Here is a 1,153,433-nt window from a genome sequence, read left to right as displayed (position 1 = left end):
GCTCAGTCGTGTCTGACTCTTTGTGACCCCATGGACTGCAGCCCACCAGGCTCCTCTGTCCATGGAATTCTCCAGGCAAGAACACTGGAGTGGGTTTCCATGCCCTCCTCCAGGGGATCTTTCCAACACAGGGATTGAACTCAGGTCTCCTGCTTTGGCAAGTAGATTCCTTACCACTGAGCCACCTTGGTTATAGATAAGACTTGCATTGCAGTTGGGGTAGAAAAAGACTACCTGTTGAGTATCACAACAGGTAACCATGGACTTGGCATTTAGACTGGAATGCCTGGAAGAGCCTGGGAGGTAGGAAGATCAATCTCATCAGCCTGGACCAAGACCTCAGCTTGTCCTGGTTCAGTCTACAAACAGCCACGTTTACCTCTTTGTCTTTATTTTTCTTAAGAAGGTGTTTAGCAACCAGCAATATATTAGCCTAGGATAGACAAAGCAGATGAAGTGGTTTCCATGCCACATTATGTGCAGGAGATCTAAGACTTTTCTGTAGTTTCAGAGGACTGAGCTTAGAGTCAGTGGGCAAAAATTATTGAGGGGTAGCACTTGATTTAATGTGAAGAAGTCATTATTAATATTGGGTAATATTTTAAAAGTGAAAAGGGTCGCTTTGTGAGATCGCAGTCTCCTTGTCAGCATTGGAGCAGAAGCTAATTACAGATACTGTTTCTGCAGTTTGTGCTCCCTTAAGCTAAATTACATGTGATTTGATTGATTAATTCAGGAACACAATCTGTATTGTGTGGACCATTATTAGCTAAAACATGATAGCGTAGGGGAAAAAATGTTACAGGAAGCATGGTATTAATAATACCCAGATGTTCCAGTGCTGCGTGCTTACTTTGCATCCATTCCTTTGTTCAGCATCAGCAATCATGGACTGTGTTGCAATTTTGTGCATTTTTTCGATCTGATTTATGTTCATTTCCAAAATAATATACAATATAGATGATATGGAGGTATATGTGAAACTGCTCAGTTAATCACTTCTCTGACACAATTTTTTAATAAAGTGAGATTTCCTTTGATCACAGCCCAAACAACTGTAGGGTCACAGCCCCTATGGAAGGGCTGTCATAGACTGGGCAATATAAGACTAGAACTTCTAAGGCAATTATCAGTTCTTCAGTTGTCTGATTTTAATGATCTTAGAAAGGTTACCTGATTCATTTTTGCCCAGATTCCTCCTTCTTATTATTCAGGTCTAACTTCAAGTCTCTGGTAGTAAATTTTGGAGGGAAAGGGTCAATATTTTGGTTTAATCCCTCTTTCAGTTTTTAATGCTTCTTTGACACCCTAAGAAAGATGTGAGTTGGAGATTGTGTACATGAGTTTGGAGTGTAGGGAAGAGAGAGGATTGGCTGGGCGGCACCCATCTCTATGATACTAGCCAAGACAACTCAGAGATGGTGTGGAGAGGGGAGGGCAGAGGGAACATTCTGGTTTTTCTGCCATTTAGGGATCTAATAGAGAAGAAGGGTGGAGCAGCAGCTGAAGTGGGAGCAAATTCAGGTGAGCATTATGTCACAGAAGCCTGGGGAATAACATATTTCCAAAGGGAGGAAAAGCTCCAACATCATTTCTGTGCCCTTTGTACCAAAGATGGTTGATGGAACCAAATCATGGAGAAACATCAGGCAAAGTCAAACTAAGGCACAGTTTAAAAACTAATAAATGGCCCAGAGTCTTCAACTGTATTAAGTGTGTGATACAAAAGAATGAGAAACTGTTCCAGATTTTTAAAAGACTAAAGAAGCACAATAATGAAATGCATTGATATGGAAATACTACTTTTTTCTCTTGCTGTTAAAAACATTATTGGGCTTTGCTGGTGGACCAGTGGTTAAGAATAGCCTGCCAGTGCAGGTGACATGGGTTCAATCCCTGGTCTGGGAAGATCCCACAACTACAGGGCAGCTAAGCCTGTGTCCACAACTACTGAGGCCTGAACTCCAGAGCCTGTGCTCCGCAACAAGAGTCGGTGTATCACAGCAAGAGAGTAGGCCCCGCTCACCACAGCTAGAGAAAGATCTCATGCAGCAACAAGGACCCACTCACAAATGATGTCCTTTTCATTATAGGGGACTGGAATGCAAAAGTAGCAAGTCAAGAAACACCTGGAGTAATAGGCAAATTTGACCTCAGAGTACAGAATGAAGCAGGGCAAAGGCTAATAGAGTTTTGCTAACAGAAAGCACTGGTCATAGCAAACACCCTATTCCAATAACACAAGACAAGACTCTACACATGTATACACCAGATGGTCAACACCAAAATCAGATTGATTATATTCTTTGCAGCCAAAGATGGAGAAGCTCTATACCGTCAGCAAAAACAAGACCGGGAGCTGACTGTGGTTCAGATCATGAACTCCTTATTGCCAAGTTCAGACTTAAATTGAAGAAAATAGGGAAAACCACTAGACCATTCAGGTATGATCTAAATCAAATCCCTTATGATTATACAGTGGGAGTGAGAAATAGATTTAAGAGACTAGATCTGATAGATAGAGTGTGTAAAGAACTATGGACGGAAGTTCATGACATTGTACAGGAGACAGGGATCAAGACCATCCCCAAGAAGAAGAAATGCAAAAAAGCAAAATGGCTGTCTGAGGAGGCCTTACAAATAGCTGTGAAAAGAAGAGATGTGAAAAGCAAAAGAGAAAGGGAAAGATATACCCATTTGAATGCAGAGTTCCAAAGAATAGCAAGGAGAGATAAGAAAGCCTTCCTCAGTGATCAGTGCAAAGATAGAGGAAAACAATAGAATGGGAAAGACTAGAGATCTCTTCAAGAAAATTAGAGATACCAAGGGAACATTTCATGCAAAGATGTGCTCAATAAAGGACAGAAATGATATGGAACTAACAGAAGCAGAAGATATTAAGAAGAAGTGGCAAGAATATACAGAAGAACTATACAAAAAAGACCTTCATGATCCAGATAATCACAATGGTGTGATCACTCCCTTAGAGCCAGACATCCTGGAATGTGAAGTCAAGTGGGCCTTAGGAAGCATCACTACAAACAAAGCTAGTGGAGGTGATGGAATTCCAGTTGAGCTATTTCAAATCCTAAAAGATGATGCTGTGAAAGTGTTGCACTCAATATGCCAGCAAATTCGGAAAACTCAGCAGTGGCCACAGCACTGGAAAAGGTCAGTTTTCATTCCAATCCCAAAGAAAGGCAATGCCAAAGAATGCTCAAACTACTACACGATTGCACTCATCTCACACGTTAGCAAAGTAATGCTCAAAATTCTCCAAGCCAGGCTTCAGCAATATGTGAACCGTGAACTTCCAGATGTTCAAGCTGGTTTTAGAAAAGGCACAGGAATCAGAGATCAAATTGCCAACATCCAATGGATCATTGAAAAAGCAAGAGAGTTTCAGAAAAACATCTATTTCTGCTTTATTGACCATGCCAAAGCCTTTGACTGTGTGGATCACCACAAAGTGTGGAAAATTCTGAAAGAGATGGAATATCAGACCACCTGACCTGCCTCTTGAGCAATCTGTATGCAGGTTAGGAAGCAACAGTTAGAACTAGACATGGAATAATAGACTGGTTCCAAATAGGAAAAGGAGTCCATCAAGGATGTATATTGTCACCCTGCTTATTTAACTTATATGTAGAGTACATCAGGAGAAAAGCTGGGCTGGATGAAGCACAAGCTGGAATCAAGATTGCTGGGAGAAATATAAATAACCTCAGATATGCAGATGACACCAGCCTTATGGCAGAAAGTGAAGAGGAACTAAAAAGCCTATTGATGAAAGTGAAAGAGGAGAATGAAAAAGTTGGCTTAAATCTCAACATTCAGAAAACTAAGATCATGGCATCTGGTCCCATCACTTCATGGCAAATAGATGGGAAAACAGTCAAAGCAGTGACAGACCATTTTTTGGGGCTCCAAAATCACCGCAGATGGTGACTGCAACCATGAAAGTAAAAGATGCTTACTCCTTGGAAGGGAAGTTATGACCAACCTAGACAGCATATTGGAGAAGGAAATGGCAACCCACTCCAGTATTCTTGCCTGGAGAATCCCATGGATGGAGGAGTCTGGTGGGCTACAGTCCACGGGGTCGCAAAGAGTTGGACATGACTGAGTGACTTTCAGACAGCATATTAAAAAGCAGAGACATTATTTTGCCAACAAAGTTCTGTCTAGTCAAAGCTATGGTTTTTCCAGTAGTCATGTATCGACGTGAGAGTTGGACTACAAAGAAAGCTGAGCACTGAAGAGTTGATGCTTTTAAACTGTGATGTTGGAGAAGACTCTTGAGAGTCCCTTGGACTGCAAGGAGATCAAACCAGTCCATCCTAAAGGAAAGCAGTCCTGAATATTCACTGAAAAGACTGATGCTGAAGCTGAAACTCCAATCCTTTGGCCACCTGATGCAAAGAACTGACTCACTGGAAAAGACCTTGTTGCTGGGTAAGATTGAGGGAAGGAGGAGGGGATGACAGAGGATGAGATGGTTGGATGCCATTACCGACTGAATAGATGTGAGTTTGAGTAGACTCCAGGAATTGGTGATGGACAGGGAGGCCTGGCGTGCTGCAGTCCATGGTGTTGCCAAGAGTCAGACATGACTGAGTGACTGAACTGATTAGAACAGTTGGTGAAATTTGGGTAAAGTCTGTAGGTTTGTTAATATTATATCAGTGTAAATTTCATGATTTGAATACCTGTACTGCAGTTGTATAAGATAATGTCTTGTGTTGTAAAGAAATTCACAAGGGCATATTTAAAGATAAAAGGATCATATGTCTGCAATGTGTTCCTGAATAGTTCAGAAAAAATTATCTATCAATCTATCACATGTTTATCTCTAGCTATCATCTATCATTTCTGTTATCTATTTACCTATCTAATTGTCTACCTGTCATGTATCTGTATCTATCTCTAGAGAAAGACAAAGCTAATATAAAATTTGTGGGGAACTATGAATGAATGACTGAGCGACTGATCTGATCTGATGAATGAAGGGCTGACTCATTGGAAAAGACCCTGATGATGGGAAGAATTGAAGGCAGAAGGAGAAGATGGTGACAGAGGATGAGAGATGGTTGGATGGCATCACTGACTTGTTGGACATGATCTTGGGCAAACTCTGAGAGCTGGTGAGAGACAGGGAAGCCTGGTATGTGGCAGTCCATGGGGTCATGAAGAGTTGGACACAACTTGGCAACTGAACAACAGCAAAAATGAAAGACACATGAGAACTATTTGCACTATTTTTACAACTTTCAAATTATCCCCCCACCCCAAATTCTTAAAACTTTGGAGAACTGGAGGAGAAAATAAAAATACAGGCACATGTTTCTGTCAATCATTACTTTCTAGATTGAAAAATGTGGCCCTTCTTGGCCCCTAAAACACACCATGTGTTATATGGATCTTCTCACCACACATCTGACTTTTAATATTCTTTCTGGCTCAGATGTTTAGAACAAGTTCTCCAGATTAAAGGTGTCTTTGGCTATTTTTTTTTTTTTTTTTTGACCCATGGACGAATTTCTGATGATCCTGGATAGAATCAAGCCCTGATGAAAGAGAACTTCAGTGCAGTTTATGGGCCTGTTCTGGTCAACATATAAGTCTGTTGAAATGGCTTTTCTCATGAAGGGATGCTTTGATCCATTAGAACAATAATGATATTATTGTCACTCAACCATCTTTATTCCAAGAGTTCAAGCTATATATAAGTCATAAGAATGCATTCATAAGAGTTGGAAAACACAGCTTTGTGAGATTGACAAGAAGACATTTTAGTATCAGAACAAGCACGCTTTCTCAAGAGCATTTCTTTGGGGTCAGGAGAATGGTAACTGGGTCTGCAGGACATTCACACCAGCACTTTTCCTCTTTAACATTTGCAACTCCACAGAGGCCGACATCTCTATTTTCGTTTCCCTTGGATCTGCTTGGTCTCTCAGGCATCTGAGTGATTCCTTAATAGTTACTCACCAACAAAGACTTAGCATTCACCAGAGGACTTGAGAGCAAATTCCTCAGACCTGCAAACCACGGATGATTAGAACAGCCAGCCTTTAGTAATTAAGCCATGAAATGAATGTGAACCTTGGAAAATTTGGAAAGTTATCACAGAATGTGCCCAGCGGCTGTCAAGCATGAAGGACATCTCTTCCAGGAGAAGCCCATCCAGGAGAAGCCCATCTGTCTTCAGGATGTCCAGGGAACCCCTCTAGCTCTGGTGCAATTTTTCCCTAGCTGGGGATTTTCTAATATTTCTTAATAGCTAATATAAATCACAAAATTTCATAACGGTAGACAAGCCTTCTAGGGTTGATTTAATATGTAGCATCGACCAATTTGCAGTACAACCTACTGGGTAAATCTACATACATTATTTTGATCCGTTTATGCAGCACAATGATAATGGCTTTTGCAAATTACTTGTTTTTCCTTTTTTTGTGATAGATTTACTGCTCAGGATTGGGAGGGGGAACCCAAGGACCCATAACTCTGGAGAAATATCAAAGCTTCACTCTTCAAGATAAAACATGAAATTTCTCATGAGTCAAGAAAATGTTCTTTCACTCATTTACTCATTCATTTATTCATTTTTTGGCCAAGCCACACAGCTTGTAGGGTCTCAGTTCTCCAACAAGGTATCGAACCCAGGCCACAGCAGTGAAAGCTCAGAATCCTAACCACTCGGCCACCAGGGAACTCCCAAGAGCTTGCATGATCCCAGGACACCCATCAAAATATCTGTCTGTTGACCACGCTGACTGGCATTTGCTTTCTCAGCAACATTTCCTAACAGAGTCCCCATGTCAAATGATGATCATCGTTTCCTTTGTGAAGAATATTTTTTTTTCAGTCAAATTAATGATCAGATTTTTCTAGATGGGTCCTCTTCTATCAACTTAGAAAACATGTACCAAAACTAAAGGAAAAATAAATGAAAATAACAGTATGGTAGGCCTTTGTCTAAGTTATGACCAACCTAGACAGCATATTCAAAAGCAGAGACATTACTTTGTCAATAAGGGTCCATCTAGTCAAAGCTATGGTTTTTCCAGTAGTCACATATGGATGTGAGAGCTGGATAAAGAAAGCTGAGCGCCGAAGAATTGATGCTTTTGAGCTTTTGGAGAAGACTCTTGAGAGTCCCTTGAACTGCAAGGAGATCCTAAAGGAGATCTTTTTATCAAGATCATATCTTGATAAATATGAACTGATCCTAAAGGAGATCAGTCCTGAATATTCATTGGAAGGACTGATGTTGAAGCTGAAACTCCAATCCTTTGGCCACCTGATGCGAAGAATTGACTCATTTGAAAAGACCCTGATGCTGGGAAAGATTGAAGGTGGGAGGAGAAGGGGACAACAGAGAATGAGATGGTTGGATGGCATCACCGACTCAGTGGGCATGAGTTTGAGTAAACTCTGGGAGTTGGTGATGGACAGGGAGGCCTGGAGTGCTGCAGTCCATGGGGTCGCAAAGAGACGGACATGACTGAGCGACTGAACTGAACTGAACTGAGGCCTTTGTTTAACCTTGCCCAGGGACAGTGAATGAAAAGTAACCCACTTTTACTCTGCTTTCCTCAAAAGTATCCATAAATACTCAGAAAATAGTCCCTACAGAGAGGAAAGCTGACATCCGAGAAGCTTTATTCTATCACCCAAAGGGAGGATTCCATGAATGGCAAAGCAAGAATTGGGCTCTGGTGTTTCTGCTCCAAAGAAGGTCTGGCTCTGTTTGGGGGCTGATTTAATCAGTGTTGAATTTTAGAAAGTCAATGAGAGAGATGATGAAGGGGGCCAAGGCTGCTTCCTGTCAACTGGAAATCACCCCCTGTGCTCTTGTAAGGACGGAGTGAGATGGTTTAGGGGCCGAGTGCCTAACACAGAGAGGTGCTTAGGAGACAGTGTGTTATCCTTCATCGTTGAGCCCTCAGGTCTTCATTCCCTGCCTCTCTCTGGCCTGCGCTTCTGTAACCAGTGTCTCTGTGGTCTCTTTTCCCTTTAATGCCCAATGTCAGCCATGTGCGTTGTCCTCCTGACTGACTGTGAAAAGTCTGGTCTGTTATTTCATCCCCTCTCCAAGCGTATCTGAGAATGCCAGGGGACTGTTCACAGGTTTGACGATTTCCACATGGTCTTTACTTGTCGGTTTCACCAGCCATCTGTTTCATATCTCCCTCCTCAGGGCTGCCACGCCTTCACAGTGGGGACCGGCATCTCTATTAATTTCCCAAAAGGACAGTTAAGGTCAGGGTTTGGGAACCAGAGCAGGATAGTACAATGCAGAAAATGTCATTGGATCCTGAGCAACTTTTTGGCGCAGATCTTCTCTTTCCCTGGTTTTGTGTGCCTCAGTATATCTGGGGCCAACTTCAGTGCTTTTTACAAAGGTATTTTGAAGACAGGCTCCCAGCTTTCCACTGGGCTCAGTAGAAGGGAAAGAGTTTTTACCTCCCTCAATTTAAGATATCAACATTTGTGGGTGTTTTTCTTCCCCGGGATTTGTGAAGCTGAGAATGTTCACTTCCTTTTGAGGAAATATCCATCTCCATCCTAAGGGTGTAAATTGGCCTCTATGTCTAAAGCAGGCAATTCCAGCCCTCCACATTTCATTCCCCTTTTGGCTGATTCAAGCTAAAATAACACCGTGAGGAGATACCAAACTATGATGATACTTTTCCCTAACCTTCCAGAATTTCATTCCTCCTGATGGACCTTCGTCTCCCAATTATTAAAAAAGATGCCTTTCAAAACACATACATATTAAGAACAATCAGTTTTCTTGCAAAAGGAAATAGAATGTCTAAACAACATTTAGTAGCTTGGTCTGCATTGTCCTTCCCAAGGACAATGAGTAGATATTTGAATGACCTCTGCCTCACTCAGTGGTCTTGGTAAGCCCATCCTGTCCTTTCCAGTAGGACTGGCATGTGTTTATGAGTGGGGTGGGTGTGTGTGTGTGTGTGTGTGTGTGTGTGTAAAGAAGGAACCACAAGGTTATAGAAAAAAGTAAATCCATCCAACTACTGCATTCTTTGACATCATGTTGATGCAATCTATCACAGAAACTGGCAGAATCTAAACACTGATTCATAGCTCTTGCTGGATTTAAAGGTCATTTAATTAGAGGCACTCTATATTAAGGCTTAGGGGAGTGGTCTCCAAAGAGGGTGCACATACCCTAAAGACAAACCTCACATCTACCTCAAAAGCAAAACCTTTCAGCAACCCATCAAATGGCATTACAAGCATCAACAGTTTCTGTTTCTCCCCCATGGGCTACCCTACTCCTCATGCCCTGTTATTTGCCTTAAAGATAAAAGGGAAGACTTTGCATTTATGCCTCTGAAAATTATTCAGGTCACAGTTTTGCTACAGAAGAAGCTTTGCTGCCTCCACTGGATGGGATCTCTGTTTTAAGTTTGGAGATTAAAGAAGGAGGGATAAAGAAGAACATGCTACTTCCCTGAGTGTGATGCTTTTGTAGACACATGCTCTTATGTACCTTGAATCTCTGGGTCTTAGCCCCAAGGACTGCACACACAGAGAACACTGAGAACAGAATTTAAAAGGTCTGGTGTATTCTGTCAAAGCTTTCAGGGACCCCCTCCATGAAAAGTCCCTTGGTTTAAGATTATTTTAGAGCAATGGGCATGGGCAATATCGTGGTATCTTTTAGTGGAGGAAAACGTTAATAAAGAGAAACAGGAGGCTTTTATACCTATAAAGAGTAATGTAGGCATCCTTCTTGCTTCATCCTGAAGTTCCCACGATGGTTTTCCTGAGGCCAACCAAGTCATTGACCAGATTAATCCCTGAAGTAGTGAATGCTGGATGCCTGTGGCTTGGATGGCTTTGGAAAGTGGGTAGGAGCTATAAATCAATGGTTGAATATTGCTAGTTTCTGTGGTTTATTCTTCAGAATGGAGCCAGATAGTAGCAATTTGGAGGATTTCATTCCTGTATTTCCTTTCTCACACCTGCACTTACAGGCTGCACAGTGGTGTATGACAGTCACTCCCACGCTTTGAACACTTGCAAAGTGTGACCAGTGGAGGTTCCTTAATGGAACTTTCTCACGGCAGATCTCTTTTCCTGGCAAAGGGGTCTTTCAAAAACCAAAACCAGAAAGAGAAAGGGAAGGCGGGAAAACATCACAGACAGGAGTCAAACTCAGATTTGTGGCTTGTAGGAAATTCTGTGTTTCTCAAAGTGAGGAAAGGCAGGCAGGACCAGTTAGTTACATTTTCAATATATAAGTGAAAACGATGCCGGTGGTGGTGGTTTAGTCACTAAGCTGTGTCCGACTTGCGACCCCATGGACTCTAGCCTTCCAGGATCCTCTATCCATAGGATTCTCCAGGCCAGAACACTGGAGTGGGTTGCTATTTCATTCTCCAGAAAACGATGCTAGCTCTTAATGGTTAAGAAGCATAGATTTCTCTTTCTGACTCACTTTACTCTGTATGACGGTCTTTAGATCCATCCGCATCTCTACAAGTGATCTAATTTCATTCCTTTTCACGACTGAGTAACAGTCCAGTGTCAATATGTACCACATCTTCTGTATCCATTCCTCTGTTAATGGACACTTTGGTTGCTTCCGTGTCCTGGCTAGTGTGAATAGTGCCGCAATGAACATTGGGGTGCGGGTGTCTTTCTGAAATAAATATCATATATTAATGCATATATGTGGAATCTAGAAAAATGGTAGAGATGATCTTATTTGCAAAACAGAAATAGAGACACAGATGTAGAGAACAAATATATAGACACCAAGGGGGGAAAGTAGGGTGGGATCAATTGGGAATTACATATATGCACTGCTATGTAGAAAATAGATGCCTTATGAGAAGAACCTACAGTATGGCACAGGGAACTCAGTGCCTGCGGTGGCTTAAAGGGGAAGGAAATCCAAAAAAGAGTGGATACATGTATACGTATAGCTGGTTCACCTTGCTGTTCAGCAGAAACTAACACAATATTGTAAAGCAACTATACTCCAATAAAAATTAATTTTTACAAAGATGAAGCTTAGATTCCAAAAGGTGTCTCTCCAACGTATAGGTTTTTTGGAAGTAAAATTTTAAGGATCTTGAGGGGCATTTAACTCTTGAGTACATACCACCTCATTTCAAACTTTGAAGACTCCAGTATCGATTTATCTCTGCTGTAGAAATACCACTCTATAAATTATTCAAGTGCAGACTCCAGTGTTAAATGTTTAATACAAAATAATGGCTTTAGTTCACTGAAAATTTGAACACTTGGCTCTCTGGTCCCACTCCCCGACATGTCTAACCAGGACTCTCTCATCCTCCTCCCAGCTAGTCTTCCTTTTTCTTCTCCTGCCCTTCTCTAGCCCATTGCACAGAGCAGTCAAGACAGCTTTAAAAAATGAGATTCTCATTAGGCTTAAATGTTTCCAGGAAGTTGCATTACACTTGGAACAAACTCCAGTCTCCCTCCTGGGGCCCGAGTGACCCTTCCCGATGGAGCTGGTCCTTCCTGTGGATCTCATTCGGTACCATGTTCTCCCCAGCTCACAATGTCCCTGCCCCGCAGGCTGCTAGCCCCCACCCCCACTCTTCATCTCATCTTCCTGCCTTATGCTATTTATAGCACTGATCCACACTTTAACACAGAATAGATTTGTTTATATGTTCATGTTTTACTCCCTCAACCAGAACTAAGCTCCCCATGGGCGCAGACTTTGCCTTATGCAGAGTCTAGGATCTTTAACAGCACCTGTCACAAAGTCAGTCCTCCAAGAAAGCCATGTGAAGTAAAGATTGAATGAAAGAACTGATTTTCAGTGAGATTTCACAAGCCCACTCTCACTAAGGGATAAGGGATGTTGATGAGGGGAAGAAATGTGCTTTGTCCTGCATCACTAGCCCTCCTCTAGGCACAATCTCAATTCTTGCTCTTTGGCGAGCAGATGAAGGCATAGTCTGTGACATTTGGGAGCTCCCATAGCCACTGAGCCACTGAAGTGAGGGCAGGAATAAGCCTGCACTCCAGCGGTACATGAGGTTAGTCCTGCACAGGGAAGGGCTTTGGGCTCAGAGTCACATATGGAATCAAGCTGGGTTCTTGCAACACAAAGGCCCCTGCGTAGACTGGGCCTGTTTTCTCATCTGTGATCTAATAGAAAGAACTAACATTTTTATTGCATCCTTACTGCATTGCAAACCCTATGTATATGTTGGTTCTCATCACAAAGTCGTGTCTGACTCTTGTGACCCCATGGACTGAGGCTGCCAGGCTCCTCTGTCCATAGGATCTCCAAGGCAAGAATACTGGAATGGGTTGCCATTTCCTCCTCCAGGGAATCTCCGCGCCACCCCTAACCACCCCACCAGGGATTGAACCTGGGTCTCCTGCATTGCAGGCAGATTCTTTACCCACTGAGTCACCAGGGAAGTCCCTATGTAAACACTGGCAGGTATTATTTTACTAGTTCTAATGAGCACTTCTATGATGTAGGTGTTATTGCTACTCCTTTCCCCACTCCCACATCACAGAAGGGGATGCTGAAGATCAAGAGGGGTCTGGTTATTAAGGAAGAGCTTGCATGGGGTCATTGGCACAGCCTTGATGAAGACCTCATGAACTTGGAACTCAGGATCTTAACAGATAGACTCTGTGGTTCCACTTCAACTGGGAGAACAGAGTGAAATCACTATGTAGTTCTAACTGACTTGATCACACTCTTGTAATCATCATGAACACATGTTGCCTCCACCGTTAGACTGAGCCGGGACGGGAGGGTATCTGAAGGTTACACTCATGCCTTTTATCCATCTTTGTGTTTCTTGAATCTGACATGGATCCTGGCTCATGAAAGATATATATATTTTTAATAGCTCTTGCCTTCCTTACTCCCTTCCTCTCTTTCTCTCTCCTCAGAAGACAGAAATGACATTTGACCCACAGGCTTATAACAAAGGCATGCAGGTGGAAGGAGTGAGAGGCAGGGATGTCCTGGACACACTCCCACTCTCTCTTTCAACCTGCTGATAATCCACACACGCCAGCTCTGCCAAGGATGCCAGGCAATTCCTGGGCAGGTTGGGGTTAGTGCTATGTTCAGAACACAACTCTAAGTAGACAGGAGTTTTAAAATCCTAAGAAGTATCATTAACTTTGTCTGAAGCGTAGAGCTTGGCCTTATTAACTAACCATACAGGCGAGACCCCTGGCCGCTGGTTATATGTAGTCAATGGTGTTAATTTCACAGAAGAGGGCAACAGCTCTGTGATTCAGGACGGAGATGTGGGGATGCATCAGATCCTATAGAATACACAGGGTTTAGGAAACATAGATTTTTTAGTGCCACCTACTGTTGAAGTTATGGGGAAATCATCAAGTTCTTATTTATTTGCTGGGTTCAATGTCAGGGCCCCAAAGGAAACTGCAAACAGCTGCTCTCAGCTGTGTGGTTTTTGTTTATTAATGCTGTAAGTTTGTGATTTGTGCAATATGTAATTTCTCTTTGGATCCTTTTATTTATGTAGATGGTAAATAATAATGCAAGAGTCCACACACCAGGATGTGTTCGTTCTTCTTGGGAGACAGAAAATTGCCACTCGTTTTGCAGATAGGAGGGACTAACATCTCCAGAACAGTAAATGGCATGTTCTGAACCATAGGATCAGACAGTCCTGAGCAAGACTGATGAACAACAGCCAAACCTCAAAATTCCCTCATTAATTTAGTACTCAGAATCATATTATGTGGAATCACATTGGAAAGAAAACAAGAGAGCAGGCTGATACTTCAAACTAAAAATAAGCTTAGGGAGTTCTGAATTGTTTACCTTGGCTGGTCTCTGCCCTTTCAATGACCTTGACTGGATAGTCAGTTGGGATCCTAACGGCTGATCTATTCCCTAAGCAAATAATACTTTCACTGCCATTACCGGAAGTTGAACATTAGGAAAAGAGAAAATGTGCCAAACCATCTGCTTTTTTGCTCATGTAACTTCTTGATCTATAAATGGCCATTTCTTGGGAAATGAAAAGAGAGACACTGTATTGTGGACAGGTGCACACGATAGGAAGAAACAAATGGATTTGCTTTTTATGTTGAGATTTGCTTCAGTTCAGTCGTTCAGTCGTTTCCAACTCTTTGGGACCCCATGAACCACAGCACGCCAGGCCTCCCTGTCCATCACCAACTCCCAGAGTTTACCCAAACCTATGTCCATTGAGTCGGTGATTGCATCCAACCATCTCCTCCTCTGTTGTCCCCTCTCCTCCTGCCCTCAATCTTTCCCAGCATCAGGGTCTTTTCAAATGAGTCGGCTCTTCACATCAGGTGGCCAAAGTACTGGAGTTTCAACTTCAACATCAGTCCTTCCAATGAACACCCAGGACTGATCTCCTTTAGGATGGACTGGTTGGATCTCCTATTGCTTCAGTGATTTTAAATGCTACAAATCAGTATTGATCGAGCCTCCGCATTCACACACTCTGCACAGAATCCTAGGGCCAGATGGAGTGCTAGATTGCCCAGAACTGTGCTCTAATTGAAAGGGCGAGGAAACAGGTCTCTTGAAAGATTTTTGCAACCACAATTTATCTCTTAGGAGGCAGGGGGTACCAAAGAATGTTCTGGAAATGGTGTATATTTTAATTGCCTGTGCTGAGTTGAGCTGGTGGTATGAGGGTGTGATAAATTGAATCTGTTGGTGGCTTATGTTCTTTCTATTATCAAAACCGACGCATGCGTTTGTCCAGGCTTTAGCTAACATTCACAACCAGTAGCACGACTGTGACGTTAACCCACTTCCCTTGGTTCTCGGTATTCTTGTCCAGTCCTTTCCTCTGCTTCAGCACCAGCACCATCGATGTACAATCCCGCACTTAAAGTTCTTCAACCAGCATATTTTGAAACAGATTTCCAGACTCTTAACCCACTCGTTTTCCACCTTCCACCATGATACTTTGTGTTGGACATTTTTTGTTTTCTCAAAACAGTGCATAGGAAATGTGTGAAGCAAAGTTGTGCCATTACATCTTCTTGCCTCTAGAACCTATTCTATAAAATGACATCCGGTTTCTCGCCTTAGAGTGGAGCTATTTCATGGAAACAGTGGATTCCACTGATGGAATTTATTTTTCAAGATTGTTATTATTATTTTTTTTTTCTGAAAGGAAACAAGTGGGCAGCCGTCCCATTGGAAATGAGGCCATGTTAACTATTCATCATAAGCTACAACCACAGACACAAAGAAACAGCAGAAGTGGGTTTGGACATGTCTATGAATTGCCAAAGCTATTTTTTAGTACGTGCCTTATTATCTTACAGTCACTGTAGGAAATCCGAGAAAAACTACTTCCCATCAAGATACACTGAGAAAGTGTTGTTTTAAAATACCTGCCAATTTGGAAAGATAACAATTGTTTGCTATTTTAAAATTGCATCTAGATCTCTGGCATTTTTTTCTTAATTGTTCTTTAGTCATAACAACTAAAATATTAAAGAAAAGAAGCATAGAGAGATTCCTGGGGGGAAAAGAAGCAGGCAGTCATTTCTCAAAAAGAGCTTCCTTTTTATTGCAAGAGAGGACATTGTAGGTGGTGTGAAACTTTTTCATATTGTTTTGCTGAATTCACTGTGGTTCAGAGAGTGATCAGCACTCTGCAAGGACCATGGGGTCTTTATCAAGTAGGAAAGAGCTGGTCAGACGGCTGTGAGGTCAAGAGATGCCTGTGCTGAGTTGAGCTGGTGATATTAGGGTGTGATAAATTGAATCTGTCGGTGGCTTATGTTCTTTCTATTACCAAAAGGAATGTGAGATGACTTATACCAAAAGATACAGACACATTAGGAGAATCACCCAAGAAACAGAAAGTTAAGCCTCATGTGGAGGGTTTTTGCGAATAGGCTCCCTGGCTGGCCGTGCCTGAGGCTGCCTCTCCCACCCAGTCCGTCCGATGACTCTGAGGAAAGTTCCTGATTCTGTATTTCAGTAAATGACACCTGTTGTTCATGCCAGAACTGGAGTCATTTTCCCTTTCCTCCTCCCAACTCCTTTTAAATTCAAAGTACAATTTATATACAGTGAAATGTACAGGTCGTAAGTGTAGAATTTGATGAGCTTGGACAAATGCGTGTATCTGTTTGACTCATGCCCCAATTAAAATACAGACTATTTCCAGAACATTCTGTTGTACTGCCTGCCTCCTAAGAGATAAACTGTGGTTGTAAAAACAATTTATTTGCTTTCCTTCATTATCTGACAGCACTTTTGTAACTTCCTTTGACAGATACCAGAGTCAAGAGTACGGAAACCATAGCGGTCTCTGTGACCTTGACTGATGGGGTGTTTAATGAATTTCTAGGTGGTAATTATCACTGATGATTTTATATAATCTCTGAAGATAAGACAACGCAGTCAGAATGCCTTGGTTCTCAATATAAAACCTTTGTTTTGCTTGCTGTAGGAGCAATGTGTTGCTGTACATTAAACAGAGTAAGTTCTAATGCCAAGGGTGTTCCCCGGGCTGTAGGGCAGGAAATATCGGGAGGTGCCTTTTTATGATTCTCCGGCTGGTAAAGCAAATTCCCATCTCTTTCAATGGAGGGAACTTAATTTCAGCAAGAAAAAGCACTGGGGAAATAAAGTTTCACATGGGTAACTGGGCAGAATTCTGAGTGTTTTTATAGCTGGCCCTTGAAAAGTCTTTGAGCTGCACATATCACTCACACCCTGGGGTAGCCTGGTCACGTGACAGCCAGGCTGAAAGTCGCTCAACTAATGTTTTGTTGAAAGGCTTCCAGATACTCACCATGGACTATGGACTTAATGGCAAACAGTTACTGAATACACTTTGACTTTGGGGACCAAAGCCACAGGCAGACACTGCCTTACAGAATTCCACTCCCGCCACCAGGGATGTGGAAGCACTTATTAGGGAAAGGGCGAGAAAGAGATTCATCCTGCTGTTTAAAATTAAAGATGCCTTTCCCATCCTAGGGCCTCCTGAGAGAAGCATGAACTCCCTTTAATTGGACTTAGTGCCAGCAGCAGAAGCAGCACCACGGGAGTTGTCTAGCTGAAACTGGGCTGACGCGCTCCAGTTTATTTCAGACTAATGGGCTTCTCTGGTTTCAGTCCCAAAGTCCTCACCAGGAGATGTGGACATTTCTCCAGTCCTAGGACCATTCTACCTGCCCTGGGTTGTAAGCATGATTCTGCCTACAGACGTCAGCATGTATTTATCTGGACATAGGGGTTGTTTTTAATTCAGGAATAGATGCCAAAGGATGAAAGAAAGATCATTTCCTACTGGGAGACTGGTCTGACTAATATTTGTCTGTGTTTTTGTAGAAACTCCTTGTAGAACTTCGAGAATATGTTTATTCCCAAGTCAGTGCAACTTAACCCTGCTGAAGGAATTTTGGAAGGACGTAGTTGTGGAGATGCAGTTATTGAGAATGCACTGGCATTACTCATGAGGCACCATGGCCTAGGAGCCCATACTGGACTAAGCCTGGGGACCAGGGTTCTATCCCCAACTTCATCACTAAATTGATGGGTCACTTACAAAACAGGGAAATTATAAAGAGATATGTTCTTATGTCTTTTCCAGTTATAAATGTCCATGTAGATAGATAGCAACAAGTCAGATTCAATTTTATGGGGGTCAAGTTAAAATTTTAGGATTGGTACTAATGATGACCTGAAACCCCCATAACATTTTCCATCAGCAAATCTTTTAATGGAATATTACTTCTGATTTTTGCAATGGTCAGGTAGCTTATATAGGTCAATTAGACTGCTTAGAAATCTCTAAAAGCTGAGTAAACTACAAACAAAACAAAACAATCTCCCCTTCTCCTAGCTGTTTGAAGACCTTGGAAAGCAACCGTGATTTTGAAGAAAAATATATCATGGTGAGTCTAGGACTCCTGACTACTTTTCTTCTTGATGTATTTACTAATTTATAAGAAGTGGAGGGCTAAGAACAAAGCAGAAAAATGATAGCTCAAGCCTACTGTAGTCTCCCTAGCTTGAGGAGACGACTTTGGTGCTCATGGTTATTATTAAATAGCTGGAACTTGAGGGTTTATTGTCTCAGAGAAAAGGGAAACTCCAGAGAAGTGGTTCTAAAATTTTATTCAGGTTTTACCCTCAAAACACTTGCAAATTCATAAACTACGTGTTTAGTTCATTTCAGTGCAGTCACTCAGTAGTGTTCAACTCTTGGCAACTCCGTGAACCGCAGCATGCCAGGCCTCCCTATCCATCACCAATTGCTGGAGTCTACCCAAACCCATGTCCATTGAGGCAGTGATGCCATCCAACCATCTCATCCTCTGTCCTCCCCTTCTCCTCCTGCCTTCAATCTTGCCTAGCATCAGGGTCTTTTCCAATGAGTCAGCTCTCTGCATCAGGTGGCCAAAGTATTAGAGTTTCAGCTTCAGCATCAGTCCCTCCAATGAACACCCAGGACTGATTTCCTTTAGGATGGACTGGTTGAATCTCCTTGCAGTCCAAGGGACTCTCAAGAGTCTTCTCCAACACCACAGTTCAAAAGCATCAATTCTTGGGTGCTCAGCTTTCTTCATAGTCCAACTCTCACATCCATACATGACTACGGGAAGAACCATAGCTTTGATTAGACGGACCTTTGTTGACAAAGTAATGTCTCTGCTTTTTAATATGCTGTCCAGGTTGGTAACTACATGTAGTAGAAGTATATACAAGAGAAGCAGAGAACAGCAGCTAAAAGCTAAAATGTTAATTAAGCACAGCTTTGTAACAAACCTATGATGCTGGTGAGAGAGAATTTGAATTTCAGGGCCCTTTGAAGGGAGATCCTGGTGTATATGCTGGGATCACATTTGAGAAGACTGGGAGTAAATGAAAAATTAGAACTAGACTAGCCCTCACAAGGACAAACTCTCAAGCTGAAAACATCTCAATTCTTGATCAGATAAGGTGATTTGCCCCCAGTCTATCTATCTGCCTGTCAGAAGAAAATGAAATTTTCTCTGAAAAAAAGTAACTTCACACAGAGCCTCTGTAGTACTTCATTCACAATGTCCAGCATTCATTCAAAACTACCATATATGTCAGGAGACAGAGCAAAATAAATGTAACTAGGAAAGAAAAGAAACAGTCAAGAGAAATAGGCCCATAGGTGATCCATGTATCAAAATTTAAATAGGAATGAAATTTAAAATAGGAATTCCCTGGAGATCCAGTGGCTAAGACTCCATGCTCCCAATGCAGGGGGCCTGGGTTCAATCCCTGGTCAGGGAACTAGATCCCACACGCTGCAACGAAAAGTTGTCATGATTGAAGATCCCAGGAGATTCCCTTGTGCCCCAACTAAGACCTGGCAAAGCCTAAATAAATAAATATTTTGAAAATATTTTTAAATAAATCCAGTTTATTCTTAGAGTGATAAAAATGTTCAAAAAGTGATGTAGCTAACATTGTGTAATGTGAATATGCTTAAATCTGTTGTATTTTATATTTTAAATGAGTGAATTGTACTATCTGTGAATCATATCCTAAATGAAATTGGCAGAAAAGCCCCAGACTTAAAAAACTAATACACCAGAACAACATGTAATGATATTAAATTTGCATACAGTGAGTTCTCTACATGCAAATGAGTTCCATACCAAGAGGATGTCCGTAAGTCCAATTCGTTCATAAATCCAACAAAGTTAGTCTAGGTACCCGACTAACACAATCAGCTATATAGTGCTGTGCTGTGATAGGTTTATAATACTTTTCACACATATAATACATTAAAAACAAACAATAAAATGAAGAAAACATTTTTAATCTTATAGTAGAGGACCTTGAAAAGCACATGGCATTGAGTGAACAGATAAGGAGAGTTACTGCCTGGAGGAGAGGAGGCAGGAGATGGTGGAGCCGAAGTCATCAGTAATAGGAGACGGAGGGCGAGCTGTGATTTCACTCATGCCTGACTGTGATGGAACACACGTTTGCATCTTTGAAAGTTCACAACTTGAAGGTTTGTATGGGGGCGGGGGAACTTACTGCATTCTACTTGGATTGGCAGCTCCAGGGTGCTAAAAAGGAGGCCAATAGAGTGTTTATTTAATTAGAGGTAAATGGCTCTGTAGATAATCCATGCTGGATCTAGAGGACAGGAATGAGTAGTATGTTCTTTTCTGTACAAAAAAATTACATCAGGAAACACTTTGATATCCCCACCATTCACTCCAGAACACTGGCTTTCTTTCCTCCAAAGATGTGGAAACTCAAGCATGAAATTCTGCAATTAAAAACCTCATTGTTCCTCTTCATACAGCACATAAGACCTGGAAATACCATTTAATTATTGAAAGGGCCTGTGTAATAAGTAAATGATTGAATGGTACATCCCCTGGTTAGAACGTGAAACCCTGTGGGTGCATTTAATTCTCGGGGTAGTGAGCAGTGGCTTCATTTTGATTAATGGTTTCACATGAAGCACTTTTAATTTTGGTCTCTGAAACAATAAAGATTAGGTACAATTAGAATAACCTTAACATTTTAACTTGAAGAATGCTCTTGGCCTGCTTGTTGCTTCATTATTTAACTGGAAAAAAAATGCATCAAAAGCATGAACAACTTTTTTTAAAAAGCATCTAATTGATTTTTGCAGAAGTTTTCTTAGTAGACTTAGACTGTTGAAAGAACACTTGATTCTGGCAAGTCATAAAGTCACACTTGCCTGAGTCCCTGGTGACACGCCAGGGTCCTTTCGATTTGGGGTCCTGAGCTTTGCCTGTGAGCTCAAGTTTATCTGAGGGTGATGGGCTTTCCTGCTGCCATCTGACAAAGTGACACTTTGAACATATCCAGATCTGCAAAGGCAATTTTTAAAGAAGGCAGAATATATGTTTGCTCTTTTAGAGGTGGTCTTCAACTTCTCCCGCCACAGACCTTTTGTCTAAATAGCTGGTTTTCTATGGGAAGGTGGGAATTTCTTAACTAACAGGGGAGTCAGGCTGTCCAGGAAGCAAAAGGAATCCAGGAGATGTCACTTGAATTCCCATATCAGTAGCATTCTCTCCGTTCCTTCAATTCCCAGATCACGTGAGCTGAGTCTCTCTTACCTCCAGGTGAGTTATGACTCAAAACCTAATTTTCCAACTGTTTTCAGGATACCCTACTCATTAATGGACTTCCCAGGTGGCACTAGTGGTAAAGAACCTGCCTGCCAATGCAGAGGTAAGAGACCCAGCTTCAATCCCTGGGTCAGGAAGATCCCCTGGAGGAGGGCATGGTGACCCACTCCAGTATTCCTACCTGGAGAATCCTGTGGACAGAGGTGCCTGGAGGGCTCACAGAGAGTTGGACACGACTTAGCAGCACTCATCAACACTGGGGAGTCTACAGAAGACTTGAGACACTTTCTGCTCACTTGCCTGCCTTCTCCCTCCCAGAAGCAGGACAGATCCCTTTTCTTGTCCATCATGCCTTCAGCATCCCATCATGAACAAAGAATCTTACCAGGAACAGGGTGGAGGGATGGGTGTATCAAAGAATTTCTCCCACGTGAACAGTGTTCTCTCTTTCTAAGAATACTTCTGGTGCATAGAATTTTGGCTGATATTAACCTAAATATTTATTTCCTCTGAGTCATCTCAAACTTTAGGATAGTGGAAAAATCATGAGCTTTAGAACAACACTTAACTGCGTTCCAGTTCTAGGGTACTAGCTGATAACAGTTATCCCCTGTAACTCAGCTTAACAGACAGTAAATGGTCACCAACAAAGCAAGGTCTGGAGCTCCCAGCAAGAGTCTGGCAGCTTCCCCTTCCCCTTTCCCTTGTTTATACTACGTGCCGCACTCAGCGTAGCTCCTGGCGCCTGAGATGTGTTTATGTTGAAACCAGTTTGCAGTGGGCTTCGGAAGAGTGACTGCTTTATCCTGGAAGGTCTTTACAGAAAGACCAGTCTGGTATGGAAAGAGAGCTTACTTGAGTTTTAAGTGGCCATTTCAGTGCTGTTTTTCAGAGATAAGGCTCTGCAGTGCTGTGTGCAGTTAGGATTATGTAACATTTGCTGCTTCTGGACATTCAGCAGTAAGCTTCACATCATCAGGCTGCAGAACGAGGTATTTTGAAAAGCCAGCTCTTTAGAGCAGAGCTATGAAACTGAGGGCGAATCTGGCAGGGGATGGAATCTGTTGGTGGTAGGGAAAGAGGATAGGGTGATGGTAAGGTTATTATTGGGGGGTGGGTGGTTGAAGAAAATAAAATATCTGCCTAATCTCAGTCTTCTGCTATAAACATGCTTATCTCTCTATAGACTCAGAGTCTCCCCCAAATCCAATCATACCAGATAATTTCTATACTTAGCTCCTTCTCACCTTAATGTCTAAACTTGGAGTGCTCCCTATTGTAAAATCCAATAGAAACAAAGGGCTTGTTTTCCATGTAGGTTGTTTTCCTAACGGAATCTCTCCCAATGAGCTTAATGAGTGTTGATTAAATTTATAGACAGTGTGATTTCTTCAACAGCCCCCAAGTCTATAAAAACCACGAGAGGAAAATAGTCTTTCTCCAGGTGGTAAACATAAATGCAGCTCCCTATCCACCTGTTTTCATTTAATCGTGGATTGTTTGCCTCATTTTGTTCTTCCCATGTGGAATGGAAATGCCTGGTGTTGGCGGAGAGAAGCCAGCCACACTGAAACATTTCTACTCTGAAATCCTGAGTCGGTTAGACAATAAATCTAAACTTATTTTTCTCTTGTTTGGAATTAGACTCATTCCCGCCCCACTCCACCCTGGTCTAAGCCAAATATAGTTTGCAGGTCGAATTTTGCAGTTTTTGACCTGTTCTTTGGCTAGGAAAAAACAATGTAGAATATGATTGGTTGATCATTTTTCCTTCTCTAGGATTTCCCAGCTCTAATCCAAAGACTGCCATTTTCTCCTCTCTAGTGTCAAGAGTTTCAAAGCCTGAAAGGAAGCAGTGACAGAAATGGAAAGGACGATGGGGATTTAAAGCAGAACCCAAAGCATCTAAAGAATCTTACTCTTGGTCTCTCTGGCCCCGCCCATACTAGTCCATTTTTCAGCGAGCAGATGAGCCTTTTCAAATAAATGAAGAGGCCTGTGATATGATTCCAGAACTGATGGAATGCAGATCAAATAGGAAAGGGAGGCACTATAAGTAAAAGCTCAATGAGGAGCGAGATGGAAGGGGAGGTAGTAGCTCCCCTCTCCTCTCGGGTTTTCTGACAGCAGGTGGGCTCAGAGTGAAGGGGGGTAGTCTGCACCATCTCCTGTGAGATACTGTCCATTATTCCCCTGTAACATGATTCTATTATATGATGAAGTGGAAGTTCAGAAAAGCTGAGGCGTACCTTGTCCCAAATCACGTGTTCTTTAGGAAGTAGATGGATTTCAGTCTGAGTCTGTTTCCATGGCAACATCCCCTTTCTTGGGTTAGGATTAAGAAAGGATTAAAAGATAAAGGAAAACAGACTAAAAAATAGAAAATTCTACCAGATAATTGCTATGTTTAATACTTTAAAAAATGTGTCTGTATGTATAGGATCAAGAAATTGGAGAATCCAGTAAGGTATAAAAGAGGAAATAGAAACGATCTCAGTACCCCCAAAATAGTCACTGTTAGTTTCTAGTACATTTCCTTCCAGGACTTAAAAATTTCAGTATTCAGCTATATGTTGAAGTCATCTATCTATAATCTGCACTTCCCTGGTGGCTCAGTGGTAAAGAATCCACTTGCCAATGCTGTATACATGGGTTTGATCCCTGGGTTGGGAAGATACCCTGAAGAAGAAAGTGGCCACCCACTCCAGTATTCTTGTCTGGGAAATCCCATGGACAGAGGGAGCCTGGCAGGATATAGACTATGGGGTCTCAAAGAGTCGGACATGACTTAACAACTAAACAACAAGAGCAATCTGTAATCTGCTTTCTTCCACTTAATATATCATGAACATTTCCATTCTACACCTACTCTCCTTTAATATGATTTTATTTTAAAATATTTTTTATGTGACTCATTTTTAAAATCTTTATAGAATTTGTTACAATGTTGCTTCTGTTTTTTGTTTTGGTTTTTTGGCCATGAGGCATGTGAGATCTTAGTTCCCCAGCCAGGGATCAAACCTGCACCCCCTGCGTTGGAAGGCAAAGTCTTCCCTGCTGGACCACCATGGAAGTCCCTTTAATGTGATTTTAAATAATTGAGTAATTCATTTAATCAAAAAAGTTTTATCTTATGAACCAGGCACCATTCTAAGAAATTGGGATTCACAAAAAAAAAGCTAAAGACGTCCTGCTGCTGCTGCTGCTGCTGCTAAGTCGCTTCAGTCGTGTCCGACTCTGTGCGACCCCACAGACGGCAGCCCACCAGGCTTCCCCGTCCCTGGGATTCTCCAGGCAAGAACACTGGAGTGGGTTGCCATTTCCTTCTCCAGTGCATGAAAGTGAAAAGTGAAAGTGAAGTCGCTCAGTCATGTCCGACTTTTAGCGACCCCATGGACTGCAGCCCACCAGGCTCCTTCCATGGGATTTTCCAGGCAAGAGTACTGGAGTGGGGTGCCATTGCCTTCTCCAGAAGACGTCCTAGCACCAGGCAGTTCTCACTCAATGAGAGGAGACACATAATACATAATAAACAAATAAACATGATAAATACAGAATCTGATTTACAAAGTATTATGAAGTACATTAGGGATATAATGGAAAAGAGCTCTATCTTCATTAGGGAAGTCAGAGAGACCATTTCTGAGGATGGGACAGTGGAATGGAGAATTCAAGACTAAAAAGGAAGGTAAAAGAAAACTGTGTTCCAAGCAATGGAGCAGCAGTCCAGACAAAGGGCCCAGGAGGTCGAAAGACTTCAGACAGGAGAGGTCTTCCTCTGTTCAGGGTGGGCACAGGGCTGTGCTGCTGGAGTGTCTGAAAGGAAGGGAGGGAGCTGGGGAGATGAACCAGCAGGGGGACACAGGGTGGAGCTCATCAGGGTTTGGGAGCCACAACCTTGATTCTTACCCTAAGCACAGCTGAGAAGCTATAGAGGCTTGGCGAGCCAGGGGAGACCAACTTGATGAAGGTATAACAGGCACGGGTGTCTGAGCCACAGGCATGGAAAAATGGAATTTATTCCATAACCCAGTTTAATTTCTGACTTTTAGCCTCGGGCTGCCCAGTGGCAGTCAGTCAGATCTCTCCAATTGCAGGTTTCTCTCGGTTCAATCCAGTGACTTTTTAGTAAATCCAGAAGTATAATTCAATCACCCCTTCCTTTTCCGGGGAGGAGGGGCTTGTGTGCGTCCTGCCGAGATGTGCATGGTATGTGGGTGATGTCCTCTGTGATGGTGGTGGGATGGTTGGACCGTTGCTCCTTCTCTAGTCATCGCTGCCAGCACTCAGGCGCTGTCCTCATCCCCATGGACCCCCTGGGAATGGTCCAGTTGTCTCATGTTGGAGGCTGGTCATCAGTTCTGTCCCACCGACATGACTGGCCCCACCAACCCTCCAGTCACCAGGCCAGGGCAGGCTGCCCCTCTCAGCAGTGGGCAAAGGCCACTGAGCTGCCCTCCCTCAGACCTTCCATGGCCTCCTCCTGAGATAGGATGGGGTCAGGGAGTCTCCTCTGCCTTTGTGAGGCTGCAGGGGATCAGGGGATGGTGGGGGAGGCGGGGAGGAGCGGAGCTGCTTTCAGACCCTCACAAGAGTGCTAATCCTCAGTTTCTTTTCCAGGCTTCTAGGGTCCAGTGTTCTTGCTTGGAGAATCCCAGGGACAGTGGAGCCTGCTGGGATGCAGTCCATGGGGTCGCGAAGCGTCAGACACAACTGAATGACTTCACTTTCACTTCTCACTTTCATGCATTGGAGAAGGAAATGGCAACCCACTCCAGTGCTCTTGCCTGGAGAATCCCAGGGTCGGAGGAGCCTGGTGGGCTGCCAGCAGCAGCAGCAGGGACCTATAGTTCTGACAAGCAGGAGTGCAAGTTCACTCTGTCCTAGGATTCCCAAAGGTAAAGAAAGTTTCCTCTGGACACAGGCCCCAGGGCAGAGGTGATCAGACATTAGGGGACTCTCTCACCACCCATCCCAAGGACTTCCAGGTTGGTTGCCCTTTTTTTTGGTTCTTTCTTTAATTAGGATTATAGTTGCTTTACAATGTTGTTAGTTTCTGCTGTACCAGGAACTGAATCAGCTATTTGTGCATATATATCCCCTGCCTCTTGGACCTCCCTCCTACCACCCCCCACCCTCCATGCCACCCATCTGGGTCATCATAGAGTGCCAGTGCTCACTGGCTTCCCACTGGCAATCTATTTAACACGTGGTAGTGTATATGTGTGTGTGTGTATCAGTCCTAATCTCCCCTTCCCCCTCTGTGTCCACGCATCCTTTCTCCACCTCTGCCTCTCTATTCCTGCCCTGCAAATAGGTTCAGTTGCACCATTTTTCTACATTTCACATGCATATGCATTAATATGCAGATTTGCTTTTCTCTTTCTGACTGACTTTACTCCATATGACAGTTTCTGGGTCCATCCACATCTCTACAAATGGCCCAATTTCATTCCTTTTTATGGCCGAGTAATGTGGTATGTCTGTACCACAGATTCTCTATCCATTCTGCCTCTTTTGTCTCTGGAGACTGTGGGAAGGCAGCAGTGTGATGCTCAGAGCTTTCAGCTTCACTGTGGACCTGGATGAGCATTGAGGGCACTTCCAGGGCCAGGGCAGTGGGGTCCACCATGGACTTTTCTCGGGGCTGCCCCTGTTGGCCCTGCTACCCAGCCCCGAGCTCAAGAAAGTCCCTGCATTTTCTCAGGTGTGTCCCCTGGTTACTCTTTAAGTGACTTGCCTTGCTTACTGGGAAATCAGAATTTTGTTGCCTTTCTGTAATCTATTCTCCTGTTAACACTTAAAGTTTGGGGTGTATGGTTACACATTCTCCTTTTTTCCAACATTGGTCTATTTCTGTTTTTTTAACAGTTTATTTTCTTTTTATATACTTTGACCACTTCAGTTAGAATTTGTAAGAGAAAGCTTTAATATCCAACCTTTCATCACCCACTCATCCATAGGTTTTGTTTGAAGATGTTACCTGTTTAATAATCTGGAATCCATTTTGATGTTTTGTGTAAGGTGATGTTGTTGTTCAGTCCCTCAGTCACGTCCAACTCTTTGCAACCCCATGGACCGCAGCACGCCACGCTTCCCTGTCCTTCACCATCTCCCGGAGCTTGCTCAAATCCATGTCCATTGAGTCAGTGATGCCATCCAACCATCGTGTCCGCTGTCGTCCCCTTCTCCTCCTGCCCTCAGACTTTCCCAGCATTACGGTCTTTTCACATGAATCAGTTCTTCACATCAGGTGGCCAAAGAATTGGGGTTTCAGCTTCAACATCAGTCCTTCCAATGAATATTCAGAACTGGTCTCCTTTAGGATGGACTGGTTGGATCTCCTTGCAGTCCAAGGGACTCTCAAGAGTCTTCCCCAACACCGCAGTTCAAAAGCATCAATTCTTTGGCTCTCAGCCTTCTTTATGATCCAACTCTAACATCCATACATGACTACTGGAAAAACCATAGCTTTAACTAGACGGACCTTTGTTGGCAAAGTAATGTTTCTACTTTTTAATATGCTGTCTAGGTTGGTCATAGCTTTTCTTTCAGGAGCAAGAGTCTTTTAATTTCATGGCTTCAATCACCATCTGAGGTGATTTTGGGGCCCAAGAAAATAAAGTCTGCTACTGTTTTCATTGTTTCTCCATCTATTTGCCATGAAGTGATAGGACCAGATGCCATGATCTTTGTTTTTTTAATATCGAGTTTTAAGCCAGCTTTTTCACTCTCCTCTTTCACCTTCATCAAGAGATTCTTTAGTTCGTCTTCACTTTCTGCCATAAGGGTGGTGTCATCTGCATATCTGAGGTTATTGATATTTTTCCCTGCAGTCTTGGTTCCAGCTTGTGCTTCATCCAGCCCAGTGTTTCTCATGATGCACTATGCATATAAGTTAAATAAGCAGAGTGACAGTATACAGCCTTGACATACTTCTTTGCCAATTTGGAACCAGTCTGTTGTTCCATGTCAGGTTTTAACTGTGGCTTCTTGACCTGTATACAGATTTCTCAGGAAGCAGGTCAGTTGGTCTGGTATTCCACAATTTACTGTGATCCACACAGTCAAAAGTTTTAGCATAGTCAATGAAGCAGAGTAGATGTTTTCTTGGAACTCTTGCTTTTACTATGATCCAGCAGATGTTAGCAATTTGATCCCTGGTTCCTCTGCCTTTTCTAAATCCAGCTTGAGCATCTGAAAGTTCTCAGTTCACGTACTGTTGAAGCCTGGCTTGGAGAATTTTGAGCATTACTTTGTTAGTGTGTGAAATGAATGCAATTGTGTGGTAGTTTGAGCATTCTTTGGCATTGCCCTTCTTTGGGATTGGAATGAAAACTGACATTTTCCAGTCCTGTGGCCACTGCTGAGTTTTCCAAATTTGCTGGCATATTGAGTGCAGCACTTTCACAGCATCATCTTTTAGGATTTGAAATAACTCAGCTGGAATCCATCATCTCCACTAGCTTTGTTCATAGTGATGTTTCCTAAGGTTCACTGGACTTCGCACTCCAGGATGTCTGGCTCTAGGGAAGTGATCACACTATCGTGGTTATCTGGGTCATTAAGATCTTTTTCTATAGTTCTGCTGTGTATTCTTGCCACTTCTTCTTAATCTCTTCTGCTTCTGTTATTTCCTTGCTGTTTCTAACATTTATCATGCCCACCCTTGCATGAGATATTCCCTTGATATCTCTAATTTTCTTAAAAAGATCTCTAGTCTTTCCCTATTATTTTCCTCCATTTCTTTTCATTGTTGACTTAAGAAGACTTTCTTAATCCTCCCTCCCCCCCAAAAAAATAGTTAACCAATGGTCATAGTAATATTTATTGGTGCAAAATGTTACCTTTGAAAGTCTTCTTTTAGTATATAAAACCATTTTTTCTCTAGTTTAAGTTACTTTCACTTAATTATTGTCTCTTTATGTGTATTTTCATACTTAGTTGAGTAGTTTCTTTTTAATACTCCTTGTTTATTCAAAATATTCTTGGCAAGTATCATCCCTATATTTTCCAAAATGAACTTTTTTCATCAGTTTGCCAGATTAAAACAAACAAACACTTTGAGCTGTTTTAAAGGACATGCTGTATTAAATTTATTTGGTAAGGATTTATTTTCACTCCAGAATATTGCACATACCAACACATTTTATTTCTCTTATAGAATTGTCTTACGCTTTTTTCTGTTGGGCGTATTCCTAGGTATTAAATATTTTATTGTCTATTGTGGAAGTAATAATTTTCCCACTGCAGCTGTTGGTTTTTACATATATACTTAGTCTCTGGGCATTTTATTAGTTGTGCCAAATTTTCTATTGAATTATCTGCATTTTTCAAGTCGAATGATAGCAACTACAAATAGTAATTGTATCTCCTCTTTGCAGTTGTTAAATATCTTAGTTATATTTATGTTATTGATTGAATCTTTCAAAATAAGGTTTAAGAAAAGGCAATGGCAATAGTTCAAATCTTTGTCTCTTGTTTCTGGTATTTTTGTAAGCTAGGCTAACCTTAGATTTTTTTTTTAACCATGTTAAATGTTCTTTGTATTTCTAGTTCAATATTTTGTGTATATTTATATTCACCAAATGACTTTTTACTACATGGTTTTTATTTGCTGTGATAAATTAATATATATTTTACTAAGAAATCTTAATTCAAGGATAAAAATTTTAGACAGTGTCCTGCTTGCTCCTGAGGTGGTCCTTTTTAATAAACTACTGAATCCAGCTATTATTTAAGAGCTTACTATTTATATCAACAGTGAGATTTATATTTTTCTATTTTGATTTTTTACTGAAGTATCACATTTATATAGAAAAGTTTAAATCATAACTCTGAAACAATCACATAAAATTTGTTTTATTGTATATTTTACTTCAACTTTCAATTTTATATTTTTGTCTTTTCTATTAGGTTTCAGCCTCAGCCTTAGACTCATTACATAAATGAGCTGTGAAGCTTCCCATCATTTTCAGTGATAGAAATAGTTATGAGAATTTTCTGTCCCTTTATACTTTGAAATAACTAATCTACAAAGCCATATCTGAGTGAACCTTACTTTGGTAACATTTTCCATTTCTTTTGCAGCTATTTATTACCTATTTTATCTGTGTACAATTTTGTACTATTTTGTGTAAGAATTGGTAATATATATTACTTTTTAAAACTTTGAAAACAATATCCCTTTCTCTGGTTATATCATATTTTTCAACTTAATTTTTTGAATTTATTTCCTCTAATTTCTTTCTGAGATAACATTTGACAGAAAAATTCATTGCTGTCCTCAAGAATATGTTCTTTTATTTATGCAGTCTATTTCTCTTAATTATTTATGTTTGTTCTGCTTTTAACTTTATTAATTCCCTATATTTCATTAGGTTTGTTTTATGGCTCTTCATATAACTTCTTGAGTTGAATGCTTTCTCATCTTTGCTATTTTTCTTGTTTAATAATTATAGCATTTATAACAATGAAATACCTCTTATAACAGGCCACAAATTCACATATGAGTTTTCTACAGTTGCATTTGATATGCTTTCTGAATCAAGAGTGTAGAAATCTTTAAAGTGTCTAAGTTGGATTTTAGCTGTCTTTAAATGTTTAAAAAAAAAAAAAGGTAGAAGTTTATTTCCATTCCACATAATACTAGTTCTAAGATGATCCATAAATGGTTCCTCCCATGGTTGTCCAAAGATTCATCTCAGGTCTTGCACCTCCATCCCTTGGACTTGACCTTTGTCCACCTAATTACTACAAAGGTGAGGATAAGTCCATGATGTCCACCTGACATTAATTGTGACCACCCGCTCCAGGGCTTTCCCAATTACTCTACTGTATATTTAGGATATTTGTTTCTTCTTTCAACTAAGAGATCCTCTAAGGGGAGATACTGTAAGATCATGCAAATATTTTGCTGTCCATTAAAAATGCCCCTCTAGATTTAGTGTCCGTTGAAGAGTCTTGCCTGGGATTTGCTCTCCATTAAAAATGCCCCTCTAGATTTAGTGTCCGTTGAAGAGTCTTGCCTGGGAACAAATCTTTGGTGTAGTCATCACAAGTTGATTGACCTTGAATAGTACATATTATTTTAAAATACAGACATTTTCTTAAGTGAGAAAAGCAAATGAATTACTTTGATGAAAAGAACTAGCAACATCCCTTGGTTTCCTGATGAAAGGTCTTTTTTTTCTTGGCATGCTGTGAGACATGTGAGATCCTAGTTCCCTTACCAGGGATTGAACTGGCGCCGCAGACAGTGAAAGTGCAGTGTTAACCACTGGACCACCAGGGAAGTCCCTAAAAATTCTTTTACCAGACTCATTAAACGGGACCCCGATGATCCATGCTGTATCATCCTCAAGGAAGATGCTCAACTAGAGCACATTCCCCTTACCTTTGGCTCAGGTTTTTTTGATGGAGGGAAGACCAGCTGTATTTTAAATATTTGCTCTGCTTAGCAGAGATAGACAAGCACTTTCAAAAATGTGGGCCAATCGTTTATATTACAATGCTGCAATGGTTTATAGTAAGACACTTGGCCCAGTAAATTTGTTCTAGCTCATTCTTGTGCCCCCAAATGTGCAAACCTATCAACTGGGTAATTCAAGAATTACATGAATGGCATTAAAACATAAATTTTTATAACTCTATCAGGGGAGAGCACCGCCAAACTAGTTACTTAAAACATTTGTGGAATTCAAGGATGAACCAGAGGCTTCAGTGCTCCATATTATGACATCTGAAGCCTGTCAAGATTCCTGCCCAGGAGATAAAAGCTCTTCCAGGGGGATCCCTGAAACAATGTTTCCCTAACATCCATCCTTGGAACAGAGTGAGACCCATGTGGAGCTTTCCCCAGTCTAATCTAGACTTCAGCCTGGAGGAAAACTAAGACCGTATTATCCGTTCTCATAAGCAACATACAGTCAGTTGAAAGGGGAGAGTCAGATGTCCTTCCTTTTGAAAATAGTGGCACTAATAACTGGTATCTTTTGTAGGTTGGTTTTTCTTAATCTGTTCAGTCAGTAAAATTAAAAGGTTGCCAGGCTTTGCCTCATCACCCAGTTTTTCGCGATTAACCCCACTTCCCTTAGATTCCTAGTCGGACAGCCTCAGTGTAAGGGCTGTGTGTCTCCAACCCACAAATGCCTCTTGCATGTCACTCTATTGATTTTTCCCCTCTGAGGACATCTCCTCAAAGAAATGATAACTGGCATCATCAAAAGGCACATCCAGATGGAAGTTCAGGTCCCGCCCGCCCTGCCCATGCCGCCCAGCGTGTCCTGCCCAGAGGGGCCCGAGTCACTGTACTGCTCCCTTTCAGGGGAGTACCGTGTCTGGAAACTGACAGCGAATCAGCCATCCATGGCAACAGGTGGCCAGAGAGAAGAGCGGACCCCGAGAACACAAAGAAGCAAAAATATATGATGACTCAAACATGGCGCAAAAAGCTGAGAACTTTTTTCCCTTTGAACACAAATGTGTGTCTCTTTTCCCTGGAACAGAAGCTCATTCCCTCTCCCATCTGTGTAACAGCTGCAGACTGTGTGCCGGATGTCAGCTAGAACAGGGCTTCTGCTCTTCCTGTCCCAGTCCGCACGGTTCCATCCTTATGTAAGGTTTGGTTTAATGACTTTTACAGTAATAAGCAGCATCGATCCTCTTAAATTAAAAGGCTTTAAAATATTTTATAACCAAGTTCTGATTTCTGGACTGGAGTTTTAAAAATAATTTTATTAGCTTGTGAATGTTTACTTTTGGCTGTGCTGGGTCTTTGTCGCTGCTCGAGCTTTTCTCTAGTTGCAGTGAGTGGGCTTCTCATTGTGGGGCTTCTTTTGTTGTGGAGCACAGCTCTAGGGCACACGGGCTTTAGAAGTTGCGGCAGGTGGGCTCAGAAGTTGCAGCTCCCGGGTTCCTGAGTACTGGCTCAGGAGTTTTGATGCACAGTCTTGGTTGCTCCATGGCACATGGGATCCTCCCAGACCAGGGACTGAACCTATGTCTTCTGTATTGGCAGGTGGATTATTTACCACTGAGTCACTAGGGGAGCCCTGCACTATTGAATATGGATTTTTCTACTCCTGTTTTGGTTTTCCTTTTAAAATGTCTTTATATTTACTTTCTTCCTAAAGGGACAAAAACACTTTGCTCCTGCGGACGTATGTAGTTCTAGTTTACACTGTCCTGTACAACACATGCTACTGAATTGTGGGCTCTTACACTTCCTAGTGTCAAAGTATTTCCAGTGGTAGAACGATGAGAAAGATGAGTATCAAACTGACTCTGTGTGTGGGTGTGTGTGAGAGAGAGACAGAGAGCGCCAATTTAGAAAGATCTTTTTTAGTCTTTTTCTGTTGTTGTTTTTTAATTCTTTATTCAAAATAAGAAAACTAAGTTGTCTTATTTCTGCTTTAGTTTGTAGGCATGCCTGTGTGCGGGCTTCCCAGGTGAAGCTAGTGGTAAAGAACCCACCTGCCAATGCAGGAGATGTAAGAGAGCAGGTTCGATCCCTGGGGTGGGAAGATCCCCTGGAGGAGGGCACGACAAGCCACTCCAGTATTCTGAAGCGACTTGGCACATAGCACACGCCTATGGAGAGCGTGCTTTGTCTACACCTGAGGCTTGTTGGATGCCACTGCCAGGCGATTTCTGTGGATGAGAAATGCTTTGTGAATTGGCGGGTGGGGGTCGGGGGGTCTGGGAAGCAGGGAAGGAGAGACACAGAGAAGGACTGGGACACACGTGCTCTCAGCCTCTCCACTTGCCACAGCAGCAGCAGTGCGGAGCAGGGAGCCTACGTGCCTATAAAGGGAATTCCTGTGTAAATGCCTCGAGGCCCTGTGACAGGCAGTGAAATTTGTTTAGAGTAAACAACCAGTCTTGCTTCCTGTAATCCAAAAATGGAAAAGTAAAAAAAAATTGAGTACAGGAGTCCTTATCACTTCTGGGAAACAATGTTTATGGTCTGACTAAGAGATGAGCAGATTTGAGGACATGGAGAAGGGTGGGTCCGTTCTCCAGATGGAATTTCTGGCCTTGAAGGCTAACTACTGCCCAAAGCCATTCTTCTCTTCCGGGCAGATTGTATCATTGCTCTAAATATTTTATGTCCTTCTGCCTTAGTCTGGATTCCCAGAAGGCGACCCCAGAACAAAGATTCAAGGGCAAGTAGTTTGTATGGGAAGTGATCACAGGAAAAACAAACTTGGGAATGAAAAGCAAGAAACAGGACAGAAGCCAGCGGAGGGGATGTTATAAAGCAGGTTACCACAGAGGGCAGCTGAGGGATGAGGGAGCTGGAATGTTCATCGGTGGAAGACTTCCTGGGCCTGGGGGGCAGTGGGAGGAGGCATGGATTTCCTGGCATTATGGCCCTGTTCTAAACATGGACAGGAACGCTCCGTGCTGGCAGCTGCATGCGAGGCCGGTTTGTACCAAAATAGTCAGGCCAAGGGGATACTCGTGGGGGCTCGCTCATCTGCCTTGCCCTCCATGGGAAAGGCATGCATATCCTGCCCTGACTTCAAGCTTGAACATGTAATGCATCATCTTCTCTACAGGAGGATTGTGTTGCTCTGTGCCACTGCCATGAAAATTTGGCCAACGAAATTTGAGCAGAGATAATGTGTTCAACTTTGTAACAGAAGCTTTAAGAGCCATCGCCTTCTCTTTTTTCTGTGACCTTGTACCCAGCAACATCCGGGAGAAGTGCTCACTTAATCTCAGTCTTGAGATGTAGAAAATATGTCACTGAATCTCAGCAAGGTGAGAATGAAAAAGAAATAAAATTTGTGGTTGTAAGCCTCAGAATCTTTGAGGTTGTTTATTACAGAAACAAAGCCAGACCATCCCAACAAGTACCTGTGTCTAAAAGTAAGTGTTGAGGGACAAACAAAAAAAAATATATGTACATCAACTCTGGGTCTGGCCAGAGAATGGCAAGGAAAGTTATGAGACCACTAAGACACCATCTCGCTTATGCTGTCGTGAAACATTTGATCTAATTCTCACCACTAACTTGGAAGAAAGATAATGCGCTCAATGAGCTTGTGGTCTTAGGAGTTGTAAACAGGATACTGGTAGCATGACTTGGTACTATTGGCTGAATTTCACATTAAAGAGGTGAACTCAGAAAAATCATTGGCCTGTCTTCCAGGAGGAATAGAAGGGAAAAGAGGAAGTCCAGAAATGCAGGTACTTGCATGCTGAAAAACCTTGGTTTATAATGACAGAAAGGTGGGACCTGGTTCCTCAATGGTATCCTGAAGCCACTGAAGCCATTAGAATTACTGGTCTATTACCAGTATCTGAATTCAATTTTAAGCTGATGTGGTATAGTCAAAGGACTCAGAGCAGTGTTTGTCCCAGGAAACTTGAAGACTCGGGGGATCACGGTCTGGGTTTGGTCGCTGTGCAGTCGCCCCACAGGACCTGGCTTTGGGTACCGCACTGGGGCGAGCAGGGAGGAGCTTGTGCCCAAGGATCGTGCGTGGAGGAGCATGTGTACAAGGATTGTGGATGCAGAAGCATGCACATAACTGTTGTGGACGAAGGCACTTGGGCACAACGGTTATGGATGGAGGCGCTGGAGCATAAAGTTGTGGGCTTAGCAGCTCAGGTCCTGACGCGTCCGCCCTTCATTGCCTGAGAGTCACGGTCAGGCTCTGGCAGAGGAGGTGTGAATTGTCTGCCAGTCACCATGCGACCTCCTTGAGGGCTAAGGGGTCATGCCCCTCATTATTTATACAGAAGTCTCCCTCCTAAGTATTTGTAGCAAAACATGTGTCAGGAGCTCCTTTTTGTCATTTTCAGCCTTTCCTCCTGGTCTCCCCCTGTGGATGGAGTCATCTTGAATATGTTCTACAGAATTTTGGTTGACTGCCTGGAACCCGGGGTGTGGAGAACTTGGGGACAATTAGCTTCATGTTCTTGACAAACAAAGGGATGCTTGTTTAGCAAACAGATGGGCTGATCCAGGGCAGGTATTTTTTTTTTAATTGATCCTGGTCTTCACCTTTTGTGAGCATAGCCTGCAGCCGCTGGGCTGCCAGGACTGTAAAAGCCTTAACACGATTGCCCAAACGTAAAGTAGACCTCCTTTCCCAGGGCCCATTAATCATTTGCCAAAAATGACCATGTTTGGGTGGTAAAGACAATCTCAGTAATTTCCAGAAGGCAGATATTATAAAATCAATCTTGCCTGGCTATTCAGTAGACACACTTTAAAATGTTTGAATTCAATTTTTGCAACAAGTAAATGTCATAAAAAAAAAAAAGCAGGCTACTTCTCTAGATGAAAAAGACTTGAGTCACTTAAAATATAAAATGTTGCTTTTGTTTAGATTCTGATTCAAACAAACCAACTCTAAAAAATATTCTTGTAACAGTTGGATCAGGGACTTCCCTGGTGGTGCAGTGGTTAAGACTCTGTTCGCAATACAGGGGTATGGGTTTAATCCCTGGTCAGGGAACTAAGATGCCACATGCCACAGGGTTGGCCAAAAGGGGGGAAAAAAAAACAACAGTTGGGTTCAATAAATGATGGACTATTATGACACCAGGGAATTACCGATTTTGTTAGGGTGATCACGGCACTCTTTCTTCTGTAACTGAAATGTTCCTAATGAAAGAAACCTCACTGAGTGACAATAATCAGCCGCTGTAGACAAACTTCTGGCCCTGTCGTGACTCCGGTGCCACCTGTAACCATCAGGACAGTGTAGGCTCCAACCCGGGTGCTATACTTGAAATTCCTCAAACACACACCTCTTGTAAAGCATTCAATGTCCCGCAACCCTTGAACAATTCTGCTAGCAACGCTGTCCTGAAAGACTCAGCTCATAATCGCCTTCCTGTATTCCTTCCCCAGCCGATGTGGCACGCAGAGCCCCGTGTTATCACTTTATGACACTTACTTCATTAGATTGTATTTATTCTTGGAACATCTGTTTTGTCCCACTGCGCCCAGCATACCACCCCCCACCTCAAGCTGTCACCCCAATCTGCCCATTTCCTTCGAAATAGAGTCATCTCCATTTTCTTACCTTCGTCTACTGCATAGTCTACTTTATTTTTTTCAAAGAATGAAGCACAGTTGATTTACAATGTTGTGTTTGTTTCAAGTGTATAGCAAAGGGATTCAGTTATGCATATGTATTTATATACATATTCTTTTTCATATTCTTTTCCACTATGGTTCATGGTGGGATATTGAATCTAGGTCCCTGTGTTATACAGTAGGACCTTGTTGTTTATCTTCTTTATATATAGTAGTGTATATCTGCTAATCCCAAACTCCTAATTATCCCTCCTCACCCGTTTCCCCCTTTGGTAACCAGAAGTTTGCTCTCTATGCCTGTGAGTCTGTTTCTATTTCATAAACAAGTTCATTTGTGTCGTATCTTAGATTCCACATATAAGTCTTAGCATACAGTATTTGACTTTCTCCTTCTGACTTTATTCACTTGGTATGATAATCTCTGGGTCCATCCATGCTGTTGCAGATGGCGTTGCTTCATTGTTTTTAGGGCTGAGTAATGTTCCATCTTATGTATGTACCGCATGTTCTTTATTCATTCATCTGTCAGTAGGCATCAGGTTGCTTCAGGTTGCTTCCAGGCCTTGGCTATTGTTAACAGTGCTTCTGTGACCATTGGAGTGCTTTTCAAATTAGAGTTTTTGAATTAGAGTTTCTTTATGAATTAGAGTTTTCTCTGGATGTACACCCAGGAGTGGGATTGCTGGGTCATATTGTAGCTCTATTTTTAGTTTTTTTAAGGAACTTCCATATGGTTCTCCATAGTGGCCACACCAATTTACAGTCCCAGCAACAGTGTAGGAGGCTTCCCTTATCTCCACACCCTCTCCAGCATTTTTTACTTGTAAACTTTTTGATGATGGCCATTCTGACTGGTGTGAGTTGATACCTCATTGTAGTTTTTTGATACTGCTTCCCCACCTACCTCTCTGGTACACTCAGTGTGGTCTCCAGATTTCCTAATCTCACTTGACTCTGCATGGCATTTGAAAGTATTTTCATTCATGCTTTTTTGATTATCTATGGGCTCATTTTTTTAATAACTCTCACTTTGACATGTCTCAACATAGCTTTCTCTGCAGATGATGAAACAAAGGCTTGTAAGCCAGGGATTAATTTTTGAAAGTGATTTCTGTCTAAACATGAGTTCAGAGGGAGTTGGAACGGTAAAGCAGAGAAGGAAAACAAGCTGATTTTCTGGTATTACCCTGGGCTGAGAATATCACCACTATGGCCACCAGATTCTATCTTGCTAGGGACTGTATAGGGAGCTACGCAGTTGTACTTGGGAATGTTTCTCCTGAGGTTCAGTAGAGGGGAGGCTTCACCCATCAGTTTCCATCCCCCATTGGTCAAGGCTGTTAAAAGCATTTCACTCCCCCATTTGTGTGAGTGGGGGAAGAGTCCAGGGGGTCCCTGAAGGTGCCCTTCCTGCTGATGGCAGAAAATCCTTATAGCAAAACCCCCGCTCATTTGGTACAGCTGTGATGAGATACTTTCAGATTGTGTGTGAACTCAGCTGGATGCACCTCCCAAAATGGCAAGATTAAGAAAGGAGGAGACTTCCCTGGTGGTCCAGTGGTTAAGACTCCGCTTTCCAATGCAGGGGGCGCAGGTTTGGTCCCTAGTCAGGGAAGGTCACACATTGCTGAAGGATGTGGACAAAAATTAAATTAGTAAAACTGAGAAAATTATGACTTTAAAAAAAGAGAGGAAAGGGGGCCAGTAGGATATGAACTATGGCACAGAAGATGCTCAGTGCTCCATTTTCTTCCTGGGTCCTTTTCCTCTACCAGTCACTTAAATATGGTGTTTCCCAAGGCTGGTCCTCAGCCATCTTCATTTATTCAGTTAGAAAATTTTTCTTGAACACCTATTCTTTTCCAGGCACTTGGGATTCAACCATAAACCACAGAAAAAGACTTTTTTGCCCTTATGGGTTTAACATTATATGTTATGAATAAGAAAGTAATTTAACTAGTATATTAGAACTGCTATTGAAAAACAAAAGAATATAAAAGAAATCAGGGGCTCTGGGGATTGGGTGATTTTACCAGGGTAGACTGCAAGAAGGACATGATGTTTGAGCAAAGCCTTAAAGGAAGTTAGTGCTTCGAACTCGTGTCTCTTGTGTCTCCTGCATTGGCAGGCAGGTTTTTTACCCGCTGAGCCATCAGGGAAGCCCAATGCTCAACAATACAGAAACCTGGAGGAAGAACTTTCCTGAGGAGGGAAGAGCCAATTCAGAGGCCCTGGGCAGCAGCATGACCAGCATGTTTGAAGAACAGAGAGGAGGTCAGTGTGGCTGGAGCCGACTGGGCAGCCCAGCAGATACCTAGAGACCATGACAGGTTCTAAAGCAGAGGAGCCTGCTAAGCCACACATGCCACTCCTGATCCCCACGAGTTTTGAGAACATGGATGTTGCTGTTTCAGGCCAGGAAGAGTGGGGGACATGTGATATATAGCAATAGATAACTGACAGGTAACAATAGATAACTAATACAGGGGATATTGTTAATCCAGAGAAGATCATGGCTTCAATCAGGGAGTATCACTGGAGGTGATGGAAAGTGGTCAGCTACAGCCTTGAGAAAAGAGTCAGGAGGATGTGACATACAAGAAAAGGAAAGGCCAAGGCGAGTGTGCACAGAGTTCTGGTGACATCAGTGACAGATGGCATCAGGCACGCAGTTCCCTGCCATCTTAAAGGAATGTGCTTGGAGCCAGAAGCAGCTAGATGAACTCTAAGAGAAGGACGTTCTCCCTTCTTACTCTCCCTTCTACAGGGCAGGAGTGGGCACAGCCTTGCTAGTGAGGATAAACAGCTCTTAGACGCATCGGGCAGTCTGAGCCTAGGACAGTGATGCCTGCTAAAACTCGCCAGCTGCCAATTCCTGACAACGTGAAGGGGAGCTTTGTTTGGGTGCAATCCCTGTTGCTCTAAAAAAGCAGAACAGGAGAAGTTATTTTTAAGATGAAAGAAATGACAACAGAGTCTTATGTCAATGAGAATGATCCTGGAGAAAGGGAAAATCTGATGAGAAAGGGGAGAACTGTTGGAATGAAGTCTGTGGTGACTCGGGCCTGGGGATGGGACATGGCTCCCAACATTGGTTTAACCGAGGTGCACACCATGTTCCCTCATCCTTGGTCTTCATGATCTCCTGATAAGGCAGGAGTCATAAAACTGAAACAAGAATATCTGTCAGACCATGGCATGGAGGAGAGCACCCACTTTGACCAAAAAGGGTCACTGTTTAGAAGGCTCATGCTCTGGGCAGTTTTCAAAAGGTCAGGAATATGTCCCCAGCATTGCCAGGTCACCTAAGTTTCAAAAGAAGCCTGTAACTCTAAGTGTATATGAGAGCTCCCAATTGTTCGATGCCCACAACTAATTCAGAATGAACTTTTTAAAAGCAGTCCACAGGGCAGAGCACATTAGCATGTTGAATGGAATGGTGGTCCATGCCAGGCTCCCTATTTTAATTAATCTCTCCTCCACACAGTGCCTGGAGTGAGGTTTTAAAATATAGGTGTGATTATCTCAGTTCAGTTCAGTTCAGTTCAGTCACACAGTCATGTCTGACTCTTTGTAACCCCATGGACTGCAGCACGCCACGCTTCCCTGTCCATCACCAACTCCCAGAGCTTGCTCAAATTCATATCCATTGAGTCGGTGATGCCATCCAACCATCTCGTCCTCTGTCATCCCCTTCTCCTGCCTTCAATCTTTCCCAGCAGCAGGGTCTTTTCCAATGAGTCAGTTCTTTGCAAAAGGTGGCCAAAATATTGGAGTTTCAACTTCAACATCAGTCCTTCCAATGACCACCCAGGACTGATCTCCTTTAGGATGGACTGGTTGGATCTCCTTGCAGTCCAAGGGACTCTCAAGAGTCTTCTCCAACACCACAGATCAAAGCATCAATTCTTTGGCACTCAGCTTTCTTTATGGTCCAACTCTCACATCCATACATGACTACTGGAAAAACCATAGCTTTGACTAAATGTACCTTTGTTGGCAGAGGAATATCTCTGCTTTTTAATATGCTATCTAGGTTGGTCATAACTTTTCTTCCAAGGAGCAAGTGTTTTTTTAATTTCATGGCTGCAGTCACCACCTGCAGTGATTTTGGAACCCCCAAAATAAAGTCTGTCACTGTTTTTGTTGTTTCCCCATCTATTTGCCATGAAGTGATGGGACTGGATGCCATGATCTTTGTTTTCTGAATGGTGAGCTTTAAGCCAACTTTTTCACTCTCTTCTATCACTTTCATCGAGAGGCTCTTTAGTTCTTCTTCACTTTCTGCCATAAGGGTGGTGTCATCTGCATATCTGAGGTTATTGATATTTCTCCCAGCAATCTTGATTCCAGCTTGTGTTTCTTCTAGTCTAGCATTTCTCATGATGTACTCTGCATATAAGATAAATAAGCAGGGTGACAATATCCAGCCTTGACATACTCCTTTTCCTATTTGGAACCAGTCTGTTGTTCCATGTCCAATTCTAACTGTTGCTTCCTGGCCTGCATACAGATTTCTCAAGAGGCAGGTCAGGTGGTCTGGTGTTCCCACCTCTTTAAGAATTTTCCAGTTTGTTGTGATCTACACAGTCAAAGGCTTTGGCGTAGTCAATAAAGCAGAAGTAGATGTTCCTCTGGAACTCTCTTGCTTTTTCGATGATCCAGTGAATGTTAACAATTTGATCTCTGGTTTCTCTGCTTTTTCTAAATCTACCTTGAACATCTGGAAGTTCACGGTTCATGTACTGTTGAAACCTGGCTTGGAGAATTGCTTTGCTAGTGTGTGAGATGAGTACAATTGTGCAGTAGTTTGAACGTTCTTTGGCATTGCCCTTCTTTGGGATTGGTATGAAAACTGACCTTTTCCAATCTATGGCCACTGCTGAGTTTTCCAAACTTGATGGCATATTGAGTGCAACACTTTCACAGCATCATCTTTTAGGATTTGAAATAGCTCAACTGGAATTCCATCACTTCCACTAGCTTTGTTCATAGCAATGCTTTGTAAGGCCCACTTGACTTCACATTCCAGGATGTCTGGCTCTAGGTGAGTGATCACACCATTGTGGTTATCTGGGTAATGAAGATCTTTTTTTGTATACGTCTTCTGTGTATCCTTGCCACCTTTTCTTAATATCTTCTGCTTCTGTAAGGTCCATACAATTTCTGTCCTTTATTGTACCTATCTTTGCATGAGATGTTCCCTTGTTATCTCTAATTTTCTTGAAGAGATCTCTACTCTTTCCCATTCTATTGTTTTCCTCTATTTCTTTGCATTGATCCCTGAGGAAGGCTTTCTTATCTCTCCATTCTATTCTTTGGAACTCTGCGTTCAAATGGGTATATCTTTCCTTTTTTCCTTTGCTTTTCGCTTCTCTTCTTTTCACAGGTATTTGGAAGGCCTCCTCAGGCAACCATTTTGCCTCTTTGCATTTCTTTTTCTTGGGGATGGTCTTGATCACTACCTCCTGTAAAATGTCACAAACCTCTGTCCATAGTTCTTCAGGCACTCTGTCTATGAAATCTAATCCCTTGAATCTATTTGTTACTTCCACTCTATAGTCGTAAGGAATTTGATTTAGATCATACCTGAATGCTCTAGTGGTTTTCCCTACTTTTTTCAATTTAAGTCTAAATTTGGCAATAAGGAGTTCATGATCAGAGCCACAGTCAGCTCCCAGTCTTGTTTTCTCACTGTACAGAGTGTCTCCATCTTCGGCTGCAAAGTATATAATCAATCTGATTTTGGTACTGACCACCTGGTGATGTCCATGTGTAGAGTCTTCTCTTGTGTTGTTGGAAGAGGGTGTTTGCCATAACCAGTGTGTTCTCTTGGCAAAACTCTATTAGCCTTTGCCCTGCTTCATTTTGTATTCGAAGGGCCAAATTTGCCTGTTACTCCAGGTATCTCTTGATTTCCTACTTTTGCATTCCAGTCCCCTATAATGAAAACTAACATCTTTTTTCAGTGTTAGTTCTAGAAGGTCTTGTAGGTCTTCATAGAACCATTCAACTTCGGTTCCTTCAGCATTGCTTGTTGGGGCATAGACTTGGATTACCATGATATTGAATGGTTTGCCTTGGAAACGAACTGAGATCATTCTGTTGTTTTTGAGATTGCACCCAGGTATTGCATTTTGGACTCTTTGGTTGACTCTGATGGCTACTCCATTTCTTCTAAGGGATTCTTGCCCACTGCTGCTGCTGCTAAGTGGCTTCAGTCGTGTCCGACTCTGTGCAACCCCATAGATGGCAGCCCACCAGGCTCCCCCGTCCCTGGGGTTCTCCAGGCAAGAACACTGGAGTGGGTTGCCATTTCCTTCTCCAGTGCATGAAAGTAAAAAGTGAAAGTGAAGTCGCTCAGTCGTATCTGACTCTTAGCGACCCCATGGACTGTAGCCCACCAGGCTCCTCCATCCATGGGATTTTTCCAGGCAAGAGTACTGGAGTGGGGTGCCATTGCCTTCTCTTCTTCCCACAGTAGTAGATATAATGGTCAGCTGAGTTAAATTCACCCATTCCATTTTAGCTCACAGATTCTAAGATGTCAAAATTCACTCTTGTCATCTCTTGTTTGACCGCTTCCAATTTACCTTGATTCATGGAACTAAGATTCCAGGTTCCTATACAGTATTGTTCTTTGCAGCATTGGATTTTACTTCCATAACCAGTCACATCCACACCTGGGTGGTGCTTTTGCTTTGGCTCTGTCTCTTCATTCTTTCTGGAGTTATTTCTCCACTGATCTCCAGTAGCATATTGGGCACCTACCGACCTGGGGTGTCCTATCTTTTTGCTCTTTCATACTGTTCATGGGGTTCTCTGGAGAAGGCAATGGCACCCCACTCCAGTACTCTTGCCTGGAAAATCTCATGGATGGAGGAACCTGGTGGGCTGCAGTCCATGGAGTTGCTAAGAGTCGGAGATGACTGAGCGACTTCACTTTCACTTTTCACTATCATGCATTGGAGAAGGAAATGGCATCCCTCTCCAGTGTTCTTGCCTGGAGAACCCCAGGGATGGGGGAGCCTGGTGGGCTGCCACCTATGGGGTCGCACAGAGTCGGATACGACTGAAGTGACTTAGCAGCAGCAGCAGCAGCATGGGGTTCTCAAGGCAAGAATACTGAAGTGGTTTGCCATTCCCTTCTCCAGTGGACCACATGTTGTCAGAACTCTCCACCATGACCCATCTGTCTTGGGTGGCCCTCCATGGCTTATAGTTTCATTTAGTTAGACAAGGCTGTGGTCCATGTGATCAGTGACTATGGTTTTCATTCTATCTGCCCTCTGATGGATAAGGATAAGAGGCTTATGACTGTCTCAGTCCCCTGCTAAAAATCCTCGAGTGGCTTTCTCTTACAAGGTTGGTGAAGTTTCAGCTCTGCAGAGCGCTCTCTGCTGCCCCTTGCCTGGGCTCACTTTCACATCCTTGCCTCTGACCCTTCTCCTCCAATACTGGCCACTTCCAGCCCATGGGGCTTCTCCCTGTCCCCGGGAGGCCACCCTCATGCTTGCTTGTGGTCGTTGGGCCTGCAGCCTCCACTGCTTGGCAAGTTCTTTGCTTCCTCTTTTTCACTAACTCCATGATTTGTACTAACTCTTTAGTTTTCTTCTTCATTTTCATATTTTCCAGGCTGCCTGACCCATGCCCCACAGCCCCACGCCACCTCCAGGCCAGGTCTTTGCTGTGAAGCCTCTGCGTGTGTTGTCAGCAGCCCTTGCCTTTCCTCTAACAGCACTGAAACCCTCTGCCACACTGTCCTCTTTGTAAACCCCCAGAGGCCACTCCATTTGGGGCTGGGGCCATTTCCACATGTGCCCTGAGTCTAGCTTGGTGACTCCTGTGTGACAGGCGTCAGGTACATGAGTGATAGTGGGTGGTGCCCTCCAGAGCTGGACACCAGCAGTCTCTGGAGCCCTTCCCCATCATCTCCTGGGGTCTGGATTGACCTCTGGCCCCTCAGATTCATTCAACATGCTCCTTTCTCATTTTGCTTGACACAAAAGCCCACTCAATCCAGTGGGCCTGAGGACTGCGGTCACTCTTACCCCTCACGTCCGGCATCAGATTCTGTCGAGAGTCGTGACCATCCCCCTGATAAGACATCGTTTCCCTTCCCAGTGCTGCCGTCCTTGATGAAGCCGTCTTGACTTCCCCCCGTGCTGTTTCTGTGTGCTCAGGAGCAGCTCCTGGCAGCTGCCATTCAGCACCTTCTCATTTGCTTCCAGCCCTGCTGGCAAACTCGGCCACGGTTTCCACTGCTTCAGGTGCTTCACCAATGCCTCATGGGCATGTAGCTCTTGCTGAAATGCTCTAACGGGTTCCTGCCCTTGAAGTCACAGTCTCCCTGAGCTTATGTTTCTTCTGGCCTCCCTGCACACTGCCCCATCTTACACCTGGTACTCTAAAAATATCAAGCCTCTTAGAGTATCTCAGAGTCTTACACTATCTTCTAAATGACTGTGGGGTTTCCCTGGTGGCTCAGAGGGTAAAGAATCCTCTGCCTTCTGTTTCCCTCAGTGCCGTCCACTATCACCAGAGGAAGTGCTCTTTGTCCTTTGAAGCCAACTCAGATCTCCACTTCTGCAGGAGTCACTTCTTTAATATTTCCCCGTAGGAGTCACTCACCTGCTCTGAGCTACCTCTGATGTGTGCTTATATTTCTGTTGTGCTTACTGATGCATCTGCTTCTTCCTCTGGACTCTGAGGTCTTTGAGGACAGAGACAGGGCTTCGCTCATCCCTGTTCTCCCACTGATGGGCACCGCACCTGAGGCGCTGCTGCTGTCTGTAGACATTGTTCCAGTGAATGAATCGTGTCTGTTCTCTGTCACTTGCAGCTCAGTTCTGATTCTGAGAGCACTCCACACCCCCATTCGTATTTAAAGCATGTTCCAAAATGTTTAGTTTCTAACTTACAAGAAAACAATCACACAGAAGGGACCTGTTGCCCTGATCTTGAAGTCAACATGCTCATGTCTGCGGCAGGGTCGCCAGGAAAGTCTGAGCAAATCTGTGAAGAAGTTGAAGTCACTTCGGTCCATTCCCAGCTTCGCTTTCTGAGCCCACTTCTTCCCTTCTGAAACGTGGCGCCTTCCAGCCTCCTCCCTTGCTCACTCTATTTCCTTCTCCCAAGGTGTTTTATATTTTGTTCTCTAACAGAATCATAGAAACTTTGATCAGCTATAATCTTGAAAGTAAATTGAGATGCTTTTTTGAACTCTGGGTCTAAAAGGAATGAATCTACTGATGAGAACAACGGGGACAGATCTTTGCAATGGAGTCTGTTTCAGAAAACATACGATATATGTTCCATGTAACCACAGCTGACTCAACTTCACACTTCTTTTTATCAACGAGAAAGGCAAAGCCCTCAGATATGGCCCAAAGCCCCAGTGCCGAGGAATTCCCAAACAATCTTCCAGGCTGTCACTCACAAATCCACCTAAAACTTGAGGCAGGGAAGAGCAAATAGTTTCTCCATGACATTTCCAGGGTGAACTCCTTACACTGAAAGATCATACAGGATTTAGTAGGATACATCTCTAAGGGTGAAGTTGTGAACACAAGAAAGGGGGACACCGCATGCTGTATAATTACAGGCACATGGCCGAATCGTGTAGGTCATGCGGCAGGTAGCAGAAAACGAAGTCAGGAGGGCTACCCATACATTTGTCTTTTCAGGATCTCAGGAGGACTAAGTGAGCACACAAAACCAGTTCTCGCATCCACGTGGGCTAGTTCATTGTAGAGCACTGACGGAACTCCCTGTCGTCACAGTGCAGACCTGGAAGGCTGTCTGCTTCCCTCCGGATGAGCAGGTATCATGGGTGTCCTCTGGGCCCCGTCTTGCACAGCTGATGCCCAAGGTGCTGTAAGCGGAGATGAAAAAGGCTGATAAGAACTTGGAGTCCCGGCTAACCAGCAGGCCTGGCTCACTAACTAGAGTGAGCCCCCAATTGCAAATTTTGCCAATCGAGGTCCCTGTCCGGGAGCTACACACCCAGCCTCATAATGAGCAGTAACAGCATTAGTGTTCTTCTGGCTGATACCTTCCCCCAGCTCTTTGTTTTTTTTAAATCCCTGTAGCCACTTTCTCCATGTTTTATCTCTGGAGTTAGACTTAGGAAATGCAAAGATAAACGCTGAATACTAATTAGACCCTCTGTGCTGGGAAACATGCAGTACTTCATTTCGTTATTAAACAAGTTGCAATAAAGCCCCCACCATAGATGGGGAGACTGAGGCAGTGAGAGGATGAATCATTTACCAGAGGTCATGACCCCTGGTTGTTATGTTCCAGCAGACCACGTACCACATCTTTGACAATACTCTTTTCAGTTGGGAGGTACAAAGTGCATGGTGGGTAGAAAGTTCATTTCACAAACTCAGTGTGCAAGAAACATCACTTCAGGTTTCCACAGAGAACACCATTTCTACTATAACTCCTTCATTTGGCCAGTGGATGAAAACTTTTGGGCAGTCAGTTCTGATTTCCTCCCCCTTGCCTGTTTCCTGGAGTGGCATCTAAGTTCTGGTGGGCTTTATGGTCATGTCAGATCCCTGGGGGGAAGCAGGCAGCCTGGGCCAGCAACCCTGCATGCTGGACCACCCAAGGTGTCCTTGTTCCTGGGTCTTTAGGGGCTAATCTGAGCTGTTCCTTCCGAGGTTACTCCCGGTAACCAGACTCCAAACCCACAGCCAGGTTCTTTGGGATCCAGCACTCTCTCACTTAATTCTCAGGCAGCTCCTGAGATCTGAAGTCATTCTGAAATCTGGGCCACACCATGATTGGAAAAGTTGGCTTGTATTGAAAAAATTCACATGGATATCTCATCTGCTGCATAAACAGCCTAAACTTCAATACCTGTTTATAGGAGAAACTCTTGGAAAATGATGATCAAAAAGGAAATATCTTTCAATCATTAAAACTGTATATTCAAAACTTGGACAAACATTAAACATAATAGAAAACGTTTAGATGTATTTTCTTTTAGACCAGAAAAAGACAAGAAACCCTTCATCACTGCTACTCTTCAACATGTTTGGAGGTTTTGTCCAGTTATAAGCATAGAAGACAGAAAAACAAAAATATTATTTGCAGATGTGTTAATTATCTACAAAGAGTCATACAAAATCAAGACATTATTAGAATTAATAAAAGAGCATGGTTGAAGATGAGATAAATATAAATTTATAGTGTTCTTTTCACAGTAATTAAGAAATTATAAACAAAAATAAGATATTCTTGAAACTAACAAAAGTGCTACACTTTTCAGGAACTAACTTAACAAAGACAATAAAAGAACTGTAGAAAGGATATTTGTAAGGTCTGTTGTAGGATACTGATGAGGAATTGAATGAATAGAGAGCTATATATTGTTTATATTTGCAACGAGCTAATCCTTTAAAGATGTCAGTGCTACTCAAATTGGTAATACCGGGAAAGATTGAGGGCAGGAGGAGAAGGGGACAATAGAGGATGAGATGGGTGGATGGCATCATTGACTCAATGGACATGAGTTTAAGCAAGCTCTAGGAGATAGTGAAGGACAGGGAAGCCTGGCATGCTGCAGTCCATGGGGTCACAAAGAGTCAGACACAACTGAGTGACTGAACAACAACTCTAATCGGTCTATAAATTCAATAAAATTCCAGCAAGATTGTTTTGAAGAAAATGACAAGCTTATTTTGAATATATACAGAAGAATTGAGGCCCAGTTGATTTGAAAAATAAAGAGTAAATAGTAAGGGTTCTTCAGAGGAAGGTCTTTGTGACACTCTAGTGGGAAAGAATTTTATATATAAGCTCTTCTCCCTCTATCACAAACCAAAATGGAAACATCAGTGAATTTGACTTTCAAAACTGAAAGCTGTCTTCAATGACGGACACCATAAACAACGTTGACAGATGACACACTGGGTGATGTTTGCAAAAATAAAGACAGTTAATGGCCAGAATATATAAAGAACAGCTCTAATCAGTAAGAGGAAGAAACACTAGCAGAGGTGTGAGCAGAAAACTTAGAATCGTCAAGTGCCCAGAGAGGGTCAATAAGGACACAGTAATGGAAGAGAGCTTTGCATTTGGGGCAAAAGCCAAGAACAGTAGAACCTAGAGGCTTCAATGTAATTTGTCTTGAAACGCTGACATGTAGTTGGTGTGTGGATATTTTCATGATTGATGTTTGCAGCTGTTTCCCCACGGCATGTGCTGCTGAGACAGGATTTGAGAGCAACTCCACCACGGCAGGGGGTCTAAACTGGATTGCCAAGACCAGCGCTTGGCTCTCCTCACCACCAGGCGTCCACTTAGATTTTACAAATTTCCTGTCATCCATTTGGATGAGGGATTTCGTTAAGGTGGGGACTACCATTTACAGTTTTAATTCTCCCGGGAGCCTGGCTTAGTGTTTGGCTTTGTGTGTAACAATCATTTGAAAAACAACAAAATTCAGTATTGGCTAAAGATAAAGACAGAAGCTCTTTAAAATGGCCTTCGATTCTGTGGTTATTCTATACCACTTTTATCAACGAAAGAATTTTTTTTGCAATTTGCCCTTAAGTAGAAACATTCCCTCGAAGAAGGCAATGGCACCCCACTCCAGTACTCTTGCCTGGAAAATCCCATGGACGGAGGGGCCTGGTGGGCTGCAGTCCATGGGGTCGCTAGGAGTCGGACACGACTGATCGACTTCACTTTCACTTTTTACTTTCATGCACTGGAGAAGGAAATGGCAACCCACTCCAGTGTTCTTGCCTGGAGAATCCCAGGGACGGGGGAGCCTGGTGGGCTGCCGTCTATGGGGTCTCACAGCGTCAGACACGACTGAAGCGACTTAGCAGCAGCAGCAGCAGAAACATTCCCTAGTCCACTGTTCATTTGTGTTTTTTTGAAGAATTGATGCTTTTGAACTGTGGTGTTGGAGAAGACTCTTGAGAGGCCCTTGGACTGCAAGGAGATCCAACCAGTCCATTCTAAAGGAGATCAGCCCTGGGATTTCTTTGGAGGGAATGATGCTAAAGCTGAAACTCCAGTACTTTGGCCACCTCATACGAAGTGTTGACTCATTGGAAAAGACTCTGATGCTGGGAGGGATTGGGGGCAGGAGGAGAAGGGGACGACAGAGGATGAGATGGCTGGATGGCATCACCAACTTGATGGACGTGAGTTTGAGTGAGCTCCGGGAGTTGGTGATGGACAGGGAGGCCTGGCATGCTGCGATTCATGGGGTCGCAAAGAGTCGGACACGACTGAGTGACTGAACTGAACTGAAATGAACTGAATACAAGGTTAAAAACTACATGAAATAGACATGTAACAATAATCTGAAGTACCACCTGCTTTATATTTATTTAGTGTCCAAAGCTGTGTAAGGCTGTGTTAATATTATCGTGGGCTATCTTAAATAAAAACACAAGGAAGATATATTTGCATTTGAAATAGTCTTATACTTTTTTAATTTCAACTGTTTAATAGATTGTAAGCCATCTCAAGATAGAATATTACATTAATATGTATATATACATGTATGTTAATATATATAATATAAATCACTAAATTATAAGAATTGCTATATATAATAATACACATTACTAAATATTAAACTATATGTAAATAACATATACATTTCTTTCTTTTTTCTCCTTCAGCTCCCAAGGTAGTGATGATCTTAGAATTGGTGAGTAAATTGGCTGATTTCCTTCAGGGAAAAACACTAACCAAGTAGAAGCTCCTTTTAGGGCCTTAGTATTTTATTTGTTAAGATTAAGTACCTGATATTCTCTGCCCATGAAACTGTAGTGTCTAGAGTAAAAGGTGAAGCCATACTTACAGTGAATATTTTTGTGTTCAAGTCTAAGCCAGTTCATGTGATCAACAGTATGAGGGGAACAAAATTACCATTCTTGGTTTAGTGTCAAGGTCTGAGTCACTGTCCTGGGAAGGAAGATGGTGTATGTGGGAAGATCTTTATGCAAATGCCTATGAACAGTTGAAAAGACTAAGCAGTGAAAGCAAAAGGAGGAAACAGCAGCATTTCAGTGGTTTTAGCAGGTTGAAATGAATTTGCATTCAGCACATTCCCATATAGCTTGCTGAACAGTGAACATATGCAGGATGATGTTAGCATACATCCCCTTTCCCATATATATTAACCAAAGAGCCTAACAGATGCAAATTTATAACTAAAATAGCTAATGCCATACCGAGGTGTGAAGCAAACAAGCAACTCATTTCAAAGGAATCTTGTGATTTTTAGAGATGATCAAGCCCTGGTCCCAGCCCTGCAATCTGAAAGGGTTGGAACCCCTTAGATGTGACTTACACCCTTATATGTTAGAGAAAACAAAAACTAAAAAGATAATTTAAAATAAACTTTAAAGTAATTTAAAATAAAGTCCAGATGTGGCTTGCACCCTTCTGTATTAGAAATCAAAACTGAATAAATAAATAGGCCATCTTTTCTCCTCACATGTAATTCATCAATCACATTTCATACTCTTTACAAATGGTTTCACTTTTCTTCAAAGACAAGATGTATTTAATGTCCGTTTGTGATATTACAAACAAAGCAAGAGGGATTTCCTAGCAATTCTGTACTATTGGTTCTCCAAATAATTTTTAAAAAATATTTCTTCATTTGTCAAATAGGAAAGGTTTTCAGGTAAAATGGGTATACACTTGGATGACTGATTGAGATCATTTTAAGACTTCTCTCTAGAAAACCACACTCAGGATAAGCAGGTGGAAAGCTTGTGGGTGTGTGTGTGTGTTTGCTTATTTGCTCAGTCCTGTCCAACTGTTTGCAACCCCATGGACTGTAGCCCACCAGGCTTCTCTGTCCACGGGATTCTCCAGGCAAGAATACTGGAGTGGGTTGCCGTTTCCTTCTCCAGGGGATCCGACCCATGGATCAAACCTGTGTCTCCCACATTGCAGGCAGATTCTTTACTGTCAGAGCCACCAGGAAGCCTTTTATTGGGGAATGGAGACTAATTTGGATAACTAGAATTGAGCATTGTCCTGGCTTGGCCTTTCTGTAGCTGTGTGAACTTGACCCAGTTGACCCCTGTGAGCCTTGTCTGCAGGATGCCCCCCTTGCAGGGCATTTTTGCAGAGTGAATAAATCACCATGCGGAAGCCCACACTAGCCATGCCGAGCTGAATCCCAACCCACAGATACAGTTTGCTTGTTGAGTGTTGTTGTTTAGTTGCTAAGATGTGTCTCACTCTGTGACCCTGTGGACTGCAGCATGCCAGGCTGTCCTTCACTAACTCCCAGAGTTTGCTTATATTAATGTCCATTGAGTCAATGATGCCATCCAACCCTTTCATCCTCTTTTACCCCTTCTCCTCCTGCCCTCAATCTTTCCCAGCATCAGGGTCTTTTCCAATGAGTCAGCTCTTCACATTAGGTGGCCAAAGTATTGGAGCTTCAGCTTCAGTTTGCTTGGCTTGTACCAAATGAAATTTTCAAGACTCGTTGACAAAATTTAAAAATTAAACAATTCATATTTTTGAATTTCTGTTTTTATGTGTAAACGCTGCAAAAACTTACAACTGCCTGTAACAGTATCAGCTTAGACACATCGTAAACCATCCCCATTATCTTCATCCATCCTGCCCTGTTGATTTTGTGCTTAAAATCCCCATTATTTTAAAGCAAAGCAAACAAACTGTTGACTTGATTACCTTGGTAACATCTTGTTAAAGCAAATTTTCTTGGACAAAGTGATTTTGAGCACAAATCAAAATTCAATGCTCATCAGCAGGGAACTAGTGAATATTCAAAAAAGAGAGGAAATGGGTCTAGATGATATTGTGTGTATCTAGATGACAGAACGGAGAAGGCTATGGCACCGGACTCCAGTACTCTTGCCTGGAAAATCCCATGGATGGAGGAGACTGGTGGGCTGCAGTCCATGGGGCCGCTAAGAGTTGGACACAACTGAGCGACTTCACTTTCACTTTTTACTTTCATGCATTGGAGAAGGAAATGGCAACCCACTCCAGTGTTCTTGGCTGGAGAATCCCAGGGACAGCGGAGCCTGGTGGGCTGCTGTCTATGGGGTTGCACAGAGTCGGACATGACTGAAGCGACTTAGCAGCAGCAGCAGCAGATGACAGAAAGTTTATCTGAGCCACTGGATGGTTGAACACACAACCTGGCTAATTTCACAGAGCTGAGAAACTGCCATCTCTTTTGCCATCGACATGGATGCATATTTAGGACGTGGATGATTTGGAACCATCTACTGATGTGAATGAACTAGTCGTCAGAAGACAAATGTAATCAGTGTGAGAGGTAAGGTAAGTCAATTGAACTGTGGCTAGTAATTGTTAATAGAGAGCACCGAGGATTTATCCCAGATACAGTGAGTGGCCATGGGCAGGCCAAGGGGCATTAAATACACTCCAGCTGATAACTGTGTGGGGTCCTGATTCTTCTCAAGTAGCTATCGGATTTTTCCCCAGCAGCCAATTACAGACGCTGAGCCCAGTTTAATTCTGGGTTTGGATTTAAATATAATTTTTAACACTTCCCGTCACCCAGAGTTCCATCTATATTTCTACCTTTTTCCTATTTTTATTAACATTATTATTATTCAGAAAAGTGCACACATAAGTGTGGAATTCTTGAACACACCCATGTAACCACTGCCCTGATTTAAAGACAGGTTATTTGTACTTCAGAAGCCATGCTCCCTCTGTGTTCCCCTCCAGACCCTACTCACCCACCCACCCACCCCTTCCAGGGTAACAGCTGCCATGACTTTGAACACTTTTGATTGTTTGAGCTTGTTTTTGAACTTCATATGTGGGATCATAAAGTATGTACATTTTATGTCTTGTTTCCCTCATGTATCATTATGTTTATAAGATTCAACCATATTTTCAAGTGTAGTTGGAAGTCTTCTCTTAACTTTGGTGAATAGTATTTCATTGTGTGAAAGTGCTATAATTTATTTATAGATCCTGATGTTAATAGGCATTTGGGTAGTTTCCAGGGTAGAGCTGTTATAAATAGTTTCTATAAATATTCTCGGACATGACTTTTGGTGCACAGTTGAATGCTGCGTATCTGTTGAGTTTCCTGTATTCCCAGGGTCCGCTCTAAGGGATTTCCGAGATGCTAGAGTTATTGGCCCCTGGGTCAATCCTGGGGGCTGTTTTGATAATCCTGTTTGAGGCAAAGGTTGGCCTGGGCTTCAAGCGTCCTTCCCCACAATTGTGCTCCTGCTCTTCTGAGCTCCCCACCTCCCCTGCCACCCAGACTCTCTGCACTGTCTTGATCTCTGCCATCTGACTCATCTGACCTCTCTCACCGGACTGCCTGCTGCCTCTGATGGATTGATGGCATTCCTTGGGTCCACTCCTGCTCTTGCCTCGCCCTTCTTGTCTCTCCTGCCCATGCTTACCACCCTTGGCTAAAGCATTCCCATGCCATCAGTGGTCCCCCACAAAGTTCTTTAGTCTGTGACATGTAGGAAGAACTTGCTCATCCAATTACAGATCATGTCACAGGCACACAGGAGGCAGTAGAGCAGAGAGGCTGGGAGCACGGGCTCTGAAGTCGGGCTTCCTGGTGCAAATTCTGGTTGGCAGTTACCAGTCGTGTAACAGCAGCCACATTTTCTCTATACCTCAGCTTAATGTATTGGGACAGTCTGAGAACTTCTAACCAATAATGCTTATAATAAACGTTTTTCTAACCTACATTTTGTCCTTCTTGGCTCTTTCTTGTCTTTTTGGTGGTTGCATGTTAATAACTCTTCCTCTGTTTGCCTTCCTAGTGCCGTGTTTACCTCCTCTCTCTCTACAAGCACACCTCAGTTAACATCACCTGCAGAACAGTGCTTCTTTCTAAGACTCCTTAATCAAAGCAGCATCTGTCTTAGAGCAATGACATATCACACCGAGTGTTTCTCCGTTGAAGCTGCATTGGCTGTATTAATTTCCTGTTCCTGCTGTAACAAATTTCCACCAACATAATGGCTTAAAACTATGTCATTTATTATCTGATAGTTCAGGAGGTAAGGAGTTCAAAATAGGTCCTCTGGCCCTAAAATCAAGGTGTTGGCAGGGGTGCATTCCTATTGGATCTCCTGGGAAGACTCTGTTTCCTTGCTTTTTCTAGCTTCTAGAGGCATCCTCTATTCCTTGGCTTGTGGTCCTTTATCTTCAACAGCTCATCATTCTAAGCCCTACCTCAGGCATGACATGTCTTTTCTATGACCTTGATCCTCTTATTAGGAACCCACATGGTTACATTAGCCCCACCTGAATCATGCAGGATAATCTCAGATGTTTTGTTTTTAACTTAATCACATAGACAAAGTCCTATTCACAGTTTTGGAGACTAGAACATGACATCTTTGGGAGGCCAGTCTTCTGTCCACCACGCTGGTCAAACCATTTGCTTTACTTTCCTAAGGTGGTCCCTATGTTACATCCTGTCCCTTAAGACAGTCAGATTCACAGCAGATGATTTGCTTTCTAAAGGACAAAAGAACAAAAATCATGAGCGCATTCCAATGACTAAGGTGCTTGCAAGGTATTAAAATTTAACTCCTGCTACAGCTCTGATAGGTAAATATCCGGAGAATGTGGCTTAGCTCTAGGCCTGGCTGTGCTGACCACTCGAATAATACCAAGGACACTCAGATGATGAGACATCAACCAGCAAGCACCTAATTCCATCTGTAATCGAGTCAACATGTAGGAATGTACCTATATATGGATTGCATCACAGTGGCTCCTATAATCTTCCTTCAGTCAGCTCTGAACAAGCCCTCAGGCTAATGAGATGGCCTGTGTCTTTGTTTCAACCTGTTTGCTATATGAGGTCATGGCTCTTTGGAACATGACTCAGGGGGCCTGAGTGCCCCAGGAGATCCCGGATGAGGTCATCTCCCCACATTCTCCCATATGCGCTCTGCCCCTTTTCAGGTTTTAAAGTGTTTTTTTTAACTGAGACACCAAAGAAGAAAAATATGATTAATTTCTTCCTAAATTCATCTCTGCTTCATCTCAGACTAAGCTTCTGCTTGGTTCCTGCGTTTCAGTAAAGCTCCAGACAACCCCAGAGGTCACTGACCTGGCCCAGGTATTGGAAGTGTATCTGGTAGCCTCCAGAGAATGTATTATCATAAAGTGTCTAACAAATGAATTAACTAGTGAAAGATGGGCTCTAGACTCAGAGTAACGACTTACTCATTTTTTCTCCTTGAATTTGTTTGCTGCCCAAGCATAAACATTTTCTCAGAATTTGTGGAGACTGTGTTTTTCAGGTTCTTACACAGAGAAGACAATGGATGGAAAATGGTGCTGGGTTATGGATGATAACCTAGTTCTGGGTTTGGAGTTTGAGGCCTGCAGTTGGGATGTAGGAGAACACCAAAAAATGACGGCTATGGTTTGTGACAGAGACTGCGCTTCTGCCCTATGAACTAGATACGAAACAAGTGCACGGAGGTCAGAGCAACACATTTGTTTGTCGTTTAACCAGACTGACTTAGTTTAACTAAGGAAACGGGAAAACAACATAAAACCTCTTTCTGCTACAGGCCAGCCCTTTAGCTTCTTTACATGGGCAAGAGCAAAATGGCAAGACTTAAGCAATTAATACGATAACTCAGCTGCAAAACTTAACGAACAAAACTCTTTAAAAACTGCTTATGTACAGAGAAGAGATTGATGGTTGCCAGAGGGGAACATGGGGAGTGAGCAAAATGGATGAAGGGGTTAAAGATGCAAGCTTCCAGTTGTAAAATAAATAAGTCATTGGAGGTAATGCACAGCATGGTGACTCCTGTTAATGAAACTGTAGCATGTATTTGAAAGCTGCTGAGAGAGTACATCTTAAATATTCTCAGCACAGGAAAACATTTCATAACCATGGATGATGATGGATGTTAATCAGACTGGTGGTGATCATTTCATGATATATATTTATATAAAACTATGGAATCATTGTGTTCCATACCTGAAACTAATATAATGTTATATGTCAATTAGGGCTTCCCAAGCAGTGCTAGCAGTAAAGAACCGCCTGCCAATGCAGAAGATGGAAAAGATGTGGGCTCAATCCCTGGGTCAGGAGGAGAGCATGGCAAACCACTCCAGTATTCTTACCAGGAGAATCCCATGGACAGAGCATCCTGGCGGACTACAGTCCACAGGGCCACGAAGAGTCGGACGTGACTGAAGCCACTTAGCATGTATACATATATGTCAATTATATCTCAATTTTTTAAAAACTGATTTTTTAAGATTTTTTTTTCTTATCTTTTCTATTCAGAATAATTGTGAAGTTTGAGGTTCAGACAGCTCTACAGTAGCAACGACATGGGAGTACTTGTTAAAAATGCAGACTCTTGACTCATGACACATTTATAGGGGGCAGGTTCTGGCACCGTCAGGTTATCCTGATGTGAACTGAAGCTTGAGACTCATTGGTTTAGGGGAAGGTTTATACTTATGAAGATGGACAACTGAATTTTAATTTTTTACTAAACAATGATTCCCTCATTTGTCATTTCAATGAAATAGTTGTGAAATGCCTACATAAAAGACAGCTGTTAAATAATGATATAATTTCCACTTAAGGTAAAATCTTTGATGGCAACAATTTGTATCAGCATCACAGATTGTTTTCTCAGTTTGAAATGCCCTCAACTAACTCTCTGTGAACATATCAAGTCAAGCTACTTGTTTTGACTGTACACCCTGTAGATAGTATGTAATAATAACCACTATGGGAGTTTTAAAGAAACATAAGATAATTTAAAAAGCACTTTATTATAATAAATTATAGTTTATACAGTACTACCAATAATGATAATCAGTTCGGTTCAGTTCAGTTCTCACTCAGTCATGTCCGACTCTTTGCAACACCATAGACTGCAGCAGGCCAGGCCTCCCTGTCCATCACCAACTCTTGGAATGTACTCAGACTCATGTTCATTGAGTCGGTAATGCCATTCAGCCATCTTGTCCTCTGTTGTCCCCTTCTCCTCCTGCCTTCAGTCTTTCTGAGCATGAGGGTCTTTTCAAATGAGTCAGCTCTTCACATCAGGTGGCCAAAGTATTGGAGTTTCACTTCAACATCAGTCCTTCCAGTGAACACCCAGGACTGATCTCCTTTAGCACGGACTGGTTACATCTCCTTGCAGTCCAAGGGACTCTCTAGAGGCTTCTCCAACACCACAGATCAAAAGCATCAATTCTTGGGTGCTCAGCTTTCTTTATAGTCCAACTCTCACATCCATACAAGACCCCTGGAAAAACCATAACCTTGACTAGACAGACCTTTGTTGGCAAAGTAATGTCTCTGCTTTTTAATATGCTATCTAGGTTGGTCATAACTTTTCTTCCAAGGAGTAAGTGTCTTTTAATTTCATGGCTGCAATCACCATCTGCAGTGATTTTGGAGCCAAAAAAACCCCCAAAATCTGCCATTTTTTCCACTGTTTCTCCATCTATTTGCCATAGAGTAATGGGACCAGATACCATGATCTTTGTTTTTTGATGTAGAGCTTTAAACCAACTGTTTCACTCTCCTCTTTCACTTTCATCAAGAGGCTTTTTAGTTCTTCACTTTCTGCCACAAGGGTGGTGTCATCTATATATCTGAGGCTATTGATATTTCTCCCAGCAATCTTGATTCCAGCTTGTGCTTCTTCCAGCCCAGCATTTCTCATGATGTACTCTGCATAGAAGTTAAATAAGCAGGGTGACAATATACAGCCTTAACGGACTGGAACCAGTCTGTTGTTCCATGTCCAGTTCTAACTGTTGCTTCCTGATCTGCATATAGGTTTCTCAAGAGGCAGTCAGGTGGTCTGGTATTCCTATCTCTTGAAGAATTTTCCACAGTTTATTGTGATCCACACAGTCAAAGACTTTGGCATAGTCAATAAAGCAGAAATAGATGTTTTTCTGAAACTCTCTTGCTTTTTCAATGATCCAGCAGATGTTGCCAATTTGATCTCTGGTTCCACTGCCTTTTCTAAAACCAGCTTGAACATCTGGAAGTTCATGGTTCATGTATTGTAGAAGCCTGGCTTGGAGAATTTTGAGCATTACTTTACTAGCGTGTGAGATGAGTGCAATCATGTGGTAGTTTCAGCATTCTTTGGCATTGCCCTTTTTTGGGATTGGAATGAAAACTGACCTTTTCCAGTCTTGTGGCCACTGCTGAGTTTTCCGAATTTGCTGGCATATTGAGCATAGCACCTTCACAGCATCATCTTTTAGGATTTGAAATAGCTCAACTGGAATTCCTTCACCTCCACTAGCTTTGTTTGTAGTGATGCTTCCTAAGGTCCACTTGACTTCACATTCCAGGATGTCTGGCTCTAGGTGAGTGATCATACCATCGTCATTATCTGGGTTGTGAAGATCTTTTTTGTACGGTTCTTCTGTGTATTCTTGTTATCTCTTCTTAATATTTGCTTCTGTTAGGTCCATACCATTTCTGTCCTTTATTGAGCCCATCTTTGCATGAAATGTTCCCTTGGTATCTCTAATTTTCTTGAAGAGATCTCTAGTCTTTCCCATTCTATTGTTTCCCTCTATTTCTTTGCACTGATCACTGAAGAAGGCTTTCTTGTCTCTCCTTGCTATTCTTTGGAACTCTTCATTCAAATGGGTATATCTTTTCTCCTTTGCTTTTCTCTTCTCTTCTTTTCACAGCTATTTGTAATGCCTTCTCAGACAGCCATTTTGCTTTTTTGCATTTCTTGTTCTTGGGAATGGTCTTGATCCCTGTCTCCTGTACAGTGTCATGAACCTCCATCCATAGTTCATCAGGCACTGTGTCTATCATATCTAGTCCCTTAAATCTATTTCTCACTTCTACTGTATAATTGTAAGGAATTTGATTTAGGTCATACCTGAATGGTCTAATGGTTTCCTTACTTTCTTCAATTTAAGTCTGAATTTGGCAATAAGGAGTTCATGATCTGAGCCACAGTCAGCTCCTGGTCTTTTTTTTTTTTTTTTGCTGGCTGTATATAGCAACTCCATATTTGGCTGCAAAGAATATAATCAATTTGATTTCAGTGTAGACGGTCTGGTGATGTCCATGTGTAGAATCTTCTCTTGTGTTGTTGGAAGAGGGTGTTTGCTATGACCAGTCCATTCTCTTGGCAGAAGTCTATTAGCCTTTGCCTTGCTTCATTCTGTACTCCAAGGCCAAATTTGCCTGTTACTCCAGGTGTTTCTTGACTTCCTACTTTTGCATTCCAGTCCCCTATAATGAAAAAGATATCTTTTTGGGGTGTTAGTTCTAGAAGGTCTTGTAGGTCTTCATGATGCTGCTGCTGCTGCTAAGTCACTTCAGTCGTGTCCGACTCTGTGCGACCCCAGAGACAGCAGCCCACCAGGCTCCCCCATCCCTGGGATTCTCCAGGCAAGAACACTGGAGTGGGTTGCCATTTCCTTCTCCAATGCATGAAAGTGAAAAGTAAAAGTGAAGTCTCTCAGTCATGTCCAACTCCTAGTGACCCCATGGACTGCAGCCTACCAGGCTCCTCCATCCATGGGATTTTCCAGGCAAGAGTACTGGAGTGGGGTGCCACTGCCTTCTCATAGAACTGTTTAACTTCAGATTCTTCAGCATTACTGGTTGGGGCATAGACTTGGATTACCGTGATACTGAATGGTTTGCCTTGGAGATGAACAGAGATCATTCTGTCGTTTTGAGACTGTAGCCAAGTACTGCATTTCAGACTGTTTTGCTGACTATGATGGCTACTCCATTTCTTCTGAGGGATTCTTGCCCACAGTAGTAGGTATAATGGTCATCTGAGTTAAATTCACCCATTCCAGTCCATTTTGGTTCACTGATTCCTAAAACGTCAACCTTCACTCTTGCCATCTCCTGTTTGATCACTTCCAGTAATGGTAATAGTACCACTAATAATGATTTCTGTTTTCCTATAGACCCATCCTCTGTCGCCCCCTCCTCCTCCTGCCCTCAATCTTTTCACAGCATCAGGCTGTTTTCCAATGAGTCAGCTCTTCACATTAGGTAGCCAGAGTATTGGAGCTTCGGCTTCAGCATCAGTCCTTCCAGTGAATATTCATTGTTGATTTCCTTTAGGATTGATTGGTTTGATGTTGCAGAGGATGAGATGGTTGGATAGCATCACTGACTCAATGGACACGAATTTGAGCAAACTTAGAGATAGTGAAGCACAGGGAAGCTTGGTGCGCTGCAGTCCATGGGGTCGCAAAAAGTCGGACATGACTTAATGACTGCACAACAATAACCCTATAGACTAATCATCTTCTCTGTTTATCTTTAATTCTGATAAACCCAGGAGGTATATACTGCCAGTATCAACATTTTATGAGGAAATTAAATGTAAAGGATTTTAACTAAATTTGTAAATGTCACTTAACTGGTAATTCAGGCAGCTGATATTTAAATCCAGAGTGTCTGACTCTAGAGTCTGCAGTCTTAACCAGTGCCTTATATTGTTTCCAGATAAATTCCCACTTTGGGGACTCCATGACACATATTAGGTCTCTAACCTTGACAGGGGGCAGTTTTAGGAATGGGAGTCCTGGGGGGCCAATAATGAGGACCTGAAGTAGTCTGAGAACACATGCTTTGGAATCGAGAGTGATATATTTGATAGTGATTAAGTCAAACCTATAGTTGTGATGTTGTTATAATATATCAAGTTGAAAGCCTGAGGTAAGGACAGAAAGAGGAGCAAAGACAAGATCAGAAGTCAGGAGAATAAAAATAACCATGAGGATGGAAGTAAGATGTGAAGGATGGGTGAGAGCTAGGACTCAGATCAGGGGCTGTTATGGAGAGAAAGTGTGAAAGGGAGTGGTAGGGAATAGCCCAGGGCTGGACCAGTGCGCCCACATAACTGGTGAAAAGCCTTGAGGTGTTACAGAAAGAGCATGGTTCTACCTGGGCATTTACTAGTTCTCACTGTACTTACTCGGGTTATTAAAAAAGAAGGCTCTTTTCTGGAAACCTAGATTTTTGTCAAACTGTATCTTTCCTTCTCACTTTAAGCCTTCCTTCTTTTATCATGATCCCTAGAGCATGAATGTCCTGCAGTTTGGAGGGCTGTCTCCATATAACTGGAATTAGAAACAAACCAGTCTGGAGGATTTTGTTAAGTGAGGCAAACAGCAAGTCCATTATTCTGCACAGAAGTGACTGAAACAAAGCGCTCTTAACAAAGGCAGCCTTTGAAAAGTGAAGACAGCTAAGATGCCATTGTTCACATTGCCAACAAATGTGTTATTCAGTAGATTAACCAGAGAGGAACAACAGAACAGCTCCGTGGCTACTTTGCTGAATACGCAAATGAAGTGGTTAGAAGTGATGGATAACTCAGAGAGCTCACAGCCTGGGATCTGCCTCAGGAGGTGTGGCCAAAGGCACATCTTAGATCATTGGTGAGTGTCAGGCTGATTGCCGATCAAAAACATCACTGAAAACAAAGAGGGATGAAATGAATTTTTCCTGGATTATAGAAATAGTGCAGAACAAGTGAAAAGGATATAAGATGGAAATAACACATATCTCTGGTGGCTCAGATGGTAAAGAATTTGCCTGCAGTGCAGGAGACCTGGGTTCAATCCTGGTTTGGGATGATCCCCTGGAGAAGGAAATGGCAACCTGCTCCAGTATTCTTGCTTGGAAAATCCCCATGGACAGAGGAGCCTGGCGGGCTACAGTTCATGGGGTTGTAAAAAGTAGGATACTTTTTACAAGTAAGCACAGCACAGCACATGCAGAAAAATAGAGATTTATAGAGCAAAGACCCTGATGCTGAGGGCAGGAGGAGAAGGGGGCGACAGAGGCTGAGATGGTTGGATGGTGTCATCTACTCAATGGGCATGAGTTTGAGCAAACTCTGGGAGATAGTGAATGACAGGGAAGCCTGGCGTGCTGCAGTCCATGGGGTCACAGAGTCGGACACAACTTAGCGACTGAACGACATCATAGAGCTAATACCCAGCAGCTCATTCCAAATTATTTGCTATTTTTGTGCAACTATTTAAGAATTTGTCTCTACATCTTAAACCTGTACACAAGCAGGCAGAGAATCCAGTAACAAACAGAAAGAACAAGAATAACATTGAGCCTGAAAAAGGGGCTCCATCCACTCTGCTTTCTTGGCTTGGAAAGCCCTCCTCCTTGCTTGACTCCAAACGTGTTTATTGGGCGCTCGCTTTCCATTTCAATGTCTCTTCCTCCAGGAAGGCTTCCAGACTCAACATGTTGATGGTTGTTCTATTGTTTATAACCCATGTCATTATATACTTATGGATATGTATAACGGGTATGAATATGTAATAAAAACATCAGTTGGCCTTGTCTCCCACTAGGCCCCGTGGAGCCCGTGACCCCAGGGGCTTCTACAGTGCGTGCAGGTCTCTCTGTCGCTACTGCCCTCTTTAACATGCAGTGCAGAAGCTGGAATATCAGAGCTGCTCCAGAAACATCTGATGAGTGTGGGAGTGAAACCAGATCCTTACCCTCTTATCAACTGAATAAGAGGCGATAAGAACGCAAGTGCTGAGGACAATAGGAAAGACATGGAGCAGATAAAGGAACATTTAAAAGAAAAATTTAAAGAAAAGAATAAACGGAAACTGGGAAAAAAGAGAACATGCAGGAGCAATTAGCGCTTTCCCCGTATAAACCCCCAGCTCTCTCGTTGACACTGCCGCCTCCAGTGGCTGCTGCCACGCACGTCACCCTGGGCCAGGGGACCATCTGGACACTCTGCCCTCGCTGCAGCTGCTCGTCAGTGTGGAGGGACTGCACAAACCGTCCACAGCACCTGGGCCTGCTGAGGCCCGGCTGGCAGAGCCTCCTTTGGGCACAGAGCATCCCCTTCTGTCTCCCAGGGGTGCTGTTTTCCTCCCTGGAGCTTCCGGATGTAGATTTCAGGCAGGTCGATTTAAAAATTGTTTAAATATAAGCACTGCTGCTGCTGCTGCTAAGTCACTTTAGTCGTGTCTGACAGACAGCAGCCCACCAGGCTCCCTGGTCCCTGGGATTCTGCAGGCAAGAACACTGGAGTGGGCTGCCATATCCTTCTCCAATGCATGAAAGTGAAAAGTGAAAGGGAAGTTGCTCAGTCGTGTCCGACTCTTAGCAGCCCCATGGACTGCAGCCTACCAGGCTCCCTTGTCCATGGGGTTTTCCAGGCAAGAGTACTGGAGTGGGGTGCCATTGCCTTCTCCGAACCACAGTAACATCTAAAAATAATACATCTAAAGCTGGACACCATGAGAAACGCTGGGCTGGAATCAAGGAATGCACAAGCTGGAATCAAGATTGCCGGGAGAAATATCAATAACCTCAGATGTGCAGATGACACCACCCTTATGGCAGAAAGTGAAGAGGAACTAAAGAGCCTCTTGAAGAAAGCGAAAGAGGAGAGCGAAAAAGTTGGCTTAAAGCTCAACATTTAGAAAACGAAGATCATGGCATCCGGTCCCATCACTTCATGGCAAATAGATGGGGAAACAGTTGAAACAGTGGCTGACTTTATTATTCTGGGCTCCAAAATAACTGCAGATGGTGATTGCAGCCATGAAATTAAAAGACGCTTACTCCTTGGAAGGAAAGTTGTGACCAACCTAGATAGTATATTAAAAAGCAGAGATATTACTTTGCCAACAAAGGTCTGTCTAATCAAGGCTATGGTTTTTCTAATGGTCATGTATGGATGTGAGAATTGGACTGTGAAGAAAGCTGAGCGCTGAAGAATTGATGCTTTTTAACTGTGGTGTTGGAGAAGACTCTTGAGAGGCCCTTGGACTGCAAGGAGATCCAACCAGTCCATTCTAAAGGAGATCAGCCCTGGGATTTCTTTGGAAGGAATGATGCTGAAGCTGAAACTCAAGTACTTTGGCCACCTCATGGGAAGAGTTGACTCATTGGAAAAGACTCTGATGCTGGAAGGGATTGGGGGCAGGAGGAGAAGGGGACGACAGAGGATGAGATGGCTGGATGGCATCACCGACTAAGTGGACATGAGTTTGAGTGAACTCTGGGAGTTGGTGATGGACAGGGAGGCCTGGTGTGCTGCAATTCACGGGGTCGCAAAGAGTCAGACACGACTGAGCGACTGAACTGAACTGAACTGGACTGACTGAAAGCTGGACGACATTGGAATACCTGAAATGAAGTACAGTCATGAGAATTAAGAGCACAGCATGGCTTGGGGACATCACGTTGTCCACCTGATATTCGGGCCTGGCTGTCCTGCTTGACCGTGTGACTGGATCCAGGGATTTGCATTTATGTTTAACATGGCTTTGAAACTGTTACAGCTTTTATTTTCTCTAATTTACTGCCTGTGAATTGAATTACCAGGAGATTTGGTGTTTGATTTACAAAAAAAATGTAAATTAACAACTTTGTGGTAGTTTTTGATAAACTGTCTACAATATTTTTTTTTTTCACTCTTTTCTCATCAAGGATCAGGATCCATGTTCCCTTTCTTAAATCTGTCAGCTATGGCTGGGTCTTTTTTGTTTAATTATTTTTTATTGGAGTATGGTTGCTTTACAATGTTAGTTTCTGCTATACAACAAAGTGAATCAGCTGTATGTGTACACATATCCCCTCTGTTTTGGATTTCCTTCTCCTTTAGGTTGCCACAGAGCCCCGAGGTGGGGTTCCCTGTTTTATACAGTAGGTTCTCATTAGTTATCTATCTTATACATAGTATCAATAGTGTATATATGTCAGTCCCCATCTCCCAATTCATCCCACCCACCTTTGTATCCATGTCTGTGTCTCTATTTCTGCTTTACAAATAAGTTCATCTGTACCGTTGTCTGGGTCTCTTAACCTCAACATCGTTGATGTTTTGGACCAAGGAGTCTTTCTGCTGTGGGGTGGAGGACTGTGCTTTGCACTGCCCAATATTTAGCAGCATTCCTGGGCAGGAGGCCCTAGTGCCAGCAGCCTCCCAGTCGTGCAAGCCAAAAGCATATTCAGACACTGCCCAGTGTTCCCTGGGGGCAAACGTGGCCCTGGTTTGAGAACCACTGCACTGGCAGAAATGAGCTTTTGAGACTACTGAAGTCAGGCCATCATAAAAGGTTGCTCAGTATTCTCCTGGTTCTTTTGGGACACTCTTTCTGGGAGAAGGCCACCACGATGGAAATCCAGCTTCCCTGAAGCTGGCCCTCTGGAGAGACTCCACGTACACATCATACATGACAATCCTGGCTGATCCCAGGTGACTCCCCTGGCTAAACCTTACCCAAAATCTTGGCCCCCAAATCTGTGAAATAATATTGTTGCTGTTTACCTAAGTCTGGCGTGGAGTGTTAATACAGCAGTGGTAATTGAATTGGAATCACTGAATGGTGGGAAAAATATAATTAACTAAAGCAACATGTGTGTGCATGCTAAGTTGCTTCAGGCTTGTCTGACTCTGCGGCCCTATGGACTGTAGCCTGCCAGGATCCCTGTGCATGGGGACTCTCCAGGCAAGAATACTGGAGTGGGTTGCCGTGACTTTCTCTAGGGGATCTTCCCGACCCAGGGATTGAACCCACATCTCTTAATGTCTCCTGCGCTGGCAGGCGGGTTCTTTCCCACTAGCACCACTGGGAAGCCCACTGAAGCAACACGCTTTCCTTCACTTCTCTGTGTCCTTTATCAGAGGCATAGCGCACACTGGAGCGCCTGCAGCCTGAATTCTCTGCCCGTTCTTCCGGGCGTGTGCTTGTGGTATGCTGAGAAAATAAGAATTGGCATCCCAAGCTTGTTCTAATCCTTTTTTTTTCCCCCTCTCTTTTCTCAAGAGAAAATATTTTAAAGATGTAAGAGTTAAAGAAAACATCTGGTTTATGGGAAAAGTATAAGAACATGTTTCTCCACTCCCACAGGGGAGCATCAGCAAATTCTAGGACCTTAGCAACAGAATCAATAACAACAGCCAAACGATTACTCCCTGGAGAGTGCAAGCGGGGTCAGCTCTGACTTTATTAAGCACGAAAAACACACATGTGAAAGGCCGGCATCCCTCAAGGACGCAGGAATTGGGAGAATGCAGGACAGAGGGCAAGGCAGCTCACAAATATGCTGAATTGAAGGAATTAGGATCACACCCAGAAATGGCAGGAAAATGAATGTTTGCTTTTTCTGGCTTATTATTTGCTTAGTGATACTTCAGCATTTCTAAAAGATAAATGCTTTGGCCAGGCTTCTATCCATCTCCCTGCTCTATTTAATGTTACCAAGAGGAATGCTCAGATGTTTATAGACTTGTTCTTTTTTCACTTACGATTGACTTCATTTTCTACTCAAAATGGAATGACCCACCAAGGTAAGGTCTGAAGCCCAGAAATTACTTCACATTCACCTGGCAAGGATTCTGAGATAAGTTCTTGGCAGCTTTGCATCCTGTTATGAAACACCCTGGGGGTGGTATTTTGAAACCAAAGGATCCCTCCCCATTTACCTTGATCAGGAAGGTCAGGATATTGCCATGTCCAAGCTCGGTCTGCTTGCCACGACAGGCCAATTAACCGAGAGATGAGGTGTTGAGGCAGGGAGTATGACTTTATTCAGAAAGCTGGCTGACCTAGAGGATGGCAGACTAATATCTCAAAATAACCATTTTGTTGGGGGCTAGATGCCAGGTTCTTTTTATAGGATAGAGTTGGGGAGGAGTTGAGGAAGTAAAGATCATTATCTTGCATTATCTTGCAAATATCTCCTGGAATGCCCAGCCTCAAGGAGGGGATATGTTAATCTCTTCAAGCTGGGGTGGGGGGGGGGCGGCCCTAGGCAGGTCATTATGTATGACTATAATTACAAAAGCAATGAAAAACAAAGGTTAAAATCAAAGAAACAGATCCATCATGGAGTCAGAATTGGCTCTTCCCTGTAACAAGGGATAAAATTTAGAACCTCACACCTTCCACAGCAGCCCATCTCCCCTTCAGTTTCTCACAACCAAAGGCAAAGAAGCACGTCCCACTGGGAGCGGGCTGGTCACTTGCCTGTGTGCCCTGAGGTCTACCTCCTGGCCTTCCCCGGCCTCCCCACAGGGCTGATCCTGCCCAGCTGCCTTTCCAGGCTTCTGGCTTCCGGCTGTGATCAACTCACAGGAGGCACAGAGGTTGCAGCTGAACAATGTTGCCCAGCTCTGGGCTGTCACATCATCTCCTGCCTGGTCCTGACCCTCTCCTGCAGCTCCAGACCTGGATCCAGTTTCAATCCAGCGTGGCTATGGCCTCACCTCTGCTGTCCTTCCCACCCCAGGGCTAGTAGCAGCTAATACTTCCAATGTTCAGTTTCATCTGATGAACATGACAGAGAACATTTTTCTTCCTGGACCTTGACTCATCCAGGGAGAATCTAGCTCCACATGAAGCCCAGGTGGAGACCTAGAAATTACATGTGATGATTTCATATGTTCGTGGTTTTTTCTTTAGAGTGTGTTGGTTGACTTCACAGTGTCGGTCAGAAAGCTTTTAGAATAATATGATAAAAAATCCTAGGAAAAGCAGCACTAATTTACAGTGAAAGAAAGCAAATGGTGATGTCTTGGGCCATGGATGGGAGAGGTTAACTACAGAGTGGTAGGTGGAAGCTTTTTCATGTGATGGAAATATTCCAATCACGATTTTCATGATGGCTAAATATGAATATATATTTGTCAAAAGCCACTGAATTGTTTACATGCAAATAGGGCATTTTACTTTGCTATTTATTATTTTTTTAAGACAGTTTATTTTTTTGGCCACTCTGCGTAGCATGCAGGATCTTAGATTCCCCAACCAGGGATGGAATCCATGCCCCCTGCAGTGGAAGGGCGAAGTCTTCACCACTGGACCACCAGGGAAGTCCCAGGGCATTTTATTGTATGCAAACTACACTGGGACTTGTAGCTGCTAATATTTACAAGATCTTTCTACATCCTTTATTTCTGTGGTATTTCCCTAATGATGATTCTTCTCTTCTACATTTATTAACTTAAATATTGCTGTGCAGAAGAACTATCTCTTTGCCTCTACATATATATTTACTCCACTATTGATCTACATCAGTTTGGACTCATGGGGGTTTATTCCGGAATCAAAGTCCAGTCCTGTTGCTTCAGTTCTGGTGCTAGCACCTTTCCAGCTGGGCCATGAAGTGCTCCACTGGGTGGACTGGTGTGTTCTGTTGCCAAGACTTTTTGAGCATCCCCTTTCCTTCTGGAACCACGCGATGTTTGTGGCTCCTTTTATATTTGTGATGGCCCAGCTGTGAAACGAATCACTTTTCTGAGGAGCCCTGCTTCCTTTCGTTTTAATACAGTGCTTAGAGACAGTATCTGAGTGTTAGCTGTGCTCACTGTTACTGGGGCACTGTTGCTCTGCTCTCCACTCGGGCAGAGCTGGTTACTTCATGCGTGTGTACTAATCCATATGTGTGCATGCGTGCATGCTCAGTTGTGTCTGACTCTTTGCAACCCCCTGGACTGTGACCCACCAGGCTCCTCTCTCCATGGAATTCTCCAGGCAAGAACACTGGAGTGGGCTGCCATTTCCTTCTCCAAGGGATCTTCCCAACCCAGGGATCAAACCTGTGTCTCTTTGTCTCCTGCCCTGACAGGCGGATTCTTTACCACTAGCACCACCTGGGAAGCCTGTACTAATCCACACTTACACACATGTCTACATAGATAAGATGAAAACTCTTGAATTCATTCCTGCCCTCTCTGGTTCTAATATGATACCATGGTGTTTATTTAAGTCTTTCCTTTTTCCTAATTTATAAATTCTTTTTCTAACACTGAGAAACCCTACCTCCCATTGTCTACAGTCTATTCACTTTTTTGTTCAAGTCTAATATTAACAGAAAGTAGTTTCAGAATTTCTAGACTTTAAAGAAAGAAAGATTTTACCCCCATGTAAAGACAAAACCAAAAACTTTCACTAACTGGGTGAAATTTTCACAATTTTTACAGTTCTTTTTGTCCTTAGTCTTCCAATATCCAGTCAAGGAAGGTACAGTTTTCCAAGGCTCCTTGGATGGCTCTTCTCCCTCCATACCTTTTAGTGTGGTCATTATTTATTTGCCATCCTGTTAGGTTCCTTGGCCAGTGTTTGTATTACAGTTTGAGTTACCCTCATGTTCTGTGTGCTTTAAATAAAGAATTTAAACTTGAGGGTTTGGGAAGGATATATGGATAGTAGTGTGGTTCTAAGAGTCAGTTACATGGAAAGTTACATTCAAGGAAGTGCATGCCCACCCCACCCCCCACCCCAACTTTTCATGCCTGCTGCCTTATTCCCTCATCCCGTTTTTCCCAGTCCTTTCCCCAAGACCCCTGGAGGTAACCAACCTCTTTAGTTTCTAGTTTCTCTCTCCTGAACGCCTGCTTTAGGAACAAAGGAAAATGGAGAATCATTATTAGACAAATGATCAGATACCACTATATTGCCTTCTATTCCTTTCTCATATAAAATGTTAACACACTAGAGACAATTTTTTCAGGCTTTGCATTTTTCACTTGAGTATATCCTGGAAATCATCCCACACTATCTCAATGAGATCTTCCTCACCTTACATCTTTGTCACAGCCATATACTAGTCCATTACAGCCTGTCTGGTAATTTTTTTTTAACTTTCAAGTGCTGTGAAATTTACATGGATATTTTTGCATCTCTCTAAATATTCTTAAACTCTGTGAGAGGCAGTTAAATGACTTGGAAACAGTTTGATCCATTGGAATCTTGACTTCAAGTTTGTTGGGCAGGGAGACTAAAGGCGTAGCTGGGTCCAACATCCAGGGCATCTACCCAAAGCCCAGGGAATCATGAGGTTTTCCACTCTGCTGGGCGGGGACTGGCACCTCCTGGGCCTGGGTGAGGCTGGGAAACTGCTACCTCTAATCCTTCCTGTGGTTCTTTCCTGGGTTCTGGTGGTTTCCTCACATGCATGCACTGCCCAGGAGTCTACTGCGTGTCCAGGGAAGCCCTCTGCAGAAATCCCATGCTCGCTCTCTGCAATCTCCTCCTCTCCAGTACACAGCCCTGCAGAGTCTGGCTGCCTTGATTTTCCCAGATGCTTATCTCGAGCCTCTTAACTCCGGGAGTCACCAGGCTCTGCCTCTATCTCTGTATCCTCCCTCTTCCTCCCCACAGTCTGCAGACTCTCTCAGCAGTAGGACGGAGCCACTGCTCTGTCATCCCCTTTGTTCCATCTCTCAGGAATCCTCGTACTTCTTTATCTGATGTCTAACATCTTGAAAACTTCAGTTTCATATCTTGTCCTTTAAAAAATTTTTTTCAGGCAGAAGGTCAAATCTGGTTCCTGTTATTCCATCTTGGCTGAAAGTGAATGCCTCTGCTACTAGAAATGTGTTTCTTTTGTACTTCAATGTCAATTCCCAGTGTTTTTTTTCTTCTAATATATACAAGTACATAAATATATAAAATATATTAATTTGTGAATTAACATTTTATTTTGAAAAATTGCTGAACTCATTGATTGTAGTAGCTTTTTTTTTGTAGATTTTTAGGGGCTTTCTCTACAGACCATATGTTGACTCTGAATAAAGACAAGGTGCCTTCTTCCTTTTGTTTACTTTTCTTGTCTTATCTATGGTCTCTAGTACAATGATGAATAGATATGATGAGAGTAGATACTCTTGCCTTGTTCTTGCTCTTAGAAAAAAAGCGTTAAGCATTTACCATCAAGTACAATGTTACCTGTAGTTTCTTTTTGTAGATTTTTTTTATCAAGTTGAACTTCTAATTGTAGTTTTCTGAGATTTTTTTCATGAGATTGCATTTACTGAATAATAATTTTTATTCATCTTTTATGATAATCACATGAATTTTCTTTCCCTTTTCAGTTAATTTGGTGATTTACACTAATTGAACTTTTTATAGTAGCATTATTGAGAAATAATTTACATACCATTAAAGTTCATCATTTTCAGGTATACTATTCAGTAGTTTTTAGTCTATTCATTTCATGGTGCAAAATCTAATTCCAGAACACTTTCTATTAATTGATATTGAAATGTTAGTTCAACTTTGCATACCTGAGAAAAATTCCATTTGTTATGATGTATTATTCTATTTATAACCTGATTCAATATATTAATATTTTCTTAATAATATTTTAATTTCCATTCATGAGGGATATTAGTCTATGGCTTACTTTTCTTTTACTGTCTTTCCTGGTTATGGTATCTGAGTTATACTGACCTTGTCAAGTGAGTCTGGAAGTGTTTTTTCCTCTTCTTTTTCTGTAAGAGTGTGTGTGGAATGGGTATAATTTGTAAAACTTTGAGAGACTTCATCAGTGTAAAGTCATCAGAGCCTGAAGTTTCTTTGTGGGAACATTTTAATACACATTTAATGTCTTTAATAAATTGAAGGTTGTTAGGTATCCAAACTTTCTTGCATCAGATGCGGTTGTTTGTATTGTTTAAGGAATTTCTATTTTTAGATTTAGGTTGTCAAATTCATTGTCATAAAATAATTCCTAATTGTATTAGTTATTGAATAGGGCTTCCCCAGTGGCTTAGATGGTAAAGAATTTGCCTGCAGTGCAGGTGACCTGGGTTCGATGCCTGGGTTGAAAAGATCCCCTGAAGAAGGGCATGACAACCCACTCCAGTATTCTTGCCTGGAGAATCCCACCTTCAGAGGAGCCTGGTGGACTGTAGTCCATGGGGTCCCAAAGAGTTGGACACAACTGAGTGACTAACAACACTGTTTTCAAATATTACCACAAAACAGTGGCTTAAAAACAGCAATAATGTACCATTTACACCTCTCCTGGATTCTGCGGTCCAGGAATTCTCAGAAGTGGTGTGGCTGGTTCTGGCTCAGGGCTTTTCCAGATTGTGGTTTATGTGTCTGGTGCTGCAGTCACGTGGCAGCATGGCTGGGCTTAGAGGCTTTGTTTCCAAGAAGCTCGCCCTCAGGGCTCGCTGGCTGGGCTTGGTGTCCGGTGGGAGGCCTCAATTACTTCCCAGCTCAGCCTCTTTTCAGGGCGGCTTGAGAGTTTCCCCAGCCTTGCATTTGGCCTCTCGTAGAGAAGTTTGGGGCTTTCCTGGTAACTCAGTGGTAAAGAATCCACCTGTAATGCAGGAGACCCGAGTTTGATTCCTGGGTTAGGAAAGATCCCCTGGAGGAGGGCATGGCAACCCACTCTAGTATTCTTGCCTAGAGAATCCCATGGACAGAGGAGCCTGGGGTCACAAAGAGTCGGACACTACTGAAGTGACTGAGCACGCCTGCAGAGAAGTTTGAGGGCCTAAGGTGGCAGCTCCAGCGCCTTTTTGGTCCAGTCATACAGGTCAGACACTGTCACGGGCACAGTCTGCTGTCAGTCATACAGGGAAACTTCAATTTCATACTTTGTTGTCTTTCTTTAATGAGTGTGTATGCTTAGTCACTTCATCATGTCTAACTCATTGCAACCCCACGATCTGTAGCCCACCAGGCTCCTCTGTCCAGGGGATTATCCAGGAAAGAATACTGGAGTGGGTTGCTATTTCCTACTCCAGGGTAGGAGTAATACTCCTACTTCCTGACCCAAGGGTCGGACCTGAGTCTCCTGGATCTTCTGCATTGGCAGGCAGATTATTTACCACTGCGCCACCTGGGAAGCCCTCTTTAAGGGGTATTAGACTTTTAATTCTCAAAGGTAGAGTTGAGTAACTTTAAAATCAGCTTGAGCCTTTTGAAGTTTGTTTTCAAGTTTTATAAAGTATAAGAAGCTGAATTTGAATGGTTCTATGAAAGCTCAACATTCAGAAAATGAAGATCATGGCATCTTGTCCCATCACTACATGGGAAATAGATGGGGAAACAGTGGAAACAGTGTCAGACTTTATTTTTTTGGGCTCCAAAATCACTGCAGATAGTGACTGCAGCCATGAAATTAAAAGACGCTCACTCCTTGGAAGAAAAGCTATGACCAACCTAGATAGCATATTGAAAAGCAGAGACATTACTTTGCCAACAAAGGTCCATCTAGTCAAGGCTATGGTTTTTCCAGTGGTCATGTATGGATGCAAGAGTTGTATTGTGAAGAAAGCTGAGCACCGAAGAATTGATGCTTTTGAACTGTGGTGTTGGAGAAGACTCTTGAGAGTCCCTTGGACTGTAAGGAGAGCCAACCAGTCCATTCTAAAGGAGATCAGCCCTGGGTGTTCTTTGGAAGGAATGATTTTAAAGCTGAAACTCCAGTACTTTGGCCACCTCATGCGAAGAGTTGACTCATTGGAAAAGACTCTGATGCTAGCAAGGATTGGGGGCAGGAGGAGAAGGGGATGACAGAGGATGAGATGGCTGGATGGCATCACCGAGGTGCTGGACGTCAGTTTGAGTGAACTCCGGGAGTTGGTGATGGACAGGGAGGCCTGGCATGCTGTGATTCATGGGGTCGCAAAGAGTCAGACACGACTGAGCGACTGAACTGAAATGAACTGATGAAGACTTATAAGACCTTCTAGAACTAACACCCCAAAAAGATGTCCTTTTCTTTATAGGTGACTGGAATGCAAAAGTAGGAAGTCAAGAAACACCTGGAGTAACTGGCAAATTTGGGCTTCAGTACAGAATGTAGCAGGGCAAAGGCTAATAGAGTTTTGCCAAGAGAACACACTGGTCATAGCAAACACCCTCTTCCAACAACACAAGAGAAGACTCTACACATGGACATCACAAGATGGTCAACACCGAAATCAGATTGATTATATTCTTTGAAGCCAAAGATGGAGAAGCTCTATACAGTCAGCAAAAACAAGACTGGGAGCTGACTGTGGCTCAGATCATGAACCCCTTATTGAAAAATTCAGACTTAACTTGAAGAAAGTGGGGAAAACCATTAGACCATTCAGGTACGACCTAAATCAAATCCCTTACGATTATACAGTAGAAGTGAGAAATAGATTTAAGGCACTAGATCTGATAGACAGCGTGCCTGAGGAACTATGGATAGAGGTTTGTGACATTGTACAGGAGACAAGAATCAAGACCATCCTCAAGAAGAAGAAATGCAAAAAAGCAAAATGGCTGTCTGAGGAGGCTTTACAAATAGCTGTGAAAAGAAGAGAAGTGAAAAGCAAAGGAGAAAAGGAAAGATATACCCATTTGAATGCAGAGTTCTAAAGAATAACAAGGAGAGATAAGAAAGCCTTCCTCAGTGATCAGTGCAAAGAAATAGAGGAAAACAATAGAATGGGAAAGACTAGAGATCTCTTCAAGAAAAATGGAAAGATGGGCACAATAAAGGACAGAAATGGTAGGGATGTAACAGAAACAGAAGATATTAAGAAAAGGTGGAAAGAATACACAGAAGAACTGACAAAAAAGATCTTTATGACCCAGATAATGATGATGGTATGATCACTCACCTAGAGCCAGACATCCTGGAATATGAAGTCAAGTGGGCCTTAGGAAGCATCACTACGAACCAAGCCAGTGGGGGTGAAGGAATTCCAGTTGAGCTATTTCAAATCCTAAAAGATGATGCTGTGAAAGTGCTGCACTCAATATGCCAGCAAATTTGGAAAACTCAGCAGGGGCCACAGGAATGGAAAAGGTCAGTTTTCATTCCAATCCCAAAGAAAGGCAATGCCAAAGAATGCTCAAACTACCGCACAATTGCATTCATCTCACACGCTAGTAAAGTAATGCTCAAAATTTTCCAACCCAGGCTTCAGCAATACATGAACCATGAACTTCCAGATGTTCTAGCTGGTTTTAGGAAAGGCAGAGGAACCAGAGATCAAATTGGCAACATCCACTGGATCATCGAAAAAGCAAGGGAGTTCCAGAGAAACATCTATTTCTGCTTTATTGACTATGAAAAAGTCTTTGACTGTGTAGATCACAATAAACTGTGGAAAATTCTGAAAGAGATGGGAATACCAGACCATCAGACCTGCCTCTTGAGAAATCTGTATGCAGGTCAGGAAGCAACAGTTAGAACTGGATATGAACAACAGACTGGTTCCAAATAGGAAAAGGAGTATGTCAAGGCTGTATACTGTCACCCTGCTTATTTAACTTCTATGCAGAGTACATCAGGAGAAGCGCTGGACTGGATGAAGCACAAGCTGGAATCAAGATTGCCGGGAGAGATATCAATAACCTCAGATATCCATATGACACCACTCTTATGGCAGATAGTGAAGAAGAACTAAAGAGCCTCCTGATGAAAGTGAAAGAGGAGAATGAAAAAGTTGGCTTAAAGCTCAACATTCAGAAAACTAAGATCATGTCATCCAATCCCATGAGTTCATGGCAAATAGATGGGGAAACAGTGGAAACACTGGCTGACTTTATTTTGGGGGGCTCCAAAATCACTGCAGATGGTGACTGCAGCCATGAAATTAAAAAACACTTGTTCTTTGGAAAGAAAGTTATGACCAAATTAAACAGCATATTAAAAAGCAGAGACATTAGTTTGCCAACAAAGGTCCGTCTATTCAAAGCTATGGTTTTTCCAGTGGTCATGTATGGATGTGAGAGTTGGACTATAAAGAAATCTGAGCTCCGAAAAATTGATGCTTTTGACCTGTGGTGTTAGAGAAGACTCTTGAGAGTCCCCTGGATGGCAAGGAGACCCAACCACTCCATCCTAAAGGAGATCAGTCCTGGGTGTTCATTGGAAGGACTGATGTTGAAGCTGAAACTCCAATACTTTGGCCACCTGATGCAAAGAGTTGACTCATTGGAAAAGACCCTGATGCTGGGAAAGATTGAAGGCAGGAGGAGAAGGGGATGACAGAGGATGAGGTGGATGGTATCACCGACTCAATGGACGTGAGTTTGAGTAAACTCCAGGAGTTGGTGATGGACTGGGAGGTCTGGCGTGCTGAGATTCATGGGGTTGCGAAGATTCGGACAGGACTGAATGACTGAACTGAACTGAACTGAAAGTATTTATTTATTTTTGGCTGTGCTGTGTTTGTTGTTATGCAGCCTTTCTCTAGTTGCAGGGAGCAGGGGCTACTTCCTAGTTGTGATGCACGGGCTTTTCATTGTCTTGGCTTCTCTTGTCACAGAGCCCAGGCTCTAGGGCCAGTGGGCTCAGTAGCTGAGGTGCACTGGTTTACTTGCCCCATGGCACGTGGGATCTTCCCAGACCAGGGATTGAATCTGTGTCCCCTGCATTGGCAGGCAGGTTCTTAACCACAGGACCACCAGGAAATCCCTGTTTTCAGGTTTTTTAAAGCTTCTCTGATGAGTCTGAAGCTAACATGTGGCCATATCAATTTAAGTTAGTTAACATTAAATACAATGAACACTAACTTCCTCTGGCACAATGGCCATACTCCGAGTACTCACAAGCCCTATGTTGCTTGTGGCTACTCCTTTGCACAATGTACATGACAGGCATTTCTATAACACAACAAGTTCTGCTGGACAGAGCTGACCTCTAGTAGCCTCTCCTCTAGGACTAGTTTAGGACCCTTACTACACCCTTGTGAATCTACTGGATGCCCTGCACTCACTTAGGACTCTCCCCCAGAACTGACACCTATCCAGCTCTGTGAAATCTTTGGAAATGGGTCAGCTGGTAGACCTCCAACCATTTCTGCCTGGCGTCATGGATTTCAGGCTATGTATATATGGCTTAGAATTTAGCAACAGACTCCTGACCGTGATATCACTCTGGAGCAATTTCTCTGTTTAGCCTCCTCCTTTCTAGAATTGTGCTCCCAAAGCTCAGCTTCCTCGGCTCCGTGAACTCTGAGCTCTGATTCCTTAGCTCAGCCTCAATGCCGTGATATGCTTGTATTTCCCTCTCTGCACTGCAGTCTGGAGTGTGCTTTTAGGCAGAGAGTGGGGTGATTTTGGGGCTTCCTTCATTAGTTCCCTTATCTCAAAAAACATGACCTGTTCTTTTTCCTTGTCCAGGGTTTGAAAGATATTCATGTATATTTTTCAGTTTCCTAGTGTTTACAGTGAGCAGACAAGTCTAACCCCACTTACTCCATCATGGTCAACAGCAAAATTTTGTCCCCTTCATTTTGAAGATCGTAGTAAAATAATTTATTAGATTTTTTTTTAACTAATCTACTTAACATATTATTAAAAGTAATCTATTTTTAGAGTTTTGGCATGTTGACATAATGGTACCTGGTTTATTTCTCAACTCTCATTAGAGTGACTATCTAAAAATTCACTGTTTTATGGTAATTGTTTTTGCTTTATTGGGGTAAAGGTTCTTTCATTCTGAGGATTTTGTTTTTTTGGCCCTTCCACATGGCAATGTGGGATCTTAGTTCCCGGACCAGGAATTGAACCTGTGCCTCCTGCAGTGGAAGTTTGACATCTTAACCACTGGACTGCCAGGGAAGTCCCTTGAGGACTATTTTATATGTGATTGTTTTATTTGTTTATTTAAGTTTTGGAATTTGTGACATGTTGTGAAAGTGAAAGTCACTTAGTTGTGGCCCACTCTTTGCGACCCCGTGGACTATACAGTCCATGGAATTTTCTAGACCAGAATACTGCAGTGGGTAGCTGTTCCCTTCTCCATGGGATCTTCCCAACTCAGGGATCGAACCCAGGTCTCCCGCATTGCAAGCAGATTCTTTACTACTTGAGCCACAAGGGAAGCCCTGTGACATGTTAATCTGTGTCAAAATCCAATACATTTTAAAAGGAATTCAGTGAAATCTTTCCCTTATGTGTTGGCTATTTATCCCCATTTACCAACCTCCAATGAAGTAATCACTATTGCTTGTATATCTTTCTAGAGATCCTTTATGTTTATTCAAGGCAGCTAATATATATGATCCTAGTTTTTTTCTTTTTAAATAGAGTGTCTTAGAGATCTTTCTGTATCAGACAATAATATGGAATGATAGGCAGAAGCATTGAAATGTTTCTAGGGAAAATGATTCTCAGTCATCTCTCTCTTAAGTTATTCAAGTCATTTCCCCAAAAGGGAAAATTTGAATTTAAAAACTTGAAAGACTGTGATAAATTTAGGAAATAATGAACATCTTTTAAACTCAGAAGACCCTGATAAGTTTGACTTAGCATTCAGCTTCTCCCTTCCTGTCTTGTACTGTCGTTTCACGATGGTGCCCGCTACAGTCATCAGCCACTCAACATGGGCAGAGAGTGAATGCAATTTGCAAACCACAAAGGAGACACCTTTTCCGGTGGAAGCCTATTTCAGATCAACCTGAACTATTCCCTGTGGCATAGGAAGAGGCTATTGAGAAGTGTGGGGTGAGGTGGTGAAAGGAGTTTACTTTTTTAGGGAAAATGAATTGGTAAAGTGTCTCATATGGGATAGTTAAAACACAGACACCCAGGAACTTCCCAGGCGGTCCAGTGGTGAAGACTTCACCTTCCAACGTCGGGTGTGTGGGTGCAGGCCTGGTCGGGAAGCTAAGACCCCACATGCCTCTCTGTCAAAAATCCAAAACATAAAACAGAAGTAATATTGTAACAAATTCAATAAAGATTTTAAAAACAGTTCACATTAAAAAAAAAAAAAACAAACTTAAAAAAGCAAACCACAGACACACAAACAGACCATCCTTTCATGAATTCAGACTAAGCACAGAGATGTAATTGACATACTGTAGGGTCCAGAGGCTCACTCTTTGATTGATGTAATCAGGAGACCAGAATATGAGGAAAATAACGAAACCTTGTCTTCAAGTAGACAGTGAGTTCGGAGGAATTAATTCTGTGTGATCAGTGCTGGGGTGAAGATGAAGACTTCACTAAGTGTAAAACAGGCAAGTCAGTTGCAGTATATTCAGACTGTACAGCCATGTATGAATATCTCAAACACCAAGTTTGGTGAAAGAAAGCCAGATATGAAAGAATACAGATTTTAAAGAATATAGATTTTAAAATTCCATTTATACAAAGTTCAAAAAGTAAGTAAAGCTGAAAGAGGGTACTAGAAGTTAAGATCATGGCTATCTGTGGGGACAAGGGCAGGCGTGTTGACTGATGAACGCATAAGCAGTATGTTGGGGGTGTATGTTATAGTGTCTTTCTAAATCTGGGTGGTGTTAATGTTACTGAAAACTCGGCTTCTCTGCACCGGTGCCGGATCAAATCTCAGAAACAGAATTTTGGGTGAAATAGAAAAGAATAGCTTTACTGTTTTGCCAGGCAAGCAGCTCCCACCTCCAACAACTGTGTATCCCAACCCAGGTGGACTTGCTGAGGAGATTTATAGCAACCTTTCAGTGGTGAGGTAGCTGACGAGATGAGGGTGTGTGCCATGTCTCAGGCAGTCTCTCCTAATCTTTATTAGCTTCTCTGTCCCTTTAATCTTGCCTCCTTGGAAGAAAAGCTATCACCAACCTAGACAGCATATTAAAAATCAGAGACATTACTTTGCCAACAAAGGTCCATTTAGTCAAAGCTATGGTTTTTCCAGTAGCCATGTATGGATGTGAGAGTTGGACTATAAAGAAAGCTGAGCACCAAAGAATTGATGCTTTTGACCTGTGGTGTTGGAGAAGACTCTTGAGAGTCCCTTGGACTGCAAGGAGATCCAACCATTTCCTAATGGAAATCAGTCCTGAACATTCATTGGAAGGACTGATGCTGAATCTGAAACTCCAATACTTTGGCCACCTGATGTGAAGAACGGACTCATTGGAAAAGACCCTGATGCTGGGAAAGATTGAAGACAGGAGCAGAGGGGGACGACAGAGGATGAGATGGACATGTCCACCGATTCAATGGACATGAATTTGAGCAAAGCCCCGGGAGTTGATGTTGGACAGGGAGGCCTGACGTGCTGCAGTCCACGGGGTCGCAAAGAGTCTTGCCTCAGGTGGTTTCTTGGCTGCTCCTCCCTTGATGAGCAATTGTTCGAATCTGCCCTTTGGAGCTCAAGGAAGGTCACAGAGGCTGGAATCTTCCCTTCAAGAAACAGGAAAAAAATAAAAGGCTTCCGTTCCCAGGAACCCACAGGGCACTGCCTCCGCCCAAGGGCTCCCAGCCCTGGGATTTCAGGAACACAGATGTTTGCTTTGAGGAGTTCACTGTGTCATTCACTGAACTCTACAGCTATGTTTTGTGTGCTTTTCTCTGTGTGTGTGCTTTGTTGAAAGACTAACAAGAAAACGTTTAAAAAATTGTGTGGTCAACAATATACCAAAACTCAGTTTTTAAAATTAAAAATAGCAAGCTCCAGGAGTTGGTAATGGACAGGGAAGCCTGGCATGCTGTAGTCCATGAGGTTGCAGAGTCAGACATGACTGGTGACTGAATTGAACTGAACTGATCCTCGAGACAAAGGGAAACTAAGTTACCCCTTCCACTAGAACTGTGAGAAATGTCCTACAAACTGTTCTCTAAAAAAAGACAAAAAAAGACATAAACAGAATGCCAACTGTTAATGGTTTCTACCTATGAGTTGAGAGATTTCAGGTTAATTGTGCAATTGTGTAATTTCATGTATTTTTCGTGTTATGATGGAAAACCCAATTCATTTATCAGAATGAATCAGTAAATGTGTTTAAGATCCTTCATATGAAAGAGTTTTAGTTTTGGTTATTGCCCTGTCTCTAGGGCTTAGAACAATGCCTGCTACCCAACAGATGCTATGTAGATATCTGCTGATGACAGGCAGAAATGCTTGGTTCTCTGAGGAGATGATCTCATTAGAATGTGGCCAGCATTCTTACATCATGTTTATTAAACTCAGCATTACATTGTAAATAAGTTTTAGGCTATTTGGTATTTTTGTTACTCTTAGTTTCCTTGGGAACTGAGATGAGGCAGGAAAAATAATATGGGCCAAGGCGAGGAGGTGGGACAGCCTGGGAATATGTGGAGAAGAGTGAGTAAGGTGCTCCCTGCAGTAAGGTGCTGAAGGGTGGGGGATTGGGAGTTAATGATGTATGAGGGGGGAGAGAGATGGGCGGCATGGAACATCAACCATGACTACGGCTTCCATCTCCGCTCCCCAGGCCGGCCTTTCATAGCTCCACCCCTGAGACCACAGTGAAGGCCCATGAAATGATCAAGCCCCATGGCAATGTCTACAGTTTTCCCCAAACCTGCAAAATTTTCTCTAGAATGTTTCTGAGTATCTAGAGAACATCAAGGTATCCGGGGGGAAAAAATATCTGATTGCTGTTGTGTGCTTGACAGTATGATTCTGTCTTTCATTCATTTTAAATGGATCTCTTTTCACTGGGGTTATGGTCACCTCTGCGATTCAGCGTTAACCTGGTTATTATTCCAAATGCCAAGGCTTTACAGTTAGCCTGGCCGCGTTCTGGCTGGCTTGGCACAGTCGTCTCCGTGAGTCTTAACGATGATCCAAAATAACACATAATCACACAGTGCCTCCTGAAATGCCTTGATTGTATGCATCAGAATGAAATGAATTCTATATACTTAAGCAAAGGATTTTAAAAATGTAAAGCAAGCACTACAAGCCCACATGGTCCCGTTGCCATTGAGCAGGGCTGAATATGCAATTACATTTTGAACAATAGGTATTCATAAATCAGGCAGCCTGCTCGTGAGACAACAGTCCTCTAATTAAATAAAAGGAGAATCAGTGTTTCTCTTTGCAGGGATTGTTGGTGGGATTAAAGGATTGTTGTGGAGCCCAGCACAAGTAATGAGAGCCCTGGCTGCCTGCCTCCAAGTTCTGCAGACCCCACCTGCTGAGTCGGCCCCAGCCCCCGGGGCCAACTCAGTTTCACAGAGCGGGAGGATTAAGGCAGACCTTGGCCGTCACTCTCCCTCCAGTGCAGCTCTCATCCTCGGGGTCACTGTGTGAGCTTACAATTTGAGTCCTATACAAAGGTGCCGGGCTGGCAGAGCAGGCAGGGCAGAAATCCAATCCACCAGCTGGTGCCAAGTCGCGGCCCCTGATGGAGGGCTGTCTGCCAAGGGGGTGCCTGGTGCTAATTCACTTAAAAATTCTCTCCAGACCCACAGCAGCCTGCCCATCTGTCCTGTGGGGTCAGGAACCCTCCTATTTTACCCCCGTCTTGGTGTCACTGCTTCTAGTGTGCAGTTCCAGGCCCTCTGGAGGGTACCTTGCGCTGTCTTGAAGCCTGAGCCTAGCTCCCATCACTGACTGGCTCCTGCCTGAGACCTCCTCTCTCCTGCTTTTGGTACAGTGAAGGTTCTGCCCCCTCTCGGGGTCCCTGCCCTGTCACACCCCCTCTTGGAGCTGAACAGTCTGTGTTCTGAACAAATGTAGATGACATCTCTACCATGGTGGTATGCAGATTTCTTCCCTGCACTAAAACGCCTCTGTGCTCTACCTCTTCATCCTTCCCGCCTCCCTAACCCCTGGCAACCACTGATCTTTTTATTGTCTCCATAGCATTCTAAAATGTTATGACCATATCCTTTTCTAAATTCTTAAAAGGAGATAAGAATTCAGAATTTTGAATGATATTCAAGTGACAGACTTCTTACCCCAGATCACCCGGGAATACAGCTTTCCTGTACCTTTAGAGCAGAGCTATAACAATACGGATTCAGATTTAATGGCCAAAAGGTGGGAAGTAATCTAAGAACACTTATATGAGTTCTACTACACCATGCTGCCTCATAGAGAACCACTCAAAAAATATTTTTAAATTAAAAAAAAAAAAAGCACTATCGGTAAAGAATCTGCCAGCAATGCAGGAGACCTGGGTTTGAACTCTAGGTTGGGAAGATCCTCTGGAGAAGGGAATGGCTACCTACTCCAATATTCTTGCTTGGAGAATCTCACGGACAGAGGAGCCTGGCAGGCTACAGTCCATGGACTTGCAAAGAACTGGACACGACTGAGCAGCTAATACACAGTTCTTAGGAGGCACTGTTGAAAGCATTTATCATATACACAGAGTGTTATCACTTGGATGTTTCAGAGACCCCTCCCCATGCCTGAGTCGTATCAGACAGGACTCAAATTCTAGCTTCGGATCCTGAGGTCTTGTAAGACAACAAAGGAAGATCTGCTTTGAGACAGATCAGGGGAGTGCTTGCTTCTCACAGAGTAGGTCAGCAGCTGAGAAGCAGAGAGGTGCCACCGTTGCTGTGCAGAGTGGGGCGGGTCCTGCTGTCCTGGCCCCGAGCTGGGTCCTCTCCTGGAAAAGCAGGCACTGCCCACGCTTGTCTCAGAGGCACACATGCCTGGAGAGGCTGGCATGCTCTCCAGCTGCCGTGAAAAGCCAGGCTGGCCCTGGGAAGTGGAGCCAAGAACAGTTGGATGCTGTTCCCCTGGGAGCCCAGGTCCCCAGAGAAGGCTATTCTGGGAGGGAATGCAGAGTGGACAGCAGCCAGGCCACAGGGGCCGGGGTGTCAGCTGATGGGATCCCAAGGGTCAGGGCAGGACCTGTGTCCTGCGTATCTCACCTCCCACGTAGTACTGTTAGACTCTCAGAGAATGCCTTCTGAGCGAGTGAATAAACAGAACTTCATGTCCAAATAAAAGATCTCCTTGAAATGCTCAGAATCTTTCTTTGTACAGAGTTCTTAATATAGGTAGTCCCACAGATTGCTTCTCAGCTCCTGCTGTCAGCAAAATCAGGCCTATCGTTAGTGTGAGCGTGTAGGGTCTCACCTGGCCCACTGCGAGCCTTTATGCTAGAGAGCTATGTCGCTTCAGCCATGTCCAACGCTTTGCAACCCTATGGACCATAGCCTGCCAGGCTCCTCTGTCCATGGGATTCACCAGGTAAGAATACTAGAACGGGTTGCCATGCCCTCCTCCAGGGGATCTTTCTAATCCAGGGATAGAAGCCACGTCTCTTACTTCTCCTGCATTGGCAGGCAGGTTCTTTACCACTAGCGCCACCTCGGAAGCCCGTTTTGAGAGCCTTCAACTCTGGTCAAATGATACCCACGGTAAACATACCACTGGGGCATGCAGAAGGTTGCTCAGGGCTGGGGTTTCTCTGTGCGTACACGTTTTTAAAATTTTTTTCCATGTAGCATTTTAAAATTCAAAAACGATGTGGCTTGAATTAGAAACATAATAGACAGGTAATATTAGTTCTCTTTCTGGCCCTGTTGCATGTATAAGGATAATGCTCTGGGATTATTTTCATCTGAGAGACAAATTACTATATTGCTATTGGGGTTAAAGCCATAAAAGTTATTTTGTCATTTTGTAGGTAATTTCATAAGTAGAGCACAGGGCATTAAGCATGAAGCCTCTTCCAATTGCTCGCAGAGCACAATTATATTTACAATTATGAAGGCAGAAGTGGGCTGTGTCAGCTGTAGTCAGATTTACCATCAGTTTTGAGTCATTATAGTCCGAGTGGATTTTGGTGAGAATGTTTAATTCTGCTTCTTGACTCAAAGACACCTCTAAGACCAGAGGTTGACCAGCATTCTCTCTGAAGGGCCTGATGGTAGGTATTTTATGCTTTTCAGACCATGTGGTGTCTGCCGTTTACATGTCTGCGATACGTGGATGAAGGAGCATGGCTGTGTCCCCATAAAACTTTATTTATGGACCTGATGTGGGAATTTCATATAATTTGTATGCATCATGAAGTGTGTCTTCCTTTGATTTTTTTCAACCATTTAAAAATGTAAAGTCATTTATAGCTTATAGGTCTACAAAAAACAGGTGATATGAGACCCCTCTCAACCTCATGCTAATAACATTCACTTGCTTTTAATATTTTAATTAATTAATTTATTTGGCTGCATAGGGCCTTAGTCGCAGCACACAGGATCTTTGTTGCATCATGTAAGATCTTTCCTTGAGGCTCATGGACTTTAATTGTGGTGTGTAGGCCCTCTTGCCCAGTGGCATGTGGGATACAGTTCCTGACCAGGGATTAAACCCGTGTTCCCTGCATTTCATGGCAGATTCTTAACCACAGGACCACCAGGGAAGTCCCCATTCACTTGCATTTTGTCAATGGCTGGAATTCCATTCAGAACACCTGGGCCCCAGCACCTCTTCCACCGCCCTTGGCTGCTACCACACAGCCTGCCCCAGCAGTCACACACCTGAAGTTTCTGTCTCCTCCTCTAGTTTTTAGAATTGGATAGAACTATAGCTCAGCTGGTAAAGAATCTGTCTTCAATGCAGGAGACCTAGGTTCTAATCCCTGGGTTGTGAAGATCCCCTGGAGAAGGGAATGGCTACCCACTCCAGTGTTCTGGCCTGGAGAACTCCATGGACAGAGGAGTCTGGCAGGCTACAGTCTATGGGGTCACAAAGAGTTGGATACGACTGAGTGATTTTTCAGTTCAGTTCAATTCAGTTGCTCAGTCGTATCCGACTCTTTGCGACCCCATGAATCGCAGCACGCCAGGCCTCCCTGTCCATCACCAACTCCCGGAGTTCACTCAGACTCACGTCCATCGACTCAGTGATGCCATCCAGCCATCTCATCCCTTGTCGTCCCCTTCTCCTCCTGCCCCCAATCCCTCCCAGCATCAGAGTCTTTTTCCAATGAGTCAACTCTTTGCATGAGGTGGCCAAAGTACTGGAGTTTCAGCTTTAGCATCATTCCTTCCAAAGAAATCCCAGGGCTGATCTCCTTCAGAATGGACTGGTTGGATCTCCTTGCAGTCCAAGGGACTCTCAAGAGTCTTCTCCAGCACCACATCATATCTTCGGGCATGAGTCTGGTATCATAAAGGCTGCCAAAGGAAAAGGTCATACAGTCCAGAAGCATAGAAAACTCAATTTCCAATGATGCAAACTTGGACCAATGGGGAAAGGTAGAAGGGAGGTAACACAGTTACCATGGTAACAGTTTCAGGTACAGACTCATCTGCTGCATCCCACCTGGCTGAGTGTTTGCACCTGTTAAGTGGTTTGCAATGCCCAGAAATGTTATCCAGCTCCCAAAAGTTGCTTCCTATAATTTCCTGTCTCACTTTCCTTTTTCTCTACTCTTCTTGAGCTAGGTTTGGACTTGCCAAACAAAGCACTTAATCCTTGCCTTGGGCTTTGTTCTCTGTGAACCCTGCTAAGACATTCTTAAGAAGATACACAAACACTAAAAATTTACTAGTCCAACAAAATAAAAGTAAAAAAGTTGACCATTCGGTGTGCTCAAAATACATGGCAGCGATTCCGTATTCAACAGGGGGCCAGTCAGGCCATGTAAATGCAAGAACCAAAGAGGAAAGGTGCCAGCTGGGGCCAGGTTGCATCTAAAGAAGGGAGATTGAATCCAGCTTCAGGACCGACAGTGCCAAGCAGGAAAGTGGGCTCAGGAGTCCCAGATCTTTCTATTCTTTAAAAAAAAACAATTTTTTTTAGTTTTATATTGAAGTATAGCCGATTAACAATGTTGAGATAGTTTCAGATGGACAGCAAAGGGACTCAGCCATGCATATACATGTATCCATTCTCTCCTAAACTCCCCTCCCATCCAGGCTGCCACATAACATCAGCAGAGTTCTCTGTGCTATTCAGTAGGTCCTTGGTGGTTATCCATTTAAAATGTAGCAGTGTGTACATGTCCATCCAAAACTCCCTAACTCTCCCTTCCCCCTCGTCTTCACCCCACCCCCTGGCAACCATAAGTTATTTCTCAAAGTCTGTGAGTCTGTACATAAGTTTATTTGTATCATTTCTTTTTAGATTCTGAATATAAGGGATATGACATGATATTTTTCTTTCTCTGTCTGACTTACTTCCCTCAGTATGAAAATCTTTAGGTCCATCCATGTTGCTGCAAATGGCATTATTCCATTCTTTTTAATGGCTGAATAATATTTCACTGTATACACGTACCTCATCTTCTTTATCCATTCCTCTGTTGATGGACATTTGAGTTGCTTCCATGTCTTGTCTGTTGTAAACAGTGCTACAGTGAATCCTGGGCACACCTAAATACTTGAAGCAGTATTGTAACAACAATGCTTCGCGACAGATTCGCCCTGTTGGTAAATTACAGCAATGTTCTAGGACGTTTCTAGACTCCTGAATGCCAATCTCGGATTCCGTATGAATTTGCCTTCGTTTTAAATGTTGGGAGCTAATTTTAAAAACTTTGCATGCCATATAGGGGTAAGCCTGTGGGCTGGCACCACGGGCCATCCAACCTCTGGCCTGTCGTCTACCATAGGGAGCACGCATTGGAAGCATTCTACAGTGTGAGAAATGACCAAGGAGAACTGGGGAGGGTGTCACTAACAGGTATGTCTCGCGTGTGGCCATTTTTCTCTTGCCAGTTCCCCAGGAAAAGAGCAAAGCTCTCAGCTGTTCACAATTAGGGTTCTTTTTTTTTTAGCTTGAGAAGGCCACTCAAACTATGGCCAATGCTTTTTAAAAAAAATGTTTACTTTTACTTATGTATGTGTTTGGCTGAGCTGGGTGTTAGTTGTGGCAGGCGGGGTCTTCCTTGCAGCATACACGCTCTTAGCTGTGGCATGAGGGGTTGCATTCCCTGACCAGGAATTGAACCCAGTCCCCCTGCAGTGGGAGCTCAGAGTCTTAGCCCCTGAACCAGCAGGGAAGCCCACCAGGGCTTTGTTCTGTCTCTTAAACTGCAAGCACTCGGCCTATGGCTTTTGGGAAAAGCGTGTACCCCAGTGCTGGAGTGGCATTTACAGTGTGGATCAAGACAGGAAGCGACAGCTGATGTCTTTTTTCAGGCTTGCACTTGGGGTCTGCCTCTCCTCTGACATCCCAGCAAGGAGGAATCTTACTTGCTTAAAGACTTTGATTTCATGTTTACGTTTGTGTAAATGTGAATCCTGCATTCAGCTTACATTTATCTTCTTTGTCCTTACTCTGACCTTATGTTTATCCCCAGATAATACATTCAGTTTTGCCCTATTCCACTGAGGAGTCCTCTACACTGAGCACAATTATTCTGTCTCATAAAATCTTCCTTCTTTTAGGCTAAAACCATTCAGCTCCTTTAACCGTTCTTCCCAAGGCATTATTTCCAAGATTCCCCCCACCCCGCTATTTCTTAGTCTTAACTGAACCTGTTCTCTAAATCTTTTAGGACCTGGAACCATAAATTAAATAAACCTTGTAGGAAAGACCTGATTAGTATAGAGCAAAATTAAATTGTCAGTTTCCATACACAGGATATTAAATCTTGATTCATTTAGTCCAATACTGCCTTAGCTTTTCAGGACTCTGGGCCACACTGTGGATACATCTTTACTCAGCTGCACAGGAGTTAGTTGTATGCATTCTTTTGAATTTGTATACGTTTCTGAATTCATTTCAAACCTGCTCTGTTTTATATTTATAGTCTTCCTTTGCTCCATTTTCATCATCAACTTATTTTTTTGGTGTACATATATCACAAGCTGCCTCAAATACTTTTGGAAATGAGATAGAGTATGAAGTAATATAGAAGACTCTATAACCAATCATTTTTATTTCTCAGACTTACAAAGCAATGTTATTTTCTTCAAACCAGCCTGAATTAAGGATTCACATTTCAGTATTCCTTTGGCAGCTTATCGATTCATATTTGCTTACAGAAATGAGTCTCATGGAGATGTCTGCTGGGTAATATGTTGTCTTAACTCTCTCTCTGTATATATATATTTATACTTTTATAATATTTATATATATGTATATGCACACTTACATATGTATATATATTTATATATGGCTCAACACATATAAAATGAGCATATATTCCTTGAAATGGCCTCTAATTCAGAATTCTTAAAGTGTACAGCTGTCATTTTCATTGTTTTAGAATGGGTATTGTTCATTGCCATCTGTTCCTGTCTCACTTTTCAATTCTACAGTTATATTTTCATGACTTACTTTTATCAGAAATCTCAAGAGCCCTGACTTGCCTATATCAAATCATCTGGTTAATAACCAGGTAAACCCAGCATCAAAGACATGGACAGACTGTCTTCTGGAATTCAAATGGGATCAGGCGAGGTTTGACCAATGAAACAGAACCAGTAGGAGTGGTATTTATTGTTTTTTAGTTGCTAAGTCGAGTTCGACTCTTTAGCAACCCTGTGGACTATAGTAACACGTCAGATTCCTCTGTCCAAGGGATTCTCCAGGCAAGAATACTAGAGTGGGTTGCCATTCCCTTCTCCAGGGGATCTTCCCAACCCAGGGACCCACATCTCCTGCATTCCAGGCACATTCTTTACTGCTGAGCCACCAGGAAAGTCCAAGAGTGGTATAGAATAAATTTGTTTTTTTTTCACCGAAATTTGACTACTCACAACGAAGGGAGGCGGTTAAGAAGTTTATATATGACTGTTGTTTCTAACTCTGGTACTGCGTCTGAAGTCAGCTCCAGGGCAGGCAATCAAAGAAAGAAAGATAGATGTGAGGTGGGAGAGAAAAGAGACAAGCAGATCCAGGGCTGGAAGCTTTCAGCTTCAGCCATGTGAGTGGCCTGCAGGAGAAAGCGCTGCTTCATGGGGTCACGGAGCCTGCACCTGGCCTGGGAGCTGGGACCTGAAGGGAGGCACCTGGGCGAGAGGAGGAGCGGAGTGCCTGGCTCCGCCCACATCTGTCTAGTGAGGCCAGAACAGCCCTCACACAGCTGAGCTACGATGGGGTGTGGTGCCTGCCCGGGTGCCCACACTGACCTTCAGTGTTTGAGAAGAATATGATTTATGCCTGACTTCCAAATCCCACCGTTTATGTTTCTTGTGACCCAGGCTAAGCTGGAATTATTCAATGGAGGGAATTCTGATAAATACAGTTCTGCTCAGCAAAATTGACATGGCTCCAACCTGCCTGCCACACAGGTGATCAAATCAACCTCATTTTCCCTAGACACAGTCTGACACTCCCCTGGACTGCAAGGAGATCAAACCAGTCAATCCTAAAGGACATCAACCCTAAATAGTCACTGGAAGGACTGGTGCTGAAGCTCCAATCCTTTGGCCACCTGATGTGAAGAGCTGACTCATTGGAAAAGACTCTGACGCTGGGAAAGATTGAAGGCAGGTGGCGAAGGAAGCAACAGGGGATGAGATGGTTGGCTGGCATCACCAATTCAATGGACATGGGTTTGAGCAAGCTCTGGGAGATGGTGAAGAACAGGGAAGCCTGGTGTGGGGGAGTCCATGGGGTCACAAAGAGTCGGACACAACTTAGGCACTGAACAGTAGCAACCATCTGAACTAAGGGTTTTGTGATTTTCCTTCCATCCTAGATCCTTGTCAGGTACCTCTGGCCCACATCCCCATTGTGTCTTGGCCAGGACAGACGTGATGGCTGATACCTTGGCATTGCAGGCTCAGACTCAGGAGCAGGCCATGCTTTAGAAGATGGAGAAGCACGCCGCGCTGGAATCCCAGATGCCAGATGAGGTCGTTTCTCCCCCGCCCCCTCGGGTTAGGGCTGCAGCGCGGTGGTTCTCATGGTGGTTCCCAAGTAAACAGCCTGCTTCCTGGCTTTCTCTAATCGGGGTGGCAGGGGGATGTGGCCACCTCTGCAGCAGCCCTTCCCGTGCTGGCAGCGGTGTTTGTCCTTCCCATCCCTCTGGGGAGAAGTCGTCTTATCTTTTCTGTGCAACGCATTTGGGGAAAACACATTTCTCTCTTTTATAGAAATGGATTATTGTGTTTCTTGAGACTAAAAAGGGAAGCCTTTCTGGACCCAAACCCTGACTTTAAAAACCGTCTAAATTCCTCTTACATAGCAGGAAAAAGGGCTATTTTCATTCAAAATGGATGGTACATTTTGAATCATTCTGTGCACTCAAAATAGTGTGTATATGTGTGTATGCTTGTGTGTGTGTGTGTGTGTGTATGTGAGTGAAAGAGAGACAGAATTTGAACAATTTTCCAAGAACTTCCCCTATGTTGGGGGCTTCCCAGGTGGCTCAAATGGTAAAGAATCTGCCTGCAATGCTGGAGACAAATTGTTTTAAATAGCCTGGGAATGTGTTGGTATTGGTTGAGGTGTGCAGGGTTTTGATGATAAACTTTAATGGGCAGTTAAATGCAGTTTAATTAAAAATTATCTCTGCACAGGAATTACTTGTATGAAGGCATCCTAGGCTCAAGTCTACTTGTTTGTAGCAATGACATTTATGAGAAAGAAGTTATATATATATATATATAGTAAGGAAATTTGTCTTGAACTCTATTTCAGCTGTCTTTTTCGGGCTTTTAGGTGGCTTCCAATTTTCCCTTTCATTATAACAAAGAGCTGTAGGCATTTCCTCTCAACAGTACAGCTGTATATGCAGGACTATGGGTCTCTCTTCCTTCCTTGATCTTTTCTGTGAGGCTCATGAAGGCTGCCAAATGATGGAGAGGGTGGAGGTGGCTCTGGGTCTTTCACTGATTAAAATCATGTATTGTTTCTTTCCAAAAATTCCACTGTATAGTGAGGCTATGCGTACATTTTTTTTAAGGATTTCTTTTTATGTGGGCCATTTTTAAAGTCTTCATTGAATTTGTTACAATATTCCTTCTGTTTTATGTTTTGGTTTTCTGGCTGCGAGGCATGTGGGATCTTAGCTCTCTGACCGGGAATCAAACCTGCGCCCCCTGCATTAGAAGGCAAAATCTTAACCACTGGACTGCCAGGGAAGTCCCTCTGTGTACATTTTCACTTTTGAGACAAAGTTGGTGAACCACAATTAGTGTGCTCAGTGTCTTATAGTCCATGAAAATATTTTCTGCTCTCAATGTTAATTAAATAGGCAATAATACAGTTGTTTGCTAAGCTGAAAGCAAGAAGCTCTATTTGGAATCAGCAATGAGTCCTCAAGAATTTGCTAAGTTAGCTAGTGAGAGGGTCATGCAATTAACCAGGGTACCAAACAGAAAGAACTAACAGCAGCAAGTGAGTCATACAATGAATTTTGGGAGTTTAAAACAAGGAGGAATTAATTCTCTGATTTGGGGAATTGGAGCTTTATTGAGGTCAAGTGGAGTTGAGATGAGTCTTGAGGATAAGTAGAAAGAAGATAAGAGATGAATAAACTTGTTTAGAGTAACACATACTGGCGTTGCCTGGGCTTAGAGCTCTCGTTTCCCTTTTTATAGGTGTTTCATCATCTTTTTCTTGTATTGGAACAGGTTAGAACACTGCTTTGGGGATGTATTTATAAGCCAGGTTATACAGATCAGAGCATGGATGATAGTGATGCCTAAGATCTAATATGCAGAGCTAACTAAGTGAGCACCTATCTTCCAGCTGCTTTGCATAGATTTTCCCATTTAACCTTCATAACCAACCTGCAAAGGAAATACCTTTAAAATGTCCATTTGAAGCTTCAAGGGATCAGATAATTTGCAAAAGTCATGGTCAGCAGGTAATGCAATAAGGATTAAAAAGCTGGCTAATTCTGGAGACTGAACTCTTTTCTAAAAAAATATTTTTATACAATTCTTAAAGGTTGCTTTCCATATGCAGTTATGACAAAATATTGGCTACATTCCCCATGTTGTAAAATACATCCTTAAGTCTGTCTTACAGCCAAGCGTTTGTACCTCCCAGAGCCCACTCCTATGTTGCTCCTCACCCACTTCCTTCTCCCCACTAGTAACCACTGGTTTCTTCCCTGCATTTGTGAGTCTGCTTCTTTTCTGTTATATGCACTAGTTCCTTGTAGTTTTTAGATTCTACGTAGAAGTGATATCATACAGTATTTGTCTTTCTCTGACTTGTCTCACTTAGCATAACGCCCTCCAATTCCACCCATGGTCCTGCAAAGATAAGATCTCATCCTTTTCATGGCTGAGTAATATTTCACTGCATATGTGGACCACATCTTCTTTACTCATTCATCTGTTTAGTAGGTGGCTTCCATGACTTGGCTACTGTAAATAGCATCAAGGTGAAGAGATTGAACTCTTAAATATGCTCCTCTCCTGCCTTAACAAAGCATGTGATGCCTCCTATTCTACTGTAGGTATATCTGAAATTTGCTCTGGCCAATCTGTAGGCTTCTCATTTGTCTTCCAGGACACTCGTGTCTCTTGGGTGAGGACTCAAGTGACTCCCTTTATTGTCTGTCCTCCTTTGGGGTACCTCATTATCACCCCTTCCTCCCCTCTGGCTATGATGCTATAAGCTCTTATAGCTCAAAGCCACCGGATTTTTTATTTATCTGATTCACATTAGGAATCATCTGAGATTAATCTTTCAATGGTTTTCAGTCCAGTTTTGATTTTCCAACTGTGTCTTGTGAAAGCATGAACTTTCACAAGTCACAAGGCTCTAAATAGCTGAGGATAATGTGGCACCTGAGAATGAAGTCTCAGGGTACATCCTAATCCCAGAAAGGTCTCCTAAGATGTGAGTTCAAAATAACATAACCTGCCTTTTTAAACCTGTATTTTCTAAAAGGTTAATTGCAATTGTCAAGGCCTCAGTTATTAGTTTCCTAGGATATGATGTTCACTCATCTCACTGTGGGTCCTGGATCCTGAGTTAACATTCAAATAGAAAGCATGGGGACTTCCCTGGCAGGTCAGTGGCTAGAACCCACCTTCCAAGGCAGGGGGACTCGGTTCAAACCCTGGTCAGGGAACTAAGATCATCCACACCATGGGGGCAGCTAAGCTCACGTACCATAGCTAGAAAAGCCTGTGCACCACAGTGAAGACCCAGCACAGCCAAAAATATTAAAGAAGACAAGGTGGGTGGACTGCAAAGATCCAAAATATGCCTCACAGAAATTCTGGAACAAGAAACTTGAAAGAACGGAGGAAAGACAATAAGGATGTGTGTGTGTGTGTGTGTGTATATATATATATATATTTTTTTTTTTAAAGAAAGAATGGATGGGACTAGCTTCAAGCAATCCAGTTTGAAATCCTGACTTGCTACTCATTGGTGGGATAACACCTTCAAGCTATGATGAGAGTGCAGGTCTCTTACTCTGAAGCCCATGTTCCTTCCACTAAACTGCAAACACATTTCTTTGGCAGGACCACACAAGGAGGAAAAGGGTTTTTTCTGGCTGTTGAGAAAAAGCTTTGTTAACAGGCCCAGGATGATCCACCTCCATCAAAACATCGTGGACTGAGACATGAATTCTTCTCTGCACAAAATAGCATCAGCTGCGTGGCCTAGGCACCTGGCCATACATCTCACTTCTTTTGGCACAAGCTTTCCACTTTTTTGCAGGGGGAAAATTACTAGTATTAATACCATCTTGGACCAGCTCATGTGGTACACTTGATCCTTCCCAGGGAGAGCAGGGCCTGATTGCATTTACAAGCAGCCACCTGCAGGAATAAATTGTCCGTTCAGCACAGCACGCAAAGGGGGCTGGCAGAGCTTCTTATACTGCTCAGCTGTCCCTGTGGACATGCAGTTCAGTTCATATGTATAGGGGATGTGTGAACACTTGATTTGTATGTACACGACAGGGACTGGGGAGGCAGAGAAAGGCAGAGAAGGATACTCATCCTTACTGCAGCCTTGCCAGAACATTCAGAACCTTTGAAAATGCCTCTCTAAAGCCATGACAAATGTGTACACCACTGTAATATCCTAGCTGGGCTTCCCAGACGGCTCAGTGGTAAAGAATCCACCTGCCAATGCTGGAGACATGGGTTTGATTCCTGGGTCAGGAAGATCCCTTGGACGAGAGCATGGCAACCCACTCCAGTATTCTTGCCTGGGAAATCCCATGGACAGAGGAGACTGGTGGGTTACATTCCATGCTGTAACAAATAGTTGGACATGACTGAGAGACTGAGCATGCATACACAGTATCCTAGTTATAATTTCTTTCTGGAGTAGTTTGGGACCAAGTTATATAGCTAATATTGCCACAGGCTTACACAGGACTGAACACGCCAAGCCTGGTCTAAACAGTGTTTAGTTTCTTGTGTCCTTCAAAATGAAGCCAGTTTAGTAAATATGAAATGAAACTTTAAAAATGGTGAGATTCTTCCTTTATTTGGATATCTTCCTGTGTTCTATCTTTAAAAAATTGTCCCACTTTGTGGGAAAAAAAAGTGAATGTCCCTTGATTTTATTTTTATGAACTGAATTATAAGACTAACTAGGGATTTTAGATTTTTTTGTTGTTATTAAAACATCTTGGGAAAGAGTAAAACTGGAATTTTAAATGAGCAAAGTGAAATAATGGTGACCCAATTAGCTGAAGACATTACAAGTGACCTACAACCTTAAGAATAGAAACTCATCTCCTATCAGAATTGACTTCCTTGTAAATAATAATTTTAAAAAATGCTCTAGCAATCTGAAATTGGCATGAGAAGTTATTAGAATGCAAGAAAAAAAAAGGGTCTGTTTCATAATTTTAGCTTGGTTTGACAGCAATTAAATTCTTGCTCTTTGTGGAGGAGAAAGCATTTTATAAGGCTCCAGCTCAGGAAATCAATACCATTCTTTTCTGTCTTTACCCTTTTTTTTCCTTCTCTTGGTTGACTTTTTAATAACCTTCCCTCAGCTAACTTTCTCTCCCCTTCCTTTTGCTTTTGGTAAGATAGTTGTCATGCAGAACTCTGATAATGGCCCAAAGGTCTAAGAAATTGCAGCCGGGCTGACATAGGGCAGAATGTACACACTTTTGCCACCAGTCTCACCACCGATAAAATGGGAATGATGACCATTCCAGCTGCAAGAAGTTGTTGAGAGAATTACTGAATTATTACATAAAGCAAATCCCTAGTGTAGTGCCTGGCACTTTGGAACTGCTTATTAACGGAGAGGAATTACTGTATTACTTTCAAGATACCAAATGTACATTTTCTTCCTTAATAAAATGGTAACTTCTAAACTCTCCAGAGGCTTTACTAGATATGTTGTTTGTAATTTTTTATCCAGATATAATTATATATAGTTAAAAACATTCAAGTATTCATTCTGATCATATGATATGTTGTATGTGTGTGTGTTAGTCACTCAGTCATGTCTGACTCTTTGCGACCTCATGGACTGTAGCCCACCAGGCTCCTCTGTCCATGGGATTCTCCAGGCAAGAATACTGGAGCAGGTTGCCATGCCCTTCTCTAGGGGATCCTCCCAACCCAGGGATTGAATCCACGTCTCCTGCATTACGGGTGGATTCCTTACCTTCTGAGCCACAGGGAAAGCCCATTATATGTGTGTGTATGTATGTATTTGCTATGATCTGAATATTTGTGTTCCCACAAAATTCCTGCCTCCCAAAGGTGATGGTATTAGTAGGTGAGACCTTTGGGAGATGATTAAGTCATGAGGATGAAGCCCTTATGAATGGGATTAATGCTCACGAGACCTCACAGGGTACCCTAACCTCTCCCACCATCGAGGATTCAGACAGTCTGTGACCTGGATAAAGGGCCCTCGCTTGACCAAGCTGGCTCTCAGACTCCTGGCCTCCAGGACTGTGAACAATAAATTTCTGTTGTTTACATGCTGCCTAGTCTGCAGTATTTTGTTACAGTGACCTAAACCTAACTTTGGGGGTTCTGAGTTTTGTGGGGACACAAATATTCAGATAATAGCAAATATATATATATACACACACACATAAGTATCTATCATCTATCTATATTTATAAATATAGACAGGTGTTATATAGGTAAGGGTAAATAGAAAGCAAACAGACCGGAAATACAATGGTCCCTGTACAGGTAGATTCCTAGGGCTCTTTGCAGTCTCCTTACTGCCAGTACAACCTTGTTGACTTTGTCCTGTGGGGACCTCTCCTGGAGTTACTGTCAGAGCATTGAGAGCCGGCCCTTCTTGAGTTGACTGGCTGGTTTACAAACAGCTGTCATACCTGCTTGGTAATAAATGTTTGTTTGTGCCCAAACACTTGGTTGTAGACTGGTTTTCATTGCAACCCAGTCATGGCAGTAGGGAAGAGAAGCCAGAAACCCTCACATACCACCAACAAATGGAAGTTACTCTACTTACCAAATGGGTAGGATGGTCATAAATGCCACAACTGACTTAGCACAAAAAATAGTCTACTTCAGGAAATTTAACTGTGAAGAAGAATGATAAAGCAGTGCCATTTTTCCATTGACCTGAGCATCTTCAAATGGCGTGAGGTGAGAGTTTTTATTTTTAGCAGGTGTTTGTGGTTTATGCTACGGGATGTACACTAAAATTCAGCTTCCCCTTTCCAATTCCAAGGAATCCCATTCGAGTCACAGTGTATATCCACTGAGGATCACATCTCACTGATGCTCTTACAGATCTGATCTTGTAGGTCTCAGACCTGTACCTGCTCTGTGGACTTGTGTCTTCATTTCCTTCCTGAAAACAGTCTTGAAGGCTGTTTGATCCTGCTGTGTTACAGGGTTTTGTTTTGTGTTTGTTTGTTTGGTGGATATGGACTTCCCTGTATCTCATAGAATCTGCCTGCTATGCAGGAGACACAAGTTCGATCCCTGGGTCGGGAAGATCCTATGGAGAAGGAAATGGCAACCCACTCCAGTATTCTTGCATGGAGAATCCCATGAGCCTGGTGGGCTACAGCCCGTGGGGTTGCAGAGTTGGACAAGGCTGAGCGACTAACACTGCCACCTTGGTGGGTATTTTGCTTTCCTATTTTTACTATGTCATTTTTTTGAACCTTTAAGATCCAGGGGGGTTTGGGTTGAATTACACAGGGCTGCCCTGGCTCATCCCATCCCCACCTCCCCTTCATGAAGGTTTGCTGTTCATAGATTCTTACTGCCCATTGAGCTCATTCAGGCCAAAATTGGAACTTGGAATCCAAGGCCTGGATTTTTCTCTGACTCAGTTTCCTGTGTTCTGAAAAAAACTCCTTTTCCCTATATTAATTGTCATTCTTCTTTTGTTAAGACTTAAGTGGTGTGAAGGTAAACTCTCATGTTCTCTTCGAGGGCCGACTTGAGCCTTTTAAAATCCTGGAAGCATCCCAACCAGTGAGTTGTGTTCCAGCCCTTTCCGAGCATCATTCACTGCTCTCATTTCACAGATGCAAACACAAAAACACATCCTTTTGTACACACACTCATAAATATTTTCCCAAGGTCAGGAATAATAGTGTCAGGAAGGCCTTATTTTACCAAAGAACAGGATGTTCTGATAAACTCAATATTCTGAGAATTATCATCTGTACCTATCAAGGTTCCGGCCATAGCCTCCTACTCTCTCTCCACTGAGAAAGCGGAAAGCCTTTCATCTGCCCTCACTACCTTCTAAACTGTTCTCATCCAAGGAATCCAAATATTGGCTCGATGTTTCGCAAATTGTGAGAGATGGAGATTTATATTACAAAGGAAAAGAAGGAAGCTTTTACAAATGAGAATTTTTCAAGTTGCTCCAGTGTGTTCATCACAGGACTATTTCTGCATTGACCTTAGTATTGTTTTGTTTTTGCCTTTGACTTTCGTCTTGATGTCCAGCAGCTCTAGAATGTCTGGTTTTCATTACTGGCTGGACTCCTGCGTTAGCCAGGTTTTGCCATTATTATATTTTTGGTGGTGAGTGGGGTGTACTGCTTTGTCTCAGTCAAAAGCTGCTCCTAACCCAAAGAATTCATCTCAGGGGAGCCTGAGTCTAGGTCACTTTATTTGCATATCTCATGTGTTTAAATAAAAATGCTCTTACTCTGTGAGATGTTACTAGATATTCTTTGAACAAGAAACAATGCCCTTTTCCTACTACAGTAATCTAAATATATATACTTATATATATATATATGAGAAAAATATTAAGCACACATGTAGTGTTATTATTACCCAATAATCTGACTTTCAAATCATAAGAAAAACAGGTAGTTGCAAACAGCTGATGCAGATGTGAACATTATTCCATCATGCCCAGGAAAGATTGCCTGGAAAAGTGTGGATTTTCCATAATTTAGAACCTGGTTCAGATACCTGGTCTTGTCACTTCCAAAGACTGACATGACTCTTTGACACAGAAAATGCTAGCACATAGGGGTTGAGCACCACAGATTTTGGAGTCAAAGATACTCCGGTTTTTGTCCAGCTGAGGTCTCCTGAGCTGAGCATATTCCTTGTATATTTGGGATCTGGTTATTTCCTCTGTGGGCTTCCCTGGTGGCTCAGATGGTAAAGGGTCTGCCTGCAGTGCAGGAAACCCAGGTTCGATCTCTGGTTTGGGAAGGTCCCTTGGAGAAGGGAATGGCTACCCACTCTAGTATTCTTGCCTAGAGAATTCCATGGACAGAGGAGCCTGGCAGGCTACAGCCCATGGGATCTCAAAGAGTCAGACATGACTGAGAGACTAACACTTTCACTAATTCCTCTATAAATGAGAATCCAAGTATCTTGCTCATAATATCATTGTACAGACCTAAGGGTATGATGCATACGTACAAACACACATAGCAGGCAAGAGGGGTGAGAATGATAACTATGATTATCCTAAGAATGATTATAAAGCAGAATTTATAGAAAGAGATGTTAAGAGACTGAGATACTCGTAACTCACAGAAGTCAAATTATCAGTTCAGTTGCTCGGTTGTGTCTGACTCTTTGTGACCCCATGGACTGCAGCACCAGGCTTCCCTTCCATCACCAATTCCTGGAGCTTGCTCAAACTCATGTCCATTGAGTCGGTGATGCCATCCAACCATCTCATCCTCTGTTGTCCCCTTCTCCTCCTGCCTTCACTCTTTCAGCATTCAACCCTCCAGCATCAGGGTCTTTTCCACTGAGTCAGTTCTTCACATCAGGTGGCCAAATGACTGGAGCTTCAGCTTCAGCATCAGTCCTTCCAATGAATATTCAGAACTTATTTCCTTTAGGACTGACTGGTTTGATCTCCTTGCAGTCCAAGGGACTCTCAAGAGTCTTCTCTAACACCACAGTTCAAAAGCATCAATTCTTCAGTGCTCAGCTTTTCTTTGTGGTCCAACTCTCACATCCATACATGATTACTGGAAAAACCTTAGCTTTGACTAGATGGACCTTTAGTTGGCAAAGTAATGTCTCTGCTTTTTAATATGCTGTCTAGGTTTGTCATAGCCTTTCTTCCAAGGAGCAAGTGTCTTTTAATTTCATTGCTGCAGGCACCATCTGCAGTGATTTTGGAGCCCAAGAAAATGAAGTCTGTCACTGTTTGCATTGTTTCCCCATCCATTTGCTATGATGTGATGGGACCAGATGCCATGATCTTAGTTTTTTGAATGCTGAGTTTTAAGCCAGCTTTTTCACTCTCCTTTTTCCCTTTCATCAAGAGGCTCTTCAGTTCCTCTTCACTTTCTTCCAAAAGGGTGGTGTCATCTGTATGTCTGAGGTTATTGATATTTCTCTTAGCAATCTTGATTCCAGCTTGTGCTTCAACCAGCCTGGCATTTCACATGATGTACTGTGCATATAAGTTAAATAAGCAGGGGGAAAATATACAGCCTTGATGTATCTCCTTTCCCAATTTGTAACCAGTCCATTGTTCCATGTCAGATTATATTTAGAAACTATGTTGTGCAAACAAGACAACAAGGAGAAATGGTCAAATCTAGGATGGAAATTTTAAATGAGTCAGGTTATGGCAATCTAAGGTTCCCATCTCATGAGATGAGTGTAGCTGACTCCAGGACCACACAGGTGGATCAGGGGAGAAAGGCACCCACGGTCTCAGGAGAGCATCATAATTCCTTTCAGCTCACTCAGCAATCTTCGTCCCTGATACAGTCTTTAATTACTCTAAGACCTTCAGTCTGTGTCTAGGCATGTCTTCCCAGTCTTTGCATCACGCCCTCTCATTAAGATGGTGGTATATTTCTTTTACAATTTAGTTTTGGGGGAGGACAGCTGTGTTCACTCATATGTGATAATAGAGTTGGGAGGCTCAGATTGGCAATTAGATTTCCTGTTATTCACACACCAAAAAGTGCACTGACCTCAGAATGTCTCAGCCGGTTCTATTCACATGCACTTAAGCAGGGAGGAGCAAAATACTTGAGAAGTGGGGGGTAGGTGAGGAGGGGCGCAGGGCTTGGGCACAAACATTTGTTGACGCTGCTTTAGCGCCTGCACAATAGCCAGGGCTCGTAAAGTAAAAGATTGTATATAATTTTTGATCATTGTTTTTCTAAACTTTTTTCTTATAAAAGTAAAAACCATAATACACAGCCTCTCCAGTTTTTTGCACCTCCCTCTTAACTCAACCATCATCAACTTTCTTTGGATATCTCCAAGCAGGCCACCTCTTAGAAGCTGACTGATTAATTAATTGATTTTTTAGATTAGTTCTTTAAAAATGTTTTTAATGACATTTATAGTTTTTATGACATTATATAGTTGATTTGCAATATTGTGTAAGTTTCAGTTCTATAGCACAACAATTCAGTTGTATAGATATATAACTTCTAGAATAAATATATTCTAGAAGCTGATTTACTGAATGACCATTTTGCCAAAGGCAAGTGAGTATAAGTAATTGAGTATAAGAATGTATTATTACCTTAAAAAGGAACAAAATTGTGCCATTTGCAGACACGTGGATGAAGCTGGAGATGCATACAGAGTGAAGTAAGTCAGAAAGAGGAAAACAAATATCGTATATTAACACACACACACATATATATATATATATGGAATCTAGAAAAATGGTACAGATGAACCTATTTGCAGGGCAGGAATAGAGACACAGATGTAGAGAACAAATGTATTGACACTGAGAGGGAAAGAAGGGTGGGGTGAATTGGGAGATTGGAATTGACATCTGTACACTATGGATACTATTGGGTCCTGGGGTCAAGAAGATCCCCTGGAGAAGGAATGACTACCCACTCCAGTATTCTTGCCTGGAGAATTCCAAGGACAGAAGAGCCTGGCGGTCTACAGTCCATGGGGTTGCAAAGAGTTGGACACAACTGAGTGACTAACACTTTCACCTCATAAAATAGCTATCTAAAGAGAGCCTAGTGAGCAGCACAGGGAACTCCACTCAGTGCTCTGTGGTGACCTAAATGGGAAGGCAATCCAGAAAAGAGGGGATGCATGTGTACATATAGCAGAAACCAACACAACATTGAAAACCAGCTATACCTTTTAAAAAAAGGATCATTATTATGCATTAGAGATTTTACTGTTAAGGATTCTTTACATAGTCAATAAATGTACATTCTGGAGTACCTTCTTGAATGAGCGTGTGAGTGCTGTCTCTTCAGTCATGTCCGACTCTTTGTGAGCCTATGGACTGCAGCCCGCCAGGCTCCTCTGTCCTTGGGATTCTCCAGGTAAGAATACTGGAGTGGGTTGCCATGCCCTCCTCCAGGGGATCTTCCCAATCCAGGAATCAAACCTGCATCTCTTATGTCTCTTGCATTGGCAGGCAGGTTCTGTACCACTAGAACCACCTGGGAAGCCCACTTTCTTGAATATCAGGAACTATTGCCATTGATATTTGTGTGAGTGATAATTATCTTGAAAAATACATTGATAAGACTGCTCACTATCTGAGATTATGCAATAGTTTAGTCACTACATGCTTCTCACCCTCTGTGGAGTCTCTCTCCTCCACCAGCGCTGCCCCCCTCCCCAGCTTCCCCCTTTCAAGTTTCCTTTCTCTGCTCTTCCTTCAGCCTCTTCGTCTCTTGTCTTGGCTTCAGTTGGAACAGTGGAGACTGTGGCAGGAACAAATTAAATGTTCCTTAAAACACTGTAAGGAGGACATGATCAAAACCATGAACCCCAATGAAATAGTTGAATGGTATAAGCAAATGTGATGAATTGGGTTTTTGGTGAATTGGCCTTTTCACTAATTGGCTTTAGGCAAATTGCCCACTCAGTTACTGGACTTCTGGGAACTTACCTGACCTGGCATGTTCTGGGAAGAGGCAGACCAGTGAAAGCATGGAGCTCAGGAGAGATTTTTTTTTTGTATATAAATTGGGGACCTGCAGTAAAATGTAGTTCTGTGCAAGCAGAGCTGACATGAATCAGCCGACCTGGAAGTGGAGGTTCAGTAACTCTATCCAACACCAATGACTGAACGTGACTTCCTGTGTGTGGGGTCACTGGGAACTTCGTTTTATTGAATTTAGAAAATTATGAGAAGGACCTGGTTTATGTGATGCATAAGACCAACATCCCTTTTAAATCAGTAGGCAACAAAACTATTAAAGTGCCTGATGAGTATGCCTGGCATATTTTTAAAATATGAGGCATCAAATCGTTTTTGTCTAGTGGTCCTTGTTGAAATCCCAAAACCATAGCTCGGCTTCAAAGAGTTACCATGTGTTAAGTGCTTCATTTTGTTTCTCTTATTTAATCATCACAGCAACCCTAGGAAGTGAACACTTTTATTACCCTCACTTTACAAGGGAAAACTGAACTTCAGTTCAGTTCAGTTCAGTCCCTCAGTCGTGTCCGACTCTTTGTGACCCCATGAATCGCAGCACGCCAGGCCTCCCTGTCCATCACCAACTCCCGGAGTTCACTCAGACTCATGCCCATCGAGTCAGTGATGCCATCCAGCCATCTCATCCTCTGTCGTCCCCTTCTCCTCCTGCCCCCAATCCCTCCCAGCGTCAGGGTCTTTTCCAGTGAGTCAACTCTTCCATGAGGTGGCCAAAGTACTGGAGTTTCAGCTTTAGCATCATTCCTTCCAAAGATATCCCAGGGCTGATCTCCTTCAGAATGGACTGGTTGGATCTCCTTGCAGTCCAAGGGACTCTCAAGAGTCTTCTCCAACACCACAGTTCAAAAGCATCAATTCTTTGGCACTCAGCCTTCTTCACAGTCCAACTCTCACATCCATACATGACCACAGGAAAAACCATAGCCTTGACTAGATGGACCTTTGTAGGCAAAGTAATGTCTCTGCTTTTGAATATGCTATCTAGGTTGGTCATAACTTTCCTTCCAAGGAGTAAGCGTCTTTTAATTTCATGGCTGCAGTCACCATCTGCAGTGATTTTGGAGCCCCAAAAAATAAAGTCTGACACTGTTTCCACTGTTTCCCCATCTATTTCCCATGAAGTGATCAGACTTATTCAAGTTAATTTACCTATAGTCTTTCTTCTACTAAGTGAGGATTCAGGGCTTGAACTAGGGCTTCCCAGGAGGGAAATCTATATAAAATATGAATGAAATATTTTTTTATTTTTCTTCTTATTAAATCTTTGGCGCTAGTGGTAAAGAACCCACCTGCCAGTGCAGCTAGATTTAAGAGAAACAGGTTCGATCCCTGTGTCAGGAAGATACCTTGGAGGAGGCCACAGCAAGTGGCCACTCCAGTATTCTTACCTGGAGAATCCCATGGACAGAAGAGCCTGGCGGGCTACAGTCCATAGGGTTGCAAAGAGTCAGACAGGACTGAAGCAACTTAGCAGGAGCACGAAGCATCTAGACCACCATTGTCCACTAAGAATATAAAGTGAGCCATATATGCGATCTTGCATTTTCTATTTTAAAATTAGAAAGAAAGAGGTGAAATTAATTTAATTTACCATAGTATATCTTACTTAATCCAGGATAACCAAAACACACTGTAATTTCAACATGAAATCTATATAAAATATGAATGAGATATTTTTTATTTTTCTTCTTATTAAATCTTTGAAATCCACTCTGTGTTTTATACTTCCTGCATACCACGTCTCCATTCAGGAAAGCTGCATTTAAAGTACTCAATAGCCACACATGTGAAGTGGCTATTTTACTGGAGTGGTCTGTGGACCAGTGGCATAGCTGTTCCCTGCAAGTTTATTAGAAACTTAGGTTCTCAGATCCACCCCATTTCTACTGAGTTAGAATCTTCACTTTAACTAGATGCACAGAGGAGTCACGAACATGTGAAGATTGGAGAAGCACGTTCTTCACCATTTTATTGCTGCTGCTCCAGGGTGCCCGTTCACTGCCTCCTTGCAGGATCCTGGATTGATGCCTGTTACATGGCAGCCATCTGCGAGGTAACGCTGATGCCAGAGTTACATCATGAAGAGTCCATGCTTTGGGATGAGGTAGGTCACAAGCTATAGTATTTTCTGATTGCACACAATTATTTGACCACAGTGAGCCTTAATGTCTGCTTCTGTAACATGGAGATGACAGCTGAATCAGTTGTATATTAAGTGTTCTTTAAGGAAAGAACAGACTCCCAATTTTTAGGTGAGGACACTGTCTCCATAAATATTTGTGATTCTCAGTCTTCTTGTGACTAAGTTCTCAGCAATGAGAGGTTAGCCTAAGTGTTCTCTCTAACTTCTGGAAAGCATCATTAAAGTTTCAGACCCAGTCTAGAGTTACATCCCTTTCTTTTCTTCCATTCAACTTCAGCCTCAAGTATAAACATGGTAACAGCCCCAGTAACCATCCTAAAACATGAGGTGATCTTATGGAAGTCATACCCTGGGATGGTAAAGAAGAACGATAGCAGGTTCCCAGATTCCTGGCTGCTGTAAACCTTTCATTCAAGCCTAATCGCCTTCTTTGTGTTTCTTCTTTGTGTTGTACAGATAAACTACGTTACTCTATATATAGATCCTTCAGTTCAGTTCAGTTCAGTCGCTCAGTCGTGTGCGACTCTTTGCGACCCCATGAATCGCAGCACGCCAGGCCTCCCTGTCCATCACCAACTCCCAGAGTTCACGCAGACTCATGTCCATCAAGTCAGTGATGCCATCCAGCCATCTCATCCTCTGTCGTCCCCTTCTCCTCCTGCCCCTAATCTCTCCCAGCATCAGAGTCTTTTCCAATGAGTCAGCTGTTCGCATGAGGTGGCCAAAGTACTGGAGTTTCAGCTTTAGAATCATTCCTTCCAAAGAAATCCCAGGGCTGATCTCCTTCAGAATGGACTGGTTGGATCTCCTTGCAGTCCAAGGGACTCGCAAGAGTCTTCTCCAACACCACAGTTCAAAAGCATCAATTCTTTGGCACTCAGCCTTCTTCACAGTCCAACTCTCACATCCATACATGACCACAGGAAAAACCATAGCCTTGACTAGACGGACCTTTGTTGGCAAAGTAATGTCTCTGCTTTTGAATATGCTATCTAGGTTGGTCATAACTTTCCTTCCAAGGAGTAAGCGTCTTTTAATTTCATGGCTGCAGTCACCACCTGCAGTGATTTTGGAGCCCAAAAAAATAAAGTCTGACACTGTTTCCCCTGTTTGCCCATCTATTTCCCATGAAGTGATGGGACCAGATGCCATGATCTTCGTTTTCTGAATGTTGAGCTTTAAGCCAACTTTTTCACTCTCCACTTTCATTTTCATCAAGAGGCTTTTGAGTTCCTCTTCACTTTCTGCCATAAGGGTGGTGTCATCTGCATATTTGAGGTTATTGATATTTCTCCCGGCAATCTTGATTCCAGCTTGTGTTTCTTCTAGTCCAGCGTTTCTCATGATGTACTCTGCATATAAGTTAAATAAGCAGGGTGATAATATACAGCCTTGATGTACTCCTTTTCCTATTTGGAACCAGTCTGTTGTTCCATGTCCAGTTCTAACTGTTGCTTCCCGACCTGCATACAGATTTCTCAAGAGGCAGGTCAGGTGGTCTGATATTCCCATCTCTTACAGAATTTTCCACAGTTTATTGTGATCCACACAGTCAAAGGCTTTGGCATAGTCAATAAAGCAGAAATAGATGGTTTTCTAGAACTCTATTGCTTTTTCGATGATCCAGCGGATGTTGCCAATTTGATCTCTGGTTCCTCTGCCTTTTGTAAAACCAGCTTGAACATCAGGAAGTTCACGATTCACGTATTGCTGAAGCCTGGCTTGGAGAATTTTGAGCATTACTTTACTAGCGTGTGAGATGAGTGCAATTGTGCGGTAGTTTGAGCATTCTTTGGCATTGCCTTTCTTTGGGATTGGAATGAAATCTGACCTTTTCCAGTCCTGTGGCCACTGCTGAGTTTTCCAAATTTGCTGGCATATTGAGTGCAGCACTTTCACAGCATCATCTTTCAGGATTTGGAATAGCTCAACTGGAATTCCATCACCTCCACTAGCTTTGTTCGTAGTGATGCTTCCTAAGGCCCACTTGACTTCACATTCCAGGATGTCTGGCTCCAGGTCAGTGATCACACTGTCATGATTATCTGGGTCGTGAAGATCTTTTTTGTACAGTTCTTCTGTGTATTCTTGCCACCTCTTGTTAATATCTTCTGCTTCTGTTAGGTCCATACCATTTCTGTCCTTTATTGTGCCCATTTTTGCATGAAAAGTTCCCTTGGTATCTCTAATTTTCTTGAAGAGATCTCTAGTCTTTCCCATTCTGTTGTTTTCCTCTATTTCTTTGCATTGATCGCTGAGGAAGGCTTTCTTATCTCTTTTTGCTCTTCTTTGGAACTCTGCATTCAGATTCTTATATCTTTCCTTTTCTCCTTTGCTTTTCGCTTCTCTTCTTTTCACAGCTATTTGTAAGGCCTCCCCAGAGAGCCATTTTGCTTTTTTGCATTTCTTTTGTAGGGGGATGGTCTTGATCCCTGTCTCCTGTACAATGTCACGGACCTCATTCCATAGTTCATCAGGCACTCTATCTATCAGATCTAGGCCCTTAAATCTATTTCTCACTTCCACTGTATAATCATAAGGGATTTGATTTAGGTCATACCTGAATGGTCTAGTGGTTTTCCCTACTTTCTTCAATTTAAGTCTGAATTTGGCAATAAGGAGTTCATGATCTGAGCCACAGTCAGCCCCCAGTCTTGTTTTTGTTGACTGTATAGAGCTTCTCCATCTTTGGCTGCAAAGAATATAATCAATCTGATTTCGGTGTTGACCATCTAGTGATGTCCATGAGTCTTCTCTTGTGTTGTTGGAAGAGGGTGTTTGCTATGACCAGTGCATTTTCTTGGCAAAACTCTATTAGTTTTTGCCCTGCTTCATTCCGTATTCCAAGGCCAAATTTGCCTGTTACTCCAGGTGTGTCTTGACTTCCTACTTTTGCATTCTAGTCTCCTATAATGAAAAGGACATCTTTTTTGGGTGTTAGTTCTAAAAGGTCTTGTAGGTCTTCATAGAACCGTTCAACTTCAGCTTCTATCCTTAGCAGGCAGTAGATAAATGTTGGTCTTTTAAATAGATATGACAGACACGGCACTGGCCCTCAAGGAACTTGAAATAGAGCATAAACAATAAAGGAAATAAAAATGTGTAAAAAGCATTTGTCTAGAATTTCATGCATTGTTTCTTGCCTTGGGCATGCACATATAAGTGCATATCTTCTGACCTAAACTTTGTAATAGTATACTGCTACAGCTAATGCTAAATATGTTTATGTCTAGGTGAGAGCCTTCCTTGAATTGGTAATCAGATCTCTCCAGTGACAATGGTGCTTCTTAGTTAAATTTGTCTCTACTGAGTTGCTTTAAAGTTTTTATATAGTGTCTACTACCTTAGCAACATTGCTAAGACCTTAAGACTTTGGAGTAACTCACTCTGGATTGTTTCTGGTCATTTATATATATATATTTAATGGTATTAGACCATAGAACCAGGATGCAGAGATTTTCCTCAGGTGTACATGTTATTGTTTATTTTGAGATGAAGGGTAGAGCAAGTAAGAAATCAACACTTGAATTTCTAAAAACCTTTAGAAAAAGTTCTTAGGCCATGAAGGAACTATATATTAGGCTTATCCAAATGTATTGTATCACAGATGAGGAAATTGTGATCCACAGGTGGAAAAGGACTTGTGCCCACTGCATGTTGCTTACGAGGGGGGAGCAGGCAGCAGGGCACAGCAGGGTGGTATCCAGAGCCACGTGTCTTCCAGGGCACAGGATTCTGCATGTGCACACACATACATCCACACACGCACATATACGTGTAGTACTGGTGATTATTTTACATGAGGGCACGACAGTGGGTGTTCACCATCATGATCACATGAGCTCTTTCAAGAACCCTGAGAAGTAGACATTACTTCCTCTTTCTACAGATAAGGAAACTGAGATAAAGGTCATTTGAATCCAAATGTATATTTATTATTTCAAGCATATACTGCAATAATTAATAATGATTTTTGAAACTGTTAATACGGCATAACAAATATTGTTCAGAACCTTTAAATAATGAAATGAAGGGAAAGTGATTGATGGAAAATACTATGAGAGAATATTTTCATGAAATAACATAGAATATTATATTCTTGTGTTGACATATATTTTCCAAAGTTAAATCATAATACAAGGCATAAAAATAGAGTTTAACTTACATCACACTTCTAATCCTTATAGGTTTATTTGACGTAGTAGTATTCTTAGCATAAAACAAGATGGCTTTTATGTTTAATTTTCACTTATTTAATTGCACTGAAGCCATGAATCTGTCAAGAAAAAGCCCCATTAAGGAATTCTTCCCTTTTTGTGAATGTGAGTCAAAAGAAGAATGTCAGCTTTCCCAACTTAGTATAGAATGCAAAATTAGAATAAATGTAGCCAATTGTCATTGTCAACGGAAAACCAGGGCGGCCCTGAGTGATTTGGGCATCACAAGTTTTCAATTTTTTCACACTCTCAGCTGTGTTGTTTGGAAAGTAATTATAGCAATGGGAAATATAGCAGATTTGTTGGCTGTGAGCAGAAAGATAGTCACTATTTTTCCTCATTTTCTTTAGAAAACCTCATTTTCATAGAAAAGCTCCATGACGCACTAGAAATGTTGAAACTTCTTGTCTGCATTTTTATAAACTTCTCAAACAAGATGGAATAGCAATTCTGGCACGATTAAAGTAAAAACTGCTTGAAATGAAGAAAGCCCCAATACTGAACTTGGCAAATAAAAAAACAAAAAACAAATTAACAACAGATGACTGCTTGACAAGAGCATGGTTTATTGATCAGAATCTGCTGAAGAATAAAAGCAACTCATTTATTGAGCATGGAAGCATTTCTTATATGTATCACATAAGAATAAAGAAAAAGCACTCTCTCTTTCTGTTCCAGGAAAGGACTACTACATGGAGAAAGAGGGAGGTTGTCACCAAGCAAGATGCTGGGCCTGACGCCATCACCTCCCTGAAATGATGGCAGCTTCCAGCCAGCCTTCATCCTTCCATCCTTACAAAGCTACACCTGATGACCATGTATGCACTGACCTGTTCAGTTAGTTATTCTATATGGGAATGGACATATTTTAGCTCATTGGGAAGGGACTCTGGGAAATTTTTATAGCAGGCAATGGCATCATTTGCATAAACAAGTCATTACCATAAAAACATGTTTCCACAGCGGGTGGGCTGCAGACTTTGGAATGAAGGGGCGGTTGAGGAAACATGATGGAGTCCTGATCTTTTAGAGGTTGCTCTGAGCTCTGATGGGAGAAGGCGATGGCACCCCACTCCAGTGCTCTTGCCTGGAAAATCCCATGGATGGAGGGGCCTGGTGGGCTGCAGGCCATGGGGTCGCTACAAGTGGGACACGACTGAGCAACTTCACTTTCTCTTTTCACTTTCATGCATTGGAGGAGGAAATGGCCACCCACTCTGGTGTTCTTGTCTGGAGAATCCCAGGGACAGGGGAGCCTAGTGGGCTGCTGTCTATGGGGTCGCACAGAGTCGGACAGGACTGAAGTGACTTAGCAGCAGCAGCAGCAGCAGCAGCTGAGCTCTGATGGGGTACTGGATACTAGCCCTCCCTGTGTGTCTAACTGATCAAGGTCACCGAAGAGATTGTATCATTCTGTTCAACTACAGGGCACTGTTCAAATACTAAGAAATCCTCAAATTCTCGCTCTGTAGCTGAAAAGAGAATGACTATCCCCATATTCCCTGAGAAGCCTTTTTTGTCGCAGTGGCAAAGTGATTCATCCACACAAGGTCACTGGTAAATTGAAATGTGAGCCAGGACTTTAAGGGAGTTACTAAGTGTTTTGACAAGGTGGGATGAGCCAGGTTAATAGAAAAAGCCACTTAGAAAGGGGATATTTTTTATCCACACACTTTGGTTGGAAACCTTACATGAAGATTGATAGCAAGTTGGAAAAATTGCAGAGAAAAAGAGAGCAGCATTACTGCATGTAAGGAGAGTAATTTGGTTTTAAACACCTCATAAGCTACCAGTGGGAGCTACTGAAAAGGCCAGAGGGCGCTGGAGTGGAATTGAAAAAATGGAAGTTATTTCAGGAAACGGGAAACAGGGACCAAAATATGGGCTAGGAAAATTCATTACAAACATGTCAGTCCTTATAAATGAAGAGAAATACTGCAACCCTCCACCAGCCAGGACCAAAGCACGCTTATCTCTAACCTCTTGTCACACACACGGAAGGGACATGCCCAGGTTTTTCTTGTAATGCCAAACAGTCCCTTCCTCTCTCCATCATATCTCTTGAAGACTTATTTTATAGACCTTTATTTTCTTGCCCACAATTGTATTGTAGGACTTTTTTTTTTTTAAATGTTGACCATTTTTAAAGTCTTTATTGAATTTGTTACAATATTGCTTCTGTTGTTTATGTTCTGGTTCTTTGGCCATGAAGCATGTAGGGTCTTAGTTGCCTGCTGCTGCTGCTGCTAAGTTGCTTCAGTCGTGTCTGACTCTGTGCGACCCCATAGACGGCAGCCCACCAGGTTCCCCCGTTCAGGGGTCAAATCAGCACCCCATGCATTGGAAGGCAAAGTCTTAACCACTGGACCACCAGGGAAGTCCCCTAGGTTGTATATAACAAGGCAGAGAAGGGTCCCTTTTCAAGGGCAGGTCAAAGACTTGGGACTGGAAACTCAAGCACAGGTGATGGAAATGGCAAACAGATCTCAGTGGCCATCTATGATGTTTAGGATGTTCTGAAAGTTTAGGTTAAAATTGGTGGCCACATCTAGAAACAGAATGCTGGGAGGAGTGTGATTCTGGGTGGAGCTGGCTCCATCCAGAGAAGGGGACAGCTCCTAGGTCCTGCCCATCCAGGGGCAGCACATCTGAACCTTTCAGCATGTTAGGAGCAGAAAAGGGGCCTGGCTGTGGGAAGGGACAGGATTTAGTGGCTTGCAGGTGAGTCCCAGTCTCTGGAGACCCTTAGTAGAAAGGCTGCTGTAACCAAGAGTCTATCTACATGACTTAACCCCTCCATCTGCCATGCCAGGTTGACTGGTTACACAGAAGTAGCAAAGATGGTGTTACAACTCTGATTATTAGGACAAAGATTTGATTTGGTAGTCTCATGAACATTTCTCCTAATTGTTACTTTACAGGATGGGAAGCAACACTTTGATATGAAAACAGAGCTTACTCAGTGAAGGGTTTACCACGGCTGGGTCCTATGGTCAAGTGTCAACTGCATGGCCCCTGGATGAAGGGAAGCCATGTGGATGAACACAGTTGATGCTTCAGCTCTGATTCCAATGATTCACTCAGCGTGGGAAACATCCAGCTCTCTGTTCAAATATTCATTCCAGTTCCTGGCTGCTTTAAGGCCTTTAATAGATCTGACAAAAATCCGTTAAGTACTGAAAATTTGTCAGCAAAAAAGTCAACTTGTAGAGAGAGTTTGTCCATTTTGCTTTATTTTGGCTCAGGCAAAATCTTGTAATCTCTTTCTAGCATCAGCAGTTGAAACAAGTTTGCTTCTCAATTTAATTAATCAAGGATCCCTCTTTAATTTCATGATAAAATCTGTTGCTAAGATGGCCCTTCTGTTGAGTCAGCAAAATACTAGAGATAGTTGTTTCATCCTTTCTTCTGAATTCTTCAGGTGTGTTTTGTATATTTAATTGCTTAGGATGGTAATTTAAAATTAAGATTATAGACAGGATACTTAGACATTTGAATCTTCTTACACCCTGCAATGAACATGAAATGAACCCTGCAAACAAGCAACATACGTAATACAATCCTAAACTGCCACTTGTTCCTTGGAAGGAAAGCTATGACAAACCTAGACAGCATATTCAAAAGCAGAGATATCATTTTGCTGACAAAGGTCCGTCTAGTCAAAACTATGGTTTTTCCAGTAGTCATGTACAAATGTGAGAGTTGGACCATGAAGAAGACTGAGCACTGAAGAATTGATGCTTTTGAACTGTGGTGCTGGAGAAGACTCTTGAGAGTCCCTTGGACTGCAAGGAGATCAAACCAGTCAATTCTAAAGGAAATCAACCCTGAATGTTCATTGGAAGGGCTGATACTGAAGCTGAAGCTCTAATCCTTTGGCCACCTGATGCGAAGAGCAGACTCATTGGAAAAGACCCTGATGCTGGCAAAGATTGAGGGCAGGAGGAGAAGGGGACGACAGAGGATGAGGTGGCTGGATGGCATCAGACTCTGGAAGATGGTGAAGGACAGGGAAGCCTGGTGTGCTGCAGCCTATGGGGTTGCAAAGAGTCGGTCACCACTGAGAGACTGAACAACAGCTCTGCTTCCAGCAGGGATGTGTTCCTTCCCTGAGTGCATCCTGGATTCATGGCTCTAGGGCTGGAATTCTACCTCTCCTTATCAATGGACACCCTTCCCAGCACCCTCCACCTGATGGTCCTATTTCCCTTCTAGAGGAGCTGAAGCTTAGCATTGCGTTAGCCAGGGCTGATTTCCTGACCACTTTTTCTCCCCATGTGAGCTGAGTTAGCACTCTCTAAGGTCCGCCAGCACCTGAGACCCATTTCCATCTCAGCATTTCCCGAGCTGTGTCATTTCCAAATATTTAGCCATCTGTTTCCTGACGCACTCCCTGAGGATGGAAATAAATCCACCTTGTATATAAAGCCCTACCACAGAGTGAGCCCTGGATAAGTGTTCTCATTGAGAGAAAAAAATCATGACTAGATCTCCTGGGATGACCACTCCCTCCCTGGTCAAGCTCTTCACCCACAGGACACAAACTCAGACTCCCTTTTCTTCGTCATGAAACAATGAATGCACATCTCTCATGCCTTCTTCTCCCCAAGCCACATTTTAATTCAAAAAAATGTTTTATATGATATTTCAGACTTTATAAATGTCTAGAAATAATTGTAAAGGCTATCAGCTTATTAAAAAATAAAAGGTTTATGGTACTGCTTCAATTTTCAACATTTCTATGGGGAAATATATTGTATCCATGCTCACCCTATTTGCCTCACCTGGTCACTTTATACCATTTCCTCTCTTAACAAGTTTGCCTTTTGGGCCCTACCATAGCAGGTAGTTAAAAGTTCTTTGAATTCTAATGTAAACTTAAGGTTTTAAATATGTGGGATTTCCATTTTTTATTGTCATGTTTACAGTTTACAGAAATATAAGGTAGCTTCAGTCTTCAGTACAATCTCTCTTTCTTTTTTTTGGCCACAGGGCATGTGAGAATCTTAGTTTCCAGACCAAGTATCAAACTCTCGCACCCTATATTGGGAGCTCAGAATCTTAACTACTGGACCATGAGAGAAGTCCTACAATCTCTCTCTCTCTCTTTTTTTTTCTCTTTCAGGTGTCATAAAGCCTGGAATGTCCAGGAAAAGAGAACTCACCAAACTTGAGATCTGCCTTCCTCTTGATATGCAAGGGACAAGATTTGTCAGTTGGAGATGACCAGACATCACTTACGGTAGTTTGTTCATGATCTGAAATCCTTGTGTAAACAGAGAGTGATAAATCAGGGCAAATAAATCCAGCTGAAACCAACACTTACTCTCGGCAAGTGCGTCAGCCAGCGTGAGGGTGTGGTGTGTCTCAGAGTGTCCCAGGCACAGCTGGAGCCCCACCTTCGTGCTTTCTGAAGCCCAGCGCAGTCCAGGGATGTTCAGGACATACAGTTCAGATGTTTCTACACTGAAATAACAAACATGTTGCTGGAGAACATGTTCTCCAAAACTAGACTTGTTCATGAGGAAATTCTGAGGTGGTTTTCCATGGCATTTGTTTAAAATAGGAAATAGTGATTTCCTCAGAGAGTAAGAGGAAAGGGACTTGCCTGGTGGTCCAGCAACTTGGCCTCTGTGCTCCCAAAGCAGGGGGCCTGGGTGTGATCCTTGGTCAGGGAACTGGATCCCACATGCACAGCTCAGGATCCCACATGCTGCAACTGAGACTTGGCAAAGCCAAATAAATAAATACTTTCTGAAAAGAGTAAGAGGAAAGGAACTTCCCTGGTGGTCCAGCGGTTAAGACGCCATGCTTCCATTGCAGGGCATGCAGGTTTATTAATTCCTGGTCCAGGAACTAAGATCCTACACACCACATCATGGTGTGGCCAAAAAAAAAAAAAAAAAAAAAAGAATAAAGGAAAAGAGAAACTTGAGGCAGAGTATTGGGGTGAAGCTTAGAACCTGTGTAGTTGCCATAAGGTAGGAATTTGAAATGTGGAAACATCTTTTGCTGTTGTCAAGACAGCTGAAGGAGAAGTCCACGTTTTCTGTACTGCTGTGCCCTCAAAACATGCAATCCTAGTGCTCAGTCTTCTGAGAGTTCTCCAGTAGAATTTGTCCGGTACTCCTGTTGTCTCATGGAGCATTGATAGCAAGAATAAGCCTTGCTCAATGCAGATGTTCTTCTAAGCACCTTACCTGTATGACCTCATTTAATCATCAAAGCTGTCCTTTGAGGTAGATGTCATATTATCATCACCCTCATTATTCAGATGAGGCAATTGAGGCCCAGAGAGGGTAAGTCACTTGCCCGAGGTCACACAGCTGGTGAGTGGTAGAGCAGGACCAAACCCGGGCAGTGTGGCTGCAGAACACACTGCTCATAACCCTCATGTCATGCCACTTCCCATTCCGCACCTGCCTCCACCAGAGTGCTGGCCCTGCTAGAATGCAGAGCTGGTTTGTGACTATCTCCTTTGCTACCTGCAAAGCCAGTATCCTGCTAACTCCTATCTTCTAAATGCCACCAAAATACTGTTCGTTATTGGATACATGAAGACTTGTTGAATAATAAATACCCTTTCTGTTGATTCAAGTATTTGAGTTATTGGTAAGACTTAAATACAGGTACAAGGAAAGAAGTAAGGGGGAAAAATGAATAAAGCATTATTGTGTGCAACAGAGAACAGCATATGCAAAGGTCCTGTGGCATAAAGGGGAGCCAGAAGAAAGCAAGAAGAAGGAGCAAGAAGAAAGAAGGCCGTAAAAGGAGGAATCAGATTAACCTTAGAATCTCATTGGTTGGGTCCTCTCTCTCCCTGATGTTCATGAATCATTTGGAATTGACTGCAATCGATAGGCTTTTGGGTAAATGCATTCTTAGGAATAAACTGCATTCTATTATTTTCATGACACCAACATTGTATTCCAAATGATTCCCACTTTGCCTCTTCAAAAGGTATCCCTTCTATACAATCAGACAAATGAGAGAGTTTTAAAGGTCATATACCTTGTCTTTTTTATTTTCAGAACTTTCAGAAAAATAAGGAATCTTGGACATATAGTGATTCTACCAGTAGTATTCCAGTCCAGGGTATGACAGGTGCTGCCAGTACTAAGCTAACTGAAGAGAATATTTTTTGAGAGGTAAAGAACAACTTTAATCTTTTCTTTTGGAAATTTAAAGAGCCGAACTTCCCTTCCAGGAATAGAAAGAGCTGCTCTGTGCTCAGCATTATCATTGCACCAAGAGAATTCCCATGGAGTTACTTAGGAGGAGAAACAGAATTTGTTCTTTCCTGCGCTCTTAAAAATAGGTTCAGGATATCAGAACTGAAGTACATGTTTATCTCGGCCTCCCAATTTATCCTCTGCTGTTTTACAGTCTTCCTGTCTGTGTGCATCTCTCTCAGGGAACCACATGGAAAACAAATGTCTGGTGAGTAGAGTCTCCTGAGAAATAAAAATGTAGAGGTAAAATGTATTCCTCAGTAAACATATTGCTGGGGGATGTGGGGGAGGAAGGCAACTGGCAAACAGACTTTTCCAGAAACCTAGATACACTGTGAGACTAACTGGAATCTTCTCTCAAGGGAAGTCATAAAATGCCACAATGTGGAAATGAGTAAAGGACCAAGAGACGTGGTAGGGGGAACACGCATTTCCCCCACTGTCCCCGTGTGGTACTGTGTCTTCACATAGCTTGTGGGATCTTAGTTCCCACACCAGAAATTGAACCTGGGCCCTCAGCAGTGAGAGCAGGGCGTCCTAACCCACTGGACCACCAGGGAATTTCTGATGTTGTGTTCACAGTTGCAAAGGGCCCTGGTGACCAGGGAGAGTTGTGAGTGGACAGTTGTCCTGCGGGCGGGTGGTTGGTACCTGATAGGTTCCCTAGAGACAACTAAGCTGATGAAAATGCTCAATATATAGGAAAAAAGCATTGATCACAAGTCATGATGGATGAGACTGCCAATGTGTGGCTTGTGTATTGGGTTGCTTTTCTTTGATATGGTCTTTGGTAATGGTAAGCAAAGACACTTGCTACTGTATGGAATTGTGTTCAAAGCAAAATTCACATGCAAGTCCTCCTATTTTATTTTCTTTTACCAGTGGTGACTTGGAAGATGGGTATTGGATTTTGGAGTTGTTTGGATCTTAAGCAGGATCACTCTGCAGAGATGAATGCATTTTAAAGATGGCGGAATTTTGGTCTGAGGTGTTGTCTAGTGGGGGGGGTCGCATTAATTGAGGGTCTCATTAATCACCCTGTTCCTCAAAAAACCACATAGTCACCATCTTAAATGGCCTGGGATCATTGTCATTTAAACTCTTACCTGGTTTTCTAAATTTTAAAATCATTTCAGACTAACAACAACCAAACTTCAATAATCATACAAAGAACTACTGTTTACTCAGGATTCCCCAAGTGTTAGTCTTTTTCACATTTGTTACTTATTTTCTCTGTTTCCTTGAATTATACACTCACTGATTTATTAGGGCACATTAATATTTTCTTTTTAAGCTGCTTCTAAAAATCTTAGTTGGTATTTAATTTTCACGGCCTAACATGACAAGAATGATGTAATTTATCCATGTTCAGAGAACTAAATATAATGCAATCATCATTTGCTTCTATAGTTAAGATCAGTTAAAAACTAGGGTAGAGCCCAGAATTCCAGGAGCAGGTCTAATGAGAAACAGGGACAGGAAAGATGCCCCCGAGCCCTGGTGTTTTGTGTTTCAGCCTCACAGACCTCTCGTTTCAAAGCAGAGCCCTGAGCATGTGCTCAGGTGCGTGCTCTTTGCCCAGCGAAGTGAGAGGCAGGCAAGAGGCGGAACATAAATTTGATAAATGTGGGTGAAATCAGTACCGATGTAGGAGAATAAATAGAGTTTTGATTAATGTAATTATTTGTTTGAAATCCACTTGCAAAATAACATCTTGAGAAACTAGGGCTGAACTATCAAATCCCAGCCCCACACACCCCGCCAGCTTTGTATTTTGTGTGTTCTGATACCTTCACCCAAGCAGTGTGTGTGTGTATATTTGTATATGTGTGTGTGTGAAGCCAACTTCTTCATTGCATGAAAAACATGAATATATGATGAAATATATTTTTAAATAGAAGCTGTTGTAATAATGTGTGGAAGCGTAAAAAGTTAGGTGGACGTTTCTATGTGCATGGTCTATATTGCCTTCTAGATAGAGTGTATTTTGCACTGTTTATGACCAGCTGGTGTCCAGGTCATTTCATGAATAGGGACAGTTTGTTGTATCTTTTGGTATCGTCCAAGGTCAGCAAATAGCTGCCATTCATTGCATTGTCACAATTATTTGTTCATAATTAAGTATTCAAGAAAGTGTTTTAACCTAATTATTTGAAAAGTTGATATATTGCCACCACATTAGAGTTGTGTGGGGCATGGCTTGATCTGTGGCATTTTAAGTCAGATCAAGGTAGTCATCCTTCCTTTTAAAAAGCCTCCTTGTTAACCCTCCTACACTGTTGGTGGGAATGTAAATCGGTGCAGCCACTACAGAGAACAGTATGCTGCTGCTGCTGCTAAGTCGCCTCAGTCGTGTCCGACTCTGTGCAACCCCGCAGACGGCAGCCCACCCGGCTCCCCCGTCCCTGGGATTCTCCAGGCAAGAACACTGGAGTGGGTTGCCATTTCCTTCTCCAATGCATGAAAGTGAAAAGTGAAAGTGAAGTCGCTCAGTCGTGTCCGACTCTGTGCGACCCCATAGATGGCAGCCCACCAGGCTCCTCCGTCCATGGGATTTTCCAGGCAAGAGTACTGGAGTGGGGTGCCATTGTCTTCTCCAAGAGAGAACAGTATAGAGGTTCCCTAAAAAAACTAAAAATAGAACTACCATCTGATCCCAAATCCCACTCCTGGGCTTATATCCGTTCAAAACCATAACTCAAAAAGATACATGCACCCCAATGTTCATTGCAGAGCTGTTTACAATCGCCAAGACATGGAAGCAACCTAGATGTCCCTCGACAGAAGAACAGATCAAGAAAATGTGGTACACGTATACAGTGTAATAATACTCAGCCATAAAAGGAATGAAATAGTGCCATTGGCAGCAACATGGATGTACCTAGAGATGATCATACCGAGTGAAGTAAACCAGACAGACAAATATCGTATGATATCACTTGCACGTGGAATCTAAAAAAAGGAAACAAATCAATTTGTTTACACAACAGAAACAGACTTACAGACAAACTTATGGTTACCAAGGCAGAAAGCGGGGGAGGGATAAATTAGGAGTTTGGGATTAACATATACACACTACCTTATATAAATAGATAACTAACAGAAACCTACCGTATAGCACAGGTAACATTATTCAATATTTTGTAATAACCTATAAAAGAAAAAAAATCTGAAAAGGAATATACATATATATATATACACACACACATTTATACAAAACAAAATCAAACCTCATGAAATATACGGACTACTGGGAGAAAATGACCTTGAACGAATAATTAGAAAACTAAATAACCAATGATGGTGATGCTGCGAGTAAGGAAAGTACCAGATGCGTGATGGGCAGGAAACTGTCTAGGCTGAGGTCAGTCTTCCACACAGGTGTGACTTCCTCACAGGTGTCTGGAGTGTTGCCAATTAGAGTTCAGAAACCGTGAAAATGTCATTTGTGAGTATGGAGTGTTGTGCATGAAAATTAGAAAGTTGAGGTATGTTTGTAGTCGTGAGAAGACACACACATGCACACACACTCATCACTTCTGTAAACTAAAGTAACAACAGGAGGACATTGGCTCACAATGCTGAGCATAAGCACCCAGGGGTCACTGCTCCCAGAAGGAGCCCTGGGCCCCAGCCAAGCAGCAAGACCTTGAGCGCAGCTGAGGCTGGCAATGCCTGGATGCAGGAGGACCACTTCCCTGCTGCGGTTCATGAAGAGCACCTCACTCATCTTAGTCCCAAGACCAGCTCAGGAACATCGTTTGATCTGCCGGCTAGTCTATGACTGACTCCATCCTTGGAGGCTTTGTCACTTTCAGTTCTCTTTTCTCCAGCTTCACTCTCTGGGGACCCAGAATTGGGAAAAGGACACAAAAGTCACCTAAATCCAGATGTTCCTGCTCTTCTGCTCTTTATTCTTAGTTCCTGTGAGCTTGGGCCCAGAACTGCCCATGGCTCAGGGAACAATCATAAACCTTAACTAGACTTTCAGATTGAAACCTATGTAGTATGTGGTCCTTTGAAAATATGCATGTGGTCTGGGAGGCCAGGATGAAATGTTACTTCAGCAGAAACTTACGAGCTGGTGGGTGTCAGCCAGGGGAAGGAGGAGAGGAGAAAGCATCCCAGACAGGAGGGATAGTGACCGGAACATACGGTGTGCTGAGCAGTAGGGAGCAGGGGGCTTTCTTTAGAGATACTGGACAGCATGGCTGCAGCATGGCAGGGGTGGGGGCGAGGGGTGCAGGTGTGTCCCTGGAGTTAGGCAGGGGCTAGGACCTGCAGATCCTGGACGGCAACCTGAAGCAGTTTGAACTGTATTCTAGAGTAACCAGAAGCCCTACAAAAGCTTTACTGAAAGTAATCGGGAGAAAAGAGACTCCAACTAATTGGAGCCTGACTCACAATGCATGACGAGAGATTCATACCTCCCATTTCACACGAAAGAAATGCTGACATCCCAAGGAATGTTTGAGCAAAATCAACCCTTGATCTTCTGGGTATCCTTAAATCACCTACTTGTCCTCAGTACTCAGCCACAATTCATGGCATTCCTGGAAGATAGTTCTCAAGCCACCAACAAAAGGGCAAGAAATACTTACTCATGAATTAAGCCATGAGTTGTCGGGTGAGACACCCAGTAATTTCAGCCAGAATAATGATGTGCTTATTTTTTGTGGGACAAAATATAAAATTTAATTAGAATTTCAAAATCAGACTCTATTTAGGGAAAAGTCTCCAACAGTCATTACAAATCTACTTTAGAAAGAGAAATGGAAGCTGGCATTTAGATTGAAGTGCTTTTCCATCAAAATATATAATGAGCTCAACTGAGGTTATTTCAGACAACACTGTGAACATAATTAATACATGGAAATGTATGAGAAATGATCATGAGAAGAATAGAATTAAATAATGGGAACTCATCATGCAGGGCAAGTTGCAAGGGCTTAACATTCATTATATTCCTCATTCTCAAGGCAACAATATCATTAAATATGAAAATGATTTAATATAACCTTGCAACTTTAGACTAAAAAACTGAGAAAATGTCACCATTTGCACATTTGAAATAAAAGTGAATATTAGCATTCTGAATACCTATTCTCAGAAATACATATTTGCCCAGGACTTAGAACACTTGCACAAGCAGTAATTCTGAATATGGACTCCAAATGTGATGAGTCTGTAAATCTTTCAATGATATATGTTAACAAGTACTTTTTATGTATTTTTCTTTAACAAATACTTTTTAAATAAGTACCGTTGACACAGGGCAATGCCCAGCCCTTTGCTAGGTGCCCTGAGACCTTCTTGGGGTCTTTCATAGACACAGAAAATACCGTTTTTCCTTTCCAGGAGCTTATAATCCACTGTTTTCAAACAGTGCCTGGGGAAAGTGGCCACTCTGTGTGTGTGTGTGTGTGTGTGTGTGTGTGTGTGTATTGGGGGTGGGGGTGTGAGTTCTAAAATCATAAGCCTTAATAAGGAAAATGGTACAGATCAAAGTTATATTAAGGAGGATGGGGACTTCCCTTGTGGTCCAGTGGATAAGAAGCCTCCTTCTAATGCAGGGTACATGGGTATGATCCATGACTGGGGAGATAAGCTCCTTCATGCCTCAGAGCAACTGAGCCCATGCACTACCACTAAAGAGCTCTTGTGCTGTAACTAAAAACAGACACAGCCAAATAAATAAATAAATAAAGTATTAGGAGCATGGAGGTAAAACAGAAGTGTGGTCAACCCATTTATGTGTGTGTGTGTGTGTGTGTTCGTGTCTCCTTGGAACTAGTTGTTTCCGGGACTAGGTCTTCCTACTCTCTCCTATGATTTGCTAATGGGAATTAATATAGTCCCTTGGCTTCCCAGGTGGCGCTAGTGGTAAATAATTTGCCTGCCAATGCAGGAAACCCAAGACTGATCCCTGAGTTGGGCAGATCCCCTGGAGGAGGGCATGGCAACCCACTCCATTATTCTCGCCTGGGAAATCCCACGGATGGAGGAGACTGGCGGGCTGCAGCCAATGGGGCTGCAGAGAGTCGGACACGATTGAGCACAGCACATTTTTGCTTAAACTAATTTGAATTATACATCCTGGCTCACATATCATTGGGAATCAGCAGGTAACATAGAGAGCTTTTGGAGCCCCTAGACGGGGTTAGAATTCTGACCTAAGTGCTTATCACCGGACTGAACTTAGGGACATTAACTTAGCCTCTGAGAATGTTTTCTCATCTGCAAATGGGGTTAAAAAGTCTCTATACTACGTTTTTACTAAGATCACACAACGTAATGCATGTTGGTAAAATGCCTGCCAATAAAAAGAATCGTTAAATCAATGATGTTTTTTTCCTTCTTTATAATACTGCGCCTTTTTTTTTTTTTTTTCTGTATCCCTCAGGGCCTTCTATAATCATCACCAGCTGGTCCTCTGGAGCAATGTCTGTTCAGCCAGACCTTGCCGAGCGACTTTACAAGTTTCTGTCCAGTGGCGATTGGGTGACTTTCCTTCATTCAGACCACAAGCAGCAGTGCAAGCTGTACACATGAAACCATGCCATGAAATTTCCTCCATGCCATTTTTCCTGTTTGCCTCTACTCTCTGATTACCAGTTAAAATTTTACAGGAAAGCCAACTGAGTACAAAAAAATATTTCTTACAAAGGTAATCAACTTCCATAGAACTATAAAGTTGGAAGAAATATTAGAGAAAATATTGCCAACCAAAGAAGGAAATCAGGAACGAAGAGGGAAAATATTAAGCTGAAGTTTTATATATGCTTCCTTATTTAACTCCTTGCCACCTTTACAAGTAAATATGACCTGACTTGATAGGTGTGGAAACTGAGGGTCAGAGGTGAGGGATCTATCAGAGAACATAATACTGTGTCTTACCCCAGAGACCACACCTTCTAGTAGACTACGTGACTTCCAATAACAAGACAGCTGATGAGTGGGAATAAATAAGCATCAGTGATGAGTTTTAGGAAAAAAATTTTTGCTTACAGAAAGGGCTTCTTGGGAAGTTTTCAGGATAAGAATAAGCTCTGAGCTTTCACTCGGAATAAATTTCTTAGCTATGGAATTGGATTCTATTTTGCCGTTTATTTACAGGGCAATTTGGAGGAGGGCATGGCAATCCACTCCAGTATCCTTGCCTGGAGAATCCCCATGGACAGAGGAGTCTGGCAGGCTACCATCCATGGGGTCGCAAAGAGTTGGACACAACTGAGCGACTAAGCACAGCACATAGGGCAATACAATTCTCCTCCATTTTAAGGCTATAATTTAAAAAAAATCCATTTAAGTTTAAAGAATACTACTCGGTATTCTTTAAAGACTATGAAATGTGGCTGGATTTTTCAAGAGTGCCAAGTGAAATGTCGCTACATGGGGAACATCATGTTTCCTAGAAACAGAAAAGGTCTGTGCTGAGTTCATCCTTTCTGACCCATGGGCTCACTTTCCACATTGACGGGTTTCTTTTCTTCTTCTTCTGCTTTAGTTGCTGCTACCCTATTGTAATGCCAGCTTTCTATGAAAAGAATTCCTTCATGCTGTCAATTGCTAACAATGCAGGACTAGATAATTTTCTCTTTCAATCTTCCCAGTTTTTCCTTTTCTCCTTTCACCATCCCCCCTCCTCTCCACACACACTCACATTTCTCTATCAACAATAACTTGTAACAAGTGTGAGTCTGCAGATTCTCCAGTGCATCGCAATATTTTCCTAGGAATCTATTTTTCAACTTCTTACTATTTGGGGACAGTCCATTTTTCATATACAGATAGCTGGATTGCTATGTGTGTATCCCAAAGGGAAATTTCATCTTGATCTGCAGATTTAAACACCCTGTCTATTTATTTAAACTTGTTAACAGCAATCATGATCATCATTTAGATGTTTTTAGAATGCAGTATTTTATTTATGCACTTAAAAAAAGCCTTCATTGAATTTGTTACAATATTATTTCTGTTTTATGTTTTGGTTTCTTTTTTTTTTGGCCACCAGGTGTGTGGGATCTTAGGTCATGGACCAGGGATTGAACCCAATCCCCCTGCACTGGAAGGCGAAGTGTTAACCACTGGACCACTAGGGAAGCTCCTATTTATGTGCTTTTGAAACAGCTTAAAAAAAAAACCACAAAAAACTGGCATAGTGCTTTGAAAGCTTCAGCTCTGGAGTCAGATTTTCCTGGGTTTGAATTCTGGCTTTCCCACTTCTAGCCATGAATCCTTGAGCTAACTGCTTCACTGCTTTAATCCTCAGTGTCCTCATCTGTAAAGCAGGAAGACAGTAACACTCGTCTTCTTGGACTATTGGAAGAGTTCAATGGATGGAAAACGCTGGGCAAAACAGATGGAACATAGTCAGTCTGTGGAATCCATGGGGTTGCAAAGCGTCAGACATGACTCAGCGACTTAACAACAATATGCTCGATAAAGTATTCCCTGTCATTATCTTCTCTTTCTTTATAAGGTGGGATATTAATACACGAGTTAGATAAATAGAAGAATGACAGGTACAAGTCATTTTTTAAAATGTATGTATTTTTAATTGAAGGGTAATTGCTTCACAGTATTGTGTTGGCTTCTGCCAAACATCAACGTGAATCAGTCACAGGTATGTTATGTCCCCTCCTCTTGAACTTCCCTCCCACCTCCCTACCCATCACCCCCCATCCAGGTTGTTACAGAGCCCTGGTTTGAGTTACTTGAGTCATACAGCGAATTCTCATTGGTATCTGTTTTACATATGTATGTTTCCATGTTACTCTCTCCATACATCCTACCCTCTCCTTCATAGAAGTATGACAGGTACAAGTCATTTTTAAGGACAGCTTTTCAATATTGACTTTTCAAGTAATGTGAAGTGATCCCAGGGATCTGTGCCACTACGAAAAGCTGTAAACACGTTGCAAATTGTCACCCAGTACTTCTGATTCAGCTTATGTCACAGTGCACATGCCCTCCTTGATGGAGACATGGTTACCAGGGGCTTGCCATGGCGTTTGGAAGCAGAGCATGTCAAACAACAGCTGAGTCAGAGTACCCCTTAGACGTTGGAACAGCACACAGCTGCACTGTTAAGTTCATTCTGGAATCATCTCTTCGTTATTTTTTCAAGATTACAAGAAATTTTTATTTCCATTAAAAACAATAATCTGTTTTTGGCTATTTTGGTAGAAATGAGTGATTTTAGAGAGGAAAATTGTTTCAATAGAAACTATAATACACACTTGTGCATATTAGATTGGAGTCATCTCTTCTTTGGTTGTTGTAAATGGAGTCAAAATTTACAAAACACCATCTCATCAAATATAGATGCTGAAAGACTGTGGGAAGGAATCAAAGCTTCTTTGTAGAGCACGGCTGGTATAAAACTTGTGAGCAGGGCTGAGAAGCCGTGATTGCCTCAGGGCTGTTGAACAAACATCTCCTTAGTGTCCACTGTCCACTGTGTTGAGGTACTGGGCCTGGGCCTGAGGGGGCGATGGAGAGCAAGACAGTTGTCCCAGGTCTTATGAGTCTTACAGCCACAACTCGGGTCAGGGAAGGCAGGCTATTTACAAAAGGGGATGACAGCTTTTAATGCAAAAATGCTGGGCAGCAGACTCTCCTAAATCAGTGATTTGAAACAAGCTAAATACTATGCACAGTGAGAGTCAAAGAAGCATGTAACCCAGGGTTTCTCAAAATTATTTTCACTAATACCCACTTAAGGAGTCTTTTTAGATGTTTTCTTCTAACCGCTGCCCCTGAGATGAAAATTTCATAGTATAGGCACATGCATGCTGGTTATGCGTGTTAGGTAGCTTCAGTCACGTCTGACTCTGTGACTCTATGGGCTATAGCCCTCAAGGTTCCTCTGTCCATAGGCTTCTCCAGGCAAGAGAACTGGAGCAGGTTGCTATTTCCTTCTCTGGGGGATCTTCCCAACCCAGGGACTGAACTCACATCTCTTGCACCTCTTGCATTTGCAGGTGCGTTCTTTACCACTACTGCCACTAGGGAAGCCCCATCATGTATGTATGAGTTTTATACATAAACAGAGTAAGAATTTTTTTGCCTTCCAAGAGCCAATTTTCATCCCCTCTGTTCATTATCCCCCCACTAAGAATGCAGGATCTAATCCACCTGGGAGGGTTTATGAGAAGCTTCTAGAGACAGTTGGGTTGCACCAGGGAGGGAATGGGAGGTTCTCAAAGAAGAGGAAGGAGCATTCCAGCTATTGGGAATAGCGGTGAGACCAAGGGGTAAAAACAACTTTGCTATTTGGAAACTGGTGGGGTGGTTGGAACATGGGGTTCATGTCTGGGTGTGGTGGGACAGAAAACCAGCAGCGGGGCGCCTTTGGTGACTCAGCACCATGGAGGCGCCTGACCCGAAAAATCAACATTTCAGTTTCTTCTGGGTCTTTCTTTCCTGCTTACACTCTAGATGTGGAAACGACTTTGCTGCCCAGGAAGACCGACCCTCACTGTAACCTTTAAAATGCTCCTACAGTGGAAGGGGAGGCAGGGTCCTTGCAACCATGAGGCTGGTAACCAGGGCTTGAAACCTGCTGTTCTCCCTGATGGGTCAGCTGGGAAATCAAGGGAAATGAATCACTGCAAGCAGCTGTGTGGGTTGACCCTGCATTTTGGCATTTGGCCACCATTTGCCAGTAAAAGCAGAAGCAGAAACTGACCTATACTGATTGTTACTCACATGTGAGTCAACTTGCGGTGAATTTCTTAAAAGCTGATTTAAATATTCTTCCTGAATTTCACTATTAACAAGAATGCCTTTGGTACATACTTGGAATTCTGTTTTTTAGTTATTACTAATAAAAGTATGCATTCCCTGATAGGAATGATGAGTGGAATAAGGCATACGTTACCATGATCTATGTGATTCTTACCGCCTTGAAACTTACGGTGTGGCAAGAAAATCAGACAATCAACAAAACTAAAAAAGGTTTAAATATTGTGGTAGATGAAGTATAGATTACCTTGAAAATTTAACAGAAGCAAGTTATCCAACCTAATGGCTGCTTTTCTTTTGGTACTGAAGCTCTTGTGTGCATATAGTTCAAGTGCCCACCTGACCCTCCCCAACTCAGAAGGTACAGAATCCATCTGCAATGCAGGAGATCTGGGTTTGATCCCTGGGTTGGGAAGATCCCCTGGAGGAGGGCACGTTAACCCCCTCCAGTATTCTTGCCTGGAGAATCCCCATGGACAGAGGAGCCTGGCAGGCTACAGCCCATGGGGTCGCAAATAGTGGGACATGACTGAGCGACTAAGCACAGCACAGCACACATATATACACATACACATATATACACATGCATACATACATACACACACACACGTGTGTGTGTATATATATATATACTAATTTTATGTTATATATATATATATAATATATATATAATATATATATATACTAATTATATATATATATACTATATATATATGCTAATTTTAACCTCAGTGAAAAGAAAAGAAAAGAAAAGAAAAAAACTCTCCACTGAATATTTGCAGAATTGAATTCCAAAGCCTGTTACGTTTGGTTCCTTTAATCTAACATGGATGAGACTTCTGTTTCTTTTTCTATAACGTAGAGTACAGAGAAACAGGAAGCCCAGAACTGCTAAATGCAGGCCATTGTGCAGATACAATGTAATTGTGCTCAGATGTGATATTTATATATATATATATAGCTTCCCTGCTGGCTCAGTGGCAAAGAATCTGCCTGCAATGCAGGAGACACAAGAAATTCGGGTTTAATACCTGGGTCAAGAAGATCCCCAGAGAAGGCAATGGCAACCCACTCCAGTGTTCTTGCCTGGAGAATCCCAGGGATGGGGGAGCCTGGTGGGCTGCCATCTATGGGGTTGCACAGAGTCGGACACGACTGAAGAGACTTAGCAGCAGCAGCAGCAAGAAGATCCCCTGGAGCACGCAATGGTAACCCATTCCAGTACACTTGCCTTAAAAGTCCCATGGATAGAGGAGCCTGGTGGGCTACAGGCCCCGGGGCCACAAAGGGTCCGATGCCAACTGAGCAACTGAGCACAAGAAGCATATGTGTGTGTGTGTGTATTTTTTCATATACATACATGAACAAAACAAGGAAGTCCTCCCCTTATACCAGAGAGAGAGACTAGGATGCCTATAAACTTGCAGCCCCAATGTCAGCTTTACTGTCTTTCACCTTTGCAGCTTTAGCAATTAAGAAAATGACGCCAAAAAGCTAAGCAAAATTCTCTTTTGCCCAATATTTTCTACACCAAAACTGTGGTCACCCTAAAGTGAGAAACATGAGCCTCTCTAGTGGCGGAATAACACAGGAAATTTGAAACCAGGACTGGTGAAAAAAACTTATGAACGTGAAAGTCAACACATTTTTGGCGAATCTGGGACTTAGTAAAAAAAATCATGCTACAAAATATTGAAATAATTCCCTGACCTACACCTACTTCATCGATTTCTGCTGAGCTAATTTTAACCTCAGTGAAAAGAAAAGAAAAGAAAAGAAAAAAACTCTCCACTGAATATTTGCAGAATTGAATTCCAAAGCCTGTTACGTTTGGTTCCTTTAATCTAACATGGATGAGACTTCTGTTTCTTTTTCTATAACGTAGAGTACAGAGAAACAGGAAGCCCAGAACTGCTAAATGCAGGCCATTGTGCAGATACAATGTAATTGTGCTCAGATGTGATATTTGTTCTTCTGGGTCTTATTAGGGGCACTCTAATTAATTAAAGCATGACAGATGCCATTGCTGAATCCTCTGTCCATTATAGTTAAGGCTTCATTTGGGGAGCATGGTACCATCTGAGTGAAAATGATCCATTCACACCATGTTAAGCAGAGATAAATAATCCAAATTAAATTAAGCAGGAAGCGCTGAGCCCAGCTATGATTCACAGCTGAAACTAAGTCTGATCTAGTTTATAATGCAGAAGTTTCCTGGTGTGGGAGGCTGCCTCTGGGTGAGGGGCCCTAGCTCTCACCTCCCAGATTACCCCCTTCCCAGCCCCTACCACTAGCTCTGCCTTGTTATCAGTACTGGAGGCAACTTCCTCCAACAGTGATCTTTTAGAAGTGAGAACCTTCCTCTAGTTTCAGCTCAAGTAGGCACTTGGAGTCTCCACTAGCCTTTCTGAGACATCGAATGTACCAAAGATACTTCCAAAGAGAGTCACAGAGTCATGAGAACTGGTGAGGGGTACTGAAGGAACAGGCTGATCCAGATCCTAGTTCTTTCTCTTTGGACAAATGAGGCCCCACAGGGATGATGTTTTTAATCGAGTAACTTCAGTATCTGCTGAAATCTGAAAATGGAAAGATCTGCTCTGTATAGAACTACACTTCATGTGGGCTTACCCCCAACACAACCACTGCTTGCTTTTATCAGTAAATGAGGTGGATTTATGACGAAACCAAGGAAGGCTGTTTTAAAGACTTTTTCAAAACAATGGGAAAGGCTTTGGGTAAGCCATGCATTCTTTATAGTCACATTTGAAAGTGCCTCATTTTCCCTAAAGGAGATCTGGGTCTCTTTCCACTCCGAGGTCCCCTCCATCATGCTGGTCTCTTGCATTAAGTGCCCACAGACATTCTGGGGTTCTAGCAAAGAGGAAGTTTAGTTAAGCATATTTACATAATTTGCTGACAGCGCTGTGTGTTTACTGACGGTTCTCGCCTTGTAAGAATAGCTTCTAGTTCAACTCCTAGTTCAACTGTGCCAACTTCCCCCAGAGCTGAGACACACAGATGCCCGGGATCCAGAAGCTGTGTTACAAAATAAAGGTATCTCACAGCACCTGGCGCAAGAAGTATGTAAGTAGTGGAGGAGAAACAAGGCTCAAAGTGTCTAGAGACAGAAATTCATCCATATAAAGAAGTCTTCCAAATCTTATGCAAGAAAGAAACTTCAAGGATATTTTCTCAAATTTGATATCCTAAAATCTTATGATTCCCAATAAAAGTTTGTAAAACAGGAAAAAAAAACTTTTCTAAACTATCAAAAAATTATGAATACATACAATATTATGAATTACATATGCCTCTATTTGATCATTCACTTAAATATGGCTAGCCCATCAACACAGCGGGCTTCCCTGGTAGCTCAATGTGAAAGAGCCCACGTGCGATGCAGGAGACCAGGTTTGATCCCTGGGTCAGGAATATCCCCTGGAGAAGGGAATGGCTACCTACTCCAGTATGCTTGCCTGGGAAATCGCGTGGACAGAGGAGCCTGGTGGGGTCCATGGAGTCATATAAGAGTTGGACACAGCGACTAAACAACGACAGATCAATGCAACACCCAGAAACACACTATAATAATTAGATCAGTAATGGTTGGCACTTTCTGTCACCTGAAAGCTGCAGAGAGACGTTGAAGCTTTGTTTTCAGAAGCGGCTTCCAGGCCTCTAGGGATACTGACCAGTCCTGATAGGACTGTTCAGAGTAGGAACAGAGGCTGTACCAGACGCTTACCCTGATGACAACCTTAACCACATTCTATGAGCTGAGGGTGAGGGAGCTGGCTGTTTGGACTCACCAGGGTAAAGGCTCTCAGTGCTGCAGCCAAATCCCTCAGACTGTTCAGTCTGTTCCCGCCGTCAGTAATCGGCCTGTCTCTGCACCTTGTGTCTCCAAACCACAGCAGACTGCTGGCTCTGCCCAGAGGTCTAAGGGCCAAGCCTGAAATGCCAGGAAATTAACAAGGCCTGGGAGCAGGACTCAACCAGGACTAAGTAAATGGACAAGTACACAGGCTCCCTCACCCTCACCCGTTGGATGGGCTTATTCCAAGAAATGTGTTCTTTGCTCCCCATTGTCTCCCCATGGACGTGAGCATCCCTGCCCACGGGATAGGTATCTCAACACCCACCCCCTCTCACTGCCCCCTTGCCCGCTGGTGTTCCCTGCAACTCCCAGGTAACTGCATGCCCTGATGCGTTGTCTCAGGTCCACTTCTGGGGAACCAAACTAGGGCACCTGCCCCCAGACATGGCAGATTTTCATCTCTGTGTATACAATGTTTCTTCTTCTTCTTTTTTTTTTAAACAGATGAACATATTGATGTTATTAAGATTGTTTGTTGACAGTCTTGGCTGCTGAAAGTGATTTGCCACTAGTCTTTGAAATAGCAGTATGCAACACCCAATAGCCACACTATGAAGAAGTGAGGTGGAAATTAGCTGATCAGGTCACTTTTTGGTTGTTGTGATATTATTTGTACTTGGCACTTGGGTTGGTCTGTAACATATCTGAGAAACTTCAGTGTTTAAAACATCCTCATTTTTTGGTTTTTTGGCTTTTTATTTCAGTATCTGTGAATTTACAACTTTGGCAAGGGGTTTGTGTTTACTTTTAATGGAAGATGTCCATATTAGTGTTAAATTTTTAAAACATTGACACACCCATATTGTGTAGAGTATGATCAGTAATGGGTAACCAAGGTATGATCTCACATTGTTGCTTCTCCCTTTTATTGAAAAGGATTACCTGAGTTTTTATTATTTCCCTTCTTGAATAAGTCATAAATTTGGTTAAGCTAAAAAATAATGGTATCTTAATAATAAGATGATAGTGGATTTTTAAACTGAAAAGCTGTTGATTCTATGTACTTTTGTAATCCATTGTCTTAAAATTGAAGGAAAGCATGCATAGATTATACTAGCAACATAGGTTTATTGTGAAAACTGGCTCTTTGCCATAGCTTGGGGAGAGTTTGTGGAGAACACAGTGGCACAAGCGGTAAGGAACCTGCTGCCAATGCAGGAGACACCATAGACACAGGTCCCATCCCTGGGTCAGGAAGATCCCCTGGAGGAGGGCACGGCAACCCATACCAGTATTCTTACCTGGAAGATCCCAGGGACAGAGGAGCCAGGTGGGCTGCAGTCCTTGGAGTTGCAAAGAGTCAGATGCAGCTGAGCACACGCAACAGCAACAAAGGACACGATGAGGGAGATGTAGCACTTGACTGGGGGTGGAACCCAGGCCCCCGTACTGGGAGTACAGCGTCTTCGCCGCAGGACCGCTGGGGAGGTCCCTCTGTCTGGAGTCATTTCTGAAAGTCTTTCAGCCGAAAGAGATTTAGGGTCTCCAAGTGCAACAGTGGTTCATGAAGGCCAGCTGCAGGGGCTGGACCCTGGGCAGGAAGCTTCTGGTTCCAGCCTGTTGTGGAAGCAGAGATCCAGCACCGTGGGCTCGGGCCCTGAGGCTGACAACACACTTGGGAACTGGCCGTGACGAGAGTCTGCCTGGCCTTCCGGCCACCACCTGAACCTCCTGGATTTTGGTGTGAACATAAGTGACTGCATTTCCATTTCCTACCAACCTAATTCAGTAAAGTTTGGTGTCAGATATCAATTAAAATGTAAAAACCACAAAAATACAGAAATGTGGTATTTCCTGCACACCTGAATTATTCAATGGAGACCATGCTAACTGCAAAGCAGACCCCTTGCTCTTTTCTGTCTGTGGCTTTGTCAACTCCACATGGCCTGGCACACTTTCCCACACAAAGCAGGCGTCCGTGCAGTGGGGGGTTCTTGTTGAGGAAATGAGAAGAGCTCTGCTATAGAGCTGACAGTCAGTCAGTTCAGTCGCTCAGTCGTGTCCAACTCTTTGCAACCCCATGGACTGCAGCACGCCAGGCCTTCCTGTCCATCACCAACTCCTGGAATCCACCCAAACCCATGTCTATCGAGTTGGTGATGCCTTCCAACCATCTCATCTCCCTGTCAGTCTCTCCCATCAGGAAGCTTCCATAAGCCTCTTACCCCAATTCATCAGAGGGCAGACAGAATGAAAACCACAATCGCAGAAAACTAACCAATCTGATCACATGGACCACAGCCTTGTCTGACTCAATGAAACTATGAGCCATGCCGTGTAGGGCCACCCAAGACGGACGGGTCACAGTGGAGAGTTCTGACAAAACGTGGTCCACCGGAGAAGGGAATGGCAAACCCCGTCAGTGTTCTTGCCTTGAGAGCCCCAGGAGCAGTATGAAGAGGTGACACCGGTGGTAAAGAACCTGCCTACCAATTCAGACACGAGTTCGATCCCCGGGTCGGGAAGATCCCCTGAAGTAGGAAATGGCACCTCACACCAGTATTCTCGCCTGGAAAATTCCATGGACAGAGGAGCCTGGTGGGCTACACTCCAAGAGGTCACAAAGAGTTGGATGCGACTGAGCACACAGGAGCTGACCATTAAGAGTGTAGGGGCCACCAGGGGGTCAAAGCCAGTGTTTCTGCTTGGTGGGGAAACAGAATGGGATGCTGAGTCTGTTTCTTAACGCATTTGTAGGACTCAGCTCAGGCAAGGGTAGCGGAAGAAGACACTGCATAAATGACCCCATGATCTGGGGGATGGAGAGCAGCCTTGTAACCAAGTGTGAATGGAGCTTGGAAAGTATTGATGGGAAGTGGGTCAGTTTTGAAGAGTCTTAGAAGTTGGGCTATAATTATGAACATTTTTTCAACAGATAAGATTCCTCAGGAGGAGGTTGAATGAATAATAATCATTTTAAACTAATTAAACCATTGATAACATATTATAATACATTATATTATATTATATGTAATATAATTTATTGTAATATTATATTACATTATCTGATAATATTATACAGGATAAAGGTTCTTTTTCTTTCCCCTGTATTTTTAATTTACATATAGTTGGTTTATAATGTGTTAGCTTCAGGTGTACAGCAAAGTGATTCATATATGTATATGTATGTATAATGTATGTATACCTATGTGTACATATACTTTTTCAGATTCTTTTCCATTAGAGGTTATTAAAAGATGCTGAACATAGTTCCCTGTGCTATACAGTGGGCCCTTGTTGGTTATCTACTTTATATATAGTGTAATCTTTCTTAAAGAGGGATCATCCCAGACCAGCTGCATTGGCATCACCTGGGAACAAGTGTGAAATGTAGATTCCGGGGCCCCACGCAGGCTGACCAAATGGGAAATGCGGCATCCGTGTAACCAGACCTCCAGGTGGTTAGGATGACCACTCATGAACCACTGGGAGTAGAGACAAGGGGGTCATGGTTTTCCTGTGAGTCACCTGATGAAGCCTGGATTCACTGCCTTCAGATGTTTTAAGCCAAAGGTCTTGCAGCCCACACTTTAACAGGTTGCCCACCTCCTAAACAGAGAAAGCAAAATGTGTTCCTTTGTGTAAGGAACATATTAAAACACTGCCTTATTTTCTTCTTTGCTGAATTTCACATGAATGAGACAAAATACACCCCAGCCTCAACTATTTTCCAGAGAAATGAGCTAAGGTAAGTGGTAGGGTGCTAAAATTAAGCCACAGGCTCCTCCTATCCCCCAGACTCTCCTGATGGTGAACAGCAAAAGGCTTTCATTCCATTAACCCCGGAGCTGGAGGCAGAGACCTTCAGGAGAGGGTTTTTTCAGGTGACTATCATGCTTAGAGACACATCGACTTGATTTTGGAATTCTTCGGGGCTGGTTTAAAAGCTATTTTGGAAACATTCTTGGTTGAACACCCACGTGATGTTGGCCAGGTGTGAGGGTAGCAAGTACAGGAGTGTTGGGGCCTTGGGAAGGTGGGCAGGCAGGGTTAGCAGACAACCCTCCTTTGAGTCCTGCCAGGCCTTACACATGCTCCCTGGGGCCCAGTGCTGCAGCGTTAGACCCAAGAGCTCAGAAGTCCTCCTATACTAGGGGACCCGAGGAGAGTGGCCCACGTGGTGAAGGCAGGTCTGGGTGAGTGGGAGACTCTGTGACCCCAGAAAGACCACCCAGCACTCCTATCTCATTAAAAATATGGCCGGCAACCACGGGTTTCCCAGCTCATGGGCTGACTCACATTTTGTTTCAGCGACCTCTTGGGAATGCAATCAGATACCCCTGAGCTTGGAGGGAACTGTCTAGGCAGCGAAGACCTCCCCTTACTTTCTTCCCTGACAGATGCTCCTGGGGTTTGTTGACTATTTCCAGAGACACAGACCACACATCACTTTGAAGCCTTTAAAGCATCAGAGTCTGAACCCATCAGGCGCTCTCATGTTTCAGGCATGGAGTTAAGACACCAAAGCAGAACTGCAACCAGGTTACCTCTGATCCAGGCCTGAGACTGTCACCCTATTAAAGGGATCAGACTTGGCAAGAATGAAGTTAGCATGAAGAGGGACATCTCTTTAGAGAGGACTGGCATGGCTGTGCTGTGAGTCCCACCTCCTCTATGAAATAACATAAAACCCTGGTGTCATCTGTGGACTCAATTCTATGATGTAGCTAAACCAGGGTTTCTGAACCTCAACACTAATGACATTTTGGTGCCAAATAATTGCTTTCTGATTGGGCCTGTGGGGGATTGTGGGATGTCTAGTGGCGTCCCTTTCCTCTACTGTTGAGGCCACCTAGCACTTGCCCTCTCTTGTGATGGGGCAAAATATCTCTGGGGATTGCCTTATTACAAGTGAAATTGTGTGTGTGTGTGTGTGTGCGCGTGCGCACTGGTATAAAATGCCTTCTTTAAACGTGGGTCTGGAAGGAAAGAAAACAGCTGGAAAAGGGAGGCTGGCATTTGGGATTCATGTAAAACCATGAGACGTCTGTGGTTTTTAATGCTAAGAAGATTGATCTGGGCCAGTGTCTATATAATCATTTGGTCTTAAGGGGTCCTCGTTCATAAAGTGTTGCCAGTCTGAGATCCTAGGGTTCCCCAAAACCTGAGAAGTGAGGGGCCCAGGAAGGTGTGAGGACCTCAGGGTCAGGGGGTAATCCCCTGGACCCTGCCTGACCTCACTTGTGGGAGCTGCTGGTGTTACTGTTCACTCCTATTCTTGCTCTGTATTGGAGAGCTCTACATCATGTCCTCATCTCTCCCCACTCACAAACATGAGTGGAGGGTTGGAATCTTGCCTCACTTGAAGGAAAATCATACCAGCTTTTCAACTTAGAAACATGTCATTGAAATGTATTAGGCCTTTTGTTAATTATTATCAAACTTCACTCAATGCCATGTTTGCTAGACTTTGGAATTCATTTTTCTGTTTCTAAAACTCCCTGTCCCCACTACCCACACGTGCACACACACCCCTTTATTACAACCCCAGGTGACAGGGGTCTGAGGTTAGGATGCTGCTGTCCCCTCAGATACCAGGACCAGCCAGACAGCACTCCCCCTCATCCCAAGGATCTGGGTCTCATCTGAAATATCTGCTCACAGACTGGCCATGTTTGCACAGGAAACTGAGAGGGAAATCCCTGATAAAGAATGAAAGGGCCCAGGGACTTTCCTGATGGTCCAATGGTTAAGATTCCACCTTTCAATGCAGGGGGTGTGGGTTCAATTCCTGGCCGGGGAGCTACTATCCTTCATGCTGCTGCTGCTGCTACTGCTAAGTCGCTTCAGTCGTGTCCGACTCTGTGCGACCCCATAGATGGCAGCCCACCAGGCTCCCCCGTCCCTGGGATTCTCCAGGCAAGAACACTGGAGTGGGTTGCCATTTCCTTCTCCAATGCATGAAACCGCTTGGCCAAAAAAAACAAACAAAAAACAGAAACAATATTGTAACAGATTCAATAAAGGCTTTAAAAAAATGGTCCACATTAAAAAAAAGTCTTTAAAAAACAAAAGAATAAAAAGACCTGCTGCTGCTGCTGCTGCTAAGTCGCTTCAGTTGTGTCCAACTCTGTGCGACCCCATGGACTGCAGCCCACCAGGCTCCTCCGTCCATGGGATTTTCCAGGCAAGAGTACTGGAGTGGGGTGCCATCGCCTTCTCCGATAAAAAGACCTAGACCATTCTAAACATCGAGAATGGGCCATTCTTCAGGAGATTATATTAAAAGCATACTCCTAGTACCAAAAGGAACCTACTTTTCAGGATTCAGGTTTCTGCTGTTGTGTAATTTTTCACCAAAAATACCCTCCCCTGGGCCACCTACCACAGCTTCCCAGCATCTGGCACTGTGATTGTAGTTCGAATTCCTTGGAGTGCTTCAGCAACTCCTAGACATTCAATCACAAAGATTTCATTTGAGGTCTGAACTATACATTGCTGAGATTTTAGAAGCTCTCTCCCGCTAGGGATAAGAAAGGAAATGGTTGCCTTAAGTGTAGTGAATGAAGGATCCAGAAGATTCCATTCACAAAAGAATGCAGGAGGGGAAAGATATTATTTGGATTATTTGGCTGTGAATTCATTTCGTTCTTCCAGATGCTATAAATCTTCGGTACCACTTAAAATTCCAATTCTGTGCTTGGATGAGATGCATAGAGATTACCTGATCTAATGCTGCAGGCAAGAAAAATAAGCACCAAGGAATTTAAATGATTTATCTGAGCTCCTTTAACTGGTTATCAGCAAAACTATTGGACATGGCATTGATTTCCGATAGATAATTTGTCTTGAGAACATCAAATATAATCCATTATGAAGCAGCACAACTTATGGGAGGAGGACTACAATTTCACAAGCATTTACTTGGTATTGAACTTTTAATTTAAAAGTGTGCATCTACTCAAAAGCTGCTGATGGAGTATCTGGCTCAAGCGTCACATGGCTTACCCCCCGAGTGCACCGGGCTCATGCCAAGGTGTGTTACATGAGCAGGGAGAGAGACACAGCCTCATGACCTGGCTTAGGTGAGCGTACAGGCAACCGTGGGTGCAGTTGCATTTGTACCCAAAATGGGATTTTCTAGAAGTGAAGATACAATTACAGACCTCAAGCTAGTACAATATCTTAAGAAATGGCATGATCTCAGCTTCTCTGTTGGTATTCAATACACATGATTCCAAACGCCATCGCATGGTAATGTATTCTTCAGTTGGAGGCAGGGTGATGCTGCCCTTGTGAGTCCCTAGCAGGATACTTCTCAGATATTAACGTCAACTGCATATCCTGTTAAAATTGCAGGTTCAGATTCAGTAGGTCTGGACGGGGCCTGGGGTTTTGCCTTTCTAGCAAGCTCCCAGGTGCTGGGGCTGCTGCTGCTCCACAGACCACACATTGCTACCACCAATGTCAAAGGTCTTGTGGGCTTTGTACATGGAGTGGGGCGCAGAAAGGCAGAGGCAGGACCACAGGCAGCCTAATTCTCCCACTCACTACATAAAAAATCTTAGCAAGGACTTCCTTAGTAGTGCAGTGGATATGAATCCACCTACCAATGTAGGGAACACGGGTTCAGCCCCTGGTCCTGGAAGATCCCACATGCAGCAGAGCAACTAAGCCCGTGCTTAGAGCCCTGCTCTGCAACAAGAGAAGAATGAAGTGAAAGTGTTAGTCACTCAGTCATGTCCAACTCTTTGAGATCCCATGGACTGTAGCCCAACAGGTTCCTCTCTCCATGCAATTCTCCAGGCAAGAATAGTGGAGAGGGTAGCCATTACCTTCTCTAGGGGATTTTCCCTGTCCAGGGTTCGAACCCAAGTCTCCTGCATTGCAGGCAGATTCCTTACTGTCTGAGCCATGAACAGAACAGTAGCCACTGCTCACCACAATTAGAGAGAAAGCAGTGATGACCCAGCACAGGCAAAAAAAAAAAAAAATTACCAAAATCCTTGAATCCTGTTGAGCAGTGGTTTTCTGATAAATAAACTGAAATAATAATAATAATGAGACTTGTTCCAAGAAAATGGAAAAAATACTTGGAGAAATAATTTTGAAAAGTCAGGCCATGTACATAATTGCTAGCTATGGATATAAGATATGTGTGTATATATATATATATATATATATATATATATATATAATATCCATGCATGCATGTGTGTATGTATCCTGTATATATAGCCTATGTATATTCTATGTATCCTAAGTATGTATACATATATGTATATATGTGAGTGTATATATTTATATACACACATATATATATATATATCCTGCATATATTCACATACATAGGATTACTATGTACCCTAATCTGAACTCAAGGGAAAATATGGTTCCTAAGTTAGGGAAAAGTTCCTCACTAAAGCTCAGAGAATGAATTTCTCCCTATCTGCACTTTACAATCACATTTCCAATAGTTTGGTGGTGAAGAACTATTTTACGGGAAATAGCTAAGGTCCCCACAGGTACAAGAACATATTTACCCATCATACGTGGTATTTGGTCTTGCTGAGGTTTAGCTCAGCCAGTGACATTCACGGGCTGTGCTATAAAACCAGAGCCTGGCTATGCAGGCTGTTTACTTTATTACAGACTCAGGACTTTGGAAGGCTCTCCAGACCACAGTGGGTCTTGAGAAGATGCCACCCTGGGCTGAGCAAACACGCAGTGTGCCCAGGCAGACTTCTGGTGGTTAATGGAAATCTAGCAGCTGAGCAAACCCTAGGGCTCTGTTTGTAAGGCCCTCCTCTTCCACGGCCAACCAAGCAGGAAAGTCAGTTCCTCTGAAATGACCACAAGATGCTTCTATTAGGTAAACAGCAGGTTTGTGAAAAGCCTTCTGTTACAGTCTGTCTTATTTAAATGGAAGGGGGATGATTTCATAATAACAGCTTTCAACAATCCATATAACTAATGGAAATAGGACCATACTTCATTCTGACTGTCCAGGTAACATTTTTATACTCACATGATAATATCTCATTGATATGAGATAATACTCAGTTTATTTTATAAAACTACAGTAAGACTGAAAGCAATAGTAAGTCTTTTAATTAATAGAGTGATTTCCTCTAGCAAATGCTTTAAAAATGTTTGTTCTTATACCTCATTGGTGAAGAGGGCAGCCACAGAGTTAGACATTTGTTCAAATCTGAGCTCCTCTTCTTTCTAGTCTCAGGCAATTAACTTCTTATACCTCAGTCTGTTACTTATAAAGCAGGGGTAGCATTAGCACTCCTGAAGTCACCAGGGGGCTTCAGTGAGATACTGCATGTGTGCAGCCACTATGGAGAACAGTATGTTGGTTCCTTAGAAAATTAAAAATAGAGTTATCATATGATCCAGTGATCCAACTCCTGGGTTATATCCAGAGAAAATCATAAGTAGAAAAGATACATGCAACCCAATGTTCATTGCAACACTATTTACAATAGCCAAGACACAGAAACCACCCAAGAGTCCATCAAAGGATGATTGGCTTAAGAATATATGACATATATGTATCTATCTATTTATCTACCTATATGTTGTAGTTTAGTTGCTAAGTCATGACTGACTCTTTTGGGATCCCATGGACTGTAGCTCACCAGGCTCCTCTGTTCATGGGATTTCCCAGGCAAGTATACTGGAGTGGGTTTCCATTCCCTTCTCCAGGGATTTTCTTGACTCAGGGATTGTACTTGCATCTCTGGGTCTCCTGATGCAGGCAGATTCTTTACCAGGAGCCGCCTGGGAAGCCCAATATGTGTGTGTGTTTGTGTACATATGTATTTAATTTGATATACAATGGAATATTACCCAACCATAAAGGACCTAGAGGAGCAGTCTCCAACCTTTTTGGCACCAGGGACCAATTTCATGAGAGACAATTTCTAGACTGGAGGTGGGGGGATGCTTTGAGGATAATTCAAGTGCATCACATTTATTGGGCACTTTATTATTACTTCATCCGCTCCACCCTAGGTCATTAGGCATTAGATCCTGGAGGTTGGGGACCCCTGACCTAGGGAATACCATAATAAGTGAAGTAAGTCAGATAAACAGAGATATACATTAGATGATATAATGTATGTGGAACCTAAAAAATAATACAAGTGAATTTATACAAAACAGAAACAAACTCACAGATATAGAAAACAAATTTATGGATACCAAAGGGGAATGTGGGAGGAGGAATAATTTAGGGATATGGGATTAACAGATACAAACCTCTATGTAGAAAATAGATTAGCCACAAGAATTTTACTGTATAGCACAGGGAACTAAATTCAATATCCTGCAATAACCTATGCTGGAAAAGTATCTGAAAAAAAAATATAACTGAATCCCTTTGCTATACATGTGAAACTAACACAATATTGTCAATCAACTATACATCAATAAAAAAGGTATTGCACATGTGTAGTGTTTATCATGTGACTTGGTCTAAAAAGACCCTAATAATTCTTACTATTATTGTCTCCATACTAGCCTGCTGACACCACAGGCCATGACCTGCCATTTAGTAGGACACATTTTCTGGTCTAGGAGTTTATAGAAGTGATGTCTCAGATCTTGTGGATGCCTGGGTTCAGTAGATATTGACATTCGTAATCTTAACAGCTACCATTAATTGGATGTAAAGTGAAGTCACTCAGTCATGTCCAACTCTTTGCGACCCCATGGACTGTAGCCTACCAGGCTCCTCCATCCATGGGATCTTCCAGGCAAGAGTACTGAAGTGGGTTGCCATTTCCTACTCCAGGGGATCTTCCCGACCCAGGGATCAAACCCAGTTCTCCCACATTGTAGGCAGACGCTTTACCGTCTGAGCCACCAGGGAAGTCCATTAATTGGATAAGACAGAAGCAAGTGTTTTACATGTGTGAATTCTCAGGGTCACCCTCAACCACATTATCGACATATAAATGAGGCAACCACATAAATGGTAGGATGTACAGCTGGGATTTGAACCTACAGATGGCTCATCCTGTGCCCCGTGTTCTGACATGCTAATTAGCACACAAGCTAAAAGCCCAGGTGGGGCCTTCTCTGGTGGCTCGGTGGTTAAGAATCTGCCTGCCAATGCAGGAGACACGGGTTTGAGCCCCGGTCCGGGGAGATCCCACGTGCCCTGGAGCAACTAGGCCTGTGCACCACAGCTGTTGAGCCTGTGCTCTAGAGCCTGGGAACCACAGCTACTGAAGCCCCTGTGCCTCAGAGCCTGTGCTCTCAAACAAGAGAAGCCACCGCAAGGAGAGGCCTGAACACTGCATCTAGAGAGTAGTCCCCGATCGCCGCAGCTGGAGAGCAGCCTGTGCGGCAACAAAGATCCAGCACGGCCAAAAATTAATAAATACAATTTTAAAAAATAAGCTAAACAAATTCAGTTTTTAAGAAAGTCCAGGTGGTTCCAGCTGTGGACTGCTGGGCACTTTGGGCTCTTTCTGGGGAGGTACACATTTTTTTTTTTTTTTTTCCTAGAAAACAATAGAATTGTGGGAGATTACAAAACTTAGTTTTATGCAAACAATTCCTTCTTTCTAAAAGGGAGGCCCCTATAATCATTGGCCCCCATGTCCTCAGCTAGCTTTTTGGGGAAAAACTTTAGCCTAAGAATAAGTTTAATCAGAGAAGTGAGAAAATGCAGAAACAAAGTGGTCAATCAGGACAAAACAATTATATAGTCTGTGGAAATGGCAACCCACTCCAGTATTCTTGCCTGGAAAATCACATGGATGGAGGAGCCTGGCGGGCTACACCCCATGGGGTCACAAAGAGTCGGACACGCCTGAGCGAGTAACACACAGCAAAGTCAAGAACCTTTCATTCCTCCTCAAGGGCTTGGAGAAGGAAATGGCAACCCACTCCAGTGTTCTTACCTGGAGAATCCCAGGGACGGGGGAGTCTGGTGGGCTGCCGTCTATGGGGTCGCACAGAGTCGGACACGACTGAAGTGACTTAGCAAGGGCTATAGATAATACTCAGAAACGTTCTGTGAGCTGACTTGTAGATACTGAAACCTCCACCACATGGAAGAAGTTAATCACATAAAGAGCAAACTGTAGCTGTAACATAAGGTGCCACAGTTCCAAGGATTGGAAATTCAAAGAAATGGGAACACACTAACCTGGACCTGAAGATTAACTATACTTAAAACAATGAAGATGACACTTGCCAGACCACTGATGACCAATTCCAAGATGACTCTGCTGTTTCTGCATGGAGCCCTTTCCCTGCCTCTGTCTAAAAGAGCTCTTGCCCGCTGGTTGTCAGTGCGGGAAGTCAGGCTTTGGACAGGAGTCTGCCCTCCCTCTTTGGTTACCAGCCTTCGAAATAGAGCAAACTTTCTTTTCCACCAACCTTGCCTCTTTATTGGATTTTGAGCTGGGAGCACCAGGATCCACTTTCACTAACAGGTTTTGGCGCCCACCTGAGGCCGCGCTCTCGCGATAGCTGGCTCCCAGGGTGGGGTTTCCCCCACGCCGAGCTGCCGCCGTGATGCCCCGCTGGGAAGGCTGTGAGGAGCTGCTGCTCATGGCTCTCGGGCCCTGGGAGGGCGTTTGGGGCATGTTCCCAGTAGTTGCTGAAACCATTTGTGTCCAGGATCCTCCCAGCTTCTCCCCTGCTCAGCACAGGCTGCCAATGTACGCTTTTCCTTGTTGGAACGGAAAGATGCTTCTGGATTAGCTGAAGAGCTCCAAGACTTAAGTCCTCCGGCGTGTACCCGGCTAACTTCTCTTTTGAACACGAAGTGCTATTTGGGCATTTTTGCCAATTGGTTCTGATATGTATCTGCCATCGAGGCCTGTATGTGTTGGGAAGTGTTTGTTTGGGACTCCATATCCTCTGGAGGGCTTAGGACAGTTCTGTCTTTGGTGTGTGTGGGCTTATGACTGTTCTGTCTTTGGGGCGGGGGTGTGTGTGTGTGTACGTGTAAGTGTGTGAGGGCTTATGACAGTTCTGTCTTTGGTGTGTGTGTGTGTGTATTCCATTTGAGTGATTGGTATTCTTGTTGCCTTTTGTAAAGTGGCGAATTCAGGTGCAATTCATTAAGAAGGATTTTAGCTATAAAAATATGACTAAAGAGAAAGATGATTGTTTTTTAAACATTGTGTGGCCACCATAATATTCTTCAGACTCCAGAGAAAACTGATTAGGGTGAAACTTTTGAAACTCCATGCCGACTTTAAAAAAATGCACATGAAAGTTATGAGTTAAGTTTTATTGGGTGCAGAGTGATGACTAAAACTGGGGAGACCCTATTTCAGATAGCTCTGAGAAACTGCTCCCAAGAGGCAGGGGGGGAAGGTCAGTATTATAGATGTGATTTTGGTGAAGGGCGGTACGTTCAATCAAGCACATATTTTTTGCAGAAGGTTTCTGCTTGTCACCAGGAGCAGTTATCACCATCAAGGAACTTAATGCTTTTCTAGATATGAGGAGATACAAGAATTGGGTTTATGAAATTGGCTTCTGAAATAACTATCTGAAGACCTGTTCTGTCAGTTTTTCCCAGACCACAGGGTGCCTCATTTCTGCTGTCCACCTTAAACTCCTTTCAGGGGGTGTTTAAAGTCAGCAGCTGAAGCAGTATATTATTTAGTCCTTGTAGGGGTAGATGGCAAGCACCAATCTGTAGTTGACATCCAAAATTAGCTCTTTTTACGTGCACAGAGAAAGTTCGATAAAATACTGGTTTTAGGATTCTCAGAATTTTGAAAGAACAAAAAACTTTGTAGAAGAAAGCTTGAAATTAACTCTTATCATCTCCTTTGTGTATGCCTCTCAACAAAATCCCAAGTATAGTGATCTTTCCCCCCTGCTCTTGGGTGCAATTTCTCCACTATCTGAAATACTGTCTTCTGGGCTCTAGTCCTAATTTTTCCCCCAATAAAACTTAACTCAAAACTCATGGGCATTTTTCTTGGTCAGTCCATGTCTCCGCAAGTGACCCAGTCTTGTTCCTTTTTTATGGTTAAGTAATATTCCATTAGGAGAAGGCAATGGCACCCCACTCCAGTACTCTTGCCTGGAAAATCCCATGGGCAGAGGAGCCTGGTAGGCTGCAGTCCATGGGGTCGCTAAGAGTCAGACATGACTGAGCGACTTCACTTTCACTTTTCACTTTCATGCATTGGGGAAGGAAATGGCAACCCACTCCAGTGTTCTTGCCCGGAGAATCCCAGGGACAGGGGAGCCTGGTGGGCTGCTGTCTATGGGGTCGCACAAAGTCGGACACGACTGAAGTGACTTAGTAGCAGCAATATTCCATTGTATACATGTACCACCACTTCTTTATCCATTCCTCTTGTCGATGGACATCTATGTTACTTCCTTGTCCTGGCTACTGTAAATGAACAGTAGCTGCAGTGTGTTGCAGTGAATACTGGGGTACATGTATCCTTTTGAGTTATGGTTTTCTCAGGGTATATAAACCAGTAGTAGGATTGCTGTCATATGGTAGTCTTCTTTTTAGTTTTCTAAGGAACTTTTATACTGTTCTCCATAGTGGTTGTACCAATTTACATTCCCAAAAACAGTGCAAGAGGGTTCCCTTTTCTCCACACCCTCTCCAGATTTTTGATGATGGCCATTTAGATCAGTGTGAGGTGATACCTCATTGTAGTTTTGATCTCTTCAGTTCAGTTCAGCTGCTCAGTCGTGTCTGACTCTTTGTAATACCACGGACCACAGCACACCAGGCCTCTCTGTCCATTGCCAACTCCCAGAGTTTACTGAAACTCATCTCCATTGAGTTGGTGATGCCATCCAACCATCTCACTCATCCTCTGTCATCCTCTTCTCCTCCTGCCCTCAATCTTTCCCAGCATCAGGGTCTTTTCCAATGAGTCAGTTCTTTGCATCAGATGGCCAAAGTATTGGAGTTTCAGCTTCAATGTCAGTTCTTCCAGTGAACACTCAGAACTGATCTTTAGGATGGACTGGTTGGATCTCCTTGTAGTCCTCTCAAGAGTCTTCTACAAAATCCATAGTTCAAAAGCATCAATTCTTCGGTGCTGAGCTTTCTTTATAGTGTAGCTCTCACCTCCATATATGACCACTGGAAAAACCATAGCCTTGACTAGACAGACCTTTGTTGGCAAAGGAATGTCTCTGCTTTTTAATATTCTGCCTAAGTTGGTCGTAACTTTCCTTCCAGGGAGTAAGCATGTTTTAATTTCATGGCTGCAGTCACCATCTGCAGTGATTTTGAGCCCCCCAAAATAAAGTCTCTTAATGTTTCCACTGTTTCCCCATCTATTTGCCATGAAGTGATGGGACCAGATGCCATGATCTTAGTTTTCTGAATGTTGAGTTTTAAGCAAATTTTTTCATCTCCTCTTTCACATTCATCAAGAAACTCTTTAGTTCTTCTTCACATTCTGCCTTAAGGGTGGTGTCATCTGCATATCTGAGGTTATTGATATTTCTCCTAGCAATATTGATTCCAGCTTGTGCTTCATCCAGCCCAGCGTTTCTCATGATGTACTCTGCATATAAGTTAAATAAGCAGAATAACAATATACAGCCTTGACATACTCCTTTTCCTATTTGGAACCAGTCTGTTGTTCATGTCCAGTTCTAACTATTGCTTCCTGACTTGCATATAGATTTCTCAAGAGGCAGGTCAGGTGGTCTGGTATTCCCATCTCTTGAAAAATTTTCCACAGTTTATTGAGAACCACACAGTCAAAGGCGTTGGCATAGTCAATAAAGCAGAAATAGATGTTTTTCTGGAACTCTCTTGCTTTTTCAATGATCTAGCGGATGTTAGCAATTTGATCTCTGGTTCCTCTGCCTTTTCTAAAACCAACTTGAACATCTGGAAGTTCATGGTTCACGTACTATTGAAGCCTGGCTTGGAGAATTTTGAACAGTACTTTACTAGCGTGTGAGATGAGTGCAAATGTGCGGTAGTTTGAGCATTCTTTGGCATTGCCTTTCTTTGGGATTGGAATGAAAACTGACCTTTTCCATTCCTGTGGCCATTGCTGAGTTTTCCAAATTTGCTGGCATATTGAGTGCATGACTTTCACAGCATCATCATTCAGGATTTGAAATAGCTCCACTGGAATTCCATCACCTCCACTAGCTTTGTTTGTAGTGGTGCTTCCTAAGGCCCACTTGACTTTGCATTCCAGAATGTCTGGCTATAGGTGAGTGATCACACCATCGTGATTATCTGGGTCATGAAGATCTTTTTTGTATAGTTCTTCTGTGTATTCTTGCCACCTCTTCTTAATATCTTCTGCTTCTGTTAGGTCCATACCATTTCTGTCCTTGATTGAGCCCATCTTTGCATGAAATGTTCCCTTGGTAACTCTGATTTTCTTGAAGAGATCTGTAGTCTTTCCCATTCTATTGTTTTCCTCTATTCCTTTGCACTGATCACTGAGGAAGGCTTTCTTATCTCTTTTTGCTATTCTTTGGAACTCTGCATTCAGATGCTTATATCTTTCCTTTTCTCCTTTGCTTTTCGCTTCTTGTCTTTTCACAGCTATTTGTAAGGCCTCCTCAGACAGCCATTTTGGTTTTTTGCATCTTTTCCATGGGGATGGTCTTGATCCCTGTCTCCTGTACAATGTCATGAACCTCTGTCCATAGTTATTCAGGCACTCTATCAGATCTAGGCCCTTAAATTTATTTCTCACTTCCACTGTATAATCATAAGGGATTTGATTTAGGTTATACATGAATGGTCTAGTGGTTTCAGCTACTTTCTTCAATTTAAGTCTGACTCTGGCAATAAGTAGTTCATGATCTGAGCCACAGTCAGCTCCCAGTCTTGTTTTTGCTAACTATATAGAGCTTCTCCATCTTTGGCTTCAAAGAATATAATCAATCTGATTTCAGTGTTGAGTACCTGGTGATGTCCATGTGTAGAGTCTTCTCTTGTATTGTTGGAAGAGGGTGTTTGCTATGACCAGTGCATTCTCTTGGCAAAACTCTATTATCCTTTGCCCTGCTTCATTCTGTACTCCAAGACCAAATTTGCATGTTACTCCAGGTGTTTCTTGACTTCCTACTTTTGCATTCCAGTCCCCTATAAAGAAAAGGATATCTTTTTTGGGTGTTAGTTCTAAAAGGTCTTGTAGGTATTCATAGAACTGTTCAACTTCAGCATCTTCAGCATTACTGGTCAGGGCATAGACTTGGATTACTATGATATTGAGTGGTTTGCCTTGGAAGTGAACAGAGATCATTCTGTCGTTTTTGAGATTGCATCCAAGTACTGCACTTTGGACTCTTCTGTTGACTATGATGGCTACTCCATTTCTTCTAAGGGATTCTTGCCCACAGTAGTAGATATAATGGTCATATGAGTTAAATTCACCCATTCCAATCCATTTTAGTTTGCTGATTCCTAAAATATCAACATTCACTCTTGCCATCTCCTGTTTGACCACATCCAATTGCCTTGATTCATGGACCTAACATTCCAGGTTCCTATGCAATATTGCTTTTTACAGCATCAGACCTTATTTCTATCACCAGTCACATTCACAACTGGGTGTTGTTTTTGCTTTGGCTCCATCTCTTCATTCTTTCAGAGTCGTTTCTCCACTGTTCTCCAGTAGCATATTGGGCACCTACTGACCTGGGGAGTTCATCTTTCAGTGTCCTATCATTTTGCCTTTTCATACAGTTCATGGGGTTCTCAAGGCAAGAATACTGAAGTGGTTTGCCATTCCCTTCTCCAGTGTGCCACATTTCGTCAGAACTCTGCACCAAGACACATCCATCTTAGGTGGCCATACACAGCATGGCTTAATTTCATTGAGTTCGACAAGGCTGTGGTCCATGTGGTTAAGTTTGTTTAGTTTTCTGTGATTGTGGTTTCAGTCTGTCTGCCCTCTGATGCCCTCTCTCAGCACCTACCATCTTACTGGGGTTTCTCTTACATTGGACGTGGGGCATCTCCTCACAGCCGTCGCTACTGACCTTGGATGCTACTTGACCTTTGATCTGTATTTCTCTAATAATTAGTGCTGTTGAGCCTCTTTTCATGTGCCTCTTGGCTATCTGTATGTCTTCTTTGGAGAAATGTCTGTTTTGGTCTTCTGCCCAGTTTTTTGATTGGGTTATTTGTTTTTTGATATTGATCTGCATGAGATGTTTGTATATTTATATTTTGGAGATTAATCCCTTGTCAGTTGCTTCATTTGCAAATATTTTCTCCGATTTGGAGGGCTGTCTTTTTGTCTTGTTTATGGTTTTCTTTACAAAAATTTTAAGCTTAATTAGGTCCCATTTGTTTATTTTTATTTTCATTACTCTAGGAGGTGGGTTAAAAAAAAAAAAGCTTGCTGTGATTTATGTCAGTGTTCTTCCTACACTTTCTTCTAAGAGTTTTATAGTGTTTTTGTCAATAATTATTAAAACTGTTAGTCCACATGTCATTTCTAAAGTGTTATGATTGCAATTTATGCTTTCACACGGGCTTCTGATTTGTGCCCTGTGCAGTGGATAGGTTATTATGATTCCTACTTTTTTGTCCCTACTTTTTAAAGGAAGAATCTGGGCATGCAGTAGCTTTCCCAGGTCACAGTGGGTGTCACTGATGAAGGATTGCTGATGTTAATTCTATATTGATCATTCATCAACTGTATTTATTAATAAACTGACACTTATTGGATACTTATTATAATTACTACTCTATTTAATTCATTGGGAAGAAGAGGCATAGAGATGCCAGGTAGAATCCCTGACCTCAGACACTGATGCTGCTAAGTCGCTTCAGTCGTGTCTGACTCTGTGCAACCCCATAGACGGCAGCCCTCCAGGCTCCCCCGTCCTGGGATTCTCCAGGCAAGAACACTGGAGTGGGTTGCCATTTCCTTCTCCAATGCATGAAAGTGAAAAGTGAAAGTGAAGTCGCTCAGTCGTGTCCAACCCTGTGCGACCCCATGGACTGTAGCCTACCAGACTCCTGTGTCCATGGGATTTTCCAGGCAAGAGTACTGGAGTGGGGTGCCATTGCCTTCTCTGTCAGACACTGCATGGTCTCAACACACAAAGGAGATTTAACTTTTAAAGGAACATTAATTACATATAGCAAAGTCTTGTGAGAATACCCCATAAAAATCAAAACTTGGATACAGCATAATTGATAGTCTTCTTTTCTCTAAGTAGCCCCTACTCTCCCACCTGGGGATGGGCAAAAGTGGACATAGGGAGACAGGAAGTCTAGGCAAGGAAGTGGTCTGGTAGGTATGGAAATGTAGGTGACCCCTGCATCCCAGTTGCTCTTCCAGTTGATAATTGGAAGCTGTGAAATTGGAAATTTGTAATATTGCTGTCAGCTATCCTGGATGCACCATCCAGCTGTATGACCCCAAACTGTCCCCAGCGGAGAGTTTAGCCAGAATCTACAGGCACCCAGCATGACCTTGCACTAGGACTCCTAGCTCTGCCCACACCTAGCAAATTCTTTTTTTTCCCCTACCTAAAGCAAAATCATTCTGTAGTCCCAATAAGATAAAGAGAGATGAAAGAAAATGCGATTAAAATGCAAACAAATGCTGTTAGATGATTGAATGCCCTTTATTAACATGGTTTTAAAATTGTTTTCCAGTTAATTAATTTTTGAGTTAAAATAATTCAAAATATACTATCCTTGAATTAGTCATCTTGAAATTTCATTTCAAGCCAAGTTTCTTATATCTGTGTACGAGAGACAGATGCTTCTCAGAGATGGTGAAACTTGATTGCTTCTTCTCTCCTGGGATTTGGATCTATCCATAGATGACCAGAAGCCAGAGTAGATCACATCAGTGAGACACATTTGGGGCCAGTTCTCCCTGGTGGCTCAGACGGTAAAGCGTCTGCCTGCAATGTGGGCAACCTGGGTTTGATCCCTGGGTTGGGAAGTTCCCCTGGAGAAGGAAATGGCAATCCACTCCAGTACTATTGCCTGGAAAATCCCACGGACAGAGGAGCTTGGTAGGCTACAATCCATGGGGTCACAAAGAGTCGAACTGAACGACTTCACTTTCACTTTCTTCTATTTTATTCACTTTAAAGTTAGCATTGTTATCCTGTTTTTCTTTTGACACGCTGAACCTGTGTTACTTATTACTCTTTCTTTCTACTCTATAGTAATTATTATTTATAAGCAAGTCATATACAAAAATCTTTTGAGGGTTCAGAAAAGGAAAAAAAATTGAGAGATGAACCAGGGTAAAAAGTATGGAGAACAGTGGCTTTTGCTTAATTGAAGATCAAATGTCTTTCTCAAAGCACTCAAATCTAAAATATTAAAAAACAGTGTGTATGCATAAAACAAAAACATAAGCAAAGATGAGAAAATGCTGATTTAGTAGCCAGCTTGTAACCCCTGCACTTATCTGGTTCCTAGATGACACCAAATGCCCCTAGATATGCACCAATTATGTGTTATTTGTAGTGGAATAGCCAGAAATGAGTCTTGAACCTGACAAGAATAAATGTTCAATAAATATCCAAGAAACAAGTGAGTGAATAATAAATGAATGGTTAAACTTTTAGAGCAGAAAAAGTGTTTGAGGAACTCTAAGGGAAAGTAAAATAAATTGTACTATGTTCTTATTATGTAAAAACTGAAAAATTTAATATATTTGTCTTAGTTCTTACAATTCTTATGTGAATGTGCATAAGTATTTCCATTTATTGGAAATGACTGAGAAAACATCCTCACAGATGAGAAGTGATACAACCAAGTTCATAACATTATCAATGAATGAAACAGATTTCTTTTGGGGGTCCAAAGACTTCCTGTGCTCGTTTAATGATATCCATAGTTTTTCTTGACTAAACTAAAATGCCAAATATAGCCTGACAGTTTTAAAAAAAAGAAAATTTTTATTCTTTTGACTGCCAATATTTTATTTCATGACCAGAGTGTTCATGGCACCACAGACTAAAGGGAAGCCTTCTTCTCCTGGGTATTGGGCTGTGTCAGAAGGCTTAGCCCTGGGATGACGGTGATATTGGGAAAGTCATGGTGTGGGCACAGCACCCTTTGTTAAATGCAGAATGGAGCTTGGAATATGCCTCATGCTCTGTGACACACACCCTATCACTAGTGCCATATTTCCCATCTCTTTTTCTTTCGGTTCTTAGACGTGTCTTGGCAAATTATCAGTGTTCAAAAGGAGTATTTGAAAACCAAAGGGGATGATTCAAGTACAATGATGAAGATTTAAGGAATCTGAAATGGCAACCACAAAGAACATTCTTCTGATAGTTTTTGAAGCTCTGTAGTTTTTTAGCAAAATGTCCTTGTAGCCTTTGAGAGACTTAAAGATGTATTAATATCAAAGAGGCTTCCTTGATTTTGATAGGGACTTATGTAGGGTGCGTTTTTAGAATGGCAATGATGAACTTTTTCATTGATTCAAAGGAAAAGAGATATTTCCATGTCACATGGGAAGCTGGGAAGAGAAATTAGATCAGCTGGCAACCTCACTGTCTGCCTCCTCCAGAAGCCCGGCTAGATGGGCAGAAAGTCATGAGAGAGACTCCAGAAAGCACCTGTCATACCTTTCCTTCCCACCTATTGTCATTAAGTAGGACACATTTTACCAATTCAGACTAAGAACATCATTTTCTGCAGACTTCAGATTAGTGTTTTTATTTTTTTATCACATGGTCTCTCCAAATGGTCATAAATTCTAAAGACACACTTGTTCATCACTCTTCATCCAGTGGTCCTGAAATGACCAGGGAGGTGGCCTAAGTCCCTCCATTGCAGCACAAGTGAGATTCTTCTCCCCTGATTTTTTATGAAAACAGGGACTAGCTGGCCCACCAGGCAGCTCTAACTCAGCATCCCTGGGTCCTTGCACCTCTCTGGTCCCCACACCTCTCTGAGCCAGCATCCTCCCTGGTCCCCACACCTCTCTAAACTTGTTGTCTAGTCGCTCAGTTGTGTCTGACTCTTTGGGACCCCATGGACAGTAGCCTACAAGGCTCCTCTGTCCATGGGATTTTCCAGGCAAGAATACTGGAGTGAGGTGCCATTTCCTTCGCTAGGGGATCTTTCCAACCCAGGGACTGAACCTGCATCTCTTGCATTGGCAGATGGATTCTTTACCAATGAGCCACCAGAGAAACCCCTCTCTAACCTCAAAATCTTTAGGGCATTTGCAAAATCACCTCCAGAGAAAACTCCTAGAAACAACTGGCTTTATAGCATGTTTCTCTTCTGCTGTATGGGTGGCTGTCTGTTCCTGCCACATAGTAATTTGACTGTGACAGTTAAGTGACATACTTTACAGGTTTGGTTTGTGAAATAAATGAATAGATGCAAGCAGAGAAGGAAAAAAAATAGAAACATGAAAAGATCCCAGAATATGGTATTTGTGGAGGTGGGTTTGGTGTTGGTTCAAGTAATCACATGATATCAAATAACCCAGATGTCTGCAGATCAATCAATAAGATGGAGAACTCATATCAAAACTCATGCTTATAAAATTTCTGAGTTTTCTAACTCAGATGAAAATACAATAGGAAGATGGAGATTCAAGAGTGAAGGGATATATACATATATATACACACACATTACTGATTCATTTCATTGTACAGCAGAAACTAACAGAACATTGTACTACAATTAAAAAGAAATAAGATGAAATGATCTAAGAACAAAGATATCTGGAAAGTATGTATATTTATTTTAAAGCAACTTGGTTAAAAGATCTTTAACTTACTATACAGCTTGCTGACTCAATATTTACTACACTAAGAAGTCAGAGACTTTTTTTCATGATCTCTTGTTTTTTCCCCTTAGAAAGGGAGAGCGTCTCTTTCCTGGTTGAGCTTCAGTGAATCAGAATATTGGCCAAGTATTTATTGCATTCTCATGATTTGGCCCGTGCTGGCCCACCATCCAGACCTTGCTCTGACCGTGGCTCTGTTCCTTTCTCCTGTGTATAAAGTGGTTTCTGCTGCTTTTCAGCAAGCTAAAAAACATACTTTTCCCATGGGAAAAAAATACAAGAGGAAGGTATACCCCTTAATTAATTTCATTTTCTTCTTTCTGTGAACTCTGGTTTAACAAGATTGAAGACATTGAAAATGAAGAAATTAAAGATAAAATGAACAGTAACCTTTCAGAATTGTCAGGGGCTTCAACTATGGAATTTCCATGAACTGTCCCCATTAGAATATAAATTGGTGACAAATTCCAAACACTATCAACCTAAAATGGGTACTTTAGTTTCTTTGTATCAAGTCCATTCCTCATCTATGAAACCCTTATCTGTGACTACAAAGGAAAATAATAAACAAAACCATCCAAGTAATAGTTATCTGATCATATTTCAGTCTCCAAAATTCTCCATGCCTCTCTGCACATGGAGCCCAACCAACTTTGGGGAAAGTAAATCATGTCTGATGGTCGAGTGCAATTTTTTTTACCTACTATTGTCAGACAGAGAAGGAACAATCACTGCCCAGTGTCCTTGTGCAGACAAATATTTGTACACTTTTTCATTATGTTAACAATGATACAGATCTTTATTTCATGTAGCTCTGGGCAAGCCAACATTGTCACATCCTATTCTAAGCTGTCTTTTTCAGTTAGTTAAAAAAGAGAGAAAATAAATTAAAATATCAATCAAACACTTAAGAGATGTTGGGAGGTGTCTCCTATGTTCCATGCACTGTTAGAATCTGGAAAGGAGCCATCAAAGTTACAAAGGAAATTCAATGGAGAAGAATGGCAGTATTTTTCATAAATGGTACTGAAATCACTGGATGTCTATATATTAAAAAACCAACCAAAAATCCTTTGATAACTTAAAAAAATTGTATTGGACTATAGCCGATTTACAGTGTTATGTTAGCTTCAGGTGTACAGCAAAGTGAATTTCTTATACATATATCTATTCTTTTTAGATAGATATTCTATCTATTAGATATTAGATATCTAATAATCTAATTAGATAGAATATCTATTTAGATATCTAATAATATCTATTAGATATTCTATCTAATTCTTCTCTCTCCTTCCTCTTTTGTTCTCTTCTCCTGTGGTTTGACAGCTATCTTTAACATTGCGTTTGGGTTGCTTTTTCTTTTTTGTGTGTGTATATCTATGTGGAAAAGAATGGCAACCGATAGGACTCACACTCTTGTTGCTGGTTAGTCACTAAGTTGTGTCCAGTTCTTTTGTAACCCCATGGACTGTAGCCCATCTGGCTCCTCTGTCCATGGGATTTCTCAGGCAAGACCACTGAAGTGGGTTGCCATTTCCTACTCTAGGGATCTTTGCGACCCAGGGATTGAAACTGTCTCCTGCATTGCAGGCGGATTCTTTAACACTGAGCCACTAAGGAAACCCAGGATGTACATACATAGTTTTATTTCTGGATTCATATACAGTGTCATTAATTTGTTTGGCCATGTGGACACTAATATGTATTGTATATAGTACATTGTATTATATATTGTACGTATATACAATACTATATATACACATACATGCATATGTACAATAGTATATATACAATACTATGTAGGTTGGAAAGTCAAGTAGTATGATTTCACATTTATTTTTCAGGAAATTCTTATTAATGCATTTTGCTGTTCTTGATTCTTTACATTTTCATATGATTTTTAAATCCACTTTTCTACAAAAAATGCTTATTTTGACTATGAATGTGTTGAATATACAGGTCAGTTTGGAGGATTTGGATCTGAATGCCTTGTGATCTGTCTGCACAGCAAATACCCCATATGGCTGACCTTAGCCTCCAGCATCTGAACCAGTACCACAAAACCAAAAGCTTCTACTCTGAGCACATTGTCCGACATGATCTGAGGCCACCAGGTAATAAAGAGAGATACTTTCATCAGACAGAACATTCCATGAGGAGTTAACTCCAAGGAGTCAAGGCTATAGGCTAGACCTCCCTTTGCTCGGGGCAATTCTTTCCTACAGTCATATATATTACAGTTTTCATATTGCTCAATTTGATTTACTAAATTGTTGACAGTTTTTGTGTTTATGGTAACAAGTGTTATTTGTGTATATTTTTCTTTTCCTATAATATCTTTGCCTAGTTGGGATATCAAAGTGATATTGCTATTCTCAATGAGTTGGGAAGGATACTCAATTCCCCAATTTTCTGGGAGGAATTTGTTCACAATTAATATTGTTTCTTCCTTAAATATTTGAGAGAATTCTCCAGGGAAGCCATCTGCACCGGAGGTTTTCTTTGTGGGGCGTTTTCAAGGTGCAAGCTGGATTCTTCTTAGGTCTAGTACATTCCTGTCAGCTGCTTGTTTGTATTAAGTGTGCTTGGTGGTTTGTGCCTTCTATGGAATTCATTCCTTTCATCTAAGATGTTGAGGCTGATGGCATAATGTTGCTCACAATATTTCTTTAGTATCCTTTTTAATGCTTGTAGAATCCATCTAGTAGTTTTACCTCTCTTATTCCTGATGCTTAAGAGCTGCATTTGCTGTCTTACTTCCTATTCAATTTGGCTCAAATTTTTTTTGATCAGTTTTATCGATGCTTTCACAGAAACTGCTGTTGGTTTCATTGATTTTCTCTACTATTTTTCTGTTTTCTATTTCAGTTATTTTTTTATTATTATTTTATTTCTTTTCCTTACTCTGAATGTAATTTGATTTTCTTATTTCATTCTCTTAAGAAAGAAAATAAATAATTGATTTGAGGCTTTCTTATTATCAAATATAGGAATTGGGTGCTATCAGTTTTTATTACTGCCTTCACCACAGCCCACATATTTTGAAATGCCTTGTTTTATTTGCATTCAATTAATTGATCTTCTTATTTCTTTTTTACTTCTTGTTTGACCTGTTGGTTATATAGTACTTTTTTTTTTCCAAAATATTTGAAGATTTTTTTCAGAGTTCTATTATTAATTTCTAATTTAATTCTATTACAGTAAAGGGTATACTTTGTATGATTCAGTTCAGTTCAGTCGCTCAGTCGTGTCTGACTCTTTGTGACCCCATGAACCTCAGCACGCCAGGCCTCCCTGTCCATCACCAACACCCAGAGTCCACCCAAACCCATGTCCATTGAGTCAATGATGCCATCCAACCATCTCATCCTCTGTTGTCCCCTTCTTCCCCTGCCCTCAATCTTTCCCAGCATCAGGGTCTTTCCAATGACTCAGCTCTTCGCATCAGATGGCCAAAGTACTGGAGTTTCAGCTTCAACATCAGTCCTTCCAAAGAACACCCAGGACTGATCTCCTTTAGGATGGACTGGTTGGATCTCCTTGCAGTCCAAGAGACTCTCAAGAGTCTTCTCCAACACCACAGTTCAAAAGCATCAATTCTTCAGCGCTCAGCTTTCTTTATAGTCCAACTCTCACATCCATACATGACCACTGGAAAAACCATAGCCTTGACTTGTATGATTAGAATATTTTATATTTATTGAGACTGTTTTTAATGACCCAGAATAGTCTGTCATGGTAAAGAGTGGCTCTGCACTTGCAGAAAATGTCTATACTATGGTTTGGGCGTGGTGTGATCTATAACATCAAATAGGTCATAATGGTTAATAGTTTTGTTAACATCTATACTAGTCAAACAAAGGTCTGTATAGTCAAAACAATGGCTTTTCCAGTAGTCATGTATGGATGTGAGAGTTGGACCATAAAGAAAGCTGAGCACCAAAAAACTGATGTTTTTGAACCATGGTGCTGGAGAAGACTCTTGAGAGTCCCTTGAACTGCAAGATCAAACCTAAAGGAAATCAATCCTGAATATTCATTGGAAGGACTGATGCTGAAGTTCCAATACTTTGGCCACCTGATGTGAAGAGACAACTCATTACAAAAGATCCTGATGCTGGTAAAGATTGAAGGCAGCAGGAGAAGGAGATGATGGGGAATGTGGTGGTTGGATGGCATCACCGACTCGATAGACATGAGCTTGAGCAAGCTCCAGGAGATGGTGAAGGACAGGGAAGCCTAGTGTGTTCAGTCCATGGGGTCTCAAGAAGCTGGACATGACTGAGTGGCTGAATAACAAATACTAGTCAAAAAAGTGTTTTTGAAATTGCCAACTACAGTTGTGGATTTACCTATTTATGTGCTGCTGCTGCTGCTGCTAAGTTGCTTCAGTTGTGTCCGACTCTGTGTGACCCCATAGACGGCAGCCCACCAGGCTCCCCCGTCCCTGGGATTCTCCAGGCAAGAACACTGGAGTGGGTTGCCATTTCCTTCTCCAATGCAGCAAAGTGAAAAGTGAAAGTGAAGTCGTTCAGTCGTGTCCGACACTCAGCGACCCCATGGACTGCAGCCTTCCAGGCTCCTCCGTCCATGGGATTTTCCAGGCAGGAGTACTGGAGTCGGGTGCCATTGCCTTCTCCATATTTATGTGCAGTTTTATCAATTTCTCTTTCATGTGTACAGAAATAGCTCTGATATTAATTGCATAAGCATCTAAATTTTGTATGTTTTATTGATGAATTGAGTTATCCTTAAAATGTGCTTCCCTGATGACTCAGATGGCAAAGAATCCACCTGCAATGCGGGAGACCTGGGTTCTGTCGTTGGGTTGGGAAGAGCCCCTGCAGAAGGAAACAGTTACCCACTTCAGTATTCTTACCTGGAGAATTCCAGGGACAAAGGAGCCTGGCACGGCAAAGAGGTCACAAAGAGTCAGACATGACTGAGCGACTTTCACATACATATATACGTACATCCTGATAATATCTTTTTCTCTTAAATCTTCATTGGTATTAATATATAGAAGCTACTCCTGGTTTCTTTTAAAAGTGTGGTTTATCTTTTTTCCATCATTTTATTGGATAACTGCTGTGTTTTTATTTAACGTAAGATTAGTATGGCAGCCTAGAGTTGTGTTGCTTTATATCCAATCTGACAGTTTTCACCTTTACTTGAGATACTTAGATCATTTGTATTCAGTGTTATTATTGGTATGAATGCATTAAAATATATCAACTTGTTACTCATTTTCTTTTGGTCTGACCTATTCTTTGTTAATTTTTTAAAATATGTTTTTTGATCCGGACCATTATTAAAGTGTGTATTGAATTTGTTGCAATATTGCTTCTGTTTTATGTGTTGTTGTTTTGGCCATAAGGCATGTGAGATCTTAACTCCTTGACCAGGGATCAAACCTGTACCCGCTGCATTGGAAGGCGAAGTCCTAACCACTGCACTGCCAGGGAAGTCAGTCTTCGTTAATTTTTAAAAATGTTCTGACTTTTTTTTGATTAATGATGTTTTTGTTTCATCTCTGGCTTATTGATGTCAGCTTCTGTTGTTATACTTTGCTTTAGAGTTTATAGAATCCATTCTCATCAGGATATATCTTTACATAATATTACAATACTTCGTTTTTATCAATACAAGAACCTTTTATACCTATTTCTCCTCTCCTGGACTTTGTGCTATTGTTGTCAGATATTCTATTTTTATAAATAATATAAACCTTACAATAGATTAGTATTTTGCTCTGAACGGTTGATTATCTTTTACAGAGAATTAAATAACAACAAAAAATTATTTGCATTTACGCACTTAGTTGACATTTATGGTGCTGCTGTCTTTTCTACAGATCTTGATTTCTGTCTGATACCATTTTTCTTCTGCTTGAAGGACTTCCTTAACATTTTTAGGTCTGAGAGAAACAAAGTCTTTCAGCTTTGATGTATTTGAAAAAGATTTTATTTCACTTTCATTTTTGAAATGTATTTTTGGTGGGTAAAGATTTCAAAGTTGACATTTTTTCCTCTCAGTACTTTAAAAATGTTACTAAAACAAAGTGTCTTCTATCTTGCATTGTCTTCAACAAGAAATTTTCTGTCATCTTTATCTTTTATTTCTTTCCTCTGTATATAGTGTTTCTTTATTCTACATCAACTTTCAAGAGTTTTCTCTTTAGCACTGGTTGTAAGCAAATAAATCATGATATGCCTTGCTGAAGTTTTGTTCAGATTTCTTGTCCTTCCAGATCATTGAGCTTCTTGGGTCTGTGGATTTGTAATTTTTATCAAATTTAGAAAGTTTTCAACCTCTGTGTCTTCAACTATTTTTTCTGTCCTTCCTCCCATTGTGAATACCAATTACATGTATGTTAAACCACTAAGGTTTTCCTACAGCTCATGAATACTCTATTCATTCTTTTCTTTTTTTTCCAGTATTTTTTCCTTAGAGTTTCATTGTGGATAGTTTCTAATTCTAGATTCTTGTGTTCTCTAATATTTTCTAATTTCTAATCTGCCATTAATGTATTTTCATCCTTTGAAGTTTGATTTAGGTCTTTTAAAAATATGTATTCTTATATCTCTACTTAACATGTTAAATCTTTCCTCTAGTTCTTGAACATATGGAATATAGTTAGAATGATTACTTTAATGTTCTTGTTGATTAATCCTCATCTGACTCATTTCTAATTGATTTATTTTTCTCATTATGGTTGTAGTATTCTGTTTCATTACATATGCAGTATGTTTATACTGGACACAGACACTGTGGATTTTAACTTTTTAGATGTTGGATATTTTTGTATCCCTATAAATACTCTGGAACTTATTCTTGGATTGTAGTTCAGTTACTTAAAAACAGTTTGATCAATTTAGGTCTTGCATTCAAGTTTTGGTAGGTGAAATAAGAGTTAAAACTCTTTTCAGTATTTTACCCAATATCTCATGAATTATGAATTTTGTTCTCAGGTTGAGGGGAACTGGCAGGGAATTTAGAAGTTTGGGAATTTCAACAAAGCCACCACCATGCAGTCAGTTGCCTGTGGCACCAGGGGTTATTTCTTGTAAGATGATCTGAGAACCACAAGGAAAACCCCATGTTGGCCATAGGTCAGTGCTCACTTAGCTATAGCACCCACACATAATGGAGAATAAGGGCTTTTTATCCCCTTCTGCTTTGTTGGCCATAAGGCATGTGAGATCTGAGCTCCCCAACCAGGGATGCAACCCAAGTCTCATGCATTGGATGGTGAACTTAACCTCTGGACCAGCAGGGAAGTCCCTGTAGTTTATGCCTACACACAGCAGGGGACAGCCCAGAAAAACAGAGCTCGTTCTAAGTGTCAGCAAACAGTATCCACCTTAAAGTCAACAGGTGTTTGTTTTGTTTTTAATTGAAATATAGTTGATTTACCCTGTTGTGTTCATTTCTTCTGTACAACAAAGTGACTCAGTTACACACATAGATACTCCACTCCATCCTTCTCCCAAGCCCTCTCCACTGGGCAACCACAAGAAAGGCCACAGTGTTAATTCTCAACTGCAGTGGACACTCATCGACGAAGATCAGGAGCTCGAATTTATCCATATGCACATCAACCAGCAGCTTATCCATTAACTCATCCACTCACACATCCTTCCAACCAATGTTTACATGTACCACAAATATGTCATGTCATATCCTGGGATATAGTACCCAGGTTACAAATGCCTAGGGCAGTACACGTCACAATCAAGATGGTGATGTAGATGGTGTCATCTACATCATCTACATCATCGTCATCACAACAGATGATGACATCATCGTCTGTTTTGTCCAGATACCAGAGCACTGCTGCTGCTGCTGCTAAGTCGCTTCAGTCGTGTCCAACTCTGTGCGACCCCTTAGACAGCAGCCCACCAGGCTCCCCCATCCCTGGGATTCTCCAGGCAAGAACACTGGAGTGGGTTGCCATTTCCTTCTCCAGTGCATGAAAGTGAAAAGTGAAGTTGCTCAGTCGTGTCCAACTCTTAGCAACCCCATGGACTGCAGCCCACCAGGCTCCTCCGTCCATGGGATTTTCCAGGCAAGAGTACTGGAGTGGGGTGCCATCGCCTTCTCTAACCAGAGCACTGGGAAGAGCTAAAATTACACACATTACATGCACTATGTCTCACCACTGATTCTGGTATACCAGAGAATCGCCACGTCGCAGTGGAGGTCAGCCAGTGTAGAGCACACACAATTCTCTGCTCTCCAACTCTTTGTATACTTAGGACGCAAAGGAGACAGACCTTGGGTGAAATTACAACAGATGCCATTTATGTCTAATCTTTGCCTCTCTGGTGCTTAGTGCAGTGAAAGATTCATGATTAACCTTCAGTGAACATTTGTGGAACTGTACCTGAGAAGAATTTGAACTGCTAAAAAGACCTGTCAGGATCTTTCTATGAGGAAACTCGTGGTCTTATGTGAGACATGCTAGTGGGCTTTAGGCTTTCATATCGCTCCACGTAAGTAATAAGGAGACAGACTACAGGGACACGAGGCAGAGAAGCATCTGCCTGAACCACTGCAGAGAAGGCTCCTCCCTGACAGTGATCACAGACGGTGGGCCTTGAAGGATGAATGAGAGTTTGCCCAGTGATGGTAGCAAAGGACGTGACAGGCTGGACGACCGACAGGCCGTAGTCAGACAAGTGTGTGGATAAAGGGAGGTGAAATTTAGGGGAAATTGAAAGTGTTGAGCAGGGAAGTAAGGTTGAATAGGAATTCTGAGCCAAATTGGGAAGTCTTATATACGGCACGAAGAAGCTTGAAATTTGTCCCTGCCCAATGGCTTCAAGCAAGGACAGGACAAGATTGATTGCATTTCAAAAGGATTAGGTGGTGGCAGCGTGGAAAATGGGAGTTGAAAGAGAGGGGGTTAGTTTGGAGACAGTTGCAGGGCAGTAGGTCAAACATGCCCCAGAGCAGTGCGAATGGAGGGGAAGGAGATTCATGTAGTTTGGAAGTGATGCAAATGATAAAGGCTGAAAGGGAGGGAAGATAATGGACAGCCCTCAGCCTTCTGATTTGGGCAGTGGACTGAATTTGGGGAATTAGCTTGAGGATCCATACACATCTCCAATATACCAAGTCCTTAAGGCCACATTGCAGGCCCTAAGGCAGCCTTCATCCGATCTGATTTGATGTGATCTGCTTTCCTCTCCTCCCTAAAGCTTCCCTCCTTGTCAAACTGTACCCTCAAAACTGACCAGGAAGCAAGACCTCACCTCCCAAGGTCTCTTCCCTGCTGGTGCTCTCAGGAAGGGAGCCTAAGTATTATTTCTCTTAATGTTAGTCACTCGGTTGTGTCTGACTCTTTGCAACCCCGTGGACTGTAGTCTGCATGGCTCCCCTGTCCATGGAGCTCTCTAGCTAAGCATATTGCAGTGAGTAGCAATTCCCTTCTCCAGGGGGTCCTCCCAACCCTGGTATCAAACCTGGGATTCCTGAATTGCTGGCAGGCTCTTTATCATCTGAACCACCAGGGAAGCCCAAATTAATGAATTGCTAATTATTTACTGAATAAAAAAAATAGAGATAAGTTTCTTTACATTTGGAACACTGCATAGTTCTAAAAACTATGGATCTTCGTAGGTATTTCTTGAATTGTGTCCCGAATGGTACTTATGAGACCTTACTGGTCTTCAATCACCAAGAGTGGCATTCACTAACATTTCTCTCTGACATACCCTGTCTATGCTTTGATGACCCATTTCTCAATTGAGTTTCCATTCCTTTTGGATGAGCCTGGAGATGTAGTTGCCATAGGAGTGCTGTTGTTCATTGGACTTGGCTGTCTCCAGTGAGCCGTTAGCGTCGTAGGGAACCACAACCTGCAAGTCATGTATGTTTCAAGGGAGTTATATCCCCTTATTGGATACCATAAACTCAGTGGGGGAAAAAATGAATGAATTGCTGAGGTGAAGGATGAGAAGGAAAGTTGTCCTTTGGCAAGTTTTGATTCTTTAAGCATTATAACACATAGTGAATGTTTTTGACTGGCAGCTAGAAATAGGTTATTGTGGAGATTGCTTCCTGCTGCTGCTAAGTTGCGTCAGTCGTGTCCGACTCTGTGCGACCCCAGATACGGCAACCCAGCAGGCTCCCCTATCCTTGGGATTCTCCAGGCAAGAACACTGGAGTGGGTTGCCATTTCCTTCTCCAATGCATGAAAGTGAAAAGTGAAATTGAAGTCGCTCAGTCGTGTCTGACTCCTAGCGACCCCATGGACTGCAGCCTACCAGGCTCCTCCGTCCATGGGATTTTCCAGGCAAGAGTACTGGAGTGGGGTGCCATTGCCTTCTCCAGATTGCTTCCTGAATGGTGTGAATTTAAGTAATATTGTGAGATGCCTCTGGTTCTCAATAGAATACTATTAAAAATAGAGACTATAAAGATTTCTGAAAATGAATTTTCTTTTTTTAAAGATAAGTTCAGTTCAGTTCAGTCGCTCAGTCATGTCTAACTCTTTGTGACCTTATGGACTGCAGCACGCCAGGCCTCCCTGTGCATCACCAGCTCCTGGAGTTTACTCAAACTCATGTCCATTGAGTCGGTGATGCCAGCCAACTATTCATCCTGTGTTGTCCCCTTCTCCTCCTGCCCTCAATCTTTCCCAGCATCAGGGTCTTTCCAAATGGCTCACTCTTTGCATCAGGTGGCCAAAGTATTGGAGTTTCAGCTTCAACATCAGTCCTTCCAATGAACACCCAGGACTGATCTCCTTTAGGATGGACTGGTTGGATCTCCTTGCAGCCCAAGGGACTCTCAAGAGTCTTCTCCAGCACCACAGTTCAAAAGCATCAATTCTTCAGTACTCAGCTTTCTTTATAGTCCAACTCTCACAATCCATACATGACCACTGGAAAATCCATAGCTTCGACTAGACGGACCTTTGTTAGCAAAGTAATGTCTCTGCTTTTTAATATGCTATCTAGGTTGGTCATAACTTTCCTTCCAAGGAGTGAGCATCTTTTAATTTCATGGCTGCAGTCACCATCTGCAGTGATTTTGGAGCACAAAAAAATAAAGTCTCTCACTGTTTCCACAGTTTCCCCATCTATCTACTGTGAAGTGATGGGACCAGATGCCATGACCTTAGTTTTCTGAATGTTGAGCTTTAAGCCAACTTTTTCACTCTCCTCTTTCACTTTCATCAACAGGCTCTTTAGTTCTTCACTTTATGCTATAAGTATGGTGTCATCTGCATATCTGATATTGATATTTCTATTCCAGCTTATGCTTCCTCCAGCCCAGCGTTTCTCATGTTGTACTCTGTGTATAAGTTAAATAAGCAGGGTGACAATATATAGCCATGACGTATTCCTTTCCCTATTTGGAACCAGTCTAATGTTCTATGTCCAGTTCTAACTGTTGCTTCCTGAGCTGCATACAGATTTCTTGGGAGGCAGGTCAGGTGGTCTGGTATTCCCATCTGTTTCAGAATTTTCCACAGTTTATTGTGATCCACACAGTCAAAGGCTTTGGCATAGTCAATAAAGCAGGAGTAGATGTTTTTCTGGAACTCTCTTGCTTTTTCAATGATCCAATGGATGTTGACAATTTGATCTCTGGTTCCTCTGCCTTTTCTAAAACCACCTTGAACATCTGGAAGTTCTTGGTTCATATACTGTTGAAGCCCCACTTGGATAATTTTGAGCATTACTTTATTAGCCTGTGAGATGAATGCAATTGTGTGGTAGTTTCTTTGGCATTGCCTTTCTTTGGAATTGGAATGAAAACCAACCTTTTCCAGTCCTGTGGCCACTGCTGAGTTTTCCAAATTTGCTGGCATATTGAGTGCAGCCCTTTCACAGCATCATCTTTCAGGATTTGAAATAGCTCCACTGGAATTCCATCACCTCCACTAGCTTTGTTCATAGTGATGCTTCCTAAGGCCCACTTGACTTCACATTCCAGAATGTCTGGCTCTAGGTGAGTGATCATTCCATCGTGATTATCTGGGTTGTGAAGATCTTTTTTGTACAGTTCTTCTGTGTATTCTTGCCACCTCTTCTTAATATCTTCTGCTTCTGTTAGGTCCATATCATTTCTGTCCTTTATTGAGCCCATCTTTGCATGAAATATTCCCTTGGTATCTCTGATTTTCTTGAAGAGATCTCTAGTCTTTCCCATTCTGTTGTTTTCCTCTATTTCTTTGCGCTGATCACTGAGGAAGGCTTTCTTATCTCTCCTTGCTATTCTTTGGAACTCTGCATTCAAATGGGTATGTCTTTCCTTTTCTCCTTTGCTTTTTGCTTCTCTTCTTTTCACAGCTATTTGTAAGGCCTCCCCAGACAGCCATTTTGCTTTTTTGCGTTTCTTCTTCTTGGGAATGGTCTTGATCCCTGTTTCCTGTACAATGTCATGAACCTCCATCCATAGTTCATCAGGCACTCTGTCTATCAGATATAATCCCTTAAATCTATTTCTCACTTCCTCTGTGTAGTCATAAGGGATTTGATTTAGGTCATACCTGAATGGTCTAGTGGTTTTCCCTACTTTCTTCAATTTCAGTCTGAATTTGGCAATAAGGAGTTCATGATCTGAGCCACAGTTAGCTCCTGGTCTTGTTTTTGCTGACTGTATAGAGCTTCTCCATCTTTGGCTGCAAAGAATATAGTCAATCTGATTTTGGTGTTGACCATCTGGTGATGTCTGTGTGTAGAGTCTTCTCTTGTGTTGTTGTAAAAGGTAATTTTACCTTTACCTTTAAAGGTAAAATTAAAGCTTTTTGCTTTTTTTCAGTTGATCTAAAATGGCATCCGGTCCCACCACTCCATGGGAAATAGATGGGGAAACAGTGGAAACAGTGTCAGACTTTATTTTTCTGGGCTCCAAAATCACTACAGATGGTGACTGCAGCCATGAAATTAAAAGACACTTACTCCTTGGAAGAAAAGTTATAACCAACCTAGATAGCATATTCAAAAGCAGAGACATTACTTTGCCAACAAAGTTTCATCTAGTCAAGGCTATGGTTTTTCCTGTGGTCATGTATGGATGTGAGAGTTGGACTGTGAAGAAGGCTGAGTGCCGAAGAATTGATGCTTTTGAACTGTGGTGTTGGAAAAGACTCTTGAGAGTCCCTTGGACTGCAAGGAGATCCAACCAGTCCATTCTGAAGGAGATTGGCCCTGGGATTTCTTTGGAGGGAATGATGCTAAAGCTGAAACTCCAGTACTTTGGCCACCTCATGCGAAGAGTTGACTCATTGGAAAAGACTCTGATGCTGGGAGGGATTGGGGGCAGGAGGAGAAGGGGACAACGGAGGATGAGATGGCTGGATGGCATCACTGACTCGATGGACTTGAGTCTGAGTGAACTCCGGGAGTTGGTGAGGGACAGGGAGGCCTGGTGTGCTGCGATTCATGGGGTCGCAAAGAGTCGGACACGACTGAGCAACTGAACTGAACTGAAAATAATTTGTCCACACTGTATGTATGTTTATGTATACGTGATATAAATGACAGCAATGATGAGACTGGAGAAAGAAATTAGGATTATTTTGTTATTACAAAGTAATAACATAGCGTTAAATGAAGTAACATAGTATTAAATAAAAATGGACTTGGGTTATGAAAATGAAATTTCTTAAAGTCATCAAGAAAGAACTAAACATCTGAAGAAGTGTGTTCTGGTCCTGGTACCCACACTGCTGAGCTCTGAAGCTCTGAAATATATAGTGTCCTAGAACCTTGGTTTTCTCATATCCATAACAAATAGATTATGCTATTATTTAAAGACTTATCCAATTCTGAAACCTTATCATTCCGTGTCTTCATTTTTCTCCTTAGTGCTTCATCAAAAATAGTGAATGAAAATCAGTTGTTACCACATGGCCATCTAGAATTAACATGCACCACTCGTTATCCAAGGACATGCATCTTCTTTGAAACTAAGAGTTTAACTTGCATTTGACCTTCACTTAACCTGCCCCCTTGTTTTGCACAGTATTTTGGAGATCAGTTCTGTTTTGGGGGCTTCCCTGGTGGCTCAGATGGTAAAGAATCCACCTGCAGTGCAGGAGATGCAGGTTCGATTCCTGGGTCAGAAAGAGCCCCTAGAGAAGGGAATGGTACCCTCTCCACTATTCTTGCTTCGACAATTCCATGGTCAGAGGAGCTTGGTGGGCTACAGTCCATGGGGTCATACAGAATCGGACACGACTGAAGTGACTTAGCAGCAGCAGCAGCAGTGATTAACAGAGCAGCCAACAGGTGGCGCTGCATGCCTGTGCAATTTAACTGTGCAGTCACTTTTCTGCTCTTTGTACGGTACTAGAATATCTATACCTCTGTATTTTTTCAACTTGAGATAAAAGGGTCTAGTGAAATAGCCTAATAGGCTCCAATTTTTATAAACTCCAAGGATCAATAATATATGTTAGCTGCTTGCAAATGAATCTGTGATGAAGACGTTTCTCACTCCTCCATATCCAGAAGAGCGTTTTAGGCAAGTTTGACTTTTATCCCGTCATGTGTGTACTGAAAGAGAAGTCTGTGTAATACTGAAACGGCAGTATTCCAGCCCCAGAACACAGAGCTTGATTCCATACATGGCATGATGGGGATCAGGAAGTATTACAACTATTTAATTATCACCATCCATGCAACTTTGCAAAACTACCATTAAATTTTTTTTTAATTGCAATATAGGCTATTTACAATGTTATGTTAATTTCTGCTGTACAGCAAAGAATTCAGTTATACACACACACAGACACATACATACATACATATATATATGTATATATGTATACACACACACACGTACATTGTGGGTTTTTTTGCCACACTGCGGCATGTGGGATCTTAGTTCCCTGACCAGGGATTGAACTCGTGCTCCCTGCAGTGGAAGTGCAGAGTCTTAATCTTTGGCGTGTCAGGGAAGTCCTATCCATTCTTTTTAAAATATTCTTTTCTATTATGATTTATCATCGAATATTGAATATAATAGCTCCCTGTGCTATACAGTCAGACCTTGTTTATCCATTTTATACATAATAATTTGCATCTGGCAAAGCTACAGCTTTTAATCAAAGGCTTACAATGTTTAGATCTGGTAGCATCTAAATTGGTGATATCTGAATCCAAATAAACTAATATGACAGATGGGGTAGCAAAGACTTAGAAATGCAGTGTGACCTCCAGGGTACCATGACATTTAATAGCAGATCCTAAGTTATAATTGAGGTCTGACCCAAGTCACATGATCTCAGGAGAACCTTAGCTCATTCAGGGTAAGTTCTGGACTGAGGCAAATCCCCAAGCCTCAGTTTTCCCAGTCACTGAAATCTATCATCTGTCTTTGTAATTTACCTGACTCTTGCATTTCATATTCACTAGGTTAGGTTTCAAGCTTTGGAAACTCTTATTCTGTGGTTGTCAGAATAAGAAATCAGCTTGGTTTAAAAATCAGTGAAACAATCTGGCAGACACCCTTTTATGACATACTGCATACCTCTTGGACAAGTTGTACCAAATAAAGAACTTGTCTAGAATTCCTTTATTCAAGATCAGTAAACTATCAGAGAGGGAGCCTGTGTAAATCTTTAATCTACAGAGGAGCAGGAGACCTAGCAGTGCAGGGAGAGGATGAAACCACATCTGGTTTTCCTCTCTGTGTCACTGCAAAAAGGGCTCTTCAGGGAAGGCTTGGACTCCTACTCCAGTGGATCTGCGACTCTGACTTCCAAACGGGAATAGTTCCGACCTCCGGTCCACCTCTGACTTTCAGCCTTGCCAACCACAAGAGCCCTGGAGAGAGGGCAACACAGATCATCTTCACTCAGATGAATCTGTCTGTTTATTAAATTGAACTCGGTCCAAATGGCTTGAGCAGTTGCTCAGGAATGTTGCAGGGCGTGAACCGAACATCTCAGCGGGTCAGGTTATCAGAGGGACTCCGTGGGAAGTTCCTGCAGAGGCTCGGGCAGGGAGGGAGGCTGCTGATCTGTCACGTGCTGGCTGGTAATTGTAAGAGCGGATACGGTAGATCAGTGGTATTTCTTCATTTCTTCCCACAACCTGGATGACAGGTATTAATCATTTCCCTTCCAGCGGAGAACACTGAGATTCAGATAGACTAAATGACTTGTCCAAAGTTATAATCTGAATAAGTAATCAGTGACCTAGCTGCAGGTACCCCTACCACAACAGATGGTGGAACCAGGATTCAATTTCAAGTCCGTTCTACTCCAGTGCTAAGTGTTCTTTGCTTGTAAGCTGACTTTTTATATATAATGACAAATATATAATCACAGTTTGGAATCATAATAATGTAGAAGAATATGAACATTTTTAATGCTTAGCCCGGCTGCCGTATGCTAAGCCACAACTCCTTAAGATGTATTCTTTCATTATTATATTTCTTTTTTGGTAAATTCTTGTGTTCTAAATGAAGACACATAAAACCATTAGACACATTAACGTACTATCACACATAGTTCCACTCTTCCAACACAGAGCAGCTTTTCAAAATCGGACATCTGGGCTTATGAAACCTGAGTGGGGAGTCCAGCTTCAGGGCTTGGGGCCCTGGGCACAGAGAAAAGTCGGCCCTGGAAATTTGAATCCTGGCTTTTTCTTCTCTATGGAGAATCATTTTTCTATATTTGTTCCCAAACACAAGTGAAAAACCAGAGCAACCTGACTTTCCAGTTTCCTCGCCTCCTTGCCTGCACCTGGGGAAAGTATCACACAGATGCAGATAGTAAATGTTTATATTGCAAAAGAGAAAAATGGTGATTATTTTTCAACTCAGTGGTGAAAAGTTGCATTTAGGTGATTTCATTTTAAGATGTTTCTCTGCTTTCTTACCAGACACACTGTATCACAGTCAAGGATGTTCCTAGTCCATGTGATTGAAAACTTTTATTAACTTAAGCTACAAGGGGTCTCTCTCTCTCGCATGGCAGACAGGTTAGATGCCGGCAGCTGCCTGCGCAGGTTCAGTGACTTGAAAGTTCCAGTGCTGATGGTTGTCACTCACTCAGCCTCGCCTTCAGATTTCAGCATTAGGTGGCTGCCCACGTGTTAGACAGATGTCTGCATTCAAGGCTGGAAGAAGTGGAGTGACTTATGTTTGTCCTTTTTATTAGTAGAGTAAAGGCTGCCTTCTCCTTACCCCTCTCTTTGTAATGGTGTTCGGAGAAGAAACAGAATTTTGGTTAATTTCTCATTAACCAACTGAAGAGTAGATTCAAAGAAATCTAGATTGTGCCCACCTTCTCTAAAAATACCTTCTCTTGGAGTAAAACAGAATATGCGTTCATGCTAAGTCGTATCTGACTCTTTGTGGCCCCGTGGACTGTAGTCCACCAGGCTCCTCTGTCCATGGGATTTTCCAGTCAAGAATACTAGAGTGAGTTGCCATTTCTTCCTCCAGGGGATCTTCCTGACCCAGGGGTCAAACCTGTGTCTCCTGCATTGTAGGCGGATTCTTTACCGTTGAGCCACCGGGGAAGCCCCAAAGTGGAATATGAACATGATGTAAAGGAATCAGAGCATACCTTAATAATCACCTTAGAGAGAAATGGACAAAGTAAGTCTTTGACCTTTAGGGAACTTTGAATTGCAGTTCAGTAGATCTTATATACAGAGTCCTGGCAAAAGGAGAAAGTTACCTTTCTTTAGGGCAGGCTTTCTCAACATTAGGACTATGGGTAGTTTGGGCTAGAAAAGTCTTCATTGTAGGAGGCCGTCCTGTGCATTGGAGCCTGCATAGCGTCTTTGTCCTCTACCTCTAGGTGCTGTTAGTACCTCCTGCCCCTCTGTGACAACCAGAGATATCCTCAGACGTTGCTACAAGTCTGCAGCCAAATCACCTCTGGTGGCAAACCAGCGCTTTACAATGCCATGCTGGGGTTTTGCAGATTGACTCTGCTTCTTCATCTCAGTAGATAGCCCAGTATTTGAAAAGACATTGAGACTGGGGCACTATGACTATTTATAACTGTAGAACAGTGGTTTTCTGTAGCCGTGGTCTCAGTCTCCAAGATTCTGACTAAACTGATCCAGGGTGTCTCCTAGTTAGGGTTTTATTGTTTTTATTGCTGCTGATGTTTGATGTCTTATTTTTAACTGCCAAGGTGATTCAAATACTCTACTGGGATAAGAAACGTTTCTTCAAAAAAAAAAGGGAGCGTCTCATTCTGAGCTCACCGAGATGGTAGGGGCAGTGGGTGGGGAACACAACAGCCACCAAGGTCCTGAGCAAGAACGAGATTTGACAGACTTCCAGTCTTTTTATTAATTTGTCTTTGTTCAGTTACTCAGTCATATCTGACTCTTTGCAACCCTATGGACTGCAGCGTACCAGTTTTCCCTGTTGATCACTATCTCCTGGAGTTTGCTCAAACTCATGTCCATTGAGTGGATGATACCATCCAACCATCTCAACAAAGCTAGGAGAGGTGATGCCCCTTCTCTTCCTGCCCTCAATCTTTCACAGCATCAGGGTCTTTTTCCAATGAGTTGGCTCTTTGCATCATGTGGCCAAATTAACTGGAGCTTCAGCTTCAGCATCAGTCCTTCCAATGAATATTCAGGGTTAATTTCCTTTAAGATTGATTGGTTTGATCTCCTTGCAGTCCAAGGGACTTTGAAGAGTCTTCTCCAGCACCACAGTTTGAAAGCATCAGTTCTTCAGCACTCAGCCTTTATGGTCCAACTCTCATATCGGTATGTGACTACTGGGAAAACCATAGTTTTGACTATGGACCTTTGTTGGAAAAGTGATGTCTCTGCTTTTTAGTATGCTCTCTAAGTTTGTCATAAAGCAAGTGTCTTTTAATTTCATGGCTGTATTTGCTGTCCTCAGTGATTTTTGGAGCCTAAGAAAATGAACTCTGTCACTGTTTCCATTGTTTCCCCATTTATTTACCATGAAGAGATGGGACTGGATGATTATGGTCTTCATTTTTTGAACATTGAGTTTTAAGCCAGCTTTTTCACACTTCTCTTTCACCTCCATTAAGAGGCTCTTTAGTTCCTCTTCACTTTTTGCCATTAGGGTGATGTTACCTGAATATTTGAGGTTATTGATATTTCTCCTGGCAATCTTGGTTCCAACTTGAGCTTCATCCAGCCAGGCATTTCACATGATGTACTCTGCACATAAGTTAAATAAGCAGGGTGACAATATCCAGCCTCAACGGACTCCTCTCCCAGTTTGGAACCAGTCTGCTATTTCATGTGCAGTTCTAACTGTTGCTTCTTGACCTGCATACAGGTTTCTCAGGAGGCAAATAAGGTGGTCTGGCATTCCACCTCTTGAAGAATTTTCCAGGTTGTTGTGATCCATACAGTCAAAGGCTTTAGCCTGGTCAATGAAGCAAAAGTAGATTTTTTTCTGGAATTCCCTTCCTTTTTCTATGATCCAGCAGATGTTGGCAATTTGATCTCTGGTTCCTCTGCCTTTTCTAAAACCAGCTTGAACATCTGGAAGTTCTTGGTTCACATACTGTTGAAGCCTACCTTGAAGGATTTTGAGCATTACTTTGCTAGCATCTGAGATGACTGCAGTTGTGTGGTAGTTTGAGCATTCTTTGGCATTGCCCTTCTTTGGGATTGGAATGAAAACTGAACTTTTCCAGTCCTGTGGCCACTGCTGAGTTTTCCACATTTGTTGGCATATTGAGTGCAGCACTTTCACAGCATCGTCTTTTAGGATTTGAAATAGCTCAGCTGGAATTCCATCACCTCCCCTAGCTTTGTGGTAATGCTTCTTAGGCCCACTGGACTTTACATTCTAGGATGTCTGGCTCTAGGTGAGTGATCACACCATCATGGTTATCAGGGTCATTAAGACCTTTTTCGTACAGTTCTTCTAATTAATTGACTTATTTTGACTGCACTGGATCTTCGTTGTCGCCGCGGGCTTTCTCTAGTTCTTATGAGCAGAGGCTGCTCTCGAGCTGCGGGGCATGGGCTTCTCATTGCGGTGGCTTCTCTGGTTGCAGAGCACGGGCTCTGGAGTGCAGGCTTCAGTGGTTGCGGCACGTGGACTTAGTTGCCCTGCGGCATGTGGGATCTTCCCAGACCAGGGATCGCATCCATGACCCCTGCGTTGGCAGGCAGATTCCCAACTACTGTACCACCCGGGAAGTCCTTGCAGTCTTTTCGTGCCAGCAGTAGTCAGTCCCAGCCAGTGTTAGGAGTCATCTGACCAGTGTCCCCAGTAGGGAAGGGTACAATTAGAAACACAGAATCTGGGGATGCAGAGATCACAAGCCCTAGATCTGGGGCAAAAATGAGAAGAGATCTTTACTCTGACGGAAGGAACTGATGGAGGGATTGAAATGCATAACAAGTAAATGAGGAAGATAAATGCTTACGATGGTTGTTCTTTGTGTGAGGAAATGCTGTCACTGACAGCGATGCTCTTATCTATTGTTACGAGCTAAGTGAGGAAGGCAGATGCAGTGTGGACTTAGTAGCAGGGGTTGCTTTCAGTGGTGCTATTAATACCCTGTGCATCTGTGTGCCCATTATCAGCAAGTAAGACTAAGATGGATTTGATAAGAACTGGCCTGGGAAAAACCTCATAGCTTTCCTAGTTTTTAACTTTCAGAACAAGCATTGTATTGGTTGTAGATACTGGTATGAATTTTTCAAGTGCAAATCAACAAAAGCATGTGTTCTTTCAGCATGAAATATGTTGACTATGCCAGCTTTCCAACCAGGTGGCAATCTCTAAGAACTGGGTGGATTTCAGCTCCCAGGAGCTAGGAGGAAGGGGACATTTTTGATGTTTAGAATTCCAGAAAACCTTGGGTTGAGAAGTCAAGTGTTTAACATTGGTTTTGGAGGGAAATGGATCACAGTGACAGGAACAGCAGCGTTTCAAAAGAGAAAGAGCCAGGGCTTTCTTAAAATATTACATAAATTGGTTCATATTGGGTTCAGGTTGTGTGAAATTCAAGGGGATGGGTCATTCCTAAGCCACTATCCCAAATTCTCCTCTGCACGCTCCCTAGCCTCTCACTGCATCCATTTACACACAGGAACAGCAGTACCACCTACATTTTTTCAGAAAAGCCCCCAATTTTTCCTTTCCTCAAAGAAACTATTCAGCATGGCAATGAAGCAAACAGAAACATTTTACCTCTGCCACACTTCCCTAAAGCAGCACGCAGCTCAGACCCCAGCCTGACCAGGACACATAAGTACCTTGGCGTATGTGTCATGGGGAAGACCAATAAATTAGAAGATGGCTCTCTTTGAAGTGAGAATTCTAAAAATCCCACTAGTTATTGTAAATGGTAGGCATCGAAATTAAGTGGCACAAAAAACTGGAGACAGAAGTTGTATCGAGTTGGTTTTTCCTCCAGGAATGTCGGAGTCACAAATCAAAACAAATCCTTCTGGTTGTCAGCATGCCATCACCTAATTAGCTTGATCTCAACGCCCTTCAGTTACTAAACTACGGGTAAGCCCCTCAGCAATTGCTGCTAAAGAGGGAATTGAGTTTCTAGGGCTGGAAGGAGTATTTTCAAATTCAAAGGAACTTAAATCTAGGTTATCATCAGAATTGAAAATCATGATGGTAGTAAATATGTCCCAAGGACTTTTTGCTGCAGTAGGTATGATTCCACTATTCTAACCAGATTGTAGTGTTAAACAATGCTTTAGATGGCAACTTCTACCATTTCCAGTTGGACATTTTAGTAAAAATTGCTAATACTCAAGTGGTCATTTCTGTGCACAAAGTGTTTTTAGAGATACCTGATCTTTGCAGTCACACATAAGAGGGCAAGAATAGACTTTTTTTTTTTTAAGAAAAAAAAATATTTTATATTGGAATATGGCTGATTAACAATGTTGTGATACTTCCCAGTGGACAGCAAAGGGACTCAGCCATACATATATACATGTATCCATTCGCCCCCAAACTGGCCCCCTCTTCCAAGCTGTCACGTCATAACATTGAGCAGAGTTCCCTGTGCTGTACAGTAGGTTAGTTGTTGGTTATCCATTTTAAATATAGCAGTGCGTACTGGCCGTCTCAACCCCGCTAAGTGCCCCTTCCCCACACCACTCGCCGCTGCTAACCGTAAGCTCAGAAAACGCGGCCTGAAAGGGTCATGCGCCCACTGGTCACTGCAGCACTGTTTACAATGGCCAAGGCACGGAAGCCACCTAGATGTCCGTCGAGAGAAGGATGGATAAAGAGGATGCGGTACACATACACAACACAGTATTACTCAGCCACTAAGAAGTAATACCATTTGCAGCATCATGGGTGGACCTAGAGACTGTTAAAGTGTCAGACAGAAAAAGAGAAATATTGTATGATATCCCTTATACGCAGGGTCTAAAAAGAAATGATTCAAAAGAACAGACTTTATGGTAAATAACATCTGTGGCATTGGCCATTTGCGGACCCCCTGAGGATAAGACATAACAGGGGAACATGAAAACCACAAATGAGGAGATTTAATATCATTTGTTTACCCAAATCCATGAGCGCTGAAGAATTGATGCTTTTGAACTGTGGTGCTGGAGAAGACTCTTGAGAGTCCCTTGGACTGCAAGGAGATCCAACCAGTCCATTCTGAAGGAGATCAGCCCTGGGATTTCTTTGGAAGGAATGATGCTAAAGCTGAAACTCCAGTACTTTAGCCACCTCATGCGAAGAGTTGACTCATTGGAAAAGACTCTGATGCTGGGAGGGATTGGGGGCAGGAGGAGAAGGGGACGGAAGAGGATGAGATGGCTGGATGGCATCACTGACTGAGTCGATGGACGTGAGTCTGAGTGAACTCCGGGAGTTGGTGATGGACAGGGAGGCCTGGCGTGCTGCGATTCATGGGGTCGCAAAGAGTCAGACACAACTGAGCGACTGAACTGAACTGAACTGAACTGACCCAAATCCAACTGTATGTGGACGCATACTTACTTTGTTGCTCTTTAAATTAGATAAGACTAAAAAGTCCCTTTCTGCCTAATCCAGAATAAATCAGATTTCTATGCCTTGCAAGCCAAAGTATTGTGACCAATTCAATAGGTCAGAAGTGTGAAATAATTTAACAGACCACAGAGACAGAGGAAGAGACAAGACTGAATCTACTGACGTGTGTTCCTTTCACACATGCCTACCTGAGTTAATAACATCGGAGAGTTCTTCCATTCCTCTGCTATTCTAACAAATTAATACAAAAGGAGTTACTTGAAGCACCACTATTTTATCATCTCACAGCTCGGGAGGTCAGGATTCTAACTGTGTTGGCTGGGCTGCGTTCTCTCTGGAGGCTTGAGGGGACATTTCTTGGTCTTTGCTGGCGTCTAGAGGCCGCCTGCGTCCCTCGGCTCATGGCCCCTTCCTCTTCTCGAAGCTGTCAGTGCAGCTCCTTAAATCTCCCCTGTGACCTCTGCTTCTCACATTTCCTTCTATGACTCTCATCCTCCTGGTCCCCTTTCCCTTGTAGGGACCCTTGTGTACACTGGACCCACATGGATCATCTCGGATCATCTCCCCATCTCCAGATCCTTAATTTAATACCATCTGGCAAAGTTCTTTTTGCCATATAGGTAAAACAGCTGCCAGTTCTGAAGACTAGGATATGAACATCTTCGGAGAGGACGTTATTCTTTCTACTACACCATTCTTTTTTTTCAGATTTAATTTTATTTATAAAGAGCATATAACACTTCCATAGGAATAATTTCTTTTATCGTTTAGAACATTTGTTTACTTTAGCTTATTATTTATTTGACTGCACTGGGTCTTAGTTGCAGCACGCAGGGTCTTTTTATTAGTTGTGACATGTGGAGTCTTGTTGAGGCATGTCAATGCTTAGTTAAGGCATGTGGTACCTATTTCCCTGACCAAGGGATGGAACCTAGGCCTCCTGGACTGTGAATGTGGAGTCTGAGCCATTCACTGGACCACCAGGGAAGTTCCTCATTCATTTTTTAAAAGTGCCTTTTTTACTTATCCCAGTGAAGGGACCTAAAGTCTCATTAATAAAAAACAAAAAGATTCATGTGATTAAAGAAAGTTTGCTGTGATAAGGGGGATTCTCACAAAGCTGCTGCTAGCATTCTCATAAACTGCTGATTTGGGGTCAGGACTCCAAGGAGAGAGTGGACTAGAGGAATACCTAGAGACATTGGTTCTTGGGGTTTCCTAGCTCAGAATGAAGAGGGAAGAGACTCCTTTTTCTTATTGTCTCCCTACCACCTTAGAGGACCCGATATCCTCCCTTGCCCTTTTCCATCCCTGAGCAGCAAAGCTGAATTTTTAAAGTGATTCCTTTGGGTAGATTCAATCAGCTCTTACAATTCACTACAGCAGGAAGCAGTTGGGTTTCTGCTTTTATGACTGAAAGTGTGTGCTGAATTTTTTAAGAGACGCAAACTTGGCAGCTTCTAAGCCGGTATAATTCCACAGTGAAAGAAGGAAATGTATTAACCAACATGAGTAGGGGAAAATGCCCACAACTCTGTGCATCCATGGGAGACTGATTACTCTTGGAAGTTCAGAGCCTGTGTCAGCCACGGGCTTCTGCATGCCTCAGGTTCAGAACCATCAGGAAGTCAGTGGGGTGACTGTTGTTTAATATTTCTCACCTAAGGCACATTTAAAAGACACAGTCACAGTGCTAACAGGCGCTCCGACACCTCCTCTATAGCTGTTTGACCTTGAGCAAGATACTGCGGTTGTGCGTCTGATTTCCTGTCTGTAGAAAAGGGCAGCGCTCGCTGCCAGTGCTCTGGAGCCCTCTGAAGCTCTTACACTGAAATCACCAGCATTTCTGTTACTCTCACAATAAACACAATCCTCTTAGAGTGCCAGAGTCCTGTGCCAGGTGTTACAACAACAAATAATTGGCTTTTATAGTTAGTTTTCACCCGCATACATAGATGGATAATTTAAAAACAAGTCTCATTATTAGCTGAGGAAGCTGAGTACCTCTGGTGGTGTGATGAAGACAACAAAGCCCTGGAGGAATCAAAACCTAATGGATGAGGGCTTATAGATAATTGTGGCAGATTGAGATAAAATCCAAGAATCCCCTTACCCAAAACTATGTAATGAAATTAAAAATAAATTTTTAAAGAAGAAAGAAAGGAAGGTAAAAATTCAACCGTGGTCACAGGTTTGATATTTTGTAAATATCAGAGAGTCTTGGCAAGGAAAGACAGACATTCTGAAATGATTCAGTATCATTTGTAAAACTCCACTAGAAATGGTTTTAAGGGCCAGACAAACCCTGACAGTATCACTGATGTCCCAAGATTGGAAGTCAAGGGAGAAGATGAGGCAGTACCCATCATTCTCTCTTAGTATGACATGCAGCATGCAAAGGAAGTGGCAAAGTCCACTGGATAAACGTGGGACGAAATTACAAAACAGATAAGCATGGAGAACTCTGATGGACATCCTCTGGAAGAACATGCTCAGTTTGCAGAATAATCTGAATCCTCAGATAACTATTAACCATGGCAAGGAGATCTTTTACCTCCATTATTATTAGGTAGAAAACTAGTAATTTTTCATTAAAGGAGACTAGGTCTAGCTGATCTTCTTTTATTCCTCTATCTTCAGAATATGAACCCAAACTAAAACTCAGCATTCAAGCTGTAGATCAGAGGAGAAGATAAACATGTCTTAATAAAGGATAAATGAGGTCCAAGAAAATTCAAACACACTTCCTAAAATATAAAATACATGGAGAACAGAGCCTGCATTAAAATGGGAAGATGAAAAATAGCCTAATAGCATCATTACAAGTATTTAGCAGAAATATGGAAGAAAGAAAGAAAAAAGAGAAAAAGGAATAAATGGATAAGAAATTATTTTAGAAGAAAAAAAATCCAAAGAAGTAAATTTTCCATGAAGGTTTTATGGTTTAGAAAAATAACATGAATTCAACAGAGGCTAGATGACAAAACCATGGAAAGAAATAAAAATGAAGGTTGCAGAATTGAGGCAATTCATTGAGAAGAAAAATGGTTCTACTATAGACAATAAATTAATTGAATGTAAGAGAAAACACAAGAGACATAATCAACATTAGAATTGCTGACATAGGAAAAGTCTTGAGATAATTAAACAAAAAATGACAGAATGATTAAACCAATTCTAGAAAGAAAATAATGTATAAGGTGGAGAAACTATCTCAACACAGTGAAAATTGCTACCCCTGAATGTTCCTGATAAGGTTAGGAACATAATAATTGAAAAAGAAAGGCCTTCAAACAAATCCCTTGAAAAGTGAGGACAACTTGATTTGTAAGTTGAGAAAAACCAATTTGTTTTAGAAGAAAAACTAGATTCAGAATGATTGACACTTGGACTCATGTAAGCTTTGAAAATTTATGGAAAAAAATTCTTCAGGCATTCAGACAGCAAGCGAGGAGATGTTATTCTGGCTGTAAACTTTTCAACATCAACATTCAAAACTAGAATACAGAAGCAAAGTCTGAGAAGAAAAAAATGCAAGTCATGAATACTATGTATAATTATGTCATTATGCAACAAAGGTCAGATACGTTCTTAAAACATGCAAGAGCGAAGCCACACAGTACTCATGATTCATTATGGAATAAAAGTACTTTGTGAGTTTCCAGTCATTAAGAAAAAAAGTTTAATGAACTTGGAAATTCAGAAGATGAAGGAAAAAGACTGTTGGTGAATATTAAATTCACAGAGAAATGGAACTAAGAAACAGTGGGAATTATGGCCACAGAATGAAATACATATGTAATTCTCACTGCAAGAGCTCACGAGTCTGTGCAGACATATGCCCATAACAAAAATTAAGTGCTGTGAAGAGGAATTATAATAGCCTAAATCTCATCATCATTTATAGCAAGGAATCTAAAAAGAGAAGCATATGTTGTAAAAATACAATAATGGCACCAAAATCTTAATTGTTTTTATAATCTTTTTATAAAGTTTAAGAAGTATTTTAGGAAATAATATATATTGAGTTTAAGAAGTATCGATTCCAAGTTTTAAATGAGTTTTACTGCATTTAAGACTTTTTTCTGCTACATTAAGTACAGTATAATTGCATCATTTAATTTATGGATGACTATACAACACATCTTTTTAAAATCCCATTCCATTAGACCAATGCCTTGGGATATAAGAGAGACAGTTATTTGATAGAACTCCAATGCAATATGCCAAATTGGGAAGACAGGTGGCCATTTTTCTCTGTAATCTTTCACAAAACCAGTATACTTGTGGCTCTGATTAAGTTAAATTTGGATTTACTTCGACAAATTATTATTGTTTAGTCATTACTTTGTATCCAGCTCTTTGTGACCTCTAGACTGTAGCCCGCCAGGAAATCCCTCTGTCCATGGGATTTCCCAGGTAAGAATACTGGGGCGGATTGTCATAAGATGGGTGAAAAAACCTGAAGGAAATTTTTGGTCAACCAAATATTTAGTATCTACTCTGAATAGGTATTATGGTTCTCTACTAGGTGCTGTCAGATATATTGTTTGGTTTAATAACAAAACAATAAACCAACTTATAAACTTGCAGTGTGTGTTCAGTCACTCAGTCATGTCCGACTCTTTGCAACCCCATAGACCATAGCCTGCCAGGCTCCTCTGTCCATGGAATTTTCCCAGCAAGGGTACTGGAGTGGGTTGCCGTGCACTCCTCCAGGGTATCTTCCTGACCTAGGGACTGAACCTACATCTCCTGTGCCTTCTGCACTGCATGCAGATTCTTTACCGCTGAGACACTGGGGAAGCCCTGGCTATATGTTGATGTGGTTGACTCTTTGAGACCCCATGAACTCAGTACACCAGGCTCCTCTGTCCATGAGGATTCTCCAGGCAAGAATACTAGAGTGGGTTGCCAGGCCCTCCTCCAGGGGATCTTCCCAACCCGGGGATCAAACCCAGGTCTCCTGCACTGCAGATGGATTCTTTACCAGCTGAGCTACTAGGAAAGCCCTGTTATAAACTTGCAGAGACCATATTAAAGCAGACAGAAAGACCCTTGTAAACAACTAGGACTGCTTCATAATTTTTCACTCTTTCTTTTACATCTATTGAATGGCTTAAATGATTAGGCATAGACAATAAGCTTTCCTCCTCCCAACCCCTGCTTTCTTTTAGTCTAGCTTAGAGCTCAATTATTCCTAGAAATTAGTGAACAGCATTTATACATGAAAAGTATACTGTATAGTTATTTAAATATCTATAGGATAAGTAGTAACCGATGTACTCATTTTAGGATCAACTGCAAGGTAAAATATCACACCACTCAAAATTTGAATTATTTAATTAAAAACAAATTTATAAACTATGAATCCTTGGATATAGCTTTGAATCTATTCACTTCATTTTCAGTCTCAAGCTAGTGATTCATCCACATGGTTGAAGAGATGTGTTGAATAACATTTACCTAAAGCTAATGTTATTTGAGTGATTTTAAAAAATTCACTCTTTTTCATACTTTAATATTTGTTGGGGTGCCCTATTATAAGCCTTGTTATGGACTAAATTTTGTCTTCCCAAGATTTGTATGTTGAAGTCCTAACCCCGAAGATGACTGTATTTGAAGAGATGTTAAAGAAGGATTTAGGGTTAAATAAACTCATAAAATAGGCCTAATCCTATGAGGACAGGAAGAGACACCTCCAGTGCAGGAGCACAGGGCAAAGACCACGTGAAGACACAGCAGAAAGGCAGCCCTCTCCAGGCCAAGCGCCGTGGGCATGGACTTCCAGGCTCCATCCAGACTGTGGGCAATAAACTCCTGTTGTTTAAACCACACAGACTGTGGCATTTTATCATGGTGGCCTTGTGGACTAATGCGTGTATTACATTTACAAAAGCTCATTTTCTCTCTCTCTTTCTCTCTGTCCTGATTGATAAAATGTGGGAAGACCTTTAAAAAGGCTCTATAGGGATTTCTCCTGTAATCTAGTGGTTAAGGCTTCGCCTTCCAATGCAGGGGGTGTGGGTTCAGTCCCACATGGTGGGGGACCTAAGATCCCTCATGCCTCAAAGCAAAAAACCAAACATAAAACAGAAGCAAAGTTGTAACAAATTCAATAAAGACTTAAAAAAAATGGTCCACATCAAAAAAATCTTTTAAAAAATGCTCTATAAATGTATTGACATAATCCTGAGAAAGCCCTAAAGAATCTGAAAGGACTTGAGTTTATCCACACTGAGGAAGACTGCACAATTCATCTAGAAGTTTCTTCAACAACAGGCTCTCTACTGAGAACCAGCCGCATCAGAGAATCACCACAAGAGCTCTTCTTTCTACAGGATGTGGGCGCCTGGCTTTTGTCCCCTAAGAACCCAGACTGTGAAGTATTTTCCTACATTTCAGCCTTAAAAATGTTTTGGGCTGTGTGAAGGTGGTGGTTTAGCTTTGTATGGAACTGGCTTTCTCCCAGAACCTTGAGAAAACAGCTCCCCCAGGCTAGGCTGCTTCTCCACTTAGCTTTCTTGTTTTTCTCTCCACATGGGGGAAAGACCAATAACAGAATTGAACTCTTCCATAAATCCTAGACTTTACAAAATATATTTCTAATGGATTTGCTCCACAAATACAAGGTTTTAAAGTCAAATGCATTTTGGGACTTCCCATGTGTTCCAGTGCTTAGGATTCTGTGCTTTCACTGCTGAGGGTGCCGGTTCAATCCCTGGTCAGGGAATTAACATCCCACAAGCCATGTGGTACAGTTAAAAATAAAGTCAAATGCATATGAAAAATATTTAGCCTATTGACTCTTTTCAGATGGATTCCTCAGCATCTTTGAACATAATCCCAGAGCTCTAGGAGTTCTAAGACTTTTAAAGTTTTCTGTTTCTATATTTTTATTTGAATAAACATCAAAACATCATTCATATTCCCTGGATCGCATAGGTGACCTCCTTATAATGAAATTTTGTCACAATATTTTAGTGTTGAAGTTTCCATTTCCATTTATTAATTCAGACCTCTGCTAAAATTGCATGATAGTCTTGGGTCAAAACAAATGATGTTTTCTGCAGAGTTTCCAAAACAGAAAAATGATCAGAGAATTCAGGCATGATGAGACACAGGGCAGATGTGGCAACCTCGGAAGTAGGTGATGCTAACCTCAGAAGAACTTGCTTTGCAGCAGGGAGGAGACTTGGTTGGGGCGTCTCATTTTAGTGTACCACCCTTGAACAGTTTAGTACCAATATGGTTTTGTTCATGTTAAATATGCTGCTTAGTAATGATATTAAATATGCCATGAAGAATCCTCTGTTTCTGATTCCAGCAATAATTGGGTTGGATACCCAGAACAGAAATAAGTAATTAAGGCCTCGCATTTTGAGAATTACCTCATCAGTTTCCCCCTATAATATCATTTATCTTTTTAAGACATCTGCTTTGTAGTTCACACATGCCCTCATTTGCTCTTGTAGCCTTCTTTTATTTTATTTTTTTTGTCTGGGCATTATAAACTTAAAAAAAAAACTTCAGAAATATGGTGACTTGCAGCTATCTTTGAAACCTAGGGCTTTTGTGCTTCAGAAGAGAAAGGTGAATTTTTGGACAGGACACTCTATGGTGATTGCTTCATGCTTCTGCTTCTGGTTGTTGCTCAGTTCATTCATGCTATGAAACTCAGATGCTTACATGATGAACTTATAAGCAGAGAGACCATTGGTACCCATTCAGGGTTGGCTTGGCTCCTCTTCAGATTCTCTATCCATTGGACTTTTTGGAAAAGACCCTGATGCTGGGAAAGATTGAGGAGAAGGGGGAGACAGAGGATGAGATGGTTGGATGGCATCATTGACTCAATGGACATGAGTTTGAGCAAACTCCAAGAGATAGTAGAGGACAGGGAAGCCTGGCGTGATGCAGTCCATGGGGTCGCAAAAATGTCGGACACAACTGAGTGACTGAACAACAACAACAATTCATTGGAACTTTCATTTTAATAAGCATATAGGGAAAATGCAATGCCAATCTTCTTCTGGTACAGTAGTCTGCCTCATTCCTTGAAATTCCAGGAATTCTTACTTAGATCAACCCAAGGTGTTTTATCTGCTTTTGTTGTTGTTCTGAAGGTGTCTTAAGATCTGTTTTCTCAAAACAGCTTCTCATCTTTGTGAAAGTCCTGATTCTTCCTCTGAAATTATAGGGCCCAGTCTCATTTATTTAGGCCAAGTGTTGGCAAACTTTTTCTCTAAATAGGCAGATAGTAAATATTTTCAAGTTTGTGGGCCATAGGGCCTCAGTCACAACTTTTAGCTGTGATGTAGCATAAAAGTAGATAATCTATAAACATTATAAATGTGCTCAATCATATCTAACCCTCTGTGACCCCATGGACAGTAGCCTGCCAGAATCCTCTGTCCATGGGATTTTTCAGGCAAGAATACTTGGATAGGTTGCCATTTCCTCCTCCACTGAGCCACCTGGGAAGCCCATAGATATTAATGCATATAAGTAATATAGACATTGAGAATACTTAAGTAAATGGGCATGGATGTGTTCTTTTATTTTTTAATTTGAATTATAGTTTTAATTGGAGGAGAATTACTTTACAATATTGTGATGGTTTCTAGCATACATCACCATAAATCAGCCCCAGGCATACACGTGTTCCCTCTCTTTTAAACCTCCCTCCCACCTTTCTCCCCATCCCAGCCCTCTAGGTTGCCACAGCACATTGGCTTTAGCTTCCCTGCATCATTAAGTAATTCCAACTGGCTGTCTATTTCATATACAGGAATGTGTTTCAATTCTACTCTCTCAACTCATCCCACCCTCTCCCTCCCCCACTGTGGCCACAAGTCTGTTCTCTCTGCCTGCATCTCCTTTGCTGTCCTGCGAGTAGGACCATTAGTTCCATCTCTATAGATTCCATATATGCATTAATATATGATATTGTATCTTTCTCTTTCTGACTTACTTCACTTTCTATAGTAGGCTCTAGGTTCATCCACCTCATTAGAACAGAACTCAACTGAATTCTGTTTACAGCTGAGTAATATTCCATTGTGTATATGCACAACCTTATCCATTCATCTGTCGATAGACATCTAGGTTGCTTCTGTGTCCTGGCTATTGTAAATAGTGCTGCCATGAACACTGGGGTACATGTGTCTTTTTCACTTATGGTTTCTTGAGGGAATATGCCCAGTAGTGGGATTGCTGGGTCATATGTTGGTTTTATTCCTAGTTTTTTTAGGAATCTCCATACTGTTCTCCATAGTGGCTGTATCAATTTGCATTCCCACTAACAGTGCAAGAAGGTTCCCTTTTCTCCACACCCTCTCAAGCATTAATTGTTTGTAGGCTTTTTGATGATGGCCATTCGGACCAGTGTGACATAATACCTTATTGTAGTTTAATTTGTATTTCTCTGATAATGAGTGATGTTGAGCATCTTTCCCTGTGTTTATTATCCATCTGTATGCCTTCTTTGAAGAAATGTCTGTTTAGGTCTTAGGCACACTTTTTGATTGGGTTGTTTGTTTTTCTGCATGAGCTGCTTGTATATTTTGGAGATTAATCCTTTGTCAGTTGTTTCATTTGCCATTATTTTCTCCCATTATGAGAACTGTCTTTTCACCGTGCTTATAGTCTTCTTCATTGTGCAAAAGCTTTAAAGTTGTATTAGGTCCTGCTTGTTTATTTTTGTTTTTATTTCCATCACTGTAAAATGTGGGTCAGAGAGGATGTTGCTCTATCATTGTAATTTATGTCAAACAGTGCTCTGCCTATGTTTTCCTCTAAGAGTTTTATAATTTCTGGTCTTGTATTAAGGTTTTTAATCCATTTTGAGTTTATTTTTGTGTATGGTATTAGGAACTATTCTAATTTCATTCTTTATGCATAGCTGCCCAGTTTTCCCAGCACTACTTATTGAAGAGATTGCCTCTCCATTGTATATATATATATATTTGCCTCCTTTGTCAAAAATAAGGTGCCCATAGGTATGTCAGTTTATCTCTGGGCTTTCTATGTTGTTTCTGTCTTGCCAGTACTATGCTGTCTTGATGACTGTAGCTTTGTAGTATAGTGTAAGCTTAGGAAGGTTGATTCCTCCAGCTCCATTCTTCTTTCTCAGGATTGCTTTGACTATTTGGGGTCTTATGTATTTCCATACAAATTGTGAAATTATTTATTCTAGTTCTGTGAAAAATATTGGTAGTTTGATAAGGATTGCACTGAATCTGTAGATTGCTTTGGGTAATATAGTCATTTTCACAATATTGATCATTCCAATCCAAGAACATGGTACATCTCTCCAACTGTTTGTGTTTTCTTTCTTTCATCAGTGACTTATAGTTTTCTGCATATAGGTATTTTGTCTCTTCAGTTCAGTTCAGTTCAGTCACTCAGTCATGTCTGACTCTTTGCAACCCGATAAATCGCAGCATGCCAGGCCTCCCTGTCCATCACTAATTCCTGGAGTTCACTCATCCTCACATCCATCGAGTCAGTGATGCCATCCAGCCATCTCATCCTCTGTCGTCCCCTTCTCCTCCTGCCCCCAATCCCTCCCAGTATCAGAGTCTTTTCCAATGAGTCAACTCTTCACATGAGGTGGCCAAAGTACTGGAGTTTCAGCTATAGCATCATTCCTTCCAAAGACATCCCAGGGCTGATCTCCTTCAGAATGGACTGGTTGGCTCTCCTTGCAGTCCAAGGGACTCTCAAGAGTCTTCTCCAACACCACAGTTCAAAAGCATCAATTCTTCAGCGCTCAGCCTTCTTCACAGTCCAACTCTCACATCCATACATGACCACAGGAAAAACCATAGCCTTGACTAGACGAACCTTTGTTGGCAAAGTAATGTCTCTGCTTTTGAATATGCTATCTAGGTTGGTCATAACTTTTCTTCCAAGGAGTAAGCGTCTTTTAATTTCATGGCTGCAGTCACCATCTGTAGTGATTTTGGAGTCCCGAAAAATAAATTCTGACACTGTTTCCACTATTTCCCCATCTATTTCCCATGAAGTGATGGGACCAGATGCCATGATCTTCGTTTTCTGAATGTTGAGCTTCAAGTCAACTTTTTCACTCTCCTCTTTCATTTTCATCAAGAGGCTCTTTAGTTCCTCTTCACTTTCTGCCATAAGGGTGGTGTCATCTGCATATCTGAGGTTATTGATATTTCTCCCGGCAATCTTGATTCCAGCTTGTGTTTCTTCCAGCCCAGCGTTTCTCATGATGTACTCTGCATATAAGTTAAATAAGCAGGGTGACAATGTACAGCCTTGACAAACTCCTTTTCCTATTTGGAACCAGTCTGTTGTTCCATGTCCAGTTCTAACTGTTGCTTCCTGACCTGCATACTAATTTCTCAAGAGGCAGATCAGGTGTTCTGGTATTCCCATCTCTTGAAGAATTTTCCACAGTTGATTGTGATCCACACAGTCAAAGGCTTTGGCATAGTCAATAAAGCAGAAATAGATGTTTTTCTGGAACTCTTGCTTTTTCTATGACCCAGTAGATGTTGGCAATTTGATCTCTGGTTCCTCTGCCTTTCCTAAAACCAGCTTGAACATCAGGAAGTTCACGGTTCACATATTGCTGAAGCCTGGCTTGGGGAATTTTGAGCATTACTTTACTAGCGTGTGAGATGAGTGCAATTGTGCGGTAGTTTGAGCATTCTTTGGCATTGCCTTTCTTTGGGATTGGAATGAAAACTGACCTTTTCCATTCCTGTGGCTACTGCTGAGTTTTCAAAATTTGCTGGCATATTGAGTGCAGCACTTTCACAGCATCATCTTTCAGGATTTGAAATAGCTCAACTGGAATTCCATCACCTCCATTAGCTTTGTTTCGTAGTGATGCTTTCTAAGGCCCACTTGACTTCACATTCCAGGATGTCTGGCTCTAGGTCAGTGATCACACCATCGTGATTATCTGGGTCATGAAGATCTTTTTTGTACAGTTCTTCTGTGTATTCTTGCTACCTCTTGTTAATATCTTCTGTTTCTGTTAGGTCCATAGCATTTCTGTCCTTTATCGGGCCCATCTTTGCATGAAATGTTCCCTTGGTATCTCTAATTGTCTTGAAGAGATTTCTAGTCTTTCCCATTCTGTTGTTTTCGTCTATTTCTTTGCATTGATCACTGAAGAAGGCTTTCTTATCTCTTGTTGCTATCCTTTGGAACTCTGCATTCAGATGCTTATATCTTTCCTTTTCTCCTTTGCTTTTCGCTTCTCGTCTTTTCACAGCTATTTGTAAGACCTCCCCAGACAGCCATTTTGCTTTTTTGCATTTCTTTTCCATGGGGATGGTCTTGATCCCTGTCTCCTATACAATGTCATTGTCTCTTTAGGTAAATTTATTCCTAAGTATTTTATTCTTTTTGTTGCAATGGTGAATGGGATTGTTTTCTTAATTTCTCTTTCTGATTTTTCATTGTTAGTTTATAGGAATAAAAGGAATTTCTGTGTATTAGTTTTGTATCCTGTTACTTTACTATATTATAATCAGTGAAAAGTGAAAGTGAAGTTGCCCAGTCGTGTCCGACTCTTAGTGACCCCATGGACTGCAGCCTACCAGGCTCCTCCATCCATGGGATTTTCCAGGCAAGAGTACTGGAGTGGGTTGCCATTGCCTTCTCCATATTATAATCAGTAGCACTATACTAATTAGTGCTAGAAATTTTCTGGTGGCATCTTTAGGGTTTTCTAGGTAAAGAATCATGACATCTGCAAACAATGGGAGTTTTACTTCTTCTTTTCCAATCTGGATTCCTTTTATTTCTTTTTCTTCTCTGATTTCTGTGGCCAGGACTTCTAAAACTATGCTAAATAATAGTGATGAAAATAGGCATCCTTGTCTTGTTCCTGATTTTAGAGGAAATGCTTTTAGTTTTTCATCATTGAGTATAATATTTGCTGTGGGTTTTTCATATATGGCCTTTATTGTGTTGAGGTATGTTCCTCCTGTGTCTACTTCATTGAAGTTTTTGTCATAAATGGGTGTTGAACTTTGTCTAAAGCTTTCTCTGCATCTATTGAGATTATTATATGGTTTTCATCTTTTAATTTGTTAATATGGTGTATCACATTGATTGATTTGATTATATTGAAGAATCCTTACATCCTTTGGGATAAAGCCCACTGGATCATGATGTATGATCTCTTTAATTTGTTGTTGGATTGTTTGCTAGAATTTTGTTGAGGATTTTTGCATCTATTTTCATCAGTGATAATGGCCTGTAATTTTCTTCTTTTGTGGCATCTTTGTCTGGTTTGGTATCGGGGTGGCCTCATAGAATGGGTTTGGGAATTTTCTTTCCTCTGCAATTTTCTGGAAGAGTTTAAGCACAATAGGTGTTAAGTTTTCTCTAAGCTTTGGGTAGAATTCACCCGTGAAGCCTTCTGGACCTGAACTTTTGTTTGTAGAAAGAATTTTTATTATAGTTTCAGTTTCTGTGTTTATGATTGTTCTGTTCATGTTTTCTATTTCTGATTCAGTTTGGGCAGATTGTACTTTTCTAAGAATTTGTCCATTTCTTCCAGATTGTCTGTTTTATTAGCATATAGTTGCTTGTAGTAGTCTCTTCTGGTCCTTTGTATTTCTGTGTTGTCTGTTTTAACTTCTCCTTTTTCATTTCTATTTTTTTTTGATTTAAATCTCCCTTTTTTCTTTTTAAAAAATATTTTGATGTATTTTATTTCTTTTTTAAAACTAATTTGTTTTTAATTGAAGGATTATCGCTTCACAGTATTGTGTTTGTTTCTACCAAACATCAACATGACTCAGTCACAGGTTTATCCGTGTCCCCTCCCACTTGAACATCCCCCCCATCTCAAACAGTTTTTGAATCTGCTTGATCCGAACCTCTAGTCTATTTATCCATGTCTCCACTTTATTTTCAAGATTTTGGATAGTCTTTACTATCATTACTGTGCCATTCTTTTTCAGGTAGACTGCCTATTTCCTCTTCATTTGTTTGGTCTTATGGACCTTATGGAACATTTACTATGTCCCTTCATTTGCTGCATATTTCTCTGTCTTTTCATTTCTCTTAATTTACTGGGTTTAGGATCTCTTTTATACAGGCTGGAAGGTCATAGTTCCTCTTAATTGTGGAGTCTTTCCCTCATGGGTAAGGTTGAACCAGTACCTTGTGAAGGTTTCCTGGTTGGGGGAAACCTATGTTCTGGTAGAAAGAGCTGGATCTTCTCTTTCTAGAGAGTACTGCCATGTCTAGTAGTGGGTTTTGTGTTGTCTGAGGGTTTGTTATGGTCTGGGGCAGCCTGTCTGCTAATGTGCAGTGTTGTGCTCCTGTTTTGCTGAAGGTTTGATGTGTGGCATTTGGCACAGAAGCTTGCTGGCTTTTGCATGGGGCTTGGTCTCAGTGTTGCGTGGAGGCCGTTGGGAGGGTTCTTGCCTGTTAATGTGTTTCATGGGATCAGGAGTTCTCTGGTGGTCCCGAGTCCTGGAGTAGAGTCTCCTGCCTCTGGGATTCAGGCCTGACCCCTTACAGTAGTAAGACTTCATAGGCCACACTCCACAGAAGACAAAACCCGTGCACTAATGGCGAAACAACTCTCAACAGCCAAGGACACCCAAAGAGATTCACACACTTATACAGAGAAAAGAAGAGGGAAGAAGGAGAAAAAGAGCAGTCAGAAGAGAAGATAGTAATCCAGCCAATAATCAAACCCCCTAGTGAAAATGGATACTAAATATATTAAGACTCTCAAAGATACAGAACCAAAAACAAAAGATCAAAAACAAATTAAAAATTAAAACCATGGAAAAAATTAGACCCTCAGAAATACAAAAGCAGAAACAAAAATCTAAAACATGAAATATATTTAAAAATAAGTTTTTTTTAAAGGAAAAAGTAGGTTATAAAAATTCAAGGAGTAATAAAGAATCATGTTAGGACAATATGAGAAAAAAGGGGGAAGGAGGAGTATTTAGAGAATGGTAGTGAAATGAATGTTCAAGTATTTCCTCCGTTTTCCTGCTCCAATTGATTTGCCCAATCAGAAAGCCCTTCAATATATCAAGGAAGATCTTTGGACCTGTTGTGTTCAGTATACGCTCAGCTCAGACTCTGACCTTCCATTGCTCCAGCTTATTCTCAAAATCTATAGTTGCCCCTAATGCGCACAGTCTCAGGCTAATTATGGGAATTTACACTGCTGGAGGAGTCTTCCCTGGTAGCTAAGTTGGTAAAGAATCTGCCTGCAGTGCAGAAGAGCCAGTTTCAATTCCTGGGTTGGGAAGATTCCCTGGAGAAGGAAATGAGTATCCACTCCAGTATCCTTGCCTGGAAAATCCCATGGACAGAGTAGCCTGGCAGGCTGCAGTTCATGGGGGTCACAAAGAGTAGGGCATGACTGAGCGAGTAACACTTTCACTTTTACTTCAGACCACTGGACGTGCCACCTCTGTGGTGGTTTCCTCTTTCCTTTGCTCACACAGCCCCTGGTGTTCCCCTTTGGTTTGGGGCCCACTTCTGTTTGTCTCTCTGCAGGGTCTGTTCTCTGCCCCACTCGCAAGGGGGCGGCGAAGGTAGCCACTTATTAGGGTTCACTTGCTAAGCTGTGCTGAGAAGAGGGAGGGTTACTGCAGATGCTGCTGGGGTATGTGGGGACTGCTCGCTGTGCCTGGGCCCTGCAGGAGTTCGCCACAGTCTGAGGCAGGCTGTGTGCTTCTCCAGGGGAGTTGATCCTGGATTGTGACACCCTTGGCAGAGCTGAGCCGCTCAGGCTTCCAGGAAGTCCCTGGGCCGCTCACAGCTTGGCGGCACTTGAGATATCTGCGGTGGAGACCATCGCGGCTCCTACCTTCTGCATCTGGCCCTCTTGCCTGCTTCTCTGTCTCTGGGGCTCTAGGCTGAAGAAGGCTTGCCCTGCCTCAGCACTCTCTAGGGCGGGGTCCTTGTTTTTGTTTCATATTAGCCACCTTAGAGTATCTTCCCGGCAGCAAACCCTGGTCCTCTCCCTGAAGATGGACCCCTGAGGTCTGTGCTTCCCCGACCCAGCCCCCATTCGCTGTGGGTGGACGTGAGTGTGCGAGCCACGTCTTGGCTGGGAAGTGCCCTTCGCACGATCACTGTGGTAAATGTTCGCCATTTTCCTTCAGAGCATCTGTCTGGCTGCACTTCCCTCTGCGGTTCTGAAGCTCCCCCTGACCCGGCCTGTGAGCTGGTTTCCTAGTGTGGGGGAACTTTTCCACCTTCAGGACTCCCTCCCTGGGGCACAGGTCCCCGCCCCGCAGTCCTTTGTCTCCCTGTTGTCTTTATCTTTTGCCCCACCTCATTCCAAGGAGATTGGTTTGACTTTCTGGAGGTTTGGGGTCCTCTGCCAGTGTTCAGAAGTTGTTCTATGGGAATTGTTTCACATGCAGATGATTTTTTTCTGTATTTGTTGGGGAGAATGTAGTCTGCCCATCCTATTCCTCCACCATCTGGAAGGTCCCCCCATAGTTGTGTTCTTAAAAAGCTATCTTTACAAAAATCGGTAGAGAGAGATTTTGATAAAGGGTCATAGTTTTCAAATCTTGTTCTAAACTTCAAGAAAATGTTAGTAATGCAGACTATACTTAAAAGTATGCAGTTTATATAGCTATTACATTATCAATAACACAAAAGCTGAGTAAATATTTTTCCGATGTTTGAAAACTATTATCCAGTTTGGCAAAGAATAGATGAATAAATGAAGATTCCATCACCTTTGTGGTTTCCCTACCTCTCAGTGGTTAGCAAAAATGAAAATATCAACTTGCATTCATGTCACTACTCTGGTTTGTCAGTTACAACTCTAGTCTGGCTATGGATACAAGTGGTTGGCAAAAATCGAAGAAAGCAATCTATGGGAATCCATTGGCTGTGTAGAGTTTACAATAAAGACTACTGTATATTTATTATTCGACAATTGCATGCCACTCTTCCTTTTATTAGTAAGATTTATCATAAATGTGTATATATCAGTAGATACAGTTGTGCATATATTCTCTTTTTTGAGGAACCGTATTAGTGACATGCTATCCAACCATGGTGGATAGAAAGTCATGAAGGAGGAAAAGTTTCCACAGCCCCTCACAGGCAGGGGCATGGGGAGCTTTGGAACCTCAGAGAGGAAGTTCTGTGTTTAAATAGCATCCCTGATTCAACTGACATGAACTTGGGCAAACTCCAGGAGATAGTCTAGGACAGGGAAGCCTGGCCTTGTTGCAGTCCATGGGGTTAGAGTTGGACATGACTTAGCAACTGAACAACATTTAGTGACATGAAATCTACCTTTTCTAGAAATCTATAGCAATCCAGTGGTTGAACTCATGTCAACATTATGCTCAAGATGTTGGTCTGTGGGCTGGCAAAATCTTGGTAAAAATTATGCCTTATAGAATGCTTTGTGGGGGTGGGGGAGAGTGATATTACAGGACAATTAAGTTCACGGTTCTAACCTGGGTTTAAATCCTAGCTCCATTTCATAACTCTGTGATGTAGTAATGCTAATTTTATCTATTTTTGCCTACATTTCCCCATATAGCAAATACAGAATAATGGTAATGTCTAACTGACATATTTTTGGAAGGATTAAATGAGAAAATGTGCAAGAAGGATTTGGCACAGTGTCTGATAACCAAAGGCAACTAAACAGTACTAGCTATGGATTTATAACAATTATATTGATAATTATCTAAATGTTTCAGACAGTGCTAGTTGTCTCCCAATATTTATTCCTTATTTCTTCATTAGTAATAGGGCTCCCTATGTTTAGCTGGGCGCCTGACTTCCAGGAATAAAACTGTGTTTTCCAGCCTCTCCTGTGTGGTATGGCCACATACCAGCAGAAGTGAGGTTTGCAACTTTGAAGAAGAATCATTATGGGGACACAGGTGTGCCCCTTTCACCTTTCCTTCTTCTCTGTTGACTGTAATGTAGCTGTGATGGCTGGAGCTCAAGCAGCCACTTTGGTCCAGAAAGAGCTAGCAACATTTTGAGGATGGTAATACAATTGAGTAGAAGGAGTCTAGGAACCTGAAGTTCAAAGCCTGTTAAACAAGTCCTGAACTATTTGCCTCCCATCTTCTTTTGTCTTTCTCTGTTTTCTGTCTCTTACAGCTGAACTTAACCCTAACTGATAGACTGAGCATGTTATATATTTCATTAGCCAGACTCACCCTGTGAACTTTGACCCTGATAGTTCTTTAAACATACCTACTTGATTTCATCTCCAAATGGGTCTTTATGTTTTTCTTCTCTGGTTTCTGAGTTGTTTTCTCATGACTTTACTCTGGTAATTAGGGTGATCAACTGTTCATTTGCATAGGACTGAAAGGTTTCCTGGAATGTGGGATATTCAGTGCTGAAGCCAAAAAGAAAAAAAGAAAACAATAATAAAATTAAATAAAAAATAATACAAAAACTCTGGGTAAACTAGGATGATTGGGTTATGCTCACTCATACTGAGTAGACCAGCAAAACCTCCTTTCTTCCTCTGTTCTTTCACAAGTCAGGGATCTAGATTTTTCTCACTAATTGTGCTAGCCCACCTAAAACAACTAAGACTGTTTTCTTCTAGAACAGGTTGGCAGAATTTTCTATAAAGGGTTAGATAGTAAATATTTTAGACTTGTGGACCATATGGTCTCTGCAGGAAGTACTCGACTCTGCATTTAGGAAGATTCATCTTTCTAAAGTACAACTGGGATTAGGTCAGTATTCTATTTTAAAAAATCTTTGAATCACCCTCTATCTATAAAATAGAGCATATGGCTGTCAGATAAATCATACCTATCTCTCCATATAATCTCCCTCATCATTCTCATGGTCTCATGTTGCACCAAGTTGAACTTCTTAAGTTTCTCAAACCTACTGTGGGTTTCCACACCTCTGTGCATGGGGACGTGAGCCCATGCTGTGGGGACATTGACTCAGAAGAATGATGCAAGTGGATAGAACTTGAGAAGTTTGCTTAACCTCTCTTGTGTCTGTTTCCTTATCTGTTTACTAGTGATAACATCTTGCAGTGCTGTGGTGAGGATGAGATGGTGCCACTGACTGATTCATGCATTTATTCATGCACCTATTTATTAGTTAATTCAACAAATAGGGGATGGGCATCCCCCGTGCTACACAGTGTGAAGCTCAAGGCTACAGCATCCAAATAGCCAAGTTTCCTGGGGCCAAGTTCGAGACATGGATAGTTTTTGTGAAAATAGTTTAGCATGGAAAGAATGATGATCTCTGAATGTTAGTTGGATAAATCTACAGTGCATGTAGAGACTGCATTCTACTCAAGAATGCTTTCTCTAGGGTTGGCTAACTAGCAGGCTAAACTGAGAGCCTGTTGGGTCTCCACTTCTTTTTAAGGGTTTAAAAACATTATTTTTTGCTGCACCATGGCATGTGGAACTTTCCTGACCAGGGATGGAATCTATGCCCTCTGCCGGGGAAATGCAGAGTCTTAACCACTGGGCCACCAGGGAAGTCCATCAAAGTTTTTTAAAACAGCATGTAACTATGAGAAGTTAGCTTTTATTTGTGAAATTACCTTGCTTCCACAATAAGTGCTGGGCATGGGTTTGCATTGGTGAAATAAAAGATAAGGATCTAGGGAATGGCTGCTGAGAGCTGTTCCTTCCCCAGCCTTGTGTGAAAAGGATACAGGAGTACAGTGAGGTGTGCAGCCCTTACAGGAGGAATGGTGCCAAGAGTTAGCCTCTGAATGGTCCTGTGAAATCAGGGGACTCAAGTTACCAGATGTCCTCGAGAAGGATAACAGATCCTTGTGTTATACATGGGAGACATGTGTACAGACACGTAGGTGGGGCTGCTTCATTTGAATCTGACCTTATCTTCTTTATCCATTCATCTGTTGACAAACATAAAAGTTCTTTAAAATTTGTTAATTTGATATTGGAGCATAGTTGATTGAGTCTTGTATTAGTTTCAGGTGTGCAGCAAAGTGATTCAGTTATACATACACACACATCCACTCTCTTAGATTCTTTTCCCATTCAAGTTTTCACAGAATATTGAGCAGTGTTTTCTGTGCTATACAGTAAGTAGGTCCTTGTTGTTATCTATTTTAAATATAGGTGTGCTTAAGGATACCAGGTTAAATACTTTAAAAATGAAGAGAGTTGGGGTGGCACAAAATTATTTATTTTGTGATTTTGTGCACCTGCGAAGCAAGAACCTAGGTTTGTGAAACATGACTTAGCATGGCCCCTGCTGAAATATCCTGATTCTCATGGTATCATCTTTTAACGTCAACTGAGGCATCTGTTTAAAGTTTCAGGCAGGATCCCACCTTTGACATTCTAATTCAGAATATCTGAAGGGGGCCCCTTCAGTTCAGTTCAGTTCTGTCGCTCAATTGTGTCTGACTCTTTGTCAGCACTTAAAATACACAATTTAGGTGATGCTGCTATAGGTTTATGTTTTTACATGTGTCTTTCTGTAAGAGAAGACTTCTGGTCAATTAACGTTCCAATTATCAGGCATAGATTGATGATTTTCTTCATAGATGTTGCACTCTTTGAGAAATAGACCCCACAGTGTAATTTTGCTCTTAGCTTTAAGTAATTTTGCACTGACTCAAGTCTTCTTGGAAACACATGTGACTTAAAACTTGGATGAAATCAAACATGTACTCTGAGCTCAGGTAGATTACAAGTGTTATGGCTCAGATTTCTCTACAAATTCTAAATAATTGTCCATATAAGTCACTTTCCTCTTGCTTTTTATGATGAAAAAATGACTCCAAGAAGTTGTGACATTTGCCCAATGTAATATTGGTGCATCAAGAGGAGAGAATGAATAGGTCAGAGAACTAATTATACTCCTTCCAGGAGTCCCCTCACTGCCTTTTCACCAAAGGACTGTCATCTATACCATTTCAATGATTCACTGACCTAGAAGCTGCCCCTTTGTGGCCAGTCAGGCTCCTTTATCCCTGCACTTTATTCAACCTTGGTTTTGACACAGTAAATCCCATAGGATCTTACTGAGACTGTGGCAGGCTTTTTACTTAAAATCACCTTGAGACCACCAGTTCATTTCAGCAATTGAAGAACTCTCATCCCTCTGTACAGGTTTGAAACCTCCAGTGAACTGAATTTGTGCCGTCTGCTTTTTACAACTCTCCTAAACCATTCAGCTGGCAAAGCCACTGCAAGAAATCAAGGAGAGGCTTTTTGTTCCATTTATAGAACAATATGGGCTTTCTCTCAGGCCAAAATCACACCTGTGTATTCGCTGGATGAAAATGGCTAATAACCAGTCAATGGCGCCTAAAAATGCATCGTGACTTCACATGTTCTCTCCATTATGTTGAAAAGTAAGCAGAAACATAATTAGCCTCATAAGATGATTAAAAAAATCAAGGCCTGGGGAGATCAAGAGATTTGCGAAGCTCACGTAGTAAGTTCCAAGGAAATGATTAGAGTATAAATATCCTATCTCCCCATCCATTGTTCTTTGCATTATTTATGACCTTTCTCCTTCTGTTTATTTTCAAAAGATATTTATGAATCTTACAATAAAAAGCACAAGGAGAATAAGGTGGATATGTATAAAGATTTTAAAAGAGCTTGTAATCCTGCAGAGAGAGGAGAAGCACAGAAAGAACCTGGAAAGGCTTAGTTGTCTCCACTGAGCAGTCAGTTGGCACTGAGCTTCCTGGTTACCAACGTGAAAAGACATCAAGGTCAATCAGATTTCTGATGGCCTGATAAAATTGACTATACTTCTTTTTTTTCCCCCCCTTTGAGAAAGCAGAGTGTGAATGTGTGGTATAATTCTAAGGATTTACAGTGAGGATCCTTGTAATTGAAACACTAAATTAAAAAACAAATCTTCAACATGAATAATGCAGAAAAAGCAAAAATGATGTGTCTTCATATGACTGCTGCTTTTTACCACCCATAAAGAAACGTAGGGGCCTACTGTTCAATTGTAATTCAGTAAAGAGCCTTCTGTAAGGTTGGGTTACTGTTCCAGCACTACATTTCTGCATTTTCTAGATAGTTCTTCCCAATAGAGGTTGTTTTTTCTTCACAGTCCCTTGAATCTGGGCTGTCTTATGACTTTCTTTTGCTAAAGGCATTTTAGCAGATGGAACCCAGGCCAAAACTTGAAATATTCTTCTGTAATTGGACTTGCTCAGTTGTGCCCCTGTTATCAGCATGAGAAGAACACGTCCCAGCCATCCTGCAGGCTCCAGGAGAATGAGGAACTGGTAGGTCTGACCCAGACCTGGTGCCCTGCATCAAGCAGAGCTGCCAGAGCCGTGTCCAGCCAGTACAGCCGTCAGCCTTCACAGCCAACCCACGGCGCCTTGACAATGATATATTTAAGCCACTGAGTTTTAGGGTGTTTTGTTGGATAGCACTATAAAATGGACATTTATTGGTCCAGTGGTTATGAATCTGCCTTGTGATGCAGGAGATATGGGTTTGATCCCTGATTAGGGAACTAAGATCCCACATGCTATGGAGCACCGAAGCCCACATACTGCAACCATTGAGCCTGTACACCACGACAAAAGGTCCCACATGATGCAACAAAGATTGCACGTATCTCAACTAAGACCCGAGGCAGTCAAATAATATATAAATACTTTCAAAGATGGATGCTTATTACTGTATAATTTCCATGCAACACTGGTCTACCAGTCACGGCCTACCACTCTCTGAACTCTGAAAAATGTACATGGCATGAAACCATAACCATGCCATTTTGACCTCCCCTAAAGTTCCTTCATTCCTACTGGCAGTCCCCTCTAACACATTCTGCCCTTGTTAGTCACTGGTCTGTTCTGTCTCTCTGTTTTCACCTTTTCCAGACTGTCATATGAATAGTCACAGAGTATGTAGTATTTTCTGGCTCTACTTAGCACAGAGCATTTGAGATCCATCCATGGTGTTGCCTGGATCAGTAATTTGTCCTCAGACCTCCATGACCCAAGGCATGAAACCTGAAGTGGGGAGGAGAGGCATCTTGTCTGTTTCAGTTTTTGTTGTTGTTTTTGGCTGTGCTGGTCTTCATTATGGCCTGCTGCCTTCTCTAGTTGTGGTCACGGGCTCTCGAGGGCATGAGCTCAGTAGCTGTGGCATATGCAGGCTTACTTGCCCCACAGCATTTGAGATACTAGTTCCCTCACTAGGGATCGAACCTCGTCCCCTGCATTGGAAGGCAGATTCTCAACCACTGGACCACCAGGGAAGTCCCCTCTATCCACTTTTAATTTCTTCTTCACCATTCCAGGGAAATAAGGCTTCAGAAATATGTTCTTTTCAAGTAAAGCTGTTACACAGGTAAGGTAGGTGGTGGTTTAGTAACCTCTCGGCTGCAAGTAGTGTTTTAAATGAAAACTCTTAAGTGCCGACCACAGGTTACCATAGAATCACAACCGTGCAGCAACCCAGTCTTCCTGCTGAAAGACTGTCCCAGACCTGTGATCATTTTTTTTTGTTGACATAATAGACTCCAATCAGCCTTGCCACTTTTCAACATGGTATCAGTTTGATTTTAAGCAAACATTCTTTCTACCAACCCTGTTGACTCTCAAGTATCCTAAAGTTTCTCTCTTGGTACTATTTAATGGAATGTTTCTGGTAGACATGTCTATCCCCAAAAAGAAAAGACTTATGGGGAAATTAAAACTGTTCAGATATCTTAATCCTCTCATGTGAGTAGGATGGAAATGAATAGTTTTCCTGAGGAAAGGACTAGAATCGGGGATACTTTGCTGAGCCAGATTTGCTTAAACATGAGCAATATCTATATTCATCAGCAGAGCTGTTACTGTTCAGCTCAGAAGAAATGGCTTCCCTGTGTTCAGTAGGCAAAGTCTGAGCTCATCGCATCTGAGTAAAATCTGGGAGGCAGTTCTCAGCTCTGGGACTCTGTAAGTCTGTTATTTGCATGCCTAGGCTGTGGAAATACAATAACCCTAGGATTTCTTCTCCTCAGGTGTTTTGTTAAAACAATTTATTGACCAGAAATGTATTAATATATCTTTTGCTACCCAAACGTTAATTGACTGGAATGTTTCAGTATTCACTTATATAACAAATTGCTGGCCATAGGCATTGGTTTCTACAAAATCATCTGGTCAATCATGTGTTAAAATGACTCTTTTGTGTTTCCATACTGATTGTAAAAAGTTTTTGTTTGAATTCTGTGGAAAAATGCCATTGGTAATTTGATAAGCATTGCATCAAATCTGCAGTCTTTTGGGTAGTATAATCATTTTGACAATATTGGTTCTTCTAATACAGTAACATGGTATATTTCTCCATCTGTTTGTGTCATCTTTGATTTCTTTCATCTTATAGTTTTCTGAGTACAGGTCTTTTGTCTCCTTAGGCAGGTTTATTCCTAAGTATTTTGTTATTTTTGATGTGATGGTAAATGGTATTGTTTCCTTAATTTCTCTTTCTGATCTCTTGTTCTTAGTATATAGAGAAGCAAGACATTTCTGGGTATTCGTTTTGTATCCTGCAACTTTACCAAATTCATTGATGAACTCTAGTAGTTTTCTGGTGGCATCTTAAGGATTTTCTATATATAGTATCATTAGTAGACAGTGACAATTTTACTTCTTTTCTAGTGTGGATCCCTTTTCTTTCTTTTTCTTCTTTGCCTGCCACAGTTAGGACTTCCAAAACTATGTTGCGTAATAGTGGTGAGAGCGGCCATCCTTGCGTTATTCCTGGTCTTTTTTATATGCAGGTTTACTCATTGCCTGCACTGGGTCTTCACTGCTGTGTGAAGTTTTCTCTAGGTGCACAGAGCGGGGACTGCTCTCTAGTTGCAGGGCATGGGTTTCTCAGTGCGGTGACTTCTGCTGCTGCAGAGCACAGGCTCTAGAACACAGGTTCAGTAGTTGTGGTGTGTGGGCTTAGTCGCTCTGTGGCATGTGGGATCTTCCTGGACCAGGGACTGAACCCGTGTCTCCTACATTGGCAACAGATTCTTTACCAGTGAGCCACCAGGGAGGCCCCTTACCTGATCTTAAAGAAAATGCTTTCAGTTTTTCACCATTGAGAATGATGTTTGCTGTGGGCTTGTCCTATATGGGCTTTATTATGTTGAGGTATGTTCCCTCTATGCCTGCCTTCTGGAGAGCTTTTATCATAAATGGGTGTTGAATTTTGTCAATAGTTTTGCTGTATGCCTGAAACTAGCACAGCATTATAAATCAACTATACCCCAATAAAAATTTAACAAGAAAAAAAAATGACTTTATCATCCCCCTACCTCATGGCCTTCCTCTTCTCCCCTCTCCCCACCACCCCACACCAGGCACTCCTTGGGGAGGGGAAGAGTTAAAGCATAGAGAATTATATTTTCCAGTAGATGTTGGTCTTTATCCACTAAGTTTTGGTTTGTTGTGGCTGGGACAGAAACCCAATTTGAAGTGATTATCCCCTTCCTCCTCTCCCAGGAAAGGGAATGTCTTGATTCCTATACGCAAACTGTAGGAAGAACATGGGTATAGCTAGCTTAGAAATGAATGAACCAGGGACTGGAGTACGCCTTAGGACCCTCCATCTCTTGTCTCTTCTTCCCTCTGGGCTAGATTCATCTCTCTTACTCCTAATCAGCTTGTGACAGAGTAGGTCACAAGGCCTCTGTCAAGATTTATAACTCAGAACCTTACCCTTAGGAGAGGAACCAACCATCATTCCTTTGAATCCATTTGAAAAATCCTCAGGAAGAACCTGGATTGGATCTGTATCCATTCCAGCGGCCTGAGTGGGGAAGAAAGTTCCCAGAATTAGCAACTCCGCTGAACCACCTGGGAAGACAAATCAATTCGTGTTCGCTGCTGGGTTGAGTTTCTCTATATAAGAAAGTCACAGCACATCATGTATGGTCGGCACTATCACAGCTCTGCAAATATCAATTCATTTAATACTCAGTTTAACCCTAGGCCATCCTCTTATTATTTTCATTTGTGAGATGAGGAAGCTCAGGTAGAGAGCATTTCAGGAATTGCCCAGGCAGGAGCTGGACAGAATAGAAGTATGTTCACATGGCATAGTACCCCTGAATCCGAGCCCATTGCACTCGGTGCTTCTCTTCATCCTTTCTCCTCCCCGACCCTTTTTCTGTGTGTTGCCCCTATAACATCTAGCCTGGCAGTCTCTTGGCCTGTTTCCCTGTCCTCCCCAGTTGACCGAGGAATACTGTCCACCTGGCTGAGATGTCAGGCACTGAAATGTATTGGCATTTCTTAAAGAAGCAATTTGTTTTCTCTTCTCAAACATATCATGTGTGGTTAAGTGGCACTGACATGTGCCCCTTCGGCCCAGATCTCACAGAAATGGCCTGTCACAGGCGAGAGGACCTTTTGAGGAATGGGTGTCTTCTCTATGGAAATATCGCCATTACCATTTCTTGCAGGAGACACAGCCTCACCCCCAGAAATCCTCAGCCTTCTGGAAAAGTCATGAGGCTAGAGTGACATTCATCTCCGTTCCCAGCGGGGACACCACCATCTTCTCTAACTTACTTATCTTGGGTGGGAGAAAACTCTAACTAAATAAATGAGAAAGGATGGCGGAAAGTACTCTGTGGTGACTTATGCATCTTTCTCCATCCATAAATAACTTTATACTTCACTTCTGGCAGCAGAGCTGAGCCAGGAGGTAATGAGCCATTGTGAGAAACCCATCTGTTGCTCATAAGGGGAAAGGCCGGATTTATTGAGGAAGAATCTGGAGCCTAAGTCCTGTTATTGTTCATGGGAGTTGCACATCTAATTGGTCATGCTGAAAATATGCCCTATTATATCCTTTCCCCGGCCAGATGGGTGTGCTCAGCTTCAATGCTGAGAAGAAAAATGTTCCTAAAGCATCCGAGAGCAGCGGTGGACAGCAGAGCCAGGAGGAAGCGGGCGGTTCTAATGAGGATAGATGGTTTGCTAGTCTGCGGGCCTGATTTAAAGATGTTTCCAAAAGAACCCAAAAGGCTCAGTACAGGTATTTCTAAATGGGGTCACGCAGTCCAGGCCCCTGGAGTGGATGGTGTGGAATCAGTTCAACTTGGCCCCACCAGCCCCATCATTTGAAACACCTCTGCCTCGCATTCCTTTTTCACTAGGCCCATTGGTACTAAATCATTGCTTTGAGAATTCCTAACCATGGTGCTGGATGACGGCAATTGAAAGCCGTTCCTCCCTGGGTCCTCTTTACCACTGTCGTGTGAAGAAAGAGAAATTAAATGTAGATTATGGTTTGCACACCAGACTCCCCACAGTTGTGTTCAAATTGGATTTGGGGCTGAGGTTCCTGACAGACGAGGAACTACAGCAGAACACGATTTCTAGTACCTCAGAGGTGCTTAATAAATGCTGAGTAAAGAATGATATAAACTGAGAAGGATCAGGAAAATCTTAGCACATTGTGGCTGAGAGGGGTCTGGGAGAGGGCAGGTAACTGCGATAACTGACAACCCTGAATTCTCAGTCACATGATAAATGCCCAGTGTTATGTTGTAATGGTCCAGGTAGGGGATGTGAGAGGGGCTTGTGGTGGTTGTGGGACGTAATGCTCTGTATTCTCCATCTTGTAAGTGCATTGACACCCTTGGGGGCTCAAGGTATTAATACTTCAAAGTGGAAGAAGAGTGAGGAGGTGGGTTCTGATGAAGGTTTGGAGCCAGACACTCCACTTCTGTTGGCCATCTCAGTCCTCTGTCCAAAATGATGGAACAGAGGCCGGGAAATGTAGTGTTCCCATACGCCCTGAAGGAAAACAAGCTGGATTTGGTGAACACTTGGGATCATCACTGAGACCCTTTAATTCAATCCTTCATCTCACAGATGCTGAGAAAACAAACAAACTTAACACTTGGGCCTGCGTGATTTTCAGCAAGTCACACAGTCGTTTAGTGACAGTCAGGATGAGAACTCTGATTTCCTGTTTACTGATGCCATTTCATGGGATGGGGAGGAAGCAGTGTGGCAGCCTATGAAGAGCCCAGGAGAGGGGATGCGGTGCCCGGACATGTGCTCCTGGCTCTGTCACCGGCTCATCTAGTCCTTCACATGCCTCAGTTTCTCTGTAAAGTGAGAGATTTGAGGAGACGGTTGCTCAAGTCCTTTAAAGCCCTGACAATAGCTACTTATACTGAGACATTAGGAAGAAAAGTAAAAATTTCAAGAAAAGAAAGGTTATCCAAGACCGGGAAGCCAGTATGGGATGAGGAGTGATGACGGAGTGGACGAAAGACAGGGAGATGCAGCCTCCCGGGTCTCAGCTCGTAGGACTGCAGACAGTAGCATCCTGTGCAGTGACCAGAGGTCGGGAGCATCTTCCTGGAGTGACCAGGGGTCGGGAGCATCTTCCTGGAGTCCATTCTCCCTCCTATTGCATGTCCCTGTCCCCACTTGAGCTAAAGCAGTCTCCATCTCACCTGAGCCCACTGTGTGGGCACTCACTGCCTGGTTATCTCAGGCTGGAAAGCAGCCTGACCCAAGTGGGGGTAGACGAGCTGACAGTGGGCGGCTGGGCAGGTGCCCCCTTTTCCTCCTGCTCAGGAGCTCTTCTCTTACCCACCTTCAAGGGTGCACGCTGCAGCAGCAAAGAGACTGAGGTTACTCTCTGGGGCCTTCATTAACTCCTGGAGTCCAGCCAAGCCCCTGAGACTGTCCCCACGCCAGGCTGATAGCAGCCTCCACAATAAAGCCTCCAGCAGCAGCCTGAAATCTCTTTTCAATGCTGCCCACTTCAGCTCGTTCAAGGGGTAAAGGGATCAATTTCTGAAATCAGCCTTTCCCTTCAACATGACCAAGTGGCAGCCAAAGCATAAACAGAGGTAATCCTTCAAGGAGAGGCACTTTAGTCTCACGGAGCACTTTCATCTCAGGATGCTAAAGTCCTTTTCAATCATGAAGCGCTTTCTTTAAGCCCCCTGCTCCCAGCACCAGGCAGAAGCAACGTGAGAGCTGTGCATGAAGGGCGGGGGCCGGGTTCTTAAAGGCACCCGGAGGGCACCCTTGCATTTCCATCTTCTGCCCAGTTTCCATAAATATCACAAGCAGAAATAAAAGCTTGCTTGAAATAATGGCTATCATATCGAGACAGCATTTCTCAAACCTGAAGAGGGAGCAATTAGGAGCTGGGAAATCTAAAACTACAAATTTCACTCCTGTAGATGCATCTGGATCAATCACTTAATACTCTCAGGGTCCCTCAGTCCTCACCTTTGACTGGGTTAACAAGGCAGCACTTTGTAATCAAAATGAGAGACCTGGATGCTATGACCTTAGATTGAAAACTCTCAAATGGGTTTATATTTTGGAAGGTTAAACTCACTACTACAAAATCAGATGTGGCAGAAATAACCATAATTCCTTTTCTAAGAATCAACCTAAATCAGACTCCAGACTCACTAGGCTGAAGGAGGATTTGCTCTCAGCCCTAGTGGCTGCTGCTCCCCATCAGGGTTCGGGAATTTCCAGGATGTAGGCATGGGTGGAGGAGGCTGCTGTTGTCACGGTCCTGACTCCCTGATTCACGAGAGATGCTCACTGCCCAGTTCCTCTAGGCCTGCTGACTGCTGCCCACTCTCATGGTGATGGTGGCTGATTTTGGGAAACTTGGTTCTCTGCATCCACCAGGAAGTACCCTCTGAAGCCTCCCTGTCTCCCTGGGGCTGCTCCCAGCAGAGGGCCTTGTATGTCCTCCCTGCTCACAGGATGGAAGCCTTCTAACCCCCTTCTAGATGGAAACACATCTTCTCCCCTTTTTGCCTTCAACTGGGTCCCTGCCTCTTTCAGGTTACCTCGGCTTAGCAAAAGTCTAAGGAGAGAAAAGGCAAAGTCCCTGGCTCCTGGTTTGAAAAGGAGAAAGGACAATTATAGAATGAGCAGAAGGTCTTAAAAATCATTTTAATAAGGCATTATCCTTGATGCTGTCACGAAGAAAATTAACACAAATCACCACCACCCCGAACTGCAGAGGAAACAAAGCTTTGCCAGAAGCAGAGTCCCTTGGACTGCAAGGAGATCAAACCAGTCAATGTTAAAGGAAATCAATCCTGAATATTCATTAGAAGGACTGATGCTTAAACACTCTGGCCACCTGATGCAAAGAGCCAACTCATTAGAAAAGACCCTAATGGTGGAAAAGATTGAAGACAGGAGGAGAAGGGGACAGAAGAGGAACAGATGGTTGGATGGCATCACTGACTCAGTGGACATGAGTTTGAGCAAGCTCCAGGAGATGGTGAAGAACGGGGAAGCCTGGCGTGCTGCAGTCCATGGGGTCACAAAGAGTCAGACAGGACCGAGCAACTGCGCAATAGCAACGAAGAAGCAGACCAGTGAGCAGGACCCGTGAGGCTCTGATGGTCTTCCCATCACCGCTGTCGGCTGTAAGCAAGGTTAATGGATCCTGAGGTTAACTAAGAGCTGTCTGTGGTGTCCTCATGGGAACTTTCTGAAAAGCCGTGTGAATATTTTCTTGGTGCCATGATATTCGAAGGACTAAGGGTGAAATATTGTTCATGAGCCCATCCCCCTTCTGAATACTGAGCAACTTCCACTGCACGCCAGCACTTTCTCTTGAGGAAGTTCATTCAGACAATGATTTTTGGACAGCATCTAAACTTCCTCTGGTTGATCACAATTCCATCCTCCAGTCCTGAGTCGCAGAGGTTGTTGAGAAGAAAATTAACCTCTGCAAGTTTCTATTATGTGCCAGACATTTTTAGGGCACTTTTTACATGTCCTTCATAAGAATTCTGAAAGGTAGCAATTATTGTCTCCATCACAGAGATGCAGAAAGAGATTCAAGGTGGTTAAGTGATTTGCCAAAAGTCAGTTATAAAAAGAACCAGCAGAGCCCTAGATCTAAAGCAGTGAACGGCCTTCCCACAATGCCGTGCTGTCTGCCATCTATGCATCACCACCCACAGGAAGTTCCTTCTAAGACTACCGCCATGTTCCCACTAAATTCTCCAGGCTAATCATTCTCTTACTACTGTTCCGTTCATACTAAGAGCCGTGTTGTTACTCGCTCAGTCGTATCTGACTCTTCGCGGCCCTGTGGATTGTAGCCCGCCAGTCTCCTCTGTCCTTGGGATTTCCCAGGCAAGGATACTGGAGTGGGTTGCCATTCCCTTCTCCAGAGAATCTTCCTGACCCAGGGATCGAACCCATGACTCCTTCGTCTCCTGCATTGACAGGCAGATTGTTTACCATCTGAGCCACCAGGGAAGACCCACTAAATCCTCCAGGTCGATCGTTCTCTCACTACTGTTCTGTTCACAGTAATAGTGCCCAGAGTTTACTGTGGACTTCATTTACTTGTTTACTTTTAGAATTAAAAAAAAAAACAAAAAACTATACGGCTGCTCCAGGTCTTAATTGCAGCATGTAGGATCTTTGGTGTTTGTTGTGCCACACAAGAGCTTTCATTACTGCATGCACACTCTTAGTTGCAGCATGTGGGATCTAGTTCCCTAACCAGGGATCGAACCTGGGCCCCCTGCACCGGGAGCATGAGGTCTTAGCCACTGGACCACCAGGGACGTCCCTACTGTGGCCTTTGTTATGGTTGAGCCCTCAGGTGAGCACTGTGCGTGGCCATCTCGTTTATATGGCTCAAGGATCCTGGAAGGCTGGGGCACTGTGTGCTACAGAGTTCTTCAGTGGTGAGGCATGTGGTGTGCTGCTCTGAGCTCTGACCCTGGAGTCAGACCCCCTTAAAATTCAAAGCCAGCTCTACCAGTTCTGTGACTTGGGGAAATCTCCCTAAGTCTCACTATCTTATTTGTGAAAATGCAGACATAGTAATGTGACCACCTGGGGAGTTATTGAGATGTTCAGATGCCGTCATCCATGGAGAAGGCCCAACATGCTATGGGGCATCACAAATGCTAGTGACCAGTATTGGGCATCTTGAGGTCACTCACTGTTGTGGTTGGTTACTCATAAAGCTACTCAGTCTTGTTAATAACTCTCCTGTAAAGGATAACAACAGTGAATCCCAGTGTACTAGGGGCAGTTCAGTCCCCTCCTTGCCTTCTAGCTCCTGCTGTTAAACTAGACCCAGCACCTTCTACCTTTTCAGAACATCATAGTAGACTCTAGATACATATAGAGACTACTCAACTGGGGTGTCCTTGCCAAGAGGAATTTAGGAATGTAAGGCGACAAGAAACATGGCCTGAGCTGTTTACCTGTGCTCTTATCCATTTGTGATTAAACTAAGGTCTTGTTTACACTGCTTGGCTGATGGTCACCCACTTCCTGGAGGAATTGCTTTTGCAATTTCAATTGTATGTGCATTTTATGATAGTTTTTTTCCTCTTTGGAGGCAGGCTCATCCCAGCATGCTGCTGCTTTCTGAGCAAGGAAGATGAAGGTTCTGCACTTTTACTGCAGTGTCATAGAACTTAGTAATAATATCACTAGGTTAAGATTATCTTTTTTTTTTTTTTTAGGCCCTGATATGTTTCTACTAGAAAGAAAATTTACCATATGTTTGGCCCCAAATTCCCAGCCTTAACAGGGACAATGAGCCCAAACTACGATAATGCAAGCAAATAACATCACTGATGGCACTTGGAACTTAAAATCTAACTTTTACATTTGCAATACAGAGTCTTACACAGAGAGCCTGTGACAGCATTAATCTCAACTTACAATGGGAATTGTCCAACCTCCGGGTCAGGACATCTGAGGACAAAATACTCAGAATGACTAATATATCCCATACCCTGGCCAAACTTCCGGAGGAAACACTAACTCATGCAGTGTGTTTCAGAAAGTTCTTTTTCTTTTTATTTCTTACTAAAAAAGGCTTTCCTCAGTTGGAAGCAGAATGTCAGGATATCAGATGATAACCATGAACCTCCTGTTGTTTTTTTTTTTTTCCAGCAACATAAAAATTTAATAAATAGCAGTTAAGGTCAAATGGTTAAAATGAACAACTATACACAAGATAGATGAATCTCCCTAAAGTCATTCTGAAAGGAAGAAGGCAGCCCAGCCTGGTACACACAGTGTGATCCCATCCATAAGGCATTTATAGCAGGGAATGCTAGTCTGTGTCAGAAATTGGGGGAGTGATCACCTCTGGGGTCATTGTCTCTGGAGGTGGATCAGAATTTCTGGGGTGCCAGATTATGTTCTGTTTATTCTTACTCACCTGGGTGTTGGTTACATGAGTATACGTATTTGTAAACGTCATTGAGCTAAAATGATTTGTGTACTTCTCTGTATGTTATACTCAGATGAAAAGCTCATTTAAGAGTCAGGAAATAAACACTAAGAAATGTATTCATGCAAAGATGCACATGGAGAAGAGTTTGTTCAGCACATGGAAATTGTCAGAAAAATTGGGTGCATAGGGGCTCAGAATTTGTCGAAAAGAGCAGTGTTTAATAAAGCCTTCATATTCAGATAGATAACCAAAACTACATTTTTCCAGTTTCTTCTCTATCTTCATTTTGAAAAATAACTTCTTTAAAAATATATATATTTATTTGGTTAGCTGCACTGAGGTTTAGTTGTAGCACTTGTAATCTTTGATCTTTGTTGTGGCTGGTGGGAATTTTAGTTGCTGTTTCCCTGGCCAGGGATTGAAACCGAGTCCCTGAATTGGGAGTGAAGAGTCTTAACCACTGGACCACCAAGGAAGTCCCCTAGAAAAGATACCTTCTTGAATTAAGCAAGCATTTGTAGAATATCAATATGAAAGAGCATGTCTTCTTCACTTCCCAAAACAGCAAAGATGTCCTTCTGCATCTTAAGGCTAGCTGGGTCATGAAATCAGTTTTGTCCATTCTGAGACCTCATTCTACTAGAAAGGAGAACTAGTAGTGATTGTATATTTAATTGTTACCTACGAGGGTTTCATTTTTAGGCCAACATAATGGCAATGGCACCCCACTCCAGTGCTCTTGCCTGGAAAATCCCATGGACGGAGGAGCCTGGTGGGCTGCAGTCCATGGGGTTGCTAGGAGTCAGACACAACTGAGCGACTTCACTTTCACTTTTCACTTTTCACTTTCATGCACTGGAGAAGGAAATGGCAACCCACTCCAGTGTTCTTGACTGGAGAATCCCAGGGACGGGGGAGCCTGGTGGGCTGCCTTCTCTGGGGTCACACAGAGTCGGACACGACTGAAGTGACTTAGCAGCAGCAGCAGCAACGCTATCCTAAAAAACAGATGTCTTTGTAAATGTTTTCTCCAGAGGGGTTTGGCGTATTGGAGAAAGCTCTCCCGGTTTTAACCTTGGGGGCTAAACTGCTCACTTAATTCTTTTTCTGGGGAACCGTCCTGGTCCTCAGCGGCCAGGGGTGGCAGGTCTCCTTGGAGCCGCAGAGTGCCCTCCGCTAACTCTGACATCAGGTCTCTCCATTTACCTGCTTGCCTTTCACACACCACGTGAGCCATTTGAGCAGAGGTGGTGGTGCTCTGCTCTCGAGCCCCGTGTCCACTCAGTGCTCAGCTGTAACTGTCAGCTCCCACTGTGAGTGTCACTCTCTGCCTGAGGTCTTTGCACAAAGCTGCAGGCGCATCCTTGGCCACACAGGCAGCCTGGGTGTGCTGGGAACCTGGTGCATCGTAACGGACACAGGGTGTGATGGATGAGTGCCCCAGTGCCTGGTTACCTACTGCCACGTAGCACATCCCCCAGACTCAGAGCTGAAAGACAGCATCGATCCTAATTGGGACCCCACCAGTTCTGGGAGTCAGGGGTTGGAAACAGCATAGAGCATCTAGTCTATGATATTTGGGCCTCACTGGGGAAGATGCAAAGGCTCAGAGTGACTTGATGACCCAAAGTGGAAGGAAACCATCAGAAGAACTGCCCAGTCCCAATTCTGGGTCAATGCTGGCTGTAGCTGGGTCCTCAGGTGGGTCTGATGGCTGGAACACCATATAATTTCTCTGTGAGGGCTCCTTCAGGCTTCCTACAAGCATGAGCATCCCAAGAGAAACAGGAAGAAGCTGTATCGCCCTTGACGTCCAAGCTTCTAATGTCATACAGCACCACCTCCACCAAAGTGGCACATCTATCCAAGTCCTTGAATAAAGGAACCTCAAGGTCACATCACAAGAAGAGGATATGGCCTGAGGGACATTGTTGTGGACATATCTGGAGGGAAATATGACACGCTCAACTTCCTCGACCCTCACTTGGACAGGTCTGAAGTATGCTCTGCGTTATCCTTCCAAGTGTCCCCAGCAGGACTGAGTCCCAGCTGCCCACAGCAAGGATTCACTCATAAACAGATGACACGTACAAATTTCTTATTTCACTTCCTCCACCCCTCTGCTTGTCCTTGTTGAGATCACCTTCAAAGTAGTGCCGGCATCCAAGTCCTAGCCTTATGGACTGCTTCTGAGAAAATTCAAATAAAAGGCATTCGGGGTTTTTACTCTGCATAGCTAGAGTCTAACGCTGACTTTGAGGACAGTGTTGGTGCCTAATCAGAGCAGATCCAATGAATGGATATTCTCTGTTCATGGACTGAGATAGCGATGCAGGGAAAACACTGGAAAAGGGAAGCTCCCATGAACTAGAGTCAGCTGTGGACCAAGTGGGTGCCTGCAAGGGTCAAGCACAATGCAGATGGTTGGAAGGGAGGACAGAGGCAATCTTCTAAACGTGTTTTCTTTGCACTGTAAATGAACATTCTTGAGCATCTTGAATACAAAGGCCGAAAAGAAAATCATTTGGCCTGGGACCTGGTGTTTGAATTTCTCCTAAATGCCATGTTCAGACACACGAAAGTAATAAATTTAAACATTGTTTGAAAGAAATGTCTACTTACCAAATCCTCAGGTAATTCTCAAGTTAAATGTTACTATTAATATCTTTCCAAGAGCCTTTGACTGATTTTTCTTTTCTCTGTTAATGTGAGTCACCTATATAGCCTGAAATATGTGGCAAAGAGGACAGGAAAAAAGAGAAAGAGAAGGATAGATATTTAGGAAGCAAGAAAGAAACAAGAGGGCATTCCCTGGCGGTCCAGTGGTTAAGACTTTGCCTACCAATACAAGGGGTGCGGTCAATCCCTGGTCAGGGAGCTAAGATTCCCACGTGCCTCACAGCCAAAATACCCCAAAAATATAAAACAGAAGCAGTATTGTAGTAAATTCAATAAAGACTCTATAAAAAATGGTCCGCATCAAAAGAATCTTAAAAACCAGGAAATTGACCTGGGCCTAGGTGGCTGACTCAAAGCAATCACTAGTTACTCAGGAGGATACATTTCAGAAATGGGCCAGACCTAGCATGAGCTTCCCTGTTCCAAGGGTATGCAACCCTTATGACCCTTGTATTTACATTTCATTATTTTCTCAATTGACGTATAGTTGATTTACAATGTTGTGCCCATCTCTGTTGTACAGCGAAGTGACTCAATTATGCACATAGTAGGCATTCTTTTTCATATTCCTTTTCATTGTCATTTATCACCGGGTACTGAATGTAGTTTCCTTGTGCTCTACAGTAGGACTTTGCTGTATATCCATCCTATGTATCCTAGTTTTGATCTACTAACCCCAAATTCCCAGTCCTTCCCTCCACTCTTCTCACCCTTGGCAACCACATATCTGTTCTCTGGCATTTCATTGTCTATCCCGTGCAATGAAAGGACTTTAAAATGGATAGCTATGTCTCCCTTGATCAGTCTGAGAAAGGATTGTGCAGATTCTGAATTTGCTTTGTTCTTTATTATTTGATAATTTCCTAAGCATCGATTTGTGGATTCAACTTGCTTTTGTGTTCTGGGATCAGGTATTACAGGAAAAGAAAAAAAACACTTGAGGATGAGTTAGATTAAGAAGTTTCCTGGAGAGCTATACGAGCATTTTAATTCATAGATACAGTAATTAGTCATCCTGACCTTGGGATAACAGACAACAAACTACTGTTGAAGGTGACTCCAGACAGTTAGAATATTCCACGCTTTGTTCTTTCCTCTTTTATTTCTATCTTCAAGGACTTAGATGATACACTTGCAACCTTTCAAAGCAGTGGTCTCCAAAAATTTATGTTCCTATATTTATATTTTAAAAAGTCTATAAACATAACCCCAATAATAATAGATGTGCACTAACTATAGTGATATACATTATAAAATATATACATATTATTGAAATTGGTATGAGATAAATAATAATAAATAAAAGTTCTATTGTTTTAATTTTGCACTTCACTTTGGAGGTCATGTCTTACACTTTAATGTGTATACAAATCACCTGGGGATATTGTTAAAATGAGGTTTTGATCCAGTAGGCCAGAGATATGGCCTAAGAACAGACATTTTAACAAGCAAGCAGGAGATATTGAGACGTTGATCCATAGACCACAGTTTTTAGAAGCCAGGCTGAAAATCAAGTATCACATTTTATAAATTATTTCCTCCTATTGAACACAATTCAGAAAATTAAAGACCACATTCTTGGCCTATGAAAACCTACCAGATGACTGAGACATGCTGCTGTGGTCCATGGGCTTTGTTTGAAAGATGATGTCCCAAAATAGGCCTGTAGTTCTTCCAACACTCTGCAAATGTGTCTGGCTCCCCTGAGATCTGGGATTCTAGGCTGGTCACCTAATGCAGAAGCTCTTTTGTTTCTCAGTTCCCACCCCCGCCCCCCGCTGCCCCCATAGTCTCCCTCCTGAATGCAGTACCCTGAGCTTGTATTTGGTAACAAATTCCTGTTGGCTTAGAGCCAGCTAAATGGGACTCAACTGAAGCACTATCCTTGAGGAAAAAATTAAGGGGATGCCAAAAAACTCAGGAATCTAGATAGAGAATGTTACAATGTTATAGTTCAACATGAAAAAAATAAATTGGCAAACTCTGCCCATCTGTTTTTGGGTCCCAGTGTTTTCTTCCTTACCTACACTGTGGGCACTCCAGCGCCTATGGGCTCTACCAGCATATCCTCTACCAGATAATTGTCCTCTACCAGGTAAATGCAGCCTTCAATAAACTAACATATAAAAAATCTTTCAATCATAGTTCAAAGATTCTTCCCAACCCAGGGATCAAACCTGTATCTCTTGTGTCTCCTGCATTGCCAGGCAGGTTCTTTATCACTAGCACCACCTGGGAAGCCCATATTTTAAGAAAAGTCAAGCAATTATAACATCAATACTGTGAATTATTAAAAGCTGAAAAGTAATATTTGAACTTTGAGGTCTTTTAATAGAATTAGTGTGAACGATTAACTAAATGGCCTTGTTGATAAAAGCATTACTCTAATTTCAGTCTTGAGCATTGCCTAAAATCTGTTCACAATTTCTCTGCTATGAGCAGAATATAAGAGGTAGTAATACTAGATTTGTTCGTATTTCTACCTAGGGGATAGAAAAATTACTTTACCATATCTACAAAGAAAGAATGCACTCAAACTCTGTACTTTGAGCTGTCTCAACATAAATATCAATGAAAGACCTTAAAATCCACTTAATCATCCAAACTGGAAACATCTGTTCTGTCTTTCATTTTTCCTTTTTCTTCTTTTGTTCACATTCACTTGGTCACTAAGTTATTCCAGTTGCATTCCTCAGAGGCCTGTGCGATCTGCTTTTCATCCTTTCTAATCTTTCTACCACTACTCCCCTCACCTTCTGCCACACGCACTCCTTTTCTAAATCTAGTTTTCTCCAATACTATTTCACTTCTCACATTGTTGACAGAGTATTCCTTCTAAAACAAAGATTCGGGCTTTTATTTTAAAACTTTAGCAAACTAACTGTTGTAGGCTAAGTGCAAGACATTCAGTCTGGCTCCAATCAGATTGCCTAGCCACAATTTCCTCCACTTTATATCACTTTGTTCTAGGTTTTCTAAAATCCCTGGGAAAGAGAGTCTCTTCTCCACTGGGAAATCATGGATCCCGAGGCATGTATAGGTCTGGAGCCACTTGGGCTTTGTTTTTATAGAAAGAAAAACATAACTGAGAATAACACCAAGGGGAAAAGTATAATCAAGAGATACAGATGGAGAGGGACATAGAGGTTGGGACAAAGAGAGAAAACACAAGAGAGCATTAATTGAGACTTGGATACTGCCATTTCTGAACCAATGCACTAATAGATAGATGGGTAGGCAGATGGATAGACAGATGGATGGACAGATTGATTGATAGATGAATGGATGGAAGGATAGATGAATGGTTGGATGGATAGATAGATGGATAGATGAATGGATGGATTGATATATGAATGAATGGATGAGTGGATGGATGGATGGATAAGATAAATGGATAGATGGATGGGTAGATGACTAGATGAAGGGTAGATGGATGGATAGATAGATGAATAGATAAATTTATATAAGACACTTCATGGCAAATAGATGGGGAAACAATGGAAACAGTAGCAGACTTTATTTTCTTGGGCTCCAAAATCACTGCAGATGGTGACTGCAGCCATGAAATTAAAGGACTCTTGCTCCTTGGAAGAAAAGCTATGACCAACCTAGACAGCATATTAAAAAGCAGAGATATTACTTTGCTGACAAAGGTCTGTCTAGTCAAAGTTATGGTTTTTCCTGTGGTCATGTATAGGTGTGAGAGTTGGACTATAAAGAAAGCTGAGTGCCGAAGAATTGATGCTTTTGAACTGTAGTGTTGGAGAAGACTCTTGAGAGTCCCTTGGACTACAAAGAGATCAAACCAGTCAATCCTAAAGGAAATCAGTCCTGAATATTCATTGGAAGAACTGATGATGAAGCCCCAATACTTTGGCCACCTGATGTGAAGAACTGACTCATTTGAAAAGACCCTGATGCTGGGAAAGATTGAAGGCAGGAGGAGAAGGGGATGACAGAGGATGAGATGGTTGGATGGCAGCACCAACTTGATGGATATGAGTTTGAGCAAGCTCCAGGAGCTGGTGATGGACAGGGAAGCCAGGCATGCTGCAGTCCATGGGATCACAAAGAGTCAGACATGACTGAATGACTGAACTGACTGACTGACATAAGACAATAAATTTCTTCTCTTTACATACACTAGTTTGAGTTGGGTTTCTGAGGTTTGCAACTGAAAGATCTCTGACCAATTGAATAAACCTGATAAAACAGAATTCTAGTGCTGCTCATTATCATTACATTGGTATGTGGTTTCCTGGTTTCTTGTTGAGTTTGGCTAAAAAGAATAATAGAAAATAAACATTCTTGGGGGTTAGGAGATGAGGGAAAGGGAGTCATTAAAAACAGGCAAATAGTATTTATTCCTACAAAGGTTTTTTCATTTTTTGGTTCGCCTACACTTTAGAATTGTCAAAAACCAACCAGACTCCTATACTTGCAAATATTTGGTTCTGTGTATATGCAGTATATGGACACAGTACAATTGGGAATGTAATGAAAGAATAATCATTTTCCAGAACTGGTGGCTTTTCTTGCTCTGATGATCTTAATGTTATTCCGAGGGGGAAGAAAAGGACAAGAAAGAATTTATCTTCATTATCATCTTTATACTTGGCGTCTTTGCTGAGTGGCTCAGTGACTGTCCTCCTGCAGATGCTCACAGGCTGCCAGCCTCCCAGCATCTGCTACCGTAGCCACTTGAAAGCTCAGAAGCTCAGTGTACAGCTGGACTCTACATTTACTATGGTCATAAGCAGAATCTCCAAAGCCAGTGGGATTTATCATCTCAAATGATTCGACTGGAAGAAGTATTAAATGCCCTTTAGCCATTTGCTCCAGCCTGAGCTCTTAGGGAATCTGGGATCATCTTTGACTTTTGACTCCCTCCAACTTACCGGCCACAGCAAAGGCACTTATAGAAATCAGTGGTCGCCATTTAAACAATATGTTTGTCTTTACCCTAATTACTCTTTTATATGCATCATAACCACTGCTTTGAAAGGATACCTTGTCCTCTGAGAAACGCTTTCCAAATATAGCCATGCAGATTAACCACAGTTTACTAAGTCAGAGATCATAGTGTACTCTCTAATTCTCCAAACACTAAGCCTCTGAGGCTGTTTGATTATATGCTCTTGTTTAAGATTTCCTTAGTGTTTATAAACTTTCTATCACTATTAACATTTCATCGGGAAAGGAAATAAAGTATTCCATTTTGGACATCCCCAACTCACAACAGCACCAATACTTTGGTCTCCTGAGACCAAGAGCTGACTCACTGGAAAAGACCCTGATGCTGGGAAAGATTGAGGGCAGGAGGAGAAGGGGGCGACAGAGGATGAGATGGTTGGATGGCATCACCGACTCAATGGACATGAGTTTGAGCAAGATCCAGGAGATAGTGAAGGACAGGGAAGACTGGGGTGCTACAGTCCATTGGGGTCACAAAGAGTTGGACATGAATGAGCAACTGAGCATAACAACTCACAGCAGAGATCTTTGAAGAGCAGTACATGGTTCCCTTCATGAACAGAACCTCCTTCCTTCATCAGCAAATGTGTGAAGGCAACAGGTTGGCTGTCCTGGTTCTGCTGAGATGTGGACTTTGGTGGAGGTTGTCAGCAAGTGAGCCTGAGGACATGCTGGGGGCAGGTCTTCTCTTAATTTCGCTCCCGTGTCTCTCACAAGATGAGAAATCTTGCCTCCCCTATGCGTGGCTTTCTCAGCAGCTTGCTGGCCTATTCACTAGTTGGGTTGATTTATGATTTAATTTTATGGATGATATCACACAATTATCTCCAGATGGAATAATCAGGATGAAGAGCTGCCAACCAACATTAGGAATGAAGCGGGTTCATCCAGCACCAGCCATTTCTGCACTGTAATTATTTTTTGTTTTGACTTCATAAATTTGTCCAGAGACCCTGGGTGTTCCTTTCCAGCAGGGCCTCATTTGTCTAATTCAAATGAGATTCTCTCACCCTGGTCCCCATATTTCTCCATATTTCTCTTATCACTCTGTGTCCAACAGTGGGACTCATAAATGATGATTTGTGGAGCTAAAGATATATAAAATCTAATCTGCCCAATTTATCATGTACTCACTGAGTCAGCTTAATGAATTGTGAATCTTAAAGTTTTGATTTACTTTGATGAGGGAAAGAAGCAGGGGACAAGCAGAGCTGGTGGTCTGCGGGGTCTCTCATGACTGAAATCACCTAAATAACCATTATCACATCAAAGCCAGACATAACAATACCAGCTGGAGCCATTGTGTCAACTGAGTTCACCGAGCCTTCCATTGTTAGGTGATTCTGTGATCCTATAGGACTTTTCTTATTTTTTAATTTAAAACCTTTTATTATATCACACAAAGTAGGATCTATTATTGCATGTAGGTTGCTATGTGTTTTATTATCATTTATAGAAAATGTGAGATAATTTAAAATATCACCAGAAAAAGAAAGATGTAAGAAAAAATAAAAATGATAAAGTCTACAAAGATTTAACAGTTAAACTTAAAAGTTTTTCCTTTAAACTTTTTTATTTTATGTTGGAGTATAACTGATTAATAATGTAATCGTTTCAGGTGTACAGCAGAGTGCTCAGTTATACATATGCATGTATCCATTTCCCCCCAAACTCCCTTCCCATCCAGGCTGCCATGTAACATTGAGAAGAGTTCCCTGTGCTATACGGTAGGTCTTGGTTGGATATCAATTTTAAATCCAAAGGACTTAAAAACAAATCCTACATGCAGAACTCTGAGAGGTCAGTCAAGCCAGGCACCCTCCATAATCCCTATTTGTCCCCAAGCAAAGAACATTATGTGCTTATTCTATCCAAAGAGCATCAAATAGCCCATAAAAGCAAGAGGTCCACCTTCATCGAGGGAGGAACAGAGCATCCTTGCATTAATCCACCTTCTCAGGTTTTAACATCACTGCCTTTCTTGCTCTTCCTTGGGGACTAGTTATAGATGAGGGTAAAAGGAAAAGAGAAAAGGAGAACGATGTCAGAGGATATAAATGACAGGAGTTAAGCTTCAAGTGACTCATTGTCTTTAAAAAAAAACTGTCCTAAGTCAGTTTTAATATTCCTTGTCACTAAATAAGGCTTTTAAAAATTCACTTCAGTGATTAATTGGTTTAATAATTCATGTCCAGTACATTGTGGGTAAAAAGAATGGGCTTATTTGTCCTTCATCTCTAAAGGAAGATACATTTGACATATGGAATTAGTTTCTGCCTTCTGTGTTTTGTGAGAATGGAATAGCGGAAATGTTTCCAGTCTACTAATCGTGGAGTGGAAAGTTCTCTGGTTCAATATGTTCCTCACAGGTAGGGCCAACTGGCCTGATGGAGATCATTAGTGAAACCTCCTCTAGCTAACTGTTCAAAGTGGCTGGCACAAGATAATTAGCTGTTGCAGAAATGACTCTGTAGGCCCAAGCAGCAAAAAATTTAAAAAAGTTAAATCTCCTCATCCTCAAATCACAAATCTGCCATGCAAATTCATGCCATTATAGTACAATTTCTCATCTTTAGTGCTTGGGCTAGATCATTCTTTGTTATGAAGTAGGGGGACTGTTCTATGCATTGTAGGGTATCTCAGAGATGCTTTTCACTGTCAGTAGACCCTAACCCCACCCCGCAATGAGACAGTCAAGCAGCCTCTAGACATTGCTTGATGTCTCCTAGGCGGAGCAGAATTTCCTGTTTGAGAACAACTTCTTTTTTTTTTTAATACTTCTTTATTTATTTGGCTGCCCTAGGTCTTCGCCGCAGCATGTGGGATCTTCAGCTGTGGCATGCAAGCTTAGTTGAAGCCTGTGGGATCTAGTTCCCTGACCAGGGATAAAACCCCGGCCTTCTGCATCGGGAGCTCGGAATCTTAGCCCCCGGACCACCAGCGAAGTTCTGAGAACAACTTTTTATACCAAGAGGGGCATCAGACTTATTTGTTTAAATTCTACATTTCATTTTTCTCTCCCTGTATTAGTTTACTAGGGCTGCCATAACAAAATACCACAGAGCAGTTGGCTTAAACAACGCGTATATTTATTTCTAATACTTCTGGAGGCCAAGTCTCAGATCTCAGTGTTGGCATGCTTGGGTTTTTCCTGAAAGCTCTGTCCCTGGTTTGCAGAGGGTGTCATACCCACTGTGTTCTCACTCGGCCTTACACATGTCCCTGGAGGCTGACACTGCTTCCTCATCTCCTACAAGACGAGTCAGATTGGATTAGGGTCCAGCCTAACCACCTCGCTGCAATCTAATTACCTCTTTAAAGGCCTGACCTTCCAAATATACTCACATTTTGAAGTCCCGGAGTTAAGAGTTTCAACATACAAATTTGGAAGGGGTGGGGGTATAAGATTCAGTCCCTAACACTCCCTGAGTAATCAAACATTTCGGGGGATTCTGGTGACGAGCAATTCAGTTCCTAAAGAAGAACAGGAGATAGTTTGCGATAGACGGTATCACAGGCTTGACTTTTTAAGTCCCGCATCCCCACCCCTGGGGTACAGCCAGCTAATAAATGTTTCATTGTTTTAACTCATTTTATTTGTAGATCGTATTTTTCACATTGATTATGGCAGAATCAGTGTCAGATTTGATCATTTGGAGGTATTACCTCATGCTAAGGTTCTTTACAAATATACATAGTGATGAAACAGGAATATTTATTTGTTTTACAAATATTTGCATCAAATCTGCAATATCAATCAAAAGCTTATGAAATCGGGTTGGTTATAGGGAAATTCTTGAATTTTACTTTTTACAATTTATTTTAATCATTTTTCCTTTAGTCAACAGACTTCCTTACATTAGTTTTTCAGTATGTTGCACTCAATTCATTATATGTGCTAATTAAAATATTGGGTTGGCCAAAATGTTCGTAAGGTGTTATGGAAAAACCTGAATGAGCTTTTTGGCCAACACAGTATATAATACTATACACACCATTTAATATTTTTCTGTATTTTGTAGCACTTTGCACAGCAAAGTTAAAGAAAAATGCTAGATTATGAATCTAATCTGTTGTGGAAATAAAAACAGTTGATTTTTTTTTTTTTAAACAATATTTGGGTATTGTTGCTCTGACTTACAACAGAGACTCCAGATGAATTGAAAATTGAAGTTTTTTCTAAGTGATACTTTGAAATACAATATAGAATGATTGGAAACAGGCACTAAAATCATTTCCCCTGCGACCCCAACATAAATCCCCAAAAAGCAGAGGACTTAAAAAAACAACAAATAAATGTAAGAGTCTTTAATGACAAATTTGTAGAAAAATTCTACATAGACAAATATATATTAACATGTTCTCAGTATAAATAGAGACTATTTTCTTCTTTACACATTTCTCAGCCTATCATTTTTTAATAAGAACATTTTACTTTTGCAATCAGGAAAAAAAAAATCCTCCATAAATGCTTGTGCTGGCTGTGGTGGATTAGCTTTCTACAAGAATCTCGTTCTCCTTCCAGAATGCCCCATCGTACTACAGAGCCTGACTAGCCAATAATTACATTTCTCTGCTCTTTTGTAGCTACAATTCCAAGTCTTTAGTTTCAACCAATCAGACTGACTTCTATGAGATTTGGAACAGGAAAGTGGGGCTCAGACATAGCTGGAATGAGGTATTTTTTCCCTGTAACAGCATTGAATTCAGAATGATTATGCATGTCAAGAGGCCAGGGAAGGAGCATCCAGTATTTTCACAGTAGATGTCTGGTAGGCATGGCATGGCTCTATGGGCACGGCAAGCGGATTTGCTTTCGGAGCTCACATTCTGAAGGCACTCTGGCCAGTGCCTTCCTGGATAGCTGCCCTCATGAACTAATTCCATAGTGTTTTTCCGAGAGATATTCATGGCACAGCCTAAGATCCAAGTCCTTCTTCTATTTTTTTTTTTTTTTTGGCTACACTGGGTCAGGATTGCGGCACACAGGCTTCTCTAGCTGTGGGGCGGGGGCTTTCTTCTTGTGGCTCAGTACTTGCCTTATGCAGGCTTCTTTAGTTGCATAGCATGGACGTAGTCGCCCTGCAGCATGTGGGATCTTAGTTCATGAACCACACAGGCGTTGAACCTGTGTACCCTGCATTGGAAGGCGGATTCTTAACTACTGGGCTGCCAAGGAAGTCCCCCTTATACTAATTTTTGATTCAATGTAGTTCTCTATATTAAATTTCTTTCTGCTTGGCTTATCTAGAGAGGTTTGTGCTTTATGTAATTGAAGTCTGACATACCCAAAGTCATAGGATACCATGTAAACTTAGCAGTTTATAACTTCTTATTAGATTTCTGATTCACAAGTAAACCACGCTGAAGAGAGAAAAAAATACATTATAAGCCCCTGTTTTTTTTTTTTTTTTTTTTTTGACGACACAGAGCTAATAATCTGACTGCCTTCTAAGAAGTTAAAATGCAAGGAGTGATGTATGTTTGCAGTTAGAAATCAGATTATGACCACAGTTATCAAGAAGGCTGCTCTGGTCTCAGGGAATACAAGGTCAACACTTAGCAATTTTCATAGTTGGAAGTGGGAATAGGGCATTAGAAGTTAGAAAGAAAAAATAACAGTTTTACATACCACTTACTGTCAGAGAACATTCTCAATTGAGAGACTTTTTTTCCTTTCACTATTCAAGATTTACTCTCAGAATTTACTGCCCAGCATGCAGTTCAGTGGGAAGGGTAGTGGTTTTGATGCAGTTTGCCCTGGCCTTGAATAAAATCAGTGTCACTTCTTACTGTTGCTGTTGTTTTCCAATTGGATTAAAGCCATGCTAATGAACATACATCCATAGACTATTAGAGCTAAAATTGCTCGATAGTATCCCCATTGGGGGATTCGGAAACAGGCAACGCAAAGGGATTTTGCCAAAGTTACTTAGTGTGAACACACACAAGAGTATCATCTTAATTAAAATAGTCCTCATAACAACCCACTGTGCGAATCCTATTATTCTGTTCTTTTCTGGATACACACAGAGAGGTTAAGTGACTTAACCAAGACACGCAAGGAGTAAGTGCTTCCGGTGGCATTCAAGCCTTGGCTAAAGTTTCTAGACTAAACCATTTTGTGGTTCCTGCGGGGTGGGTTCCAGAAAGGTTTCTTTTCACTATTGCCCCTGAATTTTCTGAACACTGAAGTCAAAATGATAGTCTCTACTCAGTAGAAGCAGCACTTTGGCTTAAGTTCTGCTCAAGGCTGGGGCAGTGTGCTGGGACGCACTGCAACTGGTGTGGCCCCTCTGAGTACAGTTACCATGAGTGGCAGCTTCCAGGGGGAGGGGAATGGGGATGGGGGCAGAAAATCTGCTCAAGAGAGAGGGCTGAGAATACAGTGTAGGGCTTCCATGTACAGTGAGTTTGCAAAAGTGATGAACAGTGGAAGTTAAAGCTGACATTCTGTTCAGTTCAGTTGCTCAGTCGTGTCCGACTCTTTGCGACCCCAGGGACTGCAGCACGCCAGGTCTCCCTGACATTATCATGAGTAAATCTATGAAACACTGGAAATTGGCTTTAGGAGCTGATGCTTAAAGTTGAACTGGATGTTTGTGTTGAAGTTTGACCTTAAATGGAGGAACCATGGCATTTTTTCCCTTCTACATGAATTATGATTTAGTCTTGACACTCTCTGGGTTTTTTGAATGTCACTCTCAGCAATTTAGAGCTATCTGGAGATGGTCAACTTTGAACAGGCATCACTGGGGGCCAGGGACATCCTTGTGGGCAGTGCAATCTTGGAAGTGATGGAGTGATCTTAAGAGAAGAGCAACATGGCAGGCGCCATGCAACAGTACTATTTTTTAATGAATTCAGTTGGGATACTTGAGGAGGACTTGTGGCTATATTTGGGATACTATTTTCAAGGTTTTGAAAGTCTTTGTATCAGTTAGGGTTCAGTTAAGAAAAGAGAATGACTCTTGTATTCCGGGCATTACAGATTTAATACAGAATTATGGATTTATGTGGCAGCTAGAAGAATGACAGCAAAACTGCTGTAGAAGAACAGTGGGACTACTAACAGAAGTCAGAGGAACTGATGCTCAAGATTTCAGCATGAAACACCAAGTTTGGTGATTTTTCAGCATTTTCCTAGAGGCTGTTACAACTCTTGAGAATCACTGAGAAGCTCCCACTGTTTGCTTTAGCTGAAAAGTGGGTCATATTCTGGAGGCCACCGGGAAGTTGCTGTAAACTCTTGTCTTGCTGCGGGCTTCCCTGGTGGCTCATCTGCCTGCAAGGCGGGCGACCTGGGTTTGATCCCTGGCTTGGGAAGATCCCCTGGAGAAGGAAATGGCAACCCACTCCAGTACTCTTGCCTGGAAAATTCCATGGACAGAGGAGCCTTGTAGGCTACAAGTCGCAAAGAGTTGGACCCGACTGAGCGACTTCACTTCTCTTCACTTGTCTTGCTGCTCATATGGCTGTACCTGCCTGCAGGTAATAATGTCTTCCTCTTTGCTTCCACCTCTCAAATCAGACATGAGTTTCTTTCATTGGCAAATCCCAGCCTGGAACCATACGTTGAAGAGGATTCCAGGAAATACAGTTCCTACCCTTAGAGTTTAGTGGTGATGGTATCAAACTGACAACAGATAATGGAATTCTAATTGTTGTTAATATGATACCAGTTCTAAAATGTGTTCTTAGTTGGCAATGATAACAGTAGAGTTGAGTAGAGTAAAAGGTTTATAAGTTGGGAAAATTCACAGATAATTTTGAAGTTGATCAGCATTTCAGAAAAAGAAATATCATGCTAAAATCAAAGAGACCATCAAGGATTAGGCATGAAGTTGATTATGCAAAATACAAATAGAAATTTACCTTAAACTTTCATAATATGCATGCAATCAAGTCATACATTTTTACTGGGTAGATGCCAAAGGAAATATAAAATCCCTAAAATGCATTGACCGAACCATGTTTTGAGAATAAATCACATTTTCTTGTAGATTTTGGTGGATACTGAAAATAACAACTTATTTCTGGGAAACAAATCCTTAATTTAAAAGCAAAACTTCTCAGAGGCAGGAGGGAAATATTTAATTTGGGAGCTACATGTCTTGCTACATTATAAACTTCAGGAATTAATTCCAATGTAAGTGGGAAAATCCATATTTTGAGGCACAATTGTTGTTGGTATTGTTCTCTTCCTAGTACATAATTACATTATCTATATTTAATCTTTACTGCCTTTATAGCTCCACTCTGATTTCTGTTGTTAACCAGTTCCACTCTTTTATCAAGTTGAGACCTCAGATGGGTGTCTGTTGTGTTCTTCTAATAAGCCAAATATGCTATTTCCTGGGCAAAAAGGATTGGAAACAAGCTTCCCTTGGGAAAAAAGTACAAAAAGCGTCCATCACTTCCCTGTGTAAGCAAGTGATCAAAATGCAGGGTTTTAATTTCTTTTAATTAATAGGCCTTCAACATATGGATTTGGGAAGCATTTTCCTAGTGATAATTGTAAGAAAATATTCAGAATTAAATATTAGAAAACTTCTAATACTTTTAGAGTTTTTATCAGGGATTGGGAGCTACTCCTCATGTCCCTGTATTTTGCATTGTTTTTAATTTATAGAAGTTTCTGTATTTCATATAGTTAAAACTAACACTTCAATTCATCTCCAATTTCACCTTTTAAAAAATAAACTGGTATCTTTTATTTATTTTTTTTGTTCCGCCTTTTGTTGAAATTTTTTTGTTTGTTTGTATAATTGAAGTATCGTTGCTTTACAATGTTGCGTTAGTTTCTGCTGCACAGCAAACTGAATCAGCTGTGTATGTACTTAATGCTTCTGACTTCCTTCAAGATGGGGCCTATTGTTACCATTCTCACTCAAACTCTGTCCTGCTTCTCAAAAGAAATGAAGGCAAATAAACTGTTCAAGAGACAGGGAAGTGACCTATGTTAGTTACACTGCATAAAATAGAGGAAGGATTTTGCTTTTCCCAAGAACTTACATGTTTACATTTTGCTTTTAATTTCATGATCCTTTTTTTTTTTTTTTTTTAAGCCTATGGATGTCTGGCTATTCCTGTTATCATTTGTTGAAAAGGCTGTTCTCTCCACTTTATCTCTCACTTTTGTAGAAAGTCAACTGGACACTTGCTCACGTCTGTTTCTGGGCTCTCCGTTTGGTTCTGTTGGTCTGTGTACCTGTTCTACCACTAATACCACATATGCTCAGTTACTACAGCTGGGCGGTAAGCCTTAACATCAGCGAGAGGTATGCCTTCCACTGCACTCTTCTTTGTCAAGACTGTTTTAGCTGTTACCTGTGCCTTTCCATATAAATCATATAATAATCTTGCCTGTCTCGAGAAAAAAAACTCACTAGGATTTTGAGAGGAATTGTACTTAATATATATATGAACTTGGTGAACTGACATCTTTAATATGTTGGATTTTTCAGTCCATGAACATTTGTATTCTATTCTTTGACTTAACAGCATTTTGTAATTTTCAGCATACAAAACCTGGACCTTTTTTAAGTACACACTTTTAGAGTGTGTATCTAAGTATTGAAATAATTGTAATGATAATTGTGTTTTAATTTCAACTCCTGCATATCATTAGTACATAGAATGGTTAATTTTTGTGATATTAGCAATTATGTATCATAAGATGCACTGGGATGTGTTTTCCCTCTTCTGTTTTCTGGAAAACATCACATAAAATTGTTTTTAGTTCTTCTTTAAATGTTTTGTAGAAATTCTCCAATGAAAACATCCCGCATGTGTTTTCTGGAAGTCCTTTGCTTTCTCTATGATCCAATGAACATTTCTTTGGGGGGGGGGTTATGTGTTATTAATTTTTCCAGCTTTATTGACATATAATTGGCTATCTAATTTTAGTTTGACGTGGTTGTTGTTCTGACAGTAAGCTGTGTCTGACTCTTTGCGACCCTAGGGACTACAGCATGCTAGGTTCCCCTGTCCTTCACTTTCTTTCTTCTTGACCCACATGCAGGAGTTTGCTCAGACTCAGGTCCATTGAGTCGGTGATGCTGTCCAACCATCTTACCCTCTGCCCCACCCTTCTCCTCCTGCCCTCAATCTTTCCCAGCATCAGGGTCTTTTCCAATGAGTTGGCTCTTTGCATCAGGTGGCCAAAGTATTGGAGCTTCAGCTTCAGCATTAGTCCTTCCAATGAATATTCAGGGTTGATTTCCTTTAGGATGGACTAGTTTGATCTTCTTGCAGTCCAAGGGACTCTCGAGTCTTTTCTAGCACCACAGTTTGAAAGCATCAGTTCTTTGATATTCAGCTTTCTTTATGGTCCAGCTCTGACATATGTACATTAATACTGTAAAAACAATAGCTTTGACTATACATGCTTTTGTCAGCAAAGTGAAGTCTCTGCTTTTTAATGCACTGTCTAGGTCCATCATAGCTTTCCTTCCAAGGAGCAAGTGTCTTTTAATTTTTTGGCTGCAGTCACCATTTGTAGTGATTTTGGAGCCCACCAAAATAAAGTCAGTCACTTCTTCCAATTTTTCCCCTTCTATTTCCCTTGAAATGATTGGTCCAGATGCCATAATCTTAGTGTTTTTAATGTTGAGTTTCAAGTCAGCTTTTTCACTCTCCTCTTTCACCCTCAAGAAGCTCTTTAGTTCCTCTTCACTTTCTACCATTAGAATGGTATCATTTGCATATCAGATTGTTGACATTTCTCCCGGCAGTCTTGATTTCAGCTTGTGATTCATCCAGCTTAACATTTCGCATGATGTACATTACATATAAGTTAAATAAGCAGGGTGACAATATGCAGCCTTGTCTTACTCCTTTCCCAGTTTTGAACCAGTCAGAGGTTCCATGTCCAGCTCTGTTTCTTCTTGACCCACATCAGGCTTCTCAGAAGACAATTAAGCTGGTTTGGTATTTCTATCTCTTCAAGAATTTTCCACACTTTGCTGTGATTCACACAGTCAAAAAAGCTTTAGTGTAGTCAATGAAGCAGATGTTTTTCTGGAATTCCTTTGCTTTCTCTCTGATCCAGTGAACAATGGGAATTTGGTTTCTAGCTCCCTTGCCTTTTCTAAATCCAGCTTGTATGTCTGGAACTTCTCAGTTCACATATTGCTGAAGCCTAGCTTGAAGAATTTTGAGCATATCCTTAACTAGCATGCAAAATGAGCACAGTTGTACAGTTGTTTGAACATTCTTTGGCATTGATCTTCTATGGGATTGGAATAAAAACTGGTTTTTCCAGTCTTGTGGCCACTGCTGAGTTTTCCAAATTTGCTGACATTTTAATGTATCACTCACTCCTGTGAGCGTCCAGGAGTCTCCGGTGGAGGCCTGGGTTGGCGGTGGCCTGCTGCAGGGTTGGGGGCACTGAGTTCAGCAGTGCCTGCACGGGACCTTTTGAAGGAGGTCACCGTTATCTTCACTATCTCCACCATAGTTTGGTCTCAGGTCAAACAGCTGGGAGGGAACACAACTCTACCCATCAACAGGAAATTGGATGAATGATTTACTGAACATGGCTCCGCCCATCAGAACAATACCCAGTTTCTCCCACAGTCAGTCTCTCCCATCAGGAAGCTTCCAAAAGCCTCTTATCCTTATCCCTCAGAGGGCAGACAGATGAAAACCACAATCACAGAAAACTAAGCAATCTGATCACATGGACCACAGCCTTGTCTAACTCTATGAAACTATGAGGCATGCCATGTAGAGCCACCCAAGATGGACGGGTCATGGTGGGAGAGTTCTGACAAAACATGGTCCACTGGAGAAGGCAATGGTAAACTTCTTCAGCATTCTTGCTTTGAGAACCCCATGAACAGTATGAAAAGACAAAAAGATATGATACTGAAAGATGAACTCCCCAGGTTGGTAGGTGCCCAATATGCTACTGGAGATCAGTGGAGAAATAACTCTAGAAAGAATTAAGAGACAGAGTCAAAGCAAAAACAAATCCCAGGTGTGGATGTGACTGGTGATGGAAGTGGTGTGGTCCAGTGTGGTAGAGTACAGTATTACATAGGAACCTGGAATGTTAGGTCCATGAATCAAGGTAAATTGGAAGTGGTCGAACCGGAGATGGCAAGAGTGAACATTGACATTTTAGGAATCAGTGAACTAAAATGGACTGGAATGGGTGAATTTAACTAAGATGGCCATTATATCTACTACTGTGGGCAAGAATCCCATAGAAGAAATGAATTAGCCCTCAGAGTCAACAAAAGAGTCTAAAATGTAGACTTGGATGCAATCTCAAATATGACAGAATGATCTGTTTGTTTCCAAGGCAAACCATTCAATATCACAGTAATCCAAGTCTGTGCCCCAACCAGTAATGCTGAAGAAGTTAGAGTTGAATGGTTCTATGAAGACCTACAAGACCTTCTAAAACTAACACCCCCCCCAAAAGATGTCCTTTTCATTATCAGGGACTGGAATGGAAAAGTAAGAAGTTAAGAGATACCTGGAGTAGCAGGGAAATTTGGCCTTGGAGTACAAAATGAAGCAGGACAAAGGCTAACAGAGTTGTGCCAAGAGAACCCACTGGTCATAGTAAACACCCTTTTCCAACAACACAAGAGATGACTCTACACATGGACTCACCAGATGGTCAATAATGAAATCAGATTGATTATATTCTTTGCAGTCAAAAATGGAGAAGCTCTATACAGTCAGAAAAAACAAGACCATGAGCTGACTGTGGCTCAGATCATGAACTCCTTATTGCCAAATTCAGACTTAAATTGAAGAAAGTAGGGAAAACCACTAGACCATTCAGATATGACCTAAATCAAATCCCTTATGACTATACAGCAGAAGTGACAAATAGATTGAAGGGACTAGATCTGATAGACAGAGTGCCTGATGAACTATGGATGGAGGTTCATGACATTGTACAGAGGCAGTGATCAAGACAATCTCCAAGAAAAAGAAATACAAAAAGGCAAAACGGTTGTCTGAGGAAGCCTTACTAATAGCTGAGAAAAGAGAAGTGAAAGGCAAAGGAGAAAAGGAAAGATACACCCATCTGAATGCAGAGTTCCAAAGAATAGCAAGGAGAGATAAGAAAGCCTTCCTTAGTGATCATTGCAAAGGAATAGAGGAAAACAGCAGAATGGGAAAGACTAGAGATCTCTTCAAGAAAATTAGAGATACCAAGGGAATATTTCATGCAAAGAGGGCACATTAAAGGACAGAAATGGTATGGACCTAACAGAAGAGGTGTCAAGAATACACAGAAGAACTATACGAAAAAGATCTTCATGACCCAGAACCATGATGGTGTGATCACTCATCTAGAGCCAGACATCCTGGAATGCGAAGTCAAGTGGACCTTAGGAAGCATCACTATGAACAAAGCTAGTGGGGGTGATGGAGTTCCAGTTGAGTTATTTCAAATCCTAAAAGATGATGCTGTGAAAGTGCTGCACTTAATATGCCAGCAATTTGGAAAACTCAGCAGTGGCCACAGGGCTGGAAAAGGCCAGTTTTCATTCCAATCCTGAAGAAGGGCAATGCCAAAGAATGTTCAAACTACTGCCTGATTGCACTCATCTCACACCCTAGCAAAATCATGATCAAAATTCTCCAAGCACGCTTCAACAGTATGTGAACAGAGAACTTCCAGATGTTCAAGCTGGATTTAGAAAATGCAGAGGAACCAGAGATCAAATTGCCATCATTGAGAAAGCAAGAGAGTTCCAGAAAAACATCTACTTCTGCTTTATTGACTGCGCCAAAGCCTTTGACTGTGTGGATCACAAGAAACTGAATTCTTAAAGAGATGGGGATACCAGACCACCTTACCTGCCTCCTGAGAAATCTGTATGCAGGTCAGGAAGCAACAGTTAGAATTGGACATGGAACATGCTGGTTCCAAATGAGGAAAGGAGTACATCAAGGCTGTATATTGTCATCCTGGTTATTTAAGGTATATGCAGAGTACATCATGAGAAATGTTGGGCTGGATGATGCACAAGCTGGAATCAAGATTGACAGGAGAAATATCAGTAACCTCAGATATGCAGATGCCACCACCTTTATGGCAGAAAGCAAAGAACTAAAGAGCCTCTTGATGAACATGAAAGAGGAAAGTGAAAAAGTTGGCTTAAAGCTCAACATTCAGAAAACTATAGTCATGTCATCTAGTCCCATCACCTCATGGCAAATAGATGGGAAAACAGTGGAAACAGTGACAGACTTTATTTTTTTGGATTCCAAAATCTCTGTAGATGGTGACTGCAACCATGACATTGAAAGACCCTTGCTCCTTGGGAGAAAAACTGTGATCAACCTAGACAGCATATTAAAAAGCAGAGACATTACTCTGCCAGCAAAGATCCATCTAGTCAAAGCTATGGTTTTTCCAGTAATCGTGTATGGATGAGAGTTGGACCATAAAGAAAGCTGAGTGCCATAGAATTAATGCTTTTGGACTGTGGTGTTAGAGAAGACTCTTGAGAGTCCCTTGGACTGCAAGGAGATCCAATCAGTCAATCCTAAAGGAGATCAGTGTTGAATATTCATTGGAAGCACTGATGCTGAAGCTGAAACTCCAATACTTTGGCCACCTGATGTGAAGAACTGACTGATTAGAAAAGACTCTGATGCTGGGAAAGATTGAAGGCAGGAGGAGAAGGGGACAACAGAGAATGAGATGGTTGGATGGCATTAGTGACTCAATGGACATGAGTTTGAGCAAGCTCTAGGAGTTGGTGATGGACAGGGAGGCCTGGTGTTCTGCAGTCCATCGTGTTGCAAAGAGTTGGAAATGACTGAGTGACTAAACTGAACTGAACTGAGTAGTACCATTTTTAGGATTTTAAATACCTCAGTTAGAATTCCATTACCTTATTAGCTTTGCTTGTAGTAATACTTCACACTTGACTTCACACTCCAGGATGTCTGACTTTAGGTTAGTGCCCAGACCATCATGGGTATCCAGGTCATTTAAGACCTTTTTTGTATAGTTTTCTGTGTATTCTTGCCACCTCTTTTTTATTCATTTTAAATTAGTTTTATCGTTATTTTAAGTAATATATGTACATAATAAAAGCAAATCTGAAAATTATAAAGGATAGAAATTGAACAGTAATATTTGCCCAGAGTCCTTGATCTGGTTGCCTTCCACAAATGTAACCAATAGAGAATGGTTGGTCAGATTTCCGGTAGAGTTGGAGTTATTCAAGTCTGCCACCTCCTCTTAATCTCTTCTGCCTCTATCAGATCTCCACTGTTTGTCTTTTATCGTGACCATCCTTGCATGAAATGTCCCCTTGATAGAGATCCCTAGTCTTTCTCATTCTATTATTTTCCTTTATTTCTTTCCATTGCTTGTTTAAGGCATTCTTATCTCTCCTTGCTATTCTCTGGAAGTCTGCATTCAGTTGGGTATCTCTTTTCCTTTCTCCCTTGCCTTTTGCTTCTATTCTTTCCTCAGCTATGTGTAAAGCCTCCTCAGACAACCACTTTGCCTTTTTGCATTTCTTATTCATGGGGAGGGTTTTGGTCACTGCCTCCTATACAATGTTATGAACCTCCATCCATAATTCTTCAGGCACTCTGTTTAACAGATCTAATCCCTTGAATCTGTTCATCACTTTCACTGTATAGTCATAAGGGATTTGATTTAGGTCATACCAGAATGACCTAGTGGTTTTCCCTACTTTCTTCAATTTAAACCTGAATTTACAATATGTACTTCCAGGCCAAACTAGCCTGCTGCTCCAGGTATCTCCTGATTTCCTAATTTTGCATTCCAATCCCCAGTAATGAAAAGGACATCTTTTTTGGTGTTAGTTCTAGAAGGTGTTTGATAGCTCAATTGGTAAAGAATCTGCCTGCAATGCAGGAGACCACGGTTCGATCCCTGGCTTGGGAAGATCCCCTGGAGAAGGGAAAGGCTACCCACTCCAGTATTCTGGCCTGGAGAATTCCATGGACTGTATAATCCATGGAGTCGCAGAGAGTGACTTTCACTCTGACTGAGTGACTTTCACTTTCTAGAAGGTGTTTAGGTCTTTACAGAACCATTCAACTTCAGCTCCTTTGGCATCAGTGATGAAATTACTGTGGATTACTGTGGCGGAGTAATGGATTACTGGGGGGCAGTAATTACTGTGGGGCATCTCCAACAAAGATGCAAGTGCTGGCCTTCGGAAGACAGGCTGTCAAACACAGAAATGAAAGATTCAAAATGAAAAAGGTAGATGATTGATCTGTTATGCCAAATTATTAGCAAAAAGAATGCTACTCATTTATCACAATTCATGTTCATGCCTGCATTTATATCAAATCCCCAAACTAAGGGCTTCCCGGATGGCTCAGCAGGTAGAAAATCTGCCTGCGATGCCGGAGACCTGGTTTCAATCCCTGGGTTGGGAAGATTACTGTGAAACTGGATTTCTGTGAAACTGAATGGATTGCCTTAGAAACAAACCAAGATCATTTTGTTGTTTTTGAGACTGCATCCAAGTGCTGCATTTCAGACTCTTTTGTTGACTGTGAGGGCTACTCCATTTCTTCTAAAGGATTCATGCCCATAGTAGTAGACATAATGGTCGTCTGAATTAAAGTTGTCCATTCTAGTCCATTTTAATTCACTGATTCTAAGATGTCAATGTTCACTCTTGCCATCTCCTGCTTGTCTATATCCAATTTATCTTGATTCATAGATGTAACATTTCAGGTCCCTACACAATATTGTTCTTTACAACATCAAACTTTACTTTGACCACCAGACACATCCACAACTGAGCATTGTTTTTGCTTTAGCCCAACTGCTTAATTCTTTCTGGAGCTATTGGTAATTGCCCTCTGCTCTTCCCCAGTAGCATATAGGACACCTGCAAACCTGGGGGGCTCATCTTCCAGTGTCATATATTTTTGCCTTTCATACGTGTACTCATGTCAATGGGTTCTCCAGGCAAGAATACTGGAGTGGGTTGCCGTTTCCTCCTCCAGTGGACCACGTTTTGTCAGAACTCTTCACTGTGACCCATCTGTCTTGGTTGGCCCTGCAAGGCATGGCTCATGGCTTCATTGAGTTATGTAAGCCCTATCACCACGACAAGGCTGTGATCCATGAAGCAGAGTGGGTTGCCATTTTCTCCTCCAGGGGATCTTTCCAACCTAGGGTTTGGATCTTCCTGACCCGAACCCTCATCTCCTTTGTCTCCTGCATTGCAGGCAGATTTTTTACCTTCTGAGCCATTAGGGAAGCCCTTAGTTGGGGATTTGATATAAATGTAGGCATGAACATGAATTGTGATAAATGAGTAGCATTCTTTTTGCTAATAATTTGGCATAACAGATCAATCCTTTACCCTTTTCATTTTGCTTCTTTCATTTCTGTGTTTGACAGCCTGTCTTCCAAAGGCCAGCACTTGCATCTTTGTTGGAGGACTTCACATTCAAGGCCTATGGAAAGGGCTAAGAATTAAGATCATGCCTCCTCCACAAGTCAGTAACCAAGGCCTGACAGGTATAGGGATATAAATACCCCATTTTCCTCATTCTTTACCTGTTAATACTAAGGACTGTGTTTTACATCACTTTCAGAGTTTCTGCCCAGTATTAAGCTCTGGTTATCTATACGGCAGCCCACTCTATTGTGTTTTTCTTCTCTGTATTTCTGTGTCGCTCACCTACCCACGTTATGTGTACTTCCTGATAATCTGCTTGTTTTCAAAGCTATGTCTCAGTCTATTTGGTGGGAAGCTCCTTATAACATATGTAGTATCATATATGAATAATCTTATGCTTATGGGACACAGTGATTGCAAACTGACATATAAACTGATAATCAGAAAATTTTGTAAGGAAGAAGCATGGAATTTACATTTGTATCCTATATTTAGGCTCATGGAGCTTGTGTGTGTGTATATGTGTATTATGCAAAGTGATCTTTCTATGAGATGCATTAAAAGTAAATTTAGTGGAAATAAGTGTGCTATTTCAGACCACATTTAAATGGAATAGCATTCCAGGGCTCCTGCCATGCTCTTGGCTGCTTGAAGGAAACTCAGATCCTAGAGTGGAAATTTACTGAAAGTAAACTCAAATTTTTTCCCTGGGTTTTTCCTTCCTCAAATAACACAGGAAACCAAAACAACAACAAAAGTGCCTGTAAAGAGCACTAGTGGAAAGGCAAATGGGAGATGAATATTTTTGCAATATAATTACATGAATTACAGGCTAAACATTTGGCATGCAGCTTGGTTATTTTCCATCATGGAAAGAAGAAAATTTGTAACTGAAAGTATGGATGAAAGGGAAAATTTTTTGAATGTTTCTTGCCAGAACATATTTTTGTACAGAGATCATGAGGCACTTGTTGAAACAGCACAAATTATTGAATGTCGGGTTAAGGATATAGGTGTAGCTGCAATGTTTTGGAGCCAATTGGGATAATTCTCAGGGAGATGCCAATGAATAGAATGGGTTAATATTGCAAATAGTTGTTCATTCGGAGGATCAGTGCTGGGAGGGTAAAAATGGGTATGGCAGCAAATGAAGAGACTTTGGGAACAGGTGAGATGGAGAGATGAGGAATATAAGGCAAGAAAGTGTGGAACATTACCTGAGCTTACGTGCAGAGGGTCCCAGGGGCTTTACCTAGAAGGAGAGCCACATCCCCTTGCAAGCTGATTCTTTCTCAAGAATGTTTTGGACTCTCAACTTTTTAAAAGCAGAAATTTATTTCTTCAACATTAATGTTTTACTTGTATTTGTAAAGTTCACGTATGATTGCACAGGTATTAGCTAAATGACCCTTGCAACAGTTATGTGAAGTAGGTCCAATGGTTTCCCATTACTACTCTTATCAGACTAAAGAAACATAACTTATCAAGAGAGTTCATGTCAAAATGCAAAGGTCCCTGGGAGTCAGTAGCTATATAATACTCTGGAGGGAAAAATGTACTGAGCAAGTCCCTGTTTGAAATGCAGGTGAGAAGAGATTAGGGCATAAGCAACATGGATGGACCTAGAGATTGTCATACTGAGTGAAATAGGTCAGAGAATGACAAATATCATTATGATATCACTTACGTGCAGAATCTAAGCAGAAATGGTACAAATGAACTTATTTATTATACAAAACAGAAACAGGCTCATAGACATAGAGAATGAATTATGATTACAGTGTAGAGGGGAAGAGTGGTAGGGAAGGGATAGTTAGAGAGTTTGACATGTACACACTGCTGTATTTAAAATACATAACCAAGAAGGACTTATAGGGTACTCTGCTCAGTATTATGTAACAATGTAAATGGGAAAAGAACTTGAAAAAGAATAGATACACATATATGTATAACTGAATTGCTTTGCTGTACACCTGAAACTATCACAACGTTAATCAACTATATTTCAACCTAAAATAAAATGTTTAAAAAAGGAGATTAGGGCACAGAGGATGAGAATGTCCTGGAAAGCTGAATTGTGGACTTCTTCCTGGGTAAAATCTAGTGCCTCGAGGCAGAACCACGCTCAAAACTCAAACATTTCATTGTGAACTGCTCAAAAATTCCCCAGACATGTCTCCAGATCCCCTGTTAATGCTTTGTGAAGTTCTAAAGAAGAGGAAGGAAAAAAAAATCATCTCTACCTTAAATGTAGTATTTAGGTCAGGATGATTTGGCCTCCTGTTTAATTCAAATACTGTAGAAGGCTTGCTTTCTCCACCTAGTGGCCAAGAAAAGATTTTCATCTCTATGGAGATAGAAAATGGCAGGAGAGAAAGAAAACCGAACACGCAGAAAAAATGAGAACCACTATGAATCGTTGAGTATTTGTGCAGATGCTGTGCTCAGTGCTCACATGCATTGCCGACCCCCACAGCTGGGAGGCACAGATCATCATTCCCTTCATCCCCATCTTACTGAAGCAAAGAGGATTTAAGTCACGTGGCTCAACTACGTGCCTTGACCAAGCTCATGTCGTTTGAATGTGGCACAGCCAGAATTTTAACCCAAGTGTGTGACTCTAAAGCTAGTGTGCTTTGTGGATACATTTGCTTCTAGAACACAAGGATGCTAGACATTCTGGGATCTCTCTTGAAATCAAGCCACCAAGCTTAATAATAAGACTAAAAAGAGTGGAAAGAGGGACAGAGGACCTCAGAGTGAGCAATGAGGAACTTTGGGGGGGGGGTGTGTGTGTGTAAGAGGAGTCTAGCTCTTTATTTCAAAAAACACTTTGTCAATTTTCATTATCAAGCAGATATAGTATTTGTTCCTCTTTTGTCTTCCAAAATACTACACATTAATAGAGAGTGTATTTCAATCCAGTAAACCACATGACACAGGCTTAACAGATTCCACAGAAGTCTGTGGAATAAAGGGGTTGGATGTGCAGGGAGGAATTGTAAAATCTGCAGCCTGTAGCCTGCAGAGAATGAGAGAGAGACAGAGAGGGATAGAGGGAGCACTCATAGCCAGATGCGGTGGCCAGTGTCCCCCACCTCCTCTAAGGGAGCAAATTCCAAAAGTATACATAATTAAAAACAATTTTGTTCCTGGACTATTTACGGTTTCTCCAGCTCTTTAATATACAAAGCAAAATGAGATGGTACATTTGGTGGTGGTTGTTTCAGACTGGGGTAAGGGTAATGAGATGGATTTCATTTATTCAAAGCACTGGGAAAACCTATATTTTTTTCTTAATGGGTTGGGGCATGTGCTCCATCCTGTGAGTAGGGAGATAGAGAAAGAGCAAACAAGGCTTTTCTCTCTACCCAAGTCACATTTTAATTTTTTGTTTGAAGTTTCTGATACTGATATATAGCAAATGAATGAATGACTTCGGGCCTATTAAAGCTACAGTCCTGAAATGCACTTACCCTTCTCTCTGAAATCCTTGTGGAATCACCTTCCACATTTGCTTGGTGTTTGGTACAGAGCAGTGGGGTTTCTTGTGGGAAGCCTTTTCCTAAGATAAGTTAGGCTCTCAGTGATGTAGGCAGATCTGACTTTTTCATCTTACTACTGGTGAGCATCATCGTGTGGTCCAGAAACAGCAGCAGCAGCATCCTCTGGAAGCTTATTAGAAAAGCAGATCCTCAGATCATGCAGATCTGTTGACTCAGATTCTGGGGATGGGGTCCAGGGATCTGTGCTTAACAAGCTTCCAGGTGATTCTTGTGCCGACTAAAGTTTAACCATCACTGCATTTTAGGCAACAAGGTCACCTTCCAAAAGTGAGAGACAAGGCCTATCAACCACAGATGACATAGAGACACATTAAACCTGCCACGCTATATTGTTACTCCTTTTTATAAATCACTAAGACTGCTCTGTAAATTGTTGTTAAATTGTTGCAAATCCCTCCTTGATACTTCAAAAAACAAACAAAAAGTAAAAACAATGCATGAATGTAATGGCAAGTGATCTGATCATTAGGAATGCATATCATAGTGACATAAATGCTGATATTCCATGAAAAACAAATCCAATCTTCAATCACAAGTCTTTGCTGGGCTCTCAGAACAGATGTAATTATATACCCCTATCTTTCCATTGCTGGCTTCCCCGGTGGCACAGTGGTAAGGAATCTGCCTACCAATGCAGGAGACTCAAGAGATGCAGGTTCGATCCCTGGGTTGGAAAGATCCCCTGGAATAAGAAATGGCAACTTACTCCAGTATTCTTGTCTGGAGAATCCCATGGACAGAGTAACCTGGAATCCTCTGCAACCTCCATGGGGTTGTAGAGTTGGACAACACTGAGCAACTGAGATCACGTGCGCGCACACACACACACACACACACACACACACACACCTTTCCATTCCTACACGTTATTGACATTTTCCTTGGTACATGCCAATTGCATTTATTTAGAAAAAACATTTATATACAATAAAACATTAAGATATTAATTTGGTTATATGGACAGATATAAACCGCCCTTCCCCCAAACCTCAATTATCCAATAGAGATCAGTTCAGTTCAGTTCAGTTGCTCAGTTGTATCCAACTCTTTGCAATCCCATAGACTGCAGCACGCCAGGCTTTCCTGTCATCACCAACTCCTGGAACTTGCTCAAACTCACATCCATTGAGTCAGTGATGCCATCCAACCATCTCATCCTCTGTTGTCCCATTCTCCTCCTGCCTTTAATCTTTCCTAGCCTCAGAGTCTTTTCCAGTCAGTTCTTCACATAAAGTGGCCAAAAGTATTGGAGTTTCAGCTTTAGCATCTGACCTTCCAATGAATATTCAGGACTTATTTCCTTTAGGATTGACTGGTTGGATCTCCTTGCAGTCCAAGGGACTCTCAACAGTCTTCTCCAACACCACAGTTCAAAAGCATCAATTTTTCAGTGCTCAGCTTTCTTTATAGTCCAACTCCCACATCCATACATAACTACTGGAAAAACCATAGCTTTGACTAGATGCACCTTTCTTGGCAGAGTAATGTCTCTGCTTTTTAACATGCTGTCTAGGTTGGTCATAACTTTTCTTCCAAGGAGCAAGCGTCTTTTAATTCCATGGCTGTAGTCGCCATCTACAGTGATTTTGGAGCCTAAGAAACTGTTTCCATTTTTTCCCCATCTATTTGCCATGAAGAGATGGGACAAGATGCCATGATCTTAGTTTTGTGAATGTTGAGTTTTAAGCCAGCTTTTTCACTCTCCTCTTTCACTTTCATCAAGAGGTTCTTTAGTTCCTCTTCACTTTCTAGCATAAGGGTAGTGTCATCTGCATATTTAGGTTATTGATATTTCTCCTGGTAATGTTGATTCCAGTTTGTGCTTCATCAGCCCAGCATTTTGCATAATGTACTCTGCATATAAATTAAATGTCAGAAATATCAAGTTAAAAAATACAAGTTAAATGTCAGAAATATCAGGCTCTACTCCAGGGGAGGAAAAGTGGCACTGCCTCTCATTAGGATGAACATTAAAAAATTTACAGACAAAACCACCTTAGCATGGAATTCTCTGAAGGAAAGGACAAGTATAAAGAGATCTCTTTTCATGAAAGAAATTAATGATGGATTTTGAGAGTGCATCTATTTCGATCCAGGCCTAAAATAAAAACATACTCCAAATTTCTATATGTCTTTTTGAGCTAATCTCTGATTATTTTCTATATTTTTCTATACATATCAGAAATTCCTCTTACTCTCACCTCCCTCATATGAAAATGATAAAATCTTGGCCAAGATTTTCTTAAAATAGTGAATATGGGGAAAATAACATCTATAGCATTTTCCACAAGCTAGTTGAATGCAGAAATCAAAATTGAACCAAATCATTAACGAAGACTTTATATAAATCATTTATAAACTTGGGCCCCTTTCTCCCCCTAATAAGCCAGGTTAGCTTTCTTCCCCCAAAAGAGACCCCAAAATTGTTCTCTGGAGCTGATGCCCTGAAGTTGAGCCATATGGAAAAATGGAAGATGGACATGGAATGTGAGATGCAAAGCGTGAGGATTAAGTCTCCTGGGCCTGTTACTGGCTGCTAGGCATCTGCCCCCTCGCATCATGAGTCAGGCAGGAGTTTGGTGTATTTTCTGAAAAAACAGAAATGCCTCTGAGCAAAGACCTTCAGACTAACCTTTGAGTGTCTCTCGGCCAAAAGCTGGTCCAAAGCCATCACTTTGTTTTGAAGCCCATCTCTGCACAAAGGGCTTCCACGTGGCTTTTTGGTGTCTGGGTCTGAAGTAGAAACCATGACCAGTCATTTGAAGGCAGGCTTTGATAGAGAAGAAAGAATCCAAAGCAAACAGAGGGGACAGCTATAAACAATCCAAAGCTCAGATCTGCTATGCACTAGGCAGTTTTCAAAGGGCTATCAAAAGCTATATATATCTTGAGTCCCTTCACTGTTCACCCGAAACTGTCACACCATTGTTAATTGGCTATACCCCAATACAAAGTAAGACGTTAAAAAAAAAAAGAAAAAAGCTATGTATATCTTATTTTAGCTATAAACCTGAACGTGGTCATTATATCATTCCCATCTAGAAATAAGGAGACCGAGCCACAGGATTTTGTTTTCTTTCTTTTTTAGAGTATACTTGCTTTACAATGTTACGTTTTTACTGTACAGCAAAATGAATCAGCTATATGTATACATATATCCCCTCCCTCTTGAACCTTCCCCCATCCCGCCTCTCTGGGTCATTGCAGAGCGCTCAGCTGAGCTCCCTGTGCTGTAAGCAGCTTCCCGCTAGCCAGCTGTTCACACGTGGCAGCGTATATACGTCAGTGCTGCTCTTCCCATTCGTCCCACCCCCCTCTTACCCTCTGTGTGCACATGTCTGTTCTCCACGTCTTCATTTTTGTTTGCTTGTTTTTCTTTTCTCTTCTTTTTAGCCACAGGATTTAAAATGAGTTGCCCACAGTCCCCCAGCCAGGAAGGGACAAGTCTTTTCTGACAAAGTTCCCTCTCCCAATGCTCAGTGAATTCTAGCTTTATGACTCTACCCCTTGCCCACCCCTCCTTCACAAGTTTCCTTGTAATGATTCTGTTTTTGAAAGAATTAACGCCTTTTGGCGTTTCCTGTTTCCTAATTGCCTGTGCCTAACTGTTTAGTACTTTGTCTGCAAACAGTGTTGGGGTGTAAATAGTGAGTTTCCAGCTTAATTAGCCCTTCTGTTGTAGTAGAGTCCATCACTTACTTCTTAAGATGAACCAGGTTGCAAAGGATACACCATTTTCTCAGTTTTCCAGGCAAATCTGGCCATGGAGTTTTATTTAATTAACCTCAGTCATTATGTACAGATGAAACCTCTCACTTTTCTAAGATTATATCAAGAAAAGTTCTCTTGGGGATTTTTGAAGATAGGTAAGGGGCTTTTATTGTTTCAGAGGCAAAGCAAGTGCTTTGAAAGAAAACAGACCTCATTCTTCAGTGGATGGAGGGGAAAAAATAAAGTGAGAGAGAAAAAAATCTTTGTGGCTGGAAGTTCATTTCGGTTTAGTATGGAGCAGATGTGTCTCTTCTGAAAAATCTCAGGGACTGAGAGGAGAAGGACCCCCTGCAGGAAGTAATTAAAACTTGGCAGTAGGGACATCAGCAGACTTTTAAAACCCCAGACCAGAATTACAAGCCAAATCTCTTGGATATAATTTGAGACAGAGTTTAAGATTCACTACAAGTTGAAGACAGTCAATAATGCACTTGATTCTCTATGGAATTACTGAGAAAAGATATCTGTGTGTCTGAGAAATTTTAATTATTTTATTAGCTCTGAGAAAAAATCATTTAAGTTATGATTATTTTAAATCACATATATATGCTCAATTCTATTTACCTTCTAATTGTAAGGAAAAGGGAATGCCTTCCAGTTTAGAATTATGGATCATGGTACATGATTGTCTTATAATGGCACCAAGATTGAGATAAAAAACTTAAGCATCTAGCCCAGAGAAAATAATAATTTCTTATGTTTCTGTATCACTTTAAAATTCACTGAATGCTCTGCCACTATTATCTTGATTGAACATCCAAGGAATCTCATAAGCTTGATCTAGAATGATGCCAAGTTAGGTTGGAAACAATGAAGAGAGCTTTGAGCTGGTTTAGCATTGACAATGAAGTACGGGAAGAAAAATAAAACAAATGCAGTAACCAAGAGAGTGGAGTAGGAAGACTCTGAGCCCACCTCCACCCATGGGCACATCAACGTTACAACTGTCTACAGAGCATTTATCAATGAGAACTGTCTGAAGACCAGCAAAAAAGAGTCTCCAAAATTAAATACATAAAGAAGGAGCCAAATGATACGGGTGGAGTCTAGTCTAGTCAAGACCAACACCCCTGGAAGGTCACCCACAAATGAGAGGGTGATCACAATGGCAGAGGTTCTTCCCAGGGAGCAAGTGGTCCAAGCTGCATCTCAGGCTCCCCAGCCTGGGGATCCAGTATTGGGAAGAGACCCCCAGAGCATCTGGCTTTAAAGGCCAGCAGAGCTTATGAAAGGAAGAGCTGGAAGACACAGAGTCTCCATACCTAAAGGGCGCACACAAAATCTCAGACATTTCAAGTCCTAGCGAGAGAACACTGGTGCACATGAGCGTTACTTTGCATCCCCTTCTCCAGGCTATTAGCAACAGGGGCTTACCTGTCCATTGGTGGGTCAGCACAGACTCAAGATCCCCTGGACTTACTGCCAATTGTACTAGGACCTGGCTCTGCCCACCAGCTAGCTGGCAGCCCAACAGGCCAGGGGCAGCCCTCTCACCAGAAAACCCACGGGAGCGGCCTCATTGCAACCCAGGGACTGCATCGACCACAGGGAGGACTCCCCTGAAGCACCTAACTGGTGACCAGAGAACAGCATGTCGCTAAACTCCACAGAACATCTGCATGAGGCCCCTTATCTGAGACTGAAAAATGTAACTCCTCTACCCAATACACAGAAGTAAACAAGAGAATTAGGCACAAAGAAGAGACCGAAGGGTATTTTCCAGACGAAGGAAAAAAGAAAGCCCTGGAGGAACTAAGGGAAGCAGAGATAAACCATCTACCCAACAAAGAGTTCCAACAAAGAGTTCAAAGTCATAACGATGCTCAGTGGACTCAGGGAAAGGATGGATGAACACAGTCAGAAGTTTAATGAAGAGTTAGAAAATATAAAAAATTGCTAAACCAAGCTGAAGACTATAGCAATTTTTTTTTAATAGAAAATGAAAAATATACTAGAGAGAATCAATAGTAGATTAGATCATTCAAAGGACCAGATCAGCAAACTGGAGTAAAAATTAGTAGAAATTACCTAATATGAATAAAAAAATTTTTTTCCAAAAGAATTTAAATAATGAGAATAGCTTACAAGCCTCTAGAACAATATTAAACACATTAACATTCAAACTATAGGGGGCCCAGAAGGAGAAGAGATAAAAGGGTCGAGAATATATTTCAACAAAAGAGCTGAAAACATTTCTTTAACCTTGAAAAAGAAACAGACACCCAGCTCCAGGAAGCACCTATTTGCACAGTACTCGTATTTGTTTGAACTTTTTGATAAATTAGGGGAGAATATGTCAATAGAGAAAAGGAAGTTGTAATTATTCTGCTTCACTGCAGCTTCTATAATTTCTGCTGGGAACGGGTTGTCCCTTTGCTGGAATGAATGACTCTAAGAGGTTCCGAGGCGGGTATGGGCACAGTCTGATGATTTCTGCTCCTGATCACGGAGTGGGAAGTGCTGACCCTGGACTTGAGGACGCACAGAGAGTTGAAGCGGCCTCCTGGAAGCCAAGTGCTGCAGGCAGAACAACTAATACATGGATATTGCTTCTCACTGCATTTAGTAGGAAATAAAAGCCACGGGAAGGACTCCTCTCTGCTCTTTGTTTTCCCACAATTTCCATCTTATCGTGATAAAAGGAAACAAAACACAGTCTGAAAGCATCCTATTTGGCAACTGCTGACTGCTAAATCTCTTTTGAGAGCGTGGCTAATACTCAGTGTAGAAGAAGCCATACCCTGTCTCTGTGGTTTATAGATCTCATTAGGATGTCAGCACTTAAAGTCCCTGCGTACAGAGTTGACTCATTCACTTGAGCTCTGGTGGAGAAACACCTGCCCGCCTTGTGTAGACAATAGGAATTATCCACAGCCCATTAGGGTCGCTGAAGTTATCACCATTAGCCCTTGGAAATCTCCTGGGTTGTTTTTGACTTTTCTTCTGCCCTCTTACTCTAGACCTGGCATTTTCAACTTCTCCTCACTTTGTGTTGAACTTCCGTATTCTCTTCTCTCAAAGGGACTGTTAAGAGACTGAGAACTACTCATAGAAAGTGGGTTGGGAAAAACAAGACTTGTGCCGAGAGGGGCAGACACATCACATCAGAGCATACACCATCTCTAAAACAAGAGCATTTCCTGAAGATGAAGACTGTGAACACATCCTAAGCTGCTCATCTCTGAGGACCTAATTTAAGATTTGTAGTTAGCATTTCCTCATCAAGTATACATAAACACGGCTGCATAGAAATCAACATTAGGTCACATACACAAGCTCCATCTGACTTCTTGTAAAGTCTGGCTTATAGATTTACTCAGTGCAAAGTCTCGCATCTTGATGAAATTTATAATTGACAGATTACAACTCAGAAAAATATTTTAATGCAAAAACCTCTAGCCAGTTAACTTCAGACTTGTCAAGTGTGAGCTTGTCTAGAATTTCCCTGATTCCTGTCTGTTTTTATTAATTCTTGATATCGTATTGCCTGGGCCAGGATTTTAGAGACAAAGAGTATGGATGAAGGTATAAAATGATCTTTTCTGAAGCTCTCGACTGTTCAATCTTCTCTGAGATAAAGATTTCAGGAGTCTAGATCAAGATCAATTTTGTAAATTCACAGAGTAGGCCAAAACCTATGTGATATGATTTATAGGAGACCAAAGACTTCGCTCTTCCCAGGACCTAAGCTGTCTCTCTGACAATATTACCATACTACTCCATTGCATGTATCTTGCAGTTCAAGTGTTCCATCCAGGGGGTTCTTTTTATATGCAAATTGTCACTTGGTATCTGTGAGGGATTGTGGAAAAATTCTTCAAAAATTTTTGGAAGGAGACATAGAAATATAAACTTTGTCAGGAAGTAGTGTGAGGTCAAAATGAGACTTGGTCAGCATTTAGGCAAAAGTGAAATGCAAAAATGAAAACATACTTTATTCCAAATTTTGCTTAAAGTTCCTTCTTACCTGGGTTGTTAATGAGCACCAGCAAGGGAAGGATCTCACTGTGTCTCCTAGGTCTAAATTAACATGAAGGCAGTTCTAGTGCTCTGCCTAAGGTTGTACAAAACTTGGAAATTCCCTATGGAATTGATTCTTCAGCTCTTTCTGGGCAGGACTGAGCTGGAATTCAGATGACACCACACCATATAACAGGCTTACATTGTCCCATTTAATGGTATCTTGATTTTTATGTTTTAAGACTCTTTTTTTTTTTTTTTTTTCTGATGTGGACCATTTCTAAAGTCTTTATTGAATTTGTTACAATATTGCTTTTGCTGTATGTTTCTGTTTTTGGCCTCAAGTCATATGGGATCTTGGCTTTCCAGGTGGCACTAGAGGTAAAGAATCCTCCTGCCAATGCAGGAGATGCAAGAGACGTGGGTTCGATCCCTGGACTGGGAGGATCCCCTGGAGTTGGAAGTGGCAACCTGCTCCGATATTCTTGCCTGGGAGATTCCATGGACAGAGGATCCTGGTAGGCTACAGGCCATGGGGTCACAAAAAGTCAGACACGACTGATCGACTAGGCACACGCGCACGTACTTGGGATCCTCGCTCCCCAGCAGGGACGGGAGCCACCCTCCCCGCATTGGAAGGTGGAGTCGGCCACTGAACTGCCAGGGGAGGCCCCGTGATGTCTAGTTTACAGAGACACCTGGTTTGGCCACCTGGTGATAAAGGCTCCCCTTGATCGGACTTCAGTCAGGTTCCTCTGAGCCCTCTTTTTCAACTTGGTCCAACATTCCCCTGTCCAGCACAATCTTTGCCAAGAGTCTTCCCCGCCCTCATCATCAGATCTTCTATCAGATCACCTATATTTTATGTCTATGTCCATGATCTGTCCTTCACACAAATCCTGTGAGGTCAGTTTCGAAGGGACTCTCCCCAAACCCTTGATGTCTCTTCTTAGTAATTTTCCATCCACTGACCCCCTTCACCCTTCTTCCTGACTGTAACCCCCCAGCTGTCTTTGTTGTGTTCAGAATTGAACTTGATTTCTCTCCTCTATTGCAATGCCCTTATGACTATAGTTTTGGACAGAGTGTTCCTTGCCATTTTAACAAGTGTCAGTGATTTTCCTTCGAGTAACCCAGTGAGCAGACAGACACCAGCATGGAAGATAAATAACAGAGTGAATGTTAGGGCCATGATCCAGGACAGACAGACTGTCCTCCCTTCTCTATCAAACCCTGTGTCCTCTGCTGTCCCCTGAAAAAAAGACCATTTCCTTGGGATCCATCCTTTAGAGGTTGCTCATCTGTGCTGTGGTTTTATAGTGCACTATTTTATCTTAATAGTCTGTCTAAATTGACTATTAAAACACAGTAGTACATTAAGATTATTGCTGCACTGCTACAGAAAAATCAAAGAAAAAGGAAACAGAAAAACATGTCTGCAAAGTGGGTCAACCCAGTCACCGAAGGCAGGGCCAAGCACAAAGGAAACAATCTCGGCCTGAATGATAACAGGTTAAAAGAGTGGCCTTCCAAAGCGCACACATGAAGAAACAGTCCCATCAGAAACAGCTCCAGTCCCATCAGAAACATATCAAGTAAATACTCACACTTAGAACTGAAATACCGAGAGCTGTTTGGGGGAAGAAATACACGAGAGAATGATAAAAATAAAACAAACAAAGGGATAACAGAATTCTCCCTTGCTAAGCTATTATTAGATCTGATTTCAGGAAAACCCCTCAGTAGTCTGCTTTGGTTCCTGCGGTCCTTCATTCCAATCTGAAAACATGCTCTGAAAGTGGAGCCTTCTGTTAGGGAAAAAACCACTCATCTGCACAGAAATGCCAACCTTTTTTACAAAGTTTTAGGTTTTGATACCTGAGGATAACTAGGCCTTCTCTAGTCCACCCCACAACCCCCGCTGGGATCTGCACTTACAAAGAACAGAATCAGGGTGGGAGAGAACAGGTCTGTTCATTGGATTAAACAGGCAGGAGCCCAGAGAGTCAGCAAGTCCCAGGGACAGGACAGCAGCCTGCTTCCTCCTGCACCTGTTTCCCTGAATCCTTACAGGCCTCACACACACACGTGTACGTATACAGTTATTCATTTATTTATTTGTTTTTGGCTGCTCTGGATCTTTGTGGCTGCACGCAGGCTTTCTCTAGCTGTGGTGAGCAGAAGCTACTCTCCAGTCGCAGTGCTAGGACTTCCCATTTTGGTTCCTTCTCTCTTGTGGAGCGTGGGCTCTAGGAGTGTGGGCTTCTGCAGTTGTCGTGCATGGGCTTCATTGCTCTGTGCCATGCGGGATCTTCCTGGACCGGGGATCAAACCTGTGTCCCCAGCACTGGCAGGCAGATTCTTAACCACTTGACCCCAGGAAGGTCTGCTTACAGCCCTCTTTAGCCACAGTATGGCTTGAGGTATTCCTCTTAATATGCTGGGAAGTTATTACAGATTTTAAGTAGTGAAAGTAGCTTGATTCCATATGGCTTTAAAAGTCTGGAGTACAGGAAAATACTTCAGGAGAAGTGGAGAGAGGTGTTTGGGAGTTTTGTTGTTGCTATTTAGTCACTAAGTGGTGCCCAGCTCTTTTGCAGCCCCGTGGAGTTAGCCCCCCAGGCTCCTCTGTCCATGGGATTTCCTAGGCAAGAATACTGGAGCAGGTTACTGTTAGGAGTTTAGGAAAACAATAATAGGGACTGCCTTGTACTTAGTGATGTTTCTGACATTTTGCTGAGAGCTTTTCACCTATTGTTTTCTTCAGTCGTTGTCAAGCTGTGTGGTAAGAACTATTAACCTGTGTACTGATGTAGGGCAACTGAGAGGTACTGAGTGCAATTTAATATTTCAGGTCTCGTTAAGAGTGAGGACAGGTAGTAGCAACAAAGATGATTAAGCCTCACTGAGCCTTCTGCTGGGTGGACCTTCTCATCTCATGTGATTGGACCTCAGTTCTCTGAGCCAATCATCGTCACCACCGTGACACAGATGAGAACCTAAATGACTCCTGGATCACTCACCTCATAACTGGCAGAGCCAAAATGTGTGTCTGTTCTCTGAAATCAGGGCACATGTTTTGGGAGCAGTCTTTTATTTTTATCATCATAAAAACGTATGACCAGCTCAGACGGTAAAGAATCTGCCCTCAATGCAAGAGACCCAGGAAGGTTCAATTCCTGGGTCAAGAATATCTGCTGGAGTAGGAAATGGCAAACCATTCCAGTACTCTTGCCTGGGAAATCCCATGGATAGAGGAGCCTGGCAGGCCACAGTCCATGGGGTCACAAAGTGTCGAACACAACTGAGTGACTAATACACGTCACATAAATAAAGGAAGCTATTGACTCATATAACTGAACAGTCTAGGGATTTTCCTGTTTCTAGCTCTGACTGTAGGGGTACTATTCTTCCTCTTGTTCAGTGCTGATTTCATTGTCAGATCCTTTGATCTCTCTATATTTTCTGCAAATTTAATCCACAAAATTTCCTCTTGTATCTTAAACTGTGTTGTAACTAGTAGTTTTTTTTTCTCCAGAAGCATAAAGATCCCATGCAAACATATTTTATTATGAATAACAACAAATATTAAATAATAGATAATCTTACAATTCCACGCCATCTGCTAGCTTCTACCTCTATCAAAACAAAACTGCCATGTTCAGCTTTGAACTTACCTGTGATTTCCCATGCTTTGAAAAATGTTTTATCTCTTCTATTTCTAAATTCATTTTATGTTCGTTACCTAACAATCACCCAACTTGAAAGACATCAGTGGCTTTTTCTTCTATCCAACCTACATCTTTCATTCATGACATCCTACAGATTTTTTCCATCCAAATATATCTTTAACACATTTCCTACTCTCTTGTTCAATTTCCACAACTCCATTTCAAGCTTTAGTCATCTCCCTCTAAGGCTATGGGAATATCTTCTGGGTAAAACCTTGTTGTGTGGCTAATTAAACAGCCTTTTCCAACCTTTTCCCCTTTGCCCAAGGCTCATGACCTGTGTTGAAAGCCAGACAATCACTTTCCCACTTCTACTTGGAATTATAGGGTGATCTCAGCATACGAGCTGAGCAATGGTCTGCAGGGGGGTGGTTCTGAGAAATATGTCCCTCTGAAGTCTTCATTTTCTTCTTGAGGAATTGGGAGAACTAATTTGGCACAACTGGATCTTTCAAAACACAACTTTATTCAGGTACATTTTACATACAATAGAATGTGCCCATTTAAAGTACCCATTCTAGAATTTCAGATATATGGAATCAAGGATATGTATTCTTTTGAGTCAGCCTTCACTACCTTAGTGTAGTCATATATATTTTGTTGCATTTTCAGTGGTTTGTTTATTGCTGAGTAGTGCTCAATGTATGGATACATTATCATTTGTTTATCCATTTACATGTTGATGAGTATTTGAGTTGTTTTCAATTTCTCAAGCTACTATGAATAAACCTGCTATGAACATTTGGGCACAAGCCTTTGTATGGGCATATGTTTTCATTTCTTTTGGATAAATAACAAGGTGAGGAATTTCAGGATCATAGGGTAATTCTATGTTTAAGTTTCAAAGAAATGGCAAATTCTCCAAACAGTGGCATGAGTAGCTTCCGATTTCCCCAATTTACACAGTCTTATAAGTTACTTTATAATGTGGGGTTGCTTAGCTCCTCTGACTCTTATTTGGGGCCCTTAGCTGATACTCTGAAATAACAGGGACATTCACATTTAACTAACATATAAGATACTCAGTTTAAATTCTTTCTATAACTACCATACAGAAATATTTGAGAGGGCAGGAACTGTGACTCATTTATTCTTCTTTCCTTTCAGTTCAATTCAGTTCAGTTGCTCAGTCATGTTCGACTCTTTGCGACCCCATGAACTGCAGCACGCCAGGCCTCCCTGTCCATCACCAACTTCCGGAGTTTACTCAAACTCATGTCAATTGAGTTGGTGATGCCATCCAACAATCTCATCCTCTGTCATCCACTTCTCCTCCTGCCTTCAATCTTTCCTAGCAACAGCCTCTTTTCAAATGAGTCAGTTCTTCTCATCAGGTGGCCAAAGTATTGGAGTTTCAGCTTTAGCATCAGTCCTTCCAATGAATATTCCGGACTGATTTCCTATATGATAGACTGGTTGGATCTCCTTGCAGTCCAAGGGACTCTCAAGTCTTCTCCAACACCACAGTTCAGAAGTATCAATTCTTTGGCGCTCAGCTTTCTTTATAGTCCAACTCTCACATCCATACACAACTACTAGAAAAACCATAGCCTTGACTAGACGAACCTTTGTTGACAAAGTAATGTCTCTGCTTTTTAATATGCTGTCTCGTTTGGTCACAGCTTTTCTTCCAAGGAGCAAACATTTTTTAATTCCATGGCTGCAGTCACCATCTGCAGTGATTTTGGAGCCCAGAAGAATAAAATCTCTCACTGTTTCCACTGTTTCCCTGTCTGTTTGCCATGAAGTGATGGGACCGGATGCCATGATCTTAGTTTTCTGAATGTTGAATTTTAGGCCAACTTTTTCACTCTCCACTTTCCCTTTCATCAAGAGGCTGTTTAGCTCTTCTTCACTTTCTGCGTAAGGGTGGTGTCATCTGCATATCTGAGGTTGTTGATATTTCTCCTGGCAGTGTTGATTCCAGCTTGTGCTTCATCCAGCCCAACATTTCTCATGATGTACTCTGCATATAAGTTAAATAAGCTTTTCTTTAGGTATAGTGCTTGGCCAAATGGCAGTACTCAAAAAAATACCAATTGAACTGAATTTTAGTACCTTTAAAAGCACTGTCTGTATACTACAAATGTAATTATTTTAGTTATTTCTTTGATTGTCTAAAACTTAATCACTGAAACTTGAAGTTAGCAAAATCCATAAATCCCAATAAAAATGCTAATGTTATATATTTCACCATTTCCTCTTTGGTTACTTGTAAGAAACCTTTTTATTTCCTAAATAGAATAAAATAATAAGACAAAAGGGCAAAAGAAGAACAGCCATCAAAGGTACACTTTTTTTTTTTCCTTTCTATCATCTGGACATCTGAGGCTGCACCTTGAGTCTGAACATGTATTAGAATTGGCAAGATGCCATTTTCCTCCCGGACTATAATTCCAGAAAGCCTTGTGTAGGAAGGAATGATCTTTCAGCCCCTGCAAAAGCACCTCCTCCCTCACACCCCGTGATGCCAGGGCTTCCTGGGACCATGGCAGTGCTCTCAGTTAGGAAGATGACTTCCGAATCGTGTGTCATCCTGTCACCTCAGGCTTATGTGGGTGACCTCTGTGGCCAGGGGGAGAATTATGTTTACACAGGAATCAAGCATCATGAGGCTGGACATGAACAGGAAAATGCAAACGGAATTCCACCACTTTTTAGAGACCATCTTCTGAATTACAAGGAGACACAACCCTGAATGTACCTGGAGTGTCCACCTGGCCCCACACCAGTGGCGGCTGGTTTGTCTGGACTCTGCATCTGCAGGCTTGCCCTGCAGCATTCTGATCCAGAGGGCACTTCAGCTTCTCAAACATCAAAGGCATCCTTGGGAATATGTCTTAATTCCTCCCCCAAACCCCCCAGCCTGCCATCCCTTGATATTTCCTCCTTGATTATTTTCTATCTGCCAATCAGATGTATCCCTTGGGCTTTAAAGTGGAGTAAAGTAAAGTAGCTACTGGGGAGAGAGGAAATCTTGCCACAATTTGATCTGTCCAAATAAGCCATCCATTATCTTGTTTTGACAGTTGAGTCACATCCAGCTAGTGTTCTATTTCATGTAACCTTGACAGATGAAAAAGCAAGGGATGTTTTTCTCTTACAGCTGTGGGATGGAGGATCCTGGCCAGTGATAGACCTGCCTAAAGTTGTTTAGGAGAAACACTGGAAGGTTTTACTATTCTGCTCAGATTTCTGATTTCCAGGTACATGGCCAATTTAACATCTGCCCATACAAGGATCAGAGAAGGCGATGGCACCCCACTCCAGTACTCTTGCCTGGAAAATCCCATGGGCAGACTAGCCTGGTAGGCTGCAGTCCATGGGGTTGCTAAGAGTCGGATATGACTGAGAGACTTCACTTGCACTTTTCACTTTCATGCATTGGAGAAGGAAATGGCAACCCACTCCAGTATTCTTGCCTGGAGAATCCCAGGGACGGAGGAGCCTCGTGGGCTGCCGTCTATGGGGTCACACAGAGTCAGACACAACTGAAGCGACTTAGCAGCAGCAGCAACATACAAGGATGTGTACAAAAAAAATTTCATTCATAAAGTTGAATAAGGAAAGTTGGCTGATAAATTAACTTTAAAAATCTTAATTTTTACCTCGCCCCATACTATACATCCTAGAAGTATTGAAAGGATTGAAGGACAAAAAATGAAACTTAAAAAAATTCTTTGTCTGTTGATGTTTGGCTTTGCTGGGTCTTCGCTGCTGCGTGGGCTTTGTCTAGTTGCGGTGCATGGAACGACTCTTCTCCTGGCACGTGGTCTCTAGAGCTTGGGCTCAGTGGTTTCGGTGCAGGTGCTTAGTTGTCCTGTAGCACGTGGGATCTTCCCAGACCAGGGACTGAACCCATATCCCCTGCATTAACAGGCAGAGTCTTAACTGCTGGACCACCAAGGAAGTCCCAAAATTGTTTTTAAAGGAATACAATTCAGTTATATGTATATCTAACCTCGGGATGGGGAGAAGGAAGAAAAATTAAAAGCAAGAGAAACAAGCACAAAAAACAGACAGCTGAGCTTAACAACTGTAAAACTTCTCTTTATGAAAACTGTGGGGAATGCTAGGAAACAATATTAAAAAGAATGTGGTAAATGTAAATATACTAAATGATGGAGCATCCTGTATTTAATTTTAAAAAATAATTTACATATAGTATGATTGTGCTCCGAAAATTATGCATATGCATAAATGTGTGTTATATATGACATTTATAGCCTGGACTTTTGCATATTAATTCAAACACTGTAGCCACAACTTTTTCTAATTTAATTCTTTATATATATAATTGTAAAATTTAAACTGATAAAATGACTCTGATTCATTTAACAAACTTTGATTTGGGGCAAATTTATGTCAAGATTTTGGCTTCCCTGGTGGCTTAGATGGTAAAGTGTCTGCCTGCAATGTGAGAGACCTGAGTTTGATCCCTAGATCGGGGAACATCCCCTGGAGAAGGGATGGCAACCCACTCCAGTACCCTTGCCTGGAAAATTCCATGGACAAAGGAGCCTGGTAGGCTATAGTCTATGGGGTTGCAAAGAGTCGGAGACGACTGAGCAACTTCACTTTCATTATTGTTAATAAAGACCTTCAGAACATTCTGTTACACCTATGCTGAGTGCATCCATAGGATAAATTTATAAAAACGGAATTGCTTGTCAGAAACATGCATAATATAAAAAGCTTCTGCGTACTCCCCAAAACAATTTTCACCAACATTAAACCACATTTTACTCCCAACACCGTTACAGCTGTTATTCTGGAGGACACACCCCCACTATCAGAACAGGATTCTCTCATTTTATTATAGATTTGAATTTGTCTTTATAAAGGCAAATGTGCCTACTGATAGACTTCACCCACTTTAGCTTAGCATGTTAAATTTCTCTTTTTGATGTGTGTATCTGCTAAGAATTATATTTGACTTCTTTTATATGTTAGCATTACGAATACACACTTGATGTTTTATTTAACTTGTGGTAAAATTAAACTTACAACATCTACAAGAATTCTTTCAAAAGTAGACATTATAGATACTCAGAAAGACTGGTTGAAAACGAATAACACATCATTCTGGAATAAGAATGAGAAATAATTACTCGAAAATTTTAGTAAGCATAACTACAGGGAATTACTTATAAAGCATTAATAGTGGGGTCCTCGGATAAACTTCTAGAATAAGCTTTCTTTAGGACTGGAGGAACCCCTTTGACAGGTATAACTTGGCTTCTTTTAAAAGCCTGTTTATCCTACAGTGCCTTTAGTAATTTGAGCTTTTATTTTAATCATTAAAAATAAATCCATATCCAAGCAGCTCCTTCTGTCTTTCCACTCATTCCTCCTTAGCTCACAGCTTTTAGTCTCCTGCTTATTTCCTTATTGTCACAAATGGGTGTGCCACCTCCAGCATCATAGATGTGCTCCAGGTAAGAGGACGGGCAAGGACAAAAGGCAAAGACTTGTCTCTTTGGAGTTCACACCATTCTCCTGGGGCCCCACTCACGGTGACTTCCAGTTATTAATACTTCCTGTTGGTCAGAATGATGTTACCTGGCAGCTTTGGTCTGAAAAAGGGGCTGGGAAAAAAAACTAGAGGTACAAAGTTCCCAGCACCCCCAAAATAGAGAAATAAAACCAAGTTTCTCATAATGACAGGAAGGGATAATTTAATGGCCATATATTGAAAATGCTTTTGTATATTGAAGATAATTAGCTTTTACCTTTTGTTTCTAAGTGTTCTTATTTTATTGAACATATTTACCAATACCTAGACTTTTACATTTCTCTAACTTTTGTTGTCAGACTTTTAAACCTTTTTATTTAGAGATTTTTTCTTCCCTGCTGCATCCTTTCATCTCTGTGTAATCATGTTAGTAGTGTTCACTTTGTTACTGGTTCTCCCCTTTTCAGAGGCAGAGTAGGGTTATACCTGTTGTTGTTACTCCTGAGTGGGACCTGTGACTAGGTCTGGTCAATAAATTGTGGGTGGGAGTGTGTTTGTAATGTTAATTACATGTATCTGTTTCCCAACTGTATCATTACTCTTGTATTTTGTTGTTGTTGTTCAGTCACTCAGTTGTGTCCAACTCTTTGTGACCCCATGGACTGCAGTATGCCAGGCTTCCCCGTCCTTCATCTCCTGGAGCTTGCTCAAACTCATGTCCACCGAGTTGGTGCTATCATCCAACCATCTCATCCTCTGTCATCCCCTTCTCCACCTGCCTTCAATCTTTCCCAGCATCAGGGTCTTTTCCAATGAGTCGGCTTTTATGTATTTACTCATAATCTGTCTAGTATTTTAGACTAGATTGTGCTGCAGTAAGAAAGAATCCCCAGATTTCAGTGGTTTAAACACAAAGGTTTATTCCCCCTCACACTAACTGTCTTGGGTGTGTTGATTGGGGTTTCTACCGACAGGTCGTTCACTGGCTCGTAGCACTTCCCCACTGGAAGCGACTCAGATCCTCACCACTGTCATGTCCGTGGCCAGAGCAGGTGCCATGGTCACACCTAGCTTCTTCAGGAGGCGGGGAAACATATCCTATCAAACCCCGAGGACAGAGTAGGGTTGCTGGAAATTAACAAATGAAACTATAGAATTCCCATTTAAATATTAATTTCATTAATATTTAATTTAATTTCAAATATTAATTTCACTTCATTTAAGTTAGTGAATTTTAATATAAATATGCCCCATGCAATATTTTAGACATATTTATACATATATTTTTGGAGAAGGCAATGGCACCCCACTCTAGTACTCTTGCCTGGAAAATCCCATGGATGGAGGAGCCTGGTAGGCTGCAGTCCATGAGGTTGCTAAGAGTCGGACACGGCTAAGCGACTTCACTTTCACTTTTCACTTCATCCATTGGAGAAGGAAATGGCAACCCACTCCAGTGTTCTTGCCTGGAGAATTCCAGGGACTGGGGAGCCTGGTGGGCTGCCGTCTATGGGGTCGCACAGAGTCGGACACGACTGAAGCAACTTAGCAGCAGCAGCAGCATACATATATATTTTTAAAAATTCATCATTCAACTGATATTCAAGTTTAACTGGGTGTTTTTGGTTTTATCTTGGAACCTGAGCAGAGAATTAAAAATATTTAGAAAAGAGCACTGGTGATCACTCCCTTTCTCCCTATAACTTAGACAAGAGGTCTTGTGCTTTTTTCTTCTTCATTGATTTAAATTTCTAAACATTCTACTATGTTTTCCATTGCTTCATCATATTTTTAAATTTGTCAGTCATATTCATATAGCAGTTATAGCCATGAACATTTTTAGCTCCATCTTTTCCTTTTTGTATTGAAATTTCATAGATATAATATCTGTTGTATTTGAGAATACTTATTAGAGATTTTTCTCATTTTTCTTATAGTAGTTTAAATTTTATTTTATTGAGCTATAGGTGATTTAGAAAAGACCCTGATCCTGGGAAAGAGTGAAGGTAGGGGAGAATGGGACAACAGAGGACGAGATGGTTGGATGGCTTCACTAACTCAATGGACATGAGTTTGAGCAACCTCCAGGAGATGGTGAAGGACAGGGAAGCTGGTGTGCTGCAGTCCATGGGGTCACAGAGTCAGACAGGACTGAGTGACTGAACAAAGATAGTTGATTTACAATGTTGTGAGTAAGTTTGACTGTACAGCAAAGTGACTCAGTTATACATATCCTTTTTCATGATGGCTTATCACAGGATATTGAATATCGCTCCCCATACTATACAGGAGGACCTTGGTGCCTATCCATCCTGTATGTGACTGCGGCTGCTAATCCCAACCTCCCCACCCATCCCCCCACCCCGGCCCCCTTGGCAACCCCCAGTCTGCTCTCTATATCTTCTTATAGTACTTCTTAGTGATAGTGATAAATTTGCTTTGATTCATTATCTTAATTAGGTTATCACTAAATTATTTATTAATTTAAATGTAGTTTTTAAGTGTCTCACCTTTTCTTCTGTTAGTTTTTATTGAGAGAGATTTTTTTTTTCCCCAGCACTGGGATGAGAGATAGATTTTAGAAAAGGTGATCAGTGTGGAGAAAGAAGGGAAAGTTTATTTTTATTGAACTTTGATTTGGTGTAGCAGCCAGAAGTTAGTGGTAGAAGAATGGATAAGAGCAGTATTTCGGTTTTGTTTGTTTGGCTTGTTTTGGTTTGGCTGTAGGGCACTTGGTGTGTCTGCAGAGACTTTTCCATTGCGTTGGCAGCCAGGTGATAGGCAGGCAGGGCAGCCCCTTTTCCTGGCACCCTGTCCTTTCCTGGAAGCTGCCCTGACACCTTCTAAGGCGCCATATGCAAATACAGAGTGTGTGACACGCCAGGTCCCAACTCCCTCCAGCCCTGCATTTCTTGCAGAATGTCCTCAAGACTTGGTGAAATTAAAATGTGCCTCACTGTCCTCCCCCTCACACTTCCCGCTCACTTCCAGTGCATATTTGCTTCAAATTAGAAAAGACAATCGCCTTTAGCTTAATATTTTTTCCAATTGCTTGCTGTCTGCAAGCAGTGAGGTGGGGATACAGATTGTATTTTCTTTCAAATTAGTGTCATTTGGATCAGAGGAGGCTTGAAGGGTCACCAAGCTCAAAGGCTGGGAGGTGCATCAATGTGCAACAAAATATTACTGGTAACATGCAAAAGAAGACAACTGTATTTATCAATAAATACAGTTTATTTATTTCTCCTGGAGGAGAAAGTAGTGCTCACCAGAAATGTAGGAAACAGTCCTAATCTGTAAACACTAAGACAGAAGGACGCAGCAGGAAAGACCAGCACTACATGGTTAGAAGGAATACCTGGCTTAAATCCATGAGAAACCTGCTTATGTAACAAGAGATTATCATTGAACAGCTTTGGGAAGGGGAAGGCTTTACGGGGAGGCTCCTATTAATTGCTACCTGGGAAGCACATGTTGGAACTTGGGGCAGACTAAAACCTCTAACCCTAACCCCCACCCCCAGCTTGGGCAATCCTTCATGTCATTTACAAATAAATTCTTACCAGATACTAGAGAACGTGGATTTGAAGGGGCACTAAATTACCAACCTGTCGAATGTTATCATGTCTGCTCCTGATCTGTGTTCTGTGTTGTAGAAATTCCTTGAAGTTTCTATTCCCTGGCTGGAATCATTTTTCTAGATTCTGGGGCTGATAAAATACCTCTCCTCTTCCATGTTTATATTCACTTGGACTTAAATCTTAAGATTTAATCATATGAGTTTTCAAGTTGCCACACTATTTGGATTGATCTGTTCACAAGCTTTAAAAGTCTTAGCTTTCAAAAAAAAAAAGAAACTCCTGGCTTTCATATATAAACCTTGACCCCAAGATTTGTTTCCCAAGTTGATTAAGCTGTATTGTTAAGTACATGATGTTGTATCTGAAAACTTTTGTGTGAGTTGTCAGCATCCCAGGAAGAAGTTCTAAGCATGGCTTGACTTTGATGTTCCCAGGATCTTTATGCTCCACTACAAAGGTTTAAAATCACCCGGACTTGTTTTTTAGAAATTTAAGAAGCTGGAAGACAAATCAAAGAAAAACTGTTGTAGCCAGACTGTAAGTCCCAGGCCCAGTGTTTTATTGTATAAGTAGTAATAGAATACTTGGAAAAACTCCCTCCTCCTCTAGGAGCTCAATCTTCTAATTTTAAAAATCATTGTAAATGCACCTAAGTTACAATGTTATTAGAATTGATCAGTATCTGACACATAGTAACTCCCTGAAGCGGAAACTAGCATTCATGTCAGAATTTTCATGTGGTGCTGAATTTGCAAGTTGGTTTTTAGAACATCAGATACACCCAAAGTCACCCAGAAAGAATAAATGCTATAAATAGCAACAACAACACAAAACTCCATTGGAATGGATCTGTGACAATTACATGATTGATACAAATGCTGGAGGTTTTCCTTCATGAAACCCCTTACGGCATTTAGCCAATTTTCAAATCAAACAAACCAAACCATGTTCAGATTTTCCCAGATGTTGCAGAAATCTAAGAGCTGCACTGTTTGAATTGTCAGAGCTAGTCATTCTCAGAACTGCTCTCAGAAGAGCTTCCTCTGTGGCGTCATCCCATCACCCCTATTTAAATTGCTGTCACTCTTCTGTCGTGGCGACCCCATCACCTTTCTCCCTGACATCCTCTCTTCCAGTGGGGAGCGGCGCTCTGCCTTGGGTACCAGGGGCCCAGCAGGCGCAGCCTCACCACTGCTTCCCGGGAAGTCTGTTCCCTGGGATGCTGGGTGGTGGCTTCACCCAGCCTGCGCCCCTGCTTGAAAGAGGATGCTGATCCTTTCACATCGGAGACTTCACATAATGGGGGGCACTGATTCAATCTGGTGGGAGGACGCAAAGAACAGCCTTGAAGGGAGGTCAATGAGCTAGAACACAGAAGCCTTCCGGCTTCACTTAAACTTCTCTCAAAAGCCGGGGCAGGTGACTTCTACTAGGAGCAGGGTGATCGAGGTGATGCTTTTATATCTGATAAGTCTGTCTTTTGAAGGATAACACATCAGATGGTTATGGTTGAAGGCTTCCTAAAACAGGAAGATGTGTGTATGTGTGTGTGTATATGCGTATGAGATAGGGATAATGAAAGAAACTCATACTCTACCCAAGTTAAAAGACAAATATAACTAATAGAGTGCTTAAGAAGTTATTTAACTGCTCTCATCAACACTTCTAGCATTAAAGACCTGAATGTATCAGATTATTAGCACCTCATGGGAATGAGTTATGCCTCAGGAAATTCAATTAATAAGCAAACCCTCTGGATATATTTAGAATTTAATAAAAACATACATACATATATTAGATGTCAAGCACAAAATAGAACAGGCTCTCAGATCTAATATATTAGGGAAAATGTACACTGCTTTTGGAGAAAAGGAATTAAAACACACACACACACACACACACACAGCTCTGAGAGCTTTCGTGTGATACTAAGCCCTTGATGAATGTGCTTGTTTTCTTTACTCTCCTAACCTGCTTCTTTTCCAGCATTCCTCATCTGGGGGAGAAACCATCCTGGAATGTAACCATTTTTTCCCAGTCATGCAACCCAGGCAGGAATGTCAGACTTGTCCTAGATTCCAAGCTCTCACTTCCTTCTCTTTCCAGGAGAAATGTTACGCCTGTCATTTTAGCCCCCGAACTCCTCTCAGGTCTTCCATCCTGCCCTCTTCCTTCTCTCTGACTCTTTCTGGTTGTATCAGCTTTGCCTGAGTGATCAACAGAACCCTAAGTGACCACCTTGCTTTCAGTTTTCACCCAAGCTTAGCATCATTTACACATGACATCTAGTCACTTCTAAAAATACAGTCGAGTCTTTCTCCTGCTTTAAGCCTTTAAACACTGTATTAATGGCATATAGACATAGCAGACTGCTTAGAATAGTACCATAAGGTTTGGCACATAAGAGAACATGTATATTTTCTGTTAAGGGTTATTTGTGTTCATGGAGAACTGGAAGCAGTCTGAGTCTCAACCCAATGGTGGGTGCAAACCCCTAAACACTATATATTAAAAGCAATGATAAGAAATCGATGATACATATGCATGGTGACATGAATGAATGTAACTAGAGAATTGCTGAGTGCAAAATAAGAAATAAAATGAGGTCTATAATACAATATTACTTACATAATTAAAAAATACAATAGCACAAAACTATCAACGCACATTTTGAAAGAACAGATACAAACAGGAACCAGGGGTTATACATCCATGGATTCAACCACCCAGGAATCAAAAATATTTCAGAAAAATTCCAGAAAGTTTCAAAAAGCAAAACTTGAATTTACCATTCATTGGGAACTATTTACATAGCATTTATATTGTTTAGGTATTATAATAAATCTAGAGATGATTTAAAGTGTGCAGGATGATGTGCATAGGTTGTCTACAAATACTGTGGTCATTTTATATACAGGACTTGAGCATCCTCAGAATTTGGTATCTACAGGGACTCCTGGAACCAATCCCCTGCAGATTCCAAGGGACAACTGCACATTTAAGATTCAGAATCATTGCCAAAGGTAGAGAAGGGAACAGAAGGAGACAGAGTTAAGAGAATTAAGGAGAAAAAAATTTTTAATACAAAACAAAGGACCTACAAGAAGTAATGATAAAAATGTGGCCTAAACTGAGGATAATCATTAAGTCAACTCTAAATCTAAGATTCGTGGAAGGGAAACGATGGGCCAAATCACTTTCAAATAGTCTTAATCTGCCCCGGTAAGTGGAAAAATTATAATGAATATAATGAAGACACAGTAAAAGCAGATGATCACTTGGTATAACGGCTAATTTTAGGTGTCAACTTGAGTGGGCTAAGGGATGCATTTGTGGGTATGTCTCTGAGTGTGTTTTTGGAAGATACTAGCATTTAATTTCATAGACTAAGAGAATCAGCCTCACGAATGCAGGTGGGCATTACTCAGTCCACTGAGGGCCTGTGTAGATAGATAAATAGAACAATAAGGCAGAGGAAGGGCAAATTTGCTCTCTACTTGAGCTGGGACATCATCTTCTCCTGTCCTTGGACACTGGAGCTCTTGGTTCTTGGGCCTTTGGACTCTGACCAAGCAATCTACCACTGCCTTTCCCGGTCCTCAGGCCTTTGAGTTTGGACTGGACCTATACCACTGGCTTTCCTGGAGCTGATTTGTTACACAGCAATAGCTAGCTGATACAGAAACTGACATTCACTGGCCTTTAATGAATGTATTTCCTAGGAAATGAATTCAAGTTTCTCACACTTCAAAGTATGAGTCCTAAAGTCAGATGACTCCCAGAAAGAAAATCAAGAGCGTTTAGGAACTGACTCAGAATTAACCAACTTCTGACTTAACGTAAGTAACCTTAGAATCATCCACAAGGAAAACTTCCATAAGTACACATCCCCAGTCATTAAACACACACACACACACACAACAAGCACAACTTATATGATTCTACATACTCTCATGGCATCAGGTAGTTTTCCTTTTTGCACACTTAATACTTCATAATTATTTAATTAGTCATACCATTTCTTTTTCTCCTTTCTGTAATTCAGAGCCCTAGCACAGCCTACATCTTAGAGAAGAAATGACTCACTGGCATTCCTCACAGAATCCTTGAGGCAAATCCCCAACCTGAGACCACAGAGAACCTCCATGTGTCCTCCCTCAAACCTTACAGATTCACAGTGTCATCTGACACTCATTACAGTCTCATCTGACAAACACTAACACACCTACACTGCTAGGCTGTAGATTTTGTTGTTCAGTCGCTAAGTCGTGTCCAGCTCTTTGCAACCCCATGGACTACAGCATGCCAGGCCTCCCTGTGCTCCACTATCTCCCAGAGTTTGCCCAAGTTCATGTCCATTGAATCAGTGATGCTGTCTAACCATCTCATCCTTTGTTGCCCTCTTCTCCATCAATCTTTGCCAGCCTTAGAGTCTTTTTCAGTAAGTTGGCTCTTTGCATCATGTGGCGAAAAGACTGGAGTTTAGTCCTTGCAATGAATATTCAGGGTAGATTTCTTTTAGATTTGGCTGGTTTGCTGTCCAAGGGACTCTCAAGAGTCTTCTCCAGCACTACAGTTTGAAAGCATCAGTTCTTTGGCACTCAGCCTTTTTGTGGTCCAACTCTCAGATCCGTACATGACTACTGGAAAAGCCATAGCTTTGACTGTGTGGAGCTTTGTCAGCAAAGTGATGTCTTTGCTTTTAAAAACACTGTCTTGATTTGTCATATCTTTCCTTCCAAGAAGCAAGTGTCTTCTAATTTCATGGCTGCAGTCACCATCTGTAGTGATTTTGGATCCCAAGAAGCCAGTAGATTACATAATATAGAGAAAAGAAGGAGCTGAGAGAAAAAGTCCAGATTCCAGTCACAGTTCCCTCACTGTGGAATTGCATGACCCTGAACAAATCACTGCCCTTCTCGAAATCTCTTTTATCATCTACACATTGCAAATGTTAAAGGATTCAGTGAGATTTCACCATGGACAGCTCTTGCTTTGTCAGCTTCAAACCCCATTTCTTCTGAGAATGACATTCATTTTATTCTCTGTGTGGTTACTGTCTAATTCTCCTTGAAGTGCTAGATTTTCTTACTTTTCTCATCTTCCCTTTCACTCTTAAGCATATCAAAGCCCTTCCTCTGGGGCTTTTAGGTATTTTTTTTTTTTTAATTAGAAATTAGACATAAATCAGCATTGTAGCAGTGTGGCCTAAAAGGAGAGTTTCTGAGCTCAGTTGCATCCTTTCCCTGCCTGCTGCTCCACTTTTAACCCAAATATATCCCTTCCTTTGCACTTAAGCCATATAAAATTGACTTTTATTCCTTTGGAGTCAAAACTATTCCGGTCTCAAAAAAGACTTTTTTGAGTTTTCTAGATTCTCCACTCCTAAATGTTAAAAAAAAAAAAAAAAAAGAAGAAGAACCTAAGACTTGGAGAGCCTGAGATGGTTCTTAGCATACATAAGTCACTTGGAAAAAATCAAGTAAATATACATCTGTCTGGAAAAACTGCTATAAAAATGGGTCTTTGGTTCCTGATTCCTGACTTAGAATTCTATGATTCCTGACTTGGAATCAACAGACTATGAGAACACCTTCTAAGTATGGAGGATAATCATTCTCTGGTTTACCTAGCAGCTATAGATAATCAATGAAATGCATTCTTTTTTCTAGTGCGATGAAGTTGCTTCCTATAATTGGTAAAAGTGTCTGTTTTTAACCCACTTAGACTTAAGGAAGGGAAAAATGTCTCTAAAACAAAGTTCACAATGCCTGGGGGTGGTTGGGTACTGGCATGATCAGGCTGAGAACTCAGTCATCTTGCCACGGAAGCTGCCTGGAGGGGGAGCACCAAGGACTGCAGCTTCGGTGCCCTGGCACCGTCTACAGACTTTAGGAAATAGTTCTAAAACTACTGGGAAGTGATGCTTTGAAGTGCTGGGTGCAATGTTTTATTTTTTCCAAGTCCTTAAGCATTCTTTTCCTAAGCAAAGAGCAGATTTTATATGTCTTCCTGAGTCAGTAGAATATTTCTAGGGCAGACTGACTATGGTTCTGGAAATTGACTTTTCTGGATACAAATTAGCTAATACAGAAACTTATCATTTCCTCCTAAATCACAACTCACATGACATCCTGAAGATCCATCCTGAAAATTCAGATGTATCAATGTTTCTTTATGTTGGTTGTACTTTTCATTTTAGATACCTTTTTCCAGTCCCACCAGGGAAATAGCTAAAAATATGCTACAGAAATATCTTGAGAGTTTTATCATTCTGTTCATCATGTGTATTGTTCACTGCCAATAGTGATTATGCCTCACAATTCCTTCCCTAGAACTTCAAAACTCAAGAAAAAACATTCATCATCTAGCACTTAATAAGTAGACAACACCTAATTAGTGTCAGAATCTAGAATGCTTTAGAAGAAAGGCAACTTACTAGTAGACATTTCTAAACATCTAGTGAGCCTTACTCTACCTTTGTGACTGCTGTAAATCTTTCAGCAGTTTAGTATGTAAAGCTGAGAGATTAGGAATTACTTTCCGCAGCGCAAGACAGTAAGTTAATAAAATTTGGAGTGAATTCAAAACCTCTCATTTTGGTGTATTGCTTTCACTGAAGAACAGCATAGAACCCCTTTTAACGTAGGCCAGAGTAACACACAGGACCCTCTAGCATTGTGATGGGATCTGGAGCTTAACATAATCCCTTTAACCATTTTTATTAAAAAAAAAATATATATATATATATATAGTTCTTCAGTTGCATCGTGTCTCAGTTGCGACATGCAGAATCTTCAGTCTTCGTTGCGACATGTGGGATTGTTCAGTTGCAGCATACGAGGTCTTTCAGTTGCAGCGTGTGAGACCTAGTTCCCTGACCAGGGGTCAAACCTGGGCCCCCTGCACTGGGAGCATAGAGTCTGAGCCACTGGACCACCAGGGAAGTCCTCCCTAATCCCTTTAGTCTTCCATGCCTGTTGCCCTTCTTCAGTCATCACAGTGGGAACCACTGACAATCCAAGGCAGAGATGGGTTCAATCCAAAATGAAATACATGCAGAAAAATCAGGACTGAGTTAGAAGTTTTGTTCATAAACGTCACTGGCAGAGAACCTTTGCTGAATTAGCAACTCATACTCTTACCACACTTAAGCTGGTGCAAATCTGGAAAAACTGTCAACATTTCCATAGAGGTCCGCAAGCTTTGCTGTTAAAAAAGGCTGAAATGTTCTGTAGTTATTTCCCAGTTATAATGATGGAATGACATAGTCAAAGTTCGTTTCTCTAGTCAAGTATTTAATGGCTGTTTCATGTACTTTTAGGCATAAAGTTCCCTTGAGTCAAAATGAAATTGCCCATTAGCCCCAAATCAAGCCAAGAGACTCAGTCCCAAAATACCATCCAAACACAGCATCTCTAGTCTCTAAGAGAAATTTAGAGAGAAAGAAAAAAAAAAAAAAATGAAGCCCTTTCCTTTCTGTTCTGTTAAATAACATTTTTGTAATCCTGTTTCTGGAGAATCATTCAGTGGGGACCTTACAACCAGTTTCTACCTACTCAAGCATCTAGTTTCTACCTAATCAAAAATCATCACAAATATGCTCTCCTACTACTACTAAGTCGCTTCAGTCATGTCCGACTCAGTGTGACCCCATTGATGGCAGCCCACCAGGCTCCTCCGTCCCTGGGATTCTCCAGGCAAGAACACTGGAGTGGGTTGCCATTTCCTTCTCCAGTGCATGAAAGTGGAAAGTGAAAGTGAAGTCGCTCAGTCGTGTCCGACTCTTAGCGACCCCATGGACTGCAGCCTACCGGGCTTCTCCATCCATGGGATTTTCTGGGCAACAGTACTGGAGTGGGGTGCCATTGCCCTGGCATTAATATTACTCCAGGTTTTTTATGTATTAGGAAACATTTCAGATAAAGAGAAATAAATCATATAATGTAGTCACCATGATAATTCAGAAGAATATGCTAATATGGTTATGCTGCTGCTGCTGCTGCTAAATCGCTTCAGTCGTGTCCGACTCTGTGCGACCCCATAGATGGCAGCCCACCAGGCTCCCCAGTCCCTGGGATTCTCAAGGTAAGAACACTGGAGTGGGTTGCCATTTCCTTCTCCAATGCATAAAAGTGAAAGTGAAGTCGCTCAGTCGTGTCTGACTGTGAGTGACCCCATGAACGTCCTCCTCATATTCCTACCCCATCATTTTGCAAGTACTTTCTCCTGGGAATAATTAGGATGTTAAAATTGGCATTTCATCATTTTCTGGCATTTGTTATATGAGATTCATTCATACAGATAAGCACTTTGTTAATCTCACTGCAGCACTGCAGTCCACTGCATGAATGTACATACAATCACTCATGTATCTGTCATCCTATTGATGGGCATCAGAACTGTTGCCCTCAGCAGCTATAAGAACAATGCAGCAGAATGCATAAGTGTACACACCACTCATGTACGAGAGCAAAAGTCACTTTAGAGTATGTCATCTTTAGTGAATTGCTGTGGTGTAGATCATGCATGTCTGCAACTTCATTAGATTATGTCACACTTTCCCGAAAGGTACCACTTTAACTTTGCAATAAACTTAGAATCATCAAGCATTTTAATTTTGCCAATACCCATGAAATGGAACCACTTTTCACATGCTTAATGGCCATTGATTTTTGCATCTGTGAAGAGCCTTTTCACACCTTTTTTCTCTATTTTTTATTTACTTTTAAGCATTACTTGTGTATTTTGGTTGGGCTTCCCGGGTGGCACTAGTGGTAAAGAATGTGCCTGCTGATGCAGGAGACGCAAGTGAAACAGGCTTGATCCCTGAGATAGGAAGATCCGCTTGAGGAGGAAATGGCAACCTGCTCCAGTATTCCTGCCTGGAAAATCCCATGGACAGAAAATCCCGTAGCTTAATGGGCTACAGTTCATGGGTTAGACATGACAGAGCACAACAACGTTTATTTTGGATACTAAAATATAGTCCAGATTGGAACATGAATATGGAGGACTTTTCAAAATGTTTTTAATTGAATGTCTAATGTGTTTTTAGATGAGGTGATTGGATGGCATCACTGACTCAATCGACATGAGTTTGAGTAAGCTCTGGGAGTTGGTGATGGACAGAGAAGCCTGGCGTGCTGCAGTCCATGGGGTTGCAAAGAGCTGGACACGACTGAGCAACTGAACTGAACTGAATGTGTTTTATGTAGTAAAAAGCATACTTAATTCTTTTGAGGATATAGAGATACGTTTGTGATAGAGAATAGTAAGAAGAAAGTAAGTAGAAACAATCATTAAACTCCAGAAAAAAACTTGAGCAAGAAATATGAAGTTTAATTTTAAATAACATTTGCAGAGTAATAATAATGTAAATGCCATTATTGATTTAACCAAAAAATGTGGCATAATTTTATTAGGTAGGTTTGTGTGGATGCAACAGAACTTGATCCTCATTTTCCTAATACTAAAGTCAGTTGATAACATATGTAATTAAAAAATCAAGGAATAGCAGTACAAGCATGTCATTTAAAAATATGGAGAAAAACCCCTGAATCTTCTGAGGGGTGGAGTTGGAAATTGAAAGGGCTGAGATAGGGAGCTGTTGTTTTTCACTGTGTGTGTGTGTGTGTGTGTGTGTGTGTGTAGGAAGGATATATGTAGGATATATGTAGAAGGAAGAAATTTTTCTCTTTACTTTTCTAGACTCTTGATTGAGCCCACCCTATAATAATTTCCCTTACATTGATAAGGGGATTATCTCTTACACAAGGGCACCTTCTCCTCAGTTCTCAGAGCTTCTCCTATTATGCTATTGCTTAAAAATAATCAGCCTAAAATTATTTGTATGCCAAAGATGTGTATTTTGGGTATATATTCTGTTCCCCTTCATGTAGTATTAGTAAGAAACCTATAAAATGTATACATATAAACATGGCATAGGAAGTCTGTGAACCGAATGTTTTATTGTTGTTGTTTGGTTGCTAAGTCAGGTTGTTTGGTTGCTAAGTCGGATCTGACTCTTTGTGACCCTGTGGACTGCAGGCTTCTCTGTCCTACACTATCTCCTGGAGTTTGCTCAAATTCATGTTCATTGAGTTGTGATGCTATTAGGATCTTCATGATCTCATCCTTTGTAGCCACCTTTTCCTTTTGTCTTCAATCTTTCCCAGCACCAGAGTCTTTTCCAATGAGCCAGCTCTTCGCATCAGGGGGTCAAAGGATTGGAGCTTCAGCTTCAGCATGAATCCTTCCAATGAATATTCAGGACTGATTTCCTTTAGGATGGACTGGTTTGGTCTCCTTTGCCGTCCAAGGGACTCTCAAGACTCTTCTACAGCACCACAATTTGAAAGCATCAATTCTTTTTTTTTTTTTTTTTTTCAGGATTGTTGATTCTTATTTTAATGCTCTGAACATCAGTCCACCATGGAGCTTGCCTGCAGTTATAACCTTGGGGTTCTTGCCAGGACTGACTGCCTTCCTGAAACTCTCCGATTCTTCTAGTATTTTTGGTGCCGAGTGCCGCTGTCAGATGAGTCTTGTCGATAACAGCTTCTAACACTTGCAATATTGGTTCTATTCAAAATACTAGAAATGAAAGCATCAATTCTTCCATGCTTAGCTTTCTTATGGTCCAACTCTCACATCCATACATGACTACTGGAAAAACCATAGCTTTGACTATGTGGAAATTTGTTGGCAAAGTGATGCCTCTGCTTTTTATTATGCTGTCTAGGTTTTTCATTGCTTTTCTTCCAAGGAGCAAGCATCTTTTAATCTCATGGCTGCAGTCACTGTCCTCAGTGATTCTGGAGCCCAAGGAAATAAAATCTGTCACTGCTTTCACTTTTACCCCTTCTATTTGCCATGAAGTAATGGGATCAGTCCCTTGGACAGCAAAGAGACCAAACCAGTCAATCCTAAAGGAAATTAAAAGATGATTACTCCTTGGAAGGAAAGTTATCACCAACCTAGACAGCATATTAAAAAGCAGAGACATTACTTTGTCAACAAAGGTGCATCTAGTCAAGGCTATGGTTTTTCCAGTGGTCACGTATGGATGTGAGAGTTGGACTATAAAGAAAGCTGAGTGCCAAAGAATTGATGCTTTTGAACTGTGGTGCTGGAGAAGACTCTTAAGAGTCCCTTGGACTGCAAGAAGATCCAACCAGTCCATCCTAAAGGAGATCAGTCCTGGGTGTTCATTGGAAGGACTGATGTTGAAGCTGAAACTCCAATACTTTGGCCACCTGATGCGCAGAGCTGACTCATTTGAAAAGACCCTGATGCTGGGAAAGACCGAGGGCAGGAGGAGAAGGGGACGACAGGGGATGAGATGATTGGATGGCATCACTGACTCAATGGACATGGGTTTGGGTGAACTCCAGGAGTTGGTGATGGACAGGGAGGCCTGGCGTGCTGTGGTTCATTGGGTCACAAGGAGTTGGAGATGACTGGGCGACTGAACTGAACTGAATGGAGTCAGGTGCCATGATCTTAGTTTTTTGAATGTTAAGTTTCAAGCCAGTTTTTCACTCTCCTCTTTCAGCCTCATCAAGAGGCTCTTAGTTCTTCGCTTTCTGCCATTAGAGGAGTATCACGTGCCTGAGAGGTTGTTCTCCCAGCAGTCTTGATTCCAGCTTATGAGTTATCCAGCCTGGCATTTGCATGATGTACTCTGCATGGAAGTTAAATAAGCAGGGTGACAATACACAGCCTTGATGTACTCCTTTCCCAATTTGGAACCAGACATTTGTTCCATGTCCGGTTCTAACTGTTGCTTCTTGACCCACATACAGGTTTCTCAGGAGGCAGGTAAGGTAGTCTGATACTTCCATCCCTTTAAGAATTTTCTACAGTTTTTCGTGATCTTACAGTCAAAGGTTTGTGTATAGTCAATGAAGGAGAAGTACATGTTTTTGTGGAATTCCCTTGCCTTTTCTATGATTCCATGAATGTTGGCAATTTGATTTCTGGTTCCTCTGCCTTTTCTAAACCCAGGTTCTACATCTGAAAGTTCTCAATTGATATACTGCTGAAGCCTAGCTTGAAGGATTTTGAGCATTACTTTGCTAGCGTGTGAAATGAGCACAATTGTATGATAGTTTAAACATTCTCTGGCGTTGCCCTTCTTCAGAATTGGAATGAAAACTGACTTTTTCTAGTACTGTGGCCACTGCTGAGTTTCCAAATTTGCTGAATTATTGAGTGAAGCACTTTAACAGCATCATATTTTAAGATTTTTAAATAACTCAGCTAGAATTCCATCATCTCCATTGGCTTGTTTGCAACAATGCTTTCTCCTTCAGTGGACCACCTTTTGTCAGAACTCTTCATTTTGACCCATCTGTCTTAGCCATCCCTGCATGGCATGGCTTATAGCTTCATTGAGTTAACAAGCCCCTTTGCTACAACAAGGCTGTAATCCATAAAGGGGGAACCAAATGTTTAACAGTGCTTATATAGAGGTATTAATAATAAAATTGCTATTGACATTTATTTTCTATTTAATATTTTTCTGAGTTTTCCAAAATTTCTAAAGCAGCATATACATTTATTTATTAGCAGAAACTTGGTGTCATTTATTTTTAAGATGAAAAACAGGTGATGGTGAAGAATCCGATTATCCTTCAAAGATGGGAGGGGTGGAAGAGAGAACAGTTAGGAGGCAGCTGTCACAGTGCACACTGGGAGCCCTGAGGGCTGACGCAGAGCGTCTAGTCCATGGAAACATCAACGTGGTCAAGCGACTGTGGCCTGGGGAGAGGATAGATGTGAGATACGCTTGTAAGATAAGTTCTGGGGGACTTTAAAGCTCCTGGTTTGGGCGAGTTGGAGTCCCATTTCCTGAGATGGGGAATTTGTTTTGTGGGAGAACCTGAGATTCATTTTGGACGTGCCGTAATAACCAGGACAGCCTAACTGCTGTAACTGACAACCCCAGTTCTCAGGGGTCTAAGACAACAGTATTCTTCATTCTAATAAATGTGGACCGAATGTTGCTGGCTGGTGGATCTCATGGTTTACCATCCTCCAATATTGTCAGGGGAGAGGAAAACGTTAGAGGACCGTGCAGAGCACCACGGGGACCAGAAATGAAAGTAATCTGATCTGGTCAAGCTCACCCATATTCCATTGGCCGTAAGCCTATCACATGGCCCCGTATCACTGCAGAGAAGGCTGGCAACTGTTTGCCGGGTAACATACAAAAGGAGAAACAGCAGTTGGTCACGTAGTACTAGCTCCATGCCAGACACCCAGGCAGGGAAACTCAGGAGACACAAATGAGAGGCTAGATCAAGAAGTCTGAACCAGAGAAAAGACTAAAAAATTATCATCATATAAATGATAGTTGAATTCAAGGAGAGGAGACTTAGGGAAAGTACAGATTCAGAAAGAAGGAAAGTGAGTGAAAGCTGAGTGTGTGTATAAGTGTAGACAGAGGAAATGGCCTGAGATGGAGTTGAACCAGGTGGGAGAACCATTTGAGTAAAGAAGAAAGTTAGGAAGGGGAATTACTTAAGGACAGGATAGCTGTTGACCTTGGAAAATAGAAATCCATTGATCAGTTTAACAAAAGCAGTTTCAATAAAGGTTTGAGGGCAGGAAACAATGATCGAGGGTTGTGGAGGAAATGGGAAGAATGGATAATCAGTATCTCTTTGGATTCCCTGAGGGCTTTGACGAGAGGAGAGAGGAGGCACCAATTTGAGCAGGGATCCTAGGTGAAAGAGAACTCTGTGTCTTTATTCAGAAACCATTTTATTTCCTATTTGTATAGTCAGAAATGCTTAATTGCCAGAAAACTTCTGATTGATGTAACCAGACTGAGTTGGTATAATTGCAGTGCAAAAAATATACTGCTTTACTTAGACTGCACATCCCCAGTAAGAGTTTTAAACTGATTAGAATTTGTCCATCCTCCTTGCTGTTTACATTAAACTGGGGCCCCTAGTTTGAAAGTCCATGTTTCCCAGAAAACTGTTCAAACTTGTGGCTGTCATGCATTCTCCTTATTAAATTCTGTAGGGGGATGATTTAAGGTTTATAGGTGACATGAAATAGAACTGAGAAAGATTAGAAAAAGGAAAACAATATTATAGGGGAGGGGAAGGAAGCCACAAGAAAAGTTTTATTTGCTAACAAAATAATTAATACTATGCGGAATGTCTATCTTTTTATTTTGAAAATGGTTTAGTAGTGCCTTAATTCCTGCATGAAAAGAGAAACAGTCACAGTCATTATCCAGAGTCCTGGGAAGACAGGCACGTCCTGCAGGCCTCAGAGGTCCACTCAGCTGTCAAAGCTGTGTCTGCATCAGACACACTTCTCGGATACAAAGTGACTGTGGAAAATCCCGTATTAAAACCAGGAAGTGGCATAAACTGTTCCAAAGCACTGCTTTTTCCACATTTAGGAGTCATGATTCCATTAGCTTGAAAGCCATCCCCTGGTCAGTCTAAGATTCTGGAAACCTGGTGCCTTCCTTACCGTGGGTTGCGTTCCCCCACAGTCCCCTGGCAGAAAGCCCTTGTCACGGGCTAGGAGACGCACTTAATGCTTCTCAGGGGGAGGGAAATCACATCTTCAAGTGAAAATTATGCTGGGCTGTGATCTCGGCCAGCCCATGCATTTCCAGTGGCGCTCCATTTCCACATGCGCTGTTTCAGTCCTCACCAGCCAGCAGAACACAGCCCTGGGGGTGAGGCTTCACAAGCACTTTGCCTTGTTGAGTATACACAGGAGACTGCCGGTCAGCTCTCAGCTCAGAAAATGTGCCCCTCAGAGCACAAAAGGAGTACAAGTATAAATGTGTCTTTACAGATCCAGCGTTTGAGGCAAACGAAAGGGCTTGCCAGCATCTGAGTGTCAGAGGCTCGGGGGCAAAGCCTGGGTTTCAGTACGTTGTAAGTGGGAGCTGGGGCAGCGTCTATGTGGAGCAGAGTGGGGATTGCACCACTGGGTTGGAAGTGAGTGACTGCACACGACTGCCAGAACGAGGGAAACGCCTGGAGGGCAGGGCCTTTCTTTTGGGCAGCTGTCTTGGAAACCAGAACCTAGGACAACGCCACAGGTTCCACAGATTCCAGATATTGTGCTAGACGAATCCCAACAGACAGCATTGTAGGTGAACGATATCCTAAAGCTCCAGGAGCACAAAGGTTTCCATCACCCGATTTCTAGATAAACGATCCCGCAGAAGTACCTAGATAGGTACTGTAATTGTGGGTTTTGTTTCTTGTTTTCCATCTAGAGGGTAAAAATGTCAGAGGGCATAGGGTCAAGTCAGAGTTTTAATCATAAATCCTACCTTATTGAAAACTAATAGAGCTCATTAGATTTAAAAAAAAAAAAACCTTTCTTTGAAACAAAAATCTAAAAGGAGCTACTTTTTTCTTCCTCCAATTAAAAAAAAAAATTATTGGACCATAGTTGACTTACAATGCTGTGTTAGTTTCAGGTGAACAAAGTGAATCAGGTATATATATATATATATATATATATATGTATATATGCTCTGCTATGCTAAGTCACTTCAGTCGTGCCTGACTCTGTGCGACCCCATAGATGGCAGCCCACCAGGCTCCCCCATCCCTGGGATTCTCCAGGCAAGAACACTGGAGTGGGGATATATATATATATATATGTTTATAAACATATTCACAAACATGAATAAGTTTATATTCATAGATATGTGGCTGGCTAAAAAGTTTGTTATCTATATAATATATATGCTTGGCTGAAGATATTTCTATAAGATGTTACAGAAAAACCCAAACGAATCTCTTGGCCAAGCCATACATATTCTTTTCCAGAGTCTCTTTCCATACAGGTTGCTTCAGAATATTGAGTGGACTTCTCTGTGTTATACAGTAGGTTCTTATTAGTTATCTATTCTATATATAGTAGTGTATATATATTAATCAGAATCTCTTAATTTATCACTCCCCCCACCCCGTTTCTGCTTTGGTAACTGTAAGTTTGATTTCAAGATCGGTGAGTTGGTTTCTGTTTTGTAAATAAGTTCATTTGATTATTCTTGTTGCATTGCACTTGTAAGTAATATCACATGATATTTTTTTCTCTGTCTAATGTACTGACTTAGTATGATAACCTTGAGGTCCATACATGTTGCTACAAATGGCATTAGTTCATTTTTATGGCTGAGTAGTATTCCACTGTATATATTTCTGTACCACATCTCCTTTATCCATTCATCTGTCCAGGGACATTTAGGTTCCTTCTGTGTCTTGGCTATTGTACATAGTGATGCAATGAACATTGGGATACATGCATACTTTCAAATTATGGTTTTCTTTGGATATATGCTGAAAAGGGGGACTGCTGGGTCTTATGTAATTCTATATTTAGTTTTTTAAAGGAACCTCCGTGCTGTCCTCTATGATGGTTGTACCAACTTAAATTTCCACCAACAGTGAAGGAGGGCTCCCTTTCCTCCACACCATCTTCAGCATTTATTTTTTATAGATTTTTTGATAATGGCCATTTTGACCAGTGTGGGGTGATATCTCATTGTAATTTTAATTTGGATTTCTCTGATAGTGATGTTGAGCATCTTTTCATGTGCTTTTGGCCATCTGTATGTTTTCTTTGGAGAAACAGCTCTTTAGATCTTCTGCCCATTTTTTGTTGGGTTGTTTGTGGTTTTGGTTTTTGCATAGTTTGTAAATATTTTTTCCCATTCATTTTGTTTATGATTTCTTTTGCTATTCAAAAGCTTTTGAGTTTAATTACATCCTATTCTTTATTTTTGCTTTTATTTTCATTACTCTAGGAGGTGGACCAAAAAGATACTGCTGAGATTTACATCAGACAGTGTTCTGCCCTTATAGTTAGGTCTTTTAACTGTTTTGGCTTTATTCTTGTGCATGGTGTTAAGAAGAGTTCTAATTTCATTATTTGACATGTAGCTGTTTGGTTTTCCGAACACCGCTTATTGAAGAGACTGTCTTTTTTCCTTGTATATTCTTGCCTCCTTTGCCATAGACGGTGACCACAGGTGCATGCGTCTATCTCTGGACTTCCTATCCTGTTCCATTGATCTACATCTCAGCTTTTATGCCAGTACTACACTATTTGAATGACTTTAGTTTTGCAATATAGTCTGAAATCAGGGGGTCTGATTCCTTCAGTTCCAGTTTTCTTTCTTAAGATAACTTTGGTTATTCAGAGTCTTTTGTGTTTCCATACAAATCGTAAAACTTTGTGTTCTAGTTCTGTGAAAAATGCCATTGGAAATTTTATAGATTGCCTTGGATGGTACAGACATTTTGACAATATTGATTCTTCCAATCTGGTAGCATCTTTGGCATTTTCTATGTATAGCATCATGTCATCTGCAAACAGTTGACAGTTTTACTTCTTTTCAAATTTTGACTTATTTTATTTTTCTTCTCTCATTGCCATGGCTAAAACTTCTAAAACTATAAAATAAAAATAAGGGTGGTGAGAGTGGATAGCCTTGTATTCCTCCTGATCTTAGAGGAAGTACTTTCAGTTTTTCATCATTAAGAATGATGTTACCTGTGGGTTTGTCATATATGACCTTCATTGTATTGGGGTAGTTTCCCTCTATGCCCACTTTCTGGAGAGTTGTTATCATAAATGGATGTTGAATTTTGTCAAAAGGTTTTCTGTAATTATTGAGATGATCATAGGGTTTTTTATTCTTCGGTTTGTTAATGTGGTATATCATAGTGTTTGATTTGTGTATATTGAAGATTCCTTTCATCCTTGGGATAAATCCCACTTGATCACGTGTATGATCCTTTAACATGTCATTGGATTTAGTTTGCTAGTATTTCGTTGAGAATTTTTGCACCTGTGTTCATCAGTGATATTGGCCTGTTATTTTCTTTTTTGTGGTACTTTGGTTTTGTTATCAGGTGGCCTTGTAGGAAGAGCTTGGGAGTGTTCCTTCCTCTGCAGTTTTTAGGAAGAGTTACAGAAGGATAGATGTCAACTATTCTCTGAATGTTTGATAGCATTCTCCTGTGAAACCAGTCCAGTCTGGTCTTGGACTTTCGTTTGATGTAAGTTTTTTAATCACAATTTTAGTACTTGTGATTGATTTGTTCATATTTCCTATTTTTTCCTGGTTCAGGCTTGGGAGAGTGTATCCTTTTAAGAATTTGTCTGTTTCTTCTAAGTGGTCAATTTTATTGGTATATAGTTGCTTATAGTAGTCTCTTATGATCCTTTGTATTTCTGTGATTTTTTTTAAACTTCTCTTTTTTCATTTCTAATTGTATTGATTTGAACCCTCTCCTTTTCTTTTCTTGATGAATCTGGCTAGAGTTTCATCAATATAGTTTATCTTTTCAGAAAAACAGCTTTTAGTTTATTTGATCTTTGTTATTCTTTTGTTCATCTCTATTTCATTTATTTCTGCTCTGAGCCTTATGATTTCTCACCTTCTACTAACTTGGGATTTTGTTTGTTATTCTTTCTCTAGTTGATTTAGGTATAAGGTTAGGTAGTTTATTTGAGACTTTCGTTCATTTATTTCCTCAGATAATATTGTAGTGTTATAAACTTCCCTCCCAGAACTGCTTTTGCTGCATCCCATAGGCTTTGGATCATTGTGTTTTAATTCTAATTTGTCTCTAGGTATTTTTTCATTTTATCTTTGATTTTCTCTGGTGATCCATTTTTTGTTTAGTGACATATTGTTTAGTGTCCACATGTTTATGTTTTTACATTTTTTTCCTGTAATTTGTTTATAATCTCATAGTGTTGTGGGCTTCTCTGGTGGCTCAGATGGTAAAGAATCTGCCTGCAATACAGGAGACCTGTGTTCAATTCCTGAGTTGGGAAGATCCCCTCGAGAAGGGAACAGCTATACACTCTGGTATTCTGGCCTGGAGAATTTCATAGACAGAGGAGCCTGACAGGCTACAGTCCATGGGGTCACAAAGAGTCGGGCACAACTGAGCGACTTTCAATTTCACTTTCATAGTGTTGTGGTCAGAAAAGATGCTTGATGAGATTTCAATTTTCTTAAATTTACCAAGGTTTGATATGTGGCCCAATGCATGATCTATCCTGGAGAGTGTTCCATGCACACCCAACTCAGGAATTGAACTCAGGTCTCCCGCATTGTAGGTGGATTCTTTACCATCTGAGCCACCAAAGAAGCCCACAACACTATGAAATCCCCTATAAATATCAATTAATTCCACCTGGTCTAAAGTGTCATTTAGGACCTGGGTTTCCTTATTGATTTTCTGCTTGGATGATTTTTCCATTGATGTAAATGGTGTGTTAAATTCCCTTACTATTATTGTGTTTTAGTGTTAATTTCCATTTTTTATGGCTGTTAGCATTTGTCTTATATATTGAGGTGCTCCTTGTTGGGTGAATATATTATATTTACAAGTTTTATATCTTATTACTGGATTTATCCTTTGATCATTATGTAGTATCCTTCCTTGTCTCTTACAGCAGTCTTTAAAGTCTATTTTGTCTGATGTGAGTATTGGTACACCAGCATTCTTTCAATTTTTATTTGCATGGAATACCTTCTTTTATCCCTCACTTTCAGTCTGTATTTGTTCCTAGTCTGACATGATTCTTTTTTAGACAGCATATCTATAGGTCTTGCTTTTAATATTCATTCAATCAGTCTGTGTCTTTTGATTGGAACATTTAATCCATTTACATGTAAGGTAATCATTGACATGTATGTTCCTATGGCACCTTTCTCAATTGTTTTCAGTTTGTTTTTGTCTGTCTTCTTTCTCCCCTTGTTTTGTTCTCATCTCTGTGTTTTGATGTCTATCTTTAGTGGCGTGTTGTGCTGCTTTTTCTTTTGTGTGTGTATATCATATTTTCTTGATTTGAGGTTCCCACGAGGTTATGATATAGCAGTCTATATATATATGGATTTCCTAGGTGGCGTTAGCGGGTTTCCCTTCTGGCTCAGCTGGTAAAGAATCCGCCTGCAATGCGGGAGACCTGGGTTCGATCCCTAGGTGGGAAGATCCCCTGGAGAAGGGAAAGGCTACCCACTCCAGTATTCTGGCCTGGAGAATTCCATGGACAGTCCATGGGGTCACAAAGAGTTGGACACAACTGAGCGGCTTTCACTTTTCACTTTCTGGTGGCATTAGTAGTAAAGAACCGCAGGTGACTAAGAGACCTGGGTTTGGTCCCTGGGTTGGAAAGATCTGGAGAAGGGCATGGCAACCCTCTCCAGTATTCTTTCCTGGAGAATCCCATGGACAGAGGAGCCTGGTGGGCTACAGTCCATGGGGTCGCAAAGAGTCAGACATGACTAAAGGAACCTTAGCTTCAGTGTATATACACACTGTGATCTGTTGTTGCTGATCTCTTAATTCCAAATGCAATTCCCATTTCCTGCATTTGTACTCTCCTGTTCTCACAATTTCTGGTTTTTATATCATATTTGTGTATAGATGATTTCCTACATTTACTATATGTTTGCCCTCCCATTTATGATTTTCTGATTTCTAATTGTGGCCTCTTTTATCCCACCTAGAGAAGTTCCTTTAGCATTTTTTGAAAGACTGATTTGCTGGTGCTGAATTCTCTTAGCTTTTGCTTATCTGTAAAGCTTTTGATTTTTGCCATCAAATTTGAATTAGAGCCTTGCTGGGTAGAGTTTTGGTTGTAGGTTTCCCCTTTCATTGTGTTAAATATATCATGCCACTCCATTCTGCCTACAGAGTTTCTCCTGAAAAATCAGCTGATAGCCTTATGGGGATTCTCTTGTATGATATTGCTGTTTTTTTAATAATTTTTCTCTGCATTTAATTTTTGTTAGTTTGATTACTATGTTTGCCTGTGTGTTCTTCCTTGGGTTTATTTTGTATGGAATTCTCTGCACTTCCTGGACATGGGTGACTATTTCCTTTCTTATGTTAGGGAAGTTCTTGGCTATAATTTTTTCAGGCCCTTTCCCTTTCTTTTTATCTTCTGGGACCTGGATAATGCAAATGTTGATGTTTTTAATATTGCTCCAGAGGTCTCTTAGGCTGTCCTTCTTGCTTTTTTTTTTTTTCCATTTTTTTCTTTATTCTTGTCTGTGACAGTGATTTCTGTCACTCTGTCTTCCAGGTCACTTATTCATTCTTTTGTCTCAGTTATTCCGCTATTGATTCTTTCTAGTGTATTTTCATTTCAGTTATTGTGCTATTCATCTCTTAAGTTCTTAAAATCTATCTCTTTATTACAAATTTATTGTATCTTCTTGGTCTGTGCCTCCATTCTTTTTCTGAGATTTTGGCTCCTCCTTACTATCATTCCTCTGAATCCTCTTCAGATGGAGGTTTTATCTTGCTCCTTCATTCCTCTGCCATCCCTCTTTGTCTTTCTGTGATTGCAGCTTCCGTTTTGCAGGCTGCTGGACTGTAGTCCATGCTTCTGCTGTCTGTGCCCTGGTGAACAGGCTATCCAGTGGCTTTTGCCAGCTCTATGGTGGGAGAACTGGTGCTGCCCTCTGGTGGCTGGAGCTGGGGTCTTGTTCCTCTGATGAACAGGGTCATGTCAAGGGGTATGTTGTGAGGTGGCTGTGAGCTCAGTCCAACTTTAGGCAGCCTGTCTTTTCATGGGTGGGGCTGTGTTCGTAACTTATTGGTTGTTTGGTCTGAGGCTTTCTAGCCCTGGAGTCTTTGGGCTGTTGGGCCAGTCCAGGTCTTGAGCTGATATGGGGGCTCGGGAAGAGTTCATGCTGATCAATATTCCCTGTGACATCTGCTACCAGTATCCTTGCCCTCACAGTGAGCTATAGCAAACCCTCACCTTCCTAGAAAACCCTCCAAAAACCTAGGTAGGTCTAACCCAGGTTGGTAAAGAAGGGAATTCATTATGCTGATTTCCAATGCATGTGAGACCTTGTGTGTGTGCCCCTCAAGAGTGGAGACTCTCCGCCCTGCCCCCCAGCCTTGAGACCTCCTGAACCCAATCCCCTTTCATAGCTAAATGCTCTGAGGTTCTTCTTCCTGATACCAGAGCCGCAGACTCTCTTGGAGGGCTCTTTTTATGTTGGATCGGCCCTGTGTAGCCTGCGTGGGTTTGATATTTTTTGGTGTGAGGGCTCTTTATAGTATAGATGACCACCGCCTCTCTCCTCTATATGATGCTGTAATCCCCTCTGATAAGAGGGTGACCGGTGCTGTGGTGACCAGAGCCTGTATTGGATGTTGAATAGAACCTCCCTCCCTTTGCTCTGTGGTTGTCATTACCCTGTCGGGGATGGAGCTGCTCCCTAAGTGTTGGAGTGGAAGCCCCCAGATCTGTTTCTTAGCTGTTTCTGACCCGTGGTACGCGGTAAGCATGCTTGGAGCACTGCCACTTGGAAAGAGGCCGCCGAGTGTCCCTTCCCTGGTTGTCCGCCTCTGAGTGTGCTCTGTTGGGTCACTTTCCAGCCGATGCGCCGGCTCACGGAGTACAGTGCTGTCGGCACTTCCTCTGAGCCCACCTTAGCTGCAGGTATGCCGGCCGTTGGCCCTGGTGCCTCTGAGGTGGTGTTTTCAGCAGGCTGGCAGCATAGATCCACTAAGGTCAGGTCCTAGGACCACGGTGATTGTGTACCTGAACCTGCTCGGGGCCCTGTGGAGGCAGCTCTGAGTCCAGCCTGGCCCAATCTCCGTTTATGTGCTCATAAAGCCCACAGCGGACAAAGCCAGACCCCTCTCAGCTGCAGGGGTAATTTTTCCCTGTTTAGATGCTCCATGGGTGCTGTGTCTACAAAGCTGGGAGTAAGGGTGTAAATCCACAGTTCACACAGCCATGAGGAGAGACTTCAGCTCTTCCTCCTTTGTTGCACAGCCCCCAGGGTCACCCACAAGTGTTTGCTCTTGAGGCTGCCCTGGAGCACACAAGCCTAGCCAGGGTGGTGGGGGTGGAGGCTGTGGTGGACGGGGGGTGGGGTGGAGATGGCAGAGGCAGGCAGCGTGTACAAGCCCATGCAGGTAGGAGCCCCTCCTAGCCTACAGAGACAGTACCAGCAAGTGAGCGGGGAGGCTGCTCTGACTTACTCCATGAGCATTCCCCGTTGTGGAACTCCTCACTCCTGCCCACTCACGCTCGGAGCCAACAGCAGTCCGCTCCTGTAGCCTACTCTCCATACCCCACTTTCCAGCACCCGTCCCAACCTGCCCCAGGAGACACGTGTCCCAGGTCTGGGCACACGTGACTGTACATGGGCCATCCGTGTGCACCTCACTCCGACCTGCCTGTTACAGACTGGCTGATGGGCTCTCCTCCAAGCCCCTGAAGCTGCCCTCTGTCCCAGCTGATCTCCCCACTTACAAGGGCGCTTCCCCAGATGTGGGAACATTTCTTCTTCCGCTCCCACCACGGGTGTTGGGCCAGTCTCGTTTCCTCTATTCTTTTTCTTTCTGTCATCCCATCTGGTTGTGCAGGGGTTTTTCTTGTCCTTTCAAGTATCCCATGTCCTTGCTGCTGTTCAGCTTCAGCAGGAACTCTGTGAGAATTTTTCCATTGGTAGATGTGTTGTCGACGTGTTTGTGAGTTGAGCCGTGCTCCATGTCCTGTTCTTCCATCTTGACTTAAAGGACCCATTTGAGATGACTGTTGATGTGCCCAGGGCAGGCACCGTTGCTGGAGCGTAGTCTATGGCGCCCTCTGCTGGAAAGAAATCAATATCGTCATCCCTAGTTCTTAAAATCAAGTGTTTTCAAAAAAAGTTGGATTCAGTTCATGCAGTTGCCCTGTGATTTGCAAGACTGCTGGAAGTTAGAAAGCAACCATTTTTTTGTTGCTTTCTTCCTCCAGTGTCCAGAAGGTCCCTTACTTTGGAATACTCGTTTCTTTTTCTATGTTGGTTTGTCTAGAATTCGAGACTTTCATAGAAAGTTTGCTGAGATACTCTCCCCTTTTTAAAATTTCATTGAAAATAATTCCCGTAATCTCAAATAACATAGTTTGAAATTTTAGCCTTATGATTTGTTTTGGTACGTTAACCAACTATATAAAATCACTACCAATAAAAGAAATGCTTAATTAAATGGAATCTTAGAAAATGATGTTCAAGGAAACAAATAGAACAATGACAACAAAAGCATGTGCATTACTGTTTGCAGCCTCGATTTGCATCGTGTTTCCCCATGTTCTCAATAATTGTCGGTTCGGGGTCTATCAATTAACAGTGCTTTCTTTTTTGAAAAAAAATTTTTTAATTAATTTATTTTAATTGGAGGCTAATTACTTTACAATATTGTAGTGGTTTAGGCCAAACATCGATGTGAATCAGCCACGGGCGCACCTGTGTTCCCCATCCTGAAGCCGCCTCCCACCTCCCTTCCCATCTCATCCTTCAGGGTCATCCCAGTGCACCAGCCCTGAGCACCCTGTCTCATGCATCGAGCCTGGACCAGTGATCTGCTTCACATATGATAATATACACGTTTCAGCGCTACCCTCTCAAATCATCCCACCCTCGCCTTCTCCCACAAAGTCCAAAAGACTGTTCTTTACATCTGTGTCTCTTTTGCTGTCTTGCATATAGGGTCATCGTTACCATCTTTCTAAATTCCATATATATGCATTAGTATACTGTATTGGTGTTTTTCTTTCTGACTTACTTCACTCTGTATAACAGGCTCCAGTTTCATCCACCTCATTAGAACTGATTCAAATGCATTCTTTTTAATGGCTGAGTAATATTCCATTTTGTACATGTACCACAGCTTTCTTGTCTATTTTTCTGCCAATGGACATCTAGGTTGCTTCCATGTCCTGGCTATTGTAAACAGTGCTGCGATGAACATTGGGGTGCATGTGTCTTTTTCAATTCTGGTTTCCTCAGTGGGATTGCTGGGTTGTATGGCAGTTCTATTTCCAGTTTTTTAAGGAATCTCCACACCAATTAACAGTCCTTTCTTTCTTTCCTTTTTAAACTTTTATTTTCAGGAGCAAAGACATGCTTTAGAAAAACACAATATTCATTTCTTCATTCAAAACCAGACATTTTTCTTTACAGAATGACACCTCTGAAACACAGTTAAAGAAAACATACCCCATTATACTGCCTAGCTTAAGAGAAAATTATCTGCTTTCTAAAATCTTTGAAGTTGATCAGAAACAATTCAGCAGAATATGACATCCCAAATAACCTTAGAAATGCAAAGGATGTCTTTGAAATTTTATGGTAATAAGGAAGTTTGACCAAACACACTTGGAAATATTTAAAGTCAATACTACAAAAAAAAAAAAAAAAAAAAAAAGGTTGCTTCCTAAACAAAAGTATTACTAAGAAAATATAGATAAAAAAATTCAAAATTGTCTTAAGGGTCTAGAAAAACGACTTGAGATTGAGAGCAGTGAAGATCTTGAGGAAGGTGTCTCCCTGTGGGATACGGCACCCAGGGCTGACACTGCTGTGTGAGCACTGCTCAGTCCGCCAGGATTCCTTTCAATAAGACACCAGGCTGAGCGCATTTGAATAGGCAGACGCATAAGCCTCCCTCTACAAGGGTGACTATGTATGCTGGCACACATGGGCTCCATCTCCATTGTTTATATCCCGGTGTGTGCATATTCCCAACCAATGTGAGTGTGTTTGAGACTGTATAACACAGTGCAGAGAAGTCAACCTACAGGCTACATTTTCACTCAACAGGCTATAGTTTTAGCTTGCTCATGAGCCCACCCTGCCAGGCTGCCATCATGCTAACCACAGGTCACACAAGGAAGTCTCATGCCACTAAATGTTCCAGTTTTACAGCTGATTCCACTCTTACACATTCTGTTAATCACCCGAGAACTCTTTGTTCGTAATGTTGGCTGGCCCCTTTGGTTATAACACCGGTTTTCTCTTGGAACAAGATAGTCTGATTATACGGTCATGGAAATCCTGTCTCCATGGTGGATGATCAGAGTCATTTTATTCAGTGAATCAGTCTTTTGGTTTTGTACCAATTTGTTCATTGTCACATTAAAGATTATTTTGGGGGGAACTTCCTGTTTCCTTTAAGTTATGCTGCCTGAATAAGAATTATTCTACTTTACCTCCAAAAATCCATATAGATCATCTAGAAAAGAAAAAACAAAATTATAACCGATCATTACAACATCCTAAGGAGATTTAAAGAACTTACAACTTTCAATTTACATATAAGTACTTCAGGGGCAGTACTTCCTCTTACAAAGGAAAGAGAAGGGTACAGAGGAAAAGCAATAGTTTTAGAGCAAGGTAACATCCTCTTCTCTACCTCTCTCTTTCTCTCCCAGATCACTATGGGGAGGCCACCTGCCATGCTGGGAGGACACTCAGGTAGCCCTGTAAAGAAGTGAGGCCTCCAGCCAATACCGGGAGAGGAGAAGACTCCTGCCAAAGGCACATTGATGAGCTGCAATCAAGGCTTCAGGAAACCTCGGGTCTCTCTGACACCACTCCCGCTTCGTGAAAGACCCTGCACCAGAATAACCCGGGTAAGCCACTCTTGTATCCTTGACCCACTGGAATGGTAATTGTGATACATGTTTGTTGTTTTAAGTCATTACGTTTTGAATAAGTTGTTACATAGAAATACACACCAAATACATGGCAGGTCAATTGGAAAGGACTCGAGAGTGCATATAGTCAAAGGTATCAGTCTTGGGAGGTACTGCTTCTGGAAGGCAAAGCTGTGAGGGAGAGGCCTCCCCTCCGGGCTTGAAGATAAAAGGAAGCATGTTTATAAATGGAGGTTCTTATAGAAACACAGGAGAATTGTAGAATCTGCTCTTTGGTTTACAAAATTTAAATGTGCTTTGTCTCCCATATGTTACTCATTAGCAATCAAGACATTTATTCAAATTTCCCCTTTTTCTTTTTTTTTCCTATGTTATCGTGACAAATAACATTTATGCAGTATTCATAAATCCTTGTCCCCAACCCTTTCTTTCTTCAGAAATATTTTTAAAGAGGGAATGAGGAAGAAACAAGATAGAAGTCGGGGATTAAGAAGTATAAACTACTGCGTACAAACTAAATGAGCTGTAAGAATACAGCACAGGGTATATAGCCAATAATTATAATAACTATACATGGATATAATCTTTGCAAACTGTAAACCGCCCTTCTTACACTCTTTAGAAGCATGCTTGGGGGAATTCCCTGGCAGCTAGTGGTTAGGACTCAGTGCTTTCACTGCTAGGCCTGGGTTTGATCCCTAGTCAAGGAGATAAGATCCCACAAGCTGGATGGCCCAGCCAAAAATAAATGAAAAAAATTTTAAGAGGGAAGGGGTGGGGCAAGATAGAGAGGTAGAAGGTTAAGAGATAACTACTTATCTCTTAGAAGGTTAAGGTTAACTACTGTGTATAAAATAAATAAGCTACAAGGATACATTGTACAGTGCAGAGAATATAGCCAATAATTATTATAAAAACTACAAATGGAGTATAAGCTTTAAAAATTGTGAATTACTGTGTTGTAAACCTCTATATCTCAATTAAAATCACTGTCATAAAATACATATAAGATTTACCCTCTAAACTATTTTAAGTATATAGTTCAGTGCTATTGAATACATTTCGTAGCATCATGCCCCCATCACATCTCCATAACGTTTTCATCAGATAAAGCTAAACCCTCAGCCTCACCATCTCACTGTCTCTGTCTGTGATTTTGGCTGATCTATGTGCCTCATACAAGTCAAATCATACAGCATGAGATCTCTAGTCTTTCCCACTCTGTTGTTCTCCTGTTTCTTTGCATTGTTCATTTAGGAAGGCCTTCTCATCTCTCCTTGCTATTCTCTGAAACTCTGCATTCAGTTTGGTATGTCTTTCCCTTTCTTCATTGCCCTTCACTTCTCTTCTTTCCTCAGCTATGTGTAAAGCCTCCACAGACCACCACTTTGCCTTCTTGCATTTCTTTTTCTTTGGGATGGTTTTGATCACTGCCTCCTATATACAAAGTTATGACTCTCCGTCCATAAGTTCTTCAGGCACTCTGTCTACCGGATCTAAACCCTTGAATGTATTTGTTGCCACCGCTGAATAATCATAAGGAATTGGATTTAGCTCATACATGAAAGGCCTGGTGGTTTTCTCTACTTTCTTCAATTTAAACCTGTATTTTTGAGTAAGGAGCTGATGATCTGAGCCACAGTCAGATCCAAGTTTTGTTTGTGCTGAGTTAATAGAGCTCCTCCATCTTTGGCTGAAAACAACATAATCAGTCTGATCGCGATATTGACCATCTGGTGACGTCCATGTGCAGTCATGTCTTTGGTTGTTGAAAAAGGGTGTTTGATATGTCCCGTGTGTTCTCTTGACAACACTCTGTTAAACCTTGTTTCATTTTGTACTCCAAGGCCAAACTTGCCTATTATTCTGGGTATCTCTTGACTTTCTTATAGCTCAGTTGGTAAAGAATCCGCCTGCAATGCAGGAGACCCCGGTTCAATTCCTGGGTCGGGAAGATCCCCTGGAGAAGGGATAGGCTACCCACTCCAGTATTCTTGGACTTCCCTTGTAGCTCAGCTGGTAAAGAATCCACCCGCAATGCGGGAGACCTGGGTTAGATCCCTGGGTCAGGAAGATCCTCTGGAGAAGGGAAAGGCTACCCACTCTAGTATTCTGGCCTGGAGAATTCCATGGACTGTATAGTACATGGGGTCACAAAGAGTCGGACGTGGCTGAGTGACTTTCACTCTCTTGACTTCCTACTTCTGCATTCCAACCCCTTATAATGAAAAGGACATGGTTTTTTGGTGTTAGTTCTAGAAAGTCTTTAAGTCTTCACAGAACTGGTCAGCTTCAGCTTCTTCAGCATGACTGGTTGGGGCATAGACTTGGAATACTGTGATTTGAATGGTTTGCCTTGGAAACAAACTGAGATCATTCTGTCATTCTTGAGGCTGCATCCAAGTAATAGCATTTCAGACTCCTTTGTTGACTGTTACGGCTGTTACATTCCTTCTAAGGGATTCTTGTCCACAGTAGTAGATATAATGGTCTTCTAAATTAAATACACCCATTCCCATCCATTTTATTTCACTGTTTCCTAAAATGTTGACGTTTACTCTTGCCATCTCCTGCTTGACCACGTCCAGTGTATCTTGATTCATAGCACTAACATTCCAGTTTCCTATGCAATATTGTTCTTTGTATCATCTGACTTTACTTTCACCACCAGACACATCCACAACTGAGCATCATTTTCACTTTGGCCTGACCGCTTCATTCTTTCTGTTGATATTAGTGATCGCCCTCTGCTCTTTCCCAGTAGCATATAGGACCCCTTCCAACATGGGGGACTCATCTTCCAGTGTCATATCTTTTTGCCTGTTCACACTGTCCATGGAGTTCTCCAGGCAAGAATGCTGGAGTGGGTTGCCATTTCCTTTTCCAGTGGACTGCATTTTTTCAGTACTCTTCACTATGACCCATTTATCTTGGGTGGCTCTGCATGGCATGGCTCATAGCTACATTGAGTTACACAAGCCCCTTTGCCATGGCAAGGCTGTGATCCATGAAGGGGTTTCATGTACCTATTCTCTTTCAAATTCTTGTCTCATTTAGCTTAGTATAGAGTACTGAGCAGAGTTCCCTGTGCTATACAGTAGGTCCCTGTTGCTTTTCTGTTTTAAATATAGCAGTGTGTACTTGTCAGTTCTGAACTCCCAGTCTGTCCCTCCCCCCGCCCTTCTACCCTGGCAACCATAAGTTGATTCTGTAAGTCTGTGAGTTTGTTTCTGTTTTGTAAATAAGTACATGTGTATCATTTTTAAAATATTCTCTATATTAGTGATATCATATGCTGTTCGTCTTTGGATTACTTCACTTTACTAGGATACTCTCCAGGTCCATCCTCATTGCTGTAAATGGCATTACATCATTCTATTTAATGGCTGAGTAGTATTTCATCATATATATGTACCGTACCTTTTTTATCCATTCATCTACAGATGGACATTTAGGTTGCTTCCATGTCTTGGCTATTGTGAACAGTGCTTCAGTGAACACTGGGTCCTTTCAAACCATGATTTTCTCTGGATATATACCCAGGAGTGATTGCTGGATCATAGGGTAGCTCTGGTTTTCATTTCTTATGAAACGTTCAGTCTGTTCACCAAAGTGACTGTACCACTTTACACTCCCACCAATGGTGTAGCAGGGATCCCGTTACTTCACATCCTCTCTACCATTTACTATTTGTGGACTTTTTGATGATGGGTGTATTGACTGGTATGAGGTGATATCTCATTTCAGTTTTGATTTACATTTCTTTAATAATTAGAACTGTTTAGTGTCTTTTCATGTGCTTTTTGGCCATCTGTATGTCTCTTTTGGAGAAATGTCTATTTACATCTTCTGCCTATTTTTTGGTTTTTTGTTTGTTTTTTTGATATTGAATCACATGAGTTCTTTGTAAATTTTGAAGATTAATCCCTTGTTGGTCACATTGTTCCCAAGTATTTTCTCCCATTCTGTGGGTTGTCTTTTCAACTTGTTTATGGTTTCTTTTGGTATGCAAAAGCTTTTAAGTTTAATTAGGCCATTTGTTTATTTTCATTGTCATTACTCTATGAGACAGATCAAAAAAGATATAGCTGTGATTTATGTCAGGGAGTGTTCTGCCTATATTTCCCTCTTGAGTTTTATAGTATATGTTCTTACATTTAGGTCTTTAATCTATTTTATTTTTAAGTATGGTATTAAAGGATGTTTAAATTTCATTTGTTTACATGTAGTTGTCCAGTTTTCCAAGCCTCATTTAGTTAAGAAATTGCCTTTATTCCATTGTATAATCTTGCATCCTTTGTTGTAGATTAGTTGACCATTGTGGGCTTATTTCCAGACTTTCTATACTGTTCCATTGATCTATGTTTCTGTTTTTATGCCAGTACCATGCTGTTTTGATGACTGTATCTTTGTAGTATAGTCTGAAGTGAGGGAGCCTGCTTCCTCCAGCTCTATTTTTCTTTCTTAAGATTGGAAAAATTGGATTTAACTTGCTAGTATTTTGTTGAGGGTCTTTTCATCTATATTCATCAATGATATTGGCTTGTAATTTTCTTTTTTTGTGATATCTTTTACTGGTTTTGTTATCAGGGTGATGGGGACCTCATAGAATAAGTTTGAGATTGTTCCTTTCTCTGTGATTTTTGTGAGTTGTTTCAGAAGGATCAGTGTTAGTTTTTCTCTAAACATTTCATAGTGTTTGCCTGTAAAGCTATCTGGTCCTGAAATTTTATTTGTTCGAAGTTTTAAAATCACAGTTTCATTTTCAGTACTTGTGATTGGTCTATTCATATTTCCTATTTCTTCCTGGTGTAGTCTTAAGATATTGTAACTTTCTAAGAATTTGTTCATTTATTCCAGATTGTCCATTTGATTGGCATATAAGTTGCTTGTAATAGTCTCATTATTCTTTGTGTTTCTATGGTGTATGCTGTAACTTCTTCCTTTTCATTTGTAATTTTGTTGATTGGAACTCTTTTATGTATTTTGTTGATGAGTTTGGCTAAAGGTTTATTAATTTTGTTTATCTTTACAAAGAACCAAGTTTTCATTTCATTAATCTTTTCTATTGTCTTCTGCATCTCTATTTCATTTATTTCTACTCTGATCTTTATGATTTCTTCTACTACCTTTGGGTTTTGTTTGTTCTTTCTTTAGATGTAAGTTTAGGTAGTTTATTTGAGATTTTTCTTGTTTTCTGAGGTTAGCTTGTATCACTATAAAGTTCCCTTTCAACTGCTTCTGCTGTGTGCTGTAGGTTTTGGGTTCTCATTATAAATTTGTTTTCATTGTCATTTGTCTGTAGGTATTTTTTGATTTCCCCTTTGATTTTTTCAGTGATCCATTGGTTGTTTAATTGCATATTGTTTAGCCTTCATGTGTTTGTGGCTTTTACTATTTTTAGTTTTTTCTTGTAGTTGATTTCTAATCTCACAGGCTTGCGGTCAGAAAAGATGCTTAATATGAGTTCAATTTTCTTAAATTTACAAGGCTTGCTTTGTGACCCAGAATATGGTTGATCCTGGAGAATGTTCCATGTGCACTTGAGAAGAATGTGTATTCTGCTGCTTTTGGATGAAATGCTTTATAAATATCAATTAAGTCTATCTGGTCTAGTGTGTCATTTAAGGACTGTACTTCCTGGTTGATTATCTGATCTGTCCATTGGTATAAGTGGGGTATGGTCAGACTTTATTTTTGGGGGCTCCAAAATCACTGCAGATGGTGACTGCAGCCATTAAATTAAAAGATGCTTACTCCTTAGAAGGAAAGTTATGACCAACCTAGATAGCATATTCAAAAGCAGAGACATTACTTTGCCAACAAAGGTCCATCTAGTCAAGGCTATGGTTTTTCCAGTGGTCATGTATGGATGTGAGAGTTGGACTGTGAAGAAGGCTGAGCGCCGAAGAATTGATGCTTTTGAACTGTGGTGTTGGAGAAGACTCTTGAGAGTCCCTTGGACTGCAAGAAGATCCAACCAGTCTATTCTGAAGGAGATCAGCCCTGGATTTTCTTTGGAAGGAATGATGCTAAAGCTGAAACTCCAGTAATTTGGCCACCTCATGTGAAGAGTTGACTCATTGGAAAAGACTCTGATGCTGGGAGGGATTGCGGGCAGGAGGAGAAGGGGATGACAGAGGATGAGATGTGTGGATGGCATCACTGACTTGATGGACGTGAGTCTGGGTGAACTCCGGGAGTTGGTGATGGACAGGGAGGCCTGGCGTGCTGTGATTCATGGGGTCGCAAAGAGTTGGACATGACTGAGTGACTGAACTGAACTGAACTGAAAGTCTCTCACTATTATTGTGTTTTGGTATTTATTTCTCTTTTTACAGTTAGTAGTATTTGCCTTTTATATTGTGATGCTCCTATGTTGGGGGCATAAATGTTTACAAATGTGATATCTTTTCCTGGGATTGATCCTTGACATTATGTAGTGTCCTTCCTTGTCTCTTGTAAGAGTCTTTATTTCAAAGTCCATTATGTCTGTATGATTATTGCTACTCCTACTTTCTTTTAATTTCTATTTGAATGGAATATATTTTTCCATCCCCCCACTTTCATTTAGTATGTGTCCTTTGGTCTGAAATGGGTTTCTTATACATGGCATATGTATGTGTCTTGTTTTTGTATCCATTCATCCAATCTAGGTCTTTGGTTGGAGCATTTACTCCATTTACATTTAAGGTAATTATCAATATGTATGTTCTTATTGCTATTGGTCAATTGTTTTAGATTTGGTTTTGTAGACGTTTCTTTTTCCCTTCCTCTTTTATTCTCTTCTTTTTTGGTTTGATGACTAACTTTAGTGTTCTGTTTGGATTCATTTTTCTTTTTTGTGTTTGTATCTATTGTAGATTTTCAATTTGTGGTTCCCATGAGGTTTTGCTATAGCATTATATATACAGAGAAGATTGTTTTCAGTTGTTGGTCTTTTAATTTCAAATGCATTTCTGATATCCTGCATTTGTACTTGCCTCTTCTCACAATTTCTGGTTTTGATATCATAATTGTGTGCAGATGATTTCCTACTTTTACTGTGTATTTACCTTTACTGGTAAATTTTCCCATCCGTAATTTGCTTGTTTGTAGTTACAAAGCTTTTTCTATTTCACTTAGAGAAGTTCCTTTAACATTTGTTTCAAAGTGGTGCTGAATTCTCTTGGCTTTTGCTTGTCTGTAAAGCTTTTGATTTCTCCATCAAATCTGAACAAGAGCCTTGATGGGCAGAGTATTATTGGTTGTAAGTTCGTCCCTTTCTTCATTTTAAATATATTATGCCAGTCCCTTCTGACCTGCAAAGATTCTGCTGAGAAATTAGATGATAACTGCCGGGGTCCAGCCCCGGCAGGATCCAGGGAATTCGAAGCGGGGATGGCGTCAGCAAACTGGATACAATAGCTTTAATTAAATATTAATTAGAGATATAAAGAGTAATAGAATAAGGATGGCTCAGTAGGAAAATTCAGCGGAGAAAAGAGGCTGAATAACTTGGTTTATGTGGAAAGCTAATAAAATTCCAAGACAAGGAATTTACGTCACCTACGTAGGCCGCAGGCGTCTCCCGTTCTCCTGAAGGAGAGGAGACACTAAGGCCTCCCCGGTCAGATCTTAGAAGCCCAGGCATAATTAGTAGGCTTGACGAGCCTCCACGCTCCAGATGGGAATTCAGCCAGAAGGTGAGAGAAAGAACGACATGGGGAGACCAAGCTTTGGTGAACAAGGCCCGCACTTTATTTTCCAAAGTAGTTTTTATACCTTAAGTTATGCATAGAGGATAATGGGTGAAGGGGTAGAGTCATGCAGTAAGCCAGGCTTTCAGACTTATCATATACAAAAGTTTAGGTGATTAACATCATCTTCTGGCCAGGAGGCCTGTTAACATTTTATGACCCTTTCTTCAGAAAACTTATTTTTCTCTAAAAGTGATTATTCTAAAGTCAGGCGCCACCCTCTGAAAGCGTTAGATAAAGTTGCATTCCTATAGGGCAAAGGTGTGGTGGGCTATAACAAGAAAAGAATTAACTCAAGGGTCCAAGGTTACAAACATTAAAGCTACTACTTACATTCCTATACACCAATTATATTAATCAATACACTCCCAGGGACACAGTAGGTAAAGGATATGGAAACTTAGCAGCAAACATTGGCCCAACAAGTGAAAAACCCTTCACCAATAAAATTTCTAATCAATCTTTTAACTGCTCAAAGGAATCTGTATTTAGACAGTTTAGAATATCTCCTGCCTCTCACTGCTGGGAGGCTGCGAACAATCACATGTGGCCGGAAGAACCTATTCACGCAGGCTAGAGGACTTCCAAAGGAGTTTGTAGGTTGAAACACTCTTGTCACGCCCAGGAACTTTATCAACTGGAGCTGTAAGTTAACTCTTTTTCAGAGAGAGGTGGTGGGGGACAGCCCCCCCCCCCATAAAGTCAGAGGTGTAGGTGAGAGCACAAAGCAGTAAAGTAGGCAGACTCTTGTTTTGGGGGTAGGTGCTCGAGAATTTCCAGGGGGACTCCTGAGGCTCGATCCCACCTTTGCGTATGCCGAGCCTCCTTCCACATGACCTTTGCCATGGGCAGAGTTCCTCACGCTGGCTCCCGGCAGATAACCTTATGGGAATTCCCTTGTACATTATTTGTTGCTTTTCTCTTGTTACTTTTAATATTTTTCTTTACTTTTAATTTTTGTCAGTGTGTTTATTATGTGTTTTGGCATATTCTTCCTTGCATTTAGCCTGCCTGTGACTCTCTGTGCTTTCTGGACTTGGGTGACTGTTTAATTTATCATGTTAAGGAAGTTTTCAGCTATTATCTCTTCAAATAGTTTTTCAAGTCCTTTCTTCTTCTTTTTTCCTTCTGATACTCCTATAATGCAAATGTTGTCACATTTAAAGTTGTTCCAGTGGTCTCTTAAACTCCCTTTATTTCACTTCATTTTTTTTTCTTTATTGTGTTTTAGGGTAGTAATTTCCACCATTTTGTCTTGTAGCTCACTTTTTCATTCTTCTGCTTCATTTATTCTTCTATTGATGCCTTCTAGTGATTTTTATTTTTAAATTTTAGGTATTGTTCATCTCTGTTTGTTCTTTAGTTCTTCTAGGTCTTTGTTAAACATTTCTTATATATTCTTGATCTGTCCCTCCATTCTTTTTCGAATATCATAGATCATCTTTACTATCATTACTCTAATTCTTTTCAAGTAGAGTATCTATCTCCACTTTAGTTATTCTTCTGGGGTTTTATCTTGTTCCTTCATCTAGGACATGTTTCTCTGCTACCTCATTGTGTGTAACTTTCTGTGGTTGCAGTTTCTGCTCCCCTGGCTGCAGGGTTGTAGCTCTTCTGGCTTCTGCTGTCTGCCCCCTGGTGGATGAGGCTTCCTGGTAGAAGGGACTGTCATTTTCCCGCTAGTGTGTGGAGCTGGATCTTGTCCCTCCAGTGGGCAGAGCCATGGCAAGCAGTGTATTTAGAGATGGCTATGAACTGAGAAAGACTTTAAGCAACCTGTCTCTGGTGAGCAGGGCTGTGTTCCTGCTCTATTGGTTGTTTGGCCTGAGGTGTCCCAGTGCTGGAATCTACAGGCTTTTGTGTGGGGCCAGGTCTTGGTAGGAAAATGGCAGCCTCCTATAGAGTCTACGCCAGTGTACGCTCACCAGAACCACCCCTGCCAGTGTCTTTGTCCCTGTAGTAAGCCACAGTTGCCCTCCACCTCCATAGGAGACCCTCTAACACTAACAGTAAGTTCAGCTGTTTCTTATGAGGCCACTGCTTTTACCTCCGGGCCCTGTTGTGCACAAGACCTTGTGTGCACCCTCCAAGATTTGAGTTTCTGTTTCCCCAAGGCCTGTGGAATTCCTGCAATCAAACCTCGCTGGCCTTCAAAGCCAGTCTCTATGGAGGGCCTCCTCCCATTGCCAGACCTTTAGCCTGGGGAGCTCAGTGTGGGGCTTAGAACTCTCACTCCTGTGGGAGAACTTGGGTGGTTCATTTGCTCTCCAGTGTGTTGGTTGCTCACGTGGCATGCATGGGATTTGATTTAATAATGGCACCCCACTCCAGTACTCTTGCCTGGAAAGTCCCATGGGTGGAGGAGCCTGGTGGGCTGCAGTCCATGGGGTCACGAAGAGTCAGACACGACTGAGTGACTTCACTTTCACTTTTCACTTTTCTGCATTGGAGAAGGAAATGGCAACCCACTCCAGTGTTCTTGCCTGGAGAATCCCAGGGACGGCGGAACCTGGTGGGCTGCCGTCTGTGGGGTCGCAGAGTCGGACACGACTGAAGCGACTTAGCAGCAGCAGCAGGAGCAGCAGCAGCCCTACTAGTGTCTCCTTGTGCCTTCTTCTTTGTCTTGAATGTAGGCATCATTTTTGGTAGGTTTCAATGTTCTGGTGGTGGTGATGATTATTCAGCAGTTAGTTCTGATTTTGGTGTTTCTATAAGAAGGGGTGAGCTATGTTCTTCTACCCTACCATCTTGCCTCTTCCTTGCTTAATTCTTGATTATCTGTTGATAACAAGATATCTTCTGTTGCTGGTCCTCAACACATAGCATTATCCCTTTCAAGCATGGTTAATGGAATTGTTTGTGAAGATTTATTAAAAAGTATTGTCCCTTACCCCAACCCTAAAACATGGTGTTAGAATCTCCTGTAGTTGTAGTTATTCTGATGCTCAGCCCATGATTTGTAATATTGTCCTTAAGAATTCAGTTTTCTCTCTGTCCTTGCCCTCTGCCTTCATTTATCCATTTATTCTCCAACTTATTAACTTTGAACTACATACCAAGCATATGCTACAAACTGGGGGTGAGACAATGAATAAGACTAGGCCCTTTTGGAGATACTAAACTTATCAGGACTGCCCCTGCCTCTAGGCAGCCCTTCTTGAATGCTTCTGTCACCATTAGCTTTTACACTGCATTTCCTTGCTCAGAATCAAGAATATTACCCTTGATTCTCCTCCAGTAGCTTGGACTCACCTTGACACAGAACTCAGTGCACTGCCCTGAAATGTACAGTTCTGTTTCTTCTTCTCTACTGTGAGCTCTTCAAGCCCAGGCATGTTATTCCTCATTATTGTTGCTCAATAATTTTGCAACTAAGGGGTAAAGAGAGTGGAAGAGGAGAAGCTAGGAAAGTACATGGACCACCTGAATGTCACAGACATTGTCCATTACCTTCTGCAGGATTATATATTTATGATGTGGGCATTCTCATATTTAATTCTCCCAACAGCCTTGAGTTATATAGAGACACTAACATTTCCATTTTAAAGACCAATAACCAGTGTTCAAGGGGGAGCAGCATCTTGCCCAGGATCATCCTTCCTTTTCCTAAGTAGAGCATTTGGAATCTAAACTCAAGAGAACTCAATGAGAAAAGGACTTTTGTATACATGACTGCTGGAGTGTGTGTTCAAGTGTGTCTAGACTTTCCACTTCATGGAAACTTCTTGAAGGCAGAAATAATATTTGTTTCATCATTTCTAGTGAAAAGTGCTTAACAAAGTTATCATCAGGAAAGAAATACATTCTTCAAGGGACTGTTCAAATCTCTTTCTTTTGATTTGGGGCATTAAAGGTCTCTGTAGTACTGCTAGAGATCTTCCATCAAGGTTATTCTCTGAGTTCTTGTGAATGACTTTGAAATTTAAATTTTCCTGTCATCTTCTGGAATGAACGCTGAGGTTAAAAAGCCATATTTCATTCCCGTTTCGCCCCCCCCCCGCCCCCACCGCCTTTTCCCCATGGCCCCCAAAGTCTCCTTTTTCTCACCATTGTCCTTTCTCTTGCCTGTGATATATCTGATAAATGTTTTCCTTGTATCTTCAGCTGGCCCTCTTCCTCTCATTTCTCAGTTCTTTATATTTCTAAAGCTGCATTTTCCCTATGGAACTCATGCCAAATATAATTGCCCAGCACCATTTGGGAGAGGATTAGATTTGTTTCATAGGTTGTTTCTTTAGCCTTAATAAGTACTGACACTTATTAACTGGCCACAATTTTCTTCTCCCCTCTGTGGGTTGCATTGCCTTGCTTGTTAATGTGTAAATCATAGGGTTCTTTAATTACATACTGTTGGCTTTTCCTTTCCCCTCAGAGTTAGCTGGAAAATTAGCCCAGGGCTGGGACTCTGATAGAAATATCTAACTGGTTTCTTTGCACACTTTTGGGGATGCTGCTGGCTCAAAGTAGATTGACTTCAGTGTGTGCCTGTGTGTCTGTGTGTGGTTGGCTGCTCTGAACATTTGTGGTGTTCTGAGGTTAAGAACATTTTGGCCTGTGTGTAAGGATAAAACATAGATCAGGGACATTAGCCTTCCAAACTTGAAACTATGCATTCAGATGAATGAATCAAATATTGGTAAACATTATAGTTATCTTGCCACTTCTCATTAACGTTGCCCTACATCTCCTCACAATCTCTCTTGATATTGCCAATCTTGTGTTTCTAGGAAAAGACTGGAAAGTTTCCACTTGATCATAAATTGACTTTATTTGAATTGACTGATAGTAGTTATTTGAACCAGTCTGTGTGTGGAAAAACACTATGTAAAGCCAATTGTAATTCGGGGTTTTTACAAAGTTCTTCTCATGAATGAGAAGCCCACATACATTGTGCCTGTGTACTGGCGCCTCACAGTGTAGCCCTGGGGCCAGCGGCATTGACGTGAGAGTCTCTGGCTATCCTGGACCCACTCCCCAGTGTAGACCCACTCAACAATGTACAGATGTGTGTTCTATCAACAGTGCCTGGTGGTCGTTTCCAGTCTTCAAATCCTCTTGGCTCAGGTGCTTGGAATCTTCCCAACGGGGGTTCCAGACAATGGGCGGGCAAGAAAGCCATCCCTGCTGGCTTGCTGCTTTCCTAACCCACATGACTGTGACAGGTACATAGTGCAGAGGTTGCTCTAGGCTGCTTTGTGGTTTGTTTTACAACAATAGTAACCAAAACCGAGTTCTCTCTTTTGTGTTTACACTCATTTTCCCACTGCCCAGCATTCATCTATGGTATACATTATGCTCCAAAACAGTTGAAAATACACAGAATCTTTTTTTTTTTTTTTTTACTGAAGTATAGTCAATTTACAGTGTTCTGTTAATTACTCCCATGCAACAAAGTGATTTGGTTATACACGTATAAGTTCCTTTAAAAAATATTCTTTTCCATTATGGTTTATCATAAGATATTGAGTATGGTTCTCTGTACCATACAGTAGGGCCTGTTGCTTATCCCTCCTGTATATAAAAGCTACATCTGCTACTCCCAACCTCCTACTCCACCCCTGCCCCTGGACAATCACCAGTCTGTTCTCTATGTCTGTGATTCTGTTTCTGTTTCACAGATAGGTTCATTTGCATATATTTTAGATTCTATGTATAAGTGATTTCATATGGTACTTGTCTTTCTCTTTCTGATTTACATCACTTAGTAGGATAATCTCTAATTGCATACGTGATCCTGAAAACGACATTATTTTACTATAATTAGTAGTATTCCATTGTAGGTACCACATCTTCTTTATCCATTCACCTGTGCATGTACATTTAGGTTGTTTCCACGTCTTGGCTGTGGTGAATACTGATACTATGAATATAGAGGTGCATGTGTCTTTATGAATTATAGTTTTGTCTGGATGTATGCCCTGGAATGGGATTGCTAGATCATATGGTAATTCTATTTTTTGTTCAGAATAGGAGCTTAAATTACATTGAATTCAGAGTTCCCCTAAATGTAATATTTTCCATAGAACTGTATTTGCATGACATCTGTACTGTTACTATTTTCTTTTAACTCTCTTCACTACATGGCCTTAAGTGATGCTAACTATGATTTCAGAATTTTGATGTTTAGTTTGATTTTTCGCATATCATGAATAATGATACCTGTGAAAATGAAACATACTTATCTATGTACCACAAAATAATATGCTGCTTTCTACCCATGTTACATGTGTCCCAGTGTGGAAAACAATGGTATGGTGGGACTTTTTATGGGAGAGAGAACTCCCCCTGGTCATAGACTAATTGTGCTTTTGGTTCTTCTCATTTCTAAGTTTGAAGAATGGAAACCATTCCACTGTTTGCCAGCTTGTTCTGGTTGTCTCTCCAGAAACAGTCATTTACTTTGACACTTTGTCAAAATTTCTGCAGTTTACTCATCTTATTTCTACTAACTACATTTTATACCTTGCACATCTCCAACATGGTAGAGTTCATCTCTGATGATAACTGCTCCCTCAAAGTCTTGTGTTTACAAAATTCGTCCCTACCTAGGTCTAATAAGAAGGAAATACAGCAAATGTGACCAGTGGACCGAATTTTGGTATATATGAACAATGGCATAGGGTACATAAAATGTCCTAAATGATATTGTAATATCAGGCTACTCAGAGTGTGGTCTGGGGACGTGTACCATTTGATAAGTTGTTTATTATTGACCTATCATAAGTACAAAATGTGAGCATCAGGATTTTAAAACTTTCATAGTAATTTGAGGGTAATTTAATATCAGTTGAATTAAAACTTTAACATTGGAATTTTCATTTTGTCTGTTCTTTTATTTCTTCTAGTAAGAAGCCTTTCTTGTGTTTTTAAAAGTACTGGTTTGCAAAAGACTAAAATTTTTTTAAAAATGAAAAATTTGATTCTTTACCACAGATAATTTGAGGAGCACTTGTATAAAAAACTAGATAGAGTACAAAATGTTGCTTTAAATGTACCTCGGAAAAATAGTATTACATTTTAAAAGTTATATATGAGTATTTTTTTAAAAAGTAGAAGGGACATACACCAATATATACCAGTATTTTAGCATTCACTGTCATAGTGGATCATGACCAGAGAAAGCATATCATAACCAGAAAGACAGTAGAGAAAGAGGTGGAAATATTCCTTTTCCTACTCTGGACTTTCCTTCTTTTTGCTCTCCAAACTCTGCAGAATTTCTGCATTTAAAAGTGCAAACACCATAGTCTCTCAACAACTTTTAAAAATTGTTTTTGACTGGATTCATTTTATTAGAGGGTTTTTGAGTGAATTCAATGTTGCCAGAACATCATATTTTTAAACATTGAGACAAAGCATTAGAAGGCTTAACACAGAGTGGGAAACTCATTTTGCCATGCCTTCATACTAAATTACCTAAATTTCAGCTTAACAGATGCAATAAAAGAGAGTTACTGCCAAAAGTCTCTTGCCTGCCTTCAGTAACATCCAGAGTGATTCTCAGAGATCAAATAGACTTATTGGCTACTCAGGCATAGAAACACAGTCACACATAGTTGATATTCTGCTTGGTAGCTATTACCAATGTGATGTAACATAGCTAAAGGAATGATGGGATTTGATGCCAAATTTGAAGTTTGAGCTTGAATGCCAATTCATCTGCTGCTTCTACATTCATGACTGTTTTAAGAATGAGATATTAGTAAGGATCTGAAGACAGTCTTTATTTCATATATAGGGTATTAAAGTAATCCATAAGATTTTGTTTAAAGAAAATTATAAACAGACTCTAATAGAGGAAACTAATCTCCATTATATATGCTACTCCATTAATTAGGAAACTAATCCTCATTAAATATGCATTAAGGCCTGAATATTGTATTAAGGTCTACTTGTGGTTGAGATCCATGAATGTCATTATTAGCTTAAGGATAAATTTCCAACAAAAGTAAGACTTTCCTCTCAAAGTCACCACTCACCTTGCAGTATTCAATAGTATCATTCTGACTCTTTTTCTTTTTTAATTTAATGAATTTGGTTTTTGTTGAACTTTTTGTTTTTTTGGCTGCCATCATGGAGCATCCAGGATACTATTTCCCTGAGCAGGGAACTAACCTGAGCCTCCTGCGATGGCAATCCAGAGTCCCAACCCTGGGGGGAAGTCTGTGTTATGTCTTCTTGAAACTCATTTCTCTCTTATTGTCTTACTACCTGTTTTCCCATCTAGCTACACAAAATTTCTTCTCCACTTCCTTTACTGGAATTCTTCTAGTCTGCCCTGACTTTGAGTGTGTGGCCACTGTTCTTTCTTTGCCCACCTTTATGTTCATTAGTCATCCTCTCCTGAGCCATCTCATCCACTGCCATGCTCTTAACTGTCAACTTTCTCCTCTTGACTTACCCCTGTACTACCTTCAGCTGTGATATCTTCTCAGGTTTTGAGCTGTGGACATATATTAATGTGCTTCACATATATTGAGTTTTGGGGTTTTTTTTTTATAACAAATTGAAGATTTTTGGCAATCTTGATTACAGCAAGTTTATCAGCTCCACTTTTTTGAAGTGTCTCTGTGTCATATTTTAACAATAATTTTTACAAGAATTCCATTTTTTCATTATTATTATGTTAGTTATGGTGATCTGAGATCAGTGATCTTTGATGTTACTATTGTAGTTCTTTTGGACACACAAACCCTTCCATACAAGATGGTAAACTTCAAATGCTGCATGTGTTCTGACTATTTCACCAGCCAGCCATTTCCCCATCTCTCAAACTTTTCTTGAGCTTCCCTAGTCCCTGATGCAGAACAATAATAAAATTAGGCTAGTTAATAATCACACAAAACCTCTAAGAGTACCAGTGAAAGAAAAAGTTGTATGTCTCTCATTTTAAATCAAAAGCTAGAAATGATAAAGCTTAGTGAGGAAGGTTCGTTGAAAGCCATAACAGACTGAAAGGTAGGCCTCTTGGGCCAAGCAGTTAGCCAAATTGTAAATGCAAAGGAAAAGTTATTGAAGCAAGTTAAAAGTGCTACTTAGGGAACACAGGAATGATAAGAAAGCAAAACAACCTCATTGCTGATTTGGAGAAAGTTTTAGTGGTCTAAACAGAAGATCAAGCCATCAACAACATTCCCCAAGCAATATTTAACATTCTCTAAGCCCAAATCTAATCCAGAGGCAGATCCTAAGCCTCTTCAAATCTAGGAAGGCTGAGAGAAGTTAGGAAGCTACAGAAGAAAAGTCTGACACCTGCAGAGGTTGGTTCATGAAGTTTAAGGAAAGAAGCTGTCTCCTTAACATCAAAGCACAAGGTGAAACAGCAAGTGACATTTAAGCTGAGCATTCAAGCTCAGGCTTCAAATTTGGCATCAAATCTCATCATTCTTTTAGCCATGTTACATGATATTTGTAACAGGTACAAAGTAGAATATCAATTGTGTGTGAGTGTGTTTTATTACTTTAATTACATTGTGCCACTCTCTTCTGGCCTGCAGAGTTTCTCCTGAAAAATCAGCTAATAATGTTATGGGAGTTCCCGTGAATGCTACTGTTTGCTTTTCTCTTTTGCTTTTGATATTTTATTCTTTGCTTTTAATTTTTATCAGTTTGATTACTGTGTGTCTCTGTGTGTTCCTCCTTGGGTTTATTCTGCCTGGGACTCTTTGTGTTTCCTGGACTGGGTGACTATTTCCTTTCCTACGTTAGGAAAGTTTTCAGCTAATTATCTCTTCACATATTTTCTCCGGTCTTCTCTCTCTCTCTTCTCCTTCTGGGACCCATATAATATGAACATTGGTGTAGTTAATGTCCCAAAGGTCTCTTCGATGCTCCTCATCTCTTATCATTTTTTCCTTTATTCTGTTTCATGGTAGTGATTTTCACTGTTCTGTCCTCCAGTTCACTTTGCATTCTTTTGTGTCATTTATTCTGCTATTGATTCTCTCTAGCACATTTTTAAATTTCAGTTATTTTATTGCTCATCTGTTTTTTATTCTTCAGTTCTTCTAGGTCTTTGTTAAGCAATTCTTTTATCTTCTGAAACTGTGCCTCCATTGTTCTTCTGAGATTTTGGATCATCTTTACTACCATTATTCTGAATTCTTTTTTTAGATAGATTGCCTATCTCCACTTCCCTTAGTTATTCTTCTGGGGTTTTATCTTTTTCCTTCATCTCGGACATTTTCCTCTGCCATCTAACTTTCAGTGATTGCAATTTCCATTCCTTAGGTTGCAGGGTTGTAGTTCTTGTTTCTGCTCTCTGCCCCATGGTGGATGCAGCTGTTGTACAAGCTTGCTGGTGGGAAGGACTGGTTCCTCCCCGCTGGTGAGTGGAGCTGGGTTGTGTCCCTTTGGTAGGCAGGGCTCTGTCAAGGGCTGTGCTTAGTGGGCAGCTGTGAGCTCACGAGGACTTTAAGCAACCTGTCTGCTATGCTTCTGCCCTGGTTGGATGTTTGGCCTGAGGCGTCCCAGCATTGGAGCTTATAGGCTGTTGGGACGAGTCTGATCTTGGTGAGAAAACGGTGGCTTCCAGGAGTGCTCATGCCACTAAGAATACCCCAGAACTCCTGCAGCCAGTGTCTTTGTCCCCACAGTGAGCCGCAGCTGTGCCTGCCGCCCCCCCCACCTTGCAAGAAAACCTCCTATACCAGCAGGTAGGTCTGACCCAGGCCCAGGCGCTTATGAAGCCACTGCTTTCCCCCCTGGTTCCTGATGTATATGAGACCTTGTGTGTGACCTTCAAAAGTGGAGTTTCTCTTTTCCTCAGTCTTGCGATCAAATCCCACTGACCTTCAAAGCCAGATTCTCTGAGGGCTCCTCTTTCCATTGCCAGACACTCAGCCTGGGAAGCCTGATGTAGGGCTCAGAACTTTCACTCTTTTTGAAAAGCCTCTGCAATGTAATTCTTTTCCAGTTTGTGGATCACCCACCTGGGGGTTATGGGATTTGATTTTATCATGATTGTGCCCTTCCTACTGTCTCACTGCAGTTTCTTCTTTGTCTTTGGACTTGGGATGTCTTTTTTGGCAGGTTCCAGTGAGGTTTTTGTTGTTGCTGCTGCTGGTTGTTCGCTGGTTAGTTGAGATGTTGATGTTTCCATATGAGGTGTGGTCATGTCCTTCTATTCTGCCATCTTCAGGAGCTACTCTTGTTATGTGTGAAGAAAGCGGTTTCTTGAGATGGAATTTACTCCTTGTGAAGATGCTATGAAGATTGTTGAAATGGCAACATAGGATTTACAGTACTATCAGCTGCTACTAGAGTTCCACCCATTTCAGAATGGCATATTCCATCCTTCTTGCTGTCAAAAGTTAAATACCCCCAGATGATTTGAAAAAAGGGCAATGGTAAAATATCTGACTTCTCTGTAAAATGGATGAAGTTGGGAGAGGCAGCAGTGAAGGGTCTGGAAGGTCCATCCTGCGTGTGGATGAGAGAAGATATGATTGCATTCAGACCAGGTAGTCTCTCCATCTACTTTGCATCAAGTCATGGAAGGGTTAAGTGTATTGCTCTCAAAATCTCTTGATCTTATTTCATGCTAAAATGTTGTCATATCATATTCTATGAAATCCTTGTTGATGAGAAGTGTCTACTCTATCTTTGTAACATTAAAATATTTACAGAGTGTCCATGGACTGCATACAGTTCAGTGAAATAGTCAATGAAAAGTTACGCCTATCTATCTGGTAGATAGGACTTTTCCTTCCAGAACAAATCACAGAGATGATGGAAATAGCAAGTTATTTCTGGGATAGAAAATGTGAATTGTGACCAAGGTGATTAGAATGAATGTCCAAATACCCTCTTCTATAGAAATCACAGAATCTCAGGCCAAATGAGGCAAACTTCTGGGGGAAAAAAAAAAACAAACACTGAAAAAGAGTTGCCTTCCATATTGGCATTTCCCAAAGCCTCTGAAGAAGAAAATAACCTTAGAACAAAAGGTTAAACTTTTTTTACAAAAGCTATTTACTTGGCTGTGCCAGGTCGTAGTTGTGGCACACAAGACCTTTAGTTTTGGCACATGGCCTCTTAGTTGTGGCATGTGGGATCAAGTTCCCTGACGAGGGATCCAACCTGGGCCCCCTGCACTGGGAGCACAGAGTCCTAGCCACTGGACCACCAGGGAAGTCCCACAGGGGTTGAGAGTTTGACGCTGTTTTTAAAAGAATACTCTAGCCTTTTAAAGATGTAGGTGCGTGGCTGGGTTGCCCACTTTCCAAGCCTCATCTGGAAAATGGAGCCATGGCAGTACTGACCTGAGAGCATGTGTGTGAAGTTGTGTGAACTCAAGTGTGGGGGCCCCTGGCCGTTTCCGGCACATGGCGAAGGCTCAGCTCAGGTAGTGGTGGCCTTTGCTATTATAGCCATCCTTCACATTATGCTTCTGTTCCGAATCCAGGATTTGGATTTGGAATCCACTGGAGACCCACACAGCAGTTCCACCAGGTGACTACTTTGTCACAGTGGTAACCTGCAGCTTCCTAGAGGCAGGAGAAAGAACCCGAGGGAGAAGACTGCTCCCTCTGTGTCTAAGGATTTAAACAAAAAGATGGCCTTTTGATAGCTGAGACAGATTTTCATTATTATTGAAAATAATGCTCCTTTATAAAAAAAAATCCAGAAATAATAAAACCCTGTGAGATTAAGTCTGAGATATATTACTTTTCACTTTACTAATTTTGGACTGCAGCTAAACATTCTCTTTGTCAGTATCCCTTTAAAGAAAGCATTATTGGTAGATGTTGGGCATGTATTGGAGTTAGAAGCTGATGATCTCTGAATTTTTATGCATAAAAATGAGAAATAATGTATGAGGTCCCAGGGAGACCTAAGTGGTCCATACCTCCAAAACTCCTAAACAGGCTCCTTTGCACGAGCACAATGGTCCCTTTCTCTCACATTTTGTTACCAGGGAGGGTTCTTTTTTTGGATAAATTTTGTAGGAGGCCAATTAAATATAGACACTGTTCCTCCCACTAAGCTTGAAGAAAAACACAACAGCCCTGCTTGGTTGATTTTATTTTCATTTTTTATTGAAAGCTTCATCAAAGAAAACAGAAGTTTAAACCTAACATCCACTGATCTACAGAAAGCTCAAGGAACAGGGAAAATGGTAGCTAATTTGACTGTGGTACAGATGAAAAAGTTAAAAATAAAACCAGAAACACTGTTCAATTACAGAATTTTCCATGACAGTCAAAGACAGCAGTACAAAATGCTCTTAAATAAAATTCAGAATTGAATGATGTTTCAGAAGTTCTATGACATCAGATATGGCCTGAAACAACAGTTTTAAAAGAAGCTGTGTCCCTTTTTCTTCCTTTTTAGAAACTGAGTATTTCATAGCAAGTACACTTTTACATATATATTTTTTAAATTAAGATTCCAATTACATTTTTCTTCTTTTTAAATAAATGGAAGCATTAATTCCCAGAATGGAGAAAAGTTTTTCAAGTATCTCTGTGAAATATTTTTCCTGTTTTGAAACATGGAATAACTCCTGTTTCACATATGAAAAAATAACCTATTTCGAGGAGGAGGACAGAGCATCTTTCTTAATAAGATTAGAGGGTTAACAATACAAAGCATAACACTGAAGTTACACTTTGGATACTATTTAAATTTGAATTTTTTTTTTTAACAAATCCAATGGAATTTCAAGGTCATTCAGCCATAATGTGGTAACACAAAGTCAAAAAAATTACAAAACAGCACAAATTTTTGGTCAAAGATTTAAGATGGGGATAAAAGTGCATATTTAACCAAGAGCTATTACTATATTCCCAAAACTCAATTTTGAGTTGAGCTGTTCTACTGGTTCAAATTTCAATAGTGAACAAAATCAAAATAGCTTTCATTTGAGGAAAGCCAAATTCTTTGCTATACTTTTTTCGTTTATGTTCTGCAAGCATATAGCCAACTTGCACTTGTTTGCAGTGGATGGGAAAGGGACATTATGGATATTAAAAACTCACAGTATATAATGCACTGACATTCATTTTACCAATGATTTCAAAACTGCTTCAATAAATCAATCCTTAACGAGAAACAAAATAGATTTGAATTTTATTTCCAAATGTTTTTTGTTTTCCATCCTCAGGGTGAAATTCTAATAGAAGGAAAGAGAAGTCCTAATAGTTGACAAGAGAAGATAAACAAGGTGCACAAAAGTAAATGATTAGCCCTTCAAAAAGCGGGAGTGATTGTATTTCTGCAGGACTGGGGCTTCAGGGCAGTCACTAACTGGAGGGAATACAATGGATTGAAAATGTGGACCCAGTGGCCTAGTGGTTCTTCCAGCAACTCCAAGACCTGCCTCACCCTGCTCCAGCTTTAGAACTGCCGCATAGACAGTGCTATTCTAAAATCATTATTTTCCCTCCCAGAAATAAAATAGAAACAAGGAGAAGCTATCCATCTTTTTTTTTTTTTTTTTTTTTTTACATGACAGGATATATGTTGGGGGTAAAAAGCCAGAAATCACCAGTCTGGGCTGAGCTTCCCTGCCTTACATGAAAAAAGATTGTTGGGGCCACTCAGGGATTTTGTTCTCAGCTTCTGTACTTTTCCTGAACTCTCTGTATTCCACAAGGGAAAGCCATGACCAAGAATACTTGGATTACGGGACCAACTTCATGTGTCAGAATATTTGGTAAGAAATGTTCAGTTTGAGTTAGACTCAGCTGTCTTCCAATGCCATGGTAGGTGTCATTTGCAAAACAAATGGATTCATTACTGGAATCTCATTATTAGTCTGTCACGGGAAGGGTGTCAACCCCGTCAGTCCTTTAAATTGGAATGAGGGGCTGTCAGTCCCAGTGAGCTCAGAATTTTGAAGCCTGCCAGTCATGTTTTTCAATTACATGGAAAACAAAATTTCATTCTTACTCTTTTACTGAGGACAAGGTAATAGAGATCAGGGTTCTATGACATGTTTAGATTTGACTATGAAATGTGGTTCCTCCAATGTGCTGCATGTCATTATCTACCTATATAAATAGCCTTTCATTTGATTTCATATCATATAAAAACATTTATCACTGAAACCCACTTAAAAATGTCTCCCTGCTTATCAGCTCATCTTGCAGTGGTTCCTGCACTCAAAGTAAGAATGAGACTGAATTGTCAAGTGTCTTTTCAGTCTCCTACTAAGATTATCATCTGTCTAGACAGTCCATTGAAACTTTTCCTCAAGCATAAAGAAGACTTCAAAGGTCCTAATAAGATCTCAGCTTTCATTAATGGAAATTTTAGGTCACTGTGAAAGACATAGGGTGTGTGTGTGTGCACGCTACGTCACTGCAGGCGTGCTGACTCTGTGTGGTCCTATGGACTGTCGCCCACCAGGCTCCTCTGTCGATGAGATTCTCTAGGCAAGAATCCTGGAGTGGGTTGCTGCACCCTCCTCCGGGGGATCTTCCTAACCCAGGGATCAAACCTGTATCTCTTATGTCTACCTGCAGTGGCAGGCAGGTTCTTTACCACTCACTAGGGCTACCTGGGAAGCCCATATGCATATAATAGACACCCCAGTTATTCAAATAGAGTTAGGAAAACTAAGTACTTTTATTTTCTTATCCGTAGATTAAAAATGATTATAAAAGTTTTTCAAGCAGTTAATGGATTCTGTAGGTTCAGCGAACCTCCTGTCCTATCTGGCCTCCTCCTAGGGCTTTCCATCTCTGACATGGGTGCTTTTAACATGTAGTTTTTCATTAGGAGGGGGTGGAAGTGCGTCATATGTGCTGTCAAATGCAGCAGATCTGTTAAGGTCACAGGAGAGTTGATTCAAGTGGTGAAGCATGGCACAACATTTGAGGGTTGAAACTACCAGGGAAACAAACTAACCCTGACCAAACCACCGCTGGGTCAAAGGTTTTATTATTGAGAGAATAGCATGTAACTTGCACTATTTTAGACATGCCCGTGTTGAAGGCCAGTCTTCCACCCTGCAAGTGTTACCTATGGTCCCTGATGACTTCAGAAGATGTGGTCATGCTCTGAGGAGTTCCCAGTCACCATGCAGACTGCCTTGACAATACCTCCTCCTCATTAAAAGAATACCCGCTTCTCCACTGACCACGGAACCAGAGTTTGGAGGAAATAATGTTTATCCCATTTGGATTATGGTTTTACTTTGCTTACTGACACTTACACGTTAAGTCTTGGCAATTGCAGATGAGAGGAAAAATTGAAAATCTGAATAAATGCTTGAAGTATAGTGAACCAGAATACTTTAAAAAATGATTGTAGTCCTAAATTGGGTTAAAATCTCCATAACCTATACTGTTGATTAAATTAGGATTCTGATGTCAGTGTGTATTGAATGCATGTTTTGGTTTACTTTTCATACAATGTAATGCTGCCTACCTATTGATGTATTTATTTTTTTCCCAGGCTTGATTCTTAAAATTAATTTTTAGGTGATAAATTTTAGAGATGATACATGCAAATTTGAACATGTGCCACTTTTCCTTCTTTTTGATTTAAAATAAGATATGTTATGGCATAATATATATTAAAAAAAAAACAAACATAAAGCACAGATGGACACATAAAATGGCAAGTCATTTTCTTTTGCCGGAAGTGGCTTAAAAAATTGAGATTACTGAAATTTTATAGTTGAAAAAAATGTTGCTGAATGTATAAATAAAGCAGTAGTTTTGAATAGAAACAGGAAGTTACCTAGACACAGTCATCAGCCACATGGTAGCTACCCCTTAGCCTCATTGTTGATTGTGGAAATGAGACTTTCTTTGTATCACATTATGTTTTTTGTTTTACAGAAAACAAAGGAAGTATGTTGATTTCATATTCAAATGAATTATGCCCAGGATAATCCTTATTTATACACAGAGTTCAGAGACTGAAAAAGAGAAATAAAAAGCACAGCTCCTATACAGGTTTGCTCATCCCCCTGTAACTCGGAGGCCCATTTCTCAAAGAGAAAATGCCGTCCTTAAAATACATGAGAAGCTGAAGAATGGAACAAAACAAAAGTTTAGTATTCTCTCTAAAGCATGGAAAACCATAGGGATGGCTGTGACCAGTTGGAATTTTTTTGTAGCACATGCTACACTGCCTTGGCTAAATTTTTGCCTCTAATTGGACCACAAAGATATGGAATCACTCTCTAGATAAGAGCTTTCAATTCATGGGATTTTCAAATAAGAGAATTAGGTATATTTTAACACTAGACCTTTGTTTATAGATCAAACATAGTGTAATGTTGATGAATTTTATGAGTCAAACTCATTATTCATGTTGACCTAATGGGAATATGATTTACCTTTTAATATGTTAGTTTTTAAATGCCTACCCTGTTTTCTTTTATAGTGCCTCTTCCTTCTGGACTAAGGTTCCTGTCACTTTGTGAAAAGAGTTTCAACTATTGATTCTAATAAGCCATTGGAAAGCCATTCTAGTGCATGGTTCAATTAACAGAGTTCCACTGTCTTCCATTTCAGGTAAAACTGTACAGGTTGAACATAGATTTTATGAGTCAAATATGCAGAGGTGCTTGGTAAGTCAATTTAATTCATTTTAGACAAAGTTTTGCATCATTCTCAATGTAAGATATATCTCCTTTGGCTTTAAGAATTGATCAAATCTAATTATTTGGGTTCTTATTCATATAAATCATATAATTTCTTGATTGTCAACTAGCATTAAAAGCTTACCTGAATTCCACTAATAGAATCCTCAATCTCATTGGTCCTATTTGCCTCAGAGAGTTAAACTGAAATTAAAAAGTCTGTCTTGTCTTTCTTCTGACGATACCAGGATATGAAAATACAATGAAATGAGGCACACACACCAAAAAGATATCGCTTCCCTAACTACAGGGTCAAGGTGGCTATTCATGGTAGATGATGACAAAGACTGAGACAAGAAGACAAAATCTAGAGGTGCGGAAATTTAGAAGGAAGGCTATTGTTAGAAATACCGCACAAGGCCTTTTCAGGAGACCACTCACCACTCAACAGAGCCTCACTGAGCTTTTTCAACAAGTGATCTTTCAGACCAGTTCAGGAAGTATCTTGAGTCCAAAATTCACATAATGAAATTTCAACCTGTTAAACAAGCGTGTTAGCTCATTGGTGGCCATCGATACAGACTTCATGATTCAAGAGCACTAGGAAAGAACCAGAAAGCACATGGAATTTAAAGCCATTTGGCTCTATTGGTTGGAATCCAGAACTCTTGGCGCTAATATTGCTGACCACAGGAACAAGCTTCTACTATCCACAAATATACATTTAAAATAAAAACTTTTTTTTTTTTTTGCAGTATGTAAAACACCAGTGGAAGGTAGTTTAAACAAACAAAGAACTGGTCCGGCCATGTAGGTCAAATAAAATTTTAAAAAAGAAAAGAGAGGAAAAGAAAAGCAACCTCTATCTTCTGGACTGCAACAGGGTGCCACTTCATCTTTGGTATAAAACAGGCCATCCATAGGCTGAATTTGATCACAACTAGGAAAGACTACAGAAATTGTCAACAATTTCTCTATCTATTGCTTTTTTTGTGTGTTTTTTTTTCTTTTTTGCACTTTTTGACAATAAGCTCCTATCTACTTAAGTTTTGTTTTTTTTTTTTAATGCTCTTAAGCTAGATTTTGCAATGTGACAAGCAAAGCTGACTAAAAAGTTTGTAAAGCTCATAAAAAAGACTGCAGATAAAAAGCACTAATGATTTTGCTAGCGATCACGCTTTGGAAATTAAAAAAATCTGCATTCTGCCCCCCAAACACGCATTATTTCTAATGCAGTTGTTTTTAAACCAACATTAATAACTTTACCTTAAAATGTTTTAGCCTTCTAGAACAATTCAACACTTAAGACAAAGTTCATGAGAAGTCCCAGCATTTCCCCAATTCTTGCAGTTGCCATGGTTTCTTTTATCAGCAAATTTTCTTCAAATGAAGAAAAACATTTTCTTTAAAACTGTACAGTTTTTTTTTTCCACCCTAAAAACTCATAGTCTTAGACTTCTGTACCAGTGAAAACCGGTACAATATTTCAATTCTTTCTTGGTTTTAACAAGACGTTGACAGCTTGCCTCGAGAGCCTTTGACGTCCTTAAAATTAAGGCAATTAAGATTCAAGATAAACCTTACCTAAATATTTCTAAGAAAAAAATAAAATAAAAAAAAAACCCAACCCACTAGATTTAAACAAGAAGAGAAAAAGAAAGAGTAGCTTAATTACTGAGGAAGACAATTTGTTTCCATTTCTGCTTGCCCACCTCTTGACATCAGATTTCCTGTTTTAAAAAAAAAAAAATCTATCTACACCTTCAGATAAATTCTGAATTCAAATGTTCTTCCACGTGAATATCAACCTTCCATGTTTTGCTTTATTTGTTTGTAGTAGTTGTTGTCCTCTTCTGGGATTGTTTTCTTTAATTAAAAAAATGATGCAAAAGTAAACTGTCAGACCACATGAAGGAACCATTTGCACAGCACGTAAAAACATGTTGTTTTCATTGGGTAAAGTAGAAAATTAAAAAAACAAACAAAACAGCATTCCATCGACGCCTGTGCAAAACTGGAAGCCAACTTCTTGTTTAATGAAGTTTCTTCATTCAAGGCAGAGTTTCAGACGGACATTCTTCAGTCTTGCTTATGGTCTGTGAAAACAATGAAGGAGGAGTGGTCATTACACCAAAGCAATTTTGAAATCCCCTTCGGTGACCTTTCCAGTGAGCATTCTTTATTTTTTTTTTAATTTTTTAAAATTTTATTTTATTTAACTTTACAATATTGTATTGGTTTTGCCATATATCAAAATGAATCTGCCACAGGTATACATGTGTTCCCCATCCTGAACCCTCCTCCCTCCCCACACCATCCCTCTGGGTCATCCCAGTGCACCAGCCCCAAGCATCCAGTATCGTGCATCAAACCTGGACTGGCGAGCATTCTTTAAAAGCTACCAAGGTCTCTCAATGTAAGAGTCATTAAGGAAGTCGTCAAGACACAGTGGGCTTAGAAGCATGTCAAATTCTGCCACTTTCATACTGATCCATATTTGCAGCTTGTTCATATTAAATATCTTGGCTAATAGATCAAGAATATCTCTTAATTGCAAAGTTTCAAATATACAAATATATCTAGACAGGTAATATTTCCTATGTTCATGGAATGTATTCTTCAATATTTGGCTTATGTTTTAGCTCCCCAAGAAATCCCTTGAGTAATTTTGTCCTTCCAGAACTCCCATGAAATCCATCACAAACTCAGTCAATAAATCTATGATTCCCTATTATATATCCAGGATACAGAAAAAAATTTTTTTAATTGAAGTGTAGTTGACTTACAATGTAGTGATAATTTCTGCTGTATAGCAAAGTGATTCAGTTACATATAAATGTATACATTTTAAAATATTCTTTCACATTATGGTTTATCCTAGGATACTGAATACAGTTCCCTGTGCTATCCAGTAGGAACCTGCTGTGTATCCAATCCCATAAATAAGAGCGCACATCAGCAGCAATGTATTGTGTGTTATCACACAGAGCTCACCAAGTGTTTCCACATGAGCCGGAGGCTTATTTCTGAAGACAGGTAAGAGAGCAGTGAAGCTTTGTTCACGCTCCAGTTTCTTCTCTTCTTCCTTGCTCTTCTATCTCAACAAGGTGTTAAAATCTTGAGAGGAGGGACTATATTTTGCTTCTGTGTTTTACTCTGCAGGAGTCGGGGAGACTGATGTGCACATCATAGGTGTTTAAATGGACAGATGCCACTTTGCCAGCCCAGCCCACATGATACTTTCTGCTTCTGCCCCATCTATATGGCAGGGCTGAGCTAACAGTGGGTTGATCTTTACTCTTACCTCTTCCACCCACAGATTAGAATTTGGCTCAAGAATTTCAGGGGTATCTTTTACAAATAAAGATTCTTCAAAACTTTCTTTAGGTCCTGTTTCATGAAACCTTCCCTCGGTGCTCCATGGGTTCTTCTGATGCCCGGTTGCTTGCTTTCATGAAGAAAGCTCAGGGTTGCTGTGTAAGGGTGTCCGTCCAGGTGTTCTGCCGCACAGGATGCACTGATGCAGGAGAACCTAGGGCTAATTCCAGCCCACAGTCTGTTCCCCAAGCTGTGTACTCCAGAACAGGGCTGCATTTGCCCTGAGCATCTGGCCCTTACTCAAATTCACAAAAAGCCCTCTCAATGATGTTTTGAACTAGGTGAGACTTAGCCTGGGATGACCCAGAGGGTTTTCTTTTTCTAGTCTGCCAAAAGCCCTCATATGACCCAGCTGTGGCTCTTAGAAACCTGCCTAACTTGTTCCTAGAATCATGTAAGGAAAGCAACTTGTTGATAGATTATTTCCATTGTTAACCAGAGTTTAAGTCTCTAGAAATACATTTATTTTTCTGTGTTATGAAAGAAAGTGGCATTCCTTTTTAGAATGAAAGCCATCAAAATTGTCAAAATAGCAGTAACAGTAAGGGAAATTTTAGTCGTCATCATCCTGGGAACCATGGGAACCATGGAGTATATTTGATCTCTCTATATATACCTTTGCAAAGTATATCCTTATTCCATTTATTTCTAAAACTCTGTCTTGTTATGGGAACCACATTTGGTGTGTGTTTTTGTGTTTGTTTTTAGGTCTATTCTTTGGTCCCATTTCCATCTTCCACCCTGATATTACTGTGCATTGGGCAGAAAATGCCTAATATGGCAAGAATCTGCCTCAGACCTGTTCAGTGAATGCTTTCAGTCAGTGGGCTGCATGACACGGAACCCCTCACTGCAGGCATGTCAGCTGGGCTAGTCTCCACGCATCCGTGTGTATGCGTGAGGCTGCAGCTACCTTCCTTCTTTGTTACTGGAGGATAATGGCTTTACAATGTTATGTTAGTTTCTGCTGTACAAAAAAGTGAATCAGCTATATGTATACATACATCCCCTCCCTTCTGGCCTCCCTCTCACTACCACCATCCCACACCTCTAGGTCATCACAGAGCCCTGAGCTGAGCACCCTGTGCTACACAGCAGCTTCCCACTAGCCAGCTATTTTATACATTGTAGTGTGTATACCGGAGAAGGCAATGGCACCCCACTCCAGTACTCTTGCCTGGAAAATCCCATGGATGGAGGAGTCTGGTAGGCTGCAGTCCATGGGGTCGCTAAAAGTCAGACATGACTGAGCGACTTCACTTTTCACTTTCATGCATGGGAGAAGGAAATGGCAACCCACTCCAGTGTTCTTGCCTGGAGAATCCCAGGGACCAGGGAGCCTGGTGGGCTGCCGTCTATGGGGTCACACAGAGTCGGACATGACTGAAGTGACTTAGCAGCAGCAGTGTGTATATATCAATGCTACTCTCTCAATTCGTCTTACCCTCTCCTTCCTTTCCCCACTGTCTACAAATCCATTATCTTCATCTTTGTCTCTATTTCTGCCCCACAAATAGGTTCATCAATACTGTTTTTCTAGATTCCATGCATGCATGCTAAATCACTTCAGTTGTGTCTGACTCTGTGTGACCCTACAGACTGTAGTCTGCCAGGGTTATCCTCTGTCCATGGGATTCTTCAGGCAAGAAAACTGAACTGGGTTACCAAGCCTTCCTCCAGGGAATCTTCCTGACCCAGGGTTTGAACCCGCATTTCCTGCATTGAAGGCAGATGCTTTACCACTGAGTCACAGGGGAAGTACCTCTAGATTGCATATATACACATTCAGTTTAGTCCCTCAGTCATGTCTGACTCTTTGCAAACCCCACGGACTGCAGCATGCCAGGCTTCCCTGTCCATCACCAACTCTGGGAACTTGCTTAAACTCATGTCCATTGAGTTAGTGATGCCATCCAATCATCTCATCCTCTGTTGTCCCCTTCTCCTGCCTTCAATCTTTCCCAGCGTCAGGGTCTTTTCCAATGCGTCAATTCTTCACATCAGGTGGCCAAAGTATTTGAGCTTCAGCTTCAGCATCAGTTCTTCCAATGAATATTCAGGACTGATTTCCTTTAGGATTGACTGGTTTGATCTCCTTGCAGTCCAAGGGACTGTCAAGAGTCTTCTACATATACACGTTAATATACGTATCCTTTTCTTCCTGACTTACTTCACTCTGTATGAGACTCTAGGTTCATCCACGTCAGTACAACTGACTCAATTTTGTTCCTCTTTATGATTAATATTCTATTGTATATACGTATCATAATCCTCTTTATCCATTCATGGACATCTAGGTTGCTTCTGTGTCTTGGCTATTGTAAATAGTGCTGCAATGAATATTTGGGGTGTATCTTTTTGAGTTATGGTTTTCCTCTGGGTATATGCCCAGGAGTGGGATTGTTGGGTCATATTGGAGCTACTTTCAAGTTTTATAACCTTACACAAATGTTTCCAATAGCCTCCTCCCATCACTTACTTCATCCTTCAAGTGGTCTTGTTGCTACATGAAAACAAATGAGAAGAAATAAATGGTTGTACTTTACATCTTCATGGTGGCTTGCTGAAGTCTGAATGGAAGACTATTTAATAGTCTATTGCTATTTAATAGAACTAAATTCATTCCTGGGCTTCCCTGGTAGCTCAACTGGTAAAGAATCTGCCTGCGATGCACTTTCGCTTCCCTGGAGTTGGGGTGGAGAGCGTGGTCAGAAGTGGTGCTGAGAGAAACACTGCTCTAACAGAGGTGCAATGCTTGTTTAATTGTAGCTCTCTTCAGAGCTGTTAATACACTAATGGACATGACCCCCTACAGGGCCAGATAGATACTTACTTCCTGAAAGATTGCAGTATGTTCTGGTCTCCTTTGGAATGCTTTAAAAATTATTAAAAAACTGTAAGAGAATTTTTTTGTCAGTATAATTATTTTGATACTATTGTAAAAGATCACATGTTTACAAAAACATTTTTTTTTTCCTATTGATGCCTTTCTTTGTTGATAACCTAACTGTATGTTTAGTTTACTGAGGGTAATCAGGTAGTGGGAGAATAGTGTGTGGTCTTCTCCACACTCTGGATCACAGAATTCGTCTTTTCACATGAAAATCTGTGAAGTTAATCTGTCAGGAATGATGTTGGTGAATATGGGATGATTAAATCATTTTAAGGCTTCTAGCGTAAAAGTCTACAATTCTAAAATGGTGATTTACTACTTTTTAATGTATTCACTCTGCTTTTGGGGGGGGTGGGGGGGGGGGAAGATGGAAGATGGGAGTATTCAGACTGACTCAGTGATCTTAAAATGTGGTCAGTCTCCCTACCTTCACACTGACCTTAGAGGGCTTCTATCTCAACCCTAGTATTGCTAGGGCTTTGTAATCTTTCAAGTCTTCTCTAAAAGAACTGTCATAACACCAGTTGTCTATACATGGTCAGTATATTAATCAGCAAATTATATGCCCTTGATTACTATCCACACATGTCCGTTAAGTTTGTGACTCATGATACATTTTATTTGTATTTTCGTAATGCTCTCAGTCACACAAATTCCTTTTTACGGTGCATCTCATTTTAATTTAAAAAAGTCTCACTATCCAACTTAAATGTTCTTCTTGCTCCTGATCAAAGCCTTAACATTTTGGAAGCTTTCTGTTTTTTTATGAATGCCAGTGCCTGACATAAGCATTATGTAAATGTACGCTTTCACACGTCATTAGGACAGGGAAGGTAGACAGGAGTGAATTTGTGCTGTGCTGTGCTTAGTAGCTCAGTCGTGTCTGACTCTTTGCAACCCCATGGACTGTAGCCCGCCAGGCTCCACTGTCCATGGGATTCTCCAGGCACGAATACTGGAATGCGTAGCCATTCCCTTCTCCAGGGGATCTTCCTGAGTCAGGGATCACACCCACATCTCTTAACGTCTCCTGCATTGTTAGGTGGGTGCTCTACAGTCTGAGTTACCAGAAGCCCTCACCCCAAATCCAGGGAAGGGTGGTCAGCCTTCCCTCAGCGATGCAGACCTGCCTTATACTTTCTGGAGAACACTGATCTAATCTCTCACTTAAGGGAGGCCCCTTGAGTAAAAACTGGTAAATGGAAAAGATGGAATTTTAAGGACTTCTGGTTTTGTATATTAGAATAAAGCTTTGCTTGCAGACTCATACGTTTCAAGTCCTAGTTTTTTAAAGCCATTTTCTAAGTACACAAAGAAAAACTGGGAGTAAACTGAGCAGAAACTGGAATTTCCAAAGAACATCCAAAATAAAGCACAGGTATCTTTTTCCTGGTTTGGGTAAAGAGTAACCAGCCTCTTACATTACTATCCCCTTTCAACAATAGGAGAGAAAAAAAAAAAGACAACAAAATAGGAGGTAATGTTTTTTTAGCTTGAAAAGTGGAATTTGGAATATTAAAATTTTGCTGACCCATGATTCCAAATATAACCTTTTTGTTCATATGCACATTATTAACATTTCTCAAACTTTTGTCCTATAACCTTCTGTTGTGTTGTCTGTAGTTTTTTTTTTTTTTAAACTTTTTATTGGAGTATAGTTGATTTATACTTGTTAGTTTCAGTTGTACAACAAAGTGAATCAGTTACATTAAACGTATACCCACTCTATTTTAGATTCTTTTCCCATATATGCCATTAGAGAGTACTGAGTAGAGTTCCCTGTGCTATATAGTAGGTCCTTATTAATGATCTTATCTGTAATAGTGTGCATCTGTTGATCCCAGTCTCCCGATTTATCCCTCCTCCTCTAACCCCCTTGTAACCATAGGTTTGTTTTCCACATCTGTAACTCTATTTCTATTTTGTAAATAAGTTAGTTTGTATCATTTTTAAGATTCCACAAATGAGCGATATCATAAAATATTTGTCTTTCTCATTCTGAATTTACTCAGTAAGACAGGCTCTAGGTCCATGCATGCAGCTGCAAAAGGATTTATTTCACTCATTTTATGGCCGAGTAATATTCTGTTGTCTATATGAACCACATCTCCTTTATCCTCTTTTCTGTCGATGAATGTTGAGGATGCTTTGATGTCTTGGCTATTGTAAACAGTGCAGCAATGAATATTGGGTTGCTTGTATATTTTTGAAATATGGTTTTTGCAAGACATATGCCCATAAGTGGGATTCCGGATCATATGGAAACTTTTGGTTTCTTTTGAGGAACCTCTGTACTCTTTTCCATAGTAGTTGTACCAATTTACATTCCCACCAACAGTGTAAGAGGCCTCCCTTTTCTCCATAACCTCTCCAGCATTTATTTGTAGTTTTTTGATGGTGGTCTTTCTGATTAGTGGGAGGTGGTATCTCATTGTAGTTTTGATTCCCATTTTTCTGACAGTTGGTGATGTTAAGTATGTTTTCATGTGCTTTCTAGCCATCTGTATATAATTTCTGAAGAAATTTTATTTTTCAGATCTTCTGCCCATTTTTTGATTGGTTTGTTTGCTTTTTTGATATTGAGCTCCATGAGGTGTTTGTATATTTTGGAGATTAACCCCTTGTCAGCTGCTTCATTTGGAAAGCTTTTCTCCCATTCTGTGGGTTATCTTTTCATTTTGCTTATGGTTTCCTTTGCTATGCAAAAGCTTTTAAGTTTAATTAATTATTTTAAAATTATTTTTGTTTATATTTTCATTACTCTAGGAGGTCTATCAAAAAAGGATATTGCTGAAATATATATCAGAGTGTTCCTCCTGTTTTCCTCTAAGAGTTTCATACTATCTAGCCTTACATTTAGGTCTTAATCTATTTTTAGTTTATTTTGGTATAGAGAGTGTTCTAATTTCATTCTTTTACATGTAATTGCCCAGTTTTCCCAGCACCAGTTACTGAAGAGACTGTCTTTTCTCAATTGTGTGTTCTTGCCTCTTTTGTCACAGATTAGTTGGCCATAGGTATGTGGATTTTTCTCGACTTGCTCTCCTGTTCTATTGATCTATATTTCTATTTTTGTACCACCACCATACTATTTTGATGACTGTAGCTTTATAGTATAGTCTGAAGTCAGGGAGACTATTTCTCCTGGCTGTTTTTCTTCTTCAATATTGTCTTGGCTCTTTGGGTCTTTTGTGTCTTCATTCAAATTTTGACTTTTTTGTTGTTGTTGTTCTGTTTCTCTGAAAAAATGCCATAGGTATTGCATGGAATCTATAGATTGTTTTGAGTGAGTAGTATAATCATTTCACAGTATTGATTCTTCCAATCCAAGAATATAGTATATATTTTCATCTGTGTCATCTTTGATTTCTTTCAGCAGCATCTTATGGTTTTATGAGAATAGGTCATTTGCTTCATTAGGTTTATTCCTAGGCATTTTTTGATGTGGTGGTAAATGGGATTGTTTTCTTAATTTCTCTTTTTGATCTTTCATTGTTGGTATATATGTATACAAGAGATTTCTGTGGATTTATTTTGTAATCTGCAACTTTGCCAAATTCATTGATGAGTTCTAGAGGTTTTCTAACAACATCTTTACAATCTTCCGTGTATCAGTCAGTTCAGTTCGGCCACTCAGTCGTGTCTGACTCTTTGCAACCCCATGGACCACAGCATGGCAGGCCTCCCTGTCCATCACCAACTGCCAGAGTTTACCCAAACTCATGTCCATCAAGTCGGTGATGCCATCCAACCATCTCATCCTCTGTTGTCCCCTTCTCCTCCTGCCCTCAATCTTTCCCCAACATGAGGGTCTTTTCAAATGAGTCAGCTCTTCACATCAGGTGGCCAAAGTATTGGAGTTTCAGCTTCAGCAGCAGTCCTTCCAATGAACACTCAGGACTGATCTCCTTTAGGATGGACTGTTGGATCTCCCTGCCATCCAAGGGACTCTCAAGAGTCTTCTCCAACACCACAGTTCAAAAGCATCAATTCTTCGGCACTCAGCTTTCTTTATAGTCTAACTCTCACATCCATACATGACTACTGGAAAAACCATAGCCTTCACTAGATGGACCTTTGTTGGCAAAGTAATGTCTCTGCTTTTTAATATGCTGTCTAGGTTGGTCGTAACTTTCCTTCCAAGGAGCAAGTATCTTTTAATTTCATGGCTGCAGTCACCATCTGCAGTGATTTTGGAGCCCCCCAAAATAAAGTCAGCCACTGTTTCTTTCCCCATCTATTTCCCATGAAGTGATGGGACCAGATGCCATGATCTTAGTTTTCTGAATGTTGAGCTTTAAGCCAACTTTTCATTCTCTTCTTTCACTTTCATCAAGTGGCTCATGAGTTTTTCTTAGCTTTCTGCCATAAGGATAGTGTCATCTGCATATCTGAGATTATTGATATTTCTCCCAGCAATCTTGATTCCAGCTTGTGCTTCCTCCAGCCCAGCATTTCTCATGATGTACTCTGCATATAATTAAATAAGCAGGGTGACAATATACAGCCTTGACGTACTCTTTTTCCTATTTGGAACCAGTCTGTTGTTCCATGTCCAGTTCTAACTGTTGCTTCCTGACCTGCATACAAATTTCTCAAGAGGCAGGTCAGGTGGTCTGGTATTCCCATCTCTTTCAGATACTTCAGATCCTTCTTTCAGATCCTTCAGATACTCTTTCTGTACTTCTATGTATAGTATCATGTCATCTGCAAACAGTGACAGTTTTACTTCTTTTCCAATTTGGATTCCTTTTATTTCCTTTTCTTCTCTGATAGCCATGACTAGAACTTCCAAAAGTATGTTTAATAAAGGTGGAAAGGGTGGACATCCTTGTCTTATCTTGCTCCTTGTCTTAGAGGAAACAGTGTTTCACCATTGAGAATGATGTCAGCTGTGGGTTTGTCATATATGGCCTTTATTATGTTGAGGTAGGTTCCCTCTACAGTCACTTTCTAGAGAGTCCTTTATCATTAATGGGTGTTGAACTTCATGAAAATCTTTTTCTGGACCTATTGAGATGGCCATGCAGCTTTTATTCTTCAGTGTGTTAATGTGGTGGATCACACTGGTTGATTTGAATATCCTGAAGGATCTTTGCATCCCTGAGATAAATCCCACTTGACCAGGATGTATGATCCTTATACTGTGTTGTTGGATTTTGCTTGCTAGTATTTTCTTGAGGATTTTAATGTCTATGTTTAGCAGTGATATTGGCCTATAATTTTCTTTTTTGTGGTATCTTTATCTTGTTTTGTTATCAGGGTGATGGTGGCCTCATAGAATGAGCTTGGGAGTGTTTCTTCCCCTGTGATATCTTTGGAAGATCTTCAGATGGGTCAGGGTTAACTCTTCTGTAAATGTTTGATAGAACTTGCCTGTGAAGCTGTCTGGTTCTGGATTTTTGTTTGTTGGGAATTTTTAAATCACAGTTTCAATTTCACTGCTTATGATTGGTCTGTTCATGTTTTCTATTTCTTCCTGTTCAGTCCTGGAAGAATTTGTCCATTTACTCTATCTAGGTTGTCCATTTTATTGATGTATAATTGTTTGTAGTAGTATGATCTCCAGTGATGGGTGGGTGCTATATTCCACCCATGTTGATTGATCGTCCTGAGGTGTCCCAGCACTGGAGCCCACGGGTTGCTGGGAGGGGCCAGGTCTTGATGAGAAAATGGTGACCTTCAGAAGGGATCATGCCAATGAGAACTCCCCACCCAGAACTTCTGCTGCCAGTGTCTTTGCCCCACAGTGAGCCTTGGATACTCCCCACTTCCACAGGAGACCCTTCAGCACCAGCAGGTAGGTCTGGTCTGGGCTCATATGAGGTCACAGCTTATTTTCCTAGGTCTTGGTGTACACAAGACCTTGTATACAGCCTCCAAGAGTGGAGTTTCTGTTGTCCCCAGTCCTGTGGAATTGCCAGGATCAAACACCACTGGCTTTCAAAGCCAGGTTCTCTGGGGGCTTCTCCTCCTGTTGCCAGATCCCCAGGCTGGGGAACCAGTCAATGGGGCTCAGAATTTCACTGTGGTGGGAAAACATCTGTGGTATAATTGTTTTCCAGTTTGTGGGCCACTCACACCATAGGTATGATATTTGATTTTATCCTGATTGTGCCCCTACTTCCATCCTTTTGTGGCTTCTTCTTTGTCTTTGGAGGTAGAATATCATTTTTTGATAGGCGCCAGCATTTCTCGGATGATGGCTGTTCAGCAGTTAGTTGTGATTCTGGTGTTTTTGTAAGAAAAAGTGAGCTCATGTCCTTCTACTCTATCATCTTGTCTCCATCTCTTATTTTTTGTTTTTTAAATTTAGTCTGTGTGAATCACATCAAACAGTATGGTAATCTCTGGCACTCTGGTCCAAGCATACTGGATTTTTTTTCAGTCCGCTCAGTGAGTTAATATGTGAGAAGGGAAGAGAGACTGTCTCTGCAGGAGCACAGTGAGAGACACTGGTGCGGGATGAGAGATGCTGTGTGGGCAGAAGCATCTGTCAGGGCTTGGGGAGTATGGGAAACTGGCTTTGGTTGTTTCAAGGCACAATGAGGAAATGAATGATTTAAGACCCTCCTTGTTAACAGTTTCAAGGAGAAGGAAATGGCAAACCAATCCAGTATCCTTGCCTGCAAAATCCCATGGACAGAGGAACCTGGTGGGCTGCAGTCTATGGAATAGCAAAGAGTCAGGCATACTGAGTTACTAACACACACACACATGTTAACAGTTTGATGATGTCTGGGTAAAGGATAATGACTCCTTTATTTATCCAATCAACAATTCTTGACTGAATGCTTACTATGTGAAAGGCAATATTCCTGATGCTAAGGAAAGAGCTATGAAAGAAGCAGATGCCTCCCGCATCCTCTTGGAGTTTATCTCCTACTAGGAGTAGACTCACAATCAATGGATCAATTAGCACCATCAAAAAGAAAAAGAATCTCAAAGTAGAATATTAAAAAAAATATTCTGTGATAGAAAGTGGCTGGATAAATACCTAAGATTTGGTATCAAGAAAGGTCTCTCATATAGGCCTACATGTGAAAGACAATTATAAGCTAATCTACGAGAGTCTTAGAGGAAAAGCATTCTAGGTAGAGAAAACAGGAAGTTCAAAAATCTGGAGGTGGGAACCTGAAGCAGGAGTCATCTAATATCAATCAAATTCCATCCTTCCTTTTCTTCAAACTCTCCAGAGGTTTTGTAGCTGTCTTAGAATAAAACTGAGAACACTTGATCTACACAAAGCTACATATCCAAGGCCCAAAGGCGTATAAAACTTGGCCAGTCAGACTTTATCTCCTATAATTCATCCAGCTACATCACCATGCTCCAGCCTCAGTTCCCCACGTTATAATGTAAACTCTTGAGGGCACGGGCATCTGGCATGATGAGCGATACTGGGGGTGAAACTGGGTCTAGGATGGAGGTGGGTGGGGAGACTCTTGCTAGACTTCCTCAGAGGGAGAGGTGTTCTCTCTGGATTGGGCAGAGACACCGCCCCCCCAACTCCTGTCACATCACACAGTGATCATGAAAAGTGTGGGCAGCTAAAGCTGATTTACTCAAGCAGGGAGAAGAGGTTCTGGACAGTCACAAGAAACATGGGGGTTTGCCTGCTGACCATTTTTTAGAGGTGGGACTATGTTTTCCCTATAGAGAAATCTGCTTTATGACAGTCTTGTTTTGAGAGTCAGCCACAAGCAGCATCTCTAACGGTTCAGGCTGCAAGTTTCCCTGCATCCTTACTCCATCTTTCCTGGTTTGAGTGAAGAGCATCCTTAAACTACCGTAGCCAATTCACGTTATCTTGAATATTCTGAATCTCACAAATGGAGCTCATTTCCAGTTTCATTATGCTAATTAACATGGCACTGCTTTCATCAGGCAACTCATTTCTAACAATCATTATGCTAATTGAGATATGGGTAGTTTAAAATACTTGTACAAACCTCTGGCCTTTCTCATTAAATGAGAGCTGACCTCCTGTGGGGTGTGAAATTCTGATTAGGGTGGCTGAGTGCCCCTGAAAAGTAGCTTAACCCATTGCAGATACATTTCACACCCTAATGTCTAAAGATATTTTAAATTAAATTACAGGGGGGGGTCAAGATGGTGGAGGATTAGGAGGATATGGAATTCAACTTTCCTCACAAATGCATCAAGAATACATCTACAAATGGAAAGAAGTCTTGCAGAGTGCCTGCTGAACACTAGCAGAAGACCTCAGACACTAAACAGGGTAAGGAAGCTCCCTGCATAACTGGGTGGGGAACTGAAGGAGAGGAGAGGCTCCCACACCTGGGATGCCCTCTTGCTGGTGGGGAGATCAGCTGGGACAGAGGGGAGCTTTGGGTCTTGGAGGAGAGTGCAGCAACCAGGCTGTGGCAGGCAGGACAGAGTGAGACTTGCAGAGATGGTCTGTGCCAGAGCCCTGTTTGCCCCATACTTAGACCTGTGTCTGCTGGTGCAGACGGGGGCTGAAACTGTGGGGTTTAGAAAGAGACCTGTGGAGGGAACAGCTGTAGGCTGTGGGGAGAGAGCCTGTGGGGATGAGAGTGAGGAAGCCATGACCAGGAATGCTCAGAGAGGAAGACTGCACAGCCATAGACGTGAAGCAGCGTTGTTGAAGTGCAAACAGCAAGGCCACCTCTCTCCCCTTGCCTCCCTAGGGCACCAGGAAGGGGTCCAGCCGGGCAGGCTCTGGGGCAGCTTTGGGACCAGAGGTCTGTGGGTGGTGCACATGCAGAGGTGGGGCTGAAACCACAGATGAGCTCTAGGAACAGTGCAATGAAGGAGAGCTGAGGTCTCTCTTCATGGCTGCATGGACCATGAATTTACACCCTTGCTGCCAACTGTGTAAATTCAGCTCCTGAGGACCATCTAGGCAGACAGTGAGTGTCTCTGTAGCAGAGATGGGCCTAGCTTTTGCAGCTGTGGACTTTGTGGGCACATTGCACGTGGGAGTTGGGCCAGAGTCTGAGCTGCCTCCACACACCCCCGGCAGGTCCAGATCCATTATTATTGCAGTCCTGAGACCTGACTTTGATTGATCCACACTGGTGGCCTGGTGAAAAACTATGCCCGAGAGACACTGGGGGCAAACTGCCTTCACACGCATGGGTAATGTGGGGCTGAGTCATGCCAACAACAGGGTAATCTGAGAGCTCACACAGGTGACACGGAGATCACACCCACATGTGAACAGCTTCAGTGGAGGAATACTAAGTGCTTTCTTCCCAAGTGTTGGGAGAGCGCCAATCCTGCCTACTTTGTACTGAGATCAGAAACACAGCTAAGAAACAGATCGTGGGGCCTCTACTCCAACAACTAGGAAGCAGACCCTGCCCCTGAGCACAGGGAAAGGGAAAGCTCTGCTCCACATCCAGTACAGGCTCTGGTCACCACATCAGTCAGCACACCCTGAGGAAAGAGGTAGCAGATATCCAAACTAAAAACAGCACTTGCACCAAAAAATATTAAACCCACGAAGGCTATACAGGGAAGCTCCATCATAAAAATAGCCCTCCAAGACAGTCTGAGGACCTGGTATCAGAAGCTTAGAGCAAGAACCCCCGAGCATTTAGCTGTGAAGTTCAGCAGGGCTTGAGTGAAGGAGCTCTACTGGGCAGAGGGAAAGAGACACTCCACTCTTGGAGGAAGAGCACAAGGTGCCACATGCACTGGAATTCACACAGAGCATTACCTCCACAGGATCGTGGAGGGCCCCCTGGGAAGGTGATGGTTGGCCGTATCTCACTGTGGGCGCAAGGACACCATAGCAGAGACCACAAGGAATACTGATCAGCATGAACTCTTCCAGAGATCCCCATATTGGCACAAAGACTTGGCCCCACCCAGCAGCCTGCATGCTCCAGTGCTGGAAAGCCTCAGCAAGGCAGGAACACAGCTCCACCCATCAGAAGACAGGCTGGACCTCAGGTTCAAGATGGTGGAGTAGAAGGATGTGCTCTCATCTTCTACTGCGAAAGCACCAAAATCTCAATTAGCTGTTGAACAACCATTGACAAGAAAATGCTGGAACCCAATAAAAAAGGATACCCCATGTCCAAAGACAAAAAAGCCACAGTGAGATGGTAGGAAGGGCACAGTCACAATAAAATCAAATCCTATACCTGCCCAGTGGGTGACCCACAAACTGGGGAACAATAACACCAAAGAAGTTTTCCCAATATAGTGAAGGTCCTGAACCCCACATCAAGCCTCCTAGCCTAGGGATCTGACCGAGGGACTGGAACTTTCTCTGGAATCTGACCTTGAAGCCAGCAGGATTTGATTATAGGACTTCCACAAGACTGAGGGAAATGGAGACTCGAGTCTTAGAGAACACAAGCAAAATCTTATGCACATCAAGACGCAGAGGAAGGGAGCAATGACCTCACAGCAGACTGAACCAAAACTACTGTAGAGGCATGGGTCCACAGGGGCTCCCCATGGGGATGAGGGCACTGGCAGAAGCAGTCTGGGAAGGTCCCTCTTCATATAAGCCCTCTTGGAGGTCACCATTAACCCTACCATAGAGAACACAGGCTGCGGGCTTGGGTGGCCTCAGGCCAAACAACTACCAGGGAGGGAGCACATCCCCACTCATCAGCAGACAATTGGATTAAAGCTTTACTGAGCAATGTCCTGCCCACCAGGGCAAGACCCGGTTTTTCCCACCACTAGTCTCTCCCATCAGGAAGCTTACACAAGCCTCTTAGCCTCCTCCACCAGAAGACAGACAGAAGCAAGAGGAACCACAGTCCCAACAGAGACTAAAACAAAACCACATTACGGAAAGTTAATCAGCATGAAAAAGCAGAACATTATGTCCCAGAAGAAGGGACAAGATAAAACCCCAGAAAAACTAAATGAAGTGGAGATAGGCAACCTTCCAGAAAAAGAATTCAGGATAATAATAGTTAAGATGATCCAGGATCTTTGGAAAACAATGAAGAAAATGCAGAAATGTTTACTGAAGAACTAAAGAACAAACAAACAGAGATGAATAATACACTAGAAGGAAATCAATAGCAGAATAACCCAGGCAGGAGAACAGATGAGTGACCCGGGGGACAGAACAGTGGAAATCACTGCTGCAGAACAGAATATAGAAAAAAGAGTGAAAAGAAATGAAGACAACCTAAAAGACCTCTGGGACAACATTAAACGAACCAACATTCATATTCTAGGGGTCTCAGAAGGAGGAGAGAGAGAGAAAAGGAACTGAGAAAATATTTGAAGAGGTAATAGCTGAAAACTTCATTAACATGGGAAATGAAATAGTCAACCAAGTCCAGGAAGCACAGAGAGTCCCATGCAGGATAAACCCAAGGAGGAACACACCAAGACATGTAGTAATCAAACTGACAAAAATTAAAGATAAGGATAAAACATTAAAAGCAACAAGGGAAAAATGACAAATGACATACAAAGGGACTCCCATCATGCTATCAGCTGATTTCTCAACAAAAACTCTACAAGCCAGAAGGGAATGGCCAGATATATTTAAAGTGATGAAAGGGAAGAACCAACAAACAAGAATATTCTACCCAGCAAGACTCTCATTCAGATTTGATGGAGAAATCAAAAGCTTTCCCGACAAGCAAAAGTTAAGAGAATTCAGCACCACCAAACCAGCTTTATAACAAATGTTAAAGGAACTTCTCTAGGCAGGAGAATCAAGACAAGGAAAAGACCTACAGAAAATAAGCCCCAAAAAAGAATACGGTAATAGGATCATAGATATCAATAATTACCTGAAATGTAAATGGGTTAAATTCACCAACCAAAAGACATAGACTGGCTGGGCAGATGAAAATATGTGCACGTATGCAGCTCCACTTACCACATCATTCTGCTTGACCCCTCAAACTGCATGTGATTATTTTATATTGTTAAGTTAATCATGTTCCCATTATGGCTTGCAGTTGTAATTATCTTTCATTTTTGTATCTGGCTACTGATTTTAAAAACTGATAAGCAGTATTTTACTATTGTGGTTATGGAACTGTTACTCACTTAATACCATTGTATCATGATTGGTCAACAGAAAAATAACAGAACTCTATATCACCAAAAGTACCATTTAATAGAAAAACCTGTAATCACTTATTAAAGTCTAGATGCATATCAGAATTATCTTGGAATTTTTAAAAAAATATAAATGCCTAGATAATGATTTTTTTTTCCTCCAGAGCTCCAGATGTGTTTCTACTGAGCAGCCATGTTTAAAAACAACCAAACTATTATGATGATCTTTTACTTTTGTCTAGTTTGTTTCACTTTTTCTATTTCATATTCAGAGTTCCCATTTCATTTAGTTTATGTGTCCCAATTTCCCCATCTCTTCTTTTTTTTGATGTTCTTTCTCAAGCATTTATTAAGTGTAGTAGAACTTTGTATACATATATATAATATGTATAATATATATATTTTAGAGAACTTATTAATTTTGCCTAAAAAGTTTATGACATTTTGATTCCACTTGCTTGACTTAGTATGAACAGAATGCTAGATTTCTAAGTAAAAAACAGATATGCAACAAACAGAGGTTTACTGTATAGCACAGGGAACTACAGTCAATATCTTATAATAACCTATAATGGAAAATAAGTTGAAAAATACTATATGTGTATATGTATAACTGAATCACCTTGGTGTGCACCCGAAACATTGTAAGTCAACTATACTTCAATAAAATAGATATATTAAGAAAAAAATTTCCATAAAAGGTTAAAAAAAAAAAAAAGGCTGCCTAAAGTCTTACTGAGCTCACAGCCACCTCAAACACATCTCTTGACCCTGCCCTGCCCACCAGAGGGATAAGACCCAGTTCAAGCCACCAGAGGGCAGGCACCAGTCATTCCCAACAGGATGCCTACACAAGCCCCTGGACCAGCCTTACCCACCAGTGGACGGACACCAGAAGGAAGAGGAACTACAATCCTGCAGTCTGCAGAAAGGAGACCACAAAGACAAAAATTTAGACAAAAATCAGATGACAGAGAAATAAACTGCAGATGAAGGAAAAAGATAAAACCCCCAAAGCCCCAAAAGAACAATTAAATGAAGGGCAACCTACCTAAAAAAGAAATTACGAGTAACAACAGTAAAGATACAACATCTCAAAAGTATGGAGGCACAGACTGAGAAGAGACAAGAAATTTTTAATAAAAGATTTAAAGAAGAAACAGAGATGAACAATACTATACCTAAAATGAAAAATACACTAGAAGGAATGATTAGAAGAATAACTGAGTCAGAAGAACAAATAAGTGAGCTGGAATACAGAGTGGAAATCATTGCTGCAGAACAAAGGAAAAAGAATAAGAAGCAAGAAGGACAGTATCAGAGAGCTCTGGGACAACAAAATGCACCAACATTTGCATTATAGGGGTCTGAGAAGAAGAGAAAAGAGAATGAACTCGAGAAAATATTTGAAGAGATTATAGCCGGATACTTCTCTACCATGGGAAAGGAAACAGTCACCCATGTTCAGGAAGTGCAGAGAGTCCCATGCAGGATAAACCCAAGGAGGAACGTGCCATGACACACAGTAATCAAACTAATAAAAATTAAACATAGAGTTATTAAAAGCAACATGGGAAAAGCAACAAATGACATACAAGGGGACCTCCATAAGGCTATCAGGTGATTTTTTGGCAGAAGCTCTCAAGGCCAGAAGGAAGTGGCATGATGAATGGGAAAAAACCCTACAAGCAAGAATACTCTATCCAGCAAGGCTCTCATGCAGATTTGATGGAGAAATCAACAGTTTTACACACAAGCAAAATCTCAGAGAATTCATGACCAAATAAGTCTTAAACGCTAAAGGCACTTTTCTAGGTGGAAAAGAAAAGCCTACAACTAGAAACAAGAAAATTGTAAGTGAAAGACCCTTGGATAAAGGGTAACATACAGGAAAGTTAAGGCTTCTCTGGTGGCTCAGATGGTAACGAGTTTGCCTGCAGTGTGGGAGACTAAGATTTGATTCCTAGGTCAGGAAGATCCCCTAGAGAAGGAAATGGCAACCTACTCCAGTATCCTTGCCAGGAAAATTCCATGGTTAGAGGAGCCTGGCAGGCTACAGTCCATGGGGCTGCAAAGAGCTGGACATGACTGAGTGACTTCACTCACTCAACAGGAAAGTTAGGAAATCATCCACACACAAATATATCAAAACCAGCAATTGTGAAAAGAACACAAATGCAGGATATTATAAATGTATTTGAAATTAAAAGAGAAACAACTTAAAACAGTCTAGTATATATAGAGACTGCTATATCAAAACATCATTGGAATTGCAAACCAAAAAACTACAATAGACATGCAAAAAAGAAAAAGCAACCCAAACACAACACTAAAGATAGTCATCAAATCACAAAAGAATAAAACAAGGGAAGAAAGAAGACCCACAAAAGCAAATCTGAAACAATTAAGAAAATGGCAATAGGAAAATACACATTGATAATTACCTTAATTGTAGATAGATTAAATGCTCCAACCAAAAGAAACAGACTGGCTGGATGAACACAAAAATAAGAGCCATAGATGTGCTGTGTACATGCCACTCACTTCAGACTAGGGACACACAGAGACTGAAAGTGAGAGGATGTAAAAAGGTACTCGATGCAAATGGAAGTCAAAAGAAAGCTGGAGTGGAAATACTCATAAGTATTATAAGAGGTTATAATAAGTATAAGTATTATAGGAGTATTATAAGTATTATAAGTAAGTATAAATATTATAAGTAAGTATAAGTACTATAAGTATTATTATAAGTACTATAAGTATTATAAGAGATAGGGAAGGCACTACATTATGTTTAAGGGATCAATCCAAGAAGATGTAACACTTGTAAATACATATGTATCCAACATCAGAGTACCTCAGTATATAAGGCAAATGCTAACAGCCATGAATGGGGAAATTGACAATAGCACAATAATAGTGGGGGACTTTAACACCTTACTTACTTCAGTGGACAGATCATCCAGACAGAAAATCAATAAATAAACAGAAACCTTGAGTGACACGTTAGACCAGATGGACTTAACTGATATTTATAGGGCATTCCCTCCAGAAGCAGCAGAATACAGTTCTCAACTCCACATGAAACATGCTCCAGAATAGACTACATATTGGGCTACAAATCAAGCCTCGGTAAATTTAAGAAAATCAATCATATCAAGCATCTTTTCTTGCCAAAACACTATGATATTAGAAGTAAATTATAGTCAAAAACTATAAAAAAAGCACAAACACGTGGAGACTAAACAATATGTTACCAGACAACCGAAGGGCCACTGAAGAAATCAAAGAGGAAATAAAAAAATATATAAACACAAATGACAACAAAAACAGAGTTATCCAAAACCTATGGGACATAACAGAAGCATTTCCAAGAGTGAAGTTTATAGCAATACAATCTTACCTCATTAAACAAGAAAAATATGAAACAACCTAAATTTATACCTACAGCATCTAGAGAAAGAAGGACAAACAAAATCCACAGTTAGTAGAAGGAAAGGAATCATAAAGATCAGAGGAGAAATAAATGAAACAATATTTGAAAAGATAAAACTGATAAAATGTTAGACTCATCAAGAAAAAAAACGAAGAGGGCTCAAATCAATAAAGTTATAATCGAAAAGGAAGAAGTTAGAGTGGATACCACAGAAATACAAAGGATAAGCAACTACCATAAGCAACTATATGCCAATAAAATGGACAACCTAGAAGAAATGGACAAATTCTTAGAAAGGTACAATCTCCCTATATTGAACCATGAAGAAACTGAAAATATGAACAGACCAATCGTAAGTACTGAAATTGAAACTGTGACTAAAAAACTCTGAAGAAACAAAAGTCCAGGACCAGATGACTTCACAAGCAAACTCTATCCAACATTTATAGAAGACTTAATGGCTATTCTGAAACTATTCCAAAAATTGCAGAGGAAGGAACGCTCCCAAGCTCACTGTATGAGAGCAACATCACCCTGATACCAAAACCAGGTAATACCACCATAAAAACAGAAAATTACAGGCCCATATCACTGATGAACATAGATGCAAAATCATAAACAAAATACTAGATAGCAAACTGAATCCAGCAATATATTAAAAGGTCAAAAACCAGGATCCAGTGGGATTTATCTTAGGGTTTCAAGGTTTCTTTTTATATGCAAATCAATCAACAAATTGAAGAATAAGAACCATATGATCATCTCAATAGATGCAGAAAAGTTTTTGACAAAATTCAACACCCATTTATGATAAAAACTCTGCAGAAAGTGGGCGTAGAGGAAACATACCTCAACATAATGAAGTCTATAGATGAGAAATCTACTGCTAACATCATGCTCAGAGGAAATGCTTTCAGTTTCATCATTAAGATCAGTAACAAGAAAAGGATGCCCACTCCCATCACTTTCATTCCACAGAATTTGGAAGTTCTAGATATATTAGTTGGAAAATAAAAAGAAATAAAAGGAATCCACATTAGAAAATAAGTAAAACTATCACTCTTTGCAAATAAGATGATACTAAACACAGAAAATCCAAAGATTTTATCAGGAAACTACTAGAGCTCATCAGTGATTTCGTTAAAGTAGAATACAAAATCAATACCCAGAAATCTGTTTCATTCCTATATACTAATAAGGAAAGATCAAAAGGAGAAATTAAGGAAACACTTCCTTTTACCATCACATCAAAAATAATAAAATACCTAGGAATAAATTTACCTAATGAAGCAAAAGACCTGTACTCCAAAAACTATTAACACTTTGATGAAAGAAATTGAGGATGACATTAACAGATGAAGAGATATATATACACCATGTTCTTGAATTGGAAGAATCAATATTGTCAAAATTACTATGTTTCCCAAGACAATCTTGAGAGTCAATGCAATGCCTATCAAATTATCAATAGCATTTTTATAGAACTAGAACAAAAAAAAACAATCTTAAAACTTGTATGGAGACATAATAGGCCCCAAGTAGTCAAAGCCACTTTGAGAAAGAAAAAAGAAGCTGGAGGAATCAGGCTCCCTGACTTCAAACTATACTGCACAGCTACAGTGTGGTACTGGCACAAAAGCAGAAATGTAGATCAGTGGAACAGGAGAGAAAGCCCAGAAGTAAACCCATGCACTTGTGATCAGTTAATCTATGAGAAAGGAGGCAAGGCTTTACAATGGGTAAAAAACAGCCTCTTCAGTAAATGATGCTGGGAAAACTGGACAGCTACATGTGAAGTAGCTACATGTATTAAAATTATTTAATACCATACACAAAAATAACTCAAAATGGATTAAAGACAGAGATGTAAGACTGTATACTATAAAACCCTTAGCAGAAAGCATAGGCAGAACACTCAGACATAAATCGCAGCAATATCTTTTTTGGTCCATCTTCTAAATAAAATAACAGATGTAAAAAGCAAATATAAATAGAGCAACTATATGCCAATAAAATGGACAACCTAGAAAAAATGGGCAAATTCTTAGAAAGGTACAACCTTCCCATATTGAACCATTATTGTTTAATGGGACTTATTAAACTCAAAAGGTCTTGCACAGCAAAGTAAACCATAAACAGAATAAAAAGACAATGCACAGAATGAGAGAAAATATTTGCAAATGATGTGGCCAAAAAGGGATTAATTTCTAAAGTATATAAATGGCCCATGCAGCTCAATATAAAAAAGAACAAAACAACCCAATCAGAAAATGTGCAGAAGACCTACACTGGTGTTTCTCCAAAGAAGACAGACGGATGGCCAAGAGGTACATGAAAAGAGGCTCAACAGTGTTCATTATTAGAGAAATGCAAGTAACAACCACAATGAATATCACCTCACAGCTGGCAGAATGGCCATCATCAAAAGTCTAGAAACAATAAACGCTGGCGAGGGTGTGAAGAAAACCCTCTTACACTCTTGGTGGGAATGTAAATTGATACAGCCACTGTGGAAAACAATATGGATATTTCTTTAAAAACAGAACTACCATATGACCCAACAATCCCAATCCTGGGCTTATATCCAGAGAAAAGCATGGTTCAAAAACATACATGCATCCCCGTGTTCACTGCAGCTCTGCTTACAATAGCTAAGACATGGAAGCAACCTTAATGTCCATCTACAGGTGAATGGATAAGGAAGATGCATATATATACACAATGCAACATTACCCAGCTATTAAAAAGACGAAAAAAATCTATTTGCAGCAACATGCCAGAACTGGACATTATCATACTAAGTGAAGCACGTCAGAGTGAGAAAGACAAATAGCATATGATGTAGTTTAGCACAATCTAAACAAATGATAAAAATGAACCTATTTATAAAACAGAAACAAACTCACAGACTTAGTAAACTTATGGTTACCAAAGGGGAAAATGGTGGCCGGGGGAGGGATAAATTGGGAATTTGGTATGGACATATACATATACAAATTTAAAACAGATGAGGAGCAATGACCTCCTGTATAGGGAGATCTACTCAATATTCTGTGATAACCTACATGGAAAAGAATTTTAAAAAGAATAGATATATGTGTAAGTAAAACTGAATCACTTTGCTGTACACTTGAAACTAACACATTGTCATTCAACTATACTGCAATATAAAATAAAAATTAAAAACCTAATAAAAAAACCAAAATGCATTATTTGCTATAGGTATTTCCTGAAAGTTTTATATATATATAAATCATTATATAATATTGATAGTAGTAGCAGCAGTAATGATAAAATAATACTTGTATTTGTAAGGTTAAGTCATATTCTAGCACCAGGGTCCTCAACCCCCAGGTCACGGACTAGTACCAGTCCATGGTCTGTTAGGAAGCTTCATCTGTACTTATAGCCATTCCCCATTGCCCCAGAAGGGAGTGTCCAGTTGCAGGAAGACAAGCTCGGGGTTCTCACTGATTCTGCACTATGCTGAGTTGTGTAATATATGACAGTGTGATGATAATAGAAATAAAGCACACACTGAATGTAATATGCTTGAACCACCCCCCGACCACCCCTCACCACCCCCCCACCCATGAGAAACTGTCTTCCACAAAACCAGTCTCCTGTGCCAAAAAGGCTGGGGACTGTTTCTCTAGCACATTTAATTCGGAGGGTCCACTTGAGAAGTGAAACCACATACAGAAGGTGCCATTAACGTGATTAAATCTTTTAATAACAAATCGCTAAATGTGAATTGAGAGCAAAGAAAACTTATGATCAAGAAATGAGCACCACTCATTTGCACCACTCTTCTGCAAACAGGAAGAGTCTTTGGGAATTCTCTATCCAGCAGGGTTTTGACCATCACCTACAAAGTAGAACAGTTACCATGAGAGAACTTCTGTATATAGACTGAAGTTCTGTTAATTCCTTTGGTTTCCATCAAAACCACTCAAATTTTAATCTCCATGATACTCCACACAAAGCCAAGTGTACTTGGCTTTCTAAGTGACTTAAGGCTTGTCAGCAGTAATTCTGACTCCCTGATTTTTGCTTTGCCATTTAATTCCTGAATCTCTACTCCATATGGTTTTATATTTCTCCATACTCATTTTCATAAACTGTTTTGCTGGGTAAGCTTGAAGCACTCTTGCCAGGGGCATGCTCCTGTCTTCGTTTAAGAATGACGACCCCAAGAGCACAGTGCAGGCACACTGCAGTGTCAAGTGGGAACACTGCAGTTTTTCCAAAAGTATGTGTGATAGAATTGTTTTGTAAAAATGGCTACAATGCCCCTTCCTTTTGGTAGTGAATTCCTACATTATCTTTGGGGTTGGCCAGATGATTTGCTTTGGCCTATGTGACTGAAAATATGCTGGTCATCTGGGCACCTCTTGCTGTTCTCTGAATTCTGAGACTCCCATGGTCAGCGTCACCTAGCTCCATGTTATCCATCCAACAGCCATCAGACGACCGACACCCAGAAGCGGAACTGTGATGCCCAGCTGCTGTGCCCAGATGCTCACACAAGCCCAGTCAAGAGCAGGAGAAGCATTTGCCTGAAGTTCGCCCAAATGCCAACCCGCAGAATCATGAACTAAATTTTTGTTACTGAGTTTGGCTTTGGCATGGTCTCTACCACAGCTAAAGCTAGCAGATGCCACATGAGAGGGTGAAGTCCAGATGCAGGTCTGGAGGGACAGAGTTTAGCATGGCCAGCACTTACTTGGACTGTTGGTAGGAATACGCAGATGCATGCTCGCTGGCTGTGTCCACTGCTATCTGCTGCTGCTGACCACTCGTGTCCTGGGACGAAGGTGCCACTGTCTGGGGAGAGGTATCAGCCACAACACCCTGTGGAGGCAACAAGGACATAGGACCTCACTGGCTTGAGCAGAAGGGCTCCTTGTGGATGGACTGTAGGGCATATCCCTGTGCTATCTGGCACTGGGCTTGTGTGGAGTTGCACTTGGCTACATAAAGCCACAATAAATGCTAGCAGAAAAGCCACAGAACTCATCTGAGGAATTTACCTCCATGTGGCACCAAGAAGACTTGCCATCAGAAGACCCTGTAGCAGTCAAATGATCAAGAAATCATTTTGCCTGCAGTTAGAACTTTTAAACTGCAGCTGCCTAGAGCCACACTAAATAATAATTCCTTAATTAAAAAAGAGCATGCAGCATTCCTATAACAATGTATACATTTGAGCATTTTCCTGGGAATAAATTTCTCGATCTGGCAAAACCATGGACCTTACTATTAATAAAAATCTATATCCAGGTTTGGATTTTTCCTAAAAGGACATTGTCAAATATGCTTTCCCTTAAGGAATTTGATTTGCTTTATTTACTTCTATTTTTCTTGACATAAACTGGGATTCATTTAGAGGTTTCAGAAAAAGAAACAAACATCCTTAATTTTGATTTGCCCCTTCCTTTAGCCTTTTGATGGCTTCCGTTTCTCACAGATGCCAACAAGAATAGATTTCTTGAGTTGGTCTTCACTCAGAAGTTACGTTTGGTTCTGAGAAAGGTTTGGTAGTTAGTCAGCCTGGGGAGAGAATCCATATGACTACATTCTCCTGGTTGTACTTATATTATAGCCTTGGACTTCTGCAGAGATACAGGCTTTTGATCAATGTTCTGTCCTTAACGGAAGTTCCCTGAAATTGCTCCTCAAAATGTGAAAATTCTCCCTTTATGAATTCAATATTTTTTCACCCCTAATCTACTATATGGTATTACACAGTTTTCTGAGTTTCCTACCTGCATTGACTTGTATGAATACTGGTGAATTTTCAATGACTGTTTTGGCACAGAAAATGAATCAGTGCTTTCCTTTATAAGCACAACTCAAGGCAATATATCAGGGTATGCTTATATAATTCTTAGTAGTATACTTCTTTTTAAATCTCAGATTTATTGATATATTAGACTGTTTCCAATAAGCAATACTCTCAAGTGTGTCTCCTTGTTTTAGAGTCCACAAAAACCTCAAATTCTGTAGATAAGCACACACATTTGGTGTACAGATAGAGAGATGCAGGTATGTGGCAGACATCGATGCTTAAGGCCACCTATGATGTCTAGATTAATAATTTTTTCTCATGGCCTAGCTGGGTTTTGATAGCTAAATCTAGCAAAGAACATATATTTTAATCACATACTCTCGAAAATCTGAAAAGCTAATTAAAACCTCTTTAATAGTGAAACATTCTCGAGGGCTTATAGGTCTGGAACACATAAAAGATTAACTAGTTGGTCCTCCTTGGTTTCCTAAATGACACGGTACTGTCCTCTTAAATTATCTGCGCTTCCCAAATATTGGTACTAGCAAACATTGGTAACATACCAAAAACAAGCAAACAAACATACATTTTGAAAAGATCCAATTTGGTCTATCAAAATTTCACCTAATCTGTGCAGCTCCAGAGGTTGGAAGAGTCATGCTGGTCTCCCACACTGAGTGGTACCGACGTGAGGAGCGGCAACAGCTGGACTCCAGAGGAGTCCCAGCCGATGGAGGACATCCACTGTGACCATAACAGCAAATGTGCATCAGGAGAAGGAGAAGGAGGGCTGGGAGCAGGGAGACGTCTATACCTCTGAGTTCTCACCACCGTCCACATAGCTCTATGCCCCTCCTATCCAGTATCTTTCTGGCTCTGTCCAGTAAAACAGTGTATAGAGGAAATGGATTCAGCCCAGTGGAGAGACAGGAGAGGAGAAAGCTTCCAGCAAGGCCAACATGACTTTATCATTCATGGTCTGCACCAACCAGAGTGGTACAAGTTCTCCTCCTTTGTCTGTAGGATGCCACAGTCCCATCAAGGTTCACTGGTGAGAGCAGGGGTCCTTCATCTTTGGTACACAAAAGAATCACCTGGCATCCTTTAAAAATTCTCAGGTCCAGTCCACACCCTGGACCACATCAGACTCTGGCAAAAATCACTATTTAAAAAAAAAAATCTTGAAGTAATTTCAACATGCAGAAAAATTTGAGAACCACTGCTCTAATCCAGTCCTTCTTAATTTTTAATGTGCGCCTTGATCCTTAAGGGCTCTTGTGAAAATGCAAATTCTAATTCAGTAGATCCAGGTAGAGTCTGAAAGTTTGTATTTCTAACAGGCTCGCAGGTGGTGCTGCTCATGTTGGTGTAGGGAGTACCGTTGGAGTAAGAGGGCATCGGAGAACTGGCTTATTCAAAAGGCTTCAAATGTTTCCCTTCCTCTTTCTGATTGTGGCTCACATTTGATGGAGTAGTTATTTGATCTTTGGTCTTTTATCTAAGCATACCTGTGGCGGATTCATGTTGATATATGGCAAAACCAATACAATATTGTAAAGTTAAAATATAAAATAAAATATTAAAAAAAAAAGTGGCGTTCCTCTGAGACCTGGATACCAAATTTGCTTGTGTCCTGTACAAAGCAAGGCAAAGGCGTGTTCAAGTAAAGTCCATACTTTCACAGAATGAGCTTGCAACTGCAAACTTTCAAGTAGCACAACAATCACAGCTAAGGATTTGGGGGGTTTACAGTGGACCCTGGTGCTCAAGGCTGAGATTTATCTGTCCTAACCTCGTTCTGTAAGAAGAGACAGACTTACTTCAATGGAAACAGCTGTCGGAGGCACAGGCGTGTACTGGGGGATGTAGGTCCCTTGCATAGGAGCCGCGGCAGTCATGTACTGGAGGAAATCAAAGAGAAATGCAGATGAACTTGGGCATGCGGCCGGCAGGAACAGTGATAGCACATAAGACTTTTCCATGTGTGGCCCCCGCCAATGCGTGATTAAACTTAAAGTCTATTTTGACTGAAAATAATGCAGTTTCTAGCAGTATAGAATAGCCATCTCTTATTGATTCAGAACCAACAGAAGCCCACCTCTCCGACATCAGTACAAGTTCATTCTTCCCACCCCCTCATGTTGTCTTGAACATTCTACATTAGCTCCCAAACATCTCACTTTCACATCCAAAGCACAAATGCCTGCCAGGAGGGCAGGGATGACCTCTGTTTTTTTCCTCCATTTTATTGCTAGCACATAGTAGGCTCTCAACAGATTATTTGTTGAATGAATAAATCATATTATGAAAAATAATTCTTTTCTAACTAAAATAGAGGGATAATGTAAGAAATACTTATCTACCAACAATCACAATTGGCAAATGTTATCAATTCTTTTGTCATTTGATAGCTTTTTTTTATATAAATAAAGGAAATAGTGTTCCAGATCATCTTGAAATTGCCTTTTTCTCCTCCCCCCACTCCATGTCACTGACAGTATTTCCTTTTCCACTCCTTTAATTCTCTAAATTTTTTTCATCTAAATGAATGATACAATAGTTCAATCATTTTTCACTAAGTTGTAGTAATTCAGTAAAATATTCAGTAAAATATGTGTTGGGGATAACATGTATTTTGGCAACAAAAAATTGAAGACGTAGAAAAATTACATGCCCACCTCTGTAAGCACAAAGCATGGCCCATATTCCTGTTTCTATTATACATAGCCTCTGACAAGTTGAGGTTCTACTCTTTTGAGGGTGGAATCTTCCATGGAATCAACTGTATTTCTGAATTTCTAAATTTCATCTTCACAAAATTTCAGAGCCAAAATCATCTAATGAAAACAAGGCTTCTCAAAACACAGTTTCATTGAAACAATTCTTCTGGAAACGACAAGCCCATGATTCTTTATTCTTCTAAAGTCGCTACGTTCACATATGAAGGGCACCCATAAAAATGCAAAATATAAATTACAATGTTATGCATTGATAGGTACTTTCAGTATCCAAGAGGCATGATAATTCTGAATCCAGGGAAATATCTGAATGGAGATTGGCTCATCAGATGTTGTTTACTATTCATGGAGAAATAGAGCAACTCCCGACAAATGCTTCTCCATCCTAAACGAGCACTGTCCTCCTAATTCTGTTTGCTGAAAATAGTGACAACCATCGTGAAGCAACCCTAAATCAAACAAGCCGAACTGCTGCCCGTAATCCATGTGTTACTGCTGATAACAACTGCGTGCAATTCCTATCAGTACAAAAACAACCTTGTAATGTGGACTAAGGACAGCCGTTTGCAAGGCTTGGGGATATTACTAATTTAGCTTCATAGCTGAAACTTATCAGAGATTTCTGCACCCCATTCTCTGTGCTCTCACAGAGTTCATCACTCTGCTATTAAAATTGTCCAGGCTCTCATTTTCCTAAAGGCATGGACCAAGTGTTACATATGCCTGCATCTTCCAACATCCTACGCTGTGCCTGGTACTTAGAAGAATAACTGTTCAGTGGCTGAATAAAAAGGCTATGCGAAGAAAGTCTTCCGTTTCCAATTACATGTCTTGTATGCCTCTTAGCCATTGATCATTCTGAATTCTGTATAGAGACTTCCCCACCCCTATAAAGTGTTCATATAACTTTTAAATACATTAGCCCACTCAGCTCATCACTGTCCCTGTGTCCTTCAGCAGACAGTTACTCAGGGATCCAACTGCTGTCAGTTTTTCAAAAAAGTACAGACCTCTGGATTCACATTTCAGCAAATATTATTTCATATCTAGCACCCATGGCAAGTGTCTGCTTTGCCAACAAAACTGTCCCAGAAAGTGTTGGAGGTAACAGTTCCTTGGCCATTTCAGATGGGTGGTTTGCTTGTGTCCTACGGGTTTTAAGCATCCCTTAATTTACTATTACCTACGCGCCTTTTTTTTTTTTTAGAATGTTACCTCAGCTGGGGGAAAAAAAGCTTTCTGTGTTTCAGTGCATTTGAGCAATTCTGCATAATGTAGCCTCTTGGATATGACTGCGTGCGTGCTCAGTTATGTCCTACTCTTTGCAACCCCATGGACTGTAGCCCACCAGGCTCCTCTGTCCATGGGATTTTCCCAGCAAGAATACTGGGGCGGGTTGCCATTTCCTTCTCCAGGGGATCTTCCCAACCCAGGGACCGAACCCATGTCTCTTGCATCTCCTGCATTGGCAGGTGGATTCTTTTCCACTAGTGCCACCTGGAAAGGTCTCTTTGCTATAGACATAGAATTTTAAAACTGAGAAATCAGGTTTTACAGAAGCCTGCTGAAATGGCACTTTAAATCAGTCTCTCAAACTTTTTCTCTTTAGTACCTACTGATTTTGCTTAAAACTAGTACTTTAAAGAATATACTTTGGAAAAAGTTTAATCAGATATCAAAAATCCCAGTAGATGTGTAGAAAGTGGGACTATATTTTTACCGATAGAGTTAATACTCTTTGTGGCTCATGTTCTACGCTTTGGTCATGGTTTCCAAGAGGTACAACACAACAGTCAGAGGATACTCCCTCGCTGATCTTGGTATTTTTTATGCCAGAGGTAGTAATTCCAAACTTTGCAATTGTCATCAGTGACTGTGGGTGTCCTTTTTATAAGAAGGCAGTGTCTCTGGATACTGCCTGACCCACCCCTGCTCCGGTGTCCACATCGCTAAGAAGAACTTTCTGTGAATTAGACATAGGGACATGGGCTGGGGCCACACAGAGCGCTATCCATGACTTCACGTGAGAATCCACCTCACTTTCAGACCTCTTGTGCCAAACTAGGGTTCTCAAGTAGTGTAGTTAGTGGAAAGCATTTTGTGTGATTCTTTTCTATAAGTTTCTTGAAATCATGCAGAGTTATCCAAAACCTCATCTCTGTTCTATTGAGTAGAAGGAATCTGTAAATCTTCACACCTTCCGTGGCATTTGATGAGGTTATGAAAGTAGTCAAAACTGAAGTGCTTATAGTTTAAATTCTCAGTCATCTTCTCTTCAGAACAACACTGAGTTAGGCAGGATGGCTCACCCATTTTACATACTGACAAGCTGGGATATACTGTGAATGCACTCCAGTTCTGTAGGACCGAGTCCACTTTTCTGTCAACTTCATGACTTTTGAAATAAAATCCTAAGAGCTTCCATGATCATGACTGTGTGTGCGTGCTTCAGCCGCTCTGTTGCATCCGACTCTTTGTGACCCCATGGACTGTAGCCCGCCGGGCTCCTCTGTCCACGGGAGTTCTCCAGCCAAGAACACTGGAGTGGGTCGCCATGCCCTCCTCCAGCAGATCTTCCCAACCCAGGGACTGAACCCAGGTCTCATGCATTGCATGCACATTCTCTACCATCTGAGCCACCAGGGGAGCCCATGCCATGTATAATATGCCAACTTAAAAAAATAACGTTAATAATTGGAGTTCCAATTAAGAGATATAGAATAATAATGCCTTAACATTTTATCATCATTTCATTTCCATAGATTTTTAATTTTCACTTTATATTCTGAATACCTAATTTTCTTCTAGAAGAGCTACTATCCCTATGCTTATTTTATAATTTAACTTTATGCTGCTCTTCTGAACAGAACTTATAGAGAATTTTTAGTATAAATGCAATCACCTCAGTTCAATGTGTTGTATATTTTTTATTTAAAAGAAAAACCTTTCTGGTTGCTTGTTTTTTTTTGGTGTCACATAAAATCTAACAGAGCTGGAGAATGTTGTTTTAAAATTAGGGACAGGCTTATTTTAAATAAGTCAAAGCTATGGAGTTTTATACTCTGTAAGACTATTATTATCTCTCGATAAATTTTGCAGTAAAACTCTTCTGTGGTAGACATATATTTTCTAGGGTAAAGCTTCAAGATGTGACAGACTTGTAAAATTAGGCACAGGAGCTTATAGGAAATGGCTACAGCCATGTGCAAGATCAACTCTCAGCTTTAGCTAACTGGTGGAAATACCTCTGAACTCCCTCTGCAAGCATTCAGTTTGGTTTCCTTAAGACCAAAGATAAACTACAGTCAGAATTGACATTGCAGGCTGCACAAATATGGTTTAGATCTCAGTGCCTAAGACTGCTTTCTTTTTATCCAGCTAATAAATGACTAAAACCTAAGAAGGACCTGTGATATAAAAACTCTGCTGTTTGACTTCATACATTTCTGTGGATTACTTATTAAAACCAAAACAAGAATGGATGTCTATCCTTTAAGCTAATTTACTTTACTGGTTTTTCTCAAAAACTAGAAAATATCTTCCATAATTATTTCATGAGTACAACTTATTCTGGTTTTTTTTTGATAAATTTTGAATTTCTTTTTTTTTTTGATACAATGGCTGATGGAGACCATATTACAATGAGATGATATAGATACAATGGATAAATCCATATATTTCCCTGTTGGTGGCCGCTTAACGTTTTGACATTCCATGGATACGTCTTTTTTGGTAAACAGGTTGATGATTTTCACATATTCTGAAAGTACTGGGTTTTCACATGGCATATGCTGGAAACCCAAATAGCCATTTTCAAACCCACAGAATAAATTCCAGACTCCATCACTTGTTCCAAGAAGTCTAGACACTGCATCACCAAGATAGTTACATGAAGAGAGAAAAAAAATGATGAAGTTAGAGAGGAATTGTGTTTTTACTTATTTAATTTAGAACAAAATATTTCTGTTACTATGGACTCGTTGATTATTTCTGAAGAAACAAAAAAGTGAAAACTCCAAATTTTTAGTTCCTGATTTACTTCCCTCCCAAAGCAAAATAAAATTTTATAAAGTTTTATATAGTTCCTGATGGCAAACTTTTCCTTTTACTTATCTGTACAGCAAAGGGAATCCCCACATTTCAATTTTTGAAATTTCCTAAAATAATCAAACTTGCTCATTTGAGGTTATTGTTATATTATGTAGGTTCTTCAATGGGTGTGCCTAGTCCTTGCTATGTAAAGTGAGTTAGTTGCTCAGTGGTGTCTGACTCTTTATGACCTTGTCCATGGAATTCTCCAGGCAAGAATGCTGGAGTGGGTTGCCATTTCCTCCTCCAGGGGATCTTCCTGACCCAGGGATAGAACCCAGGTCTCCCACATTGCAGGATCCTTTACCATGTGAGCCAGTTCTTGCAATAACACTCAAAAATCAGTGTAACAGAGTTCAGCAAGATTAGTTGTTTAGGTCTTATCAAACTCAGATAGTCACTGACAAGGATAGAGGGAAGGCAGTTAAACAGAGAAAGCAGAAATTGGTACTGGATGATGCTAACAGCCTGAGGCATGAATCACTGTTGGGACCATCTAATACAAAGTTTGCTTTCACAAAAGAAGCTGGAGGATAAAGGAAATAGCCTGAGTGGCTTGGGGGAGGCACAGAGTTACATTAGGTCAAGGTACTCCTAATACCTGAGTTCCGACAGTTATACTGCTTGGATTTGCAAAATTCTGTCATCTTAGAACTGGGGAGAGAATTAGTATCATTTCACTCGCTTACATTGGCTAAGAAGTAAAAGCTGCCTGGAGTATAATTCTAGGAATGTCTTCTAAGTCTCCGTGTCACTTGAAGGATGAGAGACAGTCTGCAGAGAGGAAGAGAGCTGAAGAGGGTCTCCCTGAAAGGGCAAAGTGCCCCCACCCACTAACGAGGAACTCAGGGATGGACTCCGATGTGGACGTCCACCGCTCAGTGTTTCCTCTGCTCTGCCACTCCTGCCAATGAGACGCTGGCGAGTAAAGTGGGACCCCACATAAAACGCTGATAGTGTATGTTTTGGTAATGTTTTATGTTAGTTTCAATTTAAAGCCTCTTGACTTTTAACTAGTGGAGGTACAAAGTAGACAGCTATGAGTGATAAAATAATTATCCCGAAAGACTAGGTAGATGTGAATACAGATAGCAGCACAGACTTCGCCTACTAGAAGTAGGAGTTCCTGAAGAGGAGAGAAAAGGAGACCAGTTAGCGAGCTTGATAGAAATGGGAGCCCAGAGTATATAGCCTACATCATCCTATATAGTTCACCAGAACAGTTACTAAGCATAACCCAGAGAGGTGTGCATTAAACTATTTGACAAAAAATACAGATGGTCATTGTTGAATCTGGAGTGAGGCCCATTTATTGCTGCCAGACAGCAAAGAAAGAGACAAGGAAGAATCTTGGAGGGTTGGTTTTTTTTTTTTAAATGGGAAACTTATAAAACTCTACCCACTGAACCACAAGGAGAGGCAGTCATCCCCGCGTGATCACAGGCTATGGAGGCCTTCAACTGTGTGGAAAAAACAATCTTCATGAATGTACTGGAAAAAGCCAAAGCCCGTTAAGTTTGAGCACATGCACAGATCATTGTGGTAGCAACAAAAGTAAAAGAGAATACTACAGAAATTTAGCTGATTAAGAAACTGTGTCTTAAAATTTGAACTTGAAACAACTGTGTAGATGTCGTGAGTTCCTTCCTCCCCTCTCTTCAATAACTTTTTTGTGTGTGTGATGGGTATCACAAAATGTAGAGAAAGATAAGACTGATTTTGTGAACCACAAGGACCACTCAGGAGATAAAGATAAGAAAGTCGGATTAAAAACTGGGAACTAGAATGGAGGCACCTATAAAAGCATATTCACAGTGGAGTAGCAGGAATGCAAGCCTCCCTGGGCTTAGTAGAGAGGGGAGGTGAGTAGAAAAATAGTAAAGAATATTATGAGCAAACTTATGTCAATACATTTGACAGCTGAGATAAAATACACATATTTGCTGAACAGCACAATTAAGATGGATGCAAAAAGAAATAAAAATCTGCATCATTCTACATTTATTATATAAAAAAAATGAATTAGAAATCCAAAACATTCCGAAAATAAAATCTTCAGCTTCAACTGGGTTCTCTAGAGAATTTTTCAAACATTTAAGGAATAAATAGTACCAATCTTGTATAAATTCTTCCAGAGAATACTAAAGGAGGAGGACTTCACTCATGAAGTTAGCACACTCCTTATATAAAAAATTGATAAAGACATTACGAGAAGGAAGAAAAAAAACAAACTATAACCTAATGTCTTTCATGAACATTTACAAAAAACCTTAAATAAAACTTTAGCCAATCATCTCATATACATATAATGCTCAAGTGGAATGTATTTCAGGATTGCAAGGTAGATTTAACATTTGAAAGTCAATCAACTAATTCACCATATTGACAGAATAAAGAAGAAAATTATATGATCATTGTGATGACTTAAAATATCTTTTATAAAATCTAATATCTGCATATGAGAAATATCTTAGCACACTAGGAATAGATGGAAACTAGGAATAGAAGTCTACAAACAAAACATTTATAGCTGACCTCATAGTTAATGGTGACATATTGAACGCTTTCTATTTAAATTTTGGAACAAGATAATGACATTCAGTGCCATCTCTTCTATACTGCTTACCGATTATAAGCAGTGCACAAAGGTAAGGAAAAGAAGGGGAAGGCATAAAGAGCAGAGATCACCAGTGAGAAACTAAGGAAACCGAGAGGTGAAGGCGTTCTGTTGCAAAATTCCAATAATAGAAACATATTCTTAACTCTTATTACCAACATTCAGTAAGATTATATTGAGACCCTAGTACATACTAAGTACTAAGTAAGCATAAACGATAGTCTTAAAGCATGGGTTAGGGAACAGGACTGATAGAGCCCAGAAAAACCAGATTTCATTACTAACCCACTGGATACCCTGGGTAGTTTCTTTCTCCTTTATGATCTGAAGTATATCAAGTATTTACTTTTATGTATTATTCATTATTGCAAATCTTACATTTACCACAGTATCCAGGAAGAGTAAGTTGGCATTTTATATTATTATTTTCTTTTGTTAGTCTTCCCTTGTTATACTTGAACTTCCTGTCTGTTTATACCCTCTTTGTTGCTTCTTAACATTCTCTATTATCTTTGCTTATCAGTATGATTTATGAATTGCAAAGAATTAAAAGTCTCTGTAAAGCAGTGAGCTCTTCAAATGAGAGAAGCTGTTGAGATCAAATCAACATTTACTTAAATCAGTTTCTAAATTTGAAAGCTTCAAGAAGAAACCACTTTAAAAATGACCTGGATAGTTCTCTCAGAAACATACATGAACAACTAATGTCCTCAGCCTGTCAGAGCTCACTTAATCTTTTTTCCAGGAAATGGAGTTTGCTTCTTTATTTTGGAAATGAAATAACTGAAGGACTTTGTCAGGAAGATAAAAGTCCTCAATGTGCCTCAAAGTGGTGTTGTTTTCTACTTAAGTCTGTGCCTAAAGCATTAAATCAGGCTATAGGTGAAGACACCTCAGACAAACTGAAAAGGCACTCATCCAGATAGACACACACACACACAGCAAACTCCGTTTGTACATGAAGCGTTCCGTCTCAATCATCTGGGGTCACACGTCATAAATAATAACCACCCCAGTGAACTGGAGCAGGCAAAGTCAACGGGAGGAAATGGTAAAGGTGACTAATTTATCCTGTAAAACAAACTTCAGTCTCTACAAGAGACTCAACAAACATACTTTATTTGTGTGTTTGGTTTTGAGTCAAGAGACTTTCAGATGTGCAGCCTGGCCTACAGGACTAGTTAGAATGTTCACATTAGATATTGATCTGAGATGCACAGGGACGAGTGAAGGTAAGAAGGAGGCAGGAGAAGCAGAAGAGACGGGGCAATGTTCTACAAACGAGGAACAACGTATAAAGCGGCGGTAAGTTGAAAACTGCAAAAGTAGAGCATAAAGCTATTTGAGAAAACTACTTCTAGGAACTGTACTTATTGAGGAAAGGAAAAAGAAAAAGACAGATTTAAACAGCACTGCCCTGTCCATGTGAGCATACATAACTGGCAGCACAAAAGCATGATGGAGGCGTTTCTGCTGAGCTAAGAGATCCCCATTCTGGTTTCCAAGGATGTGCTCAGGGTAAAGAGCTAAGGGCAAGGAGATGGGAGGACTGGAAGGAAAGAGACTTTCTAGTACCAAGGTCCAGATTCCACTGTTTGCCACCGAAAGTGAAGAACAATTTGTCTGACAATAGCTGTAAAACAATGGATAGACAGAGGACATCATCTTGGGGTAAATTTCAACCCACTCCCATTGAGGCCTTAGAATCATTGTGAGCCACAGCATCTCAGATATGTTCAGCTTTACCCAAATCTGACTCCTCATGGTTTACTTTGAGTTGCTTTGTATGATGCTTCAGAAAGATCTCAGTTTGCAGCCATAAATCTCTTAGTGCAACATAAAATGGAGTCAAACATTCATATGCTAAAGGTTTTATGGAGAAATATTAGTCAGATAATGCATACAAAGCTCTTAGCACAGAGCTGGGTATATACAAACCATCTAATAGATAGGAACCATCATTATTATTGATTTTATTTTTATTGGTATTATTATTATGAGAAGATGGAAATTTCATTATCTTAATAGTCTGTCAGGGTCAGAAATGCAGCTTAGGCAGGAAATGTTCATTTTTTTCTCTTGGTAATCACACTAATAAGACACTTGGTATCAAAAGAGGGTCCTAAAGCAGGGGTAACAGACACTTAACACATGTGAATTGATAGTTATAAGTGGAGGGAGCTTGTGTTTCTGAGAAAGAGGGAGGGGGAGGAAGCCAGGAAGACCTAGAGGAAAGTGGGAGAGCACAGTGCCCAGGAGCATGTGGGGAGGAAGGAAGGGTGGGAGGAGAAACTGAAGGGCATCTGAAGCGCAGGGACGCATCTGTACATTCAGTTTGAAACTGCTCACAAGCCCATCATGTGTCCCATATTGAACATGACCCAGTCTTCCCTGATATTATTCTGGGTTGATGTTTGTGGAAAAACTGGAAAAGGGGTGAATTTCTGAACCAGCACAGTGTGCAGTAGACAGAGCAGAAAGAGGTGATTATATGAAAGCCGTAGATTCCTAAAGGGCATAGGATTGGAGATTCCAGACAATCTTATCTGGTTTCAAAGTATTTCAGGACCCAGTGACATCTGGGTTACATTCTTAAACAGAGAAAGTAGACTTGGATGCAGATGACTCAGAAAGACTGAAAAGTTGCCCCGAATCTTAATATTTTCCATCTAATGTAAAAATAAGAAATAAAGGGATCAATGAGAGAAACAGTTAAGTAGTTCCCTAAAGAAATAAAAATAACGGCTGTTTAAAAATCCAAACAGGAAGATCAGAATTACTCTTTTACGGTGGCGGTATAGAAGTCAGGCAAAGTCAAAAAATCTACATAGATACTGACTATTCTTAATTTTATCTCTAGACTTTCCGTGGCCTGGTCTGATCATCTGACCTTGATTTCTATATACCAGAAGACATTAGTTTCTGTTCAGGGGACATTCCTTCACAAACTCACAGGTTACTATGCATGCTAACTTCTTAGAATGTCAATTATACACTTTCCTAGAGTTTAAGTTTTGTTTTTATTTCTTTTGAGAAAGGAACTGTGTTTTCCATGTCATTCAAAAATATTTACGAAAGTCAACTGTGTTTAAGATGTTATGCATCTTCACTGTAAAGTAACTATAACCCAATAAAAACAAACAAGAAAACCCAAAATGAAATCAAACAAAAAAGATGTTATGAGCCCTATTTTTCCAAAGAAAAAATACAAATGGCCAATAGGCACATGAAAAGATGGTGACTAACACTAGTTATTAGAGAAATGCAAATCAAAGCCACAATGAGGTTACCGTCTCACATCAGTCAGAATGGCCATCATTGGAAACTCTACAAACAACAAATGTTGGAGAGGGTGTAGAGAAAGGAAACCCTCCTGAACTGGTGGTGTAAGTTGGTGCAGTCACTTGGAAAACAGTGTGGAGGTTCCTCAGGAAACTAAAACTAGAATTACCATGATCTAACAATCCCACTCCTGGGCATATAACCAGACAAAACTGTAGTTCAAAAGGATCCATGCACCTCTATGTTCATAGCAGCACTGTTTACAATAGGCAAGACATGGAAACCACCTAAATGTCTGTCAAGAGATGAATGGATCAAGAAGATGTGGCGCATATACACAGTGGAATAGTACTCAGCTGTAAAAAAGAATGAAATATGCCATTTGCAGAAACATGGATGCAACCAGAGATTATACTAAGTGAAGTCAGAAAGAAAAATATAAATACCATGTGATGTCACTTACATGTGGAATCTAAAATATGACACAAACGAACCTATCTGTGAAACAGAAACAGAATCATGGGCATTGAGAAGAGACTGGTGGTTGCCAAGAGAGACGGGGTTGGGGGAGGAAGGGAGTTGAGAGTTTTTTTTTTTTACCACATAGTAGTAGTAGTGTTAGTCGCTCAGTAGTCTGACTCAGAGAAGGCGATGGCACCCCACTCCAGTACTCTTGCCTGGAAAATCCCATGGACGGAGGAGCCTGGTGGGCTGCAGTCCATGGGGTCGCTGAGGGTTGGACACGACTGAGTGGCTTCACTTTCACTTTTCACTTTCATGCATTGGAGAAGGAAATGGCAACCCACTCCAGTGTTCTTGCCTGGAGAATCCCAGGGACGGGGAGCCTGGTGGGCTGCCGTCTTTGGGGTCGCACAGAGTCGGACACGACTGAAGCGACTTAGCAGCTGCAGCAGCAGCAGTGTTTGTTTGTGACCCCCATGGACAGTAGCCTGCCAAGCTCCTCTGTTCATGGGATTCTCCAGGCAAGAATACTGGAATGGATTGCTGTTCCCTTCTCCAGGGGATCTTCTCGACTGAGGGGTGGAAACCTGGGTCTCCTGCATTGCACGCAGATTCTTTACCATCTGAGCCACCAGGGAACCAGTCCTCAAGAAGGAGCTGGGAGAATTCTGAGGACAGATTGAATTTGGTTTTGATACAGGAAAGAAGAAACTGTAGGACTAGAGTTGTTTGGAAAAGTCAGGGATAAAAAGTTCTGAGGTTTATGGAAAAGCCTAGAAGAAAATATCAAATGGAGTGTCAGATCAGATCATATCAGATCAGTCGCTCAGTCGTGTCTGACTCTTTGCGACCCCATGAATTGCAGCACGCCAGGCCTCCCTGGCCATCACCAACTCCCAGAGTTCACTCAGACTCACGTCCATCGAGTCAGTGATGCCATCCAGCCATCTCATCCTCTGTCATCCTCTTCTCCTCTTGCCCTCAATCCCTCCCACCATCAGAGTCTTTTCCAATGAGTCAAGTCTTCGCATGAGGTGGCCAAAGTACTGGAGTTTCAGCTTTAGCATCATTCCTTCCAAAGAAATCCCAGGGCTGATCTCCTTCAGAATGGACTGGTTGGATCTCCTTGCAGTCCAAGGGACTCTCAAGAGTCTTCTCTAACACCACAGTTCAAAGGCATCAATTCTTCGGCACTCAGCCTTCTTCACAGTCCAACTCTCACATCCATACATGACTACAGGAAAAACCATAGCCTTGACTAGATGAACCTTTGTCTCTGCTTTTGAATATGCTATCTAGGTTGGTCATAACTTTCCTTCCAAGGAGTAAGCGTCCTTTAATTTCATGGCTGCAGTCACCATCTGCAGTGATTCTGGAGCCCAGAAAAATAAAATCTGACACTGTTTGCACGGTTTCCCCATCTATTTCCCATGAAGTGATGGGACCGGATGCCATGATCTTCGTTTTCTGAATGTTGTGGGAATCTGGAATAGTGCCCAACAATACCTTTATTTGTATTGACCCTGAATGGGCCACCAAGCACTAGATCTCAGGTGTCCTGGCATATTTCTGCTAGTCTACCACCCCACTTTCTTACATAAGGTTTGGATTTCCCAGATGTTTCCAGTGTTACTACAAGTGAGATTTCTCCAGGTACTACTCATCTAACTTGTCTGTTCTATGGATTTGGGGAAACTGACTTTTCTAAATTAAATAACATATACTGCCTGTGATCCAAGTATCCTATTTCTGTCAGAAACCTTGCATACTTTCAAACTTGTATGCTACCCTCAGTAAGTTATTTTAAATACAAATGCCTCATGACAATGAAACAAACCTGATATCTGCAGGTTTTTAATGACCATTGCGACAAAACATTTTGTTCTGGATTTCTTTTATTCAGTATCTTTCAAATGACATTCCATGGAGGGCTATTCCAAGGAATTTTTTTATACGTATTCCACAGTCTTGTTTACTTTAAGTTAACAACTTTGAAAAATGATGGAGTAAATCAAGCTAAGCAGGTACTTTTATTTTTGTTTTACTTGGAGATGAGGTTTCCTTTCTCTCTTTTCCCTCTTTCTTTCTTTATATCCATTGTTTTTTTCCCCATCAGTACTTCTCCATCTTTAGTGTGCAAATGTTTATTGTGAATCTACAAGTATCTCTAAGAAGGAAAATGCAATTTCCCAGATGTGCTGGACTTCAACACTCTTAACTGTTTTAACTACTATAACGTCTCATGAGATGGAGGAGTAATCTCGAGGACTCTGTCTTTATGTTGAAATTATCTGAGCTCTTTGAACAAAATACTGATGCTTGGGTTCCACCTGCAGAGAACTGGATTTAATTGGTCTGAAGTGTGGCCTGGGAATTAATATTTAATGCTCACCTGGTAATTCTAATATGCCATAAAATTTTTAAATCTGCTACCCTAGAGTGTGTTTGGAAAATTATGCTTTATATATGTTGCCCAAGGAAATCTATAATTCACATAAATGATCAAAATATTAAATGCAAGTGATTTATGCTGAGTACTTTGAATTTCTACTATTCTTCCTTGGAGAGTCTTGGATTAAGGAAAATAAAACAGGAAAAATATATGTATACCCCTGAAGAAACTGAAAACAATTGTGAAAGGCACGGGAGATAAGTAAGTATACGTCCAATAAAACTTCTTCCCAATTCTACCCAGGATCCTGCAGGCACTGGCAAAAGGCTGGGGGGAGGCTGAAGAGGAGGAGAGAAGAGTACACCTGTCCTCATTAGCCGTGAGTCACAGTGAGGCTGGGGACAACCAAGGGCAACTTGGGTGTGAAACTGGGGGCTCAGTTGAAAGCTTTGTTTCTGGTTTTATGTATTTTAGAAATACAAACAGTGAATAATCAGGATTAGATGCTGCCAGTTACAAAAAGAGCTTTAATATCCAAGTATGGCAAATCCTCTTAGCTGTATTTGACACCAGTGGAAAATAAAAAAGGCCAATTTAGTTACTGTGCTAATTATGAGAGGCTCAAAGGAATGTGCTGGGGAAGCAAATACTTGTAGACATCATATGAGTCCTTCTCTGGACTCATGGGTCCCTTTAAAAGGACCAAGATTCTCTCTCTATAAAAATAATATATATTGGTCCTTGGTCCTTTTAAAAATGGAGTGAATGCTCTTGACATTAGTAAGACCTCCCTGAAGTATGGAGTGCGAGTATGAATCTAATAGGAAAGGGAGAAAGATGACCACAGCATTCCACACCTAGGAATTACTGCTGCTGTGTTTGTCAACAAGTTTGCTTCCCTCCCCTGCAGATTAAGAGAGGTTAATCTGGAGCTCCTGTTCCTGTTTAGGGTCTCCCTAATCCTAAAAGTATCTCAGGGAACTAGCCATGCCTTAGTGGACACACACATTACACCCGAATGCCAGTTGTCAAGGCTCCGTTGTCTTTGTAGTTCCCGTGTATATCATGATGGGCTGTGTGCCCTGAGAGTTTTGACTGTCCTGTGTACTCAGTTGCTCAGTGTCTGACTGTTTGTGACCCTATGGACTGTAGCTCACCAGGCTCCTCTGTTCATGGGGTTTCCCAGGCAAGAATACCAGATTGGGTTGCCATTTCCAACTCCAGGGGATCTTCCCAACCCAAGGATTGAACTCTCATCTCTTGCATTGGCAGGTGGATTCTTTACCACTGAGCCATGTGGTAAGCCCCTTGAGTGTGCTACATAAATTCAGATTGGGAATTCAAAATTCAAATTCAGAGTCGGGAGTTCTCTTTCTCACCAAGGACCAACTCTTCTCATTTCTGACCTAAGTCCATTGGTCTTTAAAAACACATCACACAGAAGGAAGGAAATCATACAAGACAACAATGATATAAAATAGAATTCTAGAAGGAAGGAAAAAGAATAATAGAGGATAATAAACATTCAACTTTTATTTCATCATAAATGTAATCCTCCACTGTCCAGCGATCCATCCTCCCCATTCACAGGCTGCCTGGCTGGCAGCAGCGGCGCTCACGCTGGGCTGAGCTCTGGAACCGCCCGGAAGGCAGTTAAAGGCAACGGCGCTGGGTTCGTGGCCAGTTTTAGGCTGATGAATAGTATGTCTGGTGTGGGGCTGGAGAACTGTACTTCTAAGTTTCTCTCGTCATCTCACTCTGCCCCTGGGGGTGCACTCAGGTAAGGAAGAGCTGGGGAAGGGCACCCGCTGCCCCTCCCCAGGCCTGAATGCGTCAATACTCGTTTTCATCAAACAGAAGTTAGCGATCGTAGAAAAAGGCCCGTGAGGTCTGAGTGGTTGTACTCCACTCTTCATGAGACTCCTGAGGGAAGGTACTAGAGACTGAGCCATATACACACGTGTACTTTAGTGTCGTGTGAAATTAGCTCTTCAAAGGAGCTTGAGATCTAAGTGGCTTGAATGATACGTGCAAATGCCATGGGCGTAAGCTTCAAAGCAAGCAAACACCTTACAAAGTATCAGTGAAAGATAAGATATTTCAATTGAGGTTAGGGGATTAAAACAACCCTCAAGTCTTGGTCTGAAGTAGCTGAGTTCAAGGCCATCACTCAAACATAATTCCTAAAGGAATGAAGATAACAGAGACGTTTTACTACATGTGTGTTAAAGGAATGATAACAATAATAGTAATAAAAAACCCAAAATGACTATTTTACATTTATATTCAGTTTTATAATGAAAAAAATCAAGGGGAAAACATCTGAGAGCAAGAAATTCAAGAAGCTAAAACTCACAGAAATAATCAAAAAGAACAGTTTTCAAAAGACTAATTGATATTTGTTCCCTATGAATACTGTGAATCTGCAAGAATTTTCAATGTCATTTAGAAAACAGTTAAATTCCCTATGGACTGTCAGGATAAATTAGGACAAAACAAAATGAGAAAGAGAGAGAGGTAGAGAGCATAAACTCTCCTGCTAGATGAAAGGGTGTCTTGTTTGATCCTGGTTGAAAATCCTATTTAAGGGGAAACGGCCTTATGTCCACTGGCTGGCTGCCTTTTTTCAGTGAGTTCTCTCAATATAATAGAGCATCACTAATGGATTGGGTATGGTGCTTTTGCATTTTGTTAATGACAAAAAAACAGCTAAAGGCCATTACTTGTTCTGATTACCATGCACAATGATGGTGGGGCACTTGGATGTATGTCTTCCAGAGAATGTGCAAAAGGCGTGACACAGGACACTGAAGAGATGATTTACGAAATCACACACACACACACACACACACACACACACGAATGAGGCAAACATGCTATGTCATCGAGACCAGTATGTTAGCAATGGTGTCTATGTGAGTGTCCTGAACAAGGAAAAGTAGAAAAGGACTTTCACAAGGTAATTCTGGGGAATCCATGATAATGATGTTACTAAGATAAATAAATGTGATGACTACCTGGGGAAAACAATGAACAAAAATGAAATTTTTCAGAGAAGGCATTGCTGAAAAGTAGTAGCTATATTTCTAACAGACACATTGTAGATTTCCACCAATATTTTAAAGTATTTACTATAAAGATCTCCTAATAATTCTGCTTTCTCCCAATCCTTTCACTTTTTCTCTTACTTTCTTGTGCTTGAGAGATTCCTATCCCATTCAGAAAGCTCTCAATATTCATTCAGATTTCCAAACTTGTTGGGAAATGTCTGGCTATTTTAATTTAATTTAAGTTAAGGTTAGGACATTGAAGTGTCTCTACCCAACCAGCATTCTTATGTGTAGGCATTTTCTAGTCAATCAACAAATACTTATTAAATACCTACTCCGATGCTACTGGGTCATAGAGAAATTAAGTAAACAGAAGTAGTCCCTGCTCTAAACGAGTGTATAAACTCTAGAGGGAATGAAAGGTAATTAAGCATAAAATGAAGACCGTGCATTAAATTTTATGATGGAGATATTCCCAGGGACCTACGGGAATAAGAAACATCAGTAACTCTAGGACAAGATGGAAGGAGGAAGAACACGTCCAAGGAGAAGGAAACAAGCCCTGCAAAATAAACTACAGGTCCCTGCTGAGAAAGCCTCAAGTTGAAGCATTGAGGAAACAGCATTCCAGCTAGAGGAACAGCTCACAGCTCTCACTCTCACTTATATGGAGACCTTGGGGGCTCAGCCCATCCTGGGAGCCGAGAGCAGTGCTGGAGCACAGGAGGAGTTGAAGGCGAGTCTGGAGCAGCAGGCCCAGGGTCAGGAAAGGATGCGGACAAGCAGTAAGGACCAAGGGTGATGCTTGGAAGGCTGTGGAAGGGTCGAAGGCAGGCCATGTGTGTGGCAGAAACATGGCTCTGGTGGCTGGAGAGAGAATGGATTAGGGTAGGTGACAGCTTGAATCAGCAAGACCCATCAGCTGGAAGGAAGGCTAATTCTGCCAAGGGATGACAGAGTAACTTCCTGGGGGAACATGTCTGCACTTTTAGAGAAAATGCAGCCATCTGACTCACTTAGTACTGTCTCCCCACTTTGTCTTCCCTACTGATTTGGAGTTAAAGTCAATGCTGACTTCTTTAATTGGGGGTGAGTCTTTATTTAAAGACTGCTACTGCTAAGTCACTTCAGTCGTGTCCGATTCTGTGCGACCCCATAGACAGCAGCCCACCAGGCTCCCCTGTCCCTGGGATTCTCCAGGCAAGAACACTGTCCTTCTCCAATGCATGAAGGTGAAAAGTGAAGACTGCTTTAGACTTATTAGACTTCCCTGGTGGCTCAGATGGAGAAGGCAATGGCACCCCACTCCAGTACTCTTGCCTGGAAAATCCCATGGATGGAGGAGCCTGGTAGGCTGCAGTCCATGGGGTCGCTAAGAGTTGGACATGACTGAGCGACTTCACTTTCATCTTTCACTTTCTTGCACTGGAGAAGGAAATGGCAACCCACTCCAGTGTTCTTGCCTGGAGAATCCCAGGGATGGGGGAGCCTGGTGGGCTGCTGTCTATGGGGTCACACAGAGTCAGACACGACTGAAGCGACTTAGCAGCAGTAGCAGCAGGTGGCTCAGACGGGAAAGCGTCTGCCTACAAAGCGGGAGACCTGGGTTCAATCCCTGGGTTGGGAAGAACTCCTGGAGAAGGAAACTGCAACCCGCTCCAGTATTCTTGCCTGGAAAATCCCATGGATGGAGGGGCCTGGTAGGCTACAGTCCATGGGGTTGCAAAGAGTTGGACATGACTGAGTGATTTCACTTTACTTTCTTTAGACTTATAGAAAACAGATTTGTGGTTGCCAACGCAGAGGACATGTGGAGGAGGGAAGTGGTGGGAGTTTGGGATTAGCCGACACAAACTATTATATGGAGAACAGATAAACAGCAAGGTCCTACGGTAATAGCAGAGGGAACTATTAATGTAGTCAACATCCGGTGATAAAGCACCATGGAAAAGAATATAAAAAAGAATCCATATCTATGTATAACTGAATCGCTTTGCTGTACAGCAGAGATTAAGAGAACAAATCAACTAAACTTTGATTAAAAAAACACTTTTATTTTCATTAAAAATTTGAGCTTTAGTGCCATGCCACCAGGAATAATAGGAAAAGCACAGTCCTTGACTTCCAAATCTCCATGGACCTATGATCTAAAAATAGGGGAGAGAGTAGTGAGGAATGTATAAGTATCTATACAACAGGCACCCACAGAGGACTTTGAAAGTTTGAAATAAAATGAGATCACATCTGGCTATGCAAATCAGAAATGGATTCATGGGGGAGAGAGAGCATTTCAGACAGGTAAGATCTGACCAACAGAAACTGCACATGTGACAAGGGAAGAAATTCCAGGCTGAAAGTCAACGAGAGGAAAGGCAAGAAAGAAAATACTCATGGCCATACACATCCTACAAATAATTATGACCAGTGAAAGAACAGAGTTGTGGAGGCTGACAGGAGGAATTACAGTTGGCTAAAGCAGCTTGAGGATTATGCAGCCTCAAACACAGGCTGATGAGTCCCTCTTAACGTTTGCAGATGAGTTGAGCTTCTTGACTGGGAAAATAATATATTAGGAGTTTCCCTTTCCAGAATTTGAGTATAGTGCACCTTATTCCCTTGAAGGATTGTAGGCAGCTTCCAAATGTATATAAAATGTTATGAGAAAAATGAGACTAAGAGAAAGGAAATACAGTGAGGCAAATAAAATAAACGCCATTAAAATTTTCCAGAACTACTTAGCAATGGATTACATGATTCCCTGTGTCCATTAGGTAAGAAAATAAACCAGATGCGTAGAAAAATTATTTCCAATGTGGAGGCAAGAGAGACATTTCTCCCATTAGTCTGAAAGAGCAGATAGTGCGTAACCTCATGAAGAGCAGCTTTAAAGTAAACATGCAAGCTTCCAAGGGCTATTTGTCGTAGACCCCTTCAACACAAGTAAATGGCACTGAGCCTGTGAATACTTCAGGAAAGGCTGGTGTTCAGGGGGCCAGTCATCCGAGTAAGACAGCTTTCGCAGATTAATCCAGGGATATAGCTTACATGAACCAAGGAGAATGGATATAGTGCACATTATCCAAATCGTCCTCCCCAAACTTTATTTTCTCTTAGCCAAGGTTCTGAAAGGTACGAATAGCAGTGACTTTGGAATTGTCATATGTCTTGACAAGGACTTGGAATGCAGCTTTCTTTGCTGCTGGTTACACAGGGAACCCTCTGTTTTAACCATCAGCCACACGTGGCATTGTATGGATAGTGTCAGATTAAAGAAGCGAAACAGAATTTAAGACAACCTACTTACTCCACATAAAATAAACCCCTTCTATTTGGAGGTCAGATTCTTCTCAGTAAAGTTTTAGTTCTGTAAACAACAGCATCATATCTCTGTGGGTCCACAGTATCTTTGTAGAGCAACCTATGCAAACTGTCTGCAGCTTTGAGTGGTGAAGTAGTTCTGGTATACACTGGCAAGCATGTTTGAGGCTTGTTAAAAAAGATGACTTCAGATTCAGAGATCTAATCTCTCCCCTCTTTCTGGAAATAATCATATGGAAGGATAGTTAGCAACTAAGGTAAGCCCCAGTTGTTTTATTAAGACCATATGTATACCTATGGCTGATTCATGTTGAGGTTTGACAGAAAACAGCAAAATTCTGTAAAGCAATTATCCTTCAATAAAAGATAAATAAATTTTTTAAAAAGACCAGATCCTTGCACATAAAAATTTTAAAATGTTACTCTCAAAACTGATTCAGGTATTTGTGAGAAGGATGAATAAGAAAGTGAAGGGCCAGGTGTCGACATTAGGAAGACACTGAAAGAATATAATTTAAAGGAAACAAGAGTGCAACCTGGATGGGGGTTAAGAGAATGGAATCCATAGGACAAAGTTGAAATGTATTCCATAAGTAGAATTTACAAGAAAAAGGAAGCGTGCCTGTGGGAAGACCAAGCCAAAATGTCTCTGACATTTTGAGCACAATTGCCTGGAATAAAAATCATTTGTCAATGTATAAGAAATTTTCTATCCTTTCTACTCTAAGCTCAGTGGAATATTAAATCACACGGCTCTCACCCAGAAAGAAAATCTCTACTCCAAGCGACTGTCAGAGACTGTAACAACACTAAACTCACAGCTACAGTTTCTTTGCAAAATTCTGGCTTAGAGAAATACCATTTATAGAGGTTTGCTCCCATCCTAGGGGAAGTCTGCAAAAGAAACTGGATTGGGAGGAATGCTTACGAGACTTAAATTGTGAATATGAAGTTTGAACTTCCGTGGGGCCATCCAAGGGTGGGGACACTAGGAAGTGCATTTTAGGCTTGGAACTCAAACAGAGGTAGGATGAGCAATCTAGATTCAGAGCTCATCTCTGTGGCAGCTTGAGCTGAGGGAGTAGATGACTTCATTGAAGAAGAAAACAGAGAAAAGCAAAGTGCTCTGGGACCAGCATCTTGAGAAACAGGAAAACAAGATAGAAACAGATCTACACCTTTTTTGAAGCCAAGTCAAGTCACCAGTGGATAAATACACAATGAAGAAGATGCATGGGGCTTAGAGAATAATCAATGCTGTAAAACCAAAAGGAAAAAAAAAAAAAAAAAGGATTAACGTAGATAAAATCAAGAACACAAAAGAAAGGGTTAACATTGACAAAGAGATGATCATGAACTGACAAAATACAGGAATATAGGAAGAGAAGAGGAATAAAGAAATGGACATTTGAAGTCAAGAGAACACCTTTGTGGGAGATCAGATCAATTAAGATCTCTAGGGATTTCCCAGGTGGTTCAGTCATTAAGACTCTGCACTTCCAGTGCAAGGATGCAGAGGGTGCAGGTTCAATCCCTGGTCGGGGAACTAAGATCCCATAGTGTGGCCAAAAACAAAAAATTATCATCTCCATCTTCTCATAGGAGGATGAGATGCTCACCATTCTCTGAGCATAAAAAGCAGGACTCGTGTTTGAAATTTGAGAAGATCAAAAGGTTTTAAACAGCCAAAGGAGCATAAATGTAAGTAAGGGTCCACAGTACAGTTCAGTTGCTCAGTCGTGTCCAACTCATTGCGACCCCATGAATCGCAGCGCACCAGGCCTCCCTGTCCATCACCAACTCCCAGCGTTTACTCAAACTCATGTCCATTGAGTCAGTGATGCCATCCAGCCATCTCATCCTCTGTCGTTCCCTTCTCCTCCTGTCCCCAATCTTTCCCAGCATCAGGGTCTTTTCAAATGAGTCATCTCTTCACATCAAGTGGCCAAAGTATTGGAGTTTCAGCTTCAACATCAGTCCTTCCAATGATTATTCAGGACTGATTTCCTTTAGGATGGACTGCTTGGATGTCCTTGCTGTCCAAGGGACTCTCAAGAGTCTTCTCCAACACCACAGTTCAAAAGCATCAATTCTTTGGTGCTCAGCTTTCTTTATAGTCCAACTCTCACATCCATACATGACCACAGGAAAAACTATAGACTTGACTAGATGGACCTTTGTTGCAAAGTAATGTCTCTGCTTTTTAATATGCTGTCTAGGTTGGTCATAACTTTTCTTCCAAGGAGTAAGTGTCTTTTAATTTTATGGCTGCAGTCACCATCTGCAGTGATTTTGGAGCCACCAAAAATAAAGTCAGCCACTGTTTCCCCATCTATTTGCCATGAAGTGATGGGACTGGATGCCATGATCTTAGTTTTCTGAATGTTGAGCTTTAAGCCAACTTTTTCACTCTTCTCTTTCACTTTCATCAAGGGGCTCTTTAGTTCTTCTTCACTTTCTGCCATAAGGGCAGTTTCATCTGCATATCTGAGGTTATTGATATTTCTCCCGGCAATCTTGATTCCAGCTTGTGCTTCATCCAGCCTAGCATTTCTCATGAGGTACTCTGCATATAAGTTAAATAAGCAGGGTGACAATATACAGCCTTGACCTACTCCTTTTCCTATTTGGAACCAGTCTGTTGTTCCTTGTCCAGTTCTAACTGTTGCTTCCTGACCTGCATACAGATTTCTCAAGAGGCAGGTCAGGCTGGGCTTATAAAGAATCAGTTTGTAGAGGACACAGAAACGTCCTTACAGAGTGGTTGTGGCTATTTTTTATATCAAATCAACCCACCTGATGCACTCAGCTCATTTCCCTGAACACAGCATGTTCTATCCGTATGTATATTCACTTTTGCATCCACAGTACCTTCTATACACTTGGTGTATGTGATTAATAAGACACATTCGACCTATCCCCTATTTGTGTTTTATCAATTTTATCAAGGCCACTTGATGTTCAGTTATATTTTTGTCAGGCAACATGACAATTGCTCTTAAGATAAGGAAATAATTTATGGAAATCTTCCAAATTATCTTTAATGAGCTGGTAGCTATTAATAAGAGCACAGTATTCCCAATTAAACCATTTTAAGATTATCGCCAATTATCAGACAAGAACACACCATGACTAGGGAGGATGAAAGACGCAGGGAAGGACATTCTCACACCTAAAAGCAATGAAACCTCCAAGATGAGCGACTACTGCATCTTTACCAACGGCAACTCTAGCTCTTCTTTGTTCAACTCACCTACTAGACAACGCTTAACAAGATGTCCACTCTTTCGGCTTCCTGATAGCATTAATGCAGAAAAAACCATCACTTAAATGTTTAGCAAAGTCACACTGCATGAGCTCATATCCAACCGTGAGCCCCTTCAAATTTCCTCTTCCTAGATGTTCACCCTTAGACGTAACCCTCATTTCTGTAAGTTAATAAATCCAGCTTTGCTGAACTATGGTTACTTTCTGGCCTTATTTTTGCTAGTAGGTTTTACCTTTCCAAAATGAGCATCTCAAAAATCTCAGTCACTGTTTTGTTTTTTTAACTAACTCTGCATATTTGATTTGCTAAAGTAGCTGCTCAATTATGAATGCAGTTCCCATTCTCTGAATCTGGAGTCCTTTGCTTTCCCAAATTCGATTCTCCAGGGCAGACAGCTGGACTCAGAGCAGGCACATAGAGTAATTACATTTATGTCTCATAGAGACCTGCAGTCCATTACTCTGAGTCAAGCACGGTTTTGCTGCCAACTGAAATATGCCCTTTGCATGTAAATTAAGGGGCACCATTCTTTTAACATCTTTTCAATATTTTGTTTTCCATTTTAAAGGAAGCCTGATGTGAAGTAATTCTAGTTTTGATATGTAGTATCCGGGTCAAGTAGCTGATGGCTTTTCAATCAATATTTTATCAAAGCAAAATTGCAGTGATTACTCCAGAGTGCATAGTTCAGACAAGTGGGGCAAAAAGACTCACCTGATAAGAAACAAATACTGTTTGTGATGTAGTCCGCATTAGCAAAACGTGGTAAAAAAGAAAGAAGCAGCAGTAGTATCTCGGGTGGCAAATGGACTTTGAAATGATATAATTTTGGTAGGAATAAATATTTTGTGATCTACTACTTGGGGAAATGAATTATCTCCAATATCAAAATATTTCATGTATACACATATAGAATTTTATGTGATTATAAAAATCATATTTATATTTTATTTTAATATGATCCCAATTTCAAAAGTATGATATCACAAGAGACAGGAAGTCTCACATTAAATAAACTGGGAAGATCTTAGGCTGTCTAAGGTGCTGCATGAAGGGAACAGAATACATATCACTTGATGTGATTTCAGTGTGAAAAGTGTTAAAGGCAGGAGTCACCTTGCTATGGAGGTGCACCATATGATAGGCAGAGAATAAATTCATAAAAAAATTAACAGTGACTTTAGACCACAGGATCACTCAACAAGTCTACATCATTTCTATAGAAAAATGTTTCATTTAATTCTGCCTTAAATGCCACAGGATTAAGATCTAATGGTTGGAAGTGCAGACATTTCTAGAAGTCACCACTGCCTTCACTAATCAGCAATATAATCTTCACAATCACCATTACCCTCATGTTCATAGTAATGCACTCATGTTTCCCTGGTATAGATATATCTCCCTCAAGCTGTGCATATTCAAAGACTGTGCTGCTAAAATTCTAGCAAATTATACAAGTTGCAAAGCAACATGCCCAAAAGTTTATTGAAAGAAAAAAGAAATTAAAAACACATAATCATTTTATGCATTTTATTCTAGCTTGTATTCATGTATTGAATATATACTCTTGGAGTCAAATTCCCCATGATTGTTCAATTTATCACCGTTTTCACTTTACATCAAGAATATTATTTTCCATGTTGTTAAAATGTTTTATAATTTTATTATATTAATTCCACTTAAAATATTATAGAGAAGATTTCTTCTATTTTTAGACACTGGGTTTGGAAACTCTATTTTAAAATACTGCTTTGGGGACTTCATTGGTGGTCCAGCAGTTAAGAACCCACCAGCCAATGTGGACGACACCTGTTTGATCCCTGGTCCAGGAAGATTCCAAGTGCCATGGGGCGTCTAAGCCCATGTAGCACAAACGCTGAGGCCTGCGCTCTAGAGGCCATGTCCCAGAACAAGAGGAGCCACCGTGGTGAGAAGCCCACGCCCCATGAAGAACAGCAGCCCCTGATCACAAGTAGAGAAAACCCACCTGTGGCCACAAAGACCCAGTGCGGCCAGAAACAGATAGAGTGCTTAAAAATACGACCTTGGCCCAGTCCACTTATCATGTCAGCGTAAGCTGAGTGATACTTCAAAGTCCTAACACACGTTCTGGAGTGTGGGGAAGGGAAGAGGAAAAGAATTCTCCATAATTTAATACCTAGGATGAGTCAGGCACTTACTGAGTACTTTGGATGTATCATCTCAATGAATCCTTCTACTAAGATACATGTAGATGACAATGCATTATTATCTATACTTAACGGCACCCCACTCCAGTACTCTTGCCTGGAAAATCCCATGGATGGAGGAGCCTGGTTAGCTGCAGTCCATGGGGTCGCTAAAAGTCGGACACGACTGAGAGACTTCATTTTCACTTTTCACTTTCATGCATTGGAAAAGGAAATGGCAACCCACTCCAGTGTTCTTGCCTGGAGAATCCCAGAGACGGGGGAGCCTGGTGGGCTGCTGTCTATGGGGTCGCACAGGGTCAGACATGACTGAAGCGACTTAGCAGCAGCAGCAAAGAGAGGGAAAAAGTTAGCTTCAGAAAATTTCAGTAGAGGTCATTGTTAAATAATTATTAAATAGTTAGACTAGGAATCATGTAGATCCTCTTGACTCTCAAAGTCATTTCCAATTATCTTACCATACTTATTCAGAGCTGCATGTGTGTGAGTGAACAAAACCAGTGCTTGCTGGCAAATTTTTCGATCAGACCAATACATCATCAAAATCAACTTTCATTTTGTCTTTCCACTGAGACTTTCGAGCACTCAAACTTCCCTGAGCCTTTTAGTATTTGTTTCACTTATTTTTTACCATAGGAGTTAGAGCTTTTGTGCTTCCAAGTTGAACTTGTGAAGGGTTTATGGAATTAAGCACTATATTAAAAAGTCCAATTAAAAATACCAGCAATTCAATGAACAGTTGAGAGCAAGAGAGAGGATATGGTACCAGGACTATTTGCAATGAGATGTTCCAGATTCCCACTGTCCTGACAACCAGGGCCAAAGAGAAATAGACTAAGGTGTGCATTTTACATTGCCAGTTCAGAAGAAGTATATGAGCTCACATGAAGAGAGATACTTGCCCAGGCACTGAACTCAAGGAGTGACACTGTTTCTTCCTAAAGAACACTGGGCAAAATAATGGACAGTTATATTCACCGTGGCGTCTTGAAAAAGTTAGTGATGTTGCTTAAATGTGTGTGTGTCGTATATCATACCCGTCTAAGAAAGAAGAGGTTAAAAATGTTAAAATTCACTCTGAGAAAGCATTTCTACAGGGATGTGCAATTACATGGTTCAGATACTTTGCTTCCTGATAAACTAATTTAACATAGAGCCTAGAGAAATGTTAGCATGTCTGCAAGGTGGTCTCTCCCGCGTCAGGTGTCTCGAGCCTCTGGCAAGGGCTGCACCATAAGTCAATTCACGGTTGGATTCTCCGACAGGAACCTCAAGTGCCCACTTTGTGAAGTTGATTAAAAAGGGAGCAATGTGCTGTCAGTGTCAGATGGGCCAACTCCTGAACATACAATTAGCTTCCTTTAAAACCTACAGTTGTCTTGAAAATGCTCTCTTTCTCTGGCGCCCCTCTGTAGGTACTGCCTTTTACTGGCGCCGAAAGTCCTCAGGACTCGATCGGCTGTGACCGTGGTACCGGAAGCCCCTCGCCGCCACACTGCGGGGTTCTACCGCAGAGATGCCCTCCGTGCGCCGCCTTTCCGTCGGCTGTGTGCGCTGCGTCTCCATGTGCACTCTGCTCTGACCTCGCCACACAGGGGCAGAGCCCCAGCCCTCCCAGGTCTGCCCTCCGCAGTGTTTGTTTTTTAGCCCAAACCAGGAAAGCTGCCCTTCACCGCTGGAGTGCCAAGCAGAACACAGTGCTCAGCGATGCCGTCACCTGGGCAAATGGAATCACTAGCTCTGATAGATCAAGGATAACTTCAGTGGACACAAACCAACCACATCAGCGACTACAGAACCAGCCCAGGTGGCAGGACAGAGATGTAAAATACATTTTACTATTAACACAAATCTGCTGGGATGATGTATCTTTAACCTTTTCTCTAAATTGCTAAAAGTACAGAATTCTAACGCCTGTGAAGAGGATATTAAACAGAATATATATTTGCTTTTCCTGGTTGATAATCCCCTGTTGCTGATTCATACAAATACATCCCAGAAAGTGAAGATGGGATGAGCATGTAAAAAATAAAAATATATCCTTAAAGTGCTTTCATACTTTGGAACTGCAATCAAACGTGTTGTGCAAAGTAAAACACCAAGAAATGTCTCTCTTGGTCCTCATCTCCACCTCTGCCCTTCTGACATTTCACCTGCCTTTCATGAAATTAAAAACACACACAAACAATAATTTTAAAGAAAAAGAGTTTCATGCTCTTATTATGTGGAATGTCAAAAACAGTACTGAATTTGAAAGACTTTAGAAAATATATTGATCAGAGCAGAGGTGGGCAAACCGTAGCCCACAGGCCAATCCCAGTTCCTTGTTTTATAAATAAAGGTTTTTTATCTTTTTGAATTTATTTTTAATTGATTGATGATTGCTTTACTATATTGATTTAATTTCTGTCATAGATTAACATGAATTAACCATAGAGGTACATATGTTCCCTTCCTCTTGAATCTCCCCTCCCACCTCCCACTCTTTCCACCCATCTAGGTTATTAGAGAGCCCCAGTTTGAGTTCCCTGAGTCATACAGCAAATTTCCATTGGCTATCTATTTTATATATGTTAGTGTATGTACTCGGAGAAGGCAATGGCACCCCACTCCAGTACTCTTGCCCAGAAAATCCCATGGACGGTGGAGCCTGGTAGGCTGCAGTCCATGGAGTCGCGAAAAGTCAGACACGACTGAGCGACTTCCCTTTCACTTTTCGCTTGCATGCATTGGAGAAGAAAATGGCAACCCACTCCAGTGTTCTGGCCTGGAGAATCCCAGGGACGGGGGAGCCTGATGGGCTGCCGTCTATGGGGTCGCACAGAGTTGCACACGACTGAAGCGACTTAGCAGCAGCAGTGTGTATGCTTCCATGCTCCTCTCTCCATTCACCTCACCCTCTCCTTCCTCTCTCCCACTCTTGTCATAAGTCTGTTCTCTATGTCTGCATACCAGTGCTGCCCATAAATGAGGTTTTATTGGGATGCAATCATGCTCATATGTTTATAAATGCTCTGTGACTGCTTTTGTCCTGCAGGCGAGAGAGACTGTGATACACAGCAGTGCCTGGCAAAGCCTAAAATATTTACTTTTGGACAGTTACAGAAAAACAAAACCAGCCAACTGAACAAACAAAACTTGCTGCATTAGAAGACAGGACACAGGGCTTCCTTGGTAGCTCAGTAAAGACTCCATGGGCCAATGCAGGAGACATGGTTCCATCCCTGACTTGAGAAGATCCCACATGCTGCAGAGCAACTAAGCCCTTGTGCCACAACTACTGAGCTCCAGAGCCTGGTAACTGCACCTACGGAAGCCCTTGCGCCCCTAGAGCCTGTGCTCTGCAACGGGAGAAGCCACGGCAATGAGAAGCTCATACATCACAACGAAGAAGAAGAGTAGCCCCTGGTCGCTGTAACTAGAGAAAAGCCCGTGCAGCAACGAAGACCCAGCACAGCCACAAGTGAGTAAATAAAATTATAAACACACACACACACAAAGAAACACCCACTACCACATTTATCAAGGAATAAAATGGTATAGAAAGACATTTTAAAAGATTAGGTCAGGCATAGGATTTCATGTCCTATCCCATGCCCCCCGCCACTCCCCAGAAAGAAACTGAAGCAAACAACAGTGATGTTTATATATCTGAAAGGACTATTTGCACAAGCTCCTGTTAGTTATCGGTTTCTTGAATAGAGCACTAAGAACTGTGGTCCCCCAGGAAAAGTCGTTTAAAATTCATTTTTTGTTGTGTAGGGAACAATATAAAAGCGCCAGCAGGATCACAGGAACAACAGGCACAGGCCTGTGTGTCCAAGTCTGGTACCAACGTCGCTGCAGAGTCCCGCTCTGTGGACAGCTCTTAGGGCGTCTGTCGCACGCTGTGTTTGGTGACAGTTCTTTGTAACTCTGTCCTTTGTTCTAACAGGGGTTAGAACCCCTGTTCTTTGAAGGGATGTATCTCTGTCTTATGCTGTCTAGCTTTGGTTCCTTACAGCTCTATGGGAGTCCTGTAAACATTAGTTGAATGAATGAATAAATCAGTAGGACAAAGAGTCCTTATTGAACTTATTGAAAAGAAATCAATTGGTACACTTAAACAAATGTGGTTTGGTAATCAGAGTAGATGCACAGAATCTGAGCGAAGAAATGAAGCTGATTTTCATGTATGGCTTGTGGGAGCTCTTATAACTGTGTCAGGTCATTTACAGTAAATACAATTTAATGGCTAATTGTTGCTAATGGGAGGTACTAATGGACCTAATTTTTAATTAAGGGATGGGAATCATTTGTAATTAGCTCCTGGTATCCATGAAAACACATGTTTAGAGTTTGAAAAAATGGTTTGAAGTAGTTTAAACATCTCCTATTTGAAGAAATGGCTTTGTTCTTTGAATTAGCTTAAACAGTCCCCCACCACTGTTATGGAAGAATTTTATGAAATAATTCCCACTCAAGAAACAGTACAAAGGTGGGTTGGTAGGGCATCACTGATTCCAAATTAGGGAGGCTTTCCAAAGCGCACAGATGTTACTGACTAGCAGAACAATGTAGGAAAAACTGCATAATATATCGATAGGGAATTTTGTCTGAATCTGAGCAAGTACCATGGTGAAGACCTCACTCTTATCCTGAAGTTGGACCGATGAAAACGTTGACTCTTTCCGACCTGTTTTAGCCAGTGTGTGAAAGCACATGGCAGAGAATCAATGTTCAGAAGTGCTATGGGTTGCTGTCAGTGCCTTATTTGGTCCTTTTTCATTTTTTTCCAAACACAAACTCCAATTCTCAATTCTAAGGTTTTCAGAAAAGGAGAATGAATTTGAGTTCTACTTTGGTTCATTCTCTGTTCATAATCTGGGCTTCCCTGGTGGCTCAGATGGTAAGGAATCCGTCTCCAATGCAGGAGATGCTGGTTCAATCCCTGGGTCAGGAAGATCCCCTGGAGAAGGAAATGGCTACCCACTCTAGTATTCTTGCCTGGAGAATCCCATGGACAGAGGAGCCTGGAAAGCTACAGTCCACGGGATCACAAAGAGTTGGGACACAATGGAGCTTTTCACTGTTCATAGTAGTCTTTTGTTTGATTACATCATGATGCCTTTCTAGGAAATTGAGTTCAAAGCAACTGAGATAAACATTTGACAACAAATTATCTGTAGTTCTCATAGGTTTCTCATAAAATCAAACCGTGGACAGAAAAAAAATGATGCTATACTCTTTATTTTAAAATAGGAGGATCTTTTAGAGAGTTATAATTGTATGTAAAAGAAACATTGAAAACAGAATAGACTTATGAGTTTGCATGAAAATGTAGGTCCAGTCTTCTTGTTCTCTGTCCTTTGAATAAGCAGGATAAAGTGTAGCAGAGGCTTGGGCAAGGAGAAAGCAAAGAAATCAGAGACTCCCATCTCCCAGACATCAACCATGTTCTCTGGACATCACCACTCTGGCTTTACCTCTATTCTTCCTCAATTATTGTTAGTTTTTTTTTTTTAATGTATTAACTGTATATTCACCTTAGACTCTTCCTAAACAAAGAGCTCTTCAACCATGTGTTTGATTAACTTATTCAAATCTACATTAAAGTAACTTTACAGTTGCTGAAATAAAAATAAAGAAGTTTTGATCCCTATCCTCCTAAAATCACTTCAAGTATCATGATGATACACAAAGCACACTCTGAAAAATACTAATCTGGTATACTTTCCTGCCTTTAATCCTTTAATTAGATGTATACTCCAAACGCTTAACCCCCCCGCAACCCCCCCCCCCCAAAAAAAAACACTTGATTCTTAAAAATTCTGGGAGGTCAAGTCTTCAGTGATTAGCCTACATCTTATTAGTGTCAAAAAGCAAAACAAAACAAAATCTAGACACACAAAAATACTCCACTTAAATACCAGCTTCTTATGCTCATGTTTATTGATTTCCTTAACCTCCAATCAGCTTCACCTTAAGTCCACTTTGACCATCTACTCCCATGACCTGGACTTTGCTGAGAATAGTTCATTATCCAAAGTCTTAAGCTCAAATAGTGTATTTCTGATCACTCTGTATACCTTGTTGGGTCCTCTAGTCTCTAACCTTCCTTGCAATCTCCTCTACCACCCCTTACTGCCTTCTTTGCTCTTTCTATTCAACCTAGAAACTAGTTTATCACTCTGTCACTCTCTAACCAGTAACGTCAGCACATGCTGCCCGTTTTTTTCCCCTTCATTTGGCCAAACCTTAGCCCTGGATTAATCCACCTGTCTGTCTTCCTGGCAATTGAGCTCTGCAGTGGAGAATCAAATACCATCTCAGACTGCTATTACAAAAATCTGTAGGCTATAACTTCCAATGGAGCCCCACTATTGGATCCTCAAGCTTTCCTTGTATTGCTAGCTGGCCTTTGGCCTTTCTTACTCTACAGTTTTCCAAATCTCTGTCATCCTTGAGTTCCTTACCATGCTATTTCCCACGTAACTCTCAGAAGGTGCCACTCAAAACTCAAAACAAAAAGCAAATAGAATCCTAGGGATGATCATAGAGAAGTGAGTCAGACAGAGACGAGTCTGGCAGTTGTCACATCCACTTCCTTACAGGACACTCGCTGTCTCTGCTCTTCCCCTTCAAGCTGCCCTATCAGATTGGCCAGTGACCTCCGTGTCACAAAACCCAGTGGCTTCTCTTCTACGAAGGCTTCCTAGACAGCCTTCTAGCCTTCCCTGACAGGCTTCTCTTGAAATCCTCTCTTGCTTTGGCTTCTTCAGAAAACTCATATTCTTGGTTTCCCTTATGTTTATGGTTGTCTTTTCCAATTTTTACTTTAGGTTCCCTTTTCTGCCCATTCCTTATTTTCAGCAATCTGCATACTTCTCTCCACTGTAAGCACATTCTCTGGGTGTCATGGCTTACTTCCATGATGATTACTCCAAAACCCATTTCTACCTAAGAGCTCCAGATACCCACATCCAAATAGTTATCCATTATCTTCGTTTAGGCGCCTCACTGACATCTCAAACTCAAAGATGCTGCAGTCGGCCTATTTCCTGCCAAACTTGATTCTCTTTCCTCTGGTTCAGAGCTCAGCAAGTGATACTTCAAGCCACTGAGTTGCTGGGAACTTAAGGGCCTCATTTAATTCCTTCTTCTCCTTCTACTCTGACATCCAATCAGTTATCAAGTCCTGTGTATTCTACCTCTGTCCAATTTGTCCAGTGTGTCAACCCTCCAGCCTTATTCCCACACCTTGAGCACGAATCGACTTGATTTTGTGCTTGGATCCTTGAGCCATGGTCCCCGTGTTCCAGGTCTGTCTCTCTCTAGTGCATTCTTCACCCTATATCCAGATGGATCCTATTATTCTCTGACTTAAACTTTTTAGTTTACATCCATTGCCACCAGGATGGAGCCAAGCTACTGTAGCTAGTGACACAGCTCCAGCTTATTCTCAGGAAACATTTTCTCTGCTTCAGTTTCTCTTTATGCATCCCTGCCCTATTGAGGCATCTGAAGTTCCCTGAATTTGGCACATCCTGCCACATCCTGATGGGTCAGCTTTGTATACACCACCCTGTTGATCTGAAACTCCTTCCCACTCCACTATTTTTCACTTGACTAATTCCCATGTGTCCTCTGTCTCCATTCAGAGGTTCCTTTCACTATTTATGACATCAGCTGTGGGTCAGTTTTTCTCTCTGTATCCACATAGCGTCTTGTAACAAGAATGATAAGCATAGTTGTTGCTAATAATACTTATGTTAGTCACTCAGTCATGTTTGACTCTTTGAGACTTCATGGACTGTAGCCTGTCAGGCTCCTCCGTCCATGGAATTCTCCAGGCAAGAATACTGGAGTGGGTAGCCATTCCCTTCCCCAGGGGATCGTCCTGATCCAAGGATAGAACCCAGATCTCCTGCATTGCAGGCAGATTCTTTACCATCTGAGCCACCAGGGAAGCCCGCTTTTATTTAATGCCAGAATCCCTGCTAAGTCAACTACATATTTTACCTGATCTAATGTTTACAACAACCTCAGGAGGTAATTAATACTTCCTCAGATAAGTAATCCAAGCCACAGAGAACTTAAATAATTTTCCCAAGTTTCCATGACTAGTGAGCGACCCAAGTTGATTCTGAGCCCAGGTTATCTTATTGAAGATTTTACAAACTTAAACATCATATATTTGTCCCTATGGAAATACTTATGACACTGTGTTGTACCTAACTTCCAAATTGGACCTTAGACTTTTAGAAGGAAGTTGTAGCCCTAGCACCCGACACATAGACTGTCATACGGTGTGCTCCCTACATACTTTTTCAATAAATACAAGAACAAGGTGGCATGTGGTTCAAAGAGGAAAGAGTCCTTGCTGAAAATCGGATTTACTCTGATTACCCTGAGATCACCCTTCAGCATCTGCCATCATAATATTTTTCCCTCCAAAATACCAAATGACTTGCAGTCGTCTAATTACCCCATACAGTTTCATTTCTTGTACATTTCATGTATGTTTCTCACTCTTGTGCAACTGGTAAACTCATATTCATCCTTCCAAATCAAGCTCAGAATTCACTTTATTCCTGAGAGTTTCCAATCTTCATTTTAGCACTCAGAGGGTGGTCAAAAAATGTTTGACATATTGAATGAACAAAATTAAGCTGGGTTTTGTTTCTGTAGGTTACCAGAGAGATATCTCAAGCTCCAATGCATCATGATGGTTTAGTTGACTCCTACAATGGCCAAGAATCAATCGCTATTCAAGTTGTCCAACACGAGCATACTGCATTCATTTGAAGAGGGCGTCACAGCACCTTATGCCTGCTTCGCTTTCCTGATGCGGTTAAGGGTTTGGCAAAGGATGTGTCATGTTTCAAATGTCAGTCGAGTGCTGCCCACCAGGCAAGTCACAGACATTTTAGGAAGGCAAGTCTATTTTCATTTAGAGACAGATTAAGGAGGCCAAAGAAGTCTGTGTAAATTTACAAGATGTCAAACCTCAGGAGAAAAGAGCTGTAAAATCTCCCCAAATGTTCTTTTTCCTGTCACTTCTATTTTAGTCCCTTTGTATTCCACCAAGATCTTGGCACTTGTCTTAGTCTAGTGATATCATATTTGAGATTTCTGACTGTTCTATGTAATGTGTGTCTTATTCCTCAAGCACACACCAAACCGCCAGATGAACTTGCTCAGAGCATCGCTTCTCTAGTCAAGTCACTTCACCAGCTGGAACTCTGAGTCTAGAGTTGCCACCTGATGCCTTGCCATAATTGATTTGTGTAGAGCCTGACCTATGGCCCATCTCTGGTAAATGCTTTTTGATGTTTTCATTGCTTTGCCATTGTGTTCTTGAAAGGGAAATCAGAAACTCTAGTTGAAGGAAAGTTCCATTTTGCGTCTTTCATTATTATCAATATTGGCGAATTACTGAGAGCAGATGCCTCTTGTTAAAGATATCATGTGTTAAGCACAGTAAAGGCTGAACATGTTATAGAAAGTGTCTTCTCAGGGGTCCCCTATCCTAAATAAAACAAGTGTGTGAAGATGTAACGGAATATTTTCATTAACAACAACTTACAGAGGTTTCCAGGAGGACCAAAGTAACTTCACAGCTGAAAGCTAAGGCATTGCTTCTCCACTGAACTTCTAAGTGGAGTATTCAGCTATAAGCATAATCAAACAAGTCCACAAGACACGAGAAAAGGATTATCCTGCAGACACCAGGTCCAGCAAACCAGGTGGCCAAGAACACAATGTTCTCTGCTTGAAAACCTTCACTCAGTTGCCAGACTCTGTTGCCCCCTGGGTTCCCCCATTCTATTTCTGGCCTTCATTTCTTGTGCTGTCTCTCCACTGCCCTTTCTTGGTTTAGATTTTATGTCCTCATCATCTGACACATCAAAGGATTAGAGACTTCAAAGCCCTTCTTGCTGCCAGTATTTTATTTAGTTAACATCAACAAAAATGAAAAATTGTGCCCATTTTCCTCTCTGCAAGAAACCAAACTTCAAAATTAAGATGAAAGCATAAGAAGATCCATGCAGTTCAAAATTCAAACCCACGTCTTCACATCCATTTACTCTATTAGGAACTGCACTACCGGATTTTACGGAGCAACTTTAATATCGCTGATTAAAATGCTCAAGACACTGCTGATGCATTCTCAAATCAACCTCGGCCACTTTGGAGTAACATGGAACATTGGCAGCTTTTCTTTCAATATCCCAAATACCATTTTTGGAACAAATTTGAAGTTTTGATTCATTCAACAATTATATTGAGCACCTACTACGTGTCAGATACTATGCTGGGTGCAGAACAAGCAAAATGGGATGATTTTCTGATTTCAGAATAATTCCAGTCTCTAAAGCAGTGCTTCTCAAATTATTTTTATTCACCTGAGCCCTCTTTTGATTAACTTAAATATCCTTCTCCTGCTTCCCAGAAAGTCTAATGAATATCCCAACACCGAGAATCACTGATACAGAGACTCCAAGACCGAAAGTCTTTGAGCCTTTACTTTTTGTTTCAAAAGCAACATATTTATTTTCCATACACAAACTGGATTGGAATATTAAATATTCTTTTTTGAATCGCATATGCGAATCCCCCATCCCAGAACTGAAATTCAAGTGCCTACTTGGCATCCGTGTTTGAGAATCACTGCTTTAAAGAGTTTTGGAGAAAACCAGGCAAGCTCCCTCTCTCCCATCCAATCAAGTCTTAAAGGAATTAGAATTTTCCTACCTGACACAACAGCTGGTGGAGTATCATAATCCTGTCTTGGGACTGAATCTTTGAATGAAAAGAGCATGAGAAAGAATGCAATGAAGTCCAAAAGAAAATAAAATAGAATCTTAGCTCTACAACTTGGAAGTGCTCGCTGTATGTCACATGGTACCTAAGGTGCCTGCCTTTAAGCCCTAGGGTACTATGACCCCCTGGTTGATAGCTGACACAGTGGTCCCCCACAACCACCACTCTGGACATGTCATTGGGCCCCATGTGATCTGCAAGGACAGCATTGTCTGACCCAGAATATTGTCATCTTCCTCTTTCATAATTTTGGCCCCTCCCTTGGGTGATCAACGTGAGACTGGTACCCTCTCTGGCTGACACCAAAGTTCCACAAGGCTGCTCATCAGGAAAGGGCGAGAGCACAATATGAAACCCAGTCATGGAGAACAAAATAAATAACTATAATTTTAAAATAAATGAGTGAAAAATTTGCACATTCCCCAAATCTCTGGAGGCCGACATGTTTTGAAGCTAAAATTTTGTTATTGACCATCTATCTCTGGCTCTGTTCCCAGGGGTGGTCAGTCGAGACCAAGGAGCCTCACGTGCTAGAATCATCAAGACAGAGATAAATATAAATGAATCTATTCAACAAATGGCCGCTGTCTTTTTCCAAAGTGTCATAACATTAGAGGTGCCAATAGTAGATCAGGGTTAATTAAACAACTAGACATCCATTTCAAAACTTGAGGCGATTCAGGACCAAATATAACACGATAAAAAAGAGGCTTTGCCTTAATACCATTTCTTTAGCCAGAGGCCTCAAATGGGAAAGTGGGATGTGGCTTATGGCTCAAGGCCCCCACTTCTAAAAATGGACAGTTCTCATTTAGTTCCAGCTCGCCTTGGAGGGGTAAGCTGTGTAAAAGGGACCAGGTATTGCAAAATATACTGTCCAAACAAGATTAAATAGATGTGCTTGTGTGACCCTTGTTCCATTCATATGATCATTATTCCATTTAAAAAACTAGACATTCAAACTTTATTCTTCCACCTACTTGTCACTTAATTTGGACCATCACAAGTTTCTCCATTTCATCTCCCTGACACAAAACGACAATGTTGATCACTCTCCCATGAGTGAATGGTGTGTGAGAAAACAGAAGTTGAACAATGCGAGGCCAGCCAAGCAAGCATTGATCAAAGATTCCAATGCAAGTAAACCTTCAGCACAAGTTATTCTGTTTCTCACAACACTTACATTAACCTAGGGACTTGATTATAATCCATAAATCTAGAATCTATAAACATCATTTTCAAAGGGTCTCCAAATATTTTATTAATAGTGGTAGTAAAATTCTAAGTATCTTTAAAAAAAACTAACTGCATATTATGTCTACAAACAGGACTCTGACACTAATCATTTTCCAAGAACATATTTATAACATTTCAAAATGGATAAAAAAGTCATGCTCATTGTTGAATACTTGGAGAATGTAGAAAAAGTATCATGATTAAAACAGAAACTCCCTAATCCCACCACTCAGAAACCATCCCGCTTGTTTGTATTTGTTACAGCCTTATTTCACAAGTATTTTTTCATAGTTGATACTATACTCCACACATGCAAATTTACATCCTGCTCTTTTGATTGAACATGAGAAATAATCCTTCTCCTAATTATTTTATATGCTTATAATTTCATGCTGCATTGCATTCTGGTTTATGGATGGGCTATGATTTATTTAATCATCTTTCCTTACTAAATATTACAATGACCAATAGGCTGAATATTTTTAAGATGTAGTTTCTGTTCTACTAGACTATTTCCATAGAATAGGTGCTCCAAACTATAACCACTGGGTTGGGGAAGAGAGTGTTTATGATGGGTCTTGTGGGCCCACCCTGCTCTCCAGCTTGCCCATTTGTAAATTTGGATTCCTACCATCAGAGTTCCATGACTGAGACTATGTATCTCCTGACACCTTTGTCAGCGATGTGCATTATTTTAATAACTTTATTTAATGAGTTCCGTGTATGTGTGTGTATTGGATAAATTTACTGTTGAGTTAATTATTTTTCATTTTTTTTGTTTTCTATTTCCTCCTCTATCAACTCTCTGATCACATTCTTTGACATTTTTTATCCTGGGAATTTTGTATTTTTTGATAATTTATTGGAATTCAGAATCCATTTCTTTAAACAGTGAAAGCTTGCCTTACTATTTGCAAATAAATTTTCATAAAACTAGACTTTCACTGAATGCCCACATTGTAAGACTAATTTCAAAACCTCACTTGTCTTACAATAAGACTAAACAAAGTTTTAAAAGCTATTCCCTTTCCTCTATACTTTCTTTCTTGTGTAACCATTTTTAACTGATTGATGCTTTTCCTGAAAAATTATCTCAGGAGATGTACTCATGACCACTTACAAATTTATGATACTGTTTCCTAATCATGAGTCCATATAACATCATGTATTGGTTTTTACCACTCTGCCTCAATGCTTATATTCCTGGATAATAACTGAAAGAATTTAAAGCATTATGGAAGGGATGATGCCACTGAAAACTGTGAGAGAACTGTGCTGAACAAGTCAAGAACAATTATAAGATTATCTGTGTGTGCAGCTAGGGTTACACCAGCAGAATCCAATGATGTCACAAGTCACCAGTGGTTTGCAGACACAAACAGAACTGCAGATAAGGAGCCTGCAGAACAAAACCTTTTTATTTCTTTTAACAGATTCTGGTGACATTGGAAGCCACTGGTGACCACCAACTGAACAAACGAAAAGGAGATAAGAAACTTGTAAAACAAGATTGTCATGCAATCTGGAGGTTCTCAAAACAGTAAAACCCCCAGCGGTTTCTGCTAAAGCTTACAATGGACTGATAAGAAGTTATGGATAACAGGGCTTTGGTTCTTGAGGGAATCCTGTGACAAAAAATAAACAAAAGCGGAAAAAGCTAGAAAATTCTTCAAGGTCAGCAGAGCCCTGGAATAAAACAGGTACACTGCTTGCGTAAAATCCCTTTTTCTTTTAAGGCCTGCAGATTCTGTCCAGCTTAGAAAAGAGGTAGGGGATTGAATGATACACATTTGAGGTGGCAAATGGTAGGAGAAAGGTTGATTAAACTACATGGCATCCATCTCACCATGCGGGGTTCTGGGGACCAAATATATTTAATTTCATGAAAATGAAAAAGTTTTTGACTCAGTATGCTTCTGTTACCCAGGGATCTTAGGAAAGAAGGTGGGACAGAGCGTCAGGCTCCCCTTCTGAAAATGGAGAGTTCTACTGTAGCTCCAGGTCCTACCAGCAGTGAACCCTGCCTACTTGGGTTATTCCCTGGACCTCTCTGCTCTGCCCTTGAAACTATGTCTGGAGTTGAGGTTCCTGCCTTAATCTTGGCATATCCCTGTTCACATCTTGTTTTGCAGAATTTCAGTGAGCTCAGATGTCTGAAAGCCTCCGGAAAATAAGAGTAGGAGAGAGACTCGGTGGAAGACTTTCAGGTTGCCTGGCTGTGGCAACATGCAGGGAATGGAGTAAGTTGAGATGGGAAACAGGGAAAAGAGTTAGGGGACTATTACACTTAATCAAGTGAGGCCCAGGGTGGAGACTCTAGGATGTGGAGGTGAGGATGCAACTGACAAATGTCTGCGGGACTTGAAAAGTAACTGTCCGTGGTGGGGATTAAGAAGAAAAGGGTCTATGCTGGGTCCTGGGTATAATGCTGGACTTCTGGGGTGAGTGGTCACGGGATCAGCTTGAAGGGGAATAGGAGTGGGACCCTATACGAGGAAGGGTCAGTGGGGAGGAAGCTCGGGAGGTTCCTTTGGGTTGTATTGACTTCGAGATGTTGGAGGGGAGGGTCACATGGAAATATTTAGCAAGTGCTGTAAAATGAGGCTAAAATTCTGAGATGAGGTTAGCCCTGGGGACTCCAATAGCAGTCTTTGGCATAGAAGGCAGAGTTCAAAACCATCAAGGTGGAAGAGTTTGCTTAAGGAAACCACGTATGAATGAGGAGCTAGTTTAAAAACTTACCCATTAGCCTAGGAAAGAAAAGAGGAAGCAGTGGCCAGAGGTCAGAGGAGAACCAAGAAACCCTTGGGCAGCGGTCACCAACTGAGAGCTCTGAGGACCAACTGGGTCCAGGATTCAAATACAGGGAAATTTCCCATTAAAATCCAGCAAGGTAGCTCATCTAGTTCCAAGAACTACAGGTGAGCCACCTGGGGTCTGTATGCCCATGTGGTTACAGCATCTGGATTGGGTCTGGCTGCCCTCTTTGGAAGAGGAACTGTGTTCCCGGCTGCCAGAGGTAGCGTCTTGCTAGCTACTCATCCAACATGCAGGCAGAGCTGTTATGGTGACTGCATTCAAAAATAGCTCTAATTTAAAATGTGATTTCCAGTATTGTGTGTATTTATATTACACAGCTATTTGTGACATAGGTAAATACAGGCCAAATTTGATGATATATTGCCAGGATTTGGGGCTTGGACTTAATCAGCTTTAGTCATTAATGTGACTTGGCTGGTCTCTGTACCTTTTGGGTTTACAGCCTGAAAGAGTATGTTAGAAGCTATGGAAGTGGAAACTGGAAAAAAGTAAGTTACATCAAATGAAACAGAGCAGCCAGTGAGTTGAACTGTGGACTCGACAGTGTCCGACATCCTTCTGGTGACCTGGACTCAGTTCCCACAAGTTAGAAGCCACTGGAAGGAGAGTGGTGGGGGTGCAGCTCCTTTGAGAAGCATCTGCTGGGTAGCAACACGCTGCATTGCGTGTGTTTACATATCTCATCCCATTGACACTCACAACACCTCTGGGATATAAGTATTATTCTTCCACTTTGCAAAAGAGAAAGTACAAGTTCAGAGAGGTTAGGTAATCTGCCTGAACATGCACAGCTAATAGGGGGCAGAGGTAGTTTTAAACTCAACTTTAATTTCAATACCAACTATTCTTTCCATGACATCAGGCCACCTTCCCAGCAATGGATTAAGTGTATTGAAAATACGTAATAAGGTGGTGAAATTTGATTAAAGAGAATCAACCTTAATTGCATAAGAGCTACTTCAAATGCCAATCAAAAATTTAGATAAAATGAATTTATGATATCAAAGTAAAGAGTGACAGCTTCAGAAATAAGTGTAACTTCATGCCGGACACTCAGCACTGTCAGTGGTATTTTGTGGAATAAATATACAAATTAATACTGTTCGTACTCTGCCTTTTCCAAACCTTATGAAACTTTAAACTAAAACAACAATTTATACAAAGCTTATTATGTATTTAAGCATTAGTACAAATGTGGAGGAGAAAAAGAATTTTTTAAAAAGCTAGAAGAAATTTGATGTTAAATATAAGCCACATGCTTAAACATTTGCTTTCTAAGAAAGGAAAGAATATATATCATTATTGAATAAGTTGGCTATTACCAGCTGGGCAAAATTGTGTTCTTGTTGAAAATGCTCAAATACTAGTCATAATATACAGTATAGAATCAATAACTATTGTAATTGTGAATTCATTCTCTATAATTGAGCTTATTTTTCAGTTGCTCAAAGGATTCAGTCATGTTCTCAGTTAACTTTTTTTTTCTAGTTTCCAAATTTGCATTTCAGGAAGTCAGCAGGCTTTGCTTCTGATTCCAATGAGTAGAATTTCAAAAGTGTTTTCTTTTTATGCTTTGCATTATAATCCTTCCCACTTATCAGATTTGTCATTCGATTACAGTAAAAGTGTATTAGCTCATTTATTCATAATTTGTGAACATTTAGGAGGGGAAATGGAAATCAATAGTAGGGCATGCGAAACTTCAGGCCTTCCAATACTGTCCTGGGATCTGCTCTGTTAATGAGCAAAGTGACTCCAAAAAAAATATTCACACATTGCTAAAAGCTACAGAAATAGTATCTTTAAATTCTTCACCCCTAATGAAAATTAGCTGACCATATTGCAGAATGAAGCATGGTCATAGACATGACTTTTAAAAGTCTGGTTCAGAAACCTAAAGAATCATCTGATTGAGTCTAAACCTTCAGACACATGAGGTATCAGCAACTGCTTTTTATAAGTTCAGCAACGGAGGCCTTCCGGGTGGGTGCTTTATGGCAAAAAACTAAATTTCTTTATTGAAACTATGGGACTCTTTCCGTTAGGTAGATTGACATTCCTCCTACTTAGAGCAAATTATTGAGGCCTCAGTGGACATGTTAGAAGCTTCTTATATCCTCAAAAGCCTGTGAGTCAACATCTCTATGTAGTAAGCAAGCCATTGCTTTAAGGTAAAACCTCCAAGATAGAGTGAATGTACCTAAGTGTCCATGGGTGTTCGGAGATGATGTCAGTGTGATTGAGGGGAATCACAGGAGTGGTGACTATGAGGCATACAGAGTCATAGAGGCTTATGGCTAAATAGCTTATAGATCCCTGTGCTCAATATTTCAACTATATGAAGAGGGGCCAGGAGACCAGGGGACGGTCTCACAGTACTGAAGCTCTCTCACTCAGAAGATACGTCTTGTTTTTCTTCTTCTTTAAAAATAACAAAATTATCTGCATTAACATTTATGAAAAATAAAAACTATTACAGGGGAGATTGGTTTTACAGTTTTTATTGTTTCTATAATTAACGAAGTTGCAATATTCCATGTTGTATTGGACCTGTGCCCTCTTGGCTACTGGGGAACTGTTTTTGAAAAGATTTTTTAAAAAACAAAGTTTTGCCAACAATTTCAAATACCTTGTTGATACAAAAGTAAGGCTGCAATGGACATTTCTTGATATACTTTGTTCCCTAAGAAAAAATAATGGCCAATCAAAAACTTCCTGAACATTACATCAGGAACATTAGATTCCCCTTTTTTTTTTTTCAGCATCACCTATGTAGACATATTGGAAAGAAAGATTAAAATATATCAATTATGTGAGGTTCTCAATTACATTTTGTTGCCATAAACATTGAAAGCAAATAAAAAGCCCCGTTATTAGCTATAATCAAAGTTGGCTGCCCTCTTGGGAATAACCTGGGGCTGTTGTGAGCTGAAATCATGAACATCTGAGAGAGGAAAACTACGCTCCAGTGTATTCAGTTACAAGGTCTAAAACAGACATTCCTGGGGCATGGCATCATTAGAACTTTCTGGAAGTCAGATTTAAATGCAGCAAAGTAGACCCTTCAGCCTTGTCAATGTGAGTACATGTGCCCCAGAACTGTGCATGCGGAGTGTGGCTTATTCATACTGGGACCTAAAAGGCGGGTTCCTCAGTGATGCAGAATCCATCCTGCTGACGTTGGCGGTAAGAACAGAAAGTGTTGCCTCTTCCTGATGAAATCCAAGGAAACAAGAGGAAACAAGTGCTGCAACTCACCGTTCCCGTGGTGCCCAGCGAAAGGTGGTTCATCTGTTGTGTCAGGGGGCCCATCATGCTTGCTGGCTGCATTGACATGGGATGGTCCATCGCTGGCGTAATCACAGCACCCTACAAGCACACACAGCATCCATCTGAAAACAGGTCTCACAACGAGGGAAACGTAATAAACAGTAACCTGCATTAACATCGTATGTGCTTCTTACTGAAAAGGCTACATTGAACCCCATATGATTTTTACATCCATCCATGTCATCCTGTGCTTCTCTAAATATAAAAGAATATAAATATTTCTCTTGATACTAAGACTTTTAGCTTCTATCATTTACCCATGATTTATATAGATAATTCTTGATCACGTCAATACACCCTTCCACCAGGGGAATAATGCTGGTCCACCTGGGCTTCCTAACCAGATATCTTTAAAGGACATATTAAAATCAATTTAATGTTATAAAAATCAAAGGTACCCTCTCCCATATTTTTTCCTCATCTTTTGACTTAGGTTTCTCTATCTGTGCTTTTGACACAAGGCAGAAAACACAGAGCTCTGTTCAATGCTGGTCAAATGCAACACAGCTAAAGTGTCTTAAAATGCAAAAATATCATGCGTTTCATCAGGTGTTAGGAAGGGCCTGCATCTAGAATGTGCTTTTTGATTTATCATAACTGTCGGCAATGCGGAAGTAATAGACGTTTTAAAAAGCTTCTGTCCATACATAAAGTGTCACATGGCCCATGAAGCGCAGAGCCAGGCCATACCGCCTTCTCTCAATTTCCTCTCTCCTTCTTTTCTGCCTCAGTTGACTAACTTAGGCTTCCCTGGTGGCTCAGACAGTAAAGAATCTGTGTGCAATGCAGGAGACCCGGGTTTGATCCCTGGGTTGGGAAGATCCCCTGGAGAAGGGAATGGCAACCCACTGCAGTATTCTTGCCTGGAGAATCCCATGGATGGAGGAACCTGGCGGGCTACAGTCCGTGGGGCTGCAAAGAGTCAGACATGACTGAGCGACTAACACACGCAGAGAATGGAACGATCTTTTTAAAAAGAAATTGAAAAGTTGGGGTTGGATGGAATTTTTGAGATTATCTAATTCCAATGCTTTATTTTAAAGGTGATAGTAAAGGCATAAGCTCATGCTAAAATAGCTCATTTAAACATCCAATGAGTCAGACATGACTGAACTGATCTGAGTAGTAAAATGACTATGAATCTGAATGTCATTTTTTCTGTACACTTGATTTTTCTCACTATGTGACTTTTTCCCCTATTAGTAAAAATTTTGAAGAAATAAGAATAGGACAGACAGGTTCATGTGGATGACAGGATCTCAGCACCTAAAGTAATTACCCAGAAGCAAACATGTCCTAAAATGCCTCGGCTCAGAATAATCAGTTTCTCACAATATTATCCAAATCTAGCTCTCTGACTGTGGCTGGTAAAGGATCAGACTGTCACTCAGCCTTCCTATGGGCTCCTCCTCCTCACTAGAAAAGGAAAACAGAAATCAAACCATATATTTTTAAATGATTGATGTACAGAGCTAGGTTTGTTCTCAAAAACATTTGGACTTTTGAGCTAGAATCAATCAAAACAAATATGTTATTTTCTAATCTGTGGCTTGTAAATAGACACACTTGCATTGTTTGAATTTCTGGATGCTTCCAGAAACTGTCATTCATCAGAATACTTCTCAGGAGAGATAAGCTCTTACTTAATTGTAATTCACAGACACATCACTTTTTCTTCCGGCTGCCTGAATTTAATAAAAGCATCTTTATTTTTCCCTTATAAATAACATACTAGCCTTTATTTCAGGTATTTATTGTACCAAACTATTAGTAAATCGGCTTCCCTAGTGGCTCTGATGGTAAAGAATCAGCCTGCAATGCAGGAGAACCAGGTTCAATTCTGGGTTGGGAAGATCCCCTGGAGAAGGGAATGGCAACCCACTCCAGTATTCTTACCTGGAGTATCTTGTGGGCAGAGGAGCCTGGTGGGCTACAGTCCATCGGGTCGAAAAGAGTTGGACACGACTGAGTGAGCAACACTTTCACTTTTCATCAGTAAATACTTCAAGAACTAAAATGAAAGTGAAGTCGCTCAGTCGTGTCCGACCCTCAGCGACCCCATGGACTGCAGCCTTCCAGGCTCCTCCGTCCATGGGGTTTTCTAGGCAAGAGTACTGGAGTGGGGTGCCATTGCCTTCTCCGAGTGTCATGGCTCATTCTCACAAATAATCCTAGTTTTATCTTACTCTATGACTTTACAAAGCCTTTCATTTATTTATTTAATTTGCGATGGAATAATCTGACCATCAATTTATTTTCCTAAAAAATATATCACTTATAGTAAGATATAAAATATATTGTATAAATATCAAATATGTATAAAACATATACTGTAAATATAAACTATAATAAATTATATATATATATATATATATATATATATATGAAGTATTAAACTCTCCAACTGAAACCCAGAATGAAACACAATTTTCACATGCGTAAGTCTCTATGTGACTTAGAAGGAAGAAACTAGGTCCTATTCTCTTCATATGAACATCAGTAGGTTAGATCAGTATTAGCTATAAACCTTACTTCAGAACACATACTCCATCTTTGTTCATAGTTTGCCTTTTTAAAATAATCATTCAAGATAAATCATATTATCTCAATTACCTGAGAATCTACACACTGTACACTTGAATACCAAAAATGCTAACAACTGCCACCAGGCAAGAAGAACTAAGATGTTCTTAAATCACTTAGAGATAAACTATAGAAAAATTTCAGAGTTAAGATAAGTCCTAAAGCGTTTTTTCCAACCAAAACGTGGCACTTTCACAACATTATAATCCTTAGCAGGCGCAAGACTTCAGTACTCTTCTTGAACTTGAGACTTAGGCTACCGTCCTAGAATATTTCCCCCTCGAGGTTCTGATACACAGCTGACCTGTGACAATCTGGAAACCCCACAATTCTAATCGGCTTGCTTTAGTCACATAAAGAATTGTTCATCCTAAGTCAGAGATAAGGGCCAAATTTCGTTTGGCCAGGATAGTCTCTTCCCAATGCCCTAGGGGTGACCTCACTCCCCAGTGGCGTGAGAGGTAGTCTTGTGTCTTTTTGGTGGTGGCAGTATGTGAATGGGATGAGGTGAGCCTGTGACAGGTAAATCACAATCTGTGCATGGTAAGGGTAGCAGGATTGACTGCCTGCATTTGGAATTAATTTTGGAAGAACTGTCTGGTCCCTTTAGAGAATCTTTTCATGAAGAGTGTTCGGGGACTCATTTGGTCACAGATGCCACAGAGGCTGCTTCTGTGTGTAAACCGGAAACCTGACAATCAAAGGGAAGGCTGGGGAGGGATGAGTCATCATTTAGAATTGGAAATAACAGCACTCGGCACATGGTGGAAGACAATGTAAGGGAAACAGTCCTACCTAGGCCAGTTACTGCGAATAAAATGAATGAAAAACTAAGGCTTCTTGGAGGGGGGTGTGGTATTTAGGACTCAGTCTTGTTCCGATTTAGTAAAAATGTTCCAGAAATTCAGGATTCCCACAAATGATTAAGATCATACATTTCTTAAGAGTCTCGCGGGCTGGAAGATATTTACAAGCAGTGAGTAAGTTGGAAATAGAAGACAGGAACCCCTTGGGGAAACACATTGTTTTGATGGTAACTTTATTGGGGATAGACAACTTAGGGAGTAGGAAGTATTGGTTATCTATAACAAAGAGTGGGGCTTGCCAGCCACTGTGTTCATCAACTACAGTTCAAGTATAGAATCTCTTCTGTATTATGTAAGATACAAAAGAATGGGGGAGAAAAAAATAACAAAAAAGGAAATGAAAAATCTATGGTTGTTAAGGCTAAACTATAATCATGCCTCATTAAATATACTGTCAAATCCCTTCCTATCAGATGCATTTAAGCCATAGACAGATGTTGTGAACACATTAAAGGTAATTTCGTTTATTCAAATGTATAGGCTATGCTGTCTGAATGAGTTTGCTTGGGAAATGCAAAGCAAAAGGAAACATAATTTCCATTTTAGCATCTCTGGATGTCTGGGTTTGCTCAATGTTTAAGCTGCAAAGAAAAATACTGTAACATGCTGCAATTCCACTAAAAAAGCACAATGACCAGCAGCTGATGGGAATGTCTGGTCTGTTTTAGCCTCCTCCTCTGCAAAACAGAGCTGCTCACACTAAAGGGATGTAGGGTGGAGCTGGTTGCCCTAATTCTGAAATAATTTCAACAGGAATTTGGATAAAGTTTCCAGAGATCATTGATGTGGAGTAAACATATCTGACCTGAGGCCAGAAAAGCATCTGTGGTGTTAACCTCCTGCCGATGTTTGAAAGAAATTTTAAGTCTAGGAGAGTTCAACAATGTTTTAATTTTCCAATGGAAATATGGGATCATTGGCGAATTGGGAAAAATACCAGCAAGGCTCTTTCCTATCAAGAACACACATAGGTGGTTTAAATCCTACGTTAATGCCAAGATATGGCCTACAATGAGAATTACGTGGATGAATGTTCCTGTGCTTGCCAATATTCTGGGCCAATGCCACTCCAAGTATGATTAAGAATTTAAATTAGAATCTCTAGGCTTCAGGCATTGAAATCAGTGTTTTAAAGAACTGTCCAAATGATTCTGATGCCCACTGAAATTTGAGAAGTGAGCTCTGTCTATTAACTGCTATTATATAAGCCAGTGTTACAAACACTTGGGTCTTATTTATGCTGTTTCTCAATTATTTGTTTTAAACCAATCCTGTGATAGGGCATGAGCCTTTGTGTAATAATTAGATACATCCTGTTTAAAAATGCAAAGCCAGCATTTTTGATGAGCTGAAATGGGGCGATTATTTGAATAATTCAGGCCTCAGTCTGATGACCTGACATGCCTCTCTTTGATCAGTTTGTCTTGTGTTGGGGCACATTTAAGAATCCTTTCTGTTGGGAATCTTGCTGCTGCTACTGCTGCTAAGTCGCTTCAGTCGTGTCCGACTCTATGTGACCCCACAGACGGCAGCCCACCAGGCTCCACCATCTTAGGGAGCCTTGAATTTGAAATCACAGAAATGTAAAAATAAAAGATAGAAAATGTATTTGTTAACATAAGTGGAAAAAAAGAAAAAGAAATATCACCCTCTTTTTCTCTCTTGTCCAATCTAAGTGTCTCAGGTCAAAATGTTTGCAGTCCAAACTGGTATATATCAGATGGATAACACAAATGTCTTACCGTATAGCACAGGGGATTATATTCAACATCCCATGCTAAATCATAATGGAAAAGAATATGAAAAAGATCTTTATGTTCCTTCAAAAAATAATGCTTACAGCCTGTATTGTGATCTTTTCCTGTGGTCACTTATGCCAAACCATAGGACTTGTTAGTAGTAATCATTCAACACGATTTTAGAAAACGTAATTTAAAGTGATTTGTCTTCTTTCTCATCTGCGTGCTTTCTGCCTCTCAGTTTTTAATATTTCTAGAATAAATATCTAGTGAGGTTTGTGTACACCAGACTTTTTTTAGCCCCTGTGAAGTGGCTTCCCTGCTGGTTCAGATGGTAAAGAATCAGCCTGAATGCGGGAGACCTGGGTTTGATTCCTGGGTTGGGAAGATCCCCTGGAGCAGAAAATGGCAACCCAGTCTAGTATTATTGCCTGGAGAATCCCCATGGACAGAGGAGCCTGGCGAACTACAATCTATGGGGTCACAAAAAGTTGGACACGACTGACTGAGCACAAGTACAGGAAATGATATATGCTCACACATACCATTCTAGTAGCAACGATGCTTTCATATAAAAATGGCTTAAAGGCATTTCACTTAACTTGGGAAACAGCTATCCAAATGTATTGCCCTGCGATACGAGTGTGTGACACTCCACGTTACATATGCAGCGATGTCTCATCTTTTCATTTGTTGATTTTGGTGTGGGTTTTGTTTTGTCTGCAGGAGTGCTTGATGGGGTTTAAGAAGGTGCTTGGGGAGAGGAAAAAAGAGGATTAGGAAAGATTTTCCCATCCTCAGAATCATCCTCAAATATGTTGATGAGTTTCCAACTTGGAGAGGGCAGTGTGTGCGTGTGTGCATGTGTGTGTGTGTGTGCGTGTGTGTGTGTGTGTATGTGTGTGTGAAACCTAGAAAACTGTGGCAAAGCTGGCAGATATGACTTCCACCTGAAGTATTTTGGAATGATCTCCAAAAAATGCTAGAGATTTGAGAGCATGTGGAAGCCAGGCTGCCCTGAGGAACCCATGTTAGCCCTTATCCTTCCTTCCTTTCATTTTTTAAAATATTTATTTAAGTTTTGGCTGCATCAGTCATAGTGGTGACTCGTGGGCTCTCTATTTAAAGTGTGTGGGCTCAGTAGTTGTGGCACATGGGCTTAGTTGCCCCACAGCAAGAGGGATCTTAGTTCCCAGACTGGAGATCAAACCCCCGCACTCCCTACATTGAAGGTGGATTCTTAACCACTGGGCCACCAGGGAAGTCCCCTTCCCTTTATTATTCTCCACTTGCTTCTTCCAATATACTTTCCAAGAGGGTGAGGGTTATGCTTATACACACCTTTTGTAGTTCCTATAATTAGGAATTACATGCAGTAGATACTCAAACAGTGTTTGGGAAATAATTTTATATACTGTATATAATATATATATATAATATATATATAATATAATATATATATTATTAATAATAATATACTGGCATCACAAATTGTCAGTACAATTAAAAATGGCTAACATTGACCAACTTTCAGAACTTAGACTGTTCATTCTGAAAGGCTGAAATTACATCTGCTTGTTCAGGCTGTCCATTTACAGCATCGTGGTGCTGTGTAGATGAGGAATGTAATATATGCTTCATAAATACTAGTTGGAAAATGATAAAAGAGCAAAATTCCAATTAAAAGTTACTTAGAAATGCTACTTTGAGATTAACAGTCAAAGTGGAGCAGTCCAAAGATTATGAAAAATCTTGTTCTCACACGGGGCGGTTGTTTCAAAACCATGGTTTTGCTCATGTATATGTACATTTATTAATATATTCAGCCACTACACCCTTAGCGATGAGATCTGAAATTCACTTGAAGTCAAAAGTTCTACTAAAGCCACCATAGCATACTCATGAAAATCATTAAAATAAAAAGTATTTGTGTATGCTCATGCACCGGTGGTCCTCACCACGGACTATTCTGCAGTGGCTGGAAGGGACATTTGGGAATGACTGGAGACAGTTTCAGTTGTCAGACTAGGGGCCACCGACACAGGTCCCGGGTGTTGCTGAATACCCTACAGCAAACAGGACAGTTTGACCCAACAGTGAATTATCCAGCCAAAAACATGAGTGCTAGGGTTCAGACATCCTGGTACACACATATATATTTATAAGCTCCATTTACACAAAATGGGAAGAAAGATTTGAAATTGCAGTAGCCAGAAAATGGCACAAAGCATACATCTACTCCCTGCTCCCTATAACTAACAGCAGCTCTTAGATTGTACACTGAGATTAAACAGCAACTCTTAGATTATACACTGAGATTAAACAGCAACTCTTAGATTATACACTGGGATTAAACAGCAACTCTTAGATTATACACTGAGATTAAACAGCAACTCTTAGATTGTACACTGAGATTATATTTATGATATAAACAAGTTTCTTAAATCCTAACCCTAATCCTAACTTGACATTTAAATCAATTGCCCAAATTCTATCATTTATCAATAAAAGGAAGCAGAACTATTATTTGACATTATATTATGTAACTTTATAGTTTCTATATGGTTGTTTTTGAGTTTAAATTTATATTCCTATTCATTTTGGAAACACAGCTAATTAGAGCTAGTTTTCTCTTTTCTAAGTTTAGACAAATTAGATTTGATTGGTACATTTGGACTGCTACCTAAGATTGTACACTGTGGGCTTGGGGTAACATGTTTAGAAGTAGGGTGATTTCCATTGTTACAAGGTAAATTTAGAAGAGTTTTGTACATTGTTTACCTAAAGAAAGTATGTCTGTTAACTATGAAAATAGAGGTTTTTTTCCCTTACAGCCTTATAAATATTAATTTCATGTTATTTTTTTATTCAGTTGCCATTCATTAGAAATGTTTTATTATAATGTGCAATATTAAAAGTCACAAAGACACATGTACTTCGATGTTCATTGTAGCACTATTTACAATAGCTTGGAAGTGAAAGAAACCTGGATGTCCATTAATAGATGAAGAAATAGTGGTACATATATATTAATACAATAGAATATTACCCAGCCATAAAAAGGAACTAAATTGAGTCAGTTGTAGTGATGTGGATGAACCTAGAGCCTGTCAGACAGCGTGAAATAAGTCAGAAAGAGAAAAACCAATACTGTGTATTAATACATATATATGGAATCCAGAAAGATGGCATTAATGAGCCTATTTGAGGGGCCAGAACAGAGGTGCAGACGTAGAGCATGGACACGTGCACACAGGAGGGACGCACTGGGAGGGCCGCGCGGCCTCGCGCGCAAGCAGAGAGCAGTGGGGAGCTGCTGCGCAGCACGGGGAGCTCACCGCAGTGCTCTGCGTGGGCGAGAGGGGGCCACGCGGGGTGGCTGGGGGAGGCTCCAGAGGGAGGAGGTGTATGTATACACGCGGCTGATTCACTGTGCTATACGGCATGAATTAACGTAACACTGTGAAGCAATTCTACCCCAAAAAGTCACTGAAGCCAAATGCATTCTAATCATGGAGGCCCCTTTAAAAGATCCTAATTACATACTGTGACTATTGGTTAAATGACTATTTCTACAATAGTGTCATTTTGAATGAGAATTTAAAGTAAATATGTCACATAGAAATATTTCTTACCAAAGCAGGTATGTAGATAATAGCATTCTCAGCCATGCTTTTTTTTTGAGTCCTTCAGAGTGCTGTTTTTAAAACTAAAGAAATCTGTTTATCAGGTTTTTGATGTTTTTAACAACCTTCTTTAGAATTCTAATCAAGTACAATGGCTTTTAAGTACATTACACTATTGAGGGAGAGTTGACATTCTGAAGACCTTGAGGTGCAAGGGTCAAATGGTTTTGTTGACTGAATGTTAGTAGAACAAGTCATTCTTTTATCAACTTCTATACCTGGTTAAAACTATAAAAGGAATTTTGTCATGCAGGTGGGCTACTATATTCTTTTCATATTTCTACTTAGCGAGATTATAGTTGCTGGGCCAATGGAAATATTAAGTGTACACAGAAGAATCCTAGAACCTCCTTGGAGGGTTTTAGGGTTCAGCAGCTTGGAAGTGAATTTGTGTTCATCATATCCCACTCCAACCATGTGATCAATGTTTAGTTCTCAGCGAGGGGATCCACCACACAAACATAAGCACCATAAAATCCTATGTGGTGTCGGGTAGATGATGGGACGGAATCGCATTACCTGTGTGGGAGAACTCGTTGTGCAACCTAAGGCCTTCATCTTCATTTGCAGGGCCCCCGTGTATACGCCCTCCAGTACCCAGTCTATGGTACAGTTCCAAAATCAGTTTTAAGAGACTTGCAAGCTGGATATGTATATGGAATGGATAAACAACAAGGTCCCACTGCATAGCACAGAGAACCATACTCTGTATCCTATGATAAACCATAATGTAAAAGACTATTTAAAAAATATATATGTGTGTAACTGAATCACTTTGCTCTACAGCAGAAATTAACACATTGTCAATCAACTATACTTCAATAAAAAAAAGATACATGAGCAGCAAAATTATGCAAAAAGCTCCAAAGTATTAATAAATAAATTAAACAAAAAGAGATTTGAGAAATATAAAAATAAGGACCACTAAGCTATGGCACTGATCAAATGAATGGATTAATCACATATTTCACCATCTTCCCTACAAAGTAACAAAACTCCTGATATCTACTCATTATAGATATTACATAGAAGGAAATTACATTATCAATATAATAAACAGCTCCCAACCATCTTCCCACCTTAAAGAACAAAACCTCAAATACACATATCACTTTCAAGATGAGCAGAGCCAATTTCCTTTCATTTTTGTTTCAAGAGAAGATAACAAGGAAACTCAATCTTCTCTACCAAAGTATGCCACCCAGATTGCATGTTTCCAGCTGAGTTAGCATCCTGAATAATATTGTCTTATAGCAGAAATGTCACGGGTTTAGGACACCGGCACTGATAAGCCATGGCTGCTCTAAGTTATGTTGGAAAGTATGAGGTAATTGTTGTTGTATAGTTGCTAAGTCATGTCTGACTCTTTGTGACGCTGTGCACTGTAGCCTGTCAGGCTTCTCTGTCCCTGGGATTTTCCAGACAAGAATACTGGAGTGGGTTGCCATGCCCTTGTGCCCTCCTCCAGGAGTCTTCCTGACCCAGGGATCAGACCATGTCTCCTGCATTGCAGGTGGATTCTTTACCACTGAGCTACCAAGGTGGCCACGGAAGGGGGATAGGATGAGTCAGTGATAAAATCAAAATAGTTTCCATTCCAGCTTGTCTCATCCACACTGAATGAGCAGGATGGTCACCCCTGCGGTTATGCCTTCCTTCTCATTTCCACATTTTATCTCCAAAAGAAGGCCCCTGCAGATTGATCCAAGATGGCCCTGTGAGCATGGTACACATGGTCTATTAAGATCCCATGGTTTTCATTTTACATTTCCAGTCTAACTCCCTAAGACCATGCACAGGAAGCCTCTCCTCCATGGCACTGAATTACTCAGCTTTCTCTGATCCGTCTTGCTGTCTAATTCTTGGTGTCTTCGCCTGGGCATCTACAGCAGGATTGCACGTGTGCACTAACATTCTCATCAAATGCTACATTTTACGGAAAACCTCCTGTGTCTGATCCAGATTGTTGGTTATTTGCTCCTCTTTTGTCTCCTAACTTTTGGCAAACACCTGATTGTGATTATACTTATTATAAGTATATATAAGTATATATACTTATATATATAAGTATATATAAGTATATATACCCTGAATTCTAAGTTCATTGTGCAATTCATGATACTTTTTTATTTTCTAAAGGTTTTAGAGCCTAGCATGGCATCTGTCATGAAATGGGTCAGAACGGTGCTGAATGTGTAAATGCGTGAAGAGCACTTACACATCTGCCCGGGCTGCCAGGACTTTAAAAATGTTACAGCAACTCTATGTTCTAACTGGACAAGAGGATTCAGCTGAAATCACAAAAGCACTGTCTTGATTGGACAGCAGGATGTTCTTAAATATCCAGTCATTCAATTGCTCTGCTGCTACTGCTGCTGCTGCTGCTAAGTCGCTTTAGTCATGTCCGACTCTGTGCGACCCCATAGACGGCAGCCTACCAGGCTCCCCCGTCCCTGGGATTCTCCAGGCAAGAACACTGGAGTGGGTTGCCATTTCCTGCTCCAAGGCATGAAAATGAAAAGTGAAAGTGAAAGTGAAGTCGTGTCCAACTCTTGGCGACCCCATGGACTGCAGCCTACCAGGCTCCTCCGTCCATGGGATTTTCCAGGCAAGAGTACTGGAGTGGGTTGTCATTGCCTTCTCTGCTTTCCTTTAAAAATGCCCACGTCTGACCACTGTCAGCTGGACAGTGTTGCCATTTACCAAGAGAATTTCTGGGTTTTTAATTCTAAGGGCCTCACCCCACCCAAGAAACTCTCAAGCTGGATCCAATGCACAATTCCCATTTTATGTAAGAACTACAAAGGACCCAATCGAATGCTGCAAAATTTCCTTTATATATCACAGTATACGCTTTTTTTTTTTTAAATGAGGGCTTTCCCATGACACACACTGTTTTAATAGCCATATATCTGCCTAAGAGTCTTGTCAAACCTTGCTATGTGAAGGAGAAAAAATGCATTATTCACTCATACAGCCATCACTTTGTATACCTCCAGGTAGATTTTCAAGGTACAGAAAGTTTAAAATGCATATCAGAAGCACGATTCTGGGCCAGTCTTCTTCCAAACGATAAGGCAAGCAGGATTCCCAGCGGTGGTCTGAATATTTTATGGGCAGCATCTTTTGTCTGGTAAGATGTTTGTCTTACTTTAACTAGCGCTTTGGATTGTGAACTGTCATAAAACTTCTCATTAAAAACTTCTCTTTGCTGACAAGTATGCTGAAAACCCTTGCTTGCAAATCATTTCCAAGGCCTTGCAGGAGCCTATTGGTGAAGGGGCCTGGGAAATCATGTCTTAAACCATGGGGGTGATCAAGAAGCAAAGCTGTCTGTTACCCTACTCATGGCCAATGTTTGTAGCGTAAATTACTGAAATATGTCACAAGGCCCCTTGATTCTGGCTGTTATTAAGAAAGCCTGCTATTCCTTGTTCTGCAATTTGTTACAAAATGCACTTTATCTTGTGGTTCCTCAGAGGATATTTCTGGGCTCTGTGTTTTCTCCTTTAAGACTTTTCTAGGAATTTTCCTGGTTAAAGTTGCCAACTCAACGAGACCCAAGATGCAGGTATGAGGCCGTGACTCTGTTTGAAAATGAATCTGCTTTCTATCAGCACTATTGCCACTAACATGTCTGGAACTCTGTATATACACTATTGATGAACTGTTTCGTAACCTAACGCTGATATAAAATACATCCTGGTGGAATGGCCATATCCTAAGTTAAAAAAAAGTCACATGTTGGATCCAACCAAGATATATTCTGAGGTGTATGTGATGTTAATTAATGTACCTCAAGTTGTCCAGTAGATGAGATGAAAACCAACTTTATGTTTCTATCCTTCAGTGTTCTATTTGTAGAATTTCTATTAGAAATTTAATTATACTTACATTTTATTGCCATTTCCCCTAAACAGGAATACTACATCAGTAAGTGTGACTTTTTTCTTTATTTAATAGAATTGCCTTAGCCTCTCTGGGATCTTGTTCTTCACAGTGTGGCCCAGGCCCAGATAGCATCATCTGGAACCTTAATGTAGCATGTCTGGTCCAGCCCCAGTCCCACTGAATCAGAATCTGCAGTTCAGTGAGGTTTCCAGGTAAGTCATATTCAGGGTCAAGTGTGAGAGACTTTGCTCTATTTTTTTATATCTGTCATGGGTCCAGTTGAGTAATTATTCTGTCACATTGCTTATAAAGAGATTCTTCTTCTGTTTCTTCATCGTTTTGTTAATTCCCTTTTTGGCTCCTATTTGAGGACTGTGCAGCTTCAAACACTCTTGTAATGTGAATATACCTCCTGCAAATATTTTATAACCACAAACAGCCAGTAACATTTAGTTTAGTTCCTCAATAGTCTCCACAGGGTTTCTGACTTCCTCCATAAAAATCTCCTTTTCAAGAAAAATGTCCTTTCTTTTCTTATGACATATTTTCATGGCAACTGTCAAACTGAAACCTCCATTTCTCTCCAAATAATATCTTGTCCATTGATGACTTTGAAATGGCCATTGCAGGCAAGTATTGGATGAAGTGCCAAATGCCTTGTGAAAAATTGAGAGTCAGCATCTATGTATACTCCACGACTACATACAAGGTGTTGGGTGTCAGAAGTAAAATTCAAAAATATTACTACTTGCTAGGCCCTTATGGAATTAGTCAAAAGTGCTAAAGGTAGTTTAAAAACGAAAGTTCTTCAAGTTCTTTGTTGTCTTGGCCTTTTTTCCCTGAGCTGTTAACCCAAATTTCCATCTGCTCATTGAACCTAGAATCTCAGGCACCTCAAAACTACCATGTCCCAATGTGAACATTTTCTTTCTCTTTCTATCCACAGAGCACGGTCTCTCCCCTCTGTTGGACTCTTGGATTAATATGGAAAAGTCAAAGCCATCCTTGCCTTCTCCTTCATCACACCTAACAGCCCCACCGTCAAGTCTTGTCACTCCTGTATCACGAATGTCTCCTGACCCTCTCTGCTATTCACTGCTGCGAGCTCTGTTATCTCTCGCTAGAGTAATCCAAGTGCTTCCTGTGGGGCCTCAGTCAGTCGTGACTGGAGACGTTTTCTTTAGTCACTATTTGCTTGATTGGCTGTGCGGGGTCTTCACTGCTGCGTGCAGGCTTTCTCCAGTTGCAGGGGGCAGGGGCTGCTCTCCGGGGCGCTGCGCAGGCTCCTCAGGGCAGCGGCTTCTCCTGTGAAGCTCAGGCTCCAGGGCATGCAGGCTTCAGGAGTTTTTGCTCACTGGCTGAGCTGCCCTGCAGCCATGTGGGATATTCGTTCCCGGACCAGGGATTGAACCCATGTCCTTTGCATTGCCAGGTGGGATTTTAACCACTGGACCACCAGTGAAGTCCTGGAGACATTTGTTTTCTAATACTCTCTCAGCATATTATTCATATTAGTTTCCCCCAAAGTGAATCATGCCCTTTCAATTTAGGATTTAAAAAAAAAAAAGTGAAAACCCCTACATTTTCCACGCTCACTTACTCTAAGATGTAAATATATGACTTGAGTTAGCCAGAAGCACTAGGGAAGGACTTAGGTCTTTAAAAAATGTTTATTTATTTGACCGTATTGGGTCATGGTTGCATCACGCTGGCTTCTCTCTAGTTGCGGTGCATGCGTCTAGTTGCCCAGCAATGTGTGGGATCTTAGTTCCCCAACCAGGGGTTGAATCTGCATCCTATGCATTAGAATTCTTAACCACTGGACCACCAGAGAAGGGCCAATAAATGTCCATTTTACAGCACTATACAAACCATTCAAAAACTCAGTGACTTAAAAATATCATTCATTGTCAAGGCCCCGTGGGTTGGCCGTGACCTGGCTGGACACGGCTCTGGCAGCTCTGCTTGATGCAGGGCTCCAGGTCTGGGTCGGACCTGCCAGTTTCTCATCCTTCTGGAGCCTGCAGCATGGCTGGGACGTGTTCTTCTCATGCTGATAATGGGGGCACAACAGAGCAAGTCCAGTTACCGAAGAATATTTCAAGTTTTGGCCTGTGTCCCAGGACTTAGATTTTGAAGATGATTCCGATTGAGACGTGGACAGGGCGTGTGGCATCCGTTTTGCAGTCTAGCCGGGGGCAGAGGCAAGGTTTGGGGCTACGTGGTTTTCGGGGACAGAGGCAAGGTTTGGGGCTACGTGGTTTTGGTGGGCAGAAGCAAGGTTTATGGCGGTAGCACCCCGCTGGGTCATGCAACGAGTGCTCTAGAAATTTATCATCTGCTAATTGTCAGCATTTATTTGTTATCAGACTAATTTATAGTCAAGATTTTTCTTTCTATAGCATCTTTGTCTAGGAAATAAAAACATGTTAATTTAATTGTGCTTAGTTATTTATGAACATAGATAGGGTGAGAAAATAAACTCGTATCATTCTTTTAAAAATTGTTCACCAAGTTTTTGGTTTTATTATTTTCTATTGTTCCTTGAAGGAAAACAAATATGACTTTATATCTACTAACTGGTATTCAAATTTTGACATGTTTCTCATCTTAGGGCCTTGCTGATATACCATCTTTGTAGTACTTTTCGAAACTTCTGTAAAAAACAGCATGGGACTGCAAACACATTAAAGTAAACTTACTGCAAGAATGCTCTGACTTTTTGACCCCCAGCTAGAATTATACTATCGTATTAAACTTATTCAAGAGAAAATATTCAGAACCAGTTTTTCCTCCTAGATTTACTCCCACGTTTGACTGCTGGCACGCCTTCCTTTTTTTGTAGGTTAGATGGGCAATAGGCGGGGAAACAAACGTTCAGCGAAATCAGGCAATTTGACTACTCAGGAGTTCTCAACATATACTTTTGCTTTATTTCACGCAAGAGCAGCCCCGAAGCCATCTGCCTGCCAACAGCCCGATCCTTCATTCCCATTACTGAGGCAGCGCCCCCACCTCATCATTCAAAGGCAATCTTCAAAGGGACCTTGTTTTTGCTCATTCCTGTCATGACAGATGTTTTCTATCATCCACCTCCACATGCTAACTCATCTGCGAGGGTCTGCCCACCCATCCCCTCTCTCTGCAGCCAGCTGTGGAAATAGCCTCAGTGTCGTCTGTGGCAAAGCTCATTCCGTTCTTCTGACCTCACCGAAGACCACATCCAAGAGCAGGAAAAACAAAGAGCCCTGATAACTTCCTTCAAAACATTTCCAGGGCAGGAGATAGGCCAGCCCCAGACAAGAGCCCTTTACAAGGCATGTAACAAAAGAGAGGCAAGCTTATTGGAAACACTCAAATGTCACTGAGTGAGCCAATTGGGGTAATCCCCAGATTAAGGAAAAATGAAGTAACAGCATCTGCGGCCATGATTCAGCTGAAAACATCTGGTTGACTCAGAACCACTTCAATTAGTCTGGGTACATATCAGTCAATCATTCCTTTCCTTTGATTGTATAAAGTTCCCACAAGGACATGTTTATACACCAACCCATCCAAGTCTTTGAAATACTGTGAAAAGACTAAAACATTTCTTCAATGAATACACAATGAACTTGAACTGCTCTGTGTCAGAGTTACACCCTGATATTAGAACATATTTTAGGAACAAAAATTAATATGCATAAGAAGATGTCTGTCTTAGCTTGCTTGAAATCAACGAAGCAAAATTTTTAGTGTAAGAATCACATCACTTCCTGATATTGAGGGGGCTCCCTAAATTATATTATATATGCCAAATGTATGCAGTGTTAGAGTCTTAATAACTTTTTAGAAGATATTTTGGTGATATTTAGAGTTTAGCAATAAGAACATTAATTAAGTGATTCATCCACTAATACTTACAAAGGTACTATATCTTGCCTTGAAAAAACTGAGTCTAGTAGCTAAATAACTTTAATAAAATATAAGGAAAAGAAGTTTCAAAAAGGTAATGCAGACAAAGCAATCAAGGACATTACAGTTTCCCAGAGAGGTGAGCATCACTGGTGATACCATGTCAATTTCACACCATGTCAATTTCGGTCTTCAGTCTGCCTGTAATGTTGGCTGACTGACCGCTAACGCTCAAGTCCTGGGGTCACAGGTGAGGCCCAGGGCATGTGTCTCCCTTATAAGCTAAGGCGCCACCCAGGTTGAACAAGCCTAGAGGTTTTCTTAAAGCAGGAGGCCATGGGTCTCCAGGAAACAGCCTGAGATCACCCAGTGCCAGGCTGAAGAACAGCATGTGAGAAGGAAACAGCTCTGAAGAATAAGACAGAATTATAGATTGGACACACAGTAGGTTGTGCCTAAAAATAACTCAATGTTTATGTTAATCATCAGGATAAAAAATGCCATGATAGGCAGAGGTTTCTAGGGATGGATGGCTCATTTTTTGAAGGCGAGCTGGTAATTAGAGATGTGTTCATTTCTGTTGTCAATCATAGCTTAGTTCACTCTTTCACTAATGTCAGTTGTCAATCCACTTGTTAATTGACTGGTAATATTGTATATTGTATTGTGGCATTCCTCCTAAGAATTTTGCCTGCATCCCAGGAACAGCCATTCAGTTAATAGCTTTTTAGTGTTTGCATGGTATGGAATAGCAAGTGTGGCGACCCCACACATTCTGTGTTGCTACCTATTCTGACTATGGTTGGCATTTTATAAAATTTTATATACATGTACTTATAATACCATGGTGTTCACATAGGATGGGCCTAACAAATATCAATATCCAGAGGTCTAGGTATAAGTAAATAATTTTTAAAAAATTATTTATACACAACATGTAAACTTCAAACTTGATGAAAAATCATCAAATTCATTGGTTCATAATAGTTTCTGTGGTCTTTAAAACAACCATTTCTCTGACAAAATATTCGTTTTGGGACTTTATGACTCAGGAAATCAAGGATGAAAGTTAAAAATTGTATTCCAAGAATGTATCCAGGTAAGAAGATATGATTTTACCATATACTGTGTGGTATGGCTCTATTGTGGACTCAGATGGATAAAATGATATTTTACTAAAGATACTTTGGGGATGAAGCTAGTCTGCAAGAATCTCAGAAAAGGATAGAGAACTGTTTTTAACTCACCATTCTTTCTGAGAACAACAGCAAAATGCAATGCCTAATTTGGTGTTCTTTTAACACCTAAGCTGTGAAGACCAGTCATCTCTTTTGCTAATTTACTCATATCATAGTAAGTCAAAAGCCAAAGTAGAAGTGTGCCTCCTCACACAGGAGAGTAAGACATGTGCTGATGCATTTCAGATGCCAAACTTAACAGCAAAAAGCTAATGACCTTCAAGTTTGTTTCCTTCTTTGTTTCTCTCTCTCTCTCTCTCTCTTTTTTTGGTCTTATTTACTTATGTGGGGTCTGGTTTGATTTTTAACCTATGTGGCTAATTTTTAGCAGGTCAATGAAAATCTTGCTTTGTATTACTGCTATGCATGATCTAATTCATGAATCAGACCTCCAGAGTAGGACATTTTCTATATAGGTTTTGTTTTTGTTTTTTTTTAAGTCAATAATGAAAGAACCAAGCTTTCTGAGGCATGGTAGGCCTAACAATCTAAAATCATATCAAATCAAATTACTCCAGTCTTTTTCTTAGAATCTATGAGTAGGAGACTCAAGGAGGTCAAAGGGTGAAAAATGTGAGAACAAAGCTCATAAATACAGTTTCAGATAAGCTGATGAACCACAGAGCTTAAGAGAAGCCTGTGCAGCTGTCTCAGGTGGCGACTTGGCCCCGTGCAGCTGGGCCTGCATGGAGTTTTCTAGAACACCTGCAGCTCTGTAGAATTGCTGGGCCCTGAATCTGTTCTGGGACGGATCCCATAAGCCTGCTCCATGGAGGCAACCACAGTGTTAAGATAAAATTACATCCCAAACCTGTGTATTATGATCATAATTACTAAGAGATAGGGAATTACAATGAGAATGTAGGGGGAACAGTTGGGAAAAATTACAAGTGGAACTCGTACCTGTAGAAATCATTGATGCGACCAACTTGCTGGCAGGGATTATACTTGTGTAGGAGGGCATATATACTCGTATTCTCCTGTGATAGTTTATATAAATGAACTGAATTAGAGGTTCTGCAGCTGTGAGAGCTGCATCTCCCACCTTCCCCATGAAACCCTCCTTCCTTTTACCTTGTTTGAGAAAAGTTTGTCTTCCTCTGGCCCTTTATATTGTACCTATCCCTGACTTCCTGGAAGAGACTGCTATCTTCTTGCAAACCCAATATTGATTTTCTCTCCCCAAAGGAGTGGGCTGGTACCCATCTTTGTCTTTAATCTGCTATGAGTCAGAAAAATGTCAGTGAAACTCCCTGAATTTGCTTCCATAGTTTTAAAATGTTTGTGTCTGGCAAATTATTCTCAGTGCCATTACATGAATGCAGGATTTTTAACAAAACCTTCTAAGTCATTTTAAAAATGAGTTAGAAAAAAAATGTTAAAAAAAATAGGAAATAGTCGTTTATTAATATTCATTTTTCTCATAAAAAAAAAAAAATATATATATATATATATATGAGGGACTTCCTTGATGGCCCAGTGGTTAGGACTCTGCACTTCCACTGCAGGGGGCACAGGTTTGATCCCTAGTCAGGGAACTAAGATCCCATAAGCCATGCAGTGTGCTCAAAAGAAAAAAAAAAAACAGGTGAGCTTATATGAAAAGACAGAAAAAAAAAAGGATTTTCTTTTTGGTTTTATGTTTAATGATTTACTATTTGTACTTTATGAAAAGGACACTAACACTCAGAACTCCTTGATCTTTTTGAGTTAATATGTGGGGTTTTGAAAAAAGTAAGCATCCAGTGTTCAAAACAAAATTAAATAAAAATTATTACACAATTCTCAAGTTACTTACGGTGCTTCAGTAATAAACTATCTTAGGTGTGGAAAAACTGTAAAGAATTTTCGTATACAGTCTCAGACAGTGATCTAGTTAATAGAGGCTTAAAGAAAATGCAGTAATATATTTTTTGGTATTTTGCTTTTATAAAATTTTCTCTATTATGTGCTTTATCTAATTCACCTCTTTTAAAATGCAAAAGGTGAATTTAAATTGATCAGTTGAGGAATATACTATATTTATAATATTAATATGAGCCATTTCCAGTGATTATACAGACTAAAATTAAGATAAACTTACCTCAGATGTATGATCTAGCATTGTATAGTTCTGAGAAAAAAATAACTACATAATGATACCATGAATTTGGATAAAGGTGTCTGTCAAAATAAGTTTTTAACTAAATTTAATTCTTTTCTTAAAATGTAATGATGGGGCCACTGTGGCAAGAGTACTGGAGTGGGTTGCCATTGCCTTTTCCGATGGGACCACTGCTGCTGCTGCTGCTAAGTCGCTTCAGTCGTGTCCAACTCTGTGCGACCCCATAGACTCTGGCGGCCCACCAGGCTCCCCCATCCCTGGGATTCTCCAGGCAAGAACACTGGAGTGGGCTGCCGTTTCCTTCTCCAATGTGAGAAAGTGAAAAGTGAAAGTGAAGTCGCTCAGTCGTGTCTGACTCTTCGTGACACCATGGACTGCAGCCCACCAGGCTTCTCTGTCCATGGGATTTTTCAGGCAAGAGTACTGGAGTGGGGTGCCATTGCCTTCTCCAGATGGGACCACTAAAAGATTCTAAATTTTTTACTTAAGCTAATCTACTTGGCATTAATGGACATAATAACTAATATTTCGTAATCTATATAGAGAAGGACCCAATCATAATTTTTTTGATTAATCTGTCTACTTGATTTACTTTGGGTTAAATTATATAGCTTGAAATACAAAAATGTAATGAAGAATCAAGCCAGATGTAATGGAATAGAATTGATGTTAACTGGATTGAAACAGCTGTGCCAACAACTTGTGTAACATTAGAAAAGTCAGTTAACCTCTCTGAGCCTCACCTCCCTCATGCATAAAAACATTTATTCTATAATATTCAGGCTTATATTTGGTTATAATAAATAATATTATAAAACAATTTCATACAAAGACAGAGCAAAGGACGTCTATGTGAACTTTACAGGTGGGGCAATATTCCACAGATTGGAAATTCTAAATTCAAGGACCAATGCTTGCTGATGCCTTGAATTCTCTAAGGAGTTAAACTCTTCATTTATGTAGTGATAGAAGGAAACACACATGCCCAAGACTACTGATAACCTCATGCACATTAAGATCAGATCAGATCAGATCAGTCGCTCAGTCGTGTCCGACTCTTTGCAACCCCATGAATTGCAGCACGCCAGGCCTCCCTGTCCATCACCAACTCCTGGAGTTCACTGAGACTCACGTTCATCAAGTCAGTGATGCCACCCAGCCATCTCATCCTCTGTCGTCCCCTTCTCCTCTTGCCCCCAATCCCTCCCAGCATCAGAGTCTTTTCCAATGAGTCAACTCTTCGCATGAGGTGGCCAAAGTACTGGAGTTTCAGCTTTAGCATCATTCCTTCCAAAGAACACCCAGGGCTGATCTCCTTCAGAATGGACTGGTTGGATCTCCTTGCAGTCCAAGGGACTCTCAAGAGTCTTCTCCAACACCACAGTTCAAAAGCATCAATTCTTTGGCGCTCAGCCTTCTTCACAGTCCAACTCTCACATCCATATACTGACAACCAAATCAATTTATTCAGAAGAGGCTTGCGGAGGAGTATGCTGCTGCTGCTAAGTCGCTTCAGTCGTGTCCAACTCTGTGCGACCCCATAGACGGCAGCCCACCAGTCTCCTCTGTCCCTGGGATTCTCCAGGCAAGAGTACTGGAGTGGGGTGCCATTGCCTTCTCCTGAGGAAGAGTATACACTCTATCAAATAGACACTCTACTAAATAGTGAAGTTGGCCTGAAAGGCTATGTTCTGTTTCTCATGACCCTTCTCCTGGCTTCCACCAGACACAGACACATACACACACAGGGTAAGTCAGGTCTCACTGATAGACACAACCATAATCTCGCAAATCTGTAACAGCATTTATGGCTGGCTTATTTCAATGTTCCTTTAAGACACTCATTTGATTATTCTTTCTTCCCTGAAACACCCTAAGTTTCATGGAGGCAGGGACCACATCTGTTCACCACGCATTGTAGAAGTGAACCTCGGACAGCAAACAGTGCCTGGCACATAGTCAGTTCTTTACAAATATTGTTTAAATACAAAAGTGAAAGAGAGAAAGAATGAGCTTTTCAAATATTGAAGTGTCTTGAGGAAAGGGTATTATGGTGGGGTTGTGAGGGGGTGTTGAAATAAATGGCTGAGATTCCCAAAGACAAAGTATACCTTTTTGATAATTTTATCAAAAACTGGATGGATGTGAGAGTTGGACCATAAAGAAGGCTGAGCACCAAAAGAATGGATGCTTTTGAACTGTGGTGTTGGAGAAGACTATTTAAGAGGCTGCTTAGCATGTTCTTTGTTACTTAATTAACTTTTTCTTGCTAGAATGCACATTCCATTAGGGAAGAAATCTCTCTGGGGTTCAGGTCTGCATTCCAAGGGCCTAGCACAGCAGACATCTGATAAATGTTTTTTGAATGAATGAATGGATAAAGGATTCTCATAAGTATACTGCCTTAAAAGAAAATTAGCATCTTTAGTGCTATGACAGGAAAGAAGGCATAAGGAATATCTGTTTTTTTCACTGTTGTTATTCTTCCAAGACACAGGCAATTCAAAACAGAGGTTTTCTTGATTCTATTGGAAATATTCCAAAAGTTAAGTACACAGTAATTGTAATTTGAAGCTCTTGAACCTCTGATGGAGGATTCTTAAATACCAAGAGAGTAATAAAATTTAAAACATATTTTCTTCCCCAAAGGAATCTCCTTAATTTTCAAATGCACAATATTGTCATGGAAATATAACCCACCTGTTTTTGATTCATTTACACTTGTAGTGTTCTATCACAATTTTAGTTAGATATGTGACAATTCAAAGCCCACTTTAAGATAAACACACGCTTATCCTGTTGTTGCGTTGTTCACTCGCTCAGTCATGTCCAATTCTTCTCCAGCACCACAGTTCAAAAGCATCAATTCTTCGGCACTCAGCCTTCTTTATGGTCCAACTCTCACGTTCATACATGACTACTGGAAAAAACCATAGCTTTGACTACAGGGACATTTGTTGGCAAAGTGATATCTCTGTTTTTTATTATGCTGTCTAGGTTTGTCATAGCTTTTCTTCCAAGGAGCAAGTGTCTTTTAATTTCATGGCTGCAGTCACCATCTGTAGTGATTTTGGAGCCCAAGAAAATAAAGTCTGTCACTGTTTCCATTGTTTCCCCATCAATTTGCCATGAAGTGATGGATGATGCCATGATCTTCGTTTTTTGAATATTGACTTTTAAGACAGCTTTCCCCCTCCTCTTTCACTTTCATCAAGAGGCTCTTTAGTTCCTCTTCACTTTCTGCCAAAAGGCAGGTGTCATTTGCATATCTGAGGTTATTTATATTTCTCCAGGCAATCTTGATTCCAATCTTGGAATCAAGAAATCAATCAATCTTGGAATAAAGACTGCTTATCCTGAGCATCCAATAAACAAGTTTTCAAAGAAAGCAATACAAGGACTATCAGGTTCAAGAGTCACAATTTTTGAGGAAGTTCAATTATTTAAAATGAGAAAAAAGCATATATGCTCAATAATGGATAATTATTGGAGTTTATTAAACTTAAGAAGAGAAAATATACCTGAAACAGAAGTGTGGTGAGATTTAGTAATTGTCTGATGAATTTAAAGTGTATCAGATCAAAAGTAAATGGAGACAGAAAGAAAAAGATCAGAGAGTAAAGGAATATACATAAAGGCAGGACTTTCCTTCTTATGTAATTTTTACTCTGCTAAGAAATCAATCCTGTGACGATTTATTTCATTTCCTTGGACAGTTGTAGGAAGAAATTGTGTCAGCCAGAACATTTCCTATGTCTGGCTGTGTGCAATAGAAGTGGACATGAGCAAATGACTGAACCATTTCTGATTTACGTGGTACTTGCTATTTAACTTCATAAGAAAGGGTGATTACAACTAACGACAGCCTTGCTGAACCAGGCAAATCAGAATCATGTAAAGTGCTGGGGATACATTCTAATCCATCTCAAAAGACTGAAGCTGCATGTTTTTGCATTAGCTGTTTGTTCCAGACGTTCTCAAAAGTTGAGAGTCTTGTGTTTTACTGTTGTTCTTATTAGAATTACAAAAGGAAAAAAAAAAATGACAAAATCTTAGACACGGACTCAGATGTCAGTAATTAGATGGTACAGATGAAAGGTTTATATGTGAAACATTTAATCCTGTTGTATTACACACAATATTCCACCAAAGGGCCCTCCTGCTGATTGGCTGCCAATGAATCATCACTCTTGCCAATTTCAGACTGAATCTGATTTTGAGAAAAAGATGTGCAGGAAAGTTAAATCTTTGAGCCACAATCCAATTTGTAAACACATGTCAAGTGATATGGACACATGCTAGGGATTCTTAAGAAATGTTCTTTGAACTTCCTGCTCTTTAAAATGTCAAACAGGGAGAAGAGAAAAGCCCAAGGAATAGCATGTATGAAATCCTCAGGGCATGGAAAAAGCCCACAGGAAAATATGATGTTCTTCAACAATTTAGCTCTCATGTCTGCCTTCTGTCGCCTTTCAAGTTGGCCATTTGAAATGTTGGAATTATTGAGTCACTGTGAGCTCATACTTTTATGATCAGTAAAAGTGGTTCTTATTACCGGCATCAAGCACAATGTCAGAGAAAGCTACAGCTGAAAGCCCACAGTGCCAAGGATAGGATAATCCAGAAAAGCCTGAATTAATCCATTCTTGTCAAAAAAGCGAAAGAAATGAAACGGTTTCAGAAACATGAACAAAGATCATCCTATGCTAAAAGTAAATAATGGTAACAGTTTAGAGATTACCTCCAATTCCAATGGTAATTGTTTAGAGACGTCTTATGTTCATGATGACTAACTATGAGATAAACACATCTAAATATACAGAGGTCTCTTTGGATATTTGACAATGGGGTTGATTGCTTCCTTGGTTTGTACCAGGCAGGGGACTACTGTTATGTTTTTCAAATTTTACAGATTTTCCTCATGCCTGATTGGTGACTACAGAGGAAAGGCTATTTAATGAAAAATGTCTTCCCCAAAATGTTACAAAGGATTGGAACAAAACAGTTATGCATGAACATACATGATTTTTCAAACCATTATATCAAGTCCTAAACTTCAGTAGGGGTTGGATTAAACACACTCTAAGATTTCTTCTAATTGAAAGGATCGACCTCTACTTTACCACAGTAGTCGGTTCCCTAAGTGGAAACATCAGGTACATCTACTTAAGCTGACAAAGAGACACATTAAATGTTTGTTGTTGACTCGCTAAGTCATGTCCAACTCTTTTGTGACCCCATGGACTGTAGGCCACCAGGCTCCTCTTTCCAGAGGATTTCCCAGGCAAGTATTCTGGGGTGGGTTGTTGTTTCCTTCTCCAGAATATCTTCCTGAGTGGGTAATAGAACCCAGGTCCCCAGGTCTCCTGCGTTGCAAGCACATTCTTTGAACCACCAGAGAAGCCCAATATAAAGACATAATTGACCTTAAAATTATAGGTGTAAGCAAAATATAAATTGCAAAATAATCTCGCTTGCAAGGAGCATAAGCAAGCATTTGATTTAGTGCACATTAAAGTAGTGAACTAGATGTAATGTCGTCATACTGTTTCATATTCTTTTTTTTTTTAATTTTATTTTATTTTTAAACTTAACATAACTGTATTAGATTTGCCAAATATCAAAATGAATCCGCCACAGGTATACATGTGTTCCCCATCCTGAACCCTCCTCCCTCCTCCCTCCCCATTCCATCCCTCTGGGTTGTCCCAGTGCACCAGCCCCAAGCATCCAGTATCGTGCATCGAACCTGGACTGGCAACTCATTTCATACATGATATTTTACATGTTTCAATGCCATTCTCCCAAATCTTCCCACCCTCTCCCTCTCCCACAGAGTCCATAAGACTGTTCTATACATCAGTGTCTCTTTTGCTGTCTCGTACACAGGGTTATTGTTACCATCTTTCTAAATTCCATATATATGCGTTAGTATACTGTATTGGTGTTTTTCTTTCTGGCTTACTTCACTCTGTATAATAGGCTCCAGTTTCATCCACCTCATTAGAACTGATTCAAATGTATTCTTTTTAATGGCTGAATAATACTCCATTGTGTATATGTACCACAGCTTTCTTATCCATTCATCTGCTGATGGACATCTAGGTTGCTTCCATGTCCTGGCTATTATAAACAGTGCTGCGATGAACATTGGGGTACTCGTGTCTCTTTCCCTTCTGGTTTTCTCAGTGTGTATGCCCAGCAGTGGGATTGCTGGATCATAAGGCATGTCTATTTCCAGTTTTTTAAGGAATCTCCACACTGTTCTCCATAGTGGCTGTACTAGTTTGCATTCCCACCAACAGTGTAAGAGGGTTCCCTTTTCTCCACACCCTCTCCAGCATTTATTACTTGTAGACTTTTGGATCGCAGCCATTCTGACTGGTGTGAAATGGTACCTCATAGTGGTTTTGATTTGCATTTCTCTGATAATGAGTGATGTTGAGCGTCTTTTCATGTGTTTGTTAGCCATCTGGATGTCTTCTTTGGAGAAATGTCTATTTAGTTCTTTGGCCCATTTTTTGATTGGGTCATTTATTTTTCTGGAGTTGAGCTGTAGGAGTTGCTTGTATATTCTTGAGATTAGTTGTTTGTCAGTTGCTTCATTTGCTATTATCTTCTCCCATTCTGAAGGCTGTCTTTTCACCTTGCTAATAGTTTCCTTTGATGTGCAGAAGCTTTTAAGGTTAATTAGGTCCCATTTGTTTATTTTTGCTTTTATTTCCAATATTCTGGGGGGTGGGTCATAGAGGATCCTGCTGTGATGTATGTCAGAGAGTGTTTTGCCTATGTTCTCCTCTAGGAGTTTTATAGTTTCTGGTCTTACGTTTAGATCTTTAATCCATTTTGAGTTTATTTTTGTGTATGGTGTTAGAAAGTGTTCTAGTTTCATTCTTTTACAAGTGGTTGACCAGAGTTCCCAGCACCACTTGTTAAAGAGATTGTCTTTAATCCATTGTATATTCTTGCCTCCTTTGTCGAAGATAAGGTGTCCATATGTGCGTGGATTTATCTCTGGGCTTTCTATTTTGTTCCATTGATCTATATTTCTGTCTTTGTGCCAGTACCATACTGTCTTGATAACTGTGGCTTTGTAGTAGAGCCTGAAGTCAGGTAGGTTGATTCCTCCAGTTCCATTCTTCTTTCTCAAGATCGCTTTGGCTATTCGAGGTTTTTTGTTTTTCCATACAAATTGTGAAATTATTTGTTCTAGCTCTGTGAAGAATGCTGTTGGTAGCTTGATAGGGATTGCATTGAATCTATAGATTGCTTTGGGTAGTATACTCATTTTCACTACATTGATTCTTCCAATCCATGAACATGGTATATTTCTCCATCTGTTAGTGTCCTCTTTGATTTCTTTCACCAGTGTTTTATAGTTTTCTATATATAGGTCTTTAGATTCTTTAGGTAGATATATTCCTAAGTATTTTATTCTTTCCGTTGCAATGGTGAATGGAATTGTTTCCTTAATTTCTCTTTCTGTTTTCTCATTATTAGTGTATAGGAATGCAAGGGATTTCTGTGTGTTGATTTTATATCCTGCAACTTTACTATAGTCATTGATTAGTTCTAGTAATTTTCTGGTGGAGTCTTTAGGGTTTTCTATGTAGAGGATCATGTCATCTGCAAACAGTGAGAGCTTTACTTCTTCTTTTCCAATTTGGATTCCTTTTACTTCTTTTTCTGTTCTGATTGCTGTGGCCAAAACTTCCAAAACTATGTTGAATAGTAATGGTGAAAGTGGGCACCCTTGTCTTGTTCCTGACTTTAGAGGAAATGCTTTCAATTTTTCACCATTGAGGATAATGTTTGCTGTGGGTTTGTCATATATAGCTTTTATTATGTTGAGGTATGTTCCTTCTATTCCTGCTTTCTGGAGAGTTTTGATCATAAATGGATGTTGAATTTTGTCAAAGGCTTTCTCTGCATCTATTGAGATAATCATATGGTTTTTATTTTTCAATTTGTTAATGTGGTGTATTACATTGATTGATTTGCGGATATTGAAGAATCCTTGCATCCCTGGGATAAAGCCCACTTGGTCATGGTGTATGATCTTTTTAATGTGTTGTTGGATTCTGATTGCTAGAATTTTGTTAAGGATTTTTGCATCTATGTTCATCAGTGATATTGGCCTGTAGTTTTCTTTTTTTGTGGGATCTTTGTCAGGTTTTGGTATTAGGGTGATGGTGGCCTCATAGAATGAGTTTGGAAGTTTACCATCCTCTGCAATTTTCTGGAAGAGTTTGAGCAGGATAGGTGTTAGCTCTTCTCTAAATTTTTGGTAGAATTCAGCTGTGAAGCCGTCTGGACCTGGGCTTTTGTTTGCCAGAAGATTTTTTATTACAGTTTCAATTTCTGTGCTTGTGATGGGTCTGTTAAGATTTTCTATTTCTTCCTGGTCGAGTTTTGGAAAGTTGTACTTTTCTAAGAATTTGTCCATTTCTTCCTCGTTGTCCATTTTATTGGCATATAATTGTTGATAGTAGTCTCTTATGATCCTTTGTATTTCTGTGTTGTCTGTTGTGATCTCTCCATTTTCATTTCTAATTTTATTGATTTGATTTTTCTCCCTTTGTTTCTTGATGAGTCTGGCTAATGGTTTGTCAATTTTATTTATCCTTTCAAAGAACCAGCTTTTGGTTTTGTTGATTTTTGCTATGGTCTCTTTTGTTTCTTTTGCATTTATTTCTGCTCTAATTTTTAAGATTTCTTTCCTTCTACTAACCCTGGGGTTCTTCATTTCTTCCTTTTCTAGTTGCTTTAGGTGTAGAGTTAGGTTATTTATTTGACTTTTTTCTTGTTTCTTGAGGTGTGCCTGTATTGCTATGAACTTTCCCCTTAGGACTGCTTTTACCGTGTCCCACAAGTTTTGGGTTGTTGTATTTTCATTTTCATTCGTTTCTATGCAAATTTTGATTTCTTCTGTGATTTGTTGGTTATTCAGCAGCGTGTTGTTCAGCCTCCATATGTTGGATTTTTTAATGGTTTTTCTCCTGTAATTGAGATCTAATCTTACTGCATTGTGGTCAGAAAAGATGCTTGGAATGATTTCTATTTTTTTGAATTTACCAAGGCTAGCTTTATGGCCCAGGATGTGATCTATCCTGGAGAAAGTTCCATGTGCGCTTGAGAAGAAGGTGAAATTCATTGTTTTGGGATGAAATGTCCTATAGATATCAATTAGGTCTAACTGGTCTATTGTATCGTTTAAAGTTTGTGTTTCCTTGTTAATTTTCTGTTTAGTTGATCTATCCATAGGTGTGAGTGGGGTATTAAAGTCTCCCACTATTATTGTGTTATTGTTAATTTCTTCTTTCATACTTGTTAGCATTTGTCTTACATACTGCAGTGCTCCCGTGTTGGGTGCATATATATTTATAATTGTTATATCTTCTTCTTGGATTGATCCTTTGATCATTATGTAGTGACCATCTTTGTCTCTTTTCACAGTCTTGGTTTTAAAGTCTATTTTATCTGATATGAGTATTGCTACTCCTGCTTTCTTTTGGTCCCTATTCGCATGGAAAATCTTTTTCCAGCCCTTCACTTTCAGTCTGTATGTGTCCCCTGTTTTGAGGTGGGTCTCTTGTAGACAACATATGCAGGGGTCTTGTTTTTGTATCCATTCAGCCAGTCTTTGTCTTTTGGTTGGGGCATTCAACCCATTTACGTTTAAGGTAATTACTGATAAGTATGACCCAGTTGCCATTTACTTTATTGTTTTGGGTTCGAATTTATACACAATTTTTGTGTTTCCTGTCTAGAGAATATCCTTTAGTATTTGTTGGAGAGCTGGTTTGGTGGTGCAGAATTCTCTCAGCTTTTGCTTGTCTGAAAAGCTTTTGATTTCTCCTTCATACTTGAATGAGATCCTTGCTGGGTACAATAATCTGGGCTGTAGGTTATTTTCTTTCATCATTTTAAGTATGTCTTGCCATTCCCTCCTGGCTTGAAGAGTTTCTATTGTAAGATCAGCTGTTATCCTTATGGGAATTCCCTTGTGTGTTATTTGTTGTTTTTCCCTTGCTGCTTTTAATATTTGTTCTTTGTGTTTGATCTTTGTTAATTTGATTACTATGTGTCTTGGGGTGTTTCGCCTTGGGTTTATCCTGTTTGGGACTCTCTGGGTTTCTTGGACTTGGGTGATTATTTCCTTCCCCATTTTAGGGAAGTTTTCAACTATTATCTCCTCAAGTATTTTCTCATGGTCTTTCTTTTTGTCTTCTTCTTCTGGGATCCCTATGATTCGAATGTTGTAGCGTTTAATATTGTCCTGGAGGTCTCTGAGATTGTCCTCATTTCTTTTAATTCGTTTTTCTTTTGTCCTCTCTGATTCATTTATTTCTACCATTCTATCTTCTAATTCACTAATCCTATCTTCTGCCTCTGTTATTCTACTATTTGTTGCCTCCAGAGTGTTTTTAATTTCACTTATTGCATTATTCATTATATATTGACTCTTTTTTATTTCTTCTAAGTCCTTTTTAAACCTTTCTTGCATCTTCTCAATCCTTGCCTCCAGGCTATTTATCTGTGATTCCATTTTAATTTCAAGATTTTGGATCAATTTCACTATCATTATTCGGAATTCTTTATCAGGTAGATTCCCTGTCTCTTCCTCTTTTGTTTGGTTTGGTGGGCATTTATCCTGTTCCTTTATCTGCTGGGTATTCCTCTGTCTCTTCATCTTGTTTAAATTGCTGAGTTTGGGGTGTCCTTTCTGTATTCTGGCAGTTTGTGGAGTTCTCTTTATTGTGGTGTTTCCTCGCTGTGTGTGGGTTTGTACAGGTGGCTTGTCAAGGTTTCCTGGTTAGGGAAGCTTGTGTCGATGTTCTGGTGGATGGAGCTGTATTTCTTCTCTCTCCTTTCGAAGAGTTGGGCTGCTTTTCTGGGTGCCTGATGTCCTCTGCCGGCATTCAGAAGTTGTTTTGTGGAATTTACTCGACGTTTAAATGCTCTTTTGATGAATTTGTGGGGGAGAAAGTGTTCTCCCCGTCCTACTCCTCCGCCATCTTGGCTCCTTCGCCTCTGTTTCATATTCTTTTATCTAAGAGCTCTCGCTAATAGGTAATTACCAGTGAAAAGTAAGTGGACTGTTAGAAATCCCGTATGTTCTCTCCAAGGGGAATGAATGGTTCCCCAGTCTATCCCTACCAGTTTTGTATGTCAAAAGCTACATACTGAAAACTTTCTTCTGGTTCCACAAATTCACCATGCCCAAAAGGAACCCTGCATCCCTGATCTTGCACTTAATCCTTCCCTTCCATACACTAATTCTATTTAAGGACATCACCTTCTATAGCAATCTAGGATGAAATCAGCTAGAGTCAGATTTGACCTAGGCATCCTTCCTAGCTGTTTTTCTCTTCCTCGATTTGTCTATTTCATCTCCTTCACAACTTTCCTTCTTCCTTTTCTCATTCTAGTTTATACTGTGAATCTCAACAGGGTTTAGTCTTTGTTTTGTATTATATAAGTGAGACTTTGAACATGCTCATATAAACATCTACCTATTTGTATTATATGAATAGGTCAGTGTTTTGGAAATAATATACATAGTGGAGACCAGCATGTGTGGACAGAAAAATATATATGGTATCCATCCATCCATCCATCTGTCCATGCCATGTATAATATGAACTATTCTTGGAAATAAATTTTTTTATATGCATCTCAGGAAGTTAGAGAAATAATTATAGAGTGTGACATTCAGTCACATCATTTGCAAATATTTTCTCCCAATGTGGGTTGTCTTTTTGTTTTGTTTATTGGTTCCTTTGCTGTGCAAAATCTTTTAAGTAGGCCCTGTTTGTTTATTCTTGTTTTTATTTCCATTATTCTGGGAGATGGACTGAAAAAGAAAAAGATATTGCTGCGATTTATGTTAGAGAGTGCTCTGCCTATGTTTTCCTCTAGGAGTTTTATAGTGTTTGGTCTCACATTTAAGTCTTTAATCTATTTTGAGCTTATTTTTGTGTTTGGTGTTAAAGAATGATCTGATTTCTTTTTTTTAACATGTAGCTGTACAGTTTTCCCAGAATCATTTGTTGAAGAGTGTGACATTTGAATCTAAGGATTTCTGCATGTAGCATGTAATACAAACTTAGCATTATAATGATTTTTTTTAGTATTGATTGAAAATACTTGAGGTACCAGACTGAAGAGATAAAAGGCTTTATAGGAAAGTAAGAATTGATTTTTAATATATACTACTGCTATGCAGAAGTCGTTCTAATGTGTATTGATTTAAAACACTTTCAGAGTAACTCCTTGATAAAAGTCCTCTATTCTAAATAGAAGTTTTAAGATTACTGTTCAGAGTGCAAGTTGATAATTAAGCTGATTTCCTTTGTGCTAAATGAGAATTAAGAAGTCAGGAATACAATTTTCTTTTTAATATGGATAAGGAGGAATCCTTGTTCTTGTAATCTGTTTTCACAATTCCCAGCTTGTTCCTGGCTTCCATTACATACAGTGAAGTCATACTTATGTTGCTGCTGCTAAGTCGCATCAGTCATGTCCGACTCTTAGCAACCCCGTGGACTGTAGCCCACCAGGCTCCTCCATCCATGGGATTTTCCAGGCAAGAGTACTGGAGTGGGTTGCCAATGCCTTCTCCGATACTTATGCTAGTTGATTTAAAAAGGAACAGAAAGAAAGTGTAAGTGTTTGTCCCTCAGAAGTGTCTGACTCTTTGTGACTCGGTTACTTGTAGCCCGCCAGGCTCCTCTCTCCATGGGATTCTCCAGGGAAGAATACTGGAGTAAGTTGCCATTTCCTTCTCCAGGAGAACTTCCCAACCCAGGGATCGAACTCAAATCTCCTGCATTGCAGGCAGATTCTTGACCATGTGAGCCACAAGGAAAGCACCATACTAATTCAAAAAATGTCTTATGTAAGTAGCGTGATGCCAACTTAACTATTTGTGTGTCTTCCTATCAAAGCCAGCAGGAAGGTATGCTTTGTCTTCTCTGTTGACTATCTGATTTTGCTATCATTTCTCAAGTGCAGTTTTCAGAGTCAGCTGAACTTGAAGAATGACTGCAAGATACAATGCCACTATGGTTTTTCCTGTGGTCATGTATGGATGTGAGAGTTGGACTGTGAAGAAGGCTGAGGGCCGAAGAATTGATGCTTTTGAACTGTGGTATTGGAGAAGACTCTTGAGAGTCCCTTGGACTGCAAGGAGATCCAACCAATCCATTCTGAAGGAGATCGGCCCTGGGATTTCTTTGGAAGGACTGATGCTAAAGCTGAAACTCCAGTACTTTGGCCACCTCATGCGAAGAATTGACTCATTGGAAAAGACTCTGATGATGGGAGGGATTGGGGGCAGGAGGAGAAGGGGACAACAGAGGATGAGATGGCTGGATGGCATCACTGACTCGATGGATGTGAGTCTGAGTGAACTCCGGGAGTTGGTGATGGACAGGGAGGCCTGGCGTGCTGCGATTCATGGGGTTGCAAGGAGTCGGACATGATTGAGCGACTGATCTGATCTGATGCATATTATTCTAAAATTCTTGTAATCCATATCAAATAATTCAGTTATGTTGATTCTGTTTCCTATCAATATATTTCACCCCTGACTCAGCAACAAAACAGGCCCTAATACCGCTAAAACTCATGAGTACTTCACAAGCCACTAAGTGGTGCTGGCCAGTTCATTCTCACACCTACCACCAATATTTAGGTGAAACTTGTTTCTCAAACACTCAAAGAAACAGATCCATAGGATATCAATTGAGGGCATGTTCAGGCTATTCTGAAAGATGCTCTCGAGAATTATGGCGTAGACTACAGATAATCCTGCATATTACCCCCTTAAATGAGGAAGAAAAAAAGAAGACTTCATGTGATGATGTTGTCAGATAGCATACAATTTCATAAAATCCTGACTGAAGTGAAGGAAATTTGAAAGAACAAACAAGCCCAATTCTAAGCAATTAGATTTCCTAAGTAGCATGGTTATATCAAGTTAGGTTATGAGAAACTTATAAATGTGAAGAATCTTAATTTAGCTGCTCTAGATATTTCATCACAAAATTTAAAGTTAACATTTGCTTGGTTGTTTTTAGAGTTAATAAACTAAATTACCACATTTATTATCTCTGCATGTAAGATTGCTAAGACATTTATTTAGGAAATAACATTACACCATTATAATTATTTTCTAGCATATCACAGCAGAAAAAGAAAAAAAAATTCTCCTTAGCCTTATAATATGTTTTCTTTTATCAGTGAAAGAAACAATATAACCTTTTTTTCTTTTTTTCATTTTAACCATTTGGCTTTGACTTCTCAACTCAAGACAAAATTTTAATAGTCCGTTATATATAAGCTACCCATAGACAACCTAAAGTTTTGATAACTTTATGTCCTCTGCTATATGGCATATGTTCCTTTTTAAGTTAGCCATCTTTTTGAGCATGTCTTTAATCGTAAGACGCCTCAGATCTTTTCTAAGAGTGGGTTAAGGTAGAAATTCTTATTGCTCATTCTCCTTGGGTATGAAGGCGGTGGATATCTCTTTTATATTCAAGTGAATCTCAATATCAAAAGAAAGAGATTTACTGGTAGAAAATTAGGTCACACAGGAAGCAGAAGAACTAAACTTGCTCAGATTATCAAACTGTATGAATTTTTCCAAATTCATTCTTCTATTCAATCTGAGAAGAGTGTTTTCCTACATCATAGTGAAAACAAAGATTGCTGCTTCTAATAAATATATCTACTGATTTTTTAGGTTTTTAAGAAGGAAAAGAAGATGGAGAAGAGACTGGCAAGAATCATGCTTCATTATATATAGCCTTTGCCTATAGTGATCAACCATGGCCAACAACCGCATCATTATATTGCAAACACTATTCTAGAGCTTCATAATGGACCAAAAAAATCTTGCAAACCTTTTCCAAATTTCCCAGAAAGGCAGGAGAGCAGAGATAAGACAACAAAGATATTTGGTGATTAACACAGTTTGCTTAAGCTAATATAAACAAATCTATAATTGAAAAGCAATGGGAATAAGTGCAATTTTAGTTTCGAACAAATCTGTTGACTGTAAGTGACACAATTTAATAATCAAATCTACAAAGACAAATTTGATAGCAGCATCAGTGTCCCTTAAGTATTAGACTTGGATTCAAAGAAGATGTATCCTTTTGCTTTCCTCAGAAGCTTGGTCAGCATCCTTGTCTAACAAAAGCTGAAAGCTTGCAGTGTATCAATAACTGCCAATGCAGAAATTGCTCTTGCAGTGTGGTCTATCAACAAATGGTCAGTACCTACTCTGCACAAGAAACTAAATGAAAAGGGAGAGATATTGTGAAGTATATGTGATAAGCTCTCAAATAGTAAAAGTATAGTCTAGCTGAGAAAGAACCAGTCAAATGCCCCAGGATATGGTATCCATTACCTATTTTCCTATGCATCTATCATATATCATTTATCTCAGTCTAGTTTGTGAATATAACCTGATCAACTTGTTTTCCCCATATGAATAATAATTTTTTGTGAAAATTTTTCCCAAAAGGAAATTTAAAAAATTTTCTATTCTAAGATGACATCATTGAAAAATTCCTCCCAAATTGATTCCATAGTAGAAAAATAAGAAATAACACAAAGGCAAATAAAAACCCCTCAAGTAGACATATAAGTCCTGCTATATATTTTTCCTTAGCATGCCAACCCTCTGACTTTATCATCTGAATAGCATGACAAGAACCATTTGGTGGCAGTTGAGTGCTGAGACACAAAACTCTCCTGGGCTCTAAGGAGGGTGGGAGCCCCACTTCCACCTGGGGGTGCTCAGAGACTGAACCTAAGACAGCCTAGTTCAGGAAGTGCAGCGATTATTTCATGGCACCCAAGCGATAGTAAACACGCCCTGCACACTTCACACAATTCTGAGTGGAGACCTTGTGAAGGGTCTGGTGGTAAGCTTTGCCTGGAGATGTGGGCACATCTCCAGGGGAAGATCCCGTTTGAGTGGGATGATGGGATGACAGCCCTAATTCATGATTAAGTGACACCTTCTGTGGCCCCACTGTTGAAAGTCACACGCATGCCGTGTTCATGGCAGATGCAGCATCAGAGGCACCTGGGAGCCTATGGAAAGTCCTGGCCCTCTCTGATGCTCACCAGCTGTCACACATGGTATATAAATCAAAGCCTTGCCTATGAGCTGGGGTTTGCTTAGAACACTCTTCCTGCCTGACATCCAACACTGTGCCTGAAAAACTTTTTTTTCAATAGACAGCAATATTAACTAAATGCAAACAGAACAATGGATGGATAATCTGAACTTGTCTAAAGACTGATGGGCACTGAGTCCTTCTCTTTGCACTTCCTTCCCTGTCTCCTCCCTGACCCCACCACTCAGGGAACAGTCAGCTTACTCTCTAAGACAATTCTATTCCCCAAATACAATCATTCCTATGAATTCATAGAAAAAATACTTAGGAGGTGTTTACTTTAACTCTCTACTTTCAAAAGACTTTAACTTAGACTGCTGCTGCTAAGTTGCTTCAGTTGTGTTCGACTCTGTGCGCCCCATAGACGGCAGCCCACCAGGCTCCCCCGTCCCTGGGATTCTCCAGGCAAGAACACTGGAGTGGGTTGCCATTTCCCTCTTCATTAACTTAGACTAGATATTTCAAATAAGGATTTAATTTTGTCTACTACACATACACATAATAGCACTGAATACACTCCATACAAAGGCTGTAGTTTCAAAGAGTCATCTAAATAGGAATACTCTAGTGGAGAACCCTTCCCCTTCTCATCTCTATCAAACCGGTGGGCAAGTCTAATAGGCAAAGCCAAGCTCAGGAGTTACCTCCTCTGTGAAGCTTGCCCTTGTTCCTTTACTCCCTGGCACAATGAATAACTCCATCTTCTTTACCAGTTATATGTTTTGCACACATTTTCCTGACCACCCATAGCTGAATATATTGTAGTATTTTCTAAGAGGGAGCTTGAACAAGAGAGAAGCAAACTATATTAAAACAGGGAGAAAGTGTGAATTCAAGTCTTACCTTTAGTAAATGTTCCTCGTAGGCTGTAGTAAAGTTTGAAGGCACTTTACATTTGTATTTGTATTTTGAAGCATTTGTATTAGTATTTTGAAGAATAAGACTATAAATTGTAAAACTTCTTACATTTGTTACTGAAGCTAAACATTGCCTTTTTTTCCCAAAGCATACCTCATTAGATCATGTATGACTATGTCCCCTCCCCCCATCCGTTACATCTTAATTATTTCTCTAACAAAACCTACACTAGTCAACACAGTTAATGATGACCCTAAACTGCAAACATAGAACCTAGGTAGCAATAACTGGGCTCTCCAAGGCTAACCCAGCAAGGGTTAATCTTTAAAGCAAACTAAAATATCCCTATGACATTTCTGCGAGGCAAGAAATAGTGGATAATATACCTTTTAATATTTAGAAATACTCTTGGTATTTAAACTTACTCATTATCATTTGTTTAATGAATATTCACATACTTCACAAAACTGTGAAGGTTTCAGATATAACACTGGAATAGTTTATTCCAATGTGCTACAAAGAACAAATAGTTTCATAGATTATCTGTACCCTAATCCTCAATCCTCCACTGATTTCATAAGTAGTTTCTGTTGCCCTGGCAATGTTTATGAAATAAATTATTTACCATACCTATATATGCCTGTGTTGCCCTGGTAACTCACTGTTTCCTAGAAAGTATGATATGGATTTTATTTCTGCATACTTGCTTTCTCTAGAGATAATCCACAGAAAATAAGGCTTTAAGAGATATGATAAACACTATATCCAATGTTAACAACATTTAATTATATTTGATATGCTAAATGGCTATTAAGATTGGAATGTTGTCAACATGTTTATAAATGAATTGGCAAATTCCAGTTTAGTGATGTATCTCTGAAAAAAAAATTCTGAGTACATACTGGACATATCGAAGGTGATGTATTGTTGGAACTTTTTCTCTTTGTACCTGTCAATCTTTGTTCAGAATTACACGCCTTCAGTTCTAAAAAGTATGCTATTCCTTGGGACTTCCCTATGGTCCATTTGTTAAGAATTCACCTTCCAATGCAAGAGGCACGGGTTCAATTCCTGGTCCGGGAAGATCTCAGATGCTGTGGAGCAACTAAGCCTCTGCTCCACAGCTGCTGAGCCCGCGAGCTCCAAGAGGAGCCTCTGCACTGAGAAGTCCCGGCACCAAAACTAAGAGCAGCCCAGGCTGACTCACCACACTACAGAAAGCCCACACGCGGCAACGATGGCATGGCAGAGCAAAAAAAAAAAAAATTAAAGTTCTTTAAAAAAATGAAAAAGTGTATAGGAAAGTATGCCATAATTGATGAACAATAGTTGCATTTCAATGGACAACAATGTACCTTTTGAACCAAACCTTTCTCTTATTCCCCAACACAGACATCTCACTTAATTCAGGGTATTTGCCTTGCTGCCTCCTGAAATAATCTGAGGACCCCCCTCAGGCTTTTTGTTTGTTAATTTCATGGAAATGTCCCCTTTCTATTTATTTAACCCCAACAGCATACCCATCCTCTAAGTTCTTGTTTTCATCTCTGTTCTTCCATGCCCTTAGCTGTTCATAGTTACTTTGCCATTTTCAATGTTACATAAATGCCAAACAATTCACACCTTTTCTGCTGTAGAGTTTTAATTGAATCATTCTGAGCATGTAATAATTACTCCACAAAGAGATTGTATGCCTTGAGGACAGACTGTTTCCTTCTTATTCTCCCTCATTTCAAACAGTACCTAGAATATTCTATGCATGTTTAATGCTTAAAAATATTTGTATATTTTCTGTTGTTTTTTTCATTGAAATCAATGTTCTCAGTTTCCTAAAATGAACAGTCGATGCCTGGTATAACAGGGCACAGAAAAACACTTAATCAAGTGACTATTTCAAGGAGAAATGGATATTTTCACTCTCATGTCCACTGTAGAATTATTCACAATAGCAAAGATATGGAACAATGTAAGTCTCCATTAATGGATGAATGGAAGAAAGGGTGACATTTTATATACTTATTATATATGTATATGCATATATACACACATACATATATGTATGTGCATACTGGAATATTATTCAGTCACAAAAAGAAGGAATCCTGCCATTTGTGACAACATGGATAACCTTGGACACCTGGACACTCACAGGCAAGGTTGGGTCAGTCTCTTGTGGGGTCACTGCTCCTTTCTCCTGGGTCCTGGTGCACACAAGGTTCTGTTTGTGCCCTCCAAGAGTCTGTTTCCCCAGTCCTGTGTAAGTTCTGGTGGCTCTATGGTGGGGTTAATGGCGACCTCCTCCAAGAGGGCTTATGCCATACCCAGCTCTGCTGCACCCAGAGCCCCTGCCCCTGTGGCAGGCCACTGCTGACACGTACCTCCTCAGGAGACACTCAAACACAGTTCCGTCTCAGTCTCTGTGGGGTCTCTGGGGCCTCATGTCCACAAGGTTTGTTTGAGTCCTCTGAGCATCTTGGTGGGTATGGGGTTTAATTCTAAATGTGATTTTGCCCCTCCTACTAGGGCTTCTCCTTTGCCCTTAGACGTGGGATATCTCCTCAAAGTAGCTCCAGTCAACCAAAAAAGATGTCCTTTTCATTCTAAGGGACTGGAATGCAAAAGTAGGTAATCAAGAAATACCTGGAGTAACAGGCAAATTTGGCCTTGGAGTACAGAATGAAGCAGGGCAAAGGCTATTTGAGTTTTGCCAAGAGAATGCACTGGTCATAGCAAACACCCTCTTCCAACAACACGAGAGAAGACTCTACACATGGACATCACCAGATGGTCAATACCAAAATCAGATTAAATATATTATTTGCAGTCAAAGATGGAGAAGCTCTATACAGTCAGCAAAAACAAGACTGGGAGCTGACAGTAGCTCAGATCATGAACTCCTTATTGCTAAATTCAGACTTAAATTGAAGAAAGTATGGAAAACCACTAGACCTTTCATGTATGCTGCTGCTGCTGCTAAGTTGCTTCAGTCGTGTCCGACTCTGTGCGACCCCATAGACAGCAGCCCACCAGGCTCCGCCGTCCCTGGGATTCTCCAGGCAAGAATACTGGAGTGGGTTGCCATTTCCTTCTCCAATGCATAAAAGTGAAAAGTGAAAGTGAAGTTGCTCAGTCGTGTCCAACTCTTAGCGACCCCATGGACTGCAGCCTGCCAGGCTCCTCCATCCATGGGATTTTCCAGGCAAGAGTACTGGAGTGGGGTGCCATTGCCTTCTCTGAGGCCTTTCATGTATAACCTAAATCAAAGCCCTTAAAATTATACAGTGTAAGTGACAAATAGATTCAAGGGATTAGATCTCATAGACAGAATGCCTGAAGAAATATGGATGGAGGTTTGTGACATTGTACAGGAAGCAGTGATCAAGACTATTCCCAAGAAAAAGAAATGGAAAGAGGCAAAATGGTTGTCTGAGGAGGCCTTACAAATTCCTGTGAAAAGAAGAGAAGTGAAAGGCAAAGGAAAAAAGGAAAGATATACCCATTTGAATGCAGAGTTCAAAGAATAGCATGGAGAGATAAGAAAGCCTTTCTTAGTGAACAATGCAAAGAAATAGAGGAAAACAATAGAACTGGAAAGACTAGAGATCTCTTCAAGAAAATTAGAGATGCCAAGGGAACATTTCATGCAAAGATGGGCTCAATAAAGGACAGAAATGGTATGGACCTAACAGAAGCAGAAGATATTAAGAAGAGGTGGCAAGAATACACAGAAGAACTGTACAAAAAAGATCTTCATGATCCAGATAATCACAACGGTGTAATCACTGACCTAGAGCCAGACATCCTGAATGCGAAGTCAAGTGTGCCTTAGGAAGGATCACTGAGAACAAAGCTAGTGGAGGTGATGGAATTCCAGCTGAGCTATTTCAAATCCTGAAAGATGATGCTGTGAAAGTGCTGCACTCAATATGCCAGCAAATTTGGAAAACTCAGCAGTGGCCACAGGACTGGAAGAGGTCAGTTTTCATTCCAATCACAAAGAAAGGCAATGCCAAAGAATGCGCAAACTACTGCACAATTGCACTCATCTCACATGCTAGCAAAGTAATACTCAAAATTCTCTTCAAGGCAGGCTTCAACAGTACGTGAACTGTGAACTTCCAGGTGATCAAACTGGTTTGAGAAAAGGCAGAGGAGCCAGAGATCAAATTGGCAACATCCGCTGGATCATTGAAAAAGCCAGAGAGTTCCAGAAAAATATCTACTTCTGCTTTATTGACTATGCCAAAGCCTTTGACTGTGTGGATCACAACAAACCGTGTAAAATTCTGAAATAGATGGGAATACCAGACCACCTGACCTGCCTCTTGAGAAATCTGCAGCAGGTCAGGAAGCAACAGTTAGAACTGGACATGGAACAACAGACTGGTTCCAAATAGGAAAAGGAGTATGTCAATGCTGTATATTGTCACCCTGCTTATTTAACTTATATACAGAGTACATCATGAGAAACGCTGGGCTGGAGGAAGCCCAAGCTGGAATCAAGATTGCTGGGAGAAATATCAATAACCTCAGATATGCAGATGACACCACCCTTATGGAAGAAAGTGAAGAACTAAAGAGCCTCTTGATGAAAGTGAAAGAGGAGAGTGAAAAAGTTGGCTTAAAGCTCAACATTCGAAAAATTAAGATCATGGCATCTGGTCCCATCACTTCATGGGAAATAGAAGGGAAAACAATGGAAACAGTGTCAGACTTTATTTTTTTGTGCTCCCAAATCACTGCAGATGGTGATTGCAGCCATGAAATTAAAAGACGCTTGCTCCTTGGAAGAAAAGTTATGACCAACCTAGACAGCATATTAAAAAGCAGAGCCATTACTTTGCCAACAATGGTCCGTCTTGTCAAGGCTATGGTTTTTCCAGTAGTCATGTTTGGATGCGAGAGTTGGACTGTAAAGAAAGCTTAGTGCCGAAGAACTGATGCTTTTGAACTGTGGTGTTGGAGAAGACTCTTGAGAGTCCCTTGGACTGCAAGGAGATCCAACCAGTCCATCTTAAAGGAGATTAGTCCTGGGTGTTCATTGGAAGGACTGATGTTGAAGCTGAAACTCCAATACTTTGGCCACCTGATGTGAAGAGCTGACTCATTTGAAAAGACCCTGATGCTGGGAAAGATTGGGGGCCGGAGGAGAAGGGGATGACAGAGGATGAGATGGTTGGATGGCCTCACTGACTCAATGGATATGAGTTTGAGTGAACTCCGGGAGTTGGTGATGGACAGGGAGGCCTGGTGTCCTGCAGTCCATGGGGTCGCAAAGAGTTGGACACGATCGAGTGACGGAACTGAACTGATCTGAACAACCTTGGGAGCATTATGCTAAGTGAAATAGACCAAAGAAAGACAAATACTACATAGTATCACTTACATGTGGAAGAGAGAGAAAGACAAAAGCCTCAAAAACACATAGAAACAGAATAGACACTGGTTGCTAAGTGCTGTGGGTGGGGTGGGGAAAACAGGTGTTTGGTTAAGGGTACAAATTTTCAACTATAAGATAAATAAGATCTGGGATGCTAATATAAATCATGTAAACTATGGCTGATAACAACACTATGTTGAATAACAAATTTGCTAAGAAAGTTGAACTTAAATGTTCTCATCAGAAAAATAGGATAAATATATGAGGTGATGAAAGTTAATTAAAAACTTAAAGTTAATTAATAATTAATTAACTAGATGGTGGGAATTATTTCATAATAAATTCATTATGAGGGGCTGTACTGCATGGCATGTGGGATATTAGTTTACCGACCAGGGATCAAAGCTATGAGTCCTGCATTAGAAGTAAGGAGTCTTAACCACTGGGCCACCAGGAAAGTTCCATGTATATATAATGTATATTTCAAATCACCAGGATGTTTAATTATTTTAAAACCTTATTTGCCAATTATACAGCAATATAAGTGAAAAAGAAATAATTCTTGAGTATATGGTATTTTTTTCTTAGATAAAAAGTTAATGTAAATGTATGATGTTCTTAACTTTCCTATTGCTTAATATATAAATTTATGGTGATCCCCACCAAAATTTTAGAATTAAAAAAAAGAAAAACTCATTAAACTTCTCTTAATGTAATCTGAAAATGTAAAATGATCTGAAAAATTTTTGAGAAACAACAAAATGTAACAATTGAGCAAGTGGTGCTATTATAAAGTGACAGTAATTAAAATAATATAGTCAAGAAACAGGTAGGACCGAATAGCGTCTAGAAATAGATCCAAAGATATAAAAATCCTATTATAACAATTGGCATAAAGTTTTATATCAGTAGAGAAAATATAGATGACTCATATGGTAGAAATTGTTATGATAATTGGTTACCTGTTTGGGCAAAAAAAAAAAAAAAAAAAGAGTTGGATCACGGTCTCATTTCATGTCACAAAATAAACTAAAAAAAAAAAAATAAATAAAAGTTACTATAAACATAATAACAACAAAAAAATGGTGCTTTAAATCATACAGTTAATAAGGTATTGTGCACAGAGTCCAGGTATTTTAAAGCAGAGACTGGCAAAATATAGCCTGTGAGTCAAATGCGGCCCTCCCCTCTTTCTGTAAATAAAGCTTTATTGGAACTCAGCCCTGGCAATCCATCCATGCATTTTGTGTGGCTGCCTTCATACTGCAGCCACAGGACAGAGTGGGCGTGACAGCGACCACAGGGCTCAAAACACAGAAAAGCTTGTCGTTTGGCTCTTTATAGAAAAAGTTTGCTGATCGCTGCCCTAAAGGGAAAATAAATATGAAATATATAATATTAAATACTAAAGTCATGCATGATAAACACCATAAAATTAAATTCCAAATAAACTGGGAAAATATCCAGAACATCTCTGGCAATGTTAACTTAAAGATCGTAACAAGTTCCTTTTAAAAAAAAAATAAGATCATTACTCAAAAATAGAAATGAGCAAAACAAACTTGGAGCTCAGAAGAAAAAAAAAATTAGTCAATATACATATAAAAGTAACTCAACTTCTCTAAGACTGAGAGAAATAAATAACATTGGTAAGATACCACTCTCTGCTTATCACATTAACAACATATTTGAAAGTTGGGATCACCCAGTATTCATTGAGGCCCAGGGAAATAAACACTCTCACTTAAAGTACAATTTGACAATAACTATATCAAATTTCAAAACACACATAACTTTTGTTCCAGAAAATATATCGCAGATATTTTTTCACAAGGGCTCAATATTACAGTCTTAAGTGTACAACAAGGACCAGCTACAAATTAAAGGGCTATGAATAGGAAACTGGTGCATTTATGTAATGACATGCTATAAAGTGTTAAAAGAGTTGACATAGATCTTTATGTGACTCATATGTAATGCCCTCTAGCATGTTCTCTTGTTGGGAAAAATAAAGCCAACTGCAATATGGTATTTGAATAGTGACCTTGCATATGTTTAAAGCTCGCACATTAGCACACACGCACTTCTGTATACATAACAACCGAATGCATGTTGACATACAAACTAATTCACAAGGGTTTTTTCTGGAGGATAGAGGTGATGAGTGAGAGTCCTACAAGGAAAGTTTTATGCTGTAGATACATTTGTGTTTTATTTTTATTAAAAAAAATTTTTTTATTGGAGTATAGTTGCTTTACAATGTTGTTAGTTTCTGCTGTACAGCAAAGTGAATCAGCTGTATGTATACATGTGTGCATATGTGTGCTAAGTTGCTTCAGTTGTGTCCAACTCTGTGAACTTATGGACCATAGCTCCTTTGCCCATGAGATTCTCCAGGCCAGAACACTGGAGTAGGCTGCCATGCCCTCCACCAGGGGAATTTCCAGACCCAGGGATTGAGCCCATATCTCTTATGTCTCCCGCATTAGGAGGCAGGTTCTCTACTGCCACTTGGTAAGCCCATACATATAATATATCCCTTCTTTATTGTATTTCCTCCCCAGTCAAGTCACCACAGAGCACTGAGTAGAGTTCCCAGTGCTGAAAGTGAAAGTTTCTCGGTTGTGTCCGACTCTTTGCGACCCCATGGATTATACAGTCCATGGACTTCTCCAGGCCAGAATACTGGAGTGGGTAGCCAGTGGGCTTGGATCTTCCCAACCCAGGGATCGAAACCATGTCTCCCGCATTGCAGGCAGATTCTTTACCAGCTGAGCCACAAGGGAAGCCCAAGAACACTGGAGTGTGTAGCCTATCCCTTCTCCGGCAGATCTTCCTGACCCAGGAATCAAACTGGGGTCCCCTGCATTGCAGGTGGATTTTTTATCAACTGAACTATCAGGGATTATACAGTAGGTTCTCATTAGTTATCTATTTTATACATAGTATCAATAGTGTATATATGTCAATCCCAGTCTTCTAATTCATCCCCCTCCCCCCACACTGTGGTAACTATAAGCTTGTTCTCTACACCTGTGACTCTATTTGTGCTTTGCCAAAAAGTTCATCTGTACCATTTTTCTAGATTCCACATATAAGAGATATTATACGGTATTTACTTTTCCCTTTCTAACTTACTTCACTCAGTGCGAGTCTCTAGATCTACCCATGTTGCTGCAAATGGCATTATTTCTTTTTTCAATATTGAAAATATTCCATTGTATATTTGTATTACATATACATATATACAATGGCTGAGTAATATTCCATTACATATACGTACCACATCTTTATCCATTCCTCTGTTGGTGGGCATTTAGGTTGCTTCCATGTCCTGGCATTGTAAATAGTGCTGCAATGAATATTGGGGTGCATGTATCCTTTCAACTTATGGTTTTCTCCAGATATATGCCCAGGAGTGAGATTGCTGGGTCATATGGAGACTTTGGGGCTTCCCTGATAGCTCAACTGGTAAAGAATCCACCTGCAATGCAGGAGACCTGGGTTCGATCCCCAGGTTGGGAAGATCCCCTGGAGAATGGAACCCACTCCGGTGTTCTGGCCTGGAGAATTTCATGGTCTGTATAGTCCATGGGGTTGCAACGAGTCAGACATGACTGAGTGGCTTTTACTTGGATCTTCCCTGTAGCTCAGAAGGTAAAGAATCTGCCTTCAATGCAGGAGACCCGGGTTCTATCCCTGAGTTGGGAAGATCTCCTGGAGAAGGGAATGGCAACTCACTCCAGCATTCTTGCCTTGAGAATCCCATAGACAGAGGAGCCCGGCAGGCCAAGTCCGTGGTGTCGCACAGAGTCCGACATGACTGAGTGACTAATGCTACTACATGGAGACTCTACTTTTAGTCTTTTAAGGAACCTCCATACTGTTCTCCTTAGTGCTATGCAGGCACTTTTGAACCATGAGCTTTGAATTTCATTGTTTGAATGTTTATTGCCCCTAAGTTCATTTTAGATTATTTTTTTTAAGTTGCCATAGAATTGTGAAGTTATATTCAACAATGGCAAGACCAGCCCTGCTTGCTACAGTAGTTAGAGTATCAAAGAGACTTTGTGTGCAAGTGTCTGTTTCTACTTTACCCCAGAAATCTATTTACAGGGAGCTGACACCCATATGAAGATGTTCCTTCTAAATTTATTTTCAAACATTCTTGAATTTTCTTCTGGTAGAAATAGTGTACATGGGCTAAAGTTACTGACTTGTGTTTGCTAGTTACTTTAAAAAGATTTGGCCAGTAGATCTACCAGGTAAAGTCCCTACATAGCAAACACATTTTGTCTTTGTCTGGTACTTTGACAATGAAACTCAGAAGGTTAGAATTTTTGCTCAGCTCAGCAGCTGGAATAAAAAGATACTATCTGAAAACACTCCATTCTGAACAGAATTCTAATGATTTCAACGTCCTTTCCAAACTTGATCATGCGCTTTTAGGGGAAATGTGTCTGCAAGTTTGGAGGACACAGCCCTTAAAATTAAGCCGTACCTAATCACCAGTTACCAATGAAATATTCTTGGAGCTTTCTTGAATTTTTTGTTGTTGTTCTAGAGGGAAAGTTTATATTGACATGTTAGCTGTAAATGTAAGGTTTATTCATCAGAAGTGTTATAATTTAGCCACGTATAGCAACAAATCATGCAGTGGTTCCATAAAAGCATCTTGCATCTCTTAGATCCTGTAGTTAGATAGTATAGTATTAGTATAGTCATTCAGTCATGTATGACTCTTTGCGACCCCATGGACTGTAGCCCTCCAGCTTCCTCTGTCCATGGGATTCTCCAGGCAAGAATACTGGAGTAGGTATCCTTTGCTTCTCCAGGAGATCTTCCCAATCCAGGGATTGAACCTGGGTCTCCTGCACTGCAAGGTGGATTCTTTACTGTCTGAGTGATCAGGGAAACCCAGTAGTTAGATATCCTGTTTGTAATTAGGTAAAAATGAAAACTGACCTTTATCCTTGAGAATAAATAATGCTAAACACACGAAGAATAGAAGATTTATGATTCACACAAGCCTAAATAGAATTTAAGAGAACTGAACTCTGCTTCTTCTTGGGAGCTATCATCTTTTCTCCCTGTCAGCACAGATTTAACAAAATACCCGATGTATCCCAACATGGGGATTTCAACTGTGCATTCATAGAAGATTCCAGTGTGACAAGCTGCCAAGCAAAGCAGATATCTAGTTCAATCCATCACCTATTAAAATCCTGCCAGCGTCATGGTGAAATTTCAGAGTTTAGGAAAGAAACCTTGCAGTGGCAATCAGCAGCACGTGCCTGATGGCATCGGCAATGTCAGCAAAGAGTGCGTTCCTGATTTCGTCTCGCAGCGTTCTCTTTCAGTGAACAAAAAATAAAGTGCAAATAAAAATGCTCTCACTGTCATCAGCAGGATTTGACCTGATCAAGTCCCAGAGTCCAACAACAGACAGAGAACGGTTTCCTTGCAGAAACACCAGTACGAGAGAGGATCCAGGCGAGGAAACTTTTAGTCCCTTTTCCTTAAAAGTGAAAAGTTTCTCAGTCTTTCTTCTAAAGTCACGAAAAGGGTACACTGCACACAACTCAGAAATGTCAGTCTCTGAAGAAGAAAGCCTAAGCCAGCTGTAGCTTTACACTCAGGATTTCTGTTGGTCTCTCATCCCTTCTTTCCATCAATTCACGTCTCCCTTATAGATCATTACCCTTCCCAGGTAGGAAAAGACCGGAGGCACCGTGCTCTGTGTTAAGACTTGACCGAAGCACTGGCTTCAGATACAAGCCTGGCTGAGACCTTGGGGCCGGCGAGTCAAGCCTACAAAGAACCTGCAGGACTCTGGCTACTGTGTAGGGGTCTGTGAGCTTCCTCACAATGGGGGAAGCATGTCTCTACCCTATGTACAGAGACCTTATCTGTGAGAGTTTCTCAAAATCGTGGAGGAGAAGACATGAGAAAGGAGAGAAGTTGTAAACCAATCATTATTACGGGCAACCTACGGGAGATGTGTAGCTACTCACACCTTGAATTTATTTGTAAAGTAGGTCCCAGTGACTGCCACACAAGAGGTAACCCAGTAGGCCTTTAATTCTTATTTTCATTACTTGTATTTATTTTTATTATAGGTGTTGAAAGATTCAGCAAGTAAATCAGAGAAGCACCAATCTAAGAGATTCATCTTATTTATAGCCACAGAGGCTACCTCCACCAAACTCATTAGTGAAGTGTGCAAAGTGAGCAGGATAAATGTGGTAGACATGGCTGATGATTGCTTTTTCTCCAGTTCTTCCTGTACCAACACTCAGTTTACATAATTGGCCTAATCTAAAGCAGAATTTGCAGTCATCTACTCATATAACTCGGAGAAGGCAATGGCACCCCACTCCAGTACTTTTGCCTAGAAAATCCAATGGACGGAGGAGCCTGGTATGCTGCAGTCCATGGGGTCGCTAAGAGTTGGACATGACTGAGCGACTTCTCTTTCATGAATTGGAGAAGGAAATGGCAACCCACTCCAGTGTTCTTGCCTGGAGAATCCCAGGGACGGGAAGCCTGGTGGGCTGTCATCTGTGGGGTCGCACAGAGTCGGACACGACTAAAGCGACTTAGCAGCAGCAGCAGCACTCATATAACTCAGTCATGATAACAGTAATTTATTGAGTGTTTGATATTTCTTGGGTGCTATTTTAAGAGCTTTAAAGCATTACTTAATTTAATCAACTGAAAGCATAATAATTTGGTCGTGATTGTGTCCATATTACAGACGAGAAAACTGTGGCTCAGGAAGTTTAACTGCCCAAAGTCCTAGATCAGAAAGGATTTCCTCATAAAAGAGCCTAACCAAGAATCTATACTATTAATCACCAAGTCACTCATTCCTTCTCTTCACATCCAGGTGATTTTATTTCTTTGCCCTAGATCATCACCTACGTATTTTTATGTTTTAATATTACAGAGCAATTACTTTAGACAACCCCACTCTGATAATAAAACCAAGAGCAGTTGCATCAAGGTTCTTCATACAATAAAACAACCAACAAAACTGTCATAAGGAAACAACCGATGGTACAAGTAATGTGTTTCTGAAATGCTGTTTAGCCAGTGTTTCCAAGTTAAAAACAACAAAGTGGTGGGTGGCCCGGCCACTCCTGTTCCCAGGAAATCTGTCCCAGGCACAAGTGCTACATCTTAAACCAGGGGTCCCAAACCTCCAGGATCATAATTCCTGATGATCTGAGATGGAATTGATGTAATAATAATAGAAATAAATTTCACAATAAATGCAATGCCCTTGAATCATCCTGAAACCATCCCCTGCCCCACTGGTTCGTGGAAAGATTATCTTCCACAAAACCAGTCCTTGGTGCCAAAAGGTTGGGGACTGCGGTCTTAGACTGGGTGACCTAAGCTCAAACAGCATGCAGAGTGTAATCAGGGGAAGGGGTATTAGGGAGCAGCAGCCATGGCAAGAAGATCTCATAGGGACAAAGGCACACACACACACACACACACACATACCTATTGCTAGGGAGAAGGATATTAGAAATAATACATCCCCAAAATGGGTGAGGCTGGAAGCTGGGGAAGGGAGGAGGAGGTGCTCATGAAACACTTTGCTAGGGTCCTGAATGACAGTTGAAATAAAACACACATATCTTCCATTCTCCTCACAGCTTTGCAAGTATTGTAGAATCATACACCTTTGGTATCTGAAAAAAAATTCAGATTTTGCCAGATGTGCATTCCTTGAGGTCTCAATGAGATGATGCTTGACCTCAGCATGAAGACCAAGCTAGCCCCTGCACTCCCTAAACATGCACACATTATTTCCTTAGAAGGTAGTTGCTTCCTTCTAGAAAGTCTCTTTAGAACTTGGCAAGGCTTCTTCCCTCTTCCTGTGTTGGCTCAGTCTGTGCTATATGTTGGTCTGGCAGCTTCTACTGGATTCTACCTGATGACTTGGACAGAAAAGAACAGCCTAGATTCCTTGCCTGTTCGGTCTGATTTCCACAACACAGACCAGATGAACTCACAAAGCCCCCAAGGCAGGCAAATAAGAGTAAACAGGGACACTTGCAAAATAGGGTCTAAAGTTCTGTTGTCAGAAGCTGCTGCTGCGTTGCTTCAGTCGTGTCCGACTCTGTGCGACACCATAGACGGCAGCCCACCAGGCTCCCCCGTCCCTGGGACTCTCCAGGCAAGAACACTGGAGTGGGTTGCCATTTCCTTCTCCCATGCATGAAAGGAAAAGTGAAAGTGAGGTCTCTCAGTCATGTCCGACTCTTAGCGACCCCATGGACTGCAGCCGACCAGGTTCCTCCATCCATAGGATTTTCCAGGCAAGAGTACTGGAGTGGGGTGCCATTGCCTTCTCCGTGTCAGAAGCTACATATACTTTATTTTCCAAATACAAAGCAAACTATCAAAACACTAGGAGCAACGTGGAATGCTCCTTAAAAGAAAAAAAAAAAAAACTGGACAAAGCTCAATTATGAAAGCCAGGTGCTGCCATCCTTTGAGTCCAGGAAATGGATGCCTGTGTATGTAACTCCCTGTTTTTGATATGCATGATTTATTTATATTTAGTTTTGAAAAGAGTTAAAATGTAGCATTGCTTCTTCTTTGTACGACTGATACATTCGCTAATAAGGATTAATGACCATAATAAGGTGTAACATGCCATACTTTAAACATTGTTTTCATATAGTCTCTCGGCTTTGATCCTCCCCAAAGCCATGTTAAGTATAGTGACAGAAGAGGAAACGAAGTTACAGATTTGAACAGACCCAGGAGAGGACGCCAGAGACCCTGTCACACAACTTCCCACTGGGGACCTTTCCCCTTCTCCAAACTCTCATGAGTGTATCGTTCTAGAAATCTTCCTGTCCTCTTCTTTCCAAGAGCTAGAAAACATGCAAGAACTTGACAAAGATACATAGAATCACTAGCCTTCAGCCTGTATTCTAATGGAATATATAATATTTTTCCTTGGGGATGAATGTCATATTGTACCACAAAATGGGAAAAGCTAGTTAGTAGAACATAGTTTGACTATTTGGGGAAGAAACTTTCCACTAAAGAAGAGAATGACCCTTTTGGTTAACATAAAAGTCATCTACCAACCTTACTATCTATTATCTAGCCATACCTATTAGTCGATGAATACCTTCCTATTTCAAATATGATGCTTTGAGTCAACACTGAGCCATGATTCGCAAAGCATCCGAAGAAAAGAAAGCATAACAGAAAGAGAAGGACAACAGAAAGGCTTTCCTCCTATAATGGATTGAACTGTCCAGAGCACACAGTACTACCTGTAGACCTTCCCTCTTCATGACAAATGGCAGACATCAGCGTGAGAGGTTGATTGCTATTTCCTCCAATCAAGTGGATTCTCTCCCTCCCTCCCTCTTCTTCTCTCAACTCTCTTTCTCTCCATCACTGTCACTATCTCTGTCTGTTGTACACGCTTTTGTAGAATTTCAGGAACAGCTTTGTATCTGGAAAATAAGGCTGCCAGAAAAAGGCATGGAACAGAACAAAAGCTTTACCCCAGAGCTTCTACAGGTTACAAAAGCTTGCACTCAGATAATAGAAACATCGAGCCTCAGGTGACTGAGAACACTTACTGTTGGTTGCATAACGTATGGCGGATGAGGCATCCATGAAGTGCTCTGGACCTATGCATCAAACAGCATTTATTAGCACAAAGCAATCACAGAGAGAACTCGGTTCTTGCGTTCAGTGGAGTCACACTAGGTCATAAGAAAGTGGAGTCCATCTGACTTACAGCAAATCAGTGCTCAATAAACTAAGGATAGAAAGGAAACTCTTGGACCCGATTCATTTGGTCCCTGAAACATGGTAAAATGAAAGCAAATTCCTACTTCCCTGGAGCTGGTGGTAATGCCCACATGGGCCAGGCTACACCATGGGCACATTTGGAGGCTGGTATTGGAGACGAAAGTCTTAGGAGGCTTCAGGGATCTACTGTTCGGAGGTCAACACGCTGGAAGACCCAGGTGAATAAAGAAGGAAGCATTACTTAGCATAATTGCTAAGACTTCCTTTTTTCTGTCATTGGTTCTAACCTCAAATTCTCAAGTGATCCCATCTTGGAAATAAATCCAAGTGGTGAAAGTTGAGGAATGAATTAGAGATCAACCAGAAATTTGGGGGAATGCTTTGGGTTAAATCCAAGTTAAGTAAGTCTGCGATTTTTCTCTCTTGTAGTAACTGGTATGGTTACTAAAAATGAGTGTATGAACCAGGAAAATGTTCTGAATGTTCCCCATCAGCCAAATGAGAAAGTCAGCTTCTAAGAGCTGATTGTGACATAGATAGCCCTGAAGATTTTGGTTTCAATAGACTCACATCAATGAGACTGCCAATGAACTTTAGATTAAAAAAAAAAAAAAAAAAGTGGTGAAAAGCAAGACTCAACAACGTAGGAAATTGCTCTAATTCCTTTTTGAGAAAAGAGAGCTGGAGTTAAATTCCACTTATGGGCCCTCCCAAGTGAAATGACAGCTCTGTGGAGATTTTATTCATGACACCAAAGTGCCCTACAATGGAGCTCAGTGGGTGGTCTTGGCTGAAACAGAAGCCAAGATTTGAAAAAAAATGGGTAAAAAAACCAAAAATCACACATTACAACCAGGCAGGCCTGTAGGAAGAACAAAAACTGAACAGCATCTGCATTTAGCCTCATGGGTCCCAAGGAAAGGCATTTAAGAAATCAGCCATCCAGAGACCCTCTAATGCAATTCACACAAAAGTCTATTCCACTCACCCACTGACATGTATCAAGAAAACCTAAGTGCAGACACAGAATGAAAATGATCTGCTTCGGAGTGAGGGGGATCTGTGAAGGAAAAATGGGCATCGTCTCAAGCGTGATGCTCTGACAGTGGGGATCTCCTGACGTGACATAGATAGGTAGTGGATGAAGAACGTGAAACTTCACTGAAGTCGTAGCAATCAGCAACATCACAATCCCCACCCCAAACCCCCACGCCCACCCCCACCATAAGCATGATATAAGGAAACACACGTGCACACACTCTCAGTCTCTATCTCCAAAGCTGTAAACAATGCCACTCCACTAGCTAGATAGCATTCATAGGCAATTTCGTTTCTAATTAGAATTAGAAGAACTGTCTAAAGAACTACATGAGGTAAAGAGAAGGAGGGAGAAATATTTGTGATAACTCAAAGGAATAAGATAAGGAGCCCTGTTTGAGGGGAAGGATGGCTATTTCTCTCCACCTGCACAATTAACATTAACTGGCGACAACGTCTGGTTTAGGACACAATGAGTCTCAGATTTTCTTGTGTTTCAACATGTGGAACCCCTGAGGCCTCTTCTGGCCTTTTTGGAAGTGAGAATGAAGTCAGAGGAGGAAGTAGGAATTACGTTTACCCCTTTGATAATTTTCCCTTTTTCTTGGAGCCAGTGATTTAGCGTCCATCCATGTAGCTTTCCATGGATACACAGAACAACTGTGACAAATGACAATGATCCAGTATCCCAAAGGGAGTGCAAGGAGTTGCCAGAAATGTGTTCTCAGAAAAGATACACTAGGGAACGGTGACAACCAAAATAACAGGAAACACACGCAGTAACCGCTCAGTGGTAAGAACGCTGAACTAAGGTTGGCTGAAAAGTCGCAAAATCATGAAAACTCAGCAGGCAGAATGGAGGCTCAGTGGATTTTTATAATTCAGCGAAACAGATGCAAACAAGCTCTTGAAAGGGTAGGCTCAGTGGACAGTTTGAATATTATGACATTTAGATGTGACTAAAGGGAAGCCAACTTAACAATTCTGCTGTGTCCTTTTTGACTTGAGATAGGCTATTCTTGGCAAGAAAGGTCTCTTGGGACGTGCAGGTAAATCGGACATACCTGGTATGTGGAGACAGGGGAAGCAGCAATGAATGGCGTGATGGATGTCTGTGGAATCATGCGGTTGGTTGCAATACTGTACGGTGAAGAATAAAATCTGCGAACAGAAAAAAAAAAAAAGAAGATTCATAGATTTGTGACGCTAACGCACGCCTGGCTGCTGACCAAATGCTACCACGCGTGTCTGAAGGAGATTGACTTCCACCCTCGTATCACCCATTCACTGTTAACAGGAGCGGACAAGAGACTGATGGTCTTTGATTCCACTAAGAAATAAACTGTTCTAAACAAAATGACAACTTTTGAGTCCGCTAATAAAACTGGCCACGCAGAAATCTCTTAGGCCAGGTGAGTGTCATAGTATGTTTAATCAACAGGGGAGAAGAGCTGTGGGTCTTGTTTTCATTTGTTTGTTTTTAAGGCAACACTAGTATAAAGCTCCTTGAAAGGAAGGTGAATTGGTAGCACCAAGCTTTATGAAAGTGACTGGTGTTACACAGACATAATTGCATTTATTTCTTCATTCAAGAAAGAGGATCAGCTTCTAGACAGTTCTGGATAATTTATGCTAGGCATGAGTCCGGGCCCTTAGGCAAAAACTAACCTAAGTACTTTCTCCATCAAAAGAAAAGGACAATTTGTGGACAATTTGGGTCAAGGTGAAGATAGGAATCTTTTCTGAATTTAATCAAGGCGCTGATAGAGGTTCTGGACCTGTATGATATTCTCCTGTAGACTCTAAAAAGTACTGAGTTTTCTGGTCCTCCAGGGTCCTCCGTGAACAAATATAGAAAAACACTGAGCAAGATGATGTGTGGGTGCATGCTCAGTTGCTCAGTCCTGTCCTCCTCTTTACAATGCTATGGACTGTAGCCCAGTCCATGGACAGCCTCCTCTGTTCATGTAATTTTCCGGGCAAGAATACTGGAGTGGGTTGCCATTTCCTCCTCCAGGGGATCTTCCCTACCCAGGGATCAAACCCATGTCTCCTGCATTGGCAGGCAGGTTCTTTACCATTGTGCCACCTGGGAAGCCCCTGGGCAAGAGCAGAGCTCCACAAATCAGAGGAGGGATGATTCTTCTGGATATCTATTAAAGGATAGATTTAACAGAGATCTAGGATTTCCGTGGTGGCTTAGACTGTAGTCTGCCTGCAATGTAGGAGACCTGAGTTCGGTCCTTGGGTCAGGAAGATCCCCTGGAGAAGGGAATGGTTACCCACTCCAGGATTCTTGCCTGGAGACTTTCATGGAGAAAGGAGCCTGGTGGGCTGCAGTCCATGAGTTCACAAAAAGTTGGACACCACTGAGCGACTAACATTTTCACTACTTTCAAAGGGTATTGAAAACACTGACACTCCATCTCCACTCAGACTATACCCTGGAGCCCTTAAGTTACCCAATGCTCAGATTCCTCAGAATTTTAAATCATGTTTCCTTCTTCATATCTCACTGGTAAGGGAAAGTCTAGAGTGACTAACCACTGAACATGCACACAAAACCAGGATGCCTGTGATGGACTATTTCCCTGTTATGAGGATAGATTGGAAAAATGCCTATTAGGGATCATGGAATCGTTGTTTTCATTTTGCCATACCCTTCAGTTCAGTTCAGTTCAGTCGCTCAGTCATGTCTGACTCTTTTCGATCCCATGGACTGCAGCATGCCAGGCCTCCCTGTCCATCACCAACTCCTGGAGTTTACCCAAACTCATGTCCAATGAGTCAGTGATGCCATCCAACCATCTCATCCTCTGTCATCCCCTTCTCCTCCTTCCCTCAATCTTTCCCAGCATCAGGGTCTTTTCATATGAGTCAGCTCTTTGCATCAGGTGGCCAAAGTATTGGAATTTCAGCTTCAACATCAGTCCTTCCAATGAACATACAGGACTGATCTCCTTTAGAATGGACTGGTTGGATCTCCTTGCAGTCCCAGGGACTCTCAAGATTCTTCTCCAACACCACAGTTCAAAAGCATCAACTCTTCAGTGCTCAGCTTTCTTTACAGTCCAACTCTCACATCCATACATGACCACTGGAAAAAAGTAATGTCTCTGCTTTTGAATATGCTATCTAGGTTGGTCATAACTTTCCTGCCAAGGAGTAAACGTCTTTTAATTTCACAGCTTCAGTCACCATCTGCAGTGATTTTGGAGCCCAGAAAAATAAGTCAGCCACTGTTTCCACTGTTTCCCCATCTATTTGCTATGAAGTGATGGGACTGGATGCCATGATCTTAGTTTTCTGAATGTTGAGCTTTAAGCCAATTTTTTCACTCTCCTCTTTCACTTTCATCAAGAGGTTTTTTAGTTTCTCTTCACTTTCTGGCATAAGGGTGGTGTCATCTGCATATCTGAGGTTATTGATATTTCTCCAAGCAGTCTTGATTCCAGCTTGTGCTTCCTCCAGTCCAGCGTTTCTCATGATGTACTCTGCATAGAAGTTAAATCAGCAGGGTGAGAATATGCAGCCTTGACGTACTCCTTTTCCTATTTGGAACCAGTCTGTTGTTTCATGTCCAGTTCTAACTGTTGCTTCCTGACCTGCATACAGATTTCTTGTGAGGCAGGTCAGGTGGTCTGGTATTCACATCTCTTTCAGAATTTTCCACAGTTTGTTGTGATCTACACAGTCAAAGGCTCTGGCATAGTCAATAAAGCAGAAATAGATGGTTTTCTAGAACGCTCTTGCTCTTTCGATGATCCAGCGAATGTTAGCAATTTGATCTCTGGTTCCTCTGCCTTTTCTAAAACCACCTTGAACATCTGGAAGTTCATGGTTCACGTATTGCTGAAGCCTGGCTTGGAGAATTTTGAGCATTACTTTACTAGCGTGTGATATGAGTGCAATTGTGCGGTAGTTTGAGCATTCTTTGGCATTGCCTTTCTTAGGGATTGGAATGAAAACTGACCTTTTCCAGTTGTGTGGCCACTGCTGAATTTTCCAAATTTGCTGGCATAATGAGTGCAGCACTTTCACAGCATCATCTTTTAGGATTTGAAATAGTTCAACTGGAATTCCATCATCTCTGGTAGCTTTGTTCATAGTGATGCTTCCTAAGGCCCACTTGACTTCATATTCCAGGATGTCTGGCTTTAGGTGAGTGATCACACCATCGTGATTATCTGGGTTGTGAAGATCTATTTTGTACAGTTCTTTTGTGTATTCTTGCCACCTCTCCTTAATATCTTCTGCTTCTCTTAGGTCCATACCATTTCTGTCCTTAATCGAGCCCATCTTTGCATGAAATGTTCCCTTGGCATCGCAAAGTCAATTGAATTACTACTTTTAGTTTAGTTTCTTTTCTTTTTAAAAATAGTTCATGCCTGAGTTCGGAATTTCGGAGACAAAAGCCTCATCATCCTCGGAATTCTCTGATGTTTTGAATAGAGAATCTCATGAGTCACCTTTCTAAAGAAGCATTCCACAAGAACCCCACTGAGTGTAGGGGGGCTAGATTTCAATGTTTCCAGGGTTCAAAGAGTAAATTCTTTAAGCTTAGATTCTATAAAAGTCTCCAAGCAAGGATTATAGAACTAGAGTCTTAAATTGATCTAGGTTTCAACAAGGATTATAAGGTTAGGGTCTTTTGGTTAAAAAAAAATGTAGTTGAAAAAATTACTCCTTTACCCATTGCATTCTCTTTACTATCCATACCTACATCTACCTCATCTCTAAATCTGCTTTTGTGTAGTTTAGGAAAAATGAATATTGACTATGTAATGTACCTATTAGAATGATGAAATTAAAAAAAAGCCCATCCGAGCTGTCACAGATTTAGAGAAGGTGGAATTCTCTTTCATTGTTGGTGGAAATACAGCATGGTCCTGCCCTTTTAGAAAACAGCTTGGCAGTTTCACATAAAACTAAAATACACATAGCATATAACTGAAAAATCCCACTGATACATAGCAACTAAAGATAAATGAAAACTTGAGTTCACACAAAAACCTTGATGCAATTATTTACAGCAGCTTTGATACTTGCCAAAAACTGGAAACAAGCCAAATATCCTTCAACTGAACAGATAAACAACATATAGCCCATCCATATATGGGGAGGCTACTTAACAATTAAAATGAAAGAAACCCTGGTATATTTAACATGGTGAATCTTAAATGAATTATGCTAAATGAGAGCTCTCAGACTCAAAAGACTTTATATTTTATATCTATTTGTATAATGGTATAGAAAATGAGAAACTATACAGACCAAAACCAAATAACAGATGCCGAAGGCTAGAGTTAAGGGGGAGTCTGACCACAGAGACACACGAGAGAATTTTGGGAAATGATGTAACTGTTTCTTCGTTGTTCCATAGTGTGCTTTTCAGACCTCATAAAACTGTACCCTATTAAGAGTGTATATATGAATTACTTTTAACAAATCTGACTTTTAAAAAGACAATTACTATGCAAGAAAACATCTATTCTTCCACTTAAAAAAAAAAAACTGTATTGAAGGATTTACTATGTGTACCAAAGATGGGTAAGGCATTCATTTGAGTTTCTCTCGTTAACCACTTAACTTGAATCTCCTTTGTACATTAACCAGCCTAAATTCAGCCAATGGCTTTCCACTGCAATGAGAACAAAATCTGAATTCCTGGTATTGACTATTGCTAGCTCAGTAAGGCTACTGTCCATCTCTCTTCCTTGAGCCAACTAGGATCCAACCAACCACAATGACCTTCTGTCACATGAGCCTGTCATTTTCATCTTGGGCCACTGAGCTTATAATTCTCTCTACCTGGAATGCTTATTTCCCCAAATCTCCCTATAACAACCTCTTTTTCATTATTGGTTTCACTCAACTTTCCCTTCTTCTGAGAGGTCTATAGCTAACGTAGCAACCACCATCTCTGCCCCAATTCTTCTCTATTCCTTTCCTTGACTTTATTTTTGTTTTCCCCCATTGGCATTATCACTATTTGAAGTAGCCTTTAAAAAATGTCTTTATATATATACTATTGGCTGAATGTGTGTGTCCCTTTAAAATTCAAATGTTGAAGTCCTAACTCCCAGAGTGGCTGTATGTGGAGATGGGACCTCTAAGGAAGAAAGCAACATTAAATGAGCTCATGAGGGTGGGGCCCTAATCTCCCAGGGTTAGTGTCCTTAAAAGAAGAGATGCTCTGGAGAATTCTCTCTCTCTCCATACACGCACATGGGGGAAAGGCCGTGTGAGGACACAGTGAGAAAACAGCCTTGGAAAAGCCAGGAAAACCGTCCTCACCCGAGACTTAATCAGCCAGATCTTGATCATGGACTTCTAGCCTCCATAACTGTGAGGAAATTTATTTCTGTTGTTTAAACCCACATGATCAATGGCTTTTTTTTTTTTTTTTTTAACAGCAGTTGTGCTGACTAATGCAATGCATTTATTGGTTATTTCTCCCTCTAGAATGTTGGCTTCAAGAGAGTTGAGGACACCTGGACTTTGCTGCCTAGGACAGAGCCTGGGGCATAATAAATATAGGCATACCTCATTTTATTATGCTTTGCTTTAGTGTACTTCAAAGATACTGTGCTACTGCTAAGTCACTTCAATCGTGTCCGACTCTGTGTGACCCCATAGACGGCAGCCCACCAGGCTCCCCCATCCCTGGGATTCTCCAGGCAAGAACACTGGAGTGGGTTGCCATTTCCTTCTCCAATGCATGAAAGTGAAAAGTGAAAGTGAAGTCGCTTAGTCGTGTCTGACTCTTAGCGACCCCATGGACTGCAGCCTACCAGGCTCCTCCGTCCATGGGATTTTCCAGGCAAGAGTACTGGAGTGGGGTGCCATTGCCTTCTCCGCAAAGATACTGTGATTTTTACAAATTGAAGGTTTGTGGTAACTGTGCATTGTGAGATGATGATTAGTGTTTTGAACAATAAGATATTTTTAATTGAGGTATATACATAATTTTTGTAGACATAATGTTTTGCAAACTAACATTCTACAGCCTAGTCTAAACAGAACTTTTATATGCACTTTTAAAATTGTGTGACTCATTTTATTGAGATATTTGCTTTGTTGCAGTGGTCTGGACCTGAACTCACAGTATCTCCAAGGTATGCTGCTAAGTCACTTCAGTCATGTCTGACTCTGTGAGACCCCATAGACGGCAGCCCACCAGGCTCCCCCATCCCTGGGATTCTCCAGGCAAGAACACTGGAGTGGGTTGCCATTTCCTTCTCCAATGCATGAAAGTGAAAAGTGAAAGTGAAGTCGCTCAGTCGTGTCTGACCCTTAGCGACCCCATGGACTGCAGCCCACCATGCTCTTCTGTCCATGGGACTTTCCAGGCAGGAGTACTGGAGTGGGGTGCCATTGCCTTCTCCGATCTATGCTTAATACCTGATGGCTGACTGAATGAATAAATGAGTGCAAAACAGCTTAGGGAGATAAGCAGTGATCATTGTAAAGGATGGCCAATGTCAAATGTGTGGAGACACAGAAGATGCCATCTGTTCAGATAGGAAGCTGAGAAGCGAGAACTGAGAAAGCTGGCTTACATCACAAATCACCTATCTGTACCTCTGTACATCTCAGTGAAAGCTTAAACTAATGCCCATTTTCTAGGCATATAGAGAAATTGATAATCAGAGAAAACAGACCTTTTCTACAAAAATCATGGTTTACATCTAGAAAACACACACACACACACACACACACACCCTTCAGGTTTTATCTTAGATCTTACTTATGAAGCAGTGAACAGAAAGATTTATGTGGGGTTCATAATGACCTAACAGGCACTCATGACCACTCCACTAACAGCCCTTTTCTCCATGTAGGTTTAACTTCTCTTAGAAACCTAGTCTCAGCCTTGCATACCAACAGCATAAATCATGCTTCACATTTTAGAGTGGCTGGTTTATTTTGCAAAATGTACCAAGTGGCATATTAAAAATGAAAGCAAAAAGGACTGGATGGACAGACAGCATTTACAGGGAACTTTACAGGAAAAAAAAAAAAAAGAGAGCAGAAGCAGAAAAACAGCCAAGTAAATGGATACCAACATAGAGAACCCTTAGGGGAAATTTTCATGCGTTTTTGTTCTATGTGCTCTAATCCTATCCATCGAACAAGAATGATATTTCATACTCCCCAGCAAGTTCCAATGCTGTCTGCCACTCAAATCAGAGAGTCATTTAGAACAGAAAATGGACTGGAAAGATCAGACTCAGTACACTATCTTGATCCCCTAATTCCGGTATTCTGAAATAAGCTCTCCCCAAGTCCAAACATAAACCAGATGACTTTACAGGAAAGCTTTGCTTAAACCATGACAAGAGAGGCTGTTATTGCATCTGAGGCTTAGAGTCACCATGTCTAAAGAAAATGCACCGAGCCGGCCTCCAAAGAGAGAGCTGCAGAATGAGTTTCCCAGTGAGCTGCAGAATGAGTTTCCCAGTCTCATCACTTGTTCTCAATCCCTGCCATGTATCCTTCATGGTTCACACAGCCTCCACATTTTAAAAGGAGAAGAAAGAAAAAGAACATCCAAATAAAAACTTCAAGCATAGGCATCCTATTTTGGGGGAACAGGAAAGGTGAAATTGACAGCACTTTAATTTTGTGGCTATAATAAGAAAGCTAAGGTCATTTGAAACATGTGACTATATTTTTATATCTGGTTATATTAATATATGCATTATGGGCTTCCCAGTTGGCTCAGTCATAAAGAATCTGCCTGCAAACGCAGGAGATACCCAAGATGTAGTTTCGATCCCTAGGTTGGGAATATCCCCTGGAGGAAAAAAATGGCAACCCACTACAATATTCTTCCCTGGAAAAATCCCATGCAGAGAGGAGTCCGGAGGTGTCACATGTCACTACAGTCCATGGTGTCACAAAGAGTCGGACATGGCTGAGCACACACGCATAGGTGCATCATGCCTTGCAAATGCTATTACAGAAAACTTGGAATGAGTTTTTAACTAACCATTTTTTCTGGAAAGAGTTTGCTAAGATATTTATTTGACAAAATGCACACAGTAAATTCACAGGTGTGGCAAGTGTTTCTTTTCTACACTGTCTTAAACAGAGACAGGAGCTTTCTTCCCAGGACCTAGAGATGTTTTTGGTTGTCACAACTGGGTCAGGGGGCTGCTCCTGGCATCGAGTTGATAGAGGTCTGGGATGCTGCTAAACACAGGACAGTTCCCACCAAAAAAATGATATGATCCAACATGATACTCATGTCAAGGTTGAGAAGCTTTTCTTGGGAATGTTGACTAGTTACTCTGGAGAGGTTTCACGTGAAAAAGTTCCAAATGTCAAAGGGACTGAGAGGTTTACTTAAGCAAAATCTATCCGTAGAACTCTGAGCTGGCTTCTGAAAAAAGTCATAATTTTAGGGAACGTAAAGGGTTATTTGGTTTTCTGTCTTTTAAAGCAAGTGGGCTCCAGAAGCCCAGAGAATGGAAGTCTAGGTCACTAAGAGGACATTATTTTACCTGCAGAAGAGCCATCTCCAGGGAATTTGGCAGTCAGTAGTGAAATCTTATTTCACTGACAATAAAAATAACACGAATGTATCAATAACCCCAGGGTAGGATTTTTTTTTTAACTCCAAAAAATCACACACAATCCTATATGCACACTGAAATAAATAGTGCTGCTTTGTTTTCACGTCCACGGGCAATTTTGCTGGAGTCAGAACCATGAATCCTCGGGGCAACCCTACAGCACAAGATTAATAAGGCACTGGTCATCTTTATTGTAATACCAACTATCTTTCGCATTACATTCCTTTCCTAGCGTAGTAAGATCTGGTTTCTGTATCACTTAATATCAAATGCCATAAAAACAGCTGGCAAACCAAGGCTGTAGAAAACATTTTCCTCCCACATCTCTCCCAAGAATACATTTTATTCAAATCAAACAATCCAAAAGGCATTTACACAGCAGACCTCAGTGAAAAGGGCACAGGAAAAGACGAGATTTTGACTGGGGAAGGAATTATTTCCCACCTCTTATGCTCATATTTGAAAGTGATGGGATTTCATATTGGACTGTTAAAAAAGCAATAGGCCAGTAGTAATAACACATTATAGAGTTATGCCAGATAGCTCTGAAAGAAGAATGAGCATTTTTATTCTCCTAAGTTGACCTACAGTAAAAAAAAGTACCAGGTGGTTTCCTTTTCCATTGCAACCCAGAAACCTCTTCACTGTAACCTTCAAAGCCTTAGATACAAGTGACATGGAACTGATTTGTTTAAAGTGATCATTTGGGTAGATTTAAGCAGATGACATGACTGACAATTTCTGCCACCTACACTCAAACTGCTCAGAGACACCATGGTCCACATTTACATTTACAAATGTTTGTTCTTCATTAGAGAAAAATCAAGCTAAATTTGGGAGTACTTATTTCAGTTTTATGTTGCTGTATAAACATTGAAGTTATGGAATTCAGAACATTTAACAGTTTATACAACTGAGCTACCAGACACCCCAGACACGTCTGAATTTGATACTCAGAAGCCCCCATGACTGAGCGCAGTTCTAGGATGCTCCAGGATTACAAAATACGTCCTTTGAATAAAAAGAAAAATTGAAGTATATGTGATTTACAATGTTGCATTAATTTCTAATGTATAGCATAGTGACTCAGTTACACACACACACACACACACATACATGCACACACACACACACATTGTCTTCACTACTCTTTTCCATTATGGCTGATCACAGGATATAGTCTCCTGTGCTATAGTAGAACTTGTTGTTTTCCCCTTCTATGTATAATATCTGCAACCCCACACCCCCAGTCTGTCCCTCCCCCCCTTTCCCTCCCCCTTGACAACCACATAGAATTTCCATATCATCCAGCAATCCCACTGCTGGACATATATCTGGAAAAAACTAGCACTCAAAAAGATAAACCATGTTCTTAAATGTGACATGCCACCGAGAGGACAAGCTCATGTCCCTGCTCCATCAAGAGGCCTTCCACATCTCTTGCTAGAATGTAACTGCTTTTACTCTGTGGTCCTGTGACCATTTATTTTGATGTTTTTTGTGAAAAGAATAGAAAAATGCAAACAGTGAAAGGTAAGTCTCCCTATCACCCCTCCTTCTCAGCACTCTGTTGGTCCTCCCCAGAGACGACTGTTACCATGTCTCGTGTCTTCCTTCAGAAATACTTTGTACATCTGAAAGGTAAGACATCATAAAACTCAAAGCACTCTTTGCATCTTTCACAATACTACTGGCATCATATCTAGAATTTGTGTGCATGTCCATTGTTCCTGATAGGATGCGAACTTTTTTTTCAAATCTGCATCATCAACATGATTTTAAACAGTACAACAGATATGAAAGAAAAGCAGTTTGTTGAACGGAGTCATCATTAAGCCATCTTTAACAATATTAACTGGATTGGCGTTGGTTGCAACTGTATCTTTGGATATGTTTTTCCTACATCAAATGGGATCAGTTTCTTCTCTACAGCAATAAATATTTATGCCTCTGTTAGCTTCCTACTCTCCCTCTAAGTTAGGTTTGCCTACTGGATCGAATGGGCTTCCAGGGTGGGCTCTAGTGGTGAAGAAACTGCTGCCAAAGCAGGAGACATAAGAGACGCAGGTTCGATCCCTGGGTCAGGAAGATCTCTGGAGGAGGGCATGGCAACCCACGCCAGCATTCTTGCCTACAGAATCCCATAGAGAGAGGAGCCTGGTGGGCTACAAACAGTCCATGGGGTCACAAAGAGTTGGAGACAACTGAAGTGACTTAGCACGCACGCAGGCACTGGACTGAATACATGGGTATAAATATGGAATAAATACTTTACTCTGGAAATTCACATTCGATCCCTTCATATGCTGAATTTTCTAAATCAGTTTCCACATCTTTAAGAGGTACATGCTGACAATAAGTCAAGAAACAGGATATTGAGGAAACATATGTGGTTATTTTGACATCTTAACATCCACAGAAATGATTATATGTTTCCATATAAGGCAATTAAAACCCAAAAGACCAAAATATTTTAAAAAACTCGTGTATATAAAGAAATACCAAGTGAATAAGGTTAATTAACTACAATTTTGCTGTTCCTTCCATTTTATGATATGAAATTTCTACCTTCTTGATAGCAACACAGTGCATAATCTAATGCTTCCAAAATTCCATTCTTAACCCAGGACACGAACAACTCTTGTGCAGTTTGGCTTCTTTGGATGAAACTGGAGGTTGCATTTAAAGGTAATCAGATTAGGGTGTTACATGAGAACAGAGTGGCTTGATACCAGGAAGGGGGCTGGGTTACCTAATGCCACTTTGCTGCAGTCAAGCAGATGCCATCAGTAACATTTTCTATTTCTGATTTGGCATTCATACTACCATGTTAAACAGTCTGTAGAGAAAAATAAGACATGGAACCTGCCTTCAGATTTGATAGTCCATCAGAGAAATAAATATGATGTCAAGAGCTATGTGATAAAAAGGCTGTTACTGTGTCGTGTACATGTGTGTGCTAAGTCGTTTCAATCGTGTCCAACTCTTTGCGACCCTGTGGACTGTAGCCTGCTACGCTCCTCTGTCCAGGGGATTCTCCTGGCAAGAATACTGGAGCGGATTGCCGTGCCTTCCTCCAGGAGATCGTTGCAACCCAGGATCTAACCCGTGTCTCCTCACGTCTCCTGCATTGGCAGGCGGCTTCTTTACCACTAGTACCGCCTGGGAGGCCCTTGCTGCATGACAGTCGCTTGAAATGCAGTGTAACAATCGTGTCAGCTTTGACAGGGGCCACACTGTGCCACAGGGGGTCCTTTAATCCTTACAACGTCTTATGAAAACTTACTCTCACTGGCATCTCCACTTCACAGAGGGGGAAACTGAAGCACAGAAGACTTGCCTACATGTGGAAAACAACTGAATGCACGCCTGGGCAGGCTGGCTCTGGAGTCTGCACTTCTAACCACTGCTCACATGTTTCTCTTGTGACTAATTGTGTAATTAGCTCTGCCTGGTATGATTTAATGGTGTTCTCTAAAGGAGAGAAATAAAAGAAAGAAGGAAAGGAAGAAATATCACCATTCTCTGCAGGCAGAGAGAACTCCATGAGCAACAAGACTCACGGGTTAACATAACATGAGATGCTCTGAGAATCAAGAAAGGTCCAATTCAGTTGCAGGAACCAAATCATGAAATTCTTCTGGTGCCGCTCTGCAAAGTTTGAGTTTTGTTCTGCATTTAATAAAGTCCATGTAATACTTTAAGCCAGGCAGGTAGATGATTACTTGTTACTTTTTGCTTTAAAAAAATATTCAGAAAGCAATGTGAAAATGGTTTGGTACTCAGTTATATCAGAGGCAGATAAAAGCTTAGTACAGGTAGGGAATGATAATTAAATGAACTCAACCAGTGGCAGGGAGACAGCTGGTTTGAAGATGCAGTTAAAAGAGAGATAGAAGAAGTCTTAATGACCAATTTTATCATTAGGAGTGTTGTAGGAGAGAAGGCCCAGAGAACTGGAATTATGACTTAAATGGCTTTAGAGTGAACTTTTTAAAAACTGTAAGAAGTATTTTGATGTTTTTCATTTATTTGGTTTGTATTATGAAGGACTGATGAAGACAAAGCCCTCAGTTGGGGTCAGGACATCCAGGAGCAGCGGCCAGTGCAGTGAGAGACACAGGTGATGGTTCCCTGCGGCTAGTTATAAACTTGAACTTGGGAGTCTTCAGTTCCCAAAAGCAGGAGGAGTGGATGAGAAACAGCGTGAGAAAGGGCTAAACCCTGAGAAAGATCAGTACAAGTGGGCAGAAGGGGAATTCACAGACACCAGAGGAGCAGTGCAAGGGGAGGGCAAGGAGGATCCGCAAAGGAGATGTGTGTGTGTGTGTGTGTGTGTGTGTGTGTGTGTGCTAAGTCGCTCAGTCATGTCTGACTCTTTGCAACCCTCTGTCTGTACCTGTTCTTGCGAGTCTCCAGGCAAGAACACTGGAGTAGGTTGCCATGCCCTCCTCCAGGGGATCTTCCCCACCCAGGGATCGAACCCACGTCTCTTGCAGCTCCTGTACTGCAGGTAGATTCTTTACTGCTGAGCCACTGGGGAAGCCCCATTAGAGGCAACACAGGAAGACAATGTGTAAAGAATACTAAAACTGTTTACCAGTAAAGAAAAAGCAAAAATAGTGTGGTCACTACAAGTTATGGGCAGAAGATTGTTTTGTTTTTTGACTGCACAACACAGCATGCAGGATCTTTGTTCCCTGACCAGGGATTGAACCTCTATCCCCTGCACTGGAAGCATGGAGTTTTATCCACTGCACCACTAGGGAAGTTCAGAAAAGGACAGCTTTGTTTCTGCCCTCTTTATAGGTGAGAGAGACTTGACTTTTACAGGCTGAAAGGAATATTCAGTGGACAAGGCAACGTTGAAGACAGGGACTACTGGATGATACAAAGTTCTTTATCAGATGAGAGTACATAAAATCAAGAAGATGGTATCCTGAGCATCTTAACTGCAATTTTCTTCCTGAGGGAAATGTTCATTGTTGTTAAAGTCTAAGCGGGCAGTGGGAGAGGATGAACCACTTTTGCAACTGTTCAAATAGTTCAAAGGATGCAATGTTCTGCTGTTAGTATAAAGTACACAGAGACAGACATCACAGAGAGGATGCTGGAAGGTGGATGTATATACCTGAGTTGACCTCTGTACAGTGTAAATGGTGACCTTGGAGGGAGACACAGTCCCCGGGGACCAGGCAGTCCTCATGGCATCTAACGGCACCACCAGAGTTCAGACTGTGGCTGCTCAGATTACAGGTTGAAACCCCAATTTTTTCTCTTCAGGTTTTTCATGAGTCACAGTGAAAGCCTGGACACTTAGGCCTTTGGGGAAAGATTCAGACTTTAAATTGTGCATTGGAAAGATGACCGACTATAGCAAAGCATAAACTCATTCCAGCCCAGGCCTAGGACACGGGGGCGTCTCTAATAATTGACCTTGAACCTTGGGCAGGAAGATCTTTATAAGAAGCAGATGTATGGATATATAGTACAGACAGGTAGATGGATTCACATATTTATACACACGTATGCTGCTGCTGCTGCTGCTACTGCTGCTGCTAAGTCGCTTCAGTCGTGTCCGACTCTTTGACCCCATAGACGGCAGCCCACCAGGCTTCCCCATCCCTGGGATTCTCCAGGCAAGAACACTAGAGCAGGTTGCCATTTCCTGCTCCAGTGCATGAAAGTGAAAATTGAAAGTGAAGTCGCTCAGTCACGTCCGACCCTCAGCAACCCCATGCACTGCAGCCTACCAGACTCCTCCATCCATGGGATTTTCCAGGCAAGAGTACTGGAGTGGGGTGCCATTGCCTTCTCCGATACACACATATACATGTATGCAAACACAAATACTTGCTGAATTTAGTTAATGAACATGTATATTAATTCAATTATTTCTATTTTCCAGTGTGCATATACATTTCTAATTGTAATTACAAGTATTTTTACATATATTAGACTCCAAGAACATGTACTATTAAATTACAAATATAAATTACTTGGTACATAGTATGTGTTCAATAAATGTCATGCCCTTACATTACACGCCTGTCTTCTGTCACTCTCTCTGAGCATATAATGCCATATTCTGTGTCTTTTGAATTAACTATGTTATCTTCTCGGCTATACAGTATGACTCTAGAGGGATTCATTCTCTGTATCTTTATTTCTTGTCTTTACTTTCTGACCACCATGTTTAGAGTGCCTTGTTGGAAATAAGAGAAGGCTTACTGGATAAATGGAGAGATATCATTACTTTTTGCCCCTAGAGAAGTTTTAATCAACATGGGACGAAGGAATAGATCTCTACCCTAGACTATTGTCTGTGTTGACTCTTTCATGGATGGTAGACCATGAGTTTCTTGAGCCCCTGTTTTACACAGATGTATTGTTTTTTTTAAAGCCTATAGAGCATAATACTGTGCTTGGAAGACTTATTGGATGTTTACTGAGTGACTGAATAAATGACCCTCTAAGCTGACCAAACAGAAAATGGAGTTACATTCCTTCTATCCTCTAGGTTGATCTTAAATGAGATCTTCATTCTGACTAATTCTTTAGAGACTGAAAGACAGAAAACTGAAAGCCATGGAGAAATCTAAGATAAAAGACTGAAAATAAGAATAATAATTATTCTTCAATTTGTTGGTTCATTGCAGGATGGCCAAAGTAAAGGAAAGAAATTGGAAAGTAAGAAGAAAGTTTCAACCAAAGACTATTCAGAATGACAGAATTTTAAAGATGCTGGATTATGTAGCTGAAGTCTGATTTTTTTCAGAGGAAAAGTTTAGGCTATATTAATTGTTCTAAGTAAGAGTCTGCAAACTTCCAGATGCTTATTAAAATGGAGTATGAAAATACAATCACCGTGTCACTTACTTGATTCTGTGTGTTACCCTTCCTCTGAGAGCCAGAGGCAAGCATAGAGGCTTTATTAATGTTGAAATGAGCCTGGGCACAGGCTACGATTATTACCTGGCAGAAGCGACACTCTGACCCTAGAGAAACAGACACTTCTCCCTTCACATCACTCTTTCTCAGGTGACAGGGGAGAGAAAGATGAATATGGACAGAAGCTTTGTAAGCATGCGTGATGCCACTGAAATCAGAGTCACTCACAGGAAGAAAAGAAATACACTGATGAGAAAGGTTTGATTAACATTTTTGTTTAGAACAAAAAGAAAGATTTGAACATTTTTCTCCAGTACTGATTTCAGAGTTCAGAGATACCTTAGCAATTAAAACATAGAAAAAGTGATCTACTTACCCATTCTGTATGGCAGCTGTGGGGTCATAGGTCAGGGCCATGCCAGCCTGTATAATGGGGGGAAGAAGGGAGAAAATGGATCTTAATGTTTTTATGGTAATGTCCAAAGCATTCAGTACACACACACAGACTTTTTACCTGTACATTCTATGATTTAAGTTTACGTATTCCTATATATTTCTCCCCCTTTTACTGCCAAGCATTTTTACTACCTGAACACCAGAATCCAACATTGAGTTAGGGAATTTATATTATATATCCAGACAAACCAAAGAACAATGCATTTTGGATGGTCTCCATTTCTACTTCATATGCCATGTACTATCTAATCTGGTGTCCTTATAATTTCTCATTCTTTTCAAGAACACCTATTGTATATCTCCAAGCATGGGAAAAAAAAAGGTAAGAATGGATCCTGGGGTAAGAGTTAAAATAAATGCTACTTAAAATTCGTTTGACCTTTTAGAAGAAAGTGTTAAGAAAGATTTATTTTAAAATAGATTGCATGCCTCAGGGCATGCAGGCAATGAATCGTAGGGTGCTGTGCAACACCTTACTGGTACCTGTCCCACCCAGAGTGTAGAAAGGGAAGGTCATTTGCATGTGATGGAAACTCTTGGCCTTGTGGCTAACAAGGAGGTACTTTTGTTTTGTTTCCAAGGGAACACCGCCACTGAAAAACTACATTTCTATAACTGACAATCATTACAGAGAGGAATATAAACTTGATGATCGCTGACTGACATCTACATTTGCCCTTCATGCACACCATCACATCTCATCACCACAAGTGAAGTGAAAGTCACTAAGTTTTGTCTGATTCTTTGCAATCCCAAATACTATACAGTCCATGGAATTCTCCAGGCCAGGATACTGGAGTAGGTAGCCTTTCCCTTCTCCACAAGGACTCTATGAATAGGCAGAAGAAATATTTTCTTCATTTGATGGATGCAGACATGGAAGCCTAGAGGGGTCAAGTGACTTGTTCAAGGTCACAGGTTTGGAGGCAGAATCAGATTCCAACCCAACTCTTCCACTGGGCGTGCCTTTCCACAGCCCTGCGGAAGTGACTAGGATTTTGCATGAGCCCCCAGATCATCTCTCTGGGGCCATGTGGACCTACCACTCTTTGTCTTCCAGGACTGTCAGCCTAGTTATTGCTTGTGGGCAGACAGATAGGATGAAGCTGAAGGCTGACTAGGCTGTCCAGGCTGGACATTTTTTTTTTCCTTTTTTAAAAGGATGTCCAAGATCAATCACCTGGCTTGATGAAAGTGAAAATGAAAGTCACTCAGTCATGTCTGACTCTTTGCGACCCCGTGGACTATACAGTCCATGGAATTCTCCAGGCCACAATACTGGAGCGGGTAGCCATTCCCTTCTCCAGCGGATCTTCCCGACCCAGGAATTAAACCAGGGTCTCCTGCATTGCAGGCGGATTCTTTACCAGCTGAGCTACCAGGGAAGCGGGCTTGATAATGCACTATTGTTATATAAGATGTAACCATTGGGTGAGATGGAGTGTTGGGTAAACAGGAGCTCCTGTTCATTTCTTTCACAATTTCCTGTGAATATGTAATTGTTTCAAAATAAGTAAGAAAAAAATAAACTAGCTTTGAAGACTTTTGTAGAGGACTAAGAAAACCATAAAAACTTAAAAGAAAAAAGAGCTTTTGTGTTTGAATTTCTTTTCCAGTGCGGTTGAAGGTGGTTTTCCTATTCAGCTCATTGACTTCCTAAGATTTAACGCATAACTGAAATGAAAATTCTCAGGCTTTATAAGGTGGAGCCTGAAGTCCAGGATGGCCTGCTGCATTGAGCTTAGATGCATTGTTTTCCCTGAATAATTATTTAAAACTTATTATTAAGATTAGTATGAGGAACAAAAATGTAGAACCATTTATAAGTGGAACTGGCATAGAGGAAGCATACATAATTGAAATGAAGTTTGCAAACAAAGCTGAGACAGAGATGCACTGGGAACACAGGATTGCTGATAACTCTGGCTAAAGAAATACAATCTGATAGTGTGACAAGCTGAGGCCCAGGGAATGAGACGAGAATAAAAGAGTAGATATGAAGACAGATTTCTCCCACCTTGGGAGAAGCAAAGATACTGATGTCAAAGCATGTAGATTCTAAGTCTAAATTCTCCCCTGGATGGGCCTCCACCATGAGATGGGTGGAAGGCTGGCCAGAGGCTGAAGACCCCCCAGAAGCGACCTGTCCAGGCTAGACTCCATGGTTCTGGGTCCTCGAGATGATCTGTCTGAGATGAGATTTCCTGCTTAGAAACCCTAAGCTTCTCTCCTGTAACTTATCCAAGATGTAAGACAAAAGACAGAATGAAAAAAAAAAAACAGGCTGTGCACTCAGTAAAGATAGTGTTAGTTAATAGGAGATTCAGATGATCATTTTCAGATACAATGTTTAAATCCCAGGAAACTTGTAGGTAGCCAAGTTTATTTACTCCTTCTCCCTGAACTGTAGTGCTCAAAGACCAATGCTCCCCAGCCTTTCTTGACTTGTAAATTGTCATCAATATTCTCTTTTTATGCCATGTATATTTGTTTTGACAATGTTAAGTAAGGATTTTTTTTTTCTTTCACATTTGACTTGAATTCCTCATGGATTACAGTTGGCCAATAGGTCTAGCAAAGAATATGGTAATTATCACAAAATTCTATTGCTTTGTTGGATAGTATTTGATAATCAGAAAGTTTACACTGGCCTTTTCCTCCATCTTAAATCCCCATTCATCTTTTAGAAGATGGAAAGAATTAAATCGAAAGCCATATGATTCAGTGGAAAGGATACATGTTTTGGACCTGGGTTCAAGTCTTAGCTCTGTTGCTTTCTGGCACTGGGACCGTGGGCGAGTTATTTCACTTATTTGAGCCTCAGTTTCCTTAACTGGTATATGGGATGGCAACATCTATGTCATACGATTGTTGTAAAATGTGAAAGATATTACATTTGTGAAGTGCCTTGCACAGTGCCTAGACACAAGTCACACATGTACATATTATTCTGACACAAAGCAACGCATGCTAAGCACCCCGTGAGAGAATGGATAAAGCGTAGAGTGGACAGGCCAGGGTGCTCCGGGAAGACAGCAGGAGGAGGCAGATTTGAGTGGAACCTTGAGGATGGTTAGGATTTCCATAGATGGAGATAAGAGGTGGGGGCCAGCTCAGGCAGAAGAGTTATCATGGAAAAAGTCTTGTGAATAAAAAGGGCAAGGTGGATAGTCCCCTTGGAGTAGAACATTGGTGAGAACAGTCGAAAGTAAGATTTGGAAGGAAAAGAGGAAAGTCTTGATTGCTTGGCTCCTATTGGGTAATCACTGATCATTTTTTCAGGTAGAAAAATGATTCAAAGATGGCCTGAGAGACGTCGCTGATGGTCCCGTGGTGAAGAATCCGCCCTGCAATGCAGGGGGCACAGGCTCAGTCCCTGCTTCAGGAAACTCAGACCTCACATGCTGTGGAGCAACTAAGCCCTCAAGCCCCAACTACTCAGCCTGCTTGATACAGTGAAGATTTCACATACTACGGACAACTAATAGCCGATGTTGTCAAATAGATAAATAAATATTGCTTAAAATGAGAGACTGGACAACAAGAAATAGCATGAACCCCCTGAAAACAGAGGAGAAATCTCGAGTGATGGGTGACTAGGGTAGACACTGGGGGACAGGGACGTAGAGAGAAACCAAGGCACGGATGAACCCAAGTTTCATCTACTTCATAATTTCGTCTGGGGTCAGTCGTGCCTCTGAGGATCTTTGGCAAGAGGACACCACCAGAGATCAGCATTTGGAACACTGGGTTACAAGGCAAGACATGGGTTAAACAAAGGGGTGTTTGAGCATAACCCACTGGCTGCCTGTCACAGCACAATAGCTGACACGGGCTGCACCTGGTTTTCATTTCATGTGTAACAGATTGTTGAATTATAATTCTAACATGGTCTTAATGCAGATTTTGCATTCCATTTCCTTTGTTCCTTTGCACAAGGTAAAAAAGAAAATCGATTTTGCTGCTCTGTCTAGCCACCTTTATACTGAACTAGAACCATGAAATTGTCATTATGTAATTACCAAATTTTATGGCATGTTTACAAACTCCAGAGTCACAAAAAAGGTAAAATAACTTGGAACAAAATGAAAACGTCACACCACGCAAGTAGGAAAGTGATGTTTAATTCTGTCGTTCTCTTTTGAAAAGGATTTTTATTAAATTCACAGATATTTTCTATATTTTAAGTTCACATTATTTGTGGATTAAAACATTTATGATTTACTTCAAAAAGAAAGGGAGTTTTTTTTGGGGGGTCATTTTCCAGTAGTAGCTTAGTATTTCAGTCAAAATAGGGTTATTTATTTCTAGACTTTCCAGACAGAGTCTGTAAGAACTAATTAGAAACTTTAAAATGTAGTTTACAGGAGTCAATTAGATGTCAGTGAAAAAAAAATGTTGCCTGCCATATCAGTAAACAAAGATGTTGCAACCATCAAGCCATCACCCTACAGCTGTCCTGGTGACTCCTGCGGGAACTCAGGATGAAACCGGATGCCCATCACCAAATCATCAGCCACTGCAGCCGCCCGCAAATGCACACCTTGAGGAGACTCGGGGTGAGAAAGCACAGGATACTGGCCATAGGCAGCTGAGATGCATATCAAAGGGGTGATTTCAATGAGCCCTGGAGTTTTCATCTTCCCATATAGAGGAAGGGGGCTTCCACAGTGGCTCAGTAGTAAAGAATCTGCCTGCAATGTAGGAGACGCAGGAGACACCGGTTCGATTCCTGGGTCAGAAAGATCCCCTGGAGGAGGGTATGGCAACCCACTTCAGTATTCTTGCTGGGAAAAATCCCATGGACAGAAGAGCCTGGTGGGCTACAGTCTACGGGGTCACAAAGAATTGGACACAACTGAAGCATAGCATGGCATGCCTCATATAGAAGAAAGCACTAAACTCCTTACGTTGAGCTACCTTGTTTTTCTTAATTAAAAGTAATCTTTGGATGTTCTGAGTACCTGATCTTTGTTGCAAAAATCTCTGTATATCCTGGCTCCTCTTTGGAAGCAGTCTCTTAGAATGTTCTGAGATGCTGTGTCCCAGGCTTAAGTCCTCAGTTTTGTCCAATGAGTAACACATAATTTTCAACTTTTAGGTTCTACATCTTGTTTGGTCAACATAAGATACCAAAATTATTTCCAATAAATATAGTGGATACATTGAGACATGCCAGTTTGACTTAGGAGCTAGATATTTGATATTCATCATTTTAAATGAAGAGGCAATAATTATGAAATGCTGCTTAAAATGTACTCACTAGGGAAGTACTAGGGAAGTAACTGGATTAGTTACAAATGAATAATTACAAGAATCTCCAATCTTCTAAGATCAGATTTAATGCAACCTTTAATAAATAGGTAGTAAATGTCATCATATATTTTAGTTACCATTGTGTACTGAATTAGCACAAGAGAAATTCAGGAAGCCAATGAAGAAAAGGATAACTTGGTTTTCTGGGTATCATTTTTTAAAGAGTTTAATTCTTGCAACTAATTTAAACCCTATTTGCAACTGTTAGCTGGTTATCATAAGAATTCAATAAATGAAATAAAACGACTTAAAAATTATATTTGTTGCTTAGTCGCTAAGTCGTGTCTGACCCTGGCAACCCCATAGACTGCAGTCCACCAGGTTCCTCTGTCCATTGAATTTCCCAGGCAAGAATACTGGAGTGGGTTGCCATGCCCTCCTCCAGGGGATCTTCCCAACCCAGGGATGGCACCCAGGTCTCCTACATTGGTAGGTGGTTTCTTTACAGCAGAGGGTTTCCTAGTGGTTCAGTGATAAAGAATCCTTCTGCTGAGGCAGAAGCTTGGGTTCAGTCCCTGGGTTAGAAAGATCTCCTGGAGAATCCCATGACCAGAGGAGCCTGGTGGGCCATGGGGTTGCAAAGAGTTAGGTATGACTTAGGGACTAAACAACAGCAACAAAAATGATATGTGAAAATGACTCAAATTGTAATGCATTATAAATGTTTAGGTATGGCTACTGTAGGAGAAGGCAATGGCAACCCACTCCAGTACTCTTGCCTGGAAAATCCCATGGACAGAGGAGCCTGGTAGGCTACAGTCCATGGGGTTGCACAGAGTTGGACATGACTGAAGCGACTTAGCAGCAGCAGCAGCATGGCTACTGTAGTGAAACCTTCGTAGTATCAGTTCAGTTTAGTTGCTCAGTTGTGTCTGACTCTTTGCAACCCCATGGACTGCAGCACGCCAGGCCTCCCTGTCCATCACCAACTCCCGGAGCTTACTCAAACTCATGTCCACTGAGTCTGTGATGCCATCTGACCATCTCATCCTCTGTCAGCCCCTTCTCCTCCCGTCTTCAATCTTTCCCAGCATCAGGGTCTTTTCAAAGGAGTCAGCTCTTCGCATCAGGTGGCCAAAAGATTGGAGTTTCAGCTTCATCATCAGTCCTTCCAATGAATATTCAGGACTGATTTCCTTTAGGATGGACTGGTTGGATCTCCTTGCTGTCCAAGGGACTCTCAAGAGTCTTCTCCAACACCACAGTTCAAAAGCATCAATTCTTTGGCGCTCAGCTTTCTTTACAGTCCAACTCTCACATCCATACATGACTACTGGAAAAACCATAGCTTTGACTAGATGGACCTTTGTTGGCAAAGTAATGTCTCTGTAGTATAACTTTGTTAAATTTATATTTTACCAGCTTGAGAATGGTAGGGGGTCAAGAATAAAGGCTGAAACTACAAGATTAATGGTACAGTGACTCCAGTGGTGGAAGTCAGTAAAATTTTATAAATCCAAAGCACAAACTGACTGAGAAGTTGAAGGTGTCACATGTGATCCCTGAAGTGTGGATATCCAAGCCATTCAGAGCAATCAATAAAAATCACCAGAAAACCATAAAATGATCAATGACCAGTCAAGCTTTTGGCCAAAGAAAGGGCTTTCACCTTCAGTTGAGAGCGGCACTAATCCTATGAAATAATATGCTCAGGGCAAAACTGAGGTCAGGGGCTCTTGCTGAATGGGGATGTAAGAGCACGACCTCCTGGCTTTCAGAAGAGGCAAGTGGTGGGGCTTTACTGGAAACAGTTCTGCCATGGATACATGGCCAATGGGTGGTCTGTGTCTCCGGCGAGAGGCAGTCAACCATGTAAGGCAGGTATCTGCTCTCACCTGCTGAAGGGATGCTCCCTGGGCTGCGAGCAGCCAGTCCCTCTTTTAAAGAGAAATGTGTGAATGTGTGAGTCTCTCAGTTGTGTCTGACTCTTCGTGACCCATGGACAGTAGCCCGCCAGGCTCCTCTGTCCACGGGATTCTCCAGGCAAGGATACTGGAGTTGGTAGCCATTCCCTTCTCTAGGGGATCTTCCCAAACCAGGGATTGAACCCTGGTTTCCCACATTGCAGGCAGATTCTTTACTGTCTGAGTCACCAGGGAAGTCCCTCTAAAGAGAAGGTGAGGAACAAATGAGATGGGAGACAGGGAAATGTCCAAACCTACAGAAGGGAGCTAATACTGCATGGTCCTGGATGGGGCGGAAATCCTAGAAACTGTCCCGTGAAAGAGGCCAACCCACCTGTGAACTGGCTCACAATACACTTTCTAATCTTCGTAATTCCTGAGCCCTCAAAGCACTGTGAGCCTCTCCCCTAATTTCCTCCTGATCACTCATAGCACTTTTTCTTCTCTGGTGTTACTCGTCCCATCTGCTTTTCAGACGTCAGTGCTCAGGACTAGGGCTTCCCTCCTTCTCTCTCCTTCTGATCCCAACTACTGTTTATCAGTGAAGCCCAAAATCTTGGTTGCAAAATAAAGTATCTAAACTGAGTTCCAGACAATCATTGCCAAGATTAATTAGTAAGTGTATGTATCGTCAGTATCTTCTAAAGTTATCGTTTCTTATATGGGTGTTTACTACTATCCTTTCATAAAAAATATTCTCTTCAGCCTCTGCTTCCACCTTCCTTTCAATCCACCAGTCATAACACCGTGCTGTGAAATTTGTTCTTACAACGGGCAGATCCAACCAGCATGGTGCCACCTAAGTGATAACTCACGGCTTACAGAGCCCTTCAGGATCAAATGTGTATGTACCTCTGACCTCCAACACCTTCCTGTGTGATTCCAGACCCCACCCTTCACCAACTCAGACGGACACTCACCCTGTCCTGTGGTGTGACCGCTGGGCCTTTGGGGAAACTCTGTGTAGCACTGAAGGAATAGGGGCACTCCCTTCTCCAGCCTCAGACTAAATGTCATGGCCTCTGAAAGCCATTTGCCTCCATGAAGCATTAACCTCTGCCTTTGCTCCAGCCCCATGATGCAGGACGGGAGTGAGCGTGACCACACGTGCCATCTGTGTGCCTCTCCTAAATGGGCTCCTGGCTGATTCCATCATGGTATCTCCTCTTCCCAGGCCAGTTATTGGAACATAGCAGACTCATCAGATGTTTGTTCAATGCATTAGTAAGTGAATATATGACTTGAAAATTTTGAATTTGGACTTCAGTTAAACTTATATTTGGGTCTTGCTCTTCTTCTTTTTTTTTTTTTTGCTGTGCCACACCACATGTGGGATCTTATCTCCCCACCAGGGATCGAACCTGTGCCCCCTGCAGCAGAAGTGTAGACCTCCAACCACTAGAATGCCAGGGAAGTCCCAAACATGTATCTGAAAATGGAACTGGGGCATTTTGAATTTTTATTTTACCAGTAAGATTCCCCCCCCAAAAAAATCAACTGAACTCAATCGAACTTCTAAAGACAATATCTCAGCCCTTGATTAATTAGCAGAGACAGGAAGAAGAAAAGTGATTATTGGGGTCACTGAGAGAGCTTCCTGATGTAACAAGGTAGCTAGTGCACTTGAACCATAATACCAGCAGGAATCCAAGAGGGACCTGAGGCCCCTCCTTATCCAGGTGCCTGACCCTGAAAGCAGAGAATAGGAGACTGTTAAAAGTCATCTTGAAATCTCCAGCGGTGTGTCGGGAATCAATTAAATGAAATGCAGGAGACGTATCACTTATTAAAAAAAACAGCAAAACTACACGGAGAATAGAGAAGATCTGCCTCCTTGAGTTCGAGAAAAGACCGTCATGGGGAGTTATGCTGCTGCTTATGCACTCTGCCATCATGATATTTCTTCTTTCCAGCTTTTGCTATAACATTCATATCAGACAGAGATGTTGTCCCCTATCCAGCAATAGAAAAGGACAAGATAAAAAAGATGCAGACAGAATTAAGACTGGAAGGCTGCAAAAATCTATGACTGCACACACACAAAAAGCATTGTTCAAAGGGAGGCAGAATAAAAGGTATCACAGCATTATGTGTGTGGGCGCACCCTACGTCCTTTCTGACTCTTTGCGACCCCGTGGACTATAGCCCGCCAGACTCCCCTGTCCATGGGGTTGTCCAGGCAAGAATACTGGAGTGGGTGACCATGTCCTCCTCCAGGGGATCTTCCTGACCCAGGGATCGAACTTGCGTCTCTACTGTCTCCTGCACTGGCAGGCAGATTCTTTACCACCAGCGCCACCCGCATGGCATCATGTAGCTAAAGGTCTCCAAGTCTGGGGAGATCTAGTCTGAGTTTGCGGTTAGAACCAAAGTTAAATGAAGCCTTGATTGATAATTATAAAAGAGACAAGAGAACATTGCCATATTTTATGTAGGTGCTTCTGTTTTCACCTCAGCCAAATGACTGATCTTTGTAGATTTCAAGACATAGTTTCGCTTTACTTTTTAACACCTGTGAAATCGAGGCTAACAGGATACTTGATGGCATCCAAGAGTTTGGCAAGTTTCTCCTCTTTTTTAGTGGTATTTAAAATAGTATTTTGTCTTTAATTGATGTTTTAGAGTCAGTGTTGCAGTGTACATACTATTAACCTCCACACAGGCAAATCAGGTAAAAAATATAAGATGTTGAGGTTGCTTCCAGGGTGAGCCCGTGCAGCTAGACAGGTGAAAGTCTCGGGGATCTAGCTAAATGATCTGTATACTTCCAGGTCCCAGATATGGTTTGATGTCACATGGAAGTTGTAAGCTTCAGCTTACATATTGATAGGGGACCTCCCTGGGGGTCCAGTGGTTAAGAATCTGCCTGCCAAAGCATCGGGCATGAGTTCGATCCCTGGTCTGGGAAGATTCCACATGCTGCAGGGCAACCAGACCCACACTTCACAACTACTGAGTCCATAGCCCTAAAACCCACGTCTGCAACAAGAGAAGCCGCAGCATTTAGAAGCCCGTGAACTGCAATTAGAGTAGATCCTGCTCTCTACACTAGACAAAGCCTGCACAGCAATGAAGGCCCAGCACAGCCAAAAGTAAAATAAATAAATTAAAAAAAAAATTGATGGGAACCACTCTGCATCTTGTGACCGGTGAGCTGCCAAGACAGTGCCAACCATTCAAGAAGTGCCCCTGGTTGACCGGCACTGCCACAGCTGCCCTTATCCACGGCGACTGCATCAAGGGTCCACAGGAGACATGCTGATCAACCATCAGCCTTTCTCCTTGTAAATGCTTGATGTACTCTTCTCAGCCCTGCTGCTGCTGCTAAGTCGCTTCAGTCGTGTCCGACTCTGTGTGACCCCAGAGATGGCAGCCCACCAGGCTCCCCCATCCCTGGGATTCTCCAGGCAAGAACACTGGAGTGGGTTGCCATTTCCCTCTCCAATGCATGAAAGTGAAAAGTGAAAGTGAAGTCGCTCAGTCGTGTCCGACTCTTCATGACCCCATGGACTGCAGCCTACCAGGCTCTTCTGTCCGTGGGATTTTCCAGGCAAGAGTACTGGAGTGGGGTGCCATTGCCTTCTCCAACTTGAGCCCCTCCTAATTCCCCCACCCCTCCTCCCCAAGAATACAAGTGAGTTTTTCTAGCCTCTTACTTGGGAGTAGAGAGGAGGCAGAGGACGAGTGCTCGTCATCAATCATATTTTATCCAAACTTACACTATCACAGGAATTTACAAGGTTTGCCTTTTACCTTTAGTGATCATAAGTTAGTAAATATTAGAGCTGGCAGGTTTAAAATAAGGACACTTAACTAAGAAAGCTTTCATGCTGAGTGACTGAGAATTCATGTGCCAATGGGAAGAATTCTTTTGAGGTTAGAAGGGTCGTTCACCTTGAGTCTGCTCTCCAAATTGCAGGCAAAACAGATGAAATGCAAAAAGAACTACATCTGGTGGGCTGGTTATCACACTTAACTCCAAGTGCTGTCATGTCTCCTAACAGACGATTTCTCTTTTAAAGATCATATACGTAAAAATTCTCTTTACTTCAAAGTTAAAAGGACTATTTGCAGAACCTAGGTATGTTGACAGATACATCTTAACTATTCCCCCTAGGTCTCATTAAAGAAAAGAATTGGACAAGTAACTGTCATGCACTGTGATATAGCCAATGGAAACAATAGTGAATTATATCGCTGATGTTTCTACTTTTGTAGAATACAGCTGAATATAACCTGAATTTTACATGCAATTATTACTAAGTTTTTCAAATAATTCTTTAGATATACTATTTCATAGGTGACTGTACTTCAGTTTCTCTTCAATGTATCACTTCTAATAGCTCATCAGGGCAGGACTTCCATTCAATATCTCTGAAACAAATTTTCTGATGTTCAGTATTGCAAAATAAAATTGCAGTCAATATGGCTTGAAAGCTAACAGAAATGGTGAAATCCTGGGCCTGTTGTCAGGTTCTTCTTATACTTAACACATCATTGACCAGGGAATTTTTAAAGAAAGTAACACCTGTGGCCAATGATGTTATGTAAGTAAATACTGAAACATCTCTGCTCAATAACATTCAGGTAACAAAAGCTGTATTAATACATCTCTGCTCAATAGTGAGTGAATATGAAGGACTGGTGATTGATCAAATAGTTTCTAAGCAGGATGCACTGGTCATAAAAGATCCGACTAAAGGCCAGGGGCCATGTGTGTGAGTTCTGCCTTGTCTTCCTCACTTCTACGAGTGTCTCCAGGCATGTGCTTTACAGTAACATTGGTGATACCTAGTGACAACCAAATGCTTTCAAGAAACTCAACGAAATGTTCTGTTGTGAGGGCTCCCTATGAATGGTGGCTAGAAGGACTGCCTCTTTTCTCCAGATTTTATGGAGCATGTTTGCTGTTACTTCCACAGACATCTATGTGCCCTTCAGCATCAACATTGGCCATATGAATGTGACTGGATTTGGTTCCTGCAGAACAACACGCCCTTCTTATCATGTGCAAACAGGTGAATAGATAATAATGATACAAATGATAGTAGAAATAACTCAATGTATCAGATTTTTCTTGCTAGGGAAGATAGCAAGAATGTGAATCTCTATATTGGGTCAAGTGTTTAAGGATCTTTATGAAATAATTCCAAGTCTACTAGTCATTCATCAATTCAATTCAGTTCAGTCGCTCAGTCATGTCCGACTCTTTGTGACCCCATTAATCGCAGCACACCAGGACTCCCTGTCCATCACCAACTCCCAGAGTTCACTCAGACTCACGTCCATCAAGTTGGTGATGCCATCCAGCCATCTCATCCTCTGTCGTCCCCTTCTCCTCCTGCCCCTAATCCCTCCCAGCATCAGAATCTTTTCCAATGAGTCAACTCTTGGCATAAGGTGGCCAAAGTACTGGAGTTTCAGCTTTAGCATCATTCCTTCCAAAGAACAACCAGGGCTGATCTCCTTTATGAAATAATTCCAAGTCTACTAATCACTCATAGACTCAATAAATTAATGAACACAGGATCGGAAATTTCCCCAAATTCCTTAGAAAGTTTTATACACATTTGTTGAGTAGAGTAAGAACTAATGTCTTTAAATCCATAAAAACTGATGATAGACTGTAACACAACTCTTCAAATAAAGACAGTTGACTCATACACTGGTAGGAGTTAATTTTCATATCCAAGCAAATTGCTTTTTATATGAATGGGAGAGACAAAAACTTAACCAAGAGACTGGATCCCACTTAACAACAGTGAACATAAAACAAGATAGAATGGATTCTTGTTATTTGAAGTAATTATATTCTATGAAGTCACCATGAACACTGAATTAGTGAATACTGAGTCACTGCTCTTACAGGAAATACAGGGTTAGGTCTGGTCACAACATTTTCACCAACTCATCAATAAAAAACCTTGTTTTATATCTGTCTAAAGACACCATATTTAATATATACTGTTTATTCATTAACATTGAGCTCATGGGCAACAGCACTCTAAGTAATGCCTCAATGAAGCCTATCTTTATTTTTCCGTATTTTCTCCATAAGGCACATTATGGATTCTTTCACTTAGAAACACCAGACAGCACTTTAAAACTACAATTTAGGGCCACTTTAAAAACGGAAAACACCAATAAAAAGCATGAACAAGCAAAAATGTAGCCCTAGCATAGAGAGAACTTACCTCAACTTAATAAAGGAAGTATATGACAAACTTACAGCTAATATCATGCTCAACGGTGAAAAGCTGAAAGCATTTCCTCTAAGATCAGGAACAAGACAAGGATGTCCACTCTCACCAGTTTTATTCAACATAGTTTTGGAAGTCCTAGCTATGGCAACTAGAGAAAAAAAGAAGTAAAGGGAATCCAAACTGAAAAAGAAGTTTAAGTGTTACTGTTTGCAGATGACATAATACTATACACAGAAGATCCTAAAGACACTACCAGAAAACTCCTAGAACTCATCATTGAGTCTGATAAAGTTGCAGGTTACAAAATTAATAGACAGAAATCTGTTGCATTTCTATACACTAACAATGAAAGATTAGAAAAAGAAATTCAAGGAACAATTCTGCTTACCATCATATCAAAAACAATAAAATACCTCTGAACAAACCTACCAAAGGAGACAAAAACTTGTACTGTGAAAACTATAAGACACTGGTGAAAGAAATCAAAGAAGACAGAAACAGATGAAAAGATATACCATGTTCATGGATTGGAAGAATCAATATTGTCAAAATGACTATACTACCAATGCAAAGTACAGATTCAATACAATCTCTGTCAAATTACTAATGGCATGTTTTTTCACAGAACTAAAACAAAAACCTTAAAATTTGTATGGAGATACAAAAACCCCCAAATAGCCAAAACAATCTTGAGAAAGAAAGGCAGAGCTGGAGGAATCAGGCTCCTTGACTTCAGACTATACTACAAAGCTTTAGACATCAAAAAAAGTATTGTACTTGAACAAAAATTGAAATACAGATCAGTGAAATAGGATAGAAACCCAGAAATAAATCCATGCACCTATCATCAGTTAAAGTATGACAAACCATGCAAGATTACACAATGTTGGGAAGAAAGTCTCTTCAACAAATGGTGCTGGGAATACTGGACAGCTCCATGTAAAAAATGAAATTAGACCATTCTTTACACCATACACAAAAATAAGCTCAAAATGGATTAAAGGCCTAAATGTGAGATTGAACACTATAAAAATCTTAGAGGAAAACAAAGGTAAAACACTCTCTGACATAAATTGCAGCAATATCTTTTTCGACCCATCTGCCAGAATAATGGAAACAAAAACAAAAATAAACAAATGGGAGCACTGAAATATGTATATTACTGTATGTGAAACAGATCACCAGTCCAAGTTCAATGCATGAAACAGGGCACTCAAGGATGGTGTACTGGGACAACCCAGAGGGATGGGATGGAGAGGGAGGGAGGTGGGAGGGGGCTTCAGGATGGGGAACACAAGTACACCCATGGCTGATTCATGTCAATGTATGGCAAAACCCTCTACAATATTGTAATGTAATTAGCTTCAAAATAAATATATAAATCCAAAAGCTTTTGCAATGCAAAAGAAACAATAAATAAAACAAAAAGACAACCAACAGATTGGGAGACAATATTTGCCGATAATATGACAGACAAATATTAGTCTCCAAAATTTACAAACAGCTCATGATGCTCAATAGCATCAAAACAAACAACCCACTCAAAAAATGGGGAGAAGACCTGAATAAACATTTCTCCATAGAAGACATACAGTTGGCAAAGAGACACATGAAAAGATCAACATTTATAATTATTAGAGAAATGCACATCAAAACTACAATGAGATATCATTTCACACCAGTCAAAATGGCTATCATCAAAAAGCCCCCAAACAATAAATGCTAGAGAGGGTGTGGGGAAAGGGAACCCTTCTACATTGTCGGTGGGAATGTCAATTGGTACAGCCACTGTGGAAAACAGGATGAAGTTTCCTTAAAAAGCTAAAAATAGAGCTACTATATGACCCTGCAATCTCACTTCTGAGTATATATCAGGAGAAAAGCATGATCTGAAAGGATACATGTACCCCAATGCTCACTGCTGCACTGTTAACATTAGCCAAGACAGAGAAGCAACCTAAATGTCCATTAACAGACGAATGGATAAAGAAGAAGCGGTACATATACACAATGGAATATTACTCAGTCATTAAAAAGAATGAAATAATGCCATTTGCAGCAACATGCATGGACTTAGAGGTTACCATACCAAGTGAAGCAAGTCAGAGAAGGAGAAATATCATATGACATCCCTTATATGTGGAATCTAAAAAAATATATACAAATGAACTTACTAAACAGAAACACTCACAGACTTAGAGAACGCACTTATGATTTTGGGGGGAAGGATTGGGGAGGGAAGGGATAGTTAGGGAGTTTGGAACGAATATATACACACTGCTGTATTTAAAATGGATAACCAACAAGGACCTACTGTATAGAACATGGAACTCCATGCAATGTTATTTGGTAGCCTGGATGGGAGGGGAGTTTGGGGGAGAATTGATACATGTGTATGTATGGCTGAGACCTTTTGCTGTCCACCTGAAACTATCACAACATTGTTAATTGGCTATACCCCAATACAAACTTAAAAGTTAAAAAAAAAATGTAGCCCTAAATAAGGACACTATTTAATAGTATAAGAACTGAAACAAGAAGGCAAAGTGTCACGTGTTCAGTCTCAGCTGGGAGCGCATATTTGGTGACTCAAACTTTTCGTTGTTCTGCACGTATTCAAATGACTAAGAAAGGGGACTTCCCTGGTGGTCCAGTTACTGAGATTCAGCGCTCCCAGTGCAAGCAGTCTGGGTTTGACCCCTGTTCGGGGAATGAGATCCCACATGCTGCAGCGAAACATTCACATGTCACAGTTCAAGATTCCTGCATGCTGCAACGAAGATCAATGATCACACATGCTGTGGCTAAGACCCGGTGCAACCAAACAGATAAAATAAATATTTTTTTAAAAAATGACCATGAAAGCACTGGGAATACTGATGCTGGGTAGCAAATAAATTTTAGTAAGTGGGATAAATATACACATTTGGAGCCCACAAATTGTATCTTTCTTTGTTGATTATTTCATGAGTCTAAGTGTTTCACTAAGCAAAAGGAAATTTTGTAAGTTAATATCACTACTTATAAGGACTCTAAAAATTCCTTACATAGAAGAATTTGGTAACCTCACCCTTGAGATAGATTAGGGTACAGAAACCTAAAGATTATTTACATTTAGCACTATGAAGCCTGTAGAATATGCAAGAAAATTCCTGCTTCCTAATTCTTTGTTTTTTCAAATTAAATATTTATTTATTTGGCTGCACTGGGTCTTAGCTGTGACATATGGGATCTAGTTCCCAGGGATCAAACCCGGGCCCCCTGCATTGGGAGCTTGAAGGTTTAGCCACTAGACCACCAGGGAAGTCCCCTAATTCTTCGTTAAGTCCAGAAAGTCACCTACGTGGTATCAGAATGCTTCTTCTTTTGAAGATAACAGTTTTGAAAGATACTGGAAAGTACTTGAGCATGTACTCTTCATAACCACAGAGGTTGCATAAACATTCATAACTGCCATTATTTGGCAGAATAGGTCAGTTAATAATTTATCCTCTTTCCCTTTAAAAACACCAACCATATTATCCATCAGTTCTCAGTAGCTCAGTCTTCTCCTCGGTATCTAGCAAGGGTTCATGCTTTTCTTTTACTTTTGCATTTTTCTTTCATCTTCTCCATCCAAGTCCCCTCCTCTTGCCAGCTCTTGGCTTTTTTGATTACATGAACTTCAAGAGAAAATTGGCTAGAAATCTGAAAACCATGTAATGCTTCAGCGCTAAATAATTCTTGAATGCAAATAATGATTGTGAATATGATCTTATGAAACAGTAACAATATTGGTCAAAGTCAAATTAATTTCTACTTGTTTGAGGATATATTTTTAAGTCAAAATTCAGCTGGAAAGTGATATGAACAGATTTTCTTTCAAACATGTTACATCATTAACAATAATAATATTTGGGAAATAGATGTAGCATAAAACTGGAAATTAAGGATTGACACAGTCAAGCCATGTGAAATGCATAGTGAGGCTTTCAGGTTAAACAGCCCTGAGTTGTGTGAGTGATGATATTATGGTAGTTTAATAGTAGCTAATACTTGAGTAAGTACAAGTTGCCAGACACTGTGCCCACTACCATACCTTCAACACCTCATTTAATCCTCCCATTCACCAAGGGTGTGCTGTCAACCAATCTCTTTTTACGATGAGGGAACAGAGATGTCACTCAGCTTGAGAGGGCCAGAGCTTGGCCCTTTAGTCACTCAAGTAGTATGCCTGGTAAATTATGATCAAAAGCAAACAATTCTGAGCATATCATAGATGTTGACACCCATGATTCCTTAAAATTTAGGAAGAGTTGTTATTTTAAATGGGTACGTTACAGAAGGACTGAAAATTTGTTAAATAACACTCCAAAGCTTAACTTACTTATCTTAACTTTATTCTCTCTGAGCCACACAGCACCCAAGGACATGGATGCATCTGCTAGACAGGTGACAAAGTAGAGCTTTCCAACTTTGAGGAGAAAATGGGGATTTAAATGCATACAAATCAATTGCTCAGCTACTTACCCTGAAAAAATGGTCAATCAAATGAATAGCTAATGGTTAGCAACAAGACAAATGTGAGTTGATACTCTCGTGACTACTGTTCTTGTTATTTTTTGTTTGTTTTTGTTGTGACTTGGCTTTGGTTTTCTTAACCTGTGTATAAGTATGAAGCCAGTTGCAGTGAGTGGTTTTATCTCTGAAACACTAAGTGATACTTGATTCTACTTTGAATCTCCTACTTTGCCATTTTAGGTTCCCAGAGGGCAGGGAATCTGTCTGCATGTCTCCATCGCGTCTGTAGGATCCAGCCTGGGATACTTTGGCTTCAACTCCGTGTTACCAGCTGTATTAGCCCCTAACAAGAGAGTCAGCCTGTCCTTTGAAGCCAAGAACTGACTTCCTTCTCCAGCTATGAAAAGTCCTAGATGGCAGCCTCTTCCAATAGCAGACTGTTGTGTCTACACTGAAAATCTGTTGTTTAGTGTAGCAATATTCACGAATTATCTTAGCGAGAGACAGCATCTTCTTTTTTTTTTTTTTTAAACTAGCATCATGAACCAGCCTATGCTTACTTTAGACTTTTCTTCTGAGCTTCCTCACCTCTCTCGGTCTTCTTAGAACTGAGGAGAGTTAGGGCCTGGCTCTGGATTAGGTATTGGCCTAAGGGAATGTTGTGTCTGGTTTGATCTTCTATCCAGACTAGTAAAACTTTCTGCATGTGAGCAATAAGACGGGTTGCTTTTCATGTGTTTCATCATCCATGTGTTCACTGAAGTAGCGCTACAATTTCCTTCAAGAATGTCTCCTTTGTGGTCACTACTTGGCTGACTGTTTGGCACAAGAGGTCTAACTTTCCACCTCTCTGGGCTTTAAATATGCCTTCCTCATTAAGCTTAATTTTTTTTCTAGCTTTTGATTTAAAGTGAGGGACATGGATGCTTGAACACATAGAGGCCGTTAACTGGCCTAATTTCAGTGTTGCTGTGTCTAAGGGAACAGGGAGGCCCCAGGAGAGGACACGGACAGGGGAATGGCTGGTCAGTGGAGCAGCTTGAACACAAATATTTATGGATTAAGTTCATGTCTTATGTGGGCACAGTTTATGGTGCCCCAAAACAGTCACAATAATCATATCAAAGATCACTGGTCACCTATTTGTATGGTGGTCCTTTTGGTACAGTAGTTAAGAGTCTGCTGCCAGTGGAGGGGACAGGGGTTCAATCCTTGGTCCAGGAAGATCCCACATGCTGCAGGCCAACCAAGACTGCACGCCACGACTCCTGGGCCCACCCTCTGGAGCCCGTGCTCTGCAACAAGAGCGGCACCCACAAGATCCCAAGCACTGCAACTAGACAAAGCCCATGTGCAGCAGCAAAGACCCCGTGCAGCCACAAATACGTAAAGTGAAATCAGTTTTAGAAAATGGTAAGACTATTTGAGCCTTGGAAAGAGAAGGCTCACAGCCCCACTCCCGACCCTTCTGCTCCAGCTTTGGGTGTCACTTGAGAGGTTAGTTCATAACTTTCAAATATTTCAGTGTTTTTCACTTATGCAAAAATAGGTCCACCAGCATGTACCTATATTTCAAAACCTGGCTAATTTACATTAATTAATGTGTGTGATGGGTTCAGTATTAGCATTTCATCAAACTATGCTAAAATAACTGTTATCAAAATGCCACCCAGAATAAAACAGCTTTAAATCATAAATGAAAAGTTTAATTAGCCTATCAATTGTCATGTTTAAGGCACTTTGAAGTTCCCTGCAACCCACTGGTTTTGTGTTTGAAGCATTGGCTCAGAAGTCCTTCTCACACTGTCATTTTTTACCTGACTTTATATACAGGACAAGTAAACAGCAGCCTCAATCTGCACTATGATCTCAGGGTCTCAAAAATCAGAACCTACATTATAATTTTTTAATTTTATCTAGCGTTAACATTAGTTGTTAGTTGTGTCTGACTCTGCTCCTCTGTCCATGGCTCTGTCCACTTCTCCAGGCAAGAATACTGGAGTGGGTATCCATTCCCTTCTCCAGGGGGTCTTCCCAACCCAGGGATTGAACCCAGGTCTCCCTGGGTTCTCTCTCTTTGCAGGTGGATTCGAAGGCAACCATTATTTTACACAATAACACAAACAAGCAGAAACAAACACCCAAAATGATCTCCTTATAAAGCTGGAGACTACAAGGGCTACAAGACAAATGAGAAACAAAACTGCCCACCAGAATGGACTTCAAGGGAAGATGCATGTCTCAATCTGGATGAGGGAAGGAAGCAAATAAAAAAAAATCTCCCCCAAGAATCTGACCCACACCCTTGCTTTGGTTAGAGTTTCAATAGATACAATCTATGTGGTCAAAGACCTAAAGCAGAGAATGTAGGTAGTGCCCTCAGGTGACTAACAGAAGCAAATGCAAACTGTTCTGTAATACTACAATAAGGTATAATAAGAGCTTTCAGCAGGTTTAAAATAAGGAAAAACAACAACAAAAATGTATGTCTTAGAAACAATGAAATACAATAATTAGAATGGATGGCTTTCTAAGAAATAATTAAATATTGCTTACACAGGATTAACTTGTATGATGTCATACCTTACACACCATACTTACATACACACGCATTTTACTCTAGCAAGTACAATGCAAAGGGGAAATACAAGAAAAAATACATATTAACATAATAATGGGCAAAGTAATCCAATATTTTTGGTGTATCTACTTCTAAGACCATAGTCGTGGTATAAAAATTAAAACACTTATCTCAAAACCAAAATATCTGATAAGTGTACTTTTAGTTCATGCCATTTTTTTCCTGATTTCTTGCATCTGAATGTCTCTACATACTTGGAATACACTTCTATTCATCACAGATATATTTATGATGGTCCTTGATTCTCACATTCAACGAGAAGACCTATAACTCTTAAAAAACAACTTTAGAAAATGAATATTAGGAATATACCTTTAAAACTTACATTTAAATTACAAGTGCTCTGGATCCTAAACTTGACCCCACAATGCTTCCCTGGCAATCACAGCGCATGTGGTCTTTGTCATGTCTAAACCCAGAGCCCTGGATTCTGTACAGAGTAGCAGAAAGGGTTCTCTGTTTATATTTCTTTTATGTTTATTGGTTTGGTTTCTAAGAAATGTAGACTCATGCGAGGAGTCCTGCCACAACTGCCATCTATTCAGTGAATGCAATAATACAGGAACTGTAATTCCAGTCATCAGTGCTAAGTTATCTAGTTAAAAATTGATGCTTTGTGGTTATGGTCTGTGATCCAGAAATCTCTAATCAGCAAGCATTTGACTCAAGTAAATTTTGAAAGATCAAATGAGTCTTTCGAGACCATGGATGATTGACACGGGACCAATGTGAAAAAACGCTATCACAGATCAGCTGTCTTCTGGGAGCAGCGGGGCTACCCGCTGATCACAAACTGCCCACTAAATGCACATGGCCACAGCCCGCCTCTTCTCTTTTGACACAGCATAGACTGCCTTTCTAAAATTAAAATACTGAACCCCCCACCCCGCTTTTTATTAGCTTCAAGTGCTCCATGGCCATTCTCTTTTTAAGGTAATGAATTACAGATTACATAGTATCTGAACATAGCTACCTACTTTACGAGGGGCTTTGAGATCTACATGGAAATACTCAAAACAGACTATAGTTTTAGAAACTGAAAAGTGGCTAAAGTTTTCGCTGAGTAAAAAAACTCGCCTCTTTTCTTTCCTTACAACTGTAATCTCAGTATTGAAAGTGCAAAACGCTGCACCAAGTAGGATGTCCCTAAATGGATGAAGTAGATGCTTTGAATAGAAATACTAAATAAAGCTCTTCTGTTGAAATGATGGGCTTGGTATAAAGTGGCATTTATTCAAGGCATTCAAACAACTCCATTCATTTCACAAAGAAGAAAAAGACCTCTTAGAAGCCCCGACACGTTCTCCTTGTCTTCTAACCAAAGGGAATCATCCCCAAGTGGCATTGGAGCCATAAGCTTGCTTTTCTCCTGTTTTGTTTTAGGAGACTAGATGGGTAATTAACTGTTGAATGCTCTTCTCCTTGTTGTGAAAAGTAGAACCCTGTGCGTACCAGCTTTTCTTTCTCCTTGACCGACAGAAAATGTCACATTTTATGTTGAAGTATAACATATAAAAAACAGATCCACACATGTATGAACATTTGGGCATGCTCTAAGTCCACGTATAAATAAAACTAGAACATCTTAATGGTAGGATGAAATAAATCCAACTTCGTTTTCTTTCAAACACAAATATGTAACTCTCACTGTTGATATCACTGAAAGTATTTCCTTAAGTAATCATACCCTTATTTTACAACTATGACACAATTATGGAGCAATTCTCTGTGGCCAAGTCTTTCAGGAACTACTGATGTCTATTGGTTTCACATTTGCTGAAAGAGGATTTAACGACAGTGCAGAACTAGGGTCAGTCTGGAAGTCCTATTCTCCTTCACTAATCATGTTCTGGTAGAATCAATATAGGTCTGCTCATTTGCCCCCTTTGAAGCCATCTGGTTTTCTACGGGACCTGGTTTCTTCATGGCCCCGTATGTCTGTCTTGCCAGCCTTCTGAGGGATGTCTGTGGCCACGTTTCTGAGCAAGGGTCAGTCAGGACTCACCTCTCCTTCCCTGGGCCAAGGCCTTCCATTCTGGGTGTATTTACTTTGATTCTGTCGCTTCTTTTGTCCTCCATCAGCGAATTTGCACAGTAAAGGCTCACTAGGGGCTGGGAAGATAAGAAACCAATTTTACATTAGCAAATCCCCTTTAAAATAAGTGATTATGTGAGTCACAGTAGTGCTTTGTAATGCATATCTTTTGAAGTCTTTTTTGCTTCTGGAGAGCTATTTGGCCCCCTTTTAGTTTCAACTCTGTTGGCTGCTGTTCTAACTAACTGGGCTTCAAAAAAGTACTGGCAGACCATCAAAGAATATAACAAATATTGTTGAAAAATAATCAGTTTAAGCAGAATGTGCACTTGCCTTAGAGGTAGAGTAAGAAGACAAGAACCAACCCCTTCTGATCATGATGGTGTTAAAAACAAGACAACAAGCCCCAGATGGAGTCACTTATGCGAAACCCCTTGTCACTGAACAGACTTAAGTACAGTTTCAGCTTCTCTGAGAGGTGGAATCTGAAACCAGTCAATCAGAAATGACTTGGTCAACACTCAGAGGTCACCTGCCTGGTGGACTCCTGCCTTCCCTTTAAAGAAAGTGACTTGTCCAGAACCCATCCACTTTTTGCTAGAATGCCTTCCAGTTTTCATTTTGTACAGCTCCTGTCTCTCTGCTGGCTGGGATGCTGTCCAATTTGTGATCTCCCTCATGTGGGACTAATTCTTTGCTCTTCTCTGTATCCTTGCCTTTTACCATGCAGCACTGCTGACTGATATACTCAGTTTTTGAGTATCTGCCATGTATATAGGAAGCATGCATATTATTAAACTTCTATTTGTTTTTCTCTTGTTAAGTTGCCTTTTAGTACAGGGGTTGTCTCAGTCAATATCTCAAAGGGGTAGAGAGAAAATTATTTTCCTCTCCGACTATATATGTGTGTGTTGTTGCTTAGTCACTAAGTCGTGTCTGCCTCTTTTGCGACCCCATGGACTGGAGCCTGCCAGGATCCTCTGACCATGGGATTTCCCAGGTAAGAATACTGGAGTGGATGACTCTTTCCTTCTCCAGGGGATCGTTCTGACCTGGGATTGAGCCTGCATCTCCTGCATTGGCAGGTGGATTCTTTACCACTGATCTACCAGGGAAGCTCATATATATATCTATATATGTGTGTGTGTATGTGTGTGTGTGTGTGTGTGTGTGTGTGTGTGTGTGTGTATACATTTAAAAGTCCCTTTTATTGGTGAAACTTTGGAAGGTAAGGTATTGGGGAGCAGCACTGCAGGAAAAGAAAAACCTGAATACACAATCAACTTAAGATTTCTTTTACTCACTAGCAGAAACAATTTTGCAGATGCATCCTTGAAACATATACTACCAGATAACAATAACCAGGACATGTAGGTGGCACAGTGGTAAAGAATTCACCTGCAATGCAGGAGACCCAGGTTGGATCCCTGGGTCGGGAAGGTCCCCTAGAGAAGCAAATGGCAACCCACTTGAGTGTTCTTGCCTGGAGAATCCCATGGACAGAGGAGCCTGGTGGGCTACAGTCTGTGGGGTCGCAAAGAGTCAGATGCCACTGAGTGATTAACATACACACAACAATAATCTAGCTAGACAAGGACCAAAGAAAGACAGACTAGAAGATTCTGGATTTTCAACTATCTTTAAGTTTACCATTATTGAAAAGAGAACTTTCAAAAAAATATTTTATCACTAAGGGAAGTTTAAAAAGTCACAGAGTGAGACCGCCTTAGCTTTCAACAGAGGTGGGGGTGGTTTAGTCACTAAGTCGTGTCTGACTCTTTGCGACCCCATGGACTATAGCCTGCCAGGCTCCTCTGTCCATGGGATTTTCCAGGCAAGAATACTGGCTGGAGTGGGTTGCCATTTTCTTCTCCAGGGGATCTTCCCAACCCAGGAATCGAACCCATGTCTCCTGCATTGCAGGCAGATTCTTTACTGACTGAGTTACAAGGGAAGCCCTAACAGAGATATCTTTGCAAATGATGTTTTACAGTATCTTAGAGTCTCGAAGTCTTAGCCACCCTGATATTCGAGGATCTTCATAGAGTGTTAGGCTGTGGATGTTGACAATGACCTACTTGTATTTATTGACATTGCTAAGCTGAAACATCTGCTGTCATTTCAGTAATTTGAAGCAGATTTTCATGGAAAAGAAGATAGGGCTACAATGATTTACTAAATGAATTAAAGAAATAAAACCCCAGAAACAAATGTTCAAAAGTGTCATTAAAATAAGATGGAATATCCATAATATTATCTTTGAATTGTAGGCATGTCATTCTGTTAGTTTCCCAAGGGACCATTTTATTGAGAGCGGAAGAGAAAACATTAGTAAATTATATTAATCAGATTTATATAATCTTCTAGTCCTCATGTGATTTCTAAACACCTGTAATATAAACATCCAAACTCCTCAACTAGAAGATAAGAATCTGTGTCCTTAATCTTACCTTTCATCAGGCTCCTCCCCTCCCCCAGGGGTTTACAGATCCCTCGCCTATAAATGCTTTTTTCTCCTGCCTGAAATTTCCTTTCCAGGCTCCCCCTACCTTGGCCCCTCTACTTGTCTGGCAAATTATGAAGAACCTTCAAAATGTAGTTCAAATGTCATATTCTGGAAGCCATGTCACTTCACAGTGTAATTACCTAGGGCTTCCTTGGCAAATTTTTTCACAGATTGAATGACATTTTGAAACTGCGTGGGACCCTGTGGGGCCCTACTGGATACAAATCCTTTTCCTGTCCCCTATTTCTTGTTTGTAGGACATAGGTTTCATTCCAGCTCCTTGACTTTCCCTGAGATCCAAAGGACAGGTCCCAACAGTCACTAATCAGAGAAGGGGGGGAATATGAAGACAAGGGAGGAACAGCCAAGAAACAACAGAACATCCATCCTGGGGCAGGCTCCTAGTTTCACCATAAGCAATAGAGATGATAACATATTTCCAGTTCTTCTGTAGGAACTAAGGCCCCCATGCAGGCAGAGGGTGGTAACTTCAGACTGGGCACAAAATCCCTGGATACCACCCTATTATCTCATCACCAACCAATCAGAAAACCGCCTATGCACAGTGGAAGATAACAAAGACTTTGACCCCTTCCCCAAATGATTAACAGAGATTAACTTTCAATTTCTTTAACATTTTTCATGGGACTTCCCTGGTGGTCCAATGGCTAAGATCCAAAACTCCTAATGGAGGGGGCCCAGGTGCAATCCCTGGTCAGGATCTAGCTCCCACGTGCTGCAACCAGGAGTTTGTGAGCCGCAAGCAAGACCCTGCATGCCACAACTACGCCCTGGTGCAGCCAAACAGATAAATGAATAAGTATCCAAACAAGGAAAACAGAAAACTTTCATGGCTGAGCAGAATCCGGGGACATGAGTCTGCCTTCTCCCCAGGTGCCAGCTTGCTGAATAAACTAACCTTACCTTACATACCAACACTTGCTTCTCAAGTATTGGCTTTATAGCAACAGCCAAAACTGAGTTTGGTAACACTTTCTGTCTGTGTTAAGTCTTTTAACAGTAACAATTTCCAGGCTGGAAGGTGGGAAGTGATTAGAGTAGAGGTCTGAGTGAAGTTTGTGTGTGTATTTGTGTGTGTGTGAGAAAGTTGTTAACAGCATCTTGCACATAGATTTACAAGATACTTGATTGTGCTACTTTTCAAAGTGTTGGCCAAGGACCAGCGGTAATGGTATCAGAGCATGGGAGCCTATTAGAGATGCAGAGTCAGGGGCCCTTTCCCAAGTACACTGAATTAAAATCTGTGTTTGCACCGGATCCCAAGGTGATTTCTGTACACACTGAAGTTTGAGAAGCACTGATGTGATGATGACTGACTCCTTAAGGGAGGAGGAATAGATCTCAGAGGCCAAGCACGAATCCTCTGAATAATGAAATGATTTCAGGAGCTGAGAAATATATTATCTACAATTTCCTTACTGCAGTATTACGATGCCAATTAATTTTGTTTAGTCTCTTTTAACAGTAGTTAAAATAGACACTAAATGGAGAAAAGGCCTTTGTAGAAGTGAGATGCAGTTATAAGCCACAGATTGCAATGTGCCAGAAGACATTATGGTTTCTCATATAAATGGAGGGAATTTAAAATATAATTATAACAATGCATGGTAATAAAGTTGCATGGTAATTATGAAGGAGTAATTACAATTTGCTTGCTTAGTGGAGTATATCAAGTCTTTCAAACTTTGTATTAAACATAAAACATTGGATGCATAAACTGATAAAATAATCTAATGGTTTATAGGATTTGCTATTGTATTTTAAGCAAACAAACCAACAAGCATTTTGCTTAGTAAAATTAATGCAAAACACTATATATTGATTTTTATTTAAACTTAACACACCTTCAATTTTGATTCACTAAAAAAGTTGCTAACATTGTATCCTATAAGTAGATATGGACATATGCTTTAGCTAATATGTATGACTAATAATAGCAGAATTCCTGCTGTCCCTCAAGGAAGATGAGCATTTTTAATTTTTAGCATGCAGTTTATATAAACACTTCTACTATTTATATTGGGTTTGTGGTCAGGCTTTAAAAAAAAAATCTCTTTATTACCTAAATTACAATTCTGGTGTTTTAAATGTTAAATTTAGAAGCGTTTCACCTCAGATAGAGTGTAAGTCTTCAGGTAAAAAAAGGAGTGGGAAGAGTTGAATTGAGAGTATGTTAATGGCAACAGAAGCAGCTTATTGAAAGGGAAAGGGAAAGGGAAAGGGAAGTCGCTCAGTCATGTCCGACTCTTCGCGACCCCATGGACTGCAGCCCACCAGGCTCCTCTGTCCATGGGATCCTCCAGGCAAGAGTATTGGAGTGGGGTGCCATCACCTTCTCCGATGAATGAGTCTACCTATTTGTAAAAATGTGACTGATGAAAACAGTGCAATCACTAGGTTATCACACTGTGCGAGTTCAGTTGTCAAGAGAGGGCAACTCAAAGGACATCACACACTCTATAAACCAGCTGGAAGGAGCCCTGCAGACTTGGCCCTGCCGAACCCTTTCTGGGCGATGATTAGACAAGTCCTCATAGATGATATACTGTGTGCAGAAGTGCTGATCAGAGGTTTGGCATGGTACGCGACTGTATTGATGGTTTGTGTCACGTCACTGTCTGGCTTGGGCTTTCTAATGAGGATCTGGCCCCCACCGGCAGCTTATTGATTGAAAGGTGAGCATAAAAAAATCTTGGGTGAGAGTACAGGGAGGAGATTAAAAAAATTTTTTTTTCAAGAACTAATATAAAGGGACTTCCCTGGTGGTCCAGTGGCCAAAAATTTGTGCTCTCGATGGACCTGGGTTCCATCGCTGGTCAGGGAACTAGACCTCCATATGCTGCAACTAAAGATTCTCCATACCACTAAAGACATGAGAGAGCCAAAGAAATAAATAGATATTTTCAAAAGAACTAAGATTAAATATGATACAATTTTAATCTAGAAACCATCATTTTTTTTTCAGGTATAGATATGAATTCATTTTATTTGACGCAGGGCAACATTCACATACATTCATATATACATATATATATATACATGTGTGTATGTATATATATATATACACACACACACACACACACACATATACATTCATAGTCCGTTCTTTGAGACTTCATGCAGTAATCTCTTACTGAGATGTAGGCTTGATTGCACATATTTCCAGCCAAAAATTGATATAGAAGATGGTTTTTTCACTGCCTTTTCGGAAAATTTCTCTCAGAGCTATTGAGCTGTCTCCCAGGTTACAGTCCTCAGCAAGGTCCCTGAATAAAAGTTTATATTAAACCACACACTTATGTTGTGTGGTTTTCTTTAAGCTGACACAAGAATGGATTGGGTTGGCCAAAAACTTTGTTCACGTTTTCCTATCTCAGAGAAAAACAAAATCAAAAGAACATGTTGGCCAACCCAATATTTGAACTTTCAGCCCTTAATGCAATTCTCCCGTCTTTAATCTTCCTGCTGTCTTCTACCTGACCAGTGTCCCTAATTCCTTCATATGCAGACAGAAGTAGCCTATACTGAGACTGGATAAATAATGATGTACAAATTATGGATATAAAGGACTTCACTGGTGGCCCAGTGGTCAAGAATTCACCCGACAATGAAGGTGACAAGATTCAATCCCTGGTCTGGGAAGATCCCACGTGCCATGGGGCAGCTAAGTCCGTGAACTGTAACTACTGAGCCCATACTTTAGAGCCCTCTCACCACAACTATAGAAGCCCGAGAGTAGCAATGAAGATGTAGCACAGCCAAAAACAAACAAACAAATTATGGATATAAGTGTGGTTCTAACTCTATGTTAGAACCCATGTCCTTATTTATTTATATACTTACTGACATATCTAGGAAATTTTGCAGGGCAAATTCCTATGATTTGCCTACAAAGAATTTGCTACTTTTCTTCCACACATCCTTTATAATGATAAACATAATATACTATATGTATGTGTGTGGCACAGTGGTAAAAATATTCGCCTGCCAACGTAGGAGCTGCAAGAGATGTGGGTTCGATCCCTGGGTCAGGAAGATCCCCTGGAGGAGGAAATAGCACTCACTCCAGTATTCTTACCTGGAGAATTCTGTGGACAGAGGAGTCTGTGGGATGGCAAAGAATCGGACATGACTGAGCGACTGAGCACAGCATATAGCTATATAAGTACCAAATACAGAGTATAATTGATATGGCAAAAATTGCCCGAAGGTTACAACACAGAATTATTATACTTTGGAGTTAGAAAGTCTTTTGCAGATGACACAGTGAGCTATTTGGTTACATTTCCTTACAACTCCTAGCAGCTTGTTTGCCATTTAAGTATGTTTAATATATACTATTAATATAGTAAGTGTGGTAGAGTAATTTGGACAGCTGAACTAAACTTCCATCCTGGAAGTGCCATAGCCACTATCAGTCATCTGATCTTAAAATGTATTTAATTTCAACTTTTTATTTTGCCAATCAGGAAAATACACGTTTGATGGATTGACAGCTAATTTGTGGTAGGGGATGGAAATATCACATCCAGAACCATGTATTCTGAGTTTCTAATCAAACACTGTCTCCAACTACTTATTTCCTACCTTCCTTACCATCGGGGTAAATGGAAATGAGTTTTAGGCAGTTATTGTGATTGAGCCATAACTTGGGGATGGAGCAAAAAGACTAGACATTCACTAAGCAAGATTACTATGGTTCTCTGTGCACAGGTTAGACGATCAAGCACCCAATGGTATCTGCTAGAATGATTTATGCTGCCGCTGTAATGACAGTTTACTTTAACAGAACAATTCTTTGGCCACCTGATGCGAAGAACTGACTCATTGGAAAAGACCCTGATCCTGAGAAAGACTGAAGGCAGGAGGAGAAGGGGATGACCCAGGATGAGATGGCTAGATGGCATCACTGACTCAATGGACATCAGTTTGAGCAAGCTCTGGGAGTTGGTGATGGACAGGGAAGCCTGGAGTGTTACAGTCCATGGGGTTGCAAAGAGTTGAGTGACTGAACTGAACTTAACAGAATAAACCAATTATATGGGTAATATTTACAAATGTCAGACACATGTGTACTCCTGTCATTTAGGCCAAAGTGAGCAAATAAATGTAAAATTGTGGAAACTAATAAAGGTTAATAATACTTAGAGAAAGAGTAATTTGCATGTACTTTCTCAATTTTATCAGTAACAGATTAGTGCTTATATTCCTGGTGGCTCAGATGGTGAAGAATCTGCTGCAATGCAAGAGTCTGTAAGATACCTTGGAGAATGAAATGGCAACCCACTCCAGTATTCTTGCCAGGATAATCCCATAGACAGAGGAGCCTGGTGGGCTACAGTCCATGGGGTTGCAAAGAGTTAGACATGACTGAGCAACTAACATTTTCACTTTTAGTTACAAATATAATTCTCTACTATTGGAAACAGTCTTACAGAAAAGGAAAATGCTCCAGAGTAACAACAAAAGTGGAATAGTTGTTTGTCTAGGGAAAAAAAGGAGAGATGCTGTTTTCGATAAATCATATTATGGCTGAGTAAATATCTCAAGTTCATCTCTCTGATTCAAGATATAAACTATTATATTAGGATGGATAAACAAGGTCCTACTGTAGAATAGAGGGAACTATATTTAATATACTATGATAAACCATAATGGGAAAGAATATGGAAAAAGAATGAGAATGGGGGGGGAATTATCAGCAATTAAAACACTAAAATAAAATAAATATAAAAAAAAACTAAAACAATCTTTTGGTTGCCAAGGGGGAGGGTACTGGAGAAGGTATGGAGTGGGAGGTTTGGAGTAACAGACATAAACTATTATATTAGGATAGTTAAAAAAATAAACAAGATCCTACTGTATAGCACAGAGAAATATATCCAGTATCTTATGATAAACCATAAGGAAAAGGATATGAAAAAATATATATGTATAACCGAATCACTTTGTTGTACAGCAAAAATGAACAATTATAAATCAACTATATTTAGAAATTTTTAAAAGTTAAAAAAGGAAACAAACAAAAATGTACTTTTTTTCATTCTTTGTAACACTTCTATAATTCTTTCCATATAGAAAAAGCTTATGCTTAGAAAGCACACCCTATAAGGGGAATAACATCACAGAGAAAGTTAACATTTCAAATGGATGAGACACAAAGTACATGCTGAGGGTTAGGTTCCTTCTATGGGGATATGACTGAAACCTTATCTGAGCTGAGTGACGACAAGAAGAGCGCAGAAAGCACTGGCACTTCCAAAAAGCACCAACTGACTCATCTGCAACTGGCTGACTCGCCTGTCCAACAACAGACAGGATAAACTCTTGTAGGTAGAAGGCAAGACATCAAGGAGCATGTTTCTAAGATGAAGAGTCTTAAAAATAAGACAATCTTATTGGCTGACCAAGATAGATCACATCTGGTCTTGTCTTCCTCCCCTCCAACTCCTTATACTTCCACGCTGCTGTACTTGCCACCACCGGGAGAGCTCTTTGCATACTACATTCAATCTTCATAAATTACTCCATACTCTATGGAACATGGCTCTTTTTATTTAAAAGAGGCACAAAGGAGAAAAATAAACAGCTATAACCTTATAGTGCAGATATCCCTTTGATATTAAACCAAAGAAGGACATAAACCAAAGAAGGACATTTTAGTTAGTAAATTCAAATTACACAAAGGTTAAAAATAAAAAGACCTCTTCTCAACTCCCCCCTCCGATTTCCAGAAAAAAATGCATAAATATTTATCTACTAATCTATCTTCCATCTGTCTGGCTCTTTTTAATTCCAAAGGGGATACTCTTGCTCAGAATGTGTGTTTTATTATTTGTTTAATTATATATGAAGAACTTTCTGTATCAGCACATATCATCCTTTTGAAATGCTGCTTGCTATTGTAGCATAATGATCACATACCATAATTTATAAATGTCTATCAGTAGGGGACCAGCTAAATCTCGTTAAATTTCCATAATGCACATCTATGTTCTTCTCCATTATTAGGAGAATTTGATTTGATTGGAGTCAGGAGCTGGGTCAGATTCACCTTTGCCTGGCATCTACCCCAGTGGCCTAACAAATTGTCTGAGAGTAGAACATGTTTCATTATCTGCTGATCAAATTAATAAGTACATACAGACAGATAGTTAAAATAACTTCTTTAGATTCCTTATATTAATGAAGTTCTAATGGATTTAAGTGTGAGAACACAATCTTTTCCTTTTAAGTAAGCGTCAGTTCAGTTCAGTTGCTCAGTCGTGTCTGACTCTGCGACCCCATGAATCGCAGCACGCCAGGCCTCCCTGTCCATTACCAACTCCCGGAGTTCACTGAGACTCACGTCCATCGAGTCAGTGATGCCATCCAGCCATCTCATCCTCTGTCATCCTCTTCTCCTCCTGCCCCCAATCCCTCCCAGCATCAGAGTCTTTTCCAATGCGTCAACTCTTTGTATGAGGTGGCCAAAGTAGTGGAGTTTCAGCTTTAGCATCATTCCTTCCAAAGAAATCCCAGGGCTGATCTCCTTCAGAATGGACTGGTTGGATCTCCTTGCAGTCCAAGGGACTCTCAAGAGTCTTCTCCAACACCACAGTTCAAAAGCATCAATTCTTCGGTGCTCAGCCTTCTTCACAGTCCAACTCTCACATCCATACATGACCACAGGAAAAACCATAGCCTTGACTAGACGGACCTTTGTTGGCAAAGTAATGTCTCTGCTTTTGAATATGCTATCTAGGTTGGTCATAACTTTTCCTTCCAAGGAGTAAGTGTCTTTTAATTTCATGGCTGCAGGCACCATCTGCAGTGATTTTGGAGCCCCCAAAAATAAAATCTGACACTGTTTCCACTATTTCCCCATCTATTTCCCATGAAGTGATGGGACCAGATGCCATGATCTTTGTTTTCTGAATGTTGAGCTTTAAGCCAACTTTTTCACTCTCCACTTTCACTTTCATCAAGAGGCTTTTTAGTTCCTCTTTACTTTCTGCCATTGTGTAGAAATTAGTTAACAGGGATGATGTGTCAGCTAAGAAGAAATTCCCTTCAGTGGGAGAAGGATTTACAGGGGAAGTGTCTTGGGATTGAGCTTTTTCTAATTTAAGATTCAAGGAACCGAAACTGTGACAATCTGAAGAGTGATTTCATGTTGCTTGAATCACTTACTGATTCATACTAAATAACTTTAACTGAGACACAAGAAACTGAGTTCTTTAAAGACATTTTAAAGACCATATGTGCTGTAAACATCTATGGACAAATCTATCTATGGAGTCAGTCCCCCTTATGGAAGACTTGAATGTAAACACAATGTATAAGACAGCTCTAAAATAGAAGATCCATTTGTTCTTGCTATAGAAGCCAAGTGATACAACAGTTTAGGGCTAGACCACACCAGGGGAATGTTGGGGAACTCTTCCAAATTCATATTTCTTAGGTAGGTATCAATCCTTCCTTTGGGACTGGACATTAAAGGTATTTTATATGGATTTCAATTGCCTATAGATCTTCCTAAGAAGCAAATTTTATCATGTTAATGCTCCACACGTTCACTTATAGGATAAAGTCCAAACTCCCTTCCACAAAATGCCATTCAAATTCATGATCCAGATATACACATCGATATTCCCATGTTTAGGCAGGACTACTCAAAAAGGGCAGAGACGTTTAACACCTTCCTAGATTTGCTCATAATGATCCTTAGGTCCTGACTGGCTTCCCATTATCCTCACTTAACTATTTTCATAGACTCTTTCCTGACCTCTTTTCCCATGTCCCCCCCACCCCAACTTCCCATAGAAAGACCTTACATTAATGTTTTAATATATTCATTTGATGTATTCATTCAACATTGCCTGAAATTCTTTCAAAGTTAATTTGAAATATAAATGCAGGAGACCCGAGTTTGATCCCCGGGTTGGGAAGATCCCCTGGAGAAGACTGCCCAAAATCCATTATTGGATCTTGGCAACCCACTCCAGTATTGTTGCCTGGAAAATCCCATGGATGGAGCAGTCTGGTGGGCTACAGTTCAAAGGGTTGCAAAGAGTTGAACAAGACTGAGTGACTTTACTTTCATTTTCATAAGTGCTGTCTACCAAGTATTGTGCTAGCTATGAAAAACTTTAAAGGGAATAAAAGGGACACAGTTCTAGCCCTTACTAGAAAACTAGCCCTGAGTTTTCTTTCTGACATAAAAGCAGACATTAAACAAGTAATTAAAAATATCACAAGTCAATTCCAATCTCTTCTTGTGTGCTCTGCAATACAGACATCTAACTTGGCATGTGCAAAACACCTGTTTGTTCAGATATACATGTTTTTCTCTACTAAATTAAAAGCCTCTTGAAGGTATGGTCCCTGTAATATTTATCTTTTTTTCCCCCAAGCATAATGTAGTTCTGGAACATAAGTCAAAAATTCCATAGACAGAGGACCCTGGTAGGCTATAGTTTATGGGGTTGCAAACAGCCGGACATGATTGAGTGCACACACACAAGCATACAGTTGATCACACATAGACACACATATGCACACACACAATTTTAGTATGCATGCCTATTTTTTGTTATAGAGTAGAGGACACCTAGAAAACTGTCCATGACTTGACAACAACAAAGCACAGAGGACCGTTCTGCATCCACTCAGGTGAATAAGCTAAGACTGTACTTCAATTCAGTTTCTAAAATATTTTCACCTGAAAGGAGTCTCTAAATTTCTTACTTATATGGATGGAGGTTTGTAACACTGTACAGCAGGTGGTGACCAAAACCATTCCAAAGAAAAAGAAATGCAAGAAGGCAAGACGGTCGTCTGAGGAAGCTTTACAAATAACTGAGAAAATAAGAGAAGCGAAAGGCAAAGGAAAAAGGAAAGATATACCCTACTGAATGCAGAGTCCTAGAGACGAGCAAGGAGAGAGAAGAAAGCCTTCCTAAGTGAAAAACGCAAAGAAACAGAGGAAAATGACAGAATGGGAAAGACTAAAGATCTCTTTAAAAAATTGGAGACACCAAGGGAACATTTCATGCAAAGTTGGGCACAGTAAAGGACAGAAATGGTATGGACCTAACAGAAGCAGAAGATATTAAGAAGAGGTGGCAAGAATACACTGAAGAACTATACAAACAGATCTTCATGACCCAGATAATCACAATGGTGTGATCACTCACCTAGAGCCAGACATCCTGGAGCGTGAAGACAAGTGGGCCTTGGGAAGTATTACTACAAACAAAACTAGTGGAAGTGATCGAATTCCAGCTGAACTATTTCAAATCCTTAAAAATGATGCTGTTAAAGTGCTGCACTCAAAATGCCAACAAATTTGGAAAACTCAGCAATGGCCACAGGACTGGAAAAGGCCAGTTTTCATTCCAAAACCAAAGAAGGGCACTGCCAAAATATATTCAAACTACCACACAATTGCACTTATTTCACATGCTGGCAAGGTAATGCTCAAAATCCCTCAAGCTAGGCTTCAATAGTACTTGAACCAAGAACTTCAAGCTGGATTTAGAAAAGGCAGAGGAACTAGAGATCAAATTGTCTACATCAGTTAGATCTTAGAAAAAGCAAGGGAATTCCAGAAAAACATCTACTTCTGCTTCATTGACTACACTAAAGCCTTTGATTGTGTGGATCAAAACAAACTGAAAATTCTTCAAGAGATGGGAATACCAGACCACCTTATCTGCCTCCTGAGAAACCTGTATGCAGGTCAAGAAGCAACAGTTAGAATTGGACATGGAACAATGGGCTAGTTCAAAATTGGGAAAGGAGTACATCAAGGCTGTATACTGTCACCCCGCTTATTTAAATTAAATGCAGAGGACATAATGCAAAATGCTGGACTGGATGAAGCTCAAGCTGGAATCAAGACTGCTGGGAGAAATGTCAATAACCTCAGATAAGCAGATGACACCACCCTAATGGCAGAAAGTGAAGAGGAACTAAAGAGCCTCTTTATGAAGGTGAAAGAAGATAGTGAAAAAACTGGCTTAAAACTCAACATGCAAAAAACTAAGGTCATAGCATCCAGTTCCATCACTTCATTGCAAATAGATGGATAAAAAGTGGAAACAGTGACAGACTTTATTTTCTTGGGCTTGAAAATCACTGTAGAAGGTCACTGCAGCCATGAAATTAAAAGATACTTGCTCCTTGAAGAAAAGCTATGACAAACCTAGACAGCATATTAAAAAGCAGAGACATTACTTTGCCAACAAAGGTCCTTATAGTCAAAGCTATGGTTTTTCCAGTAGTCATGTATGGATGTAAGAGATGGACCATAAAGAAAGCTGAGCATCAAAGAATTGATGCTTTTGAACTGTGGTGTTGGACTCTTGAGAGTCCCTTGGACAGCAAGGAGATCAAACCTGTCAATCCTAATGAAAATAAACTTTGAATATTCATTGGAAGGACTGAAGCTGAAGCTCCAATATCTTGGCCACTTGATACAAAGAGCTAACTCATTAGAAAAGACCCTGATGCTGGGAAGGATTGACAGCAGGAGGAGAAGGCGATGATGAGATGGTTGGATGGCATCACTGACTCAATGGACATAAGTCTGAGCAAACCCTGGGAGACAGTGAAGGACAGGGAAGCCTGACATGCTACAGTCCATGGGGTTACAAAGAGTTGGACACAACTTAGCAACTGAACAGCAACAATATTCGGTATTCAATAAGTCTGCAAAGAAGTCTTTTTTGAATCTATAGTAGGTATTGAAGCCTTTTCCCAGTTTCCTAAGGATCACTGCAAATTTGTCTACTCTTAGCAACTGCAGATTGGTAATATGTTCTTTTTTAACTTAAAAACAATCATAATCAATAAATATTGAACACACTGTGTATTTTCAGGACATGGTGATTAAATAAAACCATGTAGCAGTGGTCACCAACCAGGAACATATAAAAGCTTTCCTGAAAGGAAAAAACCCTACATTCGACATAATTCGCAAACTGAGGACAGTTGGAGGTATGATGTATATAACTACTTTGCTGATCATGAATTTACTTTCACATCTCTATTTTACCATTTTACCATTTACTTGTTATTAAATCTTGGACTAACTGCTTACACTTCCTGGAACTTAATTTAAATTGTGGCTGCCCCTTGACTTGTGGGATCACATGACTTTACATTCAGTTCAGTTCAGTTCAGTCGCTCAGTCCTGTCTGATTCTTTGCGACCCCATGAATTGCAGCACACCAGGCCTCCCTGTACATCACCAACTTCCGGAGTTCACTCAAACTCATGTGCATCGAGTCGGCGATGCTATCCAGCCATCTCATCCTCTGTCGTCCCCTTCTCCTCCTGCCCTCAATCCCTTCCAACATCAGAGTCTTTTCCAATGAGTCAACTCTTCACATGAGGTGGCCAAAGTATTGAAGTTTCAGCTTCAGCATCAGTCCTTCCAATGAACAACTAGGACTAATTTCCTTTAGAATGGACTGGTTGGATCTCCTTGCAGTCCAAGAGACTCTTAAGAGTCTTCAACATCACAGTTCAAAAGCATTAATTCTTCAATGCTCAGCTTTCTTCACAGTCCAACACTCACACCCATACATGATCACTGGAAAAACCATAGCCTTGACTAGATGGACCTTTGTTGGCAAAGTAACGTCTCTGCTTTTCAATATGCTGTCCAGGTTGGTCATAACTTTCCTTCCAAGGAGTAAGTGTCTTTTAATTTCATGGCTGCAATCACCATCTGCAGTGATTTTGGAGTCCCCCAAAATAAAGTCTGACACTGTTTCCACTGTTGCCCCATCTATTTCCCATGAAGTGATGGGACCAGATGCCATGATCTTAGTTTTCTGAATGTTGAGTTTTGAGCCAACTTTTTCACTCTCCTCTTTCACTTTCATCAAGTACATTCAGTACTTAACCCTAAACCTGGCATATAGCAGCACAGATTAAGTATTAGCTGAATGAATGAATGGGAGTTAGTGTGTGACAAATATGTAAGACAGGCAGAGATATAGCTTTTATGAGCCATGAAGCATACAAAACAAATGTGAGGTGTTATTAAAATCTTTGGTGCACACATAAAAAGCATGACTTTTAGAGCCATTTCCCTGGCCTCTCTTGTTCCTACCATAGAAATAGTATTGTTAATTGAAAATAGGCCCCAAGCTGCAGGCATCACAGTGATGAATTTCAGAAGTATTGAGAGTTCAAAGATTCTATTTCAAACTCTGAAACTTAAAATGATAAAAAGGAGAACTTTCTTTTCATATAGATTATGATCTGTTTTACCAGGGTTGACTTTGGGAAAAGACCTCAATGTGCTGAATTACTATAAAACGCTCTGCTTTGTTTCACTCTTGTAGATGCAGCCCACGCTAGCCCTGTCCAATTTGTCAAAATATATGAAGGAAAAAGTACTAATATTTTTTTCATTTTCCACTTTGGATGCTCTTTAAAAAGAGGTAGCTAATGTCAAGCTAATATCTGTTTTCCTGCCTCGATGGGAATGGAATTAAACGTGTCTCTTAGTAGGTCTGGTGAACACTTCATGCCTTGGTATAGGCCATCTCAATTTCTGATCTTATTTGGCTAATGCCCCAGGGCCTTCCAAGAAGTAGAGAGGAGGTCATCTGAAGGGGGTCATATCTAAAATCATGGGACTTCCCTGGCAGTCCAGTGGTTAAGACTCCACACTTCCACTATAGGAAGTTGGGGTTCAATCCCTGGCCGGGGAACTAAGATCCTGCATGCCACATGGTGCAGCCAATAAATAAATAAATAAAAACTTTTAAATAAAATAAAATCAAAGCCCTGTTTCCTCATATGAGAAGCTGGTTCTGAGAACACTGGTTTTAGATGGTCAGAAGAGTGAACCTCTTGATTTTCCAAAATATACTGAGAATAAATATATCAGAACATTCTCCTGTTGACAGAATAAAATGAAAAGAAAGTAAATTGTAATTTAAGATTTGATTAAAGCTGTAGGATCTAACGGAGAAGGCAATGGCACCCCACTCCAATACTCTTGCCTGGAGAAACCCATGGACGGAGGAGCCGGGTAGGCTGCAGTCCATGGGGTCGCTAAGAGTCGGACACGACTGAGCGACTTCACGTTCACTTTTCACTTTCATACATTGGAGAAGGAAATGGCAACCCACTCCAGTGTTCTTGCCTGGAGAATCCCAGGGACGGGGGAGCCTGGTGGGCTGCCGTCTATGGGGTCGCACAGAGTCGGACACGACTGAAGCGACTTAGTAGTAGTAGTAGGATCTAAAGAACAGATGAGCGTTTGTAAGGTGAATTATATGGTTATCAGTTTTGAAATGAAGCTTCTTGTGTTTAATATTGTGCTATATGTTTTAGTGCAATATCAAATTTAGTCCTCAAAATAAATCTGTTTTTGAGATAAAATAATTTTGAGCTAAAGGTAGCAAGCTTAAGCAAATTGAATAACTAGCCACAGCTAATAAATGTCCAAGATTTATTCTCAAGTCTTTGATAGTCTACAATTCACTCTGCATTGCTTCCTGTATCTCTTCCACATTTCTCATCACTATTATCACAGTCTGAAGGATCACAGTCATTTTCAACAGTAAGGGGAGAAGTTTCATTCATTCAGCAATTATGTACTGAGCACTTACTATATGCCAGGTATTATGCTAGCTTCTACAGAACTAAGCCAGTGAACAAAGTTCCTGCTATCACAGACATTTTATTATAGTCAGGAGAGAAAGAGCGACTGAGCAAGCACGTGTATACGCCTTACTTCATTCGTGATACATACTAAAAAAAGAAATATCCAAGGCAATTTAAGGGGCAGAGGGTGACGGAAAAGGGAGATGTATCTTAGATACAGGAATCTGGAAAGATCTAGGCAGAGACATAAATGAAGGAAAGGAGAATGTTTTGGAGCGATGTAAGAGGAACACATTTCAGGAGAAAAGGCAGGAGTAAAATGCCCTGAGCTGAGCGTGTGCTTGGCTCTTAAGAAGAATGGACAATGACATGAGGAACCCATGGGGGTGAGAAGAGGGTGATGACAGAGGAGACCAGAGAGCCATCGGGGCTCCCATGTTAGCTCTTTGGAGTCAGAGTAAAGTGGATTTGCTATCTCAAGAGGTCAGCAGGGTGACAGCAAAGGATCATGGAGGGCAAGATGCATCTCATGAACTGAGAATCCCATTTCCAGGTCTAGCTGTCCCTAGTTACCTGGAAGTACTGCCAGGGTTTCATTTGTTTGTAAAGATGGCAACCCCAGTATGGAATAGGTACTTCAGATTTAAACAAGAGTGTGGAGAAGAGGCTATGGAAGGTCCCTTATGCTTTTTAAAAAATTTTAAATTTGAGTTTAGTTGCTTTACAATGTTGTGTTGGTTTCTGCTGTACAGCAAACTTAATCAGTTATATGTATATGTATATCCACTCTTTTTTGAGTTTCCTCCCCTTTTAGGTCACCAGGGAGCATTTAGTAAAGTTCCCTGTGCTATATAGTAGGTTCTCATTAATCATTTATTTATACATAGTATCAATAGTACATATATGTCAATCCCAATCTCCCAATTCATCCCACCACCCTAATGTTTTTGGTGGTACGGTGATGAGCTGCCTTCCTTCATTCTTGAATCAATGAAAGTTGTCCTTCTTCCATCTGATTCACAGTGCTTAGGGACAATGGGCAGCAGGATAGAAATTCCCTTCAATGAAGTCCAAAGGAGCCCAGAAAGGTAGGAATGATATAATCTCCAAGGGACCAGAGTTTCAGCGGAAGAGAAGTTGGAAGTAGAAGAAGAGAAGATGCTTCCCCTTGTGGACCTTCATCCTTGGGCCTTCAGGGAACATTAGTCAAGAAAGCGGAGCAAACACCACACTTGTGTTAGTTATACAGCATGAATAACCTGGCTCCCTCACAGTCTAGACTCAGCAGAGAATCAAATGCAAAGAAAACCAGTTAAGAAACATCAGAAAGCAATTCAAGTTTTCCCTACTATCTTAAAAAAAGATAGCAAGAAGACTCCATCTCAGTCTTTTCACTTTCTCTGAATATCCTATCTGCTCCAGGACATTCTCTCTCTTCACAGACCTGTGTCTTTGCCCCTTCCCTCTACTCATCTAGGATCTAATCTTATCTCTTGCTAGTACTCTTCCAAAACAATGAATGTTGCCAGTCTGTCCCAGCTCCTTCTTGCAAATCTGCAGCTCTGCCCAAGCATTAATCAGAGAAACAAAACAAACACACAAAAAAGGTATATAAAATATAATTTAGGAAACAGAGGAGAATAAAGTTTGTAAATACTTCTTTTGTTCTCCAGCTTAAATGCTATTTTTACTGATTGTCCCTCCAGTGCTCTCTCTCCAGAGAGCTGCTATTTTCTGAAATTAAATGGAATCAAGGATTTTTTAAATTAAATAGGTGGGATTCACTCTAACAGCATCATTACAGTAGTCACAAAATGGAAATTCATTATAAATTACTTCCTGTTTAGTTATATGTAAATGTGTGTGTGTACATGTGTGTGTGTGTGTGGGGTGGGGAGGGGGGCTTCCCAGGTGGCACTAGTAGTAAAGAAACTGCCTGCCAATTCAAGAACTGTCACAGATCCCCGGGTTCCGTCCCTGAGTCGGTAGGATACCCTGGAGGAGGGTATGGCAATCTGCTCCAGTACTTTTGGCTGGAGAATACTATGGACAGAGGAACCTGGCAGGCTATGGTCCACAGAGTCAGAGCTGGACACAACAGAAGCGACTTAACATGCATATGCATTTGTGTGTGTGTGTGTGTGTGTGTGTGTGTATACATGTGTCTGTATACATGTGTGTGTATATATATGAAGGATCTTGGTGTCTGCTGGTTTTGTTTGGACATTCCTATTTCTTGGATAATGTTTAGATAGGTATCTACCTATATAAACATCTGGATTTGAAAGAGAATTTTCAGCATTACCTGGTTAACAAAAATGCTGTAATGATAAAACAACCCTTTAATTGACCTGCTTTTAAGTGTGAGACACACATACAAACACACACACTCATGCACATTCCATTAGTGGCAGAGGTGGGAGGAATTCGAGGGGCTGGATGTGTGCATATGTATGTGTGAAAGAGAATAGTCTTCAAAAGGAATAGATTGGAGTATTTTTTTTTATCTATTCATGATTCTGAATATTATGACAGAAAAGAACATCAGTCTCTAAGAGCCTGCAAATATGTTAACAATCACAAAAATATTAGGTGTGATTTTCTGATCAAATAAAAATGATGTCAATTACACTTAAATGAGTAAATTCCATCACTCACAATGGGGAACTGAAATAAGTTCTGTAATTGTAGCATTTTCCACTTAATCCCCACTTTGGCTTTAGACTGTCCCCTTACATTTTCTTTTAATAATTTGATTTGTTTATTTTCGGCTGTGCTGGGTCTTGGTGGCTGCGTGGGCTTTTCTCTGGTTGCGGCGCATGGGGGCTACTCTTTGCTGCAGTGTGAGGCTTCTCACTCTGGTGGCTTCTCTTCTTGTGGAGCTTGGGCTCTAGCGTGTGCAGGCTTCAGAAGTTGTGGCTTCTGGGCTCAGGAGCTGTGGGCTCTAGAGCACAGGCTCAATAGTTGTGGCACATGGGCTTAGTTCCACAGCATGTGTGATCTTCCCAGGTCAGAATTTGAACCCATGTCTCCTGCACTGGCAGGCGGATTCTTTACCACTGAGTCACCAGGGAAGCACCTAGATTGTCCCCTTACATTTTGAACCTTATATATCAATAACATAAAACCTCTTATAAATTTGTTTAAAAAAAAAATGTTCAATCACCCAATAGGTCTGTTTTCATTTACTTATTTATTTCTAAAGAACTTAACTTTTTTCAAAGATTTTTTTTTTGGATGTAGACTTTTTAGAGTCTTCATTAAATTTCTTATAATATTGCTTCTGTAACATGCTTTGGTGTTTTGGCTGTGAGGCATGTGGGATCTTAGTTCCCCAAAGAGGGGTCGAACCCATACTCCCTGTATTGGCAGCACAGAGTCTTAATCACTGGACCACCAGGGAAGCCCCTAAAGAGCTTATCTTTATGAAAAATTTCAAACACACACACGAGAGACAATACTATAATGAATTCCCCAGTTTTAACCATCATTTGTTGTATTATCAACATGGCTTTACCTAACATTTCTGCCCTTTTATTTTTGGCTTATGTACCTTTAGGCAATTCACAGACTATAGAGGCCTAAAAACCCTAGGTTATTTTTTAGGTCCTTGTACTTTCCTTGGATTTTCTTGCTGGGCAATAGTTGTTCTAGAACCTACAGTTATCCCTGAAGAAAATCTCAAGTACATCATTAAAGTAGACGTAAGCTTTAAGTCAAAGAGAAGGCACAAGAGGAAGCATCAAGTTGCTACTGAACGTGAGTTAAAATAGTGTAAAGGACACCAGAACACCGCTAAGTGGCATAGTTCATAAAATCTGGACACAGGAGGGGGAGTGGCAACACCTGGTGAAGGACGAGGCCGTGAAGGCATTGCTGGCATCTGCCCACGTGCTCTGGCTGTCCTGCTGTGAGGACCGCACTCAGCTGCCCTTGGAGGGAAGGGCGTCTGGGGGTGACCCTTCTCTCCCTCCTGAAACGGCCATCAGCTACTGAGAAACTCTGCATGTGGCTCCTTCACTGTAGACATAGCAGGGCTTCAAGGAAGGAGGTGAACACAGTCAGCACTTTTCTGTGTTGAGAACAGCGTCCTGACACACTACATGATATGAGAAGAAAACCACATCCCACTCTGTGGGTTCACAGTGTTTTATTTAAAACACAAAATCAGAGTGGTTGAATGTATCCCCTTTACTGGACTTAATGGAATTATAATCTGACAGCTTCATGAAAAAAAAAAAAAAAAAAAAGAACTTTAAAGAGTCACTGATATTTACTAGAATTCTGGCACTGGTTCAAGACTTAATATAGAAAATTATAGATCTTGGCTCAGAGAAATTTTCATCTCTGCCCATAATAAGAGACCTTCAGTTGCCAAAGGCAAGGGCTTTGTGTGCTGAAATTGAAACTCCGATTCTGAGCTAAAAAGTCATAACTAATAAGCTAAAAAAGAGAGATTCCAGAACTTGCAGGAGTTACATGGAAACCAACATGTAATAGATCAGATTATTTATCCACACAATGCACATCTTGTACAACATTATATCTTAGATCAGGGATATAGAACCTCCTACTTAATAGAAACTATTTTATTGGACATGATTGAAAAGATAAAAGGCAGGTTTAATCCATCATTCTAAATGGCTTCTACATTTATCTCTCCAAAACAGGCATTCCCCAGATTATGTCAGGTAAGAGCTTCTCTGAAATGACAAATATATTTACCCTCTGCTCCTTGTTATCATGTATGTCATACAATACAACCTCTTGTATCTCTCCTTTCTTCCTGGATAATGTATCAGATGAGCATGGCAGTAATTCACTGCAGCACACTATACGTAAATGACTGACAAATGCAGGCTAATATTTTATTTCACTGGGGAAAAAAAAAAACAAAACTGACATAGTTCTTTTGAAAATAAGGAAAATATAGAACCTATTAAGAGTAAAACCTACTCTTCCTGGTTAATCAGTTCATTTGGGCCTTCCATGAATCCTCAGTTGGAAATGAATTTTCTGTTTTGACCTCCAAGTAAAATGTATTTGCCCCCATTGATGAGTCTGTCTTTGTAAATTCTATCAAATGATTCTTTGAGGGCATTTATGAACTTCTAAGTACATAAATCTAATAGGTTTCCTTCCTTTATCTCCACATCTTTACTAACCTTTAGCTCTACTTTCAAAATATATCCCAAATCTTTCCACTTTTCTTCATGTCCACACACATCTAATTTGTTTAAAAGTATCAGGGTTTAGATCAAATTGCCAACATTCGTTGGATCATAAAGAAAGCAAAGGAATTCCAGAAAAAGCATCTACTTCTGCTTCATTGATTACACTAAAGCCTTTGCCTGTGTGGACAACAACAAATTGGAAAACTTTTAAAGAGATGGGAATACTAGAAAACCTTACCTGTCTCCTGAGAAACCTCTATGCCAGTGAAGAAGCAATTAGGACCTTACATGAACAATGCACAGGTTCAAAATTGGGAAAGAAGAGAGATAAGGCTGTTTATTATCACCTTGCTTATTTAACTTCTATGCAAAGTACAGCATGTGAAATGCCAGGCTGGGTGAATCACAAGCTTGAACCAAGATTGCTGGAAGAAAGACCAACAACCTTACATATGCAGGTTAGTCAGTTCATTCAGTCGCTCAGTCATGTCTGACTCTTTACAACCCCATAAATCGCAGCACTCCAGGCCTCCCTGTCCATCACCAACGCCTGGAGTTCAACAAACTCAGTGCATCAAGTCAGTCATGCCATCCAGCCATCTCATCCTCTGTCGTCCCCTTCTCCTCCTGCCCCCAATCCCTCCCAGCATCAGAGTCTTTTCCAATGAGTCAACTCTTCGCATGAGGTGGCCAAAGTATCAGAGTTTCAGCATCAGCATCAGTCCTTCTAATGAACACCCAGGACTGGTCTCCTTTAGGATGGACTGGTTGGATCTCCTTGCAGTCCAAGGGACTTGCAAGAGTCTTCTCCAACACCACATCAAAAGCAACAGTTCTTCAGCGCTCAACTTTCTTCACAGTCCAACTCTCACCTCCATACATGACCACTGGAAAAACCATAGCCTTGACTAGACAGACCTTTGTTGGCAAAGTAATATCTCTGCTTTTTAATGTGCTATCTAGGTCGATCATAACTTCCAAGGAGTAAGCTAATTTCATGGCTGCAATCACCATCTGCAGTGATTTTGGAGCCCCCCCCAAAAAAAAGTCTGACACTGTTTCCACTGTTTCCCCATCTATTTTCCATGAAATGATGGGGCCAGATGCCATGATCTTCATTTTCTGAATGTTGAGCTTTAAGCCAACTTTTTCACTCTCCACTTCAACTTTCATCAAGAGGCTTTTTAGTTCCTCTTCACTTTCTGCCATAAGGGTGGTGTCATCTGCATATCTGAGGTTATTGATATTTCTCCTGGCAATCTTGATTCCAGCTTGTGTTTCTTCCAGCCCAGCGTTTCTCATAATGTACTCTGCATATAAGTTAAATAAACAGGGTGACAATATACAGCCTTCACATACTCTTTTTCCTATTTGGAACCAGTGTGTTGTTCCATGTCCAGTTCTAACTGTTGCTTCCTGACCTGCATAGAGATTTCTCAAGAGGCAAGTCAGGTGGGCTGGTATTCCCATCTCTTTCAGAATTTTCCACAGTTTATTGTCATCCACACAGTCAAAGGCTTTGGCATAGTCAATAAAGCAGAAATAGATGCTTTTCTGGAACTCTCTTGCTTTTTCCATGATCCAGCGGATGTTGGCAATTTGATCTCTGGTTCCTCTGCCTTTTCTACAACAAGCTTGAACATCTGGAAGTTCATGGTTCACGTATTGCTGAAGCCTGGCTTGGAGAATTTGGAGCATTACATTACTAGCGTGTGAGATGAGTGCAATTGTGCGGTAGTTTGAGCATTCTTCAGCATTGCCTTTCTTTGGGATTGGAATGAAAACTGACCTTCTCCAGTCCTGTGGCCACTGCTGAGTTTTCCAAATTTGCTGGCATATTAAGTGCAGCACTTTCACAGCATCATCTTTCAGGATTTGAAAGAGCTCAACTGGAATTCCATCACCTCTAACTAGCTTTGTTCATAGTGATGCTTCCTAAGGCCCACTTGACTTCACATTCCAGGATGTCTGGCTCTAGGTGAGTGATCACACCATCGTGATTATCTTGGTCATGAAGATCTTTTTTGTCCGGTTCTTCTGTGTATTCTTGCCACCTCTTCTTAATATCTTCTGCTTCTGTTAGGTCCATACCATTTCTGTCCTTTATTGAGCCCATCTTTGCATGAAATTGTTCCCTTGGTATCTCTAATTTTCTTGAAGAGATCTCTAGTCTTTCCCATTCTGTTGTTTTCCTCTATTTCTTTGCATTGATCACTGAGGAAGGCTTTCTTAGCTCTCCTTGCTATTCTTTGGAACTCTGCATTCAAATGGGTATGTCTTTCCTTTTCTCCTTTGCTTTTCACTTCTCTTCTTTTCTTTCTTTCTTTCTTTATTTATTTTTAAATTTTATTTTATTTTTAAACTTTACAATATTGTATTAGTTTTGTCAAACATCGAAATGAATTCGCCACAGGTATACCTGTGCTCCCCATCCTGAACCCTCCTCCCTCCTCCCTCCCCATACCCTCCCTCTGGGTCGTCCCAGCGCACCAGCCCCAAGCATCCAGTATTGTGCATCGAACCTGGACTGGCGACTCATTTCATACATGATATTATACATGTTTCAGTGACATTCTTTTCATAGCTATTTGTAAGGCCTCCCCAGACAGCCATTTGGCTTTTTTGCATTTCTTTTCCATGGGGATGGTCTTGGTCCCTGTCTCTTGTACAATGTCACGAACCTCTGTCCATAGTTCATCAGGTACTTTGTCTATCAGATCTAGTCCCTTAAATCTATTTCTCACTTCCACTGTATAATCATAAGGGATTTGATTTATTTCATACCTGAATGGTCTAGTGGTTTTCCCTACTTTCTTCAATTTGAGTCTGAATTTGGCAATAAGGAGTTCATGATCTGAGCCACTGTCAGCTCCCGGTCTTGTTTTTGCTGACTGTATAGAGCTTCTCCATTCTGCCTGGTGTGAGGAGATATCTCATTGTAGTTTTGATTTGCATTTCTCTAATAATGAGTGATGTTGAGCATGCTTTCATGTGTTTGTTAGCCATGTATGTCTTCTTTGGAGAAATGCCTGTTTAAGTCTTTTTCCCACTTCTTGCTTGGGTTGTTTGTCTTTCTGGTATTGAGTTGTATGAGCTGCTTGTATATTTTGGAAATTAATCCTTTGTCAGTTGTTTCATTTGTTATTATTTTCTCCCATTCTGAGGGTTGTCTTTCCACCTTGCTTATAGTTTCCTTTGCAAAAGCAAAAGCTCTTAAGTTTAATCAGGTTCCACTTCATTACTTTTGTTTTTATTTCCGTTACTCTAGGAGGTGGGTCACAGAGGATCTTGCTTTGATTTATGTCATTGAGTGTTCTGCCTATGTTTTCCTCTGACAGTTTTATAGTTTCTGGTCTTACATTTAGGTCTTTAATCCATTTTGAGTTTATCTTTGTGTATGGTGTTAGGAAGTGTTCTAATTTCATTCTTTTACATGGAGCTGTCCAGTTTTCCCAGCACCATTTATGGAGAGGGTGTATTTGCCCATTGTATATTCTTGCCTCCTTTGTCAAAAATAAGGCACTCATAGGTACATGGGTTTATTTCTGGGCTTTCTATCTTGTTCCATTGGTCTATATTTCTGTTTCTGTGCTAGTACCATACTGTCTTGATGACTGTAGCTTTGTAGTATAATCTGAAGTAAGGAAGTTTAATTCCTCTAGCTTCATTCTTCTTTCTCAAAACTGCTTTGGCTATTCAGGGTCTTTTGTGTTTCCATATGAATTGCAAAGTTTTTTTTTGTTCTACTTCTGTGAAAAATGCCATTGGTAACTTGATAGGGATAGCATTGAATCCGTAGATTGCATTTTGTAGTGTAGTCATTTCACAATGTTGATTCTTCCTACCCAGGAACATGGAATATCTCTCCAACTGCTTATGTCATCTTTCATTTCTTTCATCAGTGTCTTATAATTTTCTGTGTACAGTTCTTTTGTCTCCTTAGGTAAGTGTATTTCCTAGATATTTTATTCTTTTTGTTGCAATGGTGAATGGGATTTATTCCTTAATTTCTCTTTCTGATTTTTCACTGTTAGTATTTAGAAATGCAAGTGATTTCTGTGTATTGATTTTGTATCCTGCAACTTTGCTTAATTCACTGATTAGCGCTAGTAATTTTCTAATACTATTTTTAGGGTTTTCTATGTACAGTGTCATGTCATCTGCAACAGTGAGAGGCTTACCTTTCCTTTTCTGATCTATATTCTTTTATTTCTTTTCCTTCTCTGATTGCTGCAGCTAGGACTTCCAAAACTATGTTGAACAATAGTGATGAAAGTGGACACCCTTGTCTTGTTCCTGATCTTAGGAGGAATGCTTTCAGTTTTTCACCACTGAAAATAATGTTTGCTGTAGGTTTATCATATATAGCCTTTACTTTGTTGAGGTAGGTTCCTTCTATGCCCATTGTTTGAAGAGTTTTAATCATAAATGGATGCTGAATTTTGTCAAAGACTTTTGCTTCATCTACTGAGATTATCATATGGTTTTTATCTTTCAATTTGTTAATATGGTTTATAACATTGATTGACTTGCATATATTAAAGAATCCTTGCATTGCTGGAATGAACCAAACTTGATAATGGTGTATCAGCTTTTTGATGTGTTTCTGAATCCCGTTAGCTACAATGTGTTGAGGATTTTCGCATCTGTGTTCATCAGAGATATTGACCTGTAGTTTTCTTTTTTTGTGTTGTCTTTGTCTGGTTTTCGTATCATGGTGATGTTGGCCTCATAGAATGAGTTTGGGAGTGTACCTTCCTCTGCAAGTTTTTGAAAGAGTTTTAGAAGGATAGGCATTAGCTCTTCTCTAAATGTTTGATAGAATTCTCTTGTGAAGCCATCTGGTACTGGGCTTTTGTTTTTTGGGAGATTTTTGAACATAGCTGCAATTTCAGTGCTTGTAATTGGGTGGTTCATAATTTCTAATTCTTCCTGGTTCAGTCTTGGAAAATGGAACTTTGCTAAGAATCTGTCTATTTCTTCCATGTTATCCATTTTCTTGCCATATAGTTGTTCATAATAGTCTCTTATAATCCTTTGTATTTCTTCATTGTCTATTGTAACATCTCCTTCCTCATATCTAAGTTTGTTGATTTGATTCTTCTCTTTTTTTTCTTGATGAGGCTGGCTAAAGGTTTCTCAATTTTGTTTATCTTCTCAAAGAACTAGCTTTTAGTTTTATTAATCTTTACTATTATTTCTTTCATTTCTTTTTCATTTATTTCTGCTCTGATCTTTTATGATTTCTTTCCTTCTAGTAATTTTGGGGTTTTTTTGTTCTTCTTTTTCCAGTTGTTTTAGGTGTAAAGTTAGGTTGTCTATTTGATGTTTTTCTTGTTTCTTGAGATAGGATTGTATTGCTATAAACTTCCTTCTTAGAACTGCTTTTTTCTGTATTTCACAGGCTTTGAGTTGTGTTTTCATTGTCATTTGTTTCCAGAAACTCTTTGATTTCCCTTTTGCTTTCGTCAGTAACCTGTTGGTTATTTAGAAACATATTATTTAATCTCCATGTGTTTGTGTTCTTTACCATTTTTTTCCCCTTATAATTGATATGATATCTAGTCACACAGCATTGTGGTCAGAGAAGATACTTGATATGATTTCAATTTTCTTAAATTTACTGAAGTTTGATTTGTGACCCAAGATGTGGTCTATCCTGGAGAATGTTCCATGTATACTTGAGAAGAAGGTGTATTCTGCATTTGGATGGAAATCCTGAAGATATTAATAAGATCCATCTTATCTAATGTATCATTTAAGACTTGTGTTTCCTTAATAATTTTCTGTTCTGATGATCTGTCTATTGGTATGAGTGGGCTGTTAAAGTCTCCCACTATTTTTGTGTTACTGTCGATTTCTCCTTTTATGTATGTTAATGTTTGTCGTATATATTGAGGTGCTCCTATGTCGGGTGCATATTTACACTTGTTATGTCTTTCTCTTGGATTGATCCCTTGACCATTATATAGTGTCCTCCGTATCTCTTATAATCTTCTTTATTTTAAGGTCTATTTGTCTGATATGAGGATTGCTACTCCAGCTTTCTTTTGCTTCCCTTTGCATGGAATATATTTTCCCATCATCTCACTTTCAGTCTATATGTGTCTTTAGATTTGAAGTGGAATAGACAGCATATATATGGGTCTTGATTTTATATCCATTCAGCTAGGCTGTGTCTTTTGGTTGGAGCATATAATCTGTTTACATTTAAAGTAATTATTGATATATGTGTTCCTATTGCCATTTTCTTAATTGTTTGGGGGTTGAATTTGTAGATCTTTACTTTTCTTGTATTTCTTGACTCTTAGAGAAAAACATAGGCAGAACACTCAATGACATAAATCAAAGCAAGATCCTCTGTGACCCACCTCCTAGAGTAATGGAAATAAAAACAAAAGTAAAGAAGTGGAACCTGATTAAACTTAAGAGCTTTTGCTTTTGCAAAGGAAACTATAAGCAAGGTGGAAAGACAACCCTCAGAATGGGAAAAAATGATAACAAATGAAACAACTGACAAAGGATTAATTTCCAAAATATACAAGCAGCTCATACAACTTAATACCAGAAAGACAAACAACCCAAGCAAGAAGTGGGAAAAAGACTTAAACAGACATTTCTCCAAAGAAGATATACATGGCTAACAAACACATGAAAGCATGCTCAACATCACTCATTATTAGAGAAATGCAAATCAAAACTACAATGAGATATCTCCTCACACCAGGCAGAATGGTCATCATCAAAAAGTCTAGAAACAATAAATGCTGGAGAGGGTGTGGAGAAAAGAGAACGTTCTTGCATTGTCGGTGGGAATGTAAATTGATACAGCCACAATGGAAGATGGTATGGAGATTCCTTAAAAAACGAGGAAGAAAACCACCTTATGACCCAGCAATCCCACTCCCAGGCATATACCCTGAGGAAACCAAAGTTGAAAAAGACACATGTATCCCATTGTTCATTGCAGCACTATTTACAACAGCTAGAACGTGGAAGCGACCTAGATGTCCATCGACGGATAAATGGAAGGGAGGAGAGGGTGAGACATATGGACAGAGTAACATGGAAGCTTACATTGCCATATGTAAAATAGATAGTCAACAGGAATTTGGTGTATGTCTCAGGAAACTCAAACAGGGGCTCTGTATCAACCTAGAGGAATGGGATGGGGAGGGAGACAGGTGGGAGTTTCAAAAGGGAGGGGATATATATATATATATATACCTATGGCTGCTTCATGTTGAGGTTTGACAGAAAACAGCCAAGTTCTGTAAAGCAATTATCCTTCAATAAAAATATTAATTAAAAAAAACAAAACCCTTAACATTCAAAATACTAGACCATGGCACCAGGTCCCATCACTTCATGGCATGTAGAAGTGGAAAAAGTACAAACAATGATAGACTTTATTTTCTTGAGCTCCAAAGTCACTGTGGACAGTGATTGCAGCCATGAAATTAAAAGATGCTTACTTCTTGAAAGGACAACTATGACAAACCTAGACAGACTATTAAAAACCAGAGGCATCACTTTGCTGACAAAGGCTCATATAGTCAAAGCTATGTTTTTTCCAGTAGTCATGTATGGATGTGAATGCCAAAGAATTGATGCTTTTGAATTGTGGTGCTGAAGAAAACTTTTGAAAGTCCCTTGGACTGCAGGGAGGTCAAACCAGTCAATCCTAAGTGAAATAAACCCTGAATATCCATTGAAAGGACTGATGCTGAAGTTCCAACCCTCTGGCTACCTAATGCAAAGAGCCGACTCATTGGAAAAGACCCTCATGCTGTGAAAGATTGAGGGCCAGAGGAGAAAGGGACCTCAGAGAATGAGATGATTGGATGACATCATTGACTCAGTGGACATGAGTTTGGGCAAACTCTGGGAGATAGTGAAGGACAAACAAATGTGGCATGCTGCAGTCCGTGGGGTTTCAAAGAGTTGGACATGACCAAACAACAAAGAGATAAGGAGTTAGCAGATGTCAGCCATTATGTATAGAATGGATAAACCAGAAGGTCCGACTGTATAGTACAGAGAACTATATTTGATAGTCTATGATAAACCATAATGGAAGAGAATATAAAAGAACATATCTATATATACGTTTATAGATATGAGTCACTTTGCTGTACAGCTGAAGTTAATACAACATTGTAAATCAACTATAATTCAATTTTTTTTTAAAGTACCACTGTCTCTTTCTGAGACTCTGAAATAGCCCTTGTTCCTGGTTTTTCAGGACCTACTCAGTGATCTTTGTAAAGTAAAAATCAGGTTGAGTCCTTCCCTTGCTTGAAAACCTCTGATACTTTTTCATCAAATTGAGAAAAAAGAAAGTCAAACTTTTTCATAGAAAATATCGCTGCTTATAACCATGAGTTCATTTCTAACCACTGTGCCCACTGCTCATTCTGCTCTGGTGGCATTTAATGAGTGAAGGTGGTCTGTACTCAGAACTCAGCCAGGCAGGCTCTTCTGCCAAATGCTTTTATGTCATTTGCATTTCAGTTGAAACGTTGCTTCTTCAGAGAGGCCATCCCAGATTATACAAAATGAAATATTCACCAGTGTTTAGCAAATCTTCCTGTGTTTTTTTTTTTTTTTATATCCAAGGGAATTATCATGATCAGAAATTACACAGTTAATTTACCATTGCTTATCTATTTCCTGTTTCCCTTTTCACTGTTTCAGAACCCAAATTCCATGAAGGCAACGACTTTGTCTATCTTGTTTATTGTTTATCCCTAGCCTCTGGAATTCGGTGAACTCTTAATAAACACCTGCTGAGAGAATAATTGATAATTGTGTATATCTGCCACAAATGGAGAAATCAATATTTTATTAGCTTATAAAAGTTAAAATGAATCAAGGAGGTCTTAACACCATTATATTAAAAGCACTCACAAATAACCATTTAAATGGTTTGAATCAACTGGCAGATCCAACGAAGAGTAAAAATGTGCAGTGACAACAAACCCCCCATCTTTCTGGAGGGAGCACTACATGATAGCTTTATTTCGGCTGCTGCTGCTGCTGCTGCTAAGTCACTTCAGTCGTGTCCGACTTTGTGCGACCCCATAGATGGCAGCACATCAGGCTCCCCCGTCCTTGGGATTCTCCAGGCAAGAACACTGGAGTGGGTTGCCATTTCCTCCTCCAATGCATGAAAGTGAAAAGTGAAAGTGAAGACGCTCAGTTGTGTCCGACCCTTGGCAACCCCATGGACTGCAGCCCACCAGACTCCTCCATCCATGGGATTTTCCAGGCAAGAGTACTTGAGTGGGGTGCTGTATTTCAGCTAGTGCATATAATAGTCTGATCAGATCAGATCAGATCAGATCAGTTGCTCAGTCATGTCCGACTCTTTGCGACCCCATGAATCGCAGCATGAGAGGCCTCCCTGTCCATCACCAACTCCCGGAGTTCACTGAGACTCACGTCCATCGAGTCAGTGATGCCATCCAGCCATCTCATCCTCTGTCGTCCCCTTCTCCTCCTGCCCCCAATCCCTCCCAGCATCAGAGTCTTTTCCAATGCGTCAACTCTTCGCATGAGGTGGCCAAAGTATTGGAGTTTCAGCTTTAGCATCATTCCTTCCAAAGAAATCTCAGGGCTGATCTCCTTCAGAATGGACTGGTTGGATCTCCTTGCAGTCCAAGGGACTCTCAAGAGTCTTCTCCAATACCACAGTTCAAAAGCATCAATTCTTCGGTGCTCAGTCTTCTTCACAGTCCAACTCTCACATCCATACATGACCACAGGAAAAACCATAGCCTTGACTAGACAAACCTTTGTTGGCAAAGTAATGTCTCTGCTTTTGAATATGCTATCTAGGTTGGTCATAACTTTCCTTCCAAGGAGTAAGCATCTTTTAATTTCATGGCTGCAGTCACCATCTGTAGTGATTTTGGAGCCCAGAAAAATAAAGTCTGACACTGTTTCCACTGTTTCCCCATCTATTTCCCATGAAGTGGTGGATGAGGTGATCCAATTTTACAAACAGTAAATTTTACAATTTTACAAATTTACAATTTTACAAATTTACAATTTTACAATTTTACAAATAGTCTGATGAGGCAATCCAATTTTACAGTGGGAGAAATGGAGGTTCAGAGAGGTTTAAAAGCTTGCCTGAATTCATGGAGTTAGAGGTAGATTCTTAACTGCAAACGTCCTGCCAAGTAATCGTGATGATGATGGCGGTGGAGGTGATAATGACAGTGTGGTGAAAATGATGGTGATGATGATGATGACTGGCAGCGAGGACAATCACTAACATTTATCAAGCCTTTCTAATTATGTGCCAGGCATCTTGCTAGGTATTTCAGATGCTATGGGTAAGACCATGCCTATAAATACCCATATTTCCAGTCTTCTTTTGTTTCCAAGTCTGTCTGGCATGTGTGTGCTAAGTCACTTCAGTCATGTCCATCTCTTCATGATCTTATTAACTGTAACCCATCAAACTCCTATGTCCATGGGATTCTCTAGGCAAAAATACTGGAATGGGTTGCCATTTCCTACTCCAGGAGATCTTCCCAACCCAGGGATCTAACCTGTGTCTCTTACATTTCCTGCATTGGCAGGCGAGTTCTCCACCACTAGCGCCACCATTAGAAGCCATCAGCCTCTAGGTCTGATATATAAGCACCAACAAACGAGACCTGTGTGCCTTCTGAACCAGCCTCCTGGCCTGGTGGGCCCTCCTCCAGGACTGACGCTGCCTTGTCATCAGAGACAACCCTTGGAGGCCAGAGTTTCTACAGGTGGTGCAGCTTCTCGCTCTGCTTCCTCCTCACTGAGCACCAGAGCTCCCAACACCCTACTTTATCACATGAACAAGGGTTAACATTTTTTAGGAGTTAAACCACTGATATTTGATAACTCACTCATTACCACTTCATGCTACATCTGACTTGAATCAATTCAGATACACCATCTCATTTAATTCCTAAAACAATTCAATGAAGTGTATTACTCCCACCATTTTATAGATTATATAAATAAGTCTTAGTGACAAATCAATCCTTCAAAATTGCACAGTCGGTAAGCGGGTGGAAATGCCAGGGTATCTGAACCCAAAGTCTAAATGTTTCACTGATAATTGTGTTCCGTTTCACTAGTGGGCTCTTCTCTTTAGAGGAAAATAGTTTAAATTATTCAGTGGTGATATTCATCACATTGGCTTACCCTGCATAACCCCTAGAGAAAGTGTGGACTAAGGGACAACTAAAATCTTATTATCTCACCAAGAGATATGACCAAGTCACACATTAGTTCATGGTGATATTTCTGGACTCTGTTTCCTAACAATCCTTAGACCAGTGCTCTAATAGCTTCTTGTGAGATTGCATTGCCTGGCTCAATCATAATTGCATTATAATTTATAACTCCCCCACTGGTTTCCACTTTGTCAGAAATCAAGGATTGTACAGGTCCCCATGGGAACCAATTATAAGCAAAGTAATGCAAAGAGTCTTCTCAGCCCATCAGTAAAAATGGTCAGTTATTTTACACTTAGAACAATATTTACATAACCAGGGAATTTGTACCACATCTATTTGTGTTCCTCCTGATATAGATGGAATAACTATGAAGAATAAAGAATGTAAGAACACATATTTTTAACGTGAACCAAAGGAAGAATGCATCCGAGTGTTTTTGTCAATAGTTTTCCCACTCCTCAGAGGAATCAATTATACTTTCTGTGAGCAGACTAATTGAGACCAGTCATTAACATTTGGTTCTTTATACTCCAAGACACATAGGATAAACAAAAGCAGGAACAATTCCTTTTCCATTAATGGAGAAATAAAACAAAATCTTAGTTAATGTCAATGGTTTTGATAAATTATATGTACTTTACAGCAAAAGGATTTTGGTTATAGATTGTGGACAATGAAATACACCTCAGTGGCTACTGGAATAAACATACATAAGCTAAATATATACCTATGAACATCATTATAGTATTTTAGATTAAATCTATATTGATAACACAAAAATCACTGGAGCCTTGCATTGCTTATCTTCATGATTCTGTATCTTTAAATTTTAAATTAAGTTTAATGTTATTTTCCAATAAAGATATGAGGCTAAGTTCTGCAGGTATGAAATTCAAGGACAACTTGTTCTTCTGAAAGTGGGCAGCATTCTTTGATTTGCATGTGTTTACATTCATGTGACAAAGACAGGAAAGGTCTCTGAGCTGATGGAAGGCACAATTCATTCATTGTACAAACAGCAGAATACATCCTACAGCAAAGTGAACTAAAATGTGAACGCGACATATCACTAGTCTAAGTCTTAAGCCCCGCTACCATGTTTGGTTCTGGAGGCAACATTTAACAGCATGAAATACAGAAAGAAATAAAAGCTTTAAGGGGAGTATTAGATGCCCTTTGCTGCTACAAGTTTCCCCAGACTCAGTGGCTTCAACAATACAAATTTATTCTCCCATGGTTCTGAAGGTCAAAACTCTACAATCAAAGGGTCAGTAGAACCAAATTCCTTCTGGAGGCTTCTGGGTAACATCTGTTTTCTTGTCTTTTCAGCTTCTAGAAGCTGTCTGCATTCCTTGACCTGTAGTCCCTCCCCCACATTTTCTAATCCTCAGGTCTTCATGCCTTCCTCTCATAAAGACCCTTGTGATTACATTGGACCCATCAGAAAAGTCCATGGTAATCTCTTTATCCCAAGATATGGACTTAATCACATCTATAAAGTCCTTTTTACCAGGTTAGGTAATATGTTTATAACTTCTGGGGACTATGACATGGATGCCTGTAAAGTGCTATTATTCCACTTACTACAGAGGGAAGAAGGAAAAGAGGTAGCGAACTTACTAGTATTGGTATAATACAACAACAGTAATAATATTAGCAGTACTTATTATTCATTCACTCAGCAAATATCTATTTGAGCCATTAAATCACATCAAATAGGGGATGAAGGAGGATGAGATAGCTGGATGGCATCACCGACTCGATGGACGTGAGTTTGAGTGAACTCCGGGAGTTGGTGATGGACAGGGAGGCCTGGCGTGCTGCGATTCATGGGGTTGCAAAGAGTCGGACACGACTGAGCAACTGAACTGAACTGAACTGAATATCTGGCACATAGAGGACTTCCCTGGCAGTTCAGTGGTTAGGACTCTGTGTTTCCAATGCATGGGGTACAATTTCCATCCCTGATCAGGGAACTAGGACCCTGCATGCTATGCAGCACGGCCAAAAAACTTAAAACAAAAGATCCAGTACATGGTGGACAAACTAAAATAGCGAGCATACATTAGCTACACTCGTCACCTATTCAAATGTTCATGGCCTTTCTATATCTCAGTGTCCAGACCGAGTGTTAACAAATAAGCTGTACTGTGAACAAAGCTTTAAAGATAAGTCTTAAAGAAGTTTTGCTTATACAATTTCTTCAACGTGTGATAAAAATTATATTTTTAATTAGATTTGATCCCAGGATGCTTTCAATAATGACATAATATAGGTAGTTCTCAAAAAAGGCAAACTCCCTTTTGAAACTCCCTCCCATCTCCCTATGGCTGATTCATGTTGAGGTTTGACAGAAAACAGCAAAATTCTATAAAGCAATTATCCTTCAATAAGAAATAAATTAATTTAAAAAAGGAAAACTCAAAATAATATGTTTAAATAAGTTTTAACTAAGGAACACTCTTATACTGTGAAAAGGTGTATAATATTGCAAAGAATGAATTGAAGGTAAAGTACAATGGAAGGTCTAAGTAAGAACAGCCATTTGAAAGGAGAATATTCTCCTTATGGAGATCTACTTTTTTTTTTTCTTTTTTGCATTCAGTGGCCAAAAAAAAAAAAAAAAAGGAAGACGCTAAGTGGTTGGATGAAAAATGACAACTAATGACTAAGGTCTTCTCTTTTAGGCCTTGGGGAAAATTAGAGTTGGATTTCAGATTGTGTCTCTTCTACCTAACAAGAAAATGGAAACACTTGTGGAAGTAGAACAGATTTGCCTCAGGATATTTTTAGGAATTATTAAAATTTTGGAATTTATCCATTTTGATATATAATTCCAATTATAGAAACTATCATTTCCTGATGAACTTTTCAAAACCACAAGCATAGTCTTTAAAAATTTCTATATCTAAATGCATTATATTGGGGATTTCCAGTAAATAGAAATGGAGAAAACGAGTGTTTGATTAGCAGTGCTGTAGATGCTCCCAAAATATTAAAAACAAAGGAGGTGGGGCATAGCCTATAAAATTTAGACAGTACTGAAATTCCAAGGCATCAGATTGAGGAAAACCTATCAAAAATTGTAAAAGTATTGATTAGGAAAAATATTTTTGAGACATACACATACAACATGTATTCTTCTTTAGTATTTCCAAGAGCTAGGGAAACAGTGATATTGTTTTGACTGAATTAAATATTTACAAAAACTTTCTCTTAAAGGGTCAATGAATTGTACTTTAAAATATGCATAACTTAAAAAAATGAAGTATAGTTAGTTTACCATGTGTTAGTTTCAGGTGTACAGCAAAGTGATTCAAAATGTATAGCAAAGTGTTTATATGTGCTTTTTCAGATTCTTTTCCTTGTAGATTATTAGAAGCTATTGAGTATAGTTCCTATGCCACACAGCAGGAAGTCGTTGTTACCTATTTTATATTAATCCCATACTCCTAACTGATTTCTCTCCCCTTCTTTTCCATTTGGTAATCATAAGTTTGTTTTCTCTATCTGTGAGTCTCTTTTTGTTTTATAAATCAGTTTGCTTTGTTTTGTAAATGAGTTCATTTGTATACAAAGTTATTTGTATAACTTTTTTAGATTCCACATATCAGTTCAGTTCAGTCGCTCAGTTGTGTCCGTTGCCACCCCATGGACTGCAGCACGTCAGGCCTCCCTGTCGATCACCAACTCCAGGAGCTGGCTCAAACTCATGTCCATCAAGCAGGTGATGCCATCCAGCCATCTCACCCTCTGTCATGCCCTTCTCTTCCCGCCTTCGATCTTTCCCAGCATCAGGGTCTTTATAAATGATATCATATATTTGTCTTTCTCTCTGGCTGTGTGCACTCCTGTGCTCAGAGCAGCACTATTCTCAACAGCAAGGACACACAAACCACCTAACCCACTCACAGGTGACTGGATAAGGAAGGTGTGGTGCAATATACAGTGGACTATTACTCAGCCACGAAAAGGGTGAACCCTGGAGTAGGAAAGGACAACCCACTCCAGTATTCTTGCCTGGAAAATCCCATGGACAGTGGAGCCTCGTGGCCTACAGTCCATGGGGTTGCAGAGAATTGGACACGACTGCATACACACACAGAAAAAACAATGAAATAAATGAAAAAAATGTCATTTGCAACAAAATGGATGAGCCTTATCATGCTGTGTGAAGTATGCATGACTTTTAACACAGTAATTCACTGTTATAGAGTCATTCTTTACATACACCCAAGCATTCATATGACAAATATATCTTTACAAAGATATTCATTGCTGCATTGTTTGTAAGGAAAAAGAGACCTCAAAGCAATGAAAAGTTTCATCTGAAGAGCAGGTTTATAAATTGGGTACATTCATTAACATGGACTATCATACAGCTACCAAAATAAAACATATCCATCTTAGGCCAGCAATTCTCAAAGTGTGGTTTGTATTTCAGAGAGCTTTCAAGGAGTTTACAAGGTCAAAACTACTTCATAATACTAAGATGCTATTGTTATTTTTTCATCCTTTTTTTTTAAAGCCTCATTTCCAATAGACTAAGTGTAGTTTTTTCCACAGGCAACATGATGTGTGAGGTAGCAACAGTAGAAGCATATATGAAAATTCAGCTGTGTTCCATTTGATAAAGCATTAAAGAGAGCCTCAAAGATATAAAACAACTCTATCCTTCTTGCTAGTGTTTTGCTTGTTTGGAAAATGTGATTATTGTCATAAATATCATTTAGGTTAATATTTCCATGGTTTTCTTATTATTTATACAAATTGGGCTTAGTCGCTCAGTCATATCCAACTCTTTGTGACACCATGGACTGTAGCCCACCAGGCTCCTCTGTCCATGGGATTTCCCAGGCAAGACCACTGGAATGGGTTGCCATTTCCTTCTCCAGGGGATCTCCCTGACCCGGGGATGGAAGCTGAGTCTCACATTTCCTGCACTGGCAGGCGGATTCTTTATCATTAGCTCCACCTGGGGAGTCCTTTAAACAAATTCAATAATTTCAAATATGGTAAACTGTAACAGGTATAACCAACATTGTTTTTGAGTTCTTGATAGTTTTGAAGAGTGTAAAGGAGCCCTGAAATCAAAAAGCTTGAAAACGATTAATCTCAACCGACATGCTCTTTCCCAGCAGAGCTTTCCAATGTTTTCTTCTGTTTGCACCTTCATATTAAAGTACAGACAAACAGAAGAAGAGGAAGGGGAAGGATATAAATAAGACACACACACACACACACACACACACACACACACTCACACCCCCAAGAACTGAAGTCATGGGACTTTCCTGGAGGTCCAGTGGTTAAGAATCTGCCTTCGAATACAGGGAATGGAGGTTCCGTTTCTGGTCATGAGCTTCAGCTAGTGAACTGCTAGCCTCAACTAAGAGTCAACAAATAAATATGTAAAAAAAGAACTGAAATCATGAAGAAGGAAAAGGGATCCTTATATAACTACAAAGTAAATTAGATAGTAATAGGTAAATGATGCAAATGTCATAGAGAAAATTAGTATTATACTAATATTATATGGTTAGAGTCTTCAAAAGATATTCTTTTTATAATAGCTTTCTTTATGTTTATTATTTATGGATATAACCATTACTTTTATATTTTAATGATTTTTTTCCAAAAGTAATTATTTTATAATATTTGCAAAATACAATGCACAGGGAAGGAACCTGGAACTCACTGCTGAGTCCAATGACTGTCATAATTTTGATGTATTCCTTCTGGGTGTTTTTATACTATAAATTATTTATGAAATAAAAATGCATTCTTTTTTATTACTTTAAGGTAACACTTTATCAAATTTTTCAGTGTCATTCCAATCATATCTTAAAAAGTTTCCTCATTAATAATTTTGCAAATTGTGCCCGTATGCAATTTTATGAGTTTGACATTATTTCCAGTAAAGTGACCCAGCAGGGGGTCCTATGCATGAAGGGGATCTTATTGTTTTTGAAAGAAGCTGGGACACTTCAAGCAAAATACTAGCAGCAGACGTTGACGGCAGTGGCTCTAAGACAACAGGTGCTTTCCAGTCTCAGAGCCACTGAAGGGAGGCCTCAGAAACAGAATAAGTTATGAGGCCAAACGTCATTGCTGACAGGAAATTCTTTGGGGAGTGACAGAAATCTCTCAGAAACGTAGAAGCGCTCCTTGTACCATATAGGAAGAAATCTATTTTTTACCACCAGGGGCCACTTAAAATAATTATTGGCTTGAAATCAAATTAATACCTACAGATGAAGGACGTGGGCTACCTGGAAGAAGGCGCTAACAAATCTACTCATTATGGTTGACATTGCAGGGCTTTAGGAGGGATAGTCGTTCACTTTAGGAAAGCCTTAGGCATTCATCGAGAGCACTCACCAAGGACAATTCCAATAGAAGCTGACTGCCCCCACCAACAGTCTTATAAGCATGCTCATGAACGTAAACTTGCTTTTCAGTTGCTCAGTCGTGTCTGACTTTTTGCGACCCCATGGACTGCAGCACGCCAGGCCTCCCTGTCTATCACCAACTCCGGGAGTTTACTCAAACTCATGTCCATTGAGTCGGTGATGCCATCCAACCATCTCATCCTCGGTCATCCCCTTCTCCTCCTGCCTTCGATATTTCTCAGCATCAGGGTCTTTTCCAATGAGTTGGCTCTTCGCATCAGGTGGCCAAAGTACTGGAGCTTCAGCTTCAGCATCAGTCCTTCCAATGAATATTCAGGATTGATTTCTTTTAGGATTGACTGGTTTGATCTCCCTGTAGTCCAAGGGACTCTCAAGAGTCTTCTCCAGCACCACAGTTCATAAACTGCTGCTGCTGCTGCTGCTAAGTCACTTCAGTCGTGTCCGACTCTGTGTGACCCCAGAGACGGCAGCCCACCAGGCTCCTCCATCCCTGGGATTCTCCAGGCAAGAACACTGGAGTGGCTTGCCATTTCCTTCTCCAATGCATGAAAGTGAAAAGTGAAAGTGAAGTCGCTCAGTCGTGTCTGACTCCTAACAACCCCATGGACTGCAGCCTTCTAGGCTTCTCCATCCATGGGATTTTCCAGGCAAGAGTACTGGAGCTGGGTGCCATTGCCTTCAACTAGTCAATGTCAAATACTCCACTCCTCTTTATTACCATATCTTTGGGGAACTACCTCATGAAATCCAATCTTACAGAATTTATAAATCTATTTTTAAGATTTTTATATGTAATGAAAACATTCTGTTTGAGAACAGAAATATAAAATTGAGTAAACCCTGAGAGTTTTCATTACAAATAACTCTTTTTTGCTCTTTCTTTTTATTATATTTATATGAGATGATGCATGCTTACTAAACCTACTGCAATAATAATTTCACAATATATATGTCAAACCATTTTGTTGTATATCTTAAATTTATATAGTGATGTTTGTCAATTGTATCTCAATAAAATTGGGGAAAAAAGCACCAAGTAACCCAAAATATTTCAGATTAGAACATATTAAAGTGGTGAAATATATCTGAAGCAATCTGATGTGTTATCTTATATTAGTCAGTTAATATTTTCTAATGAAAATTTCCCTGATAATAATATTGATTATCACATTTCTAAGTGTTGTTAAAAAAAGAGATATAAACTTGACACTAATGGATACCTTCATATGTATTCAATCTTTCTGATTAATTACTACATAAAACTAAGACTAATAAGTTGCCAATTTAAACTAAGAGAATACTTGACTACACCAGATTCACCATATATATAGCACTAGAAAACCCTTCAACATTAAGGTGCATCAAATAACTTAATAAAAATATGAGCATACTTCACAAAATAAATTAAAACACATTTAAAAAAACTAAGCGGGAAATTCACAATGTAATATGTTTTTTATTATTGTCAGTTAGACTTCTTCTATGGTATTCCACTTTGGTATTTGTGTTTGAAATACCCTATTCAGGTGGGACCAGTTCAATAAAACATTGAAAAACATATTATTGCCTAAGAGTCAAGTGGTCTCACCATAATCAAAGTGTTATTCATAAATAATGGATAAATTCATAGCAGAAAGCATTAGTTCTATTTCTACAATGTGGCCCGTTGCAATATTCAAGTATCCAGAAGGAAGGAGGAGACTAAGGGCTACCAACACCTACTTTGTGACATAAAGTTAGGAAGGGACAATTTGGCATCTGTCACATGTCACAGAGAAGCCTGTGCAGCACTGCTCGCAGAGAGCATGATAGTATGGGCTGTGTCCATACCTGGAAGGCCTCTGGAAGGATGAGGGAATGACAGGGGACACCATTCAGTGGAAGATACCAGACAAACCCAGCAGGCACACATGGCCACAGATGCTCAAAACCAAGGACACAAAAGTGTCGATCTGAGCCTTGGTGTTTCAGTCACTGTCATTGTGGCTTTAGATTCCACCTTTCCTTGAAATTCAATGTCCATTGCTTTGTTGACCAAAGTTCCAGGAACAATTCTCATGACCAAGGAATGACATAACTATTCTATCTTGATTTCATAAAATACAGAAACAGAAATGTTCATTTCAATGATTTTACTTATTTTCTTGGAACAGAAACACTATTCATTTGTGGTATTAATTAAACTCATGAGTAGCTCATGCCAGGCCACGGCAGGTTATAGAGCACTGCATTTAACTTGGATTCAGATCTATATGTAAGGACAGAGGCCTAAAAACCTTGGAACGTTTGACAAGTTTAAGTGAATACAATAGTAATTAGAGTTTAATGTTCTAAATGTACACCAATTATACATTTATAATTCAATTATAATTAAAGTTTGGACACCTGATACCAAGGGCTAATTCACTGGAAAAGACCTTGATGCTGGGAAAGTTTGAGGGCAGGATGAGAAGAGGGTGACAGAGGATGAGACGGTTGGATGGCATCATTTACTCAATGGACATGACTTTGAGCAAACTCCCAGACATAGTGAAGGACAGGGAAGCCTAGCGTGCTGCAGTCCACGGGGTTGCAAAGAGTCAGACATGACTTAGCAACTGAACAAAACAAAAGTGTAAAGAAGAAAACCAAGAAAGTTAAACTGGAACATTCAGGAAATAAAAGGTATATAATTCATAAGTGTTTAAGAAACATCAATAAACAATACCAAAAAATCAAATATACATATTACTCTGTGCTCACTAGGATACAGCTTCTATTCAATAGACTCATAATCACTATAATTAAGGAAATGAACTACCATTACCGCATTGGGATGAAAAATTACTAAAGCATCTGTATTAATGATGACTGGCTCAATCTTCCAATGTGATGAAAACCATCATCTGAGGGAAAAACTTCAAGGACTAGACTTCAAGGCAAAAGCCAGATCTTAAAAGTCATTCCTCCTGCTCTGCACCCCTCAAGGGCAAGGTCACCATTATCTCGAGGTGTTAGGAGGACAAAGACACAGCATCTTGATGAGATCTGAAAGTAAAAGCTACATATTCATTATACATGAGTTAATCATCAGAGTTTAGATTTTACCACCTGGTTATCTGCTTGGTCTAAAAGAAACAACTTGCATTAGGCAAAAATATATCACAAGTGATATTTCTCTCTCTCCCTCAATTTATTGATTGCATTTCTTGAAGCCTGCTATATGCTAAGTGCAATGTTTAAAGCATTACAGGGTCTCATATGAGTACGACTATCAATAAAGGAAGAGAAAGCAGTTGGTGAGTGATGAGGGTGAAAGATATTTCAGGAAAATCACTCAAATATTCTCACTGGTGTTTGCACCATTTCACAGGTAGGAAAAGGGAGAATGAGAGATTAAGTAGTTGGAAGCAACCCACCAAACTTACAGATAAATACAGAGGCCAGGGTTCCAAGCTTATTTCAGAGCTAGTAAAGCTCATTCTACTCCACAAAAGAAAGATTAAATAGTCTATGAGTTTACAAGAAAAAAAGACATATTCTTTTAAAGTACTTAACATGGCATTGAATAGAGAGACAACGTAATTGTTTCAAATAATCTATCTTCCTTGGTAAATATTTCAAAGACATCAAGGTATTAATTTCTATGGCATTGTTCCTGGTAGAGAAAGTGATTTAAAAAAAAAACCCACAAAGGAATAGTATAGAAAACCAAGAGTAGATCATACAACAATTAAATAAGCCATTTAAAGCCTAAAAAGTTTATGATTACATACCAAACTTTGATTAATAACTTGAGTGGATTTTCTCCCCATCAAGAAATTTTGCTCTTAAACTAAAGAGTATTAAAAAAGTAATTGCTCCTAAAATCCAGAGGTTTAAGTTCAGTACCAAAGCACTCATTCCATTGAAAATATATTTGTTGAGTATCCATTAGGAACAAAGAAACAAAAGTCTGCTGGGTGTTGGGAATACAAAGGTGATCAAGGCAGGCATGATTCCTTGCCTACCAGGATTACATTCTAGTAGGTAGGAAAGACACAGAATATGTCTTACTGAAATTACCATTTTGTTGAAATTCTGATATGTTGAAAATGCTAAGGAAATGGTCTAGTATGATCATGACAAGTCTCAGAAAATCTTCCATAAGGATGGAGTTTTGAGCTGGGTTCTGAAACTTGAGCAGAAATTTAAAGGATAAAAGAAAGGAGAGAGAATTCTAAGCAAATGACTCAGCACATTGAAAGCTACGATGAAGGAAAAAACATAGAACATTCGAAGGAAAGGAAAATGATCCACTGACTGAATCATGAGAAGTGAGGGAGTAAGTTAAGACAGCAAAGAAGGAACAACCAGATTTTATAGGGACCCTTGGACTCTGCTAAATAAATTTAGTCCTACAAATCAATATTTGGAAAGGAAAATCTTTAAGACATTTTAAGAACTGAAGTTGAAATAGTTATTTTTGTTTTTAAAGATTAGACTGGTTCCAGTGGGGAAAAGAAAGTAAGGATAGCTTGAGAGAATGTTGGGGAGGGAAGAGGATAATTATTTCTGTTTTAATTCAAGCTTTGAGGTAATTCTGGAATAGTTAAGAGGAGATATTCAATAAGTAGTTGGTCATACACATTTGGAGCCCAAGGCTGGACTGGAGGTAAAAAAAAAAAAGAAAAAAAGGGAGAGTCATACAGACAAACACTGAAGTCTGACCATGGATTTCAATGTTTAGAGACAGAATATATTGTAGAAAAAAAAAAGAGTTTTGAAGGCTAACCTGGAGGAATGCCATGATTTATAGGAAGAAGTAGAGAAGCTGGAAAAAGAGTGTGGGGTTACAAAAGCCTAGAAGAGAAGGAGGAGATGGACGGTGTGGTTGGATGCTAGTAAGTGAAATGAAACAAAAACAAAAACTGAGCAATGAATTCGGTGCATGAGTCCATCAAAGGAACTGACGAGAAGCATCACAGCAAATTGGTATAGGGGGAAGGCAGGTGGCTGAGATGCATTCAGAAGTTTCTTAAAAACTTTCAGGACAGTGTGCTATAAAAGAAGTGCGGGAGAGAAAGGAAAGAGAGATGGAGGGAAGTGTTTGTTTTGCTCCACCACACTTTTTGTTTCTTGGCGGACTGGGTTTCTGCTGTGGCACGTGGGCTTCTCTAACTGGGGAGCACGGCTTCTGTCTGGAGCATGCAGCTCAGCAGTTACAGTGCGCAAGCTCAGTAACTGGCACTTGGGCTTAGCTGTCCTGAGGCATGTGGGATCTAAGTTCCTGGACCAGGGATCGAAGATGTTTTCCCTGCACTAGAAGGCAGATTCTTAACCAATGGACCACCAGGGAAGTCCTCTGCCTCAGTTTTGATCGGGCAAAATAGTTCCTATATAGATACAGATGATATTGAGAAAGACCCAATAGAGAGAGGAGAGTCACATAACAGGTGATCAAAGGGTTATTCATTAATGAGAATTAGAGAACAGGGAAGGATGGAGTCCAAAGCAGGAGGAACTCAGCCTCAGAGGGGAGAGAGGCACCGCTGTTCTTGCAATAGGAAGGAAGGAGACAATGATAGATTTGTGTGTTTGATGGTGGCAGGTGAAGGGAGTTCCCATCACATAACTGCTACCTTCCAAATTAAGTGAAAAGGGATGTCATTTGCTGAGTGTCTGGAGAGGTATGGCAGCAGTGATTTCAGAAGGGTGAAGGTGGTTTGCAATAGCCATTGTGAACTGGAAACTGAGTTGATAGAGATGTAGCTAAGGTTGTTGATCATAGTGCAGCAATATATATTTCTCTTCTGCTTTATTTTATCTATGGTTTACCTGGAGATAGAAATAAAGCAAATAGTTCAGTGTATCTGTGGTTGGGATTGAGTTTGATCAGAACCACAAGGATGACAAGCCCAAGTTATTGGACAGGTTAAAGAAAGAGGGGCCGATGGACTAGCCAAGATGTTGGCGGAAGATCATTAATTGAACAACCATGCTGGAAAATATAAGGTTACAAACTGAGAGTAGGAAGTTGACATCATGATTTTGGAGAAAGCAGTTTCCTGAGGTTGCTGATTTCGAGTTTGACTCTGACAGTGAGTGGCTGAGAAGATTGAAGAGGAAGTTATTGCAGAGGATTACGTTAAAAATGTTGAGAGGCCAGGATGGTTCACTGTGATGAATGACTATCAACAACACCTAGGGAATTGAGCTGGCAGGAACTGTGTTAAAAATGAAAACTTATCTGGATGCCAAAACTGCAGCGACAGAGCAAATTACCTGAAGGCCAATGGGTGGAGAAGGTGGTCTTCTGTGAGCCTCAGACAAAGCAGAGTGCTTACACATAGGAACAGGACCCTTCATCAAGAAGCCACAAAAGGGCATGACAGCCACTTCACCATTGAGAGTCAGCAAAGCTCAGCGCAGCTAAAATGAAGCAGTGTCTTTGGGGAAGAGCCTGGATTTGATGCCGGCAGGATGGGAGTGGAAACTCTCTGAGTAAATGCTGAGGTATACTGTCCTTGATGATGGTGAGACAGTGGATCCAGGGAGAGATCAATAAAGGAAGAACACAGTTTTGCAGATAATAGAGGGTGAACAACAGTGGAGAATGAATGTCATCCTCCAAGTACTGATGACTTCAAGATGAGACCTCAGCTGCTGCTGCTGCTGCTGCTAAGTCGCTTCAGTCTGACTCTGTGTGTCTGATTCTGTGCACAGCATAGACGGCAGCCCAGCAGGCTCCCCCGTCCCTGAGATTCTCCAGGTAGAACACTGGAGTGGGTTGCCATTTCCTTCTCCAATGCATGAAAGTGAAAAGTGAAAGTGAAGTTGCTCAGTTGTGTCCAACTCTTCGTGACCCCATGGACTGCAGCCTACCAGGCTCCTCTGTCCATGGGATTTTCCAGGCAAGAGTACTGGAGTGGGGTGCCATTGCCTTCTCCTGAGACCTCAGAGAAGGCCTCTAAGATCAAGGCAACATTAAAGTACAGAATCTGACCTACTGGGGTTTAAGCAGCACCAGTAAATTCAGTTCTCAAATTCTAGAACAACAGAATCTTAACTCCTCTACTAGTGGTTTACCATTTCCATTACAGCTGATTCAGAATACCTGTTATCATCTATGAAAGATTATGTCATATGGTACCACCATCCGGCCTTAGTTTGTTAATTAAGGTGAAATTTTACTCAGTTCAGTTCAGTTGCTCAGTCATGTCTGACTCTTTGCTACCCCATGAATCGCAGCAAGCCAGGCCTCCCTGTCCATCACCAACTCCTGGAGTTCACTCAAACTCATGTCCATCGAGTCAGTGATGCCATTCAGCCATCTTATCCTTTGTATTCCCCTTCTCCTCCTGGCCCCAATCCCTCCCAGCATCAGAGTCTTTTCCAATGAGTCAACTCTTCACATGAGGTGGCCAAAGTACTGGAGTTTCAGCTTTAGCATCATTCCTTTCAAAGAAATCCCAGGGCTGATCTCCTTCAGAATGGACTGGTTGGATCTCCTTGCAGTCCAAGGGACTCTCAAGAGCCTTCTCCAACACCACAGTTCAAAAGCATCAATTCTTCAGCACTCAGATTTCTTCACAGTCCAACGTTTACATCCATACATGACTACAAAACCATAGCCTTGACTAGACAGACCTTTGTTGGCAAAGTAATGTCTCTGCTTTTCAATATGCTATCTAGGTTGGTCATAACTTTCCTTCCAAGGAGTAAGTGTCTTTTAATTTCATGGCTGCAGTCACCATCTGTAGTGATTTTGGAGCCCAGAAAAATAAAGTCTGACACTGTTTCCACTGTTTTCCCATCTATTTCCCATGAAGTGATGGGACCGGATGCCATGATCTTCGTTTTCTGAATGTTGAGCTTTAAGCCAACTTTTTCACTCTCCACTTTCATCAAGAGGCTTTTAATTCCTCTTCACTTTCTGCCATAAGGGTGGTGTCATCTGCATATCTGAGGTTATTGATATTTCTCCCTGCAATCTTGATTCCAGCTTCTGTTTCTTCCAGTCCAGCATTTCTCATGATGTACTCTGCATATAAGTTAAATAAACAGGGTGACAATATACAGCCTTGACGTACTCCTTTTCCTATTTGGAACCAGTGTGTTGTTCCATGTCCAGTTCTAACTGTTGCTTCCTGACCTGCATACAAATTTCTCAAGAGGCAGATCAGGTGGTCTGATATTCCCATCTCTTTCAGAATTTTCCACAGTTTATTGTGATCCACACAGTCAAAGGCTTTGGCATAGTCAATAAAGCAGAAATAGATGCTTTTCTGGAACTCTCTTGCTTCTTCCATGATCCAGCGGATGTTGGCAATTTGATCTCTGGTTCCTCTGCCTTTTCTAAAACCAGCTTGAACATCAGGAAGTTCACAGTTCACATATTGCTGCAGCCTGGCTTGGAGAATTTTGAGCATTACTGTACTAGCGTGTGAGATGAGTGCAATTGTGCCGTAGTTTGAGCATTCTTTGGCATTGCCTTTCTTTGGGATTGGAATGAAAACTGACCTTTTCCAGTCCTGTGGCCACTGCTGAGTTTTCCAAATTTGCTGGCATATTGAATGCAGAACTTAGGGTTAATCAAAAAAGCATTAATGCCCCTTTAAAAATATAAATTAAAAAAACAAAAACAAAGTGATGCAAAGGAGCATATTTACAAAACACACAGACACAGAAAACAGACACAGGAAACCAACTTATGGTTACCAAAAGGGAGGGGGTAAGGAACAAATTTGGAATTAAGAGATACAGGGTACTATGTATGAAACACATAAACCACAAGGACCTACTGCCTAGCACAGGGACTATTTTCAACATCTCTTAATAACGTATAAGTAAAAAGAATCTGGAAAAACAGTGTATATATAATATATATTATATTTAAGTATAACTAATCACTTTGCTATACAGCTGAAACATTGTAAATCAACGATACTTCAATAAAAATATAAAATTAAAAAAATAAAGAAAACCAAAACTCAATATGAATTTACTACCTAGAAAAACAAAAGGAAAAAAGATCAGTCAAGGAGCCTTTGGTAAATCAAGATCTTATACAGAATTCTGAAAAGAAAAACTCCTCTAACAGATTTACTACACATTTCCACTTTTTCTTATTCAAAGTATTTCAGGGGTTTGGAAATAGGTGTTTTACCTTCTATGTCAGCAAGTTTTGAGTGAATTACAATAATTAATTATCATAACTATATGAACCTAAAATATTCATCTACTGAATTTATATCCCTTCTCCACAGTTTTAAATTGCCTGTATTAAACATCTTAGTGTATATATATATTCCTTGAATTATGGATCATTTAAAATTCCTTTTGAGATATAAATCCAGAATTTTTTCAAAGCTTTAAAAGACCTTGCACATCATTTCTTCCTCTACTTTTATTTTGCAGCCAAGAAAACCAAGGTACAGAGAGGTCCCACCAGGACAGACAGTGTCCAACATAGCTTTAACAAGAAGAAAAGTGCCGTGGGAGCCCACTCCCTTAAAGTCTATCCACCCTCATAAAGTTGGCATGTTATGAGCAAACAAACATGGCCTGCTCTCTCATGCTTCTTTTTTTCATTCCTCTTTGGCACCATTTAGCCTGTAAATGAGGCAAAGGCACGTTGTAGCCATGTTCTAGTTTCTTCATGCAGGAAGATTGTTTAAAACACACTCCAAGTCAATCCTCTGACAGTCAAAAGCTTTCACAGAAGACCTGTGTTATTTTAAGAATGATATGTTTTCACTGATCCCTGAAGAACTAGATACTTAAACATTTATTGGCACAAGGTCATTGCTTTACTGAAATGGCTTTAACTTAACATAAATCAAGTTAGCACCTCTGTATATCCCTACTTTAAGGAAGGACAGAGAAATCTAAAGTGAAGGTCAGTTTAATTCTTTCCTGTCCAGACTCATTGAGGTAATTTCTACCTCCCTGTACCTCTATTTTCTGTTGAGTAAGAACAAAGGGAGTTGCAAACCTTACTGAAAATGAACATACAACTGCAAGGTGGTAGCTAAACAAGGTCTTTTGTATTTGATGTGTTCATCAGAAAGGAAAAAAAAAAGAAAGAGGCCTAAAGCCACAACTGTAAGTTAAATACAGAAATCCCCATAAGGGAAATTTTCCAGGGGCCCGTGTGCCTGTGTGTATATTACACACACAGTCACTCTATGTATTATATTTTGTCAAATTTTTATGAACAAAGTGATCTATTGACCGCAATCAAAAGGACTTGTGCTTTGAAATTTCTCTCTCTTGTTTTTCAGTGCTGCAGCCTGCCCTGAATCTTCCCTACCATCTCTTGCCCTCTTTTGACTTTATCTGTGAGGTTAAGTGTTAAAAGTAAAGCATGTGGGCCTGCCCTGGTGGTCTAGTGACCAAGACACTATGCTCCCAAGGCAGGGCCTGGGGTTCAATCCCTGGACAGGGAACTAGATCCCACATGCCCCAACTAAGAGTTTATGTGCTGCAACTAAAGATCCCATACGTTGCCACGAAGAGTGAAGGTCCTCTGCGCCCCAAATAAGACCCACCACCGTCACGTAAGTAAATAAATAACACGTGGTCAAACAAGGGTTGAAGATGGATTAACTGGGTTGTCTCATATCTGCTCCAGAACAAAGTTTTTCTATGCAAAAACTTAACTGCTGCCTTCTTGAATGAAACCTTTGCCTCGTGAGCACAACTTTGTTGAGTCAAATTGTTTAAAGATTTAATATAGAAAAACAACCCTTTGCGAGTTGCCTCCAGCAGAGCTTTCTCAAAATGCCCAAGACAGAAGTGACAAGTGGAGAAAAAAGATTGTCAACTACTAAAAGGATAAAAATATATACACTCCACAATTAGTTGATACATATACATAAATATAACCCAAAGAAATAGCACAGCTTGCTAACAAAATTGACTTCTATTTAACTGAAATAAGGACATATTCACAAGCAGCTCAAAAATAAAACAACTTTTAAAAATTAGTTCCCTTGACCAAAGTTTTGAAGAGGGACCGAAAGGCAGGAAGCCCTTGATTAACTAATTCTATGAGTTCCTTAGCAAAGCAGAATGGAAATATTTGTGTTCTTTGCAATCAGCTCACATGCTTAAGTTGTCTATTCCCAACCTAAATACAGTTGTCTATTCAGTAATAATCCATGCAACAGAGAGCAGGATCAAGATATACTGTGTCTTTGGCATCAGTCTACTGTTAGGGAACATGTTTTGCAGACTTCAATGTTCATTTGGAGTTTGTTTTCTCATTTCATGATAAACTTCTTGACTATCCTGCCAATATAAAGTAATATATTTCCCATCTCAATAGTGGAATTTCTTCTCCTTTGACCACTGACTCCAGTCTTCCATCTCACTTCTCCAGGAATGAATACTGGAGTGGGTAGCCATTCCCTTCTCCAGGGGATCATCCCAACCCAGGGATCAAACCCAGGTCTCCAGCATGGCAGGCAGATTCTTTACTGTCTGAGCCACCAGGGAAGCCCAACTAAATAGATAACTAATGAGAACCTACTGTATAGCACAGGGAACTCTTCTCAGCACTCCGTGGTGACCTAAATGGGAAAAGAATCTATAAAAGAGGGGATATATGTGTGTGTGTGTGTGTGTGTGTTATTCACATTGCTGTACAGCAGAAACTAACAACCCTATAAAGCAACTACGCACCATAAAAAAAAAAGAAAGAAACACTGGATACACAGATCCCATTCACTCTCTATTTTTCACTACAAATTGTTCCTACTGAACTTGACTGATGGCACTTGAAATGAGAGTGCATCTGTAAGAATCTTCAGAGAGAAACACAGGAGACCTCTGTGACTCACAACCTCAAGGAAGTCTTGATTTCTAGCAATCAAGAAAGGTGAACTAGGTTCTAATTTCTATGACCATATAACAATGGTTAAGATTTTAGATCTAATAAAGAAAAAAAAAATCCTATACTTGTTGGGATATAGTTGTCTATTATATTCTAATTTCAAACTCCGTGATTCTTAGACCACACAATCCTCTCCTTGTTTCTCTTTAAAGCTTTGTTACCACCAAACAACTGGGTGAAGATATTTAAGAGAGTTTGATGCTCCAGAAGAGCAACATATGGCTTCACCATACCTTGTCATTCACTACTTTTCCACAACAAACTTCTGATCCTTGTGACTATCTCTATTGCACTGCAGACAGAAAAACAAAACAAAACAAAAACAACAAAATTCAAGGAAGAGATGTCACTGCACATTCATGTAACTATTCAGTAAGTTGAAAAATGAGCCACATGGAAGTCTTCCAAGGAGAAAATGGCAACTCCTTCATTTATTGTGATGATTTCACACCAATTTCAGCAGCGGCTAATCTATACCCGGTTGAAGTTGATTCCAGTATATCTATTGTTACTGAAGGCTGTGTGTATGTGTCCTCAGTTACTTGGTCATGTCCAGCTCTTTATGAACCCATGGACTGTAGCCCTGCAGGACCCTCTGCCCATGGAATTTTCCAGGCAAGAATACTGGACTGGGATGCTTGTTTCCCACCCCAGGGGATCTTCCTGACCCAGGGATCGAATCTGTGTCTCTTGTGTCTTCTGCATTGGCAAGTGGATTTTTTATTTATTTATTTTTTTAACCACTAGCACCACCTGAGCAGCCCCTGTGTGGGTGAACTTGAAATTATTTGCCAATTATAACCCTATAAAAATTCCAATTTAGTTTCAGCTCAGAAATCTAACAAGACAAAAACATCCTAATTTAAGGAAGAGGATGCTATATTTGTTTGTTCAGATATATCAATGGATTCCTGATGAACCAAAAATTCATATCAAAGAATGTGTGATTAATTTGACACAGAGCTTTTTTAAAGTTTTTACTAGGTCTTTTCTGAAATTCAACTATACTAATATATCAAACACAATTGGATTATTCTCCATTTCTTTCCTTTTCTCACTCTCAAATCAATACATTTCCATATCACCTGCTATTCTTATCATATGGATTCTGAGGATAAGATATCAGTTCAATATGTTTAAACATTCTTGTTTTAAATGGTTGTCCATTCTGATCCTTTTTTTTTTTTTTTTTTGTCAATGATGTAACTGGTAGAAATCTTAAAACAGTGATTTAAATTAGAGATAAATGGAAAGATCAGAGCAAGATAGTTTATTCATTTATAGCATCATTTGCCAATCAAGTAAGCCATTGAAACCTGGGTGTCTCGTTCTAATGAGAAGGAACACAATCCAAGCATAAATGAATGGAAGGAGCTGATGAGGACTCATGTTAGGAGATCCAGCCAGCTTTCCTCAGAACTTGCTTGCCTTTCAAAACTCATGGGAGCTCTCCCATTGTGGGTAACAGTGTTATGCACTTACCTTGTTATTTTTGTTCTGACATATGTGATATCTATCTATCTATCTATCTATCTATGGAGAGAGAGAGTTCATTCAGAAGTTCCATAATACACATATCTTATGTTCTAAAATTTTATCTAAATATTCACATTTCTCTTTAAGTCATTTTACCTTAGTGATATTTCAGAGTCAGCTGGTCACTTTTTTCCCCTAGCTCTTTAAGTCAGCAATTAAAAATCATAGAGACAAGCCTATGGCATCCCAGAGGTATCATGATAAAGTGCCTGGCAATTTTAAGAATTAAACAACAGCAAAGTAGCACTGTCTTCCAAGTATATGGTAGAAAAAAAATTTTAAAACCCAAGGCTACCCAGACTTCAACATGAATTTCCTCTATGCACAGATTTTTCACTTGGATTAATCTTTGCTTCATTTTGTATTATCTCATTCAAAAATAATAAATTGCTTTAATCATTGGTTCCTCAGGTATGCTAATCAATTACTTCAAATATAATACTAAAACCTTATATATAAATATATTTTCATTGTTTTATGTATAAGCACACATATGTATGTCATACCACTTTTAAAATAAAATATATCTTTTGAATTTCCTGGAAGGTGCAAAAGTTTCCTTCTCAAACTTGCTAAATTTTCAAAACATTGTAGTTTCCCAAGGAACAGAAATCTTGTCTCTGAAGGAATTGGTGTGAATCACTTCCTCAAAAGTCAGCAGACATCTTGAGAAGAGACTGCTTAACTCCCAGCATAACATTTTCCTAAGTGAATACCCCCAAATAATTCACACATTCTGTTACCATAAGAGGGTAAGAAAGAAAAGAGAGAGTAAAGAGAAAGAAAAGAGATATGAGTTTGCCTTTCACCTCTGTGTTCTGAGTTAGGTTTTTAGTTAACACCTTTTTATCACTGAAGAACAGACAAAAGCAAAGAACTTACTCCTCACGGACACTGCGGCAAGAATATTCACTCACTCATCCTTCCACTGATTCATCCGTTCATCCATCCAGCCAGCCAGCCAGCCTTCCAGCCATCCAGTCACTTATTTATTCATGTGTCCATTCTTTCAAGAGAGGAGGCTGTATGTTTTCTCTTACTCTGGCCAATGCACCTCCTTGAAGAAAAAATCATGTTGCTGCAGCATAATTTTAATTGTGAAGATTTCAGTCTCTGCTTAGGGCCAGTGTTTCATGGGCAGATTTTTCTGGTTCCTGTAAACTTTGTTCCATAAGCTTGGGAACACTTCAGCAATAATCTTTCTTACCATGTAAACAATTTTACTCAGAACCATGCAGAGCATCATGCTAAATCTTCATAATGACATATAGAGAGGGAGTGAGTAAGCTGAGGGACAAGAGCTGGAGCGCATGGATCCAGCTCCTCTCCATCAATCTCCAAAGTCCTCAGACATCCCGCTGCCATGGTGCCTTCCATAATGGTTTCTGCTAGAACTCTTTTGGTTTCATTTTTTCCCCAAAGTACTATCTTCCTCTGAAGCAATAAATGTCACTCTTCACCTGGTGAAGACTTTACCAGAAACATCAATACACTTTCTCTAGAACAAGTGAAAGGAACAGGGTCTGTCTCAAAAAAAGTTTTATCTGGAAGTCATACAGGAAAACTATAGAAATGTGACATTTGCTCGGGGCAGAAGTGAACGCTTTCAAGAGAAACCTGTATAGAAACATAGGCCATGGGGCAGAGCAGGAAAGATGCTAAGTGAGGATGTTATCTCAGGCTGGAGTCTAGACTCAGCCTGGTCCTTGGAGGAGTTGGAGACCAAGAGTGGCACCACCAAGGTGTCCTTCCTTGCAGAAAGATGGCTGGCTTTTTATACCCTATGTAGGTCAGTCATTGGCTCTTGACTTCTTCTAGGAGAAGAGAATAATCTCCAAGGAATTTCTGATCAAAGTAGGTCCCTACTGCCAACAGTAACTCCTACGAGAAGAGCACAGGCATGAACTGTCAGCATCCACAGAGGCTGGTTGGGGGGTTGGTGATACAGCCTGATGACAGGGATCTGGGTTGGGGTACCAACAGGCTTCATTAAGGATGTCTTTGGGTCTTCCTACAGTCTATCATAGGGGAATGAAACTTGAAACTCATAATGAAACTTACAGGGGGAAAATTTTTGCTACTTGATATCAGTTCAGTCACTCAGTTGTCTCCGACTCTTTGTGACCCCATGGACTGTAGCACATCAGGCTTCCCTGCCCATCACCAACTCCTGGAGCTTGCTCAAACTCATGTCCACATAGTCAGTGATGCCACCTAACCATCTCATCCTCTGTCGTCCCCTTCTCCTCCTGCCTTCAATCTTTCCCAGCATCAGGGCCTTTTCCAATGAGTCAGTTCTTGATATCTGAACTACTTCTGTATGTTCTGAAAAGGATGTCTTCTTAGGATCAACCACCATTTAAGGATCTTGGACAGGCCTGTGCACAGGGATCCTTGGCATTTACATAGCATGATGGAAGTGGGCAACCTGGGAAATTCTTTCACCTCTCCAGATACCATTTCTTCTGCAAAATGTAAAACTCTTACTAAGCTGCCTCTAATTCGTTCATTAGAGCAAGTTGTCCTGAGATAATAAATTGGCCTCTGAGGATGTAAATTTAGAACATGTTTGAAAACATGAAATGAACTTACAGGATTTGAGATCTAGTGTAAATTCTGGGTCTGGGAAAAGCTCCTCTGGCAAGATGGTGTAAAAGCCTTGAGAGCACAATCCATTCTCTTTGTTTTATCTTTTATTCTGAGCTAAGGGAATTGTCCCTTTCTGTTACTAGCTTTTCTTTAAAAACAACCCAAAGAAATATGAACTAAACACATCGTATTCATTTTTAGTCAATTGAAAGATAGTGAACTAAGACATTCTCCATTGCCCTCGAGTCTTCAAACTGTTGTTGAAATTAAATTAATTGTTAGGGAGCTCAGCTTGGTGCTCTGTGATGACCTAGAGAGGTAGGATTGGCTTGAATAGGAGGGAGGCTTAAGAGGAGGGGATATATGTATACATAATAGCTGATTCACTTTGCTGTACAGCAGAAAATAACACAATATTGTTAAGCGATTATACTCCAAAAAAGATAAATTGTATCATCACTCATTTCTAATCTGTTGCACATGAAAGATATTAACTGAGTAAAAATTTGCCTTCCAAAATCATAAAGCATCAGTTCAAATGCAGTTCTGCCACCCACCACCTGGAAGACCTTTGGCCATTTACTGAGCTATCCTAACATTCAGTGCTATTTTTAGTTTACAGATGGGATTAAGAAGAGTATCCTTTGCAAGGAGTTCTGAGGATTAAATAGAACAGTGCTTAGAAAACACCATGCCTTATACACAATACACATCAAACACTTCTTATTTCCTTTTGCATCCTTTTATTCTTATACTTGTTAGTATAATGCTCTTGGAAATTTCTGAAAGCTGAGTACTTTTCTTCCATTTTGATATCAGTCAGATTGGTCATTAAGACCCTAATTGGCTTGTCCATGGTGTATATTGATGATGCCAAGCTCAGAGATGAGATGGATTGAATGATGACTTTTAGTCTTAGATAATTCAGTTTGTAGTAATAACATTAGTCTAAGATGCTGGCTGCAATTTTAAGCATCACAAGCCATGAGTCTCCTACAGCTGTTGCTTACCTTACTAGTGCATGGGTTCTGCTAATTATTTCACACAGTGTATCTCTGGTTTGAATGGTTCTTGCTACACATCTCAGTAAGGGCAAACACAGCTCATGATCCATCAGATATGCCTCTTTTATGAAAATGTCCCTTGTTATCCCATCTGTTTGGCTCTTTCTTGGATTACCTTCTAAATGTATATAGTCTAGTTAGGCATTGTGTTTGTTTTCTATTGGTATAACAGGTCCACAAACTTGGTGGCTGAAACCAATACAAATTGATTCTCTTGTAGTTGTATGCTAGAATTCTGACATGGGTCTCACTGGGCTAAAATTAAGGTGTCACCGGGGCTTGCACTCTCTTCTGGAGGCTCTAGGAGAACATGTACTCCCTCATCTTGTTTACCTTATAGAGTCACTCAGATCCCTTGGCTCTGATCCCCAGCCCTCCTTGTTCAAAGCCAGCATCACGGGTCAAGGTCTTCTCATAACATCACTCTGACCTTCTTTTTTGCCTTCCTCTTTCACTTCTCAGAACCCTCATGGTTATACTGGGCTAATAGAGGCAACCCAGAAGAATTTCACTATTTAAGGGTCATGGATTAGCACCCTTCATTTTATCTGCCGCCTTAACTTCCCTTTGTCACAAAGCATAACATTTTCTAGGTCCTAGGGGTTAGGACTGGATATTTTTGGGGGGTGAGCAGAGGAGGTGTGTCCTTCCCATCATAGAGTTTATAATCTAGTGGGGTGGGAGAGAGATACAAGAAGCAAAGTAAGCCAATGACCCGATGAATGATGATAAGTAGTGATAATAATTGAGAAAGAGATAAACCAGGTGAATGGAGTTTAGAACCTGAGAGGGGAGGCTCTGTATAGATAGATAGAAAGGGGCCACTGAAGCTGAGGCTTGCGGGAGGATACTGCTGCTCACACGAATGGCGGACCAAGTAGAGTCAGCAAAGACTAGCAAAGGGAATGAAGGCTGGCTTTCCAGGCAGGAGGGACCACACTACAAGTTTAAAAGGGGGAAAGAGAGACTGGTCCACTTAATAAACTACAGAAAGTTCATGGAGTTAGAGCATCATAGGCTTGGGGGAGGATGAAACTGAATGTGTTAGTCCCTCAGTCACGTCTGACTCTTTGCAACCCCATGGACTGTAGCTCGCCAGGCTCCTCTGTCTATGGGATCTCTCAGGAGAGAATAATGGAGTGGGTTACCATTCCCTTCTCCAGGGGATATCCTCGACCCAGGGATTGAACCCATGTCTTCTGCAAGTATCCTGCATTGCAGGTGGATTCTTTTACTGCTGAACCACTCGGGAAGCCCACATGTACATATATTATATTTTAATAAAAAGAAAAATTTCGAGTTAAGCTGTAACACAACTCTTAGCATGAATTAAGAGTGTAGAATAATAAGCAAGGAACTACTGGATAGCACAGAGAACTCTACTCAATATTCTGTAGTGACCTATATAGGAAAAAAATCTGGAAGAAATGAATATATGTATGTGGATAACTTTGCTGTACATCTGAAACAAACACAACATTCTATATCAACTATACCTCAACATAAAATAAAAATTAAATTAAAAATGTAAACAGTCTCACTTCATTGCCAGAAAGAGTGAGATGGTTAATTACTTGAATTCATCAACAAAATACAATGGGTTCCTCCTGGTACCATACTTGACTCATCTGTCCTTAACATTTTCAAATGCTTCACATAAGATGCCTCTGAGACAGTGGAGGATTTTAGAGTACTTCTTAGCCAAATACCAAACCCACCGCGGGGCACCAGAAGACATCTCAGATGTAATACGGCAGCCACCACTCCATCACAGGTAGGCACACCAAGGTTATACAGCTTGCCCAATGTCAGACAGAGCGTCGGTCACAGACAATCCAATCCAATCCATATCTCCCATCTCCTTCATGCACTCTCTCCAGAATATCGCTTTTACTTTTCTACTCTGTGTTTTGGGTCCCAAAGCCAATAATTTATGGCATATATTGTCATTGGATACATTGAAAAATGTAGACACATCAAACAGAGGCTGGAGTGTCGGAGAGAAACTCAATCTAAAGCCAAAATTAATCGAAGTGTCCCAGAATCTGACATTGCTAGAAGAAACATTGCTGTGACTCTCAATTTATTCCACTGAGAAAGTGCAACGTAATATGTTTTAATGCACTTTCTGTAGGTCTGCAATGCAAGTTTGATTTGTTTTCCCCAGAAGCAATTTACTTTTAAATTCCAAAAGCCTCAGACGTCATTGAAGAATGTTTTGGACTACTTAATCATGGCAACAGGGATTAAACTGGGAAACTGGCAGAAATAGTTTGCTGAAAATTAGGCATTTTATTGGTCTAAAGGAAGGGAAGAAGAAAACTGTCAAATACTTGCAGCCACACACTCGGAATTAGGAAGTGGCAAAGGGCACTGAATGACACGTGAATGAAGTGTGTCTGAACACGTGTGAGGATGAGGAAAGCACCGCCCTGCTGGACATAACGCACACAAGGAAGTCTAAGGTGCGTGCTTCTGTGCAGTCTGCAAAGGACAATCACATGGATGAGTTTGAATTAATGACTCATGAACGAGCACCTCACGGGGAAAGGGTGTTCCACAGGAGTCAAGTGACAATTGACTTGGAAGAAACACAGCCAGACATTATCTATTCCTGATCAACTGTTTTCAAGACTCCATTTCCTGATGACAATTACATAGTTTCCACTTTCATCAAAATCTGATGTGGCCAGAAGAAAGAAGGAAACGAAGGGGAAAAAAGAGGAAGAACTTAATGGGAATCACTACCATGCTGGTTGAAAATGACTCAGCCATGGTTCAATATTATATTGACTCTAGGAATAGTACTAAAGTGGGCCACGGGGTCCGCTACTGGGTCTCTATTTCTTTAGTATGCTATTTCTTCTTAAAGATGCTTCAAATGGTTTATTCTCATTCCTCATTGGCCTCCATAAATATCATTTGCACTCGGATACCATCTTCCAAAATGGAAGGTAAATGGCATTCATAAATTTAACTTTCCTATACTAAGTAGGTTATCTGAAAGTATTTCTTGTTCCTGCTGTTTTCTTCCCAAATGCACACTGACTTATATTTAGATTCAATCAGAAATAATGAAAAGTTAACAGAACACACAATTACTAAACTCAGTTCATATCTTTCAAAATGTACTTCTTAAAAAATTTAAGTGCAACATATTTAATTTAAAAATGAATAATAATAAAAAGATGAATAATAAGAGATATTTGACACCTGTTTCATTTTCCACTTATTTTTATTTTATTTCATTTTGGGGGATTATGCTGATGCCAACTTTCTTTTTATTTTCTTTTCAAAATAATTTTTCAGTTCAGTTCAGTTGCTCAGATCAGATCAGATCAGTCGCTCAGTTGTGTCCGACTCTTTGCGACCCGATGAATCGCAGCACGCCAGGCCTCCCTGTCCATCACCAATTCCTGGAGTTCACTGAGACTCACGTCCATCGAGTCAGTGATGCCATCCAGCCATCTCATCCTCTGTCGTCCCCTTCTCTTCTCACTGTCAATCTTTCCCAGCATCAGGGTCTTTTCAAATGAGTCAGTTCTTCGCATCAGGTGGCCAAAGTATTGGAGTCTCAGATCAACAGCAGTCCTTCCAATGAACATTCAGGACTGATTTCCTTTAGGATTGACTGGTTGAATCTTCTTGCAGTCCAAGGGACTCTTAAGAGTCTTCTCCAATACCACAGTTCAAAAGCATCAATTCTTCCGTGCTCAGCTTTCTTTATAGTCCAACTCTCACATCCATACATGACTACTGGAAAAGCCATAGCTTTGACTAGATGGACCTTTGTTGGCAAAGTAGTGCCTCTGCATTTTAATATGCTATCTAGGTTGGTCATAACTTTTCTTCCAAGGACAGTCTTTTTATTTCATGGCTGCAGTCACCATCTGCAGTGATTTTGTAGCCCCCCAAAATAAAGTCTGCCACTGTTTCCACCGTTTCTCCATCTATTTGGCATGAAATGATGGAACCAGATGCCATGATCTTCGTTTTCTGAATGTTGAGTTTTAAGCCAACTTTTTCACTCTCATCTTTCACTTTCATCAAGAGCCTCTTTAGTTCTTCTTCAATTTTTGCTATAAGGGTGGTGTCATCTGCATATCTGAGGTTATTGATATTTCTCCTGGCAATCTTGATTTCAGCTTGTGCTTCCTCTAGTCCAGCATTTCTCATGATGTACTCTGCATATAAGTTAAATAAACAGGGTGACAATATACAGCCTTGACAAACTCCTTTTCCTATTTGGAACCAGTCTGTTGTTTCATGTCCAGTTCTAACTGTTGCTTCCTGACCAGCATATAGGTTTCTCAAGAGGCAGGTCAGGTAGTCTGGTAGTCCCATCTCTTTCAGAATTTCCCACAGTTTATTGTCATCCACACAGTCAAAGGCTTTGGCATAGTCAACAAAGCAGAAATAGATGTTTTTCTGGCACTCTCTTGCTTTTTCCATGATCCAGTGGATGTTGGCAATTTGATCTCTCATTTCTCTGCCTTTCTAAAACCAGCTTGAACATCTGGAAGTTCATGGTTCACATATTGTTGAAGCCTGGCATTCAACAATTTTGAGAATTTGGGGCATTACTTTACTAGTGTGTGAGATGAGTGCAATTGTGCAGTAGCTTGAGCATTCTTTGGCATTGCCTTTCTTACGGATTGGAATGAAAACCGACCTTTTCCAATCCTGTGGCCACTGCTGAGTTTTCCAAATTTGCTGGCATAATGAGTGCAGCACTTTCACAGCATCATCTTTTAGGATTTTAAACAGCTCAACTGGAATTTCATCACCTCCACTAGCTTTATACATAGTGATGCTTCCTAAGGCCCACTTGACTTCACATTCCAGGATATCTGGCTCTAGGTCAGTGATCACACCATCGTGATTATCTGGGTCATGAAGATCTTTTTGGTACAGTTTTTCTGTGTATTCTTGCCACCTCTTCTTAATATCTTCTGCTTCTGTTAGGTCCATACCATTTCTGTCCTTTATTGAGCCCATCTTTGCATGAAATATTCCCTTGGTATCCCTAATTTTCTTGAAGAGATCTCTAGTCTTTCCCATTCTATCATTTTCCTCTATTTCTTTGCAATGATTGCTGAGAAAGGCTTTCTTATCTCTCCCTGCAATTCTTTGGAACTCTGCATTCAAATGGGTGTATCTTTCCTTTTCTCCTTCACTTAATTTTTACTGAAGTATAATTGCTTTACAATGTTGTGTTACTTTCTACTGCACAGCAAAATGAATTAGCCACACATATATCCCCTCTTTTGGAGTATCTTCCCTTACAGGTCACCACAGAGCATTGAGTAGAGTTCTGTGTGTTGTACAGTAGGTTCTCATTAGTTACCTGTTTTATACGTTGTGCTGCTGCTGCCGCTAAGTCGCTTCAGTCGTGTCTGACTCTGTGCGACCGCATAGACGGCAGCCCACCAGGCTCCGCCATCCCTGGGATTCTCCAGACAAGAACACTGGAGTGGATTGCCATTTCCTTCTCCAATGCATGAAAGTGAAAAGTGAAAGGGAAGTCGCTCAGTCATGTGTGACTCTTCGCGACCCCATGGTCTGCAGCCTACCAGGCTCCTCTGCCCATGGGATTTTCCAGGTGAGTACTGGAGTGGGTTGCCATTGCCTTCTCCATAGTATATATGTGTCAATCCCAATCACTAAAAACCTAATCTATTTAGGTGCTAACTGTGATCAAACATGACTATGTACTCTATGCCAATTTTTATGGCTTACAACAGTTTTGGGGATATGGAAATGACTGTTTTTAAAAGTTTTTTTTTTTTGTTAAAAATAAAAAGAACTATAAATTACAATCATTTGCAATAATAACCTTGTGTTAAATTCTTTTGAATCCTTGCAAAATCTGGGCTTGACTGTTAAACTTCAACAAAGCAAATCACCATCAGAGGAATGCTTAGAGGTTGTGCCAGTTAACACAAATCTGCTAATTTTATACCCAAATGATAGTCACAGCAGAGGCATGCTGGCATGCTCACTAACATCTGTGTTCTGTTTCTCCTGGGCACACACAGACACCTCCCCAGTCTTCTGCATTTGGGGAGCCGAGTCATGTGGTGGGGCTCTGTGCAGCGGGAGGTGGAGAGAGATGCACGTGACCATGGAGTAGGTATGCAGGCCTTTTTATTTCATTGCCTTTTTATTTCATCTCCTCTTCTCTCTTCCCCTGCCTGCTCGCTGAATAGAATGGGACAAGGACTCAGAGGCCTTAGAAACGGTCAAGCCATATGACAGAGGCCTGATTCCTGGGACTTGCTGAGTGCAGGCATGGGTTAGAATCCACACACCCGATGCTCTGACCACGCTGCATGATGGCAAAATGTAAAATCAGCCTTACTGAGTTTTGATGGGGAGCTAACAGTAGCCGCTATAATAGCTAAAACATTTATCTGATTTCACCCTCACAACAAGGTGTTCTTCATTTTCAGTATGTTAACCATACTGCCACAAAGAACATACTAAGACTCAGAAGGGAGAAATAACTGCCTTCAACTTCTAACCAGATGTCAGGACAAAGCCTGTCCTCTGCAACATGACACTGTACTGTTCCCTTAAAAGAAATGTGGAGGCAAGGAAGCAGAGAAAGGAGCTACAATCATGAATTTGGTGTTTGAAATTGTGAAAAAGGACACTGTAATTTACGGCTGTACAGGGCAGCTGAAGCAGGTGGTCTCAGGGTTGGGACGCATAAGGGAAACAGTCAGGGAGGAGACATAGGAACCTGGAAATTATCTTCTGTGATCAGCGCTGATGAGTCCCTGCATCTAAAGTAAAGTGACCAGCACATCTATTAGCTTGACTGTAGCTGGAGATGAGACCCCAGGGCTGCAGAGAAGTGCCTGGAAGATGGGAAATGGGGATGGATGAGTGGATGTCTCCTCAGTCCCGCCAGGACCATTTTGTCCATCATTACAAGAGGTATTGCTATACTACTTCTCATGTCTTTTCCCGACATCAATTCTCATAAGAATTGTGAGAAGAATGTTCAATCAATGCTTTTAAAATCTTTTAAACAGATATTCTCTGGGAGCATGTGGGTAGTAAATGCAACGAAGAAGAGATGAAGAGCCTGTAGGGTTATGACCAATACCTGACTAAACTCCCAAGGGCAAATAATCCCAGGAAGTCATTTTATTCTGCTTTATTGGGAGAACATCTAAGCTAAAGGGTGGTTTTTTTTTTTTAAGGAATTTCTAATGATGGATCTGGTCCCATCACTTCATGGGAAATAGATGGGAAAACAGTGGAAACAGTGGCAGACTTTATATTTTTGGGTTCCAAAATCACTGCAGATGGTGACTGCAGCCATGAAATTAAAAGACACTTACTCCTTGGAAGGAAAGTTATGACCAACCTAGATAGCATATTCAAAAGCAGAGACATTAATTTGCCAACAAAGGTCCATCTAGTCAAGGCTATGTGGTCATGTATGGATGTGAGAGTTGGACTGTGAAGAAATCTGACAGCCAAAGAATTTATGCTTTTGAACTGTGGTGTTGGAAAAGACTCTTGAGAGTCCCTTGGACTGCAAGGAGATTCAACCAGTCCATTCCAAAGGAGATCAGTCCTGGGTGTTCTTTGGAAGGACTGATGTTAAAGCTGAAACTCCAATACTTTGGCCACCTCATGCGAAGAGTTGACTCATTGGAAGACTCTGATGCTGGGAGGGATTGGGGGCAGGAGGAGAAGGGGATGACAGAGGATGAGATGGCTGGATGGCATCACCGACTCGATGGACATGAGTCTGAGTGAACTCCGGGAGTTGGTGATGGATAGGGAGGTCTGGCGTGCTGCGATTCATGGAGTCGCAAAGAGTCAGACACGACTGAGCAACTGAACTGAACTAATCTGACTGATGGAAAAGACCCTGAAAAATTCATCTCTATGTTTATCTGTAGAAGAACAAATTCCTCTAAAACTAAATGTTCTAGTTTTAAATTTGTGGTAAATCGGAGGGGTAAATCAGCACTGTATGCGTGTTAAATGGATCTCCCTTTGTCCTTCAGTGTCCCAAACAGAAAAAATATCATCATATGTACATAAAGAAATCCTTTTAAGTATTGTTCCCTCCTTCTAGGGTTTAAATGAGATCATACAGTGGACTCTTGAACAATGCCGGGGTTGGGAGCATGGAAAATCCATGTATAACTTTAGAGTCAGCCCTTGGGACATGCAGTTCCTCATCTGTGGATTCAATTAACCTCGGACTGTGTAGGACATCAGTATGTATTTACTGAAAAAACCTGCATATAAATGGAATTGAACAGTTCAAACCACTTTTCTTCAAGGGTCAACAGTATACATAAAGAACATAATCCCTCAAAAATTAAAGTTTTAAAAAACACTATTTTTTTTAATAGTAAAATAGGTACTGTATGTGTGCTAAGTCACTTCAATCATGTCTGACTCCTTGTGACCCTACAGACTGCAGCCCGCCAGGCTCCTCAGTCCATGGGATTCTCTAGGGAAGAATACTGGAGTGGGTTGCCATGCTCTCCCCCAGGGGATCTTCCCAATCCAGGGATTGAACCCAAGTCTCCTACTCTGCTGCATTAGCAGGCAGGTTCTTTACCACTGGTGCCACCTGGAAAGCCCCCAAATAGCTATATGGACAAGTAAATTATGATACAGCCATGCAACAGAATACTGTGAAACCATTTTTAAAAATGAATTGGATCTGGGAACTTCCCTGGCAGTCTAGTGGCTAAGATTCCATGCTCCCAATGTAGGGTACCTGGGGTCAATCCCTAGTCAGGGACCTAGATCCCACATGCTGTAATTAAGAATTTGTATGCCACAACTAAGATCTGGTACAGCCAAATAAATAAACAAATATATTTTTTTTAATGAATTAGATCTGTATTATACAATGCCAATAAAAAATCAAGCTGTCAAAAATATTTATAATGTCTTTCCATCTATAATTCAAATCTCTGTGCTTCATTTGGCATAGAAAATATTTGGATATATATGTATAAATATATATTATATATAAAGGGAAATTGCTTATAAATATATATGTATATATATGACCTGGGTTGGGAAGATCCCTTGGAGAATGGAATGGCTACCCATTCCAGTATTCTTGCCTGGAGAATCCCATGTACAGAGGAGCCCTGGGGGCTACAGTCCATGGGGTTGCAGAGTCAGACATGATTGAGCAACACACACACACACACACACACACACACACATAACTTCATATACTGCCAAATGTTTTAATTTCTTACAGTTAGAATTATGTAAATAAAAGGGAAAAGTTTAAACTATAACATTAGGGCCTTAGTTCTAAGCTCATCTTGCTTTAATTTTAAACTGGCAATCAGTCAGATCTACTTTCCCAATAGCCACTTGAATTTTTCTAGGAAACACATAGGGAGGAGCAGATAGAAGATAATAATAACTATGAAAGTTATGACCAACCTAGATAGCATATTAAAAAGCAGAGACATTACTTTGCCAACAAAAGTCCATCTAGCCAAGGCTATGGTTTTTCCAATGGTCATGTATGGATGTGAGAGTTGGACTGTGAAGAAAGCTGAGCACCAAAGAATTGATGCTTTTGAACTGTGGTGTTGGAGAAGACTCTTGAGAGTCCCTTGGACTGCAAGGAGATCCAACCAGTCCATTCTAAAGGAGATCAGTCCTGGGTGTTCACTGGAAGGACTGATGTTGAAGCTGAAACTCCAATACTTTGGCCATCTCATGCGAAGAGTTGACTCATTGGAAAAAACTCTGATGCTGGGAGGGATTAGGGGCAGGAGGAGAAGGGGACGACAGAGGATGAGATGGCTGGATGGCATCACCGACTCAATGGACATGAATTTGAGTGAACTCTGGGAGTTCATGATGGACAGGGAGGCCTGGTGAGCTGCAATTCATGGGGTCACAAAGAGTCGGACACTACTGAGAGACTGAACTGAACTAAACTGAACTGATTCTCTAACACAAGTGATTTCTAAGCTCTTTTGCTTTACTGCAAACTGTTACACAAACGACTGAAAATGAGATGTCAATTTCAAATCTCTATGCAGCGCAACGTAGTTTTCTGAGGGAACTTTCTAGGAAAATGTCCTAACTCATGCCACTTCGGGGCTGTTATGCCAAGAATCTTATGGAAATGTTAGTTTTTAACAACAAATATAAAGCTTTCCAGAGCTGGTTGTAAAAGATTTATCACTTTTTGAACTAGGTATCTGTGATGACCCATAAGTGAAAGTAAAGTGAAATTGTTCAGTCTTGTCCAACTATTTGCGACCCCGTGGACTATAGCATACCAGGCTCCTCTGTCCATGGGATTCTCCAGGGAAGAATACTGGAGTGGGTTGCCATTTCCTTCTCCAGGGGATCTTCCCAACCCGGGGATCAAACCCGGGTCTCCAGCATTGCAGGCAGACGCTTTACCCTCTCAGCCACCAGGGAAGTATGATGACCCATAAGACATATTAAACCCAAAGAGTAACTTTGATAAAAATTTCCCTAAGCAAATGATTAAGGATCTGCAGAAAAGGAGAGCCACAAGTACGCTCATCACACATTATTAATAGTAATGAAAACTGGCAACAGCATTCAGGTCCAATAACAGGGAAATTAGCTAAATTTTATGGCAAATGAAACTATAAGAGATATATTTACATGTAAAGGAATTCATGATGAACTACTCAACAAAACAGCAGGTACTATAAAAATGTATACTATATGAAATTATTGACACATATACGTATATGAAAAAATATTCATGATCAAATAAATGAATTCAGGAAAATACATATACCCTCTCCCCAAATAGGTAATATATTTCTGCAGGGAGAATGTGTTTTACTACGTGGTGGTGGTTTAGTCACTAAGTCATGTCTGACTCTTGCAACCCCAAGGACTGTAGCCTGCCAGGCTTCTCTGCCCATAGGATTATCCAGGCAAGAATACTGGCTGGAGTGGGTTGCCATTTCTTTCTCCAGGGGACCTTACTGACCCAGGAATTGAACCCAGGTCTCCGGCATTGCAGGCAGATTCTTTATCAACTGAGCTATACTATGTAGGTGTGTGTACACACACACACACACACACATAAATATATATAAATAAATAATTTAGATGTTATACAAATCAAAAGTAATCAAAAATCAAAAGTAAAACTCAATGCATCATGACTCTGTTGTTTGGGAAGAGAAAAAATTTCAAGAATGAAATGAGAAATGTGAATTTGCTTACTTTAATCCTTATAATTGTCTTCCCTGAGAATAAAAAGTCATACACACACACACACACACACATATGGACACCTGTGTGTGTGTATGTATACTTGAAATGTCACCTGGAAGAAGACTTGTTAGATGCAAAACAGCTATAAGACAGTTTGTACTGGGTTGGCTACAAAATTTGTTTGAACTTTTTGGCCAATGCAATATATGTCAATCATTCACTTATACAGAAATAACCTGCTATGGCACATAAGTATATAATGCTCCCGGGACAACAAAAAGGAAGCCTAGAAAGTTTTAATTTTAAATTAGGAATAAAAAAAATTATAACTTGAGATCTAGAGAATTGTAGTGCTAAAGAGATCACCTGTCTCTAATTAGACATTACTCATCAAATCTCCTGTTCTTATCCATTCAAATTACCTTGTCAAGATTACTATCTTTATAAGTAAACACTGTCCTAATTATCATCAGGGTGAAAATAATTATTTTTATTAACTACAATCCAGGAATTATGCAGTTTCTTTATATTTCTAACAAAATGGCTTATTTGATACTGACAAAGAGACTGAAAATGATGTTTTCAGGGTTTAAAAAATGTTTTCTGGATTTAAAAAAAGCAGATTCTTTAAACACTGTGTCAATGCTATGGTAAAATGAAAATAAAATTTGAAGATGTCCTTTAAACATTGATTCCTCTGTCCATTTCCAACTTGAGAGTACTAAGAGGAAAAATAATCAAACTTAGGGTGTAGAAACAGAAGTTTAAATACTTCTGATATATTTGTGCCATCATCATATACATACTTTGTGTGTGTAAAACAAGATAATCATGAAAAAGGTAAGTTTATTTTATACCAATAACCCAAAATATTAAAAATAAAGCTAATAAATTTATGAATATTAACTGAAATTTTAAAAAGAACTTTCAGATAAATTCTTCATTTCTTTCACTGGTACACAAAGTTGGCCCTTTTTTTTCTTTCAATATTATTCTATTCAACTTTTGAAGTCTGAAATAGTGGCAAATGACTATTTTTTGGGCTTTAAGTTTTATTTTATCTTCTTCATTGACTGCTGGGAAATAAATGTAAATCAGTGCTAACTAGATCTTTGGATCATTCCATAGTTAAAGGCAAATAAGCAGCAGCCACATTTAAGTTCTTTGTTGCCACTGTAATAAATCACATTTGAAATCAGTATTTCTTTACTAACCATTTAATTAACGTCCTTACTTAGCACAATTCAGCAGGAATTCTTAAAATATCTTTTAAAAAATATTTAAATGAAGTATAGTTGGTTCATAATATTGTGTTAATTTCTACTATACAAAGTGATTCAGTTACACACACACACACACATTCTTTTTCATACTCTTTTCTATTATGGTTTATTACAGGATATTGAATATAGCTCCCCGTGCTACACAGTAAGACCATGTTTATCCGTTCTCTCTATAACCTTCTGCATCTGCTGATCCTGAACTCCCACTCTGTCCTTCCTCCAGCTCCCTCCTCCTTGGCAACCACGAGTCTGTTCTCCGTCTCTGAGTCTGTTTCTGTTTCAGAGATAAGTTCATTTCTGTCATATTTCAGATTCTACATGTAAGTTATATCATATGGTATTTAACATACTTTTCCAAATAGCCTCCACTTATTAAAATATAAAAATTGCTATTGTTAACGTAACAGTTTTTAAACTGTGTTATCCAACGTATCAATCCTTCCCATTTCTCACACTTTTCTTATTCTTTTCTTCCTTTATAATTAAATTCTTTTCAAGATGAGAGAATATGTCTAAGTGACAGTCAAACATGTAACAGGATGAGCCCCATGATGATATCTTATTATAAGGACTTGGGTCCAGTAGACTTTGTTTAACCCATCCTTAGAGTGATGTGGGATTAGGGGATCAGTCTTACGCTAGGGTGCTTTACTGAACAGCTGATCAGAAGATCTGCTCCAGTAGGGTATATAATTCTTTCCTGTAGGGGGGAACTGATGTGTTACACTGTAACTTCAGCGATGTGTTTTATTTTACCCTCTGTGTTTCAAACTGCAAGCTCCTTTGGCATTTTCCTTTTCATTTATCACTTGACTTTAGAAGGCAAGAGATTTCCTACAGCATATTCCACTGCATGGCTGACAATATCAATTCTACATTTGATACATTAGCAAGCAGAAGGAAAGAGAAGAAGCCCAATTGGGTATAAATAATTAAATTTGTAAAAGGTCAGTGAGCAATGGCAGGAAGGATAAAGGCTGGATAAGTTGTGGTGCTTTGTTGCTTCACCACAGACATATTAAAATATGAATATTATCTGCTGCATAGCTAACAAAAGAGATGAAGGACAGCAATGCTCCCAATGGAAGCTTGAACTGGGCTGATAACCCAGTATTGACTTGTTAATTCTGCTTGAAAGGAAAGTTATACAAACCACAGGTTCCTATACTCTATACACTAATGTTAGAGAAACTCATTCACTTATATTTAAAAATAAAGCCAATGTGACATGTGGTACGCTTTGAGTCAAATTTTGGTGATGCTAATTTAGAAAAAAAAATCTGCGTTTGCTTTGGCATAAACAAAAACAAATTTGGAATTAAGCTGCAGGGGAGAGGAAGAAAATGGTTAGAATTTGAAAATAGGAAAATATCACTTTTCCCATTACCCAAACCAATACATTTAGGTATTAGACACATACATACATACATACGCATACACACACATGCACGCACGCACACACGCACACACCACTTCACATGGCATTTTATTCTTATGGTGGGGCTGACCTATATCTAGTGGTCTTGGAATGTGTTGCTTCATGTAAAAATACACTGTGGAAGACCTTTACAAGCCATCACATCACCATCTTCTTTAAAACGTCTTCATAGTATTCCACAGTACAAGGTAAAGTTTTCTAAATAATATAAAGAAAAATATATTATTGAGAGACATGTGAGCTGTAGTACCAATTGTTTATATATTACTAGCGCTTCAGTGAATATCTTTGTATAAATACCTGTATGCATATATTCTCCATATAGGATTATGCATGTTTTATAAGCTAACACATAGTACAAGATCACCCCAGTTAAATTTTATATTGGGCAGAAATCATACAAAATATTTAATTTCACTTAACTTTGTTTATTCCTGGAGAAGGAGGTGGCAGGCCACTTCAGTATTCTTGTGCGGTGAATCCCACGGACAGTGAAGCCTGGTGGGTTATAGTCCATGGGGTCACCAAAAGTTGGACAGGACTTACCAACTAGACAACAAGAACAATTTTGTTTATTAAGGTATTAGGTTTGTTGATTCATTATGGAGAGGATTTGGGAAAGCTTAGAAGCTAGATGTATGCAGAGCAGAAAGAGACAGTGGCTTAGTTATTGAAGCGGTAGCATTTCTGTCACGGTGTGATAGGAAAAAGCAATCTTGCTGCTGACAGCTTTATGTTCTTACTATTTCATTACAGGTACTTGTAGGTCCCCCTCGGTCGGACACTTCTTAACAGTGTCCTCTTAAGGAAGTAGGACATCATTTATTTCTCTGCTTCTAAAGGTTTTCCTGTTTAATTGTCCATTAGCAAATTAAAGCATATATTTTCACTAACACCCAATTTACAGCTTGATAATGTCTGTAGTCAAAATTGATTCACTGTGACATTTGAAAGTGAATACAGATGTTCATGACTCAGATATCTGTAAAATTTGAAAGACAAATCCACTTTGATTGCACTGCAAAAGAACACAAATCCTTTTAGAAAAAGCAACTGCAAATACTTAAATTGTAAAAAACAATAAGCTTAAAAAGCATGTAGACCCTTGATCAATATTCAGGATTCAATATAGAACAAATCAGTAGGTGTTAAAAGAAATAGAATTCATGATGTACTTTAATCAAGTGTGAGAGAATACACCGTAGTCCAGAAATCTGACATTATTTTGTAATAATTATTAAAGACTGATGTTATTCTAGATGGAATCTACAAACTGAGGTGGTGAAGGACTAAAGAACCATGATTTCATTGGTCTCTGTCTCTCCAGGACACTTCACACATACTTGTAAACTCTGTGTTAAGTCTTTAAGTCTTTGACCTGATATGAGAATTACCCACGTAGGTTTAAATACTGGGTCGGCTTCATTATCCATCAAAAATCTGCCAGCGGGTATGATCAAAAGAAAGTGTGAGATTATTCTGAATTTTGCAGGATAATCCTTCCACAAAACATCACATATTATATAGCACACTGTCTTGGGTGACTTAAAAAATTACATATATACATACATACACACACACACATATATATACACACACACACATATATATACATACATACACATATATACATACACACACACACACACACACACACATATATATATGTATAGGCTGCTCTGGATCTTAGTGGCGGCAAGTGGGATCTTGTTCCTAACCAGGGATTGAACCCAGGCCCCCTGCATTGGAGGCACAGAGTCTTAGCCACTGGACCAGCAGAGAAGTCCCCTGGGTGACTTCTGGACTCTGTCCCAGCAGACTGTGCCTGCCTTCTTCCTCACTGAGACTATGGGGAGGACAGCACGTGGATGAAGCACTGTCATTTGTCTGGTGTGAAAGCCTTGCACAGGGACAAGGTGATATCAAAGTGACAGGAAATAAAACCAGTGGTTGAAAAAATAAATTTTGCGCTTGGAAAGTATGATGCTATTTCTTTCCCTGGGTTCTTTCTTCTATCTCTACGTTCTTTCTTCTATCTATAGGTTTCCAATTTGTTTGAGAAGCGAAATATGGGTCATGGATCAAAACTAAAGTTTTTAAAAATCTATTATGCTACAAATGAAACAGAGCAGGGTATATCTCAGAGACATTCTTACTCCTCATACACTTTGAAGACAAATTTGTGCTAAAACCAGATATTAGAGGGAAGTCAATGTGAGAGGGAGAGAATTTTTAGCCAAGTTTGAATCCAAGTGAGGGAACAGAATCTCTATTTGTTCGTTTTTAATATACTTAGAAATCCAACAATCCAGTTTCAGATCAGATAATAAACAAAGGGATTTAACACTACTAATGGTTTCAAAATAAGAGAATTAAATGGATTCAAGAGGTATCCCTGGAAATCTCAACAGGATTTTACCACAGACATCACACACACACACCCCCACACTCCTTTGCTAAGAAAGTCTGATACAATGTAGTAAGGTATGTTAGTCATTAGTCTAGTTAAAGCAATTGGTATCTTCATTCATATATGTGGAGAAAAACATCAAAGATTCATCTTGTCCTTTTTTTAAGGCATACTGCAAGTTAAGGTTCATTGCCGGCTATGTAAGTGAACAAACTGGCTTTCAACAGGAAAGAATTCAGAAACAGAATCTTTCCATGAAAAACATAGACCATCTCTAGAAATAAACTGTAAAACAAAAGAAGCATTTAAAAAACATATGAAGTTCAGAGTGTTAAAGAGCAGACTTTGTTATCACAGGTCTTACTATTTCTTAAAAGTACTAAAATAGTAGACTTGCTTCTCAATTATCAGAATACGGTTTATCTAATTTGGGGAGTTAATGTGATGGATCTTAAAACACATAGCTTTCTTTTTTACCATTTACAAAGTTAAGGCAATGGCACCCCACTCCAGTACTCTTGCCTAGAAAATCCCATGGGTGGAAGAGCCTGGTAGGCTGCAGTCCATGGGGTCGCTAAGAGTTGGACACGACTGAGCGACTTCACTTTCACGCATTGGAGAAGGAAATGGCAACCCACTTCAGTGTTCTTGCCTGGAGAATCCCAGGGACGGGGGAGCCTGGTGGGCTACCGTCTATGGGGTCGCACAGAGTCGGACACGACTGAAGCGACTTAGCAGCAGCAGCAGGCTGTCTTTGAATTACTTGGAATGTATTCAAATTACATTAACCCAAAGAGAACATGTATCTATATATTGTGAATAAAATAGAACATATATCTATATATCATGAAGCTAATTATAAATTAGCTTGCTGCTTTTGAACTGTGGTATTGGAGAAGACTCTTGCGAGTCCCATGGACTGCAAGGAGATCCAACAAGTCAGTCCTAAAGGAAGTCAGTCCTAAATATTCATTGGAAAGACTGATGCTGAAATTGAAACTCCAATACTTTGTTCATCTGATGTGAAGAACTGATTCATTGGAAAAGACCCTGATGCTGGGAAAGATCAAAGGTAGGAGGAGAAGGGGACGACAGAGGATGAGATGGTTGGGTGGTATCACTGACTTGATGGACATGAGTTTGAGCAAGCTCCAGGAGTTGGTGATGGACAGGGAAGCCTGGTGTGCTGCAGTCCATGGGGTCACAAAGAGTTGGACATGACTGAGTGACTGAACTGAACTAAATTATAAATTATTTGAGACTGTTTTGTGATCTTGTTTTTCCTCAATTAATTTCTCAAATTAAGTCAATGTCTCAAAAGTCAAAGTCTCAAATCAAGTCAAAAGTAGACCCTTGACTAAGGGATTCTGAACTGATATCTATGTATGTATGTTTTCGAGGAGGGCAAGGCAATCCACTCCAGTGTTCTTGCCTGGAAAATTCCATGGACAGGGACACCTGGTAGGCTACAGTCCATGGGGTCACAGAGTTGGACACAACTGAGTTACTAAACAACAACAATAAATGAATCTTTTCCGTCAGAATTTTCTTACCAATTTTATGTCAAACATGAATATATAAACATGGCCACACTTCTTTGATCAAAAGGATACACAAATAATTTCAGTCTTGCTGCCTTTTTTTTGAGGGTAAAGGTAAAAGACCAAGTTTTCTCAAATCTAACATAAATAAATTTATATGCAGCCTGGTGATTCTAGGTAAATGAATTAACTAGATAGAGATTCCTTATCTAAAATCATGGGTTTGAATTAGGTGTGCCCTGAGGATTTTTATGTGCTTTTATAATAAATCAGAAATGGTTTAGAAGAAAAACACAAATATTAAAAGAACTTATTGTTCACTGTTTATATATACAGATACTGCCACCTTAGATGTTAATCTACTCAATAATAATTATTCAGTTGCTAATAATTGCAATAATTATCATTTATGGAGAATGGACCAGGACGATTTATATTCTTTGTCCTTTATTTGCAGTTTCTCTGTAGCTTGAGATTGCTATATGTCTATCTATGTATACATATACATAAAATTGCCTCAACACGCTAATCTGATACACTTTCTCACTGCACTCTAAGACACTACAGCCAATCACCTTGCAGACTCTAAAGATCACATTAAGTTGATGGATGCTCCTAACAATTGCAGCTTTCATCTTCAACACTCCTCTGTCCTTAACTTTCTCTCCATAGAAACCATTCACATAGACCTACAGTGATGAGAGATGAATGGAGGCAGGTATGCTCCAGTGGAGGCACTCTATGCTGCCATTAAAGAGGATTATTTATGTTTATTCACGTACTGAAAGGTTCTTCAGTACTTTAGTCTTTTTGTGAAGCATCTTTATAGCCATCATCAAATTTCAATCTAAAACAGAATATAGGAAATCGAGATTAAGTGCAAAGGCCCTGTAGTACCCGTCCCTATGCATTGACCTCTGTTACCATTTGAATATAAGATACATTAAAGCTTTGATTTTCAATTTGGCCTTCAATATATAAAGTAAAACTGGTTTCTATTATCTTTCCTTACTGACCTATTAGAATACACTATTTTTCAATAGAAGACTATATAGGCCTGTTAATTTATTTTGGTTATAGGTAAAGGAGGAAGGGATTAAACAGGTAAGCAAGTGAACAGGGTTATGTTAGGGAGGAAGTTCTAGGACAATTTTTTTCTTAACAAAAGGGTCCCAGGGACTGGGGATGTTTGACAAACCCTGTAAAATATCAAAATATTGTGATGTAGAAGAATTTATATGTTCTCTGTTGTAATTTCCAAAAAGTAGTCACTATTAAAGACTAAAACAATTTGTTAAATATACTTTACCTTTATTAAAATATGGGCAGTATGGAATACATACAAATTGCTCTGGCCCCTCAGAAAATTACATTAGAGAATCTTTAAATTACATATTATGCCTAATTACACATAGTAGTGTAGTTTGGTTATGTAACCCTGGGGTCTGATGGGTGATTTGATGCTGTAGAGATTTTTCAAATAAGCAAGGATAGTGATGATTGCCAAATATTGGGCTGAAGTCTTTGTAGAAAACATCTCATAAATTATTTTAGTCTCTGGATACTGTATCATTTGAAATTTTACTTGCTACACTTATAGGAGATTTCTTTTTTAAGAAAAAATTATAGAAAGCAAGATCCTTGAAAGAGAGGACTCAGCATTGAGTCTTTAACTGCTAAACTCTTTTCTTTTCCTCCTTCCCTTTCTATTTTTTAATCTTAATTTTTTAAGGCTTAACACATAACTAGAGGGATGGTGGAGGCAGAAAATGCTGTCTTGGTTAGAAATTTGATCCCTTCTCCAAAACCATTCAGATCATCAGTTAACAGAGTTGAAAGGGATAGGGCGGGAATACCACTGAAGATTCCCACCCTCCCCCCCCACCCCCACTCCGGCTCTGCTTGAGATGAACTCACATTGATTAATTTTCGAGAGGCTAAAGCTGATTAGTATTCTGTGTGTTGGCTTCAATTCCTAGATGTCATTCAGTGTACCTGGAGCATCTATCATGTGATGTGAGCAGACAGAGCTAAAAGGGATCAGCAGTGACTACAAGCCTTGTAGAAGGTATTCATGTGGAAAGCAGGCTACGGGAAAAGGTATCAAAATATCTGGGCAGCATCTTCCACATATTTGCCAATGTAACTAAAGCTCTCAAGGGTCCAGGGGTGGGGACATGCTTCTCTACTCTCCGTGCAGAAACAAATGGACAGAGGCAGCCAGTCATAAATCACAGAATTCCTGGGTCAGCTTTCTTCCAGCTCTTACTTTTGTTTCCATCAATGTAAATTTTACATGTAAATGAGGGTAGCTCATTTCAATGAAGTGTATACTTTAAATGTATTAACATGAATTATTCAAGGACACAGCAGGAAAGCAACAGATGTACCCATCTGAGGGGGGTCATGCTTAGTTTCACTTGATGAATGTTTGTTTTGTTGCTTGAAAAATTAATGCAATAAAATATTTAAAATGAATAAAGAGGTTTCAAATTTACTTGGAGAAAAAGAATATTTCCTTCCAGGAATTTTTTTTTTTGATGTGCCATTGGCATTAAGTAGGATTGTATTAGATAGTTTGTCTTGATGTGCTATGAAAGTTGCAGAGACTATTCATTAAGTGTAGCTGTGTGAGCACCGATTATGCATTGAGAGAGAAATTTGGAAATGTGAGAAACTCAAACATATTGTATCACTCAGATATCTCAGAAAATAAGTAAGAGGATGAACAATTTGAAACCGGTTATTTGGTGGAGGAAGATAGAAGATAAAATACAATCTGAATCATTTACTCATCTGTGTTCAAAGCTTCTTTAGTGGTCTTCTAATCTTGAAACGTATTTGCAAGTCATTAAGTCAAGCTCCATTTATGAAGAGAACTCAACTGTTATCTCCTTAATGAGAATTGGCTTCTCTTATGGGTAAATCAATGGCATTAATTGTTATTTTAAAATTTTTATTTGTTTATTTTTTGCTGCACCGTGTGGCTTGTGGGATCTTAGTTCCCTGACCAGAGACCAAACCTGAGTCCTCAGCAGGGAGGGTGTGCAGTCTTAACCACTGGATCAGTGAGGAATTCCCTCAATGGCATTTTGTAAGATAAACCTGCCTGAAACATTTGCTAAATTATTATAGAAGTTAAAGAAAAAAAATACAATAACAGAAAAAATATAATAACTTTAAGGATCATATAATCCGCTGTATGCTTAGTGGAGAGTTCCTGGTTTCTCATCATGCGGCCTTCTACCATTATCCCTGGAGGTGACAACAGCTTAGAGACCTGTGTTTTCCCCTTGCATCAGCTTTCACTCAACCAAAGTCAATCAAAATAATTGATTTTTTAATCCCTCTCATATAATCCCTCATCATTTAAACGAGAAAATATTTTCTCCAAGTATTTATTTTTTCAATTTTTTACAAAAAGTATCTCTAAGGATTTTAAAAAACCATTTTCCTTCCAAGTGAAAGCAGAAGCTTTTCTCAGAGAAAACTTTGCAGAAATTCCCTGGGACACTGTCAGAGAGACAGTTTGAATGAGTAACAGGCCTCAGCACCCTGACTGAGTGCCTGGTGCCGACAAGTGGCTCGGAGGAGTTGCTGCTAGGCCAGCAGCAGGAGTGCTTGCCCGCACTTGTCTAGAGAAGGAGAAGACGAGAGTCCTCAAACGTCACCCTGCAGGCTCCTGTTTCCCTTACTCCTCCCCAGCTATGTGTTGTAAATCAACAGAGCCGTGTGACCAGCACTGAAATATAGTCACTCGTATTAACTGTGCTCCCAACGAATGAGGCGCCTTCACCTCTGCCAACACAATAAAGGGCCCTACCAAAGCATGACACAGGGAATGCAGGGTCGCTGATGCTAACAGGCCCTTCTCTGCACCGCGTCCAAGATCTGAGCTCCAAGCCTAAATCTTATGGGTAAACAGTTTTATCTTTTTACCGAGCACTTACTGGTTCTTCACACGAATCCTTTGATTTATCTTTAGCAAGCATCTATATTGACTCCCAATCAGAAACAAACATAAGACTCTTCAACAACTTTGAAAGCATTCTCATCTGTACTGTGAGGATGTAATTACTTACATCATTAACCTAAGAGTCATCTGAGAGTCCTTCTGGACACCTTACTTTCCCCCTAACTAACACAGAACGTCTCACCAGATCTTATCTTTTCAACCTCAGAATATAACTGCAAATGTTAATATCAAATATTAACATTGTTAACAATAAATAAACATAATCTGGGAGATGAGTGTCTCTACCACCCACCATCAGGCCATCTTTAGCTCTTTCCTGCGCCCAGCAATAGTTTCTAATGGTCACCCAATTTCCACTCTTTTTTCCCCTATAATCTAATTTCTACACAAGAATTAGTATAAATTTTAAAAGATATAAATGGGACTGTGTCAGTCCCCTGCTTAAAACTTCCCAGGGCACTTAGACTTCAGTCCTGACCTTTAAGGAGGCCTGCAGCTCCGAGGGATCAGACCAGTGCTGACCCCAGCCTGTGATGAAGTCCTGCTCCCTCCTTCCTGGGCTCCACGGGCATCGGTTGTCCTGCAGTTGCACAGACCCCACTCCTTCTGCCTCAGGGTTTTGCACATGGGTTCCTTCCACCTGTAATGCTCCCCTCACCCCTACTCTTTACCTATCCATGTCCATTTCAGGTCTCAAATTAAATAGTCAACCCAGAAAGCTGTTTCTTTTTTTTGAGAACTAAAATCAGTTCAGTTCCGTTGCTCAGTTGTGTCCAACTCTTTGCAACCCCATGGACTGCAGCAGGCCAGGCTTCCCTGTCCATCACCAACTCCTGGAGCTTGCTCAAACTAATGTCCATTGAGTCGGTGATGCCATCCAACCATCTCATCCTCTGTCGTCCCCTTCTCCTCCTGCCTTCAGTCTTTCCCAGCATCAGGGTCTTTTCTAATAGGTCACATCTTATTTTATTGTGTTCTGTTTTTTTTTTTTTAATTTATAGCATTACACATTTGGGGGTTCTTTGATTATCAACTATCTCCCACTCAGACATTAGCTTCATGAGTTCAGGGCAGATAATTATTTTGGTTGCCACCATATTTCCAAGAGCTTCAGTAAATATTTGTTAAAGTAAAGGAATAAATTCCAGCACAGTTTCACTCAAGCAATTTCACCAGATATGTTTTTCCTGTTTTTTTGTTTTGTTTTGTTTTGTTTAATTGTCTTGCCTAGATCAGAAAGTAATTAGGGTTGCTAGCACTCCACTCCAAAACTTATAGTGGTAGAGTTTAGGATATGTTAAAGCAAGGTGACAGTGAATAAATAATACTGACCTCTCTTTGTGTTGGTGCTGATGATAAGTATTATTACTAGACAAATACTTACTGAGTACTTACTGGGAGGTGACTCTCCATTAAGGCCTTCACATCTATAACCTCATCTAACTTAATAATCCTATATGTGTGTATACGCGCTAAGTTGCTTTAGTCATTTCCAATTCTTTGTGAGCCCATGGACTGTAGCCCACCAGGCTCCTCTGTCCATGGGATTCTCCAGGCAAGAATACTGGAGTGGGGTGCCATGCCCTCCTCCAGGGCATCTTCCCAAGCCAGGGATCCAACTGGCATCTCTTATGTGTCCTGCACGGCCAGGCCGGTTCTTTAGCACTGCACCACCTGGGGATCCCTAATAATTCTATGAGGTAGGTGGGATTATTGTTCTCCTTATACAGGTGAAGAGACTGAGGCACAGAAGGGTAAAGTCACTTGCCCCCCAGTCACACAGCTAGGAGGTGGTAGAGCTGGGCTTCTGATCGCTGGTTCAGATTCAGTTCGTGCAGCCTTTTTATCCTGAGGAGCGCGTGGTGGTAGAGGATGAGGTGAAGAAGCTTGGTAAGTATCAGAGTGTGGAGACAAAGCATGAGGGGCCTCCACTTCAACAGAAGAACTTCAGCTGGAATATGACATTCATCTGGGGATGACTGTCCCAGAAATTAAAGTGGAATTTGGATCAAGCACATATTTTTTGATAACTAGAACTGAAGCTGTGAAAAATGAATGGTAATTATGGATGAATCCAGGAACCAAGGTTTGGATATTGTTCTAAATCCATTTTTTCCCCTCTTTTTACTCCTCTGTTACTTTTAGATTGAGAATTCCAAAGGTGCAAAAGAGAAATCATAGCATTATATGGTTAACAGAAAACTATGATGATACAACACTGTATTCCAGTTTGGATGCTAAAATTTACATTAGTATGTCATTAGACTTTAGATCACCAGAGATAGAGCTCAGTGATGTTTCTGGTTAACTGAAAAGATTCAATAAACTACAACAGGATTTAAAACAACTTGGAAATTAAGGTATAACAGTATCTTCAAATTAAAAAAAGTAGAATCTGGTCATTATAGGGAAAAAAAATAGATTGGTGAGGCTTAAATATAGGAATAGCCATTATATGCAAGTGCCAATTCAAATTTCCTATTTATGTGTGCAAGATATTGACATGTAACTGTAAAATGCACTGATGTGTCTGTCACAGCTCTGTTAAAGGAAGTCCTTTCTGGTACATCTGCCAACAGGTTATTAGTGGACCCACCAGGATATCTTAGAAGAGGAAGGTCTGTCTTGGTTCTCCTAGCTGAGTAGATGGGAGTTTTTGGACTAGAGGACAGTTCTAGCCGTTTATTGATGAGCTCAACTATGTGGCTCAGTGGTACAGAATCAGCCTGACAACGCATGAGACACAGGTTCCATCCCTGTGTCAGGAAGATCCCCTGGAGAAGGAAATGGCAACCCACGCCAGTATTCTTGCCTGGGAAATCCCACGGACAGAGGAGCCTGGTGGGCTACAGTCCACGGTGTAGCAAAAGGGCTGGATATGACTCAGCTGCTAAACAACAACTATGGTATCTCTAAGGTAAGAAAATCTTCCTTCCTCAATGATAAACAAGATTTAGTCCTTATAGATTGGGCCTAGTTCAAAGCCATCTTCCAAAAATGGATTTTCTGGAAGAAAAGAAACCACTGAGAAGCTATTTTAATAATGATGTCAGCTAAAGTACAGAACTATTTGTTGCTTTTATAATTTATTTGTTTGGATTAAAAAAAAATAACAGCCAAAGATGATAGGATAAGAGGCTTTTCAACATGATTTCAACATCTCCAGTCACTCACTTTCATTTTGCAACATGGAATTTCTGTGAAAATAGGAATACACAGAACAAAATAGGGTTGACTCCAAAGCTTTAAGATGAGATCAATGCAGGAAATGAAAATGCAATTCTAACAGGCAGCATTTACATAACACCCTTCTTGAGAGAAATCAATGCTATTCACCTACTCACCCCACTTAGGTATGAGAGGCTTTAAAAAATAAATAAAAGGCCTTCTGAAAGCAGGATAATTTCACAAACCCACGGCTCCAGAGGAATAAGGTGCATACTCTACAAAGTGCTGGTGTGAGGGTTCCCTGACTTCCTGGACTGTCGCCCATACTCACTGAAAGGAGGAGGCAAACTGAAACAAACAGAAAGCCTGGGGAGCTCAGACTCAGAGGATGTTCGCCAAAAAAGAATTAAAAGCTTTGAAAAGTAAATGTAAATCCAATTTGTGTTTCAAAGATCATGCAATTGGGGAAATTTCACTCCATATCAAAGTGGGAATATTTTACTATGGAGGCTCTAAAATAGCTCAGTATTTTCAATTTCAAAATCCCCATAACTGACACAAAAAGCAAGAAAATGGGACAGGCACACACAAAAAAAGCAGTCCTTTTGAAAATTAAGTAATTCTCCGGAAGGCTTAATCTCTTCCTGTAAGACACTTGGTAAATCACAATACCAGAGAGACTGAAGGGGAGGGGGTAACACCTGGGTCATTTTGGAGACGCTCCTACATCTGCAGAGGGTCATTCCCAGAGGCACACTTCTGAAAGCTTTGATATTCAGTGAAAAATCATCAAGGCAGTCTTTTCTAATGATTCTACAAGGAGTATGGGTTACAGATTACTCAGGAATGAATCACGCTCTTTGGGAAGACACAGAGCCAAAGTCCACAAAATGCATTCATAATTCCCATCTACACTAAGGTAAGCTGGAATGGAGTCCTACTAGTGGCTGGCCAAACTTTAGACTCGCTTCAGAAATAAGTGGCACAATGCAAGTGCTTTCATTCTTTACATATGAGATCTAACCTTTACAGCACAACTATTTAATATGTTTTGTTTTGATACAATATTTTAACTTTCATATACTGCTTTTCTTCCACCATTTTTCCCCCAGAGTAGATTTTAAACTGTGTTTGAAATACTGACTAAGAAATATTTTCTCATTATCAGTGTAGAAGAGAGCCTTTTGTTTCAGTAAAAATGTGTTCACAGTTGAAAAAAGTGGAAAAGGATCTCAACATGGCTGGCGTTTCTTGTTTGTAGGCAGAGTTATAAGATACCGTAGTACTTTCTGCCTTTAAGATTTTGAGCTATAAGATGAAGAAAATGGATAGCATTGCCTATAAAATGGAAGTGATTTATGTCACACCATCTAGCACAGCAAGAAACCATTCTGGAACACGTGGCTATAATTTGGAATGACTGCCAGATGATGTCATAATTTTGCTTTGGTAACAAGCCCTCATGTTGAAAGTCTCCTTTTGAAAACAGTGGGTTTGTCTCACTTAAAATTACAAATGAACAAATCATAAAATCATCATATATTGTGAGGTGGGGAGCAGGTAAAAAAAAATGAATTCTAAAGTTATTGTGGGAAAAAACCCACAAGTATTATTTAAAAGAAGAAATCTGTCAAGGTGGCAATGGGGAGAGCCCTTCCAGGTGTTAAAACATCATCAGATCAGATCAGTCGCTCAGTCATGTCCGACTCTTTGTGACCCCATGAATCGCAGCACGCCAGGCCTCCCTGTCCATCGCCAACTCCCGGAGTTCACTCAGACTCATGTCCATCGAGTCAGTGATGCCATCCAGCCATCTCATCCTCTGTCGTCCCCTTCTCCTCCTGCCCCCAATCCCTCCCAGCATCAGAGTCTTTTCCAATGAGTCAACTCTTCGCATGAGGTGGCCAAAGTACTGGAGTTTCAGCTTTAGCATCATACCTTCCAAAGAAATCCCAGGGCTGATCTCCTTTAGAATGGACTGGTTGGATCTCCTTGTAGTCCAAGGGACTCTCAAGAGTCTTCTCCAACATCAGAGTTCAGAGGCATCAATTCTTCGGCTCTCAGCCTTCTTCACAGGCCAACTCTCACATCCATACATGACCACAGGAAAAACCATAGCCTTGACTAGACGAAACTTTGTTGGCAAAATAATGTCTCTGCTTTTTTTTTTAATTTTTTTTTATTTTTAAACTTTACATAATTGTATTAGTTTTGCCAAATATCAAAATGAATCTGCCACAGGTATACATGTGTTCCCCATCCTGAACCCTCCTCCCTCCTCCCTCCCCATACCATCCCTCTGGGTTGTCCCAGTGCTATCTAGGTTGGTCATAACCCTCCTTCCAAGGAGTAAGCGTCTTTTAATTTCATGGCTGCAGTCACCATCTGCAGTGATTTTGGAGCCCCCCAAAATAAAGTCTGACACTGTTTCCACTGTTTCCCCATCTATTTCCCATGAAGTGATGGGACCAGATGCCATGATCTTCCTTTTCTGAATGTTGAGTTTTAAGCCAACTTTTTCACTCTCCTCTTTCACCTTCATCAAGAGGGTTTTTAGTTCCTCTTCACTTTCTGCCATAAGGGTGGTGTCATCTGCATATCTGAGGTTATTGATATTTGTCCCGGAGAACATCATAGAAAATACTTATTATTTAAGGTATAACTCAACACCTGACTTGACAGGTAAATCCATGAAAACAATAGAAATTCCAAGAAAATTTAAAAAAATTAATGGTAACTGACTAGATGAAAAATGTAGCATTTTGATTCAATGAGAAGGAATATATCATTCAATAAATGGTGTTGGAACAACTATCAGGAAATAAAAATAAAGCTAGTTTCTCCCTTTTTGTATCTTATGCCAAAAATCAAAATAGATTAAACAGATAATTTTGTAATCAGATTTTAAAAAATGAAACGATACTTTTATTTATATGTACACACACATATATATATGTATGTATGTGTATATAAAATTTTACAAAAATCTGAAATAAAAAAAAAACACCAATAATGAAGGCAAAAGGTTAGTGACTGACAAACACTTGTTTTCTTTCATGCAAATACCAGCTTTCTCTTCTACAACTGAATAAGAAGGTCAGTTGAAAACTGAACAGACAATATGAATAGAGACCTCGAAAAGAGAAAATGTCAAAGTTCTAAACACATGAAAAGAGGCCCAAACTTCACTTATATTTCTTTTATTAAGACTGCTGCTGCTGCTGCTGCTAAGTCACTTCAGTCGTGTCCGACTCTGTGCGACCCCACTGACGGCAGCCCACCAGGCTCCCCCGTCCCTGGGATTCTCCAGGCAAGAACACTGGAGTGGGTTGCCATATCCTTCTCCAATGCACGAAAGTGAAAAGTGAAAGTGAAGTCGTTCAGTCGTGTCCGACTCTTAGCAACCCCATGGACTGCAGCCCACCAGGCTCCTCTGTCCATGGGATTTTCAATATGGTAAATTTTCACCTGTTACACTAGAGAAGAACAAGATTCATAATTGTCATATTAGCTGAGGTGTCAGGAGAATGAACTTCTTATACTGACTGTTGTGAGTCTGACTTAGGATAACCTATAAGAGGAGAAGTTGGGAAATTTTATCAAAATCTAGTAAGCAAGAATAGTATTTTTCCCAGCAAGTCTGCTTCACACATTTTTCCTATAGATAGGTTGCATTTATGCAAAAAGGAACAAATATCAATTTTAATTTTTGTGCTATTTGTAACAGAAAAGGATTAAAAAAAAACTAGATATTCATAAGTAAGGAACTTAGAAGATTTTTATTAAAAGTATGTGTATCATTAAAATGGAATACAGAGCAATCATCAAAAGTAGTGAAAGAGTTTTCCTTGTACTGAGAACAACCTTCAGGTTCATTGTTCAGTGAAAAGTATCAAGGATTATAAGAGAGTGTATACTTGCCTCCACTGGAGTGAAAATCTAAATGTACATTTTCATGCACATCCTCTGGAAGCATAAGAAATGCTGACGTTAGTTTTTCAAGGGGGGAAACTAGGGTGACCACCACAGGAAAAGAAGAGAAACTATTTTCACTGTGAAGCTTTTTTGAATGTTGCAACTATTTCCATACATTAACAACTCAAAATATACCAAACCAAATGTACATTAAAAAAAGAATCCATCATATTCAAGTTTTAAATTTTCCAGGAAAATAAATGGCTTACTATTTTAAAATTAAGCTTCCTAAGAGACAACAAGCAAATCAAGAATTATATAGTGATTAACCCAAGTATAACATAAAATTTAGGATCTGCTCCCAATTAGTAGTACCAAAATTTTTTTAAAAAAATTTAAATAAATAAAGGACACTGGTTTGGTATCAAAAATGGGTACTTTGTCATCTCTAGTTTTCAAAGACTGATGTGACTTTCAACTGGAGAATAAACAAAATGAGGTATGACAGTTCAAAGAAATACCACTCACTCAGCATTAGCAAGAAGTGAACTATGATCACTCAACAGCATGCATCGACTAAATCCTTAGGGTGAGAAGGAAGGCAGATTCAGAAGACTTCACACTGCATGATATTATTTATATAACATTCTCCAAAAAGCTAAACTATGGGGATGAAAAACAAAGTCATGATTTCCAGCGAACAAAGGGGAAAGGGATGGTTTGACCGCAAAGGGACAGTGTAGGAGAGTTTTCAGGAGTTATTCTGTAACTTGATATAGTTACCCGAATAGTATACCATTTGGAGATAGTGTGGCAAAAGTGATGTTAAAGTAGGTCTGGAAGCAAGAATAGCTAAAAATAAAAAATAAAAACCTGAAGTCAGATATAGAGCAGGAACTATTTCTGTGAGATACAATATAAGGTCAGATACATGTGCTGGTGTGACCTCTGTGTAAAGTAAGCATATGTGTCACAGGTAATTAACCTCATACAGGGAATAGTGACATCTAATAGTGTGAAGGGACGGGTTAATTTCTAAGTACTGCTGAGATACCTTGTTGAAGAATCAATTTGCTATGTAGTTGATACCAAATATACCACAAGTTAAATGCAGAGAAAAAGTAAAAGATATATAAGTGAATGCTGATGAAATCTCTTAACATCTTAAGGTTGTTTTTTTTTTTTTTAATAGTATAGTGTATTCAAAATCCTGAGTCAAAATGCAAAATCCAGAGTCATACAGAATGAAGTCAGTCAGAAAGAGAAAAACAAATATCATATATTAATGCATATATATGGAATCTAGAAAAATGGTACTGACGAGCCTGTTTATAGGGCAGGAATAAAGATGCAGACAATGGGGGAAGAAGAGGGTGAGATGAATTGAGAATAGGATTGATATATACACACTACCATGTGTAAACTAGATAGCCAATGGGAACTGCTGTATAGCACAGGGAGCTCAGCTCAGTGCCCTGTGACGACCTAGAGGGTGGGATGGGGGGATGTGAGACAGGTCCAAGAGGGAGATGTATATCTGATTCACTTTGTTGTACAGCAGAAACTAACACAACAGTATAAAGCAATTATATGCCAATTTAAAAAATTAATTTTTAAAAGGTATAGTGGAGAAGATTACTTTATTTCACTTAAAAGTTAAATTATTATTATTATTTTTATTTTTTTTTACTTTACAATATTGTATTGGTTTTGCCATACATCAACATGCATCCGCCACGGGTGTACACGTGTTCCCCATCCTGAACCCCCCTCCCACCTCCCTCCCCATACCATCCCTCTGGGTCATCCCAGTGCACCAGCCCCAAGCTTCCTGTATCCTGCATCGAACCTGGACTGGCGATTCATTTCTTATATGACATTATACATGTTTTAATGGCATTCTCCCCCTTAAACAGCAAACTATGTCAAAACACTTGTAAGAAATGTGATAGACAAATATTTAATATTTTAATATAGAAGCAGCTGAAACAACAAAATTGACCAAATTCAGGGTTTGAAAAATCTAACCAGATGGAGCATAACCCAATTACCTAGTTTGAGCCAAAACAGGCCAAACTAGCCCCTCTAGTTCTACTCAGTTCAAAGGACTCCTCAAGCTCTGATCTGGGCATCTCTCCTCCAAGTGGAATGGATCAGTCCCTTCTCTTACCCCATCCTCTGGCCCCTTCATTACTCTTCTTCTGCTGTATGTTTATCCCTCACCCCAGAAATATATTCCTGGGTCTACTTTACAGTCAAGAGTATTTTTTTAATAAAGAAAAAATATTAAATGTCTACTAGTGTAAAGGACTTGAGTTAACATCAGATAAACCAGGCTTTGGGCTTCCCAGGTGGCTCAGTGTTAAAGAATCTGCCTGCCAAACAGGAGACACAGGTTTGATCCCTGAAGATCCTCTGGAGAAGGAAATGGCAACACAGTCCAGTACTCTTTTTTTTTTTAATTTTTTACTGAAGGATAATTGCTTTACAGAATTTTGCTGTTTTCTGTCAAACCTCAACATGAATCAGCCATAGCAATACATATATCCCCTCCGTTTTGAACCTCCCTCCTATCTCCCGCCCCATCCCACCCCCCTAGATTGATACTGAGCCCCTGTTTGAGTATCTTTGCCTGGGAAATCTCATGTAGAGATGAGCGTTATAGTCCATAGGGTCGCAAAACAGTCAGACACAACTGACTGACTAAAAAGCAGCAGCAGAGACGAAAACTTAAAGAGTATGCCATCTTTTGTGCCTCCAATCACTGAACTACACAGATTGTCTATCATGTCATTGAGATTTTGCTATCTTTGGCCTTAATCTAGGATTGCTGAAATGTTTTTCACTGCAGTAGATATTCTTTTATGATTTTGAGATTCATAACCCCTTTGTAACCACAAAAGGAATTCAAGTCAGTTCTTTGAATTAGGTACCCGTAGCAACTGATTTTCTAAGTGGTACTTTTCAGCCTAAAAGAAGTTCTCAGAGCAAAACACCTTCTCCGGTATCTCAGGAATGTAAGGAACAAAAAACATTATCACATCTCACTAAGTTTCCATGGCTTCTTCAGACCATTCAGTGGACGGATACCAGACAGAAGGAGAAAAAAAACAAATCTGTAATTCCTCTGATTGAGGCTTTTTAGCAAACTGCCTTTTCTTCTGGACCCAGCTCTTTATGTGCAACTTAAAACAGCAAAAATTAAAAGAAAGTCATTCTACAGAGTAGTTTTTGAAGAAAGATGGTTTCTCTAAAGAAAATTTCTATAAACATGCTACCTTTCCTTTATAACAAGAGAAGCACTTATGATGTGCTCAGATGCTCAGTCATGTCTGACTCTTTGCAAGCCCATTTTTACTCTAGGGGATCTTTCCAACCCAAGGATTGAACCTGTGTCTCTTATGTCTCCTGCATTGGCACGGGGATTCTTTACCACTTGCACCATCTGGGCAGCCCTGCTGTTTATATATACTAATTGGGCTTCCTAGGTGCTGTTAGCGGAGAAGGCGATGGCACCCCACTCCAGTACTCTTGCCTGGAAAACTCCATGGACGGAGGAGCCTGGTAGGCTGCGGTCCATGGGGTCGCGAAGAATCGGACACGACTGAGCGACTTCCCTTTCACTTTTCACTTTCATGCATTGGAGAAGGAAATGGCAACCCACTCCAGTGTTCTTGCCTAGAGAATCCCAGGGACGGGGGAGCCTGGTGGGCTGCCGTCTATAGGGTCGCACAGAGTCAGAAACGACTGAAGCGACTTAGCAGCAGCAGCAGATGCTGCTAGTGGTAAAAAAAAACCCGCCTGCGAATGGAGGAGATGGACGAGATGCAGTTTCTATCCTTGGGTTTGGAAGACCCTCTGGAGAAGGGCATGGTAACCCACTCCAGTATTCTTGCCTGGAGAATCCCATGGACAGAGGAGCCTGGTGGGCTATAGGCCGTAGGGTCACAAAGAGTTGGACACGACTGAAGAGACTTAGCACGCATGCAAATAAAAAACAAAGTATGCGCTTTACTGAAAGTGGTGGCCAAATATTTCTATTCTTCCAAAAGCTAGAATAAGTATTGAAGTGAGCAACTGCATCTCAAAGAGGAAGGCTTCAAGTGTACTAAAGGTATGGCACACTTAAGCCAACAGAGAGTGCTCATCTTATTTAGCAAATAAAGAAGAAACATGGTCCTCCAAGCTGGGAATGGAGGGAAAACACATGTAGAGGAAGAGTTATGGGATTTCCTTCTGATTTCCTCTCCTAGAGTTTTTTCCTCTCTATCCAACAACAAAAAATTATGACTTAGTATAACTACCTACACCTAAAGAGCACTTACATATACCAGGAACATCCCACAGACTCTACATTGTGCAACGTATGTAGTCCACAGCCACCTTACAAGGACAGTACACAAAGGAACTATGCTTATCTCCATGTTGCCTACGAGAATTGAGTCACAGAGGGGTTAAGTAATTTTCCCTAAATCACATGTCTAGGAAGTGGCAGAACTAAATCCTGGAATCAATCAGCTCACTTCCTATGTGTCTGAGCAATTTCCATAAATTCTGTAGCTCTCAGCCTCCTCATCTGCAAAATGAAACAGTGCTTTTTCACTAAGGGCACTTTGGGAATACAATGAAATAATCCATAATGCACTAAGCACTATGGTTGGCTTACAGTAACACCTACTTCATTCTCCCCAGAAAGGAAGTGCTTACTGATAGAAAGTGAGGACAGAAGAACACAGACATTTCTTGCCTCTATCTCTCCCAGCTTTACTGAGATTTAATTAACATGTAATGTGTACATTTAGCTTAGGTGTGCAAAGTGTCAGTTTAATACATGCATATATTGGGGTCATTACCTCCATAGTGTTAGCAATTACCTCCTCTAACCGTACGTTTTAGGAGATACTGGTGTCAAAAAGTGAATCTGAAGTAGTCACATGCAAAGAGTAACCAGAGAAACACCACAGACAGACAGGAAACAGACAGACAGACAGAATCTGGAAATGTTTACATCCTAAAGTTAAAATAGTACACCTAAAGGCAAAAAAGTACTTTCACTGCAGAAGCCAAATGAATATAAAATAAATCTGCTAAATCCAGAATGAATGTGTTTTTGTGCCAAACCTAAGGCAGCAAGAGATTAACAATGTAAACAAAACAGCTTGATAAAAATTTTCTGAACAGGTATGAGAAGTCAAAGGGAGAAGCTCTTGGTGCTATTGATAAAGGACTTCACTCGGCCATCAGGGAGAAAAGGCATAAGTATTTATTCAAATTGCAGTTCAAATCAATGGAAAGGTTAATGAGTCCATTCTGCAGATGGCACAGGCCCTGCAGCCCGCATGCAGGACAAGGACAGAACCTGCAGAACTTCACAAAGAAAGAAACCTTTGCCAGGGCTCTAGCTGTGTTAGTGAAAGACAACAGGTCTCATTGCTAGTTGTGGAATTAATTAATTGTAACAACCAACAGGATGTGTGGTATTCTAATACATTTTGTATTTTGTATTATTTTTGCTTCTTTTAATTTTCATAACCCATTACTTAGAAAAAAATCTGGAGAAAGGAGCAATGGAAAGTATGAGGTAGACTCGAGAGATAATTTAAAATTTATGAGAAAGAAAACGATACATGCTGTTTTGAACATTGACTTTTATCCAAAGAAAGCTTTTTAAATTTAAACATTTTAAAATTTACAAAGAGGAACACAGTATGTAAAATATTTCTGTATGGAATCATTGTAGTTGGTTTCTACTTTCGCTTAATAACTATTTACTGATTGAATGTATTAAGACACAGTGTGGTTGAGAAACCACGAACAGTGGGCTCAATGTTTTAAAACTCAATTCAGTGTATCTATATTAAACATTTCTTATGTTTAAATGCTGGTACTGGAGGAGCTATAAGGATTAAAAAAGGCATAATTCTGCCATCCAGTGGGATAAGGTAAGTCCCAAGGCTACATGTCACAGAGACTCAATACAGAATAAAATGATTTGATAAACTGCAGTGAAAGTTAAGAGAAGAGAAATTGAAGATCAGAAAAATCTGCATGAAAAATGCTACATCTATATTTGAGCAACATTTCTTTGGGAAATGAGGGTAGCAAGGGATCCTAGGATCTGTGAACTGGCGGTGCAAAGATATGTCATGAGATCACTACAAGAAGTTCGAAATCATCCATGCTTTTATAGTTGTTTTACCTAAAATAATGACTGCCTGATGAAGATAGCTGTCTGTCCAATCAGAATTGTGGCTAGTATTTACGAATCTGGGACCACTACAGCAAATTTCAGGTAAACATTTATCTGCTGTGCTACTCTTTCTAACCCTGCTAGAAAACTGTTGAGCTCCAGCTGAGATACTTCATTAACTGGAGGCCATTCTAGAATGAGATATGGCAACAAGGTGAAAAGCTTGGAAATTGAAGGGTGGTCTTCACCTCACTATAAGGGAGGTATATCTTACAAGTCCATGTACTAGATAAGCCCATCAATGACAGCAGTTCATAGATTTCAAAAGTGAAACTGTATTTCCAGCCTAGAGGCTGGGTGTTGATGAGATGATTCTTATGACGCAAACAAATGCTACTTATAATAGGATTATCTACCTTTTCCTACCAGTATTTTTGTGGAACTGTACAAAATCTGTGCAACATTTCTGTAAAGAAGGAATTATAAACATTGAATGGACTCATTAGGTTCCTTGATGAACCCAGAAAGAGACTAAATAACTTGCCTATGTTCAAAAGTAATAAGAGACAGAACCAAAACTCAAACCAAGACCAATTAGGGAGAAGATAGTTTTCTCTACAGAATATGTTCTCTAGCCAATTAAGTTCACAGAGGCAAAGGAGCATACCCTCCAGTGGACTCTCATAGAAAGCACACATAAAGCAAATGGACATTGCTCTTTTCTTCACCATCCTAAAGTGAAAGTGAAAGTCGCTCAGTCGTGTCCAACTCTTTGCGACCCCATGGACTATACAGTCCATGGAATTCTCCAGGTGAGAATACTGGAGTGGGTAGCCTTTCCCTTCTCCAGGGGATCTTGCCATCCCAGGGATTGAACCCACATCTCCCGCATTGCAGGTGGATTCTTCAGCAGCTGAGCCACCAGGGAAGCCCAGGAATACTGGAGTGGGTAGCCTGTCTCTTGTCCAGTGGATCTTTCCAACCCATGAATTGAATCAGGGTCTCCTGCATTGCAGGTGGATTCTTTACCAACTGAGCTACCAGGGAAGATTCAGCATGCTAAGTGCAACAAAAGGCATAACACTGTCCCTGGGATGAGAAAATGGCTTGGGATGTGAAAGGATGTAGAAAATAGTAAGTTGTGTCTTTTCAAAATAAATTACAGGAGACATTGCATCTTAAATTGTTACAACTCTTACATGAGTTCATTGGGTTAAAATCATAATTAAGGATAACTAGGTAACTATTTCCTTAGAGATCTTTCATATTAGGTTAAGAGGAAATAAGCTTAAAAGAATCATGATTTGGGGATTCCAGAACAGGAGACTTTACCATCTGTGAAAATTTAAAAAATATGTGAAACTTAATAGTGTGTAGTATTCAATTAGTTATTGATACATGATATTATTTATTATTATTATATTAGTGTGATTATTTATGCCAACTAGCAAACCTGGAGGTCTGTAAGATGCATTCTACAAGGTGAAGTATAGTACAATTAGGAGAAAAGCACTATGTGGAATCAGCAGAGACCAAAAGAAGGGCATAGGACAGTGCTTATGATGATAACGGAGCTCCCAAAGGAAGGCAGTGCCAAAGAATGCTCAAGCTACCACACAATTGCACTCATCTCACACACCAGCAAAGTAATGCTCAAAATTCTCCAAGCCAGGATTCAAAAGTACATGACCCATGAACTTCCAGATGTTCAAGCTGGATTTAGAAAAGGCAGAGGAACCAGAGATCAAATTGCCAACATTCGTTGGATTGTAGAAAAAGCAAGAGTGTTCCAGAAAAACATCTACTTTTGTTTTACTGACTAAACCAAAGGCTTTTACTGTGTGAATCATGACAAACAGTGGAAAATTCTTCAAGAGATGGGAATACCAGACCACCTGACCTGCATACTGAGAAATCTGTGTGCAGGTCAGGAAACAACAGTTAGAACTGGACATGGAAGAGCAGACTGGTTCCAAACTGGGAAAGGAGTACGTCAACGCTGTATATTGTCACCCAGTTTATTTAACTTATATGCAGAGTACATCATGAGAAACACTGGGCTGAATCAAGATTGCTGGGAGAAATATCAATAACCTCAGATACACAGATGATACCACCCTATGGCAGAAAGAGGAGAAGAACTAAAGAGCTTCTTGATGAAATTGAAAAAAGAGAGTGAAAAAGTTGGCTTAAAACTAAACATCCAGAAAATTAAGATCATGGCATCTGGTCCCATCACTTCATGGCAAATAGATGGGGAAACAATGGAAATAGTGAGAAACTTTATTTTTTGGGCTCTAAACTCACTGCAGATGGTGACTGCAGCCATGAAATCTGCTTGATCTTTGGAAGAAAAGCTATGACCAACCTAGACAGCATATTAAAAATCAAAGACATTACTTTGCCAACAAAGGTCCACCTAGTCAAAGCTATGGTTTTTCCAGTAGTCATGTATGGATGTCAGGGTTGGACTATAAAGAGATCTGAGCACTGAAGAATTGATGCTTTAGAACTGTGGTGTTGGAGAAGACTCTTGAGAGTCCCTTGGACTGCAAGGAGATTCAACCAGCCAGTCCTAAAGGAAATCAGTCCTGAATATTCATTGGAAGGACTGATTCTGAAGCAGAAACTCCAATACACTGGGCACCTGATCCAAATAACTGACTCATTGGAAAAGACCCTGATGATGGGAAAGATTGAAGGTATGAGGAGAAGGGGACAACAGAGGATGAAATGGTAGGGTGGCATCACTGACTCGATGGATGTGAGTTTGAGCAAGCTCTGGGAGTTGGTGACGGACAGGGAGGCCTGACGAGCTGCAGTCCATGGCATCACAATGAGCTGGACACGACTGAGCAACTGAAATGAACTGAGGACACATCCATGGTTACCCTTCTGGTTTTTGAATATTATCTTTAAACTCTCCGCAAGTTCTGACAGACTCACATGCCACTCCCAAATCACACAGTTCCATTCCCAGAAACCCCGCACACCACACACACTGTGTATGAACTATGTTTTGACAAAGCATTCATATACTCAAACAATATACTATTTGCTAATAAAAAGATAAAGCATATGTTGAGAAGCATAACCATTGCCTCTGCATTTGAGAATGCAACATACCTACTATACCATAAGGAATCTATGTGCTTGCTTCCAATGTATGGTAGTGTAACTCCTTTAATAGAAATGCATTCCTTAATCATTCCCCTTAAAATAGCTTCTAGAACACATCCAGTTTGTCTACCTAAGATCAGAAAGATGAGAGGACATTTTAAGCTTCATCTTTATCGTGGCTATCACCTTTAGTCTTTTCTAATTATGAGAAGATGAAAAAATGTGAATCTTGAGTTTTACTCTAAATCAGGGACATTGTTTTATTTGTTAACTGTTTCCATGCTTGCATCAGGACCTCTTTATACTCTTAACAAGTATTAAGAGTGCAAATAACTTTTGTTTACATAGGTTAAAGCTATTTACCATTTAAAAATACAAAATTTTTAATGCTTCCTTAATAACTAATTTTAAAATACAGATGTAGAAAAGAAACACATGGTTTCCAGGAGTAAAGGGAATGTGGAGGGATAAATTGGGTGATTGCGATCAACATATACACACTGCTATATATAAAATAGATAACTAATAAGGACCTGCACTATAGCATAGGGAACTCTACTCAATACTCTGTAATGGTCTATGTGGGGAAAGAAGCTAAAAAAAGGAGTAAATGTGTATGTATAACTGATTCACTTTGCTGTATACCTGAAAATAATACAACATTGTAAATCAGTTATACTCCAATAATTTTTTTTTTAAAAAAGACATCACATGATGCCATAGGTGGTATATTTTTTATAAAAATTTCAAAAACAAAATAAAGAAGCACAAGAGTGGCCTTGTTTTATATTTGTGCAAATCTCTGTAATTTGGGGCTTAATAGAAGACAGATTCTTGTTTCTGCTTCTGTGTTCAATCTGTTGCCGTATTATACATCATATAGCCTCTGGGAAATTCAACTCTACACTCAGGAGAGATCAGATTGAAAAAGGCAAATAATAAGCCCATATGATGAAAATACATTGACCTCGCAGACCACCAGAAAGGCGAAGAATGTCAGGGACCCCACAGGTCTCTGGACCACCATTTGGTTCAAATATACTACACTATCCTAAAGTGATTGCTCAGAAAAATAGGTTAGTTTCAATATTTCATTCCTATACTTTTGTGCTTTGTTGAGAATGTTTGAATTAAAACCCCATTATCTTAAATATTGGTACAGTTTTGATTCTTTAGGATGTACCCTTATGAAAACAAGTAGGATTGGCTGAATCCTGTTAACCAACCAGTGATCTGTTCACAAGTACGACACAGGATTGCAATTCTATCCACGACTCCAAAGGTCTTTCCCATAGTCAAACTGTCTTTGCTTTTTTCAGAGAAACCTGTTAACTATTAACAATTGCTACACTACTTAGAGTGGGTAGCACCTTTGTCTCCAGGGAAGTCAGGGAAACTTTGGAGATAGTATGTTACCCCAGGTGTTCTCATCAGGAGCAAAAGAACTGGGATGCAGACAGCTGACACCTGTCAATCACTGTTTTCCAGCAGCCCCCACCAGGGGGATGTGTCTTCCTAGATCCTCTAACTTTGGCTGTGCATCAGTAAACCAGCCCTCCTTCCCCCGTCCCAGTCTGAGGGCAAGCCATCTAGAAAGAGATGTAGGTGCTGACTGATGGAAGTCAGGCAAGCACCCAGGGAGGCTAACATCAAATTGTTGAGTCTTTTACTTTAGATATTTCAATGACTCAACTAGTACAACTGTTTCATCAGCCTCTATTCCAAAATAAGTTGCACTCACAGTTCAAGAGAAAATGGCCCTATTTACAGCCACCTGATCTTGCTACTTGCTATAACAGTAATACATCTTCAATGGACAGATACATTTTTTAAATGCTTGAAAGTATGTTAATTCCATGAATAATAAGAAACACTCAAATCAATAAGAATTTAATCAATTGAATAATACAAACATACAATTGACCCTTGAACAATGTAGGTTTGAACCAGGAAGGTCCACTTATACTTAGAATTTTTTAATAGTAAATTGAAGTACTGTCCTACTACACAGAGCTACATGTGTGGCTCAGTGGTAAAGAATCTGCCTGCCAGTGCAGAACCACAGGTGACAAGTTTGATCCCTGCATTAGAAAGATCCTCAGGAGGAGGAGGAAATGGCAATTCACTCCAGTATTCTTGCCAAGATAATCCCATGGACGGTGAGCCTGGCAGGCTACAGTCCATGGGGTTGCAAAGAGTCAGACATGACTGAGCATGCATGCAAAAAGTATCTACTACATGATCTAAGGCTGAATAAATCCATGGATATAGAACTGCACATAGGAGGAATTAACATACAGAGAGAACAAACAAGTTATACAAGGATTTTCAACTGGGAGAAGGAGTAGTGTCGCACCCCTCAAGGGCAACTGTATGTTGGGTTAACAATAAACGTCGATAATTATCCCCATGAACTTTTATTTTGTGTCTCAAGCCTATGCTTTCCTATGGCACTCAGCTATTCAGAGATTTAGGACACTCTTTATTTCATCAGAATAGGGCATCATATATGTTTTAGATTTAATCACCTAAAACTCAGGGGTGATACCAGCTTTATAAACTCTTTGAGCCCTTCTAAACACTAATGATCTTTTTTTTTTTTTTAAATAACAGGAATTATTGAAAGCAAGTATTAAGGTTAAGAGCTAAGAGATACATATTTGCATGAATTTAGATTTACAGTGTACAATTTTCTGGGCACATTTTATGGAAACAGATGGCTTGAAATAATATTTGACTTCATTAGGTCAAAAATAATGTTATCTATATATGCACTCGTATGTTAATAGCAGCACTGTTCACAGTAGCCAAGGCATGGAAGTAATCTTCTAAACATTCACTGATGGATGAATGGATAAAGCAGCTGTGGTGTGTATACACACACACACACACACACACACACACACACATGTATATATAAGTGGAACCCCATCCAGCCTTTAAAAGGACTGGGACGACCCAGAGGGATATTTGGCAAAACTAATACAATTATGTAAAGTTTAAAAATAAAATAAAATTTAAAAAAAAGAACAAAATAATGCCATTTGCAGCAACACAGATGCAACTAGAGATGATCATACTAGTGAAGTTAGTCAGAAACAGAAAGACAAACATCATATGATATCACTCATATGTGGAATCTAAAATATGACACAAATGAATGTATCTTCCAAACAGAAGCAGACTCAAAAGCATAGAGAACACATTTGTGGTTGGCAAAGGGAGGGGAGAGAAAGAGGGATGCACTGGGAGCATGGGGTTGGCAGACATCAACTATTACATTTAGAATGGATAAATAACATGATCCTAGGGTGTAGCACAGGGAACTATATCCAATCTTTTGGGATAAACCATAATGGAAAAGAATCTAAAATGCACGATACTGGATGCTTGGGGCTGGTGCACTGGGACGACCCAGAGGGAGAGTATGGGGAGGGAGGAGGGAGGAGGGTTCAGGATGGGGAACACAGGTATACCTGTGGCAGATTCATTTCAATATTTGGCAAAACTAATACAATATTGTAATGTTTAAAAATTAAATAAAATTAAAAAAAAAAGAACTCCATTTCCCCTAAGGCAAAAATTATAGTGCTCACTTCAACAGCACATATATTCTAAAACTGAAATGATACAGAGAAGATTAGCATGGCCCTGTGCAAGGACGACACACACATTTGTGGAGCATTTCACATTTGTTCCCAGCAAGATCCTCTATGACCCGCCTCCTAGAGCAATGGAAATGAAAATAAATAAATATATAAGTGAGACCTAATTAAACATAAAAGCTTTAGCACAGCAAAGGAAACTATAAACAAGGTGAAAAGACAACCCTAAGAATGGGAGAAAATAATGGCAAATGAAACTACTGAAAAGGATTAATTTCCAAACTATACAAGCAGCTCATACAACTCAACATCAGAAAAGCAAGCAATTCAATCAAAAAGTGGCCAAAAGACCTAAACAGACATTTCTCCAAAGACAAACAGATGGCTAATAATCATATGGAAAGATGCTCAACATAGCTTATTATTAGAAATGCAAATCAAAACTACAAGGAGATATCACCTCACACTTGTCAGAATGGCCATCATCAAAAAAAATCTACAAACTAAATGCTGGAGAGGGTGTGGAGGAAAGGGAACCCTCTTGCACTGTTGGTGAGAAAAGAAATTGATACAGCCACTATGGAAGACAGCATGGAGATTCCTTAAAAATTTAGGAATAAAACTTCCATACTATCCAGCACTACCACTTCTAGACATACACCCTAAGGAAACAAATATTGAAAAATACACATGTAACCAAATGTTCATTGCAGCACTATTTACAAGAGCTAGGACATGGAAGCAACCTAAATGTCCATCAACAGATGAATGAATAAAGAAACTGTGGTATATATATATATATATATATTCAATAGAATATCACTCAGCCATGAAAAGGAAGGTATCTGTGTCAATGCTAATAAGGTAGATGAACCTAGAGCCTATTATACAGAGTGAAGTAAATCAGAAAAACAAATATCATATATTAATGCATATATATGGAATTTAGAAAGAGGGTACTAATCAACCTCCTTGCAGGGTAGCAATGGAGATGCAGACATAGTCAACTATACTTCAATAATAAACAAAAATATTCCCTGATATATTAGCACTCATCTCTAAAGACTCTCTTTTTGGATATTTAATAGTCTTCAATTCTAATATATCCTTGGGAGCAGGTATAAAGAAACTATTAAGTCAAAATAATTAACAACATAGCTTTTACTTTTTAACAAGCCGCTCAAATGATACAAAGACCTTTAAAAATAGGAGAAACAAAGACAATCTTCCAGAAGCTATTTATAATGTAATTTAGAAATAGTTTGAATGCTGCTCAGTTGAAATGATTTCCATAATTGTCTACTAGTTTTCTGTTGCTGTTGTAATAAATTAACAAAAACAAGGGGGGTATAAAATGATACAACTGCACTATTTTATACTTTTATGGTTAAAAGGCTGACACAGATTTCACTGGGATAAAATCATGGTGTCAACAGAGCTGAGTTCCTTCCTTGTCCCCTCAAACTTCAGGGGAGAATCCAATTTCTTGCTTTTTTCAGTTCCCAGAGGCTGGCTGCCCACACTGCTTCATCTTCAAGGCTCGTGGTGGGGAGTCAGGTCCTCCTGTTGCCTTCTTCTGATCTCCTGTTCTGCCCCCCACCTCCACTTTTAAGAAGCCCTGTGATTATACTGGGTCCACTCAAATAACCCAGAATAATTTCTCTACTTTAAGATGAATGTATTTGCAACCTTAATTTGTTTGCCATGTTCACCAGGAATGGGGATTAGGACTTAGAGATCTTTGGGGGATGAGGAGATGATTCTGTCTACCACAAGCTGATATTGATTCATTTAATAATTATCAATACTCTCATGTGACAGGCATCAGTTTAGACGCTTAAAACATAAACAGCAAGGCTCAATCTTTACATTCAAAGACTTTATGTATTAACTGTTTGAAGGCACAGGGAAAGATAAACATTGAAATTCTTTTGTAGAAAAATGCACAATCTAATGGGACAGATGTCTTTGAAATATATGAATTCTAAAGAAAGATCGTAAACATGCCAATTTCCTTTGAAAGACTTCTTCTGAAATGAAAAATGACAAAAATAATAGTAAGCTAATTGATTCATCATTCATAGGCTTAAAGACGTAAGAAATCAGAGGAAACAGCTATCAGATAAATCGTGCCTGGTTCAGAGCTTGCTTAGTGAGTGTTTTCATTTATACTTCTCTTAAAATATTTTCTTAAATTTTGCAGACTTCTCATTCTGAAGAATTAGATCATAAAAAATGATGTGTGCGTGACAAGCTTTCTTGATGGTTTCCGGCAAGGAGTGGCAAGAATCTAATTCACACTACTATCCATGTATCCAAAAATTGGTTAGGATGTATTTTTAAATCAATCCTATTACATGAATTTTAAGATTTGGAAGTGCACTAAGCACTTAATTATTCAGAGCCTGGTTTCTATGGCTTGTCTCTTAATTGGTCTTAAGCTACTCAACCCTCTGCTTGCAAACAGCGCTCACAGACACTGACGGTTTAACTACTCATTGGTAATGCTGACAGAAGGCAAAGTCCAATATCAACTTAGGAATAAAATTAAGGCTTTGTGATTTATTTTGTAGGTCTTTTATTTTTTTTGGCCACACCACAGGGCATGTGGGATCTTAGTCCCATGACCAGGGAATGGATTCATGTCTTCTGCCATGGAAGCACCGAGCCCTAACCACTGAACCACCAGGGTAGTCCCTTCTAAGTCTTTACCGTGAAAACCTCAAGGCATAGAAATGTGAAGACCTGAGTGGAGTTATCATTTTGGATAAAAATAGATGAAGATGGTCTGTGATTCTGGAGGTGCATAGAAAACCTGTTTATCCTTCTTCTTAGTACCATGACATTATGATTACTTCAGTCAGATTCTGGAGCCAGAATTTGTTCTGTAGACTCTGAATAAATTATGCTACTACTCAGTGGTACTTACACAGAATTATAGAGAACGTATGGTCAGCAAGACATACTGACCATACCTCAATGATTAAACATTACAGACTGTATTATACCACTCTATCACAGTAGACCTAATAAACCCCTGTCACACTTCCCCTAGAGAGAGGAGCAACATTATGCCAAAGAGATGAAAGTGCAGACCAATAAACCCCTGTCTGTCTGTTCTCACGATATTCACCTTTTTATGTGCAGACAATAAAAAAGGAGTGCAAAGTACAGCAGAGTAATAGAACCTATCTAGATCCAGCGACAAGGAGTTAAGAGCTAGACACTATTAAGGTAAATTAGGCAAGGACAGTACCCATCTCAAAAAGCAGAATTCATCAGTGTCCCATCCAAGAATAAGCTCTTTGAACACATGTAAACCTGTGGCGGATTCATTTTGATATTTGGCAAATCTAATACAGTTATGTAAAGTTTAAAAATAAAATAAAATTTAAAAAAAAAAAAAAAAAGAAATAACAATATGATTGTCAGCAAAACACACTGAAAAGCAGTTTTGGAAAAATGAGACTTCCCAAGAAGTAACTAGAATCTTTCTCAATCAAACTGTTTTTTTTTTTCCTTTTGAATATTTAGCACTTGTTCTGTGTGTGTGTATGTGTGTGTACACACATATGGGCTTCCTTGGCTCAGATGGTAGAGAATCTGCCTGCAATATAGGAGACCCAGGTTCCATCCCTAAGTTGGGAAGATCCTCAGGGGAACGGAATGGTTACTAAGTCCAGTATCCTTGCCTGAGGAATCCCATGGACACAAGAGCTTGGCAGGCTACTGAGCATGGGGTTATAAAGAGATAAACACAACTGAGCGACTATCACGTATATGTGCACGCGTACTAAGTTGCTTCAGTTGTGTCCAACTCCGAGACTCCATGGGCTGTAGCCTGCTAAGTCTTCCTGGTCCATTGGATTGTCTGAGCAAGAATACTGGAGTGGACTGCCATGCCCTCTTCCAGGGGATCTTCTTGACCCAGGGATTGAACCCACACCTCTTACACATGTATTTAGAAACAGAAATGTGAGAATTTTTGTCAAAAATTAAAAAAAGATATAAATGTTTCTCTCAATGTTTTCTTCCAAGTTTGCTGATGACAGAGAAAGCAGGCATCCCCCCAAACCCCTCAGGAATTTCATTAACAGCAAGTATAAGTACAAGGGCTGTTCAATTCATGGAATTGTGTATCAGTTTCAAATAACATTTACTGAAATTCTCCAGGTGAGAACACTGGAGTGGGTAGCCTTTCCCTTCTCTAGGAGATCTTCCCAACCCAGGGATCGAACCCAGGTCTCCGGCACTATAGGTGGGTGGTTTACCAGCTGATCCACCAGGGAAGCCCGTTGAGAATGGACACTGAGCTAAATAGTAGCACCTGAAGAAACAACAACATAAAAACAAACAAAACTTCTAAACAAAATCCTGATCTTAAATACTCAGAATCAAATGCATAAATAAAAAATCACTCTAGTACACTTCACCTTCCCTAACCTTCTCCTGTGAAGATTGGAAATTTAGGGAAGATGAAGGGAAGAGTGAGGGCTAGTAAGGGAGTCTACAACATTGATGAAAACCTTCCAAAGTACTAATTGGAAGCCGCCCGTTGTTCAGCTAAAGATCATCTCCATTTCACTTTCGTCAACTCCAGACATCCCCACACTGGACCCATTAATAATGCCCACCACACTACCTTTATCTAAGACCAAATCTTCACGGGTTATTTTCTCTGTGGCATGATTTCCCGTGCCCATCCCTCACCTTCATTTTGCTCGCATTATGACAATTTCCTGGCCTTTCTTTCTCTCCCCATTTTTGTCACAAATCAACCTCTTCACATCATCAGTTGTTCCAAGATCAACCATGTCATGATGGCACTTCATCATTACTGTGTTTCAGATTTCTCTTTCTGAATTTAAACTCTGACTACCATCTGTCTATGATCACTAATATTCATTTTTATCATCCCTAATATATTGTTCACAAATACTGCTACAAATGTTTAAGAGTAATGAAAACAATGTGTTTGGTCCATGAAATTCACTTTACCATTTTAGCTATATCTACTTTCTTCCTCTGGGCTTCCTTGTGGCCAGAAGTTTTAAATCAAAACATAATTTTCCAGACTTCTCTGGTGGTCCAGTAGTTAAGACTGCATGTTCCCAGTGTAGGGGGTACTTGGTTTGATCCCTGGTTGGGGAACTAATATCCTACATGCTTCACAGTGTGGCAAAAAAAAAACAAAAACAAAAACAAAAAACCTTTTTTTTTAAATAAAAAATAATTAAATAAAATTAAAAACAAACAATTTCACAATTACTGGATCACCATCCTTAATTTGAATTCCCCCAAATCAGAGTCTGGAACAAGATAGATTAATTGAGAGCTGATGCCAGGAAGTAGAGACATAACAGAAAAGGAAGAGAAAGTCAGGGAAGAAAGAAAAACCAATAAAAGTTGCACCACTGAGCTTGTCATCACCATGAGAAACTCCTAGAATCTGCTGATTCTCACATTCTTTTGATGGACAGATGTCTAAGGGAGTGAAATACCTATATCAGGCTGAGTAAGATTTTATAGATTTGCCGTGAGTTATAGAAGTAGAGAGATTTGGTGGATCCTTGACATGGGATGCTGCCTGGAGGCACCCCTCTTTCACAGCTATGATCACAGAGGAGGAGTGTTGCAGTTTGGTGCACAAAACCCATTCCAACCACTCTTAATCTCCTGAAGATGGTCCCCTGTATTTCTCTGTCTGGTCTCTCATTATCCAGATTTCAAAATGTAATCATCTGTCTCCTTTATTCTCTCTCTTACTAGTTACCAACTCCCCAGATACCTCTGCAGTATCAGGTGTGGTGCCATAGAAAGGTTGAGAGATGACTGGCCAAGAACATAGGATTCACAGCCCTTAGGTCTCAATTAAGCTTGTTGTATGAAATTCACTAATAATGTTCCAGCAGTGTTTCACCATGAAACAACTGTGTGTTTGGTAGATAGAAATAATCTAGAAGGCATCACAAACATTAAAGATGAGGCGCTCAGCAGAAATTAGTTTCTTAAGTATTGCAAACATCCTTTTTATTGATGAGAAATCTAAGCCAACAGCCAGTTGGGGGTCATGGTGTTCGCAAAGTATATTATGCAGATGATGTTTCAGTTTCACAAAGAGGAATAACTCAAAAGTTAGGCAACGTTACTCATGAGTAGAAACATAGAGATATATTTTTACTAAATGGTACATAATATTTTTTCTATTTGCTGCCTTTTATTCAATTATAGCTGCATTTGTGACTTATCAGACTGGCACCACTGAGAAAACATTGGTTAGTGTTTTCATGATAAAACATTTTCCCTGATAAACATGTGTGGGTCTATTGCTCACATATTCAGATTTGTAATCTAAATTTCATTTTAGTACATTTTTGATATTTTACTCTGGAGGAAGTTTCAAATTTACACAAACAACATTAGTTTTTTTTCATTTTATTTAAAAAATTATCATATTGTAAATATTTTGCCTTACATACTCCCTAAAATCCTACAGGGTTTTTATTTGCATAAACATAAAATAGAAAAATTATCTGTCAAAGGACTAAAAAGGCACATCATTTTATTTTATTGAGTAGGAAAATAAGATTCCTCTGGTATGTAAATATTTGTCCCAATTTCTGTTCATCAGAAGACCTGCTAAAATAAAAAGATCCCAAAATAGAGTGCAGTCTCTCTCAATCCTTCCCTAATTCTTGGACTTCGGGTGGGATTAACAAAGAGAAATAAATCATACGAAAAGAGAGTTGGTTATTCCACTGTTTTCTGGAAAGACTGTTCTACTGACCAGTACATGTGCTTATGGGCGAAAGTCTAATTTGAAAGCAAAATGCGATTTTCCCTCCTCAAACCAGCCTGTAAACACATGTCATTATATATGGAAGCCTTTTCTAGGCACTGCGGCCCTCTGCTCCCCAGCCTCTTTGAACGTGAGCCTTTCTATTTCATGCCCTGCAGATGCCTGAAGTGCCTGGGAACTTACACTTTGCTTTTACCAGGGGTTAGAAATTGGAATGCAGAGTTCCAAAGAATAGCAAGGAGAGATAAGGAAGCCTTCCTCAGTGGTCAAAGCAAAGAAATAGAGGAAAACAATAGAATGGGAAAGACTAGAGATCTCTTCAAGAAAATTACAGATACAAAGAGAACTTTTCATGCAAAGGTGGGCTCAATAAAGGACAGAAATGGTATGGACTGAACAGAAGCAGAAAATATTAAGAAGAGGTGACAAGAATACACAGAAGAACTATATGAAAAAGATGTTCATGACCCAGATAATTATCATGGTGTGATCACTCACCTAGAGCCAGACATCCTGGAATGTGAAGTCAAGTGGGCCTTAGGAAACATCACTACGAACAAAGCTAGTGGAGGTGATGGGATTCCAGTTGAGCTATTTAAAATCTGAAAAGATGATGCTGTGAAAGTGCTGCACTCAATATGTCAGCAAATTTGGAAAACTCAGCAGTGGCCACAGGACTGGAAAAGGTCAGTTTTCATTCCAATCCCAAAGAAAGGCAATGCCAAAGAATGCTCAAACTACTGCACAATTGCACTCATCTCACATGCTAGTAAAGTAATGCTCAAAATTCTCCAAGCCAGGCTTTAGCAATACGTGAACCATGAACTTCTGATGTTCAAGCTGGTTTTAGAAAAGGCAGAGGAACCAGAGATCAAATTACCAACATCTGTTGGATCATCACAAAAGCAACAAAGTTCCAAAAAAATCTACTTCTGCTTTATTGTCTATGCCAAAGCCTTTGACTGTGTGGATTGCAAGAAACTGGAAAATTCCTCAAGAGATGGGAATACCAGACCACCTTACCTGCCTCCTGAGAAATCTGTATGCAGATCAGGAAGCAACAGTTAGAACTGGACATGGAACAACAGACTGATTCCAAATTGGGAAATAAGTATGTCAAGGCTGTATATTGTCACTCTGCTTATTTAACTTATATGCAGAGTACAACATGAGAAACGCTGTGCTGGAGGAAGCAAAAACTGGAATCAAGATTGCTGGGGGAAATATCAATAACCTCAGATATGCAGATGACACCACCCTTTTGGCAGAAAGTGAGGAAGAATTAAAGAGCCTCTTGATGAAAGTGAAAGAGGAGAGTGTAAAAGTTGGCTTAAAACTCAATATTCAGAAAACAAAGATCATGACATCTGGTCCCATCACTTCATGGCAAATAGATGGGGAAACAATGGAAACAGTGACAGACTTTATTATTTTGGGCTCCCAAATCACTGCAGATGGTGACTGCAGCCATGAAATTAAAAGACGCTTACTCCTTGGAAGAAAAGTTATGACCAACCTAGACAGCATATTCAAAAGCAGAGACATTACTTTGCCAACAAAGGTCCATCTAGTCAAAGCTATGGTTTTTCCAATAGTCATATATGGATGTAAGAGTTGGACTATAAAGAAAGCTGAGCGCTGAAGAATTGATGGTTTCGAACTGTGGTGTTGGAGAAGACTCTTGAGAATCCCTTGGACAGCAAGGAGATCCAACCAGTCCATCCTAAAGGAAATAAGTCCTGAATATTCATTGGAAGGACTGATTCTGAAGCTGAAACTCTAATACTTTGGCCACCTGATGTGAAGAACTGACTCATTGGAAAATACCTTTTTTCTGGGAAAGATTGAAGGCAGGAGGATAAGGGGACAGCAGAGGATGAGATGGTTGGATGGCATCACCGACTCAATGGACATGAATTTGAGTAAACTCCAGGAATTGGTGATGGACAGGGAGGCCTATCATGCTGCAGTCCATGGGGTTGAAAAGAGTCAGACACAACTGAGTGACTGAACTGAACTGAACTGGAGCTGTACAGGATTGCTGAGCAATTTGTTTTGGGACAAAGAAATGTCTGAGGTTAGGTGAGCATGCAACTAATGATGCTTTACTTTGTCTGCAAAACATCAAGATCGATATGCAAGACATGTGAAGTTTATGGAAAACTGTTTTCTTTTCCCTCTAGAGGAGCGAGAAAATACTGGATGATCCCTTTCTTAAGAGCAGTAACATGACTGTTGCTTTTTTTCTTTTTTTATGTTTATAGCTTTATTATTTTTTTTGAATTTTATTTTATTTTTAAACTTTACATAATTTTATTAGTTTTGCCAAATATCAAAATGAATCCGCCACAGGTTTACATGTGTTCCCCATCCTGAACCCTCCTCCCTCCTCCCTCCCCACACCATCCCTCTGGGTCATCCCAGTGCACCAGCCCCAAGCATCCAGTATTGTGCATCGAACCTGGACTGGCAACTCGTTTCATACATGATATTTTACATGTTTCAATGCCATTCTCCCAAATCTTTCCACCCTCTCCCTCTCCCACAGAGTCCATAAGACTGATCTATGCATCAGTATCTCTTTTGCTGTCTCGTACACAGGGTTATTGTTACCATCTTTCTAAATTCCATATATATGCGTTAGTATACTGTATTGGTGTTTTTCTTTCTGGCTTACTTCACTCTGTATAATAGGCTCCAGTTTCATCCACCTCATTAGAACTGATTCAAACGTATTCTTTTTAATGGCTGAGTAATACTCCATTGTGTATATGTACCACAGCTTTCTTATCCATTCATCTGCTGATGGACATCTAGGTTGCTTCCATGTCCTGGCTATTATAAACAGTGCTGCGATGAACATTGGGGTACACATGTCTCTTTCCTTTCTGGTTTCCTCAGTGTGTATGCCCAGCAGTGGGATTGCTGGATCATAAGGCAGGTCTATTTCCAGTTTTTTAAGGAATCTCCACACTGTTCTCCATAGTGGCTGTACTAGTTTGCATTCCCACCAACAGTGGAAGAGGGTTCCCTTTTCCCCACACCCTCTCCAGCATTTATTACTTGTAGACTTTTGGATCGCAGCCATTCTGACTGGTGTGAAATGGTACCTCGTAGTGGTTTTGATTTGCATTTCTCTGATAATGAGTGATGTTGAGCATCTTTTCATGTGTTTGTTAGCCATCTGTATGTCTTCTTTGGAGAAATGTCTATTTAGTTCTTTGGCCCATTTTTTGATTGGGTCATTTATTTTTCTGGAGTTGAGCTGTAGGAGTTGCTTGTATATTCTTGAGATTAGTTGTTTGTCAGTTGCTTCATTTGCTAAATGGGAGAAGACTGTTGCTTTTTGATACAGCTTGGGCTGCTCCTTCCCACCAACTGGTAATATTAATTTCCTGTACTTCAAATGCCAGAATTTAAATAATTAGAATTTTTTTGCATGTATATCTAGCTTCATTGTTCCAACTAGCCAAAACTTGGGGACAATGTTGTAATTTATAGTGAACAGAGCTAGTTCTGGGAGGTTGTGATAGGCAGTAGAGATCCATGATATATTCATTAAAATTAGGTCTCTCGTGAACAATTAGGAGGAACTCAGAAAGAGAAAGCCTGATCAATGTCAAAGTTTTGGGCTAAAGTAGCTTTTCTTCTTGTTCTTCTACAGAAAGGACAGAGGATGGAATTTGGAAACTAGATTATCATCTCAGGAAATCAATGAATTTTGCAGCTTAAGAGGAATCTTTGTTAAGAGACACAGAAGGGAAATGGCACATTTCCCCACGTCATCCCTAAACAGAGAAGGAAGCGATATGAATATGGTACTGGTTTCTCTCTTCTTGCTTAGAGGGAGGGGAGGAGGACTCACTTTTTTCATCAGCCGTCTTAGGGTCTGAAGATCCCAGATCATTTTTTTGCACCCTTGTGAGTCCGTCATTCACACAATCTTAAAGCATTGTACTGAAACCACCCATGTGCTATTCTAAAACCCCACAAATTTCTGAAGTCAAGATGACAAATCTTTAAAGTGAATGCTGAGGTTTTTACAACTTAAAAAAAAAAAACAACTTTTAATTGCAAGTCAGCTAGATCAATTATAGGTGATTTTATTTAATTTTTTCCAGAGAGAGGGAAACATTTTCTCTTTGACAAATTATTTTCTGATGCCCAGCATGTTTTCAGGCTTTCCCCACCCCGCTGAGAATGTGTGGGGCTCTGTGTTCCCCAGCAGACTGAAGGGTACCAGCTTTCTCCATCTACCAACAGCAGAACAACGCACAGGTCCTTTGGAAGGTGGCATTTCAGCTCAGTGAGTATTTCAGGGCTGCCCTTGAGACAGGAATCAGAGTTCTTGTCCACAGCCCCGAAGGATGGAATCCACAAACATGCAGATGCTCATGGAAGCAAGGGAATAGGATTTATTAAAGAGGAAGAAAGTACAAACTCCCAGCATAGACACTGAGGCGGTAAAGAGTCCCCTTCATAGGTGATTTTTATTACCAAGGACAGTCTCTCTAAAGATACAATGTATTTTAAAAGTGAAGAAAATCATCACTTCTGAACAATCAAAGGAATCACTTCTAATCAGATAGGGCTCATTGTGACATCTGCTCACACGCCTCAAGATAGAATAGAAAATTGGATTAAGATATGAATTTCTGAAAATAAGACCTCAACCATCTACTTCAAATAAGCAACAAAAAGACCAAGAAAGGCAAACACCATACACACAAATTTAATTATCCTTGTTATAACAGGGTTAATGAGCCTAGCCAAGTCATTTTACCGCAGTGCATTCCAAAATACCCACTTCCTGCATTATGTCATTTTGTTCCCTATCAAACATAAATATCAAAGATTATCTATCCTTAGGCTGCTTTCATGTCCTAGCTATTGTAAACAGTGTTGCAATGCACAGGGGAGTGCATGCGTCCTTTTGAATTATGGTTTTCTCTGGGTACAACCTAAATGTCCATCAAAAGATGAATGGATAAAGATATATATATATATATATATATATATATATGGATATAAAGATATAGACAAATGGATACAGATAAAAATATAGATAAAGATATAGATAAATGGATAAAGAATGGATAAAGATAAATATATATATATATATATATAAAATGGATAGACCTGGAAATGATAATACTAAATGAATTAAGCCAGACAAAGAAAGACAAATATCATATGATATCGCTTATATGCAGAATCTAAGAGAAAAAAAAAGATACAAATGAACTTATTTACAAAATATAAACAGACTCACAGACACAGAAAAAAAACTTGGGTTACTAAAAGGGAAGCAGGGGGAGGATAATTTAGGAGTTTGGGATTAACATATACACACTATATGTAATATCTATATATTTATATCTGTATATAAAATAGACCTCTATAAATAAAAGTATATCTGTATATAAAATAACCAACAAGGACATACTATTGCACAGGGAACATATTCAATATTTTATAATAATTTATAAGGGAAAATATTCTATATATATATATATGAAGAAAAGAATCTATGTATATAATCTATATATAGAATCTATAAATAATCTATATCATATAGTGAGTCTGAGTGAACTCCAGGAGCTGGTGATGGACAGGGAGGCCTGGTGTGCTGCAATTCATGGGGTTACAAAGAGTCTGACACGACTGAGTGACGGATCTGATCTGATCTGATACGTAACTGAATCACTTTGCTGTATATCTGAAACTAACACAACATTGTAAATCAACTATACATCAATAAAAAAAATTGTATGTTTTCTGTTAGCATTTGAAGCCTTTATTAAAAGGTATTTGACTTCCAAAGTAAGGATAAATAAGTTAATTCAAGTATTGATGATAATTGATACTGTATATTTAATTGTATTATGTTCAAGGCAAGTCTCAGAAGCATAAAGTTATATCTCTCAGGATTTTTTTTTAACTTAGCATAATTATTTTGTTTTTCATGGTCCCATGAGATAAAACTAAGAAACTCAGTTATAACTGAGTTCTTGCTATTCACAATGTTTCCATTGGGTGTAGCTATGATATTAGAGAGGTTAATACCACAGCCTGCTTATTCAAGGAAGGATGCTCAGATATGTGGGGGATTTTTAGTGACTTTGTCTCTAGCATTAAACTACATGAGTCAGCTGTATATTCCATGGGTTAACCTAAAACAATTTCAAATCAATCACATCAAGATGGATTTCACTGCCTTTTTCCAAAAAGGAAGAATCATACAAAACTGAGACCTGTATTAAAACTTCACCCAATAATAATTCCACCTAGTTTACTCATTCTTGAATTTGTTTAGTAGAATCATGTAATTCATATCTAGTTTGAATGCCTTCTGTACGTGGACATCTGTAGGATAAAACGAGATGAATAAGCAGAAAACTCTTTAACAATGCAAGTTCTTTACTCAATGGTGGGTCTGAGCAGAGTGTCTTTAAATGTCTTTTATCTTAAAGGGAAAAAGAAAAAGTATTTCTCCTAAAATGCAAGGGCAGCTGACTTGCTGAGATGAAAACTGCTAACTCTTTTCCTAACAACACCATATGTCTCCAATTGGATCATAATGCAGCTAGTTCTCAGGAGAATGTCACGCATGGAAATTAACCAAATCGAGTCACAGCTTCACTGCTGACTCATGATTAACCAGGGGTCGTACTTTGGGATTTTTCAGAGCGTCCAAATGCCAATCCGAATGGCCTTTCTTCTTTCCCAAAACTTAGCATGTCATAAAATGAACCTGATCCTGCCAGAAAACTATGTCTTTTTTTTTTTGTTCAGACTTCATTTTCTATATAACTCAATATATTTTAATGAACCAAAATGTTCAAACCCTAAATACTCTAGCCATGGGTTTTAAATAGTAGATACTTAATGTAGCAAACATTACAAAGATGCAACATAAAATCATCAAAAGAAGAAATATAAGACTGAAGAAGTCACATTTTTCCCCTAAGAATCACTGAAAATAAAAAACCAACAAATAAACCAAGATGTATGAGTCAGATATTTCCTTATCTGTTATTCTCTTTCAGAACTTCACTCAACATTTAATATTTTTATGCATGAGTAAGATGTATTTTTTCTTCCAGTTTTATTGAGATATGAGTAAGATATTTTAATCTACTTAATACACAATACTATTCATGTATTTTTTAAAAAATTAATATCATGTCAAGGTAGTCCTAGCTCACATTCCGATACATATGATATATTCAATTCTTTTGTGTTGATTGTAATTCTTAATAGCATAAAGTTATATCATCTTATGATGTGTGTCAAATATTGAGAATTTTGCCTTCAAAAAATATGAAATGCCCTGAAGTAGTCTAAACTGGTGCTTCCTAGATTATCTCTGATGAATGGGTGTACTAAAAAATTTAATGTGCATTTGATATTTTTGTAAAATATGAAGTTATGCAGTAAGACTTCATGATAATGTCATATTGCTATAAAAGTTTCTAAATGCTCTTTCTGCCTTTCTGCATTCTTCTTGTCATGGGCTGGTAAGAACTGTTTGGGAACTGGTCTCAATCTATGGATTCTACTATTATTATTATTATTTTTACAATATGTCACTCACTGTTTAGATATTTTACAAAGTAGAAATCAGGATACCAATATTAATGATATAAGTCACAAACTTTCTTCACGGCAAGTGCATTTCAAACTATTCTTTGCTATTTTCCTTCTAATTCACTTTAAGGAATTAGCAGCAGAGATTCAAAAAAACAGGCCAAAGATGAATCACCAAGAAGCTTTTGGTAATGTTGAGAAAGATGAGTTGCATAGTATTAAAAAAAATACATATTTATAAAGGCAAAAAGTTTCCTCCATTGGGAGGAAACTATGGGCCTTACCATGTACTCATTCTGATAGTAGCAATGAGCCTAGATATTATTTAATGATTACTTTATGGCATTTCTCACCTGGGATTCCTGGTGGTGTTTTCAGATATTTTCCATTAAAATGTTGAATTACCACTTCACATTTTTCAGTAGACTCCATTCTGGGAAAAGAAGTAAACAGGGGATTATATACTTTCATGAAGCTGTACATATCCAGGAAAAATAAATTAAAAAGAGAAGGAAATTAAGAAAACCCTAGACAAGCTTCATTTGAGAATTTTACCAGAATCGTCACCAGTTGCCATGAACACATAGTGGACAGAACACCACAAACCCATTGCCACCAAGAGCAAGGCTTACTCTACTGAAGGCTGACTGTGTGGACGGCTCTGAGTGGGGTCATCACTCAGACATAATCCCGAGGCATCATCTTATTTAATCTGTATAACAATTTAATCCGTACCCTCAAAGTGCTCAATAAACACCTTTTGAATGTCCGAGTTAGCAAACGTGAGAGGCAGTTCTAGCTACTGCCTTTCACACCATGAGGCCAGCCAGGCTGAGCAAGACGAGCTGCCGTGGCAGCAAGTGGTTCAGGTGGGCTTGTAGCTGAGGCCTGGGTGACACCCACCTGCATTGCAGCTACTAAGCTATACCCTGAGAATCTGCACAAAGCAAGCTGAGGGAGTGCGCTGGCTTTCAACAACTGGCAGCCTAAGGGGGAGACTCACACAGTAGTGATGTCATCATGATGCCATTTCACGCTCACATCATGACACCTTTATTGAAAATCCATGAGGTGACAGACACAGAAGGGAGTTATTTCAGGTCCCAAATGTCTTAGGAAAATAAACATACACAAACCTCAGGTCTTGAACTTTCTTACTTTTGAATTGTAGATGACCTCCTATTTTTTCATACTAGGTATCAATAGAGTCGGTTTCTTTTGCCAAATTTTGGCATCTCACATAAAAGCTCATGAACAATACTTGGGACCACACCATCACACTGTCAACATTAGCAGGTGGATCGCCTCTGAGGCTGGCCTGCCCTCAGCCTTGAGGCTGTACTTTCCTTTGCTGCTGAATAAAACTGAGCTGTAACAAAGCTGTAACACTGGTCCGCCGGTTCAAATCTTTGCTGCAGCGAAAAGAACCGAGGAAATTATACACTCCCCTGACATATCTGGTGCCGTGTCTTGCATTTCACCTGGCTGAAACAACCTCAGCTTGGTCCCAGGGAGGTGGAGACCAAGCACAGCAAAAGCCCAACTTGGTGAAAGCTCACATGGGAGAAACTGAACACAAAGGAATACCCGTGCAGTGGAAGTGACAAGAAGCCTAACGTGCTGGAAACTGAGACAACAAAAACAGACTTAGCAGAAAGCTCAGGCAGCTCAGTCTCAGATTCCAGAAGACCTCCAGTTAAGGTCAGATCAGATCAGATCAGTTGCTCAGTCGTGTCCGACTCTTTGAGACCCCATGAACCGCAGCACGCCAGGCCTCCCTGTCCATCACCAACTCCCAGAGTTCACTGAGACTCATGTCCATTGAGTCAGTGATGCCATCCAGCCATCTCATCCTCTGTCATCCCCTTCTCCTCCTGCCCCCAATCCCTCCCAGCATCAGGGTCTTTTCCAATGAGTCAACTCTTCACATGAGGTGGCCCAAGTACTGGAGTTTCAGCTTTAGCATCATTCCTTCCAAAGAAATCCAGGGCTGATCTCCTTCAGAATGGACTGGTTGGATCTCCTTGCAGTCCAAGGGACTCTCAAGAGTCTTCTCCAACACCACAGTTCAAAAGCATCAATTCTTCAGCACTCAGCCTTCTTCACAGTTCAACTCTCACATCCATACATGACCACAGGAAACACCATAGCCTTGACTAGACAGACCTTTGTTGGCAAAGTAGTGTCTCTGTTTTTCGATATGCTATCTAGGTTGGTCATAACTTTTCTTCCAAGGAGTAAGCGTTTTTAATTTCATGGCTGCAGTCACCATCTGTAGTGATTTTGGAGCCCAGAAAAATAAAGTCTGACACTGTTTCCTGTCGGGAGCCGGCGAGAGACATTCCACTCGTGACAAAGGTCATGAGGAAGGAGGCTCGGCATACGCAAAGGCGGGATCGAGCCTCGGGAGTGCCCCCGGATATTCTCGAGCATCTACCCCCCAAAAACCAGAGTCTGCCTACTTTATTGCTTTGTGCTCTCACCTCTGACTTTACTGGGGGCTGTCCCCCACCACCATCTCGCTCTCTCTGTCAAAGAGTTAACTTACAGCTCCAATTAATAAAGTTCCTGGGCAATTAGGAGTGTTTAAATCCAAACCCCTCAGATGGCTCTCTAACTCGCCTGACAAGTTTACCCGGACACCTACAGCTATGCATACGATTGTTTACAGTCTCCCAGCCTCCAGAGGCACGGGAAGCTTAAGATATTCAAATAGCTTAGAGCCTCTCAGAGAATTAGAAACTGTCAGAATAAAACTAGTAAAAGATTTCATTGATGAGCCAATGTTTGTTGCCAAGTTTTCACATCCCCTGAATTGTATCCTTGAATGTGCATTAATTAATATAGTTGGTATGTAGAAAAAATAAGTAGTGGCCTTGGTGTTAGTAACTTTAGACCCTTAAGGTAGTAAATTCTTTCCTTTGTAAACCCATTACACATCCACCCTATAGGAACGTAATCTTATCTTCGGAAGATGGCGCCAAACCTTAAAATAATTACTCTTAGAGAAAATAAGTCTTTGTTGATAAGTGCTTGTCAAGAGTCATAAAATGTTAATAGGCCTCTGGCCAGAAGATGATGTAAATCACCTAAACCATTTGTATACGATAAATTTACAGGAAAGAAACCCTGGTTTTTGATAAGCATCAAAGACTGCTGACTTCGCATCCCCTATTATCCTCTATGTGTAACTTAGGGTATAAAAGCCCCTGTTGAAAATAAAGCTATGGGCCTTGCTCACCAACGCTTGGTCTCCCCATGTCATTCTTCCCTTTAACTTCCAGCTGAGTGTCCATCTGGAGCGCGGATGTCCTCTGCGACCATTTATTTGCCTGGGCTTCTAAGACCCACTCGAGAAGGTGTCTAAGGTGGGGCACCTTCCGCTATTCGAGAGGGCGCCTGCGGCCTCCGTGCTTCAGAGCTAACCTGGTGTCACGGGTTATATTGATTTTCCGCGTAAACCAAGCCACTCAGCTTCTTTTCTCCACTGAATTTTCCTACTGAGCTATCCTCATTCTATTACTCTTTATTATCTCTAATTAACATTTGAATAGGTCGCCTAGCCGTCTCTCCTTCGAATACCCTGGATCAGCTGGGGCTGGACCTCGGCAGTTTCCACTGTTTCCCCATCTATTTCCCATGAAGTGATGGGACCAGATGCCATGATCTTCGTTTTCTGAATGTTGAGCTTTAAGCCAACTTTTTCACTCTCCACTTTCGCTTTCATCAAGAGGCTTTTTAGTTCCTCTTCATTTTCTGTCATAAGGGTGGTGTCATCTGTATATCTGAGGTTATTGATATTTCTCCCGGCAATCTTGATTCCAGCTTGTGTTTCTTCCAGTCCACTGTTTCTCATGATGTACTCTGCATATAAGTTAAACAAACAGGGTGACAATATACAGCTTTGACGAACTCCTTTTTCTATATGGAACCAGTGTGTTGTTCCATGTCCAGTTCTAACTGTTGCTTCCTGACCTGCATACAAATTTCTCAAGAGGCAGATCAGGTGGTCTGGTATTCCCATCTCTTTCAGAATTTCCCACAGTTTATTGTGATCCACACAGTCAAAGGCTTTGGCATAGTCAATAAAGCAGAAATAGATGTTTTTCTGGAACTCTCTTGCTTCTTCCATGATCCAGCGGAGGTTGGCAATTTGATCTCTGGTTCCTCTGCCTTTTCTAAAACCAGCTTGAACATCAGGAAGTTCACGGTTCACATGTTGCTGAAGCCTGGCTTGGAGAAGTTTGAGCATTACTTTACCAGCGTGTGAGATGAGTGCAATTGTGTGGTAGTTTGAACATTCTTTGGCATTGCCTTTCTTTGGGATTGGAATGAAAACTGACCTTTTCCAGTCCTGTGGCCACTGCTGAGTTTTCCAAATTTGCTGGCATATTGAGTGCAGCACTTTCATGGCATCATTTTCAGAATTTGAAATAGCTCAACTGGAATTCCATCACCTCCACTAGCTTTGTTCGTAGTGACGTTTTCTAAGGCCCACTTGACTTCACATTCCATGATGTCTGGCTCTAGGTGAGTGATCACACCATCATGATTTTCTGGGTCGTGAAGATCTTTTTTATACAGTTCTTCCAGTTAAGGTCAACAAGCTACAACTTGCCATGCCAACTCAACAAGGATATATAAAACTATACCCAACCACGGTAAATATCACGCACACTTAGATGGACACCACTATAAGGACTCTGAGGTTTGAGACTAGCAGAGGGGGAGGCCCAATGCCCCTCGCTGTTCCAGCTCAGCAGGAAGTAGCCAGAGAGACCTCGACTCCCCTATCCCCAAAGAATTGGGCCTCCCATCTCTTGGGGGGGAATGCTATGTAGTTAGAGTAGGAAGAAGCAGTCTAAAATGGCGGTGTCTAAAACATAAAGAAGAACTTCTCTGTAGCTCAGACTGTAAAGAATCTGCCTGCAATGCAGGAGAACTGGGTTTGATCCCTGGGTCAGGAAGATCCTCTGGAGAAGGGAAGAGCAACCCACTCCAGTATTCTTGCCTGGAGAATCCCCATGGACAGAGGAGCCTGGTGGGCTACAGTCCATGGGGTTGCAAAGAGTCGGACATGACTGACCAACTCACACTACATCACATTGTCAACATTAGTAGTCTTGCCATTTCCTAAGTAGAATAGTATCAGCAACACTCCTAAATTTTAACTCTATCTGACCTTTATTATTTGGTAAAATTGGGTGGGAAAGGTAAAAATTAAAGGGTCAATTCTATTAAAAAGAAATTAATGCCCATAAACGGTACACCAGAGGATAAACAGACTTAAGAAATGGCACACATACATAGAAAAGAATATACATGAAATGTATAAAATTTGTCCAAAAGGCAAAGTGTATAATTTTGGATGTTCTGCTGGATTTTATCAATCCTATGAGCTTTCTTGGAATGAAGCCCTTTGACACAATTTGTTAACCTTTTGTTCATCCAAATATTATGTGTGTTTTCATGATCATATCACATGTAGAGTAAACAAGAAAAGGGAAAAAATTTATAAACAACTTCCAAACGAGGTATACATTTATTACAGTTACAGGAATTCCAATGTGAGAGGAACTGCAGATGCCAGGAAAACTCTGAGAAGTGTACACAGGAGGCCAGAAACGCCACTGGAGAAATAACTAGGGCAGGAGTCTGGGGGGCAGGTGGAAGGTCATGTCCCTGTAGATGGGGCAGAGTGAGCAGAGCGCTGGGGCTGGATGGAGTTTCACGGGGGAAACTCCTGGAGATAAGCTGAGAGGTGAGGCAGAAGCTTTTGAGTTATCAAGTTAAGGACTTTTTTATTTTTTGGAAGTTAGTTGATTTATAATGTTGTGTTAGTTTCCGGTGCAGGGCAAAGTGATTCGGTTATATTCAAAAAACTAAGATCATGGATTCCAGTCCCATCACTTCATGGCAAACAGAAGGGGGAAAAAAAAAAGTAACACAATGAAGCTATGAGCCATGCCATGCAGAGTCACCCTAAAGGAGATGAAACCAGTCAATCCTAAAGGAAATCAACTCCGAATATTCATCAGAAGGACTGATGCTGAAACTCCAATGCTTTGGCCACTTGATGCAAAGAGCCAACTCATTGGAAAAGACCCTGATGCTGGGAAAGATTGAGGACAGGAGGAGAAGGGGATGACAGAGGATGAGATGGTTGGATGGCATCACTGCCTCAATGGACATGAGTTTGAACATACTCCAGGAGATAGGGAAGGACAGGGAAGCCTGGTATGCTGCACTGCATGGGGTTGTAAAGAGTCAGGCACAACTTAGCAACTGAAGAAGAAAATATATGTATACATATGGCTTCTCTGATAGCTCAGTTAGTAAAGAATCTGCCCGTGATGCAAGAGACTCTGGTTTGATTCCTAGGTTGGGAAGATCCACTGGAGAAGGGATAGGCTACCCACTCCAGAATTACTGGGCTTCCTTGTGGCTCAGCTGGTAAAGAATCCTAAAGAATCCACCTGCAATGCAGGAGACCTGTGTTCGATCCCTGGGAGTATGTGTATATATATATGTGTGTGTATATATGTATATATAATCTTTTTCAGATTCTTTTTTATAGGTTATTAGAAAATATCACATATATTTATTGTGTTACACAGTAGGACCTTGTTGTTTATTTATTTTATATATAATAGTGTGTATTTGTTAACTCCTAATTTATCCCTCTATGCATTTCCCCCTGTAACTGTACGTTGGTTTTCTATGTCTGTGACTCGACTTGTTTTACATATAAGTTTGTTTGTATCATTTTTTTAAGATTTAAGTTCTATGTGATATTGCATTTGTCTTTCTCTATCTGGCTTACCTTAATTAGTATGACCATCTCTAGGTTCATCCATGTTGCTGCCAATGGCATTATTTCATTCTTTTTTTATGGCTGAGTAATATTCCATTGTGTGTATGTACCACATCTTCTTTACCCCTTCGTCTGTCAATGGACATACAGGTGGCATCTGTGTCTTGGCTATTGTAAACTGCTGCAGTAAACACTGGGGTGCATGTATCTTTTTGAATTGTGGTTTTCTCTGGATATATGCCCAGGAGTTTATTGCTGGATCATATAGCACCTCTATTTGAAGATGTTTTCAAAAGCACATTCCATCTGGGGTGCTCTAAAATTATTTTATGATTCAAATTTAAAAATGAATATTTTCGAAGGTACATACATTCCTAGGAAACACAGAGAAGATGCACATTTTTCTGCATTGATACAGATGGTGAAGCAGAACAGGACTGATGTCGAGGGCATGAGACTCTGCATTACTGGAGCCCCGAGCCTGGAAAACTTCACTCGATTTAAAGGTCTGCTGTCACTGTCAATACATCTTAAACCAGGGGGCCTTCTATTTTTAATTTTCACTAGGACCCACAAATTACATAGCTGGTCCTGCTAAGACAAGAAAGCACAGGAAATTAACTTGACATAATATTCACGTATCAGATGCCCAGTGGATCCACATACTGTTATTTGGAAGAACATCTGAAGAGTGACTCTTGTGTCCAAATGCAAAAGTAAAACTTTAAGCTTAATAATATCCAATTTTAGTTAATAAAAACAAAAATGGCATTTTGTTCAACGTTTAATCACAGTGTCGACTACAAACTGGCACTTGCCATCTAACTCCACAAGATTTAGATCAGGCGCTGCTGCAGCTGCGGACTTTCAGACACCCCTGAAAGGAGTTCAGGGTGAAGAGCAGAAACGAGGCGCCCTATGCTGGAAGAAAAACGGACAGCCTAAGTCTTCAGATAGTTAGCTTCAGGAATTGATGTTATTAGCCCAATGCTATCTCCTCATATCTACAAAAGCACTGAAATCTGTCATGGAGACGACTGCTCCTTGTGACTAGGAAAATCTGCAAAAAATGTATGCTTGATAACATACGCTGCCCTTTCACCAAGATCAATTATACCTTCCCCTCTACATCTTTGGCGCAGTGTCCCAGAGCTACCTCAGGTGCTGTTCCTGGGCTGCTGTCCTCAATTTGCCCCCCAATAAAACTTAACTTGCAGCTCTCACATTATTTTTATTTAACTCAACAACAGATTTCCCGAAATTAGAGGATATTTGGATTAGAGGAGCAGCTAAGTACAATTTTGCTAACTCATTCACGTTTTCTTTCCAGGGGAATGTTTCACATCTTCCAACTTGTTATTTTTATTTTTTTTCTTTTAAGTAGGAAACTTCCATTTCTAGGAACAAAAGAATTCAAATTCTGCTTTCTCTCTGCCCACAGGACCAACTCTCCATTGTCTCTTAGGGAAGATAACCTTCCCTCCAAGCAGAGACATGAATGGGAGAGGAAATGTAAGCCCTTAATTACTACAGATGTTACTTTATGGAATTTTTATTCCAGGAAAGCACCAGAATGAAAAGCTTATGCCCCAGGGCCCCTCCCTGCTCAATCTCTCTCCGGGTACCCATCTAGATAAAAGGCAGTTAAGAATCTAAAGCTTGCTTGCCAGAGTCCTACAAATCAGACCCTTCCTCTTTTTCTTGAAAATGACATGGAATTCTAAATGAACACTGAAACTGGATGGGGGTTGTGTGTGAGCTTTTTAATGCCAGGTGATAAGACTTGGGGACTGCAGAGGAAGTCAGAGAAGAAAGTCAGGGGCCTTCATCCAGTCCACCCACCTGGTTTGAAAGGCTCACATCTCCCCTTCTGGATGCTAGTATGATCGTCTTTCCTCGAGACTGTTTTACAGCACCATCAAGCCAGGTGGGGCTGCTGGTGTGAATGCAAGACAGCATCACAGAGTGCTCACTCTGATTTAACTGAGTGAATGTGTGCAGGAGTCTTTAGAGACTCTTGTCTCTGAAAGAATAAGTGCAATAAAGGTCTGTTTTCTGTAGCTGCTGGCACTGAATGTCAAACCACGTTATGTGGCACCACCCAGAAGTGAAAATTTCATTTTTATATACAGGGCACATTTTAACAAGGCAAAGTCTTCCCAGCAAAGACGACCATTGAGGAGCTGTGGAGTGGAGAGGTCCAGAGTGAGACCCACGAGCTCTGGGGGAGGGACTGCATTTGAAGGGCCACCTTAGGGAAAATGTGCCCATTTTCTTCTCCAGTTTCACTGTTAGCCTATTTGAAATGCCAGCCCAAGCCATCTGCAATCTGGCATGTGCTCCACTTGAAACTGACCCGAGCCTTATCAAGTGGGCCTGAAAAGGCAGCATGCCAGATAAAGCCACCTGACCAGGGCCCCTTTGGATGGGCCACTGCATCCATTCTTTCTAGGTGGTACCTGAACCCTCTCACATCCCTCAGAAGAGTTCAAGTGCCAGCCAACCATTCACCCGTCAATGCATTAATTAGGTTCCTACAAGGCTCCAATCGTGGTACAAAGCCTCAGGGTTTTCTGTTAGGTCTGATGTTTAAATAGAAACGCACATTAAAGGTCCTGTTTGACATTCTTTCTTGTCTCCGTGCCTAGGAACCTGGCTTCATTCATTTGAAATGCTCCACCGAATTGTGACTTCGAGAAAATTTCTTTTTTAACAACATCTATTAAGAGGTGCTTATTTCACAGCCAATGCAATCCTCACAGGCAGATTACATCCGATGAGAGCCTGCTTCAATATCAGGGCCAGACTTAACACACAGAGGTGGAAAAGCATAGTATAAAACCATTTTCATCCTATCTGTCTCACATCCACGGAGAATCTCTCAGTTTATTATTTTCAAGCAATAAGCACGATTATGCACGCAGTTAAGACAAATTCACGCTGTCGTTTACGATAGTTAATGAGAGGCTTTCACTATTTTGAAATTTTTGTGGTTTTGCAATCACAAGATCTGTACAAGTTACTGGCGACTTAGACTTTTATATAGCTTAGCAAACCAGTCACCTTTGCTTCCAGTAAGATTTACAGAAAGGGTCAACATGAAAAGATTTTTGGAAAAAAGCAAATTATGTCATTGGCTTCTTAAACCCTAGTAACAGAAGGAATCATAGTGAGTTTCAGGAAGAAAGAGGGGTGAAGGAGTTGAATTTCCTTCTGTTTTTGCAATTTGTTTTCTTCCTTTGAGGTGCTTGACATCCTTAAGAGACAAAAGTCATAAATGTCAAGTCGTACACAGACTAGCCTTCCTGTCTCTTCTCTTTGAGGGAATTCTGACACTTTGGTGGCTCCTTGCACATTCCTCTTATGGAATGGAGCTGTGGACAACATTTGGCTCATGAAAACCCACTCTGAAGTTTTAAAATCACATATATTCAGGACTAGAAACAGCCTCAGATATCAACTTTTACATGACACAGAGGAAGAAGGTGGTGACTTCTCTAAAGTCGAGTTGTTGGATGAGTCTCCAAAGGAACTTTGGCCCTTGAGGCTCAGTCCAATGGCTTGTTTGGAAGAAATGGGGCTCCATGGCTGGCCTGTCATCCCTCCTGACTTCCTGCACTGATCTGCTTTCATCTTGTTGAAGCTGGGTGGGTCCTGCCATCCCCATGTCATGCAGCCACCAATGACCAGAGCAGGTGTTCTCAGAAATGGAAATTATACCCTGAGCTGATATAATGAGAAGGGTACTTCATTGCTGCAGTATTCTTTCCAAAACTCAGACATAATATGGATCCCATCATGAAATAAACATCGCAGAAACCTAGGTCTGGAGACACTTTTCAGGATACCTTGCTGGGACTACTCATGGAAAACAAGTAAAGTCTGAGATGCTGTCAGAGACCAGAGTAGACTGATGAAAAAGACAACCAAATGCAAGATGGTGCCAGGGACCAGATTCTGGAGCAGAAAGGGGATTAGCAGTGGAAAAATGGGTGAAATTCATATAAACTCTGGAGTTCAGTTAATAATACTGTACTGATGTCAGTTTATTAATTCTGACAAATATGTTATGGTAATGCAAAGTGTTGACAATGAGAAAAACTGGATATAGGGTATATAAAACCTGTGTATGCTCTTTGTAAAGAGCTCTTTCTGTATGCTCTTTCTATAAAACTAAATTTATTCCCAAATTTGAAAAGGCTTATTTTAAAAATGACTGTATATTAAAATGATTAGTTGTTGTTCAGTTGTTCAGTCAGGTCCAACTCTTTGTGTATGACGCCATGGACTGCAGCATGCTAGGCTTCCCTGTCCTTCACTATCTCCTGGAGGTTGCTCAAACTCATATTCATTGAATTGGTGATGCCATCTAACTATCTTATCCTCTGTGGATCCCTTAAAATGATTAGGGAACTATATTTTCTTTTTCTAGATACCAATGTTTGGGACCCAGTCCTGGAGTTTCTGGCTTAATTGCTTTGGTGTGAAATCCAGGGACAAATTTTCCAAAACTACCCAGGTGATCCCAGTATGCAGCCAGGGTTAAAAAAGACTATTCTGAAGTTCTGCATCAGGTCACCCCAAACTGGAGACCACGGGCCAAATCCAGCCCTCACATAGATTTGCTTGGGCTGCAAAGAGTCTCAGAAAAATTTGAAATGACTCTCAACATCTAAAGATTGAGAGAATTCACAAAAAAACTGAATGCCTCATTCCTCTTTCAAGAGAAAGGAAAAGATGAAAAAAGAGATGTTTTCTGCGTGGCAACTATGGCATAGCAAAAATAAATTTGGTCTCTGTCCTGGATTCCTAGCATAAGACTCCTACAATTCTGGGGATTTCCTGAGTGATAGAAATGTCTTCTGCTCCTCACAATGAACCACTTTTGACCATAACTGAGTTTGTGTTAATAAGATGACTCAAGGTGAAACCCCTAGATAGTGTTAGGACAGGGCTGGACACAGAAAGACCCAATAATTAGAGGGTTAGAGCTTTGGGGCCCATCCTTCAATGTCTGGGGATGGCTGAGGGGCTAGAGTTTTGAGTTCAACCATCAACAGTGAAATCAGATTGATTATACTCTTTGCAGCCAAAGATGGAGAAGCTTTATGCTGTCAGCAAAAATAAGACCGGGAGCTGAATGGGGCTCAGATCATGAATTCCTTATTGCCAAATTCAGACTTAAATTGAAGAAAGTAGAGAAAACCACTAGACCATTCATGTTTAACCTAAATCAAATCCCTTACAATTATATAGTAGAAGTGACAAATAGATTTAAGAGATTAGATCTGATAGAGTACCTGAAGAACTATGGATGGAGGTTCGTGACATTGTACAGGAGACAGGGATCAAGACCATTCCCAAGAAAAATAAATGCAAAAAGGCAAAATGGTTGTCTGAGGAGGCCTTACAAATACCTGTGCAAAGAAGAGAAGTGAAAGGCAAATGAGAAAAGAAAGATAAACCCATTTGAATGCAGAGTTCCAAAGAATAGCAAGGAGAGATAAGGCCTTCCTCAGTGATCAATGCAAAGAAATAGAGGAAAACAATAGAATGGGAAAGACTAGAGATCTCTTCTGGAGAAGGAAATGGCAACCCACTCCAGTGTTCTTGCCTGGAGAATCCCAGGGACGGGGGAGCCTATTGGGCTGCCGTCTATGGGGTCACACAGAGTCGGACACGATTGAAGTGACTTAGCAGCAGCAGCAGCAGCAGAGATCTCTTTAAGAAAATTAGAGATACCAAGGGAATATTTCATGCAAAGATGGGCACAATAAAGGACAGAAGTGGTAAGGACCTAAAAGAAGCAGAAGCTATTAAGAAGAGGTGGCAGGAATACACTGAAGAGCTATACAAAAAACATCTTTATGACCCAGATAACCATGATGGGGTGATCACTCCCCTAGAGCCAGACATCCTGGAGTGTGAAGTCAAGTGGGCCTTAGGAAGTATCACTATGAACAAAACTACTGGAGGTGATGAAATTCCAGTTGAGCTATTTCAAATCCTGAAAGATGATGCTGCGAAAGTGCTGCACTCAATATGTCAGCAAATTTGGAAAACTCAGCAGTGGCCACAGGACTGGAAAAGGTCAGTTTTCATTCCAATCCCAAAGAAAGGCAATGCCAAAGAATGCTCAAACTACCGCACAATTGCACTCATCTCACATGCTAGCTAAGTAATGCTCAAAATTCTCCAAGCCAGGCTTCAGCAGTATGTGAACCGTGAACTTCCAGATGTTCAAGCTGGTTTTAGAAAAGGCAGAGGAACCAGAGATCAAATTGCCAACATCTGTTGGATCATCAAAAAAGCAACAAGTTCCAGAAGAACACCTACTTCTGCTTTATTGACTATGCCAAAGCTTTTGACTGTGTGGATCACAACAAACTGTGGAAAATTCTTCAAGAGATGGGAATACCACCTTACCTGCCTCCTAAAAATCTGTATGCAGGTCAAGAATCAACAGTTAGTACTGGACATGGAACAATGGACTGGTTCCAAATTGGGAAAGGTGTATGTCAAGGCTGTACATTGTCACCCTGCTTATTTAACTTATATGCAGAGTACATCATGCAAAATCCTGGGCTGGAAGAAGCACAAACTGGAATCAAGATTGACAAGGGAAATATCAATAACCTCAGATATGCAGATGACACCACCCTTAAGGTAGAAAGTGAAGAAGAATAAAGAGCCTCTTGATGAAAATCAAAGAGGAGAGTGAAAAAGTTGGCTTAAAACTCAACATTTAGCAAACAAAGATCATGGCATCTGGTTCCATCACTTCATGGCAAATACATGGGGAAACAATGGAAACAGTGACAGAATTTATTTTGGGGGGGGGGGCTCCAAAATCACTGAAGATGGTGACTGCAGCCATGAAATTAAAAGACGCTTGCTTCTTGGAAGAAAATCTATAACCAACATAGACTGCAAACTAAAAAGCAGGAGCATTACTTTGCCAACAAAAGTCTGTCTAGTGAAAGCTATGGTTTTGCCAGTAGCCATGCATGGATGTGAGAGTTGGACTATAAAGTAAGTTGAGTGCTGAAGAATTGACACTTTTGGACTGTGGTGTTGGAGAAGACTCTTGAAAGTCCCTTGGACTTCAGGAGATCAAACCGGTCCATCTTAAAGGAAATCAATCCTGAATATTCCTTTTAAGGACTGATGCTGAAGCTGAAACTCCAACACTTTGGCCATCTGATGCAAAGAACTGACTCATTGGAAAAGACCCTGATTCTGGGAAAGCTTGAGGGCAGGAGGAAAAGGGGACAACAGAGGATGAGATGGTTACATGGCATCATTGGCTCGATGCACATGAATTTGAGCGAGCTAGCAATGGTCAATGATTCAATCAAATTGTGTTTGTGTGATAAGACCTCCATAGACACCACTGAACAGGGTTTGCAGAGCTTACGGGCTGATGGACACATTGCTGTGTTGGGAAGGTGGGACACCAGAGAGGGCAGAGAATCTCTGAGTCACTTCTCCCCTCCCCACTCCCTCTTGCCCATGCATCTTTTCCTTCTGGCTGTTCCTGAGCTGTACATTTTCTGAAATACAAGTAAATATTTAAGTGTTTCCCCATGTTCTGTGGATAGTTGTAGTGAATTTTCAAGCTGAGGAGTTTCAAGGGAACCCCTGAATTTGTAGTGGGCAGGGCAGAAATATGGATTGTCTGATACCCTATTTGTGGTTGTTTGAAGTGGGGGTACATCTTGTGGACTGAGCCCTTGAACCTGTGCGGTCTGATAACTCTGAGTACTTAGGGTTAAAATGGAAATGAATTAGACACTCAGTTCAGAGAAGGCAATGGCACCCCACTCCAGTACTTTGCCTGGAAAATCCCATGGATGGAGGAGCCTGGTGGGCTGCAGTCCATGGGGTCACTAAGAGTCGGACACAACTGAGCATCTTCCCTTTCACTTTTCCCTTTCACGCATTGGAGAAGGAAATGGCAACCCACTCCAGTGTTCTTGCCTGGAGAATCCCAGGGATGGGGGAGCCTGGTGGCTGCTGTCTGTGGGATCACACAGAGTCGGACATGACTGAAGTGACTTAGCAGCAGCAGCAGCAGACACTCAGTTGGTGTAAGAGAACTAGATAACTGGTGTGGGAAAATGATATGTAGTTGATATCAAAAAATCCACATATTTGTTGTCAGAAATGAAGTCAGAAAAAACAAACATGACTGCATAGTTACTCTAGTTTGAGCAGTTGCTTTCTTTTTTTTTGCCTTTATTTATTTATTTTTTTACTTTGCTTTTTCTAAACAGAGCCAGGCAGTTTGCCATGGCTCCAATCTGAAGGAGGAGTAGCAGGTTGTATTTATTGCTGAACTTGCGCTGTTTTCCATTTTTATATTGTAACAGTGGGGTCAAGGGGACTCATCCATGTGTAGTGATGTTTCTGTCTAGCCCTCCCCCGTGTCTTCTCTGCTCTGCCCTATGCCCCAAAGAAATGGCACTTCCATGGACTACATTATCTTTACTCTGTCACTTGATGGCTTGTACTGATGTCACCACTGGACGCCCGGAGGAGACAGAGGTCCGGCTGGTCCTGTTCATCCTTTCTGCTCTGGTACCGCATCTGTCTGGCAGGGGTTACATCCCTTCCTGTCTACAGTGCCTCCAGGCAGTCCCTCCTGCAAGGCCCTAGGTCTCCCTGGACTCGGGGCACATGCCTCCACCTGTTTTCTTCTCTCTGGGGGGCAAAGGCTTGCTCCTGTTCATCACTGGGTATCTCACCTTCCCTTCATCAGTTCCCTTAGCTCTGTCACCCCTCTGTAAAGACTCCTCTACATCAGGATCTCCAGTTAGATTATTTGGAACGAAACTCTGTTGCCAGCCAGCACACTGATGGCTACCTCGTAAAACTATAAGCAATCAGGAACAAAATTATACATGAGGCTGTGTCTTTCAAGATAAATGGAAGGGAAAAATGTTTACTCATACTTAGTCTGGGAGCTGCTTATTCCAGAATACCTGCCTGTCCCCCGGCAACATCCTTGTCTGGATGCATCATAATCTAAATTTATCTTTTCACCATATATTACCAATGTTTTCAAAAGGAATGTGGTGAAGAGAATGGGAAAACAATCAATTCAAAATCAAAATTGAGATAAAGAAGGAATTGATGGTGTGATCACTGACCTACAGCCAGACATCCTGGAATGTGAAGTCAAGTGGGCCTTAGAAAATGTCACTAAGAACAAAGCTAGTGGAGGTGATGGTATTCCAGTTGAGCTATTCCAAATCCTGAAAAATGATCCTGTGAAAGTGCTGCACTCAATATGTCAGCAAATTTGGAAAACTCAGCAGTGGCCACAGGACTGGAAAAGGTCAGTTTTCATTCCAATCCCAAAGAAAGGCAATGCCAAAGAATGCTCAAACTACCGCACAATTGCACTCATCTCACATGCTAGTAAAGTAATGCTCAAAATTCTCCAAGCCAGGCTTCAGCAATATGTGAACCGTGAACTTCCTGATGTTCAAGCTGGTTTTAGAAAAGGCAGAGGAACCAGAGATCAAATTGCCAACCTCCGCTGGATCATGGAAGAAGCAAGAGAGTTCCAGAAAAACATCTATTTCTGCTTTATTGACTATGCCAAAGCCTTTGACTGTGTAGATCACAATAAACTGTGGGAAATTCTTCAAGAGATGGGAATACCAGACCACCTGATCTGCCTCTTGAGAAATTTGTATGCAGGTCAGGAAGCAACAGTTAGAACTGGACATGGAACAAGAGACTGGTTCCAAATAGGAAAAGGAGTTTGTCAAGGCTGTATATTGTCACCCTTTTTGTTTAACTTATATGCAGAGTACATCATGAGAAACACTGGACTGGAAGAAACACAAGCTGGAATCAAGATTGCTGGGAGAAATATCAATAACCTCAGATATGCAGATGACACCACCCTTATGGCAGAAAGGAAGAGGAACTAAAAAGCCTCTTGATGAAAGTGAAAGTGGAGAGTGAAAAAGTTGGCTTAAAGCTCAACATTCAGAAAACGAAGACCATGGCATCTGGTCCCATCACTTCATGGGAAATAGATGGGGAAACAGTGGAAACAGTGTCAGACTTTATTTTTCTGGGCTCCAAAATCACTACAGATGGTGACTGCAGCCATGAAATTAAAAGATGCTTACTCCTTGGAAGGAAAGTTATGACCAACCTAGATAGCATATTCAAAAGCAGAGACATTACTTTGCCAACAAAGGTCTGTCTAGTCAAGGCTATGGTTTTTCCTGTGGTCATGTATGGATGTGAGAGTTGGACTGTGAAGAAGGCTGAGTGCCAAAGAATCGATGCTTTTGAACTGTGGTGTTGGAGAAGACTCTTGAGAGTCCCTTGGACTGCAAGGAGATCCAACCAGTCCATTCTGAAGGAGATCAGCCCTGGATTTCTTTGGAAGGAATGATGATAAAGCTGAAACTCCAGTACTTTGGCCACCTCATGTGAAGAGTTGACTCATTGGAAAAGACTCTAATGCTGGGAGGGATTGGGAGCAGGAGGAGAAGGCGATGACAGAGGATGAGATGGCTGGATGGCATCACTGACTCGATGGATGTGAGTCTCAGTGAACTCTGGGAGTTGGTGATGGACAGGGAGGCCTGGCATGCTGCGATTCATAGGGTCGCAAAGAGTCGGACACGACTGAGCGACTGATCTGATCTGATCTGATGTTCAGATCTCATCATTCAATGCAACTGGAATGTATTATCACTTTTGATCAGTCTCTTTGAGCTGTAGCCATATTTCATTACTAGGTATTAATATGTTACATATCTATTCTCCTTTTTTTTTTTTTTTTGCTTTTTTTCTCTTTCCCAAACATGTGGAACTTGGCCTTACTTTGACTATCCTCCCTTTCCTTTTCTGGGATGCAGCTTTCCTCTTGGGCTCTACCAGGGACTCTCATGCTCATTCCTTGTCATCATTTGCATCTTGGGTTAAAGCTCTCTCCTCAGAGGGCTTTCCTGTCCTTGACTTCAAGCCTCTCATTTTTTTCCACACTCTCTATAGCACCCGTATGCTTTATTTTGTTTTTGTAACACTATTGTTGATATCCATCAATTGATATTTTATATTTGATGAATACTTACTGGGTCCCCAAATCCAGCAGAATGCCAGTCAGTGAAAGGAGATTTGTGTGTGTGTGTGTGTGTGTGTGTATCTCTAATGATCACACGTGGAATAATTACTGGCATATTGGAGAAGGCAATGGCTACCCACTCTAGTATTCTTGCCTGGAGAGTCCCATGGACAGAAGAGCCTGGCAGGCTACAGTCCACGGGGTCACAAAGAGTTGGACATGACCGAGCAACTAACGCTTTCACACTGGTATATTAGTAGTACCCACATATTTAATGGGTGAACTGAATGAATGTATAAATGAACACATTTTACATATCAGGAAGGGAAGCTAGAGAGTTTAACTAGCCCAAGGACACAAATAGGAAGAACAGAGCAAAGATGCAAGTGAAGTGATTTCTGACCCATAAAGCCACGTGTATAACCGCACTTCATGGGTGGTATTGTTGTTTATTTGCTAAGTCGTGTGTGACCCTTTTGTGACCCCATGGACTGTGCCTGCCAGGCTCCTCTGTTCATGGGATTTTCCAGGTAAGAATACTGAAGTGAATTGCCATTTCCTTCTCCGGGGGATCTTCCTGACCCAAGGATCAAACCCAAGTCTTCTGCATTGGCAGGCAGAGTCTTTACCACTGAGCTACCAGGGAAGCACTCATATTAGGATGCTCCAGCTCACAGAAGGCTGAGCATGTAGGAAAGATATTAAATAAAAGAGGGTCACACACGTCTTCCAAACAGTATTGCAAAGTGCTTCTCTTTATCGACTGGAAACTAACAGCCGACCTGAAATCCCCACAACCTTCAGGGTCCAAGAGCGCCTGTCATGGTTTGTACTTAGAGCAGGTAGAGGGTGAAGAGATCTTACAGTCCCTGAGCACAAGCAATGGCCCCCATTTCCAACTCCAAGGTAACAAAATTCTCCAATTTTAGTCTCACAGGGTGAATAATACTCAGAAGCCTTCTCCCATTCCACCAACTCTGTCTTGGGAATAACGTCATTCCAGCTTCAGCATAATAAAACAAGAAACTGTATGGTTTTTCTCCTTCTCTAAGTTTTTATAAAATCATGTATACAGCAAGATGGAAGCCCAGAGATTATCCAGTGCAATTTAAGCCATTTGTTTATTTGGTTGATAGAGTGATTGGTTTGGGTTTTGAAACCTAGAGACCAGATAAATGGAAAAGCAAGGACAGTGTTTTGGCTTCTTTAGCGATGACCATGATTTTCTGATGTTAAAAGACAGAAAGACAGAGGCAACGTGAAGACAGAGATGAAGACAAGCACATAAGACAAGAATAGAGATAAAGAAGCTAGAGGCTGGACCAGGGGTTTTCTCCTCCTTGGATCACATCTGCTGGCAATTGAGAGAGGAATTAAAATTACCAAAAGGAATAACAGTCCTCCTTCTTTTCAACCTCAGCAAACACAATTCTAACCTGTTTCTGTGCAAACACAGCTGTAGTTTGGAGGTTAGTAATCACTAAGTTTACATTTTAGAGATTTTCTCTGCTCAAACTTGATTTCCTAGTTCCATGCATTTCAGAGAATGATGGTGAATGAATTGCCAAAACAGCAAGGGAGAAATATTAACACAAAGATACAATTAAAGTAGATAGAATCAAAACATAGCCCAGACAATAAAATCACATTTAGATAAGCTTGATGGTAATTTTAAAGCATCATAGAGTTGCCTAAAAAGACAGTATTAGCATTTGCCTTGTAATTTTTAAAAATTTCTTTATTTTCTTTATCAGTGGGAAAAGATAGGGAGTAAGCAGTATCAGGGAGAGGAAAATAAGTGAACAAAATTGCAATGATAATTAAAGTAATTAAAAGAAACTACAAAAACAATATTTTAATCCATTTATCCTGATTTTTAATAGTCAGGCTGATATTTGTCTTCCTATAACCATGATTTTTTTTTAACTTAGTGAAAAGAAAGAAGAACTGAAATGATTTACTTGTAAAACTTGCCCGTTTGGTAGGAAGCGATAGAACACAGGGTTGCCCAGATGTTAAAAGTCATTCAAACAAAACTCCATGAGAATCAAATTAAGAGGACTGAGAGAGGTGAAAAAAAACTGCAAAATAGAAAGGTCTCTGTGCTCAGCAGTCTCTCACGCTCTCTAGCTCACGAGGGAACAGTAAAGGCACTCCTTAAAGAGGGTCTATGTTCCCAGATGTTGAAGCTGGATTAATTGTGAACATTCACTCCTCATCCCTTCTCCGTTTTGGGTCACTCTTTCCTGGCCCCTCATAACACTCTTTCAATGTGATTTTTGTTAGACAAATGGTCTCATGTTTCTGGAAATGGGAAATGGATAACATGAACACACAGTCCTGTCCCTCTAGACCTGGGCTGATTTATGCTCAGATCCTCGTGCTGGAAGGCAAGGTAGCCTGTTGGCACCCGCCAGCTCTGCGGCAGTGGCTCTTGGCTGTCTGACTATCAGCATTCCCACCATAAACTTCTGTTTGTAGGAGTTTATGACTTGGCTATAAAATGCTGCCCGCAGCGGGGTGGATCTTACAAAATTGTTTTATGTTACAAGAAAGGAAAAACAAAATAATAAAATAAAATAAAAGGTCGGTAATTTCAGACACTATCTAGTGCTTCTGGAACTTTTGCCTGTAATTGTGCTGTTTCTGCACCCTGCTGGTGTTCAAATCAATGCTTTGAAGTTCAGTGGTTTAAATATAAAACGAAGATACCACCTTTACTTTGAAGAAGTGATTTTCAAAGAAGATGAATGTATAGCTTGCAAGTAAAATAATAATGAGGGGTTTTCTTTCCAGTCGAAGGAATTTCAGGATCTCAAGAACTTCTGGAGAAAGTAGCATGGAAACATATACACTACCATATGTAAAGTAGACAGCCGGTGGGAATTTGTTGACTGACTCAGGGAACTCGGACTGAGGCTCTGTGATGACCTAAAGAGGTGGGAAAGGGAGGGAGGGAGTTTCAAAAGGGAGGGGACATGTGTTTACCTCTGGCTGATTCACGTTGCCATATAGCAGAACCAATACAATATTGTAAAGCAATTATCCTTCAATTAAAAATAAATAAAGAAAAAAAGAACCACATCTGGAATTTTGTCCCAAGATAGAAGTGCAAAAAAAATCCCTGAGCTCACTTCCTCCTAGAAGCACACCCAAATCACTATAATCCCTGTGATTTTGAGAACAGTACCTGAACCTATAGGTAGGTTCTCCCGCCTATCTTCTGTAAGATTTTATACAGGATTTTAACTTCTCTTGCCCTCATGTTTTCTATAATTATAAAATGTGAATAATAATAATAAACCAATAATTAACTCAAAAAATCAAACCAAAAAACAGAAGGAACCAGAAGGAAACAGGAGGGACAGAGTCATGGCATAGTCAAGGACCGTGCCCATCTGTGGGCACGGATAACCGTAAATAAGACAGCAATTACAATTGCAGAAGTTCTTCCCAAGGAGCGAGCAGTCTGAAACCCAGATTAGACTCCCCAAGCTGGAGCTCACAGAACATCTGGGTTTGAAGGCCAGTGGGGCTTGCTTTTAGAACATATAGAGGGCTGCAGCAAATAGAGACTCCACTCTTAAAGGGAGCACACAAAATTTCACACACACCAGGAACCAGGGCCGAAGCAGTCATTTGAAAGGAGCCTCAGTCAGACCCAACCCCTGATCTTGGAGAGTCCCCTGGAGAGACAGGAGGCAACTGTGCCTCCCCCTGTGGATACAGAAGCCGGGAGCTCTTTGTGCCTTAATAACACTGGTGCTGGTACGTGCTGTAGTGGAAGCCTCCCTCTAGTATATTAGCCTCGGGACTCAGCTCTCTCTCCACTCACCAGCCTGTTGGCACCAGTACTGGGAGCCCAACTAACTGGGATGGGACACAGCCCCATCCACCAGCAAACAGGTGCTGCAAGAACTTCTGAGCCCACAGCCACACCTGGACATATCCCTGTCTAAAAGAGATCCTGGGGTCCAGTCCTTCACACTAACACAGAGGGACTAGATCTGGAATCCCTAAGAACCAGCAGCCAGGGACTCTGCTATCCAGCCTGGCATATCAGAGGGCAGGCATCAGTCCCAGGACAACCGACAAAGCCCTGCCGCCTGCTATGGCAGGACTCACCCACCCATTAGTAGGTCAGCACCAGTCCAGGCCCACAGACCAGCGGGCCAACACAAGCTTCAGGACCCTCCACACCCCACAGCAAGCTCTCTCAGAAACCACACCTGGGCCCTATGGCCAGACCCCAGGACACGGTTCTGCCCACTGGTGAGATGGCATGGCCATAGGACCTGGCTTCACTTGCTGCTTCCCAGGTGGTGTGAGTGGTAAAGAACTTGGCTGCCAATGTAGAAGACATACAAGACAGATGTGGGTTCAATCCCTGGTCAGGAAGATCCCCTGGAAGAGAAAATGGCAACCCACTCCAGTATTCTTGCCCCGAGAATCCCATGGACAGAGCAGGCTGGTGGGCTACAGTCCCTGGGATCACAAAATGTCAGACACACTGAATGTCTAACACTTTAACTTTCTTTCACTCACTGGTAGGCAGGCACCAGTCCTGGGATCCCAGGACCCTGCCTTCACCCATCAGGGAGCCAGCGCTAGCCCCAGGGCCCCATTGGGTTCTGCCACTAGCCACCTCATGACCCATCCCTGCCATCCAGCAGCCTCTCTAAAGGGAAGGGCCTGATGATCACCTGGACTGGGTCCAGCCATGACTACCAGACCACCCACAAGATGTCTCCTGCAAGGTTGGGAAACACAACCAACCCACCAGATACACAGAAATAAAATAGCAATTTAAGAAAAATCAGGCAACAGAGGAACATATTCCAACTGAAGGAACAAGATGAAACCCAGAAGAAAAATTAAGTGGATATCTACCTGAGAAACAGTTCAAGGTAATGTTTGCAAAGATTATCAAAGAACTTGGGAGACAATTAATACTGTTAAAATCACTCTGCATCCTAAGGCAATCTACAGATTCAATGCAATCCCTATCAAAATATCAACAACAATTTTCACAGAAATAGGACAGATAATTTTAAATTTTTTACGGACGCATAAAAGACCCCAAATAGCCAAAACAATCTTGAGAATGAAGAATAGATCTGGAAGGTATCATGTTCCCTGACTTCAGGCTATAGTACAAAACTACAGAAATCAAAACAGTGAGGTACTGGCATAAAAACAGGTACATAGAGCAGAATAGAGCCCAGAAGTAACTTCACACACTAATGTCAGTTCACCTACAGTAGTGCTGGGAAAAAACAAAAAACAGCTGCATGTAAAAAAAAAATTTGAAATTAGAAAATTTTTTCACACCACATACGAAATGTATTAAAGCCCTAAATGTATGGCCAGAAACCATGAAAAGTCCTAGAAGAAAACACAGACAGAATACTCTCTGATGTAAATCACAGCAAGTTTTTTTTTTTGGATAATTCTAAGACAAAGGATCTAAGCATTGGAATGCAGAGTTCGAAAGAATAGCAAGAAAAGATAAGAAAGCCTTCCTCAGCAATCAATGCAAAGAAATAGAGGAAAACAACAGAATGGGAAAGACTAGAGATCTCTTCAAGAAAATTAGAGATACCAAGGGAACATTTCATGCAAAGATGGGTTCTATAAAGGACAGAAATTGTATGGACCTAACAGAAGCAGAAGATGTTAAGAAGAGGGGGCAAGAATACACAGAAGAACTGCACAAAAAAGATCTTCATGACCCAGATAATCACGATGGTGTGATCACTCACCTAGAGCCAGACATCATGGAATGTGAAGTCAAGTGGGCCTTAGAAAGCATCACTAAGAACAAAGCTAGTGGAGGTGATGGAATTCCAGTTGAGCTATTTCAAATCCTTAAAGATGATGCTGTGAAAGTGCTGCACTCAATACACCAGCAAATTTGGAAAACTCAGCAGTGGCCACGGGACTGGAAAAGGTCATTTTTCATTCCAATCCCAAAGAAAGGCAATGCCAAAGAATGCTCAAACTACCACACAATTGCACTCATCTCACACGCTGGTAAAGTAATGCGCAAAATTCTCCAAGCCAGGCCCAGCAATACATGAACTGTGAACTTCCAGATGTTCAAGCTGGTTTTAGAAAGGCAGAGGAACCAGAGATCAAATTGCCAACATCTGCTGGATCATCAAAAAAGCAACAGAGTTCCAGAAAAACATCTATTTCTGCTTTATTGACTATGCCAAAGCTTTTGACTGTGTGGATCACAATAAACTGTGGAAAATTCTGAAAGAGATGGGAATACCAGACCACCTGACCTGCCTCTTGAGAAACCTATATTCAGGTCAGGATGAAACAGTTAGCACTGGACATGGAACAACAGACTGGTTCCAAATAGGAAAAGGAATACGTCAAGGCTGTATATTGTCACCCTGCTTATTTAACTTCTATGCAGAGTACATCATGAGAAACTCTGGGCTGAAAGAAGCACAAGCTGGAATCAAGATTGCCTGAAGAAATATCAATAACCTCAGATATGCAGATGACACCACCCTTAGGGCAGAAAGTGAAGAGGAACTGAAAAGCCTCTTGATGAAAGTGAAAGTGGAGAGTGAAAAAGTTGGCTTAAAGCTCAACATTCAGAAAACGAAGATCATGGCATCTGGTCCCATCACTTCATGGGAAATAGATGGGGAAACAGTGGAAACAGTGTCAGACTTTATTTTGGGGGGCACCAAAATCACTGCAGATGGTGATTGCAGCCATGAAATCAAAAGACGCTTACTCCTTGGAAGGAAAGTTATAACCAACCTAGATAGCATATTCAAAAGCAGAAACATTACTTTGCCAACAAAGGTTCGTCTAGTCAAGGCTATGGTTTTTCCAGTGGTCGTGTATGGATGTGAGAGTTGGACTATAAAGAAAGCTGAGCTCTGAAGAATTGATGCTTTTGAACTGTGGTATTGGAGAAGACTCTTGAGAGTCCCTTGGACTGCAAGGAGATCCAACCAGTCCATTCTGAAGGAGATCAGCCCTGGGTGTTCATTGGAAGGAAGGATGCTGAAGCTGAAACTCCAGTACTTTGGCCACCTCATGTGAAGAGTTGACTCATTGGAAAAGACTGTGATGCTGGGAGGGATTGGGGGCAGGAGGAGAAGGGGACGACAGAGGATGAGATGGCTGGATGGCATCACTGACTTGATGGACGTGAGTCTGAATGAACTCCGGGAGTTGGTGATGGACAGGGAGGCCTGGCGTGCTGCGATTCATGGGGTCGCAAAGAGTTGGACACGACTGAGTGACTGAACTGAAGTGAACTGAAGACAAAGGAAATAATAGCAAAATAAAAAAATGGGGCCTAGTTAAACTTAAAAGATTTTTCAAGGAAAAGGAAACCATTGACAAAAAGACAACCTTCTGTATGGAAGAAAATATTTGCAACCGATATGGCTGATAAGAGCTTAATATCCAAAACATACAAATTCAATATTAAAAAAGAACCTCAATATCCAAAAACTAAACTAGTAGATTTTAAAATGGACACAAGTCCTGAATAGACATTTTCCACAGAAAGATGTAGAGATGGCCAACAAACAAATGAAAAGATGCCCCATATCACAAATCAGCAGAGAATTGGAAATCAAAACCACAATGTGACATTACCTCACATCTGTGAGGATGGCTATCATCAAAGAACACAAATAGCAAATGTTGGCAAGATGTGGAGCAAAGGGAACTCTGTACACTACTGTGGGTGTGTCAATTGGTACACACACGGACAAACAGAATGAAAATTCCTCAAAAACTTACAAACAGAAATACCATGCGATCCAGAAATCCCATTCATATATTTCCATCAGAAGAAAGCAAAAACATTATTTCAAAAAGATACATGCGCCCGCATGTTCATACTAGTGTTTTTATGATGACCAAGGCATATATAAAGGACTATGTGTCCATCAACAATAGATGAATAAGGATGTGTGTGTGCGTATATATATATATAAACATTTTTTGTATTAAGTTCATTTATTTTTTACTTGAAGTACAGTTGGCTTACATTGTTATATTAATCTCTGCTACACAGCAAAGTGACTCAGTTTTACACATATATACATTCTTTTTTAAATGTTCTTTTCCATTATGGTTTATTCCAGGAGACTGGATTATGAATTGTGTGTATATAATGGGTGGATCCTAGTTCAATCTGACTGATGGGAAGACACTAAGAAGAGACTAAGAACACACACAAAGGGCAGATTATGTGAAGATACAGGAAAAGAAGACCATCTATTAATACAAAATGCAGAGAGGAAACCAACCCCTACTACTACCTTGATCTTGAACTTCTAGCCTCTGGAATTGAGAGAAAATATGTGTCTGTTGCTTAAAGCCACCTAGTCTGTTGATTTCTGCTATGACTGTCTGAACAAACTAATATAGTCATATTTTGTACCAAAAATCTTTTGCTTAAGAATAATTTTAAAAAGACGTAGATCTTCTTGGAAAAGGTGTTCACTTGATAAATTTGAAACGTTTCTTTCTCAGCAGGAGCACACATGCGGGAGAAGCTGATTTGTTAGAGAGGTTTGGGGGGGCAGGGATACTCTGTGTGAAGTGGAGCATAGCAGGCGTTCAGTGAATCCTGCATTGCCAGGCCTCCAGGAGCAGCTGGTGCCATCTCCAAGAGTGACTACATGGGCAAATTTCAGAGTCCCAGGCGGTCCGATTAGCTCTGCCTTGACCATTAAAATCAACAGTTAATAATGTTCTGAAAACTTGAAAGCCTCATGAATATATTCAAGTCTGGGAGATGTTCTTCATTCGGCTGACTTCTCTTCAAATCGTAAGACATGCATCCGGTAGAGGCCTCCCAGGCTAGTATGTGTAGGACATTGTGTAGACGTTAAGACTTGGTCCATGACCTCCAGGAAGTCAAGGTAGAGATTAGTTAACAATTGTGTTTTCTTATCTTTTCAAGTGTGTTCACAGAACTTGGTTTGAGATGATTTTTCCAAGAGATGCCAGGGTTCCGCACAGGCAGGCATGCCTGTCTGTAAGGGGCTGGCTTCCAGATGATATGTAATATCCATCCATTCATTCACGTTGAGTCCGCTGAAGACACATAAACACACCCAGCTGTGGAGACACAGCTTTTCCTTTTCTTCTGTGCCATTGAGCAGTTTCTTTTTCTCTGCAGTTTCCTTAACTTTGTTTTTTCATGAAAGCACAGCAGGTACAACCATTTTAACTCCATTTCTGGCTGAGATCCCCTTTGGTAAACATTCCCTTAAAAGTTAAAAAGAAAACTACTCGTCTTTTTCCAACAATGAGAAAAGTGCAATTTGTTCTTTTCTGTTTTGATTAAAACATCAAAAGCTCGCAGCAAGGGCCTCTTAAATGCAAATGCCCTCTTCACCTCCTCTTAGATTTCTGAGTTCCTTGGGACTTCCCAACAATTCCTGTTTCTCTGAATCTTCTCTCTTCCCCTGGCTGAGAAATTCTACCGTCTAGCTCTTTGGAAATCAATGCTAAATCATGTGGATGCTTTGTTCAGCCCATAGGGTCTTTGACTTTGGGGTTCTGAGCATTTATGACCCTTAGTGAGATTGACAGCATCTGGTTTTGTTGATCTATAGGCATAGAGAGGACTGGGAAAGTGTCAGGCATTTCATTATGACATGTGACAGATAGAAACATTCTGTGTACATATTTTAGCAAGAACAACATATTTATAGTTATACTGGAATTCTCTAACTCAAAGCAAAGATACAGAGTCAGTTTGATAATCTGCTTTTCTTTGAATATTCTACATTCCAGCACTATTCTAATGCTAGAAAGGGATGGAATTAAAAGTGAATACTCAGGAAAGAGCAGGAGTTTTACCTGGCAAAGCCAACGCCTCTGCTGACTCCATTAGCATCTCTTAGTATCCTTGTGGAAATGACATGTCCAAAGGGTTTCAGCATATTCTCAAGTTCCTGCTCGTCCATAGAAATGGGGAGATTTGAGATGTAAAGGTTTGTTGGGTCTTGCTCTTGTTGCTAAGGGAAAAAAGAAACACACGGGGTAAGTTCTGAATATTGAGAAACACTGCGGATACATTTCCCTTATGTTGCCATCTAGAGTCCAATCTCCAACATTCTGCTCAAGTTCTTTCAGTGAGGGCAGTGTTTCTTTTCACTGAACTCCTATGGGCCGGAACGCTTCTCATAGAAACAATGTCATCTGTGGCAACCATGCTTTATGTCCAGCCTTCCTTAGAAAAGACTAATGGACTTTTATTGCAGTTGAACAAAGGTAAATACGTATGTTCTATGACCATTAGCTGGTGGTTCTATAACCACTCTAATTGCCTTCACCACTAGTTACTAATGTTGCATTTAGAGAGCGTTCATAGTCATATGTGTGTGTGTGTGCTAAGTAACCTCAGTCGTGTCCAACTCTTTGTGACACTATAGACCATAGCCTGCCAAGCTTCTCTGTGGGATTCTCCAGGCAAGAATACTGGAGTGGGTTGCCATGCCTTCCTCCAGGGCATCTTCCCGACCCAGGGATCCAACCCACATCTCTTACATCTCCTTCATTGGCAGGTGGGTTCTTTACCACTAGTGCTCCCTGGGAAGCCCTTCACCACACACTAAGCATTGTTTTAAACCCTTGATATAGACTACTTCATTCAATATTCCCAGTATATATAATCGTTACTATTTTAAAGAGGACAAAATTGAGCCATGGCTTGTCTAAGTTACATAGCTTGTAAACGTCAAAGCCAGGGCTGAAACCTGGGGGATATCCCCCAAGTTCGCGGGTTTTCCTGTCTTACTATACTGCTTTCCACTGAATCAATGGGGGGAAAAGAAGTATGGTCCTAGAACATCATTTATTATCAGCCTCAGCATCAGTTGGGAACTTGCCAGTAATGTAAATTCTCAGGACCCACTCCCGGATCAGAAACTTGAGGGTGGGCCAAATGACCTGTGTTTTGACAAGCCCTTCAGGTGATTTCTGATGATTGCTTGCTGCCACAGAACACAACTAAATATTTACACGTGAATGAGATTATGAAGCAGTACTAGCGCTTAAATAAGGTTTTTTAATAGGATGGGAAATCAAACAACCTGCCAGCATTATTTCCAAGTACACGAACATTTGCCATTTCACAGACTGAATTTACATGTTGGAACTTAGTTATATGTCTCAAAATAATGCACACCCAAAAACCTGATGTGATTAAGTGTTAGTTGCTCAGTCGTATCCGACTCTTGGCGACCCCATGGGCTGCAGCCCACCAGGCTCCTGTGTCCATGAGATTTTCCAGGCAAGGATACTGGAGTAGGTTGCCATTTCCTTCTCCAGGGGATCTTCCCAACCCAGGGATCGAACCCGGGTCTCCTGCACTGCAGGCAGATTCTTTACCGACTGAGCTACAAGGGAACGCACAGCCAAAAACCTGATGTGATTAGTTAATATCAAAACAGATCAGATACTTAAATGAACTATTATATTTTAACTAAAACAACAAGAAACACAATCACATTGGGAAAAGCAGTTCTGAAGTCTGTAGCAAATGAGATGATATAACAGTAAAAATATCTTTTGTGAAGAGATGATATCTTCTGTAGATATTTGAGGTTTTAAGCACAATGAACAAGATTCCAATTACTATTACAGGTCAAGAAACAATTTTGGCATGAAACTAAACTCCATTATGTTTAGCAGTTCTAAATATTCATGGAGGTCATAATATTTGTATTAGGCTTTGAGATGAATAAGATCTATTATTAGGTTCTTTTTGAAACACAGTTTAGTTTTCAAGCTTTTTGATCACCAGGGAAATCTCTGCAAATAAATATGCAATCAATCAAAAAAATACAACACAACTTTAGCATTTGGGAATACAGTTTAAATGGAGAAACTGTATACCCGTGGTCAGTTTCTCTCACTCTCTCACACACACATCACTAATTAATGGTATGATCCTAGAGAGAAAGCAGAGATATTATTTTTTCCTAAGTGACATGATCCCCAACCCTTAATGGGGGTGATTAAAAAAAAGTGGTATTTCAGATACATAATAACAAGCCTATGCACATACAACTTCCATCTTTATATTATTTTACTACCCATCCTTTAATTTTAATCTTCATATTATCTTTCCAAAGGCAGGTAAGCAAATAGCATTATAGTTACTGGATAATGAGGAAATGGAGGCACGAACTTTTCATCATCTTACTTGAAGGCGATTTGATAATTAGTGACCGGGGGTTCAAATTAAATTTAGTCAGGTTTTCTATCTTCCATCTCAGTGCCTTTTCCACTAGTCTAGTCCAGTGTTATCCACGCTGTAATCATTTGCATATCATCTTAGAAAATGTGCCAGCCATGTACTGATTTTATTTCCTTAAAACTTTTCTTTACATCAGAATACCTTTGGGCTTAAGTAAACCCATTTAAAAAGACAACATTATGTTGCTTGCGTAGCTAAAAGGCCAGGATCACTTCGCATAAGTAGGTTACTATCAAAACTGGTAACAAATTAATGTTATTAAATTATATTAGATATTGCTTCTTCACAGAAGATTTTGACCTTGGTGGCTGATTCTCTCTTAGTTATAAAAGAGATTTGTAATTAAGAGAGGTATTGACCACACTAGGCCCAGACAGAGTCTTTTTCCTGGGAAGAATCAGAGTTGAGAAAAGAATAACTTTCTTATAGTGTGATTTTTGGAGCTTACACTTTCAGGTCAACTCAAGTCCCAGTGGAAGTTCCTGCTTTAGCCCAGAGAGCAGACTGCAACATACGGCAGTCCCAGGAATGGGTGGGAATTTGCCCAGTGTTCTGCACCCCTTTGTCCTAAATGAGGATAAACCACCATAAGCAAACAATCCCCCTATGCCAGCATTCTGTACAATCTTTTCATTTTTCAAGTAGCATTAGACCAGTGTATCCTGATTTATTTACTTGCACCTTCTCAAAACGGAGTGCAATAAACAGACAGAGCTTATACATGAGAGACTGCCCAGGAAGCTACTTTCTGAATCCAAATTCAAAGAGCAAGACCAACTCCTAATCTGTACTCACAGAGAAAGTACAGAATTGGAGAGCATCATTCCTTGATTTGTGTTCACAGAAAGACTATAGTGTTGGGCAGTGTTATTCATTAACTCATTCTCTCCTTTGAAATACAAGCCTTGAACACATTTGTTGACTTGACAAGAGAAATTAATTTCTGTATAGAATGAACTTTAAAATAATATATACATCTATATTTTTAATTTTTATTTATGTATCAGATTTATGTAAACAGACCGTTTCTTTTGAAAGGCTCTTTGTCACTGTGAACTTGAAAGAATATGCCTTTTAAATTTGCAAAAAACAATAACTCATATGATACTTACACTCTAGAATCTTTTACCAATCTGTTTTTAACTTTTCATGATCATTTAGCTCCAGGATGGAGCTGAAGGGGCACCTCATCCGGTCAGGTCATTTAACAGATGGGGGAAAGATAGAGACTGGAGTAGTGCTTATGATTTACTCGAGGCCACCCAGCTAATTAGTAACAGGTTGGAAATAGAACCCATGTCCCTTCATGCCTGGTCTAATGTTCTTCCCAACGCTTCATACTGCCTTTCCTCGTACACTCCAGAGAATAGTAGACAGAAGTGTGTAGTTCAAAGAAATATTAGTACAGAAAAGAATATCTCTGCATATCTTATTTTTTTCACTGCTGCTTATTCATTACTTAGCTTAGACACAAAGTTAAGCCAAGAAAAGGGGGTTCCTGGCCTTATTTGGCATCTCACATACCATCACTGAATGACCCCTCTGCAGCATTTAATCTGAAAAAGTACATGACGATAATTCACACATCTATTACATGTAATTGACTGTGTCAGCATATAACTCCTCCATTGGGTCTGTCTGTATCTTTTCATCGGTATAGGGACTTCTTGATTTATTATTTAGCTTCGTCAAAAGATTGTGGAAAAGTTAGAACTCCCATTGTTAATGGGAGCAGAGACCTTGCCATTTTATGTAAGGATATGTAAATATTCATTTCATGACTTCACTCTCCATGGATTTTTGGTGTCAGATTTATTGGTGTTCATTCACTTTTTAAATGTAGTTAGGAACAACTTCAGAACATTTTGCGGAAGCTTAGTAAATGAAGACAAATAGAGGACAACATTATTGCTCATATCAGGATCAAATATTACGTCTGGGTCTGTGTTTGCTGGATGCATAACACAGCTATTATATATACATGATTCTAGAAAAGGTAACAACTTTTGAACAAGATTTCAACACTCAATCTGGTAACATTGATGCTTGTTGAAATTATATTTAAATATTCAGGAAGTAGTTATTGGCATTAGAGATTTTAGAGCAAAGTTTCTCAAGCCACCTGTGGTGGGAACCATTTTAATTTCCAATCTGTCACAAACTGATATTTGTAAAATATTTATATTTGCCAAAGCTAATAGAACAAAATTAAAAGACACAAAATGCAAGTTGCAATTTTTATTGCTATGTTCAACAGATCAAAATTACATTTGGATTAAATGTCATGCTATTGTGAACTTGTTATAAAAAGTTTTAAATGCTTACTCTCTATTTCTGTATGTATCCATTTTGAACAAGTACTATTTGGTAGATCAAATTATAACACTGATTTAGGGGACTATATTTCTATTTTTTCCATGATAATATTTTACACTAAGTTACCAGTCTTTGCCTACTTTATATACTGTCAAACTTTTTTTTTTTTTAAAGCACAACATTATGTGCAATCAAATTAATAGTCACTTTTAACTGTGAAGTGGACAAAGCTGTCTCAGGATGAATTGTCCTAAGCAGTGGAGACTAAATATCCTGAAATACCCCGAGGATGTTTGAAGCAGCTCTAAAGCAAACAAATGATTTTAAATATTTTTAAAACACATTGAAGGGGATGTTCATATAGACCACAGGTAATAATATTATTCCTCAACGGAGCAGAGTTTTAGAGTACCTAAGGGGTTTGGGGGCATTTGTTTTACTTTACATGGCTCTTTCTAACACTCCTAGGCAGTAGATTGGCAAGAGTTATTATCATCACTCTACAAATGAGAAAATCGATTCTGATATTTTAAGAAGGGTACCAAACACACATGGCGAGTAAGTGAATAAATGACATCATAAGTGATATTTTTGATCTTGATCAAGATCAAGATAGTACCCTTTGTTTTACAGTACGCCAATTCTCGGGATTGCCAATAAATATTGCTATTCAATGGATCTCACTAGTAGAATGAAAAATCAATGTGGAAACAAAGGTGTAATTGCTTTTCTTTAAAATTTATTTATTTTAATTGGAGGATAATTAAAAGATTGTGATGGTATTACTTTTTAATGGACAAGCTTATTTTAAATGCTACAGCAATTTAAAAATTAATAATAATAAAACCAAAGTGTTTTCCCTTTCCCCAAAACAAAAACATGGAGTCAGAGCCTCTTGAATTAACAAGCTGCCCTTAAAGGTGTCAGAGGTTTTAGAATTAGTTTAACACTAACTTTGTATACAAATGTTCTTACCCTTCTAGTAACATCATCAGCCTGTTTGATGCATGGTCTAGGAGTTCCAGCTCCTCTCGGCAAGATCTGGAGGAAACCAGCCATTCTGGACATACTTCTCTGATGATTAATTTCATCTGCTACCTGGACTGAGCCACAGGATGCTCAGAGAATTGGTCAGGCATTGTTCTAAATCTAGCTGTGAGAGTGCTTCTGAATGACGTTAACATTTAAACTAATTTGTTTACTGAATAAAACAGATCACCCTCTCTAATGTGAGTGGGCCTCCTCCAATCACTGAAGATCTGAAAAAGGCTGATCCTCCCTCAAGTTTAGTTCGACCACCTTCAAACTGGGACCCTATTTCTTTCCTGCCTTTGAATTCAAAACTGAAACACTGGCTATTACTGTGTCTCCAGCACAGCTTGCTGACCTCAGATCTTGAGACTTGTCAGCCTCCATAATCAGGCAGATTTCATGAAATAGAACTCTTCTCACACACACTTACACAGACACACACATACCTTACTGGCTGTTTCTCTAAAGAATCTTAACTAATACAAAGTGTTAATTTTGTCAAATCTGTTTTGCCATAAAAATATGAGAGCAGTCTTAGCTCTGACCTTCACATAGGACCTTCTTGTTCCCTAGCCACGAAAACATGGTCTTGGACCAGGTATAAAAAGAGCCAGAGTCTTCCCCTTTCTCTAGAAGCATCTAATGCATTAGAGACCATTAAAGGGAAAGTAAAGAAAGACTACCAAGAAGTAGACTTTCACCCCTAAATAGTGCCCAGTAAAGATATCCTCTGTCTTGTCTGCTAAGCAATGAAGGCGGCTGCCCTCTATTTTCAATTGTCTTCTCCCTCTGCTAAGAGTGAGAAGGTGATTTCTCTTCCCCTGCTCTTACATACTGATGGAGTCAGAGCAGAGCATCCAGCAGTTTTTCCTCCTGAGGCACCAATAAGAACAATTTCCATAAAATAAGAATGAATAAAAACAATTCCCCTAAGGAACACATGTTGCAAAGAAGGATTTCATTATTTCAGATTTCATGTAAGCACGGCATTGGCAATTGGAGTTCTTATCCCCAAGTTCAACTGGGGACACGGGTTGGTTCTGGACAACACACTCAGCAGAGAATGGAAAATCGTGTCCAAGGCTCAGGACAACCTGAACACTCGGTCACGTGTTGCTCTTTAAGGCAGGGGCGAGGCGAGGTGAGCAGTGAAGGGCTAAGCGAGCACCCTGAGTCTCAGTGACTGAGTCGGAGTTACCTGTGTGTAGTCCTGGGCCAGGCGGGGTCCTGGCTCTGCTTGACTTCTCCCTTCACAGGACCTCCTGAACTCAGCCCAGTATCACCTGATGGGATGGTTTCTCCTGTGAGAAAACGCTAAATTAACATTTTACAATATTGAGCTCTCTCTATAGTTTTATTGTAATGTACTGTTATATCACAAATACGTATGGTTTTGTACTCAGAGTCCTGACGGTCAAGAATGAGAACAGGAAACAAAACTATAGAGAAACAGACTCAATATTGCAAACAAAGTACACCCCTTTTCCTCAATCTCATTCACCTCTCCGATGGGGCTTTCGAGACATGGGTTTTAGAACAGAATGTCATCACTTGATTTGTGGAGAATGACAATGGTTCTTCTTCAAACGACTGAAATTCTGGAACGGGCATGAATATGGCCATACATTTGCTACAGCACCCTACTCATTTCTTCTGGAATGATCATTACAACACATACACATACAGAATACACGCAAACCATCTCTGTGTCTTCTGCCCAGGACAGCTGAGCCTTGCTGAGGCCCACAGGCATGTTGGGGGCACACACAAATGTGTCGTCGGATGAGGCGTCAAGGTGTTAAGGATAAAGGATTCCACTCAAGGGCAACCATTCCCACTGGGTCAGCGTCAGTGACACCTCAGCGCCTACCACACACGGTGACCACTGCAATTGTGCGACAGGACTCAGGTGGTAATCACTGGGTCCCCTGAGAGTAGTGCATCCTGAAAAAATATAGGGTGCTCTGCTAAATCTGAATTTCTGTGTGAAACAACACAAAAGTTTTTAATGTAAATATAATAGCAAAGGTCAAATCTGACGCCATGTTGGGTCCATTTCTTTTTACTTTAACTTTTTTATTCTATTGTTTTTGCTGCAAGTTAGGGATATTGCCAATATCCCTGAAATATGTAGGATTGCCCATTTTCTGACCCTTAAGGGTATAACACTTTTTCATTTGCATAGAGGTTTAAAAAAATCACAGAACAGTGAATAACATTTGTCTGTTGGAGGTTTACAAGAACATCATGACCAGATTTACCAGAACAGCTGCAAGAGCAAAGGATTCTGGCACCAAGAAGTTTGCAACAACCAATCACCCCCCCTCCCCTCTTAATATAAAACAAGGCCGAATTCTAACTTGGGTAAGATGGTTCTTTGGGACCCAAGTCCACCATCCTCGCAGTCTGCTAGCTTTCCAATAAAGTCATGATTCCTTGCCCCCACCAACTCATCTCTTGATTTATTGGCTTGTCATACAGCAAGCAGTATGGGCTTGGACTTGGTAACATAAGTATGTCCCAAATATTGCACAGGACACAGTTATACTAAGATAATAATTGCTACAAAGGATTAATATTATTATCAAGTCATATAAATTATTTGTTGTTATATAGGATTCATTTTGGGTTTCCCAGGTGGCTTAATGGTAAAGAATCCACCCGCCAACGCAGGAGACTCAGGAGATGTGAGTTTGATCCATGGGTCAGGAAGATCCCCTGGAAGAGGAGATGGCACCCCACTCCAGTGTTCTTGCCTGGAAAACCCCATGCACAGAGGAGCCTGGTGGGCTACTGTCCAGGGGGGTCACAAAGAGTTGGACACAACTGAGCACAGCACATACACGGGATTTATATTATTTTTAAGCTTACTTTGTGCCATACACTAGGCTTTAAAGTTATTTAAATTCATTATGGTTCTCTTCCTTAAAACAACCCCCATCTGTCTGTCTGGTTAATGTCCGTATTTTATGTGACAGAGCTGAGGTTAAAAGAAGATATTCAATTGTTTAAGGTCACACAGCTGTTAAATCCAATGATAATTCAAATCCCAATCTATCTGGCTCAGAGACCTGAGATTCCAACAAAAAGCAATGTGTTTAAAGGCTGGTTCATAACTTCTAAGGGATGAAGGTGAAGGAGCCAGCACTGGGTAGATTCCTACAGGCATTCAGTGGAAGCACAATTTACCTTTCTATGAATGGAAATCCTTTCATCCTACTGAGTCTGAGAAAGACCCAAAGTTCAGTTCTGTTTTCAAGGCTGGCATAACAAAAATTTCTCATGTTCCTAAGAAAAACACACGTGACTAGTTTTCTTCTAACCTCTATTACATGAGGATACATCTTGAAACTATATGCTTTACATAGAGGGAGTGAAAAAATAACAGCTTGATATGTGAAATGTTACTGTTACATAGCTGTTTTGCTCGAATCTACTTTTATTCCAAAATTGTCCAATGTCAATTTCACAGGAAACTGGTTTTGTAAAGCCATGCACATGTCACATGGAATAGAGAAAGAGGATGCTTTCAGTTCTACACCAGTACCTTCTTTAAGAAAACAAACTCAGCTGCACATGTAAATCCTGTCAGTCTAAGTGAAGGATGGCATATCCCAGGTTTATTTAGTCCCAGTCTTTCTGAAGACAGCCTGAGAAGACTGCAGAACTTCTGGTGGCCTGAGATCCTTAAGAATACCGTGGAGAAAATCTGTGCATGTGTGTGACCATGAAAACTGATGTATCACTATTTGCAGGGAGAAGGAAGTCACCTGGATGCTACCAGCTTGTTTCATTTCTTGTATTTCTGGTATTAAAATCATGAGTTTGGTAGAAAAACAGCAAGCAAGATGTACACAGAGGGTTGTAGGTGTTCAAAGAAGATAAACCATTTTACTTTTGAAACCTATTAACTTCCATCACCAATGCCAGCTTTTTTTGGCACATAAATTAATTGTAATTTTCTTGAAATATATCACTGGGAAAGTGATCAGTCTTATTCTTACTGTGACTCAACACTGAGTTAAAAGGATGCCACCAAGACTTCCTGGAAGATGGACAAAAAAGGCACACATAAATCTGTTTCTCCCCAGTTCTATGGAATCCTGGGCTCCGGGCCAGCACACCTGAAGAACTGGGGGCTCTCAGGGACACAGTACTGATGCCAGCCAAAGCCACTTGTGGATTTACATATCTTGACTCAAGGCACTTTACTAAACAGACCATCCTCTTATATTTTATACCATTCCTATTGACTGTTCGGCTTCCAAGGTGGCTCAGTGGTAAAGAGCCCATCTGCCAATGTGGGAGATGTAAGAGACTTGGGTTTAATCCCTGGATCAGGAAGATCCCCTGGAGAAGGAAATAGCAACCCACTCCAGTATTCTGAAGTCCCACGGACAGAGGAGCCTGGTGGGCTACAGTCCTTGGGGTCACAAAGAGTTGGACAGGACTGAGCATGCACTGGCATGCGCGTGCACACACACACACACACACACACACACACACACTGACTGTTCATTCACTCACTCATCAAACATTTGTCTAGTCTGTATCAGTCACTGAGCTAAATCCTGACAACAGAGACATGATGGCCATGTTTCTTGCCTGCCATAGAGAGCTCAGACTTATGGACAGTGTACAACTAAGTCTCAATAAGAAAAGCTACTTCCCATTTGTGGACACATGAGTGCAACCAAGGAGGGAGACATCTGCCTCCTATACTCTTACTCTCCATAACATGAAATTCTGTTTTCCTCAATATGGTGATTAGACAGTCTAAATTACTTCTAAATGGTGTTTCAGCTACATTATGAACATAAAATTAATTCCTGAAATATATAACACCCTAGGAGATATTAACCACTAAGACAACCAAAATTTTCAATGTGGGTTTAATATTTATATATTTCAATTTTAACAAAAAAAACTTATGTATAAACCTTTAGAAAATGTTAAATAGGAATAACCTATAAACAGACAGTGACACAGTGATTCTGGCATTAATGAGTTTTATGACAGTAACTAGTTATCATTTCTCAGCAAATTTCCTGAACTGTAAAATAGAAATAATAACTAATAACTTCAGAGAGTTATCATGAGAATTCAATGACACAATATACTAAAAATTTAGGGGAGTTCCAGACACATAGTCGAAACTCTGTAACTCATTATTCTCTCTATAATTATGAGTAATTATAGAAATAAAGGCATTTAGGACATTGTAGAAGGAGAGTTACGAACTAAATGTAAGTCATGTTCATAAAACAGCAATTATTGCTATTTAGAATCTGTCCCATTGCATTTCTCATGGGTGCAAACTTACCAGACCTTATATTAAATTACATAGAGGTGGACATATTAAACTGATGATGAGATTCTTAAAATGTGGCCACTGGATCAGCAGGAGAATCTAGAAATGTATCGCAGGGGGAAACAGAACACTGTACTTATCATTTATGAGCTAAAAAGATTAATGATTTATTACTAGGCTCATTAATCAAAACTGTGTGGCTTTTTTTTTTTAAGGAGCAATTCCACTGTTCAAGTCAATTAGCCCACCAAAGCTATTACACCAAAGAAGCTGCAATGCTATTCAGACTTCCCCAGGAGTATTTGGAGTATAAAATAAATGCTATTATTCAGAAGATACCGAATTGCTAAGCTTCTTAAATTCATACAATTGGGAACCTGCAGTACATTAACATGCTGAAACTCATTAAGAGTCTTTTCTTCCCCAGCTTTAGAGTCATTGGCATTCTCAGCACAGTAAGAACAATAACATGCTCCAGGCCTCCAAGGGGAGAATGCCTTGTGCTCCTCCAGATCCACTTCAGGGCATCACTGGGGCAGCAGGCGTGCCCGTCCTATGAGAGGGTGGCAGCTTCTGCTGGATGACCCTAACTCCTAGACAGGACTGCAGAGCTGGATCATACTGTGTGTGGAAGAGGAGAGGAAAAGGAGTAGCAGGTTTATAGCATCATTTATCTTTCCCTTGTTCAAGCTCTATTTAAAACATTCCAGAATAAATATGCAAAATGTGAGTAAGGATTTAACCCATCAGTTAGAATCTATGAGGCTCTTCTTTTTTGCTTTTAATTGAAGTATAGTTGATTTACAATGTTGTGTTTGAGGTGTAGAGCAAAGTGATTCAGATATGTATAACAAATATATATGTGGTATACATATGTGTGTGTGTGTGTGTGTGTGCATGTATAAAACCTATACAGTGGACTTCCCTGATAGCTGAGCTGATAAAGAAGCCACCTGCAATGCAGGGGACCCCAGTTTGATTACTGGGTCAGGAAGTTACCCTTGAGAAGGGATAGGCCATCCACTCTAGTATTCTTGGGCTTCCTTGGTGGCTCAGATGGTAAAGAATCCACCTGCAGTGTGAGAGACCTGGGTTCAATCCTTGGGTTGGGAAGATCTCCTGGAGAAGGGAATGGCTACACACTTCAGTATTGTGGCCTGGAGAATTCCATGGACTCTAGAGTCCATGGGGTCACAAAGAGTCGAACATGACTGAGCAACTTTCACTTCAACCTATACAGTAGGCCCTTGTTGGTTATCTCGTTTTTATATGGTAGTGTGTATCTGTTAATCGCAAACTCTCACTGTATCCCTCCTTCCCTTTCCCCTTTGATAAGCATAAGTTTATTTTCTGTATCTGTGGGCCTATTTATGTTTTGTACATAAGTTCATTTGTGTCATTTTATTTTAGGTTCCACATATAAGCATTATCATATGATATCTGTCTTTCTCTAACTGGCTTACTTCACAAGGTATGACCATCTCTATGTCCATCCAGGTTGCTGCAAAGGGTATGATGTCATTCCTTTTATAGCTGAGTAATATTCATTGTATATATGTACCACATCTTCTTTATCTGTTCATCTCTTGATGCATACTTAGGGTGCTTCCATGAGGCTTTTATTATGTAAGTGAATAATGAAATAAATGAGGGATCCTTAAAGTAGAATGCAAACTAATAAATATGGAAGGAATGTTGGAATTACAAAATCAATACTTGGTAACAATAATAGTAATAATGGACTGAAGCATGAATGATCAGAATATGTCAAAACAAGTGAGTAAAATTTGATGAGAACTAGGAACTGTACATAATCCCAAAGAATTTCCCTCCAAATCTCAAAGAATTTCCCCTGAAAGGTTAGTAATCACAAGGGGAAAATGGTAACTTATCCATGGCGATACCTTTCAGACAACGTCTTATGATCAGTTCTATCACCGACATGGAGTGCGTGGACACCATGTGCCCCTCCCCTCCCGTGTGATGATCAGAAGGAGAGGAGTGCTCTGTGGTCTTTGTTCCAACAGTGCAAACCTGAGCGCACTCACTGCAAAGTATCAGGTACACGTAAGTTGAGAGACATTCAATATACAATAACTGGTCTGTAATCTTTTAAAAAAAATCAAGATGAAGAAAGACTGAAGAAGTACCAGAGATTCAGTTCAGTTCAGTTCAGTCACTCAGTCGTGTCCAACTCTCTGCGACTCCATGAATCGCAGCACGCCAGGCCTCCCTGTCCATCACTGACTCCCGGAGTTCACCTAAACTCATGTCCATCGAGTCGGTGATGCCATCCAGCCATCTCATCCTCTGTTGTTCCCTTCTCCTCCTGCCCCCAATCCCTCCCAGCATCAGGGTCTTTTCCAATGAGTCAACTCTTCCCATGAGGTGGCCAAAGTACTGGGGTTTCAGCCTCAGCATCAGTCCTTCCAATGAACACCCAGGACTGGTCTCCATTAGGATGGACTGGTTGGATCTCCTTGCAGTCCAAGGGACTATCGCCATGGAAAAGAAATGCAAAATAGCAAAATGGTTGTCTGAGGAGGCCTTACAAATAGCTGTGAAAAGAAGAGAAGTGAAAAGCAAAGGAGAAAAGGAAAGATATTCCTATTTGAATGCAGAGTTCCAAAGAATATCAAGAAGAGATAAGAAAGCCTTCCTCAGCGATTAGTACAAAGAAATAGAGGAAAACAACAGAATGGGAAGGACTAGAGATCTCTTCAAGAAAATTAGAGATACCAAGGGAACATTTCATGTAAAGATGGGCTCGATAAAGGACAGAAATGGTATGGATCTAATAGAAGCAGAAGATATAAAGAAGATGTGGCAAGAATACACAGAAGAACTACACAAAAAAAATTCTTCACGACCCAGAAAATCATGATGGTGTGATCACTGACCAAGAGCCAGACATCCTGGAATGTGAAGTCAAGTGGACCTTAGAAAGCATCACTACGAACAAAGCTAGTGGAGGTGATGGAATTCCAGTTGAGGTATTTCAAATTCTGAAAGATGATGCTGTGAAAGTGCTGCACTCAATACGCCAGCAAATTTGGAAAACTCAGCAGTGGCCACAGGACAGGAAAAGGTCAGTTTCATTCCAATCCCAAAGAAAGGCAATGCCAAAGAATGCTCAAACTACTGCACAATTGCACTCATCTCACACGCTGGTAAAGTAATGCTCAAAATTCTCCAAGCCAGGCTACAGCAATACATGAACCATGAACTTCCAGATGTTCAAGCTGGTTTTACAAAAGGCAGAGGAATCAGAGATCAAATTGCCAACATCCTCTGGATCATCGAAAAAGCAAGAGAGTTCCAGAAAAACCAGAGATTAAAGGATACTAAAAAGATGTGACAGGTCCATGTAAGGACTCACACTGGATTGAATCCTGGCTCCTGGTCTGATAAAATGCTTGCTAATTATAAAGGAGTTTATTGAAACTTTATAGACATTTTTAGCATATCAGTCTTAATATTCTGATTTTGATCATTTTACTGGGTATGAATGTTCTTGTTATTAGGAGGTATAGTGAAGTATTTATGGATATCAGGGCACCAAGTCTGTAACTAAGTGTCAAATATCTTAGAATGATAATAATGCTATGCTAAGTCGCTTCAGTCGTGTCCGACTCTGTGTGACCCCATAGACGGCAGCCCACCAGGCTCCCCCGTCCCTGGGATTCTCCAGGCAGGAACACTGGAATGGGTTGCCATTTTCTTCTCCAATGCATGAAAGTGTAAAGTGAAAGTGAAGTCGCTCAGTCGTGTCTGACTCTTAGCAACCTCATGGACTGCAGCCTACCAGGCCCCTCCGTCCATGGGATTTTCCAGGCAAGAGTACTGGAGTGGGGTGCCATGCTACACACACACACACACACACACACACACACACACACAAATATATATATATATATATATAGAGAGAGAGAGAGAGAGAGAGAGAATGATAAAGCAGAATTGGGAAACGTTGAATATGTAGAAAATCTAGGTGGAAAGTGTTATGTGATTCGTGTAACTTTTTGGTAACTTTAAAATTATTTGAAAATAAAAGTTAAGACAACTGTAAAAGTAAAATAAACAAGCTATTAGTCTACATATATAAAACCTGAAATTAGAAATATTCTTAAGTACTTCACCTTACCAAAGAATCAGAAGGCAAGGATATATTCTTTGTCTTGCATTCAAAGTGCACTCTCTCAAGATAAAAAGAGCAAAAACCGTGCAATTCAGCATTTGTTCCCCTTAATACCATGTAATTCTTATAATTAACAAACCATGGACAGCACCTATCTTTTGGAATTATATGTACACTCCTAGCTCCTGCTATCCAAGGAAAGAATTTAGTACAATGTCTGCCTAGGAGATTGAACAGAGAGAATAGAGATGGAGGTTCAAACTGAATCCCTGGTCTCTAGAAACAGTAGAGCATAAAAGAAGAGCCAGATAAATTCTCTTGAAAGGCAAACATAATTCTTTCCCCACACCACCATCTCTCCATGACCCTGGCAGATTTTCGTCCCAGAGAGTAGGCCACACATACACCGTCAGGACCCTTCCCTCATTGGCAGACACAAAGCGGATGCTGTTGAGAGTCTGTAGTCCAAGGCAATGGTTGCTACAGTTATGCACAGGTCACTGATTTTGAAATGAGGCAATGTTGCCTGTCAGGAGACACCTGGCAATATATGGCAACATTTTTACTTGCCATGATGGGCAGAAAGGAAGGTGCTATTGGTGTCCAGTAACATATAAGAAAGCCCTCCACAACAAAGAATGTTCTGTGCGTGACAGTATCTATTATGTCAAACTTCAGACACCCTGGTACAAACCCCTTTAAAGTGGGGGAAAATATATATATATACAGGGCATAAATATACTGTTAGTACATATCTGTCACTATGTATCATAATATATCTTATATAAATATACATAAGACTCCTAGTGTTGATTTAGTTACTTTTATTAAGAACTTAAAATTAAGTTTAAATATTTAATCAATTATGTTTGTCTATATTATCTGTTAATAGCTCCAATACAAATAATAAACCAAGAGCATTATAAAACTACATAAAAGTGGGACTTCGTTGGTGGGCCGGTGGCTAAGACTTCACACTCCCAACGCAGGGGGCCTGAGCTCCCTGGCCAGGGAACTAGATCCCACGCGCTGTAACAGCCTACAGGCTGCAACTAGAGAAGCCAGGCACGGCAATGAAGACCCAGCCCAGACAAAAGAAATACGTTTAAAAAGTGAAATGGCATAAAAGCCAAGTTTCATGACCACTGCAATTTAATTAAAACATTAACATGATATCATGGAGGATGTCATTTTGCCAAATCTAAATTGCCACTTGCTGTGTGGGCATGTGACTGCCCGCAGCAGGTATTTTGAAGTTCATGGACTATGTTATTTTTGCCATGTGACAGCATGCTTTCCCACCACTTTTCTCTACTTAAATTGCTATGAAACCTTCATCTGAGCATGGTTTGCCAGGCTAACAGTTTTCATTTGGCCTAAAAGCGTCATTTACTTGTCACGTCTGCCTCGTTTTCTCCTCATTAGCCCCAGACAATGACAGTAGGCCTCCTTGGCACCATGCAATTATAGACACAAACACACACAGGCAGGGCATCAGCTGGTCAACCAGATGACCTCGAATATGCTTTCATAATCATTTCAAAGACTGTTATAGACAGGAAAATCCCAGATTTATAAATTCTCATAGGAAATTCATGAAGACTTAAAAATATTTCCACAAACTCCAGTGAGAAAGACGCTGTATGATGAAATGTTAGCAGGGATTTCCAAGGTTGATTTGGTTTCAAATGCATAAACAGGTACGCATTATATTACATACACACACACACACACACACACACACTCTCTAATTATGGACTAGTGTGTTCACTTGCTTGAATGTCTCCTTACCATTTGAAAGAAGGATACTTCTCTCATAGGTTTATTACGAGGATTAAATGAGACTTCACAGAGGTTAATATCTGTATCTTTTCCTCATCTAAGCTGCTACACACATTCACTGAGTGCCAACCTTTATTTTCTTCTCAAGTAAATGAGAAACAAAATTGTTACATGTGTAAACAAAATAAAATTAAGCTTAACTTGAGGGAACAGGTAACTGGATCAATTTCAGAAACTTACATTAAGGAGCACACTAAATCAAAATGTATCTATTTATAGGTAATGGCATTTCACTTATTATTAATAGCTCTTCTGTGAAAACTGCCTGCTTTAGCAGAGAGGAAATCAGAAATCAAAAAAGATAGGTAGAAGGGCAGCAAGGACAGGAATCACGGCTTCCTCTGACTTTTTTTTTCCTTTCCACCACTGTTTCTTTATGAGCCTTTAACACAATGGCAGATTAGAATTTACAATAAAATAGGATAAGATTATAAAGAAAGGATTGGTGCATATCAGATAAACTGAAAAAATTACAAAACTCATAGAATTCAAAACATTTTTCAAGCAGGCAGAAAGGCCAAGTTCCTCAGCAGGAAAGCGCTTCCTGTGCCCAAGGAGAGGGGCCAGCGTGGCTGGGGCACAGTGAGCTGAGGGAGGGGCAGAAAGGCACCTTGGAAAGGTGGGCAGGACCCAGACCAAGCAGGGCACTGAGAATGCGCTGAGGCTACGTAATGGGACCAACGATTTTCTTCTTTTTTAAAAAATTATTTTATATTGGAGTACAGTTGATTTACAATCTTTTGTTAAGTTTCTGCTGTACAGCAAAGTGAATCAGCTATACATAAACGTATATCCACTCGGATTTCCTTCCCATTTAGATCACCAGGGAGTGCTGAGTAGAGTCCCCTGTGCTGTGCAGCAGGTTCTCATCATCTCTGAATATTCTTTGGAAGGACTGATGCTGAAGTTGAAGCTCCAATACTTTGGCCACCTGATGTGAAGAACTGACTCATTGGAAAAGATCCAGATGCTGGGAAAGATTGAGGGCAGGAGGAGAAGGGGACGACAGAGGATGAGATGGCTGGATGGCATCACCGACTTGATGGACATGAGTCTGGGTAAACTCCGTGAGTTGGTGATGGACAGGGAGGCCTGGCGTGCTGCAGTCCATGGGGTTGCAAAGAGTCAGACATGACTGAGCCACTGAACTGAACTGATAATGAAGAGATCTAGACAGGTTACCATCAACTGGCCCTGCCACGACATTGCGTCTCTGTGTCTCCTTCATTCTGAATCCTGCACTGAGGTCACTGAGTCTCATGCCTCATGTTCATGAGGTGAGAGGACTCTAAAAGTCCAAGCCTCATGTTCCTCTGCAGTCCTAGTAGGTCCACAGACCCGTTCCTGTATACACTGACACACAGTGTTCATGGTACAGAATGTCCAAGGATTTTTAAATATCAGCAATTTAGTAGTTCTGATTCAAAAGCTACCAATCCATGAAGAGACCCCCAAAACTGGAGCTCTTGATTTTGTCATCATTTCATTTCCATGATAGTAACTGACAATTTACATTTTAACAATACTTGGTATGAAGAGAAGGGAAAAGGGGAAATGTGATTACTATAGAAATGAACACCTAACACAATGTAGAGCTGAACAAAATATCCTCGACTGGAAGTGAAGAGAAAGAGTGTGGCAAAAGCTAAACGAAACCCCAATAACATCAAAAGAGCAGAGTCAGGATGAGCAGCAGGTAACAGGTGTGATGGCAGCTGACTCTCGTGAGGCACCTGCAGTGAGTTGAGCCTGCCCTGCGCTGTCTGCGGCACTTCTGTCCTTCAAGCCGGGTGTTACCGTCACCACTATTTTGCGGATGAGTAAATAGTGGATAGAGGACTGATCCAAAGGCATACAGCCGCCACAGTCGAGGTTCAAGTCCATGCCGTTGACTCCAGAGCCCCAGCTCTTTAAAGATAAGAGATGACCAATGACACAACTATTCCACCCCAAATTCCAATGTATGTGTGCATTAAAATCAAATGCACTAGCTGTAATAAAAAGAATAATGTGTTATAGGTGTATACATACACACACACACACACACACACACACATATATATATATCATATATATGGACTTCCCATATATATCATATATATGGACTTCCCATATATATGGTGGCCCAGGGAACTGTCCATGGGGTTGCAAGAGTTGGACACAATTTAACAACTAAACCATATATATATACATGTATATGTATGTATGTTATGTGCTGTGTTTACTCGCTTAGTTGTGTCCAGCTTTTTGTAACCCCATGGACTGTAGCTTGCCAGGCCCCTCTGTCCATGGGATTCTCCAGGCAAGAATACTGGAGTGCATTGCCATGCCCTCCTCCAGGGATCTTCCTGACCCAGAGATCGAACCCGGGTCTCCTGCATTGCAGGCAGATTCTTTACTGACTGAGCTATGAGGGAAGCCCATATATATAGACAGGCACACATTATGTCAACCCTAAAGGAAATCAACCCTGAATATTCACTGGGAAGACTGATGCTGAAGCTGAAGCTCCAATACTTTGGCCACCTGACGCAAAGAGATAACTCATTGGAAAAGACCCTGATGCTGGGAAAGACTGAAGGTAGGAGAAGAGGATGACAGAGGGTGAGATGGTTGGATGGCTTAGCTGATTTAATGGACATGAGTTTGAGCAAGCTCTCAGAGATGGTGGACAGGAGAGCCTAGCGTGCTGCAGTCCACAGGGTCACAAGAGTCAGACACAAGTTAGTGACTGAACAACAACAACAATATAATGTATAGTAACTTCTTGACTTATTACACTAGCCATAAAAGTGACTTACTAAGAGAGAAACAAGTTGGAATATACAGACTGACCTGGACTCTGTCAAAAAAGCTTCAGCAAATTCAGAATCTAACAGAATACATAGCACAAATAAATTAATAAGAAAGGAATGTTTAGGTAAATTTTGACCTGCTATCATCAGAGTACTTCTAAGCAAAACTGGGAACAACTAAATTTCCTGCACGATGGATAGTTTACTGAACTATGTTTCTATAAAATGGCAAATCTTGTGGTTATTAAAATGGATTCTTGTAGAAAGTATGGATAAAAGAAAGTATCAATGTTATATAATTATATGGGGAAAGGAGGGGAAAAAAACATGCACATTATGCATTTGCACAGAAAAGAACCAGAAGGAAAGACATTACTTTTTCTTTAATCTTTATTTATTTATTTTTTAAATTTTATTTTATTTTTTAACTTTACAATATTGTATTGGTTTTGCCATATATCAAAATGCCCAAGTGGTATCCAGAATATACTTTCCTTCTCCTTGTTTCTTATTTATCCATGATTTCAAAATTTTTAATATAGAAAGGGTAAGATTGATTACATATCAAAATGATAAAATAAATTCAGAGAAAAAAAATTTTTTTTTTTCTGGAGTCATCAACAAGTCTTTGCTTTCCAAGGGTAGTGCAGAATTCCAGTGCCTGTATATCTAAGGGATATATTTCCAGAAGTAGAATTTCTATGTCAACAGAAAGACTAATTTAGCATGTTTCAGGTACTCCATAAAATTTGTACCAATTTTTACATCTGCCAAGAGTATATACTATTATATATAGTATATATATATACTCCATGCTCCTTACAACATCATCTATAGTAGTGTGACTCATCTTTTTAATCTTTGCCCACTTATTTGCTAAATTTAAAGACCATTTTTGCCTTCCATCCTTAGAGTCATTGAAAGTTTATACTTTGGGATCTTTTTTTTTTTCCACTTCCTAGGAAAATCCCATGGACGGAAGAGCCTGGTAGGCTGCAGTCCATGGGGTCGCTAAGAGTCAGACATGACTGAGCGACTTCACTTTCACTTTTCACTTTCATGCATTGGAGAAGGACATGGCAATCCACTTCAGTGTTCTTGCCTGGAGAATCCCAGGGACGGGGGAGCCTGGTGGGCTGCCGTCCATGGGGTCACACAGAGTCGGACACGACTGAAGTGACTTAGCAGCAGCTGCAGCAGGAATAATAAGGCAGAGCAAAAGATGAAAAACCATCAAAGGGTAACAGAGTGGTTTGGGATTTTGAGGACAAATGAGCATGCATGCAAGCAATGTGCACAGATGTGATAAGGCATTTGATGCACGAACGTGAACAGCCCCTTCATGGAACACGCACAACACCCCAGCAGGCAGTCTGTCCCCAAAAGAAATGATTTATTACTAGAAAACTGGACCCATGGCTTCACCTCTGACCTTAAGGTTGGTTCTTCACCTCTGAGTTACCAAAAAACACATTGAAAAAAGCTCACGATGGCAACAGCAATTCAATGGGATGTGAAGATTAGGGTAGTTGTACATGAAAGAGGCTGGGGATTCTCCAAGAGAAGATGCTGGGAACACAGCTGTGATCATGCTTAGCCACATGATCGACAGAGACGAGGCACTGATTCTAGGGAAGTACAGCAGGTACACTGTCAAACTGAGGAAGATCTGCTTGGGTCAGCCTTAGGTGGAAGTTTTGGAAGAGCTGTAAAAAGATGCCGGGTGATGTACAGAGAGAAGAGCACAGAATTTGAGTTGCAAACGCTCATTTTACTACTTGACCAGTCGCCTAGCTTCTCTAGCTCTCACTTTTTTTGGCCACAGATGAAGCTCGCCATACCTGTATCACAGGGCTGTGAGGGACATGAGCTGAGGTTGTTTGTGGGACACCCAGCAGAGTGTCTGACATTGACAGGCACCCCCAAGCAGCCCCTGGATTTCACACAGGTTCGTTAAAGGGAAATTTCACTTGACCGCAGGATGTCATTTTACAATTCACAAAAGGCAGTGGAATCACTTTCCAGAAAATATTCTTCAACCAAAGTTTCACCAAACAAAACAAAAAAACCCACCACTAATGAGGCAGAAGCCGTGGGGGAACAATACAGAAGGATGAAGTGATCTTCAAGAAGTGCTACTCATATTTCTTTCCCCCAAATTAAAACAATGCTCCATTATGTATCTGATGAAATGACACAAGTTCCTCCTGTGCTTTGTAACATGGAAACAGCACACTCACCAGGTAATCAGATGTAGGCCCAGGAAGATTTGCCTCAAGGCTTGTAACTGATGTTACCTTCATTATGGGCTGAGTTTCAAAAAGGTCCCATTCAATTCTGTCCGCCTTCTTCTAAGCCATCTGAAAGCCTGTATGCCTGCCTGTATGTGCATGCCCAAATATCTAAACTTACTTACTAACCCTAACTTTCAATAACCTAATTTTACATTCTATGTTAAAAAAAAATTCTACCTTCCATGTTAAATGAAAGTAAAATAATTAACTTACAATATATACCTGGTCTTCATGTTTCTACAGAGAAGAGAGGTGATTATTCACTTGCACGGAGATCTTGTCTTCCCACCCCTACATACAGTCCCCACAGGGCGATCTTATCAAGTCTCAGGAGTTCAAATTTCATCTCTAAGCCATCCCTCCAGTCCTGTCCTTTCATCTCCAGATGCATATGCCCAGCTGCCTACTCAACATTTCCACCTGCAGGTCCCACAGACACTGCCCTCCACCCTAACTCACTCCTTTCCAGGCCTCTCTATCTTGTAAATGGTAACTCTTCAGTGGCTCAGGTCATAAAACTCTATGTCATCCTGGACTCCCCTCTTCCTTTTTCTGTCTGCATTCAGTCATTAAATCCTATAAATCCCGCTTTCAAAATTATTCAGACTTTTCACCTCTCTGGGTGATGCCCATGGTCCAGCCCGTGGACCTCTCTCTCCTAGGTTCTTATATATAAACAGCGTCCTCACTGATCTCCCTATTTCCACACCTGCTTCTCAATTCAGCCTATTAGCAGGTTGAGTCATCCTTGCAAAGCTGTAAACACGGTCAGATCATGAGCCTGCTCAAAATCTACCCGGCTTCCTATCTTACCTAGAAAAAAAGCTCACGCCCATAGAATGACCGGCAAGTCCTCCTGCTCTGCTTCCTCTGCTTCCTCACTGATCCTCAACCACCTTGGCCCGATTTCACCTCAGGGCTTCTGTGTTGCTGTTCCTGCTGCTTAGAATCATCTTTTCCCAGAAAATTCCATAGCTTTCTTCCTCTACTCCTTCATGTCTCTGTACAAAGTCACCTTCTGAGAGGCTGCCCCTTACAACACTGTTTAGAATTGCACGCATGAACCTTTTCCTCTCCCTTCCTTTCCATGCTTGTCTTTCTCCAGAATAACGTGGTCCTCTCTCCCCCATAAGACTAAGTTTCACAGAGCAGGGTATTTGTTGACCTTGTTCATTTATGTGACTCCAGCTCTTAGAAGATATCTTCACACATAATAGGTGCTCAATAAATGTTTGTTGACAGAAAGAGTAGGTTTTAAGCAAAGTTTTGGAGCACCGACTGGTTGCACTGCTCTCAAGATAGCGTACATATTCAGGGGAAGCATGGATCCTGTATGGGGACAAGCATTAACCAGGGAGAATTTCCTTTACTTGTGCTGTGGCTAGCAGAGTGAAAGAGAACGCCAGGCACAGAAGCCAAGACGTGGCAGCAGCTTAATGTCCATCGACGAATGAATGGATAAAGAAGATGTGGTACATATATAAAATGGGATACTACTCAGCCATAAAACAGAGGAATCATGCCATTGGTAGACACATGGACCTAGAGATAATCCTACTAAGTCAGACAAAGAAAGACAAATATCATACGATCTCAATTACACGTGACCTAAAATATGACACAAATGGACTTAGCTAGGAAACTGATTCACAGAGAACAGGCTGTGGTTGCCAAGATGAAGGTGGGTTTGGGGGTATGAAATATTGGAGTTAGTCTATGCAAACTGTTACATACAAGATAGATAAATGGATAAGCAAGGTCCTACAGGATAGCACAGGGAACTGTATTCAATATACTGTGATAAGCCATAGTGGAAAAGAATATGAAACAAGTATGTATATGTATGACTGAATAACTTAACTGTACACCAGAAACTAACACAACACTGTAGATCAAATACACTTCACTAGTTAAAAAAAAAAAAAAAAAAGAACACTGCGATTCTGTTATTTACAAGCCACTCAAAGATATATAAATTTTTAACTGCTTTAATAAGTATGCTACTGATCAATAATGTAGTTGCTTTGCTGTATTATTTTCCTTTTCTTCAGTCAGATATCAAGCCAGATATTTGCTCAATTAGACAATAAGCTAATCCTTATTATAAAGCCATCCAAACTTTACAATGTTCCATCCTATGTATTAAATTAAGACCAAAGCAAGCCAAAAATTACAGCCTGTGTATGGAGCCACTGAAATGGCAACCCACTCCAGAATTCTTCCCGGAAAATCCTGTGGAGAGAGGAGCCTGGCAGGCTACATCCATGGGGTCACAAAGAATCAGACACAATGGGCACACATGTAGCCATGGAAGAGGGTGGTCTTTGGAGGAGAGAATTGAATTCTGGTCTGGCTTTTGCTAAAAGTTCATTCTGAGACCCTGGGTTAATCATTTGACTTCTCTTGGCTCTAGAGGGTCTGCATCTGTTTGAAATGGTTGAACAAGGTTGTCTCTAAGGCCTCGTTCAGCTCCAAATTCCATGACTGTATTCATCAAGCAACCTCGTAGGCCAGACTCCAAGTTCCTCTGAGGCCAGGAACACGACCCAGCTATTCACACCGTGGCCAAATCCACAGACCCAAAGCATCAAAACTCTCTTCCCAAACATGTTCGGAACAGCCCAGGCAGTCAGCACATGTAGAGGAAAATTATTTCCAGGAACAGTCTCAGGGGTGCACTCAACAAGGGGCCAAAATCACACATCAAGATGGTAGGGGTGGTGGTCGTGAATCCAATCCAACTCCAATAAATAGGAAGGATGACACTGAAATTTGGATGAAATTATCATGAGAATCTGTTCTTTGCAGACGTGGCAGGAATCCGAGCTAATATGCTGGGGAGGATGACCCAATATTTGGAAACAGTTCTGCAAAAACTTAGGGCTTAAGCTGTCTAGGTCTTTGTGAATCTTAGTTATATCAACTGGGTTAAACACAGATGTACAACATTTGGGGAGCAAAAGGACTGAATATAAAGGGGAATATAATAATTTGTGTATCTTACACAATCATTTGTGTATCTTAATACTTTATATAAAATATATGCAATAATCACTGAAATTTACAATTAATAGTTTTAAGTCATGTCAACAGGCAAATATATGCCTCAAACCCTATTATTTCCATAGTACTTTATACTTACTCATGTATTTTTAAAATTATTTTTACTGGAGTATAGTTGCCTTGCAATTTTGTGTTTTTTTTCTGCTGTACAACAACGTGAATCAGCTACACATATACACATATCCCTTCCCTTTTGGATTTCCGTCCCATGCAGGTCACCACAGCCCATTAAGTAGAGTTCCTTGTGATAGACAGTGGGTTCTCATCCGTTATCTACTTTATACATAGCATCAATAGTGTATATGTATCTATCCCAATCTCTTAATTCACTCTATCCCTCTCTCCCCCCTTGGCATCAGATATTTGTTCCCTACATTTGTGTCTCTATTTTTGCTTTGCAAATAAGATCACTTATACCATTTTTCTAGATTCCATATATATGCATTAATATACGATGTTTGTTTTACTCTTTCTGACTTATTTCACTCTATATGACAGTCTCTAGGTCCACCCACATTTCTAAAAATGAGCCAGTTTCACTTCTTTTTATGGCTGAGAAATATTCCATTGTATAAAAAAAAATATTACATGTTTCATTTTTTTCAAGGCAGAGATGAGAAATTTCCTTAGAAGTAAATTCCCCTTATTGCAAAATGTGCTCAGGTTAAGAATGCTAACCGCTCACAGATGAATTCGCTGGAGCAAATTATAATCAACTAGCTTCTAGAAATCATGGTGCTTACCTCTTTTCGTATAAAGAAGTAACATCAGGAAAGTGGGCACAATGTCTATTTTCTTTACTACTCTACACTCATTGCCTGGCAAAGTGAGCCAATATTTTCAGATGAATGAACTCCTGCTCCTTGGCATGTATTAGAACGATCACACAATTGTTTATACCAAAACAGAGAAATTATGGCATTCCCATAAAGCATAGCATTGACTCATGTCAAGAAATGAAGCCAAGCGAGGGGTAGGCTGACGCTTCATAGAGGCCTCCAAAGAGAACAAGGAGTTCCTTAAACACAGACTCAGAGGTTCTAGAAACAAAAGCGGTCACATGCCTGGTCTGACAGTTAAACTGGATGAAGAGCATTCACTGAAATGAGACAGACGATGGTTTCCCATCTCTGAACTAACACACCGGGGTTTTACTTGAAGTGGGTTCTATTCTTTCAGAGCACACAGAGCTGTCATCCACGACTATTCAGGATTTTGGAAAAAGTACAGATGGCAGAGTCAGACTGATCTTGAATACCTTTCTTGCTCCTTTCTAGCTCTGTGACCTTCGGTGACTCATCCAAACTTTCTGAACCTTAGCATCTCAGGGGGTTAACGTGCCCTTCCCAAGATTTCTGGAGAATCCAAGAGAACATATATGTAGATACACAAGTACTGGGCCTGCAGAGGCAATATATGCAATGAAATGCAGCTCTTATTATCACTGAGATATCATTATTTACTGCTAACATAGTGAAGAAAGAGAATATTTAAATTTAACTCTTCTTCAATAAAAAAAAGTCCATATAAATTTATTTGGCCAGAGTCCTTATTTTTCACAAGTCTGAAAAGGCAAATAAATAAAAATTCCAACAGAAGATAGGCGAATATTTAAAATCAAATGGCTTAAATGGTTGCTCTGTTAAGATTTTTCATACATGCAATAACCATGAGTGTGTGCTGCTGCTGCTAAGTTACTTCAGTTGTGTCTGGCTCTTTGTGACCCCATGGACTGTAGCCCACCAGGCTCCTCTGTCCATGGGATTCTCCAGGCAAGAATACTGGAGGGGGTTGCCATGCCGTTCTCCAGGGGGTCGTCCCAAAGCAAGGATCGAATCTGTGGTCTTTCTCTCTTACATCTCCTGCATTGGCAGGCGGGTTCTTCACCATTTGCACCACCTGAGAAGCCATCGCCTTCCATTCTGTTTGTAGTCACCAAGCACATTCTGAATGCAATCTGAAAAATGCAAGCTGCTTTCCCTGCAAATATCTTTCCACTAGCCATTCACTGTCTTGACCCCATGGCCCCTCTGGTGCCTCTTAGTATCCTTTGTGACTGATAAAATATCAAAACTGACTTTTATGCAAGGTTGTGCTTCATCCTTCATTACTATATTTGATTATAACTTTCTTAGTGAAAGAGACAAAGGTAAATATAGTTTTTTTCAATAGTCCACAGGCAGATTATCTGAAAATTATATATATTTATTTTATTTTATTTAAATGTATTTATTTTAATTAGAGGCTAATTACTTTACAATATTGTATTGGTTTTGCCATACATCAATATGAATCCGCCACGGATTCACACGTGTTCCCAATCCTGAACCGCCCCCTCCCACCTAAAGGTGCATTCTATAAGACGTTTGTATTCCAATGTAAGAAAAAGTACTTAGGGAAAAAAAAAGATTTTGGATAATTCATTGTTTTCATTTATCTTGGCCACCACTGCCCTTCACTGTAGATACCTGAATTGGCAGCATCGCTGAGTCCTAATAAAGAAGGCAATGATGCTTCAAAATCATAAATCAAAGGATCTAAGTTTTTAAAAGGCAAAAATGTATAGGGTCATACACATAACTCCAAAACTGTAAAAACTTCTGCATAGACTAAAACCAATATACTTCTCACAAAACAGAATAGAGGCTTTCGATTTGTCCAATCCAAACAGATGATAATGCTTGATCCCAGATGTAAAGATAAAGCTTTGAGACCTTCTTTCTATAAATTCACATCACAAGTCTCTCCTTTTAATATTAGCTGTGAGGTTGCTTGTATTGCTAACAGGACCTATCACAGGTAAAACAGCATTCAGTTCAGTTCAGTTCACTCACTCAGTTGTGTCTGACTCTTTGAGACCCCATGGACCGCAATATGCCAGGCTTCCCTGTCCATCACCAACTCCAAGAGTCTACTCAAACTCATGTCCATTGAGTCGGTGATGTCATCCAACCATTTCATTCTCTGTCCCCTTCTCTTCCCATCTTCAATCTTTCCCAGCAGCAGGGTCTTTTCAAATGAGTCAGTTCTTCGCATCAGGTGGCCAAATTATTGGACTTTCAGCATTAGTCCTTCCAATGAATATTCAGGACTGATCTCCTTTAGGATGGACTGGTTGGATCTCCTTGCAGTCCAAGGGACTCCCAAGAGTCTTCTCCAACACCACAGTTCAAAAGCATCAATTCTTCGGTGCTCAGCTTTCCTTATAGTCCAACTCTCACATCCATACATGACTACTGGAAAAATCGTAGCTTTGACTAGACGGATCTTTGTTGGCAAATGTCTCTGCTTTTTAATTACAGTCCTACTAAATCATAACTGAAACTGCAAATCATCCAGTTAAAGAGCCCTCAGTGTGCCTGGTTGCCTGTTGGCTGCAGCTTGGGCTCCCTGGGAAGATGACTATGGAGTTTAATTTATTTTCTAAGCACATCATTTAAAACCATGGTCTAGTAAACTTTAAAAAAAAGTAAGTATTTATTTTAATTGAAGTATAGTTGTACAATTTTTTAAAATTTTTATCTATTGGATTATAATTGATTTACAATATTAGTTTCAGGTATACAGCAAAGTAATTCAGCTATACATATGCATATATATTCTTTCTTTGAATGCATTAATATTTATTGACTAGAAAGAGTGTGACATTAAATTATAACCTTAACCTTCATAATGAAAAGTGAAAGTGTTAGTCGCTCAGTCACGTCCAACTCTTCGTGACTCTACGGATTGTAGCCCACCAGGCTCCTCTGTCCATGGAATTCTCCAGGTAAGAATACTGGAGTGGGCTGCCATTTCTTCCTCCAGAGGACCTTCCTGACCCAGGAATCAAACCCACATCTCCTGTGTCTCCTGAATTTCAGACAGATTCTTTTACCCACTGAGCCAATATGATATCTATCACTAGTTTGTTTGTTTGTTTCCCCATCCATCTAGGAGATCTGTCTGTGACAGAGATCGAATTTTAGAGCATCGTGTGTATTAAGGACAGACTTTGGGATGGTCGCCTCAAAAAGGAGTGGGCAGAGGGAGAGGTTGAGTAGTGATGCAGACTTGACCTTAGCTGCTTCCAGAGCTAGAATGGCTGTTAGGCATTCTGATTTGGGCTCAGATAACTAGGTGCTTAGATAACTGGATAACTTAGATAACTAGATAACCAGCACACAGATCGGTCCTTGGATGTGCCCACCCAAGAAAGGCATCACCTTGGCCCAGTGTGCTCCGTGGCTCTGAGCATCACTGCTAACTCTGTGGTCAGTTGACAGCCTTCGCAGTCGTTGAGGTGACACGCTCTTCACTCTGGGGCATTCAGGTGGCATGTCACAATGTCACCACCCCCTTCAGCACTTCCAAGGTTAGTTGGCTTCCTAGTTATGATTTCTGATAGATCTAGGAAAAGTGGGATAGGGATGCCACTGAAGTCTCTGCTTCCCATCTGAGATGACTGGCTTGGATTCATCCATCCCACCACTGACAGAACAGCAGGCACTGCTAGAATCATCCCCATTCCCCAAGACTCCTCTTGACATCCCAGTGAGAGCATCAAACCCAGATAATGACCATAAAGAGAGCAAATATGCACAGATTTTCATATGTTAACAAGGAGAACTTTTCCTTTCCCATAAGATCTAATTTCAGCTCTATGGGGATTACACTGTTTACTATTCCATTTTTCTCCACTAGAACATCTGCTATGGATAAAAATGTAAGGAAATTCTTAATATTCTTGTATCCACTTAGAGCCAAAAATAGTCATGCCCTAAGTCGTGGCTACTTTCTCTCTCAAGACTTAGGTCAGTGACTATTTAATAATGTAATCAGCAAGCTTCAGAACTTTCCAGCTGCAATGAAATAATGCCATTTGCAGCAACATGGATAGACATAGAGATTATCACATTAAGCAAAGTAAGTCAGACAAAGACAAATATCACATATCATTCATATGTGGAATCTAAAATGACACAAATAAACAAGCATAGCGAACAGAAAGCCTTCCCTGGTGGCTCAGTGTTAAACTATCTGCCTGCCAGTACAGGAGACTTGAGTTCGATTCCTGCGTCAGCAAGATTCCCTGGAGAAGGAAATGGCAACACACTCCAGCACTCCTGCCTGGGAAATCCCATAGAAAGAGGAGCCTGGCGGGCTACAGTCCATATGGTTGCAAAGAGTCAGACATGAGTGGAAGCAACTTAGCACAGTGCATGGTACAGAAACAGACTTTCAGAACAAAGAAGAGACTTGTGGTTGCTCAGGTACAGGAGAGGTCAAAGAGGGAAGGGTTGGGGGTTTGGAATTAACAGATGCAAACTAGTATATACAGGATGGATGAACAGCAAGATCCTACTATGTAGCATAGGGAACTATATTCAATATCCTATGATAAACTATAATGGAAAAAATATGAAAGAATATAAAAAAGAATGTATGCATGTGTAGAACTGAGTCACTTTGCTGTACAGCAGAAATTAACATTGTTCATCAACTATATTTCAATAAAATTAAAACCAAATAACAACAACAAAAAAATAACCTTTCCATATGTCATTTAAAGGGAGAGCAGTGATAATCCAGGTGGCACTAGAGGTAAAGAACCCACTTGTCAATGCAGGAGACTCAAAAGATGAGACTTCAATCCCTGGGTCAGGAAGATCCCCCGTAAAATGAAATGGCAACCCACTCCAGTATTCTTGCCTGGGGAATTCTGTAGATGGAGGAGCTTAGTAGGCTTCAGTCCATGGGGTCACAAAGAGTTGGACACGACTCTCACACACACACATGCACAGACACACACAGAGTGATGGCCAGTAAATTCATCTTCAATCTGTCCTCTTGCCTTTTGAATTCTAAAGGAATTCTTGTATGAACTACCCTCTAAGGGTATCCAGTGTTAAGAATTCAAAACAAAAGCAGCTCACAGGGCTGTCACTCAGCAGGGGCTTTGCTCTGCTCTTTATTGCAAAAGGCAAGATACTCTCTCAATGGAAGGAGCCATCAGCCTACGTCAAGCCTGCCACCAGGAGCGTTTGACACTGTCACACTTGAAGGCCATCCCACAGGCTGGGCCCATCAGTGGAACTTAATAAAACAGACCACAATAAAAGTGTTGGCTGGAAGCACCCCAGCACATAACTGTAAGCTGTTCTGTATTTTGTAGGCTTTCTAAAATGAAAAACCTTGATCTGTCTTTTCTCAAATGGGCTTCCTGGCTCCTGACAGCCTTTCCATTCCTACTCTCATTTGGCAAGAAATCCAGTAAGAAATTGTCCCATGGAGGAGAGAAATGGCAGGGGACCAAAAACAGAAGTGTCTGATTTCTGTAAACATGAATTGTGTCTAGTTTCTCCTTATGTGAGTTTGAAGAAACAGACAATGAAAGAACCAAAGAGTAGTTTTTTTGTATGGGGAAAAAAAAAAAAAAAACAGTCAACTTGTTTGGGGGGTGAGTAGAGGTTGGGGTGAAAGACTGATTTAGCTATTTTTCTTGTTGGATGTTTATTTTATTTTTATAGTGAAGACAGTGATTAATAACTCATTGTTATGAGAAAGCACTTTCACACTGAACTGAAAAAAATATTTAACACTGACATCCAAAATAAGGAAGGTCCAGAAACGATGGCTCTTGGATTATAAACTTATACAAATGTCATTCATCTCTGGTATTCCATCTAAATATTCTAGCTATAAGGATGAAGGTGTTTCTTAACCCAATTGGCACAGTCTACCCCAGCACAAAAGAAGGCACTTATTTCATACAACTTACTTCATTTTTCACAATAATAAACTACAAAGGAGAATTTAAATATGTATTTGCATAATTTCCTTTAAATAGGCAAGATAAAACTTTATGGTGATTTGGGGACAGAAGGTTAATATAAACATTTTCCAGATGTGAAAAACACTACCTTTCACGAAAGACTTTAACTTCAGGGCAGAGACAGCTCATGTAACATCCCTGCCTTGAATTTTACAAGTACACGGAGGACCCTTCACCGTTCATTTCCCCGGTGAAGGGATGCAGCAGTGAATTCTCTGAAGCCTCAGGATTGTCAAGGACAGGGAAACAGCAAACCATCCCTCAACTGAATTTTCTTCCCTTCCAATCCAAGAAACAATATCACAATTCTGGGGACTTCAGCTCTCCTACTGCCATCTTCTGTTCTGAGGGTAATTTGGAAAGGCAGTTGTACAAGTGTCCTGGACACAAAAGTTTCGGGGAACAACATATGAGCCAATGCGGTTTTTCTTTTTCTTTTTTTTTTTTTTTAATTTTATTTTATTTTTAAACTTTACATAACTGTATTAGATTTGCCAATTATCAATGCGGTTTTTCTAAGACACCCCTCTGTCAGGTAGAGAGCATCTGAATGATGGCAGGTGAATGTGCACTCATCCTGTCTGTTCTCAGCTCCATCCCTGAAGATCCGTCACTGGTGGTTCTGCCTAAAGAGTTCCTTGTGTGAGAGTAGTGGAGAGGGTACCTGTCTTCACACTGGATGAGTTCTGCCAAATCCTCAGTCCTCCCCTTTTACCCCTACCCACGGCTGCCTGGGCCATAAACAAGACAGCCAACAATGGAGCTACTCAGGCCTGGACATCTGCATCCATGTCACTCTTGATAGATGGCCTGATATATCACCACAGAGCAAGAACAGGAAGCTGCAGTTAACGATGCTTCAATATGTTCACAGATTATACTAGAGGTGGGGGCAGCGGGGCACAAGTATCAAAGCAGGAAAATATAACACCGGGATTATGCTATAGAAGAGAAGTGACTATAAATGTTAGAACGAGAATGGTGAGTGGAGAGGGATCGTCACAACTCTGCTGACGGTTTCGCTTCCTGACATCAAGCGGCAGAGTTCTCACAATCAGCAGCATATGCTTCTTTTGTACCAGGGGCCAATTATTCTGTCACAACAGACTGGAAGCCTTCAGCAGGTGACCTCATGTCCTTGGAGCATCAGTGGCTCCCAGTCTCTAGAACCAGCCTGATGGGAATGACAGCCAAGAGGGAAGGCAGAACCCTTGCTGGAACACCTGCAGCTTTTTGGAAGGAGCGGGAATCCTCAATCGGGAGCCCTCCCTCTCTTGTTTCTGGGTAGTAAACAAACCTGAAATTACCACCATTTCTTATGCTAATAGCATAAGCAGTGTGTGGCTTTACCAGCCCCTCGTTCTCAAATCTAAATAACAATGCTAATTCCTCAATCTCTGTCCATCTTTCCCACAACCTTGAGACATAATTATGCGGCAATAATGCTTCTCTATGAATTAAGACTTCCACAGAAATCATCCATAAATGACAAAACTATATCTGCTAAATGTTTAAGTTAAAAAATGGAATTTTTAAAGCTTATGTGCAATTCCATACGCTTCTACTACTCTTTGTGCACAAGTGCTCTTCTCCTCTGGAGGGACTTCGCTCATTCTAGCTTCAAAGAAAAGCAAATGCTCCTACCACAGGTGATTGTTTATGTTACAAGAGTCAAGAAAAAAATGAGAACATGAACTCTTAAAATCCATGCCCTGTTGGGATTAACATGTATACACCGCTGCTGCTGCTAAGTCGCTTCAGTCGTGTCCGACTCTGTGCGACCCCATAAACGGCAGCCCACCAGGCCCCACCGTCCCTGGGATTCTCCAGGCAAGAACACTGGAGTGGGTTGCCATTTCCTTCTCCAATGCTCAAGCAATGGTCAAAGCTAATAGATGTCAAGTTGGCCTCTTTTATGAAAAAGATATATTTTATCTTAATATATATAGGTGTATTTTGTCTTAATATTTTGTCTTAAAAATATATATATTCAAAAAATAGTTTAAAATTGAAAAATATATATTTTGTCTTAAAAAAAGATATATTTTGTCTTAATAAGTAAACTGCTAACTCTTCAACAGAGATATAGTATAGCGGTGTGTTTGTTTTTCCCTTTTAAAAATCTAAACTCTTCACTGATAATTAACTTTTCTTTAGTAATTATTTCATTTGGAAAGCTTGTAATCAGCAAAGCAATTTGAAAAGTAATCTCAGGATTTTAAAATACTGGCAATATAACTGTAGTGTCAAGGAAGAAAAACGAAATTAGCAATTTTCAATTGGTCGGATGCCCATGATGTGCCAGCTATTTCACATGCGTTTTCTCAGAATGGTCTTGCAAAGTAAGCATTATTATTGCCATTGTACAGATGAGGAAATGGGGACTTTAAAGAAGATAAGTCACTTGCCCAAGGTGGAATAAATGAGTTGATTCTGTTGTTCCTGGGGTCCTGTTTTACCTTTAGAAAAATGGTGAGGCATAAAAGAAAATGTGGCATGTGTCAAAATGCATCTCTATTTCTATACTCGTAACATTTATTCAATATATAGTTCTATATATGCCAATTTTTTCCTGGAACATACACATGTATTTTCCATTCTTTCTGATTTCTCCACTGATCTCCAGTAGCCATATTGGGTACCTGCCGACCTGGGGAGTTCATCTTTCAGTGTCCTATCTTTTGCGTTTTCATACTTCATGGGGTTCTCAAGGCAAGAATACTGAATGGTTTGCCATTCCCTTCTGCAGTGGACCACGTTTTCTCAGAACTTTCCACCATGACCCGTTCGTCTTGGGTGGTCCTACACAGCATGGCTCATAGTTTCATTGAGTTAGAAAAGGCTGTGGTCCATGTGATCAGATTGGTTAGGTTTCTGTGATTGTGGTTTTCAGTCTGTCTGCCCTCTGATGGAGAAGGATATAAGAGGCTTATGGAATGTTAGGTCCATGAATCAAGGCAAATTAGAAGTGGTCAAACAAGAGATTGTAAGAGTGAACATGGACATTGTAGGAATCAATGAACCAAAATGGACTGGAATGGGTGAATTTAACTCAGATGAGCATTGTATCTACTACTGTGGGCAAGAATCCCTTAGAAGAAATGGAGTAGCCCTCATAGTCAACAAAAGAGTCTGAAATGCAGTACTTGGATGCAATCTCAAAAAAGACAGAATGATCTCTGTTTGTTTCCAAAGCAAACCATTCAATATCACAGTAATCCAAGTCTATGTCCTGACCAGTAATGCTGAAGAAGCTGAAGTTGAACAGTTCTTATGAAGATCTATAAGACCTTCTAGAACTAACACCTCCAAAAGATGTCCTTTTCATTATAGGGGGCTGAAATGCAAAAATAGGAAGTCAAGAAATACCTGGAGTAACAGGCAAATTTGGCCTTGGAGTACAGAATGAAGCAGGGCAAAGGCTAACAGAGTTTTGCCAAGAGAACACACTGGTTATAGCAAACACCCTCTATCAACAACACAAGAGAAGACTCTATACATGGACGTCACCAGAAGGTCAATATGGAAATCAGGTTGATTATATTTTTTGCAGTTAAAGATGGAGAAGCTCTATACAGTCAGCAAAAACAAGACTGGGAGCTGACTGAGGCTCAGATTATGAACTCCTTATTGCCAAATTCAGAATTAAATTGAAGAAAGTACAGAAAACCACTAGACCATTCAGGTATGACCTAAATCAAATCGCTTACAATTATACAATGGAAGTGACAAATAGATACAAGGGATCAGATCTGATAGAGTGCCTGAAGAACTATGGACTGAGGTTCGTGACATTGTGCAGGAGGCAGTGATCAAGACCGTACCCAAGAAAAAGAAATGCAAAAAGGCAAAATGGTTGTCTGAGGAGGGCTTGCAAATAGCTATGAAAAGAAAAGTGAAAGGCAAAGGAGAAAAGGAAAGATGTTTCCATTTGAATGCAGAGTTCCAAAGAATAGCAAGGAGAGATAAGAAAGCCTTCCTCAGTGAACAATGCAAAGAAATAGAGGAAAACAATAGAATGGAAAGACGAGAGATCTCTTCAAGAAAATTGGAGATACCAAGGGAACTTTTCATGCAAAGATGGGCACAATAAAGGACAGAAATGGTATGGACCTAACAAAAGCAGAAGATATTAAGAAGACGTGGCAAGAATACACAGAAGAACTATCCAAAGAAATCTTCATGACCCAGATTACCACGATGGTGTGATCACTCACCTAGAGCCAGACATCCTGGAATGTGAAGTCAAGTGGGCCTTAGGAACAATTGATTAATTGTTCGTTGATCAATATGAACAAAGCTAGTGGAGGTGATGGAATTCCAGTTAGCTATCTCGAATCCTAAAAGATAATACTGTGAAAGTGCTGCACTCAATATGCCAGCAAATTTGGAAAACTCAGCAGTGGCCACAGGAGTAGAAATGGTCAGTTTTCATTACAACCCAAAGAAAGGCAGTGCCAAAGAATGCTCAAACTACCACACAATTGCACTCATCTCACACACTGGCAAAGTAATACTCAAAATTCTCCAAGCCAGGCTTCAAAGGTACGTGAACTGTGAACTTTCAGATGTTCAGGCTCGATTTAGGAAAGGTAGAGGAAACAGAGATCAAATTGCCAACATCCACTGGGTCATTGAAAAAGCAAGAGAGTTCTAGAAAAACATTTACTTCTGCTTTATTGACTATGCCAAACCCTTTGTGTGGATCACAACAAACTGGAAAATTCTTCAGGAGATGGGAATACCTCCTGGGAAATCTGTATGCAGGTCAAGAATCAACAGTTAGAACTGTACATGGAACAGACTGGTTCCAAAACGAAAAAGGAGTACATCAAGGCTGTATATTGTCACCCTGCTTATTTAACTTATATGCAGCATACACCATGAGAAATGCTGGGCTGGAAGAAGCACAAGCTTGAATCAAGATTGCCAGGAGAAATATCAATAACCTCAGATATGCAGATGATACCACCCTTAATGGTAGAAAGTGAAGAACTGAAGAACCTCTTGATGAAAGTGAAAGAGAAGAGTGAAAAAATTGGCTTAAAACTCAACATCCAGAAAACTAAGATCATGGCATCTGATCGCATCACTTCAAAGAGAAGGGGAAATAGTGGAAACATTGACAGACTTTTTATTTTTTGTGGCTCCCAAATCACTGCAGATGGTGACTGCGGCCATGAAATTAAAAGATGCTTGCTCCTTGGAAGAAAAGTTATGACCAACCTAGACAGCATATTAAAATGCAGAGACACTCCTTTGCCAACAAAGGTCTGTCTAGTCAAAGCTATGGCTTTTCCAGTAGTCATGTATGGATGTGAGCGTTGGACTATAAAGAAAGCTGAGCACCAAAGAATTGATGCTTTTGAACTGTGGTGTTGGAGAAGACTCTTGAGAGTCCCTTGGACATCAAGGAGATCCAACAAGTCCATCCTAAAGGAAATCAGTCCTGAATATTCATTGGAAGGACTGATGTTGAAGCTGAAAGTCCAATAATTTGGCCACCTGATGCGAATAACTGACTCATTTGAAAAGATCCTGCTGCTGGGAAAGATTGAAGGTGGGAGGAGAAGGGGGTGACAGAGGAGGAGATGGTTGCATGGCATCACCGACTCAATGGACGTGAATTTGAGTAAACTCTGGGAGTTAGTGATGGACAGGGAGTTCTGGAGTGCTGCGGTCCATGGCATCACAATGAGTCAGACATGAGTGAGCAACTGAACTGAACAGAACTGACACGTATTTTATTTTTAACATTTTTACAGAAGTAAAGATTAATGTTTAAAAGTTATACAGGTCTGTCAGGCTCTGACTGAGAATCTGGAATATTGACTCTCAATCTTCAAAATCTATTCTAATCAGGTGAGTTTCTACCTACTTTAATAGTGATTAACTTGCTAGAAATGGGCTGATGAAAATAATACCTTGCTGTAACATGGCACTGCCTGGGTAAAACTTAAAGGAACTACATGTACACATATTCTGGGCATGGTAGAAATGTTAGCACACTTGCACCAACATGAACATATATATAAAAATCCTACTCATAATACTCTGGGTGACAACCAGATGCCACTCTTAAATAGCATTCACTAAGAAGCATCTGATCTCTTTGGAATGTCTGCTATGGATGACGTTTTTTTTTAATAATTTCACTAGCCCCTGTGTCAAACCCCCACTCCCCACTGAATTAGAATAATATGTAACATATTGACCAACTTTAAGCAAAAGAGCTATGCCCGCTTGCTTCATCTTCAGACTGCATGGGGAAGCATGTACACTCCAGTATTGAGGTGAGTTAACCTGGGGACCAAACCACCTGAGATCAGATCATGCTTCTACACCTGTCTTGCTCCATGGCTTCACAAGTGTAATTCAACCACTTTTGGTACAGCACACTTACATGTAAGTGGAGATGATTTTAGTAAACACATGCACCTCAACAGGTTGTTTGAGGAGTTAAATGATACATTTTAGTAAGTCAAAACAGAACTTGTGTCTAGCACTGACATGCTGCTGCTGCTTCTAAGTTGCTTCAGTCATGTCCAACTCTGTGTGACCCCATAGATGGCAGCCCACCAGGCTCCCCTATCCCTGGGATTCTGCAGGCAAGAACACTGGAGTGGGTTGCCATTGCCTTCTCCAATGCATGCATGCATGCTAAGTTGCTTCAGTTATGTCAGACTCTGTATGACCCCATAGATGGCAGCCCACCAGGCTCCTCTGTTCACAGGACTCTCCAGGCAAGAATACTGGAGTGGGTTGCCTTTTCCTTCTCCAGCACCGATATAAACACTCATAAATGTTAGTCATTATTAACCTCTCCAGAGCCCTGAATCAGTCTTTTCATCCTTCAGATATGCACTCAGGAACTCATTTTCCAAGCTGTAGTGAGTGGCTTTTGTTTAAAGTTTTTGTGTCTTTTGGAGAGTGGGGGTTGACATTCCCTGTTTAGAAACTTAAGAAGTTCCCAAAGTCTTAACAATTAATTTCAAAAGTTTAAGCTGGGTTAATAAGGCCTAGAATTACCTCTACAACTTTCTTCATTCTCCTTCAACAACACAATGCTCCCTAGCCCCACCCCACACCCACACCCACACTCTGTCTCTCATACTCTCCCCCTGTATCCTCGAGACCCAGATTTCTCTCAGTTCCCAATTTGCTTTTTCCCTCTTCTTTCTATTTTCTACCTCTAAACCTTCAGGACTCACTTTCTTTTTTTCCTAAACCTCATTTTCACTTTTCCTGGAAAAACATTCTACAATAATGAATTATGATTCCCCACTCTGTTAAACTGCTTGTAACATACTAGGGACATTTATATTCCATAAAGCTCTATAATTACGAAATATCTTGCCTGTCTGACCTCCTGAAATCCAAGATCCTTGAGAACAGCTATAATTTGTTACTCACGTTTTCCTAGAACCAGCCAGTCAAATATTTGGATAATAAAATTTTGGGAACATGGGCCTTGAAAGAGATGCAAAAAACATGTCTTCCACACAAATTCTGGAGTCTTATCAGGTCTTATCTCACCACCTGCCTCATTGGAAGGGCTTCAAACACAACACAGTTTGGGGTTAATTCAGCAACACATGAGCAGAGTGAGAAAGCAGATTATTCCCTGACTTATCACAGCAAAGACCTTCCATATTTGTATGTTGAACTGTAACATCTCTCTAACAGACCTAAGAGTAGATACTGAAACATCAGACAAAAGTGTCCATGCAGTTAAAGTTCTCAGGAGGAAGAAAGAACATCCAGAGGTCACACTGTCCTTGAGTCCGATTTTATTTAGGATTTGGCTAAAATATCCTAAACTGAGTTTCTACCTCAGAAGGTGTCTTAGAAACTCAATAAATATAAGAACTAGGGTGTCTACTCACTTTCACCTTAGAAGATGCCTTAGAAACTCAATAAATATAAGTAGTAGGGTGTCTTTTCATTTTCTGAAGTCCTTGTCGTGTCTTTGAGGAAGTAAAATAAACTACGGGGCCATCATCATCTTCCTGTACTAGCTGAAACGCCATTCAGGGGTCAGTAGCACTGTTCAGCATTTGTTATGAATGCAGAATCTCAGATTCTGTTCCACATATGCTGGATTACAATCGGAAAGAGGTCTCCCAGGCAGCCAGCATAGGTATAAACGCACTGTTGTTTACAGTACAAATCAGAATGTCTTTCCTTAATTGTAACAGAGCAATGTGTATCAGAAGGCATAATGTGTCTACATATTATGGAAAAGTTAATTATCTGACAATATTGTGCAGACATTAAGATAATGTTTATGGAGAATTGTTTTTGACACTGGTAATACTTAAACCACAATGTTGATGGAAAGAAAGGCTGCAAGATGCTGTGTATATCTTAGTCTCTTGTGCTCTTAAGGCTGTGTGTATTTGCAAACAGAACAAAAGCTGGAAGGATGAGGTTAACTAACAGTCACCATCTCTGGGTGGTAAGATTATAGATAATATTCATTTTTGTCTTTGCACCTTCCAATTTTAGCCATGAGAAAATGGCTCTATATTTGAAATTAAAAGGTACTTGTAGAAAAATTCTTTGGGCATATTAAAAGTTCTTCATTGGAACAGTATTTTCATAACAAATAACTGGAAACAAGCCAACTGTCCATCTAATGGGAACTGCTTTATTAAATTGTGATTTATTAACAATTTAATATATCGCAGGTACATGTGTACTAAATCACTTCAGTCATGTCTGACTCTTTGTGACCCTATGGATTGTGGCATGCCAGGCTCTTCTTTCCGTAGGATTCTTTAGGAAGAATACTGGAATGGGTTTCCATGCCTTCCTCCAGGGTATCTTCCTGACTCAGGGATCAAACCCACATCTCTTACATCTCCTGCATTGGCAGGCGGGTTCTTTACCACTAGCATCACTGGGAAGCCCATATCACAGGTGGCTCAGTGGTCAAGAATCAGCCCGCCAATGCAGAGGACACAGGAGATGCAGGTTCAATCCCTGGGTTGGGAAGATCCTCCTGGAGCAGGAAATGGCTACCCACTCCAGTACTCTTGCCTGGAAAATTACATGGACAGAGCCTGGTGGGTTACAGTCCATGGGGTTGCAAAGAATCAGACACAACTTAGCAGCTGAGTCCGATATATTCACACATTGGAATTTTATGCATCTGTCAAAAACGAATGGGGAATGTTTACATGTGCTATTACAAATGAAGCACCAGGGTATTTAGTTATGTGGAGAAAGTAGATGGAAAAAACTGAGTAGATACTGTCATTTATCTAAAAACTGGGGAGGAGGTGTAAATACACACATATGTTTTTGCTTCTATTAAAGAAAGCATAAACTGTAATTTGAAAACTTATTTATGTGTGGGAGGAGGATAGAGAGGAAAAGGATAGAAAGAAGACTTACTTGAATATACCATATGAATTTTACTTTGGAATCAACCATATAAATATTTTACATAATTGTGATAAAAATTGAATTAAATAAGCAATCTCAAGCAATTGAAAGTAAAATAAAACAAATAAACCCAAAGTAGAGTACAGCTAGTATCACCAGCACACAAGAATAGTTTATAATATACAAAGTGCTTTTAATACACAGCACTTTAATACTACTATAAATGTCCATTGGGGTATGTAACTTATGGAAAATAAAAAAGAACTACAAACGTGCTTTAAACTTTCACTATCATATTGCAGGTAGCATGGATTTGTTGTTATTCAGAGTCATTTTACAAATGAGTGATCAACTAATGGCTACCTTAAAAATGACAACTTTTAATATAACGAAAAGAATACAGATATAAAATCAATGAGGCTAAAGAAAAAACCAATCCTGAATTTGAGTTTGATGTATATTTATAAAATCATAATATAGTTTATCCTGAAAAAATCCTGCTTCTGTCTGTCATACATGCGTCAAACCAAGGATCAAAACAAAAGCAGTGAGCACTCTTAGTGCCCAGATTTTGGCTTTTAATGACCATTTTCCCCTAAAGAGAACAAGAGCTCCTTGCAGAATTAGCTAACTCCAGTGCTGGGATAGGAAAAGTATAAAATGAACTTGGAATATCTTACCTACCTGAAAGCAAAGAAACTGATACTCCTAGTATTGTGTCAAAATGACTGCTATGTACTAAACTGTGTCTGCCGATATTCAAACATTGGCACTCTAACCCTCAATGCGTGGCATTTAGAAAGGAACCTTTAGGAGGTTACTGGAGAAGGCAATGGCACCCCACTCCAGTACTCTTGCCTGGAAAATCCCATGGACGGAGGAGCCTGGTAGGCTGCAGTCCATGGGGTTGCGAAGAGTCGGACACGACTGAGCATCTTCATTTTCACTTTTCACTTTCATGCATTGGAGAAGGAAATGGCAACCCACTCCAGTGTTCTTGCCTGGAGAATCCCAGAGTCAGGGGAGCCTGGTGGGCTGCCGTCAGTGGGGTCGCACAGAGTCGGACACGACTGAAGCGACTTAGCAGCAGCAGCAGCAGGAGGTTACTAGGTCAGAATGACATCTTGAGGGTGGATCACTAGTGATTTTTCTTCTTTTCTCCCTTGGCCACATGAGGACACAGAGAGAAAAGTGGCCATTGACAAAGAGGGCTTTCACGCAGACCCAAGCATGCTGGACTCCAGATCTCAGTCTTCCAGCCTCCAGAAATGTGAGATATGAATTTGGTGTGTAAACCACCCAGACTCAGAAGCCATTTTGCAGGGGTCCTCACTGATCTCTCAAATGGGACAATTTAAGCATCATTAAAAAAAAAAATAACTGGAAAAGATCAAAACAGAGCAAATATGCTTATTTCTGTGAGTTCAAAATGATTTTTAAAACAAAATAAAATGAAACATAACCAAAGAAACCTTTACCAATCACCATTACAAAGTATGAGGGAGGCAAGTTGTTATATTTGATTACAAAGGAAAACAATTAAGCTTTGATCTTGCCCTTCCTATATAAAAAATCTTACAGAATCACTAAATAGTAGAAACAGGGCCTTTATACAAGTATCCCAGCTAATAAACAAGACAGGAAAAACAAAATTAGAATACAATCGTTCTGCCATTCCTAATGGATAAATGGAACTTGACAATAACCACCACACTGTTGCTTCACAAAAAACTGGATAACCAGACAGTACATGCCTCCTGCTGCCACTTACGTAGTAATCTTTCCAAGAAGTGAAATCTACCTAACAATCCACAGGAAGCACAGAGTCAGAGGAGCATTTTAAACATCATCACACAGGTGCTATAGCAAAATCCAGACTAAAGCAAACTCTACAGAATAAATAAGTTGGTTTCTTCTAAAAAAAAAAAATTCGGGGGAAAAAGTTAGAAGAAATGACTTACAACTAAAACAAGATTTAAGAAATATTTCATCTAATCACATGCATAGACATTATTTGGATGCTGATTCAAACAAAATGAAACTTTTAAGAGACGATCTGAACACTGAACATTTAATTACATTAATAAATTATTAATTTAGGCTTCAATTTTGGTATTGGGGCTTTATGCTTTAGAAATACATGGAGAAATATTTACAGTTGCTATAATGAATTGAGTCTGCTTCAAAATAGTTTGGAAGGAAAGAGAATAATTGGAATTATAAATGAAACTTGTTGGGTGATGGAGGCCAGAGTCTTCATTACATGACACTCACTGCCTTTGAATCTGACATACGTGTAACAGAAATGAAAGACATGTCAAAAATCAATAGAAAAGTGAACAAAGCAAATGAACAAACAACTCACAGGATCAAAAATATATATTGTAAAAGACTAAAAAAGTGTAAATTAAGACCTGAACTTCTTTTACACCTATAAACAAATAAAAAGGAGAGATCTTTATAAGTCAGAAGAGACTTATAGAGAAATAAGTTTCAGAAAGAAAAAAACAAATATCAGATATTAACACATCTATATGGACTCTAGGAAGATGGAGCTGATGAACCTACTTGCAAGGGGGCCACGGAGATGCAGACACAGAGAACAGACATATGACCATGGGAGGGGAGAGGGCGGGGGGCTGGACGAGGGAAGGCAGCAGCATGGACACACGTAAGTTTCCAGTGGGAAGTTGCTGTACGACTCTGGAAGCGCAACCCAGGGCTCTGTGACAACCTGGAAGGGTGGGATGAGCTGGGAGGCGGGAGGGAGGTTCAAGAGGGAGGGGACATATGTGTACCCATAACTGATTCATGTTGATGTGTGGCAGAAACCGATACAATATTGTAAAGCAATTATCCTTCAATTAAAATTAATTTTTTAAATAAGGAGTGATCTCAAAGCTAGGTTCTGTGTGACTTAACCTACTGACCGAAGTATGAAAGCAAAACACACAATGTCAGTTTTATCTATGATATATGTGCCTTACCAAACGGTTGCTGAATGAAGACATAAAGGCCTCAGTGGGATAGGAATTACCAGTATCATGAATATGGCTGAGAGCAAATGTCCACACCATCACAAATGCTAGCCCTGAAACAGCCACTGAGTCTCTCACCAGGGTCCCCTTTTTAAGTGTTACTTTACATAATTGCCAGCTTTAACTGCAATTCATTGCAAATGGCATATTTTCCTTTTTGTTACTTCATGAGGAATGACTTGATTCTGAAGGCTTATAAGACGGTATAATGAACAGAAATATAAACTATCAATAATGGGCAGAGAGAAAGAAATTAAAGAATGTTAAATCTTTGTCAAAGAGCTACCAGGGCGCAGATAACACACCCACAGATCCAAGGGCCAATGGGATTCAAAGAGTCACATTCAAGCTTGTGAACAATGCAGCTTTTTCACTGGTTGGTTGCATAAATGGGTATGACCAGGTAATTTCATTAATTGATCATGATCCATCCCATGTACACTCTATCCTGAAAGTCCAGCTCTTATCCTTAAGCCAAATATAGTACCAAGTGAAGACAGAATTTTATAATATTCTTTAATATGGTTACATAAGTCTATAAACTTTTCTTGCAATGAAAATATGTAATTACATTTAAACAGCCAAAACAATACTTTATAGTAGGTTCTATATATGACTAAAACGCCCTCCCCTCAATAAATCTTAGGAATAGTATAGTCCATATGGAGTTCTTCTAAAGTTCTTAATATGGTGAAAAATGAATGGGAATATAGTAAAAGTAAATGATTGCACTCATTTTCCCTTAATGTATCAGTTCAGTTCAGTTCAGTTCAGTCGCTCAGTCGTGTCCGACTCTTTGTAACCCCATTAATCACAGCATGCCAGGCCTCCCTGTCCATCACCAACTCCTGGAGTTCACCCAAACTCTTGTGCATCAAGTCAGTCATGCCATCCAGTCATCTCATCCTCTGTCATCCCCTTCTCCTCCTGCCCCCAATCCCTCCCAACATCAGAGTCTTTTCCAATTAGTCAACTCTTTGCATGAGGTGGCCAAAGTATTCGAGTTTCAGCCTCAGCATCAGTCCTTCCAATGAACACTCAGGACTGATCTCCTTTAGGATGGACTGGTTGGATCTCCTTGCAGTCCAAGGGACTCTCAAGAGTCTTCTCCAAAACCATGGTTCAAAAGCATCAATTCTTTGGCGCTCATCTTTCTTCACAGTCCAACTCTCACATCCATACATGGCCACTGGAAAAACCATAGCCTTGACTAGACAGATCTTGGTTGGCAAAGTAATATCTCTGCTTTTGAATATGCTATCTAGGTGGGTCATAACTTTCCTTCCAAGGAGTAAGCGTCTTTTAATTTCATGGCTGCAATCACCATCTGAAGTGATTTTGCAGCCCAGAAAAATAAAGTCTGACACTGTTTCTCCATCTATTTTCCATGAAGTGATGGGACCAGATGCCATGATCTTCGTTTTCTGAATGTTGAACTTTAAGCCAACTTTTTCACTCTCCTCTTTCACTTTCATCAAGAGGCTTTTTAGTTCCTCTTCCCTTTCTGCCGTAAGGGTGGTGTCATCTGCATATCTGAGGTTATCGATATTTCTCCCCGCAATCTTGATTCCAGCTTGTGCTTCTTCCAGCCCAGCGTTTCTCATGATGTACTCTGCATAGAAGTTAAATGAGCAGGGTGACAATATACAGCCTTGACGGATTCCTTTTCCTATTTGGAACCAGTTTGTTGTTCCATGTCCAGTTCTAACTGTTGCTTCCTGACCTGCATATAGGTTTCTCAAGAGGCAGTTCAGGTGGTCTGGTATTACCATCTCTTTCAGAATTTTCCACAGTTTATTGTGATCCACACAGTCAAAGGCTTTGGCATAGTCAATAAAGCAGAAATAGATGTTTTTCTGGAACTCTCTTGCTTTTTCAATGATCCAGTGGATGTTGGCAATTTGATCTCTGGTTCATCTGCCTTTTATAAAACCAGCTTGGACATCTGGAAGTGTATTACTGAATCCTGGCTTGGAGAATTTTGAGCATTACTTTACTAGCGTGTGAGATGAGTGCAATTGTACGGTAGTTTGAACATTCTTTGGCATTGCCTTTCTTTGGGATTGGAATGAAAACTGACCTTTTCCAGTCCTGTGGCCACTGCTGAGTTTTCCAGATTTGCTGGACAGAATGGATTCACTGTGGATGGAGAATCCAGAATGGATTATCCAGTGGACAGAATGCAGTCCACTGGAAAAGGGAATGTATTGGTAGACATACACAAATTGTCTTCCTGCTCACAGGAAATACTGTTCCATGTAAGCCCATGTCTTGGGACTTCCCTAGTGGCTCAGGTGGTAAAGAGTTTGCCAGCAATACTGGAGACCCAGGAAGATCCTCTGGAGAAGGGAAAGACTACCCACTCTGGTATTGTTGCCTGGAGAATTCCATGGACATAGGACCGGTCTCAAAGAGTTGGACTTCCACTTTACTTGATCAACCATTCATAAAAGTAGGTACATTTCAATGAATAAATAAAGAAAGAAGGAGTGTTGAGAGGTTTTCTCCAAAATACTGTAATCTCCATTTGCAAATTTCATGACAATGCCCATTATATCCTGACTATAGAATTTACATGAAAAAAAAAATCTAGTTTACTGCACTTTTAGACACAAACTGCTTCAGTTTTATTATTCCAATAAAAGCAATGGCTTGTTGATTCTCTGTTTTTCTCTCACCAGGGATTCCATTTTGCCAAGGTTGCATTTGCTGTGTATGTAGAATTCTGTGCATTACTCAGAACTTTCTGGACTCTTATAAACCTGAAGCCCCGTGGCTATAAATAGAATAAGAGGAATCTGAGAAAGGAACATTAATTTCACAGGAATGTGGGCACAGCTACAAGCCTGTCCCTTCAGGGAGCCCACGTAAAATGAAGCACCAGGTATGAAGATTTCTGGGTTGCTTTTCATCCTTAGTTATTAAGACTGAGGTATACATGGTACATGTCAGAGGAATACCAATGATCAGCAATATAACAGAAGGACTGAAGCTGCAAGTGAATGCACTACCAGACGGATCAGGAAGCAGACGAGTTACCTGTTTCCTCCTGTGTGAAGCAGAATAATAAATGGAATAAACTCTACCCTGCCAGTTCATGGATAACCTATTGATATGCAAAGTAGTTTAGGAGGTTTAGAGAAGAGAATGAAAAGAAAGGGAACTTGGGTGAAGCTCTAGTCAGGTTCCGCCACAGTTTCAGAGAGATCAGGCACGTGAAGTGAAACTGATAAAAGATGATGGTCCTGTGGGTCCATTGAGAAGCCAGTACTCAAGGATGAATGGTTTGGGAAACTTGTCTAAAATTCCGTAGCTTTTCATTATGAAAACTAGGTTTGTTTCCACATCAAACGTCAATATAAACCTTTGTATCCTCAAAAATATATATTTGGGAAGATTCTCATTAAGACTTTATTATTATTATCATTATTATTATTTTGCTGCACCATGAGACATGTGGGATCTTAGTTCCCCAACCAGGGATCAAACCAGCATCTCTGTGTCGGAAGCTTGGATCCTTAACCACTGGAGCACAGGAAAGTCCCAGAAAGGTTCTCATTAAAATCTTATACAAATAAGTAATTGAAACACACTTCTGGTGCCCATTTATATGCTCTTGTTTTTCTTACCACTGGGCATACAGACTCTGCATTTCTTTATGTAAGGACTTCCCCGGCTGGTCAGAGCTGCATCGTCCCCCTTTGCAGAAGAGGTGGTGAAATAACAAACCGCTAGGTGTGATCCTTAACTGGTGACTACCAGGGGCTGGTGTATAAACATGTCAGCTCCCTCGCCCCTGCATATGATGACTATAAAATGTGTCATGGAGCTGCTTTCGTGCAATTAAGCTCCAATGGTTTGATAGGGCATTCTTCCTTGTTACTTTCTCCCACTTTACCTTCGCTGTTTCATTCTCTTCCCAGATGAATACTTGTTTTTGAATCTTTATTTCAGTGTGCTTCTTAGGGAGCCGAAGCTAATAAAACAAAACCATCAACTCTATTATTGGGTTGGCCAAAGTTTTTTTGGGTTTTTCCATATTACTGAAAAACTCAAATGAGCTTTTTGGCCAACCCAATGTTAATGAAGTTATTTTGTAAATACCTAACTTGCCATATTCCTCTGGCTTCTGTTCATCTTCCTTCTGCCAGAAAGGAGGAGCTGGCAGTCACCTGTGATGCAATGTGGCTGATATAACAAAAGATTCCTCTTTCCACATTCTCATAACTTGTGTAACATGTTTTTAGGGGCCTCTGCAAAGTAAAACCTTAATTGCTGAGTTTAAATGATTGCCATAAATTAGCTCACAATAATAGCAGGTATCATCTATCCATATTTAACTTATATGCAGAGTACATCATGAGAAACGCTAGGCTGGAAGAAGCACAAGCTGGAATCAAGATTGGTGGGAGACATATCAATAACCTCAGATATGCAGATGACACCACCCTTGTGGCAGAAAGTGAAGAAGAACTAAACAGCCTCTTCAGTGAAAGAGGAGAGTGAAAAGGTTGGCTTAAAGCTCAACATTCAGAAAACTGAATCATGGCAGTTTTTCTAAGATCATGGCATCTGGCCCCATCACTTCATGGCAAATAGATGGGGCAACAGTGGAAATAGTGGCTGACTTTATTTTTGGGGGCTCCAAAATCACTGCAGATGGTGATTGCAGCCATGAAATTAAAGGACACTAACTCCTTGGAAGGATCGTTATGACCAACCTAGACAGCATATTAAAAAGCAGAGACATTACTTTGTTAACAAAGGTCCATCTAGTCAAGGCTATGGTTTTTCCAATAGTCAGGTATGGATGTGAGAGTTGGATTATAAAGAAAGCTGAGCGCCGAAGAATTGATGCTTTTGAACTGTGGTGTTGGAGAAGACTCTTGAGAGTCCCTTGGACTGCAAGGAGATCCAACCAGTCCATCCTAAAGAAGATCAGTCCTGGGTTTTCATTGGAAGGACTGATGTTGAAGCTGAAACTCCAATACCTTGGCCATCTGATGCAAAGAGCTGACTCATTGGAAAAGACCCTGATTATGGGAAAGATTGGAGGTAGGAGGAGAAGGGGATGACAGAGGATGAGATGGTTGGATGGCATCACCGACTCGATGGACGTGAGTCTGGGTGAACTCCTGGAGTTGGTGATGGACAGGGAGGTCTGGCGTGCTGCAATTCATGGGGTTGCAAAGAGTCGGACACGAATGAGCGACTGAACTGAACTGAACTGAACTGAAGTGACTTAGCATACATGCACCCTCATTATTGGATACCGATTTGCTCATTAGACTTAGGACTGCAAATGGTGGTTATATAGCAGCCGATCATTGAAGGACCATTTGGAGCACGTGAATGAGATGACTTAAAAATTGTTTTTTTGATCTAAATATTCCTGGATATACTTTTGAAGCAAAGTAATTAGACCCTTCTGTGTAGACTGTCTCCAGTAGTTTCAATATTTCATGTTAAAAAGCTAACATCTGTACTCACTTCTATAGAGTGAGTACACATAAGCCAGCATCCCCCCAGAGGCACTCATGTGTATAGATGTGAACATGAAATCAATAAATGCCATTATTCTTCAGTCATTAGACTACATTAAGATATCCAACTAGACAGAGAAAATCATATTTATAATCTTAGATCCATGTACTAGTCTGAATTTGCCATCAAACATTACAATCAGGCATTCTTAATATACGTTTTCTGGTGAGCAGATGTCTTTAATTCATTTGAAATTTGATGAAAATGGAAAAGAAGAGCCTTGTGTTTTTACCAGACACCATTATGTTGAGTTGTCATAGAAGCTAGTGTCTCAGCAGAAGATCACTTTAGTCTCAAAATGATTATAGGAAAGTGTTGTGGCCATTAAACAGAATGAGTTATGGTAAATGCTTATGAAAATATATATGTAAATCATGATCTCTAGCCAGTGATTTAAAAGTACTGAATGAAGTGATCTTCTAAAGCATCCTTCCATGCCAAAAAAACAAATGAGCACAGTGCACTTCTTATAAAGGAAATGCAAGCATTGAACCTGAACAGTCATCACTCACCCTAAAGAAAAGAGTGTGATTGCTCTCAATATCATGTTGTCTGCTTTGCAAAAGATCCATCTTGACATTAGGCCTTCTGGTGTTACTAGTCGGTTAGTTACTATTATGCAGAAGCAATGCAGCTAGTTGCATTTGCATGTGCTTTGCCATGATATTACTAGGTAGTCTGTATAAAGGATGAGAGGAATGGTTTTATTATATACGGCCTTCTCTCCTCCTGTCCTCCCCACTGAGACAAGAGTTGAAAAGGAGTCTAAGGATCACATTGATTGATGTCTAAGAAATAGTAGGAGTGGATTACAGATAACCAATTCTTTAATAGGCTACCCAATAAGTTCTCTTAGTATAGAGGTTTCATTAATATCTTGACATGGTTCCAGTGTGTTTCCTCTGTTCTGTTGTTCCATTTTTAATGTAAGTGTGTCAGGACATTCAAACATATTCATATTCATCTCATGAAAGCTTTTAATGTTTATTGCTATACCTCATTGCAAACAAGATCTAGACAATGAGTACTGGCAAGAGGTACTAGAGAGTAAAAATTATACCTTTTTTAAGTTTTAGTGTGCTGGGCTGAATGGTTAGATATGCAAGATAAAATTAAAATAGAAACATGACTTTCTAAAGAATATAATGAAGAGCCAAATATAAATAAGACTGTTTAAAAATGTGTTTGATCGCTACCAGCATTTGATGTCTATCCACAGAAACTGCTAGCAGACATCCACATTGATCTGTGTTGGGAAGAGGACAGTTTTTGTAGATAAAAACATGCCATTTACTTTCAGTAAGTGTCTTTTCCATTAGATTTAACTCTAGGGCAGAAGTATGAGTCAGAGGAACCGGACCAGAAATAAAAATTTAACCTGGCATTTATACTTCTTATGTGACAGATGAAAGGAGATTCTGTAAATCACAAGCGTCAAGAATTAAGCCATTTTGTTTGGTTTTGTTTTTCCTTTTGGGTATTTCTGTAGGACTTCTCAACTTTTCTTCCCTAGATGAGTGAAAATAAAGAACCACTAAATAAGTGATTGCCTATTATGAAAAACTGCTGGACTGGTATTGTCAGAAACCCACAAACATGTCATGAAAGAGAAGTACCGGGTGTGATCATTTCTGAACAGCAGAGCAGGCAGAAAGGGCACCTTTCAGCCGTATTTAGGGCCAAACTCATGAGGTGAGAAAGTCATAGTCCTCATGACAAGGGCAGCTGTTTTGGGCAGAGATACAGACCCTAACCGTCAGGTCCATTTTCTCCTTTGCCCTCTTGTGACCGAGAAGACTTGGTCTAAATACAAGAGAAAACTTTTGCTCTGCAAAACACTAATAGGAACTTATGGATCAAGATTAGTGCTTTATTCTCTCACGTTTTGAGGGAAGTGTTAACACAAGATTCTGATGTCAAACTATGACTGGCATATTTGTGTAATCTCTCTTCCTGCCTGCAATTCTGTAGAATTAGACTTGCCTTTCAAACCACAGGATAATAGAACACCTCTGGCAGATTGTATTTTCTGGTACCTAATCCTCTGAAAGTGAAAAAGTGAAAGTGGCAGTTGTTCAGTCACATCTGACTCTTTGCGACCCCTTGGGTCCTGGAGAGCCAGCCAGGATCCTCTTCCATGGGATTCTCCAAGCAAGAATACTGGAGGGAGTTGTCATTCCCTTCCCCAGAGTATCTTTCCAACCCAGGGATTGAACCTGGGTCTTCTGCATTGCAGGCATATTCTTTATCATCTGAGTTATTGGGGAAGGCCACCTAATACTCTATACATATATAAACCTTGCTAAACTTTGCACAGGAAGAATATAGAAACTCTTTAAAGGACATGCTAATTCTGAAATTTAAAATAAAAATAATCCCATGCTTTTGGATTGATAAATAAGATACTTAGTTTAATGAGTTCTAGGGATGCAAAAATACCTAAAGAACATCAATTTCTGGTCAGTGTTCACATGGTAAAATTAGCCCAGATGCTCAAACTGTAGCAAAGAGGCAGAAAAGTATACATAGAAGTTTAATGGCAGGGTATGAAAGTAAAGTGTTTAGACAAAACACAAACATAAAATTCAAGTATTGGTATGGGAAGTACAGAAGTTGAAAGATGATCCTGACCGTTTAACCTTTCTGATGAGGATACCACCAGCTCATAGCAATGACTTTCAAAACTCTCTTGGTGATGTGAATAGAGGTGATTTGGCACTCGAATTTTGTCAAAGCTGAGCCATATATATATATATATATATATATATATATATATATATATATATCTCCAGTTTCAAGGATATAGCAAGGGACTTCCCTGGTGATCCAGTGGTTAAAAATCCACCTTCCAATGCAGGGAACACAGGTTCAATCACTGTTGGAGAAATAAGGTCCCGTGTCCTACGGAGCAACCAAGCCCAAGCATCATAACTGGAGAGAAGCCTGCGAGCTGCAACGAAAGATCCTCAGGACACAACGGAGATCCTGAATGCAGCAACCAAGACCTGACACAGCCAAATAAATAAAAATTTACAAAGGACATGGCAGAAGAATCAGTTCATTAAAGATTCCTAGGAGGTGAAAGGCAATTTGAATCAAAATGAAAAAAAACAACAACAAAAAACCCCACTTCTGTCATGTTGCTTCTGCTGCTGCTGCTAAGTCGCTTATGTCATTTCCCCTTAAAAGTCGCTTATATTACTCTCTATATAGTGAGAGACATGAAAATAGCACTTATACTCCCAAATGCACCATAAAAGCAGCATATTAAGCAAAGTATCTTATTTCTTTTGGGTGACTAGTGTCTAGATTATCAAAGAAGCAGTCATCTTGTACCACTTGCCTTTCAAGAGGTTCTTATAAAGATGTAACATGCGGATGCAAAGATTGCTCTGTCATAAAAGTTATTTTCTGTCTCTTTCTTGGTCTGATAACCCAGAAAATAAAATCATTTGCATACTGTTTCCTCACAAGGTAAGCAATCAAGTTAATCAGGACGTGTAAACAAATTCTATTGAGGGTTCCATTTTGCCCCTGTGGGATAAACCTGGTATATATTCCACTCTGCTTCCTCGGTAAAATTTCCTTAATGAAATGTTGTAAAACTCATAAACCTTCAACTCTCGCCCTATGAATAAAATTAAACCCCTGGGAATACCTACTGCTTTTTTTTATTAGCCTAACTTTAAATATTCAAAATGTATGGGTCATAAAATTAAGCTCAAGGCTATGTTTTCACATACGTTAATTTGTGTATTTTAAAACCATTAAGAAAAAAAAGAGTCCTAAATAATTTCTACGTAAATCCGTCTCTGTAGTCAGGGAGAGCATAGAAGCAATGACAAAAACAAGATATCAGTCCTCCTTCAAAACGATGCATTTTGCTCTAAGACAAGAAGAATATCCAGGGGCATTCTAATAAATAAGTTTAAATTCCTAAAGCAATCCATCCCTTAAAAAATATTATTTTGCCCAAACCCACAAACTCTTAAGAAAGGCAGGAAACCAATATAACATAAACAAACAGATAAGCTCTAGGAACTGTGGGACAGGGTTCTTAGACCACAGAGTTGTGAGTCTCCCCAATACCAAGACTGAATCATGAGCTCCTCTTCACAGATTATCAGTTCTTTGATTTCTCCCTATAAATCTTCATCCAGAAACATCCTGTGGCTTCCTGTGCCTGACTTGACTGTCTCCATCTGTTCACATGGGAAAATGTTAATATATCAAACTAAACATTAAATTTAAAATGTGGAAATCCCTACTCTTCCAGAGCATATGCAGCTTTTAAAAGCAACACCATTTGGGAACTTCCCTGGTGGTCCAGTGGCTAAAACTCTATGCTTCCAATATAGGGGGCCCAGGTTCGATTCCTGGTCAGGGACTAGATCCCACATGTCTCAGCTGAAGATTCCACATGCTGCAACTAAAGATCCCACATGCAACAGCCAAGATTGAAGATCTTGCTGCGTGTATTACAACTAAGACCCAGCGCAGCTAATTTTTTTTAAAAAGCATTACCATGTGAATATAGGAAAATGTCCCTTCTGTATGTTCTTTACCAAACTGACCAAAGAACTCTTATCAACAAGAAGGCATTATGCCCTCTATCCTTAAAAATGGGGAAATAAAACGAATGCATATGAAATCACTGAAAGACTATTCATTGTTTGAGAATATGATACTACTTAAGTATAATAGGAGGAGGGAGATGAAAAGAAAAAAAAAAGTGAAGCCTGGAGAAACCACTTATTAAATAGAAAGATGGTTTTTGTTCTGGGAAAAGCACTGCATCACAATGGTGGAGCTGAGTAAAAACAAAATCCATCTGGATGTTCCATGAAACTGACTGTAATTGTTTTTTCTATCCCATGCAGTTTTCTTAAGTACCATAAAATAATAATGTGACTATTGGCTTCTATGGAAAGAAAATATTAAAATATCTATGATCTGGAAATGTTCTAATATGTGTAATTACTAATCTACATTTTACATGCTTGACTTCTGTTCACAGAACTAATAAGCCCTTCAAGGCTAGTTGTCTCCACAACTAAGGAGGTAGCATATCATGTTATCTTTCACAACTTATTTCTAGCAAACCATAATTGTGAAAAATTGGTATTTTCCCTGTAGCCCAGAAAATGGGAATGCAAAGTTTGATAGCCTCAATTTTTTTCCTCAAATTGCTAGGGAAATCAGTGACTGGAACTGCCCGCCATGGCCAGGCGCCATAGTGAACACCTTTAGATCAGGTTGGACAGAGACTTCTACTCTACAGGCAAGTCTATGGGGCTTCCCTCATAGCTCAGTTGGTAAGGAATCTGCCTGCAATGCAGGAAACATGGGTTCAATCCCTGGGTCGGGAAGACGCAGGTCTATAACCACTCTCAGCTGGAAGTAGTCACAGAAGAAAGGGACCTCCAGCCCGACTCCCTAAATGAATCATGAGTGTGAAGTCTCTCAGGGCAAAGCTGTTAGGGGAAACACTGACTGTTGGGGGAAATATCGCCTGCCTTGACCAGGCACCATGATAACCACTTGCATGAGTTATCTTAAACAGGAGGTCCTAGTAAGGAATGTGGAACTAAAAAGTTACCATCAACTGGAAGAATTCAGGAAGGTCAAAGGAGAGAGGAGACTCCAGCTCATATATCCTACCAACCTCCTGGAATCCTCCTCACTGGAGGAGGATTTCCCTGTGGGCTGAGTGATGTGCACACCACTAGGAAGGACCCTGAATCAGAGTGATTGGCCAGAGACAGCCTGGAAACTAATCCCAACACCATAAAACCAAAGTCTGCAAGCCACGTGGTGGAGCAGTCCTCCTGGGTTTCTTAACCCTGCTGCTATTTGCCCAGGTACCCCTTCCCAATCAAGTCTCTCTCTTGCTTTGTCACCACGGGCGTCTCCTTGGACAATTCTTTTCGGAGTGTTAGATGAGAGTCCATTCTTGGCCCTTGCAACAAAGTCAATGGCAACGCAGCATCCCTGCAAAGCCTTTGTGCCTAATTACCAGTTGTTATTTATCATTTATTTCTCAAAAACTAATTAGCTCAATGCCTGTATAATGAAGTAAAATAGGGATTAAGTTGAGATACTTCATGTCAAATAGAAAACATTCTTTGTTTCACAAGTTTGAACTGAATCTGTATGTTGAAAGAAAAAGAATTCCTGTAGATAATAATGTTCAAATACCTAGATGACTCTGTCAAAGCTAACTAAATAACATAATGCATGTTGCCTATGGACTGGATTCTTTGAAGAGTCTTCCCTTTTGATTATTTGCAGATGATCATATGGCTTTAAATATCAGGAGCACACATTACATTCTAAAGGCACTGAATTAAACAGACAGTTAACTGTTTTGGGGGCTTAGAAAAATCTCTTTTTGTTTAGTGGCTTTAAAAATCACTTTTATTATCTGTAACCATGTCCTCAACTGACACAATTTATGAGATTCTGTGTAAAAGTATAATTGAGACCTGAAAAGGAAAAGAAAAAAAAATCAGACTCAAAAAGAAGCCATGGAGAAAGAAAATCCACAAAATATGCTGCACTTTCAAAATGTATGACCTCATTCTTTCCTAGTACTACATGGAATGCAAACAAAACCAATGATATATACTTGTAGAGGGGAACACCTAGGCAGAGCCTGCCATTTTATCTCAGAGGAAGAAAGATAATTGCCATGTTTACCATGGACAGCAGGCACCTACTCCTGAAACAAAAGAATGCATTCATTTCCCCTAAACCTTAGAATTCTGTTGCACAAAGAAATTGAAGAAAAAAGAAATAAATTGAAGAAACTGGGGGAAAGAAGCTAAAATTACAAATTAAGCTGTTTAAAGTTACATCCTATTATTTTGCAATTTGTATGTACCGTGAAGGCTATGTAAGATAAAAGGAAGATATATAGGCAAATGTAAGCAATCATTGCTTTTATATTTAATTTGTTACCTATTCTTTTAAATTTTTTTTTACTTAAAATATTAGAGTTGTCCATAATATTCTATCCAAGCAGAATTATGTATACCAACCCACTCATAGACACACTGAACTTGCAAATATATAAAGAAATATTTCTGGATAGGCAGGGACTCAAGGAAACAATACCTTTATTGAGAGAAATGCAAACAGATTAAAATATGTTCTTTAAAGTAACAGAAATATAGTCAAGATGGGCAAATGAGAGTTCAAAGCACAAAAATCTCTTTTGTCTAAGTACCCAGAGAATGCCTTAGGATGAGAGCCCTCATGGGTATGTACCAAGTCCCAGCTGGCAACCACCTCTCAGCTCTGCCTGTCGGAGGGCAAGAAGGCTGCCGTGGCTCAGGGCCCGCCTCCACCCCCAAGTGAAGCTCCCGACAGGGAAAGCGGAGCCATCCAGTTCAAAGTTGGGGCTGCCAAGCCCCTTTGGAAGGATTGTTGGTAAAGTACATCGGACAGAAAACCCACATTAGAAGTCTTCAAAAAAATATATAAGTCTTCCTGAGTCACCCAGCTGTAGAAGTAGGGCGATGGTGGTGGCGGTGGGGTAGTGGTGCAGAGGTGGGGGAAAGGGGGCAGTAACCATGTTCAGTGAAAAGTGCTCAGAAATGTCACTGGAGTTCTTATCAGTATGAAGATGCAGGCAAGACTTAGGTAAGTCTTAAAATAATGCAAGTGTGTGCTGAGTCACTCAGTCGTGTCCAGCTCTTTGTGATCCCATGGACTGTAGCCTATAAGGCTCCTCTGTCCCTGGGGATTCTCCAGGCAAGAATACCAGAGTGGACTGCCATTCCTTCCTCTGGGGATTTTCCCAACCCAGGATCAAACCCAGGTCTCTCGCATTGCAGGCAGATTCTTTAACATCTGAGCCACCAGGGAAGCTCAAATAATGCATACAAGCTGTTAAAGAAAGCTGCCTTAACAAACCTAGGTTTTTCCTGGCTGTTATGCCTGCTTGTTTAAGGTCAAGCCCTGTGGTTCATATGCCTGATTTGTGAATGATTTCTTTTTTTGATCTCTCTGTCTCCTTATCTGTCCCTTTTATGACTGAGATGGCTAAAATAATGGCTAAAGAGCAGTGGCAATGATGCTTTTTCCTTTTTTAGAGGATGGAATGGAAAAAACTAGGTTTCACTTGTATGAACTCCCATGAAGAGGTGGGGGAATGGGGAACAAACTTGGAAAATAGGTTAAGTAGTTGAGTATTTTATCATATGTATAAAAAAACACCTCATATCAAGCATAATAAAACTCCCTTTACCAAAAAAACCCTAGAAGTTGTTTTTACCATTGCAAGATATAAACAGTTACATACATACACTAAAAGGAAAATTGGAGTCTAAGAACATAAAACATGTAAAATATAGAGAATTTTATTTGGGTTTCTCAAGAAACAGTAAGAAAAAGAAGTGCTATTCATCAAATTACACAGAAATCAGCCTACTTATCTCACCTTGTGTGTGTGTGTGTGTGTGTGCGTGCGTGCGTGTGTGTGTGTGTGTGGGTGCGTGTGTGTGTGTGTGCGCGTGTGTGTGTAGGTGCGTGTGTGTGTGTGTGTGCACGTGTGTGAGCACAAGCACATGTACATGTGCTTGATAAACCCTGAATGTTAGCTGTTTGAATTCTAGTCAACAGGTACACCTCTGTAAATTTTTCTGGTATTCTCTGATATCAGAAGCCATGTAGGATAAAGACATTAAAATTTTGGATAAAAGGCAATATTTAAAAAATGCTACCCCGTGATTTAAAAAAAAAAGAAGGGAAAAATCATACGTGAAAAGAATCTAATATGAGAATTTATGAAAAAAAAAATTTGAAGTGCCTTTATCCTGCAAACAGAAAACATTCCAGGAAAAATGGTCATCCTACAACTCTCTGATGTAATTTTATACGTAGTTAAGAAATCTACTAGAAGTGATCTTCTACGGGCACAGTTTCATTTGATTATAAAAATACTTTAACCATATGGTGAAACTTCTTATCCTAGAGATACTCAGAAAAATACACTGATTTACCTCACTTCATGGAACTGTATGCTTCTGAAAACCTCTATTTTAAAACATTACAGTGCATTCTAATACGGTGCTTGAAATTCTTCAGAGTGTCAAGAATAACAGAAAAAGGCAGCAGGGGTAAAAATATAAGCATTAGAACTCATTTTCAAGTAATGAGTATTTCATTTATTTTTGAGTTTTACTTTGTATACTGCCCAGCAGGGCACATAACTATTAATATGTTCATTTGATATATTACTAAGATATCCTTGAATGCACTGAGAAAATTCTATGTCATGCACTATTCAAAACGGAAAACGAACCATACTTTGAACACATTGATGCAGATAACTGGCTTCGCATAAGAATATAGTTTACGGCTCCTTTTGTCTATTACACTCCTCACACCTTCCCTGGAACAAGGGGCTGTCTGCTTACAGAGGCACATACATCCAGAGAGGAACAGCCTCCATCTGTGGTTGACAAGGAGACTGTCCAGCCAGCAGCTCTGGGGGCTGTCATTTTCCAAAACTGCTTAGTCATCCCTGTCTAGCCCTGGGATGCCCACGTATGGGCTGCTGAGAAGCCCTATCATGAAATGTTAATTTGGCTCTTAAAGATAACATGCTTTTAAGAAGCGATAAGAAAGAAAAGTTGAGCTGGGTTCAGACAGACTGTCTCTGTTCCCGAGTTCTGAAAATGCACTTCCAGAAATATTTTCTGTAGCCTTATCAGCAGCAGCATTCCTCAGCAATCCTGATGAAATAAAACTGCTCTCCCTTAAAGGAGGCGGGGGGTGGGGTCTCTTTCCCCTCCTGTGCATTTCTGGTCAGGAGTTCACACAGGAGACTTGGTAAGAAAGCCCACCCTCCAGACATGCCTCCTTCAACTTCATACTTCCCTGAAATGGTTCTTTTAGCTTTGCTCTTCTCTGAGCCTTCCCTTACCGACCCTGCAATGCTCCCCTACGCTGCAATTTGGCAGCACATTATGGCTGTCATCTTTATGAGACCTGGCATTCGAAATAAACTCACACTCCATGTCAGCATCCTCCCTTCTCTCATCTATCTGCCTTGGAAAAATGTGATAACCTTTGTTTTCGAAACTACTACTGATGTATGTGTGTGTGTGTGTGTATGTGTGTATCTGCTTTGAAAATCAAGTCTTCGAAAAATGCTTTTGGGCCAAGCAAGTCACACTTGGGGAAACACTGCAGTGAAGAGGGATCGCAGCGAGCTACGAGCAGCAAACACACTGTCTTGACATCTGCTGAGGTGTTATAAATAAAGCTGGTGAGTAAAAAGATGAAAGCAAAGCTGGATTCCTCACCCTTCGGTCCTGGCCTCCACGCACAAAGAATAATCTTGACTGACCCTGTCCCGTCCATATCTATTTGCCTCTTAGAGAAAAGCAGTAAAGTGAACTGGGTATTGTCAACCCACAGCAATAGTGATTTAAATCGTTCACTACTTAGAATTTTACACTTTGCATAAGAAGGGTGATTCCTGGAGTATATCTTCCTTAAGGCAAATAGTGACACATTTTCATTCTTAGAATTATAGAAGGCATCAGTCCCCATCTTTCCCTCTTTTTTTTTTCCTTCTTTTTTGCCTGCCTTTTTTTTTTTTTTTTTTTTTTTTGCATCTTATGGCTTGTGGGATCTTAGTTCCCCAACCAGGGATTGAACCCAGACCTGGCAGGAAAGCTCAGAGTTTTAACCACTGTACTGCCAGGGAATTACCCCCTGCCTGTGTTTTTAAACCCCATTTAGACATTCTGCTTTTGGGTAGGACTGTCACAAAGCAGCACGGATTATTTTAATAAGATACAAATAGGAACTATGGTGGTCAACTGGTTAAGACACCGTACTTCCGGTGCAGGTCAGGAAACCAAGGCCCCTCATGCTGCAGAACAAGGCCAGAGAAACAAACAAAAAAAAGAACTATGACAGAGATTCATCCAGTGTCCTTCTGCCCTTTTCAGTTGGCTGTTGAGCTAGCAGTGGTTTTCAGTGGCTACATGGAATATTCTAGGAGCTCACTCATGTCTAGTAGGCAAAAGGGAGGACATGCCTGCAGTTGCTTCGTGGTCCCAGCTTCTACTGTGGCAGACATCACCAAGTAACTGTGGTACCTTCACACTAAGTAAAGGCAGAGCCTCGGCATCCTTCTTAACACAGCACTCCCAGCGACCATCAACTGTCAGCAATGAACCAGAACATCCAATTGCCTTCCTGATCTGGCCATCTGACCTGAGACGCAATGAGCTAGAGCAAGTTGTGGCTCAACCAGCATGTGTCTATTTACTTTTATAGGAGGTGGCTGGTGAGGGGAGAAAGTTGAATAAAGCTCGCCCATGTATCTTGGCATTCTTCTACTAATTCTGATGCGCATTAGAGAATTTAAGAAATCATGATCTGAGTGTAGGATAGGCAGGATGGCAATTAGACTGAGTAACATGTCATTTTCTTTAAGTAAAGGAGAAGATAAACATATAAGCCTCCACAGTTATCATGTAAAGCCCTTGGGGAGCCTCATTAAATTAAGAAAAGTGTCAGAGGTCTAGCAATACATATACATCAATTAAGAATACATAATTAATTTCTAGGGTAATGAGCAATATTCTATATGTGAATAGGGCTTGGATGACACAGATGGATACATTTGGCAAAGCTCTTCGAATGACATACTTAAGGTACTTCATTTTATGAAAGTTTCACCTCAAAAACAAAAACAAAAAACAAGTATTGAATTCTAGTTAATGACACGCGTGTTGAGGGTTTAGAATTAAAGTGTACTGCTGCTTGCAACTGACATCTTGTTGAAAAAATAAGATGGACTGACAATTGAATAGAGGAATAAGCATACAGTAAAACAATTGTAGTAAAAAAATATATATATATAACAATTGTTACCCAAAGTGCCTAGAATAGCGAAATTCATTTAGAGTCAGAAAGTAGACTGGTAGATGCCAGGGGTAGGGAGTGGGGAAGGGGGGTTGGGGGTTAGTGTTTTTTCATACATTTATTTTACTTTTGGCTGTGCGGGCTGAATGGGGTCACTCTAGTTGCAGTGCTGGGCTTCTCACTGCGCTGGCTTCTCTTGCTGTGGAGCACAGCTCTAGGGTGCATGGGCTTCAACATTTGCAGCTCCAGAGCGCAGGCTCAACAGTTGTGGTGCGTGGGCTGCGTTGTTCCGCAGCCTGGGTATCTTCCAGGATCAGAGATCAAACCTGTGTCTCCTGCCTTGGCAAGCAGGTTCTTTATCACTGAGCCACGAGGGAAGCCCGGAGTTAGTGTTTAACGGGGCCCGAGTTTCAGTTCGGGAAGATGAAAATGTCAAGAGATGCGTGATGGTGAGAGGTGCACACCAATATGAATGTACTCAGTGCCACTGAGCTGTCCAGTTCAATATGGTTAAGACAGTATATTTTGTGTCATGTGTCTTTTACCACAGTAAGAAAACATTTAAAAATAAAATGAAAAATTAAAAATAGAGTAACTGCAGATTCTAGACAGTGAGTTCACTGTAAACTGATTTCCACTCTTCTGTATATTTGAAAATTTTCATAATAAAATATGGACAAAAACTACAATATATAACTTCTTTTTTGAGTATGGGATCTAGGTATTCTTTCTTCTGCTTCTTTCTGGTTGGAAGAAGTAGCCCACTTTTCACATAGCGTAATTACATGTATGACCTGCTACTGAAATGTCTTGACTGTCTTCTAAAGAAGGACTGGGAGGTACCTATGTAATTAGCCAGGGGAGAAGAAGACAGACATGTTACCCAGACTCTGCTGTCCTTGTCACAGCCAGAGCAATGAAAGTGGCCCACCCCAATGCACCCTAACCCAGCACTTTTGATGGGCGAAGCATCACTCACATGCAAATTGCCCACTTTGATTAGAACACAGGGCACATTTGTTGTTCATCTTTGTCTGAGAGAGCATTGACGCTGACTTGCCAGACCATGGCTGATATACTGCTGCTCTGTCAAACCTAGCCCAGAGGTTTCAGGGTCTAAAGAGGGACACTGTGGGGCACACAGTATTCAGACTTCAGGCTTGTGTAAGACAAGTGCAAAGAGCTCAGTGAACGCCTGTCATCGCTGAGAGAATGGAGACACCACCACGAGTGGCCCCTCACCAGCACTGGCCAGCATCAAATTCACATGCAATGTCTTCTAATGATCATCCCAGTTTAGTGGGCTGAGAGCAGCTGGACATGGCGTGCTAAAACAAGGGCATTGTTTTTAACTAAGCAGAATTAAGAACAGGATATTTAACCTGTTCTATTAATTCTCATAACAATGTGTTAGCTAATAAGCCTAGCAATAACGTATAACCTTTGACTGAAAAAATTCATAGAGCTATCTTTTTTTCCCCCATTGCTCTAGTCTGACTTTGGAACTACAAGTCCCACAGAGCAGGATGATATGGTTGATGAGAATAAGTGGGCACACTACTACTGTTGCTTCAAAGGGTCACTGCTCAGCCTGCCAGTCCATACTTTTTAATTTCCTTGTACAAACAGGGAACTGAAAACTGGGAAAATCCATTTGGCTGGTCTGAGCTACAAATTAAATCCATGATTAAATTTAGGCAATTACATCTCCAGGTTGTTTCCATTTAAACATATTAAATACATTTGAATAAGCTTCTTAATCATGATCTTGGCAATCTATTGTAGGGCAAAATGGACTCTAATAAATACTATTATGAGGCTTGCTGACAAATAAAACAATGGAACGATCCTGCAAGAAATATTTTAGCACACAACTCTTGGTGTGTGCTGCCAAGAGGTGGGGTGGGTGGGAACTTGAAGAAAATAAATACATGAGTTCTTAAACAGCAAAGAGCAATCAAATTCAGCAATTCCCAAATTTTAGCATGCTTAAGAATCACCCATAGGGCTTGTTAAAAGGCAGAATCCTCGGACGCCAGCCCTAGAGACACTGATTGAGGTCTGGGCAGTGCCCATGAATCTGTATTTCTCACCAGCAGCTTCCTGGGCGATGCTGATGCTGTGACCAGGAGACCACTTGGAGCAGAGCTTAATGTGTGTAAGCACAGCAAAGTGGCTGTTGGAAAGTTCAGGGAATACCGGAAGGTCAGCGTAAATCACTTGCCCAGGTTTTAGAGATCTACTTAGCAGCAGCAGCAGAGGGTGACTTCACCCTCCCACCGGGCAGTCTGTGACTAACAGTTCCTGTGGAGGGTCGGGTCTCAACAAAACAGGGAGGCAGGTGGGCCCCCAGACTCCAATTTCCGCTCAGGGGTAATGTGAATTTCTTCCCACTTTAGGAACCCAGTGTCTTGTTGCCCTCTCCAGCAGCCATTCCCACGCCCCCCAGACCCCAAGGCGGGTAAACCCTCTCTGCAAGGATACCAGACCATGCTTTCACTGTCTGGAGTTCATCATCATGTAACCAAAGTCAATTTTCATCTGCCCCATAATCACTGGAGACAAAGAATCTCATTTGGTTATTAATCCCATCTGTATCACAAGTGGTAGACTATTAAATCTCACCTCTGACTTTCTTCTCTAAGCAAAATCCTATCAGCTTCTCTAGTGCCTGGTATAACCCCTAATGATATTTATAAATCTCCTTTGAATCCTCTCAAAATTGACTGCAAGTAAGGACTTGAAAGCCAAGTTCTGATGTGATATATATTTTAAAATCCTCGTCTTTACCTCTCTCCCACCATCCCCAAGCCAATAGAATACTTTCTATCAACCACAGCCGCAATGAATCACACACTGGCAGGGGGAGAACAGGAAAAGAGAACTTCCAAGCAGACTTGAGAAGAGCTGCGCACACCGGAAGGATTGTTGTCTGTCCTGCATGGATGGATCACTTTCTACAGCCTGATGGTGCTTTTCTTTCTTTTTTAAATACTTTTTTGGCCATGCCACATGGCATGTGGGATATTCCTCAACCAGGGATTGAACCCATTCTCCCTGCATTGGGAGCATACAATTTTAATCACTGGACCGCCAGGGAAGTCCCAACTGCTTTTCAGTAAGATAATAGTAACTCGCACTTCTATTTATTTTCACGGGTAATTTCAAATAGGTTACTTATTTGACCTTATTTTCCCTTGTTGGAAGGAAGCAGAGATTCACAGTGTTTTGGTTGTCTTCTGGGGTTTGGAGAGCCGGCGTGTGACAGACAGAACCCCGGTTCTATGTGGGCCTGACTTCCACTCTGGGGCTGGGCTACTTCCCACACCAACCTAAGAGTGTGATAGCTCTTACTGGATTACCCTTCACTGGATCTAATCCTCAAGAAAACCATCTCAGACTGCCTGTAGAAAAATGAGCATGTTTTCCAGAAAACCCAATAAAATGAAAAGAATAAAAAAAAAAAAATCCAGGAAGCTGAGGCTATATAACAAGACTGGGAAAACACTAACACTCAAGACAACAGATGTTGAGGTTTATCTGCCAAAAACTGAGAAATTTGGAATGAGAAGCAGAATAGATGTTTCTGAAAACCAAGTCACAGATCTGGCCCACAGCCTTCAGGAAAATCCACCTAACAAAAATATTCAAAAGGTTTAATTAAATATTTCTTAAAAAAAATCAATAAAGACCTCCATAAACCTACATCAAAATGGAATACCGATATTTTAGGGAAAGTGTGATACAAAAAAAGTAATAACAAATAAATTTCAGAGAAAGAATCCCTGAGGCACTCATCCTCAAGAAATTTAGCCAGTAAGTAGGAAATCAGGGTTACTTTAGCAACACCAGTACTGGAAAAAACAAACAACGAAGCAAGCAAAAACAAAACAAAGAACTGCCGCGCAATGAGTTCTGCAGGGGAAAGTGACACGAAGCTTATACCTGGCATACAGTTGCCATTTACATTTGAAATAAAATATTTTCTAGTTTAGTTGCTAAGTTGTGTCCAATTCTTTGCAACCCCATGGGTTGTAGGCTGCCAAGCTCCTCTGCCCAGGGGATTCTCCAGGCAAGAATACTGGAGTGGGTTGCCATTTCCTACTCCAAGGAATCTTCCCAACCCAGGGATCAAACCCATGTCTTTTGCATTGGTAGGCAGGTTCTTAACCATCAAGCCACCTGGGAAGCCCCATATAAAATATAAAGTCTGAAATATGCACAGACATTGAATTACACCACTCACAATAGTTTCTCTAGAAACTCAGTTTATGAAATTCGGAATACTGTGATGCAAGTAAAAGTGAAAATTTAAGAACTGCACAGCCATTATATAAAATGATTGGAAATGAGTGCTAATCTTGTTTAAATGCAGACCTAAAACTGAATAATTTTGACTGTTATATAACAAAATGTAAATATTACAAAGCTAGATAGAAAAGCAACATGAATAAATAAACTTGGAAACTGGAGAAGAGAGGTAATGCTCGGCAAAATAAGTTTGCTAATTTACTTTTTCAAACTTTGTAAATAACAGATATATCTATATTATTTCATTTTAAAAAGCAATGCATACAAGAGCTAAAAAAACAATAAAAACTTTCCGAATGATCAGAACAAACAAGAGAAACACCACGACTACAACTAAAAACACATAATACAAAATAAATACAACAAAGGCATTTAAAACAGGATACATAAGCATGAAGACATATTTAAACACTGAGACGTTCTATTGAAAAACAATGTCCTGGAGTAGAATTTGACTGAATAAAATGAGTTTCATATATAAGGCGAGTAGCAGAAGGGATGAATTCAGGCCTGTTTTCTAGGACTACCATAATGATATATTACAGATGGTATGGCTTAAACATAGGAATTGTATTGTTACAGAGGCTAGAAGTTCAAGATCAAGGTGTCAGCAGCGTTGGCTCTTCTTGAGGCCTCTGAAAGCAAACCTCCCTGCTTCTCTCCTGGCTCTTGGGAGAAGTTGGCAATCTTTGGTGTTCCTTGGGTTTGTAGAATTATCACTCCAGTCTCTGCCTTCATTTTCACATGCTGCTCCTCTGTGTGCATGGCTGTCTCCAAATACCCCCTTTTTATAAAAAGAATCAGTCATATTGGATTAGGGACCTGTCCTATTCCAAGCATGACCTCAGGCTGACTTAACCAATTACGCCTCCCTACTCCCCAGTAAGGGAATGTAAGGGCTATAATGGGAAGTTAGAATTTCAACATATAAATTTCAAGAGGACATAATCCAACTTATAATAAGGTCCCTTTCAGTCTTGTGTGCAGTTGGAAATATATTAAATATTATTTACTCTGAATGAAAGATTTTGGCCATTACCAGAGATCAAGGAGCAATTGCCAGCGATGACTGTATGGTCCTTCTATATTAGAAGAGGTCAGAAACTGGAAAAACAAAACAAAAAACCTGACAAATGGCAGGTTAAAGGGCCTTTTATAAGACCATGTAATCTGAAGCTTGGCAAAGAAAATCTTTGAAGAATGTCTTCAGAAAGACAGTGAGACATGATACTATGAAGGCGCCCTTGCCAGCTGAGTCCACGTGAAACAGGGCTGGATGGACGGAGACCAGTGCGTCGAGTCAGCTCCAGGAAGAAGTCCATCCTTCTTCTTCGGCACTCATGGTTTAAAAAGTAAAATCACTGGAGAGAGTGTGGGGAAAAGGGAGCCCTTTTACACTGTTGGTGGGAATGCAAATTGGTAAAGCCATTACGGAGAACAATCCCTATTTTTAAAACACCTAAAAACAGAACTACCATATGATACAGCGATCCTACCCCTGGGCATGCAGTCAGAGAAAACCATAATTCCAAAAGATACACACACCTCAGTGTTCACTGAAGCACTATTTACAATAGTGCCAGAATATGGAAGCAACCTAAATTTCCATCAACAGAGGAATGGATAAAGATGTGGTACATATATACAGTGGACCATTAATCGCCATAAAAAGGAATGAAATTGTGCCATTTGCAGAGAAAGTGATGGATCTAGAGACTGTTATATAGAGTGAAGTAATTCAGAAAGAGAAAAACAAGTGTTGTGAACTAACGCATACATGTGAAATCTAGGAAAATAGCATAGATGAACTTATTTGCAAAGCAGAAATAGAGACAGATGTAGAGAATAAACGTATGGATACCGGGCTGTGGGGGGAAACGGAGTGGGAGTGGATTATGAGACTGGAACTGACATGTGTACACTGCTATGTATACACAGATAACTAACACAGCACAGGGCTCTACTCAGTGCTCTGTGGTGACCAAAGTGAAAACGAAACCCCAAAACGAGGGGATATATGTCTATATATGGCTGATTCACTTCACTGTACAGCAGAAACTAACAGCACTGTAAACCAACTAAACCCCAATAAGAAAATTGAAAAAAAATAAAAAACAAAACAAAGTAACACTGGAAAGGAAATAAAAAGCGGAAGAAAGTGGAAAGAGTGAAGAATAAAGAATCATGTTGAGGTTTAACAAATCACCCACAGAACCCTGGAAACGGTCTGTGAGTCAGGACCCTTAATACCCTAGTGAGACCTCTGTTCTTAAACTGTTAGTTTTTATCTACCAGCTGCTTCGGAATCCCACTTTGGTGGGGGCTAAGGGAAAATGGACTCAATGGACATGAATCTGAGCCAACCCCAGGAGTTGGTGATGGACAAGGAAGCCTGGTGTGCTGCAGTCCATGGGGTTGCAAAGAGTTGGACATGACTGAGCGACTGAACTAACCTACTAACTAAGGGAAAATGACAGAAATAGTCAAAGTGGTTGTGAATTGTGTGATTTTCCTTAGAGCAGAAAGGGTGACTACTGGGTCAGTCACTCCGGTGACCCCAGGGTCAGAGCATCCCACCAAGCATGTGACCTGGGACAAGGCACTCAGACAGACGGCTTCCTGGGACTCACCCTGTCAACTCAAGCACAGCTCAAAGATGAGGGTGAAGAGAAGAGTACCGGACAATACCCTAGGGTTAGGTTAGGCTGTGTCTCTCGGAGCAGGCTTGAGTAAAACATTCCCCTCATGTTTTACTGAGGGGCTAGTGCAAGGAAAGATAAGCAGGAGAGGAGACAGGGAGGAGCCAGCCACAGCTGTGGACTCAGGCAGAGTCTAGCCCCAGTCTCTTCCACTGAGGGCTCTGGAGCGTCTTCCATACCACTGGCTTGTCTCACTTGAGCCCATCGGATGGCTTTACGTACACAGGTATCAACTGGTCACAGAGTGCAGCAGGCAACCCCTTCAGCCCAGGGCAGTGCTCCAGAGAACAGGGCAGTCCTGAGCCAGCAGCAAGAAGCACAGCTGGCCACAAGGGGAGGGGGTCCTAGCCTAACAGAGAGATGGAGAGCAGCCCACTACGTAGTGGTCTCTTCTTCCAACACCATCTTTTGCTATAGCTGTTCCTTTACTTTATAATGAACAAAATCTCAGATTTCCTGTCAAACCCTCAGTTCCCTAGCTGAAAATTATCTGAAAAAAAATCACATGCAAACGAATGCTGAGGGTCCCCGGAGTTCTGAATTCCGTGACGCCATGTGTTACAAATGATTTTTAAAGATGGGTCCTCATGTCTGTGCAGGCCTTCCCTAGTGGTTCAGACAGTAAAGACTCCACCTGCAATGCAGGAGACCTGAGTTCAATTCCTGGGTCAGGAAGATCCCCTGGAGAAGGGAATGGCTACTCACTCCCCTAGTCTTGCCTGGAGAATTCTCATGGACAGGGAGCTGGCGGGTTATAAGTCCATGGGGTCACAAAGAGTTGGACACGACTGAGCAACTAACAGTTTCTTCCACATTTCATGTCTCTACAGGCCATCTTCCCCCTTTCTTTCAGCTTCATGCCCCCATTTTGTGTATTACTTAGTATCCCAGATATTAGGACCTTGAAAACTACATTTCCCGGTTAGACTTTCCAGCTGTCTTCTGCTTAGGTCAGCGCATGGGAGGTACCGGTGGGAGACTAAAGCAGAGGAGGAAGGAAAACAAACTTCCTCTTGGCTTCAGGACGTGTCACCAGCATTGGCAGGCAGCCTCATGTTCCAGCAACCTTCAGAAGTTCTAATTCAGCTGCCGGCTCCAGCACTATTGCTGGAAATGGCAGGACTGGCCAGCTTAGCCACAGCATTGGGCAGCTCGCACAGAGGGATTTGTGGCCTTTTCAACAGTCGCGGAGTCTTCTAGGAGTGTTAGGAGGTGTGTGAGGGACCTCACATATGGAGGCACCACTCCTGAGTTTTGTTTGGCCAGCCTGAGGAGTGCCTTCAGTTTCTTTTATTTGTTAGTCTCTGACTTACTCTATCCTCCTCCTCTAATTCCTTCTCCAGCCCTTCTAACATTTTATAAGCAATTTCTCTATTAAAGGTTCTCATTCAGAAATACCTAGAGTGGTTTCTGTTTTACCTGTCTGATTACTGACAGATTCCCTATCCATGAAGAAAGTAATATGGTTTACAATGGGAATGACATCAGAGGTGGTTAGTTGCAGAGCTCAGAAACAAAAATAAGCAAGTGTCTTGCCAGATGGAGGCGAAGCATCTGCTATCCTTATTCTAATCAGTCACTCCTTGCCCCATTTCTTAACTCAAAATTCACATGGACATCAATAAAAGAGAATACTGGTTTTGCATTACAATTTTCATGAATATGACTTGCTATCTGTAGAGAATTACTGAAACTTTTCTATTTTATTTACACTCTTTCACTTTACAAACTAAAGTTTACCAACATGAATTTAATTTTATGCAGATAAAACTAAAACCAAGTATCAGGGAAAGACCACGTCAAGGTGTGGGTCTCCACCAAGACTGTCCCCGTGTGCCAGGGAAGACACTTCAGAAGATTTTCCTTCAGAGTCTTGCCAGGTAGAGTCTTCAGCACAATTTCCTCTATGAGAGAAGATGCATTTTGCATCTTTGTTGCCCCACCACACATAGGGCATTTTTTTTCTTTTCCATTATTATTATTACAGGATATTGAATCAGTGTATTATATATATTAAAAAGGCTCTATACATGTTGACCAAATAGGATCAACTGGCATTTCTCAAACTAGCTGCAAACCTAAACAGTGTGTTATAAACCAGAGACATCACTGTATTTACAAAGGTCCCTATAGTCAAGGCTATGGTTTTACCAGTAGTCATGTACAGATGTGAGAGTTGGACTATAAAGAAGGCTGAGTGCCAAAGCATTGATGCTTTTGAACTGTGGTGTTGGAGAAGACTCTTGAGAGTCCCTTGGAAATCAAGGAGATCAAACCAGTCAATCCTAAAGGAAATCAACCCTGATTATTCATTGGAAGGACTGATGCTGAAGCTCCAATGCTTTGACCACTTGATGCAAATAGTGGACTCACTGAAAAATACCCTGATGCTGGGAAAGATTGAAGGCAGGAGGAGGAGGGGATGACAGAGGATGAAGTGGGTTGGATGGCATTTTTGACTCAATGGACATGAGCTTGAGAAAACTCTGGGAGATAGTGAAGGACAGGGAAATCTGGCATGTTGCAGTCCATGGAAACTCTACAAAGTCAGACACAACTTAGTGACTGGACAATAACAACAACAAACTCGCTGCATCTGAATCACCCCAAAGACTTGTGAAAAGACTGAGTGATTGGGCTCCACACTCAGAGGTCTGGAATGAGGGCCTGAGAATTGACACTCCAAGTTCACAGGGATATTGATGTTGTTGGTCCAGATATCACACTTTGGAAACCACTGGGATAGATTATAAAACCCACTGAGAGTTAATTGCATCCAAGTGAAGGCTTCTTACCCAAGAAAAATGGATATTTCCAGCCTATGTCAGTGCCAACCTGGTAATAGGTAGAAGTTCTGTTTTTCAAAACTCTATTCCCTCACACACAGGTTGCCAGACCTCATTTATCACCCATATTTTCTACTTGCTATCTTTTCAATTTCATTGGGAGCGAGGAGGGACAAGGACAATGTTTCCCAGAGTTTTCGAGGCAGGGGGTATGTTTGGTTAAATATTAAATGTTAATTTATGCGTTCAGATAATTTTAAAAATGGACTTACTGAGTACAAGATAGGGCAATAAAATCTCTCTCTCTCTTTTTTTTTTCTTATTTGCTCTGTTAGTTGCCAGCAGGATAATCTCTTGTTTTAGTAGATTATTAAATTGGACAGGTCATTAGGGCTTAGGTGAAATTATTGAATTTCAGAGCTAAAGAATGTTTTGAGGGCTAGTGAGTAATAATTATAATGGGCAAATCTTTACTGATACAAGGATGCTAAATATTAAAGTATTTTTATATAAAGAAACAAGCTTGAAAAATAAATATATTTTCTTGGCAGATTTAAATAGCTATTTATACAAAGTTATGATATTAATGTCAGTGAGGTAAACAGCATTGTAATTAATTATATTAATATTCAGCTAATATAATGATTAAAAGATAGTATTTGCTTTACATAATCATATGCTTGCTTATGTCAAACGAAGGAGTAAACCTTTCCTCTCTCCCCTTTCTTTCCCAGACAAGATTCCAGAACTCAGAAACGCACATTGCTGACATAGGTGAAAAAGTTCAAGAGCCGCATGGAAATGTAAAATGCAGCAAATATGCATTTATTTTTCACGGAACAGATATCTAAGCAAATATTGAATACCCACTGGGTTCCAGGCACCGCGCCCTGGGCATACAGGACAGTTGCAGACAAAGATACCTGCCATCAGCAAGGCTTCATTCTGGTGGGTGGACATAAGCAAGAGTAAATTAGTCAATATATTACAGGTGCTATGAAGAAAAATAAAGTGGAGGCAAGGATAGGAAATATTGGAGTGAAAATGAAGTGTTCATCGCTCAGTTGTGTCCACTTTTTTGCTACTCCATGGACTGCAGCCCAGTCCACCAGGCTCCTCTGTCCATGGAATTCTCCAGGCAAGAATACTAGAGTGGGTTGCCATTCCCTTTTCCAGGGGATCTTCCTGACCCAGGGATTAAACCTGGGTCTCCTGCATTGCAGATTCTTTACTGGCTGAGCCACCAGGGAAGCCCATAGAATAAAAGGTATTGAAGCAGGGCTAATATAATTTCCAATAGGGCATTCAGGGAATGCCTTATTAAGAAGGTGACATTTGAACAAACACTTGAAAGAGATGAAGAAGGCAAATGGATATGTGGGAGAATATGGGTTCAGGAAGAAGAAATGCCATGCACTCAGGGCCTGATACCAACCTGTATTTATGGAGCAGCCAAAACCGCAGAGAACCCAGTGTGACTGGATCAGAGGGAAGTTAGTTGAGAGGGTTAACTATGGACCAAGGCCTTGTCCATTATTCTAAAGAATGGCTTTTACTCTGAGTGAGATGGGGAGCCATTGAAGATAATTTTATTAAATATGAGATATAACTGGTAGTTTCAGATAATGGCTCTGGTATTTAATTAAGATTAGAAACTTTATCTGTGCTGTACAGTCAGACAGTTTAAAATAGAATCCCCACCACAGTACCAGATGTGAGTGACAATTAATACTTTTTTCCTTCTTGGAGCAAACAAAACATATAAAATGAAAAAGATCAGACTTTTTTAAAATTAATTTATTTTTATTGAAGGACAATTGCTTTACAAAATTTTGCTGTTTTTCTAACTGGTTACCAACAAGTTGCTCTCAAAATGAAATAGGTTCTGAGTAAGATACAAAACCTAATAGACAAAAGTTGAAGAACTTAAGTGCTTACTTATTTAGAGCAACTGCTTATATTGCCATCAGTTCCATTTGCAAAGAAGAGAGCTATTATCAGAATGTTTATGTTCACAGTATCATTCCTGAAAAACTGACTACTTTAGGCTGAGAAGGGAAGAAAGGGAGAGAGGATGTGAAGAGGAGGAGGAAAAAAGAAACCTAAGGTACTGAAATATACATTGTCATAAAATAACAGAATCATCAAATCTAGCCAAGATTAAAATATGAAACTATTTCACTTTCAAAATATATTAATGTTTTACAAAGAAAAAATGACAGAATTCAGTTATTACATGAATCATTGATACATAATGGGTTGTGTTTTTCTTAGGGGCGATACAGAATTTATTTTTCTTCAGTGACCCTCTTGTTTATAAAATACCAGTAAAGAAGAGGTCCAATCTACCTAGATTCTCACACATGGAATGATATTGCTAAATATTTATCTTTCAGAAATCTGATAAGAACTGGTTTCCAAAAGTTTCAGTTCAGTTCAGTTGCTCAGTTGTGTCCAACTCTCTGTGACCCCATGAATCGGAGCACTCCAGGCCTCCCTGTCCATCACCATCTTCCGGAGTTAACTCAAACTCACGTCCGTCGAGTCGATGATGCCATCCAGCCATCTCATCCTCTGTCATCCCCTTTTCCCCTTGCCCCCAATCCCTCCCAGCATCAGAGTCTTTTTCAATGAGTCAACTCTTTGCATGAGGTGGCCAAAGTACTGGAGTTTCAGCTTTAGCATCATTCCTTCCAAAGAAATCCCAGGGCTGATCTCCTTCAGAATGGACTGGTTGGATCTCCTTGCAGTCCAAGGGACTCTCAAGAGTCTTCTCCAGCACCACAGTTCTAAAGCATCAATTCTTCGGCACTCAGCTTTCTTCACAGTCCAACTCTCACATCCATACATGACCTCTGGAAAAACCATAGCCTTGACTAGACGGACCTTTATTTGGATGTGCCTAATTACAGCCACAGGCATTTTCATCATGTATTCTAAGTGTTTCCTTAGCTGGTACAACCTAGAGAATTGGGATGTTATTTTCACTAAACATCATTCCTTAAAACTACTGTTACTGTTCCTACTTAAACTTGGGCTTGGAATATTATTAATTTCTTTTTCCTCTAGCCAGCTTGAATAGCAATTCCTTTTCTTTTCTTATTCTTCCTACCCATTTTGTTCTCACATTGTATAGCAATACAGAATGATTGTAAATGTGGCCTTTGTTTCTTATTTTGTGCTCGGAAATGAACGCTATTAACCTAGAAGTGTCCTAAAGGATGCTTCAATCCACATATACAGCTGGGCTTCAATTAGCAAGGCTATTGTTAAAAATGTTTAAGTAGCTTCTAAAGATGCTTTCAGCTTAAAATCTGACCCCAATTTCATCTACCTCATTAGAACTGATTCAAAGTAATTAACCTCCAATTAAAATAAATAAATTTATAATAAAAAAAAATCTGACCCCAAAGAAATGTAAAATCTTTTCTTCTCATCTGGGCCTATTATCTATTGATGTTTAGTAAAGGAGACTTTCCTGGCTGGATTCTATTTCTCTGAGGAGCGCTGTATCATCCCGATTCCACTTACCTGTTATCTAACATATTTATAAAGAATCATTGGCTTGACTTTAGAAGACAATGACAAATCATAAATATATAGGCTAAAAATCACTTTGATGAGCAGGTGCAGTTGGCATCTAATCCCCTTAAACGTCAAATTTTTGAATTCAAATTAGACATATTAATTTGTCTTAAAAGTGCTAAAGTTCATGGTCAAAGAGAGTTCTAAATAATTTCATCATTTTCAAGGGGATTTATGTTTAATTATAGATGAATTCAACTGCAGTATTTAGTACAAAACAATTTTAACAGATTTTTGAAGTTTATCAAAATTAGGAAGATAAAGCCATAGAAATTATCCAACAGAATAATTAACCCATTAATGCAGCCAAAATACGCATTGTATTCCTACTTTTCCAAGTACGTTCTAGGCACTGGCAACACAGCTTTAAATCAACTAAGGATTTCCTCCCAAGGAGCTAACCAAAACCTTAATATTCTCTTTATCAGAAATACAAATTTTAAAAAGCAATAAGCTATGACTGTTACAGATCATAGTATATTGTGAGGAGTTTTCCATGGTCTTGTCACACTAATCACAAGAGTTCTTGAGCAGCACTGACGTCTTGAAGCCACGGGAGTACTCACATCTCCCAAGACTGGCTGGTGACTACACAGCCGTGATCCCTCAGGGCTGTCGCACTAGCCCAAGCCCCAGGAGACGGCATTTGTGTTGTTGTTGTTCCCTTTGAGAAAAATGCTATAACACTGCTAGGAGAATTATAAAAACCGCTTCATTTAAGGCTGCAAAAATATTGTCATAGCCACCCTAATAACCCAAACTATAGAAAACTGCTTTTCTTTCAGTTCAGCTCAGTACAGTGGCTCAGTCGTATACATATGATTCTTTGTGACCCCACGGACTGCAGCATGCCAGACCTCCCTGTCCATCACCAACTCCCGGAGTTTACTCAAACTCAAGTCCATTCAGTCAGTGATGCCATCCAACCATCTCATCCTCTGTCGTCCCCTTCTCTTCCCACCTTCAATCTTTTCCTAGCAACAGGGTCTTTTCAAATGAGTCAGCTCTTTGCATCAGGTGGCCAAATTATTGGAGTTTCAGCTTCAGCATCAGTTTTTCCAATGAATATTCAGGACTGATTTCCTTTAGGATGGACTGGTTGGATCTCCTTGCTCTCCAAGGGACTCTCAAGAGTCTTTCCAACACCATAGTTCAAAAGCGTCAATTCTTTGGTGCTCAGCTTTCTTTATAATCTAACGCTCACATCCATACATGACTACTGGAAAAACCAAAGCTTTGACTATACGGACCTTTGGCGGCAAAGTAATGTCTCTGCTTTTTAATATGCTGTCTAGGTTGGTCATAACTTTTCTTCCAAGGAGCAAGCATCTTTTAATTTCATAGCTGCAGTCACCATCTGCAGTGATTTTGGAGCCCCCCTCCCCCGCCCAAATAAAGTCTGTCACTGTTTCCCCATCTACTTGCCATGAAGTGATGGGACCAGATGCCATGATCTTCGTTTTCTGAATGTTGAGCTTTAAGCCAACTTTTTCACTCTCCTCTTTCACTTTCATCAAGAGGCTCTTTAGTTCTTTGCTTTCTGCCATAAGGGTGGTGTCATCTGCATATCTGAGGTTATTGATATTTTTTCCCAGAAATCTTGATTCCTGCTTGTTCTTCATCCAGTCCAGTGTTTCTCATGATGTACTCTGCCTATGTTAAATAGCCACCCTAATAACCCAAACTATAGAAAACTGCTTTTCTTTACATACCCCCAAATAGTACTACTGACCCAGAGTAGAAATCTTCAATGTGCAAAAATTCGATTATAATTGTTGGACTATGTTACCATTGACTACTAAGGAATTTTAAAAGTCACTGAACCTTTGTGTACTTCATAGGTATGATAGGCATTAAATCTCTCTTCTTTGTCTCTCCCCCTCTCTCATGAAATGTGCATGGACATGATTTATAACTAGAAACTACTTTTTATTTATTACATTAAATCACGGGGGGAAAGTGTGGTGAGACAGCATTAATTCAATCTCAGGTTTTTTTTTTTTTTTTTTGGTTCCTACTCTATGAGAGGCATTATATGACCAAGAATGTTAAAATAAAGCACAACTTTTGTCTCTGAAGAACTATCCATTAGGCAGGAACCTCTGCTCAGAAAGATCCCACTGTCTTCCATGTTGGTAGATACTAAGCTTATACCAACAAAAACCCCAGACATGTATTAAAACTGGGTCAGATTTATAGTCACAGCTAAAGATACTCTTGGAGGGACCACATGTGCTATATCATTTATGCTAATAAATAAAGTATAAAGCTGGTGTCTTAGTAGCACATGTTTTGTATGGCCAACCTGTTGGCTCTTATCTGGAAAAATCTCTCATTTCCACATCTTTCATTCCTGGCTTCCCAGGGAGAAGAAACCTCAAGATGTGAGAGGAATTACATAGGTAGAATTTAGAGGTAACAGTTATTTGGAGAAAGGCAGAGCCGTCAACAATTTAGTATGTGAGATAACTTTGGGGGTGAAGCCCTTACTTCCAATCCCCGTTTTCTCCTGGTGCTGCAGTTCAGCCTGTTCACAGTTAGTGTTGACAACTTGGCCCTATCGTCAACTTTTGGTCATTTTGGGAATGCCTGCTCGTCCTTCATTGTCAAATTTGTACCTGGAGAATATCTGGCTTTACTCTACAATGTAGATTTGAAATAGGTTAATATTTATATATACATGGCATTGTGTGTTAGCCAGAAAAATACATTTGTTTACTGTCAGTTAATCTTAATGTCCCCTCTTTTCCAAAACTCATAAATACAGCCTCATGAACTGTAGCTTCCCAGACTCCTCTGTCCATGGGATTTCACAGGCAAGAATACTGGAGTGGGTTGCCATTTCCTTCTCTAGGTGATCTTCCAGACCCACGTCTCTTGCATTGGCAGACAGATTCTTTACCACTGTGCCACCTGGGAAGCCTTATCTTAAGGTCCCCTCCTTTTTATCCAATACTCAGAAATAGGTAATATAAACTGCTACTTTTGCTGAAAACACTAGAAGATGTCAAAATACATAATTAGGCTCTCTTTCAATGCTTTCAATTTAAAAAAGTCATGACTCATAATTCTATATATATATATATATATATGGCTAATTATGATCACAATTATCACATGCCTTTTTTCTCCATGTGTTGCATTTTTAAAAGAACAATCCCATGTAACAAACCCTTAAGTATAGATTTCTTTTCCTTAAAATAGGACACATGAATGCCATTACAAATGCCATGTGTACACTGCTCAGTAGATAATTATGCAAAATAATAAACAGGATGGTTGACTATGAACTGAAAATACGTGTATTGAGGGCACACAGTGGCCATAAGACCTTTGACAGGAAGTAAGGGCTGAGATTTTTATTAGACAGGTGCCCTGGAGTCCTAGCTCCTAGGAGCTTACTTGTCTATCTCTGAGTTGTATGCTTATACCATTTGACAGGGAAATATACAGAAGGAAAAATGCAAGGAGAACAAAGGGAAAAGTGGAAATTCAACCCTCTGTAGAGGGTCTTCAAAGCCCAGCAGCAGGCCACTGCCAACATCACCTAAAACCTTGACCAAGCTGTACAATTCTATTAAAATAAAGGGAGGATTTATCCCAGGGATACAAAGATTCTTCAATATATGCAAATCAATGTGATACGCCATATTAACAAGCTAAAGAATAAAACCATATGATCATTTCAATAGGTGTAGGAAAAAAAAACAAAAACAAAAACGGAGAAGGCAATGGCACCCCACTCCAGTACTCTTGCCTGGAAAATCCCATGGATGGAGGAGCCTTGTAGGCTGCAGTCCATGGGGTCGCTAAGAGTCGGACATGACTGAGTGACTTCCCTTTCACTTTTCACTTTTATGCATTGGAGAAGGAAATGGCAACCCACTCCAGTGTTGTTGCCTAGAGAATCCCAGGGACAGGGCAGCCTGGTGGGCCTCCGTCTATGGGGTCGCACAGACTCGGACACAACTGAAGTGACTTAGCAGCAGCAGCAGCAAAAAAAAAAACTTTTGACAAAGTTCAACACCCATTTATGATAAAAACTCTCTAGAAAGTGGGCATAGGGGGAACTTCCTCTACATTATAATGGTCAAATGTGACAAACCCACAGCAAACACCATTCTCAATGGTGAAAAACCAAAAGGATTTCCTCTAAGATCAGGAAAAAGACAAGGATGTCACTCTTGCCACTTATTAAACATGGTTTTGGAGAATCTAGCTATGGCAATCAGAGAAGAAAAAGAAATAAAAGGAATCCAAATTGGAAAAGAAGTAAAAATGTCACTCTAAGCAGATAACATGACACTATACACAGAAAGTCCTAGAGATGTGATCTGAAAACTACTGGAGCTCACCAATGAATCTGGTAAAGCTGCAGGATGCAAAATGAGTACACAGAATCTCTTACATTGCTAAACATTAACAACAAGAGATCAGAAAGAGAACTTAAGGGAACAATCCCATTTACCACTGCATCAAAAAGAATAGAATACTCAGTAATAAACCTACCTAAGAAGGCAAATATCCCAATACTTTGACCACCTGATGTGAAGAATCAGACCACTGGAAAATACCTTGATTCTGGGAAAGATTGAAAGCAAAAAGACAAGGGGGTGTCAGAGGATGAGATGGTTAGATAGCATCACCAATTCGATGAACATAAACCTGAGCAAACTCCAGGAGACAGTGGAGGACAGAGGAGACTGGTGTGCTGCAGTCTATGGGGTTGCAAAGAGTCGGGCACAACTTAGCAACTAAACAACAGCAACAAGGAGGCAAAAGACTTTACTCAGAAAACTACTCATATAAGAGACTGATGACAGAAATCAAAGATGACTGAAACAGATGCAGATGTTCTTGGAGTGGAAGAATCAAAACTAATACAATTATGTAAAGTTTAAAAAATAAAATTAAATTAAAAAAAATAAAGTAATTAGTGACAGGTATGCACTTAAAAAAAAAAAAAAAAAAAAAGAAAAGAAAATGACTACACTACCGAAAGCAATCTACAGATCCAGTGCAATCTCTATCAAATTACCAATGGCATTTCTCACAGAAGTAGGACCAAAAAAAATCTACAAGTTGTGTGGAAACACAAAAGACCCTGAAAAGCCAAAGCAGTCTTGAGAAAGAAAAACGGAACTGAAGGAATCAGGCTCCCTGACTTCAGAATACACTACAAAGCTACAGTCATCAAAATAGTGTTGTACTGTTATTAAAAAAAGAAATAGAGACCAAAGGAACAGGATAGAAAGTCTAGAGATAAACTTATACACCGATGGTCACCTAGTCTATGACAAAGGAGGCACGAACATAGATGGAGAAAAGACACTCTTGGTTGGAACGTATGGCCACTATGGTGAACAGTATGGAGGGTTCTTAAAAAACTAAAAATAGAACTACCAAATGACCCAGAAATCCCACTCCTGGGCATATACTCAGAGGAAACCCCAATTTGAAAAGATACCTGCACCACAGTGTTCACGGAAACAACCTTTAAATAGCCAGGACATGGAAGCAACCTAAACATCCATAGACAGATGAATGGATAAGGAAGGTGTGGTGTACACACACACACACACACACACATATATATAATAAAGTCTGACACTGTATATGTGTGTGTGTATATATATATATACACACACATACATACACACACACACACAATGGAATAATACTCAACCTTAAAAAGAACAAAATACTGAATTTTGCAGCAACATGGATGGACCTAGAGACTGTCATACTGAGTGAAGTCAAACAGAGAAAGAAATAAATGATACCATTTATATGTAGAATCTAAAACTAAAAGGGTAAAAATGAACTTATTTACAAAACAGAAGTAGAGTCACAGAGGTAGAAAATAAACTTATGGTTACCAGGGGGAAGAATAAATTGGGATTGACATATACACAGTGCTATATATAAAATAAATAACTAATAAGGACCTACTATATAGCACAGGAGACTATACTCAATAATCTTCCACAGCTTACACAGGAAAAGAATCTTAAAAAAGAATGGATATATGTGTGTGTATATATATACATATACTGATTCTCTTTGCTGTAACCTAAAACTAACACAACATTGTAAATCAACTATACTCTAATTTAATTTTTTAAAAATAAAGATAAAGGAAAAGAGGAAACATACCTCGAAAGATGACCAAGAGATATGAAAAGGTTCAGAATCTGAAGCTTTAACAATGACACACATGAAGCAAGATAATGCATTACTAAGTAAACAATTAAGGGGAAAAGGTGATATTAATGGAAAGAGTAGTTATCTAAATTTAGTAATTTAGCAGACACTGCTCTGAAAAAGAGATGCAGCAACCTTTACAGAAATGAGAGCCAAAAAGACTAGACAAACTTAAAAGTAAACTACTGTCTTTCATTTAAATTTTTAGTCTTTTCTTCAGCATGTTAAAGAAATAATAATGCCAGATCAGCTAATGGTAGACAATAGCCCAAAGGAATCATGTTAAAAAAAACAAAAACAAAAAACAGAATAACGAAAAGTTCTATCAATGCTGAAGTCCATCAGCCCTATATCACTGACTCTTAAGACAACATTTCCAAGCTGTAATAATTCCTGACACAAAATCTGACACACATGAAATTTTGGATTTTCCTTTGCTCCTCAAGCATCTCATTCAACAGTATCTGTTGCTCACTTATTGAAGCGTTTCAGATATTTTACACCACAAAGAGCAATTTCTCTTTCTCATCAACTGCCAGGAATCAATTCATCACATTCCTAGATAAACAACAGACAACTCAATATTCAGATTTTGATATACCATAAAGTTTAATTCTTTGTATTGAAAGTGTAGTCCAAGGACAAGCAAAGTCAATGTAATTTAGAAACTTGGAAGAAATACATAATCTCAGGCTCCATGGCATACCTAATCAACCCGATCTCCATAGCAACTTGACATTTAGGTACTGGTATGTATGCCCATTACATTTTGAGCAGTATTGTTTTAAATTATTTTTCTCTGTAAGGAAATGCTTTTCTTTCTCTGTGATGCTTTCTTTCAACTAACCTTACAAGCGCTTCTTAACTGGTCATAACTTGTCACAAGTTTTTCACAAACATCTACTTATTTATCCTTGCTAAGGTATTATGAGTTTTATTTTTGTTATAATTTATTTTACAGATGAAGAAACAAATTTTTTGCAGGGAAATGCAGGCAGGATTTGATATGCCTAGGACTGAAACCTGGGGAGTCCAAGTCTAGAGCTCTTAATCCCTATACCCAACTGCCTATCAAGTTCAGTTCAGTTCAGTCGTTCAGTCATGTCTGACTCTTTGCGACCCCATGAATCGCAGCACGCCAAGCCTCCCTGTCCATCACCAACACCCGGAGTTCACTCAAACTCACGTCTATCGAGTCGGTGATGCCATCCAGCCATCTCATCCTCTGTCGTCCCCTTCTCCTCCTGCCCCCAATCCCTCCCAGCATCAGAGTCTTTTCCAATGAGTCAACTCTTCGCATGAGGTGGCCAAAGTACTGGAGTTTCAGCTTTAGCATCATTCCTTCCAAAGATTGACAATTATTAGAGGATATTTTTGTCACTTATTTACCTTTCTTGAAGTTTTCATGAATTTTTGAACAGAAGCTCTGTCAAAGGTTAATTAAGCCTCTGTTTTTCATACCTACTCAGATTCCCAATCCTCATAAAAAGTGCCAGGTTTGGTGAGAATGTATCTATCTTCTTTTCCCTTATCATTTATCAAGCATTAACAGCCATGCCATATAAAACACTGTGCTATTATAAAACAGCAGGAACATTTGTATTGCTTTGTATGTATTGATTGGTATTGACCGTTTATACTAATCAAAGTCGCTGTATAATTCCATAGTATTCAGTCATTTTATTTTTACATTACACAGCACTCCAAACAGAACTCTGCCTCTCATGACAGTCTCAGAATCAAACACTAAAAATCATGAACAGGTATTTTTGTTTCTGCCCAGGGATTAATAATTTCTACCAGGAGCCATAGCTATGAACATTATAGACAGTCTCAGGTGATGTTAGAGGCTGCCTATGCTTCCTGACAACACAAGTATTCAAATTCAATACTCCTCATTCAATGGAGGGGCTTTGCTGCTGGTTCAGTGGGTTGAGAATCTGCCTTACTGTGCAGGGGATGTGAGCTCGATCCTTGGTCAGGGAACTAAGATCCCACATGCCTCAGAGCAACGAAACCGGCCTGTCACAACTAGAAAGTCCGTGCACCCTAACTAAGACCCAACTCATTAAAAAACAAATAAATATTAAAAAAAAAAACCTCAATGGAGAAGAAACCTCCCTCTTAAGTAATAAGATGAAAAATGCAATTAGCAGATAGAAAGAACACAGGGGTTAAAACAGAACAAAGCAAAAGCTGACACAACAGTTTAAAATGTCTGTTTTTAGTGTAACAAAAACCAAGAAGCCAGTAACCAAGCCGTAGAGGTGCACCAGAATAAAGGGAAGAGCAGACTCTAACTCCAGTGCCTTGTGTTAAAGGAATCATCTGTACATTCAGCAGGTGATAAACAGGAGGACAAGTGTCTGAAAACATTTGAAGCTTGGCAGTGACCATGGACAGTCACAGAGATTTCCTCTTCTTTGGGGGGGCTGTGCCTGTAGTTCCCAGCCTCCCTTGTGCGGCAAGGTGACCGAGTTCTAGCCAAGAGGATGTGAGCAGAAACGGTATGTGCTTTCAGGTGAGGCTCATAATCGTCATTTACGGGTAATGCCCTACTCTCTGGCCCAGAGCGTGGAGAGCCACCGGATGGGAAAGTGTCAGTTTTCCGAATCCTCATGGGACATGCCACCCACCAACTAGGAGTATCTCAAAGACGCATCAGCTGTCAGTGGGTGAATACAGTGATGTGGGGGGTTTTGTCAGTAGCTAGACTATTGTACGAGACAGTGAATAAAGGACAATTTGATCATAGCATAAAAAAGGACTGTGAGCCAGACCCTTAGGGTGACAGCTCATCCGCATTTGCTCACACTCTTCCAACAGATGCAAAATCACAGACTCACACAGTGAGGGTTCTGCTGTCTCCAGGTTACACTGCGCTGTACAGTACCACGGACACAAACATGGCATCCCCAATGTCATTTCATAGTTCATCCCAGGACGCAGTCATGAAGAAGTATTTCCAGTCTCTTCCTCCCTGGCTTCCTCTCTCATAACTCCCTGCAGAGGGGGAGCTAAACGGTCCAGCTCTCTTTCCATGAAAGCTCACATAATTCAAACACTACTAGCATTTATAAGCCATCACTCTTCACCCAGCAAGGAGTGCTTAACCAAATGACCTCATTCATCTTCCCAGGCGCCAAGATCCTTGATTCTTTGGAGACAGAGAAACAAATGCTCTTACCCCTATTTCACAGATGAATACACCAAGGAAGAAAGTGTGAGGCAAATCATAAAATAAAACAAGAGGGCTTGTTTAATAAAACAAAAAGGCTACAGTTTCATGGCTATATGAAGCAAAGCATGTGGATTTAGAGGCAACATTTCAGTCTTCTGGGGCCACAGTCAATGAGGTCAGGTTTTGTGATCTAATGGTGCCTTCTCAAAATGGTTGCTAATGTTCAAAAATCATACATTTACATACACATTGATTCATGTATTTTGACTTCTTTTGGAAAAGCAGAAGATGGGGTCACATCCAGCACATATTTCTGTGTCTCAGGGCCCCTTAGAGTAGAGATGCTCCCCTGTTCTCCAGACTTTCACTGTTCCATTCGCTGCAGCATCCGTGTGACAGCCTGGGGGCTGTAATCCCTGGTGACCCTGAAGGCATAAGAGTTTGTGGCCCTACATTTACATATCATTAAAGAAGTGAGAGATCTTGATTCTTCCATCCGCAAACCCCTCCCTTACAACATGCAAGCTGATCATTTGAGAAATGGGTTTAAAATGATCAGATGTGGGATTATGCGCACGGTCTATTCTGTGAGTCTTCCCCTACCACTTTCCCAGTTTTTTCCTCTTTTCAAAGTTTTTTATTAGAGTATCTTTGATTTACAATGTTATGTTAGTTTCAAGTATACAACAAACTGAATCATTTGTACATACACATATATCCACTCTTGTTTAGATTTTTTTCCCATATAGGCTATTAAATATGATTGAGTTCCTTGTACTATGTAATAGGTCCTGATTAGTTACCTATTCTATATATGATAGTGTGTATATGTCAACCCCAATCTCCCAATTTATCCATACTAGTTTTTACCCCCTGGTAACTTGGAAAAGACCCTGATGCTGGGAGGGATTGGGGGCAGGAGGAGAAGGGGATGACTGAGGATGAGATGGCTGGATGGCATCACTGACTCAATGGACGTGAGTTTGAGTGAACTCCGGGAGTTGGTGATGGACAGGGAGGCCTGATGTGCTGTGATTCATGGGGTCGCAAAGAGTCAGACACGACCGAGTGACTGAACTGAACAGAACTGAACTGAACCATAAGTTTATTTTCTACATCTGTGACTCTATATGTTTTGTAGATAAGTTCCTTTGTACCATTTTTTAGATTCTACACATAAGTGATATCATATGGTATTTGTTTTTCTTTGTCTGACTTAAACACTGTGTCTATAGTGGCAGCTGCTAAAATGGTTGGGCAGAGGTAGCAGTTAAGTTACTTACAAATGGTCTCAATGTCAACCCCTCCTTCTTGCATAGAAGGAGCAGGAAGGAAGGCCACTCACAAAGGATGCAAAATGCTACACATGGGAATTCTTGATCACAGAACAGTAAATGTGTGCCAAATGAGTGAATACATAACAAGCTTTATGGAGACCCTGAAAATAGGGCCTGACCAAGCACACCTTGGACTTGAGGACAGAGTAACTGCTGTTCTAAGAAAAATACTAGACTTTCCCAAGCATGGTAACATGGCCAAGAAATGTGACTCATTGCAAAGTCATGAGAAGTAGAACTGTAACAGGATGATTACTAGAGGTATATTATGGTGCTTGATATTGGTGGTTTGGAGGAGTATCTACAAGGCTTATTGGGTGAAAAAATATACCCTGACTGCTATGGGCAAATACCACAATGGAAGTGCTATTACTGTGTTAGGATGATTATGTTAATCAAGATTTAGGCACAAAGACTATTATAACCTAGAAGCCCATAAATACACATTGTCATCCTCGCCCATGGCTTAGAATCCTTCAGCTACAAGGAAGCAAGATTAGTCCTGAAATTACTCCATCTCTGGCCTTGAGTGGTTAAACATGGTTCAGAGATGTCTTCCTTCAGCTCTGTGTCATCTTTAAGGTTTTCAGCAGAATTATGCCTCTCCAGTGATGATGAAGAGGAGGATAAATAAGAGAAGTCACAGTAGTGGTTATAACTTAGTCTTTTCCAGGTCTTACATTTAAATTACCTATTCAATATCTTTAGTCTTCAGAATAACCATGACATGTAAGTATGCATATCGCAATTTTACAGATGCCAAGATGTTACTTGGAGAGTTTAAGTGGCTGAACTGAGATCTCATAGCTACTAAGCAGCAGGTCTAGAAATAAATACCAGGTCTACATGGATCTAATGTTTTGCCATGATGTTGCTATTAAAAAGGCTTTAAGCAAATCTTAACAAGTAATATTTATGAGGGCTTTTCTTTTTCCAAATTATGACTCTCTTCTAACCAATATCTCCAAATATCTGTCTTCTTCTTAATCTGCTCCTTCCCGTGGAATCTGACTACCGAGGCTGTTTCTACTCCACGTGCCCACCTACAGGACTCCTGCTGCTGTGTGTCTTTGCTTCCTACAAATTCATTCTTCTAACTTTCATGTATGTTCAGTGCAAAGGGAATAAAGTAGACTTTGGAATTTAGAGTTCAGCCACTAGTAGCAGAAAGTACAATGAAGTTTGCTTTTCTGGCAAGTTCAGAAATTCACAAGAGAGCATGTGACTCGGTATAGAAGTTTCCTCGACACCTCTGAGATAAGAGGGCTGTCACAGAACAAATCTTGGAAATATTTAAGAAATAGACTCCAAATGTTTTGCCTGTAAAACACCATTAACTTCCTCTTTCTCTCTCTCTCTCTCTCTCTTTTTTTTACCTGAATTAACCTAGAAACTTCCAAAAACACCTTCCATTGAGAAATTTTAGTTTTGTTTCTTGTTTCATATATGTGAGCAACAAAATTCTGCCTTCCTAGTGAATTCCTCCTCAAATACATGTCAGGTATGTAGTTATAAGGTCACTAGCAGGGGAACCTAAAATTATGGTTTTGCAAATAAATATTAATTAGCTAATGGAAGGCATAGAAATTTAAAAGTCTTGGATTTCTTACTTAATCTGGGTTCCATATACCTTGACAAGCACCTTGGTGATATCTTAAATAACTGTCATTTCTATGAGTTTTTGGTTTTCTCTTTATGTCACTTCCCAAATCCCTACAAAATTGTTTGAAAATTTATAGATTTGAGTAAAAAATTTTACAAGAGAATTTATATTTATAAAAACCAAACAGGATGGAATTACAGCTGAGGAAGTTATAGCCACACCCACTCCTGTGTGTTGCATGTTTAGGACAACGGGGATATGCCAACACATAGAAATCTCTGTATTTCTCAACTGTTTGGAATCAAGGAGGTTCTAGTTATCTAAAACAAAACAGAAATGTACTTATATGAGTTAAAAATATCATGTGTTAGAATCTGATGACAAAAATGAGACAGGGTGTGCAGGGCTGGTGCACTGCGATGACCCTGAGGAATGGGATGGGGAGGGAGGTGGGAGGGGGGCTCAGGATGGGGAACACATGTACACCCATGGCTGATTCATGTCAATGTATGGTGAAAACCACTACAATATTGTAATTAGCCTCCAATTTAAAAAATTTGATTGGTAACATGTCCTTTTCACAACTCCAAATGAGGATAGCATGATCCCCTAGACTTTAGGATAGAAATTATCTTAGTGATGGTTGAGATGAGAAGGAGATGCTTCTTGACATATACTGCCATGTGAACATATTATCTATTCAAAAAGTAAATAAAATACAAATTCAAAATTAATTACAAGTAAAGGAAAATAATATGAGAACAGAAGGGATGAAGGGAAGGAGAGAATGACGGAAGAATAGATGTTGAGAAGCTTGAATGAAAGAAGTTATGCTTAATTTAAAATCAAAATTAGTTCAAAAGTTAGAAATTAGGACAAAGTTACCATGTGAGTTGTGTCAAAAGGCCTAAGGACACCTTCTGTACTCTGAAAACCAGTGATGAAGTTGGATGTTTCCTAGGGGATTTTCCTAAAGCTAGAAGAATGAGACAGTTTGTTCTCCTGTATGTGGTGTTTCAGTGACAAGAATGAACTCATATGCAATTGAAAAATAAGATAAAGATGTAAGGATAACATGGAAGTGTATGGCTCCTCTGAGATTCTCCCAAGCTTGCTAATGCTTTGAAGTGAGCAGGGCTAAGCTTTCTGACAAGTAAAAAGTAAATTAATAACAGGAAACAATGCAAAATAAACAGCCAAAAAAAGCAGACACTTTGAGATCTTCAGGAAAAAGTTAAGAATTCTGCAAAATTGCCTTCCATGCATTCAGGGTGCATTTTGTAGGGATTTGGGAAATGATATAAAGAGAAAACCAAAAACTCATAGAAGCTTCAAGAACCTCTCTGCTTTCTATTCTACTAATTCATCTGACAAAGCTGTAAAGGCAGGTCAAGAAGCGGCAAAGACATTTTTTTCTCATGTTAAAACAGTAGGTTATTTTTTTTTTAAAGGCAGCTGAACTTAGTTTCTAAAATTCTACTATAAGGAGTCTCTGGGAAAATTGAATGCCCTCCAATACCTACATCTGGAAGGTGCACAAACTCACCCTAGGGTGGAAACTTGCATTGCTAGTATTTTTATAAGTGCTGGGGTTATGAATTTTCATAGATTTAGTGGGGTCTGTCATATCTTTATGTTTCTTCCGTAAGTTTCATTATATTTAGTGCATGATTTTGCAGAATATGAAGTCCTTAAGGAGCTCACATGTACTGTTATATCAGAAAACCCTCTGTATGATATATTTGGTAGATCCAATGGATTTTAGCCATCCTTATATAAATCTTCACAGTGGCCTCATTCATTCAATCCTTCAACTAGTATTCATATAGGAGAAGGCAATGGCACCCCATCCAGTACTCTTGCCTGGAAAATCCCATGGACGGAGGAGCCTGGTAGGCTGCAGTCCATGGGGTTGCTAGGAGTCAGACATGACTGAGCGACTTCATTTTCACTTTTTACTTTTATGCACTGGAGAAAGAAATGGCACCCCACTCCAGTACTCTTGCCTGGAGAATCCCAGGGACGGGGGAGCCTGGTGGGCTGCCGTCTATGGGGTTGCACAGAGTCGGACACGACTGATGTGACTTAGCAAGTATTTGTATACATCTTCCATGGAGTCACTGCACCAAGGACATGAAAACCAGTAAGATACGGAAAGTGGTCACCAGAATTCAGTGGGGAAGTGTGGTCTTAGGTAGTATCAGGACCCCATACTTGGCATCCCTGAGATCATCTGGGCCGGGGGATATCTGGTAAGGAGTGTCTGACATGACTGCCAAAGGCCTTCCCTCCTGGTCTTCACACTCTGTGCAATGCCTTCCCCATGAGTGTGGGCTAGACTTAGTGACTTGTTCATAATAAATAGAATGGACCAAAGAGATAGGATGGCATTTCCAAGATTAGGTAACATAAAGCTGTGATCCTGCCTTTACATTTTCTCTGGCTCTGCTTTCTTGCCATACTGCCCACTGGGCATGCCCATGTGTCAAGAATCTGAGTCCTTCCAACAACTGGGTATGTGATTTTGGAAGCAGACACTCCTTTAGGTGCAGTCCTGGCCAACACTCTGAGTACAGCTTTGTGAAACACCCTAAGCCAGAGTGTCCAGCCAAGTTACCCGAGGATTCCTCAGCCACTGAGACTGCGAGCTCATAAAGGCTGCTGTATGCCACTAAGTGCTAGGGTCATTTTTCATGAAGCAATGGACACTTCACTACAGATGGAGCACCGGAGCAGAGGTAAGTGATGAACCCAAGTTCTCCAGGTAGTTGATCGTAAAAGTGCATTCTAGTTATGGTAAAAGTGGGGCCCAGCTTGCTCTGGGACCTACAGTACGCTAAATATTGCTAAAATATGAGGTGCTTATGGAGGGAGGTAGCAGGTAAGAAAGTAAAAGTGAGTAGCAGAACAGTGATAAAAGGTTTGAGGATTAAAAAAAAATATATATATATATATATACACACACACACACACACATATATATGTAATAACCTTTATATTTTAAGAGAAATGGGTATGATCAGTTAAAAAATTATGCCAAGAATTCAGTTTAAAAACTCATTTATCTATATCAGAGTGCTATGAATTCCCCAAATCTTACCCTTTCAGGGTTGTCTCAAAGCATGTTTGTAGAAGAGGTTACCTGAATACACAGTCTGGTCAAATCTAACACATTCCTAATCATCTAGAGTTCTTCAAATTCCTAAGCTTTTGAAGACACAACCTCTTTTACTTTGTGCATTTTATTTTCTTCCACAATGAATTATCAGGGCTTCTCTGATAGCCCAGTTGGTAAGGAATCCGCCTGCAATGCAGGATACCAGGGTTTGATCCCTGGTTTGGGAAGATCCCCTGGAGAAGGCAAAGGCTACCTACTCCAGTATTCTGGCCTGGAGAATTCCACAGACTGTGTAGTTCATGGGGTTGCAAAGAGTTGGGTACCACTGAGCGACTTTCACTTTCACAATAAATTACTGTCTTGAATTTTCCCTTCTACTGACAATGCGACATTTAGTCTTCTTTCCTGTGGTCATTTGATGGGAAAAGTTTGATCAGTTTTTTTTTTTTTTTTTTTTTTAGTTTGATGAGTCCCAGCTTTCGAGAACAAGAATACGTGTCCACAGAGAGTGAAGATACTTTCTGGAAGGGGCTACCACAGTCCTGTGAGCATATTCAGGGCCCCGCATTTGATAAAAAAGAAGGATGCTGTAGAGGCCAGATGTCTGCTCCCAGATAATCCTACGTACACATAGTTCAGAAGGAGGATGGAAGTGCAGAAGGGAGCTGACTTGCTTCAAAGCCTTTCCCACTTATACCAAGAGGGAGATTCTGAAAATAGAATATCTAGTGTAGAAGACACATTTAAGTCTCCCCCTTTCTTTCCTTTGATAACTAAACATCATAAAAGCAGAACTGCAGGAACAGGAAAAGATTGGGGAAAGTGGAGAAGAGAAAAACGAGTCCTTGGCTGGCATGGGATAGAGATGACTTTGAATGGACAGAAAACAGAAGCACCGCTTAGAAGCCTTAACTAGCATTTGAAGGTGGACATATTTTAAGAGTCCTTAGGTGATACGTTAACAGCAATGAAGTAAGAAAACAAAGCTGTCAAGAGGCTGCTGGCCCTGTGCCTTTGAAAGAATGAATAAAACCAACATTTGAATGATTTCATATAATTGCAGTGAGAACACATGATGAGGTGTAATTACACATGTGTACCTCTGAGAGTCTCGGCTGCTTATATTGACTTTGCTGCTTCTGGTATTGAACCTGGAACTGTCTGGCTACAGTTGCTCTCTGCCTCTGGGTTAATGGAGGTCTCTCCTCTGGAAGTCTGTTAAGCATTTAAGGCCCTGCTGGCCACCGCACTTCCTGCAATGATGGAATTATTCTACATCTGCCTGTCCGGTCGGGAAGTCGCTACTCACAGAGTTCTTGAGCACTTGAAATGTGACTAGTGCAACTAATAAATAGAATTTTTAATTTCAATTTAAAGACGTACATATGACAAATGGTTACTCTATTGGACGGTACAGATATAACACCATGAAGACAGCAGAATTGTGAGTTAGTGTCATACAGTATGAGGCACCCAGCAAACAGTACCCAGCGCATATTGAACAGATAAAACTAATACAATTATGTAAAGTTTAAAAATAAAATAAAATTAAAAAAAAAAGAAAAGGAATGTAGGGCTTTCCAAGAATCCCCAAATGTCAGCTATGCCAAACTGCACATAATTAGAGAACATAAATTAAAAAAAAAAAAAATATATATATATATATATATATATATATATATATATATATATATATACTGGGGAGGAGACGGAGGGCCTTGATAATTGCCAGTAATATTAAATGATTCACCCAAACTGTCGATTTTTTAAAATCTCCACAAAGTTACTGAATGATTCCAATACACCAATACATATGCCTTTCATATTGCAAAACACCAAATATCATCTTGGAAATTCCTAATTGTGTCAGTTCAGTTCAGTTCAGTTGCTCAGTTGTGTCCGACTCTTTGCGACCCCAGGAATTGCAGCACGCCAGGCCTCCCTGTCCATCACCAACTCCTGGAGTTCACTCAAACCCACGTTCATCGAGTCAGTGATGCCATCCAGCCATCTCATCTTCTGTCATCCCCTTCTCCTCCTGCCCCCAATCCCTCCCAGCATCAGAGTCTTTTCCAATGAGTCAACTCTTCACATGAGGTGGCCAAAGTACTGGAGTTTCAGCTTTAGCATCATTCCTTCCAAAGAACACCCAGAACTGATCTCCTCCAGGATAGACTGGTTGGATCTCCTTGCAGTCCAAGGGACTCTCAAGAGTCTTCTCCAACATCACAGTTCAAAAGCATCAATTCTTCGGCACTCAGCTTTCTTCACAGTCCAACTCTCACATCCATACATGACCACTGGAAAAACCATAGCCTTGACTAGATGGACCTTTGTTGGCAAAGTAATGTCTCTGCTTTTGAATATGCTGTCTAGGTTGGTCATAACTTCCCTTCCAAGGACTAAGCGTCTTTTAATTTCTTGGCTGCAGTCACCATCTGCAGTGATTTTGGAGCCCAGAAAAATAAACTCTGACACTGTTTCCACTGTTTCCCCATCTATTTCCCATGAAGTGATAGGATCAGATGCCATGACCTTAGTTCTCTGAATGTTGAGCTTTAAGCCAACTTTTTCACTCTCCTCTTTCACTTTCATCAAGAGACTTTTTAGTTCCTCTTCAGTTTCTGCCATAAGGGTGGTGTCATCTGCATATCTGAGGTTATTCATATTTCTCCCGGCAATCTTGATTCCAGCTTGTGCTTCTTCCAGCCCAGCGTTTCTCATGATGTACTCTGAATATAAGTTAAATAAGCAGGGTGACAGTATACAGCCTTGACGTTCCTAATTGTGTAAAGAAGTACAACAATCTCTGGTTTGAAGTAGATTTTGACTCAAAACTAAAACACATTAAATGAGTTGACTTTAAAAAAAAATCCAAAACAAAAGTGATGAGGAATAAACAGTATTAAAAATGATAGAGTGGAATTGTAAGATCAAAAATACACAGTGGATCAAATCTCAAAATAATTGCTTCATGATTTAACTAAAGTTCAAAGTTGATAGCATTCCTTGTAAAAAATCTAACTTGATTGAGGGCAGGTTGATCATTCATATATGGTAATAAAGGAATTTATTATTGTTCTTTATATAGAGACCTTTTTGCCTTGGGACATTCCTTAGGCAGCATCAGATACCCTAGCAAGGAATGAATAAAACACAAAACTGAACTTATACAAAGCCAGATATCAGCAGATATTAATTTGAACAAAGGAATCAATAATGTATACTGATTTGTAGATAATAATCACTTGTGTCATTCAAGACCTAGTGTTTAGAACAGAGAAAAGATGCCACATTTGCAAATACTTAGTGGTTCCATTGCTCAGATAAACTCTTAGTATGCAGTGCCCTTAGTGGGTCTCATGCATTCGCAAGTCGTTTTACCTTGTACTGAGAAACAGGCTTGCAAAATGTAAGAACTGAAGTTCTTTTTTTGTGCCAATGAGATACTGAGATGCAGGGATCATTGCAAGTCATCACCATATATTTTTCCTTATTTTGATTCTGTGAGAAGCAACATTTCTGTAAGGATTAGTCACCATGGCATTAATTTCTCACGAACATTTTCTCATTTTCAGATGAAAGTTGCTATATAGAGTGATAGAGTATTGACACATTTAAATAAAATCAATGGGTAAACATTTCAATGAGTGACCTAGAGAATAAATTCCATCTGAATAGAAACACACATTCTGAGTCACACTGATATACATGCCCAGCATGAACTACTCTTCAAATGTAATACTACATTTATCCATACTTTCAGTTCAGTTCAGTTCAGTTCAGTCGCTCAGTCATGTCCAACTCTTTGCGATGCCGTGAATCGCAGCATGCCAGGCATCCCTGTCCATCACCAACTCCTGGAGTTCACTCAGACTCATGTCTATCGAGTCAGTGATGCCATCCAGCCATCTCATCTTCTGTCATCCCCTTCTCCTCCTGCCCCCAATCCCTCCCAGCATCAGAGTCTTTTCCAATGAGTCAACTCTTTGCATGAGGTGGCCAAAGTACTGGAGTTTCAGCTTTATCATCATTCCTTCCAAAGAAATCCAGGGCTGATCTCCTTCAGAATGGACTGGTTGGATCTCCTTGCAGTCCAAAGGACTCTCAAGAGTCTTCTCCAACACCACAGTTCAAAAGCATCAATTCTTCAGCGCTCAGCTTTCTTCACAGTCCAACTCTCACATCCATACATGACCACAGGAAAAACCATAGCCTTGACTAGACGAACTTTTTGGCAAAGTAATGTCTCTGCTTTTGAATATGCTATCTAGGTTGATCATAACTTTCCTTCCAAGGAGTAAGCGTCTTTTAATTTCATGGCTGCAGTCACCATCTGCAGTGATTTTGGAGCCCAGAAAAATAAAGTCTGACACTGTTTCCACTGTTTCCCCATCTATTTTCCATAAAGTGATGGGACCAGATGCCATGATCTTCGTTTTCTGAATGTTGAGCTTTAAGCCAACTTTTTCACTCTCCTCTTTCACCTTCATCAAGAGGCTTTTGAGTTCCTCTTCACTTTCTGCCATAAGGGTGGTGTCATCTGCATATCCATACTTTAGAATCAAACAATTATAGTTATTGCAATCAGGGAATAAAATGTATATATTATATTGGATAAGAGTGCCAAATAGGGCTTATTTGCTGTTTGCATGAACTCTTTAGATAAACTCCGAGTGGTAGTCTTGTGGAATCTAAATCCAAAACAAATACAGAGGTGAGATCCTCAGAAGCAACATTATAGATCTAAGATCAATCTGTAGGCTCCATCCCAGACATACCAGTCTCCAGGCCAATGTGGTTTGTCCTCTAGGTCCAAATACAGCTGTGGTCCAACAGCAGTTCCAGTGTATGCACAGAGGCACATCCCACTAGGGGCATGTACTTTCAAGTACATTAAAATTTCAAGTGAGAAAGAATACGTTGTGGTGGCAAGCTGCTCAAAATCACCAAAAATTGAACACAGCCTTCCACGTTTCCTCTTTTTCATTGTGTCCACCTGATACGTTGTGTTGTGTTTGCTAGAAACTATTTGGGAAGCCCATCTACCACAGGTAGCTTGGGGGAAATGACTGCATTATAAACCAAAGAGTGCCTGGAATTCCCCTCTTTTAGATTCAAATGTTTGGATTCAGAATGACCAGGCGGTGATTATGCAAAGATGGAGAAATGTTCAAAACACAGGAGGGAGAAGAAAAGAGGTCTGGTGCTGGTATAATGATTTTTCAGAGACACTTCAGTGTTGGGAGTGTCGGAAAACCATGCCCTAGAAAAACATTCTGATTTACAGGAATAATATGAAATTATCCTAAATGAGGGTTTTCAGAGAGAAAGAAAATGGCAGGGTATTAATTACCGTGGCGACACAAGTTCTCCTGCTCAGTGAATGTATTTTATTCCTTCCCTTTTTTTTCCGTCTTCAAATTCTCTATTAAAATGGTGATGACGGAAATGACTCATGATTGATATTGCTTTAGAGCTTGACATTCAGAGTCACCAACAGGCTGAATATCTGCTCATTGTCTCTTCTCTCTATAGAACCTCTCTAAAACCATCCACATCAACAGAGAAATGATGTGCAAAATAGACCACAAGTCACAGTGTTCTCCTTGTAGGAAAAGAAGTACTTCACCTTTCTTTTTTCGCCTGAAAACTGTGTAGCATCCTTCATTTATCCCTGCATGAGAAAAGAAGTGGACCTGGGAGTCAGTGCCCTTTCCTGCTGCATTCAGAAAGAAGGCCGGAAGCCCGCCTGACTCAGACCTTGAGGCTGAATTAGGACCGTCTTAACCACGCAGTGAAGGAACAAGAAAAACAGCATCAACACGAACCATGACGGCAGCCTATCTGAAGGACTCAGTGTGGGGGATGTTGACAAGGAAATCCCAGCCCAGTGAAGCCCATACTGGCCCCAAACCTTGTTCCTGAAAGCTTCCTTCGAGAGGCTGCCAATGCCCGGGCAATGTGATTAGCTGCCTGAGAAAGGCCTAGAATTACTCCTGTCCTGACTAGATTACCAGGTAATTGGATTGAGAGCACTCTCCCCTGACTGGGGCTGTCAGAGTAAGTCTGGCTGGTTCTCTTCAGATAACTGTCATGTCCTACAAATAACAAACAGAGGCTGATACAGTGAGGACCTTTTAAAAAGATGTTCAAAGAATTCGAGTGCCTCTGTTTTCTTCATAATAAAACAAACGTTCCCTGACTAGAAGGGTTTATTCATATTGTCATTATAGTTGATGAAGAAAATGTTACCTGACAAAGCCTGGCCACACAGGCTTAACCTGTGCCGGCAACTGCAAATCACCAGGCTGGACCAGCTGATGGAAGAGGCCTGAATCACCCAGAGAATGAAGCTGCTTGGCTGAAGCAAGGCTGATGCTCTGAGTCACTAGGCCTTTGTTTAAGTGAAGTTAAACAGGGCGTGTTAAGCACCTTCTCTGAACAGGAGCGGAACCTCTGAGGCTCTTCTTTCTCCCCCTCTGAGACAAGGACATTCACCCTTCACACTGGAAAGAGGTATCCCCGGTTCCTGCAGGGACCACACAGAACAGAACAAGAGCAGAGAAACCAACAGGAGGAAGCCAAGATCCCAGTACTTGGCCTGCCATCTCCAGAAACTGTTCCTGTTGAGGACACTGGGCAAGGAGTAAGTGTCTCCAGATGGACCCTTGCAAAGTGTCCTCATCTCTGGCAAAAGGAGGGGAGTGAAGGAGTAAAATGATTTTATGTGGTACACATGAAAGCATATGCTTTTACTTATTTTAATAAATATTAGTTTAAAAAAAAACCTTGAAAAATAAACATGAGATCAATTTAAGGAAGAGAAGCATACAGCCATGGAAAAACTTACAAATGTATCAAAGACTTTTTAAAGAAAGGTGAAAACCCAGGTGTAAATTACAGTGGAGCTGGGAGTCAGAGCTGAGGGTGAAGCCAGCAGTCCACTTATCATGGCAAACTCTTAGGCAAATTAGCTCACTTCACTGGCAGCCCCAGGAGTTATGCCTTTTCTGATTACAGGTGGGTAGTAAGACATCAGCAGTTATGGTTTTAAATAAGGAAAACTGGGCATCTTTTTTTTTTGGCATCTTTATCTTTATGAAAAATGCTCCAGAAATGTCTGTTCCCTTTGACCTCTTACACTATTGGAAATGTAAAGTTTTGCAGCCGCTATGGAAAACGGTATGGAGGTTCCTCAAAAACTAGCAGCAGAACTACCGCAAGATCCTATGATCCCACTTCTGGGCACCTACCCAGAGAAAACTAATCAGAGGAGATGCGCGCTCCCCTGTGTTCACAGCAGCACCGTTCACAATGGCCAAGACGCGGGAGCGACCTCAATGCCCATCGACAGGTGAATGAATAAAGAAGGTGTGGTGTGTACACACAATGGAATGTTACTCAGACAATAAAAAGAATGAAACAATGCCACTGGAAGTAACATGGGAGTCAGCCATGCTCACTGTTATCTCACCAGTGCACACCATCTGTAGCAACATCAATGGACCTCAAGATTAGTGCACTAACTTAAGGAAGTCAGACAGAGAGAGTCAGATATGTGACATCACTTATATGTAGAATCTAAAACTGACAAAAATGAATTCATTTATGAAACAGAAACAGACTCACGGACATAAAATACAGTCCACTGTTACTAAAGGGGAAGGAGGAGGGATAAATCAGGAGCTTGGGATTAACATACACACACTACTGTATGGCTTCCCAGGTGGCACCAGTGGTAAAGAACCTGCCTGCCAACGCAGGAGATGTTAGAGATGCGGGTTTGGTCCCTGCATTGGAAGATACTCTGAGAAGGAAATGGCAACCCACTCTAGTACTCTTGCCTGGAGAATCCTATGGACAGAGGAGCCTGGTGGGCTACAGTCCATACGGTTGCAGAGTTGGACATGACTGAAGTGACTTAGCAGATATATATATGTGTGTGTGCGTATATATATATATATATATCTATATCTACTATATATAAGATAACCAACAAGGACCTACCGTATAGCACAGGGAACTCAGTATTCTATAATAACCTATATGAGAAAAGACTCTGAAAAAGATGGATATATGTACTGTGCATAACTGAATCACTTTGCTCTCCACCTGAAACTAACACAACACTGTACATCAACCACAGTCCAGTTAAAAAATACAAAAGTTCTCTTTGGGTGGGACTTGTCAAACTTTCCTGTTTAGGTTCTCCAAGAGGGATCTCTTGGCTTCTAAAGTCTCATACACATCCCCAAGCCCCCAGAGGTCCCAGGCATGCTGCACTGGGCCCGCTCCCCTTAGATACACTGACTGAGGGCTAGCATCTGTCCGCTGCCCACCTTGCAGTGTGCCTTCCTTCAGTAGGTGGTCAACCAGTGTCTCCTCAGTGCGTGTGACAGTTTAGGAAGTAAAATATTTTAAAAGGCTTAAACATCTATGTATATACAAGAGAAAAAAATCGGTCATTTTTTTGGAATCTCAACAAAGCATAAACAAAAAAGTTAAAAGCCATGAACCTTTTGGGGGGCAAAATGAGAGGCTGAACCAACTGTTTATTTTCTATTTTATTTGAAATAATTATTGTCATAGACTTTCTACAAGGCATGCTAACAATAATTACAAATATGTGTTAAATATATATTAAAAATACACTATTTTGTTCAGTAATTTGAATTCTAGATATTGATTCTAGGATAATAATCATGGATATGCACAAATATTTAGTTTTGAGAGGAGTCAGTGCAATTTCTTAAAATATCAATGATTTGGAAATAGCCATTAGACTCACCAATATGATATTTAAATAAAGTATCTTTATTTAAATAAAGATATTTTCTTACAAATGGAAAAGTATGTTGCAACAGAAAATAATATGCTTTGGAAGCATATTTAAAATCAGAGAAAATGATTTACTTTATATTAACAAATTATAATACAGTATGTATAAGAGGATCTGTTTTGTATGTTTCGTTTAAACAAAGAAGGAAGATAAAAAGTCAGCAAAATGATAGTACTTCTTGCCTTGGAGGCAAGACTCCAGATCATATTTACTTCCTTCTTAATGTTTTTCCTCCTAAAGTTTTTATTATGAGCAAACACCAATTCAACTTAATTTATTTTGCACATAGGCTACAGAGTACTGTCAGCCCTTTACATGTGATCATCACAAAAGCCTACAAATAAGAGGATTTTTCTTAGCATTCGCAGGTAAATATGGCTGTGGAGAGAAGAAAAAACTCATGCAAAGTTACACATGTAGGGGTATAGGTGGCCTTCAAACTCAGTTCTACCCCACCAGCAGAAACGATATGTTTATGGACTAAGTATAATACTGTTTCATACGTGTTATTCTCTAAATAGAGAAAAAAAAGTTCTTTAAAACAAGGAAAAGAAACCATAAGTCACTGTATGGTTCATAGCAAAAAGAATTGTACAGATGAATACACAATCATTAAAAATATCTTCCCCACTTGGAACCTGTGGAATCCATGCATGATCAATGCTGTGCTGTGCTTGGTTGCTCAGTCATGCCGCAGGATGCAACAGTTCAGGACCAATTGCTGTGTGCAGCACGTCAGTACTGGAGAGCCCAGGAGCTGGGTTTTATTCATGACAGACCAATGTGGGTCTTACTAAAATATTAGCTAATGACAACTCTGTGTACTGTGGGATTTAAAATTGGGTATTGGATTTGGTGGGTGTTTGTTTTTTTTTTCCCCACATTTAGAACTTTTTTGTTTAAAAAAATCTAAAAATCAACTTTATTTATCAAAGTTTAACCACTTTTTCCTTTGTTATCAAGATCATATATGCCTAGCGGAGGACAAGAACAAAACAAGACATGAAGCATTTTTAATCTCAACGTGCAGAGATAACACTTCTACCTTTCCCGGTCTGTTGTTCAGCACTTTCCTGTGTGTGTGTGTAACCAAAATGTTCAACTTCACAGGACTACCCAGGCCTTTTAGGCTTCTGAGTCCCTCTTGTACTCGGGGAAGCACCGAGGTGTCTAACACATCTGCATGTGTCCTGTGTCACATGGATTCATTAGTGCTCTTTCTTCCGCCTTGCTTCCAGATGTCTGTGGATTGTAGAGGTGCCTTCTCCCTTAAATCCCTCAGTGCGTGCTTCCGGAAGGTCAGGGCGTGGGAGGGGAATTCCAGGAAGGTCCAGGACAGCTCTGTGTGGTAAAGACTTTAAATTTTAGTCGTGGGCCTCCCTGATGCTGTGTCCTGGGTATCCTCAGACTCTGTAGTAACTCAGTGACTCATTAACTCATCAGTCTCTTCACTCTTTACTCTGTTCAGCATCCCTTCCTTTTCCTTTTGGACATAACCTGTTCTGACCCAAGGACATACGCAGGGAACTAAAACTCCCAGCCCCTTTTCTGCCCCTTTTTGGTTGTGCTCTGTCTTCTGCTGGTCCTTATTTTTTTAAAGCACATTCACATCTGGGTATTTCCTAAATGAAAAGGGGATACTCGAGGCCAGCTTTAACATGACACTTTTTCACTTTTGGATGCAAGGCTTTGTGGGTTGTTAGTTCCCTGACCAGGGATTGAACCCCGGGCCACAGCAGTGAAAGTGATGAATCCTAACCACTAGGCAACCAGGGAACTCCCTACAATGATCCTTTTTATTTATTCTGGCCTGCCTTCTGAATGTACCTGTAGGGTTTTGCATCATTCTGTATTTTATTATGAATATTTCATCATTCATCTTCTTACAAATTCTTTGGGAGCAGAATCTAATGGCCAAATAATATTCTACCTTACAAATGCAATAGTGTGATGCTTCCAAAGTTTGTGGAAATGTAAGAATCACAAGGGGTATTTGTAAAATCTACAATTTCCAGAAACTTCCCTGGGAGTATTTTTATTTGGTCGCCTGCAATTGAATCTAGGAGTTTGAACTTAATAAATGCCTCCATGTTATTTTTTCTGTGTGTGACCATTTCCTTTTTTTTAGACATGAAGTTCATTCCCAAATTTTTGCTAAAGCAGATATATAATAATGAATTCTATAGCCTTTCAGGCAGAGATTAAGTGAAACCACTTCAGAATTCAGCTTAGGTAGACCCTCTAAACAAGCCCCAAATCTCACTTTTTCCAAATTGGACTGTTCCTTACAATGGCACTTTTACATCTTTACTTTATAAATCAACTGGAGTAAATAAATTGAAAGGAAATCTGTAAGACTTCAAAATAAAAGACAATAAAATTTTAACTCTTGGGGCAGAGGTTTTTCTGATTAATATTTTAGCGGTTACAGAAATCTGAAAGTGTTTTCCAATTTCTGAAATTAAAAGAATGTGGTCTTATTTTATTTTGAGATAGATTAAGAAAATTTCCAAATTTGAAGCAACAAATAGGGTTAATTTGTAAGAAGAGACATAAACAACCAATTAGTCTAGACTTATTCAACTTAAAAATGACCTAATTTCAACTTTTATTTTCTACTGCAAGTCAAGAAATGCGAAGAAATTTTAGAGTAGCAGGAACTATGGGATGTGTTGGCCTGTCTCTTCCTTGCAGATTTTTGCAGATTTCAAATGCTTCATAAATCATTCACCTGAAAGCTGACTGAAAGAACAGATGCTGTATTTTAGTAGCTCCAGGATGAGAAACAAGCTGGAATCATAGTCCAGTAGTGACTGGGAGACACACGTCGACAATCTCTGGGGTGTGTTGTGTAGCAGAGGATGATGACAGATAAACTATCAAGTAATTTTGCAGCTGTGTATGAAAATCTTATAAGTGACATGATCCAGAAAGATTACATGAAATTCTCAGGATAATATCAGAGTATCAAAAATTATGAGTTACAGGCATGGTGGCTTAGTGATTTTAAATAGATATCCATCACCTACTCTAAGATAGGCTCATAATCTATTGTTAACTTGGATTGGATTTTAATACATGGTTTTACTGCAGGAGAATCGCATGCCTCAAGATCCTGTCCTGGCAAGTTTTCCAAGTACTTACAACATGCAGGAAATTGACTACTGTGAAACTTCTCACCATACTGCTTACAGTCATATTAAAACTGCGTTTAGGCCCTGGTATCTCTTTGTCTGGCAGGAGTGGAGGGTGGCTCCTCTATCTCCTCTGCTTTCCAAGAACACAATCCCAACCTGCTTACCTACCAATACACACCTTTCCCACAGGTCCTAATAAGGAAAGCATCCTTCTGATACTAAGGAAAGTATCCTTTTGAAACCCACAACTCCTCTGAATGGTATGAATGTTTCAGAAAGTTGTTTTTTCCCTAATGGCAAAGCCCAAGGAAGAGGGCATCTGTATACCACCAGTGATTTCTGCTGCTGCTGCTGCTAAGTCACTTCAGTCGTGTCCGACTCTGTGTGACCCCATGGACGGCAGCCTACCAGGCTCCCGCGTCCCTGGGACTCTCCAGGCAAGAACACTGGAGTGGGTTGCCATTTCCTTCTCCAATGTGAGAAAGTGAAAAGTGAAAGTGAAGTCGCTCAGTCATGTCTGACTCTTAGTGACCCCATGGACTGCAGCCTACCAGGCTCCTCCATCCATGGGATTTTCCAGGCAAGAGTACTGGAGTGGGGTGCCATTGCCTTCTACAGGTCTTTAAATACTTGCAGAGTTTGGCACTGCTAGGAAAGCTTTATTGCTCTTAAAGCTATTACTTCCACTTTTTGAAGAGAGAAATGGTCTACTCCATTGCCCATGTTGTTAAGGATACTAAATGCCTTATAAGTGTATTCCAGTAATAAATCCTGCATAATGAGGAAGCAGACTTTTAGAGATAATCTTAAACTTAGTGTTTTCAGTCTATGATCCATCATACCTATTCATACAAGAGAAGCCTTCTTCAGCTTGCCTTGATGATAAGAACAATCAGCAGTACCTATTATAAGAATACCACCCAACCTTAAAGAACAGAATTTCCAAGGGAAGAATCCTAAAGAAAATGTTTTAACCACACATGTATCTGTTATAATCAGGCAAATTTAGAATCATTAGAGTTCTAGAAAAAACTGAGGGCCTGAAAGGTCATGTTTGAGAAAGACATTAATGAAAAAGAATCCTTTACTTTCTTCCAACCACCTTAATGAAATTAACTTCACTGCTGTGTCTTTTGGGGATGGTCGTGGGCAGAGTGCCAACCCAGGTTTCAGGAGGGTTTTTACAGTTCTTCCTCCAGAAACCTAAAGTCACCACAGATTTAGTGAACACAGAGCTCTTGCATGCTGCCTTCAGCCGCCAGACACCAAAGGAACCTACAGTCCCCAGGGACGTCAATCTGGCCTTTCTTTGGATCAACAAATTAAATAGGAATAAACCCACAAATGAGCAATGAGAGAAAAAAAGTGCTACTTCCTGCTGAAACAAACTTTGATTTGTAAATGAAAGGCAGGGATGTGCCAAGGGGAGAAAGCTTTCCCATCCTTGTTGGAACCTTCTTGCTGCTTTAAGTTGGGACTGAAATTAGTTATATATCACACATGCAAAATATGTTGCTGATGTTTCCTTGAAACGACTTGCTTTTTACTTGACATAACTTGGATGAGAGTTGCTTGCTATTTCTGCATGGATGAAATCTTTTATGCTTAGTTCAGTCAGTAACTTTACTCGTTAAAGAAAATAAAAGCTAATTAAAATGGGGGTCCATATACTAATTCATAAAATCACCTGCCAGGGCAGAAAGACTGAAGTACAAGACTGTGTTTATTTACCTGGTGAGGCCTTGCTGTGCCAACATGCCAGAGGTGACAATCATATTTTAAGTATTCCCAGCACAAATTCTCACACAAAATAGCTCTGCTTCTAATATTCCACTTGACAAACAGAAGAAACCCATTAAATGCTTTACATTTTATTTCCAAGGTGAAAACTTGTTAGGCATTCTATAATTCAAAAGCCAAAACAAAACCAGACCCAAAACAATAAAATTCTAAACTCGGTCCGATCCCTCACACCCCACTCCCGCTTCACACACATATTAGTAGTTCTAGTGACAGAGCATTCATTTACGCATCTTGGTGAGCTTGATTTCCTTTAGGAAAAGTTTTATTTGCACTTTACAACTATCATTAACTTCAAAGGATACTGACAGTTTTCAAGTTATTAAGTTAAAAGGCGGCCAACTTTCCGTTGAAGTCACTGCAAATTAATTCTGTCTCACAAGGCCAGATTGGGTCATTTCCTGAGCCGATGGTAATAAATAGCCCTTATTCTAATATAAAAACAAGTGAGTGTAGTAACGCATTTCTGATTAAAATGTTCAGAAATAGGCAGGGCCTAGACCTGTTATAAACCACAGGAAATTTTGTACCAGCTGTGTTAGAAATGGCTAGTTATCTACATGGTATTATTCTCCATTTCCTTTTATTTTTCTCTTCCTTTCTACTTAACTGAAAACAAAACAAAACAAAAAAACAGATTTTCTTCATGGCAGCAACATAGTTTTCTAAACACTTGCATTTCCAGCATCCTTTACTGCTAGAGTGACAGTGTTTAGCCAATGAAGAGTAAGCCAAAAGGTTATGAATTTTTTCCAAGAGTTGTTCTTTCTAGCTTTGGGAATGATTTTGCTTTTTTTTTTTTTGCCAAGCCTGAACCAGTGGAGATATATAATTAATTAGGATTATACTGTAAAGTTACTACACTATAAAAGCTAATAGAATGTAACTTTTAAGAGGATAGGAACTACATTCCTTGTTCAATGTTCACTCCCAACACCTAGAATATGGCAGACACAGACCAAAGGCTTAGAAACATCTGTTGAGTGAATGAGATGACTGACTAGCTCACGTGACAGTGGTGATGTGAGAAATGGGAAAAGTAGCAAAGATGAGGTCCAGGGTGATAAAGCAAGTCCGCACATCAGCCCTGATATCCCTGTAAGGAGGCTGGCTTGTACCCTGAGTGAGAGGGGAATTCCTTGACTGGCTTTTTGCAACTGGGGGACACGATCTGACCCAAGAGTTTTAAAGGAACTTTGTCTTCTGTGCTGAGAAGAAAGAGAAGATTAGAAGTGAATTGTGAGGAAGGGAGCAATGATAAATCAAGGGTATCCCCTAAGTTTTGGATCTAAAAAATGAGAAGAATTGAGCTGCCATCACTGAAATGGGAAAGACTGCAGATGAGCAGGTTTGTAGTGGGGAGACCAGGGACTCAGCTCTGACACTTGAAATTTGAAATGTCTAATAGGCATTCAAGTGCAGAGGTGAAGTAGGCAGGGTACCTAAAAGACTGGCATTTGAGACAGAGGTTCCATGTAGAAATATAACTATTGGGCGTCAGTGGCACATAGATATTGTAGTCACTACTACAGATGTGCCTATAGGAGCCTCTAAGAGTCTCCGATGCTGGGACCAAGCAACCAATAGATAATTAGTAAAACTTGTCTGGCAGTGGTTTACAAGATTATCTGAAAGATATAAAATCTGGAAGTAGAAATTCTGGTTAGAATATTGCTGCAGTGATCCAGGCATATGTAGAAGACTACCAGAACGGGTATCCCACGGCAAGGTGAGCTTACTGTGAAAATGTCAGTGATATCCTGAATATGGAACATGGGGAAGGAAATGATGAAGTCTTGGAATGACTCTCACCTGAACAGATTGTATTAGAAAAGGCTATTATTTTGGTTAGGATTCCCCCAGTTACAGATTCTGAGACAAAAATGTGAGTACAAGTATATGAATTGGGAGGTGATACCAGGAAATGCCTAGTGGAGGCAGGGGATATAAATCAGGCAAGGAAAAGAAGTCAAAAAAAGTACATGATCAAGGGACTTCCCTGGTGGCCTAGAGGTTAAGAATCCATTTTCCAATGTAGGGGAGACAGGTTTGATCACAGTGAGGGAATTAAAGTCCCACATGCCATGCAGCAGCTAAGCCCAAGTAGAGAGGGCTGTGTATGCAATGAAGACCCAGTGCTGCCCCACCCAAAAGTACATTATCAAGTTAGTGACCGCTGTGACCACTGTGAGAAAGTGAGGGGCTCTGTGACATGTATAGAACCCACATCTGAAAATCGTCCCAAAGTAGGGGTGAGTCTTTACTTATCTGTTGGCCACTGATCTCAGAGGAAAAGTCTTAAAGAGATGAGAATACCAGATCATCTTCCTTGTCTCCTGAAAAACATGTATTCAGGTCAAGAAGCAACAGTCAGAACCAGACATGGAACAACAGACTGGTTCAAAATTGGGAAGAGAGTATGTCAAGTCTGTCTATTGTCCTCTGTTTAACTTATATGCAGAGTACATCATGTGAAAGGCCGGGCTGAATGAATCACAAGCTGGAATCAAGATTGCCGGGAGAAATATTAACAATCTCAGATAAGCAGATGACACTACTCTAATGGCAGAAAGTGAAGAGGAACTAAAGAGCCTCTTGATGAGGGTGAAAGAAGAGAGTGAAAAAGTTGGCTTAAAACTCAACATTCAAAAAACTAAGATGATGATTATCTGGTCTTATCACTTCATGGCAAACAGTTGGGGTAAAAGTGAAAACAGTGACAGACTTTATTTTCTTGGAATCCAAAATCATGGTGGATGCTGATTGCAGCCATTAAAAGACACTTGCTCCTCAGAAGAAAAGCTATGGCAAACCTAGACACCATATTAAAAAGCAGAGACATCACTTTGCCAACAAAGGTCCATATAGTAAAGGCTATGGTTTTTCTAGTCGTGTGTGGATGTGAGAGTTGGACCATAAAGAAGGCCAAGCACCAAATAATTGATGTTTTCAAACTGTGGTGTTGGAGAAGACTCTGAGAGTCCCTCATACAGAAAGGAGATCAAACCAGTCAACCCTAAAGGAAATCAACTCTGAATATTCATTGGAAGGACTGATGCTGAAGCGCCAATACTTTGGCCACTTGATGCAAAGAGCTGACTCATTAGGAAAGACCCTGATACTAGGAAAGATTGAGGGCAGGAGGAGAAGGGGGTAACAAAGGATGAGAAGGTTTGATAGCATCACTGACTCAATGGACATGAGATTGAGCAAACTCTGGGAGATAGTGAAGGACAGGAAAGCCTGGTGTGCTGCAGTCCATGGGGGTAGAAAAGAGTCAGACCCGACTTAGAGACTGAACAAAAACAGTACCAACAGAGGTGTGCAGACAAAGAAGATGGGTCTAGCAAGAGTACCAGCAGTGCCTGCTAGGTTGCTGAACAGAAGGAAGAGAAGGGAAATGTAGTTGATGAAGCTAGCCCATGATCTCTCTTTTAGATGATAAAAGTGTCTGCGTTAACACAGGCAATTACACATAATATGCTTCTGCATATTAAAGGAATTCATTAATAGTTCAAAATGCTATAGACCCAAATGAGAACTAGTAATAAGTCACCTCAAAAAGGGCAGCAACAAAGAAAGAATATATCTCTTTCCTTCTTTTGTACCCCGACAATGGCTGCTTCTGCTGCTGCTGCTGCTGCTGCTAAGTCGCTTCAGTCATGTCCGACTCTGTGCGACCGCAGAGATGGCAGCCCACCAGGCTCCCCCGTCCCTGGGATTCTCCAGGCATAAACACTGGAGTGGGTTGCCATTTCCTCCTCCAATGCATGAAAGTGAAAAGTGAAAGGGAAGTCGCTCAGTCGTGTCCGACTCTTAGTGACCCCATGGACTGCAGCCTACCAGGCTCCTCCGTCCATGGGATTTTCCAGGCAAGTGTACTGGAGTTGGGTGCCATTGCCTTCTCCCCGACAATGGCTAGGACAGTGCTAAACACTGTTAGTGGCAACAGTAGTGTACTTGGCCAGTCCTGTCCGGCTCTTTGCTACCCCATGGACTGTAGTCTGCCAGGCTCCTCTGGCCATGGGATTCTCCAGGCAAGAATACTAGAGTGGCTTGCCATTCCCTTCTCCAGGGGATCTTCCTGACCTAGGGATTAAACTCAGGTCTCTTGCATTACAGGCAGATTCTTTACCATCTGAGCCACCAGGGAAGCAGTGATTAATAAATACCTATGAGCCCATTTAATTTTAATTATTCTGGTGATATAAACATCTTCCTTTGTCAGAAGCAATGATTAATACTGTGGGTACGAAAATAGACATGACAGCAACAGGACACTAAAACATTGCTATGACATTTCCTCATGAGGTAGTTGGCTCCATTTTGCCAATGCTGTTGTAGGAAAATGAAATGAGATTGATGAGTGGGATGATTGAAATGCAGTCTTAGGCTACTGAGAGATATTAATATTCAGCAGATCAAATGTGGATTGAGAATCAGAAATTACTGTGTTCAATCTCCAACCAGCCAGGAAAATCAGCCAGAAGTACAAGTTGGATTTTTCATCTGATTACAGAAACATAGTGGGGACCTGGCACATTCATCTGTGAGTTCATCTTCCTCCCTCTTCTCCAGGGAACTCAAAAAGAGAAAGAATTCTTCCTTGTCTTGCATTCTGAGTAGGTCGTCTATGGTTCAATGTAATTTTCAAGTCAGAATCAAGTTTTTGCCATGGATCAATCCAGCAACTGCTCAAGAAAAAAACAACTTGGAAACCAAATATATATATATATATATCTCCTTTGGTGGTTTATAAGACTGAGCAAAAATAGCAAAGTGCTACCCAGATGCCCAACATGGTAGTAAATTTGTATTAGCACTAATTTTGTTTCTGGTTTCAAAATACAAGACACTGGAAAGGAAATAGCAATATTATATTATGTAAGAATAATTTGGTATGCCACAATCCTAGCAAGCAAACTCTACCATTATTACCTAGAGGAGGTATGAAGATATAACACCCTCTGCCTACTCTGTTTATTTTCCCCCTATTGCCCAGCTGCATTATTCCATGGTGCACATAACACCCTTGAGAAGGTCTTCTGTAGGTTAAGATATAAGGTATAAATCTGACTACAAGTTTCAAGGAGAAAACTGACTTTTATTTCTTCATTCTTAAAATGTTCAAATTTTTAGACAGCCACAGAGAAATTTCACTTTTTGATGATTTGATACATGGAGGCAAATGTAGCTATTTTTCCAATGTCTGTGACCTCCCCCCTCCCAAATGCATGTGTTGAAACGCTAACGCCCCATATGACACTATTGGGGGGGCAGTGTGTGGGGGCTGGGTGCGTTTTGGAAAGTGCTTTGATCATGAGGGTGGTGACCTCCTGAATAGGATTACCGCCCTTATGAAAGAGATCCCTGGGGGATCTCTAGCCTCTTCTGCACAGGCTGTGAACCAGGCTAGAGCTCCCATCAGAATGAGAACGTGCTGGTGCCTTGATCTTGGAACTCCTAGCCTCCAGAACTGTGAGACATTAATTTATATTTTTTATCAGCTACCAACTCTGTGGTTTTTGTTATAGCAGCCAAAGTGCACTGAGCAAGAGCTATGGATAAGTGGATAGTATGAATTGTAAAGAAAAAGCAGAAGCAGAGATCATGCTTTAGCAAAATGAGTACAGAGAAAGCCTGTAATGTCCTCAATTATTTCCCTGCAATGTCAATTATGAGTTCTAGAGATATAGTGTAGGATTTGCATGGAGATGCTTATAAAGTTGTTTTTAGCACACAGTAAAGCTCACTGGAATAAAAATTAAAACAGTCACGCCAGTTATTCATAAGAAAATATATATTGTCATTAGAAACTATATAAAGTGAAAGTGTCAGTCACTAGGTTGTGTCCGACTCTTTGTGACCACACGTTCTGTAGCCGGCCAGGCTCCTCTGTCCATGGGATTCTCCAGGCAAAAATACTGGAGTGGGTTGCCATTTCCCACTCCAGGGGATCTTCCCAACCCAGGAATCAAAGCGGGGTCTCTTGCATTGCAGGCAGATTACCATCTGAGCCACCAGGAAAGCCGTAGAAATTACATAAGGTGTTGAGAAATCAGCAGAAGAGGAAAAGCCACAGGTTTGCTCTCATACTGTCCAAAGAAAACCCCCAAAATTCAATGTTGGGAAGAATGCACATATACATTCCTTGCTTATTAAGTTCTGTTGCTGCTGTTCAGTTGCGAATATGATAATACCCAACTCTGACCCATGGACTGTAGTCCACCTGCTTCCTCTGTCCATGAGGCTTCCCAAGCAGGAATACTGGAGTGTGCTGCCATTTCCTCTTCCAGGGAACTTTTCTGACCCAGGGATTGAACCTGTGTCTCCTGCATTGGCAGGTGGGTTCTTTACCACTGAGCCACAGGGGAAGTTCTTATTAAGTTTTACACATACATTAATCTCATTTTAGAGAAATTATCATCCAGTGTCTTTAAAATGAGCGAAGACCCACTTAGTCATGTCCCCTGGCTTTTGGAATGGAACATACTATTTACAACACTGAGCATTTTCAAAGGCATGACAGAATCCTTTTAATAATTATCATCAAAAATCCTAGCCACACTCCACAAAGGAAGAATTCTCAAACCTCAAGGTACTCATGTGCCCAAGTGCCTAGCAGCTCTCAGTCTTCAAATGAAAGAGAATTCAAAGACTTGTATTATGTCAGTTAGAAAAGAAAACTTGTCATCATCAACCAACAAGTTTTAAATAACTATAAGCATATTCAGTTGCAAACATTAAGACCTTTTTCTATTTTTCTCAGTCTCTTCTCCCACCAAGATTGTTAAGGAACTTTATTAGCAAGAAAACAAGAAATAGTGCACAACAAAGGTAATTTCATGAAAAATCAAAATTTTGATTTCTCATATTGAGTGAATTCTCATACTATTAATTGATCAACAGTCTTGGGAGACTTGCTAACTCCTTGGAGCTCAGTGCCTCCATTCATGCCAAATTTGGCTGATGTGAAATTTCACTCTCCCGGAATGACGCTGGGGAAAACCTTATCAGGGCACATGTCCAGGGTCTGAACTGAAGCAGCTCCATAGAAACAGGACACCAAGCAGTACAGGAGCAGGAAAGCACCTTATCTAAGGGCTAATCTTCCGCAAGGAGGTATTGTGAACAGACTTCCCTTCCTACTCACTTGCTCTTCTGGGTGCTGTGCACACGCCTGTGTCTGCATCTGTTGCTCTTCTCTGGGGCTGACAAGTTTTTCCGGTGTGTGTGGGGGGAGGGGGATATTAGTGGGAATGTTGTTGATGGGGACAGCGCATCAGAGGATGGTCGCTTCTTGCTTTTCATTCACCCAGTATAAAGAAGCTTTGAAAAGTTAACCTTGCCTCTTCTCTACTGTTTAATTTGCAAAGATCATTAGCAAGTGAAAGGTGCTCAGCAAACAGAACAAAATAGGTTTTCAGATAGACAAATAGTAATTTACAGGGACTAGAAGAAACAGGCTCAGACAGGGCTATTCACTGCCCAAAACCTCATTATAAATGAATTGATAAGCCACGTGTGATACAGGATATGTGTGATTATTTTGGCTCTGATCAACTTTTGTTCTAGTGGGATGCTGCTATTTGACCTATGGAGGATCACCATGCCTTACTGAGAGAAAGTAATAATCTAAAACTTCTATTTATACAAATGGTACATGGGAATTTGAACCTCTTATTTCCTCTGTAATCGAGCAATCAGATCACTCAGTGTTTATAATGCTATTTACAATAGTATTTATAATGCTTTATCTGATATAGACCCTAATAGAGATGAAATGGTGGTACCAAAGTTAGATGTGTTTGAAATCAGAAATGTACACAAACAGGGTTTGGCAAGGTGACTATGCCTGTCTTCATCACAGCAATGAAAAGCTGTTATCAAGTAGAGCCTTAAGGAATGTTCTCATTGTTTTTGAATGTTCTCATTTTTACGTGATCTTATATTATTTTAAAATAATTTCTTATTATTTTTTCTCTTTACAGGAATAGGTAAAATGTAACTCATATATAGAAAAGATTATGATTTTCTGGATCACTTCTTCTCTGAGTCAATATCAACTTAACTCCTTTAAAAAAATACTCAAGTTCCTGAGCACTGGAGAATAATAGGTCCTCAGATAAGAATAAAATTGAATGTTTTTCTGCTGCCCAATGAGAGGGAATAGACAGCACAGGAAGAAGAACACAATGATGGTTTCAGAACCAAATTTAAAACAAGGAAACTGCCTCTCATTTTGCTCCCAGGCACCGTGTTTCCATATTGGTCAGAAGTGAATCCTGACATATTTATCAACTTCAGTGAATTAAAAAAAAATATTGTCTTCTGGAATTTAAAAAAAAATTACTTGAGCATAAGAATCACCAAGAGTGATAATTATAAATTATATTTTTATTACCCTATTTTTTTTATAATTATAAGTTATAGTTTTCCAATCCTTGCTCTTGAGGGTTCAGATTCAGTGGGCCTGGAGAGGAGCTCAAGAATCATTTCCAATGACACATTCAGGTGATGTGCATATGATTAACTCAGCTGCTTTGCGCTATTGGTGATATTCAGAAAGGATTCAAGAATATTCTCTGAAGAGCTAATTTCCTCTCTCTTCCCTTTCCCAGCCTGCTCTTACTAATTCTCCTGCTATGCAGTAAGATTTACTGAATGCCTGCCACATGGCAGTCCTGTACTAGGTACTGGGTGAAGGTGATAGTGGATTTAGATCCAATCTTTGCTTCTAGATTGCTCACTGCCATTCTAGGGATGATAAAAACTGATAGCATAATAAAATGCATATGAATCAATAATCCATTTCTTCAACATTCTCCCAACTTGAACTGTAGCTTAGTTAACATAAGGACATTCACCAGCTTGTCTATCCCAGGAGACAGAAGACAAAATGAAGATGGTGTTCAATGGAAGTCCTACTTTACACTTTGTGAAGGGAACTAGAATCTGTGTCTTGCTCTATAAAAAATGAGATGCTTTCTCTAGATTCTTCGAGAGTTGGCAAGATGAAGGAGCATTAGAAATCAGGAAGAAAAATAAAGCACCAAGGTTAGCCAGCTGCTCCCAAGCTTTAGTTACCTTCAGGGAGAAGCCATGTACGTTTTTAGTGTCTACCTCCCTATCCTCTTCTGTTTCATAAAACAAGAAACATGATATCCTGCAAACTACTATGAATTTCATACACAATTGTCACCAGGGATTAGAATGCTCATTCTTTGATTTGAACTTTCAAGCCTATTTCTGGAGGTACAAGTTTTATTAGCATTGCACTAGGAGATACACATTAGTGTCAAATAGAAATAGCCTTAGCAGGTCAACTGGAATTTAAGCCATGTCTCTGATTTAGCCATGTCTCCATTTAAAAAGTTGGACTGAAAATGGGTGGAGGAGAAAGAATATAATCAAGTATTTGATCTGTTGCTGATTCAACATGTGACCTCAACCAAAATTCAAATTCTTGATAGGAGGAATTTTAAAAATTGACAGACAACACAACCACAGATGGGCTCTCTGTTAGGTAAAATAGTTTACAAACCAGGCGATCTGAATAGAAACTTCATTTTCTAAAAGTAATCAGTTCATTATTAAAACATAACAACCAATTTTAATAATCTCCATCTGTAAATATCAAATATAAAAGGCTCAAGTGAGGTGAAAATACCAGTTCAAACTGAGCTCTTTTTTCACAGAAAGAATATATTTTTGTATAACTACTTAGGGCCAGGAGGTCTGTTTATATTTATTATTCCCAATAATTCTTTCAGACAAGTTTTACAGATGAGGAGACAGACTTGGAGGAGTTAAAGAATTTGCCCTCATTAAAATAGCCAGTAGACAGAGGAATATAGCCCTGCTCTGCTGGGCTATAAAATCTACATACTTTGCACTCTGAATTCTGTCAAGTCTTTAGAAAAAGACAGTTCTCACCATTAAGGTGTGAATTACTTATTTCATCAGTTCTAAAATGCAAATTTTTATTTCATATTTTAATGACTCTAAAATTAGGATCCTTCTTAACGTAGCTGTCAGCCATATATAATCAGGATGCAACCATCTTTGCCCATGTGTGAACTTCAAAAGGCCCAGGAATGGTGACTCAGAGGAAAACCTCAGACATCAGTAGGGCATCCTTCTAAGCAATGCTATGCCACCAATGTTCCTGATGGCATATAAGAGCATGCTTTGTGGGGAAAGACATGGGATATGACAATTCTTAGCCATAAAATTAATTGGAATTAGATTCGAATTGTGAACAACTGTTTAGAGTAACTTAAGTAGTTTAATCGTATTTTCTTTTTTATGGGTACACAAGAATAATTTTTTAAACTCTTTGCTTAAATAAGTCTAAAGAGTTAATATGAAAATGCTCTATAAGATTGTGTTGTCAGCTGAAAAGATAATGTGTTTTCTTGTGTTCTATGAAATAATGATCTCTATTAAAGCAGATGAAATACCTGAATCAGACCCTTTAAATTCTGCAATCCAGAGGATTTAGGGGAAGATGCTAGTGCATTTGTTTAAGTTCTTGGTACCCTCTGATGGCTGGGATGTGAAAGTATCAGCTCCCTAGAGAGACCACAGGCCCCTCCCTAATTCATCCCCACTGAGGTCACATCTGAAAGGCAAGGAGACACCAGCCTGAGTCCTGTGCAAGGGAAGACTCAATCCCTCCTTTTCTCTGGGGAGAAATGTTCCAGTTGCATTGACAACAACTGTGGACCTCAGCCCATTTTTAAAAACTGTTGTTTTGATAAAAAATATGGACTCATGGAACAGCTGAGGCAGCCCGTGCATTTCATTTGGCTGGTGATCATTAATGAAGCAACTACAATTGAGCTATGCTGGGAGTTCCCTCACAAAATATGTGTTATTCCTTGAACATCCCTCTGAGTCTAGGGCTACTTCCAGGTTCTGTTCTGTTATATCCAGGGATGGAAAGTGTCTGCTATCAGAGGATGGAGGCTCATGTAACAAGAATGAGTCAGGTTTTTGCAGAAGCTGGGTTTCTCTCTGGGAGTATATGGAGAGCTCTGCACACTAACTCCTCAGGAATGTAGTTACCCCTGCATCTCTGCCACAGTGTGGGCCTGGCAAGACATGCAGTGGATGCTAGATAATGCCAGGACCAGAATCCCATTTTCCAGATGAAAAAACAGACTCAGAATAACTGACTCCTCCAGGACTCTTAAGAATTGGCATGGCCAGATTATCCACCTGTCATCTGCCCTTCCTCTCTCTCCTTCTTTTCCTTCTTTCCTTCCCTCCATTCCAAATTCCTTCAACAAATATGTGTCGAGTACCTAAACCAACAGTGAGAAAGAAACAATTCCTGGCCAAAGCAAACTTACAGTCCATACAGGGATATGAATAAGTAAACAGGTAAATATAGCTCAAGGTCAACAGTGATCTGGAGGTGGACATACAAGGGCACAATAGGAGAGACAATAATGGATGCTCAGGAGTGCTTTCTGAAGGAAGTAGCATCCCATTCAATCTTTCATAATGAGAGAGGTAAATATTCTTATTACCATTTTTTTTCAGATCAAAAGGCAGAGATTCAAACAAAAGAAGTGGCAGAACCAGGGTGGCCACCCAGGCTTTTTTATTCTCTAGAATAGCAATGCGGCAGCCAACTCTTTCCTGTGTGTTAGGGACTGTTCTGGTCACTTTGAATGTATTAACATGAACTCCTATTCGTGTTCCCAGTTTATACATAAAGATATTCAGAGATAGATAAGGAGCATTCCCCCTGGTTCAGTGGTGAAGCCAGTGAAGCCAGACGCTCTGGCTCCAGGGTTTGTACCCCTCATCTCAACATCATACCCTTGCTCTAGTCACTGTGTCTCTCTTGATGACGTTTATTAAAAACTGGCATTGACACCCAGGTCTACTGATAGTACAGGTGCTTTGTATTTTTCACTCCTCATAATGATATTACTATTACAACTTTGTATACTCACATCTTACAGCTCAGGGATTGCCAGACAAGAATGGTCAAAACACCATTTGTAACTAACAGTAAATCTGCTTGACTACTACTTTAGGTAAATACTTATTGTCTAATGGTTTAGATGTAGGTCATCTGCAAGACTCACACTCAAATTGTGTGTCCCATGGACTAATACATGTTTCCCCTGTTATCTCAAGGCAGAGCATTCCCATGAAGCCTTTCATAAACCCAAATGGCATTAAACAAAGAAATGATTGCCTTAGGAAGGCCTTGCTATTGATGCACATTATAAATTGAGATAACTCACAGATGCTCGGAGATACAGTTCAAAGCTCTGGCAATTTGATGCTGAGATGCTGAAGGCAGGATGGAGTTAGGAGCTTAGTGGGGCTGTTCTCACTGCTGGGGGAGGGTGTGGGGGTGCTGCCTTGGTAAAGACTCCCTGCAAACAAACACTGAAGGGTGTTTTTGCTTTTTGCTTTTTTTCAGAAAAGCAAAAACATCCTCTTTGGATTTCTTTTGGTTAGCCAAAATAAGTATTGACATAGCCCTTTCATAAAAGTGAAATGGCATAAAGAGAATTTTCAGAAAGTGGGGGGGGGAACTATATTGATGTCAGGCTTAAGAGAGCATGATCACGTTTTGTCAAAATCTAAAGGCTTTTACATTGAAGCAGAAGTTCCTGACTTTTATGGAGTCTTCTGTGATTTTTACCCTCACATTCTTTCTTCTTGGAACTACAGACAAATTTTCAAGATGGAAGTAAGCTAAGCAGTAGGCTTTTCATTTTTCCAATGACCCTGAAATGCAGAGTTTCCAGTGACTCGTCTAAGACCAAACAGCTAGCTGATGGCAGGGCTGCTCAGCCTGGATTACTCTGCACACACCAAGGTATTCCATTTAGTTTCCAGATCAGGGAAGCGGCCTAAGTTATCCTTTCCTCTTTACAACCAAATCTTCATGCAGCTAAGCGCAGACATACACAGGCATTCAACACACACACGCTATTATGTTTTTAAGGGCTTTCTGTTCATCACTGAAATCTGTAATTCAGTCGCTATTTGGAAACAATTCTTTTCTCAGTGACTTTGGTGGGGGACAGGTATATATTGTCATGTAACTCAGCACATGAACTGCTTTGGTGACCTTCTTAACACCTGGGAGCACATTTGCAGCTGGGGAAAAGTGTGCACTTTGTAGATTAAGCAGCAATTATTGGCCATAGATCACAGAAAGTTGTCAAAGCTGATGAAGGGTGGGGTATATGGAGGCATCACCAAAAAACACGTCTTGCATCAAATTGTCTTCCCCAAGGATCAAAGGTTTTGCTTACATTTGTTTTAAGTTGGTTCCATGGGGTCTGTTACAGAAATATCACAAAAATGCTGGGGAAAATAAAAAAGCCTGTGTTTAGCAGTACCACTGGAGAAGGCAATGGCACCCCTGGACGGAGGAGCCTGGTGGGCTGCAGTCCATGGGGTTGCTAAGAGTCGGACACGACTGAGCGACTTCACTTTCACTTTTCACTTTCATGCATTGGAGAAGGAAATGGCAACCCACTCCAGTGTTCTTGCCTGGAGAATCCCAGGGACGGGAGAGCCTGGTGGGCTGCCATCTATGGGGTCGCACAGAGTCGGACACGACTGAAGCGACTTAGCAGCAGCAGCAGCAGTACCACAGTCTGTGTTCAGTGCTGAAAAATTTACATAATTTGTAATCCTGACGGAAGCAGGAAATACATTCTTTTCTGTCTGAAGATATCATCATACACTGAGTCTTTTGAGGGAATCAAAATAATATGTTCATATTTATTTATGTTCATATTTATGCTCCTTTTGGCTTTCAAATGAGCTTATCTACAAAATAGAAATAGTCATGGATGTAGAAAACGAATTTATGATTCAATTCAGTTCAGGTGCTCAGTCGTGTCCGACTCTTTGTTACCGGTAGGTAAGAGGGGGATGAAATGGGAGTTTGGGCTTGACATACACACACCTCCGCATACAAAAGAGATAAACAACAAGATCCAACTGTACAGCACAGGGAACTATATTCAATTATACTATGATAATCTATAAGGGAAAAGAATCTGGAAAAGAATGGATGTATGTATGTACATAACTGATTCACTTTGCTGTACAACAGAAAGTTACATAACATTGTAAATCACCTATACTCCAATAACATTTTTAAAAAATTCCTAAGCTTCTAAATGAAGATAAGACATAGAAAACCATCAGAAACAAAAATGGACGGTGGCCCATCGGGGTCCTCTGCCTCTTATATTATCCCTTTCTCTTATCTCACTCCTCTTTGCAGTAGTCAGAGAAAGATTTTAAAACAATATTAAAACACAGTAAGAGGAAGAGACAAGAAATCTGGCCAATCAAGGCTCTATTTTTAGGGTATTCAAAAGTAACTACCCTCAAGAAATTCCTTTACCAGACATGTCACATAAAAGCATCCGTTTGTTCCAGGAGTGACATCCTTCATCCTCGTTGCTCAGCCCACTCTCCCCAACCCAGCTGTCCATCACACCACTGGCATCCGCCATCAAGCAGGCATTCCATTTTCCAGTAAGGTGATGAAGGGCATTTGGGTTATTTTTCCTTTAGTGGGTTTTCATCATTTTCTCCAGCATACTCCAGCATATGCTTTCTCCACTTATTTTCTTTGAATATAGCCTTTCAAAGAATGATACTTTTCAGTAATGGAGAAGGTCATTGTGGAAGGAGGGAAAAAGAGAACTGACATCTATAATGTTCATTCATTCTCTAGTATTCAGCACCTATTTCAGGGTAATGATTTTATTATATTAGGACCAGCTTAAAATTAAATATATTAAAATAGGATAATAAAACATATTAAAATAGGATAATTAAAAACTCCCTAAAATAGCAGATTACCCTATTCATCCCCAAGCAACTTTATAGACTAGAGTCTACTTTTTTGTATTTTGGATATGCTGCATGGCATGTAGGATCTAGTTTCCTGACCAGGGATTGAACCCGTGGCCTCTGCATAGGGAGTGCAGAGTCTTAACCACTGGTCCAGCAGGGAAGTCCCAGGGCTACTTTTTAACTCCACTTTATACAGGAGGACACTGAAACACAGGGGAAGGAAGTAATTTGCCTAAGTTTCTACAGTAAATGTGAAGTTTCTACAGCTGAAATGTGAAAGTTGTAATCTGTCTCCATAATCTATGCTTTACATAACTACACATGGATTCCCTATGGTCAGCTATATTTCGATAGTACTTGTTATTTATTTAAGATTTAGGATCTGTCCTAGGCACTTGGTAATTTTTTCACCTTGGATGTTTCTGCAATGTGGGACAGTGAGGTTAACAGGTCAATTTCATGGTACACTTCATCTGATAGAAAACTATTCTGCTGCATACTATTTCTGAGTGCAATATTTAAAGCTGTCTCCCAATACATCTTGATCCATTTATTGTATGAACAGTGTTTAGGTTCATATTATGAAACTAATTGCATATGTACACTTTCAACAGGATCACTTTGCCTTCTGAGCTCTGTTCTATGACACACATAGCTCTCCCAAGCACTGTCGTATCATTCTATGTGCTTCTGTTACTTCACTCACTTATTACTCTCTGGAATTGCACTTTATTTGTTAACATTTTTCAGGTTCTTCTTCTCTTCCTCAGATGTAAACCATCCTCTGTCTTGTTTACCTTATCACCAGAACCTACAGCACAACTCCTAATTCATAATAAACATTCATAGAAAGAATGAATGAATATATTCATTGATTTTTTTTTTCCATAGGACATCAGAGGTGGAAGAGTATAGAGATGATTAGTTTCTTTCACTTTATAAATGAAGGAACTACATTCGGGTAATAAAGAGCATGAAAGCCATAACTTAGTTTTTATTTCTAGGGTATTCTACAGTGCCTGGTACAAGACAGGTGTTCTATAAATGTATTTATATTTCCCTATGACAAAGTCAAAGCTAAATTAAGGGTCTCAACTTCAAGACTGGAACTAATTCCATAAGGTATATTTTCTATTTTTCACAGGTACATGGTGACTTTTCAATTAGGATTTTCTTTTGTTATCTGAGGGATTTTCTTCCTTTCTTTTAAAAATGGCACAGGGCATACTTTTTACTGCCACAACAAAGTTGAACGCTTGAACCAGGCAACCTTAATCTCAGCCAACACAAATATTGTCTTCACTCCAGAACTTGAGAGTAAGTTGCCAGAAGACTTTTCTGATAGGTTATACTTTGTCCTTTTCAATAAATGGAGATAAAATGCTAGTCAAATTTACTAAAGAGTTTAATACAAAACACTGTAGGCTCTTTATAGATACACCCTCTATCCTCTGTGCTTATTATTTTACTAATGATGTGTGTGCATGCTCAGTCTCCTCTGACTCTTTGCGACCCAACAAAGTAGCCCGTCAGGCTCTTCTGTCCATGGGATTTCCCAGGCACAAACACTGGAGTGGATTGCCATTTCATCCTGCAGGGACCTTTGTGACAGTGGGATTGAACCTGGTTCTCCCACGCTGCAGGCAGATTCTTTACCACTGAGCCAACTGGGAAGCCCTTAGTAACGACAAAGATCATTAGAATGAATCTGCAGCCTGAAGACAGTCAGGAGTCCCTATCTTTCACTTTGATCTGTGACCATCCTTCTCTTTTTTTTTTTCCCCAAAATTTCCCCAGTTTATCTATTTAAGTGTGTGTGTGTGTTTGTGTGTGTGTGTGCACGCGTGCGCACACTTGGTCAGCCCACCAGGCTCCTCTTTCCATGGAATTTCCCACGCAAGAATACTGGAACGGGTTGCCATTTTATACTCCATGGGATCTTCCTAACCCAGGGACCGAACCCATGTCTCCTGTGTCTTCTGCATTGGCAAGTGGATTCTTTACCACTGTGCCGCTATTTATTTTTATAGGAGCAAAGTTGCTTTACAATGTTTGTTAGTTTCTGCTGTACAGTGAAGTGAATCAGCTACATGCACACATACAGCCCCTCATTCTTGTGCCCTCTGTCCCACCACCCCACTTCTCTGGGTCATCTCAGAGCACCGAGCTGAGCTCCCTGTGCTGTACAGCAGCTTCCCCGAGCTGTCTATCTCACACATGGTAGTGTAGATATGTCAGGACTACTCTCCCAGTTCACCCCACCTGCCCTTTCCCCCTCTGTGCACATCCTTCTGAAAAGGAGACTATTTAAATTTTTTTAAAGTTCAGCATTTATAACTACATAAGTACATACAGATTTATGTTTCCATTCCAGCCTCTTCAATGATTTTGGAGTGGGAAAGAATTTAAAATTCTATGTGATAGATCAGTTGCATTTAAGGAGTTAGAATTAACATGTTCTCTTTCACCAATGAAACAGGCATTTGGAACAAGAAAACATGAATAAAGAACCCACAAGGCTTACCAGGATAAGGACCAGAGTTTCAGGGATGCAACACTAGCCTGACTCTCATGTCGGCCAGCATCTTCCAGCAGCCATAACAGCTGTGGGTCCAGGGCCATGTTTGGGAGGCACTGGAGGGAGCACTTCATTTAACAATAATCACTATTACATTTCTTAGACTTAATAGATACATTCAAACATTTAACAAATTGACTTGTGTTTTACCAATATTTAAAATAATAGTAATACTGAACTAATTGGTTCATCACATTATTTCAGTTATGAATAAAACCATCCAATGCAATTCCTTAAAACAGTGACCTTTTTAAAAAAGGTAAACTGGTGGCTTTCCATTACGGAGAATAAGCACCTCAAAATAGCCAAGGATTGGCTCCTAGGATGACCTGTTAACAAACATCTCCAGGAAGAAAGTTAATAAAGACCATTATTCCCCCTAAATCAAAGTCCTTTTAAGAATGCTAAAGTTTACCTACACGCTTGTCAAAAAAACTTGTGATTTAGTCTCACTTTGCATTTCCATAAGCAGATATGGAAATCTAGTACACAAAGATATTACACTTAAAATTTTTTCTGCTGACTTTTTAACAGCATTTATATAGTAAGCAGGCCACCTTGGTTAAAAAACAACTACCTGGGGGACTTCCCTGGTGGTCCAGTGGTTAAGAATCAACCTGCCAGTGTGGAGGAGATGGGTTTGCTCCCTGGTCCAGTGAGATCCCACATGTTGCGGGGCAATGAAGCCTACATGCGCCTGTGCGCTAGAGCCCGCGCTCTGCAACAAGGGAAGCCGCTGCACTGAGGAGCATGCGCACTGCGACTCGAGAGTAGACCCTGCTCGCCACAACTAGAGAAAGCCTGTACGCAGCAGCAAAGAGCCAAAACAGTCACATGTAAATTAACAGGTAAAAAAATAAAATGAAATTAAAAAGAACCACAGCCTATGTCACATGAGCTTTATCCTAGTGAAAGCCTCTAAAACTGTTGTTACTATAACTCAAGGTTACTGGTGACACAAGTCTGGCTTTGGTGGAAAGTGAGATATAAGCTGTGAATTTGGACATATGAAAGAGATATCATTCGTAGCAAAAGTAAAAACTTTTCCAAAAATAATACAAAGAAGTAATTGGGAAATAGCCAATTGCATGAAACAGGTAATTCAAAATGCATGAAAACATTTGCTTTATATGTTAGAATTCTTAATAAGGGGCATATACAGGAATATCAACAAAAATAAGAAGGATGGCATGCAAATCTAACTTCTAAAGAGCCCAGTTTAGGAAACAGAATTTCATGGTGGGCTAAAAAGTTATAAAATTTAGTCTTGCCATTGGCATAGTCAACATTTTCATTTGTTTTTTTTTTGAACTGTTAAATCTCTCTTCACCATAATTCACTCTTATTTTAACTTCCAGCAAACTTTTCTCAGGGTTCCAAGCATATGTAAGTTTATTTTCCTGTGCTCAGCTTTCATTTTCTAAGATCCAGGATTCATGGGCTTTTAGTGAATACAACTCAATATACCACAGTTTCTTGGGAACTTAAAACATTCAATAGATGATCCTTGAGAGGGCAAGAATAAACAGCTTCAAGTGCAAAAACACTTCACTGGACCAGAACATACTACATTCAGCAATGTGGCCTTAAGTTGAACATGTAATCCAGAGGTGCATGAAAGGTGGTATGAAACATTAAACTTTGCTTTGTTAATATCATCCAGAAGATTTACCAAATCTTCTAACATGGACATTTTGGAGTTTTCAAGTGAATAAAGTGAGTTGTATTAATATTCTATTGACAGACATTAATTTGAGCAATGTGCCCAGTGAATGGATGAATACACAGCAGACTGATAAGATGAGAAACTGGCCCAGGTCAGCAGAGAGGTTCTTTCTTCATTCCCTCCTTTCTCCACTGCCACATTGCCCGTCTGGTCTTCATAACGTTCTCTTACTATATGTCTCCATCTATACCAGCAGGGGCCCCAAAGAAATAAACAACAGGGTCCTCACTATCATAAAGTGACAATATCATGTCTGTCATTAAGACTGCAAGTGATTTACAACTATCCTCAATCGTAATAAGTACATCACAATTTTTGGAGGGAGATTTTTTCTCTTCTAAAAACAGTTTTTATACTCTCACCTCCCTATCCTTTTCAAAGTATAATAATAATAATACATTTACAGTGCATTTTCCTTCTTAAATGCCTTCCCACACATTTTACAAGAAGATCTGAAAAAGTTTTCTCATAATTCTTTCCCTATCTAATTTTCTCTGGGCTTGAAAAGAATCACCCCTCTTCTAGCAGACGCTGCTCTAATATTTGTTGCTGTTGTGATGTTCTTGCTGGGATGAGAGAGAAAGAAAGGAAGTTCAAGTAGCATTCAGCTGCTGGATACAGACTACAATGGTAAGTATTCTCTACAATTATTGTGGTATTTAAAAATGCTTGGTGAATTTTCTGATGTTCCTTCCTGACAGAAATCTCTAGAAACCAACATGTTTTTGGTAACATTATGGATCTCAGGAAAATACTTCATTTTACATCTAAAAGTTGACTTTTTGCACTAGAGCATCTTAGATGCTTCATCATCATACCGTCATCAGTTCCTTATCACCAAGGACCTATCGAGAAATGACAAGGTGGGGAAACTTGGGCTTAGACCTGCGTTTCTTAAAATGTATTTAATTTCCTAAATTGCTAACACATTTGTAAACTAGAAACCAACACTATTCTGTAAAGCAATTATCTTTCAATTAAGAACTAAATATTTAAAATTTAAAAATTAACAATAGGGATGCTATATAGTGGAAACTAACACAACATTGTAAATCAACTATAATAAATTTTAAAAAAAGAGTAACAGGAGATGTTCTGTGTAAAGAGATATTCTCCCATCTCTCCACCTCAAAACACTTCGGAGGCAGTTTTAGATCATCATACAAGAAAAGGTGTATCTTGCCTTTTCTAACATAAAAGAGTGGCTTGTATTCTTTAATACACACACACACACACACACACACACACACACACACACACACGGTTATCCCCTAAATAAAAAATAGCACATTATCAGTGACCCAGAAGCATTTGTGCTTCTTCCTACTTATCACCCTCTACCCAGAGGTGGCACTCACTCCTTCATCATCATTGCTCAGTGTTGGCTCTTTTCCAGCTCCACGTATACAGAAATCCTAATGGGTGTTCTTTTTTGTGTCTGACTTGTTATAACAAAATGTATGACCTCATTTAATTCTTAAACCAACCCTGCAACACACACAATATCATTCCTATTTTACAAATCATAGAAATGATGTTCAACAAAGTTGAGAGAGGGACTGTGTCATGACACCAAGTGTTGGAGCTGGCTCTGAAAATGGGTCTCCCCGGCACTAAAATAAGGTCATTACCAGGCAGCACAGTCCTAAGAAAACATTCTTTCTCCTTCAGCCCTTCAATATTTGATATCACTACAACACTCATGGGTGACCTGGATATGGTCTCCCCTGACTTCCTACCTTCCTCATTTCTACCATCTACCCATCTTTCCATCCATTTTGCGATACCCCCCTTCCCATTCTTGGACAGGCACTGCAGGGAGAATGAAAATGACTTTATTCCTGACTTATCTACAGGAATCCGGGAGTTATTCTTTAAAAACTGATCTTCTTGGGATTTTCACCTGTATATTTCTTGCATATATCACCTTGGATTTTGCAGAGTAAGCCTGATTTTGTTTTGGCTTTCCTATTGCACATTTAAAATTGTGAATACTGTTTCTTGTGCATAATTTTTTCCAGTTATTAAATGAAATTGGCCAGTTGACTAGAAAATATGTTCTTTTTATTTCCCCAGGAATATAGTGAGAAAATAGAGAGATTAAAAAAAAATAATTCCAGGGAAACAGCTGATAAGCTTCTTTGGGGACATGGGAAGTGGTATGATCAGGCTGCAAGGCTCCACTCCTCAGGGTCAGCTGTGGTACCTTGGGGTGGGGGGTGGGCTGCAGAAACCCAGCTGTGAGCCAGAAAAGGCCCTGAGCCTTGTGTGCTGGTGGGACGGCTTCTCAGTTGCACACATCTGTCAAAACAGATCGCTTTATACATTTCCAATGGACGCAGTTTGTTGAACATAAATTATACTTCACTAGCATTGACTTAAAAGAAGAAAACTGGAAGAGCAGAGAATGAACTGAATTTTCCTACACTTAAAGGCCTCTTCTTTTCCCCTTGCTTATTAACTTGTCCTGAACATGGAAGGGAACCAGGGCTCCTACAGCTGCTCCATCTCTCTCTCCTCAACCAAAGCTGCTTCACTTCCTCAAACCCTCATTTTGTAAATCCCCAAAGCAAGTACTTTTATCGCCCATTTTGAACACTACTGCTTTCTCCCATCATTCTATGGCTTTTAATACTCAAGCAAGCCAAAAGTGAAGACACAGGATAGACTTCTCATTTAATAAGAATTTACTTCAGTTCTCTGTGTTCAGTGGTAAAGATGACAATGATCTCAGTACAGTTCAGTCGCTCAGTCATGTCTGACTCGTTGCAACCTCATGGACTGCAGTATGCCAGGCCTCCCTGTCCATCACCAACTCCCAGAGTTTACTCAAACTCATGTCCATTGAGTCCGTGATGCCATCCAACCATCTCATCCTCTGTTGTCCCCTTCTCCTCCTACCCTCAATCTTTCCCAGCATCAGGGTCTTTTTCAATGAGTCAGTTCTTCACATCAGGTGCCAAAATATTGGAGTTTCAGCTTCAGCATTAGTTCTTCCAATGAATATTCAGGACTGATTTCCTTTAGGATGGACTGGTTGGATCTCCTTGCTGTCCAAGGGACTTTCAAGAGTCATTTCCACCACCACATTTCAGAAGCATGAATCCTTCAGTGCTCAGCTTCCATTATAGTTCAACTCTCTCATCCATACATGACTATTTGTAAAACCATAGCTTTAACTAGGTGGACCTTTGTTGGCAAAGTAATGTCTCTGCTTTTTAATATGCTTTCTAGGTTGGTCATAACTTTTCTTCCCAGGAGAAAGCGTCTTTTAATTTCACGGCTGTAGTCACCATCTGCAGTGATTTTGGAGCTCCAAAAAATAAAGTCTGTCACTGTCTCCATTGCTTCCTAATCTATTTGCCATGAAGTGATGGGACCAGATGCCATGATCTTACTTTTCTGAATGTTGAGTTTTAAGCCAACTTTTTCACTCTCCTCTTTCACTTTCATCAAGAGGCTCTTTAGTTCTTCTTCGCTTTCTGCCATTAAGGGTGGTATCATCGGCATATCTGAGGTTATTGATATTTCTCCCGGCAATCTTGATTCCAGCTTGTGCTTCATCCCACTCAGCGTTTCTCATGATGTACTCTGCATAGAAATAAGCAGGGTGACAATATACAGCCTTGAAATACTCCTTTCCCGATTTGGAACCAGTCTGTTGTTCCATGTCTGGTTCTAACTGTTCCTTCCCTGAACTGTATACAGATTTCTCAGGAGGCAGATCAGGTGGTCTGGTATTCCATCTCTTGAAGAATTTTCCACAGTTTGTTGTGATCCACACACTCAAAGGCTTTGGCGTAGTCAATAAAACAGAAGTAGATGTTTTTCTGGAACTTTCTTGCATTTTCGCTGATCCAGCAGATGTTGGCAATTTGATCTCTGGTTCCTCTGCCTTTTCTAAATTCAGCTTGAGGATCTGGAAGTTCATAGTTCATGTACTGTTGAAGCCTGGCTTGGAGAATTTTGAGCATTACTTTGCTACTCTGTGAGATGAGTGCAATTGTGCAGTAGTTTGAGCATTCTTTGGCACTACTTTTCTTTGGGATTGGAATGAAAACTAACTTTTTCCAGTCCTGTGGCCACTGCTGAGTTTTCAAAATTTGCTGACATATTGAGTGAAGCACTTTCACAGCATCATCTTTAAGGATTTGAAAGAGCTCAACTGGAATTTCATTACCTCCAGTAGCTTTGTTTGTAGTGATGCTTTCTAAGGCCCACTTGACTTCACATTCCAGGATGTCTGGCTCTAGGTGAGTGATCACACTATCGTGATTATCTGGCCATGAAGATCTCTTTTGTATAGTTCTTCTGTGTATTCTTGCCACCTCCTCGTAATATCTTCTGCTTCTGTTAGGTCCGTACCATTTCTGTCCTTTATTGTGCCCATCTTTGCATGAAATGTTCCCTTGGTATCTCTAGTTTTCTTGAGGAGATCTCTAGTCTTTCCCATTCTATTGTTTTCCTTTACTTCTTTGTCTTGATTGCTGAGGAAGGCTTTCTTATTTCTGTAGTCCAAACAAATATTTTACAACAAGGCCTAGGTTTTTGGATCACCTTTGTGGGTGATCAATATTTAACACTTGAGCAATCACTCTGGGACTCAAGTTTTCTCAGTTACAAATGAAGATTCTGGAACAAATGTTCCATAATATCTTTTACTGATATAAAAAAAATCATCGTATAGAACATGCTATGAACCCAAAATGGGTTTTTTGACCAGCAGCCCAAGGTCATGTGAGTTGACTGACATTCTGTTCATCCAACATAATATTGGTGTAGCTGCTGCTGCTGCTGCTGCTAAGTCGCTTCAGTCGTGAACGACTCTGTGCGACCCACAGACGGCAGCCCCCCAGGCTCCCACGTCCTGGGATTCTCCAGGCAAGAACACTGGAGTGGGTTGCCATTTCCTTCTCCCATGCATGAAAGTGAAAAGTGAAAGTGAAGTTCCTCAGTCGTGTCTGACTCTTCACGACCCCATGGACTGCAGCCCACCAGGCTCCTCCATCCATAGGCTTCTCCAGGCAAGAGTACTGGAGTGGGGTGCTATACTCTAAAACGTCAGTCAAACATGGTAATTTAAAGCTACTATTTTTATAGCATCTGAACACTGTTATACAGTGCTCACACACTGTTACACATCATGATAAAGTCAGAAATATATCATTTAGCTGATCTTTTCACTTCTGTTTACTCAGGACTTATCAGGAGTATATTACTAAAATTTAAAAATTGTATTTTAAATACATCTATCCCACTGTATTTTATCAAATATATATGATAATCCATTTATGTGAAACTGCTTTTTTGGTTTCTTTGTTTTAAACAGTCTTTTCTTTGGAGCTCACATGGTTCAGGTTCTTCATCGATAATCTCATTAAATCTTAAAAATGTTCTATGACATAGATATATCATCATCCTTGTTTACCATCAAGAAAGCCAAGCTTAGAGAAGCTCTCAAGGTTTGAAGGTCACAGGTTTTAAGTGCAGTGGTTTATCTCCAGGATTTGAGCATCTCTCCTCTCCCACAGGTGATTGGAAAACCCATGTTTAATTAGTTTTCATTTCTCTGTCAAATCAGGTAGGAGAACCCAGTCATGGAATATTATGATGCAGCAATTGTCTGCCATTAGAGCCATTTATCAAAAGGTAGAAGGACAATCTGGACCAGGGAAGGAGGAGAAGGTGGAACACTGACTCAGTTCAAGTTTGGGATCGGTTACTGAGGTCAATGTCATTGAAAACAAGCATTAATCTTGCCTGAGCTAGTTTCGTTGTTAAATTGGGGTTATCAGGCAATTAGATCTCTAAAGCATACATCATCAGCACATTAGCTCAAAATGAGCAACTTCCCATTTGACTTAACACTTTCCATGGGAAAGGAATCCCATCTGTGGATAGTGATATTCTCCCACAGCCTTACAGGATATGCGTTTTATGTAAACACAGGCTTTTTTATTGTTCAGAAAATAAGATTCCTTGAAATAGATCTGTGTCAGTCTCAGTCATAATTATGTTCTCACAGCTCTGTATCAGATATCTGGCTGATACACTTTTGCTGATATCCTGTCGGACATTAAATCCTGCATCTTCTCAGAAATATGGCATGAGCACAACCATGAGGCACTTCCCAGAAGATAGACAAATATACTGTGTTTCAACTGAGCAGACGTAATTAATACGGAATTTAATTACTGCTAACCAAGACCCACTATTTAATTTGTGGGGCCCAGAGCAAAAGGAACATAAGGGGTCCCTTGTTCAAAAATTGTGAAGAATTTCGAGATGGAGATAATAGAGTATAAACCTTGCATGGAGACCAGGGTGCTTCTATGGATCACAGAAGCATGGAGGAGGGTCTCAGTGCTAATAAGTTTAACAAGAGGAGGACATGAAATTGATTTGACTAAACTTCCTATAAATTACAACAGCTACAGTAAGAAACTAATCCAATCATTTTACAATTTCAAAATTTCACTATACAATTTCAAAATAAGACTGTAAAAATTGTTTGCAATATTTCTTTTATATTTAAATAAAATTGTATCTGTGGATTGTAATTCTCTTCTTCAGCTTTGGTTTATCATATGCAATGACTGGTCAAAAAAGCAAAAGCTACCTTCTACCAATTAAACCTTTTTGTCAACATCAGTGTAGCTTCTTTTCTCTTGGTGTCTCTTTTACAGGCTGTTTTTCAAAAATATTAGACCCTAAATAAAGAGTCTTCAAAGTATCCCCCTTACAAGACAACTTTTTTTTCTTGTTGGTGGAAGAAAACCTTGGCAAAATTTTGTAACATATGTGTCACTGACTTTTCAGACAGTAAAGAATCTGTCTGATTCTGTCTGACCTGCAAAGAATTTGCCTGCAATCAGGCTCAATTCCTAGGTCAGGAAGATCTCTGGAGAAGGAAATGGTTACCCACTCCAGTATGCTTGCCTGGAGAATCTCATGGACAGAGGAGTCTGGAGGGCTACAATCCATGGTGTAGCAGAGTCAGACAAAACTGAGTGACTAACACTTTCACTTTCACCAGTATTTTAAATGTATTGTTCATAGGCCTGCCTTGATCCATTTATCCTATAGATAAAGTTTTATAAGAACAATCATATACAAAGCTGTTATGACAACAGTGTGGTCATAGGACAAGATAGAAATGAATCTGAATATCAATAGAGGACTCATAAATCATGGTCTATCCATGAAATAGAATTCTATACAGTGATTCCAAGCAAATCTTTATATATATTAACATGGCAATGTGTCCAAGATAAATGCCCACTGGTGTCTATAGGAGGAGAAGGCAATGGCACCCCACTCCAGTACTCTTGCCTGGAAAATCCCATGGACAGAGGAGCCTGGTGGGCTGCGGTCCATGGGGTCGCTAGGAGTCGGACACAACTGAGTGACTTCACTTTCACTTTTTGCTTTCATGCATTGGAGAAGGAAATAGCAACCCACTCCAGTGTTCTTGCCTGAAGGGTCCCAGGGACGGCAGAGCCGGGTGGGCTGCTGTCTCTGGGGCCGCACAGAGTCGGACATGACTGAAGTGACTTAGCAGTCTATAGGAAGACATTGTATAAAATATGAAAAAATATATGCAAGTATCTTTTTATATACATATATACTAATTTTTTTGATTTAAATAGATATTTTATTATTATTCATAATAACAACAAAAATCATTAATAGCTAAATTTGAAAGTTTCTTCAAGAAGGAGAAGGAAATGGCAACCCACTCCAGTACCCTTGCCTGGAAAATCCGATGGACGGAGAAGCCTGGTAGGCTATGGTCCATGGGGTCGCAAAGAGTCGGACACGACTGAGTGACTTCACTTCACTTCACTTCACTTCACTTCACTTCACTTCAAGAAGGTAGGTGTTCTTCTAAACGTAAAATATCAGTTAAACCTCAATCTTGTGACATAGATACTATAATCATCCTAAAGTTAGAAAGGAAAAAATTGAGGCAAAGAGAGGGTCAGTGACATGTTCAAGGTCATACAACTGGTAGATGAGGTCCAGACCTGTTACTCAAAGCCCCTGAGCTATACTTCCTTAGGTGTACACCTGAGGAACACCTGTGTTGGGATACATACACGAGATGTGTGGTACCTCATAACAGACATCACCTGTGGTGATGGATGAGGAATCAGAGCTTACTTTATACTTCACACTTCATGAAACTTCATTTCTTTTTACATTGAAAATGCACTCCCTGAAAATACACTTTAATGCACAATATGTGTAACACTTCTGATTTTCTACCCTGAAAACACAACTGCAGAAATTTAAAAGTTGCCCAAGAGTGTAAAACTTTCTAGTTTCAGCCTGGAAAGATTAGCTTGAATTACAAACTTGTGAAGACTCTTTGATTTACTCAATCCTTAGATTCTTCTAGTACATAAGATTGACTTTTTACTGCTTTGTCGAGTATGCGATTTCATGTAATACACATCACACTCATCCAAATAGCCAGTCATTTAGCTGTCTGTGTGGTGAACTTACGCCTTCTGTCATATACTGTGAGCAAAACACAGCCGAATTTGATCAGCCTGCTGTTTATAATTGAAGACAAAGACCTCTAAATGACTCCTCTTTGGTATGTTTGTGGAAAGGTCAGGCACCAATGTGTTTTGCCAAATAAAACCAGGTTTGAAGAATATGCCTTCTAAACTGATTTTTTCTACCAGGGCTATAACAAGTTTTACAGGGCTTCTTTGCTAAATTGTTCTGACAATTTCCATTTCCAGTTACTTCAATCATATTAACAGAAGGTAAAGTTCACAAACAGTAAAATATGGCACTGCATTGCACTTGGTTTTCAGAAATAGATCACACGACCGACAGACATACAACAGACACACCGTGTTTGGTGCTCCAGTTCATGCTTGGGTTGGCATACCTCATTCAGGGCAGGGCAAGGTGCCCTATCTCAGACGGAAGTATCTCATTACTCAGGAAATGAAACATGTCTGCACCCAAGACTTGGCAAATCCCATGAAATATACAAGAAGAAGGGGTTTTATTTTTCTCAGAAGAAAGGCAGAAAGGTCAGGGAGGTTGGGTAGAAAATATGTGCACAGGAATATTCATTCTTGAAGTTTTAAAAATATGTATGTAAAATTCCACCAGAATGCATGAGTTTTTCACTCATGCATCATTTCTCCTTCCAAAATATGAGGCCACGCTTTATCTCAAGGAGTGTTTTCTAGGAAATTAAAATAAGGCTTTGGTTTCTGAATGTTCATTAAGAGATTGAAAATCTATTTTTTTTTAAGCCAGTCAGCATCTATTTCTTGAGCATGGCAGACAAGGGGCTAATATTATGAGAGAGATCAGAAGTAAAGTGTAGGTATCAAATGTTTTAGTCATTTGACAGGATAATTATAGGAGGCTGGGAGGATTCCAAGAAGGGACATATAACTCCAGATTCTTGGAGGCACTCCCCATCAAAGTGGTTCTAAAATAAGTGTCATCTACCCTGAGATCTGAAAAAAGGCTTTGTATTACTTCACCAAGGAGGGGTAAGAGTGGATGCTGAGAGCTAATTTCACGTATAAGCCAGGATTTGAGAAGAACATGACAAATTGTGGGACTGTTGTATAAAATCTATTTCTTGTGGGTACTGAGCTTTATATTACTTTGTCCCTATTCTCTTGCTAATGTTTATGCATTAATCTGCCATTTTCATTCTAGAATGTACGTGTGTTAATGATAGGGTCTTCATGTATTTCGTATCCACCTTCATCAGTCAACATTCCATACCCACCTCAGTGCTTGTTCTCCGATAAATAAATCATCTAGAAAATACTTAAAGTTCAAAAAATAAACTTCTTTTAGAATAGGCCTTGACTCAAAGTCAATTTGATTTCTTAAAATGAAAATTTCCACTTATGAGAAGAAATCCAAATTATTACAACTGCAAACATGTAACTGGGGATGAGGTCACATCAAAGAGAAAAGCTCCACGTGAACTCAAAGCAAACACGCACTAAGGATTCTCTGATCTGGACCTGGGTTTCTGAATGATCCATGTCCCCTTTTTATTGTGCTTAGGTCCTGTTATATCTAATTAGAGAGGAAGCTCTGCATGTCCTGACACACATCTTATCTTGGTGTCTGAATTGTCATTAATAAAAACTTTAAAGGAGAAGTGCTCCTTATATAAACCTCATTCAATCACTCACTCACTCAACACATATGTACCATCATCTACTAGGTCAGGATGGTACTGACAGGTACCGGTATTTGCTTATGCAGGTTGTTAGCATATTGGAACACCGTGATGTCTCTTGGAAAACAGTTTCTTAGTCAATCACCCCAGCCCATACTTAAAAGCTCTAACCCAGACTCCCTGGTGGCCCTGCCTCTTCTTCTTCTAGGACCCCTATAATCATCTTGCAATCCAGTCAAAACCTGGCACAGATAAGGGGGCATCCACAACCCCTCCACAGGTCTTTGGTTGTGGTCTAGGCTTGTTGGTCAGTGACACTGCCATACTGGCAGTTCAACAGTATGACTGTCATCTCTGCCTACAGGCCACAGTCCCGTCAGGTCTGCAGACTTAAGGCCATAACACAGAACATTTGTTACTTGTCTGATAAGAGGTAAGGAACAAAAACGTAGAGTAAGCTTTTAAAAACAATTTATCTCACTCCTGGGCATATATGCAGAAAAAACTGTAATTCAAAAGATACACACACTGCTATGTTCATAGCAGCACTATTCACAATAGACAAGATGTGGGAACGGCCTCAATGCCCATCAACAGATGAACGGAGAAAGAAGAGGTACATATACATTGTGGAAAATTACTCAGCAATCAAAAGAACGAAATAATGCCATTTGCAGCAACATGGATGGACCTAGAGATTATCATTCTAATTGAAGTATGTCAGAAAAAAGAAAGACAATTACCAGATATCACTTATATGTGGAATCCAAAGTATGTCACAAGTGGACCTACCTATAAAGCAGAAACAGACTCACAGATGATAGAGAAGCAACTTGTGGTTGCCAAGGTGGGAGAGGGATGGACTGGGAGTTTGGGGGCACAAACCCCGAAAGGTCCTCCTGTACAGCTGCTGTTTGGTCGCTCAGCCATGCCCAACTCTCTGAAGCCCCATGGACTGTAGCCCGCCAGGCTTTACTGTCCATGGCACTTCTCAGGCAAGAATACTGGAGTGGGGTGCCATTTGCTTCTCCTGGGGATCTTCTCAACCCAGGGATTGAACCTAGGTCTCTTGCTTGGCAGGTGGATTCTTTACCACTGCGCCACCAGGGAGCCCTACTATATAGCACAGGGAACTATTAATATATCTAATCTCCTGGGATGAACCATGATGGAAAAGAATATTTTTAAAAAGAATGTCTATATTGTAAACCGGAGTCACTGCTATATAGCAGTGATTGGCACAACACTATAAATCAGCAACAATAAAATCGTAAAGAAGGAGGAACACTTGCAGTAATTCGACAGACTAGTTTTACATATGTTAAACCTAATAATAATAAAATTGAGTTTGTATTTTGTCTGCTTTCTTTTATTCTACTTTTCTGGATTCATTCTTATTTTATAAAAGCATCAAATCTATAGCAGGTTTGAAATAAAAACCATGCGTTCTGAAATACACAGAGTACTTTGAGAAGCAAGTATTCTGCAATACCAATACTACAGTGAACAATGCATGTAGAGAATATGAATGAAACACAGAAACACACAACCCAAGCATGCTATTAGCCTAAGAGCAGACTTCTGCTGCCTTCTAACACTCTTCCCAAGCCATGCAAGGGAGACCAGAGAGAGACATGTGCACGCTGAATCTCCTCACTAGTTCAGGAGACATTTGGGCCTTCTGCCTCTCAGCTGTTCTGTTTCAAATGTAATCAAGCAGTGCTTCCGCTAAACAGTTTTGGTGAAGGTATTCAACTGCGCTTACCACGACCACATTCTTCTCCTAGTCTTAACACTTTATATGTTTAAAAACATGTATACAACTTAGGCGAGAGATGCATGTAAGCGACAGAGTACCTCCTATCATCTAAATAAGGACGTAGCAGAACCAAAATACCCACCCCAAGGGGATTAGCTTGGGATGTTTTCTGCAAAAATGTATAGTCTTCACCGTTAAGCAGCATATGACCCAGAAACAATGACAATAAAAATGTAAGATGAAACATATTCTGCCTTATCCTTTAATATCTCATCAGCATATTACACTTAGTTCTAAGTCATTTTTTCTAGATAGTCATCAGTGATTTTGTTGGAAAGATTTAAATGCAATGTTAACAGAGCATTATATCAAGCTTGTCAAAATATTTTCACAAAAATTATAACAGCTTTTTTTTAAAAAAGCTCAATTGGGAGGTGGTCTCATAGGTAGTATACAAATCCTCAGCTAGTTAAGGATGAAATATTTAGAGGGACGTGGTCTAGTGGTGTGAGGAAATTGAGAAAAACCTTGGAAGAAATAGGGCTTACAGTAGGAGAATGTTGATATTAGGTGATGGATGTGTTAAAGATACTTATAACTTATTCTTACACTATTTTCTCTGCATGTGTGTGTGGTTTTTAAAATTCTAAAATAAGGGTAAAAAATATATAAAATATATTTAGGCATATTTTTTCAACAAATTTTGTTTTCCTCATTAAACCAGCAGCAAGGAACTAGTATCACAAATAAATGATAAACTAAAATGTATAAGTACAATATTTAGAACTGCTAATTTTTATAAATTTTAGTTTTAATATAAGGTGATTGGTAACCTCATGTATAGAATTATGTGAAACATACAAGAGTAAGATATGAATTTTCTGAAAGTGGAGTAAAAATGTAAAGTGTTTCAGTTTTCTTTATTTCTTTATGAAAAGGTGTTTAGGGAAAACTTCAAAATCCAACCAAAAAAAGGAAATCTTTTCCAATAATTGTACAGCAAAGAAAAGGGGACCTTGAAATAAAATTTAAATATAATGAAAATTTTAATGATTTACTATTTATGTATTCTACTGATAAGTAGCTCACGAATATCTAAAACTTGTAGTAAATTTACCAGTTTACAGTATCTTGGAAATATACTCAATATAGCAATTTTGATGCCCCAAATAGGACAGCTACCATTTCCCAAAACACCTTACCCCACCGACTTTATTCGAGTATTTATGCTGAGCCAAGCTGTGAAAAAAATTGACTTTTTTTTCTCTTTCAGATTTTTTTTTCAGAATTTTATTTTTATTGTATTTTATTTTTTTTTTTTACTTTAAAATATTGTATTGGGTTTGCCATACATCAACATGAATCTGCCATGGGTATACATGTGTTCCCCATCCTGAACCCCCCTTCCACCTCCTTCCCCGTACCATCCCTCTGGGTCATCCCAGTGCACCAGCCCCAAGCATCCTGTATCATCCATCGAACCTGGACTGGTGTTACATATTTCAGATTTTAAAAAGTGATTATATCTTGTGTCATTTGTCTATTGCTTGGATTGCATATTATGGAAAAGTTGTGCTTCATGTGAAAGAATTCTGCCCTCCTTTGACATAGTGAAGATTTTTTCCCAAATTAAAGAAAAAAATAGTATGTTGATAGAGAGAGTGTTTCTGCCCATTTATTTTTCTTAAACATTGGCATCAGCAGCATTTGTCTGCAAGTGAGCTCTAGCAGATGAAAGAGTAGAAAAGGAATCATACAGGAAAACTCAGAAACAGATGTGAATGTTTAATCTGGCTGCTGGTTTTTCTCATGTCCACTTATGCCAACATATGTTCTGCTCATAAAATCCCCCTTAGTTATTATAAGAAATTACCCATGGCAGGTTCTCATAGATGCTTTGTACTTTGAGAGTCTGAGGAAAGATTCTTAGCATATGAGCAAACCATACCCAGCTCTAGCTCTGATGCAAGATTCTCTGGGTTACTGAATACTCTGGGCTCCAGTAAGACTTACATCGATGATCACAGGAAGTCAAACACACTTAGACACCCTTGAAAAGAAAACTCTGGAGTGAAAAATATTTGCACACACCTTATTGTGAATCAGGTCCTAACAGCACAGTTTTAACTATCAATTACACATCCATCCAAATGGAGTGCTGTAGAGACCACTGAGTTTGTGTTGAATGAAAAGTAGGTGTCATCTGCGATCTCATTTATCATAATATATCTCAAAGATAGCAAGACAGGTACTTCACAACCTCATAGCGCTGAAACATGAATCAACAAAATTCCTACTTAGCAATAGTTTTAGTAAGTTGGGAATTCTGAAAACTGGGAGTTTCACCAAAGCTAGTATCTTAACTCTTAAGATACCTACACACTGCCAAGCAGCAAAAAGGAAAACTGCTTTGCACCATATTCTAACAAAACCCCAAAGAGGGGAAAGCAGCAAGAAGACCATATAACAGACCTAATTGCCATAGCAGACCACCTCCTAACTAGCTGTTACAAAATCTTTGGAAGTGCAATGACCATGTGAGCCATATTAATGTGAAAGGATATAAATCAGTGGAGCCTGCAGGACACACCATGCATTATGCCCACTCATTAAAATTAAATTACGGAAAATATGGAAAAGGTATCAGAAAGCTACACTGTTTCTTCCCCTTGCAGAATCTGAACTGCCAAGACTGAGGCTAATAGACATCCATGATTTACTTTTGTTAGTTCATCAACTTGTGAAGCAATTGTTATATCATCTCTCATTTCTACTTTCTCTACAGGCTTCTTGGATAACCACTGTTATCTGTAACCCATCTCAATCCCATTTCCTCTTCTACAAGGATCTGCTGTGATGTACATGAGGCATAATGATGATTCCCCAATACACGCTATCATCTGGAATCATCAGTGTTAAGAGGAATACATAGCTTTCATTAACTCCTTTATAATTCTAAAAAATGCAAAGGAATCCCATAAAATTACACAATATTACTCTGTAGATTGAAACGCATAACAGTCTAGAGGTGGGGACTTGCCTATATTTAAAACTCTGCATTCTTATGCTGGTGCATTGCCCTTTTCACTGTTGACTGTGTTTACCACTAAAATGAACATTTGTAGTGCCTTTTTTCCTTCAGCTTAAAAATTTATAAGCTGTATGGGCTTCCTGGGCTTCCCTGGTGGCTCAGACAGTTAAGAATCTGCCTGTAATACAGGAGACCCAGGTTCAACCCAGGGTCAGGAAAATTCTCTGGAGAAAGAAATGGCAACCCACTCCAGTATTCTTGCTGGAAAATCCCATGGACAGAGGAGCTTGGCAGGCTACAGTCCAAGGGGTCACAGAGAGTCGGACATGACCGAGCAACTAACGCATACACATACATGGGTTTCCTAGGCGGCACAGGGGTAAAGAATTCACCTGTCAATGCAGCAAACACAAGAGACATGGGTTCAGACCGAAGTCGGGAAGATCCCCTGGAGAAAGAAACGGCAACCCACTCCAGAATTCTTTCCTGGAGAATCCCATGGTTAGAGTAAGCTAGCAGGCTACAGTCCATGGGGTCACGAAGAGTCGGACATGACTGAGCATGCGTGCTTGCTTATACACCCACGCGCACACACAGACACAGCTGTCCCACTTAATCCACAATGTGTTTTTCAGACTGCATTTTAAAGATGAAAAGGCAAATGAAGATAAACAGTTTACAAATATGTAAAGAAAGACAGTGGAGTCGCTCAGTCATGTCCAGCCCTTTGCGACCCCATAGACTGTAGCCCACCAGGCTCCTCCGTCCATGGGATTTTCCAGGCAAGAGTACTGGAGTGGGGTGCCATTGCCTTCTCCAGGGGATCTTCCTGACCCAGGGATCCAACCCGGGTCTCCTGCATTGTAGGCAGATGCTTTACCGTCTGAGCCACCAGGGAAATCTTACAAATACATGAGCAGAATGTAAATATTACACTAAAATATTTAGAGAAGAAATAGAATCATCTTCAATGCAAGTTATAAAAACCAGCTATGAGAAAACATTGTAGTGACTGCACAGAGGAGAAAATGTCAAAGTAAAATATTGACATGAAGGTAAAATGGAAACAAATTATAAGATTTATTTTTGCTTTACTTTTGGAGAGTATGTGAGCATGGACAATATGCGAAAATACATCTGAAAGCACCTGAATTTTAAATAATCATCATTTTCTCTCCTTTTTAAAAGGACATGCTGGTTCAGTTCAGTTCAGTCACTCAGTCATATCCGACTCTTTGCGACCCCATGAATCGCAGCACGCCAGGCCTCCCTGTCCATCACCAACTCCTGGAGTTCACCCAGACTTACGTCCATCGAGTCAGTGATGCCATCCAGCCATCTCATCCTCTGTTGTCCCCTTCTCCTCCTGCCACCAATCCTTCCCAGCATCAGAGTCTTTTTCCAATGAGTCAACTCTTTGCATGAGGTGGCCAAAGTATTGGAGTTTCAGCTTTAGCATCATTCCTTCCAAAGAAACCCCAGGGCTGATCTCCTTCAGAATGGACTGGTTGGATCTCCTTGCAGTCCAAGGGACTCTCAAGAGTCTTCTCCAACACCACAGTTCAAAAGCATCAATTCTTCGGCACTCAGCCTTCTTCACAGTCCAACTCTCACATCCATACATGACCACTGGAAAAACCATAGCCTTGACTAGACGAACCTTTGTTGGCAAAGTAATGTCTCTGCTTTTGAATATGCTATCTAGGTTGGTCATAACTTTCCTTCCAAGGAGTAAGCGTCTTTTAATTTCATGGCGGCAGTCATCATCTGCAGTGATTTTGGAGCCCCCCCAAAATAAAGTCTGACACTGTTTCCACTGTTTCTCCATCTATTTCCCATGAAGTGATGGGACCAGATGTCATGATCTTCATTTTCTGAATATTGAGCTTTAAGCCAACTTTTTCACTCTCCTCTTTCACTTTTATCAAGAGGCTTTTTAGTTCCTCTTCACTTTCTGCCATAAGGGTGGTGTCATCTGCATATCTGAGGTTTTTGATATTTCTCCCCGCAATCTTGATTCCAGCTTGTGTTTCTTTGATGTACTCTGCATAGAAGTTAAATAAACAGGGTGACAATATACAGCCTTGACAAACTCCTTTTCCTATTTGGAACCAGTCTGTTGTTCCATGTCCAGTTCTAACTGTTGCTTTCTGACCTGCATACAGATTTCTCAAGAGGCAAGTCAGGTGGTCTGGTATTCCCATCTCTTTCAGAATTTCCCACAGTTTGTTGTGATCCACACAGTCAAAGGCTTTGGCATAGTCAATAAAGCAGAAATAGATGCTTTTCTGGAACTCTCTTGCTTTTTCCATGATCCAGCAGATGTTGGCAATTTGATCTCTGGTTCCTCTGCCTTTTCTAAAACCAGCTTGAACATCAGGAAGTTCACGGTTCACATATTGCTGAAGCCTGGCTTGGAGAATTTTGAGCATTACTTTACTAGCGTGTGAGATGACTGCAATTGTGCGGCAGTTTGAGCATTCTTTGGCATTGCCTTTCTTTGGGATTGGAATGAAAACTGACCTTTTCCAGTTCTGTGGCCACTGCCAAATGCTAATCAAATTTCAACTCTTCTAGTTGTCCAGCCCTGAAGGAAAATAAATGATCTCCAACTACAAAGATGGTTCTTAAAAAATAAAAGGAGGCATTTTCTGAAGAAGTATTCTAACATTCAGAGCAAATTATCCAAAAGGAGCTTAATCATGTATGACTTCAGACCCTTAATTGAAAGAATTTTAAGTGATCAAAAATTTATTAGGCAGGCCCATTTATATGTACTAGAGTATAGTAAATATATTTTAATCCACTGATTTCTACTTTTCACCAGACTTAACTGTTTATCTTCTCCAAGAGAAAAAACTTGTATGGGATTGTTCAATAAAAAAAATCTAAAAGCCCACCATGAGGGAAAAATGAAGACTGACTCAGACATGGACTCTGGCTTTATAGAACTAGACCAAAAATAGAAATGCCATAGACACTTAAGATAGGACTATAATAGAAAGGGGGTATGACAAATTATTAAGTATGACATGTCATTAAAGGCATTAATATTTTAACTGGCTTCCATTAAGTAATCACATAGTTTCCCATCACTTATGAGATGAAAAGTCACAGATAGATGATGAATAGTAGATAAATTGACAGATAGATATTATTTTATTGTCAACTGCAACTTAGAAAAAATATTAATTGAAGACAAAATTAAGTTGAGTTTTAAAAATGCAGTGATGATATCACAATGACCTGATGTTATCATTCTAAAAGAGGGTTTCTCAACCTCAACCTTATTGGTATTTTAGACCGAACAATTCGTTATTGTGTGTGTGAGTGGGGAGTTAAGGTAATGTTTCATAAAGGATGTTTAGCGGCTTCCTTGGCCTATATCTACTCTTTAGATACTATATCAACCCCTTACTACAGGTGTGACTTCCAAAAATATTTCTAGAAATTGCAGTTGAGAACCATTGCTCTAAATCATCTTTTAGATATTAGCCTAGCTGCTACCTTCTCCAGGACAGCATCCCAGAGGGAGCATACTGTGTTCCTCTATGTGCTGCTGGATGCACCTCTAGATAACTGTTAACTACATGTGACAATTACCTATTCACTTATCTGCACCTCCCGATAGATTTTAAGTTTCCTTTCACCTGGGACTGTGTTTTATTCACCATTGGTTCTCCACATACAAAGCAGTCTATGGAAATATATTGAGTGAATTGATGAAGGAAGGAAGAAGCTAAGTAGGTAAAGCAGTCGACCTGGAGGGGAGGAGCCCCATCCTGTACTAAGAACCCCAGCAGATCCTGGCAAGACCCCTGCCCTGAGCTGTGACAACTTGAAACATCTTCAGACATCCAGACATCACGAAGTGGTCCCTGTGGGCAAAAAGTTGTCTCTGGCTGAGAATCAGTCTAAAAGACTGTACAGAGAAGTGGTAAATAGTTAATAAAGTTCAGTTTTTATATAAAAGGAAAAAATATAGTATGCAGTGCTTTCATTATCTTACTGAATCAAAAAAACAAACAAACAAACAAACGGATGTGGTAATGGTTGTATGACTTTCATCAGGATACATTTTTGAGATTTAATTTCTTCACTGATAACACCTGAACAATGGTTACTCCACACAGAGTTCTTTCACTCAACAAATGCTTACTATTCCATGCTATCTGATGGACAGAACCTGTGCAATGGTGGTGGCAGGAACCATTATGGTCTTTTCCCCCGTAAATTTTATAGTCTGGGTGGCAGAAGGACTGTATCCAATTATCTCCTATATAAGATTTAAATTATAAATTGTGAATATAGTGTCTATGAGGCTGAACATGGTTCTATGTGAACATATACAAAGACTCGAGTGTCATTAAGATTTCCTGAAGAGCTAGCCCATGAACTGTGGCTTGGGAGAAATGTGAATGCGGACTATAAAACAGGGCAGGAAGAGAAGAGGCGGTGAGGAGAATAAATGAGACAATATGTGCTCAAAATACAGATCATGAGGCTGACCTGATGCTCTGTAGGAAATCAATGAATGAAAACAACAGATGATGAATAATCAGCACCATTAGTGACAAAATGAACAGATAGGAACAGAACATTAAGCAAAGTGATGTCTGATTTAATACTTCTCTCACAACTAAGAAATATTCACAATTCATCTTACCGAATTTTAAGCTAATTAAGAGGGCCATATTATGTAAGAATAGCAGGGTTAAAAAATTTTTAAAAGTTCCTTTCTGACTACAGAATGTTGGTGCCTTTAACACTCTGACCACTTGGTTATACACTTTTCTGTTGTGTTGTATATGATGGTAAAGTTCCTCAGGCGGGGAGAAACAAGGATTAGCACATAGTCCGGGTGATAAAGCCCTACTATTCCACTCTGCTAACAATCCCTATGAGAACTCCAGCCACCAGTTAAACAAATCATTTGGCTGGGAACAGAGCGTTTACCATATGCACGAGTTACTAATTTCCTGGACATTATCAGCCATTAGCTGGTTTCCTGTGTCCCAGCGAAGGCTGAGGTGAGCCTCAATTGCCAAGACTGCACAGTACAGACATTAATCCATGGACCATTTCCTCCATCTAAGATGCAATAAAACTCTCTATCTGTGGTTCTTTTGTCAAATACATATTAGAAAGGACCAGAAAATTCAAGTGGAGGGAAATGTGTAAAAAAGGAAAGCTAGTGGTATACTAGTATAATTACGCTTGGAAACTATTAACATTTTGGGAACTTAGAGCAGTATGGAATCACCAAAAAGCTCCCAGACAGCATTTAGGGATTCCTTTAGAACTCAGTGTTTCTTAAGACTAAATATGCTTCAAAAATACCATTCTATCCATCCTTGGATCAGGAAGATCCCCTGGAGAAGGAAATGGTGACCCACTAAAGTATTCTTACCTGGAGAATCCCATGGACAGAGGAGCCTGGTGGGCTACAGTCCATAGGGTCACAAGAGTCAGACATGACTGACTAATAGTTTCACTTTCATTTTTCACTTTAGAACTGAGTGTGTTTTTCATAAGATTAAATATACTTCAAAAAATACCATTTTATCATTAGTAGATAGATTACAGGTTTGCTCTTACCTATCAAACCACTATTCTACAAAACTATGCCTACCAAGAATATTCTTGCCTATTTGATATTCAAATTTTTCATACTTAGAATTATTGTTATAATAGGTCTTGCTCTGCATGTTGGATTTTTTTAAAGCTACATTTCTAGAAAGAAATTAATACATAGAGCTTGATTAATTTCTGAAGTCAGGTCAATTTGCATTCAACAACGATTAATTTTGCCAAAGTGTGCTACTTTTTAAATTAATTAATTAATTAACTTATTGGCTGCCCTGGGTCTCCATTGCTACACACAGGATTTCTCTAGCTGCTGCAAGCAGGGACTATACTCTAGTTGTGGTGTGCAGGCTTCTCATTGCAGTGGCTTGTCTTGTTGCAAAGCACAGGCTCTAGAGCATGGGCTCGGTAGTTGCGGTGCATGATTTAGCTATGTCTTGGCATGTGGAATCTTCAAAGACAAGGACTGAAAGCATGGGCATTGGCAGGCAGACTCTTAACCACTGAACCACCAGGGAAGTAAGTCCCTTTTACTTGTTTTAATCACAGCAGATTCGATCATTAAATAATATTTTGTTTATATTTCTTTTATTACTAGTAATATTTATTATTACTTTTAAGATTATTGGCCATGTGCATTTCATCTGTGATTTGTCTGCTTCTGTCTTTTATTAAATTTGAATTCACAGATATTTATTAAATGAGGTAATAACTATGTATATTAAGAAGATCAGCTTTGCGCTTCAACTAGACAGTGTTTCTGTGGCTTCATTCAGTAGGGTGAATATACAATTTTTTTGATCTTACCTCCAAAAATCAGTAATCATCAATCCATTGTCTTCTGATTTTTAACCCCATAGTAAATAAATTAAAAAAGCTAAATTTTGTTTCCTTCTTAGTTAACCACGTTTCCCCCCCTGCATGGGTGTTTGTACATATTTTAAATAATCCCGAAATATCTGTAGCTATTCTGTCTTTCCATTTTGCTTAGAATTTGGTCAGTTTTTTCAGTCTCCATAAAGGATGTATCAGTTCTGGAAAGATGGCTTTAGTTGACATGTTGGGTTATTGCTTCTGTTTCAACATAGTTCTCTTTCTGGAAGATGTGCTGATAATTACGTTGATTTCTACTCTCTAGCCTCCATGTACATCATGGTTCAGTTCAGTCGCTCAGTCATGTCCAACTCTCGCAAGCCCATAGACTGCAGCACACCAGACTTCCTGTCCATCACCAACTCCTGGAGCTTGCTCAAACTCATGTCTATAGAGTCAGTGATGCCATCTGGCCATCTCGTCCTCTGTCGTCCCCTTCTCCTGTCTTCAATCTCTCCCAGCATCAGGGTCTTTTCTAATGAGTTGGTTCTTCGCATCATATTCCCCCGCATTTTTTGAAAAAAATTGACAAATTTGTTTTTCTGTGTATTGAGAGAACTTAAGTCAGATCTTCAAGACATATATTTTATTTTCTACGGTGTCAGTTTTGTCCCTGCTACCACCAATATTGAATCCAGTTTTGTTAACACACTATCTTTATTTGCAATATTTCTTTAGTTCACTCAGTTCATTTTTTTCCTTGACTTAAAATTTCTGGGTTTTTTTCTATTGAATTTGGACTCAAACTTGTTCTATTTCCATAGATTTTTTGTTCCTTTCACAGCACATTTTGTATCTTCTAGAGAAGTTGATCACAAATATGGTTAAACTTCAGTATGACTGGAGAATCTTTTTAAAAAATACATATTCTCAGATTCTGCTTCTAGACACTCTTTATTGAAAACATTAAAAGAATGAAAAAAGCAGGGACCATCACTATAGCAGCGTTGATATTTGACAACATGCTACGTATAATGTGGGCTTGTTTGTGTTTGAATATAATGTTTTCTTCCAAAAGCTAAGCAAGGAGAGAACCAAGGAAAACTAGACTTAGTTGTGTAAATTAATTAATAAGGTAGTGGGGTGTTAAGAATCTTAATTCTGCTCCAAGGTATAAATAGAGACTTGTATTCTTGTACATTTCTTGGAATTCATTTTCTGTTAATCTTGGTTTTTTGAAGTTACTCATTGATTATTTTTTCTGGTAGCTTGCATATTTCATAGGGAAATGTGGAGTATCTACTTCAGGAATTACAAAACTAGGGCTGGTTAGATATTTTGAATGACTTCTACATCACTAAATCATTATTTGTTTTCCCTTGGAGTTTAGAATACATACTTTTGTGCATTTTATTCAACACTAAAGTATTCTCCAACAGGAATACTCTTACTTTGCTTGATATTGTATCTTTAAAAATTGGTGTAATTACTTACACAAATTACCAGTTTCTTCTAAAGCCCTATCCATATGAATATAAATGTGAATGTTAGTACCCCTATAATATGCCATTATTCTCATGGAATATGAATTATATTTTGAACATTAATGATTTCAGAAGGTCTTTCACTTCTCCTGCAATTCACCTTTGAATTAGAAAATATCTACATGTAAAATTAATTTGACACTGGGCTTATCAAGCAGTTATCTTTAATTATCTTAAACAAAAATAACAGGGAAGATAGTTTATATTTGATATAGAGATATTATTACCAAATGGACCTTAAAGCCTAAAGTCTTTCATCAGTATAGGGGGAAAAAAAAGAGTAAAAGTTACTCATCAGAATAAGAAAATGAGCCCTCAGTATCACTTCACCTAAAAGTTTATTCCTTTTATTGAAAGGCATAAAATTGCTTAAGTCACTTTTTCAGGGATGCTAAAAATAATAATAATAATTTCAATAGAGAAAGATAGGGAAACAAAGTTTGTATTTGCTTTGAATTTCACCACTTTCCTGAAGTTGGACATTGCCTTTTTGTTTGGAATGCTTCTTAGACATGGAGAATGTTCAAATATGGTTTGGCCCGGAGACCCTTAGTTTGATTAATTCAATAGTGGATAAAATGTGTGTCCTGTAGGTGGGAAGGAAGGGAGCCCATCTCTGTATGAGGCTAGCTCATTCAGAGCACTCCAATTTCTACCTCCCCTGTGTAATGCATTTGTGAATAGCTTCCATAAATGTTGAATTGATATAAATCATATTGTAATAAATATAGGATGCAGAGAAAATCAGAGATGGCAGAAGCCTATCATTTAATTTTATTATTAACTTTAAGCTCCATTTTCAAGCAACAGCTAAACTGGCTGTGAAGCTGTCAAACATTTTTATATTTGTTGAGTAATTGCATAGAAAAATGATGATAATTAAACAACTTTAAAAAATAGACATTTTATAGATTATATGTGTGCATATATGTATGCATATTCAATTGTATATTAAACTCCCTTAAAGCTTTTAAAATGTAAGTGCTATTGATATTCATTTTCAATTCCTTGATGCATGTGTTCTTAAGAAATAAAGATGTCCATCTTATCCAATTACAACCATCACCTCCAGTCCATAGGTAGAATGATTACCTCGAACCATTTTTGGCAGACTCAGTAATTACATCCTCTCAGGTAACTGGTTGGGAAATGAATTAAATATCCCTGGGTAAAAGCTAGTTTAAGATCACAACATTTTATCAGAGTTGAAAATTATTTCAATAATAAACATTGCAGGAAAAAACAAAAAAACTGCCAATCAAGATTACTCTAGCCGCAAAGTTGTTCTTTAGAAAAAAAAGAAAAATAAAGATTCCACACAAAATAAAGCTTAGGGAGTTCATCACTACTAGACTTGTCATAGGGGTTCTTCAAGCGGAAATGAAAGGCTGCTAATTAGTAACACAAAAACATTTGAAAATATACAATGCACTAGTAAATGTAAGCATGCAGTCAAACTTAGAATTCCCTAATTCTATAAAATAGTGGTGTGTTAACCATTTAACTCTAGACTCAAAGTTAAAGAAGATATTAAAAACCTTTGTTTTTTATATCTTAAAAAAATTGTTAATTACTACACCGTATAAAAAGAGGTAAATTGTGACATAAAAAATATAAAAGGGAGAAAATAATTTTTGTGTGCAATTGAAAATTACATTGTCATCAGGATAAAATAGACTATTATAAGATACTTTATGTAAGCTTCATGGGAGCCACAAAGCAAAACCTATATTAGATACATAAAAGGTAAAGAGAAGGGAATCAAAACACATCACTACAGGTAATCAATTCATGAGGAAAGGCAGCTAGAAGAAAGGAACAAGGGCACTACAAAATAGCTAGAAAAATTAATGATAGGACGTCCTTACCTATCAATAATTACTATAAATGTAAATGAAAAAACACTCTGTAATCAAAAGGCATAGACTGACTGGATGGATTAAAAGACCTACCTAACTGCTGCCTACAAGAGATTCACTTCAATTTTAAGGACACACATACTCTCAAAGTGAAGGGTTAGAAAAATATATTTGATACAAGTGGAAATCAAAAGAGAATAGGAATACCTATACTTATGCCAAACAATGTAAACTTTAAGTCAAAAACAGTAACAAGAGACAAAGAAAGTCATTATATAATGACAAAGTGGGGTCATTCATCAAGAATATATAGCAATCAAAAATATAAAAACACCAACATTATATTAAACAATCCTAATTTCTGAAGTGAGAAACAGATACAATAAAATAATAGTAAGGTACTTCATTATTCCACTTTCAACAACAAATAGATCATCCAGACAGAAAATCAATAAGGAAACATTGGACTTAAACTATATCTTAGTCCAAATGAACCTTAGAGACAAACGTAGACCATTCCATCTCACAGTAGCAGAATATGCATTCTTCTTGAGCACAGAAGAAACATTCTTTAGGATAGGTCAGATAAATAAATATAAGAAAATTTAAGAAAACTGAAATCATAACAAGTATATTTTTTCAACTACAGTGTTATGAAGCTAGAAGTCAATAACAGAAGGAAAACAAAGAAAATAAAAAACGTGGAAATTAAACGACCTACTCCTGAAAAACCAATTTGTCAAAGAAGAAATCAAAAGTAGAATTTAAAAAAAACACATGTTGAAAAAGAAAAAAATAGAAACACAACATGCCAAAAACTCACTGGATGCAAAAAAAGTAGTTCTAAGAGAAGTTTATAGCAATAGTAACAAAAATACAACACCCTTTCATGACAAACTCTAAACAAATTGAGTATAGAAGAAACATACTTCAACATTATAAATGTCACACATGACGAGCCCACTGCTAACATCATATTCAATGGTAAAGGTTCAAAGTTCTTCCTTTAAGATCAGGAATAAGACACAGGCGGGCATGCTCACCACTCGTCTTCTTCTTCAACATAGTGCTGGAAGTCTTAGCCAGAGCAATTAGGCAGGAAAAGAAAAGGCATTCAAATGGTATGGAAAAAGTAAACCTGTCTTTGTTTACAGATGATATGATCTTATATTACAGAAATCCCTAGACTCCATTAAAAAGCTGTTTGAATGAATAAATGACTTCAGTAAAGTTTCAGGATACTAAATCAATATATAGAAATCAGTTGTTTTGTTATACACTAACAACAAAATATCTGAAAAAGAAATAAGGAAAATAATTCCATTCACATTAGCATCAAAAATAATGTAACAGGTAGGAATAAATAAAATGTATTCATTGACTTTCCCATCTAGTCACAGGAAGCAACATTTTCCCTATCATCACCTTCTGACATGAGATCCTTTGAGAAAATTCTTTGGTTGGTGGGTTACTAGTAGGCCCCAGCAATGTAGTGATCCCTGGACACCAAATAGCCTGCTGACTCTCTATTCCTAGAAATGGCAAAAGCAAAGCAATATAAGCAGATTAAAAGCAATATTAATACTGCTATAGATCACAAGAGTCTGGATGAAGAAGCCTGCTTATGTGTCTCTGCATTCAGAAGAGGAGCTTTGGTAGACAACCTCATGGGGCTAGTGGCTGAACTTTTAAAAAAATCTAGAACATTGTGTGCAATAGGTCCCTCATTCATTCACTAAATTTCTCCTTGTGGAATATAACTGTTAGGACTCCACAGAGGTGATAAGTTTTTAAAAATTAATTATATGGGGACTTCCCTGGCAGTCCAGTGGTTAAGATCCTGATCTGCTGATGGGGACCTGAGTTCTAGCCCTGGTTGGTGAACTAAGATCCCACATCCTATTCAGTGTGGCCAAAACAATAATAATAATTGTAGGTATATACATATTTGAAGTTACAGAATTTATTTCCTTTATGCACTGACTTTTAAAATTTTCACTTCTGATCTCAAAATAAATTATTTTCCCCTCAAAACCAAGACTAAGTTCACTGATTTATAAAAAAGAATTCCTTTCCTCTGGTACCAACCTGGTTCTCCACAATGGTTGACATGGCATTTTTATATTATCCTAATGGTTGACATAGTATTTTTTACATTATTCCTGATGATCTGAGATCCTCCTGGACACTTGGTATCCGTGGTGATCACCTAACTCTGATTTATTCTAGATATCCCACAATGGGGTGAACCACCTTTGGTAACTGGTACAGCGGTCATAGTTGTAGACCTGATATAACTTTATTTAAAGGCACTGAGGAGGGGGTGACTTCTTCCCTGGAAGAAAGAGCTGTGTTCTGTTTCCTCATGATTGTAATTGACATGTGGGAAATAAGAAAGACAGCTGCTAAGCTGAAGACGACCAAAACTTGGCTGGTGGTAATTACTGACTGCAGAGTATATAGAGCCATTCTGGAGCTTCAAAATTTATGTCAGGAAAAACTCAGTTTCTAAAGCTGTGCAGCCCTCCAGAGAGGCCTCCATGAAACCCTGGGAAATAGAGGGCAAGAGAAACCTTGGATGGCAGGCATGCATGATGTGACTGGCTAACCAAGGAAACGCCTAGCTGACAACACAAGAATTCCACTCCTGCCCAGCTCAATTCTATATGTATTAGCGATCAGTGATTCCTGTTTTCCAAACTCTCCGTTCCAAAGTGGTAGTTTCCCTTAGATCCATGTTTCCTGTTTTTTTTTTTTTTTTCTGTCTTCCTGTTTTTCTGTCATTCTGTACTGTGGAAACACAGATAACTTCATTATTATTATTATTTATTTTTGGCTGTGATGAGTCTTAGTTGTTACACAGGGGATCTTCAATCTTCATTGTGGTGTACAGGCTCTTTAGTTGTGGCATGGGGGATCTAGTTCCCTGACCAGGGATCGAACCCAGAAGCACATTGGAAGCACAGAATCTTCGTCACTGGACCCCCAGGGAAGTCCTGATCATTTGCTTTCTTTTTTTTTTTTTTTTAGTTTTTTTTTTTTAATTTAATTTTATTTTTAAACTTTACATAACTGTATTAGTTTTGCCAAACATCAAAATGAATCTGCCATAGGTATACATGTGTTCCCCATCCTGAGCCGTCCTCCCTCCTCCCTCCCCATACCATCCCTCTGGGTCGTCCCAGTGCACCAGCCCCAAGCATCCAGTATGGTGCGTTGAACCTGGACTGGCAACTCATTTCATACATGATATTTTACATGTTTCAATGCCATTCTCCCAAATCTTCCCACCCTCTCCCTCTCCCACAGAGTCCATAAGACTGTTCTATACATCAGTGTCTCTTTTGCTGTCTCGTACACAGGGTTATTGTTACCATCTTTCTAAATTCCATATATATGCATTAGTATACTGTATTGGTGTTTTTCTTTCTGGCTTACTTCACTCTGTATAATAGGCTCCAGTTTCATCCACCTCATTAGAACTGATTCAAATGTATTCTTTTTAATGGCTGAATAATACTCCATTGTGTATATGTACCACAGCTTTCTTATCCATTCATCTGCTGATGGACATCTAGGTTGCTTCCATGTCCTGGCTATTATAAACAGTGCTGCGATGAACATTGGGGTACACGTGTCTCTTTCCCTTCTGGTTTCCTCAGTGTGTATGCCCAGCAGTGGGATTGCTGGATCATAAGGCAGTTCTATTTCCAGTTTTTTGAGGAATCTCCACACTGTTCTCCATAGTGGCTGTACTAGTTTGCATTCCCACCAACAGTGGAAGAGGGTTCCCTTTTCTCCACACCCTCTCCAGCATTTATTACTTGTAGACTTTTGGATCACAACCATTCTGACTGGTGTGAAATGGTACCTCATAGTGGTTTTGATTTGCATTTCTCTGATAATGAGTGACGTTGAGCATCTTTTCATGTGTTTGTTAGCCATCTGTGTGTCTTCTTTGCAGAAATGTTAATTTGGTTCTTTGGCCCATTTTTTGATTGGGTCATTTATTTGTCTGGAGTTGAGCTGTAGGAGTTGCTTGTATAGTCTCGAGATTAGTTGTTTGTCAGTTGCTTCATTTGCTATTATCTTCTCCCATTCTGAAGGCTGTCTTTTCACCTTGCTAATAGTTTCCTTTGATGTGCAGAAGCTTTTAAGGTTAATTAGGTCCCATTTGTTTATTTTTGCTTTTATTTCCAATATTCTGGGAGGTGGGTCATAGAGGATCCTGCTGTGATGTATGTCAGAGAGTGTTTTGCCTATGTTCTCCTCTAGGAGTTTTATAGTTTCTGGTCTTATGTTGAGATCTTTAATCCATTTTGAGTTTATTTTTGTGTATGGTGTTAGAAAGTGTTCTAGTTTCATTCTTTTACAAGTGGTTGACCAGATTTCCCAGCACCACTTGTTAAAGAGATTGTCTTTGATCCATTGTATATTCTTGCCTCCTTTGTCAAAGATAAGGTGTCCATATGTGCGTGGATTTATCTCTGGGCTTTCTATTTTGTTCCATTGATCTATATTTCTGTCTTTGTGCCAGTACCATACTGTCTTGATAACTGTGGCTTTGTAGTAGAGCCTGAAGTCAGGTAGGTTGATTCCTCCAGTTCCATTCTTTCTCAAGATAGCTTTGGCTATTCGAGGTTTTTTGTATTTCCATACAAATTGTGAAATTATTTGTTCTAGCTCTGTGAAGAATACTGTTGGTAGCTTGATAGGGATTGCATTGAATCTATAGATTGCTTTGGGTAGTATACTCATTTTCACTATATTGATTCTTCCAATCCATGAACATGGTATATTTCTCCATCTATTAGTGTCCTCTTTGATTTTTTTCACCAGTGTTTTATAGTTTTCTATATATAGGTCTTTAGTTTCTTTAGGTAGATATATTCCTAAGTATTTTATTCTTTCCGTTGCAATGGTGAGTGGAATTGTTTCCTTAATTTCTCTTTCTGTTTTCTCATTATTAGTGTATAGGAATGCAAGGGATTTCTGGGTGTTGATTTTATATCCTGCAACTTTACTATAGTCATTGATTAGTTCTAGTAATTTTCTGGTGGAGTCTTTAGGGTTTTCTATGTAGAGGATCATGTCATCTGCAAATAGTGAGAGCTTTACTTCTTCTTTTCCAATTTGGATTCATTTTATTTCTTTTTCTGCTCTGATTGCTGTGGCCAAAACTTCCAAAACTATGTTGAATAGTAATGGTGAAAGTGGGCACCCTTGTGTTGTTCCTGACTTTAGAGGAAATGCTTTCAATTTTTCACCATTGAGGATAATGTTTGCTATGGGTTTGTCATATATAGCTTTTATTATGTTGAGGTATGTTCCTTCTATTCCTGTTTTCTGGAGAGTTTTTATCATAAATGGATGTTGAATTTTGTCAAAGGCTTTCTCTGCATCTATTGAGATAATCATATGGTTTTTATTTTTCAATTTGTTAATGTGGTGTATTACATTGATTGATTTGTGGATATTGAAGAATCCTTGCATCCCTGGGATAAAGCCCACTTGGTCATGGTGTATGATCTTTTTAATGTGTTGCTGGATTCTGATTGCTAGAATTTTGTTAAGGATTTTTGCATCTATGTTCATCAGTGATATTGGCCTATAGTTTTCTTTTTTTGTGGGATCTTTGTCAGGTTTTGGTATTAGGGTGATGGTGGCCTTATAGAATGAGTTTGGAAGTTTACCATCCTCTGCAATTTTCTGGAAGAGTTTGAGCAGGATAGGTGTTAGCTCTTCTCTAAATTTTTGGTAGAATTCAGCTGTGAAGCCATCTGGACCTGGGCTTTTGTTTGCTGGAAGATTTTTGATTACAGTTTCAACTTCCGTGCTTGTGATGGGTCTGTTAAGATTTTCTATTTCTTCCTGGTCGAGTTTTGGAAAGTTGTACTTTTCTAAGAATTTGTCCATTTCTTCCACGTTGTCCATTTTATTGGCATATAATTGTTGATAGTAGTCTCTTATGATCCTTTGTATTTCTGTGTTGTCTCTTGTGATCTCTCCATTTTCATTTCTAATTTTATTGATTTGATTTTTCTCCCTTTGTTTCTTGATGAGTCCGGCTAATGGTTTGTCAATTTTATTTATCCTTTCAAAAAACCAGCTTTTGGTTTTGTTGATTTTTGCTATGATCATTTGCTTTTAAAAGCTATGAGTTGCTAAGCAGCTGCTGCTGCTAAGTCGCTTCAGTGATGTCCGACTCTGTGTGACCCCATAGACGGCAGCCCACCAGGCTCCTCTGTCCCTGGGATTCTCCAGGCTCATTTTGATATTTGGCAAAACTAATACAATTATGTAAAGTTTAAAAATAAAATAAAATTAAAAAAAAAGAACACTGGAGTGGGTTGCCACTTCCTTCTCCAATGCATGAAAGTGAAGTCGCTCAGTCATGTCCGACTCGTAGCAACCGCATGGACTGCAGCCTACCAGGCTCCTCTGTCCATGGGATTTTCCAGGCAAGAGTACTGGAGTGGGGCGCCATTGCCTTCTCTGGCTAAGCAGCTGAGTCTGGGCCTTCTGGAGATGATGATGTCCCCGCATGTGATTACAGGGTGAGGCTTTGAGGTGGGCTCCCTTCAGGAAAGAATGAATGCATGCTGTTCAAATAGCCAGGGAGATAAGCAATTCTTGCTTTTCCCCACTACAGGTCAACAAGCTAAAATATTCATCATTCAAGAATCTCTTGCAGCTAAAGGAGAAACCATATGACTCAGTTTTGGCCATTGAGATGTAAACACAAGTTCCTGAGCTAGGAGTCTGGAAAAGCTTTTCAAATTTCAGAATCAGTCTTAAGATCCTTCAACCTTTTACCCTTTTCATATTCCTGGCTTAAATGTGGGTACAATAAGCAGCATTTTAGAAAAGAAAATACAAATGTATTGATGAACACCATATATGAAGAATCGCAGAGCAGCCTTAACCTTGATGGCACTCAAAACATTCATTGCCTTTCTACAACTTTCTTGTTAATGAGTAAAACAAACAAGGTAAACTGTGGTTAGTTTGTTTGTTTTTTCTTTTCTTCAGCTGTTTTCCTTTTATGGTTGAGACATATTAATGACTTTCTCCTAAATACCCTAAAATTTGCAAGAACAGCAACAGTCAATAGTTTTAACCCAGAGCTGTAGCTATCCCAAGAGATAAACTACATGATGAAAATTCAGAATAAGAAAGTTTTATTAAATCTTGATTTTCCAACACCTACCACAGTGCCTGCCACTTAGCAAGCAATTAAAACATTTGTTGATTGATCCTATTGATTGTATTTCTCAGGAAACTTTTTAAATAAAGTAACACTTGAAGCACGCATCATGATTTATGGAAAGTTCAGTAACAAATTTAAATTTAATGCATAACAATATTGAATAATTAACATTCATTGAATTTTAATATAATCTAAGTGCTATGCTAAATTATTTGTTATCTTTTTAGTTAATTTTCACAGCAGTTCTATAAACCAAAGTATTATTATTGGAGAATTTCAGAAATATTTAAATAACTTAGCCAAGGTCACACAGCCAGGTGGTACAGGAGCCAAGATTCAAAGCCAAGTTTATCTCCCTCCAAACCTATGCTCTTAACTGCTGTGTATTAATAAAATATTTTAAATGTGTTCTCCTAAAAGAAACATATCCTTTGATCCCTAAAAACCCTTTTTGGCAGAACAGCAAGTACGCAGAAAATGATAGTCTGTGTTAATGGTTATACATTATTAATCAATTACCACTTACTGAAGGATTTATTGTTTAATTCCTGTTTGTTGACAAATCAGCTGAATTTTTCATGTGCACACACTGGAGTTAGATATATAAAGCGATTCACTAGAAACATTCCATGTTTGCTCCAGGTTGCTATTGGGAACCTAGGTTATTTGTGGCATTTTGCTTGAAAATCCTGGAGTCATTAAATTCTGAGTCCACAACTTGCATAGTAGGATATTGATAAGAATAAGGATGCAGGCAGCAATTCACTAGGTACTTGAATGGCAAAACATATAGTGCAAGTTTTCCACACCCTGCAGACTGCAGGTTTATATGATAATAAATTACAGTTATCACCAGGACAAAGAAAAAAAAGGCCATGAAATCCAATAGCTCAGTGAGAAATCTGCTAATACAGGTGGTCAAGCTTGTTCCATTTCATTGTCAAAGGGAGGCTATTTATTTGCTTCTGGGTAGTTCGATTACAGAGTCATTTGCTGCTGAAAGTTTTCCAGTAGGCAGACGTGGACCTATAGCTCTAGGCTTTAGATTCAAAATCAGTGAGGAAAAGAGAATAAGAAGCTCCTCACAGACAGCATAATTGATAAGGCAGAGATCTTTAAGCAACTCCAGAAATGAAATAAGTGCCTTTAAGCATCCCAGTTGGAATCTCCTTACTGTGTACAGGGGGCATGGGCAAGGGTCAATATGCTGACTATAATTATTCATTTTTAGAAGCTCTTTAAAATATTTTCCCTTTGATAGTTTCCTGTCCAGATGAGATGTCAGTGATCGGTGTGTGTATATAAAAGAGAGAGAGATTCCTTGTATACCAAATGCTCAGAAACAAAAGGAAAATATTCACAATGAATTCTCAGTGGTTATAAAATCAAAGACAACTTTCTTTTCCTCTTGTGCAAGATACAAGTGGTTTTTATCCAACAAATAACTGTCTCTTTCTGAGAGACATTTGAACAGTGGAGATTATACAGACTGTAATCATTATTTCCAAACTGCCACAATCTAGCAATTTGCAAACTGGCAGTGTATCCAGAGAACAGATCAAAGATAAATGCCAATAACAAGGGTTTTACTTAAGCATGTGCATCACCATTTTCTTGTCAATAGGTTTGAAATTCAATTTCTCTTTTGCATGTCCCTAATAACTATATTTTATATCACGTTTGCTGGGTATAAGAAGCCGCTACTAAAGTTGCCAAATAACTTGATTCTTTTGTCAGGTAACCTTTAAACCAACACATGTATGTAATTCCCTTATTAATTACAAGGATTAACTTCATCAATCTTAGTTCATGACCAAATTCAAAACTTCCAGTCACAGTCATGAGGAGAAATGCATTACACAACTGAAAGGTTTCAAATTCTAATTTATCCCACCTTGAAAACAATTAATGTGTCATTAAGGGCAATGAGTCCACCAAAGTAATCTCTATGGGCAGTGACCCACAAGGAAAGGTTAACAAATATGGGAGGTATCAGCTTGCTCGAAATTGAAGAAAACCAAATAGCCTATCTCTAGTTTTCAGGTGTTGAAACTGGAAAATGTCATCAAAGAATTTTAGCAATGATAATAAAATCCTAATGACCAAAAAATTGACAACTTAGTGTAACTCAGCTCTCTCTGGGAAAAGTTAAGAGTAAGTATTAATATATACATAAATATGACATAAATGCCTAGATCAGTATTTCAAGACCTACTGACTTTCCACCTAACTTTTGAGAAGCCAGAGATCTACACATTCACTGATAGGAATCAGAAAACTAAAGTTACATATGAGTAACCCCAAAATGACCATTATTTTAAAACAAATAGGTACTGAGCATTCCTATGTTATAACTGATATTTAAAGCATTTCTATTTGGAAATAATCCTAGATTTACAGGAAGATCGTATAGAGAGGTCCCCTGGGGCTCCACTCCATCTCCCCAAAGGTTATATGTTAATTTTAGTATAATATCAACACCAGGAAGTTGCCATTGAGTGAACAATATGTGTGTATAGCTCTATATCATTTTATATGTGTAGATTCTTGTAATTACCACTGCAATATCAGGATAAGAAATTATTATAAATGATTTTATTTATTTTCTTGAATATAAAAATGCATTTAATTTCAGGTAGAAAGTTCCATACTATTACTGGCTTTACAAAACAATAACAGTGTACTGAAAATTATTAATATATGGGAGACTGTTACCTAGGAAAACTCTATTTATAAAGGCCAAAGTGAAATCCTAGTAATACAGACAACATACGCTTGGGTTAAACTTGTTTCCCTGAACAGATCAGACCATCCCCTCATTCAGGGATCATCTATCCCCAGCATGACAATGAGCAATTTTTCAACACATAGTTTATCAAAGACATCTTACTGAGAACTGTACTCTTCCAAAACTGTTTATAGGTGAGAGCCCCAGATTATACATGCATGCACATACACCTCTCCTATCTGGGGTAAAACAGAACATTTCACAAGTGCCCTTGAATCACCAATAAAGTAACCATAATAAAAGAGAACATTAATATATAATCACAAACAGTCGATGAAATAAACCAGCCAGATTCTTCCAAGCCAAGTCTATGATGAGGTTTCTTATTCCTCCCTAACAAACATAATCCAAATGGTCACAAACTCCAATTTCAATTCATCTCGGAATGGAAAAACATACGATCACAAAAGAAAAAAGTAATAAAGCAGAACTGAAACACCGTTCCTACCTTGGCCATCTGTGCCTGCACACCATTTGCCTTGAGAGACGCTACCGCTTTCTGTGCAGCTGCTGGGCTGTCGAAATCTACAAAACCATACCCTGTGAAAACACAAAGCCCCGGGTTAGCGCTCGCAAGCAGCTCTGTGTCACTGATGCAATGGGTGTTTGTGGTCACACTCGCACTCATGACCCAGGTTGAACCATAGACCTCAATCTATGGCCCTTAGCATGTCAGGGAAGAGACCACAATATTAAACATAAAATAATAACGTGCTTATTTTCTAGAGGTTGCTTTGGCGATTGGCTATGTAATCAGCAAGCTGATTTAGATTAATTTGGTGAATAAGGTAACATTATTTAATCATTTCTTTCTTCAATGACTTTATTGCAAGAATTAGGAACATAAAATGCTGAAAAATGTAGAAAAGTTTATCTCAAAAGGTAATTTTCTAACCCTCAAAAAACTTGATGGTATTAAAAGCAGTGCTAGAACCGGCATGAAGTTAGTACTGGCAAACTTAACAGTTTCTGGCATTCAAGCAGTCATTCAATAAATGCATGTTGAATGAAAGAATGAACGTGATGGATGAGTTCAGGGAGATTTGAGCCCAGTTCCAGTTGATTTCCAAGCCCATGTTAATTCATTATAGGACATGTCTCTCTCAAAGATAACATCCTAAATAAACAATTTTGACTGTTAAGGAACTTATGATAAATAGACAAATATTCAAATGTCTTTTAAAAATAAGAAACGAAGACCCATGTCACTTATTTACTATTTTTTATTTTTTTATTTATTATTTTTTTTTTTTTGAGAACAGATGGGACTTTTATTATAGATTGGTCAGCCAGAACAGTTTACACCAAACCAGTAGGGAACTGAGCTTTTATTTTTTTTATTTTTTATTTTTTTGAATTTTATTTTATTTTTAAACTTTACATAATTGTATTAGTTTTGCCAAATATCAAAATGAATCCGCCACAGGTATACATGTGTTCCCCATCCTGAACCCTTCTCCCTCCTCCCTCCCCATTCCATCCCTCTGGGTCGTCCCAGTGCACCAGCCCCAAGCATCCAGTATCGTGCATCGAACCTGGACTGGCAACTTGTTTCATACATGATATTTTACATGTTTCAATGCCATTCTCCCAAATCTTCCCACCCTCTCCCTCTCTCACAGAGTCCATAAGACTGTTCTATAAGTACAATCTTAAAAGAGCATAAAAGTTGCCTATGAAAGGGAAAAAGTCATGTCTGACTCTTTGCAACCCCATGGACTGTAGTTCACCAGGCTCCTCTGTCCATGGAACTCTCCAGGCAAGAACACGAGTGGGTAGCCATCCCCTTCTCCAGGGGATTTTCCCAACCCAGGGATCAAACCGGGTCTTCCGTATTGCAGGCAGATTCTCTACCACCTGAGCCACCAGAGAAGTCCCCAAAGTTGCCTAGATTGTACTTTGTGTGCTTCTGTGTGTAGAGTGAGGCCAAGGACGTAGCCAGTAAAATGTAATAAATGAAAAAGGGGGATTTTTCATGCCCATGAAATATAGCTGTATTATTCAGGGCTTCACCTGAGAGTAATTTCAGCTGCCAAAAATACTTCAAACTAGAAATGATCAAGAACGTGTGTAGGGCACTCAAAGCCCACCCTACATGCATCCCGCTCCTCTTCTCTGCTGCCAAGCAGGTATCAGCTCTGTATCCCCTTCCTTCTCTCATGTAGAAGTTTTGAGGAGCACTGCTAAGGCAAACCTCCTAACCGTGAACTGTGACCCTCTTCCCTGAAATAACTAAAGAGTGAATAGGAATTCAATTACCAAGTTGTTTCTTGTAATTAACTTTTTAATTTTCTCCCCTTGAATCTTGTCTTCTTTTTCTCCCTCCCAGCATGTTAACAAAAAATGAACTTGTTACTCATCAGTGTACCATCCAATGCTCTTGAAAACCTTGGAAGTTTGTGTTTCAAATACACAAGGAAGCCTGCTCTGTTAGTACTACTAATTCCTCTCTTCCCACAAAATTCAAACTATGTGAGCAATATGAGGATTGCCATCCCTGAGATGAGTAAAATGAGGGAAAAAGAAGAAAAAGAGGAGAAAGAGCAAAATAAGTCTAGAAGTAGTGTTAGGAGGAGCATATGATAAAATAAAAAATAGACTTTATCTATTATGGGCCAACAACTGCCCTGGGTGGGGGATGTGTTGGCACCTGATGAAATAACAATGCAGGTATCAATACCATTGTCCTCATGCCTGTTTATGAATTTACACAGAGAAACCAAAGTGTAAGCCAGGTGACAAGACTGACCCCCTAAATCATAAGTTGCTTAATTGGTAGAGCAGGATTTGAAGCCAAATCTGCACAGGCCTTTCCAAATACACTGTACAATGAACCACTTTATAATCTTACTTTGCAACCTATTTCTAGAAGCCTCTGAAGCCCACCAGAGAGAGGTCACAATTCTTCAAAATCCCTTATATGTTGAGGCTAGCACATGGAATATAACAATCCCATAAAAAAATTCAACCCAGCTCATTCACTCAGTACACTTATCCGGGGGGTGATCGAGTTCTCAGCACAATGGTCTGCATGAGGTTTGATAAGTCACCTTTCCCACCTCATGCTTTGGTCAATCTTCCTCATTCATTCACAGGCTGCTTTCTCATTCAATAATGAAATTCTATGTCAGGCATTTTGCCAGGTACAGAGTATAGACTAGTGGGGAACAAATAGTTCCAGTTTGCATCCTTACTCAGCTTATAGTTAAGTTGGGAGATGAACATAAAATGAATAACCACAAAAATGAATCTATAATAACAAATTGGTTTGCCTTCCTTGAAAGAAAATGAGAGCATATGCCACAGACTCTGATGATTGACTATTACTGAAGGTTTGAAGAAAGCAGGGGCATGAGATGACCTGCATTTTTATAATATCACTCTCACTGGCTTGTCCTAAAGATGGGATTGGTTGTAGGGGAGGTGGGCAATAGGAGCGAGATCAGGGAGATGACCTAGGGGCTATAATAGTAATCTGAACAAACAGCAACTGGCCATGAAATAGAAAGGATGAAATGGATGGTTTGACTTACATGTGGGAGGCAGAATTAACAGGACCCAGTGATGGATGGATGGACTGGGTTCGGAATAAGGGAAACATAACAGACAAAGATTACTACTGTTTTTTCGGCATAAGCCAATGGGTAGGTGGAGATGTGATTTACAGAAATTGGGAGCCTGGAGGAGGAACCAACAGGGGAGAGGGAAAATTAAAATATCAGTTTGAGACATGATGAGCCAGAAAAGCCTGTGAGACATCTAAGAAAAAATGTTAAGTAGTAGCTGGATATATTAGGCTGGTGCTCAGAAAGGGGAACAAGAATGGAAATAAAATCTAGGAGGTCAACAGCATGAAGGTACGATTTGCAGAAACGGAAAAAGACAAAAGTGCCGGGTGTAAGTAGAAACAAAGAGCAGAGGTTTAGAGCTAAAACTTCACCACTGAAGTGTTCGTGAGATGAGAAAAGGAGATCTCAAAGGAGGCTGGAGGAGAATCCGATGGAAAGAAAGAAGTGCAAAGGGAAGAAGATGTCTCAAAGCCAAAGAGACAGAGAGAGAGATCACTGGTGTCCAGTGCCACTGTGAGAGCAAGATGGGAGCTTGAGATGCCCAGTGCTTTAGGAACATGAACTTGTCTTTTTTAATGGTGGTTGATTTATAATATTGGATTAGTTTTGGGGCACAGCTTCAGATTCTTCTTCATTATAGGTTGTTACAATACTGAATATAGTTCACTCTGCTGTACGGTAGGTCTTTGGAGCTTACTGTATGTACAGTAGTATATATCATGTATTCTTACCATGCTCAGCTACAGGCAAGGGATGGGGACCGAAGGCTGCTTGAGTGGTTGAAGAGCAAGAGCGAGATGGAGAAGTAGAGAGTATTTGCAGTCTTGTCTGCTATTCTGTCGCTGGGAAGGAGAGTTAGGAGCCAGCTTTAGCCTAAGGGGTATGTAAGGCTAAGGAGCTGTTTATGTTTGTTGCTTGTAAGACAGGAGATGCTATGGTCTATGGTTTCCAACCTTAGCTATATGCTAGAAGCACTTACTTGAGAGCTTAAAAAATGAGCAATGCTCATTTTTCACCTCTGGGAAAATGAAACAAGCATCTCTGGGAATGTGGCCCAGTTGTCTGCACACACATATGTGTACCTATTTCCCGGCCTGGGTTACAGGACTACTGAGTATTCATTCAAAATATTAAACATGAATTTATTTGTTGCCCTGCTATGAGACAGATACTGTTCTTAGTACTTTTGCATGCTGATAAGAAAGATCAAGCAGAAGTCAAGAGATTAAAGCTTAAGGCAGAAAGACAGATAACTTTTAGGATAATGTTTCTGAGAAAGTGGCAGTATTAAGGGGGTTCTAGAACATGACTGAAGTGCTGTCCTTTGCTAAAACAGGGACCTGGTGTCTTGCTCATAGTAACTGGAAGGAAGAAAAAAAAAACCATTTTCCAGGTGTTATTTCTTTGTATATCTTTGTTTCCGGGACATAGCCTGAGCTTAATAAACATTTATTGAAATTAATTGACACCGTGTTTAAAAAGATGCTAAGTTACTCCACGGGACTTATGTGGAGATTAACTAATAAAAGTGTCTTAATACACATTGACTCTACCAAGCAGCCGTGGTTCACTCAGCCACACTGCCATCCAGTGAGGCCCCAGGGACTTCACGACTCCTGGCTGCTGTAACAGCGTGGCTTCCTCCACTTCGTCCACCCCACACGTCCCACAGGACAGTACAAAATCGTGATGCTGAGCTCCAGGGCTAAACTCCAGTCCAAACAGAAGAAATCCCTGTCAGGAGAGGAGTCTCCCTGAGCCTCCTCTGAATCAGGGAGGTGATGGGCGAACTTTGAGAAGAGTGTCTTTCCAAAGAGCCATCGTGCCAGCAAGGAGAGTGGCTCCTTAGTACAAAACATCTCTCCTGAAGACTCCTGGGAAACAAAGTTATAAAATCATCAGTGTTTTGAGGGCTTTTCTGGTGTTTCAGTGACTAAGACTTCACCTTCCACTGGGCGTAGAAGGTGGATCTTAACTCTGTTGGATCTTAACTTCCGGTGGATCTTAACTTCCATACAGGGAGTTAAGATCCCTCATGCCTTGTGGCCAAAATAACCAAAACATAAAACAAAAGCAATATCATAACAAATTCAATAAAGACTTTAAAAATGGTCCACACCAAGAAAATCTTAAAAAAAATATTTCACTAAGTTCTGTTTTTCATACGAACTTACTTTCACTAATTAAAATGAACGTGTACAGGTAAAACATCTCAAGTAATTCCCCCCAAAACGCCACGATTCTGGAGGAAAACACGGCACTCTTGAGTTTTATGTGACAGCGTATACTACATCACAAACACAAAGAAACAGAATGAAATACGAAGCTGCCCCTAGAGAATAATGATGCATTTATGAAGGAATAATGCAACTCCAATTTGGTTTCAATTTGCTCTCCTTAATGACAAATCATCAAGCCTGGGAACAGAAACCTCCATACCTACATCTGGTGAGGGGCAGCGTAGGGAGATTAGTTCAGCTCCAGCTAATAATGCCTTATGGTAACTGCTAAAATCCTCAATAAAATGGGACCCACTGGAAACACCAGCCCGAGAGGCTTGAAGGCCACTGGTCTCACTGCCTCAATTACATAATGAAGCCTGGCAGCAGGTTCAAATGCATGACAACTGTATGCCACTGTCTTCTCCATACACCCCGTCCTTGTTTTCCTTCCTTGTCAGGGGGAGGCCAGCAGCTCTGCAATTAGCAGGAAGCAGAGAGCGGTGAGAAAGAGCTCCATGCTCCACGCTAATTAGGTCATTCGCCAAATGCACTCATTCCACGGGCAGATCTAATCAATGCTTTCCCGAAATGCTTGAAACTTGGTGTGTTAATTTAAAGTTTTGCTATTTTTTTTTATTGCACTACAAACCTAGTGACTTTATAAAGAAGCAAAAACATATTTATTTAGAAATCGTGACACAGTTCTACAAACATTGGTACTGCCAGAGGGTTTTGGTTTTGTTTTCTTTAGTATATCTGTAGGCAGCTTCCTGTGACTTTTGCCATTCAATGAGACAATTGTGTGCCAATCCATTTGAATTCTGTTGCAAGTATCTTTATCCTCTTTTTAAATTTAAGTTTTATTTTATTTTGGAGTATAGTCGGGACATGACTAAATGAGTAACAAGGAGGAGGGGGATAGTTAATTTAAAATGATGTGCTAGTTTCAGGTGTACAGCAAAGTGATTCAGTCATACATACACATATATCTACTCTTTTCCAGATGCCTTTCCCATATAGTTTATTGCAGAATATTGGGTAGAGTTTCCTGTGCTATATACAACAGGTCCTCGTTGATTATCTATTTTATAATTTTATTTATTTATTCTGGCTGTGTTGGGTCTTTGTTGCTGCCTGGGTTTTTTTCTAGTTGTGGCAAGTGGGAGCTATCCTTAACTGTGGTGCGTGGACTTCTCAATGCAGGGGCTTCTCTTGTTGTGGAAAACAGGCTCTAGGCACGTGGGTTCAGTAGCTGATTTTCCCAGGCTGTAGAGCATAGGCTCAATAGTTGCGGTGCATGGCTTAGCTGCTCCCCAGCATGTGGGATCTTCTCAGGACAGGGATCAAACCAGTGAGGCCTGCATTGGCAGGATGATTCTTTACCGCTGAACCACCAGGGGAGCCCCTGATTATCTACTTCATATAGACATTTTGTAAAGGTCAGTTCCCAACCTCCTAATTCACCCCTCATCCACATTTCTCCTTTGGTATCACCTTTATCATAGTCAACAGTCTTTTTCATACTTCTGTATTGCTAGTGGCTCTTTAAATCCTTTATGTAAATTGCTTACATATTTACCCACTTTGGATGGTTCTTTGTGTGGGGAAGTGATACAAACCAGGACTGCTGGCTCAGATGTGTGGTGGCATGAGCCCATGAGCTGAGCAAGACTTGCTCTCAGAGTGTAACCTCACACTACATTTCATGTTTCTGTAGGAGGACTGTCAGAAAGCCCACTTGAAGTACATGGCTTGAGGTAACACCCAACTTCTTCCAATGACAATCCAGCTGTGAGTCAAATGTGATTTTTAAAAAGAAGAAGTGAACACTTTGTCTAGGAATCACACATTCCACTAAAGTTCTACTCAAGCTGATGTTTAAGAATCACCCTGCCATAAATCCCCCACTTTCTATTTTGGCTTAAGAACATGCCATGGATGTTGTCTGAGCTCAAAGCGGGAAAACTAAATTGCAGGGAGAGAAGGCGGCCTGCATGAAAGGAAGAGTGATTTGCAGGTTTCCTGAAAGTCTGCTGGGCTCAAGGCCGCCTCCAGGCATCTGTATTTCAGCTCAACGTGTTGTACATCACTAAATTGTTGAGTGACCGCCAAATGTCTTCTCTTATTATTGGATCTCCCAGTTCTCTGCATTATGTTGATCAAAGGAGGTAGCTGAAGGACAGCACTTATAAATTCTTTGCTGCACATAATGCTTGTAAAACCAGACTAACAAGAGAACCTAATCATTTCTTCAGTATTTCCTTTCCCACTGATGTCCTGTGAGTGATCCTTACAGTGAAGCAAGGATGCTACAATACAGTAGGCCTACAGCCTAACTTAGATGTGAAAAGAACAAGGGTGAAAGAAAAATCCTGCTAGAATGCAAAGGCCAAACAGTGCTCATTTTGAAGGAAAAGAATCTAAACCACTAAAATCTGAAATGATTCGTTCTTTGAAGCATCTTTGGAAAAAAGGATGGGGCGGTTTCATACAGAAAAGAACAGCATATGTACTTTTCATGCAAAGGGCTGCAACCTTCAGATGCTTAGCAGGCAGAGGCAAAAAAGATGGGCAACAAGGTCCACCCACGGAAAACAGATTGCTTCACTCTCTTCCCTGATTTCTGAGCTTAATTACTTAATTCTGATATTCTACTTCCATAAACAGTAAAATAAGACATGAGGTTTTGCAATAGAACTGACCTGTGAGGAAAGACACTTTTGACTCATCATGTGACCTTCAGTTCAGTTCAGTTCAGTGGCTCAGTCATGTTCGACTCTTTGCGACTCCATGAATCGCAGCACTCCAGGCCTCCCTGTCCATCACCAACTCCCAGAGTTCACTCAGACTCATGTCTATCGAGTCAGTGATGCCATCCAGCCATCTCATCCTCTGTCGTCCCCTTCTCCTCCTGCCCCCAATCCTTACTGTTATTATTTTTCATCTTAGTTTTTTTACTTTTTATTGAAGTACAGTTGATTTATAATGTTAGTTTCAGGTGTACAGCAAAGTGTTCAGAATACATACACACACACATAGTTTTTCAGATTCTTTTCCTTTACAAGTCATTACAGAATACTGAATATAGTTCCCTGTGTTATATAGTCAGACCTTGTTCTTTACCTATTTTATATATATTAGTGTATCTCTGCCAATCCCAAACCACTAATTTATCCCTCCACTGCCCCTCACGTTTGATAACTGTAAGCTTGTTTTCTATGTCTGTGAGTTTATTTCTGTTTTGTAAATAAGCACATGTATATCACTGTTGTAGATTCTACCTATAAGTGATATCATATATTTGTCTTTCCTTTTCTGACATATTTCACTTAGTACGATCATCTCTATGTCCATCCGTGTAGCTGCAAATGGCATTATTTCATCCTTTTTATGGCTGAGTAATATTCATTATATAAAGACAATGGGTATATATTACTATTAAATTTACTAAACATCTACTATGTGCAAGGAAGATGATGTGTTCGATGCTGCAGGGAAAATTAAGATATTGTGACATCCATCCCTTCCTGTTGGGGAGCTTCTGATCTAGGAGGATGGATAAATACATTTAAATACAGTAGGGGGTCCTCCTACACGGGGGGTTACGTCAGTGAGCACATGCAGAATGGCATGTTTTCATTTAGTTTAATATGCGTGGGTTAGTGTGCACAGCCCTGCTCATCAGAGCTGAACACCCGTGTCAGGCTCCCTGTCAGTGAGCAGCATGATGGCAAAACTATCCACAGTCTACATTTATGTGTATATCAGTCTTTCTGCTTTCCTGTTCCCGTGCATAATAGACACACAGTAAATGAAATTCAAAACATAGGGAGGAATCAATGTCACATAAAAAGTGAAAACAGGAACTTTTCTGGAAGTGCAGTGGCTAAGACTTCCCCTCCCAAGGCAGGGGTGGAGGTTTGATCCCTGGTTGGGGAGCCAAGGCCCCACCTGCCTCCTGGCCAAAAATACAGAACATAAAACAGAAGCAGGATCAGAACAAATTCAATAAAGACTTTTAAAAAACTGAGAATAAAGTGCTAGTATTCTAAAATGGCAAATATTCCTTCCTGGTGGGGGCAAACTCTGTACGTAAGAGCAAATGACAACATGAGGCCTCGGGAAAAGAAACTGGGTCCCAAATGGCATTCCCTGGCAGAATAAAACAATTACAAAGACAGACGAATTCAGGGAGCAGCATACTCAGCAGCATGCCGCTTGAAAATGGGACACTGCTTTTCCATTTAAGGTGCATCCAAAGTATTAAGCCAAACACAAATTCAAATCCCAAAACTCACTTCCCTTCTCACCCCACTCAATTGATTTTTAAACGAGAGAAATGGCTTCTATCTACTGAACAAAGTCAAAATTAGGATCAGGATCATTATTTATGGGCTTAGGGAGATCATTATGCTTTAGTGAGATTAAAGAAACTCACTGATTTGCCAAAGTCTTTGACTAAACCAGTCATGATGTTATTATAATATTGCAGAGATTAAGGGAGCAGACTGCTTGGCTGTAAGTGGATAGATTAACCTCTGAAAATCATCTTGCAAAATTTTCCTTTCCTCATTCTAGGATACAAATAAAATATATGTCTCGTGTAAACTGCTGGTCCTAAGTTTCTCTGCCATCAAGAACAGTGGGAGATTTAAGTGTGTAATGCATTGTGTCTGCAGAAGCCAGTCAGAGTGCTGATAAAACAGTTCCACTCGGTCTGTAACTATGATGGAAGCAAGCTACAACTGAATACTCTAATTACAGCTCTGCAATCCTTGTGCACAGAAGGGCTGCCAAAGCTATGACCTTACACCTGTGCTCATCTTTGCCTCCCTCTCTCTGCTCTGGCCTCTCTATAGGCAGGTACAGCTGTGGACTATTTCTCCACCAGAAGAGCAGAGATGGGGACTTCCTTAGTGGTCTAATAGCTAAGACTCCACACTCCCAGTGCAGGGGGCCTAGGTTTGTCCTTTGGTCAGGAAACCAGATCACATACAAGTGAGTGAAAGTCGCTCAGTCATCTCCGACTTTTGCAACCCCATGGACTATACAGTCCATGGAATTCTCCAGGCCAGAATACTGGAGTGGGTAGACTTTCCCTTCTCCAGGGGATCTTCCCAACCCAGGGATTGAACCCACGTCTCCCGCATTGCAGGTGGATTCTTCACCAGCTGAGCCACCAGGGAAGCCCAGATCGCATATGCTGCAACTAAAGATCCCGCATGCTGCAAATAAGACCTGGTGTTCAGCCGTGTGTCAGTCTGTTGGTCACTCAGTCGTGTCTGACTCTTTGCAACCCCATGGACTGTAGCCTGCCAGGCTCCTCTGTCCATGGAATTCTCCAGACAAGAATACTGGAGTGGGTTGCCATTCCCTTCTCCAGGGGATCTTCCTGACTCAGGGATTGAACTCGGGTCTCCTGCATTGCAGGCAGATTCTTGACCATCTGAACCATCAGGGAAGCCTTGCACAGTCAAATAAAAATAAATAAATGTGTATATATAAATATACAAATATATATATATTTGTTTATTTATATATTTGTGTATATATATATATGTATGAAGAGCAGAGATGGTGGCCTCAGTATGTGAGAATCAATGGAAGGACGATCTCCCCCTTCACTCATACCACCACCACCAAGTACTTTAATCCACATTCACTCAATGGCTCCAGCCAATGAATGGCCTGGACACTTGAAAATAATGCATGCATGTGGTTAAAAAAAATTTTTTTAAATAAAATATAAAAATCATGCCAAATGAAACATTATTCAGTGAAATATAAGTCCTTTTCCAACTAGATTTTAGGACTCTGGTCCCACTTCCCAAGAAACTATCCAATGATTCTTTCTGTGTTCTAACTGAAAAACAAGCAAACAAAAAATAGCTGAAACTAATTCTTGAGCTCTTTGTGTATGTATTAGAAGCACTTAGGGATTCATATAGAAATAGAAATAATTTCTATCAAAAATGATGAAATGAAAACCATTTGTAGTTAAGATTTTACCAAACACTTCTAAAAGATTTATGAGCTCTACATTATGCCTTAGCCAAATGTGTCCTACTTTGCCAAACTGATTTTTTCCAATATTTTAAAATATTTTTTAAATCAATAAAATAGTAATAGGCAATACTTTCAAGGCCTTGTAGATTTTAAAGAGTGATTTTTCCTAACTTTTTCATTTCTTTCAAAGATTTTCCAAAGGACCTTTAGGCATTACAAACCAAAGATATCAGAAACCAGTGAAATCAAATTCACACAATATCCTCCTGAAATATAAGGATTGTAAGCCCATTTTCCTTCTCATTGCAATGAAGTTGGATCTCTCTCAAAAGGATTTGGGAAATACATCAGGATCTTAGGAGAAAATATTTCAGATCTGTGATTCAGAAAGCATGCCAAGAGTTTGAATAGTCATGTCATTATATTCATGACTGCACATTCATTTGTAAGTTGATAGTGAATTTTTTTCAACAATCAAAGACATATTTTCCCCAAAGTAATTTGACTGTAATTTGTAAATTGGTATGGCAGCTCATGGCACCAACTCTTCTGGGTCCTTTGATAGCTGGTGACCCATGACTTCCAGCCCAGGCCTTCCCTCATTTAGGCAGAGCTTCCTTGAAAAATCCTAGTCATCGTAATAGACCAGGATTTCTTATCCTAGGAGATGCTGGTTGAAATGCAATTTGGGGAGCCTTGACCAGGATGTTCAGTGGTCCTAAATAGGATCAGGACCTGGATCACTAGGGACGTGGCTCTATAAGCAGAGCCTGGAGAAACCTACCTTGAAAGGCTTCCTTCTTTGCTACTTTATGTGGTGTCTGAGGACCAGCAGCAATGACATCAACCATAAGTTGGTCAGAAATCAGACTCTCAGGCCCACCCTAGAGCTACTGGCTCAGACCTTTCATGTTGACAAGATTTCCAAGTACCTGAGGGCACATTAAAGATTGAGACACCCTGGCCTGCAACCAGACACTCTTTCAAATCAGCACTGCACACACCATCCTCATAAAACAGAAGGAGAAATGGGGATCATGTCATTCAACCACCCTCTGATCTTGAAATATGCCATGCGGTAGCACTGAGTCCAAAGGCAAAGAGCACGAAGATAGAATTAAGGTTAATAATATTACCTCAATTATGTATTGGCTCTGGGTAGTGAATGAATATAAATGCCTTCAAAGTGCCTGGCCCAGTGCCTACGTCCTCATCCCTCTCCAGCTCCCTCACCTTCTCAAACTGTACTGTACCCTGATGCAATCTACTCATCTTAAATACATTCTGGGACAAGACCGGCAGGTGTATTTCATTCTCCACATAACAATTTTTTAATACATGTTTAAAGACAGCAATCCTGCCCCTGCTTGTATTTGCAAAAATGAATATTTGAAAATACAGGATTGGGGCTATTTTTACATAATAGCCAATTTTAGGACAATTGCATGCCCTCCCCCTCTTTCTCTTTTATTTGTCCTTCAGAGGTATACCTGATTCTGTTCTAAGTTCAAATTGGTCCTACATGAATATGTTCCCTTAAAAAAAAAATACTGTTCATTTGAGGAAGCAGGTAACCAATGTGAAGAGTGATTATACAATAAATGTATTATGCAAATTCCAGTGAACATTTTATGCACATTGGATAAAGAATCAAATTAAAGTCTCATAACCCTTGGAAAATTAGAGTTAGCAAGCACAGAGGTTGATTTGCCCTTGAACACAAAAACTGCTAGGAGCAGACACTCCCCCATCATTTCCACAAAACTGAACCATTTCAGAAAGTTTCAGATTAAAATAAGAAATCCCCCAGGTGTCATAAAGATCGGCTACTTTTACAGGAATAATTTGGAGACACAATTTGAAAGTGTTATGAGTTGGAAGGAATGGGTGAACTTTTGTGTCACGTCTTGCAAAGCTGGTATTCCAGGTAATCGGCCAGTTTGAAACATCAGAAATTGCACAAGGAGAGTGTCAGAGAAGGAGAAAGATTTCTGAAGAGCAAGTACAAGAGGGCTGATTTAAGATCTTTCCCCGCAACAAGCTGAGTGGCAGGTCTGCGACAGACCACACGCTCCTTCGATTACCCTTCACACAATGTAATAATGGGACATAATAGCCGCCTTCCTATTACATTGTCGTGTCCACTTGGTGCCGTTTGCCAACACGGATTCTCCCATTGTCTGTCCACAGAGGAATAATGGACCATTAAGAAGCGTAATGCAGAGGGTCAGCACAGCATTTACCTATTGGAGAACAGAGAAGCCATCACATGCGTCTCACTAGGTCAGTAAGCAAGTATGGATGTGAAGAAGGTGCGTCAAAAGCCCATTCTGCTCCCAATTTTTACACGTGGGGTCAGGGTGCAGGCTCTAGTGCTGAGAAGAGCCCATCCACTCATCAACTCCTGGAAATCAATTTTGTTTCCTGTTCATCCTTTTTGGGAACCAGGCAGGAAGTAAATATGAAAACTGTGCCATTGATTGAACAAGTGTTCAGTGGGGTCCTCTTCTGAGTTCTGAGGACTGCGCTATGTGGAAGAAAAGACAGACAAGATGGGGATTACCTCCTAGGGGGACAAGCAAGCCCGGAGGAGAAGCAGCCTGTAACGCCCCCATAATCCTGAAGTGCTGTACATGGTATGTGTGTGTCAAACCACAGAGACAGATAGGACACAGCGGAATGCTGAAGGGAGAGAGCTTATTTCTGAGGGGAGATAATGGAGATGAATCTGAGCTTTATAAAATGTCCCTTTTTCTTATTCTATAACGTCTTGCTCAGCTTTATTGATGTGTGATTTACATCTGATCAATGCCCCATTTCCGTGTACAGTCTGATGAGTTTTGACAAGTACATCCACCTGTATACCAGCATAACAACCAGGATTGAGCACTTTCATCACCCTCAAAGGTCCTCATTCCTCCTTGCAGTCACGCATCCCCAGCTGCTAAACCCCCAGACCCTGAACTCCCCCGTCATTACCAATGCATGTTGCCTGTTCCAGAAACTCACACAAAGAGAATCACAAGCATGTACCCTTTTCTGGTTTTGTTTTTTGCTCAGCATAATGATAACCTTTAGACATGAGAAGGAAAGGGAATTTTAGTGTGAGCAAAGATTTAGGGTCAGGTAATTAAAAGGTGAGTTCAATGACTTGCAGGGACAGCTAAGTTAGACTAAAGAGGCCTGGGAAGGGAGACACATGACCCAGCCATCTGACCTCGCACAGCCTAGAACCTGTGAACAATTTTACACCAACCCTGCACCACTCTCCTGCTTTCTCACGATACTCAGACCACACTGCCTCAGGACATTTGCACATGCTGTCCCCACTGGCTGGAATGGCCCTCTTCCAGACTGCACACACCTGGATTCTCCCTCTCCTCCTTGGGCCTCTATCACCACATGTTCTTAAAGTCCTTCACTGCACTAGGCACAATCTGTGGATTATTTTATTTATATATTTCACTAAAACAGACTGTCAAGGACCAGATAATAGAGAACAGGATGGTTCTGCTCATAAATGGACAAATCACTAAGACTTGAGAGATGCTTTCTGGTTTGGTTCATCTTAGCCACTGAAAGAATGAAGAAGTGAGTCAGTGAAAGAATGAATGGTAAATGTGTAACAAATACCTCTGTTTTCACCCAGTCACATATATCACCTAGGGCACTGTAACTCACACAACACTCTGTGACAAACAACTCTCCACCTTTCTTCTTCTAAAACGCCCTTGTGTCATTATATAATTTAAAGGCAACAGAGTCTTGTGAATTTGCAATACCAACTCCCAGATGGCAGCATCAGTCTGATCTGTGTTTGTGCATTTTGGGGCAACAAGACAAAATAATTAACATCCAGAAAGACCTGGAAGATGCTAGATGTCAAAGTCACCAAGACTAAAAAGACACTGACTGTTGTTAGAATAAGGCAGAGTTCTCGTTTTTAAATATGTCCAAAGTGCCCTGAAAACAGGACTGAAGTATTTTGGTGTTAACGCTTTGGCTGTTTTTGAGGAACTGGAGTTCTGTGCTCTAGGATTTTAAGGTGAAGTGAGCCCTTGGTGTGTTTTCAAATCAATAAACGACTTTGTGTCATCAGCCTGCTGGTTGCTCAACACGTTTATTGTAACTTAACAAAAGAGCCCAGGAACAATAGTGCTCAGCAGAAGGGAAAAGAAGTGAGCTGATGGCTCATCTGAAGGGACCAAAAGATACCTAGACCGATGATGTTCACAAAGAAGTGCAGCTGAGAGGCTGCCAGGACCCTGCAGGGAAACGAGATCACGGCTAAGGGAGTGAAACCACCGTTTTCAAGTCCTGCTCTCAGAAACTTGACCTTGGAAATGTTTTCAAAAATTCACAAACAGTGGCACAAGCCAGAGATGTTTTTATTTTCTCTCTGACACAGTAATATTACCATAAGAACTCATTTTCTATAAGCTCCTAAAAGCTTTCCTTTCCCTGTACCCTAAGGTTCTTTATGCATTCAACAAATACCACATATGAGGTAAATAAGTGGGGACATAATTTAAGTTTTCTTTTCCAAACTACTGGTGAGGAGAGAATACATTTCCCTCTTCTTCATTTTGTATCATTTTCTTTTTCTGCAAACGAACAGGAAGTTTTGAAATACACATGCAAAACAAACAAAAAAAAATCCACAAAGATTGACCTAAAAGAGCTTTCTTTCTGTCTGTATGAACAAGGATGAAAAATAAACAAAACTACAGGAAACTCCTGCTGCCCAAAGCACCCTCTTCTAGGAAACAAAGCAGTGACAGTTTCAGTAACACCAGATCTTTTGAAATTAATTTTTGGAGGATATTCTTTTCTTGGAAATGATAATGTCGACTTGTATCTAGATCGAAGGTGATGGCATTATCTTTCCAGCAGCTGACATGCTCAGCAGACACAACATCACAGAAGGCGACTTCCATCCTAAAATACAGAAAGTGGGGCTGGAGAGGAGTTGTGAGGCAGGAGATACCGGGTCCCAGGTGGAGCAGCTGCAGGGTCCTGTTAACTCTTAAGATAAAGATACAATAGGAGCAGAGCCCTGCTTGTGTAAAAGCTAAGGAGACCACATTATCCTCATTCTTGTGGTCAAGGGGACCTCCCAGGCCACAAAGCACCAAAAAGATCCTCAGGAGTCAGCACTCATAATATGTCCTGCCGACCTCCAAGGATTAAAAAAAAATAATAATAATTGATCAGTCACCAATGTCTAGTTTGGGATTAACACATACACATGACTATATATAAAAAATAAATAAATAAAATAGATAACCAACAAGGACATACTGTATAGCATAGGGAACTGTACTCAATATTTTGTGATAACCTATAAGGGAGGAACATCTGAAAAAGAATAGCTATGTATAACTGAATCACTTTGCTGTACACCTGAAATTAAGACAACACTGTAAATCAACTACACTTCAATTATACACACACATACATATATAGAGAGAAACTGAATGAGTGAAAATATGACATTAAAATATTCTTTTCTTGTGTAATCGCTCCAGAGGCTCCCCCTTTAGTAATGAAGATGAAGATGTGGAGTAGTGAAGATGAAGATGTGAGAATTTACTACTGATGCATCCTGGCTGAGGGTTCAGCTAGGGGTGTGCTCCTTATAATATCCTAGGGCTGCCCAGGGTGTGACAATTACTGGAGAAATACTGATCTCAGAAATGAATTAACAAATGATCCTTGAAAAGGTGAAAGATAGACAGACCCAGGATAGTCACAGGTCATTTTGGGTACTCAGCAGTAGTTAAAGTAAGGGAATTCTGAGGGCTTTAAAAGAGTGTTTTATCAATGAATATGTCTCTTCCCTCTTCTACATCTTTTTACATCAGGACTAAAGATATAGTCCTAGCTTAGATGTACGAATCAACAGCATAGACCTGTAGGTTCCTTTCCAAGAAGGCTTTCAAGAATGGGAAAGAGGAGACATTATGAATGGAAAAGGGAGGTCCTATACAAGGATCTGCTCTTCTAGATGTTTACCTGCTTATCATCTATAGGAGACCTGGCACTATTCTATCTTTCTTGCATCAAAACATAAAATCAACTACTTAAGAACTCCTTGACTGTGTTCCTGCTGACTTCCCCCCAACACACATTTATAGGTTTTTCTTCCAGAAATATCTCGATCCTCCAGTTCTTTAAGTCATACCTTTAGGTTCAAATCACAAATGAATCTATATAGCTCAGTTGGTAAAGAATCTGCCTGCAATGCAGGAGACCCAAGTTTGATTCCTGGGTCAGGAAGATCCACTGGAGAAGGGATAGGCCACCCACTCCAGCATTCCTGGGCCTCCCTTGTGGCTCAGTTGGTAAAGAATCCGCCTGCAATGTGGGAGACCTGAGTTTGATCCCTGGGTTGGGAAGATGCCCTGGAAAAGGGATAAGCAACCCTTCTAGCCTTTACCAGTATTCTGGCCTGGAGAATTCCATGGACTATAGTCCATGGGGTCGCAAGGAGTCGGACACGACTGAGAGACTTTCACTTTCAGATAAGTTGTAGAAATCTTAAGAGTGGTTTCCCCGAAGAAACCTTATTTGTAACATGGGGTAATTTTCCCTAGAAATTGATTTGGTGTTTTATTCAAAGGTGGTCCATGCTCATGATGGGGGAGAATGGGTTAGCAGAGGATGGACCTGAGCTGGAATATTTGTACAATGTAAAATCTATGAAGACAGAGGGATGGAGAAAGACCCTTCTTGCACTACAATTAAAACCAAAGGTAGAACCTCAGAAGTTCTAATGTGCGATTCTATACCCAAAGCAATCCTGTGCCAAGTACTATAAGGTAGATTGCAGGGGAAAACAGTTCCTTAGCTGTGAGTAGGAGAGAGAAGGTTCGGGTGATCTTCTGGAACATCCCCAGAGGGAAGAAGCTGTCACGTCACACACGTGGCCTCTCAGTCGACATCACAACTTCCTCTAATCATCGATTAGTGATCTATGTGGTAGAGTCAGCTGAGGAATGGGATTTAAGTTGCTCTATTTCTATTTTTTTTTTAATTTACTTAGTTCATTACAATATATTTTCAAATTTGAGTTGTTTCAGACAAGACTCAGATTTTTCAGGTTCTTCTTAACAGTCAAGGTAGGGCAGCCCTGGGCCTGTGTGGAAACAGCTAATTCTCTCCTCTTTAGCTTGGTCACCATCACACTTGTTTCCAGAGTGCCCAGCTACCCACACTTCCCTTCACTTACTTCCATATCTTGACTGGAATACTCTTGGCTGACATCAACAAACAAACTTAGTCAAAAATTTGGATTTTTGATATTTAAATGCCTCCAGCTCATAAAATTGAGAATGATAGAATAATTGGACCATGTTGAAGACCTGTGGAAAATTCTGAAAGAGATGGGAATATCAGACCATCTGATCTGCCTCTTGAGAAATTTGTATGCAGATCAGGAAGCAAAAGTTAGAACTGGACATGGAACAACAGACTGGTTCCAAATAGGAAAAGGAGTACATCAAGGCTGTATATTGTCACCCTGTTTATTTAACTTATATGCAGAGTACATCATGAGAAATGCTGGACTGGAAGAAACACAAACTGGAATCAAGATTGCCGGGAGAAATATCAATAACCTCAGATATGCAGATGACACCACCCTTATGGCAGAAAGTGAAGAGGAATTCAAAAGCCTCTTGATGAAGCTGAAAGTGAAGAGTGAAAAAGTTGGCTTAAAGCTCAACATTCAGAAAACGAAGATCATGGCATCTGGTCCCATCACTTCATGGGAAATAGATGGGGAAATAGTGGAAACAGTGTCAGACTTTATTTTTCGGGGCTCCAAAATCACTGCAGATGGTGACTGCAGCCATGAAATTAAAAGACGCTTACTCCTTGGAAGGAAAGTTATGACCAACCTAGATAGCATATTCAAAAGCAGAGACATTACTTTGCCAACAAAGGTCCGTCTAGTCAAGGCTATGGTTTTTCCTGTGGTCATGTATGGATGTGCGAGTTGAACTGTGAAGAAGGCTGAGTGCTGAAGAATTGATGCTTTTGAACTGTGGTGTTGGAGAAGACTCTTGAGAGTCCCTTGGACTGCAAGGAGATCCAACCAGCCCATTCTAAAGGAGATCAGCCCTAGGATTTCTTTGGAAGGAATGATGCTAAAGCTGAAACTCCAGTACTTTGGCCACATCATGCGAAGAGTTGACTCATTGGAAAAGACGCTGATGCTGGTAGGGATTGGGGGCAGGAGGAGAAGGGGACGACAGAGGATGAGATGGCTGGATGGCATCACTGACTCGATGAACGTGGGTTTGAGTGAACTCCGGAAGTTGGTGATGGACAGGGAGGCCTGGCGTGCTGCGATTCATGGGGTTGCAAAGAGTCAGACACGACTGAGCGACTAATCTGATCTGATCTGATCTGAAGATGTAAACACAGACTTTAGGCATGCTTCTCTTATTATCAGTTGATACTCACCATCTTCCCCATGCACTGGGTCAATCTATTTTATAGGGACATGTATACGCAGATTTCAACTTCTTGCCCAAATACATGTAGGGCAAGAGAAACACCCAGCAGAACAGCCAGGTTAAACACTTAAACTCAGGCCAGATTTGGCATCAAATCCTGATTATCAATCTCTGAATCTCCATTTCTCATCATAAAATGAAGATAATTACAGTACCTATTTATAATTCATTATACTGTTGTGACAATATACAGCCGTGATGTACTCCTTTTCCTATTTGGAACCAGTCTGTTGTTCCATGTCCAGTTCTAACTGTTGCTTCCTGACCTGCATATAGGTTTCTCAAAAGGCAGGTCAGGTGGTCTGGTATTCCCATCTCTTTCAGAATTTTCCACAGTTTATTGTGATCCACACAGTCAAAGGCTTTGGCATAGTCAATAAAGCAGAAATAGACATTTTTCTGGAACTCTCTTGCTTTTTCAATGATCCAGCAGATGTTGGCAATTTGATCTCTTGTTGCTCTGCCTTTTCTAAAACCAGGTTGAACATCTGGAAGTTCACGGTTCACGTATTGCTGAAGCCTGGCTTGGAGAATTTTGAGCATTACTTTACTAGCGTGTGAGATGAGTGCAATTGTGCTGTACTTTGAGCATTCTTTGGCATTGCCTTTCTTTGGGATTGGAATGAAAATTGACCTTTTCCAATCCTGTGGCCACTGATGATTTTTCGAAATTTGCTGGCATATTGAGTGCAGCACTTTCACAGTATCATCTTTCAGGATTTGAAATAGCTCAACTGGAATTCCATCACCTCAAAAGCCTCTTGATGAAAGTGAAAGAGGAGAGTGAAAAAGTTGGCTTAAAGATCAACATTCAGAAAACTAAGATCATGGCATCTGGTCCCATCACTTCACAGGAAATGGAGAAACAGTGGAAACATTGTCAGACTTTATTTTTTTGGGCTCCAAAATCACTGTAGATGATGACTGCAGCCATGGAATTAAAAGGCACTTACTCCTTGGACAGAAAGTTATGACCAACCTAGATAGCATATTGAAAAGCAGAGGCATTACTTTGCCAATAAGGTCCATCTAGTCAAGGCTGTTTTTCCAGTGGTCATGTATGGATGTGAGAGTTGGATTGTGAAGAAAGCTGAGCACCAAAGAATTGATGGTTTTGAACTGTGGTGTTGGAGAAGACTCTTGAGAGTCCATTGTACTGCAAGGAGATCCAACCAGTCCATTCTAAAGGAGATTAGTCCTGGGTGTTCATTGGAAGGACTGATGCTAAAGCTGAAACTGCAATGCTTTGGCCACCTCATGTGAAGAGTTAACTCATTGGAAAAGACCCTGATGCTGGGAGGGATTGGGGGCAGGATGAGAAGGGGATGACAGACGACGAGATGGCTGGATGGCATCACCGACTCGATGGACATGAGTTTGAGTGAACTCTGGGAATTGGTGATGGACAGGGAGGCCTGGTGAGCTGTGATTCATGGGATTGCAAAGCGTGGGACTGGACTGAGCAACTGAACTGAACTGAACTGATACTGTTGTGAAGATTAAATGAAGTAATATATGTAAGTTACCTAAAATAATGCCTAACATGTTAAAAAAAAGCAATCAATTATTATTTTTTTGAGCAAAGACCTCAAATTCTTGATGATTAAAAGCCATATTTTAATTACTTTATCAATTACAAAGAGGTGTGGCCCAGGTAAGTCCCTGCAATGCTTGAGTTAATACCCACATATCAAGATCAGTATTTATGCACATGAGCACATGTCCAGGTCAGCTGTACTCCCTTCTCTTCTAACTCACTGTGCGAGCCTGATCTTCACTCTAAAGCTGCATAGTCTATTAATAAAATGCCATCCTTAATTCCAGTCACCGCTAGATTCTCCTTCCATTTCAAAGTCACATCTTTTAATTCTGTTATAGGCTCCTGTACAGACCATTTCGCTGCAGCAGCACTTAAGGAAAGCATTTTGCAATCCTCACATGAAAACAACAAATTTAATTTTTATGAGTGATTCTTCCCTTATTTCAGATACTTTTGTTTCCACTTTTTTATTTTTGATGATGTGTGTATGTGTTCTGGGAAGCTTACTATTTATACATTTCATACTGTTTCATACTATTTTAATTGTTAAATCATCAAGTATTTCCAAACATTTTTGCATATTTTTATAGAATTCATATACTTGCAAAAAATAAAGGGCCATAAAAAGGCCCATGATCCAACAATAAGGTGTTACCTCACACTGGTCAGAATGGCCATCATCAAAAAATCTACAAACAATAAGTGGTGAAGAAGGTGGGGAGAAAAGGGAACCCTCCTGCACTGTTGGTGAGAATGTAAATTGATACAGCTACTATGGAGAACAGGATGGAGATCCTTAAAAAAAAAAAACAAAAAACAACAACTAGGAATAAGACCTCCATATGAGCCAGCAATCCCACTACTGGGCACATACCCTGAGAAAACCATAATTGAAAAAGACATGTGTCCCAATGTTCATAGCAGCACTATTTACAACAGTTAGGGCACGGAAGCAACCTAGATGTCCATCAACAGATGAACGGATAAAGAAGCTGTGGTATCACTTAGCCATAAAAAGGAATGTATTTGAGTTAGTAGTAGTGAGGTGGAGGAACCTAGAGCTTCTTATACAGAGTGAAGTAAGTCAGAAAAAGAAAATCAAATTTGTATATTAATACATATATATGGAATCTAGATAAATGATACTGATGAACCTATAGGAATAGAGACACAGAGACAGAGAACAGACTTTGGACACAGTGGGGGAAGGAGAGGGCGGGACTAACTGGAAGAGTATCATTGAGCTATACACACACACACACACACACACATATACATACACACACATATACATACACAAACACTGTGCTCTGCTTAGCCGTTCTGTCAACTCTTTGCAACCCCATGGACTGTAGCCCACAACACTCTGTCTGTGGGGATTCTCTGCCATGTGTGAAATAGATCAACAGTGGGAAGCTGCTGTAAAGGCACAGGGAGCTCAGCCCGATGCTCTGGGACAACCTAGAGGGCTGGGATGGCGTGGTCCTGTGATATTGGGATTTTTCTACAGCATTGAGGTTCGAGAGGGAGGGGACATGTGTATACTTATGGCTGATTCATGTAATGTTTGGTGGATGCCAACACAATATTATAAACCAATTATCCTCCAATTAAAAAGAAAAAAAAAAGTCCTATGATCTAAGGTTATAATGGGATGGAATGTAGCCACTGCAGTAGAAACAAATTCTTAGGCACAGAAAATAATTACTTATAAAATACAGATGGGCTCTTATTTTTGGAATACAACATTTGTTTGGAGAGATAGTGTCACCCACTTTCAAAAGGCAGCAAACTCCATCTGGTATTTGTGCTTTTCTTGGAGAGGAAGCCTGGATTCTCCCAGAGTCATTTTCACTCATATTAAATGGAATTCTCACTCTTGGTTAAATTTAAACGGCAATCATGCAGATACACATGCATCTATGAAAAGTGATTTAAATGTCTTGGAGGATGGGGTATAGGAAGAATTAATACTGGGTTGAGACTTGACCGTGTGCAATATTTCTTTGCGAGTCACAGGCATCTTGCAGTCATTGGGCAAGTTCAATATTGAGTTTGTGGAGTGTTTGTTCAATATTGTTTGTTGAGTTCAATATTTAGGGAATTTGAAGTTTAAGTATGTATCAATAAAAATGCTAATAGACTTTGATAGAAAAGTTTGATTTTAGGTTCACCCCTTGGAAAAATATTAGTAAGTAACATGTGTGAGCATGTCCGCATGCCAAGTCATTTCAGTAGTGCCTGACTCTTTGTGACCCTGTGGACTATAGGCCACCAGGCTCCTCTATCCAGATTAGCCAATAATTCACTGATTTCATCCATTTATTCAACAAATGTTGAAGAGTTACTAATGCTACCATAGGAACCACTTATTCTTGAGAACAGTAATAGATGTTCTGAATTTTGCTATGGACAAAGAAGTTGGGAAAATCCTGAAGCAAATAATATCATTTTTAAAAACCTAAGACTTTTCAGAGCCCTTAAAATACTAATGTACATAGTCAGCTTTTAATGAATGACGTAAAGGTGATGAATGTTTGCAGGAGGTGCTGACAGGAGAATTCACAGATGACACTCAGCTTAACTGGCAGGAGTTTTACCAAGAAGACAGCATTTGAACTAAGTCTTTGTGGGAGGCTGTTTCACTTTTTCTCAATATAAAATTAATGCATATTCATTTAGAAAATCTAGAAAGTTATAAAATTAAAAGTAACTATTAAGGACATGGCCTAGGGAGAATAACTACTAATTCATTTTGAATTTCCTCATGTTTGACATCTATTCCTTCCATTTTAATTGTATCTCTTTAAATAAAGAACACAGTGCGTACATTTTTAGGTGGACTTTATGCAGTACTGCAATATGGGGATTTTTCTACAGCATTGAATAATCATCAAAAATATTTCAGCAACTACAACTATGTCATCATTCCAACGCAACTGAACATTTTTCCCAATATACAGTTATTAATGGATAAGTCACAGGTTCTTGATATGTGGCTCCTGGATCAACCACATCAGAATCTAGCAGGAACTCCTTAGAAATACACATTCTTTGGACTGACCCCACCTCCACTCAATCAGAAACATCAGGGGGAGAGCTCAGTGCATAAATCATTTTGAAGTTTATAGCTTCACATAAATCTTTCAATGTAATAGAGATGATCTTTTTTTAAATTCCATACAAGGATCATTTCAGGATGTAAAAGTGCATGGCTGCATTTTTAGTATCTAACACAATGCTAGATTCATAGTAGAAATATGCCATTTTATAAATGAATGAATTAAAGAACAGCTTCCCTAAATTTGTTTCATCATTGTTTGAAATTGTGTGATGCAATTAAGTCCATGGGGCTAAATTAATATTAATTCCTTTAGAGATAGCCTGCATTTCTGTTCTGGATGTTTGTCAATTTTTTTCTTGTAATTTTAAAGCATATCAGAAAGGGGAGGAAGGGAGGGAGAGGAGTGGATTGGGACTTTGGGATTAGCAAATGCAAACTATCATATATAGAGTGGATAAACAACAAGGCCCTACTTTATAACACAGGGAACTATATCCAATATCCTGTAATAAACTGTAATGGAATATAATGAATAAAAATAAACTTTATAAGGGTATGTGTCTAATTATTTAAGTTTTCCCTGGATCATGGCAAACACTCTCAGCTGCCTCTCAGGCCTCTTGTCCTTTCCCCTCAACCCCCCTTGAGGAGGGTACTTTAATTGTGATTTTTCCAAATAATCTAGTTTCCTTCAAGAACACTATTCATGTTGAGTTTGTATTTTCTCCATTCTCTTGTATGCCATTCACTTCATCTAATATCACTCCTTTCTGTGCGGTGATGGGCTGTGTGTGTGTGTGGAGCACTGAGTCCAGTGTGATTTTAATTTTGAAGTTAAGGTTCTGGCCTAAGTGTGCCCCTCCTTCATCTCACTGGGCTCCCACCCCATCCCAGCTTGTCTCCTTGCCCTCACATCCTGCCCCCTCTTCATTTCATCCTGTCATCCCTTCAGCTCAGCTGATTCTATTTTGTGACTTTCTTTTCCTGTTTACCAAAGGCAGTGTCTTCTGAAATCAGATTAAGTATGACAAATAGTCATCTAAAGTTTTTCTGGTTCCTGTTATAAACAGCGCTCAGAGGTCTGCTCTTCCTCTGGTCTTCAGGGTCATTTCTGCCACAGGATCATTTTTGTTGGGTTTTTGTTTTTTTTTTTTTTTTTTTTTTGTTTTTGCTACTGACCCAAAAGAAGAAAATTATCCAGATTTTGTGTTTATAAATAGTGGAATTCCCTTGCATCATGATTATTTTTTAAATATCTGGGTTAAAATCTCAATCATATCATAGCTGGCATTTAGCCAGACAACTCTGGTATCTAACAGTCAATTTATGTAGTGTCCTGGGCAGGGGTGGGGTCACCCTCCCTCTGCTGTTCATTAGGGTCCCTGAACCCATATTTGCTTCCCAGGATGCCTTATACAAATTCTCCCTTCTTCCTACATACAGCATCCTCCTCAAGGTAACCAGGCCTCCATCCAAAGTTTGGTCTCAGCAAGCTTGTCCGAGGTAGGGCCTCTTTCTGCATTTGGTACTGCAATCATTGTTTAGACATAGAAAGAACAAGGCTGGTGGAAACGGTCACAGTGCCCTGGGTACCACACAAAGCAAAGCCCACACAGGCGACTGTTTTCTTCTATTTCTGTAAATCCTGGTTAGTGGCTCTATACACACTTTCACGTGGTTGGGAATGTTCTGTTTCATTAAACTTATCTCTCTTGGGGTTATCTGCACAACCTAGAGGATGTATTTACCCAGAATATATCTCTAAAAGATGGATTATAGGAAAGAGATGCTTTATACAGAAGCTCTATCTTCAACTTCGATTCAGGACAAGTGTTTTAAGTCATTATTGAATATGTCACAATAGTGCTTCTGTTTTATGTTTTGGCTTTTTGGCCACCACGCATATGGGATCTTAGCTCTCCAACCAGGGATCAACCCGTTACACCCTGCATTAGAAGGTGAAGTCTCAACCACTGGACCGTCAGGGAGGTCCCTAGGACAAGTCTCTATAGGAAAGTTGTTTATTAAGGAAGGGTTCCCAGGTAATCCTGTTTTGAAGTGACAGAAGCACAACTGAGTGACTAACACCAACCAACCAAGCAAGCAGCCAAAAGAGGGAACCAGGCAAGCATATGATTTCAGACAAAGTTTTATGAAAAGTAGCATCACTCTAACCCTGCAGGGGAGTTTGAGAGTGTAAGTTGTAAGTGTAAGACAACCTCAAAGTTGTCCCAACCCAAGCAAGGGAGCTGGGCTTTCATATTCAGGCAGCATGGGGAGGAGGGAATCTCAGATGTCCAGGCACTTGGCTTGTACACCTGCAGGCAAAGCAATTTGAGTAGTGGGAGGGCTACCCCAGCAAGGGGAGTCAGAGACAATAGCGGTTGGAAATAAGCACACTCAAGTCTAGGGAGCCGGCGAAATGGGGTACTGACAGTGTTGAGTCTAAACATCTTGTCAGTTTTTCAATTTGCTTCTTACCTAAACCCACCCTGACCTGCCAGGGCCATGGAAAGCTAAACAAAACAACTCAAAGTGTGCTAACTCCTGCCTGAAACCACCAAGTAACAATGTATTGATTAAACAATATTCCCCAAGATAATAATTTTGTCCTCTGAAAGCAGAAGATGCTTTACAAGGTTTTATGCTTTTTCTTGATTTAAGTTTATATTAGTTGACAGACAACTTCTGATTGCAGCAGAATCATAAAATTCGTATTTGGAAATCTCTAATGTAAGTCATAACTTAAACTGTGTCTTCAAATTAAAACATGTTTTCACAAATGATACATTTCAAGCGTAATCTGGTTTCATCTTTCTTATATTTTATCAAGCACTTGATGGAGTTATAATAGGTAAAATATAAGAATAAATTACTATGATCACATTAGTTCTGAAAAAGGATTTGGAGAATATGCCTTGTCCTTTCAAACAAAGCAGTTTTGTTTAGCGCAGGGGTTCCTCTGTCAGTATGCGGTCTAAGTGGTGCAGTGGCCACAGGCTGATATTAGGTTGTACGCCTGACTGAGACAAGGTTGAGGGAAGCCGATAAAGGGGAGGAGCAGAAAAGGCCCAAAGCCCTGTCAAGACGTGGAGCAGCAGTTTTAAAAGGCAGGGCACCATCTCGAAGCTCTGGATTTTTCATAGAAGTGAGAATGTCCCTGAAATTCAGGAAACTAACAAAATATTTCAAGGTAGTCTAATTTCTCCTGACCCCCAGAGTCAGATGGTGGGCTTGTGTATTGTTCTATTTGGGTCTGGATTTTGATTCTCTGTGTCTAGACTGAGTTGAAAATAAGGGAGAACAGAGTGATGCACTGTCTCTTTAAGTCTTGATGGGACTTCCCAGGTGGTCCAGTGGTTAAGAATCCATCTGTCAATGTAGGTGATATGGGTTTGACCCTCTGGTTGGGAAACTACGATCCTGCATTCCATGGGGCAAGGAAGCCCACATGCCCCAACTACTGAGCCCGGGTGCTCTGGAGCCCGGGCAGAGCCCGTGCACCGTAACTAGAGAATCCCTGCTCTGCAATGAAACATCCCACACGAGGCAATGAAGAGCCCATGTACCACAACTAAGACCCAACACAGTCAAATAAATAAATAAATACATTTTAAAAGTCAGGACTCTCTAGAGAGAGTCCACCTCATCTCTTCTGTGACACAGTACTTGGTGAGGATTTCAGTGTTCTCTTCATATCTCGAACATGACAGTGTCATCCCCAGCTGAGATGCCCTGTTCACAACCCAGCTGAGAACGTGAGTGCACTTGAGTTCAAGGGTTGAGATGAATTCAGCTCGGACTCCCCTCTCCCCTTACACAAAGTAGCCTTTCAGGTCGTATTTGTTGGATGAATGTATAATTTTAAATAGATCTTGATTCCAATAGTCCCAGGCCTAGTAGCCTGGTATATGATTATATATTCATGAATTATGAATGAAAGAACAAAAATGCAAGAGGAAGTTAGTAAACTTTCCTTGAACTAGTGCAGTACCATCCCACCCGGGATGTGTTTCCTGTCAACACCTCTCACCAGCTCTTACCTCCCATTAGTGCCATGTTCCTGGAATGCATGACTTTGAGTGATCTTTTCCAACACTTTTTCATGTTTTAAAAGTTACCACCCCAGATGACTCACAGTTGCTGATATCCATAAATTACTTTCACATCTTTTCTTTGTTGCTACTTTTCCTTTGACTTAAAACATTTTGACCATCTTTTCTTCTTGTCTACATCTCACTTATCCTGCAAAGTACAGCTTAAAATCCTCCTCTTCTATGATCCTTCCCTCCTACGCAGTTAGAAACCATCACTCCTGTCTCTTCCCCACTGCCTTACCGGCTACGTTTCATTCTGTGCCTACTCCTCTATATGACGGGTCTCACTTTCATCCCTAAACTGCTTCCAGGCGCAGACTGAGTATCATCATTGTTATATCTGCCTTTTAACGTGGAGCCAGCTTCAATCGTGACTGTTTACTGAATCAAAATGATTTGCTGAGATTAGAATTTTATAATTACAGAATGATTTGAAAGGGACAATCAGGAATCAAGCTGAAAGCCAAACAATTTATAGTACAGTAACTCTATAGAAACCTGTGTTTTTATTAAAATTATAATTGAGAAAATGTGGAGCCACACGAAGATATTTATGATGTAATGTTAAGTTAAAGAAAAAAAAGACAATGAAAAATATAGACCTATCACAAATAAGCTGATGTAAAATACATCTGCATATTAGGAAGTGTAATATAGCAATTAAATACAAAATTAAATACAGCTGGTATCTTAAACATGGATTAATGACGGGTATATTTAAGATTGCTTTTATCTTTCTTATAATGCAATTTATGCCACAGAAATGAAAACAAAAACCACACAGTAAGCTAGGCTTGGAAGAAGATTATAACAATTCTAAAATGTTCAAACATTACTTACAAACTCAACTGTACCTACACTCTAACCAGATGACAAGTTGAAACATCAAAATTCACATGGTAGATTTTTAAGGTTATAGGGAAGCAAGTCCTTGGGCAAAATGTGATTTTTTTATGGTATTAGTCAGTTATTTCATGTTATAAGAAAATTGCTTTCCATTATCTTCAATCTGAGCATGCAAAATCTGTATCAGAGCAAATTAAGACACTGGTGAAGTGAAAATATGAATACATGTGCACATATGATGGCCACAGTGATGTCGTTCCAGGACCCTTTGGGACGGTGGGACTCCCCCTGCCCCAGCTGTTGACTGGGGCTGCTGACTGCCAGTGGCCAGGTGAGTCACTCTCAGCCCCACAGAACCCCTGACCTAAGGTTATATCCTCTCCTCCCAGAGCAGCAGCTGGCCTCCCGGAACCTCTCAGTGTGAAGGGGTGTTCAAGCACCTGGTCCCCTCTCTGCAAACTGGGATAACCCCGAGGACCCTTCCAGCTTTAGAGCTTCCCTGAGAGCCCGGGGCTGGCCAGGTCCTGTGACAGCCCACTTCTCCTCTGCCTGCTTCCTTCCTTCGCTCCCCATTGCAGTCCATTCCCAGGCTATCCCCCTACATACTTTTCTGCCTGCAAATCTCCACTTCAGCCTCTTCCCTAGGAAACCTGGCCTCAGACAGCATGTTATTAAATCAGTCTAAAACCTAGAACATTGCAAATAATCAGATACAGAAAAAAAAAATATGTTCTCTGAGATGTTCTTTGGTCATTTGTCAATAAAAGCAATATTCTTTCACATTTTCTAAGAACTTACAACCAAGGCACAGCAAGTGCCAAGCACCTTACAGATATTGACCTACTAAATGCTCACAATAACCCTACGAGGCTGATCCTATTCCCTGTCAGGCTTGTTTGAAGATGAGAAACTAGGTCCTAGAATAGTGAGTGTTTACCTGCCCAAGAGCTGGTTAGTGGAAGAACTCGGGGGCATGTCACAGCATTGAGCTTCTACTATACGCTATGCATGGAGCTGTAAGAAATTGAACATGCAAAAGAAATCAGATTTCCCATTCCCATTTAGTGTCATGACCACTTAGAAATAAACAAGATCCTTCAGCTCTGAGGTGCTGAACAGTGGGATTTTTTTAAAAATTCTTTTCTTCTTTTTTATTCTTTTTATTTTCCACACTACTGCTATTCACTTTTTGCTTAGAGAAGATGACTGTTGCATTTTATTACCAGCTGACTTTATTCTCAGTGTGTTTTACAGAGAAATAAATGGTTCCTCTGCATACTTCAGGGATTACAAAAATCAGGTAAGAAGAAGACCAGGCCATTTTCAGAGTCATGTAGCAAGGAAGATTCTAGAGTAAAAAGACTGTTTTTATTAAAATATTTTTTTTTCCAAATGCATGCCTTGACTATGGATGCCTAGTTAAGAAGGGTGAGTGTAGCAATTTAGATCTTAGAGCAAACCTCTTGAGAGTTTGGAATAACTCCAGCTTCAAAAAGCACAGGAATGTGAAATATGGAGATAACACAGTCCTGAGTAGAGAAATATGTTTTCCTCATGATGTTCTGACCAGACTTGTCCACTAATCTTAGCAAGAGTAAATATTCCTTTCCTTCCCCAAAGCCATCATGGGCTATATCAAGATTTTGGTTTTCAGTTCTGATATTCAGAATCTCAATAATGAACTCCTGAAATGTACTCAACATTACAATTTGGCTTCCAAAGCTAGAAGTAAATCTGTTAAGCAGTGTTTCATTTCTTTTTTTTCTTAATGGGTTTGAACAATTTTTTATTTGGGGATATTGCAATTATGGGCTTCCCAGGTGGTGCTAGTGGTAAAGAACCCGCCTGTCAATGCAGGAGATACAAGAGATGCAGGCTCCATCTCTGGGTTGGCAAGATCCCCAGGAGAAAGGCATGGCAATCCACTGCAATATTCTTGCCTGGGGAATCCCATGGACAGAGGAGCCTGGTGGGCTACAGTCTATGGGGTCGCAAAAGAACTGAACACGCCTGAGCAACTGAGCATGCATGCACACAGTGAAAATATATCTCATTAAAGCAAACTAACTTTTGTAAGGACTGAGTCTGCAATAGTGAATGGGACTCATAATCTTTCTTTCCAGAAGCAGAGAGATGTTCAGAGAGAGATGTACATCTTCCAAGAGGTCTTTCAAAATGAGAATCCTCTTTATGTTCTGTTAATGCACTGAATGCTTCCAGAAAAGAATCTGCATAGTTCTTCATGTCAGTCACTTTTAAATTTTTGACAAAGTAAAATGTGTTTTTCTTTCTCTTCCAACATGTCCCTATTGTCTCTCTCATTATTTTTTTAGAACCAGACAAATGCCCTACAAACAAAGCTCATCACCTAGGAATTACTGAATTCACTAAAAATAAACATACAAGGGGAAATCTTAAATACAGTTGAGTCTCTGTTTTTTATCTCCAGAGTATCTTTGTGATGTTTAAAGCATCTCTCCAAAACCTCCAGAAGCTTCAGATTTCTTAATCTGACAAGATCTTCTCTTGTATAGAGGAACGTATAAGCCAATCATATAAATTGAGGATTTACCTTCTAATTTTATTTGTTATATATGAACACTCTCTTGGCAAATGTATCCAAAATCCACAACCCTCTTTCTCCCCAGTTTTTCTGGTCATCTTCATAGGATATTACGAGTCAATTTAAAATTAAATCCTCTTTTGAATAAGGTAAGAATAGGGATAATGGACCTGAGAGATCCATATGCTAATCAAAGGGTGATCAGGAGAATGATGTCAACTTCATCTCCTCTATGCTCTTTCTTGCCTCCATGGTAACGCTTATGCTGTTTTGCTCATAAAATTCCCTCTTACTTGTCTCTACCTGCCCATCAAGACAGGTTAGATCCCATCTCCACATGGCACCCCCAGATAAAAGAGATTGTTCACGCCTTTAAATGCCGACAGTACTTTCATCAGAGTTCTCTACTGTTACGTAATCATCCTTCTTCTTTACTGACACACAAGTATCACTGGGCAAATCCAACAGAGACCTTCCTGGTCACCAATTATCCATGAGTCGTCCTCAACATCCAGTGTCCATGGCAGCCAAACTGACATCACACGACAGGTTCTGGCTAAGACTGTGAGCAGAAAAGAAGACAAAGCACCAGGTGTGACCTCTAGATTATTTCTTCTCCTGGTTGATGGCAATTGGATGGCATTTGCTTAAATGTGTAGGCTTGTCAGATAATATACATTTCGGTTTTTATTCAGAGGCTAAGTCATGTCTAACTCCTTGTGAGCCCATGGACTGCAGCATACCAGACTCCTCTATTCTCCATTATCTCCCAGAGTTTGCTCAACTTCATATCCATTGAGTTGGTGATGCTATCTACCCATCTCATCCTCTTCTGCTCCCCTTCTCCTTTTGCCTTCAATCTTTCCTAGCATCAGAGCCTTTTCCAATGAGTCAACTCTTTGCATGGTATTAAAATATTTTATAAAAGATGTTTTATACCATATGCTAAATTATTATTCTATTATGCTACTTTTGTTTGGATACTGAAAACATACTATTATTGTACTATTTTTTTTTCTAAAATATTGAACCTCAGATAAAAGACATATATTTTTTAGTGTAACTATATGCCAAGTATTGCATGGGACGTGCTTATATGGGAGGAAGGGAGGAAGGGAGGTAGGAAAAAAGAATGCGTCTTAAGTAGTGTGTTGCAACATTTTCAGTGACAAGGCAGAGAATTAACTAAGTGTTTTAGGGTCTTTTTACTCTATTGATAAATATGAATTGTCATATCACATGTGATTTACTTTCCAAAAGACATTCTAAACTATTGTAGGATTGCGGGTTTCATTAGCCACTTCATCTTGCTTCCGAGTTTTCTGGTTTTACTTCACATTGAATTCAGAAAATATAAACTTTTGCCTGGTACATGCAGTAGGACTTGGGTTTATCTTTCGACAGTAACAGCTCTAATCAAGAGTTTTACAGAATTGTCTCTCAGAGATCCAGAAGAAACGTGGTTTTCAAGCTGTTTCTTCCCTTCCTGCCATGTGGTGGATTCTCTCAGAAACTCTCCCACCCGCAGAGAAGGGACATCACTCTGAGATTCTTTCTCAGAGTGACCATACTGATGCTTTGTCATGATTAAACTTAAATCATTTAAAAATATTTTTATTGCTTCTGAAGATTCTTACAGACCACTAAATTTTACCTTTACCAAAGATGGTAAACAGTGTTTTATAGATGACTTTAGAGATTCGCTGATTTTTTTTTTCCCAAAAGGCAAGAAAAGAAGCTAGTCTTTGGTATCAATGCCCCTCAGGAACTGTAAAATCAGACGAAGAGAGAATTATTCAAACACTACAACTAACTGTCAGCCACCCTAAAAAAGACGTAACACTTACTAGAGGGGACAGAGTGGTTAACAGGGAGAAAACTGTCACCTCTCTTGCCATGTAAAAATCAGAGATGCTAATTCCTGATATCGGGCAAAGAATACTTCCTATTTGTTAGAATGAGTGACAGGCAGTTGGGTAGGTGAGGCTGCACTTTGGGGGATCTGAACTGTGACTACATTTGGGAAGTTTTACATATTTTGTAAAATATGTAAAACTTACATATTTTGTAAAATACATATGGCTTTACAAAGCCATATTTTATATTCACTTGGTGCTTACACAGTATAAAGTTTAAACTCATCTACTTAAAGCAGGTGCAGACAAATTTGGTCAGGTCATGTTCATGTCCCTGCAAGCATACAGAGGCTCTGTAGTTTTCCATTTCTCAGCTCATGTCTCTGAAATCACGTACAAGAGCAGGCAATTGAGGGCAGATTAGTTGCTGGAATTTGTATGAGAGTAATAATACAATTTGGCAGAGTAGAGAAACACTTCCAAGAAACTTCACAGGTTGTGAAGAAATTGATCCCTGGGTCAGATGGAGAGAAGCACAAGTCTACAACTCTATTCCTTTTGAAAGAAATACTATGGATGTGGGTAGCAGTTACTGCTCCCAGGCATCAACCCAGACCATGGCTCTGTGTCAGTGGCAGCACTCAGAGTACTGCTGTGAAGAGTACTGTTGGTGGGCATGTACACTGGCGCGGCCACCATGGAGAACGGCGCTTGGAGATTCGTCAAAAAACTAAAAATAGAGCAGCCAGACGATCCTGCAAGCCCACTCCTGGATACATACCTGGAGAAAAGCATCACCAGAAAAGATCCATGTATTCCAATGGTCACTGAAGCATTATTCCATGAAGACATGGAAGCAACTTCTACTGTTCATGGACAAATGAATGGATAAAGATGTGGTACAAATATACAATGGAATATTACTCAGCCATAGAACAGAATGAAATAATGCCATTTGCAGTAATATGGATGAACCTAGAGACTATCCAGAGAAGACTCTTGAGAGTCCCTTGGACAGCAAGGAGATTCAACCAGTCCATCCTAAAGGAAATCAGTCCTGAACATTCATTGGAAGGACTGATGCTGAAGCTGAAATTTTAATACTTTGGCCACCTGATGCAAATAACTGATTCATTTGAAGAGACCCTGATCCTGGGAAAGATTGAAGGTGGGAGGAGAAGGGGACGACAGAGGATGAGATGGTTGGATGGCATCACTGACTCAATGGACATGAGTTTGAGTAAATTTTGGGAGTTGGTGATGGACAGGGAGGCCTGGCGTGATGCCAGTCCACGGGGTCGTAAAGAGTTGGACACGACTGAGCGACTGAACTGAACTGAAATAGAGACTATCACACTAAGTGAAGTAAGTTAGACAAAGACAAATACCATAGGATATTGCTTATAGGTAGAATCTAAAAATTAAAAAAAATGATACAAATGAACTTATATGCAAAACAGAAACAGACCCATACACATAGAGAATAAACTTTGGGTTACCAAAGGGAAAGGGAGGAGAGGGAAAGATAAATCAGGAGTTTGGGATTAACACATACACACAATTCTACATAAAATAGATCATCAAAAGGGCCTATTGTATAGCACAGGAAACTATACTCAATATTTTGTAATAATCTATTAGGGAAAAGAATCTGAAAAAATAGATATATATGCATGTATAACTGGATCATTTTGCTACACACCTGAAACGAACACAACACTGTAAGTCAACTGCATTTCAGTTTTTTAAAAAAGAAGTTAAGTCCAACCTTCCTGTATACAGTTCTGGTTCACAGGCCTATTAGCTGACTGAATCAAGTAACATCGCCAGCCTCAGTTCTCTCATCTGTAAAGTGGGGATTAAAACTTAATCTGTGTCAAAGACTTGTGATGGAGCTATATAACATCGTGTGTGTTGTCTTGATCTTAGAACTCAGGGCAGGTTGCTATGCTAAGTCGCTTCAGTCGCGTCTGACTCTGTGCGACCCCATAGATGGCAGCCCACCATGCTCCCCTGTCCCTGGGATTCTCCAGGCAAGAACACTGGAGTGGGCTGCCATTTCCTTCTCCAATGCATGAAAGTGAAAAGTGAAAGTGAAGTCACTCAGTTGTGTCCGACTCTTAGAGACCCCATGGACTGCAACCTAACAGGCTCCTCCATCCATGGGATTTTCCAGGCAAGAATATTGGAGTGGGTGCCATTGCCTTCTCCGCAGGGCAGGTTAGAAGCACAATAAATGTCAGCTAGTAGAACTGACAGAAGCATTTTAGATATTATTCAACATGCTTTAAACTTAACAGCAAGATCAGGCAGAACTACTGATTGTTAACAAATGTGGTGCAGAATACAGAATTTTATACAGTAGAGTAAAAGGAAAAGAAGTTAACGGCCTAATGACAAGGTCAATAAAGGTGGTACATGACCAAATTAAAGGAAGAAAAAATTATGTAGTCTTTTGTGTCATAAAAAATATAAAGCAATGATCTCCTTCCAGACTGTCATGTGGGAAGCACTTATTTCTATTTGTTGTCACTTTATCTTTACGGAATAATGGAAATAAAATATCCCGTTCACAATGTACTCGAAAATACGGTGTATGGACGAGGAAATATTTAAATGTGATTTAGTCGAAATGAAAACTCAAAAATATTGAAAAGTCAGTTTAAAATACTTTTAAATTAATGTTGTTAATTAAAACGTTGTTTTAGAACATCTCTCCTTTTCAGTATGAATGAAACCCAAAGAAAAAAAGAGACTATCACACAGAGGCAGGTAGGTGAAACACAGGAAGGAGATCTTGAAGAGCGTGGCTAAACCCTGGCCTCCACCTGCAGAGAAGTGTCCCCCCGCCACCCCAAACTCGTTAAGGGATAAACAATTGCCTCTTGTGTACAATTCCAAAGTAAACTTGAGGAAAGAGCTGTGATTCTCTGTTAGTGATTGTAACTCAGCATTCAAGTATTCAAGAATGTTAATGACTTTGAACTTTGTGCCTGTGGGGCATTCCTGAGGTCTTGTCATTTTTGATAACACTTGCAGAAAGTAGAATAACATTTCACCTTTCCAGAACACAGTGAAAACCAGCAATTAAATCAAATGGAGCTCCAAGGAACTAAAAGACAAGGCACAGAGTTCATGTATAAAAACCAAGATACTTGATACCTAGATGACGAGATTCTATTTATTCTTATTTTATTCAAAGTTAAAATTAACTTGATTATCTGATTTTAAAATGCTGAGCAGATTAGATATCACACATTAGAGGGAAATAAAGGGGCCACCAGGCTGGTAAAAAGAACTGTGGCTCACAAATTCCAGATGCCCAGGAGGCTGGGGCTACTTGTGCAGGAAACACATTCCAACAATCACAAAATCCCCCAGAGTTAGCATTGTTTTAAAGCAGATTAAAGTCTAATAATCCTAAATTGCTCTAAGAGTTTATTTTTGTTTGGCGTATTCACCTTTAAAAGCAAGAGACAGGGCAATCTAATCTGATCAAGATTTTCATTATGAATAGTAGTGGTAGCACACGCTCAGTTGTACCCAACTCTTCAACCCATGGACTATACCCCGCGAAGCTCCTCCATCCATGGAATTTTCCAGGCAAGAATACTGGAGTGGGGTGTCATTTCCTACTCCAAGGGATCTTCCAGAACCAGGGATCGAACCCATGTCTCTTGTGTCTCCTGCCTTAGCAGGTGTATTCCTTACCACTAGCGCTACCTGGGAAGCCCTTCATTATGAATGCATATGTGTACATGGTGTGAGTCACGCAGTCATCTCTGACTCTTTGCGACCCCATGGGCTGTAGCCCACCAGGCTTCTCTGTCCATGGAATTCTCAGCACTGTTTATAATAGCCAGGACATGGAAGCAACCTAGATGTCCATCAGCAGATGAATGGATAAGAAAGCTATGGTACATATACACAATGGAGTACTACTCAGCCATTAAAAAGAATACATTTGAAGCGGTTCTAATGAGGTGGATGAAACTGGAGCCTATTATACAGAGTGAAGTAAGCCAGAAAGAAAAACACCAATACAGTATACTAACGCATATATATGGAATTTAGAAAGATGGTAACAACAACCCTATGTACGAGACAGCAAAAGAGACACTGATGTATAGAACAGTCTTATGGACTCTGTGGGAGAGGGAGAGGGTGGGAAGATTTGGGAGAATGGCATTGAAACATGTAAAATATCATGTATGAAACGAGTTGCCAGTCCAGGTTCGATGCACGATACTGGATGCTTGGGGCTGGTGCACTGGGACGACCCAGAGGGATGGTATGGGGAGGGAGGAGGGAGGAGGGTTCAGGGTGGGGAACACATGTATACCTGTGGCGGATTCATTTTGATATTTGGCAAAACTAATACAATTATGTAAAGTTTAAAAATAAAATAAAATTAAAAAAAAAAAAGAATACTGCAGTGGGTTGTCATTCCCTTCTCCAGGGGATTTTTTCAGCCCGGGGATCAAACTCCTGGGTCTCCTGCACTGATTCTGAGCCACCATGGAAGCCCCTCTGTATGAATAAGTTATCTTTATTGTTTGAAACAATAGTATGTGTTGTTCCCCAAAGGTCAGCTCCATAGCTTTGGAAACTCATATCCATAATAATTCATTCCTTGCACGTCCCCAGTAACTACAACAGGGGCTGCTGCGTTGAACCACCCAAGTCGGTTATAATTTCTATGATTATTCTCATTCGTGTAACATATTCCTTGATAATGAAAGTGAAAATTATGTATGAATGCATACACACACAAAAATGAGGAAAATATATACTTTGATCTTTAGCAACAATGCTGGAGACAGCACTACGGTGACCCTAGTTTTATTTTTGTAGGTTTTCTCATGTAATCTCACTAACTGAAATTTAACATTTTTTATTTCATAGATGGAAAATAAAAAAGCCTGAAGGTCACAGAACTTGACCAAGACACACAGCTGGACATGAATCCAGGTCAGGGGGACACTGCAAGGCCTCCCGGGCAGTCTGTGTCTCTAATGACCACAATGGCAAAGCCAACCAGACTGAACCACTTCCTATTTATTTTCCTCTTTCTAATAGGACATTTATCAAAGTAATACTGAAAAAACACAACGCCTCATATTTGGAAATATAAATCTACCTATAGTACTGTTTTAAAACACCAAATTCAAACTCAACTGTTTTAAGCAACTGTTAAGCAAATTGAGAACATTTCTTTTAGAATTTTCTGCTAGAAAGAACTCGGGCCTCTCCCATGGAACTTCCTCAGTCGTATAAGGATAATGACATCCCTATTTGCCTCCCTTTCTGTTTGGGTCACCAGGAAATGAAGTATTCAGTATTGCACTTCCTGCCAACAGTCTTGGTTTTCTATTTCTAGTTCAAATTTATCCTATTCATTGTAAAGCATTCTTTGTATGTCACCTCAAACCTTTTACGGGAACATCCAGGGTACGTCCTTATACAGAGGCTGAGACAATTTCTGCATCTGTGTACTTAATTGAACAGAAATGCCCCGGCATTTGGTTGTCTACCTATTAATTCACATTTATCTGTATTCACATTCATCAAGTAAAAACCCAGGCATTTACAGTGGGTTAACATCACAGGTACCGCCTATGTTTTTAAGTATCATAGAATCAACTGTGCCCTGATTTTCAAATGTGATAAAACTTAGATGCACACACACACACACAAACTAAAGAGACTTGAAAGACTTGCCATGATGTGTTCACAGCCAGTCATGACTCGAGATGTGAAGCAAAAACAGAAAAAGATTCAAATTCACAGTATCAGAGGCAGAATTTGTTTTTATGAGGGCTCCTGAGTAATTCCTGGGAAGAGGGTACAAGACTCTCTTTAAATAACTTTCATCCAAGAAATTCAGTTTAAGATATTTTGGCAACGTCTTAGGATTTTATGGTACCCACTAGCATACACTGACTTAAAACTCCTGTTGCCAAGGGGTCCGATTTGGAAGCCAGAACATCCCATTAAAATATTTATTCTTTCCAAGCAAAACAAAATAGTATTTCACCTAGTAAACAGCCTTTGGGGCCAAGGCTAAGGTCCCGATAAACCATTTCAAATCCTACTTGAAATTAAAACATGCCTGTGGTCCATTCTGCCAAATTAAATATATTTTGGGATGGAAAAAAAAAGAGAAATCGCTTACAAAGGTTATAGGGGTAGACATTCCTCTATGAATAATCTAGATGCTTCATCTTTTACTAGAAAAGCTGCCACTTTCCATTTCTGTCAGTTTTGTCTTTCTTGTTAGTATCTCATTTTCCCAACAACAAATCTAGAAACACTTAAAAAAAATTAACACAGTGACCAATACAAATCCATTTGAAAACATATATTTGAAAATTTAGGAAAGGGGCCATTCCTTTTGTTTACAAGGAAGGACACACATATTATAATAAGCATTAAATAAGAGTTATTCTTTTCCTTTTCCTTGCCTTATAATCGTGTTATGGACTACATGTTCGCATCCACCCACCCCCGCTGACAAATTCCTATGTGACAGCCCTAACCCCCAACAGGATGATATTCGAAGATGGCACCTTTGGAAGATGATTACGTCATGATGAGATCATGAAGGTGGAGCCCCCATGATGGGGATTAGCCTCCTTTTAAGAAGAGAAAGAGGGGGCTTCCCTATGGTCCAGTAGCTAAGACTCCATGCTCCCAATGCAAAGGGCACAAGTTTGATCCCTCATCAGGGAACGAAGATCTTATATGCCATGTGGTGTGGCTAAGAAAAAATAAAAAGAGAAAGAGGCTAAAGCCTACTGTCTCTGCCTGAAGAGGATTCTACCAGAAGGCAGTCACCCACAAGCCTGGATGAGTTCTCCCACCAGACACCAAAGCCCCCAGCACCCCGATCCTGGGCTTTCCAGCCTCTAGAAACGTGCAAAATAAAAGTTGGTTGTTTCAGCCACCCGGTCTATGGTACTTTTGTCATAGTAGTCCCAACTGACAAAGATGAATACTCTTTTCAGGAACCTACAAGTTATGAAAGTGAGTGTTAGCACCATACCTTTCAAGTCATTTCAAACTGAATCTGAGATACCTGACCTTTGAGTCCTGCCCAATTCTCCTATTCTGGTTATCACCTGGATTCAAGGGAGAAGCTCTGTGTTCATCCTAAGTGGTGAGAGAGACAGGGATGCAGGACATGACGATACATTTTTCTCTCTTTCTATGGCAATTCAGAGTGGCATCCCAGTGAGGTAATGAATCCACCTGGCCAGAAAACACATCAATCACACACTCCCTGGGCTGCTTGTACCATGCAACTGCTGGGCAGCCCCTAACGGATAAGGCTAGGATGCTCTTCTGAAAGGGCTCCAAGATGTCCTATGCCCTTGCAAGGTTATACTGGTGAAGCATAACAGAGATCATGGCATAGTTACATATGTTCCAAATCAGTGGCTATCAGAATTGAACACATAACTATAACAAAACTGACACAACACGAGGTGCAGATGCTGAGAAAAGTAGAGAGGCGATGTTAATAATCAGTCAGTAATCCTGGAAGAATTTCTTTTTTCAATGGCTAGTCTGAAAAAATTAAATATGCTGATCCTGCATTCTTTACATTTTAAGACACGTGGTTGTTGAAGCACACACACACCAAGCTTTTTTCCTAACCCCATACTTTCCGTTAATGAGAATAACATAATGACTGCCTGGGTCCTACTTCATGTGTGTGCATGCCTACCAAGATATTCATGGCATTGCCAGTCCCAGACATTCTATTTTAGGAAAAGCAATATACATCAGAGAGAAACCAACAATGTTAACTGTTCTGGTGTTTTTGCTCCACTTGTTCAGAGCTCATTCTTTGGTAGTCTATATATAAACTAGCTGCTGCTACTGCTGCTAAGTCGCTTCAGTCGTGTCCGACTCTGTGTGACCCCATAGACAGCAGCTCACCAGGCCCCGAAGTCCCTGGGATTCTCCAGGCAAGAATACTGGAGTGGGTTGCCATTTCCTTCTCTAATGCATGAAAGTGAAAAGTGAAAGTGAAGTAGCTCAGTTGTGTCTGACTCTTAGCGACTCCATGGACTGCAACCTACCAGGCTCCTCTGTCCATGGGATTTTCCAGGCAAGAGTACTGCTAATCTGTGGTAATTCCAAACTTCACATGAGAATTAAAGAGGAATAAGATTAGTACACTTTGGAGACTAATAGAGCAGCTATTTTTTACTTATTGTCAAAGGTTTATAATCAAATATTGCTGATGCATCAAACCCATAGGCTATGTATAGACCAGAAGTAGATCACTTTACTGTTCTGAGAGAAATAAATTTATAGAATGCTTGCTTGAATTTTAAATCAGTCCATGAGATGAATCATGCAAACCAAATCCACTACACTGGATACTTCCTGATCAGTTCCAATTCAATTGCTACTTTTGTTGTTGTTGTTTAGTTGCTAAATTGTTTCCGACTTTTTGATCCCATGGGGTGCCGCAGGCCAGACTCCTTTGTCCTCTACTATTTCCCAGAGCTTGCTCAAATTCATATCCATTGAGTCAGTGATACTACCTAATCATCTCATCCTCTGCCACCCCTTTCTAATTTTGCTTTCACTCTTTCCTGGCATCGGGGTCTTTTCCAATGAGTCAGTTCTTTGCATCAGGGGAGGGAAGTATTGGAGCTTCAGCATCAGTCTTTCCTATGAATATTCAGAGTTGATTTCCTTTAGGATTGACTGGTTTAATCTCCTTGCAGTCCAAGGGACTCTCAAGAGTCTTCTCCAGCATCACAGTTCAAAAGCATCCATTCTTCAGCACTCACCCTTCTTTATGGTCCAACTCTCACATCCATACCTGACTACTGGAAAAAAAAATAGCTTTGACTATATGGAGCTTTTGTCGACAAAGTGATGTCTCTGCTTTTTATATGCTGTCTTGGTTTATCTTAGCTTTCCCTTCCAAGGAGCAAGTGTCTTTTAATTTCATGGCTACAGTCACCATATGCAGTGATTTTGGAGCCCAAGAAAAGTGCTATTTATTTGCAATAAAAGAAGAGCAATGACATCAACCACTGATCTCATACTTAAGTGCCTTATTAGCTATGCATCTATTTTATGGCATCACAAACGCTTCTGACTAGAGCATCAAGGGAAAGCTTGTGGAAACAACTTTTATGTAGACTAAATTTGTCAAAGTTCAGTTTGAGGACTCCAGATCTGAGGACATGCCATGATCCCGAATCTTCAAACATTTCCAGAGGGTAGAAAAATTTAACTAGAAGAACTGCATACCCAAAAGGCAAAATGAACTTACTAGAGGTGGCAATTAGTTCCTCTTTAACCAAAGAACTTTAACAGTGGCATGTTGTAGAACACTTTTAATGCAAGTGATTTTAAGATTCAGTAAATGAGATTACAGAGTAATACGTTTACAGTAGTGAGAATAAATTGTCAAGACGAATGCAATCTTTAAGCAACATTTGTAAAATCAGGATATTCTCATTGCCATCTATAAGACAAATACCTGTGCTGTAAAAAGAAGGTTTGTTTTATTGCTTATATTCAAAATTTCTCTGAAAATCCCTATGGAAAGTTAGCAAAAACACATGAACCCCTTTATCTAACCATGGAATGTCCCTAATAGGGAACTGCTAGGTAAAAGATCTTGCATGTTGTGTGCTAAATTACTTCATTATTTGCAGTCAATTTCATTCATGGGAATAAAATGCACCTTTGATATTTCAGTTGGGCAGTTTCCATAAAACCAGCTGCCAACATACATCACCATGTTGACTGGGCTTTTATTTTCTCAATTCATGCCTGGCTTTCCTTTGTTCAAATACTTCAATTGAACCAATAACCCCTCTCATCAAAAAACTTTTAACTAATTAAAGTATTATAGTTCTTCACCAAGTTTTCCTGAAGACATATAGTATGAGGGAATAATATGTCAACTGTACTGTTGAAAGAGGTGGAACCATTTTTGAAGGGTGATGGATAAGCAAAGCTTGTTTAAGATATAATTAATTTGTCACTACCTAAGTGATTTGAAATAAGTTCTTCTAAATTCCCACTGCTAAATTTCTTCATGATCTAAAAGATTAAACTCATCCTAGCAAAAATCTATAAATCTGAAATTAGCCATCTAAAATCTCTTAATGCAAATTCAAGGTACAGAGGAACTTTAGAAAACATGTTCTTATATCGAATAGATGTGGCTCATCTCCTACCTATGACATGTCTATAAGAAAGACAACATTTGTGCTGTTTTTTCCCTATTGCGGAGTATGAACTTACATGCTTTACAAAATGAGATATTTCATAAAAGAATGAAGTAAACCCATGGCTTTGTTTCACTCCAGCCATTTCTTAGTTACCCACTTTGGGAGATAAAGGATTTAGCCAGACTTTCCTTTTTGTCTGCAGAAACTTCAGATTTCTGTCTTAAGGATAATTGATTGGCTTTAAAAGTAGAATGTACTGCTATTTACAATAGCCAAAACAGGGAAGCAACTTAAATGTCCATTGACAGATGCATGGATAAAGAAGATCTGGTTCATATATATAATGGAATGTGAACTTGCTATTAAAAAATGAAATAATTCATTGGCAGCAATATGAATGAACCTAGAGATATTCATACTTAGTGAAGTTAAGTCAGAGAAAGACAAGTATCATACGATGTCACTTACAGGTGGAATCAAAAAATTGATATTAATTAGCTTATTTATCAGAGAAGGCAATGGCACCCCACTCCAGTACTCTTGCCTGGAAAATCCCATGGATGGAGGAGCCTGGTAGGCTGCAGTCCATGGGGTCACTAGGAGTCAGACACGACTGAGCGACTTCACTTTCACTTTTCACTTTCATGCATTGGAGAAGGAAATGGCACCCCACTCCAGTACTCTTGCCTGGAGAATCCCAGGCATGGAGGAGCCTGGTGGGCTGCCGTCTCTGGGGTCGCACAGAGTCGGACACGACTGAAGTGACTTAGCAGCAGCAGCAGCAGCTTATTTATAAAGCAGACTCATAGACTTAGAATATAAACTTTTGGTGGACAAACAGGAAAGATGGGAGGGATAAATTAGGAGGCTGGGATTAACAGACACAAATAACTATACATAAAGTAGACAATCAACAAGGCCCTAATGTATAGTACAGAGAACCCTGCTCAGTATTCCGTGATAATGTAAATGGGAAAGGAATTAGAAAAAAGAACATGTGTAACTGAAATCACTTTGCTGTACACTGGAGACTAACAACAATGTAAATCAACTGTATTTCAATATAAAATAAAAGTAAAGCAGAATGTGCTGGGGGGTAAGAGTTTGCTCAGGGTGTGGACAGATCTTTGTCCCCAGACTGCTGAGAAGAATGAAAGCTAAAGTCTTTAGGCAACACGTGCTGACTCTATAGGTGGCAGGTGATATTACATGAAAATGGATCATATCACGGTAAGACAGGGAATGAAACTCCAAGTTTCAAGTCCTGCTCTCTTTTCTTAATTCAAGACCTGGAGTTTAACTGCTCTTCCATTTACATCCCCATCAATAAAACAAATGTGAAAATACAGCACATACTAGAGACTTAAGGAATGACCCACAATGTTGATAGAGAAACTCTTGATAAATAATTGCTTGGGTTTTTAATCACGGGGCATTGAATGCTTGGCAGAACGAATAGATTAGAAACAGATCTTCTTAACTCTACAGTGAGAACTGAGCAAAAGCAGAGACTCCAAAAGGGTATTTAATAGATGATAATAGTTAAAAAATAACTCATAAAATGATACTGGCATGAAGATATCTCATCCAACCATAGAGGCTTAAATGTTTATAGCTTGGGATGACTTCATGATTGACTGGCATAAAACATAACCATTTAAAAGTTCAAATTCAGAGAAAGGCACCTGAGAGAAAAGTAATCATTAGAGGTCTTCAAGGTAGTAACTTTAAAAATAAAATCTAAATAGAAATCTCCAAATCCAGAGACTAAACGTGTACAGGTTTCCAGTGGCTTCATCCACACAATATATTTTTAGGAGCCACGCTTCTCTGGTTTTTGTCACTGCACAAAGTGAAACCTAGAAGGTCATAGACAAAATGTACTTTATTACTTCCTGTTAGAGTGACATTGGTGTGCTGTGCAGTATCGATTGTTTTTATGTCTTATAGGATCACACTTGTGTTTTAAGAGTTTGGAAATTTTTCTCAATAAAAAGCTTTATGAAGAAGTGTAGTATATACAGTAGATGAGGGGTCCCAGTGCTGGGAAACAGGGAGCCGTGTTCACCTTCCCTCAGCATCCCATGACACAAAATGGCATGAGGTTACTTCCATCAAAAGTCAGAGTCCAAGCAATGTTTGTCTTAAGATAGGCCACCCTGAAAAGCATGAACTCTCTGTACAGAGACAGTCTTTCAGTCTAAGTCTTATTTTGATAAGGAAAATGCAAGCTGAAAGAGTTAAATAGTGCCTCAAAGTCGTATCTCTAATTATTAATAATAACAGAAACAGAGAAATGATGTAACATTTATTGGAAACCCGCAATATTAGCAGGCATGGTACCTAAAAGCCTCCTGAGATTCAGAATGGTACTCATTCTGTTATTCCAAGGTGCAGAGTAAATAGATGGGGGACCAAAATATTTCATAAACCTGGCTTATAGAAGAATAGACAAACAATGGAAAAAGAGAGAAAGTAGTAGGGAACTGCTACGTGACCAGAGACAGTTTACAAGGATCCCCCAATGAGCTCGCCAGGCTGAGTTCAGACCCTAATGGTCCAAGTTCTATTTTTGTTCTTAAAGTCTGTGTCCAAATTTGATAAATGCTGAGAGGCACAGAGGCTTAGCATCATACTCATTACCAGGAAGACATCCCGCACAAGCACAGAATTGCATTTTCCTTGCTGCCTCAGCAAGAACACTTGAGATGCTCAAACACCAAGGCAAGGGCACTTATTAGCAACAAAAACATTAGAAGTTGAAACAGAGGGCGCATGGAACACTGGTGTCTCTTATTCTATAAATATCCTGACTGAGAAAATTCAGCTCCAAGAGAGATCACAAGTTCTCTTTTCAAATTACATTGTTTATGTCCTAAATGAAGTGGAAAATAGAACAAATGAGGAACAAAAGACATAGCCCTTTGTACAATAAAGGTGAGTGGTATCAATATGTACTCTGTAGTTTAAACAAACAGAAACTGGAAAACAACCCAGATAGGGCCCGTAGTTGAAGCCTGTTTGATGGAGCATTACATCAGACTAGTGAGATTTCCCTGGCGGTCCAGTGGTTAAGACCCACGCTTTCACTGCTGAGGGAACAGATTCAATACTGGTCAGGCACCTAAGACCCCACAGGCTACACAGCACAGCCAAAAAAAAAAAAAAAAAAGAATAAGAAGAACAGATCTAGTGCATCTCAGATCATCTAGGGACCTGGTTAAAATGCAGATTCTTGGTTATAGGATCTCCCTCTTCATCCCTTTAAATATATCATGCCATTCTCTTCTGACTTGCCGAGTTTCTGTTGAAAAATCAGCTGATAACCTTATGGGAGTTCCCTTGCATGTTATTTGTCATTTTTCCCTTGTTGCTTTTAATATTTTTCCTTAACCTACAACTAAGAACCCTCTACCCAGCGAGACTCCCATTCAGATTAGATGGAGAAATCAAATGCTTTTCAGACAAGCAAAAGTTAAGAGAATTCAGCACCACCAAACCAGCTTTACAATAAATGCTAAAGGATCTCTTCTAGACAGGAAACACAAGAGAAGGAAAAGACGTACACAAAATAAACCCAAACAATTAATACAATGGTAATGGGATCATACATACGGATAATTACCTTACAAGTAAATGGATTAAATGCACCACTCAAAAGGCATAGGTTGGCTGGGTGGAGGACAGCATGCAAGTATGCACTCCCACTTGCAGCAGCACTCTACTCGCCTCCCAGAGCGCATCATGCTTCCATTTTGGTTTGCAGTTGTAATTATCTTTTATTTTTTGTTTGGCTTTTGATTGTGAAAACTGGTAAACATCTTTTACTACTGTGATCAGGTAACTATTATTCACGTAGTATCATTGTATCATGATTGATCAACAAAAAATAATAGAATTTTATTTCACTAAAAGTATCATTTAATAGAAAAACCTGTAATCAATATTTAAAATTCAGATGCACATCAGAATTATCTTGGAGTTTTTTGAAAAATACAAATGCCCAGCTGGAAGATGGGCTCATTCTTTCTGATTACAACATCCAGAAAGAGTCGACCCTGCAGCTTGTCCTTCATCTGAAGGGTGCCCATGAATTCTTCAGATGTGCATTCATAATGCCCAATGGTGGCATCATTCTGCACTCTAGCCATTTGTCCCAATTTAAGCTTAGAAATGACCAGTTTCAGTAATACCTGAACCTGTTCAAAATGTTAATAAATGTTTTGTTGCATGGTTTAAAAAAAAGCAGATCCTGATTCTGGAGCTTGGTTTGGGACTAAGATTTTGCATTTCTGGTAAGCTCCTGGATGATGCTGAAACTTCTGGTTTTTAGACCACACTTTGAGTAGCAAGAGAATGGAACACATTCCCTAGATAATGGCCACAAAATACTCAGCATCCATCTCTATTGGGATGTTGATTAAGGTTAAATTTTCATTTAATCTTAAATCCTCAAAATTTAAACTTTGAGTTTCACAAAAAATAGCCAAAAAATGGACAACTTAGAAGAAATGGATAAATTCCTAGAAACATACAGTCTCCCAAGATGCAAAAGGTAGAAATAGAAAATATGAACAGAACAATTACTATGAATGAAATTGAATCAGTAATCAAAAACTTTCAACACACAAAATTCTAGGACCAGACAATTTCACAGGTGGATTCTATGAAATATTTAAGCAGTTTACACCTATACTTCTCAAACTATTCAAAGAAAAAAAAAAGAATAGGAAGGAATGCTTCCAAATCATCTTGATGCCAAAACCAGACAAAGACGACAAAGACAGCACATACATACATACACCAATATCACTAATGGACAAAGCTGCAAAATATCAGCCAACCAAATTCAACAGTACAGTAAAAGGATCATACAGCACGATCAATTGGGATATATCCCAGGGTTGCAAGGATATTTCAGTATCTACAAATTAATGTAATACATTATATTAACAAATTGAAGGTGGAAATTGCATTAGCATCTCAATAGATACAGGAAAGTTTTTGAAAAAAGTCAGCATCCATTTATGATAAAAACTTTTTACAAAATAAGTACACAAGAAACATGAAAAGTATAATTGGTAGCTGCTCAGTCAGGTCTGACTCTTTGCAACCCTATGGACTGTATAGCCCCCCTAGCTTCTCTGTCCATGGAGTTCTCTAGGCAAGAATACTGGAATGGGTAGCCATTTCCTTCTCCATGGGATCTTTCAGACTCAGGGATCAAATCCAGGTCTCCTGCATTACGGGTAGATTCTTTACTGTCTGAGTTATCAGGGAAGCCCCACGTAGGGAAAATATCTCAACATATTAAAGCCCATATACAAAAAGCCCATAGGTAACATCACACTCAAAAGTGAAAAGCTGAAAGAATTTCTTCTGAGATCAGGGACAAGCCAATGATGACCATTCTTGCCACCTTTATCCAACATAGTATTGGAAGTCCTAGCAATCAGAAAAGAAAAATAAATAAAAGGAATCCAAATTGAAAAGGAAGAAGTAAAACTGCTGCTGTTTGCTGATGACATGATACTATATATAGAAAATCCTAAGCAAAGACCAAAAACTATAAGAAAGAATAAACATTTTCAGTACACTGCAAGATGAAAAATTAATACCTATGTAAATCTGTTGTGTTTATGTAAAAGGAACTAACAAAGAGAAAAAAAAAAAAACAACACTGTCCCATTTACAACCACATCAAAAAGAATAAAACACCTAAGAATAAATCTAACCAAAGAAGTAAAAGACTTGTACACTGAAAGCTATAATTCATGACAGTTATAGGAAATGACACAAACAAATGGAAAGCTCTATCGTGCTCATTGATTATAACGGAATTACAAATCATACTCATGGAAGAGTTAATATTGTTAAAATGACCATACTACCCAAGGCAATCCACAGATTCAAAGCAATCCTCATTAAAATGCCAATGACACTTTCCATGAAACTAGAATAATTCTAAAGTTTATAAGAAAACACAAAGACCCTGTATAGCCACAGCATTCTTGAGAAAAGAGAACAAATCTGGAGGTCCCATTCACCCATTCACCCTGATTTCAAACTATATGACAAAGCTACAGTAATAAAAGCAGTATGTTAATGGCACAAATCTAGAAACGTAGATCAATAGAATAGAACAGAGCCCAGAAATAAACGGAGCCCAGAAATAAACCCATGCACCTATATGGTAATTTAATTTAGGACAAAGGAGACAAGAGAATACAATAGAGAAAAGATGACTTCTTCAATAAATGGTATTTGCAAAACTGGACAGCCATGTGCAAAAGAATCAAACTGGAGAACTTTGTCACACCATATACAAAAATAAACTCAAAATGAATTAAAGACTTAAGTGTAAATCCTGAGAACACAAACCTCCTAGAAGAAAACACAGGTAGTATGTGCTTTGATGCTGGTCTTAGCAATGCATTTTTAGATCTGTCTTCTCAACCAAAGGAAACAGAAGCAAAAATAAATGGGACTACATCAAACTAAAAAGCTTTTGCACTGTGAACAGAATTACCACCAGTACAGAAAGGCCGATTACTGAATGGAAGAAGTTTTTTGCAAATGATATATCTGATAACAGGTTTCTCTGGTGGCTCAGATGGTAAAGAATCTGCCTGCAATGCAGGAGACCTAGGTTGAATCCCTGGGTCAGGAAGATCCCCTGGAGAAAGGAATAGCAACCCACTCCAGTATTCTTGCCTGGGAAATCCCATGGACAGGGGAGCCTGGTGAGCTACTGGAATTTTCCAGATAGGAATACTGGAGCAGCTTGCCATTTCCTCCTCCAGAGAATCTTCCCAACCCAGGGATCAAACCTGCATCCCTTGCATGTCCTACACTGGCAGGCAGATTCCTTTCCATGGTGCCATCTGAGAAACGTTAGCTACTTTCAAATATTTGAAAAATCATACTAGACATTTCGTTTGCTCTAAAGAGAAAAAAACAAGGTCTATGTGTGGAATTCCTACAAAAGTGAAATTCCTGTTATTGGAAGTACTCAAAAAGAGACTGGAAAATCCCTCTCAGAACTGCTTATGATAGACATTTGCAGTGTGGATCTGAGCCAAACTGTACAGATTTTCAAACTTTAACTTGCACAGGAAATGCTGGAGGGCGGTGGGGGCAGGACTTGAGAAAATGCAGATTCTGAGAAGCAGACCTAGGGCGATGCTAAGATAGAGTGTTTTTACCAAGCCCCAGGAGATATTCATGCTGCTTCTGTGTGGACACACATTGAATCACTAGAAAACAGATGATCCTTAAGGCGTATTTTCACTGAAAATATTGAGTGTTTCCTTGGTCAGGTAGTGACATAAAAGAAATACAGGAAATCACAAATCAGGAGTTTGCTACTCTACACACTCAAGTTTCATTGATAAAATAGCTAAACCATGCTGTCTTTTTAAAGGCAGAAAATAGCTGGAAAACACTTCCAGAGATAATAACATAAGCACTGAGATAATGATACTAAAATGCCCCCAAAGAAAACAGGCAGCAATGTCAGATTCATACCCAGCATAGACAACTGTGAGGACCTTGAAAGTGAATGGAACTGCTAATATTGAAATTGGACCCTGCCGGCTAATAGCGTGTTCACACAAGCTGGTGTTCAGGGGGAAAAGATCTGAGATTGAAGGACTCTTTGAGGAGATGGGGATGGGAATGGATTGCATCCCTGAGCCTTAGTGAGGGTGGAATTACCAACCAACACACTGAGCTGCTCTGTCTTCCTGTTGACCTTTGCACTTGAGCAAACCCAGAAAGGAGAGAGAACTGGCATTTTAGTTGCATTCCAGGCTCCTTCTAATCAGCTGGATGATCTCGCTGCCCTGGAGAACACAGCTCCCTATTCTGTGCGGAAGGCTGGAGCGCCGGCCAGCTGGAAGGCTGTCACGGGGTCAGCAGGAAGTGAGCCTGGACAAAAGGTCCAAGTTTAGGAATGCCTCTCTGGATATTATTTGGATACAGAGCCTAGTCAAACTCAGTTCCTGAGGTCAGAGCCAGGATAATGTGCTCACAGGCTAACTGTGGGCTTTTTAAAATATATCTTTAAAGACACAGTTCCCCACAATGGTCACATACAGAAGTCCAACTGGAAGAAGGGCGAGCAGCAAGACGAGGATGCGAATGCCTCAGTTAAAACAGATGCGCATTTAGATTTTGCTCACTAAAAAGAAATGCACTCTCCAGGTACTTTCTTCTGCTGCTGGTGGTCACAAGCGGTCATTCTGAAGTTAGGGAGTTTGGGATGGACATGTCCATACTGCTGTATTTTAAATGGAAAACCAACAAGGTCCTACTGAATAGCACAGGGAACTCTGCTCAATGTTAAGTGGCAGCACAGATGGGAGGGGAGTTTATGGGAGGATGGAAACATGTGTATGTGTGGCTGAGTTCCTCTGCTGTCCACCTGAAATTAAAACAACTCTGTTTATCAGTTCTACCCCAATAAAAAATTAAGTTAAAAAAATGTAAAGGCCATCCTTTCCAATCCTGAAGGTTTTGTATAATCTATGTGCATTTTAAACGTGCATCCACATTCCTCAGGCATCAAAAAGTATCTGCTTTCCCTTCAACCCCTTCATTTCTGCTTGCTTTTGTACTGTCTGGTATCCTGCGTCATTGAAACCTCTGTAAGTTCTGGGTGAACATACTTCAAATCCCCTTTCTGCTGCTAACTGGGTGTGATCCCTGAGCTTGAGTTTCCACATCCTGAAAATGTCCTCATGTTGAAACTGGACATAACAATAGTTGAAAAAGAAGAGGTAACAAGCAAGCATGCAAAGTAAAGGCCCTGGAAAATTTAATGCTCACAGGGTTGCTGTGCACATTAAAAACCATCACATATGTAAAGCTTCTTAAATGTAGGAAGCCAGCAATGGCAGACTGATGATAGAAAGCAGCTGCTGTAAGAATTTTGCTTCATCAAAGTTAACTTTCCAGGAATCAAGCTGATTATGTTCCCAGGAACACGGCTTATGACAATATCCATTCCCTGGGTAACATTGGAGAACTTTCTAAAAAGAAGACATCTCTGGATATCTGATCCTAGGAATTTTGCTTTCCAGAAAATAACATGCAGTTGTGGAGATGAAAAAGCACTGGACAGTCAGACTATGGAATATGAGACTATAGCAACATTAAAAAAAAAAGGAAATAACACTTCAAAAAACAAACAAATCCAAGTTGTTATAAAAGTTTAAACACCTAATTAATGACTGCTGCTGCTGCTAAGTCACTTCAGTCATGTCCGACTCTGTGTGACCCCAGAGATGGCAGCCCAACAGGCTCCTCCGTCCCTGGGATTCTCCAGGCAAGAACACTGGAGTGGGTTGCCATTTCCTTCTCCAATGCATGAAAGTGAAAAGCGAAAGTAAAGTCACTCAGTCGTGTCTGACTCTTTGCAACCCCATGGACTGCAGCCCACCAGTCTCCTCTGTCCATGGGATTTTCATAACAGTAAAATCAGGAAATCATTTTCAAATGAGTATTTACTGCATCCCTGCTCCATGCACAAGATACTTTGAAACTGGAAGGGCAGGGATCTTGAGAGGCAGAGGACTTTGGTGTTAAGAGAATGGATGTTGGAGCCACACAGCCTGGGACAGCATTCAGGTTCTGCCACTTACTATGTGATGCTGGGGCATTACTGTGCCTTAGTTTCCCCTTCCAGAAAACAGAGGAAATAGTTTGCTTAATTTCTAGTGCTCTTTTGAGGGTAGCAGTGTTACTGTGTGACCAGTACTTAAACAGGGCTGAACATAATGCGTAATACATAGCATAGTGGTGCTGTACTATGCTCATATCAGTCATGCCGTAAAAGAGGAAAGGTATTGAGGGCAGGCCAGCAGAGCTCTGATGTCAGAAGACATCTGCTATATCCTGCAGAATCCTTCTGCTCTGTATCCTTGGAAACTACACTACCAGGCTTCTTTGTGAAGTGTATTCCAGTAGGCTTGGCCAATGGGAGGCTTTGGCAGAAGAATGGGCAGCAGAGAATACAAGGCATTTCTGTCTGCCACAGTGTCTCCTCCTCAGCTCCCAGCAGGTAGCCCTTCTAGTTTTCTCTGGATGGGGGGCTTTCTGCTTATGGTAACCCCGCCTCCTCCGTCTCCCCCCAAACCTGGATGTGTTGGCAATGCCATGCTGTCCCCACCTGCGGGTTCAGCTTCTTGGCTCTTCCATCTGTATGCAAACAACCCCTCTTTCTGAGCAGCCTAGAGGCATGTTCACTTTCCTGACTGACCTGGATTTTACAGCATGTTTAGTCTTGTAAAATGGGTAAGACTGTGTTACGCTAAGATGGAGGCAAAGGGCATTCCAAACCACAGGCATGCCCAAACCACAGTGAAACCAGCATCTTAAACTTCACTGAGGAGGTCAACAGTAATTCTATTCTGGTAAATACATGAATGAGTTAGCTGCATCAATATTAGGTATTGGGTTGTTAAAACATCCCAGAGCCAGCCTCTCTCTTCAATTATGTGCTTCTCCTTGCCTCAGTGACCCCATGTGAAAAACAGGGGTAATAATATTTATAACACTGGTGTTCCAGTGAGGATAAGTGAAGTCATTCACATCAAGAGCTAACAACTGGCTCCCATGCAAAGTAAGTGACTCATATGTTGTTGATAGCACTACAAAGTAGCAAACACATTTGTCATGACAGACTGATATATCAAACTCAATTTTCTGGCATGTCAGTTCTAAATGGTTAAGACCATTAAGAATGAGATTGTCCACAGGAAGGCAAGCTTGCCATGAATTCCACTGTATTCTCAGCATCTATTACCTGCCTGACTCAGTGTAGGAGTTGCAGAGGAGGAAGTGAAGCTGCATTCAGGAGCTGTTCTGCTGACTTTCAAAGTGGGGAAGACCAATTCAAATTTAGTTTCTGAGATGTCAACACATTATTAAAGAACAAGGAACAATTAGAATAAATGTACTGCTGCTGCTAAGTCGCTTCAGTCGTGTCCCACTCTGTGCGACCCCATAGACGGCAGCCCACCAGGCTCCTCCGTCCATGGGATTTTCCAGGCAAGAGTACTGGAGTGGGGTGCCATCGCCTTTCCTGGAATAAATGTACTAGGAAATATAAAAAAACCACAGAATCCCAGTGCTAACTTATGATTCAGGCACTCTTCTAGGTTCTGTGGCTACTGCAGTAAACAGTTTTGCCACCATGAAGCTTTATGCTAGCTGGGAAGACAAAGTATACACACTACTTTTAACAATTTAAAACCTTCAGTACTATGAAGGACGGAATGAAATAAAATAGAACACCAGTGTTATGAAAAAAAATAATAAAGTCTGGGGACTTCCCTGGCGCTCCAGTGGTTAAGACTCTACAGTTCCACTACAGAGGGTGCGAGTTTGATTTCTGGTCAGGGAACTAAGATCCTGCAAGCTGCAATGAAAAAATAGACAAAATAAATAAACATTTAAAAAGCATATAAGCATGGGAAAATGATAGGATGCATCTCAGATAATACTGTCATGAGAGGCCCTCTTGAACAGAAGACATCTGAGCAGAGACCCAGCACAGTAAAAACTGACTTGGGGCCTCTCTGCAAAATATGTTACAGGCAGATGTAATAATTAATATGAATTTTGACATGAACATTGACCTTTGTATGTAATGGATTGTGATCCCTCTCAAAGTTGGGTGTCTGTGATTTAAGTCTCCAGGGCTTCCCAAGTGGTTCAGGAGCAACAGTCTGACTGCCAATGCAGTAGATGTGGATTTGATGCCTGGGTTAGGAAGATTCTCTGGAGAAGTAAGTGGCAACCCACTCGAGCATTCTTGCCTGGGAAACACAATAGACAGGGGAACCTGGTGGGTTACAGTCCAGGGGTCACAAAGAGTCAGACGTGATAAGCACATGTGCATGGTATGAGTCTCTAACCTCACTGGATAGAGTTGAACACTAATGAGTTATAGTGAACTCCCAGGGGAAGAATTGCTCTGTATCTTTGAAATTACAGAGAAATCAGCACTTCCTGTGTTTTGCTGAGAAACAGCAACAGCCTTTCAAGTAATTTGTGCAGAGGAGGTATGCATCCACTGAGTTAGGGTTTACATCCAACTACTTTCACCCACATAAAGACATGGTCTCATCTTTTCACTGGACTCTGGTGAGGTGTGTTTTGTATAAATCTTGTATAACTTTCACTCAGCCTCTTCTGATGGTATTTATTTGCCTTCTTGGAAATACCTTCTTTAAGAGGAAACAACTAAAAACCAGTATTTCCCCTAGGCCTAGAAAAGTAGTACTGTCCAACTAAAATCTAATGTATGCTACAAGTATAACTGTAAACTTTCTAATATCACATTAATAAAAAGTAAAAGAAATAGGAGAAATTAATTATATTTTATTTAGCCCAACCTATCCAAAAATCCAGTGGTCATGTATAGATGTGAGAGTTGGACTGTGAAGAAAGCTGAGCACCGAAGAATTGATGCTTTTGAACTGTGGTGCTGGAGAAGACTCTTGAGAGTCCCTTGGACTGCAAGGAGATCCAACCAGCCCATTCTAAAGGAGATCAGTCCTGGGTGTTCATTGGAAGGACTGATGCTGAAGCTGAAACTCCAATACTTTGGCCACCTCATGTGAAGAGTTGACTCATTGGAAAAGACCCTAATGCTGGGAGGGAGTGGGGGCAGGAGGAGAAGGGGACAACAAAGGATGAGATGGCTGGATGGCATCACCGACTTGATGGACATAAGTTTGAATAAACTCCGGGAATTGGTGATGGACAGGGAAGCCTGGCGTGCTGTGATTCATGGGGTCACAAAGAGTTGGGCATGACTGAGTGACTGAACTGGACTGGATCCAAAAATGATATATCATTTCAAAATGTAATCAATATTGAAATTTTAATGAAGCATTTTTATTCTTTTTTAATGCTAGTTCTTCACAAACAGGAGTGCGTTTTATACTCACAGTGCGACATTCCAAGTGCTCAGTAGTCATAGCTGGCCAGTGCCTGTTGAATCTAGGCTTCCATATTAGAATAAAAGTACCTTCTTAATTAAGACTCCCCTGGTGGCTCAGATGGTAAAGAGTCTGCCTACAATGCAGGAGACCCAGGTTCGATCCCTGGGTCAGGAAGACCCTCTGGAGAAGGAAATGGCAACCCACTCAAGTACTCTTGCCTGGAAAATCCCATGGATGGAGGAGTGTGGTAGGCTACAGTCCATGGGGTCACAAACAGTCAGACATGACTTCACGACTTCACTTTCACTTTTACCTTCTTAATACTGAGACTTGGTTGCCTGATTTACTGAAGAAAAAAAATCATGATGTCCGATTTATTTGAAATTCAGATAGAGTGAAGAATAATTATATAAGACATAGTAAAACTGCATATACTAAACATTTTTATATTTAAATATATTTGTTGTTTATTTGAAATTCAAATTTGGCTGGAGAACCTGTATTTTATCTGGAAACTCTAATTAGAACAGAAGGGTCAAACAAATGAACCTATCTATGAAACAGAAACAGACCCACAGAGAACAAACTTGCGGTTGCCGAGGGGGAAGAGGGGTGGGGGAAGGACGGACTGAGAATTTGGCATTAGTAGATGCAAAGTATTATATATAGGATTAATAAACAAGAAGATCCTACCATACAGTATAGGGAACTATATTCAATATCCTGTTGTAAACCATAAGAGCAAAGAATATAAAAAAAATGCATGTATGTGTACGTGTGTGTATCTATATATATGAATCACTTTGCTATACAGCATAAATTAATACAACAAAATCAACTATGCTTAAATTAAAAAAAAAAGAACAAAAGGGTCAAGTTGTTGGCCATTCACCCAATAAACGTCAAAGAAAGCTATCATTAAATACGAAAAAATAAATGACTATACCTTAGAATACCATTGTAAAACTTCCACTGTAATAACGATATGGAAATTTGATAATGTTTAGAGCAATAAATTAGGTCTAAGTCTGGGATTGCAGCTGTAAAATCTACCCCGTAAGCCCATCCTATCTGAGCTTCTAAGAATGTTCCTCAACTTGTAATTCTACAGCAACATGTAGGTAAAATGGATAAATATTTTCGAGAAATTCTTGTTGCATATAGTAAAAACAATGTTAATTACAAATCAAAGAAAGCATTTTCATCATTCTACCACTCATTCAAATGACAATATTTTCATTTTTATTGTCTGCATATTGTCCTTGTCCACATGCATAACAATTATAATCATAGCAGTGATGTCTTTTATTCCCATTTTTTACTGAAGCTCATCAGAATTTTCCTAAGCATCAACACAGCCCTCACAATGTTTACCATGTACCATTATTCCACTCAATAAATACATTTTCACTTCTTTTGTTGGGTTGCTTCTCAGTGACCACTTATGACTTCCAAATCTGCATCTCCAGCCAAATCTGTATCGTCTAATCCAAGACCCGTTTTCTTCTTTTTTTGTCTACTCAGCATCTTTGTCACACAGACCTTTCATATACAATACAAGTACTCAATGCAAACCTTGGGTAACCTTTCCAGTATGTTTTTCTCCTTGTGTATTTTGTATCTAAACGAGTGAGCCAAGACAGCTGACCAAGTCTTAAACCTGGAGGTCATTCTAGGCTCTCTCTTCTTCTTCCCTTTCCTGTCCTCCACTTATCCCCCATATCACCTGACTAGGTCAAATTGACCTTCTAACATTTCTTGAATCTCTTATGTCTTCTCCATTCGCACAGACTTGCCTTACTCAGCCCTCATATGTCTCATTTTTAGTTAACAGGTGACTTTCTTCTTCTCTTGGATTAATTTCTGTCTCAAGATTAGTTCCCAATAGTATGGGCTTCCCTGGTAGCTCAGTTGGTAAAGAATCCACCTACAATGCAGGAGACTGGGGTTCAATCCCTGGGTCAGGAAGATCCCTTGGAGAAGGAAATGGCAAACCACTCCAGTATTCCTATCTGGAAAATCCCATGGACAGAGGAGCCAGGTGGGCTGTAGCCAAGAGGTGGGCATGACTTTGCAATTAAACCACCACCACTGTATGAAGGCTGAGGAAATATGTCTAAGGGCCTGAAACTTATGGAAAAATTGCTTTCTAGAAGAGTTGTACCAAAGTACTTTACAACTATCAATAAAAGCTATGACAATTGCCTTGCAATACTGTCAGTTTAGGCTATAATTATTTGGAGAACATAGAAATATAAGTAAGGCAAGCTCTCCCTTCCCACCTGTCTATCCCAGTGACCCATCAGCCTTGCTCATATAGGTATTCCTATCATGCTCCACGGAGAAGGCAATGGCACCCCACTCCAGTACTCTTGCCTGGAAAATCCCATGGACGGAGGAGCCTGGTAGGCTGCAGTCCATAGGGTCGCTAAGAGTTGGACACAACTGAGCGACTTCACTTTCACTTTTCACTTTCATGCATTGGAGAAGGAAATGGCAACCCACTCCAGTGTTCTTGCCTGGAGAATCCCAGGGACGGGGGAGCCTGGTGGGCTGCCGTCTATGGGGTCGCACAGAGTCGGACATGACTGAAGTGACTTAGCATAGCATAGCATCATGCTCAGGTTGGTTTTGTTGTTTTTATTTCTGAACATCATAATAAATTCCTTATGGAAGAACTGAATACTTTACCAGTTGAGACACCAAAGTGTCATCTTTATCACCTTGAAACACACAATGTATAACTGGTTGCCTGCTTCAGTGAATTACAAACTATGAATAAGCTTACAAAGTCTCACTGAGTTTGAAAGATGAACAAAATGGTCCAAAGTGTGTTGACAAGATAAAAATGGTCACTTAAACTTTTGACATTTCCTTCTAAGGTGAAAACAGAGTTTCTAATTGACCCTGAAAATCATAAATATTTTCATACTCATCTCTGTCAAATGATGCATCTTTAATCATACCTTCTCTCGAGATGGAAGAGGTCAAGAGATGTTATTCATACATGTTTATTAACAACAGAGTCTTCCTGTATTTCTTCTGCAGTATTTTCATTATTTGCATGTTTCCGTGCATGGAACCAACTACTTAACAGCCTAAAACAAAGATGCCACCGTTTGATAGCATGAGATGCATGAGATTGTACCCAATACCATAAGATAACTCATAAGACAATGGTTTTTCTGTCTTTAAAATTCAAGAGAACTCATTTCTAAGTGGCAGTGGGTCCATGTAAGAAAAGTGGATATTTGTTTAGTATTTCTCAGAAATGATCTACAATGAGTCATTATGGACTGACGTGTCTATAATGCTGGTATAGGCAGACACAGGATGGTCACTCAGCATATACTGTGAGTGCATGGATGAAAGCTCTACATTCCAAAAAAGGTAAGAGGCAAGGACTATTTTAAACTGTAAACTTTGCAAGTTACTTTTACTTACTCATAACAGGGTTGCATTCTAACTTTTAAGTTACCCCATGTGTTCTACAAGTTACAGTTTTTAAAAACTACAAAAATGGGTGTTTAGCAGCTCATACATCTTAACAAAAAACCCAACCAAAAATGAGCACAAAACCTAAAAAGACATTCTTCCAAAGAAGAAATACAGACAACCAATAGGCACACAAAAAGATACTTAAAACCACTAATTATTAGAGAAATACAAATCAAAACTACAATGAGTTACCATCTCATACTGGTTAAAAAGTCTACAAATAACAAATGCTGGGGGAGGGTGTGGAGAAAAGGAAACCCTCCTACACTCTTGGTAGGAATGTAAATTGGTGTAGGCACTGTGGAAACAATATGGAGCTTCCACAGAAAACTAAAAATAGAATTACCATGTGACCCAACAATCCCACTCCAGGGCATATACACAGACAAAACTATAACTCAAAAAGGTACATGCACCCCAATATTCATAACAGCATTATTCACAAAAGCCAAGACTTGGAAACAAGCTAAATGTCCATTAGCAGATGAATGGATAAAGATATCACACACAGACAATAGAATAGTACTCAGTCATAAGAAAGAACAAAATAATGCCATTTGCAGCAACATGGATGCAACTAGAAATTATCATACAATTACCATATGGTATCACTTAGATGTGGAATGTAAAATATGATACACATGAACCTATCTATGAAACAAACAGAGTCAGGGACATAGAGATAAACTTGTGGTTGCCAAGCAGAGTTGGGGTAGGGAGGGATGGAGTGGGACTTTGGGATTAGCAGATGCAAACTGGTATATATAAAATGGATTAAAAAACAAGGGATTACTGTATAGCACAGAGAAAAAGTAGAAAGTGTTAGTCACTCAGCCATGTCTGACTCTGTGACACCATGGACTTCAGCCCACTAGGCTGCTCTGTCCCTGGGATTTCCCCAACAAGAATACTGGAGTGGGTTTCCAGTACCTTCTGAAGGGGATCTTTCCAACCCAGGGATCGAACCTGGGTCTCCTGCATTGCAGGACTTGACTCATAGTATGTGCCAATATTTATTTGATGTTTTTATTATCCCCTAACACCATTTTTGTCTTTCAGTAGATTTTGGAAGAGTCTTGACTTCCACATGATATCTTCTCTAAACACAACTAATCCCTAAAAGAATATGAAATCAACCTATATACAAAATTAAGAAGAGGCGGACCTAAGATGGCAGAGGAATAGGATGGGGAGACCACTTTCTCCACCACAAATTCATTGAAAGATCATTTGAACACTAAGAAAATACCACAAAACAGCTTCTGAACGCTGGCGGAGGATACCAGGCACCCAGAAAGGCAGCCCTTTGTCTTAGAAAGGAGGTAGGACAAAATATAAAAGATAAAAAGAGAGACAAGAGTTAGGGATGGAGACCCGTCCCGGGGAAATAGTCTTAAAAGAGAAGTTTCCAAACACCAGGAGACCGCTCACTGGTGGGTCTGTGGGGAGTTTTGGAATCTCAGACGGCAACATAACTGGGAGGAAAAAATAAACAAATAAACCCCACAGATTACGCGCCTAACAGCAACATCCAGAGGAGAAGTATCCCAGACTCTGGCCTCGGCCACCAGCAAGCAGGGGCTGAACAGGGAGGCGCTGGCTGCACTGCTTAGAGCAAGGCCCGGCCTGAACGCCCTGAGCGCTCTGACCGAGCTAACCTGAGATAGCAACCCAAACCATGGGATGGCCAGAGACAGGAAAAAAAAAGAGGAGGAAAGAGAGAGGGAGAGACAGAGAGAAAGAACTTTACCGAGAAAAGCTCTAACCTAAGGCACTGCTGGGCTGCTCACTGAACAAAGGACTGAGCAAACCAACACCAGAGGAGAGCTAGCCGGCTGCGGACCAGCCCATCCCCCGCTGGAGGCAGAGAGGCAGGCGGGCAACAGCCAGAGCTGGAAGAAAAGCGGCAAACTCGGCCCCAGAAACAGCACCCCCTACCAAACTGTGAGCGGGTTCTCAGTCACTAACCAAGCCTTCCTGGGATCCTGGATGGTTGACATCCGTCAGGAGGGTTGCAGCCAGAGATCAGCTCCCCAGAAGAGACACATGGCACACCTGAGACGCAGCTGAGCACCCAGGAAACCTAGCAGCCGGACCGGGGAGGTGATAAGATGCACCACACCTGGGGAGTGTGCCTTCGCCAAGCAACTGAGCTGCTCAGACCTGGGAAGGGCACAAAACGCTGCAGGCCCAACTGAGTCTGCGCTTTTGTGGAGTACCCAAGAACCTGAACCTGAGCGGCTCAGACCTGGGAACTTTAGAAAGTTTCAGGGCCCACTTTAGAAAGTTCCCCCAGCCTGCAGCCTGAGCAGTGTAGACCAGGAAAGCACACATGCCCGTGAGCGAGGGCAAACCCAGTGTGGCCCAGACACTGCGAGCTCTGCCCACACATGCCGGTGATATTTGTTTGCAGTGTTCCTCCCTCCCCACAGCACAATTGAACAAATGAGCCTAAATAAATGACCCTTCACCCCCTGTGTCAGGGCAGAAGTTAGATACTGAAGAGACTTGCAAACAGAAGAAGCCAAAATAAACCAAGAAGAGGAAACGGCTCTGGAAGTGACAGGTGCAACAGATTAAAACCCTGTAATTAACACTGACTACATTGTAAGGGACCTATAGACTTTGAGAAGAAATATAAGGTGGAACAAGGAACTATCTGAAACTGAACTGACCACACACTGCCCTCAACAGCTCCAGAGAAATTCCTAGATATATTTTACTATTATCACTTTTTAATTTCTTTTTCATTTTTTAATTTTTACATTTTTATTAATCCTTTAATTTTATTTTTAAAACTATTACCTTGAAAAAAAAGACCCTATTTTTAAAGCAAATTTCATATTTTTATATAACTTTTGAGATTTTGTTTTGTTTTTCTAGTATTGTATTTTTGAGAGTCTAACCTCTACTCTAGATTTCTAATCTTTGCTTTTTGGCATTTGTTATCAATTTTGTACCTTTAAGAATCTAATCTTCAGTAGCCATTTTTACTTGGGAGTGTGATTACTGGCTTGATTGCTCTCTCCCCTTTTGACTCTCCTTTCTTTCCCCCAGGTCACCTCTATCTCCTCCCTCCCCCTTCTCTTCTCTACTTAACTCCGTGAATCTCTTTGGGTGTTCTGGGCTGTGGAAAAAACTTAGGGAACTTATCACAGGCTAGACTGGTCTCTCTCCTTTTGACTCCTGCTCCTCTCCTCCTGGTGACCTCTATTTCCTTCCTCCCTTTTCTCTTCTCTATGGAACTCCATGAACCTCTCTGAGTGTTCCAGACTGTGGAGAGCATATAGGGAATTGATTACTGGCTAGACTGCTCTCTCCCCTTTTGATTCCCCTTCTTCTCCTCCTGGTCACCTCTATCTCCCTCCTCCCTCTTCTCTTCTCCATGTAACTCTGTGAACCTCTCTGGGTGTCCCTCACTGTGGAGAATCTTTTCACCATTAACCTAGATGTTTTGTCATTGGTGCTGCATGTATGGAGAAGTCTTGAGGCTACTATAAGAATAAGACTGAAAGCCAGAGTCAGGAGGCCTAAATCTAAAACTTGAGGTCACCAGAAATCTCCTGACTCCAGGGACCATTAATCAACAAAAGCTCATCCAAAAGCCTCCATACCTACACTGAAACCAAGCTCCACCCAAGAGCCAACAAGTTTCAGAGCAAGACATACTAAGCTAATTCTCCAACAATGCAGGAACATAACCCTAAGCATTAAAATACAGGCGGCCAAAAGTCATACCAAACCCACAGACACCTCAAAACTCACTACTGGACACTTCATTGCACTCTAGAGAGAAGAGATCCAGCTCCACCCACCAGAACACCAATGCAAGCTTCCATAACCAGGAAACCTTGACAAGCCACTCGTCCAACCCCACCCACAGGGAGGAACCTCCACAATAAAGAGGAACTACAAACTTCCAGCACACAGAAAGGCCACCCCAAAAACAGCAACCTAAACAAGATGAAAAGGCAGAGAAATATTCAGCAGGTAAAGGAACATGAAAAAAGCCCACTAAACCAAACAAAAGAGGAGGAGATAGGGAGTCTCTGAAAAAGTATTCAGAATAATGATAGTAAAAATGATCCAAAATTTTGAAAAAAAAATGGAATTACAGATAAATAGTCTGGAGACAAGGACTGAGAAAGTTTATCAAGGACCTAGAAGAAATAAAAAAGAATCAATCAATAATAAATAATGCAATAGTTGAGACCAAAAGAACTCTGAAGACAAGATAAGTGAGGTGGAAGATATAATGGTGGAAATAAATGAAGCAGAGAGGATAAAAGAAAAAAGAATTAAAAGTAATGGAGACAACCTCAGAGACCTCTTGGACAATGTCAAACACCCCAACATTTGAATCATAGGAGTCCCAGAAGAAGAAGACAAAAAGAAAGGCCATAAGAAAATACTTGAGGAGATAATAGTCAAAAACTTCCCTAAAATGGGGAAGGAAATAGCCACCAAAGCCCAAAGAACCCAGAGTGTCCCAAACAGGATAAACCCAAGGCAAAACACCCCAAGACACATATTAATCAAATTAACGAAGATCAAATGCAAAGACCAAATATTAAAATCAGCAAGGAAAAAACAACAATTAACCTACAAGGGGATCCCCATAAGGATAACAGCTGATCTTTCAATAGAAACTCTTCAAGCCAGAAGGGAATGGCAGGGCATAACTTAAAGTGATGAAAGAGAAAAACCTACAACCCAGATTACTGTACCCAGCAAGGATCTCATTCAAATATGAAGGAGAAATCAAAAGCTTTAGAAACAAGCAAAAGCTCAGAGAAGTCAGCACCACCAAACCAGCTCTCCAACAAATGCTAAAGGATCTTCTCTAGACAGGAAACACAGAAAAGGTGTATAAACTCAAATCCAAAAGAACAAAGTAAATGGCAATGGGATAATACTTATCAATAATTACCTTAAATGTAAATGGGTTGAATGCCCCAATCATAGACAAAGACTTGCTGAATAGATACAAAAACAAGTTCCCTATATATACTGTCTACAAGAGACCCACCTCAAACCTAGGGACACATACAGACTGAAAGTGAAGGGCTGGAAAAAGATATTCCATGCAAATAGAGACCAAAAGAAAGCAGGGGTAGCAATACTCATATCAGATAAAACTCATATCAGATAGACTTTGAAATAAAGGCCATGAAAAGAGACCAAGAAGGACACTACATAATGATCAAAGAATCAATCCAAGAAGAAGATATAACAATTATAAATATATATATGCACCCAACATAGGAGCACCACAATATGTAAGGCTGCTGCTGCTGCTGCTGCTGCTAAGTCGCTCCAGCGTGTCCGACTCTGTGCGACCCCATAGACGGCAGCCCACCAGGCTCCCCCGTCCCTGGGATTCTCCAGGCAAGAACACTGGAGTGGGTTGCCATTTCCTTCTCCAATGCATGAAAGTGAAAAGTGAAAGTGAAGTCTCTCAGTCATATCCGACTCTTCGCGACCCCATGGACTGTAGCCCACCAGGCTCCTCCGTCCATGGGATTTTCCAGGCAAGAGTACGGGAGTGGGGTGCCATTGCCTTCTCCGAATATGTAAGGCAAAGGCTAACAAATATGAGAGGGGAAATAAACAGTAACACAATAATAGTGGGAGACTTTAATACCTCACTCACACCTATGGATAAATCAACTAAAGATAAAATTAGCCAGGAAACACAAACTTTAAATGATACAATGGACCAGTTAGATCTAATTGATATCTATAGGATATTTCACCCTAAAACAATGAATTTCACCTTTTTCTAAAGTGCACACAGAACCTTCTCCAGGATAGATTACATCCTGGGTCATAAATATAGCCTTGGTAAATTCAAAAAAATTGAAATTTTTTCAAGCATCTTTTCTGATTATAATGCAATTAAGATTAGATGTCAACTACAGGAAAAAAAAAAAACAGCTATGAAAAATACAAACCTATGGAGGCTAAACAACACACTTCTGAATAATCAACAAATCACAGAAGAAATAAAAAAAAGAAATCAAAATATGCATAGAAACGAATGAAAATAAAAACACAACAACCCAAAACCTATGGGATTCAGTAAAAGCAGTGCTAAGGGGAAGGTTGTAGCAATACAAGCCTACCTCAAGACAGGAGAGATATCAAATAAATAACCTAACTCCACACCTAAAGCAACTAGATAAGGAGGAAATGAAGAACCCCAGGGTTAGTAGAAGGAAAGAAATCACAAAAATTAGGGCAGAAATAAATGCAAAAGAAACAAAAGAGACCATAGCAAAATTCAGCAAAGCTAAAAGCTGGTTCTTTGAGAGGATAAATAAAACAGACAAACCAATAGCCAGATTCATCAAGAAACAAAGGGAGAAGAATCAAATCAACAAAGTTAGAAATGGAAATGGAGAAATCACAACAGACAACACAGAAATACAAAGGATCAAAAGAGACTACTATCAGCAACTATATGCCAAAAAATGGACAACTTTGAAGAAATGGAAAAATTCTTAGAAAAGTATAATTTACAACTGAACCGGGAAGAAATAGAAAGTCTTAACAGACCCATCACAAACACAGAAATCGAAACTGTAATCAGAAATCTTCCAGCAAACAAAATCCCAGGACCAGATGGCTTCACAGCTGAATTCAACCAAATATTTAGAGAAGAGCTAACACCTGTCTTACTCAAATTCTTCCAGAAAACTGCAGAGGAAGGTAAACTTCCAAACTCATTCTATGAGGCCACCATCACCCTAATACCAAAACCAAAGATGCCACAAAAAAAGAAAACTACAGGTCAATATCACTGATGAACATAAATGCAAAAATCCTTAACAAAATTTTAGCAAACAGAATCTAACAACATATTAAAAAGATCATACCTCACGACCAAGTGGGCTTTATCCCAGGGATGCAAGGATTCTTCAATATTCACAAATCAATCAATGTGATATACCACATTAACAAATTAAAAGATAAAAACCATATGATTATCTCAATAGATGCAGAGAAAGCCTTTGACAAAATTCAACATCCATTTATGATAAAAACCCTCCAGAAAGCAGGCATAGAAGGAACATACCTCAACATAATAAAAGCCCATACGACAAACCACAGCAAACATTATCCTCAATGGTGAAAAATTGAAAGCATTTCCCCTAAAGTCAGGAACAAGACAAGGATACCCATTCTCACCATTACTATTCAACATAGTTTTGGAAGTTTTGGCCACAGCAATCAGAGCAGAAAAAGAAATAAAAGGAATCCAGACTGGAAAAGAAGAAGTAAAACTCTCACTGTTTGCAGATGACATGATCCTCTACATAGAAAGCCCTAAAGACTCCACCAGAAAGTTACTAGAGGTAATTAATGAATATAGTAAAATTGCAGGATGTAAAGTTAACACACAGAAATCCCTTGTGTTCCTATACACTAACAATGAGAAAACAGAAAGAGAAATTAAGGAAACAATTCCATTCACCCCTTGCAATGAAAAGAATAAAATATTTAGGAATAAATCTACCTAAAGAAACAAAAGACCTATATATAGAAAACTATAAAACACTGATGAAAGAAATCAAAGAGGACACTAATAGATGGAGAAATGTACCATGTTCATGGATCAGAAGAATCAATGTATTGAAAATGAGTATACTACCCAAAGCAATGGATAGATTCAATGCAATCCCTATCAAGCTACCAACAGTATTTTTCAGAGAATTACAACAAATAATTTCACAATTTGTATGGAATTACAAAAAACCTTGAATAGCCAAAAAAATCTTGAGAAAGATGAATGGAAGTGGAGGAATCAACCTGCCTGACTTCAGGCTATACCACATAGCAACAGTCATCAAGACAGTATCGTATTGGCACAAAGACAGAAGCATAGATCAATGGAACAAAATAGAAAGCCCAGAGATAAATCCACGCACTTATGGACACCTTATCTTTGACAAAGGAGGCAAGAATATACAGTGGAGAAAAGACAATCTCTTCAACAAGTACTGCTGGCAAAACTGGTCAACCACTTGTAAAAGAATGAAACTAGAACACTTTCTAACACCATACACAAAAATAAACTCAAAATGGATTAAAGATCTAAATATAAGACAAGAAACCATAAAACTCCTAGAGGAAAACATAGGCAAAACACTCTATGACATAAATCACAGCAGGATCTTTTATGACCCACCTCCCAGAGTAATGGAAATAAAAGCAAAAATAAACAAATGGGACCTAATTAAACTTAAAAGCTTTTCCACAACGAAGGAAACTATAAGCAAGGGGAAAAGACAGCCTTCAGAATGGGAGAAAATAATAGCAAATGAAACAACTGACAAATAATTAATCTCAAAAATATATAAGCAGCTCATGTAGTTCAATACCAGAAAAATAAGCGATCCAATAAAAAAAATGGGCCAAAGAACTAAACAGACATTTTTCCAAAGAAGGCATACAAATGGATATCAAATACATGAAAAGATGCTCAACATCACTTATTATCAGAGAAATGCAAATTAAAACCACAATGAGGTACCATCTCACACCAGTCAGAATGGCTGCTATCAAAAAGTCTACAAACAACAAATGCTGGAGAAGGTGAGGAGAAAAAGGAACCCTCTTACACTGTTGGTGGGAATACAAACTAATACAGCCACTATGGAGAATAGTGTGGAGATTCCTTAAAAAGCTGGAAATAGAACTGCGATACGAAACAGCAATCTCACTGCTGGGCATACACTCTGAGGAAACCAGAATTGAAAGAGACACGTGTACCTCAATGTTCACTGCAGCACTGTTTATAATAGCCAGGACATGGAAGCAACCTGGATGTCCATCGGCAGACAAATGGATAAGAAAGCAGTGGAACATATATACAATGCAATATTACTCAGCTATTAAAAAGAATGTACTTGAATCGGTTCTAATGAGGTGGATGAAAATGGAACCTATTATACAGAGCGAAGTAAGTCAGAAAGAAAAGCACCAATACAGTATATTAATGCATATATATGGAATTTAGAAAGATGGTAACAATGACCCTATATGTGAGACAGCAAAAGAAACACAGATGTACAGAACAGACTGTTGGACTCTGTGGGAGAAGGTGAGGGTGGGATAATTTGAGAGAATAGCATTGAAACATGTATATTATCATATGTGAAATAGATCGCCAGTCCAGGTTCGATGCATGAGGCAGGGTGCTCAGGGCTGGTGCACTGGGATGACCCTGAGGGATGGGATGGGGAGGGAGGTGGGAAGGAGGGTCAGGATGAGGAACACATGTACACCCATGGCTGATTCATGTGAATGTATGGCAAAACCACCTCAATATTGTAAAGTAATTAGCCTCCAATTAAAAAGAAAAAAAAAAGTTATGAAGTATATATATCAACACGCTTATTTTTCTAGCATCTGTTGTAAACTAATAATGACCTAATTGCTGACCCACTAACTTCCTGGAATCTTCAAGGTACTTGACACTGTTGAGAATCTCTTTCTAGAAGTGCTACTGTTCACTTTTACGGCATTGCTCCCTGTCTGTTTTCCTGACTTTTTCTGCTTTGTCCTTAAAGAGTTCATCTCTTTGGTCTTGTGGTATCTGCCACCCTGTATGCTCTCCTTAGGTGACTTAATCAGCTGTTGTGGTTCAGAGTGAACTGACATCCATGTCATCATCGCCACAACTTTAAGTCTACTTATACCAACTTTTACAAGGGATGTCCCAGTGCTGTATCTGACTCAACATATCTGAATCACATGCACTGCTTTGTCCATAAAACTGATTTTTTTTCTCCTCGTATCAGTTAAAACCATTATCACTGATCCAGTTGACAAATATAGCATCTTCCTTGATGCTTCCCCATCCCCAGCCCACCTCATCTTATTGGTACCTGGGTCTTTCGGATCCTCACCTTTAAAATGTCTCTACTTCACCTTTTCTATTTCCAAAGCCCCTTGCCCATCCTTTTCAAATTATTTCAAAAACCTGAAGAGGAATGAATGTTACTGAACTTATACTATGAGGCCAGCAAGGACCATGATATCAAAACTAGACAAAGGTATCACAAAAAAGAAAAATAAAGGTCACTCTTACTGATGAATGATGCAAAATTTCTCAACAAAATATTAGCAAACCAAATTCAGTAACACATTAACTCTGTGGGAGAAGATGAGGGTGGGATGATTTGAGAGAATAGCATTGAAACATGTATATTATCATATGTGAAACAGATCACCTGTACAGGTTCGATACATGAGACAGGGTGCTCAGGGCTGGTGCACTGGGATAACCCAGAAGGATGGGATGAGGAGGGAGGTGGGAAGGGGGTTCAGGATGGGGAACACATGTACACCCATGGCTGATTCATGTCAATGTATGGCCAAAAAACACTACAATATTGTAAAGTAAGTAGCCTCCAATTAAAATAAATAAATTAAAAAATAATAAAAATCATACACCATGGGAAAATCTGCAAAATCAAAGTGATAAATCACATTAACAAATTGAAAAGTCATATGACCAACTCAATAGATGCAGAAAAAGCTTTTGAAATTTAATATCTAATTATGATTTAAAAAAACCCTCAAAGTGGGTTGAAAGAGAACATATTTAAAAAGAAAACTCACACAGAGCCAATTGTAATATCCACTGTGATAGAATTCTGTTCCTATTTATTATTTATCGATATTTATTAATGGTTGGCAATGTGCCCAGCTACATGAACCACAATTTCCAGCCTCATCTAAGTATCCTGCACCCATGACTCTGTTACAGTCTGGGGCCAAAGACACATATGTGGAAAGCTCTTGAACAAAGCCACACTCAGCTGCCACTTGTCCTTTGCCCTTTAGTCTTGTCATTCTTCCTGAGATGCGAATATGCTGATAAAGTAGAAGGGAGGAGGTCTACAGCCACAGGTGGAAGGCTTGAAGACAAGGGGCATATGCCAAGGACAGGCTCCTAATGATGGACTCTCCGCATTGGCTCTGGGTTTCCCACCTTCCTTCAGCCTCCTCCTTATGCTTATGGAGAAGCACAGCCTGCATCCCTGTTTGGCCATATTTTCTGTTGCTACGAGATGGAAGCAAGAGAAAGGATTCATCCTTCTGTGTTGCTGCATCTAGCTGTCCTCCTCTCTCATCTGCAGATCTTTTGCTAGAATTGAGTTTCCAAAAAGGTAGCTCTGACCACATTTATTTTCCTCTGTCTATAAATCTCTCTTTGGTCCCCATTTCCTTGGCAATAGTTTCTTTACTCTGGCTTTAATACATGAAAAATTCACAAGAGAATTTGAGCTTGCATTTCAGGTTATGTCACTTCCTGTTCCCATGCATGCAAGCCCTGAACTTATAAACCATCAGAAAACACCATGCTCTACTGGAACTTTCTGCCATTGCCAGTACTTCCCTATTCCAGGTAAATCTCTCTCTGCCATTTCTACTGCATAAGCTCTCACTGACCTTTTAGAGTCAAGCTCAAATATCATCTCCTCCCTGAAACTTTCCTGTGTGCCTTTTCTAAACTGAGGGTAAATGTAACTACTTCCTCATTTTTGCCCAAGAGCACTCAAGTTGATTGCATAGCAGGTGAGAAGATTTATCCTGGAACTGTCTGGACTCCAGCTGCATGGATAGGAGGCTGAATGATGCTGAGAAGAGCGCCAGGCTATCCTCGCCCGTGAAATGCTAATAACCTTTATACCTATTTCATGGAGTCATTGGGAGGATTAAATGAACTCAAGAAAGTGGATTCATTACAAGAATGTCTGACATGTAAAAAGTGCTCACTGGCCATTACATACTATCAGCTACTGTGTTCATCTTATGTTTTAGTCTTACATATATGTGTACAGAGCATCTGCCTGTCCTACTCTCTGACTATAGGCAATACACCTTTCCTGTTTCCTATGCCAGTGCCAAGCACAGTGTCTGTCAAAAAATACATATTTGAAGTATAATCAGTCACAGAAAAGAATGAAATAATGCTATTGGCAGCAACACAGATGGACCTAGAGATGATCATACTAAGTGAAGTCAGAGAAAGGCAAATATCATATCATTTGGAATCTGGGCTTCCCTGGTGGCTCAGATGGTAAAGAATCTGCTTGCAATGCAGGAGACACAGGAGATGCAGGTTCAGCTCCTTCTTCTTCAGAAAGATTCCCTGGAGAAAAGCATGATAACCCACTCCAGTCTTCTCGCCTAGAGAATTCCATGGACAGAGGAGCCTGGTGGGCTACAGTTTATGGGGTCATGAAGAGTCAGACAGGCCTGACTAACACACACATAAAAATGATACAAATGAACCATTTACAAAACAAAAATTGGCCCACAGACTTAGAAAACAAACTTATGCTTACGAAAGAGGAAAGGGGGGCAAAAATTTAGGAGTTTGAGACTAACATATACACACTATTATATATAAAATAGATAAACAGCAAGGACCTACTGTATAGCATAGGGAATTAAGTCCAATTTTTAAAAATAACTTATAAGGAAAAATAATCTGAAAGAAATACATGCAATCAAATCACTGTATACCTGAAACAAACACAATATTGTAAACCTACTATACTTCATTAAAAAATGTGAAAGCCATCATATTTGACAAATTTGGGGTCAAATCAAGTTATACTAACTAGCATGTATAGACTCCATTAATACTAAATATCCATCTACCAAATTCCATTTTAATAAAGTAGCATGTGTGTTAAATAAGAACCACCACCAGTCCCCATTCAATCCACATACCTCCTGGGAAGACCGCCACTGCGACAAGGAACAACCACCTCTGCGAAGGTCTGAGAGGCTTTAGGTTGGTACAGAATTGTTCACCCTAGCAAGGGAGCGTCTGCCATATCGCTTCCCATGAAGTAGATAAGATACATGGAAGAACTAAGCATTTTTGGAAGAACAGAGTATTGTGTCCACTGCTATCCCCTCAGCACAGTTTTGAATTAGAGAACAGTTCCTGACTTTGTAAAGGATGTCCTAAATCTGTCTTTTACCTGCTCTATGCATGCCAATGGTATGACACGCTGCCCACACGAGCCCACTACATTCTGTAAATAAGTCTGAAGGTACAAAACATACCAGCTCTATGCTGGGCACCCTAAGTCAGATCCCAGGACCGAGTAGGGAAGCCAAGGGAGCATCATATCTCACAGAGTGAAGACTATCTTTCTCTTTCCCAGGGGCAGGATCATGTCAAAGGGAGTTGTGGATATTGAATTTTGAGGGCTCATCCAGTATTTATTATTTTCAGATATGGAAAAACAAAGCAAGAAGAAAAGTGTAGAATGCCATCAGGGAAGGAAGAAAGCACATCTCTATAAGCTTGACTGTGGCCCGGCAATATTTTTATGTCAAATGGAAGGCAATGGAAATGGGCAAAAGGCGTGATGTCTTACAGACAGAAATTTTACAGACACCCTGCCTACTTCTCTGACAAACTCTGTTTCCTCCTCCCAAAAGAAATGGGGGAAAAAAATAGAGATTACTAAAAGAACTGCAGAAATCCTAGCAGGGTAATTAACGAGTGACAGGTCAGTCACTCATGTGAAAAAAATAAAACGTGGCAAGAAAAAAAATGGCTTTGTCAAGAACTCTGAGGTTTTGTAGACTGGAAGCAATTTGTCCAAGGACTATTTTGACCACACCACTTCCTAATCTCAGTTCCCATAAGGTCTGGGAGGGGGCCAACTGGAAAGGTTCGTCTCAGCTGCACAGATATAGTCCACAGAGGAAATAAAAGGATTTTCAACATTGGAGTCATTTCCTTTGGTTCCCAGCTCTTTGAGAGGGAAAAAAATAAATTCCTTTTGGTTAGTGATATCTCCAGTTCAATTCCTGCAGCCTGGCTTAGAAAAATAACAAAATCTGTTCCCCGAAACACTTTCCAATCAGACAAGATTTCAACTCAAAGCACAAAGTCCAATGAAAGACTTTGCTGGGCCAGAGTATTCTAGGAAGACGCACACATTTTTAAGGTTCACACTGCTTTATCCACAACCAGTGAAAGTGTCAGATGTGAAATATGTGTTCAGGAGAGGGACCTGGATAATCAAATCTTGAGCCCGCTCCTTTGGAATTGCTGCTAAGGGGTCTTATGGAGAATAATAGGGTCCATTTACAAAATACAGAACACACGGCAATATTACCAAAAGTGGGCCCAGCTGCTTGCCATTCTGAAGCCAATGAAGAGGCAAGGTTGGTGGAAAGGAAAGTTTGCTTCATTCCAGAGGCTGGCAGCAAGGAAGGGTTGGGGACAGGAATGCTAGTTTTTATCTCAAGGTCATGGTATGAGTTGACTTCAAGCTTTCTCTTAGAAATAGTTTTCTTCTTTTGGGGTAAGAATTCTGGGGGGAAAAAAAAGGATTTTATCAATCAAGCTTTCTCTGACTGAATATGCAAAAGGAATCAGTTTTGGAGTTTCAAAGGAGTTTCATTCATCTCAACCATTTTTTTTCAGAGTTTGAAGAAGAACTGAAATGTAATTTCTCATTTTTCAAAAGGCAACAAGAATACCAATCACACAAAATGGAATACAGACTCACATAGCAGAAGACAGAGCTGTCAGAAACCCTCCAGAAGATTACCCACATGAAGTCTGAAAAGAAACACTTCCAACACAAATAGGCCTCAACGTCAGATACACGTCAGAACCGACTGCCAACACACCCGAATAACACTCAGCGCTCATAAACTCCTCAGTGGCAGACCCCTGTCAGAACCAGTCGGCAAAAAATGCCCAAACAGCACTTCACCCTCAAAAGAGAAGGTAGCTGGGTGCACATGGGTGGATTTACTGCGTCTAGGAGCTCGTCAGCTTGTCCAGAGGCATCTTTCCATTCCACTAAGGAAAAACACAGGTTGGCAGCCAATGCCGAGCAGGGGAGAAACAGGGAGGATCCCCAAAACAAATGGTATTGACGGCTGCTAGGAACGTCCCTCCATACCTCCTTCTGGGGCCACCTAGCTGTGAGCAGCGGCTCCTTGAAGCCTTCCCACCACATCATCATGGTAGCAGCTTTGCTCGGGGAAAACTCTGGGAGAAAAATATCGCCAGAGTTTAGCCTCACTGGGTGCTAATATCTGTTAGTGAAAGTGGGTCCAGGTGTCCTGGCTCCAAAGCCAATAAAGAAAAGTTTGGCGGAAAGGCAAGTTTGCTTTATTTCAAAGGCCAGCACCCAGGTGCGGGGACATACTCCAGTTCAAAGACCCACCCCCCAGCCCCCCACCCCAACTGACAATCAGTGTGCAAGAGTGTTTTAAGAGTAGTTTCAGAGGTGTATAGATGGTGGGAGGGGGCTACAGGTAGAGACAGCATAGTCATTTTGAAACTGGTCATGCAGTGGTCTGACCAGCATCATCTTGGTTTTTTCAGTTCAGTTTAGTCCAGTCGCACAGTCGTGTCTGAATCTTTGTGACCCCTTGGACTACAGCACGCCAGGCCTCCCTGTCCATCACCAAATCCTGGAGTTTACTCAAACTCATGTCCATTGAGTCGGTGATGCCATCCAACCATCTCATCCTCTGTCATCCCCTTCTCCTCCCACCTTCAGTCTTTTCCAGCATCAGGATCTTTTCAAATGAGTCAGTTCTTCACATCAGGTAGCCAAAGTACTGGAGTTTCCACTTCAGCATCAGTCCTTCCAATGAATATTCAGGACTGATTTCCTTTAGGATGGACTGGTTGGATCTCCTAGCTGTCCAAGGGACTCTCAAGAGTCTTCTCCAACACACAGTTCAAAAGCATCAATTCTTCAGTTCTCAGCTTTCTTTATAGTCTAACTCTCACATCCATACAAGACTATTGGAAAAACCATGGCCTTGACCAGATGGACCTTTGTTGGCAAAGCAATGTCTCTGCTTTTTAATATGCTGTCTAGGTTGGCCATAATTTTTCTTCCAAGGAGCAAGCGTCTTTTAATTTCATGGCTGCAATCACCATCTGCAGTGATTTTGGAGTCCAAAAAAAATAAAGTCTGTCACTGTTTCCACTGTTTTCCCATCTATCTGCCATGAAGTGATGGGACCAGATGCCATGATCTTAGTTTTCTGAATGTTGAGCTTTAAGCCAACTTTTTCACTCTCCACTTTCACTTTCATCAAGAGGCTTTTTAGTTCCTCTTCACTTTCTGCCATAAGGGTGGTGTCATTGGCATACTTGAGGTAATTGATATTTCTCCCAGCAATCTTGATTCCAGTTTGTGCTTCATCCAGTCCAGCATTTCTCATGATGTACTCTGCATATAAGTTAAAGAAGCAGGGTGACAATATATAGCCTTGAAATACTCCTTCCAGATTTGGAACCAGTCTGCTGTTCCACGTCCAGTTCTAACTGTTGCTTCCTGACCTGCATACAGATTTCTCAGGAGGCAGGTCAGGAGGTCTGGTATTCCATCTCTTGAAGAATTTTCCACAGTTTGTTATGATCCACACAGTCAAAGGCTTTGGCATAGTCAATAAAGCAAAAGTAGATGTTTTTCTGGAACTCTCTTGCTTTTTCAATGATCCAACGGATGTTGGCAATTTGATCTCTGGTTCCTCTGCCTTTTCTAAATCCAGCTTGAACATCTGGAATTTCATGGTTCACATACTATTGAAGCCTGGCTTGGAGAATTTTGAGCATTACTTTGCTAGCATGTGAGATGAGTGCAATTGTGCGGTAGTTTGAACTTTCATTTCCAGGGTTGGTTTGCTCCCATTTCTTTCAAGCCAGTTCTTAGAATTGTGGCAGCTTATGGCTATAGTCTGATCATCATGTAGTTAACTTGTTTCACCTGGTGGAGGTCTTAGTCTCTATAAGGCAGCTCAGAGGATATGACTCCGAATAATATCTATAGCCCATGAAGAGCAACTAAACATCTTGACTTTGCTTAATGACTAAACTATTATTAGTCTTGTTGAACTGTTTCCCTTTGTTTCTGCACTTCTCTGATTAAGCTTATTATTTGGCTAAAATTCTACTGTAGACAAAAGGCAGGCTGAGGACATGAGGGTGCAGGTGGGGAAGGACCATCGGGTACTGCTAGTTTCAGTAACCAAGTTCCCTCTCCAGTGGTATTTTGGCAGCTTTGGAATGGTTACCTGAATGTGTGGAGAGCAGAAAAGCAGCAGACTCCAAATCTATCCTCCAGCTAAGGACTTTTGGAAGTGCTACAGAGATTGCAATGAAAAGATGGGAAGTCAGAATGGCCCTCTGCTCATATACATGCATTCTAAACGCCAGAGTTGAAAGCGCATATATGCAGCATGGTTTACGTGTCACGGCATTAGAAATATGAGACAGCTTTTGTCCAGTATGGATCTGCAGAGAAACATTACAGCTCGCCTCACCACTGTGTGGTGTATTGTTTAGTGTGTTCTCTTTTTTATTTTCCCTGCAAGATCCTTGGTATTAATTCTCAAGGTCAGTTTCTTGGTGAAACCATAAAGCGGCTGGATTATACATCAAATGGAAAATGTAAAGAAATGCAATTACTTTTATATCTTGATAGAAAATCTTAAAGTTTTAAGACTATATAATTTCCTTATTCCAGGAATTCTCAAGGATAGTCATGTATTTTAATTGTCAACTTTAAGAAGGAGTCATGTAATATTTTTCATCGTTAGATTATTAATTCTAACTACAATGTCAGATGAATCAAAAGCCCCCTTTTGTGCTCATCACCCTGTTGCAGCTAAAAAATAAATTACTTTTTTACTTTTTTTTTTTTCCAAATGCTCATATCCCAAACTTAGACTTAGGTATTTATTTACTAACCAGCATGATATAATGTGACAGGGCAAACCTCCACTTGCTAAAAAAGCCTAGTGACTATCTCTTGAGAGATAGGGAAGCTATAGACTTTTTCATGTTTTACTCTCTTGCCTTTTATTTTCAATAATCTTAATAAATAGAAATTATAGCAAAAGGGAGACTTTTGCTAAATGTATCCAAAAAAAAAAAAAAAAAAAAAAACCTAATGTCTCTGAAACCAAGAAAAGAAAAGTATTAGTACCATAACATCAGAATTTTAATTACATGTAAATTTAAACCAAATGTTACTGGAATAGCTCACCATTTCCTTTCCAACTTCTGCTCTCCAAGGAATTCCAAACTCAGGAGCATATTGTCAGCGAAGTGACTCCGAACACGGCCAGATATGAAATTTCTGTTTTCAGTTAGTCTTGTGACACATGTGTTTTCATTCGTTCCTAAGACACAGTGGGACCCCTCAACTTTTAAGTCATAATATGAAAATCCCATTTTGTTATTATTTCTATAAAACGGTGAAATGATGGAAGAATACTCTGCAAATAAAGGCACGAAGGGTGTTATTCTTTATACATGATGATCCTGTGAGGAGGGCCCATGCTTGCCTTCTTGTTTTTGCCTACCCATTCAAAACCTTTTCCCCATGTTTCCCTTTATAACCAACACCATTCATTGACCAAGTGCTGGGCTAAACATAGATCTGAGGTCTTTGGACATGAGGTAATCAGTAGAACAAAAATAACAACTCAAGAGGCACCAACAACCATAAGAAGATCCTAAATATTAAAGTCACACAAGACACCCAAGCACAGAACTGGTTTTATGCTGTCATCCGTTCACATATGGCTTCCCAGGTGGCTCATTGGTAAAGAATCCATCGGCCAAACTAGGAGATGCAGGTTCGATCCCTGGGTCAGGCAGATCCCCTGGAGGAGGAAATGGAAACCTATTCCAGAATTCTTGCCCAGAAAATCCCATGGACAGAGGAGCCTGGCAGGATACAGTCCATGGGGTCGGACACAACTTTGCAACTGAGCAGTCACACGCGCGGTTCACATACAACGATGCAACGTTAGAGTCCTTCTCAAGTCACACGTTCAAGAGTCAAACTTATTTTTAGAACGATCTTTTGACTTCAGTCAATTCATTCTGCCTTTTTCAGACTTTCTCCTCTGTCATTAACCAAAGGAAAACTCAAATCTTTTCCTAAAAAAATGTTTGTAAAACATGCAAAATAGATCCTGGCCCATCGTGGGAACCCAGTATTTGGTGGTCTGAAATAACAGGAGAAATGCATGGTGTCTGTTAATAAGGAAAACAGTGCTAACATGACTTAAGCACTGCTGAAAACAGTCAATGATATTAAGCAGTAAATTATCTGACAGAGGCAATAAGAATACATAGAAAAGAGAATTTACCAAGAGCCAAAGTAGACAGGGGAGCTTTCATCTAGTAAGTAGAATTTTAATTCATTGATAATCTCAATCTGCTTTAAAATAGACAAAGATGCCAAAAAGATATAACTGGGGGAGGGGGGATGAGTTGAGTAAAAACCCAAGAGTTAAATGCCTGGTCTGCTTAGTGTGAAAGGTACATATTGAAACAGAATGAAAAACGCTGCGAGTTGATTCATATTAGGAGGCCCTTTAAAGCTGTCCTGAGGAATTCAGACTTGATATAGAATGGAATAACAAGTCATGGGCAGGTTTTAACCAAGCAAGGGGCATGATGAAAGTGCTGTTTACAGAATGTAGTGAATCTGCAAAAGTACTCGGAGTCCTAATGTTCTTACCAAGACCATGAGCTTAGGGCAGCTGGGTGATAAATGGCTACAATTTTATCCTGGTTTCCAATCACAAAAATCACCTGCATGATGTTTTCTTGGTGCTATATCCAGGTACTGAGAACCTAAGATGTGGTTCACCCATCTATTATTGTATTCTTCTAGACATTCATGGGATAATGACTGTGCCACACATGTGCTAAGTACAAATGAACAAGAAATGGACAAGATAATAGTGTATCCTGGAGAAGTGTATAATTCTTGTCCATCTAAGAGGTACAATTAAACACACACACACACATAGACACACACACACATACACACACACTGATTATATCCAGTTTTCTAAGTACTAGGGAGACTTTTGGGAAAACAAAGAGCAAAACCAATACAATATTGTAAAGTTAAATAAAATAAAATTAAAAAAAAAAAGAAAGAAAACAAAACTAAAAAAAAAAAAAAAAGATAGATAGAGGAAGGGTGTGTAGATTGGCTTGGGCAGGGGTGGAGGGAGAGAGAAAGCTTCGAAGACTTTGTTCTCATCAGCTGAATCTCCCAGACCAAGGGAAAGCACAAGCAGCTCAGGGGAGGAGTGGGGTGTAAGAGATCAGTGGCGGGACTTTAGAACAAAGCAGACCTGAATTTACATCCCACGCCTGCTATTTTCGTGATTGTGGAGACAAGGGCAAGTTGCTTGTCTCTCATACCTATAAAATAGAGATAATAATTAAAACAATTTGAAAAACCTATCATCATGCATTTGAAGCTCTCAGCATAATTTCTGTACGTAGTAAGTGCTCAGTAAATACCAGGTTTTATTATTAAATGACAGGTATAATGCTTGTTCCCATAGTGCCTTTGCATATGACTTGTTAATAGTTGGGAATGATTAGCTACACGGTTAGAGGTGAGAACTGACCAGGGTCATCATATGGCTGCCTGTGTTGTCCACTGCACTAGCAGACCTGGGAATTACCCAGGAATTACAATGAAAGCTCCCCAGGGCTGGAGCTTGGCAGGGCTCACATTTTACAAAAAGTGCAGTATTCCTGGAGTTAGAGAGTGGAGAATAGTCCGGACCATGAAAAGCCTTGTACTCTATGATACTTAGAAGTTTATCATTTATGACATCTCATTCAAATGCTGCTGCTGCTAAGTCACTTCAGTTGTGTTCGACTCTGTGCAACCCCATAGATGGCAGCCCATCAGGCTCCCCCGTCCCTGGGATTCTCCAGGCAAGAACACTGGAGTGGGTTGCCATTTCCTTCTCCAATCATTCAAATGCTAGAGAGTCAAATACGTATACATATAATCGAATTTCAACGAAGATACACATCTTTAAACTTTCTCATTATTGAATAAATGTTTTCTTCTTGTTGCATTTCAGAACTGGTAAGTTATGCTGACACTTCTTGACTTATTTTTATCTAGATATCACAGTAAAATATAGAGAGAGGAGAGTAAAAAATCAGTATATCACCATGCAAAGAATCTTCAGTCACAGCTCCATTTCTTCAAGTTCATAGCCTTTTGAATGTATTAATTTTACAGAACATTGTTCAGATTTTAGATACAATTTCATGATTTGCTTTATTGGGGCTCTCTTTTAATGCATTAACTGAGAAATACTTATGAGCCCTTATTACAGGCCAGGTCTTGGTTTTGCAGATATAAGAAAATACAATCCCTCCCTCAAAGAATTTACAATCCAGAAGAGAAGAGATAAATGTCAACCAATAGTTACATGTATCTATTGACCTGGTTATTATCTTTTGACCTGGTTAGTAGCAGAGCATACAGAAGTTTTTCTATTTTTCTTTTTTACATCGTACTACAGCTAGTTTCCCATGCCACAAAGTGTGAACAATGATCTTTTCAAACAGTTGTAAAATACTCCATTGCTTTAATCCGAGTTTAGTCATTCTTTATTTTAGAGTATTTAATTTATTTCCAAATTTTCAGCAGTACAAAGCAAAGTTGACACATTCATGACTGTAGCTTTACCATACCTGAAAGAACACATCTTTAGGAAAAAAAGGGCAAGAGTGAGTTTATTTTACTGAAAGGACTAGAAAATGTAGTGACTCTTGAAATGCAGTCATCAAAGAATAAAACAAACAACTTTTTCTTTTATAAAAGGTTGATAAAAATGAGGCATCTCTATGGCCCCTTTAATTTTTCTCTTGGTTGCTTCTTACAGATAAATGATCAATAATTTCACCAATTATCACTCATTTCCACTTTGTTTGGGTCTACGCTTTAAGGCTTAGACCTACCAGTCTCCGTGCTTTAAATAAGCCACCAAGCCATGGACCAAGGACACGGTTAAGTCTTAATGATGCACATGTTACCCGGGAGGTCATTGTTTTCCCTGCTGGTGGGGACAACGTCTGTATGACCTGGGCAGAGCATCAGCCCCAGTTCCTGTCTGGAGAGAGGGAAGCATTTCCTCTCTAAACTTGGAGACTGACTTTGTATTTCTGGAGTGGATCTGAGGGTCACAGCCCCTGTGTTTCCACACGTGTGCAGTTAGCTAATGACAGCTGGGAACTCTGAAGACAATCATCTACAAATTGTTCATAGAACAAAGCCTGAATGAAACCACCGGCAGTGCAGAGCTTCACGTAACACCTGAACTCTCGGGTGAAATCCAAATGAGAAAGCTTTCCCCTTTTTTCTCATTGTTTGTCCAAAATATTCAAGGAACTCTGGCAATGGCCAAGTCAGCCGGTTACTATGGAGGAACACAGACGCTGTGCCAACGTTGAACGTTAGAGTTTCCAGGGCAAGGCGACTTCCTGGCTGCCTATTATAACAATCTTCAGCTTGACAAGAAACCCTGCAAAACATTCATGCCCTTCCTCAGAATGACTTAATTTTGGTTACAAATAGGAAATGGCTACTTTTGCTACAAAAATCTCAGCCATGAAAACAGGCTAAACGCAGACATTGGTACTGGAGAAGCAAACTGATTCTCTCAACAGTCCCTACGTAAGTAGGACCTACATTTAAAGTTGGCGTTTGGAAGGAGAGCATCCGGCCTGAGAAACATAACCCTTAGGGACTAGACCAGAAAGAAACAGAGTTACTATCCAAGACTTAGAAAAATTCAGACTCAGATTTGAGCAGGGGTTTCTAAAGAGAGGAAATAAAGTGTGTACCTGTTGACTAAACAGGGCACAGAGGCTCAAGGTTTCTTTAAAACACAGAGATGAGAGATGAGGCGACCTTAGGGTGGAGTCAGAGACTCAAAGGCAACTTCAGACAATAGGAAACTATGTGGCTAGGGAAGAATCTCTGGAGAAAAACCAGCTTGAAAAAGGAAAAACTGACCTGAGCAGGAATTTGGGTATATTGCTGCAAGAACTGGTCATGGATAAATTCAACATAGTAAAAGCCTTTTTGATTAAACTTGATCAGACCTTTAGAATCCAAATAGAAAATAGTCATTCACCCCCAGGTTCATCCTTCAGGGAGACAAGGACCCCAAAACATTCTCCAAAATGAAGGGAAAGCTATTTGAAGAAAAGAATGGAGTCTGGGTAAGTAATTGCAATGGAGTGGCTTCTTCGGAAGTCTTAACCCATTCCTATGAGCAACCACGGGAGTCCAGCCAAACAGAACTTAAACAAGAGGAAAGAGAACATTTGCTGTGAAATTCTTCCACATGGGCCCTGTAAGGAAGCACATGCCTCGTTCTGAATCCTGAGAGTAGGAGAAATTATCAACTACACTGTGCCCGCCTACCGTCATCCATAATTCTGTGATATTTCCCACTTAAAATTGATTAAACTGCTCCTCGCATTAAAGTTAACACAGATGGAAGGCTCGACATCCGTCAATATCACTTAAGTGCAAAATTGGAGTGAACAGAAAATGATTCCCAAAATAGAGATATAAAAAAGAAAATAGCTCTAAATGAAACAAAATGGTCAAAATATTTTCGAAAGGTACCTGTGATTTCAGGGCACAACCTGCACATTCTTTTACATTTGCGTCTGGTGACACAACAGAGCTAGAATCCCCATCGATATTGTTATAATGGAGGGGCGGGTGAGAACCAAAGCATGCTTCCTTCAAACTTTCCGCCTGCACATAAACTCGAAACACTGTGCTTCTGTCTGCTTGTCATTCCTACCATCCAGGATCTGTCCTGCTGGTCTTGCATACATGCTAAATTGCTTCAGTCATGTCCTTCACTCTTTGCAACCTTATGGACTGACTATAGCCTGCCAGGCTCCTCTGTCCATGGGATTCTCCAGGCAAGAATACTGGAGTAAGTTGCCATACATCAATTCATTTGCCAGCTTTCTTTGTAAAGCAGGGTTTCTCTCCTGGGCAAATAAACCAAAGACACCATTCCTGACCCCACTGAGATCCACTTCCCTTTTTTTTTTTTTCCTGTCTTGGTCATTCAGTCTGTTTTACTTGGTTTAGGAATTGATTGGTTGGTGGGTAATTTTGTAGAAACAGGCTGAACACTTTGCTTCCTGAACTTAAGGGAATTCAGGTGGGATACACAAGATAAAAGCGTTGGCAAATGCCAATAAGTCTGATAGCTCTTGATGCTATAAGAGACTGTGGGTTAACAGAGAACCCATCTGTCTTCTTCATGAAACAGATCAACTGCCCTTCAGTTTATCTTCATGGCTGATTCTTTCACCAGCACATGGACCATAGTGGCTTTTGGTTTTCCACTGAAGGTCACTTATAAACTGGAAAACTGTTTTATCTGGAAAATTACCTTTTATATGATTTTTTAAATTATTGGGTTGGCCAAAAAGTTCACTCTGTAAGGTCTTACAGAAAAACCCAAATGCAATTTTTGACCAGCCCAATCATTACTGAAACAAGAATCAGAGCCAAAGAACTAGTTCTAGATTCGTAACTGTAAAAAGATAGGGGAAAGACAGGCTGACTTGGACAACATAATAGAATGTGCGATTTGTATGAACAGTCATGTTCATAGGACACGCCAGGTGGAAATACGATGAGGCAAGGAGAAGTGTAAACTTTTACACAGACTTCACCCTAACCCTAACATATACACAGTATCTCAATGCTTGATCAAGTTTTTAATTGATAATTATGTATGCAATGTTAATATCTTATTACTTGTCTTGCATTATCTTCTCACAACAGAAGAAAATTGCAAAGCAGCCAACCACTATCTAAGGCACACAGCCTCCCCAGGACTTCTTTAGTTTATATAACACAGAAGATGCTTAGTTACAAAGAATGGTGAGGATTTTTGCCTCAAGCTTCTTTTAAGGAAATTATGTTCTATTAAACTATAAGTGTTAGTCAGCCATGTACATCTGACTCTTTGCGACCCCATGGACTGTAGCCCACCAGGCTTCTCTGTCCATGGGATTCTCTAGGCAAGAATACTGGAGCAGGTAGCCATTCCCTTCTCCAGGGGATCTTCCCGACTCAGGAATCAAACCCAGTCTCCTGCACTGCAGACAGATTGTTCACCATCTGAGCCACAAGGGAAGCCCAACAAACTTAGATATAAGTCTTTATAAGATGATTTTGAAAAGTCTCTCATGATATAAGTATCTTACAAATATTTTCCACTGTCTTACACATGCACAAAACCCCTGATTAATACACACATATAATAATATATGTAATAAATAAATTATATATTAATGAATATATTAATACATATGAAAGTTTTATATGCACATACATATTTCACTTGAAGCCATTCTTATTTGATTTAAAACAATGTTTAAAAAGTGAGTTACACTGAAGGACATTCCAGATTTCATATGGTAATCTTTGCCTTGTTAAGGGTTTCTGTTAGTTGGGAGGAAATACTTTAAAAACTTATATTTGATAAAAAGTCAGTATCCAAAATATATGACTTCCCTGGTGGCTCAGTAGTGAAGTATCCGTCTGCCAATCCAGGAGATGTGGGTTGGATTCCTGGGTCTGGAAGATCTCCTGGAGAAGGAAATGGCAACCCACTCCAGTATTCTTACCTGGGAAATCCCATGGACAGAGGAGCCTGGTGGGCTTCAGTCCATGGGGTCAAAAGAATCAGACACAACTTACTGACTCAACAACAACAACAATCCCAAATATAGAAGGGACTCATACAACTTAAGAGCATACAAACACACAAAAACAACCCTATTAACAAATGGGTAAAGGATCCAAACAGATATTTTCCCAAAGAAAATATATTAATACAAATGGCCAAAGGTAGTAAAAAGATGTTCAACATCACTAATCCTCAGGGAAATGCAAGTCAAAACCACAATGTCACCTCATACCTGTTAGGATGCGTGTGCATGCGTGCTGAGTTGCTTCAGTTGTGTGTGACTCTGCAACCCCATGGACTGTAGCCCACCAGGCTCCTCTACCCAAGGGATGCTGGAGTGGGCTGCCATGCCCTCCTGCAGGGATCTTCCCAACCCAGGGATCAAACCCGAGTCTCTTGTGTCTCCTGCTTTGGCAGGTGGGTTCTTTACCACTGGTGTCAAGTGGAAAGCTCCATCTGTTAGGATAAATATTATCCAAAAAATACCAAATGCTGACAAGTATGTAGACAAAAGGGAACCTTCATGCACTGTTAATGGGAATGTAAATTGGTGCCACCATCCTGGAAAAACAGTATGGACGTTCCTCAAAAACCTAGAAAGAAAAATACCATATAACTCAGTAATGCCTCTTTTGGGTAGTTATCTGAAGGAAAAGAAATCAGTACCTCAAAGATATACCTGCACCCTCTTGTTAACTGCAGCATTATTCACAACAGCCAAGACATGCAAACAACCTAAGTGTCTGTCAACAGATGAACAAAGAAAATATGGTATATGTGTATATATGTATGTGTGTATATATGTATGTGTGTATATATATGTATGTGTGTGTGTGTGTGTATACGACAAAATATTATTCAGCCTTAAGAAAGGAGATCCTGCCATTTGTAACAACATGGATGAATGAACATTATACTAAATGAAATAAGTCATACACAGAAAGACAAATGCTGCATCATATCACTTACATATGGAACTTAAAAATCAAATATACAGAAACAGAGAGTAGAAATGGGGGAATGAGGAGAAGCTGGTCTAAAGGTTCAAAACTGTTGCTTTGTAAGCTGATCGTGTCTAGAGATCTCATGGGAGGCATGATGAAAATAGTTAATCCTGCAGAACTGGATCTTGTAAATGTGCTAACAGAGTGGATTTCAAGTGCCCTCATCTCTCTCTCACTCTTACACACACTCACACACACACACACACACACACAAATGGTAACTCTATGGACATGAGTTTGAGCAAACTCCAGGATATGGTGAAGGACAGGAAAGCCTGACGTGCTACAGTCCATGAGGTCGCCAAGAGTCAGACACAACTGAGTGGCTGAACAACTCTATGAGGTAACACATTAACTAGCTTGACTATAGTAATCACTTCACAGCATTCATGCATATTGCATCACCATGCTGTTCACCTTAAATAATGAAATTTCTATTTAAAAAATAAAATTCAAATAGCTTTCCATAGTCAAATTATTCTTAATTTCATCACTTGCTTCTCCATGAAGAATATAGCACTAGCCATAATTTTTATATTATATATATGAAATTAAAGATTTTTCTAGTTTTTAACCCCTCTGATCTGATTACTCAAAAACATTTCGTGAGAACCTTTGAGTAATAAGGGGTTAAAAATGTGGGTGAATGTGTCTCCTGGAATGTTGCCACTTGGTTTCATTTAGTACAATCTCAAACATCATTATTTTTCACATCAACTTTAAGCCCAAAGCCTAGTGTGGTTTTTAGCACTGGCTTCTCTAAAATCTTTTGTTTCAGCTCCTGCTTTTCCCAGAGTGGACAAGCCCTGAGGATGTGAACAGCTGTTATATCTGCAGCTTAAGCGTTTTGTTATTTCTTCTTGAGAGAAATTGTATCTTCAAAAGCGGCACAGACAAGGTATCCCATAGATGCTTCATGAATACAGGTTTCTTCCAACCCAGGGCTAATGTCAGCTTAATGACCAGTACGTCTATTCAGATGCCTAGCAATTAAACTGCCATTTTCTAAGAGAAGTAGTACAAATTAAATGCAAACCTTGCTATTTTCTATTTCAAAACACACAGGGGAAACCAAGCTGGCTTTTAAAATGATCCTATGAAATAGAGACCTTATATCACCAATATTTTATAGATAAAGAGACATGTGAGCCCACTTACAGCCACTTACAGAATCATAACAAATGATACATTCATCCTTCAAATTCAATTTCAGTTTTTATAGTTCAGTACTTTTTTCAGTCATGTGCACGGATTTTTCTCTTTACTACTCCAGAGTTCTCATTCCTTTACTGAAGAAAAGGAAAAATAGCTATTTTAAGAAAGACACTGAAGTCATTACGTCAATAAGAACAATGGCAAGCATCAAATCAAATGACTGTTCACCATCCTGTAAACAAGCTATGCTTTACTTTATGCTTTTACTATGGTTTCCAAGCTAAGGAAGATAAGGAAGCAAGAATCTTGAGCTTTTTTCCTTTACCTCTTAACTTGTAAAACCATGCTACAGAGTGAACATCACAACAAGGGGTGAACAAAGGCACGCTTTTTTTTCCTTTCAGAACCTACCAACTGAGAATGAATTCCACCACCTGCCACTCTGATGGAATGCACTTTTCCTCAAAGACACCAGCTTTATAGGCCTTGAGAAATCCTGAGGGCTAGCATACAGCCATCACCAGAAAGTATGAAGAAAAGTCCTTTAAGTACTTACACTTTTCACTATAAGCAAAGCCAGTCTCGTGGATAAACAACCAGGTCCTACTGTGTTGCACAGGGAACTAAATTCAATATCCTGGGATAAACTCCAATGGAAAAGGATATAACAAGGAATATATATGTGTGTGTGTGTGTGTTTGCTTATAACTGAGTCACTGTAATATACAGCAGAAATTAACACAACACTGTAAATCAACCACTCTTCAGTTAATTTAAAAATTAAATTAAATTAAAAAATGCCAGTCTCAATAAACACATGTCAATTCATGAAACACAGATTCATAAAATAATTTCTTCATATGCAAAACAGACAGGGAGATAGGTAAGGATACTAAATGATACCAAATACAAATTTATACTTCAAAATAGCACTTTACCTATTAATGTTGGTGGAGAGATTTCTTTTTCCTAATATATATAATCATGGTAATTATAAGCAAATACTGAGTAAACATAGAGCTATAAGACTCTTAAAGAAAAAATGTGCAGTTTTATGACTCCCAGAACATGAGTAGATATTTTGCTTTACATGTATCTCAAAGACTTCTCAAAGTTCACACAGCACCATCACATCATCATCATTTTCATAAAAGGACCCTCTAAAATACTGAATATACTGAACTGAGAATAGCAAGTTTGGAATGATTATCACAGGGTGGCATACAGGATCCTAGTTCCTCAACCAGGGATGGAGTCCATGGCCCCTGCATTGAAAGCCTGGCATCTTAACCACTGGACCACCAGCGAAGTCCCTGGAAGGATTATTTTTGACAGGAGAAGTGTCTTTAACTTCAGGTGTCTGGCTAAGTTGGAAACAACACAAGGTGACTATTTACCCTCAAAGGAGGCGTTGTCTCTTAAGTCTGGCTATAAGATGATAAACACTGGAATTTTCTCAAAAGAAGCCCAGGATAAAAATTTCCCATATTGATAAAAAGGTACCTATAGGAAAATTCTGACTGAAATTACCAAATTTCCTACACCAACTTTTTCTGAAATGAAAACCAAACTCAATATCAATACCAAAGGAAGCCAGTATATGTTTATATATTGAGCACCTGTGCCTGGCTGAAAAATTAATACTGGACTAGATGAAAGTAAAATTCACAAAAGGAGTGCAGGGAAAAAATCACATACTTCATATCCTGAAGGGTAATGGGAAATGCGGTTGTCTACATAGAAGCGTTTTCATCTTTTTTTGGTAACCTACTTCCCTGGTGGCTCAGATGGTAAAGCGTCTGTCGACAATGCAGGAGACCCGGGTTCAATCCCTGGGTTGGGAAGATCCCCTGGAGAAGGAAATGGCAATCCACTCCAGTACTATTGCCTGGAAAATCCCATGGACAGGAGAGCCTGGTAGGCTACAGTCCATGGGGTCACAAAGAGTCGGACACGACTGAGCGACTTCACTTCACCTAATCCCAATATTTGAAAATGAAATAAATGTGTTTTTCAAGTCACTTTGCTTTTTGGGCTCCTTGCTCTAGAGACTGTGGTTCCACCCCAGTGAAGGAGCCTGTGACTCTTAAGATGTAATTTCTCAGACTCATAAATTTCACAGCATTTACTTTAGTCTGCACTGAATTTGGAACAACAGGTACTAGAAAAGAGGTTTTGCATGGTGTTGGGCTTCTTCATTTTCTTGTTAAGTTTCCTGGTGGACCAGCCTGAAGTAGGTATGCTTTTTTCTGGAAATCAAATGGTTCTACTCACACATACACATTCCACCCAGGTACACGTCAGTGTCACTTACTAGGGCTGGTCCCTCAGTAGGGGCTACTGCAAACCCTGCAAACACTGAGGCAGGAGGTAGACGCCCGCTCATCCCCAACCCAAGTAAAGTGATTGGAGATTCATTCCCCATGGACAGAAGCTCCAAAACGAGAATAGCAGGACAATTAAAAGTGGAGGATGGACCTTGCCCAAACCACATATTTCTCATTCTAGCAATCCGGAGACCTCCCTGATGACACGCACAGTAGGCTCCTTAGAAGTCAAAGGGGAGTGATTCTAAGAGGCCTCTGTGGTAGTATCTACTTTGGCTAAAAGATGCGTGCACACACATGGGAGAATCCCAGGATGTACCAAATATGGACTTTTAACCAGGCAAATCAAAAGAAAAACTGGAAGAAATGCCCCAAAAAGTAACATAAACCACTTCAAGGGCACAGACCCTCTGAGTCTGCCCATGGAGACTGGATAGACATGTGTGTCTATCCACATGTACCATACTCGTGTTTTTTTTTTTTTTTTTTTTTTTTCTGTCTAATAAATAGTTTGTTTGCTTCAGTACTTTCCATCTTTGTGGGAATTTTTTCCTGCAAAGTCAAAGAGTCAGGGCCTTATCACTGACCACTGGTCTAGTGGCTAGGATTCAGTACTCTTACAGCCATGACCTGGGCTGAATCTCTGGCTAGGAACCAAAACCCCACTCCAAGAAGGCTGAGGCTACCTGACACCAAGGCTACTGAAAAACATAACAAAATAGAACATCTATTCCCCCATCCAGGTTCATGGGGTGTAATGCAAATCTCCTACACTTTCTCCACCTGCTATATAAATACTTCCCATCAGTAAGTAAGGGAGAAAATTAAATAATAAATAAAACGGATTAATTCCAAATTTGTTCATGTACACCACCTCCTACTTAGTTACCCAGAAATACTTTTATATACATTTTTTTAAAATTTTTTCAACATTTTTTTAATTTAATTTTATTTTTTAAACTTTACATAATTGTATTAGTTTTGCCAAATATCAAAATGAATCCGCCACAGGTTTACATGTGTTCCCCATCCTGAACCCTCCTCCCTCCTCCCTCCCCATACCATCCCTCTGGGTCGTCCCAGTGCACTAGCCCCAAGCATCCAGTATCGTGCATCGAACCTGGACTGGCGACTTGTTTCATACATGATATTTTACATGTTTCAATGCCATTCTCCCAAATCTTTCCACCCTCTCCCTCTCCCACAGAGTCCATAAGACTGTTCTATACATCAGTGTCTCTTTTGCTGTCTCGTACACAGGGTTATTGTTACCATCTTTCTAAATTCCATATATATGCATTAGTATACTGTATTGGTGTTTTTCTTTCTGGCTTACTTCACTCTGTATAATAGGCTCCAGTTCCATCCACCTCATTAGAACTGATTCAAATGTAACATTTTTAAGGATTTTTCTATGGTGGATCATTTTTAAGCCTTTATTGAATTTGTTACAATATTTCTTCTGTTTTATGTTTTGACTTTTTGGCCATGAGGCATGGGGGATCTTAGCGCCTTGACCAGGAATTGAACCCATACCCCCTGCATTGGAGGATGAAGTCTTAACCACTGGACTGCCAGAGAAGTCCCCAGAAATACTTTTAAAAAGCAGGTAACACAGTTATGAATCTATAACTGCTAAATGGATTTATTCACACCCCTCCCGGAAACTATCTAGGTGGGTTCTATCCCTCTCTGTACAAATGAATTGAGTATGCAGAATTATTCCTTTTAGAGAAGAATAACAATTTATGGTTTCATTTAATAAAGAATGAATAAACTTCACGGATGATTTCAGAACTTTTGGATTATTGTCTTCATCTTTGATTTTAGGGGTCCAATGAAATGGTAAAGGCAACATAATCTTCCATAAATATAATTCAACCAGCCTGTGACAACAAAGACAAGAAGGGAGTATTTCAAGCTCTTAGAAGTCGGTATGCTTGGCACACTCTCACGGCTCTTATATCCTTTGGCTATTAAGCATGGAAACTTTCTATGGAATATCCATTACTCATTCCCTCTGCTCTAAACACATAGCCTGTCAGGAAAAAAATGGCTGGCGGGGGTGGGGGGTGGTATGGAGGAAGCCAAACTTAAAAAGCAGGAAAAGGCAGAGACAAGTCAATTCATGGAAGATTTACACCTTGTTTTCAATGGCTTCTCTCGTTTCATTTCCCTTGACTTTTTTAAATTAGCAAATACACTGGACCCGGGAGGAAAACACATGGGGAAAAACAAAAAACTGAAAACAAAGCCATGCAAATCTCTGTGACTTGTGCAATAGCTCTTATTGGGTCCCGGTGTTTGAGTGGCTGAATGAACTGAGGCCTGTTTTCCATTACTCTCCATCTGGAGCTGCGGCCTGCTTTGTTCATCAGTTTCTGGTCATTCGGGCCTGCTGGTGACTGTTTTGTTTTATGCTGCCATATTATACAGAATGAAAGCTGCCGCAGCCACCACCCAAGAAAGAACAATCCTGAAAACGCGGGGTTATGTTGAAAGAGTTCCCCGAGAGCCCTTCCACAATAGAGTGAGTGTGTTTATCTGGGCCTGCCTACCCTACAGACTTAGAGAACCTGGGGAGGTGGGGGCGGGGGGGGGGGGTGCGTGATGCAGTGTGGAGGGAACAACAACCTTTCTTTCGGATGCTAAGATACAGGACGTATCCACAATTGGTTTATTATCTCAAAATTAATTTTGATGCCTTTTCTTTTCACCTCTAAGGAGACTAGTGCATGCACCATCTCATACCTTGCTTTCATCAGCTCATGAAAAACTGAATTCATATATCTTTAGAAACAAAATCAATAAATCCTGTCTTCATAATACTTGGTTTTGTTTGCATAGCCTGAGTCGGGAGGCCACATTGCAAATGAGTCAAAATTTGGCAAAACTAATACAATTATGTAAAGTTTAAAAATAAAATAAAATTAAAAAAAAAAAAAAAAAAGCAAGTGTCTCCAAGAAGACCAAATCCAATTTTCAATTTCTAATGACAGGCTCAAGGCCCTTTGTGATTTGTTTAAAAAAGCCACCCCAGGACTTCCCTGGTGGTCCAATGGTTAAGAATCTGCCTTGCAGTGCAGAGGACACAGGTACAAGCCCTGGTCAGCGAACAAGATCCCAATGCCACAGAGCAACTGCTGAGTCGGCAGCCTCGACAGGAGAAGCCACCTCACACTGCAACTGGAGAACGCCTGCACCCGCAATGAGCCCCCATCAAAGCCAAAAGTAAAAACAATAACAATAATTAACTCAATTAAAATGTTACCTCAGACACCTTTCACTTTCTTTCCTTAAGAAAGCAATGGTTAAGAAGAACTCTCTTTTACCTTCTCACTAAAAAAGCAGAGAGTAACATCCTCTCTGTATTCAGTTATTCTCAGCTAATGTTATTTTGCAAAAATAAACAAGCATAGTTACGTGCTACCCAGAAATCACAGAAAGAGTCACAATATTGGAAAAATAATTGAAACCACTTTAATTTTTCCAAGAGCTGTCTTTGCTTAGTTTTTTTTGTTTATTTTTGTTTTTGCCTGAAAAGACAAACACATTTGGATAAGTGTAAAGTTAATAATAATTTATCACCTTTATACAAACTTTTTTTTTGCTTAATATTCACAGTGTTTTATGGAAACAGTCAATATGAGGTATTGTTGAACATTATCCATGTATTAACTCATTTGATTATCAAAGTGAAAAGTGGAAGTTGCTTGGTCATGTCCAACTCTTTGTGACCCCATATAGTCCATGGAATTCTCCAGGCCAGAATACTGGAGTGGGTAGCCTTTCCATTCTCCAGGGGATCTTCCCAACCCAGGGATCGAACCCAGGTCTCCCACATTGCAGGAGGACTCTTTCCCAGCTGAGTGACAAGGAAAGCCCATTTGATTATCAAGGCAGGCCCTATTATTGTTACAATTTTATAGATGGGGGAACTGAGGCACCCAGCAGAGTTGAAAGACTGAACACAGGTCACAAGGCTACAAAGTGGGCAGTGTTCACACCAGGCATTCTGGCCCCACCCCAGACGTAACCATGAGCAGTGTGCTATGCCATGCTCAGTCACTTCAGTCACGCCTGATTCTTTGCAACCAACCCTATGGGCTCTAGCCCACCAGGGTTCTCTGTCAGTGGGATTTTCCTGGCAAGAACACTGGAGTGGGTTGCCATGCCCCGCTCCAGGGTATCCTTCCATCCGTGGGACTACATCTTCTGCATCTCCTGCATCACAGATGGATTCTTTCCTGCTGAGCCACTGGGGAAGCCCAACCATGAGCAAATATTTCATAGCCCCATATTTACCATACACATGATTTTACATTCTTCATTTAACTTCCTCTAATAAACAATCCCATGGTGGGCCATAGTTCAGTCCTCTCAACAATGGCCGTAGAACAGTAGTAGATGCTCCAAACCCTAGAATCAGAGTTTTCCTATATTTGCTCTCATAAAGAGAATACAGGGGTGGTAAGCATCACCCCACTCCAGTACTCTTGCCTGGAAAATCCCATGGACGGAGGAACCTGGTAGGCTGCAGTCCATGGGGTCCCAAAGAGTTGGACACGACTGAGCGACTTCACTTTCACTTTTCACTTTCAGGCACTGGAAAAGGAAATGGCAACCCACTCCAGTGTTCTTGCCTGGAGAATCCTAGGGACAGCGGAGCCTGGTGGGCTGCCATCTATGGGGTCACACAGAGTTGGACACGACTGAAGCAACTTAGCAGCAAGCATCAGCATATAAAACATCTTTAAAAATATGTCTGAATACAATATTTGGGACGTCTCACTAGAATCACTAACATCATAGTACATCTCTGATTGCTCTTTCATATTGATTTTTTAAAAGATGCTACCAAGTTAGCATGGTCCTAACCCACTCCAATATTGTTGCCTGAAAAACCTCTTGGACAGAGGAGCCTGGTGGGCTACAGTCCATAGTGTAGCAAAGAGTCACACATGACTGAGTGACTGAGCACAACAGATAAAGAAGGGGTGAATCAGTTTCACAGCGTCCAGCACTGAAGGGCCTGCGAGTTATGTCTGCTATGTGAGTGGATGTAAACTATCACTGCGAATTGCTTTGACTTGTCTCTTTCCAATCATTAATTAATTCATCCTGGGGACACGGGGCCTTTGTAGCCCTCCCAAACGTGTTTTCCCCCATCCACCCCTTTTCTCATTGGATGTGTAAGTGGGGAGTCCTTGTTGCTCCTAACTCTGAATGGCTTTCCTCCTACCTCAAATCTCCAACTGGAATCTCACATCTCAACAGTTTATAACCAACACACCTTCCTGTCCCCGATGGTCTTCAAACTCTTGGTATCTTTCCTATGATTTCTCCACAAATACTTTTAGGATCAGTCCATTTTCTCAACATTACACCTGCTCTAATTCTTGGCTATTTAAATCAATACTTCAGTGCTGCTCTGGGGTCTGGTCCCATCAACTCCTTACATGTCATAATGACCTTCCCCCCAACTTCAGCAACCTGCTTGCACACATCAACAACTATAAACCATTTTCCATAAATGCTATTGCATTCTCACTTCCAATTTTAAGGAGTTTCTCTCTGTAACTATTTTAGGGGCCATTTTTCTGAAAAACAAAATACTCTAAATATGACTCAAAAATATCATTAAAGTAGTATTTTTCCCCAAACATGAACGTGGCAGTAGTACCTCTCTGTAACTAAGATTTAGTTTTAGGCTACCCCTTGCCCCCACCATGTCCTTGGTGAAAGTTGAGTTTTGGCTATCACCACCATCCACAGGCTCAAAACACTGAGGCCAGAAAAGGCTCCTGGAGTCTTAGACTACATGATGCCCCCAACTTTTCACATGAGCCTCAAGACAAAAGATCTACCTCTCATAAAATCATCCTTATGTACCCTCCTCCAGGGATGTCCCCAGATGGTTCCTCCCTTTCTTCTCTCCTTTCCTCCCCCCATTTTCTCCTTCCAAATTTATCAGTGCTTCTTATGTTTGAGACAAGTACTCTCCAAAACTACTTTTTACATCCATACACTTATGAATAAAAATAGCATGGAATAGTAAACTCAATATTTATATATTTATGTGTTTAAAACAAGCATTTGAAAAATTATACTGATATGTACATTAAAAATCACACAGAGAAAGTTGACTTTAAACCAGAGACATGTAGACAATGACACATTCCCCTGCAATTCCCTGCTCTGAAGATAACATTTTCTAGATTACACAGGTCCTGTCTTCATTGACTAAAAAGGTCTCTTTGGAGAAAGACAAAGGCAATTAAATAAGCAGTTAGAGGATAATGTGGATAGGAGTCTTAGGCATTCAGAGAATGATACCCATAGCATTTGTCCAGATCAAGAACTCCACAATTAAGATATAACTGCATAATCCATTTCAGCTACATCCTCTTCCTCATCAAACCTCGTTATTACAGTACAAGAATACAGTTTTTCCAGGTGAGCAACCAATGCTTTTGTTGTCCCCAGTATTGTACACAGACAAGAGATACCTGCACTCTTGAGCAAACCTTTGCCTAATGGAGGGTCCCCTCATATAGACCACTCCTTGGATCAGACATGTCATGGGATCCACTGTGGTTTGCAGGACTCACTTGTCTGTGAAGCCTCTGCCTTTCTGAGTGGGGCTCAATCAATACAACTGACTGCCTGAGGTGGATGCCTCAATGGTCTCTGATTGTTCCTATAGACGAGTGCATGTGTGCTAAGCTGCTTCAGTAGTGTCTGCCTCTTTTGTGACCCCATGGACTGTAGCCTGCCAGGCTCCTCTGTCCATGGGATTCTCCAGGTAGGAACACTGGAGTGGGTTGCCATGCCCTCCTCCAGGGGATCTTCCTGACCCAGGGATTGAACCCATGTCTCTTGTGGCTCCTGCACTGCAGATGGCTTCTTTACTGTTGAACCACCAGGGAAGCCTGTTCCTATAAATATTTTTACCCCAAAGACTTTGGGATCAGTCAGTCAGGTATGTCTGGAAGCAATATAACTAACAGTCTAATGCTTCTCACACACACATGCTTCCCACAGGATGAGAGTGAAGAGTTACTCACAGTTGTGGCCCAACTCTGTACGTATACATCATCCAAGGTTCAGTTTTTAGCTGCCTACATCATGCCCCCACTCCATCCCCTCCCCTACAAGGATCCTTTGGTGTCATTATGTACTCCCTTGGTTATGGCAACCATAACAACTCTGAGCTTCCTTGTAGCTCTGGCTTGACCTCTCCCTCAGGGATGCTACCCCAAGATCTCTAGATCAGGGCATCTGATACATAAGCTCAGCACTTCTCCCCAAGACTCACTCATACTCCTTCTGGACTTCCTGCCTCAGTCACTGACACAGCCCTCCTCCCAATCACAACAGTTCAATATGTGAATTTCATTGCCCATGTCCTTTCACCTTCATAGAAAATATCTAATTCTACATTTGAAAGCTCATGGTACTTCCCTTTCCATTTCTCTACCCGTGCCTGGAGGACCTTCCTCATTTTCCTGGTCATCTATGTATTTCAAATCTACATTGTTTTCTCTCTGCCTCCTGTTTCCTCCCCTTTGTTACTCGGTTTCACTTGCTTTGGCAAAATAACCAGAACTCAAGATAAAATCATATCGTTTCTGCTCAAAAAAAAAAAAAAAAGGCAACAGTTATGTAGAGAATTAAGTTCAAAACATTCAGGATAACTCTAAAAATGCCCCCAAAATCCTGACCCTCTTCCTTCCTTCTAATGATACCTCTACTGGGGCATTTTTCTATTTCTGGTATGTGAGTTGGCTCAATTACATTCTGAAATTCTTCCTCCTGAACATCAATCTTTCCATGCCCATTCATTCTGCCTTTTCAAACTTCATTGTCCAAAAGGGAATCCTCATATTCTCCTCTCACCATATCTTGTGGATTCCTGTATTGTAGCCATCTCTGCTATACTCTCACATATATTAGGTGTATGGATCCTAACACATATATTAAGATTAGTGTCTTGGTTTTCTTGGTAGTTTCATTTTCAACTAGAAATTGAGCTATTAGATGATAGAAATGTTGTCTTACCACTTTTTGTCTTCTAGTAGCTAAATTCCTAGAGCATTTGTGAGTTTATAGGAGAAAAGAAATGCCACTTTTTCTTTAATTGATGAATTGAATCTGACCATTCTCCAATTAAGTCAGGATATACCTGCAGCATTTAAATGTCCCCCAAATTTGTATACATTGCATTTGTATGAGAAAGAGGGGCAATGTTTAGAATGACCTTGTATCTAACATATTTCTTGATGCTGGTGTTATAAAAACGACTGGATTAGAGAAACAGCAAATAACACATGTTACAAGAAGCGTTCCAACTTTCCAGTAAAAACTGAGTCAAGCAAGACAACCATTTAGATTTCATGAATAAATGAATGCCACCCTTAAAAGAGTATGGATTCCCAGACATGAAAAATACATGAGCCACAGATATAGTCAAATAACTTCAGAAATATTTCCAGGAAAAGGAAAAAGCCTTGATATGATACAAATTCTGAGATCCCTTGAGATGCTTACAGCTGAGGCTTAGACACAATGGGCCCACCAGTAAATCCATTCCTAGTCAAACAATGTAGCTAAAGCCTTAAACAACAGATAAATGAAAATGTATTTGGCATGGAAAGTTTTCCCCAGAGTTCCTCATTTTTATATAGGAAATCAATTTGCATCAATGATATCATTCAAATCAGACAACCCAGAGTTGTTAGGAGGTAATTTAGTCTTACGCTGAAGCAATTTGATACTTTTTCTGATTTGTGATTTTCATTTTGTTTGTAAATGAAAAAAAATTAATGAGCAATGTTACTAGAAACGCAACTGATCAAAGCCCAGGCATCATTATAAACAGGATGCCATACACTGTACACAGGAATCCTCGTGCAGCTGATGCCCAGGCCTTGCCTGGCAGGAGGCATTGGTGGAACACACAGGTGTGAGCTCACTTACAGATGTCCTGACACATACCTTTGCATTGATTTGTGTTTTTGTCAAGGATTGCCTTTGTGGATACGATTTTTCCATACCTGAAAGAGAGAGAGAGAAAAATCCATGTTATTGTAACTCATTAAAGATACTTAAAACACTGTGATGAACATTGGTGCACACACAGTTAAGCAGGAATAAACCAAGCAAACAAGCTCTGGATCCCCATTTCACAGCTGGATAACCTTTTTTCACCAGCACCTCTTTACAGCTCGAGAATGGGCTTCCTTCCCTTCATAATCACTGGGTTGAACCTTTGAAAATAAACCTGTCAGGCTGTCATAGCTGGCTGAGAGGGGATTGTGTGTGATTGTGATCAAAGCAAATTATACTCTGTGGATTCATGGAAAAATGCACAGAACTTGGAACCAGACTGATCAGTGCCTGTGTCCAACTCTGGCGCTTAGCTAGCTCTCTGATTCTGAGCAGTTCAGCAAAACTTCTCCAAGCCCACTTTCTCGTTTATAAAAATGAGAACTGGAATAATCACCTTCCTTGAAGGATTTGCAAGAATGTTACATTGAAACGCTGTCATTCCTAGTAGGTCCTAGGACAAATAGGACTTTTTTTTTTTTTTTACTACTAAAATGGTATTAATTTTACTGTAAGTTAATACAGGGTAAGGACTGAGTTTTGTGTTCCCCATGCCTAGTGCATGGTAACAGAAGCTTAATAAAGATCTGCGGTAAATAACAAAAGATATAGGTTACCTATGGTGCTTCCTCTACAACAAATTTCTACCATACATATCTAGATACATCATATCTGTATTAATTATTTTATAACTCTATCAGAAAATCTACTGTCAGGTTTTTTTAAAGATGAGGGATAAGGGGAATGAGAAAATTTTATCAAGCCCATTTATGAAGTATAAATGATGAGACAAGGAAGATAATTCCTACAACCTGGTCCTTCTTTAGCATTCCATGAAGGATGCTTCTGGATCAACATAAGACATGGATAAGTTATAATGCAAATTTAAGGACTAAGTTTATTATGTTCAGGATTTCAGGTATGGTCAGAAAATCTCTGGCAAGTGTTCCTATAATTTTGTGTTCCTAAGAGAGATCACTTTGCAAACAAACACCCGCATAGTGAATGCTGTGTTTCTCTAGTAGTCATGTACAGTTATGAAAGTTGCATCATAAAGAAGGCTGAGCACCAAAGAGTTGATGCTTTCAAACTGTGGTGCTGGAAGTGACCCTTGAGAGAGTCTCTTGGACTGTAAGGAGATCAAACCAGTCAATCCTAAAAGAAATCAACCCTGAACATTCATTGGAAGGATGGTTGCTGAAGTTGAAATTTCAACACTTTGGCCACGTGATGTGAAGAGTCAACTCATTGGAAAAGACTCTGATGCTGAGAAAGATTGAAGGCAAAAGGAGAAGTTGGCAGCAGAGGATGAGATGATTGAATGCATCATGGACTCCATGGATGTGAATTTAAGCAACTCTGGGAGATAGTGGAAGACAGAGGAGCCTGGTGTGCTACCATTGCAAAGAGCTGGACACAACTTAGTAACTGAACATCAACAACAAGGAAGTGTAAGAACATTGGCTAAATATTAAAGACTCCATGTATTAAGAACATAGGCTAAATATTAAAGATCCTGTGTTTAATGAATATTAAACATTTTAATATTTCTTTTGCATTTAAACCACCTTTTACTATATCACTGATGCTTTGGAGCATTTCAGTGGTCATTTATTAAACTTCTAGTGTTGAAAATAGCATAGTGCTGAGAATGCTTCCCTTGTGGCTCAGCTGGTATAGAATCCACTTGCAATGCAGGAGACCTGAGTTCAATCCCTGGGTTGGGAAGATCCCCTGGAAAAGGGAACGGTTACCCACTCCAGTATTCTGGCCTGGAGAATTCCATGGACTTTATAGCCCACGGGGGTCATAAAGAGTTGGACATGACTGCGCAACTTTCACTTTCACTCACTTTCACTGTTATTATAATAATATCACCTATAGCCTTGAAAATCATTCCAATAGGAGCTGAGCTATTGGTAGGTCACAACAGAAACAGCAATGAGATCAGTGGAAGGGGTTTGCAATGATTCTCGTCTAGAAGCTTCACCCTTGTTAAGTCAGGTAGAACTGGGCTGGAGCTGTCCAATGCTGAACTGGGCAGATTTCACCCACATAACCCTGAAGCTTCAGCCACTTGTATACTTAGTACCCATTCTTCTCCTGCATCACCATATATAAGACAAAATCAAAGACAGCTAGGGTTGAAAATATCTATGACTATTTCGCAGAAGAAGAAAGTATGTTTTAAAAGATCAGTAATTTGATCAAAATCTCATAATTTGTGAAAGTTAATAGTAGGCACTTGAATATGACATTTTTGAATTTAGTGCAGTGATTAAATCTCAAAAACAACAGAATGATCTCTGTTCATTTCCAAGGCAAACCATTCAATATCACGGTAATCCAAGTCTATGCCCCGACCAGTAACGTTGAAGAAGTTGAAGTTGAATGGTTCTATGAAGACCTACAAGACCTTTTAGAACTAACACTCAAAAAAGATGTCCTTTTCATTATAGGGGACTGGAATGTAAAAGTAGGAAGTCAAGAAACACCTGGAGTAACAGGCAAATTTAGCCTTGGAGTATAGAATGAAGCAGGGAAAGGCTAATAGAGTTTTGCCAAGGGAACACACTGGTCATAGCAAACACCCTCTTCCAACAACACAAGAGAAGACTCTACACATGGACATCACCAGATGGTTAACACCAAAATCAGACTGATTATACTCTTTGCAGCCAAAGATGGAGAAGCTCTATACAGTCAGCAAAAACAAGACCAGGAGCTGACTGTGGCTCAGATCATGAACTCCTTCTTGCCAAATCCAGCCTTAAATTTAAGAAAGTGGGGAAAAACACTAGACCATTCAGGTATGATCTAAATCAAATCCCTTACGATTATACACTGGAAGTGATAAATAGATTTAAGGGACTAGATCTAATAGACAGAGTGCCTGATGAACTATGGGCGGAGGTTTGTGACATTGTACAGGAGACAGGGATCAAGACCATCCTGAGAGGGTAACAGGCAGGAAGGCCAGGGGTCTCCAAACGGAGGAAATAGGCTGCAAGTGTCAGACATTTTTATCTCTCTTAAGAGGCAGGAGGAAACAAACTAGAGGTATATTTTTCCTTCTCTATACAAATTTAAAAGGAGGTTTCTCTTAAAATACTGTGTTGCAATAATGACACCTAGTTTCACCTGAAGTTAACTATTCTCAAACCTTGAGCTAACCAATGCATTTTTCTTATGGAAATGTTTGTCTTAAGCTATGTTAATGTACTATGCATTTACCCCAGACTCTGTCTTCAAGTCAGTTCTGCCTAATGGCTAAGAAGCTACTTGACAAAACATTATGTTATACTCAGATATTGTTCCCCTAATCTATGTAAATGAAACTATTTGTATGGTAATCTGCCTTTCTACAAGATTCAAGTATGGCCCTGAATGAATCCTCTGGAGCCAAGATTATCCCCAAATCCATCTATGGATGAGGGGCCTGGTGCCATTCTGAGTTTTAAGACATTCCTTTCTTTCATTAACAGACTGCTAGTGACTATATAACATCCACATGAAGACTAGCAGTGGGGTACTCTTTCAGCCCCCTTCTGATACATATGCCAGAAGCTTTCTCTATCTCCTTTATACTTTAATAAAACTTTATTACACAAAAGCTCTGAGCGATCAAGCCTTGTCTCTGGCCCCGGATTAAATTCTTCTCCTCCGGAGGCCAAGAATCCTGGTGTCTTTTCATGGGTAAGCAACAACTTTTCAATCCCCAAGAAAAAGAAATGCAAAAAAGCAAAATGGCTGTCTGAGGAGGACTTAAAAATAACTGTGAAAAGAAGAGAAGCGAAAAACAAGGAGAAAAGGAAAGATATAACCATTTGAATGCAGAGTTCCAAAGAATAGCAAGGAGAGATAAGAAAGCCTTCATCAGTGTTCAATGCAAACAAATAGAGGAAAACAATAGAATGGGAAAGACTAGAGATCTCTTCAAGAAAATTAGAGATACCAAGGGAACATTTCATGCAAAGATGGGCTCGATAAAGGACAGAAATGGTATGGACCTAACAGAAGCAGAAGATATTAAGAAGAGGTGGCAAGAATACACAGTAGAACTATACAAAAAAGACCTTCACGACCCAGGTAATCATGATGGTGTGTTCATTCACCTAGAGCCAGACATCATGGAATGTGAAGTCAAGTGGGCCTTGACTTGTTCACTACGAACAAAGCTAGTGGAGGTGATGGAATTCCAGTTGAGCTCTTTCAAATCCTAAAAGAGGATACTGTGAAAGTGCTGTACTCAATATGCCAGCAAATTTGGAAAACTCAGCAGTGGCCATAGGACTGGAAAAGGTCAGTTTTCTTCCAATCCCAAAGAAAGGCAATGCCAAAGAATGCTCAAACTACCGTACAATTATACTCATCTCACATGCTAGTAAAGTAATGCTCAAAATTCTCCAAGCCGGGCTTCAGCATTATGTAAACCATGAACTTCCAGATGTTCAAGCTGGTTTTAGAAAAAGCAGAGGAACCAGAGATCAAATTGCCAACGTCCACTGGATCATTGAAAAAGCAAGAGAGTTCCAGGAAAACATCTATTTCTGTTTTATTGACTATGCCAAAGCCTTTCACTGTGTGGATCACAATAAACTGTGGAAAATTCTGAAAGAGATGGGAATACCAGACCACCTGACCTGCCTCTTGAGAAACCTATACACAGGTCAGGAAGTAACAGTTAGAACTGGACATAGAACAACAGACTGGTTCCAAATAGGAAAAGGAGTACATCAAGGCTGTATATTGTCACCCTGCTTATTTAACTTTTATGCAGAGTACATCATGAGAAACACTGGGCTGGATGAAGCACAAGCTGGAATCTAGATTGCTGGGAGAAATATCAATAACCTCAGATATGCAGATGACACCACCATTATGGCAGAAAGTGAAGAAGAACTGAAGAGCCTTTTGATAAAAGTGGAAGGGGAGAGTGGAAAATTTGGCTTAAAGCTCAATATTCAGAAAACTAAGATCATGGCATCTGGTCCCATCACTTTATGGGAAATAGATGGGGAAACAGTGGAAACCATGGCTGACTTTATTTTGGGGGGCTCCAAAATCACTGCAGATGGTGATTGCAGCCATGAAGTTAAAAGATGCTTACTCCTTGGGAGAAAAGTTATGATCAACCTAGACAGCATATTAAAAAGCAGAGACATTACTTTGTCAATAAAGGTCCATCTAGTCAAGGCTATGGTTTTTCCAATAGTCATGTATGGATGTGAGAGTTGGACTCTAAAGAAAGCTGAGCACAGAAGAATTGATGCTTTGAACTGTGGTTTTGGAGAAGACTCTTGAGAGTCCCTTGGACTGCTCGGAGATCCAACCAGTCCATCCTAAAGGAGATGCATCCTGAGTGTTCATTGGATGGATTGATGTTGAAGCTGAAACTCCAGTACTTTGGCCACCTGATGCAAAGATCAGACTCATTGGAAAAGACCTTGATGCTGGGAAAGATTGAGGACAGGAGGAGAAGGGGATGGCAGAGGATGAGATGGGGGCATCACCGACTCAATGGACATGAGTTTGGGTAAACTCTGGGAGTTGGTGATAGACAGGGAGGCCTGGCCTGCTGCAGTTTATGGAGTTGCAGAGATCGGACACAACTGAGCAACTGAACTGAACTAAATAATGTAGTGTGCAGCTTGTAGAATAGAAAAGTTACATATATCAATTTTCTTGTTCCATCAACTTTCATGTCTTTGGCAATCCAAATATTTGACCTTCAGGGCAGTGCAGAGTAGTCATTAAAAGAATATATTGTGGTGACCAACCTCCATGACTTAAGTCTCAGTTCAGCCTGAGTATATATGATTGGCTAAGTAAGTCTTATATGCTCTTTGCATCATTTCATCATCTATCATGATATAAGTGGAGTGTAAAAGCTCTAAATCATGTCTGACTTTTTATGATCCCATGGAATGTAGCCTGCCAGGCTCCTCTCTGTCCATGGGATTTCCCAGGCAAGAATAGTGGAGTGGTTGGCCATGCCCTCCGTCAGGGGATCTTCCTGAGTGAGGCATCAAATCCACGTCTGGGTTCTCTTACATTAGTAGGTAGATTCTTTACCATTGCACCACTTGGGAAGCCATCATGATATAAATTAATCTTTTAATATTGATTTATTTACTTAAAATTGTATATATCTACTTATAAATCTATAAAATGATGGCAATAGTCTCTACTTCATAGGGTTGTTGTGAGGGTAAGTGGGGTTTACCTAGAGTGTTGATAACACTGGTTGGCATAGAGAAAGTGCTCATTTAATGTAAGCTTTACTTGCAATAACTTTCTTGCTGTTATCTGCAATGAAGAACTATCTCTAGTCCTTTGCAGTCTCTGAAGTAGATAAGTAGTGGAAGGAAGTTAAGGTTCTATCCCAAGTGACAGCTTGAAACTACTACTGGGAATTTCCTGATGGTCCAGTAGTATAGACTGTGTCTTACAATGCAGGGGGCAGGAGTTCAATCCCTGATCAAGGAACTCAGATACCACATGCCATGGGGCAACTAAACCCACAGTCCACAACCACTGCACCCACGCACTCTAGAACCTATATGACACCAGTAGAGAGCCTACATGCCACAACAAAGATCCAGCACAGCCAAAAATATCCCAAAACAACAACAAAACAGAACAAAATACTACTATTTAGACTGTCGAAACCTTCCACAAGAAAACTTCTCAGGCAGTTACTTGCTGAAAGGATGATTTACATTTATAATTAATGTTGATCTTATTTTAATCTTTGGCATTTTATTACCTAGGTTCTTGATGTATTTAATCACACAATTACCCATAGGTTCAATTTATTGTTGTTGTTTATCACTACAGAATGTCTACTACCCATTTTTTTAACTTCTGGATTTTTATTGAGCAGGGACGTCAATAAATTCTGTCCAGTGGAGAAGATAACCTTAAGGTTACAGTTTATTGCCCTGTTGAACATCAACTCAGTTCAGTTAGTTCAGTCGCTCAGTTGTGTCCAACTCTTTTCGACCACATGGACCACAGCACGCCAGCCCTCACTGTCCATCACCAACTCCCAGAGTTGACTCAAACTCATCTCCATTGAGTTGGTGATGCCATTCAACCATCTCATCTTCTGTTGCCCCCTTCTCCGTCTGCCCTCACTCTTTCCCAGCATCAGGGTCTTTTCCAGTGAGTCAGTTCTTTGCATCAGGTGGCCAAAGTATTGGAATTTCAGCTTCAACATCAGTCCATCCAATGAACACTCAGGATGGATCTCCTTTAGGATGGATTGATTGGATCTCCTTGCAGTCCAAGGGACTCTCAAGAGTCTTCTCCAACACCACAGTTCAAAAGCATCAATTCTTCAGTGCTCAGCTTTCTTTAGAATCCAACTCTCACACCCATACATGACCACTGGAAAAATCATAGCCTTGACTAGACAGACATTTTTGACAATGTAATGTCTCTGCTTTTTAATATGCTGTCTACGTTAGTCGTAACTTTTCTTCCAAGGAGTAAGCATATTTTAACTTCATGGCTGCAGTCACCATCTGCAGTGATTTTGGAACCCCCCAAAATAAAGTCAGCCACTGTTTCCCCATCTATTTGCGATGGAGTGACGAGCCCGGATGCCATGATCTTAGTTTTCTGAATGTTGAGCTTTAAGCCAACTTTTTCACTCTCCTCTTTCACTTTCATCAAAAGGCTCTTCAGTTCTTCACTTTCTGCCATAAGGGTGGTGTCATCTGCATATCTGAGGTTATTGATATTTCTCCCAGCAATCTTGATTTCAGCTTGTGCTTCTTCCAGTCCAGCATTTCTCATAATGTACTCTGCATATAAGTTAAATAAGCAGGGTGACAATATACAGCCTTGACATACTCCTTTTCCTAATGACCAGTCTGTTGTTCTATGTCCAGTTCTAATTGTTGCTTCCTGACCTGCATATAGGTTTCTCAAGAGGCAGGTCAGGTGGTCTGGTATTCCCATCTCTTTCAGAATTTTCCACAGTTTATTGTGATCCACACAGTGAAAGGCTTTGGCATAGTCAATAAAACAGAAATAGATGTTTTCCTGGAACTCTCTTGCTTTTTCAATGATCCAGTGGACGTTGGCAATTTGATCTCTGGTTCCTCTGCTTTTTCTAAAACCAGCTTGAACATCTGGAAGTTCATGGTTCACCTAATGCTGAAGCCCGGCTTGGAGAATTTTGAGCATTACTTTACTAGAGTGTGAGATGAGTGCAAGTATGCAGTAGTTTGAACATTTTTGGCATTGCTTTTCTTTGGGATTGGAATGAAAACTGACTTTTTCCAGTCCTATGGCCACTGCTGAGTTTTCCAAATTTGCTGGCATATTGAGTACAGCACTTTCACAGTATCCTCTTTTAGGATTTGAAAGAGCTCAACTGGAATTCCATCAGCTCCACTAGCTTTGTTCGTAGTGAACAAGTCAAGGCCCACTTGACTTCACATTCCATGATGTCTGGCTCTAGGTGAATGAACACACTATCATGATTACCTGGGTCGTGAAGGTCTTTTTTGTTCAGTTCTTCTGTGTATTCTTGCCACCTCTTCTTAATCTCTTCTGCTTCTGTTAGGTCCATACCATTTCTGTCCTTTATTGAGCCCATCATTGCATGAAATGTTCCCTTCGTATCTCTAATTTTCTTGAAGAGATCTCTAGTTTTTCCCATTCTACAGTTTTCCTCTATTTCTTTGCATTGATTGCTGAGGAAGGCTTATTTATCTCTCCTTGCTATTTTTTTGGAACTCTGCATTCAAATGGTTATATCTTTCCTTTTCTCCTTGTTTTTCGCTTCTCTTCTTTTCACAGCTATTTATAAGGCCTCCTCAGACAGCCTTTTTGCCTTTCTTTTTCTTGGGGATGATCTTAATTCCTGTCTCCTGTACAATGTCATGAACCTCCATCCATAGTTCATCAGGCAGTCTGTCTATCAGATCTAGTCCCTCACTTCCAGTGTATAATTATACGGGATTTGATTTAGGTCATACCTGAATGGTCTAGTGGTTTTCCCTGCTTTGTTAAATTCAAGGCTGAATTTGGCAATAAGGAATTCATGATCTGAGCCACAGTCAGCTCCCAGTCTTGTTTTTGCTGACTGTATAGAGCTTCTCCATCTTTAGTTGCAAAAAATATAATCAGTCTGATTTTGGTGTTGACCATCTGGTGATGTCCATGTGTAGAGTCTTCTCTTTTGTTGTTGGGAGAGGGTGTTCGCTATGACCAGTGTGTTCTCTTGGTAAAACTCTATTAGCCTTTGCCCTGCTACATTCTGTTCTAAGGCCAAATTTTCCTGTACATCAACCAATATTCTTATGCCAATGTTCCTTTGAAAGAAAGTGAAAGTGTTAGTTGCTCAGTTGTGTCTGACTCTTTGTGGCCCTGTGGACTGTAGCCCCCCAGGCTCCTCTGTCCATTGGATTCTCCAGGCAAGAATACTGGAGTGGGTTGCCATGCCCTCCTCCAAGGGATCTTCCCTACCCAGGGATCGATTGCGGGTCCTGCATTGCAGACAGATTCTTTACCATCTGAGCCACCAGGGAAGCCCAATATTCCTTTACAAAATACCTATTGATATTTAGGTTTTCAAATGCTCTGTGAAGTGGCTTTAAAACCTGGTATGTATACAGCCCCCCTCCCCCCCCAAATTCTTAATCCTTCCACCTTCCCCAACCTTGGAGCACACAAACACAACCTAGCTTAACAGCTTTATTTCACCCCAAGATTTTTTCCTTTAGGAAAATAGCCAGGACAATAATATAATCTTTGAACAGTGTGTTCAGTAGACAATAGTTAAAAGTACCTATCCCCAAACACATTAACTACAGCGAGGTTTGCTAGATTTTGACTCTTCAGGCAAGTGAACATTTGCAAAACTGTACGTATCTTAGAGAAGAAAACAAAAACGGAGAAGAAAGGGAACATCTGCAGAAATCTCCCCCCATACAAAGCACCCATGAATACAATATAAGAGAAGCAAAATCCAGAGGAAGAAAAAGAATTTAGAGCATTTATAACCATCTCACATCAGGCACACAAACCCTTAAGACAAAAATCCTTCTTAATTGGTTTCTAAACTACTCCTGAAATTTTCATGTAAGTACCCTCTAAATTAAAACTTAGCTCTGTCTTTTAAAGAGGAAATTAAAAGTTACTGTATCTCAGTGAATTCTCTCTGACAATGAGACTTTTAACCTACGATATACCTTGCATCCTATATTATATACCTAAAACACTTTTACACAGAAGACTTCTCTTTTATTAAATGTATCAACAGTATATGGGAAGAATCACTTCCAGTTTTTTACAGCCCCAATACAAAATGCTTTCTCATAGAAAACATTTGTGACTCTTTTATCAAGCAACATTTTTTTTAATTTATTTTTTATTTGAAGGAAAGTTTCTTTACAATGTTATAATGGTTTCTGCCATACAACAACACAAATCAGCCATAATTATACATATAGCACCTCCTTCCTCTCACCCCTCCCACCCCTCTAGGTTTCTTAAAAATATAATTTATAATTCAGAAAGTATTACAATACTACCATACATGGAAAATATAATATCACACACACACACACACCAAAAAGCAAAGTATGCTATGTCTTGGCTTCCCCTGTTCCTAATTACTCTCTAGATGAGACTTCCAGTGGAGCAGAATCACAAAATCCTTGAACACAACTGCTTAATTTAGCTTCTACTCTGACTAGAATTACAGGAATTCCAGTCCTTGGCTCAGCTACAAGATTCTGTATCAACAATTATTTCTCAAAGCTAGAATATGCTTTAAACAACTAGAGTGGGTATTTAATGGGCCATTGGTTCTAGTTCATGTCTGAACTCTCACAGTGACAAACAGGTACTTTCTGCATGACTGGTCTGGTACCCTCTGTGCCCTGCAAAGTCAACTCCTGATGTAGGTAAATCAAGTTTAGACTATTTGGGGGAAGAGACTTAAAACCACCATAAAGACAAAAGTCATCCATGTAATATGCTTGTGAAGAATTATATTAAATTACTCTTACTGATGTCTTATCAAAGTAATGTAAAAACTACTGCCTATAATACATCTTTATACACCCTGAAAAAAATTATTTCTCAGATAAAATTACTCTTAAACTTACTTTCTGTTACTTATTTATGTTCAGAAAATTTTTTTTCTTTTTTTTTCCACTGCCACCCACAAGTGGAAAGCAAAATCTGATATTAGAGGAAAAAATGTGACCAAGTTACTGAACAATGCCTGGAAATAGACATCTCAGCAGGGTCCCCAATTCTCCTTTCTATATTTTCATTTCCTGTAGCTAGAAGAGATAAAATACTACCCACAGTCAACTTCCTGGAGTTTCAGCTTCTTGGGGGAAACAAATAAATGAACACGCTTTTTTACCCTAATTCTTTCCATCTGGGCTCACTGCCTTCTCCAGCCAGTATGAGAAGCAGCTCATACAGCATTGCCAGGACATCTTTTAATATAAAAATTAAACTCCGCTCATATCTATAAAGTCACCAAATGTCCTGAGTACATTCTCCAAACACAGCTCAATCCCAAAAGATCATGTTTATAGCTGAGAGGACTCTGCAATCACAAACAGAAGCCAATGTGCAACAACTACCCACTTACTATATTTTGAGTTTCCACAACCGAGTTTTATAAAGTCAAATGCTGTCTATCAACTCTTCAAAATAAGTTTACCCAAACCCATCAATACAGATTTTACATTTAATTTTTTAAAGAAATAGTCTGTTCTTTTTGTCATTTACTCCCATTCCTGAATAGCATGGGAGTGATTTGTTGATACCCTTGATTATTCCACATATGAGCCTAATTTAAACTAATGGCATCTTTTATTTTTCAAAATTGAAGAGAAAATAGGGCTATTATGGATCTACTCTCCATGAATTATGAAGACATCAATTCAGTAAGATCTTTCTTTAAAGAATTTCTTCTTGAAGCCTTTTGCTGAATCACCCACTGTGTATTATGATTCAAAAAATACAAGCAGAGACTGAAAATAGGTTCCGCAGTCAATTAACTCCCAGCTAACTCATTTTTCACATGCCTTCCATACTGATTCCAAGACAAAAACAAAGGTACTACATTTATTTAAGGGATGGAATATTATCCTTTCAGCCAATGTGATTGTTTGCCTACTTCTATATGGCTCATTCATTCTTTGGCACCTGGGGATGCTAATGGGGTATATGTATGGCTTTGGGGATCCAGTAGGAATGTGGTGGGACTATTCCTTTGAGGGACCACATCAACTGGATTCCATCTACAAGAGAACAAGTCCATAATCCATTTATGTTCTGAGGCATTTACAAGTTCATTTTACTAACAAGTGGTCAGGGGACTTCCCTGGTGGTCTAGTGGTTAAGACTCCATGATCCCACTCCAGGGGGCCTAGGTTCGATCCCTAGTCAGGAAAACTAGATCCCATATACAACTAAAGATCCCACATGCCACAGCTAAGACCCAGTGCAGCCAATATATGCGTGTGTGTGTGTGTATATATACATATGTATATATATATTATATGCTTCCCTTGTAGCTCAGTCGGTAAAGAATCTGCCTGCAATGCAGGAGACCTGGGTTCAATTCCTGGGTTGGGAAGATTCCCTCGAGAAGGAAATGGCAACCCACTCCAGCCAGTATTCTTGCCTGGAGAATCCCATGGACAGAGGAGCCTGGCAGGCTACAGTCCATAGAGTTGCAAGAGTCCAACATGACTACATATATATATATATATATATATATATATATATATATAAAACGAGCAGTCAAAACCAGAAATAACTGTTGTGGGAAGAACCATATTGCCTTAAAATTCATATGTTGAAGTCTTAACACCTTGCACCTCAGAATGTAAATATATGGACAGACAGCCTTTAAAAGGGTAAGGTAAAACCAAGTCCTATGGGTGGGCCCTAAACCAGCCAACATCATAAATTAGGACAAAGGCACAGAGGGAAGAGATGGTCATTTACAAGCTGAGGAGAGAGACCTTAGAATAAATCACCCCTGTGACACCTTCATCTCATATCATTTTATTATGAGAAAATAAATTTCTGTTGCTTAAGTGGTACTTAGCTATGGCAGCCTAGCAATCTAACATAGTCACCTCTTATCCAAGGACTACTGAGCTTTGGTAAAGGCAGCCAAGGTGAGGCTATCCAGACAAGACTCTTCCTTGAATGCTTGGTGCAATGATTCTGCAGTGGGTCCCGCCAAGCCGTCAAACAACACCTCCAAGCTCTCTGTCACCCAAGACCTGTGTGTGAGATAACACGGGTCACCCAGAACAGACAACTGATACTCTAGAAACTTGTTCTTGGCTTTGTAATCTGGGTATCCGGTTTTATCCCTCCAGAGGTAATTAAGCTCTTGAATCCACACCAAGTAGATATCACAATTGTATTGCACAAAGCAAAATTTCCTTTTAAACTTACAAAAAATACGATATAAGATTTTCTAGCTGGGAGAATTGAGGAAAATATCCAGGAGGAAGAAGTGTTTAAAGAATGAGCAATTGGACTTCCTGGTGGTCCAGTGGTGGAAAATCCACCTGTCAATGAAGGGGACACAGGTTCAACTTCTGGTCCCAGGAAGATTCCTCATCCCTTGAGGCAACTAAGCCCTAGCCGCAGCTACCGATGCTCAAGTGTTCTAGAGCTCAGTGCTCAGTAGAAAAAGGAGCCCCCACAATGGGAAGCCCACTCACCACAACTAAAGAGTAGCCCCTGCTCGCTGCAATCACAGAAAGCACGCACAGCAACAAAGACCCAGGATTGCCCAAAATATACACATTTAAAAGAAATGAAGACGGAGCAATATTTTGGCAATCAGAGATGATTTTTACATGTCTTAGGGATAAGAAAAACAACTGCAAAAAAAGTTTCTTTTGTAGATCTATGTATTAGTTACTATTTAGTAAATTACAGATTCACCAGGATGCCAGGACTGCTGTGCTGCATTTACAATCTGACCAACTTCAAGACAATGATTCTCAGACTTTGATGTGCCCCAGAATCTCTTGGAGGACTTACTGACACACAAATTGCTGGGCCCAACTCCCAGAAATACTGACTCAGCAGGTATGAGGTGGGCCTGAAGGATTTGCATCTTTAATGAGGTCCCGGGTGATACTGATGCTGCTGACTGTTCTGAGAACCATCACCTCAAGAAAGAGAATAACATACAAACATCAAAGCACTTTGTCATCTGCAGAACTCACAGGCTTAGGGAACTTTCCTAAGCCATGGAGAACTACTGAATACTTTCAAAACTGCAAACAGCATTTGATTTCATTCAAATGATAATCTATGTTGGAAAAGGTTGACTATAAATTCTCCTCAGAGGTTTTGCTTAGTAATGTTTTTTCATCTAGTCAATATAAGAACAACTTTTACATCACAAGGACAGAGGCTTTGAAATTTTTGTCAGGGACTTTTGAAAAAGTCCAAAGAAAACACACAAACAATGTCTATGTAACTCTCTTCTTTTACTTGATATAACTAGTTGCAAATTCCTAGTTTGATTGAATTAGAGTACTAATATGAACAAAGATAACTGGCAGGCAAGTCATGATCGTTAATCGGTGTCTTTGTTGGTTCTTTAATTAGACATGGATATAAATCTGGAATGGATATACCAGTCCAGAAATGAATGCTTCCAAATTATAAAGCAAAGCAAAACAAAACGAAAATCACTTAGTGGTTAAGTCTTGGGTTACACTTTAAGTTGTATATTTGTGTTGTCCAATTAGAGTATCCTGTCGCCTTAAAGAAAGCTAGAGAGAAAGGGATTTCCATGTTAAAAAAAATGGGATGGCAACCCCATTCTTTTGAGTACTTCCTACAACTGATCATAGGGCATTTTAGCATGCTTAACATCCTGCAGTATTTGTTCTGATAACGTGAAAACAGAATGGACTTTGGAATCAACTGATACGGACCCAAGAATTTGAAAAAGAATAGATACAGGTATAGTATAACTGAATCACTTTGCTGTACACCTGAAACTAACACAACATTGCTAATCAACTATACTCCAACATACAATAAAAAGAAAAAAAAAAGATATGGACTTGAATCTGACCTGTACCACCCATAGGATATAAAACAACTACTCAGCACCTTGGCATCTCAGTTTCCTGATCTGTAGAGTATAAACACTAGACCTGCTTCTTGTTTATAGAGGGTATAAAGATGAAATAAGAGTGTGTGCTGGCATTCCTAGTACACTGGGTGACATGTTGAAATTTCTTTCATTATCTTACTAAAGCCTGCCTTACACTCTATTACCTACTATCTAGCATACTAATGATATCTTGGATAACAACATCTCTTGCTTATGTGATAAAGCCTGCATGTCCCAGTCCCATGCTTGCAGAGACCCCTTAGGAAGCACACACTTTAATGCACATATGACCTCTTATTTATACTCCAAGGCAATCCAGAGTTTCTCCTCCACTCATCCCATCTTCTCCTGGCAACACCTAACTCCTCGCTCAGTCTGTTCTCTAAGTTCAGCCCCTTCCACATCTCCCCCATTACCTCCCCAAATGCTTCTGCCTCTAACCTCCCACCAAGACCCACTGCTCCATTGACTACCCCAGGCCCACTCATTCCCAAGTTCCCCCTTTCCTGGCAAGCAGCCAATGAGGCACAGCACTTGGGGTACCATATCTTGACCCTGGCCTTCCTGGGTTCTCACCGCTGCCCACTGCTAGCTCATCCATGCACAGTCAGCTGTCAGCAGCATCCCACGTTGGGACCATTTGGTCTTCACGGGCCCGACCCTAGTCTTCTGTAAGTGGATTTTAGGTTTCAGAGATTTTAAATATGTCTGACCTTTCAGATACGCTGAAATTTGAGAGTGAGAAGCACCAAGACATTCTTTTGTGGAACTACAGAGATACATTCTTCAACTTGTCTCTGAAAGAAGTACTCTTTCTCAGGTGGGTGAGCACTTCCTGTCCAAATGCCGAGTTCGTGTTCAAGGGCGATGATGATGTTTTTGTGAACACCCATCATCACCTGAATTACTTGAATAGCTTATCTGGGAACAAAGCCAAAGATTTGTTTATTGGTGACGTGATTCATAATGCTGGAACTCATCAGGATAAGAAACTCAAGTACTACATCCCAGAAGTTGTTTACACTGGCGTCTACCCGCCTTATGCAGGAGGAGGCGGATTCCTCTACTCCGGCCACCTGGCCCTGAGACTGTACAATGTGACTGATCGGGTCCTTCTCTACTCCATCGATGATGTTTATACTGGAATGTGCCTTCAGAAACTCAGCCTTGCTCCAGAGAGACACAAAGGCTTCAGGACATTTGATATAGAAGAGAAAAGTAGGAGTAACATTTGTTCCTATGTAGATGTGATGTTGGTACATAGTAGAAAACCTCAAGAGATGATTGATATTTGGTCTCGGTTGCAGAGTGCTCATTTAAAATGCTGAATTATGTGCAAACTACATTTTACATAGAAATGTATCTCAAATAGTTCCCATTTGTGTTCTCCTCCATTAGAGGTCATTTCTATGTAAAACCATCAAAATTACCTTTATAGGTCATGTCCATTTGACGGCCTCTAAACCCTTCAGTTCAGACGGTAAAGTGTCTGCCTGCAAGGCGGGAGACCTGGGTTCGATCCCTGGGTCGGGAAGATCCCCTGGAGAAGGAAATGGCAATCCACTCCAGTATTCTTGCCTGGAGAATCCCATGGACAGAGGAGCCTAGGGGGCTACAGTCCACAGGGTCACAAAGAGTCGGACACGACTGAGCAACTTCACTCACTCACTCACTCACCAGAAACAAAGTCACTGTGTCAAGAATTCATGGGTCTCCCCTTCAAAACCTCTTTAATGTCCATCTCTATTTATTTTATTTAGTTGACACTTTTATGACCCTTTCTATGAGCTCTCTATGTAGACCTGTTTTTGTTAGTCATCACAACCCCAGGGAGGCAGGCACTGCCACTAACTGTTATAGATGAGGACCCTGAGACAGGGACACCTGAAGTTACTTTCTCTAGGTCATGTGACCAGGAAGTAGCAGAAGTAGAACCCCAGACTATCTGGCTCCAGAGCACAGAGTCTGCCTTTCAGCTCGAGTGCCTCTTGCCACCCTCTTGTCTGAAAACAGAAGCCACGGCTCCTCCTTTTTTCTCTCCCGACTCCTATTCATCCCTGCCACATCTGTGCCCTTGTTTCCCATACAGTCTCCAACATAAGAGAGTTTTCAAAGATGCCAACGTGCCCGCAGAAAGGATGAAGAGAAACAAGAAGAAGTAACTGAAGAACTGAAGAGATGCGTCATGCAGGGGAAGCAGACGCCCTTTGTTTATTTAAGCAGGCAGGGTTACTTGTCGAGGCACAGGACCTGAACGCAGAATGGTACATGAGGGCTGCAGAAGCTGTTCAGAACATAATCCAGTGCTGCCACGCCATCTATGATGAGAGAAAAGAGACATCACTGGATTCAGACACCACTGGATCGTTTTCCAGGACGGTAGATAGAACTGAAACCAGCAAGGAGTAAGAGCCCGTGCTGCCAACATCAGGTGTGAGTGAAATTGCAGCCTGCCCTCCGTCTGCTGCTGCTGACAAGCCTTCAGCCCTCCCTTCTCCCATCTCCTCTCCTCCCTCCAGTCAGCAACTCTTCTTGTCTGTTCACTCGATGCCAGACCTGGTATGCCGGTTGCTCTACTGTACTATTGTGATTCTCAAGATGCTGTACTGTAAGGTTAAGCACGTTTTGTTTATTTTTGTGTTTGTTTTTTATGTATTATTTGAATGAAAAGTATAGCTGATTGTGTTAGCTGAGTACCTAGGCTAACTTTGTTGGACTTATGAACAAATTGGATTTACGAATATGCTCTTGAGAGGGAATTTGTTCATATGTAGGAACTTACTGTATACCATCTAAGTATTCTGAAACAATGTTCTTCCCCAACACAAGGGCATTTCCCCCTCTGACTTTCCTTAAATATGTGCAGATCCTTTTTTTAAAAAAATAATTTATTTATTTTAATTAGAGGCTAATTACTTTACAATATCGTGGTGGGTTTTTTGCCATACATTGCCCCCCACCCCCAGTACACCAGCGAGCATCATGTTTCTCTCTTTCTGTTCCTCGAGAGAATGTTCTTGAATGCTTGCTCTGCTCATGATTTCTTTCTTCTCATTGTCTAATTTCTAATTACTTCCTAAATACTGACCTTCATTATTGGAACATAGCTGAAAATTATGTAACTTCTTTTTTTTTTTAATGGAATTAATTACTTACAATGTTATGTTAGTTTCTGCTGTACAGCAAGATGAATCAAGTATATGTATACGTATATCTCCTCCTTCTTGAGCCTCCCTCCCACCCAGCACCACCCCACCGCTCTAGGTCATCACAGAGCCCAGAGCTGAGCTCCCTGTGCTGCACAGGAGCTTCCCGCTAGCTTTCTGCTTTATACATAGTAGTGAATATATGTCAATGCTACTCTCCCAATTGGTTCCATTCACCCCTTCCCCCTCCTCTGTGTCCATATGTCCATTCTCTATATCTGCTCTCTATCCTGCCCTGCAAAAAGTTTCATCTGTACCATTTTTCTAGATTTCACATATTTATGTTAATACACAATATTTGTTTTTCTCTTCCTTACTTTGTATGACAGACTCTAGGTCCATCTGCATCTCTACAAATGATTCAAGTTCATTATTTTTAATGGCTAAGTAATATTCCATTCTTAATAAGTAAAAAGATATCAGTTATATTCATCCTTGAGTTCTCACTACCACTCAAGTGTCTTGAAAATCTTTCTCTGGAAACATCCTCCTTTGTGTCCCATGAAGCACATTAACCCAGTTGTTATCTTCCTTCCTTGCAGATTATTACTCTTTATCTCCTTGACTTGCCCTTTTTCTTCTTCTAGATTTCTGAAAGTGGGTGTACCTCAAACATAATTCTTAGCCCACTTCTGTTTTGGAGCTACAATATCCATGAGTCTCATAACTCTAAAAGAGCATGCATCAGAATCCTCTGGGTGGCTTCTTACAACTCTGTGGACCCACATCAGTTTTGAGTGTTTGACTGGAAGGAGACACAAGAATTTGAATGTCTACCAAACTCACAGGTAAGAAGCAAGAACATATTGTGAGAACCATTAACTGGAAATCTCCTTCTTTACCACACTTTGAATTTCCATTTCTTTTTGTTTCCCTATCATATTTCTTTCTCTGGATCTGTCTTCACCATCATACCTCAGTCTGGAGTCTACAATTAGAGTCTCTAATTGGAAAATTAGAGATATTGGTTATTTCCCTTTGGATGTTGAATGGTCACCTCAAAAGCACAACAATGTTGAACTCACCATATTTCTCTCTCTCTGAAAACACCTCTGTGGCAGAGGCTAGATGGGTAGTAGACTACATTTCTACACAAATATACACATACCATTAATGGAGCGCCTGCTATATGCCAGTCACTGCCCAGACTGCACTAGGCACTGTATTTCAAATTCTCACAACCGCCAAATAAACTGATATTACTATTCTAATTTTTTTTTAAGGATGAAAAATTAAACTTAGATACAGTAGGTGACCTTACCCAACGTGACACAGCTATTGCGTTAACGTGCTTGCATTGGAACTCGGGGGCATTTGGCTATAAAATCCCTCTTCTTTCCTTGATATTATACCATTCTCAATACTTAGAGAAAAAGCTTGCATAAGTCAGTCCCTTGATCAGTCCTGGGGCCACAAAAGCATTTGTAAGTCTTTTGTACATGTTGGACATGACTTCCACCACAAAAGGCAGAGAAATGACCAAAAGTCTTTGGAAATAGTATAGCTATACATTCATCTTGGAGAAGGAAATGGCAACCCACTCCAGTGTTCTTGCCTGGAGAATCCCATGGACAGAGAAGCCTGGTAGGCTGCAGTCCATGGGGTCGCACAGAGTCGGACACGACTGAAGCGACTTGGCAGCAGCAGCAGTACATTCATCATGGATTTTTAGAAATCACTTCTAGAGCACCTCATTTCTTAAAGAAGCTTCTGATTTTACAACATGTGGCCCATTCTAGTACAAGTGTGACTCCACAGCAAACTGAATGCAAAATGGAAGACATAGCTTCGCAGCAGAATTTATACTTGAGAGTGGTGGGATGAATTGGAAGACTGGAACTGACATATATACACTATTGATGTGTGTGTGTTTGCGAAGTCACTTCAGTCATGTCCAACTCTGTGCGACCCTATGGACTGTAGCCCACCAGGCTCCTCTGTCCATGGGATTCTCCAAGCAAGAATACTGGAGTGGGCTGCCATGCCCTCCTCCAGGGCATCTTCCCAACCCAGGGATCAAACCCACATCTCCTCTCTCCTGAACTGACAGTAAAGTTCTTTACTATTAGTGCTACCTGGGAAACCCACACTATTGATACTATGTATAAAATAGATAAATAATGAGAATCTACTGTATAGCACAGGGAACTGTATTCAATGCTCCATGGTGAGCTGAATGGGAAGCAAATCCAAAAAAGAGAGAGTTATATACACGTATAGCAGATTCACTTTGCTGTACAGTAGAAACTAAAACAACATTGTAAAGCTATTATACTATAATAAAAATTAATTTTAAAAAAAGAAAAGAAAAATACATAGGTTTATATTGAATGATCAGAGAAGGCAATGGCAACCCACTCGAGTACTCTTGCCTGGAAAATCCCTTGGATGGAGGAGCCTGGTAGGCTGCAGTCCACGGGGTCGCTAAGAGTCTGACATGACTGAGCGACTTCACTTTTACTTTTCACTTTCATGCATTGGAGAAGAAAATGGCAACCCACTCCAGTGCTCTTGCCTGGAGAATCCCAGGGACAGAGGAGCCTGTTGGGCTGCCTGCTATGGGGTCGCACAGAGTCGGACACGACTGATGCGACTTAGCAGCAGCAGCAGCATATTGAATGATGTGTTGTCAGACACTAAAACTATTGTTTCAAATTATACTATAAAAATAGAGGAATTCTACCCCTCCACAAAAATAAAAGAATTTACACTTGTATTTGGAAAAGACATCAAACCTCAGATTCTGTAAATCTTGACATCATCTATTGATTTAACACTATAAAAAAAAAAACTGCATCAAACATGCAACATATGTGACTATTTTGAGAGCCGTGTTCTAGTATCCATGGAATTAAGCTGTTTAGAGCACACATTCGGAGAAGGCAATGGCACCCCACTCCAGTACTCTTGCCTGGAAAATCCCATGGACAGAGGAGCCTGGTGGGCTGCAGTCCATGGGGTCACTAAGAGTCGGACACGGCTGAGTGACTTCACTTTCATGCATTGGAGATGGAAATGGCAACCCACTCCAGTGTTCTTGCCTGGAGAATCCCAGGGACGGGGGAGCCTGGTGGGCTGCTGTCTCTGGGGTCGCACAGAGTCGGACACGACTGAAGCGACTTAGCAGCAGCAGCAGCAGAGTACACATTTGGTTTCCACTGTAACTCTCAGTACCACAGCCACCTAATCAGGTTCTCAGAAATGATTTGTGACTAATAAAGTGTGTGCATGCTTAGTCGCTCAGTCGTTGTGATCCTTTGAGACCCCAAGGACTCCAGCTCGCCAGGCTCCTCTGTCCATGGATTCCAGGTAAGAATACTGCAGTGGGTTGCCATGCTGTCTTCCAGGGGATCTTCTCAGCCCAGGGATCAAACCCAGGTGTCCCACACTGCAGGCAGATTCTTTGCCATCTGAGCCACCAGGGAAATCCAACTAATAAGGTATTACTGCCCAATCCTAACATAGGTCACTTTGCTTCTAATTTCTCCCCACATTTTCTTTGTCACGACTCTTCTCCTCCTCCTCAACTCAACTGATATATTCTCTCTGATGCCTTTTCTTTCTCACCCAGAAGCTTATTTTTATTCCAGTTATGATCCAACATGTCATGGAGTATATCTCTATTAGAAAGTACATTTTATCATCAATTGTGTTAATGACAAAAATGCAATACTTCATCAATACTGCATGTACTGTTCATCCTAAAATTGGTGAGTTCTTCAAGGGTAGTGCATAGATGTTATTTATTTTATATGCCTGGCCTTACAAACAGGGCTTACTCAATAAAGATTTGTTGAATGAATGAATAAAGGACTGAATATCATATATCACATCTCTAACATCAGACGAGACAATCAGGGTGGCAAAGTCAAGTATATTTAAGCACAGATATATCTTCCACTTTGTAGCATGGCAAAGTGCATATCCTACTGACAATGATACATCACTTTTTATATTTTATACTGAGCACATTTATTTCATTTTAAGAAGAGAATGACTTTTAATGTCACTCAATAGCCAAAATAAGAAAGAGTTTGAAAGTCTCTGCTGTAAAATGTTTTATGGTATTGTGCTATTTTAAATTGGCAAAGACACTTGAGACAAAGAATTGATGCAATTTAATGAAAGAGGAATTTCATACAGTAGAGCAGCTACTCTAAGCTTTTTAAATATAAGAATGCTACTGCTTCATTTAAATGAGTCAGAACTTGCAGTTAGAAAATAGAAAAAACCATGTCATGTAGAGAGAAGTGGCTCCATGAAGCTCATATATACCCGAAACAGAAAACATGAAAATCAAGTCAAACTTTAAAATAATTCTCATATCATTAATATCAAAGCTTATAAAATGAGGAATCCAAGTGGATGAGAACAAAAACATTTTTGTCAATACATCAATCTCTTCACATAAGATTTTGAGAAAGTTATAAACTTTCCCATATACATGTGAAATACTACCCGTAAGTATTATATAATCTTATTATATATTCTAAGTATTATATATTCTATGATAAGTATTATATAATCTTATTATATAAGTATTATATCCATAAGTAAATATAATCTAAAATATTATCCATAAAACTTCTCTGTATCAGCCCAAAAGATACAGTCCTTGAGTTACCATAGCAGAAAACTCACTGACTAATGGATATTCAGATAATTCATGATAATGTAAATCAATGATGCAGTCAAATTACTCATGTGAAGATTATTTGTTTTAAACATTCACTGTATTATTCATAGTATTTTAAAAACTGAATGTAAAAATATTATAACTATCTCACTAGGTAAGTGAGAAGACCTAATAAAATAATGCATGTTAAATATTCCAGCTTAATGATAAGCTGATAGCAGTAGATTTTCCAAAACAGTAGTTGCTGGGGTGATGCTCAATATTTCAATTACTTAATAGTCAGAAAATTCAGGCAGATAGTATAAATAGATTCCAAAAACCATAATTAAGGAAGTGAGAAGATTGCAAACTGGGTGCCATGCTGCCTGCCTTCAGTCATCCACGGTTGCTGGTGCATTTACCTCAACCCTCAGACGAGGTGCCCAGACACACACCTCTGAGCGCCTTCCTCTCACTCTGCCTGGAAGAAAGTGTTCCGCACGACCAAGAACACACCTCTGAGATGCTTTCAGTGGATTCCACCTGGGAAGGTGCAAGGAGAATTCAGCTGCTTCCCAAGTCAGGAAGACAATCATGTCTTCTTGAAGGTTTTTTTTTTGTTTTTGTTTTTTACCGGATCAACTCTTATTTAACAAAACTTGAATATATGGTCTCTAGTGTCCACTATGAAGCCATGTATGATGCTCTCAGTGTAACATAACATCTATAGATCATAACCCAAAGCACAGTTTGCACATTTTCTCAAAACACCTATGGCCATCTGTGTGGTCTTATGTGTAAGCACAGATCATATCCCATAATACTGAAGGGGAGATTCCATGCCTTAAGAATCCATTACAGACACTATTCACACCCCGCAAAACTCTTCATTATCATTACACTATAGATACAATGCTACTAGACTGGGTTGCAGTAAAAAAAAAAAAAAATCCAAGAAAATTTTGTGCTCTAACAATCATTTTGCCTCATGATGCTTTATGCACTTTATTTCTACTACATCAGTCAGGGAACATAGTGAGCTAAGTTTTCTTTCTGGTTTCCAGTTTCATCATCCTCCAACGTGAGCCCCCAGATCCCACCATGGTGATTTCTGGAAAGTTCAAAAATGTTCACTGCTAAAATGCAATTCTGTCAGTCAACAACTGTCTTCCTTTCCTCCTGCCTCTCTGCTCACAACTTCCTTTCCTCCTATCAGCGTGTCTCCTCCAGAAAGACTTCACTCATCATCTTTCTTTCAGCTGAATTAGGAGTCTTCCCTCTGTCAGGGGGTCTGGTGCTTGCTCCTTGTAGCTCTGCGTGTAAGCACAGGCTTACTCCTGAGTTACCTAAGAACAATAAACATCTTCTCTGCTTGTATTATCCAGACATCACCCAGAACACAGCGGAGAGCAGGTACGCAGCAAAAGTGGTCGAGTAGACAGTGACGACGATGCTGACTCCTATTCACAAAACCTGCTTACAAGGAAACAGACTTGAAACTTTCCTTTTTCTGTTAGACAACGTAAGAAATGAGTAGAGAAGCCATGCGTCTTTTTCCTTGTATTAAAAATGGTTTATAAGAATGTTCATCAGCAGCCCTCAACTGGCCCCAAACCCCAACAGCCAACAATAATACAATGGATAAACATATTGTGTTTATTCAAACAATAAAATACCACAATATGATGGGAACGACAAACAATCGGGAGGAATCGTCGATGTTGAGCAGAAGACAGCAGATGACAAAAGCACCCATTACCAGATTCTATTTATGTAAGTCGATGTATTGGAAGTCAGGGTGGGACTTATCCTTGGAATGAGTTAGTAACTAGAAGAGGCGTGAGGGGTTTGCAGTGCTGGTCACATCTTGCTCTATGAACTGGCTGCTGGAGACATGGGTGTGTCTAGTTTGTGAAAACACACCACGAAACTGGAAATGGACAATCAGTGCACTCTTCTACCAAGCAGCATTTTCTGCTATAGAGCGTTTTCCACTACAAAATATTCAGAGAATATTCGCCTTGGTGGCAGAAGTTAATGATATTTGTAATGAAAAGGAGCTGCATTGGCATGGAGTGGCAAAAAAAAAATTCTTCCTATCCATCCATTCTCTGAGGAAATCTTACTCTTTCCTTTTAAGCCTCTAAAATCCTTAATTTAGAACCATTTACCAAAGGCTGAATGAAGAAGAAATACACAAACAAAATACAAATAGAAGTGCTAATATATTGTCAGCAGCATATTGGTTTTTGTTGTGTAAAGAGACTTTTACCCATATTTTACCCATAGACTTTTACCCATAATTTGAAAAAAAAAATTCCTACGGCCCCTAATATGAAATTCATAATAGCAATAAAAATAGTAGTTCTGAGAAGAATTTAACATACACCCTGTATCCCGAGACATAGATTTGTTTCTTGCAAATAAGCCTGATTCCATTGCCAGGTGGTTTCCCTTTGAAGTTGCATGATTTTTCCCAATTGGATTAGCATGGGTTTCATTGTGCTGTGCTTACAGATGTGCGTTACGCAACGGGAATTCACCCACAAAGAAGACGTAAATATTCTGCTCAGGAGGTAGCCCCTTGTCCCCTTGTCTCAAAGTTAACTACTAGAAAGCCAAAGTAAAAGTTGATATGTTTAGATGGTATGAACTTTTCATATGCTGTGGGAACATAATTGGTTCCACTTTCCTTAACATGAAATGTAATGAAAAGCCACAGTTCATGCCCATAAAACTGAAATTCTATAGTCTTCAGTCCACTTCTCACTTGAGCACTGACACTTTAATAATTATTTTTTTCCATTATAGAGGGATATATCTCATAAAATCAGATTTGGAAAATGTTGAAAAAAAAGCAGAAAGACAGAAATTATTCATAATCTCACCACACAAACTCTGGCTAGGTGGTTAATTTCCTTTCCTACATATGGGTTTTCTTGTTTATGAGTTTCATATATCACACCACTTACATGATTTCTTACCCAGTACTAACACTTGCAAAGAATTTCTACATGGCTTTTAAGTATAGGCAAGGCCAAAATCAATGTAGTACAGCGGTCCCCAATCATTTTGACACCAGAGACCGGTTTCCTGGAAGACAATTTTTCCACAGACTGGGGCTGGGGAATGGTTTTGGGCTGATTCAAGCACATCACAGTTATTGTGCACTTTATTTCTATTAGTACTACATCAGCTCCATGGCAGATCTTCAGGCATTAGACCCCAGAGGTTAGGGACCCCTGATGCAGTGGGTATAACACAGTATACAACAGAAAAGGTATTTCAGTTCTATTAGAACAGTGTAAGCCACACACAAGCAAGCAGATGTGGAAAAGTAGTGATCTTCATTCAGAGGTTCACAATTTATATACTTACCAAGGAATCTTTATTTAATTAACTAATTATCTAATTGTAGTGAATAGTTGTGCCTGCGTGCTAAGTCACTTTTGTTGTGTCCGACTCTTTGCAACCCTGTAAGACTGTAGCCCACCAGGATCCTCTGTCCATGGGACTCTCCAGGTAAGAATACTGGAGTGGGTTGTCATGCCCTCTTCAAGGGGATCTTTGCAATCCAGGGATCAAACCCACGTCTCTTATGTTTCCGGCATTGGCAGGCAGGTTCTTTACCACTAATGCCACCCAGGAACCCCCTCAGTGAATAGTTCAAGTACCAAAGGATGTCCTTTGGAATTTAAGGGTGACTGTTTACTGAATTTCTACTGCTTTTGTATATCAAGTACATCATCATTTCAGAGTATGTCCTTGTAGCAAGGAAATGCAAAAGAATAAAGGTGTTGAATGGCTGATACCTGCCCATTCATGTGTCTCCTCACTATTTCAGAACTGATATTGCAGCTATTTTTGAGCTAACATTTACTGCTTCCTCCTGGAAATTATATGTTTCTCAAAAAAGGAACATTAGAAAAAGCATACAGATCTGTGTGATTGTGTGTGTGTCTTTGGGTATGTGCACTTATAGAAAGGCCACTTCCCACAGTTCCTACAACAGGGTCCCTAAGAGTAAAGATTTAATCTTGTTTGAGAAAGAACTAATATGTCTACTTCAAGCTGTCCATATGGAGAGAAAATTCATTCAATGCACATAAGGGACAGGCCTTCCAAACAATCAAAGGAATCTCTGAAACTAGGGAACCAATTTCTTAGCCTATGGCAGATAAGTATTTACTATCAAACTGAAGTTTAAAGACAAACATATTTTTAAAACTTAAAATATGCATCACTTTCTGACATTATTTTCTATATTTTACTCAAAAGGTAAACGTTTTGGGATAGTCATGAATTTTTTTTTTTTATATTGTAGCTTATTTATATCCAAACTCTGTCTTTTGTTTGTGTTAGAATTTAATTCAGAAAATTCAATTTCAATTCAAATTGAAAATAATAAATATGTCTATTTTAATTATACATTGAATTATATAATTGTCTATTTTACATGATTATTGTTACTTTAAATTGTACATTATTTAATAAAATAAATATATTAAATTATATATTAATTTATACAAATAAATAATAAGTATTCATATATAAGTGTGCACTGAACATGTGAAAGATTATTTATAACATGTGTAAAAAATGTAGAAAGTTTTTAGATGAACATACATCACAGAGCTGAAGAAATAAATTATTGGTTATAATTGTGAAATATCTTATTTGCCTGTTTCCAACCCCATTTCCTGCATGTTCCTCTATAGATAACCACTGGCCTGTATTCTGTAATAAAGTACCCCTTGTTTTTCTCCATGGTTTTTATCATATTATATCTAGTTTTACTCATGTTAGAACTTTACTTAGACGAATCACAGTTTACATGGATTACAGCAACTTATTTATTTCACATTTCAAATCATGAATCCAACTAGGGTAGGCTGGTGCACAGATTGGGATTCTTTTATTTTCACTAGAGTAGAGTGTTCCTCTGAACAGATAATTCACAATTGCTCATCACAGCCCCTATCTATTTTCACTTAGGTTTACCACACGCATCCCTTCATTTCTGCCCCTATGAATACTGCTGTCGCTCACATTTCCACACGCACTGGTGCAGATGTGCAAGAGTTTTATGAGGCCTTATGTTCAGGAGGGGAGCAGCTGCTGCCTGGAGAGCACGTGTTGTTTTTCAAAGTGGCGTATCACCCACAGATGTGGGTTCCCCACAACCCTACCAATGTTCCATGTTGCAGGCTTCTCTCATGTTTCCCAAACTATTGAATTTAAAATATCATTCTTTGTGAGTAAAATGTCTAAATTTCACAGATTAGTAAACTGTGCCTTAGTGAGATGTGATGGACTACATGGGGCCAAGTTTCCCGTCATGCCTCCTGGCTATTTGTGAGAAATCCATACACTGTAATTTTATTGCATCGTGAACTACTTCCAACACACGGTCTGATTTTCAGAAGAGAGAAAATGTTTGTAGTGTTCTGTCTTACTCTGCGTCCATAGTTCACCATGCTTTGAACAAGCATCCTGAATCGCTGTGTATGTGTGTATGTGTGTATGTGTGTGTGTATGTGTGTGTATGTGTGTGTGTATGTGTGTGTGTATGTGTGTATGTGTGTATGTGTGTGTGTATGTGTGTATGTGTGTGTATGTGTGTATGTGTGTGTATGTGTGTGTATGTGTGTGTGTATGTGTGTATGTGTGTATGTGTGTGTGTGTGTGTATGTGTGTATGTGTGTGTATGTGTGTGTGTGTGTGTATGTGTGTATGTGTGTGTCTCTGAATATAAAACAGGCAGTGTCAGCAACTCAGAATGGCATTATCTAGAGAGCATCCATGTTTCCCAATACTTGTTCCTTAGAAGAGTCTTTCTCCACAAGATTTTGGTCCATCTGAGGCCCTTTACATTAGGTCTGGAGATGACTCTTATAGTTTAGAAAAATGATGCCATACAAAAAATAATAATAATAATAAACTACTTAAGGGGGTTTTAAAATAGTTCCAGTAGTAAATAGTTGACAGTCGAAATAAAATCATGTCTTCTGGTGTTACCATAGAGGCCAAATTAAGAGCTGAATTAAATGTCCCTCTTATTTCAAGTCATTTCTCAACATTACGTAAGCTATTAGAGTACTTTCTATACTGAAAAGCCACAGACTCAAGTCCCACAAAGTCACTGTATTTCTCCAAGCACTCAGGATCAGCCCTTTAAGTTATTCCAGATCAGGTTAATACCACATGACGTTTTCCAAGTGTAATGGCCATATAAAAAGCCAAGGCTTTCTGAACGTAACACATGGTCTTGCGTGTGGTTATCTAAAACAAGCTGAAGTTTTATCAAGCCACAAGCATACTGGGGGGCCAGGAACCACAAAAGCCAAAGGACGTGCAGATTTCTGGTCCACCCCTCCTTTGTGAAGGATGGAAAATTTCAAGAACATCAACAATTTAACAAGGCAGAGTGCTGGGGGACTCAAGCTCAGTTAAAAACCACAAAGTCAGCAAAAGCTAGCCAATCCGTGGGATATTTATGACCTTGAAGTCACTTTCACTGCCATGCATATTTCTGTATAATTATTCATATACAAGACCACATTAGTGTACAGAAGGAAAATAGCTGAAGGGATGCATAACATTCCTTGAAAGGTTAAACGTTAGCTAAAAGGCAAAGAGGTTGAACAGTATTTGTTCCTTTCCCCTGATGAAAGTCCTACTGGGCTTTCAGTTCCTTAAGTTAACAGTCTCACACCTGTGCATATTTTTGAAGCCTAATCTTCACCTACAGAAGATGTCTTGAGTTTAATTCTCCTGCTCTGTGATCTTGCTGTTCAAAGTACAATCTATGAAGCATGGCATGGCCATCACCTTGAGATTCCTCAAACAGCAGAATGTGAGACCCGGCTCCAGACCTATTGACTCAGAAAATGTACATTTTAACAAGATCCCCGAGGATTTCATATACACATTACTGTCTTAAACACAGTAAGTACTGGCATCCCCACACAAAAGTCATGAAATTCCATGCATTTCTGTTGAACCTAGGCACTTAAAGAAATTAATGTTGTGTTAAGAATCAAGGTAACTTTTCCAGTTTCCAAAACTCTGTCTTTATCAAAGCTGACTAGTTGGAAAAGGTAGATTTGAACTCTATGTGAGACTCCTGTTTTATTCTTCTTTTCCAACATTTTGTATACTTTCAGCTGCCATGAGCTCACAGTCTATAGCTAATACACGCAGACAAGTCATGTCAACACTGAAGTGAAAGGCACTTTGGCCTCATCTGGGGAAACCTGTGAAACTTGCAAAGAAACAAAAACCCCAGCTTAGAGAATGTGAAAACTCCTTAGAAATTTAATTATATGTTTTCGCTTGGCCTAAAATGCCCCCGTAGACTTTGGTCAAACAATTTGAGAGTAATCTAGTGGAAATGGGATCTGTGTTATCAAGTCTAAATCAATGCCAGCCTTCTGTAAATAAAGACTTAGGGACGCAGAGCCAAATTCCGCTGGCACCCTGCATTAGTATCACTAAATACAATGGTGATAAAATAATTAAGCAAACATTCAGGCTGCACAGAGAGTTAAAATTACAGTGCCATTATTACCTAAATCACAGTTTACGAAAAAAAAATAAGGCCAACTCTATCTGTGTATAAACAGTGCTTAATTTGTCATTGTGTGAGCTGGGTGTGTGTGTGTGTGTGTGTGTGCACGTGTGCGCCTGTGTCTGACAAGCCATTCAGCCTCCTGCCTTCCTAAGTAGGTTTTCCTGTTCAATTATGGCTAGAATTAACCAACATGCCAGTATACCATGATAGCAATCTCCCAAGTGTTCAATCACCTAACAATAGCACCATTATTCGACAGAACTCCGCTTGCTCATTGTTTGTTCATGTTTTCAGATGTTTCATTAAGAGTAATTCTATTTCCAAAGAATTCAAAACTTGTGCAAATGCATAATCTAAAAAAAAGTTTTAAATATTTTATCTTCCAAAAAGAGGCCAAAAAAAAAAGATAATCAAACAATCACTAGGTTGGTGAATTCAAAACAATGATTGAAAATCAAAGCATCTGGAAAGTTCATGGAAAGGACACTTGAAGAGGGGTTGTGAAACAGGGGAGGCTGCTCTCTGCTTTTCACAGAGAAATCACCCACGTCCAGGTGTGTTTTCTGTTGGTTGCTACAATTCAGCTGAGGTCGCAACCACGCCGTGTCCCCTTCTTGTCGTATACCCATGACCTGTAATTGGCGTCGCTGTGCAGAAATGCACCAGCACTCTATCAGAGACAGCTTTCTCTTCAGATGACTGATTTGTATAGCTTATTAAAGGCATTTCTCCAGAGGCCTTGCTATTGGGTTTTGATTTCCAGAATGACCACAGAGGAACAGTGACTGGGTTAGGCAACGAGTGAGGTCCTGCCGTGGAGTCACACTGCTTCTTGAATGACATCCAAATGCCGTGAGCCCAGTGTTTCCATGACCCACTGCTTACACAGCTGTTTAGAGGGCCCAGGGTAGACCAGAGTGACCAAAGCTTTCTCTCGCAGTCAACTCCACCCAATTAAAATGAAGAAGCACGATCACAAAACATATGTGTAAAACACTCTTCCTGTGATTTCAGAACCTGCAGTGCTGAACAAACACTTAGAGAAACTTCACTTTAAAAAGTCGATAATATGAATGAGTTACTTTGAAAACGTCAATCCTCTGAATAGCAATGCTTTCCATCTTTAAACACACCTCTTTGGAGACTTTACATATAAAGTGTTCCAATTGAAGAGAATTTTCACCATATAGATACCTGAGCCTATAAATATAAAGTGTGTGTTTCTAAAAGACTTCCAGGCTCGAGGTCTTACTAGATATGCAGGGGGAAAAAAAATGTTTCAAAGGAAGTGCATATTCCCCTCTATTCTGATGCCAAATCATAAAGCCTTTTAAAAAAAGATAAATGGAGACCACCCAGTAGGCCAGAAATAATAGAAACCATCTCTCTGGAGGTACATATCAATTATTTATTATTAATTATTTAAGGGCTATCGTGTTCCCATCTCTAAATATACACTTGTATGTTAGAAGCAGGCAGTGAAATGGATAGCCTAACTACTAATGCTGGCACATTACACCAAGAAGCTGGCATGTTTAACACCCATAAATCCATTCGCTGACATTTATGTCTTCTATTCACGTGACTTGTGCTGTGGCTTTTCAGAAAGCAGGAAAAGAAGCCGCCAGATTTCCATTTTCCATTTCCTGTCCTAAAAACCCTGCATTGTTACAGCATTGTTTTTGCGGACTTGGCACACTCTTTTAGAGACGTGAGACTGAGCTAGATAGGTAAATAAAGGTGCTTATCATGGTCATGTTTCTTATTTACTATGTGTATTTTATAACTATATATCTGGCCGCTTCTGTGCTCCAACCACTGTCCTGGGATGAGAGAGATGAATCAGGTGTGAGTTCTGTCTCCAAAGTGCTCAGTGACTAAGGCAGGATCTCAGACATGAAAATAAATCTGTCCAAAAGAGTGTCATTGGTACCAAGTGGCTGTGACTGAAGCATCCAGACAAAGACATCCTGAGGAACATGGACAAGCATGGACACAATTATGCTGGAATCAGGGAAGGGTGGGGTGAGCAGAGGGAGACGAGGCTCACAGGATTCCTTCCCAGAGGAAGTAAACTTGAGCTGAACCTCAGAGCTCTGTTTATTTTTGTTTGTTCATTTGTTTTTCTGACAAACACCACTCAACCCATGATATCCACTGAAAGCCTTGTGGAATCTGGCGGTCACAGAGAGCTCAATCCATCAGCCAGACATTTCCTCAATGTCTTTTAAGTACAAACAAGTGCCATAGAAGACATTTGGGGAAACAAAAGAAAAAGGTTCAAAGTCCTGGCTTTAAATGGCTTCTAGTTCAGCTGAGAGTAACTATGGCTTGAATAACTCATTTGAAAGGCTAGGCAGGCTGATAATAATCAAATCTGATCATTTAAAGGAGAGGCTGTGAGTCCAGGAGGCAGAGGAGGAGAGCAACCCTCAGTTGTCTGGAAAAAAATAGCCCTTTTCCCCAACTGTATTGTTTTTTTAATTAATTTTATAATGTTGTGCTGGTTTTTTTACTGTACAGTAAAATGAATCAGCTACACATATATAGCCCACCCTTTTAAAAAAATTTTCCTCCCCATTTAGGTCACCATAGTGCACTGAGTAGGTTCCCTGAACTGGTAGAATGTCATCAGTTATTAATATTTTATACATAGTATCAATAGTGTATATATGGCCAGTGGCCCTTTTGACAATCTTGAGCTAGATAAACTCTCTACACACGGCCACAGATCCCCTGTAGACGGGCCCTGCCCGCCTGTGCCTGGTCTCACAGGCCACAAACCACAGATGCACTTGGCTTCCTTCATCTTATATTTCTTTATATTTGAGAAACTCTTGGAACCCCAGGTAATGGTCAGGCTGGGTTTCCAGTGAACTGTGGTCCATTTTCACATTAAATTATTTAAAGACTGCAGGTGTTGAAGTAGACACAAGATCATGACAGATGCTGAAGGACTCGAAGGCAGGAACAAATCATGTAGCAAATGCGTCCAGGGCAGTGAGGAGGCCTGGCTGGCTGCACTCTGTGCTCTGATGGTGGGATGTAGGTGGGGCTGCATCCAGGCCCCTAAGAATATAGAGGGCAACAGGACTCAAGCTGTCTTGTTATTTTATTCATCTAGGTTCCTTGAGATAGTTTAACATGTGTGAATAAAAGAACATTTGGGGACTTCCCTGGTGCTCCAGTGGTTAAGAGTCTGAACTTCAAATACAAGGGACATGGGTTTAATCCCTGCTCAGGGAAGTAAGGCATGCTTTGTATGTGTGTGTATTCAGTCATACCCAACTCTTTGCGACTCTGTGGACTGTGAAGCCCAACAGGCTCCTCTGTCCTTGGAATTTTCCAGAAAAGAATACTGGAGTGGGTTGCCATTTCCTTCTCCAGAGATCTTTCCCAACCCAGGTATTGAACCCACATCTCTTATGTCTCCTGCATTGGCAGGCAGGTTCTTTACCATTAGTGCCACCTGAGAAGATACACTTTGGAGCAAAAACAACAAACCCAAACATTTGGGAGCTAGGTTAGGAAGAAAAGGAGGCAGATGTACAGAGTCCTCACCGCTGAGAATTTCTAGGTAATGTGTCTACTCCACACACTTAGTCCTGGTCTGTGGCTTGGTGTTCCAGCCGATACAGCAGAGACTAGTGCTCAGAGGCCCCTCTGTGAACTAAGAGCATTTCCGTTTTCAGGCTGTTCTTTAACCACAAACATAGAATCCTGGAATTTTGGTATTTTGACAAGTGGGCCTGTGATCTTTCTGTGACCAAAGGTCCCGAGAGAATTACGCTCCTGGCACTACTAAAAGGGAGCAGCGGTGAGATTCCAGGCCTGGGAAGAAACTGGTCTGTGAAGAACTGTCAAGAATTCCAACACATTAACTGCAACCACATCAAAGCTACATTCCTACACATTTAAGCTCATTGTTGGGAAGGCTTTCCCAGCAAGGCACGGCTGTAGACAAGGGACATTTCACCATGTGACTTTGCTAATCCCAGATTCTATGCATTAAGTGCATGTGCTCCTCCGGTCTTGACTGACACACCAAATATGCCCCAACATTTACTAAAAGCAGATTAAATGTTAACAGACTGTGATTTACCACATAGGAGTTCTGTAAACACAAATCACCCAAATGTCACCTTGTCCTGGAAGCCTTTCCCCAAAGCTCCTCTCCTGCATCAGGTCCTTTTAACATCGACTCATAATACCCTGCATGTTCTTCTATATCTTTTAGTCATTTCATGTCCATCCCCTTCTTTACACTTATCATCCTCACATCTGTTCTACTGCCCTTTTATGCCCCACACCTATGGCACAGCTCCAGTCATATTATAAGCACTTACTGAGATTCTGTTGAATCAGTGACTGAGCTCTGTCTAAAACACAGCTATCTTAAAAAAAAAAAATGGATTGAATATTTCAAGTCCACTCTCAGTTTTATTTTTATTAATTTTTATTGGAATATAGTTACTTTACAATGTTGGGTTAGTTTCTGCTGTACAGAAAAGTGAATCAGCTATACATGCGCATACATCCCTTCTTCCTTGCATTTCTTTCCTATTTAGGTCACTATAGAGCATTGAGTAGAGTTCCCTGTATTATATAGCGGGTTCTCACTAGCTATCTGTTTTATACATAGTTGTGGGTTGTTCAGTCACTCAGTCATGTCCGACTCTTTGCAACCCCATGGACTGCAGAACACCCGGCTTTTCTGCCCTTCACCATCTCCTGGAGCTTGCTCAAACTCCAGTCCATCGAGTGGGTGCTGCCATCCAACCATCTTGTCCTCTGTTACCCCCTTCTCCTCCTGCCTTCAATCTTTCCCAGCATCAGGGTCTTTTCCAATGAATTCGCTCTTTGCCTCAGGTATTGGAGGTTCAGCTTTGGCATCAGTCCTTTCTTTGAATATTCACGGTTGATTTCCTTTAGGATCGACTGTTTGATCTCCTTGCAATATCATAGTATCAATAGTGTATATGTGTCAATTTCAATCTTCCAATTCATCTCCCCTGCTCCCCCCTCAGGTATCCATACATCTACATCTGTGTCTTTATTTCTGCTTTGCAAATAAGTTCATCTGTATCACTTTTCTAGATTCCACATATAGGCAGTATAATGCTATATTTGTTTTACTCTTTCTGACTTTCTTCACTCTATATTACAGTCTCTAGGTCTACCCACATCTCTGCAAAGTGTACAGTTCCAGTCATTTTTTTGTGACTGAGTAATATTCCATTGTGTATATATAGACCACATTTTGCTTTTTCCATTCTTTTATTGGTAGATAGCAACATTTAGGGTCCTTCCATGTACCAGCTATTGTGAACAGTGCTATATAATGAACATTGAGCATGAATTTTTTTGAACTATGATTTTCTCTGGGTATATTTCCATGAGTTGGACTGTTGAGTCATACTGTAGCCTTATTTTTAGTTTTTTAAGGAACCTCCATGTTGTTTTTCACTGTGACCATATCAATTTATATTCCTACCAACAGTACATGAGGGTTCCCTTTTCTCCACATCCTCTCCAGCATTTATTGTTTGTGAATTTTTTAATGATGATCATTCTGACCAGTGTAAGGTGCACTTTTAGTTTTCTTAAGCCATTTTCTGTTTCTAAGCAGAAACAATAAGTTAGAAACCATATGGGCACAATCCATCCTCCTAGCTTGCAGATTTATCCTTCCCAACAACCTAGCCATGGTTGCAATCTGTGAATACACATTTGGCACAGCATTAAAAATAGCTTCATTGAAGCTGCTAAAATAGGAGAAGCTGGGATAAAATAAGTGTTACATGTACTGTAAGGACTGAGTACACTCCAGAAAGCAGAGTCTGTGGCTTCATCCCAGAAGTGACGTTTCAGAAAAATCAAGGAAAGTGAGGTGTAGCTCTGAGACTGAAGACAGACAGAGGCTCGCACTGTGGCCCTGACTGCCCAGGAAGCTGAATAATTGGACAATAGAAGTAAATGAGAATATGTAATGACATCCCCTTAGGAGATGACATATGACAATGTATAAACAAGAAAATATCCAGTGATTTATTAAATACCCAGAAAAGACGAAAACTCTAATTTGAAAAGATACATGCACCCCAGTGTTCACTGCAACACTATTTACAATTGCCAAGACAGGTAAACAATCTAAGTGTCTATCTACAGATGAGTGGGTAAAGAAGATGGAACATTACCTAGCCATAAAAAAGAATGACATACTGTCCTCTGCAGCAACATGAATCAACCTAGAAATGATCATACTAAGTGAAGTAAATCAGACAAAGACAGATGACATATGATATGACCTATATGTGGAGTCTAAAAACTGATGCAAATGAACTTATGTCCAAAACAGAAGCAGACTCAGAAAACAAACTTATGGTTACCAAAGGGGAAAGGCAGGCACGAGGGACAGATTAGAAGTTTGGGATTAACACATACACACTAATACATATAAAATAGGTAAACAGCAAGGACCTGTAGCACAGGGAACTATACTCAATATTTTGTAATAACCTGTAATGACATGTATATATCACACACACACACACACACACACATATATAAAACTGAAGCACTTTGCTGTACACCTGAAACTAACACACTATTGTAAATCAACTATATGTCAATTTAAAAATAATACTCAAATTGACAACAATATTAAATGAAGAAATATCATGGACTGAAGACAGCCTCTCTTAAAAGGAAGCTCAACCTGACACTGACTCCACACCCTTGAGAAAGGGTCCGTCTTGAGAAAGGGTCCGTAGAGAAATGGGACTTAACCTGACAAATGAAGCTGTAACTCAGGAATCAGATTAACAGTGGTAATTAGGACAGGGCTTTCTGTGAGTGTAATTCTCTATTTTTGATCATGGTTTAAACTGCTCTGTTTCAGGATGTATTGTCACCCATGTTAAAGAGAAAGAAATAGAGACTCAGGAAATGAAGTAGTTTGCCCAATATTTACAAGTCTACAAAGTGGCAGATTTAAACTCAAAATGTTAGGCTCCCTTCTTATATGTAGACTTCCTGTTTTCAACGCAAAATGTTAAAGACTCAGGAGAGTATCTCTCAGAGAAGATCACGCCCAGCTGCTACCTACACATTCCAAAAGCTCCTAATGCCCAACACTGCGATATCAGCAAGATGTACATACTTCCAGTCTTTGTGTGCAAAGCTACTTTTTGCAAGAATAGACTTTTTGAAGCCCTGTGAGCCGAGGGATGCCATTTGATTGGCATTGTTGCCGTCATTGTCTGTATGGTAGAAGAGGCTCTGAGAGAGGGGCTGGAGGGAGGCTCTCGAAGACCTGGAAAAGGTAAACCCAAGAGAGGCTTTGCATTTAGAAGGGAGAAAAGAAGACAGTGAAGTGAAAGGCATGGGTGAGATACTGATGTGTGAATTTCTGAAGGCAGAGATGGCATTAGAGGGTGGAGAAATCCCCTCAAGACTGAAACATTATGATGAGCATTCTCAAAGGGAAGGTGTCATAATTCTATCATAAACAAGAAACACAAGAAAGGAAGAAGAGAAAACTGCACGTTTAGGAGAAACAGCAACAAAACGAGAAAATCAAGACAGGACACAGGCTTGAAGCTTGGTCTCTAGTTGGAGCCAATAGGTAGGAAGCACCATTTCTGGCTAATCTGCGCTACAAACTTCTAGTGAGGAAAATCGCGTTCGGATGACAAGTAGGACCCGTGATGAGATCGTAGCGGACGGCTGAGGGCACCGAAGGTTAAGTCCTCCCAGGCGCGGTGAGGACAGGGCAGGGAGATGTAGTTAGTGAGCTGAGCCGGGCTCGACCCTTGTTGAGCTCAGTCAGCACAAGCGAATGCACTCCTGGGAGTCAAACGCTCCTTTCCAAGTCCTCCTTGAGTTTCTATTTCTAGCCCTGCTCTCCCCTGCAAAGACTACTGCCAATTCTCCAAGTGTCTCCAAAGTGGGCTGTGAGCAGAAATTATTTAAAATATTTAATTTGATTTTAAAATATAAAAGCAATTGTGTTATACACACTGACTCTATAGATTGACACACTCTGACCATCACATGGTTCTCATGTAAATTACTCAGGTGCCACTAAGGGCAGGGCGACTGAGGGTGGTCTCCGTAGATCAATAGGTGAAGAGCCCAGGGGCCTATAAGGTGGAATGTATATTAAAACTGCCAGTGCAACTCCTCCCACCCGAGACAGTCTGAATGAGAATCTGGAGAAGAGGGAGGAAGGGAAGGAAGATAATCTGTATTTAACAAACTTTCCAGGTCATTCTTATGCACACTGACTTCCAAAAAACTCTTAAAGTATGAGAAATCTGTTGAGGTGATGTGTCAGAGGTTTAGTTTTATTTTTTCTTATTTTGTTTATTGTGATTCACATTAAGAAATTATTTTACTACCATATGATATCACTTATATGTAGAATATATAAAGTATAACACAAATGAACTTATCTACACAACAGAAGCAGAACTCAGACGTAGAGACAGAGCAGTGGTTGTCAAGGGGAAGGGGGTCAGGCGAAGGATGGAGTGGGAAGTTGGGGTGAGCAGATGCAAGCTGTTATACAAAGAATGGATAAAAAACAAGTGCCCACTGTACAGCACAGGGAACTATACTCAATACCCTATGACAAATCAAAACGGAAAAGAATATGAAAAATAATGTGTGTGTATATATATATATATATATGTATATTTGAATCACTTTGCTGTACAGAAGAAATTAACACACCATTGTAAATCAGCTAGTTTAAAAAGAAGTCATTTAAATCTGGGATTCAGTATATACAAACACAGGTGTACAGAAATACAGATATGTACACACACCTGAAATAAACATTTCATGAAACAACAGCTATGCTTACCGTGTGTAAAACACTCTTGTATTTTGTACTCTATTCTACTCTACTGTTACTTTTACCCACCAGACTGCTCTTACGACCCGTGAAATTATAACTGGAACACTGAAAATATATTCTATTTTTTACATTCAGAAAGACTTTGGGATGGCTAACCGACTTCTACCAATACTGTATTGATTTTATTTAGCCTGGAGAAAAGACCCAAGGGCACTGACAATTACCTTGTTATATTTTCAAGGCTGTTATCCTGAAGAGGAATTTACTTTGCTCTGTATGGCAATATGTATTTTGACTTGTTACAAGAAAATACCTCACAAAAAATGAGACTTGATCAACAGTGACATGAAATACATCAAAAGGTGGGGAGTCCATCTCAGTATAAATACTCCAGTGAGCCTCTAGGCTCCTGGGCTTTAGATGGAACTCGAGCCTTAGGAAATAGTTAGGACTTGTGTTTTAGTGTCCACTCTAACTCTGTGATTCTATTCTCTTAATTCTGGATCCTTGCTTCACACTGGCACATTTATGGTTTATTCTTCCTATCTGCACGTACTCCAAGGGTCTGTATAATAGAGATACACCGGAAACAGGAATGTTGTTAGAAGTCAGGCATTTGGCAGTTAGCACACTGCTGTAATCATTTCTTCTCCTGACCGCCCCTTCCCTGCCCCACCATTCACCTCTAAGGTCCTCGTGGGCTGAGTCTTTGTTCTAAAGGCTTTTATTAATACTCTACAGAAAGTAGTTAACTAATAGGAATTTATCGTATATCACAGGGAAATGTACTCCATGCTCTGTGGTGACTTCATTAGGGCCTCCCTGGTGGCTCAGATGGTAAAGAGTCTGCCTGCAATGCAGGAGACCTGGGTTCAATTCCTGTGTCAGAAAGATCCCCTAAAGAAGGAAATGGCAACCCACTCCAGTATTTAGCCTGGAAAATTCCATGGACAGAGGAGCCTGGCAGGCTACACTCCATGGGGTTGCAAAGAGTAGGACACGACCAAAATCACTGCCAATGGTGATTGCAGCTATGAAATTAAAAGATGCTTACTCCTTGGAAGGAAAGTTATGACCAACCTAGATAACATATTCAAAAGCAGAGACATTACTTTGCCAACAAAGGTCCGTCTAGTCAAGGCTATGGTTTTTCCAGTGGTCATGTATGGATGTGAGAGTTGGACTATAAAGAAAGCTGAGCGCCAAAGAATTGATGCTTTTGAACTGTGGTGTTGGAGAAGACTCTTGAGAGTCCCTTGGACTGCAAGGAGATCCAACCAGTCCATTCTAAAGGAGATCAGTCTTGGGTGTTTTTTGGAAGGACTGATGCTAAAGTTGAAACTCCAATACTTTGGCCACCTCATGCGAAGAGTTGACTCATTGGAAAAGACTCTGATGCTGGGAGGGATTGGGGGCAGGAGGAGAAGGGGACGATAGAGGATGAGATGGCTGGATCACATCACCGACTTGATGGAAGTGAGTTTGAGTGAACTCCAGGAGTTGGTGATGGACAGGAAGGCCTGGCGTGCTGCGATTCATGGGGTCGCAAAGAGTTGGACACGATTGAGCGACTGAACTGAACTGAACTGAATTGAATTGAATGATTAGTACTTTCACTTTCAAATGGGAAGGAAATCCAAAAACGAGGGGATATATGTATATGTATAGCTGTCTCACTTTGCTGTGCAGCAGAGACTAACACATTGTGAAGCAACTATACTCCAGTAAGAATTTTTTAAAAATAAAAATCATGTCAAAAAAACGAAGGCTCTTAATTCTCAGCACCTATCGCAGCAGCTTAAACATAGCTGGTGATTAGTCAGTTCGCTAAGTGAGTTCCTGACTGAAGGAATGCATATCTTTCATGATAATTAGCACTGATTCACAAGAAGTGGAAGGAAGGTTTAAAAGAAGAATATAATTTGTTTTTATGACATATGAAACAGGTAGATGACAAATAGTGCCATTTTTTATTTTTGTGGATGAATGCTATGTGCTTATGTAAGTGCTCAGCTGGCAGTAGAACAAAAAGACAGTACAAATCGAGTCTTCAGATCCTCGACGCGCTCTGCCTGAGTCACTGCTAATGAGAAGGTCTCCTGCTAACAGCGTCCCGCCATTCCATGTGCTTTGGGGTGAGAAAGCCATGGTGGGGAGGATGGCAGTGAAGTTCTCGGCCACGCAAATTAGCCCTGTCAATTGTACTTGCTTGAAGAAAGATGATGTGTGTTTATCAGTGGACCTTGCAAAGTGCCCTGCACTTAAGAGTGTTAATAACTCCCTTGTCTGTGGGAATAAATGACTGGCAATTTCTCATCAGCAGCTCTCTTCCCCCAGAGTCAAAACAACTCACCCAAGGCAATGGGCTCAGGGATACAATCTCCTGATTGCATAACTCTATTCATTTCACCACCCAGGATCCCTCACTTCATGATGTAACAGGGAAATTAATTACAGATAAATATTTTAAGGAAGTTGAATAAAAGAAGGAATAGCCCAAACTATTTATGAGACATTATATAATAGATTGCCATTTCCTTCTCCAAGGGATCCTCCCGACAAAGGGATTGAAGCCACTTCTCTTGTGTCTCTTGCATTGTCAGGCCGATTCTTCACCACTGGGCTACCTGGGAAGCCTCATATAATAGGCTATGCTTAGCTGAGAGTATGATGCTAATATAGATCCCACTCAAGGACTCAAAAAAGACAATCAACACTCAGTGTTTATGTTTGGAAACATTTAAACAACAGCTCCTCTTCCATTTGTCCTTCCAAGAACTTTAGTTGGTCTTTCATTATTCCTACATTATGGTTTCTATATAATTGAAAGACCTGACCATGAATAACCATGAACTGCTGCTGCTAAGTCTTCTTTACCAACTGAGCTATGAGGGAAGCGCATATGTTAGTATGCTGCTACTGATACTAAGTCGCTTCAGTTGTGTCCAACTCTGTGCAACCCCATAGACGGCAGCCCACCAGGCTCCCCTGTCCCTGGGATTCTCCAGGCAAGAACACTGGAGTGGGATGCCATTTCCTTCTCCAATGCATGAAAGTGAAAAGTGAAAGTGAAGTTGCTCAGTTGTGTCCGACTCTTAGCAACCCTATGGACTGCAGCCTACCAGGCTCCTCCATCCATGGGATTCTCCAGGCAAGAGAATTGGAGTGGGGTGTCATTGCCTTCTCCAATCCATGAACTATGAGTGTATAAATATGCAATACACAGATAAATATATTTATCTCTGGGTATGACATGTCTATCCTTCCTCCAAAAATCTTCCCTGGCCTGTGTACCCTTTATTATATTCATTCAACTGATGCTGGAAAATATAGAGTGGTAAATAAGATGTAATCCTTGTACATAAGGAGCTTATGCTGTAGTTCGATGGTAGGTCAAAGGTTTTAAAATGCAAGTATAATACACTGTAGATTCATTCATTTCTCTGTGAGAAATTCAGAAGACCATCTGGTCTCATCTAAGAGTTGAGAAGGACTTCCTAGAAGAACTGATGTAGTTGATACCTGAACAGATGCCCAGGAGCTACAGAAGGAAGGGGGAGTGCTCCAGGCAGAGGTATAAAATGCTGTAGGGCAACCTTAGCAACCTGAGATTGTTAACGTTGACACAGACAGGGCAAGGTGCTGAGTGGCCAGAAGTGAGGCTGGAGAAGGAAAGAGGGGATGTCTTGACCTTGAGAGGCCTCGATGGCAGGCAAGGGCTGAGGGAATGCTTGAAGGACTCTGGGCTTCAAGGGGACCTTATCTGCTTGACTAAGGGACTTTCCTGTAGCTCAGATGGTAAAGAATCTCCCTGCAATGCAGGAGACCTGGGTTCGATCCCTGGGTCAGGAAGTGCCCTGGATAAGGAAATGGCAACCCACTTCCAGTATTCTCACCTGGAGAATTCCACAAGGAATTCAGCCCAACAGAGGAGCAGGTGGGCTACCGTCCATGGGGTTGCGAAGAGTCAGAGATGACTAAGCAGTTAACACAAGGGGTAACTGATTCTAGTAGCAGTACAGAAGACAGCTCAGAGGGCCTTTGCCAGGGCTTTTCAGGAAGGCCTTTCCAGAAAGAGATAGCACAACCCGGGTGAGAGCAGTGACAGGAAGGATATAGGAGCAAAGCATGAACACCCAGGAGAAATTCAGGAGACGATGTGGCATGATGTGGCAACTGACTGCACGTGGAGGTGGAGAAAGACAGAGTCAAGGATGGCTCCCAGATTCTGAGATCTAGTGAGCTAATTCCCTCCATGGGAACTCATGCCCTGTGCTCCCCACACAGTCAGCCCAGACGGAGGTGTGACCCCGAGTCTGCTCAGTGTCACATTCACAACACTGCCCATGCAAGGTCTGTCTCAAAAGAGACTTCCTAGGTCTTCTCGTTCTGATGGCATCTTTTGTTGTTGTTCAGTTGCTAAGTTGTGTCTGACTCTTTGCAGCATCATGGACTGCAGCCTGCCAGGGCTTCTTGTCCTTCACTATCTCCTGGAGTTCACCTAAGTTCATGACCATTGAATCAGTGATGCTATCCAACCATCTCGTCCTCTGCCAGCCATTCTCCTTTTGCCTTCAACCTTTCCCAGGATCAGGGTCTCTTCCAATGAGTCAGTTCTTCACATCAGGTGGCCACAGTATTGCAGCTTCAGCTTCAGCATCAGTCCTTCCAGTGAGAATTCAGGGTTGATTTCCTTTAGGATGGACTGGTTTGGTGGCTTCTTTATCACACCCTTAAGCCTATCACCCTTACATGAAAGTTATTTCAATACTTGTCTTTTGTGCGTATATGTGATGAAAATTTTAAAAATGTACATTCTTAACAACTTTCAAACATGCAGTACAATATTGTGAACTAAAGTCACACGCTGTACACTTACTCATTTTAAAACGAGGAGTGTTCTGAGACCCTCCCCCCACTGCACCCTGGTATACTTGTTTAGTTCTCCAGCTATGTTTCCCTTTACTCCAGTGTTGTCAGGGCTGCAGAGAGCAGACAGATGTCTCACGTACTTCTTATGTCACCTTCCACACACAAGCACTTGGTTCTTTCATTGAGTGTATTTATGTAAAGATGTAAACGTTAAAAATTTTTTGAGTTTCCTTAAAGACTTACACATTCAGCCTACATGATGAATGCCTTGAAAGTACAATACCCATGTTTTTCTACTAGAAAAAAAATCTGTTTCTATGAGCATGGTCATTACTCTCCTATGGATCTTAATGTATGCATCCTTCTAGAGCTGTGTGTAGTCCCGCACAAGATGGATAAAAAGATGCCTGTACAGTAGCCACTGTACATAGTGGATTAAATGCATTGCAGAGGGAAGTCCCCAGAGCGTGTTATCAACAATACTACATGTGTATCTATATTCTACTCTGAGTCAAGCTCGTTGTTGCTACTGAAAATCCACTGTGCAGAGATTCACGCTCTGGATGTGTTTTAAAGTATTCAATACTTCATTTGTAGTTAATATTACATTCACTTCTAGAATAGGGCAGATTATAAGGGATATGGAGTAACTTCTGCATAACACATGTTTTTGCATGCCCTCATTCTTATATTGGAATTAAACACTCAAGATTAAAAAAAAAAAAAAAAAAAAAGAGTGGATTAGGAACGTTCCTGGCGATCCAGTGGTTAAGACTCTACACTTCTAATGCAGACTCAGGTTTGATCCTTGTTATGGAACTAAGATCTTGTATGCTGCGTAGCATAGCCAAAAAAAATAAGTAAATAAGGAGTAGAATATTTTAAAAAATAAAATGTACTTCACAGAAACAGACCAGAAGACATACAGAATAGACTTGTGGTTGCCAAGAGGAAGGGGGAGTAGATGGACTGGGAATTTTGAATTAGTAGATAAAAACTATTATATATAGAACTGGTAAACAACTAGATCTTACTGTGTAGCACAGGGAACTATATCCAATATCCTGTGATAAACCATAATGGAAAAGAACATGAAAAAGCATGTCTAAATACATGTATGTATGTATAACTGAATCACTTTGCTGTACAGCAGAAATTAACACAACATTGCAAGTCATTTATAATGTAATAAAAAATAAATAATAAAATCTACTTCAAATGATGTGAAGCACCAACTCATTGGAAAAGACCTTGATGCTAGGAAAGACTAAAGGCAAAAGGAGAAGAGGGCTGCAGGGGGTGAGATGGTTGGATAGCGTCACCGGCTGAATGGACAGGGCCTGGGGTGCTGCAGTGCACGGGGTCGCAAAGAGGTGGACATGACTTAGTGACTGAGCACAACAACAGTTTCAGATGACAATGTCCTAATCGCTACTTATAAACCACCACACAGAAATGGCATTTTCTAATTCTATGCTCCACACCACACACCCAGTTTGGATCAAACAAAATGTTGACTATCAGATTTAACAGGGGCGATACTTAAAGTAGTCCATCCTTGCTTTTCACAGATTTAGTAATTGAGAATTTACTTAATCGCTAAACTGTATCGGTAACTCCAACATCAATACTTGTGCTGGTTTCCTGGTCATTTGCGGAAATGTGAGTAAAGAAGTGAGAAAACGGTTTCCTGACACATGTGTTTGGCTGACACGGAACACAGCCACACTCTGCCTTTCTGCTTCAGCTCATCCTGGAAACAAGTCCTGGTTCAGCTGCATCCTGGAAAGATGGTCCTTTGGGCTATCTATTTAATGCCACATTTTTCACATTTTTGTGTTGTTTTTTTTTTCCTGTTTAAAATTACTCCCTGCCCCCCCCCCCCCCACATCTTAGCATGTAAGTGCTCTCTAGTGTTTGTTAGTGCAGCATGCTGTTAGTTTAACATGCTGTTAAAATAAAGTAGAGATCGGGATTAAAAATCTTCCAAGCAGACAAAATCATTTAAGCCATGGATGTAAAGCTAACCCTAGCTTAGTTCATGACTTTGAGTTAATCATCACCTGGGTTATTTCTTGGAAATGTCTATGGTAGTCATAAAAGACACTTGCGTCATCTTCCTAAAAGCGCTATAAGATCATCACTTTTGACTAACCCCATGCCTCTGGGAACACCTTCATGATAACCAAAGATTGTACAACATCCTCATGGTTACTTCATAAGCCATCCTATCAGGCCAGGCATCCAAGTTTCTGGTCAGTTTTGAATGTGAAAGCTCCCAAATCATAAACAATACTTACTTGCACAATGAACACGTCCTAAATAGAGTTCTACTGATTTGGTGGTTTTAATTTTACTATTTCTGGATTTTTGACAGTGCCTTACAGAGGAAAAAAAAACTGTGTTAGGTTAGTTTGTTCAGGCCTGAGTTATAGTGCTTCAGCCATGTGTTCAATATTAATGAATTAACAGTATATATTAAATGTGTATCTTGAAACACACATAAAACAAGATTTTGTACTGATTGGTTGATGAATATGCAGTCAAAGTTTGAAGCTAACTCTCTGTTAGGAGCAATGGTTCACTATTTGCTAACTCAGGGTTTATAGTAACTTCATAGAATAACTACAACAAATAATAAGAATCAACTGTACTTTTGTATCCAGAGACAAAACAATGTTCTTGATGTAAATGGTGATAACTTCACTTCTCTATATGATTTATTGTCTCCAATGGACTTCTCTGGTGGTCCATTGGCTAAGACTCTGATCTCTCAATGCAGGGGGCCTGGGTTCGATCCCTGGGCAGGGAACTGGACCCCACAAGCCTCAACTAAGAGCCTGCGTGCTGCAACTAAAAGATCCTGAATGCCGCAACTCAGACCCAGTGAAACCAAATAAACAAATAGATATTAAAACAAAAAAAATAGTGTCACTGGAATTAAAATGCATAAAAATATAGATAGGGAAGAGTCCACTCTTCAGCGTGCTCCCATCTAGTAGGAGAGATGAGAGGAAGCAATGAACTAGAACGCAGGGTGATGTGTGTGATAATCAACCCATAAATAAGGTGAAATGGGAACACAGATGGCTGTTTTGGAAATGATTTTGCGAAGACTGGATAAGGTATACAGATGTGTGATGCAAAGTATTTGAACTGATGTTTCAGGTGTTCACAGGGGTCCAGCAGATAGGTAGGAAGCAGGCAGAGTGAATGCAGGAAAGCTCTAACAAAAATTATCCAAGCAGGACTTCATGAACAAAAACGTCAAAAGCCAGGATGCTATTTTAACAATCGAAATGAATCTCTACCTAAGAAAAACCCTCATGTATATCATTGTGAAATTATTTTTAAGTGAAATATTCCTTAGTTAAATTAATCACAGATTCTTCCTTCACACTGTCAATGTGAGTTTGATTAGTGTGTGATGTACCCAGTCCTGAGGAATGTTGTACATGGTAAATTACAAGTATGTGTCCTGGGTAAATGACCAAATAAGTAAAAGAATGCCATTGGACTATACTTTAAAAAAGAAAGAGAAAATTTTACAGTTGCAGTAAAACATTAGAACAATATTCCCATTCTATCTCAGTTCAGTTCAGTTCAGTCACTCAGTCGTGTCCAACTCTTTGAGACCCCATGAATCGCAGCACGCCAGGCCTCCCTGTCCATCACCAGCTCCCGGAGTTCACCTAAACATTCTATTTACTTCATCTTAAAAAGTCTACAAATAACAAATGCTAGCATGTGGAGAAAAGGGAACCCTCCTACATTGTTGGTGGGAATGTCAATTGGTAGAGCCACTATAGAGAACAGTATGGGTTTCCTCAAAAGACTAAAAATAGAGTTACCATATGATTTAGCAATCCTACTGCTGGGCATGCAGAAAAAAACTTCAAAAAGATGCATGCATCCCTTTGTTCAAAATAGTACTATTCACAGTAGCAGAGACATGGAAGCAATCTAAATATTCATCAACAGAGGAATGAATAAAGAGGATTTGGTACATATATACACTGGGAATACTACTTAGTCATCAAAAAGAAGGAAATAACACCATTTGCAGCTACATGGGTGGACATAGAGATTACCAAAAAAAGTGCAGTAATTCTGGCAGAGAACCAAAGAACAACCATGTGGAATGTAAAATATGACAAAAATGAACATAGTTATGAAAGAGAGACTCACAGAGAACAGACTTGTAGTTGCCAAGGTGATGAATTGGGAGGCTGGGGTTGGCTGATGCAAACTATTATATACAGGGTGGATAAACAACTAGTCTCTATTCAATACCCTGTGATAAACCACGATGGAAGGAAACATTGAAAAGGATATATATGTATGGATAACTGAATCACTTTGCTATATAGCAGAAATTAACACAACATTGTAAATCAACTATACTCCAATTAAAAAATAAAGAAAGTGATAGATACACTATTAATAGTCATATGCCTGGCTCCAGAAAGTCACCAAAAATAATAAAAGACAAGTTTCACAGAAAGCATCCTGTGGGTACTTGTTCTGTTGGTGAGGCGGGAATCCCAGCAATTAAACACAATGGAGTCTTTGGTCCTCCGTGCCAACATTTTCAATAATTCCACCATTGTAGTATACGGCAAATTTCCTGGGTGAAATTACAGGCATCATTTGAAAGATGCTGAGGATTACCCGATGGCTATGTTCAAATTGTCAGGCTTGATCCGGAACCATTCTGAACAGCTCTCTGAGTCCCAGGCAGTCACTGTGGAGGGCACAGGGCTGCAAACTGTAGGGCGGTGTTGGTTAGAGAAAAGTGGGCAAAGCATCTTGCCAGAGTCCCTTGGCACACTCGCCCCAACAAAAAAAGAGGGCTGAGTGCTTTCCAGACATGCCGTGCCCAGCTCCGGCTCATTCAGTGTAAATTCATCAGCAGCTGCAGTAAACTTGCAGATGATGGCAGACCCCAGGAGGGGAGCACCTACAGGCAGACAAAGCCTCCTGAAAAGCTGTGCATCCTCCCTTCCCAAAGCCGGAGATCAAACAAGTCTCAAGGTTCCAGAAGTTCTGGTAGAGAGAGGGAGTTCAAAAACCCAAGGAAGTAATTTCTTTTTTCCCCACTTTGAAAACTTGGAGAACATTTAGTAAGACTCTGCTCGCCCATGGCGAACATCATGGTACTCCCTGAACGTGGCTGTATTTCCCGGGCCAATTTCTCTTCCCTCGCCTCCTCCTGAAAATTTCCTCTTGACAAGTTTGCTCACCATGTCCCTTAGTCTTAGCAGTAAAAAAAAAAAAAAAGCACAAAATAGATGCCATTAGGGCCAAAAGCAGACACAGCAGGCTGTCGCCTCCTTGCCCCTAGCTAGAGCAGAATGCCAGCGGCTCACAGGGACTCTGCCCTCCCCAGATTGCTCTAGTGAAAGCATGCTCTGACCAGCTCCCCCACCCCCAGGGCCGGCCCTGGCTGCCCAGTGCTCCCTCAGCTCTTGGTGGTCTAAAGCATCTTCTCCAGCTCAGGACCAAGCAACCTGCTGGAGACCTCCCTTGCCAGGGCAAAGCCTGCCCCAAGATGAGACGGGAACAGAGCCAGAAAAAGCCTCCAGGGTTCAGTTGCTAACTGGGTTGGAGGGTCTGGCACCAGAGTCAAGGCCCCAGGCACGCTGCTCAGATTCACTGCAATAACCAGCTGCTTGTCTGGACGCTTGTTGCCAAATAGCAGTCTTGGCATCCAGCCATGCCTCAGGCTGGCACCATGATGGAAACGCTGCAGTTCAACGATTTTTACCAGGCTGTGCCAACTCAGAGATACAGAGACCTGCTCTGTCTGCAAGCCAGCCCTGTGCTTATCTGTTTCCTGGGGAAGCTTTAAGTCTGAGTGTTTCCTGCCTAAGTGCAGTAAAAGCATTTTAGAGAAAATGGCTGAAAAGTCAATGCTACCTACTAAATCTTCTCTTCCAAATGGATTGAAAGTAAAACATTTGAGATGAGCTGAATTTGGTGGCCTTGCAGCAGCTGCCACTGTCCCAAGGCTTCTGTCTTAGCAAGCAAGAGAAGCAGGAGGAATTCAAAGAGCTTTCAGTGAAAACTGCATGAATATGTAGATTTCCTCCCACCTATAAACATATTAATAGCAAGATAACATGTACAGGGTTGCTGTATATTCAAGAATCTATTAAACTGTCTAACAATTTTGAAAACATTTTCAGGCTATGTAAATTTCACCCAAAAAAATGTACACTCAAGCCTACTTTCAAAATTTTGCATGCTTCTAAGTGGCTTCTAAGAACTCAGCTTTATTTCATCTGTTTAATATAAAATGCTTGGTTTGAACTTCTTGAAAACAGGAGTACCAATGTTTGTTTCTCTCCTTTTCATCACATATTTACTACCTGTTTTTGTAAACCATAACAGATTCCCTACAGAAAATTGAGCACAGGTCAAATAATTTGGTGGGACATCAATGATTTTGGCTTAATAGCTGAACTGCTCCTTCTCTCCTAGGCTGGTTTTGATTCTTTGCAGAGCACTTTAAGTTCACTCATCCACTGCATTACTAACACTGGCTTATGGGCACCCTAGTGTCAGAAAAACTTAACTTTTCATCGCGATGACACCCTGGAATCATAGAGACCTCCTTTTTGGCAGTTGCTTCAAGAAATCTGAACTTGATATCAATTTTAAAGAAATGCTTGATTCTAGACCACAGAGTAAGCTCTCTGAGGAGGTCCATCATAGAGTCATGCCAAGGGCTTTCAAAACAGAAGGTAGCTAATATGGTAGCTGAACTGAACTTACTTTGCCAACAAAGGTCCGTCTAGTCAAGGCTATAGTTTTTCCAGTAGTCATGTATGGATGTGAGAGTTGGACAATAAAGAAAGCTGAGCACTGAAGAATTGGTGCTTTTGAACTGTGGTGTTGGAGAAGACTCTTGAGAGTCCCTTGGACTGCAAGGAGATCCAACCAGTCCATCCTAAAGGAAACTAGTCCTGAGTGTTCATTGGAGGGACTGATGTTGAAGCCGAGGCTCCAATACTTCGGTCACCTGATGCGAAGAGCTAACTCATTGAAAAAGACCCTGATGCTGGGAAAGATTGAAGGCAGGAGGAGAAGGGGACGACAAAGGATGAGATGGTTGGATGGCATCACCGACTTAATGGACGTGAGTTTGGGCAAACTCTGGGAGTTGGTGATGAACAGGGAGGCCTGGTGTGCTGCAGTTTATGGGGTCGCAAAGAGTCAGATGTGACTTAGTGACTGAAATGAACTGAATATGGTAGCTAATAAAACCTCTGGCCTGTCACATCTGAGTTTATTTCTATTGGTCCAGATTGCAAAGCAGCAATCTATGCTTTTTTTAGGACGAATCAGGTGGTGCCAGTGGTAAAGAACCTGCTTGACAATGCAGGAGACATAAGAGATGCGGGTTAGATCCTTCCCCTGTAGGAGGGCGTGGCAATCCACTTCAATATTCTTGCCTGGAGAATCCAATGGAGAGCGGCTCCTGGTGGGCTACAGTCCATAGGGTTGCAGAGAGTCGGAGATGACTGAAGTGACTTAGCCCACATGCAACCCACATATCCCTGAGGGGTATAGTATGCGAGCGATGCAACAGAGAAGGAAATAACTTAAGACTCAACTAAGAAGACACTTCCTCTTAGGGAGCTAAATATGGTACACACTGCAGCTAAAGGCTACTAACTCCTTCCAGAGGAAAATCCCACGAGGTCTCGCCTACATGTATAACTGGGCATCCTGTAAACACAATGAACACATCTGGATCCAGAAAACATCTCCTCTGAAACACTCATGGCCCAATTTCTCTTTGTTTGCTCAAAATATCCTTAACACTCATTATGCAATGATTTTTTTCCTTTTACAGGGTAAACAAAGCAGGAAGCACACCGTGCTTTTACACTTACATGAGTTATGCCATGATTTGCTCACACTGTTCACATATTCTGTGCACCAGCGTGACCGCAGTATGCGTGCAGGGTCTCAGGGAGCAACTTTCTTGAAAAACGGTTGTGTGTTTCCTGTCTCAGCTGGCTAGCAAAGAACAGCCAGATACCTGTGCACTGACCCACCGCAAATGAGGCCACAGGCGAGAGTGAGCTGGCACATCAGTAATCAGTCTCCATCCAATGCATGAGGGCATGAAGATGCCAGTGCCGTTCCTCTCACAGAATTTTTGGGCAAAACCTGCCATGTCTGCCTTCTCAAAAAGTGAGGGATCCTGATCTCCTTGACTATCTGGAGAAAATAAAATAAAACCCCTCATAAGCTGAGGGCTGAGGCCATTGTGGGTAATACCAAATATTTTCTTAATATTCAATATGGAGAGAGACTAAAAAGCCGGTGGAGACGTCTTTTGACTATTTATTCTCTTCTGATGTCATGAAATGTTAGCCTTTACAGTCTTTTTATTGTAAAGAGCCTAGAGAGGGGAGCTGGCACTGATTTCTGAAAGTTCCTAAAACAACATCCTATAAGAATATTACTCAGCCATAAAAAAGAACAAAATAATGCCATTTGCAGCAACATGGATGAACTTAAGGATGATCATACTAAGTAAAGTCAAAGACAAATATCATGTGATATCACTTATCTGTAGAATCTAAAACATGATACAAATCAGCTTACAAAACAGAAATAGACACACAGATATTTTATTTTCAAAATGGAGTTGACTCCAAACATCACTTTGTTCACCTGCATTGATGTTTGTATTTCTAGTGTGAGCAGTTTATGCAAAAGGTAGATATATTCAAGAGAAATTTTAAATACATTTATGCAAGTTAATATTGCTTTGCTGATGCTATTTGCTTATTTGATGTTAAATAATGCTATTGTAAATAAAGAATTCTGTTGTTATTGCATCATTTAATAAATTTTAATGCCTTCGGGTTTAAAAAAAAAAAGAAAGAAAATGAATTTATGTTCCCATAGGGGAAACATGGGGGAAGTAATAAATAAGGAGATTGGTATTAACATACACACACTACTATATATTGGAGAAGGGAATGGCAACCCACTTCAGTATTCTTGTCTGGGATATCCCAAGGAGAGGAGCCTGGTGGGCTACAGTCCATGCTGTTGCAGGGTCAGGAACAACTTAGCAACTGAGCACACACTGTCATATATAAAATAAATAATCAACAAGGACTTACTGTATGGCACAGGGAACTCTACTCAATATTCTGTAATAAGCTTTATGGGAAAAAATCTGAAGAATGAGTACATGTATAAGTATAATTGAATCACTTTCCTGTATACCTAAAAATAACACAACATTGTATTAACAAATCAACTATACTCCAATAAAAATGTATAAAAAATAAATAATAAGAAGAATTTGTTTCTTGTTTAACCCTCACCTGCACCCTTCCAACTACCTATTCAGCATTTTGTAGTTATAAAAAGGTTGGCCCTATAGTTTTAATATGCACTGGGGTATAAACAAACATTAGTTACTCCATAAAGTCTGGTTCTGGAGAAAACCATTTCTTCCCACTCTTCCATACGGGGTAAAAATGATAAGAGCTTAAGAGGTAAGAAGCATTCACAGAACCCCAACGGATAACAATCTTTCATGCCACACATTGGGACTAGGCCCTGGACATGTGATGGTCACTGACCCAAATATTGGGAATTGTGAAAAAGACACCTTCCTTGCTTTCAAAGAAACTATTTCCAGATATAGAAGTGTTCAGAAACCTATAGACACCATGTGCATACATGTGTGATTGTGTGTGTGTATATGTGTGTGATGTGCTTATACATCCTGGCCATGTTACTAATACTTGCTTTGGAAAATCAGCTGAAGTGTCTGGTTTGCCACATTATTTTTGGGCATATTTAGCACATGCTTGGAGAAGGCAATGGCACACCACTCCAGCATTCTTGCCTGGAAAATCCCATGGATGAAGGAGCCTGGTGGGCTGCAGTCCATGGGGCCGCGAAGAGTCGGACATGACTGAGCGACTTCACTTCCACTTTTCACTTTCCTGCATTGGAGAAGGAAATCGCAACCCACCCCAGTGTTCTTGCCTGGAGAATCCCAGAGACGGGGGAGCCTGGTGGGCTGCCGTCTATGGGGTCGCACAGAGTCGGACATGACTGAAGTGACTTAGCAGCAGCAGCACATGCTTTCCCGTTTCACCTGACATTTGACTTGCTTGCTTGTTTTCTATTTAGAGCTGTGGTTTAGGGCATGTACCTTCCAGCAGGTTGCAAAGTGCCATCTGTGAACAAGGCACACAGAAACTAAAGATGAGGAATATATCTGCAGTCGTGTGTTTTAATGATTTCCATGTTTTAACGGTCAGCCTGAATGCCGAGCGGTTCTACACACAACGCGGGATTCTCAATTCAGGTAAAACCACTGTCACTAGAATGCAGACAAAACTAATGTCCTACTTGAAGAGACACATCTTGTAACTCACTGAGACTGATTAACACTTTAGGATGTATCGTTCATTAGCAGAAGGCAGGGGCCTCAGAGTACTGGAAATCAAAGAGTTGAGTGTTTTACAGCAGAAGGAGCCTGGAAGGTCATACAGCTGTAGGGGAAACTGAGGCTTAGGTGATATAAAAGCACTTGCCAAGGCCCTGGAGCTCTTTGGAGGCAGAACTGGGAAGAATTAAGATCTTCCGCTCCCCAGTCACCACAATGGTGAACGATTGTCAGCAACACCTTCCCAGATCCAGTACGTGCCTTTCATATCCATCCCCGACCATTCCTTCCTGCTGAGCTGGCGGGGCGTGGAGTGTGCAGTAAGCCCCCTGAGCTGAGATCTGGCCCCACCACGGGTGTGCTGGGCAGATTCTGGTCTGCTGCAGCTTCTTCCATCCTTGGCATGAGCATGGCAGCTGTGCTTCCTCAGCACCTCTGTGTTCGTTGGGTACCTAAGCTAACTTTGTTGGAATTAAAAACAAATTGGACTTATGAACACACTCTCAGAACTGAATTCATTCGTATGCAGGGAACCTACTATATGTTGAGATAAACTTCCATATATCACACTAAGATGATGGCCCATTCTGTATTAAAATGAAATTTTGAAAAGCAAATGTGCTAGTGATACTAGATCTATGTGCTAGAAGATAATGGACTAGTAGTGGGCGTTTTATTTAGTATCATCATTTAATAAAGTTTAAAGTTGGTAATGCCATGCTGCCCACCTCCCATTTTCATTGTGTGATGACTTATCTAAATTTGAAAGTCTGTGAACTATACTTAATACTACTCTGCTCAGAGCATTTAGCAGTTCACATGGGCAGAGAATGATAGAAGGAATAAAACTCTATCAAAAGGCATGTACATCCAGGAAAGAGTAACTCCCACCTGAAACATGGTTTGATAGTGTCAGATATCATAATTTGTCTAGAGAGTTCTTCATGTTTTTTTAAGACAAGGAAAAGGATCGGGACATAAACAGAACACATTTTGCTGAAGTGCTTTTTTACCCCCAAATTAGACACTTAGCACTATTCTTTAAGTAGTTACTATGGAAGGTGCTACAGGCCGGTACAGTACAGGCGTGCTTTTTGGCAGGATTGGATAAGTCATCAATCAACTTTCTATAGTGGCTCAGAAAGTTCTTCCTTCATGCCCACTGATGGGCATTTCTGAGATTAGTTTGTGATATGGTTTGGTGTTACCAAAGAATGGCAGAAAAAATCATTGTCCTCCGCTGCACGACCCACTCCAGTATTCTGGCCTGGAGAATTCCATGGACTGTGTTCATGGGGTCATAAACAGTCGGACACAACTGAGTGACTTTCACTTTCCCTTTCCCTATATCCATAGGGATTGAAGTACTCAAGTTCTGGGACGAGTTTTGGTGAAAAGGGTCTACTTCAACAACTTCTGTGTTTATTCCAACCTAAACCCAGGAAAAGAGTGAAGGACAGCTCCCCTATCTGGGTCTGAGGCCCCACTCAACCACTGTGACTGTGTGTCAACGACTTTACCTCTCTGGATCTCAGTTCCCTTAGTGGTGAAAGAGAAAACAGTCGCTCACTGGTAATGGAAGAGGTTGGTAATTAAATGAAATTAATACTTGTGAGTAGAGTCTCAGTTTGCCTGGAATCAGAGTGTCCCCAGGATGTGGATATTTATGTTGAAACTGAGAAAGTCTTGACAAGCCAGAAAATGCCGATCATGCTACTTGCAAAGTGCTTGCAGCTGTACTTGGGACAGGGCACTCACTGAGATATCATTTTCACTGTCATTGTTGTCTATTTAGGGCTCCCCTGGCGGCTCAGCGGTGAAGAATCTGCCTGCAATCCAGAAGACGCGCGTTCAATCCCTAGATCAGGAAGATCCCCTAGTGGAGGAAACGGCAACCCACTCCAGCATTCTTGCTGAGAAAACCCCACGGACAGAGGACCCTAGTGGGCTACAGTCCACAGAGTCGCAAAGAGTCCGACAGGCCTGAGTGACTGAGTGTGCACACACGGACATGGTTCGTTTCACTGCAATTCAAAAATGCCATGAATGTGAACACACTCATGGGTCACAGAATTAGCATGAAGTTGTAGCTTCATAAATACTACCTTTTCAGTTTAGAATTAAAACAAACAGAGTCACAGTCAGAGCCAGAGAACCAGGAACTGTTTATGTAAAGGCCCACAGCAAATCACTTTCCACTCAGACAAAATGATCCTGACATGAAAGCGTCCCCTGGAAACACGCCATCTTCCCTCTCTCAGAGGTGTCATTCATTATTAGCGCCAGATGCCTCCTCTTTTAAATTTTTAATCTGGGGGAGAGGGGGCGTTCACAATTCTCTGATAACTTACTTTCTAGTTCTTACTTGAACTGCTTACGGCCTTTTCCTCGTCTGTGGTTGCGACAGTGTCCTAAGGACCCTTTATCCACTAAAGCAGGCCGGTGAGCATAGCACCACGGAGCCCTCCGTGTGATCATGCCCTGGTTCCATGTTGAGACATGCGGATCACCCAGAGCTTATGTCCCTGGCTTGCCCTGGGATGTTGAAGCATGAATCAGTGAACCAGGTCAGCATTTTATCTTAAATTTGGTTGCTTTCCCAAGATTCCTGTGCAAGAATCAGCAACGCCGAGTTCTGCAGGTAAGAAATCAATGAGAGGCTCAGTGTGTGTGTACTCAGTTGCTCAGTCATATCTAACTCTTTGAGGCCCCATGGACTGTAGCCTGCCAGGCTTCTCTGCCCATGGAATTTTCCAAGCAACAATATTGGAGCGGGGTGCCATTTCCTACTCCAGGGGATCTTCCAGACCCAGGGACTGAGCCCGCATCTCTTGCATCTCCTGTATTGGCAGGCGGACTCTTTACCTGTGAGGCTCGGAGCCTTGGCAGAACTGGTATGGAAGGCAGCAGTTTTCAACAACCATGGTCTGTGTCCTGAATAATAAAGGCAGTTGAGTTCATACAGATCAAGGCTACAAGAACTTCAGAGCTGGTAAGGGCCTGGGGTAGAGGGTTGTCATACACAGTTTCAGTACAGAGCTAGAAATCATTTGAACAAAATGACCACTTTCTTCCCAAAGAATGTTTACATTGGGACCAAACTAATTTCAGTTCATCCAGTTTAATAAACTCTTCAGTTAGTTAAGCTCTTGCAAGCATAATATTCTCTAGGTGTTCTCTCCATGCTAGGTCCTATTTTAGTGCACCCCATGTATTAACTCATTTAATTCTCTTAACAGCTCTAAAACTGAGGTATCATGGCTGTGTCTATTTCATAGAAAGAGAAACTGAGGAACAGAGAGGTAGTGTAACTTGTCCAAGGGCACACAGTTGATAAAGTAAGACTGACATCTGAATCCAGAGTGGTCCTCAAATCAATGTACAGAGAAAAAGGTGACCTGTCACAACTTCTGGATTTTCTGAGAAATAACCTAAGTTAAGGCAAATTTGAAATGCATCTGAATTTAGTTACAATGAGTACTTCAATAATTGATACTGAACGACTGAACTGATTGAACTGAAATGAAGCTCTACCTCTCTGATTCCAAATTTAGTGTAACCTTTTTTCTAGTAAACACAAAAGGGCTTCTATAAAATTGTTTAATAGAAACAGAGAAAACACTTTTTAAATATATACTTTGGAAGAAAATTTAGTTGGTAAAAACTGACTCAAGCCAAAACCAGCTCAAACTATTGATTCAGCAATAGACTCTGAGATCAGAATAACATCAATATACACACACTGATTAAGATTACCAAATATGTTTTAAACCACTTAATTATACTGAAGAGATAAAATGCTTTGTATCAATTTCACTCAAAAAGTTCCATTTTATTTGTTAAAGCATATCATTATGCCATGTTTAAGCACTACAGTGCATTTAAATTTATTTAGCACTATTTTAATCATTTAAGTAGAGCTTAAATTGTATGTCTTTGTCCAGATACTGTGACTGTTTACACCATGACTATACCACTGCACAATGAATAGCAATGATAATACAAAATACTACAAGATGATACAAGAATTCATGGTTACATAGAGATAAATAAGACACAAATAATATAAAACCAAAATATGTGCTTTTGTTTGAATACAGAAGCCTTAAAGTTGCAGGTGAGCTCCACTTAATTTAGTCCTATTATATATAAATATGAATAACAAAAAGCATTTTCCCATTGTATAAGTGAATAATGATATCTAGCATTTGTTAAAGGTTTAATATGTATGTCCATCGCTATTATGCTCATATGGACTACATGACTTTCTCAACCTTACACAACCTCTCCCCTCATGGTCTCATGCCAGCCCCTTGCTTTCTTAAGTAGCATGGCTTTAAATTGCAAACTTCTTAGCATACTGACTGTATTTTTAAGAAGCCTTAAGGGTGATGGAAATCCTTTTTATCTTGATTACTGTGGTGCCTACACAAGTACATATATATGTCAAAACTTAAAATGAGTATATTTCACTTTACTCCTAAATAATGCTGATTTAAAACTAAAACAATAAACCTATGTATAAAATTTGAGGGGCATATCTATAGAATGAGGTACTCATTTGTCAAGAGACAGCACATTGTTAGAGATATAATGAATATGATAACAAATAAAAAGTAAAGCAATTTAAAAATTTTTTCTTTTAAAGAACAAATTGCAATCCATCCCCAAATCAATCAGCAAGTTACAACACACTGGCAAAATAAAGAACAAAATTCACATGAACATCTCAATAGACACACGAAAAGCCTCTGACAAAATTCAACATCCATTCATGATGAAAATTCTCACTAAAGTTGGCAAAGAGGAAATATATCTCTATATAATGAAGGAAATTTTATGACAAACCCACTGCTAACAGCATATTCAATGATGAAAAGCTGAAAGCTTTTCCTCTAATATCAGGAATAAGACATGACTCAGTATCAAAAAAAAAAAAACCCCAACAATTAAAAAATGGGCAGAAGACCTCGATTGATTGACATTTTCTGAAGAAGACATACAAATAATCAGTAGGCAAAAGATGCTCAGCACTGATAGTCATCACACAATGTAAAGCAAAACTACAATGAGATATCACATTATGCCTGTCAGAGCGGCTATTGTCAAAAACATCACAGATAATAAGATTGCTGGAGAGTGTGTGGAGAAAAGGAAGCCCCAGCACACTGCTGGCAGGGATGTAAATTGGTGTAGCCGCTAGGAAGAAGAGTGTGAATGCTCCTCAGAAAACTAAGAGTAGAAGTACCAATTACCCAGCAATCCCACTCAGGGGTATATATCAGAAGAAAACAAAAACAGTAATTTGAAAGGATATATATGCCCCAATGTTTATAACAGCATTATTTGCAATAGACAATATATGGAAGCAGCTAAGTATCCATCAACAGAAGAATGGATAAAGAGTATGTGATGTATATACAGTGGAATATTGCTCGGTCATTAAAAAGAATGGAGCCTATTATACAGAGTGAAGTAAGCCAGAAAGAAAAACACCAATACAGTATACTAATGCATATATATGGAATTTAGAAAGATGGTAACAATAACCCTGTGTACGAGACAGCAAAAGAGACACTGATGTATGGAACAGTCTTATGGACTCTGTGGGAGAGGGAGAGGGTGGGAAGATTTGGGAGAATGGCATTGAAACATGTAAAATATCATGTATGAAATGAGTTTCCAGTCCAGGTTCGATGCACGATACTGGATGCTTGTGGCTGGTGCACTGGGACAACCCAGAGGGATGGTATGGGGAGGGAGGAGGGAGGATGGTTCAGGATGGGGAACACATGTATACCTGTGGCAGATTCATTTTGATATTTGGCAAAACTAATACAATTATGTAAAGTTTAAAATAAAATAAATAAAATAAAATAAATAAAAATAAAATAAAATAAATAAAAGAAAAAAGAAAAAAAAAGAATGAAATTTTGCCATTTTTTTTTACAACAGGGATGGACCTGGAGGATATTAGGCTTAGTAAGTAAACACAGAAAAAGACAAATAGTCTTTTTTGGGATAAGGGATAAGACAGGGGCAAAGGGCTAAGAGGGATGAAACACTATGTATAAAATAATAAGCTAGAAGCATATATTGTACACCATAGGGAATATAGCCGATATTTTATAATAACTTTAAACTTGGTATAATATATAAAAGTGCAGAATCATTTCATTGTATGCTTGAAGCTAATAATAAATTCACTTCAATTCAGTTCAGTTGCTCAGTTATGTCCGATTCTTTGTGACCCCATGAACTGAAGCACACCAGGCCTCCCTGTCCATCACCAACTCCTGGAGTTTACCCAAACCCATGTCCATTGAGTCGGTGATGCCATCCAATCATCCCATCTTCTGCCATCCCCTCTTCGTTCCGCCTTCAATCTTTCCTAGCATCAGGGTCTTTTCAAATGAGTCAGTTCTTAGCATCAGGTGGCCAAAGTACTGGAGTTCCAGCTTCAGCACCAGTCCTTCCAATGAACACTCAGGACTGATCTCCTTTAGGAAAGACTGGTTGGATCCCCTTGCAGTCCAAGCTCTACACAGTCAGCAAAAACAAGACCAGGAGCTGACTGTGGCTCAGGTCATGAACCCCTTATTGCCAAATTCAGACTGAAATTGAAGAAAGTAGGGAAAACCACTAGACCATTCAGATATGACCTAAATCAAATTCCTTACGATTATACAATGGGAGTGAGAATTAGATTTAAGGGACTAGATCTGATAGACAGAGTGCCTGAAGAACTATGGATGGAGGTTTGTAACATTGTACCGGAGACAGGGATCAAGACCATCCCCAAGAAAAAGAAATGCAAAAACGTGAAATGGCTGTCTGAGGAGGCCTTACAAATATCTGTGAAAAGAAGAGAAGTGAAAAGCAAGGGAGAAAAGGAAAGATACCCATTTGAATGCAGAGTTCCAAAGGAGAGATAAGAAAACCTTCCTAGTGATGAATGCAAAGAAATAGAGGAAAACAACAGAATGGGAAAGACTAGAGATCTCTTCAAGAAAATTAGAGATACCAAGGGAACATTTCATGCAAAAATGGGCTCAATAAAGTACAGAAATTGTATGGACTGAACAGAAGCAAAAGATATTAAGAAGAGGTGGGAAGAATACACAGAGGGACTATACAAAAAAAGATCTTCACGACCCAGATAATCACGATGGTGTGATCACTCACCTAGAGCCAGACATCCTGGAAGGCAAAATCAAATGAGCCTTAGGAAGCATCACTATGAACAGAGCTAGTGGAGGTGATGGAATTCCAGTATGCCAGCAAATTTGGAAAACTCAGCAGTGGTCACAGGACTGGAAAAGGTCAGTTTTCATTCCAATCCCAAAGAAAGGCAATGCCAAAGAATGCTCAAACTACCGCACAATTGCACTCATCTCACATGCTGGTAAAGTAATGCTCAAAATTCCCCAAGCCAGACTTCAGTATATAATAAATGAACTATAATAAAAAAATAATGAATTGTCATTATAACTTATTTGTAATCATATGATTAAATAATGTACATCAATCACTCTCCTGCCAATTTTCAGATTAAAAGCTGTCTTTAATATGACAAATACACAGATATGCTTTGTGCTTTTTTTTTTCATTAATAGTTTGTAATATTGTGGCCTCAGAAGTCACTAGATGTAAAGATCAATCTGTGGGAAAATTCCAGAGCCAAAAATTACCAGCAAACACCATTCTCTGAGCCTAAATTACTCTGCATTTGCTATGGAATTATCAGTCAGTTGGCACGCTGTGGTCTGTCTGACAGGAGAGATCTGATAGCTCAGGCCAGAGTAAATAGTTATTTCCTGTCTCAATAGCAATACTGAGTGAATAATCAAAGTATTGATCCTTCATTGGTTCTTTAAATACATGTGTCTCAGGTTATCCTAAGGCTTCCTTCCAGAAACCTCCTTGGAATCTACAGGGAGAAGAAAAAAACCTTCATATCCAGTTTTATTCATTCCAGTATTACAACTTTAAATGCAGTTTTTAAGATAAAACAGTGCTTCCTGTATCTCCTACTGCAAGTACAAAGTCTACCCTGAAACAAGTTTTATGATTAAATCCAATAAAATCATTTTTACATTACTGATGAATTCAGGCTTTATTCGATCAATAAATATTGATCAGTTATGACTTAAATACTGGGAACTCTTGCTATGCACTAGGAGTACAAAAATGAACAAGATTAATATACTGTCTTCCAAAGCTCACAGTTAGAGAAAGTGGGAGAGGAAACTGAGAAAGAGACGAAAGTAGCAACAAAGGAATCTCCACACTGTTCTCCATAGTGGCTGTACTAGTTTGCATTCCCACCAACAGTGTAAGAGGGTTCCCTTTTCTCCACAGCATTGAAACATGTAAAATATCATGTATGAAACGAGTTTCCAGTCCAGGTTCGATGCACGATACAGGATGCTCGGGGCTGGTGCACTGGGACGACCCAGAGGGATGGTATGGGGAGGGAGGAGGGAGGACGGTTCAGGATGGGGAACACATGTATACCTGTGGCAGATTCATTCTGATATTTGGCAAAACTAATACAATTATGTAAAGTTTAAAAATAAAATAAAATTTAAAAAAAAGAAAGAAAATAAATAAATAAATAAAGTAGCAACAAAGACAGAATTAAAAGAGAGAGAGAGAGAAAGAGGGACAGCAGAGGGTGGGAGTGCGAGAGACAGAGAAAGAGAATAACCAGGAGATCGGTGGGGAAAATGACAGGTTATAGTGTGGGCACGAAGGAAAGACGGGCATTTCCACTTGAAAGGATTATCAAGTGATGACCCTGAAGAAAGCCCCACCAAATGGCTTTTAGCTTTTACTCCCTATAAACACTGTCCTGGCCAATCTTGCAAATGACCTTGGCGATGCCAAGGTCAAACATAACTCCTCTAGTTATACATCGCTTAACGTTTCAATGGTATTCCATTTGTCTGATCGTTCTGCCTGCTGGAGATGCTGTCTCCTCTCAGCTCCTGTCTCATCACTCGCTCCTGGGTTTCCGGCTTCCTCTATCTCACTGCTTCCTTTATGGACTCCTTTCTTGGCTGCTCCTCCTCTCACAATGTTGAGTTTAGGACCACTTTTCTTTCCATGCTATGTACATACCCTATAATATGAATCAGAGTTAAGAAAGGAGATTCAAACCAGACTCTTCATTTTTTTCCCCTTTTTATTTATTTATTTATTTATTTTTTTGGCAGACCATGTGGCAGACATGGGGATCTTAGTTTCCTGACTAGGGACAGAACCCACACCCCCTGCATTAGAAGCGTGGAATTCTAACCATTGGACCTCCACAAAGTCCCCAGACTCCTTATTTTAAACCCTGGACTTAAAATAAATAAATAAACCCTGGACTTGCAAGTTATTACCTGTGTAAACTCAGGAAAGTCACTTAAATTTTCTGTGTCATATTGTTCTTTACCTATAAAGTGGGGGTTATCACAAAGTACAAGTGAATTAACACAGGCGATATGAAGCACTCACATGTAAAATACTTAGAGTGATTCCATCTAACATATTTAGGCATTATGTTGTTTTCAGTATAATGGTTTAAATGCTACTTAAAATGCTTATTACTTATAGTCTCTATCTTTTACTCTAACCCTTGCTTTGACACATAGTCATACACTAAGCTATGAACTTGAACTTCTTATCTCATTTTAGTCTCTTCTTTTTGGGCTGGGGTGGGGGTGGGGGGCCCATGCCACAAGGCACATGGGCTCTTAGTTCCCTGACCTGAAGGAACTGAGAAGAACCTGTGCTCCTTGCATTGGAAGCATGGAGTCTTAACCACTGCACCATTAGGGCAGTCCCTGGATCTCATTTTAGATGTCTTATAACATCTCAAAAATAAAAAAAAACTAAGAAGAACACTTGACTTCTCTCCACTCAAAACCATAACTTCCACAATCCTCCCCATTTTATTAAGTGACTCTTGATCTGGATGCTAAAGTCAAAACCTAAGAATGATTCCTAATTTCTCTTTCCCTGAACTCTCCTGCCATGTACAATTCATCAGTAACTTCTATCAAAACTCTCTCCAAAATATACTGTGAATCCATCCCACCTAACCTCCTCCACCATTATGATCCTAATCCAAGCAATTGCCATCTCCTTAATGGAACCCCATGGTAGATCCTTGTTCACTGAATGCTTCTTCTCTCATACTCCCTGTGAACTACAAATTGGCGCTTGGCATCTAACTCTCTGAGGATTAAATCATGTGTTGCTGCAGCTGCTGGCTTTCAATACCCTCCTGAAAGGAGTTCAGAGTGGAGAGCAGAAATGAGGCACTGTGTACTCAGGGAAAATTTGCCAAGACAGATCTTCAGATATTTAGATATTTTTCAGGGGAAGATTTTATGAGCCCTATTTTTGCATCTTCTTGTATGTAGTAAAACACTAAAATCCTTCATGCTGATGACTAACTCCTTATGACTAGCAATACCCTTCTGGAAAAAAGAAAATAATAATTTACACATAAACACATATATGTGTGTGCCTGACTGCATGCACTCTTCCTTCACCAAAATCACATCTCTACTGAGGGAACTTCTAACCTTCTGGAGCAGTCTCTCAGAGGTATCTGAAATGCTGTCTCCCAGGCTATAGTTCTCATTTTGCTCCAAATAAATCTTAACTCACAACTCCCATGTTATGCATTTTTTTAAGTTGAAATGCCTAAAATTCACTCTTTACAGGGTTGTCAAAATATATTTTCTAAGAATAATAAATACATTTGGGTAAAACCCAGACCCTGTATTCTGACTGATAAAACTCTATTGATTTGGCCCTTGGATACTTTTTTTTTAACTTCATCTTTTACCATCCCCACCTCCTCCATTCACTATTCTTCTGAAATCCCAACATTCTTTATGTTACTCAAAAACACAGAGCTCATCTCCACCTTTGGGGGTTTGTACCAGGTCTCATATTTATCTGTAGTGCTCTTTTCCTGAATCTCATATGCCTGGTTCCTTCTTCAAACTGACATCTCAAAGAGATTCCTCAGTTCATAGTAACCTCCTTGTCATTACTTGTCACCTCCTTTTCATGGTATTTCAACCTCATTTTCATGCCATATTCTGATGATTCCTTCTGTATTCATTCATTCATGTATGAGCTCTCTCCTTTACAATGCAAGTTCTATGTAGAGACTGCCCAGTTCTCTGGGTGTCTGCAGTGCTTGGCATATAGATGTGTGCTGCCCTCAGTAGCTCAGTCCTGTCTGACTCTTTGCAACCCCATGGACTGTAGCCCACTAGGCTCCTCTGTCCATGGAATTCTCCAGGCAAGAATACTGGAGTGGTTTGCCATTTCTTACCTGGGGATCTTCCTGACCTAAGGCTCGAACCTGTGTCATTTGCATCTCCTGTATTGGCAAGCAGATTCTTTACCACCAAGCCACATGGGAAGCCCTGGCATATAGATAACATTCCATAAATATTTTGGAATTAATGAGCAAATAAAGTATGGTGGTAGTGATGCTTCAGTTGCTCAGTTGCATCCCAGTCTTACAACCTCATGGACTGTACCCCACCAGGATCCTCTGTCCATGGGATTCCTCAGGCAAGAATATAGGAGTAGGTTGCCATTTTTCTTCTCCATGGCATCTTCCCAACCCAGGGATTGAAATTGCCTCTTTGTGTCTCCTGCATTGTGGGTGGATTCTTTACCATCTCAGCCACCAGGGAAGCCCCAAAATAAACTATGGCAATAATGAAACAAAAGAGACCAGCAGTTGAAACCTATTTATCTTGGAAACAATTTCTAGGTTGGGGAAAGGACTGATCCAAAGATTATTTATTTGCATGACCAGATGGATGATGGTGTCACTCACAGAGAAAGAGAACATTGAAGGAAAAAGTCTAGAAATAACTCTTTTTGGACAATGACTTTGATATCTCTAGGGATATGAAATTGGAATTATACAAAGAATAATGAGACGCATATTTTAATAGGCTGGAGATATAAACGTAACAGTCATCAGTCAGTTCAGTCACTCAGTTGTGTCCGACTCTTTGTGACCCCATGGACTGCAGCACGCCAGGCCTCCCTATCCATCACCAACTCCCGGAGTTTACCCAAACTCATGTCCATTGAATCGGTGATGCCATCCAACCATCTCATCTTCTGTCATCCCCTTATTCTCCCGCCTTCAATTTTTCCCAGCATCAGGGTCTTTTCCAATGAGTCAGTTCTTGGCATCAGGTGGCCACAGTATTGGAGTTTCAGCTTCAACATCAGTCCTTCCAATGAACATTCAGGACTGATATCTTTAGGATGGACTGGTTGGATCTCCCTGCAGTCCAAGAACTCTCAAGAGTCTTCTCCAACACCACAGTTCAAAAGCATCAATTCTTTGGTGCTCAGCTTTCTTTATAGTCCAACTCTCACATCCATAAATGACTACTGAAAAAACGATAGGTTTGACTAGATGGACCTTTGTTGGCAAAGTAATGTCTCTGCTTTTGAATATGCTATCTAGGTTGGTCATAACTGTCCTTCCAAGGAGTAGGCATCTTTTAATTTCATGGCTGCAATCACCATGTGAAGTGATTTTGGAGCCCCTCAAAATAAAGTCTGTTACTGTTTCCATTTTTTTCCCATCTATTTGCCATGAAGTGGTGGGACCAGATGCCATGATCTTAGTTTTCTGAATGTTGAGTTTTAAGCCAACTGTTTCACTCTCCTCTTTCACTTTCATCAAGAGGCTCTTTAGTTTTTCTTCATTTTCTGCTGTAAGAGTAGTGTCGTCTGCATATCTGAGGTTACTGATATTTCTCCTGGCAATCTTGATTTCAGCTTGTGCTTCATCCAGCCCAGCATTTCTAATGATGTACTCTGAATATAAGTTAAATAAGCAGGGTGACAATATACAGCCTTGATGTACTCCTTTTCCTATTTGGAACCAGTCTGTTGTTCCATGTCCAGTTCTAACTCTTGCTTCCTGGCCTGCATACAGATTTCTCAAGCGGCAGGTCAGGTGATCTGGTATTCCCATCTCTCTCAGAATATCAGAATAGCTAAAATTATTTAAGTAGAGGAGACCAGAAAGTTTACTGAGTGAGAAGAAAGGAGGTCTAAATTCTTAAAACACCAAAAATATTCAAGAGGCAGATAGTGAAGCCAGAAGACAAAATCCCAGGAGGAGACCCAGGAATTAGGATATGCCAGCCAAGGAGAAAATAAAGTTTCTAGAAGAAAGGCAAAGTCAACAGGATCAAGTAACAGAGAGATTGAATAAAGTAAGTTCTAAAAAGAGCCAGCTGCATTTAGTAATTAGGAGATCATTGGGCAAATTGAAAACCAAGATGCCATCTGAACCTGCCAGAGTCCTGCCCTTGAATTCCAAGTCATCAAACTTTCAAGCACTTAGCAAAATATCTGCCTGGAATTCCACTTCTCCCAGATCTCTAAAACTTGACTTGGCACATCCAGCTTTTTTGTGCTACGACCAACATAGTAACCTGTTAACTGGTGCTTTCAGCGGTTTCATTTTTTCCTCTATCTGTGGATAAATGAGATAAAAAGTATCATTAGCTATCTGCAATTTAAATATAAGTAAATCATGGAAATCATGAGTCAGTGGAAGAATAATTTCCAGGATGTCCCCAAAATGTTAGAAGATGCTAGCATTATTTTTGGGTCATCAAGGAAAAAGTACACATGTAGAGAAGTTTAATAAGAGGAGTCAAAATATGAAGGACTTCTTGCTTAATCATTAATTAAATGAAAAGGTTAAAAACTGAAATATTGAAGAAATGCTTGACTTACAAAAATTATTATTCTTTAACGAACTTTGAGGTACCACTTTAAAACCTTGATTTTTCATGGGCCTAATCTAAAAATCCCATTTTGTGATCAGAAAATCCAATTTATCCCCCATAACTATCTTAATAGAATTTAAGTCTCTTGAATCATTGAAAGCAAACTGGTAAATCTTATGAAAATTCTAGAGTCTCTGAAAGAGTTAAGGCAGAAGATTAACTTGTGCTTTCTGGTTAGTGTGGCATTATTTACTTCAGAGATACTCAAAGTTTTTTTTTTTGTTTTTTTTTTTTTTTTTTCTCGTAACAGTATTTTTATTTTTACTGGGGGATAATTGTTTTACAGTGTGTATTAGTTCCTGCTGTACTACAATGTGAATCAGCCATAGGTATATATACACTTCCTCTTGAGCCTCTCTCCCACCACCGCCCCCCTTCCCACTCCTCTAAGGTCACCATAGAGCACCGAGCTGAGCTCCCTGTGCTCTGCAGCAGCTCCCCACTAGCTGTCTGGTTTACACACGGGAGTGTGTATATGTCAGTGATACGCTTTTAGGTCATTCTACTGTCTCCTTCCCCCGCTGTGTCCACAAGGATATTCTCAAACTTTGCTACATACAAAATTTCCTAAAAGGCTTTTGGCTTCCCAGGTGGCTCAGTGGGTAAAGAATTCACCTGCCAATGCAGGAAACATGGGTCCGATCCAATCCCTGGGTCAGGAAGATCCCCTGGAGAAGGAAATGGCAACCCACTCCAGTATTCTTGCTGGGAAATTCCATGGACAGAGGAGCCTGGTAGGGTATAGTCCATGGGGCTGCAAACAGTCGCACACAACTTGGTGACTACACAGCAACATCGAGGCAGCCTTTAAGAAATGTCAGCTGGCCCCAGACTAGCTAACGGGTGGGTAAGATCCAGACATCTGTATTTTTCAAAGCTCTTCAAGGATTCCCCTGGGCAGCCATGGATTTGAGAACTCAGGACTTAAGCTACCTTTCTCTTCATCGTGTGTGTGCTCCGTCGCTCCAGTCATGTCCAGCTCTTCACAACTCCATGGACTATAGCCTGCCAGGCTCCTTTGTCCATGGTATTTTCCTGGCAAGAATACTGGAATGGGTTGCCATTTCATTCCTGAGGGATCTTCTTGACCCAGGGATCAAACTTGTGTGTCCTGCATCTCCTACATTGCAGGTAGACTCTTTACTGCTGAGGCACCAAGGAAGCCCATCTTCTCTTCATTAAATGAATGTTTTATTGCTATGAGCAAGGGCTTTGAAGTCAGAGTTGGAATCCTGGTGGCTGTATAGACTTGGACAAGCCTCTTAATATGTCAGAGCCTCAGTATATTCAACTATGATTCAGTAACTATCATTCCCAGTCTATACAGGGTTGTTCTCAGCATCAAATAAGGTAATAAAAAACTTTTATTTTATTACGTGGTACGTAATACACAATAAACGTTAATAATCCCTGTAAATATAACAATGTAATATTAATGACAATTATTTATTCATCACAAACCAAATACTAATGTATAGTTTCTAATACATACTTGGCAGCTATAACTCTGCCTAAAGCTGAGGTATCAAATCTATGCTGACTCAGGGAATGCAGGCACTCAGTTTTTGCTTTAGAAGCATTCTCTCATTTAAATTACACAAAGGCAGGGGTCAAAGAGCCTCAAACCCACCTCCTCCTCACACCTGCCACCGCAAAGATACATTACACCGCGAAAGCAGCTGTGCCATTGGAGTCTGACTTTCAGGAGAAAACTACTCATAAATTTCCTTAGGTTTTATTAGAAGGAATTTTTAAATCTTCATTGACATGGGAAGAAAGAACTAAAAAAAAAAAAAAAAAACAGTTCCAGTCACCTTTTTTCTTATTTATTCAGCTTCTTTGGAGTGTATGGTGACTTGTTTTCCTTTAGTTGTATCTGAAGAGTTTGACATATTCCTGTGACAAGGTTACTTTTAAATTAATAAAAGGTTTGATTGTGTCAGTGCATTTGTCAAAACTGTGTGCCACCACACAATGGACCCTGCACTCAGAGCCCAGGTGGCTCCTGAGTTTCCTCTTACTATTCCCTGTTCACAACTTAACCAGATATCCAACAGGGTTGGGTCAATATCAGGGAGATGAGCTTGGGCTCACATACTCCTCCTTCGTGCCCCTGGCTTTCCACTGCGGGAGTTTCTCCTCTCTTGTTAAATGTTAAAGTGACGTTTACAGCTTCCTTCTCAAGGGGGCAATGCTGGGATGTCAGAGCTTGAACAAGGGAAGCATTTACCCAGGAGAATGAAGGGTGGGGCAGCTGGCTTCCCGGTCCTCGGAGGTGACTGGGAGTGCATGTGCACCCGCCCCCGAGTTCCACTGCCTTCCCTTCCCTCTGCTTCACGTGAGCAGTCCACTGTCCTGCCTGATGCCAGCCTTAATTCCAGATTAAACACTTGCAAGTGAGGGCAATCTGGCTGGGGCTTTCTGAAAGCATTGTGTTAATTAAAATGTATAAGTGATGAGAATGGTTAGATAAAGGGTAGAAGCAGAAAACATAAACACATTAATGATTTTACTTTCCATTTAAAATTCTGTCCATTATGTTAAATATGTGGCTTTATTTCTCAACAGTGATTTTTTTTTTGGCTGCGCTGGGTCTTCGATATGAGGTGCAGGCTCCACAGTACATAGGCTCAGTACTTGCAGCATGGGCTTAGTTGCCCCTGGTATGTGGGATCTTAGTTCCTGGACTGGGGATCTAATCCCCTATCCCTCACATTGGAAGGTGTATGCTCAAATCACTGGACTACCAGGGAAGTCCCAAGAGTAATTTCAATGTGTTTCAAGGGGATGTTAAGAATCATGTTGTAGAAGTGACCAGTTTCTTTGAGGTAGGAAATAGAGTTTAATATGTGAAAAATCATCACACCACCATTTTACTTGGTAAAAAAAAAAAGCTGTAATGTTCTCTTTTTATTAAGCCAAATTTATTTTCCTTCATTTCCATATCCCCCCTTTGAGCTATGCATAAATGGTGCATAACCCAAGTATTCCACCTAGAGTATCCAACTGATAACCCATCCCATGAATATAATTGTAGAATCAATTGGATTTTCAGTTTTCACTATATTTGCTTTAAGTCCTTTAAATACTGCAGCCACTAAATATTTAATGGTATACTGATGACCCATTCCTGATAAGGTAAGAACAAGAAATTAGCTGAACATCAGCTAGCCTGGGTCCTCTCTGTGCTACTCTGCTGTTTCTTTTGGAGTTAACTTGGAGTTCTCTCAAGTCCTCGTTTTTTAATGAAACAATAAATGCATGTAAAAAAGACATCTTTCACTACATACAATTGTTTTCCCACCACAAATATTATCCTTACACCCTCTTCTCTGACTATAAGTTATTCCAGCTCACTCTTGAACTATCCTGTTGTGTTCCTTTACCTCAGAGGGTCCTTTCTATTCTGCAGTCAGAATCATCTTTTCGAATAAAAAATCTATCACCTTCCTGTTTGTGAGAATTCAATGATTTCCTTAATTGAAACAAAGCTCCTAACATGACATAGAAAGGGATCACCTTAGCCCTCCATGCTTCCAGGTCATGTTGCCCCAGTTTCCACCCCCTCTCCCTGCTAAAACCACCATGTTTTCTCCAGCCATTGGTTCTGCACAGAGTTGCTTCTGCCTAGAATGTTCTTTCCTGCCTTCCTCATTTACTTATACCTATTCCTACTTCTTCTGATCTTAGCTCAAAGAATCCTTTGCCCATTTCCCTAACAATGCCTCATCCCATGTTACAAATCCTCTTACTTCCACATTCCTTTCTCTTTTTTTGCACTTGTAGTTGCAATTTTATATCAAATCATATTATCATTTCAATGATTTCCATTTTCCGCATTAAAATATAATCTCTGCTAAAGCAACACCTTTGTCTGAATGCTGTACCCACCACTGAGCCTTCACTGCAACATAGGTGCTCTGTGAATATTTCATGATTGAAAAGACAAAGTTCCTTGAGTTTTCTCAAGATAAAGACATTACAAGGTCGTTAGTATTTCCTACAAGGCACACAGCCATGCATTCATCCAAAATACCAGAACCTATTATACAGAGTGAAGTAAGTCAGAAATAAAAAGATAAATATCATATTCTAATGCATATATACGGAATCCAGATATAACTAAAGAGATTTTCCATAGAGTAAAGCCATTCTTCATGTCTATGCTTTCTTTCCTTTGACTTTACTTGTGATCCAACCATAGCAGCTTTGAAGATAAATGCAAATGGAATCCCTTAATAAGAATTTGCTTTCAGATTATACATTGAGAAATAATGCAATTTCTTTCCTGTAATATCATTTTCTTGATGTTCATTAGCATTCATATGGATATTATATTCTAATGCCAGATAATTTGATATGTTTATGCCTTTTTAATATATCTCTGTTTTCTATTATTTTATTGCTCTGGATATTAGCAAATATTGCATTTCCTCTAATATAAAGAAACAGTAACTCTTCAAGTTCTGGTAATTTCATAGGAATAACCATGAAAAATTGATCCTGATGACAAGATCATGGAAACCTACCAATATTATCTGTTTTGTAGGTGAAATTATTTTGAAGTGTTGGAAGAGTATTACGAATGCAAAATATGCAAAATAATTAGAATCTTTAGAAGAATGCTAATTTAAAATAGTGATGCGCACTGTTAGAAATCACCACTGCGGGAGAGGAAACCAGGATTTTACAAATGCCCTGCAAGGGTCTCTAGCAAAGGTACCCCCAGCCGTCAGGTCCTACTTAGGCAGACGAACCAGTTCAGGTGGTGGCTCCGCCAACACTGCAAAAGGGGATTGGTGAAAGGTGGCCAGGGTGGGTTTTACTGCTAACTAATGAGAGCCTCAATGAACTATCAGATTTTAAACTACAAAAAAAAAAAATCAAAGATTATCATGTATACCATTAAAAAGAATGAAATAATGCCATTTGCGGCAATACTGATGGACTAGAGATTGTCATGTCGAGTAAGTCAGACGGAGAAAGAGAAATATCGTATGACATCCCTTATATGTGGAATCTAAAAAGAAATGATAGAAATGAACATATAGAAACAGAAAATGAACAAATAGAAACAGAAACAGACTAGCAGACTTAGAGAAGGAACTTATGGTTGCCAGGGGGAAGGATGAGGGAAAGGGATAGTTAGGGAGCTGGGGATGGACATGTACACATTGCTGTATTCTAAACGGACAACCAACAAGGGCCTGTACGGGTATATACAGATATATAGCACAGGGAACTCTGCTCAGTGTTATGTGGCAGCCTGGAGGGGAAGGGAGTTTAGGAGAGAATGGATGCATGTGTATCTATGGCTGATCCCTCTGCTGTACACCTGAAACTATCACAACATTGTTAACTGGCTATACTACAATAGAAAATAAAAAGTTGAAAAAGAAATTTAAAAAGCTTATCATGCACAAACTCATTATTTTATATATGTGCTGTGCTTTGTTGTTCAGTGGTGTCTGACTCTTTGCCAGCCCATGGACTGCAGCTCTCCATGCTCCTCTGTCCATGGGATTGTCCAGGCAAGAATACTGGAGCGGGTTGCCATGCCCTCCTCCAGGAGATCTTCCCAACCCAGGGATCGAACCTGGTCTCCCACATTTACCATCTGAGCCTCTAGGGAAGGGGATTCTGCCTGGCCAAATTCTTAAAATCATCAGGACAGGGAACTCCTTTCTATATCTGTTCCATTTTCTTCCTTTTGGAATAGGAATGTCTGTAACTATTATCATATGCCTGTCCCACCCCTGCATTTTGGAAGCAGGAGCCCTGCTGATGTCTTGTTCCACTGATTCATAGATGCAAAGGAATTTTGCCCCAGGGTTTTCGTCTGTTGCTGATTTAGATGATCTAGATGAGATTTGGGACCTTTGAACTGATGACTTTTGGATGGGTTTGAGACTTTGGGAAATGTTAGGGTAGGATGAATATATTTTGCACACAGGACAGACATAAGTTGGGCATCCAGAAGGCAGACTGTAGTGGGCTAAAGTTCACCTCCAAAAAGGTATGATGCTGCTGCTAAGTCACTTCAGTCATGTCCGACTCTGTGTGACCCCATAGAGATCAGCCCACCAGGCTTCCCTCTCCCTGGGATTCTCCAGGCAAGAACACTGGAGTGGGTTGCCATTTCCTTCTCCAATGCATGAAAGAGAAAAAGTGAAAGTGAAGTCGCTCAGTCATGTCTGACTCCTAGCGACCCCATGGACTGCAGCCTACCAGGCTCCTCCGTCTATGGGATTTTCCAGGCAAGAGTACTGGAGTGGGGTGCCATTGCCCAAAAAGGTATGTCCATATCTTAATCTTCAGAACTTTTGAATGGTACCTTATTTGGAAAAAGGGTCTTATAGACGTAAGTAGGCTCGTCACATGAAATTATCCTGGATTATTTCAGTGTGCTTGAAATTACAACAAAAGTGTCCTTATATGAGAGAAGCATAGGGAGATTAAGTACACAGAGCTGAAGGTAATGTGAAGACAGATCAGACAGAGAGATATGTGGCCGTAACCCAAAGAATGCCAATGGCCACCCAAAACTGGAAAAGGCGAGGAAAGATTTTCTTCTAGCGCCTCTGGAGGGAGCATGGCCCTTGATTTTGGACATCTGGCCACAACAACCATGAGAGAATAAATTTCTGATACATTAGGTCACCTAGTTTGTGGTAATTTATTACAGCAGCCAAAGGATACAAATAAAACTAAAAAACATTTTAAAGGGTTTCATACTTTTAAAAACATTCTGAAGAAAATCTGCATAAATTTTGTGTGTATGTGCTTAGTCGCTCTGTAGTGTCTGATTCTTTGTGACCCTATGGACTACAGCCCCCATTTTATATATGAGGAAAGCCAAAAGTAAGGGGGAACGAGTCACTTGCCTAGGGCCACGTACCAGCTGATGGCACAGCCAGAAGTGAAAGGCCAAACTCTCAGCACATGTCTAATTCCTCCACATTACCCTACCTGGTCACATTAGTTCTCTAAGATTCTCCAGGAAAGCACATCTCAGCAATAAACCCCAGGTCCAGACCACTTTAGCAAACCAAAGAACCCACAAACATTTTCACAATAACAATAGTATAGGCCAGATCTTATTAGCCAGCAGAAAATCATTATGAACAAGCAACCAGTACCCTTGGTGCCCTTAGCATTCTTTATGTTTCTCAAATGCACAGAAGAAACATGAAAAAAATCTTTTTTTCCCTCAAACATAATGTTCTTGTGCCACTGCATCTCTTCCTGAGTTAATAATGCCAATGCAGACTTTTAGGCAACACTTCCCATTTATACATTTCCTACAATGTTCTTTGCAGAAATGGACACTGATACAGAAATCCATAGTAGAATGCTACATCATTGTATGGTGTATATTCATAAACCAGCTCTCTAAAAACTATATATCAGGAATTTTAGAAGTCCTCATTTACAGGCCTTGATGATTCCTGTGATATGAATACTCCCATCATGGCTGATTTCAAGACACTGAGACTGTAACAAATCATGTACAGAATCTGTGAGTATTTAACCACTGGCTCAGGTGCCCTACTCAGAGGCAGCTGCAGCACACCCCTGGTATGACAGGGAACCTAGAAATAATCATATTCAATGCACTCTTTTATAAGAAGAGACAGAGGCTCAAAGACAGTAAGCCATTTGCCACAAGGTCACAAAGTGGCCAAGCAGGTTTTAATACACAAGGTTCCACCTGAAATGCCTTCAAGTATTAAGCGAGACTTCTTGCTTTAGGAATAGTCAGTGGTCTTTATATTATTGTAGAGAGACATAGATGAAAAAGGTTGTCTGCCATATCAGTAAATGTTTGGATGCCAAGCCATCAGCCGCGGTAGCCGCCCTGACTCTGCACACTGAAGGGATTCAGGATGGAGAAAAGGAGAATACTGACCCTGAATTAAGAAGCCTATCCAAGGGGTGATTTCCACGAGCCCAGATTCTTGCATTTTTCCTGTACACAGAAAAACACTAAATTTGTTACCTTGAGATGTCTAGTTTTCTTTAATTAAGAGTAATCTTTTGATGTTCTGACTACCGGGTTTTGCTGCAAAAGCTCTGTGGGTATAATTGGCTTCTCTCTTGTCTCTTTGGAGCAGTCTGTCAGAGCTACCTGAGAGGCTGTCACTCACCCAGCCTTGAGTCCTCAGCAAGTTCACCAAATGAAACACAACTTTCAACTTTTAGGTTGTGCTTTTTTTTTTCCCCCCCAAGAAGTGATTCTCAGAAAACCAGCAGCCTCATGATAACAGGAGGGAAAACTGCTGAAATTCACATTCTCAGGCCCCACCCCAGAACTAGTGAATTGCAACCTCAGAGGCCCAGACATCTGTGCTTTCACAAGCTCTCTGAGTGGTAGACAGCATAGAAAAGAATCTTTCCTTAATACCTACCACTGTTTTTATGAATGAGATTCACACACAAATATAATAGCCAGTCTACTTCTTCACATCAGTCCATTCCAGGAGATTCTTCATCTGAAGCTTCTAATGTAAAGTGTACCATTTTTCATATCTTCAATGACCTTACTTTTCAAAATAGTTTAGTGTTTTCTAACAGTAGCAAAAAGTAAAAAAAAAAAGCTGTTGAGTGATTTACCAACCAATTCCCAACTTGAACATTTTATTGACCAAAACCTAACATATTTTTATGTCTTAGCCCTGGCATCTTTCTTTTTTAAAAAACTGCTTTCAAATAAGTATTTATTTTCCAATGTTCTGTCTTCCCTCTTTCACAAATCAAGACAGTTGATAGTAGCAGGGGCGGAGTGGAGTGGGGGGCGGCACTTCCCTAATCTACAAACCGCCCTGTCAACTGATTATGTATGATTATGTTATGCATTTGTGTTTTGTCTAATCTGCCATTTCCTGTTGTTTTGTATTTGTTCCCAATCTTCAAAACTGGGACAAAGGCAAATAAATACTATCTGCCTTGTTTTCCTCTTCCAATATTTTAGAGGTTGGAAAATTAACAAAATAAATATCCTCTCGACCTTCTTGTAAAAGCAGCAAAAGAGCAAAAGAAAAACTGAGTAATAGTTTCCCTAATTTAAAAATACCCAGCTGAGGCACAATCAAATAACAAATAGCTACACTGATACTACTTTGAGAATAATCAGCAATCTGAAATTAAGGACTATGATTCTTAATTCATCATCCATTATTCATATTATTTGGAGGATAAACTTAAATATGTTTAATTGGTTTGCACAGAAATAAGAGAGTTAATAACATAAGTGTTGGTAGGTAGTAGATGAATGAAAACATTTTGGAAGGGCATTTAATCGCTACCATATTTCTTGGGAAATAGAAAACTACTTGGTGACTGCGGTTCTTGGCCTTGGTGAGAAATATATTTAGCGGGCTTGGAAATAGATGTTTTCAAGGATACGAAAGGATTAGCCTTCTAATCTTCCAATTACCTGGTCCCAGCTGAACTTATATTTACCAAACAAGAACTGGCCAGAAAAGCTTTGCAAGTAGCAAGTGACCATCCTGAAATCTACAACTTCTGAGTTTTTGTGATTTCCATCACTAATACCTCCCTTAAAAAAAAAAGAAAAGAAAAAAAAGCAGTTTCTTTCATCAGATTCATCAATGGTTCCTCTAGCCACAAGGTGTGAGATCCCACCAACCACAATGTGTTAAGTCCCACCAGCCACAGGTGTGAAGTCCCACCAGCCTCAGGTGTGAGATCCCACTAACCACAAAGTGTGAGAACTCATCCGCCACAGGTGAGAGAACCCAACTCCACGATTGCTCCTCATCTTTCCGGTCAATATGTGCACATCAGCCAGCACCTCTATTTCCCTCTGCTCGAAACCCTTCTCTTTCAAAGCAAAAGGCAAACAAATTCCATTCCCCCAAAATAAGCTAGACTCAGACCTCAAATATAAGTCCCATTTGTGCAGCAGAGGCTTTCTCACAGGGTGCATTGGGTACAAAAGCCAGCCCCATATGGGTGAGCCCCGAGGGGCAGGCACGGATGCGGGTGGAAATGGCGCAGAGAACGGGGGCACTTACGGTTGGCACAGCTTGATTAGGTCCTGGTCAGTGGTGCCTGGTGGGAGGCCTCGAATGTACAGGTTGGTTTTACTCAACTGTTCCCCGCTGCTGTTGCTGGTGCTGTGGTTGCTGCTGCTGTTTGTGCTGGGGCTGGGAGGAGCCATGGGGTGGGGAGCTGGTGCATAGGACTGCTGGAAACAGAAAAGGCCGTTACTGGAAAAACAGAGCCAGCAACCTAGTCCCGGGCCAGCAGAGCAACTCGAAAGCAATGCAAGCTTCTCGGCCTCTCCAATCCACACATGCACACTCTGCTCCGGGGCACTTCTGACAACATCCTTGCTCCTTCCCGCCCTCTGGCTCTGCCTCTGGATCAGCCCAGCACGGTTCCCTCCTGGTGCACCAGGGCTCTGCCCCCAGCTCACCTTTGACAGCGAGACATCTCAGCTTTTGCCTCTACTCTGCGTTCCCTCATTTTCTCCAAAGAAACTTTCTCATATTGTTTTTCTCACCATTACTCTCCACTGTGATCACTCCATAAATAGAGATGCTATGAAGGAAACAATGAATGAATGCCTCTATCTGGTCTTGTTCTCCCATTCCCAAATCTGCTGCTCCTTCATGGTGAAGGCTCTGTTTGCAGACTGAGCCACTGTTTTCTTCTCTTGCAGTCACTCTGATCCAAAGTCTAAGCCTAGGCACTACTGATAAAGTGCCAGGGAAATTCTCTCTTGTGGGGGCTGTTCTGTTCACTGCAGGCAGGTGGCGGCATCCTTGGCCTGAACCCACCAGATTTTAGTAGCATCCATTTCCCAGCCGTGGGTCAAAAATGTGTCCACACACTGCCAAGTATCCTCCAGGGCGGAGAAACCTTTCTCAGGAAAGAACCATTGGTCTAACTTGCCACACTATTATGACAAAATGGAAATGATAAGATGACCCTCAATGACTTGGGGAAATACAATGTGAGGCTCTTTATACCTATATATGCCTGAATTAGCAGACATTATTACTCTTTATTTCCTTTTCAAACAGGCGTATCTTCAAAAGTTCTGAAAATACATTGAACGACTGGGTTTGAGTCCCTGATATGTCCATTATTGGCTGTGTGACCTTTGGATGGTACCTGAACCTCTCTGAGATGCAACAGTCTCCTGAAAACGAGGAGGAAAAAATTATCCACCTCCTACGTCATAGGGTCTTTACAAAAACTCAGTGAGCTAATAATGCAAATAGACTGGTTCCTGGGCATCATTAATTGCACAATAAGTGTTAGCAATATAAAAAATTGAATAATAATAATCACAATCATGATATTCGTGAGTCATATCTGTCTTTTATGTGTAAACTCAGTCATGTCCAACTCTTTGCAGCCCCATAGACTGTGACCTGCATTCCTCTGTCCATGGAGTTTTCCAGGCAAGAATACTAGAATGGGTTGTCATTTCCTCCTCCAGGGGATCTTCCCAACCCACAGATAAAACCCGTGTTTCTGCATCGGCAGGAGGGTTCTTTACCACTAGCACCACTTGGGAAGTCCCAGTGATCTTAACCTTTAAATCTACCCTAGATTCTCTCAGCTATCATCTAGAGTGCTATACACAGTGAATGTATCCATCATGATTCCAGTGGGGACAGGCTGGAGACTTCTAACCTGATTGTTCATCAGCTATTCTATCAGGGGTGAGAAGTGAGTACTTATCCAACAGCCAGTGAGGGTTTCTTAAACTCTCAAGCTACACCCCTCACAATACAAATTGAGTGATCACAGCACTTGGCCCATAAAGACAACAGGCATTGTCCGACCTTGTTTCTTGCTGTAATAATCCATTTTACACCCTCCAAGATTTCAGATGTGGCTTTGTCTCTATTCCCAACTGGCTCTAAGACAAGGCATCTTGGATATGGGAAGTAAGGCCATATTATAGCTGACTCCCTTGGGTCTTTGCTCTCCGTTCCCTGCACAGCGACCCATTACAAAGACGCATTGCTTTCTGCCTCGATGTCATTCTTGCAGTCTCCATGCTGGAAGCCTTGGTGTTAGCTGCATTCAACCACTTCTTCAGTATGACTTAATCTAAGAGCGACATACTTAACACAGAATTTGAAAGTGAATGACAGGGAGGAAGGCTTTCTGTTCCCAATATTTGAATAAAATAACAACTATTCATTGTCTTTTGGAATGTCATATCTGCATAAAGCTGAATAAAGTTTCCTGGCTGACATTAAAAAAATTCCTTCCTGATCTATGAAATCTACTTCCTGCCACGAACACCGGGGAACAAGAAAGCTCTCCCCGTTTACAAGCCCTGCACTTGGTAGGTGTTTCACACGGCCTTGTTGAAGCTGCGTTCTGGTCAGTGTATCTCACAACCAGATGGGATTTATTTTTTATTTCCCTCCTGTGCACTAGTCTTTTAAATTTCCCAGCTTTTTTCAGGCTGTTTCTTACCACTTTCACCTCCCCTCTCTCCAAATTCTTTGAATTCCATTCTGTACTCAGGCTTCCTTTAAAACGAGGCTTTGTTTAAAGCACTTCTCCCATTGCAGAACCTTTAAAACCACCAGGGAGCCAGAAAAATGTCTCCAGCTTTATGTATCACAGATTAGATGGACCGGTTCAGACCAAGTGAGTCCCTGACTGATCAAATAAGAAAGCACCGACTACAGAGTGATCAATCTGTGTTGACGTAATTCTTTTTTTGCCCCAGGGGTCTTTGCGAGCATTTCCATAACTAGACACCATTTAGTAGATTGCATGGGGCTTAAAACCATAAATGTGCCCTCCAAAGGGCACACTGTATTCACTGGGAAAAATTAAAACAAAATGGTCAAAAATGAATCAAAGTGGGAATAAGGAGAGAGAACTTGTATGCATGGAAATGAGATATATATAATTTAAAAATAGAAGTAGAAGCACCAGATTCTTGTAGAGAGAGATGTATTTCCAAAACCCTTTGAAAAATACTTACAATGAAGAGTGGTTTTCTATGTCCTATTTTTGTTTGTAAGTTCTAGAAATTCTACTGAAAGGTGTAGGCTTTCTCCGTCTCATTGAATCAATAAATGCACAGTTTTTTAAGACCCAGTGCCAACACCCTTGATATTTTCATTTATCCATTGATACACTGAACGATTCAGGTAGCAGCCTACATTATAAATCGCTTTTGTTTAAAGAATTATAAATTCCTTCCTCTGTACTCATTTTCAAAATACATATCCTATAATCAACAAAACGTTGGCAGAAGTTTCCCAGAATGTCTGACAAATGCACAGGCTTAAATGAATTAATTTGTGAAAAGCAAAAGCGATTTTGCACACTCTGGCTACCAAGGACAAATAACTGAACTACAGCATCTTTAAAAAAAAGGAAAAAAAAGGAGCGTCAATAACCTTTAGGGCTCAATGGGTCAGAGCAGCCACTTTGTTGATTAAAAGTGGTTCTGATTCCATTCCCAATTCTTTGTTTTTAGATGGATTTGCAATTTTATCATTGATTAATATTTAAATCATTTTGAGGCACTAAGAAAGACACTTTAAAATGTTAGAAAAAAATTATTTCCTTCAGATAAAATTGGCTTTGCTACCTCAAAGTCACGCTTTATAAATCCTCTTTACGAAGGGTGAGGACGTACAGTCTGGGGATACAGAACATTGTCAGGCTGAGCTGTACCAGGGCGAGGCACCGCTGTGACTCTGCAGAGTCAGCTTGTTAGGAGTGAGCAACAGCACGCTTTCAAAAGAGGGGCTTCAGATGGGGCTCCACTGAGGAGGGGATAGAGAGCTTGTCATGAAGCTGCATATGCTTGGGAAGTAAGCAGATTTTTCTTAGATGTTTTTTTATTCATGGTGGCATTGCTGGGAGGGTCTGTTAGGGATGCTGACATGAGCGCAAAAGCCCCCTTAACCACGTGTCAGCACTGCTAAAATCAGCTGATCGGCACCCGTGTCCTCTTTAGGAAGTTAAAAAAAAAATGACTTAGCATTCATTTTGGAAGATGCTATTCTTAATGATTCTAATAATTATAGGTAACATTTGCCATCTGCTTGCAGAGCATGTTACATGTTATCTTCAGAACAATCCACGGAGGCAAATCATTTGCTCCACGGTTTACAAATGAGAAAACTGAGGCACAGAAAGGGCCAATGACCTTCTCAAGGTCGCACAGCCGGAACCCCAGTTTCATCCTCGGAAGCCTGACTGCAGAAGCCACACAGCTCCCCAGGATGCTCATACAGAACCTTGCCTCTTCATAGTAGGGGCACCAAAAACCACAAAATCCCTCCTTCAGAGAACTCTGCAGGATGGTGTCCTGCCAGGAGCTCTGGCCTGTCCAAGGACAAAGGGAGATGGAAAGACCAATGATGATAAACAGTAAACAATCAAAGGAAGGTCCACAAGCTCCCCCCACATCAGAATTTAAATGAAGTTCATCTTAAATTTAATTTCAAAGGGGAAGTGACCATCAGAAGCAAGCGTGTTCTGAGTTTTTCAAATAATGTCAAACGAGAGGGTTCATTTGTCAAGATTCATGCTTTGTTATTTAATAACAGGAAAATGAACTGGCTTGGAGATCATCCCAAGCAGCCGATTCATTTAGTGTGCTTTGTTAATATGCCTCATTTTTCACGTTTGAAAAGTGGATCAACCAGGTCCTCCTACACTCTTGGAGAATGTGTGGCTTGGAGGGCGGCCCGTCTGTGCCTTCAACCCCTAGCTAGATACTTTGGAGATAAATTGGAGAGGGATGTGAGTTGTGTTTTTGTTTGTTTGCTTGTTTTCCTGTTTGCTTGGACAGAAAGCACTTGGTACGTCAAAAAAACATTCACACACCAATAGAGTAAAGCAAATTATTAAAAAACCATCCTTTACATGAAGTCAAGCGATATTGGGTGGATGCCTGGCTGAAGGTGGCACTGTAATGTACAGACCTTACCCAGGTCATTTTTGACCAGGGTCCCCACCTTGACCCTCCTGACATTGTGGACAGGATAGTTCTCTGTTGTGAGGGGCTGTCCTGTGCATTGAAGGATGTTTAACAGTATCCCCATCTTCTACCACTAGCAGCCAGCTGTGCTATCCTCCCCCCAAGTTGTGGCAACCAAAAATGTCCCCAGATATCGTTGAAGGTGCCCTGGAGCTATGACATCACCCCTGGTTGAGAACCACTGCTTCGTACAGATCCATCCCCTCTCCTAGCAAGGCCAGTAAAGTCCCCATTGTGGAATAATGACAATAACTCAATGGCCTTAAACTACTCATTGAACACCCCCTCATCTCACCAAAGTTCAGCTTCTTACCTCGAAGTACATACACTGTTCACCTCCCCACGCCTCCACCCTTTGTTACTAACACTGCCACATTTACATTTCAGCAGACTTGGTCTGAAACTGAAACCTTCTCCCTTTGATTGAAAACATAACTCTTTTACAAAGAGAATTTTAAATATTTTCTGCATGCAATTCCCCTTGGCTGGGAATCATGGGGTCTCGATGCCAAACTTCAGTCAATGCTCTTTGCAGCGTCTGGCTGCTGGCAGGATCCTGACGCAGTTGGTCTGGTGGTTTGGGGTAGCCTTGGACTCCATCAGGCAGCAGTCTGCTCTGCGGATGGTCTCCCCAATTTGTTTTCATTCATCTCCAGTGCAAGAGAATTTGTACTCTTTTATCCACTCAAGGGTAAAGCCCTGGATAAAGTCTCCTGTGGGACTGACATGCCAACTCTTTTACTCTCCAAAAATGAATACAGACCACATTCCTGTCTTGAATCATACATTATTTAGCCTGCACGTACGCATGCAATCCATCGCGCAGTGGCTGCTGCTGCTGAGGCAGGCTGTTGGAGTCCTCCCCTAGGCAGGGTAATTTCCACGTAACCTCATTTCTGCAGACCTGTCCTCTGGTATCAACACTCCATGAGACAGTGGACGTGACAGGAATCATGGCAAGTGCTACAGTGCCTATGAGAGCCTCAAATGAGGGTGAAGAAGAATATTGTCCATGCAAGCAATAAGAAACACAGCTAAATTAATGTCTAAGGCAAGCTATGCGACTGTGGCCAGAGTTTCATGAACCACCTATAGGATGGCTTTGTAATTTTCTGTGAGGCAATTGTCTCTCCATTCTGAAGACTACGACTGTAGAAAACAATCATTTGAATTATGCCTTTTATAATAGAGTTTGGAGAAAACCTGCCTCTCTTCTCTTTTCCCAACCATAGCTCAGCTACGGAAATGAGCACTAAAGGATCAAAGTCCCCACAAAAGACATTCATTTGTACATTCTGTCTACTGGCCTAAGTAATGGCTGCTGTCAGCAACAGTAACAGACTGCTTAAGAGCTCTAAACTGGCCGCTTAGAATCCACACCACCACTAACTAGGCACTTAAGCTCCTGGTCACGAGTAAAACACAGATTATGTTCATATTACTGCATAGGACAGTTGTGAGGCTTTGAAGCCCTAATATATATAAATTATATATAAAACATTTAGCCCAGTGCCTGGCACAGATTTAACACTAAATAATTTTTTTTGTTTTTATCATTTGCATTATCATCATGGGGCAGATCCTTAAAATGAACAGGGATCTCTCAGTCCCAGTTGGAGTTGCTGCTTAGTCACTAAGTCACATCTGACTCTTTCGCAACCCTCAGGACAGTAGTATGCCAGCCTCATCTGTCCATGGGATTTCCCAGGCAAGAGTACTGGAGTGGGTTGCCATTTCCTTCTCCAGGGGATCTTCCTGACCTAGAGATCAAACCCAAGTTTCCTGCATTGGCAGTGACTTCTTTATCACTAAGCTACCAGGGAAGCCCCCAAGTTGGAGTAACTAACCTTTAAGGGGGAGCTCAAGAGTTAATCTATTTTTAAGCATGGTGGTCATTATTAATGAGATGAAACTGTGTCTTTAGAACTGGGGTTTGCCACTTTTTATCAAGAAACAAACAGCATTAAGCAGATGGAATAATCACTGTGGATAGAACAGATGATTAATTTCAAGGTATTTGCTAATCACCACTGGCCACCCACTCCAGTATTCTTGCCTGGAGAATTCCAAGGACAGAGAAGCCTGGCAGGCTACAGTCCATGGGGTCGCAAAGAGTCGGACACGACTGAGCAACTAACACTTCCACTTTTCACCGAGGTTTGATTACAATTCTGTTAGGTTGAGATTCACTTTTGCTCTAAATATTAGTAATATGTGAACACTCCCACAGATTGCATCATAGAAGACTGCTCTGTGCTATTTATAAATAGACAATCTGAAGTCATTGAAATCCATTCAGAGGATTCAATATTAAATGACATTTTAAAATTCATGGTACTTGGAAACACAAGTAAAGTAGTAATTGTTCATTTCAAGCAGCTATAAACCAGTTTCATTAATAAATTTACAAACTAGAGATGAGTAACTATTATGAACAATGGAACAGCCATTTATAAATATTGCTCAATTCTCCAAATGCCAATGACATCTGGTCTCTGCCCCAACCCCTCTTCTAATGTGGCCAATTCTTGATCTTTTCAAGGAAAAAGAAACACAATTACGACACACTTCAAGTCTCCAATTTGAAAATAATCCAGACATCTCATGATTTCAATACTGATAATGGTTAGTTCCTCCTGCAAAAGTTGAGCCATGATTGGTGTGTGAGATTACAATGTCTTCCACATTTGTCAGTAATTATTAGAATTCCCCAGAAATGCTGAGAGTGACTAATCCCTGTATGGTACCTCTATACTCTCTGGGGAATACTTCAGAGATAAACTCAAACCTCTGCTTTCATGATGGGCTAGAATCACTGGGAAAAGAGTGAAAATCTAAAACAGGTCCCTATTAGCTGCTGATGGAGACTTCTGGGAGTACCAATGGCCAGTTCCTCAATTCAGAATGCAATCAGAGACAAAGAAGAGGGGAGGGACTTGCTCTTGTGCCTTATATGTTTACTTAAATTTTTAGTTTTTCCTCGATAATCTCTAATTTTATCTTTTTTCTTCATTTTTATATGCTATGTCTCACAACTTAATATACTCTGTTTCCCTAAAATCACAATTGGCAATATTGCCAAGAATTTATTTTCTAGCATTCTCATGCATACTGTTCTAAATAAAATAGAGACCAACAGACATAGCTTGAACACCTGCCATAAAATATGCTGACCTGGTTCTTTACTGCAACTTAATCAACATGTTCAAAGTTTTCCGTCATGAAAACAAAATAAGCCATTTTTCCATGAAATGACTAACTTCCATATTAACCAATCACATTACTGATCAGGTGACTGGCAGCTAATCAGTAATAACAAGAAAGCATTTTGTTTCAAATGGTGTCTAATACAAATCTGAAAATCTCTTTTCAGATCTGTGTTGCCAGTCATAGAAGACCAATCAGAACATCAAATGGCATAAGGCTTTTCTGACACATCAAAATGGTTTTGTCCAATTAAATCAGGGTTTAGTTTTTCTGAACGTAGATCTGTGATGAATTGAGAGCAATGTAATAATCACCAAATATCTTGTGAGTCCTATCTCCTTTCCTTGTCCAAGCTCCCATCCCTCCTCCATAAAGTCCCTGCAGCCCACTCCTGGCTCTGTTTCCTTCTATTTCCTACTTTCAGGGACCAGTCATGCTATGCCATAGTCACACGTATATCTCTGCCTTATTTTGTCTTCTTCCCTTTACCTGGAATAACTGGGCTGCATTCCCATATCTTATTCTAGGGTGGCTCTAAATGTATCTTACAAACACCTTTGGGACACTTAAAAAAATTTTTTTTAATTAGGGACACTTTTGAGAACAAAAGAATGAGATCTTAGAATTAAACTAGGACACAGTGTATAAACTGAAACCATCCAAAGCAAATTGTAATATACAGTCATCCTATAATTACCTTCTCTACATCTCACATATTCCTCCAATAAAACCTAAAATTCCATCCTGTGTCATGGAATTTTTTTTGCTTATTGCTTTAGACCTATTTAATTCCTCTCTCTTTTTCATTTTCTACATTCTTAAAATCTACAAAAGGTCATAAAATAAGAAACGAGGATAGCAAAGGCTAATGTTCATTGACTGTGTATTATATGCCAGGCACAGCTCAAAGAGCTTTATATTCAGTGTTTTATTGAACCATGTAAGAACTTTTAGGGGGGCTTTCCCAGAGGCTTAGTGGTAAATGAATCCACCTTTCAATGCAGGAGGTGTAGGAGATATTGGGTCAAACCCTGGCCCGGAAAATCCCCTAGAGGAGGAAGTGGCAACCCATTCCAATATTCTTGCCTGGAGAATACCACGGACAGAGGAGCCTGGGAGTTACACTCCATGGAGTCACAAAAGAATTGGACATGACTGAACAACTGAGCATACAAGCACATAGATGTCTTAGAGGTAGATCCTTTTATTATGCTCATATTGGAGCTGGGAATACTGAGGCTTGGGAGGTTACAGGGCTTTCCAAGGCTGTGCAGTTACTCTGCAGCAGGTCCAGAACCTGAAGTTGGGCAGTGTTCATCCAGCTCATTCCAGGTTTAACTCTAGATACGTGTCATCCAAGAAGCAGCCACTAGTCACATGTAGCTATTTAAATGGAAAGATAATTCAAATAAAATGAAAGAAAAACTTCAGTTCCTCCATCATACTACGCACATATCCAATGGTCAGAACCACTGGTACTAAGTGTTATGTCAGAAAGGCAGGCACAGAACATCACTGTCAGGGCAGGAAGTTCCACTGCACATGCTGGTGGAGATTATCCTTGAAATTCCAAGGCTCTGCCTCCCACAATGCTCTGCGCAAAATGAAGGTCACAGAATCTATGTTGCTCTTCGTACTTTTAGAAGAGTCATTGATCTGTTTTCAATATAGACCACATTTCATTTTTTCTCGATCATGATTGGGTCTAGATTTTGGCATATAAAATCCCTCTTTCAACTAATCCTTTCCCTGACCTAAAGAGGACATCATTAAAAGAAACTTCTAGGAAGTCAAATATAATCTGTGGGAAGGACAAGATGTATTTTATCTATTTTTAACTAATAAAAATGAAGTATCATCTGTATTGCAAAACTGCTAAATACCAAGACAAGAGAGCAATTGAGGGAAACTGCTGGTACAGAATAAAGGTCTCTGGTTTTGGCAGACAAGCTTCATGTCTGCGAAGGAAATTGTGCATTTTCAATATGACATTGTTTACTTTATCTGCATATCCCCCACAAAAAAGCACCCCTACCCCATGATGTCTGCTAGCCTATAAATTTTATTTCTCTGTAAACTGGACCAAAGTGAAAAGTGAGAATCCTTTCGTATGGTGAACTACTAGGGCAATTCAGCAAATTCATAAACAAAAACTTACATTCCATGACATAAAATAATTGTGTTGTTTTATTAGCCAATTCATTCATGTTTTATTGATGAGACAAAATTAAATGTGAACAGAACCTACACTTTGAAAGTCCTAAATCTAAGAAATTTAGACTATAAAACACAATAATTTCCTCAAGAAGACAAAGCTAGAGTATAGATCAAAAATGTGACAGCAATTAATACCTGCAAAGTAATTGCTACATTATAAAAATTGGAAGAAACACTTGCAGATAATTTGCTATGAATATAATTTCAATATTTATAGTATTGGGGGCCATGAGATGGTAAGTATGAGAATAAATTAATGCTCAAGTTCAAGAAAAAAATGACCTGACAATAAAAATGAATATTAGACATTTATATCATTATCCCATTTATTGTAATTTTTCAACCAGAAGTCTATGAGATATTACACACTCAAACTTCTGTTTCTCATCACCATAAGCCTCTACAAGGATTACTTTCCACAGTGAATTTTCAGTCAGTCCACCTTGTGCCTTAGAGAATTTCCAAAACCAAATCCAATAGTTGATACATCTTTGTTGTGTGATTACTGGAGATTTTTTGTGCAGAGATATTTTCCATGATCAAGAGAAAGAACTATCCCGAATCATAAGACAGTCCTGCTTTTCCTTTTCCAAATTACTCTTGCCCTTTTAAAATAAGTGATGAAAACTTCAGAGACTGGCAAACAAAGGGCATTTGCCCTTGATCGGGAGACTCCCCAAAGATGAAGGGGGAAATGTCACTGTCAAACGCAGCCACCAAGGCCCTAGGTCTCGAACCACACCTCCCAGGTCTCAGTCTTGTCCCCTGCACCATCCGTATGACCTTGGGAAAATCACCTAACTGCTTTTGCTTCAGTCTCTTCACCTGTAAAACTGGGGATAATAACTACCTTAGAAGGCTGTTAAACATGTAAAATGTAAAATGTGGAAAGCACCAAGAATAAACCTCAGAAAATAGTAAACCCTCTACAGGGGCTAGCTAGTATTCTTACATCAATCCTGTAGCACTTTTACAAAATGCTCTGCGGTCATGAGCAATCACGATCTGTACGGGTTGTTCTCTTGAGTGGTCTAGTGAGCTCGGGTTTGCCTGATTTAAAATCTTCCAATGCAAAGTAAAGCATCCACGGATGCTTGCCAAACTGAGACTCTCTCAATTAGAAACCAAGAACTGTCATTCTTCAACGAGACACTAAGTTCAGTTAGTACCATTTCAGCCACTGATAATAATTACCTTCAGATAAACTGATGACACAACCCTCAAAGGAATTTTTTTAAGATAAAGTTTCACAAGGGAAGTCGTTCTTGGAATATACAAATTGTGAGAAAACATCTACAAATTGTGAAAGTGCTCATTAAAATAAGATCTATCTCATTGCCAGTGGGGGGAAAAAAGTGTGGGTTTAAATAACACACTAACTATTAAATGTTGAGCCTCTTACAAGGAATTTTATATACACAAAATAAATTATACCAATTTCATAGCATCTAACACCAAAAATAATTAGGGTTTTAAAAACCGTTGCCCTGCAAGAAGACTGCGTGGGTAAACAATTGCTTAAACTGCTTATTTCCATTTAATTATCTCCTTAATTTCGAACAACTATGATATGTGCCCTAGGGTAACTGGAGCAAATAGCTTATTGTATACAAATGGGGTCATCATACATTTTATACATTCCAAAGTACTTACTGCTGCTAAGTCGATTCAGTCGTGTCCGACTCTGTGCGACCCCAGAGAAGGCAGCCCAGCAGGCTTCCCCGTCCCTGGGATTCTCCAGGCAAGAACACTGGAGTGGGTTGCCATTTCCTTCTCCAATGCATGAAAGTGAAAAGTCAAAGTGAAGTCGCTCAGTCGTGTCCGACCCTCAGCGACCCCATGGACTGCAGCCCACCAGGCTCCTCCGTCCATGGGGTTTTCCAGGCAAGAGTATTGGAATGGGGTGCTATCGCCTTCTCCGGAGTACTTACTACGCATCTCCAATATTCTGGAGAATGATTTTGTTTTGTTTTGCTTCAGTTTGGAGAACACTGTATAACCTGGCAGGGATAAAAGCCTTTTTCTAAAGGATCACTAAAGAGTTTTTGAAGAGTGACCATTGCTTCGCTTCTCCAAAAGAAGCCACAATTCTTTTTTTTTTTTTTTTTTTTTTTTTATTTATTTATTTATTATTTTTTTTAAAATTTTATTTTATTTTTAAACTTTACATAACTGTATTAGATTTGCCAAATATCAAAATGAATCCGCCACAGGTTTACATGTGTTCCCCATCCTGAACCCTCCTCACTCCTCCCTCCCCATTCCATCCCTCTGGGTCGTCCCAGTGCACCAGCCCCAAGCATCCAGTATCGTGCATCGGACCTGGACTGGCAACTCATTTCATACATGATATTTTACATGTTTCAATGCCATTCTCCCAAATCTTCCCACCCTCTCCCTCTCCCACAGAGTCCATAAGACTGTTCTATACATCAGTGTCTCTTTTGCTGTCTCGTACACAGGGTTATTGTTACCATCTTTCTAAATTCCATATATATGCGTTAGTATACTGTATTGGTGTTTTTCTTTCTGGCTTACTTCACTCTGTATAATAGGCTCCAGTTTCATCCACCTCATTAGAACTGATTCAAATGTATTCTTTTTAATGGCTGAATAATACTCCATTGTGTATATGTACCACAGCTTGCTTATCCATTCATCTGCTGATGGACATCTAGGTTGCTTCCATGTCCTGGCTATCACAATTCTTGACCTATTCAGTAGAAGGCAAATTTTCTGGAGTGGGGATCAAAACATAAACTGACTCAGATTCTGTACTACACCGGTATTCCTGGTCTCTAAGGGAAAGACAGTTTAAAAAAGCCCCAATGTGTAGCTTTACTGATTTTGTTCATATACGTAATTTTATTTGCCTTATTTTAACCTACTGACAGTTCACCAACTGGATGACAAGATTTCCGAGAACTTAGTTATCAGCTCTCACAAATAGTTCTAGCCAAAGCCAGCACCCCACTGCATCACAAACAGATGTGACCACAGACAAAATGCCCAACATCCTAGAAGACATAAACAAAGAAGAGGGCTTATGTGCATGTAAACAAGGAGCTGGGAATATCCTGGGAAGACAGAATCACAATTTCTCAATGGTTTTGTCTCAGCACCAAGGACCAGAGGACACCCTAAGAGGGTGTGTGGGCAGAGTGGGTAGACAGGTTTAGTGAATCTCCATGATCTAATGATGTAACAGTATAGAAACATAAGAATTCCTCAGAAAATGCTGGACTCAAAGAGAATCTGCCTCTCATTAGCCGACAGAGTACTCTTTGAAAAGTAAGAAAAGTAAGTATTTTCATGTCATTGCTTCTTGATGGACACTCAGGACCCACTTCTGTTCTTTAAGGGCAGATAGTTAATTCCATAAATTTGATTACATTTTATGCAGCACCAAAGGAGAGACAACCAAATGTAACAAAGTCAAACTAAGACAACATCCATTACCAAAGGAAAAAGTGCATCACTAAGGCAGCAGGGAAAAATGTGCCTCATTGAAATCATAGTATCTGTAATTTCTAAGTATTCCTTAATTCAGTCAATGGGTCTGATTATCAGTTTGTGGAGTTAAACATTTTAATAAGCCAGCTTTACATATTAACTTATATACATAAGATAAAACACATATGCATCACAACACCACTTCAGCTTATAACCAACATCATAGAGAACCCAAAACTTTGGCAGACAATGCATAAACAATTTGTTCAGATTTATAAAACACAGAATTACAGCTCCTCATAGTTTTGCAAATAAGCTATTTCTTTGTATACAAAGAATTCCTGAAGTGACTAGCTTTAAAATTTCTGTCCAGAATTTTGACTTGAAGAAGGGACCTATTTAGAGAAAACTTATATTACACCAAAGAAAGACCAAAGAGTTCTAATTCTTAGATAATCAGTACAAATTTAATCTGTGCTACATATGTAGCACAGAACATGAGAATTCACCATGTAAATGCAGTAATAATATATAAAACTAAATATTATTATGAGAAGATATTTTAAAAGATAAGATATAACTAGTGACGATCACTCTTTAAGTGTTAAAAAGAAAAAAAAAATAGAGAAACATTTCAGGCAGGAAAAGTTATCATAGAGTTCTGAGCACATATAATTGCAGGACAGAAAGTAAATAAAAGATAGGAAAGTTGATATATACCAAAATGTAATCTATATTTACATCTATCAAAGTATAAGAGAAAAGAGTGCCAATGCTAATTCTTATGAGAACATCTATTTCTTTTATTGTAAATTACACTTTTCATAATAAATTAAAGAAAAAAAAACTATTTTACTACTCAGGTGATTATTTTAAGTATTGGAATGAATAGAACTATGAAATGGTCAAATTTATAACCAGAGTTCTCAAAGACAATAAATGGAATTAGTTTGATTGCTTTTTCTAGTGGTTTATAGAAATAAGAGAAAATTACTTTCATAATAATAGAAGTAAAATAAAAGGAGAGCAGTTACTTAACCACATGGAATTTTCTCTCCCACTGTGGTGACTTTTAGCCAAATGACTTATGCCCACATTTAAGACAAGTTTTGGCAAAGGGATGTTTTTTAACCCGGGAAAGCCAACATCCACTGGTGCTGGCTTTTGATTTCAACAGAGGAAAGTAAAGATGCCCAAAGTGTAGATTACATCACAGTGACAGAACTCCTGCTTAACGAAGTTTAGGGAAACAGTTTAGGAAAAAGAAGAATGAGACCCTAACACATCCACCACTGCCCAGGAGGCACTGTTTGAGGCACAGCCTGCCTTCCATGTCCAAGGCTGCAGAGCCCACAGACATAGAGGAGGGCTGTGTACCACACCACTTCCACACCACACAAGAACTTCAGCATCTGTGGATTCTAGTATCTGCAGGGGGCCCTGGAACCCATCCTGCTGGGTACCAAGGGCTGACTTACTACAGTATTCCTCATTGTTGACTGTCCACTCACCCTGAGTGGCTGGCTGTGCTATGTGCAAAAACAGGCTTCCTTTCATTTACTTGGATTCCACTAATCATTCATTTTGATCGGTACTAAGGCACCTGGCAAGGCGAGTTAGAGTCCTACGTTAGCAATTTGAGAAAGACAGCCAGCCACACCTCTAATCTTGGCCACCAGTTCCCACCATGCACACATACGACCATCTCGTTTGAGCACAGAAGTAATGACAAGAAGACGCATGTTTTGCATTTCCTTCCCCATGATCAGAAGACTGAAAATGAGGGTGACCCCATGTGTTCCATCTACTTTGAGCTGCTTATCATAAATACCCTGAGGTCAAATGAAGATAAGGCTTGTTTATGAATGGAATGAAAATGAAAATTAGGCTTATAGCTGATATGTTATTTCTCGTGACCAGTCAATATCTTCATGTCCTATCCCTGCCTAATCTTACAGATTCTTTTTCATAAAAGACAGAGGAACTGGGAAAATTCAGAAAGATGATCACTGACATTTCAAATTTGTTCATTATATAAATTTTGATTTCAAAGGGTGGCCTTCCTGTGAATTAGAACACATCTTATATATTGGGTTTACCAGGTGGTTCAAGGGTAAAGAATCTGCCTACTAATGCAGGAGACCCAAGAGACACAGATTCGATCCCTGGGTTGGGAAAATCCCCTGGAGGAGTAAACGACAACCCACTCCAGTGTTCTTGCCTGGAAAATTCTATGGACCGGGGAGACGGACGAGCTACACTCTGAGGAGTCACAGCTGAGTGACAGAGCATGCACAAACTTAAATTTTGCACTACAAGATGACCCCATTTTTATTTAACATTTGTTTTACTGGCAATGGAGTACTGATACACGATAGATGATCCCTCTCCATTCAAGGTCATTTGTGATCTTTTCACAATACTTTACTAAGTGAAGCCAGTTACAATTCCCAAAACTCTCTACATGGAACAGTGTTACATACATACATACCTCTCTGGCTTTTGTTTATGTTTTACTGCAGTTTTGATTTGAACCAGATATCTCTGATTTGAACCTGCTTTAACTTTCTGCTTAAATATATTTCTTAAATACTGTTATGAAGAAAACAGAACTTTTAAAAATTAGATTGGGATATAGAGTATTAGGAAATACTAGCATATTCCACTAATATATAAACCACTAAGACATCCTTTAATTATAATAGTTAGAAGATGAGGATATTATAGACTAGAGCTGGATGACAGAATGTAGAAAAGGGTGAACACAGAGGTTGAAAGCAGCAGACACTGTTAGTCCATTTCTATTGCTTTCACGAATTACCATAGACTAAGTGTTTTATAAACAACAGAATTTATTTCTCACAGTTTTGAGAGGTGGAAGTTCAAGATCAGAGGACAGCACACTGGGGTGCAGACCCTCTCTCAATTCCCAGATTATCCTGTATCCTCACAGGGCAAAAGAGCAAAGGGTGTACTGTGGGGTCTTTCAGTTCAGTTCAGTCGCTCAGTCCTGTCCGACTCTTTGTGACCCCACGGACTGCAGCACGCCAGGCTTCCCTGTCCATCACCAACTCATGGAGTTCACTCAAACTCATGTGCATTGAGTCAGTGATGCCATCCAGCCATCTCATCCTCTGTCGTCCCCTTCTCCTCCTGCCTTCAATCTTTCCCAGCATCAGGGTCTTTTCAAACGGGGTCTTTATAAAGGTTTTAAACCCATTTACACAGGCTCCACCGTCATGATCTAAGCACCTCCCTAAGCACTCCCCCCCTCTTTTTCAAGATTTTTTTGAAGGAAACTATCTTTAAAGTGCTTATTGAATTTGTTACAACACTGTCTCTGTTTCGCTTTGGCCCTTAGGCCATGAGGCATGAGGGATCTGAGCTCCCTGACCGTGGACACCCCCTGCACTGAAGACAAAGCCTTCAGCCTCACAATTCATTCATTGTGGTGATTTATAAATGGTTGGGATGGAAAATGTGGGGACAACAATTTGGAAGAATTTGGTATAGATTTATCTTTTGGCTTCAGATCTTGCAAATAAGTCTTTTTCTTCCCATTCCCACACACTTGCAGTGTGGGGTGCCCAAAGCAACTTGCCTACCACATTAGGATCTTGTGGCCTGTGTGGCCACAATGTCCAGCACATCACACAGTGGGTAATCTGAGGTTCTTGGAAACCATTCTTAACAGGCCAGCTAGTGGTAACACAAACATGCATGCGCCTCACTAAATCCAGACTAAATTCATCTCCACACTCTTCCCCTCAGCAGAATTCCAAAGTGCCCACCACCACTTGGGAGAAGTGAGGCTGGGGCAGCTGACATGGAAAAGGACAGAGTCTTAACCAGCTGTCATTAAAATTTCGCAGGACTTCCTTAGCTCTCCAGCTAAGGTTAAGATTTCACCTTCCAATGAAGGGAACACAGGTTCAGTTCTGGGTTAGGGAGTTATGATCCCACATGCCTTTCAGCCAAAACATCAAGACATAAAACAGAAGCAGAGTTGTAACAAATTCAATAAAAACTTTAAAAATGGGATGGGGGATGGGGAGGTCAAGAGGAACAGGACGTATGTATGTCTCTGGCTGATTCATGTTGATGCATGACAGAAACCAATACGATATTGTAAAGCAATTATCCTCTGATGAAAAATTTTGTTGTTGTTCAGTCACTCAGTCATGTCCAACTCTTTGTGACCCCATGGACTGCAGCATGCCAGGCTTCCATGTCCTTCACCATTTCCTGGAGTTTGCTCAAACTCATGTCCATTGAATCAATGATGCCATCCAACCATCTCATCCTCTGTCATCCCCTTCTCCTCCTGCCTTCAATCTTTCCCAGCATCAGGGTCTTTTCCAATGAGTCAGCTCTTCGCACCAGGTGGCCAGAGGATTGGAGTTTCAGCCTCAGCATCAGTCCTTCCAATGAATATTTCGGACTGATTTTCTTTAGGATGGACTGACTGCATCACCTTGCTGTCCAAAGGACTCTCAAGAGTCTTCTCCAGCACCACAGTTCGAAAGCATCAATTCTTTGGATCTCAGCCTTTTCATTGTCTAGCTCTCACATCCAAACATGACTACTGGAAAAACCATAGCTTTGACGATAAGGACCTTGTTGGCAAAATAATGTCTCTGCCTTTTAATACACTGTCTAGGTTTGCTATTGCTTTTCTTCCAAGGAACAAGTGTCTTTTAATTTCATGGCTGCAGTCACCATCCACAGTGATTTTGTAGCCCAAATAAATAAAACCTGCCATTGTTTCTATTGTTTCCTCATCTAAATGCCATGAAGTGAAGGCAACATTATATATAATCCTATATATATATTTGCAAATCTAGAATAATACAAGGCTTTTTACTTAAAAAAAAAAAAAGAAGATTGCTTTTTGATGTATGTCTGAGTACCTATGACTCAATAAAGGACGTCATTTCTAATTTGCAGTTTCTAGAGTTTGCTGGTTTTCCACCAACAAATCCAACATGACTGGGCATTTATGAGGGCTCCACTGGGTGAGATCAGCTCAACAGGCAGGAGTGTATTTGCATGACTCATATTTACAAAGATGCCCGTCCATCCTAAAGGAAATCATGAATATTCATTGGAAGGACTGATGCTGAGGCTGAAGCTCCAATACTTTGGCCACCTGATGAGAGGAACTGACTCATTTGAAAAGACCCTGATGCTGGGAAAGATTGAAGGCAGGAGGAGAAGGGGACAACAGAGGATGAGATGGTTGGATGGCATCACTGACTCAATGGATATGAGTTTCAGTAAACTCCAGGAGTTGGCGATGGACAAGGAGGCCTGGTGTGCTGCAGTCCATGGGGTCACAAAGAGTCGGACATGACTGAGCAACTGAACTGAACTGAGTTATACAGATTTTCTTTAAGCAGGGAGACTGCTCTACTGTGACTGCTCTCATAAAAATGATCTGGGATTGTCCTTGTCAGCATTCATCAGGCATCTCTCCATTTCATTCTATTAAGGGGCATGAGAGAGCAGTGCCATGCTGATCGATGTGCTGGAGAGTCTTATGGCTGTATTTTAGCATGCCCTGTATTGCAGGAGTTAGGCAAATGTAAGAGGAATTTACTACTCACAGGGCGAAGGTTCACTGTAGTTTAAGGGTGTCATGAACACGGCGTGCTCTTGCTTTATTTACACCCCAATGCTTGATTGATAGTCTTTCTCCTATTTTGTCTTACTTTTGAAAGGATGGATTCTCTTGCCTTATTGATCTCTTTATACCCTTATCATTCTCCCCTGAGTTATCTGGCATGATGGCAATGGTGGATGCCGAGGCTGATTTAACATCATCCCCCAAGTATGCAGCCCTGAGCTCAGAGTCGAATATTTTAAGACTGAAACATGTAACACATCAGTCAGGCAATGATACAAATACAGTCCTCTGTCAGAACGGATGAATGAGGTAATCTGGCATATGGATAAATAGCAGGGAGATGGAAGATGCTGGAACCTGTGTTTTGCCAAAAAGCATTTGTGAGTAATTAAGCTATTTGAGGGAGAATGATGTTTTGCTTTGGGTTCAAGCTCACTTTTTTAACTGAAAGACCGTGGTGGTATTTTCTGAAGAATGAAAGCGGGACTTTGCCGGCAGTCCAGTGGTTAAGGCTCGGCACTTTCGCTGCAGTGAGCACAGGTCCTACTCATGGTTGGGGAACTCGTTCCCCAATCCTGCATGTGTGTGGACCCCTTCAAAAGATCAACAAATAACAAGAAAAAAAGAAAGAATGAAAAAGTGAGGTGGGAAGCATATTCAGCTATATACGCATAATGGAAAAACTGTGTCATCCTTGTCTGAGCTATCTCATGAGAAGGATATATTTCTTCTGTAATATTTTGTAAAATTTTCTTAACCAGATAATTCTTGTGTGCATGATTACAGTCCCATCTTTTTATGTATGTATATAAGTATTGCAAAAACCAGAAACAAGGACAAACCCAGAAACCACAAAAATGATTCAACAATGATAGCAATAAACACTGGTACCTAATCAAAAACAACCCTGAATACTCATTGGAAGGACTGATGCTGAAGCTCAAGCTCCAATACTTTTGGCCACCTGATGAGAAGAGCCAACTCACTGGAAAAGACCCTCATGATGGTTGAGATTGAGGGCAGGAGAAGAAGGGGGTGACAGAGGATGAGACGGTTGGATGGCATCATCAACTGAATGGACATGAATTTGAGCAAACTCTGGGAAATAGTGAAAGACAGAGAAGCCTGGCATGCTGCAGCCCATGGGGTCACGAAGAGTTGGACATGAACGAGCAACTGAATAACAACCTTATCAAAATACCTGAAAAAATTTTTCAACAAAGAGAAAACAATATCCCCGAGTTGGTAGTTTATACTGAATGTAAATAAGCTCATTCCCACAGAGGCAGGGTCTGGAAGAATAGATGTGTCAGGTATGTGATTAGAAATGAGAGGACAAGTAAATCAGGCAGATAGAAGCCAATATCATATGACATCACTTATATGTGGAGTCTAAAGTAAGGTACAAATGAACAGAAATAAAACAGATGTAGAAAACACACTTATGATTGATTGCCAGGGGGAAAGGAAAGGAGGGATAAATAGGGAGACTGGGGTTGACATATGCACACTATTGATGCTTTTGAACTGTGATGTTGGAGAAGACTCTTGAGAGTCCCTTGGAGTGCAAGGAGATCCAACCAGTCCATCCTAAAGGAGATCAGTCCTGGGTGTTCATTGGAAGGACTGATGTTGAAGATGAAACTCCAATACTTTGGCCATCTCATGTGAAGAGTTGACTCATTGGAAAAGACTCTGATGCTGGGAGGGATTGAGGGCAGGAGGAGAAGGGGACGACAGAGGATGAGATGGCTGGATGGCATCACTGACTCGATGGATGTGAGTCTGGGTGAACTCTGGGAGTTGGTGATGGACAGGGAGGCCTGGCGTGCTGCGATTCATGGGGTTGCAGGGAGTCGGACATGACTGAGTGACTGATCTGATCTGATCTGATATATAAAATAGATAACTAATAAGAACCCATTTAAGAACCCATTATATAACCCAGGGAACTCTGCTCACTACTCTGTAATGACCTATATGGGAAAGAATCTCAAAAAAAGAGAGGAGATATATATATAAATGATTCACTTGGCTGTGCAGCAGGAATAATCACAATATTGTAAAGTAATTATATTCCAATAAAAATGAATTTAATAAAAGAAGAAGAAATGAGAGGACAAAGAGCAGCCTATAGGGGAAGGCTGAGTGAAAGGCAGGATGTCCATGTGGAAGGAAGGTCCCACATTCACACACGATTGGCTCAGTCGTTTAGGACTTGAGGTGCCACACTGGAAGCAGCTATCAGTTCTGTGAATGGCCCTCATGCCCTCAGTTCCTTTCATCTGGAAACAGTGGGAATCTCACCCCGCAGACCTCAGGGAAGAGCGCCCTGGCAGTGCCAGCACTAGTCTCACTGAGCCCTGCATGTGCCCAGAACCCTAGTGGACTGCTACCATCTCCAAGAGTATCTCAGTGGGACTCTTACATCCAACCAGATTTATAAGTATACGAGTTACCAGATCATTATTAGAACAGGACTCTGTATCATAGGCTGGTGTCTCCTGAAGACTAGACTAGATTGCTCCTTAGTTTTCAGCTGCAACTTTGAAGAGGAGAGAAATAAAGTCAACGTTCAAAACAGGCCACTTTTCCTTTTTTTTGTACTGTCCCATCTAATCTTGGTGTTTGAGAAAGTGGAGTCTCTCATTCTATGTGGGATGCCCTCCTTGTGGCTCCCACTGTTAGCAGCAAAATCTGTATATGTGTGTGTGTTCAGTCATGTCTGCCTCTTCACGACCCATGGACTATAGCCTGCCAGGCTCCTCTGTCCATGGGATTTCCCAGGCAAGAATATTGGAGTGGGTAGCCATTTCCTACTCCAAACCTGTAGACCCTGACTCAAATTCTACCTTCTCTGAGAAACCTGTATCATAGGCCAATTTATCTCCTACCTGTTTACAGCTTTATGGGACATTTTCCTCATATTCTATCCAAATTTGTGCTTCAGTAGCTATCTCTGACCTTGGCTCATGGAAAGCTGAGGATGGGGTGTGGGATGGGGGTACACCCTGACCCTCAACACTTACATATTTACTGAGGACAAGTCTTTCAGTTGCTACTTGGTCATTTGTTGGATGTTGAATTTTACCATAAAAATTTTGTCAACAGTGATTATTTTTGGTAGATCCATGGAAACTCCAGAAACCTAAGCCCTAATTATCTTCTTAGGTTTATGAGATAAATATATGCTGTATTATGTGGTTGTGAAAACATGGCATCTTGAAGAGAGATGGGCCTGCCTTTCTACTGTTGAACAGAAAAAAGAACAGAAAAACAGGAACCTTAGAAAACAGACAATCCTTGTTTCTTCTCCTTCTGCAACTCTCTTCGAAACACTCACTATTCCAGTGCTTATAGACAGAGTTATAGCAGCCGGGCTACCCCAAGAGAAGAAAACACAGTGGGTTATGGAAATATATTTACTCATCACGGCCAAGAAGAAGACACTCATTTTTTCAAACAGAACTGTCACGGTTCTGTCAGGACTGCCACACAGTTCTGTTAGAACTGTGAGGGGAGTGAAGTCCATATTCTAGGTCTCATTATATATCAAGTAAATTCTGATTTATAAAAATACATAGAGCTTATAAGATTTTTATAAATATATGTAAATAAAAGTCTTTATTATAAATTGAACTAACCTTTATTTGAATTAACTCATTTGCCTATCAACACTGAGACTTATTTTTTAAAATTTTGATTTGAATAAGAATATTGAAATAATTGTTACAATGTAGTTTCCCAACTAGTTTGGTAAATAATTTCTTTCTTAGTATCACATCCTTGGATGTATATGGAATGTGCACATATATCTTTCTACTTCATATCAGATTTGCATGTATGCTTAAAATAATAAAAACTCAATTCAGTTGCTATTTGTGAGTGATGATGGAAAAGAGCCATTCTTTGCTGGAAAAGAAATTATATTTGTCACAAATAGCCACCAACTACAGTGGAGAAAATTATTTGCACACTGAACAGGGAAACTGCCAAAGTGAAGGACAGAGCATCTGCTATGGACAAGGGTATAATTATCTTGTTCATCCAAACAGCGTTGGGCATCAAAGTTTTACCCTCTCTCTGGCAAGAGGCTCTGCTCAGACTTTAACACAATGCTATTAGTGAATAATAACTAGTTTGGAAGTCTTGTCAATAACAACAGTCCATCTTCTGGACCATTTCCTGAAACATGGAAAGCGGGACCCAAATCTGATGAAATTAACCATCTAGGTGCCCAAATGGTCAAAAGTGTCAGTCCTGTCCTGCTGTAAACCTTCCACATGTCTGCATACATCACCTGACACAGAACTGTGAAGTTTTCAAAAAGAAGGAACTTTTTATCTTTCTGATTCTAGATTATAATTTACTGTACATTTGTACAAACTATTTTCCTTCCCAGTATGGTGAGGCAATTATTACTTTTGTGCCAATCTACTTCCATTTAGAAAGAAATAGGAATGGATCATTCTGGTAGACCAAATGGATAAATGAAGTCTGATTATAATGAGCAGATATCAGTGATCAAAGTTATGGCTGCTTTACTGAATCTGCTGTTGCCACTTCTAACTTTTCTCTTGGGATTTAACTTGAGCTGGGAAAGAGACTTGAGTCTGCTCATAAAACCATCAAAACAAGGAAGTGGACCTTCTTTTCCAAGTGCTTACATGTAATTGTTGTACTTATTATTTTTTTTTTTTTTCTTAAGAGGAAAGGGGATAGGAAGCATGAAGCCATTTCAAATCAATGTCTTCAATAGGCAGGTCTCCTGAAATAATGTCACATCACTGTCTGTTCCAAAACTTCCAAATGCTATCAGCAGCAACTGACAAGCTCCAGCTAATGTGAAATTGTGTGTTCTCTCCTGTGAATATCAGACCACACACAGTATTGGAAAACATCCAGTGATGATTCCCCAAACAGAGGGCTTGTCATTTTCCTTCTTCTATGTATGAAAAAATAATGTGTCCCTTTTATTTAGAATAGAAAACTTTAACATCCATTAAAATTTTAGTCGTAAAATTTTATGCTTTGGGAGCAGAAGGAAGATGAGATAAAATATTGAAGCCCATTTAAAAAAGTAGAAGTGACAACTTCCTCCAAGTTTGGTGATTCCAGACACTAGCACAGATTTATCCATCTGGGTGTCTCAAGGACATATTCCCACATGAGGATACAAGAGGGAAAGTGTCACAGAACTGACAGATGGGCTTCCCTTCCATAGATTAGCCTAATGGAGCTTGTATTTGCATAAGAGCTGTCAGTGACACAGGTGTGTGTCAAGGACTTGAGAGCAGCCAAGAGAAGCCTCATGGAAGACATGGCTTCATGACTGATGTGTGTGCGTGCTGACGGGCAAAATTTGTCAGCAGGGCAGCAGTTTGATGGCAGCGCCTTTCTCCCCTTCTGAGTTACTGGCTGTAGCAATTCACTATAGGGTCAAGGCCAGACAAGAAAAATAAATAACAGGTATCTAAATTAAATTATCTGTGGGTTTGATCCCTGGGTGGGGAGATCCCCTGGAGAAGGAAATGGCAACCCACTTCAGTATTCTTGCCTGGAGAATCCCATGGACAGAGGAGCCTGGGGGGCTACAGTCCATGGGGCCACAAAGAGTAGGGCGTTACTACTACTGCTAAGTCGCTTCAGTCGTGTCCGACTCTGTGCGACCCCACAGATGGCAGCCCACCAGGCTCTGCCGTCCCTGGGATTCTCCAGGCAAGAACACTACTGAGCAACCAAACAGCAACATCCAAATTAAAAGGGAAAAAGTACACCTGTCACTATGTAGAGATGACACGATGCATTATACAGAAACCCTACAGTCTCCACCAAAAAAAAAAAAAAACCTGTTAGAACTGATAAATGAATTTAGCAAAGTTGAAGGATACAAGATGAAGTATATTTTGATCTTTTGATATTCTATACACTAAAAATGAATTATCAATCCCATTTAAAATTACATCACAAAGAATAAAATACTTGAGAATAAATTTAACTAAGGAGATGAAAGACCTATATTTGGAAAACTATAAAACCCTGATGAAGGAAATTGAACATGATACAAAGAAATGGAGAGATGCCCCATGGTCTGGGCCTTGAAGAATTAATATTGATAAAATGCCCATGCTATGCAAACCAATCTATGAATTTAATGCAATTCCTAGATCAAAATACCCATGAATTTTCCCACAAAACTGGGGAAAAGAATTCTAAGATTCAAGTATAACCAGAGAAGGCCCTGAATTGCTGAGAAATCTTGAGACAAAAGAACAAAGCTGAAGGTATCACCCTACCACACTTCAGACTATACTAAAAAGCTACAGTAATCAAAATGCTATGATATTGACACAAAATAGACACATATCACATATATCAATGGAATAGAAAAGATAGCCCATAAGTAAACCCACACACCTACAGTCAATTAATTTATGACAAAGGAGGGAAGAATATACAATAGGGAAAACACATTCTCTTCAATAAGTGATGCTGGGAAAAACTAGATAACTACGTATAAAACAACGAGATAAGAACACTTTCTCATATTATATATAAAGATTAATTCAAAATGGATTAAAATCTAAATGTAAGGCTTGAAATCATAAAACTCCAAGAAAAAAAAAAGTATAGGCAGAACATTCTTTGCCATAAATTGCAGCAACATTTACTTGAATCATTCTCCTATGGCAAAAGAAATTAAAAGATAAATAAGCAAATAGGGCCTAACGTAATTAAAAACTTTTTCACAGCTAAATAGGCTTTCCATACTGGCTGAGACAGAAAAGAATCTACCTGCAATGCAGGAGATGGGGTTCAATCCCTGGGTCAAGAAGATCCCTTCAGAAGGGAATGGCTACCCACTCACATACTCACATATTCTTGCCTGGAGAATTCCATGGACAAAGGAGCCTGGTGGACTACAGTTCATGGGGTTGCAAAAATTTGGACATGACTGAGCACCTAAAGCAGAGACATTACTTTGCCAACAAAGGTCCGTCTAGTCAAGGCTATGGTTTTTCCAGAGGTCATGTATGGATGTGAGAGTTGGACTGTGAAGAAAGCTGAGTGCAAAAGAATTGACACTTTTTTTTTTTTTTTCAGACTCCTAGAATTGACACTTTTGAACTGTGGTGTTGGAGAAGACTCTTGAGAGTCCCTTGGACTGCAAGGAGATCCAACCAGTCCATTCTGAAGGAGATTGGTCCTGGGTGTTCTTTGGAAGGAATGATGCTGAAGCTGAAACTCCAGTACTCTGGCCACCTCATGCGAAGAGTTGACTCATTGGAAAAGACTCTGATGCTGGGAGGGATTGGGGGCGGGAGGAGAAGGGGACGACAGAGGATGAGATGGCTGGATGGCATCACCGACTCGATGGAGATGAGTTTGAGTGAACTCTGGGAGTTGGTGATGGACAGGGAGGCCTGGCGTGCTGTGATTCATGGGATCGCAAAGAGTCGGACACAAATGAGTGACTGAACTGACTGACTGAGCACCTACAATTTTCATAGCTAAAAAAGAAAAAAAGAAAAAAAGAAATCAACAAAACAAAACACAAACTACTGAATGGGAGAAAAAACTTGCAAATGATATGACCTTCATGCAAAATGCTGGGCTGGATGAAGCACAAGCTGGCATCAAGATAGCCGGGAGAAGTATCAGTAACTTCAGATACGCAGATGACGCCACCCTTATGGCAGAAAGTGAAAAGGAACTAAAGAGCCTCTTGATGAAGGTTAAAGAGAAGAGTGAAAAAGCTGGCTTAAAACTCAACATTCAAAAAATGAAGATCATGGCATCTGGTCCCATCACTTCACGGCAAATAGATGGGGAAACAATGGAAACAGTGACAGATTTTATTTTCTTGGGCTCCAAAATCACTGTAGATTGCGACTGCAGCAATGAAATTAAAAGATGCTTGCTCCGTGGAGGAAAAGCTATGACAAGGCTAGACAGACAGCATAAAAAAAGCAGAGACATTAGTTTGTCAACAAAGGTCCATGTATTCAAAGCTAGTTTTTCCAGTAGTCATTTATGGATGTGAGAGTTGGACCATAAAGAAGACAGAGTGCTGAAGAATTGATGCTTTTGAACTGTGGTGTTGGAGAAGGCTCTTGAGAGTCCCTTTGACTGCAAGGAGATCAAACCAGTCAATCCTAAAGGAAATCAATCCTGAATATTCATTGAAGGGACTGATGCTGAGGTTGAAGCTCCAATCCTTTGACCATCTTATGCAAAAAGCTGACACACTAGAAAAGACCATGATACTGGGGTGCTGGGAAAGATCGAAGGAAGGAGGAGAAGGGGAAGACAGAAGATGAGATGGTTGGATGGCATCACCGACTCAATGGACATGAGTTTGAGTAAGCTCCAGGAGATGGTGAAGGACAAAAAAGCCTGGCATGCTGCAGTCCATAGAGTTGCAAAGAGTTGGACATGACTGAGTAACTGAACAACCATGACCAATGAGGGGCTAATATCCAAAATATATAAACAGCTCACATAACTTAATATCAAATAAAGTGAAAAAATCCAATCATAAATGGGCAGAAGAAAGAAATTTGGTAAAAGACCTGAAGAGACATACAGATGGCTAATAGGCATGTGAAAAGATGCACAACACTGCCAATTATTTAGAGAAATGAAAATCAAAACTGTGATGAGATCAACTCACATCTGTCAAAATAGCCATCATCAAAAAGTCTACAGATAAAAAGTGTTGTTGAGGATGTGGAGAAAAGGGAGTCCTCATATGCTATTAGTGGAAATGTAAATTTTGTGCAAACACTATGGAAAACAGTATGGAGGCTCCTCAAAAAACTGAAAAACAGAACTACCCTATGATTCAGCAATTCCACTCCTGGCTGTATATCTAGGAGAAAACAAAAACACTAACTTGAAAAGATACATGCACCCCGCTAGTGATAGCATTAGTCACAATAGCTAAGATTTGGAAGCAACCCACATATCATCAACAGTGAATAGGTAAAGGAGATGAGGTTCATATATTCGATGGAATGTTACTCAGCCACAAAAATTTATGAAATTCTGCCATTTGCAGCAATCTGAATGCACCTAGAGAATATTATGCTCAGTGAAATAAGGCAGAGAGAGAAAGACAAATACTGTATACTATCATTTATACGTGTAATCTGAAAAAATAAAACAATCAGATGTATAGAGCAAAACAGAAACAGACAGACAGTTATAGAGAACAAACTCATTGATACCAAGGGGGTGAGAGAAAGAGGGAAGGGCAAGATACCAGTATGGGATTAAGAGATACAAACTACTGCAGATAGAAAAGATAGGCAGTGGGGATATATTGTGTAATACACGGAAATACAGCCATTATCTGGTGATACTTTTAACATAGTATAATCTGCAGACATAACCACTATGCTAGACACCTGAAACTAATACTGTAAATCAACTATGTCTCAATTTTAAAAGAAGAAAAAAAAAGGCACTGACTGTCAAAGCCAGTGTGAATATCCCTGTTGCTCATCATATTCTGGAAGGTTTCACCCTAATCCTACAATCTACTGTAGCAATGTTCCAGTATTCATGGACTGTGCACTGAATACTGAACCGATGCAAGAAATCCATTAAAGTAGCATTAGTTCTATGTTCAATATACTGTGTTCTCACAACTTGCTCTTTTGACCTTGAACACATAAATTATCTGCTACTTTGGTCAGGAGGCTCATGGGTAGTTCTAAATGAACCATATCTTCCATAATTTATACTCTATAATGGTCTCCCATATTATCACATAATACTTTTCTTTGACCAATGGCTATCCACAAGTTACATTTGACAGACACTTGCATATTGGGATTTACTCTTCTGAGATGATCTGATTTGTACCATAGCCACCATGCTGTAGCGACATTATTCCACCAGCATTTCCTAAAGTGGGTGTATCCAGATAAGCTTTAAAGACAATAATGTGTTCTCATTGAAAGAAAGACTTTGCTATGAGTTAGGGCGGAAGGGATTTCCCCAGTCTTCCAGTGGTTAAGAAAACACCTTCCAATGTAGGGGACACGGTTCAGTCCCTGGGTGAAGAACTAAGATCACACATGCCACGGGGCAACTAGAGAGCTTGCATGCCTCAAATACTGAGCCAGCATGTTCTACAGCTTGTGCTCCACAACTAGAGAAAGCTCATGTGTCAACAAAGACCCAGCCCAACTGAAGAAAAAAAAAAAAAAGAGTTAGGGCTGAAGGGACATCCTTGATGGTCCAGTGGCCAAGACTCCAAGCTCCCAATGCAGGGGTCCCAGGTTCAATTCCTAATCAGGGAACTAGATCCTTCAGGCATAGTCAAATAAATAAATATTAAGAAATAAAAAGAAAAATTTTAAAAACAAGTGCCATTTTAGTCATGGAATATTCTACAAAAACAAGAGGGCCCATGGAGATTCAGTGGCAGCCAAGACAGCATGTGAAGAAAGAGACCATGGAAAGGAGAGCTCTTTCTGAGGGTGCCCCAACTGAGGGGCCCCACAGAGCTCTCTGTGTAAATGGATCTGTGCAACTAGCCCTCGCTGGCACTACGTGGAGCAGAAAGCCTGCCAGGTCAATGCAGAGAATCACGACCTTACTCAATAAATCTACAACTTAATAAGCAATACATCAGACTCATTTTTAGCTGCTTGGTTATCCCCTGCTGATTGTTCTGCAGGAATAGATACCTGAAATAACCACTCAAAAATGCAACTCTTTCCTGGTATCCTGATGGACAGCTAACTACCTTGCAGTGTGACATTTAATCCGTCAGAGGCTGTTTTCTCATCTATAATATGAGCAAGTTGAACTGGGTGACCTCAAGGTCCCTTCCAGCTCCAAGAGTCTTCATTCAATATTGGCATTAAAATAAAGGTTGTGAGCCATCAGACTGCAATAGCAAACTATTGCAACCCTCAAGGGAAGGGACTTCAGTTGACAGCCTTGGTCTAATATAAATCCAGCAGATAACCAAACTTCCTTTGTGAAAAGTGCTTCTATCTCAGCCTCATTACAGCTGAGCATTTTTGATATAGAGTCTTCAACTCTATTACATATATTGTGAAGAAAACAATGACTGTTTTGGGTTAGTGATTACACAATATAACAAGATGTATACTTTTCAAAAGAGCTAGGATCTGCTGATATAAGTTCATTCAACTATTTAGAAAGAAAAGAAATAAAAATATAATGTATATGATGACATTGGGGAGTAAAAAATTTTATCTATTTACATGTCAGTTCCCTAAAGTTACAGGGTAATTAAAACACCATTATCAAATGTTTGTGTGTGTGCTTAGTCATGTCCGACTCTTTGCAACCCCATGGACTGTAGCCCACCAGGCTCTTCTGTCCATGGAATTTTACAGGCAAGAATACCGGTTTTGTTGTTGTTCAGTCACTCAGTCATGTCAGACTCTTTGTGACCCCATGGACTACAGCGTGCCAGGCTTCCCTGTCCTTCACTCTCCCCTCCAGAGCTTGCTCAAACTCACGTCCACTGAGTCGGTGATGCCATGAACCATTTCATCCTGTTATCTTCTTCTCCCTCTGCCTTCAGTCTTTCCCAGCATCAGGGTTTTTCTAATGAGTCGGCTCTTGACATCAGGTGGCCAAAGGATTGGAGCTTCAGCATCATTCCTTCCAATGAATATTCAGGATTGATTTCCTTTAGGACTGACCAGTTTGATCTCCTTGAAGTTCAAGGGACTCTGAAGAGTCTTCTCCAACACCACAGTCCAAAAGCGTCAATTCTTCAGTGTTCAGTCTTCTTTATGGTCAACTCTCATATCCATACATGACTACTGGAAAAAATCATAGCTTTGACTATATGGACCTTTGTCAGCAAAGTAATGTTTCTTTATTAGAAACATTACTGGATTGGGTTGTTATTTCCTACTCCAGGGGATCTTCCTGACCCAAGGATTGAACCTGTGTCTCCTGCATCTCCTTCATTGGCAGGCAGTTTCTTTACTACTGCACCACCTGGGAAGTCCTATCAAATATTTATTTTATACTAATTTAGTACCAACAATGAGATTATGATTGCTTCTTAAGCCTGAGGGTTTTTTCCTTAACCATCATTTTTATAGTGTTTGTGCTGTGGCATGCATTGTTCCAAACATTTTACAGATGAGGAAATGGAAGCATATAAAGATTAAGTGCATAGTTGACGTGCTGGAGTTGGTCTTATACTCCAGGCAGTCTTGCTACAGATTCTATATCCTTACGCTTAACTGCAGTGTTTTCACCCATATGAGAAGTAAACCCAGGATCACCTTGTTATGTGAAACAAATTTTGACCAAGTGAGCTAATTAACATGGTAGTTATATTTAAAAAGTTAAAGAAGTATGTTAGAACTGTTTAGGGTTATAAAAGTATTACTAACTTAAGCCAAAACAAATCTGCAACTCAGATGCACACTAAACTGAAATATCTAATTATTTTATTTTTTTCTATATAGTTATTTTTAATTTGAAGGAAAACAAAGTATTTATAATCTAATCAGATTTTAGTCACAATTTAACAAAAGGTGAGTTTGAGTTAATTTTAATTAAAATCTTTTTTTTAAACTTTTATTTTATATTATCATATAGCCGATGAACAATGTTGTGATAGTTTCAGATAAATAGCAAAAAGATTCAGCCAGACATACATATGTATCCATTTACTCAATTTTCAAAAAGGCATCTATTAGAACTGCTTTCTCTATGTTCTGCAACGTCTCTTAAAGACATTAATATTCACTAATTTTATTTCCATTAATAATGTGAATTATCCTATTATCACACATGTTAGAATATTTATACACACATCAGGAAGTCAGAACAACCTGATTTCATGATATTGGTTTACACAGATTAACTCTGAGGACATGAATTTGTACCCACTGTAAAGAGGACTGTGCTAAGAGCCATTTCAGCCACAGAAGCAAGTTCAAGGCCCAGTTCTAACTCAGTTACGTCTTATGAGCAAGAAGGAAGAGGCCGTAGGAATGCTTAAGTGCTGGTTAAATAGGGACCCTGGAAGCATCTTCCTAGACTGAGATCTTTGACTCTATGTAACGTAATCACACTCAGATATCACATGGGACTATATAACAAATTTTTAATTCCGCATATGTGAATTCAGTTGTTACTAGTATACTGTATCTGTGTGTACTAAGATCATTTGATGATGCATACTTTAATCAAATTATGTTGAGTATACTGATGAGCAAAATTGCCCCTACTGTTCAGCCCCAGGGCCAGTAGTAGAGAATGGGGCCTGAAAGCCGCCGAGGTTTGCGTACAGGCTTCCTCAAGGTCATGCAATGCTGGAAAGGCGTCTAAATCTCTCTGAGTCCCACTTTCCACGTTTGAGAGCTGAGGTTAACACACACAGTATCCGCCTCTGAGGACTGCTGGGTTGCTTCAGAGAAAGGAGCAGATGCAAACGACTTAGAAGCGTCTCTGGGACTGAGCCAGAGACTGTAACTGTTACTGATCCTTGTATTGTTCTTGCTCATAAACGTATTTTTGAGCTGCTCCAGTATCTGCACTGGTTTTACAGAGTGTACCAGACAGTCTCCATCTGAAAGCTTCCACTCAAGACTCTGTGAAATCAGCCTGTGTCTGATTTTCACAAATATGAGTTTTAAATAGTGAGCACACTTAACAACATCAAGGTCATTTCCTCCTTGGTAATAGAAACATGCATATAGGTGACTATAACACAGCAGCAAAGTTGAACTTTACATTGAAATGTTCTGCTGATTTTAGCTATAGCTCCACAACTTAAATAAATGAAGTGAAATTTCAAAAGACCAGAATGACGTTTTGCTAATCCTGTGAATAAAAAGTAGAAATTTACTCTTATAAAACAAAATGAGTAAACCATAAGTGTGTGTATGTGCGTGAATACACACAGATGTGCCTTTTTTTAACTTTTTTAAAAATTTTGGACTCTAGTTGATTTACAATGATGTGTTAGTTTCAGGTGTACAGCAAAGTGATTCAATTTTACATATACTATCCTTTATATCTAGTCTTTATCAGCTTCTTTTCCATTATAGCTTATTATAGAATACAGAGTGCAGTTTCCTGTGCTACACAATATGTCCTTGTTGATTATTTTTATTGATAGTAGTGTGTATATAATAATTCCAGCCTCCTAGTTTATCCCTTCCCCCACCTTTCCCCTTTGGTAACCATAAGTTTTAAACACAGTTAGAGCTCCAGTTAAGGGTTATCAGCAACAGTTTAGAACGTGAAGCCAGGTTTTCATTTCTGATGCACGCACTATCAATATTTGCTAAAATATTGAGTGGCAAGGCAAAGGGGTTGAATTCAACAAATCATGCGTAAGAAATGTTTGGCTTGATTATCCAGGGGGAGTCGTGATGTGGTTTAATGAGCCAGACCACCTTTCATTAGGACACAGAGAGGGGCTTAGCATGCCACTGAGGGAGCATAGCTATCTGAAAAGAATGCATTGCTCTGTGTCAGCTTTAAAGATTACAATCACAGCTTTTAGCACAGATTTCATTTTTAATAATCTCCTTAAAAATCACTAAAAATATCACCCCACCATGTAATTTGTTTCCTTCACACTGATGGCAGTCCCACTGTTTAAAACTAATTGCTTTTTTACGTTATCTTAAGGTCAGGCTCAACGGAGTGAATTTGAAGATAGTGTAACTGAGAGCCTCAACTGTTTAACACATCACGATGCTGATTGAATGACTCCTTCAGAAATACGCTAAGGATATTTACTTTAATTTGCCTCTAGGCAAACATCACAATGACTGACAGTGTAACTTGAAGGTTTGCTAAACATTGTCTGGTGTTTATTTGCCTCTCGCTGGAAGATAGTCTAGAAATTACATTCTTTTTTAAAATTCAACAACTGGGATATGCAGCAGGAAAAATTTATGTCTTTGTTCCCTTGGAATTTTTGTGGGGATATTCAAGTACTGATTTAATCAATCTAATCTAACACATCTCTTTTAAAATGCCATATAATTTCCAAAGTCGTCTTCACCTCTTCTGAAAACTGGAAACTCGGAAAACCTAAACCACAAAGAAGATAGTCCAAATCAATCAGTTGCTGACCAGGTATACTTTGAGTGACTGCAAATATAGAAGAAAGGCCTTAAATTTCCCCCACTAATGCTGGTGACAAGTGAAGCAGACAGTTGAACAATAGCCATAGAACTTGCCAATTGAGTTAAGCAAGATGTGTTTAAGCAAGTCTCTGTGTGTGTGTGTTCACGTGTGACTCATTCATCTAATTAGTACACAGTCCCTCTGTTGCTACCTTACTCAAAATATGTGATGACCACATGTGGCCAAGAGTGCGTGTGTGCTTAGTCACACTTACAATATATTAAAAAAATCAAGGAGGCTCAGTATGAAAATCACACACCCTGATTTTCCACAAAACCAATAAAACAAGGATGAGAAGATTTATGGAGTAAGAAGTATTGGTGATTTTTTTTTTCTTAGAGATGCTTAAGAAAAAAAGAGTTTTTTAAAAACAAGACTTGGCAAATAGATTTTCGGTGATATTTTTTAACGTGGGTGCAAGACCATGCACAAAGTCTGGTAGTCAGTGACGAGAAGCACCAACAGTGATTTGTCTGCCTGCAGTATATGTTTTCTCAAAGAAAGTTTTGACCATCTTGAATTGTAGAAACAGCATGGGGGCTTTCAAATAACTTATTCATGAAGAATACCCAACTTTCCCATTAAGACCAAATTCTCTTTTTAAAAAATGACTGTTTAAAATCCACGAAAACTTAGGATATCAGTCCTAGTGCTTAAAACACATTCTAAAAACACAAACTCTAGGCACAAAAATGAAGAAGTACAATCATTCACCCATGATTATTGTGACTTTTAAGTCTAGATAAATGTTTTCTTCCAGTCCTACTTTCATTATCTCTCATTACAATTCAGAGAGGGTACAGGGATAGCCTAGCATTAATAATCATTCCACAGTTGAATGTTTATCCAGTACTACACAGTTAACAGCTTTTATAGTGACGGTTTTCTTGCCACCTTTGGGTGTGTGTTTTTCACTACAGGTTTTGGGAAAGAAGAGGCAGTCAGCGTCCTCAGGTTGTAGGATGCTTTGCCATCTTCAGAGCTGACCTACTCATAACCTTCTCTCTTCTCTCTTCTCTCACTTCTGCCAGCGGAGCAAACTAAAGTCCCATCACTCAGGGGACATCAAGGAGCAAATGGAGGAGGGGGTTGTCACTAGAAAGTCCACAGCAACTCAGGCAGTCATGTCCTTATTCAATGTAGCTGATCTGAAGAGCTACTACCCTGCAGATAATGTGACAATTAAGTGGCAATTCTGCAAAAATAGAGTTTGTCAGCCCTCAGCTAAAACATGTTCTATGCTCATTTGTTTACATGGAGTCTAACAGAGACCATTTAGATAACAGGCTAGAGAGCTGACAACTAGTAAAAAGAAAATTTAAAAGGACAGAATCGTAGGAATTTAAATAAAACACACTGAAGTAAATAGGAAAAAGGATTTTGGAGAGGGGAGAATAACCATCCCTAAAACAAACCACAGAGCACTAGAGATGAGTCTGGGTCCAATCGTGGCTTGCGGGCAGGTGCCAGTCTATGAGCCAAGTCCAGTATGCCACAGTTAAGTTACAGAAAGCGAGACCAAATACGTACAAATGTGGGTACAAGCTGGATAAGTTCATAAAACCAAATGTCTAGTTTTACGCTTTATGACAGCTTCGGGCTGCAATGGCTTGGAAATGAACAAAAACTCCATGTTCACCGTGGGCCCTCACAAAAGCACAGCTGGGAATCTGCATCTCGATTTGGCGATGTCAACTCCCAGGATGTCAGTGTCTCCAGCACATCTTCTTGGCCTCAATTGAAATCCAGGCTATGACAATACTGCATAATCTAGTCGAGAAGAATGTTGGTTTCAGGTATAATTTTATGTCAGTAGGAAGAGAACATGAATATAAAACTAATGCAAATGTCTATTATCCAGAAGTTTCAGGTGGGAGAAAGGCGAAATCACTGAGCAGTTTGGGAACTATATCACTCTGTATTTGAGGTCAAATTTGTATACCTTGTAAAATGTGTTTGATTGGTTTTCTTAAGGTTAGAAATAAGGAACTTATTTCTTTACCAATATGGATCTTTCATCTCATACCTGCAATCACATTTTATCAATGACAGAAAAAGAAAAAAGTTAAAAAAAAAAAAAAAAGATTTTCTTCAGCTTCAGTTAGATTTCATTGTTTCATCCACCTTCTAGCAATCATCATATTGCCCAGGGAAAAAAAGTTTTAACAGCCCTGGAATGTCCTTCTAGAAATCCCATTGCTTATCCAAGTCTAGGCTTTCCTGTGACCCTCACAAGGGATTGGGCCTCGAGTTGGAGGTACTATTCTTACAAGTCCTAGATCAGTTTTCTCCCAGCTCAGGTAACCAGGTGATGGGATGGGTAAGGTTAGCCACTGGAGCGGTTCTAGTACTTCAACCTAGAGCAGAACTGGTCGAATACACACAATATTTACTTCCTTCAGCCACACCTCAATGTAAACTGACAGAAATGCTTCCAAGTCTATCCCTCTAAACAAGGACCTTACATACATGAGACCAGTAGCTTTTGGGAAAAGGAATGAACACATCCATGTCATGTGACCCATTTCCTGAACCTCTCCTAAACTTCAGCTTGGGCACAGCTGGGCACTTCCCTGTCAGGATAGGGGATATATTCAAATACAGATGCAACTCTGAACAAACTATAGGAAAGTAGGAGATGAGATACGTTTATTTTTTTTTTCTTTTTATATTGGAGTATAATTGCTTTCGGAGAAGGTAATGGCACCCCACTCCAGTACTGTTGCCTGGAAAATACCGTGATGGAGGAGCCTGGAAGGCTGCAGTCCATGGGGTCACGAAGAGTCGGACACGACTGAGCGGCTTCACTTTCACTTTTCCCTTTCATGCATTGGAGAAGGAAATGGCAACCCACTCCAGTGTTCTTGCCTGGAGAGTCCCAGGGATGGGGGAGCCTGGTGGGCTGCCGTCTATGGGGTCGCACAGAGTCAGACACGACTGAAGCAGCAGCAGCATAATTGCTTTACAAAGTTGTCTTAGTTTATGCTATACAGCAAAGTCAATCAGGTATTTTTATAGATACACCCCCCTCCCTCTTGAGCCTCTTTCCCACCCCCCCCATCCCACTCCTCTGGGTCCACACGGAGCACCAAGCTGAGCTCCCTGTGCTGTGCAGCAGCTCATGAGCCACCTATTTTACACACGGCAGTGCATGTGCGTCAGTGCGACTCTCTCAGTTCATTCCCCTTCCTTCCCCCACTGGGTCCACGAGTCTGTTCCCTGTGTCTGTGTCTCCATCCCTTCTCTGCAAACAGGTTAATCAGTATCATCTTTCAGATTACACACATACATATATATATGTATGTATTAATATATGGTATTTGTTTTTCTCTTTCTGACTTACTTTACTCTGTATGACAGACTCTAGGTCCATCCACATCACTACAAATGATCTAATTTTGTTCTTTTTTATGGCTGAGTAATATTCCATTATATAACACCACATCTTTACCCACTGATCTGTCAACGGCATGTAGGTTGCTTCCATGTCTTGGCTATTATGTGCTTCTATGAACATTGGGACTGTTTATTTGAATTTCTAACTTCATAATCTTTTACTTTACTTGAAGATATATCTGATTGATTTATGATCAAGAGCTCAATCCCTGCTCCCTCTTATTCTCCTATTTTGCAACAGTAAAGGATGCTCTTAGACTTTTCTTTACTGTTCCACAGCACTGCACACATTAAGTGCTCAGTAAATAAAGTATAGACAGCTACTGTATGAGATTATAGGGGCTTTTTCTCCCTCTGGAACTGTGGGGTTACTTTGTGTAATAAACCTATCTTCGCAGCTCTCCATCTGAATTTTTAGACCCAGCTTGACGATCCTCTGCTATTAAGTTCTGTGCCACAGGCTGCAAACTCTGTGTAGAGCACTGTGCCCCAATATATTTATAAAATTTAAGCTCAGCTCCAAATCCATAATGATGCTCCATTTTGAAGTCAGTACAGGTTATACAGGAGGGGTTGCCAAAATCTTCTGGTCACTAATTAGTTATACTTCTCTTTAGGACTACTTTGCCATCAAACCAATTAAGCTAACTCACACCTGTCATGATGAGAAAACAAAAAAGATCTTCAAAGCACGTCTCACAACTACTATATTATATTACTCACATTTTTGGTTTCTGATGTTAGAAAAACCTACATCACTGCTTAATCTGTTCACTCAAGGAATGTTTATTGAACAAAAGTGTCTGCATGGAATACAAAAATAAGTAAGAAGAAATCCCTTGAAATACTCTGCGTGATTTCAAAGATGGGCACATTGAGTTGCTTGTGTATTTGGCTTAATATATGATTCTGCTGGAACCTGCAGTTCTAATTTGAATTCTTGCTTATAAACATTCCAGAGATTTTATTAGAATTAGTTTCCTTGCACCCGTTTTTCATGATTGTAGGGCTGTAGCATTTACTTTTATTTTTTTGGATATATATCCAAAAGTCTAGTTTTCAGTGTATATTCAGGGCCCTTTTCATCATTGTCAGTGTGGTGGTCACTGTGGCAGAAAGTGGAGCATGCTGAAAGTGGCTACCATACAACCGCTAACACACACCAGCCTGGTGTCTTTGCTGTTCTCAAATCTACAGTGTAGCACCTCCACTAACGCGTTTGGTGTTTAAAATGCTTCACTCTGGATCTACCTGTTCAAAGTTATCTTTCTTTAATTTGAACCAGTTTCCCCTTTTCCAGTTAAAAAAATCAACCATCATACCATAACCAGGAGAGAGAAAGGAGTCATACAAGCTGCCTGAACACACAGAAGAGTAAAACCTCAGCACTGAAGTTTTTCTGTAAAAGGAGCTTCTCTGTTCAACAAAGCTTAAAGAAGGTTAAATTAAAGTTCAGTCTTACTTAAAAACAATTTATGGAAGAAGGAAAGATTTCTATCCCCCAATTTCATTTAGAACTTCCCATGATGTCATTATACACATCTATGCTCCTTTATTTTCCCAATAGCTTTTCCAGTAGTCATGTACAGATGTGAGAGTTGGACTATAAAGAAAGCTGAGCACTGAAGAACTGGTGGTTTTGAATTGTGATGCTGGAGAAGACTCTTGAGAGTCCCTTGGACTGCAAGGAGATCAAACCAGTCAATCCTAATGGAAATCAACCCCGAATATTCATTGGAAGGACTGATGCTGAAGCTAAGCTCCAATACTTTGGCCACCTGATTCGAACAGCTGACTCATTAGAAAAGACCCTGATGCTGGGAAAGACTGAAGGCAAGAGGGGAAAGGGGCAACAGAGGATGAGATGGCTGGATGGTATCACCGACTCAATGGACATGAGTTTGAGCAAACTCTGGGAGATAGTGAAGGACAAGGAAGCCTGGCATGCTGCAGTTCATGGGGTTGCAAAGAGTCAGACATGACTTAGCAGCTGAACAACAACAATGATGCTCCTTTATGACATGAAAGTGGTTATCACTGTTTAAGTTAAAAGTCAGCCTAGCCTGGTTATATCTTTTCTTTTTAAACTCTGCCAAGGGTTTTAAATAAACAGAAGTAAATACAAGTAATTTAACTCCTTCCCATAACTCTACATCCAAGAGGGCATCAGATACCTTCTAATGATGAAAAGATACTTTGTTCTGCAACCTTCCTCCTGGCCTGACAAATGTTCGTCTGAAAATGCACATACTGTAAAGACAAAGGCACTAGTCAGACTTCCTGTCTCTTTCACACAAGTACACGTACTAGTTTATAACTTATCAGTAACTTGATGGAATCTTGCTGAAATGTATGTTGAAACCGTGTTAAATGAAGAAGACAATGCTTTTAGCAATTTGTAATGAAAATGGACTATTTTTGACAATGAGTGATAGATGTTTCAGGAAACTCTATTTTACTTATATCTTTACTTTATATCTGGTACAGTGTATTATTTATAATAGGCTTTATCTTTAGAGAACTTTAGGTTCACAGCAAAACTGAGCAGAAAGTACGGAACCCCACGTACCACCTGGCCTATACGTGCCTCCCCTCCCCCATTATCAACCTCGTGCACCACAGTGAAGGATTTGTTGCGATCAGTACACCTGCATCGGCAAGTCACTGCCACCCAAAGCCCATCGTTTCTCTGTGGGTTCGCTCTTGGTGTTCTACAGTCCACAAGGTTTGACAAATATCTGATGATGTACACTCGCCATTGTAATATCACACAGGATAGGTTCCCTGCCCCCAAATCCTCTGTGCTCCCCCAGTCCATTCCTCCTTCCTCTCAGGCCCTGGTAACCACTGATCTTTTTACTATCTGCATAGCCTGCTTTTTTCAAGATATCATATAGTTGGAACCATATAGTATAACTGACTTTTCAGATTGGCTTCTTTTGTTTAGTAATATGCATTTAATGCTCCTCCATGTCTTTTCCTGTCTTGGTAGTTCAGTTCTTTTTGGCACCAAATAATATTCTATTATCTAGATGTATCAGATAATAAAAGTTTATCGACTGTAAGCTCCTTGACAGAAGGCATCTAGCTTTAGTTTTGCTTTTCCCCCCACTTTTCTGTCTTATTTTTTTATGGTAAAATATATGTAACATAAAATTTACCATTTTAACCATTTTAAGTGTATATTCACACTGTTGAGCAACCACTAGAACCATTCATCTCCAAAACATTTTTTATCATCCCAAATTGAAACCATGTATCAATTATATAATACCTCTCCATCCTCCTTCCTCCTAGCTCTTGGTAGCCACTTTCACTTTCATGCATTGGAGAAGGAAATGGCAACCCACCCCAGTGTTCGTGCCTGGAGAATCCCAGGGACGGGGGAGCCTGGTGGGCTGCCGTCTATGGGGTCGCACAGAGTCGGACACGACTGAAGCGACTTTAGCAGCAGCAGCAGCAGCAGCCAGTATTCTACTTTTCATCTCTATAAATTTGGTTACACAAGGAACCTTATATAATGGAATCATATGATACTTGTCTTTTTGTGTCTGGCTTATTTCACTTAGCATAACGTCTTCAAAGTTCATCTGTCTTGTAGCATGTGTCAGAATTCCTGTGGCATTAGCACAGTGTTTCAAACTTAGTAAAATAGTCAATAAATATTCCTTGAATTCACTATTTGTTTTAGAATTATCTACAGACAACATATCATTGACTTAGTAGGTTTATCAAGCTTTTCTCCCCAGAAGAGATGGAAACTAGACATTTTTAGAAAGTTAATTATTGCTGCTGCTGCTGCTGCTGCTAAGTCGCTTCAGTCATGTCCGAAATCTGTGCGACTCCATACATGGCAGCCCACCAGGCTCCCCCGTCCCTGGGATTTTCCAGGCAAGAACACTGGAGTGGGTGCCATTTCCTTCTCCAATGCATGAAAGTGAAAAGTGAGAGTGAAGTCGCTCAGTCGTGTCCGACTTTTAGCGATCCCATGGACTGCAGCCCACCAGGCCCCTCTGTCCATGGGATTCTCCAGGCAAGAGTAATCATTGCTAGAGCTGAGTATTCTGCTTGGATTGGGCTGCCCAAGAAGTTCATTTGGGTTTTTCTGTAACATCTTAAGGGAAAACCTAAACAAAATTTTTGGCCAGGCCAATACAACTTTTCTGCTTCTGAGTGGGCAAAAATTTTTCTGTCTTTTTGCTCTATTTCTCTGAAACCTGAATATAATAACCTGGTGCATGTATAGAAACCCCCACAAACTCTTTTCCCCTTTATAATCCATATATCCAACCATTCTTAAATATATATATATATATATATTTATATATATATATGTTCTTATACTAACATATGGGCTTCCCTCATAGTTCAGTTGGTAAAGAATCAGCCTGCAATGCAGGAGATCCCGGTTTGATTTCCTGGGTCAGGAAGATCCACGGTAGAAGCGATAGGTTACCCACTCCAGTATCTCGGGCTTCCCTTGTGGCTCAGCGAGTAAAGAATCCGCCTGCAATGCAGGAGACCTGGGTTCAATCCCTGGGTTGGGAAGATCCCCTGGAGAAGGAAAAGGCTACCCACTCCAGTATTCTGGCCTGGAGAATTCCATGGACTGTATAGTCCATGGGGTTGAAGAGAGCTGGACATGACTGAGCAACTTTCACACTAACATATAAGGGTGTGTGTATATGGTATATGTGTATGTGTATGTGTGTGTGTATGTGTGTGTGTATATATATATATATATATATATATATATATATGTATGTATTCAACCACTAGGTTGGGAAGATTCCCTAGAGTAAGAAATGGCAACCTACTCCAGTATTCTTGCCTGGAGAATCCCATGGACAGTGGAGCTTGGTAGGTTATAGTCCATAGGGTCGAGAAGAGTCAGAGATGACTGAAGCGACTGAACACACACACAAACACACACATATATATTTCTTTACTCTTCTCCTGGGACATGTGGCAAACACAATCGGTTACCTGATGAGGTCCCTACCCTTCATTCCATCTTTTTCCCTGACTAACAGCCTTCCAGCTGGGATTGGTTTCCGGACAGTTCTGGCCAAGGTATAATGGAAAGGCAGGGGAGCAAGTAACTATTCAGGAAGAATCTTACTTTCCCAATCAAGGCAATAGACTCAGCTGGCACAAATCTCTGGCTTTTGTTCCTCTCCTCTTGGCTTAATTGAGGCCTTGAACAAGGTCACTGCAAGATCAGGTAATCAGGGTATGATGGCTGGAGTTCTGTAGCTATTGTGAGGCTCTGAGGCCTCAGTTGTGCTATGGGTGTCTGAAACTTTTAAGCATCTCCTCACTTCTCAGGTGTTTCTCTCAACCTCCTTTTATAAAAGACAGTAAAACCTCAATTTTTAAAGCTCCTGATATACATTATTTTACTTACAACCAAGAGCATTTACTTCTTAAGCAGGAGACTCAGTTAAACTGTATCTAAGCCCACCTTCAAATACAAGTGCTTTGCTGCTGCTAAGTCATTTCAGTCGTGTCCGAATCTGTGTGACCCCATAGACGCCAGCCCACCAGGCTGCCCCGTCCCTGGGATTCTCCAGGCAAGAACACTGGAGTAGGTTGCCATTTCCTTCTCCAATGCATGAAAGTGAAAAGTGAAAGGGAAGTCACTCAGTCGTGTCAGACTCTTCGTCACTCCATTGACTGTAGCCTACCGGGCTCCAAGGTCCATGGGATTTTCCAGACAAGAGTACTGGAGTGGGGTGCCATCGCTTTACTATCAGATTATTACCAATTTGAGCCTGTGAGATGAGATGATATGTACAAATGTGTGTGTACATTTATGTGTTGTTCGGTCACTAAGTTGAGTCTGATTCTTTGTGACCCCATGAACTGGAGCATGCCAGGCTTCCCTGTGTATGTGTGTGTGTATACATATGTACATACATACATACTTAATGCACACATATGTATATATACATATATACATGAATGCAAGGCCACAGCTATTTGAGATTTGGGCCTTGTCTATATATTTGTTCCAAATAACTATCCCTTGTAATTTATGAAAGGAAATTCAAATTTCCAGGGACAAGAAAAGGGGATGAGGCAGGCCTAGGAGGAGCAAAGAAGCTTGATCTGGGAAGAAGTACATTTCCAAAGCTGGCATTCAGCCAGAAACACTGCCTCGTACCAGCAGCCTGGGAGCCCGGAAAACAGAAATGCCTGAGATTTACATGGCGATTCACACTCTCAACAAACAATTCCCAGATGTACAGCAGAAAATTGCCACAAAAACACCAAAGCCCTCCTCTTCAAAGCTGAGTTCCAACAGCCTAAATCATATTCTCTCCTACAAGTGTCCTCCTGCGTGTTGACACGTCATTAAAAAAAAAAAAAAAAAAAACAGACTGGTGGAGACCCACAGTTCCTGGCTTTCTTCGTGCTGTGTAAACATTTCTCGGGTCACTTGACATTTGCACATGTCAGTCTGGGAAGGCAGGGGTCTTTCAAGCACTAAGCACAGTCTTTTACTGCATACCCATCTTCACAGCGTTTTCAGAATCCTAGCTATAAACTGTCATATGGGCAATGGCCATGTGTTCTCTCTGGAACTTTGCCAACACAGAAGAGCTGAGAAAGATCTTTTCATCTCTGATTCAGACGAATTTTCAAATCACAAAAATCATTCTGGCCCTTGCCAACCCAGGGTCTGGTTACTGTCAGTTAAAAGAAGATCGTGTTTACTCCTATAGCTGGCACCTGGTTCTAGGAAGTGCAGTTGATGAGTTGGCCACTGAAATCTCACTGCCCTAGTCTTGAAGATTGGAGAGAGGGGAGCAGAGTGAGCCTCACTTGTCCATGAGCTCCTTCACTAACTCCAAAATGCTATTAGAGCTGGAGAGTGAACTCTTCAATAATTAAAGAGGTAACACAGCAGAATAAATCAACAGCATGCCAACCAAGGCAGGATTTGTGATTCGTGTGTCATCGCATTTTATCTCCACCAGAGTGCTCTGCATGGTATTGTCCCTTTGATGGATGAGGAGTTTGGATTCAGAGAAGTTGGCTTATGAAGCTCACCCAGCTAATAGAGGCACAGAAGACACAAATTCAGGTCCATCTGAGTCTACAGATTTTCCATGCTCATTGACGGCACTGGAGTAGCGGTGTGTGTAATTCTCCAAACGCCATGAGATTTCAGAGCCTCTCCCACATCCTTCCTTTCTCACCACACTCTGAGGACTTGGTCATTATGGAGGCATTCCTTCTGTTTATCCTGTCACTGATCCCAGAGTTAGACCCTGTGGTTATGGGATTGCCTGCTCATAGCTCTCTTGTGGCTAAAATAAAGAAAAGCGTGGAAGAGAAGAGCTAAGTGGGGCACTTAGAGGGTATGAAGGAAGGAGGGAGAGAAGCAGCCACTGAGGGAGAGGACTCTGGGGGTGCAGCTGCTTAGTGACCTCACGCTTCTCTCGAGGGCTAAAGCTAGGCTGCCTCCCTCCTTCCAAACTAGCCCAGGGCAATGATCGCTTCACACATGCTGAGCAGGAATGGTCAAAGTTGTGGGCAAGCATTCAACACAGGACCACTGAAGACCCAGGTCAGTTTCAACACAGGACCACTGAAGACCCAGGTCAGTTTTTGTGATACCACTGCCACAGACTGAGAACTGACTCTGATTTATGCAAAGAACCCTGAGTTATTGTGGAAGAAGATAATCAGTATTTGAAATAAATTTAAGTATGGACCACGGGAAACATGTTAGCAACTCGTGCTATGGCATGAGCCTGGAAGTGGATATCTTAGGCCACATAGGCAAAGGTTAATTAACGGGCACTCAGAGTGGGCAAACTTGGAAGGTGCCAAGACACCTGGCCGTTGTGTGTGTAAATAGGCACTTACAGAGCATCCACTGGTTCACACTGCCAGCAGTCCTTCCCTTATAAAGTGGTCTGAAGTGCAATACTGCATTTGTGTTCCTAACACATATGGGGCACACACATTTGAAAATGAACTTTACACAATTTCATTATTAAACACTCAGCAGGCTTCAAAGACAACTGCGTTTCATTAATAATAAATAATAAAAATGAAAATGCAGTAAAATATTAACATATCAAACACCTCTATGGTGCTATTTTTATGCATGCAACATCTTCCTTTCCCAAGAGATGAAGTCCCTGCCTGATTGCAAGCTAGGTATTTAGTAAAGAAAATAAACTCCTTCAGAGGAGCCTAGAAGTCTCCACTGCAGCCCTAGGTGGTAAGTGAGTGTCTCATTATTTTTTAATGGTTTTTTTTGGAAGTAATTTCAAATACAGAAAAGTTGTAAGAAGAGTACAATTAGTACAAGAGTTGTAAGAGAAGGAGCCCTGCCCTTTCCTCATGCTCAGCTGTCACTTTCTACCCTGTTAGCTCTTCTCTCAACCTAGACCTCTCTGTTCATCCAACCATCCCTCCTTCTTAATCACGTGTTTCTGAGCCACTTAAGGGTAAACTGGTAAATTGTGGTCTTTGTGTAAGCCGGGATTTGCAGAAGGTGCAGGAGTGGCAAGGGATAGACAGTGTGGGAGAGCTGTGGCAAAGCCATGCTTGAGGCTCAGCAAGGCAGCCATTGGTGGATAAACCAGGAAAGTGCCAGGACGTGTAGTCAGAGAAGTGAGAGGTGGAGAGCTCTTCGAGAGGCTTAGACATCAATGTGAGGGCATTAGGGAATCATTAAAGGGTTTGGGGCATCAAAGCCACATGATCTGATGACTTACATTTTAATAGGACCAGTAGGGTTCATAATTTCATTCTATATGATAAGCCTAGTTTTGCTAAATCTGAAAATATTAAGTGGGTATTGGGTAGATAACTGTTACTCTCTATCCTGATGCTTTTGCTCTCCATAACTAAACTTAATTGTGTGTGTACATGCATAAAATTTGGGATATATATCAAATTTATCATCCCTACTTTAATTATTTTATTCTTCAACTTTGTCATTTGCTCGCACACAATTATTTGAAAACGTCCATCCTTTTCCTTACCGTATTATACTCTGTATATGTATACGTGTTGGCATTGTATCAGGGATATAATTTCTTTGAGGGTAGTCCCATGCATCTTTCAATACTTGGAATACAATAGCTTCTGGGTCACGGGTGAGCCTATAATGTTGAGTGAATGACTACACATAAGTGAAAAGTGAAAGTCGCTCAGTCGTGTCTGACTCTCTGTGACCCCATGGACTATATAGTCCAAGGAATTCTCCAGGCCAGACTATTGGAGTGGGTAGCCTTTCCCTTCTCCAGGGGATCTTCCCAACCCAGGGATCAAACCCATGTCTCCCACAATGCAGGCAGATTCTTTACCAGCTGAGCTTCAAGGGAAGCCCATAGACATAGGCTATATCTATACATATAATCCACATATTGTATTATAAGTTACCATGGAAAAGCTTCTGCTTGGCTAAATGTTAAATAAAATGCATCAGTATTTAAAAAAAAAAACAAAACAGATTCTTTGAGGATTGTCACTGAAAAATGCTAAATTTTAGATCAACTTTCAGGTTTTGTAAAAAGAAAGGAAAACCCTGAAAAAGTTCACCTCTTGTGAGGCTGCATTTGAATGCACAGTGACATATTCTTATATGAGTACTTACTGGAGATTTACAATTCAAAGTTTAATGCTAAAAAAAGTGGCTCCTATCCTCGGGATGTCAAGACAGCATTTCATGCTCACTGGAGATGCTGCTTCACCTGCATGGTGTAATTTTCACACATAAACCATCAAAAGGTTATTCACTATTAAGGAATCTGTAGAAATAGTGGCTCTTTCAAAAAAGATCATCATCAGCATTAGCTTTGGAAGAAAAGTTCTAACAGAGAAAAGAGAAGGTTGCTTTGTGGTTTCTCTGTAGATGCCATGCCACTGTGCGCTGCTTGATGCCTAGCATGACCTCTGTCCACCTGAGGGAAGGTCCCAGCAGATTCTTCTCTGTTACCCTTGCCAGTGTACATGTGTAGGAATAACAGATCACATTAAGCCAATTAATACACACCTAAACATTTCCCCCTCTGTGGTGATCATGGCTTGAGGTCTAAATTATTTTATATGTAATTTTCATAAGTTACATAGAAGAATAGTATCCACTAGGCGAAGGTTTGCAAGCTTTAAAGAGGATACACTATCTAATTAGTCATAATAAGTGTGATATATTAAATGACATCTGTTTGTTCATTCACTTTGCAAATATTTGGTAAATATTTATTGAGGGACTCCTATAATCCAGGCTAACATAAGAAAGCCAGGATGTGATGATGAAAAAGACAGTCTACTCTCATGAGTTTCACTTTCCAAATGGCTGAAACAGAGATGGAACAAGTGAGCCAAAAATAAGGTAATTCCAGATATGGAAATACACATTTCCATTTGTTATGAAACCATATGTTCCATGATTATGTCTCATGGTCCACCTAATCTTAATTTTTCCTCTATATTTTCTCAATTTAATTGTATTTGTCATAGGTGTGACTCATTATTCTGCTCAACATCAGTCTCATAGTTATACTTCGTATTAAGTTGCCAGCAATGGCATAACACCTTTACTTTTTGTGCTTAGTCACTCAGTTGTGTCCGATTCTTTGCGACCCCATGGATTGAACTGTGGCCCTGCCAGGCTCCTCTGTCCATGGGGGTTCTTCAGGCCAGAATACTGAGGTGGGTTGCCTTGCCCTCCTCCAGGTGACCTTAAGATTCCTGTAGAGAGTTTGACGAACTCTAGAAGGACATATGGTATGGCCATATGACATGTGAGAGTCCCTGAGCACGTTGTGCACTGAGGTCCGCAGTTACTTGACTTTGTTCATCCCTCCACTCTTGACAGTTGAGGAAGCAGCAACTGCAAAGCTGAATGTCTTTTCCCAAGGATCTGAACCATATCTCTTCCTCCTACAAACATGCCCATATAACAGCTACAAATATAACTGGGTCACCAACTGGCATCAGATTTAAACAGCATTTCAAGAACATCCTACCATCATGCTGCTAAGTCACTTCAGTGTGTCCAACTCTGTGCGACCCCATAGATGGCAGCCCACCAGACTCCCCCATCCCTGGGATTCTCCAGGCAAGAACACTGGAGTGGGTTGCCATTTCTTTCTCCAATGCATGAAAGTGAAAAGTGAAAGTAAAGTCGCTTAGTTGTGTCCGACCCTTAGCATGGACTGCAGCCTACCAGGCTCCTCCATCCATGGGATTTTCCAGGCAAGAGTACTGGAGTGGGGTGCCATTGTCTTCTCCGTCCTACCATCATAACTAATATTATATTAATTGCAATGAGATCTTTAGTACCTTTGTACTAAAGTACCTCTCCCATATACTCTCACTAATCATGAGCTCAAACAACCTTCTTTCTGCCCTTTTTCTAGTTGAACTCCTATTAGTAAAATCAAAGGTATATTTTTGCCCAAATTCAATAGCTTGTTCAAAATACTTCATGTTTTTTCTATATGCTTAAAAATCATCCTACTGGACTTGTTGCATGGATTTCCTTTCAAGGTAGTCTTTTTTCTATTTTTCTCACTATTTATTCAAATCTTTCAATCTGTCTTTGCCATGCTTATATTGGATAATAAGCCATCAAATAATTTTGAACAAAATTACGAAGTTCGGTGATGCGATAGAAACTCAGATGGCTTAAAGTATTTCAGCAGAGACTTTTACTGCAGTACCTCTCAACTGTGAGAAACTAATGTATTTTGTGACTCTCCATAAAGGCTGCATACATTTATGTTTACCTTAACTTGAAAACATACATCTTTTTTTCCTACAGAAAAACCTTAGATATGGAAATGCTTCTATAATCAAGTCATTGTTTAATTGGCAGCATTTTTTTTCTTGGCAGAACATTAAAAAGTGGTCTGCATTACAATTAACAGCATCTTAGATTTAACAAAACACATTAAGAGGCAATGTCTTGGAAGCTTATTTGACTATGAAATTTTATTACATCACAGCATACCTCTTTGAATATGTGGCAATAGAACATATTTTGGGAAATACCATGTAAAAGCTGTATTTCCTAGAACTATTTATTTTAGAGGAATGGCATTTCATCCTGAATTTGGAAATCCCCAACCTATCTAAAATGGCAGGAGAAATAGGGGCAGAGGGATTTTTGTAATTTTAAATTTTCAAGAGAATTTTAAAAAGCTCCACAGCTTTATTATTCATTCAGAATGGAATCTGAGATATAGTTGTATAAATATAAATTAAAACTTTAGTTTTTAGCAGAGGTGGAACTGAGGTGCCTTTTTATAGGAGTCCCTTAAAATCTTATAATCTCCATCACATTCTCACTACCCATCAAGACCCACCAAAGCAGGACCTCCCTGGTGGTCCAGTGACTAAGACTCTGCGCCTCCAATGCAGGGGTCCTGGGTTTGATCCCTAGTTGGGGAACTGATCCCACATGCAGCAACTACCAGTCGCATGTCACAACTAAAGATCCCCATGCTTCAACGAAAAAGATTTTGTGTGATGCAACTAAGGCCCAGCACAGCAAAATAAATAAATTTTTAAATAGTTATTAAAAAAAAGAAAAAACACCAAAACCATGAGAAAGTAAACAAAGAGAGTGTGCCAACCAATTTCAACAGCAACCCTCCACTCCTTCCACCAGCCAGAGCCTCGAGTTCCCACCCCCAGCCCCAGGGAGCAACTCTGGAGTTTATAACTGAGTATGGGTCAGCTTCGCGTGGTGAAGCCCCCCAAAGCAAGAAACAAAACTGCCACACGTCCTTCACTTACAGACAAGAGTGGAGGTGGCAGCTGCCCATAAGCTCGGAGGGTGGTGTCTCTTACTTCATTTGGGACCTTCTTAGTCCTACCCAGTGTCTGTCACTACAGAGAACTTCAGAAGCAAGAAACTTTCGCTAGATGCATCTGTCACCATCCAACTCAGTATGAAATTCATTGACTTGACCAGAGATGCTGAATCAAGACAGGGAGTGGGGCCTGCAGCCTGGTAATCTGACCTGTGTTGGTCGGCAAAGAAATTACATCTGCGGACATTCAGAGGGCTGTGTACACCCCTCAGCAGTTCTGTCTCGGTGATGAAACACTCGTTCTGGTACATCAACACCAGAGCACAGGCAGAGCCAACACACGGCCAAGGAGCTCTGTGGTGCCTTGAGTGACATTTCCCCCCGCCCCCCTTTTTTTTTTTTCTTATTAAATCTGTGAACTTGTCTTCTCAGAGATTTGAATCACTGTTCCAGCAAACTCAGACATATGCTGTCCTAACAGAAAATAAAAAGCCATGCTGAAGGCAAATAGGGGAAATAAGAAGCCATGCTGGGGGCATCTCTGGGCACTTGGGGGAAGAAAAGCAGAGAGCTGATCTTTTTGCACATTTAAAATTTTGTTCTCATCAAGCAGGAGAGTCAAACTGATTCTGTTGTGATCACATAACTACTTTCCCTGAGGCAGAATAATTCTCCAAAGGGATTCAATTAAACAACATTTTCAAATATTAAAAAAACAAAAATTGAGAGAGGATTTAAGTTTTAGGTTCATGCTATGTCACCTTAAAGCAATTCTTCTCAAACTTTTAGACCAGGAAATTGTCTAATGATGTGTTCACATTAAAAGAAAGGGAGGGACTTCCCTGGTGTTCCAGTGGTTAGGAATCTGCCTTGCAATGCAGGGGATGTGGGTTTGATTCCTGGTCATGGAACCAAGATCCCACATGCCTCAGAACGACTAAGCCAGCGCTGCAAATACTGAGCCCCCACACAATAGTGAGTCCACGAACCACATGAACGATCTCACAGGACACAATGCTGGAAGCATCTAACACCTGACACGGCCAAAGAAATAAATATTTCAAAAAAAAAGAAAGAGACATTCAGTCTGCAGGCTCTTTCTGTAGGAAAAAAAAAAAGTATCTTGTTGCAGCAGAAAAATTTCACCACTTTGCAGATGAGGAAGGAGACACAAAATGGTGTTCACTCAAACTGGTATTTCTTTAATTAGCCTTCCTGGAAAAAAAACATAGTGGTTAAATATTGAAGTGATGAAAAAGACAAAAAAAAACCCAGGGACTTCCCTGGTGGTCCAGTGGCTAAGACTCTTTGCTCTCAATTCAGGGGGCCTGGGTTCCATCCCTGATCAGGGAACTATTAACAGATCCCTGCAACTAAAAATTCCCGCATGCCACAGCTAAGACCCAGCATGGTTACATAAATAAATATTAAGAGAAAAAAAAATAAGCTTCATTGGAAAAAAGAAGAAAAAGGCAAAAATCAAAGCTATGCACAAATACTTGTTATTCACTCAACACACATTTATTGTGCACCTGCTGCATGCCACGCACCCTTCCAGCAGCCAGAAATCCAGCCAGGAACAAAGTATATGTGTGTGTTGAATACAGTTCAGTTGGGGAAGCTCTCTCTGCAGGGTGACATTTAGTTAGAAACCTGAATAAATAAACATAACTCGAGGTGGGAGTGGGATTGAGGTCCCCTTAGCACAAGGGATAGGTAAGAGGCCAGTGTAGCTGAGATGCATTAATTAGAAGAGAAGGAGAAGGCAAGGCAGAAAAGTAACAGAGCCTCATGGATGTTTATTTAAAAAAATGTCTGCTGTTATTTTGAATGAGATGAGAAACTTTGGGAAGGCTTGGAGCAGAAAAATGACATGAACTGATATGTGTTTTAAAAGGTCCACTCTGTAAAAGATATAGGTACTCCAGTGTTCATCACAGAACTATTTACAATAACCAGGACATGGAGACAACCTAAATGTCCATCAATAGAGGAATAGATAAAGAAGATGTGGCACATATACACAAAGGAATATTACTCAGCCATAAAAAGGAACAACATTGTGTTATTTGCAGAACTGTGGATGGACCTAGAGACTGCCATAATATGGAAGTAAGTCAAAAAGAGAAAAATAAATATATATTAACATATATATGTGAAATCTAGCAAAATGGTACTGATGAACCTATCTGCAAAGCAGAAATTAGAGACACAGTTATAGAGAACAAACATATGGACACTAAGGGCGAAGAGCAGAGTGGGATGAGTTGGGAGATTGGGACTGACATCTATACACTACTATGTATAAAATAAGTAATTACTGAGAACCTACTGTATAGCACAGGGAACTGGGAAAGGAATCCAAAAGAAAGAAGATATATGTAGACGTATGGCTGATGCACTTTCCTGTACAGTAGAAACTAGCAAAACATTGTAAAGTAACTATATGCCAATAAAAATTCAAAATTTGAAAAAGTTTTACTTTGGCTGACAAGTGAGGAACAGATCTTAAAGGAGCAAAAACAGGGTCATTGGTTTAAAAGTTATTGTAATAATATAGGCAAAGGATTATGCTGATTTGGACTGGGTTTGTAGAGATGAAAATGGTGAGAAATGATCAGACACAGCCATTGATATTTATAGATTGTGTCCATGTGCACGTGAGACAGAAAGAGAAGCCAAGGTTGCACCTGAGTCGAGTGGAAGCACAGAGCTGCCCTTTATGGAGGTTGGAAGGACTAAAGATAAGGCAAGCTTGAGAGGCAAAGAATTACTTGTATTGAACAGGTTAACTGTGGAATTCCTATTTAAGATCCAAAATGGAGATTCTGGTTTCCAGGTATCTACAAATTCTTCTGTTTAGTTGAGAATCCAGGCTTAGGATGACACATATGGGAATCATCAATATATAGATGATGTTTAAAGATGCAAATTTTGATAAGTTCACTAAGGACATAATCAAGGCATCCAGAGATTCCAGGACTTCACTCTGGAGTCCTCCAGTGTGGAAATAGGAGACACTCAGCCAGGAAGACAGAGAAGAAGCAGGTAGGGAGCTAGTGAGGGTGAAAAGGAGAATAGTGTCAAATAATCCTCCTTTTAAGAAGGAAGACTCGGTCAAGTGTGTCAAATGTTGCCCAGTGTTAAAGTACAATGAGATGGAAATGGCCCATGGATGGGGCAACAAGACATGCTCAGTGACCCTGACAACGTGGGGGCAACGAGTACGTGATGAGAGTGGCTTCAGGAGTGCAGGAGGCTGGAGAGTGGACACAGTGAAGAGATCTGGCTCTTAGGGGGTTTTGCTTTAAAAACGGGCAGAGAGGGACTTCCCTAGTGGTTCAGTGGTTAAAACTTCACCTTCCAATGCAGGGGGTGTGGGTTTGATCCTTGGTCAGGGAGCTAAGATCCTACATGCCTTGTGGCCAAACATAAAACAGAAGCAATAGTGTAACAAATTCAATAAAGACTTTAAAAATGCTCCACAAAAATAAACAGATAAAAAGTCAAAATCAGGCAGAGAAAACCATCCAGTTAAAAATAAACAATAATTTAAAAATTAAATACATCAGTGTCTCAATTCCATATATATGCATTAGTATACTGTATTGGTGTTTTTCTTTCTGGCTTACTTCACTCTGTATACTAGGCTCCAGAACAGTCTTTTGGACTCTGTGGGAGAGGGAGAGGGTGGGATGATTTGGGAGAATGGCATTGAAACATGTATAATATCATATATGAAACAAGTCGCCAGTCCAGGTTTGATGCATGATACTGGGTGCTTGGGGCTGGTGCACTGGGATGACCCAGAGGGATGGTATGGGGAGGGAGGAGGAAGGAGGGTTCAGGATTGGGAACACATGTATACCTGTGGCAGATTCATGTTGATATATGGCAAAACCAATACAATATTGTAAAGTTAAAAAATAAAATAAAATTAAAAAAAAATATTAAATAAATAAAAATTTTAAATAATGAATAAAATTGGGCAGAGAGATTAGGCAGTCTCTGAAAACAAAATGGACTTAAGACAAGAAACCCTACAGCATGTCTGTGCATTGAGAAGAATAACTCTATTGGAAGGTATGATAGTGGGAGTATTTTTAAATTTTTCTTCTGCTTGTTTGTTTCTGTGTTTGCATTAAGTGAAAGTGAAAGTTGCTCAGTCATGTCCGACTCTTTGTGACCAGTTGGACTGTAACCTGCCAAGCTCCTCTGTCCATGGAATTCTCCAGGTTAGAATACTGGAGTAGGTAGCTATTTCCTTTTTCTGGGGATCTTCCCAACCCAGAGATTGAACCTAGGTCTCCTGCATTGCAGGTGGATTGTTTTACCATCCCTGGAGAATTCCATGGACAGAGGAGCCTGGCAGGCTATCCAGAGTTGCATAAGAGTGCGACATAACCGAGCAGCTTTCACTTCACTTCTGTGTTTTCAGTGAAACAGTAAGCAAAGAAAAGATAAAATGCACCCACTAGTTATCCAGGAGAGGGGGAACATTGACTAGAACCGAGAAATCCTACATTGTATAGCTGCACTAAAGGATGGTGTGGTGGGGTGATGCTATGAATTTCAAGTAAGACCAGGTAACAGGTAGAATGTTTTTCTCCAGCAAGGTCACAAGAGTTAAAAGAGAGACAGAAGGGATTTCCCTACTGGTCCAGGCATTAAAAATTCGCCTGGCAATGCAGGGGATATGGGTTCAATCCCTGGTCGAGGAAGATCCCACATGCCTCACGGCAGCTAAGCCCATGAGCTACAACCACTGAGCCTGTGCTCCACAACGTGAGAAGTCCCTGTGTGCTGCAGCTGGAGAATCCCTGCATGCCATGACAAAGAACCCATACAGCAAAAATGAAAAAAGAGAGAAAGAGAGAGAGCTAGATATGGCCAGGATTAGAATTTCACCAGAGTTATTCAAAGAAAGAAGTGTGGGACAAGGAAGTTTGTATCCTTGTATACAAGAGTTACAAAGATTTCCCATGAAACTTAAGCAGAGGATGGAGGGATGAGGGGGAATGAGGAAAATGAGCAAGCATTTCCCCTAAAGTCAGGAACAAGACAAGGGTGCCCACTTTCACCATTACTATTCAACATACTTTTGGAAGTTTTGGCCACAGCAATCAGAGCAGAAAAAGAAATAAAAGGAATCCAAATTGGAAAAGAAGTAAAACACTCACTGTTTGCAGATGACATGATCCTCTACATAGAAAACCCTAAAGACTCCACCAGAAAATTACTAGAACTAATCAATGAATATAGTAAAGTTGCAGGATATAAAATCAACACATAGAAATCCCTTGCATTCCTATACACTAATAATGAGAAAATAGAAAGAGAAATTAAGGAAACAATTCCATTCACCATTGCAATGAAAAGAATAAAATACTTAGGAATATATCTACCTAAAGAAACTAAAGACCTATATATATAAAACTATAAAACACTGGTGAAAGAAATCAAAGAGGACATTAATAGATGGAGAAATATACCATGTTCATGGATTGGAAGAATCAATATAGTGAACATGAGTACACTACCCAAAGCAATTTATAGATTCAATGCAATCCCTATCAAGCTACCAATGGTATTCTTCACAGAGCTAGAACAAATAATTTCACAATTTGTGTGGAAATACAAAAAACCTCAAATAGCCAAAGCAATCTTGAGAAAGAAGAATGGAACTGGAGGAATCAACCTGCCTGACTTCAGGCTCTACTACAAAGCCACAGTTATCAAGACAGTATGGTACTGGCACAAAGACAGAAATATTGATCAATGGAACAAAATAGAAAGCCCAGAGATAAATCCACACACCTATGGACACCTTATCTTTGACAAAGGAGGCAAGAATATACAATGGATTAAAGACAATCTCTTTAACAAGTGGTGCTGGGAAAACTGGTCAACCACTTGTAAAAGAATGAAACTAGAACACTTTCTAACACCATACACAAAAATAAACTCAAAATGGATTAAAGATCTAAACATAAGACCAGAAACTATAAAACTCCTAGAGGAGAACATAGGCAAAACACTCTCCGACATACATCACAGCAGGATCCTCTATGACCCACCTCCCAGAATATTGGAAATAAAAGCAAAAATAAACAAATGGGACCTAATTAACCTTAAAAGCTTCTGCACAACAAAGGAAACTATAAGCAAGGTGAAAAGACAGCCTTCAGAATGGGAGAAAATAATAGCAAATGAAGCAACTGACAAACAACTAATCTCAAAAATATACAAGCAACTCCTACAGCTCAATTCCAGAAAAATAAATGACCCAATCAAAAAAATGGGCCAAAGAACTAAACAGACATTTCTCCAAAGAAGACATACAGATGGCTAACAAACACATGAAAAGATGCTCAACATCACTCATTATCAGAGAAATGCAAATCAAAACCACTATGAGGTACCATTTCACGCCAGTCAGAATGGCTGCGATCCAAAAGTCTACAAGCAATAAATGCTGGAGAGGGTGTGGAGAAAAGGGAACCCTCTTACACTGTTGGTGGGAATGCAAACTAGTACAGCCACTATGGAGAACTGTGTGGAGATTCCTTAAAAAAACTGGAAATAGAACTGCCATACGACCCAGCAATCCCACTGCTGGGCATACACACCGAGGAAATCAGAATTGAAAGAGACATGTGTACCCCAATGTTCATCACAGCACTGTTTATAATAGCCAGAACATGGAAGCAACCTAGATGTCCATCAGCAGATGAATGGATAAGAAAGCTGTGGTACATATACACAATGGAATATTACTCAGCCATTAAAAAGAATACATTTGAATCAGTTCTAATGAGGTGGATGAAACTGGAGCCGATTATACAGAGTGAAGTAAGCCAGAAAGAAAAACACCAATTCAGTATACTAACGCATATATATGGAATTTAGAAAGATGGTAACAATAACCCTGTATGGGAGACAGAAAAAGAGCCACAGATGTATAGAACAGTCTTTTGGACTCTGTGGGAGAGGGAGAGGGTGGGATGATTTGGGAGAATGGCATTGAAACATGTATAATATCATATATGAAACGAGTCGCCAGTCCAGGTTCAATGCACGATACTGGATGCTTGGGGCTGGTGCACTGGGACGACCCAGAGGGATGGTATGGGGAGGGAGGAGGGAGGAGGGTTCAGGATGGGGAACACATGTATACCTGTGGCAGATTCATGTTGATATATGGCAAAACCAATACAATATTGTAAAGTTAAAAAATAAAATAAAATTTAAAAAAAAAGAAAGAAAAAAACTACTGAAGCACTGGTTTGGTATTCTTAATGAGATCTTGTTTTAAGTGTTGGAATTGGAATCCCCAGATTGTGAGCTAGAAAAATAGATAGACATGACCCAAGAGGAGGACCACTGGAACTGGGATTATGGAGGGATTTCAGAAATCGGTAATAACAATGGCACCCCACTCCAGTACTCTTGCCTGGAAAATCCCATGGACGGAGGAGCCTGGTAGGCTGCAGTCTATGGGGTCACTAAGAGTCGGACATGACTGAGCGATTTCACTTTCATGCATTGGAGGAGGAAATGGCAACCCACTCCAGTGTTCTTGCCTGGAGAATCCCAGGGATGGGGGAGCCTGGTGGGCTGCCATCTATGGGGTCGCACAGAGTCAGACACGACTGAAGCGACTTAGGAGCAGCGGCAGCAGCAAAGGTCCAGGATATGTCTGTTGGATGAGTGGTTAAGGAAGAAGAGAAACGAAACTCATTGGAGCAGGAACCACTGAAGTCAAAGAACAGAGAGGCCAGTGTCACAAGGAACGTGGCAGGACTCACGCGGGATGTGTGAGTGGCCTGGAAGGGAAGGTAAAAGGCTGAAGGGGGATGGGAGGTGGGTGATACCGTTTGCAGACTCACGAGACTTGAAAGTGGGGGTGTTTACAGAAGACAGAGAGAGAATGGGCTGACAGTGGCACCAAGGAAGGCCTTCTGGAACTAGTCGGGGGTGGGCTCCCCCCCGTGTGAGACAGTTTGAAGGGAAGCAGTGTCTTCAGAGACACCTGGGTTTGAGTGAAAAAGTGAAAGAAAGAAAAAGAAGAGTTTGATTAAGAGATGTTGTCTCTGACTCTGGAGTTCTGGAGAACACTGAAAAGGAGTTGGATCTGGGTCAGAGAGTGGACAAGGCTCTGAGGGACAAGGGTATAAGTGTGAACCAAACAGCTTAGGGTGGTGTGCACAACCGCCTTAGCCCTGAGGGTCCGGGCCCTGCTGTGGTCACTGTAACACATGCTCAGGGGCAGACACCAAGCTCTCCAGCCCGCTTTTCTCCTTGAGGGGCCTATCTTCCGATGGTCCCTCTGAATGGCAGAGCTCTGTGCTCACAGCTGGAGTGGGTTGGGCTGAGCACTCACTGAAAACCATCTGCTCTTAGGACCCTCTCCCTTGACCTTCCTGGCCCCACAGAAGGTAGAAAGCCCCGCGTCAGAGATGGGGAGGTTTGCTCTGTAACATTTTTACAGTATTTATTTATTTATATTTTATCGAGGTAGAGTTGATTCACAGTGTCATGCTAATTTCTGCTCTACAGCAAAGTGACTCATTTATACATATATACATTCTTTTTTGCATTCTTTTCCATTACGGCTTATCACAGGATATCGAATATAGTTTCCTGTGCTACACAGTAGGATCTTGTTGTTTATCCATCCTGTATATAATAGTTTGCATCTGCTAGCCCCGACCTCCCAGTCAATCCCTCCTGCACCCCCTCCCCCTTGGCAAACACATCATTTCTTTTTTTTTTCCCCAACCTCAGAAGTCACCAGATCGTATATCTCTGCTCCACAAGCATTGCCTTCGACGGCTGGAATTGTGGTGACAAGGAACGGATGCTCATACTTTTTCATTTAACCAGAACAAGGTAACCTGAGCCAGCGAGAACGCATGTCTCTCCTCCAGGCTCTCAAGACTAAGAAATGTTCAAAGTCCTTTGCCGCAGGATGGTGATGTTGAGCAGCCAGGGATGGAGACTCCTCACTGGTCCCCCAGCGCTAACCTCTGAAACGCCCCTCTCCTTCCAAACTTTCCCACTTAGACTCCAGACACAGGCACAGAACCACACTTGCATGTTAACATGGTTAAGGCATCAAAAGATTGTCCTCAATTGTTTCAAGGCCTGGGTGATTTAACAAACGTTCCAAAGCAGAGAGCAGTTGCTGTGGGCCTCTGTATCACTCATGACCCTTCTTCAGATCCTAACCGGGGTTACTGAATATATCTGGAGTCTTTCTGGTTTACATGTTTTTACTTTTCAAGCAAAGTGAGAATTCCGTCTCACATTTAGATTTTTTGCCATTGTAATTTCATAGTAACCAACCACCTCAGGGTACCAGCTATATTATATGGTTAAATTAATGTGTATTAGGCTAAGTACCCTATTCACATTATCTTATTTGATTCTAGGAGGTAAGTAATAATATTGATCATACTTTATAGTTGAGACACTAAAAACATTGCTCCCAGTATTCTCTAGCAAGCAGCAGAGCCAGAATTTGAACTTGGGTAGTTGATTCCTGATTATACAGATTCTCACCTACTACTGTACACCACCAGATACTGAGTTAGGCACTGGGTAGGGAAGTTCATTAAGTCAACGGACATGAAGGAGCTCACAGTCCAGTATGGAATCAGATATTTTATACTAACAATATCACACTACCATTTGACTCCTAGGCACATACCCACACACAACATTTTGAATCACAATAAATGTAACTAGCCATCAACATTGATTTTTAAAGCATCTTTGTAGGCTGAGAGGAATCCTTCTTGGCAAATCAATTTAAGAGTGTCATAAAGAATCATTCATGTTATTGAAATCACTTTCTGCAGCCTTTCCCCATCTTAAAGGAGTCAGTATCTTCAGCTAAGAGAGATGGCCAGGAGTGGTGTCCAGAGTCAGGGAAGGATGGAGTGGGATGCCTTCCACAGGGAACCATGAGCTGTGAGAAGACCACGTGCCATTCCTAAGGCAGGGTTATTTCCACTTAATGGTTTCACGTCTCACTGAAACACACAAAACTAAAATCCAACCTTGACTCATTTGTGAAACCAGAATGTGACAGCTGTCGTGGCAGAGATCAGCTTCCCTTTATGAGCAGCGTCGTTTATAAGTAGCGTCCCCAAATTTAAGGCATTGTTAATTTGACAGAATGCATCATCTATGCCATGGCAGCCTGGAGACCTAAAGAGAGGTGAAGGTGAGCCTCACTAAGCCTCTCTCTTTTGCATTTTGTACATTAACTATTCTGTTTTGTTTTTTCATCATAAGGATCATCTAATAATGAATGTGTGTGTGACTTTTTCTTTTATTGATTAACCTCAGATTTTGTCTGAGGCTTCCCTGGTGACTCAGATGGTAAAGAATCTGCCTGCAATGCAGAAGACCTGGGTTCTATCCCTGAGTCGGGACGATCCCCTGGAGAAGAGAATGACTACCTACTCCAGTATTCTTGCCCAGGAAATCCAATAGACAGAGGGGCCTGGTGGGCTGTAGTCCATGGGGTCACAAAGAGTTGGACATGACTGAGTGACTATCACTTTCGTATTTTTTTGTTTATTTGCTTAAAGAGGGTAAGTAAAAGAAATAAGAGAATAATAATAAAATTCAGAATATCTATCTAAACTCTCTATTAAAATTGTAAAAGTTTATATTAGTTTGTTTAAACAGTGATAGAATAGAAAGGGGACATAATTTTAAAAAAACTGAATCACTGCACATCTAGAATCTATATTAACATTGGAAAGGCATTTTAGTGGATTCCACTGTACTTTAGGTGTTGTCTCAAGTCAAAACAATGTGTTTCCAAGATGCCAGTGAACACAGCAGTCATCTGATGAAACTTGTTTGATTTTTAGTGCTCCCAAGGGTTCACTGAAGGGTTTTGAATACTTCAGAGGACATCTTTCACATGCCCTTTCCCCTCCCCCATCCAAAGAGGGCAAATCTCTTAAGTGAGGCAATTTAGATAAAGCAACCACTAACTTGCCATCTTGAAGACGCAGGAAGGAAAAAATCGCATTCAGGAAAAAACTGAACAAAGTACAAGTCTATGATTTTGCACATACGCTATTATATGTGTGAGACCATGCATGTCACTATGTACCACACAGCACTTGTTTCCATTTGCTATCCATGAAGCAGGCCACTCTAGGCAAATGTCTGTTTCATGGGCATAAGTAGGTAGTTTACTTGAAAAGAAATTTGCATTATTGTCTTTCTAAGATAACATGATAATTAAATGTCTTCTAAAAATTTCAATTTCCCTCTGTGTGTGACTCGTTGGTGGAAGCATCCGGACTTTGTGAGTATTGTGAGTCTTCAGAACGTCCTTATCGGGGCTGTGATTTTATTCAAAACTGCAAAGAAACGCTTGTGTAATGGCAATATTCACTTGTGATTTTTTTTTTTTTTTAATCACAAGTTTTCCTAATTCCACAGTTGAAAAAAAGAGAGACAGAGAAAGGAAAAAAGGTAGGAAGGAAGGAGGGAAGGAAGTTAGGAAGGAAAGATGGACAAGAGTTTCCCCACATAGGTTGTGGGCGATGTTTTCTTTTCTTTCAGGAAACAGAAAGGAATCTGTTTCCACAGCCAACACAGAATACCAAACACATAACATAACTTTAATCACAACAACAACCAAGACTAAGATGAACACATCCCTTCCACCCAGGTACCACGTGTCTGATATCTGACCCAGAGAGTCATTAGCTCAGGAACAAAATGAACCTCTCCAGTTAAAGCCGGCGGGGGCGGAGGGTGGGGCCGGAAGGTATGATTTAAGGGTTATCACACTGGATTAAAAGATAAAGATTTCTGGGCACTGATTTGCTGTATAATGCTAAGAACATCATTATTCCAGTTCCTTTTTTATTATTTTCAAAATAACACGTCCCCCTGCCCCCCGCCCCATGGAAGTGCGTTTCAGGAATCCATCCAGACCCATACCCAGTCCCTCTAACCAGGGTGGGAGGCTGTGGCTGCTTCCAGATACTGCCTTAGTAGAGAAGAGAGTCAGCACAGACCCCTCGTCCACTGAACACCGCCTCCTGGACCACGGGACCAGAGACGACCTTGATGAGCGTCCAGCACTTACACCACCACGCTCCTCTCATAGTCTCCCAATTCCTAGAGGGGCTGCAGAATGGTTGTAGGAAGGTGATGGGCACACTCTGGAGCCCAGAGTGCCCTGTTCCATGTCGGTGAAGAGCAGAGGGTCACACGACCTCTTCCCCTTCTGGACCTTTCTCTTACCTCCTCAGAGGCCCAAGGGACAGGAAGGAAATAGGATGTGCTTCCACAAGGCAGATGACAAATGACACTTTTGCACGTGATGTACCATGTGGGTTATTAAGAGACCAAAGAAAGGAGATTATCACCGTATTTCATCTAGGGCAGGGCAGCGTATGCTTCAGATTTGCGCTTCTGGGACCCCCGAAGGGCCATTTTCTTCCCAGTCTGTCACGGAGGCATAATGTGGACTGTTCTCAGGTCACATGCAAGACCACACAACTTTCATAACCCTTTGTCCAAGGTGACAAGACCACTGATCACATACACACTCTTGGCAGACCGAGGACAAGCAGCTCACAGATGCACAGCGCTGTGCTCAGTATGAGACTTGGAGTCTCACTGCCTGCCTTGACCTTGGCTCTGTGGCTTACTTACCAATGTGTGTGATGTGGACAATGCACTTAATCCTCTATGCCTCCATCTCCTCATCTGTGCAAAGCGGACAAAAATCTCCGAGGCTTGTGCTGAGGACTGAAATGAGCTGACATAAGCAAAGCCACCAGATTAACTGTGACAGTCCCAAGTACACAGGAGCCCCTCAGCGGGAGACTGCATTTTCCTAGTGCGCTTTTGTCCAGAGCGCAGCTGGCTTGGACACCTGTAAGCCTTACCAGGTGCAGAGCCACAAATTAGATGGCAGAAAATAAGTAACCCTTGCCACTAGCCAGAACAAGCCATATTTGTGATGAGATAATAGGCTTCTTGAAGCACAAGATATCTTTTATGTCTGTGTCTCTATTTCTGTTTTGCAAACAAGGTCATCTATACAATTTTTCTAGATTCCACATATATGCATTAATATATGATATTTATTTTTTTCTTTCTGACTTACTTCACTCTGTATGATGGTCTCTAGGTTCATCTATGTCCCTACAAATGACCTGATTTCATTCTGTTTTATGACTGAGTAATATTCCATGGTATATATACCACAGGGGAAAGAAGTGGGGTGGGGGGGAATTGGGAGATTGGGATTGACACATATACACTATTGATACTATGCATAAAATAGACAACTAATGAAAATATACTGTATATAATAGGGGACTCTATTCAATGCTCTGCGGTGACCTAAACGGGAGAGAAATCCAAAAGGGAGGGGATATATGTGTATGTATGGCTGATTCATTTTGCTACACAGTAGAAGCTAACACAACATTGTGAATAATACTTGTGAATAAAACATTGTGAATATACTGCAATAAAAATTAATTTAAAAAATACAAGATATTGTTAAAAATCAATTACACACCTGCACAGCGTTGGTGCCTTTCCTCATCTGAAAGCCCAGTTCACCCCCAATGCCTGTCCTCTGTAGACTTCCTAGGGTCCTGTGAGGCAGGACGCCCACACAGGGCTGGGGGCCTCATGCTCCCCCGTTCCCTCTTCTTTCTGGCCCCCTTCTCTTTTACTCCTTCTCATCAGAAATGCTCCTTTCTGGGTTCCTGTAAAACTTACTCCTACTTCCCCAGGTCTCAGGTGAAAGGCCGTCTCCTCCGTGTCCTTCCTTGATCATTCTGCATTAAGTCCCCTATATTGAAATGATTTATCATGTGTTTATCTACCTCAGTGTGGATCACACAGGATCTGTGGTCATCACTGCTAACCCTCATCTGCACCTTGATATCTGACATGTAGTGAAAATTCAGTAAAACCTGTTGATCGATTAGGTACATATCTCTATGAATCTGAAATAAAATTTAGACATTTCCCTTTGATCCTTTTTTTTTCTTGTAACTCTAACTTTTCTCCACGCTCAAAAAATGTGTTTTCTGATTCAATCAGTCATTCGGTATTTACTAGGTTATGGGTACATATCAGCACTCTTAGGTGCCAGGGGATGGAAAAATACATGGGGAAATTAAAAGATGCTTACTCCTTGGAAGGAAAGTTATGACCAACCTGCTGCTGCTGCTAAGTCACTTCAGTTGTGTCCGATTCTGTGTGACCCCAGAGATGGCAGCCTACCAGGCTCCGCCGTCCCTGGGATTCTCCAGGCAAGAACACTGGAGTGGGTTGCCATTTCCTTCTCCAATGCATGAAAGTGAAAAGTGAAAGTGAAGTTGCTCAGTCGTGTCCAACCAACCTAGATAGCATATTAAAAAACAGAGATATTACTTTGCCAACAAAGGTCCATCTAGTCAAGGCTATGGTCTTTCCAGTGGTCATGTATGGATGTGAGAGTTGGACTGTGAAGAAAGCTGAGTGCCGAAGAATTGATGCTTTTGAACTGTGGTGCTGGAGAAGACTCTTGAGAGTCCCTCGGACTGCAAGGAAGCCCAACCAGTCCACTCTAAAGGAGATCAGCCCTGGGATTTCTTTGGAAGGAATGATGTTGAAGCTGAAACTCCAGTATTTTGGCCACCTCATGCAAAGAGTTGACTCATTGGAAAAGACCCAGATGCTGGGAGGGATTGGGGGCAGGAGGAGAAGGGGACGACAGAGGATGAGATGGCTGGATGGCATCACTGACTTGATGGACATGAGTTTGAGTGAACTCCGGGAGTTGGTGATGGACAGGGAGGCCTGGCGTGCTGTGACTCATGGGGTCGCAAAGAGTCGGACGTGACTGAGCCACTGAACTGAACTGAACTGAACTGATGAACAAATAAACCATATAAAAACTGACATGTGAGCTTGTATGTGTATGTGTGTGTGTGAGAGAGATTCTCAGAAAACCCAGAGAAAAACACAGAGATTGGCACAAGCATTTTTATCACTGTGATTCAAAAAAGGCTACAGATTTGAGGTTGACCCTGAGAGATAGTGGGCTTTTCTGGTAACTTAGAAGGTAAAGAATCTGCCTGTAATGTGGGAGACTGGGTTCAATCCCTGGGTCAGGAAGATCCCCTGGAGAAGGGAATGGCAGCCCACTCCAGTATTCTTGCCTGGAGAATTCCATGGACAGAGGAGTCTGGCAGGCTACAGCCATGAAGTCACAAAGAGTCAGACACGACTGAGCAACTAATACTCCGAGAGAAAGTATCTAGCCAGGCAGGACAAAGAAGATACTCTTAAGTTGAGAAATGGGTGTTAAAGGTATTAAAGCAGCAAACCCACTTCAAAGAAATCATAAAATAAATGAATGATCTTGTTCCAAATCCCAAATTATTTGGAAAATACATTGTCTATTCCTATATGCCTGCATTTTGATTTCATATTAATACACTTGTGGTTCAGTTTTGATGACATACTTACCAGTTAAGAATGATAAAATTAGGGAAAAAAATCATTCTAAGAGTTTCAATAAAATTCTGACTGAAATCTGAAACCAAATCAGACCTGTACCCGAAAGAATATGTATCAGGAGAAAACTTATTTATGTCACAAATAATCATCTGGGCACATGCATCTGCATGCTTACTATCTTTACTTGTAACAGCTAATACCACTTGGCTAGCCAGTATATGAATAATACGTTTACAGCTGTAGGTTGAGATGCTTTTCAAAATTATCTCATCAACATGATCTCATTTAATCCCCCTAATACCACTGTGAGATACATAGACAGGTATTTTAATCTCTGTTTCACAGACAAGTCAGCCATAGAGAACTGCTTAGGGACTCATTCAAGGCTGCAAAGTGAGTGAGAGACAGATCAGAGATGAGATCTTAGGAGTTTTTCCACTATAACTTTTGACTTTCCCTGGCCACCAATGTTCAGTAAGAAGAATCAAGATGTCTTTGTGTTATGGTTATAATATTTGAAATGATATTAATCTATTAATATCATTAATTAGTAATCAAATACATATGCAAGAAGAATAACTTTCATTCTATAAGATCCTCACGGAAGACCAGACTCGAACTGGTAACGATTTTAGGACCACATCTTCGCTGATTAGTAGAGTGAAGTCTTTAGAGACTTCCCTGGTGGTCCAGTGGTTGAGAATCCGCCTGCCAATGCAGGGGACACAGGTCCGACCCCTAATCTGAAAGGATCCCACGTGCCTCAGAGTGGCTGAGCCAGCAAGCCACCACTACTGAAGCCTGCATGCCTAGAGCCCACGCTCTGCAACAAGAGAAACCACCACAATGAGAAGCTTGCTTACTGTGACAAAGAGTAGCTTCCGCTCGTCACAACTAGAGAAAGCCCACTGACAGCAATGAAGAGCCAGCACAGCCAAAAATAAACAAATATATATATTTTAAATGAAGCCTTTAACACATGATTCCAGCAAGGACCACCCCAAGCCAGCGGAGCAGAAGCACACAGGTGTGCTGGGCACCGGTCTTTGTGGGGTTGGCCCTGGTACAGGACCATCACGGAGCAGGGGATGATCGCCCAGTGACTGCTTGGGAGATGAACGCATGGGCTCCAAGCCACAGCCATTCGAGTCCTCCCCTGTGGCTTGTAATGGAACTTTTGGGGAAGACGCCCTCTCTGGTTTGGTGATGAGCCTCTCTGGGGTTTGTGCAATCCTGAAACTGTGCCATCGGCTCAGAGGTGAGGGAAGAATGACTAAGAAGGTGAACACAAGTGGCATAGGAAGGCAGCAGGGGAACCAGGGGAAGAGGATACCCAAAGAGAGGAGAAGAGCAAAAATAAATGGTAGTTTTCCCTGGACTAGTTAGCAGTTTTCAACCTTGCCTTCATAGGAGCTTCACCTGGGAATCTTGCAGACTCCCATTGTCCAAACCTCACTCAGACGAGTGAAACCAGAACTTGAGTTCCGTCCACGTCCATGGTCCCGTCTAAGTTCAGTACGTTTGACCACTGTGGCGCCCAGGGTCTTCTGGCGCAGGTTTTGCGTGGTGACGGAAGTTGGTCCTTAAACATTAAGAAATGGAGCCACTAAAAGAGAAGCCAGTGGAGGGCTGACCAAGAGGCAGATGTTAGCAGATAGCATTACATTTTTTTTTAAGTTGAAGTATAGTTTATCCACAATATTGTGTTACTTTCTGCTGGACACCAAAGTGACCCAACTATACATATATGTATTCTTTCCCATATTATTTTCCATTATGGTTTATCCCAGGATATTAACTATAGTTCCCTGTGCTATACAATAGGCCCTTGTGGTCCATCTTTTCTATACATAATAGTTTGCATCTACCAACCCAAATTCCCAGGCCATCCTTCCCCATGCCCTCTTTGGCAACTACAAGTCTGTTCTCTCTGTGAGCCCGTCACCATGATTTGACAAGAAAAAGGAAGGGGAAAAAAAAAAAAAAACCACCCAATCAAAAAATGGGCAGAAGACCTAAAGGGCATTGCCTTATATACACTTTATCTTTTCAACCGCTTTTGTGAAGCCTTCAGAATAACTGCCCGGCTACTGCTTTCCCATGGGTGGGAGTAAGGCCTTTGAAGTGGTGAGCAGAAAGCCAATTTCAAGCTACCAACATCACATTGCAAAATGCAGAGTCAGGAGAAATGAGCCGTTGTACCCCATTTTATGATATTTTAACCATATGCATATAATAAATGCTAAGAACCTCAAGAGCCCAGATAATAGCAAAATCTGGTAAAATCATTATGAAGTGGTAAATTTTGAGTGTTGCCTTTCTTAAATATAATTTATTTAATTACAAGTTTCTATAGTACGGTAAAGACTCCACCTGCAATGTGGGAGACCTGGGTTTGATCCCTGGGTTGGGAAGATCCCCTAGAGGAGGGCATGGCAACCCATTCCAGTATTCTTGCCTGGAGAATCTCCATAGACAGAGAAGCCTGTCGGGCTACAGTCCATGGGGTCAGAGTTGGACATGACTGAGCGACTAAGTATACATGCACATAGCATATAGAACAGTCTTATGGACTCTGTGGGAGAGGGAGAGGGTGGGAAGATTTGGGAGAATGGCATTTAAACATGTATAATATCATGTATGAAACGAGTCGCCAGTCCAGGTTCGATGCATGATACTAGATGCTTGGGGCTGGTGCAATGGGACGACCCAGAGGGATGGTATGGGGAGGGAGGAGGGAGGAGGGTTCTGGATGGGGAACACATGCATACCTGTGGCAGATTCATTTTGATATTTGGCAAAACTAACACAATACTGTAAAGTTTAAAAATAAAATAAAATAATAATTAAAAAAAAATAAAAATAAATAAAAACCATCTTGCAAAATTCCTAGAAAATTCAAAACAGGAGGAGGTCTCTGCAGGACATCACGGATGTCTTTGACAACTTCATGGATGTATTCTCATTATAAAGCAACTCACTAGATGGAAACGGTTATATATAGGATGGATAAACAAAGTGCTATTGTATAGCACAGGGAACTGTATTCAATCTCCTGTGATAAGCCATAATGGAAAAGAATATTATATATCTGAATCACTTTGCTGTACAGCAGAAGTTGACAACATTGTAGATTAAAATATCTCATGGGAAAAATAAAGAAAGCAACTCACATTGACTGAAGGGCTCTTGATTCAGGTTGTAAAGACCCACCTTCACAAATCTAGGGTCTTGTTCTTGCTGACCTCTACCATTTTGGAAGGGTTGTTAACACTGGGATGGAGCGCATTCAAAAGGGCTCTAGTCTGAGGTCACACACCTCATCCCAGTACTAAACCATCTTTCCCAGCACTCTGCATAGCCACCAGGTTTCCTTGCCTCCCTGCACTGAGGCACTGAGTCAGAGGCTCTGATGCTGACCACCCACTTCCAAGCAGAATGTTTAAAGCTTCCAGGGTCACCGGGCAGAATACTGGTACAACACTTGATTTGCATCATTGTATCTGCAGCTCCAAACATTCCTCAGTCACTTTTAATGTTAAAAAGGCTTTGATTACTTCTGAGGACACTACCCATTCCTCTCCTCCCCTTGGCAAACATAGAGATTTAGCATTTCATTTCCTGCAAACAGGCGCTCAGAAACCAGCTAGATGAATATCAAACGTGCATTCCCCTAAATGACAGGCACTCTCCAAAGGATCCCTCAAGGCTCAATTATTTGCCACTTCTTTGCTTGGTTTCATATGTTAGCATTCCTTTCCAGTCTCTAGCGAAAATCATAAGGCCCTTAACCACTGATAACAGTCTGCAAAGAGGGAAAGTGGTCATTACCATTACTTTAACCAGCACTGAGGGTTTCCCACCCACAAGGTCCAGGGGCTAAGTCTGAGTCTCCTTTCTCTTTTACATCTTTTAGTTAATTGCTTCAATTTGTCCCATTCCCATTCACTTTTTTTTTTTCACTAAATCACAATTATTCGTCACATATGTGCAGCCAGGAGGTTAGGGAGAACACCCAGCTGGTATAACTGGGAAGCCAGAATGTCTCTTAGGGAAAAGAACATTCTTGGTATGACCCAGCATTTTTTTTTTTTTTTTTTTGCCTCATTTCAGAAGCTGCTTATACCCAGAGTAGCAGTGCTGTGAATTCACTGGGTTTAACAGAACAGACTCAATATTAACTCACAAGGGCCATGCCATCACCGCTGCAGGGATATGGCCTCCAGACAGAAACTCTAACAGGAGAAACCCCAGATGCTGATCCAGAAAAGTAGTCCAAGAGGCCTGCCTTATGGAATTAAACATTCAGAGGAAGTTGGGTGAGGAATGGAGTGCATGCATGCTAAGTCGCTTCAGTCTTATCTGACTTTGCAATCCTGTGGACTGTAGCCCACCAGGCTCCTCTGCCCATGGGATTCTCCAGGCAAGAAAACTGCAGTGGGTTGCCATGCCCTCCTCCAGGGGATCTTTCCAACGCAGGGATCGGATCTGCGTCTCCTGAATCTCGTACATCGGCAGGTGGATTCCTTATTGCCGAGGCGCTGGGGAAGCCTGAGAAATGGAGCTCTTTCTGCCATGCTAGAAAACAAGGATGCCACAGCTATCAGCGGCTCCAGCCCTTCCATACGAGCTGCTGAGCGATAAGGGCCCTCAGGAAGGAGAATACCTGCCTTCCAGTAGTCATCAGATTGCAGCCTCTCCCTATAGGGAGCACAAGGGAGTGCGGGATGGGGAGAAAACAGGACACTGGCCCAGGATAGCTGAGAGGCATAAGAGAGGAATTAATTCAGTGAGCCCAGACTCTTGCACCTTTCTATACATAGAAAAGCCCTAAATTCCTTAACTTGGGATATCTGGTTTTCTTTAATTAACAATAATCTTCTGAGGTTAAAACTACCTGCCCTTTGTTGTAAACCTCTATGTAACCTGGCTCTTCCCCTCGTCCCTTTGGAGCACTTCTCCCAAGGTCACTTGAGGCACCGTCTCCTGGGCTTGAAGTTCTAAACATTGTCACTGAATAAAACATAGCTCAACTTTTAGGTTGTAAATATTTGTTTTAAGTTGACATAGGTGTGCCCATATCTTAGGCTTTCACCTGCTAGTTTTTTAAAATTTAGATTATATTTACTAATGTATACACAAAAATAGCCGAAGGAACATAATTGAGCTCTTACTGTATTCTGGGCACTGTTCTGTGGCTTTAAGTGCATTTTTTCTCACTGAAACATCACAGTAAGGCTGTGAGGTTCATCCTACTACCATTCCCATTTTATAGATGGGTAAATTTGAAGATAAATCTCTTTTATTTTCATGTTTTCACAATAGTAATTCTAGGCCAATTAATGGTTTCTCTTTTCCCATCAGAAAGACAGATATTCTTCATCTCCCAGAGACAATTATTACTAGAGGAACCATAGTAAAACAGAGTATGAAACTGAAATTCAATAGTTCAAAATCACTACAATTTTAAAAAGCAAGTAGAATTATTTTGCTGCTTATCAGTTCAGGGAGACATTGGGAACTCTGGCTCCTAACAAAGGCAATTTTAATTTTGTTTTCTTTCAATAGTTTCCAACTTAAATTTCTGAAATATTCCTGTTTGATTATTCACTAGATATCTTCTTCTCTGTCAGAAAAGAAACATAAGAGACTGTTAGCTAGTTATTCTATTAAAAACATATACAATCAAGAATTAATAAAGTTTTTAGACAACACATTTAATCTTTTCTCTCAAAACGAAAGTGACATTTTGCCTAACTTTCACACTTTAACTGTTTAATACACTTTTGTGTACCAGTAGTGATCACTGGAAGATTATAACTGTTTCTGTGGTGCCATCTCCTTACTGTATACTTTTGGGAAGTGTTTTTCATTTTGTAATTTTGTATGTTTATCTTTGAATCCCTCACACCTAAGAGAACATTGATATATGCACGTCATATAAAATGCTTAAAGGATTAATGAATGAAGAAGGAATCTTTTAAAGGTGATAAGGCTATGGGAGAATAATTCAAAAAGGCTTTTTTGTACTTGGAACTGATTGAAACAGTACTTGATTCTCCTAACTCTAGACTAGTCAGTTTTTCTGGCTTTTCTCTCTCTCCTTCAGAGTATCATCTCCACCTTCATGCTAGACCTTTCCTGCTGAACCTAGATCAAATGTAGTGCCCTCCCTGAACCCACCATGGCACAATGATCTGTCGACGGCACCCCCTTCTGGATGACGCGCGCGCGCGCACACACACACACACACACACAAAGTTAAGAATATCAGTCATAGTTTAATGTGGCTTTTGTGCACATTACCTCTCCGTTCCCTAACAGCAGTGACCAGATGTTTGCTTACTCAATGATGCCTGTGTGTATGTGTGAAATCATGTTTTCAACATGATTCTATGGAGAGATATTTAAACCTGATCCTGGTGAATAAATTTGCCCAGCAAATTTTTTGGCTTTCCAACACCATAGATTTCACCAGTCCATTGATGAAACGGATCAGATGTCTGTTGCCGTCTGAAATATGGAAGTATTTAAAACGATCACCTTGCGCCTGCCTTTCTCCCAGTCCATGTCCCGGCACCATCTGAGTAAGCCCTCCCAATCCCAAAACACTAAACCTGTTGAGATGATTCTTGGGGTGTTTGAGAGGAACATGGGTGTAGGTGAACCAGTATGTCAGAGAAGACACTTCCTGCTCCACGTACAAAACACAAGCGTTTTGCTCAAGGAGCCATGAGGACGTGGCGTCTTGGGAAGGCCAGTTCAGCTCACTGCTGAAATTCTGAGCCAATCAAAGATAGAATTAAAACCAAAACATGAGAATGGTTTCAGTGATCGTGACACTCAGACCTTTTCATTTCTCTCTTTCAAATGCCAGACAGCTGGATCCAGCCACTGGAGGTAAGAAATGTTTCTGTTTGTGACTCCCTCCAGCCTCTGCCATGTAGAATGACTTCAAACAGCCATCAGTAAACTGCATTCTCATCACTCCAGCCCAGACTGAATTCTAATCAAGGTCTTTTAAATGCCACTGAACAAATCTATATAATATGGATTATTTTCTTGTCTGCCTCTAGCCAAATGCTATTCATTGGGTCATTTATTATTTTTAGAAAACCAAAACAATCCACATTAATAGTATAAATCATAACGCATCTAGAAGCAGCACCCAGTCATCCTTGGTAATTTACTAATAGAATTGAAAGAAGCTTTTAATTATTCCTCCTCTGGTGATTTATTAGACAGTCTGAATATAGGAACTGCATGAGTAGAAGATGCAGGTTTATATCACCATTAACCAATAGAAAGGTTCTGGTCTGCAAACGTCCTAAAAACCAAGTAGTAAAATCCAAGGAGCATGCAGAGTTGAGTTCGAAGAGAAATAAAATATGGAAATTTTCAAAGTCCAACAGATAATCCAAAGCAGTATCTCTAGAAGAAGTCAGGAATCCTTAAATAGATTACCTAACATGAAAATGAATGTCCAACTTGAAGGGCACATTTGATAAAATGTTTGTTTATGTAAATTTTAACTTAAGACACAAGATGCAGGATCAATTATGATAATACTCCAAATTAGTGCAATTGATGCCCAGGTGAAATCAACAAATGATGTCATAACTTGCTCACCCTCTCTTGAGAGAAGCCCATCAGGAAAGCAACAGAGGAAACAGCAGACCACTTAGCTGCTCAAGTTGTTTGCATCTGGAGACAAGTCAGTTAAAAAGACTTCCCAGAAACACATGTCATAAAGCCTGTCTGTCCGTCATCTCCAAAAGTATGAAAGGAAAACCACAAAGCCATTTCTCTGGGCTATTTGTTAGAGAGACGTTAATTGTAGGCTTCAAGAAAATGACATCTGAAAGACGAGATGGGCCTGCCTTGTATCCCCAGATTAATTAAGCCAGAGCCCTGGAGGTTTGGCATTGAAGTTTCAGACAGAGCTGCGTTTTTACTGAGCAAAGTTATCTCTGTAAATCAGGGCTGGAATAGGAGTGTGATAGGAATGGCTGCCTTGACAATCCTCATTGTCACCATTTGGGGACCTTATTATTGGACAGAAAGAATGGTTTCAGCTACATTCATTTCCAGCACCAATAGTCCATTCTACTCTAGATTCCCGTAGTCCTCTCTTTCCTGCCACTTAGCTCTGGATGCTAGGACAGTTTTCTGGTTCTGCTGAAAACCCCTCCTTCCTTGACGCTGCCCTAAACATCACCAGGACAAGCCGAAAGGACTTTTCAACAGTTTCCTTAATTTATACAAAGACTTTTCTTCATTGCTCCCTCTCTTGTCCCCATATTTAAACTGTGTGTGTGTGTGTGTGTGTGTGTGTGTTGAGGTCAGTGGCTTAAGAAGTTTCATTGGAATGAATCCAAAGACTTGTGAGACTGGGAAAAACTAAAACAAACTGGGGATATTGCTGATTCAATAGATTTAGAATAGTTCTTGTATTTTTGCTGTGTTCTATTTAAATTTAAATGAAGCTTTATTTTTTTTTTTAACAGCTTCTACTGAATCCTCAGGCTTCCCAGGTAGCACCAGTGGTAAAGAACCTGACTGCCAATGCCGGAGACATAAGAGATGTGGGTTCAATCTCTGGGTTGGAAGATCCCCTGGAGGAGGGCACGGCAACCCACTCCAGCACTCTTGCCTGGAGAATCCCACAGACAGAGGAGCCTGGCGGGCTACACTCCATAGGGTCACAAAGAGTCGGAGACGACCGAAGTGACTGAGCACGCATGCACACGGTGAATCCCCATTTTGGGTACTGACTTAAAAGATAGCTCGGATTGAAGCCTTGGAATTCATGAATTCCTTCAGCAATATTTACTGAGCACTTACTAAATGCCAGACAGTGTACCAGGCATTGAGGAAAAACTGATGAGAAATCGGTTCCCCAGGCATCCCTCCTGTGAACACGGGTCAAGCTGCTCTTTTGGCTTTCCACATTTCAGCAAAGACATGCCCATCCTTCCTAGTGAGCAAGCCAATAGGGTTTGCTTGTCCACAGAAGCTGAGCCAGCTTCACCCTATGCATCCTTCCATGGACCCTGGCGGTCGTTTTTGCCAAATGATACAATGTTAGAATTCTTTCTAACTTATAATGGCAAGCTAGTTCAGGCTGAATCTTCTCTATTGGAATAAAGTTAACACAGCTGATGGCCACCTTAGTATTGGAAATCTACACACAAAGAGACTACTTGGCAATTTTCTGAGGAGCACAGGGTCTGAAGAGTTAGTCTCAATGAATTTCAAACTCAAAGTAGTCTCAGTGTCTAAAAGAAAGATGTGGCAGTGACTCTCTAATTTCCATCCAAGTAGACATCTTGATCACTGGTTTATGGATGTTTCAACAAATCATCCTCAATATTTCTTTTCATTTATTGACTTAGAACAGAGGAAGAAACATAATAAAATAAAGTGCACTTTTATCCTTCCTGATTAGTTATAATCTAGTTGTAGAGAAAGTGCATTACTGTCCTTTATTTTTCTAGTTTCACCAAAATAAATGATTAAGAGTCGGGAAATATTGTCTCTTTTCTGAAAAACAAAACAAAAAATATTTTCTTCTAAGAGCAATACATGTTCTTTATAAGAAAAAAATGGAAAATATAGAAAGAAAGAAACAGTGGTTATATTACTATCAAGCAAATTTAACCAGAAGTTTTAAAAGTTATATATATCTTTTAAATTTTCCTATGCTTTGTTGGTGATTAAATAACATTTTTTTGTGTTTTCCTGATTATAAAAGTAATACATGTCTATAACAGAAAACATGGAATATAGAGAATTCTGTAAAATATAAATTATATTGATTATAGCAGTGTTACTATTTTGACACATTGCATTTCTGCATCTACTTAAATATCTGTTTTCTGTCTTGTCTCCCCTCTGTCACTTATCTCTCTGTCTCTCACACACATTGTATGTTGCTTTCTTAACATATCACAATTGTTTTTCAGGTTATTAATGGTTTTCTAAAAAATGAGTTTTAGTAGAGATTCAGTACTTCATCATATAGATGTAAAGTAATGGAATGCTTACATATTAGGATTAAATTATTTTTTGTGGAATTTTTTCATGGAATAAACTTCAATTTTTTGAATTATGTAACTTTATCCATAAACTGGAATACCAAATGAAAGTAGTAAGCTTGAAGTAAATATCATATATTCAACTCAGGAATAGTTTTTACACAATTTTCACCAGAGAATACATACAAGTATATATTCTTTTTCAGCTTTTCCATGTGTTTCCAAACATCATTTTATTTTTTACAAAACATTCCCCCACTGTTGGACATCTGGGCTGCTAATTGACCTTTACAATTGCTTTTGATGACTTGATCAAGGATCAACATGATTTTCTAGTAAAGACTGACTTCTGTTTTCATTTTTAAAGCCACAGAAACAGCAAAGAAGTTATCAACAAGCGTCACAGCTCACCACACCAAGGATAAACACTGTAGGCTGATGAGCTTAATTTTATTTCTGTTGAAGTCCCTGGTTTGCTCTGTGGAGTGTTTAGACAATTCTTGACCCACAAAATACCAAATTCCCTCTAGCTGGACTCAGAAAAACAAATTTGGAGGCAACTTTCATAAGAACCCTAGGCTTTTAAAGAAATGTATTTCTTTAAGATCTATGTGGTTAAGTAATATCTGCATGGTAGTCATAGCAGAAATGTCACCTGAGTAATTCTAATTTGATTTTTTTACTAAAAGACACAAACCTGAATTCAGTTATATTTTTACAGTGAGCGATTTCTTTACCTGTCCCAAATTTAGATGCATATGACAGTGTGGCATGCTCTTAAATCTGAAAGTTGGTTCGACTCTTATTTCATGTCCTATTTCCCACAACTGTAATCTAGTAAGAACCACCCACAGCTCACAAAATTTAAGGAAACAGTGTTTGAGAACTGGAGAAAAGTCTGTGGAAGTTAAGGCTTCAGGAAGTTTAGAAGTAAAATATGGGGACGCAGTCCGTGGGACAGTCAGCAGTCAACTTTTCTTGGTTCTTTTTCATTTGGGGGGTTTTGACACCCCCTCACATTCAGAAATAGAGAAAATGCAGTAAATAGTCCACATATTTAAAGGCAGAAGTGGAAGAAAAAGTTTTGAAAGGAAGCCCATGACCCATAACATGGCATCCTGAGGTGAAATAAAGGAACACATAGATATGTAAAATAAAGAGATGCCTTTTCTAAGTATATGGGCTGGAAGAAAAGACCATATAAAGAGATTTAACACAAAGAAATAATATGCTTTTTGTTTCATGTTATTGTATTTAAGCATAATATTCTTTCTCCAATTTTAGCCTAGCATTATTTTTGAAGATCCAAATGTTTATTACCACTTACACATTTTTTTTTCCCCTTCTTTAATACAGAGAAGGGGTTTGATCTATCCTTGAATGGTAGGGAAATGCTGTTATGCTAAATTTATTTACTGAATGATAATTACTTGAAATTATAAAAGGAATATATACAATATAGTATACCTTTCCTAAATCTTTTTGATAACCTTTGAAAAAGCAAACCTTAATGGTGAATTTACATAGTATTGCTTTCTGAAGCCTCCCTCACGAATACTGTTCCATTTATAGAAACTGCCATTTAGTATGGCAAGGCCTTTTCCAGAATCTCTCTGTTTGAAAACTGCAATTTAATGCAGTCATTTCCATCCATATAAATAGATACCATCGGATGATCTTGATAGTGGTATTAATGGAAGCTGGGGTCAGACTCTAACACAAAGTATCAAAAAGCATTTTGTGGCATCTTCCTTACCATCCCTTGTGTAGTCTATTTTCATTAATTAGATCTTATTTTTCACTGAGTTCCTCGGCATCGAGAATACAGAGAACTGTGCAGGGCAATGGCAATCTGAAGCCCACAAATTATTTTCAGCCTCGGTGACTCCCTGAACTCATGATGCTTGCAAAACTTTGGAGGAAGGGATAGGTCAGCAATCCCAGGACTTACAGCCACAGGAAACTGGAGAAAGCATAAAACGCGTATGCACCTGAAGCTTAGAAAGCCAGCGCACAGAGAAGTGAAATTTATTATTCTAATGACTTTCCCAGCATGAGACTCTCACCAGGAGACACGTGTCTGAGCATCTAATAAGGCTGCAGAGGTCTAGCGGTTCCTGAAGGACTCCCAGGGCTGCTTCCAAAGCAGCCGTTATGGATGGGGGAAAAAACCGAAGTTTCTATGCTGCTCCGCTGCTAGCTACATTCATATATCTATCCCCCAGAAATGAAGCCATTTGGGGCCAGCAAGCTCCAGTTAAACTATTCAAGTTATTTTAAATGCCTATTCATATTTTGCTCCTGAAGCGTGACAAATCCTAGGTCAGATTCGCGGGAACGTCTTGCCTCCATGACATTTATAACTAGCTCTGAAACATCTAGGTCCCTCCAAGTTCATCCTTTTCCACTATATCAGCCCTTCTATGTGATTATAAGTGTTTATGGACATATACCTATAAATATATTTTTGTATAATAATGTTATTCTATGTACACTGTTTTGCTGGGTTAGTTTTTTTTTTTTTCTTCATTAAAAGACACAGCTGAGATTTTCAGTGTTCTATATGTATTGAGTAGCTGTATAACATTTAAACAAGCCCACTTTGGACCTTTTGTAGGTCCCAACATGTCTAGACAGGCCATCCCCGTGCATGTATTGTTCTGTCCACATGCACATAGTTTCTTGAAGCAGAAATTCTGGACCCAAGACATTCTGAACATTTCCAAGTGACCACCCAAAGGAACTTTTCTGGTTTAAACTTAGTTGTCCATGAAAGTAAACATTCCTGGATCTCATCATCCACACTAAGTGATATCAGATCAGATCAGATCAGATCAGTCGCTCAGTAGTGTCTGACTCTTTGCAAGCATGCCAGGCCTCCCTGTCCATCACCAACTCCCGGAGTTCACTCAGACTCATGTCCATCAAGTCAGTGATGCCATCCAGCCATCTCATCCTCTGTCGTCCCCTTCTCCTCTTGCCCCCAATCCCTCCCAGCATCAGAGTCTTTTCCAATGAGTCAACTCTTCGCATGAGGTGGCCAAAGTACTGGAGTTTCAGCTTCAGCATCATTCCTTCCAAAGAAATCCCAGGGCTGATCTTCAGAATGGACTGGTTGGATCTCCTTGCAGTCCAAGGGACTCTCAAGAGTCTTCTCCAACACCAGGTCTTATAAATTTATATCCATTTGATAACAAAAAAAGTTTTCTCACTGCTATTTTAAATTGGAACTTAAATTAACCTCAGTCATTCTTTTTAGATCTTGATGTCTCATAGAATCCTAGGTTAGAGAACCTCAGTAGAGATGACTTTATATAGTAATCGGGTCTTGCTAGTGTGTTTGCGATTATCTGCAGTGAAGATCCTGGGCCACAAAGCAGGCAAATCCAAATAAGAAACCGTATGTTCCTAATTCTCTCCAGGCTCATGTCTGCCCAACTGAATTCCAAATTCAATGTATCGTGTCCCACTTCTTCTGAATTAGGTAGTAAGCTCCTTAGGGATTATAATGAGGCATTCCCAGGTTTAGGCCAGGCCATGAGGACATAACAAGACCAGAATTAGATGCTGATGGCTTCCTAGGCGGCTCTAGTGGTGAAGAATCCACCTGCCAATGCAAGAGACGCAAGAGATGGCAGATTCCATCCCTAGGTTGGGAAGATTCCCTGGAATAGGAAGTATCAACCACTCCAGTATTCTTATTTGGAAAATCCCATGGGCAGAGGAGCCTGGTGGGCTCAGTCCATGGGGTCACAAAGAGTCAGACAGGACTGGGTCACTGAACATAAGATCCTATTCTCTGTAAGCCATTATCAGATGCTTAGAACAGACTTGTCTTCTGGGGCAGATGAGAGAGGCAGAGTTTCTACGTGGCTCAGGATGTAAAACCAAGGGAACCATTTACTTATTACTTTTCACATAGTAGGATTTCAAAAAGTATTGATGTTGGAAAGATAAGCCCAACAGGACTCCACCCAAAGGACCAATTGTTCCTTACCTGGGAGTAAGTTCAAACGTCAGGGTTAGGGACTTTCCTGGTGGTCCAGTGGTTAGGAGTCCATCCACCTTCCAGTTCAGGGGATGTGGGTTCCATCGCTGGTGCAGGAACTAAGATTCCACATGCTGCAGGGCAACTCAGCCCATGCACTGCAACTACTGGTCTCACGCACTCTGAAGCCCATGGGCCTAAACTAGAGGGACGGCTATGCCCTGCAGCAAACCTGCGATGAGAGACCCTGCGTGCCACAACTAAGACCTGATGCAGCCAACAGGGAAAGAGTGACGTCTTCAAAACGGGAAAGTCAGTAGTAAGGGCCATTTGTCAACAAAGGTCCGTGTAGTCAAGGCTGTGGTTTTTCCAGTGGTCATGTATGGATGTGAGAGTTGGACTATAAAGAAAGCTGAGTGCCGAAGAATTGATGCTTTTGAACTGTGGTGCTGGAGAAGACTCTTGAGAGTCCCTTGGACTGCAAGGAGATCCAACCAGTCCATTCTAAAGGAGATCAGTCCTGGGTGTTCATTGGAAGGACTGATGCTGAAGCTGAAACTCCAATACTTTGGATACCTCATGAGAAGAGCTGACTCATTTGAAAAGACTCTGATGCTGGGAAAGATTGAGGGCAGGAGGAGAAGAGGACAACAGAGGATGAGATAGTTGGATGGCATCACTGACTCAATGGACATGAGTTTGGGTGGATTCCAGGAGTTGGTGATGGACAGGGAGGCCTGGTGTGCTGCAGTTCATGGGGTCACAAAGAGTCGGACACACCTGAGTGACTGAACTGCACTGAACTGAACTGATAGTTAAAACTACATGAAAAATACCTGATATGATTTGCATAGTACACTGTATATGGTGCCATATGGAAAATAAGCTTTAGTATTTGGGAAGTGCCCATATGATTAAAATTGTGACCAGTGACCATACACACCATGTTTCCCCTTTTGAAACTGGATATTTCTATGCAGTCACTCATGTATAAGATCTTATACAGGCTGTACCCCATAGAAGATCAGCCCTCTTCATACATTTCCAACGAAGTAATACTCAACTTTTCTTGAGTATGTTATCTCATTTGGTCCTCCAAGGAACTTGCTACCATAAGTGCTATCATTAATGCTCTATTTGGGGGGAAAAATGGTTTCTTATCACATAGGAGGTATTAGGTGTATGAATGCATATACACATTCACTGAAACACACATATATATTTCCCAGTAAATATTATTCACCATGTAAAATTCAGACTGACCACAGGAATGTGTACAAATTACTCTTTAAAGAGAGAGTCATGGAGAAAAATTGATGCACTTAACAAACACAGTGAGTTGTAAATATTTTCCCATGCATATTTAGTAAGAACAATAATGGCTAGAACAATCATGAATACTTATTTAACAGAATGAGAGTCATTAAGATCACATTTTGGTTAGTTTTGCCAAGTGGATGAAGGTTAACCAAACTCTCTGAAACTAAGAGATACTATTATTTTTCCAGAGGACTTTTCGGCCCAACAAATTGTCTTAAGGAAATCTCCTCCTAAGTGATAACTGTGATCTAGCTGCTTGCCAGCTGAGCCCCACAGAATGTGCCACTAGGACACTAACACAGAGTAAATACAATTTTATCACTATTTTATTGAGAGAGTTGTGAAGTCAAAAGAAGGTGAGAGAAACTGTTGGTGTAAGGCCTGCTTCTTAAGAATGATCTGGACTAAAAAGACATGATACAAATGAACTTATTTACGAGCAGAAAGAGACTCACAGACTTAGAGAACAAACTTGAGGTTGCCAAGCGGAAGGATGGGGGAAAGGGATAGGGAGCTTGGTACCAATGTGTACACACTGCTATATTTAAAATGGGTAACCAACAAGGACCTACTCTATAGCATAGGGAACTCTGCTCAATGTTATGTGGCAGCCTGGATGGGAGGGGTGTTTGGGGGAGAATAGATATATGTATGGCTGAGTTCTTTTGCTATCCACCTGAAATTATCACAACATTGTTAATCAGCTATATTCTAATACAAAATAAAAAGTTTAATAAAAATAAAAAGTATGATCTTCAAACACCCTTAAATGTCTGTGTTCAACATCACTTGACTTGTGAATTCAGCTGGTACTGGTCTGCTTCACCAGTGTTTCTCTCCGGGTGACTTACCTTCCATGAAACCAATAAGTGCACCTTTCAAAACTAAAAGTGATCAGGATAACAGGTCTTTTTAGTAACTTTTGTTTTTACAAGGTTCACATAAAGTTCAAGAAAGAACAGACAGAACCATGATATCCTGATAGAAATTGAATCAGGGCCTGCTGAAGGGTGGGGTACAGAGCACTGCCTGGGAGGAGGAACGTGGGAAGTTTCTGGAAGGAAGGGACTGTCCTTATATCGATTGCCATCGCGCATGCCTGCATGCTGAGTTGCTTCAGTCGTGTCCAACTCTTTGTAACGCTATGGATTGTAGCCCCCCAGGCTCCTCTGTCCATGGGATTCTCCAGACAAGAATACTGGAGTGGGTTGCTATGCCCTTCTCCAGGGGATCTTCCTGACTCAAGGATGGAACCTGGGTCTCCTGTGTCTTCTGCATTGCAGGTGAATTCTTCACCCAGTGAGCCACCTGGGAAGCCAGACTGGGGTGGCAGTTAAGGTTATACGTGTGTGTGTTAGTCACTCAGTCATGTCCGACTTCATGCTACCTTCTGGACTGTAGCCTGCCAGGCTCCTCTGTCCACGGAATTCTCCAGGCAATAATACTGGAGTGGGTAGCCATTCCCTTCTCCAGGGGACCGTCCCAAACCAGAGATCGGACCTGGGTTTCCTGCACTGCAGGCAGACTGTTTACCATCTGAGCCACCAGGAAAATCCAAGGTTAAATACTTTTACCAAAAGTCACTGAACTGTAGACATAAGATTTGTGCTTTTTGTTTCACGTCAATTTTCCTTTAGTGTAATTTCCATCAGGATTTCTTCTTTGGGGGAAAAAAAAAAGTAATTGGTGTTTATCCAAAACGTTTCCTTTGAAGTCAGAAATGAAGGAGCACACGGCATAGTCACTGATGAAGACTAAATATTGCTGTAATAAGGAGCATGTTTTTCCTGGGATGTGACATCAGAAGGTGACCAGAACATCTATCATATTTTTTTAATGTGCAGATTTTACTGTAAGAGTAAGGCTGTTTGGCTAAAGGAATGAGTAAGGTGTTAGGGAGCTCCACGTTATAAGAATAGCCATTTGTCACGGACATTCTAAGCACACTGATGGCAAATGAGCATTAAGCAGTTGGCCAGGTGACGTGTGTGTTAGAAAAACACGGAGTTGTGTTTCTCTACTGCGTTTTCTGAATCAAATTTCTTCTTTTCAAAATTTACTATGAAGGCTCTATTAAAAGACATAAGAAAAAGGGTATTATAGAGAAACATTTTTAACTTTAATTCAATTGAAAACAAAACCACTTATGTATTCCCTATACGTGGTGGGAATTGTGGTAACACCAGAAATAGAATGGTAGAAAAGACTGTTTCCTTAGTCAGAGAACGAGCGGTCTAGCAGAAGCCCAGGCTGTGAAATGAATAAATACAGCACAGATGAAAGTTGAGGCGGACCTGTCATGGACAAAAGTGTGGGCTCCGGCACTAAACAGTATGGGGCATATTCTATTTGCACTTACTAGCTGTATCATCCAGAGAAGGCAATGGCACCCCACTCCAGTACTCTTGCCTGGAAAATCCCATGGACGGAGGAGCCTGGTAGGCTGCAGTCCATGGGGTCGCTAAGAGTCGGACACGGCTGAACGACTTCACTTTCACTTTTCATTTTCATGCATTGGAGAAGGAAATGGCAACCCACTCCAGTGTTCTTGCCTGGAGAATCCCAGGGACGGGGGAGCCTGGTGGGCTGCCATCTCTGGGGTCGCACAGAGTCGGACACGACTGAAGCGACTCAGCAGCAGCAGCAGCATGTTTATCAGTGAGATTTTCCTAATAAAAAACTGCATACGTATTAACACACAAGTGTTAATCTTTTTTCCTGGCTTATAATTGTATCTCATTGAAATCCACATGCCCTTTGGTAGAAACTTTCAGGCAACAGATAATTATGTTGTTTAAAACATTATTGGCTATTTTGGGCTTCTTAAGTTGTGAAGATTAGAATCCCATTAGCAAAATCATCAAGTGAAAAATACATAACTCTATTTGATTTTCTATACAGAGATTCCACGATGAATAATTAAAGCATCCTCACCAGGACTGCTGGTTTCAGATGGCAGAATGAAGCATGATTTCAAAATCTTCCTTCCTACAAGCCTAATTATAGTAAGTAAAGGAAGAGGAAAAGTGCCCAGATGCAGTCAAGCAAAACAAGAAACTGGTGGCCACTTAGGAAATAAATGCTCCTATGAATCTATAGCCCTTAATCAACACAAAAAAGGCACACAGTTGAAGTCCAGTATTGATGCTAAAACAGCCTCAACAATAGAAATACCTGCTTTCTTTATACCAATACAAAAGGGCACATGTGCACAGGCATAATATACAGAGTCAAACGTCGACATCACTGTTCATAGGGTAAAAAGAATTAGTCACATTTAATTAGAAATCTATCAAGAATGTGCTATAATTTTATACTTCTTTGTTTGTAGTTTTGTAGGTATTATACAATGTAATCAGAAAAAAATAAATAAAAAGTATAAAAATAGGATATCAAGAGACATATTTATCACTAATCTTAGGTGGCTGGAAGAAGCGCAAGCTGGAGTCAAGATTGCCGGGAAAAATATCAATAACCTCAGATATGCAGATGACACTACCCTTATGGCAGAAAGTGAAGAGGAACTAAAAAGCCTCTTGATGAAAGTGAAAGAGGAGAGTGAAAAAGCTGGCTTAAAGCTCAACATTCAGAAAACGAAGATCATGGCATCTGGTCCCATCACTTCATGGCAAATAGATGGGGAAACAGTGGAAACAGTGTCAGACTTTATTTTGGGGGGCTCCAAAATCACTGCAGATGGTGATTGCAGCCATGAAATTAAAACATGCTTACTCCTTGGAAGGAAAGTTATGACCAATCTAGAGCCCAGAAAAATAAAGTCATCTCCTTCAAAAGCAGAGATATTACTTTGCCAACAAAGGTCCATCTAGTCAAGGCTATGGTTTTTCCAGTGGTCATGTATGGATGTGAGAGTTGGACTGTGAAGAAAGCTGAGCGCCGAAGAATTGATGCTTTTGAACCATTCTAAAGGGGATCAGTCCTGGGTGTTCTTTGGAAGGAATGATGCTAAAGCTGAAACTCCAGTACTTTGGCCACCTCATGCGAAGAGTTGACTCATTGGAAAAGACTCTGATGCTGGGAGGGATTGGGGACAGGAGGAGAAGGAGATGACAGAGGATGAGATGGTTGGATGGCATCACTGACTCGATGGACGTGAGTCTGAGTGAATTCTGGAGTTGGTGATGGACAGGGAGGCCTGACGTGCTGCAATTCATTGGGTCACAAAGAGTCGGACACGACTGAGAGACTGAACTGAACTGAATGTGATTATGCCTCAAGGAAATATTAATTTAAAAATATATTAAGAATATTAAGAACACTAGAATTCTGTAAGAGTGTGATATATAAAGCTATAATTTAAATGTAGAAAACAACAATTAAGAGATAAACCAATTTTTAATACTAAACAAAAATATTAATTACTTGGTATAAATCTAAAATAAATCTGCATCTCTTATGTGAAGAAAACTTAAAATTCCACTAGATACCATGGAATATTTTGGTGAGTAAATAGAGATGCCATGAAAAGAAGACATGATGGTATAAAAAGGATGAATCATTCAAAATTAATACATGATACAAAGTGGTCCCCCCAAATATCCATAAAACATTGTGTGTATGCTGGTGAAAATGAACAAAACGTTTACCTCAAAGAAAAGACATAAAAACCTGAAAATTTTTGAAATGAAGATTAAGAAAGGAGACTCAACCTAATAATATACAATTACCAAATTATAAGTACTACATTTGTTTTGGGGGAAAAATTAATTTGCATTATACAGAACAAAATTAGAAGAATTCAAAAATATACCAAAACCATATGGAAATAAAATTCATGGTACAACTAAATTTCAAATCACTGTGGAAAGAAGAAGTATTCAATAGTTAATGTGTAGACTATAGACCCAGTAGATTGGATTTTTTAAATTATATATATGAACTATAATGTATGAAAACATGCATATATATCATAAACATAAATGTATGCATGTATTGTACATGTGTGTTTTTGTATTTTACCCCTTATACTAGTATATGAAAAAAAATTCAAAAAGTCTAGAAGAAAATATGATTGAATTTATTCATAATCTTTTAGTGAGAAAGGTATTTTAAGGAGTTTTAAAAACCTAGAAGGCTTAAAAGAGAAAAAATGTTAGATTTTGTAGATACATACTTTAAACTTCTGTATGGCAACAATACCAGGAAATCAAAATGTAGAAAAGAAATTGAGGAGAATGTGCTATGTCAGATATGTTACTTTCTTAATTTATACAAAACTCAAAAACATCAGTAAAAAGATATATAATCTAAAATAAAAATCTGGAAAAAGAGTAAGTTGCTAGAAAAATATACAAATGATGGATAACAGTGATCTAAGATCCTTCATAATGAAAGAAATGTATAAAAAATTCAGGTTGCATATTTTACCATTCAAATTGGCAAAATATTTGGAAGTTCAGCAGTCAAAATGTTAGAGAGGTTATGAGAAAAAGCAGATGCTCCTGGTTAAAGTACAAATGTGTGGATCATTTCTTATAGTCAAGCTGGCAATCTGTGAAATAACAGAAAACTCAGCATTCCTTTGACCCAGTGTTGAGACTTAGGACTTTTTCACAAGGTTCATAAAAATATATGCACAATGTCCATCACATCCTTGTTTGTATTAGCAATACAAGCAGTCACGAAGAATGCACTGATTGACTATATTCTGGTACTCAGATAATAAGGAATACACTATTTTTTTTAAATTGGGGTCTGCTGGAGGACGGCATTGCAACCCACTCCAGTATTCTTGCCTGGACAGAGGCACATGTCCTTCCACATGGACAGAGGAGCCTGGTAGGCTACAGTCTATGGGGTTGCAAAGTGTCAAACACAACTGAATGACTAAGCACAGCACATATATAAAATAATGAGTTTGTACTAAGCTTTTTTTTTTTTTTTTTTTTGGCTTTATTTTATTTTTTTTTTTTTTTTTAATTTTATTTTATTTTTAAACTTTACATAACTGTATTAGATTTGCCAAATATCAAAATGAATCCGCCACAGGTATACATGTGTTCCCCATCCCGAACCCTCCTCCCTCCTCCCTCCCCATTCCATCCCTCTGGGTCGTCCCAGTGCACCAGCCCCAAGCATCCAGTGTACTAAGCTTTTTAAATTTATTTTTCAACTTTTTATTTTCTATTGGAGTATAGCCAGTTAACAATGTTGTGATAGTTTCAGGTGTACAGTAGAGGGATCAGCCATAGATACACATGCAGACATTCTCTCCAAAACTCCTCTCCCATCCTTGCTGCCACATAACATTGAGCAGAGTTCCCTGTGCTATATATCTGTATATTTTTCTAGATTTCACATACATGTGTTAATATATGTATTAAATATATGCAGATCAAATGAGGTATACTTACAATGAGTTATTACCTCACCCTGATCAGAATGACCATCATCAAAAAAAAAAAAATCTGCAAGCAATAAATGCTAAAGAGGGTGTGGAGACAAGGAAACTCTCTTGTACTGTTGGTGGAAACATAAATTTTTGCAGCCACTATGGAGAACAGTATGGCAGTTCCTTAAAAAGCTAAAAAAGGATTGCACTATTTCTATCAAGAAGGATGAGGTGGAGATGTAGGAGAAATAGAAAAGGTGAAGAAATGAGGAAAAGAGGAAGTAGCTGGTTTCTACAAATCTCTAATGATAACTTTATATACACATACACAAATATAAATATATATACATTAAATTCTCTAGGAGAATAGGCAAGAACTGTTAAAAGTGCATAGTTAGATTTGGAAAGAGGCAACAGGGCACTCTGGGCTGGAAGAAGCACAAGCTGGAATCAAGACTGCCAGGAGAAATATCAATAACCTCAGATATGCAGATGATACCACCCTTATGGCAGAAAGTGAAGAGGAACTCAAAAGCCTCTTGATGAAAGTGAAAAAGGAGAGTGAAAAGTTGGCTGAAAGCTCAACATTCAGAAAACTAAGATCATGGCATCCAGTCCCATCACTTCATGGCAAATAGATGGGGAAACAGTGGAAACAGTGTCAGACTTTATTTTTGGGGGCTCCAAAATCACTGCAGATGGTGACTGCAGCCATGAAATTAAAAGATGCTTACTCCTTGGAAGGAAAGTTATGACCAACCTAGACAGCATATTCAAAAGCCGACAAGGGTCTGTCTAGTCAAGGCTATGGTTTTTCCAGTGGTCTTTATGGATGTGAGAGTTGGACTGTGAAGAAGGCTGAGCGCTGAAGAATTGATGCTTTTGAACTGTGGTGTTGGAGAAGACTCTTGAGAGTCCCTTGGACTGTAAAGAGATCCAACCAGTCCATTCTAAAGGAGATCAGTCCTGGGTGTTCTTTAGAAGGATTGATGCTAAAGTTGAAACTCCAATACTTTGGCCACCTCATGCAAAGAGTTCACGCATTGGAAAAGACTCTGATGCTGGGAGGGATTGGGGGCAGGAGGAGAAGGGGACGACAGAGGATGAGATGGCTGGATGGCATCACCAACTCGATGGACATGAGTTTGAGTGAACTCTGGGAGTTGGTGATGGACAGGGAGGCCTGGCATGCTGCAATTCATGGGGTCACAGAGAGTCGGACACGAGTGAGTGACTGAACTGAACTGAACAGGACACAGGATAGAAGATGCTCACATTTCCTTTCATAGCTTCTCATCCTATTAAAATTTTCTTAACGTGCACATATATTTTAGTTTTGTTTTAGCTTTTTATTTTTTTTTTTTTGGTCAAAAGGCATTATTTGTGCAGTGGATTATGGACCATTTTTCTGTTGTTCTCTTTTTATATTCCTTAATACTAAACTTAATATTATGTTTGAAGTTAATTCTCCAAATAATGGATTACTATCCAAATGAGACTAAGCTGCACCACAGGTGTGACGCTGCTTAGGGCTCATCCCAGGCAATCCCCTTGTCCTAGAACAGACCACGAGCTTTGTTAGTTCTGTGCATCTTCACGGCCCTGCTTATACAAGATGCTCGCTGAATGCAATTTCATCAAATGAAGACATTTTAAGATAGTACTGTTTTCATTTATTTATATGGGGTCAATTAATTGAAACCTATCTATAAAATTTTCTTTTCCATGAATCTAGACCTGGAAACATTTGTAAATAAATTAGTAACCTTCAAAGTGATTCAGTCCTAAAACAACGCAATTTATAAAAACACAACAAATAATCAACAGTGTTAATGAATAAGAACACTCATTCCTTAATTTTTTTTGCCAGTTTATTTTTTTTTTATTTTTTTTAATTTTATTTTATTTTTAAACTTTACAAAATTGTATTAGTTTTGCCAAATATTGAAATGAATCTGCCACAGGTATACATGTGTTCCCCATCCTGAACCCTCCTCCCTCCCCATACTGATAATTTTTAAAAATTCCTTTATCTTCAAAATGTTTAGAAATGAAGTGTTAGAATCATATGAATAAACAGGGACCACAAAGACAGAATGGAATAAGAAATTTTGAAAGCTATCAGAATTTAGATTATTTGTAATATTATGTTAACTTATATTCTTCTAGGATTTGAAAAAGAATGGATATATATATAAGCATAACTGAATCACGTTGTACACCCAAAAGTAACACAACACTGTGAATCAACTATACTCCAAAATAAAATAAAAATTAAATTAAAAAAAAAAACAAAAACACACAAAAAGAAAATAAACTACAAGGATATATTGTACAACTTGGAGAATATAGCCAATATTTTATAACTAAAAATGGAGTAAAACCTTTAAAAATTGTGAACCACTATATTGTACCTATTATATATAACGTTATTCATCAATCATACTTCAATAAAAATAAATTTAAAGAAGAAGAATATATTCTTTTAAAACTGAGGCACCAAGGTGAAATTGACAGCAGACTGCTGGGTAGGTTGTAAAGCAAACACTACAATAACACTTGTAAAATGTCAGAGCAGGAAGATGGGAAGCTGGTCCGGTTCAGTTCGATTCAGTTGCTCAGTCGTGTCCGACTCTTTGCGACCCCATGGACTGCAGCACACCAGTCTTCCCTGTCCATCACTAACTCCCGGAGCTTGCTCAAACCCATGTCCATCAAGTTGGTGATATTGTCCAACCATCTCATCTCATCAGCCAACCATCAAGTTAGATGGCCTTGAATGTATATTGAGGGTTAAAAGTGATGCAGGTCAAGGAAACCGAAATAGAAGAAAATTTTATGAGAAGATGTGTTTGGAGAAAATGGTTCTCTGCTAACCTCTCAATTCAAGCAGGGAGAGGAGCCTCAGAAGCAGCCCTTGAGGGCTGCCTGTCTTGGCTCTGTGTTGACAGGGCCACAGGGACTGTGCGTGGTCCCCACTTAGAGAGTGCAGAGAATGGACAGCTGATAAGCTGCTTTGGGCACAGGGTCAAGGTGGCGGAGGGAGGCCTGGGGACAGCCTTGCACATTCAGACTTTGTTGGAGCTAAGGCAGGAGATAAATGAACCCCAACTAAGAAGCTAGGGTTTCTCACCTGTGGACAGATACTCCAAAACAGCAGGAAGGAGAAGAGCTGAGCCCCTGCCCTGATATGAGTTAAAAGACCACATAGTCCTTATTCTCAAAGTCATGGAGACCTCCCTGACTGCACAGCAGAAAGGCTCCTTGGAAGTCAAAGACGGACAGGACACCACCTCATAGTAGATGCTGTCAACCTGCCTATAAACCTCTTCACGAGAACCCATCTTGGCTATGCACACATCTGGGAGGACCCTGAGATAAACCAAATCAGACTCACAACCAGGCACAGCACGACGACCGGTCAAAGGAGACCTGGAAGAAATGTCCCATAAAAGTGAGTCAAACCACCACTAGGGGCCCTCTGTCTCTCCGAGTCAGCCCATGTGTCTGCTCACACGTACCCCTTTCCTCTTAATAATGAGTATTTCACTTACTTCACTGCTTTCCATCTCCATGTGGAAATTTGTTTCGACACAGCTGATGGGCCAGGGCTTTGTCACTGACCACTGGACCCCGGTGGTCTAGCGGCTGGAAGTCAGTGCTCTCACTGCGTGGTCTGACTTCAGTCTCGGGCTGGAAACCAAAACCCTGCTTCAACTTGCTCTAGGCCGAGGCCACCGGAGATCAGAGCCAACGATGCCAGTCACGCCTGGACAAAATGTGGGCTCCAGAGGAGAGGGGGGCAGAGCCAGGGGAAGGATCTCTGCCTCCTGGCCAAACTGGACCTCCAGGGGCTGAGCGGGGAGCAGGGGGCTGGAGCAGAACTGATCTTCAGTGTCAAAGTCGGGCTTTCCAACATTCGTGGCGGAGGCCCCTGAAGATACTGGGACTGTTCCCAAGGATGAGGATGCAGAGCTGTCTCAAGACAGGGGTTAAGTGAGACTTGTCTGTCCTTCCCACTCCCTTCCCTCTCATGCTGACACCAGCAGGTCAGGGCAGAAAGGACTTCTGGAAGGAAAGACAGACGGAAGCACTGGGCCTCCTTCTTTACTCTGAAGAGTCCATCCGCAACAGACTTGAGCTGGAGGAAGGCATGCAATCAAAGTGCATCTACATTTTTATTACAGATTAATTACTGGATGGGATCAGTATATTCTAAAGCCTCAATATGCCAAAACCCATCCTGCCTCCCTGTGACCTCACTGAATGAGGAGGAAATTGGAGCTCAGAGAATATTTTTTCCAACGGCTACTCAACTGACTAATAAAAAGCTGAGACTTTCAACTACATTTTCGTTATTGTATGATACCCCTTTTAAAAAATAGAGTGACTTGGCTTTTTTTTTTAGCTTTTAAAGACCAATCTGTATGTATAAATACATTTAAATATGTTGGAGTATAGTTGATTTACAATGTTGTGTTAGTTTCAGGCGTACAAGGAAGTGAGTCCGCTATACACATAGATATATCCATTCTTTTTCAGAGTTTGACCTTTTAAAAAAGAGTGGAGTCAAGTGAAAAGTTCCCACAGCCTAAGGGCCACCACAAATATGTGGCCCTGCAATAAAGCCCGTTGATGAAGTGCATCCGTTAACTTGCATTCTCTGGATACAGTAAATGCAGTGTTTCGTCTGAATATATGCACCAGGAACAATGCAGCATTTTATAGCGTTCCTTTTATGTATAACCCCACTTGCATATTATTAATATTTTCTGACTAGATTTTGCCTGAAATGTTTTAGTTCAATGTCCCTTTGGGGGAATTATTTTCTGCCTTAATTAACTTAATTGACAAGGCAACCAAGAGAACTAAAATGAGAAGAAAACAAGAATACTGAAGGGAAAAAAAAAATAAGGTTTCCATTTTATTTATAAAGCACCCCTGAAACTTGAGGGGTAGCAAGTATGCACAGATCTGGACTGTTCTCTTATTACTGAATTCATTACCATTTCATGTACGTGGTCAGCCTTATACTGTGCAGTTAAGTTCTGTCATGAAATGCTATTATTATGATCACCCACCAAAACGTTTTTAAAGCCAGTATTATCTAAAATGGGTTGGCTTCCCGCAATTATCTAAAATAAATGCTCTGTGCTTCACACTGCTAGAAATTTTTATCACAAAAGTATGCATTCTATTCCTCTTAAGGGTGGCCGTCACATCGAGTTTTGTTTGGAGAAATAACTGAAAATTTAATTCCGTCCCCACCCTGCACTCCTCCCAAAGTAAAACATCTGAATTGTAATCCAGCCAATCTCCCTTCAGACCTTGGTTCATGAATTTCAGAGGTAAAATCCTGGTCACAGCCTTGGGAAATATGTGGAATCCACATAATTTACTATTTCCTGTGATTCATCAAAATGCCATTCTTCCCAAGAGGCCATTTTCCCCCATCATGAACACACACAGACACTCACACACACACATACCATAGATAAGTTTAATTATCAAGAATATACAAATAGACTATAATTAACAAGATTATAAGTGTGTTTAGTTATATTAATTGTGTTTAAAACACATCCCTCTTTCTCTGATGATTTTTTGTCTGCATCGTCTAAGTAACAAATTGAACCTATTTATTAATTATCTTTTAAAATTACAGACCTGGAGTGAGTGGACTTACCTACACTTTTTTGTCACTTGGATAACACGAACTTGCATTCAACTTTAAAGTGCTAGAAAGTTGACTTATGCCTCATAAATAATTCTCAAACACTTTCAGATCTTATTTTAAAAAGAAAATGAAATAAATGGCAGGAACTGACATGATGATTACGGCACCCCTATTTTCAGTCTCTCTCATCAGTCTCCAGAGTCCTCATATTTCCTTTTGGGCCCCAAAGGAATTCCCCACATTCTTGGAGAAACTCCTTTTTCATGTAGCCGAAGGCATTCACTGAAAATCCACCATGAGGTTTTACAGAGCACAAAGAGCAGGAAAGCCTGAAGTCTGGCAAGAACTCACTTCTCATATACTTTTTGTTACAAAGTTCCAGTCAACAGCAACTGAGATATTTGCTGCCCAAAAAAGTTCTTTCTGGTAATCTTCGCCCCCCCCCCCCCGCCCCCGCACTCAAAGCTCCAACCCCATAGTGTCAAACATCAGCCTCTCTGGAAGCTCAGACAATTTATAACTAAGCTACGTGTGTAAAGAAACCTGCAAACATGGTTCCCCTAGTGCTCATTAGCAGTCCACACATGGTGGGTCCTTGAAAGCTCAGGGGTTCTGAACCTGTAAGATGGAACTGCCTTCGCTAGAACTCACAGAACAGAAAAGGCCAGCGAAACCAAAGCGTGACCTGAAAGGAAAACTTTCATAATCTTTTCGCTTTATTCAGAAGCGCTGTTCTGGCTGCCTCAGCACACACACAAATATCCAGCCCCTACTATGTGCCCAGTCTCCTGCTAGTAATCTTGTGCGTTTGTATTCCTGTAAAGTAGCAGCAAGTAAGTATGCGGTCCTCTTGACTGAGAATTAATTTATATTAATATGGGCCAACTCTTTATGTGCAAATATTCTCTCTGTTTTTGTACCCATCATCCCAGTCAGCAAATTTGCAAAACAGGCTTGGATAAGAGATCCAAAGACTCACAGAAAAACCACCAAGATAAAAATAATTTAACACTTTTTCATTTTGTAGCATCCTTGCCATAAAAGAATGACCCAAGGTGAACATTCATCATCATTTTCCTCCCTCTGTATTAAAAAGTTGGTTTCCCCTAGCCATATGTACAGTCTGCGCGTAAGCCCAAACCATGTTTCTCATTAGTTTGAAACACTTCTCTTACTCCAAATTAATCATCTGAATTTTGCTGTCAACCTCTGTGTCAAGACTTCCATCAAACTCATTTCCTTAATGGTCCCCTCTGGCCACTGATTGCCAGTTGGTCCCTTAAAACATCAAACCCACACATATGCCTGATAACATGCATTTCCAAGGATATTCTAATAAGTTTCTTTACAGGATGATGAACTTTATATTTGGATGAGAAAATCAGGCAAGTTTAATAAAACACACAGACAGAAAGGGCTGGGTCCAATGAAAGAGCCTCCTATGGGGAGAGACACTTATTCTTTTAGTGGAATTCCCATCAAAGAAAGAGGAAATCTAAGGTTTTAGTAGATCAATCATAACAGAGAGCTAAAAAAAAAAAAAAAAAAAACTGAAAGAGAAGGAAAGAAAGAAAAAAAAATATCCCTCTTTCTTCAAAAATGTTAGAATGTAGGACTTCCTATTACTAAACATTCCTCAGTCAAGAAAATTTAAACCTATAGCTTTCTGTGATAGAATTAGATAAACCCACAACTTCAGGGGACAATTTATCATTCTCAATACTTTGTTTCTTCTCACAGGTAGGATCATTGAACAAAGAATGCAAATTACTGTCTTTCAGTTCATGAGATCATTTACAGTCATAAAAGTCTTCCCAGATGTTTCAGTGGGTAAAGAATCTGCCTGCAAAGTAGGAGACATAGGAGACACAGGCTTGATCTGTGGGTCAGGAAGATCCCCTGGAGTAGGAAATGGCAACCCACTCCAGTACTCTTGCCTGAAAACAATTTTATGGACAGAGGAGCCTGGTGGGCTACAGTTCAAAGGGTCGCAAAGAACTTAACACAACTGAGTGACTAAGCAAAAGAAGCCTTGATGGATGGGAAGATCCAACCAATAGTTTGCTTCTACCATAACTAAGAAGCTATCCTGGAAGGAAAATAATGAAGCACGACAGACATCACAGTTGCCTAAATTGTATTTTCAGGAGGGCTGAAATTCTACATCAGGTAATTAACAATTCTCCAGCCTGTTTTGAAAAGACTCTGGTTGGAGACTTCCCTGGGGGTCCAGCGGTTAAGAATCTGCCTGCAAATACAGGGGACACAAGTTTGATCACTGGTCCTGGAAGATGCCACATGCTGTGGGCAGCTAAGCCTATGATGCCCGAGTTCCCTAGAGCTCACGCTCCACAGCAAGAGAAGCCCCCACTCGCCACAACTAGAGAAAAGCCCACACACTGCAATGAAGACCCACTGCAGCTAAAAATTAAAATAAAAAAAGACTTCTGGTTGGAGTTGAAGTTCTTCAAGAGAGGTCTTCAGGTCCTGGGCTGGGAGTCAGAGAGTAATCACTGGGGTGTCTGTATTCTCTTTTCCGAAAAGCCCCTTATGGAAAGAAGGCAAAATAATTTGTTTTACTCATTTTCTCTGTGATTACATGTTGAAAAATTTAAATTATCCTTTTTGGAAAGAGAGAAAGGGAACCACATACATGAAAATTTTGGCTTAAGTTAGTTCCAGAAAAGGTGCCAAACACTGGTAACATACACAAAAGAAAAATGTTACCTTTCTAATCAGCAGAATGGTTGCACATAATACCTAATTGATTTGGGGCTGCATTTAAGACATTAGCCTCAACTAGGGGAATACCATTTATAGTCTTTATGAAATTAAAAATAGCTCTGATTGGAAACTTGCTCTCTGTCAGCAATTTCCAAAAGAAGATTCAGGACTGGTGAACTGAAGTAAAACCAAGGACAATTTCTAGTTGTTCAATGAAGGGAAACGTAAGTTTTTAGGAGTGTCTGCTATGCTTTCCAGGAATCAACCAATTACTACCGTGTGATAAAACTCTATTGACCACACTGTATGGTCAAAACTGTTTAGCCTCCCTGGGGCCTAGGACAGCTCTTGGTTTCCGGCATCCCATTAAAAATAAAGGATGACTACCATAAAAAAGAATGAAATCATGCCATTTGCAGTAACATGGATGGACCTACAGATAATCATACTAAGTGAAGTACTTCAAACAATGATAAATAGCATATGGTATCATTTCTATGTGGTATCTAGAAAAATGATACAAATGAACTTATTTACAAAACAGAAATAGACTCACAGAAAACAAATTTATGGTTACCAAAGGGGAGAGCAGCGGGGGGCGGGGGAAGAGGGAGAAAGGGATAAATTAGGAGTTTGGGAATCACACCGCTGTGAAATGGGAATACCGCGGCTTACGCTGAGGGGCTGCTCCGAAGCAGTGCGTCCTTGTAGTAAAGAATAGAACAGTGGAGACAAGAGACCCACTACTCTTACAGCCAACTGGGGTTGGAGTGGAGGTCCCAGTTCAGATCCGGGCTCTGCCACTTCCCACCAATGACTGTCGGATCAAAGGCAGCAGAGAAGTTAAATTTATGCCTCTATAACAGATGCTTTTGTTTTGTCAAGGAACCATTAAAAATAGAGGTGTTTCTGAGAGGCAGTGAGTTAGAATGAACTTTCCTGGTGCTTTCAATTCATCAACACTCCTACCCAGACCTAAGTGCTATTCCAGGGCAGGAAACATCACATTGTACCTTGGAAGTTAGGAAAAGTTTTCTGTGATTTGATGTTTTATACAAAAGAAAAAATGCTCATAAGTAAGGGGAACAGATGAGCCATTTACTTAAGAGAAACTAAAAGTATTAATAATACAGATGTGTAAAATAATTTTCAAATCATAAATTTTATTTTGAAAGTTTCTCAAATTATTCACTCAAACTAAGCACAGATTCTAAATACCATTGTTTTCCTTTGGCTGTTAAAATGGTTTATTTACACTTAACTACATTTATCAACGCTGGTATTTAGGCTTAAGCAGAAAACACATGGTTTCCTCAGGCACTTGGCTACCTTTAAGAGAAAAAGAAGCCTCAATACAGCATCATTCAGGTCCATTTCCCAAAGATAGTTCACTCATAACAGGAACAATAACTTCTTGATTATTGGACTCCCTGATGGACTCATGCATGCTTTCTTAAATTGTGTATCAGTTCGGTTCAGTTCAGTCGCTCAGTCGTGTCTGACTCTTTGCGACCCCATGACTTGCAGCACGCCAGGCCTCCCTGTCCATCACCAACCCCAGGAGTTCACCCAGACTCACATCCATCGAGTCAGTGATGCCATCCTGCCATCTCATCCTCTGTCATCCCCTTCTCCTCCTGCCCCCAATCCCTCCCAGCATCAGAGTCTTTTCCAATGAGTCAACTCTTCGCATGAGGTGGCCAAAGTACTGGAGTTTCAGCTTTAGCATCATTCCTTCCAAAGAAATCCCACGGCTGATCTCCTTCAGAATGGACTGGGTGGATCTCCTTGCAGTCCAAGGGACTCGCAAGTCTTCTCCAACACCACAGTTCAAAAGCATCAATTCTTCGGTGCTCAGCCTTCTTCACAGTCCAACTCTCACATCCATACATGACCACAGGAAAAACCACAGGTTTGACTAGACAGACCTTTGTTGGCAAAGTAATATCTCTGCTTTTCAATATGCTATCTAGGTTGGTCATAACTTTCCTTCCAAGGAGTAAGCATCTTTTAATTTCATGGCTGCAGTCACCATCTGCAGTGATTTTGGAGCCCCAAAAAATAAAGTCTGTCACTCTTTCCACTGTTTCCCCATTTATTTCCCATGAAGTAGCTATAAATGTATAACTCTATTAGATAAAAACATGGATGTAGGCACATTATTGAATCTATTTACATATACAGATACAAACTTTTCAGCTTTTCAGAAATTGTTCTCCTACTGAATAGCCATGGTATAAGAAACCAGCTGCACTAAAATTCTTTCCTCACAGCACAACTTTTAAAATAACTTAAACATATAATATACGACATTCATCTGATTAGAATTTCAGTCCCCACTTTAACACAAGCCAATAAATCAATTTTTTCCACCAGTAAATCAGCCTAACAAAAATTTGTTACTGGCTTCTCAACACTTTCTTCATCTTACTAACTTAGTAGAATTTTACAGTGAGAAGGGACTCAGGGGGGTTGATCTCCAACTCTTCCTCAAATGCATGAACTATTTCTATAATGTGGGGAAAGCTTCCTGATTAAATACAAATTTGTAGGTTTTAATGTACATTTATCTAACTAAGCAATTGGTCAAAATATGAATAGAACATAAGGTCTGATACTATTGTATTTTTGACAGTTATGGCAATAAATTCCTCACACATTTGGTAATATCCAGGCACAGTTAACTGATCCACTACATTTCTGTAATCTAAATCTTAGAATAGCTATTTATTGTACTCTGATCCTTAAATATAAACTTTAAAAGATACTTTTTTTTCCCAGCGATTCTTAATGTTCAATACCTCAGGCAAATAGAAGCTAGACGGAATTTCAGATTAGCAAACAACACTGGGTCAAGCAAAGGAAAATTAATTTTGGAATATTCCAAATCCAGAAAAGCAACATTATATATAATGCAACCAATATAAAAGCAACAAAAATATAATACAACCAATAGATGAGTCACAAGTTTCTATCCATTGGAAATTGTCTTCAAAGTTGATTTTACATCGGGCAGCTTTGCTGTATACCTGTGGAGTGGTAGAAAGAACTAGGGTTCAAATCCCCATGGACGAGCCACTAAGTCCTTTGTAAAGAGCACAAGTATCTATTTTCTGCTCACATTTGAAGCCTCCATCCTAGGAAATAACTCAAAACTCAGCAGAGTCTCTTCTCGATTTATTACACATTATTATTGTGAAAATGCACTGTCCTACCGCACTGAAATCCTTCAGCCTTCTTTACAATGCCCAGTTCCCCCAGTCATATCCCCAGGGATACAATCCTACCAAACAAAGAGGTGAGGTTCCATAGACAAGGGGAAAAAAATGCCTATGGTTTTAATCCAGTTAAAGGGAATCCAATTAGCAGTGTTTGGCATAGTCCTTAAAACAAAGAGCTGGATTCTATATTTTCAGAATGAAAATGACTAGTTCACTTCCTTGTTTGAAGGTAATTGTTATTTTAGATGGTTGGAGATGGAAAATCATACTTCTACACTTGTTAACTAGGTGGAGATTTATAAAGGATTATAAACTACTGAGGATAAATGTATGCTGTTACTAGACTAGTGACCACAGGAGAAGCCAGGTTGGTCCAGGAAAAAGAACCCAGAGCTGGGTCATTGTATAGGGTCCTGGTCTCTGATGGGCTCCTGAACTGAGCAAGTCATACTAGCTTCTTCAGTTTTAATAATCTTCTTGATCAAATTGAATAGTTATTACATGGCTTACTTCATATGAAAGACTAGAGGTAAGGAGAGTTCATAGAATAAAAATACCTAGAAAAACTCAAAACATTTTGCTTGAGACTGCAGGGTAGTATGGAAAGAAGATGGCTTTTAAAATTAATATAGACCTGTATTTTGAACTCTCCAATGTATGAAAATGGGCAACATAATTCAATTTCCCTGAATCTTTCCTTACTTGCACAAAAGGTAAAAATCAACTTCACAGAACTGTTAGCAATTAAGGGAGAAAACATTTGAAACATTTTGATTTGTATTTCTTAATATCACTCGTATGCCACTGAGTGAGTGAGTGAGTGAGTGAAGTCTCTCAGTCGTATCCAACTCTTTGCGACCCCATGGACTGTAGCCTAACCAGGCTCCTCCGTCCATAGGATTTTCCAGGCAAGAATACTGGAGTGGGTTGCCATTTCCTTCTCCAGGAGATTTTCCCAACCCAGGGATTGAACCCAGGTCTCCCGCATTGTAGGCAGACGCTTTACTGTCTGAGCCACCAGGGAGGGTCCACTATTAGTAATCAATTTCATTACATATATTAATGAAAGATTTTTACTGCTTTATTTAGTTTATACATGCATATGTATAAGAGTGTTGCAGATGGAGGATGGATGGACGAATGGGTAATTTATTTATTTTTCTCTAACAAGCCAATAGAAATATTGCCAGTGGCCAGCTCTTCCTGTTCACTGCAAGGTGGTGTGGAGCTTGTCACAACACTATTTCACAGGTTGCTAATCAACAGACAGATATGAATTTAAAACATCAAATAAAGACAACCCTTAACCCATTCAAAAAGGATTTAGCTTATTCTAATTTTTAAAGAGTATAAAAAATGGAATAGGATGATCAAAAACACAACATGCCCTTTATCTGCTACCACTTCTGTTACACCACTGAAACACTGTGAAACACCTTGTCAAACCCAAACGACAACAAAACGCAAGCATGTAAAACAAACTGAGACACTTGATAACTACCAAAAAGAAGAACTGCTTAAAGATGATTTTGTGATAAAACCAGCTTTGCTGAAGATATGATGGATTCAGACAAAAGACATTCTTCTCTTCTAAGGACATGATTTTTGAAGAGAAGAAAGGAATTGGCATTTTGCCAAATCTCATTGGCACAAACTTGAAATTAATGTTAGAAAGACTGGAAAGAGGGGATAGATTTTGAGACATGTTCAACTTTCAACTTACTTGGCCATAAAGTAATATATAGACAGCCTATTAAAAAGCAGAGACATTACTTTGCCAACAAAGGTCCGTCTAGTCAAGGCTATGGTTTTTCCAGTAGTCATGTATGGATGAGAGAGTTGGACTATAAAGAAAGCTGAGTGCCAAAGAACTGATGCTTTTGAACTGGGGTGTTGGAAAAGACTCTTGAGAGTCCCTTGGACTGCACGGAGATCCAACCAGTCCGTCCTAAAGGAAATCAGTCCTGAATATTCATTGGAAGGACTGCTGTTGAAGCTGAGACTCCAATACTTTGGCCACCTGACGTGAAGAACTGACTCATTTGAAAAGACCCTGATGCTGGGAAGGATTGAAGGCAGGAGGAGAAGGGGACGACAGGATGAGATGGTTGGATGGCATCATCTACTCAGTGGACATGAATTTGAGTAAACTCTGGAGGTTGGTGATGGATACGGAGGCCTGGTGAGCTGGAGTCCATGAGGTCGCAAAGAGTAGGACACGACTGAGCGACTGAACTGAACTGAAAGAATATATTTCTCCATTCTCAAAATCCTCCATTCAGTCAAGAGTGAACTTTCAATACACAGTGTTGAAAAAAGACTTTACAAAATTGCATTTGTCCTAAGATGACACTCCAGTGGTGAGGCACATTGGTCAAAAAAGATGACAAACATTTTGAAAAAAATAATAAAAGAAGACAAACTCCATGGGCACAAGACTTGTGCTCAGAAGCACACTCAGCTCCTTTGGTTTATATTTCTGCCACTGCTATCTAGAAATTTCTGATAATTTTTGAAGAAGGAGCCTCACATTATCATTTTTTTCACTGCACCCTTCAAATCGTTTAACCAGTCCTGAGGGAAGACAGAGAAAATGCTAAAATCTCTCCCTAGTTGGGCTTGAAGTTTCCTGATCTATGACTGACACCTGGGCTTCCCAGGTGGTACTAGTGGTAAAGAACCCACCTGCCAATGCAGGAGACACGGGTTTGATCCCTGCATAGGGAAGCAGGGCATAGCATCCCACTCCAGTATTCTTGTTTGGAGAACCCCATGGACAGAGAAGCCTGCTGGGCTACAGAAGCGACTTAGCACACACACATGATTGACATATATGATTGGAGTACTCTGCCTTGACAGAAAAAGAATCTGTTGGTAAAGACTAGTCCTCAACAAAACCGCAAGACTGTCTATATCCAGCCCTGTCTCATCTTTTTGCACCTCTTCTCCCTTGGTGGGCGTCTTCCTAGGGGCTCTTGGTTTCCTCCCTCCTGCAACCAACCCAATGTGCCCCTTGCCCTACTGGAGAGCATACTCTGAAATCCGAACTCTGCACTATTTTGTGCTTTGCAGTCAACAGCTTGTCACGTCTCTAGGCATTTCTACTTCAGGTATTCCTCTAGTTTATTATAAGTTCTTTGATCTGAAAGGAAACCCTCCTACACTCTTGCTGGGGATGTAAATTGGTGCAGCACTATAGAGACAGTATAGAGTTTCCTCAAAATTCTAAAAATAGAGCTACTGTGTGATTTGTCAATCCCAATCTTGGGCAAACATCCAGACAAAACTATAATTCGAAAAAATAGATACACCCAAATGTTCATTGCAGCACTATTTACAATAGTCAAGATATGGAAGCAATCTAAATGTCCATTAACAGATGACTTGAGAACTCACAGCCTTAGAGGACGAGCTTATGGTTCCTGGGGGAAAGGGGGTGTTGAGGGACAGTTAGGGAGTTTGGGACTGACATGCGCACACTGCTACATTTAAAATGGATAACCAACAGAGTTCCCTGTGCTGCTACTCAATATTATGTTCTCCAAATCTAAATGGGAAAAGAATTTGAAAAAGAATATATACATCTATATGTATAACTAAAATTAGCATAATGTTATTAATCAAATACACTCTAATATAAGATAAAACATTAAAAAAAAAGACCATCTGAAACATGTAAAACCAGGTCAACCAGTGGTTTGGTCATGTAGAATTATGTTATCCTATTAATAAAGCATATAATTTTATGTCATTTCACCAAGAAAATGTGGAATATATATACAATGGAATACAACTCACTCATATAAAAAAATGACATAATGCCATTTGCAGCAACATAGATGGACCTAGAGATGACCAGACTAAGTGAAGTAAGTCAGGAAAAGGAAGACAAATATCATATGATATCATCTGTACGTGGAATCTAAATGCAACACAAATGTACCTTTCTACAGAAAAGCAGCAGACTCACAGACACAGAACAGACATCTGGTTGCCAGCGGGGAGGCAGGCGGGGGAAGAGGACTGGGAGATGGGGGTTGGCAGATGAGGACTTATACACAGGACGGGTAAACGAGGTTCCTCTGCACAGCACCGGGAACTATCTTCAACACCCTGTGATAAACTACAATGGAAAAGAATATGAAAATAATGTGTATAAGGGGATCTTCCCAAATCAGGAATCAAACACGGGTCTCCTGCATTGCAGGCAGATTCTTTACTGTCTGAGCCACCAGAGAAGCCATATATATATATATCCATATATAGCTCAAGTATTCTTGCCTAGAGAATTCCATGGACAGAGGACCATGGCAGGCTACAGTCCATGGGATCACAAGAGTCAGACACAACTTAGTGACTAAACCACTATATATCTATATCATATATATATATATATATATATATATAATCTTATATATATATATATCTCACTTTGCTGTAGAGCAGAAATTAACACAACATTATAAATCAACCCTACATCAATATTTTTTTAAATTTCTTTTCTCTGTAACAGAAATTTCTGCCACCTGTGATCGTCAGGTATGTACTACTCTGGATACAGCTTCTTGCAGGAACTCCTGGAATTGTAGTTGTGAAGCAACTGCATACTTAACACCACTGGCTCCCTCACTAGAAAGATGTGACTTCACTGACAACATCCTTCTGTTCTCTTTTTAAAAAGTGATAGATTTATATGAGACCCAGGTATTTCATGGAGCTGCCAGGAGTTAAGGAACAGCCATGCAGCTCTCTTCTGCAAATGCTTATAATCATGATTCATGACTCTGCTGTATAGCGCTCTCTGGCCATTTTTGGACACTGAAAGGTCAGCAGTTTGGTATCTGTGAGGAACTGCAGACACTTCCAGGTGCCCCCATCCACACCCACAACTGGACATAAAGTATATCTGGTCTCTTATCAGACATGCTCAAGAGCCCTTGCTCCCAAGATGGTGTCACTTGCAATCGCTATTTGTCTTCGTCTTTCTTCCCCAGACAGGGATAATGAAGTGCATCCAGGGCTGGTGAAAGGAGTCCAGGTCTAGATTCCCTTCTCATCTCCAGAAGAATTATGACCTGAGCTCTCGATCAGCAGGTATTCCCAACCAATTAGTCCCACTCCACACTCCTGTCCAGGAGGGTCTCGGGCAGGGTGAAAGGGCAACAGAGAGAGGATCCTGGAGTCTCTAGGCTTGCAATGGCTGGCCTCGCGGGGGGCTTACCAAAGAGATGCCAGTTATTGACAAGTTATTGGCTGAAACAAATGGGAGATGGATCATTTGAAATTAACAGAGGAAACAGTGGGCAAGAACTGTATTGAAATTGATGATGCTGGTCCACTCATTCACAAAGGGGTGACAAAACTGGATCTAAACTATCCAGAATAATGGCTGATATGGTGGCTGCTTAATAACTCTAGATTTAGAAGGTCTTAATGTATGGACTTCCCTGGTGGCTCAGATGGTAAAGAAACTGCCTGCAATGCGGGAGACCCAGGTTCAATCCCTGGGTTGGGAAGATGTCCTGGAGGAGGGCATGGCAACCCACTCCAGTATTCTAGCCTGGAGAATTCCCATGGACAGAGGAGCCTGGCAGGCTACAGTCCATGGAGTTGCAAAGAGTTGGATGTGACTGAGCGACTAAGCACACACAAAATGTATGCAAACCCCAAAACTAAAGTACTTAAATGTGATAAGAAAGGAAAAAGGAAGAAGGGAGGGAGGAGGGACAAAGGGAAATAAAAGAGAGGAACTTCGTGGTCCAGGGACCACACTCTGAGAATCACCACTCTAATCTTTTATAGGAGATATTCTATTCTATAGTTTTTTACAAAGGACATATTGTTGGGTGGAAGGCAAGCCAATTACTCTTTTTTGTGTGTGTGCCTCGGTTGACGTCAATCTGCAGAGTACAAAACCTTTTATTTGCTGTTATATAACCCACAGATGAAGTATAAAACATGTTAAGCCTTATTTATGATATTTAAGATGCTGGAATTGATAGTTTATAGCTGGCACATGAAAGAATGCACATCAAAGACAAAATAGATGTGACGGTTGTTCAAAACAGCCTGCAAACAGCCAATCAGGACACATAAGAAAGAGTACAGTCCACGCATATGGATTTTGCTCCACTCTGTGCATCACTGACTGGCCTTAGGTCTTGGGCCTGTCACTTTTTGCCGTCAGCTGCAGTTTTCTCATCTGGAAAATGGGAAGGTCAGAGCAGAATAACTAAATTCCCAGGATGGGCACCGTTCTAACCTGCGTCACTGGGTGCCAGTGCAGCTGTTTGTTTTCAGATCGCTCTCCTAAAACACACTCACCAGATACCAGTTTGCACCATAAATGCAATTTGGAAAGATAACCCTTAGCAGACATGCCCTTTACGCTCTAGGAACACAACGTGCCAGGAGAGACAGTCAGTGTTGTGAGGTTGTTTTGTACTTGTGTCTTAGGTTTATAAGGCAGCTTTAGCGTCACATCTGTCCTAGGTTCTGTGCACCTACGAATGACATCAGAACACACGTGGAAATCTGAAATAGAACTTTTCCTAGTATGTCCGCAAAGATGATGGATTGCTTGGGCCTCGCAGAGACCATTTCTCTATGATAGAAGAAACAGTTGATTACTGGGGGTAATTTTTCAACATTTTTTAAAATCAGATATGCCTAGAATCATATTTTGGAATGCTGGAAATTAATCCTATGATACAATGTTTTCATTAGCATGTAAACATCTCTATCCCTATAAATGTCTATCAACTTCAAACTGAAATATTTTCCTTCATCATCTCCACAAAACAACAAAAAGGATAGGTGTAGGGGACTTAAGAATAATCAAAGATATTATTTATATTATCGTTTCAGGGTTAATTTTAGAATTTCAAGCATGTGACCATGAAATTATCATGACAGTATTTTTTAAAAGCACAGTTTCAGATTTCCTGAAACTCTGTACTTTGAAACACCAAATAGCGCTAAAAGACTAGGAAAAAGGAAGAAGGTACACAGTTTATGGGCTTCATTTTTTTTCTAATTACTTAAAAATGGATTTGACCAGGGCTTCCCTGGTGGTCCAGTGGTTGAGAGTCTGCCTTGCAATGCAGGGGACACCCTGGTCCTTCGACACACCTTCAAACCCTGGTCCAGGAAGATCCCACACGCTATGGAGCAACTAAGGCTGTGAGCTGCAGCTACTGAAGCCCTCGTGCCCTAGAGCCCATATTCTGCAACAAGAGAAGCCACCACAATGAAAAGCCCGCACAGCACAGCTTGAGAGCAGCCCCTGCTCACCGCATTAGAGAAAGCCTGTGTGCAGCAACAGAGACCCAGCACAGCCCCAAATAGCTAAAATACATAAAATTATTTCTTTAAACAATGGAAAAGATTTTGTCATTTTTTTCCTCTTCCAAGGGTAAACTCTAAGGCAAAGAGGAAGGTGTCTGGCCTGGGTTTGAATGTCTTTGCAAGTGTTTATCAGCCAGTTTACCTTTGGCAATTTGCTAAAGTTTCTGAGTTTCCTTTTTCTAATGTTCTGGTGACTAATTAACTTGAATATACTATCATTTAATCTTTATAGGATTAAAATGAGAAGATGGATATAAGTCCCTTTCGTGATACCTAACTTGTGATAGTCAGTTAAATTAGAGACGCGGCTACTGTTCTTACAAGGGCTCAGTTTCCCCAGAAGCCACCTGTTTGTTGGTTTGGTACCAAAGTCACTGCTGTCCAAGACTGTTTGTTGATCAGGCTGTGAGCAAAACCTCCCAGACTGGCTGTGTTGTTCCTCATGTAGAACTTTACAACTACATAAGAAAAATCAGCATTGGCATAGGTCAACGGACCTCAATTGATCATTTCTGGATCTCTGAATTAGAGACTTATGTGAAGGTTGACTTATGATAACTCAAGTGGGGCCTTGATAACAAACACTCACTATGTTATATCTTGGATCAGAAATCAACCTTGAGCCCACTAGGTTGTACACAAAAGTACATCAACTCTTAAGCCTGTGAAAATTAACAGAGAGCCTGTTTCCAACTGTGCTTACCCCACAAGACATGAAGAAAATGTCAAAATATTTTTTTCCTACTTGTTGGAACACTAGTTTTAGATGGTTTTTGAATAGGGAACACACATTTATTAAAGATGCAGAATTCCTTCCAGATGGAGGGCTTCATGGTGCAGTGATGGGATGCAAAAGAGTTGGTTTTCCTTTGTTAAGAAAAACCAGACAGCCTGATCAAGTGAAAAATTCAGGTTAGCCAAGCCCAGGCTTGAGAATGTCCATGAATATTTATGATCATTTTTCATACATTTAGGACAGAGCTCCCTTCAAAAAAAAAAAAATAAAAAAAGAAGAAGAAGAAAACACAAAATCAGAGAAGAGGGAGGAGTTAGAGAGAAAGGGAAGGCGGGAGGGATAGAGGGGGAGGGATGGAGAGAGGGAGGGAGGGAGCGAGGGAGGGGTGGAGAGAGAAAGAGAAAAGCTGGGAGGGAGAGATGGGGGGGAGGGAACTTCAGGTTTCTTTAGTCTGATCCACCTCCGTTTAAACCCTCCCCCATGAAAACGTCTCCCTGCTGATCTTGAGCTGCGGGCTGCATCGCTGCACTTTGGAATGCTCACACATCAGACGTGACAGGCTCTGTACGATGGGCAGTCCCAGAGTTACAAGTTTCTCCCACATACCAACTACATGAAGTAGCCCTGGAGTGCTTGGAAGAGCTCTGGCTCTGGGCCACCCTGTAACAGGAACTTGCTTGGCATAGAACTGCTTGAAACACATTTGCTATGTGCGTATCTGGAGTCATTTCTTTCCCGTCCAGCCCCTTGAAACTGACATGGGTGGGCCAGTTCTCTGAGGACGTCTACCACTGAACAAAAGACAAATGCCTGACCTAGAATCTGCCCTAGGGGCTGTGTCCACGCTTTCTGTTAACTGATTCTCCGGCTGTCCACGGCCACATGCCTTATAAGCGTACATTCCACATTTTCCTCTGTGGGGAGCTGAGCCTTGAAATATTATATTAGTAAGCATTCTCATAGGGGATTAAATCAAAACCAGGAAAGAGGCAAGTATTGTTGGCTCTGTCACAAACCTGACAAAAGAGGAAGAATGAAAACACCTACAACACCCATCGAGTAGCCTCATTGCAGCCGTCAACCATTTAAAAAATGCCAGGCATAACTTAGAAGCCGACTCACTCTCCTGTATATTAACAGCGTGAAACGTGGACCTATAGTCAGGAAGATAATGCCTGCTATTAAAACATAACTGATGAATGTTACAAAAAGAGTATTTGTCATTAAACAATGCTTCCATTGTAAAACAATTTCACCCTATGCATGAAAGACTCCAAACGATAGTACAGCATTCAATTTGATGCTGGAGTTTTATCATATTATTTCATGCGAAGAAGACTTATATACTCAATCTGTCTGACAGCTTTGCATATAAAGAACAGTTTCTGCATGACAAATGGTGGTGAGCTTATTAAGTTACCAACACACAGCCAAGCCATATTGTCTCAGCGACAGCAGACCCAAAATATTTTCAAATGATTTTTTTTAAAGGGCAGTGCAGGAAAGCCAGAACAGCCACATGTTCTGACTTTAATAAAAGTCACAATTGCAAGAACATTTACCTTATATCTAATTAGAACAAATCATCCATAAGCCTCATTGAGCCCATATTTAGTCTGCCACAGACTTTAATTTTTTGAGGTAGTTGGAAATATTAGTTTTTGATTTATCATTTGCTGTCTCACAGCTGCAAAAAAAGAGAAAAACTACTAAGCTGGATATAAAAACAGACTGCTTTTTTGTTTCTTAAAAATATAGAGACATGAAAGTCTTTATAAACCTTCTCATATGATGGTAAAAAAACAAACTATTAAACGATGCCAAAGATTACTTTAAGAATGCATGTCATCGAAATTGGGAATAGAAAATAATTCAAGCAGACTAGTCTCCTAACTTCCTCATATTCTTGAAGACAGACACCTTTATGCTCAATCTTGATATGAACTAAAAATGCTAAGTTATATTCGTATGGCAAACAAGAATTGTGAAAAGCTTAGATAATTATGTATAAGAAAAACAAAAAGATACCTCAACAACTAGGACTCTACTATAAATATCACTAACTAGTTCCATTGATTAGCATTTGCTAGGTGTCAGGTACTCAGCTAAGAAATGTAGACACTTTTTGTTTTCGCTCTCATATCAACTCTCTAATTCACTGCCATTGTACAAATGAGGAAAAAGACATAGACTTATACAAGTTGCCTAAGGCCATGGAGCTGCATGCAAACCCGAATCTCTGATTCTTGAAACACTGACCTGGTAACTACTCTTTTGCTGTATTTCCTCACACAAATGAAAACTAATAGGGTTGTCAGGGTTGATAGGGTTGTCAGACTATCAAAAATTGCAGGCTAGTCATACTAGAATAACAAAGACAACTTTGCTTCTCTGTTCTCATTCAACTACAATTTGGTGGAGATCAGCTAGTCACATGCATCACTCTGTTGAATATTTTAAGTCTCATCCACACCAATTACAGGGGAAATTGCCAACTAAGAACAGGGGCCATTGCTAATTTGCCTTAAGTGTAGCTTCACTATAAATTTAAGAGTTCAATTTTCTAACAGATTGAAAGGTGTTTTGTTCTGAATCCCCTCTATCCAATATGGTCTAGAGTTCAAGGATGATGGGTTCATGTAGTGGAATTTTGTATAAGCATGTTTTTAATGTAGCCCTATGTCTTTGGGCCACCTCCCCAGCACTGAATGTCATGTGTCCTGACTTCCACTTGGGCAGAAAATCTTGAGAACATCTTGGATGCCAGCAGCCACTCACTATCACACATGAGAATAATGGACATCATCCACCAGGTAGTATCATGCTATGAAAGGGGCCAACAAGTGATTTGAAGACAGTCCGAATTGACCATTTTTTTAGACCATCTTTACCAAGACCATTTCCCTTAATTTCTCTCCGATGTAAAAGCAACATATGCAAATATTACTATACACATAGACTTCATATTCATAGCTTCCCCGGTGGCTCAGGTGGTAAAGAACCCGCCTGCAATTCAGGAGACTTGGGTGTGATCCCTGGGTGGGGAAGATCTCCTGGAGAAGGGAATGGCCCACTCTAGTATTCTTGCCTAGAGAATTCCATGGACAGAAGAACCCTGTGGGCTACAGTCCATGGGGTTACAAAGAGTTGGACGTGACTGAGTGACTTTCACTATCATATTCATACACATATATAAATATAATTGGATATCATCCAAATAAAAAAATGCATAGTCATTGAATAAAAGGTTAGGTTTTCCTGTTACTAAATTTCTTCAATATTTATTTTTCATTACTGAATTTTTTCATATTTAAAATAGTAGCTGAGACGATAATAATAAGCATAATCATATGCTAGTCTACAGCAAGGGTATGAAGTCATCCTAGAACAATGTCATGATTTAATTATACTTTGAATTCTTATTTCAGTCTCAGCCTGCTAATGATTGCAGGATCATGCAACGTAAATACAACTTCCTTATTTATTTTTCAGTATTATCAATTATGTATTCAGAAAAAATAGCTTTTTGAGCTTACAATAAGTAAGGTCCCAAGTCCATGTGCTCCTTGCTTTATTTATTCAACATCCATTTGAAAAACATTAATGGAGCTCCGACTGTGTGCAAGACACACACAGGAGGGGGTTAACTGACGGGTTCCGGAAGGATTAGGGTTAGGGAGCTGAGAACAGAGCGGGACACTGATACCACAGTACGTGAGCTGTTCTCAGCTTCAGCAGCAGCTTCCGGGACATTCACGGACAGACAAGCTGTCCTTGGTGGCCCCAGGCTAATTCAACACCGCAGTCAAGTCAGCTCTCATTCTTGGAAAGATATTCATTTCTAAGATAAAGCATGTTTCTCAGTTAATATTTCTAAACTATTTAAGAATGAGAAAGAGATGGAAGGAGGGAAAGAAAATAGGCTGGGAGAAAAAGTTCTATTTGTGGATAAAGGCCTCAGGAAAGAACAAAGGAGGTGAGAGAAGGGTCATGACTGCTTCTTCCTGCTTTGTCCCCAGATACATCACTCCTCCTACCTTGCCACTGACCCCTGATTATGGTGATGTTCTGACATTTATTTATTGGGGTTATAATTCTTTGTTTGAGTTTCAACTATCTGTGTTTCTTATTTCTTTTTTATTTTTTTAATTATGAAAGTATGATAACACACGTTTACAAGAAACTTGGAAAATACAGAACATTACCCATAGTTCCACTATTTTTTAAGTAGATAAATTAACATTTTTAGTACAGCTTCAATATCAAACTCTCAAAAATTAACAGAATGAATAGATAGAAAAATAGAAGGATATAGTAGACCTGAAAAGCTCTATGAACCAATTCAACATAATCAAGGTTTATGAAATTTTCACAAAAGAGCAGGATACAAATTCTATTCAAGTTCCCACAGACTATAAACCAGGAGACACTGGAACAGAACCAGGGAGAGAAAGCAAGGTGCAAACATCTCACGGTCTAGAGATATTGAAATCATACAGAGTCTGTTGTCTTATCACTGTGGAATTATATTAGAAATCAATTTGAAAAGATATTTGAAAATAACCCACAGATTTTCAAATGTAATGAGAGATTTACCAAGAGAGATCTTTCACTTAGCCTCAATAAAGTTAGAAGCCTGAAAAAACAGAGGGTGACTACAGAGAAGAAAACATTCAAATGAGAAATTAATATCAAAGATACTTTAAAAACATATTGGGGTTTTAAAATTTATTAGACTTAAAAGAGGTAAGTCAGATAGTGTTTTAGAAGCTAAGTCGATGGAAACAAAAGTGGCAAATCAGTGACCCATCCTGGGGACTTTACCACCAACATGGATACATTTAAGTTCTTTGATCAGTACAAAACAGCAAACAACTGCTGGGCAGCTCTGGAGTAGAAGACGCCCCATGAGTTGCCTGTCAGGAGTTCCGAGAACCAGCTCCCCACTAGAGAATTCACAGTCACGTGAGAGGACAGACTGCCATGGCTGGAGGCAGGGCAGCCTGAGCTCTAATAGACGGACAAGCCAATTTCAGAAGGAGCACAAGGAACGTGTCACCCGAGAACTCCAGGAAGGGGGACCTACTTTGGGTTTGAATACCATTCAAGCTTCGAATTAAAAAAAAAAAGTGTAAAGCTATGTATTATGGACAAGCCTCTATCAATCTCAGAACAAAACCTGTGATTTCCAGGGACAGGATCAGGTGGATTAATCACAAGAAAAGCAAGCATGGACATCAGAGCAGTTACCACACTAGGTGGAGGAGCCCAACTTCACATTCTCAGTGCCTCGAAGTGCAAGACGGCTGTCTTGAGTCTGGTTCCCCAGGAGCAAAGTCCACGAGGAGGACGGCATGATTTATTGAAGAAGTGCTCCTGGGATAAACTGGCAAGGGAGTGGGGGAAACCTGCCAGGGGAAGGGAGAGAAACCAAGCAAGGCTACTTCTCTAGTGAAATGCTACCAGAAGTAGTCAGTTTGATCCCACTGGGGACCTGAGGGCTTCAGATTGCTTGTTAGGGCTTGTCCCTGCAGGAAGCAGGTCTTTCACACACTCTAGGGGGAAAATGAACTCCCAGGCACCTCAGCCCTCCAGCAGCCCAAAGGCAGCCTGCTAAACAAAGTCTTAAATTCTGGCCCACACAAGTGAAGCTTCCAGAGTCCAGGTGATGGGAGCTCAGAAATGGCAAAAAGGAATTCGAGGAGATGTGGGTTCAGTGCCAGCCCTGGGTAGCACAGGCAGATAAAAAGATAAGTGAGGAAGCACCTTATCCAGTTTCCATGTCTAATTCTTTCCTGGGATGATCCCTGGGCCACACCCTCCTAGGGCATGTCCAGCCAATGTCATTGTCCCAGCACGACCACAAACAAGCCAGGATAGCCCCGAGATCTTTGTGTTCATCTAATGCTACAGTTAGAACACACAGGAAGGGTGGAACAGTACTGGCAGTGAAGCGCACATCTGTGAAGCAATTTCATGCCAGTGGCATTAACAATTCAGTCACCACCCTGGGTGCCAGATTTCATAGCTTCATCTTCTAAGGACTGACAACATCCATCCTAGCAGGCTCAGAAGAAGGCTGTACAGCACAGCATCCGGTGTTGTGTGCCCCATAACTACATCCCTTCTAGAAGCATCCATGGAATGGGCAGAGAGGAAAGGGTTAGCGGGGGAAACTCCAGCACGGCTTCAATATTTACAGACCACAAGGTATCATTACAGGATTAATAAGCAAGGCTACTTCAGCAATAAGGAAGTTGGCCAAAGAGGCAGTGGAACTCTTATCACTGGAGATAATGAAGGCTGAGAATAGATACTCACCCAGAATGGATTTTATAGACAATAAAAATCTATCCCACTCTTCAACGGAAGGAGATGAGCTGTGTGTTTCGCTGAGATCTCTTACAGCCCAAACGATTTCATAAATTAGATAAAGTCATTGAGTTTCAAATAGCACTTATTGAGTATGACTTATCCCAAAGCTTGTCCAGCACAGTGGTGGTGGGAGGCAGAGGCAATTGAGTGACACCCATCACTAGAATGATAAACGGGGGCAGCACCTAGAATCAAAGAGGTGATTCCAGAGGGGGTGGCCCACTCTGGAAATAGGACCAGGAGAATCCAGGAAGGCAGGTTTTTATATTGGAGAAATACGGACCAAAATACCGCATCGTGGCGAATTTGAGCTTCAGATATTTGGAGCCTGAAGTAACAACTTTGAGTTTTGAGTCCATGCTTTGTTCAAACACTGTGTGATGTTCCTCAGGTAGACGTAGAGCTCTGAAGACCTAGTCTGTCCTGAGAGAGCCTAGTCATGTCCTAGAGGGCAAGCTGAATTTCACAAAGATCAGAAGGGTTGCAGAAGACAACTGTTCTGGAAGGCGGAAGAATGAAGATGCTTTTAAAGCATTCTGGGAATGTGAGAAGGGGTTCAAATTTCTAGATCTGATCATGGTCTCTTTAGGAACAAAACTTTAAAATTCCATTAGAGAGGGAAGGACCAGCTCCCCACTAAGACACTGGCTCTGAGCTCAGCACACTGAAGCACTCAACGTTCTTTGAATGAGTGAATTGAGACAAAGATAAATCTACCTATTCAACTCACTGTGGTGGCCTCAGGCCAAAAGAAGAGCAGAGACTAAAGGATTCTCTACATTTTACCCAGTTTTGCTATGCTCTGCTGTGATTCAACTCAATAAATTATTTCTCTCAGTTTCATTCTAAATCTTTCTCTAAATCCTCTTGCTGGGAACTAATTCTGCGGCTTTCATTGTATATATGCATTGGATGCATGCTAAGCATAGAATCCACAGTGATTTTCAAATTTTTGATTCTGATCTTAGAGCCACACAATAAATTACTGAAACCTCTCAGCCACCTGCCCTTCCAAATTTTAATTACACTATGAGCTCTGGAGAATTGTATATATATTTTAAAGCCCATATGCTAATACTGGTAATTGGTTCATGAAGACATTGATGTGATGATGCCCTGAAACCAAAAGGGTTATATTCAAAAACCTGGAGCAATTTTAATTTTGTAGTAGGGAGAAAAGACATAATATATTCTGGAATTAAAACCCCAGAAGACTCTGAATGGCTAAACAACAAGGTCCTACTGTGTAGCACAAGGAACTATATTCAATATCATGTGGTAAATCATAATGGAAAAGAAATATATATATATATATATATATATATGTTGTGTGTGTGTGTGCATGCACATGTGTGTGTTGTGCTAAGTTGCTGCAGTTGTGTCCACTTCTTTGCAACCCTATGGACGGTACCCTGCCAGGCTCCTCTGTCCATGAGATTCTCAGGGCAAGAATACTGGAGTGGGTTGCCATGCCTATCTCCCCAGGGATCAAACCCATGACTCACATCTCCTGCATTGCAGGCGGCTTCATTACCACCAGCACCACCTGGGAAGCCCACATTATATGCCTATATATAATATGTATCCATGTATATAAATAAAACCTGGGTTCGATCCCTGGGTTGGGAAGATACCCTAGAATAGGAAATGGCAACCCACTCCAGTATTCTTGCTGGAAAAATCTCATGAATAGAGGAGTCTTGTGGGCTATAGTCCATGGCGTTGCAGAGTTGGACGTGACTGAGCAACCATGCATGCACGCACATACATAAATACTTGAATCACTTTGTTGTCCAACAGAAATTAACACAATATTGTAAATCAACTATACTGCTGCTAAGTCACTTCAGTCGTGTCCAACTCTGTGCGACCCCATAGACGGCAGCCCACCAGGCTCCCCTATCCCTGGGATTCTCCAGGCAAGAACACTGGAGTGGGTTGCCATTTCCTTCTCCAATGCATGAAAGGGAAAAGTGAAAGTGAAGTCGCTCAGTCGTGTCCGACTCTTAGCGACCCCATGGACTGCAGCCTTCCAGGCTCCTCCATGGGATTTTCCAGGCGAGTACTGGAAGGGGGTGCCATTGCCTTATACTATACTTCAATAAAATAAAATTTAAAATATACTTATATTACCTATATACTGGCATTGAAAACAACATCAAGTTACTTTTCAGAATAAGGAAATGATCTGAAATTCAGAAAATTGATAAAATCATCACTCAGCATACATATGATAAAGAAATCTCAAGAGTTAAACCTTAAAATGAGTATTTTTAGATCTGAACTGTCTTTCATTTTTCAAAAATATTGATTCGGTGCCTATTACGTGCAAAGCCCTAGACTAGGAACTGATGATATGACAAGCAGTTGAAGACTGTCCTCAGTTTCACAGGCTTTAGACTAGTGAGGAATCAAATAATCATGTAAATGAGTGTGAACTTGAGGCTGTGAACTTGCAGATGTGACAAGTGCTAGGAAGGAAGCAGTGCTCTGAGCTCCACGCTGGAGAAGCTGCCCAAGCCAAAGAGGGCAGGGAAGGCTTGCAGATGCACGGGAGACTCGGCTGAAATGAGAAGGATAGAGATGCTAACAAGTGAGGGAGGGGGAGGGTCCTTTCCAGCCAGTGGGCACACGGCTAGCACTAGCTTCGAGTCCACTTCCCTAGAGGTTGAGCAGAAGGAAGACAGATTCCAGAGTTCTTAACTCATCTAACTACTGCATGGAATCTGTGGAAAGCAACAGATCAGTCCTAATTCTGGGGTGAATTGAGTGGTGGGGGGTGACAGACTTTCAAAAGAATACTATAATACCAAATATCTATTTTCTGTCAAACTTATTATATTTTCATTTCCACTTATTCACATCCACAGTAATCCCTGTAACTACGTCTAACAAACCATCACGATCTTGCTTTTCTTGCAGACTTTTCAACAAAGGCATGCCCACATTCATATACACCTGATTTTGATTTAAAAAAAATTGCTCATTTAAAAATCTTATGACAATAAGCCAAAGACTTCATAGTACAATGAAACTATTTGAATGTGCTCACGGTTTACCTGAAGAGGCACCATGAAAACCACTGCAGTGCAGTTGCAGGGTAAGGGACATGGGTGAGACATACTGATGCTCGCCCGCCCGCTGGCTAAGTCGCTTCAGTCGTGTCCGACTCTGTGCGACCCCACAGACGGCAGCCCACCAGGCTCCCCCGTCCCTGGGATTCTCCAGGCAAGAACATTGGAGTGGGTTGCCATTTCCTTCTCCAATGCATGAAAGTGAAAAGTGAAAGGGAAGTCGCTCAGTCGTGTCCGACTCTTCGCGACCTCATGGACTGCAGCACACCAGGCTCCTGCGTCCATGGGATTTTCCAGGCAAGATTACTGGAGGGGGGTGCCATCACCTTCTCCAATACTGACGCTATAATAGACTGTATCCGAGTAGATCCTATCAAGCGAGCACACTGCATATTGATGCCTTTCTCCCTTCTTTGTTCATCAGTAATCATTTATTGATTAAAAAAGTAGGAGAGCACCCAAAAGCCAAGATGCAGGGATGTGGGGAAGTTAACAAGATGGCCCCAGTCACACTCTCTCACCCCAGCTTTACCCTTCCCACCCCATGTTCTGTAAGCAGGGACTGTGCATGATTGTGTAACGGCTGCGCTTGCTTACAGCACTGCGCATGCGTGCCACGAGGTACCGCATGGTTGCGGGCTACTTCGTGCCCTACGCCTACATAAGCCTCACGTGGAAAGGCCCGGAAAGGCTGTGTGGGTTATGCTGTGTTATGTTATGTCTGCTGCTGCGGCTGCTGTGCCAACCAGGAGAGAATAAACGTGTCTGCAGTTCCTATGGCTCCTCGCGTTTTCTTCCAGCCTCTTATCTTGCGCTTGCCTACCCTGGGTTCACTGAACAGTGTGCACAATGTGAATAAGGACACAGCTAGTGTCAGGAGCAGCAGCAGCCGATCCGAGGCACTGATGTTACTTTCTCTCATCCTCTAAAAAACACTCTCAAGTGATGAATGATAGTTCTTTTGTGCTAATCCTGATTAACTGCAAAGGCAATAGTGAGTTACACACAAATATTTGCTTTTATTAATATTATGAGCTACAAAACAGGGAACCCAACCAGTCCCTGGGTGAGAAAAAGATACAATGACCAAAACAGTCTCTGGCAGTAAAACTCTCCAACCCTGAGTATAATGTAGTAATATACCTGTGCACTCAATAGGAGCCACACACTAACAAAGAATTCACATCCTAGGAAAGGGGCTACTTAACATTTTTTTTCTTTTTTTTTTTTTTTAACAAAGGTAAAAGTCCCACTTAGGCTAGGCTAACAAGCTATTATTTTTCCAGATTAGAGAAAATAATAATAATAACAATAATATTAAGTAACAGAAAAGGAAGGAAAAGGAAGAGGGAGAGAAGTAGGAGGAAGAAAACCTCTCACTTATTCTTCACTCAAATTTTTTGATTTAGTTTTTGGAGAACACTCAGTTCTGTTTATGGTCTCAAAATAGTTGCGTTTTTACAATATTAACACAGGCCTTCAAAACTACAAGAGTAATCAGTTGACAAAAAGGCATAATTACCAAGAAGACTCAACACAGTTCATATGACTTCACTGCTTTCATCATCAAAATCATCACAAATATGAAGCAAAAGAGATGATCAAACAGAGCTTGTAGATGACATCCAAGACTAAATCTTGACCTTATTGCAAATAGCAAAGAATAGGAGTGTTTGGACTTTGAACCTTCATGCCATGGTGGAAAGACCCTTTCCTCACACCAAAGATCATTCAGAACATCAGTCTCCATCTTTTTTAAAACGATTAAAAAAAAATTTTTTTTTCCTTACAGAAAGGGAGTCCTGGAGAAAGGCTAAAGCTTGCTAAACATGCCAATATTTACTAAGCGTAAAACCACAGACCAGACGCTGGGCTAAGCAGAGCAGGTGTGGGGTGAACTAGGACCTGGGTCTCTGATGTCAAAACCTCACTGGTCAGTAGCAGGACAGCATGAACAAATATCTGGAATACACTCTAGTAAGCCCCTTTCCAGTAGGGGTAGGTATGCAGGACCATGGAAAAATAAATAGGAGAAAATTTTGGATGGCTGGGGTCAGAGCTACAGAGAGAAGATTTATTTGTGTGGAAACTTCATGTGGATGTCTGAAAGGCACAGACGTTGGAAAAGGTTCTTTTCGGTAAACAGAACATCATTCTCAAAGTCATGACCTTCAGGGGAGTGCAATCTGGGCAAAGAACAGGTATAGAGTGTTTGTGAAAAGAAATCAGTTGGGTAGAGGTGAGAATGGGGATGAGTTGCACATCTTGCTAAGGAGTTGTGTCTGTATTTATTCTGTGAACAGTGAGGAGAGATGGGATGTGTGATAGTTAATTTCACAGGTCAAGTTGCATGGAAGAAGGAGCGCCCAGAGAATAGGTAAAATGTCATGTCTGGGTGTGTCTGTTCAGGTGTTTCTGAAAGAGATTAGCATCTGATTCAGCAGGCTAAGAAGATCCATCCTCACCTATGTACATCATCCCATCCTTTAGGTCCAGAATTGACCAAAAGGTGGAAAAGGGGGAAAGTCTCTTTCTCTCTCTCTCTCTCTCTACTTGACCTCCATGTCTCGCCCCTGGCTGGGAATTACATCATGGGCTCCCCTGAGTCTCTGTATTCAGATTCGGACTGAACCATCCTATAAGCCTGCCTGCATCTCCAGGACTTCTTGGCCTCCAAAAGAGGCCTTGAGCTAATTCCTATAATAGATAAATCCCTCTTATGAATTTTTCTCCAAATACTATTGGTTCTATTTCTTTAGAGAGCCCTAATACAGGATGAATTCACTCAGGAGAAACATGATCCAAACTGACTTGTTGGAAGACAAATGTGGGGGCAGTGAGAACATTAGACCCCACTAGGAAAACCAGGAATTCAGAGTGACTTTCAGAAGACTATAATCCCGGTGGTAGATCATGAGGGCTTAACCTACAGCTACGTGCAAAGTTCATAAAACTTGGATCAAACGTAATTCCGGAGAGGAAGTGGACTCCTCACGGTCCTACCCAGGTGGCCCAGCAAAGGTGATGAAATAAGACTCCAAGGGTGTCAAGAGCACAGAAGAGAAATGAAATCCTACTTTAGGGGCATCACAGCACAGGCAATCTGGTAGCAGCTTTTGGATGCTTTAACTAAGATTAACATTCTATTCAAAGATATGAAGTTGCCAGTATTTAAAGTTTTTTTTCTTGGTCTATGGAAATTGCACTTTTACATGATTCAAGCCATAAGCAACCAGGAGGCCAGCAGCACACCCATGAGTTTGGATATGTGTCCTAGACATGGTAATTTGTTATTATTATTATTCTTTTAGCATCAGTGGCTCATTAGTAAGATTCATTCAACTGAATCTTACCTTGGTTTTGAAGTTTACATTATTAGATTTTATTTTTGGAATTAGTTATTAACATGTTCCAAAGATTTTAATAAATACAAAAAGGTATAATAATGAGCCCCCCTCACTACTCCCCAGCTGACCCATCCCTGCCACTTATGCGTAGCTTCCTGTGTTTCCTACAGAGATATTTTTTCTGTGTTTACTAGTTACAATAAAAAAGCAAAAGTAGAATCTGATTCCCCACCACCACATTTTTTCACCAAAGGAAATATAAAATCTGAATTGTTCTGCACTTTTTTTTTTTTCACTTAACAAAATGGCTTGCAGATATTTCCAGCGCACTTTCTGATTCCTTCTTAGAGTTGCATAAAGTTTCACTAGCCAGACATTTACTGTTTGTTCCACATGTCCTCTGGTGATGGGCCTTTGAGTTGTTTGCCATCTTTTCTGATTACAAATCATGCTGTCGTTCCTAATCACTGGTATGCAACCTTTCACCTGTGTGCAAGTAGATCGGTGGGGTAAATCCCCATAAGTTGGGATCTCACTTTCATAATTAATAAGAAATGAAAGTAAAAGAAAGAGCAGAACAGAGAGAAAAAAGGAAAGGAGAGACATAACGAGAGGAAGGAAAGAAGGCAGGCAGGCAGATGAGGAAAGACAAGAGGAAAGGAACGAGAGAGTAGAAAAAGAGAATACAAGAAGGAAGAGGGGAAAGCTGTTTACCTTTAGCAAGATCTTAGAAGGAGAGTGATTCAGCTGCAGTGCCAGTGAGGGGCTTCGTGGGAACCTTCAGGGAGTCCTACAATGCCGGGAGAACAGAGCAAGGAAGCCACTCTTCCTGTCCAAACAACCCACCCACTAGGCAACACAGGGGAACTACGCTCGAAGGCTAAAAATACAGCCGCCATTCCAGGTTATCCAGCAGTAAGAGTGAGCCTTCCAGACCAAATCAAACGTTTCAAAACAGAACCAACTGCATGTGAAAACCTGGCTCTAAAGGTCAAAGTGAAACATCTGAGTCAAAACTCTGCACAAGCTATAAATAGTTGGGAGCCTTTATAAGAAGCTCACAGGGACTTGCCTGATGGTCCAGAGGTTAATAATCCACCTGCCAAAGCAGGGGACAGGCGTTCAATCCCTGGTCTAGGAAGATCTACCATGCCACAGAGCAACTAAGCCCGTGCACCACAGCTGCTGAGCCTGCGTGCCACAGAGCCTGTGCTCTGCAACACGAGCTGCCACTGCAAGGAGAAGCCCCCCTCCACAACAAGAAAGGGGCCCCAGCTCACTGCACCTGGAGAAAGCCCGCACGCAGGAACCAAGACCCAGCACCGTCAACAATAAAATTAATTAATTAATTAATTAATTAATTTTTAAATAAAATGGTGCTCACAAGCATCCGTTCTTTGGATACACCTATAACCGAATCATTTTGCTCTACACCTGAAGCTAACACAATATTTTTAATGAATTATACTCCGATATAAAATAAAAAATAATAATAATAAAGTATGGCCTATGGAACCAGAAGTTTAAGTTCTAATCTCACTAGTTCCACTGTTTCATTGGTTCCAAAACCAATGTTCATCTCCTACTAGTAACTCACTTACAAGCCATTTAGGCTTTGAAAAGTTATTCACTGTTTCAATTTTCTAAAAAAAAATAAAAGAAGCCCACAAGAATGGTGCACAGAGAAAAGGATAAAGGAGAGGCTGAAGAAGAAGAAAGAACCCAGACCAGAACAAAACGCTGTTTGCTCAGCATCAGTGAGTAATGCTTCCAACTAGGCCCCCCAGAGGCAATGAGAGGGTGGAGGCCGCGTTCATGACACGCTTTATAGAAGTGAGTGCATTTAAGTTCAGCGCACAGTAAAATCTACATCATCCTCATGCCACTGAGTTTCTTTGTCTTCTTAATGAAGACCAGAGTTAAAAATAAAAACAAAAATTAAAAAAAAAAATCTCTAGGTATTGTTAAAGATACTGATTTTTTTTTTTTCTAACAGTAAAATTATTTCCACACAGACCAGGCAAATCCCTAGAAAAACAAGCCCCATCTTAGAACCCTGTTGGAACAAGGGTAACCTCTGACCGACTGTGCTATTTTGTTGGCTTCATTCACATTTTTCCAAAGTGCCTCCAACAGCATAATGCCTTCAAAAGTTTATTTCATGCCTGAAATTGCTGCTCTGCTTAAAGCCATGGCGGAAATGACAAGGAAGGGTGTGAATGATGTTAAGAAACACTAAAAAGTGACTTAAAAAATTTCATCTCAAAGTCACTCGGCTAAGAAGAGGCGCACATTTCAGCAGAGAAAGGAAGAAGGGATCCAATAAATAACAAACATGTTATGAGAGGCCTCCAACTTTCATTTCCTTCTGTCCTTGATTTGACTTCAGCACTGGAGTTAAACACGCATTTCAGGTCATGTAAAGATCAGTACAACGTAAAAAAATAGAAGATTCAAATCTCAGCGTTTTCCAACTTTCAGTTACCCCAGCCCCTAGTTTGTCGAAAGATCAACACTGCTCTGTCCAAAAATCCAAAAGATCAAGGCAGTAACATGAGCTAGTGTACAGTTTTGACTTCTTCACAATGGTAATTACAGATAATTCTGCAATTATTGTAAATTCCATTGTGTCACACATACATATTACAAAGAATCAACTTTACGTCAAAAAATAAACTGAAGCATATTTATTTATAAAAATAATTTCTACATCAATTGTATGTCTGCTATTTGATCATCATTTTGACCCATATATAGGTGAATATGGGATTCTCAGGTGGTGCTAGTGGTAAAGAATCCGCCTGCCAATGCAAGAGACACAAGACACTCAGGTTTGAGCCCTGGGTTGGGAAGATCCCTTGGAGTAGGAAATGGCAACCTACTCCACTATTTTTGCCTGGAAAATTCTACGGACAGAGGAGCCTGGCGGGTTAGTCCATGGGGCTGCAAAGAGTTGGACATGACTGAGCGCACACAAGTAGGTGAATATGAATACACACACACACACACACACGCGTGGATTCACCTGTGTGTGTGTGTGTGTGTGTGTATAAAATATTTGCACATTGAAAATCAGATATTTCATAAGTGACATCCAGTCTGAGTCTCAGTCCTTCTTGATCTGCCAGTACCAACTCCTGTGTGGTGCTGAAAAATTAGACTAGAATTTAATGGTTTCCATAGCAATGCCAAGTCCACTTCTTGGCAGAGTGTATGCTCTTAAATAACACCTATTAGAAGAATGAATGACTTTTAGCAAGAAACATAAAAAACATAATCTTTGAACAATGGGCTGCTCCAGAGTTCCAAGTAGCCCCAACAATTCTACACACTCTTCATTCAGGGGCAGAGGGGTACTACTCTATTTAACTTAAGTCGCTAAAGAGCTTATGGCAATCATTTATAAACCCTCTGCCTGGCTTGAGATTTAAGTACCTTCTAATGTCCATGAAAATTAACTCCAAGGAACTATCTATAAATCCTTTGCATAGAGTGGGTCTTCCTTATGTGACATATTTCCTGAAATACAAAGACCAGTGGCTAGAGTATGGCCATTTTTGCCCACATATGAAAAATTATTAACAGGGGAACTGCCTTGATTTGGACAAGGTGGTTTAAGAGAATTGTAATCAAGAAATTGAAAGACTCAGATTTTCTACTCATAAAATGTACCTCTTAAATTCACTAGATCTATCTGAATGTTAAAGAACGAACTTTCATTATTGCTGTTGTCTTTTATTTTTATGTTTTAAAGAATGAACTTTCTGATTATGTCTATGGCATGTGGAGGCTTAACTTACATTAATTAAATTTTCAAAATATTATTGCATTGTAAAGTACCCAAAGTGATTATAGTTTAATTAGAATTCATATATTTATATGTAAATAAAGACAACTCCTGGGTAAATTAAAAGCAAAGAAACAGGAAACATTTTCCCAGGATTAGAAAATCAAACTTCTCATTTCCCTGGTGCCTTATATGATGTCTGGCTCTTGGTGAGGATACAGTAAATATTGCTTGACTCGAAGAAGAAAGGAGGCAAGAAAGAATGGAAGGAAGGAAAGGAAAGAAGAAAAGGAAGAACTCTTCACAAATGGAATGTCCTGTGGAAAGTGCTATGAGACACTAGAGATGGTACCTGGCGAAATCACTGTGAACTTGGTTTCCAACTACAAACTCCATGGTTTATCGTGTGTTCCTGGATAATCTTATAACTGAAACCACTATTGGGATCCACAGTAATATCTAATTATTAAAAATCAATCAATAAAATAATGCTTTAAACACACTTTTTAACCTTAAACCATGCAAGACCATAACGAGTTACTGAGTAGGATAGAACGGTTGAAAAGACAGGACAAAGGCGCAGGGTTCGAGCTGTAGTAATTGTTGCCATAAACTGAACACTTCAAGCCCGTGTGTGTGTGTGGCTTTGACCTTGATAGATGTATAAATTGCTTTCATTTCTAGCCATGTAACTGATTATTTGTATCCATGAAGGAGCTTATTTACATGGCAGGAAGCATATGGAATCAGTATTGCTGCTGAGATACAATTTGCTTTCATCTTCCATAATATTAATATACCAAGACGGCTGTACTGGTTCCAAAATGGATCTGCTGGTTCATAGTCAACTGCAAGAAGAAACAATGCAGGTTGATATATTTCCAATTCGGATCTTCATTTGTAAGGAATCAAAAGTTACATGTGCATTTACAAGTTAAAAAAGCTCACAACCTAAAACATGTCCCTTAACTCGTCATTTAGTAACAACTTGTGAAAATTGTAGAATTTAGTCTTAAGAAACCTATTACAATATGAAATCTATTTTGGTCAAGTTATTACTATAGTTTCATATTTTCTATACATTTAAAAATTTTTCAACTTTGAGGTAACTGAACAGGGTACATCATTAGTTAAACGGCAAATAGTAAAAAAAAATTGTCTTGTTATTTCATTATATTTTGCCCCAGACAATAATGTCAAAATGATTATTTTTAATTCATAAGGAAATTCTTAGGATCATTTATTCAAGGAAATGGGCTATGGCATTAAAAAGTTTGGGAAACTTTTATCTTGTGCAATAAAATTTTTAAGGCAAGTGACTGTTTGGTGGCTATTCAGGTTGTAAATGAGAGAAAAGCTCAGGGAATCCTCTCTTCAGATTCCTGTCCTATGACATGAATGGGACATCCAGGGGTCACTGGCACCTGCACTGCCTAAGTATTTTATATCTTAACTCAATCTGTTCTTCAGCACATACTGGTAGTTCAGGACAGAGGGAAAAGCTCAAAGGTTTTCCTAGGGTCTTAGAAATAAAGAACACCAGAGCCTTCGTGTTTATATTCTACCCTCTCTGCTTCAAAGTCTATTCTTTTCACTGTGTCACATTATATTTACCTCACCTTTCTATGAAAGGCTATTTTTATCTGGCATTTCAGAATCTCTTTAAAGCCTCCCACTAGAAAAAAAAAATCTGTTCAGTTATGTATTCAAAGTCTTAATTCATAACTGAAAATAACATCCTTTCTCCAGCTCATTTCAGATAACTCCAAATTGTCCAAGCAGCAAAATCATGAGTGATAAGAAGTAGCTAATAAAACAGAAAAATTCACCTGTTATCAAAAGTTTCTTTTAAAAATATTTCCTCATAAGTGAATCAAAATCTCTCTGATTTATTATTCCCAGGGATTAGGCATCTTCAAATGATGCACGGCATGTCTGTAAATTTTTCTCTGTGATGGTGTAAATGTCTCAATTTATATGCCATAGAATATTTCTAAGAAGGAAGATGCTCCAGTTTATTAAGCAATGAATGGCTCCTTTCACCTTTGGAGAGAACATTTTTCATGACATAACTTGAGAACATTCTTTAAGGATTCCATATTTAAGAGTTAAAACCAGGGATTCTGAACCTTTCAGAGAACTCTGACTTTACTAAGTTCCTATTATTCTGTGGGCTTCCCTGGTGGCTCAGATGTAAAGAACCCACCTGCCCTTGAAGGAGATGTGGGTTTGATCGCTGGGTTGGGAAGATGCCCTGGAGAGGGAAATGGCAACCCACTCCAGTACTCTTGCCTGGGAGATCCCACGGATGGAGGAGCCCAATGGGCTACAGTCCACGGGGTCACAAAAGAGTCAGACATGACTTAGCAACTAAACAACAACATTATTCTGTGGAACCCCCCATCCCTTCCTGCTCACAATCAACTGAAGCCCAATCTTGGCGTGAGATTATCTCCTTGTTACTTAGCATCTTGTACAAAGACGATGTAGACAGACAATCAGATGTCTCATCTGAGAAAACAAAATCCATGCACTTAATGAGGCAAGTCAGTTTCTTTCACACAGAAGGGACGGATGTCCAGTGAGCTTCACTGACTTGAAGCCAATTTCAGAGATCTGTTACAGGCATTGCCAGATTTAAAACCCAAGTCTTCAGGATCTCAAAACTGATTTTTCTGACCATGTGCCTGCTAGAGTATTTGTTTCAGAGGACAGGGTTTGGTGGGGACTGAGTCATTATCTCCTACACATCCCTGATGGCATCTCTGCCCCTTTTCATATACAGTCAAATGAGTACCAATCAAGGGAAATTCAGGCAGGCAGGGTGGCCCCCCCAGAGCTCAGCTTGAGAGGAAGATAAAAGTGAAATGAAAGGAAGAGCTCTCTCTCAGCAGTTGGTTGTGAATTCTATTTAGAGAGAGATCTGCCTTTACTTTGAAAGTCAGACCCCAGACCCCGAGGTAATGCCCTGAATGAGGCGAGGGAAGAGCTTTGTGGCTCTGGGGTCCCCATGATGCTCTGGAAGGGGCAGGGTGGACCCTTTCCTTAACCTGCACACTCTGTTCCCAGTTAAGGGAGCATCCCCTAGCTGAGCATCCCAGCCTTTGGGGATCTGGCCTCCGGCACTGCCCTCAGCTTCTACACCTATCCTGACCTGCAGCTCCCACAGCTCAAGCCCAGCGAAAGTGTTTGCCTTTCCTCAAACATCTAGAACACTTTCCTGTCTCTTCACTTTTTACAGGTTTCAGGGCCGTCTCATGGTTTCTTTAACTAGAAATTCCAGCTGTGCTTCAAAATTCAGTCTAAATGTAGGTTTCTCCAGGATATTCTCCTTGACTCCTGATTGTGATGCCTTTACGCTCTTCTAGTATTCTGTTCCTACTTCTATTATAGCACTGAGAAAACTCTAATGCAGTCAATAACTTGCATATTTATTACTCAGTGTATGCCTCTGGAGGCTTGGGATCATGCCTCATTCCACTTTGCATCCCTGGCATGCAGCACCATACATGGCCTATAGTTAGCACTTGACAAATGATGAATGTGTGAGTGAAATAGTGAAACGTCCCAAGGAAGAGGCTGGTCTGTGATTGTCTATGTTTGTTGTGACTTTGGGCAAGTCACAAACTCTATATGATCGTCTGTAGGTAATTATTGAGAAATAATTGTGAATCCATGCCAAGGGATGACATATTTCATGGGAAGGGGTTCTTATATTTGAAGAGCTGAAAGAATGAGGATCTTGCATTTTGAGGGCTTTTAAAAAGTGTGATGTCAGCCAGCCAGCTGACACACAGGGCCATCCATCTTTCTTGCACAGCACATCTCCCTCTTCTAATGGTGCTGTTTCTGGTACCCATGCTAGGACCTTCTTCATCTTTATGCATCTTTATTTCAACTTGCAATTGCTGCCCAAGTAACCTCAGTTCCTACAGTCCTAATTCACAAGACTCCTGACTATCTATTTTACAAACCTAAAGAAAAACTTAGCCAAATTAAGCCAAGAGGGATGAGTATGGTATAAAATACAAGCTTTGCTTGCAATCTCATAAAGACACCAAACTTTTATGAATGTCTCAAATGCCTGTTTTTTCTAGTTGGATTGACATGAACAGAAGAACAAACAGGAAATTAATGCTGAAGATTCTCAGGACAAAGGAAAAGTGTTTTACAGGATCCCAAACAAGGTAATTTTATCCTTCCCATTATTATCTTGTATGTACCTACAAATCAGAACAGGAAAAGGAATTCTTGAAAAAAATTAACTAAGATGAAATAAGATACTGCATTCATTCATCACTGAAATTCAACTATAAAGAAGTTAAAGTCACCCCGTAAACTCCAGATAAAAGGCTCATAACTCATTTCCACTGGAGGGTAATAAGACTAGCTGTTCTTCCCATGAGTGGAGGGAACAAGTGTGGTCTTGTAGGAAGAAAACTCAAGGTGAATAAAACATAGTTCCACTGTTTCTGGGAGATGAGCTCTGTAGTTTAAGTGATATGACATCTCTGTGTTCGTGAACTTTTAGTCATAAGGGAGAAGTATTCCTTCTCCAATCTTGAGTACATAAACACAAAGTCCTTTCACATTTCCTAATTTCTTAAATACCTTAATTATTTATGTCTAGCTTCCTTTATTTTCAGGTTATTTCTCTGTGTGTCTATATTATACATATTTGTTGATTCTTGTCTTTTCCATCCAATTAATTTTGGTTTATATGTATTGTCTCTGTGGCTTCTGAACAGTTGCAAATTCATTCCTCAGCTTATTGGGATTCCCAGGTGGTGCTAGTGGTAAAGAATCTACCTGCCAATGCAAGAGATGCAAGAGACATGAGTTCCAGCCCTGGGTCCAAAAGATCTCCTGGAGGAGGGCATGGCAACCCACTCCAGTATTCTTGCCTGGAGAATCCCATGAACAGAGGAGCCTGGCGGGCTACAGGCCAAGGGGTCGCAAAGAGTCAGACACAACTGAAGTGACTTAGCATACACACACAGCTTATTACACCAGAATACAACAGTTGAGATTTTCCACTAAACATCATCTATAGCTTTTAGATTCAGACAAAGCCTAAAGCCAGAGACAGAATGAACAAAACTCAACATGCTACTCTAGTCCTCCTAACAGACACCCCATTTTACCCTTTGAAATACAAAGGTAAAAATTCATCATGTTGCATTTGCTTTCTGAATATATCATTGTTTAGATGTATCACAACTTAGTTCAGATAAGCCAAAAACATATTAGTAACCAACCCACACCTTTCTAAATAAGAATCAATGTTACCATGCTCAAACTGAATAGGCTATCTTTAGACCTATTATATTTTGATTTAGGGCTTATAGAAAATGTTTTATGAAATCTTTTCTAAGTTCCTTTAATAAAAAAATTATTATGAAAAAACAGCAAATCTCAAAGAATAAACTAAATCTGGCGCATGAGCAAAGGAGCAATAAAAGCATAAAAATCATTCACCAAATTAGAGTCTTAGACAAACTTTATTTTGGTGTGTCAATATACCAATATTCATGGTTCATGTTAGAATCACTAACATTTCTACAGATGAGTAATTATGGTATTAGTATTTTTCACTCATTCAGTCAACATGTCTTGAGTGCATAGGGATTAAAGTTCAAGTCACACAGCCATTTATACAAACATTTCCCAGAATCACACAGTTCAGAATAAAAGATAATACTGTATTGTATACTTGGAATTTGCTAAGAAAGATCTTAAATGTTCTTACCATACACACACAGAAATAGAACTGTGTGAAATGATAGATAAATTAATTAGCTTGATTGTGGTAATCAGTTCCTTTTACATATGTTTAATATATACCTTTATATATATATATATATATATAATATCACATTTTTATATATCACACTATACATACAACTTTATATAATATTTTAATAAAACTGGGGAAAAACAGTGACTGAATTACTGGTAGTAGAATTGGAGTAAGGAGCATTTTTATGTTTTATTATATATATTCTTGTTTGACTACTTTTAACTACGTTTAACTAGAATATTATTCCTTAGCAAGGTAGATAGATAACAGATATGTAGATGATGGATAGATGGATAGATAGATAGAATATGAATGCCTCCTGCCTACTATAGGATAATTAGACAAAGGCTTATGAGCATTTTAAGGTTATATTAAATATTGCCACATTGCTTTATTATGGTGCCAATAAAGTCTAATTTGTATGTTTTCTTTTTCAAATCAAACTTCAAGTTAGATTTTAGCAAGGGCTGTTACTAGACCAGAGATGGCCTTGCTCCTAGGCCTAAAAGTTTCAGACCATAAACATTCAAGCTCTGTATTTCTGACTAAAGGCATTTAGAATTTTTCCCAGTCCGGGATTCCCCAAAGTTAAGTGCAGATAGAGGATTCAAAGTTATGTTGGTGTATTTCTTGCTGATCTTCTATGACAGTTACAGAAATCACTTGACCAAGTAAAACCTATGTCTTTTGTGGCACTTTAGGAAAGAAAGACTCTAATTCAGAAACAGGGAACATAAGACAACATTTGTGGTTGATGCCTGGAGTTAGGTTTAAAATAACCCCTCCAGTTCATAAAACTCATTCTGAGATATAACTTGAACCCTGAGTTCAAAGTGGAGGCCCCTCCCTGAGCCAGCGTGGGCATCTGATTCCCTCCACCCTCATGCATCTGGGGAGAAGCAGAATGCAGGGCTGAAACTCAGGGTATCTGTAACGATGCCAAGGTCAGGGCCGTGGTCTCCCGACCCTTAGGCAACAACTATATCCCTAGATACCTTTTATAAACCTCAGGCTGTACCCTAGTGGTGGCAAACATGGGCTCAGAAGCCACACCGACTCAGCAGGCCTCCTGCCTTATAGCTCTGTAAACTTGGAAAAGCTACTTAAACCCTCTGTACCTTAGTCTCCTCAACTGTAAGCTAAGGATACCAATAAGATAGTAAACCCCTGTCATATCCTTTGAAATGGGGTCCAAATATGCAATCCAATAACATATGAGCAGGCATCCTTATGAGAGTCACGGGAGGACCAGTTAGCTGGCTGGCTGAGAGCTCCAAAGATCCTGAAGCCAACCCCCTATCACACTAGGTCCAAATTCGTAGGGTACCATGTCACAGCAATGAGTTTGCTCCAAGGACCAAGTTACATTACTGATAGGAGATGTATCAGTACATGTTTAGAGAGTGAAGCAATTAATATCACTGCGCAAAGCTGTTAGAGCTTAAAATTGATCAAGAATTCATTATATGACTTATGATTGGTGCTATTATTCACATTTCGGTCTGTTAGGTTTTTCTTCCAACCTTATGTACATTATAAACACAAATTTATTACTGTAAAATTTTCAAAAGTGATGATTTGGAAAATTTTGAGTAAAGAAGAAATCTTTGGTGAATTTTATGCAGATTCTTTCTCTGACTGTCTCAGCAACATATATACTAGTGTCTCAGACAGCTCTTCAGAATTAGTTCTGATTCAGACAATGTGAATATTAGACCAACAAAAAGACAAAAAAACCTAGTGATTGATTCTAGTATGGAAAGTGAGGGGCTTCCCTGGTGGCTCAGAGGGTAAAGCATCTGCCTGTGACGCAGAAGACCCAGGTTCGATCCCTGGGTCGGGAAGATCCCCTGGAGAAGGAAATGGCAACCCACTCCAGTCCTCCTGCCTGGAGAACCCCACAGACAGAGGAGCCTGGTGGGCTACAGTCCATGGGGTCTCAAAGAGTCGGACACTACTGAACGACTACACACACATGGAAAGTGAGAATGAAAGTCATGGCTCTGGAGAAGACTTTACAGGTGTTTCAGGTGTAACTATTGAATGTAATAACCCACAAAGTATTAGTGAAATAACAGAATTAATTTTTGCCTTGCCAAAATAAAAACTGCCAACCGCTAGCATTAGTCTCTGCAAAAATGCCCTGGACAATAATGAGTTAATACGGTTAAGTGGTAAAGCAGGAGATCCAGATTCAATGCCTGGGTTGGGAAGATCCTCTGGAGAAGGGAATGGCAACCCACTCCAGTATTCTTGCCTGGGAAATCCCATGGGCAGAGGAGCCTGGTGGGCTGCAGTCCATGGAGTCACAAAAGAGCTGACATGACTTAGCGACTAAACAACCACAATGTCAAATGCCTAGAGCAGGGCCTGTTACTGAGTCAGTGGTATAGACAATGCTTGTTATTATCACTGTGGAAGCTTCTTCCATGATCATGACCCTCACATAGCCGCTGCTACACCACCCCCAAGTAGACAAAGGAAGAGCATTTGCCAATGACCAGTAGAAGAAACAGAAAGGAGATTTCCAGTCTTTGTGCAAGGGTCTCCCCGCTAGGCTTTACTGACTGTTCTCCACTCGTCCTGAATTTTCCTTTTGCCAAAAACTATAAACCAATAAACTCTGGGGTGGGGAGGAGGAGGACCAAGACTGGGGGCTGGCATTTAAAAGAGAGTCTCTATTAAAGAGATTGGATGGATATTGAGCACACTGTCCATCCATAAACCCATCACTTGCTTGTCACCCACTGCTCGCTCTGAAGACAGAAGCTCTCCTTCTAATGGGCACCGTGCCTTTCTATTCATGACAAAATACCGTCTTCCTGATATCTACGTGCCAGTAGCTACAGATATTCCCATGAGAGAGTTATAGGATCCCTGCAGGGAAAAGTACTGCTTTGTGTCTAGCAAATTTGGGAAGTGGCAATGGTTCACATCTCCCTTATGAACGTCAGGACATTTAATGTGACACCATTTCAAGTGAATCATGTCCCCACAGATGCCCGTGACCTGTGCCCCAGCCTTCCTTGCTCCAGGCAGGGGACCTAGAATGAAGCCTGGAAATGCTGGCCACACAGAGCTTGCAGGCCCACAGACACAGAAATGAGTCTTGGTTAATGTCATGGCCGTAGAATTAACGTCGTTTCTCTTCAGGAGGCAGTTAAATTTCATAATGCAATTGCAGAAAGAGAAGACATCAGGGCTGAGGGCCTTTACGTGCTTCCTACCTCTTGCTTGTCATACACTAAACAGGACCAGATGTTTCAGCAAAGAAATGAGACCAGTCATCCTGCACTTGATTTGTGGGACCACCCTTACATGAAATGCCAGCGCGTCGCTCCGAAGTTTTAAAAATGATATGTGTAACAAGCGAGATAAGAAATGTGGACATTCCTTCAAGAAAGTCATTAATTATAGGATCCACAGATGGTGAGAAAATGCCTTCCAGGTCAGTGTTGAGAAACGCGGAGATTATTTGCAAAGGGGTGAGAACAAAGGCGGTCTCTTGCCCCTCTGGTGCCTCTGTCCTGAATCGGGAGAATGACGCTGTAGGATGGTGGGCTGGGGGTGGGGGGAATGAGGGTCCAAGAAAGCAGAGACCAGGAGAGGCGACAGATCAAAGGCGCAGGGTCTCAGGATGACCTAGAAGATGCACAGTTTTCAGGGAAGAGCAGTATAGCGAAAAGGAAACACAGGGAGTTAGAGCACACGGGCACTCAGCTCCATGCTTGCCAACGTGCTATTTTGGGGGAAAGAAGAACACGGACAGAGAGGGAAAGGGCTTGAGAGATGGAGATGAAGAGACAGAAATAAACAGGATATGGAAATATACAGGACATGAGACAGAAAAGGCACACAGATGCAAACGCAGAGAGAGAGAGGAAGCAGAGGAATGAGGATGGATTAGTGATCTGCGTTTGTGGTTACTTGCTACATATGGCCAGACCATAATGAACATATAACAGAGGATGAGCTCTGGTCCTGGGAGAGGAATTTCTCTTCCCCTGGTCATCCTTGGTTCCCTTACGACTCTGTGTAAGTGAACCTCTTGCCAAGTTGAGCAGAACAGGTTTCTAAAAATAGAGCATACACTGTTCAAAAAAGGGTTTCCTAAATACAAGTTAATTACTTTATCTTATGCTCAAAAAAAGAAATAGAATTCGAGAGGAAAAAAGTAGCTGGTGACTTAGGATTTTAAATTTCTGATCATTGCCTTATAATTTAGAATGTGACCCCACTGTTAGACTATAACCCTGGGGGTCTTATTCTGCACAAGATGATGGGGACAAAAAGTTTAGGAAAGAGTGGGTTTGCCCAGTTGCAACAGGTTTCCTTCCTTCAGCCCTTCTCAGAGCTGGTCATTCACTTATGGACACTGACTTCTCCACAGACTCGGCCGATGAATGGTGCAGCCGCGGCCCAACAGCTTAATCAGAGAGTCCTTTCTTCTTTGAAGTACTCCTCAGGGTATAAAGTGCACTGGGGAACATACTTCGGGAAACTCTGATCCAATGCAAGCCCTCTCATGTCTCCTTCCTTGCCGCCTACTAGCCAAACATACAAGCCGTCATCAGGCTAATCCTCCTAAATGGACATTTCACGGCATGTTCCCAGGCTTCTGACTCTACTGGGGTTTCCAGTTGCCTAAAACTATAAATCTCAAACTTTCCCAAATGCCTAAAATAACAGAGAAGCCAGCACCACACACCATACCTATTCCCTGGCTTCACAAATCTTCTGGTTCAATATCGATTTCCTTTGATGGCTTATATACTGTGATAGGAGATACACATTCAGAATATCAAGTCCACATTCCTCAGTCAATCAGCGGGTCCCCACCGCACTCAGGCCTCAGCCCAATTTTCTGTTCTACCTGAGTCCTTCCTTCCTGAGTCTGGCTATGGCGCATAAACCAGTCTACAGAAAATGTCATTACATTCTTCCAACCCAGAATGATCAGAGATCTCAATTTCAATTAAGAGAAGAGCCATGTTAGAGAACAGGCCAGGCCCTCAAGAGATAATAAGACAACCCAACAAACAAATGCACCTCTAGTCTGTCTGCACATAACAGATAATGTCTGGCTTTGCTTATTAGCTCTGTTAATCAACCAGGACCACGTTCGGCAGCCTCCTTAGCTTAGAGAATCAGGGATGAGATTTAAAAAGAAAGGTCTGTGTCTTGGGCCACAGAAATGGCAGTACTCAGGAGTTTTAACACAGGGGCATCGTCGAGATAGAACATCAGACGTAGACTCGGACTCACTGGGAGTTGCGCGGTACAAAGTCAAAGGTTTTATACTTTGTTTTTGCTTCACTCTTGTCTAGTAATAGAAAATTCAGTGGGATAAAACACTAGTTAATTTATATAAAACAAATAGAATAACATATGACTGTCAGAGCCGTAAGCATGAGCAAATATGCCAGATGCTGCTTCTGAAAATGCCACATGACAGTAAATTTTCGTCGCATCAGTTCACCCCAAGCAGTCTATCTTGAGGGATTTTCCCTCCAGGTTTAGCCTGAAAACAATGAGAGAAGGTGTGGCTGGGGGAGATGGTTCCTGTGACTTTCCTTTGTTTCATTTCCCCAGGAAGAGAAAAATCTTTCCATAACGCAAACAGACATAAAATAAATCTTAATATTAAAATATTCACACACAAATACGGTTTCTAAGTCTCTCATTCGTAATCATGGTTTTGAGAATTTCACTGAAAATAAAGACTGCTTAAAAAAATACAGAAGGTTAAATTCTTGGAATCAACTGTTTTTTAAGAATTTCATGGAAAGGATTCAATTCCGCCACACGTGCTTCCTGTGCACTTAGTAACAGTTCCCTCTGTTTGAAATTCCTCAATTATTGGAACTGTAAAGCGAGAAGTTCTGCTAGGAAGAAAACGTTGCCTTTGCCTCTGCAGATATGACCTCTCCCAGGCCCTCCTGGCTCGCTCACAGAAGATGACCTACTTTTTCTGAGATTAAAGTTTTCAGACACGATCTATTTCCACTTCGTCCAAACGCAAGACTCATCTCTGTCCTCATCTACCCTCTCTGTCTCCTTTCTTGGAGGAAGAAGTGATTATAGACTAGGTTTCCAAGGCCAACTGTCCCACTGGCGCCCTGGATCTGTGCCATATCTGCCCCCTGGAGTCAGGGTGTGTGTGTGTATAATTTGTTACTTTTCCCATATAATTTTTTAAAGTTGATATGTAGTATTTTCATCTTTATTCAATTCAAGAAATCTTCTTTTTCTTGGCTGTGAAGCATGCAGGATCTTAGTTCCCTGACCAGGGATCGAACTGGCGCCCCATGAAGTGGAAGTCAGGAAACTTAACAACTGGACCACCAGGGAAGTCTCAGGATGTGTGTTGAATGGCATCTCAAACACACTTCCTTACACCTCTAATACCTCCCTCCTCCTTTCACTAAAACCATAAATACTCTCAAGCCTTTGATTTCAAGTTTTTGATTTCAAAACCTCCTTCTGTTCACTACATGATTCCAGAGCAGGGTTTGCCTATCTCCCAATGTTCAATCTTAAACTTCTAGAAAGGGTGGGCTATACTAGCCTGCCTCCCACTAAATTTCCAAATGCTTCTTCGCCTGCCCTCCGGCTGAAACTATTTCCCTGAAGGTCAACAATGACCTCAAATTACTCAATGCAATGCACTGTTTTCTGTCTTCAAATACAGTTGGCTCTCCATGTTCAATCAAGCTTGGATGGAAGAAATTTAAGAAAAAATATTGGCTCTGTGGTTGGTTGAACCTGTGGATGGGGAAACTGTAGAAATGGAGGACTAAGTCCCTGTAAGAGCCTTGAGCACTCCAGGCATGCATGCCTTGTGGGGGGGCGGGGGGGGGGGCGGGGAGGAGGGAGGCATTCCGGAGCCTATGCCCCTTGTATGCAGAAGGGTGATCACACCTTACACACTTTCTAACACATTAACTACAAACTTCTATTTATTGACAGCTTCTAATATCTTTACTGATATTTCTCCCAGCAATCTTGATTCCAGTTTGTGCTTCATCCAGCCCAGTATTTCACATGATGTACTCTGTATATAAGTTGAATGAACAGGGTGACAATATGCAGCCTTGTCATACTCCTTTCCCAATGCGGAACCAGTCTGTTGTTCCATGTCTGGTTCTAACTGTTGTTTCTTGACCTGCATACAGGAGGCAGGTATGATGCTCTGGTATTCCCATCTTTTAAAGAATTTTTTATAGTTTATTGTGATCCACACAGTCAAAGGCTTTGGCATTGTCAATAAAGAGAAGTAGATGTTTTTCTGGAACTCTTGCTTTTTTGATGATCCAACGGATATTGGCTATTTGATCTCTGGCTCCTCTGCCTTTTCTAAATCCAGCTTGAACATTAGGAAGTTCTCAGTGCATGTACTGTGGAAGCCTGGCTTGGAGAAATTTGAGCATTACTTTGCTGGCCTGTGAGATGAGTGCAATTGTGCGGTAGTTTGAGCATTCTTTGGCATTGCCTTTCTTTGGGATTGGAATGAAAACTGACCTTTTCCAGTCCTGTGGCCACTGCTGAGTTTTCCAAATTTCCTGGCATATTGAGTGCGACACTTTCACAGCATCATCTTTTAGGATTTAAAATAGCTCAGCTGGAATTCTGGGCTCCCCTTGTGGCTCAGCTGGTTAAGAATCAGCCTGCAATGCCGGAGACCTGGGTTTGATCCCTGGCTTGGGAAGATCCCCTGGAGAAGGGAAAGGCTACCCACTGCAGTATTCTGGCTTGGAGAATTCCATGGACTGTATAGTCCATGGGGTTGCAAAGAGTCAGGCCCTGATCAGGGATCTAACCCACATCCCTTGCACTGGTAAGGTGGATTCTTAACCACCAGACTGCCAGGGAAGTCTCTAACCAATTCCTTTCTAAAAAACATACTTTATTGAAGTCCAGTTGACTTACAATGCTGTGGTAGTTTCAGATGTACAGCAAAATGATTCAGTCATCCATACATATATGTTCTCCACATCCTTTTCCATTACGGTTTATCACAGGATATTGAATATAGGTCCCCGTGCTCTGCAGGAAGGCCTTTTTGTTTACCCATCCTGTATACAATAGTTTGCATCTCAAAGAACCCGTCCTCCATGATGTTTTTACCAGTGGTTCCAGATTGACATAATCATTAAACTCTGGCCCTAGCAGGTTTCTGTGGGACTAAATCCATTCTACATCACATACAAGACAATAGGCTCATGTCTTAAATCCTTTCCCAAATTATAGAGTGAGGTCTTATCTAGTAATTCATCCCCTTTGTTCATGTAATGTTGATAGAATATTTTCCATGACAGACTCTGGAAATGCAATATGAAAACCTGACTTCTCCCGTGAAACGACTCTTTGAACCAAGCATAGCTCCTGGGACATGACAGGTGCTGTGTAAATAAGTGTAGAATGGAACTGTCCCCTGTTCTGCTCAGGCTTCCCCTTTGCCCTGAACAACATCACCATCTGGGGAAATGCAAAAAAGTGCAGTGATGAGTAACCCTGATCCTTCTGGGTTTCCCTGCCCTTTCCCAGCACAATCCTGACCCCACAAAACCCCTCTCCCAGTATAAACCACAAAGAAGCGTGGAAGAGATTGGGAGCTACTTTATAGATACTCACATGCCTACTCATAGCAGCCCCAGCTGTAAACGAATTACTCAAAATAGGACTAACACACAGGTACAACGCAAAGATACCAACACTGGAGAGAGCACGACCTTCCTCCAAACCCCACCTATGATTCCTTTAGAGAAAGCACATTGATTAGATAAAGGGCATCAGTTGGCTCCATGACCAGTCAAAGGAAGCAGATACAGGTGGAGACACCTGGGGAGGGGCTCAGAGTCAGAGAGAGAGGAGAGGATGCTCTCACGCTGCCAGAGTTTGATGAATGAAATGGAAAGTGTGGCAGCAGAACCTGCAGTTATTTTCAACAAGGTCAACACGTAGAGCAGCAAATATATTTTTAAAAGAATGAGTTTCCTCTTAATTGTGCGTTTTTTCTTTATTTAACAGATTAAGTTAAAATGTGGCTTTCTGTCTAGCAGCAAGACACACGGCCCATGGCTGTGCTATACTCGTTACAGAGCAAATAAGACTTGATGGAGGGCGGCGGGAGAAGGGCAAGGAAAGGGGGATTTGTTTTCATCTCTGAAGCTGTATTTCTAGGAGGTAGGATGTGAACAGGACTTGGAAGATGGACTTGGGGCTAAGGAAGATTCCAAACAAGGGAGACGGTACAGCAAAGAGACGGAACTCTAGTCTCATCAACTGAAAGGACCCTTCTAGTAAGGAAGAGGCTCACCCTTGTAAGTAATGTCTGTTTCTTCCTTATGTAAACATTCAATCACAATCACGTGGCTCTGGTTTAGGCAGAGATGCAGCAGAAGGGAGGGGGAAACCTGAGGTTCTGCTCTGTTTCCCCATAATATTAAACATCAAGTCTTTGTCTTACTATCAGTCAACAATCATTAAATACTTACTCTACGTTGAGTTAGGGTTCCATGGTTGCAAGGAACAGTGATTGATTACTATTAGTCAAAGCAAAAACATCTGACTGACAAAAGTCAAACATAAAAAAGCAAATGTCTGAGAAGACAGGGAGCAGAGAGGCTGCAAGAATCTAAGTTGAAGACATTGATGGACAGTTAGCTAAAGTCAACACAGACAAAAAAAAAAAAAAAAAAAAAGTCAACACAGACAAATTAAGATGCCTTTTCTCAAGAAACATCTGCTGTTCTTAGACTGGGTCAAGAGTCCACCCTACTCAGATGCTGTGCCCCTTTGATAAGTGATCTGATCAAAACCACATCCAATAGATGAGTTTCCCAATAAGAAGTTGGGGTGAAATCATAAAAAAACAAGGAAGGACTGGTGCTGGGCTGGCAAAATCTGATGGTTCACACCATGCAAATTTCAGAATAGAGAGCGAAAAGAAGTGTCCAACATCACACAGACATGTGGGTGCACACGTGTGTGCCCTTGCTCCATCGTGGTTTTAGACCAGCTGGCGAGCACCCCCGGTCTGCTGAGGTCCATGCTGTCTTTGGCCCTCTCGGTCTTCTTACAGGACCCAAACTCTCCATCTCTGCATTTCATCTTTCCCTACGTAGCTTCAGGCGGTTTCAAAATAAAGAACAAACTTTCCCTAAACAACTTCTTCTGAAAAACAAGTTTCCTTAAAAGGAATGTGGATATGCTGTGCTGTAATGTCAGTAAGTCATTCCAGACTCTGTGACCCCATGGACTGAGGCCCACCAGGCTTGTCTGTCCACAGTATGTTCCAGGCAAGAATACTGGAGCGCTTTACCATTTCCTCCTGCAGGGTAGCTTCCTGACCCAGGGATGGAACCCAGGTCTCCTGTGTCTCCTGCATTGGCAGGCAATCCACTGAGCCACCTGGGAAACCACAGATAATCCATGGTAGGTACCATCAATCCAATTCTGGTAGAATAGAAACCCAGAAACAACTTTAAAATCAAGGGGACATGGTATTTGGATTTCCTGCTCCGGTCAGCGGGCAGTGCCTCTGGAACATGAGGAGGGACCCACAGAGGTGGCAGAAACTGCTATGAATGCTCAGTGTCTTGCTGGCTGAGAGGGTAGGATGGTGAAGCTGGCCAGCGTATCTGAGGCACATAGCTACACTTGTCATGAGACAAAGGAAACAAGATCTTGGCATATAATCCAGCACAGGCACTGGGAAAATAGAGCCAGATATAAAAAGAAACCTAATGGGAAACTGGTTACTCACTCAATAAATGTTAACTGAGCACCTTCTTTGTGGTATCCCTTGGTTCTAGGTTCTGGGGATAGCAGAGAACAAGATAGAACAGATCTGTGTTCTTGCAGAGATTATTAATAGAGAAGGAAGAGAGTAAAGAAAGAAGAAAATAAATAAGAAAAATATCCAGTAACAGTAACAGCTCTGTGTGTCATGGGGAATCAAAATAATGTGAAGCAATGGAGCCTGACTTGGGGATGCTTTTACTCTAGATGGTCAGCAAAAGGGTTTAAACTAGGACTTGACCAGTGAGAATATACCATTCCTGTTCAGACTGGGCAGAGTCGAGGTGAAGGGAACAGCTTTTGCCAAGGCGTCGGTGTGCTGGAGCATCAGAAAGGAGGCCACTGTGGCCGAAACAGGAAAAGGTGAGGAGGAGAGGGGTAGGGGATGAGGTCACAGGTGGGCAGCTGGTCGTAAGGGTGGTTTCTACAGGGCAAACTCAGAGGATGTTTCCAGAAACAGTCACTGCGAATGTTCATTAGGTGGGAGGGGAAATAAGGTCAAGTCAGTAGAGGCCATATCTGTGAATCTGAGAGGTGAGGTAAGGGAGGGCCGGGACCCGGGGATGCAGCAAAAGATGAGATTTCCATAAGGAGGATGCATCTACCCTTGCTGGGGATCAAGAGCCTCCCCATGAACTGCACAGCACCCTAGGAGGACAGGAAGGTTGGGTAGAATAACTGGACATCTAGTGGGGAGTGGGTGAGGGAAGCACAGAAATCTGCGGACTCTAACCGGAGGCAGTCTCGTGTGGAAATCCAGGCACTGCCAGGGCTGCGGTCAGTTGACTCCAGCCCACACCTGGGTGAGCAGTTGATTTCCAGTATCCTCCAAGTGGTGCGCCAAAGCAGTGACAGCCCTCTTAGACCAGTCAAGGGCAGGGCAGGATTGTCTGCGGGGCTCTGGTCTCCGTGGGTCTGACTGTAAGAAGCTGAGGAAGGGTGGGGAATGCGCTAACGGGTGGTGAGTCCACAGACTGTCCTGGAGCCTCTGCCTGGAGTCTCACCACCCATTCTAAACACCAGTTTGCTTTAAAACATCCTCCTTAAGAATAACTACCATTACTCAAGTACATACCAAGTACCATATACCAGGCAAGTGGCAAACGTTATTCCTAATCCTTGCATCCAGCTCTTATAGACAGGAAACAGACCGAAACCCAAACATGATGGGGAATGATTTGAATCAAGTGTTTATGATCACTTTTTCCCATTATGCATGCTAAGTCTCTTCAGTCATGTCCAACTCTTGGCAACCCTATGGACTGTAGCTGGCCAGACTTCTCTGTCCATAGGATTTTCCAGGCAAGAATACTGGAGTGGATTGCCGTGTGTTCCTTCAGAGGCCCTTCCTGACCCAGAGATCCAACCCATGTCTCTTATGTCTTCTGCACTGGCAGGGTTCTTTACCACCAGGGCCACCTGGGAAGCTATATTTTCACATGATAACAGAACATAAAAGCAAATAAATATGGAGTCCCTATGAAAAGAAAAAAGACTTACTCTGTTCTCCTCTATCAACTAATGCATATTTGAAAGTATAATTGCAAGTGTCTAGACCGAGCACAATAAGCCCACAATCCATTCAACCTTATTTGGGACTCGGATGTATACTTTCCCTCTGGTACATTCTGAAGAATATATTCACGTCAACAGGATTTATTCTTTGAGGTTTCTATCACAAAGTGTCATCCTGTGCTACAAAGGTTAAAAAGAGTAATTCAATGAAAGGAAGTTCACTTTCAAAGGTAAGCAAAACAGACAGGTTTTCTAATGCAAATATGTGCTTCTTAAATTAAACTCAGGAAGGGGCCTTGAGGTTAAGGTTTGATGGATTCTCGCTCAGGCTTTAGCACTGAAACCCAACGCCAAACACTACACTCCAGACCAGGACACCACAAAGCAGAGACACCCCACCGGCAGTGGAATATTGTGACGGTGAACCTAGTCTTTAAATACTGTCAGCTGCCAGGTTTAAGAGATAATCAGACCCCAGCGGAAGGGATGAAATGCAAGGGCTGGCCCTAACGATTTCAACATTCTTTTCAGTTTTATGAAAGTATCCTGATCTGTTTCCTAATAAATGAACAGATGCACTGCTCAGAAGCAAAGTGCTCAGAAAAAAGCTGAGGAGTTTCCATTTAGGCCTGCGTGTTGGCTGTTCAGAGGACTCACCATTTTGCTCTCTCGGTGAACTTAGGGTAGAACATGGTTGTTCCCCCAGCCTTGTAGATTTAGGAACTGGACTTTTTCAGCACACACAGGGCTGATCAGAATTCTGGAGACAGATTCAACCTGACTCAACTCACATGAAACCAATGTACAAACCAGAAGGCCAATTTATCTTAGATAACACACATATTATGATCAGCATATTCACGTTTTGCAGAAATAAAAACATGGGAAGTTTGCTAATAAAATGCAGCTTTAAAATGGAAAAACAGACAAAGGGGATTTTTTTTTTTTTTTTTTTCTCAGACCAGGTTGAGTCACATAGCAGAGATCCCTTCTGTATTGGCAAGAATGCTTGGATTTCAGAATTCAAAGTCCCTCCCCCTTGGACAGGCAACACACGTGTGCTCAACTGTCATTCCTTTCTTTAACAGTTTTTTTCTCTAGATAGCTTTGGTAAATCAGTGGTTAAACAAGAGATTCATACGTACTTGAATAAATATTGTTTTTCTATATGAACTGGGAAGATCAGTTAATTTTAAGTATCAGAAGGAAAACTATTTTTTTTTTTTTTTTGCCAAGATGCTGGGGATAACCCACTGTGTTCCCCTTGAAGTCTCTTTCCAATCATATCATGGATATCTGAAGGCACAAGGGTCAAGAGAGCGCAAAACCAATTTGAATTCCTTAAATGACAGGCACATTTAAATCTGAATAAATGGCTATCGAGTGTAAGAATCAGGAAGGACCACCATCAGTACATTTCACCAGAGTACTTGGTCATGCAGTCAGATGTGAAAGTTGGCAAAGTGAAAATGAAAGTGGGCTTCAGGATCATGTTTCCTGGAACAGTATTATTCAGTGTGCAGTCGACAGGCCAGCAGCATCCGCTTCACTCAGAAGACCGTGAGAAATATTGCTTGGGCCCTACCCTAAACCTATTGAGTCTGAACTGAAAGAAAGGAAGAAGGGAGGGGAGGAGGGAGGGAGAATGACCCGCCAGAGGATTTTTTATGTATGCAAAAGTCTGAGAAACAGTGCCCTAAAGTACAACTTGAGAAAGAAATCCTATACAAAATAATCAGTTGGTCAAACAATGAAAATAAACCAATAAACAAAAACCAATAATCTAAGCAAGCCCAAAAACAAATGAAACATCCCCAACTGTCTCGTTATCTCTAGATACAACTTTTCAGAAATGAGTCCACGTGAAAGGATCATGGCAACAAAGTCAGAAGTGAGTGGCCAAGGATAACTGCGTATGAGGATACAATCGAAACCTGGAAGAGATGATTTCAGACTTTAAGACAGTTTGAGTTTCTATAAGCCCAGTTTCCTAAACTCCCTGAGATTCATTCTTCAAATGCTCTTGATAGCAAAGAATTCTTTGCCCTAACAAGCGCTTCACCATACTGAAGACGATCTTAAACCAGAAGTCCATGCAGGGCACAGATGGGGTGGAAGGAAGGACACTAACCCTCTTTAGCATCTGCTCTACCGCTGCTGCGGGCCCTCACTCCCATTTATCACACTCACACGTATCACTTCAAGTGTCACCTCGACCTGTGTCTGCTGCTGGACGCACTCCCCACTCAGCCCCTCTTCCTTGCCCACAGCACATCTTCATCTAGGGGTCCACTGTCACCCCAAAGTTAGGTCCCAAACTGGAGCACTGTCTATTTTCAGATCGTTCTCCGCCCCTCTCTACAGCCTCTGCTTCATCTACTGCTCTGGCCTTTTTCTAGTCCCTGATATGGAGGAGCCTGGAAGGCTGCAGTCCATGGGGTCGCTGAGGGTCGGACACGACTGAACGACTTCACTTTCACTTTTCACTTTCATGCATTGGAGAAGGAAATGGCAACCCGACTCCAGTGTTCTTGCCTGGAGAATCCCAGGGATGGGGGAGCCTGGTGGGCTGCCGTCTGTGGGGTCACACAGAGTCGGACACGACTGAAGCGACTTAGCAGCAGCAGCAGCAGTCCCTGATGTCTTGTGCTTTCCTGCCCATGCTCACTCAGGCTTAGCTTGACATCCTAAATGTTACCTCTCTGCACCACTACCCTTTACAAAATACTAGTAATCAATCCAAACATTTCTTTCTATGTAGGTTGCTTCACTCCCAGTGAAACAACTCGTAATTGCTTCCTTCTGCCAACTGCATCAAGATACTTACTAGTCTGTGTGGCTTCCTCTTCACTTGTCATTATTGTTTCTTGGAAACAACTAAACATCCAGTGTTAATTACTGAGTGATCATCAGCTCACTCTCAAAAGTATTTAAGAATATGTGGCACTTCAAACCTCCCCCCCCAAAAAAAAACTCATTCCTGGGTTTTTCTAGGAACAGGAAAACACAGGACAAGCATAAACATGCACACACAGACACACAGGGATTTTAAAGGCAGGTTTGGAATTGTATTGCAGCACTGTCTTATGCCTTACTTTTAAAACCTAACTATATGCCATTTTCTCTATTCAATACATCTATATGCATTGATTTCATGGCTGCATAGAGGTTTTTTGTAAAGATAAACTAACATTTATTTAATCTACTCCAAATATTTTATTGCTCAAAATCTTGCCTATTAAAAACAGTGCTGCACCTATGTACAAATATGCTTTAACCCCTTGGCAGCTATTTCTTGAATTGAACTTACTGTATAACAAGGTATGCACATTCTTAAAAATTTTGATACAGCCTTTCAAACTGAGATCCAAAAGTTACTTATGAGTTAATATTCCCCTGAGTATGAACAGTGTGTTGCTGCTGCTGCTGGTACCGCTAAGTCGCTTCAGTCGTGTCCGACTCTGTGCAACCCCACAGATGGCAGCCCACCAGGCTCTGCCATCCCTGGGATTCTCCAGGCAAGAACACTGGAGTGGGTTGCCATTTCCTTCTCCAATGCATGAAAGTGAACAGTGTTAGGAGTAGCTAACTCCCTGTAACTCAATGTACCCAGGCTATTAAGAAATGTTTTTGTAAAATAATCTCTCACTGTTATTTTCTCTTACTGGTCACCATTTCTTCAATTATTAATGACATAATTTTGCGTGCCTGTTAGCTATATCTTTTTTTTTTTTCATTTGTGAGTTTTTGTCCCTTTTATTATTGGAGTGTTTTCTTTTTGTCCTATTGAATAGTAGGAGCCTATTTTATTTCCAGAATGTTAAACCTTTGTAACATTATGTTGCAAACTTTTATAAGACTGTTTACTTGCTTTTTACTTTAAATTATAGTAGAATTTTGCTAAATGAAGATGTATAAATATACCTGTAGTCAAAAAGTGGGAATTATATTTAAAATAAAGAATTTGAAGTCTATCATTCATTTATGCTTTACGCCTTGAGAATGATTCTTATAAATCTACTCCCTATATAAATATTAAACAATGGTTCGCTTTTTTTTTTTTCTGCCCTCAAAGGCCTGAAATAGTACTGAGCTCTGGGAACCCAACCAATTCCATCTCCCACCCATTCTTTATTTTAGCAAAGTCTGACTCTTGGCTGTCTGGTCTCCCCCAAGGCATACCTCACACCTCTGTTATGTCTTTGCTCTAATTCCAGCAGGAATGCCTGCCCATCCTTCCCCAACTTCGCCAATAAGCCAAATGCCCGATTCCTTTGTTCTCCTTCAGACTGACCCCAAAGCCTCTTCTCCCTTCATAGCTCTTCTTGCCCAAACAGCCCTTGTCTCTTCTCTTTAAGTCAATGCCACACAATTTAGCATCTAATTACCTCATTTTATTCCATGTATCAGCTCTGTTTTCTTAAAAAAAAAAAAAAAAAATCAGTGTCTGAAGAGCAACAATCATGGCATAAACCTCCTTCTGTCTTGAACTAACTGTTCAAGACCTGGATCCTTAGACTCTCTAATCAATAGAAATTGATGAGAGGCCATTGGAGAATTTCAGGCAAGGCTTTAAGGGGGCTTGGGCCCAGGCTCAACCCTTGGTGGTTCAGATGGTAAAGAATCCGCCTGCAACATGGGAGACCCGGGTTCAATCCCTGGGTGGGGAAGCTCCCCTGGAGGAGGGCATGGCAACCCACTCCAGTATTCTTGCCTGGAGAATCCCATGGACAGAGGAGCCTATCAGGCTACAGTTCATGGGGTCACAAAGAGTTGGACATGACTCAGTGACTGAGCACAAGGGCCCAGGCTCCAGGGAGCTGAAGCAAGAGTCAGGAGTGCATGCCCCTCCTCTGCTCAGGTCCTTAGGCGGGCAACAACAGGGCGGAGGTCCAGTGGGGCAGCAGAGGCAGCGTGGGTGGTCTGCCCACCCCTCAATGGCGCTGTGTGCAGGCATCGTGTGCAGCTCCCCGCTTTGGCTTCCAACCTCAGAAATGGCGTTGGTGTGTGGCCTTTTGGTATCTTCTTGTTTGCAATTTGTCCTAACTGCACACACACACAATTATTTTTTAGTCACGTATGGCTTCTATGTATCCTGGTGCTGAAGGAGACCTTTCTCCAGGTGCAAGCAACTGCAGTAAAATGTCCCTAGTCCCAGCTGTTCTCAAACCGCAGCCCCCCTCATACAGAGCCAGCCTAAGGAAAGGCTCCATGAACGGGCACTGACTGACACCTTGGATTTCACATTCAGAACTTCCATGTTCCAAACCCCTCCTTAATAGCTATAAGATATGAAATAAACTGGTATAGCACTGGGCTATAAGATGTTACAATTCAACCATGCACAAACACTGAAAAATCTTACTTCCTTCTCTTCTAAAGAGTCTTCAGACCAAACAAACATGGAGGTATGAGAGACGCAGGTGTAAACAGACACTTGTTTTTTAACTAAGTCAATGTTGACTTGACAGTAAACATGCGAAGGAGCAAGAATAAAGCAAATACTTTCCAGAACAAAAAAAAAGCCAAACACATAGAGGAGAGTTTCACCTTTACAATTCCTTCCTAGTTTTCTGTGTATCTTTGGCATTGAAAGTACAATATTATTTTGAAATTAAAAAGGGACAAAGAAAACTGCAGCAGAAGCACAGATAAATATGGAGCAATTTCATTCGACTCTTCAGAAGATTGTGCCGTCAATTAAAGGATGTTTTGAGAATGAGAGCATCGGCTCCTCCCTCACGGAAAACTGACCAGCATTGCCACGTGCAGGTCATTGTTGCAGGTTCTGAAAGCAGGATGAGGAAGAAGAGGACAAGGATTCTTTCCCCTGGGGGCTGATTTTTTGGTGAATACCAAAAGAAAGAAAAATGGTTCCGTGCCCAGAAATTGTCTATCAGTAAGTGTTACCAGAGTTCAGGACATGCAACAACTTCCATGCCATTAGCTGACACTTATCAAGCACCTACCAGATGCTGGGCAAGGACTGAGGGCCACTCAGCTGGAAGACCTTTGAGATGGTCCATGTGTTTTGAGCATGCGGATGTAGGTGATAGAAGCTATCACAGTTGGAAGATGAACAAATAAGCACAACTAAGTTCAGAAATGTTATGTGTGAGCAAGTTTGAGGATATCTGAAAACTCAGTGTAAACTGGAGAAACTAAGAAACCTCAATTCTTTCATTCCACAATGAAGAGTCTGGAAAATTATCTGGTTAAAACCCAACACCACACCCAGAGCCAGCGCAGGCCTCACTCAAAGTGTTTCTAAACACGAGCTACAGCTCTCAGAAAGCAGGGGCTGGTTCTCTGTAAGCTGGCTGGAAGAAAATAGCACCCCTCCCTCCTCTAATTTAGTTACTTTGGGAGACAAAAAGCATCCAGGGAATGTAAATGGGGAAAGTGCAAGTATTGTGAAATATAGCAATGTAAAAACCAGACAATTTCTGAATAGATTCATCTCAGACTGTGCAGTGAGTTTTCTATGAAGCGCTGAAAAATATCTGCATTGCTTTCCAAAACAAAACCACAATAAAAAATAATTCATGGAAGAAGTATGAAAAATACTGAAAGCAAATCTCTCTACATGATTTCAGTCCAACTGATGGCAGAGATGGAGGCCGGAGAAACATAATGGATGTACAGAGAAATGTTTCAATGAAAGGCATTGATCTGAACTCTCATAAGGATTTGTGGTCCATTATAATCATGGATCAAGTCAATTTCAGGCCTCTCAGTCCCCCTCTTCTTACCATTATCACTAATAGCAATCTCTTGGAGTTAATGGTTCTTATTTATATTTTATCATCTTCATAATATGTTAATATATTGGCATTCTTTGCAGAACCCTGAAACATATTACTCCTAGTCTAATGCTGACTGTCAAGACATTTCTTATCAAATAACTAAAATATTCTTGTGATGGGAAGAGATGGCAGGAAACAGAAATATAAAAAGGTAAGGGAAACCCAGGGAAATGGTATTAAAGTAAGTTCTAGAATCAAAAACTTAGACCTCCCAGACCACTCAGAGTCCTTTCACCTAACCAAAGTGCTATTTTCATTTCTGATTATTAAATTCTTTTTCCAGACGTGGTTAAAATGTTTCTACCTGCATTAAATATATATGAAGTATGGTATACTGTTGATTTTTAAGCATGGATAAAAAATGGTCAGTACTGTAGTTGTAGAAAGAGATAATGTTCAATTTGCCTTCCTGTGCTGAACTGAGTTCTCCATCTCATCCCATACACAAAGTAAGAGAAAAAAATTCACTTTTGCAGGTCTGTGTTTAGGAAACTCCCTGAGTTTCCCAAGAAGCATGTGGAATTCGGCCATCAAACTTTGTAGGATGTAATTAAATTCTAAGAAGTAAAAATCCATGAAAAAGAATTGTAATTAGAAATGCATGTCCTTGATCTACCTTTTTTACAGGAAAAGCAAACAGCTGAGGCTTTGTGATCGACTGTCTTCCAAACAGATTTCCGTTGGTAAATATGTCTCTATCAACCCAGCAGAGATGTCCTGCAGGTAAACTTTTGTTTTATGCTTTTTTTATATCTACATTTTAACTTTAATTAAAACTGATATTGGCAATGAGAAACAGGACAAGTACACGGGAAGAAAAGAAATACAATCAGATTTCATCAAGGTTCATTAGTGTTTTCCAGAGTCAGCTTCTCCAGCTCAATTAATAAACCATGATATTTCCTTTTATGGTCAAGTAACACCAAACCCATCCAGTAGATGAAGGCTATCAAAAATTATAATTTTTCAGTATTCCCAAGATCATGACATAAAAAGGAAAATCCTGATGTTCAAACCCTTGGGGACAAAAATATCTGCTCAAGTACCAAAATGCTTCAGTGGGATTCTAACCACTTAGGAAGATTTGGGGTCCTCACCTGCTGTTGCTCTTTCAACTTGGAATATGAGTGGCAGACAAATGAGATCAGTCTGGAAACATAAGAGTGACCTCATGGGATGGACAAGAAGCAATGAGCTGGCAGCCTTGCTGACCCCAAGCTCTGCTGGGATCCCCCTGAGACATTTCTGCTTCTGCCAGTTGAGGGAGGTTCCCTTTCAGCTGAAATATCAACAGAAGGTTCATCTTCTCACCAAAAGCAATAGACTTTAATAAACATTCTCAGCCCAACACAAAGGGGTGGCTCAGTCCCACAGGATGCAGACTCTTTAGGTTAAGAATCTAAGCACTGATATCAATCTTTGTATAATAAGGCATTTTTTCAGAGTTTAAAAGGAAGCAACCCTGCTCAGAAGATCAATGACTTAATTTTCAGGATTTGAAATGAATATCTTGTACATATATTGTAGCATTATTTGGAATGGAAAAACAGGGGCAAAAAAAATCCATGCTCATCGATGGGCAACACTTGCATAAAACGTGATGCAAACATGTTAGAAACAACTGCCCTGACAATAAAAAAGAGACAAGCTTAGTGCCCTGTGGAGAATGCACAAACTATGCTTATCACTGAAAAGGGAGGCAAATAACCTGCTCAGTCTGATCTCAGACACTATAGATCTGATAGTATGTTTGTATGAGCATAAAGAAAGCAATAGAAGAATACATATGACCCTGTGATTACCATACAGTATTTCTGAGATTTCGTCACAGAATGATGTGGTGTGCAGAAAAAAACTGTTAATATATTCATTATTTTTCTTGAGTTATTTCACTAGATATGATGAGGCAGGATTATTTCTCAATAGAAAAATTTACCAAATGTTGAGGAAATTACATGTATAGAAACTACTGTTTCAACAGATGGTAATAAGAACCTTGACGTAAAAAAAGAACACGAGAGGAAAAAAAAAACAAAAACCTGCCAAACAAACATAAGAGAATCAGCACAACTTGGAAAAATCAAGAAGCATCCAAACCAGAAACACAGTTTGTTCTCGCAAGCACAGCTGGGCTATTGTTCCCATAGATTCCTCAATGAGAAAGGCTTTGAAGTTGACCTCCAAATCCCATCTTATATCATCTATCCTTACTTTAGACATATCTTATACCTGCTTGGTTAATTGCATAGGGAAACTAGGGCTTTCTTTTCCCCAAAATAGGAATTTTGTCATCCTTACTTGATCTTTGAAGCTGTCTTTTCAAAATGTTAATTAAAAAAAGAATGTTCCTGTGGATATTTACATGGTATGGGGACATAACAGATGACTATTACAGTCAAGATCATCTCTCTCATTTTGTTTTGTTTTGGCCACACTGGGTGGCATGCAGGATCAATTTCCTGACCAGGAATCGAACCCAGGCCCCTTGAGATGAGAGTATGGAGTATTAACCACTGGACCACCAGGGACGTCCTCATCTGTCTTGAATAAGAAAAAAAAAATAGACCAAAAGATGGGCCTAGTACTCAACCCATCTCCTAGCTGCGTCTGCTGAGTTCACCTCCTAATACATCCAACTCTCCACCAAACCAAGGAAGGAAGCCACATATATGAGTGGATGTTCTTGGCAGGTGTTCAGGAATGGCCTCTCCAGTTCCCTCAAACCACCATCACTGCCATTTACTCCTGACCTCCTTGCTTTTACTCATCCCCAATTTCCAAATACTGGCTAGGCTACTTACACTGTCTTTGAAATGCACGTCTGCCCTTCCAAGTTGGCACGTGTTCTGATGTTCTTGCCAGCGTTGTGGGAAGCAACACAGCGGCAGCTTTTCCCTTCCCTTCTCTTCTCATCTTTTCTACTAGTTTCTGATTCAGCTCACCTGTTAGCTATCACAGTATGTTCATTAGCTAGGTATACAACCTATCTCCAGCCAACAGTCCAGGGTCCACAAGTTTCAGGGGGAAAAGGTGGAGTACGGTACATCAGTTATATTATAAGTATTGAATAAAAAGAGGTTCTTCAGTAAGACTTACTTCTGGTACACAAAATGCCTTTTGACATAAAGCATTGCAGAGGTGAAAGCAACATTCAGCATCTCTGGTTTTGAAAATCACTTCCTTCAGCAACAGAGACACACAGAATGATGTGGATTAATGCATATTAAAATCCTTCAGACATCCACTCAGCCTGCACCAGGCACTCTGCCGGATCCTGTGGGGCATTCATAGATGAAGACCCTGTGGTCCTAGTCCTCAGGGGGTTCACAGAATAACCCTGATACAATTCTGATCTTGATTAGCAAAGGTACATTTGAAAGCAAGAAATAAATTTACAACCAAGCAAGAAAACAAAGACAAAATCCAATCCAACTCTACCCTGGAAACAAATAGAAAAAACAAACAACAGAGCAACAAAAAACAGAAAGCAATAATGAAAATGATAAGAGGGAACCAAGAGGAAAGAGAACAAAAAGAAGCAGAAGTTTAGGAGTTAAAGGCAGGGAGCCAGGAAGGCAAATCCATAGCAGAGAAGTTGAGAAGGGGAAAGGGCTGAGAGGGAAAATAACGTGCAAGGGCACTGGAAGCTGTGATGCAGAAAGAAAAGGGGTAGTTTCCCAGGGAGGAGGATCTGGGAGAGGTAGGGAAACGGAGAGAATGCAGTGTAAACATGAGGTCACTGCAGGCAGACATCCTAAATGGAGTAAGGATGGAGAAATCAGTGCAAGGAACTTGGCAGAAGAGATAGACCATGAATAATAATGATAGTACCAGCCAATCTTTCTTGGATCTCTACTGATCTAAACCTCAATGACCATGTTGAAGTCTAGACACTCTTTCAAAAGGACCTACCCTGTAACCTACAAATGTCCTGATTGCCAGGACACTGAAACATCATTGCACTCAAATCTTCAATTCAATGGCTCCATGGATCCCTGGGCACACGACCGCCCTCAAACATCATGCATGTGGTTGGCACTTTGCATTGTATGATTCTCACGCCAATACAGTTTTTCTGGTTTTATCACTTATGCTGTTGGGTTACTCCTCTCAAAGCCATATCCCTTCTACACAGAACAACATAACTTCACTCATGGTTATATTTTTGAGCAGATAGAAATTTTTTATGTGAACGGTTTACATACAGAAATTCCAAAATACATGCAAAAATTTTATTTCAAAATCCTTCTAAAAAACACCCTTGTATCCAGTCCAAAGCATCAACAAGGCTTTTATCCAGGGCATCCGTGGGCATGAGTGATGAGTAAATCAGAACAAGAAAAGCAGGTGCTGTATGTTACCAAGGGCGTTAATATGTGTGGGCAGAACAAAGCATGAAGCTGTCCTCAGAAGCACTGATTTTTCACTTTTTCACAAGACACCAAAAATCTCAGCTACATGAGTCCTCCAAGTCTAATTCTATTAATATAGTCATATTAAAGTGTTTTTCTCCCCCAAGGATGGTTCTTCAGTTTTCCTAAACTATCGCTTCTTTGTCAAACAGCCCTTACCCTTTGCCTTTGGAAAGGAAAATAGTCAGATTCCAGAAATTTCCAAAAATAAATTAGAGCTTGGTTAATTTCAGCCTTTTATTTTCTATTTCTTCTTCTGTTTTATCTTTCTTGGTGCCTCTCATAAATCACTTGTAAAATTAAAATCATGAAACTGACTTTTTTTTTTTTTACCATACCATTGACAGCTTCATCAGTACAAGCTCTGAGGATCATTAGAATTTCCATGATACAACCAATAATTATGAATTAAATGGGGGGAAAATTAGAGTCAATCTATCAATGATATTTCTAAAAAATTCGATCACAAATAATGGAGAACAAAGAATTTATATCTATCTTGCTTAATATATTTTCAATATATCTTATTAGATCAGATGAAGATATCACATTTTTGAAAGAAAGTGAAAGTTATTAGTCATCCATATTTTGATGAGACTCATCCCTTTCTGCCATCCACTGGTAGAAAAAAAAATTTACTAGACCTGAAAAGAACAGGTGTATACCTCCTTACTTGGCCCTCCGTACTTCTCAGTGATCATCTAGCCTCAGATAAAAGCAGAACCACTACAGCAATTCTTAGCGCTTCCAGAAATATGTGTGTGTGTTATGTTTGTGAGAGAGAAATCTAAGCTTATTTGTTGAATCTGCTGATGAAATTTGGTGAGATTCTGGCTAGATTGCCAGGGGAAAAAATGAATAGTTCGGTGGAGAATCAAAACATTGGGTGATTATGAGAATTTGTCCTTCAAGACTGTGGAGGGGAGGGAGTTTTCAGGTGTGAGCATGGCTCTCCAGCAGGGGGCTGGAGAGCCAGAGAAAACTCCTTCTTGGCTGAGGTGAGGGGAGAAGGCCATGCTCTGGATCTGTTTTATTGTTGTTGTTGTTGTTTTGTATTACTGAAAACAATAAAAATCAGAATAAAAGTGAAGGGAGTATCACATGTGGCTTAGGGCTAGAGAAGCAGTGTCTTCAGGATGCCCCTCACTTGTAGCGGTCATGGGGGGTCTGACTGGGGCACGCATCTGTGCAGGCATGTCCGCTTTCAGAGGCACAGAGATGCCATAGGGCTGACAGGGGCCTCTGGAAGCAAACTAAAAAGAAGTCATTCAGGGTGAATGACCATGAACTTGGGGAACAGGAGGAGGTGGCTGTTTTGATACATGTAAAAATCCCATGATCCTATTTAGAGACAGAAGAAAGATTATGATTATTTAGAAAGATTATGCCATAAAATAACTATTGTGCCAGGGACCTGCCTCCTGCTTGAACCCTAAGCTGGGAGCCTGTGGAAACACCTGTACCAGTCAAGCTCTCTTTCTTTCCAATCGATAAACAATTCCACCGACTACATAATAAAAAAACTCTGTGACCCAGCACCCAGATCTGGAACACTCAATTGCTGTCACGGCCAAGGGTCAATGCAATGTGTCTCTTGTGACATATTTTAGCCAAAGAATGTTAATGACATTTTCCAATAGACTGTGTTGTTTAAACACATGTCCCGCCCCGGAAATTTGGGATTACTAAAATACAGAGATATCTTGAATGTCGAAAGGTCACAGTAGGCAGAGATACGGCCAGCTTTTCAGATCCTCTGAACACTTAAAGGGCCCACAAAAGCACTGGCAAGATGAGAAAAATATCTTGCCTCCAAACAAAAACGAAAACCGTGAAACCAGAATTAGCAAACAATTGTTTCTACAAAGCATAATACACTGTCAACTTTATTCATTGTTCTATTTAGTAGAGGCCAAAATAATCTTTCTTTGTACCTCAAGAAAATCCATCTGTAGATTAGATTTTTCCATTTTGTGAGAACACCTGCATATGCAATATGATAAGTGTATATAAATTCACAAGCACACATAATTTACTCATACCCAGAGAGTTTCAGCAGCAAAACTACAAAAACTCTTTCAATATTTTATTGCAAAAAATCTTATTTGATGTGGAATGTGAGTACACTTTAATATGTTTAATATATCTGTTGAGAAGTGGGGGCTTCCTAATGTGTTCAGAGAATATGAAGAATTTAGAATGACCCTTCACCTCTCTCCTTCTTAGAGGTATCGCTAAACTTGGGAAAAAATTCTTCCCTGTTCATGGATAAACAACAAGGTCCTACTGTATAGCACAGGGAACTATATTTAATATCCTGTGATAAACCATAATGAGAAATACTGTGAAAAAGAATATTTATGTATAACTGAACCACTTTGCTATACAATTGAGAGTAATACAAACGTGTAATCAAATATACTTCAATAAAATTGTTTAAAAACATCAAAATTCTTCCCTGTTCACTGACCTCTCCCCTTGCACTTTTTCCTTATCTTTTTCTAACTTATCAACAAAGTTAAACAGAAATTTTCCCTTTCTGGCCAGAAAGGGAAATGTTCCTATGGCTAACACAAGCCCAGTTGTTTCCTAACATGAATAATCGAGCTTAGATTCAATGGTTAACTTTTTGGAAAAAATTGAGAAAAGAACATCAGAAATTTATTCTCCTCAGATTTCCCTGTTACCTAGATCACAACACAGCATCCTTATTTCTGGAGGCACAGTCTTGACCGGTGTGCCTGACAGGACACCAGGGGCTCAAGGCCAAGACCAAGGCTAACCCAGGAGCTGTCATTACCCTTCAGGGGACTAGCACCAAGCTTAAAAAAGGAAAAGCATTTTTCTCATCTCTCAGGAAGAAATTCAACATCATGGATATGTCATAGGTTTTCTTTGTATGATATCCTTGAAAACAGTCTCCAGTTTTCCTCTAATCTTTGTGCACACTGCTTCAAATACATCATCCACTCAAATCCATTTGGGACTATTTGCTTGGGAGGAAAAAAAAAGAAATTAAAAAATAAAGAAGAAGAAAAAAGAAGTATATTTTCTTGAATTTCAAGTTATCTTATTTCTAAGTGATAGTCAGGGTGCCACCATCCAATCTCTGTGAATAAGTTTTGAAAAGGGTAACTGAAGAGTATACAGACATCAGTAATAGCCTCAGATATGACTTGCCTACATAAAAAATGCTTTTAAAAAATCTTAAGTAGTTCCAGAAAACCAGATAGTTAGCATTCTGTTTTCCATTTTCCTTTTCACTAAATTGTCATCCATCAGAAATATGACTAAGATAAGTAGACAGCAGTCCCCAGATAAAAATAGGACGAATCCTTTCAAATCCTCATTAAATTCTGTATGTGATCCATACTCAGCTTGAAAAGTACCAGTTAAGGATGAGACAAGGAAAAGGTCCCCTGCATCTGGTAATACATGCCAATGTCTTAACCCCCTACAGCATAATGATGGGAAAGCACAATCAAGAACAAGTTAAAAATTAGTTGCCCAAAACAATTACCACCAATATTTACAATATCATAAGATTGAGTTTTCTTCTGTTTTACCTTACTTTCCGCACAACAGGGAAGAACATTATCAAACTTGCCTTGACTGTGTATGTAGTCTAGCTTAATTTTGGTATTTCTTAGTCATTCATAAGGGCTTCCCTGGTAGCTCAGCTGATAAAGAATCTGCCTGCAATGCAGGAGACCCGGGTTCAATTTCTGGGTCATGAAGATCCCCTGGAGAAGGGATAGGCTACTCACTCCAGTATTCTTGCCTGGAGAATCCCCATGGACAGAGGAGCGTGGAGGGCTACAGTCCAGAGGGTCGAAGAGTCGGATACGACTGAGCAACTAAGCATGGCACAGCCATTCACAAAAACAAAATTCAAGGTTCCATTTACTTTCATTAATTCAGCTCACAGGGACTTGGGGAGGACTCAGAAGGGTACCCAGTGAGAAGAGGAAAAGAGAATGTTTTTGTTTATGTGTCCTGGAGAAGTTATGATTTTTCTCCTACGATACCATGCACTCTGATTACTAAATCATTTTCCCCTCATGCTTTAAAGCCTACTATTCAGAAATTCTGGGACTGGCAAACTCTAGTCAAAATAGTGTTTCATCTATTGCTTGTTATTTCCACATGTACAGGAGCTCCTAGATTCATTCATGAAACTAGGGCTGTCAGGATCTTAATGAGATCAACTGATTTAGCCAAACATGCATAACCATTCAGCTCTTATGACACCTGGAGAGAGCAAGTCTTTGGACATGGCCTACTTTTATGCAGTCAAGGAAGAAAACTTGAACCATAACAAAGCCAACAATGGTGATTAAATAGTGCCTGTAGCCTGGCCCCACCCCTGGGAACTGCTCTCCACCCACTCCTGGGTGACGGTGATGGGGGTGTTTCTCTGGGTTCTCCGGATTTAGATGTGGTGAAGGATGCAGATAATTATGTGTGCCAAGTCTCCAGAGTCGATGAAGCAGCAGTTGATCTGCTCTGTAGAAAGCCCCGAGGACCTGAACAAAAATCAGTGGCACAAATCCGAGGTCATCTGCTAAATACCCCTAACACATCCAAGCAGTCTCATCTATCTCCAAGCAAGAGTCACAGACACTAAGCCTAGAAGGGATCCCAGGGAACTTGTCCCAGAAACCAACTCATTGACACACAAATCAGAGAATTCTCCCAAAGAAAAGCAGGATGAATGTCTTAAAATTCATTCTCCGTTCTCTAGAGTTGGATGTACACTAAAGGTTGATGTTCTGAACAGCAAAAGTGCATTCAGTTATGATTCCAGGTGCTATGTATTTCCTGATCAATAAATCCACACAGAAAAAACTGTTATGTGAACAAATTCTCTGCCAACACCACCTTTAAAAAGAAAAATTAAAAACCAAAACAAAAGGAATTCAACTTATCTCGGTCCACCCTTCTTTTGACTTTTTCAAACTGCTTTTGAATGTTTGACATATGAAAATCAACAGCCAATTCTATAGGCTTTTTCAAGGCCCTGAAAACGATCACTTAGTAATCTTTAGTATTGGTAATCCTGTAGCTTGATAATCTCTAGAAGACTAGAGATTCAAGTTTCCATGAACAAACATTCTTTCAGAAACTTTGTAGTTAAAGCCTCTTTACTGTAACATATCTGCTAAAGAAATAGAAGCAAAAGTTGTGTCTCCTTGTGTGACTATGTAATTTTTGACACCAGCAACAAAAGATTAATACTCATACCCTAACCTCATATTTTCAAACATCTTAGAAAAGAATCACACTGCCACCTATATTGCTCTTAGTTGAGGATCCTTTTATCACTCTTTTGTTTAGGGATAAATGTCCTGCAGGTTTTCTTACAATAGTTCCATAGATTGAAAGTAGCAAAAAAAAAAAAAAGGAAGAAAAGTATTTATTATTTCAAAACAGAAGGAAAACTTCTTCACTTTTGCTTTTTGAATGTGTGCTTCACAGGAATAACTTTTATCTTTCCATTTGCATTGCCTTCAGATCCATTCAGTAACTATGCATTTTGTGATGAAATGACATTCCATATTTAAAGTTGGTATTTTATATCAGTTTCCATTTTCAAAGAGCATATTTTTAATCACATCCAAAATAGTTCAGCATTTTTCCCACTGCTGCCCAAAATAGCAGCACGTACCCTCCATACACGTATCATAACTCATATCCTCAACAACACACTTATCACAACACACAAGTGCGTTTCTGCTCTCGTCTCCCCTCAGCCCCATCTGTACTCTTGCTGTGAACAGCTATAGCATAAAAATGTCTCTTTTCACATGCTTTTGATATTACACTATTTAATCACATACAGCTGTGGCTTATGAGACTGTTACAAAACACAATTTTAATGTAGTACTCGAAGCCAATTTTGGATAAACATCAACCATTTACTCTGAATAAGAAGTCCAACACTCCAAAGATTTTCTTTTAAAGGAAAAGCCTGGTTTTCTTAGAATCTGGCATGGGCATCATTGTGACCGAGACCTCTCTCTGCCAAAGAGACTGGTAATGTCAGAAAGGATTGTGTAAATCATATTAGTACAAAAACAAAGCTTTTCAGAATTCCTGGAGCCAGAGAGACCTGAAATGACGTGTATCCTCCCTTCTCTTTGGCCTCTTCCTCACACGGCCTCTACCTCCAACACTCAACTACATTTTATTACTTCATGGAAATATTTTTGAGTTGAAATTCTGTTTTTTCTTTTTTCCAAATTGAGAGAAAGTGAAAGGAAAATGTGTTGGAAAGATACTGTTCAAAGCAACATACATGGTGTTTCTCTTAAGTTTGGGATTATTCCGGAAAACAAAAAAAACATAAACTTTCTTACCTTTCTACTCCTTTTAGTAGGCACTAGACATAGTGTTGTGAAAATGATGACTACATTAGAGAAAAGAACTTCAACAGTAACTAAGATTTGTAAGAGTAAAAGGAAAAAAAAAAACTGAAAAGGGAGGGTAGCTTCTTATTATGTTTCTCTCATTTAAAACCAATTACAATAATATACATTCTTTTTAAACCAATTACAATAGTATACATTCTAACATGAGACACGATGGATCATCGTTTCACGCTATCGTATCACCCTCCTACAGTGAAAGAAATTTTTGGAGTTATTTCTAAAAATTCTTTTGCTGGAAGATTTTCAGAAAACCAGTTTTGTGCATTTCAGCCTCTCAAAGGAAAACAGTACTTGGGAGTTTTCAAGCCTGAAATGTACAAAACTGGTTGGTAACTGGCAAGTTACCAAGTCCAACTATCAATGCAAATCTGGGACAGGAAGTACGAAGGAAATTCTAAACTCCTTCCCTCCCTCTGCAAGATTTTCTGTGTTTTCATGTGCAAGGAATGTGTGAAGAAGGGTTGTTTTGTTTTGCTTTTGCAGGATGTGTACATTCACGTCTGTAAGAGTATCTTGGCCCCACAGGAGCCTCCCTCTCTCTGTGCCGACCCGCTGAGCCTTGTGCTTTCAAGCATCTGCTCTTTTCATGGCACAACCGGGCTCCAGCTAGACGTTCAGAGCTGGGCAGCTGTCCAGCTGCAGATGGCTGGAAATTCAGCTTAAAGTCAGTGTGCTGGTGGAGAACTGCTCCTCCACCTGACCCCAACTTCACACCAGGCTCTGAGCAGAATCTGAGACCCACCAGTTAGGGAACCCTTGTCAGGGTACTGCAGTCTGAAGCCCTTTCTTCAAGGTCTTCTCGGGAAGCAGATGGCCAAAGGCAGGGGGCAGACTGATGAGAAACTGCACTAAACTGGGAGAAATGTAGTGATTTGGTATAAGTGTGGGAAAGGAAGAAAAGACAAACTTTCTGTTTGTGCCTGGGTGAATTTTAAAGTTTCACAATGACTAAAGTCTTCCAAATATCACATACGAGAGAAATATCTATTTCTCAACTATAAAATATCAATTGACCAGGTTGTGACCATGTTTTAACTCTTTTTAGTTTGCCCCATTCAACTTGTTCTTCCAAGAAACCCCCTCCCACAAAGTACCTCAAATTCAGACTGAAATTCACCCTGGATCATAAGACCAACAGGTTGGCTATTGGAAATACGGCGTAACAAAATCCTTGAGAAATATTACAAGACAACTTAATCACACATCATTACATATCATTCAGCTAAGAAATAATTTTCTGGTCTCTTTTCTCTAAAACTGAATTATTCTGGGTGGTCTTCCAACAGCAAATTTGGTTTCCTGAAACTTTTTTTTAGGAATCCAGTTATGTCTTTTATTTAAATATAGTGACATGTCACCAAGATTTCTTCATTACTTCTAAACAAAAGTAATGTTCTTTTTAGAAATTGCTTCTTTGGGTAGGAAAAAAAATGGTCAAAAAGAAAATTGACAAGTGACAACTTTAAGTGTAGGTCTTGGAGAGTAAGCTACAAGTCAGCCACAGGTTTTCCTTTTGTTTGATTGACTCATGTTTTTCTAATATAACATTTTAGGCATCTGGAAATTTATTCAAAGAAAGAAAAGCATAAATATCTTCATGCTTTCTTTTTTTCTAAGCAACAAAGTGAAGAGATTGACTCTAATGTGAAGGGTAAGAAGTGGAACAGAATAGGCAGGGAAGTATCACAAGTTTTTTCTACAACTTTAAGTGCATTTAAGGAAATGGAAGACAAATGCATTTATTTCAAAATCCATTTTCATTTTCTTTCATCATAAGAGAATAGTAGCTGCATCTGACATACATATTCAGGTAGAAAACGAAGGCTCAGTATTTTGGCATTTTCTAAATGAATACAATAATAAACATTTTAGTTCTGTAAAATCCCATGAAGATTTTCCACCCAAAACTAATGTCAGCAAAAGGCTTTTGTGCCTGAGTTAAAAGCACCTGCATTTAGAGAATAGTTTAAGGCATGGTGTCACAACAATATGATTTTGTTGTCAACCATAGAATTCTAATTTTATCAAGCATAAATGTTCTTTATGTATCAGCGTGATTTTAAATAGCAATGATTTTAAAATTGGATTCTACCTACAAGCTAAGGCAGGAAGGACAGTGGATTTTATGGAATTCCACCTACGTTTACCAAATAAATCTAAGACACATGAAATTCCTTCAAAATTACTATAGATTATATTTTGGGACATAAGTGGAAAAGGAACAAAAAGTGCTACTAAGATAACCCAATTATTTTCACACTATACTGGAGCATGATGAGACTTTATTATACTGTGTTCACACTGTTGGAAAGTTCCTATATTTTAAAATATTGTACACTGACCATTCCTTCCCCTCCCTGAGTGCCCACATTCCCATAGAGGGCATATTTTCATATCTTCAGCTTCCAGGAATGTCATTAATGCCTGTCATTTCAGAGTCAGGGTAATAAAACTCGACAACTTCACAGCTCTGTCAGAATTTTACAATGTAATAATCAACATGAACCACCAGGATAGCCAGAGTAACTGATCTTATACACTTTACCACCCTGACCTGATTACCCAAATATCAGCTGAGGTCGCCTAATGGATCGAACTTCTCTAAAAATGTTCCAGAAGTTGATGGCTTTGACTCGCTTGAAAGTAACAAGATCCAGATGCTCCCTGTCTATACAGCACTAAAGTGCAGAAGATACCAAATCAGATTTTTTTTTTAACTCCCTCTCTATTTTTCTGGATCTCTTTTCCTCAACACCCCATGTTTCCTTTTTACCCCAAACACATATGCACACACATACATATACACATACTTCCCAACAGTGTAGCTATGTATCTTTAATATAAGGTGCCTGGCATTATTTCTTGCTAGTAATAGGTTAAAAGAAATCCTAAGTCAAAAAGCCATCATTCCATTTATTCCATTCATTTTGATGCAAAGTTTCTTTTCTGAATAGACTTCATGGTAGAAAATAAGAACCAAAAAAGAAAGCATGAATTTTGAAACATTTGGAAAAATTTAGCCAAATGACTAAAAGGGATGGAATGTTGGATATTTTTCATGCAACCCTTGAGTGTGTTTTTGTTTCTTTGGGGGATGAGAAATGACTATAAATTTCCCATTTGTAACTTGTCCTTGCTTTACCATTTCCTTAAGGAATCCCCCAAAGGGTTAAAAACTCCAGCCGATGGAGCAGGAGGGCTGGTCTATTTATTTCAGCAGCAGCCCAAACTAAACGCTCACAAAGGCAAAAAGCAGTGTGAGTCGACCTTGCAGGGGCAGGGCAAATTATAGAGCGACTGAGGAAGGAAGGGAAAAAAAGAACAATCTTTAATATAATACTGAAAGTCTGCTGCCTGCTTTGGTTTACAAATCGGCATTGTTTAGTGAGAGAGAGAGTAAATGAGAGTTAACCACGGCATGATTACCAACCCTATCCAGGGCACCCAGACCCGGTGACAGCTCATATCACTCAGGCACGCCTTGTTCACTCCCTGTGTGTTTATTTATTATAAAGAGCCCAGTAGAGTACGGCTAATGCAATGCAAAATAATATCATGCATAAAGAAATACACTCCATGCATTCAAGGGGGAACAAGCAACATCCCCACCCCTCCCCCCAAATCAAGTCCGATGTAATTGACAAATTGGAGCAGTGATTTCACACCTGAGAGTCTACCATGTCTGAACTGCAGGATAAAGTTCATGGTTGGCTCAACCCACTGCTCAGTGAGGTGGGCTTACCACTGGCCCCCTCATGATCGCTTGAGCACACACGGAAAGCCTAAACCATTTAACCAATTCATGTCTAATTATCATCACTCTATTTCATCCCCTTTCAAGCCCCAGGCCTTCTGATGGTTGCCAACACAGAAACACCAAGCTTCTAAAAGTAAAGAACATCTACGGTGAAGCTCCTAAATTTACTCTCTGGCATTCAGACCATCTTCAATATAAAATAAAATATTTGAGGCCATAGGAAAATCAAAAATGCGCCCACACAAACTCGTCTGAGACTTGAGTTCGCTGCTGTATACCTTCCCACGCCTGTCTTTCATTCTACACTTAGCGATTAAAAGTTTGAGTCCCCCCCGCCAACCCCAGCATGTCCTATCCAGTAGGAAGAACCCTTTCAGAGCCACAAACAAAGAACAGCTCACCAGAAAAGCCCCTGAAACTGCATTGTCGTGCCCGATCATCACTGTTATGATCTGCTTTTAACAACCCTGCCCGTCTGCCGAGGGCTCGGCGGGCATCAGGAACATGGAGATGGCCAAACAACAACAAAGGAACTCAAGTGCAACTATTATCTCTCCTTAAAGAGGAAGCCCCAGTTCTGGGCTTGCTTTCTTCTCATCTCCTTCTCTGTTTCATTAACTCCATTGCTATGTTACTAATTTCAAAGAAGCAGGAAGAGCTGGTGGGGATAAGGGGAGGGGGCGGTTAATCGTAATTCACACGCCTGTCTGCTACCCACCCCAAGTGTAGAAGGACACCCCACTGCTGCCAGGCTGTGGGGCACGCCATACCTTGGTTTGGAGGTAATGAGGGTAGTAGTAAGTGTACTGGGGGTACATTTGTGGCTGATCCAGGCGTTTGCCCATGTAGCTGGAATCGCTATCTCCGAGGCAGGGAACTGGATGACAGGCTATGTGCCCCAGGCCGAGCGTCCTCTGGAACCACTATTCCTGACAGTCCCGATGACTGATGAGGCTTCCGAGAGTCTTCCAGCACTCGCTAGTTCCAACACAGCAAGAATTTTAAAAAGAAACACACCAAAAAGAGAAAGAGGCGGGGATCCGTAGGAAAAAACCCCACACAGTCTCCCCAGATCACGCCTGGGGTCCACTTGGGAGGAGGCAGTTTGTTCTCTACCCGGCTGTCCGTAGTGATGTCAATTGCCAGCGTTTGTAAAGGAAGAAAAAAAAAAAAAAAATCAAAGTCCTTTTAGCAGAACTCGGAAATCTTGCAGATCAGCTTCCTGTCTCCTGGGTGTCTCTTTCCCCACCTTAAAGAAAAAGAAAAAAAAATAGAAAGAAAGAGAAAGAAGAAAAAAAAAAAAAAAAAAAGGAGGGGGAGAAAAAGAAAGAAAAAGAAAAGGAAAAAGAAAAAAAAAAAAAAAAAAAACCTTGCACAGCTCAGTTGCTGCTGTGTCCCTCCCAGAGTGACATGGTGTTCGGGGCTTGTCCTGGCCTTTCATTCACGTCCCCTCCTTCCAGCCAGTGGGTGGGACCCGGAGAGCCCCTCCAGGGAGCCGCGTACGCAGTCCAGAAGGCTGCAGTCTTTCCTCCAAGAAAAAAAAAAGGCTGCTTCAACCCCTGCTGCCAGCAAAGTTGCGATTCCCTCTGCTGGCTATCTCGAATAGCAAAGCGGTTTTTGTAGCAAAGCTGCTGCCGCTGCCGCTGAACCCAGGGAACTCAGATGTGGGCGGTGGATGATTCCTTATCCTTCCCTCCATCCACCCCGCACAAGAGCTGCCTTCTCTGCTCTGCCTGCCAAGTTTCAAGGTAAGCCACACTGCGAAACAAAACAGGGCAGACCCTGGGAGGGACCAGAGGACGCAGGGAGGAAGGGAGAGAAAGGGGGAAAAAAATCCAGGCAGACGGACTGAGCTCACTGGTGAGCATGGAAAAAAGTGCGTCCCAGATGCTTTCAAAACCTGTGAACACACCAAAGCCAAATGAATACAAGACCTGTTTTAGAAACTAACCTTTTACTTAGGTTATAGAGGATGGTAAGTACTGGAGAAATGTTGGAGTCTACTCCAGGACTGCTCTTAACAAGCCAGGCATCGTCAGATCACCACGGCCAACTTATCATAGCAGATACAGTCCTTCTGATCCATACATCCATTTTGTAAAAATCAAAAGAGGTGTCCCCTTTGGTTTATGGTCGTCTTAATAAATAAAAGCACTGTTTCTCTTCCTGTGTATCTCTTTATGATCCATGGGTCCTTTGCTCACTTTCCTGATAACATCATACACACACAGAGAAAAAAGAACAAAAATCATCACCACTTGGCAGAATGTTTCTCCACCAATAGCAAGTAGTATTCTGACATGTCTATCAGCTGCTACATTATAATACAAATTGTTTCAGAGGAAATATATTTCCTTAAAGGGTCCCTTTTCAAGGCAGGCAAGGCTAAAATTAGACATGCCAGCTGTGTTTTGCTGAGGGCTCACGCATGCCCAGAGCGTGGGCAGACAGACCAGCGCTGAACTCCTCTCGACTTTGTCAAGCTCGCTCTCTTCTCCCCAGCCCAGGGTCGCCTTTTCAGATAAAAGATACCTGGTACCAATCCAGCTTCCTAGACAAGATCAGAGGATGTGGTCCCACACACAATCCGGTGTCCATCCACTCACAAGTCCTACCTCCCTGTGGGCAGTGAGCTTCCCGCAGGGGTCTGGTTTCTGGGAGCCGTGTGAGTCCACACAGGGTCTTTGGAGACAAAATCAAAATCAGGATGGTGTATACAGAAGTTTATGTTTTACTTTGGACAAAAACGACCATAGGAAGGAAGGAAGGGGAGAGGGTAGGGAGTAGGGGTAAAAGCCCTGAAGCCCTGTCATTGAGAAAATTAAATCTCTGACACTGTTTATATGTTTTTCTGGGCCTCACTTGTCTCATCTAGAAAATGGAACTTCTTCCAACTCACCTGGCTGCAGACAGTCAACAGAAGCAAATACTCAAGAGAAATTCCATTGATTTCAAAATCCTTTGCAGCATCTCACTGCTCAGACAATGGAGTCCTGACTTCTGGTATAGTTTTCAAGTCACTTGAAAACCCAACATCTCCAGATGCAAACAGGAGACCCTGCCTCTGTTCGATGCCTGAGTGACACTGTCTGGCTTTCAGGACTGGGCTGGGCCCTCAGGGCCTTTGATCATCCCCTCTGCCGGGGCCTCTCCTGAGATGGGCCTCCACCAGACCCTCTGGCCCACACTTAGGTCGCAGTACAGATAACACCCGCCCAGTAGCTTTCTGTGAACCCTGGCTTCCCCATTGCACCTGGTATTTGCCCTAATTTAATGTGTATCCAATGTTGCTGCCTATGAACTGCTGTGCCTTTTTTTTTTTTTTCCTGTGATGCTCTAAAAGCATCAGGGAAAGCAAGAAAGGAGAGGGGTCTCATCATTTTTGTTTACCTTCATCTTTTAAAAACTGGCATGGCATCTGGCACCAAAGAGATGCCCCATGTTTGAAGAACGAATGTGTGCATTCTAGTCGCTTCAGTCGTGTCCTACTTTTTCTGACCCTACGGACTATAGCCCACCAGGCTCCTCTGTCTGTGGGATTTCCCAGGCAAGAATACTAGAGTGGGTTGCCATTTCCTACTCCAGGGGATCTTCCCAACCCAGGGGTTGAACCCAGGTCTCTAAGGCCTCCTCCATTGCCAGGCAGAGTCTTTACCATTAGCACCACCAATAAGACATCTTAAACACAAGGAACAGCACTAAGCCAAATCGTATCCATCTTTAAGTACATTTCTGGGTTCAGGGGATTCACTGCTACAGAGACGAGAACACGGGGCCTCATCCTGCAGCGCCACTGCCCAGGTCATGCTGTTATCATGAGAATTCACCAAGACAAGCGTGTGAAGCGCTGACAACGCCGCAGCACTTCCTGGATCTGCTCAATAAACAGGGCCTGCGTAAACAGAGATGCAGTAAGCTGGCCTCTAGGGAAGAGCGTCTTAAGCTGAGAAACCAGCAGGAACAGGAAGGCTGGCAGGGAGCAGGTGTCTTTGGAATGTGCCAGAAATCGCTCAGGGGCTGAAAGGGAGCAAGGGAGGAGTGAAGACTGGGGAATGAGACTGCGGCCAGATCTACGAGCCTTGGTGGAATTTGGTGGGGAAAGTTAAATTATGACAGTTTACACAACAGCCGGGACTCTAGCAGACTCTAAACCTCGGCATTTTCAACTACAGAACGATGGCCTCCTAAATGACAGGCTGGGGTTCCTCCCATAACAAGACCCATAAGATTAGGATCCTAGAGGACTTCTGCTAACATGGCCACTTTGGACAAAGGACAGCAGTATTCTTTCATTCATAATAAAATGCATAGATGCTCCTTAAAAGGAAAGGACTCCTGTCTTATTTACAAATAAAAGACCAAATAGATAACTCCTCTCAGTGCAGGCGCCAGCTCAGTGATATGCAAAGTTCCCAGCACATGTCAATACTACGAGCAATTTCCACACAAATTGCCACTTTCCAAAATCTATTCTATTCCACTGGATCATTGGTATTTTCTGGGCATCAATTGTCATTAGCTTAAGAACATTCATTGAACATTTAAAGCTTTTCTTAAATAATGTAAAGACAGTTTCGCCCTTGGGAGAATGCTAAAACCTGTGTTTTGTTCATTTCTTTCCTTTTATTTTCCTTCAGAGATCCCAGTAGCCATGGCAATTCGGGAGGCAAGATAGTCGTGTCAGGAATAGTTTTTTATATCATGTCTGCTCTGTTGGAGCTGCAGCACTTTCCATTTAAATGATGAAGTTAAGGTAGGAGGTAACTAGTTTAAAGCACTCTCTAAATCAGAAGCCAGCTGTGTCCCATTTGCCAACCACCAAACAAATTTTGTACAAATCCAAAAGCAGCAAACGGCATCAAAGGGCATGGACTCTTATAGACGCACATGATTCACAGCACAGACTAGAGACGCTCATTTAAGACAACCTCTTGGCTAAGAAAATTGAGAGGACGCTTCGGATCCACGTCAGAGGCAGAGAGTGATGGTACTAAAATGAGGGTCAGTCGGGTACAGACACAGACTCTGCTGGTTTGCCCTTGACCTAGCCACTCCGTGAAGAACGAGGTCCTCTCTCTGGATGATTTATTTTTATAAATTACAAAGACTTAGTTAAAAATAAGAGAATAGTAGAAATATAAGGAAAAACCATAATCATACTATCTTCGAAAGCAAGTATTCTGTTCTATTTTTAAGAAAAGCACCCATGACCTTAAGTAAAGCTTAAAAGGAAAACACTGTGGCATTTCCTGCTGTCTTTATTCAAGTCTGTGAAATACCTCTCCATCCCAGCAGCTGTCAAATGAGTTTGAAACATACAAGTTGTTGGTTTTTTTTTAAAGACAAAACCCTCAATTGCAAATTCCAACATTAATATTACAACTTTCCTCTCTCCCACTGATTCTTTACCTTACATTTAAGAAAATGTCTGAGACAAATTAGAAGAGACTACCATTCAAGTATGTGTGGTCCAAATTTAAAGTATAATTGCATATAAATATATTGATGTGGATAAAGACAATTTTTACTGTCTTTGGAAGAACAATTTCTTCCACAATTGGCCGTGGAAGAAAATTTCAAGACTCAAGACAAAACTACAATGGACTAAGCAAGAACAATTTAAGACAATAAACGATACTAACTTCAACAAAGTTTTATTTAGCCTCTGCTCCAAGTCTAGAAAACTGTACCAGTATAAATACAGTTCATAGCCCTGTCCTCAAGTAGATTTAACAAATCAGTATTTATCAAACTTCAACTACTTACAAACGACCTTACTGTTTTGTCTCATATTTGGGTACCAGTTTGAAACAATATTTACTACAAATTTTCAAGTTGTCACTCACTTTTTTCTGAAATCTGTATGAACTGTATGAGAATTCTAAGCAATGATATACATAAAGTTTATGCTTATTTTGCTTCTATTGTCTTTTAAGAAAATGCACACTCTGCACCACCTTTCAACATATATTTTTCATATCATTCAATACGGTGTGGGCATGCCTGGATCTCCTTTGCCACTAGGATTAGCAAGTCTCACATTTCTCCATTCCATTAAAAGTAGGAATAGCCACGTGACTTGCTGTGGACAATAAAATACGGACAAGTGACACTGATAAAAGCTGAACTTCTGCTGGTTGATTCTGCAGCCCACTCTTCAATGGGGCAAGCGAGTGCTGATATGGAGGAAGCACTGCAGACAGCTGAAAACAGCCGCCTTGAACAGTCACTTGGACCAGCCACCTTGAACAGTCACCTGGACCAGCCGCCTTGAACAGTCACCTGGACCAGCCGCCTTGAACAGTCACCTGGACCAGCCACTGACTTGTCATGTGTGAGAAGTAAACCTTGGCTAGATTATACTATTTGAGATCTAGTAACTTAGCAGAGCATCACCCAGCCTACCCTAAGCACACATTCCTTGTAGCTTCATTCTATATTCGTTAGTTTCTTTGAGTATCTCCCCCACTAATATCTAAGCTCCACAAGGGAAGGGATATATCTAATCCATTCACTGTTGTATCCCCAGCACCTAAAACAGTCCTTGGAATGTAATACACATTTGATAAATGTGTAGTAAATAAATGAATAAATGTTTATCTGAAAACATCTCATTTATCTATCAGTGGTTAATGCAGCATACTATAGGAAACCACAGAAGGGGAAATGAGACATATATACAAAAAGTAAAAACTGAAGTTTCATAGGGAATCCTCCGGCGCTGGTAGGGACGTAAATTGGTGTAACCACTATGGGAAACATTATGAAGTTTCCTCAAAAAACTATGATCCAGCAATCCCTCTCCTGGGCATACATCCGGACAAAGCTGTAATTCAAAGTACATGCACCCTTATGCTCATAACAGCACTATTCACAATAGTCAAGACATGGAAGCAACCTAAACGCCAATCAACAAATAAATGTATAAAGAGGATGTGGTGTATGTATTTGTGTATATATACACATACAATGAATGGAATATTACTCAGCCATGAAAAAGAATGAAATAATTCCATTTGCAGCAACATTGTTGGACCTAGAGATTATTACACTAAGTGAAGTAAGTCAGAAAGAGAAAGGCAAATATCATATCACTTATATGCAGAATCTAAAATAGGGCACACATGAACTTCTCTAGGACACAGAAACAGACTCTATGTCACAAAACAGACGTGTGGTCACCAAGGAGGAGGGGTGAAGGAGGGATAGGTTGGGAGTTTGGGATTACCATTATATACAGAATGGATAAAAGCAAGGCCCTGCTGTATAGCACAGGGAACTATATTCAAGGTCCCATGATAAATCATAAAGGAAAATAATATGAAAAAGTATATTATATATACACACACATATGCATTAATACATATGTGTGTGTGTGTCAGTTTCTCAGTCACATCCAACTCTTTGTGACCCCATTGACTGCAATCCACCAGGCTCCGCTGTCCCTGGGATTCTCCAAGCAAGAGTACTGGAGTAAATTGCCATTTCCTCCTCCAGGGGATCTTCTCCACCCAGGGATCAAACATGTGTCTCTCCATGGGAGGAGAATTTCTATACTCAACATTAGAAGAAGGAAAGGGCTTTTTCACTGACCATTTGGAGTGGGCACTTGGGTGCTGGATTAGCTAGTTAAGAAAGAAACACAGTGAAGAGGTAAAAGAACTGAGATATAGATGGCCAACTACATGCTAGACTTTGAAGGAGATGCCGATAAATGTTTCCTCAGTAAAAAAAAAAAAAAAAAAAAAAAAAAAAAAAAAAAACAAGTACCTGGGAATTGGGTATGACTTTTCACACTACTGGAGAAGGCAATGGCACCCCACTCCAGTACTCTTGCCTGGAAAATCCCATGGACGGAGGAGCCTGGTAGGCTGCAGTCCATGGGGTCACTAAGAGTCGGACATGACTGAGCGACCTCACTTTCACTTTTCACTTTCATGCATTGGAGAAGGAAATGGCAACCCACTCCAGTGTTCTTGCCTGGAGAATCCCAGGGACGGGGGAGCCTGGTGGGCTGCCATCTATGGGGTCGCACAGGGTCGGACATGACTGAAGCGACTTAGCTTTTCACACTATACATTTGAGAAAATTGAGAGCGAGCAGGTTTAACTACCTGACCCACACTCACCCAGATAACACATAGTACAGGAACACTCTTGTCTCATTTCTGTATAAGCTTCAAACTCAGGTTCTTTGATGGAAATCTTATATGCTTTATTCCAAAACTGGATGAGAAAAACTTTGTGTTTAAAACATAAAATTCGCATTATACAGTAACACCCTAAATATGTCAGTTATGTCTTCTTAACAAACCAGAAAGAAAGAGCACATATGTTTATCACATAGCATGAAATCTGCTTGGATGACAGGTGTGATTGTTAATACACAGTTATATGTGTCAACTTGGCAAGATTACGGGACCCAGTTGTTTCGTCAACACCAATTTAAATGTTGTTGTCAGGTATCTTTGAGATGTCATTAGCACCTAAATCAGTAGACTGTAAGTAAAGCAGATTACCCTGTGTAATGTGGGTGGGCCTCATCCAATCAGCTGAAGACTTTAAGAGTAAAAACTGAGGTTCCTCAAGAAGGAAGTCTGTCTCCAGACTATAGCTGAACTGGAGACTTAATACCAGCTCTTCTCTGCATCTCCAGCTTGCCAGCCCACTCTAGACTTTCATGCTTGGCCAGATCCCACAAGCATGTGAGCCAATCCCTTAAAATACATTGCTTTCTCTCTCTATGAGATGTTCAGTTGCTAAGTCATGTCTGACTCTTTGAGACACCATGGACTGCATGCCTATCGGCACATCAGAAGCAGCACAACAGCTTCTACATCCTTCACTATCTCCCCGAGTTTGCTCAGGTTCATGTCCATTGAGTTGGTGATACTATTTAACCTCCTCATCCTCTGCCACTCTCTTTTCTTTTTGTTTTTAATGTTTCCCAGCATTAGGGTCTTTTCCAATTAGTTGGCTCCTAATATATATATGTATGTGTGTGTGTGTGTGTGTGTGTGTGTGTGTATATATATATTATTGTTCAGTTGCCCAGTTTTGTCCAACTCTTTGCCACCCCATGGACTACAGCACGCCAGGCTTCCCTGTTCCTCATCATCTCCCAGAGCTTGCCCAAGTTCATGTCTATTGCATCGGTAATACCATCCAGTGAACTCATATATACATATATATATATACACTCATGCATATGCCATTTCATTATATATATATATTTTTTTTTTGATATGTTCAGTCACTCAGTCATGTCTGACTCTTTGTGACCCCATGGACTGCAGCATGCCACGCTTCCCTGTCCATCACCAACTCCCAGAGTTCACTGAGACTCATGTCCATCGAGTCAGTGATGCCATCCAGCCATCTCATCCTCTGTCGTCCCCTTCTCCTCTTACCCCCAATCCCTCCCAGAATCAGAGTCTTTTCCAATGAGTCAACTCTTCGCATGAGGTGGCCAAAGTACTGGAGTTTCAGCTTTAGCATCATTCCTTCCAAAGAAATCCCACGGCTGATCTCCCTCAGAAGGGACTGGTTGGATCTCCTTGCAGTCCAAGGGACTCTCAAGAGTCTTCTCCAGCACCACAGTTCAAAAGCATCAATTCTTTGGCGCTCAGCCTTCTTCACAGTCCAACTCTCACATCCATACATGACCACTGGAAAAACCATAGCCTTGACTAGACAGACCTTTGTTGGCAAAGTTATGTCTCTGCTTTTGAATATGCTGTCTAGGTTGGTCATAACTTTCCTTCCAAGGAGTAAGCGTCTTTTAATTTCATGGCGGCAGTCACCATCTGCAGTGATTTTGGAGCCCAGAAAAATAAAGTCTGACACTGTTTCCACTGTTTCCCCATCTATTTCCCATGAAGTAATGGGACCGGATGCCATGATCGTTTTCTGAATGTTGAGCTTTAAGCCCACTTTTTCACTCTCCACTTTCACTTTCATCAAGAGGCTTTTTAGTTCCTCTTCACTTTCTGCCATAAGGGTGGTGTCATCTGCATATCTGAGGTTATTGATATTTCTCCCGGCAATCTTGATTCCAGCTTGTGCTTCTTCCAGTCCAGCGTTTCTCATGATGTACTCTGCATATAAGTTAAATAAGCAGGGTGACAATATACAGCCTTGACGTACTCCTTTTCCTATTTGGAACCAGTCTGTTGTTCCATGTCCAGTTCTAACTGTTGCTTCCTGACCTGCATACAGATTTCTCAAGAGGCAGATCAGGTGGTGTGGTATTCCCATCTCTTTCAGAGTTTTCCACAGTTTATTGTGAGCCACACAGTCAAAGGCTTTGGCATAGTCAATAAAGCAGAAATAGATGTTTTTCTGGAACTCTCTTGCTTTTTCCATGATCCAGTGGATGTTGGCAATTTGATCTCTGGTTCCTCTGCCTGTTCTAAAACCAGCTTGAACATCAGGAAGTTCACAGTTCACCTACTGTTGAAGCCTGGCTTGGAGAATTTTGAGCATTACTTGACTAGCGTGTGAGATGAGTGCAATTGTGCGGTAGTTTGAGCATTCTTTGGCATTGCCTTTCTTAGGGATTGGAATGAAAACTGACCTTTTCCAGTCCTGTGGCCACTGCTGAGTTTTCCAAATTTGCTGGCATATTGAGTGCAGCACTTTCACAGCATATGAAGTGAAGTGAAGTGAAGTCACGTAGTCATGTCCAGCTCTTTGCGACCCCATGGCTGTAGCCCACCAGGCTCCACAGCCCATGGGATTTTCCAGGCATGAATACTGGAGTGGGTTGCCATTTCCTTCTCCAGATGATCTTCCCAACCCAGGGATAGGACCTGGGTCTCCTGCATTGTAGGCAGACGTTTTACCATCTGAGCTACCAGGGAAGCATATATATACATATATATACACCCATGCCACCCAGCCATCTCATGTATATATATCAGTTCAGTTCAGTTCAGTCGCTCAGTTGTGTCCAACTCTTTGTGATCCCATGGACTGCAGCACGCTTGGCTTCCCTGTCCATCACCAACTCCCAGAGCTTAATCAAACTCATGTCCATTGAGTCAGTGATGCCATCCAACGATCTCATCCTCTGTCATCCCCTTCTCCTGCTGCCTTCAATCTTTCCCAGCATCAGACTCTTTTTAAATGAGTCAGTTCTTTGCATCAGGTGGCAAAATTATTTGAGTTTCAGCTTCAACATCAGTCCTTCCAATGAACACTCAACTGATCTCTGTTAGAATGGACTGGCTGGATCTCCTAGCTGCCAAAGGACTCTCAAAAGTCTTCTCCAACACCACAGTTCAAAAACATCAATTCTTAGGCACCCAGCTTTCTTTCTAGTCCAACTCTCACATCCATATATGACTACTAGAAAAACCACAGCCTTGAGTAGACGGACCTTTGTTGGCAAAGTAATGTCTCATCTTTTTAATATGCTGTCTAGGTTGGTCATAACTTTCCTTCCAAGGAGTACACGCCTTTTAATTTCATGGCTGCAATCACAATCTGCAGTGATTTTGGAGCCCACAAAAATAAACTCTGTCACTGTTTCCACTGTTTCCCCATCTATTTCCCATGAAGTGATGGGACCAGATGCCATGATCTTAGTTTTCTGAATGTTGAGCTTTAAGCCAACTTTTTCATTCTCATCTTTCACTTTCATCAAGTGGCTCTTTAGTTTTTCTTCACTTTCTGCCATAAGGGTAGTGTCGTCTGCATATCTGAGGTTATTGATATTTCTCCCGACAATCTTGATTCCAGCCTGTGCTTCATCCAGCCCAGCATTTCTCATGATGCACTCTGCATATAAGTTAAATAAGCAGGGTGACAATATACAGCCTTGACATACTCCTTTCCCAATTTGGAACCAGTCTGTTGTTCCATGTACAGTTCTAACTGTCGCTTCCTGACCTTCATACAGATTTCTCAATAGGCAGGTCCGGTGGTCTGGTATTCCACCTCTTGAAGAATTTTCCAGTTTGTGGTGATCCACACAGTCAAAGGCTTTGGCATAGTCAATAAAGCAGAAGAAGATGTTTTTTCTGGAACTTACTACCTTTTTTGATGATCCAATATATGTTGGAAATTTGATCTCTGGTTCCTCTGCCCTTTCTAAATCCAACTTGAACATCTGTAATTTCACAGTTCACATACTGTTGAAGCCTGGTTTGGAGAATTTTGAGCATTATTTTGCTAGCGTATGAGATGAGTGCAATTGTGCAATAGTTTTAGCATTCTTTGGCACTGCCTTTCTTTGGGATTGGAATGAAAACTGATCTTTTCCAGTCCTGTGGCCACTGGTGAATTTTCCAAATTTGCTGGCATATTGAGTGCAGCACTTTCACAGCATTATCTTTTAGAATTTGAAAGAGCTCAACTGGACTTCCATCACCTCTAGTAGCTTTGTTTGTAGTGATGCTTCCTAAGGCCCACTTCACATTCCAGGATGTCTGGCTCTAGGTGACTGATCATATATATATATATATATATATATATATATATATATATATATACACACATACATACATACACACACACACACACACACACACACACACATATGTATGCAAATACCCATCTGGCTACTTGTGTTTCTCTGAAGACTGCATTAATAAAATGAAAGGAAAAATGGCAGCCATGAAGGTCAATGAAACAGATACTCTTATACATTCTTAATAAATGTTGTATAATGCTTTCTAATACAGCTTAACAAAATGTACAGCCTTAAGAATCTGCATCCTTTTCACCTAGTGTTGTTTCAGTTCTAAGAATCTACAACAGATCACCATTAGCATGTTAATAGTGAGTAACTGGAGAAACCTGAATGTCCAACTAGATGATTAAATAAATTAAAATATAAAATATGATTCAACCATTGAGATGATTCTTAGAAAACATTTTAACAATATGGAAAATGCTTAATTTGAATAGCTAATAGAAAAAGTCCAAATTCAGAAAAAAACAGAACACTATATATGCAGGTTGTCAACTACAAAATTTAAGCCCACAGACAATAGAAGAAATGCATCAAAATAACAACCATGAAACTTTCCCTTTCGGGTGGAGCTATTGGTGATTTTACTTTTCTTTTTGATAAAGGTTGGCATTTTCCAATTTGTCTTAAAATCAGCATATATTTCATTAAGTGAAATAAACATTGTTTAAAAAATGTGTATTCCTAAAGACTTTTTTTATTAGTTGAGAGGAAATTTTCAAACACAAGTGATGATATCAAAATAAATTGTGTATGTATTTTAAGTAGCCATTTACTCCTTACCTGTGACATTAATTTAAGAAAAGTTTAAGTCTTTTAAAGTCCAAAAGCATCAATTCTACATTAAAAAAAGTCAAAACTCTAATTTAAGATCTAAAGACCTATTATCTTATCCAATGAGAATAATGAAAAAATAACAGCAACCAATGGCAGAGGACATAGCTTCAAAAGGATCAAAATTAACCTTCCTCATATTTAAGACTTTATTTTTAACTTCAACAAATTCTGCCTTTGTACTTCTAACTTTCTTATTGAATTTATTTATAAAAAATAGTGATGCATCTCTGCCAACTTAAATGTTGTAGAAATCAAGATTTTTTGTATTATTATTTTGGTTTATCATTATGCCTCCCTTTATATTTCCAAACAAAGAATGTCACTATTTCCAAACCATTGAGACAATTTGGTCATGATATAGATGGCAGATTCTAGTGACTCTTCTTAAAAGTACAGGGAACACTGCTTAACATTCTGTAATAGCATAAATGGGGAAAGAATTTGAGAAAGAATAGATACATGTATATGTACAACTGAATCACTTTGCAGTACACCAGAAACTAATACAACATTGTTAATCAATTATGTTGCTGTTTCGTTGTTAGTCGTCTCTCTTTTGCGACCCCAGGGGCTGCAGCCCACCAGGTTCCTTTGTCCGTGAGATTTCCCAGGCAAGAAGAGTGGCATGCACTGCCATTTCCTTTTCCAGGAGATCTTTCCGACCCAGGGATCGAACCCGCACTTCCTGCATTGGCAGGTGAGTTCTTTACCACTGAGCCAGCAGGGAAGCCCATTAAACATTTATACTCCAATATAAAATAAAATAAACATTCTAAAGTACACTGTTCAGCCATGACGTTTGCCATTAGTGGTACCAGAGCTTTGGAAAATCCCAAACTAAAAGCCTCAAAGTACAGAAAGATAAGTAGCCTCTTTGTCTCATGGGAAACACATTTTTCTAAAAAAAGATCATCACTTTGTATTGACCAGCCACTTTCCAGCTGCCAATAGCTAAGCAAATTGGGTTGATATGGCCAGATTTGATTGGCTGGACTGATGCATCTTCCTAGACAAATCCAGAGTTGCAGAAGTCCAAGCTGAAAGGCTACTGCTAATTAGAGTTATCATATAACATAAGGGGATTCCCTTGTGGCTCAGTTGGTAAAGAATCCACCTGCAATGCGGGAGACCTGGGTTTGATCCCCGGGTTGGCAAGATCCCCTGGAGAAGGGAAAAGCAACTCACTCCAGAATTCTGGCCTGGAGAATTTCATGGACTGTATAGTCCATGGGGTCGCAAAGAGTCGGACACAACTGAGTTACTTTCACTTCACTTCACTATAACATAAAACACCCCTATTTCAATTTGAATTTCAGACAAATGGTGAGTATGTTTTTAATAGAACTATATCCCAACTATCACATACGATATGTCATAAGGCATATTTGTGTCACACTTACAAAAATTTTTAATTGCTTATCTGAGATTCAAATTAGCTAGGTGGTCTGTATTTTAATTTCCTAAATCTGACGAACCTACTCCTAATGGGATGCACTGACACAGTTCACAGGGCTTTCAGAGGACACAAGAATTGATAGAGAGTTTAGATTTAATGACAACTGGTATGCCTAATATTTTCAATCCTCTTTACACTCAAACCAGGTGAAACAGACATGTCTCCAAAATAAGTCTCCCTTCAAGAGATTTAAACCACAGTTCTGATCCCAATATGAATCCATACAGTGTTCTAATATGAATTCATACAGCAACACTGCTTTTTAAAAAATAATTATGAACTTGTTTCTTTTTAACGTGAGGGCATATTTAATTTATTTTTCCAAAATTGTTATTCAACACAAGAAGTGCCTGTCCAGAATAACACATGCCTAAACCCCCATCCTTGATATCAAAAAGGTACAATTCAGAGAAATCAGAGCACTGTGCAAAACACAAGGGATAAGGAGATGAGGGACAAGGTTATCCAAGTGTGGTCCCTAGACAAGGGCTGATGTACAAAGACTCCTGGTCTGCGACCTGCAAGCCCAGGGCTCAAGCTCATTGTCCAGCAACTATACAGGAATGTGTCAGAAGAATCGTGGCTCATCTCTAAGAAGTAAGAAGTTTGGACTGGTAGTTTGAAAGTCTGCATTTTGCATTTCATTTTTCTAGTAACTTGCAAAAATATCAGCTAGTCGGTTAGAAATAAAAACCACTCTCACACTAGAGATAGTTTGAAAAGTGCTGATCTAGGAAATAGACAATTGTCTCACATCCTTTCATTTCCATCTGCACTTTTCTGTGGTGAAAGCGTTTTATTGACATCTTTTCTGATTGTAATTACAAAGAATACTGAAGCCCACATGAACTATAAAGGAAAGTATACATTCCTGCAAATTTCCTAACTCACTCTCTTTTCTTTGTCTATTTCTTACCCTACCCAATGCCACTTTCCTGACCCCAGGGATGATGTTTAAGAGTACCAAGAAAAGGTGAGGAATCACAGGGCTTCTGGGCTGTGAGTGACTGACTCTGGAGAAATGGCCTTTCCAGCTGGAGTCCCAGTTTTCTTAGGTATTAAATGTGGGCTGTAATGAGGTTGTTTAAGGTCCCTTTCTTACTCAGATCCCACAGGATGCACCTGTTGAATTAAGTTGAGACTGCATCTTTTTTGACTTCAAGAGAAGCTTCACCAAGGTGGATGGGATCACACCAGCTGGATCACACCAGCATCACACCTGAGGTTGACCCACCTGCATCGTGGGTTTTGTGTGGCACTCAGATATTCTAAATGTAGAGAAATAGAGGAAAACAATAGAATGGGAAAGACTAGAGACCTCTTCAAGAAAACTAGAGATACCAAGAGAACATTTCATGCAAAGATGGGCACAATAAAGGACAGAAGTGCTAGGGACCTCACAGAAGCAGAAGACATTAAGAAGAGGTGGCAAGAATACTTCATGACACAGATAATCATGATGGTGTGATCACTCACCTAGAGCCAGACATCCTGGAATGTGAAGTCAAGTGGGCTTTAGGAAACATCACTACAAACAAAGCTAAAGGAAGTGATGGAATTCCAGTTGAGCTATTTCAAATCCTAAAAGATAATGCTGTGAAAGTGCTGCACTCAATATGCCAGCAAATTTGGAAAACTCAGCAGTAGCCAAAGGACCAGAAAAGGTCAGTTTTCATTTCAGTCCCAAAGAAAGGCAATGCCAAAGAATGCTCAAACTATTGCATGATTGCATTCATTTCACACGCTAGCAAAGTAATGCTCACAATTCTTCAAGCCAGGCTTCAACAGTATGTGAACTGTGAACTTATAGATGTTCAAGGTGGATTTAGAAAAGGAAGAGAAATCAGAGATCAAATTGCCAACATCCATTGGATCATCGAAAAAGCTAGTGAGTTCCAGAAAAACATCTACTTCTGCTTTATTGACTATGACAAAGCCTTTGACTGTATGGATCACAATAAACTATGGAGAATTCTTCAAGAGATGGGAATACCAGACCACCTGACCTGCCTGCTGAGAAATCTGTATGCAGGTCAAGAATCAACAGTTAGAACTGGACATGGAATAACAGACTGGTTCCAAATTGGAAAAGGAGTATGTCAAGGCTGTATATTGTCACCATGCTTCTTTAACTTATAGGCAAAATAAATCAAGAGAAATGCTGGACTGGATGAAGCACAAGCTGGAATCAATATTGCTGGGAGAAATATCAATAACCTCAGATATGCAGATGACATCACTCTTATACCTCTTGATGAAAGTGAAAGAGGAGAGTGAAAAAGTTGGCTTAAAGCTCAACATTCAGAAAACAAAGATCATGGCATCTGGTCCCATCACTTCATGGCAAATAGATGGGGAAACAGTGTCAGACTTTATTTTGGGGGGCTCCAAAATCACTGCAGATGGTGACTGCAGTCATGAAATTAAAAGACTCTTACTCCTTGGAAGAAAAGTTATGACCAACCTAGACAGCATATTAAAAAGAAGAGACATTACTTTGCCAACAAAGGTCTGTCTAGTCTCAGCTATGGTTTTTCCAGTAGTCATGTATGGATGTGAGAGTTGGACTATAAGGGAACAGCACTGAAGAATTGATGTTTTTGAACTGTGGTTTTGGAGAAGACTCTTGAGAGTCCCTTGGACTGCAAGGAGATCCAATCAGTCCATCCTAAAGGAATCAGTCCTGAATATTCATTGGAAGGACTGATGCTGAAATTGAAGCTCCAATACTTTGGTCACCTGAGGCAAAGAACTGACTCATTGGAAAAGACCCTGATGCTGGAAAATATTGAAGGCAGGAGAATAAAGGGACGACAGAGGATGAGATGGTGGGATGGCATCACGGACTATTGAGTTGGACATGACTTTGAGCAAGCTCCGGAATTGATCATTGACAGGGAAGCCTGGAGTGCTGCAGTCCATGGGGTCTCAAAGAATCTGACATGATTGAGTGACTGAACTGAACTAAACAAGCTATTCCTAGAAGCTGATGAAGTCCAAGAATAGCCCTGTCATGGAGAAGAACAAATTGTATTCCACACTGGATCTATGTCTTTTACTTTAACCTTTGTATTTAACCTTAACTCAAACCTATTGACTTTGAGTTAAGAATATTGCCCATAGCCTGAAATAGACAAGACAGAGCATCCTCAAGGGTCTGACCTTTAAGGGTGTAACACTTTTCTATTCATAAAAAAGTTGTAGAACAGAAAATAACACTTTTCTTTTTGGAGGTTTATTGGAAGATTATCACTCGACCTACCTGGACAGACACAAGAACCAAAGGATTCTGATATTAAGAATTTTGCAACAACTAACCATGCCCCTCCCTCACCTGTCCTTTAAAAAACAGCTTTGCTGAAACCCTTCAGGCAGTTTGGGGTTTCCTCCCATTCTTGTTGCATAACCCTGAAATAAACCTTTCTTTGCTCCGAACATTCCAGTTTGTTTGGCCTCTCTGTGCATCGGGGTGCACATACTTGCCTTCTGTGACAGCCCCACATGGATTATGACTTCTAGAGATGACATCCCTGAGTGGAACTAAATTAAGGCCAAATGGCTGCCTGACCCTTTAGCCAGTATCTCAAAAATATCAATAGTTCAATCCCGGAAAGTGGAGATGCGCCATGCATCTACCCAGGGGCTTTGACTCTTCTGGATGTTTATGCTCATTTTGCAGTCAGGAAGCATAATTATTCGTTTTTCTTAAGCAAGTTTATGACCGAAGGTAATGGGTGGAACATAAATGTACTGACTGTTGACTGAGACTCATAAATGCTAAGAACACAGACAAATAATTGCTGTTCGGAGATTTGTTTTTGTCATGTAGAATCTTCATTTTTAGCAATTTAACTACTAAAAGTTTCCCCACCTGGAGGAGAATTATTTAGTTGGAAATAAAACTCAGCACCTAATTCATTCCCTGCTCCAACAACTTTCATCCTTTCAGGAAAGAGGCTTTCCCATAAAATGTGCAGAAGGTAGCTTGTTGTATAGGGCTAGTAAAACTCAGAGGTAATTAGTATAAGCTAAACGTCTAAATAATAATGCCAAGTTTTTAACTTTTGCAGAGCTCTGGGTCAACATTTACTAATAAATTCTGTTTTCCTTTGTGAGAGATAAATGTTATTACAAACTATCAAGAAAGAAAAAAGTAGAATTTAAAAAGTCTGTTCTACCAATTAGTTTTAAAAAGTGATTAAAGCTCAGGTGAGAATTTAGCAAGAACCATGAACTTGCCTGGCAATGCAGGAGATATAAGAGACACAGGTTTGATCCCTGGACCAGGAAGATCGCCTGGAGGAGGAAATGGCAACCCACTCCAGTATTCTTGACTAGAGAATCCCATGGACAGAGGAGCCTGATGGGTTACAGTCCATGGGGTTGCAGGGTTGGACACGACTGAAGTGACTGAGCACACATTGAATACCTACCTACACATCTTCAGAGTTATGAATTTAAGAAGGGTGTTCATTTCTGACTGGGATAGGCCACTGGTCAGTGCAGGCTCTTCTTAGGAGAATTTCACTGTGGAGAAAAGTATGAAGACCCTGGGAGGTTGGGAACCCTGGTCTCCTACCTTAGCTGCTGCTGCTGCTAAGTCGCTTCAGTCATGTCCGACTCTGTGTGACCCCATAGATGGCAGCTCAACAGGCTCCCCCATCCCTGGGATTCTCCAGGCAAGAACACTGGAGTGGGTTGCCATTTCCTTCTCCAATGCATGAAAGTGAAAAGTGAAAGTGAAGTCGCTCAGTTGTGTCTGACACTCAGCAACCTCATGGACTGCCGCCTACCATCCATGGGATTTTCCAGGCAAGAGTACTGGAGTGGGGTGCCATTGCCTTGACAGGTAAATGGTGCCATTGTGTGCTGGGGGTGAGGGGAGGAGTGGTGACACAAAAGTGCTGTGACTAACGCGGTGTGTCAGGCCGCCCGTGGGACTTTCCCTCCCGTGGTGGAAGCGGCAGTAAGCACCGCAGCGCACCACCTCAGCCGCCTGCAGCCTCGGCCATCTCCCCATTTCCCCGGATCGCTGTCTTTACAAGAGAGAATTAAAAGTGAGCCACTCCAACAAAGGACAATTTTTCTTTAGGTGCTGAGTATGACCCCTTCCTGGGTGATCTCTCCCTTCCTCTCTGCACCCAATGGGGAAGAGAAGTGCGAGCTTTTCAGGGTCAGCAGTGCACCATGCTACAGTCCCTTGCAGAGGGGGTAGAGGTGGCTTGTGGCATCTCTCTTCGGAAAGGGGCATAAAGAAACCCGGGGAGGGCACATCTCCGCAAAGCAGTGGCTGGAAAAGGAGACATCTGGCCCAGAGATGCTGCTCCATTATTCCTCCCTGAGGCTGGAAATGCTGAGTTCGCGGTCCATAAGCAGAAGAAATTAGTAAGAGGAAAGCAGGGAAGCCAGTTGCTCTCAGGGTGATGGATTCCCATCAACCAGATCTGGTGCAGGATGCCTCACCCCTTGTCTCTATCTGACGAGGGGTGTAGGGAGCTTGTGTCAATGTTTACATTCAGAGAGGCTTGGGTACTGAGACAGACTCTTCTGTTCTCTCCAGGAGAAAAATATACGTGTTACTTGGAACGGGGAGACACGCAGGGGGCCCAGGTACTGAAATGGACTTGTGGATTCCATGGTTCTGATAAGCAACCATCACACTATAGCTATTAGAGGCTGCTGTCCAACCCCAGCTTGTTCATTTTTGCTGGAAACGCTAAAAATGAGTTTAGTGTCTTGGTAAAGAGACAGTGCTATGTCAAAACCCCTAGAAAACTCATATAGTGTTGTTCCGTAAGCCGGTAATGGAAGGGTCTGTCCATTACGACTGGGGATAAATGTATTGGAATCAATATGTTTGGTTTGGGAAATCTCTTTTTGTCAGTTCCAGAATAACCAATTGTTGTTGCTAAGAGTTGCTGATGTAAAAGCACTTCCACTTCTCCATCCATAAACACTGCTATCCTCCTAGAGCAAGAAACGGGTGATTTTCTCAAGACTTTAGTGTCATTTCTTTTTCTTTCCCATTAATTATTTATTTTGGGTAGGGGAGGATGTCACTTTTTAGTGTTATCTATTTTTGAATGAAAAGATACGATTTTTATAACAGGTACAGTTTTCCTTTCATCTTTAAGTGCCTGCCTTTAAAATGACTCCTAGAATTGAGACCCTGACCACTTGCCCTTGTTAAATATCTGGTGATCCTTCTCCCCAACAGATGGGAAGGGCCTCCTGATATGCCCCTGGCCTCATTTCAGTGTGGGTAATTGCATTCTGTCAACTTGAAATTTCCCCACCAGTTTCATCTGCCTGGGCTCTGATGCCTCGCCCTCAGCCCTGAGCTGCCTGGCGTGCCGTCGGAGGCTGGGGAGCAGCTGGCGCTTTCCACCCAGAAGTGGACACATTTTAGTGGCAGGTGCAAAGGTTTTCTTTGGCTGAATACAAATTCTAACCTAGGAATACACTTCATGGATGTTCTTTATTTTTTCAATGGATGCAAGTAACTCCTGGGAAACCAAAAATACAAAAGTATCTAAGGCATAAATTTGAATTGGAAGAAAAATACACGTTCGCTAAAACCAGTCTATTGTGTGATCATTTTGCACTCCATGAATCTTGCCATGCTTCTAGATTTGACAGTAAGAAGAAATAAATAACATAAAGTAAATAACCTTTCCCCTTCTGAAAGGAAGAATTTTATGCAAATCTACACATACATGCATATACACACATACACACATAATACATGTATATCCCAACTCTTAACCTCTCTCTGGAGAGTCTTTCTCAGTTTGGAAAATAAAAGCAACTTTCTAAGTGAAACTGCAGTATGCACCTATGAACACCTCACTTGAGAAAGTGACACATTTAATTGTTGAGAGCTTATCTCGTGCACCAAACGGAGATCCTACAAATTATCTCAGGGACTTCCCTGGTGGCCTGGTGGTTGAGACTTCACCTTCCAATGCAGTGAGTGCAGGTTCAATCCCTGGTCAGGGAGGTTAAGATCCCACAAGCCTCTCAGCCAAAGAACCAAAATTCAAAACAGAAGCAATATTATTACAAATTCAATAAAAGTTTTTTAAAAAAACTAACCCATCCATTTTTATTATGCCAGTACCAAAAACATAATAGGTACTTAACAAATGAATTAAATACAGACCACAGAGGCCAAACCTAATTCCTAAGCTCTGACCCAGAAAACACTACTTCTAAGGGTTGTGAAGCAAGGCGTGTTTGTTTTCAGGCTCACACACCTGATGAAACCCTGGGCACTTGGGGTCCAGGTCACACGGTCGTGGCCACCTCAGCTCTGGGGGTGGTTCCTGCCGGCACAAGCTGTCTGCACAACGGCCGCGCCAAGGCAGCCCAGCGCCAAGCTGGTTCCACCACGGCCATGCCGAGTATTGGAGGACAGGAGCTGGTAGGCACACATTCCTGCTTTCAGCTTCCAGGGAGATAATTTATAGGCTGCCTGTCCCTTCTCAGGATGCCTCAGGGAAATGGATTCCCACTGACCAAACTCAGGTTTTGTTTTTGTTTTTTTCCTACAAACATGTTAGCAGTGACCTTGATGACACTGTGGACGTTCCTCCTTCCACTCTCTTCCTGCGTCGGGGGAGGAATCACCCCCAGACACATTCTCTGCACCCCAGCCCCTGCCTCGGGCTGAGTTGGGGGGAACCTGAGTGGTGACAACTTGGGACAGCCCTACTCTGACAGTCACGCCACCCACACGTGCCATATGATTGAAAGCGGTCCCCAGCCGTTCGGGCACCAGGGGCCGCTTTTGTGGAGGACGGTTTTTCCATGGACCAGGGTGGGGTGGGGGATGGTTTCAGGATGATTCGAGCACATTACACGTATTGTGCACTTTATGTCTATTACTATCACACCAGCTCCACCTCAGATCATTAAGTGTTAGATCCTGGAGGCTGGGGGCCCCAGGTAAGGTACACCTGTTGCCCCACCCTCTGTTCCCTTTCCCTGCCCTAGGTCAGATAAACAATGCAAGGAGCACCCCGACATATGTAGGCTGACAGGCTACAGGAAATGTTGATGCCAGGAAATAGGGAAGGATCACTAAGACTGCCTTGATGTGTCTCCTGAAATATTAGATTTCAGCTCTAAATATCCTGTCTCACCAATGATGCAGGAGTCATTCCCAGAGTCTCATAGTGGTAGAACAGTCCAGATTCTGCCTCATTTTAGCCTCCGCAGGTCACTGTAAATTAGCTTAGAGGCCCCAAGCCTTCGTAATGACTCAAGCTGACTTGCATCCTAATCTTGACTCTGCAGTGAGCTTGCTGATGCCATCTGCATGTGTGCACTCGTCTCACGCTACCCTGGCTCGTGGGCTGGAGGCAGATTTATGCAGGAGGATCAGTCACCGCCATAGCGCTTTGTGGGGATCTTCAGTGTGTAGTGGCCTCACCAAAGAGGGCAACAGATGAGCCCAGAGGCCACCATCATATGTCCAGGCAGTCAGGGAAACCAAGGGCAGAGAGCTGCACTTGCTTAGGGCTAGCCCATATGAGACACAGAAAGGTAGCGTGCAAGGAATGCTCATCAGTTTTGGAGGCATTGGTGCTTTGACCCCTGCCTTGCCTTCAAATTGTGGTTGCAAAGAATTGGACATGACTGAGCAGCTGAGCTGAACTGAACTGCCTTCAGATGGAGGCAAGAGCCCGATGTAGCAGCCAGACTGAGGCAAAGCTGGACTGAGGGGCCAAGAGGCTCTCAGTTCATGGGAAGGACTCCTATACTTTAAAAGTTGCATTAGAGGGGGGACTTCCCAGGCATTCCAGGGGTTAAGACTCCATTCTCCCAGTGCAGGGGGACATAGGTTCAATCCCTGGTCAGGGAACAAAGATCCCTAATGCCGTACAGTGCAGCCAAAAACAATTCCTTTAAAGTTGTATTAGAGAAGGCTAACAAAGGCACATGAATCAAACTTCGAGTTTTGTAAAATTAATAATTTTTATCTGACTATGAAAGTTCTACTTTGTCACTATAAAATGATGAAATGCAAAATTATTCAAAAAAAAATACAAATTCACATGTCTGACCTCAACTGCTTCTGCTACTCAGAGGTAATTGCTATTAGCATTTGGTCTATTTGCTTCTGGATTTTTTTCTCTATGGATAATGAAAATATACCTCTCTCCATCTCTCTCTGTCTCTGTCCATTTCTGTCTCCATCCATATATGTGACATCTGGAGAAAATATCGTATTTATATTTTCTTATCTATTTCTTCCAAGAACATATGGTGAGCATTTTCTTTGATAACAACTCTTAGGATATAATATTAATTTTAATATTCTATGATTTTAATTATTTTTATTTTTAATTATAATATTTTATGATTCTTTATACATGGCTCAGTGGGTAAAGAATCTGCCTGCAATGCAGGGTCAGGAATGACCAATCCCTGGGTCAGGAAGATCCCCTGGAGGAGAAAATGGCAACCTACTCCAGTATTCTCACCTAAAATATCTCATGGACAAAGGAGCCTCACGGACTACAATTCATAGGGTCACAAACAGTCAGACACGACTGAGCGACAAAGCACACATTGGTAGATATATAGGTTGTTTCTTATGTTTGTTATCACAAGTATACAACATATATTCTTGGGGTTTATTCCCCTTTTGGTGTGGATTCTGGAGCTCTTTTCTGCAGCAAGAGGCAAGAAATCCCCAACAGTGGATGGTGCCAGGGTTTATCACACAACCATGCAAGCCGTCCTCAGCACGTTGATAGCGGTCCTCATGGTCACAAGACGGCTGCAGTCGCCACCTTATGTTCACCCACCAATATCTGGAATTAACCACCTTTTCATACTGTATCTTTTAAATAATCTTTATTAGAAGCTCCTGCCCCAAGAAGTCTTTTCTTCATGTTTTATTGGGCAGAATGAAAATGGAATTAACATGATTTGCTCAAACTACAAAAGACATACTGCCCTCCTGAGCCTGGAGGAAGATCATTTTCTCAGAGCAAACAGCTGTGGCTTAGGAATGGAGTATGTACATGTGTGCATGCTAAGTGGCTTCAGTCCTGTCTGACTCTTTGTGACCCTATGACCTGATGGACTATAGCCCACCAGATTCCTCCGTCCATGGGATTCTTCAGGCAAGAATCCTGGAGCGGGTTGCCATGCCCTCCTTCCAGGGAACTTCCCAACCCAGGGATGGAACCTGCATCTCTTATGCCTCCTGCATTGGCTGGCAGGTTCTTTACCACTAGCGCCACCTGGGAAGCCCCTGTAGTATGTACTATCAACCAAAATTTCCTCCAGGAAAGAAAGAGGGAATTAAGGGAAATTAATTAGGGTAGGCAAAACAGAACTGTCTCCAATATCAAATTAACTTGTTACCCTCTCACCCACAGTATCACACTCCTCTCTGATAATGTTATCCATCCTTAATTTACCACCTAGACACTTTATTTTCCTTGAATCAAATCTTTGCTGGTTCTCCATGAATCTTCAATGAACACGACAATGAGAATGACCTTGAAGTCTCGGTCTCCTTGGGGGCATTTCTATTCTAAAAGGAAGCTGTGGAAGGTAGAAACATACTCAAGACCTACAAGATCCTGGGGGTCTGGCAGGCACAGAAGGTGGTCCACCTCACCTCACTGCTGCCTGCTCCCAGCCCCCCTGCCCTTCTGCTGATACGCCAGCTGACTCTCATCCCGGAGCCTCTGCCTGAAACAGGCTTTCTCTGGATGGTCACTTGATTTAATCCCTCACTTCTAAAGCTCTCTGCACATAAAGAGGTTTTTCTTAACCATCTTACAGAACACAGCACCTTCACTTCATCGTATTACCCACCTTTATGGGAGTTAAAGGCACTTATAACCACCTGAGATGGTATATGTGTGCTTATTGTCTTTCTCCTACGCAGAGAGTAAATCCCATGAGGCTAGATTTATGTTTTGTTTACTGTCTGTTCCTCTGAGCCTTGAATAGTGTTTAATGCATCATATGCATTCCGTTTTTATGTGTAGAATGGCTGGGTGGTTGGATGGATATGTTAGCAACACGAAGCTTAAATGGTTATGTTCTTCTTGCTTAACCTGGATCAAAGCAGAATTCAATAATCCTGTATAGGCATCTTTTTCTGTCATAATAAGTGATGCCTGTAAGTCCAGGTTAGTCAATATTTCCCTTATTTCACCTACTTCCCTCTAGAAACAGCCCTCATTTTCTAGGATGAGCTGTGTATGTTTAAAGTTAAACAGTGTGGATCTAAAATGTCATCTTTCTAACATGAAATAAAAGGTGAGTTCCAACTTAGAGAAAGGAGACACATTATACAATTGTAATACTATCTAATAAAATATGCTTTAATTCTGGTTAAAGTTTATTTTGCATGCCAAAAAGTAATCATATACCAAAATCTCAAAGCCATGAGAAATGTAATATGTTTGCAACAGTAACTCAAAAAGTTACTGTGTGAGTTGGAGTTTCCATTTGATGTATTTGATACACACAAACACAACCAATGTTTCAGAGACATGCAGGCAACAGGAGCCTGTGGACATGGTCGCAAACATGAAACTAGGAGAAAGCCTGTATTAGCAGGAGGGGGGCTTCCCTGGTGGCTCAGATGGTGAAGAATCTGTGTACAGTGCAGGAGACGCGGGTTAGATCCCCAGGTCAGGAAGATCCCCTGGAGGAGGAAATGGCAACCCACTCCAGTATTCTTGCCTGAAGAATCCCATGGACAGAGGAGCCTGGTGAGCTACACTCCATGGGGTCGCAAAGAGTCAGACACAACCGAGCAACTACCAACACAACAGAGTTCAGAAAAGGACACCCTAGGAACCACAGCTATGTACCAAAGAGCAGAAGTGATCTCTGTTAGTTGTGGCATAAATGTACCAGATGGACAGGAAGGCAACCAGACTGCAGTGACAGACAAGTGAGGGGCAGCCTGTCTGAGATAAACACACGAGCGAGTCTAGCAGAACCTTGTACCACCACCGCTGTGCAAGGGGACAGTGGTGGTCAGTGCGGATCTAGAATCCACAGGCATCTCTAGGGAGACTGCAGGATACAGAGGACATGCGGAATGGCCTCTCCTGGTGTGCATTAGGTGAGGAAAGCCCAGTCAGGGTCGAAGAGGGATCAGGTAACCTCCAGTTTAGAACAAGGGTACCCTTGCCTGACTTTCCTTCCAAGGAGCAAGCGTCTTTTAATTTCATGGCGGCAGTCACCATCTGTAGTGATTTTGGAGCCCAGAAAAATAAAGTCTGACACTGTTTCCACTGTTTCCCCATCTATTTCCCATGAAGTGGTGGGACTGGATGCCATGATCTTCATTTTCTGAATGTTGAGCTTTAAGCCAACTTTTTCACTCTCCTCTTTCACTTTCATCAAGAAGCTTTTGAGTTCCTCTTCACTTTCTGCTATAAGGGTGGTGTCATCTGCATATCTGAGGTTATTGATATTTCTCCTGGCAATCTTGATTCCAGTTTGTGCTTCTTCCAGTCCAGCGTTTCTCATGATGTACTCTGCATATAAGTTAAATAAACAGGGTGACAATATACAGCCTTGACGAACTCCTTTTCCTATTTGGAACCAGTCTGTTGTTCCATGTCCAGTTCTAACTGTTGCTTCCTGACCTGCATACAGATTTCTCAAGAGGCAGATCAGGTGGTGTGGTATTCCCATATCTTTCAGAGTTTTCCACAGTTTATTGTGATCCACACAGTCAAAGGCTTTGGCATAATCAATAAAGCAGAAATAGATGTTTTTCTGGAACTCTCTTGCTTTTTCTATGATCCAGCGGATGTTGGCAATTTGATCTCTGGTTCCTCTGCCTTTTCTAAAACCAGCTTGAACATCAGGAAGTTCACGGTTCACATATTGCTGAAGCCAAAATCACTACAGATGGTGACTGCAGCCATGAAATTAAAAGACGCTTACGCCTTGGAAGGAAAGTTATGACCAACCTAGATAGCATATTCAAAAGCAGAGACATTACTTTGCCAACAAAGGTTCGTCTAGTCAAGGCTATGGTTTTTCCTGTGGTCATGTATGGATGTGAGAGTTGGACTGTGAAGAAGGCTGAACGCCGAAGAATTGATGCTTTTGAACTGTGGTGTTGGAGAAGACTCTTGAGAGTCTCTTGGACTGCAAGGAGATCCAACCGGTCCATTCTGAAGGAGATCAGCCCTGGGATTTCTTTGGAGGGAATGATGCTGAAGCTGAAACTCCAGTACTTTGGCCACTTCATGCGAAGAGTTGACTCATTGGAAAAGACTCTGATGCTGGGAGGGATTGGGGGCAGGAGGAGGGGACGACAGAGGATGAGATGGCTGGATGGCATCACTGACTCGATGGACGTGAGTCTGAGTGAACTCCGGGAGTTGGTGATGGACAGGGAGGCCTGGCATGCTGCGATTCATGGGGTCGCAAAGAGTTGGACACGACTGAGCGACTGATCTGATCTGATCTGACCCTTGCCTGACAAAGAACAGAGCTCTGCCCAGCAAACACCAAATTCAGAGGTGAAATTCTTGATGAATCTCTCAAGCTAAGGAGTTTGAAAGTGACAGGAGGAAAGCAGAACAAGACTTCTGCCCACTGCTCCCTAACTCTGACAGAACCCATGCCAATTCTCAGTTCTGCATATTGGGTATTTAATTCTATTTTTGTGCATGCTTCAGTCCTGTCTGACCCTTTTTGACCCTCTGGACTGTAGCCTGCCAGGCTCCTCTGTGCATGGAATTCCCCAGGCAAGAATAGTGGAGTGGGTTGCCATACCCTCCTCCAGGGGATCTAGGAGACCCAGGGATTGAACCTGTGTCTCTTCTGTCTCCTCCATTGGCAGGTGGATTCCTTACCACTAGCATCACTTTTGTTTTAAATACCATATTCTCAACTAATATTTAACAATGTAGAATATCCTTACGTCATGACATATATTAAGCAAAAAATTCATACACTACTAGGTGGTATAGAATTACAACCATAAAATATTTTATGTAACTAGCACAGCAATTCATACAAAAGTACTAAATAAATATACTCTATTATGTTAACAATGCCCCAAAACTTGAAGTTATTTTTATTCTCCTATATCATATGTAATAGGAAAAGAAATTTACTTGGCCCTTTATTCCGAAACATACCCAGAAGCCAAACACGATCACCACTGTACAGGCCCGCCCTGGTCTGAACCACCATCATTTTCATGTAGATCATACCATTCTCATCTGATCCCTGCATCCACCTTCTGATGGGTTTCCTGATTCCCCTCCTGCCCACCCCACGCCCCATCGTCTGCTCTCCACACAGCAGCTAGAGTGACCACTGAAACATAAGCCAGATGCCTCTGCTCAGAACTCTCCAGCGGCTGCAGCTCAGCTCCTTCCAGGAGCCACTCTAGTGGTTGCCAGACCCCATCTCCAGCTGCTGTCCTCGTCTGACTTGTTCAATCACACCAGCTTCCCTCCTGGGCCTCACTTGCCAAAACCCTCTTCTCTTTCCACAGGCTGGTCTCGTGCAGCCTGGAACCCTCTCCTTTAAACAGTACCCCTTTCAAGGTTTTCACGTCATCCTTGGGGAGACTCTACCACTGCCCCAAGCCCCGCCTCCTCCCTCTTCGCACCCCAGGAATCCTCAGCCGGCCTTCCTACGGCCCTGTGGCATCGTTCCAGAAAATGAGATGCCCACAAAACAGGATGTGGATGGCACCCTCTGTATCTATATGCAGAGTGAAGACCTCCCTGCCCTTTTCTTCACCGCTCTTATCACCCTCTGACGCAGTGCACCCCTTGCTCTGGTTGCTGTCTCCCCACACAGCGCTGTCAGCTCTGGGAGGGTAGGAATCACTGTTTATTGCTGTGGCCTCACTTCCCAGACCAATGCCTGGCACATAATACATCAAATGAATGAATAAATCTCAGGGTAGTAGAAATAGAGTGATATTTCTTTTATTCTGTCAATGATTATATGTTCTCTATTATTTTTAAAACCAGAAAAAATATAAAAAGAAAAATGGATAATGTTGATCCTTTTTCTTAGCCTGGAAGATAAATTACCTGAACTCAAACTAAAGAATGACTAAAGAATACCTGTTTAAACTATTGTTGAGTCAAACTCCCAATAAAACACATCTAAGCTCTGTGGTTATTTCCATGGGTTTTCCCAATCCCACTGACTTTGGTGTAGTTTCTGATCAATCATGATGGTGGGAGATGACACAATTTCATAACATCTAAAGCTATTCAATTTTCCTATAATACAATTCCATCTTGAGCCAACTCAAAGAGTCCAGTGGAGAGATGCTCTCACATTCTCTTAAAAGGTTATCCTTTTGGTTTTCTTCGAGATATTGTTTTTTAGATGGGAGAAAAATTGAAACTTATATCTCAGAACAAAACTATGAGATGAAAAGTTTTTCTCTGATACCAATCCTCCTGCCTTAACCCAAGGTAGAAACAACTCTCAAGACTTACACGTTCAGTCCTAAAAATATTAATGATTGCAAATAAATTTGAACCTATCTTTAAATCCACTTTTAAATACTATTTTTTTATCATCTTAGACATGAACCAATAGAAAATTTTGTTAATTCGTAAAATATCTCTAAGCTGACTGTCTGATAATGGTAGATAAAACCAAGCCAAAAAACAGAAAACAATAAATGAGATTTGTTTTCTTGGCTGTTCTTAGCTCTATTTAACATGGCAGCAATTTTCTCTATAATAACAACTGAAAACCAAGCAAAGACATAGCAACTGAAAAGGAGAAAATAAGTCTGGCCAACAGAGACTTGGGATCCACCACTAATCCTTTAACAATGGTCCAGAAAATGATTTCTCTCTTGGTGTTATTTTGTACCTGGCAGTTCAACCAAAGACATCATCTTGTCCTCAGCAGGGATAGTAATTTTGATGCTAGCCTCAGTGAAGAGCTGTGTATAATTGATACAGTTTTTGATTTTGGTAATAACAACTAGCTGGCTAAGGCAATGAGCCCTTTTTAACACAGACTAAATAAAGAAATCTCTCATATTTCAACTAACGAACTGAACCAAACCATAATGAGGGTGACTGTTTCGTTTCATTTGGCTGTTGCTTAAAGAGGTTCATTTTAAAAATGATTCATTGTTAATATTTATAATGTTCACACTAATATTATAATGTTCACACTAATATTGGAGAATTAGAAAAACATCAATCTGCAATAGAATGACACATTACATCAGCCCAAAAAGTCATGTTTTTATTGAATTAAAGGTGTTGTCTTTGGCTTTTTACCTCCTGGAATAAGACAGGTGCCAAGGAAGTAATATGCAAGGACTGAAGATGGTGCAGCATATGAGGCCATGTGCTTGAGCCCCATCTTTTGAAGTTGTCAACAGCCTCCATGGTTTTATGGTTTATGCTGAAGATTAAAAGATATACGCACATCTAAATAGACATTTATCCAAGAAGACACACAGATGGCCAAACGGCACATGAAAAGATGCTCAATATCACTAATTATTAGAGAAACGCAAATCAAAACTACAATGAGCTGTCACCTCATAACGGTCAGGGTGACTATCACCCAAAAGTCTTCAAATAATAAATGCTGGAGAAAGTGGGGTAAAAATGGAACCCTCCTACATTGCTGGTGGGAACATAAATCGGTATAGACACTAGGGAGAACAGTATTGAGGTTTCTTAAGAAACTGAAAATTGAGCTACCATATGATTCTGCAGTCCCACTCCTGGGCATATATCTGGGCATATTCATATACTTTGAAAGGACATGTGTACCCCGATGTTCATAGCAGCACTATTTACAACAGCCAAGACATGGAAGCAACCTAAATGTCCTTCACCAGATAAATGGATAAAGAAAACATGCTTACATATATACACATGCTGGAATGCTGCTCAGTCATTAAAAAGAATGAAATAATGCCCTTTACAGCAACATGGATGTACTTAGACATTAACATACTAAGTGAAGTAAGCCAGACACAGAAAGACAAATATATGATACCCTTTACATATGGAATTTAAAAAAAATGATACAAATGAGCTTATTTACAAAGCAGAACGAGACTCACAGACATAGAAAACAAACTTACAGTTACCAAAGGGGAATGGGGGCAGGGACAGAATTAGGAGTTTGAGATTAGCATGTACACACTACTATATATAACACAGATAAACCATGGGGACCTACTGTATTAGCACAGGCTTAGTCGTGTCCCACTCTTTGCAGCCCCATAGACTGTAGCCCACCAGGTTCCTCTGGCCACAGGATTCTCCAGGCAAGAATACTCCAGTAGGTAGTCATTCCTTTCTCCAGGGGGTTTTTCTGACATAGAGATCAAACCTGAGTCTCTTGCATTGCAGGCAGATTCTTTCAAAGCATACATATATATATATATATATATATATATATATATATATATATTTGTGTATATAACAGGAATCACTGTGCTGTATATGTGAAAATAATACAGCACTGAAAATCAACTATATTTCAGTTAAAAATAATATATGCACAAGAAAAAACTATTTTCAGTACTGTACATATCATTCTAGCAAATCATGGCTTCCCTGGTAGCTCAGGTGGTAAAGAATCCACATGGAATTCAGGAGACCCCAGTTCTATTCCTGGGTTGGGAAGATCCCCTGGAGTTACCCACTCCAGCATTTTTGGGCTTCCCTGGTGGCTCAGCAGGTAAAAAATCTGCCTGCAGTGTGGGAGACCTGGGTTTGATTCCTGGGTTGGGAAGATCCCTGGAGAAGGGAATGGCTAGTCACCGACTAACTTTGGTAAATGTCATTAATAACCTCTTCTCATATATGACATACAATGATTATATATGAGAATATCATATACTTGTCCTTGACAAGTAAGTTTCAGGAAAACATACGCCGAGTCTATCAATAGTCTATCCTTGTGATCAACTTATCAGAACAGTAACTTTTACAATGACTTGTATGTACTATGTTACTTTTAAAGTCATTTTAAATAACCCATTGTGAATTAATTTGAGATTAAATTAATGATCTAACTCTTTTAAGAGTTGAAATGAAGATTTCTTCTTACTTGCCATTTGGCTATCAAGATTTATGTAGTTCCAAATTTCATGTGCACTTTTGTTTTTGCATTTGAACATCTCTGAAAGCAGGCTGTGCCATGTAAAGGAAGCTAAGGAAGTACTGTATTATAATTTAATAGGAATTATTGTGTTTTCCTTCAAAGTAGAAGAGTAGAACATAAAACAAAGACATGTTTTACAATCAGTGCTTCTTTAATTCAATGAAATACAAGAATAGACATTGTTTCCCAACTCAGTAACTAGATCTGTTGTACGATATTATCCCTAGCTGAAAGTTGGTTAAATAGAATCCAAGCTAGACCAAGCCTCACACTTAAGTCACTCAGCACAGCACCTGGCAGAAGTTGTGATCTTAATGCATGTGAATTATTTCCCTCTTTGATTTTCATCAAATATTTGAGTATGAAACAGTTTAATTCAGTTGCTTAGTCGTGTCTGACTCTGCGACCCTATGGACTGCAGCACACCAGGCTTCCCTGTCTATCACCAACTCCCGGGGCTTGCTCAAACTCATGTCCACTGAGTCAGTGATTCATCCAACAGTCTCATCCTCTGTCATCCCCTTCTCCTCCTACCTTCAATCTTTCCCAGCATCAGGGTCTTTTCCAATGAGTCAGGTCTTCACATCAGGTGGCCAAAGTATTGCAGCTTCAGCTTCAGCATCACTCCTTCCAATGTATATTCAGAACTGATTTACTTTAGGATTGATTGGTTTGATCTTGCAGTCCAAGGGACTCTGAAGAGTCTTCTCTAACACCTCAGTTTAAAAGCATCAATTTTTCAGCATTCACCTTTCTTTATGGTCCAACTCACATCCATACATGACTACTGGAAAAACCATAGCTTTGATTAGATGGACCTTTGGCAGCAAAGTAATGTGTCTGCTTTTTAACAT

At 40.5% G+C, this 1,153,433-nt stretch overlaps 2 protein-coding genes, 6 long non-coding RNA genes and 2 other non-coding genes across 20 annotated transcripts; 7 read left to right on the top strand and 3 right to left on the bottom strand.

Annotated features, from left to right (window-relative positions):
* Window positions 1-18,136: 18,136 nt before the first annotated feature.
* Window positions 18,137-22,407, bottom strand: LOC129635285 (uncharacterized). The gene is made up of 2 exons (XR_008706204.1): window positions 21,314-22,407; window positions 18,137-18,629 (listed from the first exon to the last, which is right to left on the bottom strand). It is a non-coding gene; the product is annotated as an uncharacterized LOC129635285 (long non-coding RNA).
* Window positions 19,851-50,992, top strand: LOC129635286 (uncharacterized). 3 transcript variants are annotated; one of them, XR_008706207.1, is made up of 4 exons: window positions 19,851-20,030; window positions 21,168-21,235; window positions 25,753-26,120; window positions 50,848-50,992. It is a non-coding gene; the product is annotated as an uncharacterized LOC129635286 (long non-coding RNA). The 3 variants fall into 3 exon arrangements; XR_008706206.1 differs by lacking the exon at window positions 50,848-50,992 and adding an exon at window positions 32,459-33,185; XR_008706205.1 differs by lacking the exon at window positions 50,848-50,992 and adding an exon at window positions 30,049-31,066.
* A 38,838-nt stretch (window positions 50,993-89,830) lies between these two features.
* Window positions 89,831-118,495, top strand: LOC129635169 (uncharacterized). The gene is made up of 6 exons (XR_008706134.1): window positions 89,831-90,862; window positions 91,273-91,429; window positions 105,863-105,954; window positions 110,889-111,028; window positions 115,336-115,452; window positions 118,325-118,495. It is a non-coding gene; the product is annotated as an uncharacterized LOC129635169 (long non-coding RNA).
* A 4,937-nt stretch (window positions 118,496-123,432) lies between these two features.
* On the top strand, window positions 123,433-129,788 carry LOC129635168 (uncharacterized). The gene is made up of 4 exons (XR_008706133.1): window positions 123,433-123,567; window positions 123,846-124,109; window positions 125,457-127,688; window positions 129,655-129,788. It is a non-coding gene; the product is annotated as an uncharacterized LOC129635168 (long non-coding RNA).
* Window positions 129,789-144,537: 14,749 nt separating this feature from the next.
* LOC129634995 (uncharacterized) lies at window positions 144,538-222,423 on the top strand. The gene is made up of 3 exons (XR_008706047.1): window positions 144,538-144,860; window positions 156,713-156,867; window positions 221,342-222,423. It is a non-coding gene; the product is annotated as an uncharacterized LOC129634995 (long non-coding RNA).
* An 84,825-nt stretch (window positions 222,424-307,248) lies between these two features.
* On the bottom strand, window positions 307,249-1,121,388 carry RBMS3 (RNA binding motif single stranded interacting protein 3). Of its 9 annotated transcripts, none has more exons than XM_055557066.1 (15): window positions 1,120,454-1,121,385; window positions 955,849-956,018; window positions 877,139-877,197; window positions 777,558-777,649; window positions 618,707-618,864; window positions 591,293-591,372; window positions 477,645-477,751; window positions 454,996-455,042; window positions 439,212-439,308; window positions 436,935-436,985; window positions 384,802-384,912; window positions 377,419-377,466; window positions 341,097-341,177; window positions 338,212-338,339; window positions 307,249-313,838 (listed from the first exon to the last, which is right to left on the bottom strand). In XM_055557066.1, the coding sequence occupies exons 1-15, from the start codon at window positions 1,120,526-1,120,528 to the stop codon at window positions 313,832-313,834; spliced, it is 1,311 nt and encodes a 436-aa protein (XP_055413041.1). In that variant the 5' UTR covers window positions 1,120,529-1,121,385; the 3' UTR covers window positions 307,249-313,831. The 9 variants fall into 9 exon arrangements, with proteins under 9 accessions (XP_055413041.1, XP_055413039.1, XP_055413045.1 ...); XM_055557064.1 differs by having other exon boundaries at window positions 955,849-956,021; window positions 1,120,454-1,121,384; XM_055557070.1 differs by lacking the exon at window positions 1,120,454-1,121,385 and adding an exon at window positions 1,047,426-1,048,064 and having other exon boundaries at window positions 955,849-956,021.
* Window positions 576,534-576,641, top strand: LOC129635660 (U6 spliceosomal RNA). The gene has a single exon (XR_008706416.1). It is a non-coding gene; the product is annotated as a U6 spliceosomal RNA (small nuclear RNA).
* Window positions 808,205-846,163, bottom strand: LOC129634779 (uncharacterized). Its single transcript, XR_008705894.1, has 3 exons — window positions 840,025-846,163; window positions 837,525-837,656; window positions 808,205-810,100 (listed from the first exon to the last, which is right to left on the bottom strand). It is a non-coding gene; the product is annotated as an uncharacterized LOC129634779 (long non-coding RNA).
* LOC129635492 (N-acetyllactosaminide beta-1,3-N-acetylglucosaminyltransferase 2-like) lies at window positions 893,102-893,725 on the top strand. Its single transcript, XM_055558570.1, has one exon. It carries the CDS (start codon window positions 893,102-893,104, stop codon window positions 893,723-893,725), a length of 624 nt encoding a protein of 207 aa, XP_055414545.1.
* TRNAH-GUG (transfer RNA histidin (anticodon GUG)) lies at window positions 1,087,732-1,087,803 on the top strand. Its single transcript has one exon. It is a non-coding gene; the product is annotated as a tRNA-His (tRNA).
* Window positions 1,121,389-1,153,433: the final 32,045 nt, after the last annotated feature.

This window comes from Bubalus kerabau, chromosome 20 (assembly GCF_029407905.1).
Source record: "Bubalus kerabau isolate K-KA32 ecotype Philippines breed swamp buffalo chromosome 20, PCC_UOA_SB_1v2, whole genome shotgun sequence".
NCBI classification, from domain to species: Eukaryota; Metazoa; Chordata; class Mammalia; order Artiodactyla; family Bovidae; genus Bubalus; species Bubalus kerabau.
The sequence above is the reverse complement of the archived record's forward strand: the minus strand, read 5'-3'. Positions and strand labels throughout refer to the sequence as shown.

Excerpts from the sequence above, each read along its gene's own strand:
- LOC129635492 (XM_055558570.1), top strand. The coding sequence starts at position 893,102 with ATGTCTGACCTTTCAGATACGCTGAAATTTGAGAGTGAGAAGCACCAA.
- RBMS3 (XM_055557064.1), bottom strand. The coding sequence starts at position 1,120,528 with ATGGGCAAACGCCTGGATCAGCCACAAATGTACCCCCAGTACACTTAC. Across the intron at positions 591,373-618,706 it reads AGAGGCGTTGGCTTTGCCAG|AATGGAGTCTACTGAAAAAT; the intron begins GTAAAACTCCTG and ends TTCTTTTCCCAG. Across the intron at positions 384,913-436,934 it reads CATACGTTATGCAACCAACA|GGTGCTGTGATTACGCCAGC; the intron begins GTAAGTGTTCTC and ends GTGTGCTTGTAG.